Consider the following 1,153,433-nt stretch of genomic DNA (forward strand, 5'->3'; position numbering starts at 1 on the left):
TTAAGCTAATGTTGCAACTGTTTCTATAATTTAGTGGTAGCTTTGTTTGTTGTTCTTGTTAGTATTTTGGGGGGAGTGGGAGCACACCTGATGGTGTCCAGGGTCATATCTGGCTGAGAGCTAAGAGTCACTCCTTGTAGTTCTTCAGTGCCAGGCTGAACCTGGGGCTCATGTTTGCAAAGATCCAAAACTCAGATACATGTTTGTTTTTCCTATGTCTTTGATGGGGCAGGAGAGGGGAAAGTCTCATTGGTACTGTCCTCAAAAAGGAACAGGAATGACTGACTAGAAAAGAGGGACTTTACTGGGATGCGAACAAGCCAGGAGGGATGCCCCCCACCACAGGCTAGAGAACGGCTCTGACGAGAGGGCATGGGGGCATTGTTGGATGCCCTGCATAGACACTGTGATAGAACAGATCCTTGTAGCAATGTTTTAGGAAACTCATACACATTCCTGAGGGAGGATAGTGAGCATGTGCCTTTGAGAAACATACCATGAGCACACGTACAGAAAGTGGCAGAGAAGCATCATCTGGGCCATGTACATTAGAGGAAGGAAGAATGTTAGCAGCTAGAGAAACGCTTTACTGAGCAGTCTCCCCTAGACTCTCCTGTCTGGCTGGGGCTTGGTGTCCCTATCACAGAGTAAAGTTCACCAAGGTCCACCATGATCCCATCCTCATTGGAGGCAATGCAATATGACGACTGGGCAACTTTTCCCACAGAGGTACAAGTCTCAAGCTTGTTGGTTTTAGCCTTTCCGAGAGAGTGTACTTCTAAGTCTGTCTCCCCCCCCCTTTTTTTGTGGGGCAGGGAAGGAAAGGGTGAAGTAACAAAACCCTTTGATACAGAAAAGCAGGTGGGCAGTAAGATTTCTATCTCAAGCCATATTAAATGAAGAGTAAGCTTTTGTATGGGTATGTTTTAGTAGCACTGTAGCACTGTCCTCCCGTTGTTCATCGATTTGCTCGAGCAGGCACCGGTAACGTCTCCACTGTGAGACTTGTTGTTACTGTTTTTGGCATATTGAATACGCCACAGGGAGCTTGCCAGGCTCTGCCATGCGGGCAGGATACTCTTGGTAGCTTACCGGGCTCTCGGAGTGGGACAAAGGAATCAAACCCCGATCGGCTGTGTGCAAGGCAAACTGTGGCCAAAAACCAACAAAGACAAAACAAACCAAAAAAAAATGCAAAGAAAGGATGAAATCCTGTGATTTGCTGCAGCATGGGTGGAACTGGAGGGACCACAGAGGCTGAGCAAGGTAAGTCAGAGGAGATGGACAAACACCAATGATCTCACTCACCTGTGGAATAGACAGAACAAGACAAGGAAATAGACAACAGGGAACTGATAAACCCTGGGCCGTGGATTGTAAAACTGATTAACAAACATAAAGGGGGAGGAGATGAAGCTCCAACCAGAGGTGATGTAAGGTGATGTAAGGTGGAGGGTTCTAATGCTGTGGTGGGGTGCAGCCACCCGGCACATCAATGCTATCAACTTTAACATGATTGTAACCACATTATTTAAACTTTAGTTTATTGTATTTTTATAACTATTTTTTTGGTATCTGAGCCACACCCAGCAGTGATCAGCACTGACTCCTGGCTCTGCACTCAGGGATTACTGCTGGTGGGCTCTGGGGAGCAATTAAAAAAATAAATATGAAATAAGTAAACACCTGGCTGTCCCGTTATCACATGTCATATGAAAATTTCCCACAATTAATTCAATGAAGCAAAAGTTGTCCCCCTGGAAATACAAGGTCCTGCAAACCCACATTATTTCCATAAAACAGAGACAAAGAAGAAAAGACACTCAACACAGGGATTTTTTCTGTACATTAAGGATAGTTTTGGGGGTTAAGTTTTGAGACCAGAGAGATAGCACGAGGGTTCAGGCCTGACACACATGTTTTAGTAGGTGAAGAAAAGGGGCTGGAGCGATAACACATTGGGTAGGGCATTTGCCTTGCACATGGTGGACCTGGGTTCAATTCCTTAGTCCCTCTTGGAGAGCCTGGCAAGCTACCGAGAGTATCCCACCCGCACAGCAGAACCTGCATGGCGTATTCGATATGCCAAAACAGTAACATCAAGTCTCACAATGGAGACTTTACTAGTGCCTGCTCGAGCAAATCGATGAATAATGGGAGGACAGTGCCACAGTGCTACAGATGAAGAAAAGAGGCCGTCCTTTCCAGAGTGTCAGATTCATTGATTCCTGTTGTTCAGGAGGCAGCAGCGGGCAACAGATCAGTGTGGCAAGAGAAGGTAAGAAAGAGCAGGGCTGAAGAGAGAGTACAGGGATTCAGGTGCTTGCATTTGGCCAACCTCAGTTCAATCCTACACACAAGCACTCCCTAGCACAGGAGTCAAGAGTAGGCCCTGGATATTACTGGGTGTGACCCAGACAACCCAAAACCTCAAAATAGGAGGCAAGTAGGTGGGCTGGACCCAGAAAGAAGAAGCTGAAAAAGACCAGGATACAGGGGCTGGAGAAATAGTTCAAAAACACTTGCCTTGCTCTACTGACCCTGTTTCATCCCTGGCACTGCATAGTCCCTGGAGCACCACCAGGAGTAATCCTTAAGCACAAAGCCAGGAAGAGTCTCTGAGCACTTCGAAGTATGACACAACATCACTGCCTCCCAAATAACAAAGACCTCAGGGTAAGGTGCTGGAGGTTCAGAGCTGCCTCTATGGGGAGGGGAGGGTTGCTGGACAGGGAGAATAGAAGGTCCCACGGTGAATGGGGGACAGGCCATAACACAGAGGCCTCCTTCCATGGTCACTTGGTCCATTCTGGTTTTGTAACATCCTCTATCACAATCAGAAATCTGTTAAATCTCGTGTTGTTTAAAAAGTATTTTAAATTATTGAAAAAAAGCCTTCAATGAGGACCTGTGTGGGTTATTTCGCACTATTTTTATTTATTCTTCAAAGTGGAGGGGAATACAGTAAAATTCAGAGAGGAGTGTTCTATCTGAATAGCATAAGAAAAAAATGGTTTAACTTATTTAACAATATTCCTGACTATGTACACCTGTAAAATTATTTTATTTTATTTTATTTTACTACAATTTTGGGTTTTGGGGTCTCTTCTGGTGATACACAGAGCTTACTTTTGACTCTGTGCTTGGTGATCACTTCTGATGGGGCTCAGGTGAACATATGGGGTGCCAGGGATACAACCTAGGTTGGTAACATGCAACATGAATGTCCTACCTGCTGTTTTAGCTCTCCAGCCCCCCGTCTGTATAATTATTTATTTTAATGATTTCAAGAATCGAAGAGATAGTAGAGAGGTTAAGGCACTTGTCTTGCATGTATGTACAGCAGTTACAATGGCTCAATCCATCAACAGTCCCCTAAATACTCCTGGGTATGGTTGTGAGCACTGCTGAGTGTGAAACCTCTTCCTGAAAACAGTTTCAAAGGGCTTCCTAGCATTAAAAAGATTTTGAAAGTAATGGATCTGTATCCCCAAGGTGCTTACACAATGCTAAAAGTATGTTAAAACTCAGAAATGCATCAAAAGAAAAAGTGATTGTCACTGTTCTGCAATTAAAAAAAGTTAAATAAAAATACATTTTTGCTGCTCCAAGAAAAAGATATAAGCTCAGCTTCTGCATGCTCTCTCTTTCCTCTTGAGTTTAAAGGCTAAAATGACTGTTGAGAAGAGACTAGATTTACTTGGGACGTCTAGACTTGCTCTGTTTAAACATTAATGCAACCAGTTAAGCAAACTTGTTGAGTACTTGCTGTGGAATTCCCCAAAAGCCACTTCCCTTGAAAAGTGGGTGTTATTCTTTTCCCCTGAGGGTGTTCAAATAGATTTAAATCCAGAAGGTCTGTGCTCCCGTTTTTACTTGAACTCCAGTCGTCTACCTTTGTGAGGTGAGGTTAGTTTCTTTCCCTTTCTCAGGAAGGCCTCTCTGAAGAGCCCCTAGTTAAGGTCACCAGGGAGAGCGCTGTAAACCTGCCTGGGTGCAAGACATGAGTGGGAATGATTAAAACTAACAGCAGCTACCCTCGAGCCAAAGACTGGACAGCCAGGCTGAGGTGGCAACTCTGTTCCTTCCCTGGAAAGGAGAAACAGCAAAGAAGAAACTAAGCTCCCCAATCCCCCACCGTGAGTGCTGAGGTCTCAGACAGTGCTCGATTCACACACTCTGGTATCCTAAGAAGAATGGAGGAGGTGGGGGTGGGGGTGGAGAGCAAAGCTCAGGGCAACTGAGCAGCCTTGAGGAGTGGGAATGGAGGCTCTGGGAGCTGGGCTGAAGTGTGATGCAGGTCAGAGGATTGTCTGTAGAGGGCGGGGCCAACATTCTAAGGGACATGCTTTCTTTGTGAACATCTTGTCTGAGGCATAGGTAGCACGGAGGTAGCTTAAATCACTGGGGTAGCTCAGTGTAAGAATGCATGCATAAAAAAGAGTATCAGAGCACTCTTGATCCATTTCTCTTAACTCAAGTTTTGGTTTTATCTTTGGATCATCCCCAGCAGTACTTGTGGGATACTGCTGACTGTTTGGAGATTGCTTGTGGAGTGCTCTGGGAAACATGTGATGCTAAGATGCAGAAGCAGAATCTCTTGTATGCAAAGCATTACTCAGTTCATTAAGTTATTCTCCTGGCTCTCTGCAGAGACAAGATTTACAGGGAAGCATCACTACTCTTGGAGAAGACTCAGTATGGTAAAGAATGAAAATTGATGCATGGCCCCAGAGCAAAGAAGAAGAATAACTGGGCAATAAGGGAAGAGGGAGAGACCTCCCATGTCAGGGGATCCTGTGGTCCTAGGGATTGAGCCAGTGTCTACTTCATGCAAGATACGTAGCATAACACCTACACTATCTTACTGGTCCCTAGACTAAGGTTTTTTCATCTTTATGGGGCCATGGATTCCCTCTTACCTTTGTCTGGTGGAGCCTCTGGATCCCTTCATAGTACGATGCTTATAAAGTAAACAAATTACACAGGATAACAAGAGAGACCAATTATGTCAAAATCCATGAGTCTCATAGATGTTAGTTAAGAACAATTGTTCCTATGCAGCAATATGGGCCTCCTGGGGTCATGTTTTGGTGGTCTAAGAAACGCCAGGCTCCAATATTTTTTAATTAAAACATTTTTTTTGAGGCACTGTGATTCACAAAGCTATTCATGATCAAGTTTCAGATACACAGTGTCCCAACTCCAAACCCATCACCAGCGTCAATTTTCTTCCATCAGTGTCCCCAATTCTATTATTGGTGTGTTTTTTTTGTTTTGTTTTGTTTTCACGGGCTGGAGCGATAGCACAGCGGGTAGGGCGTTCACCTTACAAGCGGCCAACATGGCCGACCCGAGTTCGATTCCTCCGCCCCTCTCGGAGAGCCTGGCAAGCTACCGAGAGTATTCGATATGCCAAACACAGTAGCAACAAAGTCTCCAATGGAGACGTTACTGGGCCCGCTCGAGCAAATCGACGATCAACGGGAGGGCCTTTTACCTTTACCTTTTGTTTTCATATTTTATTGCTGTTGTTTTTGTATTTTGTTTTGTTACACACAGTAGTTTTCAGGGGGCTATTCCTGGGTCTGTGCTGAAGAATGACTCTGGCAGTCCTCAGGGGATCATATATAGTCCCGGAGTTGAAGCTGAGGTTAGTTGAATCAACCACATACAAGGCAAATATACCTCCGATACTATTGCCCTGTTCTGTTTGGTTTTAAACACTGAGCCAGTTTAACTAGGGTGGGTTTTGGATTTGACTTCTGGTCCTCTTTTTGAAGTCTCCCTGTTAAAGATCGGGGAAGGCTTTGTAAGCAAGAAAGGTGACAAACTCCTTTAATGTCGCCAGACAAGTTTGGTGACAACATCAGGACCTAATCAAGGAGAGCGTGACACAGGGTTGTTCATCCAGCGTGAGGCTGTGCTTCCTGTGTGCTCAGACTCAAGTTCATCACGAGGCCAGCCATTCTCCTTCCTTTGTGATTTTCATTTCAGCATCTTACCTTCCCACTGTGATTTCCCACTGAGATATTTAGATAGATGTTTTAAAGTTGGGCTTCGGAATTTAAGGTTTTTAATTTGTTTTCATGAGTTCTTCCTATTAACTCTTAGAAAATGGATTTTTCATCCTTATGTGGAAGAGGGAAGAGCTAGTGTCATGCTGCCAGCAAGAACTGACACTTCACAGGAAGACATCAAAGTAACAACAGCTGAACAATCCATTTCAAGAAACATTTCTTACATTATTAATTTTTCAAAAAACTGTTTACCTTATAAAAGTTTTTTTTTCAACTTTGCCTCTTCTCTTTCTCCCCGAAACTTAGAAGGAGTCTCTGGGCTTAGGAAAATCTGAAACAAACTGGCCTGAGACTTGTAGTTTGGAGGGGTGGCACCTGCCACAGGCAGAAGCTGCCCCATTGCATTACATTGACCATGGTTGGCTTTGATTGGGCCAAAGTGGAATCTCAAAATCACATTGTTTTTTGTTTTGTTTTGTTTTGGGGGCCACGTACAGTGATGCTCAGTGCTTACTCCTTGCTCTCTACTCAGTAGGCTAAGTGGACCATAGGGCCACAAGCAAGGTAAATGCCTGCCTATTGTACTACAACTCCAGCCCTTCAAAAAATGCTTTTATGTTGATAGAATCCCATGTTCCTGGTCAGACAATATCAAATAGGGGAGACTATGCAGTATAATCCTCTTTGAACTCTAGATCTCTTGGTATTCATTACCAAACTAAAAATCTCACATCCATATCTTTTTTCTGCTATTTTCTGTAATGTGGCCTATCTATGTTCTTTGTAGGTTTTTTATTTGTGGATACTCCCCGTTTTATCTCATGAATATGTATGAGTTTCCTAAAAAAATGACTAAAATATGTATGTGCTGTTGTATTGCTATCTCTCCTGGACATAGAACCAGACGCTTACTTCTCTCTCTTTACAGCCCATGCTGGTGGGCTGTATACCTTCTCAACTTCTGTTGTTTCATTGCTGAAAAAGTTTTCTGCTCTATTCAGTTGTTCCTGTGCTTCTTCTAGGATAGTAACCTGATAAATAAAATTAGGTAAGATCAGATAACTATTATTTTGTGTACTTAGACAAATAAATTAATCTCTCAACAGTCTTGGAATTTTTATATATATTTATATATATTAAATATATATTTATATTTAATATACCTACTTATCAGTGAATACTCATATTTCAGAAAGGGTACACCATCCCAAAGGCCTGCATGTATTTAATTTTTAAATTATACTTTATTTAAACACCATGGTTTACAAAGCTGTTCATGATACAGTTATAACGGGCTTTTGATGTTCCAGCATTAATCCCCTTACCTGGATGACCTTCCCTCCACCATCGTACCCATCTTCCCAACCACCCCACAAGACTGTCCCCTTAGTAGGAACATAATAATTTGTTTCATACTTATTGTTACAACCAAATGGTTAAAAGAGTTCCAGATGTACTTTAATTTTTAAATGGAGTCCATAAAGTGTAGGGGATTGTTACAGACAGGATGATCCTTGCCAGAACCCAAAGTTGGGCTCTCTAAAGAATTTGAGAGTGCATGTGTACTGACAAAGCATGAAATTTTATTGTAAAAATGGATGCTCAAAGGGCCAGCAAGATAGTACAGGGATTAAGGCACTGACAAACAACCCTGGTTCCTCTGTCTTCTGCATCATTGACGGTCTCCTGAGTAGAAATCCCTAAAAATAGAGTCAGAAAGTAGCTGCTGAGCCACTATGTGGCCCCAAAACAAATGGGGGGGAAAAAGGAAAGAAGAAAAGAATATTTGAGTGCAGAGCATCTGGGGGAAAGAGCAGCCAGGGAAGCCCAACCACAACTCTCCATGTGGCCTGTTAGCTGTTGGATTGTAAGGGGGAGTCGACCTTCTGTGTTGATTTAGGTCCCATCAGTTTGGTCTGTGCTTTTCCTGGATGCACACACATTGCTCTGAGAGGCTCCCCATATGCTGACTCTTTTTTGCCTGATTCTCTTTCAATTTCTGCTACAGTTCCTGGGGTTCTTGGCAGCAGAAGGTTCAGCGTTGGAGGTTCTAGGAATCTCACTTGAATGACTTTCAGGTCTTTCCTTAAGTGACCCTGGTGGACCATTGTTAAGACTATGGTCAGCGTGGAGATACATGTGTCTCCCCCTGTCACCTTCAGCCAAATGCTTTGTGTACCCCGGAATGTGGCTGAAATACTCACGAACTGGGCCCTACTATGCACATGGAGGCCCTGTTTCTGACTTTCCCAAATACAAAGTGGTGGTTACATGGCAAAACAGTGTATCGGTGGATCTGACTAACTTCAGGTTCTTGTGGATGGTAAGAATAGTTTGCTGACCAACAGATATCATCAGTGCTATGGCTCTTTATTTATAGAATGCATTGGTGATATCTCTGTAGACTGAGTGCTACTAATGGACTTATTGTCAGTAGCAGTAATGTGTCAGCAAAAGTTCAGTAACAACAACCTCAGTTACTGAGACAGCAATTCTTACAATCCACTGCTCTGCACAGTGACCTGAATGTATATGTATTACTGTAATCCCATATCTTAGATGCTTCTCCTATCTAAAGCATTGCACCCTATATAAACAAGGGTCTGTGATGATCAACTGGATAACATATACAAATGAGAGATCAAATGGAGTCTAGATTGTTCTGGTATTTAGTCCTTAGTTTCTCCATAACAACAGTGGTGAAAAAAGGCAGACCCCCGAACAGATGACTTTCCCTAGAGCAGAGGCTTCCCAAGTTGATCACTATGTATAGATAAGTATATTTTTTGTTACATATGCATATGGTAATATATAAACAAGGTTCCATGAAATAATATTTGTTACCACTGAAACATATCTTCTAATTTATCTTATTCATCTTTATTAATTTTTTTCAGGAGGAAAAAATTTCCATTTTCTTCCATTATCTTCCATTTTCTTCTATTATCACTGGAGTGATAGCACAGCAGGTAAGGTGTTTGCCTTGCATGCGGCTGACCCGGGTTCGATTTCTTTGTCCCTCTCAGAGAGCCTGTCAAGCTACCAAGAGTATCCCACCTGCACAGCAGAGCCTGGCAAGTTACTCGTGGCATATTTGATATACCAAACACAGTAACAAGTCTCACAATAGAGACCTTACTGGTGCCCGTTTGAGCAAATAATTCAACAATGGGAGGACAGTGCTACAGACAGTGCATTCTTATTAAATTTTAAAATGTTGGTATAAAATTGCTAAAATAACTCACAATCCACTGAATAGTTGTGATTTGTACTTTGATAAGCAAATATGATAAGTTGTCATGTGTCTTTTGCTCTAGGCACACCTCTCCATTCTCAGGTTCTCCCTGAATTTCTCCAGAGTCTATTGAGTCAAGATTTGGTTTTTCTTCATTTGGACATGTGTGAAGACTTCCTTCTTTATTTGGACATGTGGACATTATTGATAAACAAAGTAATTCACAAAGAGAAAGACTAAGATGAGTTCAGTCATTTGTGTAAGTGAAGAAACAAAGCAAGGGAATAGACAATGTCCAATGAAAACAAAATTTTAGACTCTGAATATAGAGTTAAGGTTGGGTAAGGCAAGGATAAGGGAAGGGTCCTATGAACAGTGGTGGAAGATTATTGGCACTTTGGTGGTAGGTGTGTTGTGTTAACAGCATACCCTTAAAGCATATAAACATTTACACTCTTATAAAACAATGTTACTTCAATATGTGTGTATGTGTATATATGTTATATTATATAAAAGAACCAGTAAGATACCTCAAAGGACTGGAGTTCATGCTTTGCATGTGGGAGATTTGGGTTTGATCGCTAATATTCCCTGATTCTCCAAATGCTATCACTAGTTATAATCACCCAAACCCAAATATCATACAAAGAGTAGGTTTAGAGAGTCAATATATCATAGAATTAATCACTGTCACTGTCACTGTCCTCCCACTGTTCATTGATTTGCTCGAGCGGGCCCAGTAACATCTCTATTGTGACACTTGTTACTGTGTTTGGCATATCGAATACCTCATGGGTAGCTTGCCAGGATTTGCCATGCAGGCAAGATACTCTCAGTAGCTTGCCGGGCTCTCCGAGAGGTGTGGAGGAATCGAACCTGGGTCTCCCGGGTCGGCCGCGTGCAAGGCAAATGCCCTATCCACTGTGCTGTTGCTCTAACCCATAGAATAAATTAATATATATTATATCTTTATAATATAATCCAACTCCTCTACTACATAATTTACTCTATCTTCTTTCCCAGTTTGTAAACCAAAGAAATGTTTATTTTAGAGTCAAAATGTGCCAATAAAGGTGATATAGAGAATAGGTATAGAAATAGGAAATTATGCCTGTGTTTGGGTATTTAACACTGAGCTATGTCTGTCCTGAGGGAGTAGTGTCCTGGAGGTGGGACATCTGGCTGTAGTGAGATGATAGGATAAGGAGACTCTTTAGGGCCAGAGAGATAGCACAGTGGGTAAAGCATTTGCTTTGCATACAACATATGCTTTCATTGATGCCCAGTACTGTATATGATCCCCAACCTCCCAGCACTGCCAGAGGTGAACACAGAGCTAGGAGTAAGCCCTGAATACTACTAAAATGTGCACTCCCCATCCCTTCTCCAAGAATCTCTAACTAGAGAAACTTTTTTTTTTGGTTTCTTTGGGCTACACATGGTGAACCTTAGGGGTTACTCCTGGTTCTGCACTCAGAAATTACTCCTGATGGTTCTCGGGGGACCACATGGGATGCCAGAGATCAAACTCAGGTTGACCACATGCAAGGCAAATGCCCTATCTCTGAACTTTCGCTCCAGCCCCAAACTCTTGCAGGCATCTCATGAAGAGAAAATTAGCTCTAGGATGGAGAGTGGGCCACATAACTTAGGTCTGAGGGGTCTGGGGTGCAGGGTAGCTATGGGAATGGAGTCTGCAAGGACAGGCAAGATGAAATCTTTGAAGAGCAGTGAGGCAGGGAGAAGTGTTGAGCAGAGAGAAAATTTGAGGCATTTGTAAAAGTATGTTTTTAAAAAGATGGTTGTAAAAGTATGTTAAAATTTGTTCTTTGTCATTTTAGCCACATGTGGTGGGGCTTTGGGGTCACTCTGACTCTTTGATGGTGTTCCTGGGATAGATCACATTGCTTAGGTAACCAATGCGGTGCCCAAGATGAAACCAGACCTCCTGCAATGCAAATTATGTGTTCCAGCCTTTGAGCCATCTCCCTGACCCAACTACATGAACAGAAGAGCTTATCTCTCAGATACCTCCTAAGAATTAGTTCCTGGGATCTTCACAGACATATCTTGGAAGAAATACCAACTCCCAAGATGACTCCTTTAAAAACTTCCTCCCCTTCTGAAAACTCTAAGAGAATTTTATTCTTTTATTTATTTACTATCATTGTGTGCTGGAGTGATAGCACAGCAGTAGGGCATTTGCCTTGCACACGACCAACCTGACCAACTCAGGTTCAATTCCTCCGCCCCTCTCGGAGAGCCCGGCAAACTACTGAGAGTATCTTGCCCGCACGGCAAAGCCTGGCAAACTACCCATGCCATATTCAATATGTCAAACACAGTAACAACAAGTCTCACAATGGAGGCGTTACTGGGCCCGCTCGAGCAAATCTATGAACAACAGGAAGACAGTGACAGTGACAGTGTGTTGAACTCAGGTTCTGACACATGCCTTACCACATCCCCAGCCCAAATCCCCAGGATCTTAAAGCAGTGAAAACATTTAGTAATGATTATCCAGTCACATCTGTCTCACAGATGCGACCATCTGGGGCCACTGGCCTGGCTCAGTGCACTGGGCAGTCAATACAAGAGCTTCACCTGAAGCTAATGGCTAGTGTCTTTTTTGGTTTGTTTGTTTTGCTTTTTGGGTCACATCTGGCAATCCACAGGGGCTACTCCTGGTCTGCACTCAGGAATTACCCCTGGCGGTGCTCAAGGGACCATATGGGATGCTGGGAATCGAACCCTGGTCAGCCATGAACACCCTACCAGCTGTGCTATCACTCCAGCCCCTGCAGCTGATGTCTTGCATGCTACCCTTGTGGTAACTCTGTGCCTATCTGTGAACTTGGAACAACTGAGGGTGGACAAAAGAGTGTGGGAATGACAATGAGTGTTGGGGAGGAGACTAATCTTCCTCCTACTCTTTGAGTAGACTGAAAGCTAATTAAATTACTACTGGAGAGATTAGCATGAGAAAAAACATGGGGTCCATAGAATATGAAACCACTTCTCTTTATTCTAGTAGCCTAGAAAGGAAAGCAATACACGCAGGAGGAAAAACTAAGGAAGAACTTTGCCATTTAAAGAAAAAGAATTTTGAAGGACTTTGGAGTGGAAGTGGGATTGATCTACATGCGCATTAAAAACATCTTGTAAATTCTAGCCTAAGGTGTTTTTCTTTTCTAACCTCCTAGAGACTTCCTGTTGTGGGGAAATGGATATTAGACAAAGATCTTGAATCCTCTGCCTCTCTTTTGTCCTTGTTGTTCTTATTGGTTTTTGATACGCTTTTCTTATTTTATTTTGAGTTTGGTGCTGGGGCCACAGCGGGGTTCCAACCTGTAGTACTTGGGAGGGTATGTGTGTTGGGAATTGAGCCCAGGGCGTGTAAATGCCAGGCATATGCTCTAGCCCTTTGTGCTCTTCCGGGTCTTAATTAGCAAGTTACTTAAACCATCCTGGAGCAGGCTAGCTTTGGTTACACGATAACCAGCTCCAGTGATTTGTTTTCTCATTGTCTTTTGCTGCTTCCTAGGCTGGTTGGAGAGGGTGTTCTATGCGTGGGTCACCCTTAGCAGAGGGTAGAGTCTTGTTTAGAAGGTTTCTCTGAAGGCTACAGGGTGTGTAGTTTTTATTTTTATATATTTATTTTATAATGTAGGAGCACAGCTATTTATTCAGCCATTGATTAAGATGGGTGTGTAGTTTTTAACTGGTTCTCTTTTTTCATGCCACAGTCATTGAGGTTGTTTGGCATTTTTGAAACACACATATTGGTTCCTTGCAATTTCCCCAGCTCCAGAAGCCCTCCTCCCAGCGCCTGGGGGAGACTCCATAGGGTCAAACTCATTTCATTTGTTAAGCTGCGGTCTAATTTCTTCCTTAGGCTGACTAAGAGGCAGGCATATTAGAAATTCAATGTGCACAGAAACCAAGACTGGAGCCTGTTAAAATGCAAATTGCAGCCTCTATCTCCAGACATTTCATTTCTTGGTTTCTGGGATAGGAGAGGCCAGAGACCTCCCTTTTTAAGATTTTCCTCAAGGATGATCATGATGCATGTACTCCTTTGAAAATACTTAAAAAAATATAGGACTAAATGTGCTTAGGGGCTGAGTTAAGCAAAAACATAAGCCCCCCAGAAGTTGTTTCCTCTGCTAATTAAAGTTTCAGGCCCAAAAGGTTTTCCTTGAATTAAACCACCATGGCCACTTACAATAGCCTCCTTTCTACACACTACCAGAAACATCCAGAAGCAGGGCTGAGACAAAACCAGTGAGTGACACTTTGTACAAGGGCCACAAGGTGGCAATCTTCTGCACGTATTTGAAGACTGCCAGTCATCAGGTTTACTGTAGCTTGTTTTCAGTATTAAACACATCATTAGTTTTAAAAGTGCGCATTAATTTTTAAAAGGATGCAAGGAGAAACAGTTTAGCAGGAGAGCCTTCTAATTCGCATTTTAATCAAATATTGACATGCTCTAAGATTTTCACAAGATTCCAGAAAAAAGAGAGAAATCTGTTTGAGAAAAAGACTATTCAACTTTGTAAAATTAAAAATGTCACTCAAGTAAAGCGCCATAAAAGATTCCTAAGAAGTGTGTGTCTTTTATTTTTGAGAACTGATAGATGCTTTTTTCTCCTCCCCTTTTTGTATCACACCCGGCAGTGCTCAGGGGTTACTTCTGGCTTTGCACTCAGGAATTACTCCTGGAAGTGCTAGGGGGACCATAGGGGATGCCAGGATTGAACCCAGGTATCCCACATGCAAGGCAAATGTCCTACCCGCTGTACTCTTGTTCTGGCCTCAACAGGTGCATTTTGGTCAACAAAATTATTTTTTAAGCCTCATATGATAAAGTCTCCTTTGTATTGGCCTATAGTTAGTATCAGAAAGTGAAGAAGGAAGAGGTTAAAAAAAAAGCTTCTGGGTAAGTAAAATAACCCTTGGGCAGTTCTGAATACCATACAACGGTATAACTGAGACTTGGCACAGCAGAGGCCTCTAGACCTGCTGGTGGGGCAGCACCCAGAGGAAACTTGAGACTGAGGTGCAGAGAGGAACCTTTGAGGGGTCTTTGTAGCACAACCTCAAGCCAAGCAGCGTAACCTCGGGTAGCTAGAAGATCAAGTCATTGTCAAGGTCATAGGTAAAGCCAGTGTGGTCAGTAATTGGGGTTCATGAAGAGGCTTAGGCACTGCTTCACAGGGAAAAGAACCAAAGGTAGCAAAGGTCTCAGGACAGTAGAGAGAGCAGGGATGGGCATGTGGGACACTTGGTAGACCTTTGGCCATGAGCGCTTACTTAGACTCTGGCCGGCCCTGCACACTATGGGCTTCCCTGATATCATTCATTTATTGCTTACTGTTTCAGTCTGTGGGGTTGTCAGGATCTCCTCAGAATTGACATGAGCTTGGGGAGTAGGTTCAGATTTCCTTCCTTCTCTGAACTCATGATTGCAGGGCATGCCGACATCAGGGCTGGATGCTTCCTTCTGCCTATGTGGATGTGCTGGGGGCTGAACTCACAGCCTAATACTTGTCAAGTAAACACCTTAAAACCACTGGGCCCTCTTTTATCCCTATGCCCCCGTTTTAAAAGAGCTGTTTGTTTGTTCAACATAGAAACATAGAAACAATTCAACATAGAAACAATGTGTTTAGGAGTGTCAGTAGGAGGGAAGTCCAGAGGGATGAAAATCACATTCTCATTTTTCATGGACATGGACATTACACTCATAGACTACCCTATCATTCCAGCTTCCTCTTGAAGAAACAATCAATCCTGGACACTCTTGTCCATAAAAAAGCCCAGGAACAGGTGCATAGAAAATTAGGGGGCTTTATTGGTAGGAGAATAACTTTAGTCTGGAAGCCTGTGTAACCAGAAGAGGCAATAGAGCCAACTTCAAAGAGGGGAAGTTGGAATCTGGTTTTATGTGGGATACAGTCTGTACGTATTCAGTCATTATTCAGGAAAGTTCATTCTTGTTTATGAGGGGAAGGTGGGCATGTGCAGTTAAGGAACGTACAAAAGACATATGTTATAGGCACCATAGCCACATGGCGAGGAAGAGCCATCAGGGTGTGTTTTTTAGTAGGTAATGAGAAGAAAGGTGAGGACACCCATTGCAGTCTCCAGTCACACATGGTTCTGTCCAGCCAGAGGACACAACAAAGGTGATATCATCCTGTCTTGGCCTGATTGAAGTAATAAGGTGGTTAACTTAACAAGGTGGCTTCTCCCAGAAAAGGCTAGTTATATCGTCTCCATGACTCAAACTAGTCTATTTACTTTTAATAATGGAAGGAATGTGGCTATAATAGTGCTGATATTTTCACTTTTTCTGTAAGAAGCTACTGGACCTCCACCACCACCAATGTACCCAAAGCTCCTTCACCTCCATCCTTGTGTCGTTTCTAGTCTGGTCCATGCCTCGCCCCCTTCAGCCCCAACCCCTGCTTGGTAACTCAGATTCCTTGTCAGAGTCCACGGTTTGTTTTTATTTGTGATTGTCCCTCCCCTTTCTTTTCATACCATGCCATTGAGGTCATCCACCGTTGTCCTCTCTCTGACTTATTTTGCTCAACATGATCCCACCCCAGATCTATCCAAGTTGTAGCAAAAGATAAAGTTTTCTCTTTTCTTATACCTGAATACTGTTTTATATATATATATATATGTATATATATATAAAACTTCTTTATCCATTCATCTGTGATTGGGTCTTTGGGACGTTTTTAAATGTTAAATCATTTAATATGTTAGTAGGTAACGAGAAGAAAGGTGAGGACACCCATTGCAGTCTCCAGTCATAGTACTGTCTAGCCAGAACTGGACATCTTTTTTTTTTTATCTACTTCCTTCACTTCCTTTTTTCTTCTCTTCACTTCTCTTCTCATTTACTTCTCTCTTTCTCCTTGTTTTTTGGTCACACCCAACTGAACTGAGGGATTACTCCTGGCTCAGTGCTCAGGGATCACTCCTGGTAGTACTAAGAGGATTTAACCAGGATCAGTTACTTGCAAGATAAGTGCTTACCACCATCCAATCTCTCCAGTCCATCCCAGAGAGTCCTAAGTTTTGCTGGGGAAAGGCTGGGCAAAAAGTGACAACAAGCTGCAAAGAATTTGAATTTTTGGCTCATAAAGGTAAGAGGGGTTTGCTGAAGGAGACACAGGGACCTCCAGAAAGATGGTGAAGGCCTCCTGGTGGTGGTGGGGAGGGGCTTCCTGGCTCTTACTCTCAGGACCCCTATGGTACTTCTAATCTGGAGAGGGAAGGTAAAGCATAAGAATGTTGATAGAGCCAGAGCGATCTTGCTGCTCAGACTTTGGAAAGTGTGTGTGTGTGTGTGTGTGTGTGTGTGTGTGTGTGTGTGTGTGTAGTGGGGGAAGGGGAAACGGATTCTTGAGCTGCTTCGCTTGTACTCACCACCTGGGGCCAAGGTGGAGACTGGGTGCTCATTTTCCTTCAGGCCTGTGAAGCAGAGGACACTCTGACAGGGAGTCCAGTTGCTTAGACAGAAGTGTCTCTGGACTGTCTCTCGGGATTACCTTCCCTGAGTGGTTGGGGAGATGCTGACTTGGCGGAGGACCAGGATACCTTGTTTCCATCACCTTAGCCTAACTGACAAAGAGGAGCTGGCCAATGACAGGCCTCAGGGAGATCTTAGACCTGCCAGCTGTCACGGGAATGTAGTAGTGTCTGATGTGGGGGGCAGCAGGTGGCATGAAAGGCAGGTAGTTTATTCCATGACCCGCTAAAATAAAGCCAGTATAATAGATGCGTTTTCCTTGAGGTTCAGTTTCTCGTGAGTTGCACTCATTCACTCAGCCCCAAAAAGTCGACTCAGAAGCAGAGAGGAGAAATGGAGAGGGGGGGATTGTTTGAAGGAGCACCTCTGAGCTCTTCCTTGCTTTTGCCTTGCAGGCAGATTCACATTTGCAGAGGAGGATTCCGATCGATTGCTGCAGAGATGGCTGGTGCTGAGTGATTTTCGCATGTGTGGGAGTGGTATTGCTAAGACCCAGTTCCCTTGCTTTGTATAGCAGTCAGCACTGTGCGGGCAGTCGGCCCAGCTGGAAGAAAGCAGGAAAGCTCTGTGGGGTTCACGCAGGGGTTGGCAGCCACAGGGGCCCTGGGCTCTCAGCGAGGCCCTTACCTGCCTCCACTGCATACCTCATGAGCACGCTCACTTGCACCATGGCTCACTGGAAATGAATTTTGCGTCCAACAAGACATCGTGCATGTCTGAATGGCATAGAATACTTAATGAGGACAGTCTCCTTTCAAATAGTAAGAAATACTAGACTAAATATTTAGCGTCAACTAATAATAAACTAAATGCACTGTTTTCAGATCAAAGCAGCACTTCTCAACTGACTTTCTTGTAATTAGATTTTTTTAAAAAGAGATTTAAAATGTTTCCATTAAAAGCAAATGCTCTGCTGACTAGTGGTTAAATCATGAGAATCTTAGACATTTAAACATCACTTTATATAATTAGCTACATTGCTTTAATTCTAGCCACTCTGCTTCTGAGTTCTGTCTGGCCAACATATAAATATTAATCTCACAGGAAACTTGCCAAATGACAATATGTTGAATGTCTTGGCACAGTCACAGAAATACAATACACAGTATATACCTTGCTATGTGTAGAGTGACTATACAATTCATGCCCAAACTGGGACACTATTTAATATAATAAGTGCTACTAATCATTTCTCTAGAAAATAGGTATAAACTGCTATCTTCCCACCTATAAGGCCTGAGTTTCTAATTCTTGAAGCTACTGCACAGAAAGGAGGGAGAGGTAAATATAAATATCAGTATTATTCAAGGTCTCATGATTTTTTGCAATCTTCTTCTTCTTCTTCTTCTTCTTCTTCTTCTTCTTCTTCTTCTTCTTCTTCTTCTTCTTCTTCTTCTTCTTCCTCCTCCTCCTCCTCCTCCTCCCCCTCCCCCCTTTCTCCTTTTCCTCTTCCCATTCCTTCTGGTTTTGGGATCACACCTGGCAGTGCTTAAGGCTTACTTATGGCCCTGTGCTCAGGGATCATTCCTGGAATTCTGATGGACCATATGATGTGCTGGGATTGAACTCAGGTCAGCTCCATGCTTACAAGCACCTTACCAGCTCTTCTATCTCTTTGACCTATCTTTCCTTCCTTCCTCCCTCCCTCCCTCCCTCCCTCCCTCCCTTCCTTCCTTCCTTCCTTCCTTCCTTCCTTCCTTCCTTCCTTCCTTCTTTCATTCCTTGCTCCTTTATTACTTTATTCCTTTTCTTTAAACAAAATTTTATTTAGAAAAGACATCCTAAAATGATTCAGTCTTCCAATTTTGCAGTTTTATGGCAACTATTTGGATGTAGATTAGACACATTCCTGGACTGATCATTTCCTCTGCTTTCTATACTTCTCTTCAGTTTTCTGAGGGAGCAAGATGATGTTATCCCCCAGAGTAATTCTATTCATTTTAACTATAAAAGCAAAACAAACAGCAAAAGATAGAAATAAATGGCACAGAAAATAAATCCCCTGAAGGATAACAGAAAGAAAAGAGCAGTGTGGATCATTGAGGACAAAGGGTGGACTCTAGTGACAAAAAGAAGTTCAACTTGTTTCCTCTGTTAGCTGTAGACTTTCAGTTTCACGAATTGAAGAAGGCAGTCAAAGGAGGTGAGATCACATACTGTCATACAGGTATGCAAAAGACCTTCGAGAACTAGTGAAAATAACCTGGCTTCTCAAACTCTACACCTGAGTAAGACTTATTTTCTTTGCTGTGTTGAAGGGCTTGGGAGAAAGGCAGCCTTTCTATTAAGTTGACGCTTTCCTTGGCCCTTTAAATGAACTTTGGATGCTCAAGGAGCCCAAGGGCCACGGTCAACTACAGTCAGCCATGTAGGCTGGTGATTCAGTGTGAGGGCCTGAGGGGTGCTGCTGCTGGGCTTTGAGGTGTTGGGGGTCACCGCCATAGTCCTTGAGGATTTCCAGAGCTACACCAGCAGTTCTCTGGGGGAAACTATGGGGAGTTGAGTCTCAAACTGGGGTTGGACCTCTGTGCTTTATCCATTGCCCCTGAACTTTGGAGATATTGACCACTAGCTGCAAATCTATTGATGTTTGAGGGATGCAGAGATGCAGGGGAAGCAGGGATGTGGGATTGGCCCAGCACTGAGGAGTATCATTGTGGAATCGGCTGTTTTCTCACAAGGACATGTTGTCAGCCGTAGTCAGCCTTGACATGTGTCACTATTCACTTGCTCTAGTTATCTTTTTGATTAGTAACAATCAATGGCTAATGCTTATGTGAACTTTTTTTTGTAGATTTCTATAGGCCCCATTAAGATCTTCAGAAGCCTCAGGAAATAAATTGGAGAGAATCAGGTTCTATATGTGCCACAATCTAGATGATTCTAATTCCTACTTTTTTTTTAAACAGAATCCTTTTTCTTGGTGAAATATTTGTTCTCTTTTTATTTTTATTGGAGAAGGGGCACACCCAGTGGTGCTCAGGAATTGCTCAGGGGTTACTAAGGCCACTATACTCAAAGACGACTTCTAGAGGGACCCAAGAAACCATATGGAATAGTGGGAATTGAACCCCTGTTCACTGCATGCAAGGCAAATGCCTTAACTACTGTACTATCTCTCCAGCCCCTGAAATACTGGTTTCCTTTAAAAAGCCCTTTGCAGGTCTGGGAGATAATTCATCAGGGGCATGCCTCACATATGCTCAACCTGAGTTCGATTCCTGGCACCACATGGTCCCCTGAGTATCTCTGGATGCAGCCATGGAGGTCCCAGTCCTGCTGAAGTGGCCTGGACATCCTCAGTCAGCATTGCATCCTCTGGCTCTTATGCTGATTGAATGGTCTACTTGGTTCAGATTCACTTATGGGGTCCCTGGACCTTCTGAGCACTGCGTGGGAGGTTAAAAAGCAAATAAACAAAATAAGAGAGCCTTTCCCTTTGAGATACAGCACAGGGAATAACGTGCTTGCCTTGCATGCAAGCTATTCGGATTCCATTCTTAGAAATCACATACAGTCTCCTGAACATCATTAGGAGTGTCCCCTGAATATCACTTGGTATGGCTTAATCCCTTTCCCTCTAGATAATAAAAATAAATTCCCTCTTGTTTTCAAAACAGTTCATTGGAATCCAGCTGTGATCATCATCTCAATCATCAAGCAACACCACACCCCCACCTGCCGCCCCCTGCAGCCACTACTATCTCTTCCTCTGGGATTTGTGTTCTTCACAAAGAGGGTGCAGCTGTACAGCTGAAAATTGTGTGTGGTCTGAGGCAGCCAGCCCCACTCCTGAGGGGGATCAGACACCAGTGAGCGGAGGGAGTTCCGGGTTAGGGGAACATCTAATGATACAAAATGAAAACCATACAAAGGAACTCAGGAGTAGAACTAGTTCGGAGAAGAGAATTTGAACTTAAAATACTGAACCCTCCCAGCTGCTCAGCATGCAGAACTGGACCAGCTGTGGATGATTTTGGCTTTGTTAGAAGGAAGAAGTTAATGAAATGTAGAGCCAGTTGAAATTGGAGTAGGCTGGGATAAATTGAGGATCTTATCCCCAGAAATATTTACAAAAAAGAAGGGTGAACCTCATAGAAGAATTTTCTCAAAAGACTCTGCCCAGGGTGACTTGCAAGGAAAGGTTCTGAGTTTGAACAATGACATACATGGGGCATAGTCAAGTGCTGTGCTTTAGGGTCTAAGGAGTGGTGCTTTAGTAAAAAGGTGAGCAACAGTATAAAGTGGCACAGGATAGACCAAGGAGATATTGAGGGCTTCAATGGGGAGGGAAGAAGTGGAGCGGGTAGGTATCATTGACGGGAAACTGTGGGGAGGGTATAGGAAAGACTCAGGTAAGTAATAAGTGACAGTCTAAGGATGCAATCAGTACTGCAGGGGCCTTGAGAAGCAAGCATTGTGCTAAAAGAACAGCTTCTTTTAGCTGCCCAGGGCAGTGCCTGCCCACGGCTTAGGAGCAGAGGGCTACAGATTATGGATGTCTAAATATCAGATTCTAGAAACCCTTGAATTCTGGTTGGAGAAAAGCTGCTGGTACTTGAGTTGCTATGCTGCAGTGCCTTCTCATATATGGCTCTCAGGGCTGACTTCTCTGAGTAGTGCCATCGAGAAGACAAATATTAGGGTATCACTGTCTGCACTGTCCTCCTGTTGTTCATTGATTTGCTCGAGGAGGCACCAGTAACATCTCCACTGTGAGACTTGTTGTTTCTGTTTTTGGCATATCGAATACGCCACGGGAAGCTTGCCAGGCTTTGCATTGCAGGCAGGATACTCTCGGTAGCTTGCTGGGCTCTCCGAGAAGGGTGGAGGAACGAACCCGGGCTGGCTGCGTACAAGGCAAACACCCTACCTGCTGTGCTATCGCTCCAGCCCAAATATTAGGGTAGAAAGTCAGAAATATCAGAGTGCTTTTGGACCTCTTTCATCCCTAATAGGTTTTTTCAGGGTAATGGTTCATTCCTTTTGGCATTTGCCAGTATCAACCGACCCATCTCTAGAGCCTCAAAGTCCACTGCAATTACTTCCAGAAGACCAGAGGTCATTTCCAACTGCAAGTATAGGCAACACCCAGCTATTAGAACTGGAGTTTCAGAACTCTGCCCACACAGAGGCCTGAAGCATTCTGGAGGTGGGTGGAGGTTGCAAAGGTGTATGCATATGTATGCGTGCATTTGTGTGCACGTGTGTGTGTGTGTGTGTGTGTGTGTGTGTGTGTGTATACATGCATGCACGAGGTGGGGTATAGGAGTGTTTGTTAGAGGTCGGTGGAACCTTAGAGGTAGTACTTCCTGCCTAGAATGAAGCCCGGGGTTTCTGAGTCCTCCACCCGGCCTGTTTTAGGGACACCAGTGGCAGAAGTTGCAGTGGCAGAAGTTTCTCTGCCAGAGAGGCCCCATCTGCCACCAGGCCACTCATTTTACTTACCCCTTTTCGCTTTGTTTCGCTTTGCTCTGGAGAGAGATCTGATGAGATGCAGATTGCACCCCCTAGTGGCAGAGAGGTGAGGGTCATCGTTTCAGAGAGTTTGCTTCTTTCTGCCCTTTGCCCTTAGCTGTTTCCTGAGAGCGGAAGAAGCAGGGAAAGGGAGCATCCAGTGGCCAGTCTCCTTTAGATACATTTCCTTGGGCAAGATGACAGCAACAATCAATCTTACAAAGTAAGATTATCCTACAGACAGCTGCCCCATGTGTAAGCATCTGAGCCTCTGAAAAACTTCCTTCTAAGTTTAAGTGCAACCATTAGGATAGATTCATTGGACAGGTTTCACCCTGAGGTTCTCCTTAAACATATAGTTTCTTTTTTTGTCTGATTGTTGGGCCACACCCAGCTCACCTAGCTGTGCTCAGGGCTTACTCCTGGCTCTTGCTCAGGGATCACTCCTGGTGGGGCTCTAGGGACGATATGCAATGCTGAGGATCAAACCTGGATTGGTTGCATGCAAGGCAAAGCGCCTTACCTACAGTCCTATCTCTGTGGCCCCAGCCCAATCCAGATAGTTTCAAGGCTGTAGCACCAGGACTAAGGTCTACCTGTCACGTGACCTGGTTTGATCCCTGACATCACATTTAGTTTCTTGAACATTGCCACAAACAGAGCCTGGAGTAAGCAGCAAGTGTAGCTGGGAGTGGCCCACCTCTTACCCACACCCATAATTTAATTTCAGGGGCTGTAAAGATGGCTCAATGGGCTGAGCAAGTGATTTGCATGTTGGAGACCCAAGAATCATCCTGGGCACCCTTTGCTCTGCTGGTCACCACCAGGAGTGACCGCCAAGCACAGAGCCCCTGAGCACCGCAAACTATAGTTCAAAAAAAATTACACAAAAAAGCAATTTCACCAGAATAATTCATTCCTAGTTGATAAGTGGTGTGCAAACCCTGAGAATATCACGACTTGGGGAAAGCAGCCCCAAACAACCACATGTTTGAATCAAGGAAGCAGAGAATAATGCTAAAGACCAATTTTCTTTTTCTTTCTTTCTTTCTTTCTTTCTTTCTTTCTTTCTTTCTTTCTTTCTCTCTCTTTCTTTTTTCTTTCTTTCCTTCCTTCCTCCTTCCTTCCTTCTTTGTTTCTTTCTTTTCTTTTTTCTTCCTTCTTTGTTTCTTTCTCTTTCTTTGTTTCTTCTCTCTCCTTCCTTCCTTTCTTTCTTTCCTTCTTTCTCTCTCCTCCCTTTCTTTCTATTTCTTTCTCTCTCTCCCTCCCTGTTTCTACCTTCCTCCCTTCCTTCCTTCCTTCCTTCCTCCCTTCCTTCCTTCCTTCCTTCCTTCCTTCCTTCCTTCCTTCCTTCCTCCCTTTCTCCCTCCCTCTCTCCCTCCCTCCCTCTTCTTTCTTTCTTTCTTTCTTTCTTTCTTTCTTTCTTTCTTTCTTTCTTTCTTTCCTTCTTTTTTCTCTTTCAATCCTTTTTCTTCCTTCTTTCTCTTTCTTTGTTTCTTCTCTCTCCTTCCTTTCTTTCTATTTCTTTCTCTCTCTCCCTCCCTGTTTCTCCTCCCTTCCTTCCTCCTTCCCTTCCGTCCTCCCTCCCTTCCGTCCTCCCTTCCTCCCTCCCTTCCTCCCTTTATTCCATCCTCCCTCCCTCCCTCCCTCCCTCCCTCCCTCTCTCCCTCCCTCCCTCCTTTCTTTCTTTCTTTCTTTCTTTCTTTCTTTCTTTCTTTCTTTCTCTCTCTTTCTTTCTCTCTCTCTCTTTCTCTCTCTCTCTCTCTCTCTCTCTCTCTCTCTCTCTCTCTCTCTCGTTCTCTCTTGGCCTAGATCCCAAGCCAAGACTTTAGGATCTGAACTGCCAAGGCCCAACTTTCTGTTGAGTACCCCCAGGAGGTTAAAAACAGAGGACCCCTAAGTCTGACTGTGATCCCTCATTCTTACCTCCAGCTTGACCAGCTTGACCAGCTTGACCAGCTTGACCTCCTGGCCTGCCTGCGTCAAGGCTTATCTTTGTAGTGGTAAGATTTTCTCGAGTCTCTCTCTTGGGGGGAAGGGAGAGCAGGCACAGGGTGCGGAAAGGGCTCCGTGCCTTTCTTCTAGATCCCAGCCCCACTGCTGTGCAGAGAACAAGAACTGTCCAGCAGGTGTCAGTATGGCCTCAGAGGTGCGAGGAGCCTGGCTCCACAAACAAGTGTACCAGTTGGGGGCTGGAGGAGAGGTGTGGCTGACTGCACAGTCAGGAGGTCAAGGAGGAAAGAGAAAAGTCCACTTCCTTGCACAGAAAAAATGTCCTGTGTTGCGGGTTCATAAACGGCTCTATAGATCCAGAATGGAGGAAAAAAAAAAAAGCAGCATCGTTGTCTGTTGTTCAGCCTCAGGGCCTGATGAGTTCTGGTCTGCCTTAGAGGCAGCCTGCTGAAACCAGTCCCAAGAGGCACTGTCAGCCAGCTGTTTTACACTAAGTTGACTCACTCCACTAAAAAAACAAATTAAAAATAAATAAATAAATAAGCAATTGTTCAAACCAGAAGTGCTAGAGCCACTAGCTTTCATGAAGGCCTGTTTCTGACTTGGCAACAAGATAGGGTTCTAGCCAGCAAAGTCAGAATAGAGTTCCTTATGCCACTACATCCCCTTTGCTTGATCAGAATTAATTAAAAGGTCATTCCTTTCTTTCTTCTTTTCTTCCTTCCTTCCTTCCTTCCTTCCTTCTTTCCTTCCTTCCTTTTCTTCTTTATTTTCTTTCTTTTTTCTTTCTTACTTTTCTTTCTTTTTTTTGATGAAGTGAGAAAGTTTTTCTTCTTCTTTTTCTTTTTTTTAATTTTATTGAATCACCGTGAGATAGTTATAAGTTTTCATGTTTGAGTTACAATCACAAAATGACACAATGATCAAACACCCATCCCTCCACCAGTGCACATCCCCTACCACCAATATCCCCGGTATACCCCCCCTTTCCCATCCTCCCCCTGCCTCCATGGCAGACAATATTCCCTATACTCTCCTCTACTTTTGGGCATTATGGTTTGCAATACAGACGCTGAGAGGTTATCATGTTTGGTCGTTTATCTACTTTCTGCACTCATTTCCCATCCTGAACGATTCCTCCAGCCATCATTTTTTTTAGTGATCCCTTCCCTATTTCAGCTGCCTTCTCCCCTTTGCTCATGAGGCAGGCTTCCAGCTACGGAACAATCTACCTGTCCCATGTATCTACTATCCTTAGGTGTCAGCCTCATGTCATGTTGTTTTATGCACCACAAATGAGCGCAGTCCTTCTATGTCTGTCCCTCTCTTTCTGACTCATTTCACTTAGCATGATACTCTCCATGTCTATCCATTTATAAGCATAGTTCATGACTGATGAAGTGAGAACGTTTTAATTGAACCATCTTTAAAAAGCTGTGGGGGCAGAAAAGGGGGAAGTACATGTTCGAGAGAGAAAACAGACTTCTCTAAAGTGGAAACAAGCAAGTAAAGAAACAGAGACAATCAAGCAACACATGTGTTTAGGGGAGAACACAGGCTTGAAGAGCAAGTTCAGAGGCTTTTGGGGGGTATTGGACAGCATAAAAGAAGGCATGGGCCTTACTTGGCTGTATTCAGGGCTTGTCCCTGCTTAGGGATCATTCCTTCCAGTGTTCAGGGATCATATGTGGGACCAGGGATTGAATCATGTACAAGGCAAGTGCTTCAGTGTCTGTGTTATCACTCTTGTGGGTAGGGTGCTTGCCTTGTACCCAGCAGACCTGGGTTTGACATCCTATATGGTCCCCCTTATCCCCGTCAGAGCACAGAGCCAGGAATAACTCCTGTGCATATCTGAGTGTGGTTCAAAAAATTTTTTAAAGATTAGGCATATTGATTATTATTTTATTTTTGGTCATATCTAAGGATGTTCAGGCCTTACTCCTGGCTTTGCTCAGGGATCACTGCTGGTGGTGCTCAGGAGAGAGATGCTGAGATGAAACCTGAGTCAGAGGCATACAAAGCAAACACCTTACCCACCATACTGTCTGGCCCGATATTGATTATCTTATTTCCTCTTTTCCACTGGTTGCTGCTATTGTTGCAAAATGACCAGGAGGTTGTAGACGTTTGGTTGTGGTGCTTGCACACTTGACTAAAGAGGTGCTCTAAGGAAGTCACACCCTAATTGCAGTGCTGGCACCATGTTCACTGGGGCTGGCACTCAGGGAGCTGTGCTCATGCGCACTCTGGTGGGAGTATCGGTTGGGATGTACACTCCAGGTGTAGTGCTTACACACACCTGACTGTGCATAAGGCTACATGCTTCATTGGGGCACCAGAAGTCTCAGACAGAAGACTCATCTAACTGACCTCACTTAGCACGTGAGAGATGCACAGGGATGGACCTCAGGGCTTTGTGCTTGCGATGCAGGTCCTTTTGCCACAGTGTCATCTCCTGGTGCCAAGTATATGATTTTCAAGTGGAGTACCAAAAAAGTATTGAAGCTGCACAGAGATATAATATGGGGTACCTGAACATAAAGGGACACAAGTCTGGATTTGATCTCAGATTCACAGTTGACAGTACACCAGTTTTCTTGTTCAGTTTTGCTTGTTCCAATCAGAGGAACTCCTCACCATTCCATAGACTCCAAAGGGGCTGTCAGTGGAGTAACATGCCCCACCATCATAGGGAGAGGATATTGACTTCAATTGGTTACTCTGTGTCTCCTTTAGCATCACTGTGGGCATGTTCTCTGTTTCTTACAGCTAAAATAATAAAACTGAGTCACAGACAATGATATTTGACCTGAAAAATAATATTATGTTAAAAAAATAGCATTAAATTTTTCCGGAAGAAATTGGCTGATCCAGAGAATATTTTTGTTTGTTTTGGGCCACACCCAGTGGCTTACTTCTGGGCCTGAGCACAGGGATCACTCCTGGCAGTGCTTGAAAGACCATATTTAGTGCTAGGCATCAAACCAAGGTCAGCTGCCTATAGGACAAGTACTGTAACCCCTGTATTATCTCTCCAGTTCTCCAGAGATATTTTTATTTAACAGGAGATACAGTTGTTCAAAAACATGGATGTGGTAACTAGTTCCCCTCTAATTACAACTATTATTATGGTAAGTTATCTCCTGAAAAGTTATGCCTAAAATTGATTTTCACAATGAGCACAGATGAATGAGTTCTGAGGGACAGATCTGTGTTCAGTAGCTGAGCAAGAGTTTCCAAGTACTTGGGAATGCTGCAGCTGTTTTAGCATGTGTTGCTTGGGCAGTAAGAGAAGGACTGTGAACCAAATCCCTGAAACAATCTAATTTCCCAAACACTGCAAAAGTAGAAGTGATTGTAAAAACAAAACCCTAGTGTTCCTGCTTTAGTCTGAAATATTAGCTCTATTAGCAATAGAGAAGGATGAGAAGTGCTTGCTGAGTGTCACATGTTCTGTTATTCAATTATTTATTTATTTATTTTTGAATCACTGAGAGTTACAAAGCTGATCATGGTCGGGTTTCAGTTATAGTGTTCCAACACTCATCAACACTCATAACTCCACCTACATTTCCTACCACCAGGGTCCCCCTCTTACCATTCATCAGCCTATCTCTGTGGCAGGCACTTTTCTTCTCTCTCTCTCTCTCTCTCTCTCTCTCTCTCTCTCTCATGAGTTTCCAAAAGAAAAGGCATGGGTGTGCAGGGGACTTGAGTGATCAGTGGCTGAGAGCCATTCCCCTGACCAGCCCATGGCAATTGCCCATGGCAAAAGGACCTGGGGAATGGAGAAACGGGGCCCCAGGCTGGTTGGTAGTCAGTTTATTTCTCTTTGCTCCCCAACCTAGTCCAATCTCTCCTCTTATAGCACAATCGTAGTCGTAGTTTTGGTCTAGTCCCAGTCCTCATAGTTCCATCATCCTAGTCTCCTCATAGTCCTTGGCTTTCTTATATTCCCTCTTTCCCTGTACAGCATAGTTATATAGAAATAATGAAGGGTGGGGGTACACATAGGTGGGACTGAATATTGTCATAGCAACAAACAGAGGGAAAGTCACTCCTTCAGGGGAAGTTCTAGAAGATTAACTCATCTGAGGGTTGAGTACCTCAAATTACTAGGAGATCCACTCAAGGGCTCAAGGGTGGGATTCCATCTAGGATGTATTGCTTTCTCCTTTCCTCAGCTAGTAGTTCATTTAAACAATCATAGTGAATTTACTTATAATATTTCTAGTCATTTTTTATGAACAAAGTAAGAGATATATTAAGCTTAAAGATTGGCTCTTCCTGGGGACATCTCGCTATATATCCCAAACTATAGTCCTCAGGCAGGTTAGTCTTTTCTAACCCCAGCAGGGTCCTTATCTAGTTACTTCTTTTAGAGTCATGACAGAGTTTTTTCCATGACCCTGCTCTTAACTTATTATGCTTATGGTGTTTAGCTTGTTCCCTTTCGATGCCAGGGTAGCTTACTGCTTGCCCTGGGTCCATCCAGTCTCTTCGTCAGGACCCACCTTTTGGGTGTGTTAGGAAATAAAGGCAACTGAGGCTGAAGTCAAGTAAATATAATGGATACCCAGAAGTGAATATTATTTGGAGTCAATTAACTCGCATGTTGCAAAAGCATAGCGTGAACTGTTTTCCTGTGTCTATACAAAAAGGACATTGGTAAATAAATCATTCAAATGACATAAAGGAAAGAAAAAGGAAATATAGTCTTCAGCCTGATGGAATTGGGTGTGCCTCAGGAGCACTGTTGTGGAAATAGCTCAATAAACCTAAGCTCAATAAACCTCCCTGTGGGAGGAGCGAGGACAACCCAATGTTATTCAACTGTCTCTCTCTCTCTCTCTCTCTCTCTCTCTCTCTCTCTCTCCCCCTTCCCCACTCTCTCCCTCTCCCTCTAGCCCTTTCTGTCACTGTCTCTCTCTCGTTTGGAGCATTATGGTTTGCAGTGCAAGTACGGAGAGGTTATCATGTTTGTTCCTTTGTTTTCAGCACTAAGCTCTGATCCAGAGCAATCATTTCCAACCACCTTTGTCATGGAGGTCCCTTCTATATCCCAAATGCCTTCTTCCCCAGCAGTTGAGGCCAGCTTTCAACCATGAACTAATCCTCTGGGCCCTTATTTCTATTGTCCTTGGGTATTAATCTCATATGTTATTAAATTTATATTTTGTATTTTGTAGTTTTCTTTTTAAGAGTCTAGCCTAAAATCTTTTCACTTGAAACCAAAGAAGAGGGATGGCAAGTGGCCCATTTGCTGCTGCTATTCCTTCAGTGCTCTGTCCATTGTGGTTGGCAGAGTAGCATCATATGGTCCTGTTGCATTCAGGGACAGCCTTATCATCTGGATTCAATGCAGAATTCTCTTGACATTGGCGTTCATTACCCAGCCAATAGTACTGACCCACTGGGTGCCCTGCAAAATGACAGTTCTTTTCCATACAAAATATAATCAGCATGCAAGTTTATGTGAAGAGCCTGAGCATAATTTTTTTTGCTAGCTCTTATCTGTGCATATGCTGGAGTAAGTCTTAGAGAAACGTACAACTTCAAAATCAATCAACTATAGATGGTGACACTGATGCTGTGAATATAAATGTTTATGGAAAGGCAAATGAAGATAAGACCAGTGCCTTCTAAGTACTCAACATGTCAGTTTCCTATCCCTGTGGGCAAAAGATAAATATTCATTGAATGAATCAAAGAATGGTGATCAGTTGAAAAGGGGTGCAGTCAGAATTTCACATTTCCACTTTTGCATCACACTGACAGGGCCCAGGCAGAGACAAGGAGACCCAAGGTTACCAGTACTTTAAAAAAAATGGCAAGTCTCTAACAAAATACTGGATATGTTCAATGCAAGCACTAGGCTGGGAAAGTTTCCTATCTTCAAGATCATTTATTTCTTGGAATATTCCCTCCCTCCCTGCCTCCCTCCACCCTCCTTCCCTACCCTTCCCTTCCCTTCCCTTCCCTTCCCTTCCCTTCCCTTCCCTTCCCTTCCCTTCCCTTCCCTTCCCTTCCCTTCCTTTCCCTTCCCCTCCCTTCCTTCCCCTTCCTTCCTTCCTTCCTTCCTTCCTTCCTTCCTTCCTTCCTTCCTTCCATTTTCCTTCCTACCTTCCTTCCTTATTTCCTTCCTTTCTACATTCCTTCCTTCTTTCTTTCTTTCCTCTCTCTTTCTCTCCTTGCTTTTCCTCGGTGCTGGGGATTGATCCCAGGTCAGCTGTGTGCAAAGCAAGCACCTACCCACTGTACTATCTCTCCAGCTCTCTCTGACTCTTAAAAAATTATTATTCCCTGTGCACCACCAGGAGTAACCCTGATCACCAAGCCAGGAGTAAAGAAGCCATGAGCACCTCTGGATGTGATGCAAAATCAAAAAATTATTTTTCAGTGATTCAATTCCTCCGCCCCTCTCAGAAAGCCCAGCAAGCCACTGAGAGTATCTCATCCACATGGCAAAGCCTCACAAGCTACCCATGATGTATTCGATATGCCAAACACAGTAACAAGTCTCACAATCTTATTGGGCCAGCTTGAGCAAATCAATGAACAACAGAAGGACAGTGACAGTGACAGTGACAGTGATTTTTTAGTGAACTAACAGTTGCACTGGTTTATAACAGTGTTCTTCAACTTTATCACACCTGCAGATCAGCACCTGTTCTGCATACAGGTTCATGCACCAGCACTCATTTTCTTTAAAATTAATTTTATTAAATCACCGTGAGATAGTTACAAGCTTCCATGTTTGGGTTACAATCACAAAATGATCAAACACCCATCCCTCCACCAGTGCACATCCCCCCCCCCAATATCCCTGGTGTACCCCCCTCTTTCCCACCATTCCTCTGCCTCCATGGCAGATATGATTCACCATAATCTCTCTTTACTTTTGGGCATTATGGTTTGCAATACAGACACTGATAGGTTATCATGTTTGGTCCTTTATGTGCTTTCTGCACACATCTCCCATCCAGACAGATTTCTCCAGCCATCTTTTTCTCAGTGATTTCTTCTCTATTCCATCTGCCTTCTCCCCTTTGCTTATGAGGCAGGCTTCCAGCTATGAAGCAATTTGCCCCAGCACTTATAACCAAGGCAGGAGACCAGTGGTTTTTAGTCTTTGTTCACCTGTGGACTGATACCAGTTCATGAACCGATCATTGAAATAGGGTGCTTTAGAACATAAGTTTCAGGTGTACAGCATGATGATGATTGGACATCTGTATATTTTACATTATGGTCAAAGTCTAGTTTTGAAAAGCACTAATCTAGTGGGTATGGTGCCACCAGAAGGTCGACCTGTAACTGTGGGGTCAGTGCATCAGCAGCCTGATGGTGACTTTAGACTTCCAGATACCTCAAAATTGCTGCTGTGCCTTTGGCCAGACCCCAACAAGTTGGGGCCAAGTTTACCAAGAAATTAAAGGACAAAAGTTAGGTATGTGGGAGACACACCCACAAATCACCTCCAGCTCAGCTAATCTCATTTATTGGTCTTATTTCAGTGACCCGTAAATCTCAAAAGAGATCAAAAGACACAGTTAGGGCTGGCACGAAGTAAGCAGGAATCCGTGACTGAGATCTCCAGGTCCACTTGGATTGGGACTGGGCCTCCTCCCCCTAGGTCCCCAGTTTTCCAGTAGCTTGGCAGTCACACCCACACACCCACAAACTGTGCTGCTGCCATGTAATCTCATCAATAGCCAAGATTCAGAAACTATAAACTAAAGGTCCCAAAAGAGAATGACACAGAATTTCCTGGACATTATATTCTATTCATAACAAGTAATACAAAACAAATCATCTAGCATTGCCTTTTCAGAAGTTTTGAGGGGTGGTGAGACTGGTGTTAAAATATCAAATGTAAACAAAGTAGAGAGAGAGTATGGGGGAAATTTTCTGCCACACAGGCAGGGAAAGGGTTGGAATGAGGGGGAGGGGATACTGAGGATTTTGGTGGTGGAAAATGTGCATTGGTGAAAGTATGGGTATTTGATGATTGTGTGACTGAATCTGAAACATGAAAGTTTTGTAACTGTATCTCACAGTGAATCAATAAAAAGGGAGAAAGTCATAATAAAATAATAAAATTAACATTCTGAATAAAGAACAAAGTAATGTGGAGTTCATGCCCAATTCAATAACCTTAATCAATGCCTAAATAAATGCAGTACTCCTACATTATAAAAAAAAGAAGAAAAAGCACTAATCTGTTGTCAGAATCTAAGTGTAAGATAACATTGGTTTGTCCTTTCTCCCTTGCCACAGGGAGCTTAGGTTAATCGGGTAACACCCATCACAGTACTCCTGAGACACTCTCATTCCTTTGTAAGATAAAATTGGTTTGTCCTTTCTTCCTTGTCACAGGGAGTTTAGGTTTATCAGGTCACACCCATCACAGTGCTCCTGAGACACTCCCATTTCTTTGTTTATCTGTAACCTCTTTCTTTGTGCTTTGCTTCCCTAACCTGTCAATCTCCTGTGTTCCTTAACTCCTAAGGTAAGGTCCTTCTAAGGACACTGGACTTATATTTGTATGTTAAGTATCGCTTTTTTTCTCTTATGTCCTTTTGCATACTTCAAAGCAATATCCTTTTTGTATAGACACAGGAAGACAGTTAATGCTATGCTTTTGTAACTTGGGAATTGACTCCGAATAATATTCACTCCTGGGTATCTGTTTTCTTGACTTAAGCCTCAGTTGCCCTTAATTCCTAGGACACCGAAAGCAGGTGTCTGAAGGACTGAATGGACCCAGGGCAAGCTGTGAGCTACCTTGGTATCAAAATGGACCAGGTCAAAGCTTCACAATGCTTAAATATAAGTTAAAAACATGATTCTCAAAAAATTAGAAATTGAGCTTCCATTTGACCCAGCAATACCTGTACTGGGAATACATCCTGGAGAGGCAAAAAAGTACAGTCAAAATGACATCTGCACTTCTATGTTCATTGCTGCACTATTCACAATAGCCAAAATCTGGAAAAAACCCGAGTGCCTGAGAACAGATGACTGGTTAAAGAAACTTTGGTACATCTATACAGTGGAGTACTACGCAGCTGTTAGAAAAGATGAAGTCTTGAAATTTACATATAAGTGGTACTACATGGAAAGTATGATGCTAAGCAAAATGAGTCAGAAAGAGAGGGACAGACATAGAAATATTGCATTCATCTGGGGAATATAAAGTAACAAAATGGGAGATTAACACCCAAGAATAACTGAGATAAGTACCAGGAAGTTCACTCCATGGCCTGGAGGCCAGCTGCACATGCTGGGGGAGAAGGCAGCTCAGATAGAGAAAGGAGCACCAAGTAAAGGGTGTTGTGAGGATCCTCCCAGGGTGGGAGAAGCATGCTGAAAATAGACTATAGACCGAACGTGATTGCCACTCAATGCCTCTTTTGCAAACCACAGCACCCAAAAAGAGAAAGAGAACAAAAGGAGATGCCCTGCCACAGGGGTGGGGTGGGATGGGGGTGGGGGAATGGGAGGGATGCTGGGAGCATTGGAGGTGGGGAATGAGCACTGGTGGAGGGATGAGTACTCAATCATTGTATAACTGAAATCCAAGAACAAAAATTTTTAAGTCTACAACTGTACCTCATGGGTTTCACTAATAAAAATTAAATAAATAAATAAATAAATTAAATAAAATACCACTGCCAAAAAAAAAAAAACCACTATCAAGGACTAGATTAGGACCCTGCTAGGGTTAGGAAAGACTAATCTGGCCTGAGCTCTGTAGTCTGAGATCTATAGCGAAATGCCCCCAGGAGAGTCATTCTATAAGCTTAATGTATATCTTACTGTGTCCACACAAAATGACTAATATTATGAATGTTCATATGTTTATTGTACTAAGGAAAGGAAAGACAGGAGAGACACACCCATAGATGGAATTTTTCTCTTGGGTGGGTTGTCGATTGTTCCTCGATTGTCTCGAGCAGGCACCAGTAACATCTCCTTTGTCCTAGCCCTGAGATTTTAAAAAGTGCCATATTCAAGGCTCTTTCAGGTTTAGGAGAATGAGACCCATCATTGTTATTGGTATTTGGCATATTGGGTACGCCATGGGAAGTTTGCCAGACTGCCGTGTGGGCAGGTTACATTCGGTAGCCTGCCAGGTTGTCCAAAGTAAGAATGAGATAATAAGATACTTCCGGGAGCTGGGTTTTAGAGTCTCTGGGTCTTGGCCGTTGATGGGATTATATAGGCTGGGGGCTAATTGGTGGGTGTGACCCCTGCCTACTGGAAGATGGAATATCTGGGTGGAGGATGCTCAGCCCCAATCCGAGCAGGCTTGGGGATCTCAGCCCTGGGACCCGCATGCCTTTGTTCCTCTGCTGGTACCTTTATGCGTGTGGAGAGTGGACTCAGCATGGTTGTGACTGATTCTGGAAATCTTTGACTGCCGGAGCTCTTCTCGGGGCGGGGAGGGAAACTCAACCCACCCCCCTGCAAGGGGCCCCGGCGAGGACAGCCAGGTGCAGGGGCAGGAGACTGTGTCTTGGCCAGTCCTGATGAATGAGTTTGTCCTAGAAGAAGCTTCTCCTGAGGGAAGGATTTTACCTCTGTTGATTTTATGACCACACCTAATGTGTAATCCCCAACCTCTCATACCTTGGGATATGACTAATATTATGTAAGGGTGGGCAAGGGGAGTATCAGGAGAAGGACAATGAAGTAGAACGTAGAGAGAGAATCAAGGAGAATCCAGGAGAAGTATGAAGTAGCAGTATCTAAGAGCAGGATGAAGGGAATTGGGGAAGGGGATGAGAAGAGAATGGAGACGAGAATGGAATAAACTGCAACTGACACCACCCAGCCTGGACCTCATTTCCTCCTTCATCCACCCATCGCCATTGGCCACCCCGGCATGGGGAAAGCGGCCTGAGACCACCAAACACAGGTGGTGGGAGAGAACCGGCACAGGCTTCATATTTATTTATTTATTTTATTATTATTTTTTTAATGGGCACTGGTGGAGGGATGGGTATTTGGTCATTGTATAATTGAAACCCAAGCACAAAAATTTGTAAGTCTAAAAAAAATCATTTATTTTTTGAATACACATACAAAGGCTAAATTTTTTTTGTTCATTTACTTTGTTTAATTTTCTTCCACATGGAAATCATACACTATGTGCCTTTCTCCTGTTCTCCTGACATATCATTTAGCATCATCCTCTCAACATCTTAGGTTGTCAGAAACATCTGCCTTCATCTCAACATGGTACTCACTTGGGAGTACCTCTGTCTTACAATATTAGGATAGGAGTCTACCATACTTCAGTATGATCTCCTTCAATTAATCATTATCAACAATGACCTTATTTCCAAACAAGATCCTGTTCTAATGTACCAAGCTTAGGACTTTGAATTTTCTCTTATTTTAGTGGAAGGACACGATCCAACTCATAACAAAGGATGGGGAAATATCTAGCCACATCAAATTATGAACATTGCCACAGCGTGAAAGGTAACATCTTAGATAGGTTTTATTTGTGGTGTCAGGCTTATGGGAACTTTGAAAAAATAAAACCCCAAAACACATTCAATAATGTATCTGTAATGAATAGTGTTTCTGTTCTATTATTTTCCCATATGAGTTCTGATTAGAATATCAACAATCCCTTAAAAAAATTGTAGATGTCCTACACAATGGAGTACTATGTGGCTCTTAGAAAAGATGAAGTCATGAACTTTACATACAAGTGGTACAATATGGAAAGTATCATGCTAAGCGAAATGAGTCAGAAAGAGAGGGATAGACATAGAAAGATAGCATTCATCTGGGGGATATAAAATAATAAAATATGAGATTAATACCCAAGAATAGCTGAGAGCAACACCAGGAGAATTACTCCATAACTTAGAGGCCAGCTGGGTATTCTAGGGGAAAGGACAATTCAGATAGAAAGGGGAACACCAAGTGGAGGGTGTTTGGAGGATCCTCCCAGGAGGGGAGATGCAAGTTGAAAGTAGACTGGACTGAACATGTTCGCCACTCAATGCCTCTTTGGCTGATCACAGCGCCCAGGAGGAGAGAGAGAACAGGGGGGAATGCCCTGCCACAGTGGCAGGGGGGGAGGGGGGGATGGGAGGATGGGGGGGAGGGATATTATCCTGGTGGTGGAAAACGGGCACTGGTGGAGGGATGGGTATTTGATCGTGGTATGACCGAGATCCAAGCACAAAAATTTGTAAATCTACAACTGTACCTCATGGTGTTTCACTAATAAAAAAGAAAAAATATAAAAAAAAATTGTAGATGTCAGAGACATGTCCCGAACACAAACTTTCTTATTTATTTACTTATTATTAAAATTTTATTTATATATTTAAATGTTTTTAAATTAACTTAGATACAGTTCCAAAGCTTTCGTGGTCAGGTTTCAATCATACAATGTTCCAACATCTATCCATCCACCAGTGTACATTTCCCAACACTATATCCCCCACATCCCTCTTGTTACCCCCACCGCCAGCCTGCCTCTATGGAAAGCACTTTTATTCTCTCTCCTCTCTCTCTCTCTCTCTCCCCCCCCTCTATTTTGGGGCATTATGGTTCGCAATACAAATACTGAGAGACCATATGTTTGGTCCTTTACCAACTTTCAGGAGACACAGCTCCCATCCAGAGCAATCCCTTTCAACCATCATTATCATAATGGTCCCAACTTCCCTCTTCCCCAGCCCTTGAGGCAGGCTTCCAACCATGGACTCTTCATCCTAGCCCTTGTTTCATAATACAAGCTTTCTGTCTTTTGTGCAGCCAACTCCCCCCGCCCCCCCGAGAGTATTCTACTTTTTAGATTTTTAAAAATGGCTTCAAGAGATGTGAAAATAGAAAAAAAATCTCACAGAGGTTACAGTAATATAAAGCTAATTCACTAGGAGGGTTATGTCCTTAGAATAAGTGGATACCATAATAGTCTATTTCAAAGAACTAGATCGATAACCCCATTTTGATAGTACTGATAATGAGGACAACCAAAGCAATGGTATTTTGTAGCCTACTTTTGCTAGTGTATTTGTAACTTTTCACTGTAAAGGTGCTGGAAAGATCTATTTGGCATTATGCATCCACACTAGACAGACAGCTAATATTTTTTCCAGTTCAGTTATTCATAGCTTAGCACTGCAATAGAAAGAGGTAATTTCTTTCCCTTTACTGCAGAGAAAGGAAAAAGTTTGTGCTACTCTTTGCCATTGAACTGGAACCGTCGGTGGTTAATATCCATTTGCAAAACCACATTGGAAGAGAACTTTTTTCACTGTTTTCTGACCTCCCCAAAGACATCACTGTCAAGTTTGAACATTAAAAAATCTATTGAGGCTTTCGAGAACGATGGAAAGGAAGAGTCTAGGGCTTTAAGTGCCTAGCACTTGTACCAGACTAAACTTTTTCTTTGGGAACCAACACTAGTGTGCCTAGCTTCCACTGGGCCATGAATAATTTTCTCCAGGGAGAAAATGCGTTCCTTCTTGAGATCCACAAGGTTCTACGCACTGTACAGAAGAGATTTTATCCATTTTGGCTGGTTGCACAGAAATACTTTCTGTTCCCAATTAAATCAATTATCTGAGCAATCTTCATAATTGACAGCAGAAGATTTAAGTTGTCAGGACCAGCCTTAGCAAAAATATTTGAGTGTGTGGGTTAAGCCACAGTTTCTCTGTGGTATCTGAGGCTGGACAGGGGAGGGGACTGGGTGCACAATGGGTCCCACCTTCACAGTAAGCCAGGGACTCTGATAACTGGAAGAAAGGGCTCTGCTAGACGTATGATACTAGCCAGTCATGTCACATTGAACAAGATTCTTCATCTTTGTATGACCAATCTCTTCATCTACAACATGCTTCAGTGAAACATGATAGTTGTAATTAGTACTGTTAAAGAAAATGTGGAATACCAGCTGTTTAGTAAGCATTATTTAATTTATTCCTCACATCCAACCTTGAAAAATAAGGCTCAAAATCAGGGAGATAGTACAGGGGTTAGCACTTGTCTTGCATTGGGCTCACCCCAGTTTGATCCCTGATGCTGCATGTAGTCCCCCCAACCCTGACAGGACTGATTCCTGAGTGCAGTGCCAGGAGTAAGCCCTGAGTATTGCTAGGTGTGATCCAGTCCCTCTGGCCACTCAAAAAGGAAAGAAAGAAAAAAAAATATGCAGAAAAGATTAGTAACTTGACTTAGGTCATGCAGTGAGTTAATTTTCAAAGACCAAAGACCCTTGAGTGGGTATATAAATCACCTGATAGAGCACGTGATTGGCATGTTCTATTCCTGGAACCACATTGGAGACCTCCTACACAACATCCTACCACTGCTTGTGGTACAGGACCCCTGAGCTCTGCCAGACATGGCCCTTATAAAATATCATTTAAACCCAAAGGCTCTTTTAGGATCCCTTATGAATCATAATTTTAATGACCATTGCTGAAAGTCAAATGAAGTTGTGGTCCAGTTAAGGTTTAGTTTAATTTTGACTCTTTCTGTTTAGTGTATAAGAACCAACTGCCTGGTTATCACTTTCAGTCTTTTTGGTAATGCAGGATCCAGTTTCTGCTTCAACTTTACTAATTAGTATTTGCACTTAAAGATGATTCTGATGTCTACTAGGGTTTCAGAGGCACTGACAAGAGGCTAATGGCCAAAGGCCATTCAAATTGGGACTACTGCAAGGGATTTCTGTTTTCTGTCACTTCTGGTGGGCTAAAAATGCCTCAGACTGCTGTGGTAGGAGAGGGGTGCTGTGCTTAATTCTTGGAGTCATTTCTAAGTCATTTGTTCAGGGCAAGAATCTATGGTTCATCTATCAGTTTCTTACTAATGTCACATGTTCCTCACTGACTTTCCCACTTCCATAAGGAAGTGTCCAATAGCCAAAAATACTTTTGTGAACCATGTACAGGGGGGTAGATTATTATGGATGGATTAATGTTATGCAAAGTGAAATTATTCAATGTTCATTTGCAGGGAAGAGAATTGCTATTGTCACTTTCCACTGACTTCCTTCTGTTGTTTAACAATGACTTCACACAAAAGTCTTCTATGGAAAGATAATTAGATTTCTAACTATTCAAAATTTCCTTTAACATTATAATGGTCCAAGTTATATTGTTCATATCAACTCATAAGTAGTAAAGCATTAACTTTGAAATAAGTATCTAGATTTTTGGATATACATCTAGAATCTCCAAAGCAGGAAGCTGAAGACAAGCCAGAAACAGAAATCCATAAATAAAACCAGATATAACATATGCCTTGCTGCACTGAGCTTAAATGTCCTAAGTTAGTTTAAGTTTTCACCATCAGAGTGCTATTTTTATCTAACTTAGGTAGATTTGCTCAGTGTTTAATCACCGTGGTACTGATGGCAAATAGGTCACTGAAGAAGAAGAATAGAGCCTGCAGTAGTCATGACTGAAGTGCTAATTTAACCCAATCTAAAATAAATTAAACATATACTTTAATCTAATAGTGATTATCCCTCTCTCACAATGGAGGTTGCCAGTGAAATATGCTTCCTGAATAAAGGAGGAGCCCCTTTGACATTTTTATGTAAAAGGTTGTGTGTGTGGGTGTGTGTGTAATTCAAAGAAATTTTGAGGTTTCATTTTTGTATGTAGGATACAGATTTTTATTAAAAAAATCATACCAAGCATTTGATTAAATAAGGACTTATTGGTCTATGATTTTTCTTCTCTGTTCTTTCCCATGGAAGAGAAAGAGGCCACCACCCAGTGTCTTCTTTCTGTCACCTCTAATAACAAAGACCTGAATGCATTTTTACCAAGAAAGGGACGTGTTTGTAAGACACATTTCTCTGATGAAATAGACGACTGCTTCCCTATGGGGCTCGGGGAAGTATCACCCCAGAAATTGGTGGCCTCACTAAAAATGGTAGACCTGCTGTTCCTAAGAGGCAGTTGGTAAATGTGGCTCTTGCTCATTGACTACTTTCATGTGTAATCACAGTTCATAGTTGTGACTCAGTGAATGGTTGGGAAGAGTCTAGCACAGCATGAGAAGGCCAGATACGAGTGCAAGTGATAGAGCACCTAACACTGAGGGACTCTGAGTTTGATTCTCAATGTGACAAAACCTCTGAGTACTGTCAGATGCAGTCGTAGTGGTCCCTCCATCTCCAGCATTATTGTGCCTCAGCACCACTGTGTATGTGGTTGTAACTAACCTGAAAGGGAAACGCTGAACCTTGTTGGCTACTTGTTCCTCTGACTAACTGGATAGACTTTTATGAACATGGAGTATTGACTCATTTTATTTGAACCCTCTTCCCTATTGCCATGGCAAACAAACTCTGTTGGGAAATATGAAGGAGTAAAAGCTGTCTGCATCTGTTGAATCTGAAAGTGTCTATACCTTGGTCCTATTGTGAAGTCAAATAGAAAGTGCATTGTCCCTGGGTGGCCAGTTTCCTTCTAGATGCAAATTTGTGCAGCATTCATGCCATTCTATGCCAGGGAATTCAGATCAGCCTGATAAAACAGGTTTGCCATCTGATATAGAACATGCCTATTTGCCATCATCACTCTTTTTTTAATTTTTTTTTGACTTTTTAAAAATTTGATTGAATCATCGTGAGATAGTTACAAGCTTTCATGTTTGGGTTACATCACACAATGATCAAACACCCATCCCTCCACCAGTGCACGTTCCCCACCACCAATATCCCCGGTATACCCCCCCTTTCCCACCCTCCCCCTGCCTCCCTGGCAGACATGATTCCCCATAATCTCTCTCTACTTTTGGGCATTATGGTTTGCAATACAGACACCAAGAGGCCATCATGTTTGGTCCTTTATCTACTTTCTGCACACATCTCCCATCCCGACTGATTCCTCCAGCCATCATTTTCTTAGTGATTCCTTCTCTATTCCAGTTATCATCACTCTTGAGTAACTCTCTTGAACCACTTCTTGGAGTTGTCTCCTTTCCAATAACTCAGTTGAACAAAGAGAGTTTCAGGACAATTTTCCTGAGGAAAATAAATTATGTTATTCATTGAGTTTAGCTACAATTATTAAAGGCAAAGATCTATGGGATAGATGTATTCCCTGAAAAGAGACACAATAGTTGTCAATTAAGATCACAAAAACAGATAAACGCTATTGCCTTATTTACAACAGCCTAGAGCTGAAAACAAACTAAATGCTCATGACAGATGAGTGGATAAAGGAGATATGGTATACAAACACAACAGAATACTAATGAGCTCCAAAAAGATGAAACCCTGCCATTCTAAGTTACAGAGCTGGACCTAGAGGGTACTACGTTTAATTAAATAAGTCAGAGAGGGAAAGACAAGTACTGTGTAATTTTTCTCATATGTGGAATATAGAAAAAACATAAAATTAATTAATTTTTTGAAAAAATTAAAATTTATTTTTTAAGACGTATCGGTGATTTACAAAGTTATTCATAGTTGAATTTTGTGGTTGTTGTTCTTTGACTCTTCTACTTTTGGTCTTGGTGGTTCTGTGGTTCACCACACCTCTACACTGCTGACATGCTCCAGACCCCAACCCCATGTCCCTGTTACCGCCTGTCCACCACTTCTTACCTTTTGCAGCTGCCTCCTGGGTTCTTTCCTTTGCTGTCATCAGTTCTACAGTCTAGGGACCAGGATAATCCAGGTATCCCTCCCCGCTCTTGATACCTTGTATTTCATTGTTCTACTCTATATATACCACCAGTAAGTGGTATTGATAAGATACCACCAATCATCAGGTATTTTTATTTCTTCTTCTGACTTACTTTGCTTAACATTATTTCCTCCAGTTCCATTCAAGTCACAGTGAATAACCAAAATAAACTTCAGATCAGCTAGTGTTTACCAGAGAGAAAAATGGAACAATTATAGGGTTTGTGATAGAATTGAACTTCCAGTGGCGGACTGAATGTATTATATAGCAGTGGTTTTCAGCCTCTCGTTCATACATTGGGTCAATGCACAGATATAAAGTGCTTAAAAGGCACTGTACAGGTACTGAAAGGTATCTATCTTTATCTACATTTAGCATTCAGTTCTTGTCCAGAGTGATCATTTCCAGATATTATTGTTGTCATACTTGTCCCTTTTCCATTGTAATTGCCCTCTGCACCCCCCCCCGGATCCACCCTAGCCCCCCTCCACATACACACACACTTGTGGCAAGCTTCTAACTGGACTGATCCTCCTGGACCTTTCAGTACCCATATGCAACCCATAATGCCCAAAAGGAAAGAGAGAGCGAGAGAACTAGAGTGCAAGTGAGAGAGCGAGTGAGTGAGATAGTAAGTGAGCGAGCGAGAGAACATGAGAGTGAGGAGAGAGTGAGAGAGAGAGGGCGGGGGGTGGCAGAGAAGAATAGTGCATGACATAGAGGCAGGCTGGGGGAAGAGGTAATGGGGAGGAAACTGGCGACATTGGTGGTGGGAAATGTACACTGGTTAAGGTAAGGTTATTGGAATATTGTATGACTAAAACCCAATCATGAACAACTTTGTTACTCTATCTCACAGTGATTCAGTTAAAAAAATTTTAAACAAAAACTAAAAGGCACTGTCTATACACATTTTATTATTGTTCACCTAAAATTTGTATGTTATGACCAAGTACTACTGCAATGAAAAGAAAACACATAAAAATGCATGAATTCTAAAGTCTAGCCACATCATTTGACAGCTGTGTAATATCTGGACATTCACTTAACTGTTCTGTGTCTGTTTTATCATGTGTAAAACAGTAAAATCATAGTATTTGTCTCAGAATTGTTGTAGATAAAAGTAACACATAACACTTAGGCTGGAACTCGGTAGACTGGTAAGTGCTCAAGATGTGGGCTATATCTGGTTGACAATTTTAATCCATACAGAAGTCTTATGGTATAGCAGGATGTCTTGCTCTGATAGTCAGAAGACCCAAGTTTGATATGACTAATATTAGCCAACCCGGGTTCGATTCCTCCATCCTTCTCAGAGAGAGAGCCTAGAAAGCTACTGAGAGTATCCTGCCCTCATGGCAGAGCCTGGCAAGTCCCCTGTGGCGTATTTGATGTGCCAAAACAGTAATAACAAGTCTCACAATGGAGACATTACTGGTGCCTACTCAAGCAAATTGAGGAACAATGGGAAGACAGTGCTACAGTGCACTATTAACAATCATATGGCAGTGGGTTGTCACCAAATCTCTTAGAGACATAATTTTCTTGTTTAGAATATACTGTAGTACCGTACTGTCCTCCCATTGTTCATCAATTTGCTCCAGCGGGCCCAGTAATATCTCCATCATGAGACTTGTTATTGTGTTTGGCATATTGAATATGTCACGGGGAGCTTGCCAGGCTCTGCCAAGCGGGCGAGATACTCTCGGTAGCTTGCCAGGTTCTCCGTGAGGGGCAGAGGAATCAAACTCAGATTGGCCGTGTGGGCCGCGTGCAAGGCAACCGCCCTACTTGCTGTGCTATCGCTCTAGTCCATGAAAAATCTCTAGTGAAACAAAAAAACTCACAGAACTGAGGTTATTAAAAATGGAGGAGAAGAAGAAGAGGGAAGAAATTCAAATGGATTATGATGGAAGTATATTGCACTTTGGGTGGTGAGTATATATGGTAACATATTTTGCAGAGGTGTGAAATTGTACCCCTAAAAGATATAAAAGCTTGTATACCAACACTAGTCAAATTATTTACTTATAAATAAAAAATAAAATTTTTAAACAAACTACTATTAAATTTGTGGTGCTATTAAAATTGTCCTCCTATGGTCCTGATTTTCTTATCTGTTAAATGATGCCAATAATCTAACAAATAGAATTGTTGTGAGTGTTAAATGAAATAATATACATTAAATAATAAAAAAACACAGAAAATCTTACCTATCTCTGGAAAACTGATATTAAAAAATTAACTATAAACAAACATTTCAGAATAAATGGTATCTTTAAAGTCTTGATTGAATATTATTTTATTGTCATATAAAAGGAACCAAAGTAAGTTAATCTTATATTTATCATCATCTTATAATTGTAATTTACTTGCTATAATTGAAATTATTTTGAACATTTTGGCCTAACTTGATAAAACTTTGAGATTCTCTTCACTTCCTGCTTGACTTTGCTGCCCAGTTATTGAAAGGGTCATTGTTTTCAAATATAAAAAGGACTTCACTCATTCTCCCAAGGGCCTCCTTCAATTCTCTGATATTTAAATTACTCCCTTTTGAAACTCAAATTGTGTCCTCATCCAAGTCAGATGAAAGCCTGCATTTTTTACAGGATATGTGATTTCACTTTGTGGCAAACTATTTGCATTTGATTTGCATTGTATTATTGACCACATGGGAGTGTTCAACAAAGATCCTGGTGCCTTATGTAAGGATATATGCAAGCGTAAACGGGAATATGAATTGATGGCAACTTATTATAAAAGTGGTCAGTTATTTAGTCAGTTTTTTTTATCTTAAGAATTTTTTCTTCTGTCCCTCTCAATCTTGAAATTACATAACGATGGCTAATGAGTCCTCTATTTCCATGTAGCTATATGTTTTGAGTTCCAAAATTTTGTTTTGAATTAAATTCATAAGAATCAGATAATTTTCCAAATGCCTTTGAATGTAATACACAATTGTAAGGCATTTTTTTTTGCTGTTATCATCTAAATTAAAAGAAAAATCCCTACTTAATCTCTGACTTAATCTTACTTTCATAAATCTAGTTTTCTAGGAATTACATCTTTATCGAGCACTGTACATTCATATTTCTTTGATGAGTTGGGATTGAGTGATGTTACTTCACTTTTCTCCCTGTAAGCAAAGGACCATATTTAAGAATGCTTTAATGTACAGATGTAGCTTCAACAGGTGGTGTGAACATAGATATAAGCTCCCCTCTGGAAGGGAAAGAGAGAGGGAATTCTTCTCAAACATGCCTATGTCAAAAGTGCTATTACGGTTTTTTTAAATTGATCTTTTCAACTGTTGGAGTATCAGCGCTGAGTTGTGTTAGTCAGGAGGTCTCTAGGTATGAGGCCTATCAAGAATTTTTCAAACGTGTCCAAGCCACCAAATTGAGACCCGATATTAGAGATTGTATCTGCCAGAACTAGAAAACTATAGAAACCCACTGTTGAATCATCATTGGGAAAAACCTGCTTGGCTGCTTTTGAGGTTGGTTCTGGATTTATCCCACTTGACAGTTTCTTTCTTTTCTTTTTTTTTTTTTGCTTTTTTGGGGTCACACTTGGCTATGCACAGGGATTACTCCTGGCTCTTCACTCAGGAATTACTCCTGGAGGTGCTCGGGGACCATATGGGATGCTGGGAATCAAACGGCCGCGTGCAAGGTAAATGCCCTACCCGCTGTGCTATCGCTCCAGACCCGACAGTTTTTTTCTTGACTTGGAGAAATAAACCAAATTTCATGACACCCAGAAACTGCCAGGTGAATCTTTGTTGTCACAGAGTAAGGGTTCACCTGGTGGGGGAACTTGTCTGTTAACACCTATTCCATTCCCTGCAACCACAGGAAGGCCGCCTCCATCCTCTGTGGACAAGAAGGGTGGATGATTTAAGACACAGGCTGGCTGGGGAGGAATGTTCCTTTCTTTTGCTGAGCGTGTCCTATAACCCACAACATCCCTGATGTGTCTGGAAGGGGAAGTGTCTGATGTTTGTCATTATCACAAAAGCCATCCTTCCCCCAACTTGAAACAGGCTCCACTTTTCTCTCCTGTGGGATTAGCTGTGAATACAGCTGAGATCAAAGAGGATTTCATGGTGCTTTTGTTAAATTTCCTAAACAGGCAGCTGTGGGCAGAAATTAAAACAAACATCAAACCTTTTAAGAAATCCTTAAAAGATCCTGTCATGTCCTCATTGACAGTGTTAAAGCTTGTTCTCTGAGGAATTGGAGAGACTTTAGTATTACTTTGTTCTCTTCTCCTCAAAGGGTACAGGGGGTAGAATGTGTGTGTGTGTGTGTGTGTGTGTGTGTGTGTGTGTGTGTGTGTGTGAGCGAGAGAGAGAGAGAGAGAGAGAGAGAGAGAGAGAGAGAGAGAGAGAGAGAGAGAGAGAGAGAGAGATAGGGGGTGGTTCCACTCTGAGGTTCTTTAACAAGTGACTTCTGTTAAGCCTTGTCTTTCCAGACCTGGGCCTGCAAAGCTCTCGCACAGTTTTCTCAGAGACCCAAGTTAAATATTGACAGTCTTAAAGTCTCATTTTAACCACATCTTCAGGCAGTCCTAAATGCTTGTAGCTTCATATTTAGGGGAGGAAAGAGAAATCCTCTTGGGAAAATTCCCTTTGAAGGCATAAGCTCTAATGTTTGAAATCTGTTAGCAAACCACACGTTTTGCTGCTCTCACTGGGCAGCTGGTGTCTCTCTAAATAAATCACTGGGCTGCTGAGCATTCCAAAGAGAGCTCTTTGGGGGTCCCCTTTAAACATTGTTCAAATAGCCCAGCCTCCAAGAAACTGGCCTGAGACAAGCTTCCACAGGCTACAGCCCTGATTAGAAATCCTCTGGCTGATGCTGCTGTGCCTGGGGGATGAATCTGAGAACATTCAGAGGGTACAACTTCAGCACTGCAATCAGACATAAAGTGGTGACCAGACTCCTGAGACAACAGAAGTCAAGTCTGATGGATAAACAGAGGAAGAAGTGGAGCCTCCATATCATAATGGTTATCTGGGTCTCTGTTTTCAGTAGCAGTCATCCAGGGGCTCACAAACATTCACAGGAGGAAAGGAGAGGTGAAGCTCATGGCTTCATCTGAGTCTGAGTCAGCTTCCAATATCAAGTCCATGGTGACCTATACCTGAAAAACTGTTGATTTTTAACAGGAAATACAGTCAGGGGAAGAAAAGAACATTATTCAAGGATCTGTTAGGTGCTAACTTAGAAGGACCCAGATCACAAAATCATGATCCTGCCCATCTTGATGCTTATAGTCCTGTTGGGCAGATAAGAAAAAGATAATTAAAGTTAGAAGAACTTCTGTGCCTTGTGAACAGGAAATGTAACCTGTGGAATCAAATGCCATGAATCTCACCCTCATCAGCTATAGAACTATAGGAAAACTATAAAACTTCTAGAAGGCTCCATGTTGTCCTTTTGTGCCCACCTCACTGTGTGTAATGAAGTTCAAATAATTCACCCTGTGAAGCCTTGAGTCCAAGAAAGGTGCTCAATGCACATTAGTAATTGCTATTATTCACTATTACAAAATAGCATATAATTGGGCTCTAAAGTAGCATAGTCTTCCTAGAGTAAATAATAACTCTACAAAATAGAAAATAAATAGTGAAATCATCAGTAGCAAAGGTACGACATAATTTCAGGATCTGCACATACACGCACACAAATTCTGCTTATGGACCAGTTTGAATACCAGGTTGCTTAGAGTAGAGGTACAGTGGGCATCCAGGGAACTCAGACCATTTCACAGGCGCAGAGTCAGAGTGAGGCCAACCCAATTTGGTAAGATAAAAAGTCTGGAAAAGCCGAACATGTAGGTCTCTACCAGGAGAGGATGTGGTGAGGTAGAGTTTCAGGAGAATGAGGGGAGGCTTGCAGTACAACAGGAAGTAGGGAGCCTGGAGTCTGGCTGCCCAGTAAGCTATGATCAGGGGATCTGACAACTAGAACAGAGGCAGTCTGGCAAGAGGGTATGGGACACATTTATGGAAAACAGGAAATAAAACTTGACTGCATTCAATGTACAAAGTATACATTATACAGTATAAAGCACCTAAAGGGAAAGGTTTTTCTTATTCAGATATTTTGACTTAAAGGAACAGAAATGCATTCGTGTTAACTCAAGTAATTAAAGATCTTTACACAAACAGGGGCACTCAGGAAAAAATAAAAAGATAAACCAAGAAAAGTTAATCTAAGGAAAATGGTAGCTGGAAAATCTCTAATCCAAATAATGCACATGTTTATTTTTATGGTTTTTAAAAATGTTTTTTATGTGTTTTTTATGTTTTTTTATGTTTATGTTAACCCAAGTAATGCACATGTTTCATTTTAGTGTTTTTTTTTTTAGTTTATGTTAACCCAAATAATGCACATGTTTCATTTTAGTGTCCAAACAATAACAGATGTAATTATTAAACAATGTCTGAGTCTCACTTCTTTTATGTCTGACCAACTCCTTACCCATTATACAGTTTCTTTCCACCCTCAATAGAGTAATGGGGGTTATATTTACAAAATGCTAAGTGAGTATGTTTTATTTTTCCCCTCTTAGTTCATGTCATGGTAGCTTTGTACCTCCAAATTTTTCAGCCATGAAAAATCCAATAGTCTGAGAAAATAATCTCAATGTAAACCAGTATAAGATGACAGAAAATGTTTTTTAAATCCCTTCAGAACTTCAGGAACTAATGTGTATGGAGGCAGATCATAGAATACTTGCAGGACATGGAGATGCTTCCTTCTATCTAATCTGCTAAATTCCAAGGCTTGAGCAGTCAAGTCAGAAGGATAATATAATGCAGATAAAATGATAGAAACTCTGGCCCTTTCAGCTTAGTGGACTATGAGAGAAAGGAAAAAGGAAGAAAAAGAAAAATATTTATTTTTATCTTCCTTTTATCTCTTACAACCTCAGGCCAACCTTCAAGGGCCATAAAGAGCTCTGTAAACCCCTGGGTAATATGGGATGCCTAACTGCATGAATTTTTTTCCACTCTACACCTGGGATTTTGGAATGCAATCACTTTTTATCCTGCTTTCTGCAGCACTCTGAGTCAGCTTCTTCAAAGTAAAGCTGCTCGCATCATGTGGCCAAAGAGAGAAGCCTGCTGATCTACCAGTGCTTGGGGTATGCCCTCGGTGCTCTAGTGCTCAGGACTCAACATAAAGGGAATATTGAGTGTGGGAGTTGTTTCTCAGCAGGCGTGTTCTGAGGTTGTCACAGGTGACTGAGAGTCACTAGCCTTTGGCAGCCATCAGAGAATAGTGAGGTGGCTGATGCAAGGGCTATCAAGGCAGGGTCCAAACTTCAAGAGATCACCTAACAAATCACCTGCAGCCATGAAAGTCACCGAGATAATTATGACCAGGTGTTTCAAGTGTCAGGGCAATGGAGACCAAAGATGAAGGACATTAACTGGCTTCTAGGTCTCTTCCCTGGGCAAGCTCTCAGATCACTTCGCCTCCTTGCCTCATAGACCCAGATGCTATGTTGAAATAGAGAAGGGAAAGAAATGAGATTCTAAAAAATATACGATTACTAAAAGAAATGTGACAGATATTATGTCAAGCTAAGAACAGGATTAAGAAGTGACATTTCACTTTGTTTTGTTCTTCTTACCCAATCGATGGGGCTCATTAAGGAGATTAAATAATTTATAATGAAAAAGGAACTTACACAACTTTCTCTACTTAATGGAAAATAGTCCAAATATATCTAACCCTACCACAAGAGTTTTGAGTTACTCATTCGTTTTTGTCCCTAAGCCTCACCTGTGTATGGCACATTAGAACTTCCCAATTTCCCAAACTCTCCTGAAATCACAGCTATAGTCTTGTTTCTCATTAAGTATCTTTAAAGATTTAAACTCAAAGAGTTTGCTTGGTTCAGATCTTTTTAGGATTCAGATTGTATAGATTGAAATGTGACATTTGGGTTAGAAAATAGGAGACAGAGGAACCAGAAAGACCCCACATTGCATGCAGTGCTTGCATTGCATGAGGCTGGTCGTGGCTCAATCTTCAGCACCATGTATGGTGTCTCTGAGCACTTCTAGTAGTGACCTATGAGCACAGAGCCAAGACTAATCCCCTGAGCACCACCAGGGGTCATGCTGTTAGGCATCCCATATTACCCAGAGGTTTACAGAGCTACTTATGGCCCTTGAAGGTTGGCCTGAGGCGGTTGTAAGAGATAAAAGGAAGACAAAAATAAACCAAAAACAAACAAACAAAAAAAGAAAGAAATGAAAAATAAACTAGGAAACAGCTATACATGGCTGAAGATCCAGGGATGTGTCTGAGGCAGATAACTCAATAGTCAGTTCTGTACTATTACACTTGCTTTTATAATTATGTGTGAATAATTATGACCAAAGGAGAAATGAGAAAATTAACTTGTAAAGGGGGGAAAATCGCTTCTGTCTGACACCTTCTTCCCTATGCACCTCTTCACTAAACTATATAATTGTGACTGAGTTTCTCTACTGCCTAAAATATACTTTGGAGATTCTGTGGATTTTATTCCTATGTCATATGGGGAACCACAGACCAGTTAATTCTTTTTATGTTGGATTTTGTTTATATGTTCTGGTTACTCAGATATTACAGCTAATAGAATTCCACCATTATATAAGTGGAATATAATTCTTCAAATAATTCAAATGTATTGAAACAGATAAAATGAAATGATACTCCACACTATTCTTGTTTAAAAGTTCAGTAGACAGTTCAGTGCTTTTCAGTCTCGGGATGATAATAATGAAAAGCAGTTATCATTGTTCTTCATATGTATATCTGAGCGAGTTTTTACTAATAATCTAAGTCAGCTTTTAATACTATCTCATATAACAGTTCTTTCAGTTTTCCATCTCTCTAAAAAGCAGCTTTGAGGTGGCCTGTGGTGTATTTCCTAACTGATAAACAACTTTGTCAAGATCTCCACATGTTCACACAGCAGGGGTGTTGAGGTTCATTTTAGGGGAACAAATCATATAGCCTATTCTAGGCGATCATCATTCTAGCATAACACAGAGTTGATGGGCCTCTGGGAAAGCCACATGGAAAGCTAGGTGGCAGTTGGCGTACTTATTTGTCTACAGTCAGCATAAATTTCAACCTCCCTTTGTGTAAGATCTTTTGTCAATGACATGACAAACATGCTGATATAAAAATTTTGTAGCTAACATTGGTTTTAAGTCTGATCAAGTTTCTTTTGTGAGGTTGGGGGAGGGTTGAAGACCACACCCAGCAGTGTTCACCTTACTCTCACCTCTGTGCTCGGACATCACTCCTGGTGCTGCTCAGGGGACCATATGTGGTGTGGGGATCAAATCTGGGTGGGCTTTATGCAAGGCCTTAACCTGTTTTACTATATTTCTGGTTCTGAGTATGTTTCTTTGAACTTAGGTGTAAATTTCAAAAAAGAAAAGAGGGTGCATGGGCTCATGCAGGCACGACATTTGAGTGCTCAGTGGCTGAGAGCCGCCTCCCCAGGCTGGTCCATGGTGGTGGCAAATGGACAGGTGAAGGACCAGGGGATGGGAAATAGGAACTGGGCTGAGGGCTGGTCAGTTGTCGGTTTATTTCTCTCTCCACCCCTGCATAGTCCGAACTCTTCCTTTATGGCACAGTTGTAGTCATCATTTTGGTGTAGTCCCTGTCATCACAGTTCCATCATCCTACTCTTCTCATAGGCCTCAAAGTCCTCTCCTTCATTATATCCTCTTTCTCCACTCGATGTAGTCTCATAGTCCTCTGCTTTCAGTCATTGTTGTCATCTGGTTCTTTTTCTAGTCCCAAAGTCTCCAAGGCCTCAGTTTTCCTCCTTCTCTTCAATGTGTTAAGTCAAGTAAATATGGATGCCTGGGAGTAAATGTTATTTTTGAGTCAATTAATTCCCATGTTACATAGCATAGCATCAACTGCCTTCCCGTGTCAATACAAAAAGGACATTGCTAAATAAACCATGCAAATGACATAAAGGAAAGAGAAAAGCAATCTAGAATTATTGGAATTGGGTGTGCCTGATGGAATTGGGTGTGCCTCAGTTGCACTGTTGTGGTAGTGGCTCAATAAGCCTTAAACTCCCTGTGGGAGAAGCACGGACAACACAATGTTATCCAACACTTAGGTAACATGTAGGTTTATACAAGACTAAGCTAAGAGACCAGTGGGAGTGAAAAGACACAGAAAGTTACTTTATCTTTCAGTCAGCACCACTCTTTGGTGTCATGTGTAGAAATAACATTCATTTCAATATCAACTGAATAATTGAAAATTGTCTAATGTAGAACTAAATTATCCTTTAATTTCAGGTAAGGTACAGATTATTTTCTTTATACTATTTCCTGTGATTTATTCATTAATTTATTTTAATTCAAACATTATTGAATGCACATGTACTATATGCTAGGCTTTTTGTAAATTTCTGGGAGTGGGTCCACATATTCTCAGAGAACTTTACTTCTATCTTAGCTCTGATGGTGTATTTGGGTATTTGCTTATTTTGTGGGATTTTTTTTATTTCTAAGACAGTTTGAAATATGAAGAGAGAAGAGGTATATCTGTTAAACACACACACAATATATATATACATATACATATATATATCTACATACATATGTTAAAAAATGAATAGCACTCAGTACACAACTGGGGGTCTTTGAGACTCCATTCCAGCTTACTGAGGCAGAGAAGGATTAAAGTGTGACATTGCTGGGGCTTCCCCACAGGTATGTAATCCTAACAGCATTAAATATTAGGGACAATGGCAAGAAGAACCAGAACTCTCTTCACTGATGGTGCTCTATGTGATTGGATAGAGTACTTGGACAAGAGGGACGGCTGGAGTAGGGACACTGGGAGGCAGCCCATTAGGGGAATCCCTTGGTAGAAATGAGTGTGAATATGTATCTTTGTTTTGCTACTTCTGGTTGTAATAAACTGAGAGCTCTCTATATGCCTTCCCTCTCAGTTTTCATCACAGTCACTTCTCTAAGACAAACAAGTATTTAAAGGATATTAACTTAAAGAGTTGCATTTATTTAACTACCCAACATTCCTGGATCCATGTTTAACTTGTTTTCTTTAAAAGTTAACATTTGAGTAGCTTGAAAAGAAAAAAAACAGGGGCTGGAGTGATAGTACAGTTAGGGTTTTTTTGCGATAGTACAGATAGTAGGGTTTTTTGCCTTACACGCAGCCGACCTGGGTTTGATTCCCAGCATCCCATATGGTCTCCCAAGCACCGCCAGGGGTAATTCCTGAGTGCAAAGCCAGGAGAAACCCCTCAACATCACTGGGTGTTACCCAAAAAAAGGAAAAATAAAAGGAGAAAAATCAGGAAGCCACAGAGGGATATGAGGAGTATTGGAAATAATAAACCTCCACCAAATTTCAGTCCCTGGCACCTTCTCCCAGTTTATAGAGTAGACTATTTGTTTCCTTAAATTAAACAATCTTTTAAAATGAAGTAACTGGGGCCAGAGTGATAGGACAGAGGGTAGGGTGTTTGCCTTGTACACAGCAGACCCAGGTTCGATCCCCGGCATCCTATATGGTCTCTCCAGCACTGCCAGGAGTAATTCCTGAGTGCAGAGCCAGAAGTAATCCCTGAGCATCACTGAATGTGACCCAAAAAGCAAAATAAAAGAAAAAATAAATAAATGACATGAAGTAATTAATTTCCATTATTGCATGTGTTCCAGGAGTGCTTTTCATACCTCTTCAGAAGTAGGTTATCACACTGACCCCATTGCTAAAGTGTGAGATTCTTCACAACTTAGGGCTCCGCCCATTTTTGTGCCCCTTGCTCACTGCTAGCAGCATCAGTTCTGTGTTTTCTAACACAAAGATTGATTTTAGGTTGGCCTTGTTTGTCCCTTTGCTTTGTTTCTTTACATTGTACATGATTGAGATAAACCACTATTTGTCTTTCTCTTTCTGACTTGTGTTGCTTAGCATTACACACCCCAACTATACCCATGTTGTCATAAATGACAAGATTTAATTTCTTCTTATAACAAAGTAATTGTGTTGGATATATCTATCACATCTTATTTCTCCACTCATCTACACTTGGATTGTTTCTGTATCTTGGCTGTTGTATGTAGTCAGCTGAATAAGCTCTTTAAGTGTGAGTGACTGTGTTCATGGCCAGTTCTCTCTATTCCATGGTAGACATTTTGCCAGTGTATTTAGAGTGAACCCCAATAATTTAGAACACCCTAGTGTTAATATAGACATTCCTAATACCTAATGCCTAATATATTAGTCATTCAGTATTACAAATTTAATTGTTGCCTCTTAGGACCTCATGAAATAGCATTTATTAAAGTTTCATATTCCAAAATATTCTTGACCATGGGTTGGTATATATTCTTTTCCACGTAGAAAGGCAGATAGATTAATAGTAAAGTATGAATGATAGATGTTTATTTCAAAGGCATGGTAAACTCTGGGACAGATGGAGAATAGTTTGGGGGCTTGTGTATCTGATAGAGGTACCCTCAAAACCACAGAACCCAAGGGATCAAATTTATGCTGCAATCCTTCTCTTGTCTTTTAGCTCAGTGGGTTCAGTTCCAAGTTGTTTTGAGACACAGTGCAAACTGGAAGTCATCAGATATTACTGTGTATCCTTTGCCCCATTTTCCTTTTCAAATGTCTTCAGCTGTTTGTGAGCCAGCAGTTCTTAGTAACAGAGAATGTTTTCTAGCTACTTCATTTTCTGTGGGTGGGAGAGGTGGGATATATTAGTCATTTTCTGTACTGTAAACAACAGGTGCATGGAGATCATAGACTGGGACAACAGACTGTAGTGATTAGAATTTCATACACTCTGTTGGAAGTGGGAGCACCAGGAACTTTAACCAACTGAGGCATTTGGTATCTACCATGATTTCAAAGATCTTAGTATGTAGTAGGGTAATGTTCAGCTTTTATTGGCGATTTTAACTTAAACTGAAGACTATTACTCAGGGAAAGGAGTTTGTAAATGTTTCTCATTAGTTTCTTATGGTCATAATTAGAATTCAAATACCTTTGTTCAGACCTAAATCTTGTGAATCTTCATTTTGCCCAATACCTTTGTTCAGACCTAAATCTTGTGAATCTTCATTTTGCCCAAGTCTCATTTGGCAGAGACTTGGGCAAAATGAATGCTATCCTGTGTGATAGTATTTATTTGGACAAACAAACCCTGTTGTTATGTGATATGAAAATCCCCCTTGCTCTAAGATTCCTCCTTCATGATGGCAACTTAGTTTTTATTTCTAATAGTCAATCTTCTTGATCTTCTCAATTTTTTATTCTTTAAAAAATTGTTTTCTTGTATGGAGAAGTGGAAATATTAAGGATGACAGGCAACCGTAGAGAATGGAGAATTTGATGCTTTGTAGCTGGCACCAAAATCTAGCAGAGTGTTTTGCTTAAAGAGATTCATAAGAGATAAGTTGTTTTATGGGCTGAGATTTTCTTTTTTTTTTTTTTTTTTTTTAAATTTATTTATTGAATCACTGTGGGAAAGGTTACAAAGCTTTCAGGTTTATGTCTCAGTCATGCAAATATCAAACACATTTCCCGTTACCAATACTTATTTTTTACCATGAAGAACCCCAATAAAACCCCACCCCCCACCCCTCCCCGTCCCTGTGAAGCAGATGAATTCTAGTTAACACTCTATCTGCTTTGATTAGATTCATTGTTTCAATAAAAGATTCACCACTATTATTTAGAGTTTACCCCCCCCCCCAAATCAGACATGCTGAAAAAGCATTGTGAAGTGATTTGCTTTCTACGGCTGGGTTCAAGAATTAAATGTTGGTTTTGGATTTCTGCTCTTTTACCTATTGACCCTGGAAGTATTTCTACTGAAAGTCAGATAGTTAAGAAATTGGTTTCTGTGTTCTGGAGTCGTGGCCGTGCTGGAGAGCCGCTCGCGGGGGGCAACCGGTGGCCTCGGTAGGGCGTGAAGGGCGGACCGAAACGCCCCCCTTCCCATGAGGTTTTAGTCGCCCCCACACTCCCGGCTCATACCTGCTGTTCACAAGGCTCCCATGTGGCCGCCATCTTTCTTTCCAGAGAGGAGAGGGCGAATGGGGCAACACCCTTTCCCCTCCGGCAGACTTGATGGCCTGGATCAATGCATAGTCCGTTCACTTTTCTGCTCCAAGCTGCTGGGTTCTGCATTAAGTCCTTGTGCTTCTGGGGCCGTGGCCGTGCTGGAGAGCCACTCGTGGGGGGCAACTGGTGACCTCGGTAGGGCGTGAAGGACGGACCAGAACGCCCCCCTTCCCATGAGGTTTTAGTCGCCCCCACACCCCCGGCTCATACCTGCTGTCCACAAGGCTCCCATGTGGCCGCCATCTTTCTTTCCAGAGGGAGGAGGGCGGAAGGGAGCAACACCCTTTCCCCTCTGGGCAGAAATGATTGCCTGGATTAACGCATAGTCCTTTCACTTTTCTGCTCCAAGCTGCTGGGTTCTGCATTAGGTCATTGTGCTTCTGGGGCTGTGGCCGTGCTGGAGAGCCGCTCGTGGGGGCACCTGGTGGCCTCGGTAGGGCGTGAAGGGCGGACCGAAACGCCCCCCTTCCCATGAGGTTTTAGTCGCCCCCACACTCCCGGCTCATACCTGCTGTCCACAAGGCTCCCAGGTGGCCGCCATCTTTCTTACCAGAGAGGAGAGGGCGAATGGGGCAACACCCTTTCCCCTCCGGCAGACTTGATGGCCTGGATCAATGCATAGTCCGTTCACTTTTCTGCTCCAAGCTGCTGGGTTCTGCATTAAGCCCTTGTGCTTCTGGGGCTGTGGCCGTGCTGGAGAGCCGCTCGTGGGGGGCAACTGGTGACCTCGGTAGGGCGTGAAGGACGGACCGGAATGCCCCCCTTCCCATGAGGTTTTAGTTGCCCCCACACTCCCGGCTCATACCTGCTGTCCACAAGGCTCCCAGGTGGCCGCCATCTTTCTTTCCAGAGAGGAGAGGGCGAATGGGGCAACACCCTTTCCCCTCCGGCAGACTTGATGGCCTGGATCAATGCATAGTCCGTTCACTTTTCTGCTCCAAGCTGCTGGGTTCTGCATTAAGTCCTTGTGCTTCTGGGGCCGTGGCTGTGCTGGAGAGCCGCTCGTGGGGGGCAACTGGTGACCTCGGTAGGGCGTGAAGGACGGACCAGAACGCCCCCCTTCCCATGAGGTTTTAGTCGCCCCCACACCCCCGGCTCATACCTGCTGTCCACAAGGCCCCCATGTGGCCGCCATCTTTCTTTCCAGAGGGAGGAGGGCGGAAGGGAGCAACACCCTTTCCCCTCTGGGCAGAAATGATTGCCTGGATTAACGCATAGTCCTTTCACTTTTCTGCTCCAAGCTGCTGGGTTCTGCATTAAGCCCTTGTGCTTCTGGGGCTGTGGCCGTGCTGGAGAGCCGTTCGTGGGGGGCAACTGGTGACCTCGGTAGGGCGTGAAGGACGGACCGGAACGCCCCCCTTCCCATGAGGTTTTAGTCGCCCCCACACTCCCGGCTCATACCTGCTGTCCACAAGGATCCCATGTGGCCGCCATCTTTCTTTCCAGAGAGGAGAGGGCGAATGGGGCAACACCCTTTCCCCTCCGGCAGACTTGATGGCCTGGATCAACGCATAGTCCGTTCACTTTTCTGCTCCAAGCTGCTGGGTTCTGCATTAAGCCCTTGTGCTTCTGGGGCTGTGGCCGTGCTGGAGAGCCGCTCGTGGGGGGCAACTGGTGACCTCGGTAGGGAGTGAAGGACGGACCGGAACGCCCCCCTTCCCATGAGGTTTTAGTCGCCCCCACACCCCCGGCTCATACCTGCTGTCCACAAGGCTCCCATGCGGCCGCCATCCTTCTTTCCAGAGAAGAGAGGGCGAATGGGGCAACACCCTTTCCCCTCTGGGCAGAAATGATGGTCTGGGTTAACTCATCGTCCGTTCACTTTTCCGCTCTAAGCTGCTGGTTTCTGCATTAAGTCCTTGTGTTTCTGGGGCTGTGGCCATGCTCCAAACTTAACTCTGATTTTCAGGGAGAAAGATTGGGTGGTTTACTTCTCATTGATCACTTTGTATATAGAGAGATGTCGCGCGGCCGCGTAAGCGGCCGCGCGGTTTTGAGAAAAAGTCCTCGTTCCCGCATACTCGAGCTGTGTTTGTAGAGGCTTCTGGTCACCAGGGTTCCCTCTGGGGGAGGCGGGATGCGGCGCCTACTCCATCTGGAACTTGCCGGTGCTCTCGGCTCTTTTTGGAACCTGTTTTTTCTTTTTTCTTTTCCTCCGGGATCCCGCACCCTCCATGTGTTCCTTCTCTTATTCTGAACGTTTCAAAGATGGCGCTGGGGGGCGGGCTGTGGGCGTGACTTCCGGGATCAGAGGTTACCTGGGAGGTGTAGTGCGGCAGATTTGAGAAAAAGTCCTCGTTCCCGCATACTCGAGCTGTGTTTGTAGAGGCTTCTGGTCACCAGGGTTCCCTCTGGGGGAGGCGGGATGCGGCGCCTACTCCATCTGGAACTTGCCGGTGCTCTCGGCTCTTTTTGGAACCTGTTTTTTCTTTTTTCTTTTCCTCCGGGATCCCGCACCCTCCATGTGTTCCTTCTCTTATTCTGAACGTTTCAAAGATGGCGCTGGGGGGCGGGCTGTGGGCGTGACTTCCGGGATCAGAGGTTACCTGGGAGGTGTAGTGCGGCAGATTTGAGAAAAAGTCCTCGTTCCCGCATACTCGAGCTGTGTTTGTAGAGGCTTCTGGTCACCAGGGTTCCCTCTGGGGGAGGCGGGATGCGGCGCCTACTCCATCTGGAACTTGCCGGTGCTCTCGGCTCTTTTTGGAACCTGTTTTTTCTTTTTTCTTTTCCTCCGGGATCCCGCACCCTCCATGTGTTCCTTCTCTTATTCTGAACGTTTCAAAGATGGCGCTGGGGGGCGGGCTGTGGGCGTGACTTCCGGGATCAGAGGTTACCTGGGAGGTGTAGTGCGGCAGATTTGAGAAAAAGTCCTCGTTCCCGCATACTCGAGCTGTGTTTGTAGAGGCTTCTGGTCACCAGGGTTCCCTCTGGGGGAGGCGGGATGCGGCGCCTACTCCATCTGGAACTTGCCGGTGCTCTCGGCTCTTTTTGGAACCTGTTTTTTCTTTTTTCTTTTCCTCCGGGATCCCGCACCCTCCATGTGTTCCTTCTCTTATTCTCGGGCTGAGATTTTCTGTGAATTTATTCTACTATAGAACATCTCCTGGAGATGTTATTTTCCCTATTCTGCAATTTTTAAGAAACTGCAAGAGTCATTAGCAGTTATTTGCTAAAAGCAGAGCAAAGACTAAATGAAGACTGAGAAGTAAAAAGTTTGGCTACAATTTGTTTACACAGCTTACATGACTTACTTTCTTCTTTCCCCCATTTGTTCATTTACTACTTATTCTGTTCTAATTTCCTAATAAGGTAAGAGACAAAAAAACGAATAAACTCTTGACTATAAAATTCCAGCCTTTAAGAGAATCAGAATAAGCACCTGACATTTACTAAGTGAATAGAGAGAGCAAAAATTCTATTTTTCAAGGAATTTGAAAGAAAGAACTTTTATGTGCTGCTAGCAAATGTGAATATGGAATTTTAAAGAGGATGACACCCAGAAGCAGATGATATACTAGCTGTGACCTTGTAAAAGTCATTAATATATATTAGTGTCACTTATATATTGTCCCTTTATATATATATGTATGTATATATATATGTGTATGTATGCATATATGTGGGGGCTGGAGTGATAGCACAGCGGCAGAGCGTTTGCCTTGCACGCAGCCAGCCCGGCCGAGCTGGGTTCGATTCCTCTACCCCTCTCAGAGAGCCTGGCAAGCTACCAAGAGTATTCCATATGCCAAACATAGTAACAAGAAGTCTCACAATGGAGACGTTACTGGGCCCGCTCAAGCATATTGATGAACAATGGGAGGACAGTGTTTATATATGTATGTGTGTGTATTTTTTTTTCATTTTACAGTTTGTTTAATTACAAGTTTTTGTTTATTTTTGGACCACACCTACTGCTTGGGGGGACCGTGAAATGCTGAGGGCCAAAAAGAAGTCAACCATATGCAAATAAAGAGCTTTAACCCCTGTACATTTTTCTTTTTTTAAAATTTTTATTAGTGAAACACCATGAGGTACAGTTGTAGACTTACAAATTTTTGTGCTTGGGTTTCAGTTGTACAATGATCGAATACCCATCCCTCCACCAGTGCCCATTCTCCACCACCACCAGTCCCAGTATCCCTCCCACTCCCCTTCCCCCCATCCCACCCTACCACTGTGGCAGGGCATTCCCCTCCGTTATCTCTCTCCTTTTGAGTGTTGTGGTTTGCAAAAGAGACATTGAGTGGCAATCTTGTTCTGACTATAGTCTACTCTCATCAACCCCTGTACATCTTTCAAACACTTTTTTTTTCTTATGGAATTTCCAAATTAGAGAAGGATTTTTCCTTCCCTAATTCTTCCTCATTTTTTTGGTGACAAATATAGAATTCAAGTGCCAGAAATGTGTTCTACTACTCATCTATATTCCCTCAGAATTTTATATTCTTTATGATTAAGCTTAATTGATCATTAAAAATTCCTCAGATTCTGGGAAAGGAGTAGGGTGGAACATAGGAACTAATAGTGTTATGTTTCGGACATATCGAATGGTATCTATTTTTCAAAACTTGATAATTCAAAAGGAATAACTAAAAAAAGTTAATAAGTTGTACTTGGAGACAAGACAACTTCTATGTGCTTTATCAGGCAGTACTATTTACATGCAAATTTCCACTGAATTCACAAAACTCAGAGTGCAGTACTTTCATTCCTATTTCGAGGGGTGAAATACAGGTAGGCTGAAATGTTCCACATTACCCAGTACTCTGGCACATGCATCTTCTAACAATAAATCATGAGCTACAAGATCTTCCAATGTGCTGCTACTCCACAGTACATACTTTATCTTCCAGCTACAGGGATTAATTCCAGATGGAATTAAGGTCATCTGATTTAGGAAAAAACACAAAAATGCTGTTTTTACTCTGATTTTTGTGTGCAATTTATGCATTATTTAGCTAAAATTTTAATTTACCTAGTACCCTCCCCCCTTTTCCTTTCCTTTTCCTTTTACCTTTGGTATTTTGTGTTTTTTTTATGGCAACTCTAGGTAGGGATATTATGGACACTTGAAAGAGAGGGATCTGAAGTCTTAAAACAGTCAAGTAACTGGAGTTCATTAATGAATCTGGGGCATAATTGGGAATAGCAAGACTCTTCCTAAAGAAAATAAAAGTACTTTATTTAACTTGCAATAGGAAAAAGTGTTAAACTAGAGAGAGTAAACATTGTTTAAATGGAAAGACGTATACTTTTGGTAAACATTCAATAAACCATGATGGTATTAAGGATTACAATGGTCTAGAATGAACTTCAGCTATTACCTTTATTAAGAAGTACCATTATATTCCTAATGACTAATGTCCTGAACTTCTGATACAATTATTGACTTATTGGCTGAATTAAGAACACAAACTTTTGGAGTGATATTATTTGCCTTGTATTAGCTGTCACTTTGTTGAGGTTGCTGAAATCTTTGGTTTCCAATGCCTTAATTTGTATAATACCATTTGTCTTATTCCGTTTAAGAATAATTGTGCTGGAAATCTTTAACGTTCTTCAGTTTGAAGCTGCATAAATCCAAACAAAATGTTTTGATCATTAAATGGCATTTTCTATGTGTCTCCTTGTTCAATGGCCATTTTATAAGGCTACTAGTCACAATGGAGGAGGGAACTATTCTGTTCTAAGCTTCCTTTCTAACTATATCATTCAATCATACTATTTCTAAAGTAGGTTATATTTTGAGCTGCTTGAAATTAGACTTTTGACAGGTCTTTTTATGGAGGAGACAATTCAACATTTAACATATTTCACTAATTTTTCACATATCCTTTGGCTCCTCTTGACTGTGGCAATTTCCCAGACTTTCCTTGTGTTTAATGGCCTTGATGACTTTGTGGCATATTAATCAGAAAATTTTCAGAATGACCAACTATTAAATTGATAAGAAAAGATACTACACTTGATCTTAGCCAAAAGGCTGAGGTCTGGAGCGATAGCACAGCAGTAGCGCGTTTGCCTTTCATGCAGCCAGCCCGGCTGAGCTGGGTTCGATTCCTCTGCCCCTCTCTGAGAGCCCGGAAAGTTACCGAGACTATCTCGCTCGCAAGGCCAAGCCTGGCAATCTACCCGTGATGTATTCAATATGCCAAACACAGTAACAACAAGTCTCAAAATGGAGACATTACTGGGCCCGCTTCAGCAAATCGAGGAACAACGGGAGGACAGTGACAGTGACAGTGACCCACTGTAAGATTTGTTGGGTGTTTAACTCATAATTGGACCAGGATATTAAGACCGGGAGGAAGAATACAAAAGTAAAGTGACCTTATGATCATATCAAATGTGCATGTTACCATAACTTATTATGGTTTATGTTCACTTTGGTCACCTTTTTATCATGTTTTCCTTGCATTTCATGCTTCATATTTTAAGAGAAAGTCACTGTACATAGGCTACACACAAGGAGTGGGGAGTTACACTTCTGTACCTTTAATGGAAAGTTTCTATAAGTTAATTTGAAATATATCTGTACAGTAGCACGCTCCTCCCATTGTTCATTGATTTGCTGGAGTGGGCACCAGTAATGTCTCCATTGTGAGACTTATTGTTACTGTTTTTGGCATATTGAGTATGCCATGGGGAGATTGACAGGCTCTCCCTTACAGGCAGGATACTCTCGCTATGCTCTCCAAGAGGGACAGAGGAATCAAACATGGGTCAACTGCATGCAAGGCGAATGCCCTACCCACTGTGCTATTGCAACAGGATTGTATCTGTATGAGAAATTTGTTTTTCTCCTCCTATTTAAAAATTCAACTACTTATTTGTAACATTATGGATTCACTAATACTTTCTTCTTTAGGTGATAATCTAATAGTAATACCGGAAGCTCCTGGCTCATCTTGTATACGTAGTACTACAGTCCTAGTATTAGATATTTCTCCAAGGAACTCAGGTTCCACTTATTGAAGAATAATATTAGAAGCAAAATTCCTGATTGATATACTAAAATCTGGGAATAGCAAAAGATTTTGAATAAGGAAAGTAGATTGGTAGATGAGTGGGAAGAGAGATAATTCTCCTGAGAAAGGGAAGAAGCAAATAATCCGGACTGAGCAAAGATTTTCTGGTTAAAGCTCAGAAAGGCGATGGAAGACAAAGTGTGAATAAAATAAATGCACTGTAGCACTCTCCTCCCGTTGTTCATCGATTTGTTCGAGCGGGCACCAGTAACGTCTCCATTGTGAGACTTGTTACTTTTTTTGGCACATCGAATATGCCACGGGGTGCTTGCCAGGCTTTGCCGTGAGAGCAGGATACTCTTGGAAGCTTGCTGGGCTCTCCAAGAGGGACAGAAGAATCAAACCCAGATTGGTCATGTGCAAGGCAAATGCTACCACTCCAGCCCAAAATAAATAAATAGAGGGATGTAAAGAGACTGATATAGAGAATGCAAAAATCAGGAGAGTTGCCACCCTGCTCCCCCACCAAATAACCATATTTATGAGTGACTGATTATCAGACATTGAAGATGTCATCAAGACTGGATCAAAAATCTCAATGTTTCATTCTCTGACATATCTCGCAAAATAATTCTCTTTAAAAATATTTGGGTCACACCCAACTGTGTTCAGGACTTATTCCTGGGTCTTTGCTCAGGAATCACTCTTGAAGGTACTCAGGAGACTATATGGGGTCCCAAGATCAAATGAGGGTAGTTCATATGCAAGGCAAGAACCTTACCTACTGTACTCCATTCCCCTGAGATTATTCTTATTGGAATAATTTCAGAGTCTTGTGATACCAAGAATTTCTTGAAAAAAAGTCAAGGAAATATAAAATACCTGTAGAGGATTTATGTACTTATAAACTCTGTTGCCTACCTTCAATCATTTAGTGAACTTGATCATAAGCAACCAGTTAGTACTATGTCAGTTTCAAATTGGACATTGGTGCTTATTGACATTTAAAATAAAATATTTGAATTTATGGTTAGGATGATAATCCTCATCCTTTCTCTCATCTGGATTATTGACATTTGAACTTCTTCCAAGTCTTGGACACAAAATCACAAAAAGCTCTTTGTGTCTGACTTTGGTTGTGTTGGACAAAGGGCAAAAGAAAATAAGTCTTGGTCTTGAGGCTGTATACATAGTACAGAGACTTTTATTCAAATGTTGGTTATTTACTACATATATAATTTAGGTATGGTTTTAATCTCTCTAGGATTCTAACTGGGAGTAATAAATGTACTGAATTGTATTAATTTAGTTCATGGAGGGAAAACCAGGCAAGGCACTTGTCATGTCCTTGGTAGCATGTTTGTTACACATTATCTAGATAAGGCATCCCAACCTTGTCATTTGTATCCCTCATAAGGAGAGGACACTCATTCCTCTTTCCTCCCCTCCTGCAGGAAATTAAATATTTGTCTCGCATTCTAGTTGTTCATGACTCCTAAATTTAGCCTTTTATTTATGACACACATTGTTCAAATTCTTTGATACAAGTAAAGTAAAGTAAAGTAAAGGCCCTCCCGTTGATATCGATTTGCTCGAGCGGGCCCAGTAACGTCTCCACTGGAGACTTTGTTGTTACTGTGTCTGGCATATCGAATATTCTCAGTAGCTTGCTGGGCTCTCCGAGAGGGGTGGAGGAATCGAACTCTGGTTGGCCATGTTGGCTGCATGCAAGGCAAACACCCTACCCGCTGTGCTATGGAGTTTTAAGTTATTCACCATTGATCAAAACTCCAATTTCCTGGGGCTGGAGTGATAAGTGATAGCACAGCAGGTAGGGCATTTGCCTTGCACTTGGCCGACCCAGGTTTGATTCCCAGCATCCCACATGGTCCCCTGAGCATCGCCAGGAGTAATTCTTGAGTGCAGAGCCAGGAGTAACCCCTGTGCATCGCTGGGTGTGACCCCAAAAGCAAAAAAAAAACCCTCCAATTTCCTAAAATTCTTGTCTCAGGTAGATGTTGAAAAAGCATTTTTACCTAGTTGATTAAATAAATCCATCAAAAGCATACATAACTTATATAAGGTGACACATTAATGGAGACTTATCAATACGTGAATGCATGCCAATTTTTTCAAGCACATCCCTGGCTTCTGTGTGTGTATGACAGAGAGGAGGAGGAGTTTCAGGAAGGGAGAGGGAGAAGGAGAGTGATAATTAAGTTGATGATCAAGGCATTCATCCCCTGTCTCTCCTCTGAATTGAATCTCAGAGAAGATGGGACACAATTTTTGAGAGTATTTCCTCAAAATTTCCTATTAAGAAGAACATTTGCTTGTGTTTGGCTTAACACCACAGAACAAAGTTCCATGAACTAAGCATCTTAGAATAAAGTATTTGAAGTTTTTTACTGTGAAATGAATCATGTCTCCCTGAAATTTATAAGTAGATGCCTCTCTTCACATGTGGTGGTATTTTTGATTTGTAACCTTTGGGGGATAATGAAGCTGAGACAAGGCCAAGCGATCCTTTATATCCTCATATGTAAGCAACTGTAGAAAAAGAGGAAGTACCATTCTCTTCTCACTCTTATTTGAGGACACAGCATGGAGGTGTCATATATACAACTAGACCAAGATTCCACCTGGAATTGGACTCCTAATTCAAAAGTGTGAGAAAATAATTCTGTTATTAAAGGCCACCAGGTCTATGGTCTTTTATTGTGACCCAAAAAACAATATAATTTTAGAGCTAAGGAGATACTTCAATTATCTGAGTATAAGGTGTTAAACTTGTCTGTGGAACTGGTGAAAACTTCCTAATAAAGCTAAGACTTCATTGACATGTGATCAAGTTTACTAATCTATTGTAGTGACATGCTATAATACCAAACAACATTGTTTAGATACATGCCAAAGTTCTTATATAAATTTGGAGAACCTAGGAATCATTTAACTTGTATTTCTTGTTTTTTGGGGGGAGCCACACCTGGCAGTGCTCAAGAGGTACTCCCAGCTCTGTGCTCAGGGAATGCTCCAGATGATACTAGGGTGACATTGTGGTACAAGGATTGAACTTGGATCTCCTACTTGCATAGCACATGCTTAGCCTGCTGAGTATCTACATAACCCCTTAGCTCATCTATCTATGAGCAGATGAAGTTACTGGGGACCCCAGAGTTTAAGAGATTTTTGGCAGAAGTCACATAGCAGCATCTCAGCTTTCTACCTGCAAAAGCCAATATAATCTTCACAGTGTCTCCATGCAGATAATTAGTCACAGTGAGGCCCTGGAGGACTGTAAAGATGAATTAGGTCCTATCAGAAATCTTAGAAAAGCACAAACATTTCTTTTTCAAAGCTCCTTTCTTTATATGCATGTGAGAAAATGGTGTATAGCAGTACTGACCTTCTGTTTGAAATCTAACTCTGTGGTAAGCAAAGACGTGTGGCTTACCACAACTCCACAACCAGTGCTATGGACCTATGTGTTCTCCTGGGTTCTGTCCTGCCCACTCAGTTTGGGAGCTGAAGGTGCAAGAGAGGTGGGTTGGTTAGATAACAGCATCATTGTCTCTTCTAACTAAACAGCTATTTTCAGCTCATATGTCGTTGGGTTTTCTCATTTCTTTTTTCTTTCCCCCTGATTTTTCACAACTAAAGTTGTCCTATTGATCTACGACTGGTCCATGGCTGTGTCTGCTAAGCTATACCTGGAACTGCAGTGCCATTGACTGCTCAAATCAAGTACTTAGTCCGATCTCAGGAAACTCCTAATCCCTGACTCAGAAGCTCATGTCCCTTCACTGAGCTGGTGAAACTTTTTAAAAAAAATTTAGGTATATTGCTATTTACTTGGCCATTGATTAAGTTGATTGAATTGGGCATGAACTCCACATGCCCAATTAAAAAAATTTTTTAATTGAATATCTGTGAGATAGACCATTACAAAGCTGTTCACTATTGGGTTTCAGTCATACAGTGATCCAGCACCCATTCCTCTACCAGTGTACATTTCCCACCACCAATGTCCCCTGTTTCCCTCCCACCATCCACCAACTCCCACCCCCAGTCTTCCTCTATGGAGGGTACTTTCTTTCTTGTTCTCTTTGTCTCTCTCCTTGTGTGCATTATGGTTTGCAATACAGGTGCTAAGAGGTCATGATGCTTGTTCAAAGCATTCAGATTTCCATTGGGATGGTAAGGGTGGAGTAGCTTTTTAATTAGGTGGCAGCTTTGGGGTGTGGATGTGACTGCTGAGGCTTCTGGAAGTACAGGGAGGTGTGGGAGGGTAGCCCATCTCAATCCCAAGAAAATTTAGAGATTTCAGTCACAAAACCTGCATACCAGAATCTTCAACAGATAATGTCTCGGTGAGGTCCATCCTGAGACGGTGAAGGATATGGTGTCAATTTTGGATTGTGGGAACAAGTGGCTACCAGGGGCTCTGCTTGAGCAGGCACTAGGCTGAACAGCCCTCTCTGATTTACCCTGGTCTGTTCAGCCTTATGTGGGTCCAAGATTAACTGAGGCTTTTGATCTCTTATGAGATTATTTATGGGTCTCTGAAATAAGGCCAATTAATGAACTTGTATGGCTGAGCTGAAGGTGGTTTGTGGGCATGACTCCCACATATATAACTTTTAATTTCTTGATAAACTTGGTCCCAAGTTGTTAGGGTCCGGCCAAAGGCACAGTGACAATTTGGGGATATCAGGAAGCCTGAAGTCAACATGCTCTTGCCCCACAAGTACAGGTTGACCTGTTGGTGTCACTACATCTCCTGCTGAAACTTTTGAATCCAAGGATGGGTACACTTATGTCCCTTGGGGAAAAGGTAGCACTGTAGCACTGACCTCCCATTGTTTATCGATTTGCTCGAGTGGGCCCAGTAATGTCTCCATTGTGAGACTTGTTGTTACTGTGTTTGGCATATTGAATATGTCACGGGTAGCTCTCCAGGCTTTGCTATGCGAGTGAGATACTCTCGGTAGCTTGCCGGGTTCTCCAAGAGGGGCAGAGGAATCGAACCCAGCTCGGCCAGGCTGGCCACTTGCAAGGTAAATGCCTTACTGCTGTGCTATCACTCCAGCCAGGCAAAAGATAGTTTCTATAAATAGAATTTTATTGGAACATATGATACACATTCATTATTTTTATTTATTAGTTTTCTCTTTTATTAAATGTATTAGAATCTAGGTAGTTAGAATGATACATTTATGATATCAGTATTCAAAATTACTGCATCCTGCCATCACCAAAGTGACCATACCCCATCCATCACTGTCCCTCTGTGACCTCAGGTCTGGTCTTCTTCCATACACTTTCCCTCCCCTCATTACTTGATAGTTCATTTTATATTCCAATGCCATGGGTTTGTTAGGCATTGTCAATTCTCTGGTCTCTTATTATTTTCTCTCTTACTTGTTTCACTTAATATGATACTCTTTTCCATCCTTGTTACAGCAAACTATAAGATTTCATTTTCTCTTATAGACTAATATTCATTGTGAATACAAGCCACAATTTATTTATTCATTTATTGTTGGATACTTGTATTGTTTTTATAACCCGGCTATGTGCTGAGCACTGCAATGAATATAGGTGTGTGTATACACTTTTTCAAATGAATAGCTTTGTGTTTTTTGAGTAGGTGCCAAGTAGTGAAACAGCTGGGCCATATGGAAGTTCTATTCTTACCTGTAGAGATCTCCACACTGTGTTCCTTCCACAGCCTGTATCATGAAGTATGCCCACCAACAGTGAGGGATGGCTATCTCTTTATCTATGAACAATGGTAGTTCTATGCCACAACTATATGTGTGTGTGTATATATATATATATATATATATATATATTCTTTTTTGGTCACACCTGGTGATGCACAGGGGTTATTCCTGGCTCTGCACTCAGGAGTTACTCCTGGTGGACTCAGGGAACAATATGGGATGCTGGGAATTGAACCCAGGTCGTCCGCGTGCAAGGCAAATGCCCTACGCGCTGTGCTATCTCTTGCACCCCATATATATATCACAACGATCACGACCATCCTGTTGTTTGTCGATTGCCTCGAGCAGGCCCCAGTAACGTCTCCTTCGTCCTAGCCCTGAGATTTTTTTTTTTAAAGTGCCATATTCATAGAGGGGACTTTCCTCAATATAGTTAAAGCCATCTACCACAAACCTACAGCAAACATCATCCTCAATGGGGAAAAACTGAGACCCTTCCCCCTAAGGTCAGGGACGAGACAAGGATGCCCACTCTCTCCACTACTGTTCAATATAGTACTGGAAGTACTTGCAATAGCGATTAGGCAAGAAAAAGATATTAAGGGCATCCAGATAGGGAAAGAAGAAATTAAGCTCTCACTATTCGCAGATGACATGATACTATACTTAGAGAACCCTAAAACCTCTACCAAGAAACTCCTAGAAACAATAGGCTTGTATAGTAAAGTGGCAGGCTATAAAATCAATACCCAAAAATCCATGGCATTCCTATACGCAAATAGTGAAAGAGAAGAAAGTGACATCAAGAAAACAACCCCATTCACAATTGTGCCCCAGAAAATCAAGTATCTAGGAATCAGCTTAACTAAGGAAGTAAAGGACCTGTACAAAGAAAACTACAGAACGCTACTTCAGGAAATAAAAGAGGACACGAGGAAATGGAAAAATATCCCCTGTTCATGGATGGGGAGAATCAACATCATCAAAATGGCAATATTTCCCAAAGCACTGTACAAATTCAATGCAATCCCTATAAGGATACCCATGACATTCTTCAAAGAAATGGAGCAAACACTCCTGAAATTTATTGGAACAATAAGCCCCCAAGAATAGCTAAAGCAATTCTTGGGAAAAAGAAAATGGGAGGAATCAACCTCCCTAACTTCAAACTCTACTACAAGGCAGTAATAATTAAAACAGCATGGTACTGGAACAAAAGCAGAGCTGCAGACCAATGGAACAGAGTTGAATATACGGACATTTCCTCCCAAACATATAATCATCTAATCTTTGATAAGGGGGCAAGAAAAGTGAAATGGAGCAGGGAAAGCCTCTTCAATAAATTGTGCTGGCAAAATTGGACGGAATATGCAAAAAAGTGGGCTCAGATCTCTGCCTAACACCATGCACAAAAGTAAGATCAAAATGGATTTATGACCTCAACATCAGACCAGAATCCACAATGTTTATTGAAGACAAAGTCGGCAAAACTCTCCATGATATTGAAGCTAATGGTATCTCTTCAAAGATGTCACGCCACTGGCCGAGCAAGTGAAAACAGAGATAGACAAATGGGACTATCTTAAACTAAGAAGCTTCTGCACCTCCAAAGAAACAGTGACCAAAATACAAAGACAGCCTACAGAATGGGAAAGGATATTCACCAAGTACACATCCGACAAGGGGTTGATATCAAGGATATACACGGTACTGGTTAAACTCCACAAGAAGAAATCACCCAACCCCATCAAAAAATGGAGTGAGGAAATGAACAGAAACTTTCGCAAAGAAGAAATTCGATGGCAAAAAGGCACATGAGAAAATGCTCTACATCACTAATCATCAGAGAGATGCAGATCAAAACCACAATGAGATATCATTTCACACCACAGAGACTGGCCCACATCCACAAGAACAAAAGCAACCAATGCTGGCGCGGATGTGGCGAGAAAGGGACCCTCCTTCACTGCTGGTGGGAATGCCGGCTGGTGCAACCCTTTTGGAAAACAGTATGGACGACTCTCAAAAAATTAGAATTTGATCTACCATTTGACCCAGCTATAGCACTCCTGGGAATATATCCCAGAGAGGCAAAAAGGTACAGTCGAAGTGACATCTGCAATTGTTTGTTCATTGCAGCACTCATTACAATAGCCAGAATCTGGAAAAAACCTGAATGCCCAAGAGCAGATGACTGGTTAAAGAAACTTTGGTACATTTACACAATGGAGTACTATGTAGCTGTTAGAAAAGATGAAGTTATGAAATTTACATACAAGTGGTACTACATGGAAAGTATCATGTTAAGCGAAATGAGTCAGAAAGAGCGGGATAGACACGGAAAGATTGCATTCATCTGAGGAACATAAAGCAACAAATAGGGAGACTAACACCCAGGAATGGCTGATATTCGTACCAGGAATTTTGCTCCATGAATGGAAGGCCAGCCACACGTTGTAGGTGAAAAGGAAGCTCAGATAGAGAAGAGAGCACCAAATGAAGGGTGTTGTGAGGACCCTCCCAGGGTGGGAGAAGCATGCTAAAAGTAGTCTATAGACCAAACCTGATTGCCACTCAATGCCTCTCTTGCAAAACACAGTACCCAAAAGAAGAGAGAGAGAACAAGGGGGAATACCCTGCCACAGAGGCAGGATGGGACCGGGGGGATGGGGGGTGGGGGGGGATGCTGGGACCCATGGTGATGGATGACGGGCACTGGTGGAGGGATGGGCACTTGATCATTGTATAACTGAAACCCAAGCACAAAATTTGTAAGCCTATAACTGTACCTCATGGTGTTTCACTAATAAAAAAAGAAAAAAAATAAATTAAAAAAAAAGTGCCATATTCAAGGCTCTTTCAGGATTAGGAGAATGAGACCCATCATTGTTACTGGTATTTGGCACATTGGGTACGCCATGGGAAGTTTGCCAGACTGCCGTGTGGGCAGGTTACATTCAGTAGCCTGCCAGGTTGTCCAAAGTAAGAATGATATATATATATATATATATTTTTTTTTAATTAGTGAATCACCGTGAAGTACTGTTACATACTTACAAACTTTCGTGTTTGTGTTTCAGTCATACAATGACCGGGTACCCATCCCTCCACCAGTGATCATTCTCCACCACCAATGATCCCAATATCCCTCCTACCCCACCCCACCCCATCCCCCTTCCCACCACGCCTCTGTGGCAGGGCATTCCCTTTTGTTCTCTCTCTCCTTTTAGGTGTTGTTTGCAATAGAGGTATTGAGTGGTCATCATGCTCGGTCTATAGTCGATTTTCGGAGGCTCCAACCCGAACGGGTCCTCCCAGGACCCTTTACTTGGTGTTACCTTCTCTGTCTGAGCTGCCTTCTCCCCTAGCATGTGAGGTCATCTATGCCACAGCCACAGCATTGATTAGCTATATGGAAGTATCTCTTTCACAATGTCAAAATTATTTACATTGGTAATTTTTTGTTTGTGTTTGGCCCACGCTCAGCTAAGTGCAGGGTTTACTCTTCACTCTGTGCCTAGGAATTACACCTGGCAGTGCCGGGAATCTGTCTCATCAGGGTTGCTGCATGCAAAGCTAGCACCTTATGTTGTGTACTATCTCTCTATTTCCTCAAAATATATTCTTTAGCTCTTAAAAGAAATAATTTTGCTGACATTGTTCTAGATTATTGCTGCCCAACAGAAGTTTCTGAGATGATGGAAATCTTTCATAGCTCCATTTAAAAATAAATAAGCTACAGCATTGCTCCATTTTTAAATATAGAAGCTCTATCAGATTTAATACTTAGCCACATAGAGTACTAAGCACTTTAAATGTGCCTAGCAGAGCTTAGGAAACACATTTTACATTTTTATTTAATCCTGATAAAGATTGAAATTAAAATGTAAAGCTTAAATAAAAAAGAAATTTATTATCCCAACATTCCAGATGACTCTTGACAAGACTGCTCCATTGACTTGGTTTACTGGAGGTGAGGAGCTTGACCTGCACAATTCCAAGTCTCTCTATGGACAGCCCAACCTGCAATTCATTGCTAGAAAGGACCAGATCTGATCCTTTTGTTTCTATTTTTATCTCCTTCATCCCCAAACTGACAGTTTCAAAATCATTCCTTTGAATCTGATTCAGCAGTTTTAGAGAGAATCTGTATTTTTTTCCTTTTTTTCCTCCTCTTTTTCTTTCACGCAGATGGGTAATGTGCCAAGTATATAACAAGACTTAGGAGAGGCTGCCACAGAGGCAGGGTGGGATGGGGGGGATGGAGAGTGGGAGGGATGCTGGGACCCGTGGTGGTGGAAAATGGGCACTGGTGGAGAGATGGGTGTTTGATCATTGTACAATTGAAATCCAAGCACAAAAATTTGTAAATCTACAACTGTACCTCATGGTGTTTCACTAACAAAAATTTTAAAAAAAAGAAATGTAAATGATGGAGAATGGGCACTGGTGGAGAGATGGGTACCGGATTGTTGTAGAACTGAAACCCAAGCACAAAAATTTGTAAGTCTACAACTGTACCTCATGGTGTTTCACTAATAAAAATTTTTAAAAAATGATTTATAAAAAAGAAAGGGAGGCACATGCCACACAGATGTGTAACACATAATCATTATACTTATGAACCAGAAAAGGATCAAGGATTCCTGTAATTTAATACTAATTTTTTCTGGAATAATCTACATGTTTTCGAATCTTTTTGATCAACCAGCACTTTCCTGATTGCCTGACCTAGAACCACTCACAGCAGCCTCCCATCCTCTTTTCTGATTAATTTTTCTTTATTCTTTTTTTTATTTTTGAGTTATACCCAAGGATGCTTTGGGCTTACTCCTACTCAGACATCACTCCTGGTAAAGATGGGGGACTATATGTGGTACTAAGGATTGAATAGGGTTGGTTGCATTTAAGGTAAATGCCTTTATCCTACCTCTCTCTCTCTCTCTCTCTCTCTCTCTCTCTCTCTCTCTTTCCCTCTCTCTCTCTCTCTCTTTCCTTTTTACACCAAGGCCATATTACCTCCATATTACCTCTGATGAATTCCCTAACTCCACGAAAAGGTGGATGCCTGAGTAAGAGCAGAACTTCTCAGTTTCACTGCTGTGTTCATTTTTTTTTTAAATAAATGTTATGGTCTTAGTACATAGTGTTGTGTCTGCCAAAAGGTAGGCATGTAAATATTTTTTGGAATCAACTTAAGCGTATAAATCTAATGTAATATAAAATTAATCCCCGCTAGGAGTATGTCAAGGGAAAGTAGACAAGGACACGAGAGATAAAGCCTATAGGTATTGGATATTATTTTCTGCCATTGCAGATTTTTTTCTGCCACTACCATTACAATGTTTCTGCCAAACTTTGGAAAGTAAAGTCTCTCCCAGTTGCGGGCAAAGAAGGCAAGTCTTTCAAATTTCAGGTTCTCAGTATTCCCATCCTTTGTTTGCTTGTTTGTTTTGAGGGGGCAACACCAATGATACTCCAGGGTTACTCCTGGCTCTGCACTCAGGAATTACTCCTGGCAGTTCTTGGGGCACCATATGACATGCTGTGGATTGAAAATGGGTTAATCATGTGCAAGGCAAGCATTGTTCCCATTCTGATCATAAGTACTTCAGCCTAGACTAATTTTTGAGATTTAAGAAAAAAAATTTTTGTTAAAGTACTGCGATTTACAAAGTTATTCATAGCTGAATTTTTAATTTAGGCATACAATATTGCAACACCGATCCAACCAGCAATGTCAATTCCTCCCCCCACCACCAGTGTTTCCAGGTTCCTTCCCATATTGCCAGCCCACCCCTCACCCAGCCTCCAGTCTCCAAGCACCTTTCTAAGTTTGATTGTTAAAGTTTGGGTATCTTGATTTCAGTGTTATTGACTCCTGTGACTTGGTTATTTGGCTCTATCATTTTTTTCCTTTTTTTTTTTTGCCATTTGGGTCACACCCGGCAATGCACAGGAGTTACTCCTGGCTCTGCATTCAGGAATTACTCCTGGCATTACTCGGGGGACCGTATGGGATGCTGGGAATCAAACCCGGATCAGCCGCGTGCAAGATAAATGTCCTACCCGCAGTGCTATCACTTCAGCCCCTCTATCATTTCTTACCACCACTCTGTACTTTAATCCCCTGACTAGGCCCCTGTTGCTTCTCATCGTCTCTTCTTCTGCCTAGTACTCTTTATTTCCTTCTCCTCTCTATACTCTGGGTCCAAGGTTGATCTAAGAATCCACCATTAAGAACATTGCTTTCCTTTATCCAGTCATTCTGAATTACACATACAAGTATTGTCATCCAGTGTTTATCCTTCTTCTAGCTTAATTTATTTAAAATGATGCCTTCCAGCTTCATCCATGTTGCAGCAAATTGCTGTATAGTATTGCATTGTGTATATATACAACATCTTCATGATCCACTTATCTGTGATTGGATATCTGGGATGATTCCAGGTCTTACCTGTTGTACTGAATGCTACCGTGAATAGTGGTGTGCATAGTTCTTTTGAATGTTATTTTTTTTCTATCCTGGGGATAGATATACCAAAGTAGAATTTCTGGATCATATGGGAACTCAATTCTGACTTACTGAGTGCCATCAATACTGCTTTCTTTTGGAATTGGACCAGGTAACTTTCCCACCAACAGTCGATAAGGGTTCGTTTTTCACCACATCCCCACCAACAGAGACTATTCCCAGTATTTTTGCTGGGTGCCGTTCTCACTGGTGTAAGTTGTATTTGATTGTCATCTTGACTTGGATTTCCCTAATAATTAGTGATGAATATTTTTTTCATGTGCATGTTGGTCATCCATTGGTTTTCCTCAGAGAAGTGTCTGTTAATTTCCTCTCCCCATTTTTGAATAGGGGTTTTAGATCTGTTGTTATTGCTGCTGTTTATCTTTGTGAATATTTTATAGATCCTGGATATCAAATTTTTATCTGATGTGTTGTGACTATTTTCCTTCACTCAGAATTGTTTAGTTTTAGCCTATGTTTCTTTTGCCATACAGAAACTTTCACATTTGATGTAGTCCTGTTTGTTTAGTTAGTATTCTATGGCCTTTGTCAATGGCATCATATCATTGAAGACTCCTTTGAAGGCTAGGTTTTGAAGCATTCTACCTACATTTTCCTTAATGTGCTTTATAGATTCAGGTCTGATCCCAAGGTCTTTGAGTTGACTTTTGTGTAAGGTGTGAGATATAGATCTAGTTTTAATTTCTTGCATCCATGTGGTTATCCAATTCTTCCAACACAATTTGCTGAAGAGGCTATCTTTATTCCATTTCATGCTTTCAACTCTTTGGTTAAAAATAGACAATACATATGGGGTTTCACTGTATCACTGTCATCCTGTTGTTCATCGATTGCCTTGAGCAGGCCCCAGTAACGTCTCCTTCATCCTAGCCCTGAGATTTTATTTTTTAAAATTTTTTAAGTAGGAGTGCTGCTATTTAGTCAGCCACTGATTAGCTGATTGAATTGTGCATGAACTCCACCTTACTTTTTTTTCATTTTTTATAATTTTATTTATTTAAGTAAAGGCCCTCCCGTCGATCATCGATTTGCTCGAGCGGGCCCAGTAACGTCTCCATTGGAGACTTTGTTGTTACTGTGTCTGGCATATTGAATACTCTCGGTAGCTTGCCGGGCTCTCCGAGAGGGGTGGAGGAATCGAACTCGGGTCGGATCGAACTCGGGTCGGCCATGTTGGCTGCGTGCAAGGCAAACGCCCTACTCGCTGTGCTATTTGTAAGGCTGCCCCTCTCGGAGAGCCCGGCAAGCTACCGAGAGTATTTGATATGCCAGACACAGTAACAACAAAGTCTCCAATGGAGACGTTACTGGGCCCGCTCGAGCAAATCGACGATCAACGGGAGGGCCTTTACCTTTACCTTTATTTATTTAATCACCATGAGAGCAGTTACAAAGCTTTCAGGTCTAAGTCTCGTTCACGCAATGAAACACCCATACCTTCACCAGTGCCCATTCTCCACCACCAAAAACCCCAGTATACCCCCATTCCACAACCTTCCCCTACGTGTGGGGCAGATGATTTCCACATTACTCTCTCTCAACTTTGATCACATTCAATATTTTGACACCAGACCCACCATTATTATTTGAGATTTTACCCCAGCACTCAGATCTGCTGAAAAGGCAACAGTAGACAATTTGTTTTCTATTGCTGGTTATGAATAACATATGATGTTGCGTGGGTGCAGTAGTGGCCGCGCAATTTTGAAATTTCAAAATTTTAACACTTAAATCTGGAGGGATTTCTGCCAAAACCTGCTGGGTTCCAAGATTTGCTCCTGAGTCTCTAAGATCATGGCCGTTAAGCAGCTTGATCAGGAGACAGAAAGGCCATTTGTAGGCAATGACTTGGGATCTTGTTGGGGTGGGGAGGACAGGGCCGGCTCCACCCCCATCCCATGAGGCCCAAAATGTCTCGTCACTGCGGGCCCAAACCTGACTGTCCAATGGCCTCTGGAGGATGATGGCCACCGAGTCGCAAGGGGAAAGCAGGCGGAGGGACAACACCCTTTCCCCCCTGGGGTGGCCTGGCGACAGTAATCTACTGCGTGGACCGGATGCATTTCTGCCAAAAGCCTCTGAGTTTCGAGATTTGTTTCTGAGTCTCTGGGATCATGGCCATTAAGCAGTTCAATCAGGAACCAGAGAGGCCATGCCTCCAATTACATAGCTGAGCCGGAGGTGGTTTGTGGGTGTGTTTCCCACATATTTAAGTTTTGGCTGTTTACTTTTTTGGTAAACTTTGCCCCAAGAGTTTGGGATCTGGCCAAAGTCACAGCAGCAATTTTGGGGTATCTGGAAGTCTGAAGGCACCATTAGGCTGTTGATGCACTTGCCTCACAGGTACAGATTGACCTGCTGGCGGCACCATACCCCCATCAGCCCTGAGATTTTAAAAAGTGCCATATTCAAGGCTCTTTCAGGGTCAGGAGAATGAGACCCATCATTGTTACTGGCTTTTGGCATATTGAATATACCATGGGGAGTTTGCCAGACTCTGGCATGCGGGCAGAATACTTTTGGTAGCCTGCCAGGTTCTCCAGACTAAGAACTAGATAATAAGATGTTGCGGCCATGTGCTTCCGGGAGCAGGGTTTTATAGTCTCTGGGTCTTGGCTGTTGATGGGATTACACGGCACCGGGGGCAGTTGGTGGGGGCAGTTACCCGGACCGTAGATCTCCAAGCCTGCTCAGATTGGGACTGGGGCCTCCTCCACCCAGATCCCCCCCTCATCTTCCAATATGTAGGTGTTACACCCACCAACTTCCCACGGCGCCGTGTAATCCCATCAACAGCCAAGACCCAGAAACTATAAAACCCTGCTCCCAGAAGAGAACAGCGTAGAGTCTTCTGCCTCCGCGCCTGGCTGTCCTCACCAGGGCCCACTGGAGGAGGTTGGGTTGAGTTTCCCTCCCCACCCCAAGCAGAGTCCCAGCAGCTGAAGACCTCCGGTTCTAGTCACAGCCATGCTTAAGACCACTCTCCACATATTCGGACGAGCCTCATGCACGAAGGAACCGGCAGAAGAACCCAGGTGTGCGGAACCCCGGGCGTAGATCTCCAAGCCTGCTTGAATTGGGACTGGAGCCTCCTCCAACCAGATCCCGCCCCCCCCCCCCATCTTCCAATATGTAGGCGTTACACCCACCATGGAGGTTTATCCTTGGATATTCTATTCTGACTCATTGGTCAGAGAGACTTTCTTTATTCTGGCACATGATGTTTTGATCATTATGATTTTATTGTATAAATTCAAGGACAGTAGTGAGATGCTTCCCAGTTTCTTATTTTTTAGTATGGTTTTGGCTATTAGGGTTTTTTATGATTCCATACAAAATTTGTAATGGACTATTCTAAGTTCTTGAGTAATGTTGTTTGAATCTGGATAGGGATTGCATTACATCTATATAGGAGTTTAGGTATGATGATTATTTTTATTATTCCAGGATGGAATGGTTTTTCATTGCTTAAGACATTAATTTCTTTTGAAATTTTAAGTGTTTTAAAATATTTTTCAGGGGATGGAGAGATAGCACAGCGGGTAGGACATTTGCCTTGCACATGGCTGACCTGGGTTTGATTCCCAGCATCCCATATGGTCCCCTGAGCACCGCCAGGAGTAACTCCTGAGTGCAGAGCCAGGAGTAACCCCTGTGCATCACCAGGTGTGACCCAAAAAGAAAAAAAATATTTTTCAAAAATTTAAGTATTTTGAAATTTTCATGGTCTAGGTGAGACTCTTGTTTTAACCTAAAAATTCAAGAGTTATCATTTTTAGTGAAATTATTTTTTAATAAAATAGGTAAGTTCACACAGCTGACCCAGGTTCAGTTCTCAGCACCCCAGATGGTCCCTTAAGCACCTCCCAGAATGATCCCTGAGAGCACAGCCAGGAGTTAGGCCTGATCACTGCTGTGTGTGGCCCACTCCCAAAATAAAACAAGAGAAAAAGTTTAAATTGGGGTGATTACTAACTAAAGTGTCTGAACTTAACTGAAATGTTATCTTAATTATGTTTTATCTTATCATCTTTAAGTCTCAATGAACTGAAATTAGATTTATTTCTAGGAAAATGAAAGTTTATTAGCAAATGGAATTTCTGAAGATGTATATCAAAGGAAACGATGCATTTAAAAGCATATCACAAACCATAAAGTATTCTTCATAGGAGTGACTTTGCTGTTATCAGCAGCAGCAGCCTTGAAAAAATACTTTGAAATAAGTTTCTCTCACCTTGCCAAGTGTGCAAAATTATTTAAGATTTAGAAATTTTCCAACATTTACCTTCTTAATGAAAATAGCATAGATTTTTCATTATGGTGAAGTGATAGGAATCTCTACAACCTCATCAGATGGAAAATAATGACTTTGAAAACAGGGAAAAGGTATAAAATCGGAATCGATGCAATTCTTTTTGTGGTGGTAATTATAGATTGTGAAATACTGATCTAATTTTAAGGGATTTTGAACAGGATTTTACATCCATTTATGAAGCTCTTGGGTATTGTCTTGCCACAAGGAATTACTTGAATCCACTTTTTTCAATCTTCTAGGTTTATGCAAATGAACAAAGGCTATGTAATACCAACAACCTAAATCCAGGTCAAATATTTTATACAGATAAGCATTGAAGATAATTTATCTGTGACTAAATTATCCACTTTGTATTTTGTTTGAATCTGATAGAGATGGAAATAGGGGGCAATAGTTGGAAAAATTCTATTTCATTTCTCCTGCATTTCCCTCCTTTTAAAACTCTTAATTGTAGGCACTATGATGATAGGTTTTCAAGCACAGACCCCAAGATTAGCTCCTGAGCACTACCAGGTTTGGTTACAGGAACACTAGAGGTTCTCCCCCTACAACTCTCCCACTCTAAGCACACACGCACAAAATAAAAAAATTAAAAATTAAATATATTATTATTTTAATAGGAAGTTATTAAGTATTTTGATAAACCAGATCAGGATGGCCTTTCTCTTTTTGTGGGAGAGGGTCACACCTAGATGTGTTTAGGGCCACTCCCAATGTGATGCTCAAAGTGTGAAGTGCTGGGGATTCAACCTGGGATTTCTGTATACAAAGCATGCACTCCATCGCTTTGCATCATTTCCCCAGACCTTGTTTTGTTTTTTCATACAAAGTGTATTAAAGTGTAATTAATTTAAAGTGTAATTAAACTTTATTTGGAGTGTGTATAGGACACTCCATCAGTGTTCAGAGTCTTGGGGTCTGTTCTTGGTGATACTCAGCTTGGTTGTGTGGTCTGATGGTTAAGATTCATGCCTGATAAAGCATTGCTGCTTCGGTACAGTGAAGGTGGGGCCTCACTAAGTTAACACCAGATGGTAGTTGGGGTGCAGGTACAGAACTCAGGGCCTCATGCATGCATGGCTGACTCTCAAGCCCTTTGACCCATTTCCCTGTCCTGAGATGACTTTTCTTGAAACATTCACAAATTTCCTTTCACTGTCTTATTGAGTAAAATTAATTGATTTATCATTGGCTTATCTCTACTATACTTGGGTGTTAGGCTCCTATTCTGTTACTTTATATTCCACAGATGAGTGCAATCTTTCTATATCTGTCCCTCGATAGGGAAGTTTTGAAGTGAGAACCTAAATGATCTGAGCCCCACTGCCCCCCAGATCCCTTTAATTTTCATTTCAGCAAAGTTCCTCTTTAGACAGGCTGTGCTCCCGGAAAACAGCCAGGGGTCCAAGAGATAGTACAGTGGGCAGGGTGCTTGCATGGCCTGATTTGATTTTTTTTCTTTTTGGGTCAGGCTGGAGTGATACCACAGAGGTAGGGCATTTGCGGGGCGTAGCTGGGTTCGATTCCTCCGCTGGGCTGGGCTCTCGGAGAGCCCAGCAAGCTACCGAGAGTATCTCGTCTGCATGGAAAAGCTACCCATGATGTATTCAATATGCCAAACACAGTAACAACAAGTCTCAGAATGAAGATGTTACTGGGCCTGCTCGAGCAAATTGATGAACAGTGGGAGGACAGTGCTACAGTGCGATCATTGACTAACAATACTAATAAGGTGCAACTTTACACCTCTATGTGTATAAAATACATTGCAATCGCCCCCCAAAGTTCTCTTGCTATCTCATTATCAACTCCACCCCTTCCCTCACGTGCACCTCCCCATTCCCCAGCTGGGAACAATGATCTCTTTCAGAATGCAAGAATTTTTTTTTATTACATTTTGCCAATTTGATTACTTTGGCAGTTCTAGTCTGTATGTGAATGAGACCATATGGTATTTGTCTTTCAGTTTCTGAATTACATAAATTCTTATAATCACCTCAAATTTCATCTGTGTTGTTAAAGAAGGTATAATTTTATTTTTTTTTAAAAGAACACTGGAGTAGTCCCCTATTGGAGGCATATGCTACAAATGCCTACTCAGTCATCCATCCAAGGGCACTTTTGTTGGTTCCATGTTCTGTGCTCCGGGATCACTCCTAGCAGGGCTTGGGGACCAATGTTTGGTACTAGGAATTGAACTAGCAAGACAAGTTCCCTACACTCTCTGTCTCTCAGACCCTAATTCCTACCTTTCAGGAAACTCTTTTTGATGTGCCTCTGTGCCAATTGTTTTTGCTTCTCAGTCTCGAATTTGCCCTTTTCTGCTTGCTCTGTGAAACTGGAGCTAAGACCTTTTCCTGGTCCTCTTTTGCTGCTGAGCACATGGTCATGAGGGGTTACTAGAGAGACACTGCAGGAGAGGGAGTTTTATTCTTCTCTCCACCCTCTGGTACCCTGCCCTCAGTGAGCTCTCTCAGTGGCTCCTGCACATGTGGGCAGCTTGTCACATGCACAGTTCTTCCACAGATAATAGTTTTTATAGATGCCTCCTCAGCAGTGCTCAGGAGACAGGATCACTCTCTGCAGTACCCAGCTCAGTGGTATTAGCCTGAGGCGGGGTCTTATTTGTGGTCATTGGGGGCACACCTGGTGGTCCTTGATGGGGGATAGACTCTAAGGCACTGAATAGAAACCAGGACCCCATTCAGGTCAGACATGTGCTTCACTCATTGAGCTATCTCCTACCCCTTTATTTCTCTACTTATTTTTCTAAAAGTGTAAAAATCTCTGGTTTTATTTATTCTGACACAGATTTATGATTTTTATACTGAGATAAAAATTAGAGAACCTACACATGATTTTTTTAAAAAAGGATTTTTTTTGTACAGGTACATTTTTTGCACAAGTTTAATTTAATTATAATTTATAATATATAATCCAGTATGTACAATTTTATATGTTAGTACCACATGCAATTTTAAATAATTACCTTAACAAAATAATATACTCACCACCTAACAATCACTACTCTCTCTGTCTCTCTTTCTGGTGAGAATACAATATCAACTATCTTGGCAAACTTTAATTATACAATATTGTTAACTGTAGTTATGTTATTCTCCATTTGAATTTATTCATCCTGCACACCTGAAACTTTGAACCTTGACAAGTTCCCCCAACTTCTCTCTTTCTCTATCCCTTCACAACTATCATATTACTCTACTTTTATAAGATTAATATTTGAGATTTCAGATGTAATTCAAATTTTATAGTATTTGTCTTTATGATGCTTGACTTTTTTATTTAGCATAATGTCTCCAGGCTCATCCCTTTTGTTACAAATGGCAGGAATTTTTTCTTTGTTAAGAAATGATGAATAATATTCTATTGTGTGTGCAATATTTTCTTATTCATTTGTTATGGAACATTTAGAATGCTTTCATATCTTGACTATTATAAATAATACTACAATTAAGATAGGGTATACAGGTATATTTTCTTCAAAATTCTGGTTCTGATTCTATTTACTTTGTATATATATATGTATATGTGTATATATATGTATGTTTCCAAAGAATTCAAGCACATTTGTTTATACAAGGAGTTGAAGAAAAGGTTTTTTATAATATTTTCTTCTCTACCTGCCACTGTTTCTACTTTTCAGTGATGAATGCATGTCTAGCAGACTAATACTAAGTGAATTAGAATGGGTCAGAGTCATTGAGATGGGTGAGCTACGTGTTGTTGGATTCATTGTTCCTTCACATAATCAGTATGGATAAATGAAAAGCTAACTGTTCTGAGAGAAATGTGTCATGAGAATCACTTTTCTGTCTGTCATATACTATTTGAAAAGAGACATCCAGACCACTCAGTGTAATCACCTACTGTGTTTGAAGACCGTCTGCATTGGTACAACACAGTCACATAAGTGTGTGTAGCCACAGCCCTGCATTCTCTTGGAATCTACCTTTTGTGATTTTTTGTTTGAAAAATTTGGATTCAATGAACACAGATAATTTCATATACTCCATAAATTTTTAAGGGCATTTATTAAGATAAGATAATAAATGGTGTTGTGATAATAATGGCCTATCTCTTATTATGTGCTACAAGTCAGATATTCAGTATTTTGTTCTCATTTTATCTTAGCAATACTACTATGTGGTAATTACCATTTTACAGGAAACAAAGTGAAGTTTGTAAAGATTATGAACTTGCTCAATACTTGGATCCATGTCCATCTGGCTTAAAGAGGATGGTCTTTTCAGTATACAATATTGCCTTTGTAGGTGTAATTTGTTAGTTTATCATTTTGAAATAAAACTGCATCCATATACGTGATAGAATTGTGCTTACTGCATCCTTCTGTCTCCAGAGCCCGGAGTATAGCTTTTCTCTGAGCACAATGACTTTCCATTTATTCCACAAACTGATTATACTCAAGGACAATACATCATTTGGTATATTGTTGGTCTATTTATATAAATCTTGATGCACTGCTCTCTTCAAGCTCATTAAAGTCACAGTTCTCTATCCTAGCTAAATTTACTCAAACAAAAAATTTTCCAAATCTTGCTAATTTTTTTATACTTTGAAATAGAACTGTGAAGCCTTGTCCAAAATCCTAACTTCTCCATTTTGTTCACCAGACTATGTTCTTTGTAGAATGGAAATGAAGAAGAGAATAAAATAAAGTTGAGAATTAGAAACAGGGTGGAAGAACTCACTTATCCCAACAAGGGGAGACGGTTAGATTCTGGTGAAAAGTAGGCAAGATATCCAATACTGGTGAATTATTTGAAATAAAAGCACATGTTATAGCATTCATGTGTATAATGAATAACATTATTATATTATTTTTATTATAATAATAACATTCATTATATTGTGCTGATATTCGTTTAAAGGCATTCTTATTTGGGGGAAACACCTGGCATTGCTCAGGACTTACTCCTGACTTTGCACTCAGGGATCACTCCTGGTAGGGGCTCAGAAGACTATATAGGGTCCTGGGAATAAATCTGGGTTAACTGTATGCAAGGCAAGCATATTCCCTGCTATACTATACTCTTGACCCTTAATGGTATTCTTTTTCTATTGAATGAGATTTTGTGTTTTACGGTACTATTTATAACAGTTTCTCACACACGTAATTCCAACATCACATGCATCACTTAAAAAAATTTTTTTTAAATAAAATTTTATAGTCCAGAGACTATAAAACCAAGCTCCCGGAGGAGAACAACGCAAAGTCTCCTGCCCCTGTGCTTGGCTGTCCTCACCAGGGCCCCATGAAGGAGGGCGGGATGAATTTCCCTCTCCACCCTGAGCAGAGCCCCAGCAGCTGAAAACCTCTGGGACCCAGCCACAGTCATGCTGAGACCACTCTCCACATGCTAGGATAAGCCTCACACATAAAGGAACCATCAGAGGAACCCAGGTGTGCAGGAGCCGGGGCTGAGATCTCCAAGCCTGCTCGGATCGGGACTGGGCCTCTTCCACCCAGACCCCCCATCTTCCAGTAGCTAGACAGTTACGCTCACCAACTGCTGTGTAACCCAATCAACGGCCAAGATCCAGAGACTATTAAAACCAAGCTCCTGGAAGCGCACAGCCACATTTGTGGCCGCATGACCTCTTATAGTCTACTTCTCACTCTCAGACAACCTGACAGGCTACCGAGAGTATCTTGCCTGCATATATGCCTAAGTGGGAACACCTGTAAAGGTGATTAGAGGCTGCCCCCAAAGCTTCTATCCCTCTCGGAGAGCCCAGCAAACTACCAAGAGTATCCCATTCACACAGCAGAGTCTGGCAAGCTACCTGTGGCATACTCAATATGCCAAAAACAGTAACAATGATGGTCCTCATTCTCCTGACCTTGAAAGAGCTCCAATATGCCATCGGACTACCTAGCACATGACAGAGATGAATGGAGACGTTACTGGTGCCCGCTCAAGCAAATCGATGAACAATGAACAAGCTTTCATGTTTGGGTTACAATCACACAATGATCAAACACCCATGCCTCCACCAGTGCACATTCCCCACCACCAATATCCCTGGTATACCCCCCCTCTTTCCCACCTGCCTCCATGGCAGACAATATTCCCCATACTCTCTCTCTAATATTTTCAACTTACAAGTATAATCAAGTTCTGAGTGTGGTTCTTGGAGCTGCCAATATATCCCAAATGTGATCCTGGTAGCACTACTTGTTTGAGATTCCCCAGAAACATAACAAAGTCTGGTTTCCAGAGTACCACAACCACATATGTGCAAGCACTACAGCTAACATATTTAACTACCAGTGAGTACTACAACCAAGTATGCCAGCATTTCAGTCAAGTGTGTGCCATGCATAATCAACAACAACAACAACAAGAACAACAACAACAATAATGAAAACAAGGGGATTTGGGAGATGGCTCAGTGGCTAAGCATAAGGTCATGAATCCCATCCCTAGTGTTGCCTCATATGGAGAGCACAATCCTGGCAACTGCTGCTTGTGCCTGGCAGCTCTAATGTCTGAGGTCTCTGCTACTGCAAGGGATTTCTGACTGTTGTGCAGTCAAGTATGTATGAGTTGCAGTTTCTATCCTCTTTCTTTCCAAGAATTGTTTTTTATTTTATTTTATTTAGTTTAGAGTTTTGATTTGGTTTGAGTTTGGGGAGGCCACAGCAGATGGTGCCTAGAGTTTACTACTGACATGTGCTCGGGGGTCCCTCCAGCTCAGTGCTTATGGGTTACTTTTGGCAGTGCTCGGGGAACCATGAAATGCTGGTGATTGTATGTGGGCTCCTAAATTCAATGTATTCACTCCACGCTTTGAATCATCTTCTTATCCCGATTGTGTTTCTACCACATTTGCTGAGAGAGACAAACTTAATTTGCATTTCAAGATGAGTCATCAGAAAGCTTAATCATCTTTCAGTGATACTATAGAATTTATAGTATTCTGCTTTGATGAAGGTGTTTTGGTCCAGTTTCCACCTCTTGCAACCCAAAATCATGTCTGTGCTCTGGAACACTGCCCCCTCCCCCCACAGAGCTTTAGCACGATGTTCTATTCGAAGGTTTTTTCCTCTCTGGACCAGCTGACACACTTAGTTGCTGAAATGAAGGATTAGTCCTTGCAATCAATGTCACCCTTGTTAACTTTTAAACGACTCTCTTTTGACTTACTTTAGGGTCAGTCCACTTGGTTCAGTGCACCATGTTGCTTGATAAACAAGGACAACACTTCAAACATTAGAGAGGGATCTTCAAACTAAGCCACCAAATCAGAGAAAATCCATTCCATACAAAGACCAAAACTTGTTCAGGATATAAGTTGTTCTTTCAAGTAGGGCCTGAAAGGTAGCTCAATGGGCTGAGCATATGTTTTGCATACAGGACACCTGGGTTTAATTCCCAGCACTAGATGGTCCTCTGAGAACCAGCAGGAGTGATCTTTGAGTACAGGGAAGAGTAGCCTCCAAGCACCACTGAGTGTGACCCTAAAATAAAAAAAATATTTTAAGATGGGCCAGTGATAGCAGAGTAGGTAAGGTAGTTGTCTTGCAAGTGGCCAATATGGCCGACCCGAGTTCAATTACTCCGCCCCTCTTGGAGAGCCCCGCAAGCTACTGAGAGTATCTCACCCGCATGGCAAAGCCTGGCAAGCTACCTGTGACATATTCCATATGCCAAACACAGTAACAATTGTCACAATGGAGACGTTACTGGTGCCCACTTGAGCAAATCGATGAACAACGGGAGGACAGTGACAGTGACAGTGATTTTAAGATAGAATAGCCTTAATTTTTCAGTAAGCACTGAAAATTGTCTCCTGAATATGTAAAGTAGCAAGAAATGGACATAAACAGTTTTTAAACTTCTAGTCATATTTTTCCAATATCAGCATTTTACAAATTCTGATATATAATTTGATTTGCTTTGTAAGAATGTGTCTATTTTTTATTTTCTGAAAATATTTGGTTCTTTTATCTCAATCTCATTTTAGAAAGAAAACACTGAAGAATCAACATTTATAACGGGACACAGGCATGGTACACTACATTTGGTGGGGTTAGGGGTGGGGGTTGTGGCTTGGGCCATACTTGGTGGTATTAGATATAATGAAAACAAATATTTTCATTTTGACTAGAAAATTCTCAGTGGATGGTTTATCAGTTATCTATTGCTGCAGTTATTTTGTAGGCCTGAAAAGCATGCAATAACACACAGTATTGTGTTATGATAAAAAAAACAAATAATTTATGCTAGCAACAAGGTACCATAATCTTTAGAATAAAAATTAACGTAAAGGGCCCCTGGGGGTGGTGGATAACTTTGGATTTCTCAGCAGAAACAAAAATTAAGTCACCATTCATGGAGACTGTTATAAACAAAGACAGGCATGAAGAAAAAAATATGAACCAAAAAACTCATAGATAAAGTAAGGAAGCAGTCCTTCCTTAATGAGACAAATTAGTAGATACAACAGGGATCATTGTGTCTCAAGGAATTGAGATAATTGAACAATCTGAAACATGTTATAAAATAACTATGCTTAAAATCATTAAATATACAAAGTGGGAATAGTAATACATAGGATAAGTCATATTTTTACAAGATCAACTGATTTGGAAAGGCATGCATTAGAATATCTATAAATGAAAACAAATATTTTTATTTTGATTAGAAAAATTCTCAGTGCTTGGTGTATCAGTTACCTATTGCTGCAGTTCTTTCGTAGGCCCAACAAGCATGCAATAATAAGCACAAGCATCAAGGGGCAGCTGGAGCTGGCGGGCTGGCCCTGTTGTCCTTGGCTGGTCTTGCTCTCTTATGGGTAGTCAGCTGACTGGAGGGTGATGTATGCTGACCTTATCTGGGGTAGCTGGAGTGACTAGGCTTTGTTGCAGAAGTTTCCCACCCTTCAGAAAATTTGCCTGGTCTCATTTTTATGATAAGTATAGAAGTACAAGCATGTGAAACTTGGCCCAGCATCATGCCTGCCTCATTGTCTCCATAGACATAGTGATACTGCATAGCATGAAGTCCAAGGGTAAGGCAGGTCACCCAGTTTTGGTGAGAGGGCATTGTCTAAGTATATGGAATCGGGAGAAGAAAAAATTAGAGGGTCAAAAAGATAGCCCAGTGGTAAGCACATGCCTTGCACCAATAGCTCCGCCAAAACTGCTAGGTGAGGACCCTGTTTATAAAAATAATTTTTTTGAGTGGTCAGAGAAATAATACAGAGATAAATGCTTGCTTCGCACACAGCTGTCCCTAGTTCAATTCCTAGCACTATACATGGTCCCTAAGCATCACCAGGAGTGTTTCCATCCTGCCCACAGATCTCGAACATGGTAAGCTCAGTTCTGTAGACCAGTTCTCAGGCTCTATTTCCTTTGGACATTTGTTATACTCTATGCTTCTTTCTTCCCACACGTAAGAAAGATCATCTCTTTCTGTCCCTCTTCTTCTGACTTTAAGTATTTTAATGTGCTTCAGGAAAATTACTTTGTCAATGCAAGGCAGGGTTACCTCTGAAAGAAAGAAAAGGAATTTAAAGGTCAGGAAGGTGAAGACTTTAATGCAATGTTTTTTAAAAAAAATCCCTATTAAAGGGACTAGAAAGCTAGTATAGCAGGTGATGCTGGCAGGAGTGACCCCTTAGCCTGCAGTAAGCCACAAGTAACCCCTGGGGGCTGGTCCAGTGACTCTTCCAGCCCCCCAAAATCTGTATTAAGGATGGAAAAATGTAAACAATTGTTCCATTTGTATGGGGACTTCACAGGTCTCGGTGCAGTTGCACATTTCTGTATATTTAAAATATTTGATTATCATTTAACAAGTACTAACACAGACTACTCAGATACACCACCAGCATCAGAACTAAAATTAAATTCAAAGCCATGGCAAGAAATTAGACTTACAAAGTCATGACATTCCTCAGGTAAGGCATTAACAGAAATGTGAATGTGGCTAGGACTAGGTACTCAAAATTTTTTCAATTTGTCTTTGGAAAAATTTAATGTTTAACTCAATGTACGGCACTTAGTAGTGTTAAGAGCGTCCCATAAAGCCTGCTGTTCTCTGTCATTCAGCAGAGCCCACATTAGAGTCAGTGAGCTTTGAAATTTCATGACTTTCCAGCCTAGAATTTAGCACCTCCAGGATATATTAGCATGATTTCCCCATCTGAGCTCTCTTGGACAGCAGCAGCTATAACCTTGGTTTTTTGGTTAGAGGTTAGAACGAAACTTTTTTTTAGGTTTATAGAAAACAATCCCCTCATCTATTTCACTGTGAGATTTGCCAAACTAGATCTGAGTTCTAATTGCCAACCTAATTTCTCACAGTTAATCCCCTTCCAGTTGGGGCACATTCATTGGTGCCGAAATGCAAATGTGGGCTTTAATCTTTAAGGCCTCCAGCTACAGAATGGAGAAGTCACAGACAGTCTTGAGTAGAGTGAGCAGGCTAAGAAAGGGAGCGCCTTGCTGGCATTCTTCCTAAATCACTTTTCAGGTACTGCGCAGGAGCAGAGGGAAGTTGCTACAGGCAAGGTGTTGAATTGGATTCAAAATTTTAAGTTAGGGGCCAGAGCAGTAGAACCATAGGTAGGGCATTTGCCTTGCACACAGCCAACTCAGGTTCAATCCCCATCATCCCATATGGTATATGGTTCCCTGAGCACAGCCAGAAGTGGTTTCTGAGTACAGATCCAGGAGTAACCCCTGAGTATTTCTGGTTGTGACCCAAAGAACCCCCCCCAAAAAAGTCAACATTTTAAGTTAAATCATAGGGAAACAATAATCCTGACATGGGTTAAACTATAAGAGTATTGGAAAAATATTTTAATATTTTGTTTTTTAAAAATTATTTCTGGGTGTTTTTTCTCTTTTGGTTTGTTTGTTTTAGTGATGGCATACTCAAGGCTTACTCCAGGCTCTGCACCTTGAGATCACTCCTCATGGTGGTTGGGGAAACCATATAATGGTTTGGGGATGGAACTCAGACTGGCTGGATGCCAGGCAAGCACGTTACCCCATGCACTATCTTTCCAGTTCTTGGAGGCATTTCTTACTTTTTTTAAAATTTTATTTATTTATTTAAAAAATGGAAGTCGTGTCGTCTGTACTTTCAATGCACGTACGCTAGCATCAGATGCATCCATCGAGGACCTGATGGTACAAGCGCGAATGATCAAGTATGACATCATTGGTCTGACCGAGACAAGAAGGCACGAATCTCACCACGCCGTTTTTGACACTGGAGAAGAATTGTTCCTCGGAACATGCGATAAAAGAGGTGTTGGAGGCATCGGTGTCCTCGTCAACACAAACTTGGCCAAGATCATTGATTCATTCGAATGCCTAACAACCCGAATCGGACGTTTACATTTGAATAGATGTGGCTCACTGCCTGCAGTTTCTATCTTCGTTGTCTACGCACCAACATCTCATTATGATGAAAGAGAAATCGAGAAGTTCTACATGGAGCTAGAGAAGTTCTATAAAGAAGACCACACCTTCTACAAGATCATTGTGGGTGATTTTAATGCCAAGATAGGACCGAGAAGATCAGCTGAAGAACTTCACATCGGGACCCATGGCCTAGAATGGAACGAACAGGGTGAGAGACTGTCAGAGTTCATCATGTCAACCAAGACCATTCATGGTAACTCACAGTTCCAGAAGGCAGAATCTAAACGATGGACATGGGAGTCTCCCAGTGGACGATTCCACAACGAAATAGACCACATCATATTCAATCGACGGTTTTGCCTGACTGATGTCGCTGTTGTCCCAAAATTTCGAACGGGATCGGACCACCGTCTCCTTCGTGCAAAATTCTACTTCACAGAGCGGGGAGAAAGGGCTGCAAAGTTCAAAAAGAGAACTCCCAGAATGACCACCAACTGGGAATTCTTTGGTACTATTGCGGCAACATGGGAAGATGCCATTGTTGACAACATTGATGAGGAATACGATCGACTGGTTCAGCACCTCCATGAATGTGCGAGGAACGCCAAGAGAGAGATAGCCACAAAAAGTCGCCTATCTTCGAAAACTCTTGAGCTAATTCGCCAGCGTGGTTTGGCGCATGCCTCAGGCAACCACAAGTTAACGTCCGAGCTTGCAAAGCAGTGCAGAGATGCGATCAAGGAAGACCTCAAAGAGAGAAGAGCAGAAGTACTGGTAGATGCGGCAGAAGCCAGGAAAAGTATTCGTAAGGCCCGCCTGTCCTTCGCCAACTATAAGACCAAGATGACTGCCCTCCGACGTCCTGATGGATCCATCACATCCTCCAGAATGGCAATGGAGAAGATTATCCATGACTTCTACTCAAATCTCTTCGATAGCCATGTCCACTTGCCAACATACCAAATTCCACAGGATGGGTATGTTGTTCCCAACGTTCTCCCCTCCGAAATCCGACACGCCATTTCGTCGGTAAAGAAACAAACAGCACCCGGCCCAGACAAGGTCAGACCTGAACACCTGAAGAACCTGCGGTCAGTACTCATCAATACACTGGCTCGGCTCTTCACACGCTACCTGTCTGAATGCAAGGTTCCGTCCCAATGGAAAAACAGCAGGACCGTACTACTGTTCAAGAAGGGAGACATCCATGACATTGGCAACTATCGCCCGATCTGCCTATTGTCTGTCATCTACAAGTTGTTCACTCGAGTCATCCTGAATAGGATTGGCAGAACAGTAGATGAAGGACAACCATGCGAGCAAGCAGGGTTCCGCAAAGGATTCAGCACCATCGACCATATCCACACAATAACCAAGCTCATTGAGGTTTCTCGGGAGTTCAAGATGCAGCTCTGCTTAACGTTCATTGATTTAAAAAAAGCCTTTGATTCTGTTGAGACGGAAGCGGTCATTGAAGCCCTAGCCAATCAGGGCATTCAAGCCCAATACATCAGGATCCTCCGTGAGCTCTATTGCGGATTCACTACCAGGATCTCACCATTCTACAAAGAAGTGATCGTTGATGTCAAGAGAGGGTTGCGGCAGAGTGATACCATTTCACCGAAACTCTTCAGTGCCACCCTCGAGAACATCATGCGACGACTGGAATGGGAAGGGATGGGAGTGAAGATAGATGGTCGGCAATTACACCACCTCCGCTTTGCTGATGACATTGTTTTAATAACACCAAACATCAGCCAAGCAGCACAAATGCTGGCCGACTTTGACCGTGAGTGTGGAAAGGTAGGACTACAGCTGAATCTTATGAAGACAATGTTTATGAGAAACAGCCTCGTTCCTGATGCCCCATTCACTCTCAATGGAACGACCATCTCCGAATGCAACAGCTATGTGTACCTAGGTCGAGAGGTCAACATGACAAATGACCTGGCACCCGAGCTGCGCAGGAGGAAGAGAGCGGCTTGGAACGCCTTCAAGAACGTCGAAGAAATAGCTAAGAGGACGAAGAACCTCCGGCTCTGGGCACATCTCTTTGATTCCACTGTTCTTCCTGCATTAACATATGCCTCAGAGACCTGGGCCCTACGCAAACAAGATGAGAACGCCATTCAGGTCTCCCAAAGAAGAATAGAAAGAGCTATGCTTGGAATATCACGTTTCACTCAAATGAGAGAAAGAATCCGGAGTTCTGACATCCGTCGACGATCAAGGATCAGGGACGCTGTCTCATTTGCCAAGGTGTCGAAAATCAGATGGGCTGGTCACGTAATGAGATTTAAAGACGACCGTTGGACTAGAGCTGTTACTGATTGGATTCCATGGGATGTCAAGAGACCGCGTGGCCGCCCACCTACCAGATGGTCAGACTTCTTCCTGAAGATCATGAACGATCGGTTTGAGGCCCTTCATGTTCCCGGAGCGAACAGATGCCATTGGGCTACACTAGCACGCGACAGGGACAAATGGAGACGTTACTGGCGCCCGCTCGAGCAAATCGACGACTAACGGGAAGTTAAGTGATTAAGTGATTTAAAAAATAATAACAAGCATTATTAACAACTCTAATAACAGTAGAGTTTCTTTCCCTTATGCCTAGCTGTGCTCTCCAGGGCCCCTTGGAGGGAGGATGGTTGAATTTCCCTCCTCACCCCGAGCAGAGCCCCGGCAGCTGAAGATCTTTGGAACCCAGTTACAGCCATGATAAGATCACTCTACACATGCTCGGATGAGCCTCATGCATGAGGGAACTGGCAGAGGAATCCAGGTGTGTGGGACCTGGGCTGATATTTCCAAGTCTGCTCGGATCAGGACTGGGCCTCCTCCACCCAGATCCCCCATCTTCCAGTAGCTAGACAGTTACACCCACCAACTGCCATGTAATCCCACCAATGGCCAAGATCCAGAGACTATCAAACCAAGCAGCTGAGCGACCTTTTCTTGTCTTGGAGAACCTGGCAAGCTACTGAGAGTATCCCTACCATATGGCAGAGCCTGACAAGCTACCCGTTGCATACTCGATATGCCAAAACAGTAACAATGATGGTCCTCATTCCCCTGACGCTGAAAGAGCCCCCGATATGCCATCGGGCTACACTAGCACATGACAGGGACGAATGGAGATGTTACCGGAGCCCACTCATCGATGAACAACAGAATGACAATGATACAGTGATACAGTGATTAAAAAAATTTTCTTTTATTGAATCACCGTGAGATACAGTTACAAAGCTTTCATGTTTGTGTTTCAGTCATACAATGATTGAACACCCGTCTCTCCACAGAGCACATTTTCCATCACCAATGTCCCCAGTATTACTCCCAATCCCAAACTTCCTCCTGCCTCTATGGCAGATAATTTCCCTCATACTCTCTTTCTATTTTTGAGCATTATGGTTTGCAATACAAATACTGAAAAGCTATCACGTTTGTTTTTTATCAGCACACATCTCCCATCCCAAATGAGCCCTCCAACCACTATTGACTTAGTTATCCCTTCTCTATTCCAGTTACCTCTCCCCTAGCTCATCCAATCATGAATTAATATTCCTGGCCCTTGTGTCTATTGTCTTGGTTGTCAGTCTCATATTATGTTATTTTATACTTGAAAGCATTTCTTAAAAGACAACTTGAATTTAGGCAATGAAACTATTTCTTTAATTAGAATTAGGATTAGACTTTGATTTTCATAGTAGCTTTTTTCTTCTCAGGAATCCACCTAATTCGTACCCACCATGGCTTAACTATTTGCTCTTTTCCATAGATGAGTCAAATCAGCAACCCTTGTGATTCTCAGCCTAAGGTTCTACAGAAAGGACTCTTCTATTTCAATTCTGTTTAACCTTTGAGACCCAGATGAAATTCACTTTTCTTGTTGATGCTTGAACTCTCTTAGTAGTTTTTAGGAGGGAGTTGCTTCCTACATGATGGTGGGTTCCACCTGGGCTATACCCAGGAGTGATAGGCACCCTATGCATGACGGGCATGTGCTCTTTCTCAAATGGAGGCCATTTGGGTCCTTGTGGTCCCCCAAATTATTCTAGTGGGGGGTCAGGTAAAAATCATAAATATGAGGGGCACTGCACAATACTAGAAGGGATACAAAGAAAGGAAGATATGTGAAAGGGGACCACGGTTTGAAAAAAAGAGAAACACTGCTATAACCCTTTGATCTATCTCCCCAGCCCTCTAGCTGTCTTAACTATTTGTTGGTTGGAGACCTCACCTATTGGTGCTTGTGACTACTCACTGCTTGGTCATGGGGTGGGGGTGGGAAAATCATAAAGCAAAAGGAATAGAGGAATAGTTTCTGGGATTCCTGCAGGCAAAGCACGTTCCAGTCATCTTTAAAGGACACTAATAGGGGCCAAAGAAGTATGTCAAAATACTGGAGCATGTATTCACATGTTTAACTCATGGCACTGCTTGGCCTCTTTTGCAATGCCTAATACAATCCTAAGCATTGTCGAAATGACCTAAGTGGTTCCCAGAACCACTTGACCCAACAGCATTTCAAGGTTTTCCTGAGCAAATAACTGACACACATCAAAAGGAACAAGAACAACCAGTGCTGGCATGGATGCAGGGAGAAAGGCACTCGCATTTGTTGTTGGTGGGAATGTCGGTGCTGACTGGTCTAGCCTTTTTGGAAAACAATAGGGACATTCCTCAAAAAACTAGAAATTGACCTTTCATATAGCCCAAAAATACCACTTCTGGGAATATGTCCTGGGGGTGCAAAAATATACACAACAGAAACAACATATGCATTTATATGTTTATTGCAGCACTATTCACAATGGCTAGAATCTGGAAAAAACCCGTGTGCATGAGAACAAATGACTGGTTAAAGGGACTCTGATATATTTGATGCATTCTGTTGAATACTATGCAGCTGTTAGAAAAAATTAAGTTATGAAATTCGCTTATAAATCAATGGACATAAAGAGTTTCATGCTTAATGAAATGAGTCAGAAGGAGAGGGATAGATATAGAATGACTGTACTCATGTGGGGTATATAAAATAACATAGTATGAAAACAACACCAACAGCAGTAGAAAGAAAGGTTAGGAGGATTGGTCTATGGTTGGAAGCATGTCTTAAGTGCTGGGGGATTGGACAGTTGTGATAAAGAAGGGACCACTATGTCAATGATGGTTGGAGGGATGTGTCCTGAAAGTGGATAAAGGACCAAACATGATGGCCTCTCAGTACCTGTACTGAAAACCATAATGCCCAAAAGTCGAGAGAGACTAAGGAAGAAAAGCACCTACCATGGAGGTAGAGGCACGGTGGTTTTGATGGCAGAAGAGATACTGGGGACATTGGTGGTGGAAAATGTACAATGCTTGAAGAATGGGTGTTGGAACATTGTATAACTAAAACCCGATCATGAAAGCTTTTTGACTGTGTATCTCATGGTGATTCAATAATTTTTTTTCTTTTAATGCCTATACTTAGGGAGAGGTGGGGTTGAAGGCCACACCTGAGCAATGTCAAACAAACAAATCAGGGTAAGTGCTTACTGAATTTCACTGCATAGTTATTGCAGATTTGGTACCTTTTTACTTTTCCTTCTTTCTTTTCTTTTCTTTTTATAAACAAGTTGAATATGATCAATATGTGAAGCTTTTTTAACCTGTTGCTGTTAAAAATGATATACAATAATTATGCAGAGATGGTGGTTATTTGGTGAAATAAGGTAACCATTTATGGAGTGATAATCTGATACTGTTTATGTGGAGTTTTTTGAGGGGTGGTGTGGGGGTTGGGCATGCCCTGCAGGACTCAGGGTTTACTCCTGGCTCAGCACTCAGCAATCACTTCTGTCATGGCTCATGGGACCATGTCTGGTACTCGGAATTGAATCTGGGTCAGTCGTTTATAAAGCAAGCACCCATCCTGCTGTGTACTATTTCTGGTTGCCATAAAATAAAGAATTGTTTTATTTGTTTTCTTTAGTTAGTTTTGAGTTGGGGCTACATCCAATGGTGCTCAGAGCTATCTTTTGGGTTCCTGGAGTTCCCTTTTACTTCCACAGATTGTTGTGGGAGCCAGAGAGACAGCTCAAAAGTCTGGAGTTTGTGCTTTGCCTGTGGTGATTGAGGTTTGATCCACAGTACCGAAAGGTTCCCTGAGCACTATTGGAAGTGAGACGGGAGTAGTCCCTGAGTATCACCGGGAAAGGCCTCAGAACAAACACAACAATGACTAACCCCCACTAGAAGTAGACTGTTGTGACTAAAGATGTTGCTACCAACATTCCGTGTCAAAATCCTAAGCCTCAAGATGACAGGACTAGGACGAGGGACCTTGGGAAGATCACAAGGGCAGAGCCATAGTGTCCTTGTACAGGGACTCCACGGAATGTGCTCAGCCTTTCTCTGCCATGGGCAAACAGGGAAAGGCCTGTGCTATCAGCCAAAACCAAATATGCCTGTGCTTTATCTCAGAGTTTCAAGCTTCCAGAACTGTAAAAGAGATGCTCTCTGTCTAAGCTACCAGCCTATGGTCTTTAATTATAGACCTAAGAAAGGGAAGCTAAGAAACAATTCTTTTCTAGAATCATGGAAAACTGTGAAGTCCTTCCTTTGCAATAAATGTCCATAGGATTTGAAATGTGTTATTTTATCTATTATTTTGAATCATTGGCCAAAGGTAAATCTGTTGTTATATGTGTTTTAAATATATAAATAAAATTATAGAAGGAAATCAAATTATAGAAGAAAAAGCCAAATGAGTGAAATTCTGTTATCAAGACGAATTGCTTTCCTAGAGCAAATTGCAACTTTCGAAGGTTTCTAGAGGTGGATGGAGAGACAGAAGAGTGCTTGCCTTGCACATAGCCAAACCTGGCTCGATTCCCAGTTCTGGAGGTCAGTGGATCCTGGAAACTAGGTTTTTATTTATTAGTTTTCATCTTGTCTGTAACTACTAAAACTGTACGACATATTCAAAACTGTAAGACCAATGTTTTTCCACCTTTCTATTCTCAGACCAGCATCTTTACTGTGTCCTGCAGTTGTTACCAGGGTGCTAAAGCAGTGGTTTTTGGCCTCTCTACACTGGTAGATTGGTGTTTGAAGAAATGCAAAACCTGAGTGAGACTATTCAAACCAAAGATACTCTTGGTGGGCAAATATCAAATTACCACCCTCTAGGATGGTGGAGGGCAAAGTGAGGAAAATTATTTTGCTAATAGAAAATAAGTTAATTTGCACATATGTGTGAAATGTAAAGAGACAACACCATACATCATAAAATAAATAATTTTGTGCTTTATTTATTTCCTTAAAGGGGGTGATGTTGAGGCAGTCACAGTCTCGGTATTAGACAACAAGAATGTAAGATCCAAAGACTTAATAACTTGTAGTGATTAATAAAGAGTACACTTAATACATGTATTTCAATATATCAAAAGTCACCTGTGTATCTTCTATTTATGGAGTACAGATTCATTTCATTTCATTTCATCATCCTGTTAATCGTCGATTGCCTCGAGCAGGCACCAGTAACGTCTCTTTCATCCTAGCCCTGAGATTATATTCACGGCTCTTTAGGAGAATGAGACCCATCATTGTTACTGGTATTTGGCATATTTGGTAGGCCACAGGGAGTTTGCCAGACTCTGCCCTGTGGGCAGCCTACATTCGAAAGCCTGCAAGTTTGTCCAAAGTAGGAATGAGATAATAAGATGTCATAAAGAAAAGTTCTGATAAGATGTCGCGCGGCCGCGAATGCGGCCGCGCGGTTCCGGGATCCAGATTTTATGGTCTCTGAGTCTTGGCCGCTGATGGGATTACACGGCGCCAGGGGGCCAGGTGGTGGGTGTGACCCCCGCCTACTGGAATTTGGAGGATCTGGGTGGAAGATGCTCGACTCCAATTCGAGTAGGCTTGGAGGTCTCGGCCCCAGAACCCGCGTGGCTTTGTCCCTCTGCCAGTACCTTCAGGTGTGCGGAGAGTGGTCTCAGCATGGTGGTGGCTGGTCCTGGAGGTCTCCGGCTGCCGTAGCCCTGGCCGGGGCGGGGAGGAAAGCTCAACCCGCTCCCCTCCAAGGGACTCCGGGAAGGAACACCGATGGAGTACAGATATTTTTGTAAAAAAGAGAACCAATAATTGTCTTTATTTATGTTCATATCACCAGCCCTTCCTGGTCCATAGCTTATGCTTAGTAATTATTTGTTGAATAAATAAAATGTAAACAAAACACTTAGTATCAGAATAGATAACTGTAGACATCTTAGTGGGTTTTTAAAGCTAGTACAGGGATCATGGCACTTGCCTTGCTTATGGCTGACTCTCATTTAATCCTTGCATCTGGTTCCCCAAGCACCCTCATCCCTGTGTTCTCAGACTGCACTTGCCACAAGGGAGATAGATGCCCAGGCCTTTAAAATAACATTTCTGGAAACCCAAATTCCTCATCACTTCCTGCTGCAGAGGGTCAGGAGCGCTGTATGGGGGTGGTGTGAATATGGCTCTGAGTTTACACTCATAAGACTCACAGATTCACTGTGCCAGCTGGGAAGAGACACAGACTCCATCCCAGGTACCTCCAGGACTCTTAATTTCATCTCTCCAGCACCCACCATGCAGGGGTAAAATTATCCAGAGATAAAATCATTGTGTGTGTGAGATATGTGCACGTGGACACTATGGAATGTTTTGGGTTATTCCCCAATCGTGGAATGGTTAGAGAAGATAATGCATAGATTAAAGTTGCTCTGGAATTTGGGACCCTGCCTTGCACATATTTTGGTTTGCAAAACACTAACAACTTTTCCTCATAAAGACCTGCACACAGATTTTCTAAAACGTGTTTCTTCTCTTTTTCTATTTCTATTCAGGAAACAAAACTTTCACACTATAATTGATAAAAAAATAATGCCAAGAAAAAAACTACTGTGTTTTTCAAATATCAAACATCAAATATATTTTCAAATATCAAAAGATTGAAATGTAGAAAATCTATTTTAAGACTTTGTAGAAGACACAACTTAGTAGTACAACTTCAGAGATTCTTTTTCTTGGGGTGAGGGTTTGGTTTGAGGATCATCACTGGCAGTATTGGGGAGCTACTCTAAGCTCTGTGCTTGGGGAGCTACTCTAAGCTCTGTGCTTGGGGATTCCTCATTGCAGTGCTTGAAGGATCGTGTGATGCTGGGTATCAACTGGAGTCAGCCATAGATTCTACAGGACTATTTATAGGTTCTATAGACTGTTCTGCATGTCGACTCAGTGGTGACCTCTTGTCTTAATGTCCTGGAGATTTGTGGTAGGGGACCCATGCATCTTCACTGGCATTATCTGGAAGGTTAGTGATGAAGATCATTGGATGACAGAATTTGCAGTGAAAACAGACATGTTAATTAGTCTAATAATTCACTGGAGTAATTAATTATCTAACACTTAGCTAATTAGCTAACACTTTCACCTGTCAGAGCCAGAGGTAAATGCCAGATTGTAAGTCGGTGGTCTTTCTCATTATCCCCTAAAAATAAATGAAGAGCTACAGCACGGAATGCCAAATAAATGTTGAAGGCCTCAGCAGTTGTGAGTGGACCTATTGAGTCTCAAAATTGTTCGTGATTGTTGGAGAAGAGCAGACAATGGATTACAAGGTAAGAGACTTTAGGTATTTTACTGAGACAACACACATGCACAGAAGCTTATTTGCCTAAAAATTAACATTTGCAGTTACCTGTACCAAGATCAAATTCCTTTGGGTATTTTGGGTTTCTTGTGTAAAGTTGAAATTCTATTTTCTTCCCATTCTGCAAACCTGGCTGACTGGGTTGCAGGAAACCACATGAAGTTTGTCCAGAGTGGTTAGCAGCTAGAGGAGGAGTGTATCAACCAGAGACCCAAGTTAAAACTAGGATTTCAAGCCAGAGAGATAGTACAGGGTGCTTGCTTTGCACGTGGGTGATCCTGGTTCAATCCTTGACACAGCGTGGTGTTCCCCCTTAGTACCGCCAGGGGTGATTCCAGACAGAGCCAGGAGCAGACTCTGAGCACTCCCAAGTGTGGTCCAGAAACAAAGACAAAAATGTAGGTTTTGATGTTCATAGAATCTGCACATCTTAATGAGAAATCCATACACATTTTTAAATTCAGCCCGTCCGCTGTTATTTGAACATTTATAAACATTTTAGGTTCTGATTGAAAACCATGAGACTAAAATTTTTGAAGCTCTCACCACCAGTGCATTCAATGCCATAGGAGTTGAGCTAGAAAAAGGGGCAGGATGCAATTCCTCTAGTCTTTTCTATTTCTCCTTTAAAAGTACAAGGCAAGAAACAACAGCAAAAGCAGTGAATGCGTGGATTTCTTTAAGACTCTTTTCTGGGCTGAAGCAACTTTTTTATATAGTAGGTAGGGCATTTGTCTTGCATGTGACCAGCCCTGGTTTGATCCCTGGCATACTGTATGGTCTCCTGAATCCACCAGAGGTGATCACTAAGTTCAGAGCCAGGAATAAGCCCAGAGCACCTCCAGGTGTTGCTCCTCAAAAGACTGTTTTTTGAAGCCATCAGGCTATATTTTATTGCCCTTTGCTTATTCACTGGATGTTCACAGGAAAATTTGGCTTTTAGTTACATGAAGAGGCACTGGAAAACATACCTGTTTAATTAATCAGAACTTCTGTGTGAATTTGAATGGACAAAGTTCTTATGAAGGGTTTTATGAGATCCTGATTTTGGATGTTTTCCTCATTAGTGATCATAAAAAATTAAACCAAGTCAGTGAGGGAAAGAACTAGAGTAGGGAAGTGCAATGTTTGAGATTTGAAAGTTTTCACGCATACCAGACAGTCTGAAGAATAATTTTTAGTTTGATTTGGAAGAGGTCTCCAAATCAGTGCTCAGGAGGCTTAGGGGCAGTTCTTAATGTAAGGGCCCAAGGACACAGTGCTGCTCCAGCTCAGGTCTCCAGGGTGCTGCTCATGGACCTCCAGAACTGCACTCACCCATGCCTGGGGAATCATGTGGAGCTACAATTGAACTAGGCCAGCATCATGCAAAGCAAACACTTCTACCCCTGACTGTGTCCCTGGACACTTTTTTTGGGGAGCGGGGGAAAGTAGCACACTGGCATTACTCAGTCCTTACTTCTGGCTCTACACTCAGGGATCATTCCTGGTGAAACATGGGGGAAAATGTGGTGCCAGAGATCGAAACTGTGTCAGACATGTGTAAGACATGTCTGCAGTACTGTCTCCAACCCCACCCTGGACATATATTTAAGACAACCTGTTGGAGTTTTTATGGAGATCAATAGAAACCTTTCACTCATTTTTAATTTGTTTCCAAGTAATTTAGTCTATGTGCCATGGGCAGACGTAAGGGAGATGTACTACTAGTCAACAGTTAGCAAGCTAACCAACATGGTCAAAAAACTAGGATGCCACACCTTCAGTGGGAACCTGTCTTCTTGGGGAAAATGTTACTCTGAGAGCTAGGTTGTTGTATGAAATGCCTTGTCTGGGAAGATAGTTTTTTAAATTGATGAAATAATTTAGAGTGCTAAGTGAAATGTTCTCTTAGTAACTCGTAATCCAGAAGAGAAGTAAGTTTTTATTTACTTATACCATGTTTATTGCAGTACTGACACTGACAGGATTAAAAATGTTGTTTAAAAGGGAATGCCCTGCCACAGAGGTAGGGTGGGACGGGGCAGGGGGATGGGGTGGGAGGGATATTATCCACAGGCAGGGAGAGGGCTATAAAGGGGCGCTATATTGGGGACATTGGTGGTGGAGAATGTGCACTGGTGGGGGGATGGGTGTTTGATCATTCTATGATTGAAACTCAAACATGAAAGCTTTGTAACTGTATCTCACGGGAACTAAAATAAAATAAAATGTTGTTTATTATACCTTTCATGCATACTTTATTCCCACACTACATTTGTCACCAAAGTGTCAGCTTTCCTCCAGCAATGTCTCAAGTGTGCTACGAGGTCCCCCACCCCACCCATGTAAGCTCAATGCTTTGACAAAATCTCCAGTTCTGATAATATTGGTCATCTGTTGTTCCTTTGAAAATGTAAGTTGGTGCTCATTTTTTCATACCTAGAGATGCTTAGAGTTACTCCTGGTTCTGCTCAGGGTCACACCTAGTGGTGTGTAGGGTACCATATGGAGTGCCAGAGACCGAACCTAGATAGGCCATGTGCAAGACAAGCACGCTACTCACTGTGTTATTCAAAAATATAAGTTTTAAGGCAGGTGTCTTTATAACCTAAAGCTATCTATTCTCATTAGATCTGTAGTTCTGTAATTTAATAGCAGGTGTCTTTATTTTTCTTTATTGGTATTAATTTAACAAGGATGATTCACATGTACAAAGTATGGCTCCATTTTATTTGCTGCCAACAAGTCTATGATATTTGACAGGAATATGTATGCTGGGTGAGTAAATAAATTTGTATTTGGTTTTCATTATACGAATACTTTTTGGATTTTTTAGTAAATGCTCAGCAGATAGAGTTCGACAGGTATTTAAATTTCATAAGTGAAAATGTCCCTCCTAGTGACATTTTTGACAGTCGTTGGTTCTTGGTGTAAAGCTGGGGTGGGAATTTACCCCATTCAATAAAAAACAGCAACATGACAATTATATATTGAATACAGAAAGAAAAGAAGACAAAATAAGTTGGGGGATAGAGGTAAATATTTAACCAATATGTGTGAGTGAAATATATTGAAAGCTTAGCCTGGAATCCAGCCTTTAATTCTAGGACCATGGGCTGTCTCTGAGAAATAATTAAAGGGGACTCCCAGTGCCTAAGGGAGGTTTAACTGTGTTGTAGCATATTATGAAGCGATTTTGTGTGCTTTGTGATTGACTTTACATAGAGTTCACTCTTAAAACACTGCGTATGGTATTCATCTCAGGGGTAGACATAAATCTGCTGAAGCTGTCTGCAAATTTAGCTCCAATTCTTGCCCCGGGTTCACAGAACATAATAGAACATTAATCTTCATGAGGTTTAAAGAGTTCTCCCTCTGATTTCCTGAGAGTTGTATGAAATATCTTGCTTAGGGTCTCCATCATGTCATCAGTTCAGAAAATGCACCACTTAGTCTTCACAAACAGAGGCAGCCTCCTAGTAATTTTTTCTCCCAATGAGGCCACAAAAAGAGAAAGAAAAATTATGAAAATGAAAGTCACAGTAAGATAAGACTTCTCAGCCAGCACTTATCTTTGATTACCAATGTTTAATTGTAATCATGCTGTGTCACTTGTTCTGTCTTTACTCTCAATCCCAATTTCTGCCCATTCTTTAGGATAAAGAATGTATTTTCTAAAAAGTGGCTGCAAAGGTAGTACAGAGAGTATGGTGCTTGTCTTGTATGAGGTGGACCAGGATTTGATCCCCAGTACCCCATATGATTCTCTGAGCACCCAGGAGTAGTCCCTAAGCAAAGAGCCACGAGTAAGCTCAGAGAAATGCTGGGTATGACCCAAACCATAAAAATTAATAAATTAATTAAAAAAAACCAAAAAGTTTAAGTAAACACTAACCACAAGTCCATTTAGTAAAATAGTATATATTTTAGAAAGGTTTAAGTATTCTAATGGCCAGATTTATATTAGGTTGAGTTTGGCATGTTGTCCTAAACCAACCCTGATAGAGTAATCCTTTTGAATGGTTTCCAGCTGAGCCCAAAGAAATTAAGATTTTTTTTTCGGGGGGATAGATAGATCAGGAATTAAGATGCTTGCTTTGCTTGTAGCTGATGGATCATTTGATTCCTAGAACCCCATCTAGTTCCCTGGGAAACACCAGGAGTGATTGCTGATCACAGAGCCAGGTGTATATTCTGAGCACTTTCAGGTATAGTCTAAAAACAAGCAAAGAATATTCGGAAAACATGACCCAAATGTTCTGACAAGGAAATCATTAGACATTGGTAAAGATATCAAGGAAAACCCAAGGTATACTCATAATTATAATAATATAATTAAAAAGAAAGAATAAATAAATGTTTATGTTGCATTTCTTGAAGGGGACAGGAAATGGAGTAAAGCTGTCACTGTCACTGTCCTCCCATTGTTCATCGATTTGCTCGAGCAGGCCCAGTAACGTCTCCATTGTGACAATTGTTACTGTGTTTGGCATATTGAATATATATTCATTCATATATATATATATATATATATATATATATATATGCAGGCTAGATACTCCCGGTAGCTTGCTGGGCTCTCTGAGAGGGGTGGAGGAATCAAACTTGGGTTGGCCATGTTGGCCACTTGAAAGGCAAACGCCCTACCCACTGTGCTATCGCTCCAGCCTGGAGTAGAGCACCAATTTAAAAAGCAGTAGGTTTATATCTCCTTTACAAATTGAGAATTTGTAGGATTGGGGCCTAATTAGGTAACAGTAACTTTCAAAATTATTTCAGGCAACCCTGATAAGTGGACTTTTAGAAACATTTTTGCAAATAAAAGACTCTTTTTGGTATAGTTATTCATTGATTAATTTAGGAATCCAAAGAAGAATGTCCAGTCAGTGAAAGCAATTTTGGAAGTTTGACACAAAGTGTTATGGAAGTTAGAAGAGAAAGTGCATAGCAATGTTTTTCAAACTTCAGTGTGTAAGAAAAATCACTAAATAGGGGGTTTAAATGAATATTTTGATTCTTCATTCACAGGTTGGGAATGGGACCTGTTTTGTATTTCAAATAAGCTTTCAGGCCAGGCAATTGGTTCATTGACTGCATTTTGCCTAATGAGGAATCAAGGAAATTGTCCTCTTGCCTCTCACCTAGAAGAAAGCAGGAAGCAAGAATCCTTTGAATTTGAGATTTTGAAGCTGGTTCTGAAGCAGTCAAGTAGACTGACAACATGGAGTGTTTTATTTTGAAACCAGCTATGATCCACTAACCAATCAAGAATATGTTTTAATGTCTTAAGAAAGAAATTATAGTATTTTTTTCTATTTCCTGAAGAATTCTATTCATTGAGGTAAAGACATGGAAACTAAGTGGGTGGTGGATATAGCTCAGTGATAGAGTTTGTATGAGGGAATTAAACTTTGTGTGAGTGGACAGAGGGAGAAAAAATAGCATGTGAAATGCTCTCTATATGTGTTAGCTTGAAATAGTGCTTTAGGAACACAGTGGGATGTGGAGTTTGTTCCGCTGACCAAAAAGGGAAAATTCTTGAAAAACTCACAAAGGAGGTGATATTGAATTTTACTTTGAAAAATGATTCAAAGTCAAATACATAAAAAAAGGAATGGATATTTCAGCAACCAGGCCTATATCGGGGTTTTTAACTTCGTCTGCACATGAGAGCATCCAGGAAAATGGAAAACATACTTTTAGTGTCGACATTAGTTGGAATATGCAACTAGTGTCCTTTGCAGTCCTCTCTGCAAGGATAATTTTGATGAACAATGAGGTTGAGCATAAACAGAGATAGGTAGATACACAAAACTTTTTTTATGTATTTAATTAAGACTTTAAGGTATCTGAGGAAAACAGGAGGAATTAAATCCCAGTGGTCCTGGCAAAGATGGCTTGACCCACTTTGGTGTGGTGTAGATAGTTATTATCACTCATAATGAAAGTGTTATATGGTTACTAACAAAATATACAAGGGTTAAAGATTATGTGCATTATAATGATGAGTAGATTGAATTGAGGCCTTTACTAGAGAATAGTCAGTTAGCTTGACTCCAGGTTGCATGTCTTGTACTACTTCCCCAAGAGAGAAGGAAAGGTCAGTGGACTCTTTGGCCTTGTTGTGATGGGACACTGAACTATAGCAATTGCTGCTGGGGTGGAAAGAAGTGCTGCAATCTGCAAGGGTGGAGGAGTCCACAATGGCAGTGCAACATCAGTTCCAGTGACGAACCTTTTAGAATTGTAAATTCTGATCTCACACACACAGACACGCACAGACACACAGACACACATACACACTGCTGAATCAAAGTGCACGGTATTTTCAGTGATTTTTCCCCTTTTTACATATTTAGAATACATAATTCTTCTAATCTTAAAAGAAAAAGAGAGAGAGAAGAAAAGTGCCTGCTACAGAGGCAGGCTGGGGGGTGGGGGGTGATAGAGGGAATGTGGTGCTGGGAAATGTATGCTGGTGGAGGGATGGGAGTTGGAATACTGTATGACTGAAATCCAATCACGGACAGCTTTGTAAGGTCTATCTCACAGTAATTCAATAAAAAGTAAAAAAAAAAAACTAAAAAAGGAAAGGAACATTAACAGATGAGACTTCACTCCTGAACAGCGGGATGTGACTGAACCAGTCTTAAAGCAGGAGCTCAGGAAGGATACAACTGCATTCCAAAACAGTTAAATGTGTAGTTTGAAAAAACATGATTTTCTTTGTAATTGGTGCATACACTCTGAAGCCCATTCATCTTCTTAAGCTAAGGACATGTTCTGTGAGGCTTTGTAATAAAGTAGCAAACAACCTTGCACTGCTGATTGCATAGCACAGTTGTCTACAAAACCAGACTCTGCGCTTGGGTTCTGCTCCTCTCATAGCTCATGGCCTCGTCTGGGAAAGCAGTTAGTGGAGACACCTTTGTCCAGGACAGGCCTTTCAGGACAAGAACAGGCACAGCAACAAACTCAAGATGAGGATCTTTCATTCGTTTGCTAATAATTCAGAGTAAGGCTTATCAAGGTTGAAATAATTTCTGGGGAAAGAAAGATGGCGGCCGCACGGGAGCCTTGTGGAAAGCGGGTTTGAGCCGGGCTCGGGGGAGCGGCGGGGACCTCATGGGAAGGGGGGCTTTGTGGGCCGTCCCGCACGCCCCACCGAGGTCGCCAGCTGCCCCCCACGAGCGGCTCTCCGGCACGGCCACGCCCCCGGAGGCACAAGGACTTAGCACAGAGAACCAGCCGCTTGGAGCAGAAAAGCAAATGGACTTGTGTTGATCCGCGCCACCAAGCCTGCCCGGAGGGGGAAGGGCGTTGACCGGCCCGCCCGCTCCTCTCTGGAAAGAAAGATGGCGGCCGCACGGGAGCCTTGTGGAAAGCGGGTTTGAGCCGGGCTCGGGGGAGCGGCGGGAACCTCATGGGAAGGGGGGCTTTGTGGGCCGTCCCCCACGCCCCACCGAGGTCGCCAGCTGCCCCCCACGAGCGGCTCTCCGGCACGGCCATGACTCCAGGGCACAGAAACCAATCTCTTAACTAGCTAACTTTTAATAGAAATTCTTCCAGGGTCAATAAGTAAAATAGCAGAAATTCAAAACCGCGCGGCCGCTATCGCGTCCGCACGACCTCATTTTATTCTTAAACCAAGTTGTAGAAAGCGAATCATTCCACAATGCTGTTTCAGCATGTCTGATGGGGGGGGGGGGGTGGGTCGTAAACTCTAAACAATAATTGTGCATCTTCTATCAAAATAATCTATCTAGTCAAAGTAGATAGAGTATTAACTAGAACTCATCTGCCTCACAAAGAATTGGGAGGGGTGGGAGGTGGGGGTCTATTGGGGTTCGGGGTTAAAAATGAGTATTGGTAAAGGGAAATGTGTTTGGTATCTACATGACTGAGACCTAAACCCGAAAGCTCTGTAACTTTTCCCACAGTGATTCAATAAATAAATAAATTATAAAAAAAAAAAAGAAATAATTTCTAGTAGAACTGTCATTACAGAATATTCTTCTCTTTTTTAAAAAATATATAGCAGCTTACTTATACTAATAACTACTTATTCCTTGGACTCCTTTGTCAGGGGCAAGGGTCAATTACCGAGTAAGTACCTTCCTACATATTTTCTTACCTTTGTTGTTGTATTGTAGCTGTTGTTGCATGACTCAGGTTCACACACATTCAGGTTGCAGAGTTTGCTGGGCATCTTTGTGGGGCTCACACACATATGCTTATCAGGAATCACACTTCCTGACAGTGGAGCTCATACACCATGTAATTGCAGAGCTCTCCAGGTCTTTTGCCCCTTTAGTTTCAGGGCTCACATACATCTGACGGTAGTGCTTCCAGAAGTAGCTTGTGGCACCACAGATCATAGACAGCAGAGTTATCAGGCTCAAACAGCACAGCTATCTTGATCATGCTCAAAGGCAAGAGTAGGAGCAGGGACTGAACTCAGAACCTTGCACTTTTTATGCAGCTGCTCTCAGCCTCTGAACTTTCCCTTGGGTCCCTGATCAACCCTCTTACGGAGAAAGACAATATTCATTTTGTTGCTACACAACAAAATAGGGATATTTTCAATTGCTCATACCATACAAGCTAAGCACATTCTTGTAAGTCTTGATGCTACATCACTGTAATGGCAAACTGGATTTGGGTATAATAGGTGTCTCCCGGCCTACCAGATTTTTCTCCACCAGTTGTACTTAATCTTTTTAACTTGGTGCCTAGAAGATAGTACAGGAGGTAAGGCATGTGCTTTGCAAGTGGCTGACCTAGGATTTAATCCCTGTACACTATAAAGACCATCCTCCAGCCTCACCAGCAATGATCCACAGGCAGAGTCAGAAGACCTGAGCACCATCACATGTGCGCTCCCCTGCCCCCACCAAAAGACAAAATTATACTTTTAAATTTAAAATCCTTGCTGGTATAGAACACAAGACTCTTGACCTGAGCACCTAAGAAAGCTGTTCTCAAATCCAGAGATCAAATGACAGCTCACAAATATGGTTTATCCAGTTCTACTATCACCAACCTGTGCAAGCTTGAACTGAGCTTGGGGTCACATTGGACATCCATGGCAATGTTACTTCAAGAAGCATCTCTGTATTGCCTAATCCATCATTCTTATGCATGATAAATTTTGATGCATGATCAGCTTGCTCTACTTTTTCTTGTAAATTGCACCAAAGTTAGTACCTTTAAGGTTCTTAGTTCTGGGAGGTAAAATAAAGATAGCTTGGCAAAACTGGACGGCTACATGCAAAAAAATGGGCTCAGACCTCTGCCTAACTCCAAGTACAAAAGTAAGATCTAAGTGGGTTAAAAACCTCAACATCAGACCGGAATTTATAAGGTACATTGAGGGAAAAAGTTGGGAAAACCCTCCATGACATAGAAGCTAATGGTGTCTTCAAAGATGTCACACCGCTGGCCAAGCAAGTGAAAACAGAAATAGACAAATGGGACTATCTTAAACTAAGAAGCCTCTGCACCTCCAAAGAAACAGTGACCAAAATACAAAGAGAGTCTAAAGAATGGGAAAGGATATTCGCCAAATACACATCTGATAAGGGGTTAATTTCAAGGATATACAAAGTACTGGTTCAACTCCACAAAAAGAAAACATTCAACCACATCAAAAAATGGGGAGATGAAATGAATAGAAACTTTTACAAAGAAGAAATCCGGATGGCTAAAAGGCACATGAGAAAATGCTCCACATAATTAATCATCAGGGAGATGCAGATCAAAACCACACCACAGGGACTGGCCCATGTCCACAAGAACAAAAGCAACCGGTGCTGGCGCGGATGTGGTGAGAAAGGGGCACTCCTTCACTGTTGGTGGGAATGCCGACTGGTTCAGCCCTTCTGGAAAACAGTATGGATGATTCTCAAAAACTTAGAAATTGAGCTCCCATTTGATCCAGCAATACCACTCCTGGGAATATATCCCAGAGAGGCAAAAATGTATAGTCAAAGTGACATCTGCAATTGTCTGTTTATTGCAGCACTCTTTACAATAGCCAGAATCTGGAAAAAACCTGAGTGCCCGAGAACAGATGACTGGTTAAAGAAACTTTGTTACATTTACACAATGGAGTACTATTGTAGCTGTTAGAAAAGACGAAGTCATGAAATTTACATACAAGTGGTAATACATGGGAAGTATCATGTTAAGCGAAATGAGTCAGAAAGAGCGGAATAGACACAGAAAGATTGCATTCATCTGGGGAACATAAAGTAACAAAATAGGAGACTAACACCCAAGATTGGCCGAGATTAGTACTAGGAATTTTACTCCATGGCTTGGAGGCCAACCACACATACTAGGGGAAAAGGGAGCTCAGATAAAGAAGGGAGCACCAAATAAAGGGTGTTGGGAGGATCCTCCCAGGATGGGAGAAGCATGCAGAAAGTAGACTATAAACTAAACATGATTGTCACCCACTGCCTCTTTTGCAAACCACAACACCCAAAAGGAGAGAGAGAACAAAAGGGAATGCCCTGCCCCAGAGGCAGGGTGGGATGGGGGGATGGGGGGTGGGAGGGATACTGGAATCCTTGTTGGTGGGAAATGGGCACCGGTGGAGGGATGGGTATTTGATCATTGTATAATTGAAATAAAACCCGGGGCTGAGATCTCCAAGCCTTCACGGTTTGGGACTGGACCTGTCAGTAGCTAGACAGTTACACCCTCCAACTGCCGTGTAACCCCAACAAAGGCCAGGATCCAGAGATTATGACAACAAGCTCCCGGGAGAGCACAAGGCAGAGTCTCCTACCCTGTGTCTGACTATCCTCGCCAGGGCCCAACAGCTGAAGACCTCCAGGCCCCAACCAAGGCCTTACTGGGGCCACTCTCCACACACTTGGATAAACCTCAGACATAACAGAACTGGCAGAGGAACCCAGGTGTGTGGGACCCGGGGCTGAGATCTCCAAGCCTGCACGGTTTGGGACTGGACCTGTCAGTAGCTAGACAGTTACACCCTCCAACTGCTGTGTAACCCCAACAAAGGCCAGGATCCAGAGATTATCACAACAAGCTCCCGCATTCGCGGCCGCGCGACTATTTAATTACTTTTCTCTAAATTTTCAGGGTACCTTAAATATCCTTAAATATCCAACCCGCACGGCAGAGCCTGGCAAGCTATCCGTGGTCTATGCCAAATAGACCAAATAGATATGCCAAATCCAGTAATAAATGGATCTCATTTCCCTAACCCTGAATATGCAGAGTCGAGAAGGATATGGAAGGAGAGGCTGATAAAACACCAAGGCAGACATAGGCTGCCAAAACGCAGAAAAACAAAAATGATTGTCTGTACTTTTAATGCTCGTATGCTGGCATCCGCTGCATCCATTGAAGACCTTATGGTACAAGCACGAAAGATCAAGTTCGACATCATTGGTCTGACCGAAACGAGAAGACATCAATCCCATCATGCTGTTTTCGACACTGGAGAAGAACTGTTCCTTGGAACATGTGATAAAAGAAGCGTCGGTGGTGTCGGTATCCTTGTCAACACAAACTTAGTCACGAGCATTGATTCATTTGAATGCCTAACAACCCAAATCGGACGATTACACTTGAATAAATGTGGCTCACTACCGGCAGTTTCTTTGTTGTCTATGCACCAACATCAAGTTATGGTGAAAGAGAAACTGAGAAATTCTACATGGAGCTGGAGAAATTCTATAAAGAAGATCACACCTTCTACAAGATCATTGTCGGTGATTTTAATGCCAAGATAGGACCAAGAAGATCAGTCGATGAACTCCACATCGGAACCCATGGCCTGGAATGGAACGAACAGGGTGACAGACTGTCTGAGTTCATCATGTCAACCAAAACCTTCCATGGTAACTCACAATTCCAAAAGGCTGAATCTAAACGTTGGACATGGGAGTCTCCCGATGGACGGTTCCATAATGAAATAGACCACATCATATTCAATCGGCAGTTTTGCCTAACCGATGTTGCTGTTGTCCCAAAATTCCAAACGGGATCAGACCACCGTCTTCTTCGTGCAAAATTCTACCTCACAGAACGAGGAGAAAAGAATGCAAGGTTTAAGAAGAGGACTCCCAGAACAACCACCAACTGGGAACTCTTTGGCTCTGTTGCGGCAACATGGGAAGATGCCGGCATTGACAACATTGATGAGGAATACGATCGAATGATTCAGCACCTCCATGATTGTGCAAGGAATGCCAAGAGAGAGATAACCACAAAAAACCGTCTTTCTTCGAACACTCTTGAACTTATTCACCAATGTGGCTTGGCACGTGCCTCAGGCAACCACAAGCAAACGTCCGAACTGGCAAAACAGTGCAGAGAAGCCATCAAGGATGACCTCAAAAACAGGAGAGCAGCAGTACTGGTAGATGCAGCAGAAGCTGGGAAAATATTCGTAATGCCCGCCTGTCCTTCACCAACTACAAAACCAAGATGACTGCCCTCCGACATCATGATGGATCTATCACATCTTCCAGAAGGGCAATGGAGAAGATTATTCATGACTTCTACTCAGATCTCTTTAATAGCCACATCCACTTGCCCACATACCACATACCACATGATGGATATGTCGTTCCCAATGTTCTCCCTTCTGAAATCCAACATGCCATCTCGTCTGTAAAGAAACAAAGAGCACCTGGCCCAGACAAGATCAGACCTGAACACCTGAAGAACTTACCATCAGTACTCATCAATACATTGGCTCGACTCTTCACACGCTACCTGTCTGAATGCAAGGTTCCATCCCAATGGAAAACCAGCAAGACTGTACTACTATACAAGAAAGGAGACATCCACGACATTGGCAACTATCGCCCAATCTGCCTATTGTCTGTCATCTACAAACTATTCACTCGAGTCATCCTGAATAGGATTAGCAGAACACTAGATGAAGGACAACCATGTGAACAAGCTGGATTCCGAAAAGGATTCAGTACCATCGACCATATCCACACAATAACCAAGCTCATTGAGGTATCTCAGGAGTTCAAGATGCCACTCTGTCTAACATTCATTGATTTAAAGAAGGCCTTTGATTCTGTTAAGACGGAAGCGGTCATGGAAGCCCTAGCCAATCAGGGCATACAAACTCAATACATCAGGATCCTTCGTGAGCTCTATTACGGATTCACTACCAAGATCTCACCATTCTACAAAGAAGTAATCATCCATATCAAGAGAGGGGTTCGGCAGGGTGATACCATTTCACCAAAACTCTTCAGTACCACCCTCGAGAACATCATGCGACGACTGGAATGGGAAGGAATGGGAGTGAAGATAGATGGTCGGCAACTACACCACCTCCGCTTTGCTGATGACATCGTTCTAATAACACCAAACATCAACCAAGCGGCACAAAGGTTGAACGACTTTGACCGTGAATGTGGAAAGGTCGGACTACGGCTGAATCTTACGAAGACAATGTTTATGAGAAACAACCTTGTTCCTGACGCTCCATTCGCTCTCAACCGAACCACCATCTCCGAATGCAACAGTTATATATACCTAGGTCGAGAAATCAACATGATGAATGACCTGGCACCTGAGTTGCACAGGAGGAAGAGAGCGGCTTGGAATGCCTTTAAGAGCATTGAAGAAATAACTAAAAGGACAAAGAACCTCCAGCTACGAGCACATCTCTTTGATTCCACTATTCTTCCTGCATTAACATATGCCTCAGAGACCTGGACCCTACGAAAACAGGATGAGAACACTATTCGGGTCTCTCAAAGAGGAATCGAAAGAACTATGCTTGGAACATCACGATTCACTCAAATGAGAGATAGAATCCAGAGTTCTGATCATCGTCAACACTCAAGAATCAGGGACGCTGTCTCATTTGCCAAGACATCAAAAATCAGATGGGCTGGACACGTAATGAGGTTTACAGACAACCGCTGGACTAGAGCCATTACTGATTGGATTCCATGAGACATCAAAAGATCACGTGGACGCCCACCTATAAGATGGTCAGACTTCTTCGTCAAGACCCTAAATGATCGGTTTGAGGCTCTACATGTTCCTAAAACGAACAGATACCATTGGGCTACACTAGCACGCAACTGGGATGAATGGAGACGTTACTGGCACCCGCTCGAATAAATCGATGAATAACGGGGATTAAGTGATTAAGTGATAAGTGATAATTGAAACCCAAGCACAAAAATGTGTAAGTCTGCAACTGTACCTCATGATGTCTCACTATTAAAAATTAAAAAAAATTTTAATAAAAAAACCCAAAAGCTTAAAAGTAAAAAAAAAAACAAAAAAATAAAGATAGCTAGTTATTTTATGTTCACTGTACATTCAGTGTGCCATAGATATAATCTCATTCTATAGAAGAGATGGCCCAAAGGCAATCTTACAAGGCAGTTGTTACTGTCACTGTCCATTTATATATGAGAAAACAAAGGAAAAAGACAAAATAGATTATCTGAAGTTTCTTAATATATGTGTGGTTCAAATGATAGTGAAGTTAGGAAATTTGACATCAGAAACTAGTAGTTTGTATTATATAACCTCTCATTGCCCCCCCACCCCCAAATGATCTTAAGGTTAGACACAATGACTGGAATCATTTCTTTTGTGATCTGATTCCATTATCTTGCACATATTTCTAAACATCTATAAGCCTTAGCTTCTGCACTAAAAATTGGAATTTTAATACATCATGGTTATGATGAGATTAAATAAAGTAATTTCTTTGTTACAACTTTTAGGCTCTTGTGCAATTTCCATGCTCAGGACTATGCCTGGCACAGAGTAAGTGCAAAGCAAATGTGTAGTATTATATCTCATTGCTTCCTGACAAGTCATTTAATCCTAAATAAAAACTCGGTTCAATATTTCTGCTAGCAGCAATCATGAGCACAGACATATTACTTCTCTCTAAATTCCTTTACATTTTCTTCTCTTTCCTTTTTTTGAAAAAAAAAGGTTTGTTAATGTTAAAGATCCTTACCTGTAGTATATAGATGAAGACATTTTCTATCATTTGGATTTGGTAACAAAAACACACAATTTACCAGCAATGTTTGGGGATGTAAAATAAAAATATTACTCACCTTAGGAAAAATGATTGAGTTCCTCTGCTAACGTTTCTTCTCATTTTTTCCAACTATAAACTTTATACCTTCAGCAGGAGAAATGTCAGAAGTCCTAACAGGAACTGAAAAACAGACTCATTCTTTCCAACAATTTAGAATGTGTACATCCTGAATGACCATTTCCACTACCACAAGTCATAAAAGCTCCCAAACTAAATCTAATACAAACATGATTACTTGGCAGCTCTGGTCCCTGGAGATACAGTTTTATTGACAGTACTACTAGGTGCTTAGTATTCGTTGTGATTTTAGTCACTCTTTTATATGGCCATTTAGAACGAAACCTCACTAATTTTCATTGTATTAAATCATAAAATAACAAAGCTAAGAATATTATGTATTTTTACTAAAAATAACACATAACATTTCATATTATTAATATTTGTTATTTCATAGGCAATGATTCACTCAAATGTATTTATGGAATAATGTTAGTATATTGTACTATTGCATTATTTATTTTATCTTAAAATATTTTAATTATAAAAGCACCTTCTGTTTATTACCTAAAACATACAAAAAAGGAATGCTGATTTTCAAAAACACTTACAAAAATCTACTATAATTTCTATTATTCATTTGATGTTAAAATATTTTCTTTTCTAAATGGCACTCTAATTTATGTTCTTGTGCCTAAAGATTTTTTAATACTTAATTATATTAGCTTGTGGAAATTCACAGAAATGTCCAAAGACAATGAACTTTCAAGGCATGTTGTATTCTAGAAGATCTATACCTATTTACAGGTCTACGAGTAGAGTGGTAACCAATTTTCAGCAGACTTTTCACTTCATTGCAAGTACAAGACAACAATGTTCTCACATCTACTATCTCTCTGGATCATTGTATCTCCTTAGGGAAGACTTAGCAAATATTCCTTCCTTTTATAAAACAAAAACATTCAGTTTAGAGGGCCAAGAAGATTAAAGTTACATCATGTAAGGTCAGAGCAAGGATTCTAGAACTGTGATTAAGCTTTGCCAAGTCTGATTTCCAGGGATATTGGTGGGCTCACAGCTTGTGCTGAACTTCCAGCCATAACTGAAAATAAATTGGGAAGGGTTGAAGGAAAGGGAAGAAACAAAGAAGAAAAGATGTTTCCTCCTATGGAAGGAGGAAGAAAATGAAAAGGAGAGAGTAGAGCAAGGAAAGAAGGAAGGAAGGAAGGAAGGAAGGAAGGAAGGGTCAGGAAGGGAGGGAGGGAAAGAGGGAGGGAAAGAGGGATGGATTAAGCAAACTTATTAATATTAAGCATAAAATGTATTACTCCAGCTCGTGTCTCTTCTAGAGCACAATATATGATAATATAAGTGGTTTCCTGTCATTCAAATATATCTTTTGTAAAAGCACTAGCAGGTACCTTCCAATATATTTCTAGAAGTTACAAGTAACATGGAAAATAATTATCGTCTTAGAAATTGTGTTATATGAGTTACAAAAATATTTTTTACTTCTTTTTAACATGCAAAATACATAATCTCCAGTATATCTAACTAATACAACATGACAAAGTTAGATCTTTTAAAACATATGGCATATTAGATAGTGAGTTTTTTCAGTCATTGCACAAAGTTCTTATATATTTTTTGTAATGCGTCATATTTCTTCCCAAATGCATTTCTGTCTTCTTGGAAAAAAAACAAGACAAATAAAAATTTTCAGTGGGACATAAATCACAGTAAGTGCCACTTAAGGTCAATGCTGACTGGTGGTCTTCAGTCGTCTTCAGGCATATTTTACTTCTCATTAAAACAGCCAGACTGAAAATGGTGTCTATAGGTGATATTTAGTAAGTCTGATTTAGGAATAAAGCTTCACAAATAAAAATGCCTCTGCCTATAACATATCTTCTTTATGTCTCCAGGAACATTCAGAAATTCCTGTTGATTATAGCAGAAGCTACAGTTCAAAGAAGAATTCAAACCACAAGCTATTCTAACATCTGTTTAGGTTTTATGGTCAATCTGAACTGTTATAATTCATGTTCACTGGCACAACACAATGAGGTTATTTTCAAACTACTCTATTTTATAAAAACAAAATAAAAATTATCTCCTTATACTTAGATATTGAGCAAAGTCTTAAGTTTTTGTCCCACAGAGGGGAAATTTTGTACTGATTAATTTTTAAAACTCAATCTAAACCACGATCTTATCCTTTTTGCTACTGAAACTTGATGGATAACTGCCATTGCAGTTCATGAACAATGGTAGTCCCATCAGAAAAATTCTTAAGAATGCCCAGAAAGACAGTAATGAGGGTGAAGAGAAGCAGAGATCCTGGATAAAAGGATAATTACATCTAAGACTGAGAACAAGTATGGCACTGGAATTATTACTAAATGGAAACAGAAAGCACTGTGCCGTGAGACCACCCCCATCGTCATAATAAGTCATTTGTGAGTGAAGCATATGCTCTATCTCAATCAGCTATTTCCTTTGATACTCTTTCCCCCCATCAGGGACCTTTCCCTGTCCAGATCTTCTGCCCAATGCTGCCCACACATCAGTCAGGTGTGATCAACTGCCTTTTCTTAGTGTATTGGAATCAGCTTTGTTTTTACTGAATTCTGCAATGCAGAAACAATAAGCAAGTTCTGGAATATCTCCCAGTGAGTTCAGTAGAAAAAACAGTAGACCCTACTTGCTAGTCAGATAGATAGTTTTTTTTCAACCAGTGCAAAACCAGATTTTTTTAATGAGACTTTGATGATGCATATTGTTTTATTTTTCTTATTATTTCTATTTATTTAACTTTTTTATTAGTGAATCACCGTAAGGTACAATTACAGATTTACAAAGTTCCGTGCTTGCATTTCAGTCATACAATGATTGAGTATCCATCCCTCCACCAGTTCCCATTTCCACAACTAATGGTCCCAGCATCGCTCCTACCCCCACACCCTGTCCCCCCGCCCCACCCCATCTCTGTGGCAGGGCACTGCCTTTTTCTCTTTCTCCCTTGGGGTGTTGTGGTTTGCAATAGAGGTATTAAGTGGCCATTATGTTCAGCCTATAGTCTACTTTCAGCGTGCACAGATACATGGTTTTTGACTTGGAGTAATATCCTACACTGTACATATTCAATCCCATATAATTCATTTTTGTTTTATTCTTTTGCTTGTTTTGGGGGGCCACACCAAGTTATGCCCCAGGCTTACTCTTAACTCTATGCTCAGGGATCATTCCAGATAGTTTTCAGGGGGACCAGATGGGACCAAACTTGGGTCTGTCATGTGCAAGGCAAGCAACATACCTATTATTTCTCTGCCCCCTGTAATTTTTAATAATTATCTGAAGAATAGCACAGTAGCACTGTAACACTGTCCTCCCATTGTTCAACTATTTGCTCGAGTGGGCACCAGTAACCTCTCACAACAAATCGTGAGACTTGTTGTTACTGTTTTTGGCATATCGAATATATCACCAGTAGCTTGCCAGGCTTTGCTGTGCAGGCAGAATACTCTCCGTAGCTTGCTGGGTTCTCCAAGAGGGGCGGAGGAATTGAACCTGCGTCAGCCACACGCAAGGCAAATGCCCTACCCGCTATGCTATCACTCCGGCCCATCTGAAGGATATTAGGCTTTTATTTATGTATTTATTTTTTTGGTTTTGATTTGTACCCAGCTGTAGTCTGACCAGGACTGGAGTGATAGCACAGAGGGTAGGGTGTTTGCCTTGCAAGTGGTCAACATGGCCGACCCGAGTTCAATTCCTCCACCCCTCTTGGAGAGCCCGGCAAGCTACCGAGAATATCCCGCCCCCATGGCAAAGCCTGGCAAGCTACCCATGACATATTGTATATGCCAAAACCCAGTAACAATTATCACAATGGAGACGTTACTGGGCCTGCACGAGCAAATTGATGAACAACAGGAAGACAGTGACAGTAGTCTGACCTTACTCGGCCTATACTTTAGGCATCACCCCTGGTGAGATGCTGGGGATTGAACGCAGGTAGATGTAAGGCAAGCACTTATCTGCTATACTATCTCTCCAGACCTGATATTGGGCTTTTTTTTGTATTGGAGATGATTTGAAGCCCATAGAGATAATGAATAGAACTGAGCAAGTTACTCAAAGAAGGGGAGTTAGAGACTGGTTTACTTAACTTCAAAGATCAGACTCTTCTTAATCTACATTGTTTTCTCTCTTCTCCCTCTCTCTCTTCCTCTTTCTCTTCTCTCTCTCTGGCTTTTTTTTTTGATTACACTTCACTTAGCTTAGATTTCTGAATGATTGTGGACCCTTCTGTGGGTTGTGCTTCCTCTGGACTCTGACACCTGCCATGACTCCTCCCCCTCACAGCTGACCCCTGGTTGCTGGCCACCTCCCCACTAGTTGACTCTTCATCCCTGGCTACCGGCCATTTTCATGCTCTTTTTGATAGCCACATCCTCCTGGGACTAATGGATTCCAGACAGAAGAAATCTGTCACCAGGCCATTTTATCATCATATTTTATTAAATTTGACACCCTGGACTATAATAACCATTGTAATTTCTGTAATTTCAGGAATGCTAAAAATAAATTTAAAACACAACCAAATCATTGGAACTGATAAAAATTGTTCTGGTGGAAGAAGAGGGACACTAGGTAACGTACTTAATCCCAGTGCTCATTTTATTTATCTATTTATTTCTGTATTTATTTTTTTAAATTTTAGAGCCACACTCAATGGTGTTCAGAGGCTACTCTTGGCTCTGTCCTCAGGAGTGATCTCTGACTGTGCTAGAGAGACCATATGTGTACCAGGAATTTAAACCGATGTCAGTGTAACTGTATCTCACAGTGATTCAATAAAAAATAAATTAAAAAATAAAAATAATATAAAAAGACCCAATGGCTTTATATTATTTTTATTTTTTAACTTATTTTTTATTGAATCACTGTGAGATACAGCTAGAAAGCTTTCATGATGAAGTTTCAGTCATACAATGGTCGAACGCCCATCCCTCCACCAGTGTACATTTCCCACCACCAAAGTTCCCAGTATCCCTCCCGCCACCCCCATCCCACCCCACCCCATGCCTCTATAGAGGCACTTTCTTTTTTTACTCTCTCACTTTACTTGTGAGAATTATGGTTTGCAACACAGATACTAAGATGTCATCATGTTAGGTCCTTTGTCTACTTTCAGCACACATCTCCCATCCCAAGCGATCCCTCCAACCATCACTGACTTAGTGGTCCCTTCTCTATTCCCATTGGCTTCTCCCCCAGCATAGGAGGAAGGCTTCCAACTGTGGAGAAATTCTCCTGTCACTTCTCTCTACTGTCCCTTGGGTCTTTTTAAATCACATTTTCATGGGGGATAATTGTAGGTAGGGAAGATAGGTGAGGTGGGGATAAGTAAGACATAAAAGAAGGCAAGGAAAGGGTAACTTTCACTTGATTCCAGTCTTGTGTCCTGGGCAGACAGCAGGGAAAGCAGCAATTCTCCTGTGTGTGTGCGTCTCTGAGTGTGTGTGTGTGTGTGTGTGTGTGTGTGTGTGTGTGTGTGTACAGAGATCAAGAAAGACCTTCAGGTCAAAGCAAAGCAAGCAACAACTAGAAAATACCAGCAACAGACCAGCAGGCCATAAAGAGAATTGGACATAATGCATCATGGGAAAAAAACAGCAGGAGACTAGGATGCTGGAAATACTATAATGGAGGGAGAGACAACCAGGACTTCATACACAGAACATCATAGACCTTAAATTTCCTATGTCATAGACCTAAAAGTTCCTACTTAAGTTGTAAAACAAAGGAGCTATACCAACCTAACATTTGGGGGCTATGTGCTAAATTTTCCTACTGTTTTCCTAAGCTCCATTCAGAAATACAATCTAAATTTGCTGTATCACTGACACTAAAAGATTTCTGTAGTGATAAGATTTATTCCTTAAGACCGAAGACAAAGTTTAAATCTGAAAGTTCAGTTATAAAGTCTTGACATGGATCTTTTATAACTTTAAGTTAACATAATATAATTTCAGGAAAACTTACAACTGGGGATGTGAAATCTGAAAACAACTGGTAAATGAGGATATGGAATCAAAAATCACATAGGTCTCAGAGGTCTTTTGCTTCTAATATCATTTAGATCAAATATTTTCAGTACCTATATATTTTAAGCATATCTTCTAAAAATGTCTAATAATAGGCAGTATCTAACCTAATATATGGGTTAATATTCACTGTCAAAAAATAAAATCATAAGGAAACTAACTTGAACCAAATAATATTTCTTTTACTAATAAGTGCAATATTGTCTAGTTCTTATTGTCTAGTTCTCGCTACAGAGAGTATCCTGCCCACACAGCAGAGTCTAGCAAGCTCCCTGTGGCGTATTTGATATGCCAAAACCCAGTAACAGTGATGGGTCTCATTTCCCTGACCCTGAAAGAGCCTCCAATGTGGCACTTGCTAAAATCTCAGGACTAGGACAAATGGAGATGTTGCTGGCGCCTGCTTGAGGAAATGAATAAACAATGGGATGACAGTGACAGTATAAATAAGTGCTTTAATTGCACTGTGGCACTGTCCTCCCATTGTTCATCAATTTGCTCAAGCAGGCACCAGTAATGTCTCCATTGTGAGACTTGTTATTGTTTTTGGCATATCGAATATGTCACAGGTAGCTTGCCAGTCTTTGCTCTGAGGGCAGGATACTCTTGGTAGCTGCTGGACTCTCTGAGAGAAGTTTTTTAAAAAAGATTAAAGGCCCTCCCGTTGTTCGTCGATTTGCTCGAGCGGGCCCAGTAACGTCTCCATTGGAGACTTTGTTGTTACAGTGTTTGGCATATCGAATACGTCACGGGGAGCTTGCCAGGCTCTGCCGTGTGGGCGAGATACTTTTGGTAGCTTGCCGGGCTCTCCGAGAGGGGCAGAGGAATCGAACTCGGGTCAGCCATGTTGGCTGTGTGCAAGGCAAACGCCCTACTGCTGTGCTATCGCTCCCTCTGGCACGCAGCCAACATGGCCGACCCAAGTTTGATTCCTCTGCCCCTGTCAGAGAGCCTGGCAAGCTACCGAGAGTATCTCGCCCGCACAGCAGAGCCTGGCAAGCCACCTGTGACGTATTCGATATGTCAAACACAGTAACAACAAAGTCTCCAATGAAGACGTTACTGGGCCCGCTCGAGCAAATCAACGAACAACGGGAGGGCCTTTACCTTACCTCCGAGAGGAGTGGAGGAATCAAACCTGGGTCGGCTGCATGCAAGGCAAATGCTCTACTCACTGTGCTATTGCTTGAGCCCAGTGCATTAATTAGAAATTAATTAATGTTATGTATATGGTTGATGCAAATTAGTTCATTTATGAACTTATCTTATAACATTTATTTATATATTTAAGAGCTGAAAATAAAATAAAAATGTTAGAGTTGAAAGCTGTCCCCTGGACTTTATCCCTGTTATTAAGGCAGGTCATTATTTCCTCTTATTAATAATTTGCTTACATTGGCATAAGTCCCAGCAGTTGGAAAGTATCTGCACAGTTTATGCACAAAAGTCCTGGATTACAGTGAAGTGGAGAGAATGCAGACAACCTAATACTGAGATGGAAAGACTCCATCAGTACAAAATTGGCCCCATACTCTGCAGCAATGTAAGGACTCCAGAGCAACACTCAAGCAGTGATCCCAGGTTAGAGAGGGTGGGAACTTCGGAATATGAATTATTTTCCCCTCCTGCTTTGCATTCTAACACTGTTAAATTGTGTTCAGGTGTGATGTTCATTACTGGAAAAATTTTGGAAGCTAAACAATATTCAGTCTCCCTGTAGTTTATGAGTTACCACTTAGGTGTTGTAGTAAGGGGGGGTGGAATCCTTGCAAACACACCTCTTCTCCCTCTAGTTGATGACTGATTTAGCTTCCAGACATTGTTTTTCTCATACATCTTTTATCCAGCTTCATGAATATTTAGCTTTCAATATATAAGGGCCAGTTTTCAGGGTTGCCAAAAGTAGTAGTGCCATTTAACACTCTAATAATCCCATTCGAAAGCTGCTAATTCATTTCCATGACACCTCTGTGAATTGTTCTCCTGTGTTTAGAACATTAAGAGTCCTGGATATACAGTGTCCTAAGGCAAAATGGGAAATGGGGGAAGATGACTTTTGGTTTTAAGAGACACAGGGACCATTTCTCACCGGACTCAAAATGGTATTCATTTAGGAGCATACGCATGCTTATGTGTCAGTTTGCCTTTCTAAATGTGTCTTCATAGAACCATATCTAGAACATTAGCTCTGAGAATTATCTGACCAGCACAGCTCTCGTAAGGGATACATGCAGGCATGCAAATGGATCGACAGGGAAGGAGTCCACTGCAGAGATGTGACAAGTCCAAGGAACTGAGTTTATTGGTCTCATGTACCAGAAATAGTATGAGTCAGAAATCTCCAGGATTTCTCAGAGTTGGGATAGGCTACCTTCCCCCACTTCCCAATACTCCTGGAAGCACTGGCAGTAACTCCCATATGAACCAACTCCAGAGCCACCATGTCAACTCTACTACCGGCCTTGCTCCAGAGACCCAAAAGTAAATCTTGAAAGAGTTCAAAAGCTGCAACTAATTCAGACCCCTGCATGGCTGAACAGACTGGGGTAAATTGGAGGAGGTTGTGTTGGCTGAGAGTTGGAAGTGGGGTGTTGGGAGATGGTGGGAGGGAAACAGGGGCCATTGGTGTGGGAAATGTACACTGGTGGAGGGATGGGTACTGGATCATTGTATGACTAAAACCCAATTATGAACAACTTTTTAATGATCTATCTCATGGATATTCAATTTTAAAAATTAAAAAAATGTAATGTTGAGTTCATGCCTCACTCAGCTTACTCAGTAGTTGAATAAATAGCAGTATTCCTACATTCGAAAAACAAGAAATAGTATGAGTTATTCATACATCAGTCTGTTATATCTGCAAATGGAAGGCTAGATGAATGCACCTAGAGATTGGAGATAAGGGGTTATTTACATGCCAGAGGGCAGCTAAATTGCTCTCTTCTTTGGGTCAAGAAAGTCTAAAATTTGCTGTGGACTCAAATGGAAAACTAGAAACAATTATAGAACTGGTCTACTGACAATTTTGTCCTACTGACTTTTGTTTGACTTTTAAACTATAGCTGTCTTTTTTGCATAATAAATGTTTTTGTTTGGATTTTGTTTTTGTTTTTGTAACTACCAATATCCAGTGGTGATCAGGGGACACTCTAAGCTCTCTGCTCAAAGGTTGCTCTAGGCAGTGCTCAGAGGACTATGCAATTCAGGGACTGAACCTGGGCCTCCAGTATGCAAAGTGTGTGCATCAACCCACTGAATGCTCTTCCTGATACCTGCACAGTAAAAGGATCAGGGCAATAGTAAAATTCATAAAACTATATAATCAAAAACTATGTAATTCATAAGCATTCATTAAAAAGCAGTAAAATTTCAGAGTGAGAACAGCCATAGACCTATGTTGCTTTCCTTTCAGGGAAAAAGAATATGATTCATGCCAGAGATTAGCCAATTAGAAAGTGTAGCTCGACACCTCTCTAGGCAGAGGATTTCCAATTGAAACATTAATTTGAAAATGCTTTTCCAGTAGTTGCTTGTGTGTGTATGTGTGTGTGTGTGTGTGTGTGTGTGTGTGTGTAAGAGAGCAAGCAAGAGTGGGGGAGAGAGAGAGATACAGAGACAAAGTGTTTAGCAGAAATGCACATTTATCACTTAATATAGAATATAGTGATAATGCACATTTATCATTTTATCACTATATTCTATATTAAGTGATAATCATAAACCTACTAAATAATTTAATGTAGAAGAGACAACAGATCAAAAAAAGAAACAACAGATCAAATAATAGCTTATTATCTTAATTTACAGTTGAGGAAAATGAGATTTAAAGTTTAGTCATTAGTGACAGAGCCAGTGCCAAGCCCCTGACTAAATCTTAGACATCCAAATTAATTCAGTTTTGATTCATGGCTCCAGGAGACCTAACATGCATTTTGAAGCCAGATCATGTTCAGTGAGACCCAAAATGGAGGATCCAGATGATTAAAATTTCCAGCATTCAATATTTGTGATGGTTAGCGAGAAGGAACTCAGTAAAACACCATAATTGTGGTTGCAAAGTTTTTCAAATTTGTTCATGAGAGAATTAGAGGCAGGATTTATCTAACTGCCAAGGTAGGTAGATGCTTTCTCCATATTTTGTGCCCAAGAGAATACATTGTAAAGCACCAGATATCTCTTCATGTTAGAAATAAAATAGCCACCAAACTTAGTTTCATCTATTACACATTTCAGCAGGGAGAATCTTTTTTGGAGCACTAGAACATAGTGTAACCACTAGGAGTCACTGAATTTTTAATTCTTTAAGTTTTGCTGACCCTTTCTGGGAACACTGAGGTTATCCTGTCAACCACTTAAAGCACCAAGGTTATAACTGAGATTGTTAACAACCTCACTCACAAGTTCAGCATATGCTCCAAATTGTGGACCTATCTCTATTCTCCTGTCTTTCACAGTTCATATGGAATAAGGAACAAGTCTACAAGGCCATATTAATTCTAGGGAACAGATTCACTATTTTATGTGGTATAGTGGAAATGAACTAAGACAAGGCAGCTAAGTTTTGATGTCTACAAAATAAATGCACTGTGAAGAGGTTAGTGGGGAGTTAAAGAAGGGAACTGCCCTGACCCGCCTACCCAACATGCCACCTTCCATCTTCTGTGCCTGGCAATGAGGGTTGAGCTCAGCCTCACTGGCAGGGAGATGCCATACTGACCACAGATGGACAATCCATCAGCATTCATAAAGACATCAGTTAGAGCTGACTTATGGTTTCCTCAGCTTTGCTAGTCATGATGATTATGTAAATTTATCTGAGGGCTATTGACTTGTAATGCCAGAGAAAATATGTCACATTTCTCTATTAGTTTGTGAGATGTAGAATGAATCTTGCTCTCTCTTTTTCTCTCTCTCTCCCTTAATAGCATGACATGGGCTTAAACTCCACTTCTACCCACTCTAACGTACTTCATGAACTCATCAAATTACTTCTACCATGCCTGGTGATGTGGCATTTATTATTATGGGAACTGGTGCATCTGGCGACTAGGTCAGGGAGATTAATTTTTTTTTCCATGCAACCCAAGTGTTCAGTACGGGTTAATGCCAAAATTCACCAACATTGTAGAGGTCAGAGGAAGCCCAGCTACCAGAAAAAAATAAAATTAAAAGGGTCCTGGTGAAATTGAAATATTTCCTTTAGAGCTTTTCTTCTTTTTCTACTCTTTGCACACTTGATGGGAGAGACTCCACTGTCTATTGCCCAGATGGGTGCAGTGTTAGGAGAATAGCAGAAGAATGTTTAGAAAATGTGTTGTGGAGTGAAGAGTAAGTTATGAGATTTAAATAAATTTTGAAGCTAAGGAATTCTATAGGTGACAGAAATAAATGCTTTCAAATAAAATGTGATCTCTAAGTTCATCTTACTTTATCAAAATATTTCAAAGATCCTGGGAAAATATAGCCTGTTAGCTCAGATCTATGACAGTCTCCATTTTCCTGGCCAGATCTCTTCCCCCTCAAAACACCAAAAGAGATCAGGCGAGGCTTTAGAGAAATACTTTCAGAGGTTTTTCTCCCCTCCCAAAAGGTCAGGTATTCCTCACAAAGCTTGCCAGGGATTGTTACTGTTCAATCATCAAATGTAGACACATACAAACATACAAACACATACAGAACACATATTGTAACCAGGGAAGGTTACAATATGTGTTGAAAGGTTGAAAGAATGGCAGGAGTGAATAGGAATTATAAAAAGATCTGAGATTTGGAGAGGAAAACGTTCTTAAAGGTACACATTTTGAGAATAAGAAAGGTAAGGTAAAGGTAAAGGCCCTCCCGTTGATCGTCGATTTGCTCGAGCGGGCCCAGTAACATCTCCATTGGAGACTTTGTTGTTACTGTGTCTGGCATATCGAATACTCTCGGTAGCTTGCCAGGCTCTCCGAGAGGGGCGGAGGAATCGAACTCGGGTCGGCCATGTTGGCCGCGTGTAAGGCGAACGCCCTACCCGCTGTGCTAAGGAACCTAGAAATCCTGAAATGACTAGATAAATGATTTATCTAATACCACAGAACCACAGATGAATGAGCCACACTTCACTAGAAGCAGTTATGCTCAAAAAGAGAATGTCCTTAGGATTTTCTAAGTATAGTATCATATCGTCTGCAAATAGTGATAGCTTGACTTCTTCCTTTCCTGTCTGTATACTCTTGATACCTTTATCTTGCCTAACTGCAATGGCCAGGACTTCCAGTACTATACTGAATAGTAGTGGGAAAAGTGGGCAAACTTGTCTTATCCCTGATCTTAGAGGGAAGGCTTTTAGTTTTTCCCCATTGAGAATGATTCTTGCTGTGGGCTTGTGGGCTTTGACTATATTGAGGAAAGTTCCTTCGATGCCTTCTTTGCTGAGAGTTTTCATCATAAATGGGTGCTGGATCTTGTCAAAAGCTTTCTCTGAGTCTATTGATATGATCATATGATTTTTATCTTTTCTTTTGGTGATATGATGGATTATGTTGATCGATTTCCGAATGTTAAACCATCCTCCATCCAGGGCTTCACAGATGGAATAGAGAAGACATCTGTAGATGTCTCGCCAGAAAGAAGGAGAATGTTAGCAATCAATATTAAATCAGATTTCTGTCTCACAAAAGCTTCTTCAATGTCATCCCAAATAACAAGTAGTAAGGGACAATGTGTTTGGGTATGAAATGACTAACACTGCTATTAAGGTTATTCATGCTTATTTGGCTCTGGAATATAGAATCTGACTCTGAATAGCCCATGGCCATGCAGGTTAACTGCTATGGTTGCACTTGATGCTAAGGAATGTCTGGATGGGCCAGACTCTCCTTTGTTGACCATTCAGCTTATGGTCTAGTATTGTAGCTCTTGCTTCACAGAAACATAATACATACAGCTCCTGGACAGTAACAGTATCACCAAGGAGGCCTGAAAATGGAGTTAAATTAAAAGCACTGTTCTGGTGTCAATAATTGTAATTTGATATTTTGTTCTTATTAAGAACTTCTAAGTCATTGACACAATGTTTTAGGCAGCTTTGGAGATGAAGTTGGCATAATTTATTCCATGACAATATTATCACACATTAGATGAGCAAACAAAACTTGATAAGGTTTATGACTAAATTATTATTTTAGTCATTGAGACTTTAACAAAGGTATAAATGTTTCTGGATATATAAATATTTGGCTATAACATGAAAAGTGTTTTCCTTTCATGTTTTTTCCACTGGTCATTGGCTTATGATGGAATTTGAAGTGTTTAGTTTCACTCTTCCATGTGTACACAAGACACCCAGCACCCACTTTCCAAAGATTCCTTCAATCATTCCTCATTGCCCCATCTCCTTGTATTCAGGCAAACTGTACATATTCCATCAAGGTTAAGAGAGAGTTGTTACTTGTAGGTTTATGTTCAATATTAATATTTCACATATGAGGGAAACCATCTAATAATTTTTATTCTTTCTTTTCCTCACTGATTTAACTTAGCATAATTACAACAAGTTCTACCCATTTTCTTTCCAAAAGGCATGATTTCATCTTTAAATAGAAGAGTATATTCCACTGAGTATATTTATTCATCCAGTCATCCATCAATGAACATTTAGATTGATTTCATGCCTTAACTATTGGGAGTAATGTGGCTATAAACATAGCAGTACAAATATAAATTTGAATGACTTTCTTATTATTCAGATATTTGCCTAGGAGCGTTATTGCTAGATCATAAGGAATTTTCATATTACTTAAAACATCTCTATTTTCATAGAGATTGCACTAATTTATATTCCCAGCCAACAGCATGCTAGAATTCCTTTCACTCTACAAAATAAGTTTTTGGTTTTCTTTTATAATGGAAGTAACATTACATTATGTTTCAGGTGTTCATAACTGAAAATCAATGTGTATATATTTTATTATTTACCTCTAAAAGTCCAATTCTGTCCTTCACCATACCAATATTCCTTCTTTCCCTATTCTTCTGGGAATCAATTGGTCATACAGCCCCACCTTTTTTGGTTTTGTTTCAATTAATACATTTCTTTGTCTTCTCTATATACTCCATATACAAAAGTATGTATAATTAGAAATCATTTTTGATGCACAATTTTTCAACTTTCTAATCAATCAGTTTCTAATTCTTAGGACACTGTAAATAATTCCAAGACTTATAATGTGTGATTTATAATGTATCAGACTTACTAAGTTTCTGTTATCAGAACCTACATATAAGATAAAGCTAGAGACCCAGAAATATTTTATAATTAGTCCTATGTTGATTAAAATTAGAATTTTATAAACCTAGAAAGACTTGTCTACGCTCTATGACAAGAATTGGTAAAGTTTTTCTGTTCAGGACCAGGCAGTAAACATTTTAGGTTTTGCCAGTCATATGAATTCTGATAAGACTAGACACATTCAGGTTGCCATGGCCATAGATTGTCATATGTTGCCACTTCCCACATTGTCGTTGTGATGTGGAAATAACCATAGAATGTGTATGGATGAATTAGGAAGACTATGTTCCAATAAAATTTTATTTTCAATGGCAGAGAGGCCAGTCTGGTCCAATGATTATAGTCTATAGACCTTGGCTCTATGACATCTCAGTGGAGTCATTTCACTCATTCAACAAAGTTTTGAGTAGCTATAATAGAATGTGAATATTGCTAGATCTGGGGGAAATAAACAGTGAGCAAACATTGCTCTTGTTTTTATGGACCTTATGTTTTATCAGGAAAAGAGACAAACAAATAAGCAGTTACAAAAAGTATGATAGAATGTTAGTTCAGAGAGAGTCTAGTGCATGGTTGGGAAGTCTCTGTTCCATGGGTCATATGAGCATATAAGGCCCATGAAATCATGTGGTCTAGTCTTGGTACATAACAGGAAGGACACAGGTGCTTTTTGTTGGCTTCCCACAGACTGTCTGTATTGTATGGTCCATGATAAATATACAAATGGTCTTTTATAGACAGAGTTCCCCACCTCTGGTCTAGGACATCAACAACCTATATCCAGATTCTAAATAAACAAACAAATAAATGAAAAATCAGAATCAGTCAAAAACTAGACTTTTTTTCTGGATCTGTGGTAATTTAATGTGAGCTACCTGTGTGCTTTCATTGCTTCCCCTACTCCATGGATTCAGACTTTTTGAAGGAAGTGGTTGAAAAATGAGTTGGAGTTAATCTGATAAAAGGGTGTGGTGAAAGACAGGAGAGCATTCCAAGCAGGAAGAATAATAGTTGGCAGAAAATTGTTTCTCAACTTTTGGAGACTTGAGTTCCTGAGGCAAGGGAGCCAGACTTTTTGTGAGCAAAGGAAGGTCAATGAAGAGACGTAATTTACATGTAGTCAGAGTGGGAGGAGGCACTGGATATGATAAGAGTCAGATGGAATAGGGAATAGAGATGCAAAGAAATTATAGTAATCAAGGAGTTGCACAGAAGATTAAATATCAAGTAGTCACATCACTTTATGAAAGCTACTTGCTGGCAGGCTCAGTTAGTTTATTCCTGACCTAATTTTTTCAAATTTGAGCCCAAAGGCCAGTGCTAATTTGCATGTCCAAGAGTCATGTTTGTCTTGAAATCTAAGCCACATCACATTGTAAATGAGAATTTGGAAAGACATTAAGTGTAAATGCCTGTTCTGAATGTTACTATTTAATTGCATTTGGAAGAGAAAATCATTTAAAAGATGAAAATAAGGAGAATTATTCACAACTAAAATTAATTAAAATGTTGGCAGAATAGATTGCATACTAAACATCAAAAGTAAACTCTGAATGGCATTCTTCTATAATCACTTACTTATTCCCACACGACAGGGGCTGCACTGAGGTTTGTTGTAATAACAGACACAGCTGTGGATTTCTTCTCTGAACTCTGGTTTCAATAGGTCACCTTAGACAACATCATCACATGAAGTATTGAACTTGACCAGGAACTAGCTGAGGAATTATTTTAATGCAGCAAAGAAAATCCCAACTTGGCAAGCTTCACTGGACATATAATGTGTACTTATGACTTTTGTGAAGGTGAAAAATAATTTATAAATTGTGAAAGCAATAGAAATTTGCCAGAAACTAGTTGTTATTCAAACCCACAATTCATATTAAAAACTCTACTTTAGAAAATTAATAGTTAGGGATTAAAAAGGAACTAAAGCAGTCTTTTTAACTTAGCTTTAAAAAAAGATCATAAGGACATAATAAGCAGCAGAGAAACACCCATAATGAATTTATATTGGGAATAAGTTTAATCCTCCAAGAACAAATTGAATACTCAAATGCAATTAATGTTGTTAGCAAAACCTTATCTCTGCTTATGCCTTTAATTCAAATTGCTGACTCTGGGAAAAGGGGAGTAGGCTGAGTCTATGTTTCTGCCAATTTGAAGTACGTTTGTGTACATCTCAAAAGGGAACTGATACTCAGGAAAGAGTGAGACCAGGAAATGGTTAGAAATATTTGGATAACGCATTCCAAAAGAATGAAGAAATCTCATAGTGGTTCTTTGATCTCTTGGACCTGAGTAAGGAGTCATCTAATTAAGTTTAGAGACAAACTGCAAGTAGACAAGTAACAGGTTGTGCTATAAGGGTAAAGGGGCCAAGAGAAAAATTCCTCCAGGTAGATCTTGATTCTTCTGGCATCTAACCAGGGTTGATTATTTGGAAGGAAGGCATTCTGGATGGTCTTTGTTTGTTACCATAAAGGTAAAGGTAAAGGTAAAGGCCCTCCCATTGATCGTCGATTTGCTCGAGCGGGCCCAGTAACGTCTCCACTGGAGACTTTGTTGTTACTGTGTCTGGCATATCGAATACTCTCGGTAGCTTGCCGGGGAAGCAATAAAAAACAAATCATCTAGCATTGCCTTTTCAGCAGGTTTGAGTGGTGGTGGGACTGGTGTCAAAATATCGAATGCAACCAAAGTAGAGAGAGTATGGGGGAAATTGTCTGCCACACAGGTAGGGAAGAGTTGGAACAAGGGAGTGAGGGGGGAAAATACTGGGGATTTTGGTGGTGGGAAATATGCACTGGTGAAGCAATGGGTGTTTGATGATTATACGACTGAAGCTCAAACATGAAAGCTTTGTAACTATATATCATGGTAAGTCAATAAAAAGGGGCAAAAATAATAAAATAAAATTAACATTCTGAATTAAAAAAAGTAATGTGGAGTTCATGCCCAATTCAATCAGCTTAACCAATGGCTGAATAAATAGCAGTACTCCTACATAAATAGATAATTTATATATTTTTGATAAGTTAAAAAAATAGAGGAAAGGTACAAAAAGAAAAAAAATGAGCCCTTAACCTGACTGTCAAAATAATGAATGGTGTTGGTATGCTACTGGCCCATCTGCTTCGATCCAGACCTGGGAGGGGGGATTGTGTTCACTGTACAGGTAGGATGAAGGAAGATTCACAGAATCAAGCTTTCTCCACTGCCTTCTGGGCCTGCTAGTGAATTGAAATGAAGCAACAAATGGACACTGAGAGCCACCTAGAAAGGAAAACAGAGATCACAAAAATGACAACACACAGCCTAGAAGGTGAACAGCAGGGAAGGAGGTGGACAAATCAGTCTTTGGCACCTGGGTTCACTGTGATGATGGGGCATATAAATGCTGCACCTTCACACCACTTTCCTGTTCTTCAGGTAAAAAGGCCCTCCCGTTGATCGTCGATTTGCTCGAGCGGGCCCAGTAACGTCTCCATTGGAGACTTTGTTGTTACTGTGTTTGGCATATCGAATACTCTCGGTAGCTTGCCGGGCTCTCCAGGTAGTTTAAGAAAATCTCTTTAGCTCTTTTCCATCAGTCTCTCTCTCTCTCTCTCTCTCTCTCTCTCTCTCTCTCTCTCTCTCTCTCTGTCTGGGACATTACCTTGGAACTGTAGCAACTTGAGATTTCCCTCAAAGGATAGAAGATTCAGCAGGTGTCCAGTTTATGATGCCCATCTAGTCAAGGCCACTGACACCACCCTGATGTCCAGTCAATAAATTTCTCCATCCTCCTTCAAGCCACAGTGGACAGACAGAGCACTGTACTTTTTCTAGGGAGAGACAGATTACTTGAAGAGTGCACATAAATCAGGTGTCTGGATTATTGAATGGGAGCTGCAGTGTCTTTGTGGTGTAAAGGGTGAACTGCTTATGAATGCAAGAGTCAAATTCTCTTTCATGAAATCATTTTAACTGTGTAGGAGAAGATAACGGAATCCAGCAATCAATCACTTTGGGTTGAATGATGCCTTACCATTGTTTATAATACGTATTTTCTCCTAATGTCTTATATGTAGGCAAGACATTACAGCCATTATGCAAATGAAGAAAGCCTCACAAGTTAAAAAAAATGAACTGGTCAAGGTCACCAGTTAGAGGACTTTACAAGTTCTGTTTTCCCCATCCTAGTAGAAGCTGCTATTTTCTTCTGTAATTAAATTTACCAAGACATGATGCAAATAAAAATTCCTTTAATAGTCTGTTAGAAGAGCAAAAAAATAGAGAATAGTGTGTTTTAAGATAAATTTTTATGCACTTTTATCCATCCCCATTTTTTGAAATGTGTCAAAAATGCCAAAAATTTAAATGTATAACACTTAAGTACTTTCTAATATTCATCTATTTAAATTTTTTGTGACATTTGTGCACATTCTCTAAACAAATATATACATACATATACGTATGCATACATATTGACTTTCCCCTGCTGATTTGTAAATGAACTGTAAACATTATGACACTTATTTATTTATTTATTTATTTATTTTATCATTTTTTTTATTAGTGAAACACCATGAAGTACATTTATAGACTTATAAATTTTTGTGCTTGGGTTTCAGTTATACAATGATCAAGTACCCATCCCTCCACCAGTGCCCATCCTCCCCCACCACGGGTCCTAGCATCCCTACCGCCCCCCATCCCCCCCCGTCCCACCCTGCCGCTGTGGCAGGGCATTCCCCCTTGTTCTCTCTCTCTTCTTTTGGGTACTGTGTTTTGCCAGAGAGGCATTGAGTGGCAATCATGATTGGTCTATAGACTAATTTTAGCATGTCTCTCCCACCCTGGGAGGGTCTTCACAACACCCTTTATTTGGTGCTCTCTTCTCTATCTGAGCTTCCTTCTCACCTAGCACATGTGGCTGGCCTTCAAGTCATGGAGCAAAATTCCTGGTACTAATCTGAGCCATTCCTGGGTGTTAGTCTCCCGTTTTGTTGCTTTATGTTCCCCAGATGAATGCAATCTTTCTGTGTCTATCCCGCTCTTTCTGACTCATTTCGCTTAATATGATACTTTCCATGTAGTACCACTTGTATATAAATTTCATAACTTCATCTTTTCAAACAGCTACATAGTACTCCATTGTGTAAATGTACCAAAGTTTCTTTAACCAGTCATCTGTTCTCGGGCACTCAGGTTTTTTCCAGGTTCTGGCTATTGTAAAGAGTGCTGCAATGAACAAACAATTGCAGATGTCACTTCGACTATACCTTTTTGCCTCTCTGGGATATATTCCCAGGAGTGCTATAGCTGGGTCAAATGGGAGATCAAATTCTAATTTTTTGAGAATCGTCCATACTGTTTTCCAAAAGGGGTGGACCAGCCTGCATTCCCACCAGCAGTGAAGGAGGGTCCCTTTCTCGCCACATCCACGCCAGCACCTGTTGCTTTTGTTCTTGTGGATGTGGGCCATTCTCTGTGGTGTGAAATAATATCTCATTGTTCTTTTGATATGCATCTCTCTGATGATTAGTGATGTGGAGCATTTTCTCATGTGCCTTTTTGCCATTCGAATTTCTTCTTTGAGAAAGTTTCTGTTCATTTCCTCGCCCATTTTTTGATGGGTTTGGGTGATTTCTTCTTGTGTAGTTTAACCAGTACCTTGTATATCCTTGATATCAACCCCTTGTCGGATGTGTATTTGGTGAATATCCTTTCCCATTCTGTAGGCTGTCTTTGTATTTTGGTCACTGTTTCTTTTGAGGTGCAGAAGCTTCTTAGTTTAAGATAGTCCCATTTGTCTATCTCTGTTTTCACTTGCTCGGCCAGTGGCGTGACATCTTTGAAGATACCACTAACTTCAATATCGTGGAGAGTTTTGCCAACTTTGTCTTCAATAAACATTATGAATTCCGGTCTGATGTTGAGGTCATAAATCCATTTCGATCTTACTTTTGTGCATGGCGTTAGGCAGTGATCTGAGCCCACTTTTTTGCATGTAGCCGTCCAGTTTTGCCAGCACAATTTATTAAAGAGGCTTTCCCTACTCCATTTCACTTTTCTTGCCCCCTTATCGAAGATTAGATGATTATATGTTTGGGAGGAGATGTCAGTATATTCAACTCTGTTCCATTGGTCTGCAACTCTGCCTTTGTTCCAGTACCATGCTGTTTTGATTATTACTGCTTTGTAGTAGAGCTTGAAGTTAGGTAGGTTGATTCCTCCCATTTTCTTTTTCCCCAGAATTGCTTTAGCTATTCGTGGGGGCTTATTGTTCCATATAAATTTCAGGAGTGTTTGCTCCATTTCTTTGAAGAATGTCGTGGGTATCCTTATAGGGATTGCATTGAATTTGTACAGTGCCTTGGGAAGTATTGCCATTTTGACAATGTTGATTCTCCCCATCCATGAACAGGGGATATTTTTCCATTTCCTCATGTCCTCTTTTATTTCCCGAAGTAGCATTTTGTAGTTTTCTTTGTACAGATCCTTTACTTCCTTAGTTAAGGTGATTCCTAGGTACTTGATTGTCTGGGGCACAATTGTGACTGGAATTGTTTTCTTCATGTCACTTTCTTCTCTTTCACTATTTGCATATAGGAAAGCCATGGATTTTTGGGTATTGATTTTATAGCCTGCCACTTTACTATAAAAGCCTATTGTTTCTAGGAGTTTCTTGGTAGAGGTTTTAGGGTTCTCTAAGTATAGTATCATGTCATCTGCGAATAGTGAGAGCTTAATTTCTTCTTTCCCTATCTGGATGCCCTTAATATCTTTTTCTTGCCTAATCGCTATTGCAAGTACTTCCAGTACTATATTGAACAGCAGTGGAGAGAGTGGGCATCCTTGTCTCGTCCCTGACCTTAGGGGGAAGGCTCTCAGTTTTTCCCCATTGAGGATGATGTTTGCTGTAGGTTTGTGGTAGATGACTTTAACTATATTGAGGAAAGTCCCCTCTATCCCCATTTTGGCAGGGGTTTTCATCATGAATGGGTGCTGGATCTTGTCAAATGCTTTCTCTGCATCTATTGATATGATCATATGATTTTTATCTTTTCTTTTGTTGACATGATGGATTATGTTGATTGATTTCCGAATGTTGAACCATCCTTGCATTCCTGGGATGAATCCTACTTGGTCATGATGTATGATCTTTTTGATGAGTTGTTGAATTTTATTGGCTAGTATTTTGTTGAGAATCTTCGCATCCGTGTTCATCAGGAATATCGGCCTGTAGTTTTCTTTTCTTGTGGTGTCTTTGTTTCCTTTTGGTATTAGAGAGATATGGGCTTCATAGAAACTGTTTGGGAGAGTTTCCGTTTTTTCAATTTCCTGGAAAAGCTTGAGAAGAACTGGCAATAGGTCCTTTTTAAATGTTTGGAAAAATTCACTAGTAAATCCATCTGGACCTGGGCTTTTGTTTTTGGGAAGACTTTTGATTACAGTTTCAATTTCTTTGATGTGAATAGGTCTATTCAGGTACTCTATATCTTCTTGCTTCAGCTTTGGGAGATAATAGGAATCCAGGAATTTGTCCATTTATTCTAGGTTCTCTTGTTTCGTGGCATACAGACTTTCAAAGCAGTCTCTGATGATCTCTTGAATTTCTTTAGTTTCTGTTGTGATATTCCCATTCTTATTTCTGATTCGATTTATTAAGACTCTCTCTCTCTCTGTTTCTTTGTGAGTGTTGCTAGTGGTTTATCTATCTCATTTATTTTCTCGAAGAACCAGCTCTTGGTTTTATTGATCTTTCGGATTGTTTCTTTGTTTTCCATGTCGTTGATTTCTGCTCTAAGTTTTATGATCTCTTTCCTTCTGCCTGATTTAGGCTCTTTCTGTTGATCCTTTTCTAAGGTCTTGAGCTGTGAGGTCAAGTTGTTTATGTGCATCGTTTCTACAGTCCTAAGATATGCTTGCAGAGCTATAAATTTTCCCCTTAATACAGCTTTCACTGCATCCCATAAGTTCTGGTAGTTTGATGACACTTATTTCTAGAGTAGCTTGTCATCATCTAAGAGTAAGAATATTCTAACCACATTACCAAATAGTCAAAAGCTAAAAAGAAAAGCAAAAAGAGTTTTCTATGATAACTTATCCACTCTATATTTAAATTTTCTAATTTAAAAATATTATCTTTTGGGCTGAGGAACTGGCTCAGAGGTAGAACATATATCTAACATGCACAAGATACTACCCTGGGTACAGCACAGCCCCACAATATTGCCAAGTGTTGCCCACTGGGTTGAGTATCATTGGGAGTGCCCCAAGGATCCTGAGTACTACAGGGAAGGCCTTCCTTTTCAAGTAATAAATATCCTATCTCCCCTTTTTTGAAAATTTAGGCCTGGTGATTTTAAATATTGCAAATATTAATATTTAGTAATAGTGTTGCTACACAACATCTAACCAGCTTTGAATTCGTGTCCCTTCACCGTTTCTCTAGGTCCACTCTCTCCTACCATCCCTTCATTTAGCAAATTCAGTTTTATTGGCAGACTCTCAGGATCTGTTATCACTGGCCATTTTTCATTCCCAGACTAGTTTTTTTTATACTTCAGATATGTGAGAGATCCTTTGGTATTTGTTCTACCTTTGACTCACTTTGTTCAGCCTGATAACATCTAGTACTGAGTTGCAGCGAACTTCAGGGTTTCATTTTTTTTCTTACAGCTTAGTAGTATTGCATTATATATGTATATATATGATATATATTATATATGCATATAAGTACCGCGCGCTAACCGATTGCGCTGGAGCGATAGCACAACGGTAGGGCGTTTGCCTTGCACACAGCCAACATGGCCGACCCGAGTTCGATTCCTCTGCCCCTCTCGGAGAGCCCGACAAGCTACCAAGAGTATTTCCCCCGCACAACAGAGCCTGGCAAGCTCCCCGTGACGTATTCGATATGCCAAACACAGTAACAATAAAGTCTCCAATGGAGATGTTACTGGGCCCACTCGAGCAAATCGATGATCAACGGGAGGGCCTTTATTTTTTTTACTTTATTATATATGCACATAATATATATAACATTTTTGGGTTTCTGTTTTGGGATCACAGCTGACTATGCTCGTGGCTTACTCCTGTTCTATCCTCAGAAGTCACTCCTGTCACTCTTGGCTGTGCTCAGGGTACCATACGTAATGCTGGGAATTGAACCACATCTGATCCATGAAAGTGCCTTACCTGCTGTATTATCTCTCTAGCTCACCATAATTTCTTTATTCTTTGATCTGTTCCTGAGCACTTGGGTTGCATCCAGACCTAGGCTATTTGAAATAGTGTGACAATAAACATATGGTGAGTGTTAATATTTTCTTACTTGAGATTGGTTGCCTTCTACTTTACATCCTACTCAATGTGGTTTGCTACTGCTGCTATATCAGTAGTGTAGAGTTTAAAATGTCACCACCAAGTGCTTCAGAAATTCTAAAATGTTGAATGGGGTGATACAGCTGGAGTTAAAAATTTAACTGAATGGTGAGTTGGGGGTCCAGAAGGATCTCTGCAGCTTATCGATACTTTTTGAGATTAAGTTTGAGTCTCTGAATGATGGCCAGTTAATGGGCTTATATAGCACCATAGGCAGTTTATGGACATGACTGCTAGGCTCCCAGAAGAACTGGGGAAGGGGGAGCAAACCCATCCCTGACTCCGTGCAAGCCTGAAGATTTCAGTCACAAAACATGCACACCTGAGTCTTTCAACAGATTCATTCCTGGATGAGGCATGTCCCAAAGCTGTGGAGTCCAGCCATAAGCATGGCAGAGATTGGAGTTGGAGGTTTTCAGCTGCTGGGGCTTTGTTTGGGTGGGTGGTTGGATCACCCACTCTGGGATGCCCTGGATATGAGATGCATCCTGGCTCAGGGTCTGAAAGCACCTTTGCACTTGTTGAACTCTTTCAAGATTTATTTGTGAGTTTCTTGGAAGTTCAGTTCTTAATTTTTGGAGTTATCTCCATATTTTACCCCTAGAGGCTGAACATATGGCCTTGCCACTGACAGTGAATGAAAATTCCTTTTTCAGCACATCTCTGCCAGCACTGATTATTTTCAGCCTTTTAAAAAAGAATTTTTTTTTGTTTTTTTGAGTCACACCTGGCAGTGTTGAGGGCTTACTCCTGGATTTGTGCTCAGGGATTATTCCTGGAGGCACTTAGGGAGTCATATGCAGGTCCACAGATTACAAGACAAGGACCTTAACTCTTTACTATCTTTCTGTTCTCTAGTTTCAGTCTTTTGATATATATTAATCTCACTGATGTGAAGAGATGTCTCACTGTTGTTTTTCCTGCATTTCCCTGATGTTAACTGATGAAGAGCATTTTTTTACATACTATTTAGACATCTGGTCTTCTTTGATGAAATGTCTGCTAACTTCCTTCTCAATTTTCTGGTTATTTTTTGTTGTTAAGTTGTGTGAGTGCATTATAAATGTTGAATTTTAGACCTTTAGCCCTTTGTCAGATTTGTGATCAAATATTTTTTCCCACATAGTAGGGAGTTACTTCATTTTAGTTATCATTTCTTTTGTGGTGAAGAAACATTTTACCTTGATGTAGTCCTACTTGTTTAAACAAATATTTTGTCTATGTATTCTTATATCTAGAAAAGTACCACTGCTTTTTTTTTCTCATGGCAGGGAGTTCCCTTTTGAAAAGTCAAAACTATTAACTTGTAGACAATCCCACATTTATCTGTTTCATCAGGATACTTCCTAGCTCATACACACAACCCATTTGTGAAAATGAAGTCCAATGACTTGATTAGATTTACCTAGATGGCCAGAATACCTCATAGAGTTGCAGCACATCAAGGAGATGCCATGTGAAGATACCCCATGATTAATAATATGGAGTTGTATTCACTTAGTTTAACTGATAATTGCTATCGTTCTCTGTTGTAAGGTTAAAATTTTCCCTTTGTAAGTAAAAATTAATTTTGGTAATTTCAGAAGTGATAATTTGGCTCTGTTTGAATATTCTTTAAACCCATCTACTACACAATCATTTTATGATGGGTACAAGAAGCTTTTCATATTTCATTACTCCTTCTATAATGAATAGTTAATATTTTTCTTCAAAAAGAACACTTTCCTTTCCTCCTTCAGTCGTTATTTTTTGTTTGTTTATTTTTGCAGGGGGACAGGGGCGGGGGAAATGGAATATAATGGCCATTATTACTTTGTGAATCTTGTGCAAACCAGTGCATTATAGATAATTTCTGACATTGTTTACTTTTCTTAGTCAAATTATCCCAATTTCCCAGAGAGAACTTCTAGTATACTCATTTGTAATTTCAACCCAATATTTATACATCTTGAGTTTTTTTTCTTGCTTTCAGTCACAACATGATTGTCAGGTATAGCTTGTAGTTCCTCGCCATGGGTCTACAGTCAGTTGTTTCTCCAAGAATTTCTGATTATTTGAGGTGGAAAAAGGTAATTAGGAAATAAATATGCGTATGGGATACTTTTATTTTTTTTGAGAAATTCTTCCATCCTAACCACCAGCCTTTGGCCAGCATCAGGGAAACTTATTATTTCAACTAGTTGATATAAACACTATAATTCTAATTCCGCAGTTATTATAAAGTTTTACTGATGGAAGAAAGTAAATATATTATTTTATGTAATAAAATGTACTTTAGTAAATTGGCTAAGAAAATCTATCTAAAGCACCATCTGAAATAATGTTTTTGAATGGAAAGCCTTCTGCAAATATTAACAATGATTTCCCACAAAATGTCTCTCACTTTTTTCAAGACTCATAGTTTTACTTTTCATACAGCAGTTCTCTTTTACAGAAAAAAGTTCATAAAGTGTCACTCATTTAAATGTGTTTTATATACCTCTTAGAAACATGACAAAATATTATGAAAGATAGTTTTAAAATCCTATCTTTGGTTGATACGATTTATATTAATAATTATATTCTCAAAGAAAGGACTTTCTCCTGTGCATGGGAACTGAGTTCCTAAAAGTTAGGGATAGAACTGTAGATGGCACAAACAGAATCTCTGGCTTGATTGAGTTAAGTGAAGGATTAGACAACAAAAACAGAACTAATGTGTCATAACAGTGGTATGTTAAATTCTGGCAAACTCCATAAGGAGAACTAAAAAAGGAATCAGCAATGACCGAGGTATGGAGGACACTATAATTTTTAATTTCTTGGTGAGATAAGGGTGAATAGAAAAGCTTCTGTTTGGAAAAATGTCACATGGATACCTGGGGGAAGAAATGTGGGAGATGCAAGTCTGGCTAAGACCCAGACGAGCACCCAGACTTTGGAGGAACAAGACCAGTGTGGCTGGAAAGTGAGTGGTACTAGGAGACAAGAGGATGCAGATTGTATGGCCATATGAGGATCATGGCATTTTTTAAGTGAAATGCAAACTCACTGGTGATTTGAAGAAACCAGAGATTATCTGTGTATGATAGGATCACATGGGCCTCCAAATTGGAAGGACACAGCAGGGATCAAGGATAGAGCAGCAAAGAGAACACAATAGCCTTGTGAGACAAAATAGACCAGGGTATTGCAGTGGAAGAAGTCCAAGGTAATTACATTCACCACACATTTCTGAGAGCAAATCCAGCAAGATTTGAAAGCTATTTGATATGTATTTTTGAGAGAAAGATAAGTTAATAAGGCTTCCCATGGGCCTGGAGTAAGTTTAGTGGAAAGGGTTCTTGCTTTACAGGCACCTTACATATTGGTGCTAAGTCAGGACATTAGGACAAGTCCTTGGACACTGCCCTGCAAGCAGGAAGCAGAACCCAGGCCCCACTTTCACATTAAGTGGGCAAGATAAAAAGTTGTGAGTCCGAATGATGTGGAATAGTACAGCACGCTCTCATAGGAAAGCCTGGTCATACATTATCTTGGCAGTACAAAGCAGCAATTTCCCCCTCTCTTACACATCCTTAATCTGGTTTTACCTTCGAGTATCAGTATGAGCCTTCTCTTTGTTTTTTTGTGTAAATGACCACAAGAATGTAGGGGATGTAAATCTGTAGAGTCTATGTGTCCAGTTGCATGTCCTTGTCTGATGTTTTAATCATGACAATATAGCTTTGACAACATAGCTTTGACAAGACTATGTACACCCTGATGTTCTTTTGACGAATGCTCATCCTATAACTATTTGTACTCTCTCTGGTGAGTCTTTCTCTGTGATGAAGTCATTAGGATGTAACTGATAAAAAATAGAACAAAAGGAGGCCTCTGGCAGTCACTCTTTGCCTCAAGTCTAAGCAACCCTTGGCCCTCCGTGCTCCCTACATTCTTCTCGTGTGTCTTATTTCTGCACCTCTGATATATATCACTTCATGCAACAGCCAATTTGCGTTCAATCCCTGGCACCCTATATGATCCCCAGAGCACTGCCAGGAGTGATCTCTGAGTAGTGATCCAGGAGTAAGCCCTGAACAGAACCAGGTGTGTTCTCAAAACAAAGTAAAACAAAAAAGAAAGATAAAAAGAAGTCTTCCCAGGCTTTTGACATGAACAAAGGGAAGAATAGAGATAATGCAATTGGTCGGAGCAACTTAGATGAGACTTGGAACAGGTGTAGGCTTACAAAGTAGGAGGACTCAGTAGTCTAGCATTTATAAGAGAATTTCAGACTAAAGAAGTAAAATTTATGAGCATATAGATGGTATATAAAGGCAAGCATTGGGGGGTGACAGAAGAGTAGAAGTGGGTGGGGAAAAGTCCTCAGTTCCATGTTGAGAACAAGGGAAGGTGCAGAGCAGCCAAAGTAGCTAAGTGTGTGTGTGGAGGGGGGGGAGGGACGGGAGGCAGGGGGGAGGAATAGGGTTGGGGGGTTGGGGGTGATGTGTAGTGAATTGTGCTCCTGACCTTGCATGACGATATAAATTAAACTGAAGTTCTGCTCACTTACTCTAGTTTGCTCCTCTGCATTATATTTACCACCATAGTCCATATTTCCAGTTTCTTTATATAGTAACTCATATATTTTAATATACTAAATATACTAGAAGATAATCACCATGAGAACAGGGACTGTGTGATTTTCCTATAGTTATCTATGGTTATCCCAGTTGGGCCTATCTTGAATCATACAAACCCCAGTCAACCAGCAAACACATATCCCTAGCACTTAGAAGAATGTCTGCTGTATGCAGGTTCAATAAATATTTGCTAAGTGAATGAACAAATGAACGAGTGAAAAAATGAGTCAATGCAAAGAGTTACCACTACATTATTTATCATAAAAAGTGCCTTTAACAGTCTCAAATGGTACCTTTATTTTCTATTAGTGACTTGTAATGTCTAAAGCAACATTTCTCAACTGGCAGTCATGTGACTCCATGTGGAAGAAAACAGTCAGAAAGGGATCACTGTCAGAAAAAGTTTGAGGAACAGTGGTCTAAAGGGCTTTGGGTTAAGAAACATGTTCAATTTAAGCCTCGCTTTGCACTATGGTTTATACAAATACTTCTTTTCTACTTGTAGCCCACGGATCTTTAATTATGGTAGTTTGATAAATTTATTAAAATGGTTCTATCATGCTGCCCCCCTCCCCTAAATCACTTTTACTATACTAATCTCTAATTTTGTTATCTTGGAAAAGAGCAGTGGAAATCCAATGTTTCTTTAACCACGATGAAAGATATTTGATATCCTACATCAAAAGCTAAATTTTTTGAATAACATATACTCACTCTACAGTGATGAATAAATGCATTTAGTTGTAATTTTATAATAAACATACATATGTCCCTCTTACACCAACTTCTGTTTTCATTAACGCTTTAACATTTTGATTAAAGATGATAATCCTTTTACACTGTGAGCTTTGTAATAAAATGTTGAATTTGTATCTTTTTTTTTGGTTTGGTATTTTTTTATTAGTGAAACACCATGAGGTACAGTTGTAGACCCACAAATTTTTGTGCTTGGGTTTCAGTTATACAATGATCCAGTACCCATCTTTCCACCAGTGCCCATTCTCCATCATTTACATTTTTTTTAAAAATTTTTGTTAGTGAAACACCATGAGGTACAGTTGTAGATTTAAAAATTTTTGTGCTTGGGTTATCTATTTTTATAAGATACTGCTTCCTTTTTACACATGCTTACATGGCAATATATGAAATCTAATATTTATCTAAGATTAGATTTTGCTTAAATCCTCTTCTATGCGTTTAGTTGTTTGCAACACTCTTAATAGCTTTTCTTTAGGGTAAAGGAAAAAGTCAGTATTATTTCTTTTGACAGATACTGGTAACGTTTGGGATATATTCGGTCTTAATGTTACCTTATTACAGCTCAATGAAAGAGAGTACAGTCTTGCCTTTAATTTCATTTATATATTCTTCTGCTAGTCCCAGCAATGAAGGATATTGAACTGTGAGAAACACACTGTAACCACTGATAAAGTAAAAAGATATTACAACAGAGATAATAGATTACATTCAGTCAAACTGAAAGCATTTCTTAATTCACAAATGCATAAAAATCAAGTTTTGGAAAATTATTACACAAGGTGTAAGGCAACCAATTACAGCTTTCTACGTGCTCCTCAAAGGAAAAAGAAAACTTAGCTCTGATAGTTAAATAGGTCCCCTAAGTTCTTACAGTTAATAAACTGCTGAATTGGAATTTGAACCCAATTCTGTCTGACTTGAGCCTTTTGAGCCATGGTGTCTACTGCCTCTTCCCATGTATATATGTAAGTTTCATAAACCGTTCCTGAAAACCAAAATATTTAAATGAAGATTTTTTTTTTCATTTTAAAAGGCAGCAATTTATTTGTGAAAGTAGGAAGTTTGTCATGTTACATTAGTAAGGAAACCCTTGGGTCTAAGAATATAACCCAGTCAGTTTGTGTTGGTATCAAATAAAACATTAATTCTAATTCCATAGCAGGCAAAACCATTATTTTATCAATAACAGTCAATGTGGTTAGGAAATCAGATATGAATGGGAATTAATTAATATATTAATAGATTGCTTTTATTTTTAAAATGGATTCATCTTGCCTTAATTTTTAACTTTATTATTATTATTATTATTATTTTGATTTTTGGGTCCACACCCAGTGATGCTCAGGGGTTACTCATAGTTCTTCACTCAGGATTTATTCCTGGCAGTGCTTGGGAGAACCATATGAGATTCCAGGGATTGAGCCTAGGTTGGCCTCATGCGAGGCAAATGCCCTACTAGCTATTCTATTGCACCAGTCCAACTTCTGTTTTCAATAAAGATCAGCAACCACAATTTCATTTAATTCATCTTAATTCCACTCTCCTACTTGACACCCCATGCCCTCCACTACATTACCATCACACTCATATCAGAGATCACAGAATCACAGACACAACCTTTGGTGCTCTTCTTCCAGTGACCCTGGGCGGCTCCCTTCTGGGTTCTCTCTGGTGGAGTCCCCAAAGTATAGCTCATCAGACTGCATCCTCTGCCTCCACTGGCTCATCTCTGGGTGGGGCGGGGGGGTCGAGGATCCAGCAAAAAAATGTTCCCAAGATTGTGGCACAGCCAGGCCTCTGGAGATGACAGTACAACCCTCATCCCAACAAGAGGATGGAAGGGAAAGAGCTAAGGAGAGGGACTTATGAGAGTTTACTGAGTCCAGCCTGCTTCTTTTTTAGAGAACAGAATGACCGAAGTGAAATCACAGACAGAAGCAGAAAGAAACTAGAACTGATTTCTTGACTCCCGAATCCTACTTCCTTCTTATATGATAAGGTACAGTAAAAAGTCACATAAAAGATAGTGGCAGGCCATTTGTGCTTTCCCTCTATTTAAAAATACTTCAGCAGTGGATTCATTACACCACTATAGCCCCTCAGGATATTTCAAGGTGCCATAAATGAAGAACAAATTAATGGTGATGCATGACATAAGTGTAGAAAGTCGATAGGTAGGATAGAGGGGCCATGGGAAGAAAACAAGGTTGGAAGAAGGACATGAGCAGAAACAGCTTGAGAAACTTGTTTAATAAAAGATGTATAATATCACCTATACAAGCTATGGTATATATTTAAGAGAATAGAAGGCAAGTTCATATTATCAAAGAGCCACCTGGAAGTGCAGTACAAAATAAGACAATTGGATTTAGTTCAGAGCTTCCTGGAGGCCAAATTAAAAGTGGAAACACTTTTAGTTACATAGTTTTCCACTAATAAGACATAAGGTAAATGATAATAACTGTATCCAAGTGTTAAATTTCATCCAATTGTAAACTAAGTTAAGTGGTGGACTATATTATAATGAACATAATATAAAAGATTCTTCAATAACTCTTTTATAAATGATATGCAATAATTGATATTTCATAATGTTAAATCTTGGTTTCAACTCATTTAATATTTCTTGCACATGTAAAGTACTAAGTAGGGTCCAGGCATATAAGTACTATGCATATGTACTATGACTATTTGGTTCAGGATAGAGTTTGAAATATTTAAAGCATATTTCTCAAATACTTATGCCTAAATGATGTAACTTGAAAGAGATCTTAAAATGTAGGTGCATTGCCTCTGCTTCTTCTCTACTTACCCCTACTTCTCTATGCAGAGCCAAGAAGAACATGCAATATTAACAAGCTCTGATTCTCATGCAGATGGTCAGCAGGATATATTTTCAGACCAATTTAAAAGAACAAATCACTCATATGGTCTTTATCTTTGATCAGATCCTGTAAACATACATTTCTACATTTTGTTTTCAAATAACCAGCCCACAGCCTGAGACTGATTTCTCAGGAGAGAAGGAGGAAGTGTGAAAAGGCTGGGACTGAGACTCCTATGCTTTATATACTAAGTTTTCAGAGTCTGATGGAGTTTATTTAATCAACTCAAATCCTTGGGGATTAAACTGGCCAGGGAGAGCTGGAAGAGGAATGGTCACTGGAGCCAGACTTGGAACTTCAAAGTTAATTTTTGGTGCCTTGCCATTCTCCAAGACTCAGTCCTGTTTGGGGTTTTTTTGTGGACAGGGGATTTTGTGCCCAATTCTGCTATCATTATTTACAATTCAGTCCTTTTATCTATCAACAGTCAGGGGAAGACCTTTCTGAAAATCCATTCTGAATCAGAGAAGTAGAGTTAAAGCAGGGGCTCCTGGATATTTAAGTATTAATAGTAGAGGCCCTGAGATCCCTGAAGTTATACATGACTATTTTATGTATATATGCAGGATGTATTTTGTGAAAACAAGTTCTAATTACAACTTTCATCAGATTCTTAAGGAGACCTTTAGATAGTCCCTAAGAGTTAAAGATGATTGGGGATCTGAGTCCCAGGGTTGTGCTCCCAGTACATTACAGCCTGGGTGACAGCTAAGATACCTGGTGTCCCTCCACAGGACACTCTCCACATCTAACCTGATGATTGTGGTATCAAAGCTGTCAGGTTTAATTTTGACAAATTGTTTTGGGTAATTTGTCCATTATAATTGCTCATGGTAATAGTAATTTTCGGTGACAAGATTATTATATATGCTTGCAAATGGGTTCTCCAGGGTCAAGAAAACACCACTGAGATTGTCGAAACCAGCTCCTTTCCATCTTTGGCATTACTCTTGAAGTCACCAGAAAAGACGTTTAGTAATGTCAACTCCCACTCCATGGAAAGTCCAGAGGACTGATTTCCTTTGATCCTTCTGCCAAAAGGATTAGAGAAGGACTTTTAACTTTTTCCTGCTACTGCCAGTTAATGTCAGGCTTCACAGACTCACTGCTCATTAACTTGAAAAGTTGAGCAAGTTTCTAGCACTTCCATTTTCTTGTTTACCTGTTCAGTTAAGTTGCTTTACAACTGAATGAGTTTTAAATAAATAGGGTCCTAGGTGATGAAGTATTTGATTCAGCTCAAGTTGAATATTTTCATTGATTTACACTTCACTGAACAAGAGGGTCAGCTTGACCAATAGGTCAAGGCAGGTCTGCCTAATGGTTCTCTAAGTGTCAGCGCAGGGCCAGACTGGATGGAGGAGGAGAACTCTTCTCCATACTGTAGGAAGCTGGGAATTGATTGGAGGTTTACTAGCTATATCACATGGGGTTATTTTTTGACCTTCCAAAGCCCTCATTTCATCATCTGTCAAAGTGAGATAAAAATACCTCTCTCATGGTACAGCTATGAGGATTAAATGATATCACAAATGCCCATCAAAGAGTAAGAATTAAACCAAACACAAAAGATAGCATCTATCAGAATTACAGTTTATTTCTCCTTCCCAAATACAGATCTTATAAGAAGGAGTTGGAAATAGTGGAAGGTCAAAGAAATATTACACTCATACCCAACTTTATCTCTATGTCCCCAAAGTTTTTTAATGTAGCCACATGTAATCCCATGTATACAGAAATTCTTTAAAATTGATGCAGGGGAATATGAGATTGTTATACTGCATTCAATTCAAGGTGGTTGATGCTAATTTTAATTTGAATATATATATTTCTTACAATCAAAATTTCACATGAAGCTAATGATAAAAAGCTTATGAAGGACCATATTTTTTCTTGGTGGGACTGAAGTGATATATATATACATTTTAATTTATTTATTTATTGAATCACCGTGAGAAAAGTTGCAAAACTTTCAAGTTTAAATCTCGGTCATATGATGATCGAACACCCCTCCCTTCACCAGCAATTATTTTTCACCACCAAGAACCCAATATACCCCCCTCCCACCCCTCCCAATGCCTGTGAGGCAGGTAGTTTCTACTTAACTCTCTTTCTACTTTGATTACATTCATTATTTTGACAAAGGATGCACCATTATTGTTTGGAATTTCCCCCCAACAATCAGAACTGCTGAAAAAGCGTTGTGAAGTAGTTTGTTTTCTATTGCTGGTTATGAAAACCATATGATGGATTTCTGATATTTTACTAATTAAGTCTGGAGGGATTTCTTCCAAGAGCCAGATAATTACGAGATTGGTTTCTGTGCGTTTGGTGCCATGGCCATTCTAGAGAGCCGCTTGTGGGGGGCAACTCATGGCCTCTGTCGGGGCTGAAGGACGAGCTGATTCTCTTCCCGTGAAACTGCAGTAGCCCTGTCACTGCAAGCTCATAACTGGCTTTCCAATAAGCTCTGAGGCAGCAGCCACCATGCTGCTGTGGGGAAGGCGGAAGAGACAAACGCCCTTTCCCTCCGGGGGAGGGGGGGCATGGCGCTGTAGTTTAATGCATAGTCCATTCACATTTCTGCTGCAAGCTGCTGGGCTCTGAATTAAGTCCTTGTGCCTCTGGAGCCATGGCCATGCCAGAGAGCCACTCGTGAGGGGCAACTCGTGGCATTGGTCGGGCTTGAAGGATGAGCCAGTTTCATCCCCCTTCCCATGAGGCTGCAGTTGCCCCATCACCACTGGCTAATACCTGGCTTTTTAATAAGCTCTGAGGCGGTGGCCACCATGCTGCCAGTGGGCAGGAAGTGGGGGAGGAAGCTGAAGTGATAGTAAAGCAAGCAAGGTGCTTGCCTTGCATGTGGCTGACCTGGATTCCATATCTGGTGTTCCATATGGACTTCTGAGCAACACTAGGGGTGTTTTCTGACAGCAGAAGGAACCCCTGAACATTGCTGCTGGGTGTCGCTCAAAAAACAAAAACTGAAAAATATTTTCTCTTGGTTCTTTCTCATGGAACAAACAAGATGCTGCATTACAAGAAAAAAAATTAAGAAAATGATTTTTTTCTTTCCCCTTAGTGTTCTATTGTCTTAGAATATTTTGTCACCATGTTTTAGAAAGTGACTACTATTAAATTTGTTCCTTTGTAGAGTTTCTTTTTTTTACATTAAAGCATTGTTTCAGCTTTTCATCCCTAAAGCGGAGCTGGTCTCTTCCCACCCAGGTCAGTTTACCTGCCACTTCTCAAACCCGGGACTTGGATTTCACCCTGCAAGCCCCCCAGGAGTCCTCTGGACCTTGGGAGACAAAGCAGATCTGAGCCTCTCTGCCTCTTCCTTTTCGTCCCCCAAGTGGAGCTGGTCTTCTCCCCCACCCAGTCTTTACTTCCCCCAACACACACCAGATACCTATGGGGGTGTGGCCGCTTTAGAAGCAGGCGTGGCTTCTTTATTTTTTTAAATAATTTATTTATTTATTGAATCACTGTGGGAAAAGTTACAAAGCTTTCAGGTTTAGGTCTCAGTCATGCAAATATAATTTCCCTTTACCAATACTTATTTTTTACCATGAAGAACCCCAATAAAACCCCACCTCCCACCCCTCCCAATGCCTGTGAGGCAGATGAATTCTAGTTAACACTCTATCTACTTTGACTAGATTCATTGTTTAGATAAAAGATGCACTATTATTATTTAGAGTTTACCCCCCCACCCCAAATCAGGCATGCTGAAAAAGCGTTGTAAAATGATTTGCTTTCTACAGCTGGGTTCAAGAATTAAATGTTGTCACGCAGCCACGATAGCGGCCACACGGTTTTGGATTTCTACTATTTTACTTATTAACCCTGGAAGTATTTCTACTGAAAGTCAGATAATTAAGAGATTGGTTTCTGTGCTCTGGAGTCGTGGTCATGCTGGAGAGCCACTCATGGGGGGCAACTGGTGACCTCGGTAGGGTGTGAGGAACGGGCCAGAATGCCCCCCTTCCCATGAGGTTTTAGCCACCCCCACACCCCCGGCTCATACTACTCTCCACAAGGCTCCCCTGCGGCCACCATCTTTCTTTCCAGAGGTGGGAGGGCGGAGGGGAGTCACACCCTTTCCCCTCCGGGCAGGCATGATGGCGTGGATTAACGCATAGTCTGTTCACTTTTCTGCTCCAAGCTGCTGGGTTCTGCATTAAGTCCTTGTGCTTCTGGGGCCGTGGCCATGCCGGAGAGCCGCTCATGGGGGGCAACTGGTGACCTTGGTGGGGCGTGAGGAACGGGCCAGAACGCCCTCCTTCCCATGAGATTTTAGTTGCCCCCACACCCCTGGCTCATACCTGCTCTCCACAAGGCTCCCATGCGGCCGCCATCTTTCTTTCCAGAGGTGGGCGTGGCTTCTTTATAAGTGGGCGTGGCCTAATTTTCGGCCGGCCAATGCTCATGCGGCTGCAGGTACTTTACTCATACCAAGAAATCTACTCCCTACACCTACACATCATCATGAAGAAACAACACAAATCCCCACCACAGGAAAAGGATGATGAAACGAGTCCAGAAGCCTCAGTAGATGCTATTCACCTAAGGGACCTCTCTAACAAAGAATTTAGATATGAAGTCATGAAGATGTTCAATCAACTCAATGAAACAGTCAGACAGATATCCAGTAAATTGAAAGAGGTCATGAAAGAAACAATGGATCGCACAATGGAGAAAATACAGGAAGAAATGAGAGCAGAAATTGGAAAGCTATGCACAGAAATGTCACGAATCAAAGATTGCATAGATGAAATAAAAAAACTCAGTCCGTGCCCTCAAAAATAGAATGACCACAGCTGAGGAAAGAATCAGTGAGCTGGAAGATCAGCTGCACCAAGCCAACAGGCAACAACAAACAGTGGCAAGAGACCTCAAAATAGCTCTACAGAGAATCAGAGTCCTAGGAGACGATTCCAAGAGAAACAACATTAGAATCATTGGACTACCAGAAGCTCAGGGAAACAATCCCAATGAAAAAGCCATGGTTAAACAAATCATAGCGGAAAAATTCCCAGAGCTCAACAATGCAGCCACTCAGATTCAAGGAGCCCGAAGCGTGCCAGCTAAAAGAGACCCTAACAAAAACACTCCAAGACATATCATAGTTAGAATGATTGATGCTGCCAATAGAGACACAATACTGCAAGCAGAAAGGGCAAAGAAGGAAATCATATACAAAGGAGTACTCCTTAGATTCACAGCAGATCTATCAGAGGAAACCCTCCAAGCCCGAAGGCAGTGGTGAGATATAGTGAAAAAACTCACTGAAATGAATGCTTCACCAAGAATACTCTATCCGGCTAAACTCTCACTCAAAATCGAAGGAACAGTGCACTATTTTCTAGAAAAACAACAGCTCAGGAACTTCATAGACTCAAAATCAAACGTAAAACAAGGGCTAAAGGGGCTACTATAAGACAAACCTTACAACCACAACAGACCCTTACAAAAAGATGACACAAAGCCCCATAACCATACTCTCTCTCAATGTCAACGGTCTAAATTCACCATTTAAGAGACAGAGAGTGGCAAAATTGACACAGAGACAGAACCCAACATTCTACTGCCTACATGAAACACATCTCAACAGTCAGAGCAAACACAGACTCAAAGTCAAAGGATGGAAAACAATCCTGCAAGCAAACAGCTCCTTCAAAAAAGCTGGGGTGGCCATACTAGTATCTGATAACTTTAATTTCACGTTAAAAAGATTAGAAGAGACAGTGAAGGCTATTTTCTCTTCATCAAGGGGTGCGTACAACAGAAAGAAATCACACTCTTAAATGTATATGCACACAATGAGGGAACAGCTAAATATTTAAAACAACTGCTAACATATTTTAAGGAGGACATTGCTAGCAACACAATAGTACTTGGAGACTTCGACATCACCTTATCACCTCTGGACAGATCAACAAGAACAAAACTCAGCAAAAATCATTGGCTTTGAAAGAAGAAATAGAAGAGAAAGGGCTTATAGACCTATACAGGGATTTACACCCCAAGAAGAAAGAATACACATTCTTCTCCAGTGCACACAGAACATTTTCCAAAATAGACCATGTGCTAGGACACAAAACATACCTCAACAGAATCAGGAAGATAGAAATAGTATCAACCATCTTTTCAAACCACAATGCACTGAGGATAGAAGTGAATCACACACAGACACGGAGAACCAAATCAAACACCTGGAAATTAAACAACTCAATGCTGAACAAAAAGTGGGTCAGGAAGGAAGTCAAGGAAGAAATCAAAAGATACCTGGAAACAAATGAGAATGAAGACACGAGCTACCAGAACTATGGGATGCAGCGAAAACCATATTAAGGGGAAAATTTATAGCTCTGCAAGCATATCTTAGGACTGTAGAAAGGATGCACAGAAACAACTTGACCTCACAGCTCAAGACCTTAGAAAAGGACCAACAGAAAGAGCCTAAATCTGGCAGAAGGAAAGAGATCATAAAACTTAGAGCAGAAATCAATGACATGGAAACCAAAGATACAATTCGAAACATCAGTGAAACCAAGAGCTGGTTCTTTGAGAAAATAAACAAGATAGATAAACCACTAGCAACACCCACAAAGAAATAGAGAGAGAGAAACCTAATAAACCGAATCAGAAATGAGAAGGGGGATATCACAACAGAAACCAAAGAAATACAAAAGATCATCAGAGACTACTTTGAAAGTCTGTATGCCACGAAACAAGAGAACCTAGAATAAATGGATAAATTCCTGGACTCCTATATTCTCCCAAAGCTGAATCAAGAAGACCTAGAATATCTGAATAGACCTATTTACATCAAGGAAATTGAAACTGTAATCAAAAGTCTTTCCAAAAACAAAAGCCCAGGGCGAGATGGATTCACTAGCGAATTTTTCCAAACATTTAAAGAGGACCTACTGCCAGTCCTTCTCAAGATTTTCTAGGAAATTGAAAAAACAGTTTCTATGAAGCCCATATCTAATACCAAAAGGAAACAAAGACACCACGAGAAAAGAAAACTACAGGCCGATATCTCTAATGAACACGGATGTGAAGATTCTCAAAAAATACTAGCAAATAGAATTCAACTACTCATCAAAAATATCATACACCATGACCAAGTAGGATTCATCCCAGGGATGCAAGGCTGGTTTAGCACTCGGAAATCAATCAACATAATCATCATATCAACAAAAGAAAATATAAGAATCATATGATCATATCAATAGATGCAGAGAAAGCATTTGACAATATCCAGCACCTGTTTATGATGAAAACCCTCGCCAAAATGGGGATAGAGGGGACTTTCTTCAATATAGTTAAAACCACCTACCACAAGCCTACAGCAAGCATCATCCTCAATGGGGAAAAACTGAGAGCCTTCCCTCTAAGATCAGGGACGAGACAAGAATGTCCACTCTCTCCACTGCAGTTCAATATAGTACTGGAAGTACTTGCAATAGCGAATAGACAAGAAAAAGATATTAAGGCATCCAGGTAGGAAAAGAAGAAATCAAGCTCTCACTATTAGCAGATGATATGATACTATACTTAGAGAACCCTAAAATCTCTACCAAGAAACTCCTAGAAACAATAGGCTTGTATAGTAAAGTTGCAAACTATAAAATCAATACCCAAATGTCCATGCCTTTCCTATATGCAAATAGTGAAAGAGAAGAAAGTGACATTAAGAAAACAATCCCGTTCACAATTGTGCCCAAGAAAATCAAGTACCTAGGACTCAGCTTAACTAAGGAAGTAAAAGACCTGTACAAAAAAAGCTACAAAACCCTACTTCAGGAAGTAAAAGAGGGCATGAGGAAATGGAAAAATATTTCCTGTTCATGGATCAGGAGAATTAACATTGTCAAAATGGCAATACTTCCCAAAGCACCATGCAAATTCAACATGATCCCTTTTTTTTATTATTATTAGTGAAACACCATGAGGTACAGTTGTAGATTTACAATTTTTTGTGCTTGGATTTAGATTATACAATGATCAAATACCCATCCCTCCACCAGTGCCCATTTTCCACCACCATGGATAATATCCCTCCCACCCCCATCCCTCCCATCCCACCCTGCCTCTGTGGCAGGACGATCCCTTGTGTTCTCTCTCTCCTTTTGGGTGTTGTGGTCTGCAAAAGAGGCTTTGAGTGGCAAACATGTTCAGTCCATAGTCTACTTTCGACATGCATCTTCCCTCCTGGGACTATCCTACAAACATCCTTTATTTGGTGCTCCCTTCTCTATCTGAGCTGCCCTTTCCCCTAGAATGCCTGGCTGGCCTCTAAGCTATGGAGTAATCCTCCTGGTGCTGATCTCAGCTATTCTTGGATATTAATCTCATATTTTGTTACTTTATATTCCCCAGAGCTGGAGCGATAGCACAGCGGGTAGGGCGTTCGCCTTACAAGCGGCCAACATGGCCAACCCGAGTTCGATTCCTCCGCCCCTCTCGGAGAGCCCGGCAAGCTACCGAGAGTATTCGATATGCCAAACACAGTAACAACAAAGTCTCCAATGGAGACGTTACTGGGCCCGTTCCAGCAAATCGACGATCAACGGGAGGGTCTTTACCTTTACCTTATATTCCCCAGATGAATGCAATCTTTCTATGTCTATCCCTCTCTTTCTGACTCATTCGCTTAGTATGATACTTTCCATATTGTACCACTTGTATATAAATTTCATGACTTCATCTTTTCTAACAGCTACATAGTACTCCATTGTGTAGATGTACCAAAGTTTCTTTAACCAGTCATCTGTTCTTGGGCACTCAGGTTTTTCCCAGATTCTGGCTATTGTAAAGAGTGCTGCAATGAACAAACAAGTGCAGATGTCACTTCGACTATACATTTTTGCCTCTCTGGGATATATTCCCAGGAGTGGTATTGCTGGGTCAAATGGGAGCTCAGTTTCTAATTTTTTGAGCATCATCCATGCTGTTTTCCAAAAAGGCTGAACCAGTCGACATTCCCACCAACAGTCAACACAATCCCTTTTAGGATATCCATGACATTCTTCAAAGAAATGGGGCAAACACTCCTGAAATTTATATGGGACAATAAGCCACCACGAATAACTTAAGCAATTCTTGGGAAAAAGAAAATGGGAGGAATCAACCTCCCTAACTTCAAACTCTACTACAAAGCTGTAATAATTAAAACAGCATGGTACAGGAACACAGGCAGAGCTGTAGACCAACGGAACAGTGTTGAATATACTGACATCTCCACCCAAGCATATCAAATTTTCAATAAGGGGACAAAAAAAGTGAAGTGGAGCAAGGAAAGCCTCTTTAACAAATTGTGCTGGCAAAACTGGACGGCCACATGCAAAAAAGTGGGCTCAGATCTCTGCCTAACGCCATGAACAAAAGTAAGATCAAAGTGGATTAAAGACCTCAACATCAGACCAGAATCCATAAGGTACATTGAGGAAAAACTTGGCAAAACCCCCCATGACATTAAAGCTAATGGTATCTTCAAAGATGGCACGCCGCTGACCAAGCAAGTGAAAACAGATATAGACAAATGGGACTATCTTAAACTAAGAAGCTTCTGCACCTCAAAAGAAACAGTGACCAAAATACAAAGACAGTCTACAGAATGGGAAAGGATATTCGCCAAATACACATCCACAAGGGGTTGATATCAAGGATATACAAAGTACTGGTTGAACTCCACAAGAAGAAAACATTCAACTCCATCCAAAAATGGGGCAATGAAATGAATAGAAACTTTCGCAAAGAAGAAATCCGAATGGCTAAAAGGCACATGAGAAAATGCTCCACATCATTAATCATCAGGGAGATGCAGATCAAAACCACAATGAGATATCATTTCACACCACAGAGACTGGCCCACATCCACAAGAACAAAAGCAACAGGTGCTGGCGCGGATGTGGCAAGAAAGGGACCCTCCTTCACTGCTGGTGGGAATGCGACTGGCTCAGCCTTCTTGGAAAACTGTATGGATGATTCTCAAAAAATTAGAAATTGAGCTCCCATTTGATCCAGCAATACCACTCCTGGGAATATCCCAGAGAGGCAAAAAAGTATAGTCGAAGTGACATCTGCAATTGTTTATTCATCGCAGCACTCTTTACAATAGCTAGAATCTGGAGAAAACCTGAGTGCCCGAGAATAGATGACTGGTTAAAGAAACTTTGGTACATTTACACAATGGAGTACTATGTAGCTGTTTGAAAAGATGAAGTTATGAAATTTACATACAAGTGGTACTACATGGAAAGTATCATGTTAAGCGAAATGAGTCAGAAAGAGAGGGATAGACATAGAAAGATTGCATTCATCTGGAGAACATAAAGTAACGAAATAGGAGACTAACACCCAAGAATGGCCAAGATTAGTAACAGAAATTTTACTCCATGCCTTGGAGGCCAGCTACACATGCTAGGGGAAAAGGGAGCTCAGATAGAGAAGGGAGCACCAAATAAAGGGTGTTGGGAGGATCCTTGCTGAAATGGGAGATGGGAGAAGCATGCTGAAAGTAGACTATAGACCAAACATCATTGTCACCCATTGCCTCTTTTGCAAACCACAACACCCAATAAGAGAGAGAGAACAAAAAGGAATGCCCTTCCACAGAGGCAGGGTGGGATAGGGGGGATAGGGGTTGGGAGGGATACTGGGATTCGTGGTGGTGGGAAATGGGCACTAGTGAAGGGATTGGTATTTGATCATTGTATAATTGAAACCCAAGCACAAAAATTTGTAAGTCTACATCTGTACCTCATGGGGTATCACTAATAAAAATTTTTAAAAAATAAAGTATTTTTTCACATTTTCCTGCTTGAATTTTTAATACTCACCTTTACTGGTATTTTTTGAGATCAGTATTTCATTTCTCTGTTTACTTTACTGCTGCGGTTATAATTGGCAAACACAAACATTGAACCAAGTTGTAAAATGTCACCCTTGGAATAATGACTGGCTCACCAGTTAAAACATCTTTTCAAAATGAACTAGAAATATGAAGATTCATGTGCCTTGAGTGGCAAAAGATTTTTGCTCTTATCCTGAATACAAAACATTCCAGAACTTTAGTCAATTTATGGAACGAGAGAAGGAAGGTCACTAAAAACGATTTCACTTAATTCTATTTAACTCCATTTAGATGGAGTGTTGGTAGGTTTCCACAGAACTATTGAGCTTATAAGCAGAGAGTTCAGTGGGTCTCAATTACATTATAGGGAAATAATACCCATGTTTTAGGAATGTAGAGTATTTTACCAATATTTTTGTGCAAGTTTTATAGTCCAAGTTGTAATGTTGAGATTGTATGTTATTTGCAGTATTTTCATAACATCCTCAATCATGTCTTAAATTCATTCTAGAATGAGTTTATAAAAGTTTTTGACACTTTCTTACAGTGTGCTTGAGTGGTAGAATTCATACCTATGCTCTGTGTGTGCAAGGTCTTGGATTCAATATCTTGTGATTCCCCAAATACTGTTTGATATGGGCCCCACGGCTAAAACACAAACTTTCTCTCAAAAATGCATTTATAGTAAAAGAATTTAATGCATTAAATTAATACAAATTCAATTTTTGGGAAAAAAGCCAATCTAATAATGAAAAGCTATAAAACTCCTGGATTGTGACATTTGGAATTTAATATGCAGCATTAATTAAGTTTGCATCAAAGTAGATCAGCTGCTGGTAGATACGGTTACCAATCACTGTTTTCTGGACATAGTTCAGAAATTCATGTTAGAATATTGTCAGACATTTCTAGGTGTCAGGCAGGTGACAGAGATTGATTATGCACATTCAAAATATTTATAGAGAAAGTGTAGTGTGATATAGGTCTGTAACGAAGTAGCTACTCACTGGAAAATGACCACACTTTATTTTTCCCCCTGTATGATTTCCATGGAATCACATTTACCTGTGTTATATTTGCCTGAGTTTGTGACTTTATCATAGAAAATTATATTTGCCTCTGTTTGTGATTTTATCATGGAATGCAACAAGTACAGGTCATGCATTTCTTCCCCTCACCCCCCTTTTTTTCCCTACTATGCAAGAGAAGTATTAAGGTTAAAGGTGGCTCCTCCTGGGTAGATCTCGCTATCAGATTACAGTCCTCAGGCCAGATTAGTCCTTCCCAACTCTAGCAGGGCCCTTGTCCAGTCACTTCTCTTAGGGTCACGACAGAATTAGTACACAACCATGCTCTTATAAAAGTTATTGTAAGTTTTATGGCACTTGGCCTATCCCATTTTGATGCCAGGATAGCTTGCAGCTTTTCCTGGGTCCATCCAGTCCCTTCGTTGGGACCCTGCTTTTGGGTGCCAGGAACTAAGGGAAACTGAGGCTGAAGTCAAGTGAATATGACAGATGTCCAGGAATAAATATTATTTGGAGTTAGGTATAAAAACATGGCATTAACTGTCTTCCTGTGTCCATAGAAAAAGGACACTGTTCTAAAATAAACTATGGAAAGGACATAAAGGAAAGAGAAAAGCAATATGTACTCACCCATATATTACAGTTGGGAATTGTCTGTCATGTGTAGAAAAACTGGTCATTAGGGGCACATATTGCTAGACCATAAATTGATGGAACAATATCCGAATTATTTCCTGGAGATGTGTTTGAGCAAATCCTGGACATGTTGTGTAGATGGGCGTACCATAGAAACCACTTAAGTCAGTCAAGTCTTGTTAGTTGATTCTCCAAATATTTTTCCAAACTGTTCACCAATGGAAAGCCTTCTTGGTCTTATAACCAGATCCAGATTGCCCATGACCTTCCAGAATGGTATCACACTAGAATTCATGATTTGCATAACATTTCCTGGGCTCATATACCTTCCTCAGACTATCCACCCCTCTACAAGCCATAGTTTAGATTGATTGCCCCATCCACACTGCTCCCCTCTCAGGTTCTGGTGATTGTCCCTCGCCCCCAAATCAAGGCTGGAAGTAGCTCTTCCCAGCTGCATTGTTCCTTATTGCTCCCTAATTTCTGCTCTCCTCTTTGTAAATGGTCCTTTTAGTAAGTTTTCTCAGTTCCTGGTTTAATTATGCCATCAGGTTCCTGCTGGGACCCAGTAACAGTTTTCAAAACACATCTGGGGACCCTACAACAGTTTTGAAAAACACTGACTTGAGAAACTGAAGTCATTCTATGCAGTTCTATCCATTATAATTTGTTGTTTTTCTCTTGGGCCACAACCAGTGGTGCTCAAGGCATACTCCTAGTTCTTCTCTTAGGTATCACTCCTGGAGGGTTTCACACAACTATACTTGGTACCCAAGATAGTACCTACAAGGCAAGTGCCCCTACCTGCTGTACTATCACTCAGGTCCCTCCGTTGTAATTTTTTACTGAAAAACAGAAATAATTTTAACTAACAGAACACATTTTAAAAGATAGTCCTATATAGAATAATGAATTCTTGTATAAAAATTTCTCATGGGACTTTCCAGGGCTTACAGCTTGAGAAGTTTGGTGTTTAATATGGCTAGACTTGAAAGATGGAGTAAAAGGCAGGTAAATGTCCTCTACAGCTTGACTTGAAGCTACATGTCCCATCATCCTGTCATGGCAAGAAATTGTCTGATGCATACTAAATTTCATAAAGCAACACACTTTCACTATGTGCCTCTAGATGTCTTTGCCATAAATGTATTTTTGTTTTGTTTTGGGTTCACACCCAATGGTGCTCTGCGATCATTCTTGGCAGTGTATACAAGAAAAACATTAATAGTAACTCCACTATCTCTACAGCCCTCACAAGTAGATTTTTTGAGAAATTGATCTACTGTTTCTATTCCAATATTAGAGCTAAGTAACTAATCTTTATTTGTTAGAATTTTCCTTTGTTCTTTCTAAAAAATTAATAACCTAAATAATTTTTCTTCAGCCCTAATTAACTTTAATACACACACACACAGCCAAAAAGCACATGAGAAAAAATACTCTACATCACTAATCATCAGGGAAATGCAAATCAAAAGAACAATGATATCTTCTAATACCACAGACACTGGCATATATCCAAAAGAACAAGAAAACGAGTGCTCGGGTGAATGTGGGTAGAAGATTCTCATTCATTCATTGTTGGTGGGAATGCCAACTTATCCAGCCTTTTTGGAAAACAATATAGACATTTTTCAAAAAGCTAGAAATTGTGCTCCCATTTGACTCAGCATTACCACTTCTGAGAATGTAATGTGGGGGCCCAAAAACACATAGGAGAAATGCCATCTTCACTTCTATGTTCATTGAAGCACTATTTATAACAGCCAGAATCTGGAAATAACCCATATGCATGAGAACAGACAACTGGGTAAAGAAACTATGGTACATCTACACAATGGTATACTATGCAGCTGTTAGGGAAAATGAAATCATGAAATTTGCTTATAAATGGATGGACATGAAGAGTATCATGCCGAGTAAAATGAGCCAGAAGGAGAGGGACAGATATAGAATGACTGCAATGATTTGTAGGATATAAAAAAATAGTATGAGACTAATGTCCAATGTCAGGAAAAACGGGTTGGTGAATGGTTGGAAATTATCACAAATATGTTGGGAGCAGAGGGTAGACAAGATAGAGGAGGGTCCACTATGACAACAATAGTTGGAAATGATCTCTCTCGACAGGAATTGAGAGTTGAAAGTATGTAAATAAATGTACATGATAACTTTTAAGTATCTGTATTGCAAACCAATTGGGGAGAGGGGAGGAGATAGATAGATAGATAGATAGATAGATAGATAGATATAGAGAGAGAGGCATGGGGGGACAGCAATAAGGACAATCTCACTACATCTCATGGTAGTGAGAGATGTACACCGGTGAAGGGGTGGCTGCTGGAACATATGACTAAAACCCAATCATGAACAACTTTGTAACTGTGTATATCACTGTGATTCAATTTTGAAATGAAGAGGAGGGGGAAAAAAGACGCAGATTCCAAAGTTAAAGAACAAAACTAAGCTAAACTAAGGACAAAAAGTTTAGTTATCCAATCACTTAATCACTTAATCACTTAACTTCCCGTTAGTCGTCGATTTGCTCGAGCAGGCGCCAGTAACGTCTCCATTTGTCCCTGTCGCGTGCTAGTGTAGCCCAATGGCATCTCTTCGCTCCGGGAACATGGAGGGCCTCAAACCGATCGTTCATGACCTTGACAAAGAAGTCTGACCATCTGGTAGGTGGGCGGCCACGCGGTCTCTTGACATCCCGTGGAATCCAATCAGTAACAGCTCTAGTCCAACGGTCGTCTTTAAATCTCATTACGTGACCAGCCCATCTGATTTTCGACACCTTGGCAAATGAGACAGCGTCCCTGATCCTTGATCGTCGACGGATGTCAGAACTCCGGATTCGTTCTCTCATTTGAGTGAAACGTGATATTCCAAGCATAGCTCTTTCTATTCTTCTTTGGGAGACCTGAATGGCGTTCTCATCTTGTTTGCGTAGGGCCCAGGTCCCTGAGGCATATGTTAATGCAGGAAGAACAGTGGAATCAAAGAGATGTGCCCGGAGCCGGAGGTTCTTCGTCCTCTTAGCTATTTCTTCGACGTTCTTGAAGGCGTTCCAAGCCGCTCTCTTCCTCCTGCGCAGCTCGGGTGCCAGGTCATTTGTCATGTTGACCTCTCGACCTAGGTACACATAGCTGTTGCATTCGGAGATGGTCGTTCCATTGAGAGCGAATGGGGCGTCAGGAACAAGGCTGTTTCTCATAAACATTGTCTTCGTAAGATTCAGCTGTAGTCCTACCTTTCCACACTCACGGTCAAAGTCGGCCAGCATTTGTGCCGCTTGGCTGATGTTTGGTGTTATTAAAACAATGTCATCAGCAAAGCGGAGGTGGTGTAGTTGCCGACCATCTATCTTCACTCCCATTCCTTCCCATTCCAGTCGTCGCATGATGTTCTCGAGGGTGGCACTGAAGAGTTTTGGTGAAATGGTATAACCCTGCCGCACCCCTCTCTTGACATCAACGATCACTTCTTTGTAGAATGGTGAGATCCTGGTAGTGAATCCGCAATAGAGCTCACGGAGGATCCTGATGTATTGGGCTTGAATGCCCTGATTGGCTAGGGCTTCAATGACCGCTTCCGTCTCAACAGAATCAAAGGCCTTCTTTAAATCAATGAACGTTAAGCAGAGCTGCATCTTGAACTCCCAAGAAACCTCAATGAGTTTGATTATCGTGTGGATATGGTCGATGGTGCTGAATCCTTTGCGGAACCCTGCTTGCTCACTTGGTTGTCCTTCATCTAGTGTTCTGCCAATCCTATTCAGGATGACTCGAGTGAACAACTTGTAGATGACAGACAATAGGCAGATCCGGCGATAGTTGCCAATGTCATGGATGTCTCCCTTCTTGAACAGTAGTACGGTCCTGCTGGTTTTCCATTGAGATGGAACCTTGCATTCAGACAGGTAGCGAGTGAAGAGCCGAGCCAGTGTATTGATGAGTACTGACGGCAGGTTCTTCAGGTGTTCAGGTCTGACCTTGTCTGGGCCGGGTGCTGTTTGCTTCTTTACTGACGAAATGGCGTGTCGGATTTCGGAAGGGAGAACGTTGGGAACGACATACCCATCCTGTGGAATTTGGTATGTCGGCAAGTGGACATGGCTATCGAAGAGATTTGAGTAGAAGTCATGGATAATCTTCTCCATTGCCGTTCTGGAGGATGTGATGGATCCATCAGGACGTCGGAGGGCAGTCATCTTGGTCTTATAGTTGGCGAAGGACAGGCGGGCGTTACGAATACTTTTCCCGACTTCTGCCGCATCTACCAGTACTTCTGCTCTTCTCTCTTTGAGGTCTTCCTTGATCGCATCTCTGCACTGCTTTGCAAGCTCGGACGTTAGCTTGCGGTTGCCTGAGGCATGCGTCAAACCACGCTGGCGAATTAGCTCAAGAGTTTTCAAAGATAGGCGACTTTTTGTGGCTATCTCTCTCTTGGCGTTCCTCGCACATTCATGGAGGTGCTGAACCAGTCGATCGTATTCCTCGTCAATGTTGTCAACAATGGCATCTTCCCATGTTGCCGCAATAGTACCAAAGAGTTCCCAGTTGGTGGTCGTTCTGGGAGTTCTCTTTTTGAACTTTGCAGCCCTTTCTCCCCGCTCTGTGAAGTAGAATTTTGCACGAAGGAGACAGTGGTCCGATCCCGTTCGAAATTTTGGGACAACAGCGACATCAGTCAGGCAAAACCGTCGATTGAATATGATGTGGTCTATTTCGTTGTGGAATCGTCCACCGGGAGACTCCCATGTCCATCGTTTAGATTCTGCCTTCTGGAACTGTGAGTTACCATGAATGGTCTTGGTCGACATGATGAACTCTGACAGTCTCTCACCCTGTTCGTTCCATTCTAGGCCATGGGTTCCGATGTGAAGTTCTTCAGCTGATCTTCTCGGTCCTATCTTGGCATTAAAATCACCCACAATGATCTTGTAGAAGGTGTGGTCTTCTTTATAGAATTTCTCTAGCTCCATGTAGAACTTCTCGATTTCTCTTTCATCATAATGAGATGTTGGTGCGTAGACAACGAAGATAGAAACTGCAGGCAGTGAGCCACATCTATTCAAATGTAAACGTCCGATTCGGGTTGTTAGGCATTCGAATGAATCAATGCTCTTGGCCAAATTTGTGTTGATAAGGACACCGACGCCTCCAACACCTCTTTTATCGCATGTTCCGAGGAACAATTCTTCTCCAGTGTCGAAAACGGCATGGTGAGATTCGTGTCTTCTTGTCTCGGTCAGACCAATGATGTCGTACTTGATCATTCGCGCTTGTACCATCAGGTCCTCGATGGATGCATCTGATGCTAGCGTACGTGCATTGAAAGTACAGACGATCATTTTTGTCTTCCTTCGTTGTGGCAGCCTAGGTCGGCCTTGAGATTTTGTCGGCCTCTCCTTTCTCATCCTTCTCAGTGCTGCCATGACACTACTTCCACTACCCAGCCGTCGCCACACTCCAGGACGCTTTCCGGACCCGCGCGGCAGCTCCGGCCGAGACCCACGCACAACTGAAGACCCACAGAACAAGGTAAGCGGAACTCTCTGAGACCTTGGACTCCAGGCTCGGCGGACCCAGGGACAGAGCTTCTCTGCTTGCTCCCACCACCACAGGTGACAAAGGGATTCTAATCAGGAGCCCCACCCTACCCTGCCCTGTCTGCTTCCATCAACCACCCAGGGATCGAATTGTGCACAGGAGACCCACCCTACCCAGATAAATACCCCACTGGCAGACTTCCACTCTCGACACTACTTCCACTACCCAGCCGTCGCCACACTCCAGGACGCTTTCCGGACACATCATAAGACACTAAATACCCGTCTTCTGGAATTGTCGTACCATATTTGATAGGGTTCAAATATGGTAACACCTACAAGGGTGATTAGAGGTCACCCCAAAAGCCTCTATACCTCTCGGAAAGACTGGCAAGCTACCGAGAGTATTCCGCCCGCACGGAAGAGCCTGGCAAGCTATCCGCTGTGTATTCGATATGCCAAAACCAGTAACTACAACTGGTCTCATTCACCTGACCCTGAAGGCTTCACCGACATGGCAGTTATCCAATATCTCCCAAAATGAATAACACACCATTATACTTTGCCACCTGTTTCATCATTCTCTTTTCAGTGGTTCTTCTAATTTCTTATTTGTTTTTCTATTTCCAAAGTGGCATAATTCAATCTAGAATCGATTTGACATTTTTCTAAAAGCTAGCCATAGAGACTTTCATTTGAGAATAAAAGACCAACATTTTTTCCCTTAAAACTTAAAACATGATTTAAATACTATTTTACAAGTATAGAATTGTTTTTAAAGTCATCAAGCAAACAATGTAGAAGCTGATATCATAATTTTGTACGAAGTTAGTTAAGAATTATCCTACCAGGTGGTAGTGACTAAGTATTGTAGCTATTTTCTCTTAACTTCTAACATTTCTTAGAAAATGAATAAATTTCTACTGTAAATTAATTGCTAACCTCAGGAAACACTGTGGACATATCAACACTACAGAAATTATCTGAACAATCAGATTTTGCCCCAAAACAACTAGAATAGGGGAAACATATTTTAAAATCTTCAGTTCTATTTTCATTTCCATTGCATTGTTTTTCCATCTAAGTTTAAGTTTGTTTGCATTTACATATTCTTCCAGAATTGAAACCAATAACACAAATAATGAAGTAAACAAAATTTTACCCATTTGAAATTGAGAAAATCATTACATCTGGGTAAATTATCTATGGCTCAGATTTATTTTTCGTATTTTGTGACTCTACATTTTCCTTTTTTTCCATTAGGATGCCAGAGGTCTCACATATTAGAGAACTGGTTTCATGATTGATTTCAGATGGTATTGTCAAGGACATTGTAAGGAAATAAGCAAATAATAGAACAAATATATTTCTAAAGGAATAATTATGTTAGTCACAATGCTAAATGATATGGGAGAGTAAGCTGCAGTCACTTCCTTTTATTTCTAACCTATTAAATTGGAGCTAATAAGAAAAATGTTTGAGTTACTAAGTGAGTAACTTTATTTCAAAGAATATAATCTGAGACTCAAAAATATAGGAATAGAAACGTTTTGAGGAGGTAATGAATGATCATACAGAGCTGAAAGGATTTGAAATGGTTATTTTGATAGGGGGCTATTTGATACAAGCTTCATTTATGAATCACAGTTTTTAAAGAGGCATTGGTGAGAATGTTGCCATAAAAAGGAAAATAGGATAAAAATCAAGGAAGAAAATATAGGACTTGTGACTACAATACTAGATAATCATTTTTGGCTGCATATTAAGAGGTAATTTGGAATTACTCAAAAAGTAATTGGGAGTTCTATTTTGTGGGCCCTAAAAGCACTAAGATATTGAACCTTATTTCTAGGAAAAGGAAGTGGCTAAAGGCACTGATCAGATTATATATTTCTCTCCCAACAGACTTATCAGAAGTCTGTTGGGACAAAAATAGAATAGTGAGGGTAAGACAGAGGTATATACCAGTATTAAGTGTGTGGGTGCAGATACAACTTGACGGGCAACGTTTCACAATATCTCAAGGTTGGAGTAGGAACAAAGATGGATTAAAGATAAACTGAGGGTACCCAAAACATCATTTTCTTGTTAGACTAGTCAGTTTCTAGTGAAGGTCAGTGCCTTCAGATTTTCACTTAATAAGTTAAGCAGCTTATATATTACAGAATAGAAATTCCCTTTCCATGCAAAGATGATGTGTTTCCATAGTATGTCTCTTGTTAAAATGCTAAAGAAAGTTGAAACATGTCAGAGCCAGAGACGTAGCAGTGGGAGAGAATGGCATTTAAAGGACTGATGACTGAGAGAAGTCAGTGATGAACCTGGTATCTATGCACATAAGAATACCTGAAAACTTTGTAACTAACACAAAAGAAGTTTTCCCCAAGATGACATGTATAAAATTTAATACATTAAAAAGTAAAGTCTCAATGAAATTTTGATACACACTAAATCATGGATGAATCATGAGGATATAATGCTAAATAAAATAAGTCAGTCGCCCAAGGATAAATATATGATTTTGTATGAGTTAACTATAATAGTTAAATTCATAAAGAAGGATAATAAGATAGTGTCTGGGGTGGCAGGGGGGTAGGCTGGAGAAAGAAGGGAAAATTATTGCTTAATGGACACAAGGATACAGGCTTGGGTAATGAAAAATGTCTGGAGATCGTTAGTGGGAATGTTTACATAGTTACATAGTACATTCAGTACTACTACTGAATTGAACACTCAAAAGAGGTAAAAAATACAGTGAGTATAGTTTTGCACATATTATGCATATAAGTTTATAATAAATCAGAAAAGGCTCGGTGAGAACTGTATTGTGGTTTTTATGATATTAAATTCTAATTTTAGAGGGAAAATTCACATTATAGGCTTATTAGGGTTTTTTTTCTTTTTTTTGTTCTACAGTTGGTTCTAAAGGTGCTTGGAGAGTGAAGAATCAGAAATAGAAGTTGTTTATGGTAGTGGCTACCAATAGAGTGTAGCCTAATATTTTTATAAAGAAGATGAATGAACATGTGTCCTCAACAAAGGAATAAAGTTCTTGCATCAGTCAGTTCAGGCACTCTTCCTGAAGATAGTTTGGTTCACCAAGGTTATTCTTGAAGGCATAGTCCATCAGTAAGGGATGCAGTGAGAAAATATGACTACATCAATAGCTATCAAAGAGAGTAATTAAATTTAAAATGGTCACCAGAGAGAACAATGACACTCAGGAATATTTCCATAGGATCAAAGTCTGATTTTAAAATAAAAATTTCCTACACCAACCTAATATATATTGCGACTAGTATAAATGCTTGTGTCTTAATGACAGTAGAAAACCATTAGTTAACTATTTTTTCAGGTTGCCATAGCACATGTGGGCCTCTGTCAGATCAAAATATGTTACCAGAGAAGAAAAAATCTGTATACAGTGACAGAAAAATATCAAAGTTAAAGGAATATTAGGAGATAAAGGATATTAGTAAGGAAGGAAGTCAACTGTGAGACAATGTTATGAAAAAGAATCCTAGTGGGGTTCTGCATGATGGAAAGTTAATATAACCACAAGTGCTGGAATTTGCTACAAAAGTTGCATGAAAATTTTTTGGAAGAAAATCAAAATGTAATAATATAAAAAGAGGAAAAAAATCAGAACAGTGACCTGAGCAGATACCTGACAACCTGGAGGACTAGACTTAGAGTTCATGTAAATACAAAGCCTTATTTGAATGAGATGAAGTATTGGAACTAAAAGGAAATGATATACCCACCAGCACTGGAGACCCTAGTGAATCTTATCTGTGTTTATAGGACTAGTGGGTGAAAAACAAGTATTTCTTTGAAAAAACCTAATTTTGTTTCACTTTTTTCCTTATTCTGGTTTGGAATTTAAATTTATATTACATTGCAAGATACCCTATCTCACAATGTAGCTAAAGAAGTTGGTTAAGGAAGAGAAATGGCCCCTAAACTTGTCAACTAAGCAAATTCAAACCATGAGGTGAATAGAGAAACACACCTCAGTGGCAAAGTATTCTCACAAAATAGCCAGATTTGCTGAAAATGAACTCATGAGAAAAGTCAGAATCAGTAACACTGGTTTATAACATACATATTTCAAATGTGCAACATTAGAATTTAACTTAGAATTTTATTCCCAATTTGAGTGTTATTAAGGGATAAAGAAAAAATTAAAACATTTTAAAATAAAGGTGAAAGAGGCCCCTAGACTTAGATTATTGCTGAAAGAACAGTAGATTGAAAGGGGGTTATCCTTTAGAAGAATGCTGAAGGATACAAGAAGCAATGGTGACTAAAGAAAATTGTTGCATGTAGTCTGAAAAATAATTTTGGGAGATTGAAAACCAGAACTAGATAACAAAAATAAAAAACTGAAGTATGAGCATCTGTAGGACTTGAAATGTCCTCTGTCACGGAATAGGAGAGTAGTGGCTTAGAATAACATCAGACTTTATGAAGCTACTTGAGTGTTAGGACAAATAGACTAACATCTGGCAAATTAAAATTGTTCAATTTTCCATAATTAAAGAATAAGTGATAAGAAAGACTTGATCAGTGTAATAGAAGGAATAAAGGAGAGGAATGAGAAAGATTAGAGATAAAATGGAAAGGTCCTGAAAATGTAGCTTGGTGGAATGGTATCCACTTTACAAACATGAGTTCAATCCCTAGAACTACCCCATTCTGGTGCCACAACCAAATTTTCAGCCATGGGTAAACACCACAATCAAGTGTGTTGTAACCCTTGTCATTGCAACAGCAGAAGCAACAGTAACAATAGGTAGGGAAAGAAGGGTGGGAAATAGGATGTCCAAAACATAGGATATAAGGTAACAAAAAAAAAATCTAAATAATCAGTAATCACAATAAACATCAGTTGCTTTACCAGTTGGTGTTGGAAAAGTGAAAATATCTAGCTGTATTCCACTTTTCGGAGAACTTCTGAAACATGACACAGGGCTGGAGATAGTGTAGCACTTAAGGTGCTTTCCTTAAGGAAACCTGGATAGATCCCTGACACCCTTTATAGTCAGCCCCGCCTTGAGTGATTCCTAAGTAAGTAAGCCCTGAGCACTGCTGAGTGTGACCCCAAAGCAAAAAATAAAATAAAACATCACATGGTACTGGGTGGAGCAATATCACAGCAGTAGGATGTTGGCCTTGCGTGCAGCCGACCCAATCTGGCCGGGTTCGATTCCTCCACCCCTCTTGGAGAGTCCGGCAAGCTACTGAGAGTATCTCGCTCACACGGCAGAGCCTGGCAAGCTATCCTTGATGTATTCGATATATCAAACACAGTAACAAGTGTCACAATGGAGACGTTACTGGGCCCGCTTGAGCAAATCGATGAACAACAGGAGGACAGTGCCACAGTCCCACATGGTACTAGAGAGACATTACAACAAGTAGGGCACTTACGTTGCATGCAGCATAACTGGGTTCGATCCCCTGCATCTCATATGCACCTTCAGGAGTAATTCCTGAGAGCAGAGCCAGAAATAACCCCTGAGCAATACCAAGGTTGACCTCAAGCCCCAAATTAAATGAAATTTAAAAAATTTAAAACCATGATGTAGAAAGTTGACATTAAAGTGGTAAATAGACGAAAGCATTTTGAGATTGAGATGTAGTGTATGATTTACATGTTGGAAGCTCAGGTTTGATCCCTGGCAACACGTGATTCCCCTAGCAACTAACAGAAACAACCCCTGAGCACAGAGTCATGAGTACCCCCCACACCCACACTTCCAGGTGTGGCCCCCAAACTAATATATAAATATATATGTGCATACATATATGTATATATAATTTCCAACAGAATTAAAGTTTAGATATCACATGAATCTCTCTGTTAAGCCAACAATTTGAGATATGGACAAACTGCAAAGATATTTTGATAAGTCATCAGGATATTATTATTATATTTTCAACTAAATTTTGACTTTATCTTTATTTTTCCTGGAACGATGGAGTATTTTAAAAAATTTTAATGAACTGACACGGGTTTATAAATACAAGTTTCATGTGTACACGCCTAGATTCAGTATTATTTCTCTGTGCTACACAGTGGCCCCCACCAAAAGTCTAGTTTCCATCCACCAGTGTATAACTGATCCTTTTGAATCTTGGCAATTTTTAAATGCCAAGGAATTAGGGGAAACCTATCAGAGACAGAACAAAGCAAAGCAAAAGGCCAAACCATAGACGTAGATGAACATAAACAGAGAAATGACTCCTGCTCTAAATCAGAGGTCAGCAAAATCCAGGCTGGCAGTTGAGCCTGGTCACCGCCTGTTTTTGTAAAGTTTGATTGGCATCCAGTCAGGCCCAGCATTTACTATTGACTCTGGCATCTTTAGTGCTGCAGCAGCAGAGCTGAGAAGTTGCAACAGAGATCATATGACCTGCAAAGGTGAAAATATTTACTATCTGATTTGTTGACTTTTGCTCCAGGGCAAAGGGTTACTGGGATTAATGGCTGCTGGGATGACATAGGATGAGGCATAGAAACTAAAATCCAGACCTTCAGTCAATACAGAGTGAAATAAATGAAATAAAGAAACTCTGAAATAGAACACTTGAAATCATTCTAGTCTCGATGAGAGGAAGCTTGAGTGAAGAGCTGACTCTGCAAGGGGCACAGAGGAAGATGCCTGCTGGCCTGTGCCCCTGCTTGGGATTGCCTATGCTCAAAGTGTCCTTGTGTCCCTATAAAGGCAGTTACCCTGGGCTCAGAGGTCCACTTCCACAGGCCTTTCCTCTGCACCCTCCAGCTGTGCTCTACATGAGGTATGCCTGCATTCCTCTCTGCTGTTTCTGTGCATTTTTAATTCCCTGTGGCAGACTCTTGCATGTGATACCTGAACTTCCCAGGTAACTTTTTAAAAATTTATTAGCATTATCCTTCTTCTTATAACGCTGCATATTGTGGAATAATCTGGTCCTACTTACAGTTTGCCTGCTTGCTTTCCTTTATATTCAATGCATCATATTATAGCATGCACTATATGTATCAGTATAACATATATGTATATTTCATATTACACACTCACATACACATTCCTGTTCTTTTAAAAACTAAATGCAGTGAGAACACCTTGATCCAGATAGTGTTTAAGGTATCACTGCCTCAGATAGTGATATTGAGTCCTTCATCGAATAATGTTTTATTATTTTTTAGCAGAATGATAGACACAAATTTTCTGATTCTATAATTAGACTTTTCTATGTCTGATAATGTTCCTGAGAGCTCACTATATTCTTGCTCATGTATTATTATTATTTTTTTTTTACAGATTTGGGACAATGGCTGAATCATGATAAGAGGACATGTGATTATACCTTTGATAACTTTATGCTGTGGAGAAGAGACTGCAAACTCACTGGTTCTGTTTGGTGAACTCTTGGTTTCCCAGCACTAGTGAATGGATGTCTAAAGAAGGTGCTGATTGCTACTTAGTAATGTATACTTGAGGGATACAGTGGACAAGTCAACCCCCATGGGAAAGGAGAGATATTTTCCCATTTGTCCTAGACTTTCCTGGTCAATAGCTCTTGCAAGCCTCTAAAGGAAGAAAGTAGTTTCATCCAGGCTGAAGAGACACATGATTTTTCTCCTGGCTACCACATCACAAGAGACAATGCCAGGGAGGACGATAGTTGGTGGAAATCCTGCTGTGGAAAAGATAACCTACACCCACATCCAGCATTGGTTCTTATTTCTCTGATCATAAGCCTCTTAGTCTCTAAGTCACCAATAAAGCTGAACTGCTACAGACTGACCACAGCAATTAACGTGCAAAATTAAGAAAATTCCCTGTTTTCGAGCTTTCCGCAAAATTTGGAAGAAAGAAGATCAATTGCCTAAGTTAATATGAGATGGCCAAATTAGAGCTAAAAATAATGGGACTGTATTAAAACTGTCGAAGATGATAAGTCTCAACCAGAATGCTTTGATACAATTGTGAGGTGAAGAAAGAACCTCACATGCGCCATGACAGGTTCTAGCTTGGCTGTCAGGTCTAAGTTTCTGTTTCCCCAAAGCATAGGTTTTGAGCATAGGTTTCTAGTTCCCTGAGACTGTCCTTGCCTGAAGCTGGAAATCCCCTAGAAGCCACTTACCAATCATATGGTGTGCAGGAAATCTCTGGGCCCAGGAGGAGGGCTTGACTAATCAGCTTGCAAACTTGTGACAGCTTTATTGCAATTCTTGGAAAAGCTTCAAACTGTGACCAATAATTGTGTGAACTTAACTTATGTAATCATATGTTATATAATGCTCTCTGATACTAGAATTGGGGTTGTCAAGTCTCCACTGCATTGGATGAGACTTGGACCTTAGCTCAAGCTAGAAATAAAGGTTACTTTGATTTTGCATTCTCACATGTGGAACTGGTCTCTCTGTGAATGGGAAACCCCAAACCCGAGTATAACATTTGGGGACTCCTCCTCCAGAATTTCTGCCTGCAGTTTGACCCTCTACAGGTGAGACAGGAACTGCCACTCCCAGTCAGAAGAAAACTGGCCAGAATTGCCAATCATGGAATCTGCCTGATTTGCAGACAAAGAAGATCCGCCTGATCTGCTTTTGCCCATGGAGAGGATAGGGATAGGGCCCTGAAGTTAAGATCCAAGTGAGATCTATGCAGTTGCATGGGAGGGTCACTGATCTGGGAGTGTGAGAGATGTCCCCATGCCCCCGAATGCCCTGGGAATGGTGGACACCATTCGGTGAGACTGAGTAACCAACTCAGAATTAGGGGCACAGATCTCTGAAAGGTTATTGTCGGTCGACGTGTCTTCCACGTTCCGTGCTTGTCTCTTTCTGTTTCTTGGTTGCCTGTCTTATGGTTTCCCATTTTATCATGGGTCAGTCACAAACTACCCCCTTGTCTCTCTTCGTTGATCATTTTGGGGATTTCAGAGCCAGAGGTAACAACCTGTCCCTGGAAGTAAAAAAGGGTAAACTGATAACCTTGTGCTCTGCAGAGTGACCCAGCTTTAATGTCGGATGGCTGTGGGAAGGCACCTTTGACCTTTTCACATTTAATAAGGTTAAGAATGTTGTCTCTGATCCCAGACCACAGGATCATCTGGACCATATTGGCTATATTCTTGTCTGTCAGGATCTGCTAGAGAACCCCCCTACCTGACTGAAGTTCCTTCTTGCTTCAGGAACTGCTGTGCAGGTCATATTCCCCCAAAAATCTGCAGCTAAAACTGGAAGAGCCAGAAGTCAAATTCAGCACTCCTCCAATTCTGCCCAATTCCAGTCCTCTCCCCAACATTATACATGTACAACATTATAGATCTCGATTTGGAGGATACTCTGCCACCATATGTTCCCACCCCACCTTTTGCTCCTCAAAGTTCTGCTCCTTTGCTCCTGGCTGCTGGCTCCTGAACCATCAGCTCCCCGATCAAGGGGATCCTGTGTTGGGTACTCACCAGAGGACAAATCAGCCCTCTCAAATTCCCGAAGTGGACTCCTCTACCCCCTGACATTCTGCTTGCCTTATGGGCCATGGGGCCAGTGAGGCCCAATGGGGAGCAAACCCTTCAATACTGGACCTTTTCAACAAGTGATCTGTATATTTGGAAGGTTCAGCATGCCCCTTTTTCAGAGAAACCTGTTACAAGAAGTGAAACCTGATACAAGAATATAAATTAGTCATAGGCAGAGTCAAGACTTTGGGAGAGGAATGTAGAAGCACAGAGGGCCAAGGTTCTCTCAGGCTCAAAGCAAAGAGCAGATGCCAAAGGTCTCCTTTTATTCTATTTATTATCAACTACATTTCAGTGACTTCATCACAGAGAAAGACTCACTAACAAGAGTACAGTTACAGGACAAGCATTTGTCAAAAGAACTTCAAGGTACACATTGTCCTGTCAAAGCTGTGTTGTAATGCTTAAAACTCCAGAGGAATATATGGAGCCAGAGAGACTCTACAGATCATGTGGGTCCCCCACATTCTTCTTGTCGTTTACACAAAGGCAAAAAGAAGGCTCATACTAATACTTAAAGGTCAGACCAGATTAAGGATGTGTAGGAGAGGGGGAAACTGCTGCTTTGTACTGCCAAGACAACGTATGACCAGGTGGATGTATGAGAGTATGCTGTACTTTTCCAGCTCAACTGAACACACAAGTTTCAGCTTGCTCACTTAGTTGAAAGTGGGGTCCCAGTTCTTCTTCCTGCTTGCAGGTCAGCATCCAAGGACTCATCCTTAATAATCTGGTTTAGCACCAACAAAAACCTAGGGAACTCATTGAATTATTGAAATCTGTCCTTTTTGCACATCACCCCACTTTGAAAGTCCTATCCACTGCAGAGGAGAGAGAGAATGTCCTGGCAGAAGCTAGGAAACACATTCCTGGAGACAATGGCAGACCCACTGTCAAGCGGGTCCTCATTGATGAAGGCTTTCCATTAACCCATCCTGCTTGGGACTTCAACCGTAGTGAAGGTAGGCACCATCTCCCAAGTGTACCACTAGACTCTGATAGTCTCCAAGCAGTCATGCACAAGCCGACAAGTTTGGCCAAGGTGGGTGATGTTAAGCAGGAACCCACCAAGACCCTCACTGCCTTCCTAGAAAGGATCATGGAAGATTTTAGGCAGTATGCCCCAGTGGACCCTCTAGCTGAGGAAAGCAGGGCAGTAGTTATGGCTTTTGTGAATCAGGCAGCCCCCAACATAAAGAGGAAGTTGCGGAAGGTAGAGCAAGACTTGGTGAAGGTTGCAGAAAGAGTGTACAATACCAGGGAATCCCCTAAGGAGAGTCAGGAAAGGATTAGGCAAGGGGATACCCGAGTTTTAAGTGGAGCAGAATAGGAGGAATCAGAAATAATTTGGCTAGAATTTCCTTTGCCCCAGCTAGAAAGTAAGGGGAGCACTCAGATAGGACAGCCAGGCCAAGGCAGGCAGGGACTCGTGACCAGAAGGCCTAGAGAAGGATCAGTGTATGTATTGTAAGAAAAGGGGGCACTAGACTAAGGAGTGTCCCGAGAAAAGACTACAGGATGTGTGGGCAACACTTCCACCTACCCAGGGGAGCCACTCAGGTGATAGTCACGGGGGAAGACAATAATTAGGGGGGCAGACAATAATTAGGGGGGCAGACAATAATTAGGGGGCCGTGGGACTCAGCCCCTCCCCAAGTCCTGGGGAGACTGTGGAATGGAGGGAACACATTGTACGAACATTTGGTTAGGCGGTCTGAGGCAATGAGACACGGCAATGAGACAAGGAACAAAAGAGAAATCATTTTCACTGAGGATCACAGGTCTCATTCACATCTTGTGATGAAGTGCAGGCTTCCTAACCTCCTTTTATTTGCTGTCTTATTGTAACTATGTCCAGTGAAATTCAACAGAGTGAGAAGAACCAAAACAAAGAACAGGAGGTACAGGATGAGCATGTATTCATTGTTTTGCCCAATTTATAGGCTGGAGAGATAGCACAGCGGTAAGACATTTGCCTTGCACGCAGCCAAAATGGCCGACCTGAGTTTGATTCCTCCACCCCTCTCGGAGAGCCCGGCAAGCTACCGAGAGTATCTTGCCTGCACGGCAGAGCCTGGCAAGTTCCCCGTGGCGTATTCGATATGCCAAACACAGTAACAACAAAGTCTCCAATGGAGATGTTACTGGGCCCCCGCTCAGCAAATTTATAGGCAAACAGTTATAATCTACAGGAAGGAAAATATGATCAATTACAGGAAGGAAAACATGGTCAGTTACAACTTCCAAGGAAGAAAACATGGTCAAGCTTCATAAGTCAGGACTTCCTCACACCTGTGATAAACAGGTGTGTGATGAACAGGAAAACAGATCTGTGATAAACAGGAAAGTATGTTTACATCTAAAGGTTAACTAGGTCTGAGATGTGTAAGAAGGGGAAGCTGCTTCTTTGTACTATGGGATCTTGCTGGCTGCAGAGGGTCAGTTTGTCCTTTTCCAGACCAGTCAGACTCACAAGCTTAGGCTGGCCCACTTAGTGCAAAATGGGGTTCTGGTACTGCTTCCTGCTTGCAGGTCAGAGTCCAAAGACTCACCCTCATGATCTGGTTTGGCACCAACAGGGACATCTATGAACTTTATGGTCGATACTGGTGCTCAGAACTCAGTAGTAGTTAATGAGATCACGGACTGATGTTCTCCAAAATTAGCTGGGTGCAAGGAGCAACCATGTCCAAGCCCTACCGGCAGGACCACCTGCCGCAGAGTAGATCTCAGTACTAAGTAGGTCTCTCACTCCTTCTTGGTGATCCCAGAATGCCCAGTCCCCTTTTGGGAAGGAACCTCCTGACCAAGATAGGGGCCAGAATATACTTTGAGAAAGAGGGTGTAAAAGTGACTGATGGGGAGGGGTGCCCCATACAAATTATGACCATGTCCCTGACTTATGAATACCAGCTGTATGAGACCCCTAAGGGGCCTGAAGTCTCTGAGACTATATGCCCTTGAGTTGAGGATTTCCCAGAAGCTTAGGTAGAGACAGCAGGGGCTGGCCTGACCAAGCACAGGGCCCCAATCCTGATAGAACTTAAAGCTGGGGCCCTCCCTATCCATGTCCAGCAATACCCTATGGTTGACCGGCCACTATGGGGAATCACGCTGCACAGCCAATGAATCCTGGCTGCTGAGATCCTCTGCCGCTATAAGTCCCTCTGTAATACCCCCTTGCTCCTGGTGAAGAAGCCAGGAAGGAAGGATTACCACCCTGCCCAAGGTGTATGAGAAGTAAACAGCCGGACTGTAGACATTCATCTCATGATGCTCAATCCTTATACTCTCTTAAGTTCCCTACCTCCATCCCAGCATTGGCATACAATTTTAGATCTAAAGAATGCCTTTTTCAGCTTACCACTGCCCCCCCCCCCCACCGAGAGCCGGGACAGTTTTGCTTTTGAGTGGTAAGATGAAGAGGAAGGGATCACTGGACCGATCACATGGACCCAGGTGTCACAGGACTTTTAGAACTTTCCAACCCTCTTCAATGAGGCACTTCATGAAGACTTGAGTGAGTACCTCAACCTCCACCTCAATCTAACTGTCCTTCAGTATGTGGATGACCTCTTTTGGCAGCTGCCTCTACAGAAGTCTGTCTGGATGGAACCCGTCACTTCCTTGAGACTCTGGGAAATCCGGGTTACAGGGGGAGTGCCAAGAAGGCCCGCATCTGTGAAGAGGAGATAACATACTTGAGATATAAGCTAACAGGTGGTTGCAGATGCTCACTGATGCTATGAAACAGACTGTGTTAAGGTTGCCTACTCTGCTCAGCCGGCGGGAGGTCAGAGAAATTTTAGGTTCTGTGGGGTATTATTACCTGTGAATACCTGGGTTTGCCGAAGAGGCCAAACCTCTGTACGAGGGGTGCCAAAAAGGGAGACCCTGGAAATGGACTGCTAACATGGAGGAGGCCTTTTCCAGTCTGTGTTGCACTTTGCTCCAGACCTCAGCCCTACTAAACCCTTCCAAATTTTTGTAGGTAAGAGAAAGGGTGTAGCCAACAGAGTATTAACCCAGTTCCTGGGACTGTGGAAATGGCCAGTAGCCTACCTATCAAAATACTGGAACCAGTGGCGCTAGGTAACCTCCATGCCTCTGGGTCATTGCCACCACTGCCTTGCTGGTACAAGATGCTGACAAGCTGGCTTTTGGCCAACAGCTGGCTGTTATGACACCTTGTGACATTGAAGGGGTACTGAAACAGCCACCAGGCAAATGGATGTCTAGTGCAAGACTGACCTATTACCAAGGACTCTTTCCAGATACCTCCCGTATCATGTTCCAGGAACCTTCCTCTCTAAACCTGGCTATTTTATTGCCTACTCTGGACCTGGAGGCTCCAGTGCATGACTGCAGAAATTTTAGCAGAACTAGCTACAGTGAGAAAGGATTTGAAGGACAGTTCCCTGACTAACAGCGATTTGGTATGGTTTACTGATAGAAGTAGCTTTGTCAGGAACAGGCAGTGCTATGGCAGGGCAGCTGTGATATACCAGGAAGGCACCCAGGTGTGGGTCAGTTGCCTCCCAAAAGGTACGTCAGCCCAAAGGGCAGAGTTGATAGCCCTGACCGAGACTTTGAGACAGGGAAAGGGAAGAGACTAGCTGTTTATACTGACAGGTACTATACTTTTGGAACTGTGCATATCCATGGCACCCTCTACCGTCAAATGAGCTTCATCATCACAGAAGGAAAAGATATTGAGAATAAATCAGAGATCCTGAACTTGCTGGCAGCCATTCAACTGCCTAAAGTTGTAGCTGTAGTATACACCCTTAGATACCAGGAGGGGAACACCCCAGAGGTCAATGAAAATGATGCAGCTGGTGAGGTGACCCGGGCTGCAGCTCTGGAGACCCAGCCACCAGAGAAAGAAGAGGTTGAAATTCCAAACTTAGAACTATCCCTGCCGGTTGGGCAACATCATCTCCCAACCCCCGCCAGGCCTGGGGAGACTCGCACCATCCCTAGACTACTCCTTGGAGGATACTTACTGGGCTACAGAGAAAATTTGCGCAGATGGCAGGGAGGATGTATGGTTTAGAGACCACGAAGGCCATCTGATCATACCAGAAATGCTGGGTAGACACTTCATCCCCCATCTGCACTGCTCCACCCACTTAGGTGAAAAGATAAAGCTCTCTCTACTGGAAACCACCCATCTTCGGTTTCACTTTCAGATTTCACTTTCAGCAGTGGATATCCAGGGAAGCGGTTGCTCACTGCCATACCTGCCAGGTTATGAAGCCAGGGATGGTGACAAACACCCAAACAGGTACAAGGGCATGGGGGTGGAGGCTGGGATGATCATGGGAAGTAGATTTTACAGAAGTAAAACCAGGAAAGTTATGGGCACAGATATTTGCTAGTGATGATAGATACATTCTCAGGGTGGGTAGAGGCATTTCCCGTGAAGAGAGAGACAGCCCTGACAGTGGCTAAAAAGGTGTTGGAAGTGATAGTCCCTTGCTACAAAATTCCCAAAGCAATGGGTTCTGACAACTGCCACGCCGGTAACGGCGTCGCCCACGTAGCATTCCGAAGCATGCTTCGTTCTATGCAGAAGGTTCGGGTTGACATGTATGCCATGCGTCTAAAAAAATAAAAAGGGAGGAATTGCCACGCCGGTAATGGCGTCGCCCACGTAGCAACATGCTGCAAGGGGGCTCAGGCAAGGGCCTGGGTCCCTGGGAATGGGAGGTTCGTGACCTACGGGTTTATGCCTCCGGCAGCCCCCTTTCACTGTTTTCTAGGCGCCTCTGACATGCAGTCTTCACTTGCCATTCTGTGGGAATAGGAGCCTGCTTGTTAAATATCTTGATTTAACTTTTGTCCTTGGAAAGATGCTTGCTAGTAGAGTTAATATTAGTTTTTGCAAAATTCTGATTTTTACATGCCTGCTAGTAAAGTAGAGTTAATATTAGCTCTTATAAAGTCCTGATATTTTCTTTAGCTTATGGGTAGGCGTTTTTAGGGAAATAAAAACTTAATGTCAGTAAAAGTAGACAATAAAGGAATTATAAGGAACATAATATTTCACTCACATATTTTATTGGAACAAGCGGATCTTTTGCCCTAATATTAAAACAGAACGTGTACGTGCCCCCTGTTGTCTTGGGAACATGACCCATGGTCTGATGTAATGTGTGCTTTGCCATGTTGTTTCTGTAACTGTATAAAAAGAAGAACTCTGGATGCAATAAACCGCAGCAGCACTCAACCTCTCTTGTGTTGGTGTCTGTCTGTCCAACACGCCGAATCTCCTGCTTTCCTGTGCACCTTCGCCTGGTCTCCCCTCAGCCTGGTGGTCTTCGACCGAGCAAGTCTGCGGCAGACAACGAACCATCGTTTGTCAGTCAAATTATTCAGGGTATGTCATGAGCTTTGGGGACTGATTGGAAATTCCATTGTGAATATAATTGCCAGAGATCTGGGCAAGTAGAAAGGATGAACCATACCAATAAGGAGACGTTGACTAACTTGGCAATTGAGACTGGAAGGGACTGGATAACAAGCCTTCCCTTTGCTCTGTTCTGGGCTCAAAACACCCCTTATATGCTTAACCTAACTCCTTTTGAGATTCCCCCAATGATTCTTCCCAGGCCCATGGGACCTGATCTGAGCTCCGAAGGCCCTTCACTAGGTCCATCGGGATCTGTGGCTCACCCTATGTGCTTTGTATCATGAACCAGGAAATTGGATGGAATCAGATCCCCCTGCTCATGATTTAGAGCCAGGAAACTGAATCTGGGTTAATAGACACACTAGTAAAACCTTTTAGTCCAGATGAAAGGGCCCTTATGTTGTGCTTCTTGTAACCCCCACTGCCCTTAAGGTTGAAGGAGTAGGACTGTGGATATATCACTCCCAGGTGCGTAAAGCCAGCCTGTGGGAGACCAGAGACACCCAGACTACCTGGAAGGCTGCTGCCAACCGAACAAACCCCTTGAAGCTGAAGCTGATCTGCCTTCACAGCCAGCAGAATCCCTCCATCCAGAACCTCTGTGACTACAGTAGCAACCCAGAGGCTCCTGACATCTCTGCTCCCTGTTCTGCAACTGTGCACTCACCACAATGATGAGGCTTCTTCTGATCCTGGGGACTCTCAACCTTGCTGTGTGCTTACACGATCCTAATAATCTAGTTAACTTGACTTGGCAGATTATTAATCCGGTAACCGAGGAGGTGGTGAACCAAACCTCTCACATTGCACTGAGAGGAACTTGGTGGCCCCTATTGAAATTTGACTTGTGCCGATTAGCAGCAGGAAGTTGGGACATCCCAAAATGGACTGTTAACTCACAGGGGAGGCCAGAATGTGGGGAGGGCCGAGGAGGATGTACCCTCTCTGGGCGGACTCATTTGGGCCCAGGATGTGACCACCTGATCACCAGAGCGGAATTGCTAACCACCCCTTTTTATGTTTGCCCCGGAGGAGGGAGAACACTTAACCAAGTTGCCCAATGCGGGGGGCCTGACGTGTTCTATTGCAAAGCATGGGGTTGTGAGTCCACTGGATCGATCAGTTGGAAAACCAGTGTTTCAGATTTGATTAAGGTGACCCGGTTGAGTCTGCCTCCTATCAGTAGTAGTCCCAAGTATGGAAGATGTGTCATCTTTGATTGTAACCCTGTATTGGTCAATTTCACTGAGGAAGGCCGGCAATTCAATAACTGGGAAGTTGGGCGAACCTGGGGGCTTAGGCTCTACAAGTCAGGATATGATCAAGGACTGCTATTTACTATTAGACTTAAGGTGGATTTGGCCTAAGCCCATGGCCATATAACCCAGACTACACGAAATCATTAAAGGGACAAGAGGGAAGAGAAGGAGAAAGACTTTCCCTTCAATCACTCCTCCATGAACTCCCCTTCCTGAGCATCTGGGTAGCACATATCCTTCCCCCCCAGCCCCCAACTAACAGACCTCAGTTGGAAGACCTCCTCTGGCACATACTGACAACATTCTACTCTGCCCTGAACTCAATCATCCTACTCTGCCCTGAACTGGGCTTGTTGGCTATGTTATGAGAACCAGCTGCCCTATTTTAAAGCTATAGGTCTCAATTACTCTGTAAATGTGACATGGGTACAGGCAAACTGCGGCATGTAAAATTAACTCGCAGGCAGAACCAACTCCAGTCATAACACTCCAAGAAGTCTCGGGAAGAAGAGTGTGCTTGGGAACCATCCCCGAAGCCAGAAGGTGACTATGCACTGACGAATACCAATACCCTGGAAAGTAACTCCACGGACTGAGTGATACCCTGCCCCCTCCCCAGTGTTGGCTGTTGGGCCTGCTCCAAATCTAGACTAGCTCAGTGTGTCAACCTGGAGGTATTAAGGTGAACTCAGGAATACTGCTTGCTTGTTATTCCAACATCATATATCACCCAGAGTCAGACGCATTAGATGGTTTTGATCAGAGTTGTAGGTACAAAAAGGAGGTCCAAACCGCCATTACTTGCCTCCTTGTTTGGTCTCAGAATCGCAGGTATAGGGACAGGCACAGCCTCCTTGACTACTCAAAGCAGGGGACTGGCAGGGCTGGGGACTGTCGAAGATGAGGATATAGATAGGCTGGAAAACTTTGTATCTCACCTAAAGAAATCTTTCTCTTCCTTATCTGAAGTAGTCTAGCAGAACTGCAGAAGGTTGGACTTAGTGTTCCTTCAGCAAGAAGGTCTCTGTGCAGCTATAGGCAAAGAGTGCTGTTTTTATGCTGGGGTATTTATACTGGGGTAGTGAGAGAATCCTTGGGAAAAATCAGAGAAGGCCTTGCAAAAAGGAAACGCGAACACAAGACACAAGAAGGATGGTTTGAGTCGTGGTTTAATAGCTCCCCCTGGCTAACGACCTTAATTTCAACCATGTTAGGACCTTCGCTTGTGCTATTTCTCATTCTCTTTTTCAGGCCTTGCATTTTGAAGAGGCTAGTGGCTTTCCTGAGGGACAGAATTAACACTGTGCAACTAATGGTTTTTGAGGCAGCAAAATGGAACTTGCCCAAATAGAACCTAAAACAGTAGAATGGACTGACCCTCAGCTAGAGTCTGGACATGAGGAAGATTTCTCATATGAGCTAGAGAAAAAAGTGGGAATATGAGGCAAAGAAAGAATCTCGTATGCACCATGACAGGCTCCAGCTTAATTATCAGGCCTAAGTTTGTTTCCCCAAAGCATAGGTTTCGAGCATAATTTTTTAGTTCTCTGAAACTGTGCTTGCCTGAAGCTGGAAATCCCTCTACATGCACTAACCTATCATATGATGAGCAGGATATCTCTGAGTATTGGTAGACTTGACCAATCAGCTTGAAAGCTTGTAACTGCTTCTTTGCAATTTTTTGGGAAAACTGTGAACTGTGACCAATAACTGTGCCAACTTTACTTATGTAACCATATGTTATATAATGCCCTCTAAAACTAGAGTCAAGGTCCTTGTCAAGACTCCACTGCATTGGATGAAACTTGGACCTTAGCTCAAGCTAGAAATAAATGTTCCTTTGCTTTTGCATTCTCATTTGTGGAACTGGTCGCTCTGTGAATGGGAAATCCCAAACCCGGGTATAACACAATGTGCAGATGTTTCCTGAAATATGGCTAGAGGAGAAAGAGGTGACAATACAGCATGGTGGTTATGTTAGGTTATATGTCATTTATATATGAACAGGAAATGAGACTACTTGAAACTCATTAACCAGAAAAGTATTTGGTGCATGAATAGATCTCAGGATAGATTCTGGGGATAAAATCTAAAATAGATTTTGGGGACAAAATTTTAAAATAAGACCCTCGTTGAGAATATAAATTTTAGTAATGACTTCAAGTTGGAGAAAGTTAAGATCTATTCCAGGAAAAGGGCATGGTGAAGGGTAGGTGGACTGCTAGAGAACTTTCTCACCTCTTCTTAAGTTACATCTGATGAAACATGGGATTCCATATTCAGGTGAAAACTCAAAGAGACACAACTGTGCCCCTTGTAGCTATGTCTTATTATTTTATACAAATGTCCATTATCATTCTAGATGTTCTTGACAATATGATGGACAAACTGGCAGGTTCTGAATAGTCGAGTTCAGGACTTAGAAATCAGCTGATATGGATTTAAATCTAGGTTCTTATTACTGAATAATATTAAGCTAGTTAACGTACTTTCCTATGCTTTAGTTTATCAAATTAGATAATCTATCAATAATGCATAAATTATATGGTTGAGATAGCAGATAAAATTTCATATAGGAAAAGTACCTAGCACAGTTTATGATATGTAGATTATGCTCAGTAAATACTGGGTCTTGCTATTAAAAGTGCAAAAGAAAACCACAGCGCCCAAAAGAAGAGAGAGAACAAAAGGGAATGCCCTGCCACAGAGGCAGGGTGGGATGGGGGGAATGGGGGGTGGGAGGAATACTGGGATCAGTGGTGGTGGAAAATGGGCACTGGTGGAGGGATGGGCACTAGAACATTGTATAATTGAAACCCAAGCACAAAAATTTGTAAGTCTACAACTGTACCTCATGGTGTTTCACTAATAAAAAAAAAGTGCAAAAGATTAGAACCAGCAAGCTGTATAGGTTGAGAATTTTGATTTAGATAAATTTTTCTATGTAACAAATCAACTAGTGGTAATAATGAATTACTCCTCATAATTTTATGAATTGACTGGACTCTATGGGTAGGTGTTTTTCTGGTCTTGGTCGGGGGGTGATCCTCTTACATTTTTGCAACTTTAGTCAGTTAGAGGTCTCCCTTATAGTATGTCTGGAGAACTTTCTTCTTGGGTCAGGTGATTTAATGCTTCACCATATGGCTCTCTGCGGAGTTTCGCATCCCCAAGTTCCCATGTTGCCTGTTCTCATCTAGCAACTAGTCTCTGAAAGTATAAAAGTTATCAAATCCCCTTCCTATGCTTAGGCAAAAAGCTAACACAGTATCACTTCTGCCTTATGAAGTTGTTTAAAGAACATTCAAGGATATCCAGTTTTGATGTAGGAGGCAGTAGACTTTAGAAGGTCATTGCTTCTGAAAGGCATTGTTCATTGTGGATGCTTTGGTGACAACTATCTTAGCATGTATGAAGACATGTGTGGGAGCATGAATGATGTCGAAAATTAGTTTTCCTTTAAAGTGACAAAGATCAGAGAGCATATAGAGCCCCATTTTCTTATAAGCTCATACCTGCTTTATTCTAAATAATCATGAGTCTCCCAATTTCAGCATCCTTTCTGCTTCCATTCAACTTGTTTCTTACTCTAATATTAACTTTCTGAAAGCATGTTTTTTTGGTTTTATACAGCTTTAATTATTCATGGAGATTGTATTAGAAAAGAAAGGATTAGATTGGGGAAGACAAAAGAAAAGCTAACTGATATAAATGGGTATAACTTTTTAACTTTGTCAAGCTTCAGCAGCACAAAGGAAACATGTGAATAGTGTTTTCCTTTTGTCATGGGGGAATGGACAAGGAGGGACAATAGTCAGCGAAAGATAAAAAAAAATCTGCCACATCTGAACAAAATGGCTCCCAGGGGATTTATTATTTTCCCTCCTGGAAGGGTGCCATGGTCACTTAGAAAAACCTCCTGACACCCAGTAAAGCTGCTCAACATGACCTTATAATATTGGTTTTGTTTGGTTTGGTTTGGTTCTCATCACACTTGGTTGTGCTCAAGGCTCTGTGCTTAGGGTTCACTCCTGGAGATTCTGAGGAAACCATATGGGATGCTGAGGATCAAACCCAGATTGGCTGTATTCAAGGTAAGTGGCCTACCCACTGCACTGTCACTCTAGTCCCATATTTCTGTATATGCATCATTTGCCATGAAATTTCCCTTTTATCTACACCTGGGTAGAGGACTAAGACATTTTTCTTTTCTCCAAAGGGTTCTCTGGGAGCAGCCTTGGTCATGGTCAATCATGTAAATATACTACAATGGCATCCAAATTTTATGTTTTAACTTCAGACTAATATGCCAATAACAAGTTTACTTATTATATACTCTATTATTACTCTCTCTCTATCCTTTGACACAAAGCTTCAGACCCGTGTACATTGATTTACTGCTTCCTTCATTTTCTATTTCTTTCTTATCTCTTTGCAGAGGCGGAAATAAAGAGTTGGGAAGCACTGGAGATGAAATAAGCAGTATTAAGTTCCCAAAATCTGAGAACTTTTACGTAGATCACATAAATTCTCTACAATCCCAATTTCATGGCAAAGTTCATACAGTTCACCCAACCATCCATTAATTAAATCATATGAATCAAAAAGGTTTTATTGCTTATCTTGGTAAGGGGATTGGTGAGAGGAATAGGTTGGTGTGGGGATCACTTCGACAATGTTGGAAGGAAGTGACACCCTGGTGTAGGATGTAGTACTAGAAAATTTTATGCACAAAACTCTACCATTAACAGTATGGCAAATCACACTGCCTAAAATGAAAAAAAAAAAGCTCAGAAATAAATTCTAGCTACTAATATGTGTAAAAATAGAAAATTTTTGTTAAATTATTTTTTAAGGCTTTATTGCTCTACCTTGTTCCACCTCAAACCTCTGGTGGCTGTGACTCATCACAGATGATGGTTTATGTAAGATCTGGCAATAGCACTCTAGAAGACAATGAGCTCTAAATAGTATTTATTAGAGTAAGAGTCTCCTTGCAAAACTTAACATACTTTAGAGGGTCATAAAGGCAAAAACAAAACTTCACAGGTTGCCATTCCAAAACTTCTCAATCCAAATGCACAGTGACAGTTTAATAATTTTTAAAAATACTCTTCTAGAATTCATTTGCTTTCCCCCTCACACACACAAATAGGATTATTTTGTATGTATCTCTGTGTGAATATTATATATCCCATATCTAACAGTGCTTCTTTATTCTCTTTCTATATTTGTTCACATGTCTTCCATTTTAATTGGTGGCTGCTTAATTTTTATTAAGTGCCATTTTATTATTAATAGTACCATCTTATTAATTGTCTGGAGCCAATAGTATTATTTATGATAATTAACTTGGAACATCACATATCCCTGACCCCAAATTGTATAGAACACTTCTCTAGAAGAGAATTCTTATGAAACTCATATTTTATTTGAGGGCGTCTTTGTTTTCAATTTTATTTTCTTAGAGACACAGTTGCTCTGTGTATTTCTGAAATATTTTTATTCTCCCACCTTCATCCATAACATCTAGGGTTCAACTTGTATTGAAGGCCATGAAGGCCCTCCCGTTGTTCATCGATTTGCTCGAGTGGGCCCAGTAACGTCTCCATTGGAGACTTTGTTGTTACTGTGTCTGGCATACCGAATACGTCATGGGGAGCTTGCCAGGCTCTGCCGTGCGGGCGAGATACTCTCGGTAGCTTGCCGGGTTCTCTGAGAGGGGCGGAGGAATCGAACTTGGGTCGGCCATGTTGGCTGCATGCAAGGCAAATACCCTACCGCTGTGCTATCGCTCCAGCCCTTGTATTATTTATGGATTTTTCCAAATGTTTTTCTTTAAAAATAAATATTTTTGAGGCTTTTGACACCATAGGTTCAGATGTACAGCATTTTAATTTGACTCTGTGTACATTACCAAGGTCTTGTCTCCATCCACCAAACATTTGATTTTTACTGATTTCAGTCAACCTACAACTTGTCAGTTCTCTAGATCTGAGTTTGTTTTGTCTCTTCATATTCCATTAATGAAATCATACACTTCTTATCTTTCTTAACACCTTAGTATTCACTCACATTGTCACAAAGAGGCAGGATATTTTATTGCTTTTTTTTTTTTTTTTTTTTTTTTGCTTTTTGGGTCACACCCGGCGATGCACAGGGGCCACTCCCGGCTCTGCACTCAGGAGTCACTCCTGGCAGTTCTCAGGGGACCATATGGGATGCTGGGAATCGAACTCGGGTGCAAGGCAAACGCCCCACCCACTGTGCTATCTCTCCAGCCCTGAGGCAGGATATTTTAGACATATTCATACATACCACAATGAAGGCATTACTGGGCCCGCTTGATCAAATTGATGAACAACGGGAGGACCGTGACCGTGACCGTGACCATTCTTCCATAATGGACTATTCAATTGTTTTCATATCATTTTTTTTAAATTTAATTTTTATTAGTGAAACACCACAAGGTACAGTTGTAGACTTACAAATTTTTGTGCTTGGGATTCAATTATACAATGATCAAATACCCATCCCTCCACCAGTGCCCATTTTCCACCACCACGAGTCCCAGTATCCCTCCCACCCCATATCCCCCCACCCCACCCTGCCTCTGTGTCAGGGCATTCCCTTTTGTTCTCTCTCTCCTTTTGGGTGTTGTGGTTTGCAAAAGAGTTATTGAGTGGTAATCATGTTTGAGCTATAGTCTACTTTCAGCATGCTTCTCCCATCCTGGGAGGATCCTCCAAACACCCTACAATACAATTTCAAAAACTACAACAATTCATTCAAAATGTATGATTAAATTTTAGAACATGAGGAGTTGGGTAACTATCACCAAAATTTTTATTCTTTTTATGGCTGCAAAGAATTTATGTTATGTTATAATTTCAAGAAATATTTGTTGAATTGAATTAAATGCTTTGAAGTTGGGGGCTCCAGAGGAAGCTGTTGATCCCTAAGGAGCTAGGCTCAGGTATTACCTCTGGGTTCTGTGCTCGGGACTGACCTCTAGTGGTGCTCGGGGAACACCACTATGGTGACAGAGATGAAAACAGGGTTGGACACTTGCCTTAATGCCTGTACTCTTGTACAACTCTAAAATAATACATTTTTGGACTGGGAATGAGAGTAAAAGCAAATAGTCTAGAAACAAAAATAACACCCTGAGGATTAATTTTTAAATTCTGAACTAGTTTTAAGTACTATGGCATTTTGATATAATATGGATAAAAATACATTATATTTTCTAGATCTTTCCTTTCTTGGAAGCTGTTTCATAGTCCATGCGGACATAAAATGCTGTCCGCTGTGCTGAATTTCCTTCAGCGAGCCCCCTGATAATATTTTATTTTATTTTTAATAATAATTTATAGTATTTTTATATTTTCCGCACAGCAGAGCCTGGCAAGCTACCCATGGCGTATTTGATATGCCAAAAACAGTAACAATAATGGACCTCATTCCCCTGACCCTGAAAGAGCCTCCAATACGGCAGTGTTGGGGAGGACGAGTAAGGAGAGGCTGCTAAAATCTCAGAGCTGAGACGAATGGAGACATTACTGGCACCCGCTCAAGCAAATGGATGAAATATGTGACGACAGCGATACAGTGATTTTTTATATCTTAATATTATAATATTTATATTTAAATCGAATCCGTTACGGGTAAAATAAAATAAATATTTTATTTTAGTAAGTTTTAAAATATGGCTTTGAGTAATCTTTTCAAGTTTCTTTATGTTTCAATAGTAATAGAACTTTTTTTATAATTTTTTAAATTACTCTGAAGGTGAACCTTTCAGATAGAATATTCCTAAAAAATTTTAAGAAACACAAGCAAATTATTTTTGAAAGTTTTTATAAATATTAGGAGTTTTAAGCATATGTGGTGCTAAGTAATATTGACATGTCTGAGAAAATGTGCAAAATAGAAGGAAAATAATGTGACTATTCTTTCCTCACACTTATAGTCCCATTTATAAAGTAATAAATTCTGAGAATAAGATCAGTGGCATTAAAAATGTATATTTAAATCAAACTTAAATCAGGTTAAACAGTGAAAAAAGATATGCAAATAATTCTAAGGCAGGCAAGAAGAAGCACACAAGACGTTGTTAGTTTAAAAGAATAACTAATAGGAGACTAGAAAACATCTCTAGACATTTTAAAGCTATGATTAGAATAGAAAAGATTTGATACCACCTTCCTCTCTAAGGATCAAGACTTGACTCCAAAGCAGGTCATGAAGCATGTGGCTCTCATTAGCAAAAGTCTAGTTCTTCACTGTCTCAAAGTGAAACATTCACTGTGGCTATATGCATAATGTTTAAGTTCCTGAAAACTTTCTCCTCAGTATCTCTTAGTACTCAGCAGCAACGTATTAAGTGTTTATCTTCAAATATTTCATGAGGCACACAACCATTTTCCCTGAACAAATTGTTCAGACTTCAAAAATAGTCTAATTTTCAGATCTTTTTTTCTAGGGTCTAATTTCATTTCTGGGAGTTGCCTGAAATCTTAACATGTTCATGTCTTGGGTTACTCTCATAAATTCTCTACAGGCAAACTTTCGCTTTTAAATTTTCTAATTTGGAGGATTTTTTTTTTTTTACAAAAGATTTTCTTTTCTTTTTTAACATTCAAAATGACTTTATATTTTATTTGTATGTCTTGAACTCAAGATCTAGTATAACCAAGTAGACAGTAGAGCTGTTTAAACAAAGGTAAAATAAAACTCAAGAAAATGTAGGCCTCCCAGTGACGTGACACACAGGGCCTCACGGGATGAAGGTGGAGCCGGGCTTGTCCTCCCCACCCCAACGAGACCCCAAGTCATCGCCCACGAATGGCCTCTCTGGCTCCTGATCAAGCTGCTTAACGGCCATGATCCCAGAGACTCAGAAACAAATCTCAAAACCCAGCGGCTTTTGTCAGAAATGTGTCCGGACCCCGCAGTAGGTTACTGTCACCGGGCCACCCCAGGGGGGAATGGGTGCTGTCACCCCGCCCTGCTTCCTCTTGGCAACTTGGTGGCTGTCATCCTCCAGAGGCCATTGGACAGTCAGGCTTGGGCCCGCAGTGACGAAACTTGTTGGGTCTCACGGGATGGGGGGGGAGGTGGAGCCGGGCCTGTCTTCCCCACCCCAATGAGACCCCAAGTCATCGCCCACGAATGGCCTCTTTGGCTCCTCATCAAACTGCTCAACGGCTATGATCCCAAAGACTCAGGAGCAGATCTCTAAACCCAGTGACTTTTGGCAGAAATTCCTCCAGATTTAAGTGTTAAAATTTCAGAACTTCAAAACCACATGGCCCTACTGCAGCCACACGACATCATATGTTATTCACAACCAGCAATAGAACACAAATTGTCTATTGTTGCCTTTTCAGCAGATCTGAGTGTTGGGGTAAAATATTAAATAATGGTGGGTCTGGTGTCGAAATAGTGAATGTGATCAAAGTAGAGAGAGAGTAATGTAGAAATCATCTGCCCCACAGGCAGGGGAGGGTGTGGGATGGGGGTATACTGGGATTTTTGGTGGTGGAGAATGGGCACTGGTGAAGGTACGGGTGTTTCATTGTATGACTGAGACTTAGACCCAAAAGCTTTGTAACTGCTCTCACAGTGATTCAATAAATAAAATTATAAAAAATGGAAAAAGAAAAAAAAAGTAAGGTGGAGTTCATGCACAATTCAATCAGCTAATCAGTGGCTGAATAAATAGCAGCAGTACTCCTAAAAAAAAATGTAGGCCTTAAAACATGCTTTTTAAATACACACACACACACACACACACACACACACACACACATTTAACATGAAAAATGGGTTGAACTCTTTGAGAGGAAAAACATTTATTTGGCCTTGCTGAATGCAGAGATCAGCATTCAGTGATCAAGGTGATGTTCCCTGTAAAGAAATTTAAATATTCTCTTCCTGCTTACTGAAGGAAGGGGAAATGATAACTGGGAGGAAGGGGTACCAAGGTGATGTGATTATTTACAGAACTCATGAGCTGGTTGGTATATTAGAAAACTAAAAATAAAAACAGTGTATCAGTGCATCCATAGACCAAACAACCAAGATGTCTCAAACTAGTTTAAGTAGAAAAGCATTTGTTAAAAGGAGGGTCAGGGAGTCAATGTTTTAGTTATCCAACACAATCCTCACCAGGAGATAGCTTTACTGCTCCTCTGCAGATCTCTGCAGGTTGGCACATCATTCACCTCACAGTGCTAGTTATTAAAAGTTATGTAGCTATTATCCCCTGTAGCTGTAAACTTGGTCTACCACAGTCACCAGTAAACACATTTTTGTTTTCATACAACTTTAAGTCTCAAATGAAAAAACTGATTGCCAAAGAAAATGCCAAGAGAGACTGGGAAAATTTAGCATTGACCACAAAAGTGGAGATGGATACATAAGGTGGATAATCCCCCAAAGTTAGGAAGATAGGATGAAACCAGTTCAAAGATTAATATCAAACATTTAAAAAATAAAAAACAAAAAAAAACCTTGTCCAGGCAAAGATAAGACCTGACCCTTCCCTACCCCAAGCCTAAACCTTTGTGAACTATGCCTCAGGGTACCAGTCCATGAGGGAATTTACTGTCTTTCTTGTCTTCACTGGTTTGGAACTCACTCTTCTTTAAAAACCTTGCCAGTTATCTTCCTCTATAAAACTCGCTTCTTGTGGTTGTGCAGGCTAGTATGAGGTTATGAGATCCTGACAGTTCATTACCGATAAAAACCCTTTCTCAACCCATCTCACTCTATCTTCTGTGCCTCCCGTTGCCTGAGATTCAGCTTAGTCACCTTCATAAGGGAAAAATCATGAGGGTGGACAAAGGTCCACCTCTCCTTGAGTTGGCCAGAACTTAATCTCAAAAATGACTAGCTATGGAGCATAGAACATGCAGGTTACACTGCAAATTAGGAATTTGTCTTTGTCTTTGTCTTACAATTGATGATGCAATTTCAGAAGCATAGAGGAGAAACCACTTGAGGCAGAAAGAGAACTATTTTGAAATGAAATCAAAGGAAGTTCTTGTGTTTTCACAATTGTTGACAGTTCAAATATTTTCTCTTAAACTAGTACAGGTATCTACATGTTTGTTTGGTTTAGTTTTGGAGTCACATGTAGCAGTGCTCAGGGCTTACTCCTGGCTGTGTGTTCAGGGTTCAGTCCTGGAGGTGCTCAGAGGACCATATAAGGTGCTGGGGATTAATCCCAGGTCAGCCATGTACAAGGGAAATGCCCTTACCCACTGTACTATCTCTTTGGCCTGGTATATGATTTTTAATGGAAACAAAGAAATGTTTTAATGTCTGAATATATGTTTGTATGTCTCCCTGACTTTTACTTTGCTTTAAAATTTTTTAATTTTTTTATTGAATCACCATGAATATAGTTTCATCATGAGATACAGTTACAAAGCTTTCATTATCGGGTTTCTGTCATACAATGTCCAACACCCATCCCTCACCAATGTACATTTTTCACCACCAATATTCCCCATATCCTTCCTGCCAATTTCCACTACCCCCACCTGCCCAGCCTGCCTCTATGGTAGGCACTTTTCTTCTTTAAAATATGGCCCATCCTCTCTCTTCTCTCCTCTCTCTCTCTCTTTCTCTCTCTCTCTCTTTGTGTCTCTCTGTCTCTATCTCTCTCTCTTTCTCTCTCTCTCTCTTTGTGTCTCTCTGTCTCTATCTCTCTCACTCTCTTTTTTCTCTCTCTCTTCTCTTGTGCATTATAGTTTGCAATATACATACTGAGAAGACATCATGTTTGGTCCTTTATCTCCTTTCAGCACACATCTCCCATCCAGAGTCATCCCTTCCAACCATAGTTTTCGTTATGGGTCTTTTTCTATCCCAATTGCTCTTTCCCCATAGCCTTTGAGACAGGCTTCCCACTGTGGACCAATCCACCTGGCCCCTATTTCTACTGTCCTTGGGTGTTAAATATCCCATACTATGTTTTTTTATATCCCACAAATTAATGCAGTCATTCTATGCCTGTCCTTCTCCTTCTGACTTATTTCACTCAGTATGTTACTTTCCATGTCCATCCATTTATAAGCGAATTTCATAACTTCATTTTTTCTAACAGTTGTATAGTAAACCTCCAACCCAATTAAAAAATGAGGAGAATAAATAAACAGAAACTTCCTCGAGGAAGAAATACAAACAGACAAAAGGCACAGGAAAAAATGCTCCACATTGCTAATCATCAGGGAGATGCAATCAAAACAATGAGATAACACTTTACACCACAGAGACATCAAAAAGAATACGAAAAACCAGTGTGGGCACAGATGCAGGGAGAAAGGGGCTCATATTCATTGTTGGTGGGAATGCTAACTGGTCCAGACTCTTTGGAAACAATATGGGTATTCCTCAAAAAACTAAAAATTGAGCTTCCATATTACCCAGCAATACCACTTCTGGGAATACACCCCTGGGGTGCAAAAACACATAACAGAAATGACATCTACATTTGTATGTTCATTGTAGCACTGTTCAAAATAGCCAGAATCTGGAAATAACCCATGTGCCTGAGGACAGATGACTGGTAAAGAAACTATGGTACATCTATACAATGGAATACTATACAGCTGTTAGGGGGGAAAATGAAGTCTTGCTTTGCTTTTTGATGAAAATAGTATAATAACTAACCTAAAAGCCTTATGATGTAGGATAATTTTTGTAAACAAAAACTGGTTTTAAAAATTCATGTTTTGGGGGTGCTGAAGCGATAGTACAGTGGGTAAGGCATTTGCCTTGCATGTGGCTGACCAGGGTTCAATCCCTGGCATCTCATATGGTTCCCTGAGCAACATCGGGAGTTATTCCTGAATGTAGAGCCTGGATTTATCCCTGAACATCACCGGGTGTGACCCAAAAAGCCAAAAAAAAATCCTGATTTTGTTTGAATAATAGACATCTCTATAGTCATAAAATTGGAAACAAAAGTTTTATTCTGTGTTGGCTAATCAGAACTAGCTTCTGTTATATTATTAGAGAAGTAACTGCCTTTGTATTAGAAGATTTTTTTGACTAATATGAAGACAAATTAAAGTCTCTTGTACTAATATCAATGGAATTTCCAGGTCAGGTAAACTTGCTTGAAGGGTAAAAAGATTAAACCAAATAACTGAAATATCTAGTGATAATTAGCCTCTGAGATTAATTTTTTTCAGTTTAAGTTTTAGTACTACTTAATGGGATAGTGTAAAGTAAGGATTATTTCAGGCAAGATAATAGCTTCAGATTGACTAAATTAAGACTAATCCTATTGGTGAGAATGTAAATTGGTTTAAGCTCTATAGAAAATAGCATGGATATATCAAACATATTAAAATAGACCTACCATATTATCCAGTAACAACATCTAGGTAACAATCTCGAGAATATAAAAACTTTCTTTCAAAAAAATAGATGCACATCTACATTCATTGCAGCACTATTTATTATAACCAAGATAAGGAAACAACCTATGTGCCAAACTAATAAATTGATAAAGAAAATTTGGCATATACATAAAATAGAATGCTATTCAGCATATAAAAAAATGAAATCTTGCTTTTTGCCGAAACATGGACGAAATTGGAAGAGGTCATGCTAAGTGAAATAAGTCAGAGAGAAAAAGTCAAGTAGGATGATCTCACTCTTATGTAATATATAGAGAAACAAATTTGGGGGTCATAGAAAACCAATGGAAATTTGTGAATTCAAACAGAAGAATGATTACTAGAATAGAAGTGGAGAGGAAGGATCAAATGGGGCAGCAGGTCCAGTGACAGTGGTAGGATATTGCTTGTTTGTTTTGAGGCCACTCCCAGTAGTGTTCATGACTACCCCTGTCTCTGAGCTCAAGGGTCACCCCTGGCAGGGCCTAGGGAACTCTCTGGGGTGATGGGGATTGAACACAGTATGGCCACATGCAAGAGAAGAGAGAGCCCTACCTGCTGTACTCTCTCTCCAGTCCCTAGAAGAAAGTGATTAGATGTGTGATCAGATGATGTTGGTGATTAAATGTAGTAGCAGTGTAGTGGCACACTTTGAGAGGCATGAAAATTGTAACCCTTATAACACAGTCACAAAATCAATAAAAAATATATATATATAGTTTTTAAAGGACACTCTAAAGAAATAAAAACTTGAAATGAAAACTATAGTCATCATTAAAAGCAAGACCTAAAATATAGTGTTTAAGACTTTTTTCCTTTGGGCAATTCAACAGTAAAGAAAGGTAAGTCTGAAAGATCGAATACAAGAGTGCTTCAACATTTAGAGGTAGATAGAAAATGTCAGGAGGAGACCAAAGTGTGACTTAAGAAGCAGGAAGATAAAGGAAGTCAGTATCATAGAAGCGAAAAGAAAATCATGTTCTAAATGGAGTAGTTGCCCATTGAGTTAATGTTGCCATGAAGACAAAGAGATGAAAACTGAAAGTGATCAGGTTAGCCAATATAAAATCATTTGGTGACCTTGCAAAGAACAGTGTCTGCAGAGGGTGAGTGCAAAACTAAATCGAACAGAATGACAGTCAGTGGAATGTAACAAAAGGAAACACATGAAATGTCTATGGGCAACTCTTTCAAAAAGTTTGCCTGAGAAGAGCAGCAGAGAAATAACTTAGTAGTGAGAGAAGAATTGTGGGGTTGATTTTTGAAGTGAGATTTGAAGACAAAAGCATTGACGGAGAGCTGCAAGATATAAGAGAAAGAATATAACTGAAAATGAAATTCCTCTGTTACTGAGAGAAGATGAAAACCAAAACACACAAGGAATGATTGGTGTTTGAGAATGACTTGCTCTGCTGGAGAAAACAAAGGTAAATGGAGACTTGGATTATTTTGCAGATTTGATGGAAGGCACAAAAGGGAATCCTACCAAGTGGATTACATTCCTTTCTTCAATTTGAGACCATTCAAATCTATCATCCTCAAGGAAGTGGAACTGATTCAGAATTTACCATTACCAACCAGGGGTTGAGGATAGAGGCTTCTGTTTTTTTTTTTTTAACAATAAGCATCGATAAGCACATTTTTGTTGCGATCCACTATACACAAGCAGGGATGCACAGAATATAAATCTATGGTACAGTGCTTAAAAGATTCTCGCTAAACATGTATTCTTTATGGGGGGCATATCCAGCAGTGTTGAGGGATTACTTTTGGCTCTGTCAGGGATCATTTCTAGTAGTTCTCAGGGGACCAAACATGGTGCTGGGGATCAAGCTGGGATCCACCACATGCAAAAACAAACACTTTAATTCTAGCACTATCTCTCTGGTTCCTGTAATCTTTTCTCCTTCCTCCCTCTTTCTCCTTCCCTCCCTCCCTCCCTCCCTCCCTCCCTCCCTCCCTCCCTTCCTCCTTCCCTCTCTCCTTCCCTCCCTCCCTTTCTTCCTTCCTTCTTCAGGGACAAACTAATGCAGCAAAAGCCTAAGTTAAGCAGAGCATCAAGGTGGTGCTAGGAGGTCAAGGTAACGGGAAATAAAGAAGATCCTACCAAACAATGACAAAACCTTACCCTTGGGTAATAAATGTTAATAAATAATGGGGGGATGGAATAGGGGGGATAAAAATCAAATGAGAGGTGACATAGGACAGTGGTGGAAGCTCATGGCATTTTGATGGTGGTGGGGTTCAATAACTGTACATTAGTACTATAAATTTAAACACTGTTGAAATCATATTACCTAAATTATAGTTAAGTTTTTTAAATAAATAGATCCTATTGTAAAAAAATTAGGAGCACTCTTATGCTGAGAAATTATGCTTTTAAAATTTTGCTTTTACACTGTTCTTTCTTTAATTTATTGGAAACTTGTGCATTGACATATAATAGTATCTAACCATTTGTTTATACTTTAAAAATAATTAGAAACATAAACACTATCGCGGGTAAGCAACAAAATATTTCCAATAAATTAGAAGTGCAGATTTTATCTTTTACTCTATCCTGGAGAGATAATATTTAGTGTTAACATTTTCTTATTTTCCTCTATTGTTTCACCACTTACATATCTCTAAACAATGAAGGTTAATTTAGTTTGTTTTGTACTTTATAAAAATGAAATGAGCAGAGAATGCTTCTATATCTGGCTCCTTTCTCTAAATAATATGTTTATGTTAATTTTAGATTTTCATCGTTACATGTAATTCTATATATAATAATTTTTATATATATTCTCTTATATATTTGACTTATTTTCATTCAGGAACCCCAGTCTGCCTCCTGATATACATACATACATACATACATACATACATATATATACATATTCAGGAGCCTCTCAAAGGCATGTGTCTGGAGTAGACGTACAGGATTAGTGTATGAACACGTTCTCAACTTTACCAAAGAAGGCCCAGCTTTTCCTACTTGCTTTCCCACCACCAATGCTCTCTATTATTCACTATAATTATTACTTGACATTGTTGCTCATCTGGAGGCTGTTTATTGGTATTTAATTGGAATTTCAAATTGGCATTTAGGTTTTTTAAATTTGTTATTCAAATCTGATTTCTATATTTTATTTTGTTGCATTTTTTAAAAAATGATGGTCAGATCTACAAAATTGACTTTGTTACCTACCATTTGAATGATCACATAACATTTGATAAATCATTTTACCTTAATTTGAGGATGAAGACCATTCCTGGTGATGCTTGAAAACCAATAGGGTTACACCTGGCAGTGTGTATGGGGTGGGGGAGGGGGCAGAGTGCCAAGGACTGAACTCAGGGTATTAGGACCATATGGGATGCTGAGAATCAAACTCGGGTTGACCGTGTGCAAGGCAAATGCCCTACCCACTGTGCTAATAATATGATACATGTTGAGCACAATATAAACACTGATATATGATAGGCTCGATGAATGGTAGCATTGTCCTCCCGTTGTTCTTCGATTTGCTCTAGCGGACCCAGTAACATCTCCATTGTGAGACTTGTTGTTACTGTATTTGGCATATCAACTATGTCACAGGGAGCTTGACAGGCTTTGCCCTGAGGTCGAGATACTCTTGGTAGCTTGCTGGGCTCTCCAATAGAGGCGGAGGAATCAAACCTGGGTCAGCCAGGGGGGCTGCATGCAAGGCAAATACCCTACCAAGTGCTATTGCTCCTGCTCCAATGAATGGTAACTATTATTCATACTGGAGGTGGGGCAGCAGTGTTTAGGGACCCAGAGGTATTTAACTTGACTCTATGAGCCTGATGGTTCTGTGTGTTGTCCTGTGATATAATGCTGCTCAGTGGTCTTAGGGTCACTCAGGCCAAAATGTTGGTGTTCTGGAGCACAGGCAGTGCTGAGGATAGACTCTTTGTATATGTCAGACATGCACATTAATTATTTGAGCTAACTTCCAGTGCTTTAATACTATATTTTTGTTTGTTGAGTAAGCACCAGCAGTGGTGCTCAGGGCTCAGTCCTGGTTCTGTGCTCAGAGATCACTCTGGGTGGTTCATGGGGGACCATATGTGTCCTGGGGATCTATCAAACCTAGTTGGCTATATGCAAGGCAAAATGTCTTAACCCTGTACTCTTTATACCTCTGTAGCACTGTCCTCCCATTGTTCATCAATTTGCTTGAGCAGGCCCAGTAACATTGTGAGACTTATTGTTACTGTATTTGGCATATCGGATATGTCATGGGTAGCTTGCCAGGCTTTGCTGTACCAGCGAGATACTCTCAGTAGCTTGCCGGGTTCTCTGAGAGGGGCGGAGGAATCGAACTTAGGTCAGCCGACTGGCCATGTGCAAGGCAAACACCCTATCCGCAGTGCTATCGTTCTAGTCCCCTTTAAAAATAATTTTTTACTAGAAAGAAATTAAGTTAGTCTAGATCTAGCTGATTCAGCTTGGCTGCTTCCCAAATCAGCAATTTTTTATATCCTAACCACACATAGGGCTGGAGCGATAGCACAGCAGGTAGAACACTTGCCTTGCAAGCGGCCAACCCGGGTTTGATTCCTCTCCACTTCTAGGGGAGCCCAGCAAGCTACCGAGAGTATTCCGCCCACATGGCAAAAAACCTGGCAAGCTACCCATGGTGTATTCGATATGCCAAAAACAGTAACAAGTCTCACAATGGAGATGTTATTGTTTCCTGCTCGAGCAAATCGATGAACAAGGGGAGGACAGTGCTAACAGTGCTAACCACACATATCAACTCAAAATGGTAATACTCCTTCCTGCTGTGCACCATCACCTATGTGTCTTGACTGCTGGGAAACTGTACGGTGGATAATATTCAACTGAAATTTGAATGAGATTCCCTGAGTAACAGTGTATGCAGATGTTACAAAGGACCTGAAAACTGTGTATTGAACTTGGAGAAGATGTGGTCTGACATCTTTCATGGATGATGGTCTGTGGCTTCATGTCAAGCAACTTGGGGGTCAATTAAGGAAACTAAGTGACATAGTAGTCAACATAGGCACCAAATACACAGTTGTATAAAACTCCGAGGGTGTCCAGGGAAGCCCTAGCGGCTCTCCCCCTGGCCACTTGGGTTTGGGGGGCCTCAGGCCACCCACCCAGCCAGGGCAGCCCTATTCATGGGGCAGATGGCAGAGGAAATGAGGGTTGGTTGATCAGATGCCATTTATTCCATTCTCCCCACACGCCTGCCCCAGTCTCTCTGAGCCCCCATTCTAGTCTCCCATTGCCCCACATTCCCATCTCCTCCTGTCTCTCCTGCTCATCTCTCCACGCTCCATCCCACAGGCTGGGCTCTCTCTCTCTCCACGTGCCTGCTCCTGTATTCTTCTTCTACATCCTTCTCTCTCTGTCCCCCTTGCTAGCCCCTCTGCGGTGCATCTTGCCACCTTCCTCTCTCTCTCTCTCTCTCTGTCTCTCTCTCTCATCTCTCTCCAGTTTTCTTGTCTCCCCAACTTCCCCCGCACTCTGAGCCTACACAGCACCCAATCAGGTAGCCAAATCAACATAAGAAATCCCTTCCTAACTGCCAGGCTCAAGGGCAGAAACATCACCTAAGAGTATTCCAAAGCCTTTCCTGACTGACCAAGGGCATAATACCTCCTACAGTGTTTTTTTTCCCTTTCCTCAGTCCAATAACTATCAACATCTTAATAGTAGTTTTGTATGGACACAGTAAGAGATACATTGAGGCTTGTAGAGCAGCTTTCTTGGGAACATCTTGCCACAGACTCAGACTATAGATCTCAGGCCAGATTAATCATTCCTAACCCTAGCAGGAGCATCCTCCACCCAGATCCTCCAAATTCCAGTAGGCGGGGGTCACACCCACCAACTGGCCCCCTGGCGCCGTGTAATCCCATCAGCGGCCAAGACTCAGAGACTATAAAAACCAGCTCCCGGAACCATGCGGCCGCATTTGCAGCTGTGCGACATCTTATTATGACATCTTATTATCTCATTCCTACTTTGGACAAACTGGCAGGCTACCCAATGTAGCCTGCCCTCACGGCAGAGTCTGGCAAACTCCCCGTGGCGTACCCAATATGCCAAATACCAGTAATAATGATGGATCTCATTCTCCTAAAGAGCCTTGAATATAATCTCAGGGCTAGGATGAAGGAGACGTTACTGGGGCCTGCTCGAGGCAATTGACGAATAACAGGATGATTTGTGATTTTGTGATTGTGACCCTAGCAGGGTCCGAATCTAGTTATTACTTTTTGGATCATGACAGCATTTGTCCATGACCAACCTCTTAACTTATAGTTAAGCATTAGGCACTTTAGTCAGGCCCATCTTAATGCCAGGGTAGCGCATAGCTTACCTCTTTCCCTGGTTCCATCCAGTCTCTCGTTGGGACCCTGTTTTGGGGGTGTGCTAGGGAGTAAGGGCAGCTGAGGCTTAAGTTGAGAGAACAGATGTCCAGGAGGAAAATGTCATTTAGAGTCAAATGACACCCACATTACAAAACATAGTATTTACTGTCTTCTTGTGTTCATACAAAAAGGACATTGCTCTGAATAAACTATGCCAAGGACTTAAGGAGAAAAGAAAAACAATATTTACAAGTTAACAGAGCACAAAGAAAGAAACTACAAATAAACACAGAGGAATGGGAGTACTGTGATGGGAGCAACCCAATAAACCTAAACTACCTGAGCGCTGGAGCGATAGCACAGCGGTAGGGCATTTGCCTTGCACGCAGTCAACATGGCCGACCCGAGTTCGATTCCTCCACCCCTCTCGGACAGCCAGGCAAGCTACCGAGAGTATCTCGCCCACTCAGCAGAGCCTGGCAAGCTCCCCGTGACGTATTCGATATGCCAAACACAGTAACAACAAAGTCTCCAATGGAGACGTTACTGGGCTCGCTCGAGCAAATCGATGATCAATGGGAGGGCCTTTTACTTTTACCTGAGGCTATGCAGGAAGGACAAAACAATGTTATCCTACACACAGTGAGTATTATTTTTTAAAAAATAAATCCTTCTTCTCTCCTTAATATGGAAGAGATAATGCAGAGACTAAATATGAAGTGTATTATAAAACCAAAAATTTGAACAGTCTGATTAGTCTTTTTGTACATTTTTCTAGCCACTGCATGAATCTTGCAACCTTAGAATCTGTGTGATAAGAATAGAGAAAAGAAAGAGGTTAATAAGAATGGCAACTTTCAACAATATTGTATATTCTGAATTTAGTAATAGCAAGGGGGAAGAAAAGAACCCACAAAAGCATGACTTTTATTTGAAATATTAATTTTCTATAACATTTCTAATTAATAATTTGGAAATTTCAATAGCATTTTCTTTTTAAAAATTCATTTTAATGTAGACAAAAAGTCACAAGTGTTGATACAATTCTAGAGTTGAAATTGATTAGATAACAAAGAGGAATTAGGAGGTATTGCATTGTCTAGAGACTTGAGGATCTCTGGTCTGGGCCAATGAGTTGATAAGGTTGCATATATGGGAGGTAATCATGGTTGCTGGGGCTTCAGGAAGTAATGACAGTGGGGAGGTTGTCTTCCCCAACTATAAGAAGACAACAGTGTTCTCAGCCTGGGAACCAAGGTAGCTGAAATTATTTGTAGTTTGGCATCACTGCAGAGAATTTTAGTGTAGTGGTTCCAGGGCATTGGCAGGGCAAATACTTGGTCCACCTGCCTCCCAAGGGTGCCCCAGTATCTTCAGCCATGGGAACCAGTGTTTTCATGAATTTTACCTAGTTGGCTTGCATCATTTTGGAAATTTAGTAGAGGAGGGCCCATGACTGAGTCAACATGGTGGCCCCTCAGAAATGGGTGCAGCTGCTGGGGTTTTTGAAAGCACAGCAGGGCACAGGGAAGGATTTTAAATATCATAAATTAAAATTTATTTTTCTAAAGTACATAGAAACATTTCTTTCCTAGCCAAAACAGATATTCTCATGCTTGAAACTCTATTTCTAATTTATTCTTTACAAGCTAATTTGCAAAATGAAATTGTTTGGATGATTGGTTTGCAGTAAACATGGTGTATCAAATTGGTTTCTAAATTTAGGAAAAGGTTGAGTCTCTTCTTATAGTAATCAGGAAATAATAGAAGTATTAATGATAATGAAAATTCCATAATTAAAAAGTCAAATTCTGAAATAATAAGCAGAAATTAACATTAGCAGGTACCAGCAATATAAATTATAAACCACACAACTGGTTATCTTTCTGTTCTTTTCATGAAATAACACAACCTCCAAAATATAACTTTTTAAATGTACTATATCCGTCAATTAATTTCCATAGTCTTCTTTAATTTAGTAACTTGAACATTAGACATAAGAATCAAAAATGAAGCAAAATTATTTTAATACTTGCTATGATTTCTCTAGCTGAGATTTTAAACTCATTTAGAAAGTAGTAATTGTTGTTATCTATATAGACATATTAATAAAAAAAACCTTTATTAACATATACTAGAATTTCAGAATGAGCTCTAGATTTTAAATACAGTAGATTCCATGTCCTTTCTTGGAGGTTTTTGAGGACTTATTTTTGGTAGTGTCTCTTTGGCATATGATGTTTTGTGAAGTCCAGCTTCTCTAAGTGCCAATTCAAAACGAAGTCTAGGGTCAGAAATTATCTGTAGAAATAAAATACAATTTAAATAGCAATTTACTTACCTAGATTAAATCTTATCATTTAGTTTCATTTCCCCCAAGCTGCATAATTTGTTTTTGCTGAACAGAGAATTAGATGGTAATCAATGCAGTGTGTATACAGTGACTATATGTAGGCTATTTTTATTGAAAACACTCAACACCCTAAGAGGTAGAAAATATTATATACTAGATTATACAAAATACTGATATATTAAAATGATTTAAAAGGTGGGGTGAAAGAAGCTAACTTTCAGATGAGGATTACATAATGTATACAATCATTGATTAAAATAAATTCAAGCTGCATTCAACCTTCTGCATATCTTTAAATAGACATTTTAATTTCTACATCATTTGGCAATATGCAAATTGAGATCAAACACATGGCCACTACTGGAAAAGCAAAATCAATAGAACTTTTCTTCCAAGGCCGGATTTCTATTTCAAGCAGAACTGGAAAAATGCTTCCATCAATCTAATTCTAAGTGGGAATAGACATAAGAGTGGTTCAATTTCTGGTTTTTTTCGTAGCTGATTGGACCTTATTCCTCCTTCTATGAATATTAAACGTCAACAGACCCTCTCTGCAACGATAACAAGGTGACCACATATAGATTTTAGATTATGAGGTATTATATATGAACTTGAGATCCCTGTAGAAAATAGAATATTGCAGTGGTCTTTCCTTCAAGGAAGTCTTAAACTAATAGGGATAATAAAAATGTTCACTGATAGTAGACTGTGGCAATATGTAATAGATACTTCAAGAATATAAAGACCTGGAGATCTGCCTCTTGGGGCAGAAGACACTTGGGATAACTATAAAGCCCAATTTATTCTGCTGTAAATAGCAAGGCAGAAAGAAGAAAGATCAAATAATAAAGGAGAACAAATGCAAATCAGAGGTAAAATTGGTCAACTCTGGCTCAGAGAAGTTTTGGTAGAGCATCGATTTCCATTAGGGAACACTGGAAAAGGACAATTCGAACACTGGACATGCATTTTATTTAATTTACTTTTTTTTAAAGTGATGGTTCACGTCTGGCTGTGGTCAAGGATCACTGCTGGTGGTGCTCAGGCTACCATTGCAGTGCAGTGCAGAGTATCAAACTGGGGTCAATCCACGTGCAAGCCTAAACCCCTGCTTAGGTATCTAAGCTCCAGTCCAGGATATGGATTTTAAAAGTTTGAAAGTTTGAAGGTCATGCCAAAGATTCTGGACTGCTTGCAAGTTGTATTTATTTCTGTTTTTCACATGCAATATCACTGTAACTAAATGAGAATGAAAGGTCTGATTATAAATGCAGGTCAAAAGGAAAGAGGGGGCAAAGAGAGCTACTAAATTGCCTAGACATGAAGTTATAAATGCCTATACTTATTTAGTCGCAACGATGGGATAATTGTTGGGAAGGCTGTGAAAGGAGAATCAATAGAACTCGGAAACTGATTGAAATATAGGAATGAGTGGTAATAATGCATGCATGTGAAAAATAAGATATTTGTGTCAAAAAGGGTACATAGGCCTAGGTTTTACTTCTGCATTTATTTTCAAGGATGCATACCCTATCTGTGTGCTACTGCATCCCTGAATTATTGCCAGAATTGTCCACTTCACAGCTTGTAAGGCTTATATTTGTTATTTTATATATTAATAGATATTTAGTGAATTGTAAATTTCTTTGCACCCTGATCTGCATCTCTTCAAATCTCCTGCTCAGAGGCAGCCAATCAGTTTCTTCTAAGTATCTAAGAAGGCATTTTTACACTAATATGAACAAAATTATCCTACCAAAAGTATCCTGCCCACACGGCAGAGTCTGGCAAACTTCCCGTGTCGTACTCAATATGCCAAATACCAGTAACAATGATGGGTCTCATCCTCTTAATCCTGAAAGAGCATTGAAATAGCTCTTTTAAAATCTCAGGGCTAGGAAGAAGGAAATGTTACTGGTGCCTGCTCAAGGAAATCGACGAACAACAGGATGATCCTGATCGTGATGAACAAAATTGCTCTGTTCTTCTACCTTTGTTTTTTTCTTCAGTGTTTTTACATGGTTAATGACAGTACCACTGAGTGATTATCATTTACCAAACTGACACTTTAAGAATTACATTTTATTGTATCAATTCTTATAAGGACCTTGTAAATCCCTTTAAAGATAAAGGAAACAAAATGATGTTACTAGCTTGCACAAATTTACATGGCCAGTAAACTGTGGATGTGGATTCGAATCCAAAATGTAAGCTGCTTTCAGTATTACCTGCTGCCAACCAGAGGGTCATCCTGATTTTTATTATCCCCTCTCCTCTCCACCAGAACCATCTGTGCCCTCCACATCACTTTGCCAGACACTGTCATTGTAAAAGGATCTAACTCCACCCCCACCAGTTTTTCATAAATCTGGTTATATACTTTACCGGCTTCAAAGTTCCATCTCTGCTGGTCAATGTCTTAGCAACCAAGGCCTTCTGTTCTTTGCACAGTTTGATCCTAATTCATGTATCTAATTTTAGCTTTGTCAAGTCCCTTACATGGAGACAAATCAGTAAAAGACTCTTGTAGTCAAAACTCTCCTTTGCTAGTAGAAACTCTTCTTTCAAGCTTTAGACTTCAGTTCCTTTCAAGCCCAGTAGTCCTATATTGACTTCTACAATACCCTGGCAGCTTTGTAATTAATGCTTCTCCCTGCACTTAACCCCATTCCCTACAACAAATTTTTGATGGTGGTTAGCTTATATCATTGGAAATGAAATTTTGTTCCTGCTGCCAAATCGCCTCGACTCACATATAACTGAGTTTCCTGCTTTATATTTGTTCTGACTTCCCCAGCCAGGCTCAGTCATTCACTTCCTTCTCCTTGCTGCCATAGTCCTCACAGCCAGCCCTCAAATCTTCATTGTGGAAATTATCTTACCCTAGTGGCATTAATTCTATTCACTACTTTCCCTCCAAACCAGCTTCTCACTCCTCTCCTCATATTGAGGAGCTCAATACCTTTATATAAAACAAGTCTAATAGGCTCAAGGTGTAAATCTGGCATCTCTGCACAGTGCCAGAACAGAACTGGGTTCCATAAATAGCCATCTAACTAATGTGTGAATTACTCATCTTTTTAATCCTTGGCAAAGGATGCATGACATAGTAACAGAAAAATTTATTTGTTAATAGGTGAAGCTTCATGTCTTAAAATTAAATAAGCATTTTACCTCTCTACTTGAGATTTATAAAATTAAACACTTCCTCCATTTCAGTGATACACATTTGACAGTCCTCCCTCCTAGAACCATCTATCCAAAAGATCCTTCTAAAATCCCTTGTCAGTTTAAGAACAGACTGAAATAAAGCAAGTTCCTCACAGAGACTAAATCACCCTTTAATACTTTGCACAAAAAATATTTCATCTTGTCATTAACTCTAATGCATTCCTTTCTGTTTCTATTTCTGAAAGCTGTCCTCTCCTTTATCTTTGTCAGTATCATCAGTTTTTGTTTCTAATAGGACCTGTAATGAATTTAAACATAATTTTTTAACAAAATAGAGAAACACTTAAAAATGCAATATTAACACAACATTAAAAATTATATAGGGGCAGGGGAGATGCCTCAAAGGGCTTGTGTAACTGCTTTAAATGCAGGAGGCCCTGCTGTACCCTGGCATCCAGGAGCAACTTACTGAACATCTAGAAGTGGGTTGCACCCTCTAGGGTTCCTCCTTCCAAAGTACATTTTTTAATTAGAAAAAATTTTAATGAAAATTGTATAATATGTTTTGTCCTCTATAACTATGAGAGCTGAATGGGGCTAGAGTGATAGTACAGCAGGAAGGATGCTTGCCTTGCACACCTCACACAGTCCTTTGAGTTTTGCTAGGCATGAATAGGAATAAGCCACACAGGGTGTGACTCAAAATTTAAAAGTGACAGGATCTATGTAACCATGTGCTATCATTTAAGAATAAAAATTATGCGTGGTAATGTAAATATTGAAAATAATTTATAACCCAAAACACACACTTCTGCAATTCTTCTTGTCATCATCACGGTTTTGCATCAATCATGCTAATTCCCATAATTACCTGCTGTTCATTGTATGTATTCAGTGAGAAGAGTGGCTTTTGAAGAATAAATTCTTCCTCAATTCCAATACCCATCCTCGCTTTTGATGCCATTGTATCTGACATCATTCTAATAGGATCAAATTGAGCAACAATAGCCACCTAGAAGAGAAAAAAGCATGGCTATCTGGAACAAGATAAAAGATATACTTCTGGGCTATATGATTAATATTTAATGTCCATTAAAGTTAAGAAATTTTATCAATAATAAGACTTTAGGGAAATACAGAACAATTATTAAACCGGGTTAGTTAAAGAGAGTTACAGATTAGTTAATGGTTTAAAAGCATAATAAAATGTGGGGCTGGAGTGATAGCACAGCAGGTAGGATGTTTGCCTTGCACGCGGCCAACCCGGGTTCTGTTCCCAGCATCCCATATGGTCCTCTGAGCTACCGCCAGGAGTAACTCCTGAGTGCAGAGCCAGGAGTAACCCCTGTGCATCGCCAAGTGTGACCCAAAAAGCCAAAAAAAAGGACCATAATAAAATGAAAGTGATTGAATTACAGTTATGGTTAATCTTAGATGTATTTACTTCTAGCTTCCTGAGACAAAATTAAAGAAAATATTACACAGAAAATTTGCATATACAATCACTCTCAAAGTAACCAAAGGTAAAACCAAACTAATTTTAACCACAAGAAAGCAGTCCTTGATAAAATTCTCCATGAAGCTTTCTCAAAAGTTCAATCTAATTAAACTCAATCTAGAGCATATCAGATTGTAAAGTTGTGTTGACATTTTTGGGTAAGATCAGTGACTTTCCTTCGTACAAAACAATTAGGTTTCTAGGGTTGCAAAAAACCATTGTTCTAAAAGATTCTCTTATACTGAAAAACTGCACAGTCATTTTAACCCAAATACCCTTGTCCTTTATGATAATTGAAATCATTCAAACCTGCATTCTAATGAAAAGAAGTCACTAATTTTGTAAATTATATGCACCATTAGTAACACCTGCCTGTTAATTCCTAAATCTAGGAATTAGCATTAAAAATTGCATTTTAATGCCATTAAGAAGCTAATAACATAACTAGGGGTTCAACATACTTTAATTTTATAGTTTTCTAGACAAAATGTCTTATACTACAATTCTAAACACTGATTACAGGTAATAAGCTCAGATACTTTCTCTTTTCAAAGGGTTCACAGATGTAAATAATCCTAATTGTAGGGACTGCAGTTATCACACTTTGAACAACACTGTGTTTAGAAACAACACAGTTTCTACAGAAGGCCTTTGATATAATAATCACAATTATTACCTGAACACCTGAAGAACTTACCATCAGTACTCATCAATACATTGGCTCGACTCTTCACACGCTACCTGTCTGAATGCAAGGTTCCATCCCAATGGAAAACCAGCAGGACTGTACTACTATACAAGAAAGGAGACATCCACGACATTGGCAACTATCGCCCAATCTGCCTATTGTCTGTCATCTACAAACTATTCACTCGAGTCATCCTGAATAGGATTAGCAGAACACTAGATGAAGGACAACCATGTGAACAAGCCGGATTCCGAAAAGGATTCAGCACCGTCGACCATATCCACACAATAACCAAGCTCATTGAGGTATCTCGGGAGTTCAAGATGCCGCTCTGTCTAACCTTCATTGATTTAAAGAAGGCCTTTGATTCTGTTGAGATGGAAGCGGTCATGGAAGCCCTAGCCAATCAGGGCGTACAAACTCAATACATCAGGATCCTTCGTGAGCTCTATTGCGGATTCACTACCAAGATCTCACCATTCTACAAAGAAGTAATCATCCATATCAAGAGAGGGGTTCGGCAGGGTGATACCATTTCACCAAAACTCTTCAGTGCCACCCTCGAGAACATCATGCGACGACTGGAATGGGAAAACATGGGAGTGAAGATAGATGGTCGGCAACTACACCACCTCCGCTTTGCTGATGACATCGTTCTAATAACACCAAACATCAACCAAGCGGCACAAATGCTGAACGACTTTGACCGTGAATGTGGAAAGGTCGGACTACAGCTGAATCTTACGAAGACAATGTTTATGAGAAACAGCCTTGTTCCTGACGCTCCATTCGCTCTCAACGGAACCACCATCTCCAAATGCAACAGTTATATATACCTAGGTCGAGAAATCAACATGATGAATGACCTGGCACCTGAGTTGCGCAGGAGGAAGAGAGTGGCTTGGAATGCCTTCAAGAGCATTGAAGAAATAACTAAAAGGACAAAGAACCTCCAGCTACGAGCACATCTCTTTGATTCCACCATTCTTCCTGCATTAACATATGCCTCAGAAACCTGGACCCTACGAAAACAGGATGAGAACACTATTCGGGTCTCTCAAAGAGGAATCGAAAGAACTATGCTTGGAATATCTCGATTCACTCAAATGAGAGATAGAATCCGGAGTTCTGATCTTCGTCAATGCTCAAGAATCAGGGATGCTGTCTCATTTGCCAAGACATCAAAAATCAGATGGGCTGGACACGTAATGAGGTTTACAGACAACCGCTGGACTAGAGCCATTACTGATTGGATTCCACGAGACATCAAAAGATCACGTGGACGCCCACCTATAAGATGGTCAGACTTCTTCGTCAAGACCCTAAATGATCGGTTTGAGGCTCTACATGTTCCTAAAACGAACAGATACCATTGGGCTACGCTAGCACGCAACCGGGATGAATGGAGACGTTACTGGCACCCGCTCGAATAAATCGATGAATAACGGGGATTAAGTGATTAAGTGATTAAATCAAATAATTTAAGTTTTTCGAATCTCAGATGACCAAAATTTACATTCCTTTACTTTGAATTTCTAAAATCTATTTAAGAAAAAGAAAAGGTCTAGCTGCTATATGCATTTATATTATCTCACTCAGTTATACTTCTTTGATTTGAATTCAGTCTGACAGTTCCTATGTAATGTTATGAAAGCACCTAAGCACCATATCCTCTGTTTCCTCTTCTATAAATAAAAATGTCGACATAGTAGGGATATTGTAGAGATCACTGAATCTAAAGCCTATGCATTTAGAAGAAAAAGTTGTATGTTTAGTAAATACTCTAGCACAAATACATAGTACTATAAATCTATGAAGCAGATACTATTGGTCTAAACCAATTTTTTTAGATAAAGAAGCTATGAAGTAGGAAGGCTAAGATTTAATTTTCCTCTGCTCCAAGTACCAAACTGGGTTGTATCAGGTTTGAAAAGCAGAAACCAAGTTTTTCTCCAAGATTCTATGTGGCCTCCACCAAAAAGGAATGGAAACCAGACAGTCATTTCCTATCAGCTGGGAAATGGTGCCAAGACTCTAGAGCTTCTGCGTCGAGCTAATCACTCCCAGACTAAAAACACTGAAATTTCACCAAGTGAAAATACTTGAGCACATTTCCCAATTTCTTAAATTCCTGCTCTTGCCATCTATTTTCAACTAGGCTACCCTACTTTTTACTAAGCAAAGGGAAGTTTTAGTTCTCAAAAAAAAATATTGTTTATGTGTATGTACATATGTACTAGTGTTTTTTCAAATGTGGTTTTCTACCTCCTTGTTGACTGTGGGATATTTCCAAACAGAGATTCCAAGTCCCCAAAATAATTATCTTGTTTGGGCTCCACCCGATTATTTTAGGAGAGTAAAAATTCTTTGGCAAGATGCAGAGTTTTGTTGCTGTTCAAAGGATGCTTCTTAGCTAATAAACTAGAGGTTATATTCATACATTTAATTTGGGAGGAGCCTTTTAATTTTTTCTTAAGAGCTTGACTTAATGTATTCATGACTTTTTATATTGAAAATGTATTTAATTAAAAAATTAAAGATCTGTAATTTACAAAGTTATTGACAGTTCAGTTTTAGGCAAATAATGTTCCAACGCCAAACCCACTGAAGGAGAGAGTCTTTGTAAAAGGTGCTGATAAAGTTATTAATAAAGTGGTAGTAGAAGTGGTAACATATAAGTCTGATTGTTCCCAGGAATGAAGAACCATGTTAGGACAGTTACATTTTTCATAGCAGATGTCATGAACTAAGCCCTAGTAATAATGTCATTAAGAGTACTTAGAAACATTTTAAACCACCCATGAAAATTTACAAATTAAAAGCACCTGTTTTCTTAGAGCTTCTAACCGCCTCTCTCTCTCCTCTTCTTCGTGTGCTTCTTGAAGAGCCACCTCTTTTTTCTCCATCAAACGTTTTTCCAAAAGCTCTTGTCTATATTTAACCCTTGAGAAACAATAAAAGGAAAGTTGGGAAGTCACATATAAACACAGACATGATATGAAAGGATGCCTGAGAGTAGAAGACATTCAGAGGGAACAAGACAGTCCAGTTTGGTTCTTTTTTGCTTTCTATTGATATCACATATTTAAACAATGATGCTTACATAAAATGCAGTTTACCATTTGGCTTAATACTACTAGAGAAGTTAGGTCTTGGGTATAGAAGTGTGGGGGTAAAATTCACCCTATCTCTTTTCCTCATTGAAGTCATTGTCTTAACTCTGTCAGCTGCCATCGCTGCAGTCAACGTGACCAGCAGCTATAATTTTTCTTAAGGGAATGATTTTAAAAAGTCTCCTCAGAAGACCCTGTCACATATTCTGAGATGCATTACTGATTAGGTATACATACCTGAATATAACCATTACTAAGAAATCAAACATTATATTATCCTTTTGCCAAAAATATCTTTTTGGGGTGCATGTTAAGGAACTTTAAAAAATATTCACATACTAGTTGAAAACACCAAGTTTATTGCCATTTGAAAGTATGTCAATTTCTAGACGATACAGAGGATATCCGGAGATTGAACTCTTTTTCCTTCTAGTCTATGTCTGGTTATAGGAATAAGGAAGGTCAGACATGTAGGGTTCTCTTGACTTACATCAAGGCTATTACTAATTTCTATTTCTCTTTGAATCTGTCAACCAGGGATTCATGTCACATTGATCATTAACTAATTTTTTCCTCCATCGTATATATTTGGTGTGTACTTTAAAGGTCAGGTTCCAGCAAATGTTTTCATTTTGCTTCCCAGAATGTAGTAATCTTGTAGATTTAATAATAAACTGGGGGTTTTTCCCCCTAAAAATGCACTTTGACTGTAGATGGCAGCAAAAACATGACTTTTCTATAGTGTTATTTTTTTCATATCCTTAAAACCATCAGACATTCAAACAGGGCATTATAGAATTTCTGTTATTGTCATTGGTTTTGGGGGCATATCTGAAGCCCTCAGCACTTATGTCTGGCTCTGTGCTCAGTGATCCCTCCCGACAGTGCTCAGAGGACCACCTGTAGTGCTGGAGAGTGGGCACATGCAAAGCAAGGCTTAAAACACTATCCTATCTCTCAGGTTCAAAATAGGGCACGTTTTTAATACGAGTTTTAGAATCCAAAATCCTTTGACCATCTGTTGGATTTCTTTATGGTAATAACCCTTATTATCTTCTTTTTTTTTTTTGGTAGGAGTACTGCTATTTATTCAGCCACTGATTAGCTGATTGAATTGTGCATGAACTCCACCTTACTTTTTTTTCCCATTTTTTATAATTTTATTTATTGAATCACCATGAGAGCAGCTACAAATCTTTTGGGTCAAAGTCTCAGTCATACAATTAAACACCCGTACCTTCACCAGTGCCCATTCTCCACCACCAAAAATCCCAGTATACTCCCATCCCACACCCTCCCCCTGCCTTTGAGGCAGATGATTTCCACATTACTTTCTCTCTACTTTGATCACATTCACTATTTCGACACAAGACCCACCATTATTTGAGATTTTACCCCAACACTCAGATCTGCTGAAAAGGCAACAATAGACAATTTGTGTTCTATTGCTGGTTATGAATAACATATGATGTCATTTGGCTGCAGTAGGGCCATGTGGTTTTGAAATTCTGAAATTTTAACACTTAAATCTGGAGGGATTTCTGTCAAAAGCCACTGGGTTTAGAGATCTGCTCCTGAGTCTCTGAGATCATGGCCGTTGAGCAGGTTGATGAGGTGTCAGAGAGGCTGTTCGTGGGTGATGACTTGGGGTCTCGTTGGGGTGGGGAGGACAGGCCCGGCTCCTCCCCCCCCATCCCGTGAGGCCCAACAAGTTTCATCACTGCGGGCCCAAGCCTGACTGTTCAATGGCCTCTGGAGGATGACAGCCAAGAGGGAGCAGGCGGAGGGACAGCACCCATTCCCCCCTGGAGTGGCCTGGCGACAGTAACCTACTGCGGGGTCCGGACACATTTCTGACAAAAGTCGCTGGGTTTTGAGATTTGTTTCTGAGTCTCTGGGATCAAGGCCATTGAGCAGCTTGATGAGGAGCCAGAGAGGCCATTCGTGGGTGATGACTTGGGGTCTCATTGGGGTGGGGAGGACAGGCCCGGCTCCCCCCCCCCCCCCCCCCCATCCCGTGAGGCCCAACAAGTTTCATCACTGCGGGCCCAAGCCTGACTGTTCAATGGCCTCTGGAGGATGACAGCCAAGAGGGAGCAGGCGGAGGGACAGCACCCATTCCCCCCTGGGGTGGCCCAGCGACAGTAACATACTGTGGAGTCCGGATGCATTTCTGCCAAAAGTCCCTGGGTTTTGAGATTTGTTTCTGAGTCTCTGGGATCATGGGCATTAAGCAGCTTGATCAGGAGCCAGAGAGGCCATTTGTGGGCGATGACTTGGGGTCTCGTTGGGGTGGGGAGGACAAGCCTGGCTCCACCCCCATCCTGTGAGGCCCTGTGTGTCTCGTCACTGGGGGCCCAAATGTGACTATCCAGTGGCCTCAGATGGATGGCGGCCACTGGGCTGCCAGGGGGGAACAGGCCAAGGCACGAAACCTATTCCCACTTGGGTTGGCCCAGCACCAGTAGCCTACTGCAGAGACCAGACGCATTTCTACCTAAAGCCACTGGGTTCCGAGATTCGTTTCTGAGTCTCTGGGATCATGTCCATTAAGCAGTTCAATCAGGAACCAAAGAGGCCTTGCCTCCAATTATATAGCTGAGCTGGAGGTGGTTTGTGGGTGTGTTTCCCATATACCTAACTTTTGGCCATTTACTTTCTTGGTAAACTTTGCCCCAAGTTTTTGGGGTCTGGCCAAAGGCACAGCAGCAATTTTGGGGTATCTGGAAGTCTGAAGGCGCCATGAGGCTGCTGATGCACTCGCCTCACAGGTACAGATTGACCTGCTGGCGGCACCATACCCCCCTTATTATCTTCTTTTCCAAGCTTGTCCATTGAATTAATATTCAATTGACATCAATATTATTATGATTAATTTATTTTTGTCTGTTTGGGTCATACCTGGTGATGCTCAAGGATTACTCCTGACTCTGCAATCAGGAATTATTCCTGGTGATGCTTGGGGGACCATATAGGATACTGGGGAATGAACCCAAGTCGGCTGCATGCAAGGCAAATGCCCTCCCCGCTATACTATCACTCCAACCCTAAGATTAATTTTATTTTTTACTAAATAAAAGGTATACATACCAAATATAACCAGGTATGTATTATACCTGGGGATTTGTGGGACTAGGTGACTACTGTCTTCTCTCCTCTAATAGTGCTAGATTAAAGTCTATTTGTGTCTTTTTTGGCCCCACACGCTTATTTTTAATATGCACACCTGTTCTCTCCATGTATGTGCCTTCCTTGAATCTTTTTTATCCTAATTCCAATTCATTAGGCATCAGGTCTCAGGCTAAATTCTTTTTCATATCTAAGTTTTTTTTTCAACTTCATCACCTTATTAGGTGGGGTTGGGGGTTGATGAAATTCCTTCATTAGTTTCATCTCAAAGATAAAGAAACGAAAGACAGAAGTTGATAATACTCACCTTAGCTGTTCTATCCATTAAGGGCCAGGTCTAGAGACCAAATCCAGGCAAACAGAGTCCCTGCTCACCACTTACCCTCGCATTCTCATGCAGCTAATCACTATGTTCCTCAGTTTTCCATTCCTCAGTGGCTCTGCTAATGTCCCTGTGCTACCTACTGGAGTTTTTAGGGGGAACAGAAAGACACTCCTCAGAACAAAATAAGTTATATGTGTATACCTTGACTTAAGAGACGTAGCAGGTTTACTGAGGAATTGGAGAAAGTTGGGGATGCTACTTGCCAGTTGTGGTAAGTATGATAGGCCGCAAAAAAAAAAAAGAGTGTCCTGGAAGACACAGCATCTGAGCTGCTTTTGAGGTTTAGGATCTAGAGGTGCATGGAGGCATGCTCGTTAAAGGAAGACTGGTCATCCAAGCAGAGAAAACCTAGTCAAGCCTAAGGCTTACAACTCAGAGTGAGTGACTCATTGACCTCATTGTCATCGCAATCCTGCAAGGAAGAATTCAGTGTGGTAGAAAAGAGTGAGTGAATGACCATGATGAAGAACCTCTGGGAAATCCTGGCAAGACTCATCTTTGGCAATTTGATGGCTCTCTCAGCAAGATGCGTTCCTGGGGAGGAAGGCTCTTTGAAGAATTTTATCCTGAAACTGGTATTGAAAAAGAACAGGGAGAGCAAAGGAAAGAAGAAAGCAATATATCCTTGTAGAGTACAAAACCCAGATTTAGAAGGAAAATCTAAGCTCCTCTGATGAGTTGTGGCTGGTCTCTTCATCATGTTCAACATAAGGAGTCAGTACAGTCGGGCTCGTGGATTAAAAAGGACACAAGCAGATAGCTCTCTTTTTCCTATGTCTCCACGTCATGGGAGGCTATATTTCTCTTTCTCTCCATTTTCACTTAGGCATGACACAGTCTCCCTAATGAGGTTCTACTCAATTGAAGCACTGAGTACAAGCTAAGTGAACTACTGTGAAGTTTCAATTAAAAGATACCCTGGGATTTGACAATTACCATATGCTAATTTTTTGAACCTTTGGAAAGTTTCTCTTCCTTTGGGGATATAGAGGTTGCTTTGTCTGCAACAAAGTTTTGTCTACTTTGTGGAAAAGTAATAGTTGTTTAAGTTAGAGGAGCTTGACTAGTGAGGAATAAACTGCCAATAAGCAGAGCATTTGCACCTATATGGTAAAGACTCAGGTACTTTGAGGCTCATTCACTTAATATTTATTGAGCACCCCAGCACCTGCTATGCACCAATCTCTGTGCTTGGCGTTGAAATTAAAACTTCGACAGAGGAGACGTGCATCTGTCCTCACACACCTGAATCTAATGGGGGAATAGAAAGATCTAGGTCATTTCTTTTGGAGTGTCTCAGTTTGGAATGATCAAAAGTGAATAACGAAATTGGGCAGTGACAAAAGCTGAGGATGGTGGTGGAGGCATATTGTGTGTATTTCGCAAGCATTCAGAGTTTTGATTTGGGAAATACAATAATCTGAAAATTCTTGCCTACAAAACAGAGTGTGCATTACAAGGAGGCAAGACCTGAGTTATCTAGATAACAAGGTGTTGGTTTTCCAGTCTAGAGCAGAATGAGAGGATTGAGGAAAAGGAAATACATAGAGAAGTTGTGTATTTAAATCTGTGTGGAAAACAGTATAGGAATTGATAGGTTTGTGGGAAAGTGGAAGAGATAAAGAAATTAAGGATTTTATCTTGCATATAATGAATGGAGAAGGATTTGTGTTCAAGTTGGACATAGACGTGCCTTCACAAGATCTGGACTGGAGAAACAGGTGAGTAATGAGTGATAAGGAATTGAAGCCATGAGGAAGATGGTATCAATCAGCAAGAGAATATAGAGTAAGAAGAGAAGTAAGTTTGAGGATTGATTCCCAAGGAAATAACATTTAGGAAAGGAACAGAAGAGGAAATGGGCCATGTTTTTCTTTCAGGAAATGAGAGATACTCCAAGATATAAGAAACTCAACCAAATCAAGGAGAACCAAAGTGGAGGTAAAAAACAGGACAGTGGTTATCCGTAGAAAACCTCCTGTTACTGGGACAGATCCACTCGGGGCCATGTAAGTAAAGAAAAGACACATAGAAGTGTTCCTGGAAATCTTTGCCCCATTCAGAAACAGGCAAGCTGATCTAAAAAAGACTCTCCACCCTCAACGGCAAAGCTCTATAAAGCCCCACTGAACACGGGTTACAAGTTTCTCTTTCCATTCCTTCACCAATTACTCCAAATCTTACTCCAAATCTTTTGCTTCATCACTCTTTCATACGGCTTTGATGGGATCAGGAAAGATGTGGATAGAGTAGTTCACTGTTACAATGTCAAAGGCAAAGGTAAAGGCAAAGGCAAAGGCCCTCCGGTTGTTCGTCGATTTGCTCGAGCGGGCCCAGTAATGTCTCCATTGGAGACTTTGTTGTTACTGTGTTTGGCATATCGAATACGTCCCGGGGAGCTTGCCAGGCTCTGCCGTGCAGGCGAGATACTCTCGGTAGCTTGCCGGGCTCTCCGAGAGGGGCAGAGGAATCGAACTCGGGTCGGCCATGTTGGCTGCGTGCAAGGCAAACGCCCTACCGTTGTGCTATCGCTCCAGCCCTACAATGTCAAATGCTACATAATACAATAAAATACACAATCAAAACAGGATGTCACCTGTGATTTCACCAAGAGCAATGAGGAGTGGAAGGAGGCCGAGGAATTAGAGGCTTTGAGAAGTATGGAGACTGCACTTTCAATGAGACTGATACTAATGAAGATGATAGGAATTGGGGAGCTTTGGAGGAACCCTAGAGCAGTTCTTGGTAGCATTAGTTCCAATGTGATGGTTCAGATTACTCTGATGACCTTGAACACTTGCCAAGGGGAAATTTAAAGAAACAGATGGCACACTCAATTTCTCTTTTAATAGGTGGTATGGTTAAGCTCAGACAATTCACTTTAAAACAGGAACCCCCTTGATGCCCTTTTTCTTTTCTTACTCTGCATAGAAAAACTTCTTTGCCTAAAGAGAAGCGATGCAGAAAAACTCCTGGGAGAAAGCCAAATACTCACATATTCATGGAAAAAGAAAATAGTAACACACAGTAAAGGCAATCATTTGGAAAATTTTCCACATAAATACTTTTAGCCATTTGAGGAAGCAGATTTTCTCCAAATTAAACTGGTGCTGTGAAAGTCAAAGTAAGGAAATGGCTGAACTCAATGGTCTTCAGGTTGTGCACTGAATTCCTAAACAGGAATCCCATGTTCATCTCTTAGTTGGTTTTATGCTCCCTAAAACTACAAAAGTTCAAAGTGCTGCAAGAGAGGCATTCTTGGATTTCTTTTGGGGGAGGAGAAGCATAGTTGCTTAAAAGCAACAGCTGCTGCAGAATCAGGCACAACATTAACAATAATCTGAGGAGGATTTTCTTAAGCTTTCCAAGCATGAGTACAGTTGAAGGAACAGAAAGCTTTCATGTAGAAATGGAGAATTTATGTATCATTTAGGCGACTGCTATGTATGGCTTGCCCTCTAAAATGAGTATACAAATGCAAATGGTTTGGAAATACCTTAATGATCAGTAACAGCCTCCCTTTGCACTTCAATAAAACTTCAGCAGGACTGGGTAAATATTAATTGCAAAATCTTGACCTCCCTCTAATCAGCAACTACAGGTAACTTCAAAAAAGCTACAGCAAAAGGAGGAAGAGGGACATCTGAGAAAAAATAGCTTGATAGTAGTTTGTACATCTTAAAAAAATCTTAAGTAGAATATTTTAAGAACTCTCTTAATTAAGATATACTCTATCCCTCCCCACCTCTCCCAAATGTTTGAGGGAAGTATTCTGCCCTATTAAAGACAGCTTAACTTGACTAACTTGCTGCTTAGGCTTTAGGTCATGTGACTTACACAATATTGAACAGAAATCCTTCAACAAGCTCACAATGAAAGTGCTAAAGGTAGGGGTATGTCATGAGCGGTATCATGAAGAACCAGTTTTGAAACCCCTTTTGAAGGGTCAAAGAGATAGTCCAAGAAGTAAGGCAGTTGCCTGGTTTGTGCCACTTTCCTTATAACCCTGATTTAATCCCCAGCACCGAATATGATCCCCTGAGCACCCCCAGTGGGGGCCCATCCCTACAAATACAAAAAAGAAAATTCATTTTTGGATAAACCCACTCTGACTGTTCTTCCCACTGAAAGAGAAAACTCTTTCAGGAGGGATCAAGTATCCCAGCAGAAAATAAATGTGAAGATCAATATATAGGCAGACTGGTGGCAACACCTGGCAAAAGGTGCAGGGGCAGCTTTGTGGCAAAAGCCCCTGACTTGTAAAGGTTAAGTTGCAAAGTCAATGCCCAATACCCACCCACATGGTGGGGGTGAGGGAGGGGTGAGGATTGGGAGCAGTTCTGGTTACTGTGTTTGTGCTTGGGATCCATGGTCACAACAGAGTTGTGATTGATGACCTGCAATTAAAGTATACACCTCCTAATGATGCCACAACCAAGAGGTGCAGGCACCAGCAGACAGCACCCTCTAGGGGCACCGTGGTCAAGGGTGTGAGAGCCACAACTAGGCATTTGTACTATTCCCTTCATTACTGCACTGCACTGCACTGTCCTCCCGTTGTTCATCAATTTTCTCGAGCAGGCCCAGTAACGTCTCCACCGTGAGACTTGTTATTACTGTGTTTGGCATATTGAATACGTCACAGGTAGTTTGCCAGGCTTTGCCGTGGGGGGCAAGATATTCTTGGTAGCTTGCCAGGCTCTCTGAGGGGGCAGAGGAATTGAACCCGGGTTGGCTGAGTCGGCTGCATGCAAGGCACATGCCCTACCACTGTGTTATCGCTCCAGCCCCCCTTCATTACAACAACAGCAAAATCCAAACAACAGTAAATGAAAGTGGGGTGGCTGGAAGGTGAAATGGAGAGAAGATAAATCAGCCCAGAGGAAAAGAAAAGAGCAAAATGATACCAGAAATGGAAGTCTACTCAATTGGGATTCTGACTAAGGGGATCCATAGAGACTAGTTTCTGCGAATATAAATCAAATTGCTACAAGACTGGCATCCTGGTACAGATAATCATGGGGCAAAACCAAAGAGGATTCACAGAATCTGCAGATCAGGAGATGAACCCATGCCAGCCACAGACAGAGACCATTCTTCTAGCTCAGAGTGCTGTTGGGTTCCTTTGGAAGTACAAAGACAACCCCCTACTGGAACTTTATTTTTAAAGTTAGTCAACATATAATCAGTTGAGGACCTAACTGATGTGTCAAATACTCTCCTGGATATGCAAAATAGAACAGGGGAAAAGTGGATTTAAAAAATTCCCCCTGGGGACTGGAGCAGGTAGGGTGTTTGCCTTGCACTTGGCCGACCCGGGGTTTGATTCCCAGCATCTCATATGGTCCCCCAAACTTTGCCAGGAGTAATTCCTAAGTGCAGAGCAAGGAGTCACCACTGTACATCACCGGGTGTGACCCAGAAAGGAAAAAAAATTTCCACCTCAAAAATTTGAAATAATGGCGATGGGAAGGTGTTATGGCAGTGCGATTGGTATTGAAATACTGAATGTAATCAATTAATATGAACAACCTTATGAAAATAAAATTTATTTTTTTTAAATCTCCCCTCTCAAGTCTTGCATTATTTGTGGTGTGTCACTCATAAGCATGCCCATATTAATTCTAGAAAATACATAACATTGTTCTTAGTAAGTTATTTTAGAATTTATCCCAAAGTCTTAAGTTGGAGAGCCACCTTCTTATATTCCTGTAAAGTGAAAAATATCAGTAATTATCTTTAAAATCATATACTTATATAGAATGATATAAATTTTTGCTGCCAAAATTTTACAGATGACTATAGCAGAATTTTATGGCAGGCCCAGACACTGGTAAAATCTCCCCAGTTGATTCTAAAGTACATCCTAGGCTGAAAATCAATACTCCAGGCCAAGTGGTTCTCAAACTAGACCGTGAAAGCAGATAATGCTCCATCACCACAGGTTTTTAAAGTAGGAGCAGGGAGGCAGAACCTAAAAATTTGTCTCCAGCAGGTTTCCAGGTGATGCTGAGCATAGTAACCTGGGGTCACACTTTGAGGACAACAGCACAGATGAATATTTAAATTAGAGGTATTCTACCTGATTATTGTTATCTGGGTTCAAATCAGGCAGTGCTGATTTCTGTTTGTATCTACTTAATGATAGACTGTGGGGTTGACCCAAACTAGAACTTCTGTTTTTGTGCTCCCAATATCCAGAGTGAAATCTTATAACCCCATCTCACCTACCCCCATGACTCCAACACACATGCATGATGAGTGCTCATATGACAGTGGCCCTCTGAGGCAAGTGAGACTGACAGTGTCAGTGGTGGGCAATTGCAATAATGGCTGTAACTGAACATCTTTGTTTTCCACCAATGATCAAAACATTGATGTATACTGATGATTGTTGGAAACTTCAGGATTGTTGGATGACATTTAAAGGGTCTGTTCAGTAAAATCAGAGTTGTAAGAAGTAACTTAAAAGTACTTCAGCCTTAAAAGGAGGTAGATGACTTCCTGTGGGACTAAGATCTTGCTATTCCATGGAGGTAGAAAATATTGACTGGGGATATTTTATCATCCTGTAAGCATAAATCCATAAATGAGACTGAAGTTTATTTCCTATAAGTTGTCATCATTCCCAAGCTAGATATCTGTGGTTACTTGAGTTAGAAGCCCACAGATTTTGATATCTATAAAAAGAACCCCCAAATCCACTAGGTGTTAAATATTGGGTTCAAGTTTTATTCATTAAAGCCAAGAAAGATTAATAACGCTAAGCTTAACTCTAAGATTATTAACTTCAAACACATGACAATAAATGGGGAGAAGATTATTGGAAGAATATAGCAAATATCACTATTAGTCTTTCTCCCCAAACTAGTGCAGGAAGACTGTCAAACAAACAAACACTGTCCTCCCATTGTTCATCCATTTGCTTGAGCGGGCCCAGTAATGTCTCCATCGTGAGATTTGTTGTTACTGTGTTTGGCATATGGAATACCTCACGGGTGGCTTTGCTGTGCGGGCGAGATACTCTCGATAGCTTGCTGGGCTCTCCGAGAGGGGCAAGGAATTGAACCCGGCTCTGCCGGGGCTGGCTGTGCACAAGGCAAATGCCCTGCCGCTGTGCTATCGCTCTAGCCCTTCCTGCTCTGACAGGAAGACTATGACTTATTTATATCCTCCTTCTAACCCTTTCTGATTAGCTTTCAGGAAAACTTTTACATCCTCATAGAGTATGTTATTTATTTTTTTTTCAGTAACAGCCTTTCCTAATAGTAATGTTTTGAATAAATTACATATGGTAAAATGTTTCTTTGGGGCAAAACAGCTAGCTCAAAGTACTAAAGAGAATGCTTTATGTAAGGGAGCCCTGGGATCAATGTTGAAAACTAGGATCCTTTCTCTTCAGTGTGAAGCCACAGTTTGCCTCTGAGTACCACAATGTGTGGCTTTAAAATCAAAATTAAAATAAAATAAATTAGAAGTAAATAAAATGTGACTACTGAAAATTAAAAATAATAATAACCCCTCCTCTCCTGCCATTCCCATAGACCAGAAAATCTAAACAAAGTTAGTAATAAAATATTTTCCCCACAGGAGCACACAACTCAACCTTGCTCGGTTGTATTCTTAGCTGATTCTTTCAAAGGAGCTAATTGAAACCTTACTTTCCAGGTGACAGCACACCCTTTAAAAGTGCGGGAAGAGGCTAACCTTTTGCTGGCTCCCCAGAGACAAAGCAATAAGTTTTTATTCATTAAAGCCAGGAAACTCTTTTATAATCCTAAAGTACAGACTGCAGTTGCAATATTTGAGATGATTAACTCTCAGCCTTTTTATAAGCTTAGGAATTTCTTTGAAAATAATACAATTTATATTAGAAGAACTGTATTTCTATCTCTGCTCTCTGGCACTAATTGGATCCCAGGGACAAATGCCTATTATGGTTAAGTCTAGAACTGAGTACCAGATCGTACTGTGATTGCCATCTATTGTTTCAGTATCAGCTTAGCAACATCAACCACCTTTGAATTGTCTTCTCAATTTATGTAGTTTATTCTGGCTTTTAATCAGAGAATCTCATCCCCTTCCTGTTATAAGGAGTTTATATGTAATCAGATAGGGTTAATAAAAGTACATTACAAATATGCCCACAAGCCCTCTGTGAGATAGGCTTTCAGATGATTCATTTTCATTGGGAATATATATATATATATGAATACATATATAGAGAGAGAGAGAGAGAGAAAGAGAGAGAGATACTGTAAAAGAAAAACTCTCACTTTTCAGTGAAGTCACTAAACTAGAATGATGTAACTTAGTCCGGAGATGCTGGCTGTCACCAAACTTGTGCTCCCCACCCACAGTAGATACAGGAAGTCCGTATAACTGCACGAATGAGTACAGAGTGAAAAGGAGAGGTGTGGGGAAAGAATTCGGGATCATGACAGTGCCATTTGGGTTTCCATAGCATGACTCACTCCCAGATTCCCATCCATGTGCATTAGTCCACTCCCCTTTTTTCCTAAGCCAGTATGAATTAGGTTTATTTTCAATTTTAGCCTGTGTGTGTTGGGAGCTGGAAACAGACACACGAGGACTTCATACATGTGGGGCACGTGGTCTATCACTGAAATATATGCCCACCACTAAGTTATGGTGTTTTTTTTCATTGTTTCTGAGGGTTCTTAATTCACAAGCTTATCTTCAAGGTATAAGAAGTTACTTCATTTTTAAAAACTTTTACAAGAGAGGCTGGAGAGATAGCACAGCGGGTAGGGCGTTTGCCTTGCACGCAGCTGACCCGGGTTCAATTCCCAGCATCCCATATGGTCCCCTGAGCACCACCAGGAGTAACTCCTAAGTGCAGAGCCAGGAGTAACCCCTGAGAATTGCAGGGTGTGACCCAAAAAGCAAAAAAAAAAAAATTACAAGAGAGCACACATGGGCTGTTTCCAAATGTTAATAAGTCCAGTTCTCAAGTTGTTACTGTACGATATTATATAGCACAGCAGTAGGGCGTTTGCCTTACAAGCGGTCAACATGGCCGACCCGAGTTTGATTCCTCCGCCCCTCTCGAAGAGCCCGGCAAGCTACCGAGAGTATCTCGCCAACACGGCAGAGCCTGGCAAGCTACCCGTGATGTATTGGATATGCCAAACACAGTAACAACAAGTCTCATGATGGAGACGTTACTGGGCCTGCTCGAGCAAATCGATGAACAACGGGAGGACCATGACCGTGACCACCTGACGTTAATAATATGCCACAAGAAATATATGGGGGTTTTCTCAAGAAAATTTGGGGAAAATTAAGATAAAATAAAATAAGCTTTGCAATAGAATCTCTGAATATTTCATATAATATAGAGATTTGTATTATGACTCTCTGAAAAATAGAACGCAGGAGCTTATTTCTGAAATTATTTGACAAAAAAAACTTCTCCCAATAAAACCCAATTTGGAAAATGTCACTTGCCTTTCCATGAGCAAAGAGAGATACTGAAGTTGAAAACAAACAAACAGCCAATGGACATAAGTATATATCCCCCCACTGATTTGACTTACAGCTATACAAATTCGAATAAACCATACACAATAGTTCCTAAAGACCCAATAACTAGCATAGTGCCTACAATAGAAGGAATGCCCCAGTAAATGTTAGAACAAAGGGTGAATGGATTTTATTTTTTTTGGTTTTTTTTGGATTTTTTTTTTTGTTATTTATTTATTTATTTATTTATTTATTTATTGAATCACCGTGGGAAAGGTTACAAAGTTTCAGGTTTAGGTCTCAGTCATGCAAATATCAAACACATTTCCCTTTACCAATACTTTTTTTTTACCATGAAGAACCCCAATAAAACCCCACCCCCCACCCCTCCCAGTCCCTGTGGGGCAGATGAATTCTAGTTAACACTCTATCTGCTTTGATTAGATTTATTGTTTCAATAAAAGATTCACCACTATTATTTAGAGTTTACCCCCCCCCCCCAAATCAGACATGCTGAAAAAGCATTGTGACGTGATTTGCTTTCTACAGCTGGGTTCAAGAATTAAATGTTGGTTTTGGATTTCTGCTATTTTACTTATTGACCCTGGAAGTATTTCTACTGAAAGTCAGATAGTTAAGAAATTGGTTTCTGTGCTCTGGAGTCATGGCCGTGCTGGAGAGCCGCTAGTGGGGGGCAACTGGTGGCCTCGGTAGGGCGTGAAGGGCGGACCGAAACGCCCCCCTTCCCATGAGGTTTTAGTCGCCCCCACTCCCAGGGCTCATACCTGCTGTCCACAAGGCTCCCATGCGGCCGCCATCTTTCTTTCCAGAGAGGAGAAGGCGACTGGGGCAACACCCTTTCCCCTCCGGACAGACATGATGGCCTGGATTAACGCATAGTCCTTTCACTTTTCTGCTCCAAGCTGCCGGGTTCTGCATTAAGTCCCTGTGCTTCTGGGGCTGTGGCCGTGCTGGAGAGCCGCTCGCGGGGGGCAACTGGTGACCTTGGTAGGGCGTGAAGGACGGACCGGAACGCCCCCCTTCCCATGAGGTTTTAGTCGCCCCCACACCCCCGGCTCATACCTGCTGTCCACAAGGCTCCCATGTGGCCGCCACCTTTCTTTCCAGAGGGAGGAGGGCGGAAGGGACCAACACCCTTTCCCCTCCGGGCAGACATGATGGCCTGGATTAACGCATAGTCCTTTCACTTTTCTGCTCCAAGCTGCTGGGTTCTGCATTAAGTCCTTGTGCTTCTGGGGCTGTGGCCGTGCTGGAGAGCCACTCGTAGGGGGCAACTGGTGACCTTGGTAGGGCGCGAAGGACGGACTGGAACGCCCCCCTTCCCATGAGGTTTTAGTCGCCCCCACACCCCCGGCTCATACCTGCTGTTCACAAGGCTCCCATGCGGCCGCCATCCTTCTTTCCAGAGAAGAGAGGGCGAATGGGGCAACACCCTATCCCCTCCAGCAGACTTGATGGCCTGGATTAACGCATAGTCCTTTCACTTTTCTGCTCCAAGCTGCTGGGTTCTGCATTAAGTCCTTGTGCTTCTGGGGCTGTGGCCGTGCTGGAGAGCCACTCGTGGGGGGAAACTGGTGACCTCGGTAGGGCGTGAAGGACGGACCGGAACGCCCCCCTTCCCATGAGGTTTTAGTCGCCCCTGCTCCACCGGCTCATGCCTGCTGTCCACAAGGCTCCCATGTGGCCACCATCTTTCTTTCCAGAGAGGAGAGGGCGAATGGGGCAACACCCTTTCCCCTCCAGCAGATTTGATGGCCTGGATTAACACATAGTCCGGTCACTTTTCTGCTCCAAGCTGTTGGGTTCTGCATTAAATCCTTGTGTTTCTGGGGCTGTGGCCATGCTGGAGAGCCGCTCGTGGGGGGAAACTGGTGACCTCGGTAGGGCGTGAAGGACGGACCGGAACGCCCCCCTTCCCATGAGGTTTTAGTCGCCCCCACACCCCCGGCTCATACCTGCTGTGCACAAGGCTCCCATGTGGCCACCACCTTTCTTTCCAGAGGGAGGAGGGTGGAAGGGACCAACACCCTTTCCCCTCTGGCAGACTTGATGGCCTGGGTTAACACATAGCCCATTCACTTTTCTGCTCCAAGCTGCTGGGTTCTGCATTAAGTCCTTGTGCTTCTGGGGCTGTGGCTGTGCTGGAGAGCCGCTCGTGGGGGGCACCTGGTGACCTCAATAGGGCATGAAGGATGGACCGGAACGCCCCCCTTCCCATGAGGTTTTAGTCGCCCCCACACCCCCGGCTCATACCTGCTGTCCACAAGGCTCCCATGTGGCCGCCACCTTTCTTTCCAGAGGGAGGAGGGCGGAAGGGACCAACACCCTTTCCCCTCTGGCAGACTTGATGGCCTGGGTTAACACATAGCCCGTTCACTTTTCTGCTCCAAGCTGCTGGGTTCTGCATTAAGTCCTTGTGTTTCTGGGGCTGTGGCCGTGCTCCAAGCTTAACTATGATTTTCAGAGAGAAACGTTAGGTGGTTTACTTCCCATGGATCACTTTGTACATAGAGAGATGTCGCGCGGCCGCCGCGCGGTTTTGAGGAAAAGTCCTAGTTCCCACCTACTCGAGCTGTGCTTGTAGAGGTTTCTGGTCACCGGGGTTCCATCTGGGGGAGGCGGGATGCGGTACCTACCCCATCTCGGACTTCCTGATGATCTCGGCTCTTTTTGGAAACTATTTATTTATTTATTTATTTATTTTCCTTCGGGATCTGTGGATCCCGCCCTCCATGTAGTCCTTCTCTTCAGCTGAATCGGTGAATGGATTTTAAAAGTAAGAGGAAATAATCAATTGAATTTCCTAACTTGGGTGTAAATAAAACACAACAAAAATTCTTTTAAATGTACAAACACTTCTCCTCGAAGCCTAATTAGTTCGTAGGTGTTTCTTAGCAAGGTATGTTATTATTTGAGGAATTGAGAGGGAAAGATGAGTCACTGGAGAGCAAATCAGGGGTCAGAAACCAGTACTGCTAAAAGGAAAACTTGAACGTGCTACACAGGACACAGAGGAGCCAGTTCTACAGGAGCGTTAGGCAGGCATGAAAGACATGCTGGCTTTTAGGAATTATTCATTAGGGAAGTGAACTTTAAAAAGCTACTCAGGCAGATCAGCATTTATTTTCCTAATTGCCTTCATACATTCATTCATTCAACACGTTTACATTGCATATATAAATTACATATATAAAAGTGTCACATATATAAATGTGTCACAGTCGTATTTGCAAAACATGAGAAAAGCCTAAGGCCACTAGAAGCACCAACCAAATGGAGAAACGGATGATCTACTTCTGAGTTTTTAAAATATATACAGAAGCCTACCATTTGTCATCACATGAGTTCAATAAGAAAAGACACTAGCCATTAGACACAAATTGGGTGATTTGCACTGTGACTGGACCTCACAAATGTTTTATGATACAATTCTATATCACAATAAATATGTATTACATTTTAATATCTTTGAGATGCTAAATGCTCATTTCCATTGTTTAGTTTTATATTATACAAAATGGAAAAAGTAATATAAAAGTTATACATGTTTAACATTTTTCTACTTTAGTTTGTAAGATAAACAATTTTAAAGGGAAGAAAATGACAAACATGTACTAAAAAACGAACTCACAGCCCCTTCCAACAACATGCACAAGAAAACAAATAAAAATCGATTAAAGACTTCAATATCACACCAGAATCCATATATATATTTTATTGAATCACCGAGAGATAGTGACAAGCTTTCATGTTTGGGTTACAATCACACAATGATCAAAAACTCATCCTTCCACTAGTGCACATTCCCCACCACCAATATCCCCCCTTTCCCACCCTCCCCCTGCCTCCATGGCAGACGTTATTCCACATAATCTCTCTCTACCTTTTGGGCATTATGGTTTTCAATACAGACCCTGAGAGGTTAATATGTTTGGTCCTTTATCTACTTTCTGCACACATCTCCCATCCCAACCTATTCCTCCAGCCATCAGTTTCTTAGTGATCCCTTCTCTATTCCAGCTGCCTTCTCCCCTTTGCTCATGAGGCAGGCTTCCAGCTATGGAACAATCTACCTGTCCCGTGTATCTATTATCCTTAGGTGTCAGCCTCATGTTATGTTGTTTTATACTCCACAAATGAGTTCAGTTTTTCTATGTCTGTCCCTCTCTTTCTGACTCATTTCACTTAGCATGATACTCTCCATGTCTATCCATTTATAAACAAAGTTCATGACTTCATCGCTCCTGACAGCTGCATAATATTCCATTGTGTATATGTACCAACATTTCTTTAATCAATCATCTGTTCTAGGGCACTTGGGTTGTTTCCAGATTTGGACTATTGTGAACAGTGCTGCAATGAACATAGAGGTACAGATGTCATTTCTACTGTGCTCTTTTGAATCCTCGAGATATATTCCGAGAAGTGGTATTGCGGGGTCATATGGAAGCTCAATTTCTAGTTTTTGAAGTACTGTCCATATTGTTTTCCAGAAAGGCTGGACTAGTGGGCATTCCCACCAACAACGAAAGAGTGTTCCTTTTTCCCCCACACCTAAGCCAGCACTGGTTGCTTTTATTCTTTTGAATGTGTGCCAGTCTCTGTGGTATGAGATGATATCTCATTGTTGTTTTGATTTGCATCTCCCTGTCCATAGCTTATATTGAGGAAAACATGAGTAGAAAACTTCATGACACTAAAGCTGGAGGTTTTGTCAATGATTCAATACCATTGGCAAAGCAAACCGAAGCAAAGCAACTGGGACTACATCAAACTACAAAATTTTTGCAGCACAAAGGAAACAATGACCACAATGCAAAGACACTCCACAGACTGGGAGAGAGTATTTGTCCACCACTTTTCTGAAAAGGGTTGATATCATAGATATATAATGCACTGGTGAACCTTACAAGAATAAAACAAGCAATTCCATCAAAAGATGGGGGAAAAGATGAACAGAAACTTCTTCACAGAAGACACACAGATAGCAAAAGGTATACAAAAATGTTTTATATCATTCATCATCAGGGACATAAAAATAAAACCAATGAGATATCACCTCACACCAGGGAGACTGGCATACATCATAAAGAACAAAAATAACCAGTGTTGGCAAACATACAGGAGGAAGAAAGGGTCCTCATTCACTGGTGGGAATGTCAACTGGTCAGCCTTTCTGGAAAAACAACATGGACATTCCTCAAAAAAAAAAAAACTAGGGATTGAGTTTCTATATGATGCAGCAGTTGTACTTCTTGCCATCTACTCCCAAGGGCCTCAAAACCCTGTTAGAAAAGACATCTTCACTGATGTTCATTTCAGCACTAATCACAGTAGCCAAAATTTGAAAATAACCCAAGTGCCCATGGAGAGATGACTGGATTTATATATATATATATATATATATATATATATATATATATAGTATATAAGCACAATGAAACAACTTGGCTTTAAGAAAAGATGAGGGGCCAGAGCAATAGCACAGTGGGAAAGGCAGTTGCCTTGCACATGGACTGACCCAGTTTCAATCCCTGGCACTACATAAAGTCAAGTAAGCCCCACAAGGAGTCATCCTTGAGTGAAGAGACAGGAGTAAGCACTCAGCACCACTGGGTGTAGCTCCCAATCCAATAAATAAGTAAATATAATTTAAATAATTCCCTGAGCACCACCAGGCATGATCCTTGACTGCGGAGCCAGGAGAAAGCACCGAGCCCTGCCAGGTGTGGCCTCAAAACAAAATCAAAAAGGAAAAAAAAATAAAATAAAAGATGAAATCATGAATTTGCTGCTATATGAATGAATCTAGAGAGAATAATGCTGAGTGATGTTAGTCAGGAGAGGAATAGATAGAATCATCTCTCACATAAATAGAAAGTAAAATGGAAGGGGAATAAAAAATGTCCAAAGGCAAGAGAAACTGAGAACTGGTATTCACTAGGAAATTTACCACAGGGTAGGAAGAGGGACGGTGGAGGAGTGGACACTTGGACAATGGTGGGCGGGAGGGACCCTCTGGTAAATGGATTGGTGTGGGAATGTTTTATGTATGAAACCCTCCCACGGTTCTGTATGCTCTGCTGCATAAAAATTTTTAAAAATTCATAAAATAAAATGACATACATAGATAACCAGTTTTATTTGAACTTAAAAAATTCTCTAAGAGAGCAGGAGGGAATCCTCAGTGGCTTAGAATGGCTACCTTGCAAGAGGACGATCTCATGTTCAATCCCCCATGCTCCCACAGTGTTCAGGCAGCTCTGCTGAACTTACTACATGCAATTCTCAGCCACTCTGCAACTAGGAATGTGAGAGCACAAAAGCTAAAAAATAAGGGGGGGGGGGAGGGGAGGTTGCAACTCTCATTTTTATGACAAGAACTCTAACTACAAAAGTGTACCGGTACCAAGGTCAGCAAGTATAACCCCTGGCAAGCATTTGGGTGAGTATTGTGACAATTCTTGCTAGTAACTATCAAAGAATGTGTCAGAATGCTACAATTAAAATGCAGGAACTGTAATGAACCTATGTGTAAGCACCTCCACCTGACAGGTAACCACAGCCAGGTGTGAGAGTGACCTGGGAGTATTGTAGTAATGTCTACATCAATTAAGGAAACAAAAAAAAAAAGAAATAACATTTTTAAATGACTTTAAGAAGGAATACACAATTTCTAATTTTCTAAATTTCAATCACTGTGTTCAGAATCACATCACAAATACCATTTTAAAAGCATTGCCATAGTGTGGAACCCTTAAAAGTCATGCTAATAAAATATACCATTCTATTATCAAATCAATATATTCAGTCTGGTTTTATCCCTTTTCACTTCTTATTTGATTGTTTTTCTTCTGCCCACCCCCCTTTTTCTTCTTATCTGAATCAGCCCTCACTTTGCCAAGACAGACCTTGATCATTATGCGGGGGTTGTGATCAGATAGATGCATTGGGACAGCAGAAGGAAGCACAGGCCTCAGTCACAAATAATTCAAGTGAGCAGGATTACTACAACTCGCTTTCTCTAATGCTCTTTGAAAATCCTTACATTCTTCCTTCCTGTATCTCTAAGAACTTGTGAAGACAGCAAACATCAAAGGGACCAAAGATGTTTACAGTGGTTCAGCCACCCACTGCAATGAAATAAAGCCTGATTTTCTTTCAACCCAGGAAATGATCAGCAAAGAGGCTGCATAAACAGACTCTTTAACACTGGTGGTTTAAAAGCAAACTAACAAAAAAATTAGTGTAGCGGAACAGTGATGTCCTTAAACACCTTGAGGAGTTTTGTTTTCTTTTTTAAATAAGTCTCTCTCTCATTTTTTTTAAGTCACTTTTCCTATCCCCCCCAAACATTACACATATTTTTCTTTACCAAAACTTTTCCATGAGGTATTTTAAATACACTTTCATTGAAGAAAAAAATTAAAATATTTTTATAGTTTTGGGTGTGACTTGTTGCCAGTGGCTTGGTGAAGATGGACCAAGGGAGGAAGGCATTCTCAAAGAAAACTGTTTCCACCTCTCTGCTAGATTCACCTCAGCCATAGGGAGAAATGCTCTGGGTACCAACAGGGCACTGACACTCATGTCCTGCCAACCCCATGAAGTAAGCTTCAAACTGCAACTGATTCCACTGGTTCTACATAGGCTGAAGTGAGGAATTGCTCTGTGCAGGAAAGGTAAGTCAGTCCTAACCTCAGCACAGGCATTCCAGGTCTAACGAATTCCCTCACTGTAAATAATTTAAGGAGGAGGTGAAACGGTGAAATAGTAAAGCAAGATAGTTTTTATTGAACAATACTTACTTAGATGTGAGGGGAGAAATGGCCTAAAGAAGAGATGGGCTTCTCCAGAGTGGAAAAGCAGAAGGAGCAGAAAAAAACAGAAAGATGCAAGTTCACACGCAAACACAGGCTTGAACGGGCAAGTCACCAATGGCTTTCAGGAGGAACTTACATACAATTCTCCCAAAAGTCTCTTTTTCCCTGGAATTCTCCACATACATGATTCTCCACATACATAAAAGTTAATTTGGGCATAGTCACAGGGAAAAACTTGCACTGCTGATGGTCTTCTCACAATCTCATTGCTTGCATTACTGATGCTCTTTCCATAAACTTATGATTGTTCTGAAGATTCCTCATTACTGAAAGGTCCACCTTTCTCTGGCTGGGGCTTTGAATATCAGCATCTAGGTGCTACCTCAGTTTCTCCTCGCCAAAAAGATCATAAGTTGAATGTCAAAGGGATGTGTTCTTCATGATTGGGTCACTTCAGGGATAGGCAGTCTACAGTGGACAGGGCATGTGCCTTCCACGTGGCCAACCTGGGTGCAATCCCCAGCATCTTAAATGGTCCCCTGAGCACCACCAGTAGTAATTCTTGAGTGCAGAGTCAGAGGTAATCTCTGAACATTTCTGAGTGTTGCTGCCCTTTCCCCTACCTCCTCTCCACCCCAAGTTATTATTTCACCAAAGAATATTTCCAGGGCCGCCCTACCTATCTGACTGCAGCATTTTCTTAATGCTTCAGAATTTCTTTGGCCTTTTAAATGCTTGTTTACTCTGGCCACACTTGCCCTTTGCTCCAAGTTTCAGTTCGCCTCAGTGATTGTTGCCAAGTCTCTCCTAGCAGTCTCTTCTGTTTCAGAACTTGACCTTTAAGCTTGAGCTCCAAAACCACTGTGCATTTTTCCTTTCAGAACAGACACAGATTCACCCTAAATTCCCACAAATTGCACACACAGGTTCTGCTCAAAGGAGAAGGCCCAGGCCTAGCACCAAGATTCATGAGTTTTTGTTTGTTTGCTTTTTGTTTTAAATCTTTATTGGGATTGTATTGTTTACAACACTATTAATTATTGTTTCATGCATACATCATTTCAACATGCCCACCACCAGGGTAGAAGGGATTCCCTTCCCCAAGCCCCATGGACCCTTCCCATACACTGCCCACCCTTCCATTCCAGCAAAGTTCTGTGGGCCAGCTCTCCACTTGTGTTGTCTTCTGCCATTTGTTGCTTCCTTAGTGTGAATCTTTAAATCCCACTTAAGAGAGAGATAATTCTTTATCTGTTCCTTTCATACTGACTGACGTCATTCAACTAGTTCTATCCACACAGCTGTAGATCACATGATTTTGTCCTTCCTTAGAACTCCATGGTGTTTAATACCACAACTTTTTTTTCTTAATTATTATTAGTGAAACACCATGAGGTACAGTTGTAGATCCACAAATTTTTGTGCTTGGGTCTCGACTATACAATGGTCAAACACCCATCCCTCCACCAGTGCCCATTTCCACCACCATGGGTAATATCCCTCCCACCCCCATCCCGCCCATCCCACCCTGCCTCTGTGGCAGGGCATTCCTATTTTTTCTCTCTATTCTTTTGGGTGTTGTGGTCTGCAAAAGAGGCATTGAGTGACAAACATGTTCAGTCCATAGTCTACTTTCAACATGCCTCTCCCCTCCTGGGAGGATCCTCCAAACATCCTTTATTTGGTGCTCCCTTCTCTATCTGAACTGCCCTTTCCTCTAGGATACCAGGCTGGCCTCTAAGTTATGGAGTAATCCTCCTGGTGCTGATCTCAGCTATTCTTGGGTATTAATCTCATACTTTGTTACTTTATATCCCCCAGATGAATGCAATCTTTCTATGTCTATCCCTCTCTTTCTGACTCATTTCGCTTAGCATGATACTTTCCATGTTGTACCACTTGTATGTAAATTTCATGACTTCATCTTTTCTAACAGCTACATAGTACTCCATTGTGTAGATGTACCAAAGTTTCCTAAACCAGTCATCTGTTCTTGGGCATTCAGGTTTCTTCCAGTTTCTGGCTATTGTAAAGAGTGCTGCAATGAACAAACAAGTGCAGATGTCACTTTGACTATACATTTTTAATACCACAACTTCTTGATCCAGTCATCCATAGTGGAGTATTTAGGTTGTTTCTATATTTTGACTATTGTACTAAGGGCTGCAATGAACATAGATGTGCATCTATCCTTTCAAATTAATGTTATCATGTTTGGGGATAGATACCAAAAATGTTATTGCTTCATCATATGGGAGTTTTATTCTTCTCTCTTTCTCTCTTTCTCTTTTTATTTAAAAATATCCCATATTACTTTCCATAAAGATTGGACTAAATGACATTCCCATCAACAGTGAATGAAGGTTCCTTTTCGTGGTAGACATGATTCCCCATAATCTCTTTCTACTTTTGGGCATGATGGTTTGCAATACAGACCCTGAGAGGTTATCATGTTCAGTTCTTTATCTACTTTCTGTACACATCTTCCATCCTGACCGACTCCTCCAGCCCTCTTTTTTTAGTGATCTCTTCTCTATTTCAGCTGCCTTCTCCGCTCTGGGTGAGTTTTACATCTTTGTTCATAGTTTGTAAAGATGAAAGAAATAGCATGAGAGTCTCCTAATAAAGAACTGTCACACCAACTTCACAGTAATCTAGCTCTGAAAATCAAACAGACCAAGATCTCCCATGGGTCTAATCTTTTTTTTAATATTTATTTATTTTTTAATAGTGAGGCACCATGAGGTACAGTTGTAGACTTACACATTTTTGTGCTTGGGTTTCGATTATACAATGATCAAACACCCATCCCTCCACCAGTGCGCATTTCCCACCACCACGGATCCCAGTATCCCCCTCCTCCCCCCATCCCACCCTGCCTCTGTGGCAGGGCATTTCCCTCTCTCTCCTTTTGAGTGCCATGGTCTGCAAAAGAGGCATTGAGTGGCAATCATGCTTGGTCGACAGTCTACCCTCAGCATGCTCTCCCATCGTGGGCGGATCCTCCCAACACCCTTTATTAAGTGTTCCCTTCTCTTTCTGAGCTCCCCCTTCCCCTAACATGTGTGGCTGTCCTCCGGGTCATTGAGTAAAATTCCTGGTACTAATCTCTGCCATACTTGGGTGTTAGTTTCCTATTTTGTTACTTTATGTTCCCCAGATGAATGCAATCTTTCTATGTCTATCCCTTTCTTTCTGAGTCATTTCGCTTAACATGATACTTTCCATGTAGTACCACTTGTATGTAAACTTCATGACTTCGTCTTTTCTAACAGCTACATAGTACTCCATTGTGTAAATGTGCCAGAGTTTCTTCAACCAGTCATCTGTTCTCGGGCACTCAGGTTTTTTCCAGATTCTGGCTATTGTAAAGAGTGCTGCAATAAACAGACAATTGCAGATGTTACTTCGGCTATACTTTTTTGCCTCTCTGGGATATATTCCCAGGAGTGGTATTGCTGGGTTAAATTGGAGCTCAATTTCTAGTTTTTTGAGAATCATCCATACTGTTTTTCAGAAGGGCTGAACCAGTCGGCATTCCCACCAACAGTGAAGGAGTGTCCCTTTCTCACCACATCCGCGCCAGCACCGGTTGCTTTTGTTCTTGTGGATATGGGCCAGTCTCTGTGGTGTGAGGTGATACCTCATTGTGGTTTTGATCTGCATCTCCCTGATGATTAATGATGTGGAACATTTTCTCATGTGTCTTTTAGCCATTCGGATTTCTTCTTTGTCGAAGTTTCTATTCATTTCATCTCCCCATTTTCTGATGGGGTTGAATGTTTTCTTTTTGTGGAGTTGAACCAGTATTTTGTATATCCTTAAAATTAACCCCTTATCAGATGTGTAGTTGGCGAATATCCTTTCCCATTCAGTTGACTGTCTTTGTATTTTGGTCACTGTTTCTTTTGAGGTGCAGAAGCTTCTTAGTTTAAGATAGTCCCATTTATCTATCTCTGTTTTCACTTCCTTGGCCAGCGGTGTGACATCTTTGAAGACACTATTAGCTTCTATGTCATGAAGGGTTTTGCCAACATTTTCCTCAATGTATCTTATAGATTCCGGTCTGATGTTGAGGTCTTTAATCCACTTAGATCTTACTTTTTTACATGGAGTTAGGCAGAGATCTGAGCCCATTTTTTTGCATATAGCCGTCCAGTTTTGCCAGCATAATTTGTTAAAGAGGCTTTCCCTGCTCCACTTCACTTTTCTTGCCATGGGTCTAATCTTAACCAAGTCTCAATCTCCCTCCTCCCTTAACCCCAACATAGTAAATTCACAGAAAAATCCACTTACTCTACCATACAATGACAAAAGGGAATTCATTTTGGTCCTCAAGGGTAAATTATTTACTCTAATCCAAATTGCTGGGCAATCCAATGATCTGGATAACAAAAAGATACTTTTATTTTCTTTTAAAGCTGTAAGGCGAATGTGTACATCTGCTAACATTTTAAAGACAACCAACCTGGTCAGATGTGTGAAAAGTATCTCATGTTTTCCTCTCCAAGGGAATCTAAATTTTAATCTTTAATGTCCTCTCCCAGATGTTACAGCTCTGCCAAATTTTCTGTTCTTTCTAGAGACAAGATATTTCCCTGAGGCCTCCTTGGGAATATACAACTTTTTGAGACGAAGTATTGGGTTTCTCGAATGATTGTCACATCAATAAGTCTCTCTTCACCTAGATCCTTCATTTTTAAAGTAATTTTGTGACATTAGTCAGGCTAAGCCAATATTAGTCTCTCAATTGAAGCACAAATACTTTGCTTGGATGGCTCCACTTCAATGCATTAAAAACAATCATATCCAGAACTTGGCATAAATTTGGATAGAGATTAGCTTTTCTACCAAAAATCCCAGGGATAGCACTTAGGCCACACACATATCTATTTGAGTCTGACCCAACAAAAAATCAACTGTGTTCATTACATGGGAGTCCTATGATCAGAAACCCTGACAGTTCTGATAGATCATAAAGATTATCTTGTGCCAAGAACTTCTCTTTTTATTAATTTTAAAAGGTATCAAAGATCCTTGCTCTTTTAGAAACAAAGCTTTCAAGCCCACATCTACTCAGATAACACTACTAATCCTCTCTATTTGTGGGATTTGAAAGAGCTACTAAGAGCTATACACCCACCACCTGGCCCCCTGGCGCCGTGTAATCCCATCAACGGCCAAGACTCAGAGACTATAAAATCCAGCTCCTGGAACCGTGAGGCCGCATTTGCGGCCACGCGACATCTTATCAGGACATCTTTTTATGACATCTTATTATCTCATTCCTACTTTGGACAAACTTGCAGGCTATCGAATGTAGCCTGCCCACAGGGCAGAGTCTGGCAAACTCCCAGTGGCGTACCAAATATGCCAAATACCAGTAACAATGATGGGTCTCATTCTCCTAAAGAGCCTTGAATATAATCTCAGGGTTAGGATGAAAGAGACGTTACTGGGGCCTGCTCGAGGCAATCGACGAATAACAGGATGATGAAATGAAAATGAAAAATAACTAAGAATAAAAGCACCACAATATTTTGACAAACTGCTGCATTCTCCCCTTAGATATATTTGATGTAAATTTTTTTTTTGTCTTTTGTTCTTTTAGACCACACCTGGAAATGCTCAGGAGTTACTCCTGGCTCCACTCTCATGGATCATTCCTGATGGTGCTTCGGAGATCACATGGAGTGCTGAGGATGAAACCTGGTTTGGCCACATGCAAGGCAAACACCCTACCTGTACTATCTCTCTGGCCCTGATGGAAACTTTTGGACTTTCTGTTTCCAGTAAATAAAACACCACAAATACAAGAACATTTAAGTATATAAAGACTTTTAAAGAATATCATAGATAAATATACACACATTTGGTAGACAAAAACTACTAATATTTTTAAAATTTAAATTTTAAAATTAACCATGCATGTTACCAAGAGAGTTTGCATATTAAAAATAAATTATTCAACCAACATCTGAATAGCATTACTTTCAGTATCATTTCTGAATCTATAAGTAAGGGTATAAGCAATGAATTTTTTGTTTGTTTTGGGGCCACACCCAGTAGTTCCTAGAGGTTTCTCCTGGCTCTGTGCTCAGTGATCACTCCCAGAGGACTCAAGGGACCATATGGGGTGCTGGAAATATAACTGAGGCTGGCCTTGTGCAAGGCGAACGCCCTGCCCACTGAACTATTATTCCGGCCTTTAATTTTCTTTAATTAGGATTTATATTAATTACATCTATTTCCAAATAAGATTTGAAATGAGAAGGCTTGGAAATAGCTCAAAGGGCTGGCAGTCAAGTTTTGAATGCAGGAGTCTTGGTTCAATTCTTTGTATTGCATGGTCTCCCAGCATGGTTAACCAGGAGTGACGCCTGAGCTTCAAATGAGAAGTAGTCCCTGAGCACTGTCCGTTATTCCCCCACAGTAAACTTTTGAAATTTATAATATTATAGTATAATATTAACCCCAAGATAAGACAGCAAAATTAAAAATCAGAGAAGATATAGAACCAAGTCAAAGACATAGATGTTTCTAAGCAACTGTAATAAATTGTCACAGCTGGGCCATGATCTTGCCTTTCACAGGAGTCAGCATTTGCTAATCAGGTGGAAAAGCTGAAACTCTGGGCCTGTTTAACAGTGTGTTTCAGACCTGTCTTGCCAGCAGCGCTCCTGATTAATTATATTGCTGAATTTCTCAAGAAGAGATTGGTAAGCCAACTGTGCTGGAATCTTTAATGTGCTCGCTTCTAAAATGCATATTCCTGAACTCAACCTAGGATCGTTGGTAGGATTCAGTATGAAGATTTTTTTCCCAAATACCTTCCAGGTAATATTTTCACTCTAAAATTTAGAAACCCAGCTTTACTGGGATTGGTGCCTGGTGTATAGAACACTAGAAAAACTAGCACCAAAAGGTAGAAAATTGTTCTAGTGATTGGGCTCTTGGATACTAATTTCTACACTCCCATTTCTATCCTCTCCTCATAACACTTTCAAATACCTGGTGCATAACCTACTTGATGGTTTTTACTCAGGTTTACGTATGTTTGGCCTCTTCTGAGTCTAATGCTACTCCTTTCAGCATTCCATCCCAGATGAATTCATCAACTTTGTTTTGATTCTGCTACACGTTCCCAATATTTGTATATGTGCCATCACCAGATGGTTACTCCTAAGCTCACTTTGATAACTCTATATGTGCAACAAATTTTACTTTATCTCATTATTATCAATTTACTCAGTTGCTGTTCACAGGAACAAGTGAAAACTCCCTCTCCCGACTGGCCCACATCCACAAGAACAAAAGCAACCGGTGCTGGCACGGATGTGGCGAGAAAGGGACACTCCTTCACTGTTGGTGGGAATGCTGACTGGTTCAACCCTTTTGGAAAACAGTATGGATGATTCTCAAAAAATTAGAAATTGAGCTCCCATTTAACCCAGCAATATCACTCCTGGGAATATATCCCAGAGAGGCAAAAAAGTATAGCCGAAGTGACATCTGCAATTGTCTGTTTATTGCAGCACTCTTTACAATAGCCAGAATCTGGAAAAAACCTGAGTGCCCGAGAACAGATGACTGGTTAAAGAAACTCTGGTACATTTACACAATGGAGTACTATGTAGCTGTTAGAAAAGTAGAAGTCACGAAATTTACATACAAGTGGTACTACATGGAAAGTATCATATTAAGCGAAATGACTCAGAAAGAAAGGGATAGACATAGAAAGATTGCATTCATCTGGGGAACATAAAGTAACAAAATAGGAAACTAACACCCAAGAATGGCAGAGATTAGTACCAGGAATTTTACTCAACCACACATGTTAGGGGAAGGGGGAGCTCAGAAAGAGAAGGGAACACCAAACAAAGGGTGTTGGGAGGATCCTCCCAGGATGGGAGAAGCATGCTGAAAGTAGACTATTGACCAAGCATGATTGCCACTCAATGCCTCTTTTGCAAACCACAGCACTCAAAAGGAGAGAGAGGGAAATTCCCCGCCACAGAGACAGGGTGGGATGGGGGCTGGGGGGTGGGAGGGATACTGGGATCCGTGGTGGTGGGAAATGCGCACTGGTGGAGGGATGGGTGTTTGATCATTGTATAATTGAAACCCAAGCACAAAAATGTGTAAGTCTGGATAAAAAAATAAAATAAAATGTTTTTTTAGTGGAAAAAAAAAAAAACTCCCTCTCCCAGCTTCTGGCCTATTTCTCCATCTTCCAAATGTTCAAAGTCCACAGTTCCTTTTGTTTCTCACTTTCCTTAATACCTATATTGACTCATCCTACTCTCTTCTGAGGTGCTCCCTATGGCTGACAACTTTACATGATGGCACATCCATTTTAACTTTTGTTCTAATTACTACCAAAAGTTGCTAGTTTTCCATTCATAACTGGAGAAGTATAATAATTAACATTTATTTACACATCCCCCCATGTCTTGCCCTTATTCTCTGTGAATCTTTGCCTTTTCTCTCAAAATTTAGGATAATGCTTCTTTGTGTTAAGGATAGTAAGATTAAGGTATTAAGTACTACTAAGCCAAAATATTTTATCTGGAGATGGGAGATAGTTAAAGTGGTATGTCCTGCAGGAAGAAGGCCTTGGGTTTCATCCCTAACACTGTATGGTATCTGAACAATGACAGGATGGCTCCCAGTTCTATCAGACCTAAGCACTGCACTGCTGGTCCTAGTACCAAACTTCAGGCTGCTGGGTGTAATACAGCAGGGAGTGGTCCTGGGGTTCCCAGCATCACTGGGTTTGGCCCTTGTAAAAATATTTAAACTGTTTTTGAGAATTGCTCTTTGTTCCTAGCTCAGATATTTTCTTTTTGAAACCATAATGCTTTTTGGAAACAACTTTTAAAAAAATCATGTACAGCATATCCTGAGAATTTCCTATATTAATCATCAGTGCTGGAGCTGAAGAGGTAGAACAGTGGATAGGGCACTTGCCTTGAATGCAGACAACCCGGGTTCACTCTCGAGCATCCCATATGGTCTCCTGAGTACCAAGAGTAATTCCTAAGTACAGAGCCAGGAGTAACTCCTGAGCATCGCTGGGTGTGTCCCCCAAACCAAAACAATGTTACAAGTATTAACTGTGTATTATGAGATGTAAATACTCAACATTCAGTTCTTTTAAGTCTTCTACACAACATTTCACTTTTCAGGACACCTTCCAGTCTTCTTTAAGTTGGTCATAAACACCAGAACAAGTATTAGTGGAGGCAGCAGGTCTAGAACTTCTTAGATTTGATCTAGTTCTTGGGGCTAGTTCTAGAGCTCCCATATGACCTGGCAACACCCCCCAAATCATAAAAAAACATGAATTTGAAATGACATATGCACACCTCAGTTCATTGCAGCACTTAGTACAATAATAAAGATATGAAAATAACACACTTGCCCAACAATGAATGAATGGATCAAGAAATTATGGTGTGTACATCTCAACAGAATATTATGCAGAGCTCACCACGGAAAGATCATATAATTAATGGCTACACAGATGGACCTAGAGGACATCATTCTGATGAAGTCAGAAAGAACAAACGGGATAGATCTCAATCTTTCTCATATGTGGAATTCAAATATACATGGTAAGTAACTAAGAGAGAAAAAGAAATAGCAAAAGGCAAGAGAGGTAGAGAACTGGTTCACAGAACTGAGTGTGTATGTGTGTGTGTGTGTGTGTGTGTGTGTGCGCGCGCGCGCGCGCGTGTGTGTGTGTGCGTATGTATGAGGTGTTGAAAGAGAAGAGTCTTTTGGTCCTACATTGAGGACTTTAGAAACTTTTGTGATGGATGTATGCATAAAGCCTTAATTAACAGTATTGTAAATCACAGTACTTCAATAAATAATTTTTAAAAATTTGATCCATTTCACTGGGGAGAGGGCACAGCTGAGAGGACACAGAGTCTGTCTGCAGGCCAGTCTACAGCAACCCATGTCCCTATTATCTTTTCATGGGACTTAGTCTCAGAATTTTTTTCATTTGCTGAGGTGCCTATGCAGCAATCATGTGTTGGAATTGCTTCATATCAGCTGGAGAACTAGTGAAGTTTTAGAAGCTTTGCAAACTGGATTTTAGACAAAGTCATTAATGAACAGAAAGTAAAGTAGATTATATTTTAAAACCAAAGTAACAAATTCTCAAATTCCTAATGGTTTTACTATTATCTATGCCCTTAAAATATTTGTAAGAGAAATAAGATAGTAAGCCTTGCAGCATCTTTGTGTTCAGTGACATCAAAGTAGTTTTAAATAAGCCACAATAGGAGTATTAATACTACAGAAATTAGCAAATGCTATCAATGCAGGTTTACACCAATCTTCACCTCCCAACCTTTATCAATTGTTCAATATTTAAACATACATCATTGCTTTGAATCCACTGAATATTACAATGGTCAAAATGAACAGCATAGCATAGTTCTGTGTTAAATCTCCTGACTTTATTTAAAATGTTCTTATTTCTTAACCTGCTTTCCTTTCAACATGACCCAACATCTCTTAAATCAGGACTTTTGGAAGAATAATCTGTATTAAATAATGAGCCTCAATGATGTTTGCTGAGCTGTTACCTTATTTCTTAGTCCTTCTTACTGTTATAAAAGTAAGAAATTCTTGGACATAAAACCTTTATCTAATTTTATCTGCTCAAAAACCCTACTCTTAACTACACTTTCTTCTAAGCCCTACACTTTATGTATGTTTGCATCTCTCTGTGTGGATAACTGCATATAGTTATCCACTATTCTTCTACTGGTTAACTTTAACAAGCTACAGTTGAAGCCCAGCTTACTATCTGCTAAAACACTAGGCAGGGAGATCATTAAATGTCTTAAAATCAATACTTAAATTCTTAAAAGGGAATCAGGAAGAGGTTTACAAATGTTATTAAAGGATCAGGAAATTGACTCAGGAAAATCTAAATAAGGGAAAATTCCTTACATAGTAATGATAAGGCTAATGGGAAGCTCAAAGTGACTTTGGAGAATAACTGAGAATTTTATACAGAGGAGTCATTGTTTTTTGTTTCCAAGTTAGAATAAGTCAAGGCAGATTCAATTTACAGGGCTTGATAGAAAGACCTATAGAAAAATTCAGTAAGAAAATGATCTGAAGGATTTCCCCTTCACGTTGTCTCTAATCAGTCATTTTAATCAATGAGCCCATAGAACCATAATTTGAAGTAGAGAATCTTATTACTAAAATGTCATCCCAAAATACAGTCAACAGAAGGTGGGGTGTCTAGATTTTTTCCACACCATTACATTTGAACCTTAGCTTTCCAAATATCTTCAAATAAATGCATATCATATTTACTAAGGCTCGCCTAGTAGAAGGGCATATATAATTAAGGGATAAGGATATAAATTCCTAAAGACACATAATACTGAATCAGAACAAAGAAACATGCTGTGTGACACTCCAGTTTCTATTTTGGCAGTAAGGTCCATTTTCAGGGAGGGCCTCAAATCACAACTTAGCCCACTAATTACCAGAACTATGTGTGTGCCTACACCCATTTGAACCCATTTGTTTATTAACATATGCAATCTCCCAGAGTAATTACTTCCCTGGTTTTCACTACCACTCTAATAGTGTAATTTTTATTCAAGATTCTTTTAATATCTTAGAATTAGTTAAATCCTTATGCATTTAAAATTCTTTTGGAAACAGAAAGGGTATTTACCACTAAATGTATTCATTATTTTTAAAGTGATGAATTAATTAAAGGAGACTTGACCAAATCACACATCACCAAGGCTTCCAGAAATTTTCATAACATGAACTTTTATTAACCCATTTAGTCTCTGCCCTCACCATAACTTTTCTGTAACCAACTCCAGACTTTACACTTTTCACTAAATTATTCTTCAGCTCCTTTAAAATTTCCACAGATATTTGGCAAGAAGACATTTTCCTTTGGAGCAAAATGACTCCCCTTATGCAATTAAGACTTCACGATTTACCTCATGGCCTGTGCCTAACTTGGTTGATGCTCCCCCATATTTTCTCATAATGTTTATTTGCCCTTACAAAGAATACCTGACTTTCCCATTTGACTTTCAAGTTCTTTAAAACAGGGATTTTCTCCTCTTTAACAAATGGTGCTGAAAGAGAAAGAGAACCCTAATAAACCAAATCAGAAATGAAAAGGGGGACATCACAACAGAAAGCAATGAAATTCGAAAGATCATCAGAGACTACTTTGAGAGTCTGTATGCCATGAAACAAGAGAACCTAGAAGAAATGAGTAAATTCCTGGATTCCTATAATCTCCCAAGATTGAACCAAAATTTCTTGGGATACCTGAATAGACCCATTCATATCAAGGAAATTGAAGCAGTAATCAAAAGTCTTCCCAAAACTTAAAGCCCAGGCTCAGACAGATTCAATAGTGAATTCTTCCAAACATTTAAAGAAGACCTTTTGCCAGTTCTCCTCAAGATTTTCCAGGAAATTGAAAAAACAAGAACTCTCCCAAACAGCTTCTATGAGGCACATATCTCCCTCATACCAAAAGCAAACAAAGACACCATCAACAAAGAAAACTATAGGCCAATATCCCTAATGAACACGGATGCGAAGATCCTCAACAAAATATTAGCAAATAGAATCCAACAAGTCATCAAAAAGATCACACACCACGTCCAGGTGGATTCATCCCAGGGATGCAAGGATGGTTCAACATTAAGAAATCAATCAACATAATCCATCATACCAACAAAAGTAAAGATAAAACCATATGATCATATCAATAGACTCAGAGAAAGCTTTTGACAAGATACAGCACCCGTTTATGATAACAAATGGTGCTGGAAAAACTGGACAGCTACATGCAAAAAAATAGGCTCAGACCTCTACCTAACACCATGCATAAAAGTCAGATCAAAATGGATTAAAGACCTCAACATCAGACCAGAATCCATCAGACATTGAAGACAAGGTTGGCAAAACCCTCTATGACATTGAATCTAAAGGTATCTTTAAAGGTGACACTCCATTGGCCAAGCAGTGGAAGCAGAGATTATCAAATGGGACTACCTTAAACTAAGAAGCTTTTGCACCTCAAAAGATACAGTGACCAGAATACAAAGACAGTGTACAGAATGGGAAAGAATATTCACCCAAGACCCATCTGATAAGTGGTTGATATCAAGGATTTACAAGGCACCAGTTGAACTCTACAAGAATAAAACATCCAACCCCATCAAAAAATGGGGCAATGAAATGAATAGAAACTTTCTTAAAGAGGAAATCCAAATGACCAAAACCACATGAAAAAATGCTCTTCATCACTAAGCATCAGATCAAAACAACAATGAGATGTCACACCAAAGAGACTGGCCCACATCCAAAAGAACAAAAGCAACCAGTGTTAGTGAGGATGTAGGGAGAAAGGGCCCCTCCTTCACTGCTGGTAGGAATGCTGACTGGTTCAACCCTTTTGGAAAACTGTGTGGATGCTTCTCAAAAAATTAGAAATTGAGCTCCCATTTGATCCAGCAATACCACTTCTGGGAATATATCCTGAAGATGCAAAAAAGTATAGCAGAAATGACTATACTTGTATGTTCATTGCAGCACTATTTACAATAGCCAGAATCTGAAAAAAAAAACCAAGTGCCCGAGAACAGATGACTGTTTAAAGAAACTTTGGTACATCTTCACAATGGGATACTATGCAGCTATTAGAAAGGATTAAGTCATGAAATTTGCATATAGGTGGATCAACATGGAAAGTACCATTTAAGTGAAATGAGTCAGAAAGAGAGGGACAGACATAAAAAGATTGCACTCATTGTAGGATATAAAGTAACAGAATGAAAGATTGATACCCAAGAATAGTAGAGATAAGTACCAGGAGGATTACTCCACAGCTTAGAAGCCAGCCTCCAATGCTGGGGGAAAGGCAGATCAGATAGAGAAGGGAATACCTAGTAAAAGGTGCTAGGAGGGCCTGCTCAGGATGGGAGGTGTGGACTGAAAGTAGTCTATAATGATGGCCACTTAATACCTCTATAGCAAACCACAATACCAAAAGGAAAGAGAGAAGCAAAAGGGAATGCCTTGACACAGAGGCAGAGTGGGGTGGAGGATACAGTGTAAGGGGGTAAGGTTGGTGGGATGGATGCTGGGACCATTGTGGTGGAAAATGGGCACTGATGGAGGAATGGGTACTCGGTCATTGTCTGACTGAATTGCAAGCACAAAAGTTTGTAAGTATAACTGTACCTCACAGTGATTCACCAATAAAAATTTTTTAAAAAAACTCGGACTTTTTTGGTTTTTGCTCCTCTTTGGTGATGTCAAGAGAGTAATAACTCAATAATTATTAAATTTGTACATTAAATAAGTTGATTAATTTAAAATGATTTTCACCACTTGGTGACCATACTTAATGTCCACACTATCAACTCTGGCCCTTGACAAGAAAAAAGGCCCAGACCACAGTCATTATATTCATCATTCTTCTGAATCACAGTAGGAATAATACAGTACCTCAAGTGTAAGTGATTATATTTAGATAAATGCCAGTTAGTAATTTTTCTTTCTTTTCTAGTAGCACCTGGTACTTTTTCCCAGAATGATATCTTTAGGCAGTGCTTACAGTGACCTAAAGTTCTATTTTACAGGTTGAAAATGATCATAATATAGAAACTTATCCTGTAAGAACGGCTTATAGGATGCAGTAAGCAGAAAGATAAAACTAAGTTTTAAATCTTTCTGGCTTCCTTTTGTGTGTCACTGGCAGCATAAACTTTAACCTCTTGTTAAACAGAACTGAAAAACCCACAGTAAAGAGTAAAGTTCAAAAACATTTCCTCTCCTAAGGAAGAAAAGTAGGAGAAATGGTGAGGACAGAGGTCAAACCTTGATTTTGAAACAACTTTCTCCTCATATAATTATACTTGGGTTTTTGTTTATTTGTTTTTTGTTTTAACTTTAAAGCACTGTGGTTTACAATACTGTTAATGAAAAGGTTTCACGTATATAGTGTTCCTAACACTCCACCAGTGTCCTCCCCTTAACCAACTTCCCTCTTAATTTTTCTTCTTCAAAGAAAAAAAACAAGAGTGGAAAATAGAGGTAGGGTTGATCCTTATAGTAAAGATAAGCTGAGCAATAATAGGTCTGCCTTAAAGTTTTCTATAGACTTTCCAGGGAGAACAGAAGAGTTTAGGGTTGTATAAGGAAGGAATTTTAAAAGAACTGTCTTGGATATACAAGACACTAGTAGAATTGTACAAGAGAAAAACCTCCAACCCCATCAAAAAATGGGAGAAGAAATGAACAGAAATTTTCTCAAAAAAGAAATACAAATGGCAGAAAGGCGCATGAAAAAATGCTCTACATCTCTAATCATCAGGGAGATGTAAATCAAAATAATGAGATATCATCTCATACCACAGAGACTGGCACACATCAAAAAGAACAAGAACAGAAATTCATCTGGACTCCACATTAGGTGAACAGCCCTGGGCCACCCCATGTGGGAATAAGTTTTGTGCCTTGGCCTGTTCCCCGTGGCCGCTTGGGGTCTACCATCTTCCAGAGGCCAATGAGGAGCCCGCAGTGAGGAGTTATGCAGGGCCTCATAGGATGGGGCGGAGCCGGCCCTTTCCTCCCTGCCCCTGTAAGACCCCGAGTAGCCACCCACGAACGAGCCTTCTGGCTACTCAACAAGTGGCAAAAACTATGATCCCAGGGACTCAAAAACAAATCTCACAAACCAGCAGCTTTTGGCAGAAATCCTTCAAGATTTAATTATTAAGATTTCAGAATTCCAAAATTGTGTGGCCCCTACCAAAGCTGGGCAACATTGTATACTATTCATTATCAGCAATAGAAAACAAATTGTCTAATGTTGCCTTTTGGCAGATGTGAGTATTGGGGTAAAATCCCAAATAATAATGGTGAATTTGATGTCTAAATATTGAATGTAATTGAAGTAGAGAGAGTAATGTGGAAACCATTTGCCACATAGATAAGGGAGGAGGTGGGATAGGGGTATATTGGGTTTTTTGGTGGTGGGAAATGTGCACTGGTGAAGGGACGGGTGTTTCATCATTGTATGACTGAGACTTAAACCAAAAGCTTTGTAACTGCTCTCATGGTGACTCAATAAATAAATTTATTAAAAAAAAAAAAGAACAAGAACAACCAGTGCTGGCGCGGATGTGGGGAGAAAGGGACTCTCATTGTTGGTGGGAATGCCAACTGGTCCAATCTTTATTAAAAACAATATGGGCATTCCTTCAAAAACTAGAAATTGAGCTTCCATATGACCCTGCAATACCACCCCTGGGAATATATCCCAAGGGTGCAAAAAAAAAAAAACCACAGTATAAATGACATCTGAACCTGTATGTTCATTGCAACACTGTTCACAATAGCCAGAATCTGGAAACAACCCGAGTGCCTGATAACAGACGACTGGTTAAAGAAACTTTGGTACATCTAAACAATAAAATACTATGCAGCTGTAAGAAACATGAAGTCATGAAATGTGCTTATAAATGGATGGTCATGGAGAGTATCATGCTAAGTGAAATGAGTCAGAAAGAGAGGGACAGACACAGATTTACTGCACTCACTTGTGGAATATAAAATAACATAATATGAGCCTGACACCTAACGACAGTATTCACAAGGGCCAGAAAAATTGCTCCATATTTGGATGCCTGCCTCATGAGCTGGGGGAGAAGGCAGCTGGGATAGAGAAGGGATCACTAAGTCAATAATGATTGGAGGGATCGTTAGGGATGGGCATGTTTGCTGAAAGTAGATAAAGGACCAAATGTGAGAGTGTCTCAGTATCTATATTGCAAACCACAATGCCCAAAGTAGAGACAGCGTATGGGGGAAATTGTCTGCCACAGAGACAGGGGGACAGTTGGGATGGGGGAGGGTTACTGCGGACATTGGTGGTAGAAAATGTGCACTGGTAGAGGGATGGGTGTTTGCTCATTGTATGACTGAAAATCAAATATGAAAGCTTTGTAACTGTAGCTCATGGTGATTCCAGAAAAAAAAAGAACTGTCTTGACCTATAAGACATCTAATTTGGCTTTATTGGTGTATTCTAAAATGTATGAAACTTTAAGCTTGGTGTTAGCTTCCATTAGCTTTAATAAAGAGATATATTGATATTAATTTTAAATTAGTTTTCAGCTTGTAAGTATATTAAAATTAGGCTTTCTCCTTTAACCTTCTAATGGGGAGCGTACCCAGTAGTTCTGGAGGTGGGGGGCCTGAGATAACTTCCAGACAGCTGACCTGGCTCAGATGTGTGTATTATGTGGGAACATGTGGTGACAAGGGTCAATCTTGGGATCTTGCACATGTTAGGCATATGCTCTACCACTTGAACTATCTCCCTAATGCCAAAAAATCACTTTTCTGTATGAGACCATAGGTGCTTCCAAATGACTTTTTCTGAAATAAATCAAAATTTTAATTCCACATCCTACCTTTTAAGAAAACTGCAGGTAAAAAGGAAGATCATATATATTAATAACAGTAACAATAATAATGTAGTTATCTACTTAGACTATTAATAGGAACAAATAAACTTTTTATTTCCTTTAGGAGTAAAGGAGTCAAATGATACAAATCTTCTGCTGTGGCTGATCATAATTAAAGACTCATGATTAAAGCATAGCCTTTTCTGCTCTGTCCCTCTTTTTTCACAAACTTGCTTAAGATTCTTAATGATTTTAATCAAAAGTTCAGAGGAAAATAGGATTGATTTGTCATAAGCCTTTGAAAAGCATCTCAAAAGGCTTGAGACATTATCAAACTATTCATTCTCAAAATAATCGCAAATCACTCTGATGGAAGAAAAGGATAATTGGAAGATTCCATATACTAGCATACACACAAAAAGTCATCTACAGGAGTCAGGGTGGGGAAAGAGGGTTAAGAGATATAGTGTATAAGAAAAATGGCTAGGCTATTACCTGTTATTTGTGAAACTGATCTCTACCTCACTAGTTTATTTTCGTATGAGCTGTCCCATCACCTCCTCCCCTCCCCCTACCCCAATTGACATTAACTTTGATGTTCTGGAAACAATTTTAAGAGATCGCCTTGTAGAATGCCCCTAAATTTGAGTTTGTTTTATTATTTCCTCTTGGAATCTATTCTTTTGTTTCCTCTTTCCCTTGAATTTCCTTAGTGAGTTACATGTCAAACAGCCCATATACCATCTAGTGAAATACCATGAGGTATATTTGTAGACTTACAAACTTTAGTGCTTGGGTTTCAGTTTTACAATGATTGAGTACCCATCCCTCTTCCAGTGCCCATTCTCCACTACCACTTTTTCTTGTTAGTAAATAATGCTTATCAGAACATAGCCACACTGAAAGATACACAGCAAGATAGCAACAAAGTTTCAAAGGCAACATAACAGGAGACCTGAGCCACACAACTGAGTCAGGGAGAGAGGCTTGAAAGGGAAAGGGTTTTGAACTCCTTCTGGGGTGGAAGGGTAACACTGGTGAGGGGTGTGGTGTTAGAATTGTGTGCATGATTATGCAATACTATGAAGCTGTTAGGAAAGATGAAGACATGAAATTTGCTTATAAGTGGATGGACATGGAGAGTATCATACTAAGTGAAATGAGTCAGAAAGAGAGGAGCAGACGTAGATTTACTGCACTCATTTGTGGAATATAAAATATCATCATATGAGACTAACATCCAAGGACAGTAGAGACAAGGGTCAGGAATATCATACCATGGTTGGAAGCCTGTATTATGAGGTGGGGGTGAAGGCAGCTGAGATAGAGAAAGGATCCTGTGTCAAGGATGGTTGGAGGGATTGTTTGGGATGGGAGATGTGTGCTGAAAGTAGATAAAAAAACCCAAACATGATGGCCTCTCATTATCTGTATTGCAAACCATAACGCCAATAAGTAGAGAGAGAGAGAGTAAGAGGGAAATTATCTGCCATAGAGAAAGGAGGAAGGGTGTGATGCGAGGGGCGGGGAGGAGGGATACTGGGGACATTGGTGGTGGAAAATGTGAACTGACAGATGGATTCGTGTTCGATCATTGTATGACTGAAACCCAAACATGAAAGCTTTGTAACTGTAGCTCACAGTGTTTCAATAAAAAAAAAGAATTGTGTGCATGAAAAACCATTACTCATAGCATTGTCAACCACAGAATCTTCATCATCATTATTATTTTTAAAAGAACAGACCCTTGTATATTTTCAGTCTATTTTCTGCTACAAGGGTACAGTTTTGCAATCATAACAGAGAGCATAGCTTACAAACTTTAAAGTAATTACAAGCTATCTCCTTCTAAAAGATATTTGCCAGATCCTACATTAGGAAATTGATTAGATTTAGGAAAAACATTTTTGACACAGATGATTATTTCCTGTGGCATCATTTTATAAGGCATAATATCAGGCTGTCCAACTATCACTACTGTAAAATAAGTAAACTTACTTAAGGTAGTGGTGGCCACATCTCTTCATTGCACAGATAGATTTATTTCTTCCCCCTTTTTATTTAGTAAGAAATTCAAAGTGATATTTGACTCCATGTAACTATCCAATTTCTCAAAAATCTTTCATCTAGCAGTTTTACCATCTATTGATGCTCTTTGCCTGAATTATTACATTAGATGAAAGTTGTCATTTTCTAAATCTCTCATTTCTTCAACATTTATGAATAGACACAGTAAAATAGCCTAAGTTCGCCCTATAATTTTCCTGCTCCAGATATGAAATCAGTGATTTTTTTTCAACTAGCCCTGGTTCTTTTGGGTGAAAATGATATTTAGAAATCAATAGCCAAAATGATTTAGAGACTAGACTGTATGATTTAGTACATGGAGTACATGGACCGCAGGACAAAATATTTATTATCTGGGCCCATGACCAAAAATGTTATTGACCCCAGGTCTAACAGGATGGCAGAAGGGAGAGATATTACAATTTTAAGTGGCACTAAAAATGCCCATTGCTACTCAAATGTCATTGTTTCTTTTTTATTTTTAATTTCTTTTGGTTTTGTTTTGTGCGATACCTGGCAATGCTCAGGAGTTACTCCTGGTTCCACACTGAGGAATTACTCCTGGTGGTGCTCAAGGGATCATATGAAGAAGCTGGAGATCAAACCTCTGGTCAGCCATTTACAAGGCAAATGTCCTACCCTGTTGTACTATAGCTCCTGCCCCTGATATACTAAAGGGTTTTTTTTTGGTGTGTGTGTGTGTGCGTGTAAGGGGGCACTCCTAGTGATGTTCAGAGTTAACTTCTGGCTCTGTACTCAGGAATAATTCCTGGTGGGCTTGGGGAAACATATGAGATTCTGGGGATTGAACCCAGGTGGGCCATGTGCAAGGCAAGTGCCCTATCCACTGTACTTGCCTTGACCCCTCCAGTGTCATTGTTTCTAGACCAAAAGAGTGTCCCTTTCTAGATGGATAAAAAACTGTTAAAAAAGGAAAAAAGTCCCATTGATATTTTTATTTTATAGTTAGTAACATAGTTTAAAATTTTCTTTATTAATATTGCTATCCTGTACACTGAGACTAATCCCATTACCATTGATATGTTTGCTTTATCTTTCTGCAAGTGTAAAATTTTCATGGTCATAATACCAATGTTACTATTAATAATAATCTTCTATGCTTATTATTTCTATAATAAACCACTGTACATGGCTTAGTACTCTTTCCAGTATGTTTTCCCTTAGACTATTTCAAAAGGATATAATGAGTACTCTTTTTTTTTTTTTACTTCTGTAATAGTACTTTTTTCTGAATGCTATTACATTGGGGCTAGAGAAATAATATATATATGGTAAAGTTCTTGTCTTTCCAAGGACTGATTTTCCTGGCCCGATCCCTTGACACCTGATATAACCTCTGACACTGTTAGGAGCCACTGTTTGGTGTAAAACCAGAAAAAGACGTTGAGCACCACTGGGTGTGGCCCAAAACCTGCCCCCCCAAACCCAAATAATTTCAAATCATATAAAACAACAACAAAAACAAGGAAAGTAATATATTGCATTTTAAGCAGCAGCAGTAATGCTCATCATTTTGTTATTCCACTACACCTAGTGCCAGGAAATTTTATTTGCAAAGGGCCAAAAAATAAAGATTTCAGGCCCGAGGACATACAGTCACTATTGCAACTCCTCAATCCTGCCGCTGTGACACGGAAAGTCACAGTATAATGGGTGTGTGACTGTGTTCCAACAAACACTACTTCTAGACAATACATATTTCTCAAGTTTCACAAATTCTTTACAAAATATGGGTTCCTCTTTTCTCAACAACTGAAAAAATATAAAAAGCATTCTTACTTAGAGGTGATATCAAAATATACTGTGCTGATGTGGATGCAACCAAAGAATTTCAAGTCAAGCAAAGTTAGAGGAGAAGGATAAAGCACAATTATCTCTCAAAGGTGACATATAAATAAATATAGTAAGGGAATAACAAGTGCTCAAAAAAAAATAGAACCTGAGAACTGGTCTACAGAATTGAACTTTCCAAGATGAGAGCTTAGGGGATGGGCACTGCACTGCACTTCACTGTCCCGTTGTTCATCGATTTGCTCGAGCAGGCCCAGTAATGTCTCCATTTTGAAACTTGTTGTTACTGTGTTTGGCGTATTGAAAACGTCACAGGTAGCTTGCTAGGCCTTGCCGTGTGGGCGAGATACTCTTGGTAGCTTGCGGGGCTCTCCGAGAAGGGTGGAGGAATCGAACCCGGCTTGGCCAGGCTGGCTGCGCACAAGGCAAACGCCATACTGCTATGCTAACTCTCCAGCCCTAGGGGATGGGGGGAAGGGGAAATCTGAGACCATGGTTGGGGAACACAGACATTGCGATGTTGAAATACTGTACGTTTGAAGCCCTATCACTAACAGCATTATAAATCACAAAGACTAAAATAAAAATATTTTAAAAATAGAGAACTACATAAGATTCAATCTAGACCACAAAAGGGGAAACATACAGTTGAAACCTTGTGGAAGCTGTTCCATGCAGCATTGGGCTGGAATCATTGAGCACACAGTAGGAGTCTCCTCTTGGACTTCCAAAATAAAAGTAGTTCTCTAGAAAATTTGTTCTAAGTTTCTAATTGGCGTAATTTGGAGAAGTCTGGATCTGGGTAATAATAATTAGAACTTTCATCTATCAACTCAGGAGACACTTGGAGTGGAGAGAGCTCCTTTTTACAAATGTAACCACTGCTTGGTCCTGTCTTTGTACCATGATGGCTCTGCCTTGGCAAATCAATTTCATGTTAATATTTCTGTACTATTAAATTAGTTTTCTTCAAGGCATGAACTTATCTTATTTAAATAAATGCATATTATTTAAATAATCACGATGTCACTGTATCACTATCATCTCGTTATTCGTCAGTTTACTCGAGCAGGCACCAGTAACGTCCCTTTTACTCCTAGACCTGAGATTTTAGCAGTCTCTTCTTACTCATCTTTTCCCAACGATTGGAGGCTCTTTCAGGGTCAGTGGAATGAGACCTGTTGTTGTAACTGGTTTTGGCATATCGAATTCGCCATGGGGAGCTTGCTAGGCTCTGCCCGTGTGGGTGGAATACTCCCCATTGCTTGCTGGGCTCTCTGAGAGGCATATATTTATATATTTCTCTCTATTATTTGTTGCTTACTGTCTGACCCCCAACAAATATCGTGTAGCAATTATGGAAAATGGGTAGAAAGTGTCCTATAATGTGGCCGTGTAGTCCAGAAAGAGGCCTGAAGGCAGGCGGCAATTGGGTAATGGAGGTCAGCTGCCAGGGCTGGGTCCCTTGGGGTGGGGAGAGTTCTCATCGCCCCACTCTGCGGCACCCTGAGTAAAAACAGTCTGGCACAGAATCCCCAGAAGATCTTGCAGTGGATCACTGATGGAGAGAAGAAGATTGGTAGACACAGGAAGACTGGCCATGGGTCTTTTGGAGCCAAGAAACAGCAGGTCCATGAGAGCTCCAGGCCTTTGTCCATTGAGCGTCCTGGGGTTGTGCACACCTGGGTCAGCACTCAGCTCTGGAACTCGGTCCAACCCTAACGTCTCTTCATTCAAGACCCCATGATGCCGCCCAACCCAGCCCCCAATACTCTGACCCAGCTCGAGGAGGCCCACCGATGTCTGGAGGAAGAAGAGAAGAAAGCCAGCAAACTGCCTTAAGAGCAAAGGACCAAGTCCCAGAGGAAGGTCGGTGGTAGCGGCCAGCCCTGTGACAGCATTGTCGTGGCCTACTACTTCTGCGGGGAGCCCATTCCCTATAGGACACTTGTGCGGGGCCGTGCCATCACCCTTGGCCAGTTCAAGGAGTTACTGACCAAGAAAAGCAGCTACTGATACAAATAACTTCCTAAGTTATAACTTATTTATAGTAATTTCTATTGATAATGCTTTCATAATAACCTAAATCCAGATAGTGAATCTTGATGACAATATCCTTTGGCCAATGAGAATTTTTCCCCCCTAAAACCTCCTCATGTATAAATGCAGTTTATAAGGACAGAGGCATAGTTCAATGGGTTGAGTAAATGTTCCACATGTAGGAGACCCAGGTTTTATCCCTGGTGCCTCATGATCCCCTGAGCACAGAGATGGGAGTTGTCCTCGAGCACTACTGCGTGTGGCACAAAAATCAAATAAATAAATAATATTTATAAATGATATCTGTAAATAACTTGTCATTTACAACTGATAAATATTCACTCCAAAAATATCTTATGAAATATTCAGATTTGTTCCATGTGGTATCAAGCAACATAAGGAAGATTAATGTGTGGAAGCTAATGGTATAGATCTGAGCTTAGTATAAAAAAAGCAATGAAGGAAAAAAATAACCTCTAGCTGTCTCCAAAGAAGCAAAGCACTGCCCAGATCATGATACAGCAAATTTATATACATTTATATACAATAAGATGTATATGTACTTAAGATATCTATTAGGTTAAGAGGAGTAGGAAAGTAGGAGACATTAAAACTTTAAATCCCTGAATTAGGTAACTTTTAATATTTATGATCTTTAATACTTTGGCTTGACAGTTTTGAGATAGCATTCCTTAAGAAAATAAGGTCAACATAAATAAATCAAAGAGTAAAGCAAGTTCTTACTATCTAGCTTAACCACAAGGAAGATATGTGACTTATTTGCCTGCAGCAAATTAAGACTATCAAATTAAGCCTAGTACTAGTTACTCTAATTATATTCATTCCTCTACTTAATGAATATTGATTGAGACTGAATTTCCTAAAGTGTGCCAAATATGAAGGTATGGTGGTGAAGACAAATATAGATTCCATTCTCATAGATTTTGCAATTTGTTGGAAAAGATAAAAAGTTAACAAGCAATTTATGATTTTAAAAAGTAGGTTGTTGAGATTCTGCAACTATGGGGAATTGTGACAGTCTTAAAACATGACCACTGCACTAGAAGTATCCTACAGTGGGTAAGGCATTTGTTGTGCATGCAGTCAACCTGGGTCCAATCCTAGCACAGCATATGGCATTCAAATCCTGTCAGGAGTAATCCCTGAACATAGAGCCAGGACTAAGAGTATGGGTATGGTCCAAAAGAAAAAGAAAATCACAAATTATTTGATACTTCTTCTACTGGTTAGTTTGGATCAAAATTTTCCTCATTGTCTGCTCCACTTTCTTGGGATATTCCCCACTCTGCTCAATGGTAGCTTTGGAGGTAATCAGGGACTATGCAGTGCTGGGGACTGGGATTGAACCCAAATTTTGTGCAAGCAAAGCATGAGTTTATCTCATGAACTATTGCTACAGCCCCATATTTCCTTCACTTGAATCTTAAATTTCTTGCACTTGGATGGACGTAAAGCTACTTTAGACAGTAGGTGTTAAATATAGGTAATGTTATATAATTTTCATGGCTGATTCATGAGAGCTCATTAGATTCACAGCCTTATCTGAAAAAGGACTAATTGCTGGAGATTAAAGATCCCATGTAGGAAGTTCTTTGAGTCTGCCACACTTTGAAGAAATCAAATTATGGAGAGGTAGGACTCCACTTGAGAATTCCCAATTATATCTACTTTTCTACTATAATCCTGGTTCAAAGGAATCATCAGATGATTTCAGCCCTTGGCATTTAAGTCCCTCTCAACCATTCATATCTTCCTGGAAAAGACGTCAGAGATCATACCAAGCTTTCTTTGTGCCATGTCCAAATCCCCAACCCAACAAATCCAAAAATGTGTGCATTTGGGCCACAGCTGGCAGTGTTCAGGTCCTACTCCTGGCTCTGTGCTCAGGAATCGCTCCTAGCAGTGTGGGGGACCATACGAAATGCTGGGACTCAAACCCAAGCAATACAAGTGCCCTTCTCCCTGTACTCTCACTTTGGCCCCACGTTAAAAGTGGCTGGTAAGGTAGCTATAGTTAATTGCAACAGGCACAACGAGAAACTATTTTAGGGGCCAGAGAAAATTCCTCTGAGAAAATTATATTAGAATGAACCATGAAGGAGGATGCATCAGCAGCAAGAGTGTGGCTCAATCAAAGAAAGTCTATCAAAAGGTTCGCTGGAGTTAAGAGACATCCCTAGGCCCTCCATAGCTGACCAGAGGAGGATGAAATATATAGGAGCCACCTGGGCTCAACTCAAAAGCAACATTAAAGTATTTTCACTTATCAAAGTGTGAAGAGATTCCACTGAAGAGTTTTCAACATCAGAATGATGTGACTGGACATTTTTGCATTTCAGGCAAGGTTGAAGTAGTGAGATGCAGTACCTTTAATTCGGTAAGCTGATCACGGTGACAACAAAGAGGAACAATATTTAAAAGGTAAATTAATGGGATTAAATGACCCCTTGACTATGCTAGTGGGGACTATAAGAGGAAGGAGTCAATTGGTTTTCTGCATAAGCAAGAGGCTAAGTGATGGATCATTTACTGAAAAGGAAACAGTGGAAGAAAACCATGTTGGATAGAGTAGTGAATCTTGGATATTGAGAACTGGAAATGCCAGGGAACTGTAGGATGACACTGCTTTGTCCTTTCTCCCTTTCTTCACAAGAAACTCAGGTTTATTACAGTGCTCCTGAGGAACTTCCATTCCATTGTGTTTATCTGTAAATTCTTCCCTATGCTCTCCTCCCCAACCAGTTCATTAGCTTTTCCCCTAATCAGACTCTATTAACTTGTAAGGTTAGATTCCTCAGAAATCCATGATTTTATATGTATGAGTGAAACATTGCCTTTCTCCTCTCCTTATGTCTTTTGAATAGTTTACTTTATGCGATGTCCTTTTTGTATAGATACAGAAAGACCGTTAATATTATGCTTTTGTAACTTAGGATTTAATCGGCTTTGAATATCATTCGCTCCCAGGCATCTGATTTTTTCTCGACTTAAGCCTCAGTTGCCCTTGGTTCCTAACACTCCAAAAGCAGGGTCCCGATGAGGGAGTGAATGGACCCAGGGCAAGCGGCGAGCTACCCTGGCATCAAAATGGGCCAAGCCAAAGTGCCACGATTCTTAACTATAAGTTAAGAGTTTGATTATAGACAAATTCTGTCATGATCCAAAGTAACAATGAGATGCGGACCCTGCTAGGGATAGGAAAGACTATATGGCCTGAGCACTGTAGACTAAGATCAAGATGGCCCTAGGAGGGCAATTCTGTAGTTTAAGGTATTTCTTACTGTGTCCATACAAAATGATTTTTATATTATATATGCTTATATGTTTGTTGAACAAGGAGAGGAGAAACACACCCAGGGGATTCCACTCTAGGGTGGGTCGTCCTGCTGAGAGAGTATCTCTCCTAGAAGCAGCTTTCCCCAAGGGAAAGCATTCTACCCCTATTGATTGTGACCACACCTATGTGTAATTGTTACCCCAACCCCTCATGCTTAGGGAATTAACTAGACTGTAAGAGTGGGCTGGGGGATCAGAATCGAGACTCCAGAGAAGGAGGATGAAGGGGGATCGAGAAGGAAAATGAAGTAGCCTGGGAGAGGAAGAAGCAGGAGGAGAATCAGAGGAGAATGATTATACAAGAGTTAAGATGCGTGACTTGCATGTGGCCAACCCCAGTTCAATTTCTGTCATCACATATAGTTCCCCAGAACCATATATGATCTCCTGAGTACAACCAGAAGTACCCCTAAGCACAAAATCAGGATTAAGTCCTGAGCACTTGTTGGGGTACTCTTTGGATTTCGAAGGCAACAAAAGTAGTGTTTGGAAATACCTCTTATTATTCACTTTACCTAACATGAAGGATCATGACTATCACACATGGATGCACAATTAAGTTTTTAAAAACTAAATTAATAAGTGATGTATAAAAAGTTTTAAAAACATCTAGAGCCTAAGAATTCACTAAATTACCTGTACACTGTCTTTCTAAAACAAAGGAATGTTTTGAAGGTTCAGAAACATTGTAACCTGTGAAATGATATTTTGTGAGGTTGAGTGCTATTTTACAGCAGGTGATCCTGCATTGAAGTACCGACCAATATACGGTGCTGTTTCTTAACAGAATGTACATATTGGCGAACCAACAAGTACAAGTGAGAATTGTGCTTTTCAGTATTAATTCCAAAGAATCATTTGTGAAATTATTGCCCAAAATTCTAGGCTCTGGGGATGGAGTGATAGGACATGGGTATGGCATTAGCCTTGCACGTGGCTGACCCGGATTTGATCCCCAGTATCCCATATGGTTCCCCAGTACTGCCAGGAGTGATTCCTGAGTGTAGAACCAGGAATAACGCCTGGGCATTCTGGTGTGACCCAAAAAGCAAAACAAACAAGGAAATAAACAAAAAACTCAACCCTATACTCTGATGGTTTTAATATTTAATGTTTCCACTAAGAAGATAACAAATGCTTCACTAAATTAGGAGCTAATCAAGCACTTACCTTGCATGGGGTATTAACAGGGTCTGGGGTTGGGATGGGGATATCATACCACAAAGCAAATAGGTAGAAAAGGAATTTACAGTATGGCTGAAACAATTACTACATCACAGGGAAATAGAGATGCTGTTATTTAATAAAGACAAAGAGAAGTAGGGAACCCCGGTATTGCATGTCCAGTGTAAAAGTCACTCTTTACAAGTTTGTCCAACAGAAATTTTGGTAGAAATAAATCCTCCTGAAGCCAAAATCAGTAATATTTCGAGTAAAAGATAAACACATACAAAATGTATGACAGGAAATTATAAACTAGCATTGTGACCTGGCCAAATACTGAGGGAGAGTATTTACCTTAGATCTATCTCACACACTTAGCATGTTCATGTATTTTATGTCTATTCTATTAAATGTTACATATTAACAGTATTTCTATATAACAATGTATACATATAACTGTACATATCTATATAAAGTAATTTATGAATACCTTTTGACTCTCTTTTCCTTAATATTTTACATTAATTGTATTAATTGGGTAGTAAAATTTAAAATTTAATTAGCCACAAAGCCACCAGGAAAAACAAAATCATGCAATTTGCTTATAAATGGATGGACATGGAGAGTATCATGCTGAGTGAAATGAGTCAAAAGGAGAGAGACAGACATAGAATGATTTCACTCATCTGTGGAATGTAGAAAAACATAATATGAGACTAATTTCCACAGACAGTAGAAACAAGGGCCAGGATTCTGGTCCATGAATGGAAATTTGCCACAAGGTGGGGGAGGGCAGTTAGGATAGAAGTGACCGCTACAACAGTGAGAGTTGGATATGATCACTCTGGACAAGAACTGAGTGCTAAAAGTAGGTACAGGGTTATACATGGCAACCTGTCAGTATCTCTATTGCAAATCATAATGCTCAGAAGAAAAGAAAACGGTGACGGGAGTGGTAGTGGCTGGAGGGAAACTGGGAACATTGGCACTGGGAAATCTACACTGGTAAAGGGATGGGTAGTGGTATAAAAATAAAGTAAAGTAAAGGCCCTCCCGTTGATCATCGATTTGCTCGAGCGGGCCCAGTAACGTCTCCAATGGAGACTTTGTTGTTACTGTGTCTGGCATATCGAATACGTCATGGGGAGCTTGCCAGGCTCTGCCGTGAGGGCGAGATACTCTCGGTAGCTTGCCAGGCTCTCCGAGAGGGGCGGAGGAATCGAACTTGGGTCGGCCATGTTGGCTGCGTGCAAGGCAAATGCCCTACCGCTGTGCTATCCCGTTTGCCTTGCACGCAGCCAACATGGTATAAAAATAAAAATGAATATTTTTAAAAAGGGATAACTGAAACCAAATCATGAACAATTTTGTAGCTATCTCATGGTGGTTCAATAAAAAATGAACTAATTAATTTAAAAGACCAGTAACTACTCAATCATCAAAAAATATTTAGTTAATCGGTCACAGTCCTCCCATTGTTCATCGATTTTCTCAAGCGGGCCCAGTAAGTCTCTATCATGAGACTTGTTGTTACTGTGCTTGGCATATCGAATATGTCACAGGTAGCTTGCCAGGCTCTGCCGTGCAGCCGGGCTCTCCGAGAGGGGCAGAGGAATCGAACTCGGGTTGGCCATGTTGGCCACTTGTAAGGCAAACGCCCTACCGCTGTGCTATTGCTCCAGCCCATTTAGTTAATAAGTCATAGAATATTAAGATCAGTCACAACAAGCCTAGGGGACAAGAGGGCAATAATAAGATACCTAAGATCTTTAACTTAGAACCAGATTCTGTAACAAAATGTGACTTTGCTGATGGTCTTTAGGAATTGAATGTGAGCATGCTTTGCATTGTAAAAAGTAAATTTCACAGTGTTAGGTAGGAGTTTTTTGTTGACCTCCCCCCCCCCCCCCCAGTTTAAGTAGAATCAAGGCTATACATTCATTTTTGCCAATTAATGTTGTGGATTATAGGAGATATTTTTTAAAATTTTTTTCCACCCCCCTCCACATTTTTTGTTTGGGCAACACCTGGCAGTGCTCAAGACAGAACTCAGGGGACTGTTTATGATGCCAGGCATGGAACTCAGGTAGCTGCGTGTGGCAAGCGCCTTTTCTGCTGTACTATCACTCTGACCCTTTGTCTTCCCATATTTCCCCCTCAGAATTTGAATTTGAGAATATTTCCCCCTCAATTTTGACCTATCTGATGGCTTGGTAGGAAGCCAATGATGAAAAGCAATGATGAAATGTTGTAAATGCTGTTAAGATAAGAGACAGTGGTCTGGAGTGATAGCACAGCAGGTAGGGCGTTTGCCTTGCACACGGCCAACCCGGGTTCGATTCCCAGCATCCCATATGTTCCCCTGAGCACCGCCAGGAATAATTCCTGAGTGCAGAATCAGGAGTAACCCCTGAGTATCGCCGGGTGTGACCCAAAAACACACACACACACAAAGATGAGAGACAGTGTCAGCGAGGAATATGAGTATGAGCAAAAGCAGCACAGGCAACAGCCATGCCCTAAGACCAGAAAACAGCGAAGGACGAGGTAAAAGACCTGGAACCCAACGGTTAACAATTGGACTTACTGGGACGAGTCTCAATAAGAAACTGGAATATAGTCCTGACTTATATTTCTATCTCTACTAATCCTAAACATTTTTAAATGATTTTTGCTCATCATTCTTTAGTTATTTAAATAAATATATGTACACATGCATACATAATATACTTTGCTAGGGGATGTTTGGTGATGGTGACATTTACTTCTGGCTCTCTTGGCAGCATCTGAGATGCCATGCAGTACAGGGAATCAAACCAGAGTCAGCCACATGCAAGACAAGCACCTAGTCACTTGTACTATGCTAACCCTAAAATATCTTTCAATAATATCATTTTACTGTCTAATTCAACTACAAATGATTCCAGGGCTTTTAAGCTTTAAAAAATTTTACTCCACACCTGACCGTGCTCAGGGCTTATTCCCTGGCTCTGTGCTCAGGGGTCACTCCTGGCAGTCATCATTTGTGAGAACAGGGGTTGAACTCAGGTCAACCACATGCAAGACAGAGCCTTACCTGCTATACTATCTCTCCTGTCCTAGAACTGATTTGTGTTGATTTAAACAAAAATCCTTAGTTAAATCTGGACAAGTTGCTTTCTAATATTCCTCTTAACTATTAAGCTATGACTATAAAATCCATTTGAATATATAAAGTAATATAGACTGTAAATTTACTTCATAAACAGAACAATTCTTATTTATATCATCTACTAGTTGCATATGTATTCCTGTGTATATTCATATGCACATACACACATATTTTTCATAGGAGCAGTTCCAAACAAAGAATAAATATCAAGTGCTTGGAGCTCTGTTGTATCAAGCAGAGCGTGGCATTTTATGAAAGTTAAACACATTTCCCAAAATCTATGATTTGTACTTTATTTAACCATAACAGCTATGTTTCTGTCTACCTTTATAAAATCTTTATAAAATATTACTAAAGGATATGCCTAAAAGGTCAGTAATACATTACCTGAAAGTGCTTGGTAAAAACCTAGTAAAGCTAGCTAAGGAGTTCGTGATAAAGACATCAATAATGTATACATTCATTGCCTCTGCTACACTAGCAAACGCTGTGTGTAGCATTGGGAGATAAAACATCTTTTGTAGCTGAAGAGGAATAGCATATAATTTACCCCTACATACTGGCAAAAACGTTAAATGTGAGAAAGGTAATGCGGTTTCAAAATGAATCAATGCCCAAAGAGAAACTTTCAAATATCTATTCACTAATTATTGATCGAGATAAAAGTCTGTGTTCTTGAGGGCAGAGGATAAGAGATCATTGATTTTTTTCAAACTAACATTGGTTTACAACACTGTACAGATTTCAGGTATATAGTGTCACACTGAGACAGTATAGTAATACCCCATGCCTATTACTATCGGTCTGGTTAGCATTCACCACTATTCAATCATTCCCTACTACTGATCCTTCCCACTCTCATCCCTTTTTCCCTTTAATGACCACTGTTCTGCTTGTCAAAACAAAAGGTTTGTTTGGTTTTGTTTATTCCTTTGCATTCAGCCTTTATCTTTCACGAGTCATTTTTTTCTCCAGAATTTTTTTTCAGTTAGCGTAATACCCTAAGATTCCTTCCATATTATTGCAAATGTCAAGATTTTATTCTTTTCCTTTTAAAATATAGCCAAGTAGAATTCCAGTTGGTATCTATACATCTTATTTAGTCACTCATTCCACAATGGGCAATTAGGGTTTTTCCTTACCTTGGCTACTGTGAAGAGTGCTCTGATAGATAGGATGCATGTTTTTCTAAATGAATTTGAATAAATATTTAGAGGTAAGATTCCTTGATCATATGGTGGTTTTATTTTCAGTTTGGGGGAAACTCCCATGCTGTTTGCTTTTTAACTTTTTATGAACTTTAAATATTCAGGGGCTGCAGTGGGTAAGGTGCTTGCCTTGCATGCAGACAACCCACCTTCGATCCCTGGAATCCCATATGGTCTCCTGATTACTGCCAGAATTGGTTTCTGAGTGCAGAGCCAGGAGTAACCCCTCAATATCACCGGGGTGTGAAACCCTCCCCCTGCCAACCTAAATGGTTAATTTTTTATTGTAGTTTAGGTAAAATGGTTACAATAGTCTAAGTGTTTATGTGTTTGATGCACAAAGTCGCCGCTATGCCTCATAGCCACCAAATTCCACAAGACCTTCCGCTACTATCCTTATATCACTTCTAATTCACTTCTTTCTCCCCTACTTGCTCCCACCATTGCCTGGTATTTGTAAACAAATACCAAGGATTTGTCATCATTTGATACAATTTGTTTCTCTTCTCTATATATACCACAGATGAGTCAGATCATCCAATATTTGTCCATGTTTCTCTAACTTAGCTTACTTAACATGATTTCCTCCAACTCACACTGTTTCTATAATGGCCATACCAACTTACACACACTCTCACCAATGATGTTCAAGGCTTACTTTTTTTCCCACATCCTCACCAATATTTGCTTTTAAAAATAATTTAATAATAATCATCCTATAGATATGAGCTGATTTCTTACTGTAAAATTGATAGACCTTTCCCTGATGATTAAAGAAAATCTTTTTATATGGTTGTTGGCCCTCTACATAATTTTTGGTGAGACATATATTTACTGAAATGTTTTTAATCATTGAATAATATGAGCTTTTTATATATTTTTGGATCTTAACTCCTTATCTGCTATATAATTTACAAAAATCCTCCATTTAGTAGGTTTTTATTACTACTATAGGAAGCCGAACTAGATGACATATTCACTAACAGTGAAAAACCATTTTTACCACATTCCCATTAAGCACTGGATGTTCCAGGCTTTTTTGATGTATGGTATTCTCACTGGTGTGAGATGATGTCTCATTGTTGTTTTGTTCAGCATTACGTGGATTACAGTTGCCAATGAACATTGGCCTACTGACTGAGCATATCCTCTTTAGGGAAAGTGTTCATCCTCTCTTCCCATTTTTTGACGCTGTTTAGACTTTGTTGATGATTCATTTTGTGAATGCTTTATATATCTTGCATAGTAACATCCATCTCCCACCCTTTTATTTTGGTTTTTGGACTGCACACAGCTGTGCTTAGGAGACCACATATAGTGCTGAAGATTGAACACGGATTGGTCATATGCAAGGCAAGTGTCTTAACCTCTATACTATTTCACTAGTCCCAACTCTGTTTTACTAAGATATGGTATGCAAATACTTTCTCCCATTCAGTAAAGTACCTTTAGAATTTAACCTGAGACTTTCTCTTCAAGCCTGTGTTCTTCCCTAAATACCTGCTTGTCTCTGTGACTTTTTTGCTTGTTTTCTCCATTCTGGAGAAGTCCATGTTCATCCTCTCTTTCTCCCTCCTCATATCTTTCTAAATAAGTTTTGTTCAGTCAAATCTATCAAGCTTCACAAAAGAAAGAAGGAGAGAGAGAAAAAGAAAGAAGAAAGGAAGCAAGGAAAGAGAAAGAAAAAGAACAAAAGAAAGAAAGAAAGAAAGAAAGAAAGAAAGAAAGAAAGAAAGAAAATTTAGCTGGAGTTTTTGTTGTTCTCCTTATGCTTTCCTCAATGTATGATAAGATTCTTGTTTCATCTTGAGTTTTAAACCATTTGGAACTAGCTTTTCTGTATGTTGTATGGTATGGATGCAGTTTTTTTTTTTATCTTTTTATTCATTTTCCATGTGGGTGTCCAGTTTTCCTACCACCATTCATTGAAGAGGTATTTTTTGCTTAATTTTATAGATTAACTTTATATATATGCATATTTATGTTTTATATATATATATATATATATATATATATATATATATATCACTTGCCTCTCAGCTCTATTTCAGAGTCTCCTGCCCCCGCGCCTAGCTGTCCTCACGGGGCCGCTTGGAGGGGGGAGGGTTGAGTTTCTCCCCCCCCCCCCCTAGCAGAGCCCCAGCAGCTGAGGACCTCAGGAGCCAGCCATGGCCATGCTGGGACCACTCTCCACATGTCTGGACGGGCCTCATGCATGAAAGAACTGGCAGAGGAACCCAGGCATGCGGGTCCCGGGACTGAGGTCTCCAAACCTACTCAGATTGGGACTGGGCCTCTACACCTAGACCCTCCATCTTCCAGTAGGTAGGCGTCACACCCACCAGCTGCCACCAGTGCCAGGTTGGTCCCATCAACGGCCAAGACGCAGAGACTATAAAACCCAGCTCCTGGAGGAGAACAGCACAGAGTCTCCTGCCCCCACACCTGGCTGTCCTCAGGGGGCCCCTTGGAGAGGGGAGGGTTGAGTTTCTCTCTCCCCTTCCCACCCCGAGCAGAGCCCCAGCAGCTGAGGACCTCCGGAACCAGCCACGGCCATGCTGGGACCACTCTCCACATGTCCGGACAGGCCTCATGCATGAAAGAACTGGCAGAGGAACCCAGGCATGCCGGTCCCGGGACTGAGGTTTCCAAGCCTACTCGGATTGGGACTGGGCCTCTCCACCTAGACCCCCCATTATCCAGTAGGTAGGCGTCACACCCACCAGCTGCCGCCAGTGCCAGGTTGGTCTCATCAATGGCCAAGATGCAGAGACTAAAACCCAGCTCCTGGAAGTGTGTGACCGTATTTGCGGCCGTGCGACATCTTATTATTTTTCCTTTAGAGAACCTGGCAGGCTACCAAAAGTATCCTGCCGCAAGGCAGAGTCTGGCAAACTTCCCATGTCGTATTCAGTATGCCAAATACCAGTAACAATGATGAGTCTCATTCTCCTAATCCTGAAAGAGCATTGAAATGGCTCTTTTAAAATATTAGGGCTAGGAAGAAGGAGACGTTACTGGTGCCTGCTTGAGGAAATCGACAAACAACAGGATGATCCTGATCGTGATCACTTGCCTCTCAGCTCTATGACACTGGTCTGAGAGTTTCTCTTTTACAACAATACCACACTTTAAAAAAATTTTATTGAATCACCATGAGATAATTAAAAGCTTTCATGTTTGGGTTACAATAACACAATGATCAAACACCCACCCTCCACCAGAGCACATTCCCTGGTTGTGCTCCACCACCAATATCCCTGGAATATCCCCCTTTCCCATCTTCCCCCTGCCTCCATGGCAGACATGATTCCCCATAATCTCTCTACTTTTGGGCTTTATGATTTGCAATACAGACAGCGAAAGGCCATCATGTTTGATCCTTTATCTACTTTCTACACACATCTCCCATCCCGACCAATTCCTCCAGCCATCAGTTTCTTAGTGATCCCTTCTCTATTCCAGCTGCCTTCTTCCCTTTGCCCATGAGGCAGGCTTCCAGCTATGGAGCAATCTACCTGTCCCGTGTATCTATTATCCTTAGGTGTCAGCCTCATGTTATGTTGTTTTATACTCCACAAATGAGTGCAGTCCTTCTATGTCTGTCCCTCTCTTTCTGATTCATTTCACTTAGCATGATACTCTTCATGTCTGTCTATTTATAAGCAAAGTTCATGACTTCATCACTCCTGACAGCTGCGTAGTATTCCATTGCATAGATGTACCAAAGTTTCTTTAACCAATCATCTGTTCTAGGGCACTTGGGTTGTTTCCAGATTTTGACTATTGTGAACAATGCTGCAATGAACATATAGGTACAGATGTCATTTCTACTGTGCTTTTTTGCATCCTTGGGATATATTCCTAGAAGTGGTATTGAAGGGTCATATGGAAGCTCAATTTCTAGTTATTGAAGGACTGTCCATATTGTTTTCCAGAAAGACTGGACTAGTGAGCACTCCCACCAACAGTGAAAGAGCGTCCCTTTTTCCCCACATCCACACCAGCACTGGTTGCTTTTGTTCTTTTGAATGTGTGCCAGTCTCTGAGGTGTGAGATAATATCTCATTATTATTTTGATTTGCATCTCCCTGATGGCTAGCAATGAATACCACAGTTTTGAATACTAGGATTTTTAATCAAGGAATGCACTATTTCTCATTTTATTTTTTTCTCATAATTTTTTGGATATTCACAGAGTTTTATAATTCCATACAAATTTTGGTATATTCCTTGAAGAATTCTATTGGAATTTTAATGGGGATTGTATTAGATACTTATAATACTTATAATGCTTTGGGTAGGATGGCCATTTTGAAAATACTAAATCTCCTAATATTGCATAGAATATTTTAACATTTCCTGGTGTTCTCTTTTATTTATTTCATAAGTGACAATTTTTATGAATAAATTTTTCATATCTTTTGTTAACTTTGATGTTTTAGGTACTTGATGTTTTTGTAGTATTTTAAATGGCACTATGTGCATTTTAGTTTCTTTCTAGTTCATTGTTTTCACATAGAAATCCAAATAATTTTTATGGATTTTATATTGATTTTACTAATTATTTTTGAGGGTATTTTTGTTTATTTTTAACGTATTATTATGATATTGGTAAATAGTGATATATTAACTTCATTTCCAATTTGACTGACTTTGCCTTGCCTAATTACTAAGGGAAGGATTTCCAAAAAGATATTGAATAATCATGAAGAAAGCAGATATTTCTTGTGCCTGGTCTCAGAGATAAGGCTTTCACTGTTGTTGAGTATGATGCTGGCTGTGGATTTTTTGTATATAGCCACTAATATCTTGAGGTAAGTTTCTTCTATCCCTATTTTGTTATAATTTTTTTGAAAATCATGTGTACATTGAATAATATTAAAAGTATTTTTCTGAAGACTCTGACATCATATGATCTTTATATTTTCCCTTTCTTAATATAGCACAGCAAGGGCGTTTGCCTTGCACACGGCTGACCTGACCAACCTAGGTTCAATTCTTCCACCCCTCTCAGAGAGCCTGGCAAGCTACCGAGAGTATTTTGGCCGCACGGCAAAGCCTGGCAAGCTACCTGTGACGTATTCGATGTGCCAAAAACAGTAACAAGTGTCACAATGGAGATGTTACTGGGCCCAATTGAGCAAATCCATGAACAACGGGAGGACAGTGACAGTGACAATATACGGTAATTGATTTGCATCAATTGATTTGCACATATTGAACAATTCTCAAATCCCTATAATGAATCCTTCTTGATCATAACTTATGATATATTTGATATAATGTTGAATTTGATTTGCTAAGATCTTTGCATCAGAGTTCATCAGAGATATTGGTCTATAATTTTAGTTTTTAATAATACCTCTACCCGTTTTGATATTAAGATAATATAGAAACTATTAGGAAGGGTTCTTATTTCTTTGATAATTTAGAAGAATTTGAGGAATTTAGATTCTCTCAAGGTTTGTCTCTTTGAAGGTTTGGTAGAACTCACTAGTAAATCTGTCTGGATTGGGACTTTTATCCTTGGGGAAAATTTTTAATTTTGCTACTTGTGATTGGATTATTCAGGTCTTTTACTTTCGCCCAATTCAATCTTGGAAAGTTGTATGATTCTAAACACTTTTTTAAGTTTCAGTTTGTTTTTATATAATTGCAAATATTTATATAATTGAAAATGGGACTTCTAAAATTTATTTTTCTGACTATTTGTTTGCATATAGAAATCAATGATTTTTATGTATTAATTTTTGTACCCTGCAGCTTTATTATATTCATTTATTATTTCTTATAGTTTGGGCATAGTGATAGCATAGCGGGTAGGGCATTTGCCTTGCACACGGCCAACCTGTGTTCGATTTTTTCATTCCTCTCAGAGAGCCTGGCATGCTACTGAGAGTATCCCGCCCGCACAGCAGAGCCTGGCAAGCTCCCCGTGGCATATTCGATTTGCCAAAAAACAGTAACAACAAGTCTCACAATGGAGACATTACTGGTACCCACTTGAGCAAATAGATGAACAACAGAAGGACAGTTGTAGAGTACAATGCTATAGTTTTTTGGTGGAGTCTCTAGGGAATTCTACATATGGGATGGTGTCATCTGGAAACAGTGGTAGTTTTAAACCTTAACTTACAATTTGCATACATTTAGTTATTTTTCTTATCTAATTGCTTTTGCAACGACTTCCAATATTTTGTCAATAGAAACAAGAGAAGGTATCCTTCTTTGTATTTAATCTTAACTTTTAAAAGGCCTTTAGTTTTTTCCCATTAAGTATAAGATTAATTTTAAGCTTGTGAAGTATTGAATGTTCGCTTTTTTTAGACTATTGAGTCTTAAAATGACCCACAGCACCTACTCAGTATATTGAGAATTTGAGTATCTAGGAGCTGGAGTGATAGCACAGCGGGTAGGGAATTTGCCTTGCACGTGGCTGACCCAGGTTTGATTCCCAGCATCCCATATGGTCCCCTGAGAGCCGCCAGGAGTATTTTCTGAGTTCATGAGCCAGGAGTAACTTCTGCACATTGCCAGGCATGATCCCCCCCCCCAAAAAAAAACAAAGAAAAAAGAAAAGAGAATTTGAGTATCTAAAAAAAAAAGGAGAATTTGAGTATCTATGGCTATTTAACTGACACATATATATTAAAGAAAAATGATAGGCACTAAGAGGATTAATTATTGTTCTTTTTATAAAAGAAGGATATTATAAAAGGTATATGATATTCCCTATTTTTTTTACCAAACACAAAACAGCTTATATTTTATTTCCTAAACAAGAATCTGCAACAGACAAATCAGGCTAGATAGAAATTAAGTAGCATTTTTAATAAGCAACTTTTTCAAAAATTAAGTTACAATCAATAATAAAACAGCACAAAATTAACAAACAGAAATCACTCTTGAGTTGTCTGTGGTTTAGAAATGTCCATAGATCCAAAGTTGGATTTATATTACTCAGGAGATAAAACATAATATAAGACCTCTAGAATGACCTTAAACTAAGTCATCTCTGCCCAGCTGGTTCTCCATCTGCCCACTGGCACAAGCATGCTTATTCATTTCCACATTAAAATGACTATAGATTGTTTGGTCCTTAAATTTCTTATTCTACCTCTGTCAATTATTCTTGCTCAGCTAAGTTCCTATTAAGGACCTCCAGAATTATATTTAAATAACATGTCTGTGTGTGCCATGATTTATAATATAGACACAGGCATATATACACATTCACATGAACATGTATGACACAATTATGTTACACTGATGAGCAGGTTCCAAGTATTTCTTATAAGATATTAGGACAAAATTAGCTCTGTGGGTTAATAGGCAGCATATTGTTTGTGAGAAAAGTATCTTTCAATATTTTTAATTCCAATTTATAAACATTTCTAATATTATTTAAAACTTAAAATAGTCTTGTTAAAAACTATATTTGTTTAATGTCTAATAGAGATCTTTGGTTGGCATCATTTGGCACATCAACTGAAATGAGGATTTGGTTGACAGATATTGAATGAATAAAAGCATTCCCAGTAATTTTGGGAAATCACATGCTCAGAAGCAAAGCATAATAAATTTCGCAAAGTTTCTGAAGTCACTTCCCTAGACACATTCTGAAAATCTCATAGATTGTACTGTGAACCCACATTAATCCTTAACTCGCAACACAACTTGCTGAGTTTCGCATATTGTTTAGCAAAGACATAGAAAATAGAAACATCTGCTTTTACTACTTCGAAAAAGCCGTAACTGTCAGTTTTCTGCTATTGGCAAGCACCCCAAAACACACATTAGATTAGCAAAGTAAGTTTCATATTAGGGAGGCAGCTGGGTATTGATTTTTTTTAATTTCCCTAATGGTTATGGCCATCTCTAACTTCAAATGTTTGTTGTTTGCAAATCAGAAAATCTCTCTTTAAAAGATAACTACAAACAAATTAGTGTTTGTTATTATAAAAAAATAATCTCCTGCCCCCGTGTCAGGCTGTCTTCACCAGGGCCCTTGGAGGGCGGCGGGTTGAGTCTCCCTCCCTGCCCCAAGCAGAACCCCAGCAGCTGAAAACCTCCAGAACCCAGCCACAGTCATGCTCAAGGCCTCTCTCCACACACTCAGAGGAGCCTCACCCATGAAGGAACCAGCAGAGGAACCCAGGTATGTGGGATCGTGGCTGAGAACTCCAAGTCTGCTCGAATCAGGACTGGGCCTCCTCCACTCAGATCCCCATCTTCCAGTAGCTTGGAAGTCACACCAGAGAAACTGATATCAATTAAATATGCTTTCAGCAACCTTTAAATTACCCACTAGAGTATATACTTAATTTTTGTTTGTGTGTTTGTTTGTTTTGGGGTTCACACCGTGGATGTTCAGGACTTACTCCTGGATCTGTGCTCAGGGATCACGCCTCATGGAGCATGGGAGACCATATATGGTGCCTGGATTGAACCCAAATGGGCCGTATACAAGACAAACCTGCTGTACTACAGCTCCAGCCCCCTTGAGTATATAGTTATTTTTAAAAAATTAAGATTATTACATTGGGGTCAATGGGAAAAGGAAGGATATTTAGGAAGTGACAAGAAATTACAACAAATGTGGGAACTAGAGCAGTAATACAGTGGGTGGGGTGCTTGCCTTGAGCACAGCAGAGCCAGCAGTAAGCCATGAGCAGTGCTGGCCATGGCCCCAAAACAAAAACAAAAAAAATAACCCCCCTCCCCCCCATTATGTTACAAATAGCAACAAATGTGAAAACAAAATTCAAAACTGGCAATTATATTTACCCTTGTAAAAAATTATTTGCAGTAAAGAGCAGGGGGAAAAGGGGGGGATGGAGGGAAGTATAGTTTCAGGAGAGCGGGACTTCAGAAGTTAGAGACTGAACTTTAGGCAAGTATTTACAGCCACAATGATGACGAAAATGAAATGCACTGAAGGGAGATCTGTTTGTGTACAACTTTTAATGGTAGTTGGAAGCAATGATAGCATTCAAAATTACAAAACAGAAATACAAAAACAAAAATGATATATGACTGTTCAGGCTACTGTTCCCTACTCTTTACTGTTTGGAATCTTTCACTATTCAACATTGAAATTGCTCAGGCAGGTTTTTGGAAACAGGACAAGTAAAATTACTTGGAAACAAACATTACAGAACTGCGGTAGCCTTATAGAGCTCCACACTGCAGTGACTGGGACTGTAGCATTGGCCCACACAGACCCCAATAGGAAGGAGGTACAGAACCGGTGTATTAAGATCCCTGCTGCGAGAAAAGAATGCTTTATGCAAAAGAAAGAAAAGTTTTCAGTAGTGGTGGGAAAGAAAGATTTGGGGAAAGCTATTAAGAGGTTCAAGGACAATGATGTGGGCTGTCTATAAAGAAACTGGGATGTAGAATGAGATATTACCTTGTAAGAAACAAAGAGTAGTAGATAAACGTTTTTGTTTTTGTTTTGAAGGCTGCTATTTTGAATATTTGAGAGAGTGGTCTTTTTTTTAAATAATATTGATATTTGGATCAATATACTATAGAATTCACATTCCATGCTGCCCACCAATTTGAAGTCCACAGCCAAACAACAACAAATTGGAAATAACAACAAATTGAATCTATTATGGTTTTTGTTTTTGCTACCAGAAAGATGCTCATTGTGTAAAATGTAGGAATACAAAAAAGAAAATCAAAACCATTCTTCACTACATGGAAACAGAAACTATTATCAGAATTGTGCTTCTTTCCAGCTTATTCTTTATCTATATAATATATTTATATAGATGTTACAGAAATAGTTTGAAAATATTAACTTCATCTATTTCTTATTTCCCTGGCAATCCTGTTTCCCTTTGGCCATTTTACTTGTATGGAACAAAATAGCAAATGAAGTTCTCAGATATCAGTACCATCACTTTCAACCCCTTAGTGGACCAAGGTGGAATGTTTGGTGACTTGATGAAAACAATGAAAATACAAAACACTGGGGCTATTTTCCAACTTTTAGGGTACTTTCCAGAATATGCTTTCCAGAGAAAACGTATATTTAGCATATCATCCCTTCAATCATGACATAGAAACAAAAGGTGGTATCTATTAATGCATACAAAACATGTTCTTTGTGGATTGTAATCTTATTAGGAGCACAAGTGAGGTGCATCCCGGGAAAACTGGGTCTAACAAGACTTAGAAGAGAGGATCTAATGGATATGTAGTTTTACCTTTATTAATTTTTAAAAATTTATTGTTTGGGGGTCATATCTGGTGGTTTTCAGTGCTTACTCGTAGGTCTGTGCTCAGGTATTACTTTTGGCAGGGTGCAGGGATGGTATGTGGGGATTGAATCCGGGCAAAACAGGTGTCCTATTTACTATACTATCTCTTCAGCCTCTAAGTCGTTCCTTTTATGCTATACAATGGACCATGTGAGGACCAAATTCCATTCCCAGAAAAAAAAAAGGTACTAAAGACATTCTCAAAAAGATAGTTGAAGGTCTCAAAGAAGAACAGTAAAAAAAAAAGCAGTGTGCTAAATTTCTATGAAATATTATATTAATTCTATCAGGAAGGTAGATTCTGCACCAGCTAGCCACTCAACCCTCCATTTCTAGGAGACCACCAAACTTTGTGGCGCCACAGTAGCAAATATGGTACCATTAACTGCATGTGGTTATTTCTCCATTTCTAGTGTGGCTACTTCAAATGGAGGTACAGAAAGTCCAATGATATAACAGATTTCAAAAAATTAGAAAAAATATATAAAAATATAAATATAAAATTAAGGGAAAAGCCTCAATACTTTTCATAACGATGCCATTTAGAAAGAAACTTTCCTGGCAGATGAGTTAAATGAGAGGTATTTTTTTTTCAGAGTCCATTAATTTTTTCCTATCTTTAAATTGGGCTACTAAAAAACTTAAAATTACATATGTCACCCAAATAATTCTTTTCTTTTGCCATATTTGATGGTGCTCAGGGCTTACTTTTGGCTCTGTACTTAGGGGACACTCCTGGTGGAGAATGGAAGATCATATGGCATGTCAGGAATCAAACTTGGGTCTGCTGCACACAAGGCAAATAACTTACCTGATGTACTGTCTCTTCAACCCTTACATAATCCTTATCGGAGTGCAAGTCCTAAAATATCCCCTCTGGGAGAGGTGGAAGGGTGCAGTCAAAATTGTGGGGCATAGTGAGAATACACAAGGGAGTCAGAACCTACCCTGACAGCTGGGAACAGACATCCCACCCCTCCAATTGGGGAGACTGACATCTGGTAGACAGGATTTGAATTTGACCCTTTAAAGAGACAGAGATCAGCTGAATCTGAAATGAGAGTATTCTTAAATGAGAGAGTTTGAGATTTTTTAATTGAAAATGTCTTTTTTTTTAAGTCACCCTACTGAAAGTGGACTAATAAAGAAGTTGAGATTAGTTACAATTCTTCACACATTAGGCAGTAGTGTGTGTTGAGTATTTGGCCTCAGCGCAAATCTGAATTGAATGCAGGAGTTCAATCATGCAGGAAACTCAATCACAGAGTTGCATTCCTGGTGGATGAACTCTGGAATTTTAATTTAATTGTCTGGGGGGTGGGTAGTGTATGTGTGCCAGGGATTAAATCCAGGCCCTCACACACAAGAAGCAAGTGCTCTACCATTGAACCTCATTCCTGGTCCTCTAAACCCTTATTTTAAGAAAACGTTCTGTACACATTAAAAATAATCTCTTAGCAGGGTCAAGATAGCTGAATTGAGAGGTCCTGTATTAGCAGTCTCTCATGATTGAGGCAAAGTCTACACCCATACAGGGCAGATAGCTCAATGGAAGGACCAATTTCTTTGTAAGCAAATGGTGTACATTTGTTTCATGGAGTTGTTTGGTCCCACAAGTACCACCAACACTAATTCCTAAGCAAGCACTGAGCCAGGAATGGCTCTTGAGTAATGCCAGATGTGGCCCCAAATGAAAAATATCACCCCTCCCCGGTCTATACCAAAACTTGGATTAATCACAGAATTGTGCTTGACACTCCATCAAACAAGACTCCAAGAAATTCTTAGATGAAGTGGAGATAGAGAAGCTTCCCCGTGGAGCAAACAAACTAGAATCCAGAAAGGAAGGGTGGCAGGCAGAACTCTGCGCTGGGAAATAAGCAGCAGTGAGATGATTATTTCAAAGGTACAGGACACTCACTTGGAAAACGGAGGGGTAGCCCAAACACTTACTATACCAATCCTATAATTTTATTACCTATAATAAAATTCTTACACTGGAAGGGGATGTAAAAGTCTATGAGATATTTGCAAAGATCAGAATCAGCAGCAGGCATCATCAAAGTGACCTCTCCTGACCTTGTTAAAGACAGAAATAGAAAAGTAGTCATTTGGGGCTGGGTGTCGGATCAGAAATTAATGCAAATGGAACTGAGATTTTTCAGGCTGTTCAAAATTATCTAACCCTGAACTATAGCAATTGCAAACCACATTTATATAAGTTCACTAAAAATCATTGAGTATCCATTTAAAGGAAGAAAATTTGTGATACATTATTTGTGAATAGAACAGGTTTTTTTAAAAAAATATTAAAGGTCAGTGATAATGACTTCTAAAAAACCCATACTGAATTTCTGTACATGTTTATGAAAAAAAAAACAGAAGGTGAAAAATTAGAAGAAATGGAAAACTACATTGTTTTGGCAAGAACCCCAATATCTATAAATTTATTGTTTGGCCATAAAAAATTAAATGTAAGCTCTTTAGAAATGAGATAATAAAAACATTTCAAGCCTTCAGATTGTACCCAAAATTATGCATGAAAAAAGACCTGGAACCAAATGAACCTACTAGAAAATTAAAGGAATCGAAAACAAAGCTTTTAATTTAATAGGACAGCAAAAGCTCAATCATATTTTGGGTAATCTTACTTTCTTCTTTCCAAATCTATCCTCAGGAAAATGAATCACTATATTTTTCCTAATCTATAAACTTCAAAAAAAATAAATAAAAAACAAAAAAATAAAAACTTCATAAACCTCTGTAATATTTATACCAATTTCATATTACCACAGCGACTTTCTAGTTTAGATACTGTTTCTCATTTGTCTGCTGATTAAAAGTTGCAAATTTTTAATTTTTTCGTCATCAATCTCTACTTATTGTAATTGTTTTCTAAGGAAAACAACAACAACAAAAAACAAACCAGTGAAGAAAAATAACTAAAAACCAGTTTTGTAATATGTTATTAGAGATTAAATTTGGTTTGCATATCAACTTTCCTAGTAAAATTTCTGTGCAGAAAGAGTCCATATGGATATAGAAACATAATTGGGAATGAGATATAGACATTTTTCAAACTTGTAAGAATGAATAATTGGTGCTGATAGTGATTATCAATAACAGACTTATGCCTGACCTTCAGCTTATAACATTTATGAAAATAAATTTCAGTTCTGCTTACAGAATTAAACTTTAGAAGAAATATAAATAATATACAGTATTTTTTGCTTTTTTGGGGGGTCACAGCCAGTGATGCACAGGGTCACTCCTGGCTCATGCACTCAGAAATTACTCCTGATAGTGCTTCGGGGACCATATGGGATGCTGGGAATAGAACCCGGGTCAGCCATGTGCAAGGCAAATGCCCTACCCATTGTGCTATTGTTCCAGCCCCAATATACAGTATTTTAAATAAATTAGTCAGGTCTGTTTGCAGGAATAGCATATATTATTTGAAGTTTGTGCTTTCCCAAAGTGATGACTGACCTGGATATGGAGAATGAGGTACCATTTTGTCTTTCTGTCAGGCTGTGTACCTTGGGTCAGAAATGGATTATTTCCTTTTATTATTGTTGATGTGGGTTCTATGCCCTTTACCAACAGAAAGTTGACACCAAGACTATATGCTAACAGTAACAATAAATAAGTGCTTATGTTTAATAGGTAATTGGTACACATTCCAGTGATTTTTACACAAAGTGGTTGCTCTATACTGGATTAATATAATCAAAATTAGCAGAGTGGGTCCTGACCACCAATGTGAAAGTATTTGGAGCTCAGGCACTTAGAACACCATAAGATTTTGATGAGGTCATTGGGCTATGTTCTCATGTTTAGATTCCTGCCCTTATTAAATAAGAAACCAGAAAGCTTGCCTTTAATCTCTCTACCATAATGAATCACTAAGAAGACAGCAATCTAGGAGACAGCAAGTATCCTTAACAGACACTGACCATACTCAAAGTTTACCAAGCATATTTCTGTAGTAAACAAGAACGTTATAATCTATCAACCAAATTTCATAGTGTCAGGATGGTTGTGAGGGAACATAATTTCTGGTTCTTATCAGATGCAAAATCCAGCAATATTTATAGAACAGCAAGTCCCTGAATAAGCAAATGAGGACATGCTTTTTATGTCATTATACTTTTTTTTCCACAAATCATTTATCTTATATAAACTGGCATCATAAGATTCTTTTCACTGACCCACACCCACATCACGCCCCCACCCCCAAGCATTGGCATTCAAGCCTGGATTTCACAATTAACTGAATTTGCGACATTTTATATGATTTGAATATACAGATCACAGATCCTTATGAGTTGTCCCTCACAAGTTATCTAGTCAGTTTTACAAAGGACAAAATAGGGCCTTGTAGAAACTTAATGACTTTCCCCAGGTCATGAGTCAAAGAAGAATCCAGACTAAAATCCTGGTCTCTGGGTGAGCTTTTTCCATTATGTTACAATATGCCTATTTTGTCCCTCTTATGTAATGCAGACGAATCTGGTTTTCCTTTTCTTCTTTTCAATTGGAGTTCTGAATCAGCTAATCTTGGTAATTATTGGGACAGGAAGGAAAAGATTGAAATGGCTCAGTAATGAAAGAAACTCCCTGGCTCAGAGGGGAGATTCTATTAGAAGCCTGTATCCAAGATGCTGAGACCTCACATCTGTTGTTTTCCCTCCGCCCTTTAATACCTTGCGCTCTCATTACACAACACAGTTTCAAGTTGTCCATTGAGCCTCTAGATACTCACCTTTAGACCTGCCCTTTAATATGTAGCAGTTTGTGGGTTCTTGCCTCTGATTCCTGGCATGGTCTGTCTTTTCTATCTATTTTTGTCTTCATTTCTGCCCTTTTAACTGTCTTCTTATTGGTTGTGTCACCTATTAGCACTGAGCCCCCAACTGTGCTATATTTTTGTTTTTCTTAGTAATAGGTAAAAACCCAAGCCTAACATCCTGAGATGCCAGAAAATTAATGTAAAATTCATTCCCCCAAACCATTGAAAGTTACATGGCACAGTGATTTCAATTACATAAATAAATAAATAAATAAATAAAAATTTTATGGCATCTATGTGGAACTCTAGATTTACTTTATAAGTTTACTGGCTCAAGTTTGAGATAACAGCTCACAGGTGAAAAAGGAAGTTTCCTTGAGAAATGAACTTTGTGATATAAAATGGTTATGTCCTCCAGAGTTATGTGTAAAAGGGGAAATCAATAAACTATTTTTATATCCGTTTTAGATTCACAGCAAAATTGAGTGAAAAGTACAGAGTTTCAGATAATTTTTTTACCTTGATTAATCCTAGAAGGAAACATCACAAGAGCATGAGATCTATCCTTAATGTACCTTTAGTGAAAGTTAAAAATAATGAACTACTAGCAAACCTAGATAATTTTGCCAGTTACCAATATCATGTGTCTCAGTTTCAAATCTCTCTTTCATTGTTTACTCTGTGAAAACTGAGCTAGACCTTGTAACTATTTCTCAACATTAAGCAATATCAGAAAATGGTGTTACAGATGGAGACACTGAAGAGAAAGGGGCTTCCTTTCCTGGTTCCTGTGTTTGACATTCTTTGCCCCTACCACATGCTTCTAGCATCTGGTGTGTGTGTGTGTGTGTGTGTGTGTGTGTGTGTGTGTGTGTGTGTGTGTGTTGCGGGGGACACACAGTTGAATTATAGTGGAACATTTATGGAAAATTCTCACCCATTTCAGGGGCACCCATAGTTAGATTCCCTGTGAGTCATGCAAGCAATCCCATTGTTTGAGGTCCAGCTTTCATCTCCTGCATTCAACAGGGCACTTCCTGCTTGCCTCAGCCCCACCTTCTAAAATGAGGTTGGAATCAAAAGGGGGGGTCCCTACTTTCAAATTTGTTCCCTATATTACATTTTTTCTTTTATCGCCCTAGATGTTCTTTAAATTTCTCTTTATTCTTTGATATAAATAAGATTTTCTGCTAAAATTAAAATTCGGGGGGTTGTTGAGAGAGTACATAAGGTAGGAAATTTGTCTTGTATGCACGCAGACCTACGTTCAATCAACAGCACCCCAAATGGCCCTATGGGAAATGCCAGGAGTGATCCCTAAGGGCAGAGTTAGGAGTAAGCCCTGAACACTGCTGGGTGTGGTCTCCAAATCAAAATTAAATTAAACTAAGAATTCTCTATCTTAAACTTTCTCTATTAAAATGACTTGTTTTCTGATTTCTAATTCAGATAGACAAGGAAACCCTGGGAAAATAACTGATTTCTTAGTACACTCATTCATAAGGTGAGTAGAATGGTTGATTGCAAATGTCCTTTTCAAATCTGAAATGACACAACTCTAGGAAGTCAGTGTTTTTTTTTCCACATAGGATGAACCTTAAGCATGCCATATCATGATTTCCATACAACATATTATAACTGTGTATTGTGTTCCTCAGGTTCATCCACAGTCAATGGGTCTCTCTCATTTGAGTAAAGGTTTTTCTCTTCTGCAGCAGATATTAAATTACAGCAGCAGTCAGTATCATTTCATGCACACAAATGCGCCATCAAACACTATAAAATCGTCTGTGAGAATTTGAACTGGGAGAGTTATCTAAGAGAAATAATGGAAAATTGGAGATTCGTGTGTGAATATGAGAGTTTAAAACACATTATAAAGGGGCCGGGGATGACTCTGTGATAGATCACCTGCCTTGCAGGCCTGAGATAAGCCCCAGCACTGCCCACATCCAAGTGCATTCGTGACAATACTGATACTGTCAATACGTTACAATACTGTCATGATACCTATCAGTCATGATACCTGACACCACAGGTGTTCAATCTCCAGCCCACCACATGAGGTCAATGCAAGAACCACAGTCACATTATCAAAACAGCATCAGCAGCAACACCATGAAGAGAAGGAAAATATATCATTAAGTATCCTTTTATCCATTTGTGAATATTTATATCATAAAGATCTATTGGGCATAGAAAACTACAGAAGGCTAGTCAACACCTCTATTACCCCCAAATTTAATTTTTTTCTTTTACCGTTCTCTGTCTTTTATAGACTGCTCAGCCATTAATTTCTTCAGTTCTTCCAGACGCCGAAGATCTCTCATTTCTATTTCTTGCCACTTCTGTTCTTTTTTGGCCCAGTATTTTCTTATCTATTGTAGAAATGTTACATAAAATTTATATTAACAACAGATATGGATAAAAATAAGGAGAAGAGCTATAACTGTATTATCTACAGGCTCATATAGCAATGATTGGATACAAATTGGCACTTCATCTTTTTTGTGTTGGTCTGTCCATAAGATATTGGCAACAGAAAAATAAAACACAAAAGTACACATCCCAAGAAACTGCATGGCTTAACAGTTTTTGAAGTAAAAAATGTAATTTACAATGAGATGTAAGGTTTTATTCTATGGCTAAAATAATTGACTTTCAGGGAACCACAATAAAAGCATGTTATTCTCTAAATTGCATGATCTACCTGTTACTTGAGAATATTTTTATCCTCTTAGGATAATTCAGTCTTTACAAATATAGCACTCAGCCTGTTTTTCCTTTAAAGGCATGAGTTTATTTATGCTAATGGACAGCAGCATGTTGAAAGCTTTATGCTTCTGGGGAAGTGGCAGGAGATAGGTGGGAGGAAGGAGGAAAAGAAAATAACTGGCAGAGCTGTGATATAGGGTAGTGCTGACTTATGTGGTAAAATTAAGGACAAATTTTTTAAGCTAAAAAAAGTGATAGCTTTGCTCTTACTGGGCCAATTTCACTTCCCTTCTCTAAAAATGAAGATAGATAAGAAAACTGGGAAAACACATATGCTATTTTCAGGATCTCTTATTTGATGGTAACATTTATCTCCCCAGAGGACTATTCAACCACTGTAACGTGTCATACTATTCCTGCATTGAGAAATGGATCTTGCTGGTAAAGAACAGAGTCTTAGTGGGGAACCTTCCTGAGTGCCTGTCCTCAGGGCATCTAGAAGATGCCTTACACTCAACAAGGTGCCCTCCTTTTTGGTAAGTGAATATGAAATGCTAAGTGGTTTCCTGACTTGCCCTAGAAGCATCGTCGCTGAACCTGAGATCTTAAATGTCTTGGCCATGTGTGGAACAAGATCTAGAGACGCTGTACTGACATCCTTTTCACTGCTCAGTGAATAACTGAATTAATTAACCCTACAGACAATGGAGGCCTCAAGTTAAGGAGAACAGAGATGAAGCTAGGCAGATAGCAGGACCACAGAAGGAGTGGTAAGGTGATTTAGAGTATTAGTAGAGAAATGCCAAGCCATTCAAACTTGTGTCAGATAATGTAAGTGTTAACATGATTACATTATCTCCCTCTGGAGATTTGATCTTTATTTTTATATATTTCTGTGTTACCTTATTTTTCTGGGATGGAATGATAGCACAGCGGGTATGGCATTTGCATTGCATGCCACCGATTTGTGTTCGATTCCTCTGCCTCTCTCAAAGAGCCCGGCAAGCTATCGAGAGTATCTCACCCACACGGCAAAGCCTGGCAAGCTACCTGTGATGTATTTGATATGCCAAAACAGTAACAAGTCTTGCAATTTGTTGTGAGACATTACTGGTGCCCACTGGAACAAATCGATGAACAACAGGATAGTGCTACAGTGCTACCTTATTTTTCTAATAAACATACATTTTAATGACTAGAAAAAATAAGAGCTACTTCAAAGAAATTTGAAAAACAAAAAAGATATCGTATTAAGGAACATTTTTCTCTGGTTTCCATTAGTTGAAAAATCTTTGCTGACTCTTGACATTGGCCTTGGAGAGAAGTTAGAGATCCTTCTGTATACAATTTCTTGACCAACCCTTGGCCAATCCTGAAATCAGGTCTGTGAACACTCTAGAGGTATGTTATATCCAAGAATTTCCAGCTCAGAACCATTTCTTTCCATCATTGGTCTCTACAGTGTGATGTTACTGCAGGGCAGTGTTCCCTTCTGCCTCTCTCTGTCTCTCTTTCAATATTTACTTCTTCCTTGTGCTTTCTATTGGACTCTAAAACTTTCAGTACCACCACATAGAAATACTTGTATCTTCAATCCTCAGAACACTACTTCTTTGTCTGACTGAAATTACCTACAGTGAATTTTCTGGTGCCAAACGTGCCAGGGTATGAGGGGTGGGGACTGGATAATGTTTTGCACATTTTCTTCACTGTTAGTTGCTACTTTTAGGCCATGATAATATTATTGTTTACAATACATTCTTCCTTTCTGGTCACTAGTTAACTTCCATATTTGCATCTACTTTTAAAATTGAGATTCAAAACTTTCCTTGATATCCTGCTCCTTGAAAAAGAGGTGTTCTTTCTTCCTCTGTCATAGACTTATCTTTCTCGTGAGCTTCAGATCCCATTCTACAATTCCATCTTCTTCATAGTCCTACGCCACCACCTACCCTTCCCCTCACTCTGTGTGGCCTCTTCATCTTTGCATGGAATTACATACAAATGAACAATAACAAAAAGTATCAATGGGATTCTTTATTTTATTTTATTTTAGATTTTTATTAGTGAAACACCATGAGGTACAGTTGTGGACTTACAAATTTTTGTGCTTGGGTTTCAGTTATACATTGATCAAGTACCAATCCCTCCACCAGTGCCCATTCTCTACCACCAATGATCCCAGTAGCCCTCCACCCCCTCCCACCCCCCATCCCATCCCACCTCTGTGGCAGGGCATTCCCTTTTGTTCTCTCTCTCCTTTTGGGTGCTGAGGTTTGCAAAAGAGGGTGCTGAGGTTTGCAAAAGAGGCATTGAGTGGCAATCATGTTCGGTCTATAGTCTACTTTCTGCATGTATCTCCCATCCTTGGAGGATCCTCCCAACACCCTTTACTTGGTGTTCCCTTCACTATCTGAGCTGCCTTTTCCCCTAGCATGTGCAGCTGGCCTTCAAGCCATGGAGTGAACCTCCTAGTACTTATCTAGGCTATTCTTGGATGTTAGTCTCCTATTTTGTTACATTATATTCCCCAAATGAATGCAATTTTTCTATGTCTGTCCCTCTCTTTCTGACTCATTTCACTTAGCATGATACTTTCCATGTAGTACCACTTGTATGTAAATTTCATGACTTCATCTTTTCTAACAGCTGCATAGTACTCCATTGTGTAGATGTACTAAACTTTCTTTAATCAGTCATCTGTTCTCGGGCACTCAGGTGTTTTCCCCCAGATTTTGGCTATTGTGGACAATGAAGCAATGAACATAGAAGTGCAGATGTCGTTTCGACTATACTTTTTTGCCACTCTGGGATATATTCCCAGGAGTAGTATTGCTGGGTCATTTGGGAGCTCAATTTCTAATTTTTGAGAATCATCCATACTGTTTTCCAAAAGGGTTGGACCAGTCACCATTTCTACCAGCAGTGATGGAGAGTCCATTTCTCTCCACATCCACACCAACACCTGTTGCTTTTGTACTTTTGGATGTGGGTCAGTCTCTGTGGTGTGAGATGATATCTCATTGTTGTTTGTGAGATGATATCTCATTGTTATAGACTCTCAAGTCTATAACACAACATTTTTCCTGTCCCTTTTTCAGTCAAGTATCTTAAAATGCTTTTGTCCTTGAGCTGGAGCCGTATATAGCAGGTAGTATTGGAATTCAGAAAACTTGACTTTGTCCTGCAGAGCCAGGAAGAAGCCCTGAGCACTGCTTAGTGTGGTAGTAAAACAAATACAAATAAACAAAAATAAAAGAATGCGTATGTGTTTCAACGTCCTCTTTCTTCTCTTACTACTTATCCACAACACTCCTACCTCCACCTTCCACCCCAAATTAACTACTCTCATCAATGGCTTCCAAATGCCCAAACTAAAGAATTCACAATAATTGTTTGACTAAATATCTTTGTATTTGATTCTATTAACCTCTATGTATAGTCTTAAATCATTACTATTTTTTAAAATAATTTGATTAACAGGTATTTATTAAACATATACTGTTAGCCAGGCACTATGCTGTGCATTTTAGATATGACATTTAAATAGCAATAGGGCCTCTACTTCATGGATCTCAGACTTTCTAGAAATAGAAATAGAGAACAAAGAAGAAAATAAATATAATATAATATTAAATTTAAGTTCTAAAATTATGAAATAAAGAAGTTCTACATGAAACTGGAGAAGTTCTATAAAGAAGACCACACCTTCTACAAGATCATTGTCAGTGATTTTATTTTTTTTATTATTTTTATTATTTTTTCTTTTTTTATTAGTGAAACACCATGAGGTACAGTTATAGGCTTACAAATTTTGTGCTTGGGTTTCAGTTATACAATGATCAAGTGCCCATCCCTCATAGATCCCTATGTCTGTCAAGTGCCCGTCATCCATCACCACGGGTCCCAGCATCCCTCCACACCCCCCATCCCCCCTGTACCATCCTGCCTCTGTGGCAGGGTATTCCCCCTTGTTCTCTCTCTCTTCTTTTGGGTACTGTGTTTTGCAAGAGAGGCACTGAGTGGCAATCACGTTTGGTCTATAGACTACTTTTAGCATGCTTCTCCCACCTTGAGAGGGCCCTCACAACACCCTTCATTTGGTGCTCTCTTCTCTATCTGAGCTTCCTTTTCACCTAGAACGTATGGCTGGCCTTCCATTCATGGAGCAAAATTCCTGGTACTAATCTCAGCCATTCCTGGGTGTTAGTCTCCCGTTTTGTTGCTTTATGTTCCCCAGATGAATGCAATCTTTCTGTGTCTATCCCGCTCTTTCTGACTCATTTCGCTTAACATGATACTTTCCATGTAGTACCACTTTTATGTAAATTTCATAACTTCATCTTTTCTAACAGCTACATAGTACTCCATTGTGTAAATGTACCAAAGTTTCTTTAACCAGTCATCTGCTCTTGGGCACTCAGGTATTTTCCAGATTCTGGCTATTGTAAAGAGTGCTGCAATGAGCAAACAATTGCAGATGTCACTTCGACTATACCTTTTTGCCTCTCTGGGATATATTCCCAGGAGTGCTATAGCTGGGTCAAATGGCAGATCAAATTCTAATTTTTTGAGAGTCGTCCATACTGTTTTCCAAAAGGGTTGGACCAGCCTGCATTCCCACCAGCAGTGAAGGAGGGTCCCTTTCTCGTCATGTCCGCACCAGCATTGGTTGCTTTTGTTCTTGTGGATGTGGGCCAGTCTCTGTGGTGTGAAATGATATCTCATTGTGGTTTTGATCTGCATCTCTCTGATGATTAGTGATGTAGAGCATTTTCTCATGTGCCTTTTTGCCAGTCGAATTTCTTCTTTGCGAAAGTTTCTGTTCATTTCCTCACCCCATTTTTTGATGGGGTTGGGTGATTTCTTTTTGTGGAGTTTAACCAGTACCTTGTATATCCTTGATATCAACCCCTTGTCGGATGTGTATTTGGTGAATATCCTTTCCCATTCTGTAGGCTGTCTTTGTATTTTGGTCACTGTTTCTTTTGAGGTGCAGAAGCTTCTTAGTTTAAGATAGTCCCATTTGTCTATCTCTGTTTTCACTTGCCTCGGCCAGTGGCGTGACATCTTTGAAGATACCATTAGCTTCAATATCATGGAGAGTTTTGCCGACTTTGTCTTCAATAAACATTATGGATTCTGGTCTGATGTTTATGTCATAAATCCATTTTGATCTTACTTTTGTGCATGGTGTTAGGCAGAGATCTGAGCCCACTTTTCTGCATGTAGCCATCCAATTTTGCCAGCACAGTTTATTAAAGAGGCTTTCCCTGCTCCATTTCACTTTTCTTGCTACCTTATCAAAGATTATATGATTATATGTTTGGGAGGAAATGTCAGTATATTCAACTCTGTTCCATTGGTCTGCAGCTCTGCTTTTGTTCCAGTACCATGCTGTTTTAATTATTACTGCATTGTAGTAGAGTTTGAAGTTAGGGAGGTTGATTCCTCCCATTTTCTTTTTCCCAAGAATTGATTTAGCTATTCGTGGGGGCTTATTGTTCCATATAAATTTCAGGAGTGTTTGCTCCATTTCTTTGAAGAATGTCATGGGTATCCTTATAAGGATTGCATTGAATTTGTACAGTGCTTTGGGAAGTATTGCCATTTTGATGATGTTGATTCTCCCCATCCATGAACAGGGGATATTTTTCCATTTCCTCGTGTCCTCTTTTATTTCCTGAAGTAGCGTTTTGTAGTTTTCTTTGTACAGGTCCTTTACTTCCTTAGTTAAGCTGATTCCTAGATACTTGATTTTCTGGGGCACAATTGTGAATGGGATTGTTTTCTTGATGTCACTTTCTTCTCTTTCACTATTTGCGTATAGGAATGCCATGGATTTTTGGGTATTGATTTTATAGCCTGCCACTTTACTATACAAGCCTATTGTTTCTAGGAGTTTCTTGGTTTTAGGGTTCTCTAAGTATAGCATCATGTCATCTGCGAATAGTGAGAGCTTATTTCTTCTTTCCCTATCTGGATGCCCTTAATATCTTTTTCTTGCCTAGTCACTATTGCAAGTACTTCCAGTACTATATTGAACAGTAGTGGAGAGAGTGGGCATCCTTGTCTCGTCCCTGACCTTAGGGGGAAGGCTCTCAGTTTTTCCCCATTGAGGATGATGTTTGCTGTAGGTTTGTGGTAGATGGCTTTAACTATATTGAGGAAAGTCCCCTCTATCCCCATTTTGGCAAGGGTTTTCATCATGAGTGGGTGCTGGATCTTGTCAAATGCTTTCTCTGCGTCTATTGATATGATCATATGATTTTTATCTTTCTTTTTGTTGATATGATGGATTATGTTGATTGATTTTCGAATGTTGAACCATCCTTGCATCCCTGGGATGAATCCCACTTGGTCATGATGTATGATCTTTTTGATGAGTTGTTGTATTCTATTGCCTAGTATTTTGTTGAGAATCTTCGTATCCGTGTTCATCAGGGATATTGGCCTGTAGTTTTCTTTTCTTGCGGTGTCTTTGTTTCCTTTTGGTATTAGAGAGATATGGGCTTCATAGAAGCTGTTTGGGAGAGTTTCTGTTTCTTCAATTTCCTGGAAAAGCTTGAGAAGAACTGGCAATAGGTCCTCTTTAAATGTTTGGAGAAATTCGCTAGTAAATCCGTCTGGGCCTGGGCTTTTGTTTTTGGGAAGACTTTTGATTACAGTTTCAATTTCCTTGATGTAAATAAGTCTATTCAGGTACTCTATATCTTCTTAATTCAGCTTTGGGAGATGGTAGGAATCCAGGAATTTATCCATTTCTTCCACGTTCTCGTGTTTCGTGGCATACAGACTTTCAAAGTAGTCTCTGATGATCTCTTGAATTTCTTTAGTTTCTGTTGTGATATCCCCATTCTTATTTCTGATTCGATTTATTAGGGTTCTCTCTCTCTGTTTCTTTGTGAGTGTTGCTAGTGGTTTATCTATCTTATTTATTTTCTCGAAGAACCAGCTCTTGGTTTCATTGATCTTTCGGATTGTTTCTTTGTTTTCCATGTCGTTGATTTCTGCTCTAAGTTTTATGATCTCTTTCCTTCTGCCCGATTTAGGCTCTTTCTGTTGATCCAATTTCTAAGATCTTGAGCTGTAAGGTCAAATTGTTTATGTGCATCGTTTCTATCGACTTAAGATATGCTTGCAGAGCTATAAATTTTCCCCTTAATACAGCTTTCGCTGCATCCCATAAGTTCTGGTAGTTTGTGTCTTCATTCTCATTTGTTTCCAGGTATCTTTTGATTTCATCCTTGACTTCGTTCCTGACCCACTCGTTGTTCAGCATTGAGTTGTTTAATTTCCAGGTGTTTGATTTGGTTCTCCGTGTCTTTGTGTGATTCACTTCTATCCTCAGTGCATCATGGTCTGAAAAGATGGCTGATACTATTTCTATCTTCCTGATTCTGTTGAGGTATGTTTTGTGTCCTAGCACATGGTCTATTTTGGAAAATGTTCCGTGCGCGCTGGAGAAGAATGTGTATTCTTTCTTTTTGGGGTGTAAAGCCCTGTATAAGTCCATAAGCCCTTTCTCTTCTATTACTTCTTTCAAAGTCAATAATTCCTTGCTGGGTTTTGTTCTTGATCTATCCAGAGGTGAAAAGGTGATGTTGAAGTCTCCATGTACTATTGTGTTGGTAGTGATGTCCTCCTTAAAATCTGTTAGCAGTTGTTTTAAATATTTAGCTGTTCCCTCATTAGGTGCGTATACATTTAAGAGTGTGATTTCTTCCTGTTGTACATATCCCTTGATGAAGAGAAAATAGCCTTCACTGTCCCTTCTAATCTTTTTCAAGGTGAAATTAATGTTGTCGGATACTAGTATGGCCACCCCACTTTTTTGAGGGAGTTATGTGCTTGCAGGATTGTTTTCCATCCTTTGACTTTGAGTCTGTGTTTGCTCTGGCTGTTGAGATGAGTTTCTTGTAGGCAGCAGAATGTTGGGTTCTGTCTCTGTATCCATTTTGCCACTCTGTGTCTCTTAACTGGTGAATTTAGACCATTGACATTGAGAAAGAGAATGGTTATGGGGTTTTGTGTCATCTTTCTGTGCGGGTGTGTTGTGGTTGTAGGGTTTGTCTTTTCTTATAGTAGCCCCTTTAGGCCTTGCTTTAGGTTTGGTTTTGAGTCTATGAAGTTCCTGAGCTGCTGTTTATAAAATAGTGTACTGTTCCTTCGATTTTGAGGGAGAGTTTAGCCGGATAGAGTATTCTTGGTGAAGCATTCATTTCAGTGAGTTTTTTGACTATATCTCGCCACTGCCTTCGGGCTTGTAGGGTTTCCTCTGATAGGTCTGCTGTGAATCTAAGGGATGCTCCTTTGTATGTGATTTCCTTCTTTGCTATTGCTGCTTGCAGTATTGTGTCTCTCTCGGCAGTATTGATCATTCTAACTATGATATGTCTTGGAGTGTTTTTGTTGGGGTCTCTTTTAGCTGGCACCCTTCGGGCTCCTTGAACCTGAATGGCTGCATTGTGCAGCTCTGGGAAGTTTTCAGCAATGATTTGTTTGACGGTGTTTTTTTCGTTGGGATTGTTTCCCTGAGCTTCAGGTAGTCCCATGATTCTAATATTGTTCCTCTTGGACTTGCTAGGACTCTGATTCTCTGTAGAGCCATTTTGAGGTCCCTTGCCACTGTTTGTTGTTGCGTGTTGGCTTGTTGCAGCTGATCTTCCAGCTCACTGATTCTCTCTTCAGCTGTGGTCATTCTATTTTTAAGAGAAGAAACTGAGTTTCTCATTTCATCTATGGAATCTTTTAATCGTGACATTTCTGCTCTCATTTCTTCTCGTAATTTGTCGATTTTTTTCTGTGGTGTTACTGGCTGTCTGTCTGACTGTTTCATTGAGTTGATTGAACATCTTGATGACTTCGTATCTGAATTCTATGTCAGAGAGGTCCCTTAGGTGAGCTGTATTGACGGAATGTTCTAGATTGTTTTCGTTGTTCTCCCCTTGTGTTGGGGATTTTCTTTGTTTCTTCATATTGCTGAGTAGGTTGGGGACTAGATTCCTTGTGGACTAGGTTTCTTAGTATGAGAAAACAACCTGCGGCCGCTTACGCAGAAATTAAGCCGGACATTAAGCCACGCCCACTTTGAGGCCACGCCCACTTTGAGGAGGCCACACCTCTACGGAACCCTGGGTTTGGGATGAGATGGGTGCCGCCGTCAGGAGTGAAGAGGGCAGGGCAGACGCTCAAAACTGCTTCTCTTCAGGCATCTCGGGAGACACCTGGGGTCCTGCAGGGAAAGATGGAGGTCCCAGGGTTGCAATCCGGCAGCCGAGCTGACCTGGATTTAGGATGAGATGGGCACCGTGGTCAGGAGTGAAGAGGGCAGGGCAGATGCTCAATACTGCTTCTCTTCAGGAATCTCAGGAGACACCTGGGGTCTTGCAGGGAAAGATGGAGGTCCCAGGGTCGCGAGCCGGCAGCCGAGCTGACCTGGATTTAGGATGAGATGGGCGCCGCGGTCAGGAGTGAAGAGTGTCAGTGATTTTAATATCAAATTAGGACCAAGAAGATTGGCTGAAGAACTCCACATTGGGATCCACGGCCTAGAATGGAACAAACATTGTGATCATGTCCACCAAGAACATCCATGGTAACTCACAGTTCCAGAAGGTGGAATCTAAACTTTGGCAGTGGCTAGGTAGTGGAGGTAAAGGAGGTCGGCCGAGGAGGTACCTCCACTACCCAGCCACCACCATGCTCCATGCCGCTTCCTGGACCACTGAGGCTGAGCCTCACGCATGAGTGAAGCCCCACAGATCCAGGTAAAGTGGAACTTTGTTACCTTGGACTCCAGACTCAACAGGACCCGGAAACAAAGATCCTCTGCCTGCTTCCACCAATTTCCAGTGACCCAGGGATCACACCCAGAAGATCCACCCTGCCAGAGCCAGATAAATACCTCATCAGCTGTAATGACTATTTAGAAAAATTTTGTCAGAACTTTATTAAAATGAATATTTTTAAATGGATTTAGTTACGATATATATCTGTAGGACAACAGTGAGATAGAAGACAATCACAGGAGAAAGAAGGAATGTTAGCCTGGCAAGCTACCCGTGAGACATTACTGGTGCCTGCTCGAACAAATTGATGAACAATAGGAGGGCAGTGACAGTGACAGTGACAGTATTGGTGAGGGAGGAGACCTGGCACATGTACTACATTGGAGGAAAATAAGTGTAAGTTAGCTGGTTTAAGTTAGCTGAAGGAAAGATTGGCAAGCTAGATGAGGATTAGTTCTAAAAACAAAGAGTTTAAAGAAGGACTGATTTATAATATGATAGGATATGTAGTTTTTAAAGGTAGCTCTGGTTGGTGCATAAAGAATAGATAGTGAAAAATAAGGTAAAAAACAATCACCTGGACACAGGAAATAGATTGAAGTGTTTGGATCTGAGATGTACTTCTGAGTCAGCCCAGAAAGCTCACTGAGAGAGTGGACACAAAAAGTTGAAGGAAAAAACAAACCAAAGTGATCTCAGGCTTTTGAGATAAACTAGTTGGAAGATGGTTCCAATCACTAAAATGGAAGACGGAAAGAATAAGTTTTAGAAGAGTGAGACAATATTGAACTTATTGTTGAATATACATAGTGGTTGAGATGATGGAAGGAACTCTAGATTCAAAATATGCAACTGAAGCTACAAATGGGAGATTCTAGTGAGAATTTAGGGATGGAGATCTCAGTGAAGAAATATCCACTTAAAATCAAATTTAATAAATTAGAACAGGATGATATCTCTCAGTAGGAATATAAATAGAAGACAGAAAATGGCCATGCCTTTTCATCCTTAGGCAAGTAGTTTTCTCAACTAGAACCAGTCTATTTCTCATCTACAACTATCAGTTTTACTCCACCTATGATACCAGAACAATTATCTTATCCTTAAGAAAAAGAAAGCTAGCTACTTAACTTACTAATGACCTTGGCTTGTTGGTTTATTACACACCACTCTTTACCTTGTCTTCTAGTTTTCATTTCTTGTTCATGAGGTTCTGCCTCCAGCTTGTTTCGGAACAATTCCAGCATTTGTTATGCCCTACCTTGCTGCCTGCCTCATCCCTCCCTTCAGCACTCAAATTTAACTTTGTTTTATCCAGCTCTCCCCTTCTCCAATCTCCAGACATAGCTAAATATTTATTCTAAGATACTATTTATGTTTCCTTAGCATAGCACTTTTCATATTGATCTAAATAATTCATCTTTGTATTCCCTACTACATTGTTTAGTGTCTGACAGAAAATAAAGTTTAATTGATCATTGTTAGGTGAGTGTAAGCTTCTTTTGGTCTCTGGCCCAAGAATAACAAAATTGCAGATGGGAAATAAGCCAACAGTTTTATTTGCAGACTGGTAGAGTGAACCAAGCTCTTCCCCAAGGAGACTTCCATTCATTTCTCATCAATGAGTAAGGCTAGAAGTACATATCAAAAGTTACTGGCTTCTCAAGCCTAAAAATAAAGTCCAACGGTATTTAACTAGTCCTTTGGGAAAATTGTTAATACATGGATATAGAGTTCACTAATTTTTAAATGTTTTGAGAGATCCTTGTAATATTTCAGTAACACAGGAACAAGATAGGTAGGTAGTGCAAGTGATGAGTTGAATGTAAAATTGGTCTTTAAATGCCAGATGGTTTCACTCATATGTGGTATATAAAGAAAAAAAGCAAAGAACTAAAATCAGACTTAGAGACTGACATAGCAGAACTCAGGTTCACAAAGGTTTCCAAAGGACTGGCTTAAAGAGTGGAAGGGATCCAAAGGGCTGTAATGGGGAAGTATTGGCACTGATGGTGATCAGGGTGAAATAACACACATTTTTGAGAAAATAAAATGACAATCGTAAAACATATGTAAGCTTCATAAACCAATGTTATCTTTAAATAAATGAATGAACAAGAAGGATACTTTTAAAATAAATTAAAAGTTGCCTCTTGTCTTTCAAATTATGTTTCTGTAAATATTTTTCTTATATGCCAAGGTTTTTGGGGTATCCCTCATTCTCATATCTCAGATTTTGTTGGATAGTCCTCTTTTGTCATACCACATTTTATTAATATTGGTAAAGTTAAGATGTAGCACTGCAGTACTGTCCTCCCGTTGTTCATCAATTTGCTCAAGCAGGCACCAGTAATGTCTCCATTGTGAGACTTGTTACTGTTTTTGGCACATGGAATATGCAATGGGGAGCTTGCCAGGCTCTGTAGTGTGGGCAGGATACTCTCAGTAGCTTGCTGGACTCTGAGAGGGGTGGGGTAATCAAACCCGGGTCGGCTGCATGCAAGGCAAAAGCCCTACTTTGTGCTATCAAATTAAGATAATAAAGTAAAAACTGAAGAAATAATTATCTGTCTAGATGTATAAACCTAAATAAGTGTATACTTTTATTTCTAGAAGATCCTGGTTTCGTTTTCTAATCTTCTAATTTGTTTCCTACTAAAACCTCTATTAGTTGAGTTGAACAGATTGTTCAATGGTCTGAGTGCAAGCTTGCCTGCAGGAGAGCTGGATTTCATTCTCAGCAATCTGTGTTCTCCTGAACGCTACTGCAAATGACCATGGAGAACACAAATGGAAGTAAATTCTGAACATAGTAAGTGGGGGGCCTCCCCCTCAAACACAAAAAATTAATTAATTATAGGACCAGCAAAGAGTACCAAGTTTAATTTGTATGTGCCTGACCTAGTTCACTTCTGTGCACCAAATGGTCTTCTATGCATCACTGGATGTGGCCCTGGAGGCCTGAGCACCACTGGGGTCATCTCCAGCACTACAAAAGCTGAGTAATACCATATCCATCCTTGGATTTTAACACTGACCTTCTGTCCAGGTTGGCAAGTATGACCATTAGTCACTTGATCACTTGATCACTTGACTTCCCGTTAATCGTCGATTTGCTCGAGCGGGTGCCAGTAATGTCTCCATTTGTCCCTGTCGCATGCTAGTGTAGCCCAATGGCGTCTGTTCATTCTAGGAACACGAAGAGCCTCAAACTGATCGTTCATGATCTTGATGAAGAAGTCTGACCATCTGGTAGGTGGGCGGCCACACGGTCTTTTGACATCCCGTGGAATCCAGTCGGTAACAGCTCTAGTCCAGCAGTCATCTTTAAATCTCATTACGTGACCAGCCCATCTGATTTTTGATGCCTTGGCAAACGAGACAGCATCCCTGATTCTTGATCGTCGACGGATGTCAGAACTACAGATTCTTTCTCTCATTTTAGTGAAACGTGATATTCCAAGCATAGCTCTTTCAATTCCTCTTTGGGAGACCCGAATAGCATTCTCATCCTGTTTGCGTAGGGCCCAGGTCTCTGAGGCATATGTTTAATGCAGGAAGAAAAGTGGAATCAAAGAGATGTGCCCGGAGCCGGAGGTTCGTCATCCTCTTAGCTGTTTCCTCAACGTTCTTGAAGGCGTTCCAAGCCGCTCTCTTCCTCCTGTGCAGCTCGGGTGCCAGGTCATTTGTCATGTTGACTTCTCGACCCAGGTACACATAGCTGTTGCATTCGGAGATGGTCGTTCCATTGAGAGCGAGTGGGAGGTCAGGAACGATGCTGTTTCTCATAAACATTGTCTTCATAAGATTCAGCTGTAGTCCGACCTTTCCACACTCACGGTCGAAGTCAGCCAGCATTTGTGCTGCTTGGCTGATGTTTGGTGTTATTAAAACAATGTCATCAGCAAAGCAGAGGTGGTGTAGTTGCCAACCATATGTCTTCACTCCCATTCCTTCCCATTCCAGTCATCGCATGATGTTCTCGAGGGTGGCACTGAAGAGTTTCAGTGAAATGGTATCACCATTTCACCAATGCTGAACCCCTCTCTTGACATCAATGATTACTTCTTTGTAGAATGGTGAGATCCTGGTAGTGAAACCACAATACAGCTCACGGAGGATCCTGATGTATTAAGCTTGAATGCCCTGATTGGCTAGGACTTCAATGACCACTTCTGTCTCAACAGAGTCAAAAGCCTTCTTTAAATCAATGAACGTTAGAGTGGCATCTTGAACTCCCGAGAAACTTCAATGAGTTTGGTTATCCTGTGGATATGGTCGATGGTGCTGAATCCTTTGCGGAACCCAGCTTGCTCACATGGTTGTCCTTCATCTAGTGGTCTGCCAATCCTATTTAGGATGACTCGAGTGAACAACTTGTAGATGACAGACAATAGGCAGATTAGGTGATAGTTGCCAATGTCATGGATGTCTCCCTTCTTGACCAGTAGTACGGTCTTGCTGGTTTTCCACTGGGACGGAACCTTGCATTCAGACAGGTAGCGTGTGAAGAGCCGAGCTAGCGTATTGATGAGTACTGATGGCAGGTTCTTCAGGTGTTCAGGTCTGACCTTGTCTGGGCCGGGTGCTGTTCATTTCTTTACTGACAAAATGGTGTGTCGGATTTTGGAAGGGAGAACATTGGGAACGACATACCCATCCTGTGTAATTTGGTATGTTGGCAAGTAGATATGGCTATTGAAGAGATTTGAGTAGATGTCATGGATAATCTCCATTGCCAATCTGGAGGATGTGATAGATCCTTCAGGACGTCGGAGGGCAGTCATCTTGGTCTTGTAGTTGGCGAAGGACAGGCGGGCTTTACGAATACTTTTCCCGGCTTCTGCTGCATCTACCAGCACTTCTGCTCTTCTCTCTTTGAGGTCTTCCTTGATCACATCTCTGCACTGCTTTGCGAGCTCGGACGTTCGCTTGCAGTTGCCTGAGGCATGCACCAAACCACATTGGCGAATAAGCTCAAGAGTTTTCGAAGATAGGCGTTTTTTTGTGGCTATCTCTCTCTTGGTGTTCCTCGCACATTCATGGAGGTGCTGAACCAGTCGATCGTATTCCTCGTCAATGTTGTCATCAATGGCATCTTCCCATGTTGCCGCAATAGTGCCAAAGAGCTCCCAGTTGGTGGTCGTTCTGGGAGTTCTCTTTTTAAACTTTGCAGCCCTTTCTCCCCGCTCTGTGAAGTAGAATTTTGCATGAAGGAGAAGGTGGTCCGATCCCGTTTGGAATTTTGGGACAACAGCAACATCGGTCAGGCAAAATCATCAATTGAATATGATGTGGTCTATTTTGTTGTGGAATCATCCACCGGGAGACTCCCATGTCCAACGTTTAAATTCGGCCTTCTGGAGCTGTGAGTTACCATGGATGGTCTTGGTCGACATGATGAACTCAGACAGTCTCTCACCCTGTTTGTTCCATTCTAGGCCATGGGTCCCGATGTTAAGTTCATCGGCTGATCCTGATCTTCTCGGTCCTATCTTGGCATTAAAATCACCCACAATGATCTTGTAGAAGGTGTGGTCTTCTTTATAGAACTTCTCCAGCTCCATGTAGAACTTTTCCATTTCTCCTTTATCATAATTAGATATTGGTGTGTAGACAATGAAGATAGTGAGCCACATCTATTCAAATGTAAACGTCCGATTCGGGTTGTTAGGCATTCGAATGAATCAATGCTCATGGCCAAGTTTGTGTTGACAAGGACACCGACGCCTCCGATACCTCTTTTATCACATGTTCCGAGGAACAATTCTTCTTCAATGTCGAAAACGGCATGTTGAGATTGGTGCCTTCTTGTCTCGGTCAGACTAATGATGTCGTGCTTGATCTTTCGCGCTTGTACCATCAGGTCCTCGATGGATGCATCTGATGCTAGCGTATGTGCATTGAAAGTACAGACGATCATTTTTGTCTTCCTTCGTTGTGGCAGCCTAGTTCGGCCTTGAGATTTTATCGGCCTCTCGTTTCTCATCCTTCTCAGTGCTGCCATGTTGGTGAAGCCTTCAGGGTCAGGTGAATGAGACTCATTGTAATTACTGTATCTACTCACCATTAGTGAGTGGCTCAAATTAAGTAAAAGAAAATAAAAATGAAACACTTCACACCCTCCCAGGGTGGGAGAGACATGCTAAAAGTAGTCTATAGACCAAACATGATTGCCACTCAATGCCTCTCTGGCAAAACACAGTACCCAAAAGAAGAGAGAGAGAACAAGGGGGAATGCCCTGCCACAGCGGCAGGGTGGGACGGGGGGGGGATGGGGAGTGGGAGGGATGCTAGGACCCGTGGTGGGGGAGGATGGGCACTGGTGGAGGGATGGGTACTTGATCATTGTATAACTGAAACCCAAGCACAAAAATTTATAAGTCTATAAGTGTACTTCATGGTGTTTCACTAATAAAAAAAATGATAAAAAAAAATAAATAAAATCTCAGGGCTAGGACAAAGGAGACGTTACTGGTGCCTGCTCGAGGAAATCTATGAACAACAGTATGACAGTGATACAGTGATAATAGCCAAAAAGAAATAAACTGAAGTTTTGTCTAAAAAAAAAAAATGAAACACTTCACTGGGAAATGAGATGTTTCTGATATTAAAATATATATCAAGGTTTAAATTTTTAAAAGACTTATATTAAATATTTTTCATTCCTTCAGTTTAATAATTTCTATTATAGTGGGGCTGGAGCAATAATACAATGGACAGGGTGTTTGTCTTACATGCAGCCAAATCAGGTTCAATCCCTGGACCCCATAGGGTGAGCAGAGAGCCAGGAGTAAACACTGAGTATCACTGAGTGTGTACTCTCCTAAAAAACAGAATTTCTATCATTGAATGTAAAATAATAGATTTTTGTTTAAAACAAGCGATTAGACAATCCCAGTGGAATGAGGATGCTAGAGGTGGGTGGAGGGCCCTGTTATATAACAGTGGAGAATTCTAGCACTGTGGTGGTGGGCAGAGTGTAGCAACTCTACAAGTATAAAATCATAAAGTTGGTATTATTGTAAAAACTGATTTTTAAAGAGAATTTCTTATTTACACATAGAAAAATGCATATGGTAGAAAGCAATTTGTTCCCTGATTTCAAGAAGTCTGAGTGATGGTGAATTTGAACAAATAGGTTTCTATACTTTTTCCCCAGGTCATTATTTTAAAGACTTTTGTGACTATTTTCAGGAAGAGCTTATAATTCTTAACTAAGTAAACAAAGTTTATGAAATATAATTTTAAAAGACCCAGTTCTATTTTTCATAAAGCATCAAGATAAAACAATATTTACTGCATTTGTTATTCTAACTTGGCATAGATAATTGCTTGCATTATGGAGATTTCTTTTTCACTTTTGACCTAGAATTTTCATTTCTGCAGAAAAAAAATCGATATTATTACACATAAAACAAACCACAGAACTGACAACTAGTCTTTAGCAGGAAGCTTACCACAGGGTCATATGGGGTAGGACAAGACATTAGGACAATAGCGGAGAGAAATAGATATTAGTAGAGGGTGTGGAGCTGAAATGTTTTTTTGCAGGAAATGCTATAATTAAAAATATTATAAGCCACTGGGCATAAAAATAATTTTTATGCCTTTTTTATGGAGTGCAGGGATAGGGACAATTTTGCAAGTGGTGGTCAGGTGACCCGAGGGATTCACTGGTCCCTGACTAACAGAATTGGGTGGGCAGTTAAGTGCAAAAGCCTGCTCAGCATTGGTAAACAGTGGCTCTGAGTGTATCTGACTACCAGTGTGCTGGGGACCTCCATGGCTGTACCTAGTGAGTTTGAGTGTTTAAATTAATATATCTTTTTTCAGCCTACAATTCACACTATGTATTTCAGCTACAGAATGTTTTAAACCTAACTTTTAATTTTACTTATTTATTTTGGTTCTCGTGTTCAGGGTTAACTGTTGGCAAAATTTGGGGGCTCATATGTAGTGCCATGGATTAAAATGAGTCAGCTGCTTGCAAGGCAAGTACCTTACCCACTGTACACTCTCTGGTCCCTAAACTTGACAGTTTTGTTACCAATTCCCAAACTGATCTAATAAGTACATAAAGTGTTGCTAAGTGGGTAAGTAGTCATAGTCTTTCTGAAGAATGCAATAGAAAATAACACTTTTGAGAATTAAGAAGGAAACATTAAAAGAAATTAGCATAAATATATGAAATATTTAAATAAAAGTAATTTAATACAGTTTTAAAGGATAAAATGATATATAATACCCAAAACTGAGAGATTAAATGTAATATTTTACATTATGAAACATTATGTAACCACTAAAAATGCTGTGCTGGATTACAAAATAGTATTATGTTGATAAATGGAAATAATCATGTTAAAAGTAATGATATGCTGTATGCATGATGACACTAGCCATACTAGGTCCTTAAAATCTTTTTTCTTTATATATACTTTATACACACATATTTATAAGACTATGTACATATGTTCCATATATATTTATATACAATACAATACAATTATTTGTTAATAATTTTCTTTTGTTAGTAGTTTAGGATGTGATGTAATCTTAACTATATTTTATAGCTAATTTGCAATTTTCCAAACTACAGAGGGCATAAAAGATTTCATAATTACAAAAGCATATTTTTCAGTCTGAACAAGAAAATTTAATTTTTAGAAGGAAGACATGTCTATTATTTATCTCTGTGTCTTCTTAATTCTATTCCTATATCAAATCAGGCGAGAAAAGTACTGTATATCCATGTATATAACATTTTCATTTTTATCACCTTGCAGATGGCATAACTTTCACTTCCTATACAAAAGTTTCACAGAACTGTGATTTAATTTTATGCCATAGATTATAAAGGTCATGTAAAGGTTGATGCAATATTATATGAGCATTGGTTAAAACTCTCCTGTAAAGATTCTGTTGTAAATGCTATCCACTCTGTGCTCTGTCTCTTTTCCACCAATACATACTGCCAACTGCTGATGTGCTGGAATGTTGTCTATTATTAGCTAATAAGAGCAAAATTCTTCCTTTTAACTTTAACCATGTTTAATTACAGCACCCCCTTTTCGTCAGTTTGCTGACATAACTATATTCTCATCCTCTTAATTTTTGTCTCTCATTCTCTTGCTGAGTTTCTATTTTAATTATTCTTAATAGGAAACAGATGGCATACTCAAATTGAAATAAAACTAGACGAATGTAATAAGAGGACAATTAACAAAGAAAGGTTGTAATGCACAGCAATTACAAGGGATCATGCAGTAGCTAGGAAGCTTTACCATCCATAGAGTAGTCAGAGAAGACTGTTTGGGAAGAACCACTTAACATGGTCCTTTAGCAAAGTCCATAGCTATTAAGCACAACTCTGCAGGGCATGGAGCTTGGGAAAAAATTCTCCCATCTCACCCTCATCTTGACATCTCCAGTGTTCTGCCTTGAATGAACACAACCAAAAGTCAGAGAGATGAAGAGTCATAGAGGAGAACACTCTATGCCACAGAGCAAAGTGGAATTAAATAGGGCACAAAGGAGGATACCCAACAAAATAGTAATAATGTCTTTTATTATAAATTATCTCTTTTCAGTAGTGTACACATTGGTCACTTTTAGATGATTACTTTTCTTTAATAAGCTGCCTACTTGAATTGGCAATACCTGTTTTCTACTGTGATGCAGTCCTATGTCTTTATAATATTATGAGCCTAGAAAGTGTGCTGGGACAAACACTTTAGTTATCTCTTTCTTAATTGAAATGCCTGGTGGACTAACAAATAACTGCATTTTCTTCTTTAGAAATTATTTTCAGTATAGGCATTGAAATATTATATAATGATCATATGATGAGTTGACATTGCTAAACAAATTTGCCTATAATCTTGTTTAATTTCTCTATTTTAAATATTCATTAAGAAGGGAATATGTATACTGAGGGAGTTATATTTTAAAGCCTGAAGTGTCAGGGAGAGTTAAAAGTGAAAAGTAATCAAACTGTAGACTCATTCAATCATGACTTCTTAGAGCTGAGGTGATTTTAGCAATGCTTAATCCAAAAATTTCATTTTACAATTGAGGAGGCAAAATCCCACAGAATTTATGTAACTTGCTCAAGGTCACTCGCTTTGCTAGTCTTCTCCTAGTTTGGTGTGTTTTTCTGTATACCTCAGCATCAACATACAGTTTTATGCTGTTCATTCATTAAATTAATGCATTCAGTCAACATTGGATGCTTTGTGTTAGACACTAGAGATCTATAATAAAAAAGAAAAAGGACAAATATTCCTTCTTGTTAAGGCCTGTATTCTAGAAAATGGAGAGAAGCTAGTCAATAAAAAATAGATATGGCAGGGGGTGACAAATTATAAGACAAAAATAAAGCTGTGTGAGTGGACAGAGTGACAGGAAAAAAGAATGCTATTTTAAGTTTGGCGATCAAGGGAATTCTGACAAGGTGACACATGAGTGGAGCCTGAATAAAGTTAGAGAGTGAGTATGCCAACATCTGGAAAGATATTTCAGACTAAAGGAATAGCCATGACAAAAGGCAAACCATAAATGTATGGAGGTGTTTATGGAGGAGGATATAGTTTACATGATTAGGCATGACTGAGGGAGGGGAAAAGAAGTAGAACATGAGAAACAAGAGATATTGGATATAGGGCAAGTAGTGACAGACTCTAACATGAGTTTTGGAAATATCACACTTGTCTGGGGAAAACAAATTGAAAAGGGAGATTAAAAGTGGAAAAGTTGGAGGGAAAGAAAGTATTTAGAATAATAAGTCACGGCCACGGCCCTCCCGTTGTTCATCGATTTGCTCGAGCGGGCCCAGTAACATCTCCATCGTGAGACTTGTTGTTACTGTGTTTGGCATGGTAGCTTGCCAGGCTCTGTCGTGCGTGCTAGATACTCTCGGTAGCTTGCCGGGCTCTCTGATAGGGGGGGAGGAATCGAACTCGGGTCGGCCATATTGGCTGCGTGCAAGGCAAATGCCTTACCGCTGTGCTATCGCTCAAGTTTTTATTTGAATGGAAGACCGTTTTAATCCTGATAAAAGATGACGGATTCACTGTAATTTATTGAGAAGTCAGTGGAAAATACAAAAAAAAAAAAATAAACAAAGGAAATGAATGGTTTGTTTTCATGTTTTTCCAAGGAGGAGTTAATGATTATTTCCATCTTTAAAGTTCAAGTAAGATGAAAACTGAGAGAAATGGCATAAGAAGGATAAAAATAACTTTATATGTTCAGGAAATACTACTGGCAAGGCTCAGTGGACCATATGCAGTAGAGGGGATCCAAAATGGGTTGGCTGCATGTAAGTGTATTACTTTCTGTACTAAATACTCTATCCTACAGCATAAATATTAAATTGAAATAAACATTAAAATAATAATAGTGATGTCTCATTGGCTGAAAAATATAGAAGTTCCCAATGTAAGCTCAATCCCTGATGCTATCATATATACTAAGACAACCCTGAGAGTTTCACTTTCTGACAAAGGATAAAATCATTGCATATCCTTTAATTTCATAATCATTTACTTTAGCAATGATTATAAAAGGGTATGGTCTGTGACAATAAAGAAAAAAGTTAAAAGGGAAGAGAGAATCTGTATAGGCAGATGAAGAGAAGATGACATCAACAGGAAAAAGGACTATTTTTCTGCTCTGAGACATTCTATACATATCTGATAACCACAACAAAAAATCTGAATGGAAGGTTAAGGAGCTTTCCTTAATGTGACCAACCTTTTTTTGACACCCAGTGCCACCAGGAGAGATCCCCCCTCCAAGCACAGAACCAATTACAGCCCCTGAGCACTGCTGGTTGTGGTCCAACTCCTCCACCCTCCAAAAAAATCTGAAGCAGGACAGAAAAAATAAAGAAGCAGCAGGAAAAAAATCATAGAAGTTCAACAAAACATAAGTAAATTAGGAAATAAAAAGGAAAAGGACCAATGGATTAGAAAAACCAGGAAATGAAAAGAAAATGAAGTGGTAAGTCCTCATATATAATAATAATGCTAAGTGTAGATGAGCCATGCCAGAGCAATAGTACATTTATGCACTACAATGTAAATGCCAATAGTATTACCACATTGTTACAATGACTATTTTTGTAATGTAATTTTAAATGTCTACAAAAAAAGAACAAAAATTGACATATAATGTCTGGACTTTATAGAAAATTACAAAAACAAGATGATATTAAAAAATTTTATTTTATTTTTATTTTTATTTTTAAATTAATTGAGATTCTGAGATTCACAATACTGTTAATAATGGTTTCCTGTGTACATAACTTCAATCCCACACCTGTCAAGAATGATAAAATATTTTTTTTTTTTTGCTTTTAGCGTCACACCCAGTGATGCTCAGGAGTTACTCCTGGCTCTGCACTCAGGAATAACTCCTGGTGGTGCTTGGGAGACCATAGGGGATGCTAGGGATTGAAACCAGGTCAGCAATGTGCAAGAAAAATGCTGTACCTGCAGTAGTGACTCTTCGGACCCTGGTATAAGAATTTTAAAGAGACACAGATCATGGGGTATGGGGCCGTTATCAGGTCAAGCTGTACCTGTGAGGTGAGTGCATCAGCAGCCTAATGGTGCCTTCAGACTCGTAGATACTCCAAAATTGCTGCTGTGCCTTTGGCCAGACCCCAACAACGTGGGGTCAAGTTTACCAAGAAAGTAAATGGCCAAAAGTTAGGTATGTAGGAGACACACCCACAAATAACCTCCAGCTCAGTTATATAATTGGAGGCAAGGCCTCTCTGGTTCCTGATCAAACTACTTAACGGCCATGATCCCAGGGACTCAGAAACAAATCTTGGAACCCAGCAGCTTTGGGCAGAAATGTGTCTGGTACCTGCAGTAAGTTACCTGCACTAGGCCACCCCAGGTGGGAATAAGTTTTGTGCCTTGGCCTGTTCCCCCTGGTGGATCAGTGGCCGCCATACTCCTTCAATGTCCAGAGGCCATTGGACAGTCAGCTTTCGGCCCGCAGTGACAAGACACAAGGGGCCTCATGGGATGGGGTGGAGCCAGCCCTTTCCTCCCTGCCCCAAGGAGACCCCGACTCGCCACCCACAAATGGCCTCACTGGCTCCTGATCAAGCTGATAAATGGCCATGATCCCAGAGACTCAGAAACAAATCTCGAAACCCAGTTGCTTTTGGCAGAAATGTGCTTGGTCTCTGCAATCAGTTACTGGCACTGGGCCACCTCAGGGGGAAAGGGTGCTGTCCCTCCGCCTGTTCCTCCTTGGCGGTTCGGTGGCCGCCATCCTTCAGAGGCTATTGGACAGTCAGGTTTGGGCCTGCAGTGAAGACACACACGCTGCCCATGAGCGGCCTCTCTGGCTCCTGATCAATCTTAACAGCCATGATCCCAGAGACTCAGGAACAAATTTTGGAACCCAGCAGGTTTTGGCAGAAATCCTCCAGATTTAATTGTAAAAATTTCAGAATCCAAAGTCACGCAGCCACTACTGTGGCCATGTGACATCATATGTTATTCATAATCTGCAATAGAAAACAAATTGTCTAGGGTTGCCTTTTTGGCAGATCTGAGTGTTGGGGTAAAATCCCAAATAATAATGGTGGGTTTGGTGTCGAAATATGGAATGTAATAAAAGTAGAGAGAGAGTAATGTGGAAATCATCTGCCCCACAGGGAAGGGGAGGGTGTGGGATTGGAGGTATAATGGGGTTCTTGGTGGTGGAAAATGGGCACTGGTGAAGGGACAGGTGTTTCATCATTGTATGACCGAGACTTAAACCCAAAAGCTTTGGAACTGCTCTCACAGTGATTCAATAAATAAATTTATAAAAAATAAAAAATAAATAAAAATAAAGAGACACAGATCAAACAAACACATTGTCCTCCCGCTGTTCGTCGATTTGTTTGAGCGGGCCCAGTAACGTCTCCATTTTGAGACTTCTTGTTACTGTGTTTGGCATATCGAATACATCACGGGTAGCTTGCCAGGCTTTGCCGTGCAGGCGAGATACTCTCAGTAGCTTGCCAGGCTCTCGGAGAGGGGCAGAGGAATTGAACCCAGCTCGGTTGGGTTGGCTGCACGCAGGGCAAATGTCCTACTGCTGTGCTATCGCTCCAGCCCCTAGAGACACAGATCAGTGAAACAGAATTGAGAATTTAGACGTAAGCTCACACATAATTGAGTTTGTGCGACAACTAATTTACAAAAAAGGTGCCAATAACATCAAAAAAGATGGAAAGTATCATCAAATATGATGAGAAAACTATAAAGTCACTTTAAATGAATGAAACTAAATTACTATCTTACTCAATATGTGAAGTTTATTCAAAATGTACTGATAGACCTGAACATAAGACCTCAAACCAGAAAATATATAGGAAGAAGAGAGGCAGTAACCTTGAGTTACATCTTTATCGACGTATCACCAATAGCAAGAAAAACAAAAGCAACTATCTAAGACTACATCACAAAAATACAAAAACCAAATCCATCAGTCACTGTCACTGTCCTCCCGTTGTTCATCGATTTGCTTGAGCGGGCCCAGTAATGCAGTACAAAAACTAATTTCAGTGGGGAAGGAGCAATAGCACAGCGAGTACGGTGTTTGCCTTGCATGCGGCCAACATCCTATATAGTCCCCCGAGCACTACCAGGAGTAATTCCTGAGTGAAGAGTCAGGAGTAACCCCTGTGCATCACTAGGTGTGACCCAAAAAGGTAAAAAAAAAAAGTAATCTTAGAGGTTACAAAAACATATAAACAAAGCTCTTATCTGATACGTGGTTAATATTCCAAAACGTAAGGAACACTTATAATTCAAACAGAAAACTGAGAATATGAATAGACCTTCTCAGAAGACATAAGTGATTTTGTGCATACAACATACACATGAGAGATTCATTATAATTTATAAAAACCACAATAAGATACTATCTCATAGCCTCTTAGAATATCTTTTATCAAAAAGACAAGAAGCAAATGTTGTCAGAAATACGGGAAAAAGTGACACATCTGACATAGTGGTAAAGTAAACTGGTGCAGCCACTGTAGAAAAAAGTTGGATACGACTCAAAAATATGTGTTTAAATATCATATTATTCAGAAATTATACTTCTTGGTAGTTTGCGAAAAAATTCAATGCTAATTTGAAAGGATGCGTGCAACATTATGCTCCATTGCAACACTAATCACAATAGCCAAGATACGAAAACAACCTAAGTATCTATTGACAACTGAATATTTTTAACTGGCCTATATCCACATTGTAACACAACTCAGTTTTTTAAAACATGAAATTTTACCACTAATGACAACATGGATAGACCATGAGGGTATAATAATAAGTGCAATAAGTCAGAGAAAGATGAATGCCTTATGATTTCATTCAAGGGAAAGATAAAGAAAATTAATGAACAAACCTATCAAAACAAGGAAAACTCTGTAAGAACAAAAGTACTGCCATAAGAGAAGCTGGTAGCTAAATTGAATAAAAGGGGTCCATTGATGTTAATCCTGTGCTATCTCTCTGGCCCCATCCATTTGGTTTTATAGCTCCTATCTCTGGAATACTTTATCAGATTCCCAAATAAAAAGACCAATTAAAAGAAAAACCTCCCCTTGAACTGACTGCAAGATAACATTTCTAGGAGTTAGTCAATGATGAAGACACAAAGCCATGGGTGGGAGGAGTTCAGTAGATTGGCTCTCAGTAAGATTGGAATACTTTAGCACTAGCAGCAGGTGGTTCTTATGCAAACAGGGTGTTTTCAGTGAAAGATATGAGTGAATAAATATTAGCACATAGATCAAACTGCTGTTCGCAGGGATTGAAAGTTTTCTGGGTTCAAAGAATTTATAAGAGTTCTGATACTTCATATCCTCCATCTTATAAAACTATAAAAAGTGCTGAAAGTCAATTTTAGATCATCTGAATGTCACTGCATTATGGAGCGCTGCCACACATTTTTGTTCATCTTCACAATTCAGTTGGTTCTAACTGATACAAATATATTACATAAAATGGTAATAGTGTCTTAAGTCATTAAAGATAATGTAGGTATTCATTCAGATCTCTATCACACACAAACAGACACACACACACACACACACACACACACACACACACCCTTCTTTGCTGAGCAAGAGCAAAAGGATATGAAAGAAATGGAGAACTAGGACATGACTGCCATTTCTCTTTGGTCTCTGCCTATGCTATCTCTCTATCAGGCAGTGCTCTAACTTTTCCCACTACCTAAAACTCCAATATTTCTTTCATTCTCTCTTTGCAATAGCAAAACATTCATTGCAAATGAAAGATAATCAGTCACAGGTACTTAAAGGAAAATGCTGAGGATAGTATTGTATCCTGCAGTTCCTGCAGTGCACATATGCATACAACAGCATTGAAAAGTCTAAATGAAAGACAAATAACAACAGAGAACTGGTGAACCCTATTGAAGTCAGTTAGGGAAAACAAGTCTATTCTCTAAAGCCCAAACTTTGATCACTTGTGGCAAAAACTAATTACTTTTATTAAAATAAGAGCATTCGTACTAGGCAGCAATGAGAACAGTTTTTGTCGTTGTGAGGATAAATGTCCAATGTATGTATGCTTTGATGATATCAAACCAGGAAATAAGAAAAGAGAAAGCCTCGGCATTAATGAGAGCAAAGACCATACTAATAAGCCCCCCAAACGAAGCCCTCATCAAAATCCTTTAAGAGAAGCAGTAGTTAATTGCCAAGTCACACTGCAATTATGAATAAGCATATACATACACCACATATACAGATATGTAAATGTATCTATAATTTACTATAGGTGGCCAGGATTAATTTAACTAACAGAAAATGCTATATAGTTTACTGAATTTGTATTTTTGGTTTTCCTATATTAATCATTTGTTTTACTTATTGAACTTGAAACTAAAAGAAATTCTTCTGTAGAACTTTTTCCAACTGACTGAGACTTACACATTATCTTTGTGTCCGATACAACAAACAATTTCTTTAAGAAAATACAAAAAAGATACATTTTTGCAAAAGTGAACAACTTCTTAAAACTTTATGAAGAATTGGGTTTAATAATTATCACATTAAAGGCACTTGGCACTGTCTCTGTCCTCCTGTTGTTCATCGATTTGCTCGAGCAGGCCCAGTAACGTCTCCATTGGAGATTTTGTTGTTACTGTGTTTGGCATATTGAATATGTCACGGGGAGCTTGCCAGGCTTTGCCGTGTGGCTTAGATATTCTAGTAGCTTGCCCGGCTCTCCAAGAGGGGCGGAGGAATTGAACTCGGGTCGGCCATGTTGGCCTCTTGCAAGGCAAACACCCTACCCGCTGTGCTATTGCTCCAGCCCGGCACTTGGCACATATTGAGTAAATAAATGAATTATCATCCTATTTGGACCTTTAGTGACCCTTTTAAATTTACACAAATCTTTCGCCCCCTTACACTTCAGTTTTACACTTTACTTGCATTTAAATTTTACCAGTACATTGAAATGAAATTACACACTGAAATGGCCAAGGAGTCTTGAAATGTTCTAAATTTACATGATATTTGAAATTCAGGTATTGGGCATTGTTTCTAAACTGACTTGGAAAATACCTTCATACTGTATATTAATTGAACATTTGATCCATTTAGGTGGGATGCTAAGGCTGATTGGAAGCTTGAAACAGTGGCTTGCTAGAAATGAAGTACAGCTAAAGGCTCAATCTCAGACTGTGTGATGAGGTACTGTACTCAAGCAGACACACAATCCAGTTGTCTTACTGAGAGCTGATGGCATTACTCCCTATGTAAAGGATTGACTTTGTGACAAGCTCTTCTTGAATTGGGTTTCCACCAATGTTGGACACCAAGAAAGGTTCATCTCCTTTTCATGTGTGTCTTGCTTAAAATACTCATTTTGACAATAAGGCTAAAGTCACCCTTGCCTTAAGTTCCACAGAACTCCTAGCATCACAACAAAACCTCATAAAAGCTGTGGTACAGAGCAGTTATGTGATATTTCAGGTACCCAAAGAGTCAAATTGGGTAAAAGGGTGGTGGTTGTGGTATTTCATATCTGGAGATTTAAGAGTCACCTAGAACAGCAATTCTGTCTCTTATAATAGTTCTTAGCGATCATTTTACGGAAATCATTGTCTTTGATTTTTAAAAAAAAATTGTAATTGAATCACTGTGAGATACACAGTTACAAAGTTGTTTATGATTGAGTTTCAGCCATGCAGTTTCGGACACCCATCCCTTCACTAGTGCACATTACCCACCAAGAGTGGTTTCCCTTCAGAGCTCCAGCCCAGTGACCTACTTCTATGGCAGACATTTTTCTTTTTTATCTCTTTATTTTCCTTTTAGGTACTGTTGTTTGCAATACTGGTAATAAAAGGGTGTCGTGCTCATCACTTTTCCTCCTTTCAGAATTTCATTTTTGTGCAGAGTGATCCTTTCCAACTGTCATTGTCATAGTGGTCCCTTCTCTGTCCTAACTGCACTCCCCCTCCTGCTCTGTGGCAAGCTTCCCACTGTGGACCACTCCTTCTGGACCTTGTTTCCACTGTGTTGGGGTATTGTTCACATACCATGTTTTGTTTTGTTTTTAATGCCCTGCGAATGAGTGTGGGACATAAAAAAACTGTTGGTCCTTCTCATTCTGACTGATTTCCTCAGCATAATACTCTCCATGTCCATCCACATAGAAGCAAATTTAATGACTCCACTTTTCCTAATAGCTGCGTAGTGTTCAATTGTATATATGTTCCATACCTTCTTTATCCACTTATCTGTTTTCTGGCACTTGGGTTGTTTCCAAATTTTGGCTATTGTGAATAGTGTTGCAATGAACAGAGCAGATGTTTTTTCTGCATTGTATTTTTGGGCCACTAAGGTATATTCCCAAGAAAAGTATTGCCAGGTTGTGTGGAAGCTCAATTTCAAGGATTTTTTATGTGTACCAGTCTCTGTGGTGTGAGATGATATCTCATTGTTGTTTTGATTTGCATGTCCTTGATAATTACTGATGTAAAAAATTACACTTTTTTTCATGTACCTTTTAGCCATTTGGGTTTCTTCTTGAGGGAGTTTCTATTAATCTCTTTCCCACATTTTTGATATGGCTGTATGTTATTTTCTTGTAAAATTCTTCTGGTACCTTATTTATTTAGACTTTTAAAATGTTTTTTGTGACAATTTCAGAAGAGTATTGATACTTCTGAAATACTATCGCCTAATGTAATCAATATGGTGTCAGTCAAGGAAAACAAGTCTATACTCTGAAGCCCAAACTTTGATCAATAGTTACAAAACAAATTATTTTTATTAGTATAAGAACATTCATAACTGGCAGCAATGAGAACAGTTTGGGTCAGCATGAGAACAAATGACCAACTTACGGTTTAATGATATTGGGCCAGGAAATAAGAAATGAGAATCAATATTTTGATTATTATGAATCAATACTATCATTGAGTGGCTAGAAAGATAATACTGTCATGCCAAGACAAGATCAATCAAAGCTCAGTCAGCAATTAAATTGCTCATTCATAGAAATAACAAATGTCAAACCTTTTCCTTCTTTTCTTCTCTTTGTAACAATTCCTTCTTTTTCCACATTTTCTCTTTTTCTTCTTGCTTCTCTCTTCTTCTGGTAGAAATTTCCATTTCTAGTCTTGCTACTTCTTCCTGGTGGGCTCTCCACTGGAAAACCTGAAACAAACAGAAATTCAATCTAATAACAATGCACACTTATAAAACTTCATACATCAGGAAACAAAGTTCTGTGTCAAGTTGATGTTAGAATTTTTCTAAACTCACACAAAAATTCTGTGAATTATGTGAAATATATGTTCAAGACTTATGTATATATGTTCATACTGTAGTATAGGACAGCGGTAGGGCATTTGCCTTGCACGCAGCCAACATGGCCAACCCGAGTTCGATTCCTCCGCTCCTCTCGGAGAGCCTGGCAAGCTACCGAGAGTATCTCGCCCACACGGCCTGGAAAGCTCCCCGTGACATATTTGATATGCCAAACACAGTAACAACAAAGTCTCCAATGGAGACGTTACTGGGCCCGCTCGAGCAAATCGATGATCAACGGGAGGGCCTTTACTTTACTTACTTTACTGTAGTAAATTACTTTAACATCACCTCATTTGAAGAATCTTCACTTAGATACATAGACAAATCTAAAAAGGAGTCTAAGTTGATTTCCAAGGATTCGTAAATTCTCATAAATAGCATGTAAAAATTTCTGTGTTTTATACTTGGCTTTTCTAGAAAAACTGATAGCTATTAAAAACTCTAAATTGATTCTATGATTTTAAAATGTTTAATAACCACTGATAACTTTATTTTACTGATAACCTTATAAGTGCTGGAGCGATAGCACAGCGGGTAGGGCGTTCGCCTTACAAGCGGCCAACATGGCCGACCCGAGTTCGATTCCTCCGCCCCTCTCGGAGAGCCCGGCAAGCTACCGAGAGTATTCGATATGCCAGACACAGTAACAACAAACCTTATAAGTGATGAGAATAATACTGAATAACGATGACCACAACTCAGGACACTGAAGTTTCTGAGTACTGATGCATCTTATTTTGGTATGAGGATAATCAGTACAGTTTTGCTGAAGAGAATAAGCAGTATTTATATGTATTAAAATGTAAAATATGCATAGTCTTTGGCCACAGCCCCACAGTAGGAACATTATTCAAAAGTGATTGAGCTAAACAAGCACACAAATTATAAACACAGAAATGTTTGCTGTAGCACTGCTAAAATAGAACAAAAATTGGTGAGTCCCTAAGTATTTAGGAAGAGGATATGGCTTAACTCAATGAGAGTAACTTTATCATATGACTGCACTGAAAAAAGTATGCTATATGTCTCCATTGACACTGTGACACTGACATAGAAAATATTCTATAACATATTATTAAATACAAAGTAGCAGTTGCAAAATTACATTTATAAGTATGATCTCATTAATATAAAATATCATCTATGTGTCTACACATAAAGATTTGAAAGGAAGTTTGCCAAAATACTATTGACTATCCATTAACAGCATCATGTCACCAAATTTCATTTATTTATTTATTTAGAGATTTGGGGTTCACGCCCCATGATGTTCCAGTGTACTCAGTGATGCTCCTGGTTCCACACTAAGGAATTACTTCTGGTTCTGCCATAAAATTTTAAATGTGTATTAGTTTTGCTAAGTGGCATGTTTATAATAAACATACACTATTTTGTGAGTAGGAAACCAATGAAATTGACAAAATAAAAACAAAACTTACTGGGTTAGGGATGTCTTAATGATTGAGCTCATGACTGGCATATGTGAGATCTTGGTTTTAATCACCAGAAAAATTAATCACAGCAAACAAAATAAGAAAACACACAGACTTGTTTCATTTTATGTATACATGTAACTATTTCATGTGCACATATAAGGATGCAAAGAGGAAGGAGATGGAGAAGTGCACAGAATTCACTTTAGGAAAGAAATAAAATAGTATTTCTCATACCTCATTATATAGCACTGTTCTGCTGTCATTCATCGATTTGCTCAAGTGGGTACCAGTAAGGTCTCTATTGCGAGACTTGTTGTTACCTTTTTTTGGAATATTCAATATGCCACGGGAAGCTTGCCAGGCTCTGCTGAGCGGGCGGGATACTCTCGGTAGCTTGTCAGGCTCTCGGAGAGGGAAAGAGGAATTGAACCTGGGTTGGCCGCATGTAAGGAAAATGCCCTACTCGCTGTGCTATCGCTTCAGTCCCATACCTCATAACTTACATATTTTATAAAAGGACTCGTTAATGGTAGCAAATAAAGTAAAAAGTACCTAATAAAATATCTTTCAGACACGACAAATTAAAGTGACTAAATATCCTAGTTTTTTTGGACTTTAGGGGGTGGGGGCAACACCTGGCTATGCTCAGGACTTACTCCTAGTTCTAAGCACAGGAATCGCTCCTGACAGGCTCAGGAACCATATGGAGTGCCTGGAATTGAAGTGGAGTTGGCCATGTTCAAGGCCAAGTGCTTTTCACAGTATACTATGTCTCTTGCCCTGCTTTTCACACTTTTTCCCTTTCCTTTTTGCGCCACACATGGCATTGCTCAGTAATTACTCCTGGTGGTGCACGGGGAACCAACCACATGGGGTGCCAGAGATCCAACTTGGGTGGGCTGCATGCGAGGCAAACTCTATACTATATCTCCAGCTCCTCATTTTTCATATTCATAGTTCACTTCCTAAAATACATTATTCCTTATTTGTCAAAATAACATGGACATCAGACCATTGATTTGAAACATCTTTTGGTTTCTCTGCCTGCTGCTTAATCTGATAGTTGGAGTTACCTTCTTTCAAACTAATATTTTTAGATCATCCATGTCTTCTGTGCAGACCCTCTGCTTCCAAACCAGTGCTTCCTGTGTCCTGCCTTCCATCAGAAACATGCTGTATCACAATCAATTGTCCTGTTAAATGTTGCAGTAGTTTTCCTCCTGAATGCCGAAAGGATAACATTCAATTCCTCCTTCCTTAATCTCAAGGTGGTCATCACGATCACGATCACAACCACCCTGTTGTTCGTCGATTGCCTCGAGCAGGTGCCAGTAACGTCTTCTTCGTCCTAGCCCTGAGATTTTTTTTAAAAGTGCCATATTCAAGGTTTTTTCAGGGTTAAAAGAATGAGACCCATCATTGTTACTGGTATTTGGCATATTGGGTATACCACGGGGAGTTTGCCAGACTCTGCCGTGTGGGCAGGTTACATTTGGTAGCCTGCCAGTTTGTCCAAAGTAGGAATGAGATGACAAGCTGTCGCACGGCCGCAAATGCGGCCGCGTGCTTCCAGGAGCTTAATGTGATAATCTCTGGATCCTGGCCATTGTTGGAGTTACATGGCAGTTGGTGGGTGTAACTGTCTAGTTATTGGCAGGTCCAGTCCCAAACCGTGCAGGCTTGGAGATCTCAGCCCCGGGTCCCACACACCTGGGTTCCTCTGCCAGTTCTTTAATGCATGAGGCTCATCCAAGTGTGTGGAGAGTGGTCCCAGCATGGCCTTGGCTGGGCCCCGGAGGTCTTCAGCTGTTGGGCCCTGGTGGAGACAGTCAGGCACAGGGTAGGAGACTCTGCCTTGTTCTCTCCCGGGAGCTGAGTGTGATAATCTCTGGATCCTGGCCATTGTTGGAGTTACATGGCAGTTGGTGGGTGTAACTGTCTAGTTACTGGCAGGTCCAGTCCCAAACTGTGCAGGCTTGGAGATCTCAGCACCGGGTCCCACACACCTGGGTTCCTCTGCCAGTTCTTTTATGCGTGAGGCTCATCCAAGTGTGTGGAGAGTGGTCCCAGCATGGCCTTGGCTGCGCCCCGGAGGTCTTCAGCTGTTGGGCCCTGGTGGAGGTGGTATTTAACCATATTGACTATCTTTAATTTTTTGAATTTTTTAAAAAGCTAAATCATAATATCATTCCTCCCTGTTTTACTATGAATACTATTCTCTTCTTTATTTCTGCTTTGTTGATCCAACCAACAGTTGGATCAACATCAGTGTCACCACCATCCTCTTTTTTTTTAGACCTCTCTCTTTTTGTTCACTATTTGATGAGTCTATTCACTCCCATCATTATACCTATTACTTTTCTATCTAATTCTAAAGTGTACAAATAGTATCAGGGGTCTGGTTTTCTGTCTACAAAAAAAAAATCTGCAGTGCAATCCTACCAAATCTCTAAAATCTTGGCTATTTTTTATGGGTACTCAAAATACGACATTTCCAACACTGAGTTAAGCATCTTTAACTTTGACACAGTTTGACATTTGTGCACTGGCTTATTTTGCCCCCCCCCCCCAACATCCCTCTTTATTCAGTAAAACCAAAAGAATCTCTGTAGCTTGTATTTTTTTCAAGTTCTCCCTTCAAAAAATAAAAATTGAATCACTGTGAGATACACAGATACAAATATTCATGGTAAGGTTTCAGTCATACAATTTTCCAACACCCATCCCTCAACCAGTATATATTTCTCACTACAAATTCTCTCTCTCTCTCTCTCTCTCTCTCTCTCTCTCTCTCTCTCTCGTTTTGGGCTTATAATTTGCTTGTTTTTTGCACATTATTATTATAATACCTACAAACATGACTCTTTGCATTTTTTTTTGCATTTTGGGTCACACCCAGCGATGCACAGGGGTTAATCCTGGCTCTGCACTCAGAATTACTCCTGGTGGTGCTCAGGGGACCATATGGGATGCTGGGAATCGAACCTGGGTCTGCCGCGTGCAAAGCAAAAGCCCTACCAGCTGTGCTATTGGTCCAGCCCCATGACTCTTTACACTTACAAAAGATTTGTGCGATCATAACTTACATGAGATTTTTAAAAATTCACTAGAAATAAATATCTAAACTAGTGAATTTCCTCTAGGCCATTTCACTGTAATTCTCTAATCCACACAAAATCTTTCAACCAAATGCATTTAGAAAAACAGCATATAATTCACAGGGACACTGTCAATTTTTCAGAATAGAACCTAAATTATTTTGCTTTCTTTGACTCCCATGTAATGTCCCACTTTAATCAGGCTAAATGCAGTCTTGAGGTAGATTTTTTTTAAACTCTACTTTACCTCTTATAGACCTACTTGCTCTTATCTGCATAGTCCAAACTCAAATGCCCTCAGTTTTTCCCTGTTTTATAAAATGCACAGTAGCCCAACACATGTCCTGCTACTTCTGTAAAACATTCTCTAACCTTCGCTAATCTCTTTTCTTATTTCATTTACCAGTCCATAATAACCCTTCAATTCTTTTGAGCATATTGGTTTGCTTTCTCATTTAGAGAAATATCCAAGATATGTATATACTTTTATTCCAATTTTTATCTCTTGAAAAGTGTAACATATCATAGGCAGTCAATAATTTTCTTCTATTTAATTTACCAAAGTGAGCATTTGAAAATGACACCTAACTCATGAAGAAATTACAGTATTAGGGCATACATTTTTGTAATACATAACAAAATAATGGGTCCTCTTTGATGAGTATATAGTGGCTACAAAATATTTCATGTCAATAGCTTATGGAAAACTATTCAATGAAGGAATAATGGAAAACAAGGAACAATCTTAACATTAGAAAGAAGACTTTCTCCGCGCACATGACCCAGGTAGCCTCTAGTACCCTGGGTCGCCCAGCAACACTGAGCCTCTTCCTGTTCGTCCCCAACACTGTGCTGGTCTTTTTCCCCTCCACTCCCTCAGCTTTTACCCCCCACACACATACCAGGTACCCGTGGGGACATGGTCTCTGCAGAAGTGGGCGTGACCCCGGATAAGTGGGCGTGGCCTAGTTTGGGGCAGAGGCCGCTCATGCAGCCAGAGGTAGTTTACTCATACCGAGAAATCTCGTGTAACATCTCAGTCCCCATACTTACACACCAAATGAAGAAACTACGCAAATCCCCAACACGTCGGGTGGATGATGAAGAGAGTCCAGAAGCTTCAGTAGCTGCTACTCACCTAAGGGACCTCTCTGAGAGAGAATTAAAATATGAAGTAATGAAGATGCTTAATGAACTCAATGAAACAGTAGAGACAGATATCCAGTAAAGTGAAGGAGGACATGAACGAAACAATGGATCAGACAGTCGAGAAAATCCAAGAAGAAAGGAGAGCAGAAATTGGAAAGCTACACACAGAAATGTCACAAATAAAAGATGACATAGGTGAAATAAAAAACTCAGTCTGTGCCCTCAACAGTAGAATAACACAGCTGAAGACAGAATTAGTGAGATGGAAAGATAAGCTGCGCCGAGCCAACAGGCAACAAAAAACAATGACAAGAGACCTCAAAATAGCTCCAGAGCAAATCAGAGTCCTAGGAGATGATTCCAAGAGGAGCAACATTAGAATCATTGGAGTACCAGAAGCTCAGGGAAACAATGAAAAAGCCACGGTTAAACAAATCATTGCTGAAAAATTCCCAGAGCTGGACAAGGCAACCATTCAGATTCAAGGAGCCCGAAGGGTGCCAGCTAAAAGAGACGCTAACAAAAACACCTCAAGACATATCATAGTTAGAATCATGGATGCCATGATAGAGAAACAATACTGCAAGCAGCAAGGGCAAAGAAGGAAATCCCATACAAAGGAGCACCCCTTAGATTCACAGCAGACCTATCAGAGGAAACCCTCTAAGCCTGAAGGCAATGGTGAGATAGTAAAAAAAACTCACTGAAATGAACACTTCACCAGGAAAACTCTATCCGGCTGAACTCTAACTCAAACACAAAGGAATGGTACACTAATTTGTGGATAAACAGCAGCTTAGGAACTTCATAGACTCAAAACGAAACCCAAAGAAGGGCTAAAGCGGCTGCTGTAAGACAAGACAACCCCTACAAGCACAACAGACCCTTAAGGAAAGATGACACAGAATCCAATAACAATAATCTTTATCAACGTCAACAGTCTAAAGTCACCAATTAAGAGACACAGAGTGGCAAAATGAATTCAGAGACAGAACCCAACATTCTGCTGCCCACAAAAAACTCATCTCAACAGTAAGAGCAAACACAGATTCAAAGTTAAAGGATGCAAAACAATCCTGCAAGCAAACAGCTCCCTCAAACAAGCTAGGATGGCCATACTAGTATCTGACAACATAAAATTCAGGTTGAAAAAGATTACAAGGGACAGCGAAGGCCATTTTCAATTCATCAAGGGATACATAGAACAGGAAAAAATAACATTCTTAAATGTATACACACCTAATGTGGGAACATCTAAATATTTAAAATAACTGCTAACCAATTTTCAGGAGGATATGGTTAGCAACACAACAGTAGCCAGAGACTTTAACATCACCTTATCATCTCTGGATACATCAACAAGAACAAAACTCTGCAAGGAAATATTGGCTCTGAAGGAAGAAACAGAAGAGAGAGGCTTATAGACCTTTACAGGGCTTTACACCCCCAAAAGAAAGAATACACATTCTTCTTCAGTGCACATGGAACATTTTCCAAAACAGACCATGTACTAGGACACAAAACATACCTTAATAGAATCAGGAAGATAGAAATAGTAACAACAATCTTTTCAGACCACAATGCACTGAGAATAGAAGTGAATCACACACAGACAGGGAGAACCAAATCAAACACCTGGAAATTAAACAAAATGTTGAACCACGAGTGGATGAGGAAGGAAGTCAAGGAAGTCAAAAATCAAAAGATATCTAGAAACAAATGAGAATGAAGACACGAGATACCAGAACCGATGGGATGCAGATAAAGCTGTGTTAAGAGGAAAATTTATAGCTCTGCAAGCATTTCTCAGAAAGGAAGAAAGGGCCCACATAAACAACTTGACTTCACAGCTCAAGACCTTAGAAAAGGATCAACAAAAGGAACCCAAATCAGGCAGAAGGAAAGAGATCATAAAACTTAGAGCAGAAATCAATGACATGGAAACCAAAAAATCGATCTGAAAGATCAATGAAACCAAGAGAAATTTCTTCGAGAAAATAAACAAGATAGATAAACCACTAGCACGACGCACAAAGAAAGAGAGAGAACCATAAAAAACCGAATCAGAAATGAGTCGGGGGATATCACAACAGAAACCAAAGAAATTGAAATTCAAAAGATCATTAGAGACTACTTTGAAAGTCTGTATGCCACGAAACAAGAGAAATAGATAAATTCCTAGAAGAAATAGATAAATTCCTGGATTCCTATAATCTCCCAAAATTGAATCAAGAAGATCTCGAGTACCTGAATGGACCTATTAATATCAAGAAAATTGAAACTGTAATCAAAAGTCTTCCTGAAAACAAAAGCCCAGGTCCAGATGGATTCACTAGCAAATTTTTCCAAACATGTAAAGAGGACCTACTGCCAGCTCTTCTCAGGCTTTTCCAGGAAATTGAAGAAACAGAAACTCTCCCAAACAATTGCAATGAAGCCCACATCTCTATAATACCAAAAGGAAAAAAAGACACCACAAGACACCACAAGAAAAAAAACTACAGGCCGATATCCCTGATGAACACGGATGTGAAGATTCTCAACAAAATACTAGCAAATAGAATTGAACAACTCATCAAAAAGGTCAAAAACTATGACCAAGTGGGATTCATCCCGGGGAATGCAAGAATGGTTTAACATTCGGAAATCAATAAACATAGTCCATCATATCAACAAAAGAAAAGTGAAAAACCATATGATCATATCAATAGATGCAGAGAAAGCATTTGACAAGATCCAGCACCCATTTATGATGAAAACCCTCACCAAAATGAGTATAGAGGAGACTTTCCTCAATATAGTTAAAGCTATCCACCGCAAGCCTATGGCAAGCATCATCCTCAATGGGAAAAAACTGAGAGCCTTCCCTCTAAGATCAGGGATGAGACAAGGATGCCCACTCTCTCCACTGCTGTTCAATATAGTATTGGAAGTACTTGCAATAGTGGTTAGGCAAGAAAAAGATATTAAGGGCATTCAGGTAGGAAAGGAAGAAATCAAGCACTCACTATTAGCAGATGATATGATTCTATACTTAGAGAATCCTAAAACCTCTACCAAGAAACTCCTAGAAACAATAAACTTGTGTAGCAAAGTTGCAGGCTATAAAATCAATATCAAAAAGTCCATGGCTTTTCTATACGCAAATAGTGAGAGAGAAGAAAGTGACATGAAAAAAACAATCCTGTTCACAATTTTGCCCCAAAAAATCAAGTACGTAGGTATCACCTTAACTAAGAAGTAAAGGACCTGTACAAAGAAAACTACAAAATGCTACCTCAGAAAATAAAAGAGGACACGAGTAAATGGAAAGTTGTCCCGTGCTCGTGGATCAGAATTAACATTGTCAAAATGGCAATACTTCCCAAAGCACAGTACAAATTCAATGCGATTCCTATAACGATACCCAGGACATTCTTCAAAGAAATGGAGCAAACACTCCTGAAATGCATATGGAACATTAAGCCCTCACGAATAGCTAAAGCAATTTTTGGGAAGAAGAAAATGGGAGGAATCAACCTCCCTAACTTCAAACTCTACTATAAAGCAGTACTAATTAAAACAGCATGGTACTGGAACAAAGGCAGAGCTGCAGACCGATGGAACAGGGTTGAATATACTGACATCTCCCCTCAAACATATGATGATCTAATCTTGGATAAGGGAGCAAGAAATGTGAAGTGGAGCAAGGAAAGCCTCTTTCTCTTTAACAAATTGTGCTGGCAAAACTGGACAGTTACATGTAAAATATGGGCTCAGATCTCTGCCTAACACCATGTACAAAAGTAAGATCAAAAGGAATTAAAGACCTCAACATCAGACCGGAATCCATAAGGTACATTGAAGACAAGGTTGGTAAAACCTTCCATGACATTGAAGTTAATGGTATCTTCAAAGATGTCACGACACTGGCCAAGCAAGTGAAAAGAGGTAGACAAATGGGACTATCTTAAACTAAGAAGCTTCTGCACCTCAAAAGAAACAGTGACCAAAATACAAAGACAGTCTACAAAATGAGAAAGGACAGTCGTTGAATACTCATCCGACAAGGGGTGATATCAAGGATATACAAAGTACTGGTTGAACTCCACAATAAGAAAACATCCATCCCATCAAAAAAAATGGGTCGATGAAATGAGAAGAAACTTTCTCAAAGAAGAAATCCGAATGGCTAAAAGGTACGAGAGAAAATGCTCTACATTACTAATCATCAGGAAGATGCATATCAAAACAATGAGATATCATCTCACACCACAGAGACTGGACCACATCCAAAAGGAAAAAAGCAACCAGTGTTGGAGGGGATGTTGTGAGAAAGGGACCCTCCTTCATTGCTGGTGGGGATGCCGAATGGTTCAGCTCCTTTGGAAAACAGTATGGACGATTCTCAAAAAACTAGAAATTGAGCTCCCATTTGACCCAGCAATACCACTTCTGGGAATATATCCCAGAGAGGCAAAAAAGTATAGTCGAAGTGACATCTGCAATTGTTTGTTCATTGCAGCACTGTTTACAATAGCTAGAATCTGGAGAAAACCTGAGTACCCGAGAACAGATGACTGGTTAAAGAAACTTTGGTACATCTACGCAATGAGTACTATGCAGCTGTTAGAAAAGAGGAAATCATGAAATTTACATACAAGTGGTACTACATGGAAAGTATCATGCTAAGTGAAATGAGTCAGAAGGAGAGGGACAGACATAGAAATATTGCATTAATTTGGGGAATATAATGTAACAAAATAGGAGAATAACATCCAAGAATAGCCGAGATAAGTCCCAGGAGGTTTACTCCATGGCTTGGAGGCCAGCTGCACTTGCTAGGGGAAAAGGCAGCTCAGGTAGAAAAGGGAGCACAGAATAAAGGGTGTTGGGAGGATCCTCCCTGTTGGGTGATGCATGATGAAAGTAGACTATAGACCGAACTCAATGCCTCTTTTGCAAACCTCAGCAACCAATAGGAGAGAGAGATCAAAAGGGAATGCCCTGACACAGAGGCGGGATAGGATGGAGGGAATGGGGGAGTGGGAGGGATACTGGGATCAGTGGTGGTGGAGAAAGGGCACAGGGGGAGGGATGGGTACTTGATCATTGTATAACTGAAACCCAAGCACAAAAAATTGTAAGTCTACAATTGTACCTCATGTTGTTCCACTAATAGAAATTTAAAAAATAAATAGCACTATCCTCCCATTGTTCATTGATTTGCTCGAGCTGGCCCAGTAACATTGAGACTTTTTACTGTGTTTAGCACATGAAATACATCACGGGTAGCTTGCAAGGCTTTGCAGTGCAGAAAAAATAAATAAATAATTTTTTAAAAAAAAGAAATAGTGTGAGTTTCCAATGAAGTATATTATATTTCCATGAACTATTAATACCCACCAAAAAAGGAAATACATTCAATTCTCAGAACTAGTCATTTAAGGTTCAAATTGGAAACATATTAAAGAGTTTGTGAGTATAATAAGCACAACATAAATTTGTAAAAGTTTAATACTCGAACATAAATTATAAAAAATACCCTACAAATTATGAGACTTGTGAAGCCTTTAAACCAAATTTAATATGAAGATCATGTTTGAATTATAATTTAAATGAGCTGGATGTAAAAAGAAATTATGACACAATTAGGAGATGCTATCAAGGAAATATTGCTACAGTTTTAAAGTATGATCATAGTACTATTATGCTTTCATAAGGAATCATTTCAGTTTTAGAGATATACAATGAAATACTAATGGATAAATATGTATCTGAGGATTTCCTTACTATTAGTTAATGGGCACGGGAGAACAAATAAGTGTTTAGATGAAGCAAATTGATTAATTTATTGATAACTGCTAATACTGAGTGATAATAGACTTTTTTATAAGCTTTAATTTTTCCATGCTAAAAATTTTATTGAAATCAAAGGCCAAGGATGTGTAGTACAGCATCTGCCTGGCATGTCTGATGCGCGAGTTTGATTCTGAGCACCTCCAAAAACCTCAATGAATAAACAAACAAAACAATTCTCTGTCCAAAGAGAATTATATAATAACGTACTTGTAGTCTCACGGTTCTGTAGCAATAGGGAGATTTGAGACATACTGAAATAGCAGAAAGAAAAATAGCTTGCTTTCAGCCTCTCTCAGAACTGAAACTGTTTCTATAAATTTCAATAAAACAAGCTTGGATTTTCAAGCTACTCTTATGACTGTTGGATTTACTACTATCTTAAAGGAGTTATCACTGAATGGCCTTTGAATATGTGATGCCAAAGAAGACAAAGCACAAGAAAAAAACCTGTTACTTGAGATGATTTCTCCTTCCAAAGGCAAGTCTAGAAAAAAAAATTAACTGGCCAATAGGAGTAAAGCAATTCTATTCACCTACCACTTTACCTTTCTATGTAATTTTATGTTATTTAGCACGATCAACCATATCCACATGGTAACCAAGCTCATTGAGGTTTCTCGGGAGTTCAAGATGCCACTTAGTCTAGCATTCATTGATTTAAAGAAGGCCTTTGATTCTCTTGAGAATGAAGCGGTCATCAAAGCCCTAGCCAAATAGTGCGTTCAAACTCAATACATCAGGATCCTCCATGAGCTGTATTATGGATTCACTACCAGGATCTCACCATTTTACATGGAAGTGATTGTCGACATCAAGAGAGGGGTTAGGCAGGGTGATAACATTTCACAGAAACTCTTCAGTCACCCTCAAGAACATAATGTGATGACTGGAATGGTAAGGAATGGGAGTGAAGATAGATGGCCGACAACTACACCACCTCTTCTTCGCTGATCATCGTTCTAATAACACCAAACATTAGCCAAGCGGCACAAATGCTGAACGACTTCAACCGTGAGGAAAGGTCAGACTGCAGCTGAATCTCATGAAGACAATGTTTGTGAGAAACGGACTCATTCCTGACATTCCATTCACTCTCAATGGAATGAATATCTCCAAATGCAGCAGTTATGTGTACCTAGGTCGAGAACTCAACATGATGAATGACCTGGAATCTGAGTTGCGCAGGAGGAAGAGAGCGGCTTGGAACACCTTCAAGAGCGTCAAAGAAATAGCTAAGAGGGTGAAGAAACTCCGGCTCCAGGCACATCTCTTTGACTCCACCGTTCTTCCTGCATTAACATATGCCTCAGAGACCTGGGCCCTATGAAAACAGGATGAGAACACTATTTGGGCCTCCCAAAGAGGAATCAAAACAGCTATGCTTGGAGTATCATGCTTCACTCAAGTGAGTGAAGGAATCCGTTATTCTGGCCTCCGTTGACAATCGAGAATCAGGGTCACTGTCTCATTTGCTAAGGCGTCAACAATCACATGGATTGGACACGTAATGCAATTTGTAGATGACCACTGGACTAGAGCTGTTACAGACTGGATTCCACAGATGTCAAAAGATTGCGTGGCTGCCCACCTACGAGATGGGCAGACTTCTTCATCAAGGCCCTGAATTAATGGTTTGAGACTCTTTGTGTTCCTGGAATGAGCAGACACATTGGGCTACACTAGCACACAACAGGGAGGAATGGAGACGTTACTGGCGCCTGCTTGAGCAAGTCGATGAGTAACGCGATGTCAAATGTCAAGTGATCAAGTGATGTCATTTAGAAGCCTAAATTTGTTCCGTTTTTCAGAAATGATAAAATTATTTTTTTAAAAAAATGGAGCATACATTTCATAGAATAATGAATGAATACAAACTCCAAGGGCTAAAAGTCACTGAGCATATACATATATCTACATACACATATATATGATAAAATATGAGACTTATGTAACCTTTCAAGCAAACACATTATGAGGAACATGTCTGAGTTTGTAAAAAATAAAGAATGTACTATGATCTTCGAAACAAAACTGTCAACACACTTCATAATGCTTAGCACTATATCCTGAGTACCTAAAGGGATAAGATTTTGACAACGGGAGCTGCAGTAATTTGTATTCAGGCAGCAAAGTAAAACAGGACTTTTCAGAAAACACAAAGGATATTGTGAGGAATCTCACAGGAACAGGTACCATTGAAAAATGTCTTTATCTGTAGATCCCCACAGAGGGAGACAAGGACCTTGGATGACTCCCAGGGGAAGAGACTGATACTGGTTATGGTATTTTTAAAACACCTAAGAATAAGAAAGCTGTCATATGGGTAAAGGAATCAATATTAGCACAATAGGCTACAGTACAGAAGACTTGTGGGTGAACAGTGAGCAAAAGAGAGAATAGCCCAGAAAAAAACATTTAGGGCTTTTATTTTAAATGTTTTATTAATTAAATATCTTTAAGCAAGGAATAAGAATATAATCGTGCAACAAAAATAACCAGGAGAGAACATTACACTGTAGCAGTCAGGAGCAATATAAAGGAAAGAAAAATAATTTTGATTATTTACTAAAGAATATTCTTCCAGGTTCTTAATTAAGACTTTAATATTCCTGGCAGAATACTCAATCTAACAAAATAAATGAACTTTAAAATATGCTTGCTCATTGAAAAATAAAAAAGGAAATGAAAACAATAAGTTTTATTATAGATATTACTTGTTCTTAGTATAAAATTAATATGATTCAAGTAAAATGTATAAATATATGTATTCTCATAGTGAGCAAGAAAAAAATGAAGTTTTAGAAACTTCAAAGGGAATATAGAAAATATCATAAGGTAACAATATTGCATAAAAATTGAGAGCTTTGAAAAAACTCTAAGCGGTGATGGTATAAAGGAAATGACTGTTGAACTGCTATTCATAAGACTTGTGTTTTGTTTCCTCTGTGCCACTAACCCACCACTTTGTTACTCTGAGTAAGTGGCTAACCCAATGTTCTTGAGATAGGAGGACTAGGGCAGGTGACCTCTCTCAAGGTCCTGTAAGTTTTGTCATCCTGATTCTATTTTATATTTTACTTATATAAAGAGATCACAGCATATGACATGCTTTGCAAGTTTTACAAGCAAAATGACTTGCAGTGAGGGTCATCTGCATTTTACAGCCGTTTTTTTTTTTTTTAAAGAACATTAAATGTTGTTATTTAAATCTACCAGGGGCTGGAAAGATAGTACAATGGGCATGGTATCTGACTTATTTGGAGCCAAACTGGGTTCCATCCCAGGTCCCCATCCCAGGAGTAAGCGCTGAGCAATGCTGAGTGTGGCTCCTCCCCTAACAAAAAATGAAATATCCTAGTCAGGTTTATGTATACACTGCACAATGTAGATTATTTTACGTAGAAGATCATCTGGCCTGTGCTTATAATCCATATAAAATATTGAAGACTACCACTTACATGGACTTATCTTGTGACAGGTCTAAGCTTTACAATGTCATAAACACACAGTGCAATGTAGTTCATACAAACCAGTCCATTTCACACTGCATCTCCCTAACTTGCTCCAGGAAGCCTTACCAAGTCCACCCTGCCCTGCTCAGGTGTTTTTTTTCTCTACTTCCTAGCCCTTTCCCCTTTTCTTCTATTGCAACACATCAAACCATTTGAATTTGCCTTTAAATCCCACTTTGCTACAAAGTTTTTAGGGTGCAGGAATCAAACTTGAACTTCATAACAAATACTTGTGGGATGGTTCGTGAATAAGCTCTGCGGCTATGCTTGGAAGTTCAATTGATACGTATTTTCTCTTACAAGGGAAATCACATGCCCTCCAATTTGCCCTTAGAAAGAAAGGGTCTCCTCCATCAGACATACTAACATTTTCTAATCTTTCTTTTTTTGGGGAGTGGGGAATGGGGCACACCCACCAGTGCTCAGAAGGAGTTACTCCTGGTTCTGCACTCAGGAATTACTCCTGGAGGTGCTCAGAACACCATATGGGATGCTGGGGACTGAACAAGGTCAGCTGTATGCAAGGCAAGAGCTCTACACACTGTACTATCATCAAGGCCCCGTTTCTTTTCTAATTTTGCTTTGGCCTTCAAAGCTCTGTGCTCTGTCCTAGGCATCACCTCCATTTCTCCCAAGAAGAAAATTTGTAACTTTATCAGGACTTTGAACAACCAATTCCTATTTCTTTTTTTTAATTGAATCACTGTGAAAACAGTTACAAAGCTTTCAAGTAAGTTTCAGCCATACAATGATCAAACACCCATCCCTTCGCCAGTGCACATGTTCCACCACCAAGAACCCCAGAGTAAACCCCCCATTCCACCCCCTCCCTCTGCCTGTGTGGAAGATGATTTTCACTTTACTTTCTCTTTACTTTGATTATATTCAATTTTTCGACAGAAGATCCACTATTATTAGTTGGAATTTCGCCCCCTACAATTAGATCTGCCTAAAAGGTATCATTAGATAATTTGTTTTCTATTGCTGATAATGAAGAGCATATGATGTTGTTCAGCCGCCATTGCGGCCGCATGACTTGGGATTTCTGGTATTTTAGTAATTAAGTCCACAGGGATTTCTTCCAAAAACCACTGAGTTCTGAGATTGGTTTGTGTGCCTCTGGGATCATGGCCGTTCAGGAGCAAAGGAGCTGTTCATAGGCAGCAACTCGGGGTCTTGTCTGGGCAGGGAGAAGGGCCGGTTCCACCCCCCATCCCAAGAGGCCCCACACACCCTGTCACTGCAAACTGATACCTCTCTTTCCAATGGGCTCTGAAAGATTGTGGTCACCATGCTGCCACTGAGGGGGAAAAGGCAGAGAGACAAACACCTTTACTCTCCCAGGGTGGCATGGGGCTGTACCTTAGTTCACAGTCCAGAAGCATTTCTCCCAGAAGCTGCTGGGTTCCAAGGTTGGTCTGTGTGCCTCTGGGATCATGGCCATTTAGGAGCAGAGGAGCCATTCATCCCAATTCCTATTTCTACCAATGTTAGAGGACATATGCATAGAGGAAGCAAGTAAATCCATTTCTCTATCTTCTCTCTAAATGTTCCTATGTGCTTCTAAATTCAGTGCAGCTGAGTAAATTTCAAATTTCATTTATTTAGATCTTTAACTGTCTGGTGGTTAAATTCTTTCCAAATGTCCCACTTCAATATTACTTATGTGTTCAGTTTATGTTTAAATGTTACCCGTGAAATTCAGTATCTGTGATTTTTGTCTATGTTATTAAAACTTTCTATTCTATGTTTGTCATATTTGCTTAGCAGAAAAAATTGTTTTTTTTTGTTTTTTTCCTGTCTTGGTTGTAAAATAACCTCTTAGTTTATTGGGCAACTTTTTCAGTGCAATTTTTTTGGTCATCTCCAAACAGTAACAACAAGTCTCACGATGGAGACATTACTGGTGACTGTTGGAGCAAATCAATGAACAATGGGAGGATAGTGCTACGGTGCTACAGTGCTCCCTTTCAAAACTGCTTTTGTTTCCTGTGACTTTTTGTCTTTTTCAAAAGCACAAAGATTATGCACTATTATTTTGACTGTTAAATGTACTTTGTTTTTAAATAAAGAACAATGCTTTTTAAACAAAAACATTGTGTCCTGGAGTATGTTGTCCTTAGTATAAAACAAGACCTGTAGAGAATGAAACAAACTAAATAGGCACAGAAATATCAACAGAGTCAGAGAGAAAGCTTAATGTCCAAGGATTAGTGAGTGCATGCATTGCATGCAAGAGTCCTGGATTCCATCAAAACACTACATGGTCCCCCAAGCTCTGCCAGAAACAACCCCCAAGCACAGAGCCAGGTGTAGTGCCTGAGTATTACTTTTGTGTAGCCCTAAACAAAACAAAATGAAACTGTCAACAGATATTTTTTTCTAAAATACAAAATTTACAAATCAATCAGCCAATTTTATTTATGAAGATGCCAAAAACAAATTGCATAATCAAGTCAGGGAAATAGGTAAGGAAACCATTTGTTTGCAGGCTATGATGCCTAGGAAAATTATTTTTGATTTCTTGGTCTCAAATGTTCTCTGAAAACATGATGAGAGGCTGGAATGATTATACAGTGGGTAGGGCATTTGCCTTGCACACAGCCAGCCCAGGTTCAATCCCCGGCATACCTTATGGTACCTTGAGCACTGCCATGAATAATTCCTGAGTGAAGAGCCAGAGGTAACCCCTGAGCATTGCCAAGTGTGACCCAAAAAGAAAAAAAATAGTGAAAAGAACAAGATCAGATTTTCAAACTAGGATTACAACTCATTAGTGGATCACAGAATCATTTTTGAAGAAGGGAAATACTTATGAAAGATAATAGAGCACATATCAGAATGCATTTAATGCAATTATATTATTGCTGTTTATTAAATTTTTGTTTGCATAAAGTATATGTGTACAATGTTTTTTGTTATTGTTTTCAATTTTTTGGTTTTTGGGTAGTGCTCAGGGCTAACTCCTATTCTGTGATCAGGGATCACTCTTGCTGGGGATCAGGATTAGGTAACCATATGGGGTGCATAAGATAGAATCTTTGTCAACCATGTGCAAGGCAAGCACATTACTCTCCATACTATCTCTCCAAACCCACGTACAATGCTTTGTGTGTGTGTGTGTGAGTGTGTGTGTGTGTATTTCTCACTATAGTCAAAGAAATTTGTAAAACACACCCAAAAGTTCTCTATAATCCTTTCAGTGCTAATATCATAGCTTTGTAATAAGAAAACCAAAGTTATTGTACTGTCATGATTGTCATTTCTTCTGCAAATACCCAGAAGCAGAACATAGATAAAGAAAAACCAAACCTTGAAATCACAGACCAGAACCTGAATCCTATCCCTGGGGTACACTGTTTAATTTCAGATTAATGTAAAACGGGAGAACAAAGACATAAACTTCAACGAGTTGCTGTGCAAACAGCATCTACATCCATAAGCCCGAAAATTGGGACTCATCCTGACTCTCCTTGTCCTGATGTTTCATATATAATTCATGACCAAGACCTGTTTTCTATGTTTCTGAGCATTCCTTAAATTTAAAAATATTAAACTGCATTTTAAGTTTTAATTGTCGCTTAAATTAACCATGGTGTTGATGTTTATGGTGTTACTGCATCTTAAACATCACCAAAGTTACCAAGCCCCTTTACTGCTGTCCTTGCATCATTTCTAGTCTGCCTCTTTTCCCTGCCTACTCTACTGCTTTGTAATCTGTTTTATAAACTAGGACCAAGGGTTTGGCATCATTCAACACTTTCTATTCCCTAGCATTGTTTCTGTATATATCACAAATGAGTTAAATCACACAGTATTTGTTCTCCCTCTGACTTATTTTACTTAACATCATGATGCACCCGCACTTCCATTCAAGTTGCAACAAACTTCAAGATTACTGTATCCATTTATTTGTGTTTAGACATAAGCACTATTGACTTATCCTAGCTATTATACTTAGTGTTACAATGAAGCTAGGACATATTACCTTTCTCGAATAAATGCTTTTGTGTTCTTAGGAGAAGATACCAAGAAGTGGAGCTGCTGGATCATGTGGAGGGTCTTTTCTCAGTTATTTGAGAAATCTCCATATTGTTTTCCATAAAGGATGGTCCAGGTAATATACCCTCTAATGGTTGATGAGGTATAGCCCCACCAATTTAATTTTTTCTTCAACTTTATGCCACCCATCTTAATGCAACAAGAATGCATCTTTAATTCATTGTTCTTCATTCACTGACAATATGTCCATCTTACTGCTTAATACTTTTGATGGTTTCCACTATTCTTAGGGGGTGAACTCCTTTTCTAAAAAAAATAATGTAGGAGTATTGTTAGCCATTGATTAAGGTGATTGAATTGTGCATGAATTCCACATTCAATTTTTATTTTATTGTACCACTGTGAGATAGAGTTACAAAGCTTTCATGTTTGAGATTCAGCCATACAATGACGGAACACCCATCCCTCCACCAGTGCACATTTTCCAACAATGGTGTCCCAAGTATCCCCCTCCCCTCCCCCCACACACACATCCCAGTCCTCATCCTGTCTCTATGACAATTTCCCCAATACTCTCTCTAATTTGGGGCATTATGTTTTGCTCAAATCTTCCCACCACAATTCAAGCCTAACTGCCAGGGGCAGACGCTAGATAATATATTTTCCATAGCTCATTTTGAATATCATGAAAGCTCAAGCAATTGTGGTTGTAAATGTAAATTTCTAGATTGTAAATGATTGGGTGCCAGAGACATCTCTGTATGGCACTAATCCATTTGGGGATTCAATTGGGAGTCTCTGGGCCAAAGCTGTTGGTGCACTAAGATGGCATGCGGAGGCAAATTGTGGGCATGACAGCCAGTCTTCTGGGCAGGCAGGGACTCAGGGAGGAACAGCCCAGGTCCTCTGCTGCCATGCGGCCTGGAGATTTAGTCCTGAACTCGCATACCTGGGCCTTGCTTGTGTATGTTCTTGGTCACCAGAATTCCAACTGGAGTAAGGGGAAGACTGCACCTGCTCCATCTGGGGTGCCCCAGTAATACTGGCTTGGTATGCTGCCCAGAGAGATCTCCAGTGCTGTAGTGTCTTCTGGGACTTGTTGCTCTGTCTCTGGGCCAAGTCTGTTGGTGCATCAATATCCACATCACAAAATTTTCAGCAGATCATATCTTGGTGAGGTCCATCCTGAGACGGTGGAGTCAGGCTTGGGGTATGGGGGCAATTTTGGATTGTGGAAGCAAGTGGCTGCTGAGGACTCTGCTTGGGCGGGCACAGGCCAACCCACCCCCTACAATTTACTCTAGTCTGTTCAGCCATGCATGGGTCCGAGCTTAACTGCAGTTTTGATCTCTTCTGATATTTATTTAGGGGTCTCTGAAGCAAGACCAGTAGTAGAGCTAACAGGGTGGCACTGGAGTTGGTTAGTGGGAGTGATTGCCAGTGCTTCCATGTGTATTGGGAAGTGGGAGAGGTAGCCTATCCCAACTCTGAGAAAGCCTGGAGATTTCCATCACAAAATCTGCATGCCAGAATTTTCAGCAGGTTATATCTTGGTGGAGGATGCTCGGCCCAAATCCGAGTAGGCTTGGAGATCTCAGCCCCGGAATCCGCGCGACTTTGTCCCTCTGCCAGTACCTTCATGTGTGCGGAGAGTGGTCTCAGCATGGTGGTGGCTGGTCCTGGAGGCCTTTGGCTGCCGGAGCCCTGGTCAGGGCGGGGAGGAAAGCTCAACCCGCTCCCCTCCAAGGGGCCCCGGCGGCGAGGACAGTCAGGCGCGGGGGCAGGAGACTGCACTGTTCTCTTCCGGGAGCTGGTTTTTATAGTCTCTGAGTCTTGGCCGTTGATGGGATTACACGGTGCCAGGGGGCCAGTTGGTGGGTGTAACCCTGCCTACTTTGTATTTGGAGGATCTGGGTGGAGGATGCTCTGCCCAAATCCGAGTAGGCTTGGAGATCTCCACCCAGATCCTCCAAATTCCAGTAGGCAGGGGTCACACCCACCAACTGGCCCCCTGGCACCGTGTAATCCCATCAACGGCCAAGACTCAGAGACTATAAAAACCAGCTCCCGGAAGAGAACAGTGCAGTCTCCTGCCCCCGTGCCTGGCTGTCCTCGCCACCAGGGCCCCTTGGAGGGGAGCGGGTTGAGCTTTCCTCCCCGCCCTGACCAGGGCTTCGGCAGCCAAAGACCTCCAGGACCAGCCACCACCATGCTGAGACCACTCTCCGCACACATGAAGGTACTGGCAGAGGGACAAAGTCGCGTGGGTTCCGGGGCCGAGATCTCCAAGCCTACTCGGATTTGGGCCGAGCATCCTCCACCCAGATCCTCCAAATTCCAGTAGGCAGGGGTCACCCGCCTACTGGCCCCCTGGCGCCGTGTAATCCCATCAACAGCCAAGACTCAGAGACTATAAAAACCAGCTCCCGGAACCTATTATGACATCTTATTATCCCATTCCTACTTTGGACAAACTGGCAGGCTACCGAATATAGCCTGCCCACACGGCAGAGTCTGGCAAAACTCCCCGTGACATACCCAATATGCCAAATACCAGTAACAATGATGGGTCTCATTCTTCTAAAGATCCTTGAATATAATCTCAGGGCTAGGATGAAGGAGACGTTACTGGGTCCTGCTCGAGGCAATCGACGATTAACAGGATGATTTGTGATTTTTGTGATATCTTGGTGAGGTCTCTGAAATAAGGCCAATAAATGAGCTTGTATAGCTGAGCCGGAGGTGGTTTGTGAGTGTGGCTCCCACATACCTAACTTTGGTCATTTAATGTCTTGGTAAACTTGGTCCCAAGTTGTTGGGGTCTGGCCAAAGGCACAGCAACAATTTTGGGGTATCAGGAAGCCTGAGGCACCATCAGGCTGCTGATGTACTCGCCCCACAGATATAGGTTGACCTGCTGGCGGCACCATACCCCCAGGGGGTGAACTCTTAACTCCCAACTATGTTATTCGGTTTGGCCCAGCCTATGCAGCCCTAACTCTTAATGCTGGACCAATCACAGACTCATCCTCTTGGTTCCAGGTGCAACAACCATCTTAAAGACCCTTGAACAGTCCAGGTCTGCCAGCTACATATGATTTCACAGATATTTGGAATACAACCTTGTTCAAAAGGAGGCTTCTGTCTTCTAAGGCATAGTTATATTTTTCCGCACACATATGACCTTATTTCTTAATACTCCCCATAGCAAGTAATCCAGCCCTTCCTTTTCCTCTTTACCCCCTTTGACTCCATCCTACTCCTACCCATCCATGCTGATCTCAGTCTCTGGCTTTTGCCTAGAAATCACTTGATCCTCCTATTTTGTTCTTTAAGGTCTTCCAGAGCCCGCTTTGAATGATTTCACCCAATATTTGTATCCCATGTTGAATGCGTATCCATTGATAGTGTCTGAACCAGATACTATTTATTCTTTTTTTAAGTATAAAGGCATTTTTATTATGAGTGACATAGGCAAGCTTATGTAAAGTCAATAAATGTTTAAGTAATTTCATGTTCCCCTGTACAATCATCACTTTAACCTCTCTTATTTTATATTTATTTAGCTTGCCACAATATAAAATTATATTATTAATCAATTTAATTTTTTTATTTGGCTATGTTATCACTAAGTATTAAACTCTGTAACAGTAGAAACTAGATCTCATTCATTTTTCTAGCCATTGGTCTGCTACTTCAACCAAAATAAGAAGTTCCTAAATATGCCTGGAGGATAGAGGTGGGATGAATAAGTATCTAAAACTTGGAGTAGCGATTACTTGTTTTTTAGTCTTTAAATCTTGAATCTAGATCACAACCAACTAGCATATTACTTCTGAGATTCCATAACTTTAGTAGAAAAGTTTAATTTTACCAGTTCCTTATAAAGCCTATACATCCTTCCAACAATTCCCTTGCCTGTTCTGCCACTCAGGTCTTGTATCAACAAGGTAGGCTGTGGTGATTAAGGCTTCACAGAACTGGTGGGACCTAGGCTCAGCTTTGAACTATTCATAAGAGAGAAGGAAGATTTAGGCTGTAGGGGAATAGAACAGTTAAGAATACATTAAGACTCTGCTCTAGGGCATATGGTGTATGAATGAAGGTTTGAAAAGAGTTAGGTTTATATATAGCTATCTTCTCCAGAGAACAGAGGATACTGTCTTACTTGACTTTTCTCTTTTTAAATGCTATCGGGGTCACACCTAGCAATGCTGGCAGGAAGTGTCCAAGGGGAGGCCTGGAACCATTCCCTGTTGTGCTCTGGCTATCAGTAGTTCTCACTAAATATTAGTGGGGGAGTGGAAGGTGAAGGTAAGGCATGAGATGTCAGGGTGTCACACATACAAGGCAAGATCTTTACAGCTTGACCCACATCCCTGACACTTATTCTATATTTTTATTTTCCTCAGATCTATCTCAGAGCCTATGTGCAGTAAATGCCTTTTGAGTGTGTATTAAACACACATAGGACTTTATTGTCTTAGAGAAAATTTTATTAGCTATTATGTACGCTTCCTATATTTTGAGGTCAGAGAATTGACCACGATGCAAAAGTCAGGCAAATTTCTCTTCAAAACTTGGTGTTAAAAGACATCTCTGATCTTACAAACAGTTCTCTTAGGAGAGTTAAGACAACTTTGTGTAGGACCCTAAGATTAATTTCAGTGTCAGAGATTTTCAGCGAAGTTTCCCATTCTAAGAAATGACTTTGCTTTTGATTATGCATCTCTGTGCTTTCTAACCCCCTGCTGTGGATAAAAATAAAATATAAATGAAAAAAATCTAGCACATTTGCCTAACAAAGACATTTGCCTAATTAATACAAGTGAAACATATTCCAGAGACGAAAAGGAGTTATTCAGAATCCTTTCCTGTGATTAGAGTCGTACGATGTTTTTTTTTTCCCTTTATTTTATTTTATTTTTTTAAAGTTGTAGATTTACAATTTTTTGTGCTTTGGTTTCAATTATACAATGATCAGATACCCATCCCTCCACCAGTGCCCATTTTCCACCACCATGGATAATATTCCTCCCACCCCCATCCCCCCATCCCCCCTGTCTCTGTGGCAGGGCAATCCCCTGTGTTCTCTCTCTCCTTTTGGGTGTTGTGGTCTGCAAAAGAGGCATTGAGCGGCAAACATGTTCAGTCCATAGTCTACTTTCGACATGCATCTCCCCTCCTGGGAGGATCCTCCAAACATCCTTTATTTGGTGCTCCCTTCTCTATCTGAACTGCCCTTTCCTCTAGGATACCCGGCTGGCCTCTAAGTTATGGAGTAATCCTCCTGGTGCTGATCTCAGCTATTCTTGGGTATTAATCTCATACTTTGTTACTTTATATCCCCCAGATGAATGCAATCTTTCTATGTCTATCCCTCTCTTTCTGACTCATTTCGCTTAGCATGATACTTTCCATATTGTACCACTTGTATGTAAATTTCATGACTTCATCTTTTCTAAGAGCTACATAGTACTCCATTGTGTAGATGTACCAAAGTTTCTTTAACCAGTCATCTGTTCTTGGGCATTCAGGTTTCTTCCAGTTTCTGGCTATTGTAAAGAGTGCTGCAATGAACAAACAAGTGCAGATGTCACTTTGACTATACATTTTTGCCTCTCTGGGATATATTCCCAGGAGTGGTATTGCTGGGTCAAATGGGAGCTCAATTTCTAATTTTTTGAGAATCGTCCATACTGTTTTCCAGAAGGGCTGAACCAGTGGACATTCCCACCAACAATGAAGGAGTGTCCCTTTCTCGCCACATCCACGCCAGCATCGGTTGCTTTTGTTCTTTTGAATGTGGGCCAGTCTCTGAGGTGTGAGATGGTATCTCATTGTGGTTTTGATCTGCATCTCCCTGATGATTAATGATGTAGAGCATTTTCTCATGTGCTTTTTTGCCATTCGGATTTCTTCTTTGAGAAAGTTTCTGTTCATTTCATTGCCCCATTTTTGGATGGGGTTGGATGTTTTCTTCTTGTGGAGTTTAACCAGTATTCTGTATATCCTGGATATCAACCCCTTGTCAGATGTGTATTCGGTGAATATTCTTTCCCATTCTGTAGACTGTCTTTGTATTTTGGTCACTGTTTCTTTGGAGGTGCAGAAGCTTCTTAGTTTAAGATAGTCCCATTTATCTATCTCTGTTTTCACTTGCTCAGCCAGTGGCGTGGCATCTTTGAAGATACCATTAGCTTCAATGTCATGGAGGGTTTTGCCAACTTTATCTTCAATGTACCTTATGGTTTCTGGTCTGATGTTGAGGTCTTTAATCCATTTTGATCTTACTTTTGTACATGGTGTTAGGCAGAGTTCTGAGCCTATTTTTTTGCATGTAGGTGGGGGTGGGGGAGTAGTCTCTCTGAAGACTTTCTGTTTTGGTCCCAATCCATAAGCTGCAATTACCTTTATCACACCCTAGCCTCACTTTCCATCTCACCAGCGATCTCAATTTCACAGCGCTAACATTGTCTTAATTTCCAAAAAATAGAATTAAACTGAAAACCAATCAAATATTTATTTTGAGGATCTGTTAATTAAAACAATAACTAAGATAAATAACAGCTTTACTGTATATGACAATGCTAGCACAAACCTGTGACTTAAATAATATTTTACTAGCACTTATAAGAACACATACATCTCCCACTTCCCTCTCAACATCGTACGACTTTAATAAATTGTGTTGGCATCACTAGAGTCGCAGGCCACGCCCACTTTTAGGAGGCCACGCCCCTTTCTTTGAGGCCACGCCCCTAGCCAGTCCCAGGCCACTCCCTCCCAGGATCCTGAGCTCGCTCGGCGGGCGGCGCGTGTGCGCTCAGGGGCGGGGCTCCGCTGGGCTCATCCAACCCACCTGGATTGGGGGCCGGTTGGAGCTGGTCGCGCGCTGGGGCTGGGGGCTGGGGTCCGCGCTGTCCTCCGGCCGCGGGGCTCGCTCGGCGGGCGGCGCTCAGGGGCGGGGCTCCGCTGGGCTCATCCAACCCACCTGGCTTGGGGGCCGGTCGGAGCTCGTCGCGCGCTGGGGCTGGGGGCTGGGGTCCGCGCTGTCCTCCGGCCACGGGGCTCGCTCGGCGGGCGGCGCTCAGGGGCGGGGCTCCGCTGGGCTCATCCAACCCACCTGGCTTGGGGGCCGGTCGGAGCTCGTCGCGCGCTGGGGCTGGGGGCTGGGGTCCGCGCTGTCCTCCGGCCATGGGGCTCGCTCGGCGGGCGGCCATATTTTTCTTTTTTAAAAATCTTTTTTATAGGAGAGTGTGAACACAGTCCCCCACAATACAAATTAATATTATATTATTTTTAATTCTTTGAAAAATCCCCATACTTTTTTTTTATAAAGGTTGAACCAGTTGATAGTCTCACCAGCAGTGTTATTCAGCATATTATATTGATTCTCAGCCCAGAGCATCTTTAGTGACCATATAATGGTATTAAAACTGAATAAGAGATAAATGACTTACCATTTACTCCAATTGATAACAAAGTGTTAACAATAGGACAAAATTGGGATGGAGCAATAGTACAGCAAGTAGGGCATTTTCCTTGCACACGGCTGACCTGGGTTCGATTCCCAGCATCCCATATGGTTCCCTGAGCACCACCAGGAGTGATTCCTAAGTGCAGAGAACCAGGAGTAACCCCTGTGCATCAACGGGTGTGACCCAAAAAGCAAAAAAAAAAAAATAAAGGATAAGATCAATTAGATCTTATCACTGAAAGAATTTCACTTTCTTTCAAATAAATATAAAAACTTTACTGATGGCAGGTTCTTCAGGTGTTCAGGTCTGACCTTGTCTGGGCCGGGTGCTGTTTGTTTCTTTACCGACGAAATGGCGTGTCGGATTTCGGAAGGGAGAACATTGGGAACAACATATCCATCCTGTGGAATTTGGTATGTCGGCAAGTGGACATGGCAATCGAAGAGATTTGAGTAGAAGTCATGGATAATCTTCTCCATTGCCATTCTGGAGGATGTGATGGATCCATCAGGACGTTGGAGGGCAGTCATCTTGGTCTTGTAGTTGGCGAAGGACAGGCGGGCTTTACGAATACTTTTCCCGGCTTCTGCCGCATCTACCAGTACTTCTGCTCTTCTCTCTTTGAGGTCTTCCTTGATCACATCTCTGCACTGCTTTGCGAGCTCGGATGTTAGCTTGTGGTTGCCTGAGGCATGCGCCAAACCACGCTGGCAAATTAGCTCAAGAGTTTTCGAAGACAGGCGTTTTTTTGTGGCTATCTCTCTCTTGGCGTTCCTCGCACATTCATGGAGGTGCTGAACCAGTCGATCGTATTCCTCGTCAATGTTGTCAACAGTGGCATCTTCCCATGTTGTGGGAAGTTGTGCCAATAGTGCCAAAGAGTTCCCAGTTGGTGGTCGTTCTGGGAGTTCTCTTTTTGAACTTTGCAGCCCTTTCTCCCCGCTCTGTGAAGTAGAATTTTGCACGAAGGAGACGGTGGTCCAATCCCATTCAAAATTTTGGGACAACAGCGACATCGGTCAGGCAAAACCTTCGATTGAATATGATGTGGTCTATTTCGTTGTGGAATCGTCCACCGGGAGACTCCCATGTCCAACGTTTAGAGTCTGCCTTCTGGAACTGTGAGTTACCATGGATGGTCTTGGTCGACATGATGAACTCAGACAGTCTCTCACCCTGTTCGTTCCATTCTAGGCCATGGGTTCCGATGTGAAGTTCTTCAGGTGATCTTCTCGGTCCTATCTTGGCATTAAAATCACCCACGATGATCTTGTAGAAGGTGTGGTCTTCTTTATAGAACTTCTCTAGCTCCATGTAGAACTTCTCGGTTTCTCTTTCATCATAATGAGATGTTGGTGCGTAGACAACGAAAATAGAAACTGCAGGCAGTGAGCCACATCTATTCAAATGTAAACGTCTGATTCGGGTTGTTAGGCATTCGAATGAATCAATGCTCTTGGCCAAGTTTGTGTTGACAAGGACACCGATGCCTCCGACACCTCTTTTATCGTATGTTCCGAGGAACAATTCTTCTCCAGTGTTGAAAACGGCATGGTGAGATTCGTGCCTTCTTGTCTCGGTCAGGCCAATGATGTCATACTTGATCATTCGCGCTTGTACCATCAGGTCCTCGATGGATGTATCTGATGCTAGCATACGTGCATTGAAAGTACAGATGGTCATTTTTGTCTTGCTTCATTGTGGCAGCCTAGTTCGGCCTTGAGATTTTGTCGGCCTCTCCTTTCTCATCCTTCTCAGTGCTGCCATGTTGGTGAAGCCTTCAGCGTCAGGTGAATGAGACCAGTTGTAGTTACTGGTTTTGGCATATCGAATACACAACAAATAGCTTGCCAGGCTTTTCCGTGCGGGCGGAATACTCTCGGTAGCTCGCCAGTCTTTCCGAGAGGGATAGAGGCTTTTGGGGCGACCTCTAATCACCCTTGTAAGTGTTACCATATTTGAATCCTATCAAATATGGTACGACAATTCCGGAAGATGGGTATTTAGTGTCATATGATGTGTCGCACGGCCACTTCGTGGCTGCGCGGGTCCAGAAAGCGTCCTGGAGTGTGGCAACAGCTGGGTAGTGGAGGTAGTGTGGAAGTCTGCCAGTGGGGTATTTATCTGGGTAGGGTGGGTCTTCTGTGCGCAATCCAATCCCTGGGTGGTTGATGGAAGCAGACAGGGCAGGGTAGGGTGGGGCTCCTGATTAGAATCCCTTTGTCATCTGTGGTTGGTGGGAGCAAGCAGAGAAACTCTGTCCCTGGGTCCGCTGAGCTGGAGTCCAAGGTCTCAGAGAGTTCTGCTTATCTTGTTCTGTGGGTCTTCAGTTGTGCGTGAGTCTCGGCCGGAGCTGCCACACGGGTCCGGAAAGCATCCTGGAGTGTGGCGATGGCTGGGTAGTGGAGGAAGTGCCCTGCCATCAGTACTCATCAATACACTGGCTCGGCTCTTCACTCGCTACCTGTCTGAATGCAAGGTTCCGTCCCAATGGAAAACCAGCAGGACCATACTACTGGTCAAGAAGGGAGACATCCATGACATTGGCAACTATCGCCCGATCTGCCTATTGTCTGTCATCTACAAGTTGTTCACTGGAGTCATCCTAAATAGGATTGGCAGAACACTAGATGAAGGACAACCATGTGAGCAAGCCGGGTTCCGCAAAGGATTCAGCACCATCGACCATATCCACAGGATAACCAAACTCATTGAGGTTTCTCGGGAGTTCAAGATGCCGCTCTGCTTAACGTTCATTGATTTAAAGAAGGTCTTTGATTCTGTTGAGACGGAAGCGGCCATTGAAGCCCTAGCCAATCAGGGCATTCAAGCCCAATACATCAAGATCCTCCGTCAGCTGTATTGCGGATTCACTACCAGGATCTCACCATTCTACAAAGAAGTGATCGTTGATGTCAAGAGAGGGCTTCGGCAGGGTGATACCATTTCACCGAAACTCTTCAGTGCCACCCTCGAGAACATCATGCGACGACTGGAATGGGAAGGAATGGGAGTGAAGATAGATGGTCGGCAATTACACCACCTCCGCTTTGCTGATGACATTGTTTTAATAACACTAACATCAGCCAAGTGGCACAAATGCTGGCTGACTTTGACCGTGAGTGTGGAAAGGTAGGACTACAGCTGAATCTTATGAAGACAATGTTTATGAGAAACAGCCTTGTTCCTGATGCCCCATTCGCTCTCAACGGAATGATCATCTCCGAATGCAACAGCTATGTGTACCTAGGTCGAGAAGTAAGTAAAGTAAAGTAAAGTAAAGGCCCTCCCGTTGATCGTCGATTTGCTCGAGCGGGCCCAGTAACGTCTCCATTGGAGACTTTGTTGTTACTGTGTCTGGCATATCGAAGCTCTCTGTAGCTTGCCGGGCTCTCCGAGAGGGGCGGAGGAATAGAACTCGGGTCGGCCATGTTGGCCGCTTGTAAGGCGAATGCCCTACCTGCTGTGCTGGCACCCGAGCTGCGCAGGAGGAAGAGAGCGGCTTGGAACGCCTTCAAGAACATCGAAGAAATAGCTAAGAGGACGAAGAACCTCCGGCTCCGGGCACATCTCTTTGATTCCACTGTTCTTCCTGCATTAACATATGCCTTAGAGACCTGGGCCCTACGCAAACAGGATGAGAACGCTATTCAGGTCTCCCAAATAAGAATAGAAAGAGTTATGCTTGGAATATCACGTTTCACTCAAATGAGAGAAAAAATTCGGAGTTATCCGGAGTTCCGACATCCATTGACGATCAAGAATCAGGGACGCTGTCTCATTTGCCAAGGTGTCAAAAATCAGATGGGCTGGTCACGTAATGAGATTTAAAGACAACCACTGGACTAGAGCTGTTACTGACTGGATTCCACGGGATGTCAAAAGACCGTGTGGCCGCCCACCTACCAGATGGTCAGACTTCTTCGTGAAGATCATGAATGATCGGTTTGAGGCTCTTCATGTTCCCAGAGCGAACAGATGCCATTGGGCTACACTAGCACGTGACAGGGACAAATGGAGACATTACAGGCGCCCGCTCGAGCAAATCGACGACTAACGGAAAGTTAAGTGATTAAGTGATTAAGTGAAATATAAAAACTTTACTTTAACTGAAACATGCTGGCAATCAATCCCTTCTCCCCAGCTGGCCAGTCTTGCTGTGGCTTCAATTCTGTCCTGTTTTCTGGCTCTATAGTTTTACCCTTCCCAGAGAGTTATGAAAAACAAATTAAAGCATATATAGCTTTTAGGTTTTGTTCACTTAGTTTCATGCACTCACCCATGAATCAGATGTTCTTTCAAATTAATGAGACATACTCCATTCTACAGATGCACCAGACTGTCCACCATTGCTTCCAATTTTTAGTTTCTACAATTAAGCTGCTGTAAACATTGGCTACAGCTTTATGTATAAATTCAATTTTTCATTTCACTCAAATAAATGCCAAGTAGGTTATAGAAAAAACCTGTTTAACTTTATAAGAAATAGTGAAACTCCATGGCTCCTACCACAATCTCTAGAGGAAATCAATTCACACTGAAAGGTTTGTTGCCAGCACTGATGTTCACAAAAAGAATACAATGTGGGATGGCTGCCTTCATTGTTTGTCTCTTTCAAATTTCCCTCCTTTTCTTCCTTGAGGTCATTTTCCAAAATAGCTACCTGCAAACAAGCCCTGTTAGGGATCCTCTTGAAGTGCTATGTAGTCTAAGTCACCTTTAGAAAATACTTCAACTCACAGGGGAAGCAGGAAAACAAAGCAGAACCCATGCTGATTCTCTCCATAACACATTTCACTCCTTTTTGGTGAGTACTATTTTTGAGCATGTCTTAAGCATAAACCATAAGACATTAAGTTACATGAATAAACTACTGGATGCTTAAAACTTAAATGTGCCTCTTCAATTAGAAGCTTAAGAAACTATGTTAACATAGTGTTTTAGACTAATTGAAAACAAAATATTAAATATCAACTTGATTAATATTAATATTAATATTTAAATTTTATACATTACTAATTTGTAACTTTGCATATTTTATTTACTTGCACATTTTGTGACAGAGACTTGAGTGAGTAAAATAAAACCAGCTGAGGTGATTTGCCCGTGATCTCTTATGGAAGAGGGATAATACTCTATAAAGACTCTATCAGGTCTGAAGAGAGAGGACAAGAGTGACAGTGATTCTTGTGTGATGCAATAGAAAATAGCAAAGAAAAGGATTACTTTTTTATATGACGAACAGAGATCTTGTCCCTCATCACATTGGCTACCAACACTACTATCAAGTTGTTTAGACAAAGCTATCCCTTTAAAAAGTCCGTATATAAAATAATTCATAAGTGAAATTAAAAATCAAGAACCTGGGTATAGAAAGAAACTTGCATATAGGAAAGAACCTGGTACTTTATAAAGGTTTGTACCATTATGGTCACTTTTTGACAAAAGATGTCACAATTTTCGATGACCATACAAAAGTAGCATTTGTTAGAAAGCAGAAGAAAGCTAGAATATTCAGAAGGATAAATTCTAAAGTACCTTGATGTCAATACAGATATTTTATGGTACATAATTTTTTTGCAAAAATAAATTACATTTTTTCCTGACAATATCTATGGGAATTTTGCAAGGGAAGGAGCATGCTCTTCTTTCATAGAAAACATTCCCAATCTCCACTTTATTTAAATACTGTTTTACAAAGTTGTTCATGATAATTTGTTATAGACATTCATAGTCCAACACCAAACCCACTGCCACTGTCACCTTCCCTCCACCATTGTCTCATTTTCCAAACTGCCCCTCAAGCCTGTCCCAATAGCAGGCCCACAATAATTTATTTTATATTGCTTGTTACCACTGTTTAAGAGAATGATTAAAAAATACTCTTATTGAAGAAAATTTGTGAAAGTTGTTGTAATTCAGCATAGGGGTATTAGGTCCTTATCCAAGGGCTTACTAAACTGTTGCTGCAAGTTGCTTCTGTGTTAGTTTTGTTATTCAAGATTGGTTGGCTTCTATGTTACATCACATCCAATCTGGTGTGCCATTACTGGTATGTCAGAATTGAAGAATTTGGAGACGTCATGGAGCTGCAAATGTGGCCACAGGAGGCTTAGTCCTGAGGCAGAAGAGTCCAGCTGAAGGCATAGTGGTGCCTTTGGGGTGTGCGAAAGGCTACCAGGGCTTTGGTAGGGCAAGAGCTAGCCTGCCCCCTCTCACGATTGCTACAGGAGTCTCAGTCAGGAAGGGGTGTCTGAAAAATTTTAACGGCTAGTTGATCTCTTTTGAGATTTATTTATGAGTCTCTGGAACAAGGCTGGTAGATGAGTTTGTATGATGGCAAAATGGTTCATGGGTGTGGCTGCCAGGGCTTCTGGACAGAAAGCTAATATTTTAACAAAAGATAAAATTTGACCTACTAATAGACAGAAACTACATACATGTACTTACTCAGATAAAGTTTATGAATTTTACTCAGATTTTATAGACTTTATAGATTGATTCTGCAGAGAAAATCTCCTGAGGGGGGGAATAATTAACTTGGGTTGGATGTGTTTTAGATTAAAACATATGCAAGATATCACAAAAATAATTGTTTAGTACTTATAACAATCAGGCATTGAAAACATTTAAAACTTACTGCCTTCATGAAACTTAGATATTCTCTCTTTTCAGCACAATCATCAACCCCTTTACTTTCACCAACCAACAGAATTAATGAAGCAGATTTTTAAAGTTAATGAGCTACTTTTGGTTTTTATGTGTAATTTCCTAAATGTGTCAGATAGTAACCCACTAGTATATGAGTAGATTGCTGTATATCTACTTTATCATACTGAAATCAGATGAAATGTGGATTGCTGGCTATTTTTAGGAGAATTTAAACAATTTAACTGGGGCTGGAGTGATAGCACAGTGGGTAGGGCATTTACCTTGCACATGGCTTACTCGGATTCAATTCCTGGCATCCCGTGTGGTCCTGGGAGGAGCACCAGATATAATTCCTCAATGTAGAGGCAAGAGTAAAGTAGTAAACCCTAAATATTACTCGGTGTGGCCCAAAAACAAACAAATAAACTAACAAATAGTATACCTTAAAGTCAATTTTACTGATTTTGTCATAAAAATAAATTGTTTTTCTATTCCACTAAAACCTTAAAGTTAGAAATGTTAGGCTATTGCATCTTCTGTACCTCTCTATAGTAAATTAAGTTACAGTAACACATTCTTACTTTTAGTTATTTATTCTTTCCCATTCCCTCTCACATGATGCAAAGATTGGGTTAACGTCAGTTGGTTGATCTTGGGACCTGACTATAAGTTACCTCAGAAAAGATATAAAAAGATCTGAAAATTTTAAATAAAAGCATCCCTAAAGATATTTTTTTGTTTTTTGGGTCACACCTGGCAATTCACAGGGGTTACTCCTGCCTCTGCACTCAGGATTTACTCCTGGCAGTGCTCAGGGGACCATATAGGATGCTGGGAATTGAACCCAGGTTGGCCGCGTGCAAGGCAAACGCCCTACCCGCTGTGCTATCTCTCCAGCCCCGCCTAAAGATTTTTATAAAAGACTTTAAATTGGAGTTTACAGGGGGGGATGTACAAAGAACTATAGCTTAATTTTGGGATGAAATTAAGGTCATATTTACAAATGACCTTGAAATAATTTCAGGGATGCACAGAACATATACTAGAGTTTAGAAGAAATATATGTTGGTCATAGAGATAGTACAGCAGGTAAGGCACTTGCTGTGCCCAAAGCTAATCTGAACGTGATCTCTGAGCACAGGAATAAACTCTGAGCATAGCCAGCTGTGGCCCCCAAACAAACCACAGCAAAAAGAACGTATATATGAAAATGTGAAGGCAAGCTGGTCTCCATGAAGGAGGAGAAGGTTTTGCTTTTGTAGGGGAGTGGCACAGGCATTGCTTAGGGCCTATTCATGGCTCAATGCTCAGAGGTTATTCCTGGAAGTGCTTGGGGCACATGCAGTGCTTGGAGTCAAACCCAAGTCTTCTGCATGCAAATCATGTACACCGGCATGCACTGAGTTGTCTCTCTGACCGTAGCAGAAAGTTTTAGTAACTTTTCTACACCTCTAGACTATTAAAAGTTAATATAGTTCTTAGGTTAGTGGGATCCTATGGTATGCTAGTGTGAAGATCAAGAAAAAAATAGTACAAATACTACCTATTAGTTGGCAATTCCTGCCTTTGATATGGATAAGAAAAAGAGGACACTCTAAAATTCTTTTTTATACATCAATGCATAAAACTATCCTTAGACTAAGCAAGATGATAAAGCTGCAAAAGCCTTGCTCCCAGAGAGATGAAAGCATAATACTGCACTGGAATGGATGTGTGGTACCTACAACAGAGGACAAATCGACTGAATATACATCTGAGGTGGGGAGTTTATCATCTTGGAGAGGATGCAGTCAACATTCGAGGAGAGGATTGCCTAGAATCAATCATACTAACCTCCACAGTTCTATTCATTCATTGAAAAAGAATAAAATCCATAATGTATTTCTTAAGATCTTAAAAATTTGTATTAGACCCAGCAATTCCACTTCTTGGTATATATTTCAAAGATCCCAAAACACTATTTCGAAAGGACATTTGAACTTCTCTGCTCATTACAGCACACTATTCACAACCAAGATTTGAAAACAACATTAAGTGTCCCATAACAGGTGACTGGATAAAGAAATGATAGTGTATATGCACAATGTAATACTATTCAACTATAAGAAAAAAAATGAAATTCTGCTATTTGTCACAATAAGGATGAAACTAGGAGACATCATGCTGTGTTGACAACTAATTCCAGGGTCATTCATGAGTCTTAAGAAGAGAAATAACATGGTCAGATTTTCTTTTTTCCATTTTACTATTTTGGTGATGTCTGTAAGATAAACTCATGGTAACAGGTTAGTGTTGGAAGACCCAATGTGAGTGACAAATACTGAAGTCCAAGTGAGTGTAAGAAACCATAGAATTAAAGTAAAAGTGGACAGAGAGGATTCTCAAAAGAAAGATGAGCCAGGAATTTTACTCCATGGCTTGGAGGCCAACCATACATACTAGGGGAAAAGGGAGCTCAGACAGAGAAGGGAACACCAAATAAAGGTGTTGGGAGGATCCTCCCAGGATGGGAGAAGCATGCGGAAAGTAGACTATAGACTAAATATGATTGTCACCCATTGCCTCTTTTGCAAACCACAACACCCAATAAGAGAGAGAGAACAAAAGGAAATGCCCTGCCACAGAGGCAGGGTGGGATGGGGGGGTTGGGCGGTGGGAGGGATACTGGGATCCGTGGTGGTGGGAAATGGGCACTGGTGGAGGGATGGGTATTTGATCATTGTATAATTGAAACCCAAGCACAAAAATTTGTAAGTCTGCAACTGTACCTCATGATGTTTCACTATTAAAAAATTTTTAATAAAAAATAAGTAAAATAAAATAAATTTCTTTGAAAAGGAAAAAAAGAAAGATGAGAAGATTTTAAAGGAAAAGAATAAGAAAGAATTCACCCAGAGCCAAATGGATTTATATTAATTATATGAGTTAGTATCTAGATGACCACAAAATGTTGAAACAGGTTAGGAACAAACAGAGGTTAACTTACTTTTCCTGAGTGTTTTGAGGTAAAGGGACATGGAAATAGAGAAAGAGAAAAAAAGTTTTCATGGCTTTTCTCTGAGTATTTTGCCTTTTATTCCTATGCCCCCTGCAAGTGACCCCATATTCTTTGGTATTTGGCATTGCTAAGAATCTACAAAATGAATTCTAGTCTCAAATCAAAAGGTAAATATTCTCCTGTAGCAAGTCCATTTTTCTTTGACTAAATGGCCTTACCTGTGGTATGGGAATAATAATTTTTTTCTTTCATAATATAGCTTTGATGACAGAGAAGTATATGTCAAAATATTTTGAAAAATTAAGAAAGATAACTAAACTGTGCCTGTTTAGATTTAGAAAATATTTTCCATTCACAAGTGGGAGCCATACCATCCACTTCCGGGAAGCAATTAAGCTTTCCTTTCTTAAAAATAACTTTTTATACTAACACTTTTTTTAAGTCTTCATATTTGGGATTTATATGAATAAAGGGATGAGGAGTTATGCGGCATTCTATAGGATCTGTTTTTTCTCAAATTCTTGTCAATCTAGTTTATAATCAAAGTATATTCTTTGAAAACCTTTGGTGACAGTTGGAAGTCAGAGCTGCAGTTGGTTACATTTATTCAAAGTATTTTTTAAAGATTCTTGGTGGGGATACTTTAAATTGAAAAGAATCTCTGGGGAAATTGTCATTAATTTAGGATAGTGTATGTAGTCATGGTGGCTCTGAAAAGGTATATATTAGTGAGTGCTTTCCATACCAAACAATTCAGATGAATCACCGCGGCCATCACCGCACTGGAATATCAGTACCCAATGAAGCTTATTCCTGAGCATTCATCCTCATTTTATAATCAAAGAATTACCATTAGACTTATAGAATCATGGCAAGCTTTATGATTTTCTAGAAAAGAAGGCTGAATTATCTCCCACCCCAATAAAATTGATTTGTTAAACTAAAGAATTAAAATGTAAAATCATCATAATGTAAATTATATGACTTAAAGTTTTTTTATCAGGTTAGAAAGAGGCATATAGTTTATGAGATTTGCATTTAAAACTATCTAATTATGCAGTAGGTTACTGGCGCTGGGCCACCCCAAGTGGGAATAGGTTTCATGCCTTGGCCTGTTTCCCCTGGTGACCTGCAGGTCACCATCCTCCAGAGGCCACCGGATAGTCAGGTTTGGGCCCTCGGTGGCGAGATACACGGGGCCTCACAGGATGGTGGTGGAGCCGGCCCTTTCCTCCCCATCCCAATGAGACCCTGAGTCGCTGCCCACGGCCTCTCTGGCTCCTCATCAAGTTGCTTACCGGCCGTGATCCCAGAGACTCAGAAACAAATCTTGAAACCCAGTGGCTTTTGGCAGAAATGTGTCCGGACCCTGCAGTAGGTTACTGTCACCAGGCCACCCAAAGGGGGAAAGGGTGCTGTCCCTTCGCCTGCTCCCCCTTGGCAGCTCGTCAGCCGCCATTCACCAGACGTCATTGGAAAGTCAGGTTTGGGACCGCAGTGATGAGACATGCAGGTCCTCATGGGATGGGGGTGGAGCCGGCCCTTTCCTCCCCATCCCAATGAGACCGTGAGTCACCGTCCATGAATGGCCTCTCTGGCTCCTGATCAAGCTGCTTAATGACCATGATCCCAAAGACTCAGGAACAATCTTGGAACCCAGCAGGTTTTTGCAAGAAATCCCTCCAGATTTAATTGTTGAAATTTTGGAATTTCAAAATTGTGCAGCCACTACTGCAGCCATGCAGCATCATATGTTATTCATAATCAGTAATAGAAAACAAATTGTCTACTGTTGCCTTTTAGGCAGATCTGAGTGTTGGGGTAAAATCCCAAATAATAATGGTGGGTGTGGTGTCGAAGTGTTGAGTGTAATCGAAATATTGAGAGAGTAATTTGGAAATCATCTTCCCTACAGATAGGGGGAGAGTTTGGGATGGGGGTATACTGGGGATTTTGGTGGTGGAGAATGGGCACTGGTGAAGGTAAGGGTGTTTCATTGTATGACGGAGACTTAGATCCGAAAGCTTTGTAACTGCTCTCATAGTGATTCAATAAATAAAATTATAAAAAATGGAAAAAAATGTAAGGCGGAGTTCATGCACAATTCAATCAGCCTAATCAGTGGCTGAAAAAATAGCAGTATTCCTACGTAAAAAAATAAAACTATCTAATTATATCATTGAGCCAATTCTAAGACTGGGCATGAAGTACTACATTAGATGATCTGAAATACATTCAGACACACAAAACGGCATTTCCATTATTTACTGATGAGGACTTTTAAAAAACCATTTGAAATATTGTAAACTAAGTAGGCATTCAATGTGGCCATTTATACATAGATGATCATGGCATCAGAACAATCTTTCAAAAGGTCTCTTAGGTCATACTAAGTCCCATTATTTTAAATGTCACACATTTGTTCTAGAATATGTACGCCTTGTTAATATGACAAATGGGAAAAGTATGATGTTTCATGCTAATTATCAACCTATAAATACATAGTCAATCTCATTAATAGTAGAAATTCACTCCTAGATGCATATCCACTATATAAATACTAAATTGCTTTTTCCATGTGAATCATTAAATTTTAGAGCTGAAGATATTTTGCTCAACTCTTTTGATGTGCTGAAGTTATTGAAGCCTTCACAGTTAAAAGTGAAAAATAATTCAGGAATGTATATTCAATAATTAAACCATAAGAACAAATATTACAGAAATGTGAGTATAATATTCTGATGAAAAGAATTTGGGGGTGTGAAGTGAAGCTAAAGTAAGTGACTGAGTTTTTTTTCCCTTATAGTATAGAACCTGAAGGGAAATCGTTGGCCTGGAACAGAGAGAAAGAAACTGAGAAAATAACTTGCTGGGTAATGGTATCGGGTCAAAGTTTGGGCAAGGAAGAGACAAAGAAGGATTCTATATTAGGAAGTTGACTTGGGTGAGCTTATAGGATGTATGCAACAGAAGTTGCCATGAATTAAAGAAAAGAGGAAGCTGAGACCTGGACACAGACCAAGGTGGGGCTAAGCTAGTGGCACTAAACAGGTGGGGAATTGTCCACATGGAGAGCTTTGTCAGGCAGCTCTAGTTGTCATCATATATGAACTCTCCATAATCATTAATTCTAGTCATTCTAACTGCAAAAGATTCCAAATGGGTTTTCTTTCTTTTTTCATTGTTCCTTTAGTTTATTCTCAAATTTATAATCAAAGGATCCTATTAAGGTGTTTAAATCGAATCACATACATTTCATGCTCACTCCAATAGTATATTGAATCTATCCTCACATACAGTGGGTAGAAGCTATATTCTTGCTGCTCCATTTTCCCTGAATATATTTTCCATAAAGACATCCTCTCCTTTAGATTTGTTAAAATGTCACAATTCTACTCATTGTCAACTTCACATAAGGTCTTCCATAATTTTTCTACCTAAAATTTCAATAATGCTTTCATTACTTTTGTGTATTTTTGCTTAATATTTCTCTCAGTAGTACTCTGCACTCTATGTTGTAGTAGTTTACCTGGTTTGTTACCAATCTTCCTTTAGAATGTAAGCCCTATAACGGTTGTAAGTGTGTTTATATGTATGTATGTATGTATTTATGTTTGGGCTTTTTGGGTAACACCCAGTGGTGCTCAAGAACCATATGGGATTCCTGGCTCTGCACTCAGAAATTACTCCTGGCAGTGCTGGGGAACCATATGGGATCCCAGGGATCGAACTTGGGCCGGCTCTCTGCAAGGCAAACTCCCTACCCACTGTATTATTGCTCTGGCCCTAAGGGTTGGTATTTAGTGGTCGTTTTTGTATTTGATTCATAAGTTCTCGAAAAGATACCAGCATATATTCAAACTCTTTAAATATGTGTTGAACGAGTGGGTGGAAGATAAATCAATGAATGAATAGCCAAATATATCTAGTAATGAAAATAGAAACCTGCATGTTTGGGCTTTTTATTCTCCCTCAACTAACTCACATTTAACTTTTTTTTTAACCTATCCCTCCTCCTGTTCACGCCATCTGTATTCTACCACTCTAGTTCAGACCACTGTCATCTTTCACTCAAAACATTTCCATAGATAGATAACTGGCTTCCTCCCCCTGCTCTAGTCTTCCCCATACACCCATTCTCTCCCCATATTTGGCTGATGTTAAAATGTCAGGCTTCTACTAAAACCATTTAATAGATCCTCAACCCCCATGAACACTAATATTCCAGCTCCTTGACCCTGTAATATTGAGGAAATAACAGTTGTACCTACCTTAGTCCCCTGTAATAATTCTCTGATCTATAGCTTATAAAGAAGAAATAACAAAATGCTTTTGATCTGTAGGAGGCTGCCTCATCTATTCCTATGCCTAAAATATCCTCCCACATCTCATTTTATTGAGCCAACAAATACCATCCTCTAAGATTTAGCTCAAATAGTTACTTCTCCCCTATCTTATTGCTGCGGCTCACTCCTCTAGGTTGGTACCCTTCTTTCTGAGACCATAAACTACATAAATTTCTCTCCTTTGACACTTACATACTTCATAGTAGCTATATGTTTATGTGTATGCCTTTTCTACTTGGAGCTTCTTGAGGACATCTTTTTCATATCTGTATTCCTGGTGTCTATCACAGTGTCTGACATAAGGCAGGCAGTAACATCAACATTTATTGAATGAGAAAGTGAATAAGCTATGCTATATCCTAAGAAAAATTATTTATGAATCACTATGTAAGTTAGTAATAAGCAACTTGTGTCACTTTCAAATATCCAGGCATCCAGCATATGTCTTTCACAAATTCAGTTTTTTTGTGTGAAATAAATAGGCACAGAGCCCAGAAAAATCACTTTTAACATGTCTCTTATGATACTTTCATGCCCAGAAATTTGATTCCCTTTATTAAAAATGCCTCAAGCACCAACAGATCAATTTTTTGCTCAATGTTATTCGTGTACTAGTTGCCTGTCTCATTCACAAAAAAGGAACTTTCAGCAAGCCACCTCAACCAAATATCATATTTTATAATGAGATAACACAAAATAAATTAATATACATTATTTTAAACATTTTTAAATGTGAATTTTCTTAAGTAGTCTGCAGTAACATACTCTATAGTAACTTAGTGGGTTAGAATCAGACTGACAAGGTATATCAAAAGGTCATTATATTCAAAGTACTAAATGCTCCACTAAGCAAAAATGTAGTGTAATGCCATAGATATTAAACAGAAATTTATTCTAATGACTAATAAATTTGATTTCTCTCTTATCACCCAGAGATTTCTATAAAAATACATGACACATTGAAAAGATGACCTCATCTATCTATAACTTGTCAATCCTGAACTTGAACCTTTTTCTGATAGAATATTTACTGTGCCATCTGGAGTTAAGTATGCGGAATTAAAACTAGATTCTTTTTGTCTAATTATCCTTTCACTAACTGCCTAAATTTTCCCCAGTCAAACATTGTCAAGAATAAAAGGTTCAACTACAAAAACCAGTTATATCTGCTCTCTATCTTTCTAGTTGAGAAAAGTACCTATAGAAACCAGAATGAGTAAGCCCTGGCAGTCCCACCCATAAACTACTTCCTGCACCATGTAAACTCGTTCACTAGCCATGATCCAAAGATTCATAAATAAAATCTCAAAAGATGTCAACAAGTTGTAGAGATTCTGTCAGACCCCACGCAAGAATGAGTCATCAAATGTACCCTGAGCTGGGTTCTAGTGAGCCCAGTACCTTTGCCCAAACAGAGCCTCGGTAGCCAAAAACCACCATACTCCACAATTGCACCATGCTCCCAGTCAGACTCCATTGCTTGGTATGAGTCTCATTCAGAAATTAATCTATTGAAAAACTCCAGTATGCAGACTCTGTGAGTAAAATCTCCAGTTTTTTATGGAGTCAGAAATGAAAATCTCTCCCCATCTCCCTATACTTCGGTTACCTTGGCAGTTACGCACAAGCCCCGAATCCACCATGCAGTCAAAAATGTAACTTCAGTTGTAAAACCCATTAAAACTTTTGAATTTCCTGGAGCGCCCCTGCATTCGCAGCTGCAAAATACCTCAAATTTTACAACACTGATAAACCAGGAGTATCACAGCAGATTGGATGGGATGTAATGTAGAAGGTAACCAATCTTGATTAACAAAATATCAACATAGAAGGCTTAACCTGTAACATTTTAGTAATCTCTTATACAAGGGTTTAATGGCTCCACTCTGAGATACAACAATGTTCGCTAACTTTCTTCTAAGGAAGCATGTTTTTTATCATTCTTTTAGCAACATGCACTGCACTGTAGTACTGTCCTCCTGCTGTTCATCAATTTGCTCTAGTGGGCCCAGTAATGTCTTCATTGTGAGACTTGTTGTTACTGTGTTTGGCATATCGAATACAACACAGGTATTTTGCCAGGCTTTGCTTTTAGCAACATATAACAAGGAATATGAAATAAATATATAAAACCCAGGTCCCGGAAGAGAACAGAACAGAGTCTCCTGCCCCCGTGCCTGGCTGTCCTCACCGGGGCCCCTTGGAGGGGGGCGGGTTGAGTTTCCCTCCCCGCCCTGAGCAGAGCCCCGGCAGCTGAAGACCTCCAAAACCAGCCACAACCATGCTGAGACCACTCTCCACACGCATGAAGGTACCGGCAGAGGAACAAAGGCATGCAGGTCCCCGGGCAGAGATCTCCAAGCCTGCTCGGATCAGGGCTGAGCATCCTCCACCTTCCAAGTAGGCGGGGGTCACACCCCAGCACCATGTAATCCCATCAACAGCCAAGACCCAGAGACTATAAAACCCAGCTCTCAGAAGCGTGCTGCTGCATTTGCGGCCACAACATCTTGTTAACTCATTCTTGCTTTGGACAACCTGGCAGGCTACCGAATGTAACCTGCTCACACGGCAGAGTCTGGCAAATTCCCCATGGCGTACCCAATGTGCCAAATACCAGTAACAATGATGGGTCTCATTCTCCTAACCCTGAAAGAGCCTTGAATATGGAACTTTTTAGAATCTCAGAGCTAGGATAAAGGAGACGTTACTGGTGCCTGCTCAAGGCAATCGACGAACAACAGGATGATTGATCGTGATCGTGATCATGATGACATAAATTGTTGAGGACCTGTTTTGAGGGCAGGCTTAAGGAGTTGTTGAGAAAATTGAAGATAATGGTGATAAGATTGGAGTTGGTATATTGAATGTCTGTAATGAAACATCATAAACAACTTTGTAAACCCCAGATGGTATTCTGCCCTTGAGTGGATCTCCTGCCTGCAGGAGATCTTTGTCTTACCTTAGAAAGGCTTCCCTCAGAAGGAAGGTTTTTCATATGTTAATTGTGCTACCTCACCTGGGTGTAGTTGCTTCCCCAGTGCTTGGAGAGGTTGGGGGCTAGAATAAGGTGGCAAGACCAATGTGGCAGAGAGAGACTAGCATGGGGGTCAAAAAGAGAAGAGAATGAAGGGCAATGTGAGTCTGGAATAGGGCGTTTACTGAGACTGGAACAGGCATGTGGGGAGAATGGAATAGATGGCAACTGATCACCAAACAGCCTGGTGGCCCTGTTCCCTCCTTCATGCATCTGTTGGTGGTGGCTGCAGGCTGGGGTGGGGTAAGTGGCCACCCAATGCACGTGGTGGGTGAGAGAGCCCATGCCACCGCCACTGCTCACTGCTCACTTATTCATTTTGTGAACACACAAATATATAATAAAGGGAGCCTATATTTACTATACTTATCAACATTGTAGTTTATACTATATGAAAGTGCCAGTATTTGACTAGTATTTCCCTATAAAAAAAAACCAAACACCTGACGAATTGTAACCTACTAGTTTCAAAGCAAAATCTTTTATTTGTTCCAGAAATTAGTTACCAAGTTGAAATAAAAGAGGAGGGAGAGGAAAGAAAGTAGAGGGTACTAAAAGAAACTGAGGAAAAACTAAGAGCTATAACTGTCACTTATATACGTCCTTTCTGAATAATCACCCACCCTTCCCCACCGAAAATACAATAGACTCAGTCTTCAAGGCAATTGTGCAACTCAACTCAGAAAGTGCTGCCCTTTTATTGTTACAGACAACAGGTCACAATAGAGAATATCTGTGATAGCCTGAAGCAGAGAGTAAGTCTTATGGAAGGAGGTGTCCTTAAATGCATAGTCAAATAACTTTACTAGTTTATTTATTCTTCTCTTAATCTCCAAATTTGGACTGGATACTATCCACCTGAACTATTATGCTACTCAGCTTGCAGCAAGAATGAAGTATGAATAAGGACTGATTCCTGCAAGGTTGAATGGGACCAGAGTGTACAATTACTGGAAAGTAAAGTTAAGGGTTATGGTGTGGTATTCTCCTTTCCTCTTCTTGTTGGCACAAAAAAATCCTTCCCCAGACCCTATGACACTGTCTTCACAATAAGATCATATAAATAAAATTTGTATTTTCTTTTTTCTGTCTAGCATTTTTCACTTATATAGCACCTTTGAGGTTTGTCTGTATTGTTGTATGGTGCCAATAGTTCATTACTTTTTATTACTGAGAAATGCTCATTTATGGCAGTAATGTCGGTTTATTTATCCCTCCTCAGCTGAGGACACTTGGATTTTTGGATTCCTTCCAGTGTTAGGAGTTACAAATAAAAGCTTCAATGCAAGTTCACTTAAAGGTTTTTGTGTGAACATAGGTTTTCATTTTAGATGGGTGAAGATGCAGGAATATGATTGCTGGGGCATGTGGTAAGTGCACATTCAATAATATAAAAAAACTACAAAAATTCATAATTTTGAACTCCTACAAAATGTCAAACAAAACAAACAAACACTGTCCTCCCGTTGTTCATCGATTTGCTCGAGCCCAGTAACATCTCCATTTTGAGACTTGTTACATTGTTTGGCATATTGAATATGTCATGGGTAGCTTGCCAGGCTTTGCCCTGAGGGCAGGATACTCTCAGTAGCCTTCCGGGCTCTCTGAGAGGGGTGGAGGAATCGAACCTGGCCTGGCTGGGTTGGCTGCACGTGAGGCAAATGTCCTACTGCTGTGCTATTGCTTCAGCCCCCTACAAAATGTATGGTCATAAATACATTTATAAGAAACACATGGTCATTAGAGTAGTTCCATATCATATTTTAAATTTTAGACATAATGGATAAATCACTTTGTGCTTTTCATTTACATTTCTCTCATATCTATCTAGTAATTAATGATATCAAACATCACTTCACAATTTATTTGTCTATTTTGGTAAAATAATGACAAACTTAATTTTTTTTTTTTTGCTTTTTGGGTCACACCCAGCGATGCACAGGGATTAATCCTGGCTCTGTACTCAGGAGTTACTCCTGGCAGTGCTCAGGGGACCATATGAGATGCTGGTAATCGAACCTGGGTCGGCCACATGCAAGGCAAATGCCCTACCCGCTGTGCTATCTCTCCGGCCTTAAACTTAATCTTTTTAAAAGTTGATTATTCATTAACTTGTTAATAAGTTTTGACAACTCGTTTTTTTATTTTTTACTTTATGAAGCAGTTCACAATATTTGATTACATTTAATATTCAAACACCAATCCCACCACCATTACACCTTCCCACTATCATGTTTCAGATGTTTCCATCCTGAACCCCAATCCTTTTCCCAAAGCAGAACCGAAATAATATATTTTGTATTGTTTGTTATGAAAAACCACTAAAAAATGCTACAAAAGAAATGTCCTTAGAGGAAAGAGTGTGAAGATTATTGTATCTTTCTCAGGAGTCATTAAGCCTTTCTATAAGAGATCACTAACATGTTGTTAAAGGTTGAGCTTTGTGTGTTTATATATATTAATATATAAAGATATATATAAATATATATGTAAAAAAATATTCCCTCTAAGATTGGTTGCCTATTACTTTGAACCCCATCAAATGTGGTGCAGTACTCTTGGAATTTGGATAGGTTGTTTTCTATGAAGTGTTGTGCAGCCACATTTGTGGCAGTTGCCACCACACAGTCCAGGAATCAGTTCACTCTTAAGTGAGGCTCAGTCTGAGCGTGTGGAGAGCAGCCATAAGCATGGTTTGGCTGCTGAAGCTGGGTCCCTTGGGGCGGGGAGGGCTCTCACCCGCCCTCCTCTGGGGAGCCCCTAGTAAAACAGCCTGGTGTGGAGTCCAGCAGCATAGTTGTGAGTTTTGACAACTCTTTGTAAATTTCACTACATAATTCTATGTCGGATATGTGAATTGCAACTAGTTTCCTCAAGGAGGCATTATTTTCTATTGCATTAGTGACTTATTTTGAGTATGTCATATTTTCATTTTTTTCCTTTTAGAGATAGTGGATTAGGTACTAAAAATAACAATGAAAACCCCAAGAAAATAAAGATTTTCTCTTACGTTGTCTTCCCCTGCATATTGTTATTTTTAGTTTTATACTTAGGTCAATGCCCCTCTCAGAGAGCCCGGCAAGCTACTGAGAGTATCTTGCCCACATGGCAGAGCCTGACAAGCTCCCCGTGGTGTATTCGATATGCCAAAACAGCAACAATAAGTCTCACAATGGAGATGTTACTGGTGCCTGCTCGAGCAAATCTATGAACAACAGGAGGACAGTGCTACAGTGCTACTTAGGTCAATGATCCATTTTGAGTTAATTTTTGCATAGGGTATAAGGATATGTAGCACTGTCCTCCCATTGTTCATCGATTTGCTCAAGCAGGCCCAGTAATGTCTCCATTGTGAGATTTGTTGTTACTGTGTTTGGCATATCGAATACATCATGGGTAGCTTGCCAGGCTTTGCCGTGTGGGCAAGATACTCTCGGTAGCTTACTGGGCTCTCTGAGAGGGGCGAAGGAATCGAACACGGCTTGGTCAGGCCAGCCGTGTGCAAGACAAACACCCTATATGCATCAATGTTTATTGTTGAGTCTTAATATTCAATGCTTTCCACATCGTTCGCATCTAAGACCACCCTTACCCCCACTGAATTCATTTTGCATCTCTGTTAAAAATTGTCCTAATATATATGTGTGGGCCTATTTCTGGGTTCTCAATTCTATTTCACTGGATACATTTAAAATCTCTTTTGTATTATTTTTAAGAGAAGATGTGAAAACATCAGTTTGCCAAATCCAATTAGTTGAGTCCCTCTCTTAAATTACATAGTTCTTGAGAGTATGGTTTTTGTGAAGTATTTTTGCATAATGTCACATAAAATACAAACATTTATATGTCACTCTAAGTATCATCATTTGCAAAAACATCTTGTGAAATGTTCTTATGACTTTCTACTAAAATGTAAGGCTCTCATTATGAAGAACATTAAAAAGTACAGTTTCTTTTATAAAGCTTTGTAAAGCAGATCTCAGTACAGAAAAATAAGCTTTTAAACACTAAGACATTTTGAGTAGGGCTATTTTGAATATTTTACTTGGAACTAATACATAATTTCATCAAGTCCCCACGCCTTATGAAATCGCAATTAGCTGCCTGGCAAGAGCCACAGATAGTGTAATATAGCTGTATAGAGGAAATACCACCTGCTTCTGGATCAAAAATCACTTTAATATCAATGCTTTTGGTTCTTGAGGTATTACACCCATGGTTAAATACTGAAAACTTCTCTGTGAATATTTCCAACTGCAGACGATACAGGGAAACGAGTAATGCAAGGAATCCATCGATATACTGATTGTGTTGGGGGGGCACCGATGGCACAGCTAGCCACACAAAACATTCATGAACAAGTGACTTAAATTGTTAGTAATAACTGAATCCTTGCCAGTTCCAATGCTACACTATATATCTAATATATTTCCAATTATATTGTTTTTTTCCCTTCTCTGATCAAAACAACGTATGAATTGTTGATGACCAAGAAGAAACCTGCTGTGTCTACCAAAAAGAAAAACAAAGTTAAGATGATGGTAGTAATAAAAAATAGAAATTTGGAACAATGTGAAGAATAGGCAAAAACGACCCCTGGGCAATTGAAGCTGTGTGTCTGTGTCTAGTTCCTACCTCTCCCCACATATATCGCCACCAAGCTTATGAGAAGGACCGAAGAGAGTGTTAAATGCAATAAAGCCATAGTGAAGGATCAACCACAGAAAAGATCTACAAGGTTATCTGCTAAATCTAATGCCACAATGTCAGAGGGAGCACTACAAAAATGTACCTGGAAAAGGAAAGAAAGTTTCCAAGAGTAAAAGGTGGAAGCTAATGCTAGTAAGAAGGAATAATCCTGTAGAAAAAGGAGATGCCTAAACAGACTAGGTATAGAAACCCAAAAGTGATGGAGATGCAAAGTGAAATATGTACATTTTGATAACTGTATTTCTGGTGACTATACAATTTGAAATACTATTTTTAAATTGTTTTGTTAAAATGCTGAATTATTTTTCTAAAAAAAACTATGTTGTTAGAACATAAAGCACTTGACTGTTTGGGGGCGGGGAGAAGGCATATGTCACTAATGGAATGTCTCCAAAGCTCAGTTGACTTGGTAGTGAGACACCTTTCCTTACAAGTATTTAAAAACTTCCTCTGGGTTCCTGGAAGGACTGACTAATGTTAACCCATACTAGCATCCTGATACAGATGCTAGTTGTATGGAAAAAATAAAATTCATTTTTATGTCCTGCCTCCCTCTTCACCTACACCATAGACTTGACTCCCTTAAACCTAGAGAGACCTGTGGAGCTGGGATACTAAAATAAATGTCGTACAATCTAGACTTTGCAATGTCACCACTGACAGCAGTTCCCTTTTTAGATTATGAACCTTTAGATTAGCAATTGTGCCATTTTCATTTCATGTCCTAAAAATCAGGTTTGGTTTTGTGAAAAGTGGTTAACAACATGCCAAATGTCGACTATCACTCTAAACTTTCATTATTCCAAGTATCAATTCAAGACTTGACTGGCTTTTTTAGTAGCTCTCTCTCTGAATTTGGGTGGTCCATTAAAGATGGGCTTTAAAGTTTTTAGTCCATTCAGAAAGGGCATTTACCTGCATTTACCTGATTGTCTTTCCATGCCTTGCTAAAAATACCAAAATGGATTATAAAAAGTATCTTGATGGGGGCATAGTACCGCAAACAGGTCAACCTATATCTGTGGGGTGAGTGCATCAGCAACCTGATAGTGCCATAAGGTTTCCTGACACCAAAATTGCTTCTGTGCCTTTGGCAGGACCCCAACAATTTGTGACCAACTTTACCAAAAAATTAAACAGTTAAAAGTTAGGTATGTGGGAGCAATGCCCACAAAACACCTCCAGATCAGCTATACAAGTCCATTTATTGGCCTTATTTCAGATACCCATACATAAATCTCAAAAGAGATCAAAAGCCAGTTAATCTCGGACCCGTGCATGGCTGAAAAGACTGGGGTAAATTGGAGGGGGGCAGCTTGCTTCCACAATCCAAACTCACCACCGTACCCCTGACCTGACTCCACCATCTCAGGACGAACCTCACCAAGATATAATCTGCTGAAAATTTGGGTATGCAAGTTTTGTGACTGAAATCTCCAGGCTTTAATGGAGTTGGAGTGTGCTACCTCCCCCTATCTCCCAATAAACATGGAAGCACTGGTAGTCACCCCGTGAACCAATTCCAGCACCACCCTGTAAATTCTATCACTGGCCTTGCTTCAGAGACCCATAAATAAATCTCGAAAGAGATCAAAAATCAGAAACACAGCAGCAAGTCCCGGAAAACACTATAGAGTTGGAGATCTCTCTTGGCCCCATACCAAGTCAATTTCACCAGGACACCCCAGGTGGAGCAGATGCACTCTTCCCACCTACTCCAGATGAAATCCCGGTGACCAAGAGTTCCACAAGCAAGGCCCAGGTATGTGGGTTCCGGGACTAATCACCATGCCTCATGGTGGCAGAGGTGCTGGCCTGTCCTTCCCTGGCTATTCGCCTGCTCATTGGCCTGCCTGTTATATCCACAATGCGCCTCCAGGCTCTGGGCACCATCTTAGCACACCAACAGCTCTGATCCAGAGTTGCCCATTTGAATCCCAAAATAAATTAGTGCCCTACAGAAATTCCTCTGGAACCCAACCATTTACAATCTAGGATTCCAGAAGTGCATGACCACAGCACCCATGATATTCAAAATGAGCAATGGACAATAAATGATTTAGCATCTGCTCCTGGCAGGCAGGCTTGAATGGTGGAGGGAAAATTCGAGCAAACATAATGCCCAAAAGTATTGGGGAAATTGCCTGCCATGGAGCAGGGTGAGACTGGGATACAGGTGAGATATACTGCGAACACTGTGGTGGAAAGTGTGCACTAGTGGAGGTATGGGTATTCGACCATTGTATAGCTGAATCTTGAACATGAAAGCTTTGTAACTGTATCTCATGGTGATTCAATTAAAAAAAAGTAGTGTGGAGTTCATGTCCAATTCAATCATCTTAATCAATGGTTGAATAAATAGTAGTACTCCTACATTAAAAAAATTATCTTGAATAAATCTGGATATAGTTTGACTTGGTAAAAATAGAATATTAATTTTTCAAAATCAAAGAAGTAAATGACATTAAGTCAGCACTGATAGACTGTCTCCCAGGTCATGTTCCTGATGAAAAAATAACAAGTAAAAAGTAGCCAACTCTCCCTTTTGTTTGTTTGTTTTGCATTTTTTTTTTTTGCTTTTTGGGTCACATCTGGCGATGCACAGGGGTTACTCCTGGCTCTGTACTCAGGAGTTACTCCTGGCAGTGCTCAGGGGACCATATGGGATGCTGGTAATCAAACCCGGGTCGGCCGCATGCAAGGCAAACGCCCTACCCACTGTGCTATCTCTCCAGCCCCGCGTTTTTTTTTTTAAATTTTAATGTAGGAGTATTACTATTTATTAAGCCATTAATTAGGATGATTGAATTGGGCATGAACTCCACCTTAATTTTTTTCCTTTATATAAATTTATTTATTGAATCACCATGAGAGCAGTTACAAAGCTTTTGGGTTTAAGTCTCAGTCATACAATGATGAAACACTGTCCCTTCACCAGTGCGCATTTTCCGCCACCAAAAACCCCAGGATATCCCCCATCCCACACCCTCCCCCTACCTGTGGGGCAGATGATTTCCATATTATTCTCTCTCTACTTTGATCACATTCAGTATTTCGACACCAGATCCACCATTATTATTTGAGATCCCATGCAGAGCCCAATGTGCCTATTGGACTAATTCAAGCTTGAACCAAATGAATGATGGGTAATTACTGGTTCTGATTTCTATTCATCCTCATTGGCTTAGAGTACCATAGAAGGACTCATAAATCATCTGTCAGTTATTACTTGAAAGCAATTATATTTCTTTTAATAGTGACATTTTTTTTAAAAAGTATGTCTTTTGGCTTCTTTATGAAGCTCATTACAAGCTCATATCTTTTTTTGTTATTATTTTTGGGCAACACCCAGTGATGCTCAAGGTTATTTCTAAATCTTTACTCAGAAAATACTACTGCAGTGCTCAAGAGACCGTATGGAATTCCAGGGATCAAAACCAGGTAAGTTGCATGCAAGGCAAGTGCCTTACCTGCTGTCCTATCTCTATGATTGGACTTGCCTTAGTTTAATAAGAGAAGTATTGAGTATGGGATATTAGAAAATTCACTGTCATAACAGGTTATAACACTGTCTTATAACAGGGCTGGAGCAATAGCACACTGGTTAGGGCGTTTGCCTTGCACTTGGTCAACCCGGGTTTGATTCCTTTGCCCCTCTCGGAGAGCCTGGCAAGCTACTGAGAGTATCTCACTCGCACTGCAAAGCCTGCAAGATACCCATGATGTATTTGATATGCCAAAAATAGTAACAACAAATCTCATGATGGAGACGTTACTGGTGCCCGCTTGAGCAAATCAATGAACAACAGGAGGACAGTGCTACAGTGCTACATAACAGGTTAGAGAAGCAAGCTCTGGGTGAAACTTCCAGAAATACTACTCGGAATTACAGTGGAGTTTGGTAATGTTGATACATATTCTGCCCTACTAAAGTATTATGACTATGGCCACTGTGACAGGACCCAGAACAAACTTTCCTTGCTTGTGGTCACACAACAAAGTTGACCTCTATGCCATGTGGGTCTTTTCACATAACTCCATTTCCTTTTACCTTGAATTTCATTGTTTGATTTTAATGTAACCTGCTGTCACTTTCTTTGCATTTATGCATCTTTCAGTTTGTTGAGATTTTAGAAAATACATATCTTTCTTCAAGTTTAGTAAGTTCTTATTATTTCAATATTGCTTTTATTTTATTCACTCTCTTCTCTACTGGAACTATAATTCACATTAATTATATTTAGCATATTTATATATTTTCCACATCTATCTTATGCTCTCTACTTTGTTGCACTTTTCATTGGCCTTTCTCCTCTGATTCACTTCATTTGGCATCACACCCTGTAGTTCTATTCAAGTTGTGGTGAAACACAATGTTCTGTCTTTTTTTATAGCTGCATGATATTCCATTGTGTATATTTAACATAATTTATCGATTCATCTATTGTTGGGGTATTGGGTTGCTTTTAGATTTTGGCTATTGCAACAGCACTATAGTAAACTGCTTATATTTTAACAAATTAATGATCTGTGTTCTTGGCATCAATGCGAAGTAGTGAAATTCCTGGGTTATATGTGCTATTGTTAATTTCTTCAGACGTCTCTACTATTTATTTTAGAGGGTGAAACAACCAACAGTCCCATTACAGCAAATGAGTATTCATTTATCACCACATCACTACTAACACTTCTTTACACACCAACTTTGATTTTCCCAGACTTTTTTTTTCTTAAATGGAACTTTATTATTATTATTTTTTATATTTTTATTAGGGAGACATCATGAGATACAGTTGTAGACTTACAAATTTTTGTGCTTGGGTTTCAATTATACAATGATAAAATACCCATCCCTCCACCAGTGCCCATTTCCCACCACCACAGATCCCAGTATCCCTCCCACCCCCATCCTCCCCATCCCACCCTGCCTCTGTGGCAGGGCATTCCCTTTTGTTCTCTCTCTTATTGGGTGTTGTGGTTTGCAAAAGAGGCAATTTCCCAGACTTTTTTATGTAGACCGTAATTATTGGCACAGAGAGATATATCATTGTCATTTTGATTTGTGTCTCTCTGATAATTATTATGAGCATTTTCTACTGTGCTTCTTCCTTTTTCCCTTTCCTTCGAATGCTAGGTATTAGTTATGTAATCAAAGGCCAAGGGCTTAACCTTATTCAATACTGTTTATTCCTTTGTTTTAGTTCTTTATATATCACAGATGAGTGAGGTCAGTTATTATTTTTTGTTCTTCTTACTTATTTCACTTAACAAGATTAACTGTCCATATAGTTGATGATTTATCTCTAGGTTGTAAGTTCTATTCCTTTGATCTGAGAGTCTCTTTATTCCATTATCATGTAGTTTTGTTTATATATAGCTTTATAACATAATGAAAATCAGAAAATGTCGTATATTCCATATTCTTTTTTTTCTCATAAGAGGCTTGAATATAATTTAATGATTCTGTGCAAATTTTTGTAAAACGTATTTTAAGTCCTTAAAGAATGTCACTGGTTTTTTATGGGAATTGTATTAAATATATAAAATGCTTTGGATAGGAAGGTCATTTTGACCATGTAAATTCTTCCAATCCATTAATACAAAATGGTATTCTATTTCTGGGTGTCCTCTTCTATTTCCTATAATAGTGACTCATAGTTTTTAAATGTATAAGTCTTTTGGCTTCTGTATTAAGCTCATTACAAGGTATTTGATGTTTTTAGACACTATTTAAAAAGTAATTATTTTTTCCATTTCTTTTCCAGCTTATAGTTTGCACATAGAACTGCAACAGATTTTTGTGTTTTGATTTTCTCACCTGCTTCTTTGTTATGACTTATTTTTAAAGATTTTTTTAGTGGTCTTCTTATTGCCTTCTAAGTATGTTGTCATGGAATCTGTTAATAATATGAGTTTAACTTCTTTTCTAATTTGGATATCTTTAATTTTCTTTTCTTGCCCAATTGCTGTGGTGAGAACTATAAAAGCTATATTAAATGCTAGTGGAGAAAGTAGACATCCTTGCCTTTGCTGATTGATCTCAAAGGGAATGCTTTAAATTTTATGTCACTGAATATGACATTGGCTGTAAGTTTTTAGTATAGGGCCATTACTCTCTTAGGATATATTCCATCTATCCTGATTTTGTTGAGGTGTGTTCTTTCCTAATGAATGGATTTTGAATTTTGTAAAAAGCTTTCTTTGTATCAATTGAAATGCCCATATGATTTTCTCTTTCCTTTTGTTGATATGGTATATACATTAATTGATGGCTGTATTGAACCATACTTGCATATCTGGGATGATCATTTGGAATGAATCCCACTTGACTACATCAAGTGGGATAATCTCACTTGATTATTTTGACATATTATTGGATTCAGTTCATTAAGAATTTGTTGAGAATTTTTTATGTTTATAGTTTATCATGAAAAGAGCCCTGTAGTTTTCTTTCTTAGTCAGATCTCTGCTTTTGTCATGTGTTGACTTCACACAAGGTACTGGGAGGGATGACTTTTTCTTTAATATTTTGGAAGGACTTATGGGGTATATATAGGTAGAGGTCTTCAAGGTTTTGTAGAAATAACTTGCAACTCCTTCTGGACTAGGGATTTTGTTATTAGACAGATTTTTAATTAGTGATTCAATTTCCTTGCTCATGATTGTTCTATTCAGGTTTCATACATCTTCCTGATTCTATCTGTGAAGGTTGTACAATTCTAAGAATTAATACAATTTTTTTTGGCTCTCCAGCTTAGTGACACAGAATTGTTCATACATAATAATCTCTCATATTGCTCAGTTTTCACATGTTAGTGCTCTTCCTGGATTTCATTTTATAGTTAATTTATGCCTCCATGGCATTATAGAAAAAATAATTAGTATGATTTATATTTTTGGTACTTTATTCACACTCAGATTGTAAACCAACATGTGATCTACCTTGGGTATATTTAAAGTACATGGAAAAGGTATTTATATTCAGATTTTTGGGAGGACAGGGTCCTGTACATGAACATTAATCCCAGTTCTTCTAATTCCTTGTTGAAGGCTGTTTTCTTATTGGTATTCTGTCTGGCTGATCTGTTCAGTGAAGAAAGAGGTTGTTAAGTCTCCCACTACAATTGTGTTACCATGGATGTATCTCCTCAAGCATAATTAGCAGTTGCTTTATAAAATTTTTTTGCCACTTCATTTGGTGCATAAATATTGATGAGTTAACTTCTCTTGATCTATTGATCCCTTAAGCAGTCTGTCTCTATCTCTTTTTACTTTCTTTATCTTGAATTCTATTTGGTCTGGTACTGTCACTATCTTCCCATTGTTCATAGATTTGCTCGAGGGGGCCACAGTAATGTCTCCATTGTGACAATTGTTACTGTGTTTGACATATCCAATACGTCACGGGTAGTTTGCCAGGTTTTGTCGTGAGGGTGAGATACTCTCAGTAGCTTGCCGGGCTCTCTGAGAGGGGCCGAGGAATGGAACTCGGGTTGGCCAGGTTGGCCACTTGCAAGCAAACGCCTTACCCGCTCCATCCCAGGCCTGATACTAGTACGATATATTTTTAGTCCAAAGTTAGCTTTTGTGATTGTTCTACCCATTCATTCTGTACCAATATTTACTGTGAGAACTTAAGTGTGTCCTGTAAGCAACAGAATGTTGGACTTTGTCTTGTGATCTATAAAGGGCACCTTGTTCTTTTTAAAGACAGTTAAATCTATTGACATTTGGAGAAATTATTGATGTGAAAGAATTATTTATCATTTGTGGGATTTTAGTTGCCTTTGACCTTTTAGGGTTTTGTTTCGTTTGGTTTATTTTTTTCCAAATTGTAGACCTATGTGTACTGGAGCGATAGCACAGTGGGTAGGGTGTTTGCCTTGCATGCAGCCAACCTGGGTTTGATTCCTCCATCCCTCTCGGAGAGCCAGTAAGCTACAGAGAGCATCCCACTCACACGGCAGAGCCTGGCAAGCTCTCCATGGCATATTCTATATGCCAAAAACAGTAACAACAAGTCTCGCAATGGAGACATTACTGGTGCCCACTCGAGCAAATCGATGAGCAATGAGAGGACAACAGTGCTACAGTAGACATATGATTTACATATGATATTTTTAAGGCAAAATTTCTTGTATAAAATTTTCCAGCACCACACACTCTACCAAAGTGTCTTCTTCCCTCCACCATTGTCCCAGTGTGCCACCCAGCCATTTAATTTTCTCCCCTTACCCTCTTGTGGTACACTTTCTACTGAAGAGCTTTTCTCATTTTCTCTTGCCTTTGGACATTTATTTTGGACTATGTTATTTTAAATCCTACATAACAAATCATTCTTTATCTCTTCCTCTCTTTCTGGATAACTTCACTCAGCATGATACTCTCTAGATATATTCACATACCACAAAATTAGACGACTTCATCTTTTCTTACAGCCAAGTAGTACTCCATTGTTATGTATACCAGAATTTCTTTATCCCATCATCTGTTCTTGTACACTTGGGTTGTTTACAGATGTTGGCTATTGCAAATTGGGCTGCAACAAACATAGGGGTACAAATGTCTTCTAAATAGAGCTTTTGGGCTTTTGGGGTAGATGCCAAGACGTGGAATTGCTGGGTCATGTGAAGTCTCAATTATTGGGTTTTTTTTTTTTAATTGTCCATATTGATTTCCAAAATAAGAAAAACTAGAGGTATCTTCAATAATTAAATGACATGGGCCAAGAAAATTGAAGTAAAAATAAACAGACAGTGCTATATCAAATAAAAGAGCATCTGAACCACAAAGTAAAATTGTTGGAATATTTTGGGTTAGTCTTATTCCTTCTGCAGGGAGCTTAGGTTTATAGGATTACTCCCACAACAGTGCCTCTGAGGCACACCCAATTCCATCAAGCACTAATAATCCTATACTGTTTTTCTCTTTCCTTTATGTAATTTCCATGGTTTAGCAATGTCCTTTTTGTATAAACACAGGAAAACAGTTCATGCTATGCTTTTGTACATGGGAGTTAATTGGTTCCAAATAATATTCACTTCTGGGCATCCATTATATTTACTTGACTTCAGCCTCAGTTGCCTTTATTTCTAACACTCCCAAAAGGAGGGTCCTGATGAAGAGACTGGATGGACCCAGAGCAAGCAGTAAGTTACCCTGGCATCAAAATGGAACAAGCTAAACACCATAAATATAATAAATTAAGAGCATGGTTATGGAACAAACTCTGTCATGACTCAAAAAGAAGTAACTGAATAAGGACCCTTCTCAGGGTAGGAAAGACTAACCTGGCCTGAGGACTATAGTTTGGGATATATAGTGAGATGTCCCCAGGAACAGCCAACCTTTAAGCTTAATGTATTTCTTACTGTGTTCATACAAAATGACTAGAAATATAAGAAGTAAATTTATTACGATTGTTTAAATGGATCACTAGCTGAGGAAAGGATAAAACAATATACCCTAGATGGAATCCCGTCCTTGAGTGATCTCCTGGTAATCCTCAAATGAGATTTTGTCCTTGAGTTAATCTCCTAAATCAGTGGCTTTATCTCTGTTTGTTGTTATGACAATGTTCAGCCCCACCTATATGTACCCCCACCCTTCTTGATTCCTATATATAAGTATACTGTAAGGAGAAAGAGCAGAGAGTGAGAGTAGAAACTTTGGAGACTTTGGGACTTTGAGGACAAGAATACGAGGAGAACTAGATGATGATGATGACTGAAAGTTATCGAGACAAGAAAGAAGATATAATGAAAGAGAGGACTTTGAGGCCTATGGGGAGAATAGGATGATGGAACTATGATGATTGAGACTATGACCAAAACTACGACTACAATTGTGCTGTAAGGGGAGAGATTCGACTATGCTGGGGAGGAGAGGGAAATAAAATGACTACTGACCAGTCTGGGGCCCTGTTTCTCCATTTCCCCGGTCCTTCATCCATCTGTCGCTGTGGGCCAGCCTGAGGAAGAGGCTCTCTGCCACTGAATACTCGAGTCCCTCATGCCATGCCTCTATGCATTTTTCTTTTGAAACTCATAATAAAATGATGACCAATTGAAAAGACACCCCACAAACTCTGAGAGAATATTTACCTGTCAGTCATCTGACAAAGGGTTGATATGTAAGTTATATAAAGCACTGGTAGAACTTTACGAGATAAAAACAACCAACACCGTCAAAAAAATAAACAAAGAGATGAAAAAAACTTCCTCAAGGAAGATACAAATGGCAAAATGCATCTGAAAAATTTCTGTATATCACATCAGGGAAATGAAAATCGAAACTAGAATGAGATATCATCTTACACATAAGTGAGACTGACACACCACAAACAACAAAAACAGCCAGTGCTGACATGCATGGATGTTGGGGGGAAAAGGACTCTATTTGCTTCAGGTGGGAATGTCCACTAATCTTTGCTTTTTATATGAGGCCATTCAGTAACCCTGTATAATTGGTTTAGATGTGACAAATTACTTCAGCTTTTGTTTGAGAATGTTTTTTATTGCTTCCTCACATCTTGCAGAGTACAGAATTCTTGGCTAGAAATTTGTTTCACTCAATATTTAGAATATATCATTCCATTCTCTTCTTGCTAATAAAGATTAATATGACAAATCTGTGAATCTTATGTACTTCCTCTTATATTTGAGTCCAGGCTTCTCTCTTGCCACTTTAAGAAGACTATCTCTGTCTTTGTTTCCTTCCATTTTCATTGCAGTATTTCTTGATGCTGTTCTGTTCATTTTTTTCCTCATTGTCTTTGGTTTGTGGCCAAGCATTTGGTAATTCTATCAGGGACAGAATTTGTACACTATGTACACAGTAGTCATAAGCATTATTGCTTATAAAGACACAGCTACAATTCCTGTTTCTCTGCCCTGAACCCAGGCTGGGGGTTCTCTTCTTCCTACTTATGGTGCTTGAATCTACAGCTGTCCCTCAGTCCTTCACTCTATGGGGCTTTTCTATTCTCCTGTCTGAATGCAACTTCTCCATCTTAGATAGTAATAGCTGTAGCTCAACAACTACAAACTACATGGGAAAACCAGGGGACAGGACATCTTTCTGCCCTCTAATAAGTTTGCTCTTCCTCCACAGGAGGCATTCACATACATATTTTGTAGGCTTTTTATCTGCTGTTCCTTCATCTCTAATAAATTATCTTTCACATTTCAGCTGCCTTAATTGCCCATTGTCTAACCTTTGCTTCCTTCACTTGCTCAGATGTTCATATTCTGATTGGGTTTAATTTTCCTTCACTTTATATTGAAAAATGTCCTTAGAAGAAATCCAGAGTAAATATTGGGTTTACCCTCAAATTCTTCTTATTACCAGGATTTTATTCAGAAACTGGCTGCCTAATGTCTGCAACTTAAAGTTATCTTGGGGCTGGAGCAATAGCACAGCAGGTAGAGCGTTTGCCTTGCACGCGGCCGACCTGGGTTCGATTCCCAGCATCCCATATGGTACCCTGAACACCGCCAGGAGTAATTCCTGAGTGCAGAGCCAAGAGTAACCCCTGTGCATGGCTGGGTGTGACCCAAAAAGCAAAAAAAAAAGTTATCTCATAGTGTATAATTTTTATATTTTATATATATTAAACAATGCTAGCTATTCATTATCATTGAATTCGAACCAAAAAAATCCCAACACTTTAAATTAAGATACTATTCATCTGATTTGTAAAGTTTATGTTAACTCTAATGCCCAGTGGCAAAGGAGTCTGGAATTTATTGAAAAAAAGAGATTGCAGAATTATTTGATTCTAGAAAAAATTTTCAAAAAGCGGAAAGTCTGCTCAAATATTTATTACCTTAAAAGTATTTTATACTTCACTATGTTATACAGTCAGAGATGTACAATGGATATAGAAGCAAAATTTATTGGAAAATAAAGTACCTATTATTTTTTTCTTTTTGGGGTCACACCCAGTGATTCTCAGGGGTTACTTCTGGCTTTCCATTCAGGAATTACTCCTGGCAATGCTTTGGGGACCATATAGGATGCCAGGTATTGAACCCAGGTCAGCCGTGGGCAAGACAAATGCCCTACCCAGTGTATTATCGCTCAGACCCCCAATACCTATTATTATTATTTTTTATTTATTGAATCACTGTGGGAAAAGTTACAAAGCTTTCAGGTTTAAGTCTCATTCATGCAAATATCAAACACATTTCCCTTTACCAATACTTATTTTTCACCATGAAGAACCCCAATAACCCTCCCCCAAACCCTCCCAATGCCTGTGAGGCAGATGAATTCTAGTTAACACTCTACCTACTTTGATTAGATTCACTGTTTCGACAAAAGATGCACCATTATTATTTAGAGTTTACACCCCCAAATCAGACATGCTGAAAAGGCATTGTGAAATAATTTGTTTTCTACAGTTGGCCACAGAATCAAATGATGTCACGCAGCCGTGATAGTGGCCACACGATTTTGGATTTCTGGTATTTTACTTATTAAGCCTGGAAGTATTTCTGCTGAGAGTCAGATAATTATGAGATTGGTTTCTGTGCTCTGGAGGCATGGCCGTGCCAGAGAGCAGCTCGTGGGGGGCAACTCCTGACCTTGGTAGGGCGTGAAGGACGAACTGGGAACGCCCCCCCTTCTCATAAGGTTTCAGTTGCCCCATCACGACCGGCTCATACCTGGCTTTCCACAAATCTCCGAAGTGGCTGCCATCTTTCTTTCCAGAGGGAAAAAGGCAGAAGGGACCTACACCCTTTCCCCTCTGGGCAGGCATGGTGGCGTGGATTAACGCATAGTCTATTCACTTTTCTCTTGCAAGCTGCCGGGCTCTGCATTAAGTCCTTGTGCTTCTGAAGCCATGGCTATGCTGGAGATCCGCTCGTGGGGGGCAACTCCAGACCTCGGTAGGGCGTGGAGGACGAGCCGGGAACGCCCCCCTTCCCATGAGGTTTCAGTCACCCCATCACTACTGACTCATACACCTATTATCTTTTTCAGGTCTGAAATATGCCTAAGTTTTACAAGAAGCCGGTTTTATTTTTAAACTTCATTAGATATTTCAGCATATTCTCTGTTGATAATTAGGACTTGTACTTCACTTCATTTTCTAATGATCTTACACATCCTCATACTTGTTTTAACAGCATAACACTGCCTCATTAAAAAAAAAAAGTAAAAAGAAGGCAATGAAAGAGGGAACATATAGGGGAAAAATGAACTAAGAATGAATTAAAGAAATTTCTTCCATCTTGAACCTTGAAGATGAGAAAGGTGTAATCACGCTTAGGCTGAGCCTCACCCATGAGTGAATCTGCAGAAAACCTAGGTATGCGGGACTTGTGACTGAAAACTCCAAGTTCAATGGAAGAGAGAATGGGTGACCTTCGCCCACACATTTCTGGCAACTCGGCAGTCACACCCACAGGCCACCTCTGGCCAGCACCAGATAATCCATCAATGGCCATGATCCAGACACTCATTGTCCTCTCTTAGAAGAGAGCATAAAATAGCACTGCCATAACCATGCCACTGGACACCGCACCAGGCTTTCATCCAGGACGCTCTGGAGGGGGGGGGGGGCGGATGAGGCCCCTCCCTGACCCAAGGGACCCAGCCCCGGCAGTCGAAAACCTTCAGAACTCAACCACCGCCATGCTCACTGCCACTCTCCACATGCTTGGGCCTCACCTCACCCATGAGTGAACCTATTCCTGGACTGCTTGGCTGCAACATCTCATACCTCACAACACTCATACTCCGAGAGTAGCACACCACATTTGATGGGGTTTAAAGTAGAAGACAGCCAATCTTAGAGGGAAATATATTTTCACAAACAAATTCGATATGCCAAAAACACTAACAAGAAGTATCACAATGGAGATGTTACTAGTGCCTGCTCAAGCAAATCAGTGAACAACAGGAGGACAGTGCCTACATATATATGTAAATATATATTTATAATTATATAAATGTATGCACGGGTAAAGTTATAGCACAGCAGGTAAGGCATTTGCCTTGCAAGCAGCTGACCTGGGTTCGATTCCTCCACCCCTCTTAGAAAGCCCAGCAAGCTACTGAGAGTATCTCGCCCACATGGCAAAGCCTGGCAAGCTACCCATTTGATATGCCCAAAACAGTAACAACAAGTTTCACAATTTGTTGTGAGATGTTACTGGTTCTTGATCAAGCAAATCGATGAACAATGGGAGGACAGTACTACAGTACTGCTATTTACTGTCCTCCCATTGTTCATCGATTTGCTCAAGCAGGCCCAGTAACATCTCCATTTTTGAGACTTGTTGTTACTGTGTTTGGCATATTGAATATGTCATGGATAGCTTGCCAGGATTTGCCGTGCAGGCGAGATACTCTCAGTAGCTTGCTAGGCTCTCCGAGACGGGAGGAGAAATCAAACCCAGCTCGGCCAGGCTGGCTGCGTGCAAGGCAAACACCCTACCACTGGAGTGATAGCACAGCGGGTAGGGCATTTGCCTTGCATGCTGCCAACTTGGCTGATCTGAGTTTTATTCCTCTGCCCCTCTCGAAGAGCCTGGAAAGCTACCAAGAGTATCTCACCCGCAAGGCAAAGCCTGGTAAGCTACCCGTGATGTATTTTATATGCCAAACTCAGTAACAATAAGTCTCACAATGGAGACATTACTGGGCCCGCTTGAGCAAATCGATGAACAACGGGAGGACCGTGACTGTGATATAAATATAAATATATACAAGCACACAAGGCTCAATCCTTAATAACCTATTAATAATCTCTTATAGAAGGACTTAATGGCCCCTGGGTGAAATACAACAATCTTCTCACAGTCTCCTCTAAGGAAAGTATTTTGGACCATTTTTAGTGGTTTATTCATAACAATCAATACAAAATAAATTATTTCGGTTCTGCTTTGGGGCAGGGGTTAGGGTTTGGGATGAAAACATTCAAAGTATGGTGGTGGGAAGGTGTAATGGTGGTGGGATTGGTGTTCGAATATTAAATGCAATCAAATATTGTGAACTACTTTATAAAAATAAAATAAAATTTTAAATTCTAAAAAAAAGAGAGAGAAAGTTGTAATCAAATTAAATAAAGTAAAAGAGTCATTCTACTCAAAAGGTATACCAGCAGGAGCAAAGGCAGAATCAAAATGTTGTGAAGTCAAAATGGTGGCAGAAGGAAAGGGAGTGATTATAAGGAGCTTAGTGTTTCTAAGTTATAAAGTGTGAGGTTGGCTATGTCAAGGGTTCTGGGTAAGATACGGAAGATGCAAATATTTGACTGATTTTATAATGAAGAAGAACCATGAAGAGTTGTCACCAAGGGGTATATTACCAAACTGCATTTTAGATAATTCTATCTGCAGTATAGGGGAAATATTTCAGAAAGGCAGATCTCACAATAGGCTTTAGAAGAATTGTATGGGAAGTAATTCAGAATCAATGATCAGGGCCTTTGACAAAAGGGAGCAGTATATAGCTAAGAATTTTTTTTTTAAAGCCAATGCTGGAGAGGTATTACAGGAGTAAAGGTGCTTGTTTTGCATACAATTGATCCTGTTTTGCATCACTGGCAATACTTAGGATCCCCTGAACACCAACAGAAGTGATCCCTGAGCACAGATATTGGAACAGTCATAAGAATTACTGGATGTAGCTCAGAAACCAAAAATTAATGAATAAAAGTCCCAGTATGATAAATGACATATGATAAATGAGGAAGAAGTGGGGCTGGAGTGATAGCACAGTGGGTAGGGCATTTGCCTTGCACGCGGTTGACATAGCCAAGCCGGGTTTGATTCCTCTGCCCCTCTTGAAGAGCCCGGCCATCTACCAAGAGTATCTCGCCCACACGGCAAAGACTGGCAAGCTCCCCATGACGTATTCGATATGCCAAAAACAGTAACAACAAGTCTCACAATTTGTTGTGAGACGTTACTGGTGCCTGCTCGAGCAAATTGATGAATAACGGGAGGATAGTGCTATAATGCTACAATGAGGAAGAAAAAGCTAAGGTAAATTTCAAGGGAAAAAATGCGAATTTAATACAGTGAAACAAAAATTCTGTTTCAGAGTCTGGATTTGATAGATGAGGTTTAAGGGAGATCCGTTTAGAGATGAAAAAAAAAAAAGGAATTCAAAGTAATTAGTCAAAAAAGGCAGGTAAAACAAAGGGGGAAGAGAACCAATGAAACTGAGAATAAAATGAGAAAAATATAGAGTTTTAGGGATAAGCTAACAATGAGAACTAAAGAAAGAATTATATGACAAAGTGAATAATATTTAGAAGCTTAAGAGCTGAAAAACATCAAAGAATGCATGGACAAAATGGAGAAAGTGAATCTGAGAGGTCTACTAGGAAGATAGAAGAGCACTGACAGGATTAAATAAAGAGATCACTGGTGACTTTGGGGAGAAGTGAAGACTTCAGTGCAGTGAGAGATCAGAAGTCCTGGAGAAAATGATAGACATTTTTCTTTCAAATGAGTTTAAAATGACATGGTAAATACAGGAACTTCCCAGAAGTTAAAATATAACTTGGAGTCAAAAAAGAAAGTTTTGTTACTGTGCTCATGGTGATTTAATAATAATAATAATAATAATAATGATAATAATAATAGATAAGTAAAATCTAAATCAAGAGAGTCTGAGAAAGAACCATAAGGAAAATACTCAATCAATAGAATTAAGTTTCTAGAGTGGTTACATCAGAGTTTCAAACTTTAGGGAAAAGAATTAGGTGTGAATATGTACAGGGTATCACAACCTGCATCAGAAGAGAAAGAGGAGACAGAAAGATGGGACAGGGGATGGTGGGGAGGCAAAAAGGCAGGGAGAGAGAAATTATAGAATCCATTTCACATTTCCATGACTACACTTCACTGATTTTACACAGTAGATATGTTTTCTCCTGGGAGTTGAGAGGAGAGGTTATATAGCATTCACGGAGGACTTGGAAGGGTTGGTGACACTTCAAAACAGTCCAAAGTGAATCACGGACAATATGAAAGCCTCTCTTGTAGCACCGAGAGTGCAGAAGAAGCTGACTTTTTTCTAGCTGCACATCATCACTCAACATGGATATAAAGAATATTAACTGTGAGACAGATCTGGTAGGGAGGGTCCCCAGTTGGGCTTTAGATAAACATGGGCTCTACAGAAACAAGCGCACAGCTAACAGAGTAGACTAACCGGATGCTTGGAAGGGGCTGGTGTCTGGGATCCTGGGGAGGACTGAAGAGCAGGTTTTGTAGGAGGAGAGCTTTACTTCTTGTTCTTTCCTAATTTCTCCAGTTAGAGGCTCAACTGTTCTGCTTGCTACAATACCTATTACTGAGAGAAAACCCAAATAAAACACGAGAGAGCTCATTATTTCAAAGTTCCTTTTACATATTTCTTAAGCGACATGAATCATTGAAATCATCTCCCAAAAGCCTTTTTAAATGCCATGACTGAGAAGAAAATTATGGTTAAATGTTTAATTAATGTTTATTATAGCCAGCATGTTAAGTTTTAGAAAGGTCAAATTTATGATACAATGCAATAATATTTTTCACATTCTGTGGGCCTATTTTATAGCACATTGGAGCCCACAGTATAATAAATATCCTCTATTATTTTGTAAGATTGTTATGTACAAAACTGTGTAGGGCCCAGATAATACTGAATTTCAAATCAAATGAGTTGGTGTGAACCTAAAGTAAGTCACTTCATCTTTCAGGACTTCAACTTTCAGACTCATAAAATAAAGGATAGAGATAAATCTCCATGTTTCCTTCCTGGTTAAAAAAATATCCTAAAACCAATTTAATATTTTAAATATAAAATTTATATGGTTGCAACTTTCTTTTTTATGATACATTTCTTATTCCAGCTCTAATTTATTGAGCCTTGGGTTTTTTTTTAATAAAAAAAAAACAGCCTCCAATGATCACACTATCTCTAAAGAAGTAGAATCCATTTTACCAAATTTATGTTCCAATTTTCCATTCTCTGCCCACATTTTCTCTTTCAGGGCTTCATCTTCAAAAGTTCAGAAATATGTTTGCCATCTTATAACTATGCTTCCCTGAGGAGATGCTATATTACATTGCCTCCAGAAACCATATCCCTAAGTTCTGTGGGTGGGTGCTCTGCAGAGACCCCAGCACATCATAACTTGATTTGTGAGGCAGGGTAAATCTGAAAGTGCCCACCAAGCTTTGCATTAGAATGCCTGAGGTATAGTGCATTCCACATGCATTGAACACCATGTCATGGGGGAAATAATCAGAACACAGCATTATTTTTTTCCCACCATTCAGATGTCTCTACTGTCACTAGATGAAAACTAAGCAGAACCCCGGGCTTATTCTTGGATTACAAAGGATTTCATGGTAACTTTAAGTTATTAAAAAACAAAAACTAAAAAACAAAATCCCATCTCCCACAGCCGCTGCCATGTTGACTCACCCACTGGCCCTGCTCTACCAATTCCCAACTAAATATCCCAGGAGATGCAAACCAAGCAGTTAAAGCTCTTTGAAGCACGGATGCCCACAGCTGAAAACTCCTGAGTGCTGTCAGGAGGTAGGACAGATCGAATACCCATCCAGCCAAAGCCTCTGTAGCCACACCCACAGTCCATCTCTGCAGTCATGCCACAGGCTCAACTCCACTGTTTCATGAATATTCTCTGTAGTGATGCCAAAGTGCGAATAATTTCAGGTACCTAGTGCCCAGACTGATGTTTTTTGGAGTCTGGTGGGTAACCTCTCCTGATCATGCCAACTAATGCCCAGACCATAGATCCTGAAGTCTCTGGACACCTCCTACTTCCTCAATACTGAAGTTCCAGTAGAAGCACACCAAATTATGTGTGTGCTGGAATGGGAAAGTAATATAGAAGCCAAATAAACTCAATAAACAAAAATGATAACACATATGGCTCAACTAGAAACAAACAGCTTAACAAATTCTTAGACAAGGACTTAACCCCACAATCAGATTAAAAAATTTTTTCACATAAATTGATTTTTTATATTTACTGATTTTTCACATTGGAGCTTTATTATATAACAAATTTATTTTTTGAATTTTAATTTTTTTGGCGATACCCAGGGGTTACTCCTGGCTCTGCACTCAGGAATTATTCCTGGTGGTGATCGAGGGACCATATGGGATGCTGGGGATCAAACCCTAGTTAGCCACATGCGAGGCAAGGGCCCTACCTGCTGTATTACTACTCTGGCCCACTTATTTAATAATTTTAATCCTAGAATTGTATCAAAAGTTGGGGCATTTTTCTACATTAAAAAAATCTTTGATGGGGGTCAGAGCAATAGTACAAAGGGTAGGGCACTGGCCTTGCACGTGGTCAACTCAGGTTCAATCCCCAGAATCCTATCTGGACTCTGGAGACCCACCATCAGTGATCCTTGAACAAAGACCAGGAATAAACCCTGAGCTGGAAAGCTTTGGGTGTGTTCTAAAATAATAATAAAAACCCCAAACCAAACAAAAAAATCTGGTTGATTCTAATTGAAATTGTCCACTTTCAAAAGCTTTGTCAATTCTTCTCATTCAGGAGATGGCATCTGGTTTTGTTCTCTGGAAGCTTAGACCAAGGAAGTCTGTTGATTGAGAATGGACATGGAAGACAGGAGAGGACAACAGAGTTTTCTTGATTGGTTCCTATCACTCCCATGTAAACCTTGCTGGAGTTCATGCTGGTTCCTAATTACTAACTGGACTGCTTTTGGAAATATGTGCCATAGATACAATACATGCCATATGCGTTTTCATAAGATTAGCTATGTCTTTTACTCTATTATATTCTCATTATCGTCTCACTTTTTTTGAAGGGGCAAGAAAATTCCACCTACCTCTAGTTGGAGTCCCATTAAGCAGAAAATTTTTTGAGCAAGATGCCTCTAAAAATGATTTCTAGTCAATAACTTCTTAAATGAGGCACATAGAAGTTTGATAAATACTATTTTATTAGGACCTTCAAATTTCTAGCTAACATGCAGATAGCTGGAATGAATGCTACTCCCACATGTACCACAAATTCATCAGAGATCAGAGGTCACAAGGTAATAAGATAACTTAGGACTTTGTTTGGTTTTGGTTTGGGGATCACACCCAGAAATGCTGGAGGTGCTCAGGGAACATGTATGTCCAGGATTAAACCCAGGTTTCTATAGCATATGTAGCATGCATTCCAGTCTTAGAATTGACACCCAGATCTTCTAAGCAGAGATAGCTATAAAAAAAGAGTGTGGAGAGTAGTTAAAAATTAAAATAGAAATAGAAATTCCATGTGATCTAGTTATCCCATTTATAAAAATTTAACCAAAGTATAGAAAAACACTAATTTGAGAGAGGTATACACTCCATTTTGTTGCAATAACAACCAAGAATTGGAGCAATACAGTCCAACAATAAAAGTCTGGATAAAAAAAATGTGGTATGTATATATAAATTAATACCATTAAGTTTTATTTCTTAATGTTTTGTTTTGATTTGTTTTGAGGCCATATTAGGTGATGCTCAGGGGACCATATGAGCTGTCAGGAATCCAATCTAGGTTGGCTGTTTGCAAGGCAAGTGCCTTACCCACTACATTATCTCTCTGGCTCCAAACTACTCAGTTTTAAAAGAATAGATGAACCTATCACTGGTTCATCTATTCTTTTAAAATAAAATAAAGTAAAATCATTTTTATTTTATTTTAATTTTGAACTCATTTTTAACAGCATAGATAAACCTATAGGATTTTATGCTGGTGAAATAAGTGAGACAAAGAAAGACAAAGGCCATATGATTTCACTACAGTGGTGCAAATCTCATTCATTTGTTTTCTCATTTTTAATAAAAGCAAAGTAGTAGGCAAAAATATTCAAAATAAAACAAAAGGATCAGATTATAAGCCAAATTAGTGATTACCAGAAGCATTGGGGGAACAGAAGCAGGTTAATGAGATAAAGGAATCAACTGTATAGTGAATGATAGAATCAGGCTTTTAGATGTATCTAACATGCAAATGCTAACTTATAATAATATGCACCTGAAGATAACATTGTATGGAATGATACTACAAACAAAAAATTGTTTTAAGATAGATTTAAGAGAGAAGCAATCTAAGAACTGGATGACCTAAGGTAGAGCACCTAGAGAAGACAAGATCGCCTTAGAAGTGAGTAAGGCCACAAATAAATCCTGTAATGAATTAATAACTGAATTTTATAAATTGGCTGCTATGGCACACTATGAACATGAATTGGTAGAAGCCCTACGTAAGGGAACTGACTCCCCCTCAGAGTCTTTTCTGCAAAAACCTAACAGAATTCTCCTAAGGAAGTTGGGTCAGCATATGTAAGCGAAGGAACTGCCTATGGTACTACAGACATGCAAGAAAAGATTAAATACTAAGAACCAAAACTACTGAGAATGAGGAAAGATAACAGCAATTTGCTAGAACACAAGTATAGATCCACTTCAATTAGGAAACAGAAACAAAGAACCCTTTTTCTCCTGAAGAAAGGATTGTAAGCTCCCTTCCACACCAGAACCACCCAAATCCAAAGTAAAGTCTGTGTGCCTTGGGGGCAGGAGCTTTGAGTGGGTTAAGACCCTGGGACAGCCATCTTTACAGCACACAGCCACAGAGAAGAAAGGCGGCGGGGGGGGGGGGGAGAGGGGGGCTCCACAGCTCCCGGAGAATGCACCAGGTCCCAAAGAGAGCCGAGATCACCGGGAAGTCCCAGATGGGGTAGGTGCCGCATCCTGCCTCCTCCAGATGAAACCCTGGTGACCATGAGCCTCTACAAGCATAGCTCGAGTATGCAGGAACCAGGACTTTTACTCCAAACCATCTCCCTATATGCAAGGTGATCAATGGAAAGTAAATCATCCAACGTTTTCTCCCTGAAAACCAGGCTTAACTCTTATACAGGCCACAACACCCAATGGGAGAAAGAGAACAAAAGGGAATGCCATGCCACAGAGGCAGGGTGGGATGGGGTGGAGGGTGGGAGATGGGAGGGATACTAGGATCCAAGGTGGTCGGGAACGGTCACTGGTGGAGGGATGGGTATTCAAAATAAATACATAGATAATTTTTTTTTAAAAAGCAAAAATAAATAAAAATTTTTAAAAAAAAGACCCTGGGACATAGGTCTTGCCTGAGACTGAGGTTGAACCAAAAAAGCAGAGTGTCTCTTTATCAGGTTTGCATTTGTCAAGTAAGAATCTACTGGAGGGGAAGGAACAAGAGTGGCCACTCTCTGAGGAATAGATTAACTGTGATAAATCTACATCTTAGAGTACTACCTCAGCAATAAAATAGAACAGACTCTTATGCATACAACACGTGTCCCAAATGCATTATGCTATGGAAAAACCATCAGAGTCAAATGTCATCTACATAATGTCTCGTTACATTTTTATAAGATTCTACAGTAGGCAAACCAGAGGGACAGAGATCAAGTCATTGTGACAACTAGAGTTGGATGAAGAATTGATTACAAAAGGGCATTTTAAGAGATGATAGAACAATTCTATATGTTGATTGTGGGTTGATTGCCAAAACTTGTAGAACTGAACAACAAAAAAAAAATAGTTTTTTCTATTGCAAAGACACTTAAAGATCAAATTAAAACAACACCTAATTTAAATTAGATTTTGTTTATTAAAACACAATGTTAAGAAAGTGAAAGATAAAGTACAGACAAGGTAAAACTTGAATGGAAATTCCACACACACAAAAAAGTCATAATAAACAAAAAATGTTATATCCACTCTGTTATAGTAACTTTAGGTTGACCTACAGGAAATTACTTTGGTCTTTGGCCATAACTAGCAGTGCTTGGGGCTGGAGTGAGAGCATAGCAGGTACGGCATTTGTTTTGCATGCAGCTGACCTGGGATTGATCTCCAGCATCCCACAAGTTCCCCTGAGCACCATCAGGAGTGATTACTGAGTGCTAAGCCAGGTGTAAGCCTTGAGTATTACTGGGTGTGGCCTCAAAACAAAAATTCAAAAAACCAAAACCATAACTAGCAGTGCTCATGGCTTACTCCTGAGTCTATGCTCAAGGATTACTCCTGACAGGGCTTCGGAAAATATATATGGTAGGAACAGAACCAGGGAAAGGCACGTGCAAGGTAAGCACTATGCCTACTGTGCTAAATCTCCAGCCCTCTATAGGAAATTGATGACTACCTGGACCTAAAAGAACTGTAATTTCAATTTCATTTTATTCAAGAGGTGTAAAAGTGCATGTATGCATGTGTGTGTGTATGTGTGTGTGTATGTGTTTGTGTGTGTAGCTGAACTTTTTGGTTGGGTTTGAACCAAAGGGAAATATGGGTTATTCAATGAGTACACAGCCAAATGTGCAACACTTTTTACAATCGTCTTACCTTGGCTTTCAGATCAGCACAGAGTTCCTGTTGCCTTTTTCTGTCCTTGGCTAATGTGCTCTCCATTTCATGAGTCGCACAAGCCTCTGCAAGTGTCAGCACAGCCTTCTGGACAAAGTCTCTCCTGTTCTTGTTCCAATTGAAAATCAGGATTCTTCTCTGTTCCCTTGCAAAGCGGTATCTGTCACAATGTTTCTCATGTTCAACCTGAAAAGAACATATGAACACTTAAATGGAAGTGCGACTAGAGACAGTGACATTGTGAAAAGTAAATATATGTGTTAAAACCAGTAATTTTTAAAAGTTGGAGACAAATCATTAGTATATGCAAGCCTCAGAGAGTTGAGTTTAGGCCCAGTCATTCAATATCTACTCCCATATAGGTTAGAGTCTGACAGGCAATCCTGAAGTAAGTGCCATTTCTAAAGGCAGCAATCCTATGACTAGAAAACATTACTGACCCTACATACAATTTTCAAAATACTCTCTCTTTGAATCAGATTTGGCGTTTCAATATTTACTTCAAGAACTTCAGTTAAGTATCTCCTGATAATCATTAAAAGATGTTATGGTAACCCTGAAAAGTCAGTTTGGGCCTTGGGTACTAAAACATTTAAATGTTAAAACGTCTAAACTTAGAGTGGGTATAGTAGTGGCATTTTCTTTTGTACCAACCCAAGTATCTGAGGGACATGACATTCTCATATGGGTCCCAGTGGTTCCTGTAGACAAGGAATTTCCCATAGGAAACCCCAGGATCTGGAAAGGGGCAATAGGAATTGAGAGGGCCTGGAAAATCTTTCTAGGTGATCCAAAATGCTACTTATACAAATATGTACCCTTGAAGTTTTGAGTCAATTACAATATAGTTATAGCACAGCGGTAGGGCGTTTGCCTTGCACGCAGCCAACATGGCTGACCCGAGTTCTATTCCTCCGCCCCTCTCAGAGAGCCCAGCAAGCTACCGAGAGTCTCTCGCCCGCACGGCAGAGCCTGGCAAGCTCCCCGTGACGTATTCGATATGCCAAACACAGTAACAACAAAGTCTCCAATGGAGACGTTACTGGGCCCGCTCGAGCAAATCGATGATCAATGGGAGGGCCTTTACCTTTACCGTTAAGGCCATGTCTCAGAATTTATTGATATTATTCAACCCTAAATGTTTAAGCAAATTTTTCTTTCACATGTAGAGTACTCATATAACAAAATAACAAACAACACAAAATAGGCAAAAAGATGTGTGAAAAAAATATGAGTAGAAAACTCTCATATGGAAGCATGTGAAAACTCCAGCCCAGTGCATGTGCATGTCTTGCCCTCCACTGGCCTCAGGAGCCTCATACACACTCCCAACACACGACCAAGTTCCTGTGCAGCTTTTTGTAGTTCTGGGTAGGGGTGGAGGGAATACCAGGAAGAGAATAGAGAACGGAAGTGTGTTGGAACCAAATGTTGTCCTGGAAACTCGAAAATTAACACCATGCCTCTGGCCAGACTTCATTATCTTGGGACTGAGTTCATCGAGAAAATAAACTGCCAAAAAATTTAGATATGCCTGTCTTTGTTACTGAAATCACCAGGATTATTAAAGTCTGGATGGGTTACCCTTTCCCACCTCCCTGTACAACCAGAAACACCAGCAGTAATGCCCATGAACCACCTCTGGTGCCATCATGTAAGCTCATCTACTGGCTCTGCTCCAGAGACTCATTAATAAATCTTAAAAGAGATCAACCAGTTACCGAAGTATTTGGACAACCACTTATGGCTGAGACATCCGGGGCACACCAGAGCAGTGCAGATCAGCCCAGTGCCCACCCAAACAGAACTTCAGCTGCCAATCGCTTCACACTCCAATATCACCACCAGGCCTCTGGTGGTGAACTCCATAATCTTGCGACCAAGTTCACTGAGAAATTAACCTGCCAAAAATTCAGGCTATTGTGCCAAGAAGTAAGTGAAACCCCTGGACACTGAGTGCTGAAAGTAGGTAAAGGTACAAAGATGCTAACCTTTTAGTACCTGTATTGAAAATCATAATGCACAAAAGGAAAGAGGTAAAAGGCCCTAAGGTAAAGGCCCTCCCGTTGTTCATCGATTTGCTCGAGCGGGCCCAGTAACGTCTCCATTGGAGACTTTGTTGTTACTGTGTCTGGCATATCAAATACTCTCGGTAGCTTGCCGGGCTCTCCGAGAGGGGCGGAGGAATCGAACTCGGGTCGGCCATGTTGGCTGCGTGCAAGGCAAACGCCCTACCGCTGTGCTATCGCTCCAGCTCTTTCCAAAAGGAAAGAGAAAGAAAGAGAATAAGAGAAAGAAGAAAAGTGCTGGTCATAGAGTTAAGCTGGAGGAGGGTGGGCTGGAGGGGGGTGGGGAGGGATGGAATGGAAATGAGGGACATTGGTCATTGGTGGTGGGAAATGTACACCAGTGAAGGAATGGGTATTGGAACATTGTATGACAGAAACCCAATCATGTACAACTTTGTAACTATGTATCTCAAGGTAACTCAATAAAAGAAAAAGAAAGAAGAGAAAAGAAAAAGAAAATTCAGGTACAGAGAACCAGAAATGTCTACAATCATAATACATTGCTAAGTAGCTAGGTATCTAGTAGGGCAGGCTATGCCCTGCTAAAAGAATACTTTATGTGTGCTAATTAGACACACAATCTAACAGCCAAGGCTGTGATTAAGGCAAATGTAAGCTACTAGAATATGTTTTGTAAATCTTTATCTTTTAACTGTCTTCCAAAACACACAAAAATATACTTAGAACTTGTCAAACACTAAGAAACTAAAATATGACATGAAAAAACACATACTAACTAACCCAATGTTAGAGATAAATGTAGGGGCTGGATAGACAGTAGAGGGGTAAGTTCAATCCCCAGAACAGCTTGTGCTCTTCTAAACATTTCCAGGAGTGGTATCTGAGCACAGAGAAGCAGATAAGCACTGAGCACCGTGAGGTGTAGATCAAACAATCCCCCCTACCGTAAAAAGAAGTAAATGTAAGCTTATAGTATGCAAAACCAAAAGTCTATAAGGAAAAATGATAGCTGGTCACAAAAGCAAATAGAATCAACATGTATATGCATTTGTGAGGTTCTGGATTCAATTCCCTCAACACACATACACACACACATACAGAGAGAGGGAAAGAGAGAGAGAGAGAGAGAGAGAGAGAGAGAGAGAGAGAGAGAGAGAGAGAGAGAGAGAATCATCAGGGAATAAAAGCAAAGAACTAGATAGACAGGGAAGATAGTGAGAAGGGTTGGAGCACAATGATTTACAATCAGGAACTGCTATTTGACTCCTGGCACTGCATGGTAACCTGAACACTGCCAAATATAGTCTAAAATGTAAGGGGAAAGATGTCCAATTAAAGAAATTCAGATAAAAATTAGAGGTGATTATTTTTTAAAATAATATGAACAAATCTTTTGAAAATAAAGACCAGGATGAAGACAAATAATTGTTGGTTTTGGGGAAAGAGGATAGGAGATGATGGTCAAATTAAATAGGTAACTTTTAATTCCTTCATCTTCTGAAAAAATAAAAGGATAACAGGAACACTTCTTTCAACTATTTTATTTGTGGAATTATACGTAAGGTAAGGTAAGGTAAAGGCCCTCCCGTTGATCGTCGATTTGCTCGAGCGGGCCCAGTAACGTCTCCATTGGAGACTTTGTTGTTACTGTGTCTGGCATATCGAATACTCTCGGTAGCTTGCCGGGCTCTCCGAGAGGGGCGGAGGAATCGAACTCGGGTTGGCCATGTTGGCCGCTTGTAAGGCGAACGCCCTACCCGCTGTGCTATCGCTCCGGCCAGGCGTGGTGGCGCGCGCCTGTAGTCCCAGCTACTCGGGAGGCTGAGGCACGAGGATCACTTGAGTCCAGGAGTTCTGAGCTATAGTGCGCTATGCCGATCAGGTGTCCGCACTAAGTTCGGCATCAATATGGTGACCCTCCGGGAGCGGAGGACCACCAGGTTGCCTAAGGAGGGGTGAACCGGCCCAGGTCGGAATTATACGTATGACTGGCAAATTAGATAGGTAGTCACAAAGTTGCAGCATGTCATAACATTTATACTATGACTCATTTAAAAGTTGGATTTGTTTACTTGCTATATTTTAAGGTGAAGTTTTACAAAACTTGGGGCATGGTAACTTCTCTCTTTTGTCTTAGTGATTATGTTGATTAAAGAATACAGCAATTTCCCACACCCTTGTCAAGGACATTGTAGTCATGACTCTTGAGTACTGGGTTTAGATATTTGTCCTTGAGGCCTTCCTGGGGGATTAAGTGTGGCTGTCAGAGGTTTTAGTGTGGCAGATTAAGTGTGGCAGAGGTAAGACAGTGTCAGCTTCCCTGGTATTCAAAGAGGTACATCCAAGGAGGAGTGTGGATGGAAGGGCAGGCATCCAACTCTTGGTTAAGCCTGAGAAGTGGCAGAAACTTGGCAGGTAGGCAGTGAAGGTTTAGACACCTGGGGATAAACCCAGCAGAGAGTAACAGGCAAACTCTCCGGGGTAAGGAAGCACAGGGGAGCAAATGCTGCTAAAGAGGTTTCCCATGTTACAGACTTTCCAGACTTCCAAAAGTGATAAGACATCCAACTCATAGCCTTGCCATTTTCAAGGGTACAGGAAAATTATTTTAGCAAGTCATTTAAAATGTATTTTGCTTAATGATTATTAAATAAAACATTTAATTTGTCAGTATATAAGGTCCAGCACTCACCAAATCATGCCTGGATTTGTGAGGAAAATATCTTTGCAACATGTCCAGATATAGGGTCCTCCTGCCACAGAGATCCCCAGGATATTGATTCAAAATCACCTGGAAGATCCAGTGGTCTTCTTCACTTAACTGGAAGCTTCTGAAAGCAACAAAAATGTTGAGGAAATTATGGACTTTGAAGCATCTTAAGATGTGAAAGCTACTAACAAATGATAGTAAGTATTTAAAATTAAGTTTTAAATGTACAATAGCTCAATAAAATGCCTATTACAAAAAAGTTTCTAAATTCTCTAATTGGATGTTAAACCCTTCATTTGGTATTATTCTAAGTTCCAGGCATACTCTGAAGAAGTTTGACAATAATATGTAATAGTTATAAAACATTTATTTTATAGGGTGAAGAAATAGCTTGACAGGCTGGAGCACATGTTTGGTGTGCAGGAAGCCTGGGATCAATCCCCAGAATAACATAGTCTCCAGAGCACCACCCGAAGCAACTCCCAGGCACTGGGCCAGAAGTAGCCACTGAACCTTGCTGGGTTTGGTCTTGTAAGAAACAAAAATTACTCTATCTTTACGATGCCAATAATTTAAAAAATATAGGCCAATGATTGAAATAAACAAGCATTGATAAATAAGTTGTTAGCTACACAGATTAAATAGAATTTTTTTCCACAAGTTTCCTCTGTCTTGATTGGAGGAAAATACAAATGTAAACATTAAATACATACACAAAGAAAAAACAAAACGTGGGGCTGGAGCAATAGCATAGCCGGTAGGGCACTTGCCTTGCATGCGACCAACCTGGGTTCGATCCCCGGTATACCATATGGTCCCCTGAGCACCGCAGTGGGTAATTCCTGAGCGCAGAGCCAGGAGTAACCTTTGTGCATCACCGGGTGTGACCCAAAAAGCAAAAAAAAAAAAAAAAAAAAAAAAAGCAAAAAAAAATACAAAACCTGAGGAAGGCATTTGTTTAAGAATGGACTTTAAAAGCATGTCTAAAGCTATTTTCTGCTATATACCCTTTTTATCTCTTGATTTGTGCATTAAGACTGGATATTTGGAGTGAAAAACTAGTCAGTGGCATTAAATTTTAGATTAATTTGAGATTTAAATTTTAGATTTAACTCATTTTGCTTGTTTGGAGGTTCTAGCAGGGGAGTGCAGCTACTCGTATACCCTCGACCGAAGACCGTCCGTCTCTATTCGGGGAAGGCCGTCCTCTTCGACCAAGCACGCAGCTTTGGAAGGGACGCACATGGAGCAGTGAGGGAGGAAGGGGACACCCGCCTAGCCAGCCAGATCAGCCGAATCAACCCTGGTGATCAATGGGGTGACAGATGTCGCAGCCAGATCGCCCTCACATCCGACACTATCTCCACTACCCAGCTTTCGCCACACTCCAGGATGCTTTCTGGACCACGTGGCTGCTCCACTTGAGACTCATGCACAACTGAAGCCCCACAGAACAAGATAAGCGGAACTCTGAGACCTTGGACTCCAGGCTCAACGGACTCAGGGACAGATTATAAGACATTAAATACCCATCTTCCGGAATTGCCGTACCACATTTGATAGGGTTCAAATATGGTAACACCTACAAGGGCGATTAGAGGTTGCCCCAAGAGCCTCTATTCCTCTCGGAAAGCCTGGCAAGCTACCGAGAGTATTCCGCCCGCATGGCAGAGCCTCGCAAGTTATCTGTTGTGTATTTGATATGCCAAATCCAGTAACTACAATGGGTCTCATTCCCCTGACCCTGAAGACTTCACCAATATGGCAGCATTGAGAAGGATGAGAAAGGAGAGGCCGATAAAATCTCAAGGCCGCCCCCCACGAGCGGCTCTCCAGCACAGCCACGGCCCCAGAAGCACAAGGACTTAATGCAGAACCCAGCAGCTTGGAGCAGAAAAGTGAACGGACTATGCATTGATCCAGGCCATCAAGTCTGCCGGAGGGGAAAGGGTGTTGCCCCATTCGCCCTCTCCTCTCTGGAAAGAAAGATGGCGGCCACATGGGAGCCTTGTGGACAGCAGGTATGAGCCGGGGGAGTGGGGGCGACTAAAACCTCATGGGTCGGGGGGCGTTCCGGTCCGTCCTTCACGCCCTACCGAGGTCACCAGTTGCCCCCCACGAGCGGCTCTCCAGCACGGCCATGGCCCCAGAAGCACAAGGACTTAATGCAGAACCCAGCAGCTTGGAGCAGAAAAGTGAATGGACTATGCATTGATCCAGCCCATCAAGTCTGCCGGAGGGGAAAGGGTGTTGCCCCATTCGCCCTCTCCTCTCTGGAAAGAAAGATGGCGGCCACATGGGAGCCTTGTGGACAGCAGGTATGAGCCGGGAGTGTGGGGGCGACTAAAACCTCATGGGAAGGGGGGCGTTTCGCTCCGCCCTTCACGCCCTACCGAGGCCACCAGTTGCCCCCCACGAGCGGCTCTCCAGCACGGCCACGACTCCAGAACACAGAAACCAATTTCTTAACTATCTGACTTTCAGTAGAAATACTTCCAGGGTCAATAAGTAAAATAGCAGAAATCCAAAACCAACATTTAATTCTTGAACCCAGCTGGAGAAAGCAAATCACTTCACAATGCTTTTTCAGCATGTCTGATTTGGGGGGGGGGGGGTAAACTCTAAATAATAGTGGTGAATCTTTTATTGAAACAATCTAATCAAAGCGGATAGAGTGTTAACTAGAATTCATCTGCCTCACAGGGACGGGGAGGGGTGGGGGGTGGGGTTTTATTGGGGTTCTTCATGGGAAAAAATAAGTATTGGTAAAGGGAAATGTGTTTGATATTTGCATGACTGAGACATAAACCTGAAAGCTTTGTAACCTTTCCCACAGTGATTCAATAAATAAATTAAAAAAAAAAAAAATCTCAAGGCCGAACTAGGCTGCCACAATGAAGGAATACAAAATGATCGTCTGCACTTTCAATGCATGTATGCTAGCATCAGATGCATCCATCGAGGACCTGATGGGACAAGCGCGAAAGATCAAGTATGACATCATTGGTCTGACCGAGACAAGAAGACACCAATCTCATCATGCCGTTTTCGACACTGGAGAAGAATTGTTCCTCGGAACATGCGATAAAAGAGGTGTCGGAGGCGTCCGTGTCCTTGTCAACACAAACTTGGCCATGAGCATTGATTCATCCGAATGCCTAACAACCCAAATCAGATGTTTACATTTGAATAAATGTGGCTCACTGCCTGCAGTTTCTATCTTTGTTGTTTATGCACCAACATCTAATTATGATGAAGGAGAAATTGAGAAGTTCTACATGGAGTTGGAGAAGTTCTATAAAGAAGACCACACCTTCTACAAGATCATTGTGGGTGATTTTAATGCCAAGATAGGACCGAGAAGATCAGCTAACGAACTTCACATCGGGACCCATGGCCTAGAATGGAACAAACAGGGTGAGAGACTGTCTGAGTTCATCATGTCGACCAAGACCATCCATGGTAACTGACAGTTCCAGAAGGCCGAATCTAAACGTTGGACATGGGAGTCTCCCGGTGGACAATTCAACAACAAAATAGGCCACATCATATTCAATCGACAATTTTGCCTGACCAATGTCGCTGTTGTCCCAAAATTCCAAACGGGATTGGACCACCAGCTCCTTCGTGCAAAACTCTACTTCACAGAGCGGGGAGAAAGGCTTTTTAAACTGCAAATCAGTAAATCAGTAATGGCTTTTTAAACTGCAAAGTTTAAAAAGAGAACTCCCAGAACGACCACCAACTGGGAGCTCTTTGGCTCTACTGCGGCAACATGGGAAGATGCCATTGTTGACGACATTGATGAGGAATATAATCAACTGGTTTAGCACTTCCATGATTGTGTGAGGAATGCCGAGAGATATTCACAAAAAAAACCCTATCTTCGAAAACTCTTGAGCTTATTCGCCAACGTGGTTTGGCACATGCCTCAGGCAACCGCAAGCTAACGTCCGAGCTCGCAAAGCAGTGCAGAGATGCGATCAAGGAAGACCTCAAAGAGAGGAGTAGATGTGCTGGTAGATGCGGCAGAAGCCGGGAAAAGTATTTATAACGCTCGCCTGTCCTTCGCCAACCACAAGACCAAGATGACTGCCCTCCGACGTCCTGATGGATCTATCACATCCTCCAGAATGGCAATGGAGAAAATTATCCATGACTTCTACTCAAATCTCTTTGATAGCCATGTCCACTTGCCGATATACCAAATTCCACAGGATGGATATGTCGTTCCCAATGTTCTCCCTTCCGAAATCCGACACGCCATTTCGTCAGTAAAGAAATGAACAGCACCCAGCCCAGACAAGGTCAGACCTGAACACCTGAAGAACCTGCCATCAGTACTCATCAATACGCTGGCTCAGCTCTTCACACGCTACCTGTCTGAATGCAAGGTTCCGTCCCAATGGAAAAACCAGCAGGACTGTACTACTGTTCAAGAAGGGAGACATCCATGACATTGGCAACTATCGCCGGATCTGCCTATTGTCTGTCATCTACAAGTTGTTCACTTGAGTCATCCTAAATAGGATTGGCAGAACACTAGATGAAGGACAACCATGCAAGCAAGCCGGGTTCTGCAAAGGATTCAGCACCATCGACCATATCCACACGATAACCAAGCTCATTGAGGTTTCTCGGGAGTTCAAGATGCCGCTCTGTCTAACATTCATTGATTTAAAGAAGGCCTTTGATTCTGTTGAGACGGAAGTGCCATTGAAGCCCTAGCCAATCAGGGCATTCAAGCTCAATACATCAAGAGCCTCCGTGAGCTGTATTACGGATTCACTACCAGGATCTCATCATTCTACAAAGAAGTAATCATTGATGTCAAGAGAGGGGTTCGGCAGGGTGATACCATTTCACCGAAACTCTTCAGTGCCACCCTCGAGAACATCATGCAACGACTGGAATGGGAAGAAATTGGAGTGAAGATAGATGGTCGGCAACTACACCGCCTCCGCTTTGCTGATGACATTGTTTTAATAACACCAAACATCAGCCAAGCGGCACAAATGCTGGCCAACTTCGACTGTGAGTGTGGAAAGATAGGACTACAGCTGAATCTTACGAAGACAATGTTTATGAGAAACAGCCTCGTTCCACGTTTCACTCAAAAGAGAAAAAGAATCCAGAGTTCCAACCTCTGTCGACGATTAAGAATCAGCTGTCTCATTTGCCAAAACGTCAAAAATCAGATGGGCTGGTCACGTAATGAGATTTAAAGATGACCGCTGGACTAGAGCTGTTACCGACTGGATTCCATGGGATGTCAAAAGACCGCGTGGCCGTCCACCTACCAGATGGTCAGACTTCTTCATCAAGATCATGAACGATCGGTTTGAGGCTCTTCGTATTCCTAGAGCAAACAGACACCATTGTGCTACACTAGCATGTGAGAGGGACAAATGGAGATGTTACTGGCGCCCGCTCAAGCAAATCGACGATTAACAGAAAGTCAAGTGATCAAGTGAACTCATTTTGCAAGTAGGGTCCTTGCAAGTCATCTTCCCAGTAACATGTTCACCACGCTGAACAGGCCTATCTGATTTCAGGACAGTCTAAGGTACTGGCCAGCATGTGTTCTATATGAAGTACAGGAAAGCTCTAGGAGGCAGTGAGGTAGTATAGGCACATGAGTTGCATGCAGCTGACCTTATTTTCATTTTTCAGCAACACATAGTTACCCAAGAACCTCTGGATGCAAACCTGGAGACCCCTCAAGAATCACTGAGATGATCCAACTATTTACCTGCACCAAAGAGCCAAAGCAGCACTGCATTTATAGCTTTAACACTGAAAACCCCCATCCCCACATGTTGGCCAAGAATTGCAGGAACAATCCCTAGAATATCCTGAGTACCATTTGGGATGACCAAAAAAAAAAAATAGAAAGAAAAGCTCTTTGTAGAAAGAAAATGTTGCAGTACCAGCTTAAATTCTAAACTGAATTATTGTCTTTATTATGCTGAGTTTATTTGCATATAATTATTCCTATTTAGTAAATTGGAATAATCAAATACAGATGCAATCAGAGAGAATATTATTAGCAACAAATATATCTTTGATCCAAGATGGAGACTTGCTATTGTTTATTTCTACTAGGGTCTTCTACTTAAAAGTTAATTGTGCAATTCAAAGAACTTTTCCTAATAGGTCTTCTATGCCCTTGAAAAACTTTGACAATGTAAAGAGCACAAACCACCCTTTAAACAAGCGATACTAAATAGAATTCTACTTTCCTCATACAAAGTTACCAACATTCTGTAAAGTATTTCATTATTCTGATAAGCAGCAAAAAAGAAAAAAAATCTTTTTCAAAAAAGATAATCTTTTCTAACAACTTTAGAATGGAAATAAAAGAAAATTGGTGTGTTCTACCAGGAAGAAGCATACTCCACAGTTCTTGAGTCTGACACTCAAGATAGTAAAATAATTGAAGATGAGTTCATTCATTGAACACATTTGAGTGTTTCAGTTCAATCATAAGCAGTTAGTCTGCATAGACTGTCAAAGATTTCTCTGAATAAAACAGTGCAAAAAGAAGGATTAAACCTGGGAAAGATTTGTCTGCATGTATTTACCACTTCAAACAATCTCCAATCTATAAAAGCTGACATCTCTTGTCCTTTCTTAAAGATTTCATTAAATACATTTAAATAGAGGAGCTGGTCACATAAAATCTTATTAACACATTTCAAGCAATAGAAAAGAATACACTTAAATAACATATCTTCATTAATGCATTATGGGGTCCACGCTTTGATGCTCAGAGGTTACTCCTGGTAGTGCTCAGGGGAATATATGGGATACTAGAAATCAAACCCGGGTCAGTACACAAGCCAGGGACCTATCTGCTGTACTACCTCTCTGGCACTAAATTTTGTTAATGTTTTTAAACTGTTTAATCAAAGGACATAAAAGACAGTTTTAAATGTCAACCTTAAGTTGATTGTGTGTGTGTGTCTGTGTGTGTGTCTGTATATACTAGAAAGTAATTAGAGACAGACTCTGGGTCCAAACTTTCTGTTCTTAGGGCTGAAGAGATAGTGCATAACAAAAAAATGAAAACATAAACAAAACCCCACAAATTTTCTGTTATTTTCAATTGTCACTTATGTATATAATGGATGTTGTTAGTGTTTCACTTTCAAAGCAAACTACAGCTCTTTTCGAATGAAATAAGCTCCATAGGTCTTTGCTTTCTATCCTCCTCTATCCCGCTTCCCTTAAAATCCTTCTCCTGAGTACATTACCCTACAAATCACCTGTTCTCACAATCCCTGGGTTTAAGCTTTGTTTCTACAATACCCCCTAAAATTATCTACAAGTAATGCTACCCATAATCCCCCACCACCCACCCCCATAAATAGTTTAAGTTCTTTGGTAAATGGAGAAGTACTTCTAAGCTAGTTGCTTTGATTATCTCTCATGCTAACTGGTGGTGCAAGACTGTAACTGTCTTCAAAGAAAAAGTACAAATAGCAAACATTTACAGAAATGTTTGCAAATAAAAGCACACATTAAGCAGTGCACAGTGCTATAAATAAGTATGGCAGCAGGAGAATTTATGGCACTCTGCATTTTTATACACTGCATGAATGTTTTAATTAGATGCCATTTTAGTGACATTAAACCACTTAAACATATGTAATGATAACATAACATTAAAACCAGATATTTCAGACCAAGTTTGCTTTGAACAATGTTCACATCCATTTCACCCTTGCTGGTTTTAGAGACTTTGCATTTCAATAATTTTTCCAGTTGCCACAATTACACAAATTATAAGTCATTTTTCTAGTATATATAGAGTAAAAATGAAAATTATGCTTAAAGGAAACGACATATCAACATCCATAGTATGATTATTTTTAGAACATTTATAGCAGTTGCCAAAGTTGCAAGCTTAAATCTTGAGGCAGATGTTCATATCAGCAGCACTAATGGTGCAGTCATTCATCTCCATTAGATGGCTGTTTGTGAGGGAGAAACTCCCACCACTATACATAAGTGAGCCACTGGACAGAACAAATCTAAGAGACAGATTTACACATAACAGCCTCTTCATAATAACAACGTATTCACTTTCTACTTAGTCTTCAAAATAAAATAAAAAATAATGTATCTGCATTTCTGAATTCAAATCTGAACATTTATCTTTCCTAATCACACCATCATCTTCTCATTACACAGAAAAAAATGTATATTAAATAACTGAGTCTAGGGTTAGAGCTTACCTTCTTAAGTTCTTGTTTAATTTCACTACTTTTCTGGTGATTGCTATGACAGGTTTAAGTAAATTACACAGATAATTTTTTTCATTTTATTTATTTATTTTTTATTAGTGAAATTTATTTTTTATTAGTGATTTTTTTTTTATTTATTGAATCACTGTGGGAAAGGTTACAAAGCTTTCAGGTTTATGTCTCAGTCATGTAAATATCAAACACATTTCCCTTTACCAATACTTATTTTTTACCATGAAGAACCCCAATAAAACCCCACCCCCCACCCCTCCCCGTCCCTGTGAGGCAGATGAATTCTAGTTAACACTCTATCTGCTTTGATTAGATTCATTGTTTCAATAAAAGATTCACCAATTAGTGATATTTTTTATTACACCACGAGGTACAGTTGTAGACTTACAAGTTGTTGTGCTTGGGTTTCAGTTATGCAATGATCGAGTACCCATCCCACCACCAGTGCCCATTCTACACCCCCACCAATCCCAGAGATAATTTTAAATGAGGCCACGAGTCCCCCCCCCCCCCCAAGAGCGGCTCTCCGGCATGGCCGTGGCACAAGAGGCTCACGAACCAAATCCAGAGCCAATCTCGTAATTATCCGACTCTTGGAAGAAATCCCTCCAGACTTAATTAGTAAAATACCAGAAATCCAAAATCACACAGCCGCGACATCATCTGGTTTTCTATTTTTTTTATGCTTTTTGGGTCACACCCAGCATTGCACAGGGCTTACTCCTGGCTCAAGCACTCAGGAATTACTCCTGGTGGTGCTCAGAGGACTATATGGGATGCTGAGAATCGAACTTGGGTTGGCCGCGTGCAAGGCAAACACCCTACCCATTGTGCTGTCGCTCCAGCCCCCATATGGTTTTCATAATCAGCAATAGAAAACAAATTATTTAACAATGCCTTTTCAGCAGTTCTGATTGTTGGGGGGAAATTCCAAACAATAATGGTGCATCTCGAGCGGGCCCAGTAGCATCTCCATTGGAGATTTTGTTGTTACTGTGTTTGGCATATTAGCGATAGCACAGTGGGTAGGGCGTTCGCCTTACAAACGGCCAACATGGCCGACCCGAGTTCGACTCCTCCGCCCCTCTCAGAGAGCCCGGCAAGCTACCGAGAGTATTCGATATGCCAGACACAGTAACAACAAAGTCTCCAATGGAGACGTTACTGGGCCCACTCGAGCAAATCGATGATCAACGGGAGGGCCTTTACCTTTTACCTTTAATGGTGCATCTCTTGTCAAAATAATGAATATAATCAAAGTAGAGAAAGAGTTAAGTAGACATCATCTGCCTCACAGGCATCGGGAGGGGTGGGAGGGGGGTATATTGGGGTTCTTGGTGGTGAAAAATAATTACTGGTGAAAGGATGGGTGTTTGATCATTGTATGACCAAGATTTAAACCTGAAAGCTTTGTAACTTTTCTCATGGTAATTCAATAAATAAATTTAACAAAAAAAAAGAAAGAAAGAAACTTTTGTGAGTTGTAAAAATATCTTTAGATAAAAGAAAATCTTTGGCAGTTTTCTGCAATTTTTTTTGCTTTTTCTTTTTGGGTCATCAACCCCTGGTGATGCACAGGGGTTACTCCTGGCTCTGCACTCAGGAATTACTCTTGGTGGTGCCCAGAGGACCATTTGGGATGCTGGGAATCGAACCTGGGTTGGCTGCATGCAAGGCAAACGCCCTATCCACTGTGCTATTGCTCCAGCCCCTGCAATTTATATTCTTATTGACTACCTAAAGCTTCACATTTAAAACTGCTTTGTAGGGAGCTGAAGAGATAGTACAGCGCGGAAGGCATTTGCTTGCATATACCTGACGTAGGTTCTATCCCCAGCATACCATATGGTCCCCCAGGCAACATCTGGAATAATTTCTGAGTGCGGTGCCAGGATTAACCCCTCAGAATTACTAGGTGTGACCCTCCAAAACTAATTTTTAAGTGCTTTGTAATTTTCATCTTTATTAAGCATACCAAGACTTTAGTTTACAGACTTACTGAGTATACTGAATATTAAAGAAATTTAGATCACCAAAGAACGTGACAGCTACTTTTCAATCTCAGCCTCTTGCCTCACCACCAAATATTGATGTCCATAGATGATTTTATCATGAATTCCTAGGAAGTGAGGTAAAAAACATAATTTCAAGAAGGTCCAGAATCTATGAGAATCAAACTGGACCAAAGCCAGTTCACCTTATTCCAGGATCCTAAAATGACCTGCAACCTAGCTAGTCCTTTTTTTCATAGTCACTCCTATAAGACTCTGGTTTTATGATATCAAACTACTTCAAATGGGTGGGAAGGTGGCCAGGCTATGGTGGCAGGCAAAGACACAAAATAGTAACAATTACTATAACAGCAGAAACAAGTCTATGTAACTAAAGGCTGTATGTATTAATTGTTTAAAGTTCATTTTGTATTTTCTCAAAGTAAAGGCAACTTTTCAGAAAACAAACAAAAAGATAATAAATAAGTGTCTCCTAAATATAGTGATGCAGGTATTACATAAGAGGTTGGTAAATGGTCACAATGATATTGGCCTAAAGAAAACTCCTTATCTCTTTAAACAAGTACAGGCATGCATAGTGCTCCTCTAAAAAGAAGTGGGATTGCTGTAAACCACTAGTGGATTGAGGTGGGGCAAGAAACAGAACTCAGAAGGCTGGAGTATGGTCTTCTGTCAGAATGCAATCTAACCTGCAGGAGGCAGGGTGAGAGGTTAAAGAAAGTCAGATGTCACTATGTGTATTCTTTTACCCTTGCACTTACTGTGTATTGAGATAAGAAACCACCTTATTAAAGTTACTCTGATTTGGGTTGGATATTTTTTTACAGCTAAAAATGTCCTATTTGTTAGCTAGCTTAAGGAAAGAAAATGACTTTTTAAATGCCACATCCTAATATTGCTTTGGGAAGAAAATAGTAGATATTAAAAAAAGACATGCAGACCCAATGGATCAGAGACTAGTATCTACAGAAACATCTCTCAGCTGATTAGGAACAGAATAGTATTTAATACTTAAGGCCATTTTTATTTTGATTTTTATTTTCCTTTTTTTTCTTTTTGGGTCACACCTGGTGATGCTCAGGGGTTACTCCTGGCTCTGCATTCAGGAATTACTTCTGGTGGTGCTTGGAGGACCATATGGGATGCTGGGAATAGAACTCAGGTCGGCCGTGTGCAAGGCAAACGCCCTACCCACTATGCTATTGATCCAGCCCCAAGAGCCATTTTAAAAGGAAAAAATATGTTCAAACTCCAAGATGCACCAAGGTAAGATCATCTACAAACATTATCTACTCTAATATTTTTACTGGGCTTTTCCTCTTCCCGTTTTTATTATTAATTTGATGACCAAGGACTCCACACTTGACTGTGGTATTTGATGGATACATACTTTAACTATGTCACATTCACTTGGTGAATGTGTACCTTGGCTTGTACTTTGCATTCGGGTTTGTATGAGGGGATAGAATTCACTCCCCTTTACACTCCTTCACTGTTGGTGGGAATGTCGACTGGTTCAGCCCTTCTGGAAAACAGTATGGACGATTCTCAAAAAATTAGAAATTGAGCTCCCATTTGACCCAGCAATACCACTCCTGGGAATATATCCCAGAGAGGCAAAAATGTATAGTCGAAGTGACATCTGCACTTGTTTGTTCATTGCAGCACTCTTTACAATAGCCAGAAACTGGAAGAAACCTGAATGCCCAAGAACAGATGACTGGTTAAAGAAACTTTGGTACATCTACACAATGGAGTACTATGTAGCTATTAGAAAAGATGAAGTCATGAACTTTACATACAAGTGGTACAATATGGAAAGTATCATGCTAAGCGAAATGAGTCAGAAAGAGAGGGATAGACATAGAAAGATTGCATTCATCTGGGGGATATAAAGTAACAAAATATGAGATTAATACCCAAGAATAGCTGAGATCAGCACCAGGTGGATTACTCCATAGCTTAGAGGCCAGCCGGGCATTCTAGGGGAAAGGGCGGCTCAGATAGAGAAGGGAGCACCAAATAAAGGGTGTTTGGAGGATCCTCCCAGGAAGGGAGATGCATGTCGAAAGTAGACTATGGACTGAACATGTTTGCCACTCAATGCCTCTTTTGCAGACCACAACACCCAAAAGGAGAGAGAGAACACAAGGGATTGCCCTGCCACAGAAGCAGGGGGGGATGGGGGGGGTGGGGGTGGGGGGGGATATTATCCATGGTGGTGGAAAATGGGCACTGGTGGAGGGATGGGTATCTGATCATTGTATAATCGAAACCCAAGCACAAAAAATTGTAAATCTACGACTGTACCTCATGGTGTTTCACTAATAAAAGAAAATAAATTAAAAAAACAAAAAGAATTCACTCCCCTTTGAAAGGCAGATGCTCTACCACTGAGCCACATCCCCAAGTCCCAATTTAATCTCTCTCTCTCTCTCTCTCTGGAAAAACTCTTCCATTAGATCAATATCTGTTTCCATATTACCATTTTATTCTTCAGATTGGGGATCAAGAACATTTTGAAGTACAATAAAGTTGAAGTTAATAGTGTTACTTTATATGCACATTATGGCTCAGTTCTCAAGGTTCAAAACAAGAATAATAAAACTCTACTAATTTTTAGAGTGGCATAAGAAAAAATTAATTAACCATCAGGGGGGCTTATAAAATGGTAAGTGGTAGATAAAAATACTATATAACCTCAAACCAATTACCAGTAATTGTTGAGGAATTGTGAGACTGGGTTAGAAAGTAATGGTTTCTTTGTCAGTTTGTTGTTATTTAGCCATTAACAATGTTCAACTTTATGTCCTTTTTTAGCACTGATATGGTGAATAAACATAAACCTGAGTGTGCAATGATTATGATTTCTTATATTATAGGTTCTCCATAATCTCTAATAATATGATTCCTGAAAGAATTTTATCTACCCACTGTTGGACTTTAAGGTATAAGGAGTAGGAAAACTTGTTACTGTGAGCAACTGACTTTATATATATATATATATACACATATATATACATTCATAAGGTACAATAATTTCTGTCATGTCAAAAATTGACAATTCTCTCCATAGGAATTTTGATCCTGCTTTTGCTTATATCTACACATATTTTATTTTAATAACAAATTTTGACATATTATCCAGGTTAAAAATAACATATGTCAATTGTCCTTGACACAAATCTGCCAAGCTGCAATATTTCCATTTTCTCCAATCTGATTTACTCCAGATTAATTTGATTTCACACCCAGTGACAAATAGAAACTGCCCATAAATGACTCTCACTTCTTTATCCTATAAAAGCCAGATTTTTCATTCTCCTAAAATATTAAAATGTAGCTTCATGCACCATTACACTATGTGGCTTCTAGCTTAAACAATTATATCAAAAAGGCAAGTGTGGGCTGCAGAGATATTAACAATAAAGACTGTTGAACTAGAAATTTATGGCCACAATTTTGATATATACTTTTCAAAAGCACATTTAAACCAACATAAAATACCAGTAAAATTACACACTAAATTATTAATTAAGCAAAAAACAAGAGTTAAAACAGAGATTGGGGTATCCAGCAAAAATTAGACCCAAGTTTTCCCCTTGATAAAAATCATTCCACCATAACCCAGTGAACTTAAAATATACTTCACTCACACACATGCATACAAAAATGCAAGTTGAATTATTATTAACCATGGATTTTTGTTCAAGAGTAATAAATCAATTAAGTCATTTCAATAATATACTTATCTTAAGAGAGAGATTAAAGAACAATAACAGAAAGAAACAACCCATTTTTAGATAAATAGTAAGCAAATATTCTTTCCAGTGTATGGGATGCATTTTTATTATAGTCATCATTTATTTTGCAGAAGTTTCTTAATTTGATGTATTCCCTTTGTTTCTCTTTGCTTTCATTTGGTTGACCATTGGCATAGAGTCATAGGAGATGCCTCTGGATTCAATGTCATGAATAGTTCTGCCTATATAATTTGTGGATTCAGATTTGATATCATTAAATTATTCAATAAACTTTTAGTTGACGTGTGCATGGTGTGCAATAGTGTGAGTTTGTTTGTTTTTAACCTGTGTCTGACCCATTTTCCCAGCATTTGTTGAAGAGACTTTCCTTGCTCAACTTCATACTCTTAGCTCCTTTGTCAAAGATTAGCTGTTCACAGAGAAGGGACCACCAAGTAAAGGGTGCTAGGAGGGCCCACTCGGGATGGGAAATGCGAACTTAAAGTAGACTATAGACCCAACATGATGGCCACTTAATACCTCTGTTGCAAACCACAACACCCAGAGAGAGAGAGAGAGAGAGAGAGAGAGAGAGAGAGAGAGAAAGGGAATGCCCTGCCACAGAGGTAGGGTAAGGTGGAGGGGACAGGCTGGGAGTGGTGGGAGGAATGCTGGGACCATTGGTGGTGGAAAATAGACACTGGTGGAGGGATGGGTACTCAATCATTGTATGACTGAAACACAAGCACGAAAGTTTGTAAGTCTGTAACTGTATCTCACGGTGATTCACTAATAAAAAATTTTTTAAAAAAAGATTAGCTGTTCATATAATATTCACAATAGCACAAATCTGGTAAAAACACTAATGTCCAAGAACAAATAACTAGATAAAGGCAATATTCCTACATACAGAAAGAAACACTACCCGGTCATAAGAAAAGATGAAATCATGTGATCTGGCACTATGCGGATGGAACTAGAAAGTATCATGCTGACTAAAGTCAGCTGAAGTCAAAGTCAGTTGAAGTAAGAGATAGAGACACAGAATTATCTTTTTCAAATTAAATCATGGTCTCCAACTATTTTCTCCTTGAAGAAAAAATTAACTATTAAAGATGAGTTGGACATCATAGTGAAATAGGCCAAGAGAGAATGGGAGTTGCGATGACCAGGATGTTGCCGGAGTGGATCGTGAAACAACTCTAAGTGAACACATTAATGTTCACATAACTATTTTTCTAATTTGAGTTCTTTCCTATTAACCTTATTAACCTTATTATAAAAAGTGAAATTATCGGGTCAGGAATAAAACTTTTTTTTTATTAGTGAAACACCAAGAGATACAGTGGTAGACTTACAAGTTTTTGTGCTTGGGTTTCAGTTACACAATGATCGAGTACCCATCCCACCACCAGTGCCCATTCTCCATCCCCACCAATCCCAGTATCCCTCCCACCCCCCCATCCCCCATCCCACCCTGCCTGTGTGGCAGGGAACTCCCTTTTGTTCACTCTCTCTTATTGGGTGTTGTGGTTTGCAGAAGAGCAATGGGTGGCAATCATGTTCGGTCTAGAGTCTACTTTCAGCATGCATCTCCCGTCCTGGGCGGATCTTCCCAGCACCCTTTATTTGGTGCTCCCTTCACCATCTGAGCTGCCTTTACCCCTAGAGTGTGCGGCTGGCCTCGACGTGGAGTGAACCTCCTGGTATTTATCACAGCTGTTCTTGGGTGTTAAACTCTTATTTTCTTACTTCATGTTACTTTATGTTACTTTATGTTACCCAGATGAATGCAATCTTTCTATGTCTATCCTTCTCTTTCTGGCTCATTTCGCTTAGCATGATGTTTTCCATGTAGTACCATTTGTATGTAAATTTCATGACTTCATTTCATGACATCCAAAAGAACAAAAGCAACCTGTGTTGGCGCGGATGTGGCAAGAAAGGGACCCTCCTTCACTGCAGGTGGGAATGCTGACTGGTTCAACCCTTTTGGAAAACAGTATGGACGATTCTCAAAAAATTAGAAATTTGAGCTCCCATTTGACCCAACAATACCACTCCTGGGAATATACCCCAGAGAGGCAAAAAAGTATAGTCGAAGTGACATCTGCACTTGTTTGTTCATTGCAGCACTGTTTACAATAGCTAGAATATGGAAAAAACCTGAGTGTCCGAGAACAGATGATTGGTTAAAGAAACTTTGGTACATCTACACAATGGAGTACTATGTAGCTGTTAGAAAAGATGAAGTCAGGAATAAGACATTTTAAGGCTCTCTTATACAAAAATAATTTGTTTTTAAATTATTTTATTTTATTCTTTAAAATTTTTGTTAAAGAGCCAATGATTTACAAAGTTACTAATAGTTGACTTTTAGGCATACAATAAATCAATAGCAGTTCCTCCACTAATGTGCCCAGATTCCCTCCCCATCGCAGTCCCCACTCTGCTTCTGTTTGTCAGTTTGACAGGTACATTACAAATTTCAGTGGTTGCTGCTTAGGTCTCATGTTTTCAGCTTCACTGAGTCTGTGTTTTGGATATATGGCTACCCTAAAAAGTTCTACTGTTTTTGTTGTTGTTGTTGTTGTTGTTGGGCTGGAGCGATAGCACAGCAGTAAGGCGTTTGCCTTGCATGCGACCAGCCCAGCTGACCCGTGTTCAATTCCTCCACCCCTCTCGGAGAGCCCGGCAAGCTACCAAGAATATCTTGCCCGCATGGCAAAGCCTGACAAGCTAACTGTGACGTATTCGATATGCCAAACACAATAACAAGTCTCACAATGAAGACGTTACTGGGCCTGCTCGATTAACAAGGGGAGGAAAGTGCTCCAGTGCTCCAGTGCCTTATTAACCATACCTGACACATACTAGCACAGACCAGAAATGTATAATGTGACACTGGACATTCTCAGGCATTGAGAACTTTCAAATGTTCTGAAAGAAAATCCTCAGAGAAAAGTGGCAAATAGCGCCTTCCTTTAAGGTTCCAATGTTTTATCTTGCAGCTCCATCAAATACGCAAGTGGCAGTTATCCAGTATACTCTCCTCCTTCCTGCTTTTCTATTTTGTATCCACCACACAGTGATCACATGTGTACTTTTTTAATTCAATATAAATAATTTTTAATTTTAGAACCAAAAACTAGGGGTTGTGGGGGGAGAGCAGTGTGAGCCACACCCAGTTGTGTGGGCTTATTTTTGGCTCTGAGTCTGTGCTCAGGAGACACCCTTTTGGTGTTCAGGGGACAACATGTGATTGCCAAAGCTCCAACAAAGTTCAGTTGAAAGCAGCAATTTGCAAGACAAGTGCCTTACTGCTCTATCTCTCTAGTTCCAAAACAAAATTTTTAAGTCCACTATATATAAAATCAGACTGGAGCGATAGCACAGTGGGTAGGGTTTTTGCCTTGCATGTGACCGACCCGGGTTCAATTCCCCTGTCCCTCTCAGAGAGCTCGGCAAGCTACCAAGAGTATCCTGCCTGCACGGCAGAGCCTAGCAAGCTACCACAATGTATTCAATATGCCAAAAACAGTAACAACAAGTCTCACAATGGAGACATTACTGGTGCCCGCTCGAGCAAATCAATGAACAACGGGAAGACAATGGACAGTGCTATATCTAAAATCATTCTTTCAATATCCAATCATTTTAAAAAATAGTATTATTGAGATGCCTTTACACACCTTTTACAATACTGTCTTAAATTGGTACAAAGTGCACTTAATGTTTACACCACAGCAATTTGAAACAAACACCTTTCAGTATTCCAAAAGTCAGGAGTGGACTGTGACCATATGACCATTTTTCCCTCCTTATTGTTACTAAGATCCGCTCTCTTGAAGCAGTAATTGTTGGGCCTGAAGGCTATTATTCCTAGATACTTAATATGCAAGCAAGCAACATATAAACAATGTACAAACAATAAGATAATAATCACATTATATATTGTACTTAATAAAATCTTAAAAATTAGGGGCCGGAACCAAAGTACAGCAGGTAGGGCTTTTGCCTTGCACCCAGCACACCAGAGTTCAATTCCTGGCATTGATTCCCAGCATCCCATATGTTCCGGAACCCTGAGCACTGCTAGAAGTGATCCCTGTATGCAGAACCAGGAGTAATGTCTGAGCACTGCCGGATGTGGCCCAAACACACACACATACACACATACACAAATACACACACTCAATTTTTCAAAATGTTCCACACCACTACATAGCAAGCAAACTAATTTATTTTTCTTTTTCCCTCTCTCTTCTTTTGCTGCAGCATATCCTATAACTGGGCTGGAGCGATAGCACAGCAGTAGGGCGTTTGCCTTGCACACAGCCAACATGGCCGGCCCGAGTTCGATTCCTCCGCCCCTCTCAGTGAGCTCGGCAAGCTACCGAGAGTATCTCGCCCGCACCGCAGAGCCTGGCAAGCTACCCGTGACGTATTCGATATGCCAAATACAGTAACAACAAAGTCTCCAATGGAGACGTTACTGGGCCCACTTGAGCAAATCGATGAACAACAGGAGGACAGTGACAGTGATCCTATAACCAAATTGACATTATAAATTAATTAGTATTATTGATAGGCATTTAGGGAGTTCCTGATATTTGGTGCTTATAAACAAAAAGAGTTGTTTTCTTTCAATCAAAATGTTTCGTTAGAATGTCATGATTTGCATCATCATTAATATTCATGTTCTACGTTTATAACACTGCTGCACCATACCCACCCCCAAAGTACCAATAGTCTTCAACTCCTGTCTCTTCTCACCTCTCTCGCTTCTCCCCCACGTTGGCTTCCTCCTCTCTATCATCTGTCCCTTGGACTTTACTTTCTCTAGTCATTGTTTATTTACTAGCTTTGTTTATCCTTGTTTCTTTTACCCTATTTAAACAGTTTTTTAAAAGGAAGTTGTATGAGTGCACTAACAGATTTTTGGGGGAGAGGCTGGGGGAGGGAGGGGCACAAAAGGAAGTCACTCCCAGAAGTGCTCAGAGACCATAAAATGCCAGGGGGAACCCAGGGCATCCTGCCTGCAAAATATGTGTGCCATCCTTTTGAGCTCTCTCCTTGAATTGACTCACTGCTTTTTGAAAGCTAGCTTCTGTTAACTCACTTTAATTGATTTCATCTTTTATGTCTAACAAAGTATAAATATTCTTCACTTCATAAAGACTTGGATTTATTATATTTTAAAAGGTATATATTTCTCTGTTAAGAAAACTTGCATCTAGGTATAGTTATAGTGCTGTACTATGTAGATAAATAATGAAAAACCAAAAGATAATATGAATAATATAGTAATGATATTTGCAATTTGTACAAATATCTCTATGTTACAAAAGAGTATGCTAAAGGGCTGAACCAAGTGACAGAAACTATGGTGGTGAAAGTAGAAGGCAGTATAACAATCATTAGAATTTTTCAGGCCCATTGGTTCAAAGTTATTTGTTGAAATCTACTAAAAAGTATCAAAATATAGAACACAGAATAAATGTCTTTGAAGAAGGGAATGGGCTGAGTTATGTACTAGTACCATACATTGTAATGCCACACATGTAATAATTTTTTAAAATATAGAGAGCTAGTACAGAGATTAAGTCACATGCCTTGAATTTGGCCAACCCTGGTTCAATCCTTTATACTGCATGCTTCCCCAAGCATTTCTAGGAATGATCCCCAAGGAAAGACCTTGGAGTAGCCCCTGAGCACTGTTGGGTCTGACCCACTTAACTCTCCCTAAAATTAAAAAGTAAATAGAAATTTTTATGAAATAATATTTAAAGCTAAACTAGAACACAAAAGTTAATAAAAATCTATTTTTTAAAAATGAAGGACCAGAGCAATAGTATGGCAGCAAGGCCTTTGCCTTACATGCAGCCACCCTGGGTTCAATCCTTGACAAACCGATATGGTCCTCTGAGCCCACCAGGTATGGTTCCAAAACCAAAAAAAAAAAAAATGGATCAGATGTATAAACAAAACAATGAATATATAAATACAATTTTTTGTTTTTATAAATAATATGTATGATATATATATAATATACCACCAGGAGATATATTAGAATATTAATTAAGATTGACTCTTATTATCTCTTTATTTCTCTATAAATTTTTCTAATATATTTATTTGAAAAATAATTAGTGAGAAATACATATATATGTACACACACACACACACATATATATACATATGTGTATATATATAGGATCCAAAGATAGTTCAGTGGTAGAGCACCTATATCAAAGATACGAGGCCTCGGGGCTGGAGTGATAGCACAGCAAGTAGGGCAAGTAGTGACAGCACATGGCCAACCCGAGTTTGATTCCCAGCATCCCATGTGGTCCCCTGAGCACCACCAGGAGTAATTCCTGAGTGCATGAGCCAGGAGTAACCCTTGTGCATCGACAGGTGTGACCCCAAATAAACAAACAAACAAAAAAGGCCTCAAGTTTGATCCCTGGCATCATCCTATATGACTAGTGTGAGTTTGGTAACATTGTCGCTTGAGACTCCTGGTGCAACCATAAAGTATATGCTCTCTAATGTGCTACAATCAAGTGTGCAAGCTTTACAACTAAGATTACAACCTCTGCAGGCAGATGGCATGGAAGCACCTTAATCAAGTGTGTGACCCTGTCATTTCAATAACAACAACAAAAAGAAAGGGAATTTAACATACATATATATGGATATATATGCATATATGTGTGTATGCATATACATGCACACACACAGACTGCCATACAGTTATCTTGAAAGACACTAGCAAGTGGTATAACTTGAAATAATTTAGTTGAAAGGCCAGAGTTAGCAGTACAGAGATTAAAGTACTTGCCTTGAATGTGGCCAACCTTGGTTCCATCCCTAGCACATATATGGTCCCACAGCACCTCCAGGGGTCACTCTTGAACAGAAAGTCAGTATAGCCTCTGAGTTCTGTATGGAGAGGCCTAATCTGCTGCTACACCCACCACAAATAATTAAGTTAAAAAATAATAAAGCTGTAAGCCTTGGAAATGTACATGCAGAAAAATAAAACTGCTAATATTGTGAGTTTTAACTAAAATTCAGGTTTAGATTTCATAAAACAATAATTTTGATTCAATGCTAAAATAATTTATAACATTTATTATAAATTAATTATAAGTCAATTATAGATTTTAATATACCTATCAAATAATAAAGTAGAAATTACTTGTTATCACTCTTTTGCTGTTGCCACATATTGGCTTTAGATCTGACATAACTAAATGGAGCATCAAACAATTATGTCTCATCTATATGATTAATTCATCCAAATGTTAGGAAATTAAAACCACAATTTCATCTGATTCTAAAACAAGCAATTAAGCTTGTCTTCGTGTTATTAATGAAATACAGCCCAAATAGAATCTAAACAGCTTCATAAATACACTGAATAAAGACATAGGCTCAGTTATACTCAGTTAAAAATTAAATTTTTAGGAGAAGACACCATCCTTTAAAACAGTGCTATCCAAGCTAGTAGACACTTGCTGCGGGCTATTCAGTGCTAGTTCCAGTTAAGAAACGCTAATGGGGGTATGGGACAATGGCCGCCGCTGCGTGGTGCCAGGCGCTAGAACTGTGGCAGCTCTGAACAGTGAGCTGCTGTGGTCACAACATTTCTGCATGAATGAATGTAAGTGTTCTTTAAACATTCTCTCTCAAAAAAGAGTGCTTTATAAAAACCAACCTGGAACTCACCACGGAGTGCCAGCCCCAAAGTGGGACTCACAAAGATGGTGGTGGCATGGCTGCAGGTACAGGTGGAGTGGAAAAGTGGTGGCAGCTTTCCACGCTATGGGCAGTGGACAGCAAAATTTCTGCATACATGAATAATGGTCTTCCAGCCCAACCTGGCACCACAATGAGGCACAAGTCCTGGAGTTAAGGGGGCACTCTAGGTTCCCGCTGGGAGGGGGGGCTGGCTCAGGTGGCCCTGGTGGTGGCTCACTGCCTACAGGGCATCCTTGCTGCCACTACTTCCCCGAATCAGCCCTCACCTGCAATGCCTTTCATAGCATATCTTGGAAGAAAATCTCCCTGAGCTCCAGTTGCCTGGATACTGGACCTGAGGACAGAGGCAAGGGGCCCCTAGTTAGGTTCTACAGGACAGATGGCGACAGCCTACCTAGAGCATCCAAACCACACAAGATAGCTATCCTGGCCCTGGGTCTGGTATCAGCTGTAGCCCCTACTGCCACCACCACTGGGGTCCAGAGAGCGCAGCATGACTGGCTGGTCAACCTGGATCTGTTGTGGAGAGCATCCGCAGTCTGATGGTGCTCTTGGGCTTCCTGACAACCCAGAGTCCTGCTATCCCTCCATCCAGACTCCATCAACTCAGGACCAAGTTTTCTGAGAAATTAAACTGCCAAAATTTAGGTATGCAGGAGCCATACCCACAAACCACCCCTGGCACTGCCTACAAGCTTATTTATTGACCTTGCTCCAGAGACTTATAAATAAATCTCAAAAGAGATCAAATAGTCACAGTAAATCTTTTCAAACCTGTTCATAGCTGATTCACATGGGGCACATCAGAGGGGGCAGGGTTATCCCAGTGCTCGCCCAGAGACCCTGGCAGCCACTCACTCCCACAATTCAAAATTGCCACCATCCCCCTGCCAGACTCTGTTAATCTTTGTATGGACCTCACTGACATACTAAACTGCTGAAAATTCAGGTATGCACATTTTGTGAGTGAAATCTCCAGGTTTTCTCAGTCGGGATAGGCTATCTCCCCTCACTTCTTTGAACTTTCGGAAGCCACAGCAGTCACATCCACCCCCAAAGCTGACACCCAGTTAAAAAGTCTACTCCGGCTTTACCTTCCCAATAAAAATACTGACTTCCTGCCATCTCAAATGCTACAACACGGATAAAAGAAAAAGTAGTAGTACACCAAATTGAAAAAACCAACCAACCTCGATTAACAAAGCATAAACACAGAAGGCTTAACCTATAACAAGATCATAATAATCTATCATATAAGGACCTACTGTCTTCATTATGAGATACAAGAATTTATTGGTTCACAATTGGAAACCTGCCTCAAGTACTGGGGGAGAAGGCATGGGATAGAGAAGGACAATGTCTCCACTAGGACAATGACAGTTAGAAATGATCACTGAGGATAAAATGTGTGCTGAGTAGGTAAAAGGACAAACACAATAACCTTTCAGTACCTGTTTTGCAAACCACAATGCTCAGAGAGAAAGAGAGAGAAATAGAAAGAGGAGAGAGAGAGAGAGAAAGAGAGAGAGAGAGAGAGAGAGAGAGAGAGAGAGAGAGAGAGAGAGAGAGAGAGGTGCCAGCCATGGAGGCAGAGGAAAACTGGGGACATTGTCTTGTGAAAATGTGGCAAGATTTTTTTTCCTGGCTGTGCTCAGAGGCTAGATCCTCAGGAGTAACCCTTGGCTATGCTTGGGGGACTATATGCAATGCTGGGATTAAATAGGGTTGGCCATACTGCAGTATCTCTCTGGTTCCTGTGGCACAGGTCTTTTTTTGAGGGGAAGAGGAGAATAATACCTAGCAGTGCTCAGGGATTACTGCTGACTCTGTGCTCAGGGATCATTCCTGGCGTGTCCAAGGGGACCATATGGATTACCAGGTGCAAACAAGGGCCCTAACCACTGTTACTTTCTCTCTGGCTTTCTGTGGTATGGTTTTTAATTTCAATATAACCCATTACAATGATGATAACACAGCTCATTCAAACGTCCTGTGTCACTGGATGAAGACAGGTAGAAAAGGAAGAGAGAAACATACATCCCAATCCCTCAGAGACTCTCAGGGGATCTCATGACAAAGACTCATCCTCAGCACAGCCAAAACACAGCAAACACAATGGGGAAGATATGTAGAACCCCACCAAACTTCATGAATGAAAATAATAACACAGAAGGCTCCACCAATACCCACTACTTCTGTAAACTCTCAGGGAGTACCTTTAGTGACACCATGTTGAAGATGTTTTATGAGCTCAAAGAAACAGTGACACAGGTAGTCAGCTATATGAGAGTAGAAATGAAAAAATATAATTCAGAAGTGAATTATATGAAAAATATGGTTGGAGATAAAAGTTGGGAGAGAAGGTTTGAGAATCAGAATGATGGCAGTTGAGGAAAAGATCAAGGAGCAACAAGATGAGAAGAAGGAAACCTCTAGAAAACACAGAAGGGGGAAAAGGTTTAAAAGGAAAGAAAAATCTAGCATATCAGAGAACTATGGAATAATGTCAAGAGGCACATCATTTGAGTCCCTGAAAAAAAGGAGGAAAAATTCAAAGAAGAGCCACAAGATAAAGAAATCGAACCAAAGAATATCCCAGAGTTGAGGAATGCAGATACCCAGACCCAAGAGAGAATATTAAAAGCTGTAAAATTAGAAAGAACTTACATACAAAGCCAAGCCCATAAATTCAGAGCAGAGGTATCAAATTAGACTCTATGAGCCAGAAGAGAATGGTGGGAGACAGTGAAAAAAAAAAAACCTCAATGAATGAACACTTCAACAAGAATATTATATCCCGCTGGATTATAAGTGAGATTTCAAGAAACTACACAGAGCTTCATGGACAGGTAACAGCTTAGTGAAATTACAGCCATGAAATCAGTTTTGTAGAGCTAAAGGAGCTTCTTTAAAAGACAAGATAAACTTCTCAGCACTTCTCCTTTGAGCATGACATTCATTCATGGTACTTATGGTTGCCCTCTATAGAATTAAGAAAGGTCTGTTTATTTCTATCTTGCTAAGGGATTATATACTTTTTAAATAATGCATTAATGCTTCATTTAAATTAAATGTTTCATGTCTACTTAGTGATTTCATTGTATCTATAGAGATTTTTATTACAATCTTTTGCTTATTAATGCAGATACTTAAACATTATCTATAATAAAATGTTTTCTAACATAAAGTCTATACTCTCTTCTTAGGATAAAACATACTTTAATACTTTCAGAGGCCTACTCATATTTTCTCTTAAAATTTTTTTAATTCTTCTCACTCTCACTAAATTGTTTATCTGTAGGATTTATCTATTTCTATTAATTATAAAATACAGTAGACTAGTAATAATTCACACCATTTTTTAAATTTTATATATCTACAAAAAGAGAGCTTTGGAATTTTTTTCTCAAATTATGATTTACAATCTTGTGGAATTTCAGGAGTTTATCCACTTCCACAATATTTTTTTAAAAACATATATTTCGCATATGTGAGATATAAAGAATCATAGTGAAGGAAAACAAATGGCCAAAGTCATCAGAACTGGATATTTTGTATAGACCTGAGCTTACAAAGAAGTGAGGTGGCTGGAAGGGGCCCTAGGAATACAGGTAAAGTAAAACAGGTGAGTGTGGTTTTAGAATAGGGTATGCATGAAAAGTATAAATAACAGTATTGTAAATTTCATTACTTCTATAAAAATGGTTTAAAATTTTAAAAGATGTTTTATATTCCTTGCGTGCATGAGACAGGGTCGGATCCTCAGCACCACTGTACAGCCGTGACGGGTAGGGCGTCTGCCTTGCACGCAGCCAACACGGCCGACCCAAGTTCGATTCCTCCGCCCTTCTCGGAGAGCCCGGCAAGCTATCGAGAGTATTTGATATGCCAGACATAGTAACAACAAAGTCTCCAATGGAGACATTACTGGGCCCGCTCGAGCAAATCGATGATTAATGGGAGGGCCTTTACTTTACTTTACTTTTATATTCCAAAGTGTATAGGAAAATATTCAATATTTATAAAAACACTCACAAAACTTAATCACCCAAAATCTCCTATTCATAAAAAAAAATAGAAGAGGAACTGAGCAGATACTTCTTCAGTGAAAACATAAATCAATGGCCAATAGGTATATGAAAAAGTGCTTATCATCATTTTTCATGGGAGAAATGTGAATTGAAATGACAATGCAATATCACTTCACGCTACTGATAATGGTGCATATTAAAAAGACTGAAAACAACCAGAACTGGGAGCAAGGTGATGAATAAAGAAGCCTCATCCACTATTGGTGGGAAGGACTTCTGGTTCAACCTCTAAGGTAAATGCCATAGAGACTTCTCAAAAAATTAAGAAAAGTACTTCCATAAGTCCCAGCAATTCCACTTCTTGGCATCTACCCCCAAGAGCCACAGGACATTGATTCAAAAAGATATCTGCATTCCTATGCTCCCTGATCTTAATTATCTTCTCCTATTCACTCACATTCAATATAATAAAACAGTTATTCCCACTTCTTCAATATAAATGGTCATCAATGAACTTCATCGAGCCAATAGTCAATTTTCAGACCTCATTTGTTGCATTTATCAGCATGTATTCAATGATAATGACCTCTTTGGCTCTCACTGCTGACCATCTCTCTTCATTTGTCTTCTAGGACAACACTTTTTATTTTTAAATTAAATCAGTGTACATTACCCAGGACTAATGTCCCCAGTACCTCCCCATCATCCCCTTCCGTCTCCCCCACCAGCCTCTACATCTATGTTCTCTCTCTTTATCGCTCTCTTCTTCTCTCTCGCCCCCACCCCTGTTTTAGGCATTGTGTTTTGCAGTACAGATACTGAAGTTATCAGTATCATGTATATCCCTTTACCTACTTTCAGCACTAGTTCTCAGGAAAACACTCTTTCCTGGACTGCTTCATATCTGTTTTCTCTGTTGGTTCTCCCTCTTTTGGCTATCAACACAAAGCTGACAGGCCCATGAAATCAGTCTTTGCCTTTTGATTCTTACCTGTTGTCTATCTGGTGACCACATCCAGTCATTCTGAAGACTCACATCTGTAAATCCAGCTCCCATCTTTCTTCTGAACTTCAAATCTATAGGAATGACTGCCTTCCTTCACAGCATCTCACTCAGTGTGTCCAGACCTGAACACCTATTCTTGTTCAGCCCAACCCTGTTTGACATATAGCATTCCTCTGCTCAGGTAACTCCATCCTACTATTCCTCAGTGCCAATATTCTGAGCCATTCTTTTCTTGCTCTATTTCTCACATGTGTAGTCCACATAGTTTTGTTTGCTTAGCTCAAAATATCCCATACCTTTTTCATGGAGTTTATTCCATGTCAGTAATCCAGTAGGATAATGTTTGACTTCAATAATAGTCTTTCTCATGGTACAGAATATTTTTATTTTTATTAGTGAAACACCATGAGGTACAGTTGTAGACTTACAAATTTTTGTGCTTGGGTTTCTATTATACAATGTACCCATCCCTCCAGCAGTGCCCATTTTCCGCCACCAAAGATTCCAGTATCCCTTCCACCCCTTATTCCCCCGCCCCCGTCCCACCCTGCCTCTGTGTCAGGGCATTCCCTTTTGTTCTTTCTCTCCTTTTGGGAGCTGTGGTTTGCAAAAGAGGCATTGAGTGGCAATCATGTTCGGTCTATAGTCTACTTTCAGCATGCTTCTCCCATCCTGGGAGAATCCTGTCAACACCCTTTATTTGGTGCTCCCTTCTCTACCTGAGCTGCCTTTTCCCCTAGCATGTGTAGCTGGCCTCCAAGCCATGGAGTGAACCTCTTGGTACTTATCTCGGCTATTCTTAGGTATTAATCTCATATTTTGTTTCTTTATATTCCCCGGATGAATGCAATCTTTCTATGTCTATCCCTCTCTTTCTGACTCATTTCGCTTAGCATGATACTTTCCATGTTGTACCACTTGTATGTAAATTTTATGACTTCATCTTTTCTGACAGCTACATAGTACTCCATTGTGTAGATGTACCAAAGTTTCTTTAACCAATCATCTGTTCTTGGGCATTCAGGTTTCTTCGTTTCTGGCTATTGTAAAGAGTGCTGCAATGAACAAACAAGTGCACATGTCACTTCGACTATACATTTTTGCCTCTCTGGGATATATTCCCAGGAGTGGTATTGCTGGGTCAAATGGGAGCTCAATTTCTAATTTTTGGAGAATTGTCCATACTGTTTTTCAAAAGGGCTAAACCAGTTGACATTCCCACCAGCAGTGAAGGAGGGTCCCTTTCTTGCCACATCCGCACCAGCACTGGTTGCTTTTGTTCTGGATGTGGGCCAGTCTCTGTGGTGTGAGATGATATCTCATTGTGGTTTTGATCTGCATCTCCCTGATGATTAATGATGTAGAGCATTTTCTCAGGTACAGAATATTTTTAGTCAGATAAAGTATAAGTAGCTTATTTTTGCTTTTGTTTCTCTTATTCTTTGCGTCAAGTCCCTAAAGATATCACTGAAGCCAATATCACAGACTCTAATGTGTTTGTTTCCTTCTATATGCCTTAGGCTTTCAGGTCTTAAGATCTATACTGTAATAATCTTTAATATACTGTAAGATAATTTTTGTGCATGATGTGAGACAGCGATCTGGTTTCATTCTTTTGCACAAGGCTAACCAGATTTCCCAGCACCATTTGTTGAAGAGGTGTTCCTTCTTTTATTTTATCCCCTTTGTCCTTTCTGTCATATATTAACTGGTTGTGTATGTAAGGATTTGTTTATGGGTTCTCAATTCTCTTTCATTGATAAATGTATCTATTTTTATTCTAATATAATAATAATTTGATTACTGTAATATGGTTTGAATTAGAAGTTTATCATGCATCAATTCTATTTCTTAGAGTTGCTTTAACTATTTGAATAAATTGTTACATTTTTTATTTCCTCTTCATTCAGTCTTGGAAAGTTGCATGACTTCTAAAAATGTTGTCTCCTTTTCAAAAATTTGGAATGAAGATAATCATAGTAGTCTCTTATGATTTTTCATATTTTATGATATGTTGTAAATTTTCCCTTTTATTTCTGATTTTCTTACTAGAGTTTGTTCTCTCATTCTTTATAAGTCTAGTTAATAAAAATAAATTTTGTTATTTTGGATAATAATTTTGGATTTCACTTATCTTTTGTATCATATTTTAAATTTCTCTTACTTGGCGTTTATCCTACAATTTATCATTTCCTTCTTTTTTATTGACTTTTGTTTCAGTTATTCTTCTATTATACTTCCTGTAAGTTTATTAATTTGAGGTTTTTATTTCATGGTACAGAGGACTATAAACTTGCTATAAATTTTCCTCTTAGTATTGCTTTTGTTGCACAGCGGTAAGACGGTTTGCCTTGCATGCAGCCAGCCCAGCCAAGCTGGGTTCGATTCCTCCTCCCCTATCGGAGAGCCCGGCAAGCTACCGAGAGTATCGCGCACGATCGGCAAAGCCTGGCAAGCTACCCGTGATGTATTCGATATGCCAAACACAGAAACAACAAGTCTCACAATGGAGATGTTACTGGGCCCACTTGAGCAAATCGATGAACAACAGAGGACAGTGACCTGTTACGTCTAGAGCTGGAGCGGTACCACAGCAGTAGGGAGTTTGCCTTGCGTGCAGCCAGCCCGGCCGAGCCAGCTCCCTCTCAGAGAGCCTGGCAAGCTACGGAGAGTATCTCGCCCACACGGCAAAGCCTGGCAAGCTACCCATGACATATTCAATATGCCAAACACAGTAACAAGAAGTCTGAAAATGGAGATGTTACTGGACCCACTCAAGCAAAAAATTGATGAACAACGGGAGGACAGTGTTTGTTTGATTGCTTTTGCTGCACCCCATAGGTCCACTATGATTTATAAAGTTATTGAGGCACCATCATTTATATTTTTTCATAACTGAGTTTCAGGCGTACAGTGCTTCAATACCAATTCCTTTGCCAATTTCCACAAATTCTGATATATCTTTAATTCTTTCCAGGTATTTTTATATTTTTTAAAAACAAATTTATTTTAGCTACCATGATATGCAATTTTTCAATTCTTTAATACAGAGCTTCAGAGTATACAACATTCCAACACCACACCCCCAGCTACAGTGTCCCTCTCCCTCCACTATTGTCTCAGAGCCAGGCATTCCTCTCATATCTCCTTTGAGTTCCTTTTAGATCCAATAGTTATTCAATTGCATGTTTTACCATCACTGTATACTTGGAGATTTTTTCCAGCTTTATTTATAGTTATTTTCTAGTATTACATTATTATGTTAAAATACACTTCAGAGAATTTTAATATTTATTAATTTATTGACACAGACACGAGAAGAATATGTGCTCAACTTTTTGATACTGGAATGATCTCTAAATATCTAGTAAGCCCATATGTCAAATACTTACAGAAGGTTGTTGTCTTATTGTATATTTTCTGTCTGGTTGTTTAGCACATTGCTAAGAAGGGTACTGAAGTTCCTTACTGTTGTCAATATCATTCTGTAGGCACACTTCTTTTTATGTCTTATGCTCTGATGCACTTTTGTTTGGTGCATAGATATTTAATGAGTGATGATCTTCTGGATGGATTGATTATCTTAGTTTGTTTCATTTTTATTTTTTGCATTTTTTAGTCACACCTAGCAATGCTCAGGGATTTCTCCAGGATCTCTGCTCAGGGATAATTTCTGGTACTGCTTGGGCGACCATACAAGGTGCCAGGGATGAAACCAGGTTAGCCATAAGCAAGGCAAATTCCCTATTTGATGTACTATCATTGCAGTCCCTCGATGGATTATTTCAAATCTATTTTTAAGTGAATTTGACTAGAAAAGTAAAAGAGTTCCCAAATAGTCTGTCCCTACACTATTTCCATATCTACTCTATCCCATACCTTCTCCCATCAACATTTCCCTCCAGAAAAATGTATTTGCTAAAATAAGTCTAAAATAATACATCTAGCACAGCGGGTAGGGCATTTGCCTTGCACGCAGCCAACATGGCCGACCCGAGTTCGATTCCTCCGCCCCTCTCGGAGAGCCCGGCAAGCTACCGAGAGTATTCGATATGCCAGACACAGTAACAACAAAGTCTCCAATGGAGACATTACTGGGCCCGCTCGAGCAAATCGACGATCAACGGGAGGGCCTTTACCTTTACCTTTATATCCTAACCCCAGTATTTGAAAATAGGGTCTTTACAGATGTAATCAAGCTGAGGTTAACAGAGTGGACCCTAGTTCAATATAACGGTGCTCTTATAAAATGGGAGAATCTGGGCTGGAGCGATAGTACAGCGGGTAGGGCATCTGCCTTGCACGCAGCCAACATGGCCGACCCGAGTTCGATTCCTCCGCCCCTCTCGGAGAGCCCCGCAAGCTACCGAGAGTATCTCGCCCACACAGCAGAGCCTGGCAAGCTCCCCGTGACATATTCGATATGCCAAACACAGTAACAACAAAGTCTCCAATGGAGACGTTACTGGGCCCGCTCGAGCAAATCGATGATCAACGGGAGGGCCTTTACCATTATAATTCAAATGAAATTTTGCATTACTATTCAGTTTTGGTACTATGTATGTCGTGAGACTTGATAAAGTATGATATGTTATACTATCATAACACTATAGCCTAACAGCCCTAAAAATCTTTGTATTCTGCCAATTTATACCTCACTATACCCAAATCCATACTGTTTCCAAAGTTTTATCATTTCCGGAATATTGTAGAGTTGGAATCATACAACATAAAACCATTTTGGATTAGCTTCATTTACAGGGATGGAGAGATAATACAGTTCGGTATGGCACTAAATTTTCTTGCATGCAGATGACAGGGTTCAATTCCCACATCCCAATGGGTCTCCCTAACCCTATCAGGAGTGAATCCGGAATATAGAGCCAAGAGTAAGCCTTGAGAAAGCTAGGTGTGTCACCAAAAGAAAACAAAATAAAGATAATGTATGCAATTCTTTCCATTTCTTTTTCTTTTTTTGGGGGGGGGGTGCTTTTCGGATCACACCTGGCAATGCTCAGGGGTTACTCCTGACTTTGCACTCAGGAATCACTCTTGGCAGTGCTCAGGGAACCATATGGGATGCTAGGAATCAAACCCGGGTTAGCCACGTGCATGGCAAACACCCTACTGGTTGTGCTGTCGCTCCAGCCCACATCATTTCTTTTCTTAGCTTGATAGCACGTTTTTTTAACGTTGAATAAAATTCCTATGTCCATACATACACATACACACACACACACACACATACACACACACACACATACACACGTTTTGGTTTTTGACCCCACTTAACAGACCTTTGGGCTTACTCCTGGCTCTGCACTCAGGGATCACTCCTGCCAATGCTCAGGAGACTATCTAAGGTGATAGGAATGGACAAACAATAGAAGAACAGAATGCTTTAGAATGTTTCAGAATAATTCTTTATCTCCCCCTACAAGTGGTACATGGGGATTTTTCTTAGCCACTGTAACTGGCAGACTGCAAAGAAAATTTTCAAAGAGCATAGACTATTACTAAGTCCATCTAGAATTTCTAATAATTAAAATTGTCTATAATTAGCTACTAGTAATTCATCAATTGCAATTCAGGTTTGCTTACAGTGACAGTGGTTACCTTGAGGTTTCTATTCTTGTGCTTTTTTTCTCAAGATATGACTCTTTGTATTCCTGTCTTTCTATTTCAGGGACAGTCTTTGCCCTTGATCTTACTTCATTGATGGAGCTAAGAAGATGGAACTGATGCTCTTTTAGTTTGTTCAGCTTTTTGCTTGTAAAATGGAGTGGCAAATCATAAGCTCCTGACATGCTTTGCTGGGAAGCAGAAATCCTTATTACTTTATAAAAGATTTCAACTTTCTTGCTAGGTTTTTTTTTGGGGGGGGGGTTTCATTTTTTAAAAGTGTTTATGTTATTGTGTTTATTTAAAGATTTTCTCTATGACTTTCACTGCAGGTAATATGTTTTAAATAACGAATATTTACTTTTTCTTTTATGATTCTGTTTTCTTTTAGAGGTATTTTAATGCACCTGGGATTTTTTTAAAATTTTTATTAAGTGAGACACCATGAGGTACAGTTGTAGACTTACAAATTTTTGTGCTTGGGTTTCAATGATACAATGATCAAATACCCATCCCTCCACCTGTGCCCATTTCCCACCACCACGAATCCCAGTATCCCTCCCACCCCCCATTCCCCCCATCGCACCCTGCCTCTGTGGCAGGGGATTCCCTTTTGTTCTCTCTCTCTCCCTTTGGGTCCTGTGGTTTGCAAGAGAGGCATTGAGTGGCAATCATGTTTGGTCTATAGTCTACTTTCAGCATGCTTCTCCCATCCTGGGAGGATCCTCCCAACACCCTTTATTTGGTGCTCCCTTCTCTATCTGAGCTCCCCTTTCCTCTAGCATGTGTAGCTGGCCTCCAAGCGATGAAGCAAAATTCGTGGTACTAATCGCTGCCATTCTTAGGTGTTAGTCTCCTATTTTGTTACTTTATGCTCCCCAGATGAATGCAATCTTTCTATGTCTATCCCTTTCTTTCTGAGTCATTTCGCTTAACATGATACTTTCCATGTAGTGCCATTTGTATGTAAATTTCATGACTTTGTCTTTTCTAAAAGCTACATAGTACTCCATTGTGTAAATGTACCAAAGTTTCTTTAACCAGTCATCTGTTCTCAGGCACTCAGGTTTTTTCCAGATTCTGGCTATTGTAAAGAGTGCTGCAATGAACAAACAAGAATGCACCTGGGATTTTGGAGTCATATAGAACAAGGAAGAGATTTAGACCCATTTTCCATTCATCTCTACTATTATTTTAGAATAATCCTATTTCCCCTCACAGGCTTATAATTTTCCTTTCATAATAAATATTTATTTTATGCTACCTTTAATTTTGTTATTTTGTATCTTTCATCAATGCTCAAGAATCAGGGATGCTGTCTCACTTGCCAAGGCATCAAAAATCAGATGGGTTGGACACGTAATGAGGTTTACAGACAACCGCTGGACTAGAGACATTACTGATTGGATTCCACGGAACATCAAAAGATCACGTGGACGCCCACCTACAAGATGGTCAGACTTCTTTGTCAAGACCCTGAATGATCGGTTTGAGGCTCTGCATGTTCCTAGAACAAACAGATGCCATTGGGCTACACTAGCACACAACTGGGACGAATGGAGACGTTACTGGCACCCGCTCAAGTAAATTGATGAATAACGGGGATTAAGTGATTAAGTATCTTTCTATTTTTTTCACTGTCTGCTTATATTCCACAGACATGTAAATCTTACTCATTTATTTTGATAATAAGAAACATATTTATACTCAATGTTTCACCAGTCCTAGTTATTCATTTTGAGATTTTGGTTGATTTTTTACTTCTTTCAACAAGCTTAATCTTCCTTAAAATTATATTAATTTGAATTAATTTAAAAGGCCCTCCCGTTGATCGTTGATTTGCTCGAGCGATAGCACAGCGGGTAGGGCGTTCGCCTTACAAGCGGCCAACATGGCCGACCGAGTTCGATTCCTCCGCCCCTCCGCCCCTCTCGGAGAGCCTGGCAAGCTACCGAGAGTATTCGATATGCCAGACACAGTAACAACAAAGTCTCCAATGGAGACATTACTGGGCCCACTCGAGCAAATCGACGATCAACGGGAGGGCCTTTACCTTTACCTTTACCTGAATTAATTTGTTGATTAATTATATTGACAGTTTAGCTATGATCCATAGATATTTTGAAATGAAATAAACTTTTGTATAAAATTTGGAAAATCAAAGAAAAAACTGACTTGTACTGACTTCTAAAACATTAATGTGGTCTAATTACCTTTGAAAACTCAGGAGTGGAATGGACTTCTTATGCAGATCACACCAAAGACGAGTTCATTGGACTCTTATTTCCTATGGCAAATTTTGATTCATTTACAATAAGTAATAACAACCTCAGCTGCATGTTTCCTTGATACATTCACAGAGGAGAAAAGGTATTACTGTTCACAAGTATCTCACAAAAGCTTCCCCCTAATTTATTCTACTCTGATCAAGTCAGTTTGACATCGGGAAATGAGATTACACTGACTGGTACACATTCCCAAGTAGGGCCTCCTTTTGGTACTGGATGCCTCATTACAACCCCACGAGGGATCTAAGGAAGACACTACAAACTAGGGAGAATTAAAATAAGTGCTGAAATTAACTGTGGTGTCCACCATCTTTAGCCTAATGAAAATATCTTATAATTTTAAAATCACTTCCCAGATAATTCAACTTTATGTCAAAAAAGTGTGAATCTGTAAAATATACAGAGAGTCACTTGTGTGGGTATGTACAAACATGTATACATTTGTTATATTCTACATGGCTTAATAACTAGAACCAACAGGGGAAACAGCTGTAAAAATAAAGATAGATTATGTCAAACTGGAAGTCTAGTCAGTATCACAATTGAACAAATTATTCATGGTCCTAGTTAGAAAAGTACATTCAGATGCCTTACTGCCTACTAGTCACAGATGGCTGATACCTATCACCAAATCTGTATTTATTAAAAATAGCCCCCTTTACTACATTTAATCTTTCTCCTCTATGAAACTACTCCTAAAACTCATCCAGTTTTATCAATGCTTCACCCCATTCATTGCCAACATATTTATAAATGGCTCTTTAATTGATGTTTGTAGGTATTAGCACTAAAGCCAGAAATGTATCTTCATTTCCAGCACTTCTCTGAACTTTACAGTGGCCCATAAGGAATACTGCAACTAAATGAATTTTTACTGTGACTTTCAGTAAACACATATACAAGTACTACAACCAAGCATGCATGACCCCTGGTCATTGCAATAACAGCAACAATGGAAGGGTAAAAAAGGTAAGGAGCATGACAGAAAAATCACCTGTGAATGGCCTTAGTGGAAGACATCACAAGTTTATGGGGGCAAGCTCCTCTTGTTTAAAAACTGATCTCAGAAACTACAATCTCAGATAACATTCTTAGGGGAACAAGAAGTCATCTGGGAGACAAGATCATGGAGAAGAAAACTTGCTTTAAAATGGGAGCCAGATTCATTTTCTTCATAACCGCAATTAGTCTATTTACAATTATACACACACAAAAGAAAATAAAAGAAAAACCCACCAATCACTAACAACTATAAAACCCCACCTTTCCTGTCTTCTTGATGAGGTTTAAAATCTCTTTACCAACTTTATCTCTACTACAAACATTGTCATAAAAACTGCCTGGCAAGAACATAGACAGACCCTCAAATCCACAGATAGAGAGTCCAGAGATAAAGCCTCAGGTATATGGGCAATTAATTTACAACAGGGGCCTAGGTATATAAAGTGGAGTAAGCAGAGATTTTCTAACAAATGGGTGCTGGGAAAACTGGATAGCTAGTTACAGAATGATACAGAGAAGATTATCAAGGCCCCTGCACAAGAATGACACACAAATTCGTGAAGTGTTCCATATTTTTGAAAAAGTGCTCCACATTGCTAGTCATCAGGGAGATGCAAATCAAAAAAACAATGAGATATCATCTCCCCCCCCCCAAAAAAAAAGAAGAAGAAGAAAAAGAAATTAATCCTCTATCTCACACTATCTGAAAAAAGTTTAATTCAAAATAAATTAAAGCCTTGATAGCAAACCTGTTTCTATCAAATACATTGAGGAAAACACAGGCAGGATGCGCCAAGATCCTCAGAAGAGTCTTTAATGATAGGATCTTACTGGCCAAAAACAAACAAACAAAAAGTAGAGATATACAAATGGGACTACATCAAACAAACAAACAAACAAAAGCCTGGGTACTGTGAAGGAAATGAAGCCTAAAATAATAAGACATCCTACTGACTGAGAGAAAATATTCACATATCATACATCATAGAAAGGGCTACTGTCCAAGATACATAAAGTACTCTCAAAGCTCAATGAAACCACCCAAAACAAAACAAAAAAAAATACAGGTAAAGATAAATAATACTTCCTTAAATTAGACAACATAAAGATGACCAAAAGGAATATGAAAAAATGTTCTTCATAGATTATTGGAGAAATGGAAGTCAAAGACATGAAACAATGGGTGCTTGTGGCAAAAAGGAATTCTCATTCACTGTTGGTGGGAATATTACTTAATTCAACTCTTTGGAAAACAGTTTGGAATGTATCAAAAAGTTAAGACTATAACTTCCTTAGAACTCTTGATTCTGTGCTCACTTTGGCAGCATATATACTAAAATTGGAATGATACAGAGAAGATTATCATGGCTCCTGCGCAAGGATGACACACAAATTCGTGAAGTGTTCCATATTTTTGAAAAAATGTTCCACATCGCTAGTCATCAGGGAGATGCAATAAAAAAAACAATGAGATGTCATCTCGCACCATTGAGACTAGCACACATTCAAAAGAATAAAAGCAACAAGTGCTGGCGTGGATCTGGGGGAAAAGGTATACTCTTTCATTGTTGTGGGAATACCAACTGCTCCAGCCTTTCTGGAAAACAATATGGACAGTCCTTCAAACACTAGAAATTGAGCTTCCATATGGCCCTGCAGTATCACTTCTGGGAATATATCCCGAGGATACAAAAGAGCACAGTAGAAATGACATCTGTACCTATATGTTCATTGCAGCATGGTTCACAATAGCCAAAATCTGTGAACAACCCAAGCGCCCTAGAACAAATGACTGGTTAAAAAAACTTTGGTACATCTACACAATGGAATACTATGCAGCTGTTAGGAGAGATGAAGTCATGAACTTTGCTTATAAAAGGATAGACATGGAGAGTATCATGCTAAGTGAAATGAGTCAGAAAGAGAGGGATGGACATAGAAGGACTGCAACTCATTTGTGGAGTATAAAACAACATAACATGAGACTAACACCTAAGGATAGTAGATACACAGGGCAGGAAGATTGCTTCATAGCTGGAAGCCTACCTCATAGGAAAAGGGGAGAAGGCAGCTGGAATAGAGAAGGGATCACTAAAAAAATGATGGCTGAGAAGCCGGCTGGTTTGGGAGATGTGTGCTGAAAGTAGATAATGGACCAAACATGATAACCTCTCAGTATCTGCATTACAAACCATAATGCCCAAAAGTAGAGAGAGAATGTGGGAAATATTGTTTGCCATGGAGGCAGGGGGAAGGTGGGAAAGGGGCGTATACCGGGGATATTGGTGGTGGGGAATGTGCACTGGTGGAGGGATGGTGTTTGATCACCGTGTGATTGTAACCCAATCATGAAAACTTGTAACTATCTCAAAGGTGATTCAATAAAATTTAAAAAAATAAAAACCTTGATTCTGCTCCTGACATCTACCCTAAGAATACAAAACCATTAGTCTAAAAATACATATGCACATCTATATTTATCACAGCATTCTTTACAATAAACAAGATCTGTCAACAACCCCAATAGCAAATGAGTAGGGAGAGATATTGTGGTATAAAAACAATGGAATACTACACAGGCTTGATGAAGATGAAATTTTGCACTATGGGGCAACTTGAAACAAAGCTAAGTGAAGTGAGTCAGAAAGAAAAAAGTAAAGTACCAGGTCATCTCAATTATATGTGGGGTATAAAGAAACAAAGCAAAGGTTTAGACAGTCCTCAATAAAAACAAAACCAGAACTATGGCCAATAGAATTGTGATCTGAGGATTTCAAGGTAGGAGAGAGGAAGGGGGCAGGAACTTTGGGATAATTAATGGTGAAATGCTCTTAGTGCAGATGTAGGACATGATGCAAGTATTAAATAACAACATAGATTCTGTGGTAAAGATACCAATTAATAGCATTGTAGTATTGTCCTCCCATTGTTCATTGAGTTGCTCAAGCGGGCACCAGTAATGTCTCCATTGTGAGACTTGTTGTTACTGTTTTTGGCATATTGAATTCATAGGTAGCTTGCCAGGATCTGCCGTGTGGGTGGGATACTCTCGGTAGCTTGAAGGGCTCTCCGAGAGGGACAGAGGAATTGAACCCAGGTCGGCCACATGCAAGGCAAATGCCCTACCTGCTGTGCTATCACTCCAAATAAGGTTTTTAATTAAATAAAGTATCTTTAACAAAGTCTGAGATGGAGAGATAAAAAGTAGGTTTATTTTACAACTAGATTCTTAAATGAAGTGCATGGTTGAGCTAACATTCTACTGTGACACAGCTTCAATTAAAGTATAATCAATCAACTCATGTAAATGATATATTATTAACTTTTATTTTTAGCTTTATTGCAAGGTGGGAGAAAAAGAGGGAGGCAGAAAATCAGAGAGGAAAGAAACTCTTAAGAGGCCAAAAGGTACTTATATTTACGAAACTTCTGACCCTTCCCATGGAGATGGAGCAAAGCAGTAAATGCTAGAGAGAGTCAGAGGTGATCTAGGATTAGAAGTGAGAGCAACAGGAACTGTATCTCAAGAGTTTTGGTCAAGCAGAAGCAAAAACAAAGAATTCCATGTGGCAGAATTTTAGGTTTTGTTGTTTTTCACTTCTTAACAGTAATGATTTTCACGTAGAATTTCATCCACAGTCAATTCATCAAGAAATGCAAGAAATACAAATATTTGTCATATTTATTTTCTTCCTTTCCAAAGGAAGAACATTTTACTTTTAAAACACTCTAAATATCTTTTCAATCGTTTTCATTCCTTTTAATGTATGTATTCTTTAAAGAGAATTTTAAAGTAATATAGCATAAAAATCATGTTTTCTGACAAAATGTTCCCCAGAAACTTCATGTAGCGAACACTGTGGAAGGTAGACTATTGATCTGATCCATGGTGATGTCTATGGTTTGTTTATTAAGTGAATTTTAATATGAAATTTACAGTAAAGAAGATGAACCTGTCAAAACTGAGTTTTAAATCACACTATATTCCTTTTTCAGTAGAGGATTGTTATTCTCAGTATGTACATTAAAAAGTATATTTTCTTTGAAAATGACATATTTGTAAAAATTTACAGTACATACTTTTCTGTTCCCCATAGGACAAAATCACAGCAGATTACAGGTGACATAATTTCATAAATATATTTTCTACTGTAATCAGAAAATCCAAATTTTAAAACCATGTCTTGTTTGTGCAGTAAAGACCTCATTATGTTTCAGTCTCATGAAAGTCTTTAAAATAATTATTTTAAAGACGTATTATGGAGCAGGGGAAACCTTCTCCATTCAACAATCAAACTAAACATTTATTAACTAAGTATATTCTAATTGCTTGGTAATTTTAAGAACAGTTAAGTCATAAGTTAGTAACCTCCTACAGAAACAAAAGTGGAAGGAATTGACATAAAGAGCTTGTGGCTGGATGTGTAACTCATACACATACAGTGAGGTAAATTATATGCCTTTCATGGGTTCAAAACCTAGCAATACACACAAACACACACACACACACTTTATATTTTTACTTTTTTTACCTGCATATGTCTTCTAACTGCAGATCAAAATCTTGAAGTCTTTTTTGATATTTCTCTGTAAAGTTACAGAACTCATTAAGGATTGAAGATTTTAGATCAGGGTATGGGCATTCCAAACTTTCTAATTCGAGGGGCAGTTCGCTGAGCAGATTACTTCTTTCTTCTGAAGACTGATCCAATATCTGGAAAAAAAAATCTATGGCTGTTTATTCACACAAGTGACATACTGATAAGCAAGTTACTATCTGCATCACATCACACTTACTTTCATACTCCAGTCAGAAAGATCACTCTCTATTTTCTGTTGTTTTAGGCTAAGTTTTTCAAAAACAGCTCGCAATTGCTCCTTCACAGAGTCAACCTACAAAATGTTTCAAATAAATAGTATGTAAATTATTGTGTTTATTGATATGTAAAGGCATAGAATTATATCTAAAATCCAGTAAGCAAAAATCAGGTAAGAGCAAATTCTTTGACATAGGTGGAGAGTCTGGAACACACTGTTGTTGGTGACTAAGGGAGGTAAAGTATGACCCAAAACCATAACTGTCATTCAATACATAATGTGGGTGGTGGATGTGGAGAAAAGAGGTTAGACCTGGTGACAGATAGGGAAGAAGGATCATAGGTACTTCAGTGGCAGGGATATGCAGCAATTTTGTAGATCCATATACTTAAACACTGTTATAAATCTGCTACTAAACTATAACAAAAGTAAAGTAAAAGTAAAGGCCCTCCCGTTGTTCATCAATTTGCTCGAGCGGGCCCAGTAACGTCTCCATTGGAGATTTTGTTGTTACTGTGTTTGGCATATCGAATACATCACGGGTGGCTTGCCAGGCCCTGCTGTGCGGGCGAGATACTCTTGGTAGCTTGCCGGGCTCTCCGAGAGGGGCGGAGGAATCGAACTCGGGTCAGCCATGTTGGCTGCGTGCAAGGCAAGCGCCCTACTGCTGTGCTATCGCTCCAGCTATCGCTCCAACTATAACAAAGGTAAAGGTAAAGGTAAAGGCCCTCCCGTTGATCGTCGATTTGCTCGAGCGGGCCCAGTAACGTCTCCATTGGAGACTTGGTTGTTACTGTGTCTGGTATATCGAATACTCTCGGTAGCTTGCCGGGCTCTCCGAGAGGGGCGGAGGAATCGAACTCGGGTCGGCCATGTTGGCCGCTTGTAAGGCGAACGCCCTACCCGCTGTGCTATCGCTCCAGCCCTATATAACTATATAACTATATAACTATAACAAAAATGAATTTAAAAAAATAAAAAATTCATCAACCTCAATTCATATTTGTCATAAATATTATTAAGATTTTTTTTTTTAAAAAGAACAAGTCCTTTGGAGGGATTCTAGAAGAGATTTTGAGAGATACCACAGTCCACAAGGATTATCAGAAAAGAATCCCAAGGTGTTTTTGAGTGAGGAAGTGGGGTTATAGGCACTTTGGACCAACACTTGAATTTTTTTTTTAGCAAGACAGAGTTTAGGGGATTGTCTCTGCTCCAATCCCCCTTCCTTCCTTTGTATCCTTATCTCTAACCCCCAGCATGACATGCATTTTAACACAACATTTTGTTTTTGTTTTAGACAATGTCCCTCCCCAGCCCCTTTCTTTATTGTTGTTGTTCTTGTTATTGCATCAATCAAGGGTCACACACACACACAAACACACACACACACTCTCTCTCTCTCTCTCTCTCTCTCTCTCTCTCTCTCTCTCTCTCACACACACACACACACACACACACCTGGCTATGGTGCTTGCACATTTATTGGTTGTGTTGATAAGAGGTCACATTCCTTTAATTGTGGTGTTCATGTATATGCCTCCCAAGGGATCACATATGTGTAGTTGCAGTGCTGATAGGGGTTGTACCTTTAGCTGCAGTGTTCACCTGAACCTGACTGCAGTGAAGCCATAAATCATGTGTGGCACCAGACATCATGAATAGCAGAATTATCTGGATTATTCTTAGCTGATACAGCTTCCCAAGAAATTAAACTCATGGCTTAAGCATGCAAAGCAGGCTCCCTAAAACAATGAGCTGTCGCTGGACCCTTAATTGCTTTTAAATAATTATTATTTATGAAATGATAAGACTAAGGAATATCTGGAAATTCAAATGAGAAATATCATCTAAAACATTATTTCTCATGCAATTATTGTGGTATTTGTCTGGTACTAATAATAAAAATAGATATCAGGAGGAGGTAAGTCAAGCAAAAATAGGAAGTAGATCATCAACAGTATGACAAAGTCTAAGAAGAAAGGGGAAGAATCAGGTAGAGATGAGGCAGAAGAAGAGAAGGGGGTCCTTCTACATGCATATAGGAGGAAGGCTGGGGATTATGAGTCAGCAAGAGCCCTAATATGGTTCACAAGGGGATAACTCTATCTCCCTGTGTTGGAAACAGGATCCCAGCATGCACCAGGAGGAAGGATCAGAATAAAAATAAGGAAATCAGCATGAAAGTACTGCAATCTTCTATGACAGAAATGAGTGTATTTAGACAGATAGAGGGATATTAGTAAGATATTTAGTAGAGGGGTTGGACAGGTAGTTCAACAGCTGAGTATATGGTTTCTGTGTGGAAAGCTCAGGCTACATCCCCTGGCACCTTATGATTCAACGACTGCCACTAGGAACATCATCCAAGCACAGAGCTAGGAGTAACCCCCAGCATGGCCAGGTGGGGTGCAAGAGCCAAATAGAAAGCAAGAAAATATTAAGTGGCATAATTTGCTGTACCTTCTGTTTTAATACACAAGACATATGGAGGGGGGGGAGAAAAACACATGCGTTCTTTATATAACACTATTCCATTGGTACCAAAATTAAATATTCCTTATGCAAAACAAAAATTATATTAAATAAGACTGACCTCTTTCAGTATTGCCACTGAGTTAAACTCACTGTGTGCGTGTGAATCCTCTACAGTGTGATGCTGTCTATATTTTAGGTCTTCTCTCAATTGCTCAATAGGATTTATCACATTTTCAAGATAGATGTGCCATTGTTCTGATAACTCTTGTTCTTTGGCAAAAAAAAAAACAAGGCAATACATTATTTTTTTGTTTTTTCAATAACAGGTGAGTAGACTACAGATTACTTTTTAAATTTCTTTAGAAAGACAAACAACAGTTAATATTAAATGAACAAAAACCCACTTTCTTTAAAAAGTTTTTTAAATTATTTTTTAAATTATTTTTGAGTAGCTCACTTTCATCTTAAAAACATAACTCCACTTTTAATCTACTTAAAAATCTTACCAAACTCACCAAAACTCAGTGATTGATGCAATAGTACATTGAGTACTTGCCTTGCACGCTCTTGGTTTTGATCCCCAGCACCCCACAAAATCCTCAGAACCCACCAAGAGTGATCCCTGAGGGGCCAGAACAATAGTACACTGAGTATGACATTTACCTTGCACACACTGAACTTGGGTTTAGTCCCTGGCTTTCCATGTGGTCCCCCACACACCACCAGGACAAATTCTTGAGTGCAAAGTCAAGGTAACCCCTAAGCATTGCCAGCTGTAGCCCTAAACCCCATCAAAAAAAATTTTTTTAAACCTCACCAAAGTTCAGAAGATCAGAAAGACATTCATTTCCAATATTCTCTTCATTGAGAAAGGATTTGATTTCAAGTTCCAGTTTACACCTGAAATAGACATTGATGACGTCAATAAATTCTTTTAGAAACATGCTTTTAAAAATGACTATTGTCAAAATAATCAACCTGCTGTGGTTCCATGTACCTGTTCACTTATTCAGGAGTGAATACACTAAACTTCCAAGATGAACAAACCCTTGGCACACCTTGGCACTGTTTCACATGGAGGCAGTTTAGAGCAATGTGGTTAAAGGTAATTTAAAACAATTACCCTTAACTGCTCAAAAGATCTATGTTTCAGAAATATTCCGGAGGTAGCAAGATAGAGAATGGGCTAGGAGAAGGGGTGAGTAAAGAAAATGCAAGATGAAGAGGAGAAGTTTAACAAGGAATATATTTTAAAATATAAGGGATGACAAGTTCCTGTGGCATTAGAAAAATGGACAGACATACTAAAGAAACATGACCCCTGGCTCAGACCAAACCATAGTGAATGAATTAAAACCTGAAGCCTTAGGCTACAAAATCAACACCCAAAAGTCCATGGCTTTCCAATATACAAATAAAGAAACAGAAGGAGGTATTTTTAAAAAAATACCACTCACAATAGTGCCTCAGAAAATCAAGTACCTCAGAATCAGATTAACTAAAGAGATGAAAGACCTATACAAAGATTACAAAACACTACTTCAGGAAATAAAAGAGGACACTAGGAAATGGAGACACATCCCCTGCTCATGGATGGGGAGAATTAATATTATAAAAATGGCAACACTCCCCCAAAACACTATACAGATTTAATGTGGTCTCTAAAATGATACCCATGACATTTTTCAAAGAAATAGACAAAACACTCCTGAAGTTCATATGTAACAATAAACCCCCATGAATAGCTAAAGCAATCCTTGGGGGGGAAAAGATGGGTGGTATCACTTTCTCCCAGCTTCAAACTCTACTACAAAGCAGTAGTAATTAAAATGGCAAGGTATTGGACTAGAAAAGAACGGCAGGCCAACGGAATAGAGTCGAATATACTGTCACAGACTCTCAAATATATGATCACTTAATCTTTGATAAAGGAGCAAGAAATGTGAAGTGGAACAAGGAAAGCCTCTTCAACAAGTGGTGCTGGGGAAACTAGACAACTACCTGCAATAAAATGAACTCTGACCTCTGTTTAATGCCAGGCACAAAATTCAGATCAAAGTGGATTAAAGACCTCAATATCAGACCTGAATCCATAAGGTACATGGAGGAAAATGTAAGCAGAACCCTTGATGATATTGAAGCTAAAAGCATCTTTAAGGATGAAACACCACTGACCAAGCAAGTGGAAACAAACATAAACAAATGGCACTATATTAAACTAAGAAGCTTCTGCATCTCAAAAGAAACAGTGACCAAAATACAGAGAGAGCCCATAGAATGGGAAAGAATATTTACCCAATACCCATCTGATAAGTGGTTAATATCCAGGATATACAAGACACTAGTAGAATTATACAAGGAAAAAACCTCCAACCCTAACAAAAAATGTGGAGAAGAAATGTACAGAAGCTTCCTCAAAAAATAAATACAAATGGCCAAAAGGCATATGAAAAAATGCTCTACATCACTAATCATCAGGAGATGCAAATCAAAACAACAATGAAATATCATCTCACACCACAGAGATTGGCACACATCAAAAAGCACAAGAACAAGCAGTGCTGGTGTGCATGTGGGGGAAAAGGGACTCTCGTTGTTGGTGGAAATGCCGACTGGTGCAGTCTTTTAGGGAAACGATATGAGAATTCCTTAAAAAAAAAAACTAGAAATTGAGCTTCCATATGATCCCACAAAACCACTTCTGGGAATATATCCCGAGGGTGCAAAAGAACACAGTAGAAATGACATCAGCACCTGTATATTCATTGCAGCACAGTTCACAATAGTCAGAATCTGGAAACAACACGACTGCCTGAGAACAGATGACTGGTTAAAGAAACTTTAGTACATCTACACAATTGACTACTAATGCAGCTGTTAGGAAAGATGAAGCTATGAAATTTGCTTATAAGTTGATGGTCATGGTGAGTATCATGCCAAGGGAAATGAGTCAGAAAGAGAGTGACATAGAATGACTACCCTCATTTGTGGAATAAAAGATAACATAATGTGAGACAGACACCCATGGACAGTAAATACAAGGGCCAGGAATATTGCCCATGGTTGGAAGCCTATGACATGAGCTGAGGGAAAAGGCAGCTGGAATAGAAAAGGTATCACTAGTCAATTATGGTTAGGGTGATCGTTCGGGATAGAAGATGTATGCTGAAAGTAGATAAAAGACCAAACATGTCTTCTTAGCCCCCAGGTAGTTTATCTGTCAGTACACAAACCCGGTAATTGGCTTTCTCCACACATGCGCCCCAGGCATCCTCTAGGACCCTGGATGCCCAGCATCCCCGAGACACTTTCTGTTTGTCCCTAACGCTGCACTGGTCTTCTTCCCACCTAGGTCAGTTTATCTGTCAGTATTCAAACCCAGGACTTGGCTTTCTCCGCATACTCACCCCAGGACACCAAGCATCCCTGAGTCTCTTACTTTTTATTACCAGCGCTGCTGCTGGTTCTTCCCTCCCAGGTTGTACCCCCCCCCCACAACCAAGTACCTAAGGGGGTGTGGCCTCCGCAGAAGTGGGCATAGCTTCTGTAGAGGAGGGCCTGGCCTAATTTGGGCCACAGGTACTTTACTCAGACCCAGAAATCTCGTGCAACATCTCAGTCCCTGTACCTACACACCAAATGAAGAAACTACGCAAATCCCCACCATGAGAGGCAGATGATGAAGAGAGTCCAGAAGCCTCAGTAGATGCTACTCATCTAAGGGACCTCCCTGAGAAAGAATTCAGATATGAAGTAATGAAGATGTTCAATGAACTTAATGAAATAGTGACACAGAAATTCAGTAAATTAAAGGACATGAGAGAAACAATCGAGAAATTATAGGAAGAAATGAGAGCAGAAATTGGAAAGCTACGCACAGAAATGTCACTAATAAAAGATTCCGCAGATGAAATAAAAAATTCAGTCTGTGCCCTCAACAGTAGAATGACAACAGCTGTAGACAGAATCAGTGAGCTGGAAGATCAGCTGCACCAAGCCAATAGACAACAACAAAAAATGACAAGAGACCTCAAAATAGCTCTAGAGCGAATCAGAGTCCTAGGAGATGATTCCAAGAGGAACAACATTAGAATCATTGGAGTACCAGAAGCTCAGGGAAACAATGAAAAAGCCACGGTTAAACAAATCATTGCTGAAGAATTCCCAGAGCTAGACAATGCAGCCATACAGATTCAAGGAGGCTGAAGGGTGCCAGCTAAAATAGACCCTAACAAAAACACTCCAAGAAATATCATAGTTAGAATCATGGATACCACAGTAGAGAAACAATACTGCAAGACACAAGGGCAAAGAAGGAAATCACATACAAAGGAGCACCCCTTAGATTCACAGCAGACCTAACAGAGGAAACCCTCCAAGCCAGAAGGCAATGGATATAGTGAAAAAACTCACTGAAATGAACACTTCACCAATACTCTATCCGGCTAAACTCTCACTCAAACTCAAGAGAAAGGTACACTATTTTCTAGATAAACAGCAGCTCAGGAACTTCATAGACTCAAAACCAAACCTAAAACAAGGGCTAAAGGGGCTACTATAAGATTAGACAAGCCCTACAAGCACAACAGATCCTTACAGAAAGATGACACAAAACCACATAACAATAATCTCTCTTAATGTCAACAGTCTAAATTCACCAATTAAGAGACACAGGGTGGCAAAATGAATTCAGAGACAGAACCCAACATTCTGCTGCCTACAAGAAACCCATCTCAACAGCCAGAGCAAACACAGACTCAAAGATAAAGAAGGGAAAACAATCCTGCAAGCAAACAGCACCCTCAAAATAGCTGGGGTGGCCATACTAGTATCCGCCAACATAAATTTCAGGTTGAAAAAGATTGGAAGGAACAGCGAAGGCTATTTGCTATTCAACAAAGGATATGTATAACAGGTAGAAATAACACTCTTAAATGTATATGCACCTAATGAGAAAACAGCTAAAAATCTGAAACAACTTCTAACAGATTTTCAAGAAGACATTGCTAGCAACACAATAGTAGCCGGAGACTTCAACATCGCCTTATCACTTCTGGATAGATCAACAAGAACAAAACTCAGCAAGAAAACATTGTCTCTGAAGGAAGAAATAGAAGAGAGAGGGCTTATAGACCTATAGAGGGCTTTACACCCCAAAAATAAAGAATACAAATTCTTCTCCGGTGCACACGGAATATTTTCCAAAATAGACCATATGCTAGGACACTAAATTTACCTCAATAGAATCAGGAAGATAGAAATAGTATCAACAATCTTTTCAGACCACGATGCACTGAGAATAGAAGTGAATCGCACACAGACATGGAGAACCAAATCAAACACCTGGAAATTAAACAATTCAATGTTAAACAACGAGTGGGTTACAAAGGAAGTCAGGGATGAAGTCAAAAGATATCTGGAAGCAAATGAGAATGAATATACGAGCTACCAGAACCTATGGGATGCACCTAAAGCCCTATTAAGGGGAAAATTTATAGCTCTGCAAGCATTTCTCAGGAAGGAAGAAAGGGCCCACATAAACAACTTGTCTTCATGGCTCAAGATCTTAGAAAAGGATCAACAAAAGGAACCCAAATCAGGCAGAAGAAAAGAGATCATAAAACTTAGAGCAGAAATCAACGACAAGGAAAGCCTCCTCCCAAAAAAAAAAAAATTCGAAAGATCAATGAAACCAAGAGCTGGTTCTTCGAGAAAATAAATAAGATAGATAAACCACTAGCAAGACTCACAAAGAAAGAGAGAGAGAGAACCCTAATTAACCAAATCAGAAATGAGAAGGGGAATATAACAACAGAAACCAAAGAAATTCAAAAGATCATCAGAGACTACTTTGAAAGTCTGTATGCCACAACACAAGAGAACCTAGAAGAAATGGATAAATTCCTGGATTCCTATAACCTCCCAAGGCCGAATCAAGAAGATCTAGAGTACTTGGATAGACCTATTAACATCAAGGAAATTGAAACTGTAATCAAAACTCTTCCCAAAAACAAAAGCCCAGTTCTAAATGGATTCAATAATAAATTTTTCAAACATTTAAAGAAGACATATTGCCAGTTCTTCTCAAACTTTTCCAGGAAATTGAAGAAACAGAAACTCTCCCAAACAGTTTCTATGAAGCCAATATCTCTCTTATACCAAAAGGAAACAAAGACACCACAAGAAAAGAAAACTTCAGGCCGATATCCCAGATGAACACATATGTGAAGATTCTCAAGAAAATACTAGCAAATAGAATTTAACAACTCATGCAAAAGATCATACACCATGACCAAGAGGGATTCGTTCCAGGGATGCAAGGATGATTTAACATTCAGAAATCAATCAACATAATCCATCATATCAATAAAAGAAAAGATAAAATCCATATGATTATATCAATAGATGCAGAGAAAGCATTTGACAAGATTCAGCACCCGTTTATGATGAAAACACTCGCCAAAATGTGTACAGAGGATACTTTCTTCAATATAGTTAAAGTCATCTATCACAACCCTACAGCAAGCATCATACTCAATGCGGGGAAATGAGAGTCTTCCTTCTAAGATAAGGGACGAGACAAGATGCCCACTCTCTCCACTGCTGTTCAATATCGTACTGGAAGTACTTGCAATAGCAGTTAGGCAAGAAAAAGATATTAAGGGCATTAAGGTAGGAAAGGAAGAAATCAAGCTCTCACTATTTGCAGATGACGTGATACTATATTTAGAGAACCCTAAAACACCAAGAAGCTCCTAGATACAACAGACTTGTATAATAAAGTTGCAGGCTATAAAATCAATACCCAAAAGTCCATGACTTTCCTATACACAAATAGTGAGAGAGAAGAAAAAGACATGAAAAAAAATCCTGTTCACAATTTTGCCCCAGAAAATCAAGTACCTAGGAATCATCTAAACTAAGGAAGTAAAGGACTTGTACAAAGAAAACTACAAAATGCTACTTCAGGAAATAAAAGAGGACACGAGGAAATGGAAAAATATCTCCTGTTCATGGATCGGGAGAATTAACATTGTCAAAATGGCAATACTTCCTCAAGCACTGTACAAATTCAATGTGATCCTTTTAAGGATACCCATGACATTCTTCAAAGAAATGGAGCAAACACTCCTGAAATTTATATGGAACAATAAGCCCCCATGAATAGCTAAAGCAATTTTTCGGAACAAAAAAATGGGAGGAATCAACCTCCCTAACTTCAAATTCTACTACAAAGCAGTAATAATTAAAACAGCATAGGACTGGAACAAAGGCAGAGCTGCAGACCAATGGAACAGCATTGAACATACTGACATCTCCCCCCAAGCATATGATCATCTAATCTTTGATAAGGAAGCAAGAAATGTGAAGTGGAACAAGGAAAGCCTCTTTAATAAATTGTGCTGGCAAATCTGGACAGCTACATGCAAAAAATACGTGCTCAGATCTCTGCCTAACACCATGTACAAAAGAAAGATCAAAATGGATTAAAGACCTCAACATCAGACTGGAATCCATAAGGTAAAATTGAAGACAAATTTGGCAAAACCCTCCATGACACTGAAGCTAATGGTATCTTCAAAAATGTCATGACACTTGCCAAGCAAGTGAAAACAGAGATAGACAAATGTGACTATCTTAAATTAAGAAGCTTCTGCACCTCAAAAGAAACAGTGACCAAAATACAAAGACAGTCTACAGAATGGGAAAAGATATTCACTGATTACCCATCCGACAAAGGGCTGATATCAAGGATATACAAAGTACTGGTTGAACTCCAACCCCATCAAAAAAATGGGGCAACAAAATGAACAGAAACTTTCTCAAAGAAGAAATCCAAATTGCAAAAAGGCACATCAGGGGCTGGAGCTATAGCACAGTGAGTAGGGAGTTTGCCTTGCACGCGGCCAAACCGGGTTCGGTTCTCAGCATCCCATATGATCCCCCGAGCACAGCTAGGGGCAATTCCTGGGTGCAGAGCCAGGAGTAACCCTTGAGCATCGCTGGGTGTGACTCCACCCCCCAAAAAGGCAAAAAATGCACATGACAAAATGCTCTACATAATTAATCATCAGGGAGATGCAGATCAAAACCACAATGAGATATCATCTCACACCACAGAGACTGGCTCACATCCAAAAGAACCGGTGCTGGCGTGGATGTAGCGAGAAAGGATCCCTCCTTCATTGCTGGTGGGAATGCCAACTGGTTCAGCCCTTTTGGAAAACAGTATGGACAATTCTCAAAAAGTTAGAAATTGAGTTCCCTTTAGACCCAGCAATACCACTCCTAGGAATATATCCTAGAGAGGCAAAAATGTATAGTCGAAGTGACATTTGCACTTATTTATTCATTGCAGCACTCTTTACAATAGCCAGAAACTGGAAGAAACCTGAATGCCAAAGAGCAGATGACTGGTTAAAGAAACTTTGGTGCATCTACACAATGGAGTCCTATGTAGCTGTTAGAAAAGATGAAGTCATGAAATTTATATACAAGTGGTACAACATGGAAAGTATCATGCCAAGCAAAATGAGTCAGAAGATAGGGACAGCCATAGAAAGATTGCATTCATCTGGGGAACATAAAGTAACAAAAAAGGAGACTAACACCCAAGAATAACCGAGATAAGTACCATGGAGTCATGGATTGGAGGCCAGACACGCTTGCTAGGGGGAAAGGCAGCTCAGGTAGAGAAGGGAGCACCAAAATAAAGGGTGTTGGGAGGATCCTACCAGGATAGGAGATACATGATGAAAGTGAACTATAAATCAAACATGATTTCCACTCAATGCCTCTTTTGCAAACCACGGCACTCAAAAGGAGAGAGAGAACAAAAGGGAATGCCCTGCCACATAGGAAGGTTTTACTGCAGTAATTTTACAATAATTAAAGAGAGGGAAAGGACCTAAGTATCTATCAATAAATGAATGGATAAAATATACATGGTAAGTCTAGGAGAACATGCTACTATGTTCCAACCCAGGTTCAAGCCACAGATCCTTAGCACTGTATACTCTCTCAAACATTGTACAATGTGGGGCTGGAGATCTACAAGCTCTGCTTGCATGGCCCCAGTAGTCTCTAGCACTGCAGGGCCCAAGTAATATTCATCCTCAGACCCTAACCTTGAACCACTGTCCAGCTGTGATTGAGTCTGGCCTTGGGGTACTGAGCATAATTTTGGAGAACCTCCTTAAAAACTAAGAATACGTAGCATGGGTAGATAGTTAGATGACTATTCCAATATCAAAAATATTGAAATCTTGCCATTTGCACAAAAATAGATGGAACTTAAGGATATCACGTGAGTGAAAATTAAAGACAAAAGCAATGTATGATTTAATTTAGAACTGGAAGATAAAGAAACAAAGTAATCACACAATTATCACAAACTCTTACATTAACTGAACCAATTGATGGTAAGCCAAGAGAAAACAAATTGTGATGTGAAATGGGTGAAGATTGTCAATTGTACAATGTGAGAATCCTAATGAAATAAGTATGATATTGAAGTACAATGTTGTATACATGAAGTTAATATAATATAATATAATGTATATAAGAATATAATATAAGTGGCATTTCAATAATATTTTTTCTCAAAGAGATGATACAGTTAAATAGGGAAATAGATCGAAAGTATATTTTTATAAAACTATAAAAGGAAAAATCTAATGAATTTTTTAGTTATTTAAATATAAATCTCTTTTTTTGTTTGTTTTTGGGCCAACTCCAGTGAAATCAGGGCTTACTCCTGGCTCTTTGTCACTAAGGGATGTGGTGCTGGGGAATGGGACTCATATGCAAGGTGAGTGCCTTCACCTCTCTACTCCCTCTGGCCCCTAAGTATAGTAATTTCTAGAGTAAAATCAAAATCAGTTATAAATGGGCACACAGAAATATCAAAGTCTATCCTTGATCATGTCATTAAGTTAAATTATTTTTTAAAAATTTAATTTAAAGGCCCTCCCGTTGATCGTCGATTTGCTCGAGCGGGCCCAGTAACGTCTCCATTGGAGACTTTGTTGTTACTATGTCTGGCATATAGAATACTCTCGGTAGCTTGCCGGGCTCTCCGAGAGGGGCGGAGGAATCGAACTCGGGTCGGCCATGTTGGCCGCGTGTAAGGCGAACGCCCTACCCGCTGTGCTATCGCTCCAGCTATTTTTTTTAAATTGCGATTACCAAGAATTGCATTTTTTTAAAAAAATGAAAAACAGCAACAACTTATCTTAATGTAATGATTACTTTTATCTTTCTGTGTAAATTTCTAGACCTTGTCTATATTCAGGTACATTTTAAATAGTTATAATGATGACACATTTAACATTTCTATTAGAGTTAATATTTTAAGATACATATGAACAGTTTTCATAGAACTACTTTAATGACTAACTTACTATTTGATGAAAATGGCATTATCTTCTTAAACAATTCACTTATCTGGATATGTTTATAAAGAGGCATGCCATTGTACATGACACTTTACACCTATTTTTTTCAATATGTAATTTTCAGCAGAATGTTTTCAAGATTATATTTTTGACTATTATACTAAAATAGGTGCTTATTAGTAGTGTTAAACTAAGAATTTTTTAATAATGTATTTGTTTAAAAATGTAACACTTTAAAACTATCTAGCTCAGCTCTCTGATATTTTCAGCACTCAGGAAGCAACATAGAAACATAGAACTCACTAGGAGAAGTAGCTTTGTTCTTATAGAAGACTAACCTGTTACTTTGAATGCAATCATTCTAAATCAGCACTATGCTGGCATCCTATATTAATCTTCACTCAGTAAAGAATCAGGTCACATCCCGTAATGCACAGGGGTTACTCCTGGCTCGTGCACTCAGGAATTACTCCTGGCAGTGCTCAGGGGACCATGTGGGATGCTGGGAATCAAATGTGGGTCGGCTGTGTGCAAGGCAAACTCCCTACCCGCTGTACTATCACACTATCTTCTAATGGTTCTGATAGTACAACAAAATTCAGCAACATTTTTTTTCTTTTTTTTTTTTTATTAGTGAAACACCATGAGGTACAGTTGTAGATTTACAATTTTTTGTGCTTGGGTTTGATTATACAATGATCAGATACCCATCCCTCCACCAGTGCCCATTTTCCACCACCATGGATAATATCCTCCCCACCCCCATCCCCCCATCCCCCCCTGCCTCTGTGGCAGGGCAATCCCCTGTGTTCTCTCTCTCCTTTTGGGTGTTGTGGTCTGCAAAAGAGGCATTGAGTGGCAAACATGTTCAGTCCATAGTCCACTTTCGACATGCATCTCCCCTCCTGGGAGGATCCTCCAAACACCCTTTATTTGGTGTTCCCTTCTCTATCTGAGCTGCCCTTTCCTCTAGAATGCCCAACTGGCCACTAAGCTATGGAGTAATCCTCCTGGTGCTGATCTCAGCTATTCTTGGGTATTAATCTCATATTTTGTTACTTTATATCCCCCAGATGAATGCAATCTTTCTATGTCTATCCCTCTCTTTCTGACTCATTTCGCTTAGCATGATACTTTCCATGTTGTACCACTTGTATGTAAATTTCATGACTTCATCTTTTCTAAGAGCTACATAGTACTCCATTGTGTAGATGTACCAAAGTTTCTTTAACCAGTCATCTGTTCGTGGGCATTCAGGTTTCTTCCAGTTTCTGGCTATTGTAAAGAGTGCTGCAATGAACAAACAAGTGCAGATGCCACTTCGACTATACATTTTTGCCTCTCTGGGATATATTCCCAGGAGTGGTATTGCTGGGTCAAATGGGAGCTCAATTTCTAATTTTTGGAGAATCGTCCATACTGTTTTCCAGAAGGGCTGAACCAGTCGACATTCCCACCAACAGTGAAGGAGTGTCTCTTTCTCGCCACATCCGCGCCAGCATCGGTTGCTTTTGTTCTTTTGAATGTGGGCCAGTCTCTGAGGTGTGAGATGGTATCTCATTGTGGTTTTGATCTGCATCTCCCTGATGATTAATGATGTAGAGCATTTTCTCATGTGCTTTTTTGCCATTCAGATTTCTTCTTTGAGAAAGTTTCTGTTCATTTCATTGCCCCATTTTTGGATGGGGTTGGATGTTTTCTTCTTGTGGAGTTTAACCAGTATTTTGTATATCCTGGATATCAACCCCTTGTCAGATGTGTATTTGGCGAATATCCTTTCCCATTCTGTAGACTGTCTTTGTATTTTGGTCACTGTTTCTTTGGAGGTGCAGAAGCTTCTTAGTTTAAGATAGTCCCATTTATCTATCTCTGTTTTCACTTGCTCGGCCAGTGGCGTGGCATCTTTGAAGATACCATTAGCTTCAATGTCATGGAGGGTTTTGCCAACTTTGTCTTCAATGTACCTTATGGTTTCTGGTCTGATGTTGAGGTCTTTAATCCATTTTGATCTTACTTTTGTACATGGTGTTAGGCAGAGTTCAAAACGCTACTTCAGGAAATAAAAGAGGACATGAGGAAATGGAAAGATATCCCCTGCTCATGGGTCGGGAGACTTAACATTGTCAAAATGGCAATACTACCGAAAGCATTGTATAAATTCAATGCAATCCCTATAAGGATACCCACGACATTCTTCAAAGAAATGGAGCAAACACTCCTGAAATTTATATGGAACAATAAGCCCCCACGAATAGCTAAAGCAATTCTTGGGAAAAAGAAAATGGGAGGAATCAACCTCCCGAACTTCAAACTGTACTACAAAGCAGTAATAATTAAAACAGCCTGGTACTGGAACAAAGGCAGAACTGCAGACCAATGGAACAGGGTTGAATACACTGACATCTCCCCTCAACCATATGATCATCTAATCTTTGATAAAGGTGCAAGTAATGTGAAGTGGAGTAAGGAAAGCCTCTTTAACAAATTGTGCTGGCATCATGCAGCAACATTTTTTTTTGGTGGGAGGAGAGCATACTCATTTGTGCTTAGGGTGCTCAAGGGACCATTTCAAGTGTTGGATTCAAACCACTGTTGTGGCCACAGCCTCCTGCAAGACAACTGCTTTAAGAAAAAAAATGAAAAGAAAAAATAGACAAGTGCCTTAATCTCTATGTTACTCTCTGACTAAAAAGGCTTCAAGAACAAAAAGAACACACCAGTTTGTGAATAAAGGCCAGAAATTTCCACACCATGACCTATAAAACAGTATAATCAACGAGACTGAGAGAAAATATGGTGAACTAAATAAAATCAAATTGGTAAGTACATGATTTCTCAGAGACATTATTAAGCTGAAGTACAATGACATTCCCCAGTCAGGGAATGAAATATATTTCCTAATTTAGAGAAACCATAACATTCATTACTTTCCCTAGAGTTTCTTGGAAAATATTTCTGTTTGTAGAATGTATTATATAAGGATAAAGGTTATAATGGCCTCTATAGCATTAAGCATGGTAACTCTGGGGAAGAAAATCCTGTCCTGCTCATCAGGGACATACTAAAGGTGGTATTCGGTGTTCAGCAATATCCAATTCAGCAGCATGTATCATCTACTTCACATCTGAAGAGTAGACAAAATGCAAGGCAATTTTCTATATTCAGCTTTCCCCATTGAAGAACCTCCTACTGTTATTTGACTTTCTTCCAGATCATGGAGCAATATAGTACTACAAAATCTCCTGGATTTTAATGTGGTCATTTGTCTAGCTGATATATCCATTCTGCTTCCTGGATATATTCAATTGTCACTGTCATTGTCACTGTCCTCCCGTTATTCATCGATTTGCTTGAGTGGGCCCAGTAACGTCTCCATTGGAGACTTTGTTGTTACTGTGTTTGGCATATCGAATACATCACAGGTAGCTTGCCATGCTCTGCCGTGCAGGCGAGATACTCTCGGTAGCTTGCCGGGCTCTCTGAGAGGGGCGGAAGAATTGAACTCGGGTCGGCCATGTTGGCTGCATGCAAGGCAAACGCCCTACCGCTGTGCTATCACTTCAGCCCATATTCAATTGATAGCCAACAATCCACAGATACTTAAGTCTGGTTAAAGATCTGTTGAGCCTTCCTAAGTCTACTTTCAGTATAGGTCCTATACTCATTCTGCCAACATTCAAGGTTTTGAACACTGACCACAAAAAATTATCCAGATTTTACAGCCTCCTAGGGAAATTAATTTCAGCAGAACAAGTAAAACAAGGTTTCAGGAGGGTTGTGAAGTCAGAAGTCATTTAAACAAACACTAAGCAAGGGGCATCGATCAAGAAAGGCGAAGCAATGTGTTTAAATTCATTAAATGAAACCAGGAGACAGGAGTTTCACAGAAAATGAAGGGTAGAAATAACTGATGGCAAAAGTTCTCTGCTCTCAACTGGGAAAGGACCCAGATGTTCAGAAAGCATAATATCTTGTATTCAGCCATTTGACCCACTTCTCACATTAGAATGAGTCTGCTCCAAGTGAATAACAGAGGCTTGAGAAAGAAACCTCAGAACTCTTGGATAAGAAATGAATGACTGTAGGAGCTGAACTCAGAATTCTCTGAGTTACACAGTATGAAGAGTACTTTCAATTCCACCTTAAAAGTGGCAATTCCTGTATACTGGTGAATAGACAGGTTGGAACAATATATGATTAAAACCCAATTGTGAACAATGTTATATCTGCGTATCTTATTGTGATTTAATTACAAAATATTTTTTAAAATTTTTTAAAAGAGACAGTTCCAAACAACACCTACTTGTTAAAATCCCAAGATAACTTCCTGAATATAGGCAATATTTTCAGAACAATGCATTTAAACAGCAAGAGTCAATATATGTTTCTAACACAGATTTGCTTATAAGAACAATACGCCTTGTGAAAATGATAGCAAAAAAGTAAGATATATGAGTAAACCCTCCAGCAGAGATAACATAAAGAACAAAGCATTAACTTTATATGCAGAAGGCTAAGGTTCAATTCCCAGCACTGCATGGTCCCCCAAGCACTGTATGTGTCCAAAAACAAATGAACAAATAAATAATAAACCTAACAAACTATCTTACCCAAGAATTCTGGGAATAAAAATTGAAATATTTTCCAGTTCACTTACATAAAGTTGACTGGCATTAACTTCCTCCTTAACTCCATGCCAGTGATTTTGAAACAAGAAAGCAACAATTTTGAAATAAGAAAAGTAATGAAGGTTTTTACAGACCATGATTTTAGGGGGTGAAGAGATAGTAAAGCAGTTAGAACACTTGCTTTGCATAAGGCCATCCTGAGTTCATGCCCTAGCATCACATTATGGTCCCTTGAGCATGAACAGAAAAAATTCCTGATTGAAGAGCCAAGGAGTAACCCCTAAGCAACCCAGGATGTTATCTCAACACCAAAATAAATAAAGACTATCGTTTAAAAAGGCATGTTAAAAATTAAAAAGGCATGTTAAAAAGGCTGGAGCGATAGCACAGCGGTAGGGCGTTCACCCTACAAGCAGCCAACATGGCCGACCAGAGTTCGATTCCTCTGCCCCTCTCGGAGAGCCTGGCAAGCTACCCGTGACGTACTCGATATGCCAAACACAGTAACAATAAGTCTCATGATGGAGACGTTACTGGGCCCGCTCGAGCAAATCAATGAACAACAGGAGGACCGTGACCATGACTGTTAAAAATTAAACATAGTTTTATAAATTTACATTAAATTATTAAATTTTGTAAGTTTGAATTTAAATTATAACTATATTCTGATGGGGCTGGAGCGATAGCACAGTGGTAGGGCATTCGCCTTACAAGCGGCCAACATGGCCCACCCGAGTTCGATTCCTCTGCCCCTCTCTGAGAGCCCGGCAAGCTACCGAGAGTATCTCGCCTGCACGGCAGGGCCTGGCAAGCTCCCCGTGACGTATTCGATATGCCAAACACAGTAACAACAAAGTCTCCAATGGAGACGTTACTGGGCCCGCTCGAGCAAATTGACGATCAACGGGAGGGCCTTTACCTTTACCTTTATTCTGATATTTTGAGTCTAATTTTCTTAGTAAGATTTCAAAGAATTAATGTCTGAAAAATATTTTTTGCCAGTAAGTCTACATCAATTAGACCTCAGTTGATGTAAGTGGAGATTAAAAAAACAAATCGTGGGCCAGAGACAAGTACAGTGGAGAGGGCTCTTGCCTTGCATGAGGCTGATCTGGGTTCAATCCCCAGCTGTTCAGATGGTTCCCCAAGCCCACAGGAGTGATTTCTGAAAGAAGAGTTAGGATTAAGCCCTGAGCACTGCCAAAAACCAAAAGGAAAAATCCAAGGTCGTGGAGCACAGGCATTGCTGAAATCAAGTGATTCATCATCACCCTCACATAAACTAGCTAATTTATCATCTACAAACCAGCTGATTTATGATCTGCAAATAACTTTAATTTTCTGAACTTCACAATTTTCATTTGTAAAATGAGGAGAGCAAAGATATATACTCTGTAGTGTAGTTACAAGGATTACATTAATAAAGTATACAAAGTACATAACAAATTTTCTGGCATATACTAAGTTATCCAATGAAAATAGGATCATCACCATAATAGGACCTTTCTTCTGTGCACCTGAGATTCTCGATTGAATCTTTTATGGTAATACATAAGAATATCATACTTTTAACCATTTATTAAAAGGGAATGCCAATTTTTAAAGCTCATAAAGACTAATAGAATTTAAGCTTTGAGTTTCTGGTGGCCCTTAATTCTTCACAATCTGTGACTTCACTAAAATTTATTTTATAACTATCACTGGGTGAAAAGGGACCTGAGGAAAATGATAAAGAAATATTGACACTCTTGTGGTAGCTAATGTGGGTGTGATGTAGCAATACTGTATGCCTAAAACACTCATTAACAGTATTATTAATTCGCACCTAAAATTAAAATTTTTAATGAAAAATTGGGCTGGAGCGATAGCACAGCGGTAGGGTGTTTGCCTTGCACGCAGCCAACATGGCTGTCCCGAGTTTGATTCCTCTGCCCCTCTCGGAGAGCCCGGCAAGCCACCGAGAGTATTTCGCCCGCACAGCAAAACCTGGCAAGCTACCCGTGATGTATTTGATATGCCAAACACAGTAACAGCAAGTCTCACGATGGAGACGTTACTGGGCCCGCTCGAGCAAACTGATGAATAATGGGAGGACCGTGACCCTGAATGAAAAATTAAGATAAAGGTATTTCCAATTTGACTTAGAATAAGACCATGAAAACTGTTTTGGTATAAAATATATTTTAAAAGGTATGTTTAATAATGCCACCATAATTAAGATAAGTACATATGTCTCTTGTGAGCTGCTCATAAGTACATATGAGTGCTGCAGCACGGGCAGCACCCCTGGCTCCCTCCCCCTGCCCAGAGCAGCACCCCCAGCCCCAGCCCCAGCCCCCCAATCCCTGCCCAGTGCTTCATTTCCGGGAGTCGGCCCTATCCATTGTACTTTGATCCTCTGTTACCAGAAATAGGTTTTATTCTGTGTTGGGGGCAGTAGGAGGCAGGTGGGGGGGGGGGGTGGTCCTTGAGGACCATATGAAAGATTTGCTGGCAGGATCCAGGACCTCAGGAAGCTATAATTTATTGTACAATTTCACCAGTTCTAGGTCCCTCCCTAGCATTCAGCTCTCTTTCTCTCTCTCTCTCTCTCTCTCTCTCTGTCTCTCTCTCTATCTTTTCCCTCCCTTCCTCGCTCTCTTTCCTTCTCTCCCTCCCTTCCTCCCTTTTTTCTCTCCCTCACGTCTTCTCTCTCTCTTCTCTCTCTGTGTCTGTCTCTCTGTCTCTCCCTTCCTCCCTCCCTCTCTCTCTCTGTGTATGTGTGTGTCTGTTTCTCTCCGTGTCTCTGTCTTTCTGTCTCTATTTCTGTCTCTCTTTGTCTCTGCCTCTCTGTGTGTTTGTCTTTCTGTCTCTGTCTCTGTCTCTCTGCCTCTCTGCATGACTACCTGGTCCTGTCCCTTCAGTGTCCTTGCTCTAATGTATGACTTCTGGCTAGAGTTCCTTGGCTGCAGCCCCGTCTCCTGTGTCGCAGCCCTGAGCCTCTCATGGGCCTTAGCCCAAAGGTTCCGTATGCTCCCGGTTTCTCTTGTTCTCCAGCCTTGGGGTTTGGGTGAGAACTATTGCCTTCCTGCCGTGTGCCTGGGCGGTTAGGGTCAGAGAGGAAGGGGCCTGGTGGGAACCCCTGGTCTCTGATACTCTTTCCCGCCCCCGGCCTTCCTGCAATCTAATTTTCCCAGCTACCTTCAGGCAGGTGAGGCCTACCTAGGGCACCTGCTAAGTGAACTCGATTCCTGGCGACCCCGAAACTCTGCTCCCACTGGAACCAAGTGGTCATGGGTGGTGGGGGGTGCAGGAACATTCATTCTTTTTTTAGTATGGGGGTGCTGGAGCGATAGTACAGCAGGTAGGGCACTTGCCCTGCACACAGCCGACCAGGGTTTGATTCCCAGCACCCCATACGGTTCCCTGAGCACTGCCAGGAGTGAGTCCTTGTGCAATGCCAGGAATAACCCCTGAGTACCACCGGGTGTGGCCTCAAAACCAAAAAACACTCTCTCAGTATGAGGGGAACCAGCACTGGGCAGGAGTAAGAAGGGCAGGCTCAAGGAGCAACCACCTCTGCCCACACCGGGATGTGGCTGCACTGTCTGTGCCAGGACCCCGGGCATAGGTGCAGCAGAATGGGGACCCCCCACACAGCAGGGGGCCCAGAGTTTCCCTTAACCAGGCAAGCTTTATGGCTGAGTCTGCAATGTGAAACCTGAGTATTCACAGGACTAATAAGGAGGATGGGGGTCCCAAAAGTCCTGTTGGTGGCAGCTGAGAAGGGCAGAGATTTGAGAACTTATTTAATTTTCTAAAAAAATCACTATTATTTCAGGCTGGAGCAATAGCACAGCGGGTAGGGCATTTGCTGGCATGCGGCCAACATGGCCAACCTGAGTTTGATTCCTCTGCCCCTCTTGGAGATTCCGGCAAGCTACCAAGAGCATCTCGCTCGCACGGCAAAGCCTGGCAAGCTACCCATCTTGTATTCGATATGCCAAACACAGTAACAGAAGTCTCACAATGGAGACGTTACTAGGCCCACTCGAGCAAATGGATAAACAGCGGGAGGACAGTGACAGTGACATTTGTCTCAAATTGAAAGAAAACACATAATTTCTCTTTGCTTGAACTTGGCGAAGAAATTGATTTTACAAGTATTACACTCAAGGTCTATTTATTTATTTTGATGGGAGAATGTGTATCCAGTCCTTCACTACCACAAATTATATGGTTGAGTTTTCCACATTTGGGGAAATCACAGAGATCCGCAGCACATAGAGAATACAATCAATAAGCCTAACCCTGGAAAAACCAGCTGCATGACCAGGATATTTCCCTTGCTGGATAAGTATAAGATCCACTTTAGGACCAGTTGTTCGACTTTAGTTCAACTTGAAGTGATTTCTGGAATTAATAAGAAAAAGCAGAACTTCAAGTAGGGTAAGTTAGTGATGATTCAGCTATAGAAATCACTGAACATTGATACTTTAATCTATTTGTTCATTTATATACTTCTTTTTCATTTTTGGGGGATCCTCCCCAATTTTAGGGTTATATCAATATGATTATACCAAATGAGGCTTTGAAGGTCATGTGATGCCAGAGATGGAACCTTTGGATCTGTGCATCTGGGCATGTGCTCAATCCCTTTGAGCTATCTCCCTGGCTATACATTCACTTATTTATTTTCCTTGTTTTAGGGACACACCTGGCAGTGCTCAAAGCTTACTCCTGACTGTACTCAGGGATTACTCCTGAGAATCTTGGGGAATAGTTTGGGGTGCTGGGGATTGTAAACTGGTCAGCCACATACAAGGCAAGCACCTTAATCAATCCTGGTATTCATTTATTAAAGTATTAATATATCTCATTCCTGCTATCCTATAATATAATTGTGAATATCATAGAACATTTGTCCCAAGAAGTTTATTGCTTCATATAGGAAGCATATATGTAAACAAAATATTGTGTTTCAATAGCACTATCCTCTTGTTGTTCATCGATTTGCTCCAGTGGTCACCGGTAACGTCTCCATTGTGATACTTGTTTTACTGTTTTTGGCATATTGAATATGTCACGAGTAGCTTACTAGGCTTTGTCATGCGGGTGGGATACTCTCTGTAGCTTCCAGGCTCTCTGAGAGGGGTGGAGGAATCGAACTCAGGTCGGCCACGTACAAGGCAAACGCCCTACCTACTGTGCTATCACTCCAGTCTATGTTTCAATGTGCTAAATTTAATATAACTTAATCCAAGCATAGGTAGGAATATAGAAGAGTAAATGATTCAGCTATAGATGATCTATTATTTTTATTATAAGGAAAGCAAAAGTGGTATTAACCTATTTTTATATCTAAACTTAAATTTGTTGAAGGATTTTAATTTTACTTACATTCAAACTTTAAGTTTAAATTTTGATTGAATGGTTTTATTAAGATGGAAAGTTATAAAATATCTAACTAGATAAAGGTCACTCATATTCTATTAAAATTTTTGTCAGTTCTTACCTGATTGCCTTTAATCTTTGGTATTCCTGCCACCATACTTGTTTGTGTTGTTTTATTAGCATTTGTTCCTTGGATATTTTTGATGTCTGCACTGTTTTTCTGATCTAGAATTAGATAAAAAAGAAATATTTCAATGTTTTTTCAAACACATTCTCCAACAGAAAGACTAGTCTATATTTTCTAAGTTAATGCCTTTTTTCCCAATCCTATCAGTGTATCAACCAACATAAAAGTCAGTTTAAAATCAGAACTATGCCACAATACAAGGAGGGGCCAGGTAGGAACTGTTTGAAATTCTGACCATTTAAGACTGCTTCTTATGTATGTTTAAGACAAACTGAAATATGAAGCAATTCTATTTCCATACATATAATACATAATACCTTAATTCCTATAAACCTAGATAAAAATTTATGGGGTCATTTTGGGGGGCACACCCAGCTGTGCTTATAGATCATCCCTGGAGGGGCTCAGGGGATATATGGTTTTGGTGATCAAACCTAGGTCTGGTGGATGCAAGACAAGAGCCTTACCCACTGTATTATCTTTCTGGTCGAACCGGAGAATTTTAAGACACACACACACACACACACACACACACACACACACACACCCCTTTCCTACCATGTATCAGGGATATCATTACTACTATTCTAAAAATGAGAACACTGGGGCTGGAGTAATAGCACAGCGGGTAGGGTGTTTGCCTTGCACGTGGCCAACCCAGGTTCGATTCCCAGCATCCTATATGGTCCCCTGAGCACCACCACGAGTAATTCCTGAGTGCAGAACCAGGAGTAACCCCTGAGCATCACCAGGTGTGACCCAAAAAGCAAAAAAAAAAAAAAAGAGAACACTTAAATTGAGAGAGATTAGAGACTTGGTCAATATCATAAAAGTATCACATAAACCTTTAGTGTTCACAAAGGTTTTCTATATGATCTCTTAGCATTCTTAGCATAAAGTAAAAAGCCATTGGCTAAGAGGTCAGAAACCTAGAAATAGGACCTTGCGGTTAAAAAATTTAATCTTTAAACTCTATGACATTGTGAAAGTTATTTGGGACAAGTATTTCTTTTACTTAATTCATTTTTAGAAATTATGTAGTAGAGGGGTCAGAGAGGTAGTACAGCAGGTAGGTGCTTGCCTTTCATGTGCCCCACCTGGGTTCAATCCCCAGCATCCCATATGATTACTTGAGCACTAACAGGAGTGATCCCTGAATACAAAGCCAGGAGTGAGAGTAAGCTGGGGGTGCCCTCCCAAAAAAAGGAAGGAAGAAAGAAAGAAAGAAAGAGAAAGAGAAATTATGTAATAGGTAAGAAAGATAGCTCAATGCAGAAGGTCAGGATTCAATTTCCAACACCACATGATCACTCTGTTATCACAGAGAGATAACAGAGTGAGTGGGATGCTTGCCTTACTGATACAGGTTCTATCCCTGGGACCCCATATGGTCTGTCCTCCGAGTCCCCCTTCAGGAGTCCTCCTGAGTGCAGTACTGAGCACTGCTGGTGTGACTCCAATATAAAAAAAATTATGTAGTACTGAAAACCAGAGTTTTAAGTAATAAATTTCCCCAAAGTAAAAAATAAAAATCAGAGACCATAATCTGGAAAAATCCTGAGTGCCTGAGAACAGATGACTGGTTAAAGAAAGTTTGGTACATCTACACAATGGAGTACTATGTAGCAGTTAGAAAAGATGAAGTCATGAAATTTACATACAAGTGGTACTACATGGAAAGTATCAAGTTGAGTGAAATGAGTCAGAAAGAGAGGGCTAGACAAAGAAAGATTGCATTCATCTGGGGAACATAAAGTAACAAAATAGGAGACTAACACCCAAGAATGGCCAAGATTAAGTAATTTTGCTCCATAGCTTGGAGGCCAGTCACACATGCTAGGGGAAAAGCTCAGATAGAGAAGGGAGCACCAAATAAAGGGTGTTGACAGGATCCTCCCAGGATGGGAGAAGCATGCTGAAAGTAGACTATAGACCAAACATGATTGCCACTCAATGCCTCTTTTGCAAACCACAATACCCAAAAGGAGAGAGAGAACAAAAGGGAATGCCCTGACACAGAGGTATGGTGGGATGTGGGGTTGGGGGCTGGGAGAGATACTGAGATCCATGGTGGTGAGAAATGGGCACTGGTGGAGGGATGGGCATTTGATCATTGTATAATTGAAACCCAAGCACAAAATTTGTAAATCTACAACTGTACCTCATGGTGTCTCATTAATACAAATTTTAAATAAATAAATAAATAAATTTTGAGTTTTAATGGGAAAAAAAAGAAAATCAGAGACCATGTACTGTCCTATAGTCCAGTTGTTGTTAATTCTAGCATCGTTTCACAGTCTCTGGCTCCTCAATTCCATCATCTGTCTTTTCATTTTCTGCATTAAAGGCCCTTTATTTTATTTTTAATTAATTAATTGAATCACTGTGAGATAGACCCTTACAAAGCTGTTCATGATTAGGTTTCAGTCAGTTTCCAGCCCCCATCCTTCCACCAGTGTACACTTCCCAACACCAGTACCAGTGTCCCCAGTTTCCTTCCCATCACCCCCAACCCCACCCTAGCCTGCATCATGGAATGCATTTCTTTCTTTCCTCTCTCCTCTCTCTCCTCTCCCCTCTTCCTTCTCTCTCTTTCTCTCTCTCTCTCATCCCCCCTTCCTTCCTTCTCCCACCCCTTCCCTTTTGGGCACTGTGGTTTTGCAATACACATACTGAAAGGCTGTCATGTACATCCCTTTACCTACTTTTAACACTCAGTTCTTGTCCAGCATGATCATTTCCAACTGTTATTGTCATACTAAGACCCCTCTATTTTACCCTCTACTTTAAATTCCCAGGAGATAACCCTTTCTTGGTTAGTCTCTGACTAACATTCATGTATACTCTAAATCATGTATTTATTTCATAACTGTGTCAATACTTGTAAGCATCTACATAGCTATTTGTTAATCAGATACTTCATTTATGAAATTATGCATATTTAAATTTTTTCTGTTTCTAAAATGCTTCATACCCTGAACGTTTTAACAGATTTATATGAGGATATAGAATCTTCAGGAGACATGTTCTGAAAATATTCTTTATAATGCATGCTATTTCGAGTTGTCATTCTCTGATTACTTTAACCTTGAGTTTATCTTTTTGCTATTCTGGTTTTACTGATTCAAAATTTGTTATATATAAAAATTATATTACTCAAAGACTACTTTAAAAATATGAACTCAAAGTCAAATCTTTTCCTCAGGCAGTCTAAAGTGTGCAACAATGATGAAATTGGGGGAAAAGGCACATTTAAACATGAACAGGATACTGGAGGAAAATACACAGTAATACCTATCTCATCTGCTGAAAAAATCAAAAGCAGAAAGTGTTTCTAAAATTTGACACTCTAGTGTTTGTTTTATAGTGTTTGTTTCCACTTTAAATTCATTCCAGCTATTTGTAATCCATAGTTTCTAAAGTTTGTTGCAGCAGACACAACTTTTTAAATTAGATTTTCTGACACATTTGCTCCATGTTATACAAAAAATTTACAACACTTTGGTGAAAGATGTAGACACATTTTTATAGCTTAAAGAAAATCAATGCTTCTGCCTTTGGGCCCAGGGAAATACCAATTAAGTAGCCAATAAACATCAAAATCATACTATTATTTTCACAAGACACTTTCAAAATTTTGCAGAACATTCTGATATTTTTTAATTCACTCATTCACTTCAGTTCTATCCTCAGGCTAAAAGTGAAGAAAAGGTCTTGAAAAAAAATTTTTATTATATCTGGACCAGAGCAATGATATAGTACAGCCAGTAGGGCATTTGACTTGCACTTGGGTCACCTGGGTTGCATTCCCAGTACCTTACGTATGGTCCCCAGGGTAGCTCGGAGTAGTCTCTGAGCCCAGAGCCAGGAGTAAGCCCTTAACACTGCTGTGCATGGCCCCCAAATAAACAAAAACCAAAAAAAAAAATTCTATCTTTAACAATAAAAAGTTTCCTAATATTCAACTCGGTTAGTTGGGCAATGAGTCATATAAAATTAGTATTAAAAATAAAAGATGATCTATGTGGGATAGTAATGAATTCCAACAGCAAAAATAAGTGTCTAAACAAGAATTATAGGCCATAATTTTCCTATGAAATTTACCATTAAGGTCTACGATACTTAAGCCCTAACTAACCTGAAATGCCATTAACACCCTTTCAACCAGATGATCCATTGCTAGATGAAAATAACACCCTGAATTGCCAAATCTGGTCTGATCTCATAAAATAACAAGTGAATAATTTAAATGTTTAATACATGTGTGTATGTATTTGGGAAAATTCATTGAAATGTACACTTAGAATTGTGTGAAAATTAACAAAAAAGAAAAATTCAATTTTACTAAATGAAATTTCTTATCTATAAATTTGTCAAAACTCAATGTTTAACAAAACCCTCTGGGAGCTATGGAGAAATTTATTCCCATCAACATTCCAGTGGTGATGCAAAATAATACACACATATATCCCTAAAATGGGGAATTAGGAGAGATGACATCATTCCTTTTGAATTTACTCTTTGACCTAGCAACCTTACGTATAGAAATCCACCTGAAAACAACACTGACAAAAATATGAAAAGAAATAAACAGAGCTATTCATTGCAGAACTATTTGCATTTAAAAAATGAGCATAACAATTCTATTAGTAAGTGCTCTTGCCTAAATATATCTAAACCAAAGTCTGATAAAATCTATAGCTATAACTACCAATGTATTAGAAATACATGAGACAAAAAAAAACCATGTCAAATGATACTACCAGGCTGAAAATCAATAAAATCCAGACCGCACAAAACTATAAAAGATAAACAATAAACTTTCTTCAAAAAGTTGTCAGGATATAAGACAATGGAGACATCTTTGAAAAATCTAGTGACAAAGTATGGGACATATTGGAGTTTTTAAATAAACTTTAGAAAAAAAAATTAGAAGATGGTTATGGAATTTTAACACTGAAGGGCTATTTGAAATTACTAAGAATTTAAGATTTTAATGGCAATGGAATTACAGGATTTGGAGGTTCTGAACTATAATCATTTAGACATGCATGCTGAAATATGTGTGTTTGCTTCAAAATTGTTTTGTACTGTGGGAAGTTGTGGGTGGGAGTATAAAGGAAACAATGTCCAAGAGTTGGTCACTGAAGCCACATAATGTTCTTTGGAGGTTAATGGCACCATCATACAAATTAGTATATAATTACAATTTCCTTTAACACTTAAAAAAAGATTTAGTAAATGAAAATTTGACTGTACAAAAAGAAACATTTTATTCTTGGCAGAAAAAATATTCAAATAAAAATATTTACAGGGCCAGAATATATTTACATAATATTATAAATTATATTTAAATAAATAATATAAAATATATTATATATAATAAGATATATTATAAAATAATATACTAATATTAAAATTTTCAAATAAAAATATTGACAGGGGTGGCGCACATGCTTTACATACACAACACCCCAAGTTAGATTTCCAGCTCTGCCTAGTACTCTGGGCAAGATTGTGCATAACCCTGCCTCCATGCATGGCTGGGGAAATCCAAAAATAATTTTTAATGTATCTTTTACACTTAAGTCAGAATTGAATATTTAATATATAATGTAGACAAAAATTGTCCTGTTTTCAACTGAAATCTATGTTTAACATCAAGTTACCCTCTCTGAAAACGAACCCTAAATGTCCTCTTTGTTTCTTATCTCAAAATTTGGGCATGGTCAATGATATACTAATTATATTGGTGAAATAATATCTAATCAATATGATACCAGTAATGTAAGCTAAGCACATCTTCTGGTTTTGTTGTTCTTGGGTTTGAGCAGGGAGAGGTATCCACACATGGCAGTACTCAAGGGATGCCATATGCAATGCCAGCTTAATCACTGTATTATCTCTCCCTACTCTTACGTGGCTGGAGCGATAGCACAGCGGTAGGGCGTTCGCCTTACAAGTGGCCAACATGGCCGACCTGAGTTCGATTCCTCCACCCCTCTCGGAGAGCCCGGCAAGCTACCGAGAGTATTCGATATACCAAACACAGTAACAACAAAGTCTCCAATGGAGACGTTACTGGGCCCGCTCGAGCAAATCGACGATCAACGGGAGGTCCTTTACCTTTTTCCTTTACTCTGACTTTATTGTTATAATTGCTTTTAGCCTTTTTTCAAATATTGTATTTTAGTTCAATGGTATTAAAGCTTGTATTCTAGCTTTAAACTCAAAGCAAAGTTCACATTCTATTATTTGGTTTAAGCATGTTTATATTTACAGTGCCAAAATACATAATAATTAACAATGATTATTAAATCTATTAATCTAAATACAAATACTGAGCACATTTAATTTGTAAAATAAGTAGAGGGTTGGACTGAGGATATAATTTTTTTTCCTTTTTGGGTCACACCCAGCAATGCTCAGGGGTTACTCCTGGCTTTGCACTCAGGAATTACTCCTGGTAGTGCTCAGGGTACCATATGGGATGCCGGGAATTGAACCCGGGTCGGCTGCGTGCAAGGCAAATGCCCTACCCGCTGTGCTGTCGCTCCAGCCCCTTATGATATAAATATTAAAAGGGAATTGCTCATTATGTAATATTAAGAAGAATAAAATATTAAGTCCAACACATTTTATTAAAATATGAATACAATGAATTATAATAGACTATAACACCATCATACCTCTGATTGATATAGATTAGTATATTAACATTCATTACACTAAATAACATAAACTTTGAGATTTGTATTTCATTTCTAAGTATCTAATTCTCTTTAATCCATACTCTTTCATTTGGGAATTGTGCATATCTTACAAAGAAAAAATTAAAAGCAAAATGTCAATTTGCCATCTCTAAATTAAATAAGCTTTAATCTCATTTTAAATAATGTACAAAACTATTCATCTTCAATACATATTCCTATTCCAGATATAATAAAAATTAAAACTCTGTCTCCACATATAATCCTCCAAGCTAGTCAGGAGTGAACCCTTAGTGAAAAGACAGGAGTAATCCTTTAACACCATTGATTGTGGGACAAAAACTGAAAGAAACACAAAAAAAGGCTCATTGAATAATATTTTCTGTTCATGATCCATGTTCAATAGTTGAAAACATTTTTTAATGTTCCAAGGAGTGAATTATAGACACATTATTTCTAAAAATTATGTAACTAAAAAGTGTCTCCCTGAAATATATTGTTATGAACAACAAAAGATTAGTGCTGTTATTTAAAATGCCAGTTAAACTAGTGATCATCTATATAATCCATGAGTATTCTTAGCGATTAGAGAAGAAATCGAGCAACTGACAGTGATAAAAATTATTATCCCTGCATTTAATGTCAAACTTTAAACTACAATTAAAACTTTAAATATGCTTACTTTTATAGTGATTTCATCATCAAAGATATCAACCAAATGTTGATTTTTAAAGCTCAATCATTCCAAAACCAGCCAAATGTCTTTCTAGAAGGTTGAATAGATGCATGGATGGATGTAGAGACAGAGAGAAAGAAAGAGAGAGATGGGGAAAAGAGAGAAAGGGAGAAAGAACATAATAATGGAAAATACATGGCTATCTACATACACATTCCCATGGTGAAAAGGGTACAGCAAAAATTTTTGTTATATTATCTTTATTGGAATAATATCTCGGGAAAAACTATTAATATATGTTAAAATACACAATTTACTTTTTTGGCCTAGAGATTCTAATCATGGAGTGGAGAGCTCTAAAGCAGAAAAAGTGTCTGTGCATACGACCATTTTTACATCACAAAATAGGACAAATATAAAAAAATCAGTAAATACAGCAGGGTAGGTGCTTGCCTTGCATGCAGTCAACTTAGGTTTGATCCTTAGCATTTCATATGTTCCCCTGAGCACCACTGGGATTTATTCCTGAATATAAGAGCACTGAGCACTGCCGATGTGGCCTCCAAACAAATCAAGATATTGACAATAAAAATTAAGAAATGAGATTTAACAGAACAGTGTTACCTATAATGAAGACTATCACTTGCACTGGAGGGAAACATACTGAGTGATATAAAATCCTAAAATACTGTGTGAATCATTTATATATCCCTTTTATCTCTAGTCCAGGTTCACCTTTTCATGCTATGGGTACACAGCTGAACAACAACAACAAAATTCTAGATATGAGAGGCACATAGAGCATATGTGAATGGTATTACAGAAGGAACTTATAATCAGATGAGATGAGAGTCTACTCCTGGTACTAGAATTTTTTATTTTTCAGGTTTATTTAGAAACTGTTGGAAGACAATGAAATAGCTCTTTCTTAAAGCAAATTGATTTAGACCATTAGAGTTTTTGAAAATTAAATAAGTAGAGAACAAACTATATAGTATAGTGTTTAAATTATTATTAATACTTGGAGGATTTAGAAAACTATGTTATTTTCACATATGTCACTGTCCTCCCATTGTTCATTGATTTGCTCGAGCGGGCCCAGTAACATCTCCATTGTGAGACTTGTTGTTACTGTGTTTTGGCATATTGAATATGTCACGGGGAGCTTGCCAGGCTTTGCCATGCGGGTGAGATACTCTCAGGAGCTTGCCGGGCTCTCCGAGAGGGGCGGAGGAATCGAACTTGGGTCGGCCATGTAGGTCATATGCAAGGCAAACGCCCTACCCGCTGTGCTATCACTCCAGCCCTATTTTCACATGAACATTGTAAATATTTAAAAAATAGTGAAACAATTAGAATCCCTTAGAAAACCTAAATAACAGACTACATGTGCAACAACAAAAACATTGTAAAATATCATTATTCTTCCTAGCCATTTAATTTTTCGAAACTAGAGCACACATACACAATCTCTAACCTTTAGTTCTGTGGAGAGAGAAGATAATTTTGCTTCTTTTAATGCAAGTAATTGTTGATAGTCTACTGGTTTATGTTTGGTGCTTCTGATTCCATATTTTGTATGAAAAAGCTGATTATCTGTTTTTTATCAAGAATTAAAAAATGACAAAATTAGTTAAGTCAGCAAGTCAAAACTTCAAGTGTTATTTTTAAAGACAAATAAGATATTACAACATTCATAATGTATTTAAACTTATCTATAGAAAAAATAAAAATATTAAACTATCATCCATATATGTAAAATTATTTCTAAAGGGGTACAATAGGAGTATTTCCAAATAAGTTTGTACACTGAGAGCTTTCGAAAATATATCAATATAAAATATTACCATTTTCAAGTCACTATTTATTTGAATGTGTAAGAAATCAACTTTGAACACTTTATTATGATATTGTTATAAAGAAAAATTGATTTTTAAAAACCATAGTTGAATTTCTAACTTAGAAAACTGAAATAATTTAAATTACATTTGAAAAAAGATAGAAATAAAAAATGCATGTGGGACAAATAAGATTAAAATTATATAAAATGCTTGGACACTCTCCATCCAAACAAATGCCCTTGTTGAGCATGACTTCAATTATTTTGAAAAGGTAAAACATAGAGGGTATTCTAAGTAATAGCATAAAATATAATGACCTGAGTAGTTCTAGTGAACGAACATACTTTGGGGAGCCACAGAGATAGTACTAGGGTTAAGGTATTTGACTCGAATGAAACTAATCCCAGTTCAATCCCTGGAAACTGCATGGGCTCACAGCACAGACAAGAGCAACTCCTGAACACAGTTAGAAATAAGGTGTAGCCCAAATATTGTCCCCCCTCCAATAACTATATATATATATTTATACACTTTTGCCTTGATTATATAATTAAGAGTAATTAGTCTGTTACATAGAGTAATTGAGCATTTATGGATCACACTAATGTAAGAAAACTTCAAAAGATTTAAGGGTAAATTTAGGAAAGCATAGTGTTTCTAACTATTGTTGAAATATACCAAAACACATTGTAAGGGAACTGGGGAATCTTCAATGTGACCACTGTAAAAAAAAAAAAATGAGCTTACCTTTACTAAAAGTCTGAAAATAAACATTCTAACTTGTCCTGCTTCCCTTCCCTTTTGTTGCTATCATTGTTGCACTGAACCAGCGAGGTTGCCCATGGTTGGCTGTGAGGCTCACCCTCTTAAGTGTGGTGCTCACTAAGGGCTGGATAACTGTTGTATTGTGGACAAATCACAGTCTAGCGCTCCCCACAATTGCTTTTCCACTTTTTTAAATCTACTTTGAAAGCACAAGCTTCCAAGGAGAATGGAAAATTTAAATGCTCCTATGGAGAGGGTCATATGATAAACTAAATGAGAGAAATGACAAAGTACAATAGCATAGAGAGTGGTAGAAAACACTCAAAATGGGACATCCATGTCTAAAGATAATCAAATACATTTTTTAAAAACTTAGATGCAAAACAACTAAAACAGGTTTCCAAGTTCATGTATTCTTGTTCACAGTATCTAGTCTCTAGTTTTCATTTCATTCTCCTACCTATAATTGAAATATCCAAGATGGCAATCCCCACCCAGGGGACAGCTTCCAGACCTGTGATTGAAAATCTGAGGCTCTGACGCAAAATAGTTTCCACAGATTCCCTTTTGGTTACCTTAGTCCAACCCTGATTAATTCCTTTTTTTCCTGATTAATTTCTTAAAGAAAAGTCAGCCTCCAATGCTTTCACACGTTTATATAGTTCTAATTTGAATTCTGACCATACAGGAAATATGTTCCAAGACATTCTACAGAAATCAAAGTTGCAAACAGAAGCAACTCTATCATAATGAAACCTAGTTTATTTCCAACTGTATAGAGGACCAAGTGGAAACACATCTTGATCTACCTACTTTATTATTTACAAAACATCATAAACAACTGTTATTCTTTAGTGGGAGAGTGCATGTCTTGCACATATGAAGCCCTGGGTTCAATTCTTAGGACCAAATAATAACAATGATCTCATCATCATTTGAAGAAGGTGTAACACCTCTGATTATCATATGATTAAACATAGATTATCATAAAGTTTACTTGTGATATGTTATTAATCATATCATATGATTAACATAGATTATCAAAAAGTTTACTTTTGCTATTTTTTATTATCATTATCATTACTGGGTTTTTGGATCACACCTGATAACACTCAGGGCTTAACCCTGGCCCTGTATCAGGATCCCTCCTGATAGCTATAAGGGAGACATAGATGGTTTCAGGAATCAAACCAGATTCCACTGCATGCAAGGCAAGAGCTTTAACCTCTGTACTCTCTCTAGCCTCAATTGTGTTATTTCTTATACAAAAAAGTTAGATAGTAAGATAATAGTCTACTAAGAAAATTACTTACCCTTATTTCTCAGGTTTACAATTCAGATGATTGAGGTCCTTAAAAAAATAACCAAGATCAGGGGGCTGAAACAATAGTGCAGTGGGCACGGAGCCAACCCGGGTTTGATTCCCAGCATCCCATTTGGTCCCCTGAGCATGGCCAGTAGTAATTCCTGAGTGCATGAGCCAGGAGTAACCCCTTTGCATTGCCGGGTATGACACCCCTCCCCCAAAACTAAATAACCAAGATTATGGAGAAATTTGGACCAAAATCTCATATTCATAACAAAATTCTCTGAAAAAATGAAGGTTATGTTTCATAATGAATATGGAAGCCAAATCTAGTTTGAGTAGATATCATCTGGCAACAAGCTTGAACCAAACTGAAGTTTATCCTATTTAACATGAACATTCATTTAATTTGTTCAAAAGCATTAATGCGTTTATATATAAGTACTCTAAACATCACCCATTTTAAGTAACAGAGAGAACACATCTAAAATTTTAAAAACATTTTAAAACATTTAAAAACAATTTCACAAAGACTTCCAAAGAGAATTCTGTAACTGTATTAAAACAAACATTTCCTTATTTCCAAACAAGTATATATTATCTGGGCTACTTCAATGTTCAAATTTCTAAAGAGAAATTCAGAACGCTACTTCAGACTATAATCTAAATGCTTTTGGCTGAGTAGCAGCTATTTGAACAAAATTTTTCATATTACATCATTTAAGAATACTTAGTTTTAGAAATTATGCTATGTTCACATTATGTGACAATTTAAAAACTGCTTATGAGTATAATCAAAATACTAAGTCTTTTTGATCTACTTAATTACTAAAAATATATTAAAATAATATTTTATGATAATTTTCTAAGAGCACAGAAGAAATTCTGACATAAAAATAATAGATGTGCAATATGTAGAGGATTAAGAAAAAAATTATATGAAGTTAATGTTTATAGACTTTACATAGAATATCTAAACTTATAAAAATACAAGATCTTAAGTATCTATAGAGTAGAAGAGCAATCAGAACTTATCTAGCAATGAGAAAGAAGAGCAGAAAATTTATTTCCATAACAAGGAAATCAATTTACAGTGTCAAAGTTTGTATTCTCTTTCCAAAGGAAATTTCTTTTAATACACGAGGGTTAAAATGCCAATTGTATTTAGGCTTGATTTTGTACAACATATGGGAAATTAGTTAACTCTGAACTGCTTAACCATCTTGTTATGTAAATGAGAGAATCATTTCAAGAGTCAGTTTTCTAAGATGACAGGGATTCTCCCAGGTCAAATAAGTGAAAACTATTCTTATCTGAGGAAATATCTTCAATAAAGCTTTTAAATATGAAATATCTCTAATGACATGAAGCATCAGTTCAAGGAATAAGGCCAAATTCTTCAAGCAGAATTTTCGAATATCCAGAATTCTTTTATTCTTTTCTGGTTTTGGGGCCACACCTGTGTGGCTGGGGGATCAAGCAGTGCCAGGGATCGAATTCTGGACCCTCTCATGCAACGCCTGTACTCCAATCCTTTCAGCCATCTCCCTGCATCTTTTAAATTCTAAGCAGGATGATTCATATTACTTCTATTATGAAATATGCATTGTGATTAGCATAAGCTAATGGAGCCAAAGATAAACTTCACTTACTTAACTTCCCGTTAGTCGTCGATTTGCTCAAGCGGGCGCCAGTAACGTCTCCATTTGTCCCTGTCGCGTGCTAGTGTAGCCCAATGGCATCTCTTCGCTCCGGGAACATGGAGGGCCTCAAACCGATCGTTCATGATCTTGACAAAGAAGTCTGACCATCTGGTAGGTGGGCGGCCACGCGGTCTCTTGACATCCCGTGGAATCCAATCAGTAACAGCTCTAGTCCAACGGTCGTCTTTAAATCTCATTACGTGACCAGCCCATCTGATTTTCGACACCTTGGCAAATGAGACAGCGTCCCTGATCCTTGATCGTCGACGGATGTCAGAACTCCGGATTCGTTCTCTCATTTGAGTGAAACGTGATATTCCAAGCATAGCTCTTTCTATTCTTCTTTGGGAGACCTGAATGGCGTTCTCATCTTGTTTGCGTAGGGCCCAGGTCTCTGAGGCATATGTTAATGCAGGAAGAACAGTGGAATCAAAGAGATGTGCCCGGAGCCGGAGGTTCTTCGTCCTCTTAGCTATTTCTTCGACGTTCTTGAAGGCGTTCCAAGCCGCTCTCTTCCTCCTGCGCAGCTCGGGTGCCAGGTCATTTGTCATGTTGACCTCTCGACCTAGGTACACATAGCTGTTGCATTCGGAGATGGTCGTTCCATTGAGAGCGAATGGGGCGTCAGGAACAAGGCTGTTTCTCATAAACATTGTCTTCGTAAGATTCAGCTGTAGTCCTACCTTTCCACACTCACGGTTAAAGTCGGCCAGCATTTGTGCCGCTTGGCTGATGTTTGGTGTTATTAAAACAATGTCATCAGCAAAGCGGAGGTGGTGTAGTTGCCGACCATCTATCTTCACTCCCATTCCTTCCCATTCCAGTCGTCGCATGATGTTCTCGAGGGTGGCACTGAAGAGTTTTGGTGAAATGGTATCACCCTGCCGCACCCCTCTCTTGACATCAACGATCACTTCTTTGTAGAATGGTGAGATCCTGGTAGTGAATCCGCAATACAGCTCACGGAGGATCCTGATGTATTGGGCTTGAATGCCCTGATTGGCTAGGGCTTCAATGACCGCTTCCGTCTCAACAGAATCAAAGGCCTTCTTTAAATCAATGAACGTTAAGCAGAGCGGCATCTTGAACTCCCGAGAAACCTCAATGAGTTTGGTTATCGTGTGGATATGGTCGATGGTGCTGAATCCTTTGCGGAACCCTGCTTGCTCACATGGTTGTCCTTCATCTAGTGTTCTGCCAATCCTATTCAGGATGACTCGAGTGAACAACTTGTAGATGACAGACAATAGGCAGATCGGGCGATAGTTGCCAATGTCATGGATGTCTCCCTATCTTTCTATCTTTCTATCTTTCTACTGTTCAAGAAAGATAAACTATTAGAACTAATAAAAACGGTTAAATGAAATGCTCAGTTGCATAATAAACATCTCAGAATAAGTTCAACCAAAATTAATTCAATAAAAAAAGTAACCAAAAGAACAAAACCAAAAGAATTAGATTACCCTAAGACTAAGAGTGCCTAAAAAGTTTGTAGAACTCATACTTAAAAAAATACACAAAAGCTTCTTAAGAGAAATAAAACTTGAAATGAGAGAAACAATTCTATTTCTGTGCACCAAATATTCAAGAACAGTTGCAGTTTCTAGATAGTAAGAATACAGTTCATTTTGATTTCTTTTTACTTCAGCAAAATGTCTCTTTATTTTATGGTGGGATAAAAAGCACTTTTAAAACTCTAGGCAAAAAGAAAAAAATCTAGGCAGGACAGTATTTATTCCACTAGCTATTGGAGGAAATGCTACGCTGGAATCCATATTCTTGATGAAACAAATGGCTTAGATAATGCAAAAAATCCTTGTAGATGCTAGCTTATATATAAAATATATAAGTTTACATATGAGAATAATTTTATACATTAATACTGACTTGATTTATTTCTAAATTGTCTTTTTCTACTAAAAAGAGAGAATCTCTTAAATGCATTGATAAATCTTCATAGATTTTCACATAAGTTTAAAAAGCTAACATATATCAATAAGATCATTTTTAATATTATATGGGAAGTAAATAGATAAATTTTTCATTATTAAAGAATTTATTAAAGGAATTGCTGAAAAATTAAAACGAATAAGATAAAAGCACAGCGGTAGGGCGTTCGCCTTACAAGTGCCCAACATGGCCAACCCGAGTTCGATTCCTCCACCCCTCTCGGAGAGCCCGGCAAGCTACCGAGAGTATTCGATATGCCAAACACAGTAACAACAAAGTCTCCAATGGAGACGTTACTGGGCCCGCTCGAGCAAATCGATGATCAACGGGAGGGCCTTTACCTTTACCTTAATATGGTAAAAATTAAAATTTCCATTCTTAGTTCTCATTAGTTTTCATTCTAATGCCTCACTTAAGTTGTATTTATTTCTGGTAGTCCTTTTCTATGTTTTACTTTATGTGTTTTCAAAGATTATCTATGCATAGATAAATTGTATAATATATTATTTATAGTATATAGTGTATTATACTAATTATACTAATATATTCATGGTGGGCCTACAGTTCTATAAATTGCTTTTCATTTAAGAACATAATAATTAACTTTCCATATTGCTCTACTTGTGTGTCTAAGTATGTATATACACAACCTTAATGACTAAGTGGTTAGTTTATACATGTCATCACTTAGTCAGCACAAACATCCTAAGATTTAGGAAGGTAAATCAAAGTGCTGTAGAACATCCCTGACATGCATGAAGCCTCTTATTCAATCGCCAGCCTTACATGTTCCCCTGAGTACTAATAGAGAGGAGAAAAAAAAAACTCTAAAGAGAAAATGTTTATTAGGGCGGGAGTGATAGTACAGTGGGTAGGCATTTGCCTTGCATTGGCAAACTGGGATTCAATCCCTGGCACCCCAGATGGTCCCCTGAGCACCGCCAGGAGTAATTCCTGAGTGCAGAGCCAGGAGTAACTCCTGAGCATTGCTGTGTGACCCAAAGAGCCTATTGGGGTCTTATATAGAGAGAATAAATAAACAAACTAAAAATAAATAAATAAATAAATAAATAAATGAAAAAGAAAAAAATCCAAAAGTCCTCGTCTCTTTTGCAAAAGAAAACCTATTACCAGATAAAGAAAATCCATAAAATGACAATACTTTTCATAACTCATACACGTTTTCTAATGAAGGTAACATTTAGGTTTTCCCCTCTTTATCTAAAGATAGAGAAATTCTAAGAACTTTTTCATCAATCAAAATGGTATAAGGTGGGACAAAGACAGTAGCTCAATGGGCTGGAGCATGTGCCTAGCATGTACACGGCCTAGGGCTCAATCTTGGTGTTGCATAATCTACCTAACACCACCTTATATAGCCCAAGTGGCCCCAATGTCAATTTGGAGGCCTCAGTCCATGAATAAACGCACTTTAGCACTGTCCTCCCATTGTTCATCGATTTGCTCGAGTGGGCACCAGTAACATCTCCATTGTGAGACTTCTTGTTACTTTTTCTGGCATATTGAATACACCACGGGGACCTTGTCAGGCTCTGCCGTGTGCACCATGAATAAATAAATAAGTAAATAAATGAATAAACAAAAATGGTCTACGGTAAAGAAGCAATTATTAAACTGCATGAAAGAAAAAACTTTCAGCATTTCCATACCACAAAATAGTAACCAATCATAACATATCAAATGACAACAAAATCTAAAAGAACACTGCTGATAAAAGCAGGAACAATAGGACACGATCATAGCTTGTATAAAGGGATCCAGGAAGGTACTTGGTAACGCAATTCTTGTTACTAAAGATATACACACTCTATAACGTGGCGCTGTAGCACTGTCCTCCCATTGTTCATCGATTTGCTCGAGAGGGAGCAGTAACGTCTCACAACAAATTGTGAGACTTGTTCTTACTGTTTTTGGCATATTGAACACATCACGGGGAGCTTGCCAGGCTTTGCCGTGTGGGCAAGATACTCTCAGTAGCTTGCCAGGATCTCGGAGCGGGGTAGAGGAATCAAACCAGGGTTGGCCATGTCAGATGCATTCAAGGCAAATGATACCCACTGTGCTATAGCTCCAGCCCACTCTATAGCATAACTGGCTCAAAACAAACCTTGATCCCATTATTGCTTTTTGAGTTTTGTCATAAAAGCAAAATATTCTCTTCATACTTCTTTCTAATATAAACAGTACCAATAGAGGGATTTTATAAAAAAGCAAAGAGGCATAATATGAACCTCCAGCAAGAAGGGAGCTCCATAAAATCAACATTAATTTTTCTTTTTATATTTATAATAGCTCAAAGAGAAGAATATGAATCAACCTTGTCAATAAATAATTCAAATTTTAAAAGTATTTATTTCTTATACATTTTCCTTCTTAATAGGAATGAATAAACTAACCAAGGGAGCTATAGTAATTAAAACTGTGTAGCAGTGGCATAAAAGCAGATTCTAAGATCAATGGAATAGAATTGAGAGCCCAGCAACAGACCCTCAAGTATACAGATAACTTATCTTTGATTAAAGGTCAAGGGGTGTGACGTGAGGGGTGGGGGCAAAAAAGTCTTCAACAGTGTTGGGAAAACTGGTTATTCACACGCAAAAAAAAAATTATTCAAATCCCTATCTCACACAAATCACAAAAGTTAAATCAAAATAGATTAAAGACATTATATTTGAATCCATGAATTAAATTAAGACATAGGCAGAATTCATGATACTGAATCTTAAGTCATCTTCTTTGACATAATATCCTTAGAAAGCAAACAGAAACAAAAATAAACAACTGAGATGCATCAAATTTAATAAGCTTTTGTACTATGAAAGTAACTATGAAAAAAGAAAAAATATATCTTAACTTCATTTCTGGGGCAACCTGGAGCAGATGGTGGTTGAGCCCAGAACCAACTTCAGCAGAACCTGGGCAGCCAGAACCAAACTCCAGAACCCAACTGCAGCCATGCTCACTGCCTATCTCCACAGGCTTGGGATAAGCCTCTTCCATGAGAACAAGTCTGCTGAAAAACTCAGATATGCAGCTTTTGTGAGCAAAATCCAGGCTCTCAAGGAGTTGGGAATGGGCAACCCCCCAACATTTCCCTGTCTTACCCAGAATCTGGCAGCCACACCCATAAACTGCCTCTGGCGCCATATAAACTACTAACGGCCATGATCTAGATACCACAGATAAATCTCAGAAGAGAGCAACAATTTGCAGATGCCTCTAGACCCCAAAGTCATCTCCAGTTGTATCACCCTATTTACAATTTTAGAATTCCTGGAGCATGCAGCTGCGATCATACTCTACTCCACTGATGTACCAAGAGTACTATACCACATTTGATGTGATGCAAGGTAGAAGGCAACCAACTCGATCAAAAAATAAATAAATAAATATTAGTACACAAGGCTTAACATGTAACATGTTAGTAATCTCTTATATAAGGGCTTAATGGCTCCAGGGTGAGCTACAACAATCTTCACACATTTTCCTCTAAAGAAACTTTTTTAGAACACTTTTAATGAATTATTCATAACAAGTAATGTAAAATAAATTATTTAGGGCGTGCTTTGGGGAGGGCTTGAGTGGTGGTAGGAAAATTTGAAATAATGGTGGTAGGAATGTGTAATGGTTGTGGGATTGGTGTTGGAATATTGAATGCAATAAATTATTGTGAACAACTATAAAACTAAAATAAAATTGGGGGAAAAACATTTATCTTATAGGCTATATCTTACCCTACAATCTATCCTATGAGAAAAAATATATGCTCATTGCACATCTGTCAAAGGATTGATATCCAAGATATATATATAAAGCACTAGAAAAAGTTAACAACAACAACAACAATACCCCCAATAAATGGTAGAAAATCTGAGCAGATTTTTTTTCAAAGAAGATATACAGATGGCCATTAGGTCTGAAAAAATAGGCTTTTCATCACCTATCATCAGGCAAACATAAATGAAAACATCAATGAGGGAACCAAACAGAGTACAGAGGGTAAGGCCAATCTGAGTTTGATGTCTGGCACCACATACAGTCCCATTTAGCACCACGAGGAGTGATTCCTGATTACAGAGCCAGAATTAAGTCCTGAGCACCTCTAGGTCTGGGACAAAGACCAAAAAAGAAAATCAATGAAATATCACCTCACATTAATGAGATTAGTATATATCAAAAACAGTAAAACGAATCAATGCTGGCAGGGATGCAGTGAAAAAAGAAGCCTTGATCCACTGTTGGTGAAAATGTCATCTGGTCCAGCCTCTATGAAAAACACTATGAAGACTGCAAAAATTAAGAATTGTTCTTTCTTATGACCCAGAAATTCCACTTTTTTGCATTTACCCGAAGAGCCAAAAAAGGGACATTTTTTGTCAAGATATTTGCACTTCTGTTTCATTGCAGCACTATTCATAATAGCCATAATATGAAAATACAAAGGCCCAACAATAGGCAAGTGGACCAAAAAAACAGTGTATACACATGCAGTGAAATACTACTTGCAATGAAATATTATTTTTCTCTTGAAAAGATGAAATCATTCAACTTGCTACTATGGGAATGGAACTGGAGGGTATTATGCTGATTATGCTGAGTTTAGGGAGGACAAATAAACACTTCTATCTCTCTCACATATGTAGAATACAAGGTAATATAGTAAAGGAATAATAAATTCCCAAAGGTAACAAACCTTGAGAGTTGGCCTACAAAATTGAGTTTATCAAGAGGGTCAGGTGGGGGTTGGGTGGGAGGGGACCCAGCGGTGGAGGGATGCTGACACCCTGATGGTGGATGTGGGGTTGGAACGTTGTATGCCTGAAACCTTAGCACTGTAAATCATGGTGCCTAAATAAAAACTTTAAGGGAAAAAGAGGTTTACAAAAAAGGTTTACAAAACCTAACCAGATAAGAAATCTTGAAGTTTCTGAGGGACCTGAGAGCTCTGGTTGAGAGTGAAGGTAACTGCACTGTAGTCTCTCGTGCCTTTTCTCCCCCGAGGTTGACAATGCCATTTTAATTGCTTCAAACACCCAGGAGAAAATACACCTGTATCTAGTTTAAAACAGTGTAACATAAATGAAATGGGAAATTCCCAGATATTTCTAGGATGGAGGGAACAGGAGGTTATATGATAGAATGGGTGTATTGGCATAGCTCCCATCAATAGTCTCAGACATTCGGATCAGAAGCCATGAATGACATTTTTGAGCTCTGGCAAAACAATTTGGGACAATTAAAATAATTTGGTAAAATTAAGCAATTACTTATGGATAATTACTGTATCATTCCCTAGTTTTCCCACTAAACGTAAGATCCATAAAAGTAAGTGACCTTCTAATGTTGAAAAGATTTACCACTTATTCTAACTTGACCATTTGGACACGCTTAACCTGAACATTTGTCAATCTTCTGGCACTACTTAGGAACCAATTTTTATTATCCTGTATGACCATACTTGAAATATGACGATTGTTTGCTTCCTCCTGGTCATGTTTGCTTTCTAACCTTTCTGCTAATCAGTAGTGGAATAATCTTATAATTCACCCTAATTCTTTTGTGTATACTTTTGTGATATTCCTTTAACTGTTCTAGTCCCAGCTACCATCACACAACTGCTTAAATGAGTGATTCTCAAAACTTGAAATACTTCTGCATTACCAAAGTTGTTTCCATTGACTTCCGCAATAAGTTTCAAACTCTGCTCACTAGAGCCCTTTAATTCTATTATTTGTGTAGACCCTTTCCTTAGTCATCACCCTCCACACACAGACTACAACCAGCATTCCTATAGTCAATGTTTGTGGGGGACAGTCATTTTTCAAAGATATTCGAATACTCAGATTCTATGAATCTGTAAAGTGACATGAAAAAGAATAAGGATGAGGCTAATAAACTGACCTTTTCTATGGAAATTAGTTGGGCTTGCACAGGTGGGCCCAAAGAAATCACAAGGGTCTCTGTAAGAGTTTCAAACACAAGATGGTCAGTTACAAAAGATGTGTGATGATAGAAGCAGAGGTCAGAAAGATTTGAAGATGGTTCTCTGCTTGCCATGACGATTAAGGAATGGGGGCTAACAAAAGCAGACAATTTCTAGAAGTCAAAAAAGGGTAGGAAATTAATGCACTCATAGATTTTCTAAAAGATGTACCACTTACCAACATCTTCATTTTAACCTAGTGGTTTATTTCAGGCCTATTTCTGACCTACAGAATAAGAAAATAAATGCAACTATCTTTGTTTGTGATTATTTGTTATTAGCAGTGAGATACTAAAAATGCTCCTTCATATCTCCCTGTCTTTGCACATGCAAAGACATCCTTTGCACCAAGGATTTGAATGCCTTTCCCTACCACCTCTTCTCTAATCAATGTTACCTAATTACTCTCCAGTCTCCAGTTGTGCCTAAGTCTCTCTAGCCAACAGAAAGATGACCTTTCTCTCTTGGGCCACAGTTCTACTTTGTGAATACTGATATTTATGTACTTATTAATTAATTCCTATACATATTGAACATATCCATAAGACTAAGGAATATATCATGTTTTGCAGAGAAACTTGCTCTGGTCATCTAATTTGAAAAGGCCTCCACAAACTTCAATACTTTTCATCGCTTGATCTAATTATTCCTTCTTTTCTGAGGGGAGGGTGCTCCTAAACAGTATTCAGGAGGTAATACTTGACTAGCCTGACTGGTGGTTTAGTGCTAGACACCAAGGATGTGGTGCTATTAAGACCCTGCCAACTAGAGACCACTAGGGCAACCCCCGTGGTATTCAGGGGATTCCTAAGCTCTACATGGCTGTACTTGGGACCCACTGTGATGCCAGTCATTGAGCCAGGGTCCTAATTGGTCCTATCCACTGGTCCCTAAATAATTATTTTTAATAACATTTCTCATTGTGTGAAGATAGACTAACTTAATAACTTTATTAAGTTCTTTAAAATATATGCTCCATAAAAGGAAGGCATTGCTTTTTGGTTTTGGGGTATTTTTGTCTGGGGCCACACGAGGTAATGCTCAGAGGTTAACTCCTGGCAGTGCTCCAAAGAAAATATGGGATTCTGGGGATTGAACCTGGGTCAGTCATGTGCAAAGCAAGTGCCTTACACTCTGTACTATTTCTCCAGTTGCTGAAAGTAAGACTGTTGGGTGGTGGGGTAAAGGGGAAAAAAAGAAGAAAAAGAAAGTAAGACTGTTAGTTAAGCATCTCTATTTCTCCAAAGTCTCTGTCATACATTAGTCATTCAATGTATGCTTGCTGAAAAAGCACTCTCGATCATGGCTCTGTTCCCTAAAGTATAAAAATGCTAGAGACAGATGACATGTTTCACCCCTTTTCTCCAATATTTAAAACTCTAGATCACCTGTATGAGATGATAATTATTATAAGAACAAACTCCAAACCAAAACAGATAGTGGATTGTGATGTATTGTCAAGAAGTGAGATAAAAGATGGGAGGTTGCAGAGAGTTAGTACAGAGATAGGGCACACGCCTTGCATGCACCTGACACAGATTCAATCCCTGGCACTGCGTATGTTCCCATAAGCACCTCCAGGAGTGATTTCTGAATACAAGAAAGGAAAGAAGGGAGAAAGAGAGAAGGAAGGAAGGAAGGAAGGAAGGAAGGAAGGAAGGAAGGAAGGAAGGATAGAAGAGGGAGTGAGAGAGAAGGAGGAGAAGGAAGGAGGAGAAGGAAGGAGAAAGAAAGCAAGAAAGAAAGAGAAGAAAGAAGGAAAGAAAGAAAGAAAGAAAGAAAGAAAGAAAGAAAGAAAGAAAGAAAGAAAGAAAGAAGAAAAGAAAGAAAGGAAAAAAGAAAGAAAGGTGGGCAATCTGAAAGTCTCAATATCACCTTACTTTTCTAAGAACTTGAGAGTAAGAACATTCTTTGTGTAGTAGGCACAAATAATCTGGTCTTATCACCAAGAAAATAGAGTGGGAAAAAGCAAGTATATAAGGTATATAAAGTATAAAGATGATCTTTATATACTACATTACTTGTTGTAGTATTAATGCAGTTACACTGGAGTTTATAGGTGATTGTCCATTGAGTTCTGCTCTTGAGCCCATGTGATCACCCAGTCACATCAATTATTGAACCAGTCAAGCTAACTCTATTACCCTGCAAAGTTAGTGTGAAAAACCCAGTTAATGGGCTGGAGCGATAGCACAGCGGGTACAGGTATGGCGTTTGCCTTGCATGAGCCCAACCCAGATTCGATTTCTCCACCCGTCTTGTAGAGCCTAGAAAGCTACTCAGAATATCTCGCCCCCCACTCCTACGGCAAAGCCTGGCAAGCTACCGGTGACATATTTGACATGCCAAAAACAGTAACGACAAGTTGCACAATTTTTTGTAAGATGTTACTTGTGCCCGCTCGAGCAAATCGATGAACAATGGGAGGACAGTGCTACAGTGCTACCCAGTTAACATACCTTTATTTTTACAAATTTTTAGATAAATTTTCTATGCCTTTTATGAAACTTCTTAACAGTTAAAGACATAGTACATTTTCTTTTGATTAACTGTCACAAATGCACTGCTCTTTCTCTTGATTACAAGTTGATTCGCTAAAACAAAATGATTAACATTAAGGCCACAAGCAAGGAGATTTCAACAATTAAATGGAATTTTGATGTGCTTTTTACTATTTTGCTGTAGAAATTATGCGTCAGAAGTTTGAAGCTGTGATAGACACAGCTAAGTGCTAATAGCCATAGCCATTCTTTACCCTCCTAACAGAACCCAATTTTGCCAGGGTTAAAACTTTGACCTTCCTTGATATCCATGAGGCTCCAAGTGACTGCATGACACTCTTCGGACCAATAAAAGATACCCACAGGTCTACTGGCAAGATTGGCTTTTCCATGAGGAACTGCCACTGCCTCTGTCTTGCTGGCTGGAATGGGGATGTAAAACATGATATAGGAAGTCAGTATGTCTAAGAAGTAGGCATTAGAATAAAAGGTAGTAATTATTGCAGAAGAAAAAGTCAAGAGAACCTGGGATAATGCCACATCAGCAGTGGGCCCTGATTCTCTCTGGAATTCTTGTTATGAGAAAAATAAATCACCAACTTTCTACAGTCAGGTTCTGTAACTTTTAGCCAGACAAATTTCCTAAATGATATAGTCTGATATAATATAAAGGCCCAGGAGGTCTTGATGCCTCTTCATACAAAATTCTTCTAGAAAATTACTCATCAATATAGGTACAGGATAAAAATACTAGAAAATATTATTGTCATTGCTCTTCAGTAGTAGCATGAGAAAATGACACCTGGAAAAATTTTCTATTTTAAATCTCCAAGTTTCAGCTGCAGTTTTCAAGAGAACTAAAACAGAATTGCTAAAATGATGTGTAGGTGGTTCTGGAAGGGGAAAGAAAATTCACAGAAACTTATTTCTACTATCAAAAACTTACACAGAAGAATGGAAATGTGGGCTTTTAGTACTCTAGAATAAAACAGTTTTCCCATAAAAGATCAATTATGCAAGAAAGAATTTTATTTTAAAATGCCACACTAAGTTCTTCAAATTAAAAGTAGCAATCTACCACTCTTTAACAACAAAGACTAAAATTCTGTTAAATGACACAGCCTGGAACACAGTAGCACTAATACATTTTTGAATGAATGAAAAATTATCATAGGCAATAGTAATTCATTTTTGTGTCATTTCTAACTAAGAAAAAGGCCTCTGAGCTAGGATGTGAAAAAAAAAAGGGAACAATTAAAGGAGTTAAGATAAAGTTGAGAGAGGTGGGAGATCCTACTTCCTCTTTCTACTCCCCTCAGGTTTAGATGTAAAAGGGAAAAAAGGTATCAACCTTCCCTCTAAAGCAAACATAAAGATCATTTCCATTGTGTTGGGGAACAGTTTTCCCCCCAAGGTGCCTATACACACTGCACACCGGGCGGGGCAGACAAGGGGTGAAGGATGATGGGTACATGGAGAAACACCCTCTGGGAGCAACCAATGGCTGTTCACTTTATTGCCAAATACATATTTTATAGAGGATCTCGGCTTTACAATCACATAAAGTTCACCATTATTGGCCTATCACCTTTCCTACTCTGCTTTGCCTGGTTCAATCCCAATCAAAGCTAGATGCTGCAGTTTAGATGACTTACTAAGCATACATGAGAATTTCTGTACCCTGGGCCCGTGTGACTAGGAGGTTGTATGAGGCTCAAGGCCAAATACCTGGAACTGGCTGACACCCTGTTCTTGTCAACTTTGCCCAGGTACTACTCCCTCTTGTGATGCTTTGCTTCTGGGCCGCTTTGCAAGGTCAGGTCTTACCTGCTCCGGTGCCCATCACGATGCTCCACACCACTGAAATAGGTGAAAGTTTTACCACAAAGATAGTGCAAATAATTTTGAAGCACCAGCAGTGAGCCTTGATGCATGTTGGGTGAGATTTCCAGTTGTATGTGGCAACTGCCTAAATCAAGCAGGAATTTCTGATGAAGAGGGATTATGTGGGGTGAGGAGAGTGATGGGAGGGAATGGAGATATGTCAGTCCTTTCTGTTTCGATATTTGTTCCAGGGGGTGGAGTGGGTAGGGTATTTGTCTTGCACTCACAATCCATATGGTTCCCTGAGCTCACCAGAATTATTCCTGAGCACAAAGCCATAAGTAATACCTAAGCATCAACAAAAAATTAACAACAACAACAAAAAAACCCAATATCTGTTACATGAAAAAAGAAAGTGACATTTTCCACTATCTCATATTGCATGGTTTTCTTCCTCAGGGATCCATATTTTTGAAACAATAATTTGAAAGTCTTTATATGGAAAATCTTAATAATCCCGTATGAAAGCAGGGGAGGTTGAAGAAAAATAGGTTTTTCTCCCTTAAGGAAAGAGAGATGGAAGAGTCTCATTTCTACTTTGGGTTGGGAGACAAGGGTGCAGATGGGGTGAAGGGGGATTATCATATAATACAATAAAGATATATGATAAAAATTTGACAACATAAGATTTTCTACTTGAATTAAAAATTTTATTGAAATACTTTGGATCAAAATGTAATGTTCAATAATTTATGAAAGTCACCAATATATGGCCACTTCGTTGAAGTTGTTCAAAGACATGAGACATAAGATATCCATATAATTGGTGCTTTAAAAAAAATATGGGGGAGTCCCACCCATACCCCCCTGTCTCCAGTGACCCAACAGTCATGCCCATAACGCACCTCTGGCTGGTGCCAAATAATCATGTCACCAGCCGCTGTCCAGATGGCACAACCTCTCCTGGAAGGGAGCAACATGAAGCTTGCCATAACCACACCGCCAGGCCCCACACCAGGCTGTTTCACTCGGGGTGCCCCGGAGGAAGGGGGGGCAGGTGAGACCCCTCCCCGCCCCAAGGGATCCAGCCCTGGCAGCCGAAAACTTCCATAACTCAGCCACCGCCACACTCAAAGCCACTCTCCACACACTCTGGCCCAGCCTCACCCACAAGTACATCTATTCCTGGACCACGCAGCCTCATTTGTGGCTGCGGGATACTTCAAACCACATACTCTATCCATACTCCAGGATTACTGCACCACATTTGACAGGGTTCAAAGTAAGAGGCAACCAATCTTAGAGGGAAATATACATTTTTTACAGATATATATATATAACATATATATATATATACACACACAACACTCAACCTTTAATAACATGCTAGTGATCTCATATAGAAGGGTTTAATGGCCCCTGGGTGAAATACAACAATCCTTACACTCTTTCCTCTAAGGATACTTTTTTCTAGCATTCTCGGCAGATTTTCGTAACAATACAAAATATATTGTCTCGGTTCTGCTTTGGAGTAGGAACTGGGGTTCGGAATGGAAACATCTGAAATATGGTGGTGGAAAGGTGTAATGGTGGTGGGATTGCTGTTTGAATATCAAATGTAATCAAATATTGTGAACTACTTTATAAAATTTTTTTAAAAATTTAAAAATATGGAGGAGCTGGTCTGGGGACACATTGTCAGTGCAAAGGGATATTCCTGGTTCTGTATTCAGGAGTGACCACTGACAGTGCCAGAGGGGCCCTATGCAGGATCAGGGATTAACCTGAGGTCAGCCACATGCAAAACAAGCAATTTACCTCCTGTGTTCTCTCTTAGCCTGTTCTCTCTTAGCCTGATATTGGCTTATTTTTTGGTCAGTATGCTTGGTGGCAGTGTTACACCCAGCAATGCTCAGAAATTATTCCTGGCTCTGAGCTCAGGGGTCATTCCAGCGCAGTGTTTAGGAGACCATAGTGATGCTGGGAGTTGAATTAGAGTTGTCCACATACAAGACATACAGTGGCTTTTTAAAAATATAGTCCCACAGAAAACAACAAATTTGACCAACAAATAGATTTGTTCAAAATATAACAAAAGAAAAGAGCATACCTCAAAACTAAAATACACCTTAATCTACTGTTGGTGTTTGGAATTCAAAGCCCAATAGAGTATTTTATTTTATTTTTAGGTTTTGGGGTCACACCCAGTGATGCTAAGGGATTACTCCTGGCTCTATACTCAGAAATTACTCCTGGTGTTGCTCAGGGGACCATATGGAGTGCCAGGGACAGAAACGAGGTTGGCTGTGTGCAAGGCAAATGTCCTTCCCACTGTACTATCGCTCCAGTTCTGAGTATTTGATTTTAACTTCACTGCTTATGACCTGTTGAACTTTGTCAATGACCAAAATTAATAATTTTTAAAAGTTTCAATATCATAATGATGCCAATGCTTCACAATTGATTTGTACATTATTATTTAAAATCCCAGAACACTGTTTGCGTGTGTGAAAATTAGCAAGCTGATTTTAAAATATGTATATAAATACAAAAGACAACAGGAATGCTGTAATAAACAAAACTGGAGAATTTCCAGTACATTTATTAAGTTCCACTATGAAACTGCAGTAAATAAAAAAATGAATTATTGGTGCAAGGATGAGTGAATAGGCAGTAAACAATAGAGAATTCAAAACAGATCCAATATACCTGATTTGTGATAATGGTGAGTCACACTGTAGCAAAGTGTGCAACAAAAGTCTTCAATAAATGGTTCTACCTAGGTCAGCTGGCTACTCATATGGAAAAAGTGAATCTTGACCTCCTAACATCCAAAAAATCAATTCCAGATGTATTGAAAATCTCTGTGTGAAAGTTTTTAAAATGAATTTTTGGAAGAATACATAGAACATATTTGTGACTTTGGAGTGAAAAAGATTTTTTAAAAAAGTTTACCACAAAAAGAATGCTAATCACAAATGGAAAATGCAGTCAGTTGGGAAATATTAAACTTAAAAACTTTTATTCAATTGAAGATATAAAAGCAGTTAAAAGACAGCCCAAAAAGTGAGAATATATTTAGATTACTTACATTCAACAAGACTTGTATCTAGAATATGTAAATGATACTTTAAATATATGCAATACTGGTATCTTAAATACCTGTAAATTATTAAGTAAAATTCATACAAAAATTCAAAATTTGACTGATGACAAAAATATGTACTCAAATGGGCTCAACTTACTTTTTTTTTAGGGCTCAACTAATTTGAACTAGGAAATCTGAATTAGAAAAATTCAACTTCAGCGGGTAGGTCATTTGCCTTGCACGTGGTCAACCCGGGTTCGATTTCTCCATCCCTCTCGGAAAGCCTGGCAAGCTACCAAGAGTATCCCATCCACATGGCAGATCCTGGCAAGCTCCCCATGGCATATTTGATGTGCCAAAAACAGTAACAATAAGTCTCACAATGGAGACGTCACAGTGCCCGCTCGAGCAAATCGATGAACAACAGGATAGTGCTACTTCTATAAACACATGAGTGCGACTAAAATGAGAAATACAGGAAATATCAAGAAAGTAAATCAACCAGAGCATAAAAATACCACTGATGGGAGTAAAATTGGTACAACTTGAGAACTCCTTGGCAGATCAGTTTCTATGACTCAGCCATTCTACTTCTATATTCATCTATTGAAATATGTATATATATATATATATATATATATCAGAAGTTATGTACAAGAATGTTGATTCATAGCAGTCCTGTTCCTGGTAATACCAAATGAGTAACTACCCAAATGCCCAAAATAACAGAATAAATTGTTGGCATACTGACAAACCCACTCTAACTATTGCTATTCAAAGGAAAGTATTAAATATGTAGAGTGTGCCTATTATCAGGCATCATTGTTATTGGGAGATGTATAGTTCTTGACGAATTTGTTCCTTTCTTTCTTCCTTCCTTCCTGCCTGCCTTCCTTCATGCCTTCCTTCCTTCCTTCTGCTGTTCTATCACTCAAGCCCATGATTCCTTCTTAATTGCTTGTTGAAAATAATATGACAAGGCAACAGAGTTAAGAAACTGATAAATACATATACACATAAATGCATATATATCAAATAAATATAAATCTGTACACCACAGGGCAATCATGATATAGTGAGTGTCATGATTTTTACTTTCTCTACTCTTTCAGTAAACTTTTTAATTTTCTACTTTGTTTCAAGAGAAAACATGGATTTGGGGAGTTTTGTTTGGTTAGTTAGTTGATTTGGGGCCCACATGTGGAGAAACTTATGGGTTACTCTGGCTCTGCACTCAGGGATCATTCCTGTTAGTACTCAGGAGACCATATGAGATGCTGAGGAGTGAACAGGGAAGCTGTGCACAAAGCTAGTGCCCTATCTGATGTACTATAGCTCTGGCACCAAGAGAAAAATGTTTTTTAATACATTTTTAATTTGAAATTATCACAAAGTCACAGATAAGTTGCAAGTAGCACTGTAGCACTGTAGAACTGTCCTCCCGTTGTTCATCGATATGCTCAAGCAGGCACCAGTAATGTCTTCATTAAGAGTCTTGTTGTTACTGTTTTGGGGCATATCAAATACATCATGGGGAGCTTGCCAGGCTCTGCTGAGCAAGCAGGATACTCTTAGTAGCTTGCCAGGCTTTCCGAGAGGGACAGAGGAATCGAACCCAGGTCAGCTGCGTGCAAGGCAAACACCCTACCCGCTGTGCTGTTTAAGTACAGGGGCTAGAGCAATACCTCAGCAGGTAGGGAGTATACCTTGCACGTGGCCGACCCGAATTCAATTCCCAGCATTCCATATGGTCCCCCTGAGCACCGCCAGGAGTAATTCCTGAGTGCAGAGCCAGGAGTAACCCCTGTGCATTGCCGGGTGTGACCCAAAAAGTCAAATAAATAAATAAATAAATAAATAAAGTTGCAAGTACAGGATAAAAAATTTTTTTCTGAAGAATTTTGGCAGAAGTTATTGCCCTGATTATCATACATAAATCCTTGAGGGGTCTTTCCTTCAAATAATAAAGTCACTTACATAAAAACAAACCAACTATTAACAATAAGAAATTAATACTGACAAATTATTATCACTAGTAACAAATTCCCAGATCCCTTCAAATTTTGCCAACTGTTTCAGCAGTGTTTTTAGCAAAAAGCTGTTAATCAGAATTTGGCATTATTATAATAAAGTTGTCATATTTCTTTAGTCTTCTCCTGTTCTGAAATGCCATTAACTTCTCTTTGGGTTTTTCTAGTATTTTTTCATGATTAAACTTAAGTGATGCATCTTCAGCAGAAATATCACCGAAATTATTTGCATCCATCTCACTGCATCCTATCACCTGACTTACCTCTTATGTATTGCTAGTAGCATTCACTTTAAACACTTTATTAAGGTAGTATCTACTAGATTTCTTTACTATAGTTCTATTCTTCATTCCCCCAACATATGATTAATAAGTATTTTGTGGAAAGTGACTTTGGAACACTATAAATACCTCATTCTATTAAAATTTGAGTGCATATATTTATTAATGTTTGAATGTTGTTTTTATTCAATATTATAATCTGTTACTATAATTATTTTGATGTTCAAATTATTGAAAGTTTGGCAAATTGAAATATCTTCAAGCTGAATTCTGGGTTGATATTTTGAGATAATACCATTTATTTGTTTGTAGTAGTTTATAGGCAGATCTGGAATAGCATGGCTAAATCCTTTGATCAGGCCACAATAAGCTGAAATCAGTCTGATATTAACTGATAATTTTTATAGTTGGCTGAATTCAGTTACAATGTATAGGACTGGGGTCCTCTTCTTGTGTGTTGTCATTGAGGGGCCTTAGTGAGTAAGTGGGGTTTACCAGCATGCCTTGCCATGTGGTCCCTTTCATCATCAGGAGCATGAGGAATAATCATCTCATTGTAAGCCCTTGCCATCACTTTTACTCCCTAGTGCTCTAACCTCTAAGCTCAGATTTAGAGCTTAATCCTGCACTAATATCAGGCTATAACCTCCCCATTTTAAGGCAAACTGATATGCAACTGTAATTAAAAGTCCACTTTGTGATATAAAATACAATAATAATCATCACATCCATGCCCTTGACGATTACAGTGTACAAGATATATACAAGATATATACAAGATATGTACAAGATTATATTGTACAAGATATGTACAATAGGGAAAAAGGTATCTTAGGGTCACCTTAGAAATTCCGCCTATTACCTATTTAAAGTGCTAGCACAAAAGAATTTTGAACTGGGGTGCCCTATTAGGATCTATTAAGAGGTTAATTCTTTTTGTCCTAGTCTTCCGCCTCCAAGCCTCTAGACTTATCCCAGAAGCCAACATTTAAAGTATGCTGCTTTACACAATGGAGTACTATGTAGCTGTTAGAAAAGACGAAGTCATGAAATTTACATACAAGTGGTACTACATGGAAAGTATCATGTTAAGCGAAATGACTCAGGAAGAGAGGGATAGACATCATCTGGGGAAGATAAAGTAACAAAATAGGAGACTAACACCCAAGAATGGCCGAGATTAGTACCAGGAATTTTGCTCCATGGCCAGCCACACATGCTAGGGAAAAAGGGAGCTCAGATAGAAAAGGGAGCACCAAATAAAGGGTGTTGGGAGGATCCTCCCAGGATGGGAAGCATGCTGAAAGTAGACTATAGACCAAACATGATTGCCACTCAATACCTCTTTTGCAGACCACAACACCCAAAAGGAGAGAGAGAACAAAAGGGAATGCCCTGCCACAGAGGCAGGGTGGGGTGGGGCGGATGGGGAGTGGGAGGGATACTGGGATCCGTGGTGGTGGGAAATGGGTACTGGTGGAGGGATGGGTACTTGATCATTGTATAATTGAAACCCAAGCACAAAAATTTGTAAGTCTACAACTGTACCTCATGGTGTCTCACTAATAAAAAAAATAACAAAATTTAAAAAATAAATAAATAAAAATTTTTAAAAAATTTTTTTAAAAAGTGCTAACACAGTGCTTGGCACCTTATGAGCATGAGGAATGCATAAACTATAATATGACAAATTCACAGAAATTTAAAAAGTAGCAGTAACATAATAATGACAATGATACAGTGAAATTATGTCAATGTATCATAAAAAATTGCTCAAAGTCTCTGTTGATTAATTTGGTAATGTGTACTGTAAGGCTAGCATTTCTCTTTCTTAAAAATTCATTCCAAGGACATAATCAGAGTTATATACACATGTGTGAAAGAAGATATCAATTATTGTATAGTTATAATAAGTACTTCACCTAAAAGTGATGAAAATTACAGGTTATGAAATGATATGTGTGTCTTTCCCAATTTTAATACAAACGCCAAAGGGATTCCAGCTTTTATTTAACTCTCTTGCACTATGTCATAGTGAAGGCATCACAAGATAGGTTGGTTGTTACTTCACATTACTGAAAGTCAATCAAACTTTTAACAACTTCTTAGGGAAGCTTTCCTCCATCCTGTAGTACGAGGTAGTCTTTCTGTCAAGATGGTTGCTTGAAAGTGAAGACTAATAGGAGAGATGAAGAGAAAATACAGGGATTAAGGCACAGGCCTTGCAAACTATTGACCCCATTTTATTTTTTTTATTTTTATTTTTTTTTTTATTTTATTTTTATTTTTTTTTTTTTTAGGTATTCACTGACTTTTTTTTTTCTTTTTTAAATTTTTTTTTCCCCTTTATTTTATTTTATTTTTTTTAAAGTTGTAGATTTACAATTTTTTGTGCTTTGGTTTCAATTATACAATGATCAGATACCCATCCCTCCACCAGTGCCCATTTTCCACCACCATGGATAATATCCCTCCCACCCCCATCCCCCCATCCCCCCGTCTCTGTGGCAGGGCAATCCCCTGTGTTCTCTCTCTCCTTTTGGGTGTTTTGTTGACCCCATTTTAATCCCTAGAACAGACCTTGCAAACTACTAACCTTGTTCTAATCCCTAGAACACATGGTTCTCCAAACACTGCTGGGTATGATCCTGGAGGCCCCGACTGTCCCAAGTAACCCCCAGGACTGCAAGAATGAGTAACACTGCATCCTCGGGCTGGAACACCGAATCAAAGGCCTGGTTGTCTGAGGAAGGGGCCCCATATCTCCTGAACAAAGCCTGGGAGTGTGTCTCCCTACCCACCAAAAAATGAAAAGGGAGAGAACATTCCCTGATCTCATCAATCTGATAATACCGATTTGCTATAACAATAAGAGCACCCTGAAAATGAAGACTCTGCTTTCTTCTCCCTGGTTTCTGTGTCTAGCGCTCCCCACAATTGCTTTTCCACTTTTTTAAATCTACTTTGAAAGCACAAGCTTCCAAGGAGAATGGAAAATTTAAATGCTCCTATGGAGAGGGTCATATGATAAACTAAATGAGAGAAATGACAAAGTACAATAGCATAGAGAGTGGTAGAAAACACTCAAAATGCTCATCACGGCCATTCCTCTCACTCTGAAACAGGCAGTTTCTCTCACACTAAACTGGTTAGATTACACTCCTAGTTTAGGCTGTAGAGAATGACTTCTGTTTGATTTTAGTTATGATATAAGCCAATATAGAGTATAAAATATGTATAAATGTGGCCACAGGCATAACAGAAGTGAACAATGAAAAGAACACCCATCTTTGTCCATTATAACCCTGCAAAACAGCTATTGTTAGTTCCAACTTACAAGCAAGGAAGAACAATGTATAACTGTAGCTCAGAGAATTTTAGTAAATTGTCCAAGGACACATATTTAAGAAATAGTAAAAGAAAAAGAAAATGAGAGAAAAGCAAATGGCTTAATACCTTTCCACCATATGAATTATATCTGATAATATATCTATATACAGTCGAATGGTTTTAGAGCAAATTAAGAAGCTTCTGCAATACAGGAGAAACAATGACCACAATAAAAAGACTGCCTACAGACTGGAGAAAATATATTCTCACCACTCATGGGACAAATTGTTAATATACAAGGTACATAAAGGACTTGTAAAACTTAACGAGAAAAAAAATCAACCCCATTGAAAAGTGGGGAGAATAGATGAACAGAAACTTCCAAACAAAGACCTACAGATGGCTAATAAGTTTATGAAAAAAATGTTCTGCATCACTTATCACAGAAATGCAAATCAAAACAAAATGAGATATCAGCTACACCACTGATACTGGCATACATCACAAAGAATAAAAACAACCAGGGTTTGAGTAGATGTGGGGTAAAAGGAATACTTATACACTGCTGGGAGAATTGTCCACAGATTTAGTCTTTTTTGGAAAATAATATGGATATTCCTCAAAACACTAAGAACTGAGCTTCCATATGACCTCACAAGCCCACTACTGTACATCTATTCAGAGCCCAAAAATTCTATTCAGAAAAGACATTTTCATTCAAATGTTCATTGCAGTGCTATTCACAGCAACCAAAATCTGGAAACAACCAAGTGCCCAAGCCCTGGTGACTGGATATAGAAAATATGGTATATTTACACAGTAAAGTACTACTCAACTATAAAAAAAACACAAAACCATGCAATTTGCTGATACATACATGGATGGATTTGGAGGCAATCATTCTGAGTGAACTCAGAGAAGATAGGACAGATACAGAATGATCTTTCTTTTACGTAGAATACAAAGAAGCACAGTAAGGGAATAACAAAGGGCCAAGGGTAAGAGCACCTGAGAACTGGTTTACAGAACTGAATTTACCAAGACAGGGAAACTGGAAAGGATAGGGGAGGAGAGGAATGGTGAGGTTTGCAAGGGCTACCCTGAGATGATAGTGGAGGAAAGCAGACACTCTGCTAGAGTATGTGGGTTTGAAAAAAAAATCCTATAATTAATAGCAATATAAATTGCAGTATTAACCCAAAAAAGTTTTTTTAAGGCAACCCATGGAGAAAAATACATTTTTGTGTATTGCTTTACAGTAGCATAGAATGTTAAAAGCACAGTGTCACACCTCTGTATGTGAATAATATCATACCTACCCCTATCTACCACCAAGTTCTACTGTGATCTCAATATCATAAAGCTCTTTAAAAGGGGCAAATTGAGAGTATAAGCAGGTAGATTGCCTTGCAAGTGGGTTGACCATAGGGTCCCCCAGTCCTGCCAGGAGTGATTCCTAAGCACAGAGTCACAATTAAGCTCTGAGCATTGCAGGGTGTGCTCCCCCCCCAAATCCCCCAAATAGCTCCTTAAGAAATGTTAATAAGGGGGACAAGAACACATATAACTTTGTTGGGAAGAGGCCACTCCCATTCCAGTTGAGGTTCTGGTATTGGAATATTGGATGCATAAAACTTTACCAGTAACAGTATTAGAAATCACAGTGCCTCAAATTAAAAAAAATTAAATTAATGTTAATCATTAATGTTAATGATTAAATTAACTTTAGAATTTCTGTATTACCATTTTCCTCTACATGACGGCAGATCTGCAAGGTGTAAAAGAGCAAATTACTTCCCACAACCTCCACCTCTAGCCTCTTAAGACAGCAATTTAGATAGTCAGGTTAACAGATAGATACACTTTTAACTGGGAAATCCATATATCACAAGTTCGACTTCAAAGAATTTTTCCTATTGTTCTCTTAGCCGAAGAACAGATGAGTCAAACTCCACAATTTTTGGAACTAAGATCTTTTCAAAAATCTTACCCAGGACAAAATTTCTTTTACCTGTTGAAAATTGTTGGCATGATTCTTGACAAAAGGCAAAGCTCTGGCCTCTGAACTGTTCGATCTTCAGCCCCCTTCCATTCTAGATTCCTCCCCAACTATTTTACTTTGCCTTGCATTGACAGGATTACCCATTTATATTCACTTTACTTCACCTTTATTTTGCAACCATTTCTAGATCTAAAAATCTACTACTCCACTGCTGTTCTACTTCCTACAAATCTCTGCTAATCGATCAACTCACTGCAACGTTTTGGGTTATATGTCCTTGTAAAAGATAAGGTGGAGAATGTATGTGTTTGAGGAGAGTTAAAAGAATTTTTTTATTTTGAAAGAGACATATCATTCTTTGAGACACTTTTTTATCAATTGATTACTTGACATCTATCCATTTGCTTGAGTGGGCACCAGTGATGTCTCTATTCATCCCTGTTGTGTGCTAGTGTAGCCCAATGGAGTCTTCTTGTTCTAGGAACATGAAGAGCCTCAAACCGATCGTTCAGGGTCTTGATTAAGAAGTTGACCATCTCGTAGGTGGGCAGCCACGTGATCTTTTGACATCCCATGGAATCCAGTCGGTAATGGCTCTAGTCCAGTGTTCACCTCCAAATCTCATTACATATCCAGCCCATCTGATTTTCAATGCCTTGGCAAACGAGACAGCATCCCTGATTCTAGATCTTTGACAGAGGTCGGAACTCCGAATTCTTTCTCTCACTTGAGTGAAGCATGATACTCCAAGCATAGCTCTTTCAATTCCTCCTTGGGAGACCAAAATAGCATTCTCATCCTATTTTCGCAGGGCCCAGGTCTCTGAGGCATATATTAATGCAGGAAGAACAGTGGAATTGAAGAGATATGCCTGGAGCCAGAGGTTCTTTGTCCTCTCAGCTATTTCTTTGATGTTGTTAAAGGCATTCCAAGCTGCTCTCTTCTTCCTGTGCAACACAGGTGCCAGGTCATTCGTCATGTTGACTTCTCAACCTAGGTACACATAACTGTTGCACTCAGAGATGTTCGTTCTATTGAGAGCAAATGGAACATCAGGAATGAGTCCATTTCTCATGAACATTGTCTTCGTGAGATTCAGCTGCAGTTCGACCTTTCCACATGGACCATCAAAGTCAGCCAGCATTTGTGCTGCTTGGCTAAAGTTTGTTGCTATTAGAATGATGTCATCGGCAAAGCAGAGGTGGTGTAGTTGCCAACTGTATCTTCACTCCCATTCCTTTCCATTCCTGTTCTTGAGGGTGGCACTAAAGAGTTTCGGGAAATGGTATCACCCTGCCGAACCCTTCTCTTGATATGGATGATCACTTCCTTGTAGAATGATGAGATCCTGGTAGTGAATCTGTAATACAGCTCACGGAGAATCCTGACTATTGAGTTTAAATGCCCTGTTTGACTAGGGCTTCGATGACCGTTTCAGTTTCAACAGAATCAAAGGCCTTCTTTAAATCAATGAACATTAGACAGAGTGGCATCTTGAACTCCTGAGAAATCTCAATGAGCTTGCTTACTGTGTGGATATATATATGGTCAACAGTGCTGAATCCTTTTCGGAACCTGGCTTGCTCGCATGGTTGTCCTTCACCTAGTGTTCTACCAATACTATTCAGGATGACTCAATTGAACAGCTTGTAGACGACACAGCAGGTAGATCAGGCAATAGTAGCCAATGCTGTGGATGTCTCTCTTTTGTACAGTAGTGCAGTCCTGCTGGTTTTTCCATTGGGATGGAACCTTGCATTCAGACAGGTAGTGTGTGAAGAGCCAGGCCAATGTATTGATGAGTACTGATGCTAGGTTCTTCAGGTGTTCAGGTCTGACCTTGTCTGGGCCCGGTGCTATTCGTTTCTTTACAAATGAAACAGCATGTCGGATTTTGGAGGGGAGAACGTTGGGAACAACATATCCATCCTTAGGAATTTGGTATGTGGGCACGTGGATGTGGCTATCGAAGAGATCCGAGTAGAAGTCATGGATGATCTTCTCCATTGCCCTTCAGGAAGATGTGATAGATCCATCAGGACGTCAGAGGGCAGTCATCTCGGTCTTGTAGTTGGCGAAGGACAGGCGGGCATTTGGAATGCTTTTCCCAGCTTCTGCCGCATCTGCCAAGCACTGCTGCTCTTCTCTCTTTGAGGTCTTCCATTATTATAGAAACTTTATTATAGAACCCCTTTTTATAGAACAATATATTTTCTAGACTTATCTTGTGCATTGTGCATTACTTGTCATAGTCCTGAAACCAATTATTTTTCTAAGGAACTTTGGTTCCTTGGAAGATAGAATTAGAAGTCACTGCATGTGATTATCATTAATGAGGATATCCCTACTCCTTAGACATTTCTACTAGCAAAGTTAGCATGTATAGGCATAAAACATCTATATTTAGATATCAATTTCTATAAAAATAGGTGATAGCACATCAGCAAGACAAGGAGGAAGGTTGTTACAGTCAAAGAAAGTACCATTAATACATGATTTTATTTCCAACTATATTATAGTATAAAGTTTATCCTAGTTTTATCCTTCTTTGTATCTTTAGCTCCTAATTCCAACAGTGAGAACCCCTTCTTCTATCATATCTTGCATCTGACCAACTCCCCAAACACAGACAATCTCTAATTTTTGAATTTTTTTCCTTTACACAAAAGCCAACTTCTCCCCACTTGGGTTTCAACAGCCATAGTCAGTGCCCCTCACAACTTCATAGATGCCCCAAGCAATCTACACTCTTTCAAGTACAATACCTCCATTGCAGACTTTCTATGATGCTTCCATTTTACTGCATGAACATGTCTCTCACTCACTGTTTCAAAGCCTCTTGTCAGGATATCACTACAGTTTGGTTCTAGAGTGCCCACCCACAAGCAAGAGGCTGGCAAAAGTGTGAGGCCACATTTTTGATTCCTAATACTATACCACATGCCTGACTGATATTCCAGCAGCTTTGCTATTTGGAATTCCCATAACACGAGGCATGCAAACTTGTGAACAGTACAACACAATTGAGTGTGTGTTAGCACTCCAACTACAGTTTTCAAGCACTACCACTAAAGGCATGGTGAGTGCTGCAACTAACTACATGTGCAAGCACAACAATCAAGTGTGTGACCCTTGTCAACACTGCATCCAAGAGGTTTGCAAGCACTGGTGAGCACCACAACTGATAAGTGTGAGCCTTCAACCAAATGTGTTTAGATCTCTGTCACTGCAAAAAACAACATAAAAAGAGAAGAAAGTTTCTTCTTTAAAGATTGTGTTTGACATAATCCATCATATCAACAAAAGAAAAGATAAAAATCATATGATCATATCAATAGATGCAGAGAAAGCATTTGACAAGATCCAGCACCCCTTTATGATGAAAACCCTAGCCAAAATGGGTATAGAGGGGACTTTCCTCAACATAGTTAAAGCCATCTACCACAAGCCTATGGTAAGCATCATCCTCAATGGGGAAAAACTGAGAGCCTTCCCCCTAAGATCAGTGATGAGACAAGGATGCCCACTGTCTCCACTACTATTCAAAATAGTACTGGAAATGCTAGCAATAGCGATTAGGCAAGAAAAAGAGATAAAGGGCATCCAAGTAGGAAAGGAAGAAATCAAGCTCTCACTATTTGCAGATGAAATGATACTATACTTAGAGAACCCTAAAACCTCTACCAAGAAACTCCTAGAAACGATAGACTTGTATAGAAAAGTTGCAGGCTATAAAATCAATACCCAAAAGTCCATGGCTTTCCTATACGCAAATAGTGAGAGAGAAGAAAATGACATGAAGAAAACAATCCCGTTCACAATTGTACACCAGAAAATCAACTACCTAGGAATCAGTTTAACTAAGGAAGTAAAGGACCTGTACAAAGAAAACTACAAAACGCTGCTTCTTGAAATAAAAGAGGACGCGAGGAAATGGAAAAATAACTCCTGTTCATGGATTGGGAGAATTAATATTGTCAAAATGGCAATACATCCGAAAGCACTGTACAAATTCAATGCGATCCCTATTAGGATAATCATGACATTCTTCAAAGAAATGGAGCAAACACTCCTGAAATTTATATGGAACAATAAGCCCCCAGGAAGAGCTAAAGCAATTCTCGGGAAAAAGAAAATGGAAGGAATTAACCTCCCGAACCTCAAACTCTACTACAAAGCAGTAATAATTAAAACAGCATGGTACTGGAACAAAGGCAGAGCTGCAGACCTATGGAACAGGGTTGAATATACTGACATCTCCCCTCAAACATATGATCATCTAATCTTTGATAAAGGGGCAAGAAATTTGAAGTGGAGTAAGGAAAGCCTTTTTAACAAATGGTGCTAGCAAAACTGGACGACTACATGCAAAAAACTCGGCTTACATCTCTGCCTAACACCATGTACAAAAGTAAGATCAAAATGGATCAAAGACCTCAACATCAGACCAGAAACCATAAGGTACCTTGAAGACAAAGTTGGCAAAACCCTCCATGACATTGAAGCTAATGGTATCTTGAAAGATGTCACAACACTGGCCAAGCAAGTAAAAACAGAGATAGACAAATGGGACTATCTTAAACTAAGAAGCTTCTGCACCTCCAAAGAAACAGTGACCAAAATACAAAGACAGTCTACAGAATGGGAAAGGATATTCTCCAAATACACATCTGACAAGGGGTTGATTTCAAGGATATACAAAGTACTGGTTGAGCTCCACAAGAAGAAAGCATCCAACCCCATCAAAAAATGGGGCGATGAAATGAACAAAAACTTTCTCAAAGAAGAAACACGAATGGCTAAAAGGAACATGAGAAAATGCTCTACATCATTAATCACCAGGGAGATGCAGATCAAAACAACAATGAGATATCATTTCCCACCACAGAGACTGGCACCTATTCAAAAGAACAAAAGCAACCAGTGCTGGCGCAGAAGTAGCGAGAAAGGGACCCTCCTTCACTGCTGGTGGGAATGCCAACTGGTTCAGCCTTTTTGGAAAACAGTATGGACGATTCTCAAAAAACTAGAAATTGAGCTCCTATTTGTCCCAGCAATGCCATTCCTTGGAATATACCCCGGAGAGGCAAAAAAATATAGTCGAAGTGACATCTGCACTTGTTTGTTCATTGCAGCACTGTTTACAATAGCTAGATTATGGATGACCGGTTAAAGAAACTTTGGTACATCTACACAATGAAGTACTATGTAGCAGTTAGAAAAAAATGAAGTCATGAAATTGACATACAAGTGGTACTACATGGAAAATATCATGCTAAGCAAAATGAGTCAGAAAGAGAGGGACAGACATAGAAAGATTGCATTCATCTAGGTAACATAAAGTAACAAAATAAAAGACTAACACCCAAGAACAGCTGTGATAAATCCCAGGTTGTTCACTTCATGGCTTAGAGGCCAGCTGCACACTTTAGGGGTAAAGGCAGCTCAGATAGAGAAGGGAGCACCAAATAAAGGGTGCCGGGAAGATCCGCCCAGGATTGGAGATGCATGCTGAAAGTAATCTATAGACCGAACATGATTGCCACCTAATGTCTCTTCTGCAGACCACAGCACCGAAAAGGAGAGACAGAACAAAAGGGAGTGCCCTGCTCACTAGAGGCAGGGTGGGATGGGGGATGGGGGGTGGGAGGGATACTGGGATTGGTGGGGGTGGAGAATGGGCACTGGTGGTGGGATGGGTACTCGATCATTGTATAACTGAAACCCAAGCACAACAACTTGTAAGTCTACAACTGTACTTGATGGTGTTTCACTAATAAAACAAAAAAATAAAAAATAAAAAAAAGATTGTGTTTGAAATAACTATACATATAGTTATTTTATATATAAAGGTAAAGGTAAAGGCCCTCCCGTTGATCATCGATTTGCTCAAGCAGGCCCAGTAACGTCTCCATTGGAGACTTTGTTGTTACTGTGTTTGGCATATCAAATACATCAGGGGGAGCTTGCCAGGCTCTGCCGTGCGGGCGAGATACTCTCGGTAGCTTGCCGGGCTCTCCGAGAGGGGCGGAGGAATCGAACTTGGGTTAGCCATGTTGGCTGCGTGCAAGGCAAACGCCGTACCGCTGTGCTATTGCTCCAGCCTATTTTTACTATTAAGTTAAAAGTGATAATATACACATTAATGAAAAACATTTATGAAAAATAACTAAAATTTTATACAATATTATATAATATATATAAAATAACTATATTTTTATTTTGATATATACATTTATATGTATGTATGTATGTATATATATATATATATATAAGTCTCCTGATCAGCCACCCTGCAGAACTCACGTTTGCTTCTCCCAGAAGTGAGCGTAAAATGAGGCTCCCATAACCATGCCACCAGACTGTGCCAGGCTGTTTTCCCTCAGGGCGCCCCTGGGGGGGGGGGGGGTGAGAGCCCTCCCCACCCTCAGGGACCAAGCCCTGGCAGCCGACTTCCACTACCCAACCACCCCCATGCTCCAGGCTGCTTTCCGGACCGTACGGCTGCAAAGCAGCCGTGTGACACATCATAAGACACTTCCTACCCATTCATAATTACCACACCATGTTTGATGGGGTTCAGACAGTAGGCAACAAATCATAGAGCGAAATCCATGTTTGATGGGGTTTAGACAGTACACAACAAATCATAGAGAGAAATATATATATATATATATGTATATATGTATATCTTAGAGAGCCTGGAAAAGCTACCAAGAGTATCTTGCCCACATGCGCAGGGCCTGGCAAGCTCCCCGTGGCATATTCAATATACCAAAAAAGAGTAGCCATAACAGGTCTCATTCTCTGACCCTGAAAGAGACTCCAATCATTGGGAAAGATGAGTAAGGAGTGGCTGCTAAAATCTCAGGGCTGGGACTAAGGGTACCCAATTGAGTAAATCGACAAACAACGGGATGACAGTGATATAGTGATACATACATATATATAGCTTCTCACAGAACTTATAATATAAATTATATTATATATAAATTCTCACAGAACTTATAAAGGTTAAAATATGTTAGCAATTTACAGCATAAGAAATACTTTTTTTAAAAAACAAATCTTTCTCTATGCAACTTGAGTTAGTATAAAACAAAGATTAAACAGTATTAAAATGAGCTTGATTTAAGTTCAAAGAGCCAGGTCTTCTTTTAATTATTCTAAGTAAAAAGAACTAAAACAACAAAAGGGATAAAAGAAAGCTTATATATATGATAAATTCATGCTAATCAACAGTAGTACATGAATAGAGTATGATAAAATTAATTGAGCTGATCCTAGATCAGCTTCAATTTTAGCCCACATTCTCTTAAGGGCATCATTATTCTTTCAAAAGCACTTATCCATATCTTCATAAACTAATTACAGTGAAAATTCATTTTTCTTCATTTTAAACTAATTCACTGTAGAGCTAAGTGAAGAATATTCCTTACCTATTTGGATTCATCCAAATCTCTGACTTAATTTCTACCAGATATCACTCACTTTCTGAAAGTTAAATGAGCTACTTGACTTTAATGAAAGACTTCCATGAATACATATTTTTGATAACCAAAAGTATTCATAGTGTGTGTTGTAAAAAAATATATAGAAGAGTGTATATTCTGGAGCAACAAGAATAACATCATTAAGCTTCTTTCCACAGACTATTTTTTCTTTATAGAGACTGTATATTTATCATAATATTTATACTTTTACTACAAGTCAGTGTCATAATGGACTGTGTGTTATCTGATATGATTGGTATCTTAGAACACTCAAAATTCTTCACTTATGGTCAGGAGATGGTACAGGGTAAGGTGCTTATCTTGAACATGACTAATCATGATTTGGATCCCAGACAACACAAATTCTCGGTCATCTGAGCACCCCTAAGAGTGATTCCTAAGCACAGAGCCAAGAATAAGTCTTGAAAACATACAGAAGCTAAAGCCCTGAGTGGCCCAGAAGCTAAAATCAAAAATAATTCCAATTAATTCATTGCAATTATGAAAAAGGGAAAAAGTGGTGATTTCATAGGTCAGCACCATTTTTATTTATTTATTATTTATTTTTTTTTTATTAGTGAGACATCATGAGGTACAGTTGCAGACTTACAAATTTTGGGTTGGGTTTAAAATATGTTAGCAATTATACAATGATCAAATATGTTTAAAATCAAATAGGTTTAAAATATGTTAGCAATTATACAATGATCAAATACCCATCCCTACACCAGTGCCCATTTCCCACCACCACGGATCCCAGTATCCCTCCCATCCCCCATCCCCCCATCCCACCCTCCCTCTGTGGCAGGGCATTCCCTTTTGTTCTCTCTCTCTTATTGGGTGTTGTGGTTCAGCACCATTTTTTGTGGTTGTTTGTTTATGGGCAACACTCAGTGATCTTCGGTTCTGCACTCAGGAATTTCTCCTGGCAGTGCGTGAAGGACCATATGTGATGCCAGGGATCAAACACTGGTCAGCTGCATACAAGATAAGTGTCCTACCTGCAAAACTATCTCTCTAGCTCGAAGTCAACACCATTTTAGTATATGACAGATTTTCAAGCAATACCCTACTTTCAGGTGCTGGGGGAAACCTATTATTTTTATTTTGTTAGATTCAAATTGTATTTCCAAGACAAGTTCCTTATGTTTTTCAAAATGGACATGGAATCATGAAGATAAAATGTCCTGCTCAAAAAAAATAGCTGATACCTCATTTGGTCAAAGTGAAAGAAACAGTATCATTATTAAAGAAACTCAGGCTTGGGGCTGTGATGGCCAACAAATAAGGTGACTTAATTGCTGACAAAGATAAAGAAAAGATTGCATTGATCACTCTGATTTGCTCAATACACATGTAAAATTATTAATTACTACTAAACATCATTTCTTAGCTAATATCAGACAAATTTTTGCTTCTTGTCTCATTTTACAAAATAATTTAATTTAAGAATGTTTGCCACAGGAACTGGGCTAGAGCAATAGCACAGCGGGTAGGGCGTTTGCCTTGCATGCAGCCAACCCAGGTTCGATTCCTCTGTCCCTCTCAGAGAGCCTGGCAAGCTACTGAGAGTATCCTGCCCACATGGCAGAGCCTGGCAAGCTCCCCGTGGCATATTTGATATGCCAAAAACAGTAACAACAAGTCTCACAATGGAGATATTACTGTTGCTCACTAGAGCAAATTGATGAACAATGGGAGAACAGTGCTACAGTGCTACAGTGCCACAGGGAGCAAAGTGATAGCACACTGTGTGGGGTGCTTGCCTAGCACATGGTGGACCCAGGTTTGATCCTTGGCATCTCATATGGTCCCTTCAAGCCTTCTAGGAGTGATCCCTGAGTGCAGACAGGACTGAGGACAGCAGGATGTAGGCCAAAAGCAGAAATAAAACAAAACAAAAAGAATGAATGCATTTACATTCTGCCTGAGACTACAATAGGTATAAGCTAATTGCCTTTTGACCTAAGTGAAAACCTTTTCAAAGCAGCAGAAAGATGTAATAATTTTATGGCTTACCTAACCTTGGAATTTGCACATCATATGGCTCATTTGCTACCAGAATAAAGCTGGAAGAGGTTGGCTGGGCAGGGAGCCTTCGCTCCAGACCAGAGAAAAGGGGACTAAAAGGTATAATAAACAAAAGAAAGAGCAAAACTGTTGTCCAAATATGGCAAGAGGTGAGGTAAAAGGGAAAAAGATAGGACTGGGAGATCCAAGTTCTGAATGCTGGGAAAGAAAGATGACCATAAAACTAATAGGATAAGAAAAGGTGGGGGGTGAGAAAACATTGCAGCACGCTAGAGTATATGTGCTGCATGAAGGAACCTCGGGTTCATCCCCTGAAAACCTCCCCCAGGGATCCCATTAGCTCAAGTTGCCCCTGAACAACTGGAATTGTTCAGGTGAAGTGGCCCAAAAGTGGCCCAAATACATATTTACAAAAGGTAAAAAAAAAAAATCAAACACCAGCCTGGACCCCTAAATAGTTAAAATTTTGGAGAGAAACTTTCTCCCCAAAATTTTAAACCTGTGCTCAAAAAAATCTTGAAGATATTATTTATCCAGTGACTGAGGTCTTAAGATATAAAACTTAATAGTTATCATTAGCCATATTTCCCAGTAAAAGAAACTGATTTGGATGCTTAAGCTTAAACTGCTGTGAGATGGAGATAGTGATTTTCCTGAGTCTTGGGCTCAATCCTGGCCTTTCCCTAGCTTTATTAATTTATTTTACTTTTGCTGGTATTTTTAAGCCAATACATTTATCTTTTTGCTTAAGTCAGATTTTCCTGTAACGAAATTCTGACAGATATAATCAGACAATGTAAAGATTTGGTAGAAATTAATTCATTTACTGCTTTCAGAATCTCCTATTACTACTGGAGATTCATCAGAGTTCCCCAGATCAAAAATCGAATAATATTGTCATTAGTAATAGCTATCTATTATTTGAAACTTAAATTTGTGGCCAAATAGAAAAACAATTGTATGGGTAGTATCAAGGATAAACTTATGTTTCATTCATTGATTTGACATTATTTATTGGATTAGTATGATGTGTCAACAAAAGACACATAATACTAGACAAAAGAGACATATTCCTTGCCCTTGTGGAACATGTTGCCCAGTGGCCTGGCGTACTTTTAGGCAGAGAATTATAGAAAGGCAAGTTACCCTTGTTATATACTCTTGTTATACTAATGGTTACTATTTTCTCCAATAAATCAATGAAAATTCTTACTGCTCAAAAGAAGTATTGTATATTTATCATATAGAATTCAAAGATCAGTATAATTTGTGAAGCTCTGTATTAATGGTGCTAAGACATACGAGGTCAGCTTATAACTGTCATGAAATCTTAATGAACTTTCAAACAGGATGACAGATGAATTTAACAAGTCCTACTAATGTAATGAGATTTTATTTTGTACTGCTAGTTACTGAAATCATTTGTACTACTAGTTACTATTGTTCCTTTAAAAATATTGGGTAAATTCTATCTTTTCTTTACATCAGAAAATATAATAATAATAATAAAAGAAAAGATAAATTGTTAGCCAACATTACTTTCCTTAACACTCAACATTTATTTATAACTATCAATGATTAAAGAACCCTTCTATTAGGAACCCAGAATTTCCAAGAAATTAATCCTATAAGAATAAAATAATTTTAAGACAACTTTTAACTTAGCATTAAATTGAAAACATGTTGCCACTATAATGAAGGACCAGGCCTGGGTCTACAGAATTATGTAAGAAAAGTTACAAGCATTTGTCTGTAATGTTGACTATACCATTGATAAATGAAATCAGCCATGAGTTTTGGTGAGTGTTCCACTGACTAAGTTTCCATGGTAACAGAGAAGACAAGTTCTGGATGAGGATATGAGCAATGGGGATGAAATCAAAAGGAGAGATATCCTAGATTTTCCACCACAGGCAGTCTCTCACCACATGAGACCACAGTGATGATCTCATCACACACATTAATTTTAACAGGATCAAAATTTTACCACTTGTACTTATACATAAACCCACTTTCTGCATCTGAGTCATCGAATTCTTTTCTCTTGATTCCTCACTTTTAGTTCAAGGTTGTGGCTAGACCAACTAAAAATCTAAAATAAATGACTTGGTTTCTACTCAAAGCATTTATCTTTTGGATGTACTGATTTATCCACTGATCTAGTCACTCACTCACAATTTACTAAGCATATACTATGTTCCAATTTCTGTACCAGAGCTACAAAGTTGACAGTTGTCTTTCCCCTACAATTCTTGTTGTCTCTAAATTTATAATAGTAGTCTCTGTCACTGTCACTGTCTCTGTCATCCCATTGTTCATCGATTTGCTCAAGTGGGCCCAGTAACGTCTCCATTGGAGACTTTGTTGTTACTGTGTTTGGCATATCGAATACATCACGGGTAGCTTGCCAGGCTCTGCCGTAAACTTTTTTTAGTTTCAACGTTCTAATAAAATTTATGGTATGTGAAGAAAGGCAGCAATAGTAAATACATATATACTACCGGTAAATTTTTATAATAATTATATATGATTATTATTATATTACTGTCACTTATATCTCAGGGCAAAATGAACTCTTAAGATGATATTCCCAGCTGGCAACTGTTTATGTAAATCTATATTTTAAATATCATAATATTTGAAATATTTTACAAGATACAATCAGATTGCTATTGCAACTTTAACTGTAGTGAATCATATTACCATACACATCAGCCATGCTGCTAAGGTGGCAGTCCACACAGAGAGATAGAGAAAATTTTTGTTTTTTTTCCTTGTCAGTTTTTATGCCTATGTTACAAGTATTTTCTATACTCTAGGGATCTTGTAGGAATATATTTAAAGTGCATGTCCATTAGATGAAAGACAATCATGACTTAACAAAAAATTCAACACTGTTAGTAAAACCTCTTAAAACTGGGTAAAAGCAATCATCATTGTAACATCTCACATTATGTTGAATGCAAACAAATGAGAGGATATTGGGTTAAAGTACTAAGATGGATCCATGCATTAAAGATTATAAAAGTTTACACTCAATGGCAAGAGCATCACTCTTGATCACTTGACATCCCGTTACTCATTAATTTGCTTGAGCGGGCACCAGTAAAGTCTCCATTCATCCCTGTTGAGTGTAGCTCATGGCGTCTGCTTGCTCCAGTAACACAAAGAGCCTCAAACTGTTCGTTTAGGGTCTTGATGAAGAAGTCTGACCATCTCGTAGGTGGGCAGCCATGTGATCTCTTGAGTCCCGTGTAATCCAGTTGGTAACAACACTAGTCCAGTGGTCGTCTCCAAATCGCATTACGTGTCCAGCCCATCTGATTTCCAATGCCTTGGCAAATGAGACAGCACCCCTGATTCTCAATTGTCAATGGAGGATTCTTTCTCTAACTTGAGTGAAGCATGATATTCCAAGCATAGCTCTTTCAATTCCTCTTTGGGAGACCCAAATAATGTTCTCATCCTGTTTTCATAGGGCCCAGGTCTCTGAGGCGTATGTTAATGCAGGAAGAATAGTGGAGTTGAAGAGATGTTCCCGGAGCCGGAGGTTCTTCATCCTCTTAGCTATCTTTGATGCTCTTGAAAGCATTCCATGCCACTCCCTTCTTCCTGTGCAACTCAGGTGCCATGTCGTTCGTCATATTGACTTCTCAACTTAGGTATACGTAATGTTGCATTCGGAGATGTTCGTTCTGTTGAGAGCAAATGGAACGTCAGGAATGAGTCCATTTCTCATGAACATTGTCTTCGTGAGATTCAGCTGCAGTCTGACCTTTCCACACTGACCATCAAAGTAGGCCAGCATTTGTGCTGCTTGGTTAAAGTTTGGTGTTATTAGAACAATGTCATCAGCAAACCAGAGGTGGTGTAGCTGCAAACTGTCTATCTTCGCTCCCATTCCTTCCCATTCCAGTTGTCACATGACGTTCTCAAGGGTGGCACTGAAGAGTTTTGGTGAAATGGTATCACCCTGCCGAATCCCTCTCTTGACATGGATGATCACCTCCTTGTATAATGATGAGATCCTGGTAGTGAATCTGTAATACAGCTCACAGAGGATCCTGATTTAGTGAGTTTGAATGCCCTGTTTGGCTAGGGCTTCGATGACAGCTTCAGTTTCAACAGAATCAAAGGCCTTCTTTAAATCATGAACGTTTGACAGAGTGGCATCTTGAACTCCCGAGAAACCTCAATGAGCTTGCTTACCATGAGGATATGGTTGACTGTGCTGAATCCTTTGTGGAACCCAACTTGCTCATGGGACATGGTTGTCCTTCATCTAGTGTTCTGCCAATCCTATTCAGGATGACTCTAGTGAACAGCTTGTAGACGATAAGCATAGGCAGATCGGGCAATAGTTGCCAATGTTGTGGATGTCTCCCTTCTTGTACAGTAGTACTGTCCTGCTGGTCTTCTATTGGGATGGAACCTTGCATTCAGACAGGTAGTGTGTGAAGAGCCTAGTCACACATGAGTACTGATGAGCATTGATGAATACTGATGGCAGGTTCTTCAGTGTTCGGGTCTGACCTTGTTCTCTTCTTTACCGATGAAATGGCATGTTGGATTTTGGAAGGGACAACATTGGGAACGACATATTCATTCTGCGGAATTTTGTATGTGGGCAGGTGGATGTGGCTATTGAAGAGATCCGAGTAGAAGTCATGGATGATCTTCTCTATTGCCTTTCTGGAAGACGTGATAGATCAGGACATCGAAGGACAGTCATCTTGGTAGTAGTTGGCGAAGGACAGGTGGACATTTGGAATACTTTTCCCATCTTCCGCCGTATCGGCCAGCACTGCTGCTCTTCTCTCTTTGTGGTCTTCCTTTATTGCTTCTCTGCACTGTTTTGCAAGGTTGGACATTAGCTTTTGGGTGCCTGAGGCTCACACCAAGCCATGTTGGCAAATGAACTCGAGAGTTTTTGAAGATAGGCATCTTTTTGCGGCTTTCTCTTCCTCAGTGTTCCTCGCACAATCATGGAGGTGCTGAACCAGTCCATCGTATACCTCATCAATGTCGTCGATGACAGCATCATCCCATGTTGCCTCAGTAGTGCCAAAGAGCTTCTAGTTGGTGGTCGTTCTGGGAGTTTTCTTCTGAAACTTTACAGCCCTTTCTCCCCACTCCGGGCTGGAGCGATAGCACAGCGGGTAGGGCGTTCGCCTTACAAGTGGCCAACATGGCCGACCTGAGTTCGATTCCTCCGCCCCTCTCGGAGAGCCCGGCAAGCTACCGAGAGTATTCGATATGCCAAACACAGTAACAACAAAGTCTCCAATGGAGACGTTACTGGGCCCGCTCGAGCAAATCGACGATCAACGGGAGGGCCTTTACCTTTACCTGTACCTCCCCACTCCATGAAGTAGAACTTTGCACTAAGACGACGGTGGTTCAATCCCGTTTGGAATTTTGGGACAACAGCGACATTGGTCAGGTAAAACCATCGATTGAGTATGATGAGGTCAATCTCATTGTGGAACTCCCGAGAGTTCCAGGAGACTCCCATGTCCAACATTCTTTCCTTAGATTTGAAATTAGTATAATAGAAGATTGATTTTTTTTAAACAGAAAGAATCATAATCTTATGCCGAAGCTATATACAGTGTTTTATAGGAGCACAAAAGACAAACAGCTTCATTTTGAAGCTTGAGGGAGAAGGCTAAGGGAAAAAGGCAGAACAGGTGATGTATAAGTAAGTCTTACAGAAGTTGGCTTCACAGTAGAGAGGGAGAGAAGCCTTAGAAGAAACAGCTTGTAAAGTCAGGGGCACATGAGCAGAGCAAGTTTGAAGGAGTACAAGCAACTAATTTTCCGTGGCAATAGGTTAGAAGCCAAAGTAGGCAGCCTTAGATATAGATAGAGAAATAATGGATGAAAAGAGGGTTGACATAAATCTGTCAGTGCCAAGAACACTGATGGCTTCCATTTAGGAAAGGGCAACCAAAATTAAATAGATGAGCTGAAGAGACAGCAGATCACAGAGGTGCATAGATTTTTAAAGACAAATCATTGAAGAATATGTCATATTAAAAGACATGGCCGTATAGCAACTTTTCTTGCAAACTAAATAAAAGGTGCTTCTCTTTAAGAATCTCATAAAGAAAGCCACTCTCCCATAATGCCTTTCCCAGTTCCAGATAATTGTCGGTTGGATTAATGTAACAATTACACTACAAACTATATTTAAAGATTTAATGATTATTTTGCCTTTAATGTCCACAGAACTTTCTGAATCCCTTGTGCCTGACAGTTTACTGAGATCCTCATTCTCTTCAGATGGGAGAGATAGCTTAATGAGTTGGAGTACATGCACTGCATGGAGGAGGCCTGGGTTTGTCCCCACTACTGCAGAGCTCACTGATAACTCACCAGGAGCAGATTCATGCAAAGAACTGGGTGTAGCACCAGAGCACAACTGGTTGTGTTCCCAAAACAAACAAAACAAAACAAAACAAAAAACAAAAGATACTCTCTTTCCCTTCAAAACCTTTAGGGGGCTCAGGAGAAGAATCATATGAGAGGTGTGTACATTTCAATAGCTGAGCCCATGTCATTGATGAACCTTTCCCTGTTACAATCACTTTCCGCCAAATTTGTGCTTACCTAAAAAGAAAAAGAAAAATTGATGGTCTCCTGAGCACCACATGGACTAAGCTCCACTGAGCCCAAAGTAACCCTAGAACAGCATACTGAGTGTGATCCCCTCCCCCCCCCCCCCCAAATAAAGACAGGGCTGGAGAGATAGCACAGCGGGTAAGGGCATTTGCCTTGCATGCAGCCGACCCGGGTTCGACTCCCAGCATCCCATATGATCCCCTGAGCATCGCCAGGAGTAACTCCTGAGTGCAGAGCCAGGAGTAACCCCTGTGCATCACCAGATGTGACCCAAAAAGCAACAAAACAAAACAAAACAAAACAACAACAACAACAAAAACAAAGACAAAAAGCAAAGCTTGATTACTCTTGTTAATATACATATGCACACACATATGTTCAAATATGTCTTACATCAAATCATCATGTTGCACACTTTGAAGATAGTACAATCTCATCTGTCAAGTATATCTTCATGCAGCTAAAAAAAAACTACTACTTTTCTATTACTGGAAGATTCAAATTTTGCATAAAGGCAATGTACTATAGTTAAGACAAAGCAACACTTACTTAATCAAAAGCTAGGGAGTAAAGGAAAAAACTAGAAATTGAGAATCTCAAGTCATATCTTATATCACAGTAAAAAAAAACTAAGATTTTTTTCATAGGTGGTTTCCAAATTGAAAGAAAAGGGTAGGACAGTGCAACTAGCCTAAGATTGCCAAAAGGTAGGGAGAAAGGAGATTCATGCTTCTGGAAGGAGGAGTAAATCCCACGAGAGCTGTCACACTGAACATCATGAGGTTTTGGGCAAAGCTGTCTAATAAATAACAGTCAGTACTAAGGATGAACAGATGTCCAGGAATTGTTAGCACTGAATCATCCTGAATTATTTCAACTCTTCTCATTCCTGCTTGTAGAAAGAAAAGAAAATGTAGGGAAGCCCCACTTAAGGTTCTGGACCTATGAAGTTCAAAACCAATGAACTCGGCTATCTGGCTCCAGTCCCTCCTTTGCTGCCTCTCCAGACCTTGACCAACTGCCAGCATGCCCATTCTCTGAGAGGTGATTCCTGTTTTCACCCTATAAGCAGTAAAACTTGCCTACCCTGTTCATATCATATCCTCACAACTAAGAATTTTGTTATTTGCTCAGCTCCAATAACAAGATGCTGTTGTTAACTCTCCTTCTAAAATGAGTTATCTTATTATAAAAAATTCAAATAATACATAAAAAGTCCATCATAATCCAATCCCTCAGAGACAGCCATTTTGTGATTATTTCTTCGGCTGTTTTCTCTTTCATTATTCATTTAGTCTATTTCTTAAACTGAACAAAAAGATCATTAATATTTTAAAGATTATATTTTTATTTTGGAAGGATAAAGGATGTTCAAAATCTATTCAACATAAAAATGCTTCGTTCCGTGTAGTATAAATATCCTAGAATAAAAAAGCACCCAGCAATAATATGGCCTCAACTCTTTTTTTTATATAATTTTTATATATTTCTAGCAAAATATATAGTAGGTAACAAATATGTATGTCCACTCTAAATTGCTGGAGGCCCTGGGGACCTGGCCTAAGTAACATAACCCAGGTACAATCACTCCCCAGCAACAGCCACCCATACTTCAGGAAGTCTCCTTCTTTACCCCTGCAGTTCTATGAAAAATCCCATGACCTCAGCTAGTTGTGGGAAGCATGAAATCTGATTAACTTCATATTAACATGTGAATGAAGACAGGTTGCTTAATCAGGATATTCCCAGGAGTCTGCTTCTTCCTGTCAAAGAGTCTCTAAAGGCTAGAATTTCAGACTGTGTGATAAGGTGAAGTGGAAGAATTCCTGCTACTGTGTAAATCATGAGATTAAAGTAGTATTACCCCTTCTGAAACTGAAAATCCCAACCACACGGGAAGTCTTTTCTCATGTATTTGAGCTCCTGCATAATGGTAATCTGGCTAAATTATTACACAATAAAGGGAGTTCTGGGCAGAGATGAAGGGTTTTGGAATCATGCACATCAGAGTTCAACCACATTTCCCCTTAGTAGAAAAATGTTGTTGGGAGGTTGTTAGTGCTCTTTTACCTCACCTTTCAGACCTCATTCCTGGCCTTTTAAAGATGGTTGCTATGGGGATTAAAATGAATAAAATAGGACATATAAAGTGCTTGGCTCACACTAAGACTCAAGTAGAATCATTGTTATGTGTTTAAATGTTTGAGATTTTCAAAATCTTATTTTACTTGGAAAGGGGCACATACCTACCTATCTTGTCAGTGCTCAGGGAATCATACTGATCCAGGAACTGAACTCAGGACTTCACAAGCAAGGCAAGTACTCCATCACTGATCCTCTCCCCCAGACCTCTCCTGTTCTTCTCATTAGAATGGTGACCCATGGGAAACTACAGATCTCTAATTACACTATCATTGCTCACCGGAATGGTCAGAATGCAATGACTGTTTCCCCTGTGACAGGTTACAAACCAGCATTAATTTGGTCTCTACTTGCAGTCATTTGCTAGCATTTAATAATAAGTAAATATGGTTTAAAAAACCCATTGTTACAACATCTTTTTTGTTTATTTGAGGGCCATATCTGGTGGTGCTCTTGGGTAATTCCCATCTTGTTGCACAGTGGTCACTCATGGAGGTGTTCAGGGAAAATGTGGCAGGGATGGAACCCGGGTCTCCAGCATGCACTCTATCCCCTTATCTCTTTTTAGTATGGAGGAGACAAAATCGGTCCATACTCAGTGGTGTTCAGGGCTACCCCAGGCTCTGTTCTAAGCAGCCATCTATAGTGCTGGGGTTTTAACTAAGGTCAGCTACATGCTTACCCCCTGTATGTCTCCAGCCCCTTATTTCCTTATTTATTTATTTTAGAAAATCCTTTCTAAAAATAAAATGTTTTAAAATTGTATTCCTTGTAAAAATATCTACTGGAGAAAGTAGAAACATTTCTTAAGGAGAAAACCTATTCTCCAGAAATCCAGTTTCCCTCATACCTCATGGCTTCCAACATTTAAGAAGAATGTGAGTTGCTATTTATCATTTAGCTTGTCCTCCTATCTTGCTAACTTTAGACTCTCTCCACTAATTTTCATTTATGTCCTATAAGCATTTGAGTCAGTTATCTCTAACACAGAAGCTAATTAGTATATTGCATAGGACAAAGCAATATATTTAGGTTCTGAAATCAGATAACCTGGGTATGAATAATGATTCTCCAGATTACAAGTTTTATGACCTCAAGAAAAGTTACTTTTTTCAGAAGCTGTTTATTCACCTCTATAAAAAATATCAATTAACTTCATTTTCATCATTATTGGAAATATTAATTATAATAATGACAGTGATGATGGTGTGATGGTGATGACAATGACTACTGCTCATATTGCTATAATTATACTAGCAATGCTATCATTGCTGCTAATAACTCAATTATTTGATGCTAATACTACTATCACAAGAACTAATGTCATCAGCACCACTACAATTATACTATTATTAGTTGAGAAAGGTGAAAAATCTTAACGGGTTTCCTTCATTTTTGTTGCTACTTTCTCAGGTTGATAATCGAAATTCAGTTGGAAAGCCCTCAGGGGCATGAAGCCTTTCAAAAACGGGAAAGAGCAGTTGCCATCTGCCGCCTAGCAGAAGTACAATGAGATGGGTTAGAAAATGAAGTGAGAGAGCCTCCAGTCTCAATGGCAGCATGATGTCTGGCAAGACAGGCCAGGAGGAGAAGGCTAGAATCTGTTGCAACAGTAGGACAAACGCTTTCAGATAAACTAGCCCATCGGACTAAACCAGGGTGGGGAGATTAAACCTCTTGAAGCTAGAAAACTTCAGAGGACCCAGGGAGAGAGATACATAACAGTACTGATGGTAAGGGGAGGAAGGAGGTGGAAATAAGTCTTTCTGTAAATGAGATATTGGGGCTTAAGGAAAGTAGAAAGGAAGAAGATGCCCACAGAACTGCTGCCAAATGGAAAGGGAGTACCAACTGTGGCCAAGAAAACAAGTCCTGAGCAGACAAGTCCAAGCTCAGGACTTGGCTAGAGAACAAGGTCAAGATAGAAGAGAAGGGAGACCATAAAAATAGTGAGACTTCTGTCATGTGTGAGGGCACAAAATCTGAAATCACCGCTCTAAGGGCTTCCTCAAAAGGAAGGAAAGAGGTGCGTGCTGAAATTTTTCTGACCACCTAAAGGTGGGTATTTCATCATCCACACAATCAGCATTCACCTTTCACAACTACTTCCATGTTTAGCACTGAATCCCACACTAGCTGCATGAAGTGGTATCCTCCTCTCTTCCTGGTGAAGCACTTGTGGAGTTCAATGGCTTAAAGGCACAAAATCAGACTTTTGGAGTTTCGTTCTCCTGGAACCAAATAATCTGTAGTGCTCACTACACTCACTTGAGGAACTGCATTTTGCTCACTAGCTGATTTCCAGGTTTGCATTTTTCTTTATACTTTGCCTGATTGGTTTAAAGGTGTTGTTTCTGGGGGTTTTTTTAGATGCAGATATCTTTGGTTAAGCACTGGAAAAAGTGTTAAGGAAAAGTTATGTCAAAACCTAGATCAGCACAGTAAAATAAATGCATTTTGTAAGCATCGCTAAGAGAATCAAAAGGACTGACTCAATTTCCCCACCTGCTCTCCAACTTCCAAATCACTAGGGGAAAGAGGGGACTGTAATGTACCATTTCCAAAAAGAAATTGTCACTTATAGTCATTTCATCCTAATATCCTCATCATCTCTCTTTAATAATTAATTATATATTATTCAAATTGGGCTGGAGCAATAGCACAGTGGGTAGTGCATTTGCCTTGCACATGGCCAACTCAGATTTGATTCCTCCGTCTTTCTCAGAAAGCCCGGCAAGCTACCGAGAGTATCCCACCTGCACAGCAGAGCCTGGCAGGCACACCATGGTGTATTCTATATGCCAAAAACAGTAACAACAAATCTCACAATGGAGACGTTACTAGTGCCCACTGGAGCAAACTGATGAACAAAGGGAGGACAGTGCTCCAGTGCATTATTCAAGTAGGGATGGAGGAGTAAAGTCAAGAAGAGACTTTTAGACATTGTATATAAAATGTAATTCAAATATCTACTGCCAAGATTTGGAACTAGTCTGTTGACTTAGAACAATATTGCCAATTACTTTTTGGTAAATGCTGTACTTTAACTCTGATTAGAAAGAGAAGTCTAGAGTAAGATCTTTCTTGTTGTAGGTCATGTAGTTTTGCTTTAAGAGATTTTTTTTTCAGAGCTGAGAATAGAACATGTCTCTAAGGTTCCCAGTCCAGTGAACTAAACAATGTGCCTTCTTCATTTTTTAAATGGTCTGTTTTGAAATGAACAGATCTTAACACTTCATCAAGCTAAGAAAAGATACAAAAGGAAAGAATGGTCTTTTAGGCTAGAAGAAAGCTGAGCTAGGTTTGAAGATGCAGAAGTAACGGAGCCTGTGTAAGTTTGCCAACCTAAACTGAATCAACTGATTTCTTTTTTAATCAAGAGAAATAATATTTTTGTGTTTTTTTTATTCTGACACAGGGTCTAAAATTTGAAGCTGTCTAGATGAAAGGTATCTCAAAGTTAGTGATATATAATAGATTCACAAGAGATGTTAAAATTTCATAAAACAGAGATCTAAGTATCCAGTGTAAACATTTTTTATGACTATGTTTTTAAGAGTTTAAAAGACGTTGGGGCTAAAAACATAGTACTAGGGTTAAGGTGCTTGCCTTGTTTGGAGCTTACAATCCTAGGAACTGCGAATAGTTCCCCAGGCACTGCCAGAAATAAGCCTCTGAGCACTGACTGCTGAGGGTAGCTCAGAACCCTTACCCCCAGTACAAACAAACAAGCAAAAGATGTGACTGCACACACTGGGGAGTACATTCACAAGCCACACTTACACACCTCCTAGAAGGTACACTGTTACTCATTTTGACAATCAGAGAAGGTCCCTACAACACATACAAAATATCTATCACATCATCTATGAAAGCATGTATTTTTAGAGCTACTGACCTTTGTGTGAGGTAAACAATAAAGCAGTTCACACGCCTGGCAAGGAGCCGCTTCCCTAAAGAGAACCAGTAAACCGCTGCCTCTAATCCACCAACCAAACAAAACAATTAAAATGACATCAACAGCAAAAATTTGAAAGCCACTGGAACATAACATAGCCAAGATTATTGGTCCTGCCTCTCCATCCCCCACAAAATATCGCTGTTTTACCTTCATATTTATCTTAAAAATAAAAAAGAACTAATTCATTTGTTTAGCAGATAAATTAACTGAATATATTTAAGATAGTCAAAAAAGAGTCAGTAGTCCCTAGCTCCTCAAGCTGCTGCCAAATTTACTTGGGCATCCAAAGTCACAGACTGTTGCTAATAATACAGCCAAATGATAAATATTTATTATGTGGCTCCTGAATTCAAGTTCAAGCTTTTCGTTTCCTGGTTGAATAACCTTAGATAAATTACCTAATCTCTTAGCCTCCATTGTTCTTTTGTTTGGTTGCTGGTTTTTTGGGTTTTTTTTTTCTTGTTTGTCTAGTTTGTTTGCTTGCTCGATGTTTTTTCTAATTTTTTTTTTTTTAGGATTAATTTGGTCTTGTTCCAGAAACTGAACCCAGGCTGCATACATGCAAAGGATACACTCTACCACTGCTTCATACCTGGCCTTACTTTGCAATATAAATAATATAAATAATATATAACAAGTATATATTATTGCATATGTTTATATGCAATATAAATCACTTGATCACTTGAGATACTGTTACTCATCGATTTGCTCGAGTGGGCACATCAGTCAGTAATAGATCCGTCGTCCCTGTCACGTGCTAGCATAGCCCAATGCTGTCCGCTTGTTCTAGGAACATGAAGAGCCTCAGAACAATTTTTCAGGGTCTTGATGATTCAGAAGTCTGACCATCTCGTAGGTGGGCGGCCACGTGATCTTTTGACGTCCTGGTGGAATCCAGTCGGTAATGGCTCTAGTCCAGCGGTCATCTCCAAATCTCATTGCGTGTCCAGTCCATCTGATTTTTGATACCTTGGAAAACTAGAATGCGTCCCTGATTCTTGACTGTCAACAGAGGTTGGAACTCCGGATTCTTTCTTTCATTTGAGTGAAGGATGATACTCCAAGCATAGCTCTTTCGATTCCTCTTTGGGAGACCTGAATAGCATTCTCATCATGTTTTCATAGGGTCCAGGTCTCTGAGGAGTATGTTAATGCAGGAAGAATAGTGGAACCGAAGAGAAGTGCCAGTAGCCAGAGTACTTCATCTTCTTAGCTATTTCTTTGACACTCTTGAAGGCATTCCAAGCCATTCTCTTCCTCCTGCACAACTCAGGTGCCAGGTCATTTGTCATGTTGACTTCTCGACCTAGGTACACATAACTGTTGCATTCGGAGATGGTCATTCCGTTGAGAGCAAATGGAACATCAGGAATGAGACTGTTGTCATGACAATAAACATTGTCTTTGTGAGATTCGGTTGTAGTCTGACCTTTCCACACTCACGGTCGAAGTCGGCCAGCATTTGTACCGCTTGGCTAATGTTTGGTGTTATTAGAATGATAACATCAGCAAAGCGGAGGTGGTGTAGTTGCCAACTGTCTATCTTCACTTCCATTCCTTCCCATTCCAGTAGTCGCATGACATTTTCGAGGGTGGCACTGAAGAGTTTCGGTGAAATGGTATCACCCTGCCAAACCCCTCTCTTGACATGGATGATCACTTCTTTGTAGAATGATGAGATCTTGGTAGTTAATCTGTAATACAGCTCACGGAGGATCCTGATGTATTGAGTTTGAATGCCCTGATTGGCTAGGGCTTCGATGATCGCTTCTGTCTCAACAGAATCAAAGGCCTTCTTTTTTTTTTTTTTTTGGTGAAACACCATGAGGTACAGTTATAGACTTACAAATTTTTGTGCGTGGGTTTCAGTTATACAATGATCAAGTACCATCCCTCCACCAGTGCCCATATTCTACCACCATGGATCCCAGTATCCCTCCTCATCCCACTTTGCCTCTGTGGCAGGACATTCCCTTTTGTTCTCTCTCTCTCCTTTTGGGTGTTGTGGTTTGCAAGAGAGGCATTGAGTGGCAATCATGTTTGGTCTATAGTCTACTTTCAGCATGCTTCACCCATCCTGGGAGAATCCTCACAACACCCTTTATTTAGTGCTCCATTCTCTATTTGAGCTCCCTTTTCCCCTAGAGTGTGTGGCTGGACTCTAAGACATGGAGCAAAATTCCTTGTACTAATCTCGGTCACTCTTGGGTATTAGTCTCCAATTTTATTACTTCATGTTCCCCAGATGAATGCAGTCTTTCTGTGTCTATCCTGCTCTTTCTGACTCATTTTGCTTAACATGATACTTTCCATGTAGTACCACTTGTATGTAAATGTCACAACTCCATCTTTACTAACAGCTACATAGTACTCCATTGTGTAAATGTAGCAAAGTTTCTTTAACCAGTCATCTTTTCTTGGGCACTCAGGTTTTTTCCAGATTCTGGCTATTGTAAAGAGTGCTGCAATGAACAAACAAGTGCAGATGTCACTTCGACTATACTGTTTTGCCTCTCTGGGATATATTCCCAGGAGTGGTATTAGGCCTTCTTTAAATCAATGAATGTTAGACAAAGTGGCATCTTGAACTCCAGAGAAACCTCAATGAGCTTCGTTATCGTGTGGATATGGTCAATCATGCTGAATCTTTTGTGGAATCTGGCTTTCTCACAAGGTTGTCCTTCATCTAGTGTTCTGCCAATCCTATTCAGGATGACTCAAGTGAACAGTTTGTAGATGACAGACAATAGGCAGATTGACCAATAGTCGCCAAAGTCGTGGATGTCTCCCTTCTTGTACAGTAGTACAGTTCTGCTTGTTTTTCATTGGGATGGAACCTTGCATTCAGACAGGTAGTGTGTGAAGAGCTGAGCCAGTGTATTGATGAGTACCGAAGGCAGGTTCTTCATGTGTTTGGGTCTGACCTTGTCTGGGCCGGGTGCTGTTCGCTTCTTTACAGATGAAACAGCATGTCGAATTTTGAAAGGGAGAATTTGGAAACGACATATCCATCCTTCAGAATTTGGTATGTGGGCAAGTTGACGTGGCTATCGAAGAGATCTGAGTAGAAGTCATGGCTGATCTCCTCCATTGCCCTTCTGAAAGATGTGATAGATTCATCAGGATGTCGGAGGGCAGTCATCTTGGTCTTGTAGTTGGCGAAGGACAGGCAGGTGTTGTGAATGCTTTTCCCAGCTTTTGCTGCATCTACCAGTACTGCTGCTCTTCTCTCTTTGAGGTCTTCCTTTATGGCTTCTCTGCACTGCCGTTCGCTTGTGGTTGCCTGAGGCATGCGCCAAGCCTTGTTGGCAAATAAGCTCAAGAGTTTTCGAAGACAGGTATTTTTTTGTGGCTATCTTTCTCTTGGCGTTCCTCTCACAATCATGGAGGTGCTGAACCAGTTGATCGTGCTGAACCAGCCTCATCAATGTTGTCAACGATGGCATCTTCCCATATTGCCACAATAATGCCAAAGAGCTCCAAGTTGGTGGTTGTTCTGGAAGTTCTCTTTTTAAACCTTGCAGCCCTTTTCCCCTGCTCTGTGAAGTAGAATTTTGCACAAAGGAGACGGTTATCCAATTCCATTTGGAATTTTGGGACAACAGCAACATCACTCAGGCAAGACTGTAAATTGAATATGATGTGGTCAATTTCATTGTGGAACTATCCACCGGGAGACTCCCATGTCCAACGTTTAGATTCGGCCTTCTGGAACTGTGAGTTACGGTGGATGGTCTTGGTCAACATTATGAACTGAGACAGTCTCTCACCCTGTTTGTTCCATTCTAGGCCATGGGTCCCAATGTGGAGTTCTTTTGGCTGATCTTCTTGGTCCTATCTTGGCATTAAAATCACCGACAATGATCTTGTAAAAGGTGTGGACTTCTTTATAGAACTTCTCCAGCTCCATGTAGAACTTCTCAATCTCTCCTTCATCATAATTGGATGTTGGTGCATAGACAATGACTGCTGGCAGTGAGCCACATCTATTCAAGTGTAGTCATCCAATTCAGGTTGTTAGGCATTTGAATGAATCAATGCTCATGGCCAAGTTTGTGTTGACAAGGACACCATCACCTCTGATGCCTCTTTTGTCGCATGTTCTGAGGAACAGTTCTTCTCCAGTATCGAAAACAGCATGATGTGATTGATGCCTTCTTGTCTCTGTCAGACCAATGATGTCGTACTTTATCTTTCACGCTTATACCATCAGGTCCTCAATGGATGCATCTGATGCCAGCATATGTGCACTGAAAGTACAGACAGTCATTTTTGTCTTTCTTCATTGTGGCAGCCTAGTTCAGCCTTGAGATTTTATCAGCCTCTCCTTCCTCATCCTTCTTAATGATGCCGTATTGGTGGCTCTTTCAGGGTCGGGGAATAAGACCCATTGTATTTACTGGTTTTGGCATATGCCAGGCTCTGCCGTGTGGGCAGGATACTCTTGGTAGCTTGCCAGGCTCTCTGAGAGTGATAGAGTCTTTTGGGGCAGCCTCTGATTGCCCTTGTAGGTGTTTCCATGGTTCAAACCATATTTGAACCCTATCAAATATGGTGCGGCAATCCTGGAAGATGTGTATTAAGTGTCTTACAATGTGTCTGGAAAGCATCCTGGAGCACGGCAGCGGCTGGGTAGTGGAAGTAGTGTTATATAATATATATAATATATAACAAGTATATATAAAGAATATATAATATATAACAAGTATATATAAAATTGTTTCCTAAAGACAGTTATGCTATTTGCAGTTATAAAATATATTAGATACATATGATTATATTTAAATAATATATATTATACAAATTCATAAATAAATGCTTACACTTTAGCATACTTCATAGTATAATGCTTAGACTTTAGCATACTTCATAGTATAATGAAGGTTAGATTTTTGTCATATCTTTATGAAATTTAGCATAAATGTCAAAAAAAGATTAGCAATCATTGACGTTTTATAGTTAGAGTGATGACAAAATTTCTCAACCAATCCAAGACACTTTGAGGTTGGCAGGGATTTCCTTTACCAACCTCATGGTATGGATGGATGTCACCTTAATCATTGTATAAGCAGTTGTTCAGAGCCATGAAATAGTGGCAACTAGGCACAGAGTTTAGTGGCACACAAACTGAGATGTGAAATAGTATTCATAAGAGGATTCCTAGTCACCTATGCATGGGAATGCAAAGAAGAGAAGGTCTCAAGTGAATAAAAACATACAGTTTGGTGATCTGTAGATAATATATGTCAGATATATATATGATATATATATGAGAGATAACTGCTAGTATTAAAACTTTTTCAGCAGAGCCTAGAGACAGTACAGTTAGTAGGGAGCTTGCCTTGCATGTGGCCAACCTGGGTTCGATACCTGGTATCACATTTGGTCCCCTGAACACTGCCACAAGTAATTCCTGAGTGCAGAGGCAAAAGTAACCTCTGACCATTAGCAGCTGTGGCCCCACAAAACAAAACAAAACACCTTTGTCAGTAACAAAATGTAAATAGATTTAAATGTTCTGCAACATCACTCTCTATGACTTTGAAATTAAGAGTTGATTTTTTTAAAAAGTACCTCCAAATATCCATAACTACTTTTTAGTTCTATATATACTTTCCAGCGTAATATCTTTTTTTTCCAGTGTAATATCTTTAGCACAGATTTATGCCCAAAATTAAATTTAGCATTCATCTAAATCATTATAACAGGAAGACAGTAAACTAGACAGTATATCAGAAAATTCCAGTCCCCAAAGAGAAGTAGGCTTCCTCTCTGATATCTTTAACTCCAGCAATGTGTTTCCCACAAACTAAATAATCTATGCTGAGACCTTAAGCATGCAATCAATATTTATTTTAAATCATCTAATTAAGTTTGATACTGGTATGGAGACCTTGTGTATGTATAAAAACTCCATTAATCCTCTTTGCAAAGAAAAGATGAGTTATCTACTAAGCAATAAATAAAATTTTAAAATAATTTTATTCATTGCTCAGCAGATAATATGAAAATTTCAAAAGGTATATGGAAATTTTTATTTCATTTTATTTATTTTGGATCCACACCTAAAAGTGTTCTGGAGTTTCTGCCAGCTTGGCGGCAGGGCTAACTCCTGGAAATGCTCAGGAGACTGTATGGTTCTGGGGATTGAACTAGGCCTCCCACATGCAAAACATGTACTAAATCTTCTGAGCTTTCTCTCTGGTCCCTAGGATAACATTTTTAAATGTTGCCTGTTTTTGAAAGAAGAAATAAAAAAAGAATGCATATATTTGTCTTCTTGTATTTCCATTAAGAAACATTGCAAACTAATAATAAAATATAAAGCTGATTACTACCAGATCAGTAGGAATGAGTACAGGGAAAGAGTAGGTTTAAGATCTCTTCTATATATTCTGACATAATTATAAATTTTAAACCATATCCTGTATTGATATTCTAGCTTTAAAAATAACTTAAGCAGTACCCATTTTTAAGTCACATGAAAGATGAAATAATGTACATGAATGAACATGTAAAACATACGGAATATATATGTATGTAGATTGCATATGTGAGTACATGTGAATATGATGACATTTAAAAATACTTATGGTTGTATATAAAAATACAGGAAGTATGACCTCTTCATAGATGTGAGCACAATCTGATTGAAACATCTGCCTCTTCATTGATTCAAAGGATGGTTTTGTGTGGCATCATAACTCATTGGATAAGCACCTCCTCCTTCTGCTCTGTGATTGCTATCCAGGCTGACATTACTAGGATCACTTGAATCCTACAAATTTATCATACTATTGTATAAACTCTGTCTTATAAAGAGGCCTGAAATGTGCACAGACCCAAAGGTTCTCCTTATTCTACCCTACTGCCTGCAGCCACAGCCCAAATTCAATTCTTAGCATTGCTGACAGATAAGGTTAGGCAGGTAGTCACTGTGTAAGGGGATCTAGCAATGGAGAGAAACGGGGGCTGAAATCTTAATAGTATTCTGTTTGCTAAGTCATATGCCTTAGTAAAGGATTACATTTGCCTGTTTTTCTATTACACTAAAGTGTCTTGTGGGCTGGTGTAAGGACTGAGACATAATTTGAGGATAAATGTGCCAGTAAGGCTCTTTCATTTTCTGTGATACTCGTCCCCACATGTGTGACATCAAACACCATAAAATACACTACCAGGCAGTCATTTTAAAGCACAAACTTATGATCAGAGCCAGGTATGTAGATAGATTACATTTCAAATATAATAAATAAACCGAGATTTCTCTAGATCAATACAGATATGACTTATTTCAAAACTTCTATCCATTTTTTTCTCACCTCTCTTTCTTCTACTTCCCACTCTTTTCCCACTCACCATCTCCATTCCCAATGTTATCCCAAGGACCTTGAAGAAAACAAGACTGCTTCTGCCTACACTTTTAATACAATGCTCAAATCTGGGGTTGAAATGATTCTCTTTGAAGCCATCTGCCACCCAAGCTGTTTGCATCCCTCACTAAATTCCTATTTCTAAAACTAGGGAGGAATCAAGGCCCTCTGCTGCCAGCTTCTTCTGATTCTCCCCTTTGACTTGACTCTCCCCAAAGTTTTCCATTTTTGGCTCCTGGCCTCTGCTTCTTCTTCTCCTGACATCACTCATTTTCTCTCCCACTTTCATCAGCAGTTCCCCATTCTTAGTGGATCTGTCCCTCTATTATTTCACCAACATGCTGCCAACTTTTTGTACTTTTCCATAAATAGAATCCCTCAAATCCACATTTGTATAAAACACATAAAATTTTTAAAAAGCTATATTAAGTAAAATAATATACAATGTCATGTACAATAATAATGTATGTCCTATTTAACGAGAAAGTCATCAAATTAATCAGGACTCTGACATAGTTATTTTTATTTTTTTTTTGCTCTACTTATAGAAAAAATATTTAATAAAAGTAAAAACACCTAGATAGATAAAAAAAATTTAAAATAAACTGAGTCACAATTGAAGAATATAACCTAAACTGGACCATGATTAAAGTTCATTATTGTATGTCAGAGCTAGTAGAAACCTTGTAATTAGATGCAAATTTTTTTTGTGTTAATTTTCCTGGGGAGAGATTTCATCAACTTCTCAGGGGAAGTCTATGACCCAAATAAGCTTAAAATATTGAAGGCAAAAAAAATAACTGAAATGCTGAAAGAATCTCCCTCTAAGTAATTGATAATAATATTTAATATTTAGCCTCTTTTAAGTATAAATATTAAATTCTATCTGTAAATATTAAAATGGTCTCATCAGTGGTAGTAATGTTATGGTTTCAACTAACTATTCAAGTCTGCTCAAATTACTTCATATATAATCAAGAAAATGTGAAAATATCCTTTAAAGCATATTTTCCTAAAGTTCTCTGAAGATGTGAATCACTTGTTTGGGAAGGGTGGTGGTTATATATTTTTAAAAAAGACTCTTGACCTCAGGGGCTGGAGTGATAGCACAGCGGGTAGGGCGTTTGCCTTGCATGCTGCCAACCCAGGTTCGATTCCCAGCATCCCATATGGTTCCCTGAGCACCGCCAGGAGTAATTCCTGAGTGCAGAGCTCATAGTAACCCCTGTGCATCGGCGAGTGTGACCCAAAAAGCTAAAAAAAAAAAAAAAGACCCTTGACCTCACCTGACAAATGCTTCTGGATCAAAAGAGTCAGATACTGGGAAAAATATTTATTCCTTTTAAAAATACTTAATTTATATATATATCTTTAAAATCATTTTTAGGTTCATGAAAAAATAGACAGACTAAAAAGAGATCTCTTATATATCCATAGACCCTAAACATGCCAAGAAAAAACAAACAAGACACCCAATTTTCATTAACATCCCGTATGAGAGTGTGTACAACTGATGGTCCTAAACCAATATAGCAACAATATCATCCAAAATTTATTATTTTAAAAGGAAAGCAAAATAATCCTATAGGGTTACTCTAAAGGTAAAGGTAAAGGCCCTCCCGTTGATCGTCGATTTGCTCGAGCAGGCCCAGTAACGTCTCCATTGGAGACTTTGTTGTTACTGTGTCTGGCATATCCAATACTCTCGGTAGCTTGCCGGGCTCTCCAAGAGGGGCGGAAGAATTGAACTCGGGTTGGCCATGTTGGCCGCTTGTAAGGCGAACGCCCTATCTGCTGTGCTATCGCTCCAGCACTCTAAACTACAAAAATCTTTTGCAATGTGAAAGAAACTATCGCTAAAATAACAATAACATCCTACTGAATGGTAGTAAATATTTGTTTACCATACAACTGGCAAAGGGTGAATAGCTAAGATGCACAAAGAACTTACAAACTCAGTAACAAAATAAAACAACCCACTTAAAAGATGGGGAGAAGAACTGAACAGTTAAGCAAAACAACATACAAAAAGCCAACAGACACATAAAAAACTGTGCATCATCACTGATTATTAGGGAAATGCAAATTAAAAAAACAATGAGATTATCCCTTCACACCAGTTAAGAGTGATCTGTATCAACAAGCAAAAAACAAGTGCTGGTGGAGAAAAAGGAACATTCCGTCACTGTTGGTGGCAATGTAAATTGGTTCAGTTGCTATGGAAAACAATATGAATATTTCTCAAAAAAATTTTTTTAAATGTAACTATTATAAGGATCAGAGCTCTAGGTATCAGGCCCAAGGAACATTAAAAACACTAATTTGAAAAGTTATGTGCATACCAACATTTATTGAAACATTGCTTATAATAGACTAGATCTGGAAATAATCTAGTGCCTAATGATAGATAGAAAACAAAGAAGCTACAATATATGTACAAACAATGGAGCACTACTCAGTCACAAGAAAAGATGAAAGCTTGCCTTTTGCTACAACATGAATTTAATTGTAGGGTATCATGCAGAGCAAGAAAAGGGAGAGGAAAAAGACAAATATGAAATGATCTCACTCATACTGGCATATAGTGACACAAAGCAAAGAGACAATATATAATACAACAATTCTCAAACCCATAATATACCTGAAGTAACTAAGTATAGGAAGTGGATTCTGGTCCAAGGAAATTTATAGTTTAGCAGGAGGTTAGTATAGTAACATTGTATCCATAAAATATATAACATTGGCATAGTACCAGTGTATCCATAAAATATAACATTTCTACTCTTTTAGGGTTTTAGGTAAGTGGGCCAAACCAGTAAGTGTTGAGGGGCTTCCCTTGGCTCTATGCTCAAACATCACTCCTGTTGGTGCTTCAGGGACCATGTGTTACATGGGATTAGTCAACATAAAAGCAAATGCCTTAACCCCTGTCCTATCTCTTGGTCCCCAAACATCTATACCCTTATAAATCTTTGGTACCTCAGAGCCAGAGTGATAGGACAGCTGTTACGATGTTTGCCTTGTAATGCAGCTTATCTGGCACCCCATATGGCCCCAGAATCCGGGTGGGAGTGATCTCTGATACTGGTGTGATGGGGTTGAGATCTGAGCTTGGGAAAACTGTATACATGGAATTTGATCATGGCTGAGTGAAAACAGCCTGGAGCGGAGTCCGGTGACAAGGTTATGGGGGCCTCATTTACTTTGTACATTAGTAAAAGAATGTTTTAGAAGAGAGAAAAAAAAGTCTATATTTTATGTTGTATTATCTGCTGATACTGCATGTTTCATGAATTTTGAGTCATGACAGTTATCAACCATTACACAGCAGATATTTCATTACTCTCCCATCAAAATTTTCTGCTTTGATTATTCATTCTTCCTTCCTGAAATTTCCCTGTTTATCACACTAAAAAGGATAATAAAAACACTATTCCCTAATTTTTTTAAACTGACACCTATTTATGATTAGATTCATGAGTCAGGGAGATAGTCCAACGGGCTAGATTACATGTTTTATATGATATGGTTCCAGGCTCAAATCCCAAGGTTTAATCCCTGGCACCATATGTTACCCTGAAAACCATTAGGAGTTTTGGTTATTTCATTCCCACAATTATATTCCTGTATTTGTGAAATTTTTAATAAATGACTAATTATATCTATAATAGCAATGTGACAAGTATCAAAGTTTATTTAATAATTAACTAACCAGACATAAAGGCTTTTGTACCCAAATGATTTTTTCAAATCAGGTATACACTTACTGAAAATATTTGAAGGTTACATATTTGAATCTAGAAGTTTAAAAATTATCATGCCTGAAGTACAAAGAAATTATTAAAAGATTCAACATACAAAAAGCAAAATGTTAAAAAAAGCTGCAGGAGGTCAAGTATTCTCTCTGAAACATATTATTCCATTAAACTAATAGCTTTTGCACAAAAGGAACATTTTGTTAATGCATCAGAAATCTCCCCAGGGAGATTATTTATACTGGTCACTTCAGTACTAGTTTACTCTAGAGTGCCAATTTTAATAAAAACATATTGGGAGGAAAATTCATTTTTAATTTTAAGCATTTAATTTTTAAAATTAATGTTATCAATTCAATCCCACAAATACCTATTTAGTAACTACTACAAATCTATCTCCAGGGTAAGTCTGTCTCTAGCTACAAAGAATTAAGTGATCCCCCCCCCCCAAAAAAAAACCATAATTCCTACACTCAAGGGGCTGTTTAATTTTTTCTTTCTTTCCCCCTTTGGAGGAAATTAAACGAGTGATCAGCAAACTTTTCTTCAAAAGGCCAAAGAGAAAATATTTTCTGCATTGAGGGTCATATAATCTCAGTTGGAACTTCTTGATTCTGTTGTATAACTTGAAAGCAGTTGTAGATAATAAGTAATCTAAAAGGCATAGTTCCAATAAAACATTATTTACACAAACAGACTGCTGGGCAGATTTAGCCCTTGGGCTATGGTTTGCCAACTACTGGAAATTGTGAATGCTTATTTAACCTTCTCAATGCTTATTTAACCTTTTATTATAGCTGCCTTACTAAAAAGGTTTGTGCCAGGAATAGTGAAAAGCAGATATACCAATGAGCTAGGGAATTAAAGAAAAATTCAGTGAGAGAGTGGGGGAAGGCACACACCTGGTTGTGCTCAGAGTTCACTCCTGGCTCTGTGCTACAAATCACTCCTGGCAATGCTGAGGGACAATATGTGGTGCCAGGGAGAGAACTGGGTCGGCCACAAACAAGGCAGTGAATTACCCCCTGTACTATATCTCTGGTCCCTAAAGAATAATTTTTTTTAGTCGGCAAATCCCTCCATGACATTGAAGCTAATGGTGTCTTAAAAGATGTCACGCCACTGGCTAAGCAAGTGAAAACAGAGATAGACAAATGGGACTATCTTAAACTAAGAAGCTCTGTACCTCAAAAGAAACAGTGACTAAAATACAAAGACAGTCCACAGAATGGGAAAGGATATTCGCCAAATACCCAAATACACATCCGACAAGGGGTTGATATCAAGGATATACAAAGTACTGGTTGAATTCCACAAGAAGAAAACATCCAACCCTATCAGAAAATGGGGCGACAAAATGAACAGAAACTTCCTCAAAGATGAAATCCAAACGGCGAAAAGACACATGAGAAAGTGCTCTACATCATTAATCATCAGGGAGATGCAGATCAAAACAACAATGAGATATCATTTCACACCACAGAGACTGGCACACATTCAAAAGAACAAAAACAACCAGTGCTGGCGCAGATGTGGCAATAAAGGGACCCTCCTTCACTGCTGGTGGGAATGCTGACTGGTTCAGCCCTTCTGGAAAACAGTATGGACGATTCTCAAAAAACTAGAAATTGAGCTCCCATTTGACCCAGCAATTCCACTCCTGGGAATATACCCCAGAGAGGCAAAAAAAGTATAGTCGAAGCAACATCTGCAGTTGTTTGTTCATTGCAGCACTGTTTACAATAGCTAGAATCTGGAAAAAACCTGAGTGCCCGAGAACAGATGACTGGTTAAAGAAGCTTTGGTACATCTACACAATGGAATACTATGTAGCTGTCAGAAAGAATGAAGTCATGAAATTTACATACAAGTGGTACTACATGGAAAGTATCATGCTAAGCGAAATGAGTCAGAAAGAGAGGGACAGACATAGAAAGATTGCATTCATCTGGGGAACATAAAGTAACAAAATAGGAGATTAACACCCAAGAATAGCGGATATCAGTACCAGGAGGATTACTCCAGGGCTTTGAGGACAGCCGCACATGCTAGAGGAAAAGGCAGGTCAGAGAGAGAAGGGAGCACCAAAGAAAGGGTGTTGGGAGGTTCCTCTCAGGATGAGAAATGCGTGATGAGAGTAGACTATAGTCGAACAAGATTGCCACTCAATGTCTCATTTGCAAACCACAGTACTCAAAAGGAGAGAGATAACAAAAGGGAATGCCCTGCCACAGAGATAGGGTGGGATGGGGGGAAGGGGGGTGGGAGGGATACTGGGACTGGTGGTGGTGGAGAATGGGCACTGGTGGAGGGATGGGTATTCAATCATTGTATAACTAAAACCCAAGCACAAAAATTTGTAAGTCTACAACTGTACCTCATGGTGTTTCACTAATAAAAATTTAAGGAAAAAAAAGAATGACTTTTTTAATAGACTGGGAGAATTAAAGTAAATTTAAAATTTTTTATTGTTGTTTTGCCAGCGACTGAACTCAGGTCTCATGCATATAAGCGTGCACTTTACATCAAGTCATATCCCCGACTTGAATATAGTTTTCCAAGAGGCAGAACATGTCTGAAATCATTACAAAAATATAAATGAGTTGAATGGAATCCATGATTTCCCAGACTTTCAGCCTGGAGATATTTGCTGGACCATGAGACAAGGAGAGATTTTTCTCAAGAATCAGTGTGCATTAAGAGTCAGAGACCAGCAGACAAGGAAATTAAGGTTGGCGTAAGTTATGAGAGTGCCCCGCCTTGAAAAAGTGAACTCTGTAAATATCAGCTCCATATATCTTCATATTGTTCTTCTTTGCATCAAACCAAGATGTGTGTGAACTGAGGAAATCAGTCCAAACCTAAGCAAGCATTGAACGGAAGACAAGATGTGTTGTTACTAGAATTCAAATAGAGATGGGAGATTTTTAACTTCTCATTTGTTGGAGTTGAAAGTCCTTGCTAATACCCAGAATTTAGTAGAGACCCCAGAATGTTATACCTCACTAGCACAGCTAAAATTGTGTTTTGAATAAAACTACTCAGCACCCAGGATACCAAAATTTATGTCAAGCCACAAGCTGATCCACCAATCATTTTTTTGGAAGGATGGATAATTTGGACCACACTTTATTCTGTGTTCAGGGGTAGCCTCTGGCAGTACTCAGGTAATCATATTTAGTGGCAGAGATCATCTCAACCAGGCTGAGATGTTTGCAAAGCAAATATCTTAACAACATGCTATATCTCTAGACTGATGCACAAGTCTTAATTGTTTGCCAAACAAAACCAAACAATGATTAAAAGGAAAACAGCAAAATCGAGACACTGAACAGTATGAAAATAGTAATGTACAGTAGATAATCACAAGGCACTAGAGCGTTAGGGGAATAGCCCAGAGGAATGGAATGCATTCTTTGCAAACTAGAGCCCTAAATCCCTAGCACAACATGGTTCCCTGAGTGCAATAGGAAGTAGCCCTAGAGAACCAACGGGTGTGACCCAGAAATCAAAACTAAAAGCACCTCCCCAAAAAACAATTATAAATATCAAGAAACAGAAAATAATTATCAACACGAAAATATCAATAACTACAAACATGTAAAAATGAGTGATATAATTGGATTGTTATTGGAGGTTTAAAAAAGTTATAACAAATGCTATAAATATGACCAATAACTTAAAAGAACATATGAACACAAGAAAGATTAAAACTCTAATGGAATTTCAAAATATTTAAATATATATGTAAACTAAATAGAACCAATAGAAAATTAAATAAAATACAGTAAAAGAGAAGGAGGAAACCAATGAGTTTGAAGATATAATAATAGAAATGATCCAAAATGAAGGACAGTTTTTTTTCATAACCCAAAGTAACCTTTTTCATAACCTCGGTGACTTATGGGTTTCAAAGAAAACTAGTAAGCAGTATCCTAGAAAAAAAATGAACAAAAAATATTTTAAGAAATAAAACTCACAATATTTTTAATTGTGAAGAAAATTTACAAAACCACAGATCCAATCATTCTAACAAATCTTAAGCCAAACATGATGAACTTTAACAAAATTACACAAATAATAATCAAATTGGTGACAAATTGATTATAAGAAAATCTTAAAATCAACTGGAGTCTGGGCTAAGTAACACATGACTTTCAGAGCAGCACAGGTAAGAATAATCACAGACTTCTTGTAAGAAACTACAAAACTAGAAGAAAATGATATATTTTTTTCAAGTGGTAAAACAAATCATAACAAAAATCTTGAATTCTACTTATTCAGTAGAAGTAATTTTCCAAGATGAAGACAAGATCTAGGAATGTCTCTTATTAGAAGAGTATTTGCCTTACATGTGTGATATCCTGCATTCAATCCCTCACTTAAAAGAAAAAAAAGGATGAAGACAAAGAAAATTTTTTCAAACAAACAAAAGCTAATATTTGCTTTGCAGGAGATCTGTACAATAAGAAATGTCACATTAACTGGAGAGTTAATCTAAATGGTACAGCACTTGCCTTGCATGCAGCAAATCATTGTTAAATCTTTGGCCCTTCCAGGAATCAATCCTGAGCACAGTGCTAGGAATAGCTCCTGGCTATTGAGCACTAGTGGATGTGGGCCCAAATACCCTCCCCAAATATTTATTACATTTAAATTAATTTTGTTAATTCTTAAAAAATGTTAAATACATTTTCCAGGAATAACAAAAAATTAATTTACAATATATAGTAACATATATTGCACGGTTTGGGACTGGACCTGCCAGTAGCTAGACAGTTACACCCACCAACTGCCGTGTAACCCCAACAATGGTCAGGATCCAGAGATTATCACACTCAGCTCCCGGAAGCGCGCGGCCCCATTCACGGCCGCACGACATCTTATCATCTCATTCCTACTTTGGACAAACTGGCAGGCTACCGAATGTAACCTGCCCACATGGCAGAGTCTGGCAAACTCCCCGTGGCGTACCCAATATTCCAAATACCAATAACAATGAAGGGTCTCATTCTCCTAACTCTGAAAGAGCCTTGAATATGGCACTTTTTAAAAAAATCTCAGGGCTAGGATGAAGGAGACGTTACTGGGGCCTGCTCGAGGCAATCGACGAATAACAGGATGGTTGTGATTGTGATATAGTAATATATTCTATATATTGTAGTAATATACTATACATAGTAATATATTTATATTTAATATTCACATCATATGTGGATGGAAAAGAAATTATTATAATGCAAATGAGGGTCAGGAAATGAAAATATTGTATGGTAAGAGTCGTATGAATAAAGTAATAAAATATTACTAAGACTATATTATAAAAAGCTAAAACTTGGGGCTGGAGTGATAGCACAGTGGGTAGGGCGTTTGCCTTGCACGCGGCTGACCAAGGTTCGATTCCCAGCATCCCATATGGTCCCCCAAGCACGGCCAGGAGTAATTTCTGAGTGCATGAACCAGAAGTAACCCCTGTGCATCGCTGAGTGTGACCCAAAAAAGAAAAAAAAAAGCTAAAACTCTAAGTCCTAGAGGAACTACTAAAAATTTTAACTAATAATCTCATAGTAGAAATAAAACACCTATTTGTATTTGATAAATCTAAAAGAGCAGAAAAGGGCAAAGAAAATAAAGAAAAGATAATAGAGTTAAAAAATAAAATGATGAGCTTAAATCCACATAATATTAATAAATAGATAGATTTTTTCAATGGATTCAATAGTTTCAATGCTCCCTAATGTCAGGAATACAATTTCACACTTTGATAAGCATGCACACACCTCCCTCACCATCAGAGATTCTTTGGAGGGCACCAACAGATTGAACTCTCCACTATTCATCCACCCTCTGACTCCTTGCCCATTGGTGATCACCATATATTTTTTTAGAGCAAGACATTTTTGTCATGTTTTTCTATTTTACTTATTTGCTTTGCTTATTCATATCCCAAATAAAGGGGAACAACCGGTAATTGTCTTTTACTTTGTTATGCTTCACTTATCATAATCACCAGGTTTTTTATCTTTTTTACAGAACTGAAGAGTACTCATTTTCTCTCCTTTTTTCCTTTTAGTTTTTGGGCCATACCTGCAGGTGCTTAGGACTTCCTCCTGATTTACACTCATGAATCATCCTGGTGGGCCTGGTGATCAAACTTGGGTTGGTCGGGTGCAAGACAAGCACTCTATCTTCTGCACTATCTTTTCAGCCCCTTGTTGAGTAGTATTCCATTGGGTATATATACCACACCTTCTTTATCCAGTCATCAAACAATGAATTTTCAGGTTGATTCCATGCGTTAGCTATTGTATGAACTTCTGTTCATTTGCAAAAAAAAATTTTTTAATTGAATAACCATGAGACACACAGTTAAAAAGTTGTTCAAGATCGAGTTTAATTCCAAAACCTAGCCCTTCACCATTTCCCACCATCAATGTCCCCAGCTTCCCTCATGCCCCACTTATCATTTTTATTCCTAAAAGAAATACTCAGAATTGTTCTTGCTAAATCATATGATATTTTTATTTTAGTCAAACTGGGATTTTTTTAATCCTTTAATATTTTACTAATTTATTTATATATTGATGTCCCAAGTGGTACTCAGAGGGCCCAGAGAATACTCTGTAGTTGGTCAACCAGGCTAATACCTACGGCCTCAAGCTAGGGGCTGAGAATGAGGTACTGCTACAGTCCTGCAGAGCTATGGCCACCAGGGCCACCTAGGCGCTGCTCTGGGGACACTGAGGCAACACCTGGTCTAGTGGGTAAAGTGCTTGGCTTGCATGCAGCTGCCCCAGGTTTAAACTCTTGCACCACATATGGTTCCCTGAGCACCACCATGTGTGATTTATAAGCACAGAGCTAAAAGTAAACCCTTAGCATAGTTGGGCCTCATCCTACTCTCCACTGCCCAAAATATAAGAATGGCAAAAGATATAACAGGTAAAACTACATACAAGAAATTTGGAGTAGCAGATATAAATCAATAATAAAGACGTTAGAAAAAGCTATATTAACAGGAAATAATGGCATTTTCATATTGATAAAGAGGTTGATTCATCATAAAAGATATTCACTTAATTTTGTATCAGTTTCAAAGTAATTGATTGTAATACTGTGTGTGCAACAAAATGAGAAAAATAAATACAAATTATAACTAGTGAGTTCAAAACTTCTTTCCAAATAATTGATAGAAAGAAAATAGAAAGTCAGTGGAAATATATATCACGGCCACGGTCCTCCCGTTGTTCATCGAATGGACCCAGTAACATCTCCATCATGAGACTTGTTACTGTGTTTGGCATATTGAATACATCACAGGGAGCTTGCCAGGCTCTGCCGTGTGGGCAAGATACTCTCGGTAGCTTGCCGGACTCTCTGAGAGGGGCAGAGGAATCGAACTCGAGTCGGCCATGTTGGCTGCGTGCAAGGCAAACGCCCTACCACTGTGCTATCACTCTAGCCCCGGATATATATAAAATGTGTATAATGCATAATACATGTATGTATAACTAACTTGACTTATTTGACATTCTTAGATTACTCCAGGAGTAGCCTGATATATATTTTTTTTGTCAGTTTAAACAGAGTATTACCAAGGTAGATTATACTCTGAATCATAAAAGTTTTCAGGGTTTTACAGAATATAGAATATGTTCTCTGAACAGAATCAAATACTAACCAGAATTAAATTAGAAATCAGTAAGTAGTAACTGGAAAATCCACATTCTTTGAAAATTAAAATATATTTTAAAACCTTGTTAAGATACAGTTGATATGCAATAGATTCCACATGTTTAAAATGATCATTTATTAGTTTTAACATATGTAAATATTCATGAAGCCACTTTAAACACAATCACGATACTGAACATATCCATAATCTCCAAAGCTTCCTTCTTGCCCTGGTATCCCTTCTAACTCCCTGGTACTCCTTCTTCTCTGCACTTCCATTTCCAAGAAATCACTAATCTGTTTTTGTCAATATATATTAGTTTCCATTTTTCTAGAAACTTATATAAATGTAATAAAACTGTATACACTTTGTAAGTAACTATTTAATACAAGATAATTACATTAATTTTATCTAGATGTGTGTATAAATAATTCCTTTATTATTTTAGTAATTACTATTTCACTGCATGTATATGCCACAAATATTCACCAGTTGATGAATTTGGGTTGTTCACATTAGCAACACACTTAAAATAATCCATGGGACAAAACAGAAATCACAAGGGAAATAAGAAAATATCTTGAACTGTATCTAAATGAAAACATAACGTAATAGAGCAAAACATAACATAAATAGCAAAATTTGAGGAATATTGTTAAAATAGTGCTCAGAGAAAAGTGACATCTTGAACTTCTCAGATTGGGGGGAAGATATGGCCAAATTTATTACAAAAACGTCTACACCAGAAAAGCAACTTAATCCCAAAATCAATAGAGGGAGGAAAAGAAATAAGTAAGAAAAGAATCCAATGAAATTGCAACCCTTAAAATCCTTTGCCAAAAGGTCCAAAGAGATAGTACAGTGATAATCTGTAAAGTGCTTGCCCTCTGTGTAGCTGACTATAGTTCCATCCCTGGCAAGAGTGGCCCCGGAATGCAGGGCAAGGAGCAGTTCCTGAACACTGAAGGGTGAGGCCCAATACTCCCTAGCACAAAAAAAAAAAAAGAAAAGAAGAAAATAAAAAAATAAGTAACACTGAATCTTAGAGAGGGTCAATAAAACTTAAAACTTTTAGATGAACTGTTAAATAAAATAGGAAGAATCAAATGACCTATATCAAGAATGAATGAACTATCATCATAGACCATATATTCATGAAAGAACATATAAATTGTTATGCCAAGAAATTCAACAACACAGATTGCGCAAATTTCTAATAAAAAAATTAACAAAATCTACAAAATCTACTGGTTTTATATGCATTAAATTATTTATTTAAAAATAAAAACACATCTCAAAGACAAAATCCTAGACTCAGAATCTTATTATGATAAATTATATCATTCTTTTAAAGCAGGGTTAGGGAACTGCAGGGGCCATTTGGATTCTTAGCATTATTGTGGACTGTGTCATACTGACATAGAGTCCAGGACCATCAATAAGGTCCTATATTCCTGTCCTGTGCTGTACCTGGGCCAGACACCATGATTTTGCGTATCACATGTTTGCTACTCTTGTTCCAAGGAATAAATAATGTCAACTTTAAAAAGCTTCCATCAGACTCTAAAGGAAAACAAAATAAGTATCCCCCACCACCACCACACACACTCCTTTTCCCTTGAACTGTCTGATAGATCCCAGTGTCTCATACCTGCAAAGCAGGAGCTCTACTACTGAGCTGCTACAAGCACAACTTTCATATATTTTTATAAGGATGCATTGTGCTCATACTAGGACACCAATAAAGTTACATAAAAAGAAAACTAAACACCAACATCCCTTGGAAACAAAACAATAAACTGATTAATAACAATAAACTCTTTGTAAGTATAGACTTACAAGGTTACAGACTCAGTGTAGTACTTCATGGTCCCCCAAGCACCGCCAGGCTGGCTGACCCTCAAGCACCACCAGACTCACCCTCAAGCAATGAGCCAGGGTGTAGCCCATGAGCACCACTGTGTCTGGCCCCAAACAAAGACAAAACAAAAGAATATTAACAGAATAAAGCAGAAAACCATTTGATCTTTATGGATGCAGAAGCATCAATTGACTAAATTTAACATCAATTCATGGTTAAAACTTTTCTTAACTGAAGTAATGTTTTCATGATTGAAACTTTCAACAAACTTTTATAAAAAGGAAGTTCTTTAACTTGATAAAAGACATTTGTAAGACATTTAAAATTAAGGTTATGCTGAAGAATATATGATAGAGTGCTTATAATCAGAAGTAAGGCAATGATGTCTGTTTTTATAATTTGTAATTAAAATTCTTCTGGAATATCAGCATGTACAAGTAAGGAGGGAAAGAGAAAGAAAAGAGGAAGAAAGAGAGGGAGGGAGAAAAAAGGGAGAAAGGGTGGAAGGGAGGGAAGGAAGAAGGGAGGGAGAGAGGGGGAAGGATTGAGAGAGGGGGAAGGATGGAGGGAGGGGATTGGGGAGGGGAGAGAGGGAGAGGAGGGAGGGAGAGGTGAGGGGGAAGAGGGAGGAGAGGTGGAGGGGAGGGAGGGGTTGGGGCAATGGGAGGGGAAGGAGGAAGGGGAAGGCAGGCACACAGGCAGGCAGACAGGGCAGCCAGTCTGGGAAAGAGAAATGAAGCGTCTTTATTCAAAGACAGCGTATTATGCCCATAGAGAATACTAAGAATTGGGCCAGAGAGATGGTTCAGAGGTAGTTCAAGTAGGGAACTTGCTCTACTCCCTGGCACTGCAAATGTCTAAGCACTGCCAAGAGAGATCCCAGAGCAAGTGCCAGGAGTAAGTCCTGAACACCTTAGGGTGGGACCCCCAAATTAAAACACAGAATCAGTGCTGGGCTGGTGCTTTGAGTCAGCACACAACACAAGCTATCGGTGAATAATGTCTTGTTTTTGGTCCCTGGCACTAGTGCTACCATCTCAATTCAATTTCCCAGTTGGCTTTCTTTAGCAGAAATTAAGCTGATTTAAACTTTTATCCAGGGACTGGAGAGAGAGACTTGTGGGGTAAGTCACTTGCCTTGTTTGCAACCCGTCTGTGTTTGATCACCAGCACCTGCAAATAGTTTCCAGCGCACTGCCAGGAGTGATTCCTGAGCATAGAGCCAAGAGTAAACCATGAATACAGCTGGGTGTGGCCCCCAAACAAAGTAAACAAAAATGTTATCAAGAAAAACAAAGGACTCAGGGTAGACAAAATAATTTTAAGAGGGAAAAACAAAGTTAGAGAATTTATACTATCTTACCTCAAGAATTACTATAGGGGCTGGAGCGATAGCACAGTGGGTAAGGCATTTGCCTTGCACGCAGCCAACCCGGGTTCGATTCCCAGCATCCCATATGGTCTCCTGAGCACCGCCAGGAGTAATTCCTGAGTGCAGAGCCAGGAGTAACCCCTGAGCATCGCCGGGTGTGACCCAAAAAGAAAAAACAATAATAAAAAAAAGAATTACTATAAAAGGTACAATTATCAATACTTTGTGGAATTGATGTAAAGATAGACATACAGATCAATGAAACAGCAAAGACAGTAAGTAGGACCCACAAATGCAGTTGGTTTACATCTTAACCTGTGATAAAATAAACCTAAAATTTATCAATTTTACCACCTTAACAATTTTAAAGTATGTAGTTTGGTGACATTAATTATATTTACAACCTAGAAACCAGATCCAGATCCCGGACGAGAACAGTGCAGTCTTCTGCCCCCGTGCCTGGGTGTCCCTCGCCAGGACCCCTTGGAGGGGAGCGGATTGAGCTTTCCTCCCCGCCCCGACCGGGGCTCCGGCAGCCGAAGACCTCCAGGACCAGCCACCACCATGCTGAGACCACTCTCCGCACACATGAAGGTACTGGCAGAGGGACAAAGCCACGCGGGTTCCGGGGCCGAGATCTCCAAGCCTACTCGGATTGGAGTTGAGCATCTTCCATCCAGATCCTCCAAATTCCAGTAGGCGGGGGTCACACCCACCACCTGGCCCCCTGGCGCCGTGTAATCCCATCAGCGGCCAAGACTCAGAGACTATAAAATTCAGATCCCAGAACCGCGCGGCCGCAGGACATCCTACTTTGGACAAACTTGCAGGCTATCGAATGTAGCCTGCCCACAGGGCAGAGTCTGGCAAACTCCCCGTGGCGTACCAAATATGCCAAATACCAGTAACAATGATGGGTCTCATTCTCCTAAAGAGCCTTGAATATAATCTCAGGGCTAGGATGAAAGAGACGTTACTGGGGCCTGCTTGAGGCAATCGACGAATAACAGGATGATGAAATGAAAAAATGAAAACCTAGAAACCATCATCCTAGTTTCTGTCTCCATAAATTTAACTACTCTTGTTACCTTATATGTTATCTCCAAAAGAGAGAAAGAGAGAGAGAGAGAGAGAGAGAGAGAGAGAGAGAGACAGACAGACAGACAGACAGAGATATACCACATCCTCTTTATAAATCATCCATCAGTTGACAGTTGGGTTACTCCTACCCTTGGCTAATATAAATGATGCTGCTAAGAACACATATGGACAAATATCTGTCTTCAGTCCCTGCATTTAATTCTTTTGGATTAAAAGCTGAAGTAGAAATTTCTGGATCATATGGAAATTTAAAAATTTTTTTAGAAACTTACTCGGTACTTTTTATTTTGCCCATACTTGTTATTGACTGGTTTGTTTATTCTAGGGGTTTTTAAATTTTATAGTCACTTTCAACATTCTGAAGCTTTATCTCACTGTTCTTTTATATTATGTTTTAGAGGTACAATGTTATTATAACACAATCACAGCTAAAGCACCAATATGTCCCCACCACAGTCTATATGGAACACTTTTTTTTTTCACTTTTTAAAGTTGACTGAAGTTCTATGATTTCAGAATACTGTTAATGATGGATTCCCATGCATGTAATTCCAACACCAGTGTACCCACCTCCCTTGTCTGGTAACCCCAATACTCCTCCTTTTCAAATCCCTACCCCAATTAAGTTGCACATATCAGTTCTCCTGTTTTGCTGTCATTGGCTCTTTTTGCTACCTAGCTATTTGCAGAGCTCTACAGTTTCATACAAATTTTAATAGTGTTTCAAGTCATTGATAAACATCTTCGATTGAATCTGTAGAGTACTTAGAAATTATTGGTTGTTGTTTGGGGGCTAGAGCGATAGCACAGCGGTAGGGCCTTTGCCTTGCTCGCAGCCAACATGGCTGATCCGAGTTCGATTCCTCCGCCCCCTCGGAGAGCCCGGCAAGCTACCGAGAATATCTTGCCTGCAGGGCAGAGCCTGGAAAACCACTCGTGATGTATTCGATATGTCAAACACAGTAACAACAAAGTTTCTAATGGAGATGTTACTGGGCCCGCTCGAGCAAATCGATGAACAACGGGAGGACAGTGACAGTGACAGTTGTTTTGTAGTAACACTCAGCAGTGCTTATGGCTACTCCTAATCAGAGCTTCAGAGTTACGCTTGGGATGCCCTGGGCACACCTGGGCTGCATTTATGCAGAACACGTGCTCCAGGTCATTGAGCTATCACTCTGGGTCCATCACTTGACATTTTAAGTCTTAACTTCAGTTGATCATTTTTTTAAGCTTTAAATGTAATACTTATTATTTGAAACAGTAAGCGACTTTTGTCAATATTGTATACTATAGCTTTCTTTCCATCTGAAAACGGCAAGAGAAAAAGTGAAATACTCAATAACTTATCCAGATTAAATTTTGTCCATGTTCATTATAAATGTGTATTATAATTTCCTGAATACTACAGGACGTTTTTTTTTCGGGCGCAAGGGGTGGGGGGACGAAGGGGAACAGTTAGCAGGGCTCAGGGTATACTCCTGACTCTGCATGCAGGGATCATTCTTGGTGAGTTCAGGAGACCATATGGGGTACTGGGGATCAAATCCAGGGCAGCTGCATGCAAGGCAAATGACTTACCCACTATTGCTCTGGCCCCTATAGAACTTTAGAACTATAGAACTTTATATTCTTTTTTTTTTTTAATTAGGGAAACACCATGAGGTACAGTTATAGACTTACAAATTTTTGTGCTTGGGTTTCAGTTATACAATGATAAGATACCCATCCTCTACCACCACAGGTCCCAGCATCCCTCACACCCCTCATCCCCCCCATCCCACCCTGCCTCTGTGGCAGGGTATTCCCTTTTGTTCTCTCTCTCCTTTTGGGTGTGTGGTTTGCAAAAGAAGCATTGAGTGGCAATCATGTCTGGTCTATAGTCTACTTTCAGCATGCTTCTCCCATCCTGGGCGGATCCTCACAACACCCTTTAGTTGGTGCTCCCTTCTCTATCTGAGCTGCCTTTTCTCCTAGCACGTGTGGCTGGCCTCCAAGTCATGGAGCAAAATTCCTTATATTCTTAACATTAAAACTTTCCCATATGCTTTTATTTAGTATGTTTATTGACATACTTATTATGCTCACTCTATTGACCATTAAGTGAGCTTAATTTAAATAAACAAGCACTGCTTAAATAAATAGATAAGCACCCTTTCTTTAAAAAAAAGTACACATATGTACATTATACCAAATATAAATCATTTAAAACTATGAGCATTTAATATTGAGGTTAAAAAAATACTTTGCATCAAAATTGGAATCTTACAGTTAGATTAAGCTACTCTTTCCTTATTACAAGAGCTGCTATATTTTAAAAACAGGTTTCAATAAAGAATCAAGTGCCATTATCGAAAACAATGACTTGTTAAAGGTAGCCCTGAAAAATAAATAATTTGCTTTTGCTCATGAATGGTTCAACTATTTTGTGGTTTGAAAGCACTAAGAATAGATTTATTCCCTTAGATTGTTAGCAAAGAAATGTTTTTATCAATTAGCATTCTGTGCTAGGAACACTTTTTAACAGTGCTATTTCCCAAATGGAGAAATGTAAAAAAAGACCCACCTAAAGCACAATTCCTGATTCTTTTCTTTAATGTCATAGAGTACACTAATTATGGCATGCCAGTTCAGAATTATGGCAGAAAAAAATCACATTTCAAACAGCAAATTTACGTAGAAGAAAAAAAGTTGTCATGGATAGGCATTCTTACAAATTAAATGGAAGGTACGTCACTCACCAGTCATTCCAACTTCATTTTCATCATGATTTTGTCCAACATTTATGTCCCAATAAAATGGAAGGAAAAGGGCAAGGGATAGGGAATTAAAATATTTTTTTACAAGTTTTCAAACTGTAAGAGCAAACCATTCCAGTTAGATAAAGCTGTTGCCTGGCTATGCTTAAATGGTTATTGTTTTATGATAATGTAAATAAAGGGGTGGAAAAATCACCAATATTTACTGAACAATTACTATTTAGCCAGGAATTTCACTAAGGTCATTATATATATGTACATATATGTAATATATACATTATATATAGAATTTATATATAGTATATATTATATATAGAATTTATATATATTTTATATGTGACATATATTTTATATTATATCTAGAATTTATATATATTATATATACATGTGTATATATGTATATATACATACATACACATATACATATGCATATATATGCATGTGTATGTATATCACATGCATATATATGCACATATAAAAATTCTCTATATATGTATATAAAACACAGGTGGCTGAATCACACCTGGTGTGTTCAGGGGCTTTTTTTGACTGCTCAGGAATGACCCCTGGCTTTGCTCAGTACTGAGATAATTAGATAAAACTAAGGATCAGTAGCCCAAAAGTCAAGTGCTTTACTCCCTATACTGTCTCTTCAGCTTGAGCATTACATATTTTGAGTCAATAAATTCTTATAACATTTGGGTAATACTACTGTGTTTCTGTTATAAAGTCTAGGATACTGAGATCCAAGAGCATACAGATGTTGAGTGTTGAGAACATGTGTGGACACTTGCTGTCTGTTTTCTTAACCTAGGACCCTAACTTTGATTCTACTACATCTCAGCAAAAGGAAATGAGGCAGAAGATGCTACTCAAAATAAACAAATATAGATCCATCTTGGATTTTTGTTGTTGCTGTTCCTGTTTAGTAAATAGCTGCTCCCTCATTAAGATAAGGATAAAATCTGAGAACAAAAAGGAAGGTGCGATATAAGTGAGAATCAAGGCTCAAACAAATGTCCTAAAGAACTACAATGTATATTTTGCATACAGAAGCCCCTGGTTTATTCCTAGCAATGCATAGTACCCACCTGGTACTTTTGGGATTGGCTCCCAAACAACCAAATATAAAAATAAATAAAGAATAGTTACCAAAATAAATAAAGAATAGGGCTGGAGAGATAGTACATCAGATAGGTTTCTTTCCTTGCATGAAGCCCACTTGGGTTGACCTTCAGCACTCTATACGGTCCCCTGGAACCCCACCAAGAGTGATCACTCAGCCCTACTGGATGTGCTTCCCCTCCTTTCAAAATAATAATTAATGGAAGGTGTGTGTGTATGCATGCATGTCGGGCTTTACTCAGAGGTGCTCAGGGATTACGTTCAGCACAGTATTGGGGATCACTTGGGCTTCCAGCATACAAACATGTTCCAGTTCTTAAAGCTATTTGAAGCAAACTTTGAGAAAGGAAAACATGGAGGTAAGAAAGAAGTCTACTTAAGAGTGTTAATGGAAAAATAAAAACAGTGGTAGAAATAAACATAAGGTCTATGGCAGAGAGATAATGGATAGTTAGAATGAGATCATGCAGTGTGGACAAGATACTCTCGGTAGCTTGCTGGGCTCTCCAAGAGGGGCGGAAGAATCGAACCTGGCTCGGCTAGGCTGGCTGCATGCAAGGCAAATGCCCTACCACTGTGCTTTCGCTCCATTTATATATAAATTAATCTAAACACAAAAAAGATTTAGTGTAAGTGATATATTTTATAGATCAGCAACACAGATTAAACACTGTATCCAAGATCTGAGAAAGCAGGTAGCACCAAGGCTAAATACAACCAGAGCCCCTCACCTGAAGCTACCAAATAAATTAAAAGCAATTTAACGGCATTTAAAATACAGAAATAAATAAATAAATAAATAAATACAGAAAGATTGAGAGATTGTACAGTGAGTAAGTTGCTTACCAAGCAAGCAGTCAACCCCAGTTCAATTCCCATTACAACATAGAGTCCCCTGACTAACACTAGAAGTGATTCCTAAGCATAGAACAAGGAACAGACCCTGAACAGTAGCAGGTGTGGCCCTGAATCTAAAAAGTAAAATAATTTAAAAATAGATTTAAGTATATTTGGGCAGGGAGTGGGCTACACTCAGCAGTACTCAGTGACTATTACTGGCTCTACACTTAGGGTTACTCCTTGCAGGGTTTAGGGAACTATAAACAATGCCAATAATTAAACCAGTGTGTGATGCCTGTGAGGTAAGTGCCTTCACCCTTACTCTCTCTCTCTCTCTCTCTCTCTCTTTCTCTCTCTCTCTCTCTGATTCCAATCTAAGTGTATTTGACTAATGAGATTATGATACAACAACTACCATAAACCCATGAGAAAACTTTCTAGTGGCATCAGTAAGCTTATAAAATAGTAATGATTGCACAATATATGATATTTTGTATTATGTTAGTTCAAGTTAATAAACACATTGTTTTACAACATCCTAACAAGTAGAAGGAAGCAAAAAAAAAACACACAGTGGAAGTAAATCAGAACTGAGTTGATATTTTCTGTAATAAACTTGAATAAAAAAGACTCCTGGATTTGTAACAAATATAGGTGCGGTTGCATATCCATAATAAAAGCTAAAATGTTTCCATATTTAAATATTTTTCAGTTTAAAAGTTGAAAATTAACATTTGTGAGAATGCAGAAGTATATTAAACATTATTTTCATAGATGTGGGTTAGACATAATGGAGGGAAAAAAATCTCTTCTCCAAGACAAAAGAGTCAATTATTGAAGGCTTGAGATTTCGAAATCAGATTTTCTATTGACCATAAAATTACATTACTTCTCTTGGTAGAATTTTTTTCCTTCAAATACCCTATTGCAATTTCTCTGCCTGCTTTCTTTTTGCTTGTAATTTTGTTATTTTGGTTTTATGTTCATAGTATTTGGATGTGTCTAAAGAAAAACAATCTCCTCAATACCACACAACTTCACTGATGTCTCTCAGGTTACAGGATATGATAATAATCAATATCCCTGGTGATGTCAGAGATTTAAAATGTGATTTCTTGGAGTTAAATGATCTAAGTGATCTTCAAGACAATGGAACAGCAAAATAACTGCATTAGAATGCAGTCTTTCAAGAGACATGTCTACCACCTGAGACAGTAGAAGAGAAAGAATTAAAAAAAAACGAAACAAGAGGGAGATCATACATATTCCAAAAATAATTTACTAAACTGAATTTTCCAAATAGTCTCAGTAATACACTTTATTTCTGTACATTTTTTGAGCACATGCTTCTAAAATTACTTTTTTATTCACAGGAGTTGTTCCCAGTGATATTGGGTTCAGGAATGCTGAAGGGATCAGTACTAGGGGCTACCCAGACTACCCTGGAGGTCTTAAGGCTTACCAGGGTCAAACCTGGAAGTTATGTGGGACCAGGATAGAATTCATTATCTCATACATGCCAGGGACAGGTTCTCTACATTTAAGTCATAGCCCCGGCATCTAAAATTACTAATCTTTTCAGTTGAAAAAATTAAACTGGGGCTAGATTAATAGTGCAGGAGGAAAGGTGCTTGCCTTGCATCCCTCCAACACAGGAACTACATATAATTCCTTCAAGCACAGCCATGGGTCACTACTGAGCATAGAGCCTAGAGTGGCCTATAAGCACTGTTGAATGTGACCCCCAATTCCCCATCACCACCAAAATAAAATTTAATTTTCTTTCCTGAGAATCCTTCCATTTATTGTCTGTGCCTCCTTTCTCTTCTTATTTTGGTATCACACTGATTTGTGGGAACACCACTGGCAGTGCTCAAGGTTTATTCATGGCTCTTTGTTTGGGGGTTAGACGTGCTCAGGGAACTATTGCAGTGTCAGAGATGAAACCCAGGTCCGCTCATGCCACCCAAGTGCCTAAACCCCTGTACACACACACTCTCTCTCTCTCTCTCTCTCTCTCTCTCTCTCTCTCTCTCTGGCCTCACAATTTTTATAAAACGCTCTTAGTTTCTTGTGGTCTTACTAAATTTTTTATTTCTAAGAATTATTAAGGTAAGGTCATTTCTTTGCCCCTTTTTCCTCCTTTTGTTCCTATTGTTGTGATGACTGAGGTTCTCAAGCTCTGTTAAAATGTTTTGCCCAGTAAGCCATTCTGTTTGCCAGGGGTTGTATTTATTTAGGAGGTGGTTGCAATGCTAACCAGGGGGCACTGTGGTGCTCTAACAGGAGTTTGCTGGAGGTCGCACTCCTGACCACAGTGTTTGCATACCTTGAGCTGTAATGCTCACAGATAACTGGCAGTGGTGGGCCAGAGATTGCACACAATGTCCTGGTACTGGAGTTCCCAGACAGCAGAGCTGACTGTCACATGGAGCACTGGGAACTGAACTCATTATCTCACACCTGCAAAGTCAGCATTTTCAGTCCTTAACCTGCCCCCCATTTTCCTTTTATGAATGTTCAACACAATTTTCTTATGCATAAAATCATGTCATCTTGCATAATGACAGCCTTAATTTTTTACTTTATATTATGGCTTTATCTTCCTTATTACAATGGCTAAAACAGCCACTTGATAAAAGAGATGAGTCAACATTATTGTATTCTAAAGGCTAGGGGAAAAGTATTTGATCTTTTATTATAAACAGGTACACTTTATTACATTAAGAAAGTTCCTTTTATCATGAGATTATAGAAAATTTTTTTGTGCTGAATGGGTATTGACTTTTCCCCCTTTCCTTTGTTGTTGTGTGGTGATAACTGATCAAGGTTCTCTTGCTCACACACACTTAGTTACAGTGCTCGCTGGCGGTCATACACTTGGTAGCCATGCTCCCACTCTTGGTTGTGATGCTGACCAGAGAGATAACATACTGTTATTGGTCACGATCACGATCACCACTAACCTGTTGTTCGTCGATTGCCTCGAGCAGGCCCCAGTAATGTCTCCTTCGTCCTAGCCTCGAGATTTTTTAAAAAAGTGCCATATTAAAGGCTCCTCCAGGGTTGGAAGATTGAGACCCATCATTGTTACTGATATTTGGCATATTGGGTATACCACGGGGAGTTTGCCAGACAAACATTCGGTTACATTTGGAAGCCTGCCATTTTGTCCAAAGTAAGAATGAGATAATAAGATGTTCTGCGGCTGCGAATGCGAATGTGGCGGCGCGCTTCCAGGAGCTGGGTTATATAGTTTCTGGGTCTTGGCCGCTGATGAGATTATACGGCGCCAGGGGGCCAGTTGGTGGGCGTGACCTGTTATTAGTTATTACTGTTATTAGTATCAGGAATTATTATAAAATAATTATTTATTATAAATCCAAATAACAGTGGTACTGAGATCATACTCAGTAATACAGGGCCATGTTGCAATAAATCTCGTGGTCTCATACACGCAAGTCAAATGTTTTGTCACTGAGCCACAATCCTGAGAACCAAATATTTTACTCCATTATTCAGTGGGTGATACTGGGCCTCACCTGACTGTGTTCATAGCTTATCCTGGCTTTGTACTCAGAGATAAAACCTTGTGGTGCTTGGGGGAACAAATGCAATGCCAGGGACTCAAGTGCCTTACTTCTTACACTACCATTCCAGCCTTGAGTCCTGAATATTTTAAATTTCTTCTCCTGCAACTATTTTAGTGTTTCTTGTTCTAGAAATCTATTAACTGTAGCAGCTTTCACAACCTGGTTTCTGAAAAGACTATTATTTAGCAGGACTGTTAGCAGGTTGGAGCGATAGCACAGGGGGTAGGGCATTTGCCTTGCATGTGGCTGCCGGGGGTGGGGGGGTTGGGGGGAGAGGGTTCAATTCCTCCGCCCCTCTCGGAGAGCCCCACCAGCTGCCAAGAGTATCCGCCCACAGGGCAGAGCCTGGCAAGCTCCCCGTGGTGTATTCGATATGCCAAAAACAGTAACAAGTCTCACAATGGAGACATTACTGGTCCCCATTTGAGTGAATCGACGAACAATGGGAGAACAGTGCTACAGTGCTACAGTTAGCAGGACTCTTCCAGTTGAACTCCGACATATACAGAAGCAGGAACAGTCTGAGTGGAAGCCTTGTGATGAGTTAGCTGATCTGACTATAGTGAACGGGGGCCCAGGTATGAAATGGACTGCAGTATGAAATTGAGCTCTTCTGTATGTGTTTCTATTGTGTTATTAAGCTATGGCCATCACTGTGAAAGCTGACTCTGAAGAAAAATCATGAGGTTGTATTTTCCAAGATTTTAATTTAGAGCTTCAAATCTTGTATTTTAAACAGCAATTTAATGTGGTCATTTGTTATCCCATGGTTGCTTTTGAGTCAAGGACTGCTTTTTAAATGGAGAGTGCTGACTTGTCGGGTGCCTTGATCTGACAGCCATCTTTTAATAAGGTGTTCACGCTTAGCTGGCAGCTGAAGGGCTTTCTGTCAGCACACTTTCAACATGGAGTCATATATGAGAATTTTCTTCATCTTTGTGTGTGTGTGTGTGTGTGTGTGTGTGTGTGTGTATGGGAGGGGACTGTTCTCCTTTCTCACTAGTATTTTCTATTCTCACTGGTATGAAGTGATATCTCATTGTCACCTTAACTTGGTCTTCCCTGACAGTAAGTGATGATGAACACTTTTTCATGTGTCTACTAGTCCTCAGTAGGTCTTTAGAGATGTGTTTATTTCCAAATCGTTTTTAAAGTGATTATTTTATTTACTGCTGTGTATGTGAGTGCTTTGTATATTTTGGGTAGTAAGCATTTATCTGACACAATGTGTGCAAATACTCTTTCTCAATGAGTAGGTAAAGGTAAAAGGTAAAGGCCCTCCCGTTGTTCATCGATTTGCTCGAGTGGGCTCAGTAACGTCTCCATTGGAGACTTTGTTGTTACTGTGTCTGGCATATCGAATACGTCACGGGGAGCTTGCCAGGCTCTGCTGTGCGGGCGAGATACTCTCGGTAGCTTGCTGGGCTCTCCGAGAGGGGCGGAGGAATCGAACTTGGGTCGGCCATGTTGGCCGCTTGTAAGGCGAGCGCCCTACCTGTGGGTAGGGCATTTCCCTTGCACGCAGCCAACATGGCCGACCCAAGTTTGATTCCTCTGCCCCTCTCAGAGAGCCCAGCAAGCTACCGAGAGTATTTGATATGCCAGACACAGTAACAACAAAGTCTCAATGAGTAGAGTATCTTTTAATTTTAGCCTGTGTTTCTTTTGACATGTAGAAACTTTCTAATTCGATGCAGTCCAATTTGTTATTTTTGTTTCTGTTGCCTTTGCCAATGGAATAATAACAATGAAAACACTTTTGAGATCCAAATCCCGAGGCCAGAATGTTTTTAATTAGATGTAGCCCCATATATTTATTTTTGCTTTTGTTTTATTCACCAATGGAGATGAATCCCTAAAGATATAGTAGTATCAATAAAATGATGCATTTTGTTCATGTTTTCTTCTATGTATTTTATGGTTTGATGTTTATCATCCAAGTCTTTACTCACTTTGAGTTAACTGTGGTGTATAAAATTTATGCAAAAAATGTGAGATCCATTTTTATTCTTTGGCCCATAACTGTCCAGCTTTTTCAACACCATTAGATGAACAGATTTTTCTTTCTCTACTGTATAATCCTGAGTTCTTTGTCATAAATTTACTGTTCATGAATGTGAGGTTTCAACTTTAGGCATTGATTCTAATTTGTTAATCTCTATCAATTTTTTTATTACGTTAGCTTGGTAGGATAGTTTTAAGTCATGAAGTGAAGATAAACCAATTCTTTTTTTCTCAGACTGTTTTGGCTATTTGAATATTTTGAGCTGTGTTTTAAAAAAAATTTTTTTGAGACCACACATACTCAGGGCATATTCTTGGCTCTGAACTCATGGATCACTCCTGGAGGGACTTGGAGACCATATTGGGTTTCGAGGATCAAAGCTGCTATTCCATCTCCTTGGCCCCTATTTAAAATTTTGAAATGTTTATTTTCTTGCAATATACTCTTAGAATTTTGAAAGTGATTGCATTGACTCTATATAATAGTAGGTCATTTTAGCAATGTGAAGCCTTCTGGTTGAGATAAGGTTGCATAAGGCAGTTTGATTCCTGGCACTGCAATGGTACCTTGACTATGTCCAGGGGATTGATTGCTCCTGAGCACAGAACCAGGAATAGCTCCTAATCACCACCATCAAAACAAACAAAAACATTAATCCTTCTCATTCTTTCTTCTTTTTTTCTTTTTGGGTCACACCCAGCAATGCACAGGGGTCACTCCTGGTTCTGCTCTCAGGAATTACCCCTGGCGGTTCTCAGGGGACCATATGGGATGCTGGGAATCGAACCCCGGTCGGCTGCGTGCAAGGCAAACACCGTACCCGCTGTGCTATCGCTCCAGCGCCAATCCTTCCAATTCTTGAGTATGAAGTATCTTTCCAGTTCTTTGTGTCTTATTCCTTTTAATAGTGACATTTTTGGTGCACAAGTCTCTTCCATTATTTTTGATTCCTAGGTTCTTGGTTCCTTTTTATTCCATTGGAATATGAGCTTTCGATTTTTTCCCCCACATTTTTCCCGCTGCCTTCTGGTTTCCTTTGTATCTAATGAAAAATCAGCTGTTTATTTTATTGTAATTCACTTGTGTATGATGAGTTATTCTTTTGCTGCTCGAGGATCTTCTCAGAAGTATGATATATCTGGTGTGGTTCTTTTTGTTTTTATGCTCTGGATTTACTAAGTTTCTTGGATCTATAGTTGTTGGGGTTTTTTTGGTCATTTTTTTTTTTAATTTGAGATGTTTGGAACTGGAAAAATTATAGATAAGATGCTTACTTTATACCTCCAGCCCTAGTTCAATCTCTGACACTTCATCCTTGCTTGAGCAGAAGCAGTGGCGCAGCATAGAGCTGAATGGAAGTAGTCTCTACGCATCACTGGATATGACCCCAGCCTCCCACACTCTCAAGTAAGAAGTTTTGGACTACTGCTTCTTTAAGTTCTTCCTATTCCACCCTTCCTTCTGGTACTTCCAGCTGCCTGATATCGAGACTATTCATTTTTTGTTCTTGGTTATACCTGGTGGTACTTAAGAGGGGGCTGGCATGCTTCCTGTCAAAGGTGTTGCCTAGGAAGACAGTACAAAGCCAGGGATTATTTCCCCTTGGAAAGCGCGTGCTCCAGTTCTTTGAGCCATACCACTGACGATATTCAATTTTTTTTCCTACCATTTATTTCTTTCTCCTCTTCACATTAGTTTTTTTCTGTTAATCTAAAATTTCTGATTCTTTTTATAGATTACATTTCTCTAGCAACAGTTGAGTCTTTTTTCTTTAAGTGTTTAACATTTATGTAACTATTTCATATGTTGTCTACTAAATGAAACAAGTGGGTCCATTCAAATGTATATTGACTTTTTCCCCCCTCCTGTTTGGGTCTCATTTTTCCACCATGTTTCTGTTTTTTTGACATGGCTCATACATTTTTATTAAAACTGTACTTTATATTTTATATGTAACATTTTAGCAATTTTGGATAAAGTCTGGTTTTCTTCCTGAAGGGTTTCCTAAATTACTGCAAAGTAAACTTCAGAATCTGTTTCACCTGTGTTGTGAGGTCACTGACACTCCTGATGAACGTTTTCTATTCATGCTTTTATTTTAGACTGTTTTGTACAAAATTAGTACAAATGTAAAAAAGTACATCTAAATTTTGATTATTTTCTTTTGAAATAAAAGTCACAGCAAAATGATTCTTCCCTGGAAAAGCAATCATATTGCTCATCTTCTCAAAGTTCTTCCTTTGCACTCAACTGAGCTGAAGAATAGAGAAGGCTTTGAGGTTGGGAAGTTGGGTGGAAAAGACATGACAATCAATGAAACTCTTTTATGCTGCTTAGGCTGGCAATATTTAGAACTACACTGATCACTTTCTATTCTTTGCTTGTTAGAAATTTTTAGATAATTGTTTTCCATTGTCCAGTAGTAGATGATCTGTTTTTGCTGTAAAATTTTAGTTTTAAAAAAACAGCTTTGCATACTATTTTTTCTGTTGATGATGCTATGCCCAGGGTCTTTGATGGTGCTCACCGAGTTTCCACTACTTTAGTTGTGATTTGCAGACAAGTGAAAGAGGGGCTGCATATCATGTCCTTGATGATTTGTTTCTGTTTGTTTCTTTTGAGGTGTCAGGAATAGGCAGCGTTTGTACTGCTTCTTTTTTTTCCCCCGGAAGTTGGGGTGGGCACCCAGAGTGATCAGAGCTTACTCCTGATTCTGGGACACTGGGGATTTGAACTCATGACCATAGGCTTGCAAAGCAGACACTCTAAGCCAGAGTGCTACTCTCCTGAATTCTGCACATTATTTTAGTGATTTTGATTGTAAGGAAGGGGGTTTTGCTAAAGACAAATGAGGAGAATAATGGGTTTCAGGTGAGTAGATGAACCATAATGATGGAACATAAAAAACAAAACATTTTCTTGCTTCATGGAGAGAAAGAATCCAGAAAACTATTATATCAGGTAAGATGTTCTTTCCAGCTCACTAGTTCACTCAGTTCCACATTGCAGCATGACTGCAGGCTATGGATCAATGTGTTGCAGGCAGAGAGATGATAGGTGGGCTTAGGGAGGGGCTGATAATGTGTACACACCTCTCTCCAGTCTGGAGAAGTCCATGTTCTCTCTTGAGCTCGAAACTTTCCCTTATTTTCCAAATAAACTTACCTTACTCCACTATTTATTTCTTGAAATTCTTTTCTGTAAGGGATGCCAATAGACTCAGAAAACTTGGGTAGTATTTAGACTAACTTTCCTGCAAAGAATAATTGCTCACTCCAGTCTGAGTCCATTGCTTCAGGAGAATTTGAGTGGCATGTATCTCCCTAACCGAGCAGACCATGTGGAATTCAGGTTGGTTTGATGACTGCCATGTGGGGCAGGCAGGATGCTAGAAGACGGTGCTCAGAGCTGAGTCTCATCAGTCCTAAACTTTCCCAGAACACTTATGGGTGGCTAAGGTATGAACAGAAATGTGACGAACCAGGTTACTTTGAATCTCAGCAATGGAACAGATAGCCAATCAGAATAGATAATGGGATGGCTGGAAGTGGGACCTGCAGCAAATAAAAGGAAGTCCCCAGTCCTGTTTCAGACTCTCTCCCTCTCTGAGCATGCACTCCCTGGACTCTAGTCTCCTCTCTTCCCAGACCACTTAGAAGTATGCACTTGGAAACATAGCTCAGTATAGTGAGGCAATATATACCCAGTCAGGGGTAGAATACAGGCAGGGCTCAGATAACCCAGGAAAGCTCATGTTCAGGTAGGGCTCAGATCCCCAGTAGAGACTGTGATAAAGTTGAGCACAGGAGTCTCACCCACATCCATGTGGCCATGGCTAGAGACTGAGGAAAGCATACATAGGATAGAGAGAATAGCACAGAGACAAGACCTGGCCATTGTTAATGGGAAATGAGTAGAATGTGAAGGACCAGACGGCGAAGTTGTTTATGGGATGGGCAGCATCAGGACAGGACCACTGAAATGTTCATGGGTAAAGGGCTTCTGGGGAGAGACCCAGAATCATCTTTTTTTTTCTGTACAATAAATTCTAATCTCTAATCTACCAAGTTTTATTTGCAAATCTTTCATACAATTCTCAAGAAACCAAAGATTTTATTTGCAAATCTTTCATACAATTTTCAAGAAACCACCTGGAAAATCTGCTTTCATGCTAAATAGAGGGAAACAGTAGTTTCTTTTCTTTCGCTTCCACTTGACATAAGTTACCCACAAGAAATGGATTGATTACCTTTGAATCTGTTTTTTACAGGGGGTGAAATTGTGGCTCGATGCAAGGTCCTGAGGCTTGTAAATGTACAGGTCACAGGTCACGGTCCTCCCGTTGTTCATCGATTTGCTCAAGCGGGCGCAGTAACGTCTCCATTGGAGACTTTGTTGTTACTGTGTTTGGCATATCGAATACATCACAGGTAGCTTGCCAGGATCTGCCATGCGGGCAAGATACTCTCGGTAGCTTGCCGGGCTCTCCAAGAGGGGCGGAGGAATCGAACTCGGGTCGGCCATGTTGGCTGCGTGCAAGGCAAACGCCCTACCACTGTGCTATCGCTCCAGCCCGTAATGCTTAGAATTATTTTTACTCTCTTTACTACATATCTGAAGAATCTCATGATTCTACCATGTTCTAAAAGAAAGAACAATCTGGATGCTTCAGGTGGGGAAGTGGGAGCAGGGTGGGATGGTGTTAGTAACCTTTACTTATTTCACCTTCTGAACAAAACCAGATTTCATCAGCTACTCCTCCCATCCCCATTCCCCCCATATGAACTGTTTATAGTCTTAATCCAGTATATACTGATCTGGGGATCTGAGGCTATTCTCTCTTAAGAGTCCAAAGGCAAAAACCTCTAGTCCACTCAGCCAAAGGTCACCTCACTTTTCTATATTAAACTCATATTTTCATTTTTTTGCTAATCAATCACACACATTACTGATTCCAGTTACACACAGGTGGAAGTTAAATACTACAAGAACTCAGCAACAACAAAACAGAAAGAACATTTTCTTTTATTACATGGGGAGGCACTTCAGGAGTCTAAGGCAATATGAAGAACACATGAGCTGGGGAGACATTGCAGCAGGTAAAGTGCCTGCCTTACTCAATTTATTTCATCCATTGTTCTTTTTTCCTCCTTTGTGATGTGTCTTTTTTTTTTTAACATTCCTTAAAAATACACAGAAACACTCCTACCTACCCAAGCCCAAACAGTGTGCTTTTGGGCATTCTTAGATTAACTGAGACCATCATATCCAGTAATATTCAACAATGAGGAAAAACACATTGTTCTCAGTCCTTTCATTTCCTTGTCACTACTATTTTTCTGTATTTGCTAGTAAATATTATGACTGAATATGAAATTGAAAAACCCAGAACATTACAAGGTTTACATAGATAATGGAATGATGTGTTTTATCTTTTTACTCAGGCAGTAACTGGAAACTTCTTCTGGGTTTCTTCTATTTATTATTATTATTATTATTGCTTTTTGGGTTATACTCAGTGATGCTCAAAGGTTACTACTCCTGGCTCTGCACTCAGGAATTAGTCCTGGCGGTGCCTGGGGAACCATATGGGATGCTGGGGACTGAACCCGGATAGGCTGTGTGTAAGGCAAATGCCCTACCCACTCTGGTCACTCTGCTGTCTATTTTTATTATCTAATTCAGATTAGAACTCAGCAAACTTCAATCTTTGAAACCTTGCCTTGAGCCCCTCTTCCAACTCACAATTCCCCTCTATGAGAACCACCAAGGTATGGCTCTAGGGTTTCAAAGAATTCTCAAGTACATGGTTTGCATTTCTATGGACTCTCAGCATGGGAAAAAGTGGTTTGAACCTTTCCCAGGAAATCTGAATTGAGACAATTTGCCAACAAAGGCCACTTTCATAGGAGAGAATATATAGGCAGAAAAAGGATTTTAAGATCAAAACACAATATTATCACTTCAGTTGTATACAAGAGCCAGTACATAGGGGGTAAGAAACAGAAAACTCAAGATATTATCTTCAGATTGCTTCTGTGTGAGAAAAATAAAAAAGGTCAGATAGAGATGGAGGCAATATAGAGAGAGGGAAAAGTGGTTTTATAATAGGTGAGGTTGTTTGTAAAGGATGGGGGAATGTAGAGGAAAGGGTGCAACATATAATCTAAGAGAAAAGTTATGAACAATGGAGTAAGTCCTTGAGGAGAAAAAGACCCATGTTTAGAAGCAAGCAGAGTATGGAATATGAGTTTTGATGAGAAGGGTGGACATCCCCCATCCAGGACTAAAGGAAGAGATAAAGTATAAGTTTAGGTAAGAGTGAAGTTTAGGAAAGTTGAGCGACCTCATGGTAGATTCCTCAAGCAAGTATGTGATGAGAGCATTTACAAAGCTGGAAGACAACCAGGTTTGAGGAGAACAGAAATAAGACAGATTTAGGGGAAGTGCCCTAAGTGTTATTCCTGGATAATTGTCCTAGATAACTACTTTCCTGATGAGAATCTTGAGAATCAGTAAAGATTCAGTCAACTCTAGATGCAAAGTTTTTTAATGGAACAAGGTGATTTTTCTTTCTTTTGTGGGAGTTTGGAAGTCCGGGGAAAGGCTGCTGAGGTCACAACCAGCAGTGCTCAGGACTCAGGGGTCTGTTCTCAGGGGTTACTCCTGGTGGGTCATATGTGGTGCAGGGAATATAACCCAGGTGGGCTGCATGGAAGGCAAGTGCCCAACTCACTGTTACTATCTTCTTAACCTTATCCAGCAAGGGTTGGTAGTGAGGAGCAAATTCAAAAAAATCCTTTTAACCAAGTATCAGAATGAAAGGGGGTCATTATTTACATGCATTTATGATAATACTTTAATCATTGCAAACATAAAATACACAATATTAAAATAATCATCAAATGTAATTTGACGAAAATGCAAAATGATTATCATGATAAAATCAACTAGTTTTCTTTTCTGCTAGCCTAAGAAAAAAAGGAAATAACACTTTTCCCCCTTTCAGACTCATCATCAGTTCATTTAGAATCATTAAAATTTTAAACTCAAATGATTGGTATCTTGTTAACATAAAACTGTGTCTTGTTGTTCTGTTTTTTTGTTATTCAGTGTGAGGATGGGAGGGTTTAGGCACACCTGGTATTGCCTGAGCGCTACTCTTGGTTCTATGCTCAGGAGACTGCTGCTAACTGGTGCAGGGAACAAACCTGGACTTTCATCCTTTGCATAAATAGCCCATTGAGCTATTCATTAGGCCTAAATATGTCTTATTTATAATTTGCATTTTACTTTTCTTTTTTTTTAAATTTTATTTATTTTTTATTGAATCACCATGAGATACAGTTACAAAGCTTTCATGTTTGAGTTTCAGTCATACAATGATCAAACACTCTCCCTCCACCTGTGTATAGCTCCCACCACCAATGTCCCCAGTATTTCCTCCCCATCCCATCCCTCCCCTTGCCTTCATGGCAGATAAGCATTTTACTTTTGTTACCCCTTCTAGAAACAAAAAGAAGTTTGAAAACATGATCACCTTTCATGAGACAGAACTCCATGATCCCGATTTATACCCTCTGAATTCTGGAATTATTTAGGGGAACACACACATGTTCAGCTGTTTTGTTCCAGACAAGCCCTGCAGAGAACTGTAAACTAAGTTCAAGTTTCACTACAAATAATGAGATGTTTATTATTTTTTCCTTATTCAGGATATCACATAACAATTCTAATCCATCTCTGCAATTTTTATTACAGAAAGATTAAAAACTCCTAGCAAAGAATATTATTCAAGTTAAAATTCGGGGCAATAGTTAGACATATGTAGCTTGCACACACATTAATCTGTTTGTCTCAACAAAGTATTTCTAATTTCCAAAATCCTATCATCTTTTTCACACAATATGGTCCCTTCAACTTGAGGGGCAGTAATATAAATAGTCTTCTTGCTAAGAAAAATTTAGTATAAAAATGACAAAATCACAGAAAGAACCTGTGAATATCAGTGGTTATGAGATAGCAATATAATGCTTATTGATATAAGCATTGATATTATATTGATAGCAATATAATATAAAAGCCTATATATTCATGAAATCTCATTTGACTTGCTAGTATCTAAATATGAAAGTTATTCCCTAAACCCATTTGGGCTTTACAAAAGCAGAGAATTAAAGAGTTTTGTGTGTACTGATTTCATTTCTCAGTAAATTTATGTCTTTAGAGAAAAATTTGGAATTGTCTAAAAACCAAAATCCAATGTGTTTCCTTCATTCTCTTGTGAAATCATCAGAAAGCATGAAGGACTGACACTGTCACCTGTTTTTCCCCTGCCCTTTAACCTGTCAAGCTCATAGTGCCAAGTGCAAACACAGATGGGTGTTTAATAAATTTTCTTCAACGAAGAGATTAAATGTTTGCCTTGGGAACACATTATCAGAGGTACTGATCTGATGACATCAATCATATAATGCATTAGTCTGCTTCCCTATCGAGCTTGCACACAAAGGCAAACCTTGGGAAATTCCTTAGTTAGGCCTCTATGTTGGAAGAACCACATTTGACACAAGATCCGTTCCAGGGGAGAAGGAATGGTTGAGATGAGCAAGTGCATTTGCACTGTTCAACAGATTGTCAAAAGGACTCGGTGATGTAAAGGATGGGATGCAAACTCACCTGGAGAAGCTGAAGCTGCACACATGTCAAAGGTCAAAGGGCCTCAAGGTCTCCCAGAGGCAGGATAAAAATGAAACGCCTACTCCTAAGGTCTCACCATGAAGAATTCGAAGGAAATGCTGTTCCTTGAGCCAGGGGCCAGCCCTAAACCCTACAGCTAGGGTTGACAGGAAAGCAAAAGAAAAGTTGCCTCAAATTTCACAGCCAGCGTCCGGGAATCCCCGAGTACTTCATTCTCTCACCCCCTTCCTGGGCCCAAAGCCAGGGACACCTTCATCTTCACTCTCCACCTAGTCCCAGCCCTCTCACTCTTAACAGCATCGGTCTCTATGGCGACCTGAAACCGCAGTTCCCATTGGTCCGTTCAATATGAGGGCCGGGCCAATGGGGAGGGCCACACTGCTGCTCCCGGCCAATGGCGTGGGCCAGGAGCAGGTCCGGAGACGGCGGCGTGCTGACGTTCCCGGGAGCCCGGGTCTGGCTGGGCAGGCGGGCTCGGCGGCTGGGCGGGCGGCGGCGGCGGCCTCTGGGCAGTAGAGGGGGCTCCGGGGCTGAGTCTATCGTCGCTGGCCGCGGGAGCGGCACCATGGGCACTGGGTAGAGGCGCAAGTGGACCACCGCCGCCGCCGGGGGTGGTGGGAGAGCCTCTTCGGGGGAGGGGGCGGGTGGGGGAGGGAGGGGCGGGCAGCCTCTTAGCCGCGGCACTTTTTTTTTTAAATTTTTTTTTGGGGGGTGCCGCAGCGGCGACCCCTCGGCGCCGATGTCCCTGATTCCTGGAGCTACGACAGCTGCTGCCTAACCTGGAAAGTAAGTGGTTGGGTTGGCGGGAGGGCGCGAGGTTCCCGCTCTCGAGACCCCCGGCCCTCGCCTGGACCTGCCTTGGCGGGGGGCACCAAGGGGGTGGGGGTGCGGGCGCCTCCCTCCCGTTACTCAGTCCCCTCCGCCTCGCGGCCGCCTCGGCTTTCCTGCCCCGCCTCGTGTTCCTGCCCGCACTCGTCTGCCTGCTCCCCTCCCCCCGGCAGGCGCACAACTTTCACCCTCCATTTGCTTTTCCTGGCGATTTTCCTCTCGGGTCTCCCCAGCACGCCGCACGCGACCCTTCCCCACGACGGTCCTTTCGGACCTAGAGCCCCCTTGCCCCCCTTTAACTCTCGCCACCCTCCCTCCCCCAAGTACCCAACTTGAACTCCACGCCGAGCCTGCCTGGCTCTCAGCTCCGAGGTCGCCCCACTCCTGCCCGCCTGGCACACCGCCCCGCGCCCCCCGTAGCCTGGGGCACCCGCCTTGCTCGGCGCCCGGCGCTTGCAGCCGCAGGCGAGTCCCCCTCCGGGCTCCCACGCCCCTGCAGCCCGCAGGGTCTCGCGTGGGGCGCCCCGAGTCCCGCGCTCCTGCCCAGCCCTCCTCCCTCTCGGTCCAGTGCGCCCCTCGCTCCTCGCCCCGGAGCCTCACGCTCCACCCCTCTCGCACTTCGCAACCTCGCGCTTCCCTGGAGCTCGTCGTCCTGCGCCGCCGCTTCCTTCTCTCCTCGCCCGGAGTTGGAAGCGGAGCTGCGACACCCCCTGGGCGGATCCGGTGTCCCTGCCTGCCGCTGGAGCTGCCCGGCTCTAGTCTCCTTTTTTTTTTAACCCCCCCCCCCGCCCCCGAAAGCTTGGGGGCGCGCGGCGGGGCTGGCGTTGGCTGAGTGCGACAAACAAGCGAGCACGGGCAGCGGTGGCGCCGAGGCCGCCGTGGCCACTCGAGGCGCAGCAGTAGGCAGGTGTGTGTCCTGGCGGGGGGTCGCGCTCCGCGGGCTCCTCCGCTGGCAAGCGATTGTGCAGGAATGCGAGGAATGCACCAGGGGCAAAGTCCACTCGGCCCGCCGCGGCAGTGCTAGAGCCGTGCTGGCCCAGGTCTCAGCACCCAGCCAGAGGTCACCGGAGCATCTTCGGAGCTGGTGAGCCTTTGCTCCACTCCTCTCCTCCCCTAGCCTCTCTCTCCATGCGGCAGAGAGGGCGGTCGCGGGGTAGCGCAGCAGTTAGCCTCTGGTTTGGGTTTTTGCTGCATTGGTCTTCAGAACTGTGAATTGAGGACCGCTGGCGGTGTAGCCAAGGTTATTGATCATTGCACAAGGTTCTTGGCAAGTTTGGTTTGCAGGATTTGAGTAGTGCTGGGATTTTTAGGAGGGTTTTCCTTTAGGAGAGGGTACCGAAGGTACTTGAGCTTGCATGGTCGTGAGCTTGCATCCGACGTTTTTATTTTATTTATTTTTTTAGCTTTATCACACAACACAAAACATGTCTGTCAGTGCTCATAAATGAGGATGTTCTGCAAGAGATCTTGAATGCAACACTTTGCTGTCATAAGACTTGTAATTTTTCTTGTCATGCTGAGCTGTGTTTAGATCTCTTATAATACATAATGAATAGAAACAGAGAAGCAGTGTTTGGTCAGCGATGGGACAGATAGAACTGTCTGGTACAGTTAAATTCGGGGCGTGTCAGTTACCATTGGAAGTAATTCGGGGACAACACAATCGTGTATATTTCAAGATGTAATTTATTAGTTTAGGTAGAAGCTCCTTGTTCTCTTACTCAGTTTGAAAAAAATTGCAGCTCTGCAACTTTTAAAGAAGGATAATTATTTATGTATAACATCAGTAATGATTACTGTTCATTTGGGTCATATTTTATCTTCCTTAGTGAAGGAAAGGAAAATTGTTATAGAGGTGGGTCTCTAGAATTGAGCCTAGATGCCTGTATTTTAAGAGGAAATGTGAAAGAGTTCTTATCTTTTTATGCTGTGTATTGCTATGAAGTATTACATTTTTGATTCCTGTGAACCTAATGGAAAATGGCAACATAAAAATGGAAACATTTGATGTCAGAAATAAGTGTTTCTGGATGTTGAAAACACCGGCTTTTATTTGACACAGTTTGTTTTGGAGGTTGCAGTTTATTATAAGCCTCTCCACATTTGATTACTTTGTATCCAGATTCAGGAAAATAATAAGCTGACTGTACTGCCTTCTTCAAACATCTACTTTTATGATTAAAGGTGTTGAAAAGTAGAAGATGAACACCTTTTAGTTAAGAACCTAATCAAAGAAAAATAAAAATTTAAAAACCCTTGTTTTATTGGGGAAGGTCATATCTGTGACTGAAACATTGTTTTTTCAGGTATGTGTTATCAATAACGGAACCTTCTAATTCAAAATTTAACTCTAAATTAGAGTAACACAGTAGGATATTGGGAAGTATTTGTGGATGCCAACAGGAAACTTATGTAACAATATCACATTACAATATAGTTTAACATGTGCTTGTTTGATTTTATGTGAAGATTAGAAAGTAAAAGCACATTTAAGGTCTCACATTAGAAATTAAAATGTGTCCAAGTATGTAAATGTTATATGATTGACTATGCATATACTTTCATTTGCAGCAAATAAAGGTAGACTTTCAGTTAGAAATATACTCTGTTGTAGATATTTGAAGAGATAATGTTTTAAAACTGGTGGTTATTTACAATAGAAAATAACAGTTTTCACTAAAGTACATTAGCTCCCAACCCCCACTATTATGTAAGGAGAAGGTGCTGCATTTTATATCTTATATGTTAAACTGAATATACTACATTGGAGTAGTACATATCCAGTTACCTTAATTCATGCCTATACTGTTCTTTTTGGGAGGTAGGGAAACAGCATAGTGAAGCATAACAGAAGGTAAGCAGAATTAGGAGCAGTCTGTATTCACCCAGGGGGAAAAACATTTATGTTATGTATTACATGTATGTTACACACATTATAGCAGTTACATTTAGATAAGAAAAATGGAATTTTCTGAATAATAAGATATAATTTGAATTTAATGCAATTACTACCAAATTCAGTTTAATAAAAATCTTAACAATTATATGACCTTGAGTATTTGAATTAACCCTATATTAACTCAAACTGCAATATATTTTCTGAGATATACAAATCAGGAAAGTAAACCTAATAAAAAAGTTTCACATTTTCTTAATAAAAACATTTCTTCTCAATATTTAATGGAATGATTTCTGTCTTGTTGACCAGAGCTCAACTTAATTGTAGAGTTTTCAGTTCCTAGATAATGACAATTATTTGACACAACTATTCTCTCACCTTTAAAAATGTTAAGTTGTTTTTAGAAAGCTGTACAATCAGTCTTCTTTTATCCTATTTCAACAAAGAGTAAACCCCTAATTTACTTAATTCTAAAAGTGGATATTTTACCTTTAGTCTTAATTGGAAGTTGAAGTAGAGGTTATTCTAGAGGTATTCAAGGCATAAGCATCAGTTGAATTGTATGTTACTTTGGAAAGTTGCCTTCACACCTTCAGTGTACTGGGAGATAATTACTTATTTAATGTGTTAAGTGGTTTTTAGTGCCTTTTTTGCACTGATAGGGAAGAATCTGAAATACTAGACAAGTGGTCTATATATTTATAAAAATTTGTACCAAAAGAGTAATCTCAAGTAGCTGTATAAAGAGAAGAATAGTAAAACTGTTATCATATGTGAAGGTAGAGTTTCATGTACTGCTTGAAAGTGATGATTGTAGCCCGCAGATTAGTCTGAGGTTCAGCAAAAGAAATGGCAGGATATAGGGATGGGTTGTATGTCATAAAGAGTTTATGTCCTTGCTGCTGGCTTCAGTTGAAAAACATTCGGATGTTTGTCATGTCACTTTTATAGTTAAGTGGAATTATTTTATGCTTTGGGGAACATGACTTAATTTACCCTAACTGAATTTGGGGATATTGTATGATGGTGCTTATCAATTAAACTTAGAAATGTTGCAGGCATTCCATTTGTCATTAGTCTTAACTTATTTTTTTCTTTTTTATTATTTGGATGAACTTGATACACCAGTATGTTAGCTACATTGTTGATCATTTTCATAGCCATAATACTAGCTTATTATGACTTATGTATAATAATTAATCAAAGATAGTGAAATGTCAGTTTAGACTATTAAATTTTCTTTTTTTTTTTTTGCTTTTTGGGTCACACCTTGCAGTGTACAGGGGTTACTCCTGGTTCATGCACTCAGGAATTACTCCTGGCGGTGCTCAAGGGACCATATGGGATTTTGGGAATAGAACCCGGGCCAGCCGCATGCAAGACAAACTCCCTTCTCCGTGCTATCACTCCAGCCCCTGGACTATTAAAATTTTAATAATATAAGATACACAAATTAAAATATGGAAGTATCTGATTGTTTTAAAGTATGCCATTGGAAGTATTTTTGTTGAACCAAGTAAATGGTTCAACTTGGGTAAATGGCCAGTCCCTATAGACAGATAATGAATAGCCCCCTCAAACTCCAGAAGGTCAAAAGGGAAGGGAAATCTGTAGCCCTTTCTATTCAGTAGTAGATACGTATTTGATTTCTATAGCTAACTGAATTTAGTAAATTGTAAATGTGCAAAAGTGTTTATCCTATTCATCCCTAACCTGATTATATTCTCCTGTAGCCACGACTGTCACTACCACTAGAATCATTGCTGTCATCACAGATGCATGGTGTCTGGTGAGGCAGAAAGAAGCCAGCCCTGATGGGAAAGTAGCTCAGTGGCAAAGTGCATATTTCACATATATGAGGCCCTGGCACTACTCCTTAGAAAAAGAATGAAGCCCTCTCAGAAAAGATCTTTTTCTGACACTCAGTTGGAATATAGAAGTTTTATATTCACTTATCTTCATTAATATTTTAGGTTTAATTTGGAATTGATATTAGCATGGAAGTTAGGTAAAATGTTGGTTTGGTTGACAGTAGAGAGTTTATTGTACATGCTCTGAATGTATCCTACACTAGTTCGGTGTCTGCCAACACGTGCACCCCAACCCACCTCCTTGCAGCCCCTATCATCACTGGGTAAAAGCCCTGGAGGGCCCCTACCACTGCAGGACCTGGCTTGGATGCTTCCCAACACTGAAGGGCTCTTTGCATCTGAGGGCCCTGGGAATCAACCTTCCAGACAGGTTGGCTGAAAAGAGGGAGTGGCTCAGGGCCTTCTAGGAGCTGCTTAGGAGCCCCCAATTAGATAATTAATTAAATGTGTGGTTGAATTAGAATCTCGGATTACTTAGACACATTATGAGATCCTACCCTAGAATTTGTAGAATATGTTTTGGTAGATATTCTCAGAACATTTACTGATAGATTTTTATACAGAGGTGTGTAAAAATGCTCTGGCCCACTGTAAATTCTCTCTTAAGCTGCAAATATTAGATAGGGATAGAATGCACCAAAGTCTAGAAATTAGGACATTGTCCTAAGCCATATGACCTCAGCAAACTATTGAACATTGAGATTATAGCTTCAACCTTTAAAACAAAATGCAGGGCTAGGGGGCTGCAGAGATAGCACAGTGGGAAGTGCTTACCTTACACACTGCTATTCCAGATTTGATTCTCAGGGGGCAGCTGGTCCTCTGAGCCCCACCAGGTGTGGGCCTGAAACCAAACAAACAAAAAATTTTTTGCAGTTTTGGGATTGTCTGAAATAGTCTACTTTTAGCTCAAGTTTCCCAAAGTCCTATGTGTATTTTTTTTAGGGGGAAATAAGTTTTCCTAAGCATTCATGTATGTAGTTCTAATATCCTCCAAGGAAGATGGGGCTCTCTTATGATACTTGAGGCTTTTCTTCAGGGTCACTTACTTTTTAAAAATATGAGTTGGGGGACTCAGAGAAATAGTACAAAGCTTAAATTGTTTGCCTATCATTTGATTGTGGCCATAACTTTGGTTCAAATTCCCATAACACCTGGTCCCCTGAGCCCTGCTGGTTGTTGCCCCCAGACAAAAAATAATTTGGGGTAGAAATGGAAAAGAAATCAAGTCATAAGTTTTTCCATGTCTTGCCTCACTATAGCCCAAGATTAACCATAGTTTTGGCCTGGGGGCACTTTTTGGATTTCATCTTCTCACTGAATATAAGTTCTTGAGAAGTGTTTCTTTTTTTCTTTTTGGGTCACACCTGGCGATGCTCATGGATTACTCCTGGCTTTGCACTCAGGAATCATTCCTGGCAGTGCTCAGTGGACCATATGGGATGCTGGGAATCGAACCTGGGTCAGCCGCATGTGAGGCAAATGCCCTACCCGCCGTCTATCATTCCAGCCCCAGGAGGTGTTTCTTAATGCAGTGAGGTGGTGTGGTTAACAACTAGCCTATCAAAATTAGAATCTTACCTTTCGTGTAGGTATTTTTGGTAAATTACATAATCATTCTGGATTTTAATTTCCACATCTGTGTGGAATATATATGGGCTGGAGCCATAGCACAGCTGGTAGGGCGTTTGCCTTGCATGCATCTGACACGGAGGGCCGACCTGAGTTTGATTCCTCAGCCCCTCTTGGAGAGCCCAGCAAGCTCCCTAGAATATCACGCTCACACGGCAAAGCCTGGCAAGCTACCCATGACGTATTCAATATGCCAAACACAGTAACAAGTCTCACAATGTTACTAAGCCCATTCGAGCAAATCGATGAACAATGGAAGGACAGTGACAATGTGTATATATGTATATAAAATATATATCATGATTATTGTGAGGTTTAAATGAATTGATACAAGCAGACAATAGAACCTTGTATAGGTTAGCCCTTAGTGTATTTAAGTCACTATTTTTAGTCTTCCATTGTGGTCCTTTATGATGCTTTGTGTGTAGCATGTATATAAGGCAGGCAGGGTTTTTTGTTTGCTAGACTTTTTTTGGGTGGGGGACAATCATTTGGCTGTGCTCTGGGCCTACTCCTTGTTCTGTACTCTGAGATCACTCCGGAGCCAGGGAAATTATTGTCTTACTTTTTGCGACCTTTATGATCATGAGGTTCAGCAGGATATTTCAGGGAGGAAATAAATCACTCCAAAATGATTGTAAACTTGATAGTTTGTAAAAGATTGGCAGTTGGATTGGAATATAGTAAAATATATAAAAGTTTTTAAAATGGGAAGCTATAGCTTCTTTACGCAACCAATACTTAGAGACATAACAATATTTACATTATTGTTACCCAGTAAATGTGGGAGGTTTGGTTAAATATAGTTTGATAAATTGTTATATTTAAAAAATAAGACAGGACTGGAAAGATAGTGCAGGGGGTAAGTTGCTTGCCTTACATGCAGCTGACCTGGGTTCGATTCCTAGAATTCCATATGGTACCCCGAGCACTGCCAGGAGTGATTCCTGAGTGCAGAGCCAGGAGTAAGCCCTGCGCATTTGCCAGGTGTGGTTCCCAAAACCCCCTAAAACAAAAGGTCAAGATTGACAATTTTATATTTGGGGGCTAGAAGTCGTAACACATGGAAAATATAAAGCACACCATTAATATATATATATATGCACTTATTGCATTTGTAATTTGAAGTAGTAGTAATTTTATATATTGACTTTGATAGTCAATACGTGAAGAAAGTGTTAGTGTCAAGGAAGTCTATAAACTGCTTTTTCTGTCCAAAATTAATCACACTTGAAATTGGCAGGAAACTGCCAAAGCAAGAAATACTAGAAGAGAAATTTGAGAAATGTTTTATGTTAACCATCAGATTGTGGTTTAACATGTTGATGCTGGCACTGTAAATTGTGTTAATTAATTCACATCCACGTTTGAGCCACTGGTGTATGCACCGGCGTCAGTGTGTTAATGGATATCAAAAGGTTCTTCATCTAGTTCTGGCTGTGCTACTAAGCAGGTGTGTGTCCCAGGAGCCAGTCATTTAACTCCTTTGGGCTCTAGTTTTTCATCTGTTAAATGAGAGTGTTGGAATAGATGCTCTAGTACTAGTATTTCATGACTCTTAGAATATCAAGCATTCTCATTCTGTTACATTTCTTTCCTCACCAAGAATGTACTGTTTTCTCCTCAAGGATTTATTACAACTTACTCTCTGGGATAAGAGGAGAAAATTGAAGTCACATACCTGAAATGCTCAGCTACTGAAAATAAAAGTGTTGCAGCCAGTCAGGCAACCCCATGCTAACTGTGTCAGTCAGTGGCTTTCCTCTTGGACTCGTTCGCTAATATCCAGGCTGATGTGCACGTTTGAGGCTTCAGTCCTGGATGAAATTATATTTTCTATGTGGGATGGCAACGGAAGGAAATTTAAGCAATGGTTAAAGTCTTGTTACAATGAGAAAGACCTGTCCCAGAGAGATAGTGTAGTGGTAAGGCACTGGTCTTACTGGATGTGGCTTGAAAACCAAACTGGAGGAAGACCTACTTACCATTTATTTTAATTTGATTAGTCCTCAAGAAAGTTTAGCAGTCTATACCATTGTGCCTCTGAAAACATATTACTTTTTCACACGCACTTCTATGTTCATAGGAACTCACTGATCAAAAAATAAGTGATTTTCATTGAAAGCTAATTTTTTCACCTCCCAGTGTCAGGAAATTGTGGTAGATTTCAACAAGATGATTCCTATTTCAATTTGTGTTTTTAAAATTCCTTTTTTGTTGTTAAGCAATTACAGATTCAGTGAAAAAAAATTTCTCCTGGGCTGGAGCAATAGTACAGCAGGTAAAGTGTTTGCCTTGCATGTGGCTGACCCGGGTTCAATCCCCAGCATCCCGTATGGTCCCCTGAGCACTGGCAGGAGTAATTCCTGAGTGTAGAGCCAGAAGTACCCCTGAGCATTGATGGGTATGACCCAAAAAGCCCCCCCAAAAAAAGTTTCTCCTGGATCTTCCTAGATCTAAAGAGGGAAAACTCCATGTACAACTTATATACATATGTAATAGCTCATATGCATACATTTATATATGTACATACATAACCAATAAGTTGGAGTGATTTTTACTTTACTTTTTTTTTTTTAGCTATACCCAGTAGTTATCTGGATCACTTCCTGCTCAGTGCTTAGGAGTTGCTCCTGGCTGTGCTTGTGGGGGTGGGGGAGGTGGATTGGGGAACCATGTGGCACTGGGAATTGAATCCAGGCCTCTTGCAAGCTAAGCATACACTCCAGCCCAGTGATGTCTCCCTCATTGATCATTTAGAAGTATTTAGATTAATCATTTTCCTATTGTTAATGCAATAAATACATTCTATTCAGAGAGGAGGATCAATTATACTCTAATGTATGTGATATTAAATTTTCACCATCATAATAAAAGTGATCACTTCAATTCCCATACCTTTACAAGAATTGTAAACACTCCTGAAATGGAAACCAGTTGTCACTCTTCAGTGAAGTACATTCTGTTTCATACACTGGATTGCTTGAGTGGGCCCAGTAACGTCTCCATTGGAGACTTTGTTGTTACTGTGTCTGGCATATCGAATACTCTCGGTAGCTTGCCGGGCTCTGCCGTGCGGGCGAGATACTCTCGGTAGCTTGCCGGGCTCTCCGAGAGGGGCGGAGGAATCGAACTCCGGTTGGCCATGTTGGCTGAGTGCAAGGCAAATGCCCTACCGCTGTGCTATCGCTACACTGGATTGAATGTGGGGTGGAAGGTAGAGAAACATCTAAGTAGTAGTAATTTTTTTTCCCATTTTTGGGTCAGAGCCGTCAATACTCAGGGGTTACTCCTGGCTTTACACTCAGGAATTACTCCTGGTGGTGCTCAGGGGACCGTATGGGATGCCGGGAATCGAACCCGGGTCAGCTGCATGCAAGGCAAACGCCCTACCTGCTGTGCTATGGTTCCAGCCCCTAGAAATAATTTATTTATAATTTCTTACTGTTCAAACAAGAAGACTGAAAAAAATTTTGTTTGAAAAAATTTCAGACATTTGCTAGAGCCCTACTGTGTGTGAAATATTAGTTTTGTTTGGGTACCTCTTATTAAAAGAGATAAGATTTGAGCAATCATTGTTCATTATTCCCTTCCACTGTATCAGGCTTGGTGCTAGATGTCATGACTGAAATGATGATTTCCTCCAGGCAGTTTTATTTATTTTTTGTGTTGGATTCAGTACAACAGTCTACATCTTTGAGGATATGTGATTAATTTTATAATAACTTGGGAAAGATAAGACACATTAACCGGTAAAATAATGTCCTTGAAAATAGTATATAAATAAACATGCAGAATTGTTCCAAAAGTGTTTGGGGTGCACTGTAAAATGTCTTTTATTTTAACTATATTTTAGCTAAGTCTACTTTTCAGTTGTTTGCCACTTGATACATTGCCAGAATATAGAGCGACAGGTCCATTAACCACTGTCAGTGGCTTTCTTTGGATAAAAAGTCTGCATCTAAAAAGTTCCTTCCTATTGATTATAAAGTAGTAATTTCAGAAAAGGTTTTAACCATGAACTTGATTATTTTGGTTATCATTCTTGACTCACTTTACCACATTGCCTATGTAAAAGAATTCATTACAAAGAAATGCATCACTTACAAAGAACCGTAATTTATGGTTAAGACTTGCCACTTTAAGTTTTTATTTTCTTATAGAAATACTTTGGTTTATGTATTGGGTACTTTCTTTTTTTCCTTATACTATTTGTGTGGCTTTATAATTCTAATTTATAACCTATTATTGAATATATTTTTCCATTGTTATGAATGAATAGAAGAATATTTTGAAAATCACTTGTGACATATTCTAGAATAAATGGCCTTTTAATCATATCTTGAATCTCAATCTGATGCATTGATGGGAATTTCCATTTATTGTCAGTTTTTCAACAGCTGAATAAGCAGCAAATTTGGTTTTAAAAAAAAATCACTGAAAAAGGAATCTGGAAACTCAACTGGACTTTCAGAAGAACTGTTATCATTTAGAGACCTGTAATAAACAACTCAGCTTTTAAATGTCTGATACTGTCAACAGACAAAAACAGTATGTCAGTCTGAAGTCTTTGGATAGTATATTGTCTGTTGTCAGTTTTTCAGAATGCTCTTTGCCAATCACTTGTTCGAACTGATTACAGTTTTTCATCGAAGCAACATCAATCTGCCATCCTAAGATGTGAGAGGGGTTTCTCAGTTTCACGATCCCATGGTCCTCCTCCTCTTGAGTTTTTGGCAAGCAGACTTCTCGCATCATTTCATCTTGACTAATCTTCTGACATACCTTGAATGAATGAGTTTGAATTCCAGTCTTGTGATTCCTTCACTGCATATTCTTAGGTAATCTCTCTGCCTAAGTCTAGCACTCTCTCTTCTTCTGTAAACTGTTTATTTTATTTAGACCTTCAGAATATTTCATCGTGTGTGCTTTTCAGTGGAAAAAAAGCCCCTGTATTCTGACTTATTAAAAAATTACCTTTTTCATATAACTTGCTAGCTGAATAATCATTACAGGGGCAAGAGTGATTACAGTGAGTAGGGTACTTGCCTTGCATGTGGCACACTGGGGTTCAATTCCCAGTGACTCATATAGTCCCCCAAGCCTGCCAGACTGATCCTTGATCTCAGAGCCAGGAGTAATCCCTGAGTGTCACTGGGTGTGACTCAAAAACCAAAACCATAAATAATCATTGCATTAAATTCCTTACTACAAATACTAATTAAGAGATGTGAAACACAGATTCATGTTTATTTTGACCTTAATTGCCTGGATTATAACTATGGTGAGGTGAGTTCACATAGTGCTCTTTTATTTTATTTTATTTTGCTTTTTGGGTCACACCCCCCCCCCAGGTGGTGCTCAGGGAACCATATGGGATGTTGGGAATCGAACCAGGGTTGGCTGCGTGCAAACGTCCTACCTGCTGCTGTTGCTCCAGCCCCACATGGTGCTTTTTAAATTATTTATCTGCAGCCTTCTATCACCTGAACCAGCTGTTTTAGGCTTTGGTTATATGAGATGCTGGTTATTTAATTGGTAAATAATGACAACTCATTTTAAAGTTACGAGTTTACCTTTTTTTTAAAAAAAAACTGAACATTTTCCAAATACCACTGTTACTACAATTTTTTTAAAAAAATTTTTTTAAACGAAACCCCATCATTGTCCCATCTCCAGTACTCCCTCCTTTTGCTTCTTTTTGTTCTGATTATTGTGGTGACTGGTGATTGCACACTTAAACTGGATTGGGACTCATATTTGCTTGTCCTGGTGTATGCACACTTGGCCATAACACTTGCCAAGAGTCACACTTGTTGATTGGCCTTCAACTCACATGAGATTGGGGGGCTTCACTCTTCACTCAGCACTGCTTAAGCACATTCTGTCACGCTGCTGGTGTGTGTGTGGGCGGGGGGGAGGGACAAGTGGGCAGCTGTGGTACCCATATGGGTGCTCACTGTGGCACACTTCCTGCTCTGGGTGCTCTCAAATCTTTCAGTTGTGGCATCCACTCGCTCCTGGCTTTTGTGCAGCCAGAAACTCTTTGTGAAATCAAGTAGCACAAGACAGCACAAGCTGCCAGAAATTGCTTACACACAGAATGCAAATGCTCTTAAGGCCTAGTTTTTAAACTGTGGGTCTTAGCTATGTAACATAGGGGTCATATCAGACTCAGGAAATTTTGGTCTGGCACCGGTGTGGGATGGAACAGAAACTGCTGCTCACAGGACGTCCTTGCTTGTCTGCCTGTATTGTATGGCCTGAGAATGGTGTTATGAATGTCAGATGGTCTCTGCAAAAGAAAGGTTCCCCACTGCTTTTGTAACTGAATGTGGCAGTCAATTAAAATTTGTTTTAAATTAAATTTCTAACATATTAGTGTTTCTTTACATGTTTTATATAGCTGGGGTCATATGATACTTTCTCCTGTAAAAGTGGTCACAAGTGGATCAAGTTTAAGGAGTTTTGCTGTAAGCCATGAAATTCTCCTTTGGTGGGCCCCACCCACACCCCCAGTCATTGTTTTTAAGTGGAACTGATGAGCTACCTTTGTTTTTCCTTCATAGTTTGTTTCAGTGATAGTTTGTTTTTGATAGCCGGTATATTTAATTTCCAAAAACAGTACTACAGTTCAAAGTGTGATGGTTAATGATGATTCTTTCAGAATTTCACCTAGAGGTGTTGTAATCATTTATAGGAAACATCCATGTAAAAGAAAATGTGTTCATGCTGGGAAGCATAGCTGCATGTATGATGATGACCATTATCTTCATATGATTGGCCTCCCTGCCCTAGCTTGAAGCCAATAAGTATGACTTTACTTTAAAAGTCAAGGATCTATTCCAAAATATAATGCTGTCATTTCTCTCCCTTCCCTTCCCTTCCCTTCCCTTCCCTTCCCTTCCCTTCCCTTCCCTTCCCTTCCCTTCCCTTCCCTTCCCTTCCCTTCCCTTCCCTTCCCTTCCCTTCCCTTCCCTTCCCTTCCCTTCCCTTCCCTTCCCTTCCCTTCCCTTCTCCTTCCCTTCTCCTTCCCTTCTCCTTCCCTTCTCCTTCCCTTCTCCTTCCCTTCTCCTTCCTTCCTTCCTTCCTTCCTTCCTTCCTTCCTTCCTTCCTTCCTTCCTTCCTTCCTTCCTTCCTTCCTTCTTTCTTTTTGCATGTTTATTGCATGGCTTCTGCCAGAGAATACTTTGGAGATTGTCTGGCTTAAATAAAGTCTTGATTGATAACTTGGTTAGTTTTTATTAATGTCTTTCTACCTTAAATGTCAGACGTGTTTTTTTTTTTCACGGTGTAAAAGTTCTACTAGATTATTAGTTACATGTTTTGTTCTGCATTGTTCATGCTTATTCTCACATTTTATTATCAGTGCTTTTTATACTCAGTCTTCTGAAATAATAGCTGAGAAATCAGTTTTTTACTCTATAATCAGTTGTAAAAATAAGGCTCCGTGGGCTTTAATTTTTGGGTCCTGCTCTGCTCTGCTCAAGGTTTACTCATGTCTCTGCTCAGGGATCACTCCTGGAGAGGTTCAGGGGATTCGATGAAGTGGATCAAACCCAAGCCAGCTGTGTGCAATTCAAGCACGGCTTTCTGACTCCAGGAGGAGTATTTTTCAAACACTGCTTTTAAAGATTTTATCCTTTTCTCTATTTGATATAATTTCAGCCTCATTTTATCTCACAGAAATATGAACTTCCGACAAGTTATATTTCTCCTGAATTCTTGTCTGCAGGTAGCTAGTATTTCTTTCTGCTTGGTAAGCAAGTGGTTTTCTAAAAGCTCTAACTCCAGTGTGAACCCTTCTTAGTGAGTCCTTCGTCCTTTCTCTCCAGAGTTCCACCTTCCCACATGTGCTTCATACGAGCTTCACTGTAAATAGGTCTGCTCTGAGCATGTGTCATGTTGTGTTCAAGTTGTTTCAATCTGTTTTTCTGTCTATTCCGTGTACCTTGCACAGGTTAGAATAGTGTCATAGTCATTTTGATATACCTAGCAGTGTGCCTGACACATATTAAGCACCCCGCACCTGCTTTGAGTGGATGAATGATCAAATACTTTGTTATAATCTTGCTGGTTCTCTCAGTTCAAGACACTCTCTATTGTTTACCCTGCAGGTGTCCTACAAACCTTTTGGCCTACCAATCTTTTAAGGCTTTTATAAGACCCTAATTACTCTTCCTGAATCTTCCATATCAGCAAACTGGTCTCCACTCACAATATCCTGCCTCCCACAGTATTTAAGACTTCACCATTCTCCTAAGACCTCATTTAGGTCCTTCATGGTGTGATTAACCCTCTCACGCTACTGTGACTGATGATTTCTTTCCTTCTCCAGATGTCTTTTTATATCTTCTCTGCCATCTAATGATTAAAAGAAAGCCTATGTATTGCTCATTTTTCTTTTTTCTCTTTCCTCTTAGTGGATTATAGTTTTCTGATGGGACCCTGGACTTACATATTTCCTATCCCAAGGGACTCTTTTAAGCAGAGGGCAGTTAGGAAGAAAGAGATTATGTTCGTTGGTAATGTTGGAAGGCAAGGCCAACTGCTAATTCAAGCATTCTGTGTTGTTCATGAAAGTGCAGTCTCATACATGTCCCCTTAATAGTTATTTGCTAAGCAATTAGGGTGTACCAGTCCTTGGCATGTTTTGTTTAGATTTTTGGGAGCCCTCATCTGCCACATAAAGTCATGAAGTGGGATTAGTTTAGCTTCTCTAAGTTTTTTTTTCTCCCATAATCTGTCCTACATGAAAAAGAAAATGAAAATGGGTGTTGGGAAAACAAATTTTACCCCTGAAGCTTTTGTTTTAAAAGTGAAAAGATTGTCTTTTTCTTAAGCTATAGCTAGCGGTGTGATTTCTAACATTGTAGCCACTGACTCCTACATGGGCTATTAAATTTATCAGATATTTATCCTCCTTAGTCATTTTAAGTGTCAAGTCAACATACAAGTTCTATAGCAATAGGCAAATACAAAATATTTCTGTCATAGTAGACTATTCTGCTTAAATTTATAGAATGTAGATGAGGTGGTAAAATCATAGATGCTCTTAGAGATACAAAACAGATACAAAATAGCTCTGTAAAGTTTTCGGTGCATTTATATTAATGTTCATTTAATCCTTCTAATGACTGTAAAAAGATGGTGTACTCCCTTCATATATATCTTCAGAATTAAGGAACTTAAAATTTAGGACTGGAGCGATAGCAAAAGTGGTAGGGCATTTGCCTTACGCACAGCCAGCCCGGCCGAGCCGGATTCGATTCCTCCGCCCCTCTCGGAGAGCCCGGCAAGCTACCGAGAGTATCTCGCCCGCAAGGCAAAGCCTGGCAAGCTACCCGTGACGTATTCAATATGCCAAACACAGTAACAACAAGTCTCAAAATGGAGACGTTACTGGGCCTGCTAGAGCAAAATCGATGATTTAACGGGAGGGCAGTGACAGTGACAGTGAAAATTTAGGGTCATAATGAGAGATAAAAAACTGGAACAAAATTACTAAAGGGGGCTGGAGCAATAGTACAGCAGGTAGGGCATTTGCCGTGCATGCAGCCGACCCGGGTTCCATTCCCAGCATCCCATATGGTCCCCCGCGAACCGCCAGGAATATTTCCTGAGTGTCTCTGGGTGTGGCCCAAGAAGCAAAAAAAAAAAAAAAAAAAAAAAAGAATCCCTTTACTCCTGGCAGTGTTTGGGGGACCATATGGGATGCTGGGAATTGAACCTGGGTTGACCACATGCGAAGCAAGCGCCCTACCTGTTGTGCTATTGCTCCAGCCCATCACTAAGTCTTTAAGAGCTTCAAAATATACTCTAAGTTCATTTTGTGGTTTAGTTCTTCATACTGGAACAAAATCATTGTAATGAATAAATATTTCATGTGGAAATCATTTGATATAAAAGATTGTGATTTTTTAATTACCTCATTTAAAATTTCATTAAGTTTAAAAATTGTATTGGTCTTCTGAAGTTTTCAATGAGATTCAGTGAATTCTAATCAGTTAGTGTTTCTGAGGCCTAGTGCGAGCTGGGAAGGATTATGGAAATGAATATCACTATGCCCCTTTTTTATCCTGTACTAAGGACATTGTTTCTTAGACATTGTAGGAAGTAAGCCTCAGAGACCCCAGGACTGTCTTTGCTGCTTAATAAAGGGCATGGTTGTCTTCATCTGCATATCATGTTCAAGTCAGCTGGAGCCAGGGTGTGTGCGGAGACTACTGAAGAGGCAGCAGATGTCTCAAAGGCAAGAGTGCCTGTCTTCAAGTGGCTTCAATGAAAACTTCCTGTACTTCTGAAAATAAAGAAGGAAAGGAATTGTACTGAGTTTCATTGCATTTTAACTTTGGAAATTAAAATGAAACACTTTCGGGTCAGAAAGATCACTAGTGGGCTACAGTGTGTACTTTGCATTGACTGTTATACTCTACCCAGGGATGTCTGCGATTCCCAGAACCTCGCGGTCACCCAAGCCCTCCAGTTGGGCCAAATATGGCCCAAAAGCTAAAATAAAAATAAAATGGCATACTCTTTAAGTACGGATATGGTCTTACTGAGAATATCGATTTGCATGAGGAATGGAATTCATTTAGTGGATAGGTCATCACCTTACTTGAGAATTGTGGGGAAAACAGCATTCTCCCCATTTACTATTTTTAAAGCTGACCAAAAATATATTTAATTTCACTTGATTTAAGCGTTTCTGTGAAGAGTTAAAGCAGAAAAATACATATGCTGAGGAACAATTTGAGTTACTTTGGCTATATATTTCATGCTTGTTTTGTTTGGGGGCCAAACCCTACTGTGCTCGTGCTGTTCTCTGCAGTGCTTGTGGGGTGATACATTACGATGGGTTAGACTTGTGCCTCCTGCGTGCAAATCATGTGTTCCAGCCCTCTGAGCTATTTACTTAACCCTCACACTTTACTTTTTAATATTTACTTGCTATTCACTGCTTTTAAGATATTTGGAGATTAGCCCTCCTTATTAAAACATAAGTTGTGACCATGCACTCCTTTTCTGCTGGGCTCCTTTTGTAAGAATATTGGTACTGGGAGAGTCAATGTGAAGGTAGTTTTTCATTTAACTTTTAAACTGCATTTTAATTTTTAGTTTTGTACTGAGTCTTAAAAGCTTTGCAGAAGGGGGATAGCAATAACAGAGCATTTAGGACTCTTGCCTTACAGGCCACCAGCTTGAATTTCATTCCTTGTTCCTTCCCTGAGGCAGTCAGAAATGATTTGAGTTCAGAACCCTGAGTAAGCCCTGAGCACTGCTGGGTGTGGTCCCTAACAAACTAAAAGCTGAAGCTTTTTCTAAGATTGAGAAGAACTGAAGAAGAGTAAAGTTCCATTTTATATAATTTAGAAGGCATTTGATAAGGTCTTTTAAGGTTTGAATATATGGAGAATAAAGTTAAGCATGCTTGAATGTTTAATAATCAGAAGTGTTAAGTGCTTTTGTGAAGTGTAGTGTATCTAAAATTGGGCTTGCTTTTCAATGGCTAGTACTTCTTGAGATAGTATTCAGTAACTAGAAACTCATAAATGATAGTTAATAGAAGAAATAACTTCTGATTTTGTAATAGTGATTATGAATAAAAAACTACTAAAGCAGTCTTTTTTTGGTAAGGTGCTGCTGCGGTGTATGCCCAATCCAGTAGAAGAGAACAATTTTACATGTAGTATGTCCTTCTCACATGTGTGAGGAGTCTGTTACCTCTGTTACTGAAGTGATATGCATGATTTGAAATAAAACACAGTTCTTTGTGTCAGCATTTACAGGCTTTTCTTGATGATGAGCAAATTGTTAGCGCTTTTGGAATAAATTACTCTGATGATCCAGAAAATAGGAGCAGATATTTAATTTTTCTTGACTGTAAAAATTAAATCTAATCCTAAATTTAATTGAGGAACCTATTCATGTAGGGTTCCCTCTTATTTTAAACAAGAATTTCACTTGTATGCCTCAGCAATTGCATTGGCATAACATTCAAAAGAAACTTAAAATTAAGTGACATATAACCAATTGTATTTACCTCCCAAGTTATCACTTTTTCCTTTTTTTAAAAGAAATTTCCTCATTCCATCCATGACCATGCTTAGTTTATATCCTATAGAATTTCTTCTCCAAGAATGACTCCTTGTATTTCCAAGGCCTTGACAGAGACTTCTAGCAGGGTGACTGGTTCATGTTTGTTGAGAAGAAACAGGTGTCCTGGTTGAAGAGTGGGACTGGGGTCTTGTTGCTATCTTTGTGGCAATCATGCTATTTTTATTTTAAATTTTTATTAATTTTTTTTTTTTTTTGGTCTTTGGGCCAAGCCTATCTGTGCTCAGGTCAACTTCTGACTGTGTGTTCAAAGGATCATTCCTGGCAGGGCTCAGGCGACTATATGTGGTGCTAGTGCTCAAACCCCGGTCAGCTGTGTTAAAAAAAGCAAGTGCCTGCCTTGTTCCCTTTTCTTTGGCTCCAATAATGCTTTTTAAGTCTTCTATTCTCTAGTGGAGACCAGAGAAGAATCTAGGTGGGACTTCATGCCCATCCTGGAGAGGCTGCTGTTTGCTGAGCCTGCACAGGGGAGGAAGTGGTAGGAGATTCATTTAGAAGAACCTAAGCAAAGGTCCTGAGTGGGCAGGGTGCTTGCCTTGCATGCAATTGGCCCCAGTTTGATCCTCTGAACCATGGAAGGAGTGATCATTGAATGCCGAGCCAGAAGTAGGTCTTGAGCACTGCTGTGTGTGCCCCCACACCAACAATAGAACCCCTGCCCCCACTATAAAATCATCTTATTAGAGCTTCTTTATTTCTTGAGAACTTGTCTAATATGCTCTTTCCCCATGTGAACAAAAATGCATATGGACTTTATTCTTCTTGGCCGGGGTGTGTCACAGCTGGCTTTCCCCAGGGAACCATGTGGTGCCAGGGCCCAACCCTTTTAGTCTCCTCTCTGACCCCTGTTCCTTTTGTATGATTTTTTTTAATGTTTGCCATCTGAGTACTTGGCACAGTTTGGATTGTTTACTATTGGTTAACATAACAGTTTTTGCCCTAATTTATGCAAGGGTATTTTTTCTGTCTTTCAGGGTAGAAACATATTCTGTCTTTGCCCACATCCCATGATGCCTACAGGTTCAGTGTCTGCTCACTTAAGTAGCCTCTTTCTCTGACCCCTTTCTTCTCAACTTTGGAACTTTAACCTGAAACCTGTCTCTGGCTTCTGAATGTTCTCTCTGCTGGCAGTGTTGGGTCAAGCCAGCATTGCTTAGTGGCTGTTGCCATTAAGGGCAGTCTCAGCTATGAGTGAACTCTCAGGAGCTCATCTTCATCTGTTAGTTGAGGCTCTGGAGACCACTACTCTCTACAGAAAGCCGGAAGTCTCCAGCAGGCATTGTCCAGCTTGCTCATAGCGATAAACCTACTCTTTCATATGCCCTTCCGTCTCTGTCCTCATTTGCTTATCACACAGGTAAATTACTTGCACCCACAGCCTTGTCTTGGGGACTAATTTTGGGAAATTCTAGTTCAGCTAAAATTCACTGAAGTCCAGACAAGTATAATTAACATAGATTTTATATATTTGAAATATGTCTATAGTAGGAAGTTTACAAGATCAAATATATTCTCCCTTTGCCCACATTCCATACTTTTGGGTCCAAAGTCTTCTGACTTAGCCTCTCAGTGCCTGTTCTAGACATTTAGCCTGAAATCAAGCAGACATGACCAGGTGCAATCTTTCCTGGTGCTGGACAGTAGACCCAGGACCTTTTATCTGTGAGTCACGTGCTCTACTACTGAGCCACAACCTTGTTCTTGAAATTTGAATGGGAAAGTTTAGTACTATTCTTGGATTAGAGCAGGACTTCTAAGAGTTTACTCTAGTGACCCCTTTGCACTCACAAAATAGCCCTGGTATATAAAACAGGTATTTAAAAAAACACTTACAGGTAATATATTGTAAATATATTTTAAAAGAAAAATTTTATATCTCACATAAATAGGGTCATGACCCACAGTTTAAGAAGTTAGGTGTGAGAGAACTGCTATTTCAGTATAGTTAAGTTCATTTAAAGGGGTTTTTGTAAAAAAGTAAATAAAGTTATTTTAAAATGCATTTTTAAAAAGGCAATAAAGTGGATGAAAAGTAGAGATGTTATACATGTGCTCCATATTTTTGTAGATAAATCTTTAAATTCAGAAAAGTACAAAAAAAAGTCAAATCTGCATCTATTTACCTGCATTCAGGGTGACTACTATTGTTATCACGTTGTAAATAATCAATTACCTTTTAAATTTGTGATGACTTATGGTCAAACCACCATCATAATCATTTGAGGATATTTTTGCCAGTGATAAAAATGCACATAGAATCAAGGGATATTGTATTTTATACCAAGGAAGAATGTTGGAAATCACCAAAGATGGTTTATTTTCTTCTCAGGTCAAAAATCTGAGATCCAGGTGACCACTGAGGCTTTTATGAATGCCAGACTCAGAGGCCCCTCCTCATTGCTCGCTGCTTTTGCCTGAGTTGTGCCTGAATCTGCAGCCAGGTCATCCTTTGAAGGAACAATCTTTACAGGCTGGGTCTCCCTGGCCTCTATTCTATGAAGTCCTTCCCTTTTGATAGGTGTCACAAAGTTCTCTGAAAACTACTTTTACTTTTTGTCTTAGGACAATCATTTTGCTGTTCCTGATAGTCACTTCACATTATAGTTTGTGGGAGATGACTTCAAGTTAAAAGGCAGGGAACAGTGCTTTATTTGCCATCCAGTCACCAAGTCTTAGCTCTCTTCATAAAATCAATTAATCGTTAGCAATAGAACCAATATTAATGTCGTATGTATATGTAGTGCAGCTATGCCTAGTGCAGCTATACCTATAATACAGCTATACGCTTGTATTAGAGTTGAAAAATGGTTGGACCCATGTGTTGCCTTGAAGTCTAATCTTGATGTCATTGTTAATTCTAGAATTATTAGCTAGGTTTTTTTTTTTTTTTTTTTTTTTTTTTTGCTTTTTGAGTCACACCCGGCGATGCACAGGGGTCATTCCTGGTTCTGCACTCAGGAATTACTCCTGGCGATGCTCAGGGGATCTTATGGGATGCTGGGAATCGAACCTGGGTCGGCCGGGTGGAAGGCAAACACCCTACCCGCTGTGCTGTCATTCCAGCCCCTATTAGCTAGGTTTTAAATGATACATTGATTTATTGAAAGTCAACATGAGTCATTTTGTGTATTAAATTGCTTTTTGGTTTTAAGTTATATGAATTCTCTCTCAATTTGGTAAAGTTATGCTACTTTATATTTTAAAATTTTAGAAGGTACTAAGAAAATCAAACACTTAACTGTTAAGGAATCCAGATGTAGCCCAGATTTGACATTCAAATATCTTCTTTTAAAAATCAAATCAAACTGTTTGCATATTCAAATTGTGCCTTTTTCTAAAAGCTAAACACCAGATAGAGTTTTCCTGAATGACTCAAATGTTCAGTGTAAGATGAATCAAGGAGTTGATCCTTAAATCATTCTCTATGTATCACCAAAACAGTAGAGTGTTCTATTTATTCTTGAATTTATTATCTTTGTGAAATAGCCTAACCCAGGAAAATCTTTCTGTTTTCAATAGCTGGCCTTAATACTTGAAGATTTTGACTTGTGCTCTATTTTGATGTTGACAAAAATGAGAGGCTAAAGTAAAAACAGTAAACAAAATAAGAGGTTTTAGTTGTTGCACTGAAGAAATTGTAAAGATGACAGTGTGTGAAGTGCTAAAGAAATTTGCATGAGGACTTGTCTTTTATTAATATAATGCTGGGAGTTTGTTTTCTTCATGTAACAAGTATTTTGATTGTTTTTATTTAAATTCAAAATTAATTAGTAAGGGGTAGAGTGGAAGATTGGACTCTGCTACCTAGTTAACAATCTGAAAATAATGCCTTAATTGACATAGTCAGACACTACCATAATTATGTTAGTAGGGTAAAAAAAAAAATCAGTCTTGTGAAATGCAGACTTGGATCTTTGCAAAATTTAGGAAGTCACCTATGTAAGTCTGCCTACAGAGCCAGCCAACCACTAATTTTAGAAACTTGGGTGCCAAATCTATAAAAAATTTTCACATAAATTCACATTACCAAAATTTGTAGTTGTTGGGTATTTTTTCTCAAGATTTTTCTATAATTTTCACATTACGCATTGTCTTTCATAGGTAATAAACTTTTTGCCCTGTTCTGAATTGGCTGCTGTCTTGGAATACATTCAGGATTCAAACCATCTTGTATTCATTAGCATTTTGTATCCAATCATTTTGTATCCATTTTATATCTATCCATCTATCCATTCAAGGTAAAATGGTAATTACATGAATTTTACTGATTAGTTATCTTTAACTTTGTAATGCTTGGCAATAGCCGGATCTTTTTTTGGGGCGGGGGGGAATAGCCAGATCTTTAGGACTAGAGTCAGTCTGACTTTTTGGTGATTTGGCCAGAACCTATTCAAAATCTTTAGGTCTATACCTGTGGATTACAGTGCCTGAAGGAAAAGAGATGAATATATTCCAGGAGCTTTTAATCTGCAAATTGCTTCCTTTCTGTATACCAAGAAAACAAAGAAAACTTGTTGGACCCAGCTGTTTCAAGGCCATAGTCAATATTGTTTTTCTTTTGTTTTGTCTTAGGACCACATCCAGCTGTCTTCAGGGCTTCTGTGACTTTGCACTCTGGGATTGCTCTTGGTGGTGCTCAGGCTACTATATGGTTTGCTGGGGTCAGCCTCATGCAAGGCAAGTGCCTTCTTAGTTGACTTTCTTAAAACTACAGGCCTAATATGATTGCATAGTAGCATCCTGGCCAAGTTATGCTTCTCATTAAGTGATTTATTTGTTCAATTGAGACAGCATGGTTACAGCAGTGTTAATGTTTATGCTTTTGATCTGTAGTTACAGCACCACCAAAGTGCCACCGTCATTTTGTCATTTCTTTTTTTTTTTTTTTTATTTATTGAATCACTGTGGGAAAGGTTACAAAGCTTTCAGGTTTATGTCTCAGTCATGCAAATATCAAACACATTTCCCTTTACCAATACTTATTTTTTACCATGAAGAACCCCAATAAAACCCCACCCCCCACCCCTCCCCGTCCCTGTGAGGCTGATGAATTCTAGTTAACACTCTATCTGCTTTGATTAGATTCATTGTTTCAATAAAAGATTCACCACTATTATTTAGAGTTTACTACCCCCCCCCAAATCAGACATGCTGAAAAAGCATTGTGAAGTGATTTGCTTTCTACAGCTGGGTTCAAGAATTAAATGTTGGTTTTGGATTTCTGCTATTTTACCTATTGACCCTGGAAGTATTTCTACTGAAAGTCAGATAGTTAAGAAATTGGTTTCTGTGTTCTGGAGTCGTGGCCGTGCTGGAGAGCCACTCGCGGGGGGCAACTGGGGGCCTCGGTAGGGCGTGAAGGGCGGAGTGAAACGCCCCCCCCTTCCCATGAGGTTTTAGTCGCCCCCACACTCCCGGCTCATACCTGCTGTCCACAAGGCTCCCATGTGGCCGCCATCTTTCTTTCCAGAGAGGAGAGGGCGAATGGGGCAACACCCTTTCCCCTCCGGCAGACTTGATGGGCTGGATCAACGCATAGTCCTTTCACTTTTCTGCTCCAAGCTGCTGGGTTCTGCATTAAGTCCTTGTGCTTCTGGGGCCATGGCCGTGCTGGATAGCCGCTCGCGGGGGGCGACTGGTGACCTCGGTAGGGCGTGAAGGACGGACCTGAACGCCCCCCGACCCATGAGGTTTTAGTCGCCCCCACTCCCCCGGCTCATACCTGCTGTCCACAAGGCTCCCATGTGGCCACCATCTTTCTTTCCAGAGGGAGGAGGGCGGAAGGGAGCAACACCCTTTCCCCTCTGGGCAGAAATGATTGCCTGGATTAACGCATAGTCCTTTCACTTTTCTGCTCCAAGCTGCTGGGTTCTGCATTAAGCCCTTGTGCTTCTGGGGCTGTGGCCATGCTGGAGAGCCGCTCGTGGGGGGCAACTGGTGACCTCGGTAGGGTGTGAAGGACGGACTGGAACGCCCCCCTTCCCATGAGGTTTTAGTCGCCCCCACATCCCCGGCTCATACCTGCTGTCCACAAGGCTCCCATGTGGCCGCCATCCTTCTTTCCAGAGAAGAGAGGGCGAATGGGGCAACACCCTTTCCCCTCCGGGCAGACATGATGGCCTGGATTAACGCATAGTCCTTTCACTTTTCTGTTCCAAGCTGCTGGTTTCTGCATTAAGTCCTTGTGCTTCTGGGGCCGTGGCTGTGCTGGAGAGCCGCTCGTGGGGGGTGACTGGTGACCTTGGTAGGGCGTGAAGGACGGACTGGAACGCCCCCCTTCCCATGAGGTTTTAGTCGCCCCCACTCCCCCGGCTCATACCTGCTGTCCACAAGGCTCCCATGTGGCCACCATCTTTCTTTCCAGAGCGAGGAGGGCGGAAGGGAGCAACACCCTTTCCCCTCTGGGCAGAAATGATTGCCTGGATTAACGCATAGTCCTTTCACTTTTCTGCTCCAAGCTGCTGGGTTCTGCATTAAGCCCTTGTGCTTCTGGGGCTGTGGCCGTGCTGGAGAGCCGCTCGTGGGGGGCAACTGGTGACCTCGGTAGGGCGTGAAGGACGGACCAGAACGCCCCCCTTCCCATGAGGTTTTAGTCGCCCCCACACCCCCGGCTCATACCTGCTGTCCACAAGGCTCCCATGCGGCCGCCATCCTTCTTTCCAGAGAAGAGAGGGCGAATGGGGCAACACCCTTTCCCCTCCGGCAGACTTGATGACCTGGATTAACGCATAGTCCTTTCACTTTTCTGCTCCAAGCTGCCGGGTTCTGCATTAAGTCCTTGTGCTTCTGGGACTGTGGCCGTGCAGGGGAGCCGCTCGTGGGGGGGCAACTGTTGACCTCGGTAGGGCGTGAAGGACGGACCGGAACGCCCCCCTTCTCGTGAGGTTTTAGTCGCCCCCCACACCCCCGGCTCATACCTGCTGTCCACAAGGCTCCCATGTGGCCGCCATCCTTCTTTCCAGAGAAGAGAGGGCGAATGGGGCAACACCCTTTCCCCTCTGGGCAGAAATGATGGCCTGGGTTAAGTCATCGTCCGTTCACTTTTCTGCTCTAAGCTGCTGGGTTCTGCATTAAGTCCTTGTGTTTCTGGGGCTGTGGCCGTGCTCCAAACTTAACTCTGATTTTCAGGGAGAAAGATTGGGTCGTTTACTTCTCATTGATCACTTTGTATATAGAGAGATGTCGCGCGGTCGCGTAAGCGGCCGTGAGGTTTTGAGAAAAAGTCCTCGTTCCCGCATACTCGAGCTGTATTTGTAGAGGCTTCTGGTCACCGGGGTTCCATCTGGGGGAGGCGGGATGCGGCACCTACTCCATCTGGAACTTGCCGGTGCTCTCGGCTCTTTTTGGAACCTGTTTTTTCTTTTTTTTTTTCCTCGGGGATCCCGCACCCTCCATGTGTTCCTTCTCTTATGCTGAACGCTTCAAAGATCCATTTTGTCATTTCTAATCTACCCCATCTCTCCTCATCCCCACCTTCCATTAAGGAACTTAGAGGAGAATTGCGACTTTTAATTCTACCATCAATATAATTTTTTGTATTGTGTATGTTTGGGTGGGTGGATGGCATAAGCTTTGAGGGTGTTAGGGATCAAACCCTCACCCTTGCATGTGCAAAGCAGGTACTGTGTTAGTTACTAAGCCACTTCACTGCCCAATAATTTTTTTTTAAAAAAAAACAGGAAATGATGTAGGCCAGCCCAGCTGGGTGTTGTAACAAATAAGGAATAGGAAGAAAACCCTGCCAAATGAATGATGCAGCAGAAGTACCAGCTCTTGTACATTGAAATATTAACTATGACTTATTTTTTCCCCTGTAAGTTAGAACAGTAATAGACATACCACCAAAAGTGAAAAGCCTTCAGGACTGGTTCCCCAAAATTCTGCTGTCATATTTATTAACTCAGATTGGTGGTTCAGTTTCCTGATTTGAAAAAAAAAAAGGCTAAAGCCCAATGCAAGGTAGGCTGTAGAGCCCAGATTCTGGATTCTGCAAATATAATTATTGTATTGCTTCATGTCTATCCAGGAAGCTAGGGGGAAAAGTTTATTGTCACCCACCTCTTGTGCATCAAGGGAAAGTTCTGTTTCAGACTAAAACCATTGCCAGTATTCTAAAATAAACCAGCACGGGTTAGAGATCTTAAATTTGCAGTTTTGGTTTTGAAAGGGTGTGGTTTGAATCTTAACCTCTTTTTAGCTACAAGGTTGTTGAATGGGGGAGAAAGGAATTTTGACTTTATCCCAGATTAAAATCATACAATAATGGCTTGGATTATTTATTTTTAAAGAACATTTTTATTTATTTATTTATTTTTTCTTTTTGGGTCACACCCGGCGATGCTCAGGGGTTACTCCTGGCTCATGCACTCAGGAATTACTCCTGGCGGTGCTCAGGGGACCATATGGGGTGCTGGGAATCGAACCTGTGTCGGTCATGTTTGCTGCGTGCAAGGCAAACACCCTACCCGCTGTGCTATCGCTCCAGCCCCTAAAGAGCATTTTAAAAATTCATACATTGAAAGCAATTGCTTGATGCTTTCTTTTTTTTCTTAGGATATTCTAAGATGAGATGACTTGCTATAGTACAGGTGAATTGAACTTTACACAGTAAGTGATATGGACTTTGCTCACCATGTGTGGTCTTTTAAGTTCCTTATGCAAAAAGATATTTGCACTTTTGAGTAATGTACTGCCTGCTATACTAACCAAGGTACTGGCACCATCAGCGAGCATGTGTCATCTGTCTATTGTCCACTCTTCTATCTTGAGAGTATCCCATCTTTTTCTGTTAAGTGGATTTGTAAATATTTTGAATGAATCATCCAGGTTATTGGTAACTTGGCTTAAGAGTTAGCATAGTCAGGCACTAACAAAATATGAATTATTTACAGAACATTTTGGTAGTTGCTCAAAAGCATAATTTGAACTTTCAGAGCAAATAAAACTGGTGGTTACAGATGATAGTGAGATTTTCTGTTTAAGGTTTTTACAGATTATTTTAAATACAGAAAACTACAGAGAACAACATAGTGACTGTCCAGGTAACCAGCATTCAAATTTACGAGATCTTGTTTTGCCAAATTTACTAAAACATTATGAACTTGGTATTTATTTTTTTCATTTTGTTTTCAATTCTGCTATATATATATTTTAAAACATGGGTCTTTAGATGTCAAAAATTATTGTTATGGTTGAATTCCTGTCACTTTACCCCTCCTGCTATAGTTGCAAAGTATTCTCACTAAGTCTGTGATGAAAGATACTTGTTTCCATTCCTTTTCTAGGCTGGGCTGCCAAGCCAGCATTAGCTAGAAGGTTTCTATTATGCTTGTTTTTCCAATAGTAGGAGCTATTTAAACAGCTTTATTTTCTTTTCAACTGTTTTAGCTCAAATTATATCTTGAGTATTAGATAACTTTATTTATTTTTGGTTTGGGGGTCACACCCAGCTGTGCTCAGGGCTTTTTCCTGGCGCTGCATTCAGGAATTACTCCTGGTGGTGCTGGAGGTGGGGGGGGGGGGGAGGAATGAGGGACGGGGGCCAGACGGGATTACCAGAACCCAGGTTGGGCTCGAGAGAGGCAAGTGTCTACCTGCATGTCTGCCTGCTTCAGTCTCAAGTATTAGGTAACTTTTAAAGCAACAATGTTTAAATTGTGTTTTCCTGGAATATTCCTTTTAAAACTTGATTTTAAAATAAGAGTCTGCAAAAAACTAGAAATTGAGCTCCCATTTGACCCAGCAATACCACTCCTGGGAATATATCCCAGAGAGGCAAAAAAGTATAGCCGAAGTGACATCTGCAATTGTCTGTTTATTGCAGCACTCTTTACAATAGCCAGAATCTGGAAAAAACCTGAGTGCCCGAGAACAGATGACTGGTTGAAGAAACTCTGGCACATTTACACAATGGAGTACTATGTAGCTATTAGAAAAGACGAAGTCATGAAGTTTACATACAAGTGGTACTACATGGAAAGTATCATGTTAAGCGAAATGACTCAGAAAGAAAGGGATAGACATAGAAAGATTGCATTCATCTGGGGAACATAAAGTAACAAAATAGGAAACTAACACCCAAGTATGCCAGAGATTAGTACCAGGAATTTTATTCAATGACCCGGAGGACAACCACACATGTTAGGGGAAGGCGGGGATCAGAAAGAGAAGGGAACACCAAATAAAGGGTGTTGGGAGGATCCGCCCATGATGGGAGAGCATGCTGAGGGTAGACTGTCGACCAAGCATGATTGCCACTCAATGCCTCTTTTGCAGACCATGGCACTCAAAAGGAGAGAGAGGGAAATGCCCTGCCACAGAGGCAGGGTGGGATAAGGGCTGGGGGGGGAGGGGATGCTGGGATCCCTGGTGGTGGGAAATGCGCACTGGTGGAGGGATGGGTGTTTGATCATTGTATAATCGAAACCCAAGCACAAAAATGTGTAAGTCTACAACTGTACCTCATGGTGCCTCACTATTAAAAAATAAATAAATATAAAAAAAATAAATAAATAAAATAAGAGTCTGATACATTTATCAATTTGGGAAATAATTGAATAGCAATCATATTAAGAAATAAAGCTTTGTTAATGTGGTCTTTTTTTGTTAGTTACTTTATTTTTGTTATTTTCTGAGTATCAGAGTGTATGGGTATTTACTTTTTGTATTACTTATCCTCTTACTCACTATTTGACCCAGACAAGTGATGAAAGTGTATTTTTTTAAAAAATTTTTAATTTATTTATTTATTGAATCACTGTGGGAAAGGTTACAAAGCTTTCAGGTTTAGGTCTCAGTCGTGCAAATATCAAACACATTTCCCTTTACCAATACTTATTTTTTACCATGAAGAACCCCAATAAAACCCCACCCCCCACCCCTCCCAGTCCCTGTGAGGCAGATGAATTCTAGTTAACACTCTATCTGCTTTGATTAGATTCATTGTTTCAATAAAAGATTCACCACTATTATTTAGAGTTTACTACCCCCCCCCCAAATCAGACATGCTGCAAAAGCATTGTGAAGTGATTTGCTTTCTACAGCTGGGTTCAAGAATTAAATGTTGGTTTTGGATTTCTGCTATTTTACTTATTGACCCTGGAAGTATTTCTACTGAAAGTTAGATAGTTAAGAAATTGGTTTCTGTGCTCTGGAGTCGTGGCCGTGCTGGAGAGCCGCTCGTGGGGGGCAGCTGGTGGCCTCGGTAGGGCGTGAAGGGCGGACCGGAACGACCCCCTTCCCATGAGGTTTTAGTCGCCCCCACACCCCCGGCTCATACCTGCTGTCCACGAGGCTCCCATGCAGCTGCCATCTTTATTTCCAGAGAGGAGAGGGCGATTGGGGCAACACCCTTTCCCCTCCGGACAGACATGATGGCCTGGATTAACGCATAGTCCATTCACTTTTCTGCTCCAAGCTGCCAGGTTCTGCATTAAGTCCTTGTGCTTCTGGGGCCGTGGCTGTGCTGGAGAGCTGCTCGTGGGGGGCAACTGGTGACCTCGGTAGGGCGTGAAGGACGGACCGGAACACCCCGCTTTCCATGAGGTTTTAGTTGCCCCCACACCCCCAGCTCATGCCTGCTGTCCACAAGGCTCCCATGCGGCCGCCATCTTTCTTTCCAGAGAAGAGAGGGCGAATGGGGCAATACCCTTTCCCCTCTGGGCAGACATGATGGCCTGGATTAACGCATAGTTCATTCACTTTTCTGCTCCAAGCTGCTGGGTTCTGCATTAAGTCCTTGTGCTTCTGGGGCTGTGGCCGTGCTGGAGAGCCGCTCGTGGGGGGCAACTGGTGACCTCGGTAGGGCGTGAAGGATGGACTGGGACGCCCCCCTTCCCTTGAGATTTTAGTTGCCCCCACGCCCCCGGCTCATACCTGCTGTCCACAAGGCTCCTTTGCCACCGCCATCCTTCTTTTCAGAGAAGAGAGGGCGAATGGGGCAGCACCCTTTCCCCTCCGGGCAGACATGATGGCCTGGATTAACGCATAGTCCATTCACTTTTCTGCTCCAAGCTGCTGGGTTCTGCATTAAGTCCTTGTGCTTCTGGGGCTGTGGCCGTGCTGGAGAGCCGCTCGTGGGGGGCAACTGGTGACCTCGGTAGGGCGTGAAGGATGGACCGGGACGCCCCCCTTCCCTTGAGGTTTTAGTTGCCCCCACGCCCCCGGCTCATACCTGCTGTCCACAAGGCTCCCATGCGGCCGCCATCCTTCTTTCCAGAGAAGAGAGGGTGAATGGGGCAGCACCCTTTCCCCTCCGGGCAGACATGATGACCTGGATTAACGCATAGTCCGTTCACTTTTCTGCTCCAAGCTGCTGGGTTCTGCATTAAGTCCTTGTGCTTCTGGGGCTGTGGCCGTGCTGGAGAGCCACTCGTGGGGGGCAACTGGTGACCTCGGTAGGGCGTGAAGGATGGACCCGGACGCCCCCCTTCCCTTGAGGTTTTAGTTGCCCCCACGCCCCCGGCTCATACCTGCTGTCCACAAGGCTCCCATGCGTCCGCCATCCTTCTTTCCAGAGAAGAGAGGGCGAATGGGGCAGCACCCTTTCCCCTCCGGGCAGACATGATGGCCTGGATTAACGCATAGTCCGTTCACTTTTCTGCTCCAAGCTGCTGGGTTCTGCATTAAGTCCTTGTGTTTCTGGGGCTGTGGCCGTGCTCCAAACTTAATTCTGATTTTCAGGGAGAAACGTTGGGTGGTTTACTTCCCATGGATCACTTTGTATATAGAGAGATGTCGCGCGTTCGCGTAAGCGGCCGTGAGGTTTTGAGGAAAAGTCCTAGTTCCCGCATACTCGAGCTGTGCTTGTAGAGGCTTCTGGTCACCGGGGTTCCATCTGGGGGAGGCGGGATGCGGTACCTACCCCATCTGGGACTTCCCAATGATCTCGGCTCTTTTTGAATCCTGTTTTTTTTTTTTCTTTGGGACCTGTGGATCCCCGCCCTCCATGTGGCCCTTCTCTTTGGCTGTATGCTGTAAAGATGGCGCTGGGGGGCGGGCTGTGGGCATGACTTCCGGAATCAGAGGTTACCTGGGAGTTGTAGTTCCGGCAGATTTGAGGAAAAGTCCTAGTTCCTGCATATTCGAGCTGTGCTTGTAGAGGCTTCTGGTCACCGGGCTTCCATCTGGGGGAGGTGGGATGCGGTACCTACCCCATCTGGGACTTCCCGATGATCTCGGCTCTTTTTGGAACCTTCGGGAGCTGTGGATCCCCGCCCTCCATGTGGCCCTTCTCTTTGGCTGTATGCTGTAAAGATCTGAAAGTGTATTTTTAAGAAAATTATGATTTCAGGATTTTTCTGGTTTTGTATTTTGCACTGGGGCCACACGCAGTGGTGTTCGGGGTCATTTTCTGTTCTCAGAATTACCCCTGGCAGTGCCCAGGGAATTTTATGTAGTGCCAGGGCCTTAAACTAAGATCAGTAGGATGCAGGAAAGTGCCTTAATCCCTTGGACTGTGTCTCTGGCCCCTCTTCAGGATTATTTTGTGTTTCTCATACACACACACATACACACATATAAACATACATACACTATATATATATATATATATATATATATATATATACGCACACACATATACACACAGTATGTTGAAAAAGGGAAAAATTTCATTCATATCTTTTGTTTACCTGGCCTGAGTTGAAATTCATGGCTTTCTAATAATATAGCAGTACAGTTTGGGTTTCTATTTTGTTTCTTATTCCTCTTTTTGTTAGCTGAAGGGGATCTCAGAAAAAAGGAGTTCATTTTCAATTTGTTTATTTGTTTTATTTATTTATTTATTTATTTATTGTGCTACACCCAGTGGTACTCAGGGCTTACTGCTGACTCTACACTCAGTAATCATTTCTCGCAATCTTGGGACCATATGGGATGCCTGGGATAAAACCGTGGTCCACTGCATCCACGGTACTCTACCCTGCTGTACTATCTTTTCAAGTTGCATACCTATTTCCTGCCTCTGGTCAGGGAAGTATAACTGCCAATTAAGAGGTTTTTTTTTAAATTTCTATTGAATTTCCATCTGAATTTTAAGAAACTAGCAACCTTTACAATTTTATGTCCTACATAAAATTCTTCACAAATTTCACCTTTTACAAAAAAACACCTGTTCAACTGCCATTTAAGAATTAAAAAGAAAAAATTTGTGGCCACACCCGGCAAGTGCTCAAAAGTTACTCCTGCCTCTGCACTCAGAAATTAATTGTTGGCAGTGCTCAGGGGACCATGTGGTACTCTTGGGATTGAATCTGTATTGATTGTGTGCAAGACAAGTGCCGTATCTGCTGTCCTATTACGCTGGCCCCCAAATAGCATTCATTTTTTTTTTTAATGGCATTCATTTCTTTAGAAAGAAAAGATACCTCTATGATAGTTTTTAAAAAGTGACACAGAGAAATTAAGATTATACTATTAACTGTCATAATTTTTGTATTATTAACATTTTGATAAGTCGAAATTGATATGTAACTTATATACCATAAACTTCACCCTTCAAAAATATACACTTAGTTTTAGCACATGCACAAAGTTAGGCAGTCATCACTCTAATTCTAGGACCCTTTCCTAATTCCTTAAGTGAATTGTGTCTCGGTTAGCAGTCACTGATTCCTTTTCCTCTCAGGCTCTAGGAACACTAATTTTCTTTCATTATGGAATTGTCTCACGGACATTTCACAAAAAGTCATATATTGTGAATGTTTATGTCAGGCATGAATCAGTACAATCATGTTTCACTTAGTGGCAGCTGAATACTCTGCAATATGTCTAATTAGGCCATTTCATCATTGTGTGGTGTCAATATAATTTCACAACCGGGAAGCTATACCTACTTCACACTTAGGCTACATAGTACTTCTTAAGGCAGGACTGTCTTAATCTGCAGCCCATTTTTGGACAAAAGTGATGAAGGACTGAATTCTTTTTAGGATGAGTATAATCCACTCTATCTTACTTCTCTGTTTATCTGCTGATGGACATTTATTTGTGTTATTTTTGCTTTCTTGGCTATTAAAAATGCTACTGTGGACAGCTATCTTTTGTGAAGAATGGCCTTAGTTCTTTTGGCTATATATCCAAGTATGAAATTGCTAGGTCATAAATAGTGTTGAGCTTTGTTTTTAAAACTTTTTTTTTAAATCACTGTGAGATAGACCCTTACAAAGCTGTTCATGATTAGATTTCACTCATACAGTATTCCAGCACCTACCCTTCTACCAGTATACATTTCCTAGCATCAGTGTCTGCTGGTTTCCTCCCATCACCCCCCCCCCATCCCCTTCCTGCCTCTATGACAGGTGCTTTTCCTCTCTCTCTCTCTCTCTCTCTCTCTCTCTCTCTCTCTCTCTCTCTCTCTCTCTCTCTCTCCACCCCCCCCCCCACACACACTTCCTCTCTCTCTCCCCCCTCCCTCCCTTCCTCCCCTTTGGGGCATTGTGGTTTGCAATATTGATACTGAAATGTTATCAAGTATATCCCTTTACCTACTTTTATAGGACTGGAGCGATAGCACAGCGGGTAGGGCATTTGCCTTGCAAGCTTGGCCGAGCCAGGTTCAATTCCTCTGCCCCTCTCAGAGAGCCCGGCAAGCTACCAAGAGTATCTCGCCTGCACGGCAAAGCCTGGCAAGCTACCCATGATGTATTCGATATGCCAAACACAGTAATAACAAGTCTCACAATGGAGACATTACTGGACCCGCTCAAGCAAATTGATGAACAACGGGAGGACAGTGTCAGTGACTACTTTTAGAGTTTTCAGCTTTTGTAGAAACTGTCAAATTGTTTCCAGAGCAGCTGTCCTGTGTCAGCTTCCTACCAGCTATAAAGTAGCATTTTCAGTTTTCCTAAATTCTTACTGATGGGATTATTTATGTTACTTGTAGCTGCCTCACTGCCTGTAAAAGTGATGCTTTGTAAAGTTGATTTATATTTCTCTGATAACCAAAAGGCATTGAGCATATTTTAATGTGTTTGTTGGCATTTTCTGTGTCTTTAGAGAAATGTCAATTCACATCTTTTGCCCATTCTTTTAATTGACTTGTTTCAAGTGCTTTTTTTTTTTTTTTAATTTTTGGGTCACACCTGGTGATGCACAGGCATTACTCCTGGCTCTGCACTCAGGAGTTACTCCTGGTGGTGATCAGGGGACCATATGGGATGCTGGGAATCGAACCTGGGTCGGCCGTGTGCAAGGGAAACACCTTACCCGCTGTGCTATCTCTCCAGCCCTCAAGTGCTTTTTAAAAAGTGTTATGATTACTTTGTGGGGGAGAGAAAACATTGTGGGAATAAAAGATGTTGGAGTAGTAAAATAAATGTGGAGAGTTGTCTACCGTATAACACAAAAACATAGTGAAACTGATAATACAAATGAACCTTAACTCCCCATATGGATTATTGAAATAGCGCCAAATTAGTTTATAGCTAAAGCCTTAAAGGGCCAGATTTTAAATTGTTGTTAATGTTAACAATATTTTACTATGATCTCGTTTGAATAATAATAGGAAAATTTGTAATTGTGGTCTGTTATGCCTTAATTACTTGTGCTGTCTGATGCATACCCATATTTGAGTCTCCAGTTTTTAAATTTAACTTAAGTACAAATTCCTCTGTCACCGTAGCCACATGACTTGTGCCTTACATATATGATAGTACAAACATGCATTTCCTTCACCACAGAATTATTTAACAGTGCTCATCTAGATTTATATTATTCTGAAAGATCTTACTTGAATGAAACTACCTGGACTTTTCATTTAATTTTCAATAAAAAAACTGAGTTAGTTTAGAACTTTATAATTTGAAATAGAAACTTCAGAGCTCAACTTTGCATACTGTGAGCTTCAACCTTTATGGGATCATTTAACTGTATGGGTTGTGGAAAATTTGGCAATATTAAAAAGTTTCTGAATGCTTTACCAGAAATTAAGTTAAAACTGACTATGTCAACAATGGGAGGTGTTTCTGGCAGTGCTTGCCTGTGTTGTTTTTCTTGGGTGAAAAGCAGTCATGAGTGGAAGAAGTTTAAGAAGCCCTGCTTTAGAGAAATGAGATGCATGTCACTGCTGGATGGCAAGGAGTTCTCTTTGTATCATACCTATTATTTTTACATTTTATTCTTGTGCACTGCACATATCTTCCATAGTTGTAGCAATACTCTTCACTCATTCACTTGCAACATAAAGTTTCTATTCCCCCTACAGTTTCGTCATTCTTTAAGTTTTATTCTGTGCTTTAGCTGTGCTAGATTAAGGTTCTCATCAAGGAGTGATGACGCCTTTTCAGATAAACAGTATTGACAGTTCTGGCCCCAGAACACACACACACACACACACACACACACACACACACACACACACGTATGTATATAGCAAAGGTGTTTCTCTCTGAATTTTTATAACAAAAATTTCTTTCTGAATTCTTTTAAAAAATTATTTTCGGCCCTGTAGTTTGCAGATAGAAGGGTTTCATCTGACCTGTTCCAGCACCACATCCTTCACTCAGATGTCTGCTTCCCTCCACCTTTGTCTCAGTATCCCTCACACCAGCCTCAACCACCTCCTTTCTGCAAGCTTCCAACTGAAGACAGGCTTCCAGTTTCTGTTGACTTTGGACGTTTGCTATTCCGCTGTTCTGTTTCTTAGTATCCTGCGCATTAGCCGGTTGTTCCGTCTTTCCCTCTCCTGACTTCACTTAGCATGATACTCCTTAGCTCTATCCATGTGGCAGCAAATTTCATGATTTCATATTTTCTTAAAATTCCATTCTGTACATGTACAACAGTTTATCCAGTCATCTGATCTTGGATACTGGGGTTCTTTCCAAATTTTGTTCTTGTGACTAGGGCTGCACTGAACACAGGTTGCAGATGTCTTTTCTGAATTAAATTTTTGTGTCCTTGGGTTGTTTCGTTTTGTCATTTTTTTCTATCATTCTGTTCATAGATTGTTTCGTTCCAACACCTGTCTTTTCACCAGTGTACATTTGTACATGTCGCACCGCCAGTGTCCCCAGTCTCTCTCCCAACCGCCACCCCACTTGCCTCTATGGCCAACATTTCCCCCCTCTCTCTTTCTCTCTCTCTCTCTCTCTCTCTCTCTCTCTCCTTTATCCAAAGTATTTTATTTTTTGTTGAACCACCATGAGATATAGTTGCAAAGCTTTCATGATTGAGTTTCAGTCATACAATGATCAAACATCTATCCCTCCACCAGTGTACATTTTCATCACCAATGTCCCCAGTATCCCTCCTGCCACCCCCACCCCACCCCACCCATCCCCTGCCTCTGTGGCAGACAATTTCCTTCTTGGTCTCTCTCTACTTTATTATGGTTTGCAATACAGATGCTGAGAGTTCATCATCTTTGCTGATTTCAGCACTCATCTCCCATCCTGAGCAATCCCTCCAACCATCATAGACTTACTGATCCCTTCTCTGCCTTCTTCCTCAGCTTATAAGGCAGGCTTCCAACCATGGAGCAGTCTTGCTGTCCCTTATGTCTACTGTCCTTGGGTAATAGTCTCATTTTATATACCACAGATAAGAGCAGTCATTCTATGTCTGTCTCTCTCTTTCTGACTCATTTCGTTTAGCATGATATTCTCCATGTCCATCCACTTCTAAGCAAATTTCATGACTTCATCTTCCCTAACAAATGCATAGTACTCTATTGTGTAGATGTACTCAAACTTCTTTCTTCCTTCCTTCCTTCCTTCCTTCCTTCCTTCCTTCCTTCCTTCCTTCCTTTTTTTTTTTTTTTTGCTTTTTTTGGGTCATGCTCAGCAATGTTCAGGGGTTGCTCCTGGCTCTGCACTCAGGAATCACTCCTGGCGGTGCTCGGGGGACCCTATACGATGCTAGGGATCGAACCCAGGTCAACCACATGCAAGGCAAATGCCCTACCTGCTGCCCTATTGCTCCGCCCAAAGTTTCTTTAACTAGTTGTCTGTTCTTGGGCACTCGGGTTGTTCCAGATTCTGGCTATTGTGAACAGTACTGCATTGAACATTCAGGTGAAGATGTCATTTCTGGAGTGCTTTCTTGCACTCCTAGAATATGTTCCTAGAAGTGGTATTGCTGGGTCATATTTCTGTTTTTTTTTTTTTTGAGGAATACTCATATTGTTTTCTAGAAAGTCTGGACTAGTTGCCATTCCCACTGTCTAAAATATGTTAAAAACTACCAGTTAAAATCTATTGGCTACTGATTTGAAATTTTTCTAATGTTTCCACCCTGACTGATGAATATGTTTAATATGTGAATATTTAAAATAAATGCTGGTGTTTGAAGTGTTGCTATTCTAATTTGGTAGTTAAATCAGAAATGTTTGTGGTTCCCGATTAACATTTCTGCACATTATGTGTACTGTAGCCTGTTCTTTTGAAGACTTTTTTCTTCATTTGTACATTTTAAACTTTGAATGACTAAATTGTCTGACCCATGTTTGATAAAGAGAACATTCCCTAATTTTCTAATAAAGTCTCTGGTATATTTCTTATAACATTGATATTTGAAATATATATGTATATATATATATATACACAAAATGGTATTTTAGAAAGTATAAATAAGTGGACTTTTTTTTAATGTGGGTTGTTATCTATAAACCTATTCTTTTGTTAAATTGAATCACCATGAATTACAAAGTTTCAAAGATAACTATGATTAAGTTTCAGGCATACGCTGTTCCAACACCAGTTCCTTCACCAGTGTCTACTATCCTCCACCAATGTCTCCTGTTTCCCTCTTGCCCCCCAGGAAGGAAACTTTTTACCTCCCTCATTATCCTAATGTTCCCTTTTTTAACTTAGCTCCTGTATATACAGAGACTAGTGTTCTAGCCCCAGAACACTAGAGTCATTAAATTATATAAACTATTGGTCCTTTTAGAAGGACGTGTTTATAGTAGGAGGAGATAATGAAACATACTAGAATACTATTCCTATAGGAAATAGTCTAACATACTTGTGCTTCATTTCATTGTACCTCACTTATTTGTCCCCAAGTGGTGGCGGGTCTTTAATATGAGTAAAAAGAGTTCACCTTAACTAAGTCACTTGCAAACTTTACTGTTTGTGATGTCTGAGAAACTGACCATTAACCAACTCTGTAAGCAGAAATTCAAAGCTGCCAAACTTACCTGTATTGTTTATAAATAAATGACCATTATTTATATTTATATGATGGAAAGTGTTTTATATGTGCATATATATGTATATATATAAATATATACATATGTGTGTGTATATATATATATACATATATATATATAAAATTTGGGCCATTCAAGGAATTCTTGAATGGTACGTAGGTGACCACACTGGACGAAAGGCAGTGCTCTACCCATTATACTACCTTTCCAGTCCCACAATTTATTCTTAACAGTTCTTTGAGCCAGGAATTCTTAGCTCTGTTTCACAAAAGAGAATATAGAAACATGTCATTTGTAAATACACAACTTGGAAGTGACTACACTGAAGTTTTATCTAGGACATTTAATCCTAGACTCCTTATTCTTAAACATTCTCTTTACTCAGTGTAATATATATGTAGCTATTTATAATTTCACATTTATTTAAAGCCAGATTATTTAATTGGAGTCTCTCCCCACCTCCCCGCACCATGCTCTAAACTTCCAGAAGGACAAACTATGTCTTTTGCTCCTTTACCATGTATTTTCAGAGCTCATTATTAGCATCTGACATGTACTTTTAGGTGGGGTGTTGGTCAAAAAAATAAATGCGATTTAGATAATGTGACTCATCTTTGAGCTTGAACAGGAGACTAGACCCGTTAAGTTTTAAGTTTATTCTGAAATTTTGTTTTGTTTTTTGGGGGTCTCCTCCCAATGGATCTCAAGGTTTATTCTTTATTTATTTATTTATTTATTATTCCTTTTTTAAATTTATTTATTTATTGAATCACTTAGGGAAAAGTTACAAAGCTTTCAAGTTTAAGTCTTGGTCATGCAAATATCAAACACATTTCCCTTTACCAATACTTATTTTTCACCACGAAGAATCCCAATAACCCCCCCTCCCTAACCCTCCCAATGCATGTGAGGTAGATGAATTCTAGTTAACACTCTATCTACTTTGACCAGATTCATTGTTTCGCCAAAGGTGCATCAAGGTTTATTCTTGACTCTGTTTGGGAGATCACTTTTGGTACTACCCTATGTAGTGCTGAGGATGAACTGGTGTCAGCTGCATGCATGTAAGGCAAGCAGCTTGCTTCCTGTACTGTCTCTCTGGCCCCTGGACCTTTTCATAAGCAAAGGCATTTAATCCTTTAATTATTTTTAGAATGAGAGGATCTATTAAAATTTCTATAGAATGTATTGGATTCTACCCCTTTTTGTTTGTTTTGAGACCACATCCAGTGATGCTCAGGGCTTACTCCTAGCTTTATGCCCAGGGGTCACTCTTAGCACTGCCAGTGATTGGGGGACAATATGAGGTGTTGGAGATTGAACCCGGCTTGTCTGTGTGAAGGCAAGCACTGTGCATGCTGTACTATCGCTCTGGCCCTAGAACATGTTGGATTGTAATATAAAAAAAAAAGTAACTAAAAATGGTTAAGATTTTTTTTTAATTTTGTTTTGATCAGGAGATGGAAATTGGCTCTTAATTAGCTTATGTGCACACCTACTCAGAATGTCTATAATTAACATGGTCTACATCAGCATATATAATGTAAATTTTAGAATAAATTGTGAAGGAAGTGGACAATTGTATAGAAAGTAGCTTATCTGCTTTGTGGACCTCCAGCACCTCTGGATGTGTGGTCCTGGAGACTCCTTAGCACTGCCAGGGTGGCCCAGCAAACCCTGGCACCATGACATCCAGGTTACACCACATCCTTGGACCCTTAAGTTGAGCCATCAACCTAGTTGACAGAGAATCACTGGGCAGCTTCTTTCTACCCTAGCTCCAGATTGCTATTTTAGCTTCAAAAACAAACAATAAAAAATATTTTGGGCCCAAGAGATAACTCAGTGGGTTTGAGCACATGGTTTGAAAATAGGAGAGTGGAGTTCTGTTCCCTTCACTGTGAAGTCCACCATGCATTGTTGGGGTGATCCATGAAAACCAGGCCAGGTTTCTGAGCAATAATAAAATACTCTTAAAACAGCACTGTAGCACTGTAGCACTGTCTTCCTGTTGTTCATCAATTTACCCGAGCGGGCACCAGTAACATCTCCATTGTGAGACTTGTTGTTGCTGTGTTTGGCATATCAAATATGCCACGGGGAGCTTGCCAGGCTCTGCTGTGCCAGTGAGATACTCTTCGTAGCTTAAAACAGCATTTGTATTATATTATAAAATGAGTATGTGCATTCTGATTTTGGTCACCTTGGTTTTAAATTTTCAAATAAAGCTGTGTGATCATTGATGGTGCTAGTCAAGCTAAAAGAATGATAAAAATGAAATTGATAAGGAGAATTGGATTTTTAAACATTTAATTTTTAATTTTAGTAAGATTATTATGTAGATAACTTGGCAGCTCAAATTTTAAATTCTTCTGTGACGGGCTATCATTAAACTGGTTGTTCTTATTTGAATATTTGTAGATATGATATAAAAATGTTATTAAGTTGTATGAAGGAGACAATATTGTGTCATTAAAAAATAGGATTTTTTTTCCCTTTTAGCCTATTATTAAAGTAATAAATCACAGCGCACTCATGAAATTTAAACAGAATATGATGGAACATTTTCCACTGTATCAAATATGATGTACTTTTTTAGAAGAAGCTAATAATTCAGTGACTGCATAGGATGAGTTTTTATGTGACAAGGAAGACAACAAATTTTTGAATTATTATGAAATCTACAAAACCTGTAGACCTCTTCAAACTCAGAACAGCATTTTAGTTTACAGAGAGTCATGGAGAGTCAAATCAAGTTGGGGAACATATAAAAATCTGTCTTGCTTGAAATTATTCCTCTTAAGCATGAATAGCTCAAGGCTGGCTCATAGACAGTAAAACAAGTGAGTCCATTGGTGGTCTTTGTAGGTTGAATAAGTCTTTGGACACTGATTATTTTAATCATAGATGTGAATGCAAAGAAAGAGTTATGGTGAGAATTGTGGTAGCTCTTTAAACAAAGAAATCTTTCATATACTTAACTTTATGGACATGTACCTATTTTTAACCTGTGATATTTTCTTTGTGAAATATTACCTCCCTAGTCTTATGTTTGGTATTACTGCAAACAGTAGCAGCAGAATAATTATAAAACTTAGGCATTTATGTTGATTCAACTTACAGTGGTGATTCCAATACTAGCCTGTCAGCATTGTGTGTTTGTTTAAGTGACATAGTGGAACCTTAAGACTAGAAAGATTTTAATTGTCCAGAGCCTTTTAAAATGTGTATTTATAGAAACCATACTATAGTTCATATATTTTCTTAGTTACCAGTTTTTCTCACCATAATCTTTGGGAATACATAAAATAATTATGTAAGTTTTCCATACTGAAAAAGTCTCAGTGAAATCTGTGAATTACGTAGTGAATAATAGAATCAGAATCCAAAATATAATTTTCTGATACAAAAAGGGGTGTCGTATTTTTTTGACAAGCTGTTGCTCTGGGCTAATGTGGGAAATATCAGATATAGAATTTACCCATGAGTAGAGTTTTGCTTGATTATACACTTGAACCATAGAATGTTAGAATTGTTTCTGTAAATACTACTCCACATTTTACCCCCTCAGTTTGATTCCTGAATATGGACACTGTTCTATACCAGTGCCAGGCATATTCCTGGCACTTAAGGACTACTCGATTGTTAGATGAATAAATGAAAAACAGATTTGGCAGGTGTTTTTATCTCATAAGAATTTCTTTATGGAGTGGGTATGGGGTGAAATACAATGTGTAAAATTACATAGAAAGCTCATGAGATGTATATGAATCATAAATGAAAGTTAATGTATTTCTCTGAATATATTCACTTTGAATTCATTATATAGGATTATACTACCATTACTACAATTTATGTAGATACTCTTTTTTTTTTAATTCCTCTCTGTACCTAGGGAGCGATAGCGCAGTGGGTAGGGCATTTGCCTTGTATGCGGCTGACCTGGGTTCAATTCCTTGAGCACTCTCGGAGCGCCCAGTAAGCTACCCAGAGTATCCTACCTACACAGCAGAGTCTGGCAAGCTCCCTGTGACATATTCGATATGCCAAAAACAGCAACGAGAAGTCTCACAGTGAAGACGTTATTGGTGCCTGCTCGAGCAAATCGATGAACAATGGGAGGACGGTGCTACAGTGCTACCTAGAAATATGGCACCACTTCTTCAATTGCACCATTGGAATTTTTGCAACATTCCTTGTGCGATCCTGTAGTGAATTTCTTTATATCCATGGATCACATTTTACATTCTCACGAAACTAAGTTATTAAAATATTTTGGTGGGAGTGGAATAAGATACAGGTAGCACATAAACTTTTAAAATGTGTGAAAGCTTAATTTAACAGATATTTGTTGAATGTGGGGGCTTTCTTTACTACTCATTAATACACTTTATCCCTACTCCTTTTCTTCCACCTTTTCCTCTCCAGCACATGTTTGTTCATTCATATCCTTCCCAGGTGATTCTCCATTTGGTCTTACTCTTGACTACTGAAACTTTTTTCAGAGATAATGCCTTGGTGACTGCATATATACTTGTGCTTTTGCTTTTGCTCTGTTTTTCTTCATATTTCTATTTCTAAATAATATGGAGCAGCATTCACAGTGAGTAAGGGATATTCTGTATTCCTGACTGATTTGTTTTTTGGTCTTACTGGTGATATCCAAGTATCTAGTATATTGTAGTATGTGTATGCCATACAACTGTTAAAACTCCCTTCAATGTGCCCCACCTTCTGGAATTCATTTATTTTGTAATGCTTCTCCTTGAGCATAATGTGAATTTAGTATTCACTGATTTTTTTTTCATTCATCATTCATCATCCTGTTAATCGTCGATTGCCTCGAGCAGGCCCCAGTAACGTCTCTTTCATCCTAGCCCTGAGATTATATTCAAGGCTTTTTAGGAGAATGAGACCCATCATTGTTACTGGTATTTGGCATATTTGGTGCGCCACGGGGAGTTTGCCAGACTCTGCCCTGTGGGCAGGCTATATTCGATAGCCTGCAAGTTTGTCCAGATGTTCTGATAAGATGTCAGAGAGCTGCATTTTGTAGTCTCTGAGTCTTGGCCGCTGATGGGATTACACCCACCACCTGGCCCCCTGGCGCCGTGTAATCCCATCAGTGTATTCACTGATAGTGACTAGAATTTTCTTTTTAATTTTTTGAAATTGTTGGATTATACCCGGTATGCTTAGGAATCATTCCTGGGACCATATGTGGTGCTCGGCACCAAACTCAGGTTGACCATGTGCAAAGCTCTTCCCATTGTACTATTGCTCTGGCCCCATGACTAAAACATCTTTTGGATGATGACAGTGGTGTTAATAGTACTCTGATACCCTTTTGCTGGAAGAATTAGTATTCGTTACAGTAACATTCTGCTGAAAGAAATTAATATCTGCAGGGGCAGAGAGATGACACACCATGCTGGAGCTGATGCTTTGCATGCAGAAGGCCAGCATTTTGATGCCTGGCATGGTTTCTTGAACATAGCATGGAGTGACTCCTGAGTTAGGGGTAGAGCAACCAGTTAATGAGACACTGGTCCTCTATTTTCCTTTTTGTAGGGAAGGGTGCAAACCTGGTACACTCAGGTCTTTCTTTTGTCTCTGCACTCAGAGATCACTTCTGGCAGGGCTCAGGGCACCATGTGGGATACCAGTTTGAATCAGCCCACTGTACTCTTGTTTTGGTCCAGTTCTGTGCCTTCCAGTGATAGTTTTTGTTTGTTTCTGGTGACTGCCTCCCCGATCAGGAAGAAGGCATTACATTTCTCCAAGTCTGATTTTTTTCTCTCTGGAGTGGGGGTTGAACTTGAGGGTTTTGACAAATAAACATCAATTCTCAATGTCTAACGGCAGAAATCTCAGTTTGTTTTGGATAAACAATTTTTATTTAAAACAAAAATCCCTTTCAAGTTATGAGATTCTTCAGAAAGTTTATGTTGTAGGTATAAAGTTGATGTACTATCTTGAATCTTCTATTTATTTTACTGACTGGGATTATCATATTAAGTGGCTATTATCACCTCTTAGAGTTATTCCTTTTTTTTTTTCCCCTTTATTTTATTTTATTTTATTTTATTTTTTTTAAAGTTGTAGATTTACAATTTTTTGTGCTTTGGTTTCAATTATACAATGATCAGATACCCATCCCTCCACCAGTGCCCATTTTCCACCACCATGGATAATATCCCTCCCACCCCCATCCCCCCATCCCCCCTGTCTCTGTGGCAGGGCAATCCCCTGTGTTCTCTCTCTCCTTTTGGGTGTTGTGGTCTGCAAAAGAGGCATTGAGTGGCAAACATGTTCAGTCCATAGTCTACTTTCTACATGCATCTCCCCTCCTGGGAGGATCCTCCAAACATCCTTTATTTGGTGCTCCCTTCTCTATCTGAACAGCCCTTTCCTCTAGGATACCCGGCTGGCCTCTAAGTTATGGAGTAATCCTCCTGGTGCTGATCTCAGCTATTCTTGGGTATTAATCTCATACTTTGTTACTTTATATCCCCCAGATGAATGCAATCTTTCTATGTCTATCCCTCTCTTTCTGACTCATTTCGCTTAGCATGATACTTTCCATATTGTACCACTTGTATGTAAAGTTCATGACTTCATCTTTTCTAAGAGCTACATAGTACTCCATTGTGTAGATGTACCAAAGTTTCTTTAACCAGTCATCTGTTCTTGGGCATTCAGGTTTCTTCCAGTTTCTGGCTATTGTAAAGAGTGCTGCAATGAACAAACAAGTGCAGATGTCACTTCGACTATACATTTTTGCCTCTCTGGGATATATTCCCAGGAGTGTAGAGTTATTCCTTTTATAATGAACTCAGTGTTAATATGGTCACTATCTTAATCTTTTTGAGTTCGTGTCTCTAGTAAAACAAAAAAGTTTCTGGAACTAAAAACATCCTCACTACAGGAAAATGGTATGTGTGTCTTTTTCTATGCTGCATGTATGTTTATCCTCCTCTGCGTAGGTGGAGCCCACCTGAAACCATCTTCAACAGTTCTAAAACATTTCTGGAATCCAATTTTGGCGTTCAAAATACTGATAAGGGATTTATCTAGCCCTTGCCAGGTGCCTTCGATAGATACAGGCTGTTGGAGTTTTTGCCTATAACTCTTTTCAGGGATTCTCCTTACACTCAGGTTTTTAAATACAGGCCTTAACAGCTATAAAATTTCCATCTGAAAAATAAAATGGTTGATGCTTTCTTCTTTACTGTCAGTATCTGAAGCTAAATTCTATTTAAGCTCTTGGTTACACCTATTTTTATTTTTATTCTTAATATTTTAATCAGTGGAAATATTTTTTTTAAAAAATTTTATTAGTGAAACACCATGAGGTACAGTTATAGACCTACAAATTTTTGTGCTTGGGTTACAGTTATACAGTGTTTGAACACCCATCCCTCCGCCGGTGCCCATTCCCTACCTCCAATGCTCCCAGCATCCCTCCCACCCCCCCCCCCACCTTCCCCATCCCACCCCACCCCTGTGGCAAGGCATTCCCTTTTGTTCTCTCTCTCCTTTTGGGTGCTGTGGTTTGCAAAAGAGGCATTGAGTGGCTATCATGTTCTGTCTATAGTCTATTTTCAGCATGCATCTCTCATCCTGGGAGGGTCCTCCCAAAACCCTTTACTTGGTGCTCCCCTCTCTATCTGAGCTGCCTTCTCAGCATGTGCGGCTGGCTTCTAAGCCATGGAATGAACCTCCTTGTACTTATCTTGGCTATTCTTGGATGTTAGTCTCCTAATTTGTTACTTTATATTCCCCAGATGAATGCAATCTTTCTATGTCTGTCCCTCTCTTTCTGACTCATTTTGCTTAGCATAACACTTTCCATGTAGTACCACTTGTATGTAAATTTTATGATTTCATCTTTTCTAACAGCTGTATAGTACTCCATTGTGTAGATGTACCAAAGTTTCTTTGACCAGTCATCTGTTCTCGGGCCCTCGGGTTTTTTCCCGATTTTGGCTATTGTGAATAGTGCAGCAATGAACATAGAAGTGCAGATGTCATTTCGACTGTACTTTTTTGCCTTGCTGGGATATATTCCTAGTAGTGGTATTGCTGGGTCAAATGGGAGCTCAATTTCTAATTTTTTGAGAATTGTCCACACTGTTGGAAATAATTTTTGAGAATTGTCCATGCTGTTGGAAACAATTTTTAAAGCTCTGTCAAGTAAGACAAAAGTTTGTGTTTGTGTTTTTAATTCTTATTGATTGATTTTGGCTTGGGCCCACATCTAGCAGTACTGAGGGGAGAATCCTGGTGTGGTGAACTGGTGGGGCTAGTGGGAAGCCTCCCTCCTGGTGATACTCAGAGGAGTTGCGGTGCTGGGGAGCAAATCCAGGCTTTCTGCATGATCAACTCTGCTCTAGTCCTTTGAACTGTTTCCCTTGCTCCCAAATGTGTAATTTGGGGGGGGGGATGTTTGGGGGCAATCTGTATGGTGCTTGGGAGACTATTTACGGTTTGTGCGGGGTGGCTCCCAGTGGTGCTTGGGGACCCTGTGGTGCCAGGGATTGAACCAGGGTAGATCTCACACAAGGCAAACACCATAACTTTTTAACTCTCTATAGCCACCAAAATATAATATTATTTTAATTAATTTATTTTTGCTTTTGGGTCACACCGAGCGATGCACAGAGGTTACTCCTGGCTCATGCACTCAGGAATTACTCTTGGCGATGCTCAGAGGACCATATGAGATACTGGGAATCGAAACCGGGTTGGCTGCGTGCAAGGAAAATGCCCTACCCGCTGTGCTATCACTCCAGCCCCCAGAATATAATTTTAGAGACAACTATATCCAGGAAATTTTAATAAAATACAGAGGTATAGTGGGAGGGCATTATGCTGTGGTGTATAAAAGCCCTGGCCACATAGTCCTCCCATAGCATTTCTCTTTTGAGAAAACCACTAACATGAAAATTACTTTTTTTTTTTCCTGCTGGTGGTGTATGTGTGGGGGGTGGGGCGGGGGCTCCTAAGCAGGGACTCCTAAGGGTGTCCCAGGAGCCCCCACCAGGTGATTCTCAGCCAGGTAGGCCAGAAATTCACCTAAAGGTCTGAGGAGGTGGTGTTCTTCATGCCCTACAGTGTGGGATTTACCTGGTGCTGTGCTTGAAGCTTCCAAGGACTGCTGGGTGAATTTATGCAGTACTGGAATAAAGCTGGGGGATCAGCCTCAATACAATATACGTGCCTTAATTACTGTACTACTGTCTGGCGCCACAAATAATTTTTTCTTAAGCTGTTGGTTATTTTAAGGAAAGGGGTGGGAGGGGGGACTATTTTCCAGACATTGTAGAGATTCTGGATTAAAGACCTGGATTTACATGCACTGTATAGCACTGTCATTGATTTGCTCGAGGGGGCCCAGTAATGTCTCCATCGTGAGACTTGTTGTTACTGTGTTTGTCATATTGATTACACCACGGGTAGCTTGCAAAACTTTGCCCTGCGGGCACGATACGTAGCTTGCCGGGCTCTCTGAGAGGGGTGGAGGAATTGAACCAGGCTCGGCTGGGCTGGCTGCGTGCAAGGCAAACGCCCTACCACTGTGCTATGGCTCCAGCTCAGATTTAAATGAGGCATTTTTAATTATTACAAGGTTGTGCAAATCATTGACAGATGGTGTCCAGCGGGAGTATGTGCAGGGTGAAATTGTGGTACTTAGAGCCAACTTGTGTAAATTTAGTTTATGGCACTACTGTTTCAGCAGATTGATCGATGGGTGCTGCTGTGAACGCGAGTGTCCACCTTTCTTCATACTTGACTCCTGGTACCTTTGTGATAAGAAACATGGTTACCACATCATACTTTAAACAGTTCTTTAGAGGGAAAGTAGGTGTGGTATGTAAAAGGAAAAGCATTGGTTTCATACACTTTTTGAGAGTTCAAATACATATAAATGAACAAAATGGTTCCATTAGTCTTTGCATTTAAATGATTGTTAGAATTTGCTGTTAGACCTTGAGTGATGAGAAGAACTTATTTGTCATAAATGGTTGATATTTAGAAATAATAAATAGCAGTTTGGGTTAAGCAGGCATTCTTCTGAGGGAAGAAATACAAATAGCAATGTTCTTTAAAAACTGAAGCAGAGAATGGTTTTAAACATATGTCTAAAAATCTTTCGTGAGAACACTATGAATCCTTGTTTTTTACAGTGTATACTCTGAAGTCAATGAAACTATCTTCTATTTGATTACACTACTTTGCTTACACTGGTGATCTTTAGTTTTAGGATTTAAAAAAATTTTTTTTAGTTGCCTTAAGAATTGTTGAGAGTTCATACATCTTGGTTGGAGACCATTTGTCATTGTTGATATGTGACATGCCAATATGTAATTTATGAATTCTTGGTTATTACCATGTACTTTATTTGACCGCCAATCTCGTTACACAATACTAATTTTTTTTTTTTTTTTGCTTTTTGGGTCACACCCGGCGATGCTCAGGGGTTACTCCTGGCTCTGCACTCAGGAGTTACTCCTGGCAATGCTCAGGGGACCATATGGGATGCTGGGAATCAAACCCGGGTCGGCCGCGTGCAAGGCAAACGCCCTACCCACTGTGCTATCTCTCCAGCCCCAATACTAATGTTTTTAGTGTGATTCTTTTTGTTTTTTAAGTAGATGTGGTATGTAAAATGTAACATTTTTTATGTTATCTCTCTTATATAATGCATACTGACTGCTTTAAAAAGTGGAAGGGAGAGGAAGAAGAGACAAATGAGCAGTAATGGGGACCAGGGCAGGGTAGTTGGGTACAAAGGTAGTATTAAGGAATGATAGAGCCAAATATTCAAATTAGAGTCAAAGTCAACAACATTGAAATCAAAAGACCCAAACTTTAACAACTGAACTTAGAAAGGTGCCTGTCATTATTTCACTGTGCCTTTTCAGCAGTTCTGATTGTTGGGTGGAAACTCTAAAAAATAATGGCGTATCTTTTGTCGAAGTGATGAATGTCATCAAAGTAGATAGAGAGTTAAGTAGAAATCATCTACCTCACAGGCATTGGGAGGGGTGGGAGGGAGGTATATTGGGGTTCTTGGTGGTGAAAAATAAGTACTGGTGAAGGGAAAGGTGTTTGATCATTGTATGACCAAGACTTAAACCTGAAAGCTTTGTAACTCTTCTCACAGTGATTCAATAAATAAATATAAAAAAAATCACTATCACTATCACCCCGTTGTTATTTAATTCATTGGAGTTGGCCCAGTAACATCTCCATTCATTCCTGTCATGTGCAAGTGTAGCCCGATGACATACTGGGGGCTCCTTCAGGATCAGAGGAATGAGGACCATTCATTGTTACTGTTTTTGACATATCAAGTACGCCACGGTTAGCTTGTCAGGCTCTGCCATGTGGGCAGGATACTATCGGTAGCTTGCCGGGTTCTCCGAGATGGATGGTGGCTTTTGGGGCAGCGTCTAATCACCTTTACAGGTGTTCTAGTCAGGCATATAGGCGGGTATGATACTCTTAGTAGCCTGCCGGGTTCTCTGAGAGTGAGAACTAGAGAATAAGAGGTCGTGCAGCCACAAATGCAGCCGTGCGCTTCCACAAGTTTGTTTTTATAGTCTCTGGATGGCCATTGATGGCGTTACATGGCAGTTGGTGGGTGTAACTGTCTAGCTACTGGAAGGTGGGGGAGCTGGGTGGAGGAGTCCTGGTCCCTAACTGAGCATGCTTGGAGATCTCAGCCCCGGGTCCCGCACACTTGGATTCCTCTGCCAGTTCCTCATCCAAGCATGTGGAGAGTGGTCTCAGCATGACTTTGACTGGGTCCCGGAGGTCTTCAGCTGTCAGGGTTCTGCTCGGGATGGAGAGGGAACCTCAACTCAAAAAACTCAATAAATAAATAAATAAATAAATAAAAAGAAAGGCGCCTCTCAAGAAGGCAGGATGGAGGGTATTGGCTGTGGGTGGGGGCACATATGGGAGGAAATCTGGGAACATTGGTGGAGGGAAGTTTTCCCTGGTGGTGGGATTGATGTTGTGGTATTGTAGGTCTCAATAACTTTGTAAATCATACTGTTGTAATAAAAGAATTTCAGAAAATTGTATACAAATGGTATTGTTCTTGTTCAGTTAAAATTTTCATGCAACCATTGATTTTAAAGATCTTCAGAATCTTTTAGTAGATCCTCTCATAATCTGGGAGCGTGCCTGCCTTTCTTTCTTTTTCATTAAATAAAGTTTTTCATTAATATGTAAATAAAAATCTGTTCCAGGTCTGGATGAACATTAGCTTGTTGACTCTGGCTATATTTTAGTGTTTCAGGGTAGATGTTCTTGTAGTTTTACTCCTCTAGTAAAATTAGATTACTTCCAGCTCCCCATTGTCAGAAAGAGACTTCATGTTTTTGAGGAAGAACCATAAGACAGTTTTGAGAAAATATTATTAGGACTAGAATCACTGGGTAATAGATTATAAGTAACCCCCTTTCTCTTAAAAAAACAATAAGCCATGCCTCATAGTTTGTAGGATAGCTCTGTCCAGTGGATGTATTGCTGTACTCCGCTAACATATGGCCTCCTCTAGATTTGTAATTTGAAACAGTGTATCAGGTTTAAAAATCTCTTAAGTCATATTTCTTTGCATACTGGTATAATCATCATCTCTTCATTTTTTATTTTAGCTCATCAATTTTGGATACCTAACTCTGTAAATCTTTTTACTTTTTTTTTTTTTTTTTTTGCTTTTTGGGTCACACCTGGAGATGCACAGGGGTTACTCCTGGCTCTACACTCAGGAGTCACTCCTTGGCGGTGCTCAGGGGACCATATGGGATGCTGGGAATTGAACCCGGGTAGGCCGCGTGCAAGGCAAACGCCCTACCCGCTGTGCTATCTCTCTAGCCCAACTTTTAATTTTTTTTTTATGATATCCTTTTTTTACTTTTCACAAATTGGTAGATTTCAATTTATCAAAACAAAATTTTGCCTTTCCTTTGTTACTGTTGTATCCATGAGGATTAGGTTTGCATTAACTTTGTTGTAGTTCTGGTTGTGGTGTTTGCCTAGGGCCTCACCCTTCAGTTGTCCTGTTCAAGCACCCATTGGTTGCAGTGCTCACCAGGGGTTGCACAATGCAGCCCTGCTGGCTTGCTTCTCTTTCATACTGGCTTGCTGGAGGACACACCCTCTGGCTTCAGGGATCCCAATGACTGGTGTCAGAATTGTATCTAGAATGTGGAGTGGTGCTGGGTATCTAAATGATTGACTTAGATACTTTGCCTGCATGGCAAATGTTCTACTGCTGAGCTATTCCTGGGCTCTTATTTATTCTCTATTTAAGAATTGTCATTCTCACAGGTCGGAAGGTGACAGATTTCATTGCGGTTTTCATTGGCATTTCCTTAGTAACAAAGTGATGATGAACATCTTTTAATGTACCTGTTGGCCAGCTGCGTGTGGTTTATGGAGAAGCATCTATTCATATCCCTTGCCCAATTCCTTTTTTTTAAAATCAGGTTATTTCTGGGTTGAGTTTTTATGAGTTCTTCATGCAGTTTATATGTTAACCCTTTGTCAGATGCATGATTTGTATCTTCTCTGATTCTTTCATTTTGATGGCTCTTTCCCTGTGTAGATCTTTTTTATTTTAATGTAATTCCATTTGTTTGCTTTCTTTTTCTTTGTTCTAGCAGATGAGTCCACCAAATTGACTAAGGTAAATGTTGAGCATACTGCCTGCTTTCTTTTATGTAATTTATGGCTATAGGTTTTAAACTCAAGTCTCTTAATTCCTAATTTATTTCTTTTTGTATAGTATTTAGCTTTTTCTTTTTTTTTGAGGTGACTGTCCAGTTTTCCCAGCACTACTTATTAAGGAGATTTCCTCTTTTTGTATTGTGTGTTTTGGGCTCTTTTGTTGTAAATTAGTTGTTTATATATGTTTGAATTTATTTCTAAATTCTTATGTTCTATTGATCTACTGGCTCTTACTTTATTGCTATGTATTTTTGGTTATTACTGCATTGTAGTATAGTTTGAAATTGGGAAGCATGAGCTCTCCATTTTTGCTTTTTATCTTGCATTAGCATTCACAATCCAGTGTCGTTTTTGGTTCCATATAAATTTTAGGGTGTTTTGTTCCATTTCTCTGAAGAATGTTAATGGATTTTGATAAGAATGGTAAAGGTAAAGGTAAAGGCCCTCCCGTTGATCTTCGATTTGCTCGAGCGGGCCCAGTAACGTCTCCATTGGAGACTTTGTTGTTACTGTGTCTGGCATATCGAATACTCTCGGTAGCTTGCCGGGCTCTCCGAGAGGGGCGGAGGAATCGAACTCGGGTCGGCCATGTTGGCCGCTTGTAAGGCGAACGCCCTACCCGCTGTGCTATCGCTCCAGCCCTATAAGAATGGTATTGAATCTTTATATTTGCACAATGTTTTAATCCAGATATTTAAGCAGTGTTTTGGAGTTTTTTTTTTTTTTTATTTTCATCATTGTTGTTTTTGCTTTTTGGGTCACACCTGGCGATGCTCAGGGGTTATTCCTGGTTCTGCACTCAGGAAATAACTTCTGGCAGTGCTTGGGGGAACATATGGTATGCCAGGATACCGGGGATTGAACCCTGGTCTGCTGAATACAAGGCAAATGTTCTCCCTTCTGTACTATTCCTCCATCCCCAGTGTTGTTTCTTGAGCTCAGAATATGTCTTATTGTTTTAAAGATGGTTAGATTTATTTCTATAATTTTATTTCTGATATAGTTGTAAATGAGTTGTCCTGATATAGTTGTAAATGAGTTATTTTCTTAATTTTTATTTGTTTCTGTATATAAACAAAATGAATTTTTGTTACTGATTTTGTTATGTGTCAATTTAATGTTTTAATTATTTCTACAACTTTTATAGTGGAGTTTTTATGATTTCATATTGTCTTCCTCCTACCTTCCTTCCTTCCTGTACTACTCTCCACTCTTCTTTCCTTTCTCCTTCTAATCCTGGTCTTTTCTCTACAGTTTCTTTATCCGATACTTCTGATACAATGTTGATTAATGGTGGTGGTTGTAGCATCCTGGTCTTATTCCTGATATTAGAGGGAAAACTTGTTTTGCACCATTCTGTATGATACTACCTATGGGCTTATTATATGTTGACTTTATTACACCGAGGCATGTCCCTTCTATACTGATTTTATTTTATTTTTGTTTTTGTTTACACTGAGTTCTCAATGCCTTCTTTTAGCTATATGCTTGGGTGGTCATTCCTGGCAGCACTTGAGGAAAAATAAGGTGTTAGGGAGCGAACTTGGACCTCCCATATTTATTAAACATTCACTGAATCAGTTGCTTGATTCTTTGTTCTGTACTGAATTTATTGAGATTTTTGTCAAAATGGTATTGAATTTTGACAGTTGTTTTTTGTGGTTAGTCTTTATTTGATTTTTATTCCTTTGTTGATGTAGCACTTTATGGTTTATGCATGTTGTCAAACCATTCTGTTGAGACTTTAAGTATTTGTACGTTAAAAATTTGGTAAAATCCACGAGTGGTGAAGCCTGGCCTTAGACTTGTTTTTTTTTTTTTTGAAGTTCTTGATTATTTGTAGTTTCCTACCTTATGATCTTTTTCAATTTTTTATTTTGTCTTATTTCAGTTTTATAAGTTTTTCTGATTGTAAGAATTTACCCATTAGACTGTTCAGTTTGAAAATATAAGTGTTTGTAGCGATTCTTTTTCGATCCTTTGTATTTTTAAAAATAATTTTAGGTACCATGGTTTACAAACCTGTTAATAATTCGGGGTTTCATGCATAAAACATTTTATCACCACATCATCCACCAGAGTGTTATTTTCCTTCCACCATTGTACAAGTGTCTCTCCCTCCGTCCACCCTCCCCCACCTTCCCACAATAAGTTGTAGTGGTTGCAGATTTTCCTGTTTATTTGATTTATTTGGAACTTTTTTTTTTCTTTATCACTTTGTGATAAAGCGATAAAGTGATGGAGCGATAGCACAGCGGGTAGGGCGTTCGCCTTACAAGCGGCCAACATGGCCGACCTGAGTTCGATTCCTCCGCCCCTCTCGGAGAGCCCGGCAAGCTACCGAGAGTATTCGATATGCCAGACACAGTAACAACAAAGTCTCCAATGGAGACGTTACTGGACCCGCTCGAGCAAATCGACGATCAACGGGAGGGCCTTTACCTTTTACCTTTATCACTTTGTGAGTCTAGCTAAAGATTTGATTCATTTAGCTTTAGGACTGACTCCTAATTGTATTGTCTTTAAATTCTTTCATTTATTTCTGTTCGATATGCCAGACACAGTAACAACCAAGTCTCCAATGGAGACGTTACTGGGCCCGCTCGAGCAAATCGACGATCAACGGGAGGGCCTTTACCTTACCTTTACCTGATTTGGTTATTTCTATCCTTCTATGAACTGACTTCCTTGTTTCTCTTTTTTTTGTATAGTCAGGGCGGGGTGCTTGGGTTTCTGCCACACCTGGCAGTGCTAGAAGCTACTGGGTGACCACTTCTGCCTGTGCTCAATTGGGTACACAGCATGCATGAAGATGCACTCCAGCTTATTGAGCTATTGCCACTCCTCCCTTGATTGTTTTAGTTTCTTAGGAGTATTCTGGCTGGTGATTTTTCTTTTTCTCAGGTGGGGCTCTTGCAATAAATTTTCCTCATAGTGCTGTGTTTGCTGCATCTCCTAGATCCTACTAGCAGGCTTAAGTTTTCACTTTAACTTGTCTCTGGGTATTTAAAAAAAAATTCTTCTCTGATTTTCTCAGTGACCCAGGATTTGTTCTGTTACATATTATTTAGCTTCCTGATATTTGTGATTCCCCTTCCTCATTTTGTTTCTTCTTCTGATTGATTTTTAAGTTTCATACCATTGTCAGAAAAATGACAATAATTTTAGTTTTCAGAAATACAGTGAATGTTGTTTTTTGTACTGACATATGGTCTGCCTTTGAGATTGTTCCATGTGCACTTGGGAAAAATATCTATCTGCTGTTTTGGATGAAAATTTAATTTTACATAATATATAACTATTATGTCCTTGTGGCCTAATGTGTCATTTAAGGCCATTGTTTCCTTGTTGATTTTCTGTCTGAATGATCTATCCTTCAATGTAAATGAGGTATTAAATTCTCCCACTATTACTGTGTTAAGTCTGTTTATGATTCCCTTTAGGTTTGTTAATATTTGCTCGATAAATTTTGGTGTTCCTATTTTGAATACATATATTTGAAGAATTAAACTGTATGATTATATAATATCCATCTTCATTTCTGTTTTCTTTGAGGGTGGGGTGGGGTCTAGAAAACTTCCACCTATTTTTTTTTTATGTTCCTATTCACATGAAGAATCATTTCATTTTATACCTGTTTGCCCTCAGAGCTGTGATAGTTTTATTCGTTTTAACCATTCAGCTACTTGGTGCCTTTTGATTGGTGTGCTCAGTCCATTTACATTTAGAGTGCTTATTGATAGATGACTTGCTAACTGCCATTTTCTCTTGTTTTCTGGTTTTTTTTTTTCCTTTTCACCATTGCTTTTTTTCTCTTGTGTCTCCTATTTTATTTAGGAAGATTTCTATGGTGTTTTCCTTAGTTTTCTCTCTGTTTTTGGATTTATGATCATTCTAGCTTTTGGGGTTTCTACCTCATGTTGATTTTAGGAATGTTCTCAATTTGCATGTGAGTCCCTTATTTCTGCATTGCAGAAACCTTCTGATCTTTTAATCTGGCTGTAAACTATCCACTAAACAGAAGTTCCAAGATCAAAATCTTTTTTTTCTTTTTTTTTTATGGCTTGTGTGTTTAAAAATCATTCCTTACCCTTGGGCTTCAGGGACCTTTTTATATTTTCTGATTTTACTTCATAGTCTCCTCTTTCATACTCCAGCTGTCCTCTTTCTGTAGCCTACATTGGGTCATTGCTCTTATTCAAAGTAGACTTTTGCCTGTAGAGTGAAGCCAGCACAGTAACAGGTAGGCCAAGCTCCTCTAGATCTGTCTCTTGTTTCTTCCCCTATGTTATCACTCTTAGCTCTCTAGTTCATGGAATTTGATGTTTTGTAAAAACATTCTCTAACAGTAAAGTTAGCGCATGGCATGATTTAGTAGGTATTTTCCCCTTGAATTTAAAACAGAAAAAATTTAATTGAGCCTCTGTGATTTACAAAATTGCTCATAATGTGCAATCTAAACCCGAATCTAGTGTTCCAACACCAGTCCTCTCTGGTATTGCCTTCCCACTACCAATGTCCTCAGGCTCTTGAATTAATTTAAAGATTAAAAAGAGGTGTTGCAACTTGTTTTTCTTTTTTCATTTTTCCCTTTTTTTTCTTTTTGGTGAGGGAAGGTGCACATCTGCCTGTGCTCAGGAATTACTTCTGATTCTGTACTCAGCAGTCACTCCTAGTGGTGCTCAGGCGAACATATACGGTGCTAGAAGTTGAACCTAGGTTGGGTGCATGCAAGGCAAATCCCTTATACTGTCTCCAGCCATGCTTTTTATTTATTTTTTTGGTTAACCTTTAATAAAAATATTCCTATTTAAATTATTAAGGTAGTTCTCCCATTTTTTTATGCGATAAGGTATTTCTAAAATTCACGATGAAATACTAAAAAGTACACATAGTGAGGGGGATAAAATTTCAGAAAGCTATAATAATATTTGCCAAGCATATGAAGGAGACAGTGACTTAACACATGTAATAGTTTCTCATTGTTTTAGAAGTCAAATTATGCAAAGTTGGAAGGAAAAACAACCATTCTACATTTTTCTGTACGTAAAATCACCTGGGTAGGGGTACAGAGCGGGATGACAAAAATACCAAAACCCAGGCCCATTCCAAAAAAAGGAACACATGGATGAGACCCAGGCATTGATATTTTTAATAGTTCCCTAGGTAATTCTAAGATACAGCCAGTGTTGGAAATTCTAGTGTTGGAAGTGGTACAGCACGTAAAAAGCACTTAAAAATGGGCTATACCAAATACATTTATAGTCTTAGTATTACTTAAAGTACTTAAAGTAAATTTTAAATCCTACTTTTGGTTGAAAAAACAAGTTTTTGGAGTGAAAAATTCGATGAAAGTATGAAAGTATGGCACCTTTGTTAGTCACTTAGCTTATTAGCAATGTGAGAATTATTTTGAAATAAATATTCTTGTGAATAATTGTAACATCTTTATTTGTCTGGTAGCAGTAGTATAAAATCCTTTCTTTTTATATAGGATTCACTGTTTGCTCAAAATCCATATTGTGGTTACTTTGTTTTCATTGCGCCAAATGAGAGGATATAGTTAAGTACTCAGTAGTAAGTAACATTTGCAATAAATTAGAAACCCAAACAATCAATTTACTGAAAGTTAAATTGTCTTTTATTTTCTTTTAAGGAGGTAGGACACTTCTTATCTTTTCCGTTTTTGAAGCTTTTAAAATTTCATTATAATTTAATAACATGTTACAAAATTGTTAATGTTTATGGTTTTGATATACATACCTAGTTCCTGTTCCTCACTGCCACCAGAGTGCCAGAGGACCTCCCTCCCAATCCTTTGCTTCTAGTTCATTTGTTCATTCCACTTGTCCCTCCACTTTCCACTGTTCTATAATCTCAGTTTTGTAGTCCAAGGCTAGGATTTTGTGATTTTTATTTATTTATTTATTTTTTGCTTTTTGGGTCACACCCGGCGATGCTCAGGGGTTACTCCTGGCTCATGCACTAAGGAATTGCTCCTGGCGGTGCTCAGGGGACCATATGGGGTGCTGGGAATCGAACCTGTGTCGGCCATGTTGGCTGCATGCAAGGCAAACGCCCTACTTGCTGTGCTATCGCTCCAGCCCCAGTGATTTTTTTTTAACGTAGTAGTATTGCTATTTATTCAGCCATTGATTAGGCTGATTGAATTTGTCATGAACTCCACCTTACTTTTTTTTTTCTTTTTCATAATTTTATGTATTGAATCACTGTGAGAGCAGTTACAAAGCTTTTGGGTTTAAGTCTCGGTCATACAATGAAACACCTGTCCCTTCACCAGTGCCCATTTTCCACCACCAAAAACCCCACTATACCCCCCATCCTACCCCCTCCCCCTGCCTTTGGGGCAGATGATTTCCACATTACTCTCTCTCTACTTTGATTACATTCAATATTTTGACACCAGAACCACCATTATTATTTGGGATTGTACCCCAACACACAGGTCTGCCGAAAAGGCAACCATAGACAATTTGTTTTCTCTTGTTGGTTATGAATAACATATGATGTTGCGCGGCTGCAGTAATGGCTGTGCAATTTTGGAGTTCTTAAATTTTAACAATTAAATCTGGAGAGATTTTTGCCAAAACCTGCTGGTCTCTGAGATTTGTTCCTGAGTCTCTTGAATCATGGCCGTTATGCAGCTTGATCAGCAGCCAGAGAGGCTGCTTGTGGGCGGCAACTCGGGGTCTCATTGGGGTGGAGAGGAAAGGGCTGGCTCCACCCCCATCCTGTGAGACCCCATGGATCTCGTCACTGTGGGCCCAAACCTGATTGTCCAAAGGCCACTAGAGGATGGAGGCTACCAAGCCGCCAGGGAGAACAGGACAAGTCACGAAACCTATTCCTACCTGGTGTGGTCCGGCACCGGTAACCTACTGCAGGGACCAGACACATTTCTGCCAAAAGCTGCTGGGTTCCGAGATTTGTTTCTGAATCTCTGGGATCATGGCCATTAAGCAGCTTGATCAGGAGCCAGATAGGCCGTTCATAGGCGGGGAGGAAAGAACCGGCTCCAGCCCATCCCATGAGGTCCCGTGTGTCTTGTCACTGCAGGCCCAAACCGAACTGTTCAGTGGAAGATGGCAGTCACTAAGCCGCCAAGAGTGAGCAGGCGGAGAGACAAGAACCTTTCCCCCCTGGGGTGATCCGGCACTGGTAACCCATTGTAGGGATTGGAAGCATCTCTGCCAAAAGCCACTGGGTTCCAAGATTTGTTTCTGAGTCTGTGGGATCATGGCTGTTAAGCAGTTTGATCAGGAACCAGAGAGGTCTTGCCTCCAATTATATAGCAGAGCCGGAGGTGGTTTGTGGGTGTGTCTCCCACATACCTAACTTTTGGCCGTTTACTTTCTTGGTAAATTTGGTCCCAAGTTGTTGGGGTCTGGCCAAAGGCACAGCAGCGATTTTGGGGTATCTGGAAGTCTGAAGGTGCCATCAGGCTGCTGATGCACTCTCTTCACAGGTACAGATTGACCTGCTGGTAGCACCATACCCCCGATGTCATTGTTTGATGAGTAATTCATCTGCTGCTTTTTTTCTCCTTCTGACTTATTTTGCTTAACTTAATATCTTGGAGTAACATCTAAGTTGAAGCAAACTGCTCTATATAAAATAGTGCAGTTGAACTATGCAGCTATAAGAAAACAAAGTTTTCATATAGCTGCATAGTATTCCATTGCATAATAAATACAACCATATGCATTGTTGAGAATGAACTGGGGTTTGCTGTAGGTAAAGGCAAGCACCTTTATCTCTGGAATATTTTTCTGGCCCTGTTTCCATACCCTGCCTGTTGTACTGCAGTGAGCATAAGTGTACATTTATCTTTTTAAAAAAAGTTTCAGTCCCCACAAATTACAAAGCGATTGTGTTTCAGGCATACAGTGTTCCAACAGTGGTTGCTTCACCAGCGTTCACTTCCTTCTTCCAGTGCCCCCAGTTTCCCTTCCATTCACCAGACAGCTTCTAATGGGCACTTTTAAAAATAAATTTTAGATACTGTGGTTACAGTACCATTGCTGATAAGATTTTATGAGTAAAGCACTTTTCAGCATCCATTCCTCCTCTCGAGTGACCACTTTTTTCCTCCATTGTCTTGTCTTCCCTTCCCTTTCCTATCTCCGACTCTCACACCAGTGACAAGCTTCCTCCTGAAGGCTAATTTTCATATTCTTCAATTCTGTTGCCTTTGGACATTTATTATTCCTTTATTATATATTGCTTTAAGGGATGGAGTGATAGCACAGGGGTAGGGCATTTGGCTTGCACGTGACCGAGTCAGCCCACCAAGGTTCAATTCCTCCACCCCTCAGAGCCCAGCAAGCTACTTAGAGTATCTCGCCTGCATAGCAAAGCCTGGCAAGCTTCCCATGACATATTTGATATGCCAAACACAGTAACAAGTGTCACAATGGAGACATTACTGGGTCCGCTTGAGCAAATGGATGAACAACGGGAGGACAGTGACAGTGATATATTGCTTTACATCCCATGCATGCAAGAGATTAGTTTTGATGTTCTCTTTCCCTCTAGCATCACTCAGAGTTATACTTACAGATCCATCCACGTAACTGTGAATTGCATGATTTCATCTTTTTCTGTGGCCTAGTATTTCACTGTTTATGTGTTCCATGACTTCTTGATCAAATCAGTTGTTCTTGGATAGTTGAGTTATTTCCAGATTTGGGCTACTGTGAATATTGCTATTGTGAATATTGGGGTACAGATGTCTTTTCTCTGTTGTGTTTTAATGTATCCCTGGGGTATATTACAAGAAGTGTAACTAACTGATGAATCATATGAAAGTTTGATTCCTAGTTTTATGAGGTGTCCATATTGTTTTCCAGAAAAGGCTGTGCCAGTCAACATTGTAATCAGCAATAAACCAACGTACCTTTCCCCCTTCTGAATCTGTGCTAACACTGGTTGTTTGTTTTTTATTTTGTTTTCAATGTTCCAGTCTCTCTGTGTGAGATGATATCTCTTTGTTTTGATTTGCATTTCCCTAGGATTGCTTTGACTGTTTGGGGTGTGGTTTGGGGTGGGATTATTATTTTATATGAATTTCATGGGTAGTTGATCTATTTCTTTGAAAAAATGCCATGGGTATTCTTAGAGGGTCTGCATTAAATGTGTATAATACTTTGAAAAGTATTTCCGTTTTGACAGTTTTTTTCTCCAGGCCCATGAGCAGGGGATGAATGTATTTCCATTTCCTCCTGTCTCATTTCTTTTAGTAGTGTTTTGTAATTTCCTTTGTGTAGTTCTCCTTTGTTAGGCCAATTCCTAGCTACTTGACTTTTAGAGACACAATTCTGTCTGAATGGTCTTTATAAGAAATGTCTCTTCTATTTTATTATTTTCATATTTAAAAAGCCATAATTTTTTGCATGTTAATTTTGTAACCTTCTACTTTACAAGTCTATTATTTCTAGGAACCTTTTTGTAGAGTTTTTGGGCTTTTTTAAGTATAGTATCATGTGATTTCCTATTCAGTAGATTATGTTTTTGATTTGCCTATGTGTGCTCATTTGTTTGCTACCTTTTCTTCATCTTCTGGCTATTTCAGGAATGATAGTCTAGATCTAACCATTGATTCTCTTCTCTCCTCCCTCATCCCTCCCTCCCCCATTCCTTCTCTCAGTCTTCCATTCTCCAGTGTGATCATGAATTGCATTGCTGACATCTTATGCGGAAAAAGGGATTGGAATCCAGGGGTGCAAAATCCATTTAAAATGAGACTGACATTTTCAGTCTTCAGGAACTAGACATTTTCAATCTCTTGCCATTACAAAAATGGCATCATTTTCATTTTAAAATTTAGGAACTTTAAATGATTCACTGATGAAGAGGGCAAAGCTTTTTGCACTTAGCATATTTCTCATTATACTGATTCAACTCAAGATATGCATCTATTATTCTACTTTAAGCATTTTGCTCTGTTTTCAGCACTCAAGAATAAGAAGTTATATATTTTTATTTCGTGTGTTCTGAAGATCATTTTGTCACAGCAGTATAGTTTGTATGGGTGTGCGTGCACGCGCACGCTTGTGTATGTGTGTGCGTGTGTGTAGGGAGAAATTAGTTCTGCTTAACTCTCTCCCTCCAAAAAACAACAACAAAATATTTCTTAGTTGTTGCTAACTGTACCTTTTTAGTTTTGCCTTAATTGTACAAAAGCATACTGTGAACTTGAATTTTCCTTGGAATAAGTCATTAGAAATATTTCAGATCATTTCAAAACTAAGTGAGCATATTATAAATCTGCTATGTTGATTTGATACTAATGCTATTAAAAATTATTTGGTTTTGAATAGTACATTTGAACTAGGCAGTGACAAGTAGTAAGAACACTTTTGGACTCAAGATAGTAGAGGTTAAAGTGCTTATCTTGCATGTGGCCAACCCTGGTTTGTTCCCAGATGAGGCATATAGGCTCTAAGCACTGCTAGGAGTGATTCCTGAGCATCACTGAGTGTAGCCACAAACCAACCTTAACAAAACAAGACACTTGATAATCCTGAGCATCACTGAGTGAAGCCACAACCTTAACAAAACTAGACACTTTATAATAAGTAGATTACAATTTTTTTCTCTTTTTTTAAATTTTATTTGAATCACCGTGAGATGGCTACAAACTTTCATGTTTGGGTTACAATCACACAGTGATCAAACACCCATCCCTCTACCAGTGTACATTCCCCATCACCAATATCCCCGGTATACCTCCCCTTTCCCACCCTCTCCTTGCCTCCATGGCAGACAATATTCCCCATGCTCTCTCTCTACGTTGGGGCATTACAGTTTGCAATACAGATACTGAGAGGTTATCATGTTTGGTCCTTTATCTACTTTCAGCACACATCTCCCATCCCAACCAGTTCCTCAAGCCATCATTTTCTTAGCGACCCCTTCTTTATTTCAGCTGCCTTCTCCCCTTTTCCTATGAGGCAGGCTTCCAGCTATGGAGCTATCTTCCTGCCCTGTGTATCTACTATCCTTAGGTGTTAGTTTTATGTTATGTTGTTTTATACTCCACAAATGAGTGCAGTCCTTCTCTGTCTGTCCCTATCTTTATGACTCATTTAACTTAGCATAATACTCTCCATGTCTATGCATTTATAAGCAAAGTTCCTGACTTCATCTCTCCTTTGCTCATGAGGCAGGCTTCCAGCTATGGAGCATTCTTCCTGTCTCGTGTGTCAGCCTCATGTTATGTTGTTTTATACTCCACAAATGAGTGCAGTCCTTCTATGTCTGCCCCTCTCTTTCTGACTCATTTCACTTACCATGATACTCTCCATGTCTATGCATTTATAACAAAGTTCCTGCCTGCAGCTCTCCTAACAGCTGCATAATGTTCCATTGTGTATATGTACCAAAGTTTTTTTTTAACCAATCATCTGTTCTAGGGCACTTGGATTGTTTCCAGATTTTGGCTATTGTGAACAGTGCTGCAATGAACATATAGGTACAGATGTCATTTCTACTGTGCTTTTTTGCAGCCTCGTGATAATATTCCTAGAAGTGGTGCTGCGGGGTCATATAGAAGCTTAATTTCTACTTTTTGAAGGATTGTTCATATTGTTTTCCAGAAAGGCTGGACTAGTGGACATTGCCACCAACAGTGAAAGAGTGTCCCTTTTCTCCCACATCCACGCCAGCACTGATTGCTTTTGTTCTTTTGAATGTGTGCCAGTCTCTGTGGTGTGAAATGATATCTCACTATTGTTTTGATTTGCATCTCCCTGATGGCTAGTGATGTGTCGTACTGTTTCATATGCCTTTTGGCCATTTGTATTTCTTTTTTTAGGAAATTTCTATTCATTTCTTCTCATTTTTTGATGGGGTTGAAAGTTTTTTTCTTGTACAATTCTACTAGTGTCTTCTATATCCTGGATATTAACTCCTTATCAGATGGGTATTGGGTAAATATTTTTTCCCATTCTGTGGACTCTTTCTGCATTTTGGTCACTGTTTCTTTTGAGGTACAGAAGCTTCTTAGTTTGATGTAGTCTCATTAGTTTATGTTTGCTTCCACTTGCCTGGTCAGTGCTCTTTTATCGTTAAAGATGCTTTTAGCTTCTTTAATCCACTTTGATCTGACTTTTGTGCCTGGCATTAGACAGAGGTTAGAGTTCATTTTTTTGCAGGTTGCTATCCAGTTTTTCCAGCATCACTTGTTGCAGAGACTTTCCTTGTTCCACTTCACATTTCTTGCTCCTTTGTCAAAGATTAGGTGGTCATATATTTGGGGGTCTGTGACAGAATATTCAGCTCTGTTCCATTGGCCTGCAGGTCTGCTGCAAAGAATCTTTCAAGCCACTAAATAGTTTCATTATAGATAAAATACATTTGCTTTGCTTTGTCTTGGCTTATAAGGAAAGATTTATGACTTAAAGGTCAAATAGAAACTTTTAAACATTTGGGCTCATATTTTTAGCTCCTTTGAACCTGGCTCCTCATCAATAAAGTTGGGATAATTCCGACCTCTAGGGCATACATCAGTGTGATGGAATAAGTAGCCATCCTATTTTTTTCTTTTTGGCTCACACTCGGCATTGCTCAGGAGTTACTCCTGGCTTTGCACTCAGTAATTACTCCTGGTGGTACTGGGGAACCATATGGAATGCCAGGGATTGACTCAGGTCAGCCACATGCAAGGCAAACAACCTACCTAATGTACTATTGCTCCGACCCTATCCTATTTTCTTGTGGTCTGCCTTTTTAGTATTGAAAGAAAACTATTAATATGCTACCTTTTTTTCAAATTGTTGAAATTCAATTAAATGATAGTTTATCATAGAGGAGAGTTAGAGATGAACTCATGTTGTCACTGTTCTTCTGCAGAGGAAGTTGGCACAAGTTACCAACAACTTTAAAGAATCCGTAAAGCACATTTGGGCCACAATTCTTAATGTATCATCACCCCAGTAGACAAGGAATACTTTCTGTTATGTCATTTAAAGTATTTAGACCTGTTAATCTAAATGTTGTTAATACATCATGCAGTAGTAGTAAAGCACTTACCTTGCTTGTGTGAAGCCCCGGATTTGCTCAGAGGCCCCACCAAAGAAAAAGAAAAGTTGTTTAAAAAAACTCACTGTTTCTCGTTCTCCTTGAAAACCATTCTTGTGACCAAGCAGTCAAAGAGGTTGCTCTGAGGAAATGAGTTCATCATCTTCCAGCCTCCAGACTTGGTGCCAGAAAGCTTTCTCTGGCTTTTAAAAAACTCAAAAGTTAAATGTATATGTATGTTTAGCCTTTCCTTCTGCAAATCAGTCAGTGGTATGGGGCTTGTTTATGGTTTTCTGTCTGTTTTAGGAATAGAGGTTCACACCCCTTCTAGTGCATATGCTATACCATACTACCATTAAAGTACCAGTATCCTGCTACCAATGTTAACCATGTGATTTTTAAATGACTACCATGACACAGTAACTTTTGCTTCTGTTTTGGGCTGTATTGCTTTTTCATGTTTTTAAAGTGACCTTTCTTTCTGCCCTGGTTTTTGCCTAGTTCATAGATCCCTCTTGTCTGTTTTTCCTCTTCTTTTGCTCCTTTGATTTTGCTTGCCTCTTGGTGTTAGGTACAAATCACATGAAGAAAATACTGACTGGGAAGAATTGATCTTCTCTTAAAGATCTTCCACTTTAGAAAATAGCCTTAGAAAATGGTCTCAGTGTCTTCGGAACTTCCTAAGAGCTGTGACTAAGAGTTTAGGGATTAGATGTTTGGGACCCTGAATCTAGGATCTTATAGCAGTTGTTAAATTTGGTTTCTATCTTGTGGACAGTAAAACAGATAATATGTAACTCAGTTTTGCTTTGAAGACTAAATGATACAGTATTTGTCTAATGTGTAGCACTGATGTACAGGAAGTATGCAATTGCTGGTTGTTGATGCTGTCTCTTTTTTTTTCTGTTTTGTTTTTAGACCACACCCAGCTGTGCTCAGGGCTTACTCCTGGCTCTCTGCTCAGCGATCACTCCTAGTGGACTTGGAGGACCATAAGGAATGCCAGGAATTAAACCTGGGTTGGCAATATGCAAGTCAGGCGCCAGACCCTCTGCACTATCTTTCAGGCTCTAGATTTCCTTTTTAAAGATGAGCTGGAGACCCAGGCATTGCACTTCACATACTGTTTCAACTTTGATTTTTATTGTTGTTGCTGCTATGAACCATACTGGCAATGCTTAGGGTTTATTCCTGCCTCTGCATTTAAGGATCATTCCTGGCAGGCTCAGAACCATATGGGTTGCCAAGGACCGAAACTGGTTTGGCCACATGCAAGGCAAGCACTTTACACATTGTACTATCTCTCTGTTTCAGCTTTTAAAACCTTAGTAAATATGGCCTTTTAAATGTATATATGCTATTAAAAAAAAGTTGACAAAAGAGTGAGCTGGAACTCAAAGATTTATATGGTTTCATAGCACTGCCCTTCCTTTGTTCATCGATTTGCTCGAGTGGGCACCAGTAATGTTTCACAACAAATTGTGAGATTTGTTCTTACTGTTTTTGACATGTTGAATAGGTCACGGGGAGCTTGCCAGGCTTTGCCATGCAGGCAAGGTACTCTCTGTAGCTTGCTGGGCTCTCCGAGAGGGGCAGAGGAATCCAACCCGGGTCGTGCAAGGCAAGCACCTTTTGTAAGAATTATAAACTTAGATATGGAGTATAGCATAAAAAGAATGAAAAGGGACCAGAGTGATACCACAGTGGGCAGGGCGTTTGCCTTGTATTCTTGGACCCGGGTTTGATCCTCGGCAGCACATATGTTCCACCCGTGCACTGCCAGTAATTCCTTGAAAGCAGAACCAGGAGTAACCCCTGAGCATTGCCAGGTGTGACCCAAAAAGTAATAAAAAAATAAATGCAGAAAAAAATGCAGAAAAGTTGCTGGCTAAGGAGGTGAAAATCAACTCTGTTCCCACTAAATAAAAATAATGTAGCAATGAATGAATGGCTTCCTCAGGCCATCTGAGGATGAACAAAGGAAAAAGTGAGTGTCTCTGGTGCAGCTTTTCACACAATTTTAAATAATGTGAAATGCAATAGTTCATCTTAATGTTAATAGCTAGTGATAGAATTTGAATAGAAATTATAAAATTAAAATTAACAAATTAAAAAAGTTCTAAGATTATTTGAAATGGACAAAAGTCCTATTTTCAGCAAAAGCAGATATTAGAAGTATTTTTTATAGTTTTTACTTCTTCCTCAAGATGGGCCCTGTATTTTGGTACTTTGTTCCAGAATTTTTGTTACTGAATACTTTAAAAGTGGTAATATTTTTTCCTGTTATTAGTTTTATAAAGCATTTCAAAATTCTAACGGTGAAAAATGATTTTGTTTCTTGGCCTTTTTTTTCTTTTATCTTTTTTTTTATCATTTTTTTTCTTTTATCATTTTTTTTTTCTTTTATCATTTTTTTAGTGGTAAAAGTCCCTGGAAATATACTTCACTTGGTTGAGCAAATAGCCATTTTCCTCAGGATTTTTGTTTTGTTTTGTTTTTTTATAATGTCTATGGGTCCTACAATGTACGAAATATGTTGGTAGCACAGAACATCTTAGGTTGTTCTAGAACTCATTCCACTCTTGTGCTCTTTTATACAGTCTTCTTCCTTTTGTTCAGGTAATGATGTAGTGAGAGGGGTCTGAGTGCTTTGCCCTCTGAAGATGGAAGGTTTGGGGGAGAAAGAGCAGATTGTTCTTCCTCTCCTACCCAGGCTTGGCGTTCTGCAACCCACCAGGTGATGGTGGTTTCATAGCCTGTTGCCAGGGAAAGGTGGAGCTGGTGCACAAATTCAGTCCTCCTGGGTCCAAAATAAGCGTGGATACATGAACAGTAAGAATTGTAAAAAATCCTGTATGAAAGAGGTTTTTACAGGGGCACCTTCGGGGCTGCAGGAACAATTATTTTAGAACCCCTATATGTTTGAACTATTTATTATGGTGGAAAAGGATGTGAAGCTTAAGTTCATGTACATGTAAAGAAATGCCTATTGGAATTTTTAGAGAATAATTATAAAATGGCTCCTTTTCATATTAGTACTGTAGATGTGTACAGAAGTCAACCCAAGTGGGCGTATTCCAGTGATGCCCATACTCTGAGCACACAGCAGTTGGATAGCTTTCTGTTAAGCAACCAGTTCCACCCCCATATTCTCTCCCTCAGGAGGCCTATATCTCTGCACCTTGCTCCATTTCCTGATTTATCCTTAGGGAAAGTTTGTTTCTTGTGACCCACTTAAGTCTCTGGGCTCTAGAGAAACTGGACCACTGCTGAGTTTTGGCCAGCTTGTATTTTAACATGTGTATGGATTTAAGCTAGAGTTGCAGAGGTCACTGTTGTGGTAATTAGAAGGAATAATTTGCCATGTGTCTACTTGACCTAGAAGAAAGCTTGCATTTATGTGGGTGGCCGAGCCAAGTACCATTGACCCCATTGTCTTTGGCAAGCTCAAGATCTGGCTTTTGGATACTGTGCTCTAGGTTATGCCCATATCCTAGTACTTTGTTCACTAGGTTAAATAAATAATGAGGGCATATTCTTGTTTGTATGATTTTTTTATTTGTTTGTTGGGGGGGAGGGAGGAATTGTGGACCTCCCCCCCCCCCTTTTTTGGTCATACCTTGCAATGCTCAGGGGTTACTCTGGCTTTGCACTCAGGAATCACTCCTGGTGGTGCTCAGGGGACCATATGGGATGCTGGGAATCGAACCCGGGTCAGCTGCATTCAAGGCAAACGCCCTACCCGCTGTGCTATTGCTCCAGACCCTGATTGGTTTTGTTTTCTTAAATGCCTGTTCCTATCGATTTTTCTCAGACCTTTCTTTTTTTTTTTTTTTTTTTTTTTTAGCCACAGTTTGGTTACTCAAGACTCAAGCTCAGGGGTTTACTCCTGGTAGTATTTGGAGGTCTATATGGGATACCAGGGATTGAACTTTTTGGTCAGCTGCATTCAAGGCAGGCACCCTACCAGCTATAGTATCTCTCCAGCCCCTCTCTATGACTCTTTGAAAAGGACAAAGGCTACTGGAGCATGAAGAATATAGAAATTTGTTGGTTAGAAAGTTAGGCTTCAGGAACTGATCAAAGTTTCACCTTTCTAGACTGGAATTTGTGATTAATGATTTATTTATTGCACACATAACACATTTCAGAAAGGGAGATGATAGTGTCCCAGAAATGTTGTAAAGTTCTTGTACTTAGACCCAAGAGAGTAGCGGTGAAAGTCACCTCTGTAGTAGTTGGGTTGGTGCCTTCATGGACAGTATGTAAGGTAATTTAGCATACTGTACACTCATGAAAAATCAGGTCAGACTCATTTGTAGGTTTCTGAATTGCTTTATTTTTAGCATTCCTATCATTTCTCTTTCTGCAGCAAAAAGCTGAAATGTCCTAATGGCAGTACAGGGCATACAGACATATCATAGTGGCAAATGTCAAGGCCCCAGTCATCTCACTTCCTTTGCCAAGGAAAGCCATCATCCTGCTAAATGCCAATGATGACAACCTTTTGATTATACCAGTTAAGGTCTATTATTAAACATGCAGAAATTTTCATTTTTCCCGTAGAAATATGTTTTCTTTTTTGATGAACATGCATAATAGCAAAATTAATGATAATCCATCCAGCAAAATTAATGATAACCTATCCTCTTTAAAATCTGATTTACATCTGAAAAACAACCAAAGTTTCCTGGTTGATAGATCATCTTGTTTCTGCCATCACAGAAAATGCAACTCTTATTTAACTAAGCACCACTGCCTTAGAAAAGCATTACTTTATAGTTTAGGCCTGTAAGCCTAAAATGAGATGATAATGACCTTTTTATATTTTTTATGTAGTTTTCTACTTAGGAGCCCCAGATTAAGACTTTCTTCCACCCTGGAGTACAGGACATCAGGAAGGAATCTGAGGTGGTTTTCTTCTATTGTTAGCCCTGGGTCCTGGCCAGCTGGTGGAGTTACTTATATAGAGTTGGCTGTTTGGTGTGTCAGCCTAGGTGAATTGAAAGCAGTAGATGAAGTTAGAGATGCAGATGAGTTGCTTTCCCGTTGACTTTCATGATCCATATGAACTGCCAGGTCTACAGTGGTTTTTATTTTTTGTTTTTTTTTCTAAACGTGTTTTTGAATTGAACTCCCATCGTTTGGTGTTTCTTTCGTTTCCTTTAGTTTTGAATCACATAGACCACAGCTCATCATTGATTCATCTTCTTCCCTTGGCCTCATGTCTAGTAAATCAGTTATCAAATATTAGTGGCTTTTTATCTAATTTATCTGATTGACTTATTTGTTTTATGTTTCTCAAACCTGGGCTGCAGTTAACTCAGTCAGCTGGAGTGCATGCTTTAGGAGACCCAGTTTCAGACCACAGCAGTGTATGTTAACTCCATATCACCTGATGGGACCCCCCAAGTGTCCTGCTGTGGATATCTCCGCATATCATCCATGCATATGTTTTGTCTCTAAACCCAGAATATATTTTTCTCAAATCTATAGCATCTGCTTACTCCTCTTTATACTGTTAACATGAGCTACCAGCAAGGCCTGCTGTTACCTCTTTTTCTAAGTCACTGCAAAATGGTAGCTCAAGGGATGCTCCTGAAACATGATGGTGATTATGTCACTCTCTCTCCTGATGTCCATCATGAATGGGTGACACTTCTTGGTTTCATCTGTGAGATTGGCCAGCCTTACGTTTCCCAGGATTTTCTGCTGCATCCCCCAAATCCTACAGTGCATTGCCCCTATTTTTGTATGGTATATTCGATTCCTCCACCCCTCTCGGAGAGCCTGGCAAGCTACCAAGAGTAATCGACATGCCAGACACAGTAACAAAAAAGTCTCCAATGGAGACGTTACTGGGCCCGCTCGAGCAAATCGACGATCAACGGGAGGGCCTTTACCTTTACCTTTACCTTATTCTTTACTGTGCCTTGAAACTTTTTCCCAGTTTTTACTTATTGTCCAATATTTCATCCGCAAAGACTTACCTGAGCTCCACATCCCCTTTCCTCAGACATCTTTTAACCATACTTCATACACACGTATCTTATGTTTTACTTTTGAACTTAATTTAAGTTCAGACTTCTTTTAAGTTCAGAATTTCAGAATTTAGGTCAGTACTAGTTTCTGATTCATTATTACTTTTTTTTTTTTCATAACCCTGGGCAGAGTGTCCCACATTGAAATCAATGAATAGAACCAAAAATCTTGATTTTTTTTTTTTAAAATTCCTGTATTTTTCTCATCATAAAAATCCTTGGATTTATCCATACTGGAGAATCCCTTGTTCTCTCTTAAATATGTATCACTTTCTTTCTTCTTACATTGTTCTAAGTGAATTTCTTTGAAAAAATGACTAATTGAACCTTGATCAGTTTTAATAAGATTTAGCGTTCCTTTTTCCTATTTTTTAACCAATCTAATGAGAACTTTGTGTTAATATTTATTATGTTCTATTTATAAGGGGGAAAAGAAAGATTTTCTATAAATCAATCTGATAAAAATATTGAATATATTTTTAACACTCTTTACAGTCTGTGAGAATGTGTATTGTGAAGAAGTCATAAGGGCACCTTGCCATGAGAAGTAAATTTATTCCTCTGTGATTAGAAAAGGTTTCTTATGAAGATAAACCATCTTTTGACATTCTTTTTTTAGTATTTAGTGAGGTAGATTGTCATGCCTTTAAGAACAATCTTGTCATTCTGAACCCTGATCTATGCATTATGGATACTAGGGGGTTTTAATAGACCCCAAATTCTGGGTTTTGTTGTTGTTGATGATTTTTTGTGTGTGTGTGTATGTTGATGGGGTGTTTTTTGTTTTGGGGTCATACCCAGCTGTGCTCAGCGACCACTCTCTTTCTATGCTCAGGGGACTGTGTGGTGCTAGGGGATTGAATCTGGATTTCCCACAGGCAAAGCTAGCACTCCAGCCTTTTTAGCAGTTTCCCTGTCTCTGGATGTCAAATCCTATTACCCAGGTTTTTTGCTATTTGAGACTGCTTCAAACCCAGGACTGTTTTACAGAGTTATATCTTTGTTTGAAACCTTCGGTATCTAGGAAAATTTAGCATCATTGCTAGACCTGGGCCCAGATGGCTCTCCATTGAACTTGGCAGAGACAAGACTCTTGGAAACTCCCTAAGGAAGAATCCTCGCTGAGCCAAGCTCTACAAACACTGTGCTTCCTTTGAGCAAGATCTCCTCTCCTTCACCAGACCTGCCTGCTTTCTGGGGTAGGCCTTGGGTGGGTTATTTGAACCCCATGTTGTTATTGAAAATGCTTTTGGCTTTTATCATAGATAACTAATGAAACAAAACAACGGCCGAAAACCCAGTGTTCATTGTTGCCTTGTAACTCTGCCTTTTTGGCTTTTTGAGGGAGTTACTGGCTGATGTTCCTTAAAATGAACCATTTTACTTTTAATTGCTACATGCCAGGATGGTTTATGTACTTCTGTTTCTCAGCATTCCACAGATGCCACTTTACTCAATGCTGTGCTTTAGTGCATCTTCACAGATTTCTCCTTCTCTGCCCTGCACATCCTCACTGCTTGAGGTTCTCATGTAGCAGCTGTTTGCATACCCTGTTGACATCCATCCACGGCACATGTCCAGCCAACTGAGCTAAATTGGAGCAAGCAAGCGTGGCTTTAATGCTGGTGAACTGGCTTTGTTCCAGGACTTTACCACTCCTGTCTTGCCATCTGATGTTTTGTCAAAGAGTCAGATTTAAACACTTCCCTGAGAGCAGAACCACATTTTGTATCTCTATGAAAGTGCATAATTATTATTTCAGCTCTCTAAAACATGTTGATTTAGTATATCCACAGTGTTGTCATGCAGATGTTTGATGAGCTAGGGGTTGCTTGTCTAAAACAGGTTGTGGTCTTGATCTTTGCACTTAACTTTTCAGTCCTTGTTATCTTTAAGATAACAGGATCATTTATAACATTCCGGGGCTTTCCCAAAGATGTTCTTTAGAAGTGTGTTTGTCAGTGTTGGGCAGATTTTAAAAAGTATTTGTAAAGCATGTTTGATCATGCTTACAACAATCCTGAGGTTTTTCAAAGGCCAAAACACTTAGAGTGAAATGGAAGCAATTTATTAGGTTTGCTTTACTACATTCATGATGAAGAGTTGCCTGTCCATGGACTTAAGGAAGATGATCATGAAACCTCAGGGTCTTAATAAGTACATTCAAGCAATTATATTTTAGAACCTGAGATAACCAATGTGATGGTGTAAACTAAGAAAATACCTTGCTTCTGATTCCTGGAAATGAGGTCTTGACATACTAGTAATCTGCAGGTCCATTAGAACCCAGATTCTGCAATTAAGAAATCTCTTCTATAATTATCTTCCTATTCCCTGTGGGTTGGGGAGGGGGTGGTTTCCTCAACAGCTTTCAAAGAAAGGAACTCGAAACATTGGTTTGGATACTTTAATTGCCTCTTAAAATCCTCTGAGCTTTAAAGTTACTTGAAGGACTTCCGCCCTAAATTTCCTACCAATGTTCCTTCTCTGAGATTGCTCTTTTGTTCCAGTCTCCCTTGGTGTATAATTGAAGTATCTTCTGAGCACCCCTCATCATGGGCCCGCTGCTTTTCCCCCAGTCACCTTCCACATGAAACACTGCAGAAAGTTCTAGCTGAAATCCCCAGGTTTCTTTCTCATTCTTCAGCCCAGGTGTTCATCTATGAAACAGAAACTACTTTCATAATTCCCTTATCCTTTAGAGAAATATTCATATGTGCTTAGTGGTCTTGAAGATTAAAGGTGATTCATGTATTTGTGTTAACTCATATGCTTTTAGATGCTATGAGGAATGAAAATGCAGAATATTTATTTGCATGTGGCAAGACCTCTCTATCGTTTGTAAGAATAAAGTACATGCATAAAAGCAAAGACTAGTACTCTCTTTTCTAAAATAAACTTTGGCACAAATCCTTGAGACTTTCTGCTCCATGGCCTTCTATTTATATATTTTTAAATGCTGTGAGAATTCCTGGTAAGAAGTGTTAAGGACTCAAGGCCTATCTTATGCCGCACTTAGCATTGCTGTTCACATCTGTTTTGCATAAAGCCAGTTAGAACCTCCCCTCATAGGAATTCTTCAGCCTAATTAAAACTTTGAATCATAACACATGTGAAGGAATTGGAAAAACTCCTGCAAGCAACATTTGTCAGAGGATAGAAGCTCTATTCAAGTTGTTAACTGTACTTGCCTCTGATATTTCATAGGTGCATGTCAGGTCACGAAGAAGATATGTTGAAAGAAATTATGATGATACTTAGTCACTGTTTCGTATATATTTAGTTGATAACACTAGTGACAGCCTCACAAGTCACCTTTTACCTCGAATTTCCTCCTTCTAGTATTCAAAATATCATGGTGACTTATGAATAAATATTTTAGTAACCGCCAAAATAATCTTTGTATTAAAAACATAGCGTGAGTAATTTTATAAAATCTCTTGTAAAATCTTGTAAAATGAAATTGTATTATAAATTCTCAAATATTTCAAATCATGTGTTCTTTTTGTTTTTGTTGTTTTTGGTTTTTGGGCCACACACAGCATAGTCAGGGGTTACTCCTGAGTCTGCACTCAGAAATTACTCCTGGCGATGCTTGGGGGACCATATGGGATGCCAGGGATTGGACCAGGATTGGCAGTGTGCAGGCCAATGCCCCATCCACTGTACTATCTCTCTGGCCCCCAAAATCATGTTCTTTTTTTTGTTTTGTTTTTTGGCTTTTGGGGCAATGCACAGGGATTATACCTGGCTTTGTACTGAGGAATTAATTCTGGGGGTGCTCAGGGGACCATATGGGATGCTGGGAATTGAACCCAGGTCAGCAACGTGCAAGACAAATTCCCTACCCGCTGTACTATAGCTCCATCCCCCAAAATTACGTTCTTAATGGGAATCCAATGGTTATTTTTATATTGTGCTTTTAAAATTATGATCTAGGTCAGTGCAAGAGCTCATTCCTTTAAGGTGAAGACCTGTTTAAATTTTATGTTTAAATTTTGCATATTCCACATAAACTATTTTTGATGGATAGTTTAGTGACTGGATAAAATTGCTGCAGGTCAGTTGCTTGGACCTTTTGTTTCCTTTACCACTGGGGGCTAATTTTCAGCCCTTAGTGTGTATCAGAATCACCGGGATGCAGTCTAAAATCAAATTGCGGGTGCCAGTGATCCCTAGTTTGATTCCTGGCACTTCATACTTAATTCTTTCCTCATTTCTCCACCCTCCACCTCAGCCAGTGCTTCCAGGTGTTGCTCAATCCTTTCCATTCCCCCCTCCCCTCCCCCCCAAAAATAAATGAACTCAGTTTTATATCACTAGAAACATATGACCCAGTACCTAGTATGTAGTGGATACTCTGTAAGTGTTGGAATGAGCAAATGAGGAGAAATGAGCATTTCCCCTTAATGTAATGGAATTACTAAAATAGTTGATTTGGTTGTGAAAGTAATCTGGCGTGTTATCTTTGTCATTTCTTAGCTTCTCATATTAGTGTTACTGAAGAATGTTTATCTCTCTGATAATTTAGCAAAGGGCGGGTGACAGGTTTAATATAACATTAAGCCTTCACTTTTCACTTATTTGTTAGTAAATAAAGGGATAGAGCAGTACTAACTTAAAAAGGATTGTTTTGGAGATGATGGCAGTTTATTTATTCATGCTTGCCATATGCTTCTAAAGAACTTTTAAAACAAGTTTTATTAACTAATCTGGAATATATTTCATAAATTAGACAATTGTTTGTACACAACTTGCAAATCACAGCAACTCCCAGTTCTGTATTGATTTCTAAGTTTATGTAGTTTCCCCAGTTATTGAATACAGTGTTAAAATCTTTCAGTTTTCATAATTTTATTGTAATAATATCTGTAATGCTGACTGGTTAAAGACACTTTGGTACATCTACATAATGGAGTACTATGTAGCTGTTAGAAAAGATGAAGTCATGAAATTTACATACAAGTGGTACTACATGGAAAGTATCATGCTGAGTGAAATGAGTCAGAAAGAGAGGGATAGACATAGAAAGATTGCATTCATCTGGGGAACATAAAGTAACAAAATAGGAGACTAACACCCAAGAATAGCCGAGATAAGTACTAGGAGGTTTACTCTATGGTTTGGAGGCCAGCCACACATGCTAGGGGAAAAGGCAGCTCAGATAGAGAAGGGAGCACCATATAGAGGGTGTTGGGATGATCCTCCCAGGATGGGAGATGCATGCTGAAAGTAGACTATAGACTGAACATGATTTCCTCTCAGTGCCTCTTTTGCAAACCACAGCACCCAAAAGGAGAGAACAAAGGGAATGCCCTGCCACAGAGGCAGGGTGGGATGGGAGGGGGGGAGGTTGTTGGGGGGTGGGAGGGATACTAGGATCAGTGATAGTGGAGAATGGGCACTGGTGGAGGGATGGGTATTCGATCATTGTGTAACTGAAACCCAAGCTCAAAAGTTTGTAAGTCTACAACAGTACCTCGTGTTTCACTAATAAAAATTAAAAAAAATATATCTGTAATACTTTAGCTTTGTTTTTGATGACACTTTGTTGATTTTCACACTTAATAATTACTGTAACCCAGAGAGGTAATATAGGAGGTAAGTTGCTTGCTTTCTATGCAGCTTTCTTAGTTTGAATTTCCAGGACCACTTATGACCCTGGAGCACTGCCAGAGTGATCCCCAAGAAGGGAACCAGAAGTTATCCCTGAGCATCACCTCCCGCACTCAAACTAAAGGGGGGAATTAGTTTGTAGTTTGCCAAGCTACCTGTTCTTTGCAGTCTTCATGAAGGTGTTCTTTCCACACAAGCAGATAGACAAAGCTTATTCCTAATTTTTCACCTAACATATAGGTGAAAATTACAAGAAAGTAAAAGGCTTTTGAAAAACTGAAGTCAGATGTGAGCATGCTGAGTATGAGTGGAATGGCACTGCCTAGGAAGCAAGAAATTTGATACTGAGCCCAGGGAAAGAACATCAGACAGTCAGTCTAGAAGTGATGCTAAAGGCTTTTAGATTTTATCCACCGCAGCAGAAATAGATTTACCAGGAAAAACAAAGACAAGCCTTTAGACCTCCTAGAATTTAGAAGGAATCCGGAATTGAGAAATTGAGCTGCTGTACGCAGGCATCTCTGAGACCTCAGTTCTTATTGTGCTATGCTGCTGTCCACAACAGGTTTTTTCAACCAACCAGTGTCCAGAGCCTCTGCTTCCCCAGTGTGGCTTATAGTTGAGTAAGAGGGCAGAAGAAAATGTGAGCGTTAAGGGAGAGAAAAAAGCTGTGTGGTAAGGCTGAAAGAAGTGAAAGCCAAGGGATAATTGGAAGGTTGGGATCAGGATCAAGGTCAAAGACCTCTGAGACTGGTGACTCAGCAGAATGACATGAGTTGACAAAGAGCTAGAAAGAGAGCATGTAGAGTCGGAATGCAAAAGCAAAGCTGGTTCAAATTGGCGTGGGGAGTGCTCTTTTCTCTGGGATGTATGTTCTGGGCAGTGGGGTGTAGTATGAGTCGGTGGCCTACTTCTCTGCCTTCCTAAACTCCTATGAAGGAAGACCTGGCTATACCTCCTGTAAGTGCATGTTTGAGCACGACTCATTCAGAAAATTTGAACTGAAGGAACTGGAAAACATAGAGTTTTCTCCTCAGTGCTATACTATAAAATTTGAGTTTTGCATAGGTGGTATAGCATGAACAATGTCCTTTATAATTAGATGGGAACTGATGTACATTTTTTTTTCGAGTTGCCTAGCTATAGTTTTACACTACAATGGAAAGAACCCTGCCTTGAGAACCACTGTACTCACTGGCAAGCCTGAACAAGTTGGGTGCAGACTCTGAGTTGGCTTTGAGCCACCAGGCGTCTTTTATGGAGTCCTTGATGTTCAGTGATTCTTTTCAGGGAGCCTGGGACTGTTGTGGTTGAGGAGGTAACACAGTGCATACTCCTGCTCTCATTTATTTAAGATATTGGCCTTTATTTAAAATAATGGTATTTCTCTAGAATTTATTTAGAGAGAAGGGTTTTAGGAGGTGAGATATGGCAAAAACTACTTAACACAGATCTTCAAAGTCAAAGGCCATCCTATGTCTAAATTTATGTGAAGCTGTTGTTTTTATTAGTTCTCGAGTATATGCTGGTATCTCACAATTTTGCTTCAAAAATGTTCATATATGTTGGTCACTCCAGGTGTTTCTGACAGAAATGGTTCTTGACTAATATATTGGTACAAAGAACTTCTTTGTGATTGAGTTTATATTATGATTAATGCTGTTTGTTGTATGGTTATATTTGAAACTTGATCAAGAATTGGGATTATCGTCCCTTAAACATTTATATTTCTTTCATTTTCGTTTGTTTTGGGGTGACTCCCACTAATGCTCAAGGCTTTCTTCTGACTACACTCAAGGATCACTTTTCACTGGGCTTGGGGAATCATAGAGTGCTGAGGATTGAATTGGGTTGACTGCATGGAAGACAAATGTCATAACAGCTGTGCTATCTTTCCAGCATCACTTTATATTTATTAGTTGTTAAAGCTTTATGAATTGGAATATCCTAAAACTCTGAAGAGAACTTTATAATGGAAATTTTCTTTGTCCCTTCTGATTGAAATGCTTGTGTGAAATGTTTCCAGAACCTTTATTTAGAAAAGACTTTCCATTGTATACTTTTAGGATGAATGAACCAGTCAGCTCTTGGTTTTAATATCTAACTTAATTTAATTTGTTTGTTTGTAGGGTCCTATCCAGTGTTGCTCAGGGCTTACTCCTGGCTCTTTACTCAGGAATCGCTCCTGGTGATGCTTGGGGAACCATCTGGGATTCTGAGGATTGAGCTTGACTTGGTACATGCAAGGCAAACACCCCATACACTACTATCACTTTGGCCCCAAAGATTTTTGACTATGGGAAAAAAATAAAAATGATTTAATAAACAAAATGTTTTAGGAAAGTACTACCACTTCTTGACTGTGGTTGTTTTTTTATGTTCACATGCATTAGAATACAATTTCTTGTGAAGTTGCTACCATCGCTTTGCCTGTCATGAATAACAGGGAAGGGAAATAGTCCAGTGATTTCCCCTGGTCAACAATAACAGCAACAACAGCAAATATTGGTTTCATCAAGTCATAGCCTATTTTGTTCTTTTTGCTTTGAAATTTGAGATAGCATGTCTGTCAGTGGATAATATCACATTCTGTACATTTATAATGATCTATGTATTTTTGGCAGCTATTTTGATCCATGATTGATGAGTATCACACTGAAACAGAATACATGAATTTCAGTCTAGAGGAAAACCTGTGTGTTGCTGTTTTCTTTCTGTGTGACTGACCACTGTGAAGGTATGAAGATGCGTATACACTGTTAATGAAGTGGCTTTGTTGTGATGTAATTTCAGTAGCTTCTCATAGCAGCTGTTTGTTGAGAGTAAGTTGAAAGCCAACTGGTTTGGGTATCACAGTGGTTATGAGCCACAGAGTACTGTGAAACTGGGTCTCGGTTATGGGAACCTGAGACTATCCCAGTTAACTCTCTCAGATGTGTTTCATTTGACACTTTTCTAGCTCCATACTTTATTTTGTTTTTAGTTTTGTTTGGGGGTCACACTGGCAATGCTCAGGAGTTACTTCTGGCTCTACTTTTAGAAGTCACGCCTGGCAGTACTTGGTGGATCATATGGGATAACAGGGATTGAACCCAGTTGGCTTTGTTCAAGGCAAATGCCCTACTTGCTGTACTATTGCTCCAGTGTCACCTCCCCTTTTCCCTCACACCCCGTTTCAAACTGTTTCATTTGAAAAAATTCCTTTAAAGTCCAGAAAGATGGTACAGTGGTATGGATTTGCCTTGCATATGGCTCACTTGGGTTTGATCCCCAGGACTCCTTATGGACCCCTGATTCCACAGGAGTGATCTCTGAACACAGCAAGGAATATGCCCTGAACACCACTGGGTATGCCACCCTACCAAAAAAAGTAAATTGAAGAAACCAAAACCTTCCTTGGTGTGTGGAAACGCAGATATTGACAGAAGAGAAAACTCTTAATTTTGTATTTTTCATGTATTCTATAGCCATCTGTTTACTGAAGTTAAATTTGATATCTAGCTCAAACTTATTTTACCTCAGTGATGGCAAAAGATCAAAGAAATAACATTGCATCAAGCAATGGAAAATTGATGTTTCATGCCTGAATTCCCATAGAACATATTCAGTATGAATTATTATTAGAAAAACCCTAAATATTGGTTGCCCATTAAATAAAAGGCACTCTTTACATGGTGAACTTTTGTCCAATATTTAAAAAAAAATCCTGGGTCATTCTTAGTAGTTCTTTTTCCACCTGTTTCAAATAGCTCTATCACTATCTGTTACTATCTGTTCTGTTACCTTTCACTTTTAATGGGACATCCAATTTTTCACTATCCAAATAGCATTTTATGCCTGAGGCATTCCATATAAGGCCCTGAAATACAATTTCAGTGAGGGAAAGTTGGTATCTACTTCCTCTCTTAGGCAGTTCCTAGTTCCAGATGAGAATTCGTGCAAGTGTTAGAGAATAATTCATAAGTGATTTATAGGGGTGAAAGTGGATAGTGAGAGATCTGGCTGCTCTCAGGATAAGAGTAGAGGTGCGGTAGAGATCTGGGAGATAGCAGAAGGGTTGGATCTCTCAACTGATGCTGGAGTTGAATCCCTGCACCCCAGAATATCCCATTTGGCTGCTGTCTTAGAATAAAAAAACAGCAAAAGAAATGGAAAGATAAGAATAAAATGAGAGAATGAGAATATATCACTGTTCTCCCGTTGTTCATCGATTTGCTCGAGCGGGCCCAGTTACGTCTCCATTGGAGACTTTGTTACTGTGTCTGGCATATCGAATACATCATGGGTAGTTTGCCAGGCTCTGCCCTGCAGGCGAGATACTCGGTAGCTTGCCGGACTCTCCGAGAGGGGCGGAGGAATCGAACTCGGGTCGGCCATGTTTGTTGCGTGCAAGGCAAACGCCCTACCGCTGTGCTGTCTCTCCAGCCCATGAAAGAATTGTATTGTAAATTGAGCAGTTTGACTTTTCCTTGTTTTCCCACCCCACCAAAATGCCAGCATCTTTAGTTTTATAAAATATTAAATATTTTGTTAATCATAGTTTTTTTGTGGACTGGAGCGGTAGCACAGTGGCTAGGGCATTTGCCTTGCACGCAGTCAACATGGCCGACCTGAGTTCGATTCCTCTGCCCCTCTCGGAGAGCCCGGCAAGCTGCCGAGATTGTCTTGCCTGCGGGGCAAAGCCTGGCAAGCTACCCCTGATGTATTCGATATGCCAAAAACAGTAAGAAGTCTCACAATTTGTTGTGAGATGTTACTGGTGCCCACTCCAGCAAATCGATGAACAACAGGAGGACAGTGCTACAGTATTTTGTGGGAGGGGAGCTCTTTGGGCCATAGTTGATAATGTTCAGGTGTGTCTCTCTCAGAGGTGCTCAGGAAACCATTAGGTGCCAGGAATCAAACCTTGGCCACTGCGTAACATATACCCCAGAACACTTAGCCATCTCTCTGTCCCAGTTGTGTTTTTCTGACGTTCATAATGATACAGGTTTCTGTAATTCATATAAATGAATCTTGGGGTATGTACTTCAGTGTAGACAGATGATAATCTTAATAGCTTTTTTTCAATCCTAGATGATTAAGCATCAACATTTTATACCCACATCATTACCTTAATTGTAGAGAGATTCTGGCATGGCTGTGGAATTTTGTCTGACATGTGTTCTCTTTCTTTGTACTGCCCAGGTCCTAAATATTTATTAATCATTAATTATTTATATTCTGTAATCCCATACTTTATTAGCAAATGTTCCACCTTTAGAGACTACTAGTTAGGCTCACTGCAGTATCTAAGAACATCATTGTATTATCCATCTATAAGTGAAACTTTGGATATTTTATTTTATTACTCTGATTCCAAGTCATGGCTTGTGGTCTTTCTATTAATGATAAAGGCAAATAGTTTCCCCTTTCAAACTAAAACAACACTAAAATACATGTAAGGCACAATGAATTTGTAGTCATTTTGACAGACTCATTGTATCCTTGAACTGTGAATAAATGAAATACTGAGCAAAAGCAGGTCATATAATTAAGAAAACTTAGAAACCTAGTTTATTGTTGGCTTAGTTGCAACTTGGCTTTAGAGTTGCCAAAGTGTTGCTTTAGAGCTATTCTTTAAATTAGGGTACAGAAAGCAGCACCAGCAATTCATATCTTTAAAATGTAAAATGATCCATACCTTTTATTTCTTCCCATTGAATCTAAACAAGTGTTGTTTCATTACATTGAGATATTAAACACTTTAATAATTATTTTCTAGATTTTTGCAGGAATCATAGTTCTGATTTATAGGCTCACATTAAAAGTACACTTTAATTATACACTTTAATTATATCTTTCAGCTACAGATCTGTAGTTCAAAATTTAGAAATACCAGTCTGACCACATTGTAACATTCACTGTTAGATCCTATTATTGGAATGTCACTTCCTTGATTTGTGGTTATGTGCTAAGTTCTTCCTTTAAGACAGTCAAAGACCTTACCTAAAAAATAAACTACTTACCTAATTAGAAAGGTTGAAAATGAAATTTGATTCTCATATTTTTTGTGCCAACTACTGAACAAAAGACTTCTTTTAGGGAAGTAAGTTAGTTGTTCAGTAATTCTTCATCTTTAAGTATGAGCTATGTAATATAGACATTTTTCAGTGAGCTTAGCAGCAATGTATGCCTGTTTCTGGTTTTATCTCTTCACACAGTAAAACCACCTCTTTCAGAAGGCATTGTAATAAGTGCCCTAGCATGTGTGTTACACATCAAGGAATAAACATAAAAGACGGGCCTATTCTCAATAAACTTAAATCTGAATCAATAAGGAAACACTTTTAAGCAACAGATATAAGTGGATGAAACTGAATGTGTGTGTGTGTGTATGTGTGTGTGTGTGTGTGTGTTAAGACCTTAAATAGATTTCTTGGACCTTCAAAAGAATGGGCATTTCCAGAGCCTATTGAGGAATGCCTTTGTAAGAATGAGGCATTTGAAAAGTATGTGTGTACAAAGAAGAGAAGGCTTTAGTGAAGCCAGAGGCAGTCAGCTTGGTTTTATACTTGCTTGTGAAGTTGAAATAATGATAAGGGGTGGAGTGACTGCTCAGGAAGTGTTAGGTTGTAGGTCTGGGACAGGACTGTGGGGCCACAGCTGACTAAAGGCAGGAAAATGATGCCAGGCAGAGGGGCTATGTTGAGAAGTACCAACTGTTAGCAAAGATACCCAAAGTCTGGGCATGAGCAGACAAGAGGGCCTTTCAGATTTCCACTGAAGTTTATGCTGTATGTCATGTCTGTCGTGGTTTATGCTAATTGTCTGCCCCCAATGGTCTACCGTTTTTAATTCATCAGAGTTCCAGTTTTGCTCCTCTTTTTCCAGAATATTGCTGCTGAGTGATCAGGCAAGGCCCCTGGAGGTGGGTGCGTTGAAGGGCGGAGCCCACGAGAGTTGGGGAGGAGACAGGTGGACGACCTGTGTTCGAACCCTCTTGTGTTGCAGTAGCTTCAGCTTTCCCTCAGAGCCTTTAAATTAATAATCATCACTTTCCTTGGAGATGTTCATTAAAGGTGTGTTTTGATTAATTTGAGACACAAAATCTTATTTAAGCATTATAATTCATTAATACTTTTTTTTAAAAAAAGTTGTATCCTTTTGATTAAATGCAAAAATTGAATTTGTTTTAATTTTAGATTTTTAATCAATTATTTTTCTGATGAATAACATTTGCTCAGTTAACGGAATCACTTAACTAAATTTCCTGTGGAAAGCAGTGTCTAATTGTGTATATAAGGGGTATAAGAAGGTAAGATAAAGCGAAGAGGGATTTAAATAGAAACGTTTCTATTTTATAGTTTCACTTTTGTTGGAATTTTCGTACAGAAAAATTGGACATTTTCACTTTGACTTGTTATTTACATGTTACCTGTGAAATTGGAGTACATGTAAACATAAGCTAGTTGTAATAGATACCCACTCCGAATCAGTCCTATAGAACGTGTTAAAAAATTTCAAGTAAAGGGGATTGCATAGCTCACCCTTGGCCCCAGATTTCAGGGAGAAAAAAAGAACAGGAAGGGAAGAAATTGAGAGTGGAAGAAGAGACAGAAAAAAATGAGAAACGGAACAAGGGGTTCAAAATCAGTGATGTAAAGGAATGGTATAGCTAAATATCCAAATCACAGAGTTAGCAACACTGAAAACAAGGGTTCCAACCTACAATAACAAAACTTAAAGATGTGTCTGTCAATGTGGCAGGTAGGGGGTGGGGGTGGGAGTGAGAGAGAATCTGGGAACCATGGTGAAGGGAAGTTAACACTAGTGGTGGGCATGTTGCTGGGACATAGTATGTCTAAAACTTATGAGGACGAAGTGGTAGTACAGTGGGTAGAGGGTGCCTGCCTTCCTCGTGGCCAACTGGCATTCAAACCCCAGTATGCACCATATAAATATGAGCACCAGGAATAATTTCTGAGTGCATAGCCAAGAGGAACTCCTGAGTGTTACCAAGTGTGGCCCCAAACCAAGACTCAACAAAACCCCCTCATCTATGAATAGCTTTGTAAATCATGTGCTTTAATTTTTTTAAATTTAAAATAAAGCATACTTGATCCTAAAAAATAGTATAATAGTAAAAATAATAGAATTATATGGTATTAATTACATTTTAAGTTTCATTTTTAAATATCATGGTAATACCTTATCTGGAGAAATTTTCTGGTTCTTTTTCAAATTTGGAGACAAATCTATCCCACCCTGTATTATTGTATATTTATTGGTAAGCAGCTGTAATCTAGATACTAGAGAACCAGAATCACACTAAGCTCTGTGGATATCAATGAGGACAGGTCTAGTTTTAAAATGTGCAAAGTGGGTAATTGGTGAAATGATTTCAGATGTCATATGTGGAATATTGACTTAAGTTATCTTGGTTTTTGGTTTTGAAAGTATTTGCATTTCAGATTACTTAATGCTTCATTATTTTAAAACCAAAATTTTAAAATTGATCAAACAAAATGACAGGATTTGGGCACAATTTTAGAAGTTTATTTAAGCCAGCCTATATTGACAGAGTTGAGTTTAAGCAGCAAGCATATGGAGGTGGCCCCAAGCAGAGCGGTGGTAGAGATTTGTGGACTGGATGGAATGCAAAATATTCACGAATACCTTTTTGCGTTTTGCAATTCTAAACACTGTAGCACTGTAGCACTGTCCTCTTGTTGTTCATCGATTTGCTCCAGCGGGCACCAGTAACAACTCACAACAAATTGTGAGACTTGTTGTTACTGTTTTTGGCATATTGAATATATCACCGGTAGCTTGCCAGGCTTTGCCATGTGGGCAGGATACTCTCGGTAGCTTGCGGGGCTCTCTGAGAGGGGTGGAAAAATCGAACCCCGGTTGGCTGCGAGCAAGGCAAACGCCCTACCCGCTGTGCTATTGCTCCAGCCCAGTTCTAAACACTAGGACTAATAAGTCCAAGCTTTCATTTCTTAATTACCAAAATGTCCATGGTTACCAGACTTCTGTCTGGTCCAGGATCAGTAACATGAATCTGGAATGCTGTCAAAGGCAAAGAGAAAATACAGTGGGTCAGGCACTTGCCTTGCATGCACCTGACTGGGTTTGATCTCCTGCATCACATGTGGTCCTGCCAACCCTGCCAGGAGTGATCCCTGAGCCCTAAGCACTGCTGCAAGTGGCTTCACCCCCCCCCACCCTCAAGAAAAGATAGCTTCAAGAGGGATTTCAGGACTGTCTTTTGTTCCTTAGAGTGAAAGATATTTCAATGATATTTTAAAATCTCACTTTTTCACTTTCCTAGACAAAAATCAGAATTGAGTTTTTGTTTTACCCTCTTTTCTGTACATTATACTAAGAGTTGTCCCCTTGTCCAATTCACAGAGAAGAGTAATTTCACATGATGCGATTTCATTTTGACTCTGCTCTGGATTACAGTCTTTTGACAGGGTAGGGTTGTGTATGTGCCAGGGTTTGAGCCCAAGGCCTCACACCTTTGTAGCATGCAATGTGCAACTGAGATACATACTTGGACATTGAAGTCTTCCTTAATTGTAATTTTTACAAAGTACTTTAATACATTCACTGATTCTTGATTTGCACCTGTGTCTGTCCAATTTTCATCTGTGTTCTTAGTTTGTTGCTTTTTCTGAAAGCAACAAATTTCTCCTGTTTTCTTTCTTCCTGTTGCTGGTGGAGACTCCCTGCTGTGTCACTTAAGTGAGGGAGGGGAATGGAGTGCTGCTGTGTTGTCTCCTTCCACAGATACCTGATGATTACTTGCGAGTCAGGGCTGTCTCTCCAGGGTCCTGCGCATGAAGAACAGAAGAGTGTGTCCTCCCAGAGCTTAGTATAGTCTCTTCTTTCCCTGAAGTCTTTAGTGAAATTTTCCCAGCTGATTCTTATTCCTTTATAAGCAGTGTATTTTTTTTAATCTCCATGGTTAGCATTTGTAATCCTTTCTTTATTCATGGATCTAGAACTTTTATTTGATTTTTGTCCAAATATAATTTATCTGTTTCACTCATAGTATTTTCTCATTTGAAAAGTTCAGCTTTGAGAATTTCCTTTAGTATTTTTCCTGTTTTTTCCTTCTTATTAAGTGTAAACCAGGGTTCTAATCTTTTATATTCTCTCTCTATATATCCCTCTCTCATCACTAAGAGAATGCTTTTCAAGAAAAAATATTATTTATTTCATCTATTAAAAATTTTATTTACTTGGTATCAGAACCCTTATCTATTGTGGGTAGTAGCAAGAGTTTCCAAGAACTGATCAAAAACTATTGTTCAAATATGAAGGGAAAATAAAGACTTTTTTGGACATAACAGGACTTAAGATCAGCTTCAACAATCTTTGAAAAGAAATTTTGATACTGGGGCTGGAGAAAACAGAATAGGGGTTAGGTGCTTGCCCTGCACCTAAGAGTGCCTAGGAAAGAGATCAGGTCAGCCACATGCAAGGTTCAAGCACATTACCTGATATCTCTCCAGAACCTAAAATCAGCATTAATAAAAGTGACAGTACATATCAAAACCACAGATTTGGATTGAATTTAATTGAAAATTATCTGCTTTCCTTTTTCACTTGTTCTTTTACAAAGACACCTTGTAGCTTAACATCTATCATAAAATGGAAGTGTTTTAGGTAGATTTTATTTATCCCAGATGAGTTGATATGTTCTACCAAAGCACTAATGTGTACCATATAGTATCTTACCTGTGAATTACTTGAATGTTCGTAGGAAAAAATAAAAAATGTGAATGTTTGGCACATGATCTTAAGGATGTTTACTAATTCCAGCTCATCATTCATTTCATGTAGAAGCCAAGTTTTCCAAGATAATGGCACTGAACTTCAACTTAATAGCCTAAATAGAATTTTAATGCTTAATTTTGTTGGCAAGAATCTTTACTGAAAAGAACTTAATTTTTATGTACCTTTTTCTTTAAAGTGTTTAATTAATGTTTTTCTTCTTAATAGACTAATTTCATTGAAAAGCTAATGAGAACCAATTTTAATTGTGAAAGATGGAACAATAACCTCTTTCTAGGTAGCTGAGTTCATTTATTAAAGATAATGGTTATTCTATTGCTGCAGTTGTTCTTCAGAGTATTTGTAAAAGGGTCTCAAAGAGATTGGAGGCCAAGTAGTATGATAAACTGAATTAGATGAGATAACTAGATTCATTTATTGTAAGATTTTTCTCAAGGTCTTTAAACTGCCCCACACTACTGCTGCTTAAACTTGGAGATGTACACAAAACCTTGGGATCTAATTCTTAGAGATCCTGATTCACTAGTCTGGGCTGGGCCTGAAAGCTTGCATTTCTTCTTCATCTTTTTTTTGTTTTGTTTTGTTTTTATTTTTTTAAAAATTATGTCTTTTATTTTTATTAATTTTTTTTTGTATTAGTGACTCACTGTGAGATACAGTTACAGGCTTACAAACTTTCGTGCTTGCATTTCAGTCATACAGTGACCGAGTACCTATCTCTCCACCAGTGCCCATTTTCCACCACCAATGGTCCCAGCATTCCTCCCACCACCCCCACCCATCCCCTCCACCCTACCGTGCTTCTGTGGCAGGGCATTCCCTTTTGCTCTCTCTCTCTCTCTCTTTTGGGGTATTGTGGTTTGCAATAGTGGTATTAAGTGGCCATCATATTTGGTCTATAGTCTACTTTCAGCCCGCATCTCCCATCTGAGTGGGTCCTCCTATCACCCTTTACTTGTCGTCCCTTCTCTATTTGAGCTGCCTTTTCCCTCAGCATGTGAGACCGGCTTCTAAGCTGTGGAGTGATCCATCTGGTACTTATCTCTACTGTTCTTGTGTGTTAGTTTCCCATTCTGTTACTTTGTATTCTACAAACAAGTGCAATCTTTCTATGTCTGTCCCTCTCTTTCTGACTCATTTCGCTTAACATGATACTCTCCATGTTGATCCACCTATATGAAAATTTCATAACTTCATCTTTTCTAACAGCAAGCTTGCATTTCTTACAAGTCCAAAGTGCTGCCATTGTATATATTCCACAAATAACACTGTCAATGATACTTTTCTTAGGAATCACCAAATTAAAGGAAGTGTAAGTGTAGCTTGTTAACCACTGGATCTTGTTTTTTGACATAATGGCACTACTTGAAGTCCATAGAGCATGCTTGAGGCTCTTGTATTTTAACTGAAATCTTTCAGATTGCAAATGAATTAATTTACAATTTAAATTGAAGTTTGATATAGGACTTCTAAGAGGTATAGTGCAGAACTTCTAGATTATTATCTGCCAAGCAACTGAGTAAATCCCAGCCCTGAAAAATCATTCAGGCAGTTCACGTAAAAAGAAAAAATCAATGCCATGAACTAAAGAGACAACCTCTGTATAAGGTACAGCATCATTACTCGAGAGTGAATCATTACTAAATTGTATACATTTTATTGTAATAGACATCGTGAATATTATTAAATGACCAAGTTCTTAAACAATTCTACTTTATTTATATTGCCTCTAGTAATTCCCTTATAAATTGCTATATTTCTCAATCTCCAATGTGCTGTGCTAGTGATTTTATTAGTCTGTCTTTGTTAATTCTTGCATTTGAAATGAAAAACTAATGACAAAAATAAATTTTTTATTTAAACAGCTTGAGATTTGATATGGCTTATTGTCCCCTTAATTACAGATGATAGAAAACAATAGTCTAGGGAGGTTTTTAAGATACCTATCACAGTTTTTTAATATAAAAACTTAATATAATTAATTTGCGTGATTTAGGTGAGCTTTTCCCCCACGTGGGTCCATCTGCACCTGGAATACTGTCCCCATTCAACATGCCTTTTGCAGCCTTTTTTTAAAGAGCACCTGGTTTTAATGCCTCATTTATCTCAAAGTGCATCATACACTATAGTTGTTTATTTGTCTTGTCTTCCCTTTTTGACTGTATGGAGGTCAGGGTCTTACTCATTTTCATATTTTCTGTGGCAGTATGTAATCAGGTTAGTGAAACTTTAAATTCAACATAAAAGTTTCATTTTTAGTCACAAATACTTTGAGTAATGTAAGTTAATTCCTTCCTCATCTTTGGTCTTGATAATTATATCGTTCGTTACTCATTGAGTCCCAAGTCATCCTGAACCTCAATTGCTCAAACAATGATTTTTTAAAAGATTGTTCATTGAAAGTTTATAATACAGAACATACTATGCAAGCAATAAAAGATATCTGTAGGGTGATCATTTATTTTGATTCACTGTTGTTTCTTTGTGTATTTTGCCTTTGCTGATTATTAACTAAATGATTAAAAAATCTTAGGATAGTATATGAAAGAGCTAGTAACGGATTGGAATCAACTAAGAAGAAAGCATTACTGATAATGTAAGCAATGAAAAAAACTAATGTAAGCAATAAAATGAGATGTTATTCTTAAAAGTTGATTTATGCATCATCTCAGAGCTCTTTTTTAACAACAGTGATTTAATCTCTCACATTTCTAGATCTGAAGAGATTTTCTGTGGATGTTGTCTTGGTGCTCTCATATGAGGGCAGTCAGCTGCTGACTTGGCCAGGACAAGGCTTTCTAAGGTGGCCCGTTTATTATATTCTGAGCTCTTGAAATTAATGACTGGATTTCTGGGCTGATGTTGATTCTACACAACATAATGATCTCAGTGTTCCAAATGGAAAAACTGAAGGCTTCTTAAGATATAGTTTCTAAAACCTTTCATTATGAACACTCTTTACTGTTATAGGATTGTTGTGATTCTTTATATTCAGAGAAGTCTACAGGAAAATAAAAGATGTAAAACAAATACCGCAGAGTACAAATTTGTTATGGTAAATAAAACAATTTCAGGAAATGGAGATTTGAAACATTGACCAAGATAAACTTAAATAAATACAATTTTAAAAAGATAAAATTTTTCCAACCATTGACTAGTCCTCCTAACTCCTGTTCTCCCTGGCCGTGGATATTAGTCTTCTACTCTCTGCTTATTTTTATATACCACAAATTAATGCAGTCATTCTGTATCTGTTCCTCTCCTCTTACTCATTACTCAGTATGATGTATTCCATGTCCATCCATTTATAGGCAAATTTCATGACTTAATTTTTCCTAGAGAGAGGGAGGGAAACAAAGAGGGTGGGTAGGGCAGGGGAGGGCAGCAGAGGAGAGGGGAGGGGAGGGGAGGAGAAGAAAAGCTCCTGCCATAGAGGTAGGTAGGGGTGATGGGAAGGAACCTGGTAACAATGGTGCTAGGGAACGTACACTGGTGGAGGAATGGGTATTGGAATACTGAGTGCATAACTGAAATCCCGTCATGAACAGCTTTGTAAGGATCTATCACAGTGAGTTAATGAAAAGTTTTTAGAAGAAGATAAAGATTTTTCCTTCAAAATTGCACAAGATCTCAGTTGCTACTTGTGGTCCTGTGGTAAAGGATCAGGCTCTGCCTCACTGCTCTGAAATTATTAGGAAGGGCACAAATCTTCTTAAATTTATTCTGGAAATGTTTTTTTCTGCTAAATTAAGTACAAACATTAGGGCAATTTTACTTTCTTGAGTTCTTCAAATCTCTCATGTTGATAACCTGTGTTATATATTTAGATTTAATTTTCAAGTTTTTTCATTTGCCCTAACCTATCCTTCTGTTTCTTACTTGGTTGTAGGACTTCCTTTAAGGATTGTTGAGGGGCCAAAGAGATAGTACAGTAGATAAGTAGGGCACTTACCTAGAATTCAGCTGACCCAAATACAATACTTGGCACTATATATGGTCCAAGAGCACCCTGCGGTGTGGCCTAAGTGCATAAGCAAAATAAAATTGTGGAATTCAGCCTTAAATTCTGCTATGTACTAAAAGCACTTATTTTGCCTTTACTTTTAAAAATTTATGCATATATGTCAGTACTTGTAAACTATTGCCTCATCTATTACAGTTAAAGAGAGTTCTGCTATAAGACTCATTCATATATCTTTGAAAGTAATTCCTCTGCTTACATTGATGGTCTTTATTCTTGGAATCTTGAATTTTCAGTTGATTGTGTGTAGATGTGTTTTATCTACCTCAATGATTTTGTTCATTTTCTCAGTTAAAATGTTAGGCTCTTAATTTTAGTATTTTAAAATCTTTATAGTATATATTTTTTGAGCCAAAATTCACTTTTTTTTTTTGCCACACCTAAAGTGGCTGAGGGCTTACTCCTACCTCTGTGCTCAGGGATTACTCTTAGAAAGGCTCAGGGGATCATATGTGGTGCCTGGGACTGAACCTGGGTAGGCTGCATACTAGTGTTATCCTCTTTACTATCTTCCTAGCATTTTTTATAGTGTTCTTCATAAATATAAATCTTGCTTATAGTCTTTCTCCCCCCCGCCCCCCACCAAACCTCTCTCTTTGTGGGATAGGTCTGGAACAGTGGTGCCAGTTATTTGGAACACTTTTTTGAAATAGTCTTTGACAAAATTACTTCTGATAATTGAGAGTTTTATTTTTAATTCTACTTTTTAAACTCAAAGACTCATTATTTATCTTGTTTATGTCTACAGTTTTCAATATGAAGAATGTTCCTTCTCCCACTTTCACTTAACTTTTTCTGTTGAAGGGACCCAGTCTCCTTAGCAGTATAGCACTGTAGCACTGTCCTCCCGTTGTTTATCAGTTTGCTTGAGCGGGCACCAATAACGTCTTCATTGTGAGACTTGTTGTTACTGTTTTTGGCATATCAAATACGCCATGGGGAGCTTGCCAGGCTCTGCCATGTGGGTGGGATACTCTCCGTAGCTTGCTGGGCTCTCCAGGGTCTCCGAGAAGGATGGAGAAATCTAATCTGGGTCGATTGTGTGCAAGGCAAATGCCCTACCCGCTGTGCTATCACTCCACCCCCATAGCAGTATAGCAAGAGAAATTTTGCTGTCTGCATGGCACCTTAATATCTCTCAGGCCTCTAAATATCCAATTTCTTAAAGAAAAGGGGAAAAATATTTTCATAAAGTATTAGAGATTCACTTTGATGTGTGTGATTCTTTGTAGCAATTTTCTACACCTTTCTAGCAATTCTCTTCCTCTTTGTAAAATATCTTTCTCTGATTATTTTACCACAGATCTGTAGCCATTAGTTTTCCTCATTTTTGGCACACTGATGGCCTTAACAAAAATTTCTAGACTAGGTAGTTTTTTTTTCTTGAAAAATCCAAATGCTTTATTACTTCATGGCATTGTGTGTTGGAAATTAGTGAAATGTGTACTCATTTTGCTTCTTTATCTAGTTGTCTCCCCCTTGGAGTTTTATTTCCATTCTCACCCACTTGAATATCCCTAGTCCATTATTTTTAGACCGTTGAATATTAAATACATTAAAAAAAACTTGTGCCTTATTATTGCATCTATGCTACAAATAATCACCCACATCAAAGTGAATCTCTAGTACTTTACGAAAATATTTCTTCCCTTTTCTTTAAGAAATGGGATATTTAGAGGCCTGAGAGATATTAAGTGGGTAGGGTGCTTGCGTTGCATGCTGCCGACCTGAGTTCAATCCCCATATTCCTGTACTGTCCCCTGATCCCTGCAAGAGTAATCCCTAGTGCAGAGTCAGGAGAGAATCTCTGTGACCTTCAAACATAACAACAATAATAATTTTTAAATTATTGAAGACCAAAGTACAATATATTTATCCAACATAGATTGCTTTTCAGTTTTTATTGACAGTGTTACAAGCTGTACTTCTTGTTATAGGAACCATGTAAATGATCCATATTACTAGAAAACACCATTAATTTAGAGTCATAGGGGAATGTTGCCTCCAGGCACAAGCTGTATTGACTCTGTATTAACCCTTTATTTCATTTTCAAAAATTATTGGTAACATATATAGTGTTAAGGGCAGCTCATCTTATAATGTAAGCCCCTTTAATTGAAATGAATTTCTTTAAATTCATTTCTTAGTCAAAATTATAATTCCTGGCTTATCAAACACAAATAGTTGACAAAGTGATCTTCAGTATTTAAGGTATTAAAACACTGTTCTTTAAGATTCTAAATTATTATATAACTCTCAATCACATAGTTAGATATCTCATGTTATTACACTATTAGCACTTTTCTTTCCTGTAAAAGTAGCCATAGAAGAGTGTATACAAGGTATATCAAAGTTATAAACACTGAAAAACAAATATTTTCATCAGCTGTCATCCTTGCCCTGACAGCATCTCAAAAGTTTTTCATGTACCCTTCTGAGATCACACCCCAGTTCACTCTGGCAGGAGTGACTACTACTCTGGCTATTGTGACGTGGTACTTAGGTATTCTTTCCTAAATATCAGTTTTAATTTTGTCTACTTTCAAGTTTTCCTAAGTGAAATTCTATTATATTCTTTGATGACTTGTTCCTTTTATTTAATATTATGTTTATTATGAGCCATTCTTATATAAGAACATTCGTTTGTGTTGTTACAAATTATGGTGTTGTTTCATAGGATAACATATTCTATTGCTTGAATATAACAAGATGTCTTATCCGTTCCACTAATTTTCATTTAGGTTGTTTTCTAGTTATAGCTTTCACCAAAAAATGCTGCTACGGTTGTACTTACAGTCCATAGTCTAGATGTTTGTTGCTGCATAATCAGAAAAAGAGCCACTGGGGTATAAGATATATGTATCAGCATTTCAGTGAGATTAAAAAAATACAATCTGGAATGCTGGTTCCTATGTATGCATAACCAACTTAGGATATTTATCACTGTTCTGTATTCCTGCCAAAATTTGATATTGGTCACTCTCTGACAATTGTGTATTGATATTTCATTGTAGTATCAATTTGAATTTTTCTAATTACCAAGGACATTGAACACTTCATTATGTGCCATTTGTATGAATTTTGAACATTATATTCACATTATGGTTATTTTTATTTTAGATTATCTTGTATTGATCTTTTGAATGTGAAAACAATTGCATAAGTCAAAACATTTTATTGCTATACATAGTCTGTTCTCTAGAATTGCTGTTCTTTCTGCTTGGCATGTAGCTCCCTTTTCAGAAAAATCTAGCCAGTAAATTTAGAATTTTTGTATGAACTGCCCGATTAGTATGTAACTAGGATATTTTAAAACCACAACTATGTAAAGTTTATTTGGTACTCTTTTTAAAATTCTATAATGTATTTCAATAGATACTGAAGGTATTTCACTTTTGAGACATGTTTCTGTTTTCCAAGTTATTAATTTATTTCTCTTGTACTATTAGCTCTAGCTTCATTATAAACAAACCAAGAGCCTTGCCAACACAGAATATTTAGTATTTTGTCTTTACTGTTAGAAAGTTTGTTCATAGAGTGCCTATATGTATATAGTCTTAAAGAACACAATAATAAATGATGACCATAAAACTTTATCATCCTGTATTTGTACTTGCAGGTTGGAGCGATAGCAGAGCGGTAGGGCGTTTGTCTTGCGTTTGCCTTGCCTTGCATGCGGCCTACCCTGGTTTGATTCCTCTGCCCCTCTTGGAGATCCCAGCAAGCTACCAAGAGTATCGTGCCTGCACGGCAAAGCCTGGCAAGCTTCCCATGATGTATTCAATATGCCAAAAACAGTAACAACCAAGTCTCATAATAGAGACATTACTGGTGCCCACTCGAGCAAATCCATGAACAATGGGAGGACAGTGACAGTGATTTTTACTTGAAATTTTACTTTTACACTGTTACTTTTTACTTTTACTTTACTTATTATTTTACTTTTTTCTTTTTCCTTTTTCGGTCACACCCAGCGATGCACGGGGTTTACTCCTGGCTCTGCACTCAGGAATTACTCCCAGCGGTGCTTGGGGGCTGTGTGGGATGCGGGGAATCGAACTCGGATCAGCCGCATGCAAGGCAAATGCCCTACCCGCTGTGCTATTACTCATCGATGAACAGCGGGAGGACATGATAGTGCTATAGTGCTACTATTTTACCTTATATCATTTAAATATCTGTGAATTTTCCTGTCTTTTTTCTTTTTCTTAATTTCTTATAGACTTAATCAGCCTTAAAATATTCTAATCAGTTATAAGATTTTTGAGTTTTCAAAAAATATGCTATGTGTTGTACTTCAGATTATAATGTAAAAACTACATAGAGGCAAGCTTATTTCACTTGCTAGCATGAAACAAAGGATACTCACTAAGGGAGAAGAAATGAGTAGTTAGTAGCTAGAGCAAATTACAGTATCTTTTGATCTTTTATTTCAGAGAGATTTATCACAGAGATGATTTTTGTGGATTAGTATGATCTGTGTTAAAAGGGATTAGAGATAATGTCACAGTTTGTGCCCTCCTATTACACCATCACCTGCAGAGAATCTTAGTAATCATACCAGAGTATGTGTAGCCTAGAGCCTTCCTTGAGTACAAAAATTTCTGTGACCTTCACTATATAAGTGAGATACACAGAGTTATGCTAACAGTTTCACACTCAAAAAACACTTCTCTTAGATTTATAGCAAAAAGAGAAAATTGTTTGTAGTCTTCCCTGAAGAGTTTTATATGGCTTGTGAGAATACAATTCAAGAGAATGATAAAAAAACAGGGACCTGAACAAAAGAGGTCTTGGAAGAAATGACCATGATAAATTGAGAAGGCATTAATGGACAGTGCCTAGATTTCCAGTATTCCCCATTCCCTTAGGAATAGCATAGATTTTTGACCCTCAGGTGAAGCCTCTTTTATACAGAGACATAATATAGTAGATAACATTCTGGAAAATCCTAGAATGTAAACGTTTGCTAAATTTGGTGTTAAGATTCAGAGCCCCCTACCTCCCATACCCCACTCCCCCCATTTACACCACACACCCAGTGTGGGGTCTCTTCGTTGACATTTCTGCTGCTTGAGTGTCTGAACTGTAATAGGAGACCTGTGTATCACCATTGGAGCAAACAGTTCTTAGCTCCAAAAAAGTACTTCCTATACTTCTCTTGTTTGTGGCTCAAATCTTTAATTTTCATTAAAGCTAATGGAGCAGGCTGCCAAACTTTATTCAAATTGTAAAGATAGTAATAATATAAGATAATACAATTTGTTACAAAGCTTATTTTATTTTTTAACAAGTAATGTAACAAGTCTAGTAATGGAGTCTAGAAATTGTGGCATATAAATTCTAATCCTGGTTTGTTCATGGATGCCCTTTAGAGATTCACAGGCTCTGTTTGCCTGCATAGTCCTTCACATCGAACTTTCTCTTCCTGTTCAAAAAACTCTTCTTCTATCACCACTAAGCTTTGAGCTCATTAGAACTAAGTTGTCAATGATTACATCTCTGTTCTGTGCTTAAGTATACACGAATTTCTGCATGTGTACACCCATACACACATCACTCATGCTTTCTTGAATGAATACACATTTTTATCCTTTATTGTTAGTGCACCACCCATTACTGGAAGTAGTTATCTCCAAAGGAACTTAAAAGGCACTAACTGGTCACTCACTTTCTATTACTTTATCACAAATCACAATCACAAATCATCCTGTTATTCGTCGATTGCCTCGAGCAGGCCCCAGTAATGTCTCCTTTGTCCTAGCCCTGAGATTATATTCAGGGCTCTTTAGGAGAATGAGACCCATCATTGTTACTGGTATTTGGCATATTGGGTACGCCATGGGGAGTTTGCCAGACTATGCCGTGTTGGCAGGCTACATTCGGTAGCCTGCCAGTTTGTCCAAAGTAGGAATGAGATAATAAGATGTCATAATAAGATGTAGCGTGGCCGCGAATGTGGCTGCGCGGTTCCAGGAGCTGGTTTTTATAGTCTCTGAGTCTTGGCCGCTGATGGGATTACACGGCGCCAGGGGGCCAGTTGGTGGGTGTGACCCCCGCCTACTGGAATTTGGAGGATCTGGGTGGAGGATGCTCAGCCCCAATCCAAGTAGGCTTGGAGATCTCGGCCCCGGAATCTGCGTGGCTTTGTCCCTCCAGTACCTTCATGTGTGCGGAGAGTGGTCTCAGCATGGTGGTGGCTGGTCCTGGAGGTCTTCGGCTGCCGTAGCCCTGGTCGGGGCGGGGAGGAAAGCTCAACCCGCTCCCCTCCAAGGGGCTCCGGGAAGGAACACCCAGGCGCGGGGGCAGAGACTGCACTGCTCTCGTCCGGGATCTGGATTTTATAGTCTCTGAGTCTTGGCCGCTGATGGGATTACACGGCGCCAGGGGGCCAGGTGGTGGGTGTGACCCCCGCCTACTGGAATTTGGAGGATCTGGGTGGAAGATGCTCGACTCCAATTCGAGTAGGCTTGGAGGTCTCGGCCCCGGAACCCGCGTGGCTTTGTCCCTCTGCCAGTACCTTCATGTGTGCGGAGAGTGGTCTCAGCATGGTGGTGGCTGGTCCTGGAGGTCTTCGGCTGCCGTAGCCCTGGTCGGGGCGGGGAGGAAAGCTCAACCCGCTCCCCTCCAAGGGGCCTCGGCAAGGACAGCCAGGTGCGGGGACAGGAGACTGCACTGTTCTCTTCCGGGAGCTGGTTTTTATAGTCTCTGAGTCTTGGCTGTTGGTGGTGTGACCCCCGCCTACTGGAATTTGGAGGATCTGGGTGGAGGATGCTCTACTTTATAGATAATTGAGTTCATTGTGATTTTTTTAGTAACCTGTCTCATTAATGTTATACCCATTTTAGTAGCACTGTAGCACTGTCTTCCCGTTGTTCATCGATTTGCTCGACCGCGCACCAGTGACGTCTCACAACAAATTGTGAGACTCGTTACTGTTTTTGGCATATCGAATACGTCACAGGTAGCTTGCCAGGCTTTGCCGTGCAGGCTAGATACTCTTGGTAACTTGCCGGGCTCTTCGAGGGGACAGAGGAATCGAACTCGGATGGGCCACATGCAAGGCAAATGCCCTACCCGCTGTGCTATTGCTCCAGCCCACCCATTTTTAGTATCCAACCTAAAAGTGACTAAATCATTCCCCCTGAGCTAACCTAAGTTAAAGACCATACACTTTCACCATTTGTTTTTCAGCTAACTATAGGCAGGTAGTTGCTTCAGTGTAAGTAGCGTTTTTAATTCTTTAATTATTTCATCTGGTAAATTTCCTGTTTTTAATCATTGAAGAACTTGAGTCTGCTGATTTGCATAACAATACAAAAATTTGGTTAGAATTTTGTCTAGATCAGAGATCTTTGACTTTATACTGGAAAGTTCTGTATATCCTAGCTATTGCATATTGTATCAGCAATTGCCCTTGTGCTATTCTCATTACTGAGCTGATTATCATCTGGGACTTTTGGCATCATACATGCTTCATTGGATTCTACACACACTGCAGTTCCATGGTTATGCTGCCAAAGGCCAAGATTAGATCAGTTTGACATGTCTTTGGTGTTTCCATTTTTGTTGCTCACAGATCATATCTTGGATGAAATCCTTAGAAGAATCTCACCTAAGATCTCTGTCTAGCTCTCTAGATTGTGACATGAACAGAATATACTTTCTCTCCAAAAACAGAAGTGGCATTTCTTGCTTCCAGTTTCTGCTGTGGTTCTCTGGAGAGCCCTCAAAATGGTTCAGGAACCTATTTGAAAGCTTTCTAGGTCCCATTGAGTGATTGCCTAAATCAGTTAAGGTCATTGAGGGAAACATAACACGAGGCCTAATTTCTCACAGCCTCTACTCTAAAATTGCTTGTTGCTTTGTTCCGTGTTGAAGGGGAGAAATAGCATTCTGTGACTCTAGTGTCCTAGTTAGCTTAGTTTCTTCCACCTCCTTCAATTGGTATAAGAATTACAGGAAAGTGGGCAGAGAAGAGTTTATCACTTGACAGTCTTGTGACATTTCTCCTCTACCCCATGTTGACTGCAGTGTTTGGGGAGTGTTAGAGAGAGGAGTGAGGAGTATCTTTCCCTCAGTTTTCTCTGGTTACCTTGGGTGACATTCTTTATCCCACAAGTGGAAAACATCGATTGCCTGCTATATGTCTTTGAGGAATCAGAATTAATGAAATTAATGGAAAGCATATTTCATTTCCTGCTAAGTAGTTTCTCTTACTAAAATACAAGCTCATCACAACTTCTTCATATCTTTTGTATTGTTATTCTATTACATACATCTTGCTATCCCAGGATGTGCTTTGCGACCTCATCAGGATAATGAGCCATTCATGGACAGTAACCATGCCTTATGCATGTGTTCTCTTACCATCCCACTCAGCATATAATAAGAGTAATGCTCAGAAAAGGCTCCCCTACTGCATGCATTACAGGAGAGCCAGTCATCAGAATAAATAGCAAATTTACATCATATACTCTTAATGTGATGTAATTTACCAACAATAATAACATTTCATATTATTTCCTTAAACAGTAGGACTTCCCATATTTATGGTAAGGAATTAATCATTTCTTCCCTGGTGACTTTACTAGTTCATTTTTTGCATTCACTAATATTTTTGCTTCTCTTTTTCTTTAATATTAATTATCTCATGATATTATACTCCTGACATTTGAATTTTCTTTGATTCTTGGCATTATTTGTTAACACTGTTGCATAGTAACATTTTTGTTCTTTGCCACCATCTGCTTATTTTAAGGTAAGTTTTTCAGTGGTTTAGAGTACTTAGCCTTAATTGCTAATCTAGGATCTTTCTGTGGCAGTTCTTTCTTCATAGAACTCATGTCTTGTCTATAATGAGTGGTTGGTAAATACGGAAATGGCTTGGTTGCTTTATCCATTTGATGATATTTTAAGTTTATTTTCCATCTCAGTTAAATACACCACACATGCTAAAAAAATAAGTTTGCCATAAAATCTTTTCATTGTGCTATATAAAGAATTAGCAAGCTCATTCTTAACAAGTTGAAAAAGTAGAACTCAATGAATTTGTTTCTTATTCAAAGGCACTTAGATTTTGATGCTAGACTTCCTCTGAGGTTTGAAACTTTTCCTCTTCACGCCTGAGGATACGTATACCTGAAGCTTTGGGCACCATGGAAAGAAAAGATTTACATGATCCTGTAGACATGAGGAATCCTATGAAACTAATTTGGGGATTGAAGAAAATGCAGAAACTCATCAGAGTCATTTTCTATTTCTGCCTGTTAATGTAGCTGGAATATCGCAACCACTGGAGATATCCTAGGAACCAGACCCATCTCCACTAATGTGGAAATCAGGAGAGTATGGAGTGAAAAGGAGGCCCAGGTTATTTGCAGATGTATCCCTACATGTCTTACAGATTTTGGATTTGGGGACTAAGTAGCATGGTGATTTTAAATTTTGAGGGAATTATGGGGAAAAAAAATCCTCAGAACATGAACATTGTGAAAGTTGACAAAAAGTGAAAACACAGTATTTTTAATTTATTTTGTATTGAGGTAGCATTGGCTTACAAGAGTATAAATGTTATGATATTACATGTTATATCCCAAGACAGTGCCTGAACTATAGTCATAGTCCCCTGAACTCTTTCACCCACTCGTCTTGCAAAACAGTAGAGGGATTTTTTTTTTCTTTTTGGGTCTCACCCGGTGATGCTCAGGGGTTGGTTACTCCTGGCTCTGCACTCAGGAAGTACTCCTGGTGCTGCTCAGGGGACCATATGGGATACTGGGATTCGAACCCGGTTTTGCCGCGTGCAAGGCAAACGCCCTGCCCACTGTGCTATCGCTTCAGCCCCAACAGTAGAGTGATTTTTAAAAAGAACGCTGTGATGACTTATAAGAGCATAATTTAAGTTGGTGAGAGTTGCCATACTGGAATGAGCCATGGGCCAAAATACCAGGTGAACACATTAATATGTGGAGTATAAAGTAGAACAGCAAGAGATCAAATATTCCCCAATGGAAACATCCCTGGCATATGGTCAGTAATAGATCTATGATCTGAGGGTGCTGGTATGGGGGTAGAGTTGGGTAGATCTTGGGATAATGGAGAGCATGGGGTAGCAAACAGCACTGCATGTATAAAACAATACTATTAATAATATTGCGAAGACAAATAACAAGAAAAATATGTTCCCTTTTTACTCATTTACTCAGTAAATATTAATTGTGAACCTGATATGTACATATATATATATTTATATACTAATCATTAGACTAGTGCTACGAAAGAATGTGTTCAAGGAGACAGTGATGTAAAACAAGTTATTAAAATGGAAAATGAAAATTTGATGTGGGCATCCTTTTCTTTCTTTTATTTTTTTTTACTTTTCTTTTTTTAAATTTGTAATTCGTCCATACTAGATGAGTAAGACTGGTGTCAAATGCACACTCTCTCAGTATGTGATGTCTAAGGAAAGACACTTTTTCTTCTGCAAAGAATCCAGTCTTCCCAGTGACCTATGGATCTGAAATATAGATTCTGTTATCATCTGCGTATCTCCTACCTATTGTCATCCTTGGATATTCAGATTCTTTAAAGAAAAATCTTTTCAGCACAGTAAAAATAAGTGTTGCTAGTTATTATTAGCTCTGTTCAGGTACAGCAGAATTTTATTTTGAATCCTTTTAGTTTTAAACTCTGCTTTTTTATCACATAATCCTCTTTTGTAATTGGTTAAAGCATTGGTACTTTTGTCAATGTCTTCTTGTGTGTATAATTCTTTGAAAATAGACCCTTAAAGCAGGCTTTAGAGTTTAATATTGTTTCATATGATAATCATACTTATTGATTACCTGTTTAGAAAATATTAGTTTCAATGAGTGTCTAATTTTACTCCCTTTAGTATATTTTTAAATAAATGCCCTCCTTCCCAACTTTTTTTTAAAAAATGCAAATTTTACTCTTGATTTTCTTGAAATACTTTTCAGTATTATCAATAGCCCTCTACTACATGTTAGTATTTGCTGCTGCTAGCCATACTTTTGGCCCTAGATTCTGAAAGCCAGCAAATATCTCTAAGGGGTTGTGAGCGTCATGTTGTAAAAGACCGTAGTAGAGCCTATCAACCGTTTGCAAAACCTTAGTACCTGGCTGTTCCTGCGCAGGGGCCCTTGAGATAATATGAACTGTTTGCCTGCTTGATTGCAGGAGGAATGCCAGCCCCTGAGCAGGCTGCATTGGTGGAGGAGGGGCAACCACAGACCCGCCAGGACGCTGCCTCCATTGGCCCAGGCATGGAACCCGAGACCACAGCCACCACTATTCTAGCTTCTGTCAAGGAGCAGGTACATCCTTTTACTGAAATTTATAATTAATTATTTCTTTGGATGCCTTTTAAATTTGTCTAACGTCCTTGACGCCTTCACGTTTTCTAATTATAAGGTGTTTACATCCCTGAGTACATTGGGATGACTGGCATGTAGAGCCGCGCCAGGTGCCAGTCAGAATCGGAACATGCAGGATACTTGTGCGTCTGCAAGTAAGGACAAAATCGATGGTGTCTGTGTCTCCTCCACATTGCAGAGTGTGTGCATGCACGCAAAGCTTTGTGAAGCACATTTCCCACAAGCAGGTCGCTGGCAGCTTGAGGCCTGTATTATCTGTAATATCTGTAGCCGTGTTGAACATTTTAACACAGGGATTTTTATAGGGTTGCCTGTGGATTTGGGGTAAAGACTATATTTGTTGTGTTTGTCTGATTCAAAGTATATTCATTCTGTGAGCTGATGTTCTAAAACTCGTGAAACCATGCCAGTTTGCTTCAGTGTCATGTTTATGTTGATTTTTTTAAAAAGGTACTTAATACTGCTTATTCACCAAACCCAAGTAACTTTTAAAATTGTTTCTTATCTGTTGTGCTTGAAGAAATTTGAATCGTTGAATTTGTTTTCTTGAGTTTTAAAAGCTTAATGTAGTGGTTATAAATACAAAACTTAAGGTATAATTTTCTTCTCTGTTCCTTCCCCCTATTCCCTGCCTCCCCTCCCTCCCCCAATAAAACCAAGTGAGCTTTCCCTGAAGGTTATTCTGGTGGAGGTAATCTCATACTAATTTTTTTAATCTGATGCTTGAACTGCTATATTTCTTCCTTAGGAGATGAAGTTATCTGGCATATTTTTGTTGAGATATTCTTTTAGAAATCAATATCAACATTTCAAATGACAAGTGTTGATAAAATTTTAAAGGAATATTTAATAGCTTGTTATTTAGTTTACTGAAACTTAAGCTAAGTATATGAATTAAAGATTGCTCCAAAACTATGACATATGTCTGACATTAGAGTTGTGTTTTCAGTGATTTCACAACTTATTGAAGTGGCAAAATATCAAAATATTTTCCTTTCCTCTGAAATTTAGTTCCAAAACATTCCAAGAATTAAGAATTTGAGAGGAAACAAGTATATTGTCTATTTTTATCTAAAATATGGATTACATCAGTTTCTATCATATTTAGAGATGAAAATCCTTTTTCTTATAAGTCGTCGATGTTGTCAAGTTTTGCCTTAAAAAACTGGGGATGTACCTCAGTGTAAAGAATTTCCCTTGAATGTGTGAAATCTGGTTTTAATTTCTTAGAGGACATGCATGCATATTTGTGTGTGTGCGTATATGTGGGCATGCAGTTTGCCCTGGGGAACTGTAAAATAAGAAAACTCTGATTTATTTGAGGCTTCACTGCTTTTTGGTGAAATATGGTAAATTTATTTAAGTGCTCAGAATTATCTTAATCATGCATAGTAAATACAGAAATTTTAGCATTTCATTTGGACTCTGAGACCAGATAACTCTGCCCTCGGAAGAAATTTAGAAATCCATCATGATTATCATGTTTGAATTCATTGATATAACTTCAGGATTTTATCTTTTGGCAATTGTATTCTTTCTAAGTGGATATTCATGGGGATGGCAAGAAGGGTTCTAGTTTCTAAGGTAGCTGGAAATGAAGCAGACTTATCTATCTGAAGATTCATTATATACCTCCTGATTTTTATTGATAGAATATACACTTTGCTCTAATTCTTGTTATAAGAATCCGAATCAATTAATAGACATTGCAGTTTTCATCCAAATTTCTCTTAAAATTGTTTGTCAGTGTAATAGTAGACAGTACACAAAAAAAGCACTTGCCTTTTATGCCACCAGCCCCAGTTTGAGGCCCATCACCATGTATGATCTCCTGCCAGGAATGGTCCCTGAGCAAAAAGCCAGGAGTAACCACTGAGTACCCATTGAGTACCATCTTTTGTAACTCAGACCCATCTCCCCCCAAAAAATTTGTTTACCACTATTCTGTACTCACATTTTATTTATTCCAAGATATCATATATCCTTGTTCCAAGATATTCTCCCTGATTTAAATAGTAAATTCTAGCTCCCTTAGGATGTTAGTTTGTGGTACCAGGCAGAATGCTCTAATTTTCCATAGTTGGAATAAAAAATTTTCAGAACTTTCCTGAAATTAATCATTTTCTATCATCTGCCTGATCCTAAGTATGGAACAGTTAGGTAATAGTTGGAAAACTAATTTCTCTTCAGCTTATATATATTTTTTACTTTCAAATACTTGTCAAAATGTGACATTCTTTGTTGTTAGGTGCTTTTTAAATTATTTATTGGGTCATGCTTTGTACCAAAGGTTAGTGTTCTTTGAAATGTAGCTATTTTTTTTTAAAAAAACATACCCTTCATTCCCTATAGTGTCCATAGCTAAGAGAGGATAGCATCAGCTCTGCAGATATCAAACTACAGATTATAGCAGTGTCTGTGTTCCAGGAAGCATTTTTCATCATGTGGGTACAGCGATCAGAGGTCCCGCTTTCCCATTATAGTTTTTATCTCTTTATGACTCTAAGTTTCCTCTATAAAATGGGTATATTTATTGGTAAATTAAATTAACCCATGTAAAATGCATACAAAAATAACTGACATTTAATAAGTGCTTATAGTTAATGCAAATAGTACTATTATTATTTATACAGATGAAGAAAAGCTGTTAGGCAGTGTTGGTCACCTTTAGTTATCTATAAGAATTTAGTAGATCTTCTTTTGGACACTGATTTGTAGACAAATCTTCCTAAATATTTAATATCTTTATGCTGAGAAAGTGTACTGCCAAATGTAATGTCAAGAACTTGGCTAAAGAATTGAGCAGTAACATATCCTTTAGGACACACATGAATTTAGAGAATAAATATCTGGTTTCTGCTTGAGTAAGCAAGTCCTAATTTCTAAACAGCCTATACATAGTCACTTGGCTCAATCATCATAAATAGTAGAAAAGTAAAGACAAGCAACCAGTAACAGCTTGTTGATAAATATTCAATATGCTAATATCAGATACTGGACACATGGTGTCAGAAAAACTGTTACTGGGACTATAGTGATATAGTACAGCTTGTAAAGCACTTGATTTGCCTTGATGGGACCATCCCAGGTGTGATCCCCAGCATCACATAAGGTCCTTCAAGCTTTTCCAGGAGTGATCCCTGAGTACAGAGCCAGGAGGAAGCCCAGAGTAGAGAATTGAGTATAGTCTCCCTCCTACTCCCCCACCACACAAACATTTCTCAGCCAGGATTCAGACTTGGGTGATCTATTGGACCCGCAGGTGAAAATCACGTAAGTGAGGGGACAACAGACAAGAATAGGGGTATTGGTTTATTATCTGCTTTGAGGGTCAGAGGAAGGAAACAAGGACAGAAGAGGGCCACATTTGGAAAACTTTTGAGAACCACTGTATTAGACTTCTACACTAAGATCTTCTAGTACCAGCAGGGCTTCCTCTCCCTCAGCAAATACTGAGATTTACATTCTTCCTTTCATAAAGTGATAAATTTCCACATTGTCATTATTGACTTCCACCATGTTGTCAATCAGGTAGATGTGTATCCACACCATTAGAGAAAAAGTTTTCTCTGTCTCAGAAAGAAAAAAAAGCTACTTTCTAAGTACAACTATTTTTCTGAAACTGTATTCAGTAGACTCAAATCAAAGCTTTCACAAGCTTTCTTAGCACTGTATGGCTGTTTTAACTCTCTCGTGAGTTCCTTTGGATTCCATAATCACCTGTTTAAGGATAAAATCATATTTTATATATTATTTCACACACATGGCATATGGCTCTTCCCAGAAACTTAAATATACTTAATATACTTAAATATACTTGCAACAAATGTTTGGAAGGAACAGGTTGATTAATACTATCAGATTACTTTTCAACAACTGGGTCCTTTACTAAGCAATAGAATCTTGGATAATCTCTAATAAATGATCTGCCCACATTTACATTCTTGACCCAAAAATAATTTGAATTATACTTTATCGTTTTGCTAGAGAAATAAAATATCCTCTGCATGGAGCAAATGAAATTTATTTTTATGTTGCTGGTGAAATAATGACATGGATATTACTGAATTTAATCTCTTGGTTGAAAATTAAAATGTAGGGGAAAAAGAGGATATGGTTATCTCAGTGATATTCACCAGTTTTATGTGAACCTATGAACCTGGCAAACACTAGAGGAGTACTTTTAAGTTAAGTATATATTGTTTTAAGAGAAATTAAAGATTGACCCTTAGGAATAATGAAGTAATGTGATCTTTAGATTCATCTGAAATGACAGAAAGTGCCAATTAGAATTTAAGCCATCGTAGGCTCTGATCAGGATCATTATTTGCAGGTTTTACTAGTCAATTCAACTTTTAATGCTATTCTAGGAGTTTAAGATGAATATAGATGCTAAAAATGAAGAAGTTTTTTTTTAAATTTGAAAATCTTGACGGTCATCTATGCCTGTTTAAAATAATGCACAGTATTCAAACGAGGTCCTGTCTCCTCTTGGGAAATTGATTCAGTATTTTATCCTTGAAGTAGACCTTTGGATGTTGAGGAATTAAAATTTGATAGAAATTGGCTGTTTATCTCAAATTTGCTGCCATCCTGTTGGACATTAGATGTGTGTAATGTTAATTTCATAGAAACTGTGAGATGTTTATACCATTATTACCAGTTTGAAGCATTGTCTTAGTTGTATCATTTAAAGAATGTGATCTTGTACAGAAACTAGAAAACTATATGGTCAATCATATATACAGTTATATATCTATCTTTATAACTATATATCCTTATATCTAAACTCCTTCATCTTCTAGCTTAAAGTTGCTTGAATAATTGAGATATATTTAAACTTGACCATACTCCTTAGGCACTCTAACTTCCATTTGTTATTCTTCCATTTGTTATTCTTCAACAAACCTCCCATGCTCCTATTTTTGGTTTATGATTTATGAAGTTGGAAATCCAGCTTTAAAGTTGAGCCAACTCAGATAACATGAAATCATAAGAATAAATTTGGTAAAACATGTTAATCTTTTGTATATTCCTCTTAACTCTAGGGAAACTGCCTTTCCTTTTTTAAAAGTCTTTGGTGAGTGAAAATTACATTGTTCTTCACTAGGGAGGCATTGAAAGAGAACACCACCTTTCAAATTGTATTTTCTGACTTTTCTGAAAACTATAATTCTACCCTTGTGTGTTCAGATTAACTTAAGTGATATTTAAATATCAAGGAGTTAAATGAGAGTCATTAGATAGCCCTCATTTTTAGAAATGAAATAAGGAAATTTGGAGCCCAACTGTGATATATTGATATTACTTCATTTTTTCATGGACATGTTAGCTTCAGTAATTACACACCCTTCCTGTATGGCAGAATGCCCAGAACTGAAAAAATTCCAGTACAATTATTTACTTTATTCCTCTGAAACTGAAACAACTCAACAGTTATGCACCTGCCTTTTCAACTTTCTTCTATTTGGCCCTTAAGTTTATTTACAATAAAATACTTCTTCCAGACACACCTCAGTCACATACAGAAGACAAGTTTTATTTTAGCTATAAACAAGCATTAGTTTGAATCATTCATGATAGATCATATAGCTTAGCTAAAAGCATAGTAATGGAAGTATAGTCCCTAAAACTTTACAGGTTTCTTATTGGCAACTTAATGCTTTTCGTTTTGGTAATTGGATTGTTCTCATGATTATTGTGTAATGTATAGAGAAGTCTTCTGTGCCTGAACTGTATCATCAAATACAAGGTAAGATTCTTTTCCTAGTAATTTCTGTGGAATAATCATATTTTTAGCTTTAGCACACTTTGATATTATGGGGAATGAGATTGAAATTGAAGTTGAGTAGCAAAGGTCTTGTCAGGTTATTTGGTCTCTGTTCCAGAATTCTGAATCCTGATTCTTGGTGTTCAAGAGCTAATCGCCCTGCCAAGTCTCAAGTAGAACCATCAAATTGTAGCTTTTCTCTTGCATGTGTTAGTGTGTAGGGTATTTTCTGTGGTTAAAAAAATTCAGTAAGGCCAATAGATTTGTTCAGTATTTGACTATAAATCCTTCCTCTTAAAAGTTGTTCACAGTAGCCTAAAATTTAGAGTATCGAAGATCATATACATGGCACAAAGGGCTGAGCACATATTTTGAATTTTGAAAGCCCTTGTCCAATTGCCTACATGTATGGTTCCCAGAGCACAGCCAGGAGAAACTAGAGAGCCCAGAGAAGGGAGTAGCCTTAGTATTCATTGCCAGAAGTGGTCCTAAAACAAGCAAACACAGAAATAAAAATAGGTTATCTAGTTAGGTAACAATAACAGGCAAGTACATTTTTGCTTATGTCTACATTTTTCTGATAACCCGATAGAAGTATTATAGCAATGTTTCCTAATCTTACATGTCCTTAGAAGACCTTCTGAATAACTGAGTGCTTTTCTCTTTGATTCATTTGCAAACATCTATTTGGGTGTAGAGGCACTAGGGGTTTTTTCTTCTTTTTTTTTTTTTACAGCACTTTGGAATTTTAGGAATTTGATTATGATTGTTAATACTGAGTTGTATCATATATGTAGATATGAAATACATAGTAAATATCCTGAATTGCTCAGTTGACAATCCAAGAATATTTTTTAAAAAATCACTGTCCCTCTGCATGAGCTTATGAATATTTTAACTGAATAAAAAATGGTGCCAGCGGCCCAGACTGATAGTGTCTTGGACTGATCACATGCGTTGCCTGTAGGATGCACAGGTTTTATCCCAGGCACCACATGGTCCCCTGACATCTGCCAGGAGTACCCCTGAGCATCACACTGTTTATCATGCTCCAAAACCCAGAAAAAAAATGAGATAGTTAAATTGATGGTAACAAGGGCATTGTTAAACTTTATTTTTTTAACTTTTCAGTACCAATAAACCTTTTGCTTACATTAGAAGTAATAGCATTTTCCCCGTTATTAGCACTCTAAAGCCAACTCTTTCTTTGCATGTTTAAAATTTCAATTTCCTTTTCATTTGATAACTTATTCACAATTCCTGTTCAGAGTTAAAGTATGACATTTTGAATAATTTTCCCTGTATGTGTACTTGATGTTATTAAATTTGAAGTGAGTGACTGCTGAGTTGGTGAGATTAAATGGATGACAATCATTCAGCATTGAATTCTCTGCACTGCACTGCCCTCTTTTCTTTTTAGACCACTTCTCAAGCAAAAAGCATTGAGAAACATAAGTTTCCCCTCAGCTGTAATCCTAAAAGTTACTCCATAGCTATACCAAAACAGTCTGTCTTCATGCTTAAGTGTTCTCAGTCTCTAAATTGTTTTTGTTACTTTTGCAGAAATGTGCCCAGATGGTCTTACTGCATAAGTTTATAGTTTATGAATGTATTGTTTCCAAAGTGATCGGATCTGCTTATACCTCCACAAAGTAATTTAGCTTATGATTATTTTGTGTTAGTATTCTTAGGAAAGTCATTTAAAATGTAAAGTACTTTTCAAGTAGTTTAAAGATAAATCTTAATCTAAGACTATAGAATCTTAAAAGTTTTTATGTGCTAAAACTTTAATAACATGGTTGTGCACAACAAAGTTTGTAGGATAGCAGAAAAAAACACATTGAAATTTTATTAAAGACAAATGTTAGTTACAATGCTAGTTACAATACTTTATATTGAAGATTATATAAATGGCCATCATAAATTGGAGGTTAGTTTTCTTTGAGTTGAAGTCCCTTGGCTCTTTTAAGAAAATTTAATTTTTTTTTAAAGTTTGAATTCAGGCATTTTAATTACACACTAATTTGTATTTGAATTTGTAGACTTTTATATACTGAAAGACCTATAAAGTGGCAAGACATCAGAAAAGTATCATGTAGTATCATCCGCAAAATATGTGTAATTTACAAGTTTTCCTGATGTCATTCCTAAAGCCTAAATAATGGTCAAGATCCTTAGCCACTTTATATAGCCCTCACATAACTTGGGGGGGGGGGGCACTTCTTACTGTTTTCTCCATATCTAGCATTTTTTCATTCTCATATTGTTTTAGAATATTTTTTATCATAAAGTTGATATAACCAGTTCTTCTTTTTGTACGTTTATTTAAAAAAGGAGTGAGCCCAGAGTCATGATGGGCTTCCCTACCCTCCTTGCCCATTCCTTCCCCCCCCTCCACCACCACCCTGACACACAAACACACCCTCCCATTTCCCTGTGCTTCTGGAAGCCCTGGGAGACATGTACATTACGCCAAAGCTGCCACCCAGTTGAAAATGTAACTCCCGCCATATCAACCCATTAAGAATTCCAGACTTCTTGGAGCAACATCTCAAACTCAGCAACACTGATAATCTAGTAGTGGTACACTAGATTGAATAGGGCAACCAATCTCAATTAACAAAATGTAAACAAGGAAGGCTTGACCTTTAACATCTTAGCAATCTCTTATATAAGGACTCAGTGACTTGTAGGTGAGATACGACAATTTTTGATCATTCTGTTAGTAAATTATTGATAATAAGCAATATAAAATAAATTATTGGAGGCCTGTTGTGGGGCAGACTTTAGGGTGGTTGGGAAAAGTGGAGAAAGTGGTGGAGGGAAGGTATAATGGTGAAATTGGTGTTGGAATAGTGAATGCCTGTAACAAATCATCATGAACAACTTTGTAATCCTCAGTGTTTATATAAAGTGTAAGAAAGTATAAGGGGGAAATTGGAAAATATAAATAAATAAATTAAATGGCAAAAATAAAAGCCTGCGTAGTTCAAGTGTGGAACAAATTTCTATCTCCTTTTTCATAACTACATCATTATAAATCTTGCTTCATTGTAGCAGTTGGAAATGGGTAAGAATACTGGGGTTTTTCCATTGTACTATTTTTTTTCATTTGTTTCATGACTACTGTAAATGTTTTTTTTTTATTACTCAAGCTGTTAACATGAAGGTCTTGGTTTTTTAAATTTTATTTTAGTTAGCAAAGTATAGGAAAAATTAATTCCTGTTAAGTTATTATGTTAAAAGTAAGAAATTACTGATGTTGGCATCATTTAAAGATGATTGATTAGATTTGAAGGTTTGTAAAAATATAAGACATAACTTGTATATACACTCAGTACTGAACAGAATGTTGTTATACTTATTTGATCTGTACAATAGAATAGGAAGTATTTTTTTGCTGTAAAACCATTTATCTTGTTATATTTTTAAGTTTGTCATTCCTTGATAGTGTTTTTGCTTTTCTTTTTAACTATGAAGGCAATCACTACTTTTATCAGTTGGACAAGAGATTTCATATATATAGGGAGTAGAACAGAATTGAGAAGAATGGCCTGTGGATCATTTATGCTAATTCTCTCATCATGTGGACGAAGACCTTAATAGCTTTACTGGGCCATCTGCCTTTCAACACAGCCCTATTGCTCTCTCTCCTTATTGGTGCTACCACTATCACCATCACTACTACTGCCAACTAATCCCAGCATCCCAACACCACAGCCCACCACTGCAACTTGAAACAAATAAAAAATATAGAACAGATTTCATCATTGTCAGTAGATGTTAGAACCAAGTATCTCTATGTGGTATTAGTCCATTATAAGATCAATAGCTTACATTTATTATTACCATGTGCTAGACATTGTGCTAAGTACTTTATGTGGAAGATAATTAGTTTATTAAAATGTGGAGGATTACTGAAGGGCTTTATAATTTATGTTAATAATTTATGAGTTGATGTGAAAATCTGTCAACTTCATGGATCACTAATTATCTGATTCCAATTTCTTTTGTTCCATGTATTTTTTTCAACATAAGACACTTGGTTTGAAAGTCACACTAAACAAGTCAGTTGTTTCAGTAAATTGTCTCTAATCCTTAAATTAGCTGGAGTGTTTTCTGTTACCTGTAACTTAAAACACTGGATTATGCAAATAGTTATTATTATAATCTCTTTACATATGCAGAAACTAGTTCAGGAAAATTGAGGGATATGCCCAAACATAGAGAGTTCATAACTTGACATCTAGCATTTTTATACAGGCAGCTATATTCCAGAGATATTTACTAAACCATTTCTGAAGTAGAGTTGGTAATTCTTAGAGAATTCAAGTGAAGAAATTTGAATTATTTGTGGTAGCAGGTATATTTGGGAAGTTGAAAGAGTATGAAGGAATATAGCATAAGAGATGTAGACTAATTGTTCCTAGACATGAAAGACAAGAAAAATTTAGCCTAAACATTGTATTGTGCTTAAGGATGAATTATTTAAGGTGAGTAGAACAGAAGCAACACACACACACACATATATATGCATTATATATATATATGTATGTGTATAGATAGATAGATAGATAGATAGATAGATAGATAGATAGATAGATAGATATTGCTTTTTGGGTTACTCCTGGCGTTGCTCGAAGAACCATATGGGATGCTGGGAATTGAACCCGGGTCTGCTGCGTGCAAGGCAAACACCCTACCTGATATACTATAGCTCTAGTCCTGACATACATATAATTTTAAGGGGTTTTCTAACAAAATAAACCCCTAAGCACACAGCTTTTAAACATTCCAGATATCTTGTATAGATAAGAGACATATTTAAGAATTACATTATAAAATTGTGTATTTACTAAATTAAAGGGGACAATTTTTTACAGGATTCCAGATGAAGTGATTTGTGTATGGATCCAGGAGATAGTAGTGATTTGGGCACATGGTAGGCGCAGGTTCAGTTCCTGGCACCACTTTGCCCCCTGGTGCAGACCTGAATCCCCCTTTCCTGTCCCACTCCAGGACCACAAGAATGGCCTGGATATCCCCAGCACTAAAGGGTCAAGGGAACGTCATACTTCTGGGCCTTTGCACAGAATCAGCAGTCTAATAATGTCAGTGGGGCCACTAGACCTTCTGAGTACTATTTGGTTTCCCCCATTCCTTTTGCAGTATATCTGCAAAGTGCAAAATCAGCTGGCATCTAGCTTCATTGAAACACTACTATAAATATCATAAGGTAGTGCAACTAGTTTTTAAGAAGAAATGCTCATAATCTGAGAATTACTATGTTCTTAAACAAATTATTTTCAGTGTTTGAAGAATTTTAAGGTAATCTCAAACATTGAAAGGACTCATAAAATGTATCCATTGTTTTTTTTGGGGGGGTGCTTAGGAAGGGGCCACACCCAGCTGTGCTAAGTGCTTGCTTCTGGCTTAGGGGTCCATTTTGGTGCTGGGAATCGAACCCAGGTTGGCTGCCTGTAAGGACAGCACCCTAGCAGCTGTGCTCTTGCTCCAGCCCTGAAATGCGTTCACTCTTATATCTTGGTACCCTTTTGATAACTGATGATACATTCCCTTAAAGGGTAATCAAATTTAAGACTCAAGATTGAGATATTCATAGAAAAAATAAGTAAGGGATCTTGTCTTTCTTACCTGACTAATATTCCAAACCAGGTGTCAAGGGATAATATATTACCATATTTTTATAGTTTTTCTCCTGTCAGTCCATGCTTTAAAGCCCATAAGTTACATACTCTTTCAAATAGAATAGATGGATATGTTGTTGTTCTGTTTGATCACCGTCACTGTTGGCCATTAGACTGCTGATTTTTATTTGTTTTGTAGGACATACCAGATATTGCTTGGGGGTTACTTCTTACTCAGGAATTGCTTTCTGTGTTTTTCAGGGTTACCAGGACTAGAACCTCTTCATTACTGCTTGCAAAGCATGTGCCAGCCCTTTGGGCAATCTCCCTGTCCCATTCTGATTCATTCTTGATTAGAGTTTATAAGCTACTTACTTATGTTTATGTTTTAGATACTCCAGAGTTAGAATGCCCAGTGAGTACAGAATTTCAGTTAAGAATTTGATGTCACTTTTCACTGTTTTTACACTTAGCACTTTTTTGTAATCTTCAGGTTTAATTTGAATGGCCCAAGTTTGTTGGATTATTAAATTTGGATGAATTTGAATAAAGAAAGTAAATTTTCAATTTGATCTGGAAACATTTTTATACATCTTATCATTGTTCTCTAACCTCTTAACATTCTTTTAATTGTGCTACAAATATCAGTTTTGGCTATATGATCTTAGTTGTGGTTAATATTGGAAATAATTCTTCTGAACAAAGTGTTGTAAAAAAATTGTTTTGGTTAGTGACAGATAGTAATTGTGTTCATAGTCCATGATAAAATAAGCCATAGTTTAGTCAGTACTTATTAAACAATTAAAATAATTCTAACCTGTGTATCAGAATTAAAAATAAGACAGTGTAAAAGGGGCATGTTTCTATAGTAACTGTTGATGAAAAGGAGAAATGTAAGTGTAAACAATTTTTGTACCTCACAGAGATATAAATTAAAAGGAATGTATTTGCTTATCATAAAGCAACAGTTAAATGTACGACAATGTGAGTGTAGCAGTGTTGGTAATTTCATGCACTATTGGTGAGAGAAAATTGGCACAGCCATTTTGGAAAGTACTTTAATGATCTGTAGTGGAAGCCTTAAAAATGCTCTTATCCTTGGAACAGTAATTCCAGTTCTTCAGTAAAGTCTAAGGAAATATATATTAGCACAATAGTATTAAATGATAGTGGTGCTTCTAATGACTAAAAATTGACAACAGTATGGTTTTCCTATGCAAATCTGTACAAACAGTGTGATTACACAATAGTGCATGTATTTGATGGAACTTAAAACAGTCATTAAAAAACATTTTAAAAGCATTTTTCCTGATTTTGAACTGTGGGAGAAATAAAACCCTCAATAAAAATAGAACATTACCGTATACTAGAACATTAAATGTAAATGAACATTAATTTATTATTAAAAAAGTATAAAATCCCTTCCTTAGCAAGGTAGTAATATACAGATCTTTCTTAATCTAGTAGAGGGCAACCATAAACACCATGAGTGAGTGAGTACCATGTACACTGGCAAAGTGCTGAGAAATTTGTCTTTTGGGTTTTTTTTTTTAATTACAGTACCATTTACAAAGTTATTCATCGTTGAGTTTTGGACATACTATGGTCTAGCACCAGTCCTACCACTAGTGCCTTCATTCTTACACCAGGGTTTCACCGCAGGTTCATTTCCACCCACCCTTCTTTGTCTGGGTTGTTTTTTTCTTTCTTGAGGGAGTGGGGACGAGGTTATCTAGAGAGATGAGAGATAGAGAAAGGGAGGGTGGAGGGAGAGAGAGAGACAGAGATAGAGACAGAGAGAATATCTCTGCCTTAGAGACAGGCTTGGGACAGGGTGGTGGGAGGGAAACTGGGGACAGTGCTGGTGGAGAAATGGGTGTTGAAACATTGTACAGTGAAACCATGTTCAGCTTTGTAACTCTGTCTCATGGTATTTCAATTAAAATTTTTTTAAAGGATTTTTTTTTTAAGAGAGATCTCTTTTATAAATGATATAAAGAAACAGAGTAAGGCAACAGCAAACGACTAGTTACTGGAACTGGAGTTTTTGTCCATTGAACAGAGCATACATGGCTGGGGCTGGTGGCTTGGTTGGTGCTCGAGACACTGGTGGAGGGAAGTGGGCATTCAGGTGATAGTTATGGTGCAGTAATGTAATGATATATATATATGTAATGGACAGAATAATAAACAGCATTGTAAATCTTAGTACCTCAATGAAACTGCCTTTAAAAATTTTATCATAGACTAAAATTGACAAAATATTTAAGTTGCAAGAAGTGGAAGGTTTGTAAATGAACCAAATCATAGTTGAAGTAGAAAATTCAACCTAACTGATTGTATGGCACCCAGAAAAATACCATGGCAAGTACTGAAGGACCAAAACTTTCATCCCCTTCTTGATTGTGACTTGTGACCCTTATTTGGTTATCACTGGTGGACCTTTCTGTGTTCTTACCTGTAAAATGAGGATGATAGTTCCGATCATTATAAATGTAAGAAGTACCCATTTACCATGTAGTGTATTCACTACACTTGTTTTTGAGATGATCTGGTACTTGTTGTGGAAACAGCATGTCATTATACATGGCCTTGTAGGGGTAACTAGATAGTGACAGAAACACAGAGTTGGCCCATGCAGGGGCTCCATGCAGAGGTCCTTAAGGCATTGTGTTGGTCAAGGTAGTCTGTCTTGATTGGGTTTTGTGACATCATCAAGTTATTTTCTAAATCTAATCATTTAGATATCTTTGCAAAGTATGTTCCTATATCATTTTTTAAATTATTTTCATAAAGTTTTTCAAACTAATGGATTACATTCAATATTTTGACACCAGTCCCATCACTATTACATCTTCCCACCACCATTATTTTGAATTTTTCCAGTACCACTGAAATCTGCTGAAAAGGCAGATGCTAGATAATTTATTTTGTATTGCTTGTTATGAATAGATGTCACATGTCCACTCTTGGAATTCTAAAATTTTAGACAGAGTCTGGAGAAATCTCTGCAGCAAGCTGCTCAGTTTCGAGATTCTTTTTTTTTTTTTGAGATAAACAATATTTTATTCATCAATGATATCAAATAAATGATATTTTATTGTAATCTGTTTACTATGAATTAGAAATTGAGTCCTAATGAAATACATGTTCCAAATTCAGTTACTTGCTAATAGCTATGGTAAATTTCGAGATTCTTTGTGTGTCTCTGGATCATGGCTGTTAATGAGCTTCAATAGCAGCAGAAGGCAGTTTATGGGTGTGACCTCCAGGGTTCCATAGGGACTGGGAGATGGGAAGGACTGGCCCATTCCCTTTCCCTTGAGACCCGGAGTTTGCTGTCACTGATCCCACCTACTTGGGCTTCTTTCTCATCGGTTTCTGGAAGTTAGTAGCTACAGGAATTCCTAGGGGGCAGGTAGAGGGTTGACACCTGCTCCTGTCTGAGACATCCCAGTGAAATCAGCCTGGTGCAAAATCTGGTGGCATGTCTGCAACGAGGTTCTGAGATTCTTCTGTGTGTCTCTAGATCATGACCATTAGGGAGCCTGAATAGCATCCGGAGGCAATTCGTGTGTCTCCTGTATCTCATATAGAAGTTCCTCAGATAAATCTTTACTAATTGTCTTAGAGAGAATTCTTGAAGTGTCATTACATAAGAAAAGGGATATGGAGAAAAGTATATAAAACACTTTGGGCCTGGAACAAAAACCACCCGTATAGCTGGTAAGGTGTTTCCCTTGCACGTGACCAACCAGGGTTCAATCCCTGGTACTCCGTGTGGTTTCCTGAACCTGCCACAAGTAATCCCTGAGTACAGAGACAGGAGTAAGCCCTGAGCACTGCCTGGTGTGCTCTCACCCCCGCTGAAAAAATACCCTTTGGGGGGATTACTTTCTTTCAGATTAGAAACTCCAAGATACTTTCCACTGTATTCTAGAGTTTAAGGGTAGTATTTGGTACTAATCAATCTTTGGTAGTTGCTGAAAATACTTTGTATTCAAAACTGAGAGTTTCTTTTTTAATCGGATGTTTCTTTCTACAACTCATGATGGGTTTTGTCTTAACCAGGTCCACAGCACACTATCTCTTCTGCTAAAGGAGACATTAGCCCATATGACCCAATAGGCTAGTGACATCTTACAATAATGTTGCATTCTCTTTTTTTCTTCTTTTTGCAAAGGATAGAGTGGTATCTGTACAGATATGATTATATTTCATCACTTTTAAATGCTTCCAGCAATATTTCATTGAAAACATAGTCATAGTGAGTAAGTCATGTATAAACCTGAAGAAGTCAAGAGTTGTCACTACTATGATGGTGCAGACAGACCCCTAATCTGCTTTTGCCTCCCATAATCTGGTAGCAATCCAGAGCAATTACTCTGATTTATTTAAAGTGGCAGCTCTGACATCAGTATGTGCTAACTCTTCCCTTATGATATATTATTACAGAGAAGAGTATAAATATGGTCATCAGCGCTGTCCTTTTTTATGATCAGAAAACTATATAGATCCACTTTCAATACAGTTCTTGTTTCAGAAAAAGCATGTCTCAGCTTTAAATTCTTTATTCCAGGCTGACATGAAATGTACAATAAAATGGAATAGGTTGACCACAAAATGCGGCAAAGCATAAGATCTCATTTGTTCTGTGGCAGGTTTGGCTAACTTTTTAAATTTTTTTTTAAATTGAATCACAGTTAGATACAGTTATAACGTTGTTCATGTTTGAGTTTTAGTCATATATTGTTCCAACACCTGCTTTACCAGTGTACATTTCCCACCACCAATAACCCCTATTGACTGAAGTTCTTAAACTTCTTCAGCAAACTAAAAACAAGGTTTGAATCACATAGTAAATTAGCTTTGGTAACTTGGAAGGCAAGCACCTGGATAGCTCAGATTGTCACAAGATGCCCTGAGGGGTACAGGAAGTATGCCTGCAAGAATAGAGCTGAAAAGGCACTGCTCTCTGGAGTTCCTTAAGCTGATTGCTCTGGCGGATGTGGTGGGATTGACAGTAGACTGATGGTGATCAGCCAGTCAAAAGCATGCTCACAGCTGCCTGGTCCTACTAGACCCTTCTCAAAGAGCCAGACAGACCTCTCCTGGCCTCCTAGTGTCCTGAGAACACCACTGTACATGAGCTAGTTTCATTTTAATTTTATTTATTTTTGTTTGGGGGCCATATCCAGCTGTGTTTAGGGGTTACTCTTGGCTCCGCACTCAGGAATTACTCCTGGTAGTACTTGGGGGACCATATAGGATGCTGGGGATCAAACTCAGGTCATCCAGGTGCAACGCAAACACCTTCCCCACCATAGAATTTTTCTGGCCTCAACTAGTTTTATTTTAATGAAATAAAATAATTAAAGAAGTTTAGTTAGAAAAAATGTGATGGGGGAGAGGGAGACAGACAGACAGACCGGCATGTGTTCAAGAGAGAAAACAGGCTTCTACTGATGGGAGGAATCTTCTCAGGTTGAAATGTAGGCCAAGACTAGATTGGAGAATGAGCCCATGACTAGTATTTTTTAAATGCTACCCTCATTTTTATTTATAGTAGCATTCTGATAATTCTGACTCACCATTTAAATACTTAGAGAGTTTTTCTGCAACTGTTTCAAATAATTCATTGTTAAATTCCATTATTCTGCGAATAATGCAGCTGTTGATATCAAGTTGACCTGGGTTCAAATCCAGACTCCTACAAATAACCAGAACACCGGACAAAGCTCTTAACATCTCATAACCAGTAATTTGCAAAGTAAAATTTCAACAGTAATGCCCAGTTTGTGGGTAGTAAGCTTAAAGTGCTAATAAAGTGCTTGGTGTTTAGGTTGTGGTTAGTCTCGTTTTAGAAGCTGAGCTTTCTCAGGTGCTCCATGAATATTAAGGTTTTTCTCTTTCTTTGGGGTTTTCAGTAATACAGCTGGCATTCAAATCTAATCACCCCTGAAATTGCTATTGCAAAATGAAGCCACCCACCCAGTGTGGAATATTGTTTACTCCGCTGCTCTTTATTTCCTGCAGAGCATTGCATTTATTTTTCATCTTCATTTACTAGAAGTATTTAATTCCCAACTTTCCAACTTCATTCAGCAAGTTGAGAAAATGCCTCCCCCGCCCCCCATTTTTCCTGTTAGAACCTGCCTGAGGACTCTTCCTTATCGAAAATGCATTTAAACATTCTACAACCTAAAAGGAAAGTAAGATGATTATTCTGTAAGAGCTCTCTGTTGGATTAGAGTAGCCATTTGTTGTTTTGAGAATATGAGCCATGGCTGGGTAATCCAGGTTCTGATTCATGGTGCTGGGAGATATGCTCAAGCAGTCTGCCATGCGCCAGGTACTAAAACCATCAGACAGAGTAAGGTAATTTTCTGTTTTGAAATTCTTTAAGATTTCCAAAGCATGACATTGAGTTGAACCCTTGCATTTACTTAAGCAAGTTTATAGAAAGGGAATATTTTTAAGAGTTTTAACTTTTTTTAGTTAGCACAGCAGGTAGGGCGTTTGTCTTGCACGCAGCCAACATGGCCGACCCGAGTTCGATTCTTCCGCCCCTCTCGGAGAGCCCGGCAAGCTACCGAGAGCATCTCGCCCGCACGGCAGAGCCTGGCAAGCTCCCCATGACGTATTCGGTATGCCAAACACAGTAACAACAAAGTCTCCAATGGAGACGTTACTGGGCCTGCTCGAGCAAATCGATGATCAACAGGAGGGCCTTTACTTTACTTTACTTTACTTAATACTAGGCCCCAAGTATGTCATTAAATATTATATTTTTATTTATAGTAGTAATGTGGTAATTCTCGGTCATTGAACACTTCCTTCCCTGTAAGATATGAGTAGAATTTCTATCAAACTGAAGACTAACAAAAATATCTATTACAAATAAAATGAAAACCAAACTCTAACACAAGCCATACTATAGTTTTTTTGTTGGGTATTATGGAATAGAGACCTGATCAGGTGGCCTTTAGTAAGTGTCTGCACAGCAGTCATAAATTATTGACGGTTTGTCATTGTCGCCAATATTTATTCAGTGCCATCATTCCTGACACTAAGCCCTTAGTACGTTTCAGTCATGTTACCCTCACTATAGTCATATAAATCTGTGCACACTATCCCAGTTTTACAAATGAGCGAGCTGAGATTTAGAGATTATAACACTTATTCTGCCAGAATGTCATTATCCATACCAAAAACCCTGTATTTCTTGAATAAGGCCAGCCCCTGATACATAATTTACTCAGTTTTGCTTGTTGTATGGTTAAATTTGCTCACGTTCACATGTCTCATTATAGTCAGAGGACTGTCTGGCCTTAATACCTGCAACTCAGTATATTTATGGTCCCACTCTTTGCTCAGTCAACCCTGTATTAGAGACTTTCAGATCCCAGCTTTCCAAGGTGACTAACCCACAAAGATGCTTTCAATCCAGGAGAGACGTTAAGAATACACTTGCAAAGCTTCAAAACAGAAGTTGAAGAATCTGGGCAATGGAACAGTTAGCTCTGTCTAATTATTATGTTAACTGGGCTTCGGGTCTAATTACTGCAACATGGAGATATCAAAATGTTCAAATGGATTAAACAAAATGCAAACAATCCAGAGAGTTCCCTCAGGCAGCTTTGCATGTAGTTGCCTTCTCTAGATGTGAGGCAATACCCAGTTCTCATTAATCCAGGCCCTTCTTTGGGTTAAAGAACTCTGGGCATGCACATTGTTTATGCAAGGCATGGCCTTGGCTTGTTTGTCATAGGGATAATCTAGGTTCTGAGACCACAGCAAGCAACTCCAGAACCTAGGCCTACAGACTCCTGCTGAGCATTCACAAGTTCTGGTTTTTTAGGGGAGAGTGTGGGTACTCACACATCTTCCTTACCGCACCTGCCTTGAATTAGTACTTGGCTGAACTAAGCTTTAGTTAGTAGTCGCAGAAGTACCAGAATCAGTGCCATTGCATTGAGTTTTACATTTCTTGGAAGATGCTTTTTTCCTTCGTTTAATATTTATAATAAGAGTGATATGAAAAATATACTAAAATCTGATTTGGTTGTGTTTACCACAAGTATTTATATGAAAATATTTCTTTTCCTTTATTCTTAATATGCCAATTTTTGAAATTTTGTAAATAGTGCTTGGACTTGTAAATTTTTTAATTGAACTTTAATCTTATTACTGTCTTATTAAGTAATCCTGGAATTTTTTTCTCCATTTAAGTCTTGATGCTAAAGTTAGCCTTGATGTACAGTGGGGAGGGTGCTTGCCTTGCATGTGGCCAACCAGAATTTGATCCACAGCATCCCATAAGCTCCCCCAAGCCCCACCAGGAGGAATTCCTGAGTGCAGCAGGAGTAAACCCTGATTACCATCATGTGTGGCCATAAATCCAATAATAATAATAATAATAATTTAAACCTTGATTTAATTTTTCTGTTGCATCTCAAAAAAAATACTAATGGAAATTGTTATATATAGCTAGTTTGAGAATTGTTATTAACACCACTGAAATGCTTGACCATAACTACAAATCTGAAAAATATACTAAGTAAAAGAAGTCAGATAAAGGAATATAGACTGCATTATTTAAAATAATAAAGCTGATAAAGTTCACCCCTTTTGAGCTGTATGACTCTCAACCAGCTACCTAGTGTTTCCAAACAGCCTCTCTGTTGTTTGATGGAGCGGTTATTAGGACCCACTTAGCCAGAGAACTGCCATGAGAGGCTCTGAGTAACTTAGGCCTCTTCCAGGAACAAGAAAAGCAGAAAAACCAGATGCTTTTGTCAAAGATTACATCTCCGGAATAAGATCTCCGGAATGTAACTGTCAGGGAGTTGGACTGGATGTTGTAGGCCAAAACAACAACAAAATAGTTGTGTACTCTATAGATAATAGAAGTTTGCTGAGTAATGCTTACTTGCCAAAATGAAAGTAAGAATTTGCTGTACCTAGTCCTCGGGGTCCTTGTTGAAGCCCACTGCATCGGGCAGATACTTGAACCCCAGCTAGCTGGAACAATAAACCTCACTATGTGATTTGTATTATTGGCTCTGTTCTCTGTCCTTGAGAGGTGGTTGACTTTGCATTTTAACAGTGTGAAGAGTTATTTGTTGAGTGGCTATTATTTAATAAGCTTGTGATTCAAGAGAATAAAAGTTCCTAGAAATTCTCTAAGTTGTAAAAATTATTATTAACCGTTGTTGTAATATTACTATGTTTGGCGAAATATTCTACATTACTTGTTTCCTTTTACAGAGTATTATACAGCTTTGTGTCCTAAAAACATAAGTATTAGTCATTTTCAAATATTTTCAGGCTGAAAGCCTAAGTTTGCTTTTTTCTGCCATAAGTACTGCTTTATTATATTACTTCTCTATAGAGCTACCCGATCAACAGACAAAGTCCTGGTCATTCACATATAGGCCACATAAAAGATAATAAAGGTAACGAAGAAATCGGTGGTTTCTTTTACACTGTTCTGTGAATGAAGTCCCACTTGAACATGTTTTCAGAAGTTAGAAGATCCTGCATTTTTCTCCAGTCATTTTTCCAGCCTGGCATATGTACAGCTATTGTTTATATGTTATTCAGTGTTGAACAAATTCACAGTCACCTGCTATCAGGGCAGCATATCAGAGAGAGAGAGCCCTTTGTATCTGTAGGTGGAATCAGGGCATGATATCAAGTGACACCTTATTTAAGAAGCCGGAATTTAATGATTGAAACTCTGCTGTCATTCCGTGTCTTCTCTTCCTCAAAGCCTCTTATTCCAAAGACCAGGTTCTGCCCTTTGTAGAATGCTCATTGCGGTTGGGCACCAAGAGATCCCATACTTTTAACCTTCAGTCCAAAGCATAAACTAGAGCATGCCTTGCATCTACATTTATTTGGGAGCCACTGAGAGGAGAAACTTTTGAATTTCTTATGTCTTAATGAGAAGTATTTCTCATAATCATTTTTATGAGTTTTGTTTCCTCTGCAAGATGCTTTTAGTTAGTTTCCCTTTGGGTCTGTGGCTTCCTCCCTGGGAAAGCTCAGACCCTCCCAGCAGTTCCCACCTTTTTTTGTTTTCTCCCTCCACTTCTACAGCTGGCTTCCTTTTTTCTCATTCTTCAACTTTGTCGCTTTAATTCTTTAGTGCACAAAACTACTAGCAGCATTGTTTGTCCAAAGAGGGAGGTGGACAAGACTTTCAAAGTTCTAAAATATAGGAAAGATTTTTTTTTAATGTTATGAACTACTGGAGGGTAAATGCTCTTGAATATTACAGATTATTAGTCTCCTAAGTCTAATGCTTTTTGGCATTACAACACAGTAGATGTGGGTTGTAATTATGAATTTCCTAATAAAATCTTCAGTCAGTTAATAGTCTTATTTAAACTTTCTTCTAACAGTTTTTCATCATGTCCACAATGGCAGCAATTCCTTAATATATATCTGCAAATTTATCATTTAAGGTTATGCTTGGTTGAAATACAGTGTCATAATTTTTTTATTTATAACAGTTCAAACTGTTGATGAACTTTATAAGTACATCACATGGTTTCATTAGTTTAATGTTTCTAAAAATATTTTGAAGGTAAATTTCTACAAAAATGCCAAGAATCATAGTTGTTTTCTTCATGCAGTTTCTTAATTTCTCTGCATGTAGTTTCTCTCATCAATCTAGAAAGTTTTTCTAAAAACTGACAGTGTTTCAAAATTTTAAAAATATTTTTTTGAGATAGTTACAGATGCTGCCTATAATCTTGAAGAAAAAAACTAAATTCAGGTTAAATTGTTAACTGCATAGTCATTTATACTTAGAACTCCTTTTGACATTAGGATGCTATTCATCAAACTTTATATTCTACTATCAGATTCCTTTTTAAATGTATATTGAATTTGTCACTTTTATGAGATTTATTTGAACTGAGTTTTAAGTACAGAATTATCTGTAATGTATTCTAAATGGTATAAAGCAAAGAAATAAGGAAAAATATTTCAAATATAAATCTTTTTGGATTCCTTTGCCATAAATCCTTTCTTTGATTTATTTTTATACAATTTATTTTATTTTGTTTGAACACCACTGTCCTTCAGATTTTTGTTTCACTCTCTGAAATATTAAAATTGCCTCTTATAACTGCTGTCAGAAAACTACAAATAAGAAATGACTAGGTAAAGATAGTTACGTGGCAAAATAGACACCGCATATTTCCAATGTGATGCTTCTACAGTCTTCCTTTTCAAGCAGTCCCATCTAATTGGGAATTTTGTAGACCTCATACACAGCAAAGAAAAGTGAAAAAAAAATTTATTGTGAAAAATAAAGCAGGAGCCAAAAGTGTGTAGTAGGTCACCCAAGTGAGATTCAGTTTAATTTCATTTTTTTGACAAAAAATTTCCTTCTCAGGCACTTCAGATCCATGAATAGAGGATAAGCGTTGAGAAACATAAGCATAGGGAGCAGTGAATAGTGATGAGAACTAGTAAGCAGTGGAGTATGATTTACAGGTCGACAATATAAAATTAGACTTGGGAACATATGAATAATTGACTGAAACATCAAGGTTCATTAACTTAAAAAGTAAGAGATCAGTTGGAAGGACAAAGCACATAACTGAAGTAAGGCAAAGATTTTTATTATTTATTTATTTATTTTCTTATTGGGTCACACCTGGCAATGCACAGGGGTTATACTCCTGGCTTTGCACTCAGGAATTACTCCTGGCAGTGCTCAGGGGATCATATGGGATGCAGGGAATTGAACCCGGGTTGGCTGCATGCAAGGCAAATGGCCTACCCGCCATAGGCCCCCCATTTTTTTTAAATGATGTGTTTACTACATTTCTTTCCCCCTTTTTTCCTCTCTCTCTCTTCCTTCTCTCTCCTTCCTTCCTTCCTTCCTTCCTTCCTTCCTTCCTCCCTCCCTCCCTCCCTCCCTCCTTCCCTCTCTCCCTCCCTCCCTCCCTCCCTCCCTCCCTCCCTCCTTTCCTTGTTTAATTTTGTTTGGGGCCCATACCTGGCAGTGCTCAGTGTTGCCTCTGGCAGGGCTCAGGAATGACAAGATCGATCCTGGGGTGCCCACCTGAATGCAAGTGCCCTAACCACAGTATTATCACTCCATCACTCCAGTCCCAGCCTTCTCCACCCCTGCTCCCCTCCCCAACTATCCATTCTCTCACTGGACACTGGGAAAAATCTTGCACATTTCTGATAGTCATTCACTTAGCTTATTACCCAACAACTTTACTGAGTACTAATCAGGAATAAATGAAATAAAGATAAGTATCTCCACAGAGAAAATTGAAATAAATATTTATACCGCCTACATATCACTTTATAACTATATCACTGTCATCCCGTTGTTCTTGTTCATCAATTTACTTGAGTGGGCACCAGTAACGTCTCTCTTCCTCCAAGCCCTGAGATTTTAGCAGTCTCTTCTTACTCGTCTTTTCCCAATGATTGGAGGCTCTTTCAGGGTCAAGGGAATGAGACCTGTTGTCATTACTGTTTTTGGCATATTGAATACACCATGGGTAACTTGCCAGCTCTGCCCGTGCGGGTAGGATACTCTCAGTAGCTTGCCAGGCTCTCCAAAAGGATCCCCTTACACGTAACATTCTTATTTCTGATACTTCCAAATTACAAACAATGAGTGTCTATTATAGGTGAGTCTTCAGCTCAACAGTAAATAAAACACACCACTGAAATACTTAGCAACACCTGCAGATCTTAAAGGGTTAAAGAGATCAGACAAAGGAACACTTACTGCATTATATACTGTTAGAAATCTGTTGATATACACTTTCCATGTGAGTAAACATATTTCATGATTTCCAATGAGTGGGGGAGCATGAGTACTATCAATGGTTTGAGACAGTTTTGGTGGTGGAGGGGGGTGGGCAGATTACAGATATATGAGGACTGGAGATACCATACAGCAGGTAAATACTTGTCTTGCATGTGGCCAACCCAGGTTTGATCCCCAGCATTCCATATGGCTCCCACATCAGGAATGATTCCTGAGTGCAAAGCCAGGAGAAACCCCTGAGCACCTCTGGGTGTGGCTCCCAAACAAAAAAAAAATTAAGATTCTAAGTATTCGAGTTGTGGTATATTGTTATACATGTTGACTGAAAGTCATCAAACTCAACACCAATAAAATGGGTGTATTTCATTGCATATCAGCAGAGATCAATTTTTTTTATAATTCCAGTATCCTGGCTTACAGTCGTGTAAATATTATTTCATGCTTGCCATGCTGCTGCTTCATGCCCTCCACTACTATCCCAAAGCCCTTCTTCTCTCCCCACCCTCCATCTTTAGCCACTTATACTACTAGTTCTGTGACAGTATCACAGCTAGCAAGTATGTTTCATATCTAGCAAGTTGGTCGGGCCTGGGAGCTCAATAAATCATGATCAGGATCACGATCATCCTGTTGTTCGTCGATTACTTCGAGCAGGCACCAGTAACGTGTCCTTCGCCCTAGCCCTGAGATTTTAAAAAGGTGCCATATTCAAAGCTCTTTCAGGGTTAGGAGAATGACATCCATCATTGTTACTGGCATTTGGCATGTTGAGTATATATACCACGGGGAGTTTGCCAGACCCTGCCGTGTGGGCAGGTTACATTTGATAGCCTGTCAGGTTGTCCGAAGTAAGAATGAGATAATGAGATGTCGCACGGGGCGGTGATGGAGGGGGGGGCAATTGGTTGGTGTGACCCCTGCCTACTGGAAGATGAAGGATCTGGGTGGAGGATGCTCAGCCCCCATCTGAGCAGGCTTGGAGATCTCAGCCCCAAGACCCGCATGCCTTTGTTCCTCTGCCGGTACCTTCATACGTGTGGAGAGTGGTCTCAGCATGTTTGTGGCTGGTTCTAGAGATCTTTGGCTGCCGGGGCTCTGCTTGGGGCAGGGAGGGAAACTCAATCCTCCCCGCTCCAAGGGGCCCTGGCAAGGACAGCCAGGTGCCGGGGCAGGAGATTCTGCTGATTCTGCTCAAGCTGAGCGTAAGCTCAATAAATACTCTTGAGTAAATGACTTGAGTGCTGCTCAATAATACTTATTAGTCTTGGAATAGAACAAAGCTCCTTGGAGTTTGTTCATCAAGTCTGAAGGGTAAGAGTTAGTCTGTGTTGCGACTGGGTGTTGAATGTAAAAAAAAAGTTTTAGATTTGTTTACTCTAGTATTTATTTTTTCTTATTTGAGGAGAATGTATGCACTGTCATCCTTTGGAATTACAGATAGGCTTTTGGCTGGCAGACAAGGATTGACAACTTACCTGTTTCCAAAGTTTTTTATTTGGGAAGTGGTTTTAGTAAAATAATGTAAGGAACCTGTTAATAGTTTTAATCTAATCAAGCCAAACTCATCTTTTATGCATTAAGAGTATTTTCAGATTCAAAGTTTTCAATGTTACAGGGGAGTACCTTGTCTTATTTCATATATCATAATTTGAAGTCCTGTATATTCTTATTCTTTAAATATTCTTTCCTAATTTTTTGACAGTTTTGGACAAATTTCCAATAGTCCGGCACCTACATCCTTGTAAGGGCTGAGTGCTTTAGTGTAATATGCTCCTCTCACCTCAGGAATCAGTCTTCTCCAATCATTTGTTATTTATCACTGTTGGTCTGCACATATTCAGGTGCAGTAGCTCCTTGCAAATCGTTTATACTCCCCCCCCCCCCCCCGTGTATATTTTTGTTGTTGAGAAAGTAGAACAGCTTTATGCTATTATTTAAATTACATGTGTGCATCATTAAGTCATTTTTCACCCAAAAGACTTAGGGGCTCATCTTTGGCTTATTATGAACAACTTACAAATTGGCTTTTGTGGACTTGTTTTAATCAGTGGACTGGTTATTCCAGAGGTGGCATCCCTGTATTGTTAATAAAACTTCTCTTATAATATATTTGTGTCTTTGAAGGAAACAGAATTAATCTCCACCCCATCTGTTTATCTGCTTTTTTTCATATGCATAGCTCATTATTAATAATCAGTGCTTAAGCAAAATGATCAGATCAAGAGTGGTATTTGGCAGATACTACAGGTTCCTTCTGGTGGTGGATCCATATGGAGTTGGTCCAGCTATCATTTGGCTGCATTATAGATAATAAGAACTAGTTCAGGTTTTCTTGGGGTGTGGTTGATAAATATCCTTACTCAGGATCATTCAGTGTATCTACTTGAGAAGAAGGTATCCTAAACTAATTGAAATGGGTTATGGGTGAACACACAATGTTTAGCTGTCACAATAATCATATTTGCAAGCAAGAATCACTAATGGATCCTAAAAATAGAAGGTAAACAAATAAGAAATAGAATATTTGCACACTTTTTTACATAGTCTCTGAGTGTGGTCTTTATAATTATTAGTTACAAAGTAGGGGGTAAGTCATTTTAGAGTGGAAAAACCTGGCATAATCTAGGTCTTATTAACAGTGACTTGAACTATTATATTAACAGTAGTAATGGATGAATATATGTCAAGGACTTCTACTTTCTCTCCTTGCTCATTTGAACTAAAATGACTGAATTTTTGTTTAAGTTAAATTTAAGTATGATTTTCAAACTAGTGTCTGAATCATGATTTCCAAGACAGCAAAAACTTGGGTTGCTTTTCAGAAAATGGGCATATTTTAACAAGTTTTTAACTGGTGTATTTCTGTACCTTTCCAACATATCTTTGATGATATCTAGCTAGACCATTTGCCTAAATATTTCCCACTCTATAGAAATAACTGCTGTTGAAGTTTTGAACAGTATATTTTCTATTCCCATGGGTAATTCTATGTCCTGCCAGGCAATTTCTAGAAGGATTGTTTATGACTACTATTCCTTACAACAGTATGCAATGTGTAGACACCTACAGTATCTGAGAATTCAGCCTAACACTGATTACCAAGAGAACACCAGACTCCACAAATGAACAGTCTTCCAAGAACACCCTCCACTTCAGACACTTTTCACTTCAGAAACCAGCTGTGTGTGCATAGCAATCTTGTGTTTCTGACTAACAGACATAAAGGAGTGGTTCCCAGGCACCCTTCTCAGGTTTCATTCCTTTGAACAAAGAATTCAGGAAACCAGTTACTCACTAGGTCACTGATTTATCACAAAAGATACTAATGAATGTGAATCAACATCCAGATGGAAGAAAGGAATGAATAGGGAGAAGTATGAAGGGCCAGAGCTTTCATACTCTAGCCAGGTCTACCAGTGTCCCCAAATATCCATGTGTTTGCCACCTCAGAAGCTTCCCAGAAGTCACTTGTGGGATGACTTCTTTCCATAGGTAAAGATGACCAAGTCATTGTCTTTTGGTGAGTAGCTCCACCTTGAGGCTCTCTTCCCTTAGGAATTTATGGAGTTGAAGTCTTGCCTTCTATTCACATTGTCTCTCTGGAAATTTGTCCTTGTTCTCAGGTACTTTCTGAAAATTAACTTTATAAATATAGTAAAAGATACAATAAATATAATAAAAGATACACTATTACAACACTTGTAAAATGAATGACATTCAAATGAATAAATTTCAAAAAAATTAAAATATTGCTTCCCAGATCGGGCTCATGGAAGACACATAGACACAAACATACAAATGTATAAAGAATTTGTTAGGATCATACTGTGACTGCCCATGTATCACTCTAAGACTTCTGTGTTTCTTGGGATATATGGTTTTCAGGAATAAAGTACTGTATGTGTAATTCCACAGTCAGTTTCGTAGCTCCCTTTTTTCTAGAAGAATGAGCACCATTCGTCCTCTGCACACAATGGGTGGCCCTGCAAATATAGTGACAAAATCAACAAAGCCATGGTCAAACAGTTTTTAGGGGTTTTTGTGGGTAAGTAACATGTTTTAATCTTCTTTAAAGTTCATTTCAAATAGACAAACTTGAAATTGAAAATACACAACTTTTCCTCATGTTTATTGTGCTAATAAGCAGAGAAAAAGTTTTTGATTTAGCCACCTAGTCAAATATTTTTATATCTCGTGTTGACCAGTTTGGAAATGGTCATTAAGACTCCAGTGCCCACATTTTTGAGTTCATTAACCAAGATTTAAACAATAGTTTTATTGACTTAATGACAAGACTTAGTAGCTTCCTTTGATAAAAATACTTCATTTTTCTTTTAAAAATAATATGAATTTGGGGCTGAGGCAATAGTACAGCAGTTAGGGCATTTATTTACCTTGTACACATCCCACCTGGTTTTGGTCCTTGGCACCTGAAGTGGTCCGCTGAGCCACCCCCCGGAGTGATCCCTGAGCTCAGAACCAGGAATAAACCCTGAACACAGCTGGGCATGCCCCTCCAATATATATGGATTTATTTTTTTAAAGAATCTAAACTGTGTTATTTATGATACTATGTGGTTGTGGCTTTCAAATGTGAAATGATTCAACCTAAAATAGTATTTTCTTGGCTGCTTAGAAGAAAAGAAGTGTCAGGTACACATGGAGAATCAATCCCTTTCCCTGTTGAGGTTCCCACTGTGTTTCAAACAAAATGTACTTGTATACAATTTGTGGGTGGTGGTGATTTAGTCTGCTGGTGAGGAGTAGTTAAGTCAGTCTATTAATGTGGAGATGGGGAGCTGGAGTTATAGTACAGTGGATCCGGTGTTTGCCTTGCACGGCTGACTCAGGTTTGATTCTCAGCATCCCAAATGGTCCCCTGAGCAACTCAGGAGTAATCCCTAAGTGCAGAGCCAGAAGTAACCCCTGTGTATTGCCGGGTATGACCCAAAAAGCAAAAAATTAAATGAAATAAATTAAAAAATAATAATGTGGAGAAGGGCCGCCTGCAAATCGAAGTCTGTTTGTGGACTGCTGAGTCAATCGGCATTGGCAGTGAAACTGCTAGACTTAAAAGAAGGGTACCTGTAATTTATATTAATGATTTGATAACAAAAATATGAAGTTTAAACATTTTAAAGCAAGCTTATTGAGGTATTGTTTACATACCTCTTAGTATATAGTTCTATGTTCCCACAAAGGAGTAAGGCCATTTAGCCACAATCAAGATAGAGAACATAACCTGTTGTCTGAGTGGATATATACACTCCAAAAATTCTTCTGTAGAGAATTTTTCAATTTCCACTTTTGACAAGTATAATGTGGCTCCCTGATGGGGTAGGGCGATCATGTCTAATCCACATCAGCATGTATACGGGTGGGTGGGGCAGCTTCAGATTTCTTCTACACAAGACCTTTCTCATTTGATAGGCTCTTGGAGTCTGACTGCTTCTTAGGCCCAATGGAGAATTCCGGGCACTCTGTTCTGGTGAGAAACACTGTTCATACTGCTCATCATTAACGTGATGGATGTCTAAGTTTATGCAGGAACAGGCATTCATCTCTTAAAGTATTCAACATTTATCGTTCTTACGTTCAGTTAGGTTTACAAAATGAGTACTTTAAGGAAAAGCTTATAAACTTGTAGAAAAGTAATGGTGGTACCCTACAGGGAAACTCATGGCCAGGCAACCTGGCCTTTTAAGGATATGAATAACAAAGAAAGCAGGTTACAGTGCATATTATATATTCATATAGATAGACTTGCACTAATCATTGAACTGTTTTAGAATAAATTTTTACAAATACACTTTCCTAGTTGTCATTATTTATTCTTTTTTCTATTAAGTATTAATGACCAATCTCTAATGTAACTGGATTCGCCAGCTAGGCTTACGTAGAAAGGAATAGTGTTCTTTCGTTGTGTTAAAATTCCCATCAGGCTTGTGGTCTTTGGGTCAGCTTTAACAAGGCAATTAAAGCTTTTAACAGGGGCAGAAATTTTATTTTGCCATTCAGCCAAATAAACTATTTGCTCCCAAAGTATTTGCTTCTAGACTATTAGTGGAAAGGAATTCATTCATTTATTTAGTACTGCCAAGCTTCTCTAAATCATCCCTTCTTTGCTGTAGCAGCAGATGTAAATGGAGGAGTTTCTTAGCCTTGAAACACTACCAGGATAATTGATTGGCAGGGAAGGATTGACATACCCTTGGCACTACCCACTCAAACCACCTCAGCTAGTTGTTCTCCTATCTGGTATTTAATCGTTCCTGACCTTCTTTATCCCAAAGACTAAAGGTGTATACTGAACATCACCAAGTTTTAAGAGAAATATGTTAGCCCTTTGTCTATCCTAACTCCTATGAGTGAAAAGGACTTTCCAATAAGAACTTTCCCATGAGCGACCGAAGTGATAGGACAATTTGTAGGGTGTTTGCCTTACACTCGGCAGCAGATTCAGGTTCCATCCCCAGTATCCCATATGATGCCCTGAGCACCGTCTATAGTGATTTCTGAGTGAGAGAGGAGTAATCCCTGAGTTCTGCTGGGTATGGCCAAAAAACTAAAAAACAAGGAAAAAAATCAAAGAGTATTTCCTGTGCTGGATCTATAATACAAAGGCCGAAAGCTAACTCCAGCTTGACCCCTGTCACTGATATGGTCACCTAGTAGAGCTAAGTATTATTAGGTATAACCCAAATATGCCCCTTCCCCTCCAAAAAAGAGTAGTGCCCTAAAATAAAGCACAAATATTATTACGTGTTTCTGTAAATAAATGTATCAGAATAAATATTTCTCATTAGCATAATCACTGTCACTGTCATCCCATTTCATCAATTTGCTCAAGTGGGTACCAGTAACATCTCCATTCATCCCTGTCATGTGCTAGTGTAGCCCGCTGGTTTACTGGGGGCTCTTTCAGGGTCAGGGGAATGAGAACCATCATTGTTACAGTTTTTGGCATATCGAGTACGCCATGGGTAGCTTGCCAGGCTCTCCCGTGCGGGTGAGATACTCTCAGTAGCTTGCCAGTCTCTCCGAGAGGGATGGAGGCTTTGGGGGCAGTCTCTAATCACCTTTACAGGTGTTCCCAGTCAGGCCTATCTGTGGGCAGGATACTTTCGGTAGCCTGCTGGATTCTCTGAGAGCGAAAACTAGACAAAAAGAGGTCACGCATTAGCATAATACATTTTTTTCTTTTTGGGTCACACCTGGCGATGCTCAGGGGTCACTCCTTGGCTCTGCACTCAGGAATCACTCCTGGCAGTGCTCAAGGGACCATAAGGGATGCTGGGAATTGAACCCGGGTCGGCCGCGTGCAAGGCAAATGCTCCACCCGCTGTGCTATCACTCCAGCCCCCAGCATAATACTTTTAGAAAAATAATTTCTCAGTTTTGTATTGCAATATTAATGACTAGTGGTCACTTTGAAAGAGTCAAATTTAGTTTTTAGCAATTTTTTTTAGTCATGATAGACTTACATTAAAATAATATGCTGTGCCTCTACACTCGATTGTGGGCACAATAAAAGTTGCCTTTCCCAAAGGTGTAAAGTGTAAATACCTGGTACCTGTAAATGTTAGTTATTTTTTGCTAATAGATCTTTATGACTATGACTAAATTTAGTGCCATAATGGGGGTGATTAACCTGTGTTACTGACACAAATTCTAAATACCCACCTAAAGGTGCATCAGAAGAAGGGGTGCCTTGAAAATTATATAGAGGGCAAGTTATGGTCGGGATAAAATGTGACAAAATGCAGTAGTGTGACTACAGGCCAAGGTTTGTCAGCAACCTTTTAAAAAAAAATTCCTCCCTTTTCCTCTGTCAATGAGTATTTACCAGCTTATAGCCAAACTTACCCAAGTGAAACTAATTTCAAATTTCTGGCCTCTGAAACTGAGGTAATACATTTCTGTTGTTCAAACACACAAGGTATTTTGTGATTTGTTACAGCAATCATAGGACAAACAGTGCAAGTTTTATACTCAGAAGCTGGGGACTGCTGTAACAAGTATGTAAAACTGTGAGAATAACTTTCAAATTGAATAATAGGTAGAAGCTACAAGAACTTTGTGGTATAAAGCATCAGTTGTCTTGAATATAATAGACTGTGCTTCTGGACTTAGAAGGGTATGAGTAACATTTCTTTGGAAACCAGAGAGAAAAGTAATTCTTGTCATTTACTGAGGGAATTGCTTCCAACCATTGATTGGAAAGTGTATAAGCAGTAATTTGTGTAAAGACTAAAGAGATTTCCTTGACATAGCATTCAAGGTACTACCTCGCTATTATTTTCTTGTTGATTATAATAAAATTAAAGATGAAAGACATAAATTGAAAGAATTCTCAAGAAAATGAATCAGAGCCTTATAACCTGGAAAATGCTCAGCCTATACAGATTGCAGAAAGCATGAGAATTAAAATACCCATGGTTCAAAAAGTGCTCTAGAGAGAAGCCTATCGATATAATGAGACAGACTTAGGGCCAAAAGGTTTGGGTATGTAACTTCTGGATGTCCCATGGCAGAAAACAAAAATGGAGATGAGATGATCCGATCCAGAAAAGACTTGTGGAAGACCCTCTGGCTTAATGGTTTGGTACACAGGAGACCCACAAGGTTTTGAATATTTTATCAATAGAAACAATGTCAACATGAATTGAAAGGGACAGACACAGAAAGAATGCAAGTAGACTATTGGGCTTGTGAAATAGAAAATTTCTAACTGGAAAGGTAAAAATCAAGACTTCTAATGCCATTCAGGTACAATTGTAGGTTATCTTTCAGAAAAGAGAAAGTGACTCCATGTGTATAGCCTCATGCTACAGAGCATTATTTCCAAGCTTTGAAACCTTGCCCCTACTGGGTTTTGAAGTACAGATTAACAAGTACAGAAGCATTTTGTTCGTGGATCTGTCATACCCAAAATTTCATTCTTATTTCCAGTATTTAGATGATGAAATTTGGGGCTTTGAGCTGATGAGGCTTACATGATCTAGTTGATGTTATAATAATCAATATTGGGGGATGTTGTGTATGTATTTTTCATGTGGGATACTCAAGTATCTAGAAGCCAAAGAATGAACTAAGTTGTAGGCATAATTATACTGTGCTGCCTTTCCTCACTCTACCTAGCCTGCCCCAAATGTCAGATCTTTTTTGCAAGAACACAAATAAATAAATATATATATATATATATGCGCCATATGTGTGTGTATTTGTGTGTGTGTGTGTATAATTGCTTTGATTCAAAGGGTCTTTAAACATACAATTAAAGTTCCTTAGATAAGAGATTTTCTTGGGTTATCTTTGTGATCCTTAAATATCATCATAGTTATCCTTGCAAGTGAGAGACAGAGGGCTAGAGAAATAGTGCATACTTTGCATGCAACCAATCCTAGTGTGATCTCCAGCACCACATGATCATGCATCTGTGGGTACAACCCTAGTGTCCACTCCCAGCACCACCAGATTATGAGACCCACACACACACACACACAAAGGCGGAGGGAAATTTGACATCTACAAAAGAAGGTAACATGAAGGTGGTGGCAGAGATTGTTATGAAGCTAAGAATGCTGGCATTAACTAGAATCTGTAAGAGGCAATTTGAATGCAGAACTCTGGACACCTTGGTTTTCGCTCTGTGAAATTGATTTTGAAAAGTCTAGCCATCAGAACTGGGATAGATTGAGTTTTTCTTGTAGAACTTTGAATTTTTCTTGTCAAACTTTGTTTTAATGAGTCAGAAATCTTTGGCAGATTATTTTGCTCAAGTTGTTTCCATTAAGAAGTGCTGATTTGGGGACTGGAGAGATAGTACAGTGGATAGGGCATTTGCCTTGCACATGGCCACCTACACATCATATGGTCCCCCAACCACTGCTAGGAGTAGTTCCCAAGTGCAGAGCCAGGGGTAACCCCTGAACATTGCTGGGTGTGGTCCATAAAGCAAAAAGAAAGAAAGGAAGGAAGGGAGGGAGGGAGGGAGGGAGGGAGGGAGGGAGGGAGGGAGGGAGGGAGGGAGGGAGAGAGAAAGAAAGAGAGAGAAAGAATGAGAGAGAGAGAAAGAAAGGAAGTACTGATTTAGAGGGAAGGGCAAATAGGTGTAGGATTGGTGTTGGAATGTTGTATACCTAAAACAACTCTATTTTGAACATCTTTGTTAATTAAGGGCTGGAGCAATAGCACAGCGGGTAGGGCGTTTGCCTTGCACGCGGCCAACATGGGCGACCCGAGTTCGATTCCTCCGCCCCTCTCGGAGAGCCCGGCAAGCTACCGAGAGTATTCGATATGCCAGACACAGTAACAACAAAGTCTCCAATGGAGACGTTACTGGGCCCGCTCGAGCAAATCGATGATCAACGGGAGGGCCTTTACCTTTACCTTTGCCTTGTTAATTAAATTGTCTCAATACACATTACTGAACAAAGTTCTGATTTTAAGAAATAATAAAACAATACTACCCTCCACTCTTGCCCCTTGAAAAATGGTCCACAACATATATTCCTTTCCTGAAATTTCTAAAGCTTACTGCTATCATTGTTGACTTTTTCTGTTAAACTTAATTACCACTGAAAAGAAATTCTCGGACGATCTTTACTTCCAGTGACCAAGGCAGAGGTGGACTGTTTTAAGTGATAATATTTATCCCTCTGAGATTTTTGCTCAGACCTGGTGGCTTTGCCAGCTCCAGCTTCTTTCTTGTCCGCAGTTTTGATAACACCCACAGCAACCATCTATCTCATGTCATGAATGGCAAAGTGGCTCAGAAGAAGATAGAGAAGCTCTCAACATGGGCTTGCCAGGAGCCACATCAATGACAGCAAAAGCAGCATATTGTAAGAATTTGGGGCAATATTCTACCTTTTCCCCAGAACAGTAATCAATCTTCAGCTCCTCAACTTGCAAACAATATGGGTTTGTGTGACATATCAGCACAAGTACATAACCTGTGCTCATTTGGCCTGCATGCTTCAGAATAATACCTGAACCTTGAAGCCAGTGGTCTCCTTTGGAGGGTCATTTTCATTGTCACCAGCCACATTGCCATAATGAACATCTCTTAACAAGTACCATCTTCACATTGAAATCTGCATTGTCCCAGGAAGCGCTTCACTCAAAGCTTAGGGAATAAAAGGGAATGCCCTGCCACAGTGGCAGGGGGGAATGGGGGATGGGAGGGATACTGGGATCAGTGGTGGTATATGAGAGCCCAAGTCTCAGTTGCCCAGTTGTCTAACAGTTCCAAGGACAGGTGCTTAATATTTTTCACGGGCATCAATTGTTGATCACTGTTCATCATCCTCTTAGTATGGAAATGGAACAAGTGGTCATTAAGAGGTTTGTTTACACATATATCCAGTAACTGAAAGATAGAATGACTACTGTTAGTCTTATATTCATGGGAACGTTCCTACTCTTCATGTCAGCTTCACCTGCCTGCTGCTCATCTTGCAGCTATAGATCTTTACCAAGTTGAATGACAGTATTATTCTTGCAGCACTCAAACTACACAAGTCCACCTTTGAAAATATAGTGACAGTGCACATGTGCCAAGAATTCTAGGCTTATGGCTCACCGTGCACAAGAAGATACATATCCAAATACCATCCAAGTGCATTGCTGCTCTGTTTACCTTTTAAGTAGTATGGAGAACAGAATTATACCACTCAGTGATTGCCCACAGAAAAGCTATAATCCCAATGCTGGGCAGAAAAAAACAGGGTGCAGTGATTCAGTGGTAGCATTGATTGTGCAGTGAAATATACTATTTAAGAACCAAGCAAACATGCCAGGAGGCTTTTTCCAGTTCTGAAGTTTCCTTAGTTTTTCTAGTGATTCTCTTGTCAGTCTTAAAGACTTTCATAGATGAAAATACATTCCCAGTGACAACAATGTTCATCTGAGTCATTTCTTTCCTTTTTTTGGCTTAGGTTTAGTTGTAAATTTCATTATACGTGTGTTCTGATGGCAAATCTGTTACTACAAAGTGTAAATAAAGTACTATTGTTTAAGGGCAGAGAGAAATAGGGTTTAGGCAGTTGCACTGAGTGTAGGTAACCTAGGTTTGATTCCCAGTCACCATTTAAACCCCAATCATAGGCAAATAACAAAAATTTTGTTGTTTTAAATTACTATAACAAATAAAACTATTTGAACAATAAATGATTAACAATTAAGTTATTAAAATAATAAAGTTATAGCTTATGGTTATTGTAGACAAAGTAATATAATAATCTTTTACATTTAGAAGTTATTAAGTATTTGCTTTTTTTTCCATTTCAGTTTGACTTATCCCATGTTATTCATTAGAATCATAAAACTTTTTTGCTTGTCTTTGCTTTTTAAGCCATTCCTGACAATGTCCAGGGATCAATCTTTGTGGTGTTTACCATGTATGATGGTGGCTGTCAAACCTGGGTCAGCAGAACAACATGTAAGACCTTCATCCCTGTACTAGTTCTCTGACCCAAAAATTAGCAAACATTTTGAGAAAATTGGATTCTATATGTTGATACTTTTCTCCCCTGTGAAAAAAGAATTAACTAATTTCACTGTTTATTGATTTAATATATTGTGATGCCTAGTTTTAACTATTTCCTTATGTAATCATCATTTTTCACTTCTTTCAGAATTCCCTGTCAAATTTTCTTCTGTATCACTGTAATCTTGTTGTTCCTCGATTTACTCAAGCGGGCACCAGTAATGTCTCTGTTCGTCCCAGCCCTGATACTCTACCAACCTCTCCTAACTCATCTTTCCCAACGATTGGAGGTTCTTTCAGGGTCAGGGGAATGAGACCTGTTATAGTTACTGTTTTTGACACATTGAACACGCCACTGGGAGCTTGCCAGGCTCTATCTGTCTGGGCGGGAAACTCTCGATAGCCTGCCGGGCTCTCTGAGAGGCATATGTATATATTTCTTTCTAAAATTGTTTACTGCTGTCTGAACCCCACCAAACATGGTGTGGTAATTAAGGAAAATGGGTATAAGACACTTTCTACCCATTTTCCATAAATTTTCCTTTATCAGGAAATTATTTTTATTAACATTACCTTGATTTGTATTTACCCTGTGAGGACTTCAGATTAAGAGTGTTTTAGAATCATTGAAATTCTCTTGGCTGCCTTAATCAGACATGGACTCCAAGTGAGACTCAAAATGAATGTATTTTGCTGGCCATCTTTAAGATTTCACATTTTAAAACATAATAACTGGCAGTTGTAGTTATTCTTCATTGTATGCTTAAAAGAATCTGAAAAGAGTACAGCAATAAAGAAATAATTAAAATTTCATGGTCCCTGTACCAGTGTACCTTACAAGTGGTCACAGCTCACATTTGGCAATTCTTACCATTAGAACCTGGTTTGCTCTCGTTTATTCTATTCCTACCCTTCTTTTCCTAAATTTTTAAAAATCACATTGAACTTATACTCTGCGGGAAAGCAGACATTAAACAAAAATGTAAAGACAAATATAAACTGATTATTATCTTTTTTTTTTAGTTTTGAGAGTCGCCCTAGTAGTGCTCAGAGGTCATCCTGTGGTGGTGGGGGATCCTTTGGAAGCAGGCCCTGAACTTGGGCGGCCACATGCAAGGCTTGTGCTCCACCACAGCTTTTTGAACTACCTCTCTGGCCCCATGAGAAGTGTTATTTTAATTGTTATTCAGATAAGGCCTTTTCAAGAGGTGATACTGAAATTGTAGTAGGAAAATAAAATTTTCTTATGAATTATTTGCATTTGCTTTTCATTTTTTTTTGTAAATTTATCCCCCTCATCTTCATTCCCTTTTTGCTTTCTGTTGTTTCCATGATGACCAGGAGTCACACACATTTAGTTATGGTATTTGCCGAGGTACACACCCTTTATTAGTGTTACTTGCATTCACTTTAGTTCAGTTTTCTCCAAGGAATGCAGATTAGATTGCAGTATTTGCACACTTTGGTGAGATATGTCAGAGTTCACATATTGGGTTGTGACACAATTGAGCATATGATAGGGTGCCATTGATTGAATTCATCACCTCATTGACTTCATGTTTAAGTAGAACTACCACTGAGCTATCTCTGGGTTCCCCAAGAATAAATGATGTTTTCCTACTGTTGCTTCTATGCTGAATTAGGAGAGTTCCTTTAACTAAAAGAGGACCCATGTTTTGTTTGTTTTTTAAATCACAAGTATGTCCAGAATCTGATTGCTTTCTATCACCCTCCTTGTTCCATATTACCATAGACTTGAAACTTCTAAATATTCTCTCTTCTTCTAGCTTCCTCTATAATCTGTTTTCAACAGAAAGGTACTGTTAAAAGGGAAACCAAATTTCAGTAGTCTTCTGTCCAATATTCTAGTAATTTCCCATTCTTGGTACTAAAGCTAGTCTCTACTAGCTTCAGAACCACTAACTTGGTTTTGAAGGTAGTGCTCTTTGAAGATCACTCCGATCAGACCCCTGGTTTCTCTCTAACTTTGCCCTCTCTCATCCTCATTCATTGCTTCAGCCACACACACATTGAACTTAAAACAGTTACACTTAATAGCCTTTGTACTTGCTCTTCTTTCTGCCTAGGATGTTCTTCCAATTCTGCTTTGAGTTCTTATGTTTCTGATGTACTTGATGATCTCTACAAGATATTATTTGAGTAAGATGAGTAAAAATTGGAGTCATAAAGTAATTGTTTTCTGGGGCACCTTGAAGATTATTAAGATTATGAATTTCCTTTGCTTTCAAAATCCAGTAATATATAGACATTACTTCATCACCATGTAGAACAGCCCTTCTGAGTATGATTGAACTCAATCCACAAGTGCTAATAAACTATGATGGGAAACATTTATTATACATACACCTTAAACTCAGCAGGACAACTATAGTCACTGAAGTTTCTGCCATTATTCTAGAAACTTGGGAGAACCTTAAGCCTCACATTTCACTAATTATTTTATCACTGGAAGTCCATGACTGTTTTGTCTAAGTAGTTGCCAATCTCTCATCCCTAGCCTTCTGTTTGTATATTTATCTAATCCAAATCCTTTCCTTTCTAAATGCTTTTTATGATATCTGGAGCTACTACTGTATGGCCAATCATTAACACCACAACCTCCTCTTTTTACTCTTTATTCCTCTTCCTTAATAACATTACAGTTGTTGTCTGCTAGGATCTCCATATCTCCAAAACAGTATGGGTATCTGTTTATTCTTTAGTCACTGGGTTTCTTCATAGAGTTCAGAAATAGGTTCACTCTTTATGACTTCCATATATTTACATATGTCTTCCTTATTCAAGTGTCTGCACATTTGAGACTTTTGTTCCTGATTGTACGACTTCCTCTTTCTCATTATTACTGTCATGTAACCTTCGATTAATTGGCCTTGTTTGTTGAAGATTTGGTTCTCTGTTAATGATCAATTTTCTCTACCCATCTTTTTCTACGAATTTGTAGGTCAGTTGGTATTCACATGAACTGCCCTTTTAGTTGGTTCTTCCAGTTACTTGGCACACTTAACACAAATTTCATTTTCCTTTAAACATTGTCTTCTTAGACCAAAATTTCTTATGCTTTATCTTACTTTCTTAGTAAGAACAAGACATAATTTATTCATTTTCATTTTCTTATCTCTTGGCCTTGTCATATTCTCTATAATTTGTCAAACCCTAATCTTAATATACCAAACACACAGGGCCAAGAATAGGAAACACAGGTCTCTCAGAGAAGAATCAAAGAATCATTTTTAAAAGAAAGAAGAAAATATCTTAGGTGACAGATGCATAGGTGCCAATAGCTGAATAGATTACTTAGAAAAATTATTCCCCCCAGGGGGAAAAATTTCCTTATTTCTTAAAAAAAAAAAAGCAAACTGTTTAATCAAATATAAGTACCTTTATTTAGTGATAATGATTATTTGGTTGTGCTTTATGAGCTTTTTCATCTTTTTAGATGGTCAAATTTAACAGGAACACAGTAGAAGAAAGGAAAAAAGCAACCACATAATGTTATGTAAAATGAAAGTACTTATAAAGTAATTAGGATTCGAGATGCTTGTCTTGGCTCCTGTCTTGAGTCTGGGAGGTTGCTGTCTTCCTTCCTAGTAGGCTTCTGGGGCACTACCTATCCCATCGGCAGGTGTATATTATACACTTGAAAACTGATTTTAATAATAAAGCAAAATATAATTAGAAAAAGAAATTGTATCATTGAAACATGATGCGTTGTGAAACCAAATGTAAATAATTGGATTATATCCACACCATTGAGTATCTCTAAGTTGTGTAAGCAAGAATATTAGTTATATTTTCTAAAAAAATTACTCATAAACATCCCTACTATTGCACTTGGGCTATACTCTCTGGTGCTCAGGGCTTATTTCTGACTTTATACTCATAGGTTGTGCATGAGGGATCATATGCACTGCCATGGATTAAAACTGGGGTGACTCTCCAGGCTCTTGTTTATCATTGATTTACATATTAATGAAGTATTTTATATTTCCAACACAATTCATATACAAATACAGGAAAACTTTGTTAAAAGCAGTATATTTGAACATGGAGATGAATGATTCACAGTCACCTAGAGTTGCTTTAAGTTAATTCTGACGACAGACATTAACCATGCAATCTGTTGCCTCACTGGTCTCAGTTTTTGTTATGGCAATTTGCAGAGTGGTGATAATTCAAAGACTATTATTTTTCCTTGTGACCTATGCTTTTTTTTTTGTTTTCAATTTACTATGCCAACTGAGCAAAAAAGGCCATGTCCAAGTATAATCTTCTGAGACTGACATTTTTTATATAGTTACTTATCAACTGTTTATCACATTCGGAGCACTTCAATATCCTGATCAAATTCTAAGGCGAGTTCATTTATATTCTGTCATAATCACAATAGAGGATTAAACAAATATTTATAAACCAGAACAGGGATTTGATATTTAGCAGTGATAAAGGGTAATGTCTTACTTATTGCTTTGCTACACTGTGGCATTGCCAAGTTAAAATAGTTTAAAGATGTTTCTCTTGTTTTCTAAAGAGGAATGGACTGCATACAATTAAAAACATCTCACTGTGAATGTATGTGTGAAAAATATCTTCACACAAGAGCATTTAGTTTTTAAAGTTCCTTCAATACACTAATGGCATACAATTTAGTTTAACAGCTTTGTGTGTTGTAATCAAGAGTGTGAATAGGCAATCAAATACTTCTGTGAAATTCTGCTCCCCAAAGAATTCATGGCAAGCCTGTTGCTATGGTGCAGTCTCACCTGGGACTTGTTTAGCTTTTTTCTCAATCAGATACATTGACAATAATGAGCTTAAAAACAGATCCTCATAGGAAGTTCAGAATTGAGAAATCAGATTGTTAGATGAAGCAGCGTGACTCTTCTTTATTTCAACTTGCACTTAGAAGTTCTTATTTGTAATCCCATGAACCTTAAGATTCACTGAAGGCATCACTGCCTCACCTAACCGAGTAAGGTGTCATAGAAGGCACTGCTTATTAGATGGGAAGTCTCAGAAAATATCTCTACAGAACTGCACTCTAGATGCTCTCATCCACGGATGTTTCTCTGAAATTTTAGTAACTGTTAGTTGTTTGAAACCATCAGGGTTCTATTTAGTGGTTCCATTTTATTTAGATAATGCCAGAGATAGCTTCTCAGTCAGTTATTAAATTGAAGGATCTCATCACATCAGTGTAAAATAATAAGCCAGGCAGTGAGACCTTTTGATGGATTACTTAGGTATGTGTTGTTTTTAAGAGATTATCATCCTCTCTTCACCTCAAAATCAATTTTATTGCCAAATGCTATATGTCATGGTGAGAAGCATTGATAAAAAGCACCAAGTCTGGACTCTGCCTGTGACTGCCATTTTCTTCTGCCCCCTACTGGGTTTGTGACCTTAGACATTTAGTTTTTATAGCTCAGAATTGAAAATCAGGGAGCCTGAGTAATAACACAGCATGTTGGGCACTTGCCTCATATGGAGCCTACCGAGGTTCAATCCCCAGTATCTCCTGAGCCCACCAGGAGTAAAGTAAAACCTGAGTGCAGAGCCAGGATGTGGAATTGACACATCCTGACACTATGGTTTGTCTCTCTCTCTCTCTCTCTCTCTCTCTCTCTCTCTCTCTCACACACACACACACACACACACACACACACACACACACACATACTGTAGCACTGTCCTCCTGTTGTTCATCGATTTGCTCAAGCAGGAACCAGTAACATCTCCATTGTGAGACTTGTTACTGTGTTTGGCACATCAAATACGTCACGGGTAGCTTTCCAGGCTTTGCTGTGTGGGCGAGATACTCTTGGTAGCTTGCCGGACTCTCTGAGAGGGGTGGAGGAATTGAACCCGGGTCAACAGGGTTGGCCTTATGCAAGGCAAATGCCTTACCTGCTGTGCTATCACTCCAAGAAATGAAAATTATGGTATAGTGCATTCTGTCAGTGGGGACGATTAGAAATGAAGAAGTTCTTAGCGCACAGAAATCATTACTGGGGAATTCTACCATTTATGATAGTCTTAGAAAGCAGTATTCTGTTTCATATCTACTACCTAATAAGCAATAGTTAAAAATACTAGTGTGATTATCCTGTATGTAAATTTGTACCTGGTGTGGTAGAAGAGTCCAGGAATAGCACAAAGGTAGAGGACCTGACTTGCAGAGGGTAAAGCTGGTAAGAAACAAGTGCAATCTATGACATTGCAACAAAATTTCGACAACTTAGTCCTGAAACCAAATATGGAATTACTGCAACTAAAGTATCATCTTGGGGAGTTCTGCCATTGAAGTGAATGAAAACTGCAAGCAACACACTCAGTGTGGGCGAAGTGCAACCCAGTATGCGTAGCACCAAGTCTGCCACCTCCACTCCACCCATCATCACAGATACAGCAACAGCACAGCAAAGGAAGGACCAAAAATGCTTACATGCGAGGAAATAGAAAGAACAGTTAACATTTTATGTGCTCCATCATAAAAAAAGTTTTTAGTGGTTTGAGTGAGCTAGACCAGTGAGCCAGAAAACATCCAAGTCATTTCATATATTATCCTAGATGTTAAGACTGTTGGAAGTAGACTCATCACTTTTTCAGTGAGAATATTGTTCTTAAATCCAACTAAGTAGATATCATTCTAAAACACTTATTCAGTATAATTTAAGAGTGTACTAAGGTTTGTCTAAGCATGTGTTTTTTTTTTTTTTAGGTAGATAGATTTTTATTTCTTTTTTTTTTTCCCCTTTATTTTATTTTATTTTTTTTAAAGTTGTAGATTTACAATTTTTTGTGCTTTGGTTTCAATTATACAATGATCAGATACCCATCCCTCCACCAGTGCCCATTTTCCACCACCATGGATAATATCCCTCCCACCCCCATCCCCCCATCCCCCCGTCTCTGTGGCAGGGCAATCCCCTGTGTTCTCTCTCTCCTTTTGGGTGTTGTGGTCTGCAAAAGAGGCATTGAGTGGCAAACATGTTCAGTCCATAGTCTACTTTCGACATGCATCTCCCCTCCTGGGAGGATCCTCCAAACATCCTTTATTTGGTGCTCCCTTCTCTATCTGAATAGCCCTTTCCTCTAGGATACCCGGCTGGCCTCTAAGTTATGGAGTAATCCTCCTGGTGCTGATCTCAGCTATTCTTGGGTATTAATCTCATACTTTGTTACTTTATATCCCCCAGATGAATGCAATCTTTCTATGTCTATCCCTCTCTTTCTGACTCATTTCGCTTAGCATGATACTTTCCATATTGTACCACTTGTATGTAAATTTCATGACTTCATCTTTTCTAAGAGCTACATAGTACTCCATTGTGTAGATGTACCAAAGTTTCTTTAACCAGTCATCTGTTCTTGGGCATTCAGGTTTCTTCCAGTTTCTGGCTATTGTAAAGAGGGCTGCAATGAACAAACAAGTGCAGATGTCACTTCAACTATACATTTTTGCCTCTCTGGGATATATTCCCAGGAGTGGTATTGCTGGGTCAAATGGGAGCTCAATTTCTAATTTTTTGAGAATCGTCCATACTGTTTTCCAGAAGGGCTGAACCAGTGGACATTCCCACCAACAGTGAAGGAGTGTCCCTTTCTCGCCACATCCACGCCAGCATCGGTTGCTTTTGTTCTTTTGAATTTGGGCCAGTCTCTGAGGTGTGAGATGGTATCTCATTGTGGTTTTGATCTGCATCTTCCTGATGATTAATGATGTAGAGCATTTTCTCATGTGCTTTTTTGCCATTCGGATTTCTTCTTTGAGAAAGTTTCTGTTCATTTCATTGCCCCATTTTTGGATGGGGTTGGATGTTTTCTTCTTGTGGAGTTTAACCAGTATTTTGTACATCCTGGATATCAACCCCTTGTCAGATGTGTATTCGGTGAATATCCTTTCCCATTCTGTAGACTGTCTTTGTATTTTGGTCACTGTTTCTTTGGAGGTGCAGAAGCTTCTTAGTTTAAGATAGTCCCATTTATCTATCTCTGTTTTCACTTGCTCGGCCAGTGGCGTGGCATCTTTGAAGATACCATTAGCTTCAATGTCATGGAGGGTTTTGCCAACTTTGTCTTCAATGTACCTTATGGTTTCTGGTCTGATGTTGAGGTCTTTAATCCATTTTGATCTTACTTTTGTACATGGTGTTAGGCAGAGTTCTGAGCCTATTTTTTTGCATGTAGCCGTCCAGTGATGCCAACACAATTTATTAAAGAGGCTTTCCTTACTCCACTTCACATTACTTGCACCTTTATCAAAGATTAGATGAGCATATGATTGAGGAGAAATGTCAGTGTATTCAACCCTGTTCCATTGGTCTGCAGTTCTGCCTTTGTTCCAGTACCATGCTGTTTTAATTATTACTGCTTTGTAGTACAGTTTGAAGTTCGGGAGGTTGATTCCTCCCATTTTCTTTTTCCCAAGAATTGCTTTAGCTATTCGTGGGGGCTTATTGTTCCATATAAATTTCAAGAGTGTTTGCTCCATTTCTTTGAAGAATGTCATGGGTATCCTTATAGGGATTGCATTGAATTTATACAATGCTTTCGGTAGTATTGCCATTTTGACAATGTTAAGTCTCCCGACCCATGAGCAGGGGATATCTTTCCATTTCCTCATGTCCTCTTTTATTTCCTGAAGTAGCGTTTTGTAGTTTTCTTTGTACAGGTCCTTTACTTCCTTAGTTAAGCTGATTCCTAGGTACTTGATTTTCTGGGGCACAATTGTGAATGGGATTGTTTTTTTCATGTTGCTTTCTTCTCTCTCACTGTTTGCGTATAGGAAAGCCATGGACTTTTGGGTATTGATTTTATAACCTGCAACTTTACTATACGAGTCTATTGTTTCTAAGAGTTTTTTGGTGGAAGTTATTGGGTTCTCTAAGTAGAGTATCATATCATCTGCGAATAGTGAGAGCTTGATTTCTTCCTTTCCTACCTGAATGCCCTTAATATCTTTTTCCTGCCTAATCGCTATTGCAAGTACTTCCAGTACTATATTGAACAGCAGTGGAGAGAGTGGGCATCCCTGTCTCGTCCCTGATCTTAGAGGGAAGGCTCTCAGTTTTTCCCCATTGAGGATGATGCTTGCTGTAGGCTTGTGGTAGATGGCTTTAATTATGTTGAGGAAGGTCCCCTCTATACCCATTTTGGCTAGGGTTTTCATCATAAAGGGGTGCTGGATCTTATCAAATGCTTTCTCTGCATCTATTGATATGATCATATGCTTTTTATCTTTTCTTCTGTTGGTATGGTGGATTATGTTGATTGATTTCCGAATGTTGAACCATCCTTGCATCCCTGGGATGAATCCTACTTGGTCATGGTGTATGATCTTTTTGATGAGTAGTTGGATTCTATTTGCTAGTAGTTTGTTGAGGATCTTTGCATCTGTGTTCATCAGGGATATCGGCCTGTAATTCTCTTTCTTTGTGGTATCTCTGTCTGCTTTTGGTATCAGTGTGATATTTGCTTCGTAGAAACTGTTTGGAAGTGTTTTTGATATTTCAATTTCGTGGAAAAGCTTAAAGAGTATTGGGAGTAAGTCCTCTTTAAAGATTTGGAAGAATTCACTAGTGAATCCATCCGGGCCAGGACTTTTGTGCTTGGGGAGACTTTTTATTACCATTTCAATTTCCTTGATGGTGATAGGTCTGTTCAGGTATTCCAGGTCTTCTTGGTTCAGCCTTGGGAGTCTGTAGGAGTCTAGGAATTTATCCATTTCCTCGAGGTTTTGATGTTCCGTGGCATAAAGCTTCTCAAAGTACTCCCTGAGGATCCTCTGAATTTCTGTGGTTTCTGTTGTAATGACCCCCTTTTCATTTCTGATTCGGTTTATTAGGGTTTTCTCTCTCCCTTTCTTTGTGAGTTTTGCTAGAGGCTTATCGATCTTGTTAATTTTCTCAAAGAACCAGCTCTTGGTTTCATTGATCTTTCGGATTGTTTTTTGGGTTTCCATCTCATTAATCTCTGCTCTGAGTTTTATTATTTCCTTTCTCCTGTTCGGGTTGTGCTCCTTTTTTTGGTCCTTCTCCAAGCTCTTAAGCTGTGAGGTTAGGTTACTTATGTGTGCTCGCTCCTCCTTCCTGAGGAATGCTTGTAGAGCTATAAACTTTCCTCTTAACACAGCCTTTGCTGTGTCCCATAAATTTTGGTAACTCGTGTTCTCATTTTCATTCGTTTCTAGGAATCTTTTGATTTCCTCTTTGATTTCCTGTCTAATCCACTCGTTGTTCAATAGTGCACTGTTTAATTTCCAGGTGTTTGATTTAGTTTTCTGTTTTTGTGTGTGATTTACTTCTAATTTCAGCGCATTATGGTCTGAGAAGATTGTTGATACAATCTCTACCTTCTTAATTTTATGGAGGCATGTTTTGTGGCTCAGCATGTGGTCTATCTTGGAGAATGTTCCATGTACGCTTGAGAAGAATGTGTATTCAGCTTTTTGTGGATGAAGTGTCCTGTATATATCTACTAAGTCCCTTTCTTCCATTGTTTCCCTCAAATGAAGTATGTCCTTGCTAAGCTTGAGTCTGGTTGATCTATCAAGAGGTGACAAAGCAGTGTTGAAGTCTCCCACTAGTATTGTGTTGCTATTGATGTCTTTTTCCAAATCTATGAGTAGTTGTTTTAAGTACTTTGCTGGTCTCTCATTAGGTGCATATACATTTATTATTGTAAGTTCTTCCTGTTGTACAGATCCTCTGATCAATATGTAATGGCCTTCACTGTCTCTTATGACCTTCCTCGCATGTGTTTTTTTTTAATGTGAGCATTTTTTTTTATTAGTGAAACACCATGAGGTACAGTTGTAGATTTACAATTTTTTGTGCTTGGGTTTCGATTATACAATGATCAGATACCCATCCCTCCACCAGTGCCCATTTTCCACCACCATGGATAATATCCCCCCCCACCCCCATCCCCCCATCTCCCCCTTCCTCTGTGGCAGGGCAAATCCCTTGTGTTCTCTCTCTCCTTTTGGGTGTTGTGGTCTGCAAAAGAGGCATTGAGTGGCAAACATGTTCAGTCCATAGTCTACTTTCGACATGCATCTCCCCTCCTGGGAGAATCCTCCAAACACCCTTTATTTGGTGCTCCCTTCTCTATCTGAACTGCCCTTTCCTCTAGAATGCCCGGCTGGCCACTAAGCTATGGCGTAATCCTCCTGGTGCTGATCTCAGCTATTCTTGGGTATTAATCTCATATTTTGTTACTTTATGTCCCCCAGATGAATGCAATCTTTCTATGTCTATCCCTCTCTTTCTGACTCATTTCGCTTAGCATGATACTTTCCATGTTGTACCACTTGTATGTAAATTTCATGACTTCATCTTTTCTAACAGCTACATAGTACTCCATTGTGTAGATGTACCAAAGTTTCTTTAACCAGTCATCTGTTCTTGGGCATTCAGGTTTCTTCCAGTTTCTGGCTATTGTAAAGAGTGCTGCAATGAACAAACAAGTGCAGATGTCACTTCGACTATACATTTTTGCCTCTCTGGGATATATTCCCAGGAGTGGTATTGCTGGGTCAAATGGGAGCTCAATTTCTAATTTTTTGAGAATCGTCCATACTGTTTTCCAGAAGGGCTGAACCAGTGGACATTCCCACCAACAGTGAAGGAGTGTCCCTTTCTCGCCACATCCGCACCAGCATCAGTTGCTTTTGTTCTTTTGAATGTGGGCCAGTCTCTGAGGTGTGAGATGGTATCTCATTGTGGTTTTGATCTGCATCTCCCTGATGATTAATGATGTAGAGCATTTTCTCATGTGCTTTTTTGCCATTCGGATTTCTTCTTTGAGAAAGTTTCTGTTCATTTTATTGCCCCATTTTTGGATGGGGTTGGATGTTTTCTTCTTGTGGACTTTAACCAGTATTTTGTATATCTTGGATATCAACTCCTTGTCAGATGTGTATTCGGCGAATATCCTTTCCCATTCTGTAGACTGTCTTTGTATTTTGGTCACTGTTTCTTTGGAGGTGCAGAAGCTTCTTAGTTTAAGATAGTCCCATTTATCTATCTCTGTTTTCACTTGCTCGGCCAGTGGCGTGGCATCTTTGAAGATACCATCAGCTAAGCATGTGTTTTTACCAATTTGATTTTCTTAACATTTTGCCAAATCATTAAAAATACCTGATTTAATCTAAGTACATTAGTATTTTAAAAGATAAAATGATAAATGTCAGAGATACATTTAAAGTCATTATTTAGGTTTAGGTTCAGGGAGTCCGAGGGATAGTCATGACCTGCCTTGAGATCATCCTTTTTCTCTTCCCTTTTCTTCACTCTACTGAGAGGTTCAGATAGGTCTCTCTTCACAAATGGTCCTGGTCTTCTCAGGGTTGCCATGCATGTGGACATACAAGCAGACATGGTTCTGGAACTGCGGCTCGTTAAAGACACCTCCAAGTCAGGTGCAGGCCAAGAGCACTGTCTGCTTACCGGGGTATAGCGCCCAGCCAGAAGCACTGACTGAATCTTATATTCTGCTAAACATTTGCAAAGACTTTCATCACACTCACCACACCAGTTTCTGCTTTTAGAAGGAAAAGAATGAGCTAGAAAATTCAGCTTCATCTTTTTGTGTCTATTAACTGGGAGTGTGAATTTTTAATATGCAAATTATTTACCAGATTATCTCAAAAAAAGAATAAAATGGTCTCTTTCCAGTGTTTTTTTTATATCTTAATAGACTAAGATGACAGAAAAATAGTTGAATAAAGACCTTAAATTGTTTTAAATAGGTATCTCAGTCTTAAAGCACATTTAATTACCTAGACTTTTGAGTGGTATTTTGACATTCTTGAAGTTGTCTGTATGAAAAATAGGTGCGGGGTTTGGGGTGGATCAGGTGTTTCACTTATGTCATGGGAAGGTCATGAGAGCCTTTAGTTTGTTGAGAGTATTTGTTTTGAAATTTGATAAATAGAAAAATGGAGTATAAAATAGGAGCAGAAGCCATTGCTTTTTTCTTATCATTTGTCCGAATGGCAAAGTTAGGTTACCACCAAAAAGCTCGGCTACTGCTGCTGCATTCTTCACAGTGTTAAGATACTACATTTTTACTGTAGTGCTCATATCTTGTTATGCTAACTAACCTATGAGGTGGGTGTGATCATTTTGTAGAATTATTCAACTGGAATTTATGGAAGTCAGAGTGCCGTGTCCAGTATCATATATATAGCTAGTGACAGAGCCTAGATTCAGACCCAGGTTAGAGCCATATATTCTGTAACTTTTTCAACTTTGCTCTGATATGCCTTAAATCACATAGTGTTTTAAACTTTCCAGTCTGAGTGACCAAACAACCCGAATCTGCTCTTTTTCTTGTTCTGTATTTTTTAAATTTTTGTTATTGCTGTTGAGAGTCTATGGTTTACAGTCCTGTTCATAACAGTTTCTCATGCACGTAATTCCAACACCAGACCCGTCATCTGTGTACCCACATCCTCCGCCAAGGATCTCAGTGATTCATGCGAGGGGAAAAGGGAGCTCAGATAGAGAAGGGAGCACCAAATAAAGGGTGTTGGGAGGATCCTCCCAGGATGGAAGAAGCATGCTGAAAGTCGGCTATAGACCAAACATGATTGCCACTCAGTGCCTCTTTTGCAAACTACAACACCCAAAAGGAGAGAGAGAACAAAAGGGAATGCCCTGCCTCAGAGGCAGGGTGGGGTCGGAGGATGGGGGGTAGGAGGGATACTGGGACCCGTGGTGGTGGAAAATGGGTACTGGTGAAGGGATGGGTACTTGATCATTGTATAATTGAAACCCAAGCACAAAAATTTGTAAGTGTACAACTGTACCTCATGGTGTTTCACTAATAAAAATTTTAAAAAAAAAAAGGATCTCAGTGATTCTCTCTCTCCCCCCTCCCGTACCCCAACTCAGTTGTGTGGATCAGAAGTGTTGAAGACAATCATAAATCAACATCCATTGTAAATATAAGCTCCCAGATAGTAACACATTAATATTTTTAGTTTACTGTAATGAAGAATTTAGAATTCATTTTTCAGCTCTTATTAATTATGTGGCCTTCAGCAATTTTGCAATTATTTTGCAATTGCTTAACTCAGTACCAGCTTGTACTTTTGTAAAGATTAGGGAAAATACTTAAGAAAGGTATTTGATACCAAGTTATTCTTATTACAAATAAAATTAGCATATTTCCTTATGACTATATCGTAAGGTAAAGGCCCTCCCGTTGATCGTCGATTTGCTCGAGCGGGCCCAGTAACGTCTCCATTGGAGACTTTGTTGTTACTGTGTCTGGCATATCGAATACTCGGTAGCTTGCCGGGCTCTCCGAGAGGGGCGGAGGAATCGAACTCGGGTCGGCCATGTTGGCCGCTTGTAAGGCAAACGCCCTACCTGCTGTGCTATCGCATCAGCCCTATCGTAAGGTAAGGTAAAGGTAAAGGCCCTCCCGTTGATCGTTGATTTGCTCGAGCGGGCCCAGTAACGTCTCTATTGGAGACTTTGTTGTTACTGTGTTTGGCATATCGAATACGTCACAGGGAGCTTGCCAGGCTCTGCCATGCAGGCAAGATGCTCTCGGTAGCTTGCCGGGCTCTCCGAGAGGGGCGGAGGAATCGAACTTGGGTCGGCCATGTTGGCTGCGTGCAAGGCAAACACCCTACCGATGTGCTATCGCTCCAGCCCCGATAGCACAGTGGTAGGGCATTCGCCTTACAAGTGGCCAACATGGCCGACCTGAGTTCGATTCCTCCACCCCTCTCGGAGAGCCCGGCAAGCTACCGAGAGTATTCGATATGCCAAACACAGTAACAACAAAGTCTCCAGTGGAGACGTTACTGGGCCTGCTTGAGCAAATCGACTATATCGTAATTGAAAAAAATAATTTGAGATTTGTCAAACATAAAGTTTGTTTCAGATAGATTAGTCTAAACAATAAAATTAGCATTACTGGACCAAAGAGTTAAGTGGGAGGACAATTGACTTGCATGTGACTGACCCAGTTGGGCCCCTAAGCCTTTTAGGAGTGATCTCTGAGACCAGAGACAGGAGTAAGCCCTGAGCACCATCAGGTGTGACCCAGTAAACAAATAACATTATCAAATGTTAGATGCACTATACATTTTCATTTTTCAATATATGCAAATATCAAATCATTATGTTGGGGCTGAAAAGATAGTACAGGGGTTAAGGTGTTGACCTTGCATCCGATTTACCTTGACTCAATTCCTGACACCATGTATGCTCCCCCAGCTGCCGCCAGGACTGACTCCTGACCACAAAGTCAGGAGTAACCAGGAGCAGTGTTCAGTGGAACCCAAATCAAAGAATAGGAATGTTTATGAGTGATTTGTCTCAGGGTTGTACCTGGCATTTATTTAATGCTCCTACTAAGTAGATATGGCCAATAATTACCAATTTTACTGCTCCTGCTTTACCGTATTTCTTCTTTATATTTAGTTTCTAGCGCAGCATCATAGTTTGCAGTCATGCCAGTGTTGTTTTCTGCTGCCCTGCACCAGGCTCGCCTCCAGAGTGCTGACCCTCTCCACTGAGTTCCTTCCCTCTGCTGCTGCTGACAAGCCTCAGTTCTTGATTCTTTTTTAGCCTTAATTCTAAAGAAGCTGAGGGAAATTTCTGGTGCTTCAGAGAGGAACAGTTTTCGTGAATAGAAAAAATTTTAATTTTACATTTTGTCTTTAAGAAACCTTTTATTTAAAAAATATATAATATTTGCCTTTTAAGCCAGGTACAAGCCTTTACCATTAAAGAGAACATTTCAGTGGAAAGGGCGCATGTTCATTCTTAATCCTAGTAAATTAAATCCTGCCACTGCCTATCTAGTCACAAATTTATCTGCAAAGCAGAAAGGGTGGTGGAAGTAAACTTGAAAATTTAAATAAGCATAGGAAAAGACTACCTGCAGTAGATATTTGTTGTCTTTCACTGTTCATTAAGTTACTAACAAAACCTTAAATTAATCATGAAAATAATTAACCTCTTATTCCCTGGTGTTATTTGTTATATCAACTGAAGAAAGGAAGATTAAATTTAGTTTCGCTTTTTGGTATCCTTAACATTATTATTTTATTTGCTCCATATGCAGTAACTTCTCCTTATCAAGAGATTGGTTATTTTTCACATTTTTTAAATTTCAGCAAATAATGATTTATATGCATTATAATTATCTACTGTTCAGTCAATTAATTCTCAAATAGGCATATAACGTTAGGTTTGATGCATCATTGGTCCTGCTAATTTTGAAATATTTATGTGCTGGAAAATCAAATAAATTGTTATTGTTAGGTTTTATTTTTTATAATTTTATAATGAATTCTGAAGTACTAGCTAATGTAATTTTCAATACATTAACATTTAAAGAAAATCTTGTGATTTTTGACATTACTTATACCAAAAAACTGTATTCTTGGAAACTGATAGTAATAGTTATCGTAGATAGGTATAACTAATATTGTTTCTGAGGATCCATTCCTATATTTTATCTCTTTTAATATTTACTTGACTAGTAGGATTTTTTTCTCTATAAATAAACATAAATATGAATTGATAAGAACTCAACTAAAGAAAATTTGTTAGAATTGTATTTATACATATGCACTTGTATGTATGCAAACATTCTACTTTTTAGAAGGACTGCTAAATAAATGTCATTGTACATGTGGCAATTTGAAATTAGCATACAAAAGCTACAGAACTATTTTTGGTTTGGGCTAGAGCAATAACACAGTGGGTAGGGCGTTTGCCTTGCATGTAGCTGACCCAGTTTTTATTCCCAGCATCCCATATGGTCCCCTGAGCACCACCAGGGGTAATTCCTGAATGCAGAGCCAGGAGTATATTTAAATAGTAAATATTTTGTCTCATTGGTTTCCTCTCCCATTTTCCTTACCTCGAATTTACATTTATTATTTTATTACACTTAAAATCTTAAGCACCTCAAAGATGCTTACATAGACTAAATATATAATAACTATTGACTGAGTAGATAATAATTGACATTAAATTTCTCAGGAATGTGCAAATTGATAGGTTGTAGCCAGTTATCCTATACTAAATAAAATGAACTGTATAATAATCACCCTGAATGATTTAGCAAGGAAAATGGGAGGATGCTAAGAGGAATGAAATTATGTTCCACTCTATAAACTTTCAAGGCAAGTGATATTACAGGTAAATGAAACAACATAAGCAAAAATTTTTGAGTGATATGTGTGTAGGGAACCATAAACAGTTCAGTATGTGGAAGGTTCATTCCCTTTCAGAGTCCAGAACTTAGTGTTTGTTGCAGAGAGAGGAGGGCAAAATATTGTGTGGGTCATAAAATAAAACTGATTGACTTTTTGATTTGGGTTGGAGTGAAGCGAATTTGAGTAGAAACATTTTTGTGCACAGTGGTAAACTCCATGGGATTAGGAATGTTGTGATTTTGAATCTTGTTTTTTAATGATATTAGGTAAATTTCCCCAGTCTGAAATGGGGTAACCCTGACAATCCTCCAGGCCAACTAGATAGTTAGGAATTAGTATCTGGGAGAAATATGAAAACTAGTGAAAAACCCTAACCATCACAGTGGGCAGAAGACTTAGTGCTGACTTATCATAATAGTGTAAATATGCACATGAACTAGGATATGAGTGATAGGAATGGAGAATAGACTCAATGTAAGAAGAGTAGACTTAACGGATTTGGGAAACTATTTCATGCGTGAGGAATAGGATGGAAGAGACAGAAAATGATGAGAAGATCAAATCACTTGCAGTTTGATCCTGAAAAAGGAATACGGGTTCTATTAGGGCAGTGGTTCTTGAACTTTTGCCAACAGGAGAATCTCCTTGAAGGATTTGTTTATTAAGCATGGGTATCTGGACCCCACGCCTTCTGATTTAACAGCAGCCCATGCCAGTGAATTATGACTGAGTAGATAATTTCTTTTTATCATGAGAAATGATTTTATATCTGTTTTTCTTGATGTTCTTATCCACACCGGGCTCTAGGCTTTTCTTATGTGTTTAAATATAATCCTCCCTTTCTTTAGTTTGGTTTCTTAATAATAGTGCTTTGGTGACAGTTGCAAATATATAAGTTGCAACTTCACAATATGAATTTAGAGCATCCGTTAGGCTTTGCTATTTTCTTTTGCTAAAATTGATGAATAGATATCAAAAATTAGAACTTGGTATCATATTTTGTGCTTAAGTAGGATAAGGTATTGGAGAACGTAATGTAATTCATCTCCCATTAGAACATTAGCTGGGCTAACAAATAATAATACCAGTAGCTCTGTCTTGTATTTTTCTTTCATTTTAGAGGAGATCTCAATGTAAGAAGCAGTATGCAGACAGGGCAGTTAATCCAGTGAAGAATCCTAATAGACACTTTATTCTGATGATGTGAGATTAGCAGTTTCCAATTGTAGGTTATCTCTTTGTGGTGCCCTGCCCTTTGAGAATGCTTTCTTTCATCAAAAGTGATTCAAATTTTGGTTTTCAATGTATTAAAAATACTTTTAATTTAGTTTACAGGATAGCTACCCCTTAGTAATTCCATAAATGCATTACGACTTTTATTTTTTTCTTTTGTTGTGTTGTACAGCTAGACAGTATTCCCTCTTGAAATGTTAATAGTTTTACTTGAAAAAGAAAAGATCTGCAAAGAGGCAAAGTTGTATGCATAATACCCAATCAGTAACTGTATGGTAAACTACAGTGCCTAAAAGGACAGACAGTAAGGGGAAAAATGAAGAGTAGTGCCAGCTATAGAAGCAGTCCAGGAGGCATAAGGGAAAATGGGGAAATTGGTGAAGGAATTGATGTTGGAACATTGTGCACCTGATATTCAATTATGAATAACTTTGGAATTCTGTTATTTATGGTGATTCAATTTAAAAAAATATGGTTTTTTAAGTTTGCTAGGTTGGACAGAGGTAAAGTGATGTTCTCCTGGTAGACTTTTCAGAAGTATTAATATGTTGGCATCACTGTGGATCTCAGTGATTGGGAGTCTTACAGACAGCATTTCCCGAAGTGTTGGGTCTGAAGTCCCTTCTTTTAAAGATATTCCTGTATGACTTGCAACAATAGTGTTCTCAAAGCACAGTTCGGGACAAGGTAATTTTAGTTATTCAAGTCATTTCTATTTTGGATTTCTTTTAACAAAGGATTTAGAAGTGTTTCACATTTCTATAATTATAGGCTCTACCTAATTAGACCTAAGTAGACCTGATAATTGTCCATTATTAAATAAACAGAAAGTTAGGGCATTTGATTACCTCTACTTTGCTAGTAGGTTTTCTTGAGGCCGAGAAGTTCAAGGTCACATTGAAAATATAAGGCTGCTTTGCTTTATTAACAGTCTAGATTAGGAGCTCTTGAGGATTCCTTATTAAATTTTAAATATGCTTTTAAAAATAGTTCACTAGACTTGGCTCAAGAACCTCATGACCATCGTTTATTCATCTTTTAAATATGGGAAAAGGAAAGGCAGGGAGAGTCTGTGTCCTGAGATCAGGTCATATCTTCTTAATCTGCTATACTTAATAACAAGCATGTTGGGGCGGGGGGGGGGGGGGCAATTGAGACAGTACAGTGCTACTGCCCGTGCCCTGCATTCAGTATACCCTGATTCAATTCTGAACACCGCCAGTGATCACTCCAGAATTGATAATAATGCAAATAATACAGCAGGTATGACCCTTGCCTTGCATGCAGCCAATCTGAGTTCAATCTCCAGCAATCTTGTTGTTCCCCAGTACTATAGGAGTAGTTCCTGAGTGCAGAGCTAGGGGTAAGCCCCAAGCACTGCTGGATGTGCCCCCTTATCCTCCCACAGCCATAAACCACCCTGAGTGTGTCTGCCAAAACAAAAGAAAAAGAAAGTTTAGTGTTGCCTCTCAGTGATAATTGATCTATTAATATAAAAGTTTTTAAAATTGTTAATAAATTGTTTTTATCATTAAATTTGACACTGTGTTTTTATGTGCATCATTAAAAGTCAGAATATTCATATCCTACATTAATTTTGCCTCTGTAAATCAAACTTGTGAACCAGGGAGGTAGTACAGTAGACAGGGCATTTCCTTTGCACATTATATACCCAGTTCTATCCCCAGCATCCCTATATTGTCTCAGAAGGAGTAATCCCAGAGCACAGGAAAGGTTAACTACAGAGTACCAACCAGGTGTGGCCCCCTCCAATTTTTTTAATAAAATTAAAAACTAAATTGTGTACATAGTATGGCAAAAAAGGGGAGATTTTAATGAGAAAGTGAGATATTAAATTATGGTGATTGAAATTAAAATGCTTTTTATAAGCCATTGATTATACGATATAATAATCCATATTCATTTTCTTTCAATATATCCAGTGCTCAATACTTTCTCTTAGACTTACAAAGATGGAAAGGTATATTGATTCCTTGTACATTTACTGCTGATGTAATGGTTTTTAATACATGGGTGAACATTTTAAAATGTTCTTATATATTTTAATTTTTGTTAGAAAAATTACAAAAGCATTAGAAGCCAGAAATTGAATAATTTTAATGCCTGATATGGTACTATGCCCTAAACAGTAGTCAATTTAAATAAAATATTAGTAATGCATTAGTATAAGTCAAAGGGTAAAGAAACAGATTCCAAAATCTAAAACATAATGTTTTCTGATGAGAAAGATTTTCACATTAAAAGATTGAGGGGCAGTCACTGGGGTGTGGTTCAGTGGGAGAGCTCAGGATTCATATGTATGAGGTCATGGGTTTGATACCTGTTACCACAAAAAGGAAAAAACTGAAGAAACATTGAAGATTCAAGGAAGAAAGCTAAGATTTTTGATGTAAGAAGGCATGGAAGACCCAATATTAGAAAAAAAGGGTGCACTCCTTCACTAAGCCTGAAAGAGAACTGAACTGAGGGTTCAGCTGACTGTAGGGAAACAAGTTGAAGGGGTCACAACTAATGGTGCTAAATACCACCTACTCTTTCTTAATTGCCATCATAGTGGTAGTAATGACTACTGGCCATTTCAGAGTTTGTGAAGTGCTTAGAATCACTTGAAGTAAATAGGTGTAGGAAAGGCCAGGAGATATCTCAATGAGTTAGTACAGGTGCTTCTGGGATGGCCGTTTTTGATACCCTGTACCAGATGTGGTCCATCTTTCCCCCCACCCAAACACTATAGGAAGTAACCCCTGACCCCATATAAAGTGAGGAGCTATTCTTTATTACCACTCACTGTCACCACAGTAGATGATAGGGAAGAAAGCAGGAAACTGCAGTGCCATTGGGTGGCAGGAGTCTCAAAAACACAACAAACTTTCATATGTGTTTGGAAGAATTGTAGTCTTTACCAGTTAAGCAAGAAAGGAAGAAAGGTGTTGAGGAGTCAGGAAAATGCCTGCTCCTTTCTTTTGAATATCTCGGGTACAGGGAATGAAGAATGGTCACCATAGAGTAGTTGCTAAAATTTACAGGAAATAACTACATTTCAATTCAAACACCAATGGGACCAGAGAGTACATGGGTTAAGGCAAGTGGTCTTGCTTGTGGATGACCCCTGATACAATCCTGAGTACTACATAGTTTCCCAAGCACAGCCAGGGCTGGCCAGGAGTGGCCCAAACCCCACAAATAAAAATTCTACAGATGGAGTGTACTACTCGGGAGAATATCCTAGATGGTATCTACAGAGAATTTGCAGTGTAGAATGAGGATACAGTTGGAAAGCTACCACTTTAGCCATCAATGACAATTATCTTATGGTGACACGGACCAGAGTGATAGTACAGTGGATAGGGCACTTGCTTTGCATGTCGCCAACCCTAACACCACATATGAAACCTGAGCACAGATCCAAGAGTAAGTGCTGAGAACAGCCAGGTGTGGTCCAAACTGCCTCCCACTCCCCCCTCCCCCCAAAAGAAAAAATTAGGGTGAGAGAAATTGGGAGGTTACAAGAGGTAAAGTATGTGCTATTTTCTGTTCTGACAACAGACTCCTTGAACTAAGGGCTGGGGAGCTTTCTTGCTTATCAAAAGAGAATGAGAGTGGAAATACCTAATGTTGAGAGTCTCATTAGACTTAGAAACCAGAGGAGATAATAAACACTTGACTGACTATGTGCAGCATTAGTAGCGTTTCTATTCAGAAGAGTACAAAATTGTCAACTAAAGTCTCATCTGAAAGTGAAGTAAGGTAAACCTAAAAAAGGAAGGGAAAAATGCCTCTTCCCAAATGAGTATGCAGGAACAGGTGGATATGATAAAGACCCAACGAGAAATCTCAAAAATGAAAGATACTGTCACTGGAAAGGGTTAAGATTTTTTTTTTCCAGGGCACATGTAGAAATGTACATTCAAAGAAGTATTGACAAATTCCCCTTGGATACAGCTCATACAAAGAGAAAAGTAGCAGGGACTTCCACTTCCACAGATTTAACACCCTAACAAGTCTTTCACCTAAATGGAGTCAAACAGATGTAAATTTCATTTCATTTAAATTTTTATTTTATTTTAATTAAATTTTTTAAATACAAAGCTAATCTGGAAAGAAAGTTTAGTGATTTATGGAAACTGAAACTAACATTGGGGCCGGAGCAATAATACAGCAGATAGTGATTGCCCTGTACATAATCAACTTGGATTCAATCCTGGGCACCCCATATGGTCCCTTGAGTCTTCCCATGAGTGATTCCTGAAAACAGTGCCAGGAATAAGCCCTGAACACCAGTGTGTGTTGCCTCCCTCCCTCCCCCGCTGAGAGAGAGAGAGAGAGAGAGAGAAAGAGAGGAGAGAGAGAACAGAGATAACAGAGATAACAGAGTTTTTAGCTAAGTAAATTAAATAAATTAATTGACCTTCACCTTTAAGGTGTCTGCCCATTCTAGATTACCATCACCCTGAGCATGCTAGTTCATCCTTACAGTCTGTTTAATGTACCCAAACTTATGATCTAATGGAAGATATTTCACCATAGGTAAAATGTTACAAGCTACAATATTAGTGTAAGGGAGAGGAGAAACCTATCTCAGCTCTGTAGAAATGGGGTACATGTGTACAAGATGGATTTAACAAAGCAGCCATAATTGCAGAAAATTGATATCGAACCAAGTTTTTGTCATGTTGGAAAGATATGACTATATTGTGGTGGTAACAGAGAGTACTACTGAGCAGTGAAATAAATGAACTAGGTCTACATGCTAAATGTATTGATATATCTCATTTAACTCAGCGATCTATAGAAGATTGCATACCATCGGCATACATTGTGTGACTTTGTAGAGCAATACAGTATATTCTCTTATCTGTAGATATGAAGTACTAATACTATCTAATATTCCTGTGGATATTGTGCAGCAAACTCTGGAAATTGGTCTTTTCTGGAAGGAGCGAGGAAACAAGGAATTTCATTCTATTTGTAATTTATTTATGTGTTTTATTAATTTATTTTTGCTTTTTGGGTCACACCCGGCAGTGCACAGGGGTTACTTCTGACTCTTCACTCAGGAATTACTCCTGGTGGTGCTCAGGGGACCATACTGGGAATCGAACCCGGGTCAGCTGCATGCAAGGCAAACGCCCTACCCGCTGTGCTATCACTCCAGCCCTTTGTAATTTTTTTCAATAAACCAAACATACCAGAATATTACGATGTACCATAACTGGTTCTTATAGTGTTCTCTTAAGCTCATTGTATTATTGTGTATACTTTTTCTATACATTTGAAGGATCTCACAGTATTTAAATTTTTTAAGTTAGATAGTTTTTATTATACAAAAGGAAGCCCAGAATCCAGTCTCTCTCATATTATATTCTCATTAAGATGGAGTTTTGCGTTCAGATTATTTAATTCAAGCTAACTCTTAATGTGGGAGAAGAAAAGGCAGAATCAAGGAAGGGAGACCTCAGCCCGGTCTACAGGGAACTCTAGTGCCATTCTGACCCGAGTTTTCCCACTTTAGCCAGTGGCTGATGACAGTCTGTGCCACGGGCAAGCCCTGGTGCTCAGGGTCTCTGTGAATTGGTGCACCTGATGCAGGCAGCCTGGCACTAAGCTCTTCCTGTCACTTTCGTGGACAGTGCAGCACTGTCTACCATACAAGTTTTCATAGCATCATAAGATAAAGCTGTTTTTTTTTTCTCTTCTCTTAGCTCATAGATTATGCTTTTCAACATTTTTCCTGAGAGAAATGAGCTAAACATAAATGCATGTGAAATGACTCCATTTTTGTAGCCTAGCAATAAACCTTGACTTTCTCAGAGGAAATCATCATATGACAAACTTGATAAATACTTTTTTTTAACATTTTTCTTGCCCTTCTCAAAGGAAAACAAAAGATCCCTCCATAATTTAGATTCACAATTTTAGATATAAATTTAAGAATCAGCCAGGACACTCTTTTTTTAAGGAAAAAATTTAAAATTTTCAAATTTTTAGATTATATCTCTCCATAATCTTCTTTGGGAATGGGGTAGACGACACCCAGTGGAGCTTTGGACTGATCCCTAGCTCTGTGCTCAGGAATCACCTCCAATAGGCTCAGAGGACCATTTGGGGTTCTGGGGACTGTACCTGGATTTGCTGCATACAAGGCAAGGGTACTACCTGCTGTATGGTTGCTCTGACCCCTATAATTATCCTAATGAGGGTTACTTTGGAAATCATAGCATGTGTTTTTATATGATTGTACAATATTGCTTTCCTTATCAGTCAAAGCAATTTGTGGAGAGAATTCTCCAGTCTTTGTATCCTACTTATCCATCGTGGTGCCAGTCACATGTGGGTGTTTAATTTATATTCTGTTGGTATAATACTGATAATTTTATAGCAAAGCATACATATAATTTGCTTGTAAATATTGACAGATATTCAGTAACCTTTGCAGATTTTATGTTTTATAGCTTCCTGGTATTCTGCTTTGGGGACTTGAATATCCTGCTTGTAAGTAGTGTAGGCAAATAGAGTGTAGACTATTTTGATAAAGGCAGTTCATGCTGATCAATAATATAATCTCCACTACCAGCAGGGATAGGAGATGGACTTTACTCAGTCCATATGCGTGCTAAAGGAACTGGCCAACTTTTCATTTTTAAATTTTTTAATTTAAATTTCAAATTTTAATTTTATTTTTTTAATTTTAATTTTTAATTTAATTTTTTAATTTTAATTTTAAAATGGAGTAATAGCTGGCTACATAGATCCTCCTAACATTTTGACAATTGCAAATTGTTTCTGTAGGTGTATCAGTCAAGGTGTCTTTCTTGTAAGGAACAAACTGGCATGGCTAAATATATAGAAAAGGTACTTTTATTAAGTGAGGATGAGTGGACAAGACTTGAGACTGATCTTCCAGGAACAGTGTCCAATTAAATTATATAAGTGATCCAAAGAAAGAGAGAGAGAGAGAGAGAGAGAGAGAGAGAGAGAGAGAGAGAGAAATCACTGACACTAACACCAAGTATAAAGATAGCAGCTCTTGTAATCATGTATGTACCAATAGCTTTGGCTTTGGAAATGCAGCAAGTAGATGGAAGAAAGAGAAAATTAGCTTTGTGCTTTCTGGTCTCAGCACCTGAGTCTCAGCCTGGTATTGTGGCCAAGCCAAAGTCACTGTTTCTGTTTCTGGGGGAAGGAGATACAGAAGAGTGTTTTCCAGTTTCTTCATTCAGTTAGGAAATTTCCCACCTTTTTTTTTTTTCTAAAGAAAGTTGAAACAGACTGCACAAACATGAGAAAAATTCACTGAGATGAATTTTTTCTATGATTTGTTTGTTTTTCTAATTTGAACCATACCTTAATCATATCCTAGTAATGTTTGGTCATCCCTCTAATGAATAAAGCACCCCAGCCCTCAGTCCCTAGTAGTCACTGAACCCAAAACACAATGGTACCGTGATGGCTCAGGCAATAGGTTTTTGCATGGATAGATATACCTTTCCTGGCCCAACTTGAGCTGTCCATCCTTTCTTCTAGATGTATAATGAACAATTAAGGGAAGTAATCGAAAGAAAGTGGGGAGTCACAAAAAAAAATATGATGCTGTTTAAGAACAAAGAAAGACTGTGTCCTTTTAATAAATTATTATTCTGACAAAGTATGGCATTTTGTTGCTATATATTTATTTAGAACCACTGGATTAGGAGTGATTAAGTAGAAGCAATCATACCTCTTATAATTATGTTTTACAGTATTTTGAGCCAACTATTATTCATCCACTCCCTGTCTGGTAATATGCCCAAAACAATTGGGCTCATTAGTAAAGAATTTTCAATATCAAAAAGTTGTAAGTAGTTCGGGGACTGGTTCTTAAGAGTTATTCTAAGATTAGTGTTTTGAATTTGAAAATCTAATGCTATCAGTTAATTGTATATTTCACAGGGAATTAATATACCTTTCAGCTAAGTTCTATTTTAGTTTTTCCATGGCAAACAAATACTTTTATTGTAAATTATATTTTAGGTAATTTTTTCATCTTATTATTTCTAGGTATAGATATTACAAATCTGGTATTTTGAACTCATAGTCTTTGTCTAATTAAACTATTTACAGATCACCATTAGCTTTTGGTAAACTTGAAAGGAGATAATATGGCACAGGGGAGCTTGAGGTGTTATTAGAGGCATTGAATTAATCCTTGGGAGTGTACTTGAGTTGATCTGTAGGTGTTTTATAACAAGGCATACTTTCTATTTATTAAACTCCTGTCAAGTTAAAACAAGATAAGTACAAATGAAGTTAAAACAACTCCTGTAGTAGAATTTTTGTATCTCATAGATACAGCCTATATTGTAGCATGAAAGAACTTTAGATAATCTGTCCAGTGCTTACTACAGTTTTTAACTCTGTATTATTCCTCAGTAGCATTTTTTTTCTTTATTTCACATAATGATACATGGATTTATTTGTGACAGTAGTAAGATATTGTTGTCTATATTGTAGGTAAAGGTGAAAGACGTTCTTTGCTATTTGAATTATTTTTTCTTTAGCAAATTAAAGCTCTATTATATCAAGTATGGTCAAGTGATTTTTGTCATGGGAAGATACATATTTTAATAACTGGGTTGGTCCACAGTTCAAGAGATATAAATTTGGCCATTGAGGATAGATTGGTTAATATAACTGTGATGTAGACAACATCAAGTAAAAATTTCTACAGACCTTTAATACGGTATTATCATAGAAGTGCAGTTTGAAGGTCTCAGTTAGAAATAAAAATTAAAAAGCAAGTACTTACTGATTTCCTATTCCAAAACAAAGGCTATATTCTGATGCCTTTAAGTTTGAAATGTAGACCAATAATTCCAGTCAAAACTTGAATGTCACAAAGCCATGGTGTTCTGTGATAAGGTATGTTTCTGTTTCCTGTGGCACACATTCATCCATTCATCTGCCTGAGCAGCAAGCCTTGTCACCTTATATGCCTTTTATTTTTTTTGAATCACAGGAGCTTCAGTTTCAGCGACTCACCAGAGAACTGGAAGTGGAAAGGCAGATTGTTGCCAGTCAGCTAGAAAGATGTAGGCTTGGAGCAGAATCACCAAGCATCGCCAGCACCAGGTACAGGGCCGGTGGCTCTTTTTATACACCTTTGAGTTACATGCCTTTTTAAGTTGTTCTGGACACAGAAAATGATTCTATTAGCATTGTCACTGTTAACTTGCCTTTCTAAATTTGACATCAAAATGTCAATTTATTCTAATTTCAAGATGCTTCTTACAATATTGATTATCTTTCAGTCCTGTGTTTTATATGGTTTAGGTAAGCTTCTGAAGCAAAAAAATCCTCTACAATTAGAAGTTTAATTTTTTATATATGTAGACAACAAGAAAATATATTTTTTCATAATTATTTAGTAAAACTAATTGATTTTTTAAGTTTCATTTTTAGTAAAAATATTTCTAAACATTTATTAGCATTTTAAAATGTTTTCAATTTATCTTGAATTTTTTAATGTTTTTAAGCTACTATACAAAATAATTGCTACAAGAAATAATTCAGTGTAGTCAAATACAGTAAATATAAACCCAGGATATTACTAGAAATTTGTTTAAGAAATTAATACGCCTTTAACTTATTAGATATACATATAGGCATATTTTATATTTCAGTCTCTAATGTACACTTCAAATTAATCTAAATTTTATTACCATTGGTTCCAAATACTAAAATTACTACTTCTCCTCTTTGTGGATTTCTTTCCTAGTAAATAAAGATTCTAATCAAGTCTCCCATAAAATACTTCCTTTGCTTATATTTTTGCAGTTTGCTTATTCCAAAGTAGCTGTTTGCATATTGTGATTTTATTAAAGCATAAACTATACTAATGAGGCCAGTAAAACTTGATTAAAATGCACCTTTATGTGATAGTTTTTCAATATTAGGCAGTGTTTTTTTGTGTTTTTTTTTGTGTTTGGAGGGCCTTGAGGTTACCTCCACTAATACTCTACTCTCCAGGTCATGATCCAGTGCTGGCACCCAAGGATGTGTTGCCGCTCTGGCCTGGGGTTGCTGGGGACTCGAGGGCTAATTCTAGTGGTGTTTGGAGGACCATGTTGTTCTAAGAGTTGAACTTAGGTTCTGTGCATAAAAAGTATGTGCTCTCTACCTATTCCTCAGTCTCTCCAGGCTGTGTTTTATAAAAAATAATAAGCAAAGCAAATAAAAAATTACTGACTCTGACTTGATACTGCTATTCAATGAAATAATTGACTAAGGAAGTTAAATTATCACAAATAAACTTTAAAGTCACTCATTTTTTTAAAAATGTAAGCACCATGGTTTGTAATAACATTAAAATTACTGTAGGAGAGTATAAGCAGAGTATAATGTTGTTGGACCACACCAGCTTTTATCTGACCAGGTATTCAATGTATTTAAATAAAGCCATCTTTTAAACCAAAAAGAGTAATTCCCAAACTCAGTTGTGTGATAGTGTACATTCAAAATAATTTGAATCAGCAGATTTTTAAATTACGTAATTTTACATTAATAGAAAAAAATAATATTTATATGGGATGGGAGCTGGAACTCAAACTAGGACTTAAACGTAAAGGCCTGTACTCTTCCCCCTGAGCTACATTTCCACTCCAAACTGAGAATTTGAAGAATTTGTTTAGGACTTCCATTCTCACAGTTTAAACTAGCATAGGATTCCTCTTGATAAAATAGAAATGCTTCATATATCAGTAATTCCAGTCAGCACTTAAAGGAAATGGCAAAACAAAATGCATTGACTCCAGTTACTGGAGATAGAAAGGAAATAAATGCCAGAATCAGAAGAATTTGAACTGACTTTACAAGAGTCCCATGGAACAATTGCCAAGCCCTTCCCAATGCACCAGAGTTTGGGTTTCATTCTCTGTCCAAAGAATGTGTGCCCTGGGTGGTATGTTTGAACTTACATTGTTGCTTTAAACCATGACAACCTTCAAAAAGCTACACACTTAGTACACTTGCCAGACTTGCAACACCTGAGACTTTGGTCCCATAATTAACTCTCCACATTATTCAGGACAAGGACTCTCCAGCTAAGAAAACAGTGTCACTGAAAATGAGCTCACAATTAGAAATTATAAAATTCAAGTTTAAATAAAAATAATGAGGCTGGAGAAGTGCATAGTGGGTAAGGCCTTGTACACTCCCAACTCTGGTTCAATCCCTGCCACCACCTATAGTCCCTTGAGCCCCACCCTTAGCTCAGAGCCAGAAGTAAGCCCAGGACACATCAGGGGTATTTCAAAAACAAACCAACAAAACTAAAAGCTAAAAAAATAATTATAAGTGAAAAATAAGCAGGCAGAAAATTAGGATTTAAATTTTCAAGAACTTGACATCATTGGATTAAGTCTGACAGGCACAGGATGCTCATTGTAACATTGCTTAGAAAAGTAATTACAAAGATTAGTAATCCTTCCGGATGAAATAAGAATGAATATGGATAAAGATACTCAAGAACAATTAAAATGAAATAACTAGATCTACATGTATAGATGGGCTGGAGCAATAGCACAACGGGTGGGATATTTCCCTTGCATGCAGCCGACTCAGGTTCGATTCCTCCATCCCTCTCAAGAGCCTGGCAAGCTACCGAGAGTATCCCGCCCACACGGCAGAGCCTGGCAAGCTCCCTGTGGCATATTCAGTATGCCAAAAACAGTAATAGCAAGTCTCACAATGGAGACGTTACTGGTGCTCGACGTTACTTTGCTCGATTTGCTTGAGCAAATCAATGAACAATGGGAGGACAGTGCTACAGTGCTACATGTATGGACATATTTACCAAAAGGGCTTTTGTGTGAAATCCACAAACTGCAAAATAATAAAGGAGATTGTCATTATGAACACTCTAAATATATATAAAATACTGTATAATGTTTAATAACATTTGATATTGCTTATGAATGTTCTATTTATATGATAAAAATTCCAGTAGTTTGGAATCGTTCCAATTTAAGATTGGATCTACTGAGGGTATATCGAGAGAATAGGAAGTGATCAGGATTTAATTAAACCTCTAACATTCTTTTTAAGAGAAAATTTTGCACTGGTTCCACATGGTGGTAGAATTTGTGGGGCTCCTAGAGCTCGAGAGTTTTTTGTTGTTCTCCTCCTCAACGTTGACTTGACAGCACAGACATCTATTATGGAATCTAAGGTTTTCACTAAGGTGGATTTCTTTTTTCAGTAAGGTGGAACTCTGTTTGGAATGATTATATATTCTTGTTGCCCTTCTTCTATTTTTGTTTGATGCCTCTGTGTTACTGATGCCCCAAATTGAACACTAAGCTTCCCAGAGAAGCCTTTTCCAGGTTTCTCTGGGAAAGGCTTGTCCCTTCATCCAAACTTTTATAATTGTACACCTATGCCTGTAGTTATCCCATGGGAGGGTAGTGCCTGCTCACTCCCACCATGCCCAGCAGGCCAACACCTGCCCTAAAGTTTCATTGACTGAATAACGAACCTTAATGAAGCCCAACATGTTTTGAGCTCATTGTGTAAGGATGCTTTACTATTAGGCCATGTTCTTGTACTCTCTGAATTTTTGTCTCCTTTTCTCTCTGCTCAGTGTGCTATTTAAGCAACCTTATGAAAACTGTTGAAACAGTTACTCTGTTCTGTCACCAGGCTTATCTGTGGGCTGAGAGCCTTTTAGGAACAGACTTAGCAAAGGGAGCATTTTTTGTTTTTTTTTTTTTCAATGGTGTCAGTTGAGAGATCTCCTATCTCCTATTCTCTATATCAAATGTCAGTCCTGGTGCCAGAATGTCAAAATACTAAGACACAGCAATTTGCTATCAGACCCATGTCTTCTTTCCTATCAGCAATTTCTGAATTCTTTGAAGGAAATTAAAAGTGGATTACTGCTTCCACCATGTAACTGTTTTTGAATTCATTATATTCTTATGTGAAGCGAATTTAGTTAATAAAATGGCACTAGCTTTCTTTCATATTGTTTGACTTAGATTTTTAAATCCGAGCTGATAACATGATCTGTAAAGTTTTCTTTTCCTAGTTTGATAAAGGAAGAGGAAGTGCACTTTTAGTTTACCTTTTTAGCGTGGAAAAGTTTTGCCATCTTGACCTCTCCTGGTGAATAATGAGGTTAGTGGGATGAAATCCTCCATAATACCTAAGTGCTACTGCATGCTAAATAATATACAGTGGAGCCCTCCCCAAATAAGTAGCTCTAAAATGAAGCAGTGTGGTTTCCTCAAGTTTGTAGTACCAAAAATGAATAGATTTGGTTTGGTTTAGTTTAGGCTTGGACCACTCTGGACATTTATCAGGCCTTACTCCTGACTCTGAGCCAGGGACCATTCATTCCAGTGCTCTGGGAACCATATGGGGATAAGGACCTAAGTCAGCCACATTTAAGTGCCTTTGCCACTCTACTCTGTCTGTTGCCAAATAGCAATTTTTAACCCATGGTATTCTCTTTCCATTGGAGGAGAAAATAAGCCGATGCATATAATTATGTAGAAGTATTCTTAAAACTGAAATGCTCAGTGACCACTGACATTTGATGTGCCGTATGCCTTCTTGAGAACTTTAAAATCTTATGATTAAAACTGCATAATTTCTATTATTCATTCTCAAATGTATGAGTTTTCTATAAATCTCCATTTCTGTTATTTTTCCCATTTAATTTACTGCCAAATAAGCAATTATTATTATCAAAATAAAGCACTGGATCATGAGCCACATCCCCAGGCCCTGCCACCAACTGCGTTAACGTATAATGATCCTTAATCTGTGGGTGAAAGCTCCTGTATCCGAAGATTATATATCAGACCTGATAAGATTGCTGTAGTGTTGAAAAGGTCTGAAAGTGAGCTATGGGATTACTTAGTAGACAGGTTACAACTTTGCTATATCTGTGCCAAGTACAATAGAGTTAACGTGTTATTAATATTTATCTGTGTATTTAATAGTACTCCTTTTTTAAGGCAGAATATAAAAATAGTTACTAGTGGCATTATAGTCTTTCTACATTTGTGCAGTATAGTTATTTGTATATTTAATGTTCACCTCAGTTAAATTGAGCAATAGGATAAGTTAATAAAATTCTCTTTTAGACTGTAGACTCTCTGGCACTACAAATAAAAAAGAAAATAAATTCTGCTTTTCTGCTTTTGGTGTGTGCTAGTAAACTACAGTTTCCTGAGTATTTAATATTCCATCTTATAGAAGTTAGTCTGTGCAATATATACACTAATAAGTCTTTATATATCTGTACACTTATACTGAATACCCCATAGTGGTACCTTAATGTCTTTCCTCGTTTTCCAAGTATTTCAAGCACCTTTACAATATTTAAAAGCCAAAAATAGCTAAGGAAATTAAGACTAAATGAAGATTTAGTATAGAAAAACAAGATGGAGCCAAGGTTAGAATCATATACAAAATATATTTATTAACATTTTATTTTCAAAAAGTTTTGAGCCACTTTGATTCTGATTGTGTTCTAGTAGACATGCTAAAGAGAAGAAACACTAATAAATTAACAGATTCAATGTATCTCTGTAATTTAAAAAAAAAATAGTTTCACAGGAGAACCAAGTACCATGCCTGGGGCTGAGTCTGTATTCTTCACTTGTAAGTCACCAGTGTTGGGGAAAAATAAAAAACACTGGATGATGAGGCACACAGCATCCTCAACAGTCTCTCTCTGAATTACAAAATCAGACTCAGAGGGCTCTTTCTTCCTTTGCAGAATGGAATCTAAATGGAGGGAATATCACTTTAGCTAGCAGTAATTCTCCAGGAGGCCAATTCTGATGCTCCGGTTTGGCTCTAGGATGATATTTAGCACACATAGATGGATGGATCCATTTCAGGCCTCTGAGTGTGCAGCCTGCTCGTGTGACTGTTTCTGTCTATAGAGGCTTGGAAAGCATGGGGTGATGATGAGTGCCCAGAACTGAGCTATCCTGTGCTGCTGGTGTCGGTGTAGGTGTGCAGAGCGTGTGCCTTAGCAACAGACCTGACTCTTGGGATGCAGGCCTGTAACACACATCTCAGGAGAGTCTCGAGTCCAACGCTTCAGACAAAAACATGCAGAATTATAGAACTCTTGCCTCTCAGGAATTAAACAGCCCCCTTCAGATCCAAATTTTGATGAACATGGGATTTTTTTCTTGTTTCCTTGCAGAGAACATCATTTTGGTTTTGGTCTATTTTAGATCTCATGGGATGGATTGACAGTAAAAAGTACCCAGACATAGAAAGATTGCATTCATCTGGGGAACATAAAGTAACAAAATAGGAGACTAACACCCAAGAATAGCAGAGTACCAGGTTTTAAGCACCAGGAGGTTTACTCCATGGCTTGGAGGCCAGCCACACACTCTGGGGGAAGAGGCAGCTCAGATAGAGAAGGGAGGACCAAATTAAGGGATCCTCCCAGGATGGGAGATGCATGCTGAGAGTAGACTCTAGACTGAACATGATTGCCACTCAATGCCTCTTTTGCAAACCATAGCACCCAAAAGGAGAGAGAGAACAAGGGGGAATGCCCTGCCACAGAAGCAGGGTGGGATGGGGGAAACGGGGGGTGGGTGGGATACTGGGATCAGTGGTGGTGGAGAATGGGCACTGGTGGAGGGATGGGTGTTCGATCATTGTATAACTAAAACCCAAGCACAAAAATTTGTAAATCTACAACTGTACCTCATGGTGTTTCACTAATAAAAATCTAAATTAAAAAAAAAATTGTACATGTAACAGAAATGACAACAAGCTATTCATCAGTGAGGTTCAATTTGAAAATCTAATAAAAACCTAAATATGGAAAAAAAAATTTTTAAAGTGCCCAGTAGTCCAAAATTTGGGGCTCACCTTCTCTTCTTTAAAGGCATAAAGGTGGGGAGGAATAGTTAAAGATGTGGTTCTTCTCTCTTGTCTTTTTGGTAGATGGGAGTTTTAAACCTGGCAATCTGGGGCTTGTTTGGCTCTGTGCTCGAAACTTACTCCTGGCAGTTCTTGGGCACAATTCGCTGTTCTAGGAATCAAATTGGAGTGGGCTACATGCAAGGTAAATGCCTTAACCCCTGTACTACCTTCAATTTATTTCATCTTTTACATAAAAATTAACCCTTTCCAAACTTTCGTACATTTTAATTCTTGTTAAAAAATATATTTGGGGGAACTAGAGAAATGGTATAGCAGGTAAGGCATTTGCCTTGCACGTGACTGACATGAGTTCGATTCCCAGTAGCCCCAGATGTCCCCATAGGTTGCAGGAATGATTGATTCCTGAATTCAGAGCCCGGAGTAATACCTGAGCAGCACCTCTGTGACCCAAAACCAAACAAAAAATGTTTTAAACTTAAGTTTGAGGTAATTTCTTCCACATAACTTTTTTTGCCTTATTCCCAAAGCCCCACTAGTCCTAGGTGTTTCACTTATCTGAGGAATTCTTAGAGCGACAAGTTGTTTGGGACTGGAACTTGAAGATGCTGAATGAATAAAGGTTAGAGTTCACTACCATTTTCCAATGGCTGCGTCATTCTGGGAGGAAGTCATGACCAAGGGAATTGGTCTGAGGCAAATTCACCCTTGCGTCAACGGTTTGAACTGGTGCTGCTGCATATTTAATGCTAGTAGAAAAATTTCCCTTATCCTTTAGCATGGTGGGTGACAAAATGCAGTGAGAGAAGACAAATTATAATTGGAGAAAGACTAAATATAAATAAGACTATCTTTAAATTCAAAACATTCTCTTTGAAATATAATCACATAGAATTTCAAAACTGTAACTGACTTGGAGTCTTACATTGTCCAGAAACTGACTTTCCTTCCCAGGAACTGATAGGTAAATTGTAGATGGTGAAAGAGAAAGTTTATCTCTTTGAAGCACATAATTTCTCTATGTATTTTATCTTATCCTCTAATTAAGATGGAACACTCGACTTAATTTTTTTTTTGTTTGGAGTAAAAAAGAGGTCATTTCAAATATTTCAAAGGATAGATCTTTTCAGGGCCAGAGTGGTAGTACTGCTGATAGGGCACTTGCATTGCACATGGCTAACCCAGGTTCAATCCCCAGCATCCCATATAGTCCCCTGAGCTCCTCCAGGAGTAATACCTGAGTCCAGAGCCAGAAGTAACCCCTGAGTACATCCCAGTGTGACCCAAAACTGGGATGTGGAGTGGGGAAGGTGGACCTTTAAGTATAGAAAGATTGAAAGCAACTTTGGGAACTAAAACACAGTTTTAAGGTTTGTTTTTTTTGTGCGTGTATTGTTTCCATTTCTGATACTCCATTTGGAAGCATTTTACCCCTTCTCATTGCCCAACCTTTACTGAAAGCTGCTGGTATTAGGAATGTACTTTAGACCTTGAAAAAACTCTTGTCCATATCAACTTGAATGAGAGGGAAAGTAAGAGGTAGTATTGAAATTAAATAACCTTACACTTTTCTAAGATTTTCTGTTTTCAGTTAATTTAAAGCTCTGCTAAAATAGAATTCTTTAGGCTCCCAAGAAGGTCACACAATCTTGACAAATAGTCTTATCACCACTTATGAGAAGAACAGTGTTATTTTTAATGAAAAGATTTGATAGCACTCTGCTATTTTGATTTTTTTTAACACTTTAGAGGGTCATCTCTGGGTGCCCATCAAGAGTTCTATTGATACTATTAAAAATTCTAAAAATGTTTTAGGGCTGACTTTAGCAGAAAAGACTTTTTCATGGTTCAGATATTTTCTTCAGTGAATACTTTTAAGTCATTGTGAAGTAAACCTCTTCAGATAATATTCTTTAAAAATGAAGAGTCTTTGAAAAGATTGAATGTTTGTGCCTTGACAGTTTATTACTTACTTAATGCACCAATTCAGGAATATGCTTGATGAAGTTCTGTCCCTTTAACCTTCATTTCTGTCTCTAGCCCAAGCCCTAGTTTTCTAATAATTTTATTGAAATATTTTTCAGGTGCCACAAACTTCCTATTTTTATGTTACGTGATTTAAAGCTTTCCTAGTATATTCACAGAGTTGTACAATAATGACATTTTCATCACCCTAAAAACTATTGCTCTTTCTCACTTTTTGTACCATCCAGGCCCTGAGAAAAACCTCTCCTTCTCCTCATTTGTTCTGCCTGCATATGACATACATATGTAACCCATCATGACTGACTTCTTTAATTTGCATGATGTTGTCAAGATTCAGCTATGTAGTAGAATGTGTCAGCACTTCTTTTTTATTACTAAATACTATTCCATTATAGGAATATACCCCTGGGTTAATCCATTCATCATTCGCTAATGGACTATTTCGGGCTCTTTTATGTTCTGGACTACAGCAAATCATGTGTCTTGAATGTTAAAGAGAAGGAAAATGAAAATTCACCAAGCATTTCCTACAGGTGTTCTTATATGGGGTGAGAAGCCTTGGGAACACGTGAAAGTTCCCTTAGCCACTCAGCTCCCTCCTACACCTTTGCAACTTCTGACAGCAGCTTCTTGTATGCTGCTGAGCTAGTTTTCTTAAGTACATTGAAGAGCTATTTGAGAGTTGTCTGGTGTTCATCAGAACATTGTCGGCTGATTTCCTTAGCCAACTAGTGATTCTTTCTGAATGGTCAAACAAGTGATAGCTCTTGACTCCGTTTTTAATTTTGACTAAAGGTAAAAGGTAAAGGCCCTCCCGTTGATCGTCGATCTGCTCGAGCGGGCCCAGTAACGTCTCCATTGGAGACTTTGTTGTTACTGTGTCTGGCATATCGAATACTCTCGGTAGCTTGCCGGGCTCTCCGAGAGGGACGGAGGAATCGAACTCGGGTCGGCCATGTTGGCCGCTTGTAAGGCGAACACCCTACCTGCTGTGCTATCGCTCCAGCTGACTAAACAAAGAATAAACTATTTTGTATTTTATACAATTATGAGAACCCCTTTTTGGCTTTGCTGCAGTGAATATTTATTAAATGGGTGCTCTTCTGACAAAATTTAGTAACACTTAATTTTTCTGGTACACAGAAAAATTTTCTGTTAGGAACACAGTAAAGAGTTCTACACCTGAAACATACAAATGAGTTTCAGGGCTGACCTGCAGCTCCACATAGTCATTTATCTAGAGCAGTGTGTTCAGGCACTGTCCTTCGAGGGGCATTTTAATTACCATCTCTCATTGCCATTCCAGTCGGAAGTCAGTTTCATCTGTGACATACAAATTCAAGTGGCAACTCTCTCTACCTATTTGAATTAAACTTGAACAAACAAAGTTTTTTTATATAGGGCATGTAGATTTGTTCAATATTTGATGTTGCAAACCTAATTTGACCCTAAAAAGCCCAGTGGTTTTCATAATAATTGATTCTTTTCAGGACTTGAAACGTTTTTAGCCTAACATGATTGGAAAAGTAAGTACAAACTGACATTTCTCAAGGAAAAGTCTGGTTTCTTTGACTATGCACTTTTTAGTTTCTTAAATCATGCCTTTTCTATACAACAGGAGATTTTATTTTGGAGTTGCTATTATCTGGGCTCATTCTTAGAGATCTTAAAAAATACAGTAAGAGCAGTTTGTTTCCTTGGCAAACTCAAAAAAATAAAAATTAACCATAGTGAATAAACAGCCCAAGATGACTGATCTGTTTCTTAGACTAAGTATTCGAAAATGTTAAGTGGATCATAGGGTAGGAGGACCCACATAAAGGGATCCAGTTTATAGTTAGCATCAATGTTTGGGGGTAGAAGAGGTTTACACTATTTTGATACAGTTGGCTTAATATGTAGCAGTCAGCCCAGCTGTATTTTCCTAATTAATGATGAGGAAAATATTTTTTAAAATTCAGAGGCCCATGCATCTAAAATATATGTACCATATCATTATTTAATTATCTTTTAAAGAGCCAGTTAATTAAAATAACATTATTTCATTTTCTGTCATTTTTCATAGCTCATATTGTAATTACTACTCTTAAAATATGTAACAATAATGAATTATTGAATCAATACAAAAATTATGTTGTTTTGTCCCCATAATTTGTCATTTTGTTAACCTTGGGCATATATTGTAGATTATAGTTTAAGTAGACCAAATGTTTTATCTTTGTCTTTACCACCTTATACAATTTATTATTTACTTTACTAACATTCTATATTTCTTTTTTTGTCATTTTTGACTGTATAAATTTTTATCTTCATCATGAAAGTTGTTAAAAATGCCATAAACCAGGCTGGATAGATCCCTGAGGAGTGAGTGGCCCTTGAATACTACCAGGTGTGATCCCAATCCAAGACAGTAACAACTACAGAGAAATAATATTTAAGAGTTAAGAACTCACATCGAAGAATTGAAAGTTGTATTTCATCATTGGTCTCTTTTCAAAACAAAAAACAAAAGATGTAAAACTCAAGTCTCTTTTGCCCCATTCTTCCTACTCAGTGTCTTACAATATTCTTTTTGTATGTTTTCCTCATATAAATGCATTAGAGACTTATTGACCAACATTTTATATTTAATATATGAAGATGCACACACACTTTGATTTTCTACTTAGTAAAAAAAATAATTTTTTATATCTGTCCATATTGATATATTTAAATCTAGTTTACATATTCATTGCTATTATATATTTCTATCATTAGACTGTTATTTCATTTTTGTATAATACTAAAGTAACATTTCTTAAACGTTCTTGACCTGTACTGCGTCACATGTATAAAATTCTCAATTATTCTTTGAAGGAGCAGTCATTGCACTCTTAGCACTGCATGTAAAAGCTTCAGGTTTTCTTTTCGTTTTTATATTTTATTTATTTGTTTTTTGGAATATAGGCACCAGTACTCAGAACTTACTCCTGCATATATGTTCGGGGACCATATGTGATACCACTGAGGAACATGGGTCAGCCATTTTCAAGGCAAAATCCTTACTCCCTGTACTATCTCTCTGGCCCCTTTGTTTTTAATGGCAGCATTTAATATAGCATCATAAGGTTAGCTTTTTGAGTGTTGCTACTCTAATGTTATCTAATTTTACTGTTCATTTTTTGTTTAATAATGATAGTTTTTCATATCTTTATGATTTATTAAATTTTCTCCTTTCGTATTCTACATCTAATTTTCCAAAGAACAAATTTGTTTATACTATTAGTGGTTTGGTTTGGGTTTTTCTTCTTTAATAATCCTGGAATATGTACTATAAAATAGTATGCATCTTAGTACAGCACCACATAAATACACCATGTTAGCTTATTTTTAGAATATAAATCTTTTTTCGCAGGTATATGGAAGAAGCAGATTTTTTATATATAACATATAATCCACTTAAGTTGTACAAATCTACATTTTAGAATATTGGCGAAAGCATAAAGAGGTGATGTTACTAAAAGCTCTACTTTTTAGTTGCAAAGTTTCTTTAGTTATTCTGCATTATTTTTTTGAAAAAGTTTATGATGTCTTCTAAATTCATTCAATAAGTACTTATGCCTTTGCTTTATTCTTGAGATATAAAGGTATAAAACCCTAGAAATTTACATTCTGTTAGCAGAAACCATTTATGTTGTTAGTCACAGATAAAGTACTTTAATAGTACTTTGTAACATAAAGTGCATTGTGTACATTTTATTATTTTTTAAAATTTTGAAATTTAATGTTGATTAAATTCTGTTGCCTATTCTGTTTCTTGCCCCCATGATCTTATCTTTATATATTTGATTTTCATATTATTAAGTAAATTTTTTTCATTATAACTATAAATTTTTCATTTTAGAATAGATAATAATAGACCTTGAACATAACATACATACCTTGCATATAGCATACTATCTTGGGTTGTTTGTGCATTTTTAATTGCTTTTCAATTGGGTTTCTTTACTGAGACTGCTTTTTGTCTTAGTTTTGAATTGGAATTTGATTCCTCCGCCCCTCTCGGAGAGCCCGGCAAGCTACCGAGAGTATCTCGCCTGCATGGCAAAGCCTGGCAAGCCACCCGTGATGTATTCGATATGCCAAACACAGTAACAACAAAATCTCCAATGGAGACGTTACTGGGCCCGCTCGAGCAAATCGATGAACAACGGGAGGGCCTTTATTATTATACTCCTGAGGTTAGCATTAGGATAGTATTTTTCTCTTAAAATAGTGTTAATTCTAATGTTTTTTGTTTTTGTTTTTCTTTGTTGTTGTTTTTTGCTTTTGTTTGGTGTCCACACCCTGTATGCTCAGGGTTGCTCCAAAGTTAGTCCCAGGGTTGGTCTCAGAAGTTTGTTGGAAGAACATGCGGTACCTGGGATCAAACCTGGGGCTCCTTCTGCATAAAAAGTGCACACACTCTAGCCCACCTTAAAGAGTCTTCTCCCTGGTCCACCTATTATTTGTTCGTGGCAGTTATCAAGAAGTATTTCAGGAAGATAATGACTCCTGGCTTAACTCCATATCTTCACCCCAAATATGCATAATCTATATATAAGCCACAATTGAGTGAAACTTCTCAGCCTCCACCCTGCTGTCACATTCCATCTCTGCTTGAGCTATTTTGTCTCATCTTCATGAAAACTCTGCAGCCACTGCCATTTTATGGTTGGTCATAACATAAGACATCACATAGGCATTATATCAAAGATTCTATGAAACAAGCTTGAAATATACATATATATATTATACATATATATATATATTCTGCCACTGAAGAACTTTCTATGGTTAATAATTTTAACAGAACATACTTACCATTCCTTTACTCTCATGATGAAGTAAAGGAAGGCTAGTTTAACTGCACCGTTTGTACACCATTTGGCAGGTTAAAGACATGGAACAGAAACTGTGTGGTGGAGGTGTTTTCTTAACCCTTTGGTTAACTGCTGCAGCTTGAGTCCAATGATGTATGAAAAAGAAAATTGAAAATGTGATTAGCTTCCTAAAACTGAGAGCTGTCCATTGGTGCATTTTCAGCATTTAATCAGCTTGCTGCAAAAATGAACACGGCATGTCTGCCAAGGGGGGAAAATCTGACAAGTTTGCCAGACTTTGTAGTGTCTGAATTGTTATAATAGCTATCCTCCCTGAGGCTTCACAATCTATTTAATAACAAATCAATCTAATCTGTTTTTCGCCAGATTTGTCTACTTCGCTGTTGTGATACTCCATAATTATATGGGGATGAGTAGGGGGGAGGGAGCGGGAGGGCTGGGGATGCCACACTTCTCCCGCAGAAGAAAAATGCCCATAGGCTAGATTTTTCACAGCTAAGAAAAATTCTCTGTTAACCAATTGTATATTTTACTACTCTCACGTAGTTTTGATACAACATTTGTTTTGCATTAATGACCTGCTTTTAATATAAGGAGGAATGTCTTCAGGGTATACATATTTATTAACTTTTTCCTTCTTTTATCAGAAAAAAATAGCCACTTATTGTAGAAACCTGGGGTATATAGTCTATGTTTTCAAGTCAATTAAAAATCGACCTACCTATTCACAGATCTAGTTACATTGTCAATGATGGAGCTGTTCAAGCCTTAGAAAATCAACTAAAATTAGCAAGCATGATACCAGAACTGGTACTGAAAAAGTACAAATTTACAAATCTATGTTATTTTCTGAACATCACTAGAAATAACTTTTCTGTGAAGATTCACTCATCAAGAGGAAGTGAATTTGTATCTTATTCTCTGTGAACATATATACAAAGGTAGAAATTATATTGTTGAGTAGAATAGTATGCTAAGAGTCAGTGTACAGGCCAAGAGATAGAGTGGTTATGGTGCATGACTGGCATGCCCTCAAACTGGATTCAATTCCTGGTATCATATGGTCCCCTGAGCACTACCAAGTTAGGCCTTAGCAATGGCTAAGTAATGGCTGCGTGAACCAGGTATTCCGGACACCTGCAGGGCACAGCACCTAGTGCAGCATCCCTGGGTAATGGCCTGGTTGGCTGAGAAGGGGGCCAGGGAAAGGCATGGCCTCTTGAACATTACTTGGGAGGAGGCCTTCAACCTCCAGAAAAAAAGAGAGTAAGTTTAGAAACTATAATTGTGGTTGAATTTTATAAGCACTATTGAAATAACATATCTAGATTAATGATCATCATTGACTAACAACATCATTCCTTAAAAGATGGTAGAAATTTTACAGGTAATAGCCAGGTTTATAGTACCTCAACCAACTAATGTACTTTACATTAATATCACAAAATGGGAGACAGTGGAATTTGTGTCCTCCTGTTGCAATATAGTAGATAACATCATGTATTCTCTTGTCTTCCCAAAAGTTGCTCAACCTTCCAGATATCAATACCAATTCTTAGGAAATATGGAGAAAGTGGTCAAGTTGCATGATACCGTGCTGATATGTAAGGAATTCTGTAAGATAACAGAAATAATTTTAAACAGAAAAAAAAAGCAAATATCACTAAAGGATATTTTTAGTCTTCAAATCTTGATTGGGCTTAATTCAAACAAAACTTTTTAAAAAGAAACAGTTGGAGTGATAGTACAGCGGGTAGGGTGCTTGCCTCAAACACAGCTTCCCTGGGCTCGATCATCAGTACCCCATATTGGCCCCTAGCCCCACCAGTAGTGATCCCTGAGAGCAGAGCCAGGACTAAGCTCTTAGCACTGCCAGGTGTCAAGTGTGACCCCCCCCTCCAAAAAAAAGAAACAAACAAAAAAAATACCTTAAAAAAACAATTGGAATAATAACTAGATAATGTTATTGACTCTTTTCTATTAGGCAGATATATAGTGCAAGGATTAAGGCATATATCAAATAAGGTTTGATCCCACCACAGATGCACCCTTCAGTATTGCCAATTGTGACCTGACCCTAAAAGAAAAGAATTTTCTATAAATATTTTAGTTGCATAGTATTTTTGTGGTTTTTAATAAAAAAGTATATTCAGAGATACATGTTAAGTATTTTGTATGAAAGTGTTTGATATGGAAGTGATGGTTTGAACTATGCTTCAACATGCAGGTGGAGGTATAAATTATGTGATCCCAAAGACCAATCATATTTAATTGATTATGAGTCTTTGTACTGTGTTCTATAATTGTCCTTTTTATCAATGATGTTAGCTTATTGTGGTAATGAATGGGCGAGGGAATAAAAGGGAAAAAGTAAAAGCAGGTAATCAACTTCTGTCATGTTGCAAACTATTGTTCCTCTTTATTAAAGTTTCCCAAATGACAAATGCTGGGCAACAAAATGAGGAATTTAGAGAGTTTTATGCAACTCCTGCCTTGTCTGCTTGCCATAGAAAGTGCCGCAAAATTGTGATGTTAGTGAAACTTCTATTTTATATCTAGAGTGACTTTACCTTGATCCTCCCTTATTATTATCATCATATCTCATCATTTCTTCTAATAGACTTTCTCTCTCTCTCTTTTTTTCTTTTTTGGGTCACAACCGGCAATGCACAAATGCACAGGGGTAACTCCTGGCTCATGCACTGAGGAATTACTACTGGCGGTGCCTATTATCAATTAGATTCCCTCTCGCTCCAGCCCCGTCTTTTTCTCTTTAATACCTTTATTCATTATTTTGAAAGCTCAGCCTGTACCCTCTTTTAATTTAATTTTAATTATTATTATAATTCTTTAATTTTGGGTCAAAAATTTTTTAATTTTAGGTGTTTAGAGTGTACTTGTAGATCTGAGCTAAGGGGTCACTCCTCGCAGGGCTTGAGAGACAGTATGCAGTGCCACAGATCAACCGAGGTCAACTGCCTGTAAGGTATATACTTTACCTGCTATTCTGTCACCCCAGGCTCTCATTTTATTTTTATTCTTTTTGTGCCATATTATTTTGTTTTACTTTTTTTGTGAGGGGGTGGGGAGTTTCTCAAGCCATACCCAAAGTACTCAGGGGCTAAGTGTGTTCTTGGTCCTTTCTAGTGGTGTTTAGGAGACCATATGTGGGGCTGGAGATCAAACAATGTTTGTCCTCCAGTCTGTTGAGCTATCCTTCTAACCTCTGACTCATCTTGGTAATAACTAGATTATGTTCTCTCGTCTTCTACCTCACCTTTGATACTTTTATAGTTGTTTCTCTTTGTGTTTCTCTATAGTTTTTTTTATTCTGTATTACTATTTATTACCATATTTAAGGTTTTGTGTTCTTTTATTTTTTATTTTCATCTAAAAGAAATCCTTTTTAATATTTCTTGTAGGGTAAGATTGCTGATAGTAAACTCCATTTGCTGTTGTTAATCATGGAAAATCTATTTCCCATTATATTGTAATGACTATTCTGTAGTGTAGAATGTTCTTGTATAGAATTTTTTTTTAATTTAAGAATTGCAAATATATTGTGTTATTTTATCATACTGCTTAGAGATTCTGCAGAGAAATATAATTGTATCCTGAGGAGAAGTCGGGAGAGGGGGAGACAGATTTTTTTTCTCTAGCAGTCTTAACTTTCCTTCATTATTGACTTAATGATTTAACCATGTTATGTCTTGATGCATGCCATTTCACATTTAAAAGGTTAGATATTCTATAGTAAGATCTTAGGTTTGGGAAGTTCTCGATTATTATAATTTCTGTGAAGAAGTTCCCTGTGACCTTTTCTCTCTCCTGATCTTCTAGTGTATTCTTTATCCTGTTTCTTCTTATGAGGTGTTGATATATCTAAAAGGGTATCTGGACTTTTCTTATCATAGTTCTCTCATCTCTTCCAGTTCAGCTACTTTAGTTCATCATTAAGATTTTATCTCAGTTTCTTTTTTTTATTTCCTCTGCAATATTGGACCTGTTTGATTTAGTTTTCCATATAAGGTTTTTGGTTTTTGTTTGTTTGGGAGCCATACCCAAGGGTGCTCAAGGGCCAATCCTGGCAGTGCCTGAGGGATCATGGTGTTGAAATGATTCAAACCATTGTTACAACCTCAATCACATGCAAAACATGGCCTCCATACTTTCCAATTTGCCATGGAAGATTGTATTTCATTCATTCTGTAGTTCACCTGGGTTTCATAGAGTCAATTACTATGACAAAGAACTTCTATGCCTTTATTTTGTTCCTTTATTTCATTGATTGGCTCCCGGAAGAGAACAAGGCAGAGTCTCCTGCCCCCGTGCCTGGCTGTCCTCACCGGGGTCCCTTGGAGGAGGGCGGATTGATTCCTCTCCACCCTGAGCAGAGCCTCGACAGCTGAAGACCTCCGGGACCCAGCCAAAGCCATGCTGAGACCACTCTCCACACACTTGGATGAGGAACCCAGGGGGACTCAGGGCTGAGATCTCCAAGCCTGCTCAGTTTGGGACTGGGCCTCCTCCACCCAGCTCCTCCACCTTCTAGTAGCTAGACAGTTACACCCACCAACTGCTGTGTAACCCCATCAATGGCCAGGATCCAGAGACTCTAAAACCAAGATCCCGGAAGTACACAGCTGCATTTGCGACTGCGCAACCTCTTATTCTCTAGTTCTCACTCTCAGAGAACCCGGCAGGCTACTGAGAGTATCATACCCACCTATATGCCTGACTAGGAACACCTATAAAGGTGATTAGAGACTGCCTCAAAAGCTTCCATCCCTTTCAGAGAGCCCAGCAAGCTACTGAGAGTATCCTGCCCACACGGCAGAGCCTGACAATCTAACCGTGGCGTACTTGATATGTCAAAAAACAGTAACAATGAATGGTCCTCATTCCCCTGACCCTGAAGGAGCCCCCAATATGTCATCGATCTACACTAGCACGTGACAGGGACAAATGGAGACGTTACTGGGCCCGCTTGAGTGAATCGATGAACAACGGGGTGAAAGTGATATTTCATTGATGTTTCATTTTGTGCTAATGTATTTTTTAATACTTAATTTATATTTATTATTTTGTTTGAAGATTAATTTATGAGGAATTTTTTTGTACTCAGTCACAGAATTTTGCCTCTTTTGACATTCATTTTTCCAATAGGAGAAGATAAAAATCTCATTTTGGAGCTCTGTTTTGTTTATTTAAGGACCTCTCTTCCCCCAACTTCCCCTACACACACACACACACATACACATACACACACACACACAAATGTATTGGGGGAAAGGGGGAATAGATAAGTCTGGGAATTCTTACATTCACAGCTCTTAGTGGCGAGGACCTGTCTTGTATAAACTGGTATAAAGCTACCTGTTGTCCACTTTTCTCTTGACAGATCCTTTCTTTTTTTGAATTCAGTATCCATGGGCCCAGATCCCTCTTCTAATACGTATTATCTGCCTTGTTATCTGCTGCCTTTAGTAACTTCCTATAGAGACAGTCTTTCTTGTATTTCCAAAGGGGTGGGGAGCCATTGCCTTCCACACTGTGCCTCTATTATCTCACTAGGGTTCAGTGTCTAATTGCAGCACCCAGCCCTAGACAGCCACATGAATCTGCCTTTCCTCTGCGGAGTTCCCTTCAGACATGAAGGCTAGTGTGTCTACAAATTCTCAGGGCAGTGGTTTTGTTCTGATGCTTTGGTGAAAGCGGTGCTGATATTTGCTAAACCTGTGAGTTTATGTCTAGTCATAGGACTCAGATGTAAACAGCTGCATAGATCCTTATGTCATATTTGAAGAAACATACTGGAGCCGTAGAGACCTGTATTTACCCAAAGTCCTCATTCTTTCCTTGTGTGGAATGCAGTCTGCACATTTATGGGGCTATTACTGCTGGAGCATAGCTGGGGGACAGGTTTTGTATTCTGAGGATATTGTGGCTTTATTGCTGAAGGAGACCTATACTGGCTAGGAAATTGGGGAGGGGATTCAGACACCTCCACTGGGACACTGGGTTTGCATTTTATACTACCTTGATTTTCTGTTTTTCTGAAATGGTGGCTGGAGCTATGACCTTTCCCCCTTTTCTTTCAGCACTAAGGGGTTTTGGTCACTCAAAAGTTCAGGTAATTGAATTGACCATATGTCCACTGGTGATGAGCTCACACAAGGTCTGCTAGATATATAGGTGTTTTGTATTGTCACAAGAGAGTCTTTCCCTGACTCAGTCAATACTAACAAGATTATTTTAGCTGTGTTATCTCTTACTAAAGATTTCTCCAACTTAGTCTCAGCTTAGAAAGTTGGAACCCAGTGGCATAAAAAACAAGTAGAAAGGCAGGACCCTTCCTCGAACTGCTTCTTACAAGTACGAGCTTAATCTACAAGTGAAAGACTTAAATTTCTTGATGTGTTTCTAAAGGAAGAAGGTATATTTTATGTGCTTTAGTTTTTTAAAATTTTAATTCCTTTCTGTGTTTTCAACATTCTGGTGTTTAGAAGGATAAAAATGACAAGTTTTGTTGCCCTGGACACAAATAATTTATAGTAATCTGTCTATTCCAAAATGTACCCTTTGCTTTTATAGCATCCTACATGATGGCAGAATCCTTAGAAAAACTAGTCTGGTGTTTTGTTTAGCCATTTTACTATTTTGATCTCAGTTGCTTTCACTCTTTTAAATGTCAGCTAAAATGTTAGAAAACCTTCTATTCTGTTTTCTACTTTTTCTTTTACAACACCTGTTGTGGGATGGGCTCAAACAGAAGCCATGCTTCCTGTATAATTTATGGGGATGGGAACTGTTTGTCTCATTTTTGTCTAGTACTACATCCTTTTTGATCTTCCCCTTCCCATATGGTCTTCTGGATCTTTTATTCATAAACTCAAAGGACTAACACAGAATGTTTTTGTCAAAGAATATTTAACATCTTCTAAAATGTGTTCACCTCTAGTCCCTATAGAAGTTATTTGAATTGTTAAATGGGCTATTCTAGTATTCCCTGCCTTTAATGATTTGCTTTGTATCCAATATGTAATTCCTTTCTTGAGGTAATTAGTAGTGATATAGCTTATTTATATCTTATTCTTGCTCATTTGGAAAGTTGTTATAAGGGGCCCCAAAATATGGGGAAGTCAAATGAAGAATTGAGGTAAATAACAGTATATCCATTTATATATAATATATACATACATATGTATGTCTTTGTGTATATACATGTATATATATTTAGATTATATGTGTGTGTATATATATGTATGTATATAGCCATTAGTGAGACTAAAACAGTATACTATAGTGACTACCTTGTTCTAAATAATTTCTCTTTTCCTAATGGTTAGGATTTGGGGACTAGCCCTTGAAAGAAATAGAAAGAATGGCTGTCCAGACAAAATAAAGAAGTTTTAATTAAGTGGTTCTTTATCTGGGAAAGGAAAATTAGTTTACATCTGATAGAAAATTGTTCAGAGTCTGATACTGTAGTAGAAAGGACACAAAAAAGTATACTTTAGTATGTGAAAAACCATAAATCTAAGAAAAGAGGTTTAAGTTTTTTTGAGATTATAAATTGACAGTAAATTAATTTGGAAGAGGCTCTCAACAATGCTATTAAATGCTCTGAAGTACTGCTTGTAAGAAATTCTATTGTCTCTGAGTTAGTGATTTTTTTTTCAAAATTTGGGTCCTCAGAGCACCTTTGGGATGATAATATAGTCAGTTGCAATAGCTATTTGCTTTCCAACTTCTTAGTCTGCCTTTGCTAGGCAAAGCAGTTCACCTTCATTATCTGTTGTACAGATTGGCCCTCCTATCTTTGACTTAAGCGAAATAGCCTGTCTTGGGAAGAGTAATTGTAATATATTGTGTAATTTTGTCCAGCTGTTCTAGTTGTTTGGGCAGTCAGACCGTCTCCATTTAATATAAAAGATGTGGTTTGTAGTTAATCCTTAATAAAAGTGAAAGATAAAGTTCCTGTTTCCCAAACATAGGAAAAATAAGACCAGATATTAGTAGGCAATATGCTTTCTTAGGATGTCAGAACTCCGGATTCGTTCTCTCATTTGAGTGAAACGTGATATTCCAAGCATCCGTCGACGATCAAGAATCAGGGATGCTGTCTCATTTGCCAAGGTGTCGAAAATCAGATGGGCTGGTCACGTAATGAGATTTAAAGACGACCGTTGGACTAGAGCTGTTACTGATTGGATTCCACGGGATGTCAAGAGACCACGTGGCTGCCCACCTACCAGATGGTCAGACTTCTTCGTCAAGATCATGAACGATCGGTTTGAGGCCCTTCATGTTCCCGGAACGAACAGATGCCATTGGGCTACACTAGCACAAGACAGGGACAAATGGAGACGTTACTGGCGCCTGCTCGAGCAAATCGATGACTAACGGGAAGTTAAGTGATTAAGTGATGCTTTCTTAGAATGTCAGATGACAGTCAGTAAGATTAGAGAATCCTCTCAGAACCCACTTTTTTTTTTCCGCTTTTTGGGTCACACCCATCAATGCACAGGGGCTACTCCTGGCTCTGCATGCAGGACTTACTCCTGGTGTTGCTCGATGGACCATATTGGATACTGGAAATTGAATCTGGATCAGCCACTTGTAAGGCAAACGCCCTACCTGCTATGCTATCGCTCCAGCCTTAAAACCCACTTTTTACCATGCTAATTATAGACATAAAATGTTTTCATATAAAGCTATAAAACTTGTTATAAAGCTCATGGGAGGAGAAATGTGACTTTCATTCACATTTTACATTCACATGTTGCATTCACCAAATGTAACTGGTAAATGCTTTTAAGATCTGGATCATCTACATGCATGATATTCAGCAAATGCCCTTCTCAAGCATAAATGCAAGAGTGCTCAAGAAAGTGAAAGCCCAAATGGAGTTTTATCTAACTAACATACCACAAGAAACTAATGGAATATCTTACAAATACATCAAATGACACTGAGAAGAGTTTTTGATATACTAATTAAAAAGAAAGACAAAGCAGTAGTAGAATAAAAGACTTAAAGTAGTTATTGCCATATAATTGAAGGTTAATTTGGGTGTTACAGGTAAGTGAAAATATAGAAATTTGGTGTTCAGGGCCAGAGAGATAGTACAAAGGTTAAGGTGCTTGGCTAGCTTGCAGCTGTATCCACAGCCTTGTTGAATCCTGGCATTGCATGTGGTCCTCTGAACAACTGCCAGGTGAGCTTCTGGGTACTGCTGAGTATGCCACCCACCCACATTCACCCCCTGAAAAAATGCAGTTAGAATGTCATACTTCATTAAAGAAAATTGTATGAGGTTTATCGTGTAATACTCCAAAAATAGACTACAAGTTAAGAATTGTTAGCAGTTATTTTGCCATATTGCTGCGGTGGTATTGGGGATGGTGAGATGGGGGAGGGGAGTCTAGATCTATAACAGGAAGTCTGAAATGACTGGGAACTCTGGAGCACAGTTTCCATATTGAAGAAGATTCAAAGCACTGTGTTATAAAAATAATCAGTAGAGTTAGAAAAATAGTACAGCAGGTAAGGCACCAACCTTGCATGCACCCAACTCAGGTTCAATCCCCAATACCACATATGGTTCCCTGAGCAGTGCCTCGTGTGGGCCCAAAGCCAACAACAACAAAAATCTTTAACACTTATGGGATATAAAGTGTTAAGTAGTTACAATATAAATTCAAAGACAAAAACTAAAAACTTTTCTTTGTCTTATTTAACTGAGAAATCTACCTTGGAAATCAGTAGAGTAGTAAAGGTCTGTAATAACTAACAAGTTAAAAGATAATTTTTCAATTAACAAACCAAATTTAAAATGAGACAGTAGTGGATTGGTAGAGAAAGAGAAAAATGCACTTTGGAACTAATTCAAATACTGAGTTTTATATGTAAAGACAAGCTGGCAATGCTCAAAAAAGGGCTCAAGAACGAGCCTTTATAAAATTTATGTTAACATTAATAAACACAGTCAGTTGGTGTGTTCATCCATTACCTCTTTCAGTAAAGAAAAAACACCTAAAAATCATTTTTAAATATTTTAAAATATCTGTTAATTAATAGTGAATAAGTAAATCATGCAAAATTCAGATAATTTAAATAATCACTTAAGGAGATTGTATTAATTCATAGGGAATAGCTGTCAGATTTATTTACACGTGTAGAAAACTCATATTTTATGACTAATTTTTACCCCTTTGCCATCTGTTTAAAGCCAGTTGGATTGGAAAGAATCAGGACACAATCTTTGCTCTCACAACACCATAGTCTATCTGGAAACAAAGAGGCAAACTGAAAATACCACGATTACAATGCTAGAAGTTACTGAAAGAAAATGGAATGATTTATTGGACATTTCTTGGCATAAAGGAGGATGTTGTAAAAAGACTTTGTGTTTTTTCTTGTGTAATTGGTTACCAAGGAGAACATTCTAGAAGGAGAACATTCTAGAGAGTGTTATCTAGGCAGTGGGCTATACCATGCTCTATTCATAAATAAAATCATTTCTGAAATAAGTATTCCCAGTGATTGCTTTTATTCTACTAAGTGAAATTATGTTTCTTATTGATTCTGCTTACTTTTTTTTATTTTAATGTAGGAGTATTGCTATTTGTTCAGGCATTGATTAGGCTGATTGATTGGGCATGAATTCCACAGATTCTGCTCACTTCTTTTTAGCTACTAACGAGGGTTTTTAAATACTCATGGATGTCTATAAAATTTATTAATTGAGAACTGGAGAGATAGTACAGGGTCATGACTACCATGTGTTCTATCCTATCACCAGAACACTTTCTGGTGTGACTCATGAAATTAAAAATGTTCTTCATAGAAGTTCTTTTCAAATAAAGCAGCAAATGTAGCATATTGATCATGTTCCAGTCTCATACTGAGTTCTCTTTTCAAGAGCAGAATAACTCTTGGAATCTGTCCTAATTCATTCTATATTCTAGGAGATAGGAGACAGTAACAATTACCACTGATGGAAAGAGCTTCATCTAAACTGGGAAGAAGCTGCGGGAAATAGCTTGGGAAAGTTACCATTTGGCCTCATCTAGTTTTTCACTTCCTCTCCTGCTGTTTCTGTACCTGTTTGTGTCCACAAGCAGTCTGGCTCACATTAGACATGTTCAAAACCAGAGGAGAGAGGGTAAAAAACTTGATTAAATAAACCATTTTTCAAATTATACATATATATTTCTGGGGTCCAAAGAGATAATACTGGCAGGTGGCAGGTAAGGTACTTGCCTTGCATGTGCCTAACCAGGTTGGATATCTAGCACTCCATCCCAGCAATGATCCCTGAGCATGCAGCCACAAGTTAGCCCTGAGCATAGTCAGGTGTGATCTAAAACCTCGAATATGCAAATAAATATTTCTGATGCAAGTAAATATTTCTGATACAAAGTGACACAAGTTTAGTCTGTGACACTAAACTTCATTAGTGCTCAGTGTCACAGATATTTAGCATGTATTATCTCAGAGTTCCTATATATGTGTTCTGAAATTTGTATACTTCTGGAAGAGTTCTCATACTATGTAATTACACATTCTATCCCTCCAAAGATTTCTGGAACCATGAAGTGGTGTGGTATGCTTAGAATGTGGGTTTGTGTGGGAGTTTGACCTATCCAGTAGGAGGGATGGATTAAAAAGGTAAATGAGTATGTGACTGCCATATGCAGATGGCATGAAGTTCTAAAGGGAGAGTAAGTGAAAACGGCAGATTTGGCTGCTATAATTGAGCTTACAAACTAGTGGGAAGAAAAAAATAATAAAATGACTACATGTTCTTCCATTTGACTTCCAGTGATTAAACAGAAAATTCTGTCACTGTCACTCCCGTTGTTCATTGATTTGCTCGAGCGGGCCCAGTAACGTCTCCATTGTGACACTTGTTACTGTGTTTGGCATATTGATAAGTCATGGGTAGCTTGCCAGACTTTGCCGTGCGGGCAAGATACTCTTGGTAGCTTGCCCGGCTCTCCGAGAGGGGCGAAGAAATCAAACACGGGTCGGCCAAGTTGTGCAAGGCAAACGCCCTACTGCTGTACTATCACGCCAGCCCAACAGGAAATTAGTTCAGGGAAATATTTTGTTCTTATTCATCATATGGAAAAAGTTATTTGTACCTCTATTTAGATCTGTGAATGAAAATAATTTTAATTTCATATGTTGGATTTTTTTTATTATTATTTATTTTGGAGTGATACCTGGCTGTGCTCAGGACCGACTTCTGACTCTGGGCACAGGGATAAAAACCTAGGTCATCCATCGTCAAGGCAAGTGCCTTACCAGCTGTACTAGTGGTACTACTATCACATTATTGGGAGCTTGCACTTAGGGACCATGTAGAGCTAGTGATCAGGTCTCCCACACATGTCAAAACCTGAGTGTGAGCCCATTGCACTATCTCCCTGGCCACCTGATTTCAATTGATGTCCCCACTGCCTGACCAAACAGTTCCAAGTTTATGAATGGTTTCCATCCTAAAAAATTGTTGGTAATTAACTTATTAGAATTGTGCATGTGTTTTCCCACCAAAACAGCTTTAGAGGATTTAGTTATTGTATTTTAAAGTGTGTTTCACATTCCAGGGGAAGCTCCTGGAACACAAGCTGCCTGAGATCTTAAAAGTGAAAGGGAATGGGGAGGGATCTTTGGCATCATTACTGTAGTAGACACATTGTAAACATTCAGTAAAAATTGAGAAACTGTTTCTAGGAACAGATGAAGGTGGAAGAAGAAGGTGAAGGAGGTAATAAGTGGAGTTGTGTCTAACTTTTCTCATAAAAGTGTGTTATGCTGGGAACTACTGAATTTCCCTATACAATTCTCAGCAGCCACAAGTATGGTGACTAGAGTCAGAGTCACTAAATGAATGGATAACATTGCAAAATTGTATGTATTTACTGTCTAGTCCTTTAACCCCAGGATAGTGAATAATTTGGGGATAATTTAAAGTGAGTATTGCCAAAGGAAACAGACTGGCTTGAATAACATAATGACCAGCTGTTACATAAGATTGTATGGAAATTTAGTATGAAGATTGTTGGACTGAATACTCTTTGAAATATACTGTGCAGCAGTTAGTGAGCATGCCATGAGTTCTGTCCTGGCACCACATGGTCCCTCCAGCTCTACTGGAGTAGACTTGGGTTCTCTGACACCTCAGGGCCCAAGCAGCATCATATCCAAAGGCCATGGCCTCGGCCCACCTGTCTGGTTGACGTAGAATTGAAGCGGAGCCCCCAGGCTTATTGAGCATTGCTTGGGAGGCAATGTATATATAAAACCATTTATAGATCATACATATGTGTGTGTATATATATACACACACACATAATACACACATTCACACACACACACACACACACACATAGCAGCTGGAGCAGTAGCATGGCGGTAGGGTATTTGCCTTGAACGGGACCAGCCCGGCCGACCTGGGTTCGATTCTTCAGCCTTCTTAGAGAGCCCAGCAAGCTATGCACATACAGATACACACACACACACACCATGGACCTTTATATCATCTTGTTTTCCTAATAGTTTTTATTACCTGAAATTGATAAAAACACATTATGTCTAAGACTCTCAGTGCTTTCACTTAGGAATGCGTTATATTTCAATGACCAAAAATTCTCTTTGCCTGCATGAGTCTACTGAAATTTGTTACCTAAAGTGAGGGAGAATAGGTTAACTAGATTGAAGGGCCAGGGCTCAAAGGTCTTAAGTTCATTAATGTTGTGCATGCAGGAACCCCATATTCTATCCTTAGCACCACATGATCCCCAGAGCTCTGCAGAGTGTGACCTCCAAATAGCTTCTCTGCCCCCAAATTGACTCATTTGTACAAAGTAATAAATGTGTGTTTATATTTACCCAGGCCTGATTTTCAGAACAGTGAAAAACTGAGTATTCTCACAGTTTTTACATATCAAGCATGTCTGTGCTGGGCAGTATACTAAGAACTTGACCTAAAGAGATGATTGTAATGACCAGCCTTGCTCAGTTTAAGCAATTAGTATGAAGTGCATTTCATAATTTTCAGGATAGAAAAATTTGTAAAGCATCTTTGAGTTTCAAACTCAGAAGATAAGAAAGTTCATGTTAATCCCAGACTAGTGTATTTACTAAACATTTCTGGGTAGCAGTTTGATTTACCAAGTATTTTCATGTTGAAATTAAATACTATGAACATTTTGATAAGAACACAGTTGGGTAATCACGGGGCTTAAAAAGTTAATTTAGATAATGGGATTGAATAACAAAAAACAGACTCAAGAGAAATTGAGATTCAGTATAGGGAACCACTCTGACACCCCAAGAATGTGATAATCTAACACTCCAGAGAAAGAAAAATGTGTCCTTACTGATATTTGACCAAATTTTCATCTTTTTTCTGTCCATCAATCCTTTTTGAATCAGTTCGAATTGCATCTGATAAATAAATTTTCTGGAGTGCTAGAGATTAGCATTCACTGATTGACTCTATTCATTGCAAGCTCCCCCCTGCTTGCATCTAAGGCATGGTCCTGAAATGGGAGCTGTTCTGCCTGATGGGGGGGGGGGGGCAAATCACACATAAAAATGAAGCTCAGGAAGTTCTTAGGGATTCTCACAAGAGTTTTATTAATGCCTGAAAAACTTGGGAAGACTGTCAGGAATTGCCAAGCAGCAGAATCTTAGGACAAAAAAGATTTCTTCCTTCTTAAACTGTTAAGTCTGGTTTCCTTAAGCCAGAAGTCACATACTATCTCCTTAAATTTGTACATAAATATGCCATAGAACTTCACTATGTGGATTTTTTTTCTGATTACAAAAATAATACAAATGCTTGAGATAAAATACTTCAGTGGTATCTCAGAAAAATAACTACTAACACTTCTATTTTTAAAATTTTTTCTGAATATATGCATGTGCCTGCATCTGAAGCAGATGTGAATTGTTTGATCTCAACTGACTTCCTGTGTAGCACATCATTACAAACCCTAACTTTGGCGTGAGACTATCATGAGTGTGAATTCGACCTCTCCCAGTTGCTAGCTCAAGTCTCTCCTTCTGTTTCCTCTGTTCTCCTACCTCTCTAAATCTCCCTCTTTTTTCATTTGTTGGGGGTTGACAAAGTCTTGTTGCAGGGGATTGAAGGAATCCTAGGCACATTTTTTGGCCACTTACTTTATAAAAGTAAGGAAAATAGTGTACCTATAATCTTTAGGTATATTTATGTACAACATTATAAAAGTTTGTTGTGACTAGTATAAGAGAGATAATGTATGTGAAGTAATTAAACAAGCATTTAGTTATGGCCCATGTTAATCTATAGTCTGTTGTTCTTATGTTCTATCACTCTCCCCTTGGTATCTTGTATTCATTGAGAAGTAGGAAGGTGTTGATGGACATGATTTTCTGTGCAAATTTCTGAAATTGCCACTCACTAAGACAAAATATTTTTCCGACTTGTAAAACCGTATTTTATTTTTGCAGAGATGCATAAGATTTAAGTTGTATTTGCTTACATCCAGTTCAAATTGACAGCATTTACTTTTACATCTATTACAGTACTTAAAACTTCTTTTAAAAAGTAAAGTGAATAAATATTTTATTTCCTTTAATGTATAGATACTACACTTGATCTTAGCCAAAAGCGATAGTGCAATGGTAGGGCATTTTTCTTGGATGTGGCCGTGTCGGCCGACCACAGTTCGATTCCTACTCCCCTCTCGGAGAGCCTGGCAAGCTACCCGTGACGTATTCGATATGCCGAACACAGTAACAAGTCTCACAATGGAGACGTTACTGGTGCCTGCTCTAGGAACTCGATGAACAACAGGAGGACAGTGCAGACAGTACAGTAGAGTGTATAGATGGCTGGTGTGCTTTTAGAATTATCATCATTAGCCATGTCAGATAAGTGCCATGAGTGTTATTCATAGTTTTGCTATTTGGGCTTATAGGAGGATTTGCTTAATTTCCATCTAGAAATACTTTTTGTCCCAGATTGATGTAAAAGATTAAATATTGCTAAAAGTTGATTGTGTTAAGAATAATTTTAAAGTTTATTTGAAGTTTTTATATTTTCATATAATTAAGTGTGAAAATTAAATGTGTGTATATAAGACAGGTCCATGGTTAAATTCTGTGTACAAAGGAAGTAAATTTTTTTTTCTTTCCCTCTTTCTCTAGCTCAACTGAGAAGTCATTTCCCTGGAGATCAACAGGTATGAGATTTTATAGTTTAAAAATATTTCTTACTTTCTCCCACAACAAAAAGCAGGTTTTCTTTTTTACCATACTCTCATAATTTATGTTTAGTGAAATCAGCTAGTCTTTTACATGGTAACAATAATGAGCTTGTTGCTTTAAAGTATTTATAATTTTCTGATTTTTATCACCATTTAGTAGATTTGAAAATATTAACTCTTCAAGATAGTAAACCACTGGACCACTGGGCACCATTTCTCAAATCTGAATTCTTTCATTTCCCTTAATAGAATACCCTTAGGGTCCATCCACATTTTCAGAAATAATAAGATTTTTTAAAATTTTTGACTAGTATTTCATTATACCTGTATTTTTTTTTGGTCCATTCACATTTCCAATCTTGGCTACTAAAAATTGTGCTATGATGAATATAGGGATATAGATATTTTTTCAAATTGATATTTTAATATTCTTCTGATAAATATCCCAAAGTAGAAACACTGGATTATATGGTAGTTGTAATTTAACTCTTTGAGGAGCCTTACTGTTTTCTGTAACTGAACCAATTTACATTCTCACCAGTAGTAACAAAGAAGTTCCCTCTTCTCTGACATAAGCCTTTGTTACAGTAGCAATTCTGTCAGATCTGGGGTAACAAATATCTCATTGTGATTTTGATTTACATTTTCTTGGTAATTAATAGCATGGTGCAACTTGGACTTGTTAGTCACCTATACAAATGATTAACAAGTAAGAGAAAAGTCAGATTTTCTTCCCACTTAAAACATCTAATTATCTTTTGTTTAGAGTTGTACGGATTTTGCTTGAGTTTTGTGTTGTAGCTTGAGATATTAATAACTCGGATGTATGGTTTGCATTATTTCTTCAGTGTTACCTGTGTTAGATTTGAGATATCTAGCAGATAGCAAATAGAAACCTTCCTTAAATATGTACAGTGTGATTACTCTGTGAAGTTGGGTTTGATTCCCAGCACCACATGATCCCACAAACCACCAGATGGGGCCCCAACGTGTGTGTGTGTGTGTGTGTGTGTGTGTGTGTGTGTGTGTGTGTGTGAGACAGAGAGAGAGAGAGAGAGAGAGGAGAGGGGGTGAGGGAATAAGGGGAGGGAGGGAGAGAGAGTGAAATACTAGAATCTATTATGTAATAGAGTGGAGGGATGCATCATTTGGAGCTGATGTATATCTGTATATAGAGATATAGATCTATATCTCGATGCTCTATTATATGGCTCAAGCAGATGACTCTGAGTGCTGTAGGTAAGCAACAAACAAGTCAGTGAGGAAGAGTAAAAGGAAAGAAAGTAGCTGTTCCTTGGAGAAAGTCCTAGCTTTTGATTCTTGAGAGTCAATGAGAGAATGATCTATATTGTGTCCAAAACAGTTGTACCATTTTGCATTTCTTGCAGCACATAAAATTCCCCTCCTTTTCTGAATCCTCTCCACTTGTTACTGTGATTCTGTGACCTCCTTCCTAGTGTGTATTAAGTAATATCTCACTGAAAAAAAGGGGTTTGATTTATAAAGCAAACAAAAATTGTTTTGATTTGCAATTTCCTGGTTTTTAGTTTGTCAAACTGTAATGAAAAACATAGAACTTGTTATAATTGAAACCCAAGCACAAAAATTTGTAAGTCTGCAACCGTACCTCATGGTGTTTCACTAATAAAATCTTTAAAAAATATATAGAACTTGTATTTTAATCCCTCCGGTTGCTCTTATACCAGCTCTTTAGCATCTTAAACAGTTTTCTAGCATAGTTGTTAATGTTTAAAATAAATATCCCTGCCTTCTTAAGTGCTTCAGGTTTAATGGAGATATCTAACTATATCCATTTAAAACTTCGAATGGGGATATGCTGTAGAGGAAAATTAAAATATATAGCATATCTGTCCACACCTTTATTAGATATTTGGGTGGTTTCTGCTTTTTTGGTATTATAAATAACAATATATTGATCATACATAAAGGTATTAGCTGGGTTTTTTTTTAATTTGTCTAGAGCTAGATTTTTAAAGTATATAAACTTTTGTTAGGTTCTTGATTTGTATAACCAAGTAATCAAATTGCTGCACTGAAAAATGTTGTCTTCTTTCTCTTAAGATGTGTCATATCAGTTTATTCTGTTCATTTTCCTTCATTGGGTTTCTGAGATACTATCTTTAAACAACATCCACCTCCAGAGACTGCATGACAGCTTCAGGAATCTTTCCAGAGGGCCTGATGTTTGCTCTTCACTCTCCATCCATGGCTGGACCTGGTTTAATATTAAACATACAGTTCATGAGAACATCCCTTTGGATCAGTAGATAGGGCAAAGGCCAACAAGAGTAAGAGCTTCTAAGAAGTACATCTGTGGAAAACCAGATGGGGTCTCTAATTTCTAAGTATTAAAACAATGCATAGACTTCCCTGATTCTTTTGGAGGATTAGTGGTTGGTAAGGGAGGGTTCTTTGTTGTCCATGAGTAATACTGCATCAGTCATGGTCTTCTAGTCAGAAAAATTAAGCTCAAGCTAGAAAGCTGAGTATGAGGGATTTAGTAAAGGGAGCTAGAGCAGCAAGTGCAGGTTTTAAGGTTTGAAGAACTAACAATATGGATGAACCACCCAAGAGCTTAGTGATAGTCAGTAGCTGCCACCCTTTTTAAGACTGCAGAAGCAAAGGGACAGGTGGGTTGGGTTGTTGTTTTCCAGCAATTCTAGAACAACTGTGGGCCATTGAAGGGGTGTAGGGAGTAAAGGGACAGGCAGTCAGGTTCTAGCTTTAGGTGGAAGAGAGTCTGCCAGAAAGAAATGTAGAAATATCCTGGATTCTCTACAAAATTCTCCAACTCAAACCAGGCTGCCCTGGCTAAACTGAGCAAGAGTGTGTTATTGGATTTTTTGCTATGAAAAGCCAGGCAGGGACTTTGCATAGTTGTGTAAAGATTTACATATAACAAATGTAGATTATGAAGCTTAGGTTATGGCTAGAATACAAAGTTTGCTCTATGAACACACATGGTAAGGCATTATCCTGGCATCCTTTCTAATCTCCCCTCGACATCCATATGTTGAGTCAGCTGCCATCTTTGTGATTTCTGCTATAGCCATGTAACCAATGCATTACTTCCTATTTACTACCTAGTGCTTTCCTTTAAATTTGTTTCAAATCACTTTTTTAAAATGCTTTTTATCAGTCTAATTAGTAAGCTGCAGTTAGCTTTTTAATGTTATGTGTAGAGGTAAGACAATTTATCTTAAGTAAATATTAAATATGTTTTAAACTAAATATTTAACTATTGCATATTGTTTAGATAGCTCTCCAGATACTTTGGTGTTAGGAAAGTGCCACTTCAGTAGTTCTATCCCATCCCCTCCCCAACTGTGTTCATAATTCACACTTTACCACTAAGCCTTTTTCCTTATTTTGTCAGAGCATAATCCTCCCCAAACTCATACTCACACTCATACTCAGAGGTATTACATTTATTTTTATTTTCCTTTTGGAGAGCAGGAGGGAAACATATGATCCAGCCATGCATAAAACCTGTAAGTTTTAACCATTACTGTAGCCATAATGATAAGGGTAGAAAAGTAAAGCTTGATTGTATAAATAAAAGTAAAGAACTTGATTTTTTTTTTTTTTTAGTTAGCCTGGAGTGATAGCACAGTGGGTAGGGCATTTTCCTTGCATGCGGTTGACCCGGGTTTGATTCCTCCGGCCCTCTCTGAGAGCCTGGCAAGCTACCAAGAGTATCCCGCCCTTACGGCAGAGCCTGGCAAACTCCCCATGACGTATTCGATATGCCAAAAACAGTAAGTCTCACAATGGAGACATTGCTGGTGCCTGCTCGAGCAAATTGTTGAACAATGGGAGGACAGAGCTACAGTGTGAAGTTACAGAGTTATTCATGATAAGATTTCAGGCATACAGTTTTATAATACTGATCCTTTCACTAGTGTCCACTTCCCTCCACCAGTCTGTTTCTACTAAAGGTTCTTTATAATATATATTTATTATATAAATTTATATAATTTATTATATAGAATATAAATTTATATAAATTATAAAATATGTGAGATATATTTTATATATTATATAAATATAAAAGCATGTTTTATAGATATATAAAATATATAGATATAAAAATATACAACTATAAACATATAAAAGCATACATGTGTATGATTTTGCACTGTGTCCTCCAGCACTGTTCCTGATAGGGTTTCCTGCATAACACTTTGCCACCTTTTAGTGCCTCCCTCTTTTCCCAGTTAAATGCTTCCCTTCACCATACCCAGTTACCTACCCAAGCCCCCTCACGTGGCATGTTTTCTACTTAATGCTAGAGTTCATGAAGAACCCGAAATATGTGTTATCTTCTACCATGTTGCACATAGATATTAAAGGTAGCATAAAAATAACCAACCTCATTTTTTAAAAGTAGGCAGATCTACTCAGAAGGAAGCAAGGGGTAGTTTAAATGTGTAAAGAATTTTTAAGGTCTTAAATCTTCTTTGGCTAGATATAAACAAAAGAAACATCTTTGTTAAATTTTTTTGGTTTCCTAAGTAAGAAAAGATAGTATGATTGACAGTCTTTGTCACTGTCACTGTCCTCCTGTTGTTCATCGATTTGCTCGAGCGGGCCCAGTAACTTCTCCATTGGAGACTTTGTTGTTACTGTGTTTGGCATATCGAATACATCACGGGTAACTTTCCAGGCTCTGCCATGCAGGTGAGATACTCTCAGTAGCTTGACAGGCTCTCCGAGAGGGGCGGAGGAATTGAACTCGGGTCGGCCATGTTGGCTGCGTGCAAGGCAAACGCCCTACTGCTGTGCTATTGCTCCAGCCCGACAGTCTTTGTCATTTTTCATTAATGTTTTGAATATTTATTTTCAGACAATTCTAGGGTTTTTTTAAAATAAATGTTACAAATTTGACTTGTAACAGCATTTTAAAAGTTTCAGCAATAAAAATTGTCAACAGGTCATTTGATCTCTGTCTGGGAGAGATCCCTTCTTCACAAGTATTTTCCTGATACTCCATACAGTTGTAAAGCTAGAACGAGACCTGCTGAAATTGCAGGGTGGATTGGGGAGTTACTATTTGGTGTTTGTGGTGTTATCATAGGCCAGTGCTAAACTCTACTAGGTGTAGTGGGTGGTGAAAAGAAAAAACCTAAAGCATTTTAAAGTTTTGCTGCTTCGAGATCCTTGTCAAAGCATGATAAAGACTATCTGATCTACAAAGCATTTTTGCTTTCCCAGGCTGGTTGGGAAGGAGTCTTAAGGGGAAGCTTCCCTAAAAATAATAAAAGATGTTTTGAAACATTTATGCTGGATTGCATTATCTTGACTTTCTGTTGCTCTTCATTCTGTATTTTCTAGCTTACCAGCATAGTAAGTTTCAACTTTGTTTCAACTTTGTCTTCTTTTTACCATTGTGTTTCCTAGAAACTTGCATCTTTGTGTATTTTTAATGCATATGCTGATAAAAAGAAGTTTTTATTTACATGTCATTTTTTAATCCACATCATCTTCATAGCTTTTCGCAATTATTTTACAATCTAATGTTTCATCAACCCTTAAGGTACATTTAATAACATATAATAAAAAATAAACACAAGTCACAAAATACATATTAGAATAAATAGGTCAAGTCCTAAGGAATGGGAATGCATACACACACACACACACACACACACACACACATACACATGGAGCTATGCTTATTCATACTAGAAAGCACTGTGCAAAATATATTCTAAAAGAGAAGAAAAGACTTTAAATTAACCTCTCTTTTAAGAAAAAGCATGCCACACTGGTGGTGAAGTTACTGCCCTTGGTTAGTACTCTAAGTCAACATATCATCTACATACTTTAAGGGTATTTGCAGACTTTGGGATACTAGACTGACTTGTAGTTTAAGTCATGTTTGGATAGGAATTTCCACAAGAATACATTAATGTCCATAGTAAACCAAAGCATTTCAATACCAAATATAAGCCATGTAAGGGTTTGACAATTTCAGATGATTCTACATCTTTTTCATTGTTCTATATTGAATATTCCATTATTGTAGCTATCAACTCATTTTTGTTTCAAAAAAAAAGAAAAAGCATGCCAAATTACTTATAAAAATAGTCATACACAGCATATGCCAGCACACCAGAGACAAGCTATGTGTTGAAGCCATAAATTGAGTCCTTTTGTCAAAGTGATCTTTGGTTGTTACTTAAATCTTCCAGCTACATCCTGTAAAGTGAATTTTACAGTCAGTCAAAATTTCACAGTTCTTTTGTTTCAGGATTGCTAGTCTAGGCGGTTGCCTGTTTCCATACTTGTAAATTGAGGGGCAAGGGAGCAGCTGCCTGAGTATACCCCCCCCTTCCTCTTGGACTTCTCTATGGGGAAAGAATACAAGACTCAAGAGTGCCCAGGTCTGATCCCACTGCCCCAGAGAGTCTCTCATTCTCACCCATAGTTTCCCAGAGTTCAAGAAACAGATGCAAGAGCAGATATTAATGTATGTTAAACAAATGATTGGGAATTACCACTCATTTAGTAAAGTTGAAGATGACAGAGATCAAAGTTTGTGTGAAGCACATTGTAGAAAACACTAGAACATAAAATTGCAGAAATCTGTGGTTGAGACAGGCACTGTGGAGTAAATAGACTTGGTGAACCTTATATAATTGGTGAATAAGATGAGAGAATTCTAATTTAATTAAATAACCAACATTTTAAATTATTAATGCTCCCGTGCTGTTAAGAACCTTTGTGTTTGTTTGACAATGAATGTAAATGGGAAGAGAAAAGATTGAAGTTTAAGAGAATTTTTTAAAATGAAAATAGTTTGAGAGAGAGAGAGAGAGAGAGAGAGAGAGAGAGAGAGAACATGCAAGAAAGAACATAGTGTTCACCAGCATGGTAAAAGCAGAGGAGAGAAAGAGAGACATGGAAGAAAAAAAAACCCTGAAATGGCTTTCAGGGGAGGTTAGATACAATTCCTCCAAATTGTCTTGGCCTGGAGTTAGCAGGGTACATAAAAATTAATCAGGGCTTTGTCACAGGAAAGGTCTTGCCCTGTTGGTGGTCCTTTCATATTCTCATCAAGTACTCTGGATTCTCCTATAGCTTCTCCTTTCCTGAGGGGTCTACCTTTTCTGGTTGATGCTGCAGCTTCTCCATTTGCTTTTTCAGAGGGATGTGTTCTTCATGCCTTTGGGTTACTTAAACCAGGACAATTTCTTCTTTTATTTTATTTCCCAAAAACTCATTACCAGTGTCCCATATCTATCTGCCGTCAACATTCCTCACTAGAGATTTCGCCCTCTTAAATCTTTTAGGGGTACATGAGCGAAAGTCCATCTTCGATAACTTCATGCTAACAAGAGAACAAGGACCCTGCATGTGTAAGGGAGTGAACTCACATGCTAATTGAATCTTAAGGGGGCCCAGGCAATGGTTTATTGAGTTTCAGAGTTGCCGGTCTATTTGCTGGGTATGAAGCCAAGAATTGTTCACAGCCTGCACCACATATCTTCACAGGGTTGCCTCCCTGTTCTTGTAGATTTTCCTGAAGTTTCTTCATTTTTCCTCTTGGATGGCTCATCAGTTACAGTACAGGTCTTTTGGTAAGATTGTGGGAAGGGGTGGGGGTAGGGTGTTTGAGGGAGGGAAACTTGAAATAAGAGCACTTCCAGCTCTCTGCTCTACCAGCCTTGGCCACCCGGGGACAGCCTAGTATGGAACTACCTAAGTCTAATCCAAACACCAAAATGGCACAGATGTCCACATCCCACCAGCCCATGACGCAGCTTTCAAGCTACACCTGAAGCCCACTTGTTCTGCACAGTCCAGTTTGGGGAACTGTGAACTTGGGCTGGCAGAAGTTACCATTCTTTGCAGAAGGAAAGTCAGTTCTTACCTCAACACAGCCATTCCAGGTTTGGTGCCTTCCCCTGCAGAAAAGAATTTCAGGAGGAGGTAAAATAGAGAGGTGAAATAGTTTCATTGAAAGAAATTTAGAATGTGAGGGGAAAAAAGAAAGATACACGTTCAGGAGAAAACATAAGCATGAAGGGAAAAAACTGAAACGGAATTTTTTTTTTATTAGTGAAACACCATGAGGTACAGTTATAAACTTATAAAATTTTGTGCTTGGGTTTCAGTTATACAATGATCAAGTACCCAGACCTCCACCAGTGCCCATTTCCCACCACCACGGATCCCAGTATCCCTCCCAACCCCATCCCCTCCCTCCTACCCTGCCTCTGTGGCAGGGCATTCCCCCTTGTTCTCTCTCTTCTTTTGGGTACTGTGTTTTGCAAGAGAGGCATTGAGTGGCAATCATGTTTGGTCTATAGACTACTTTAAGCATGCTTCTCCCACCCTGGGAGGATCCTCTCAACACCCTTTATTTGGTGCTCTCTTCTCTATCTGAGCTTCCTTTTACCCTAGCACGTGTGGCTGGCCTCCAAGTCATGGAGCAACATTCTTGGTACTAATCTCAGTCATTCCTGGGTGTTAGTCTCCCATTTTGTTGCTTTATGTTCCCCAGATGAATGCAATCTTTCTGGGTCTATCCTGCTCTTTCTGACTCATTTCGCTTAACATGATACTTTCCATGTAGTACCACTTGTATGTAAATTTTATGACTTCCTCTTTTCTAACAGCTACATAGTACTCCATTGTGTAAATGTACCAAAGTTTCTTTAAACAGTCATCTGTTCTTGGGCACTCAGGTTTTTTCCAGATTCTGGCTATTATAAAGAGTGCTGCAATGAATAAACAATTGCAGATGTCACTTTGACTATACCTTTTTGCCTCTCTGGGATATATTCTCAGGAGTGCTATTGCTGGGTCAAATGGGAGATCAAATTCTAATTTTTTGAGAATTGTCCATACTGTTTTCCAAAAGGGTTGGACCAGCCAACATTCCCACCAGCAGTGAAGGAGGGTCCCTTTCTCGCCACATCAGCGCCAGCATCGGTTGTTTTTGTTCTTGTAGATGTGGGCCAGTCTCTGTGGTGTGAAATAATATCTCATTGTTCTTTTGATATGCATCTCTCTGATGATTAGTGATGTGGAGCATCTTCTCATGTGCCTTTTTTTTTTATTAGTGAAACACCATGAGGTACAGTTGTAGATTTACAATTTTTTGTGCTCGGGTTTCAATTATACAATGACCAAATACCCATCCCTCCACAAGTGCCCATTTTTCACCACCATGGATAATATCCCCCCACTCCCATCCCTCCCCATCCCACCCTGCCTCTGTGGCAGGGCAATCCCTTGTATTCTCTCTCTTCTTTTGGGTGTTGTGGTCTGCAAAAGAGGCATTGAGTGGCAAACATGTTCAGTCTATAGTCTACTTTCGACATGCATCTCCCCTCCTGGGAGGATCCTCCAAACACCCTTTATTTGGTGCTCCCTTCTTTATCTGAGCTGCCCTTTCACCTAGAATGTCCGGCTGGCCTCTAAGCTATGGAGTAATCCTCCTGGTGCTGATCTCAGCTATTCTTGGGTATTAATCTCATATTTTGTTACTTTATATCCCCCAGATGAATGCAATCTTTCTATGTCTGTCCCTCTCTTTCTGACTCATTTCGCTTAGCATGATAATTTCCATGTAGTACCACTTGTATGTAAATTTCATGACTTCATCTTTTCTAAGAGCTACATAGTACTCCATTGTGTAGATGTACCAAAGTTTCTTTAACCAGTCATCTGTTCTTGGGCATTCAGGTTTCTTCCAGTTTCTAGCTATTGTAAAGAGTGCTGCAGTGAACAAACAAGTGCAGATGTCACTTCGACTATACTTTTTTGCCTCTCTGGGATATATCCCCAGGAGTGGTATTGCTGGGTCAAATGGGAGCTCAATTTCTAATTTTTTGAGAATCGTCCATACTGTTTTCCAGAAGGGCTGAACCAGTCGACATTCCCACCAACAGTGAAGGAGTGTCCCTTTCTCGCCACATCCACGCCAGCATCGGTTGCTTTTGTTCTTTTGAATGTGGGCCAGTCTCTGAGGTGTGAGATGGTATCTCATTGTGGTTTTGATCTGCATCTCCCTGATGATTAATGATGTAGAGCATTTTCTCATGTGCTTTTTTGCCATTTGGATTTCTTCTTTGAGAAAGTTTCTGTTCATTTCCTTGCCCCATTTTTTGATGGGGTTGGGTGATTTCTTCTTTTGGAGTTCAACCAGTACCTTGTATATCCTTGATATCAACCTGAAAGGGAAATTTTTAACTTCCTAGAGCGACATTCATTTATTGTATTATATATAATAATGGTCATGATTTTAACATTTAACATGTTCATTTAATTATGTGGGATATACTGGCAGTATTAAGATATACTATTAAATTTAACACATACAACTAAGTATAAGACTTCATAGGAGTTTGGTTTTGCATTTTGTTAATTCTGGTATAAAACATGGAACACAGGAGATAGTGTAGGGGTCAGAGCACGTGCCTTGCTTGCTCCTGAATTAGGTTCGATTCCTGGTATCATGTGCCTGCCCAGCATAAGGAATTAGCACTGATGGTCCATCCTTGACTCCTCCCATTGGACTGCTCTCTAGTTGACTGAGAACCACTGGAAGTGGCCTGTCGACCCTAAGCTCAGCCTGGAAAGCGCACACACATGTACCTGATTCCCCCTACAAAAGGGAGGGAAAAAAGAAAATAAAAGCATATGTTCACAAGTTTCTTCCACTGGGATAGTTAAATGGAGAAATAAAACAAATACTGAAGATAAATAAGAGAATAGCCCTAAGTCAATTTTTCTTTTATACTCCATCTGGAGGAAGTAATTTACAGCATTGAAAAACATCAGCACATCAGGAGATGAGATGGGAACTTAAATGGGAACACTTTCTGCTTCACTAGAAATGTTCAGAATTTACGAAGGAGATCTAGCAGAAAGTGGTATTATACATGTTCATAAATGGGATATTAGGTTAGCAGCCATGGAGAAAGGACTGTTTTATTGAAGGTTTGGAATGTTATTATTTATTATAGCTATGAGTTGTACAAATGACAACATTTTAGTATACAGTCTTTGTGTTTTTTGGATACCAGTAGCACTCTCCTCCATTTTTCATCGATTTGTTCAAGCGGGCACCAGTAACCTTTCCATTGTGAGACTTGTTACTGTTTTTGGCATATCGAATACACCACTGGGAGCTTGCCAGGCTCTGCTGTGTGGGCAAGTTACTCTCGATAGCTTGCTGGGCTCTCCAAGAGGGACGAAGGAATCGAACCAAAGCCCTCCACGTGCAAGGCAAATGCCCTACCCGCTATGCTATTGCTCCAGCCCTTGGATACCAGTAGTAATCAGAATTTAGGGTCCAGCTTCTTCCTTCCTTTTTTTTTTTTTAGGACTTTTTTTTTTTTTTGCCACTGGGTCACAGCAAATTCATTCCCACCATCATAAAGCTGTAGCTTCCTATAGACTCCTAAAAGTCTTCACTTGACTAGTGGCTTACTCAAAGTAAGATATGCTTCTTTGAGAAAGAGCCTCGGAATATCTGGAATAAAGGCAAAATGTTTCTTATTTCCCACTCACCCATGTTTACAACACACTCCAACATGCCTTTTTTGTTTGTTGTTTATCACACAATGCAATAGACTTTTTATTTTCTATTTAAGTTCTTTTTCTTGACAGTATACTTAAGCTGTACATATGTTTATATACCAGCATAAAAGACCCGCCTTGGGACAGAAGAGAGAGTACAGCAGATAGGGTGTTTACCTTGCATGTGCCAAACCCAGGTTCAATCCCCAGTACCATGTGTGACCTCCTAAGCTTCACCAGGAGTGCTCCCTGCATACAGAGCCAGGAGTAAGCCAGGTGTGGCTCCAAAGTAAGTAAATATATAGAGACATCCCTCATTATTGATGCCTTTCTATTATTTAGAAGATACAGTAATCATGGACATTTTCTTGTGTTACCTTTTTTTTGCTTTGACAAATAATAGCAAAAATGTTTTCAGCACATCTGTTTGAGTAACTGCCCAATATATTTTTTAAGATTAACTATCTGGGTGTGATGTACACATTTTTACTTGGGTAAATAATGTCAATTTCCCCAGCAGAATTGCTTGCCAATATGTAGTGGGGGTGGGCAGACATTTTAGGCAACCCTCTTAGGTTTGTTTTTGCTTTTGGGGGGTTGGGGGAAATGCAATGGGAACAGTGAATTTTACTGCCAGTACACAGAGGGAGAAAAATCCAAGTATTCATATGTATATGAACTCACAAAAGAAGTAGCTCTCCAAATTACTTGAGTACTTTTGAGGTTATCTGGGGTTTACATAAGTGTAGGTAAAGGAAATAGACAGCGAAGATATGTATGAAGAGAACAAATGAGATTCTAGAAGCACAGAAAGTTTGTGACAGTGTTTATGTGGCCGCAAATAGCCTTTGCTTGGTTGGAGATCCCCCCATCGCCTTATGATTAAAAACTCCACCAGAGCAGGCTTGCTCCAAAAGTTTTCCTTTTCTTTTGCTTTCTTCTTTTGTTTTGGTTTTGTTTTAGTTTTGGGTTCACACCAGTCAGGAGTTAGGGGCTACTCCTGATTTGGGTACTGCCAGGGGGGATATTCACCCCTGGTGATGCTCAGGCTTTGAACCTGGGAACCCTAACTCAAAGCATAAATCACAGCTCTGGACTATCTCCCCATCCCTTCAAGGTGTGTTCTGCATTCTTTAAAACAAAAACATCTTTAGTTTAAAATAATCTTTATGCCACTTCTCAGGGACTAAGTATGTCCCCACAAACATACTCTTTCCTGTACCAGTTTATAATTAATTCATGCCAGAGGATAGCAGGTGTAAATCTTAGATATTTAAATAGTAAGTTATTTGACTTTATTAAAGACAATCTTGTTTCAAGTTTCCCTGCATTGCAAGGTTTACGGATAGATTGGGCTGGAGCCATAATACAGCAAGTAGAGCGTTTGCCTTGCACGCGGCCAACCCTGGCGACCCGGGTTCAATTTCTCCGCCCCTCTTGGAGAGCCCGGCAAGCTACCAAGAGTATCTCGCCCACACGTTAAAAGCCTGGCAAGCTACCCATGACGTATTCGATATGCCAAACACAGTAACAAGTCTCACAATGGAGACATTATTGGGCCTGCTTGAGCAATGGGAGGACAGTGACAGTGATGGGTAGATTAAATAGTAAAATCATTGAAGATGTACTTACCAAATGAAATCAGACCATTGCCTGCAGACCATCATAACACTACCCATTCTATTGATTCATTCTTTATGGAAACTGGAGATCAACCTAACTTGGAATCTAAAAAAATTATCATCCTTCCCAGTTTTGCTTTCTTCTGATCTATATCTGGTTTTAAATGATCACGAATGGTTTTTTTCTGTCAAAAAATCAATAATACCTACTAAAGCAAGCAAAATAACATTAATATTAATAATAGTAATAATCTGGAATCAAAGCAATAGCACAGTAGTTAAGACATTAGCCTTGCATGCAGCTGACCTGAATTAGATCCCTGGCAACACGTAGTCCTCTGAGCAACACCAGGAATGATCTCTGAGCACTATCTGGTGTAGGTCAAAATCAAACCACCCACTTCCCTTTAAAAAAAAATCACATTACCTAAGGAACTGTTACAAAGTTGTTGCTCAATAGGCCTCCACTAAATTAAATTGGCTTTAGAGTAACAATTTAATTCTGAGTACAGCAGTTGTTCTTAAACTTTGGAGTGGAATCACCTGTTGTAACTGGTCATTGAATGGAATAAAAATTTGATCCTGCCTTGCCTTAGACAGAATGTGTTTCAGGAATGCCTCAGACATACAGAACTCCAAAGCAGTCCTGACTGCATATTAGAATCATGTGGAGAGTTTAAATGTCTTGATAATTTTACTGATACAATCACATTTTTTGGACCTGGGGTTCTGGCAGCAGTAGTTTCTAAAATCTACCTGCTCCCAGTCCAAGATGACTGCAACGTGGAACCAAAGTTAAGAACCATTTGTTAGGAGAAAGGTGGGTGGGAAAGTTAAAAATAGAAGACTCAGGCTAGCACCTCTCAAATTGGCTGATCTTAACAATTCTTCAAGTTGTGATGTGATACAATGCCAAGCACACAGCACCACTATCCAGAAAGATACAAACCAGAAGAGTCTGGCCTCAGAACTTTCAGCTCTAATTTTCTGCTTACAGGAAATAACAAGGTTAGTTGATTGGTTAGTGATGACAGGAGAAATCCATCAGATGGTGCTTTCAGAATGTTGAGCATCCCACAGGTTTATTGCTACCTTCCCCCAAATGGTTCAAAAACATGAAAATAAGGGGATGAGAGCCCTCTTCTAGATTTAAAGGCCCTGATAATCACTGTCAGTGTCATCAGTTCACCTTATTTCTGCCTACTTCAAGAAAATTGAAGAAAGACATTTTTGAGACATCAGAAAATTTCAAATAGAAACACATTACTTGGCATACTGGGATAACTGGGATTTTTGTGAAACCCTTTTTTTTTTATAGAGATACATACAGAAGTGTTTAGGTTTAAATCATGTGATGCGATCTATTTTAAAATTGTTACAAAGAAGAAAGGAAAAAGATAATAGGAGCATAAAATGCGTGGCATAATGTTGTAATTATTAAATTTAGCAGGTAGTTAATTCTTTTCTTTCTAGTTTCATGTGTTTGTAATTTTTTATTTTAAAATATTTAAATACAAATTATTTCAACAAAGGATTCCAAATATTGGGGTTAAAATAGTATGTCAGGGTGATGATGTCTTAAAGCCAACCAACAGTACTCTGAAGCTTCGACCTACTGTAAATAAAATCAGTTATACTATGGATAACATATGTCCCAGTGGCAGGTGATATTTAGTTGATTTCCATGCAGTTGTAATTTTGTTCAGTGAACCCTTACTGAGGAAATTATCTGTAAGTTGGTGGGCCTCACCTTTCTGCTAGTTTAGACCTTTACCGTTGTCAAAATGTGTATGTATGTATGTGTGGCAGCCACCATATAAGAATATTAGCATTTCGCTTTAGCAAATATGTATCTGAATATGTGCAGACCCATTTATGCACAATATATGAGCACATCCTCCAAAATCTTAAATTTTGTGAATTACTACTTGGTATGAAAATCACATACAAAGTTTTAGTCTTTAACATTTTATGTTTAATATAAACATGTCAAGTATTTAAACTTTTTATATGCTTTTAGTGATAAGTGAAGAAATATTCTATTAAATATCTAAAATAAACTAGAAATTATCAAGCCTGAAAGCACCTTTTATTTCAGTTGTCCCCCTCTTAACACACAGGGCCACATTTCCTCAGGTTATGGTTATGACTTTGGGAAATATCAGAAAAGCCACTCGAGAAGTCAAATTGCATTCTTAGGGAAAATTAATCTGCATTTTACTTTATTCCAATAATTTTTACCAAAAAAGACTAGCCAATACTGGAGGGGTCGGGGGGAAGGAGACGTAGAAAAGCTGTTTTAGAGGATCTGGCTGGTTTATTATTTCTTTTGGTGTTAGCTTTCAGGTTTGTTAAGATTTTCAAAGGGTTTTATTTGTTTAAAGGAGAAGAATCTTTCACTATCGAACATTCCATGCCTATTCTTAGTAGCATTCTTTTCCAGGAGAGGCTTGGGACCATTTTTTTGAAATTGTAGAGTAATGAGTGATTTTGTGAACACCTCTTTCCTCTCCGTGACTGCCATTTTACTCCCCAGCAGATCCCTCTACTCTTTCATCTTCCTCCATAGGAAGCAAAAGCTCTGTGGCCTCATGTGAACGTACACCTGTTGAACTCAACTGGAAGACAGCACTCCCTATGTGACCCATTTCTGTTTCTCTAAATGCTTTAACCAGTTTCACTTCTACAACTATAAAGCTACACCCACTATTTTTTTTTTCTGGGCCACAATCAGCATTGCTTGGAGACTATTCCAGGTTCTATGCTTAGGAGCCGCTTCCTGGGTGTTCAGGGGACTGTATGTAGTTCTGGGATCTAACCCAGGGCCTCACACATGCAAGGCAAGTGCTAGACTACTGAACCGTTCCATTTCCAGCTTTTAAAACTTTTTTTCCAAACCATGGGTCAAAATATTGTACTCCAGTTAAAAATAATAAATACCCATTTAATGGGCTGGAGCAGTAGCACAGTGGGTAGGGCATTTGCCTTGCACGAGGCTGACCCAGGTTCAATTCCTCCGCTCCTCGTGGAGAGCTCAGCAAGCTACCAAGAGTATATCATATGCAAGGCAAAGCCTGGCCATCTCCCCGTGATGTAATCGATATGCCAAAAACAGTAACAACACATATCGCAATTTGTTGTGAGACATTACTGGTGCCCGCTCGAGCAAATAGATGAACAATGGGAGGACAGTGCTACAGATTGTGCTACCATTTAATACGATTATTTATGGAAATTCTTGTTGTTGAAATTCCTGATTATGGAAATTACATGAACAAAATTTAGGAAGTTTTTAGAATTTTTATGCACAGGTCTGTCTAGTGACGTACAAAACTAAAATACTTTCCAGATTTATCATTGTAGAAAGTAATTAAATTACTTTGAACCATTTTATACAAATATGCTGTTTGCTTACTCTATAAATGCAAACCAGATTGCTGAACTTTTACCATGGATTTCAAGACTTGCTAGCTGATGTTTAGAGCATAGTTAATCATGAACTAGCAGATAATTCATTAATGATTTTTTTCCATTTCCAAGACTTTTCACAGAACACTTTTAAATAAGTAAAATTTTAGGGCCATTGTTTTATTTATCTCTTTTGTTTGTTTTTGAGCCACATCTGGCAGTGCTCAGGGTTACTCCTGACTCTGCACTCAGGAATTACTCCTGGTCGTGTGCAGGGGACCATGTGCACTGCCAGGATCAAATCTGGATCAGAGGCCTGCAAGGAAAATGGCCAACCTGTTGTACTCTCTTAAAAATAATACACATACGTATCCAGGAACCTACTCAATTCAAGAGAAGTAGATTAGAATAGCTTCATGATCTTGACCTTCTGCCCATTTCTATTTCTATTTTCTTCCATTAAAAGTAAATTTTTAGTGGGGCTGAAGCAATAGCCCAGCAGTAGGGCGTTTGCCTGGCACGTGGCCGGCCCGGCCGACTCTGGTTCGATTCCTCCACCCCTCTCGAGAGCCCAGCAAGATACCGAGAGTATCTCGCCCACACAGCAAAGCCTGACAGGCTCCCTGTGACGTATTGAATGTGCCAAACACAGTAACAAGAAGTCTCACAATGGAGATGTTACTGGGCCCACTTGAGCAAATTGATGAACAACTGGAGGACAGTGCTACAGTGCTACCATGTATATAGTAGTTTATATTTAAGTCAGTAAACTCTGTGTTCTAATAATCTTTTGTTTTGTCAGTGCACACTCAGCAGTGCCCAAGAGCTACCCCTTGTTCAGTGCTCAAGGACCTATGTAGTGTCAGGTTCTAACCCAGGCCTTCCCACATGCAAATCACATGCTATAATTTGTTGATCAATGTCTGCAGCCCTGTCTGTAATATTCTTAATATATTAGTAGTATTCTACTGAATGCATATTTTTATCATCCTGTTTATATTTTCACCCTGAAACAGTTTCCAACTGATCTCAGCTTTTGCTGCAAAAAAGAGACCTGCTATAAAAATAGTATAAGATAACAGAGAAATTACTGAGGAGATTCCAGGATCTTCCTCCAGGTCTGCTCTCATCATTTGGTCAACAGCTTTATTATTAGCCAAGGCACCAGATTATTTCTGCTCATCAGTGGAAAATAGACTCCTTTATTAACCCGTAGGCCAAGAGGAAATTCCAGAGACAAACAAGAAATTAAGTTCCCGCAAAACAAATTTTCACTGTTCTTCTGATCATGATGAACTAACCAAATGCACAGAGGGCATTTATCTTAGCATTGTGTTGGCACCCCCCACGATTACTGCCAAAACTCACGAGACTCTTATATTTAGACAAATCCAAAACATCATAGCAACTCAGAACAGGAAAGTATAAGGAGAATTAGCATTTTTTAAAATTAACTGCCCTTTTTGTAACATTTGGGGCATTAAGATGAAATGTAACAGGTAAGAAAGACTGCTTCCAGTGATCTCCCAGTCCTTAACAAAGATGGAGATTATTTCATTCTACCCGGACACTTATTTAAATGTTTCATTTTTAGACAGGCGATGGGGGAGGAGGGGAACCATGCCACTTTGGTATTTGAAAATGCCCCCTGATGTCTCAAGAAACAAGTTTGTGATTTCATTGTTTGGCAGCCATATCCAGGGATGCCAAGGGGTTACTTTCAGTTCAGAGTTCCAGGTTTAGTGTGGAGGACCATGAGGTGCCAAGGATGGAGTGCAGGTCAGGCTTCCACTCCCTGTCTTGAACTCTCTCCAGTCAACATATTTGTGATTTTTCAAAAGTAGCGCATGTTCTCCTGTACATAGAAATATTTACATTGGGTTTGCCATCTCCACTCATAAACGAATTTATTGATTTCATGTTCTAATAGTGCTAGCTCACAGCAAGCCAACTCTATAGTTTATAGCCATGATCATGAAATAAGGGCCACTCTAGTGTTGCTCCGGGGCCATCAGACCATACCTAAGAGGTGCTGGGGGACAGAACCCAGGACTATACCCACTGGTTCTAGTGGGGGGCATATAGTTTTGAGTATCGAACTGGGGTCCCGTGTATGCTTTGCTATATTCTTGACCCTAAAACAATGTTTTACATAGCTTCTTTTAAAAAGTGTTTAAGCAGTGGTCTGAGGATAAATAAGGCCCTGCATATTCAGTCTCTGGCACCACAGCCCTCCACACACCATGCTGGAAGTGACTTTGTGGTTCCCAGAGCACCAAATGTACTGGGTGTGCCTCCTCCCACAACTATAGCCAAAACTAACAAAAAGAAAGAATTTAAATAAGCACTTATTGTTTGACACATTTTGTGAAGTACAGATTTGCAGGGTTCCTCTTTTTCTTTTCCTGATTAAATAATATCTAATAATTTCTTAGTTGGCTTTACTTTCTCTCTCTCTCTCTTTCTCTCTCTCTCTTAAGAAAAAGATGAAAGCATACCCAGAACTTTAATGGGTTTTAGTTTCCATGGTGATTTTTTTTTTCCAGATTCTGACACCGTGCCTCCTAGTATTTCCAAGCCAAATGTTTCAATACGTTGGTCCCAGATTTTTGTTGTGTACTAATGTTGAAGCTAAACACCCTCTAAACATCTTTTACATTTAAAAAGAAAAAGTGGAGCTGGAGTGATAGTACAGTGGGTAGGGCATTTGCCTTGCACGCGGCTAACCCGGGTTTGATTCCCAGCATCCCATATGGTCCCTTGAGCACCACCAGGAGTAATTTCTGAGTGCAGGAGCCAGGAGTACCCCCTGTGCAATGCCGGGTGTGACCCAAAAAGCAAAAAAAAAGAAAAGTTCACTTTTCCATTTATGAAGATATTTGAAGATTCTACAGTTGTTCTTTCATATCTACTGTGTTTTCATTCATATTTGATTTCCTTTTATCCTTAGATTAACAGAAGTAGCTGGTCTGATAACAGACCATCTTGAATAGCTATCCCCAGGCATTCAGATTTCCTGTAAAATTCTTCTCGCCTAACATACCCTATATTTTACTTAATCCTCAATGAAACTCCTCCAGGAATTACTATATGCGAGTGTTTAGAATTCTGGATACTATTAATAGAAATCCACAAAAGAAGCAGATCATTCTCATGTTATCAGCCTAACGTGAATATGTGTTAGGGAAATTGTGTACAATCTGTAATCTTCGATAAACTTCCAAACTTAATAATTCAGAATTTACACATCTAGGAGTCAGGTCATTAGAAACTTTATTAAACTGTATTAAGAATACCAGTACATTTTTCCGGAAGGTTGAAAACAAGATCAGGATTTAATGCAACATCAAGTTAAAAGTTTAGGATGCGGTGGGATTTCCCAGTTCTCTCATAAATCATACATTTTTCCAAAGTATTTTGGTCAACAATGCCTAAAAGTTCGAGCTCTTGGATAAACTTTACTGAACACAATAAAATAGAGGCTCAGCCCAATGCAAGGCTTGAGTTAGCAGTTAGTAAAGAGAAACTGCCATCCTAACTAGGAATTTATTTTGTTTAAAAAATATTAAGTGATTAAGTTAAGTGAATTGAATAGACACTTTCTCAGAGAAGAAATTCGAATGGCCAAAAGGCACATGAAAAAAAAATGCTCTTCATCATGATCTAATCATCAAGGAGATGCAGATCAAAACAACAACCAGACATCTTCTCACACAACAGAGACTGGCACACATTCAAAAGAACAAGAGCAGCTAGTGTTGGAATGGATGTGGGGAGAAAGTGACTCTCATTCAATTGTTTATGGAAATGCCAACTGGTCCAGCCTTTTTTGAAAACAATATGAACATTCCTCAAAATACTAGAAATTGAGCTCCATTTGACCCAGCAATACAACTCCAACCTGAGTGTCTAAGAACAGACAAATGGATAAAGAAACTATGGCACATCTACACAATGGAATACTACACAACTGTTAGGAAAAAAATGAAATTTGCTTATAAATGGATGGACATGGAGAGTATCTTGATGAGTGATATGAGTCAGAAGGAGAGGGACAGATACAGAAGACTGCATTCATTTGTGGCATATAAAATAATATATACTAAAAGACTAAGATCCACGGCCAGGGAATACAGGGGCTAGAAAATCTGATTAGTGATTGAAATCAACCACAAGTATGTGTGCAGAGGGAAGGTAAGATAGAGAAGGAAGCAATATGACAGTAATAGCTGGAAATGGTCATGTTGGACAAGAAGTTAAAAGTAGGTAAAGGGATATTCCTGATAATTTTTCATTACCTGTATTAGAAATCACAGTGCTTAAAGTGGGCAATGGGGGCAGGCAGGAGAGGGAAGAGAGGCTACGTGCCATCTAGGTAGACTGGTGGATGGGAGGTTGAGGGAGTGTAACTGGGGACACTAGTGCTGGGCAATGCACACAGTCTTGGAGGATACAAGTAAGTACAATTAAATACGAGTTATACAAATTATACAACTAAAATTAGACAAGGGTCCCTGCCCTCAGGGATCATATTCTAAAAGATAGAGGTGGTAAGAGTGATACTGAAAGTGAAAGATTTGCTATGATGTGGACAGGGTTAGAGGAGGTTATGTTAAGCAAAATTAGAGGGAGATGGACAAATACTAGGTGGTTTCCTCCCTTTGTGGTTTATAAAGAAATAAAGCAAGGAAATGTTCAGTATCCCATGTTTGAGTGGTCTTTGCCACTTTGGTTCCATTGTGATACATTAATACACCACAAACTAATACTGCTGTAACCATCTCACCAATATGGTAAGAAAGAAAGGAAATAAAAGGGAGGAAGGGGAGGAGGACATTCTACTTTGAAATCACTTTCATTCTCTTGTAACCTTAAATTACACAATTTGGGATTATGTAATTCCTTTCTCCCTTCTCCTAATACTTCCTAAATTAACTTTTTTATTTCACTAAAACTAAAATAAAAAGTAAAGTAGCAAGTGATTTTTATACAACATAAACTGCCACAGAAAGCTAGCCCTCTCTTGAGAAAATATATCACCAAACTAAAAAATTGAACATCTAAGTTTTGATATTACTATTATTTATACATGAATAATGTTTTATGAAATATTGATCATCATTTCTACTAAGTCTACTTATCTTTCTGGACAAAGTTGCCTGCAAAGATTCTCAGGGGAGTTAGGACAATTTTCAGATTTGAAATTACTATAGAGTGTAAGTCCACTTGAATCTGGGAATCAGGATGAGCAACAATTATAAAATTTTGGCAAAACATAATAACAAATTGAGTGCTTGGAACACTTTCAAAATACAAAGAGCCAGAATGATTAAGATTAAAAGTCTTATATTAGTATGTAGGTTAAAAGATGTTACTGGAAAATATCTGGGAAAAAAATTTGGCAGGAGTTTCTGTAACACTTATTTAGCTAATTAACCCTGTGCTTACAGATGTGCCAAACACTGGTGTAAACAAGCCTAGAGTTTCTGAAACTGTCCATCCCAACAACTATATCAGCAGGACAGAGCCAGAACAAGGGAACCTCTATTCACCAGAACAGACATCGCTCCATGAAAGTGAGGGTCTGTTGTGTTATCTTTTAAGTATTGGATTTGTTTTTAATATTTCCTTTTTGAAAAACGAGTATCCAACATATAAAGTAAAACAATTTTTCTGCTGATTCCATCCTGTAGGATCACTGGGTAACTCAAGAAGTTCAACACAAATGAATTCTTACTCTGACAGTGGATACCAGGAAGCAGGAAGTTTTCACAACAGCCAGAACTTGAGTAAAGCAGATAATAGACTGCAGCATTCATTCATAGGATCAACAAATAACCATTTGGTGAGGAATTCGAGAGCAGAAGGACAAACTCTGGTTCAGGTAAGTCAAATGCACCAAGATCCTTATGGAAAAATGCTCTCCTAATTTTGTATCTCTTTTGGGTATTCCTTACTAAAAGTGAAAGTTCAAAATGTACAGTTTTAAATTTGTAGACTGAAGTAATGAAATCCTTTTATACTATTTGTCTATGATACTAAGACAAAACCTTAAAACTCCATTAGTTTCTATAAACTAGAGTTTATGAATGAATTGAGATAAAACCCAAATACAAAGAAATAATTCTTCTAAAAGAATCAAGTTTGGTATGGGGAAGTTGAGCAGAAGTATATGAGAACTGGGTTTAATGATACATCCTGGTGATTCGTTACAATTCTAGAGGTTGATGATGTGTCTCGAAGGTAAAGATCTTTCTTGTCTTGCATGCTTGAGACCTGAGTTTGATTTTTTTAGCTCTACCACCAGAAAAACACAACTTCATCTGAGGTTCAGAGAAAGAAACAAAACAAGGAAATATTTTTGAACCCTTGTTCTGGATTTATACAACTAAGATTACAAACTCTGTGTGTGTGTGGCCTGGGGGCAGGTGGAGGGGGGTTGGGGGGAGTTATACTTGGCGTGGGGAAGGAGAATTATACTTGTTTCCTTTTTTAGAATATAAATATTCTACTAAATTAGAAGTTTCTAATAAGAGTAAAAAATTATAACAATTTATTAAATTATAAAAATTATTATAAAATTATAGCATATGTATCTAACAAGTCCTTAGGTTCTTATTAATTGCCATTTTGTCTATCAGCCCCCATAATATACTAGAATTATAACAGTGGTAGGAGTTCTATTAGTAGGAGCCAGTGAACATAACTGTCAGGTGCCCTTATGCATTCTTTGAAGCTGAAAAATAGCAAACTGGTCAAAGAAGTTAGGTAAATATCATGCTTCTTACAGTGCAACACCAGGAAACCTGAAGACACAGCAGTGGTTCAGCATCTCTAGTATCAAAGGAGAAATATAATATGACTTTGCATTTGTGTTCAATAATTTATAGGGAATTTTTAAGTAGTGGGAAGCAGTCCTATAGTAAAACAATAGCACAGAGCTAAAATAGGAAGTCTGGCCTGTGGTGAGCTGCTTCAGGCTATGTCCAGTCATCGCCTTAGACATCTACTTCTGTGCTGCTAGGGTTGCTTTGGAGGAAATGTTTGAGAAGCTTCAAACCGAATGCTTAGGGGAGTCCATCTGCCTAGCTAAATGAATTTCAGTGCCTGTAGACTTGAAGGCAGTCACACTTTGGAATGGTAATTATCTTAACTACAAAAAAAATTGTCCTTTTTCTTCTATTCCTAAAAGCAGTTGTTCCACCTGCTATTTCTGTTCTTTAAATTGTGGTAAGTTGAATTTGTTCCTAGATTTGAAGAATTAAGTTGCATGGGGATCTCCAAAAATTGGTTGGCTTTAGCCCGGACAACACATTGCCTAGCTATCTGGGTCAAATCTTGTCCCATTTTTCTGGGATTGTCTTTCCTTGTTTTAAGAGCTATTAGTAAATCTTAAGCACAGGTTTTCATTTCCCAACTGCTTACTAAGTTTTAACCCCCTTTCTTGCCTTCTTACTTACCACTGACCACCTCCTTCCCTTCCCAGACCTCTTCTCTTCCATGTCTGTTACCTTTCCAGAATTGTTAGCCATAAACACATAGCTGTGAGGTTCAGTCCAATTGCTTATGACAACTGGATACAAACCACACATCCTTTCATGACTTCTAAGAGTGTGCAAGATTCTTACATCTTACTATTTCTTCCTCTATTGCCATAAAAGGGGATTGTTAGTAGCTCAGCAAGCAATAACTAAGGAAATACAGAGCCACTTGGTCCTGGAATTATAAATCTAGTATTTGTCACTGGCACAGGACAGTTCCCCAGTCCAGCTAACTTATTTCTTCATTGTCCTTTTGCATCAGAAAAGGGATCAGAGACAGGATGGTCTTAGTTTACAGACTTCCAACTATACTGCATAGAGCAGCTAACTCAATCTTGAGTAAATTCACAGAGGAGAGAGCATTTGCCCCAGGCCCTAGCTAAATGCCTTTTTCCACATTCAAAGAACCTGCTGCCTTACTTAATCAGACCCACTCCTAATAAAAAGTAAACATTTATAACTAGCTACTTCGAGACTGCTATATTTCAAAAGATGTTGTTTATTTAATTGTGTTGCCTTAACCAAACTTGAAGTTACAGTGAATGAAATGAATGCCCTGCTCCAGTGACCCTTCATACTCGGAAAACACTCAGAATTTCATGTGTTATTTAAAAGTTTTTAAAAGGCCAGAGGGTAAACAATGTAAAAACCAAAAACAGGCTATTAAATCTGTTCAAATCATTTTCTTCGGGTTGATTTTAGTATAGTCTCCAATGGAGACGTTACTGGGCCCGCCCGAGCAAATCGACGATCAACGGGAGGGCCTTTACCTTACCTTACCTTTAGTATTCTGAAGGGGGCAAAGGAGAGTAAACCATCCCCCAAGAAAAACGCGGTATAGAAAAATTTATCTGCAACTCAAAAGCCTTTAACAGATTTTTCTAAATAGGCACCAAAAATTAATAGTGGATTCACATTCTGTGTTGAGCTGTGTGCTTATTTTGTTGTGATGACAATGGATAAACCCATTCTCTTTTTTCCCCTCCTTTCATCAGCCATCAGTAGCCAATCGGGCGATGAGAAGAGTTAGTTCAGTTCCATCTAGAGCACAGTCTCCTTCTTATGTTATCAGCACAGGCGTGTCTCCTTCAAGGGGGTCACTGAGAACTTCTCTGGGTAGTGGATTTGGCTCTCCATCTGTGACCGACTCCCGACCACTAAACCCCAGTGCGTACTCCTCCACCACGTTACCTGCCCCGCGGGCTGCCTCTCCGTACTCTGCACAGAGACCCGCCTCTCCAAGCGCTGTTCGTCGGATTGGGTCACTCACCTCCCGGCAGGCCTCCAACCCCAACGGACCGACCCCTCAGTACACAACCACCGCCAGAGTAGGTTCCCCACTGACCTTGACGGATACACAGACTCGAGTAGCTTCTCCATCCCAAGGCCAGGTGGGGTCCTCCTCCCCCAAACGTTCAGGGATGACCGCCGTACCGCAGCATCTGGGACCTTCACTGCAAAGGACTGTTCACGACGTGGAGCCATTCGGACAGCAGCAGTACGACATTTATGAGAGGATGGTTCCGCCTCGGCCAGACAGCCTGACGGGTGAGTCCAGGGAAACAGCTCTGCTTCCAGGCCCAGGGGTGGTCCCAGGTGTCGCAGCCACAGAAAAGGAACAAGATCGTGTAAGGAAAGCTCGTGTCTTCTGCAAGAATTTACACTTCAGACATGTGACTATCTTCTTTTGGGGGCTCTCTAATTCTTTCCCTTTTTCCCCTTGTTATTTTTGGGGGACACTGCAGTATTCTGTACTTGGGGTTCATTTCTGGCCATGTTCAGGACCATGTTGTGCAGAGATGGAACCCCAGCCTCTTGCATGTTTTGTATGTGCTCAGCCCATTATTATTAGTTTTATAAAATTGTTCATGACTTATTATATTCAATATTCCAACACCAATCCCACCGCCATTGCACCTTCCCACCACATTATTCCCAATTTTCCCCAACCACCCCTCAAGCCTGTGCCTATAGCAGACCCTGAATAGTTTATTTAATATTGCTTGTTATGCTTCGCTAAAAATGTTCAAAAATATTTCCTTAGAAGAAAGTGTGTGAATATTGTTGCATCTCACCCTTGCAGAAGAGATTACTTCCAGGTTGTTAGAGATTAAGCCTTGTGTGTTTAACTTCCTTAATCAAGATTAGTTGCCTTCTGCTTTACATCCCATAAAAAGTGGTGTGATACTCCTGGTTTATCAGTGGTGTAGAGTTTGAGATGTTGTGCAGCCTTGAATGCAGCCAGGTGCTTCAGGAATTCAGAAAATTTGAATGGGGTGATACAGCTGGAGTTGAATTGGATGGTGACTTTGGGTGCCCTGACAACAGAGCCTGGCACAGGGTCGGAAGCATCTCTGTTACTTGTTGATCTCTTTCGAGATTTGTTTATGAGTCTCTGGATCATGGCCAGTTAATGAGCTTATTCTGCAAGGGAGGAGGTTTTTTGGTGCCAGAGGCTGTTCTCTCACCCCGTTATTGAGCCTTCTCTCTAGCCCCTCAGCTCTGTATTCTTCTTTTCATTTGTTTCTGTGTTTTTGGTTTTGTTTGTTTTGGGGCCACACTTGGTAGTGCCCAGGGTTTACTCTTGTTTCTGTATTCAGGGATCATTCCTGGCGGGCTAAGGAACAATGTGTGGTGCCAGGGAGTCAAACCTGGGGCGGCAAAGCAAGAGCCCTTCCTGCTGAACTATCACTCTGCCCCCACTTCCCCCAGCTCTGTATTCTTAGTGCTTGATATTCTAATACAGTCCTCTCTATTAAACTTGTTTTCCCATGTGATTTGTCTCTTTGTTTTTGGCATTTCTTATTTAGAGAGTTTTTTAATATTTTTATGCAATAAGTTGAATTCTCTTTAAGAAGATAATAGCTCCCGTGAAAGGTAAAGGGTTTTTTCTATTTCTAATTGAATAATTTTGCATGAAGAATCATCATCAAACTTGATTTCTTTCTCAAAAGATATTCCTCGTGGAAAACTCACCTCTTTCTCATTCAGCCATTGGAGAAATGCACTCTGGCTTAGATATTTTCTGGCATGCCTCTGAAAAGTATGCAGCAAGCAATAGGAGGTTGGGAATCATTTATGAAATCTTGCCTCCAAAGGAAATCATAAAAGATAAGTAGCTCTGAGGATTTCTGTATTCCCCCACTGTGTGTGCATTGAACCGCTATACAGAAATCTCTGTTACAGAGTGAGTAGAAGCTCGGGGTAGGTGTTGAGCACATAAATTGCTGTCATTTTGTTTAACTTTGAGCAAGGCTGATCTCCCTTGGTTTAAAAAGCCCGCTTTTCTAACAATAAGGTGAAAATAGATTTTATAAGTTTCAGAAAAATAATTATACCTGTTGTTACAGAATTTTTCCCCTTAGAATACAAGTCTTCAAAAAAAAAAAAAGCACAGGGTTTCCTTTGAAATATTCTACAAAAGCTTTGTTTCTACCATCTACCTGCCCATTAAATTTGAATGTGGATCGTAATTTTTTGATTCCTTTTATTTGTCAGAAAATGATGATGCACTTGTCATTATATTCATGATAGTTCACGATTTTTAAAGGATCAACAAACTGCTGATTAATAAACCTGAGCAATATTTTGTAATGGATTCACTCAGATTTGGAGATCATAGTTTAAAAGATGATATAATAGGTATTATTTCCTACTAGAGAAAAAAGTCTATCCTCAACTAAAGCTTTCAGTATAGTCATTGCATGTTGAAAAGGGTCTTAGAGTTAAAAGAATGTTGGAAGAAAAACTAATGCTTGTTTCTAATGTCTTAAATATGAAATGTTTAAAAGTAGTATATTAATAGTATATGTTGGTGCATTACAAATATAAGGTACATATTGGGTAGATAATATTGTGTAAAGGTATTTTCCATTTTGTGGAGAGGAAGATAGAGTTATTAAAAGTTACTCTGAATATACTTCTAGAACTATTCTAAAAATAATTATAGAACATAATAAATTCTCATTGTAAAAGACATTTCAATGTAGTGGGCTTTTCTCACATACTCATTTAGTCTGTAAAGGCTATGTAAGTTTTTTAAAATTTTGAATGTTTGTCTAAAGACTGTTTTGTTTCACCCATCAACAGTAAACAGAAAATTGTAATAGCATTGTTATTTTATTCACAAATATGTCTAGTACCAAGAAAGGGCTACAGAAGTCTTTTATTTCCCATATATGTCACAATAAGTTAAGCTTACTAACAGTCCTATACAAATGCATATTTACTTGATGTTTTTCGTAGTTCTGAGTGGCAAAAAGCTCATGAGTTACCTTCCCCATTAGATCTTAGTAAATGTTTATGAAATTGTTCATATTACATAAATCCCAGTGGAGAATCCACCCAGATCAAGAACAGTAAAAATACAACATTCTGCTGATGTGGTATAGAATGCTTTTTTCAAGAGTAGAGGCTACTCCTGACTCAATACTGAGAGGGTTGCTGGGACACCTTGCAGTGTTAGGGATCAAAATTGGCACTTTTGCTTTGAGACATACACTACATCTCTGTGCTATCTCAGCTCTCCTGAAGGCTTGCTTTTATTTCACATTATCATGGGGTGGGGTGGCAGGTCGAAGGGCCTTATGAGAGTATTCAGTAGTCTGCCTGTCCCCAAGTGTCAGTGATACTTGGAATGTCACAGTGAATAAAGGCTGTGATTTGGGGGGTGTTAAAAAAGCACCTATTATTGATAAGATTATCAGAAACTTATAATTTGAGTTTGAGGCATCTCAAATCATGTGTCTCACAGAGCTGGTTACCAGTGATAGGTTTGAAGTGACAGAGCCCTGGTGACCTGGGCTGTCTTCTCAGGAAGGAACTCTGATAGGGATGGGTCACTTTTCCATTTGTAGTTTTGAAATGAGAAGGTTTGGCTAGATATTTTCTCAATTAGAATATTGGTTCACGACAAAGCCTGGCAAGCTACCCGTGATGTATTCGATATGCCAAACACAGTAACAACAAGTCTCACAATGGAGATATTACTGGGCCCGCTCGAGCAAATCGATGAACAATGGGAGGACAGTGCTACAGTGCTAAAGTGCAGAATATTGGTGAAACCTCTTCATTGTAGCAAGCTGGACACCAGAATCTCAAACTTCCTTTGTTTAATTTAGTTTCTTTCCATATCACATTGCTGTGCAGGGTAGTAATCATTCATTTTAGAAGCAGTATATGTTGACTTTCTTGCCACTCCTTACTCAACAACATAAAATTGTCACTGACACTCATGACCATGTGCTTGTAGTTATGATTTGATCAATTGAACTAACTGAATGTAAACAGTTCTATTATTTGCAATTAATCATTGTGTTAGTTGCTTGCAGTATTTTAATGTTTTTATTTTTTCTTTGTTTTGGGCCAGCATCTAGCAGTGCCCAGGGCTCTGGGCCCTGTGCTTAGGGATCACTACTGGTTCGCTTGGGGGACAAATATAGGATGCTGGGAATCAAACCCAGATCAGCTGTGTACAAGGCAAATGCCCTACTTATTCATGGATTGCCCTAATATTGTTTCTGTTTTCTTTTCTATTTAGAATGCAACCTCTGCTTTATATTAACAAGTGAAAATTTTACTCAACAATTTTGTTGAATCAAAAATTTCTGGGCATCATAATATGGAATGTTCTTTAAAACAGTAAAATGTTGGATTCTGAAATTTACTATGTGAAATCATGAGTCTATGTGTAAGCATTAGTTATAGCGGTTTTTCATATCACTGTCACTGTCCTCCCGTTATTCATCAATTTGCTCGAGTTGCCCCAGTAACGTCTCCATTGTGACAATTGTTACTGTGTTTGGCATATCGAATACGTCACAATAAGCCTGGTAGCTTGCCGGGCTCTCCAAGAGGGGCGGAGGAATCGAACTCAGGTTGGCCATGTTGGCTGCTTGCAAGGCAAACGCCCTACCCACTGTGTTATCGCTCCAGCCCTTTTCATATCAGTGTACAAAATTATTTTGCAATAGAAAGACGGAGAATAAGAATCTGTGTGTAGGTTCCTATGAAAACAATGGTCTATGTTTTAAAAGACTCAAAAAGGAAAAATACAGTGAGAAAAGATACATAATAGATGGCAAATGTTATGTTTAATAATATTCCAAGTAACAAGATTTATTCATGATTTCCTATAAAAGAGATGAATTGATTTAGAGGCGTATTTCAAATTAGGTCTTGAATATTAGCCTTTAGAGGCTTTATTTTGTAGTTGCTGTACTCTGTTAAGACTTAACATGTTTATATTGTTAGCTTGTTAGCACATGCCACTGGTAACTCACACCTGAATGTGGTTTAATTTACATGGATTGTGATTGCCTGTGTTAATATGTTAAAGAGAAGTATGATGTGGTGGGCCCTACCCACATGTGGCCTACCCACAAACCTGCCTGATAAAAAAGCAGTCCTACAGTCAGCCAAAAAGAACTGCATGAGCCAAAGAGAACTGCATGAACCCTGACATGTATCATTTTTTTAGCCATCCTCATTTTGGTCATCATTAAATAGCTTACATTTGGGGAATGTTGTTCAGAATATCAAGCCATACTGTAATGTTTTTGTTTTATTTTCTTTTCCTTAGACAATATTCTTTCATCTTATTGCCAAAGAAAGGTGTTTTGCTTTTTTTTTTTTAATGTACCTGCTATCCTTTACCTCTGACATCCCTTTTTTATAAAATTCACTTGATTTGGTGTTTAGACTTGGTCTCACTGGCTTGAAGTTTAGTTCAGATATGTTTTTAATCTCATACTGTTTTCATAATTTCTTAGTAAGACAATTTTTCTGCCTGTAGGCTTAAGGAGTTCCTATGCTAGTCAGCACAGCCAGCTGGGGCAAGACCTGCGTTCAGCTGTGTCTCCTGACTTGCACATCACTCCAATCTACGAGGGGAGGACCTACTACAGCCCAGTGTACCGCAGCCCAAACCATGGTGCCGTGGAGCTCCAGGGATCGCAGACAGCGTTGTACCGCACAGGCTCAGGTGAGCCTCAGCTCTGTTCAGCTCCCAGGTTCACAGATCCAAGATTCAAGAATTTTACTGAGATACGGTTTCCTGTTACAATAGAATCCTGTTGAAAATTTGGTTGTCAGATAAGCAGTTGTGACAGCAGATCAATGAAGAGTAAAACAAGTTCATTTAGTACCTATTTATAGGTGATGTATTTTTTAACTTAGTTCAATGTAATCAATGAACATAATGATTGTATGTTAATTCACAGATAAATTTGTGAGGCTATAAATCTGACTCTTTGGGTTAGAAGACTAATATATTAGAAGGAAAGCCTTTTGGTTTTGGGGTGGGGAGTGAGATTGTTTTCTTGTCGTTGTTAGAGGTGGTGGTGTTGGGTTTTTGCTTTGGAGCAATACCTGGCAAGTTTCGGGGGCTACTCCTGACTCTGCTTGGGGGTCATGTCTGGTGGTATTCAGGAGAGCATGTAGTGCTGTGACTCTACCATAAAAGATAACTGCCTTAGCCTGTCTTCTATTTCTAGCCCCTAAAGAGAAAGCCTTTGTTTAGTATATTTCTTTGTACTCTTTGTTGCATGTTGTAAATGGAACCTATATTTAGAGAAAAATCCATACATGGATTACTCGATACTCAACTGGCTTTGATTTAGCATATCTGTAGCCCAAGTATATTTGGTATTGCTCTCTTCTATATATTAGATTTTCCCTGAATACTGCGTGTCAAATGTGTAATGAATATTCTTTATGATGAACTCAATCTGGGACAAAATACAAAAGGCATTAATAAGAATAGGGAGCTAGTGCCCCACAGGAGTGCAGCCCAGCCTCACATAAATACTTCACTATAGAGGCCAGTAGAACTGAAGGTGGAGGCCATGGCTGTGTGAGCTGCCAGGCTGTGCTTGTGGGGTTCACCCACGGACACTCAGGCACTGCCTTCAAAATGGCAAAATGCAGGGGATGGGGAGGTAAAGACAGTACAGGGGTTGAAGGTGCACACACCCTGCTTGTGTGCCCATCTTGGAACCTCATGAACCCCTGAGTATTGTCAACCCAGCTGACCAGTAATCACTGGAAGAGGTCACTGAACTTTCTGAGCACTGCTTGGGAAACAACCCCTCCCCACAAAAATGTTTTAATTAAAAATGCTTTTAAATTTAAAAAATGAAAAAGAAGGAGTTAGTACAGATTTATTACTGGACTTACTAATGCTTACTAATGAATCCTTGCTAATGAATCCCAGGTAGCAATGGTATTAAGAAAAGGAATAGTATTAGAGAAAAGGCATAACTCTAAAAAATATACCTTCAGAATACCAAATATATTTCTCCTTGAAAATGTCTTTTTTTTTTTTTTTTTTTTACTTTTTGGGTCACACTGGTGATGCACAGGGATTACTCCTGGCTCATGCACTCAGGAATTACTCCTGGTGGTGTTCGGGTGACCATATGGGATGCTGGAAATCGAACCCGGGTTGGCTGCGTGCAAGGCAAATGCCCTACCTGCTGTACTATTGCTCCAGCCCTGAAAATGTCTATTTTTAATCCACACTAGTAAAAGAAAAAAATCCCACTTGTTTTTTGTATTGTGTAAATTGAGAAATTCCTTTTATAGGATTAAGAACTAAATAAAATCTTTATAGAAAAATATGTATACAGTCACTTGTGAAATACTACATTAATTGGGGAAAGTATTAAATACTTCAGACAGTAACTTTATATATACAGTATTATGTAGTGATTTGATTCGCTGTAACAGGATTGAATAAACAGTCTTCCCTCTTGTGAAGTAGATTTTCTGATGTCAGAATCAACAAATCTATATATAAGCACTCACTTACACTAAGTGTTCAGAGTTTGGTTTCAAATCTCAAATTTGTATAATGTCATTTGCTTTTTTATTGCTAAAATGAAATTTTCTAATTCTGTATTTTCTTTCTAACATTAAATTTATTTTCCTGTGTTTCATTTGCAGTTTGGTTACATATTAAGATCTATTTTGTAAACATATTTATAGTTCTGTTTGTTCTCTTTCCTGTTAATAAAATTGACAGAAATATTTCTTGCATGTTTTAAAAACCTACATGTCTTATTTAAGCAGAGATGAACTAGATAAGTAGACTCTAAAAGTAATCATTTTATATCATTGCCAAAAAACCAATACTGCTGTCCTGCTGGCCTTCTTCAATTTAAAAATATTTTGGTTTTAAAAGTTGTTAAAGTGGCTCTCTCCCTTCTAGAGAAGCACATTATTCTCTCTCTCTCTCTCTCTCTCCCTCTCTCTCTCTCTCTCTCTCTTTCTCTCGTATGATCAGTAGTTCAACAGGATGGGCACATGCTTTGCATGTGGGAGACCCAGATTCAATTTCGAGCATCACATGGTCCCCCAAGCACTGTACCACAGGAAGTAGCTCTTAATGCCACTGCTGTGGCTCGGAAACAAACCAATGAAAGTGTAGCCCTGTGAAGAATTTAGTAATTTTATTATTGTTGGCTTTCTAGTAGGTGTTGGAAATTTGCAAAGGACATCCAGCCAACGAAGTACCCTTACATACCAAAGAAATAATTATGCTCTGAACACAACAGCTACCTACGCAGAGCCCTACAGGCCAATACAGTACCGAGTGCAAGAGTGCAATTATAACAGACTCCAGCATGCGACACCAGCTGATGATGGCACTACAAGATCTCCGTCAATAGACAGCATTCAAAAAGACCCCAGGCAAGTATACTAGATTTGAGTCTTCCACAAGGAGTTAACTAGTTCCTTCGGTTTGACTTTCTTTAAAATGTTGCCAAATCTATTAAATTATCAATAATACCGTATGTCTGTTACTTGCAATTGTGTTCCAGCAGTTTAGGTCATTGAAGTTAATTTCATTTTAAAGACAGATTGCTTCTTCAGTTCTCTAATAGTAAGTTATAGGATGCTTGGGAATGTGTGAATATCTGCAGCATTCATCATTGAAATGCTTCTTAATTTGAATTACACAAAATATCTTATAGGATTACTTTACCCCTTTTCCTTTCTCTTGACTGTATTCTTAGGTGAGAACTTAAAGGAGAAAATATACATGATTGTTCTAAACTAGAGAAGACTGGTATTGTGTACATCTTGAATGATGTTTACTATTGTTATGCAGTATTTTTATGAACTAAGATCTTTGAAAAGGTCTCTGAGGAAATAACTTTCAAGAAGTTCTCATCATATGCAAGCAAAAAAATTGGGAAACAAGTATTGTTTCCTCTTTTTTATTCTATTTGTCCATGTAGGAAGCATTTTTTATTAAGATAAGTATGAGTCAACTTGGTACTTGGTTAAAACTGTCCTCATCTTTAGCAAAAGCTGTTTAAAATAGTTAGGATATAAGGCGATAGCACAGCGGTAGGGCGTTCGCCTTACGAGCGGCCAACATGGCCGACCCGAGTTCGATTCCTCCGCCCCTCTCGGAGAGCCCGGCAAGCTACCGAGAGTATTCGATATGCCAGACACAGTAACAACAAAGTCTCCAATGGAGACGTTACTGGGCCCGCTCGAGCAAATCTTTATAATTCAAAAGAAAATTGAAAATTAAAAAAATGAAATTGTTACTAAATTTTAAGCAGCTTCAGTGTTATTTTAAAGTGTCTTAGCAAAATTTCATTCACTCTTTGCTCACAAATGGTTGTTGCACTAGAAAATTTTTATAATCAAATTATTTTTAGCAACATAGTGAATATAAATTAAAAGTGTGAGATTTGAGTTATTAAAGCAAAATTAGTAAAAGTTGTAGAGTTGAGTGGGAAGCCCACTGCATCACTAAAACCATTTCACCAGGTTATATTTTTGCCTAGCTTTTTTAGGGTTTATATTTGCTTTTAGTTCTGTTGTTTCTTGTTTGGCACTATTTTGTCATTTTAAGGATATTTTTAAAATATAATAGCGCCTTCAATATGACTAAGTGAGAAAAATTTTTACATCATTTCTCTCTTTTTTTAATACTCAAAATGACAAAGGGCTCGGGCACCTAATAGATGTAGAAATTCCCACTAGGGCTTTAAATTGCAGGTAATTTAGACCATAGCTTGGCTGAACCTGCAGAAAAAAAGAATAGCTACCCAGAAAAGCAGTGAAGTATGATTAGAGTTCTGGGTTTAATATGTGTCCCTGAAGACTTTAGTTTTGACCTCTGGTATGAGTTGATTCACTATAAACAAGGATTTCATGTATGATAATATACTTCATCTATTCATAGTATGATAATTTCATAGTCTAATGCATAAAACTGTTATGGCTAGCTTTGATTATGTAAAACTTTAATGATAAAGCATTTTATAAGATGAATAAATGACTATCTTATATAGGCACATTTATTCTAGTTGAAACAAGAATAATAGAAATAAAGAAAACTAGAATAATAGATTCTAGGTGAATTTAAAGTTTGAATATTTAAATGAAAATATAAGGCTTATGACAAATTATTTTATATGAGAAATATTTCTACTTTTGCAAGTAGCACCTTTACTGTATTTCTCACTTTTAAATTTACTTGATCATTGATGTTTTATTATAGTTTGCCTAAAAGTTTTTTGTAATTCTTACAATGTTATTGATGTTTTCTATATAAGAATATGTAGAATTTTTCTAAAGAATTATCTAATTTTGAAGCAATATTCACTAGTACAACAAAGGATACATCAAAAGGACTTATAGAGGGATGATATTTTTGTTTTTTCTCCTTTCATTTTTTTAAACTTTTTTATTGAATCAGTATGAGATAGACCCTTACAAAGCTGTTCATTATTGGATTTTAGTCACACAGTATAATATTCATGATGTTCCTCTTTTTGTTTGTATTTGTTTTGTGGCCACACCCAGCAGGACTCAGGGTTTACTCCTTGCTCTTCACTCAGGGGTCACACCTCAGGAAACCATAGTGGTGCCAGGGATTGAACCTGAATCAGCTGTTTGCGAGGCAAATGTCCTACCCACTGTACTGTAGCTCTAGCTCCACAATATTACCTTTTTTTTTAAATGTTAATGCTTTATATATTTTTTCTATTTTTCTTTTTGGGTCACACATGGCATTGCACAGGGGTTACTCCTGACTCTGCACTCAGGAATTATCCCTGGCGGTGCTCGGGGACCATATGGGATGCTGGAAATCGTACCTGGGTTGGCAGCATGCAAGGCAAATGCCCTACCCACTTTGCTATCACTCCAGCTCCAACACAGCGTTACTTTTTAACAGCGAATCTGTGATACTCCAGAGAATAGTTCAGTTTATTGTCATCTTAACTTTCATGTTATGTCATTTTTTTTCTCCTCTAAATGCATCACTCACTGTCACAGTCACTGTCCTCCCATTGTTCATTGATTTGCTCGAGCGGGCCCAGTAACATTGTGAGACTTGTTACTGTGTTCCGCACGTCAAATACTTCATGGGGAGCTTGCCAGGCTTTGCTGTGCGGGCGAGATACTCTCGGTAGCTTGCCGGGCTCTCCGAGAGGGGCGAAGGACTAAATGCATCATAAAGCCCATATTATTATGTTACTTTTAGTAAATTGTGGCTTTATCAGTTTTTTATTGCTGTGATTTACAAAGTCGCTCTTTAAATAGAGTTTCAAGGATACAGGTTTCCAACACCAATCCCACCACCAGTGTCAACTTCCCTCCACCAATGTCTCCTTCACAGGCACATTTTAAATTTAGCTGTTGCAGTTTGGGGCTCATGCTTACAGTATTGTCGGCTCTGTTTTGGATCTATACATATACCGTACCACCTATGTTTCAGAGGACCCTGATTCTTTCCTTCCATCCTCTGCTTCTTAACATTCTCCCTCAATTTTTTTCCTTCTGTCCTGTTTCATTTCTGTACTTTAGTAACAGGGTTAATCTAGCTATTTCACTTTGATACCTGCATTTCTTCCCATGTCTTGTTATTCTACGTACCGAAGATGAGTGAGATCATCTGGTATTTATGCTTCTTCTGACATACTTCATTTACCATGATTGTCTTTTTGTTTTGTTTTGTTTTGTTTTATTTTGGGGACCACACCTGTTAGTGCTCAGGGCTTACTTCTTGGCTCTGTGCTCAGAACTTCTTCTGGCAGTGCTTGGTCCATTTGACGTGCCAGGGAACAAACCCAGGTCCATCACATGCAAGGCAAAAACCCTATCTGTTGTACTACCTCTCCACCCCCATTAACATAATTGTCTCTTAAGGGATAAAGTAAAATTCACTCATATAATCATTTTTTAAATTATCATCTTCCTCTCTTCCGATAAATTCAGATTACCTTCTTGACTCATTTACCTTAAGTCCCCAAAGAACTTCCTTCAGCTTCTTGTGTATGTTGCATGTCTGCGAACAATTCTTTCCAGCTTCAGTTTATCTGAAAACGTATTCTCTTGTTTTTAAAAGATATATGTAAAAGTCAGGATTGACAGGTACGAGTTTTCTTTTTTCTTTTAGTACTTTAAAAGATGTCATTCATTGTCTTCAGAACTTGATTATTTCTGATGAGTAATCAGACATCATTTAAATCATTCTTATTATGTAACCTCCCTTCTGTCTTGGCTGCCTTTCAGAGTTTTCTCTTTATCTTTGACCTTTAACAGTTTTTTTTTTGTCCCAGAGTATCTCTGTTCTCCTGACATCGGGCATTACCTTATAGATGACTAAAGTTCTATTCTTTTTTTTTAAAAAAAAAAAATACTTTTTTTGTTCTTAAGATTGGACCAATTTTATATGTCTGTTTTTAAAATATTCTCAAGTCTGCTACTAAGCCTGTCCAGAGAATACAGAGATAGAACAGCAGGTTGGGTGCTTGCCTCACTGACCTGGGTTCCCTGTGTTCAATTCCCAGCATCCCATATGGTTCCCCAGACATCACCGGGGTGATTCCTGAGTGCAGAGCCACAAGTCAGCCCTAAGCATTGCTAGGTATGGCCCAAAAACCTGGAGGTTGGGAAAGCGCACCTAGTCCATTTTATTTCAGAAAACTGATTTTGGTTCTATTTTAAGACCCTGGGTGCATTTATAAAAAGCATTTTATAGTACCCTTCTGATGGTTCCAAATCTGGTTTTTCCCTTGTTCATTTGCTGTTGTTTGCTTTTTTTTTTTTTTTACAGTTGTAGATTTACAATTTTTTGTGCTTGGGTTTCAATTATACAATGATCAGATACCCATCCCTCCACCAGTGCCCGTTTTTCACCACCATGGATAATATCCCTCCCACCCCCATCCCCCCATCCCCCCCTGCCTCTGTGGCAGGGCAATCCCCTGTGTTCTCTCTCTCCTTTTGGGTGTTGTGGTCTGCAAAAGAGGCATTGAGTGGCAAACATGTTCAGTCCATAGTCTACTTTCGACATGCATCTCCCCTCCTGGGAGGATCCTCCAAACATCCTTTATTTGGTGCTCCCTTCTCTATCTGAACTGCCCTTTCCTCTAGGATACCCGGCTAGCCTCTAAGTTATGGAGTAATCCTCCTGGTGCTGATCTCAGCTATTCTTGGGTATTAATCTCATACTTTGTTACTTTATATCCCCCAGATGAATGCAATCTTTCTATGTCTATCCCTCTCTTTCTGACTCATTTGACTTAGCATGATACTTTCCATATTGTACCACTTGTATGTAAATTTCATGACTTCATCTTTTCTAAGAGCTACATAGTACTCCATTGTGTAGATGTACCAAAGTTTCTTTAACCAGTCATCTGTTCTTGGGCATTCAGGTTTCTTCCAGTTTCTGGCTATTGTAAAGAGTGCTGCAATGAACAAACAAGTGCAGATGTCACTTCGACTATACATTTTTGCCTCTCTGGGATATATTCCCAGGAGTGGTATTGCTGGGTCAAATGGGAGCTCAATTTCTAATTTTTTGAGAATCGTCCATACTGTTGTCCAGAAGGGCTGAACCAGTCGACATTCCCACCAACAGTGAAGGAGTGTCCCTTTCTCGCCACATCCACGCCAGCATTGGTTGCTTTTGTTCTTTTGAATGTGGGCCAGTCTCTGAGGTGTGAGATGGTATCTCATTGTGGTTTTGATCTGCATCTCTCTGATGATTAATGATGTAGAGCATTTTCTCATGTGCTTTTTTGCCATTCGGATTTCTTCTTTGAGAAAGTTTCTGTTCATTTCATTGCCCCATTTTTGGATGGGGTTGGATGTTTTCTTCTTGTGGAGTTTAACCAGTATTTTGTATATCCTGGATATCAACCCCTTGTCAGATGTGTATTCGGCGAATATCCTTTCCCATTCTGTAGACTGTCTTTGTATTTTGGTCACTGTTTCTTTGGAGGTGCAGAAGCTTCTTAGTTTAAGATAGTCCCATTTATCTATCTCTGTTTTCACTTGCTCGGCCAGTGGCGTGGCATCTTTGAAGATACCATTAGCTTCAATATCATGGAGGGTTTTGCCAACTTTATCTTCAATGTACCTTATGGTTTCTGGTCTGATGTTGAGGTCTTTAATCCATTTTGATCTTACTTTTGTACATGGTGTTAGGCAGAGTTCTGAGCCTATTTTTTTGCATGTAGCCGTCCAATGATGCCAACACAATTTATTAAAGAGGCTTTCCTTACTCCACTTCACATTACTTGCACCTTTATCAAAGATTAGATGATCATATGATTGAGGGGAGATGTCAGTGTATTCAACCCTGTTCCATTGGTCTGCAGTTCTGCCTTTGTTCCAGTACCATGCTGTTTTAATTATTACTGCTTTGTAGTACAGTTTGAAGTTAGGGAGGTTGATTCCTCCCATTTTCTTTTTCCCAAGAATTGCTTTAGCTATTCGTGGGGGCTTATTGTTCCATATAAATTTCAGGAGTGTTTGCACCATTTCTTTGAAGAATGTCATGGGTATCCTTATAGGGATTGCATTGAATTTATACAATGCTTTCGGTAGTATTGCCATTTTGACAATGTTAAGTCTCCCGACCCATGAGCAGGTGATACCTTTCCATTTCCTCATGTCCTCTTTTATTTCCTGAAGTAGCGTTTTGTAGTTTTCTTTGTACAGGTCCTTTACTTCCTTAGTTAAGCTGATTCCTAGGTTGATTTTCTGAGGCACAATTGTGAACGGGATTTTTTTTTATGTTGCTTTCTTCTCTCTCACTGTTTGCGTATAGGAAAGCCATGGACTTTTGGGTATTGATTTTATAACCTGCAACTTTACTATATGAGTCTATTGTTTCTAGGAGTTTTTTGGTGGAGGTTATTGGGTTCTCTAAGTAGAGTATCATATCGTCTGCGAATAGTGAGAGCTTGATTTCTTCCTTTCCTACCTGAATGCCCTTAATATCTTTTTCTTGCCTAATCGCTATTGCAAGTACTTCCAGTACTATATTGAACAGCAGTGGAGAGAGTGGGCATCCCTGTCTCGTCCCTGATCTTAGAGGGAAGGCTCTCAGTTTTTCCTCATTGAGGATGATGCTTGCTGTAGGCTTGTGCTAGATGGCTTTAATTATGTTGAGGAAGGTCCCCTCTATACCCATTTTGGCTAGGGTTTTCATCATAAAGGGGTGCTGGATCTTGTCAAATGCTTTCTCTGCATCTATTGATATAATCATATGCTTTTTATCTTTTCTTTTGTTGATATGATGGATTATGTTGATTGATTTCCGAATGTTAAACCATCCTTGCATCCCTGGGATGAATCCTACTTGGTCATGGTGTATGAACTTTTTGATGAGTAGTTGGATTCTATTTGCTAGTAGTTTGTTGAGGATCTTTGCATCTGTGTTCATCAGGGATATCAGCCTGTAATTCTCTTTCTTTGTGGTATCTCTGTCTGCTTTTGGTATCAGTGTGATATTTGCTTCGTAGAAACTGTTCGGAAGTGTTTTTGATATTTCAATTTCATGGAAAAGCTTAAAGAGCATTGGGAGTAAGTCCTCTTTAAAGATTTGGAAGAATTCACTAGTGAATCCATCCGGGCCAGGACTTTTGTGCTTGGGGAGACTTTTTATTACCATTTCAATTTCCTTGATGGTGATAGGTCTGTTCAGGTATTCCAGGTCTTCTTGGTTCAGCCTTGGGAGTCTGTAGGAGTCTAGGAATTTATCCATTTCCTCGAGGTTTTGATGTTCCATGGCATAAAGCTTCTCAAAGTACTCCCTGAGGATCCTCTTGATTTCTGTAGTTTTTTTACTATGTCCCACCACTGTTTTCGGGCCATGAGGGTTTCATCAGAAAAATCAGCTGTGAATTTTAAGGATGCTCCTTTGTAAGAGATTTCTTTCTTCGATCTTGCTGCTTTCAGAATTTTGTCTCTGTCTAAGGTTTTGGTCATTTTGATCAGAATGTGTCTTGGGGTATTTTTATTCGGATTTCTTCTAGCAGGTACCCTTCGGGCCTCCTGAATGTGGTCACAAGTTTTCTTCAGCTCTGGAAACGTTGTAGCAATGATGTTTTTGACAGTTTCTTCTTCATCAAGGTTTTCTTCCTGTACCTCTGGGACTCCAATAATTCTTATGTTACCCCTCTTGGCTTCATCACGATCTTCTCTTGCCATCTGTTCCCGAATTGTGAGTCTCTTTTCCATTTTCTGCTCTTTTCTGGAGAGTCTCTGAACTTCATCTTCAAGCTCACTGATTCTGTTTTCAGCAGCTTTTACTCTGCTGCTGAGGCCTTCCACTGAGCTTTTCAATTCGCCTACGAGATTTTTCAGGTCTGACATTTCTGATTACATTTTCCTCATTTCTGCCTTCAGATCCTCTTGTCTTCTATTGGCATTGCTTTCCATTGATTCTTTTAATTCCCTAAGCATCCTAAGTAGCTCCCTTCTGAATTCCTTGTCAGAGAGGTTGTCTAACACTACAGTACTGTTGTTGTCATCTGGGCTAGACTCTTCAGTATGAAAGTTTGGTGGGCTTTTGCGTTGCTTTACCATTGTGAGAGGTGTGGTTTAGTCCTTCACGTTCACTGTTACTATTCTGCTTGATATGCAGTGTGAGTTAAGATAGGCTTATGAGTTATTGGCTACTGTGTTTCTAGTGGCTGAGCTAAACTAGAGAAGTTTCCATCTAAGAAGGTAGCTTATGGTTCCTATGGCATATGTAGTGGGTAAATATTTCGTGGCCGCGTTAGCGGCCGCAGCTCCGGAAAGAGTCCCTGGCACTGGGCGAGGAGTTGGGAACGTCTCCAGTTTGGAATTGGAGCCGTTCAGCTTTGTTGCCCAGAGCTGGGCCTCCGTGCCCGTCCCGCGCAGCTCAGGCGTTGAAAACCGGCTTTCTAGGGGCTGGATCTAGGTGCGCATGCCCAGAAAGGGTCCCAGGCCCTTGGAGGCGGGCTGTACCTGTTTGGAATTGGAGCCGTTCAGCTTTGTTGCCCAGAGCTGGGCCTCCGTGCCCGTCCCGCGCAGCTCAGGGGTTGAAAACCGGCTTTCAAGGCTGTTTGCTTTTTTTTTAATGTAGGAGTACTGCTATTATTCTGTTATTTGCTTTTTCTGAATCTTTGTAAATCACTTTTTAAAATTTCATATATTTTACAGTTTGAAATCATATAATTGTGACTCTGTATTATATTTTCTCCCCTTAAAGTTCTATATTTACTGTGGTAAATTACTAAATTACACAGACATGTTTTTATCTTGTGGTGTTTGATTTCATTTCATTAAGATGGTTCCTTTTAGACTTGTACAATTCACACATAACCTTACTCTGTAGTACGGCCTCTACTTCGAAATGTGACTTCTCTGGAGTGTGAATGCTGAGGTGCTCAGCAAGCTCTCTGCTCTGGCTAGACTTAAAGTCCAAGGACCCCTGTCTGTTCTGTGCAGCCATTATTAACCAGACCTATAGATATGCCTGTACGTGCAAAGTCCAGTGCTCAACCAAGATTTACTGAGTACTCCTCAAATATTCTTAAAATTGTTCCTTTACCTGTGTCTTCTCCAGGCCCCTGCTCCAACAAATTCTAATCACTCTGATATTCCTAAGTTCCAGTCTCTTTCCCTCCGCTTTCTAAATCCAGTACACTCATTCTCTATGCCATAATCCACAAATTACCCTCAAACAGAAAGTCAACTAAATCTGGACCTTGGAGCTCCAGAGATAATAACTTCTTTTTTTTAATTTCATTTTTATAAAGTTGTTCATAGTAATTGATTACATTCAATATTCCAACACCCCACAATTGATTATACAGCAATTCCTGCAGCCCCACCACCATTACGCCTTCCCACCACCATGTTTCAAATTATTCCACCCCAATACCCCAACCCTGCCTCAAAGCAGAATATAATAGTTTATTTCATATTGCTTGCTATGAATAATCCATTAAAGATGATCCAAAAAATTTTCTTAGAGGAAAGTGGGTGAAGATTGTTGTATAACCTGGAGCTGTTAGGCCCTTGTATGGAGTATAAGATACTGCTCCAGGAATTTTAAGATGTTAAATAGGGCGATAAAGCTAGAATTAAATGTTTAACTGGATGGTGACTTTGGGGTCTGAAGGCAACTCTGCAGCATGTTGCTCTCTTCTTCTTGTGAGATTTATTTATGAGTCTCTGGATTATGTCTGTTAATGAGCTTATATGATGCCAATTTGTGGCCTTGACGGCCAGCTACTGGAAGCCCAGGGAGATGAGGGGAGGTTACCCATTCCTGACTCCAACCAAGCAAGCCTGGAGATTTCCGTCACAAGTCCCGTATACCTGGATTTTTCAGCAGACTCTCTCATGGATATCCGAGCCTGTGGAGATTGGCTGTGAGCATGGTGACAATTGACTTCTGGAGGTTTTTGGCTACCAGGGCTCTTTTGGGGCAGGTCGTGGGGCTCACAGCCTCCACCCCCCAGCACACCCCCCCACACACACACACAGGATATCCCAGATGAGACAGCCTGGCACGGGTATGTGGCATCTCTGCAGCATGTTGCTGTCTTCCTTTTCCAAGGTTTATTTGTGAGTCTCTGTTAACCTCTTCTTTAAAATGATGTTCTTACCTAACCAGCTGTCCAAGGCCTGAATACACTTTTCTTGTACCCTTAGTCCCATTTTGTAGAAGTTTATGGTAGTAGGACAAAATCTAGTACCATACTGAAAACAGAAGTCTGGACTTAGATTTGATAAAGGGAATCCTGGTGAGCCTTAAGGCTTCAAACCTCTAAATTGATAGTCTTTCTTGGGTACATTTCTGACCTCAGTCAAATTGACATTGCCAGTCACAGCTGTCTGTCCACCTCTATTCAAAATCCACCTCTTTGTGTTGTGTGTATTATGAGACTGCCACGGTTCCCAGGTAGGCTAGGAGATCTTGACCATCCCTCTTTCATTTAAAGAGGATGAAACTGTGCTTTTAATAATGATTGAATCATCAAAGTGGCTTAAATCACACTCTTGCATTCTGTTAATTACAGCATAGATTTAAATAAGAAGCTTTGAACAGTTTTTTTTTTAATCAGAAACAGTTAACAGTCTCAGCACATCAAAGGAAATCTATTTATTATAAAGAGTGCCCTTCTTGGAATAGTTCATTTTTTCAGAAATGAATATTTGTGAAATATTTTCATAATTGAAAGCATATAAAATATCTGATATATCAATCACATTAAGGCATCAGAGTCAACCCAAGAAGGCAGAAATAATAGCTGTAGTCTTCCTATTTTACAGAAGGGTATCCAAATAATTAAGTGGTATTCAAAATCACATAGTAATTGAACCACCTGAGACCTGAACATAAAGCAGCCTACTTCCAAAATATGTGTTTTTTTATGATGTGTCTTACTGCCTCTCTTGGTACTTGTGGGATTATATATATATATATGTTGATAATGACATTCTCCACCTATCTCCCTAGCTAGAAATCTCTGCCTCATCTTTGACTTCGCTTTCAGAGAATCATCTGATTAGAGTAGTAAGACTAAATGAGAAGGGAAATAAAAGATATGTAGGAAACTATCAGAATGGTCCAGGTAAGATAAAGGGAATGAGTGGATTTGTTTCATATTAAATGTTTTAAGGACAGTACAGCTTATTGAGGATTAGATGAGGATAGGGAAAGATCATTCTCACCTGTCTTCTTGGTTTCTTATGTGTGAGACAAGATATAAACTATCAGAGTTTCATTTTACTCTACCACTTAATTAATAATCGAGGTTTCTTACCTACATTTAATGTTATAATGAAGTAACAGAAAAAGTAAATGAAACAATACATATAAAGTTCTTCATACAGTGTACAGATAAAGTCAATAATAGCTCCTATTTTTAGGTTTTAGATTAGAATTGGCATACAAGATCGTAAATATAAAATCATGTCTTATTCAAATATATGTGTTTCTAGCTCCTGCTTTGGCACCTTAACATAGTAAGGAATTACTAATTAGCTTGAATGCATGATATATTGATCAAGGGGGAATTAACTACCCCTTTAGATGAGCCAGTTAGTATATGAAAACTTAGAGATAATGAGACTTTTTTTCTTGAGATGAGAACTTTTATGAACTCTTTTAGAAACTTTAAAGTACACATGGTAGTATTGTTAACAGGAGTCACCAGGGTTTCATTAAATAATTTTCTAAAACGTTTATTCTGTATTCATTTTTTTTAATAATAGTTCACTTCATCCTGTAGTCAGAGACATCAGATTTATAACTTTGCATTCCATTTGTAAGAAAGCAAATTCGGAGCCGGAGCTTAGCACAGGAGGTAGGGCATTTGCCTTGCATGAAGCCGACCTGGGTTCAATCCCTGGCATCCCATATGGTCCCCCATGCACCACCAGGAGTAATTCCTGAGTGCAGAGCCAGGAGTAACCCGAGCATTGCTATTGTGACAGAAGGGGGGTGGGGGGAGAGAGAGAAGAAAGAAAATTACTATATAACTAAGATTCCCAAACAGTGGGTCAGTCAAATGACACCAGAATATTCTGCTATAGTGTTACTACCAGAAATAAAGTATAAAAGTATGTGTACTTAGTATAATTATTCAGGCATTATACAAGAAATTATGCAAGAAATGGCACAGGGTTTGAAAGCATAGACTGTCAAGGCAGAGGAATTCCATTAAACGTTACTCTGTATTTAACTAGTTGGTTGACTTGAAGTAAATTGCTTTCTGCCTTAACCTCTAGTCTGTAAGAAAAAATGAGCAAATGTACTTTTTCAAAAATAAATATAAAAAAATGGGGCTGGAGCAGTAGCATAGCGGGTAGGGCCTTTGCCTTGCACATAGCCGACCCGGGTTCACTTCCCAGCATCCCATATTGTCCCATATGGTCCCCCAAGCACCGCTAGGAGTAATTCCTGAGTGCAGAGCCAGGAGTAACCCCTGTGCATTGCCGGGTGTGACCCAAAAAGCAAAAAAAAAGTTATATGTACATATATATATATATATATATGGAAACAGAGAGAGAGAGAGAGGAGAAAGTGTTAATAGTGAGTTTATTCTGATTAAAAATATTTTTCATAACTTTCTAGCGGTAGGGCATTCGCCTTACAAGCGGCCAACATGGCCGACCCGAGTTCGATTCCTCCACCCCTCTTGGAGAGCCCGGCAAGCTACCGAGAGTATTCGATATGCCAGACACAGTAACAACAAAAGTCTCCAATGGAGATGTTACTGGGCCCGCTCGAGCAAATCGACGATCAACGGGAGGGCCTTTACCTTACCTTTACCTTTTCTATATTTCTATCTTATAATCAGAGACAACCGCAAATAAAACCATCCATCTAGCAGCCAAAGAACAGTACAAAGGTTGAAGCACTGTCTTGTCTACAGCCAAGCCTGGTTTGACCCCCAGCACTGCTTGGTCCCGAAAGCACCACCAGGAGTAAGCTCTGAGCAGCTCTGGGTGTGGCCCACACACCATTCCAAATTAAAAATTGTAAATAAATATAAAGTATTCTTATGGTTGACAATATTAATCATTTCTAGAATGAGACCAGCTTCATCTCCTCACCAGCTCTTCTTCCTCTCCTCTCTCCTTGGGCCTTACATCACACCTAGCTAAAGTGCATTGTTTACCTGAGCCTCACAACTACTCTGTATCTTAACACAAAATAGAAAGGCATAAAATTAGACTCAGGAGGAGGAAAACAGGAATGACAAAATTAATCACATTAAAAGCTTTCTTTGTTCCCCTGAAACTCTTTTTGGTGCATCAGTGCGTCATGATTTTTTAAGATCATAAGCATCTGGACCACTGGGTATTTTCATCATGAGAGCAAAAAATTATTTACCTACATATATTTCAGGATTTGGGTAACTTCCCATTTCAGTCTCAGCTGTGCCTTTCTTAATAATAAATGTTTCCTTTAGTGTATTGCTAAGACCCAGGCCTTCTTTCCTGAATCTCTTTTCTCATGTAGAGAATTTGCCTGGCGTGATCCTGAGTTGCCGGAAGTCATCCACATGCTACAGCATCAGTTTCCATCTGTTCAGGCAAATGCAGCGGCTTACCTACAACATCTATGCTTTGGGGACAACAAAGTGAAGATGGAGGTAGGACCCAGTACCTGTGTTATCCACAAGCAGGCACACCCATTTCATCGGGCATTCACACATGTGCATGCTTAAGAAATTATCAGATGTCATTCAGAGGCTACTCTTTGAATACTGGGTCCTCTGGGGTTGATTCTGGGGTGCTGGGTTGAGGGTGGTTTTAATGGTGCCAGGGATCAAGCCCAGAGCTCCAGCCTGTAAATTATGCACTGCAATCCATTTAGCTCTCTCTCTCTCTGGCCCTAAAAAGATCATTTATAACTTTCGACTTCTTCTTAAATAAGCATTTTTGTATTTTTCTGGAAAAACTAAGACGAATATATCTCTTTAGAGTTATTTTAGAATTTACCGATCATTTATCTGAATATTTCAGGCATTTAATACACAGAACAGCATACCAGTTGCAGAGCAAAGTGTATTTGATTGAGCCCAGAATTATTCAGGTAGTATGTTAATGAGTTAACAAATGAAGGGAAATTGTCAAGAATAGACTAGAGAAACAAATCTAGAAACCAAGTGGTTCAGTCGTAATCTATTCTTGTATTTCCTCCAATCATGACATTGTATATTTCCATATTTGTTCAGGCTATTTAGGAGATAAAATTCAATGCCTGCAGTGTTCAGAGGGTTGGAATAAGTCTCTGATTCCAGTGTGGGAACTTTAATACATCAAGTTCTCCCTTCCCTTTTTAAAAAGACATAAACAGAAAGAGATCTTCATATGAGAATATTCTTAAGATGTTTTAAAGATGTGTTGTTCGAATAAGACTAATCTTTTGAAATAGTGCTCTCCATTTCCCACGATCTTTCCATTACAGGCTTTTTCTTGATTACTGATGAAGCACATGTCACTCAGGCCTGGTGCCTACTATTTTTCATTCTAGGTATGTAGGTTAGGGGGAATCAAGCACCTGGTCGACCTTTTGGACCATAGAGTTTTGGAAGTTCAGAAGAATGCTTGTGGTGCTCTCCGAAATCTTGTTTTTGGCAAGTCTACTGATGAAAATAAAATAGCGATGAAGAATGTTGGTGGCATACCTGCCTTGTTGCGACTCTTAAGAAAATCTATTGACGCAGAAGTAAGGGAACTTGTTACAGGTGAGTAAGCAATATGCTTTTGTCCTGCCAGAAATGCTGTAAACCACCTAGATTGTGCTCATGCATGATAGCATTGGGAAGGAGTTGGGGGATCTAGGTGGAATATAATAATCTGGTGCTCACCTGGACAAAGGCTATAAGTAATCTACAGATTCAGAAGGCCATCTCTTGTTGGTATCAATATTTTATGTATTTGTGTATAAATATTAGCTAATATTGATGTCTGGTTTATAAAAGACTTCAGTTGTCCTTTTAAATTATGTATCCCACAGTAAATCTACTTATTTTAAATAGACTGGATATTCTTTATTTTAAAAATAAAACATACTTAATGGATTGGCTCCCATCCATTGCATTCAGTGTCTGAAAGCCTTTCAGTGTCTCAGATGCTGTCCTAGGTACTGGGGTCAAAAAGATGAATAGACCTCAGTCCCTGCCCTCAAATAGCACTTCAAAGGAGCAGTTCTGCTGGTCTTGTGACTGTCAGGGAAAATATCCACTGCCCAGACTCAGTGGATATTACATTGGAAGCACAGAGGAGAGGGGCAGGTAGGCTCACTGGTTCATGTGAATCCAAAGTTGTCCTAAAGACAACCGAGAAAGGCAGAGGCTGAGTAAATAGGGACAGAATTTCCTCTTAGAGCAGAAGCTCATAGCCAGCATGTGATAAGGGATCAATCAATACTTCCAGCCAGAAGAGAATTTTAAAGACTAGTAAGACCAGAAAGAAGTGTAGTTTGGTTTGGGGGCGAGGGGGGGGCGGGTTAAGAGGAATTTGTGTTTCCTCTCTCAATGAGAGTGATTATAGCGCATGTCCTAGCCAGTTGGAGACTCTTAAATGTTTTCTTTCAGCGAGCAGCAAATTGATTTTAAGTTAGATATGCCTGGCATCTGAGAGGTATGAGTAGGTCAGTAACAGCCTGAACTATATTTTCGGTAGAAAAAATAGGAAGGCAGTGAAGAAAAGGAAACAGAAATACTTCATAGTAAAGGGCATAATAGTCTAATGTGAGAGGTTGAAAGTCCAAGAGAGTTGAATAATAACTTGTCTTGAGTTACTAGATTCCATGGAGCCATGGGCTAAGTTCAAGGATGATTAATGAATGCTTGAAATTGGGATGAAAGAATGATTGTGGACCAGGGATGTAGCTAAGTAGTGGAGCACATACCTTGCATGTATAAGGTCCCACCCAAGTTTTTTCCATGTCCACTTTGCCCACAAAGGAGGCAAATTAATGGCATAATGTGAAACAGGACATAATACTGAGCACTGATTAAGAAGGAAAAGAGTTTATGGTCAATCAGTGAACCACTTGTAACTACTAAAATAAGAGCTGTGTTCCATTCCACAGCATCCCCTCTCACCCCCCTAATTATTAACACATTAGATCTATCCATAGCAGCATAGATAATTTTTAAAAAATAAAATTACAGAATGATAATCCACAAAAAATACTTTTTATAGACTATTTCAAAGTATACAAGTTGGGCCTTTAAGTTAAATTTTTATATGTGCATATGTTAAGGAATTAAATTTATTTAAAATAATTTAGGATGGATTGATAAGTGGCCTATGGGGGGTTTGCGGTGAATGGAAAAAACAAGATTGAAAAGTAAAATTCAGCTGTTTTTTAAAAAGAAATAGAAATTTGAAACAAGACAAATACTTTTTTTAAATTACATAGTAGATTTCTGGTTGTTTTATATCTATGTACTATATTTTCATGCTTCACATGTTTTTATATATAAAATTATATGTTATAATATATACTTAAAAGTTTTTAACAGTATTTTTTCCATATTGATCCTATTCCCACTGACTTCCACTGTGAAATCAGAAGCAAAGGATTTAAATATATATTAGTAAGACTTGGGAATACAGCAGACCATAGTGAAACTAATACTTAATGGCATCGACTTTTCCATGAGATATTAGTGTTAAAAATAAGTACTCTGTTCTCCAAATAAAGTGTGACACTTACATCCTAAACTCAGAATATACTTTATGTATAATCTTAAAATCTGAATGGACTATCTGCCTTAATGTAGTTTAAATGTTAATGCTTTGACACATCTGAATAACACTTTGATTTATTTGTCTATGTTCCCTCTTCTACATGCTTAAGAGCCCTCATATCCTCTCACACAAAAAAATAATTTCCACATACAAACAGAAGTATGTGTATGTATGAGTATAAAATGTAAATTAGTAGAGTTGAAGAGAACTAAGTAAAAGAGCACTGACATCTCTCTCCTGGGGGTCAGAGCAATCACTGTGGTGTCCCCAAATTTATCCTGAGTTTTTTGTTGTGGAGGCACACAGAGACCATGGTATTTGCAGTACTTGAATGCTCTTTTTTGTTTCTAATGCTGCTTTCCCAGAAATCTGTTTCATAATGCACAGGTAGCCTCTGCCATTAACATACCTGACAATCAGCCCTGAAAGGTAGTACAGCAGATCAGGCACTTGTCTTGCGTGCAGCTGAGCCGAATTCAATCTCCAGCACCACATATGATTCCTCAAACCGCCCCAGGACTAATCTATGAACAGAGCCAGGAGTAAGCACTGAATACCACCAGGTGTGGTCCCCAAACCAACACACACACACACACACACACACACGCCCGCACACACGCCCGCGTGTGAACTCCCCCCCAAAAAACTGCTACAGGATGATGTATATGTGCTCCCAAGAAGTCAGTGAAGAACCAGGAATCACCTGGTTTAGAAGCCCAGGTTCTCAGCTTTAGTTCTTTTCTGATTAACCATGCCAATTTATCGTGACTTGCTCCTTCCATCTGTAATGGGTAGTGCTTTACTCTTCTGTCATGATTCCTCAGCAAAGGAACTAGTCTTTGCTAGATTTTTGTTCCGACCTTTTATTTTTCCCCTTGAGAGAAACTGTTACAGTATTTTTTATGAGCAAGGGTTTTTATGAGCAAGGGTCAAGGGTTTTGTAAGATTTAGTAGTAAACAGAAAGAAAAGTCAATAGATGTATGGTAGTTTCTTTTCCATTTGAGAACAAATGAAATCTTCTTTAAGTATAACTAGACTTCACTACAGAAGGTATTCAGTACTAATTGTTCTGGTCCAGACCCCAGAAGGGCTAGTTTAATGCTTTCCTACCATTGTTCTTTATTTCAGTATGGCACATTACATGATGGTAAGAACATGTTTTAGCATATAGACCTTGGCTTTGAAAAGAGGATATGAGTGTTTCCTAATTCAAAAATGAGCTGTCTCCTGCCTCTCTCCTCCAAAATTATATTACTTCCTATATAAAACTAGCAGCAACATCTGAATTTCCTTTCTGTGGAAAGCTGCTAATAGCTTTGATGATAGGGGTGTTAGGGGACTTGGCCATTTCTTTTTTAAGGTAGGGAAAATTAAGAATTGGTTAATAACTATCAGAAGTAGTCTGTTTTTCAAAGAGAGTTATCACACAGTTCACTCAGTTGACTCAAATAAACAAGCTGAACTAAAGGAGTTCAAAAATGAGTTTCTGATTCTAAAAGGCTAAATGTCAACCCAAGTTAGGTTTGTATACAAACATTATCCGGCTCATATGGATAGTTAACAAATATGATATGGATCTAGCATAGTGGCATACACATGTATTTGTAAGATTTATAGAGACAAGATTTTTCCCACCCTGTGGATAAAACAAAAGGCCTTATACTTCAGATATATATGAAGTATATTTATGACTTCATTTTTCCTGGTGACTGTGTAGTATTCCATTCCGTAGATGTACCATAGTTTTTCCAGTCATCTTTTCTCAGGCACTCGGGTTGTTTCCAGATTCTGGCTATTGTAAATTGTGTTGCAATGAACAAAGAAGTGTAGATGGTGTTTCTGCTGTGTGTTCTTGGGCCCTCAGGGTTTATTTCCAGAAGTGGTATTTCTGGGTCGTACAGGAGTTCAATGTTCAGTAATGTTTTAAGAATGACTGAATGCTTTACAGAGTGACCACATCAAGAGACCCTTGAGCTTGTGCTTTAAGTTTCCTCAAATCAGATGCTCATAAGTTGTTTCTATGTTGTAGGCTCATGGAATTGGAGAAAATGAATCTCAGAATTCATTTTTCCCAGTCTGCCATCTGATACATAAATCCCTACATGGCTTTTGCACACAAATAACTGACCATCATGTGCTTGAACCCACATGAATTTACATTTCATTGGTTTAGTCTGAGCAGCAAATTTATCGGGAAAGCAATAGACAGTTTAACTTGAGAAAGTAAGGAAAATACGCCCTCAGGAATGTGGTTTACCTGGGCATGGCCCAATGAGAAATGCCAGTTAGGACCCATTCCAAGTCCTCCTAACCAGTAGGCGTGTTCCCATTCTGGGCTACTTTCATTAACATATGTCTGCTCTGAACTGATAGTAGGGATGTGTTCCATAGCTCAGAATCCCTATCAGCTGCTCATCTCCCAGAAAATCCCCTTTGAAAGCAGTTCTTTATGTTTGCAGATTTTCTGGTTCTGTCAGTATCATCCATAAATTGCTATGACCCTAACCAGACCACACATTGGAAATTCTGTCAGCCTTAAGATAATGAACTGCCAAAGCCTAGTCACCTGCTATGTTTAAGTACTGTATTATTTGAAGCAGTTACTCTGACCTTATGTGTGTGTGTATATATATATTATATACATATATACATATATTCTTTTTTTCTTTACTCCTTTTTTTATATATAGGGACCACACTTGGCAGTGCTTAGGAGTCGTGTATTGCCACAGATCAGAGCTCAGATATGTGCTCTCCTACTTGATTTAGTTCCCCAGCCCTCTGCTATTCTTTTTGTTTTGTTTGGGGGAGGCGCATTCAGCAGTGCTCAGAGGAAAATAAATCAGGTTTGCATCTAGCCTTGTGCTCAGCATATTTAGTGCTGAAGATCAAACCTGGGTTGACTGCATGCAAGGCAAGTGCTTTTCCCACTCTCTCTCTGGTCCCTCTCTGTTATTCTAAATATTAAGTAATTCAACCTAGTCATTAACTTGAGGTCTCTTTTCCCCCTAACTCCTAAGTTTGGCATTCTTATTGTACATTTTTAAAATGATGCCTCACCTTTGCTCTAAATGTAATAACTGCCCAGGGCCTGCATTTTTGGACCCATCTTTTATTTGCCGGAGGAAAAAGAAAAAATATTTTTTGCCAAGTGTATTTTCCCCTAGCAGCATGGTTGTCACTGTTAATTAAAATAGTTCTTTCGTATGTAACTTGATTCCTGTGCTTTCTTCATTGTGTTGAAAATTTTCTAGGTTGAAACCTAATGAGCTTTTCTTTTAGTGATTGTTGATATATTCGAGTACTTGGAGCAAATGGGGTTTTTTTATTATGTTATTTTTGCCTTTATCATGCTTAAATTTGAGAGTTGGATAAAGTATGCTTATTCTCTAGTTAGGTTATAAAATAAATTTTTGCTAGGTCACAAGCTATGGATTGAAAGCAGGAACATCTTGTCATTAGAAAAGATAATGTTGAACTCATTTGCTCAAGATAATTTAATAAGTGTTTCTTAGCTAGGAAATATGGGTTTCAAGTTACTGATTATTCTGAAAACACCATTTTCTTAAATCATAGAAACTGAAGGTAATACAAAATTAATCAAAAGACCTACCCTCAGATGTGCCAGCCATGCCCAAACTATCATACTTATCACTCCCATTAACACTGGTGTTAAATACCTTTGTTCTCAATTAATAGATTTAGTTTAAATGACTGATATTCACAGTCCTCCAATTTAACAAGTAATTATTCATCCATATGGCTATGTAAAATATTTCCACCCTGTTTATTTTAAAATTTTGGAATGGCAGCTTTGGGTTCTAGAGACTCTGTGCAGAGCTTGAAATTAGAAATATTCCCTTCCTGATTGTTAGCACCATATTTCTAATCAGACAACAAATTAATAATAAAATGATAATCGTGCAGCACAAAACAGTAGATAAGTCACACTAAAGTGCAGCAGTCAGCAGAAAGTCTTATAGAGAACAGAAATTAATGGCCATCATTCAGCCTTTGGACTGTTAATATATTTTAGGATGAAATAACTTACTAACATACCCCCTTGGTCTAATTAATTTGTCTTAAAAGTAATCATTTACTCTCTGGTCCAGAATAAGTTGGTCTATTACTTTCTGTCCTACTTTTTGTGGGCCACCAGAGTAGTCAGAAACTGCACGGGTAGTTTTCTGAAATCATGGAACACTCTTTCCCAGTTCCTCAAGCACTTCAGTGGGATCCTTGTCTCTTGGCTAACTCTGTACACCAACAGAAACAAACACACAAACTTGTTTACTGAACATTTGAAATCATTCACAATGAGAAATACAAAGACAAGCCAAAGAATAAAAAAAAAGCTTCATCGCTAATAGCAAAACATTCTATTGTAAGTGGAATGACTTCATTTAGAATCAACAGAACTTTGAACTGGAAAAGGTTTCTAAAGATCTCTTCTTCGAGCCTCTGTACTACAGTTGAGAAACTCAGGTTCAAAGAAATTGAATTCTCAAAGTTTAGGATTTCCTTCTTTGCCCCTGCCTCTTCCCTCATCCATTTCCTGACTACCAACAGGTGCTGAGTAGCCAACAAGATCTGGGGTGTTTATCTTTGTCCTTTCAGATTACTAACTAAAAGGGAAGAGGGAAAAAGAAAGAAAACTCCATAATATTTCTTTTACTCTCCAAACTTTACCTTGAAATAGAAAATTTTTTTAACAGAACCACTAGTGGGATCACATCAAGCTAAGTGATCATGTGTAATCAAAAGAGCTTAGAAGCACGTTAAATATGATTTTCTCTTTGAAACATTTTCAGTTTTATAGTCTGAGTGTGAAAAGATCCAGCCTTATAAGTAGAATGTGACCTTCTACTTTGAGTACCAGCTTCTAAATGTCGAGTGAAATGAGGAAGTTAAGTGGGGAGACTCAGGGGCCACTGGAGAAGTCAGGTGCTTAGTCATGGGTCAGGATAGAATTTCCTGGCAAATGGAGGCACTCCCCTGGTAAGTAGACATCCAGGAAAGTCATAAAAGAGGAGGGTGCAAATGAAAAAGAAGCTGCCTGTGAGACCCCCAGCCCAGGTACCTTGCTTACTTGGCAGTATCTGAGCCTGAATGATTTCCCATGACTTAGTAGGCATTTCTGTCCTAAGCTTCAGCTAATACCAAACTACCGGATTGAAGATTAGTGTAGTTACAATGAAAAAGCACATTCCTGGTACCTGTTAAGTCAACCATGAATCACTTAATGTCAGTGATGTTTTCTCAGGTAAATGTGCTTTTTTGGTTGGGGGAATTGGGCACATCCAGCAGTGATCAAGGATAATCCCAGTTTGGTGTCCAGAGACCCCCATGGTGCTATCAGGATGGAGTGGTCCAGAACTCCAAGAAGGGTCTGCCACATGAAAGACAAATGTCTTAACCCTTGAGTATCTAATACAGCCGCAAAATTTTTCTGAAAGCACTCATGACTTCCTCCTATCAGAAGCTGAAGTAACCTGAGAACATGGGGCTAAAGACTTTCCTGCCCTCGGTGCCCTTGCTGTCAGGCTGGACCCTGAGAATTCCCTTCCTATGATCTGTTCACTGTCACATGCCCCCTCATGGAAGGAACTGCCATTTGGGTCTCTCACAGACAATTCTCAATCAGCATTTCTAAACTGTTAGCCGATTTATTTTTCTGTGGAAATGCTTTTCCAGGACACATCAGACTCCATAGCCATGAGATGTCATTAATCCTCTTATTCTAGGCCTGAGGTTGGAAATTACCTAGAATAAAGAATATGTTGAAATGCAAATGTGAATCTGTAAATGGATGTCTTGGAACAGATAGATCTTTTCAAAGATACTGTGGTCCACCTTTGTACCTGGAAAAAAATCAAAGACAAGGGCTAACCTTTAGGTTTTTTTAAAGATATGTAAGATCTATCACTCGTGTCCTTCAACTTCTGTTAAAAACTTTAAACAGCAGGTCTAACCCTCTTCAAATTGAATATGTGGAGGCAGGAACCCCACCAAGCACCATCTCTGTGGCTAGCCCAGCTCTCTAGTTCCTCACAGCCTCTTTCTGGGAGGCTTCGTCCCTGAGATCACCTCAGCACTCTCTGTTGTTGCTGTTGAAACCCCATACAGTGACATTCAGACCACTGCTGGGCTGAGTAAGCCTTCCCATGGAGTCTGTGTTAGCTGTATGGAGGAGACAGATGCAAGCAACAAGGTGACTAAGACCAGATCATTGTCTGGCTGAACCAAGCTTCCCAGCAAGGACTTCAGGCACGTATCCCTCCTACCACTCCCCCCAAGAGAGGGAATGCCAGCAGGAGCAGAGCCCAGGTCAGGAAGAAGAAAGCCACAGGCTATGCCTATAAGCAAGAGAGTCAACTTTCAAGTCTCAAAATCCTCGGCTCAGATGGTAGCATCTAAAGACTATGGGCTGGAGCAATAGTACAGTGGGTAAGGCATTTGCCTTGCACATGGGTTCGATCCCCGGCAACCCATATGGTCTCCTGAGCACCACCAGGAATAATTCTTGAGTGCAGAGCCAAGAGTAATTCCTGGAACATTGCTGGGTGTGACCCAAAAAGCAAAAAGTTGGGGAGGGAAGGGGGAGAAGAACTAGAGACTATTCCCTGTCAGGGCTTGTTTGCCTGAGAGTTGATGTAGAGAAAGGCATTTTTCTCATCAAAGACAGTACTTTAATCCTCCTCTTGTCACAATTGCTCTCCTATTACTTTTATACCATTTTAATTTCATAGTCTGCTCACATTATTCCAGTGCTGCTGGATAAGGTGAATTGCCTAAAGACCCAAATGGCAGGTTCTGTTCGTGGCGCTGCTCTCTTCCCACTGTCCCCTCGATTTCCTCATTTCTATCAGCAGCTCCACGTTCTCGGGCATACAGTGCTCTGCCACCTCAGCTCGGACACCACCCTCAGTTTTTAAGTGCTTGTCACAAACACTCCCTTTCTTTCCACCCCAGCTCTACCAGAATTTCCCACTCATGCCTGCTGGGTATTTTTTGTGAGGGTGGATGTTGAGTGTCTAGCACATATGCCACGCCAGCTGTGCTTATTACTCTTGCCACTCCACGGGCACTGTGCAGCTGCCTTGCAGTGACTTGCTGTCCCTCCCAAGAGCAGAGGACTCACTCTCAGACACTTCTCCCTTGGCGTCTCGCCTGCAGTGAGTAAGTGTCTTATCAGCTCTTCCCAGAAGACGTTGGACTCTTCACACATCTCCTTCTGAACTTCCTGGGAGTGACATTAAAGAGAAACAGGTGTTATTTATTTTAATATTGTGCCTCATTTAACTCACTAGTTCTAAAAAAAACCCACTTCATCTTAGAGCATATCAAAATCAATGACTTTCTTTCTTACCAGATCTTCATTATGTAGTATAACATTTATACCTGTAGTACTTCACATTGGGGACTGGCAATAGCTCAGGAGGACATTAACCACATTTGGCCTTTCCATGGACAGTGCTTGGGTGTATGTGGTGTGTCAAAAAGACATTAGCTGAAAAACTTTAATGCTAGCAGAAATGCAGGTGGCCATATTGTGACAGCCAGGGCATCTCCACATTTCCCCTTCCCAAGAAAGTGTCAAGAAATATTTGTAAAATCCAAACGAGCTCAAGAGCCCTACTGGGGCCTTCAGATGGGGCTTGGTGGTAGAGTGTGTGTCTCTTGCATGAGAGTGGCTGGACTTGAACACCAGCACCCTACATCCACCTATACACACAAATACACACCCACACACACACACACACACACACACACACACACGTTCCACAAAGTGCCCTTCTGAGGCTGGAGAACTCTAGGGGCTGCCATGGAGAGAAGACAGTGGCAGTTCTTACCAGATCCTGAGGGTGCCAGTGACACTGTCTCAGGAGAGTGCAAGCCAGTGTTGGGAGCATGCCAGGCCCCAGTTTCAGGAGTCAAGAGTTTGCAACCTTGCTGTGTTTTGTCACTGTAGCATTTCTACTCCCATCACCAGGATTGCTGGCAGCAGATAGTCCACCTAATGCATGCCTGCTCCCGGGAGCACCTTGGTGCAAGACTGCCTGACGAGAGAGGGCAGGCAACACATGTGCCAGGCCATGTTCTTCATCCCAGACACTACAACGCATCCCTACAGTGACTCTTCATCGCACCTGCAGCCGTGGGACCATGGCTTTATTCCCTTCTTTGGTTTTATATTCTCCATCCCCAGACACTTAGGTTGCTATAACTGCCTTGTTCACATCTTGTGAAAGAAATTGATGAAACAAGAACATCTAAACCACATTCAGAATGAGGCTAACTGGTAAAGAATATGCAAAACCATATCCAGTGGGGATGTTTGAACTACTCTAGTTTCTGTTTTATGGTTTCTCTCTCTCTCTCTCTCTCTTTTTTTGGTGTTGGGGTTGGTAGCTATTTTATTTTTTACAGTGTCCACAAATTCTTGAATGTCGCTTGTTTGGGTTTTGGTTTTTACTTTTAAGAACTATATTGAAATGTTAATAGATATATCTGAGCATTACCAGGCATAGTCCTGATGGCCCCCAGCTCCAACCACTGGTCCAACACTGAGTACTCCAAGCCCTACTGCTAGTATGAGAATAAATACCCTGAGTGGACCAATGGGTCCCTAAGCATTGCTTGGGAGGCCCCTCAAAAATTTTGGTGTTTTAGATTTCTCTGTAGCAGAAAGGAAAACAATTGTGTAGACTCTGGAGTAGATGTGCTACTAGAAAAATATTGTTTTCCTAATATTGTTTGGTTGTCTTATTAATATGCTAAAAAATACTTGTTGGGGGGAGCATACCCAGCACTGCTCAGGGGTTGCCCCTGGCTCTGCACCCAGGAGTCACTCCTGTTGGTGCTCTTATAGGTTGCAGGAGATCAAATCCCAATCAGTCCCTTGTAAGATATGAGCCCTACTCACTGTGAGATCTCACCAGCCCTCAGAATTTCTTGAGGTTGGAGAAATGGTATGTGTAGTGAACTTACCTGGAGCACGGCCAACTCAAGTTCAATTGGCCCCCCAAGTTACAGCAAGAGTGATTTCCCGAGTGCAGAGCCACCATAAGCCCTGAGTACCACTTGGGTGTGCAAGAAAAAAAATTTTTTTCTCAAATAGTGTGATCATTTTAATTGATCAGTAAAATCAGTTTCTAATTAGGAGATTATCATTTGGCTATTAGAATTACTTTAAAACTGATATTATACATGATCTTTCAATTTTTTGCATCACAGAGATAGTCATGTATTTCCCTACTCTTTTCCCAGCTAATTTGTCTATATATATTCTTGGTCCTCACAACAAACGGCTAATTCTTTTAAATTAAATAAAAACTTCGAGTTTCCTCAATGAAATGATCGGGTTTCTTCTTTAACTTTCTCTTAGTGCACCAGGATATATTAGAGTATGTCACTAAAAATTCTTGAAGTAAATTTTGCATTAGGATTTCAGAACTGGAGGTTTATCATGTTGATGGTGAATACTAATCCTGCTGCTCTTTCATCCTCATCAGTCTTGCTCCATTTGGGAGTTGGCGTATTTTCTATTCATTTCTTATGGCTCTAACACAGTTCTTCCCAACCCATTAAATGAAGCTGGGGATAGACTAAAGAGGGAACATTGTTTCATTATGGCTTCAGTGAAGTGAATGCACACAGGTATTATTAGACAGTCTTAAGGATGATGCATTTTACTTTGAGTAGAAAAGCTAAAGTAATCATTTCATAGCTAAGGCTTTTAAGTTTAATTGAACCTATTGCACCCAGTTTTGGTTGATCAGAACTGGGTTTTGACTTTCCATAATCTCCGTTTTGGAAGAGAACATGGTGAAGAGAAATCAGTGCTTGGGACTTGCTTTGATGTTTGAAAAGCCTAGTTAAATTCACACCAAATGCTGTGGCTCTTTGTGTTTCTCCGGAAAGCACGGGATTAGAGAGATAATATAATTCAGAATGTAGGATGATAAAACTGCCTTTGTGGAAGTCCCCAGTTGCTACTTCAGACTTGCCAAAATTAGTATCTTTTTGGGGGGGGGGGGTAAAGAATAATTTTGAACATTTTTCAAGTTGCATAAATGAAAGCCTAAATGGCTATAGAGACAAGTTTCGGGATTAATCCTTTATCTCACATAACCAAAAGGATAGCATAGTAGTTTGTGTACTGAAAGGTTTCATATTTTTAAGCACTTTGGCATTTCATGCTTGAATAACACTTGGGACTAATTTTTGTTTTCTGTTTAAGGGGTAGAGATTCTGCCCCATTACTATAAATCTTGATTTGTAGTTTCTGGCAATGAAGCAATAGATTCTTCGATTCCTCCGCCCCCCTCAGAGAGCCCAGCAAGCTACCAAGAGTATCTCGCCCGCAGAGCAAAGCCTGGCAAGCTACCCATGACGTATTCGATATGCCAAACACAGTAACAAGTGTCACAGTGGAGACGTTACTGGGCCCGCTCTAGCAAAATCGATGAACAACAGGAGTGACAGTGATCCCCATACCTAGGATGATTGTTTGTTACCCTGTAGTTTGGTTTTTGGGTGAAAGGCAGGCTGGCAAATTCTCTTAAACATACATTGATCGCATTGTTCTGAGCCTCTCCTTTTTACCCCATCCTTTGCAAAGAATGGAAGTGGGAACAGAGTTTCCGTGAAGTCATGGCCTCCACAAGGCCCCAGAGTTGAGAAATAATGATACTTCTGAATAGACAGTGTTAAGAAATGCCATGAAGAGAAAATGATGCTTATGAACTAAGTTGATCTCCTAAAAGAACATTAGGTGATATATCAAGACTTAAATGGGAGACAATTTTGTATAGCTTGACTCTTTAAGTATAAAGATAAAGCCACAATGCTTGGCACAGGGCAGTACCCAGTTCAAGATCTTAGAACCTAAGTGGAAAATTAGGGAAATATGAAAATCTGTGAAACAAGTTTTTTGTCAGCATCAGTCTTAGAAGTAGCCAGGAGTGGAAGCAGGAACCACGAAAAAACAAGTTTTTCTGCCAAAAATCAAAGATCTTCTAGGCATCTACTCCAAGAACCAACATGCTAAAGAACTGCCCTCCTCTTAGTCATGTCTTCACCTGAAGTTTGTGACTCAGGCTGCTTACATCTAAGAAGAGACATTATCTAATTTTAAACTTAAAGCCTATAATACGATAGGTCTTACTTTCCAAAAAGGTTTTACTTGCCTTACAGTTAGCACAACGAGAGTGCAAATATTCTGTGAAGGAGAACCTGGCTTTATTAGAAAATGCAGCTTTCCCACATGGTGAATTTTGTGGCATGAAAAATATGAAAGACTTTGGCAGAAAGAATTCACACTGCTGGCATTAGGAATCATGAGTTTTAACCTCATCAGCATGTGGAGGTTAGGAATGATCCTTCCCTGCCAAGTTTCTGCTTGCTACCTCTTAGCTAACTTATAGCCAAAGACCCTCACTAGTGCTCTGAGCTAGGTAAGGTTGGCTGGAAAAGCTGCATTCTTAGCAGCCTCAGTGAGCCCACCCTTCTCTGCCCCCACCTGCCCAGAAGGCAGAATCTTCTCACACTCATATCTGGGTGCGACTGATCATCAGAGACTTTTCTTGTTTTTCATCTTTATCTCCCAGGTCCTTTACAAGGTCATTAGTCCCCTAAAACTTTACCCTAAGGTATCTCTTCAGATGTCAGTCAGACATAGGAACCCTCTTTTTTCTCTCAAATAGAAGCACAATGAAGCCCAGTATCAAAAACAGGTCAGTTTGGCCACTTGGGGAGAATAAAGGTGGAGACTTGGGATCCTGCAACCAGTCTGCCCCCCCTCTTCACATAACAGCTTCTGGATCCAGTGAGCTCAGTTTAAACCCATTGAGCAGGGCCAGGGGACACATGCCTTGCCTGGGCGAGGCCCTGGGTTCAATCCACAGTACCACATGATCCTCTAAGCACTGCAGTGTGTAGACCCAGTAAAGCCTGAGCACCTGAGAAGTGCCCTTCTCTTCCTCCAATATAATACTATTGATGCAAAGAAAAAGAAATTTTCCAAGGAAACATATCACCAGTCTTTGTAAGACTCCCTTAGGGAAGTTGGAGTTTGTTTCATAAGCATTGGTATGTATGCTGTCCTCTTGCTAGGGGCCCTATCTGTTGCGATCTCCAAGATCGTGATATAAGAAATAATCTGTTGTGGTTGACAACTAAGCTTTCTAAGACAAAGGTATTTACTAAGTTTTCCAGTGCCAGGTACCCCTCTAGTTTTGGCCTAGATGGGTGGGCCAGTGGCGAGTGGAACTTCTAGAAGACTGATTGGGCCAGGCTGTTCCTTTATAAGGTGCGAGCAGGGAAATGGAAAGGTTCTTGAGGAACAATAGAAGCAACCCTGTCGGTAAGGTGTAACATCAATGCCAAGGGGGAGATGAGAGCACAGTGTGAACAGAACCCAGGATCCAGAACTTTGTCCTGGGACCATCTTCAAGCCTTTGCCATCATTATCAGCCATTCCCTTTGCAGAGTGTAAACACTTTTTAGATGGATATGCCAGGGTCATCATGGTTTTGCTGTCTTCAGATCTAGCATGTGCTTGTATCTCTTCTCCAGAAAGATAAAACACTATATGTGATCTCTTATCCCCCACTGCATCCCCTTTATAAAAGACCCTGCAGTTTTGTGACCTGAGTGCTGGTGACTGACAACTTGGTCACTGCACGCTGGAACCATAGCCCTAAGTCTCATCTCTGGATCAGCACTGTCAGTCTTTTTTACAAGCCTGACATGCTCCCATAAACATGGTAGACTTTACCAACATCTTCCCTTCTCAAGGTCACAGGCATTGTGTTTGTTGATAGCTCTAAGAGCACTATGCAAACTTCTGAGCAGCTTCCAAGGATACTTCAGGAAAGTGGGGCTGAGAAGACCTCAATGCTGAGAAAATCCGCTGCACCAACTTTCCCCTACTCATCACTCTTCCTTAGGAAAATGCATGAATAGGAAAATGGTATCTGAGGAGGTAGAATCTTGAGTTCGCTCATACAGTTGTTACAAAAATGTAGGCCCTTGTTTGCACTTTAATAGGCTACATTTAAGATTTGAGGCTCTAATGCTCTTGGTAGGAATTACAATGGTGACTTAGTTTGTTAGTCTTGCCTGTACCATAAGAGGAATAGCAGCAACTTGCACCTCTAAAAACATGCAAGTGTAAATGCTTAAACCTTGTCTGTATAAGGAGGATGAAGCAAATGCAGTCTTATCTTTATCTTTGAGTTTGAGCTTACCAGTAGCAGAAGACAAAAAAAAAAAAAGATAGTAGAAGACAAAAAAGAAACATGATCCATTGAATTGTGTCAATTTTTCAGGAAAGGGATGTTTTCCCCCAAGTAGTGAACCAAAGTTGAAAACAATCACCAATGCCTTATGTTCATGACCCTTGATTGGATTGAGGGCTTGCCCGCACAGAATAACTCTAATTTGCTTTGTGAAAGCCATGGGTTTCCTTGCCTTATAGATGCACAGACTCTGGAAATTAACAGAAGGAGCACTTGACTCTGTAATGTACTGCCAGAAGCTCACATATGTTCACTCAACATTTATTAGGGCTTCCTCCCCAGCTTGATTGCAAATTGAGGCCATAGATTAGGTTCGGAACAGACTTAGTTCACATCAATTAGGGCTGATATGTTTATTTCATTCCTGAAAACTGCAGGATCTCTAATTAATGATTTGATTTTTTTAATCTAAATTTTTAGGAGTTCTTTGGAATTTATCCTCATGTGATGCTGTAAAGATGACAATCATCCGAGATGCTCTCTCAACCCTAACAAACACTGTGATTGTTCCACATTCTGGCTGGAATAACTCTTCTTTTGATGATGATCATAAAATGAAGTTTCAGACTTCATTAGTTCTGCGGAATACAACGGGTTGCCTACGGTAAGTTCTTTATTTATTCTTTCCAGTGAATTCTGTGATTGAATCATGTATGCCACAGGTGAGTTGATTTTAAGAGAATGTACTTCATTTTATTAACATCTGCCAAAGTTTCCAGTGTTCTTTTGAAGTTCAGGCCTAACAGACTTTGCTTTCCTGGGAGGAACATATTAGGAGCTCAGATCTATGGCCTAAAAGATGTTACCATATGAATGATTCTTCTGTTACTAATCAAAGCCTCGCTTAGTTGTGAAATCACCACCAAAATTCCAGGGTTTTTCATTTGAATAGCATTTTCTAGTTATCACATCCTGATTGTTAATGTTGCTTGCAGCCTGATGTTTGTTTAAAACCAAAATGTGATAGTTAAAGCCCTTTTGCTTTTAAGGGTATTTGCTTAAATAGCTACTGGGTTTGAATTTTATAAATTAATGAAAATGAGCCCCAATATTATTTTAGTCATTATCTTTAGCATTTAAAATTCATCAAGCTGCCTTTCAGTGTTTACAGTATTTAGTTCATTATGTACCATTAGTACTCGCTTGGATTCTACCCAGTTTTCCAAGTGTACAATATTCCAGGGAATTTGAAACAAGATGCGGGGTGACAAGATGACAGTGAGAAATAACTTACCTGAGGCAACCTGGCTTCCCATTCCACTCTGAGCCTCAGTTTCCCTGTCTTAGAATAGGTATCATACTACCCAGAGGTGAAGTCTGCTTTTATTGCAGGTCTTCTTAAACATTATCCACTCACAGTTCCCTTTCAGCTGAAGATAATGTTTGTGTAATCCCAGATACATAGATGATTAAGATAGGTCTACAAACCAAATATTTACTTATAGTAAATAATAAACTTCCTATAAGATATGTTTCTGAAAAGACACCTGACAACCCCACAGTTTTAAGATACTAGGGTATAAAGTGCTCAGGATAGTTTCTGATACTTCCTTTCTGCTCTCTGATGTTTAAACCAAGGTGGCTGAGCTTCTCTATAATAGCGAGCTTGAGAAGAAATAGAAGGGCCCTAGGCTACTGCTGTGGAGCCTGTCACCTTTGTGTCAGGTCACTGTCAACACTCATCTGGAGGAGTTAAGGTTAGGGCAACAGGAGCCAAAATCCTGGACCCAGGCCATCTACTTAACTCAGATGCCTGCCTCAAGCGATAGCACAGTGGGTAGGGCGTTTGCCTTGCACACAGCCAACATGGCCAACCTGAGTTCGATTCCTCTGCCCCTCTCGGAGAGCCCAGAAAGCTACTAAGAGTATCTCGCCCACACGGTAAAGCCTGGCAAGCTACCTGTGTCATATTCGATATGTCAAACACAGTAACAACAAGTCTCACAATGGAGATGTTACTGGGCCCGCTCAAGCAAATCGATGAACAACGGGAGGACAGTGACAGTGACAGTGATACCTGCCTCAAGGCAGTCTTATGGCCTAGGAATGGTTCATGAAAGTAGCCACTCGCCCCTTCCCGGTACCCCGGAGGGGTTAGCTGGGGTCAGGAGCTATAATCCCTCTTTAGGCTCTCTGCAAGACTTCCTGCGAAACCCAGAGACAGGACCCACACTAAGATGCGTGTGTATGATGCCTTTTGCTTGGCAGGCTTTATTCTAACAGTTCAGGTGAAGCATCTCAGCTCTGTTCCTCTTACAAAACCACTCAAGGAGGTAGTTACTATTAGTTTTCCTCCTCTACATATGAAAAATAATGAGGTTAACCACCAGGACTGTTGGAGTGAAAAATGTCATTAGAAATACAAGTTCCAGTGTCCCCATCCCTTCTCTGGGAACTGGCTATGCCCAAGCTCTTGCATCATTGAAATGCAACCTCCAAAATGCCTTCGCAGACCAGATCTTTGTAAGGCATTCTGTTGCTCGTTGTCTCAGATCATGGAAATAAGGCTCTGTGAGTAGTGAGAAAGTTGTTCATCTTAGCAGCTCCCACATGTTTCTGCCCTTTCAGGAATCTCAGCTCTGCAGGGGAGGAAGCTCGGAAGCAAATGCGGTCCTGTGAGGGTCTGGTGGACTCGCTGCTGTATGTGATCCACACATGTGTGAACACCTCTGATTATGACAGCAAGGTTAGTACCTGCCCAGCCCCACGAGGGGTACCCTGGCAGAAAAGCTGCCTGATGCCACCATTTCTAGTGATTGCTTGTGGGATTCTTTAGTCTATTCTCATCAGACTGTGCTCAAGATTGAAGGAAAAGTCTCTGCATATTTACAAGTTAACAAAGACACTACATCTTAAGAAAAGAGCCCCAGAAACTTGGGTGACGACATGTGATTAAAAACCTGGAGTGAAGCTTTGGGACCCGGCTTTTTATGTGGTAGTGTCAGAGTGATTGTCCCTGCTTCTGATCTCTCTGGTTCTGTATCAGCTTCTCCCAGAAACAGATCATTTGTGTGTCTGTGCAATAAAGATTGCAATAAGGCTCTATTGTCCCCCACCTCTGCTCTCCTTACCCAGGTGCTATTTCTGGCTCTCAGTTCAGCACCAACTCTCATACCCTGTCCAGCTTCCTGGGCTTGGTTGTCCTCTCTTAGGCTCCCCTCCCATTTTCTCCATTCCTGCCCTAGCATAGGGCATTCTGCTCATCGTTTCTCAGCTCAGACTACCATCCAGGATTGGTGGAGCACCATCCTCTGGAGCAGGGATTGAGGAAGGTGGGAAGAAACCACGAGGGAGACAGCAAGGGTTGGGAGACCCCAGGCAGATTGCATACTTGGGATTCAGGACAGGCGGACTATGGCAAGGTCACGAGGAGAAATCCTAAGTAAGCCTGGGTCCTCTTCATTGAGGCTGGATTTGGTTTTAAAAAAAAAAAAAAGAATGATGAATGATAGGCTCGAGGGCAAAGGTGTGGAAGTTCAAGGTGACAGCCGTGCTTTATGTGAACCTCATTGAGCCAAAAGATCTAAGGTAAAGTTGAGAGGCATGGACAAATTGAAGAGCAAATACTGAGTCTGCTTCAGACATTGAATTGAAGTGATAGTTGTCTCCCAGTCATTGGTGGGACTTAGACTTTAAGACCATTATAGAGGGAAGAATGTCTTTCAGAGAAGTGATCATCGCAAGGTTAAGGGAGAAATATGGGGAGACAGAAGGTGACAACAGAAAACATGGAAGAGAGACTATGCCCTCAGAAGGCTATCTGTGCCTCTTGTCATGGTGAGGATTTCTAAAACGAACAGTGAGGTTATTGCATCTTGTTGGTGTTCCTGCCCTTAAGCAGAAAACTGGTCATTTTTCTCTTCCAGAGCCTCACACATTTTATCCAGCCTTGAAATCACACCCTCAGGTTTTATACCCTGTCATTTGGTATCCCACCAAAATTTTAGAATCATAATTCTCTCTTAAGATTACTTCAGAATTGTGGCAAGAGAGATCTAGTTCAGCAAGTGAGGCACTTGCCTTGCATCCTCAGGAGTAATTCCTGAGTACAGAGGCAGGAGTAAGCCCTGAACATGGTAGGATTGTGGCCCATAAACAAACCACCGGGGTGGGGGAAGGAGGAAGAAAGATTGTTTCAGGATTGGAGAGATAGTACAATGGGTAAGGTGCCTGCCTTGCACATGGCCGACCCAGATTCGGTCCTCAGCACCCCAAATGGTCCTCCAAGCCCCATCAGGGGTGATCCTTGTGCGAAGAGCCAGAGGTGAGCCCTGACCCCCCCCCCAAAGGGTATAGCCCAGGGAGAGAGAGATGGTTTCAGGTTCTGCTAAGAAGCAGTAGTTTGTTTGCACTCTTTTTATTCACCATCCTTGACATTTAGCACAGCAGCACTTGCGCTGACAAGTGGGATGGTTTTAATTCTCTGCCATGTTGGGTTTCAGACAGTGGAGAACTGTGTGTGCACCCTGAGGAACCTGTCCTATCGGCTGGAACTAGAGGTCCCGCAGGCCCGACTGCTGGGGCTGAATGAATTGGATGACTTGCTCGGAAAAGAATCTCCTAGCAAAGACTCAGAGCCAAGCTGCTGGGGAAAGAAGAAGAAAAAGAAAAAGAGGACACCACAGGAGGATCAAGTGAGCATTGGAGTTTGGTGTGGGGTTGGGTGGGGTGGGATGGAGTGGATTTTTAATTATTACTATTTTTACGTATTTTTAATTATTATTATTTTTACGCATAATTCAAATTTCATTTTTCGGGGAGTAAAAATTACTTGGCAGAACAGAGGCAGGGCAAGGAGTGTGATGGTGGGGATACTGGGGGCATTTGTGGTAGAAAATATACACTGGTGGAGGGATGGGTGTTCGATCATTGCATGACTGAAACTCAGATATGAAAGCTTTGTAACTATAACTCATGGCAATTCAATTAAAAAATTTTAATTGAAAATTTATTTGGCAGAAATTAATTGGGAAAAGGAGGAACAAAACTTTTTTCTCGGGATAGATTTTCTACTCAACCCTCAGTCTAGCAGTGTTCCTGAGTGTTAGGGATTGTGTTCATGTTGCCTCCATTTACCATATGATCTTTGTCTTTTAGTGGGATGGAGTTGGTCCTATCCCAGGCCTATCAAAGTCCCCCAAAGGAGTTGAGATGTTGTGGCACCCGTCAGTGGTAAAACCGTATCTGACTCTTCTAGCAGAAAGTTCCAACCCGGCCACTTTGGAAGGTTCTGCGGGATCTCTCCAGAACCTCTCTGCGGGCAACTGGAAGGTAGGATGTCTTCCCCTTATCCTTCCTTTGTTTTTGCAGTCATATCTACAGCAATAAAGAAAGAGATACAGATGTTTCAAGTTTGGGAAAGGGTAGGAGGGAGATAAAAATGCAGAGACAGTGGTGGACTTGAAGAATCCATAGATAATTAAGCCCTAGCCCTTTCCCATTTTTCATTTTTCATTTCATCATCCTGTTATTCGTCGATTGCCTCGAGCAGGCCCCAGTAACGTCTCTTTCATCCTAGCCCTGAGATTATATTCAAGGCTCTTTAGGAGAATGAGACCCATCATTGTTACTGGTATTTGGCATTTCCCAGTCGAAGCTAAAGGCTGGTGAGAACAGACAGGCTGTCATGATAGTGCTGACCCCACAGGCTGTGTGCTTCAGAGAATACATTAGTTGCAACCTGGCAGTGGAAGGCAAGGCAAGGGAAGTAGGGAGATTCCCTAGGCTGCAGGAAAGGGGTCCGGAAGGGGTGGTACTATTCAAACAGAATTGCTTGGGTGGTTATGGTTGAACTAGCAGAGGTTGAGTTGGGGATCTGGAGAGGGAGCAGCCCACATATGAGGAGGGAAGGAAAAGGTCAGTGAGGTATGGACAGGATTGTAAAGATGGCAGGCTGGTTGCTGGGTGAGGCATCAAGGGCACTGCTTGTAGTGGCCCTGATTGGAACTGGACATTTACAGATGAGCCTGAGAGCCCAGCCTCAGAAGCTGGAAACTGATGTACTGACCAGATATGCCCCCACCTAGCAGCTCAGGCCAGTGGCACAGACACAGTTGCCTGTCTCCGACAGCTGGGGTTCTACTGGGGAGTCCCAGAGAAGATACCAGTGGACCCGAGTTTGAACTGAGACTGGGCAGTTCTGCAGGAAAGGAGAGACCCCTGTTTGTCCCTGAGTCACAGAGCGCCCATAGGTTGGCCATTGCTGGTGCCCCTTTACAGGTGTGTCTTCTTTGTGAAATGGAAGGTGGTTTTCAACGGTTACCTCTGCAGACATTTTGCAACCTCTCAGTAATCCTGGCCTGGAATAGCTACCTCTGGAAATTTCCCAACAAGCATATTTTAGTAGAACTGTTACAAGGCTGTTGGCGCTCCTTCCTCCATCATCACCCAGATGGAATGAGAATTTTTGGGCCACTGTAATAGCCTTCAAAGTGGACATCAGGGGTGGTTCTGCCTGGCTATGTCTTGTTTGATACAGCCAAGCTCCTCTTGAGAATATATTCAGACATTTGTGGTCTCTACAGAGATAAGCCATTGTGGTTGTTGTTGTTGTACTTAAATAAAATGCTGATAATTCAGCATTTGAAGTACTGGCTCTGAGCCAAGCCACTTAACTACAAATTCCTGGCCGCTCCACTTACTAGGTGAAGACCTCAAATCTCTCTTCCCTCAGTTTCATCATCTGTGAAGTGGAAGTAATATCAACTCCACGAAGTATTTATGAGGATTAAATTACAGCATAAATATGAGCAACTGGAATAGTACCTGGCCTAGAAGTAGTCACCAATACTTATTATTTTGCAGACCCATTGTTCACCTTCAGTTTCCTGAAACCTTAGGATCTTTTGGTGATAATTTGAAAAAGCCATATTTGAAATTGATCTGAGATATTATTTGAGTTACAAAGAATTTCTTTTTCGGTGTCACTGAGTGAATGAAAGGTGACAAGTTCACGCAAAATATAAGTGTTACATTTAATTGATTTCGAAAGTATCCATAATAGCAAATCAAAATATTGGATCCTCAATAGGAAAACAGTATAATTGTACGTACAGATGTTGTTTAGCCGAAAGCTCTTTGGGAAACTGGTGACTAGTGCCTGGGCTGACTGAGCCTGTTAGTGAGTCTGTCCACCGACAGACCTTGGGGCTGCAGTTGCAGATATGAGAGAAGCTGAAGCACCTGGATGATTTCCCCTTCATGCATTCCATTTCCCCCTGAAGATTTCACTCGATCTGGGAAATAGAAGCTGTCCTTTCCTATGAACATTGTTAATGAGATCTTCAAAATGCTGCTTCCCCTCTTACTTGCTTTCTTAAAATGACCTATTCTGTTGGTATTCCAGAAGCAAAGCAGTCAGTCACACATTTTAAAGTTCAAAATATTCCAAAGGGCTGACAGATCTTGGCCCACACATCTTGACCACAGCAGGAAAGTATTAGATCTCTTATGAGAAATGTTTTTCAATTATGCTCAACTTTAAAAGACAGTTTGCATTAGTAAAATGTCATCTGAAAACTCAAGGCAGGATTAGAGCCGCAGTTTCAAATGGATAGACATATGATCATGTTGCTTTTTGTTGTTATTTCCTGATGGCTTAGCATTCATTTCTAATTCATATGATGCGTGAAGTGACTCACTCTACAGACTTGCCTCATAATCACAAAGGAGTTTCTTGAATGTGGGTTTAACATAAGGAGGAAGCTGACTAATCTTGAATAAGAAAGGATTTTGCACACTAGTCTACTTAGCTTTTCACAAGCGTGTATGAACTGTGGTACTTGGTGTTTCTGCAGAACTCCTCTTTTCTGAAGCAGGGTTTTTTTTTTTTTTAAACAGTCTTTTTGATGGGTTACTGAACAAGACAAAAATGCCTAAATGGAGACAGGTTTTTCTATAATGTGTGCTGATCACTTATGGTCTCTGCCATCCCATTTATAGCCTCTAGACTTGGCCTGGGGCCCATGCTGAGAAAGCATACGACCCTCTTTAATCAGGTTTACGTGTTGAGGCAGGAAGCAATCATGGCCTTTTTCTCTCCTGACAAAAATATCTAGCAGATGATATTTTGTGATTTTTTTTCCTCAGGCTTTGCAGTTGCTTGTTTAATCAGTCTTCCTAACCTGTCATCCTCCCAAGCCATGATTTTCCCTTTATTGGCACCCCAGATCTAACCCCCATGAAAGAAAACTCCATCTATTAGTTCATCTTTTGGAAATGTCTTCTTTAGGCAGCAGTAATCTCTGAGAGCTGGTTCTGTTTGGTGCCACTCATTGCCTGGTCTTCCTCACTAGTTTGCAGCATACATCCGGGCAGCCGTCCGCAAAGAAAAAGGGCTCCCTATCCTCGTGGAACTACTAAGAATGGACAATGATAGAGTCGTTTCTTCTGTGGCGACTGCCTTGAGGAATATGGCTCTGGATGTTCGAAACAAGGAGCTCATAGGTACGTTCTGATGTCAGGTGAGCTGCATTTGAAGGTGAACAATTGCCATTTGATGGGAGCAGTCGCCCCCTGAGGCCATTTCCTCAGCATATTTGGTCCCCCTTTTTGTCTCTTTTGTGACCATTCCTTTTCCTGGAGAGGCAGACTCAGTCACTGCACATTGACAGGGAATGTACATTTTCTGGAAAGCTAGAAACGTTAGCTATATATTGCACCACTACGTGACAGACTTGATATCTCTGCTTGGCAGTAAAGGTTTACTTTCATGAACAACACAAAACTATTTTTTTTGATTCTCCCTTTCTGGTTTCCAGTACTGGTACCCACGGGTACCTACTAATTCACCAGCATTCCCATGTTCTACACAAGGAAGAAATCACATGGATGGTCTGCAGCCTTTTCCTTTAGTTCTGTGTACTTACCCACCCAAAGGTAGGACTACGAAACCGAGGCCAGTGTCACCCCAGGATATGATCAGGAGTTTGAGTGACATAAGTGAGGTACCTGGGGTGCCAAATTGTAGGAGACATTTGTCCTCGGTCTGAGCAGGTAAAGGATTGGTACTTGCTTGAACCTGAGAATGAGTGTCCCTTCAAGTGTCCTTTAGTTGTCTCCTGGGTAGGGTCGAGGGCAAAGGACAGCCTTCTGCAGGTCACTGTGCATATATATATTAGATTCATTTTAAAATATCATGTCAGGAGAAGGAAAGAAGGGGGGGCACGCAGGGAAGGGAGAGAGAGAAGGAAGGCTTGGCAGAGATGCTATTTTGAAGTATTGCCTAGATTAACCTGCTCTTCACACACGATTTCTCTGAGCCAGAGAGAAGGTGTTTTTTCCACAGCCCGTGCATAATCCACCTCGTGCCTTATTCTGGGAGGTCTGTCAGAACAGCCGATTTCTTCACTTTCTTGAGAGAAACCCTTTAGTTCCCAAAAGAGATTTTTTTAAAGTTAATTCTCTTACATCTGCAATGTGTGGATGCTTCCAGGCAGCAAACAGAGTTTGGGAGTGCTGATGCCGTCAGGGGTGTGGGCAAAGGCCAGCACTTCTGGTTGTCCGCGCCTTTGGGAGTTATGCCGTATTTGTTTAAGCTGAGTAGAATGACCCCCTTTTTCAATTTCGCCAGCCTTTTGTCTCTTCATGAAGGAAAAAATTCTGAAGTTTTGGTGCCCAGCTGGGACATTCTTGTAGTATCACGTACATTACTCTTTCTTATTTTTTCCCCCATAAAGAGCAGGAAGGTCTGAGCCCTTCCCAGATTCAGTATTCGACCCAGCTCTTCTGTGCCTAAGTACCATCCCCTGCTCTTACCATTTCCCCTGTCCTCCATTACTGGCACTGGCTTACACACACACACACACACACACACACACACACACACACACACACACACACACAATATCTATCCATCCCCAAGGGTCACTGCATACTCACCTGTTCAGACAACCAAGCCAACTGTCAACACTGCAGGTTCTGAGGGAACCACTAGGTTCACATACAGAGAGAGCTAAGATTTCCCTGAGCCTCGACAGTGCAGTCTAAAGTTTGCCTCGGCAAAATGACAAATTACATAGCAAAGGCCTTTTAGCCTTTTGTGAGTATTCAGAAACAACAGTGCTATCATATCATCTGTTCACAGAAGCCACATTTATATTGCCTCTCTGGGTCCTCACTGTTTTTCTAGTCTTCCCTGTGTGAACCTGAGTCCTTGAGTGTGGTTTGGGGGTTGCTCCCCTCTGCTGCCCCTCCCCACTGCATATAAAAGGTCTTTATCTACTCAGTTAATTCGCTGAGGGCAAAAAATTAACTCAGAAAATATTTACTTGAGCGTTGGTTTAATTTCTTTTGTTTGTGGTGCAATTATTGAAGTTTGTCACTTGATAATTAAAATTGAAAAGGCAAAAGATAATCTCTTTGGAGAGGAGCAAGGAAAATCAAGTACCTCTAAAGAAAAGCTTCAGTAGCTAGGAACTCCTAGCCCTTTCCCAGAAAGAACTTGATCACCATTGTGTTATGTCTGGTCACATGATTATAGGAAAAATTGATCTGTTTTGTTTTTTCTAAAGAGACTAATATGCTATCTCATATCAGGCCAACTGATAGACTCTTTCAACTTGATAAGACATGGTAACTATAGCCAGTTGGCAGAAAAATGGAATGGAAGGTGTTGCTTGGCAACTTATGTGATCCAGGCTTTAAAATTCATTCAAAGCCAAATTTTTAAAAAGCTTTAAGAAGAAATTGAGGTATTTTTGAGGCAATGGAAGGAATTCAATAGAGAATAAAATTAACTATCGTCATTCTTTGTGATTTTTCATTATTGGAGTTTAGGTGACACATCTGCAATCAGTTTTACGTTTATGATCTTGATTACAGTCATTGCACCTTTACCCCCACCCCAAAGTGCTTGAGACCTTCCCCTACTGTCCAGGTGTCAGTTAGTCCACTCTTACTCCCCACAACCCTCCCCCTGCTCAGGAATCTGCTTTATCATACTCCTTTATTTTTCTTTTGTGCTTTTTCTCTGGGGTGGTAGTGAAAATCACAAGCAGTACTGAGTAGGGGTGGTGGTAGTAGCAGTACTCAGAGAACTAGGCCAGGTGGTTTTGTGCAAGGACCAGGCCACATGATGCTTCTCATACCCTCAGTGCTGGGGACCACCATGGCCACCTCAGAAAGGTTCTGGGTAATTTCTCAATGTTTCCAAAGTTACTCAAATGAAAATGACTTGATTGACACAGTCAAGTTTGTACAGTGGCATTTCAGCAATATACAGTAATGTCTGATAAGTCAGTCATCCCTTCAAGTGACATCGTAGTGAACGTCAAAACTTACATTTAGACTCTTTGTCATGTTCTTCTTGCCCTGGGTTTTGATTTTCCATCCTCAGATATTCTCCCTTGTGAGGCTTTCTTTTCAAAAGGTCAGACATTGTCACCACCTTTCAATAATACTGTAAGTGTGATACCCTTCTCCATGTAGACTGTTCTCTCCTGCGTTTGGCAGGGAAATATGCCATGCGAGACCTGGTCAACCGACTTCCGGGCGGCACAAGCCCCAGCGTGCTGTCCGACGAGACGGTGGCAGCCATCTGCTGCGCGCTACACGAGGTCACCAGCAAGAACATGGAAAACGCCAAAGCCCTGGCCGACTCAGGTGGGATAGAGAAGCTGGTGAACATAACCAAGGGCCGAGGAGACAGGCAAGTCTGCTGCAGGGAGCCACAAGCTTAAGACCCTTGTTTCCTGGGTGTTCTGTAATGAGGAGTCTTGGGAGGGAGTTTCCTCTTGGAAGGTTTTGCTTCTATACTTGTGACACACCAATAAGCTAAGCAGTCTCCAGGAGTTCAAACTGGTTTGCTAGGGAGGGCACTAGTCACAAAGCACTCTACCACCACCCCCCTTTTATTTTTCATTTTACTTTATTGCACTCAACCCGACATATGTTCATTTCATTTCTTCCTCCAGAACCACACTTGGTGTTGCCAGGCTCTAGCAGAGTTCAGGAATGCCATGGGAAGAAGACCTGAGAATAGCATTCTCTGGTGCCTCTGACTCTGCTTCAGGCTCGGGGCCAGGTTCTGCAGGAATTTTCTTGCAGTCTCAGTTCTGGGATTGATCCCTGTGCCCCGCACCCAGGAAAACTCTAGATTTGCCTCTCTGTAGTGGAGCCTGCTGTATGGCCTCGGGGTGTGCTGTGGGCTCAGATCATACATTCCGCTTTGCTCCGGGGTGACACCTAATGGATGAAGCAGCAGAATTAGGGATTAGAGATTCTGTGGCAAAAATAGAAGGCTTTTTGTCATGGAGCTCTAGCAGGGGCTATAAATGTGCCTTAGCATCAGCTCAGAAGATCCCTCAAGGAGGTGGGAAGTAGGGCTTCTTGGTACTTTCTCAGCCCAGCAAGACTGTAGCCTACCGATGGGGAGTAAAGTGGTACCTCACCTCTCTCTCCACCTCGTTCCCTTCTAGCTTCTCTTTCATTGCACTGGTTTCCCCAGATGTGTTATTTATGGCTTTTTCTGGCATCTGACTCCCCCAGGAGCAAGAATTATGTCTTTTTGTTCACTGTTGTCTCTGCATAAAGAACAAAGCCTTGCCCACAACTGGTGCTCAGACAGTACTCATTAAATGACTGAGTGACGGCGCATGAACTCTCATTATGTCATGTCGAGTGTTTTAATTCATACTCTTGAAGGAATTTCTAAAATAGAAGAACGTAGCAGAGGCCAGGAGAAAGCTTTCTTTGCCTGTGGGAGGTCCGGATTTGATCCCAGGCATTATATGTTCCCTGAGCACTGCAAAATGTAGCCCACAAATCAAAAATAATAATGATGGCGATAAAGATAATACAATAAATCAACCAATATAACCCTATTGCCCTCAGCCCTTGTTTTCCGTTGTTGGCCTACACCAAGTGTTGCTCAAGGCTTATTCCTGGTGAGACTCAGGGACCATATGCGATTCCAAGGACTGAACCAAGGTGTGACTCGCAAGGCAAGAAAGGCAAGGCAAGCACCCTACTTGCTGTGCTATCACTCTGCTCCCAGTGCACTTCTATTTTAAAGGACATGAAATGTTAGACAATACTGGTCACTTTTCACTAACTCCTCATCCCAGTAAACTCACTCCCCACTGGAGTACCACTTATCACTTACCACGTGTGCTCTTAAAATTTTGTTAACTTTCATTTTCTTTTGCGGATGGGGAATTGGGAGTCAGAATTATTTGGGCTACACCTACTCAGGAATCATTCTTGGCAGTGCTCAGGGGACCACATGTGAAGTCAGGATTGAACCGTGGTCAGCACTGTGCAGGAGAAACGCCTTAACTTCTGCACATCTCTCCAGCCCCGTGTAACTTTTATTTTCATGTATAAGAAGGTTCTAGAGGGGCTGGAGCAATAGTACAGCGGGTAGGGTGTTTGCCTTGCATGCGACCGACCTGGGTTCGATTCCCAGCATCCCATATGGTCCCCCGAGCACCACTAGGAGTAATTCCTGAGTGCATGAGCCAGGAGTAACCCCTGTGCATTGCCAGGTATGACCCAAAACAAGCAAAAAAAAGAAGGTTCTAGAGAAATGCTGAACCAGGGTGCGCGCATGCGCGCGCACGCGCGCACACACACACACACACACACACACACATACACACACTGCCCAGGCAATTTTTTTTTTCAAAATAAGAGATTCAGGGCATCTGAATCAAAGCCACTTGTCTTTCATTGTATTTATGGTATTTATTGTATTTGTTGTATTTATTGCCACTCACTGTGTGCTGGTGCAGTGAGCAGATCTCATGACCCCTGCCTCAGAACCTTGGTTTCCCAGGGCAGGTGATAAGGTCTTGGTTGAGTGGGAAACAGAGTACGCAGATGGGATAAGTTCCCGGCAAATAAGATCAGGCAGGCCAATGACGTGTGTCAGGAAGAAATGAGATGGCCAGGGAAGACTGCATGGTAGAGAGTGTGGAGAATTTGGAGAGTGGAGGAGCACAAGCCAGAGGAGGGGAGGGAGAGGCAGGAAGGACCTCTGAGGAAAGCACAGAGTGACAAGTGGAGAGGCCCAGAGATGGATGCACTTCTCTAGTATTTGAGGAATGTGGGCAAGCCAAGAGGCCCAGAAAAGAGCAAGTGTACACATACCAGAAGTATGAGACCCTGACTCATCAGTCTTTCACTCATCTGTTAAGGCTGCAGGAAGCCACTAAATTGTATTCAGCCAAGAAAGAATATAATCTAGCTTTCCTCGGAGGGATGGGAGTGACTTGCCAATTCACAGCCCACCTTTTCCACCTCCTCCAAGTAGAGACCAGGGTGGGCAGAGGAGATCGTAAAGAAGTGGCCTGTCCCAGCATGACTGGAAGTAAGAGACAATGAAATTTGCTCCTGGGCTGCTTAAGTGGCACAGCAAAGTAGGTCAATGGCAAGATGACTCCATGATCACTCACAAAAGAAACCAGGAAATGGAGTTATTACCACCTTGCTGGTCTGGGGAAGCCACATTAGAAGTAAGTTTTTAGGAGGCCTGGGAGTTTGTTGAGGACATATTCTCTTTCGGGTGTCTAGTAGATCACCGCATAGAGCAGCTAAGTCAGTAGTGTAATAGACTTGCATTCAGACTAGGGTTCAGGCTGGAGATAGAAATCTAGGGTCATCAGTGTAGAAACAGAATATTTAAAGAAGTGAGATGAGATCAAAAAGGAAAATAAATGTAGATGGAGAAGTAAAGAGACTTGTGAGGGCTGGTGTCTCTGGGAGTGAGAGGTCAAGAAAATGAACCCAGCAGCCAGCAGCACATTCAGAAGGAAACCAGGACCCTGTGGGGCTTGGGAAGTCAGGTAAAGGAAATGTTGCCGAGGTGAGAAACGTGTCAAACCCTCCTGCTCGTTCAGGTGGGATGAGGATTGAGACTTGTCTAATGGAACAATATCAAGGTCAGAGGTGTGAGAGAAGACAGAGTGAGGGAAATTAGAGAAGGGAATATCTCACTCTGAAGAGGAGTCGCGCTGCCAAGGGAAGTGAGGAACCTGCCTTGCTTTCCTCAGTCAGGTTTCTGCTTATAGAATCCCTCTCTAAATAAAGACCCAGCCGCACTGTTTGGATCCGGCTCTGCACCTCGCACACTGCTGCTTTGCAAGTGTTGATGAGCCGGCCTCTGCCTCCAGGCCTCTCCTCTCTGCGGCCTAGCACCTGGAGACGGCGGGGAAGCAGGGCATCAGCTGCAAATAGGATGAGTGTGAAGTGTACCGATTCCATGAGGCCACTTTTGTGTGTCTGAAATGTCGTCTCTGGTCATTTCTTTGACTCCTCTTTACTCTGTCCATTTTTGAAAAACAGGAAATTTAGAAAAGCTTTGAGTTGGTTTTTTGGTTGGCTGGAACCTTATTCAACCAATTTGACTGGTCAGGGTCACCAAGAAGAATGAGTCTTCAGTGGGAATTGGGTAAAGGTAGATCACCTCTTCTTTACGAGGTACAAAAATGGTGAAGCCCTTGAATTGTCTCCCCTGGGTGTAGCCCTTGCAATCATTGGCAACCCACTCATTTGATAGGGGATAAAGGACATGCTTACTTTTGCTCTTTTTCCCTCCCATTATGTGGGTTTAATTGGGAATATTGGTGGTAGATAAGGTCATCAAATTTTGGAGCCATGGCAGATATTTGCAGTCAAATTTTCGGTGTCAAAATGAATTCTGAAGAGAAAGGTCCTCTGTTATCCCAAAAAAGTTGATCATCAGTAATGGGGCAAAGACGCAATACACTTCTTTCCGTACTGTGAGGCCACAACAGAGAAGCAGATTGTGGTCAGCAGTGCTTAAACAGCTCCAGGTGGTCAGCTCAGTGTCTTCAGAGAGCAGGAATAAAAACTAACCATGCTTTCCAAATCAAATTCCAGATTACATGCGTGCATCTGTAACACAGAGGTGTAAAAGACAAGAATGCAGTCATGTGTAGATATGAAAATCAACTAATGAGGGCAGTTAGGCTAACTTGGGAAGGCCTCTGGACTCAGGCTGTGTGTTCCTGGTCACATTAATCCCAGTGATGTCAGCGCCTTGGGGACATGAGAGGCAGGAGGCTGACACTGAAAAGCCTCCAAGTCAAGGACTGGGGCTCATCCTTGCCGTAGTTTCTCACTGCAGGGCTGCGAGCCTGAGGCCATTTTGTCCCTGGCTACCTCCAGCCAGTGCCCATTTCTCCTGATTTCTTGCTGCATTTTCTCACAGCAGCTTCTGCTCCCTGTACTCCTGGGAGAGATGCTCTTGGCCTCCAGTCTGCAGGCTGAGTCACCCCCCAAGTGGAGCCGAAGGCTGTGCCGCCCACATTCATTAACAGCCTCCCTCTCTCCCTAGATCATCTCTGAAAGTGGTGAAGGCAGCAGCCCAGGTCTTGAATACATTATGGCAATATCGGGACCTCCGGAGCATTTATAAAAAGGTAACTAACAAGAATAGTGCGGGCCTAATTAGCATTCGTCAGAGCACACATTTATAATCATTTATTGTAATGAAATGTCATTATTCATTTTGAGCAGTTTCTTTTTCTCTATTAACGCCACAGGATGGGTGGAATCAGAACCATTTTATTACACCTGTGTCGACGTTGGAGCGAGACCGATTCAAGTCACATCCTTCCTTGTCTACCACCAACCAACAGATGTCACCCATCATTCAGTCAGGTCAGTGGGTAAACGCCACTCCTTGTCGAAAGCGGCTGTGTGACAGACATTGTTTCTCAGCCAGAGAAGATGGAGCAGACATGATTAAGCCTGTCACCTCCAAACACTGAGGAGGAGAATTTGCCTTTTGAGCCGAGAGCCTTCTGTGGGAAGTATGTGCTGCCGTAAATAACAAACCCACGTTTCTCCTTCCGTTTTGAAAGTTTACTCAAGTTTATTTACATCTACTGCAGTACATAAAGGCGCCTCAGTGTCCCTTTTCTCCCTGCCTCCCCTCAACTTTCTGCCCTGGGATCTGCATGCAGGCTGGATGAGGTGACACAGGGGGCATGGAAGGGCACTTCTTGGAGAGCTGCTCGGTCACGCCATAAAATAGCTCTCCAGCTTGCCTGCCTGCCGTGAGTTTAAAATCTTCCCAAGTGATTTGTTTGTTCATTTTTGTTTGAGGGCCACACCTTGTTTTCCTCAGGGGCAAGTCTCAGCTTGAATTTCACCTGGGGGGTCATGAGGTACCAGGCATCACACCTGGGTCTTCTGCATGCACTCAGCCCATTAAATTATCAGTCTACCGTCCCATCTCCCAAGTGATTTTTGAGTTTTTTCAGCAATAAACGTTAGAAGCAAGACCTATGTTATGCAAACCTTAGACCCACAGATCATAGCCAGAAGAGCTGTGATCTCTCTTTATCATGGAAACCTCCATTCCCAGCCACCTGTGACCATAGCTGATGGAAACAGGCACACAGATGGATATACAGGGATTCTCTTTACTTTGTGAGTTGAGCATCTTGGTCGAAGGGAGGCTTTGTGACTGAGGCCATTATTGGTCGGGGCAGCAGCAGGGGTGGTACCCTCTGGCTCACATATTCAGCTGCAGTGCTCACACAAACCTCGAAGTGTACTGGAGATGGTGTGTGTTTTTTGAAGCCACAGGAAGCCCAACAGCAGAGCCACAGGGACCACACTTCGACCTGTGGGACAGTGCCCAGGATTGAAATCACAACTCCCTGGCCCCAGACTGCATTATTTCTCACATGTAAAGATAGACTGTTCCTACCAAGCCAAGTTGGGCCTGTAAATGTAATTCTTAACTAAATGAAAGGAAAAAACTAATAAGTACCGTCTTTACTCTGACTTTAATCCTCCCGTTCTGACATATAAATATTATCTGTTGTGTTCAACTGTGCTACTGCCGGCATGCTCATTTCTCATGGCGACAAATGTGGCCAAGGAAGACTAATATATATGAATGGTGGTTCTTGCCACATAATTGAATGTCTCCACTCGTACTCGGAATGGTAAAAAATTATCTATGCCTGCTGAAACTGGGATATATTTATATCTTAGTTTTAAAAGTATCAGTTGTTTTCTTCAAAGGGACCTGTGCATGTATTTTGGCATCCTTGCTGAGTTCCCAGGTGCAGCCCGAAGCTATCTTCTTTTATGAAAATGCTCAGATCCCTTTAGGGATTCAAGAATAGAAGTGCCAGGTAGCAAGAGATACAGCTGCTTGGCAAAAGGTATTTGTACAGGTGAAAAACAGTTCCAGACAGACTAGACCAGTTACCGAGCAATGTGCTTGTTTAGAGGCCAGGGGGCCAAGGAGGTTGCTTAAGTGGTGGAGCACATGCCTAGCATATTCAAGGCCCTGAGTTTAGTTCCTGATACCTGCATGCCTGCTCCCAGCATGATGGGGTGGGCTGTGACCTCTGTAGGTAGCATGCACAGGGCCTTGCAGACAAGTCCACCCAAGTTCCTAGGTACATTTGTGGGTTTTATTTGGAGGAGGATGCATTTCACACGTTTCTCCTGTCATTCTGAGGATTAATCATCCACCCCTCCACTCGCTCAAGTTCCTAGGTACTAGCATGGACTGCGCTTATAGACACTAAACCTTGACAGTTGTGGGAAGCATGCGGTGTGTTTTCTGTCTTTCCGCCTTCTAGACTGGAAGAAGCTGCCCTGTGTCAGTGAAGTGACTTTAGGGTAAATAGTTCAATGTCAGTCTTCCTCTGAAAGCATCTTTGGATGGAAAACAGTTGTGACATATCTAGGGATCACTGCTTTGAAGAAAATCAAGTGAGGGACCAGAGAGATAGGATAGTGGATAGGCCTCTTGCCTTGTATGCTGCTGACCCAGATTCTGTCCATGTTACCACCTATGGTTCCCTGAGCAACCCAGGAGTACCACCAGTCCCCTGAGCACTACCGGACATGGCCCAAAATCAAAAAAAAAAAAAAAAATCCAATTATTTAGGTATTAGTGATCACCTCTGTTTAAAATTAACTCTGGGGTTAGGGAAAGTATGATGACTTTTTTAAATGAAAAAACAAAGACTGAGGTGTGTTATTTTCCTTTTGTATTCATGGGTATTCATAGGTATTCATGGGTGGTGTGCTCATATTAAATGTTTGTTTCAGCTGAGAATAAAACTCCCCTGGTCCTTTGTGAGACGAGCTTCTCAGCACACGAGCTCCTTAATGAGCTGGGCTTCCTGGGTTTAAATCGTTTTCCTGACAGCCAATCGCCATAAAAAGAATTATAAATTTTATGGGCTGGATGCTCTTAATCAAACACATTGAGAGATGTAGATATTTTTGAAACAATTAGAAATCAAAACATGCCATAAAATATCAATTGCTGAAGAGCAATACATAGAAGATAATAGATGGGTGTTTTACAAGCAACTGGACTGAGCTCATCGAGGAGCAAATGGAACTCTTGAAGGGCTAATAAGCTGTGGCCACTCAGCCGGAAAGACTGATCAAGACACGATTGGGCCATGGCCAGGGACGCTCTCCTGGTGCCCACACTGCAGCCCTCTAGCCGGGCAGCCTACTCCGTGGGCAGTTCGCCTGTGTGGCCGGGTGTGAGCAGAACTGACCAGCATGGTGCAGGCCTACAGGCCAATCCCCTGGCATGGGGAACCTGGCTGCCCTTTGCCTCTCAGCGCCTCCAAGAGCTGATGTTTAGCCCTGGCTTCATGGCACTCTAATTACTGACCTTTGCTTTTCCAGAGACACTGACGATCTGCTTTCTCCTCTCTCTCGCCCTTCTCCCTCTGTTCCTCCCTTCAGTCGGCAGCACCTCTTCCTCACCAGCACTGTTAGGCATCAGAGACCCTCGCTCCGAATACGATAGGACCCAGCCACCTATGCAGTATTACAATAGCCAAGGGGACACCACACACAAAGGCCTGTACCCTGGTAAGAAGCCAGCAGGGTGTGTGATGCTGGGCGTAAGAAAGCCCGGTTTGCCAGCCTGTGGCTCAGGAAGGACTTGGATCTGTAGCCAGCTGGTTTTGTATTCTCTCCTTCCCTGTTTCAGGGGCTGCTGCCTTTCCCACTTAAGTAAAGCTCACTAAATAAAGAGACAGAGTGACTGTAAATGAAATTTTTAAAAGAGTGCAGTGTCTGATGGGAAATGACCCACAGTCACACCACTGTGCCATCTCTGTGCCAAGCTCAATTCTGACCCCAACCATCTCCCCTTCTGCGTGCTGTGATTCTGCTATCTGAGCTCTGTGGTTCTGTAGGGCTATGTACCTCTTGTAGGTACAGACGGGGAATGTCACTTACAGTCTCATGGGGAAAAAAGTTTGAATGGCAAAATGAATACTGTGCTTCTTCTCCTCAGAGCAGTTGTGAAGAATACCAGAATTAAATAGCATTAATATTTTTGTCCTTGTCAGAAAGCTACAACAACTCTTTTCATGCCAAAGGGTCACCACAATTTCATATTGTCCCCATTCTCAGTTATCTTGCAAATTCCACTCCAGAGATTTCAAATAAAGCAATGTGAGCTACGCCCCAAAAGGAGCACTTTATCCCCCCCCCCCCCACTTCAAAAACCTGTTTATTAAAAGGAAATAAAAGCTGGTGGCAACTTAACTGCTGGGGGAGCAGTCTCAGTTGTGCTGTTGTCTTTGAAACTGTGATTTCATAGGACTGTTTACTAATGGACTATTGTTACTATGGCAATTAATAGCTCAGAACATCGCAGATGCTCCATTTCTGACACCGAGCAAGCTCTGTGCAAAGGAAAAGCACACACATAAACCAGCGCGCACCATTGCTTCTGCTGTGCAGCCGCCTGCTTTATTTTCAAGATCGCTTCCTTAGAGTGCATGCCCTTCCCTATCGGCTCTGCTTGCTGCTTGCTTTACTCAATTAATTTGCCTTGAGTATGTTTCCTTTTCCTCATTGGAAAAAAAAAATTTTTTTTTTGTTGCCAGCATTAACAATAATACTAGGACAACTAATTACATCATCAAGAATCTATCATGGACTCTAATGACCAGTCCCTTTCTGTTCTGAAAATGTATTTGTCAGGCCAACCAGGCTGGGCCTTGCTGTAGCCCCCCGTTCAGAACACACTAGTGCCTGCTCTTTCCCAGCTCCGAGGCTGGAACTCCATGCCATTCTGGAAGAGTGGGGGGCTTCCTGTTTTCTTTCCCTGTCTCTTCCAGCTTGGCTCCAAGCCCTGGGTGACGTCACATTCCTTAGCTCAAGGAGAAACACTACTGCTCAGAGCCAGTAAGGAAGGCCCCACAGGTTTACAGAGCTCCCCAAAATGACCAGGGAATATGGAATATTTTGCTGTATGCATGAGTCCCTCACAGCACTGAGGGCAGTAGCAGCAACTAGGTTAGTTCTGGGGCACCTACCAGGCAGACCACCATGGTCTGTGCTGATACCAGGTAGGACTGGGACAACCCCACTCAGCTGCAGGCAATACTGATTTTCATATTTTCATATCAAAGGCAATACATTGGTTTTCATATTCCAAAAAATTTTTTTCTTGCAGGCTCCAGCAAACCATCACCAATCTACATCAGTTCCTATTCCTCACCAGCAAGAGAACAAAACAGACGGCTCCAGGTGAATTTACAATATCGTTCTTACAGAAGGTTGATTAGTAGGGATCTGCACAGCAAGGAGTTTGCACCACCACCCCACCCTACCCCCACTCCTCACAGAGCTTGGCCCACACAACGGGGTGCCCCAAGGAGTCTGCCCTGGTAGTCTTTGCTCCTCAGAATCTTGTGGTGGAGGGGGCTGGTTAAGCAAATCTTTTCCACTCTAGTTTTTGAATATTCAAAATAAGGCAGCTGTGAGCCCTTGATGGGCTCCAGCTAAGACATCTTTCACTCATATTCTTTGCCCAGCGATTTCCTTTTCCCACTTTCTCTTTGTTGATCCTTCCAGCCACTTCCCTTCCCTCCTTGGGTGGCTGAGGGCAAAAGGAAAGCACACTTCTTCCTTTTCAGTCTGACACTGCCCTGGGTTTGCTTGCTTGCTTCTGCCTCCCTGACTTGCTGCCCCTCCAGGCTTAACAGTTTGAAGGCATGGAGCAGTGGGAGGACTTTGTTGGTCTTAGAGGTTGGGGAGAACTCCACACAACAGCAGAGTAGAACTAGTCATGGTGACAGTTGCTTTCCTAGGGGTGTGGAGAGGGGGTTTAGATCAGTTTCACATACTTCATGATTCCAAGTATACCTGGACCATCTAAGCTTGCCTTCCAGTCACAGATAAGCAAATTATAAACTTGATGCATCCCATCCTTCAGATTAAGAGCGCCGTGAAATCTCTATCTTCATCATCTCTTCTCTGTGGAGGAAGAACTCCTCAAGTTACTCATGATCTGTTCAACAGGTTTTTAACTCAGGATAGATAGTCTTAGATTCCTGTCCCTCACTTCATTTCAAAATTGACAAAAAAGACTCAATTCAAAAGGCCTGTTTCTGTCAATTCATTATAATGTTCAGACACATTTCATATTCCAAAAGTTGAGGGTGTTGCCTCTCTGGTAAATGTGTCACATCTTGTTAAGCAGGAGGATGGGAACATGATCAAAAAGACAGACTGACATGAGAATGTTGTTATTTTTATAGTTGAAGAAAGTAATAAAGTCAGGAGTTTAGGCAACAAAGAAGAAAACAGGCAGGTGCTCTATGCAGATTCCTATGGGCAGTTCTCCTTGCTTCCTTCCACATGGGTTTATCAGCCCTGGCAAGACTTTTCCCTCAGTCTTTACTCATGGGCCTCTTCTGATTTTACTGCATTCCTTCCTTGAGATTGCTTATTCCTCTAATAATACAACTGGGATTCCTAAGTTTGTTTTTCAGCAAACTACTCATCTTTTTTTTTTAACAGTATACCTAGTCTTTATTGTTTTTTGTTTTTTTATATAGGAGTACTGCTATTTATTCAGCCATTGATCAAGCTGATGGAAGTGGACATGAACTCCACATTACTTTTTTTTTAATTGAATATCCATGAGATAGACCATTACACGTACATCCTTCCATTAGTGTACATTTCCTACCACCAATCTCCCCTGTTTCCCTACCACCATCCCCCAACACTCCACCCTACCCCCAGCCTCCCCTTGTGGGAGGCACTTCTTTCGTAAGGAATACATTCAGTCCATTTGAGGGGAACCATTTTTCTGCAGTTATACAACTAGTTTAAGGGTCAAAAATCTAACCTCTCACTTAGTTCATGATGTGGTAGTAATTTCATATATCAGATTAAAAATCCTTAATTTCAAGGGTGCCTGGTAGCTGACCCCTCCACAATAGAGCAGAGTAGATGCTCTCCACAACATACGAACTTGAGCAAGTTCAATTAGCCCACCCATGAATGCAGTTTAAAAGCCTCCCAGTCCTGAGTGAGCCTTGAGTCACCTCCAGAAACAAACTTTGAGCTATAACTCACAAATACTGAATATGACTCTAAAATATGAAGAGGGAGGCCCACATGAATTTTCCTTAAACCTGTATTTCCCAGGTGTACTTTGGTTTACTTGCCTTTTCATTTTGTTTGCAGCATCAGCAGCTTTATTACAGTCAAGATGACTCCAACAGAAAGAATTTTGATGCCTACAGACTGTATTTGCAGTCTCCGCATAGCTATGAAGATCCTTATTTTGATGACCGAGTTCACTTTCCAGCTTCTACTGATTATTCAACACAGTATGGACTGAAATCGACCACAAATTATGTCGACTTTTATTCCACTAAACGACCTTCTTATAGAGCTGAACAGTACCCCGGGTCTCCAGACTCATGGGTGTAGCATCCAGATGCTCAGTAGAGGAACTCTTTCTTTCTAATCTTGTTTGGATTGAGATGAAAAGTCTGTCTTGCTGATTTGATGATGAAATGTGAAAGTGAAATGAAAGGAGTGAGTGAGAGCTTTTTTTTGTTTGTTTTAATTTTTTATTTTTTGAGAAATTATCAGGGAAGTGAGGAAACTTTTGGGAAAGAGGACTTTCTAAGCTCTTATTTAGGTGTTAGGTCTAATTACTTGTAGACTGTATAGTTGGGTGAAGGTGTGGGAGATGTGATGAGAGGTTTGCGAAGTGGGTGAAATGAGATGGGGATATGTAGGTCAAATCAAAGATGATTTTTTTAATGTGAATAAAGTTATGTTCTGATAGTTTGTACAGAAAAAATTAAAATGGATGCCCTTCATGTTTTATTGCTATTACTAAATGTCAAGATTGTATGCTATTATGTCTTGTAAATTTCTCTTGTTGGTGTAAATATGGAAATGCCACATTGGTTAAGTGCCATCATTTGTAATGCAGTGTGTCATTTGAAAAGAGATTTGAAGAAAATGACAGCTTAAAAAAGCAAGTGGGAAACCCAAGAAATTGTTAGCAATTAAAAACAAACTATAACATCCTTTGTTTTCAAAATGAGTAGTGTACCTTTGAAGCACAAAGTCTGATCTGGTCTAGCAGCACCATGCTCATTCCCTGCCTCTTTCATAAGACACTTCACTGCCATTTTCTATGCACATGAAAGGAAAATAAATGTGGAAATTTCATCCTTGGAAATTTGCTCCCTGTGCTTTTATTTACCAGGTATTACTCTAATTGGGGGTTGGAAATAGTTTAAACATGTCCAACCCTTTTTCTACAGTTTATGTCCTTTGTGAGATGAAGCATACCAAAGAATAGAACTAAAAGTCCTCCCTTTTATCTAAGTTAGTCTTTCTATTTCTTTTTTTGTGTTTTGTTTTGTTTTGCTTTTTAAGTAATACCCAGTGATGCACAGGGGTTAATCCTGGCTCTGCACTCAGGAATTACTCCTGGCGGTGCTTGGGGGACCATGTGGGATGCTGGGAATCAAATCCGGGTCATCTCCATGCAAGGCAAATGCCCTACCCGCTGTGCTGTATCGCCAGCCCCAGTATTTCTATTTCTTGATAGATATCTTGACTCTAATGCACATTGCAGTTGTGTCATGCTTTTCAGGTTGCTGGTCCTGTACCTAAGAAAATGACGTCCTGTGGTTTTGACCCTCATTAAAATAACAAAAAGCCCTTTGAGCATCTTTTCTAAGAGCTCAGCTCTCTTTGAGCAGTTGGACACTTTTTGGCATCTATGAAGTAAACCACAACAAATTCTAAATAAGTATTTTGCTATGTAATTCTACAAAACAGTAATTCCTGGATTAGAGACAAGGAAGACATAAAATCTACATAAGACTAGAGACGTTGCTTATAAAATTTTGTCCAACTGTGGAGAAGGGACTCAAGTGCCAGGAGGCCTAGTGTCTCAGATCTCCACACTATATTGTGTTTTCTGTTATTATGCCCCAGTTCACTATGTGCGAAAAGAGAAACAACCTATGAACTAGTCAAACCCCAGCAATGATAATTTTGTGTATCCTACAAATGTGATAGGATTCATAGGTGAAAATACATGTGCTGAGGCCAAGGAAATAGCTTACAGGGCTGATGTGCATGCTTTGCATGCGGGAGGCCTGGGTACCATTCCCTTCACCACATGGTCCCCTGAGGACCATGGGCTGTGACTTTGGAGCACTGAGTCAGGAGTAGCACCTGAACACCACCTGGCATGACCCAAAACTAAGAAAATGTATGCTAGTATTTATGAATATATAAAGTGCTTTTCCTTGCGCAAAATTAAGACTCAAAGTGAAATGGAAATGGTAGAATAAGAAAAAGATCTCTGAAGTCCTCCAATGGGGAGTCTTTTTGAGGTCAAACTTTCTGTTCAGTTTTTAGGCCACACCCAGCAGAGCTCAGAGCTTACTCTTGACTCTACTCAGGACTCACTCTTGGCACTCTTGGTCTTGAGGACCATCTGTGGTCCCAGGGATAAAATTCAGGTCAGCCACATGCAAGGCAGCTACCTTACTCCTGTACTTTGTCCAACAGGCTTTCTGAAATGACACCTGAGCCAGATCATCCAGCTGTCCCGGCCTCTTAGGCCTGTCAAAGTCCAGAAAACAGTTTTCTTCAGATGCCAGAGATTGTCCAGTTTCCCTAAAACTAACACTAGTATTCTTGAGATTTCTGATATCTTGTTTGGGCTTTGACTCACTGACTTCCTAAAGCTGGTATTTGTGTGTGTGTGTGTGTGTCGGGGGGCGGGGGGGTAGAGACCCTTATGTGAAATAGGAATGTGCAAATGTCCTCAGCTGTATGATAATAGCCAACTATCACTTTCACACTGTCACTGTCACTGTCCTCCTGTTGTTCATCGATTTGCTCTAGCGGGCTCAGTAACATCTCCATTGGAGACTTTGTTGTTACTGTGTTTGGCATATCGAATACATCACGGATAGCTTGCCAGGCTCTCCAAGAGGGGCGGAGGAATCAAACTTGGGTTGGCCATGTTGGCTGCGTGCAAGGCAAATGCCCTGCCGCTGTGCTATCGCTCCAGCCCATCACTTTCAATCACTTCATTTATCTTTGGGGTGGCTTGGTGGACCCAGGTCCTCAGTTTTGAAGGAGGATTTCAGACCCCTGTTTAAATTTTAATTGAAAACTCACATGAGCCCTCAGCAAGCCCTCAGTGGGACCAGAAAGAGGCCTGTGAGGACTGGGCAGAAGATCAGCTTCTCGGTGAGACTTCAAGCAGCTAACAGCCTAAAAAAGGTAAAAATCGACCTCACTGATCCAAAAGTGAGCCCACACTCCAATGTGTAAGCATACATACGTAGCTCAACTGAAACTGTTGGCTTTTTGTTGCTGCTCTAATGTCACCACTGGCCTGCTGGATTCAACCCTCGGTAAGAGGCCTGTGTTCCTGCTTCTCCTGGGGCCAGCACAGTTCTTTCTAGTAGAGGGTAAGAACTAAACTCAGCAGCTTCAGAGCAGCCAGAAGGCATTCTTCACCTCTGTGCCTTGAAGTCACTGGTAGTACAAAGCATGGAAGACCCCAGCTCAAACAAGCAAAGCACAGGAGAAAGAGGTGCAGGCAACAGTATTCAGAAAAAGTTCTCTGGGTGACTACAGTATATGTCTAGGTAAGAATCATTTAGCCTCCAGTCTGTAACCCTCATTACTTCCTTCCCTTTGACTTGAAAACAGACCTGGCAACAACAATGAATAAATCTGGGGTGAGTGATAAGATTTGAAGACAAAGGGGGAAAAAATAAGAAAGGAAAATGGAGTTTGGGAAGGTGAGTTTGAAGAGAGTAAGGAAGGTTTGGAGTGTTATAATTGAGATCTTAAACCGGGAATGTTAGAGATGACATTTTTCTTTTCATCAGAATGGTTTGTCCCTGTGCATACTTGCTGAAGGTTTGTGCTTTGAAGTCCCTGATGTCTTAGGAGTGCCAGAAAGGGTAACCTCAGAGACCCATAACTCCTCCAGTCAGTTCTTGGCTGGTGTCAGTTATCACATGGTCACTGAGTGTTGCAGTGAAATGACAGTCATTCACTTTATCAAGTACTCACCTTGTGCTATGATTCTCTTGTTTAATTCCACAGCAAATGAATGAAATCTATACTAATAGCCCATTTGATAAATGCTGAAGCAAACTTGTAGAATAGCTTTGCTGAAAATGACACAGCCAGTTAGACTTACACTCTTAACTGTGTTGCCAATATTGTTAAATTTGGTAATTTAAGTTCCAACTGAACTGTTTACTTAATTTTTTGTCATTGTCCTCTGTGTTAAAGGAAACAAAGTCACTCTAAAAAAAAAAACTATCATGGCTTTTTCCACTCCAGAGAAGTCCATGTTCTCTCCTGAGCACACATTACTCTTTCTTTCTCCCCTGCCACATGTTTCTAAAATTCTCTCAATAAAAAACTATTTTGCATCACTAAAAAAAAATTTTAAATAGAAAAGCCATCATCTCCCATAAGTAAAAGGTAATGATAACAATGAACATTTAGCATGCTGCCTCTTGGTGTTCTGTGAAACTGATTTTTGAAAGCATGGATTCTGATCATTCTGATGTGTATGATTATTTAAATTGAGCTGAAAACTCACTGAAATGAAATTTAATGTCATCTATGATTTTGGTTTTAGTTTTAGGGCCACATACAATAATGGTGAATATATTTCTCTGGTCAAGCCCGGTTGAGTAGTCACTTACCTAGCATGCAGCTTCAGTAAACAATGCATATGGCCCACTGAGCACTACCAGTCATGGCCCCAGAATAAAATTTCTATATAACCATCAAAGTATGTCCATAAAGAAAATCATTTGGCCATTGAAGTTCATATATTAGATCTTTTCATCATTTATGTCAGCATTATTTATAATTGCCCCAAACTGGAAATAATCCAAATCTCCAACGGGCGAATGGGTAAATACATGCTGTTATTTTGTGGTGGAATAGTAGTTAGCAGTGAAAAGGAATGAACCACATTAAATCAAAAATGTGTTGTTTGGAGGCTGGAGAAAATACAGCAGATAAGGCACTTGCTTTGCAGAGAAATGACCTCTGTGTGTGTGTGTGTGTGTGTGTGTGTGTGTGTGTGTGTGTGTGTGTGTGTACCACTGTTACCCTAGGGATAGGAAGAGACTAAGAACTTTTGGAAATTAAGATATTTCTATAGTGATTAGGGTGGTGCTTAAACAAGCTATGCACATATGTTAAGAATCATCAAAATGTACATAGAAGGGACTAGAGCGATAGTACAGCAGTTAGGGCATTTGCCTTGCATGTGGCCAACCCAGGTTCGATTGCCAGCATCCCATATAGTCCCCTGAGCACCACCAGTAATTCCTGAGTGCATGAGCCAGAAGTAACCCCTGTACAACTCCAGGTATGACCCAAAAAGCAACATAAAATGTATTTTACCATGTTAAAGTAATAATACTGTAGCACTGTACTCCTGTTGTTCATTGATTTGCTCAAGCGGGCACCAGTAATGTCTAACAACAAATTGTGAGACTTGTTATTACTGTTTTGGGCATATTGAATACATCACGGGTAGCTTGCCGGGCTTTGCCGTGCAGGATACTCTAGGTAGCTTGCCGGGCTCTCTGAAAGTAATAATATTAACCATCAAAATTCACTAAAAGTGATAACATTGTCCAAGATTCATTTGATGACCCAGGAGTAGAGATATGATTATTAGTCTCCCAAGCTGAGAAAAATGTATTTTATGTATTTCAAACCTTTCAAACCTTCCACTAAATTTATGGTTTCTCTCACAAGAGTTTAACACAGAACTCTTAGTAGTTATATATATGAGCCTATTTTGAAGCTGATAGTTATATATTTGAAAAGCACTATGTGGGAATTTCCTTTTGAATGAGTTATAATTATTACAGCTTTGTATGCATGTTGACAAGAAAGTTAGTTGAGAAGTAAAACTTGAGCTCATGTTTAAATAGGTTGCTGAGAGACAAGGTGTCGCCCCTTTTACTGAGAGATCCAAGGAGATGAGTAAATAAACATTTCACCTACCTGGTACTCCCCAAGCAGAGAGGCAAGGAAGAAGTGTAGTTGAGTCCTTTCAGCAACGAACTAGAAAGGTGTGAGACGAAAAACAAACAAGTCAGTGAAGTCAGAAGCACAGCCACTAATGGTATTTGTAACTCTTGAAACTCATGGACGGACCCTGAATTTTAAAAGGTTCTTCGCAATAAGTCGGAGAACCTGACTGGAGAGGAAGTGAACAGTTAAGGTTTAGTGTGTGGTGGGGAGGGGGTGGAGGTGAGCAGAGGGCACAAACCGCATTTGAAACTGTGTCAGGCGGTTTCTTTTCCTAATTAGACAGCTGCCCTTTTCTGGCCAGTGTCAAGGGCTGGACTGGCCTTGGAGACCATGTGCCAATATATGTCCATTCTGCCTCACCTTGAATCTTGAATAGTGTCTGCAGCCTTAGGAGGGCAGTTGGTGATGGGTTAGTTTCCATGTGATGGCATGGCTTGACTCACTGTCTTTTATGATTCCTTCTAGGTTACGGACACAGAAAGGAAATTTATTAGCAAGCAAAGTTCGACTTGAATTATATCTCCTTTAGTGTTTTCTCCTGTTTTTGTGTCAGCAACTTCACTAGAAGCAGCTGGAATGTCCCTGAGTGGCTGTTTGTGCCTATGGCTTGTACCTAATTCTAACTTGAAATCACTAAAAAGCATTTTGTGTTGTCATAATCATTTGCCTGAGCCATAACTAGCTCTTTCATTATTAAAGCCTCATCCAATGGTTGAAGGAGCTTTGATAAAGACTTAAAACGATGTACTAGTTCATCCTCTACTCACATTCCAATAATCCCAGAGTCAATCAAAACATTATACTGGAAAATAAAATCAAACATAATCGTGACCCATCAGGTATCCTGAGATTAATGAAAAAATATCCAGTTCTTTTGAAAGTCCCTTCTGTTGGTTTCCTTCCTAAAAGGAAACACCCCTGAAATTTGCCGGTATTTAGTAGAAATGAAATGCAATGTGTTTGGCTCCAGTGCTCTACTGAGCTGCCATCCCCTGAATCTTCCTAATGCAGTGATTCAAGGAGAATGATGCCTAGATAGGGTCTCTCTTCTAGGGTCTTCAGAGTCTGTAGCCATCCCAGGGCAATCATAGAGGTCTCACTCTCCTTTCCAGAAGTGAGAGTGAGGTGTGCTCAGTTTCCTGGGATTGGAAAAAAGGATTCAATCCAGATGGGCTGCAGGTTGGAAAGTATTATCATAGGAGGGAATCTGGTCATTATAGAAATGATTGTGCTGCAAGGAATTCATTTTAAGCCTTCACAGGAGAATATTCTATAAAGAAGAAAACAGCACATTCTATAGCTGAATTACTTAAATATTTACACATTTACCAAGACTTCTACAATGATGACTGCCCTTGAGTGACCAGAAATATCATTGCCACTGAACTGTCTCTAAGAAGATAAGGGTATGTTTATTCAATTTGCATATAATTGAATGCCTCTCTTATTTTTTCACATTTTACATGTGCATTCTCTTTTTAAATTACTTCTTTGATGATTAACACTAATTGGGAAAAAGTTATTAGAGAAAATTGAATGTTGAAACTCATCAACTCTATCACTACAAAGAACATATTAATTGGAGAAAAACTGGTCCAGCACCACTTAAAGCTACTAATATTATCCCCACAGGTTATGTCACTGATGTGTCATAGTAATGTATCATCAGTAAGGAATTGTGTTCAGCTGATAATAACAAAGTCCCCCCACCCCCAAAAGTTGTGACTTATACAAGGCAATTTACAGAGGATTTCAGAGTTTTACCTTCCTTCAGATATTGATGTGATTGATGAAAGACCAGGGTATTTTTTTATTTCTTTTTTCTTTTACTTTATTTAAACACCATAGTTTACAAAGTTGCTCATAATACAGTTGCTATGGGCATTCAATATTCCAACACCAATTCCACCACCAAAGTGACCCTCCCTCCACCATTGTCCCCATTTTCCAAACCACTCCCCAAGTCTGCCCTCTTAGCAGGCACAAAATTATTTTATATTGCTTGTTAGAACTAAATGACTCATGGAATGTTTTTTAATTATTCAGAAAAAAAATTGTGAAAATTGAGAAAATTTATGAAAATTGGTATCTCATACTATGGGGTCATTAATTCCTTGTCTGAGAGTTTACTAAGCTGCCGTTGGCAGTTGAGCCGTTTGTATTACTTTGTGTTTGTTAATTGAGCTTACTTGGCTTCTGTTGCTTTTCCATCAAATTTGGTGTGCTCCAACTAAGATGTCAGTATTGTGGAATTTGCGGTGTGGTGTGGCCACACATCCCAAAAAGTCCAGGATCTGAGGAACTGGGCCACTGGATAAGTTTTCATGGATGAGTTTTCATGGAGGCAGATATGGGATGTGGATGTGGTTACTGGGGCTTCTGGAAGTACAGGGACAGCAGCTTGCCCTCACTCCAAGAAGACCCCAGATTTCTCAACCTGAAAATGGTTGTCCCTGCAATGCTCGTCATTTTGGCATCTGCAGAAATTAGTTGTGAAACAGTGGAGTTGGACTATTAGTATAGTAGCAATGGTGAGGGGTGTGGGTTTGTGGGGTGAAGGGATAGCTACTGGGCTTTGGCAGGAAGGGACTGAGTTCAGTCCCCTCCTAAGGGTGCCCCATCATTGAAAGGGCAATTTTTTAATTTTTTTAAATTTTATAAGGTAGTTCACAATATTTGATTACATTTAACATTCAAACACTAATCCCACCACTCTTACACCTTCCCACCACCATTTTTGGGATGTTTCTATCCCAAACCCCAAGGCCCTGTCCCAAAACACTGTCCTCCCATTGTTCATCCATTCGCTTGAGCGGGCACCAGTAACAACTCCATTGTGAGAATTCTTGTTACTGTTTTTGACATATGAATACATCACAGGGAGCTTGCCAGGCTTTGCCGTGCAGGTGAGATACTCTCGGTAGCTTTCCAGACTCTCTGAGAGGGGTGGAGGAATCAATCCCAGGTTGGCCGCATGCAAGGCAAATGCCTTACCTGCTGTGCTATCGTTCTGACCCGTCTCAAAACACAACCAAAATAATATATTTTGTATTGTCTCATGAAAAATCACTGTAAATGTTACAAAAAAGTATCCATAAAGGAAACCGTGTGAAGATTGTTCTATTTTGGCAGAGGAAATTATAATATATTGTCTCATGAAAAATCACTGTAAATGTTACAAAAAAGTATCCATAAAGGAAACCATGTGAAGATTGTTCTATTTTGGCAGAGGCAATTAAGACATTCTTTAGGATATCACTAACATGTCGTTAACAGTTTAGTGATGTGAGCTTTCATATATATACCTGAAAATATGTATATATGCACATATATATTTCCCTCTAGGGCTGGAGCGATAGCACAGCAGTAGGGCATTTGCCTTGCGTGCAGCCAACCCGGCCAAGCCGGGTTTGATTCCTCCACCCCTCTCCGAGAGCCTGGCAAGCTACTGAGAGTATCTCACCCGCACGGCAAAGCCTGGCAAGCTACTCATGATGTATTCAATATGCCAAACACAATAACAACAAGTCTCAAAATGGAGACATTACTGGGCCCGCTTGAGCAAATCAATGAAGAATGGGAGGACAGTGTTTGTTTTTGTTTTGTTTTGATTGGTTGCCAACTATTTGAACCCCACCAAATGTGGTGTGGTATTCTTGAATAATGGGTAGTGAGTGTCTTATGGTATGTTGTGCGGCCGCAAATGGAGTCATGCAGTCCAGGAATACATTCATTCATGCGTGTGGAAGCGGCCTTTAGCATGGTGGTGGTTGTGTTGTGGGGGTTTTCAGCTGCTGGGGCTGGGTACCTTGGGGCAGGGAGGGCTCTCACCTCACCCGCCCCCCTCTGGGGCACCCCGAGTGAAAAAGCCTGGGGATAGTCTCACAATGCCCTCATAGACCCAGGCTCCTCCAACTCTCATGGCCTTCCTCCTTGTTGCTTCTCAGCTAACTGCTGGAGTGCTATCATAGTATCTTTCCTCAATAGGGAAAAGGAAGTTGGGACTGCCAGCTAAGTCATTTAAAAGAGCTTTCCTAAAATTCATACCAGTACATTTCAGTGTCCACCTTATCTATAAGGGAAACTAGGAAAAGTAGTTTCTAACTAGCTCAGTGTCAATTCTAATCATGTAGGGGTTTTGCTAGTGTGAAAAATGAGGGGAGCATCAGGGGAAGACCCTGCTGCTCTCCACCTAGGATACAGAAAAATGCTATCAAGTGATCCCCACGCTTTCTTATTTCGGTTCCTATGAATGAGGACTCCAGGCCATATTCCTGTTATATTAATTTCATGCTTGGGCAGAAGCCATAGTACCCATCACTCCTTCGACTTGAACATTAACCAAAACTGGATGAAATTTCTCGTGTTTAGTTTGTCTGCGGGCAAGAATCTAAGCAGGTCAATTTCATTTTATAGCTTCACCTCATAGCTCACTAGTTAACTGGTCAGCAAGTCAGAAAGAACTCTGTCCTCAGAAACTATATTCTGGAGCTTTCCCATCTCTGAAGGGTAGAGCCCTGGTCCACTCCAGAAGTCTACAAGGTGATTTGGGCTCAAAAGGAGGAACCCTGGAGCTGGAATGATAATACATCTTATAGAGGGTTTGCCTTGCATGTTGCAGACTAAAGCTCAATCCCCAGTACCCTCTAGAGGTCTTCCAGGAGTGATCCCTGAGTCCAGGGCCGGGAGTCAGTCCTGAGCACCACCTTGTGTGACCCAGAAACAAACTAAAGGAGGGACCCTGCCCCTCTCACCCTAAGGAGAACCACAAACCACTTTCAATAACACAAATCTATGAAGGACTTCTTGGGAGTGGGGGAAGGACCACACCAGGCAATGATCAAGGATCACTCTAGGGAGACTCAAGGGACCATGTGGGATGATGGCAATCAACCCAGGTGAGCTGTGTGCAAGGCAAACACCTTACCAGCTATATTATCACTCCAGCTCCAGTGGAAGGTTTTTACCAAAGTTTGTATGGGTAGCAACAAAGAGAAGCAATGACAGCATTGATAGATAGCCAGTGAGTAAACTTGTGTGCAACTCTCTAAAGCTGCTTATTCTGGGTGCTGCTGGTGGGCAAGCTTGGTGGGGAGGAGCCTGGCAACTGACCTCAGTCACCCAAGAGCTGCCTCTCTTTACCTGTGGACTGTCCCAGGCCATGTATTTTTTTTTTTAGAATTTTATTAGTGAAACACCATGAGGTACAGTTGTAGATTTACAAATTTTTGTGCTTGGGTTTCAGTTATATGACGATCCAGTACCCATCCCTCCACCAGTGCCCATTCACCACCACCACTGATCCCAGTATTCCCCCCACCCCCAACCCCCGTCCCACCCTGCCTCTGTGGCAGGGCATTCCCCTTTGTTCTCTCTCTCCTTTTGGGTGCTGTGGTTTGCAAAAGAGGCATTGAGTGGCAATCATGTTCGACCGAACATGGCCATGTTTGAAACCCAGGAGCAGAATGGGTTTTGTCACCCCAGGAACTTGCCGTTCTCCTGAGCCAATCAGAGCAGAGAGGGAGCAACAAGTCTGGCTGAGGTGTCAAGGGTGCCTCCTAGAGCAAGAGGTACTCGGCTCAATTTCAGTTGATTTTAAGCAAAGGTGCCAGGAAATAAAGCAGAGTGGCAGAAGATAAGGAGAAAACGAGCACACACCAAGCTTAGGAAGGTCCACTGGGAAAGACAGAGGCAGCACCAGCAAATCTCCCCCACTGGTGTTGAGTGAAGACAAACCTCATAATTACCATTTGCTTAATGTTTACTAGAATATCAGATGTCAAAGATCATGCTGAGAGCTTTGCACATGTGATTCTATCTAGGCTTTACCAATGCCAAAACTGTGTCCAAGAGAGAGAAAACTGTCCCAAGAAATGGAGTTCAAAGCCACGTCTATTGGAGATCATAACCTGCATTTTCTGGATTCCAGAATCTCTGCAATGTCTTCATTGCATTCATACTTTATGCAAAAGTAGCCTGTGGCACCTCCTGTCTCCCAGCCCAATCTCCTGACCCAGCTTCCCCAGCCAAATCAGGCTCACTAAAGGCAAACTATTTTCACCTTTACGATGTTAACAAGGAAATAAATATCTTAATGGCTCAAATCAAAGTCAGTGTTTTGTTTTGTTTTTGTTTTTGTTTTCTTTTTGGGTCACACCCAGCGATGCACAGGGATTACTGTGGTAATTATTACAGTAATTACTGTGGTCATACCTGGCTCATGCACTCAGGAATTACTCCTGGCAGTGCTCAGGGGACCATATGGGATGCTGGGAATCGAACCTATATCTGCCATTTGCAAGGCAAATGCCCTACCTGCTGTACTATCGCTCCAGCCCGTTTTTTTTTTTTTAAAAAGCAGAAGAAAATCTGTTCACCAATTATGTAAAACAGCAAAGGCCTCATAACCTGTCACTGTCACTGTCCTCCCGTTGTTCATGATTTTGCTCGAGCAGGCCCAGTAACGTCGCCATTTTGAGACTTGTTACTGTGTTTGGCATATTGAATACCTCACGGGTAGCTTGCCAGGCTTTGCCCTGCGGGAGAGATACTCTCGTTAGCTTGCCAGGCTCTCCGAGAGGGGGTGGAGGAATCGAAACGGGCTCGGTCGGGCTGGCTGCGCACAAGGCAAATGCCCTACCGCTGTGCTATCGCTCCAGCCCCTGTTTGTTTGTTTTAAAAAAAGCAGAAGAAAACCTGTTCACCAATTATGCAAAACAGCAAAGGCCTCATATAACCTAAGGAGTCTTTTCTGTTCCTGCCAACCACTGCTGCACGCTCAGTGAGGAGAGGCCTGAAGACCCAAAGCCCAGCAGCCTCTAAGTTAGAAAGAGACAGTCCTTCACCACCACCCCCATCTTTTGTGGAGAATGCTACTCCCCAATTCACTCAGTCCTATAAAAGGAGAACTGTGGAAGATGCTGAAATGCCTTGTTGATTTTTTTTTTTAATCTCATCATTCCTTGTAAGCAGAGGAGGGCTTATTTGAGGAGACTGGGGCAGGAGGGAAGGAGAGAGGTAAGAGCTAGGAGCTTAACTTCCCAGGAAAGGAGCAGAGGGAGCAGGGTGGGGGTAAGGTCAGGTTGGAGTCAGCCTACAAACTATGGGTTCCCCACGACCAAAAGCTCCCCATGTTGGTCTCCCAGCAGGGAGTCCCACCCCAACTTCCCCAACCAAATCAGGCTCTGGGAGTCCTAGAGTTCCTATTTACCAGGGAAATATCTCTAGGGCTGCTTTGGGCTTTGATTCAAAATGCAGGTCCCAACCACAATTCCCTGTGAGCACAGGGATCCCTACGGCCCTAAGTGGCTTCTCCTAGCACTCTGACTCAGAGAGAACGGGACTTCTCGGACACTCCAAGACCCAAAAAGACCCAAAAGCCAGCCTACAGATGGTAACTTCCTGGGACTTGGCTAACAGAAACAGTGTCCATAACCCCACAAAGCTACTGAAAACTTCAGAGAACTGCATTGAATCTCAGGTTGAGCTTGGATTTCCCTTCTCTGCCCTCCTGTGCCCACAGGGAATTGCAGAGCCAGGCTGGTAATGCAGGTCTGAGCCACTGAGACTGGAGGGAAGACAGACTGTTGCAGGTGGCCACAGAGCCATAATATTGCCATAATTACACAGTGAGCAATGCCCTTCTTAAGGATTGTTCCACTTTGTTGTTGGAGTTTCTTTGGAGGGGGAGGGGAGAAGGTTGGGCTGCACCACACCAACTGTGCCTATAGATCACTCAGGCTCAGAAGACAGGCACAGTGCCAAGGACCAAACCAGTATTGGTTCCATATAAGGCAAGGCCTTAACTCCTCTGGCCCCAGAAGGCTTCACCTGTGAGCAAAGTGCACTGTACAGTCCCTTTAACAGAAGGAGGCTATAGAGGGAGAGAAAGAACTTCAGGCTTCCAGACAGCAGCTGCATCTGCCTCTAGAGCCTTAAACTCTCCCCTACCAGCACAGTAGCATCCCTCTGCTGGGGAGAGGAGCCAGGGGCCACTCAGTAGCTTCATCCCTCTGGGGATGAGCATGGAGGCCTCATCCAAAGGCAGAAGTTCAGGTCCAGGCCAGTAAGGATGGTCACATGTGCTCAAGGTGCTGTGTCTTACCTCCCCTCTGGGTGGCGCTACTCTCTCCCTCCCTCCTGACACCTCATTCACTGCAGGTGCCCAGCCCATACCCACACCTCTTGAGGGCAGCAGGCAGACAGTGGAAATTTCTTTACAGGACAAATGGTGGAGTGTTGGGTAACATTGCTTTGTCCTTCAAGAAGCTTAGGTTTTATCTGGTTACACCCACCACAGTGCTCCAGAGGCACTTCCACTTCCATTGTGTTTACATGTAAACATGTAAACAGTCTTTCCTATGCTCTCCTCCTCATCCAGTTAATCAGCTTTCCCCTTAATCAGACTTTGTTAATTTGTAAGATCAGTTTCCCAGAAATCTATGATTTTATATATGAGTGAAATATTGCCTTTTTCCTCTCCTTATGCCTTATGAATAGTTTACCTTAAAGTAATATCCTTTTTGTATAGATACAGGAAGACCGTTAACATTATGCTTTGTAATTTAGGATTTGATTGGCCTTGAATATTATTCACTCCCGGGCATCTTTCTCGACTTAAGCCTCAGTTGCCCATAGTTCCTAACACCCCAAAAGCAGGGTCCCGACGAGGGACTGAATGGACCCAGGGCAAGCAGTGAGCTACCCTGGCAGCGAAATGGGCCAGGCCAAAGTGCCACGATTCTTAACTATAAGTTAAGAGTTTGATCATAGACAAATGCTGTCATGATCCAAAGGTAACGACAAGACTAGGATCCTGCTAGGGGTGGGAAAGACTATCTGGCCTGAGCACCGTAGTCTGAGATCGAGATGGCCCTAGGAGAGCAATTCTATAAGTTTAAGATATTTCTTACTGTATCCATACAAAATGATTTATATTATATTCTTGTACGCTTGTCAGTCAAGGAGAGGAGAGGCACGCCCATGGAATTCTGCTCTAGGGTGGGTCCTCCTGCTAAGGAAGGATCTGTCCTAGGAGCGGTCTTCCCTGAGGCTAAGATCTCCACCCCTATTGATTGTGACCGCACCTATGTAATTGTTTTTCCCCAATTCCTCAGGAGAGAGGATTTAACTGTACTGTAGGAGCGGGCAGGGGGGAAGGAGGAAGAGAGTTCAGAGAGGCAGAAGGAAGAAGAGAGTTCAGAGAGGATCAGAACCCAGACTCCAGAGAAGGAGGATGAAGGGGAATGGAGAAGGAGAATGAAGTAGCTGGGGGAGGAAGATTGGGGGGAGAGATAGAGAGACAAGGGGAGAAGAAGAAAGAATCAGAATAAACTATGACTAATACCAACCAGCCTGGCCCTCGTTCCTTCCCCCGCCTGACCATCACCATCGACCTCTCCGGGGTGGTAGAAGGGTGAGACTACCGAACGCGGGTGGCGGGAGAGATAGAGCCGCCGCCGTGTGGGTGCCGAGCCCCCAAGTTGTGTGAGTTTACACAGTGGAGTTTGAGTAACTCTCAACACTCAGGAGAGCCTGAATCCCTTTTGCTGAATGAAGTTGTTTCTCGCGTTCTTTCAAGAACTCATACTACACATTGCTTCTAAGAAGAGTTTTGTTATCAGCTAGATCTGGAAGTGAGGGCTAGGAACAGCATTATTCAACCATGGACCAGTGCTGGACTACAGGTGAAGGAAGTTTGAAAACTGCTACCAGGGCTGGAGCAATAGCACAGTGGGTAGGGCTTGCATGTGGCCAACCTGGATTCTATTCCCAGCATCCCATATGGTCCCCCGAGCACCATCAGGAGTAATTCTTCAGTGCAGAGCCAGGAGTAACCCCTGTGCGTCACCATGTGTGACACAAAAAGCAAAAAACAAAAACAAAACAAATAAAAACTGCTACTAGTGAACAGCTGAGGACAGGTGCTGGTCTGCAGGTGTGAGAAGGTTGAAAGACACTGGGCTGGTGTATCTCCAGGATTCATAATTCATAATATCACTAGTGTTCATAATGAACCTGTTCCTATGGACGGCATGAGAAGACCTGCAGTAGGTACTGTGCCAGGAAATCCACAATTTCCCATTGATCTGACTCAAGTCTCCCTTGGGTGGGCATGCACGCTAGAAACTGTTCTGTGGGACTCCTTTGTGCAGTCTGACAGCAGATCTGTAATTCTTCCACATTCATTGGCAAATCTTTTTTCCCTTCATAGGCTATCTTTCTTAATTTAGTTTTAAATCAGAGTATCTTTCTTCAAGCATAAGGTGACCCGAGATTTAAGATCACCTCATTAAAATCTGGATACATGCACACGTATGTATTTCAGAGCAGGGGCACCCACGTAATGGTACAGAAGCTCAGGTGCTGGGGAGTCTGTGCCCCTGTGACTCAGTAATTCTCAACAAGTTTGATACATGGACACCCAACTTTGTGATTGTGAAAAACATGGAGAACTTCAGTGAACTTTGACCTATGTGGGTTGTAGCTGGTGATTTTTCCCACCCACCCGGCAAAGCCTGCAAGTTCCCCGTGGTGTATTCGATATGCCAAAAACAGTAACCAAGTCTCACAGTGGAGACATTACTGGTGCCTGCTCTAGCAAATCAATGAACAATGGGAGGACAGTGCTACAGTGCTAATAATAGAAATTCGAACTCAGAAATTAAAGAAATATTCTTTAAAGAGTAACTTAATTACCTGGGAGCATAAAGTATATTTTATGAAAAATATTTCTCAAAATCAAAGGAATTTTTTTTGGTTTGTTTAACAAATCTCTCTAATGTCTGGTTTAATAGAGGTCAGTTGAATTCCCATCATGGCTCCTGCATGAAGTTGTTTGGGACATCACACAGCCCATGACCTATCCACAGAAGAGAGAGGGTATGTGAGTGAGAAGTGTTAGATAGGTAATCCTCTTGCTCGTCATACATTTGAGCTTCTCAGAAGAGTAGGTTGCTTCTCAATTTTCTGTTTTGTTTTGTTGGGTTTTTTCTTTGTTTTTTGGCCCACAACGAGCAGTGCTCAGGGCTTACGCCCGTATTGCTCAGGGGACCATATGGAGGGTCAGGAATTGAACCTGGGTCAGCCACATGCAAGGCAAACACTCGACCTCCTGTATAATCACTCCATACCCATCTCAATTCCTAAGATGATTTCCACCTGGGGATCCACAGCTCAGGGATCTTGAAATCACCCCAACTGTCAACAGAGGTAGCCCAGCCTGATGTTCTTTCCTCCCACCTCTTCCTTTTCTTTCCCACTTCTTATCATGGTTACTGGGGCCCAGCACAGTATGGGTCAGTTTGCATGTTCTTCACTGAGAGGTTTCTAAATAGCTTTGATGCATAGAATTTCATTAGAGTCCTCAGAGCCCTCAAGGTAGCCATTGTCCAGAGATATTGCCTTCATTTATAAACTGCCTCATTCCTGGAGGAAAAAAAGAGGATTTAAGCTCTATCTATAATCCATGCGCTGTTCTCCTGCAGGGTTTGAGTGGGTCCATGATATAAAAGAGCCAAGAAGAGCTGTTCTTTATTCTTCTTTACACGTGGAAGGATGAAATGGTGTTTCATCTTGGCCCCAGGGAAGTTTGAAGCCCAGACACAAAGGGAACAGAGGAGAGACAGGCAACACCTCTCGAGGCTCCGAGCAGCAAGGCCATGTTCTGGCTGTGTGCAGGGTCCTCCCTCTTGCCACCCTCATAAAATGAAGCAGGAGATGGCTGAGGGGATTAGGGACTTGTTCTCTAAAGCCCTCAGATGAATAGACAGTTAATAAATTTTCTCTCTTGGGCCAAAAAGGAAAGGAACGGAAAGCCTGGTCTCTCTCTCTCTCTCTCTCTCTCTCTCTCTCTCTCTCTCTCTCTCTCTCTCTCTCTCTCTCTCTCTCTCTCTCTCTCTCTCCCTCTCTCCCTCCCTCCCTCCCTCCCTCCCTCCCTCCCTCCCTCCCTTTCCCTCTCTCTCTGCTCCCTCTGCGAGAACCTTTGCTTATGTGACCAGGATGCGGTCTGATTTGGGCTTGGGGAGAGAAAATGTAGATATTGCCTCACCCACTCAACAGCAGGGGCACACCCTGGGCAAAGCATACGGTCCCTCTGAATCTTCATTTTATTCTCTGTGAAATAGATTACTGTAGTAATTGATGAGAATATGCCTGTAAGCACAATGCTTGACCTATAACAAGTGCTTGATAAAGACTTTGCACTCTAATTCACTTGGTGGAGTTTGGAAGGGGGATGGAGGGCTCCCAAGAGGTGCTCAGGGAGCACAGGGGCCACTCTCAGCAATTCTCGGCCAACTAGGCAGGAAGTTCAGTGATAGGGCCCAAGGATGCAGAACTGCATGGGCTCTGTGGTTGCCAGGGACCACCAGGGCCACATCCACTGATGCTTGGGCTCTACCTGGTGAGGCTCAAGGATAGACCCAGGGTCTGGCACAGTCTTGCTTGTGCCATAGCCCCTCCTTTACTATTTCCTAGCCCCTCTAGTTTATTTACTTTTCAGCGTAAAGACACCAATATGCAGACCTACCTTTAATGCTCACAAAGCACAGAGAAAGGGTGTGAATCTGCTAATAGGCTGTGAAATATGAAATGTTTCAGTTATTTTGACAAGTATTTCTTCATGATGGAAGCATTCTTTTCAACACATTTCCCCTGTTCCTTTCCTTATGTCGAGACTGTTTTGATGACCATAGCTCCCACACTCTTGGCTATGGTGCCCACCCTCAGTACTCAGAGGTGGGGGGCCACAGGAGGCTCATTGAGGCCATGGTATTCCCATTCTTTCAGCTGTGGTGCTCCCCAGGGGTTCTGGGCTCCCAGCTAGCTTTCATGTGAGCAGAAATGGCAGGTGTCATGGGAGATCCCAGATTGATTACAGAGCTACTAGGCACAAAGTACAGAGCTACCAGGGTTATGCCCAGCTTGTAGGGACATCAAATTATTGATCCTCTGCTTGCAAGGCAGGTGCTCTAAAACACTGAGGTATCCACTGGGAAAGTGACAAATGTCATCTATTTATTTAGAGATATCATTTCAGTGCTGGGGATGGAATCCTGGGCTTCAAGGTGTGCAACACAAGAGCTTAGGCTCCTAAACTACATGCCCAGCAACTCATGACAAAACTGTAAGGCATATATCCCCAGGGGGATTATGAAACTCAGGGATTATGCCTAGCTCTGCATTGAGGAAACACACCTGGCAGTACTCAGGGGATTGTACGGGATGATGGGGATCAAACCCAGGTTGGCTACAGGTGCAAGGCAAATACTTTATCTGCTGTACTATGCTCTGGCCCCCCCAAGCATATCTTTTTTATCTGGGGAAACTTCCCAGAAGCACTTAGTGACCTGAGAACCACTCCCAGCAATACTTGGTCAACAATGAACAGGCCAGACAGTTCAGTCCTGAGACCCAAGAATCTGGTGTTGCCCGTGGTGCAGCGTCAGAATAACCAGCACCACACCCATTAGTGCCCAGGGAGCCTTGAGTGCCAGGAACTGAACTGAAGTCCCACACATGCAAAGCATGCAGGCCCTCCCCTCTTATCCCCACCCACTGACACACACCTGTGCTAGCTCCCCAGCCCTTAAAGCATATCTTAAGCCATGGTTTTTTATATGACTAAGTTTAAAAATTATTCAGTGTGACTGAATTTATTATTATCTCACATATCTGGGGGCTAGTAATAAATATCAACATAACTCATTCCTATAAATACTTCTTTCACAAAATACTTCATTTGGCAGAAACCATTAATGAAGTAGATTTTTACATAATTGTACTCTATTCATATTAAACTTTTTAATTAGACTGAATTTTATTTAAAGAGTAGAGTGTTCAGAGAGTAGAAAACCATTTGTACACAACAATAAATCTTGACAATCCTTATACTCTCCATAAGAATTAACTCCAAATGGATTGTAGAACCATATATTAAATTAAAAACCATTGAAATCCCAGGAAATTACATTGGGAAAAATTTATATAATGCTGGAATTTAAATAAAATTTAGATGACCCTAAAATTCAAAGTATAACACTGACTTTTAACAGGCAAGTTTCATTTTAAAAATAAACAAATTGTGATTTATTTAAAAATAACTTGTCACTAAAATTAAGAACTTCTAAGCAAAAAAAAAATCTCAGTGAGAAGAAAAGCCACAGTCTGGGGCAATAACATTTTTGAAAAACATGTGGAGAGCTGAAGAGATAGTACAGTAGATAAGGCACTTGCCTTGCATGCGGCCAGGTTTGATCCCCAGCCATTTGACCTCATATGGTCCCATGAGTACTTCCAGGAGTGTTTTCTGAGTGCAGAGCCAGTGGTAAAGCCTGAGCATCACTGAGTTTGTGCCTCCACACCAAAAACTGAAAACACATGTGATTAAAATTTCAAACCTAAAATATACAAAAGAACACTTACAGCTCAATAAAAACACCAATTTTAAAATGGGGAAAATATCTGAACTTCAGTAAAGAAGATATGCAAATAGGAAGTGTGTGAAAATACATTCAGCATCGTACAGTGTTGGAGAATTATATACTCAAACAGTGAGACACAGCCCAAAACTGATTAGAACACTACAAATTCAAAATAGCAACAGCAGTAGAAGCCAACAATGATGTGGAGAAATAGGTGTTGTCATTTCTTGCTGAAGGGAATGTGCAGTCATTTTGGAAAATAGTTTGGAGGTTTTGTATTAAGACTGAATGTGCTCTTGCCATATGACTTTGTAATCAGATCCTTGGTATGACTGAATTTAAAACATGTCCTCACAAGAACTTGCACCCAGATGTCCATAGCAGCTTTGCTCATAATTACCAATATTTGAAAGCAACCAAGATTTCTTTCTGTACATGAATGGATAAATAACTGGTGGTACATCTAGAAAATGGAATATTACTCAGTGCTAAAATGATAGCTATTCTTCAGTGCTTTCAGGACATGAAAAGACTTCAAAAAAGTCTTAAGTGAGAGATACTAAGTCAAAGGAAACAATGTGGAAAGGCTTATAATGTAAAATTCCAACAAAAAGATGTTTCAGGAAAAGCAATGCTATGGATAGAGTAGAAAGTTGAGCACTTTCCGGAGGCTGCAGAAAGAACATAGTTCCTTAGGCACCATCTGTGCTAGTTTCTCACAGCTGCAGAACAAAGACCCCCCACATTGGTGGCTTAAAACTACAGAACTCGTTTCTTTCCCCTTTCTAGAAGATAGAAGTCACAACCAAGGTGGTAGCTGGGCCATGCTCCCTCCAAAGGAAGGTAGAAGGATCCTTCCTTATCTTAACAGTTTCTTGTGTCCTTGAGTTCCTTGACTTGTGGCAACATAACACAAACTCCACCACCATCTTCATATGGCCTTTCCCCTGGGTCTATGACCTCTCCTTTTTGATTAGGACCCCAGCCTCTGGACTTTGAGTGGCCATACATAAGAGGTGATTGTTAAGGATCCTCTTCAGATCCTTAACTGATCACATCTACAGACTCCTTGTTGACAAAACAAAAACAAAAAAATACACACATGCTGAAGTTCTGTGTAGAAAGTGAATCTGGAGAGCAGGATACTATTTAACACAACATAATCTAGAAAGGAGAGGGATTTCAGCTAGGAGTAGAGAAATATATATATATATATACATATATATTAAATATATATATAGATATATATTTAAAACCCATAAATCCTGACCTCAGAAAGCAGAAAAGTGAAAATTAAAATAGGCACATCTGGACCTGGAATGTGTGTGATACAGCGGTAGAATACTTGCCTTGCCTGTATGAGGGTGTGAGTTCGATTTCTGGTACCACAACAAACAATAGTGAAAAATAACACAAACCAATCTGGCAATAGCCAGCCCTCTGCTACAAGTTTTATACATCAAAAAGATAGGCATGTTTCCTTTTATGTGTTCCTCCTTTTCTAGAGAACTCTTCTAGAATGGCATAGAGTGGTGATCTCCTAGGAGGAATCCATGGCTGGCATGGTGATTGTAAACTATGGCTACAAATTCTTTGGAACTCCTTTGATCTTTATCAAAGCTTATGTCTCTCTCTTAGTACACCTGGGCTGCTGGCATAATAAAATATACTGTAAATAACAGACATTTTTTTCTCCCTATCTGGAGACTGAGAAGCTGAGAAGTAAGACCTTGGCAGCCAGTTTTCTTTTTAGGGCCAAGAAGGTGACCCAAAAAGGCTGGAGTGCATGTTTGTATGTAGGAGCCCCTGATGCCACCACCAAGCCCCTGGCATCACCCCTATCAGTCCCCACAGTACCAGTAGACTGAACCCAGAGCCAGGTGAGGCACAGACCCCAAGCACCACTGAGTGTAACAAAAAAAACAAAACAAAACAAAACAAAAAACAGAGAATAAAGAGAAGCCATCAGCAGATTCAGTGTCCTGTGAGGATGCCCTTCCTACTCTGTGGATGGGTATCAATCACTGCTGGCATGGTAGATGGCAGAGGAAGATCTCTGCAGGGCCCTAGTCTGCCCTCAGACACTCTCAAAGGCCCCAGCTCCAATCTCGTCACAGTGGGGGCAGGTTTTATATATGAATTTGGGAGAACTCAGCATTCAGCCTACAGTAGTCCCCTTCCTTTGGATCTGGGTGGGCCTGTGTCTTCTTTGAGCTATGAGTTTTCTGCTCTAATAAACAGGGTAGCGTTCTCAAACTGAGCATTACTGCCTCCTACCCCCTGATGAGGGAGTGGGGCATCTATGGAACAACCCAGTGGGGAGTAATGACCTCAGGTGCAATTGGTGAAGTGGGATGGGGGACTTGTGTTTGTTCCCTGAAAGAAGGTGGATTTCCTGCAGGGCACTGTGTAATTTTTTTCTTCTGAAAAGGGCGTGTAGAACACATACATTTGCGACTCTCTGGACTGGAGTATTATGAAAACTTAGCAGGAGGAGTAAAGCTGTGTTTGGCAGTCAGTTCTGTGTGAAGCCACAGTCCTTGTTTCTAACCTTTGTTCTTGCCTTGGGCATTGCATCATTGGAGTGGTCAGTGGCATACTCTTCAGGCAAATTAAATTATCTGGAAGTATGTGTCCCCAAGAAAACTAAATTAGGGCATTGTTGAAAGGGGCACAGCTTCCCAGGAAGATTAATCAAATAGAAGCATCCCTGGACATGATTTGTTCCCAAATGGCAAGATAATGTTCATTTGATCTCTCTGTGTGGGTGTTCACTGCGAAGCCACAGTAAAGAGTCTTTTTTGCAAAGGGAAGGGTCCGATTTTCAAGTCCTGGCCCTAAGATTTTCTTCTCATATTCCCTGATATCGGTGGTTGAAAAAAACGTAATTTGTTGTTGTTGTTGCAGCTGCTGTGGTTTGTTTGGGGGCCACACCTGGCAGGCTGAGAGTTTACTCCTGGTTCCGTGCTTAGGGATCACTCCTGGTGGGGCTCTGGAGACTGTATGTGGTGCCAGGACTCAAACTGGAGGCAGGCAAGTGCATTAATCCCTGTATTATCTCTTCAGTCCTGAGAAAAACTTGTTTATCACATACTGTACAAAATAGAAGTCAAAGAAACTATATTATATTCATTTAATTTAGATTACCTTTTAGCCTCTCAATTACCAGCCCAATTTCGAAGTCCTTGCTCTAGGATCTCAAGGAATATTGAGTGGCTTAGAGTACCTGTCTTGTAAATTTTGATCATGAGTTCAAATCCCTGCTTTCTCGCATGCACAGTATGAGTTCTGTCTGATGCCCAAAACTGCAAGTGATTTCCAGGCACAGTTGGGTATGTGAGCAGCAAAACTAAAAAAAAAAAGAAAAGAAAAAAGTACAAGTGTCAAAGCCAGGAGGTGTGTTACCCTGGTGTTAGCATTGCCGTAAGCCCAGCAAGCACCACAACCATCCCTCATAGGCCTCAGGTAATAGTGCAAGCCCTGGCGATCATGTGTGCAAGCCTGCAGCTAGAGAAGCACACCCCTCAGTGAGCACCATGGTCCCCTATGCAAGCACCACAGAAAAACTGTGCAAGCACCACTGTCAGAGAGGGGAGCAGTCTCTAAGCATCATCACAACAAATGTCAACAACAACAGCTAAGGGAAATGGGTAATGGTGGTGGTGACAGACAATTAAAAAGTAAGTTAGTAGTCTTAAGACAAGTGAAAATTCAACCAAGTGAAAACCAATGGGAAAACTCTATGTACATTCTCCAGAGACAGATCACAGGGCAAAGAAACAGACAAGCATAAGCAGAGAATCTCAGCCCATCCAGAGCAGAGATTTCTGTGAACCAATATCTACAGGGGCAGGATAACCTAAACTGCAATCAGTGAGTTGCTTATTGGAGCGTTCTATCTCTCTGCCCCTGTCTCCACCAGTCTCCACTCTAAGTAGTGATAGCTTCAGTGGGGAGGGATTTTATCTTGAATGGAGATGATGCCTGGACTCCCCAAAGGGTTTGTATGAACACTGAGGGTTGGGAGTGGGGAGTGAAACGTTGACTCCCTATATGGTCTTTTTGATACCACATTGTTGTGTTGGGGTCTTCACATGCAGACCCATGAGGATGCAAGGCTGAGGTTCCCATGTGTAGTAGATACAGGTCAAGCCAAGGACATTTTTGTAGTGTCTGGCTAGAGCAGAGGTGTCATTGTCTCATGTTTTCTCTTGTGGGAGGGCCCCTTTCATTTGTCAGAAATGGTCTTTGAGGAGCTTTTCTGGTCTGTGCTTGTTGCTATTCTCAGCTTCTTCAGTGACAAATCTTGGACCATATGAGACCTAAGAAAAGCCAAAGAGCTCATAACTGTCAGGCACTGGCTCTCAAGCCCCCTAGCCGTTCTGCTTCTTTCCCTCACCTTTTAAAGTTCCTTTGTATTTGGTTCTTGGTTTGTTTTTGCTTTCTGTTTTAGGGCCACACCTAGTGGTGCTCAGGAGTCACTTGTGGTGGTGTCAGAGATCAAATGTGGTACCAGGGACTGAACAGAGATTGGCTGCGTGCAAGGTTAGAGCCTTATCCCCGTTCTATCTCTCTGCCCCAGTTATTTTTTACTTCCTGATTTTTCTTTCTAAAAATTAATTGATCCCCTTTCCTTTGCTTTATTGCTTTGCTTTATTACTGTTGCGATTGTGGTGACCAGGGGACGCACACACTGGCTTGTAGTGCCCACGTTCTTGTGGTGTTCGTCAGTGGTTGCACTTTTGCTTGTGGTGCCTGCTGGGGATTGTACACTTGTGTTGCAGTTCCTACATCCTGGCTACCAGGGGTAATATTCCTTTGGTTGAGGTGCCCGTTCACACGTGCTCTTTGAGACTTGCTGTGGTGTTCACACACATGCTGGCTGGGAGCACCAGCCGTAACGTTCATACTTCTTTTAGTTGAGAAGTCACCAACAGTCTCACATACACACTTCAGTTACATTGCTGGCTGTCACCTGGCTGCGTTCCAGAGATGGTGCCCTCGTGTTGCAACACGAAAAGGGACAGCCATGCCATCATGCCACACTTGAAAAACGTAAAACATATGAGCAGCACAGCGAATCAAATTAACGGACTCAGGCTCTCAAAACAGGTGGTTTTATTTGATAAACCAGCCCTGTTCTTATCCTCATTTAATACAGAAAAACATTGTTTTCTTTTGTAGTTAGAGGAATAGGGGAATGGATATCTGTTCTATCTTCTCAGAAGTGTAAGTCTGAGAGAATGTAATTAACAGTAGATTCTTTTCCCTTTCTGTTTTCAGGCCATACCTGGGACTGCTCATAGACTATTCCCAGTGTAGTATTTAAGAGACCATGCATGGAGTGATGGGGGTTTAACTGAGACCTCCTGCATGCAAAGCATGTACTCCTGCCCTTTGGTTCATCTCCCCGACTAGACAATGGATTTTTTTTTCTTTTTGGGTCACATCCAGCGATACACATGGGTAACTTCTGATTCTTCACTCAGGAATTACTCCTGGCAGTGCTCAGGGGACAATATGGGATGCTGGGAATCGAACCCGTGTCAGCCATGTGCAAGGCAAATGCCCTAACCGCTGTGCTATCACTCCTGTGCCCTGACAGTGGAATTTTTTTTAAATGAAGCTGATGTCAAGAATAGCATAGTTTGTGTAGTCAAACTACATAAAGGCTATGGATATTTTGTATAGCCAAAAGCATAAGACAAATAACCGTATTTGCCACCTTACTAATAGTTGTGTTATGAGAAAAACACCAACTAGAAAGGGAGGCATTTTTTTTCTCCTCTCCTTATGAACTCTCAATGCAGTTCACATAGTTCACATAGAAAAGTCTCTGAGAATATCTACAATAAAAATTGTGCTTATTTAACCTGAATTTTCCAAGTTAATTGGGGCATGAAACATGTTTTTTCAGAATACATAATAATATCCTGCAATAGCATCCTCTTTGGAAGCTATTGAGCTACATACAATTCAGAGAGTTGGCTTAGGACCTAGTGTCAACAAGAAAGGGGGCCAGAGGTCTCACTATGTGAGCTGTCCTCATGGATCTTTTCATTTTAATTAATTAATTTTATTTTTTGGAGCCACAGTCCAAGGTGCACAGTGCTTATCCCCAGTTCTGTGTTCAGAGATCATTCCTGGAGATGTTCAGGGAACTATGTGTCAGAGACTGAACTGGGGCCAGACATTTGAAAAGCAAGTGCCTTAACCTCCTGTTCTATCCCAGTCCTCCAAGATCTTTGCAAGGTGAATACTGTGTGTGATGGAACATGTCCTTTATGGAAGGAAACACGGCATGCCTTTTTCTTTGCTTTTTTTTTTTTCAGAGTTTGTAACCTCTGCACTTTTGCTTTCTTTTATTTACTTTTTTTTGCTATACATTCCCTCTACAAGGTAATGAAAGTGTTTATAACCCATTTTGCAAATAGGAAACAGAACCCTCCCCTCACCCCAAAAAAAGACAAATAAAAGCAAGTTCCTGGACCTTAGTCTTTGACTCTAGAGGCCCTTATAATTTCCCCGCAAGGCCTACCTAGACCCTTGTCCAGCAAACACAGGGAGGTCTACGTTTCACCTGCCTTCCACCACCCTATGCCCTGAGACTAGCTAGGTCCCACCCAGCAGGAGCACCACACAGGACTTCTAGAATGCTGCCCCCTTGCTCATTTCCCCAAAAGGGGCCAGGAGGGCCTTCCTGCTTTCCAGAAATCTTTGTTCCGTGGCAAACAAGCGCTATTTTCCAGAACAAAAACCTCTGGGGAGGTGAGGGGAAGCATGAGTCCTAAATACAAGATAAGGATCAGAATTGCTCCCTGACCCACTCTTCCTCTTCAGCCACCACAGCCCACTGTCCTAGTCAGGAGAGGAAGTGACTGGAACTTCAGAAGGCTCTTATTGCTCTCACTGAGGAATGTTTCCTCACATCCAAGCGCCATGCCCTTTGCTCCCAGAGCAACACAATAGGAACTTGTCGGCTACATTGTCTTCGGGGAATCAGAGGAGGAAATGACCCCTCTCTTATTCTGCAGAAGGTTCAACATAAGGACAAAATCACCAAATAAAGTGAGACCCCCCTCTAAATGGTTGTCCTGGAAAACAGCATCTGTCTGAAGGCCTTGATAATTATCTTTGTGGCGGTATCATAACACCCTTTTTGTCTGCAAATGATTAAAGAAGAAAGTGTCCTGTGGAGATGGAAAAGACAGAGGGATTTTTATGGTGGACACCGAATGTTCAGCTGGCCTTGCTGTGAAACAGATATTACTGTTGCCTACAATTCACAACTGCTGAACATTTCTTATTACTAAGGACTTTGAGGCATTACGTGCCATTTTCAAACAAGTATTTCTAGTAAATTAAGCTTTTTATTTTACTACTATGTTATCTTTTTTGCTTTTTGGGTCACACCCAGCGATGCACAGGGGTTACTCCTGGTTCATGCACTAAGGAATTACTCCTGGCGGTGCTCGAGGAACCATATGGAATGTTGGGAATCGAACCCGAGTCGGGCCACATGCAAGGCAACACCCTACCCACTGTGCTATCACTCCAGTCCCTACTATGTTATCTTTTTAGGTGATTTATCATTGTTTACCAGCATTGTGGAAGTTAGCTTCACAATGAGCTTCATTTCTATATGGACTTTAGCTTTATATCTTTATATGAATGTAAATATCTATCACCAAAAATATATATTGCCACCAAAAGACCCCTACTCATTCCTCCCAACCTCTCTACCCTTTTCCTCTATAACAGAGCTTTTGCCAAGTATAAAGCCAATTTTGTTCATTTTTGCAAGTTAATTATCTTTCACTTTTTGTGATTTATTTCACTTAGGTTTTCACCTTAAGGTCCATTTATTTTTTGTGGAACTGAAGGGCCTCATGTTAAGTGAAACAAGTCAGAAGAGAAGGACAAGTAATGGATGAGCTTGTTCATCTATATATATATACATATATATCATAGATGTTATATATATATATGTGTATATATATATATATATAACAACCACGGAGATAGTACATGAGTTAAGCTACTTGCCTTGAGAACAGTCAATCTCAGTTCAATCCCAGGCCCCCAAACACCACCAGAAATGATCTCTGAACATAGAACCAGGAGTATGCCCTGAGCACTGCCAGTATGACCCACAAATAACAACAACAAATCACGAAACAGAACAAATGAAGCAAACAGAACAATATATTGTTTTGAACAATGACCAATCCATGGTCTTGAATTGCAGAACAGGCTACCAAGCAGTGACCAGTGTGGGGAGCAGGCAGTGGGTTAGGGTGGGAAAAGTAATGTGATAGACTAGACATGGTATAGCAATAGTGGTAGAGGATTTGGGGCACTTTTGTGATGGTGGAATACAGTATCTTTGTATGTCAATCATAAATTATAACATTATTGAACTGTGCTGCATTAAGCCAAAACCATTATAATTTTTTTTCTAATCAATGGGACTGAAGCGATAGGACAGCCACTAGGGCACTTGCTCTGCATGAGGTCAGCCTGGGTTCAATCCCCAGCATCCCGTATGGTCCCCCAAGCCTATTAGGAGAGATCCCTAAGCACAGAGCCAGGAGTAACCAAGAGCACTGCAGGGTGTGGTCCCCCAAAAGATATTTAAAACCAGATAAAATAGCCAGCTATTTGGTCCTCAATAGCACAATTTCATCATTTTTTTAAATGGCAGAGTAGTAACCCACTGTGTACATATTTCACAGCTTCTTTATCCACTAACTAGTGGACATCTAGATTGATTCCATTGTTTGGTACTTGTGAATAATGCTTCTATGATCATAGGGGTGCTAATACTTTTCCATATAATTCTTTTCACATCCACTGAATAAATGCCTTAGGAGTCATAATATAGGATAATATAATATTAGTATCCTAAGAATGTCCATTTTAATTTTATTACTAAATATTCATTTTCTATGAAAGTTGAATCAATTAACATTTTCACCAATGGCATATCAAAATTCCTTTTTCTTTTTTAAAAAAATGTATTATAGTTAAGGTAATGTGTTTACAAAAGTGTTGACATTTATGGTCTGCGTTAACAGAGTTCTTTTTTCTCAACAGCTGAGGCAGTAAATTCTTACATTGTTCCTCTACAGATCAGCCCTTAGCTTTAAGTCACTGATAGCTGCTGTTAAATCGCAACTATCAACTATCAGGGCAAATTACTCTCAGTCATTTCTTTAGATTGACTCTCAGTTTTCCAATTTGACTTAGAAAGGCTCAAGAAATCAGATATGAACATAAGCAGATTTAGAAAAGAGGGAAATCAGAAAAGCATGGAGCATTTCGTAGGCCCTAGCAGGGCCCAGAAAAAGTCTCTCTGGTCATTGTGGGGCTGGTGAGCTAGCACCACCTCCTACAGCAGGACCTGAGTGGAGAGACATTCAAAGTGGCAATGTCAACCCCCAGGCCATGCTGGAATAATGCACAAGGTGGTGCAGCCTCGGGTACGACTGGAGGTTGTTTTTGTTTGTTCCCTTAAAGCTAGATTTCCTGGGTATTGCTCTTTTTTTTTCCTTCTCTTTTCGAGAAAGGGGCAATAGGCAAAGAAGTTTGGGAACCCCTGAATTATCTCCACAGTCTCTTTCAGCTCTAACAAACTACAATTTAAAAAAAAATGAGGAGTTAACTTCACATTTTATTTTCTCCTGGTTTCCCATCTTCATTCCATATTCATTTCGTGTAAATGAGGTGTAGGGAGTATGGAAGACCTACATCAGCCTCCCCAGACACATTTCTCCTAGGCCATTGCCCCTGAAATTTCCTTTCTAGGGAATTGGAGGCAAGACTGTATGCCCTGAGCTCCAGAGTTGGACAGCCTGGTTCCAATCCACATTCTACCCCTTTCAGTCCTGGGGCCTTGAACACAGACTCTCTCTTGCTATATTCTTTTTCTCATCAGAGACTAGGACAATAAGACCTAAGAGTTGGATTGACACATATAAACACAGTAGTGTCTGGCATGTAGTGTTCATGCAAGCTAACTACTTTTACTGCAGCACATGTTCATTAGAATCAGGAAACAATAATATAGAGGGCCTGCTTGCTCCTGGCCAGAACCTAATCATCTAAAGCCAGCCAAGCAAATTCTGTATTCTTGTTCCATGGCTTTCTGTGTGGACATTTGCAGAGGGAAGGAAGTGTGAATAGATGAGGCGATGCTTAAGACAGATACAGATATCCCAGGACATCACAGAAAGCAGTTCCTGCAGCCCCCAGTGGCTGGCAAAAGGAAGCTTGAGGATCTGTTGTAAAAGAGGCATCTGAAAATGGCACTGCAGAGAAAGCAGCAAAGGACAAGAACTGAATAATGTTTTTAAAATCCTTCCCGTGCAGAAATTCTCATTTAGGCATTGTCTGGTGTTACACACTCTGCAGCAGAGAAATTTAGAAATGCTTTGTGATGCAGAGAGCAAACAAAATCTATACTGTTCCCTGGTGTTCCTACCTCCCTTTTGGTCATATCCTGCCTTATGCAGCTTCTACTCAAAAATGAGCTGCAGACATTTTCAGACTCCCAGCAGGTCTGAGTCTCCATGCGTGTTCTCTGGTTTCTCCAGTTCATTATCACAACACAGTCCTGGACTGAAGTGGGGGCCTGACCTCAGGATCTCAGTCTCCTCATCTAACGGGCCCCAGGGTGGTCTATTTCTGATATCTGCATGCCAGCTGCTCCATTTTCCTCTGATTATTTAAGGTTTATAGCTGATGTTTATAAGGTTGTCAAGGAGAATCAAGAGCTTGCAGGAAAATCAAGGATTTTAGCACCAGAGACAGAGAAAACAGAGGGATTATGGTGCTTGCCCTGCATCCCACTAACCCTGGCTCAAATTCCTCACACAAATGGTTCCATGAGCAGTCAGGGGCAATGCCTGAGCACACCTCCAGAACTAGTCCCTGAGCATCACCAGGTGAGGCCCTAAAACAAAAATAAAAACAAAAAAATAAGAGTTTTAGAGTCAGGATCTGACTTAATGACCATAGGTGTCAGTATCATCTTTTAAATGGGCTGATGATAGTGTCACCCTCATAGGCTTTATAACAAAGATGAGCCATGATAATGCAGATAATGTATTGTCCTGGGCATATCAATGATGCTCAATTAAAATGAGTTACCTGAAGGAGGGCGGTACCGGCTCATCCTTCACGTCCTACCGAGGTCACAAGTTGTCCCCCACAAGTGACTCTCTGGCATGGCCATGGCTCCAGAGGCAAAAGGACTTAAACCAGAACCTGGCAGCTTGCAGCAGAAAAGTGAATGGACCATGCATTAAACTACGGCGCCATGCCGCCCCAGGAGGAAAAGGGTGTTGCTCCCTGTTGCTCCCTGGCGCCCTTTTCCCCCTTGGCAGCAAGGTGGCTGCCGCCTCAGAGCTTATAGGAAAGTCAGGTATGAGCCAGTGGTGACGGGGAAACTGCAGTCTCATAGGAAGAGGGACGGTACCGGCTCATCCTTCACGCCCTACCGAGGTCATGAGTTGCCCCCTACAAGCGGCTCTCTGGCAAGGCCATGGCTCCAGAGGCAAAAGGACTTAGTCCAGAGCCCAGCAGCTTGCAGAAGAAAAGTGAATAGACCATGCATTAAACTACGGCGCCATGCCTCCCCAGGAGGGAAAGGGTGTTGCACCCTTCCACCATTCCCCCCCGCCCCAGCATCAAGGTGGCCACCGTCTCAGAGCCTATAGGAAAGCCGGGTACAAGCCGGCGCTGACAGGGCAACTGCAGCCTCATGGGAAGGGGGCGGTACTGGCACGTCCTTCACGCCCTACCGAGGTCATGAGTTACCCCCCATGAGCAGCTCTCCGGCACGGCCATAACACCAGACACACAGAAACCAATCTCGTAATTATCTGGCTCTTTGCAGAAATCCAAAATCGTGGCTGCGTGACATTATATGATTCTCATAACCAGCTATAGAAAACAAAATATTTCACAATGCCTTTTCAGCAATTCTGATTGTTTGGGGGGAAATTCTAAACAATAATGGTGCATCTTTTGTCGAAATAATGAATGTAATCAATGTAGAGAAGAGAAATCATCTGCCTCACAGGCATTTGGAGGAGGGGGTGGGGGACGGTATACTGGGGTTCTTGGTGGTGAAAAATGAGTACTGGTGAAGGGTAAGGTGTTTGTATCATTGTATGACAGAGACTTAAACCTGAAAGCTTAGTAACTTTTCCCACAGTGATTCAATAAATAAATATAAAAAGAAAAAAATTTAAAAAAATTAAGGTGGAGTTCATGCGCAATTCAATCAGCTAATCAGTGGCTGAATAAACAGCAGTACTCCTACAAAAAAAATGAGTTTCCTGTCAGCTACAATTGCAATTTACAGCTAACACTTGAACATGGGTTTTGGCCTTTCAAATCTACATATAAATAGATTTTTTTCTCTTCACTTGTTCCACATTCCTGGATTGAACCAACCTTAGATGTCAGTGGGTTGAATCCCCAAATGTGGAAGCTACTTACAAGAAAGTCCTGCTGAAAGGTATGAGTAGATTGTGAGTAAGGGTAGAGGAAAGGTAAGCACCCATAAGCCCAGAGTTGTCAATAGATCAACAATATGCATATGTCTTTCTCTTCCCCTCTTTAGAGGTCAGAACAATATCTCACCTGTCTCTGTGACTAATGCATTATCTTCAACCTTCAAATAGCAGTAGTGTGGTACAGGAGCGGGATATGGTATGGGTATAGTCTCCTGCCCCTGCACCTGGCTGTCCTCGCTAGGGCCCCTTGGAGGGGAGCGGGTTGAGTTTCCCTCCCTGCCCCAACCAAGGCTCTGGCAGCCAAAGACATCCAGAACCAGCCACCACCATGCTGAGACCACTCTCCACATGCATGAAAGTACGAGCAGAGGAACAAAGGCATGCGGATTCTGGGGCTGAGATCTCCATGCCTGCTCGGATCGGGGCTGAGCATCCTCCACCCAGATCCTCCATATTCCAGTAGGCAGGGGTCACACCCACCAACTGGCCCCCTGGCGCCGTGTAATCCCATCAACGGCCAAGACCCAGAGACTATAAAATCCAGCTCCCGGAAGCACGACATTTTATTATCTAATTCTTACTTTGGACAAACTGGCAGGCTACCGAATGTAACCTGCTTACACGGCAGAGTCTGGCAAACTCCCCGTGGCGTACCCAATATGCCAAATACCAGTAACAATGATGGGTCTCATTCTTCTAACCCTAAAAGAGCCTTGAATATGGCACTTTTTAAAAAATCTCAGGGCTAGGATGAAGGAGACATTACTGGGGCCTGCTCGAGGCAATCAATGAACAACAGGATGGTCGTGATTGTGACTGTGATAGTGCTGATTGCCATAAGAATGTGCCGTACTGAACCAGTGAACATTATTAAGTTCATAATTCTGCAAATATCCTATTGACTATAGACTTAGCTATGTGGTTCTCCTGGAATGGGCTGGGCTCAGCTGAAGTGTCCATTATGTTGTACCTGAGGATGGGGAGAGGGCAGGTGATTGTCATCCTGTAGCAACTGAGCCCAGGCCTGTTCACATGGCAGCTGGCAGGATGCTCAGAGTGAAAGAACCTCTGAAGGACAAGACTTGAAACTGGCCTATTGTCTCTTCTGTCACATTCTGTCAGCCAAAGCAAGTCAGAAGGCCAGTTCAAATTCAAAGGACAGAAGAGTAGATCTAAGCACTTGGTTTTCAATGGGTGGTATTGAAAAATTAGGTTTTTAAGGACAGGAGAGTAGGACAGTATTGCCATTTTTGCAATGTGCCACACCCAGGTTTTTTTTTTTGCTTCTTTGTTATGAATGGTGCTCATTGTGGGGGGGGGTGTCGGTTGAAGGATGAGCTGGAAGGTCAATAATAGAAAAGAATGTATGTATACACACATGTATACATACATGCATACACACATGTATTCATGTAGTTAATATATATATATACTTAAATTCTAGGTTGCTCAATACAAGTGAGATGAAAATTGACCTCTCAAACCATTATGTAGTTGAGCATTCTCCAAGGTACAGTAAAGAGAATATGTGCCAATTGAGGGATAAATCAAGACACTCCTCTGCCGGTGTCTTGGGAAGGCAGATGGGGTTGAATTTATCGAGGACACTCAGCCTCCTGACAGCAGTATAATTACAGACTCCAGCGTCATTAATCAGAAATCGCTGACGACTGAGGGAGTCTATAAACTTCTAACTCTCCCCGTTCCAAAATTGATTTGACTTAAAAACAATTATTTAAATTCCACGTACTTGAGCATTTGGCTTAGAAAAAGAAGAATTGTCACTAAAAAAAGTTTGTGGGTTTTTTAATCTCCACCTCCAGAACATCTTTAATTAGCCTTTCAGTAGTTTCATGACATGACTCTTCCATTACACACACACACACACACACACACACACACACACACACACACACACCTGGTGGTGCGCACACCCTTCTACCAGAGAGACTCTCACCAAGACCAAATAAAATGATTTAGGAAAGTCTTGCTCTCCATCTGTGACTTGAAGTCTGGCAACCCTGCTCACCCCACCCCCAGTAGATTGTGACTACCTGCAGGAAAGGGCATATACTCTTCTGGCCAGCCCATCCTGTCAGCTACTTCCTCCGTGTCACCCCAATTCCAGCAGTGGTCACCTCTCTCTTAAGATATCCAAACCCTTTTCTTTCCCTACAAATTTCTTTGAACATAATCCCATGCAACATATTTTCCTGAAGGGTTTGTGGACAAAGCAGATCACTAGAGCAGAAAATGGAAAGTAATGAGTCAGCCAGGCAGCGCCCTTGCTCATTTGGCTGCCTCTGCTTAGAAGCCAGCATTTCTCTCTGGATCTGGCTTTCTAGACTTCAGCGTTGGGCCCAGCCTTAGACACCAGCTTCACCACCGGGCTCCAGCTCTTGCTAATCTGGCTTCCTTATACCTCATCTGCGCCCCCTCCTGGAAGCCAGTAAAAAAAAAAGCAACTTTTTTCTTTCTTTTTTTCTTTTTGGGTCTTACCTGGCAATGCCCCTCTCGGAGAGCCCGGCAAGCTACCGAGAGTATTCGATATGCCAGACACAGTAACAACAAAGTCTCCAATGGAGACGTTACTGGGCCCGCTCGAGCAAATCGACGATCAACGGGAGGGCCTTTACCTTTACCTTTTACCTGGCAATGCACAGGGATTCCTCCTGGCTCTGCACTCAGGAATTACTCCTGGAGGTGTTCAGGGGACCATAAGGGATGCTGGGAATCAAACCTGGGTCAGCCGCGTGCAAGGCAAATGCCCTACCCGCTGTGCTATCTTTCCAGCCCCCAAAGCAACTTTTCTGGATTTCTGAGAGCTGTTGAGTTTCCTTTTGTTTCTTCCTTACCCAACCAGCTCAGGCAGGCCCAGGGTCCTCATCTTCCAGCACTAGGGAGTCTCTGATAGCTGTTTTCCACTAGAAACAAATATGTCTTCCAGGAAAATTCTTCTTCCTCCTAGACTGACTTTGTTCATCTTTGCCAAAAGGGAAAGATGAACCATACCCTTCCCCAGCCTTGCCCTGGAATCATAGGGTGAGGAAGGGGGTTGCCGTTATCAGCTGTGGGTACAATTAGGAGGTAACTTATTTATATTGTGAAAGTCACTGTGAAATTACAAAGTTATTCATGATTGGGTTTCAGGCAGACTACGTTTCAGCATCGATCCATTCATCATTATTCACTGCTTTCCATCAGTGCCCCCCGTCCCAACCCCCCACTCCCACCCACCACTCTGCTTCTAGAAGAGGTGCTATATACATAACACATAAATGTATATATACACACATATATGTATACACACATATATGACATATATATGTGTATATGGGCTGGAGCAATAGCACAGCGGCAGGGCATTTGCCTTGCATGCAGCCAACATGGCCGACCCGAGTTCGATTCCTCCGCCCCTCTCGGAGAGCCCGGCAAGCTACTGAGAGTATCTCGCCCGCACGGCAGAGCCTGGCAAGCTACCCGTGATGTATTCGATATGCCAAACACAGTAGCAACAAAGTCTCCAATGGAGATGTTACTGGGCCTGTTTGAGCAAATCGATGAACAACGGGAGGACAGTGGCAGTGATATGTGTATATATGTATATGTAGTTTGCAGTACTGTTGCTGATAGGATTTTATCCGTAACCTTTTACCACCTTTTGGAACCATGCCTTTCTCACAGTTGAATGCTCCACTAATGTTGCCACCTCCCTGGTCTATCCCTCAGCCTCCTCAAGTGGCATGTTCCCTACTGAACACAAGTTCTCATGTTCTATGTTTCCACTGTCTTTGGGTATTCGTTATTCCACCAACATGTTTCTTTATATCTTACAGGTGCAAGAGATGATTCTGCATGAGTCTCTCTCCCTCTCACTTACTTCACTCAGCATAATACTCTCCAGATCCCTCCACGTAGCAGCAAATTTCATGGCTTTATCTTTTGTTGGGGCTGGAGAGATAGCACAGTGGGTAGGGCATTTGCCTTGTATGTGGCCAAGCCAAGTTCGATTCCTCTGTCTCTCTCAGAGAGCTACTGAGAGTATCCCACCCGCACGGCAGAGCCTGGCAAGCTCCCTGTGACATATTCGATATGCCAAAAACAGTAACAACAAGCCTCACAATGGAGGAGTTACTGGTTCTCACTCAAGCAAATTGATGAACAACGGGAGGACAGTGCTACAGTGCTATCTTTTGTTATGGATGAGTAATATTTCATTGTGTATTTGTACCACAAGTCTCACGATGGAGACGTTACTGGGCCCACTTGAGCAAATCGATGAACAATAGGAGGACCGTGACCATATTTGTACCACAGTTTCTTTTTTCCAGTCATTTAATCTTGGACACTTGGGTTGTTTCTAGATTGTTCCTATTTTGGATAGTGTTGCAAGGTACATAGGAGTGCAGATGTCTTTTCTCCATTTTGTTTTTGGCCCTTGGGGTATATTCCAAGAAGTGGAATTGCTGGTCCAATTGAATTGCTGGGCACAATTCCCAGATATTTTTAGGAATGTCCATATTGTTGGTTTTTTTCCTAACTGCATCAACCATGAGATACACAGTTACAAATTTGTTCAAGATTGGGTTTGAGTCATGCATTGTTCCAACACCCAACCATCACAGGGATGGTAGGAGAGAAAAATGTCCATATTATTTTCCAGGAAGGCTGGACCAGTCGACAATCCTACCAGCAGTGAATGAGAGTCTCTGCTCCTTTTTCTCCTGCATCCGTGCAAAATTGAATCACAGTGAGATACAGTTACAAGGTTGTTCATCATTGAGTTTCAGTTATATAACGTTCTAACATGCAAGCGGCACTGTTCTTTCTTGATCTTTTTGATGTGTGCCAGTTTCTGCAGAGTGAGACGGTATCTCATTGGTGTTTTGATTTGCATTTCTCTGATGATTTGTGATAAAAAGCATTTTTTCACATGTCTCTGACCATCTGTATTTCTTCTTTGAGGAAGTTTCTGTTCATCTTTTCTCCCCATTTTTTGATGGGGTTAGATTATTTTCTTATAAAGTTCTACCAGTGCCTTTTATATCTTAGATATTAACCCCTTATCAGATGTGTTGGGAAAATAATTTCTCCTATTTCATAGGCTGTCTTTGTATCCTGGTCATCATTTCCCTTGAGGTACAGAAGATTCATAATTTAATGAAGTCCCATTTGTTTATCTTTTCTTTTATATGCTTGGTAAGTGGTATTTCATCCCTGAAGATGCCTTTAGCTTCAATGTCATGGAAAGTTCTGCCTACAGGGAGGGAGAAGTTTTCTGAAGGTAGATTTCCGGGGTGGGTGGGTGCTATGTGATGTTTTCTCTAGCAAGAAGGTGGTAGTCCAAAAATGTCTGAGAACGTCTGTCTCAGCTAAGCAGATCAATTGTGTCTGACTTCTCCAGGTGTGTCCTATCCTCTGTCACTGCCTGCAATTTCACAGCGCAGACAGATGTGTCCCACCTTTCTGTCTGACACCCCCACCTGAAAGGCCATTTCTTCAGGGTAAGAGATTGTATTCAGAAAACACATAATTAAATGTTTTGTATGGAAGAAGTAATTCATTAAGTTAGAAGTTCTTGAACTTTAATATATATGAAAATGTTCTGGTGTACATGTTAAGACTAAGTGCCCTTCTGAATCTGAAAAATCTGAGGTGCAATGTAAGATCCTGCATTTTAATTAAAGGTGTCCCAGTGCCACTGCTCCCTGGATGATTCCAAAACAAGGAATCAGCTGCCCACACCTCGAGCAACTGTTTTGTCTCTCTGACAGGTGCTAGCATCCAATTAACGTCCATCTTAGCTTCTAACAACCGTAACCAGTTACTGCAAACTTGTTGGCTTTTAACAATAGAAACTCGTGGTTCTTCACAATTGTGAAAAGGTGAAAAGGACCCATGGCTATCAATGGATGATGCTTCAACAAAATGTGGCACAGACATACAATGGAAGAGATTTAGATTTTTTTGAAAAAGCATTTTCTGATACATGTTATGACAGGCATGAAATGTGAAGACCTGCTATGTAAGATCAAAGAATAGATACTGGATAATTCATTGTCTGAGAGGTGCCTAGAGTACTCAGATTCCTGGAGACAAAAATTACCAGGGGCTTTGCGAAGTGAGGAGGCCATTCTTTAGTGGGCATGGGATTTCAGTTTGATGAAAAGGTCTAAGATGAAGAGAGGTGATGACTTTAAACACAATATTTTGAATGTACTTAAAATCACAGAAATGAGGGGCTGGGGCCATCGTACAGAAGCTAGGCTGCTTTCCTTGCATGTGGCTGACTTGGATTTCATCCCTGGCACCATATATGATCCCTGAAGCCCACCAAGAGTGACCCCTGAATGGATAACCAGAAGTGATCCTTGAACACCAAAGGGTATGGCCTTATCCCCGAAAGTCACAGAAATGTCCACAGACTGATTTAAAAGAAGAAATGTGGGAGGTCTCTGCAGTGGCACACGGGATCAGCAAAGCACAGAGGAACACCTGGAAGTGTTCAGAAGATCATATAGCGCTAAGATTGAACCTCGTAGGGTCTGTACATGACAGGTATGCACTCCGCCGCTTGACCTAACTCTGGCCCTACATAATACATTTTACGCTATGCATATATTAACAGGCTTTTAAGAAGCTAAAAAGGTTAAATACAGATATTTATAATCTTACAAACGGGAAAGTCAGACATTAAAGATGAGTATCACTGGGCCGCACCCAAGTTGTTGGCAAGCCCAATTTCTTTTCACAGACTCTGTGGCTGGGATCTATTCTTTGATTCTTCTAGTGCCTAGAGAAGAAAGTCATTCTTGGCACATAGCTGTATCCCATCCACCTCTCCCTTCTGCCTCTGTGTGTGTGAAATCTCCCCCTGCTTCTCTTCGAGGGTCTCTGGTCCCTGACTGAGAGCAGCCCAGGTGCGAAGCAGGACAGATGGGTGACTATCCATCTCCAGCTCCTTGCTTGAAAAGAAGTATCTTTTCTTCCATGCCAGGGCCCATTCAGAGGCTCTAAAGATCAGTGTGCAGGAGCATTTGGGATGGAGGCATTGTTCAGCCTCTCAGGGTTCTGGGAAACAAGGGCATGTAGAAGAGGGGGAAGAGTCAGATCTTGGCCACGGAGAGAGTAATCCCGGGGGAGGGCAAGTGTCTGGGGCAGACATGGCGGCATTCCCGCTTTCCTGGGTCAGGGCTGACTTTCACAGGGTGACAGCTGACACAGGGGCGAGGGGGAGTCAGTGTCAGGAAAGGGTGGTCCAGATGCAGCCAGGTAACAGCCACACCCCCAGACTAGCTCCTCCTTGATCTTCCTGGGTGACTTGGTAGTACTGGCACTCCTAGTACCACAAGCTCTCGGTGGAAAGCAGAAAGTGGCAGAGTGCCGTGATGTCACCTGGAACCCCAAAGAGAGAGCCCCAGGTGTGAAGCAGGACTGAGGTAAGTTTCACCCTTTCTATGTGCCAAAAAAGAGGTTTGCCCTGTCCCTGCTTGGGCTCCTCGAATGCCTGTCTCGGCTGCAGAGGTGGTTCTGCGAGCTCCCTTTAGAGAGGGGGTCATACAGTTATGCCAGGGCTGGCAGGGACTGCTTAGTCTGTGGCTACAAGGTGACAGGTTCAGCTTCCAATGAAATGGATTCCCATCCCCATCCTGACCCTCCCTTTATTGGTCCTATGACACATCCCATTTATCAGCTGCCCTGGCATTCCATCTGGTGCAGGGTGCTGGGACAGGTGAGCGGGCCCAGCTCCAGAAGCATCTGACTCATAGGTGCCATTGTCATGAAGATTAACATAGTTCCAAGCATCATGTTCGACAGCAAAAGGCTCAGACTACCAGTACTATTGTTCATAGTGATCCCTGATCCAGAGAACTGGACGTGCCCCTGCCCAGTTTCCTCCCTGCTCTGTCCAGCAGGAAGGTCCTGGCCACGGCTTTCCCTTGGCCTGCTGATGGTACACGCATGTGTCTGCCATGGAGGACCTAGGTCTGCAGCAATGGTCTCCGCAGGCTCTGTCCTTCTGTTTTCTCAGTAAGTCCATCACTCACCCTAAGCAAAGCTGCGGCCAGGAAAGCCTCAGAGAATTCTGTTGTTCTTCCTCCCACTGAGCCTCAGGGACTGTGTTGTTCAGAGCCCCTCAGCACACCCAGCCTCACTCCGCTCCCCCCAGTGCCAGCTGCAGGGCTGGCAGCCAGACTGGAAAAAGCTAGAGGTGACCCTGTCCCCAGACCCAGACCTTCTAGGAGCAAGGACACAAGAAATCCTTTCAGAGTCAGTTGCAGGCTTGCTAAGGCCATTGGCCATTAACAAGAGCTTCAGCAAACACAACAATCCCAACAAAAGCCAAACTAACAGTGAGTCTAGGGGCTCCAAGCCCAAGATTCCTGAAGGAAATGTTATGTCCCTGCCTGGGTGGCTGGCCCCAAGCATCCAGGGCTGTGGGTACTGATGGAGCAGTGTTGGCTCCCATCTCCACATCTCACACCCACTCAGAAAGAGGAAGCTTCCCTTTATTGAAGGGGGTGCACACCCAATGGTGTTCAGGAACTAGTCCTGATGGTGTTCAGAGGACCATATGGGATGCAGGGATTGAACCCAGTTGGCCTCATGAAAGACAAACATTTTATCCACAGTACTACATTTTCGCTCCTGCAAGGTGTCCTTTTAGGAACACCACTATAAGCTCCCCTGACTTCTCCATCATGTAGGGGCTGGCACTCTAGAAAAATCTCCTGGAACATCAGAGAGATGGTACAAGAGATATGACACTAGTTTGCATATGGCTACAGCTGCTGAGACTCTGGATGGAATTCTTGGCATCACATATGGTCCCCTGAGCACATGGGTTACTACTGAGCACAGAGTCAGTTACTGCCCCTGAGAACTGCCTAGTGCTGTATCCCAAGACTTTCCCCCCCCAAAAAAAAATCATGCTTAGAAAGTAAAATAAAATATACCCTGGGAACAGGGAGTGCAGGGAAGTAATTCATCGTTTAGGGGTGCATGTGTGTACTAGGACAGAATCAAATCCAGGCACTACAGGGATTCCCGAGTCCTCCCAACCCCAGGACCACAAAGCCCAAGAAGTTCCTCGGTCTTTGCCCTTGGGTCCAAGCATTGAACCACTTAGACTGAGTGGCCAATGAACTGAGAGTGGCCCCCAGAGAACTGTTCAAGTGGCTGTCAAACAAATCACACACAAGCACAAACACACACACACACACACACACACACACACACATACACACAAACACACACAGCTTATAGGGGCCCAAGAAATAGCATATGTCTATGCATAAGGTCTTACATTCCATCCCGAACACCACATGTCCCCTGCCCCAGCACTGTGGGGTGGGTGTTGTCTCCATGTCTCTGACCACCACCAGCTTTAGCATCCAGGAAAGAAGGATATATGGGCACTGCCAGTGTGGCACCTATTTAAAAAATCCATCTGGGTTAACAGGGATGTAGTTCAAGTGGTGGCACTTATATGCTGCACAGTGAAGTCCTGGGTTTGATGATCAGAGCAGTGTGTTCCCTTAGCCATGCCAGGTGAGGTCCTGTCTCCTTCCCTCACCCCACCATCACCACCCAAGCCCCAGTGGCTATACTCCAGGGCTTTAGTGAGTTCCTCAAATGAACCCCAACGCCAGTCCCAAACCTCCCTGATCAGACCTGATATCTGTAGTTCCCGCCCTGAATTCCCTTGACTGACTTTCTCTTCTGCCCCTCTGAGAGGGTCCTGTGACAAATTGGCTCCCTGTGGAGCCCACTTAGTGCCTTATTGGTTCACTGCCAAACACATTTCCATTTGTCCTGGGCCTTTTCCAAATGTAAACAATTACTATTGGCTCCAGGGCTCCAGCTTGCCCACACAGTCAAGACCTCTCTCTTTTCATCTAAATGGAGCCAGTCTTGGAACCTGTCCCTTAAAACAGAGAGTGCAGGGGTAGGGAGAGAGCTTGCAGGGCTAGAGTGCATTCCTGGCATGCACAGTGTCCAGGTTCTGTACCCAACACCCCATGACTCCAGAGTCAGTACTAGTAAGTAGTACTGGTGTAGTACTGGTAGTTTCCTGTACCACTGGGGAGGCCTCCCCACAATAAAATAGAAAGTGCTGCAGGCATAGCCGTCTGAGCCACTTAGGCTGGTATGCTTCCCTATGACATCAGTCACCAAAAATGCATGAGCAAATTTCCTTCATTTCTATTAAAACTTTATTTCCCATCTGCAGATCTCGTTGGGCTCAAGAAGGCCCTTCTGTTCACTCAGAGATGCGGTGATCAGATGGGTCAGTGGTACAAAGGTTCTCATTCCCCTTTCTTATATACCAGATGGGCAACCAAATGGCTCAGTTCCACCAAGTTCAGAATCAGCTTTTTCTCCTTTTAATGTGCAGTGGGAGCTTGTTACCTGCCTCAAGATTGATCTGTTTCAACATAAGCACCAGACGTGGGTCAATTTTTGGAGGTTAAACAGTCTGAGCAACAATGGCCTCTTGTACCAGCCCGTTGGGGATCTTCTCACCAGAACAAGAAGTTTATTGCTCATACAGAGGCTGGATTCATTGAAAAACATCTTGTTTTCTCTTCGTTTTTACCCTTCTCGCTTGGTCTCTAAGGATAACATAGGGGATTAAATTTAGACTTAACTAACTTTCTGTTGCACTGGAGGTGAGGTCTGGAACCAGAGCTTTACTAAGTAATGCTTGGGGAGGCAACATGGTACAAGAGATCAAACCCAGGACCTCACACCTCCAGTCATAATTTGACTGTTTTGAAGTCCACCTAGCTCCATAATGATGTAAAGGGACAGTCACTTATCAGCCCTGAACCCAGTAGGGCATAGTGAGCCTATTCCTGTGGGCCTGGTCCTCCAAAATTAAAACTTAACACAGAAGAAGGAAAACAGATATACCTAATGATGGCTGATTCTTTAGGAGCCCTAACCCATAGAACGACTTTTCAAGACTTAGAAGTAGCGTATTTAAAATGTTTTGTTCATTTTTCTTTAAAAAGGCCCCAAATTACATGCACCTAAGATCTATAAAATCTCATCCATCATCAGGTGGTGTCATCCAGCTAATCCAGAGAAACTAAAGGTTCAGAAGATTCTTTGAAAAATGAAAATAAAAATCTTTGCTTAAAAGATAGGAAACCATACAAAGTTAGATCCACTTTTTTTCAGTTCCTTTTCCACCAACACTAAAGTGTACTGAGGATATTGGAATCAACAGCAGGCCAACATCAGATAACCATCAACATGATTCCACTTGAAAAGCTATAGAGGTTTAGGTTATGATGGTTTTTGTTGTTGTTGTTTGCTTATTAATGATTATTATTATTAAACTTATTAATGAGAAGATGAGGGGTTCCACTGGGGAGGGGGCCTGGGAAAGGGAGGTGAAATTAAACTATTTTGAGTTGAAGGTTGCAAAGGAGAGGGAAACCAGAAGGAGAAAAACATGTCAAAGTCTATGGAGCAGAAAAAAATTGGGAAACTGCTTAATGCGGGAGAGGGGAAGCAATCCCTTAGCATTCAAACCCATTCACACCGTGGAGACCCTGCCCCAGCTGATGAAAGAGAAGCTTTGTTTACTTCTTGTTTCAAATAACAAATGAAGTCACAGCTAGAAAAGACCTTTTTGTGTGCTGAATGATTGATTACAAGATGTGGCAGGAAGGGATTCAATCATTTTCATTCCACAAATGTTTAAGTGTTTGTCACTCAGATACCAGGATGTTATGTAATGATGAGCAAAACAGACATAGTCATGCACACTAGTGAAGGGGGAACACACAGTCCCCACATTTTGTGACTCTACATTAGACTGCTTCCCTTTTACAAAGATTCAATACTAAAGACATATTTGTGGCCAGCTAGAGCTCAGCAGAAGAGCCCTTGCCTCGCTTGGGTGAGATCCTGAGTTTGCTCTCCTGCACCTCAAATGACCTAAGAGACACTATACCTAACTTTCCTTTTTTTTTAAAGAAAAAAGGGGGGGGGGTGAAAAGCAAAAATAGTGTCAGTGTTTGTTGGGCAGCACCTAAAATGGAAGCCATGAGCCCCACGGATGCAAAGCCAACTCACACAATGCAGAGAAGAGGACAGGGAAGACACTCTGAAATAGCCAACAAGACCAGCGTATTTCACCTTGAAAGCAATAACAATAAAATGGCCTGGATGGTATGGAAAGTAGACGGGAGGGAAGCAAGTATAAGGAGTCAAGTTGGGAGGTGATAGCAAGGATGATAGTGGCCTGCTGGAAGGAATTGACAACTGTGGGATGGAAAGATATATACAGATTTCATAGCACTGTGGCAAAGTCCTCCTGTTGTTCATCGATTTGCTCAAGTGGGCGCCAGTAATGTCTCCATTGTAAGACTTCTTGTTACTGTTTTTGGCATATTGAATACGCCACAGGGAGCTTGTCAGGCTCTGCCATACGGGCTGGACACTCTCGGTAGCTTGCCGGGCTCTCCAAAAGGGCCGAAGGAATCGAACCCGGGTCAGCCGTGTGCAAGGCAAACACCCTACCCACTGTGCTATCGCTCCAGCCCAGATTTCCTATATATATAATATATATATACCTCTATGTGAATATACATATATATACACACACACATACACAGTGGGTATGCTTTGGTAATTGGATAGAAATGAAGTATGAGGTGTTAGAGGAATTAAGATGACTTCAGGTACAACTGACTTGAGCAGTTGGGTAGCCAGATGGTAGTCATTTCCAGAGACGGTGAGTCCAACAGAAAAATGTGTGGTGCTTTGAACTGAACCGCCTGCTAGAATTAGAGGCTGCTTCGGAATTCACAGCAGAAGGTTAGGTTGAAAGGCCCAAGAAAGATTTGCTTAAGTTATGAGTCAGGACAGAGAAGGAAACAGCAAAAGGTTAAGAAGTTAAAGGAGGAAATGTTTAGATTAGAAAAGCAGGCTGTAAAACCATACATACAATAAGTTACACGTGTGCATAGACAAGGAGAGGGGGGGAAAAAACGCTGGCAGCATCTCTTAAGAACCTGTTAGCAGAGGCTGTTGCTTTGTGTCTAGATCACTGGTTTGTGTTTCCTTCTCCCTGCTTCACTGTTTGCAAAACTAAAGATCAAGCACTGAGCATCTGTTCTCGTAAGGAAAACAAAAGGAACTTTGAAAGGTGGGCCTGTTGGGGAAGGAAGATTGTTAAAGGGCTTTTAACTAAAAGGGAAGAATTAAATCAGAAACTAGTAACTGGGCTAGTTTACGGAAGTTAAGTAGATGACATGCCTCCCAAGCTTACTTGCCTGTTGGGGTTACCTGAAAGACTGAAAAAAATACTGATCCCAGCTTCCCGCCCCCACTGCCTGACTTCATAGGTAGGAAGTGTGACATGAGTGAGTTCTTATAGGTCTGCAGGTGTACCTAATGTTAGCAAAGAGAACCACTAATGTGAAGGAAGAGGAATACTGTTTGGCCGGAGAAGGAGCACACAATTGGTACTTGGGAGACCTGGGCACCACTTCTGAGGACACCAGGCCAACTGGGTGAGCAGCTCAAATAGAGGGTCCTGCAATCCCAGGGATTACCTGGACCACCGCTAAAGAGCTGGGGACCCCTAAATGTCGCATCTGGAGGTGCTCAACTGCATGCTAGGAGGTGAGCCCAGGTCAGGCACCTAACTTCTATTGGATCTCCCAGCCCTCAACCGGAAGAGGAAAATTTGCTGGAAAGGGGCCAGAGTGGATCTCAGCTGTGAAGAAGGGTTTTGTGAGGAGTTCACGAGGTCAAAGGTTAGTGCTGAGACCTAAGACCCTGGACCAGGCCCCGCATGACCAGGACATGCTCTTAAACAGCTGTGGATGGAGTCAGCCTTCTGAAAGTCCTGTAAGAAATGGGGATGTTTTAGAGGGGGAAAAAATCTGGAGTCCTGGAGACATTGTTATTGTAAAGCTCAGCGGGCACCTGATGATCTTCAGAGGCCAGACAGCGAAGGGCAGGGCAGCAGAGCCTGACTGGGTTTAGGCTCTGGCCCACTCTGGAGTGTTTCCTCACTCCAAGGTCCAGGGAGGCCTGGCTGGGGTCAAGGATGCTGAGAGGCATCCTGTGAATGAGCAACGCACCACAGCCCACCCTGGTTTCTGACTGAGTCCGTTTCTCTGGCCTTACTCTTTCATGCATGTGCAAAGATGTCAGAAATAACCCCCCTCTGGGGGCTAATTTAGCAGTGATGTGAAAGGGGTGCTGGGGGATTTGCTTTAGTTTTTCAGGGGTTTTTTGAAGGTCTTTGTTTGAATTAGGAAGAGAGGACTTAAATTGTCTGCAATATGCACCAGTGTCTTCTTTCTGCCTCATTTCCAACTCCTGATGTTTTCACCATTCTTAGACAACATTTTAAATTCTAAAGTTTGGTGGCTAGAGCAGAAGAAACTTGTTCTTTAGTGAGACAAATGGCATAGAGTTGGTAAACATGAAATATGTAAAATTTTTTTTTTTTTTGCTTTAAAACCACTCTTTAATCAATAAACCAAAACCTAAGTGTTAAGAGTTCATGCCCTTTATTAACCCATACAGGTAAATTATTTGTCTTCTGGTTTGTTGAAACAGTATGTCAGACAACATTTGCCACAATAATGTCTGTCAAAGTGGCTGGCCATAAAAAGTCCAGCACCACATTCTTCTGAAGGGCATTACCGGCGAAGGTGGCTGATTTTGCCATTCTCATCCACCTTATAGTATTTCAGGACAGCCAGTTTAACCTTCTTTCTCTTATGCTTATTCTTCTTGGGAGTGGTGTAAGACTTCTTCCTTTTCTTTGCACCACCCCGAAGTCTCAAAACAAGGTGAAAAGTGGACTCCTTTTGGATGTTGTAGTCAGACAAAGTATGTCCATCTTCAAGTTGTTTACCAGCAAAGATCAATCTTCGTTGATCGGGAGGAATTCCTTCCTTATCCTGGATCTTGGCTTTGACATTTTCTATCGTATCCGAGGGTTCGACCTTGAGAGTGATAGTCTTCCCCGTAAGGGTTTTCACAAAAATCTGCATTGTGGTGGTGGGCCTACCATGGACGGCCGATCGGAAAGTGAAATATGTAAAATCTTAAAATCAGCATCAATGAACTCCAAACTTTTTAAAAAATTATTTTTTTTTATTTAAAAAATTTAATTTTTTTCATGGACCATAATTCTACCACCACACGCATCATCAGAAGGAAAGGGACCGATAATGACCTCTCTCCCATGTGCAACTTCAGGATCCAATTTTATTTTTTGAATTTTTTTCCCATGTAATTTACAGTGATGGTAGAAATATCAGAGTGATTGTTGACACTAAGAATACAATTCTGTGATGTGGCAGCTCCAATCCAGAGTCTCATCCACACAAGACCACTCTCTACCACTTGGCTACATCACTGGCCCGTTTATAGAAATTTAAACCCTGAGAGAAAAAAAAACAGCTGTGGTGAAGTGTGTGGACTTCTTCTAGCTGTATCTTGTTAAGTCTGAGATGCCTCTGATCGTAACATACACCATAATTTTATGGAAGAAAAAGAATGTTTCTAATTAAACTATGACAGTGCTTTCTTTATGTAATTTTTTTCTTATTGAAAGAGAAATTTTAGATTATTTTAAACATCTATTGTTACCATGTAGAACTCTTAAACATTTCTAAAAGAAGAAAACAGTTAAAATAGGTAAGGAATTTGCAGAATTTCACATGCAGTCTAACGCCTCTGAATCACTTTCCAGCCCTCGTGCCCAAGTCATTCAGCACAGTAATGTCCTTGGGGTTTTCAGCTGAATTGGTGATACACTCTCTCATTATCTCCCTTATTTTTTGTCTAAGCCACTGATGTCTCTTTTTGCCAGCCTTTTTGGGCCTACTGTGATAGGGCACTTCTTTTGTGCATATCAAGGTAACAAAACATATCTTTATCTGCTTGTGGAATTCTCTCCTTGAGCCCTATAAAACTACGCTCTCAAACTTTTCATATTCACACAAATCACCTGGGGATCTTGTTAAACAGCTATGAAATAGGCCTGGCTGGAACCTGCGAGTCTACAGGTGCTCCCAGAGGCTGATGCAGCTGGTCCCAGTGCCAGAATTTTCACTGTAAAGCCGGTGGTTCAAGGCATTGTTTCATTTCCTCCAGAAATGCTTATTTTGCTAAATTTGCTAATATAAAATTTAGGCCCTGCTGCTCATTTTCATTGCCCTTCTTTGTCTATAATAGTTTTTCATTTCAATACCAAAGTATAGTGTGATCCTTTTGGAATTTAAACAGCAGTGAAATTCTGCCTGCAGAGCAGCAGCAATGAAGGATGTTAGTCAGCTTTGTGGTGGTGGCTTGAAGCTCCAGGACCTCCTCAGGCCCTGGGTAGCTAGTGGTGCCCTTGGATGGCAAAGATGCCTTTGTCAAGAAAACATGAAGAATCTGTTCTATCTCTGAACTGGAGAATTTGAGTCTCTGGTCTACATTTTTTTTTGTCTTGAGAATACATAAAAATCTACTACACTTGGAAGTGTCAGAACGTGTGGTAATGACACAGTGTGTGTCTTCGTATCTGTCCTTACATCTCTTGAGCCCAAATATAAGGTATACCCCGGATGTGTGGGTGTATTTACTACTAACTTCTCAGTAGTCACAATAACTAACCCTTAGTAACAAATGCTTAACTCTGGACCAGACTGCCAACTTGACACAGCATCTGTGGGCACTGATCCTGGTTGATAACTTTCTCCCCATGTTTCTCAGGAGAGCAGAATGTCATGGAACTTTGAGATCTACGAGCTTAGTGTTGTGATATCTTGCTGTGGTATTTAGCCTGGGAGCCTATAGGTTGGAACTGGGGGTGAACACCTACCACATACACAGGTTAAAGAGTACATGACACATTCTGACAGGTCTCTCTCTCTCTCTCTCTCTCTCTCTCTCTCTCTCTCTCCCCTCCCCCCCCCCCCCCCCCCGTCTTCAAGAAAATAGCATGCTCTGGGCACTCTGTAGGGGTCAAGAAGAGAGGAAAAAGAAAGCTTCCAATAGATGGGAAAAATCTTTTTGGAATGCTGGGCAATGTGCCAAGTCTAACTGTGGAGGAATGTTCAGAGTTGTGACGCAGTTGGAGAGGGCATACCTTGCATGTGCGAGCCCTGGGTTTGAATCCAACACCACAAAATAAATAAAGGAAGTGATACCACAGCAAGTAGAGCATTTGCCTTGCACGTGGCCGACATGGGTTCGATTCCTCCATCCCTCTCGGAGAGCCCGGCAAGCTACTGAGGGTGTCCTGTCCACATAGCAGAGCCTGGCAAGCTCCCTATGGTGTATTCAATATGCCAAAAACAGTAACAACAAGTCTCACAATGGAGCCATTACTGGTGCCTGCTCCAGCAAATCGATGAACAATGTTGCTACAGTGCAGCAGATGAAATTTAAAGAGGAGAGATTGAGGGAACCAAAAGGCAAGTGGTACAGCACAAGCAACAGCTGGAGGGGAAGACCACTAATCAGATTCCAGGGCTTTAAGGAAATGGGTCTAGGGGCATGTCACAGGATCCTAAGAAATGTGCTTGGAAAGTTGGCAGGAGTAAGGTGATTCCCCAAGCATTTGCTGTATTGTATTTGGTTTCTGCAATTAGAATTTAGGTTTAAAAAAATTTTTTTTTCTTTCAAGATAAGTGGAAGAGGCTCAGGAACACCCGGCCACCACCACCCCATCAGTATCTCAATCCCTTCTCATTCCTTATTCTCTCTCCTGACTGGTTTCCCCTGCCACTCATGTGCTTCTCCATAGAATCCTTGGTGTTACTCCACCCTGCTGTCAGCTGCTGTATGAGAAGTGCAAGCTCATTGCATTATTAATCTGAGAAAAACACAAGAGGAGAAATTTTGCTGCTCTGATGCAAATAGCATATGGTGCCTCCCAAAAGCCAAAAGAAATGATTTTTTAATCATCTGCTGTTCAGGATTATCTATGCTCCCTTTCCTCTGCATGGATAATTGAGGGTTAGCTGTATTTGGATTTCAAAGCAGTTTGGACTTTATTGAAATCCAAGACTCCCAGTTCACACCCCACCCCTAATGGGCATCCGGGTCTGTAATTAAATTGATCTGCAAGGGGAGGGCTGCAGAGGGGCCTCTGGTGTGAGTGGTTTCCCAAGAAAGACAATGGATGTTCTGAGGTTGCTATGGATGGCATACAGGAGATTAAAATCACAGTGATTGCTTTCTGCCAGGAGAGATGCCTAAGTGAGTTCTGGGTCTAGGGTGTTGCCACCTCAAAAATTCCAGCTTTGCCCTGGACAAGCAAAATTTCGAGTGAACTTAGCACCTTTTGGAGGTGAGATGTCTCTGTAGTGCATGTTGGGTTTTACAAATCAGGCACCAAGTAGAGATTGGAAACCCTTGGTGTGTATGCTGCTACAGGTCCACATGTTCTGGGAGCTGGAATTTTGAGTGGAGGTAAACAGGGAAGACAGCATGGCTAGAACCCATGAAGGGTTCTAACTCCCTGAAGGTTCGAGGAAAGAGAGCAGCCTCTTTGGAACATATGGGGCTTGGCTTGTGGGTGGTAGGTTCCTTCAGATGGCATTTTCCCTAGATACTGGGGGCAGCCCGCACGGCATAGCCTGGCAAGCTACCCGTGCCATATTCTATATGCCAAAAACAGTAACAACAAGTCTCACAATAGAGACATTACTGGTGCCCGGTTGAGCAAATCAATGAACAACGGGATGGCAGTGCTACAGCGCTACTGGGAGCAGATTGAACTATTGGGGAGAAGGCATGCAACCTTGCCTTCACCTGGACATGCTGGCCACCTAGAGAAGAAAGGAAAGCCGTTAAATTCAAAACATAGGAACGGGGCTCAGAGAGATAGTACAGAGAGATACTAGATCGTTGGCATGTACACACCTGACCCCTGTAATATCACCAGCACCATATATGGTCTCCTTGAACACTGAGCCAGGAGTAAGCCCGGAATACCACTGGGTGTAGCCCCAAAGAAAGAATTACCTAAATGAAAATGCAGGAACTCACCCAAAAGTAGTCCTGGAGTGTAACTCTCCAGGCACCAGAGTAATGGCTGGGATGTGTGAAGAGGAGGCAGATGCTTGGTATTGCAGGCGGGGCAGGGGATTGGGTGAGGTGGATGCTGAGAAGTGGGGGCAAAAAGTCAGGTCAGCCTGCCCACCTCTACTCTCCAGCCAAGGCATGAGACTAAGCCCCACGGACACCCTCACCGATGGGCCCACACTGTCCCTCCTCCTTGACAAGGGCACCATTGTCAGATGCCACAGCCTGAACCTGAGCCCTGCGGCCTTCTGTGAAGGCTGGAAACAGAACCTGGGTATTGTGATGCATCAGTTCCTTGCAAAAATCAGGACCCCCGGCACCCTCACTCAAGGACTCCCCAAATCAAGCTTCTGCCGTTCCTCCCTCCTCCCCCGAGCATTCGTGCTCTGGTGCATCCTGGTCCTGCAGCCCTCCCTGTCTCCCTCCCTTCTCCCTGTCTCCAGGCCTGGCAGAGCTGTGGCTCTTCCTTCCCAGTCCCCTCAGAGGAGCTTCTGCACTCTCTTGGAGCTCCTAGCCAAATACCAACGCCACCCTGACTGTCCCCACTGGGGGCCACTGAGCGCAGACACAAGGACAGCTGCACTGCCCAGAAGGGTGGGCCTGGAAGGGACAGCTGGCTGTGATGTCTCCCAGCCACTGTGGGTACTGAGTAAAGAGAAGCAGGGAGAGTTTCCTTCAATTAAAGCCACACACACAGCAGGGACGCTCCAGTGCACACTTGTAGCAGGCCCCATCGCCCACTCAATCCACTCCCTTCTGGAGACGTGGGGTTTTCCCCCACTGGCCAGACACAGCCGAGGTGTTTGTGTGTGTGTGTGTGTGTGTGTGTGTGTGTGTGTGTGTGTGTGTGTGTCTGGGTCTGGGGGTGCCACCTCTCTGACCTTGTTCTCACCAGGCGAGCATGTAAGGTTTCCTCCTGAGCTTTGGGCACTGTGCTAGCCCCAAATCAGTTGTCTCCAGCATCCCTTCCTGCACACGCTCTCGGTCTGGGGGAGAGTTTCCAGCTGCTCCCTCCTGCAGGCTGACCATGCACCCTGCTTTATAGCTTGCGGAGCCCCAGCTCAGCCTCAGAGGCTAACGTGTCCTGGCTCAGGACCCATAAACTGTCCTCTGGCAGCGCTCCCAGCAGGAATAGAAAGCCTGCACTTCAAATAAAGTTTCCAGTAAAACAGAATAATAATCATAAAAAGGGCTGTGCCCTGGTGTTTCCCATCTGCGCCTTCCACAGCCTGGACTCTCTCATTCAAGGTTCTGACAAAAAAAAAAAAAAACCAACCCTGCAGAGTGTAGCGAGGGGTGGCACTGTGGTGTGGGGGGCTCAGGGTTACTGTTTATTGAACACATTGGTACTTGGGGGACTGCTGGTGGAAACTGCAAGAGGGTTAAACCCTTTCTCATTGTTCCCACCCATTCTTGGCAGCACCCCAATTTGAGCGTTTTTTCCATAAACGAAGCCAAGGCTGGGAATCAGGAGAGCTGTGGCCCTTTTCCAACTCAAACTGGGGGCTTGGTGTCATCCTGGAATTTTTAGAAGTATTGAGATTCTCATCTGTAAAGAAGTTGTTGTGGCTGCACCCCTATCTTCTCTGAAGTCTCCTGAAGTGATATGGGTCCTAGGGGAAAAGGCAACACGAAGGAGATGCAGTAACTACCTCCAGAGAAAGCTTCCAAGAGTGACAAGCTAGCTTCCAAGTGAAGGGATTGCATGAAACTACATGGTGAAGGTGAAAGTTCTGCATTTTTGTTTTTACTATTATTACTACCAGCTACCCTGGCAACAAACCCTCATTTCCAGTTGGGAAAATGATGAGGTTCTGCTTCCAGGGATGGAACCTGTAACTTAAGTCACATCCGGAGTCTAGCTTCCACTTCGCAGTGTTTCCTCCTCCACCTTGTCCCACCCACAGTGTGTCCTTCCTCCCCTGCCCTCCTCTGGACCAGAGTACAGTGATTGGTAGCTCTCATCTGTTTCACACATGTGTGCTTCTTTTTGAGGCTATAATCGACACAGCACCGTGTAAGGTGTACTGCGTGTTTGGTACCTTTATATACTGAAATATGATTACTAGCTAGCACAAGTCGTGCCTTTATCATGTCACAATTATCTTTTGTGTGTGCGTATGTGGAGAGCAGTTGTCTTTGAACAACTTTGAAGCTGATCATGCAGTATTGTTGGTTGTCCTCACTGGATGCTCCGGAGTGTAGGGAATGCTTGTAGATTTGTTTTCTGAAATATTTGGTCCAATTCTTCCACCACCTCCCCTTGACCTTCAGTAACCTTGATTCCATTCTCTGGTTTTACAAGTTCAGTTCTTGTTTAGATCCCACATGAAAGTGAAATCACGCAGTGCCATCTGATCTGTCTCACTTAGCATGGTACCTTCCAGTCTGTATTGCTGCAAATGGCAGGAGTTCCTTCTTTATTGAGCTTAAATAACATTCTTGTGTGCATAAACATATGTGGCCAGCCATAGGTATAGTACACCACATCAGCCTTCATAGCATTTCCATATATACAAAATATGCACTATAGATTACATGTATATTCCATATAGATATGTTTGCATACATGCTATTTGCTTTATTCCTACATTAGTGGACACTTGTTTTTATACCTTGGCTGACATGAATATGGAGGGCAGCTATCCTTTGAAGATAGTGATTTTAGTTCTTCCCGAAATAAACCTAGGTGGGGTCAGTGAGATAGTACAGTGGGTAGGGCATTTGCCTTACTCTCAGCTGACCCAGCTTCCTTTCTTGGCACCCCCAAATGGTCCCCTGAGGCCCATCAGTAGTGATCCCTGAGCACAAAGCCAGGAGTAAGCCCTGAGCACCACTGTGTGTGACCCAACCCCTTCCCCTCCCACACCAGAAAAATTATACCCAGGAGTGGAAGGTCTGGACCATATATAATATCATTTTTTGATTTTTTTGAGGAATTGTTATACTGCTTTCCACAGTATTCAGACATTTTACATTCCCACCAACAGTGCACGAGAGTTCCCTTTTCTCCTCATCCTCACCAAAATTTATCTCCTGTCTTTCATTTCTTTTTTTTTTTTTGGTCTACATCCAGCAGCATATAGACCAAGTGGGACTTTGGGACCATATGTGGTGCCAGAGATCACCCAAGTCAGACAGGTACAAGGCAAGTGCCTCACCCACCATATTATCTCCCCAACCCACCTCTTATGTTTTAATAATAAAAGCTGTCTTAACAGCTGTGAGGTGGTAGGTCGTTGAGGTTTTTATCTGCATTTTCCTGATAGTGATGATGATCACCTCTGCCTGTACCTATTGGTCATATATGTGGTGATTTTTCCCAAGTACAACTCATCTCTTACTTTTGAAATGCTTCCAGAATCTTGATGGTATGAACAGAGGCTTCACACTTGCTCCCTGTCCCCAGACTATTCTGTTCCCAGACCTTCACCTAACTTATATTCACAGTTCAGATTTCTACTAAAATGTCCCCTCTGAAGAAAGGCCTTCCCTGACCATCTTATCTGGAATAGTACTCACCTCCAGCCAAATAGCCCTCTACCTTCACATTCTCTCTCTCTCTCTCTCTCTCTCTCTATATATATATATATATATTTATATATGTATATGCAGAATATATATAGAATATAGCAATATATATATATTGCTTTTTGGGTCACACCCAGCAATGCACAGGGGTTACTCCTGGCTTTACACTCAGAAATTACTCCTGGCAGTACTCGGGGGACCATATGGGATGCTTGGAATTGAACCCACATCGGCCGTGTGCAAGGCAAATGCCCTATCCACTGTACTATTGCTCCAGCCCCACAATCTATATTTTTAATGGCTTTCACTATTTCCTAATATTGTATTCTGTTTTTGTATGTTTTCTGTCTGTCATACTAGTGAGGGTTCAGTCTCCTTTGTCCTTCTATGTATAAAAAATACACAATAGTTCCTGGTACTTATTAGATGGACAATAAACTCTTCGTAAATGAGTGATGTCCATCCGTGCCATGGGCCACACTGGTTTCAGATAGGGTAGATGATTTTACATAGTCTAGGCAGAGAAATTTTGTCAGAACTTTGCCAGTTCTGAGTCACAAGGCCCTGCTTCCCTCTGTTGCTGTAAGTGTTATAATGGTCTTAGGTTACTGCCACGGGAAGGATCTGGGACCAGGGCCAACCCAGGGAAGAGAGACCAAAGAAGCAAAGCCTGGTAGTGTCGTGAGTGCCCTGCATGAAGTCATGTCTAAAGCTGGAGCTTTCTGTGGACTTTCCAACCAACATGAGCCAATACGTTTTCCAGGAACATCTCGTTAATTCTCCCAGGAACCAAAGTAGCTCTTTCCCATGCTTCCCAAGTGAGGAGAGTACAAGTTCAGTGTCTTTTCTTTCTTTGTTTTTGTTTTAGAGCCATACCCAATGCTTCTCAGGGCTTATTCCTGGATCTGTGCTCAGGGATCACTACTAGAGGTGCCAGGGACCAAACCTGGGTCTGCCATATGCAATGTGAGCACTTTAGATGCTGTACTCTCTCTCCAGCTCCAAAATTTAGTGTCTTACTCAAGATCACCTAGATTAAATCTCAACTTCAGGTCTTCTGGAATGGGAACGAGTACAGCAATTAGGGAACATGAGTAGCTTGTGCCTGACTGGGGTTCAATCACTGGAACGGCATTGTAGGCTGCAGCCCTGAAGAGCTCTGAGCACCGCTAAGTGTGGCACCGGTTATCCCTGAATCTGCAGGGCCTAGTGGTACCATATCCTAGGGCCCTTACATTTCAGTTGGCTGAAAATTGCAGAAAGGCCCCTTAGGTCTCCTGAGCACTGCTTTAGGATGACAAGAATAAATTAAATTTAATCAACTTCAGGTTTTCTCACCACCCCAAAGCCATATTGGCCATTCTCCTCCCCCAGCTTCAAAGGGCCTTTATCCAGGGAAGGACAGAGCCTGGGACAGGTGAGACTGGGACAGCCACCAGCAGGGTGGCCTGGTCTTGATTTCTGATTATGCAGGAAGTGTCTTTAATGCAGCTTTCTTGCTCTGCTTGCTACTGAGCCCTTTAGTTAGCTTTTGTTTGGGGGCCAGACCTAGCAGTGTTCAGGGATCACTCCTGGTAGGAATCAGGGTACCTTATGTGGTACCAGGGCTGAAACCCTGAGATCTGCTGACTCAAGGCAAGTTCCCACCCACTGTAATCTCCCAGTCTGTGTGTTTGTCTGGTATACCTATGGAAGGGTTTCACTGGGCAATTCTTACCCAGGCAGGTACTCAAGGCATCCTGCTTTACAGATAACCGAGTCCCTGAGAAGATGAGTAAGGTTGTCCGAGACCATTGGCCCGTGTACACGGGTGCAGGAACAAAATTGCAGGTGTCCCGCCCTAGAGTGCTTTGTGCTTGGCTGTAAGTCACTGGACACAAGGCAAGTCTGAGCTGTGCACACTGGGATAGGTGAGAGTCCAAGCAAGTACCGAAGCAGTGCAGCATTCAGGGTGGGTATAGACGTGGGTACTCAGAGACACAGTCTCTGGACTAGTAGCTACATGACTGGGGGGCATCAGGGCATGGTCAGTGCCCCAACAAAAGAGCAGAGGGAGAGTGGTGGAGCTGAAAATGCTGAGGAGAGGGACAGAGCTGCATGAAAGTCAGGTGAGGGGTCACAGCTGCTCCCTCTGTGGCTGCAGGTGGTTGGTAAAGCAGCCTGGGCAGAGTGAAAGGAGGACCATTGGAATTTCCCGGAAACTAGGGAAAAGGAGGGCTTGAGAAGATGAAAAAATAGATTTGACCAATCGAGCAAGAAATCCAATCCTCAGGGAAAGAAAGCAAGAATGGGCTGTGTCCAGTGTGGGAAAAGCTATAGACCAAGTCATTGTGGATCATCATCTAGACAGCATCTTCCTGATCTTCTATGTTGGACAGTCCCCAAAGCACTCATCTGAGTTAGTACTGGTTGGGAAGAAGAGTGAGGAAAGAAGGCAGACTCTCTGGTGGAGTGTGGGGTTGGAACGTGGTATTCATGAAACCCTATAATGAATAGTATTGTAAATCATGGTGCCTCAAAGGAAATAAAAATTTAATAAATAAAATTTTAAACCAAAAGAGGCAATATTTCTGAGGCCGTGTCTCCAATGGAGGCACACAGGAGAAATTTCTGGTCTTAATACAACATATACACTGAGCATCTGCCCCCACCCCCCGCCTCCCACCTGCTGCCTCACTGCCACACACACACACACACACACACACACACACACTGTCCCTGTCTAGGATTCTATTCCTGGAGTCCCATGTGTGGGGCTGTTTGGAACTGTGCCACAGACTTAGCATACCAAACTTTACAGCTGCTGTGGCTTCATCTCTGGGGATAAAGCCCGGCGGGGCCTTCTTGTCCCAACTTCTGTTCTCCAGTGATTGCTGCTTGCTATGAGCTGATAGGCAGAACCACAAAACGAGACAAAAATCTCAAATGATCGTTCAGTGCGAGGGAGACTGGGTGGGATCCCATCCAAATCTCCCACAGTAATCACAGTTGCCTCCTAGTAATTCTAATAAGGAGACATGGCCCAGTAGTCTCTTGTAGGAGAGTTAAAAGTCTTCAAAGGCAGAAATTATGGATAATGATTGTGATTTAGAGCCACACTCCTTATCTTTGCCTCATCGTTTATGATGACCAGTAGCACCTCTGTTTATTACCATCTCTTTTTAAAAAATTTATTTTATTATTATTTTTTAATCATCATGAGATACAGTTACAAAGCTTTCCTGTTTGAGTTTCAGTCAAATGATCAATCACCCAACCCTCCACCAGTGCACATCTTCCACCACCAAAGTCCCCAGAATCCACCCCCCATCCCACCCCTCCCCCTACCACTATGGTAGACAATCTCCCCCATACTCTCTTTTGTATTGCTTGTTGTGAATACCATAAGATGTTGTGCAGCTGCAAGAGTGGCTACATGCTCTTGGAATTCTAAAATTTTAGATAATTAGGGCCTGGAGAAATGTCTGCCGAGAGCTGCTTGGTTCGAAGATTCTTTTGGGTGTCACTGGATCAAGGTCGTTAAGGAGCTTAAGTAGCAGCCAGAAGCAGTTTGTGGGCATGACTTCCAGAGTCCCATGGGGACAAGGGGATGAGAAGGATCGGCCTATCCCCTATCCCTTGAGGCTTGAATCTGTATACCAGCACTTCTCATTGGGTTCTGGAAGTTGACGACCGCTGGGTTTTTAGGGGGCAGGTAGAAAGACGATGCCTGGCCCTGTCTAGAATCTCTTTGTTTTAGACCCAGTACAGGAGCAATAGCACAGCGGTAGGGCATTTGCCTTGTGCATAGCCCGCCTGGCCGAGCTGGGTTCGATTCCTCCACCCCTCTCTGAGAGCCCGGCAAGCTACAGAGAGTATCTCTCCTGCACGGCAAAGCCTGGCAAGCTACCTGTGACGTATTCGATATGCCAAACATAGTAACAAGAAGTCTCAAAATGGAGACGTTACTGGGCCCGCTCGAGCAAAATCGATGAACAATGGGAGGACAGTATGACAGTGTGACAGTTCCTCTTTCTGATCCCCCCTGCTAACCATCACAGTTTTGTTCTAGTGGGTGATGGTTAGGCTGCTGGTGATATATTGGCGTAGTGGAATTGCCTCTCCTTGTGTCTGGGTGGGGTCCAGTAAGTGCTTAGGGTGTTGATGAGGATAAATGAAGATACCCTAATCCCAGAGTGTGGGCCCAGTACTATAGGAAGTCATGCCTGCCCTGGGGCAGAGGGGAGGGTATCTCTCTGGTTGACAGGACTTATGGGGTACCCTGTTTCTTTCCATGCAGTAGCTCAGGGTGGGGGAACCCAGAGCTCAGGGTGGACCTTATTCTGATCAGTTAACTTCTGATGCTCTAAGTTGATCCCTTCAATACTGGGATGTCTTTGGGTTTGTTGCTTCCTTCACAAGTCCTCTGTGTTCAGACTGTGAAGGTCTTAGGATGCAACACAGGTTCATATTCACCTCAGAAGACAGCACCAGGGGCTGGAGCGATAACACAGCGAGTAGGGCGTTTTCCTTGCACGTGGCCAACCCAGGTTCAATTCCCAGCATTCTATATGGTTCCTTGAGCACCACCAGGAGTAAATCCTAAATGCAAAGCCAGGAGTAACCTTTGTGTATTGCCAAGTGTGACCCCAAAAGAGCGAAAAAAGAAGAAGATAGCATCATAGTTTTAGACAAGCACCACTGTAGAACATAGTCTGGGGAGGCTCTGCCGAGGCTCTGAGGGAGGGCCAGGTTTGCCAAAAGCCTCGGAATCCCAGCAGTCAGTGTAGACAACCTGAGTGTCTGGGCTCTGCAAGCCCATCCACAATTGTTCCAAGAAGTAGCTCTTATGGCAGACAAGTGTAAACATGCACCTCAAAATCATTCTCAAGCTTGGGAGTATTCAAAACCTTCCTGCTTCTAGCAATTTTTTCATTCCACATATTTGCATACAAATATATAAATATTTTAATTACAAGTTAAATTATAACTTCTCCCCGTAGGTCTTCAAATCAAATGGACTTGCTAGGATAATGCCTGCTCTTTATTCAAACTTCCTATTATAATGGGACACTTAATTACTTAAGAGTCGGTCTGTTCTATCAGTTATAATCTTAATTGGAATAATATTTTAACTACTGCTGATTGCACAATTTTGAACTGGATGCTGGCATTTTACTTATATTCTTCCATTTAAAAAAACACATATATGTAATCCACATTCCCATAAAATCCACCCTTTGGGAACTGGAGCAATAGTACAGCGGATAGGGCATTTGTCTTGCACGCAGCCAACCCAGGTTCAATCCCAGCATCTCATATGGTCCCCTGAGCACCACCAGGAGTAATTCCTGAGTGCAAAGCCAGGAGGTAACCCCTGTGCATTGCTGGATATGATCCAAAAAGGAAAAAAAAAGTCCACTCTTTTAAAGTACATGATTCATGGAGACAGGGATGCAGCAAAGCTGCTGAGCACCTGTTTCGTGGGCGTGAGGGCCTACGTAGGCTCCTTGGCCCTGAAAACAAAACCTAGCTTAGGGTCTACAAGGAAAGGGCCCTAGGGACAGTGGAGGATGGATACCAGCACTTCAGTTGCTGAGTGTGGCTTGGGAGCATTTTAGACTAAAACATAAAATCACTTTCACTCTTATAAACTACTGTCACCTCTATAGACTAAAAAAGGCCCTCCCGTTGATCATCGATTTGCTCGAGCGGGCCCAGTAACGTCTCCATTGGAGACTTTGTTGTTACTGTGTCTGGCATATCGAATACTCTCGGTAGCTTGCCGGACTCTCCGAGAGGGGCGGAGCAATCGAACTCAGGTCGGCCATGTTGGCCGCTTGTAAGGCGAACGCCCTACCCGCTGTGCTATCGCTCCAGCCCATAGACTAAAACTTTTTAAAATATAGAGTGCAGTGTTTTTAGTGTATTCAAAAGTTTGTGCAACCATCCTCACAATACAAGCATATTTTTATTAACATCTACAAAGCCCCAGGCCCATTTAAATTACACCTCGTTCCCAACATCCCACACCAGCCCTCAGCAACCTCGAGTTGACTTCCTAACCTCTAATCTGTGGAGACCTTTATACTTTCAGATCATCCTAAACAACTTTGTGAAGGATGAAATAACCAAGACTCTGGTGAGTTCTGTAACAACCAGCACCTTGTAGGTTTCAAGCCCTGATCTGCCTTGTGAGCAGATAGCCCCCCTTTCCCTTCTCGTGCCCCCTCTTCCACACCCACCCTGCATCTGTACACAGGCTCCAGTTTACCTTCAACAGAGCCAGAGCCCAGCATCTCCCTTGTGCTCAGTTTCTACAGAGCCAGGTATTTTTCTGCCAAATAGCAAAACTCTCTACTATCTGAAAACCATTTTCTCTGACATAATTCTGAGTTAATAATTGTGGGCTGGGGAAATAGCTCAAGTAACAAAGAACGTACCTACTACGTGTGGGACCCAGAATTTAATTTCCAATGTTGTGTGGTGGTCTCTAATACTGTATTTATCAGGCCTTCATGGATATCACCGTGAAGTGTGATGTCACTGAAAGGGGGACTGGAGCTATAGTACAGTGGGGAGGGCTTTTACCTTGCATACAGTTGACCCCCCAGGTTCGATCCCCAGCATCCCATATGGTCCCCCGAGCACCACCAGAGTGCAGAGGCAGGAGTATCCCCTGAGTATCGCCAGGTGTGACCCAAAATAACAATACTACTACTACTACTACTACTAAGCCTGGAAAGACAGAACAGGGGTAAAGTGCTTGCATTGCACACAGTCAAGCAAGCTTCAATCCCTGGCTCCATAGCTTGTTCCCTGAGCACAGAGCAAAAGTAATCTCTGAGCACCACTAATTGTGACTCCCAAACCAATAAAAATACAGCAAAAAAGCCAACCAATAATAATAGAGACTTTGACCCAGCTGGCCAGGCTCTGGGTTCTACCTGCAGGGCAAGGCTTGTGCATGAAGCAGAGTTCTCCAGCTGAGAATCAGGGCTAGGTCTCATGTACAGAGCTGAGGACACGGAGAATGTGTCTCGGGTCTTTAGGAGCATCTCACCCTATTCAGAACCATCCTAGAGTCCTGGCAGACTCAGGACATGGCTGGTATCTGCTGGTCTTTTCTAAGGAGAAACCCCTGCCCTGTCATGCTTTGATAATTAGTAATGAAGAATCAGTTTCTAGGTGCAAACACAGGAGGGGTGGTGAGTAAGGATTGCTGCTTGTAGCTTTAGGGATCTCACAATTCCACTATTAGACTTCATCAATAACAGAAGCAATTTTTTCAGGCTTTGGGCCCCGGGCAGGAAATGCCCCTTGTAGGTGAGTATCAAGAATGGAGATAAAGGTCCTTGGTGGTAGCATTATAAGGGTTCCTGTTCATTGTACCCCCGGGCATGTGCCGATTGCTAATCCCATATCTCAAACCACCTTTACAGCTGCACACTTTCTCCCTCTCCTGGGTCCACCTCCAGCACTGCTACTGAGAGGAGCAGAGGAAAATAATGCTTCTCAGAGCTGACCTTTCTGCACGGAAATCTCTGTTGATCAGTTCCCCATATATTTAATGTGGTATTTGTCAGGAGGACGACCTTCATTAAATGGTAAGGTCAAGTGTGCCACTGGGGGAGGGAGCCACGAGATACTGCAGGAGTGACAAAGAGTCTGTGAAGAAGGAAGTGATCATGTCCTTCCCCAAACCCTGAGGTGTTGAATCAATCTGGAGAGACTGAGGTCTCTCGGGCTAGGACCATAGCTTCCCCATCTTGACCCGAGAAAGTCATTGCAGGCTCCCGAACCAGCTCCCCAAAGACTTCATACAAAAACTCAAGGGTCAAGTGTGGCCCAGCTGCCTTGCCAAACCCTTGGGAGAAGCAGGGGTGCAGATACAGCTGGTAAAAGGCATGGGTTTTAGCAGTTCTGTCCAGAACATTCCTAGCCATTCTTTTAAAATGCCAAGCTCCCAAGAGAATTTCCTAAGGGTGTTAGGAAAGCAATCAGTGGAAAGGAACATTCAGCATAGCTGCCAGTGAGTTTTTAAAGCCTGCATATACCGACAGAACCCAGGCAATCTCAGCATGCTCAAGTAATATCCAGGGGGAGTTTAAAAAAATTTTTTTTTCTTTTTTTGGCTACACACTCAGGGCTTACTCCTCGCTCTGCGCTCAGAAATCACTCCTGTATGCAGTGCTAGGGATTTAACCTGGATTGGCCACATACAAAACAAGAGCCCTAACTACTGTACTGTCTCTCTGGCCCTTTGGGTGAAATATTCTTATTTTTTTTACAGATACCCTTCTTGTTCTTGGTCACTTTCATGCCAACATTTTTTTTCAAGGGGTTGGGATAGATGGGGGTGGAGCAAACATTGGGATATCCTTGGTGGTGTACAGGGCTTACTCCTAACTCAGCTCAGGGGTCGCTCCTGATGGTGTTATGAAACCCTGTGTTTTTTGCTAAGGATTGAAACGGAGTCTACTTCATGGAAGGAAAAAAGTTTTATGTCCTCTACTATCTTTTTAACTCCAGGCCTGCATCTCTTTTGAACTAAAGAGTTCATGTCTAAAAGAAACACAATTGTGAAAACATAATAACATGGTCAAGGTGTTTGTGTGACCAAGGACATCTGTATTTGCATCCATGCCTTTCACTATCTAGGTATCTCTAGGCAAGGTATAAAGCTTTCACAGCCAGAGTGTTATTGGCAGAATGGGATCACCAACCATGGTGAGTGGACTGCAAGTCACACAAAGTCTGCTTCTAAATGCTCTAACAATCCAGGGGACAAATGGCAAACATCATTGAGCCCAGAGGACCAGCGGTGGCTTGGATCAGTTCTGCTCCCTTGTTGATTTTCTCAGCTAGTTCCTCCTCAAGGTTTTGGTAGATAAGTAGCTCTAATAGTTTCAAATCTTATAGCATTACAAGGAGGGGAATGACTCTCCTCCATTAACAAAAAGCGAAGGGGGACTAGGGAAGTAGGAGCAGAGGCAGAGAAAATGTGAATGGGGGGTGGTGATGCTGTTTACATAGAGATAGGTGGTGAGATTCATTGAGACACGTGAAAATTCTTAATCTAGAACATAGTACATTTGAGAGTTTATTCAGTGGGAGACTGGGGAAGAATCCCATAGACAATGAAACTGGAAATGTGTTTCCTGTCTGAAGCTAATGGTTAGCAAGCATACCTCTAAATCACTTAAAATTCTGTTCCAGTAACAAAACCACCACCCTCCAAACCCTAGCATTAAGTGCTTTGGATGCCTTTAAAAGCTAAGATGCCTTTTAGGGATGCCCCTAAACTTCAAAGTGGAAATTAGAACATCATTTCCAGGCTGAAGATTCAAGGTGGCTGAGCTTTCATACCCTCCCATCCATGTTATCTTAGGTAATTGCCCCACTTTTAAAAAGTGGACTTAACTCATCCTCTGGGTGCCACCAACAGGCATCATATTCTGTGACAGGGGGACTACTTTCCCACTATCTGCTACAGTCAACACAAGCCCCTATTATGTGTTTGAAATGTGGACGGGCCAACTAAGGAGTTCAACATTAAATTTTGGTCTTTCCAGGAGGCTTACTCCATGTCTTGGAAGCCGGCTAGGGGGAAAGGCAGCTCAGATACAGAAGGGAACACCAAGTAAAGGGTGTTTGGAGGACCCGCTCAGGTTGGGAGTTGCATGCTGAATATAGACTATAGATCGAACACAATGGCCACTCAATTCCTCTATTGCAAACTACAACACCTGAAATGAAAGAGAGAACAAGCCGAAATGCCCTGCCACAGAGGCAGGGTGGGAAGGGGGGGGGATAAGGTGGGGTGGTGGGAGGGATACTGGGATCATTGGTGGTGGAGAGTGGGCACTGGTGGAGGGATAGGTGCTCGATCATTGTGTGACTGAGATGCAAGTATGAAACTTTGTAAGTATGGAACTGTACCTCATGGTGATTCACTCATAGCACTGTAGCACTGTCCCCCCATTGTTCATCGATTTGCTCGAGTGGGCACCAGTAACGTCTCACAACAAATTGTGAGATTTGTTACTGTTTTTGACATATCGAATACACCATGGGGAGCTTGCCAGACTTTGCCATATGGGCAAGATATTCTTGGTAGCTTGCCGGTCTCTCTGAGAGGGACAGAGGAATCAAACTCGGGTAGGCCTCGTGCAAGGCAAACACCCTACCTGCTGTGCTATCGCTCCATGTTGGTCTTCATTTTAACTACCCCAAGGGTGGCTAGTGACCACCATAGTGGGTATAGTGACCACCATAATTGCTTTCTGAAGGCTCAGATGAAATTTTTAGCCACCTCCATGGTTTGCCTTGGCCGCATGTCAAGAGTGGTGATGCCCTTGGCAGGCCCTCTGGGAAAGCAGCTGACCCACAAAGGCATCCTAGTCTCAGCTCCCAGTGGCTGGTGGACACACCTGTTCAGCCAGCAGCACTGACCCCTGACAGCAAGATAGCCTAGGAGGGGGAAACGGAATTAACCTGGGTGCCCAGGGTGAAAATGCTGCCCGCTCCATTTTCTGCAGCAAAGGAGTGCTTCATTATCCAGGTCAGCTGCGAGTCTGTCTCTGCCCGGTGTGCATGCTAATTGAGTGTGTAAATAAGAAAGGCCTGGAAGGGGACGAGGACCAGCCCGCCCCCTCCTTTCCTGGCTGCTGGCCCTGCCTGCCTTCCAAGGGGCTCCTGGCTCCGTCTTGGTCTTCTGCTCACTTGGGCATTCTCTGCCTTGGCACTTACAGGCTTTACGGGGTGGAGGTGGGATGCAGGAGAGCACTTACTCCACCCAGGAGCTGAGCGGACTGTCTGCCTTGACAGCAGAAAGAAGCACCCCTCTGCCATTGTGCCCACACATTCTGGGGAATAACAATAGCCGGGAGAAGGAGGACCTTTCTTCTCGGAGATGAACTGTTTCCATGGGCGCGCGTAGCCCCGCTGCTGCAAGCAAAGGCCACGGCTGACAGTCCCGCGGGCCGGCCCCTGTTGTCACCAAGATGATCAGAGCGCTGCTGTCTTCAGTTTGGGGGTGAGAGGCTTTGGACTCGGGGGTCGTCTTGCAGCTGAGGTGGAAATAGCTTGTGCTTAGAAGCCCTCCTGCTTCTGAGCCAGGGCCGGGAGCTGAGTGCGCCTCTCGGGGCGTTTATCACGGTGTGCGCGCCACCTAGAGGCCACCAGCTGAAGTCCACGGCCACGTCCCACCGCAACCTGTTGCTTCTTTCCGCATTTTCCAACCCCCACCTTAAACAAAAGACCGGGGAGAGGGGAAAGAAAAAAAAAAAAACCCTTGTCTTGGCTGAGTAGATTCCATCTTTCCTCTCCTTGCAGTCGAAAGATTATTAGGACAGAGGAGATGAGATTTCTGCTTATGCCCTCAGTCCTGCATGCAAGGCAAAGGCCCTACCCGCTGTGCCAACCTGAGTTCGATTCCTCCGCCCCTCTCGGAGAGCCCGGCAAGCTACCGAGAGTATCTCGCCCGCACGGCAGAGCCTGGCAAGCTCCCCGTGGCATATTGGATATGCCAAACACAATAACAAGTCTCACAGTGTTACTGGGCCTGCTCAAGCAAATCAATGAACAATAGGAGGACAGTGACAGTGAGAGCCCTCCATCCTGCACTTGGCTCTGTGAAGCCTGCGGCTGTCTGAGCTGTTTCCAGGCCAGGTCCTACTTCCTGGGCCTCAGCTGAGCTGCAGAGAAGACCCGTGCAGGGCACCTTTCCCCCGGACACCCTCTCACTCCACAGGAGCAAGAGCACCCAGGGATGGGCGCCAGGCGTTGCTACCTAATGGGTTTTGGTGTGATTGGTGTTTGTTACGGTAAAACATACATGGAGATGAATCATTTTAACCTTTCCTTCACGATTTCCCCCCTGCCCTTCCCGTTGTTGCCACTGTTCTCGGTGTTAGCGTTGGAACCACTGGTGCCCACTGGTTAGTTATAGTGCTGACAGGGGTCACCAAGCTGCACACACAGGGGGTGCAGCCCTGGCCACAATGTTCCCACACCTTTTCCTACTTGCAGTACCCACTGGGGTCACACTTTTAAGTTGGGCACTCATGTACACCTGCTTCTGAGCCAGACCGCCCACACTGTTGCAATGCCATACAGCAGAAATATGTGGACCGTGTTCCACTGGCAGTGGTACTGGGGACTCAGGGCTTTTCAGGAAGCACTTTAAGCCAGAGTTGTTCATGGGGCTCCCATTTTTTTTTTTGCAGGGGTCTCCCAACTGTGCTCAGAGCAATACCCAGTGATACGCGGTAATAGCATGATACTGTGAAAGTGACCAAACTTGAGTCCTTATGGATGCAAAGCATGTACTCCACCCCTTTGAGCTGTCTGTCCTGTGCCTGGTGCCCCTGTTATTATCCATCTTTAGATGAACAGTTCAGTGGCATCAAGAATGCATAAGGTGTTTTACCACCTCCGTTTCCTTTTCAGTATTTCCAGCAACACCCCCTCCCAGTTCCTGATCTAATGCCCCAATTCCTCCTTCCCCAGCTCCTTCTTAGCCCCTGCCCAGCTTCAGCCCGCTTCAGCCTCTGCGCCTGGGTGGCAGAATCATCCAGATTTTGTCCCTTTGTGTCTGGATAAGCCGAGTATTTCTAGTCCTGGCTAATCTCCTTGGGCTGCAGAGACCTGACATTCTGTTCTGGTTTGTTTTCTCTGGAGTAGGGGTAGGAGGAAGTCAGCTGAATGGACTCCAACCTTGCTCTTGAGCCTCCGCCAAGCCTGGCTGTGCTCTCTGGCCGGGTGTGCCGCTGACAGGGGCCGTTGTATGGGGAGAGGAAGAGCCACGCTCCGACCTCTCCAAACAAACAAGGAAGGGAAGGGCCTATTGTGCAGGCCTCTGCTGATGTTTCCTGGCCCAGTGTTAAAGGGCTGCACTGTGGAATGTGAGCCGCGGGGCTCCGCCTGCTGTGTGTGCAGAGAGGCTCTGCCCCCTGGGCGGGCATGCAGGCAAGAGGGAGCGTGGAGTGCCCGGATCTGTTGGGGTGTGTGTGTGGGTGATTCCTGGGATGTATGGAGATGAGCAGAGTTTTTTTGCGGGGGGGGGGGGGGCTGCATGCTCTTCTTCCTTCTATGGAAAGGGAATATTGTGTCCTTGACACTCATCTTACTGTCTGTACTCTTGTAGAAAGTAGCTGGAACTCTACGTGTGGGTTTTGGTTATTTTTGTTTTATGAAACCGTAATTCTGAAAATGCCACTTCCCGTGGAGAAGGGGATTGGAGCACTGGAGTGAGTCATCGTAATAGTAACAACTAACATTTATATAGCATTTAATGGTTTGTAAAACACTTTTCAGACATGATCTCATTTCTCATCCCCGAGAACATACGGAGGTAGAGAGAGTTTCTAAGTGGCGCCAAGAAGGGATGCATCATTTACTGGTTTCATCTCAGATCTGCACATGCTCTTCAAACTCAAGAGAACTCCTGGGCTGAAAAGGATTCAACAGGGAGGTCCCCCCAGGGACAGACTGAGTCGGGGTAGCTGGGAGAGCATGGCTGACTGGCAACTGTGGCAAACTGAAGATGTGGCCAACTCAGACTCCTAATGCTCTTCCCTAGGCCAAGGTTTCTTTTTCTTTGGGGGGAGGGGTTCTCTCAAGCAGTGCTCCTGGCCCACCAGGCTGGTGGTCATTGCTCAGGCCTGGGATGTTTTGAAGTTCCCAGCAGTGCTCAGGGTCCTCCAGATGTGCAAGGCCTCCACAGGTGCAAGGCTTGTGCCCTAAACTACAACTCTGTCTCCTCAGCCCCAGGGCAAGGCCTCAGTCCATAGATGGGGAAAGCTTGGGTTAAAGAACATTAAATTATTTTCTCTGAGAACTTCTCTAAGTTTTAAATGTGTTTGTATACAGAGTTGATATACTCTCAACCAAAGCAGGTTTCTCATGTGTGCGACCATGACACACAGTTCTGTTTCTTAGGACACCCTTTGGGAAGTGCAGAGCAGAAAGCATGGTGCTCGGGCGAGGGAAAGCCAGAAAAGTGAGGGCAGTTCTAGGCAGAGTGACGTGAAGTGCAGGAAGTTCTATGGCACAGGAAGACCCTTCCTGAGCAAGTGTGGAAGCAGGAGGTCCCACTGAAGAACAAGTCACGAGGGGCCCGAGTTGTATACGGTACTGCAGGGATGACATTTACCTTGCATGCAGTCAACCCGGGTTCAGTTCCTGACATCCCAGATGGTGCCCTGAGCCCATCAAGTGTGTCCCTGAGCACAGAGCCAGGAGTAAACCCTGAGTAGCACTGAGTGTGCTCCCCAAACAAAAAAAAAAAACAAAACAAAAAAAGAGTATGTCACCGGAGATGGAGAAGTGAGTGTGAGTGGCCACATCTGCCCTGCCTACTCCACCAGGTGGGCAGCAGTGGACTCAGGAAATCTGTCTCCTTTCCAGTTCATGGGAGTCCTTTAAGATGGGCAACCAGATGGATATCCAAGAAAATGATCTCACCCATGCTGCGCAGCCCACTTTAAAGGAGCCACAGCACAGGTTTGGAACCTTGTGATGCAGCTTTGTGGATACAAGTTTGTGTGAACAATGTTCCCATTTTATCACGTGCACTCTTGCCCATGTTGAACCTTGAATAGGAGTGTAGTAATAGCTGCCAATTGAGTGCTTTCTCCTAACATTATCCTGTAGCCCCTGCACTTATTTATCTGGTGCCCAAGGCAGGTCTTCAGGAGATATTTCAGGATTTTTCTCATTTTTACAGATGAGCAAACCATGTCTTGAAAATGTCGGGTGTCTTGTTAACTATGTAATTGAGTACTTGATAGAGCCCAGATGTTAACCCACAAAATCTTAGCGCTCCATGCTTGGCCGTGAGATTTTTCTTAAATGTAGAAAAGATGGTTGGTTTCCATTTATTCCAATTCCAGAAAAGCTGTTTTGATTTTTTCCCCCAAGAAGTCAAAACACACCTCTTGCAGCCTGATGTTCTGTGATTTATAAGCAAACGTGGGCCTGTGCTATTTCCAGGAAGGCTCCTGAAAAGGCCACGCTCCTGCAGATCTCACCTACTGACCTTTGTCTGCTTTCTTCTACCTCAAACTGGTCATGGCAGGCTTCTTGTCCTTGAAGGGGTGCATCCACCTGCTCATGATGATAAAGCAGGGGCAAGGAGACCCAACCAGGCCTGGAATCAGTACAATCACTATGACCTGCTGCCACCAGAAATACATGAGCCCTTATTGTAGGAAAGCCACTGTAGATAGGCTTTCCGATGATGAAGGATGAGACCATCTTAACAGACCCCCCAAGCTACATTACCCAGGGTGCTTCCTGCTCTTAATTTCTTAGGTTTGGGTCCAGCAACCAATGATGTCCTCTGTCTCCCGGTTTCCCTCCCACACTCAACCCCCAGGGTAGCAAATTCCTGAGTCCATACCCACCCGGCATCTGTCTTTATAGAGCAGCTAACTTTGCGGCCATGCAGCTGGGCCCTGTTTTTTTCTCAGCCCCAAATGCTGGAAGAATGTTTTTTGCAAGGAGCAACCTAGTTTCATGTAAAAACACTGACCTGGGAATGGAATGAGGGGTGACTGTGCCCTTTGTGGTATTGTAAGGGGAGAATCAGTAGGTGAACTCTATTTTTTTTCTTGTTTAAAAATATTTTTTTATTGAATCACCATGAGATACCCAGTTATAAAGTTGTTTATGGTTGTGTTTTAGTCATACAAGGTTCCAACACTCATCCCTTCTTCATCAGTGTATGTTTCCCATCATCAATGTCTTCAGTTTCCCTTCTGCCACCACCACCCCAGTCTGCCACTATGGCAGATACCTCTCTCTGTCTTTCTCTGTGTCTCTCTGTCTCTCTCTCTCCTACCCTCTTTCTGTCTCTCCCTTTCCCCCTTTTAGGCACAGTGGTTTGCAATACTGTTAGTGAAATGTTATCGTGCATAGCACTTTACCTCCTTTCAGCACTCAGTTTCTGTCCAGAGTGATCATTTCCAAATATCATTGGGTGAACTCTTTCTTGGCATCAACCTGAGACCCCCTGACTTGACTAATAATGACTTTGCCATTTTGTTCAAAGCAGATGGAATTTTAATGAACTGTGACTATTATCTATTTTCCTTAAGCAATATCCACTGAGACTTCTTGTGCCCTCTTCCAGCCGAGAGGATACTGGGTCTCAGAGAGGAAGGTAGCACTGTCCTCGCATTGTTCACCGATTTGCTCGAGCGGGCACCAGTAACATCACCATTGTGAGACTTGTTGTTACTGTTTTTGGCATCTCGAATGTGCCATGGGGAGCTTGCCAGTCTCTGCCGTGGGGGTGGGATACCCTTGGTAGCTTGCCTAGCTTTTCAAGAGGGATGGAGGAATCAAACCCAGGTCGGCTGCATGCAAGGAAAACACCCCATCCACTGTGCTATCGCTCCAGCCCAGAGAGGAAGGTACATTTGCAAATTCCCACTTAAACCCTTGCCTTCAGAAACCATGCTGCTTTGCTTTCTTATTCCTCCCCCCAAAAGTAGAAACACTGAACTTCGATTTTCCCAAAAGTAAGGGAGGTATGATGGGCTTTCTCTACCACAACAATTTTGATTTTTTGACCTGAAGGAAACAGACACCCCCCCCCCCCACCAAATGAATCATTTTCATTTTTTAGAAAGGTTAACTCTTTTTATTTGTTTTGCTTTTGGAGCCTCACCTGGCCATACTCAGGGCTTACCCTGTGTTTAGGTGTGAGCTCACTCTGGTGGTGCTCAGGGAGCTACATGCAGTAAGGGGGACGGAACCAGAATCTGCCATATCAAGGCAGGCACCATATCCACTGGACTATCTCTCAAGTCTCAAAATGGATATTTTCTTGATACAGTAAATATTTGAGGCACTAAGATTAATTGGATTGTAAAGTCAAAACAGAACACACTCCTTGGGTGACTGGCAATAATTCTTTCTTCCAGTGAAGGTAGTCATTCTAACTTTTTACCATGTAGTAAACTACTCATGCATTTATTTTTTATTTTTCCTCTGTATTTGTGCTGCATTTAATAAAAGAGACTAAAATAGGGACTGTCTCCTGTCCATGTTCATCTGCAAGGAGCTACAGGATTCTTTGCTAAAATCAGAGTTGGGGAAGGGACGTAGCCAGTGTGGTGCTCGGGTCCCCAGCAGTGCTGGCAGGTGAAGCCTGGACCCCACATGCCTCAGGCTCATCCTCAACCACATGAGCTGCATCTGCAGTCCTGGTCAAGGATTCTTTCCTCCCATCACTAAGAAAACCTGGCTGATCCAGAGAACAGAGGATTCCATTTCCACAGAAGACATGACAGTAACAATTATCCACCTTTTCTGAAGATCTACTATAGTTAGTTTCAAAGGACCATTACATGTAGATCCTTTTCTAATCCTTCAGCACACCGGAGGACCCAGGTTTGAATTATCTACCTTTTTGCTTTGTTTTGTTTTATTGTTTATTTTTATTATTTTTTAATTTTTTAATTTTTATTAGTGAGACACCATGAGGTACAGTTGTAGACTTACCAATTTTTGTGCTTGGGTTTCAATTATACAATAATCAAATACTCATCCCTCCACCGGTGCCCATTTCCCACCACCATGGATCCCAGTATCCCTCCCACCCCCCCATCCCCCCATCCCACCTTGCCTCTGTGGCAGGGCATTCCCTTTTGTTCTCTCTCTCCTTTTGGGTGAAGGAGAAAACTGAAGCATAGAGAACTTGGGTAGCTTGTAGTGCTAAAGCCTGGGTAGACCCAAGCAAACTGGGAGAGGTGAGCGGGAGAGTGTAAGACTGTCCCTCCATCTGAGGGAAACAAGAAGGGTTTCTTGGAACAAAGCTCAGGTGACAGCTGGGTTATTGCCATGCCTGGGTGATAACAAGGCATGTTAGGGAAGGAGAAGAGGTTTGTCTGCCAGCGCCCAATGAGGCAGGATTGCTAAGGATTGATCGAACTTCCTAAGGCAGGAAGTGGAATTCATCCTCACCTCTCAAGCGGAGGGGGAAAAATCCATGGCAGCCTCAGAATGCTTTGAAGGAAAATAAAATTTCCATTTCTTAATATTGGACCACAAATCTCCTGGTACTTTTCATCCCTCCTGACCATGTTTAATTCCATCAGTCACCCGGAGACAGTGCTGTGGTCTGATCAGGAAAGGATTTGTGTGCGCTGCTGTAATCCCCTGCAAGTGTCCCCTGTGCTTCTGCAGCTGTCTGAGAGTTGTCCCTTGGGCTCAGGAGGGATGTGCATTGGCAGAGGCCACACTGCTCACCAGGGGAGTCTTTGTCCTTCATTTGTAGGATGAAAAGGAGATATGTGCATGGATTTACAGTCTAGGAAGTGGAAGGGAGATAGGACAAGATGGGGACAGAGGAGAGAGAGGCTGTGCTATAGCCGGTAGTGGGGTCCAGGACTTTAAAAATGACCACCATGTATCTGACTTTCACTCACATGCCTGGTTCACTCAAGAAATATTCATTAAGCACTGGATGAGAGCATTTGTTTTTGGCATTAGGGATCGACAGTTGTTGGAGTTCCTGCTGACAAAGCTCTGAAACCAACTGGACTGGCTGAACTGCGAGAATGCTCCCAGGAACCCAGAGAGGGGGTAGCAGAGTAACACCAGGGGGTCTGACAATTCATGGAGATTAGTATAGATTCATGATTAGCAATTACCAGTGGCTGGGTTGAAATGTGGGACATGGACACATATGGAATCTAGACAAATAACTGATTGACAATAGTGGAACATGGAATGCTGACACCTATGGAATCTAGACAAATCACGTTGCTTCTGCTTATGCCAACCTTCCCCAATGTAACCAGTAACTTTACCTTTCACTTTCCACTCACCACCTACCCTCGTCCCAAATGTGTTGCATTTTATTTGCCCCTATCTAATCACTGTTCATCCCGAATAAAATTGTCTACAGTTCCATCAACCTGCAGTACACGTCTATCAACCAAGTCATAAATTGAATCAGATTCGACTCCATGTACCTAGGTCACTGGATACTGCCGGACAGTATCAGGCAGTGAGTGTATTGTGGAATGTGAGTCCTCATGGGTTTATATTTGGGAGAGGCAGGAACTTACTCTCTATTGTCTGCATCTCACAGTCTTGCTGCCTTCCATGGCTATATTGATTTTTTTTTTATTTATTTATTGAATCACTGTGGGAAAGGTTACAAAGCTTTCAGGTTTATGTCTCAGTCATGCAAATATCAAACACATTTCCCTTTACCAATACTTATTTTTTCCCATGAAGAACCCCAATAAAACCCCACCCCCCACCCCTCCCCGTCCCTGTGAGGCAGATGAATTCTAGTTAACACTCTATCCGCTTTGATTAGATTGTTTCAATAAAAGATTCACCACTATTATTTAGAGTTTACCCCCCCCCCCCAAATCAGACATGCTGAAAAAGCATTGTGAAGTGATTTGCTTTCTACAGCTGGGTTCAAGAATTAAATGTTGGTTTTGGATTTCTGCTATTTTACCTATTGACCCTGGAAGTATTTCTACTGAAAGTCAGATAGTTAAGAAATTGGTTTCTGTGTTCTGGAGTCGTGGCCGTGCTGGAGAGCCGCTCGTGGGGGGCAACTGGTGGCCTCAGTAGGGCGTGAAGGGCGGAGCGAAACGCCCCCCTTCCCATGAGGTTTTAGTCGCCCCCACACTCCCGGCTCATACCTGCTGTTCACAAGGCTCCCATGTGGCCGCCATCTTTCTTTCCAGAGAGGAGAGGGCGAATGGGGCAACACCCTTTCCCCTCCGGCAGACTTGATGGGCTGGATCAACGCATAGTCCGTTCACTTTTCTGCTCCAAGCTGCTGGGTTCTGCATTAAGTCCTTGTGCTTCTGGGGCCATGGCCGTGCTGGAGAGCCGCTCGTGGGGGGCAACTGGTGACCTCGGTAGGGCTGAAGGGCGGAGCGAAACGCCCCCCTTCCCATGAGGTTTTAGTCGCCCCCACACTCCCGGCTCATACCTGCTGTCCACAAGGCTCCCATGTGGCCGCCATCTTTCTTTCCAGAGGGAGGAGGGCGGAAGGGAGCAACACCCTTTCCCCTCTGGGCAGAAATGATTGCCTGGATTAACGCATAGTCCTTTCACTTTTCTGCTCCAAGCTGCTGGGTTCTGCATTAAGCCCTTGTGCTTCTGGGGCTGTGGCCGTGCTGGAGAGCCGCTCGTGGGAGGCAACTGGTGACCTCGGTAGGGCGTGAAGGACGGACCGGAACGCCCCCCTTCCCATGAGGTTTTAGTCGCCCCCACACCCCCGGCTCATACCTGCTGTCCACAAGGCTCCCATGCGGCCGCCATCCTTCTTTCCAGAGAAGAGAGGGCGAATGGGGCAACACCCTTTCCCCTCCGGCAGACTTGATGGCCTGGATTAACGCATAGTCCTTTCACTTTTCTGCTCTAAGCTGCTGGGTTCTGCATTAAGTCCTTGTGTTTCTGGGGCTGTGGCCGTGCTCCAAACTTAACTCTGACTTTCAGGGAGAAAGATTGGGTGGTTTACTTCTCATTGATCACTTTGTATATAGAGAGATGTCGCGCGGCCGCTTACGCGGCCGCGCGGTTTTGAGAAAAAGTCCTCGTTCCCGCATACTCGAGCTGTGTTTGTAGAGGCTTCTGGTCACCGGGGTTCCATCTGGGGGAGGCGGGATGCGGCACCTACTCCATCTGGAACTTGCGGGTGAACTCGGCTCTTTTTGGAACCTGTTTTTTCTTTTTTTTTTTTCCTCCGGGATCCCGCACCCTCCATGTGTTCTTTCTCTTATCGCTATATTGATTTTATGTCCACATTTTCTGTCACCACACCAGAGGATTAGGGATGACTCCTTGCTCAGTGCATACTCCTCAGGATCAAACCCAGGACACAAAGCATGCAAAGCGTGTTCCCAGCCCATTGAATTCTCTCTCTAGGCCCTACATCCATATGTTAGATCCATGTTGTGGCTCTACATGTGCTCCACTGCTGTAGAATAGTACTTTCACTCCCCCTCGTGTATACTAAGGTCTTCCTAATCCACTCAGCCCCCTCTCTCCCTTTACACAGTGACCTTCCCTCTGATATCCACATCATCACCTTCTTGACCCCTGGGCTTCAAGTATGTCCCCCTTCCACTCTTGCCAGATTTGCTTGGAAAATTCCTGTCTGATGCCCCAGATCTCAAAGAGCATCTCTTCTAGGAAGTCCTTCCTGACCACTGATTGTGGGTTACTTCTCATAATCAGTTCCTCTCTGTTCAGCAGTTTTATACACTTGATTGTTAATGCCTGTTTGCTGATCCATAATCTCTCCTCCGAGAGCCCCAGGAACAGCATCTTAGTATGTAACTCTTATATGCTCAACACCAATCAGAATTTGCTCTTGGTTGCCAATCTTTTGCTATTTGTTCTCCTTTTTTGTGCTAGCTAATTGAGTCTTGTTTTGGTACAAGAACTCCAAAAGACTAGACTCCAGGCAAATTATGATTGGTCTGTCCTAATCATGGAAACCGAACCATATTGCCCAAAACTAACTCAGGGTCAGGCATGATGAAAGTTTAGGGTTGGAAATTGGGAGGACTTCTAGGAAACCAACCCAGAAAGATTCTAAAAAGTTGTGTCCAAGACAAGGAATTGACTGATTCTAGGTGAGTGAAGTACAGGCATTCCTGCAGCAAAAGAGAGATGTGGGGATAGATGTCACCTTGTAGAGGACAGCAGAGCTGAAGTACAGAAGTCAGATCTGAGTTTGTAATAACTTAGATTATCACAAATAAGTGAGTTTGCTAACACTATGCACTGCCAGAGCCCTAGAACTGCCAAAGAAGCTTTTTTTGGGGGGCGGGGTCACCCCCAACAATGCACAGGGGTTACTCCTGGCTTTGCTTTGTACTCAGGAATTATTCCTGGCAGTACTTGGGGGACCATATGGGACCATATGGTATGCTGGGAATAGAACCCAGGTTGGCTGCATGCAAGGCAAGCTCCCTACCTGCTATACTATCACTCCAGCTCCCCCCTTTCACTTCTTGTAATGAAGAAGTCATTATTGTTTACTGCCATGTAGGCGTGGTTTTCTGTCATTTGCAACTGGATTATACAGGTACACAGCAAATATCTCAGAATGAACAGTGGTGCCCCTTAATTAAACTTCCTAAAGAAAAAAAAAAGAACTAGGAAGTTGTCTCCCCAAATCCAGATAGGCTTGTAAGCAAAATTTTGCCCCCACGAGAGATGAGAACCAAGAAGCTCAGAAGTTTACATGTCTCCACTCTGGGTCACAATTAGGAAATGTTGAGGTAGAGAGATGAGATTATTGCTTTACAAAGACTCAGTTCAACATCTTAGTTCAGACCTTTCCTTCAGACTCAGAAAGATAGTACAGGGCTCAAGGTACATGCCTTGCATACAGCTGACCCCAGAACCCCAAATGCTCCCTACAGCACTGGCAAGACTGGCCCCTGAGTGCAGGGCCAAAGTAATCTCTGAACACCACCAGGTCCACTTCCCTCTGGGGGGAAAAAAACACCAACAGGCTTTTCAGTTACAAGATTTCCTTATAGTACAAAATTGTATGCTTTTCCCAAGCCCCCACCATTTCTACTTTCCATTTAAAGTTTTGCTTGCTAATTTAGAAGTGAAACATTATAATTTGGATCTTCTTCTGGTCACTCCTACCCTTTTTGTTTGTTTTGAGCCACACTTGTCCAGTGCTTAGGGCTTAATCCTGGCTCTGTGCTCAGAGATCAGTTCTGAGGGGGCTCAGGGGCCCATCTAGGGTGCTGTGGATGGAATCCGAGTTAGCTGTATGCCAGGCAAGCGTCTTCCCTGCTGTACTCTCTCTCCGGCCTGACTTCTTCCGCTTGACCCATACTTGTGTGTATTTACCCTGTGACCTTCTTTCTCCATCTCATCACTGATTCTGTTTCCTTGTGGAACCACTGCGGTCAGTCACGCTTCTGGGAGCTGGACCCAAGGAGCTTCCAAAAAAGTCTGTGTCCTAGAGCCATCCCCGTGTTCCTTGGTGCCCGGAAGCCCTCCGCTGCCTCCCACCAAGTTACCACTGGAGCTCTGCCAGGCAGGCACCAAGGGAGGGTAGCCCAGCAGTTCACACTAGTACCATACTGGCAGGAGGCCGGGGTGTGGGGAATGAGTCCCAGATACTCTGACTCCAGGAGGCATTATTTTCACGCTGCCGTGACGCCTGCACAGACACATGTAGCCTGTCAATATATCCTCGCAGTAATCTGAGAAACAGCCAGCCTTCTCCGAGCTGCTTTCTGAAGATCTTTCCCCCTTTCCTTGGTGGGAGCAAGCGACAGGAACAAAGAAGGCAGTCTTTCTCCCCTCGCCAGAATATCCGCTTCTCGCAGCCAGCATTTCACAGATGAATGCTGGAGAAAATGCCTTCTTTGCATCCCGGGGATTACAAGTTCTTGCCTCCTGTTTCTGTGAGAAAACAAACAAACAAACAAAAACTGTCCTTTCTGCAGCACTGCCTCGGGAATTGGCCGTGGGCTGGAAATCCCCTGCCCTCTAGTGGCCATGTGCAGGAAGTGCTAGGCAGATGGCTACTTCACAGAAAACCCGAGGCAGACAGCGTGGGAGACAGACAGAATGCCTCCGAATGTTCAAATAATTAACTTTATGGTGGAGGACCACTTGTTTTAGAATTTTATGAAGAATGTAAAATATAGGGCCAGATAGGTATCCCAGCAGGTTGAGCTCGTGCCATAATTCCCCCAGCCCTGCATAAAGGGAACACTTGAGCACAGAGCCAGGAGTAGCCCTCCCAGAATTCCTCCTGGAGTGGGAGTGGGGAAGACTGTTTTTATTTCTTTATTTCTTTTTAAATTTGGTTTTGTTTTGTTTGAGGACCACACCTGGCAACGCTCAGGGCTTACTCCTGGCTCTGCATTCAGAAATCACTCCTGGAGGGCTGTGGAACCATATGGGATGCTGGGGATTGAACTTGGGTTGCCAGCATGCGAACACACTACCCCCTGTACTATTGCTCCTGCCCCTGACAGCTGTTTCTTTCTTTTTCTTTTTTTTTTATTTTACTGTTGAAAATTTTAATTTAATTTTATTAATTAGTGAAACACCATCAGGTACAGTTGTAGACTTATAAACTTTCATGCTTGGGTTTCAGTTATGCAATGATCAAGTACCCATCCCTCCACCAGTGCCCTTTCTCTACCACCAATGATCTCAGTAGTCCTCCTACCCCCCCCCCACCCCACGCCCCTCACCCCACCCTGCCTCTGTGTCAGGGCATTCCCTTTTGCTCTCTTTCATTTAGGGTGTTGTAGTTTGCAATAGAGGTATTGAATAGCACTCATGTTCGGTAGTCTACTTTCAGCATGCATCTCGCATCCCGAGCGAGTCCTCCAAACATCCTTTACTTGTTTTTCCCTTCTCTATCTGAGCTGCCTTTTCTCCCAGCCTGTGCTGCCGGCTTCCAAGCCATGGAGCACACCTCCTGGTACTTATCTCAACTATTCTTGAGTGTTCAACTCCCATTCTGTTACTTTATGTTCCCCAGATGAGTGCAATCTTTCTATGTCTGTCCTTCTCTTTCTGGCTCATTTCACTTAGCATGATACTTTCCATGTAGAACCACTTGTATATAAATTTCATGACTTCATCTTTTCTAACAGCTACATAGTATTTCATTGTGTAGATGTACCAAAGTTTCTTTAATCAGTCATCTGTTCTCGGCACTTGGGTTCCCCCCCCCCCAAATTTTGGCTATTGTGAACAGTGCAGCAATAAACATAGAAGTGTAAATGTCATTTCGACTATACTTTTTTGCCTCTCCGGGATATATTCCCTGGAGTGGTATATTGCTGGGTCAAATGGGAGCTCAATTTCTAATTTTTTTGAGAATCGTTCATACTGTTTTCCAAAAGGGCTGAATCAATGACAGCTGTTTCTTATTGGGGAATAGTTAGCATGAGCAGTCCTGAGGAAGGGGAGATGAAGTGGTTAGATGAGAAGGTTGGAAACCCAGATGAGACAAGGCTGCCCACCCCTCAGTATATGAGCTCCCCCAGTGCCACACTAACTCTCCCCCACCAAGCCTTTGGCTGAATCTACGCTGACCCCTGGTTGTGAGGGGACCCCACAGAGGCATCACCAAAGGGAGCTGTGCTCTGCTTTTCAGCTGGTGCAGAAGTTAAAAGAGGAACTGGAGACAGGAGGTATGTGGGGAAAAATGTTCACTGGTTATCAGGGAAATGCAAATCTAATCAGCAATGAGATACCCTCTTATGCCTGTGAGAATTGCATAAATCAAAAGACCAGAAATAATCAGTGAGGGTGGGGATATGGTGAAAAGGGAACACTTTGTTACTGTGGGTGGGAATGTTGTCTGGTTCAACCTCTGTGGAAAACACTATGATGATTTCTCATAAAAGTTAGAGTAAAGGGGCTGGAGCAATAGCACAGTGGGTAGGGCGTTTGCCTTGCACACGGCCGACCTGGGTTCCATTCCCAGCATCCCATATGGTTCACTGAGCACTGCCAGGAGTAATTCCTGAGAACATGAGCCAGGAGTAACCCCTGTGCAATGCCGGGTGTGACCCAAAAAGGAAAAAATGTAAGAGTAGAACTTCCATATAATCCCATGATTCATGTAATAACCCCCCCCCAACACAAAAACGTTAATTCAAATACACACACACATACACACACACACCCCTATGTTAATTGCAGTACTTAGTGTAACAGCCAGGATATGAAAACAACCAATAGATGAATGGTTTAAGAGGTTGTATAAATGTACAGTGGAATACTATGCAGCCCTAAGAAAAGATACTGTGAAAATTGCTGGGACTGGAGGTGAAACTGGAGGTTTTTATGCTGAGTGAAAAAAGTCAGAGGCAGGACAAGTACCAGGTGATCTCACTCAAATATAGTGAGACAAAACAAGGGAAAGATAGTATCAAACAATGACAAAACTTTGACCTAGGATTACTATGCTGATTTCCAGTCTCTGGAATGGAGGTGAGAGAGTGAATAATGGTAACTAGGGGTAACATCAGGACAAACCCAATAGTTTTGGGCACTTTGGTGGCGGGGGGCGCAGTAACTTTGTGCATCATAATATACGCTTTGGCCCTAATGTAACCCTCTAACCCAAACAACTATACAATTAAACAAAGTTAAAATTTGATAGGGGCCAGAGAGATAGTACAAGTATTGAGGCATTTGCTTGGAATCCCACCGACTCCAGGTCAAATCCCTAGCACCACTTATGGTTCTGGGGCACAGAACCAGAACTAGCTCCCAAGCACTGCTGAATGTGGTCCAAGTCTCTCAAACAATGTTTAAAAGGCAGGTGAGCAAAGGAGTGGGGGAGACTAAGGAAGCCCAGGAACTTGTGATAACATGGGAAAAGATTAGACCATTAATTATTTGAGTTTAAGTGGATCTCTTTGGGGAAAGGGACTCCTAGCTGAGAAGTGCAATGGAGCAAGGACTTAACATCCCCCAACTTTTATTGGGTGTTGTCCACAAAGACCAGGACATTGGCTTTTGTTTGTTCATTTGGGCACCACAGCCAGTGGTGCTCAGGGCTTTCTCCCAGCTCTAGCATTTAGAGATCATGCTCTGCAGAACAAAGTCTCCAATGGAGACGTTACTGGGCCCGCTCGAGCAAATCGACGATCAACGGGAGGGCTCTGCAGAACATGAAGGACCATATGAGGTTTGGGGGATAGAACATGTAAGCAAACAACCTACCTGCTGTATTATCACTCCAGCCCAGCACTGGTTTTTGATAAAGAGAAAACTATAATATTACCTGGGTACAGGAAATGAAACTCAAATATGTCTCCCAATTTGGACATCAGGGATTTTTCATCAAAATATTAAGGGGCAATACAAATAGGGGAAAGGGATTATTTGGACAAAGTTCATTGGTGAATTTTCTAGCAGATAAGGAAAAAGTATGGATAAATATGGGGAAAGAATGATTTGGAGAATCTGGTGGGCTTTGAACCATTCCACACAAAGTAAATTCATCAGATCCATATTGGAATAGGCTAGGATGATGAGATTTCCAGCTTCTGGGTTCTTGCTTTAAGACCAGGTTTAAGACGACTTTAAAACCAGGTTCCAGGAGTACAGATGCTCGGGACAAAGCACTTTTATCGCAGGCACTCTCACTCTGAAGAGAAGCTTATGGGAAAAAATCAGTGAGGAAAAATGTCTAAGTTTAAACCAGTATTTGGAAATGGTATATGCCTAAAACTCAACTTTTAAGACTTTGTAAATCACAGTTTGTTAATAAAAAATGAATAAGGAAAAAAAGTATTTGGGAGTTCTGATTTGTACCTTCAACTGCAAACTGGATTAAAATTGATTAAAATAGATGTCTGGATTTGGGGTCTCATAGACACTAACCAAACTTCACCACAGCACCAACCTGTTACCAAAACTCACACCCACATAATAAGAGGAAGAAGATACCTTCATAGGCTCTGTGTCAACTCAGATGTGAAAGTGACTTTTTTGTTCAAAGCAGAACCCATGATCTTAAAAAAATGTTCAGTAAGCTATTGAAATTCCTGAAGGTTTAGTTATTTAAATTTCCCAAGGGGCAGAGGGAGGTGACAGAGAAGACAGACCCAGATGAACACGCTGAATCCCCAAACCCTCCTTGATGGAACTTAACATAGAAGGAGCAGATCTAGGTTTCAAGCCCAGACTTGCAGTGCCAACCCCACTTTCTCTCATATCTGACATTGCCTCTCCCCTGCAGAAAGCCCTGTTTGTTTCTCGTGAAATAACTCCAATTGAAAACGCTTAGAGACAAATTCCTCTCTCTAATCTCCTCTGCTGGTTTTTTGCTTGTACTAGAAGGGGGAAAATCAGTGTTGTAACAGCCCTAAAACTGCCAGCACATCTGAAAAATGTTTAGCTCTTCATCTGAGGATGGGCCCCAACTGACCAAATGAAACCAAAATAAAGCTCCTTTACCTGTTCTTGTCCACATCTTTCATGTGTGCCTGGAAGCAAATTCTTATATTTCTTTCCTGTAAAAATAACCCATGAGTGTAACTCCTGTCTGTGCATCATCTTACACGCAGACACTTTGAGAGCAGCAGAGCTTGCTTATCTTTGTCTTCCTGCGACCCACACCTTTTGGACACCTTTTTAAAAATGGAAAGTGGACAAATGTTTTGTCCGTGGCAGCAGCAGAAGGAATTCATACACTCCTTCAATTGTATGCGAGACAACAAACGAAAGGAAAGAACTAAGCTATGTCAAGACCCACATTTAGCTCAGAAAATACTTTAGTACTTCAGCGTATCTAAAGTACTGCCAGCCTGGGTTCATTTCCCCAGAAGTCTTAACATTTATTGCATGGTGCCTGCAAGTGTCCTTTCCATCTTCCGGACTGACTTGTGAAGGCAAGATAAAGGGAGAACAGTTTGGAGTCATTTGCTGTGTTTCTGCAATAAAAGAAAGACTTGGATTTACACAGCCTCTCCTCTCCAAAGAGCTCAGCGTGCTTGCCCATCTGGTGTCTCATTTGTCTTCCAATAATCCCTGTTAGGCAGTTCCCAAAGGTTGTGATTCAGGTGCCAGGATCAGGAAAGGTACAGGATGCACACCTGTTTCTGTTCACCACAAGGGGGAGTGCATGAGCCCACTCCTCCACGTTTGTCTAACAAACATTGCTGGGTTAAATGGTCAGTAGTGTCATGCAAGCACCAAATGACCTCACCTCACAAGCAGTCCCAAGGTGCCAAGTCTAACAATGCAGAGAGACAAGTGCAGAAGTAGCGCCACCAGAGCAATGCAGCATGTGAGTAGATAATTCTGGCTATGTCCATACGATAAAATGTGAGCCAGAACTGAGAAGATACACAGCACCTGATTATCTTGTAAAGGGCCCCAGACTTGATCCCTAGCACTACATGATGTCCAAAACATGGCTCTGTATTTTTCCAGGGGGATTCCTGCACCACTGAGAGGACCCCCTCCCCGAAAAGAATTATTATTTATATAAAGGACTGAAATACAATTTAGATGAAACTGAAAAACACGCGGCAAAGTGAAAGAAAGTAGATTAAAAAGTCATGCATTGTGTGATTTTGTTTATATACTGAATTCAGGATATGAAGTTTTATAGAGACAGAATTCAAATTGGTGGTGCCAGGAGATTGGGGGAGTGTAGAGTGGAGGAGTGTTCAGTGAGGATGAAGTTCTTACATTTGGGTTTTTGAGCCACACCTGGTGGTACTCAGGGCTTACTCCTGGCTTTGCACTCAGGGTTCACTCCTGTCAGGCTTGCAAAAACATATATGGTCCTGGGAATTGAATTTGGGTCAGCCACATACAATGTAAGTTCCCTACCTGTTGTCAATGAGTATGAAGTTATATTTTGAAATCATGGAAATGATTCGGGATGAGAGAGAAAGAATGAGAGGTGTTATATAACACTATTAATTGTCTAAATGTAATTAAAATATTTACTTTATAATGATTAAATTTATGCCATGTGAACTTCACCTCAATTTAAAAAAAGTTTTTAAGTGGGCTGGAGCAATAGCACAGTGGGTAGGGTGTTTGCCTTGCATGCGGCCAACATGGCCAACCTGAGTTCAATTCCTCCACCCCTCTCAGAGAGCACAGCAGGCTATCAAGAGTATCTTGCCTGCATGGCAAAGCCTGACAATCTACCTGTAACATATTTGATATGTCAAACACAGTAACAAGTCTCACAGTGTTACTGGGCCCGCTCAAGCAAATCGATGAACAATGAGAGGACAGTGACAATGACAGTTTTTAAGTAAAGTTTAAACCAAGGTGACTCGGCAAATGTCCAACAGGTGACTGGATAAAGTCATGGTATATATACTCAGTAGAACAATTGTCATTGTCATTGTCCTCCCATTGTTCATCGATTTGCTCGAGCGGCCCCAGTAATGTCTTCATCATGAGACTTGTTGTTACTGTGTTTGGCATATCGAATACGTCATGGGTAGCTTGCCAGGCTTTGCCATGTAGGCTAGATACTGCCAGGCTGTCCGAGAGGAGTGGAGGAATCGAACTCGGGTTGGCCATGTTGGCCGCTTGCAAGGCATATGCCCTACCCGCTGTGCTATCGCTCCAGCCCATTTTATTTCATGAAGCAGTGTTTTATAATTTTCTTTGTACAGGTCCTTTACCTCCCAAGTTAAATTTGATTCCGAGGCACTTGACTTTCTGGGGCATGATTGTGAATGGGTTTGCTTTTTTCATGTCATTTTCCTCTGTCTCATTATTTGCATATAGGAAAGCCATGGATTTTGGGGTACTGGTTTTATAAGCTGCGACTTTATTGGACAAGTCTGTTGTCTCTAGGAGTTTCTTGGCGGAGGCTTTGGGGATCTCTTAATATAGTATCAAATCATCTGTGAAAGCTTGATTTCTTCCTTTCCTATATCACTTAGTCATTTAATCACTTAACTTCCCGTTAATCGTCGATTTGCTCGAGCGGGCACCAGTAACGTCTCCATTTGTCCCTGTTGCGTGCTAGTGTAGCCCAATGGCGTCTGTTCGCTCTAGGAACATGAAGAGCCTCAAACCTATCATTCATGATCTTGATGAAGAAGTCTGACCATCTATCTGGTAGGTGGGCGGCCACACGGTCTTTTGACATCCCGTGGAATCCAGTCGATAACAGCTCTAGTCCAGCGGTCATCTTTAAATCTCATTACGTGACCAGCCCATCTGATTTTTGACACCTTGGCAAAGGAGACAGCGTCCCTGATTCTTGATCGTCGACGGATGTCGGGACTCCGGATTCTTTCTCTCATTTGAGTGAAACGTGATATTCCAGCATAGCTCTTTCAATTCATCCTTTCCTATATGGATGCCTTAATATCTTTTTCTTGCCTAACCACGATTGCAAATACTTCCAGCACTATATTGAACAGGAGTAGTGAGAGTGGTTGTCCTTGTCTTGTCCCTGATCTTAGAGGAAAGGCTCTTAGTTTTCCCCATTGAGGATTATGCTTGCCATAGGTTTGTGGTAGATGGTTTTGACTATATTGAGGAAAGTTCCTTCAAAACCCATTTTGGTGAGAGTTTTCATCATTAATGGGGGTTAGATCTTGCCAAATGCTTTCTCCACATCTACTGATATGACCATATGGTTTTTATGTTTTCTTTTGTTGACATGATGGATTCTGTCGATTGATTTTCGAATATTAAACTATTCTTGCATCCCCGGAATAAATCCCACTTGGTCGTGGTGTATAATCTTATTGATGAGATGTTGGATTCTATTGCTAATATTTTGTTGAGGATCTTCACCTCCGTGTTCATCAGGGGAAAAAAAGATGGAATATTGTCCTTTTTTTTTTATCTTTGGCCTTTTGGTGATGCTCAGGTGTTACTCCTGGCTCTGCACTCAGGAATCACTCCTGGCAGTGCTCAGGGGATTCTAAGGGATACTGGGGATCAAACGCAGGTCAGTTATATGCAAAATAAATGCCCTACCTGCTATACTATCATTCCAGTTCAATCTTGTCATTTTCTGCAACTTGGATGGAACTGAAGAGCATTATGTTAGGTGAAGTAAGTAGAAGGGAGGAGGACAAATACAGGATGAACTCACTCATCTGTGGCATATCAAGAAAATAAAAGAATAGATGATAATAATGGATGTCAGACCCTTGGCTTTTGAGCACAAAACTGAAAGTACTAAGTAGTTAGGTCAAAATGTAGGGGAAGAGATGGGCTCTAAGTGACATAGAGCTGAGGGTTTGAGTCCTTTGGTGAAGGTGTAGTAATCTTACACAGAAAACCATGAAAGCTATCACTACTGTAGGAACATGGGTTACCTAAATTGAAATTTTTTTTAAAGAGAGGTAACTTGTATCAGAAATTGATGTGATCTTGACAGATGGCCTGAAAGAGGGCATTTGAGTCTCACTGAGCATAGCTCTGTGTAAGAACACAAGAAAATTTGAATCAGAGAGGAGTCTACTAAGCATTAAAGAATCATGAAACAAAAGGTTCATGGACATGTTTTTACTGTCCTGCTTCTATTACAATTCCATATGCTTGGACAACTGATCAAATGAGATAGGAGCTGGACAAGTCAGCACTACACAGAGAAGACCAGGCCTCATTGTACCAAGATTTTCTCAGGCCTTGGTGGCTGAGAGTGATTCTTGTATATGTGTTGGGCTGTAAGTTTAGTCTTCGGAGCTGCCACATGGCAAGAGAGATGGTGGAAGGGAGAAGTATGTGAGCCAGTGTTAAAGGGCGCAGTTAGCAGGAGACATCTCAGTGACATTTAGTTTTCTTCCTGTTCCGATGCCTGGGAATGTGGTGCTTTCAGTTTAATATCTGCAAAACTGGTCCAGCAGGTTCTGTTCCATTAGGTTTGTACATTACCAACTGAGCAGGATTTGGGTGATGACATCATTGCTCAAGTAACTTTCTTTTTTTTCCCTTTTCTTTTTGGGAATGGGGACATATGTGGCTGTGTTTAGAGCCTATTTCTCACTCTGTACCCAAGGATCACTCCTGTTAGGCTTAGGGGATCAGAAGGGGTACCAGAGATCAAACCCAGGTCAGCCATATATAAGGCAAACATCTTACCTACTGTACTATCTCTCCAGCTTAGTACCTATTTGTTGATCAATTTAATCACCAAGTACAATGAAAAATCTAAACATTGAGGTCCTATGTTAGTTTGCTCAGGCTACTGTAATAAAATGTTATCCACTCACTATTTTCCACAAAGTAAAGTTGATTCTCTCATGGTCCTGAAGAACAGAAGTCCAACATCAGGGTGGCAGCAAATTTGATTTCTCCTATGACCTCTCCTTGACTGGTAGGTGTCCTTGAATTTTCCTGACATGGCATCTTTGCATGTACCTGTCTGCCTCATGGTTTTAGGAATCAGCATTTAAAGGATGGGGACATAATTCAAGTCTCTAAGGCTGAAACATTTTACCGAGCAGGGTAGGAGTTGCCTTTCAGAAGTGTAATGTCTGCAGCTATTTTCTGCCCTTATTTTCTGTGTGGGCTGAAGTGATATCACAGCGGGTAGGGGGTTTGTCTTGTCTTGCAAACAGCCGACTGGGGTTCGATTCCTCTGTCCCTCTTAGAGAGTCCGGCAAGCTACTGAGAGTATCCCACCTGCACAGCAGAGTCTGGAAGGCTCCTAGTGGTGTATTCGATATGCCAAAAACAATAACAACAAGTCCCACAATGGAGACATTACTGGTGCCCACTCGAGCAAATTGATGAACAATGGGAGGCCAGTGCTACAGTGCTACTTTCTGTGCTACCACTTGAATATCATAATACAAAGCCCAGCAAATTAAGATGGAAAATATTTGGGTATCTACCCTTGGTTCTCAGTCAGGGCTTCAGATACAGGCTACTCCTTGCAGGGCTAGAACTCAGTGGGTTCAGAGAGAATGTTCCTTAACCATCTGAAGAAAGTGCCTCATAAAAATAAAACAATCATAACTCCCATCTCCTTGTCACTCTATAGTCCACAGATGAATGAGAGCATCCTATATTTGTCTTTCTCCTTCTGACTGCACCTAACATGACACCCTCCAGTTCTATCCAGGTTGTGGTGACCTGTGTGATTTCATCTTTCTTTTGAGGATGAAAGGAATTGAAAAGAGGAATTGAACCTGGGTCAACTATGTGCAAGGCAAGCGCCTACCTAGTATACCATCTCCCCAGCCCCCTAGTTTTAACTTTTTATTTTTTCAGAAAGCTTTGTACTGTTTTCCATGTTGGATGCACCAATTTACATTCCCACTAACACAAGAATTCTTTTCTATCCTTGAAAACTTATAATGTTTCACCATTCTTAGCAAATTAATAAAGAATATCTTTCCGTGTGTCTGTTGGTGTATGGTAGGTATTCTTGGGTAAAATGCTTATTTTAATTCTTTATCCAGCTTTCAAATTGGGTTATATATGTTTTATTATGTAATATGAGTTGTTTATTTATTTTAAATATTAACCCATTGTTTAATGTACCATTTAGTAGCCTGCCATTTTATTGGAGGAGGGGGATGGGCTTCCTCTTGGTCTGTTCAGGCTCCTTGCAGTGTTTGTGGGAACCATATTGGTGCCAAGGATTGAATAAGGGTCAGCACACTTTAGAGCACGTCCTGTCTCTCTCATCCCTGAAATTTCATCTTAATGATTATTTCTTTTCCTCTAAGAAGCTTTTTAGTTTCTGTAAAAGTCAACACCAAGTCTGATACTGAAGAGTTTATTACCTGGGTTTTCTTCTATTTATTTTTATTGTTCAAGGTCTTTGGGGGAATGTTTATTTTTATTTTTTAATTTTAATAAAGCACCATATTTACAAAGCTACTTGTAAATTACTTGTGGGTTTTAGACATACAAAGTTCCAACACCAATTCCACCACCAGCGTCTTCTTCCCTCCCACCCACCTCCCCTATCCACTGCCTGCCACCTTGATGGTACATTTCCCACTTTGGTTGCTGAAGTTTGTATTTCTTGTTTTCAGTGTTGTTGACTCTGTAGTCTGGATATTTAGCTATACACTCTTCCACAATGACAGTGCACTCAGATCCCTTTAACCAATGCTTCCTGTTGCCTCCCACCTCTCTCTTCTTACCCCCTTGATTTGTTTCCTTTTTTGCTCTTGTCTTCCCTAAACTCTGAGTCCAGGGATCATCTAGGCATCCCCCCTTTCAAACATTGCATTCTCTTATCCAGTTATTCTATCTACCTCATATAAGTGAGATCATCCTGCATTTGTCCTCCTTCTGGCTTACTTCATTTAATATAACTAGCTTACTTCCAGTTCCACCCATATTGCAGTAAATTACCTGATTTTATAACTCCTTACAGCTGTGTACAAATACCACATTTTCATAATCACTTATCTAGATTGATATCTAGGTTGATTCCATATCTTAACTATAGTGTTAAGTTCTACAATGAGTAATGATGTGTATATGTCCATTTGAATGAATGTTTTGTGTCCTAGGAGTTGATAGGGCATGCTCATGCTCAGGGATTACTCCTGATTCTGCCCTTAGGGATCACTCCTGGCAAACTTAGGGGATCAAATAGGGTTCTGGGGATAAAACCCTGGTTAGCCATGTGCAAGGTAAGAGCTCTAGCTGCTGTGTCTTTGCCCTAGCCCTTTAATAGTATCATGTGCCAGACATTAAAATGAGGGCAGGAATACTAGTGTGAAGGAGGCACAGTCTATGCTCTCAAGTTGTTGAGTCTGGGAGCTGAGACTAATAGAGTGGCAAAGATGAAAGCAAAGCATGCCATAAAGATGTCATAGCAATGGAGCTGACAGGGTGCAGGAGAAATCTTCCCATACTCCTCTGGGTTCTTCTAGGCTGATTAATAATCAAATATAAAAAATTAAATAGAACTAATAGAACTTCTATATGATTTTGTGATTCCATTCCCAGAAATCTTCCCGCAGAACATTAATTTGAATATATAAATGTACGCTATTGCTCCGAAAGCACAGCAGGTAGGGCGTTTGCCTTGCACGCAGCCAACATGGCCGACCCAAGTTCGATTCCTCCGCCCCTCTCGGAGAGCCCGGCAAGCTACCGAGAGTATCTTGCCCACACCTTCGATATGATATACCAAACACAGTAACAACAAAGTCTCACGATGAAAACGTTACTGGGCCCGCTCGAGAAAATTGATGAACAATGGGAGGACAGTGACAGTGACAGTCATATAAATGTACACTTATTTTTGTTGCAGCACTATTTATTACAGCCAAAGTCTGGAAACAGGCCAGTTGCCCGACAACAGATGAGCAAATAAAGAAATTGTGGCATACACATATATATGTGTATATATATATGTATATATATAAACTATGTACACACACACACATATATACACACACAAACACAATGGATTACTATTCAGCTATGAGAAAAGATGCAGTTTTGCAGTATGCTGTCACTTGGATGGAACTGGAGGGTGCCAACCTACTGAAGTGAATCATAAAGTGAAAGTTAAATACCTGATGATCTCATTCATACAGAAATGAATTGGACGATCCTCAATGAAAACAAACCCTGAGGCATGATCAATTGAACCTGGAAATGAAGGGGTGGAGTGGAAGAGGGGAGGGGCCATGGATAATGGTGGAGGGATTGATGCTCTGCTCTGTGACTGTCAAATAGCTTTAATATGATTGTAAACTATGACACCTCCAATAAAAACAGAGTAATAAGAGAAAAAAGTTGAAGCTATAACTCCTATGCACACAAGAACGACCCAGCAAGACAAAGTTGGTCTCCCATGGGGTTTTACTCAGCATCATAAATAACATCCACTAAAGGCAAGTCAAGGGAGATGAGGGAAGAAAAGTCAGTTTTGGAAATTCAGCAGGGAAGGTGCAATAAGTTGCAATAAGTTCAGGGCTTGCTCTTGTGCAGATTTAGTTCGACTTTCCACATTAATGTGAGTTAAGGAGATTAGGGCCTCCTATATAGTGATGAATGTGCCCTTCAGAGGGTTTTCTTTTCCACATGTATTTCACAATAGACATTCTGTACCCAGTTTTCAGAGTTTCTCCAGTGAAATATGCCTGTTTGCCAAAGACATATTTTGGGGTGGCAGATTTTTGTATCCCTGTAGAGCTCTGAGAAAAGTCTCAGAAGAAGACGGAGAAAAGAGGCAGAAACCCTGTAAGGAGCAGAGAACAAGCAGAGTCTTGACAATAGAATTAGCCTGTGAATAGAATCTTTGAAATTGGGGATTTCTCAGTAGTCTGACATGGAGAGTGATGCTCCAGATTGAGGAATTAGCATTAGCACCAATGAAGGTCTGTGAAACACACGGGTTGAAGCCAGATGGCGATGCTGAGACAACCACAGGAGGACGACCTGGAGTAAGGGTGCGGGAGATTTCAAGGTGGGGATCAGTGATTTTTCAGCCAAGGAGCCAGAATTAATCCTTAGGTAACAACCTGCTAATGTGAGGTTTTGATCAGAGAAAAGCTACAAGCAAGTCAGAAAGATCCCTCTAGAGGTTTTATGGAAACATTAAATGTGTTGTTCTGGATGGCAGTACAAGATAGTATTTAATAAATATTTATTGAGTTGGAAAACAGAACAGTCTCCATGGGAAAGGTAACATTGGGGCTAAACAAATAAACAATGAAAAGAGTAACAACGAGACTAAAAATATAAACAACTTTGAGAGATTTTTTTTTTGAGATGGAATCAATACAAAGGAAATAAAATTGAGAGTGACTTAGCAATTTTTTCTCTTGGGTGGCCAGGTGAAAGAGATGAGAACTAGGACCAGGTTTTCAGGTCATTGGTCAAAATCCATGGGAACAGCTGAATAGAAAAGAAGGGTTTTATTGGCAAGAAGACAACTTATAAACTGGGTAGCAAGTCTGGACAGCACCGAAAGGTAGCTTGAGAAAGGGGAGAAGACCTGGCTTTGTGTGCAGAAGAGTTTGGGTGCCGTAACAGTTTGTACATAATTAGGCATTTTCTGGGGAAAAGCATGCATTTTTCTGAGGAGGTATGGTGAACATGTGTAGTTGAAAATATACTGTGAGCATAACTTTGTTCCACACATATAGAAAATTCGGGTAAAGTATCATCAAGGTGTGGATTTTTAGTGTTATTGAGGAAACATACCAAAAGAACTCTGTTGTGATAATTCCACTGTCCAGCCTGGAATCTGGAGTCCTCAACAGTACAGAAGTGCTTGCATGGTGCTGTCTTGGTTAGTAACAGCCAAAAGAACATAACTGTGCAGTTGTTCGTAGGAGCTGACATATCGCTTAAACTCTAAGACTCAGATGAGTCTCTGTTTTCCTTTCTGCACCCTAGAGTCCTTGGGTTTTTAAAAAGTTTTTTTTTGCACTCTTGGGGATCAAACTCAGGGCCTAACATATCCCAACCACTAAGCCACATTCCTGGTCCTCCTTTTCAGGATTTTGTTTGTATGGGGGAGGGAGGGAGGGCCACACCTGGTAGTGCTCCTGGTTTATTCCTAGCTCTGTACTCAGGGTTTACTCCTGATGATACTCCAGGTACCATCTGGATTGCCAGGGATCAAACCTAGGTTGGCTGCATGCAAAATAAGCACCCTACCTGCTGTACTATCCCAATAGCCCCCCTTTTCAGTTTTGAAGAGAAGAAAAACAGAATTTTAGATAATTGATTTCAATGTAAAAATATTATGGTCTCACTTTGTGAAATAGCTCATAGCTTACATAGGAACACATAAAGGCCCTGGAATCCCGGGTAAACTGTCTGGTAGAGAATCTGACCAGGCAGGAATTTGACAAAGATCTGAACAGAAGCAGGTGGGACTGGAATCCTTATCACAGAGATGAAATTCAGAAGAAAGGGTGCCAGTCAAGAGAATTTACCTCTGAAATGCAGAGGTCAGCCTATTAGTGACTCTCCAAAGGCATGTGTCATACTTAAATCCCTTTATAGTTCTTACACATCACAACAAAGATCGCCCACATCCCAGTCACCCTCACACCTGAAATATAGTAATGGCAAAATGCCTCCATACAACAGGTGGGGATAAAATGGTCCAGGATGCTGAATTCAGTTCCCATGGTTTGTCTCAGCCACAAACAATAAGCTTCTGGAGATTCTGGCGGGCAGCTGAAAAGAGACCATTCAGAAAGAGAAACATAAGTTTGTGCCAAGCTCAGATCAGCCATGGAGCCAGGAGGCCTTCCGGTCTTCTCAGCTTTTGCCAAACTGGCCACATGCTTCTTTTCCCTGGCCAGGCAGCTCTGACTGTATGTCTGTAGGCACATGCTTAGATACCACCATCGTCGTGGGAGGCACACGCATGAGCAGAAGTGGTTGGGGGCCCAACAACCCAGGGCTGGCTGTGGCTGTTTTTCAACTAAACACCGAGTCCACTTCAAAAATTGTAAATGACAGAATCTCGATCAATACACATTTTTAAAATATGATCAGATAGGAACCTATCACAAAGATGATCTGATTGTTTTTCAAGTTCTCCATTTTCTTTCTCTTGTTTTGATGCCAGGGATTGAATCCAGGTTCTTCTACATGTGAAACATGTGTTTCGCAACTGAGCTACATTGAGTCTGTGTCCACCCTTCTCTTTAGAAAGAAAAGAGGGCTCGAGCTAGTACAACAGGGAAGGCACTTGTCTTGCATGCAGATGTCCTGAGTTAAATCCCCATCACCACAGGTAATCCCCTGAATATTGTTAGGAGTGACCCCTGATTGTAGAGCAAGGAGGAAGCCCTGACCACAGATATAATCGCAAACCCCAAACAATTAAGAAAAGAAAAGCCTAACGTCATGTGGAAATATGTTTCAATAAGCATATAATACTTACATAATACATTGCTGTATTATAGTATGTGCCCTATTTAAGTGGTTGTTTTTTAAATTGTGAGTGTGGAAATACTTGAAAAATATACACCCAATATTGGAATGCTAGGTAGGCAAGAGAGAATAGGGAATAGGCTACTTCGAGGTTTTACTTTGCTTTGCTTTGCTTTTTGTTGTTACGCTCTGATGCTCAGAGGTTACTCCTGGCTCTGCCCTCAGGAATTACTTCTGATGGTTCTTGGGGGAACATATGGGATGCCAGGGATTGAACTCCGGTCGACTACGTGCAAGGCAAACACCCTACCCACTCTACTGTTGCCCCCCAAAAACCTTATTTTTAAGCATAATCTTTCCATAAGTTAACAAAAGCAATCAGAATGTTAATTCCCACTTCATTACTGCTATGGAGATGACTGGGGTTCACATCCACACCCCACAACCCACACCTGGCTGTGGCTAAGGTCACACCCTAGTGTGAGGGCTTGCACTCCTTTAGTTCTGGTTGTAATGCAGCATTAAGTGCTGAAATCAATCAGAGAAGACAGCCCAGCATTAACAGATTTCCAAAGCCTGTGTACATCACTGAACATCATGATTAAAATTGGTGCTCAAAGCAGGTCAGAGCACGTTTCCAAAGACTGACTGAAGGAGAAGGTGGCCTCTTGTCTTGGAGGCCCTCCCTGGCAGAGAGGCCTCTCCCTCTCTCCTTGAACCCCTCCCTGGTCAAGTGAGAACCTGTCTGGAGGCTGTGTGTAGGAGAAGAGAGTTAACATGCTGAAAGTAGGAAGCTGCAAAAACACTTGTGAAACAAGACCACATGCTGGCTTACTAGCCCAGGGAGCGTTAGACTAACCCAAGTTTATTTGACCCCCCTCAAGATGAACATGAATGCATAAAGCAGGGTCAAGTGTAAAGCTGTTGTGGATTTCAGGCAGGTTGAGGCTTGTTTGCCCATTGGCTTCTTTCCCCATGTGAGAGCTCTGAACCCAACTGGGTGAGGAACCTGATAGCAGGGGCATCAATTAAGAGAGACCACTCAGGGGAAAAAAAAAAGAAAAAGAAGAAGAAAGAAAACGACACCATGATGACTTGGACTAACTGACCCTGAAAACACTTCATCAAGTCAGGAATTCCCATTTGGAGAATGCACTCAAGAAATTCAGTACAATGAAAGAAAGATTAAGAAATATATTTGGAATATTGTATTTTCCAATGTATATTTGGGAAATGTACCCTCTCTTAAACTTTTGGTGCCTTCTGATGATCATGAAATGAAAAATGAGACATCTTGGACTAGCTTAAGCAAGAAAAATTTGTGGATGGTTCCTTAACATTCTGTGACCTTGCCAACATCTCTGCTGCCACAACTTTGCCTGCTCAGGCAGGGAGACAAGTAGAAAGGAAGCCTAGGAAATGTTCCCACTGCCTGTGCCTCTCCCCAAACCCCAGCAAGAGGAAAATCCTCCCACAGCTGCCACTCCTCAGCCTTTTCATCCCTTGCTTTTGGGGTTCTGTGTTATCTTTGTGTGACATTTGCACAGGTCAACACATTTCTAGACCAGGTTCAGGTAGCCTGAGGACTTTATGAGTTTATGTTGTCCACCCCCCACTCCAGATGTGCTGTACACACAATCCAGAATGAGGCAGATCTTCCTGCCTCTGGTTAGAAAGTCTAGCTGAGAAGTTGAGATGTTCCTTTCTCAGGAAACAGACCTGTGATATATTGACCGTGAGGCGACATTCACAGGTGTTTTTTCAAGATAACAAAGTGCAAAAGATCAAAAATTAGAGCAACTGGATCAGAGTAAGAGTGCAGCAGGTAGGGCCTTATATGTGGTTGACCTGGATTCGAGCACTGGCACCAAAGTAATCCTCTGAGGGCAGTACTAGGAGTAAGCCCCCGAGCACTACTAGCTATGATCCAAAACCCCAAGTAATAATAAAACATTAATCATATTACACAGGTTACTCATCTTAAAGTATAGATATCATAATTCAAAAAAGTTTCACTCAGAAGCAAGTGCAAAAATATCAATATAATATAATGTCAAAAATTATATTGTTAAACTGGTGGCCAGTCTAGCCCATGACATGGTTAAGATGCATCCGAAAAGACTTACTGAGGATGTAGAAAAATTGGAACACTTATGAATTGCTGATGGGAATGTAAAATGATATATCCAGTGTTGAAAACAGTAGGTGATTTCCTTCAAAATTTAAATATAGACATACCATATGGTCTAGCAATTCCACTTCTTGGTATATGTCCAAAAGGATTTAAAATAGCAAGTTACACAGATATTTGTACACCCAGGTACATAGCAGAGTTCTTTTCAAAATGGATAGTATTTAGCCTTGAAAGGGACAGATTTCTAGGCACTTGTTGCAACTTGTATGAAACTTAAAGGTAGATGCTGATTGAAATAAGCCAATTATGGAAGATGTATAGTGGGATTCTACTTCTACAAGGACAAAATCATAGAAACAGAAACAGGCTGCTTTACCTAGCATGAGAAAAAAGGAAAAATGGGGAATCTGTGTCTAATAGGTAGGATTTTAGTCTGGGAAGGTGAAAATATTCAGAAACTGGATGGTGATGACAGTTGCACAACAATGCAACTTAGAATGGCCATTAAAATGGTTCCCCCCCCCCCCCATTTTTTGGTATGTTTCACTATAGTAATAGGTAAGAGACCTATTTTGGCCTCAGAAAATAGCATGAAGTCTAATATATGTTATCTACGTTCAATTAGACTCTTTCCTCCTTCCGGAAGTTGCTCCTTTTTATGTTAAGTTTGCCCTAATAGTATTATGTGTTTTTTGATTTTCCATCTCAGTGGTAGAGCACTTACCTTGTATGTTGGAAGCCCTGACTTTCATCCCCAGCTCTGTTTAAAATAAAGTGTAATTGATTTTTCATCTTGAACCTTACGGGCCCATTCTCTCAGTAGCTGGCACCTATCCTGGTCATAGCGAGCATCCATGGCTCCCTCTGCTTCTTGGATTCAGGTACAGCTGTCTTTGCATCCCATTGTCCCTCCAGTATTGTGACCCACACATCCATTCTTCCTGTACCAACACGAACCATTAAAACTCCTTCAGCATCCCAGCATATTCTGAACAGAATAAATGAAAGTCCAATTTCCTTTGCCCAGGCAGGTAGTATTTTAAGGATGACAATGAGCTTAAGAAGCCAAGATTCATTCCCCAAGTTGTATTTTAAAAAATTCTTAATGGACAGATCTGGTTCATATGAATTTAGAAATATAGGCAGAGACGATCATTTCTTTCTTCCTCTCTCCATTTAAAAAAATATTTTTATTGGAGGACTGGGATTCACAGTACTGTAAATGACACTTTTCATGCCTACATTTCATTTCAACACTGCATCCCCAACCAGAGAGCCACTTTCCTCCCCCCAGAGTCCTAGAAACCCCTTTCAACCACCTCTATCCCCATGTAAGCTCAGTTTGATAGACAAAATCTTCATTTACAATGGCTTTGACAACTTGTTGTTCTCTTACTCTTTTTATTTGCTACACATGACTCTTTTTTCCCCCAAAAAACTATATTTAGAGGTATATAAGTTTCAAAGAATTATATATTTCTTGTGTGTCTGTATTATCCAGAAAGTGGCCTGGAGTATGGTGATGGGTGGGTAGTGGAGGTCAGCTGGTGGGCTGGGTCCCTTGGGGCAGGAAGGGGCTCTCACCCACCCCCCTGTGGGGTGCCCCAAGTGAAAACAGCCTGGCACAGAGTCCAGTGGCATGGTTATGGGAGCCCCATTTTGTGCTCCCTTTTGAGAGAAGCAGCTGTGAGTTCTGGAGTGAATCTAAAGTTATATAAGTTTCAAAGAATTATATATTTCTTGTGTGTCTGTATTATCTTTCTCTTCTTCACTTTACTCTTCCCTTTCTGTGCAAAAAAAAACCCCAATCAAATAAAGATAATAAAACTAGAACACAGTTTGGGTGAGGAGATAGTATAGTGTGTAGGGCATACACTTAGCATTCATCTGACTTGTGTTTGATTCCCAACAGCACACAGTTCTCTGAGCATAGCCAAATACAGACCTGGAGGGCCTCAGCACCACTGGGGTATCCCAGGTCTCCCTGATGCCACAGGGCCAGAGCAGCATCATATCCTTGGGCCTCTGCATTAAGCTGATGAACTTGTTGGCCAAGAATTGCTTGTGGAACCTCTGGGCTTCCTGAGCAGCATTTGTGAGCCTCTTCCCAATACAAAATTTAAAAAGAGATTACATTCAATTCAACTTCTCTCAATTTTGGGGGGGTCTGTCATCATTTATTTGCCTTCTTATAAAAGTTACACATCTGAAATATCTGCAGAGGTGCTCCTAGCCAGGTTAGTGGAATATCTTACAATAGGACACAAGGCAGGCAGGCAGGCAGGCAGGGAACCTGCTCAGAACCATTCACCTGCTTCTGGGCGCTCTGAAGGGGCCACCCCGCCTGGCGTGCTGCCCCTGACCTCTCCCTGCAGGCCCAATACAGATGCGCGTTGGCACCTAGGATGCCAGGAGGTGTCTGGAGGAGATGGGTTGGGGGGCACAGAAGGATGGACATGGTCAGCAATAAGTTAAAAGATGTGCTGTCCATAATGTCTTCACTCAGGGATGCCCGATCATGGGGTACAGGAAAAGCACCACCCAATGGGGCAGAGACTACGTGTTTCTGGGCATCAGACCCCCAGAGCAACACTCAACACAGTTGGGCTTGGTGGAGCCTGGATGGGGAGGAGGAAGAAGCTTGAAATGGAAGGACTTCCAGAAACAGATCCAACTAAACTTACACGCGACACTGCCAACACCCCAGATGCTACACACGCTCATTAAATAATAAAGTAACGTGCCAGACCTCTCAAACAGAGTATTTTCACTACCTTCTCTGCAGCTGGAATCTTTGGAATTGTAAGTTCTTGCCCTAGCAGGCTTGCCAAAAAGGATTTCTTTGAGCAATTACAATAATAAAGCATATTAATATAAGTATGTGTTATAGTCTAGATTGGCCAGAATGATAGCACAGCGGGTAAGGTGTTTGCCTTGCATATGACCGACCTGGGTTTGATTCCTCTGCCCCACTCAGAGAGCCCGGCAAGCTACCGAGAATATACCCCCCTCCTGGCAAAGCTTGGCAAGCTCCCCGTGGCATATTCGATATGCCAAAAACAGTAACAACAAGTCTCACAACGGAGACGTTACTGGTGCCCATTCAAGCAACAGGAGGACAGTGCTACAGTGCTACATAGTCTAGATATTACTTAGTATATATATATATATATATATATATATATATATATATATACTATTCAGTGTTTTGGTCATTAAAAAAGTCAGTCTACAAATAAATCTGCACATACTGTCTTACATTTGTCCTATGTTTTATGGTTGGTCACGCATTTATAAGCGTGATCTCATTTGATCTTGCCAAGAAACCTGCGAGGTAGACAGGATCATCAAGCCTTCACAATGTAAATAAAGGAATTGAGGCCCTGAGAGGTTGTATGTCACCTAAAGTTGAAGGTGACCGATTAAGAGAACTAACTCATTAATATCCTCACTCCATGTCTACTAATTCCAGTATACTGGTCAAGGCAATCAGCCAAACTCCATCAAGAACCATCAATCAAAGGATGGATAGTTCAGTGGGAAGCGGAAGGTACCAATAAGATGTGGTTTATCCCATCATTCCATACATGCTCCAGGCAATAGTGCTGGAGGCAAAGTGTGTGGGCATGTGAGCATGTGAGCGGGCAGGACCTGTGTGGTACAGGTCTGGCACTCTGAGAGGAGTCTGAGGGTATTCTAGAAAAGGATGCTCCTCAGAATGGTCTGAACCCCTTTCTGTGCAGCTCAGTTGTTTTGCTTGGTCTGGCTGCCCTTGGACCTTCCTCACCCTTTTGTGCAATAAACCCCCCAATTTGACTCACTTTTCCAAATCTTGACTCAAGCTTAGGCAATATTCCACTTTTTTTTAAATATTGGCACCCTGCCTGTCACTGTAATTTGGGAGGAAAATCCTGGGACAAAGGCTCCAAAGACTGCCTCAACTAACAGGCATTAATTTAGCACCTAATTGATGCAAAAACAGTTTATGACCTTGGGTTTGAGCAATCAGTAACTATCAGTCACATTATTAATAGCCAAATAGAAGTTTATATCTATTATTTACCGCCTAAGTAGATGGGTTAATGGCCATTGGAAACTGCCAGAGCTTACCCAAGCTTTCTCTAGACTGCCCAATTGGGAACTTGAAACCTGGGAAGGTAAACACACTCAAATGCTACCACTGAAGGAACTCTAGTTTATTGAGTATTGTATTCTTCTGCTCTGAAGAAAGTTCTCAAAGGTACACTGGAATGGCCAAAATAATTTTTATGGGGGCAGAGAAAATAAAACATATAAAGCATGAAATTTGGCCTAAAGAGCAACTGCAATTTTAATGAATCTACCTATATGGGAAGAAGAGAACTTGAAAAGTTAAAGTGTTGTAATGAGATTCACTTAATCAACCATACCGAAAACACTCTTTGGCAAGAAAGTAAGGAGATTTAATTATTTAATGTCAAGACATACCGCAGCTACATCACCTAGGCAATCACCTGAAATTGTGGTCCCAAGTAGGGGTACAGAGAACTTTGTATAGAAGTTTTTCTGGCAACATTACAAATTGTGAGACAAAAGAGAAGAGCAAATGAGTGTAGTTTTTTAATTGGTTGCAGAGTGACAGTACACTGAGACACGGAGGCAGAAGGGGCATGCTCAGTACTTAGGGGGAGCCCTTGTTGCTTGAATCTTTGTGCTAAATACGTTCTGTTTTAGGCCTTGTAGAGACATCTGTTCTTTTACTTATTGTTTTTGTGACCCCACTTTCATTCCTGCCAGAGTAACAGGTATATGTGGGTTCATCTGTTCTGAATCATAATTTACAATTTATGACCTATCCAATCTATACCTGGATCCCAGAATGGGCTGCTCAGAAATTCAGCTTCTGGCTGCCTCCCTGGAAACTTAGGCTTACTTACCTGCTCATCTTTCCCATCACTCTAACAATACTTCAAGATAAAGATTTCCTAAGTCTAATAGTACAGAGATAGCAGAGCAAAAACTGCAATTAAAGCTTACATATCAGAAAAGGAGAGGAAGGAGAGACTGGTGAGGAAACAATCATTCCCATGGTTTGTCCCTAGGACCAGCCCTGAGCATGGCTAATGGAAGCCAGGAACTTTCCTCTCAGAGTTTTCACTTAGGAGAGAAGAGTGAGAAGTAGAGGCTGAAATGCTTCAGGACCTTGTCCTCTATTATGTGAGTTCCCAGAGTTCCTCTTCAGGGCTGGAGTGATAGTTTAGCAGGAAGGATCCTTACCTCGCACACAGTCTACCCAGGCAAAATCCTCAGCACTCCACGAGGTCCCCTGAGCCCTTCAGGAATGATACTAGGTTGCAGAGCCAAGAATAAGCCCTGAGCACTGCCAGGTGTGGCCCCCTTTCCCCCCCCAAAGAAGAAACCTTTTCAATGATGGCATCTCCAAGATCTCTACTTAGTATGGAGCACCAGGAAGTCACACTTGAGATGTTTCAGTCCATTGGAAATTCTGAGAACAGGAGCCTGCTCTGGTTTTCTGGTCTGTCCAATTCACTGTCCAAATTATTCACTGTCCAAATTACTTTGTGCAGAACAGTAAGTCTGTGGCCAGTCTGCCTTTGGTGGTCTGCCATGTTTTAATGGAACCACAAACAGCTGAGATTAAAGCTTAATGGAGCTAAGGGAAATGATATATAATGAGTATTAATAGGCACCAAGTGCAAAGCTCTATGTGGGATTGTTACTGGGATAAATCGCCTTTTAAAATGGTGTGGGATTCTTTGTGGCTCACACAGGACAGCCTTCCATTCTCAAAACTCAATCTAACCCAGGAAAGCAGTCAGTGTGCCCGGCAGTTCTCCTGGGCACTTTCCCCTAGAGCTACAGTAAACCAGAATCACAGTTATTATGGAAATTTTAAGGGAAAACTTTAATAACTCTTGCACACTTACAAAATGTAAATATTATTTGAAACTTGTAAGTTTTCTATAACTTTGCCCATTGTACTTGTAAGGATATGAGCCAAGTGGGCTGAGGAGTCATTAATATTGGAATTGGGGAGAGGATTGGGCCACAACCAGAGGTGCTCAGGGTTTACTCCTGGCTTTGAGCTCAGGAGTCACTCTTGGCAGTGCTCAGGGGACTAGATGTAATGCTGGAGAGAGACCTGAAGTCAGCCACATGCAAGGCAAGCACCTTAATTCCTATACTATCTCTCTTATCCAATATGAGAAAATTTTTTGAAATGTACAATGATTTGGAGGCTATTGATCTTTGGGCTTTTTTCTAATGATATTTGGGCTATTTTACCATGGGAATCCGTACCATGTCAACTTGGTTTACATAGAACTATGTTTTCCAGATTCTCCATATGGTTTGCAGAAAGACCTGGCCAAAGAGAAATTTGTGCAAAATTTCTAAAGGTTTGGAAGACAAGAGGAAAGCAAGAGCCATTATTCTCCCCAGGTGCAGACAAGTTCCAGCTTATTTTCCTTTGTCCTGTGTGCATCCAGTTCTTCCCAACAGCCAACACTACTGAATAATAGCCAGCACAGAAACCTGGCTGCAGCTTTTCAGAAATAACCAGGATACAGAGCTTCTAAGGCTCTCCCGCATGGTCAACTCTGGCAATTGTGTACATTTGTTTTCCAGACAGAATCCCCTACACATTCCAAATTGCCTAACATGCCAGCTCTTTAGAGCAGCTGATTAGCGCCTCGCACCTTTTTCTCTAATCTTCCAACTTGTCCCTTCAGGCCATTACTTCCCAATTTCTCCCACAATTGTGTAATCCCTACCTCCTTGATACTTCTAATAGACCCACTTTGCCGATTAAAACTTGAATGAATCCCTGATGCACCATGTTTGGAAACTCAACCAGTCAAAGGGATTTCACCCAAGAATAAAGAGTTCACCTCACTCTTCTGTTCTTGAAGACAGGTGTACATAATTCAACTCAGTCTTGCTGATTCTTATGTGAAATAAAAATGAGCCACATTAGTCAATATCCCCTGTAGATCCTTGTTGCAGTAACTTCAATTGAAAAATAGGTCTTCCAAAAGGCATAAGAAATTAATTTTAGGGACATGGGAGCTAGCTCAAAAGGCTGGAGGACATATACATCACGTGCAAGGCCCTGGGCTCATCACTGGCAGTGCAGAACCTCCCATCCCTGAGAAGATCCCCCTCCCCAAAAGAAAAAAATTAAAGTATCCTGTATGAATTTCAAAGGTAGTGTTAGGAAGTACTGTGAAGTCAGTAAAGCACATACTTGCATATGTGAGGTAAGAGGTTCCATTTCAGCTTCAAAAGAGAAAGCTTTAAGTGAGTATCAGTCTTCTGAAGGTTTTGATGCCGCTTTGCCTGCTAGTTCACAATAGTACACAAAGGAGAAAGCAATTGGAAACCTTGTTATTATGCACTGTTGAAAAGGTAGGGCTCCCATAATTTCTAGTCTCCAGCAACATAGTAATCAAAATACTTTTCCTACTGAAAGTATCAGACAAGAGATCACCCAGGAACTCAGACTTTATTATTCACATATTTCACCCTCTACATACCCCCAGGGTCTCATACAGTCCAGCCAAGGCAGCCTCTTCCTATTAGCTCATGAATTTCTCCTTGAGCTGCAAACAATTCTAGTTGCCTGCTTGCCTCCTTGCTCTCTGTACGGCTCACATTTCCCCAGAGACCACTGTAGGTCCCAAATCCCTCATCTGTTGTGATCTGGGACTATTCTGTCATGTGGTATTATGTGCAGAAAGAGAACTCACACAGAACCCCACACATTAACAGAATGTCACACATACCAAGGAAGATGGCAATTTCAGGAAACGTAGTAAGACACCAGAGAGGTATCTATCCTCTATATAGAGATAGACATGCTGTTCCATGGACAAGGTAATGAGCTAGAGTTAAAATAATGCAGCAAATAACAGGAAACCTGTGAGAAATCAGAAAATCTGAAATGACACTAACTATACGCAAGTTAGTGCGTATTTGTAGGGGCAGAAAGTACTAGTCACCCAATTTCCCCTAAATATCTGTCTGTACACATGACAACCAGAAATAAAGACTGCATTTCCCAGACTTCTTTGTACTTCTTTTTAACCAAGTTCTGGCCTCTCGGATGTAAGAGGAATGATTGCATTGAAGTTTCCAGAAATGTTATTAAAAGCAGCTGGATTTTGCTTTTAAAAGCTCAGTGGTTTGATACCTGACACCAAGGGGATGGGGGGAGGAGGAGCAAAAGGAGACAACTTGTATACTTTTCCTGATTTCTCTCCTTCCTCCTCCTACCTCACTTCTTTTTTCTTTTTAATATCAACTTGCTATTTATTGAATCGGGTGGTGTTTAGGTAACCCAGACCAAGGGTTAACACACGTGATCACAAATTCAGTTCGATGGATTGAATTTTTAGCTAATTAAATAGTTACACTCAATATAAAGATGAATTAATTTTTTTTAATGAATCACCATGCGGTACAGTTACAGACTTACAAACTTTCGTGCTTATGTTTAAGTCATACAATGATCGAGCACCCATCCCTACACCAGTGCCCATTCTCCACCTTCCCCATTTTTAAGAATGTAGTAAAGTTGTAAAGTTCTCTTGGACTATACTGCCAGGAACCAGACCCTAGTTTGGGTGAAATCAGAAGCAGGAAGTAACCTGGGTTGCCAGGATTGAGGAGTCCCACTCAGATTTTCATGTGATAGAAAAAAAAATGGCTTCTGTATTGTTCAAGCTATGGTTTTATATTGTTGTGGTTAAATCAAGTCCTAACAAATATATGTTACTATTTTCATTGTAAGTGGATGCTTTTTAAAAGATTTTTATTAGTGAGACACCATGAGGTACAGTTGTAGACTTACAAATTTCGTGCTTGGGTTTCAATTATACAATGATCAAATACCCATCCCTCCACCAGTGCCCATTTCCCACCACCACGGATGCCAGTATCCCTCCCACCCCCCATTCCCCCCCCATTCCACCCAGCCTCTGTGGCAGGGCATTCCCCTCTGTTCTCTCTCTCTCCTTTTGGGTGTTGTGGTTTGCAAAAGAGGCATTGAGTGGCAATCATGTTTGATCTATAGTCTACTTTCTGGATGCTTTTAAGATAAAAAGTAATCCAATTAAAATGTCTTTGTATTAATGATATATTAATGATATGCACTTGTTATGATATGCAGTTGTTTCAGTAGAAACAACTGCTTATGCAGTTTTTCTGGAGACTGATAATGTCTTTATTCTTAAAATTATGGGAACACTTTGTTCTAGAGTGGGGCAGAATTTGGAAGTATATAAGGGATAAATGTAAGAGGTAAGGACAATCTCATCTACCTGGTTAATCTTTTTTGTTATAATTAAACAAAAGAAAATAAAAGCTAATTGGGCAGGGCAGGAGGGGAATAGCCCGTGACTCCACCAAAGCTCAGTGGTGTGTGATCTTCAATAAGACCACAGAGATTTGTCCCCAATTTTCCAAAGTCATTTGCTTAGTCGCAACCAGGTTTCTCTGGGACTAGGATGTGAGTGAGTCAAATCTTCAGGAAAGCAGGGCAGTCTCTTTCATATGTATGTGACTCACCACCCTTGCTCATGTCATGTCTGTACTTGAGTGTTAATCTTGACAGAGCTTCCTGCTCAGATTTTTTGTAGAATTCTAACCCTTTTGATCTTCATTTCTGCCCCCAACCCCATAACCAATTATACCTCATTTTATTCATTTCAGTTCTTCCGGAGTTCGTCTTGTCCCCTAGCATCTGTTGGTTCACTGCTAAGATGCAAATAAGCCTGTACATATCAGAGAGAAAGTAAAAACATCCGCATGGACCAGAGAGACAGTACAGCAGATGAGGCAACTGTCCTGCACACGAGGGTTTAATCCTTCACAACACATAGGTCTTTCAAGCCCCACCAGGTGTGATCCTTGAATACTGCTGAGTGTGACCCCAAAACATCAGCCACAAAAAGCCCTACAGTCAACCATCCCTTCTATTATATGAATTATATCTTGATCCCTGTCAAGTTGGAGAAAGAATACAAACCTTTCATTGATTTTCACAAGAATCTTGTTACTTCAAGCATTTTAAATTTCTTTCTTTCTTGTATTCACTTTGAAGATTTTTGACATTTTGTAGATCACAGGGAGAGGCCAGATCTAGCAGTGTACTAGACATTTGTCTTCTCTTTGACCTTGTCCCCAGTAGCATGTTTATTGAGGCAGTTTATAGTTTGGTGCCTAGTATTCTGACAGGCCCTCAGGAGATGGCATATAAAGGGTTTATGAATATGGCCATCATGCTTGTCTTCCATACCAGAATGCCCAAGGCAATTAGGGCTTTTTGTGACACTTGATGGAAACTCATGCCAGCTTGGAATTCAGGATCTCCATCTCCCCATCCTCCCCTCCACCCTAAGGTCAGGATTATCTTTGCCTACAAAGTGGAAAGGGAAGGCAAAGGCACTAGCCGCCCTGCTTGACCCTGTCCAGCTCTGGTCCTGGACAGTGAGGCGAACCTGGCAGAGGTAGCTGGTGTGGGGAGTGCTGGCTTGGTACTCAGACTCACCATCTTGCCCCCCCCCCACCACCACCTGGGCTGTGAATTTCTTCACCTATCCATAACTCACCATGAGCATACGCATACAAAGCCATCAGTGGAAACTCACTCTGGATGATCTAAGCACAGAGGAATTCATTAAAACTCTTGGGATTGGCACATTCTGTGTTTCCAGGAAAAGTAGAGAACCATACTGAGAGTCTAGGCATCTGGGACCAGATCCAAAATCAAGCATGGAAGTGGATTGGTGATAAAAATCACTGCTATGGCCCTGGACTTTGTGGCATCTCTTCAGACCTGGCTATTTTGTGCCTTGGCACCTGACCCCACCTACCCATCCACAACCGGCACTGCCCAGGAGGGCTCACCAGGCTCTGGCTTCTCTGTTGCAGGACACACACAAAGTAGAGTCCTGCATTACCACTTCCCAAGATCATTTTTCAAATCTCCTGTATATTCATTTTCACTTGTCATCTGTGGTGCCTCATCTGTATCTGATACCTGCATCACTATTCTTGCCATCTGAAAATATCTTATTCCAATGTTCTTTGTAGGAACATAAAAGTTAATGATATAAAGCAAGTAAAGATTCTGTACATAGAAAGATTGCATTCATCTGGGGGATATAAAGTAACAAAGTATGAGATTAATACCCAAGAATAGCTGAGATCAGCACCAGGAGGATTGCTCCATAACTTAGAGGCCAGCCGGGTATCCTAGAGGAGGGGGCGGTTCAGATGGAGAGGGGAGCACCAAATAAAGGATGTTTGGAGGATCCTCCCAGGAGGGGAGATGCGTGTCGGGGGTGGACTGTGGACTGAACATGTTTGCCGCTCAATGCCTCTTTTGCGGACCACAACACCCAAAAGGAGAGAGAGAACACAGGGGATTGCCCTGCCACAGAGACAGGGGGGATGGGGGGATGGGGGTGGGAGGGATATTATCCATGGTGGTGGAAAATGGGCACTGGTGGAGGGATGGGTATCCGATCATTGTATAATTGAAACCAAAGCACAAAAAATTGTAAATCTACAACTGTAAAAAAAAATAAAATAAAATAAAGGGGGAAAAAAAAGAAATGAAGAATCTCAGATACTACCTGTACTTATTGAATCAGAAGCTGCAGTTTTAGTAAGATTTCAAATTGTATATACTCAAACACAAAACTTAAAAAATTATGATCAAGGATGAAAATTCAAGAAATTAGTGTTTGATCTCTCTTTCCTTTTGGGTGTTGTGTTTTGCAGGGGAGGCACTGAGTGGCAATCATGTTTGGTCTATGGTCTACTTTCGGCATGCTTCTCCCATCCTGGGAGGATCCTCCCAAAACCCTTTATTTGGTGCTCCCTTCTCTGTCTGAGTTGCCTTTTTCCCCTAGCATGTGTGTCTGGCCTCCAAGCCATGGAGCAAAATTCCTGGTAATAATCTTGGCCCTGCCACAGGGGCAGGGTAGGATGGGGGGCAAGGGGGGCTGGGAGGGATACTGGAATCTGTGGTGGTGGGAAATGGGCACTGGTGGAGGTATGGGTATTTGATCATTGTATAATTGAAACCCAAGCACAAAATTTCTAAGTCTACAACTGTACTTCATGGTGTCTCACTAATAAAAATTTAAAAAAGGAAAAAAAAGAAATTAGTGTTTTAATAAATTAAATAAATACAGTAAAAAAAATAAAGCAAGTAAAGATTCTGTAAAGCTATAAACCATCAACATAAGAAAAAAAGCGGGGAGGGGGAACTGGGAGATTGGAGCTCATATTCGGCATGCTCCTGACCTGGCTCAGTCCCTGACACCACATGGTCTGACAGTAGGAGACCCCAGCTACTGCAGACCAGCCCTTGTGGTTCCATGCTCAGATCCTCGCATTTAACAGAATGTCCCATTTAGCCAAGAATTGCTGGGATTGGTCACGGGCTCCCTGAGTACATGCCTTGGAAGCCCTTCCCCCCCAACCAAAGAGAAAAAGAGAGTGTAAAAATCCTGTTTAATCTAAAAATATCAGAGGCGGTATGTCCAGACCTCAGTTACAAAAGTTGCATACATCTGAAAAGTCATTCATCTACCTCTAATTAAATCTATTTCCATGTTAGACTTTGCTATACCTTCCCCCCATCTCCAGTGATTTGTGGTCTTGTTGACACATGTGGTGCTCACATGTTCAGCCATGGTGTTGCCAAGGTTGTCACCATCAGGCTGTGGTACTCACACTAAGCCAAGGGCTTCCTTCACTCGTCCCATACTCCCTTGCCACAAGGTAGTTACAGTGCCCCTGCACATTCTGTAGCATCTCAGGAGTTGCTGTCGACTGCAACAGTGTGAGGATATTGTGCCCTAAAACATAAACATGTATACTCTTGTAAAACATTGACTTAGTAACTGAAAGGAAAAGCATAGTTAGTCAAGATACTTGAGCCATTCAGCCAGAAAGGGAGTTCCTGAAGCTCAAAGCAATTGTTTTGGAAGAAGCAATTGTTCAGGAATTAAAAATGGTGTGATCTGTCATTTTTCCTCCATAAAAACAAGATTTTGAAAATGGAAATATTTAACAGTGATTGTTAGACAGGCCTAGTTTGCTTATGATGTACGAAAGTCAACATTGTAGACTGATGGATGAGTTTCAATAGTGGCCAGAAAGGAATCCCCTATGTCTACACAACTACATCACAGTGAGCACTTGGCTGGCTCCTTTAGGCAGCATTTTTGAATGCTCTCTCTTTCATTCAGATAAACATCAAGCCATATATTGCATGTTTGATCCAAGGGAAATAACCAAGCAGTTACCAGTTCAGTAAAGATAAAGTCTGGTGGTCTAGGAGCAAATTTACTGAGTCTCCTGTTACATTTGTAAAACAACCAGAACTGAACTCTGCCTGCAAGTGAAATGGAAATCAGTGTTTCAGAACAAAAACAGAATAATGCATGAACTCTGCCCACTCTTGATCACATCTAAGTAGAGATAGAGGCTCTGGGTTTTCGTTTTTGTTTGTCGTTCTTGTCTTACATATAAATGAACTTGCTAACTGAGGTGTAATCACAGTGACCCAAATGAAACCATTTTCCTAAACAGTTTCAAATCATCTCATAACCACACTCAGTTTAAATTTGCTTTCCTTGAAACCCATAAAAAGGAATTGTACATTTTCCTCCCACACAAAATGTGATCATTATCCATGTCTTCATATGAATAGAAGACTGCCCAGATATTTGTTTTTCCAAATCTTCCAAATTGAAGAACCCCAGGAATATTTTTTAAAACAAAACAAATGCTTGTCTTCAAATTTTGTAAGAAAGAACTGCAAAATTAGCACATATTCACAACCAAAAATATCTACAAAGTATTTGGGAATACAAGATATCTACAAATATTTGGGCGTGCTATATCTCAGCTTTGTTTTCCAAAGCAGCTGTGATTAACAGGTGCACATGTGGCATTTGCCTTATATTGTATGATAACAGTGAAAATCTTTTGTGTGATGCCAAACAAATCAGCTCTAAAGATTATTAGCTAGGACTTAATTTTGTTATCTCCTGGAGCGCTTTAAGGAAAGAGGTCAAAGATCATTTGTTAAACATCATTAGTCGTTGTTTCTACCAGATTGAAAAAGAGCTTTACAAAAGGAGCAACAACTATATAAAGCATCTGAATCACCCCACTGGGGACATTTTAATCAGTAACAAGACTCAACCATGAGTCAACCTGATCTTGGTAATAAAAATATAGGAATAATTAAGCATTTTTAAATATACTGTGTTCTAATGTGAAGATAATGAAAGGATTTGCATGTACAACACAACCAACAAAATGCCTGTCTTAGAATAGATCTATTCTAATAAAACAGTAACTATCAATAGCTGATGACAATGTGTTATATCCTGATCAGGCAGTAAGACGTTACATGTACCATGTCCTTAAACTCACAACTCTGTGACCCACATGTTGTTATCTGCATTGTTGCTGTGGTTGCTTCCGTGCTTGGGAGCCAGGACTAGGATTCTGCAACCCTTGGGGGCCATTATTGTTGGGGAGCCAGTCCAGGGGTCTCAAACATGAAAGTCATCTTCTGTATAACTTGCACTGTATTCCTAACTCCAATACTTCCATGTTGCTTTGGAAAAAGTGAGGCTTTGAAAAGAGTTTGCCAAGTACATTACTCTCAAGAACTGTGTAAAGACTAAGGTTTTACCCTATTTGCAGACTGTTTAGTTAGTCTTCTGTCATTTCACGTATGCCAACAGAAAGCATGATATTTCTAGTTCAAAGACAAAAAGACTTTGTTTCCCTGGCATAGCAGACGACAGCCTGAGCTTCTGTGTACCATAGTTTCCTAGGTGGAGTGACCAATAATCCCAGTTTGCCCAGACGTTTTGATTTATCATTGAAAGTCCCAGGCAAACCAGGAAGTTGGCCAGTCTGATTCCCTGGCCTTTCAAGTCCTGCCAAGTCCACAGAAAGTGACAGGCATATAGTGGGCCCTGCTCACAGCCCATAAAACCCATCCCCACCTTACATTGGGGCTGTTAATAAATCTGCCCAATTATTTTAAAGCCCGAAAAAGACTTTTTTTTAAAAAATTATGGTGGATAAGAAGAAAACACCCAACCCCATCAAAAAATGGGGCGATGAAATGAACAGAAATTTTCTCAAAGAAGAAATTCGAATGGCTAAAAGGCACATGAGAAAATGGTCTACATCATTAATCATCAAGGAGATGCAGATCAAAACCACAATGAGATATCATTTCACACCACAGAGACTGGCCCACATCCACAAGAACAAAAGCAACTAGTGCTGGCGCAGATGTGGCGAAAAAGGGAGCCTCCTTCACTGCTGGTGGGAATGCCGACTGGTTCAGCCCTTTTGGAAAACAGTATGGACGATTCTCAAAAAATTAGAAATTGAGCTCCCATTTGATCCAGCAATACCACTCCTGGGAATATATCCCAGAGAGGCAAAAAAAGTATAGTTGAAGTAACATGTGCACTTGTTTGTTCATTGCAGCACTCTTTACAATAGCCAGAATCTGGAAAAAACCATAGTGCCAAGAACAGATGACTGGTTAAAGAAACTTTGGTACATTTACACAATGGAGTACTATGTGCTGTTAGAAAAGATGAAGTCATGAAATTTACATACAAGTGGTACTACATGGAAAGTATCATGTTAAGCGAAATGAGTCAGAAAGAGAGGGATAGACATAGAAAATTGCATTCATCTGGGGAACATAAAGTAACAAAATAGAAGACTAACACCCAAGAATGGCCAAGATTAGTACCAGGAATTTTGCTCCATTGCTTGGAGGCCAGCTACACATGCTAGGGGAAAAGGGAGCTCAGATAGAGAAGGGAGCACCAAATAAAAGGTGTTGGAGGATCCTCCCAGGATGGGAGAAGCATGCTGAAAGTAGACTATAGACCAAACATTATTTCCACTCAATGCCTCTTTTGCAAACCACAACACCCAAAAGAAGAGAGAGAACAAAAGGGTATGCCCTGCCACAGAGACAGGGTGGGATGGGGGGAGATGGGGAGATACTGGGATCCGTGGTAATGGGAAATGGGCACTGGTGGAGGGATGGGTATTTGATCATTGTATAATTGAAACCCAAGCACAAAAATTTGTAAATATATAACTGTATCTCATGGTGTCTCACTAATAAAAATAAAGAAAAAAAGTATGGTGGATATCACACAAATTCTCGTTAGGTGGAGGAGTTAGTTACTGTTTCTTCTTCTTCTTTTTTTTTTTTTTGCTTTTAGGGTCACACCCGATGATACACAGGATTTACTCCTGGCTCTGCATTCAAGAATTACTCCTGGAAGTGCTCAGGGGACCATATGGGATGCTGGGAATCAAACCCAGGTTGGCTGCATGCAAGACAAATACCCTACGCACTGTACTATTGCTCCAGCCCCACTGTACCTTCTTTTTAGATTTTTATTTGATAATGTGGCTTTTAATTGTTTACCTGTGTTATTTTATCCTTGCAATGCTACTTCACTACTCCACTGCCAGAGTGTCAGTCACTTACCACAACTGTCCCTAGATCTCCTCTGCCTTTCACTTTCTTATCACAAATTATTCTTTTTGGTACTGTTTCAGAACTTGTTTACATTGGGACTCTTATACCTTGCTTTTTTTTATACTCTACATAATGATCAAGATCATCCAGTGATTGTCTTTTTCCCTTCAGACTCACTTCATATAGCATGATACTCTCCAATTCCATTCAGGTTGCAGAAAACTGCATGATTTCATCTTTTCTCATAGCTAAGTAAGGTTCCATTGTGTATCTTTACCACAATTTCATTATCCACTCAACTGTTGTTGGGCAATTGGGTAGTTTTCAGATAGACACCATGTCTTCCAAGACTGTTCTTCATGCTAACATCCTTGGAAAGATTATGTATTCAGATAACAAAAAATCTGGGTCAAGTGGCACAGAGATTTGAAAGGCAGAGAATAATCTCTTAGCTCCTGCAGCCTGGAAATAAGGAAGATGATGTTTAAATCCAGATCTTCAGATGTCAAACCCATGTGCATCCTGCCTCCAAGTTATTAGGCTCAGATTTGTAGAGTTAAGATCAAAGGAAGATATGCTTTTCTTTAAGTTGAATCTTTGAACACTCATTCATACTTTTTTTTTTCCCTCCCGTTGATCATCGATTTGCTCGAGCGGGCCCAGTAACGTCTCCATTGGAGACTTTGTTGTTACTGTGTCTGGCATATCGAATACTCTCGGTAGCTTGCCGGGCTCTCCGAGAGGGGCGGAGGAATCGAACTCGGGTCGACCATGTTGGCCGCTTGTAAGGCGAACGCCCTACCCGCTGTGCTATCGCTCCAGCCCATTCATACTTTTAAAAGTTTCAAAGTTGTTTTTTTTTATCTTCAGTGAACATATGGAATAGAAATGTTGAGGTTGGACATAATTATTCTATAATCCAAAATAGTTAAATGAGTCCACTGGTGAAGCTAATTGACTTCTATGATCTCTTCCGTCCTGGAAAGCCTATGATTCTCCTTCCACATCACTACTATTTACTATTTTTTCTCGTTGTGATGAATTTACACAAAATTATATTCGTCTGCCTGATTTTGAATCTACATAGAATTTCCACCACAAAGCTAGAGTGTATATTTTGATACCAGAGTAATTAAACATAAAAGGCCCTTTTATGAAAAGAAATGCAACTAAGATTGTAGTGTAGGAATTAACTTTCCTTTGGATATTCATTATTTTGTACAGTGGTAACCACAGCCACAAATAGATATGATTTTTTTAGGACAACAGATTTTATAGTATATATTTTTCTCTAATATTCAGATCAAATTTCCTTTTCCTTTTCTTTAACACAAGGCTCAAGCAAGGGAGGATATTACTGCTTGTTTTTAAAAGTTATTTTGATTTCCTTTCTGGGTAGAGCTAATTCTTCTTTGTACTGCTTTCTGAGGATCAAAGGAAGATAAAAAGAAGAAACAAGTAAGGAAGCAGAGAACAAAAGACCCATGATAAGAAGGTTTCTGTGTAGTCTGAGTGACAGTTTGCCATAAGGATGTTATGGGCAAATAGGTGTACAGAAGTTAAGTATGAAAAAATCAGTAGAAAAGTCCGTATGTTGAGGAAGATGCTGGTGATCCAGATACCCTCTTTTTTAAAATAATTTTATTAGTGAGTGGGCACAAGTAACGTCTCACAAGAAATTGTGAGACTTGTTGTTACTGCTTTTGGTATATCAAATACATCACATGTAGCTACCAGGCTCTGCCATACAGTCAAGATACTCTCGGCAGCTTGCCCGGCTCTCTGAGAGGGGCAGAGGGATTGAACCCAGGTTGCTCGAGCAAATCGATGAACAACAGGAGGACAGTGCTACAGTGCTTTATTAGCGAATCACCAGATGCCCTCTTTATCACACCACAGAAACCACAGCTTGGCCTTGTAGGAACAGCAAGGATGCCCATTCTCAGATCTCCAGGCTGTTCAGAAAGGGCAAAGATTTAGCACTCAGTATTCAAAACTATTTTAAAATAAGTAAAATTCTATACACTGCTGGAAGAGACATCCAGTCAAGCATATGAAGCAGACAGAGTAACACTATACAGAATAATAATGCCTTTGGTAGTTTGGGGAGCCTTTGTGCCACCTGAACATTGCATATTCCATATTTAACCAAACCGTCCAAACAGACTCAGAGCTTCCCAGGGAAACTTAAGGACTAAAAAGTAAGTCCACTTTCCAGGCTGTCTTAGATGCAGAGACTTTTGGCATCAGAATAAAAAAAAGCCCATCCTCAGCTTTGATTCTATACTCATGAGGAAGAAAAAGTAGGAATAGGACTTATTGAATGTACTCCAGCTCACAAAATCTTTCAGTATGTGGAGTCCATGATATAGGAAACAGTGAAAGAGGTACAGATGTTTTTCCCTCCCAAATGAATCATGGTCCACCATGCCCAGTAAAGAGTGGAACACATTTAGATTGTCTAGTGAAGTTATTAAAAGTTAATTTTTAGTGGGTTTATTTTTAGAAGTTATATTCACCAACATGAAGCATGGTGATGTTCTTGGCTTGGAAAGCACAGGACATGTGCCTGATTGACATTTCCACTCCTAGTCATATGGGTTCTAGCAAAAGATGCTACTTTTCTGAAGCTTCTCCTAATCGCTTGAAAACACAAGAGACTGACATTTAAGTAGGGCTCAATTATCTATTTAACTTTACTCTTGAAATCAGTTCCCCATATCCCCTTTCCTGATTCTGAGACTCTACCACCCAAATTCCAGTTCAGACAAATTAGTCTTTGCATTTTTCCCCTTTATTGTACATTAAAAAAAAAAACCTCCATTCTCTCATCTTTTGACAGCTACTATAGCTATTTTTTTTTTTTGCTTTTTGGGGTCATACCCTGCGATGCACAGGGTTTGCTCCTGGCTATGCACTCAGGAATTACCCCTGGCAGTGCTACGGGGATCATATGGGATGCTGGGAATTGAACCCGGGTTGGCCGCGTGCAAGGCAAATGCCCTACCCACTGTGCCACCACTCCAGCCCCTACTATAGCTATTTTCAGACCTTTACTGGAGTTAAGAAGATTAAGCTTCTTTCCTCTTCTTTTATCTATTTTGGTTTCTATTCTCATAAAATACACACTACTGCAGAAGAGAATCCTTAAAATAACCATTTATCACAACTTCTTGTCGTTTTTGTCTTCCAAGTATGTACTAATCTTACATCATAAGGTTATTGGTGACTTGCATAGGTAACACCCCCCTTCCCAAACCTTTGTGCAATAGATTTCTGGTGTCAGAGCCACCAGGTTTCCTGCTTGATGTTGTACAGCCCAAGATCAAAACCCTTCTCACCACTGTCTTTCCTAACATTCTCAGTATCAATAACATGCATTTATTTTGTGCCAGCCACAAGCCATGTGACCTGAATAACAAGTTTCCACTCCCCTAAGCCCCACCCTGCCAAGTGCATGCAGAGAAAAAGAATGCCTCTGTAACAAGTTAGCCTGTTAACATGGATCCAGAACTGAAGAAACTACGAATTCACTCAGGGTTTTATCCTGTCTATCCTGTATCTCAAAATCCATGACTTTCTATTTCCCGTACTGATATATGCATACGTGGTATTTCAAAGACCATATAACTCCACATTTCAAAGTGAATAAAGTAAGAGACTGCTTTTTTAAATTAAAACCTCCTCTTAGGAGGGCTCATATTTATAGGAAAGAACTCAGTTTTATCATTATCTATCTTGAAAAGGTTTCTTCCTTAGAAATTAGATTCAGCAACAGTTGAAATCCAATTCAATAAGGCCTGTCAGTGTCTTCAGACTTTCATTAATTTTTCCATTTCTAAAGCACATCCATCACCACATCCACCCACAGCGTACTGCCTAAGAGAACAGGGCATGTGCTGCTTTCCACACCAGCCTGCTCCCAGCCCACACATGCCCACCCAACACACACACACACACACACACACACACACACACACACACACACACACACATCTTTCACTCAAAGACAAATTATTGCCATTTCTTTCACACCCACAGGAAAGTGAAGACCCAAACTAGGAGCCTGTGTGGAAAATTTTCAAAGAAAATATTTTGCTTGTAACTTTGTGTTTATTATTTCCATATTTCACAATAGGATTATAGTAAATTCTGTTTTAGAGAGTTATTTAGGGGATTAAAATAGAGTTGAATGTTAAAACCATTCATAAAATAATGGCTATTGGTTGTGTTTCTGTTTCTCTATGTGAATTGTGGAGAACTATCTCTAACCCGAGATGACTACAGAGTTGATTTTCACTCTACCCAGTGTGTGAGCATGGAAACACCAAGGCCATGTAGGGCGGCTTTGAGTTGGCATTCAAGTTCTATCATGGAACCACTGGGATACATTTCTATCATCTTTTGAGATAGTCTTCGAAGAAATGAAGTTTTGGTGAGGTTTGTTTTGGTTTGGTTATAGGGTCACGGCTGGGTCTATTCCTTAGGGGTGGCTTCTGATGCTGCTTAGGGATAATATAGGTTGCTGCGGATCTAACCCAGGTGTTGGCCACCTGCAATGCAAGTGCTATACCTGCTGTACTATCTCTCCAGCCCCTGTGAAATAACAATTTTTTTTAAAAAAATGTTTATTAGTGAGACATCATGAGGTACAGTTGTAGACTTACAAATTTTTGTGCTTGGGTTTTAGTATCACAAATCAAAGATTCTTGATTCCCTTTAAATAAGTACCCCTTTCCCATCTAAGCAGAGCCCCTGACAGCCACTTGCTCCCACAATCCAAAATTGTCACCATGCCCCTGGCCAGATGCCATCATCTCAGGATGGACCTCACCGAGATATTAACTTGTTGAAAATTCAATTATGTTGTTTTTGTGACTGAAATCTTCAGACTTTCTCGGATTTGGGATGGGTTATCTCCCTCTCTGCACTTGCCAATACTCTTGGAAGCACCTGCAATCACCCTTATGAACCAACTCCAGTGCCACCATGTAAACTCTACTACAGGCCTTGCTTCAGAGACCCATAAATAAATCTTGAAAGTGATCAAAAGCTGCAGTTAATCTCAGACCCGTGCAAAGCTGAACAGACCAGGGTAAATCAAAGGAGGGCAGGTTATTCTGTGCCCTCCCAAGCAGAGTCCTCCCTCCCCCCCATATAGGCATTTGCTTTGAGGATGCAAAGTCACCACAATGCTACCACCCAGACTTCACCATCTCAGGACAGACTTCACTGAGACATAATCTGCTGAAAATTCAGGTATGCGGGTTTTGTGACTGAAATCTCCAGACTTTCTTGTGATTGGGATGGGTTACCTCCTCCACCACCCTGTACTTCCAGAAGCCTCAGTAGTCACATCCATACCCCAAAGCTGCCACCCAGTTAAAAGGCTACTGCAACCTTACCTTCCTGATAAAAATACTGAACACTCTGAACAAACATGATGACCACTTAGTACCTGTATTGCAAAATGCACAAAATGACGAGGAGAGAGAAAGAAGAAAAGTGCCTGCTATAGAGGCAGTCTTGGGGTGGGAGGGAGGCTAGGGGGATGGTGGGAGAGAAAAGGGGTAAATTGGTAGTGGGAAATGTACACTGGTGGAGGGATGGGTGTTGGATCATTGTATGACTGAGGCCCAATAATGAACAGGTTTGTAATGGTCTGTCTCATTAATATTCATAAAATTAAAAAAGAAAAGCAATGTGGAGTTTATGCGCACTTAGCTTAATCAGTGGCTAAATAAATAGCAATACTCCTAGATAAAAATAATTAATTAAACAAGTATCCCTTGGAGAGGGAAGATTAGTTCAAATCTCGGAGACTAGGAAGCATCGTTTATGAATCCTACAAAATGTAATGAGTGGTGGGGGTTGATTATAGAAGGTCTCATAGGGTGATGAGGTTGTAGCAGTTTGGAGGGTTGAACAGAGGGAAAGAGAAGAAGCGGGTGAAAGCACTGAGGCAGGGAATACAGAGTGTATAACAGTCACTTAGAAACTGACAGTCAGTGTGATCCCAGAGGACACCTCAGCCACTGAGGCCTCCCAGAAAGGCATTGTGCAGGTTCCCTTATCTCCACTCACAGGCAGCTGGCAGAAGCATCTTAAAAGATGAACCATCAGGGGCTGGAGAGATAGTACAGTGGATAAGGTGCTTTCAGAATGCTGACCCAGGTTTAGACCTAGCACTGAGTATGGTCCCCAGAGAGGCTCCATAACTAAGCCCCAGGCACTGTTAGGTGTGGCCGAAAAAGAAAATAGAAAACTTATTATAATAATTAATCAAAGCGATGAGACATAATTATCACAACAAGAGGTCCTTCTTTCAAACCAAGGGTAAAAGCAAGGTGGTAGAAAGATAAAACGTGTACACAGTCTACCAACAGATAGGGCGGAGGCGAACGTGAGTTTGAAACAGAAGAGCACGGTTTTGTCTGGGCCTTTCAATGTGTTACACATGAAAGTTTCCCACATCAAGTATTTCTTCCTCTCAAAGTGAAATCGTGGGCTTCTCATTTGGCAGTTCATATTCCATAAAGTCAAGTTTTGTTTTCTATCTAAACAGTATTCTTTAAAGACGGAATGTCCGCTAAACTGACAGATGAACCTCAACATAACACAGGAAGCCAGACACTAGGAAAGTGCTGCCTCTTGACATAATTCAACAGGAAGTACATAATAACACCCTGAAATACACTTGCAAAAAAAAAATCAAAGATGAATAAAATCAAGTCTTTAGATCTAAACAACAGTTTTAAAAAAATACAAAGTACAGAAAAACATGTTAAACAGCAATCTGACAAATCCAACAAAATCCAGGATGTGGTAAGAGCTACAGAAAGGCAGATCAAGCTTCTTCAACAAGATATTATGAGAAAGAAAACATAAAAATAAGTGAGAAGAGCCGATAGGTTTAAAACTGATTTGGCAGACATCCTCAACTAAATGCAGTGTTTACATGGGTTTGGATTCTGGTATGGACAAACCATCTGAATCAAACATTTCTAAGACTATTCATAAAAATTGAATATTGACTAAATTTGTTAGCATTAATATTAATCAGTGATTTAATGTGCTCATGAGATATTAATAGTAAAATTTTTAAGAGAAAGTAATGATGAATTTCAATTAGATGAGAGATTTTATATCCAAATAGGCCAAGGGAAAAGGGAAATTTCTATGTAGGCTGAGTGGGGGTAGTAAATGAAAAAACACTCACCATGTGTTAACAATTATAAATTATCAAGTTGCACAGATAATGATGTATAAAGAGCTTCTGAAAAATGGCCAATATAGCAACAAACTAATAGAAAAATCAACATAATTTAAGAACAAGTAATTAAACATGAAAAGATTTCTAACCTCATGGGTCCAGAGTAATAGAAGCGAGTAGGATGCTTGCTCTGCATGGAGTCAATCTGTGTTTGATCTCTGGCATCCCTTGTGGTTTCCTGAGCCCGCTCGGAGCAATCCCTGAGTCCAAAGCCCGTTGTAATCCCTGATCACTGCTAGGTGTGGCCCCAAAACCAATAGCAACAGAAAAGATTTTCAACCTAATTCATACAAAGAGAAATACAGATTTATATAAATATTATTTGCATCTGTCATCTTTTATTTTCCTCCTAAAACCTCCTGCCTTCCCTGCATCATTGATGATGATGATGATGATGATGATGATGATGATGATGATGTCGCTGCAGTGACTGAAGATAGCACATGTGCCTGTGCTCTCATTTTTTTATCGGTGATATTTACTAGGGCTCACACATTAGACTGTGGTGCTCACACACAGAACTTTTAGTGCCTGCTGAGCCTTGCATCCCTTTAGTTGTGGCGCTTGCACACATGCCCACCTGGGCTCACACTTCCTACTCGTAGTGCTGGCGTATCTTTTTAGTCATTGTACTTGCCAAGGGTCACACCCCTTTCTGTGGTGCTAACACACAACTGGCTATGATATAGCTAAAAAAATGCTTGCTGTGTCAGGGGCTACGGACAGCAGAGCTACCAGACTCATGCTTAGTGCATATGGGACACTGGGAATTTGAACTCAAGTCTATATATTTATAAGGCAGTCACTGTAAGCCCCTGCAACCTTGACAAAGACCAAGAATTGGTGTATTGGCAAGGTTTTTGAGGGGAAAGTACATATTTTTAGTACAATGTAAATACGTACAAAAGTACAGATTCCTGATGTGATTTCACTTTCAGTTGCTCTTCAACTTTTAGGTAAATTTAGTGATATTAGTATTACAAATCCACTTTTGAGATAGCAATATACATTAAGAAATTTAACAGATAAACTAGCATGCATGCTCAGTTGTATTGTATAAGACCGACTGCGGTATTATGGAAATGATAAACAGTTAGAAAGAAGTTTAAATCTTCCTCAGAAAGTTACTGGTAAAATAAATTTTGAACCATTCATAATATGGAAAGCTAGATAGAGCCAGGGAGATGGCTCAAAAGGCTGAAGTGTATGCTGTGCATGCTGGATCCCTGAGTTCCATCCCTGGCACTGAGCACTGAGCCAGGAGCAGCCCCTGAGCAGCACCAGGTGTAACTCTAAAACAAATACAATTACTAAATAATTGTAGGGCATTTGTGTGTAATTATAAAACTATGTTCAGGATATAGTAGCTGTAAAAATGTTATGTATGCATTAATGATGTTTCAGTTAGCATATGCTCTATCAAGAGAAAGAAAGCATCAGTATACATTTATTCTTCCAATGCATAGAACATTTGAGCAAATAGATCACTTTGGCTGCCCAAGAGGAGGACAGGAAGAGCAATTTAGCAGTCCTGGAAAGAAGCCCATAGAAATTTATATAAGCCTTTTCATAGGTTTTGAGCTTTGAATTAATAAATGTATTTTCTGTTCTATAAGTTTAAATATAAAACCTTTGAGACTTTAACATGAGACAAATTAGATGACTGATTTTTAGGGAATTTAAGACAAGACTCTGCCAAGATGAGCACACTGTAGGTGTGCTGACAGCCTGGTTCTCCCAGCAGTAGGCGGGGTACAGAAGGAAGGGGTGTCACACTTGACTTAGGCACTCAGGATTCACACGGCATCTTCTCCAGACTCAGAAATCCAGCCCTACAGGCAAATTATCTGAAGGCCCTCACAAACAAATTTGCCTTTTCACCAAGGCCAAGTGAGTATTTTCTTTCTAAAGTCACCCCCCTATCAAGCCCCACAGTCCATACAGATCTCAGAGCAACCACAGGGAAAATACTAAATGCAATCACAAGTGAGAACAAAGTCCTCAAAGAAACTGGTACAGACTCAAGAGAAAGAAAGGATGGAGCAGAGTGAAGCATTTCCAGCTCTTTGTTTTCCTCTGCCAGGACAAGCAGTAAACAAGGCCAGGGGCAGAGCAGAGACTATCAAACAGGCCTCCCAAAAATGCCTGCAGACTTTTCCGGCCATCCTGGACCACTAAGGCTGACCAGCCATGCAGAGCATCTTCCAGAATCTGTGCTCCTAGAAACACTCTGATTTCTTTCTACTGACACAGAGCTGTAGTTCGTATACCCTCAGAGAGTGTAGCATATTCTTTCTCAGACTGTTAACCCAGATGCTAGAATGATGTCTCAGATCCCAAGGTACAGGTCAGTCCCCCAGACAGTGGTCAGGATGGGGCCAGCAGTAGAGCAATAGCAACTTCCTGTCATATTTCTCTACTGTTTGAAAATGTTTCCCAACTAATTCTCCTCTCTTTATCCCCTTTTATGGCTTTTTCCCACCTGTAATGGGATAAATAAATTCTTGCTTTATAGGAGGCAGGGAAGAAGACAGGAACTTCTGAAATTAGTGCTTTCACTAATCCTCATGAGTGCACTTCTATAAACAGTGACTATTATTATCTTCTGATGAAGACCTTTGCCTCTTAAACACCACTCAGACTCCAAGGCCCAAGGCAAAAGAAAGTGTGCTCTTCACTTTTACCTCAAAGACGGCTAACTTCAAAACTCTGTGTGCCAACTTGCCAACCCAGAATCCAGGGCTGTTTAGTTTTAGTCCCTCTGTCTATGGAAGTATCGGGTGATGTATCAGAGGCAAGAGCCCCATGTGCACCTGTGGAGGGCTTGTGAACCCATCTTCTAGGGCTAGAAGATGGAGAGAAGCTGCAGTGAGAATACTGCAGAATGGGCAGTCCACTGGGAACTGCCTGCACCCCAAATTGGGTTGTTGGGGCTCCCTCTTCTCACTTTGCTCTCTCTTTGCTCATACTTTTTTGTATTTGGGTCACTCCCAGAGATGCTCAGGGCTAACTTCTGGCAGTGCTTGGGGTACCACATGGAGTGCTGGGGATCAAAACAAGCTCAGCTGTGTGCAAGGCAAGTGTCTTACCTGCTTATCTCTCTGGCCTCTTCTCTCATCCTTCTTAAATAAAACTATTTTACTCTTAAAAAATATGATTCTAACAGTAAAAATATGCTTCTAGAGGTAAGAAAAACATTGGCATCAAGGGGTTTTAGAAAAAGAGAAGAGGGCTCACTATAGCTTAGAAACAGAGCAGGTGACTGGTGAACAGTCGGGCATTTGTCGAAACTGGAGCTTCCTTCCAGCCTTGAACCATTGGAGTCTCTTTCCCTTCCTGCTCAACTCTCTGGCCCATCATTTATTTCCTGGACCTTCCAAGCAATATCCAGGAGACCCAGGAGACATTCTCGGTGATACTCAGCCGACTGGACTGGATGGTTCCATAGTTAGGACCTGCAGTGATGGAAGTTGAAGAAAGGGGCATGCAGACCTGGGGATCAAACTTGCATCTCTGCACATACAAGGTCTGTGCGCCTGACCTTGAGTTATCTCCAGTGGGCTGTCTTCCCAAACCCTTGTCTATGATTTTGTGACATAAGTTTTTCATACTTTCAGAAGTGGACACTAACTGCAGTGGACATTAACTGCAGTAAATAACATTAAGAAAATAAAAGTAATATATTTTTTTAAATGAGGAACAGTGATGCGTTGCTTTAGGAGTATGTGAAGACAGCAATATTTGCTCCACACACAAATTAAAAGAAGAAAGCACTTTGATGAAAGTGTTGTATAATTTTGAAGTATTATGACTGTCTTTAATGTTACATTGTCCTTTCATTTTAAAGACAAAATGCTCGCTGGTAACCTCAATGTCGTGAGAAGCCCTTTTACTAGGTTTTTAGCGTTACTCAGCACAATTGCAAATACTTTGGTCGTAGGCTGAACTACTCTCCCACTGCAGTTAACGAGACGAATGCCTCTCTTAAAATGAGGTTTATAAGCCCATTTAAAGGGTAATAACATGTTGCCTTCCTTAGATGAGACTTTCACCCTGAAGGAGGTTCTAACCAAATTAATCCCCAAAGTAAATTAATCCAATAAATAACCTGCTCCCTCACAGCATGCAAAACAGGATTGGGCTTTTAATAGCGAAGGTAAGACAGGTCAAGAGAAGACTTGTCATCATGAGTGGAGCTGGCTTGGTGGCACATGTGCACTGAGCGAGTCAGATTGGGGACTGTGAGTCTCGTTTATGGAGACAGTGATGAGGCTAAGCAGGGAGAGATCAGAGAGCTAGTACAGCAGGGAGGGCACTTGCCTTCAAGCGGCCATCTGGGTATCCTGGTACCCCAGTTATAATTGCACACCAGGAGTGATTCCTGAGCGTCACTGGGTGTGGTCTCAAAACATTTTTTTTGAAACTGAGCAAACACAGGAACAAACATTCTTGGAAGAAGCCACCACCCCCACCACCACCAACCACAAGGAAAGGTGCTTTGCTCTTCTTTTATGTTTTCTCCCTCTTCTATTACTCATGTTTCTGAAGCATCTCTTTGTAATTTATGCCACACTTCTCTGTATCTTCCTCTGGGGTTCTGGTATGGGCTGGAGCGATAGCACAGCGGGTAGGGCGTTCGCCTTACACGCGGCCAACATGGCTGACCCGAGTTCGATTCCTCCGCCCCTCTCGGAGAGCCCCGCAAGCTACCGAGAGTATCTCGCCCACTCAGCAGAGCCTGGGAAGCTCCCCGTGATGTATTCGATATGCCAGACACAGTAACAACAAAGTCTCCAATGGAGACGTTACTGGGCCCGCTCGAGCAAATCGACGATCAACGGGAGGGCCTTACCATATATATATATATATATATATATATATATATATATATATATATATTCCATTATGACTGAAAGGAAAAGTCAAAGATTTCAGTCACTCCTTCCTTAACATTGTTTGAGAGGGCCGGAGAGAAGATAATAAGTAAGGCGCTTTCTTGCATGTGCCCAGCATCACAGATGGTCCCCCCAGAGTCCCTTTAGAAGAGAAACCTGAGCACAGAGCCAGAAGTAACGCTGAGGGCTACACTTGTGGCCTCAAAAATCAAAACAAACAAAACATTATGCATGAGTTCTTGGAAATCATGACATTACACAAAATAATTTTAATTAAACCAATTTTCCCGTAGACTAATTGATATCAAGAAATGTTACATTCCTATGGAGAATTTTTAATTACAGTACCACCAAACTTCCAAGACCAAGACACTTCAATATTAAAAAATAATTTGCATTTGCTCATTCATTTTCTCATCTCTTTGTTCCAGTTCTGAGTCTCAGGTGGCCCAAGCCTTTCCAAGTAGCTCTGACACAACCCTGGACAGGGTACCCTGCCATCCAGGTCCTCCCCCCAACACACACAAACACTTCTCCTGCCACCACAGGTCTTCCCCCAATCTTCTCTCCCTCTCCCTATCTCTCTCCTTCTCCTTTCTCTCTCCCTGCCTCTTTCTCCTCTCTCTTTCTCTCTCTCCTTTCTCATCTCCATTTTCTTCTCTCTCTCTCTCTCTCTCTCTCTCTCTCTCTCTCTCTCTCTCTCTCTCTCTCTTTCACCTCTCTCTCACTCGACCAACCATCACAGGGCATACCACACACATGCATGCACACCAACTGTGACAATTTAAACATAGCAATGAACCTCATATGTATCTCTTTGAAAACTTTAATACAGCAAGAAAGTCCATTCATATATGGGTGGTACAGGGAGATGCTGCGCAGACTGTGGCTCAAGACAGGAATCAACTATTTTTCCTTACCTCTGTATTTTTCAAAATGATATTGAACTAAACATTATTTAGGGAACCTATAGCACTACCCATTAATCTGTGGGACTCATGCTAACATGTTTAGGGTTGGAAACAGTAGACTAAGGAGAGGATGCCCCGTGGATTTCAATTCTTTGTATTTTCTTTGCTGTATCTTTTCCACTATCGCCTGCTGAATAGCATTTCTCCCATTACCTCTGATCAGAGTTTTCATAGCTGGACTTCATGAATACAGATTCTAACCATTTTCATTCAGGGTTATTCAGGTTTCATTCAGAACAACTGTTTTCATGATGAAAACAGCTCTAGAAATTCTGTTTGCTCTGAAAATGTTCCCCTCTGGAGGGTCACAACATACATCCAACAAAGTTGAAGGTTTCGCATATGAATAAGGCGGAAAGGAAAACTATTGAATACCTTCATGATTAAACAAAGCAAACATTTGCTTATAACAAGCCTCCTTGCACTATATTCCAGTCCAATCCATTGGGCTGGTCTCACAGCCAACTTATCCTAGGAATCCTGGCCTTTGGTGCTCTGCTGTTTCAGCTCACAGAAAGGGGTTAGACAGCGGGTTCCAAGCAGCAACCACATGCCTAGATTTTAGGCTCTGTGTGTCCAAGACAGTCACCACAAATCACATGTCACTATTTATATTAAAATTCAGTTCTTCAATCATACCAGCCATAAGTCAAATCACATGTGGATTGTCCCTGCCATATTGATTAGACCATATAAGAGCATCTCCATCATCACAGAATTTTCAGCTGAACAGCATTGCTACAAATCTTGTCTACTAAAGAAAAATTATTTTAGCCTTCATCTCATCTATGTCTACCACGAGACAGATTTTTCTGAAAGTAGGGATGGTGTTTTGTCACTTCTGGGTTCCTGCAGAGAAGGCCACTGAAAATTATAGAGGAGATAATGAAAATGAGCTCTCCTGCTTGTTCCCAGGGCAAATACCAACCCGGATCACATCACTCAAACACGATTCACCTCTCAAAATTTGCAGTTTTTACTTGGTTTCAAAAGGAATATCAAAGACAGAAATTGAAGTCAGTGGATATTCCACCCACTGTAGACAAGCACTCTGAAGGTTTTAGAGTATTTTTTTTTACTTAACAAATAGAAATATTGTTGTCAACTGAGGTATAACTTGCATGTCATTTTTATATGATGTACACTAAATATAATTGTCACTATAAGCAATATGTAGAACATTTCAACCAAGTTCCAATGTCCCTTCCTCTTCTCTGTGGCCAGACCTCTCCCATCTTCTTCCATCCTCTCTGGAGATCACTGTTCTGCATTCCATTCCTGCAGTTTTTATTTCTCAAGAATATTATAAAATGGGATTTATGATAGGTGGCTTTTCTGGTCTCTTATTTGGCACACAAATTTTTAGATTCATCCTTTTTCAAAAAAAAATTGGGGGACAACACAGTGTATTACCCCTAGCTCTCCTGGCTACTCCTGCTCTTTGCTCAGGAGAGAACCCTGGAAGTGCTGAGTAAATTTATGCAGTGCCCAGTATTGAAATGGGGTCAGCTACGTGCAAGATGAGATTATCTGTGTTATACATGTCGGTTCCATTTTGTGGCTGAGTAGTGTTCTGATCTGGGGGGGGGGTTCGCTTTTTTGGGTCACACCCAGCAATGCTCTAGGATTACTCCTAGCTCTGCACTCAGGAATTACTCCTGGTGGTGATTGGGGGACCATATGGAATGCTGGGTATTGAACCCAGTTGGCTGCATGCAAGACAAATGCCCTATCAGCTGTACTATCATTCTGGCCCCATAGTATTCTGTTTATGGATATATACACACTGCATTTATCCATTCTAGAGTTGATGGACTTTTTTGTGTTGTTCCTAACTGTTGGAGCTTAGAATAGAGCTGATAGAAAATTAATACATAGGTTTTTGTACATGAATATGTTTTCATTTATCTTGGGGAAATTCCTGGAAACTGTATTGTTAATCCTCTCAGAGAGCCCAGCAAGCCTGGTAAGATCACGTGACATATTCAATATGCCAAAAACAGTAACAACAAGTCTCACAGCTTGTTGTGAGATGTTACTGGTGCCCGCTCTAGAAAATCGATGAACAATGGGAGGACCGTGCTACAGTACTACAGTGTTGTTAATCATATAGTAAGTTTGTGTTTAATTTTGTGAGAAACTACCAAACTGACTTCCAAAGAGATCTTACTACTTTATATAAGTACTCCAGTCTCTACCAACACAGTGTATTTTCCCTTTAAAAAAATATTTTTAAATGGGTGGCACAGGTAGGGCACTTGCCTTGCACATGGCAAACCAGGGGTCAATCCCCGGCATCCCCTATGGTCCCCTGTGCACCAACAAGAGTAATTCCTGAGTGTAGATCCAGATGTAACCCCTAAGTACTGCCGAGTGTTCCCCACCCACAATTCCCCACCCTCCGCCAAAAGAAAAGGAAAAAATGTAATTGTGGGGACCAGAGCAATAATATAGTTGTTAGTGTGTGTGCCTTGCACAGAGCTGACCCAGGTTCTATCCCTGGCACCTCACTGCTAGGAGATATCCTTGAGTGCAGATCCAGGAGTAAACCCAAAGCACCGCTGGATGCTTCCCAGAACAACCCACCCCCTGTATTTTTAAGTTGAGCTACCCTACTAATATAGTATGTTTCATTTTCACTTCTTTGTAGTTTTCATAGTTATTTGATATCAGTATCTCTGTTGAGACTTTTTATTTAAATCTTTTTGCTGAAAATTTTTTTCATTTCCAAATTATCTTCTTTGTTTTACTTCTATTGGGTTGTAAGAATTCTTTTAATACTCTAAATACAAGTACTTACCAGAAAAAAAATGTTCTACAAATATTTCTTCCCACTTTTTACCAATCTAATTTTTTCACTCGTCTTAATTTTTGGTAACTTTTTTTGAAGAGCCAAAGATTTTTTTCATTATATTGAAAATCAAAGAGATAGTTCTAAGTACCTGCCAAATGCTAACCTTTGATCAACTCTGGAGCTACAATATTATCTAAGGACGGGAATGTAGCTAAGTGGCCAAGCACTTGTCTTTCAAATATCATGCCTTAGGTTCAATTCCCCACACTGTGAGAAGAAAAAAAGAGAAGAATGAGAAAGAAAAGAATATATAATTGCCTTCTTCATGCAAGAGTGTCTGTGCATACTCCCCATTTTCCTGTAATAAGTGCTTACAATTGAAGACAGGGGTGCAGGCATAGCCTTTTTTTAAAAATAAAGCTCTCTTCAGAAAGACTACAGCTTTCTTTACACAAAGATCTTGCCTTGTCCTTTTTGTTATGTCAATATATGAAAAAGAGCCTATCACCCTGTGGGCATAATGTATAAACACAGGGATCCAGAGTGGTGTAGTGGTAAGACACTCGCCTTGCACACAACTGACCTATTCAATCCCCAACATCATATGTGTTCCCCCAAGCCACACTAGGAGCAATCTCTGAGCACAGAGCCAGAAATAAGCCCTGAGGCACTCTGAAGTGTGCACCCCCCCCAAAAAAAGCAAACAAATATATGAGTTCATATTCACTTAATGGGTAAATAGAGTGAAAAGTAATTCCAGTAAGCTTCATTCTCTTCCCTTCCTCCTTGCCTTCACACATGAAGGAATACACTTTCTTTTTCATGCCTTCTTTTAAAAAAATTTATTTTTAAAAAATTAAGTGTTTTTCAAATCACTGTGAGATAGACCATCACACAGCTATTAGTGATTGGGTTTCAGTCATACAGTGTTCCAATACCCACCTTTCCACCATTGTACTTTTCCCAATGTCCCCAGTTACACAGAAAGCTTGTTGGGGACCCAGATTTCCAGACAGGGAGGTGACAAGCCCTGCTGCTGCTCAGTAATGCCCTGAAGGGGCCCCACCCCCAGCCTGTATAAAGCAGGTGGGTGCGGTGGGGCAGCCACAGCTGACACTGGCACAGAGCACTGAGCACCGGCACTGACGCACGTACGCTATGGCAAAGGAAGTGCAAGCTCCGCTCTCCCCACTAAAGGGGGGCCATCCTCCTGCAGGTAGGCTGCCCACCCACCTTCTGTCCTGCAGATCGAGGCCTCCCTCAGCTGCTGCTGTGCCCCTCTTTCCACCTGTGGGAGGCCCCTGTCCCCCCACCGGAACACAGGTTCTTGCCCACCAATGATTCCTTTCATTTCATGCCACTCGATTTCTTCCCAGGGCATTTATCCTTCTGGGCTTGTTTGTGTGCAAACCACCTGGGGGTTGTTGAGGCCCCAGTCAACTGACAGTCTAATTATATCTGCAAGTACAGATATGCAGGGCTGGTAGAAAGAGATCAGCAGGGAAGTAGGGCTTTTCCTCCAGGGCTCTAGGTGAACAGCAGCACATCCACACCTGGAAGGAATTTACTGTCATGGAAATGTTCCTTTTTGGAGATTCCAGCTCTCAGACTCAGTTGTATCCCGGATGCCTGTCTATCATCTGACTGTCCTGCAGCAACCTGGCTTCTACAAGTGGTTGCAGCCCCATTTTTTCCGCTCTCCCAAGGCTTTAGGCTTGAGCAGTGTAATTATCAGGAATGCTGTGACCATGACAGCAGAAACCCTTTTTTATAAGAAGGGCCATGCCCCAGGGTCACCCCTTTCAGTGCTGGCGTGAGGGCAGGCAGTGATGGGTGAGGGCAGGCAGTGCTGGGAATCAACTCAAGTAGATTGAACAAGCCAGGCCTGGGCTGTACTAGAGCTGTGGGAAGTACTTTGGATTAGAAGCCAAATACTGCAAGGTACTGACTGGAGAAGGAGCTTCCAAGGTGTTTTGTAAAACATACACAGTTCTCTACCTTTTTTTGACATAGGCTATTTATATTAACTCTCTGGGATATGGAAATTAATTTTATCATACTTAACCATATGTTCCTATGGATTGGCTAAGGTGTGTGGTGTTTATAGCCAGTGTTATGTTTTATGAATTGCTTGCCTTCTTTTTCCCTGCTCAGTGGAAGAGCACCTGCCTTGCACATTTGAGGTCCTGGGCTTCATCTCATACAACACACACACACACACACACACACACACACACACACACATCTCAAAGCTTAACTGTCTTATGCTTGTTTCTTTGTGTGTTTGGGGACTAAACCTGGTGATACTCAGGGGCTACTTTCAGCATCGTGCTCAGGGGACCATGCAGTCCTGGAAATCAAAGCTGGGGTTCCAGCATGCAAAGCATGTGTTCTAGACCTTTGAGATATCTTCCTGGCCTTGTTATGTTTTTAATGTACAAAACTTTTTTATTGATCTAATTCCTTGGCACATTTGAGACAAGATTGTTTCAACCATCTAAGTAGTGAAAGAACATAGCAACAATAACCTTTGCAAAGCACCAAAAACAGGTCCATAGTATTCCCTGACTTTCTGGTGAGATGAGCATCAGAATGTTCGCAAGTTTTTCTGTTTGCATTTCTAGGTACCAGGCCCTGGTCTCCTATGATAGATGCTAGCCATTTTATATTTGTGAGTGTACTGAGTAATATTTAACATCATTTATACTTAAAGTTAATGATGCTTTAGAATGGTCAGGAACCTAATATGCAAATTGTTGGAAGAGAAAATGATTACACAGACAAAGAAAAAGAAATGCCATTCTCTTCTTATCACATCTACCTTAGTTCTTCATAAAACATCAAGCTAGATATAGCTTTCTAAAACCAGATTTGGTCTGCTAAATTGCACTGATGCACAAAGAACACAGAGAGAAACTTAACCAAACGAAAGTTTGAATGAAACCAGGAACTTTCTGTCCCCACCACTAATGATTGCTAATTACTCTGTGTACATTGCACACCATGACTCCATCAAGCATGTCAAGATGCCTCTGGCATGACAATTAATTATTATGAACTGTGACACTACAGATAAGAGGTTTGGGATAATTAGGATGGAGATGAAGGCAGACTTTTGCCTCCCCACTGAGAGCCAAGGAACAAAGAAGCCTCATTTTTCAGCTTGTCTACATATTTTAAGTCAGAACTAGTTTACAAGGGGGCAACATTTTATTTATGGAACAAAACTAATTTGTTGCCAGAATTCCATTCTGTGCTTGCCTGCATTTTATGAGCAGCATGGAGACCCCTGAAGGTAGGAAGCAGACATGTTATGGTAGAAAGGGTCTGAAGAGGCCTTTGGACTATGCCAAATCTGGATTTAAACACTGTCTTCATTTCATGTCTCCAAGTCTCTGTTTTCTTACAATGAACATAGGGGTTAAAAATAACAAGCATCTTACAATGTTACTGAGACGACTGCAGGAGATTACCTATGTAAAGAACTGCCTATATGAATCTGAAAATGTAGAACGATTAAAACATGCAGCTTTCAGTTGCAGTGAAATCTTCCTCTCTTTTTGCAAGGCATCATGATGTTTGGGCATCACTGCTTGAGGCCTCATTGTAGCGTCAGAACAGGGGAAAACTGCAGTGAAGAGACTCCTGCCTCCCACTGCAGTTAAAAATGAAACCACTCAGAAGAAGGCAGCCAGCTGTGACTTGCCCACCCACGTGAAGAGTGCTTAGCGGGTTTTCTTTTATGTGTATTAATATAATAAATTGCACCGCGGTTAGCCCTGGTTATAAATCTTTGCTGTGCAATGAAACTCCATTAGACATGTGGCATGGTTAAGCTTAGCTTTGGATTTTCTGCCTTTTTTTTCATTGGCTTCACTCTCAGTTTTAAAAGCACCCCCTTTCCATGAGCAGCCAAAAATAAATGTGTTTATAGAAGGTGACCTGAGGAAGGCTAGTACCTAAATGAAACCAGGCTCTGTATTTTGTCCTTTTCTTTGTACTCTGTCGTGTGGTTGGAGTCAAATGAATCACAGTTATCAGAGAGGTCAGTACTGAATCCTTCAGTGAGCATCAGTTTTTCTATTCACTAAGGAAAAGAGAAAAATAAGGGGTGTGTGTGTGTGTAGTGTGTGTGTGTGTTTGGGGGGGCAAGGTGTACCCCCAAGTGAAATTAAAGCAGAAAATAGAAAATCATAGTTGCATAAGAACTGAAATCATTTATTAAATAAACAGACAAAACCCCAAAGAATTTATTCTGAACTCCAGTCACCCCAGTTAGCATGTGGAGGTGGGAGAGGAATAAATGTATAAGAAAGGTTTCAAGATCCCACCCCCACCCCAGTACACACATACATGGCAGGGGCCAAAATTTGAGGGGAGAAGAGCCAACACAGCTTCTAGACTTCCAGCCCTGCAGACTGCTAGTGGCCACTCATGCAGTTTCAGAGGAGCGAGCCAAAGTCAGCAAGGGTGAGGGACTTTCCCAAAGCCATACCACCAATGGCTGGCATGCAGAGATTTGAATAGAAAACAGGCCCGTGCCAAATCAGTCTCACTCTAAAGCCCTCTGCCCTTGCTCTACAACCTTTTCCTCACAAGGGTCCTAAGGTGTCCTGACTGGCAGGTGAAAAATAGCAGAAGAATTAAATATAGATGCAAAGTAAGCATGTTTGCAAACATTCATGCTTCTAATGAGAAAGTTCAAATGAACCTCTAAGATACAAGGCAAAGTTCATATAAATCTTTATGTTGATCAGCTTTTTCACATACATTCTTGGCTGATTAATGAAGGAAACATACCTATTTTTTTACACACATAACTTTTTTAAGAATTATTATTAAAAATCTTTATCTTTACTATTTTACTTTATATCTATAAAACAATTATTATACTGATTTATAGGTAATTATTTTATTCTCCCTGTGACAAAATATGTGTTCATTGTCTTAGTAAGTACACATTTTTAAAAATTTTATTTTATTATTTGTGAGTTTTTGTGGGGGACGGCACACCACACATTCCTGGTTTACTCCCAGCATGGTACTTGTGGGACCATGTGGTGCCAGAAATCAAACCCAAAGTTTTATATTTGGAAGACATGTGAGCTACCACTGAGTCGCATCAACTGCCCTGTTTGGGTTTGTTTTAATTAAAATTGAGGTAATGTGTTTGTAATAGTGTTAATGTCTGTGGTTTTAGTGAACAAAGCTACTGCACCTTAATCATGACTAGCATGGCCAAGGCCCTCCACCAGTGTCTTGTGTCACCTCTAGTCTACCTTGTCCCCAAACCCATCCTCCCACCATTTGGTAACCTCAGTTTTATGGTCAAAGCCCATGGGTTTTCACCTTTAAATATTATCTATTCTTTGATTTCATTTCTTTATGTAGGACATACAAGTGTAATCTTAGATATTTGTTCTTCTCCAGTTCACATATTTCACGTAACATCACACCCTCTAGCTCTATCCATGTAGAAGGAAAAAAGCAAGATTTCCTCTTTTTTTGAGTGTCAAGTAATGAAGTCTTACTTCATTGTGTATATATACCCGAATTTCTATAACCGCTCACCAATCATTTGACATTGACTTATTTGTTGACTATGTTAATAGTAATAAATATTGACTGTGTGAATAACGAGATCATTAACAAAGATATGTGTTTTTTGAAGTTAATTGTTTTGTATTCTTGGGATAGATGCCAAAGAATAGAATCAATGTGTCATATATGTTAGTTTTATTTTCAGTTTTTTTGTGAGATCTCAGTATTGTTTTTCCATCAGTCTACTTTCTCACCAACAGTGAACGAGGCTCCCTATTTCACTCTGCCCCATTGACATGTTCTTTTTAGTTTTTTTGGCATGTAACATTTTCACTGGTGTGAGATGATATCTCATTGTTGTTTTGATTTGTGTTTCCCCACTAATAAGTGATGATGAACTCTTTTTTCATATGCTGGTTGACCATCTATATAGCTTTTTCAAGTTAGTATCTGTTAATTTCCTCTCCACATTTTTAATGGGATTTTGGCTGAACTTTGTGAGTGCTTCACTTGTCTTGGAAATCAGCCTTTTGTTAGATGTGTGATATGCAAATATTTTTTCCCGCCCCATACATGTCTTTGTATTTTATCCTGAGGGGGTTTTTTTTGTATTTTTTCTTTTTAATTTTTTATTTTCTTTTTTTAATGTAGGAGTATTGCTATTTATTCAGCCACTGATTAGGCTGATTGAATTTTGCATGAACTCCACCTTACTTTTTTCCCCATTTTTTATAATTTTATTTATTGAATCACCATGAGAGCAGTTATAAAGCTTTCGGGTCCAAGTTTCGGTCATACAATGAAACACCGATACCTTCACCAGTGCCCATTCTCCACCACCAAAAACCTCAGTATACCCCCATCCCACACCCTCCCCCTACCTGTGGGGCAGATGATTTCCAAATCACTCTCTCTATACTTTGATCACATTCAACATTTTGACACCACACCCACCATTATTATTTGGGATTTTACCCCAACATTTAGATCTGCCGAAAAGGCAACAGTAGACAATTTGTTTTCTATTGCTGGTCATGAATAATATATGATGCTGCATGGTTGCATTATTGGCTGTGCTGTTTTGAAATTCCAAAATTTTAACAATTAATTCTGGAGAGATTTCCTGCCAAAACTTGCTAGGTTCCGAGATCTGTTTCTGAGATCTGGGATCATGGCCATTAAGCACCTTTATCAGGAGCCAGAGAGGCCATTCGTGGGTGGTGACTCCTGGTCTCGTTGGGGTGGGGAGGAAAGGGCCGGCTCCACCCCCATCCCATGAGGCCCTGTGTGTCTCATCACTGCAGGCCCAAACCTGACTGTCCAATGGTCTCTGGCAGATGGCAGCCACTGAGCCGCCAAGGGGGAGCAGGCCAATGCACAAAACCTATTCCCACCTGGGGTGGCCCAGAGCCGGTAACCTACTGCGTGGCCCACACGCATTTCTGCCAAAAGCCGTTGGGTTTCGAGATTTGTTTCTGAGACTCTGGGATCATGGCCGTTAAGCGGTTCAATCAGGAACCAGAGAAGCCATGCCTCCAATTATATAGCTGAACCCGAGGTGGTTTGTGGGTGTGTCTTCCACATACCTAACTTTTGGCTATTTACTTTCTTGATAAACTTTGCCCGCCCCAAGGTTTTGGGGTCTGGTCAAAGGAACAGCAGCAATTTGGGGGAATATAGAAGTCTGAAGGCACCATGAGGCTGCTGATGCACTCGCCTCACAAGTACAGATTGACCTGCTGGAGGCACCGTACCCCCAATCCTGAGTTTCTTTTACTGTAAAAAAAACTTTTCAGTTTGATGTAGTCCCATTTCAGGCTTGTCTTTCTTGGCTAATTTCTACCCCAGACTGTTAATAATGTCTGGAAAATCTGAACCTGAATATTTGCAGATAACATTTTAAACTCAAGGGGCTACATTAAAACTTTTTTAAAGTATAGAAGTGACCATAAAAATATAACTATAACTCATTGATTGGAATACAAAATTTCACCACATAAATTTGAATTTTCTAATGAAACTAACCAAAAGAGTATTTATTTCTATTTCTTTTTTATTTTGCTCATGGAAAGGAACCACACTCCTACCATTTGTATTTCTACTGAAAGACCACTAAAGTGTTAAGTGTTAAGTCAATTCATACTTCATTTTATTGCCCAATTCCAATTGGCCCTTCTACAAAGTTTCAAAAGGCAATATATTGACAAACACAGAATTACGCCAGGATTGTTAATTTAATGAACTAATTTAGATACAGTGAAACATTGAAGTCAGATGTATCTGGGACGATCCAAATGGGTCAAAAGCCCATGCACTGACTTCTGTAAATGCTCATTTACAGAGTTTTGTCTAGGGCTGGAGCCATAGCACAGCGGGTAGGGCATTTGCCTTGCACGTGGCCAACCCGGTCATCCCAGATTCAATTCCGCCCCTCTCAGAGAGCCCGGCAAGCTACCGGGAGAGGATCTCGCCTGCACGGCAAAGCCTGGCATGCTTCCCGTGACATATTTGGTATGCCAAACACAGTAACAACAAGTCTCACAATGGAGATGTTACTGCGCCCGCTAGAGCAAATCGATGAAAAACGGGAGGATAGTGCCACAGTGCTACGGTGTCTATATCTAGGGAGAGCTGTGTGACCAGAGTTGCCTACAGAAAATTGAAAGTGATCCTCCTGAAAACTAATTTCATTTAGTTCGGTCACTCAGACTGGTGAGAATCTTAATCTATATCCCAGTGTGTGCATCTACAGTAGATGATATTATGTTCTGCTTCTGTACCACAACAAATGTGGAGTAAGAACTGTGTTCTGAAAATACTAGGTGTAGTTTAGATCTGGATCCTAAGTTTCAGAGTCCACAGTTCTGAAACAAAGAGAAATCACAGGTTCCTGGATGGAAGTAGGAATTTTCTCAGATTTTTCTTTCTTCCTTTTTTTTAAAAAAAGGAAGTTTTTTCTTGTTTTATGGAAATATTTTAACTTCCCTCTAATATCTCTGTTTTTTTGAATAATAAAGAACTGCCATGCTTGCATTCTTTTAAATTTTCCTTGTACACTTATATCTTGACTACCCTGAATTCTTCTATTTTTATTGCTGATATTACACTGTTGGGAGTCAAAATTGTCACAGTGTCAGGGGTCACACTTTGGCCCCAAGAATTGCACTTGGCAGTATGTGACAGTGCTAGGAATCAAACTCCTTGTCTCATGCCTGCGAGGTAAGTGTTCTACCACTGAGCCCTGTCCCAAGTGCTGTGTATTCTTTCTTTACTTGGGACACCTAAGAGAATCAACAACCATTACAGACAAAAGCATATTCACCAACCTGTTAGGCTTTTTTGTTTTAGGGTCATACCTAGTGATGCACAAGAGTGATTCCTGGCTTACACCTGGCAGTGCTCAGGGGACCAGATGGGGATGTTGAGTATTGAACAGGGAAGCACCTTGCCACACTGTACTATCTCTCCAGGCCCATAATATGTTAGAATTACAAGGGAAAATTAGACTCTGCTGATAATAATAACATACTCAATAAAAATAAAATGCTTAGGGAGTAATTCTAAGAATATATGTGTAAGATAATATATGACCGAATTACTGAGGAGCCCAAAAGAAAATGTAAATATCATAAATAATTTTCCCCTTTGAAAATATCCATACTTTTAAAGGGACAGTATGAAAATTTTAAAAAACACTAACAAATATATAGAAAAAAACAGGGGATTAGACAATATCAAATATTGACAAATCCTTGGACTTTGACTACAAAACTGGGTTACCAAGCAGTGGAAGAGGCAGTTTTAATAAAGGAAAAGGTGGACTGGAAGTGATGTCAGAACAATGTGGAGGGTCTGGGGCACTTTGTTAGTGATGAAAGTACAATAAATTTTTATATAAACATTAACTTTATTATAAGTCAGGGCCACAGCTGTAGACTCAGCTGCAAAGTACATATAAGGAGACTGGATTTGATTCCCAGCACCACAAAATAATCCACAAAATCTCACTATGTAACCATATTACCTAAACTATAACTTTAAAACATACCAACAGCATTTTTTGTAGGGGATTGACATGTTGAATCTAATGTTCACATGAGAACTTAAATAAAATAGCTAGTAAAAATCTAAAAAAAAAATTATGACAGTGATTATATCAGCAACACATATACAAAAATTGGAAAGATACAGAGAAGATTAGTGTGACCCCTGCACAAGGTTGACATGTAAATTTGTGGTTTTTTGTATTTTTAAAAATAAAAGAACTGTAACAAAGGAGAATTAATTCTGTCAGATATTGAAGATAATTCTATAATAATTAGAGCTGTAGTGACTTATTAGTAGGCAGTAACTAATGGTATTGAAGTCTAAAGTAGCCATCTGTATATGAAAGCATTGAATACAATGAAAACGGTGTTTAAAATTAATAGAGAAGATGGATTTCTAATATTATCAAGATCATCTCAAAGTATATACATGGTTCCACAAGACTTAACACAAAATGAATGTAAATGGAATCATGAACTTAAATAAATAAATGATTACTGTATCACTGTCATCCTGCTGTTCATCAATTGCCTCAAGCAGGCCCCAGTAACGTCTCCTTCGTCCTAGCCCTGAGATTTTAAAAATGCCACATTTGAGGGTCTTTCAGGATCAGGAGAATGAGACCCACACCTGGTTTCCTCGGCCGGTTCCTTCATGTGTGAGGCTCTTCCGAACTTGGAGAGTGGTCTTAAGCATGACTGTGTCTGGAACCGGAGGTCTTCAGCTGCAGGGACTCTGTTGGGGGTGGGAAGGGAAACTCAACACACCCTCCTCCAAGAGGCCCCGGTGAGGACAGCCAGGTGTGGAGGCAGGAGACTCTGCATTGTTCTCTTCCGGGAGCAGGGTTTTATAGTCTCTGGGTCTTGGTTGTTGATGGTATTACACAGCGCTGGGGGCAGTTTGTGGGTGTAATGCCTACATACTGGAAGATGGGGGATCATAAATGATCAATGACTGACTATAAACGGCGAGACCATTAAAGTTCTGCAATAGAAAAACAATGGAATAATGTTTATAAAACGTCATTGTGAGGATACAAATGCCATGTAGATTGACAAATAGCAGCAAATATTTGCCAAACAAAAACACCAACAACTAGGCAGTATCTGGTAAAATATCTTACACTCACAACGCATTTCAAGAGTGCCTGTACATGAATACGGAAAAGAAAGGACAAAGAAAGCAACCCAGTAGAAAAAAATGAACAACTTGGTAAGACTGTGCAAAGAAAACCTGTAAAGTGTCTTCTGAAACACTGAAATAAAAATCTTTATATAAAGTACTATACTGTAGCACTGTCCTCCTGTTGTTCATCTATTTGTGAGTGGGCACCAGTAACGTCTCCATTGTGAGACTTGTTACTGTTTTTGGCATATTGAATATGCCACGGGGAGCTTGCCAGGCTCTGCAGTGCAGGCAGGATACTCTCAGTAGTTTGCCGGGATCTCCAAGAGGGATGGAGGAATTGAACCCGGGTTGGCCGCATGCAAGGCAAATGCCCTACCTCCTGTGCTATCGGTCCAGCCCATATAAAGTACAAGCAACATAAATGACAACAATAGCATGCCTTTTTCCTCCCACTCTGTTCAGTTTTAAAACTTCAAAAAAATTAAGTTCTCCAACATTCCTTACTTCAGGACCAGGGGCAATAAGGAATCGTCATTTCTGGTGAGATCATACATTGGTACAATCTTTGTCAAGGGCACTGTGATGGCATCTAATAAAATTTTAACTGTGCATAGTCTTAAAAACTAACAAGATCACTTTTAGGAATTTACACTACAGGTATACAGGCACTTGTGCAAAATTATTAATATAAATTATATTTATTGCTGTCTTGTTTATGAAGCAATAGATAGATTAGAAATGTCAGAAAAGGTCAACATTTGGGGACTGGAGTAATAGTACAGTGGGTAGGGTGCTTGCCTTGCATGTGGCTGACTGGAGTTCAATGCCTAGCACCCCATATGGTCCCCTTAGCCCATCAGGAGTGATTCCTAAATGCAGAGTCCTAGACAAGTTCTGAATGCTGCCAAGTATGGTCCCAAAACAAAACAAAAAACAGAAAAGAAATGGCTAAGACTTTGGAGTTGGTTCAGTAACACAGAATGTCTCTATAATACATTTTTTAAAAGCGCTGTTAAAAACACTTTTTTTTTTAGCTTTTTAGGTCATACCCAGTGATGCTCAGGGATTAGTCTTGGCTTTGCACTCGGGAATCACTCACGGCAGTGCTCAGGGGACCATAGGATATGCTGGGAATCAAACCCAGGTCAGCCACGTGCAAGGCAAATGCCCTACCTGCTGTGCTATCGCTCTAGCCCATGTTAAAAACACTTTTAAATAGACATGGAACTTAATCCAAAATATATGACTAAGTAAAAAATATAAAGTAATGAGATGCAGAACAGTGCACATCTTAGCTGCCATTAAAGTGACGTGTGTGTATTTATAGAATAGTTACAAACTACACATAAAAATCTTGTAACTATAGAAATTAGCATATCTATAGAAATACACCAACAGTATCTATGGTAAACAATGTTTGAGATTGCAGACTTTTCTATGCTTCTGGAATTATATGATTCATACATGCATTACATCAGCATTCTTCAACTACCGGTCCATGGACTGGTGCAGGTCTGCAGGTTTAGAAAGGTAAAGAGACGCTCATTTCTGCCTGGATCTAACTGTTGGTCTGTTAACTTTCATACAGTATGAAAAGTGCTGCTCTGCAGGTATGAAAAGATTGAAGCGGGGCTGGAGTGATAGCACAGTGGGTAGGGCGTTTGCTTTGCACGCGGCCGACCCAGGTTCTATTCCCAGCATCCCATATGGTCCCTTGAGCACCTCCAGGGGTAATTCCTGAGTGCATAAACCAGGAGTAATCCTGTGCATCGCTGGGTGTGACCCAACTGGGATCCATGGTGGTGGGAAATGGGCACTGGTGGAGGGACGGGTATTTGATCATTGTATAATTGAAACCCAAGCACAAAATTTGTAAGTCTACAACTGTACCTCATGGTGTCTCACTAATAAAAATTTTAAAAAAAGAAAGAAAAGAAAAAAAAAAGAAAAGATTGAAGAATGCTGCATTACATAATCAAAACAAAATTTAAAAAATAATGATGAAGTCATTTACAAGGACTTTGAGAACTAGATTTCCCTTATTTTTCACTTTATTGCTAGCTTTAGAAAATTGCAAATTTGACATTTCCATTTAAAATATTAAACAGTTCACACAAATCAATGTCCATTTAGTTCTTTTTTATTTTATTTTTTCAGATTTTAGTGTGTAGATTTCCTAGGAACAGGGGAAAAATGGTATTTTCTTTGACTTACAGTTTGAAATGGGTTGTTCCTTTTCAAAAGTTGATTTCATCTGACATTGTTAAACACTTGAAATGCTGGTAGGTCATCTGTACCCTAATTAATACTAATTGATCTCTTGAATGACAAGATTATTAATTAGTTTAATTACTCATCAAAAAATCAGAACATTGGAGGTTTGGGGTCTGGGCTAGAGGGTGGGTATTGAGTGGAACAGAAGCTCCTCTTGAATTCAGTGTCTTTTATCTCTGTATGTTCTGATACTGGGTTCATAACTCTGAATCTGGTTTTAGGAATCTTTAGTTGAAAAAAATGCATGCTTGCACAAATTTAATCTGTGTGAAAATAGGAGGGTCACACTGTAACTGCTGGATGCTATCATGAAGAATGTAATTGTTTTGATAACAAGAAAAAAATGGCTTTTAGTGAACCGCCTGAGGAAATATGTTTGTGTTCTCTGCAAGTGGAAGATGTAACCTTCTACTCTTTGTTAAGCCTCATTTACCCCTCTCAAAAACAATAAGCAGCCCTCGGCCTTTTTTTTTCTTTTGCACCTGACTCACCCACCACATACAATCTTTCCCCCACCCCAAACAATTTTTTTCTTCTATTTTATTTTATGGTAACTTCTTTCAATTTGGTGTTAAGGGAAAACTCCTCACTTGGTGCTCAGGGGTAACTCCAGAGCTTCACAGAGGCAATGTGTTACTGGGCATCAATCAAATCAGAACTGCTTGTGTGCAATGCATGCACTTGACCTGTTGATCTATCTATTCACTCGAGTGATTTTTGTAGTGTCGTTTTAGATAAAAACTCGGGTTTTTGACAGATTCAAATTTTAGCAAATTCTTGGCTCTGGATTACATGACTGAGATGACCAAGTGAGGATGTGTTTGGTGGTGGGCAGGAGGAAATGAAGAGATCAACTGGAAGTGACATAAAGACATTGGTAGAAGGTCTTGGCTTCTCTGTGGAAGGGAGTGGGGTGACACATGAAGCCGTAAGTAATTTTAATGTTATTGTAACTATATTACCTAAATTATAATCATTAATACTTTTTAATTTTAAAAACAAAGTTCAAATGTTTCTTTGAAATCAAAATTTTTGCTTTGGGCAGGCTGGGAGAGAGTGATGGAAGGGAAACTGGGGACACTGTGCTGGGAAATGTATCCTGGTGGAGGGATGGATGTTGGAACACTGTATGACTAAAAGCTAATCATGAACAGTATTGTAAGGGTCTCACAGTGATTCAAAAAAAAAAAGAAAAAATTATGTTTTGAATAGCAAGTTTTCTCTAAAGTGCCTTATCAATAATGCTTATGCTGATGCTTATTTGTTTATAGTAAAAGCTGGAGGAATGAGAATTTCCAAAAAACAAGAAATTGGCATCTTGGAGAAACAAAGCAAAAAGCCTGGCTTAGAGAAAACGAGGTAGGTACTGCTTCCTTTCTTCTCTTTTAGTACCTTAAGTTCATAGTGACTCTACTTCCAGAAGTCCAAAGCATCTCTGTGTTTTAGGACAAATCAAGGCTCCCTATACATCTGTTCAGATTACTTTTTAAACTTTCTTCCCAGTTTCTGAAGAGGATTTTTTAAAAAATTTTTATTAGTGAAACACCATGAGGTACAGTTGTAGACTTACAAATTTTTGTGCTTGGGTTTCAGTTATATAATGATCGAGGATATTTTTTGAAGATACTTTCTCCATTTAAAATACTCAGGGCTGGAGCAATAGCACAATGGATAGGGCATTTGCCTTGCACACGACCGACCCGGGTTCAATTCCCAGCATCCCATACGGTCCTCCGAGCACTTTCAGGAGTAATTCCTGAGTGCATGATCCAGGAATAACCCCTGTGCATCGCCTGGTGTGATTCAAAAAGGAAAAAAACTGTACTTAGTTCAGGGAGATGGCTCAAAGGACTGTAGCATACATGCTTTATGTGTGGAAGCCCCAGGTTCCGTTTCTCATATCATTTGATATCTTGGAAGGGGGAGGGGAAATGGAGAGGGAGAGAAATGAACAAACCTATTTTTCTCTGTAGTTGTTCTTACTGGAAAATAATAATCACATAATGAACTCAAAGACCTAAAAAAGTCCCTGAGGGGTGTGTTTGCCGGGGGTGGGGATTGTCTATTTGCCTTTTGATATTGCATCAAAGACAGAGCAGAAACTCAGTGTATATGAACTTTTTTTTTTAATGCAAGCTGGTCCATTTTGCGAGCATGAAGCCTGTTCTCTTACTAGAAACTGACAGAGGGATCCACCCTTTCTGTTCTGGTGCTGGTTCCCAGGCCTGCACCAAAATCACCTGGAAGTTACTTCTGATTGACAACAGCCAGAGGGCAAGTCACTCATTTCTCTCCCAAGATGAGACCATACTGTTCAATCTAATATGAATGAAACAGCACAGGAGTCACCTCCTGACTAAGAATGCAGTGCAGTTGGAGACCCTGGCACTGAAGCTTCATTAGCTTTGCCACAAACTCACCCTACGCTGTTCTCAGCTGTTGTACAAGTGAGTACACCTGGGATAGGAGTTCCCAGTTTTCATGGACAAATATCTCTGCTTGTGTGTTCTTGGAGAATAGCTTTTAAAAATATATCATAGAAAATAAATTTCTAAACACATCAACATGTCCATTTCTTAATGACTTCCACTCAACAACATAAAGTACCCAGAAAAAATGAATACAATATGCAGAATACAGAATCTCCTTTAAGAAATTGCACTGCAGGCTCAGCTCTGATGGAGATCTCATTTTGTGTACATCTGGCTGCTTCTTCTCAGGCCTACAAAACAGGTAAGCCTGTGAAGAAGTAGCCAGATGTACACAAAAAGTACAAGATGAGGAGTGGGGGCATGATTAAAAAGTGGAAAGTATGTACTGTGTGACTCATTTTATAATTTACAAGAGCAACCCAAGCTGAGCTATGGGGTTGTAAATCAAGTTAGTGGTTGTCCTTAAGAAACCAGTGGTTTTCACATGCTAGGGGAAAAGGGAGCTCAGATAGAGAAGGGAACACCAAATAAAGGTGTTGGGAAGATCCTCCCAGGATGGGAGAAGCATGCTGAAAGTAGACTATAGATCAAACATGATTGTCACCTATTGCCTCTTTTGCAAACCACAACACCCAATAAGAGGGAGAGAACAAAAGGGAATGCCCTGCCACAGAGGCAGGGTGGGATGGGGGAAATGGGGGATGGGAGGGATACTGGGATCCGTGGTGGTGGGAAATGGGCACTGGTGGAGGGATGGGTATAATTGAAACCCAAGCACAAAAATTTGTAAGTCTGCAACTGTACTTCATGATGTCTCACTAATAAAAATTTTTTAAAAATTAATAAATAAAATGTTTTCTTTTAACCTCAAAAAAATAAATAAAACTTTAACTGCAAAAAAAAGAAAGAAACAGGTGGTTTGACTAGTATTTGAAGTTGGTCACTATTCATTGACTGTGTGCACTTTGCCATATGAATAGTATGATTGAATGAAATATAGTGGAGCGATAGCACAGCGGTAGGGTGTTTGCCTTGCACGCAGCCAACATGGCCAACCCGAGTTCGATTCCTCCGCCCCTCTTGGAGAGCCCGGCAAGCTACCGAGAGTATCTCGCCTGCACGGCAGAGCCTAGCAAGCTACCCATGACGTATTCGATATGCCAAACACAGTAACAACAAAGTCTCCAATGGAGACGTTACTGGGCCCGCTCGAGCAAATCGACGAACAACGGGAGGACCTTTACTTTTACTTTACTTTACCAATAATTTGGTCTACAAAGCATGGGCACAGAGGCAGGATTTCTCCTTCTAGATGTCACCATAGTGACAGCTTAAATGCCAAGTAGTTGGTCCACCGTATGAATCCTTGGGCCAATGTAGTGGGAAAATTTTCATATCCTACACGTTTGTGTTTTCACAGTGCTATTGCAAATGTTGCCAAAATACAGTCAATGGATGCCTTCAGTGACACCCTGGAGAAGGTGAGTCATGAATAGGACCCATCATGTGATGCTCTATGGTGGTGGTTTCCCAATAGGTCTGAGAGTGCATATGCATGTGTTTGCACTCAAGCAAGCTCTCACTCTAAGGAACAGAAAGGCAATGTTGGTGAAAAAAGCTGTTGTTTTTCTATTTTATAAATCATTTTAGAAAACAAGAGAGAAAATGAAACAAGAACCATGAACTCCATATTGGCAAACTTTGTCATCTCAAATACTCCTCAGAAGCATTGGTGTGTTTTTATTAAAAAGGCAGTCTGTCTATTGGGCACTCTGCAGTCTTTGAACTTCTTCCTACCACTGCATTCCCATAAGGAAATATTTGATTTGAGGTGAGATGGCATGGTGAAGTGTTATATAGTTTGCAGCTTGAGGAAGCCTGGACACTGACCGCATTTTTCCAATAAAGTCTGTGCACAAAGGTCATTGACCATTGCTATTTTTATTTCTTTATCTTGAATTTCTATTGAGTAGCTCAAGAGACTGAGAATATTCTTGTCAAATAGACAGTAATTTGATGTTGGATTCAGTAGTGTTTTTCAGTTATGTATGTGATCTGAGTAGTAGTCTTTATTCTATCCTAGAGGGCAGAAATAATTGCATTCAAGAAATAAAGAGCTACTTTTTTTTCTGCTCTTATGTTGATTGAAAGGATAGGACTTGGCATTCCTTTGTAAAAGAAAAAGTTGCTGTTAATACCTAGACTGGGAGTCTAAAAATATTAGAGCAGCAAGTAAGAAGGTAAACCTCAGGGTCTTCCATTTAGTGCTGATTCTCCTACACACTTTGTATGACCTTGAGCAAATTACTTTTGTTGTGTCCCTGATTCATCCTTTACAAAATGGAGATAAGGAAAAGTATGTACTTCAGATGGTTGTTATATGAAGTAAATGACTTCACACACTTGAAGCGCTTGGAACAGTGCCTGGCACAAAGTAACCCATTTGTTCTCTCTATTCAGGTTAAGAGCTTTGATTTTATGGCAGTGAAATGAGAAGTTATGTCTGAAGTCCACCGTGTGTTACAAGGCAGATAGTACTGGGCCAACATTTTCACTGCTGCTCTAGCTACAGAGATGATCTACTGTGGGAGGTTGTAGGGGGGTGGTTCAGCAGGGCACTTGGTGAGATATAAAGTGACTCTACCTTCTTAGCTTTAGAAGAAGAACAAAAATGTCTGATGTCCAATAGGGTACAACCATGTGCCACCTGCATGTCACATTCTCTCACTCCTGCTCATTCACTAAAAGTCTCTTCCTGAAGGACAAGAAAATGCCCACAGTAACAAATAGAAGTGAATGAAACAGGTACAAATCCTAAAATATATGATAACCCACAATAATACACTAATTTTTCCTTTTCAACTTTTATTTAGGCATTGTATTTACAATACTGTTAACAATAAAGTTTCGGGTAGACAATATTCCAACTTCAAACCTACCATCCGGGGCTGGAGAGATAGTACAGTGTGTATCACATTTGCCTTGCAATCAGCTGACCCGGGTTTGATTCCCAGCATCCCGTATGGTTCCCCAAGCACCACCAGGAGTAATTCCTGAGTGCATGAGCTAGGAATAACCCCTGGCATCACCGTGTGTGACCCAAAACAAACGAACAAAAACACCTACCATCCATGTTAGCATCTCTTCACCAATATCTCCATGGCCTTTCCTACCATTCCCACTGACTTGGAAAGCATGTTTTAAAATTACTATAGCTTGGATCACATGTTTACAATAATGTTCATGTTTATAGTTTTGGTATACTCATTTACCTCACCATGACTGAAGTGCCCGATACACTTGACTATTGTTTTTATGTCACATTCAGTCCATCTCATCACTCCCCCCCAACACACACACAAACTTAAATGACTGTCTCAGACTATAATTAAGGCCAGAGGATTGTCAGCATTTGATACCTTCCATTTCCTTGTCTTGTTATTCTATTCCATAGCTGAGTAAGACCATCCAGTATTTGTCTTTCTTTTGGAATGATTTTGCTTACCATGATACCTTCCTTTTCAATCTAAATTATGGCAGACTGCATGATTTTATTTTTTCTTATGGTTTCCTAGTATTCCATTGTGTATATATAACACAACTTTTTTTCCCTCATCTTTATTGAGGTTCTGTGATTTACAATACTGTTAGAATAATTTCATACATGCATCGTTCTAACTCCATACCCACCTGGGTTCCAGTTTCCCTCCACCAATATCCCAATACCCCTCCAATCCATATACCACCCCTTCTCTGACAGATAAAGTCAACTCAGTAGACAAACTCTTCAGTTTTCATGTCTTTGGCCATTTATTGTTCCCTTACTGTGTTTCTTTATATCCCATATATGAGACAGATCTTTTTTTGTGAAGGTCGTGACAATTATATGAGATACTTATAGTATTTCACATAAATATATGAATAAAGCTTTGCTCCTAAAGCTTCACAAAGTTATAAATCAATAGTAAGCTGACATTTTTTTCAAAAAAAGTATATATTTTTACAGATACACAAATTAACAGATAAATAATTCTGTAATAATAGCACAGCAGTAGGGCATTTGCCTTGAACGCAACTGGCCCAGCCGAGCTGGGTTTGATTCCTCCACCCCTCTCGGAGAGCCCAGAAAGCTACTGAGACTATTTCGCCTTCACAGCAAAGCCTGGCAAGCTACCCGTGACATATTCAATATGCCAAACATAGTAACAACAAGTCACACGATGGAGACGTTACTGGGCCCGCTCAAGCAAATCGATGAACAACGGGAGGACAGTGCTACTGTGCAATACATTTTTAATATATTATCATAAAATAGATAAATATATCTATCACATAAAATAGATAAATCCTACAAATAAAAAATTTAGGAAAAATAAGAGGAGAATATTATTTTTGCTTATTTTTTATTGAGCCACAGTGAGATATGCACTTGCAAATATTTTTATGATTGGGTTTCAGTCATCTAATGCTCCAACGCCTGTCCCTTCATCAGTGTACATTTCCCACCACCAGTAAGTCCCCTCCCCCACCTGCCATATGTGCCACTGTGGCACTTCTCTGTCTCTCTGTCTCTCTGTCTCTCTGTCTCTGTCTCTCTGTCTCTGTCTCTCTGTCTTCTCCCCCCCCACTCCCTCTTTCCTTTTTGACATTATGTTTTACAGTACAGACACCAAAAGGTTATCATGTATATGCATTTACCTACTTTCAACACTCAGTTTTTGTCCAGAGTGACCATTTCTAACTCTTATTGTCATACTGATCCCTTCTGTATTCTAAATGCCCTTTTCCCCACACACATTTGTGTGTGACCATTGACCAGTCCTCCTGGCCTCGATTCTTCCTGGTCAAAAGGAGGATTTTTAAGAGGAAAATCTGAACAGGCCTATAAAAGCATAAAAGTGTATTTTCTCCTAAAAAGGTAATGTCGATTTTGTTAGAAAAGATTTTATATTAGAAAATATTATAAATAATGTTTAAGCATCTGTACTAATAAACCAAAGAAAAATATTGATGTAAAAATAAAACAACTGAATAAACATAAAAAAACATTCAAAATAAAACATCACTTCCTTATTTTAAAAGTATAAGTCCCTTAGCAAGCTAGAAATAAACAGATTTTTCTTAATCTAGTAGAGGGTAACCAAAAGTGCCATGAGTAAATGCCATACTCAGTGGTGAAGTGTTGAGCAGTTTGTTTTCTCTTTAATAAGATAAAAATAATGTCCTTTAATGTGTCTTGCAAAACTGGTTTCAAGGCTATGTCCTTCCTGAATTGTTGCTTGTCCATGTAGCTCTGCATAGTTCTTTCAAACCTGAATAGAGCTACTCTGGCTAAATAGAGTAGTGGTGAGTTGTTCATTTCATTGGGTTTTTTTTGGGGGGGTGTTTTTTTGTTTTGTTTTGCTTTGTTTTTCAAAACTATAGCCACAATTCTCTTCTGACCTGTGGAGTTGGGTGGATTTGCCATTATTCTTTTCTTTTCTTTTTTTTTTTTTTTTTGCTTTTTGGGTCACACCCAGCGATGCTCGGAGGTTATTCCTGGGTCTGCACTCAGGAATTACTCCTGGCGGCGCTTGGGGGGACCATATGGGATGCTGGGGATCAAACGCAGGTCTACCGCGTGCAAGGCAAAAGCCCTACCCGCTGTGCTATCACTCTGGCCCCATCTGCCATTATTCTTATGGGAGTTTCTTTGTATGTAAGTTTCTTCTTTGACCTTGCTGCTTTCAAAAATATTTTTGTCTTTTGCTGTTCTGATTATAATGTATCTTGGATTATTTATATTTGTATTTTTTTTTCTGGGACTCTTCTGGCCTTTTGGATCTAGGTGTATGCTGTTAGTTCTGGGAAATTCTTATCCATGGTTTCTTTACTAGTAGTTCTTTGTCAAATTTGCCTTCCTATTCCTTAAGATGAATAACTCTTATAGTGTTCCTCTTGATTTCATCCCTCATTCTCTGTTGTGCTGTTTATTTCCTTCCAAACTTCTTTCCTTCCTCTGTTGTTTTCTAGAGGTCTCCTACATCTCATCTTAGAGCTGGTAGATTTTTTTTCCCCCTCAGCTGCTGTTACTTTGTTGCTGAGATCATTTTATATTTTTTTTATTTCACTCTTCAGTTTTCCACTCTTCAGTTCTGTCACATGATTGCAGTTTTCTCATTTCCACTCTAATACATTATTGTGCTTTACTGACAACCTGCACCATTGTTTATTTGAGCTTATCAACATCCTCAGCATGGTGTCTCTGTACTCAGTTTTTGGACTGATAATGATAGAGTCTCCTGTGTTATCATCTTCACTTATTGAGCTTGGTGGGCCTCTATATATTCCCATGGTAGCTGCTTTGCTCTGAGGATGTATCTTTGTAGTTAACCCCGTGGGAGTTTTATATGGAATTAGGCTGAGTGTTCCTCTTCTCCTTCCCTACTGGTTTTCTCCCAGTCACATGAGGTATAAATATTTGCACTATAAAATGTGATAAAATATCATGCAGCTGCTTATATGACTGCATGGTTCAGGGTAGAATTAGCAGGAACCAAATTATGGGTGCAGGGTGATTATGTACACCTGTCAAATGAATGAGTAAGCAGAGGGTTTGAGGTCTGAATGTGGACCTACAGAGACAGAAGAGGTCAGGCATATACCACAAGTTATTTTTGTAACTTCTGACTCTATGCTCAGGGCACAGTCCTGGTGGGGCTTAGAGAACCATACACGGTCAGCCACATGCAAGGCAAGTGACCTATCCACTGTACTATCCCTCCAGTCCTGATACCACAGCTTCTTTATCCAGGCATCTGTCACTGGATATTTGGGTTCTTTCAATACCCTGGCTATCATGAACATAGGTATACATATATCCTTTCCAATTAATGTTGTTGTGCCAACAGAACATATTTAAAGAGAGTGACTAATTAAGATTATTTGTGCTCTAAATTTGGTATGATGCCAACTCTATATTTCTTTTTCTAGATAAATGTGCATATGAGTGTTCTTTTTGTTTCCCATTGGAAAAATTACTCGCTTATTTCAAAGATAATAATAAGTTAAATTTGGAAACCATAAAACAACAGTGATATGGTATGCTGTCACAAATAGTTTTAACAACTATAATTTAATAATTTTGCTCTTGGCTCATTATTTACCTAATTGAAACAGAAGCTTAATCAGCTAATTCAGACTCTGGCACTTGATATCAAATGTCTAGGTCCTATGCACTCTATCATTTACTGGGCATTTTTTACTTGTCTCTGGTTTTTCATATGTATGTGGGAATATGTTTCATATTCCCTTCTTGGGGAATATTGCAAGAATGAAATGAAATATGTAATAGATGCAAAGTATTTAGCAAAGGGCCCTGAAAATGGATCATTGTCTTACAGAACTAGTCCATGAGTTCAAATCCCAGTGCTTCCCACATACACTGAAGTAATTCTGACAGCCAGGCTGTTGCTATTATGGATCCCTAACAGAAAGGTCTGGATGATGGCCCAATGGTCTTGGAAGCTTTATCAAGGGTGCCACACAGGTGCTAAAGCAATCATGATTGCCCTAAGGGAAAATACAAACAAAAAGCAAATGAAAAGCAAAGTGGTGGAATCAGATAAAATTAACCTTAAGCAGGAGCTGGAGCAATAGCACAGCAGGTAGGGCGTTTGCCTTGCACACGGCCGACCTGAGTTCGATTCCCACGTGGTCCTCTGAGCACCGCCAGGAGTAATTCCTGAGTGCAGAGCCAGGAATAACCCCTGTGCATTGCCGAGTGTGACCCAACAATAGCAAAAAAAAAAAAAAAAAATTAACCTTAAGCAAGTAATAGCCTCTATTCCCGGCAACTATTCCACATGACATGGCTTGGAATCCAAGTCAAAGAATAAAACAGACCAGCAGCACAATGAAGTTCACAAATTAAGGAAGTGGCTACCTATTTTCTTTTTTTATTTTATTTTATTGAATCACTGTGAGATAGTTATGTGGCTACCTATTTTCTTGTAATCTGTTAAGCATGCAGTAGCATTATGTTAAAATAAAACTGCAGGTTTATTCTTCAAGCCCAGGTTTTCCCTTAAACATGTATCTTGCTTGTCTGTGTCTGTCTCTGTCTCTTTGCTTGTTTCTTTCCACTCTGGAGAAGTCACTGTCTTGAATATACACTTTTCCCTCTCTCTACCCTCATTTCTTTTTTTCTTTTTTTTTTTTAATTTTATTGAATCACCGTGAGATAGTTACAAGCTTTCATGTTTGGGTTACAATCACACAATGATCAAACACCCATCCCTCCACCAGTGCACATTTCCCACCACCAATAACCCCGATATACCCCCCTTTTCTCACCCTCCCCCTGCCTCCATGGCAGACATGATTCCTCATAATCTCTCTCTACTTTTGGGCATTTATGGTTTGCAATACAGACACTGAGAGGTTATCATGTTTGGTCCTTTATCCACTTTCTGCACATATCTTCAATCCCAACTGATTCCTCCAGCCATCTTTTTCTTAGTGATCCCTTCTCTATCCCCAGATGCCTTCTCCCCTTTGCTCATGAGGCAGGTTTCCAGCTATGGAGCAATCTATCTGTCCTGTGTATCTACTATCCTTATGCATTCACATCTTTTAAAATATGTTTCCATGAAAACATCTTGCTTTACAAACAAATAAATGAAAGTGCATATCATATCTTGATTTAAAAATGAATTTATTGTCAACCACCCTCTGAGCATTCATGAAGTCACCATCTTTATGCTAGTGGAGGAACCAGCACAAAGACCAACCTCGGCTAGATAGTACAGAAGATAGAGTGCTTATACTGCATGCAGCTGACCCAGGTTTTATCCCCAGCACCACATATGGTCATCTGATCCCTGCCAGGAGCAATCCCTGAGTGCAGAGCCAGGAATAAGCCCTGAGCACCAATGGGTGTGGCTCAAAAATAAAAACAAGGAAAGGATAACCTGTGGCAGAAAGACCTACCATGCTTCTTAAAAATAGATCTGTTGAGATGAGTGATTGTCAAAGGTCAGGGTCCAGAGAAAAATTTGACCCTAAAGTGACAGAAGAAATTTGAGGAGAAAATGGAAGGATTCATATCAAAATCTTGATTATGATAGTGGTCACAAACTGGATATATTGAGAGGACATGAAATCCATTTTTTTTAATAAAAGGGTATATTTTGGCTTGGGGAATAGCTAGAGCCCATGCTTCCCATGCACATGGTCTCCCAAACACCACCCATCTGTTGCCTCCAAAACAAGGGCAATAATATTCTAGTGTAGATATATCTATCATACATTAATTTTAAAAGTAAAAATATATAAAATAATTTGAAGAATGTAACAAAATAACTATACATATTTTCTGATAAATTTTCAACTACATTACAATGATTCCCTTACAATCTGTCTTGTCATGTCATGAAGACCTAAAAATTATATAATTTTTCTGGGGGAGTGGGGTCATACCTGATATTACTTAGGACTATTTCTGACTCTATACTCAGGGCTCACATCTGGAGGGCTCAGGGAACCATGTAGGAAACCGGGGAACAAATTCAGGATGGCTATGTATAAGCCAAGTGCCTTATTCCACAAATTCTGTCACTGTCCTATCACTGTCACTGTCCTCCCGTTGTTCATCAATTTGCTCAAGCGGGCCCAGTAACGTCTCCATTGGAGACTTTGTTGTTACTGTGTTTGGCATATCGAATACATCACGGGTAGCTTACCAGGACAGAATTGAGTGTCAAATCATTTGCATTTATTAGCTTTCATTTATCCCCTCTGCAAGAGTTATGTATAGTTCCAGGAAACTAGGTTAATTCTCTTACCAGTGGAAGAGTTTATAGAGTCTAAGGCAGAGAGGATACAGCTGTGCACAAAGGATCTCATGAGCCATTCAGTCTTGACAGGAAATTGCTGTTCATATGCTATACACCTCTAGGTACGCTACTTTAAAGCCAACCTATGGTTTAAGATTTGGGAGAATATAAAATGGTCCCAAATAGGTCAGAATTATATAGTGGGAAATAACTTAAAATTTTCCCTTCTCACTGTTGTCCTCCTGCTGCAGAGACCTTTATTTACCTCTCCAGCTAGCCCTCTACCTCTTCCAGGCCTTACTAAGTAAAAAATTCTATTTCCTAATGACAGATACATTATAATACTATTTCTGCAGAAAATGAGTTATATAACCCTAGAAAGTTCTCTAATTAAAAATCCGGGAGACCTCATCTGGAAACAAGTCCTCTCCCTACTATTTAGAGATTGTATGATGCTTCTTCAAGTCATGTACCTCCTCCGAGATTTAGGAGTTGCTTGTTTATTTATTTTTCAAGGCAGCTGAGTGAGAGAGTGATACTGCCAGCCATATTAATTCTCTGAACAGTTAAGTTGGCAATCATTATGAAACTTCTCAAAACATTGAAGTATCCAGTTAAAACATTAGTAACAGGGTTAGGTTATGGTGTGTGTGTGTTTGTGTGTGTGTGTGTGTGTGTGTGTGCGCGTGTGTGTGTGTGCAGGAAGAGGGGAAATGAAGGTGGAGGGGTAGCTTATGGGACCCTTGTTAAAGCTGGGGCCACACTTTAAGTTGCCAGATGTGTCACCACTGCCAAATTTAGTGAGATGTTTGTGAAACAGGATCTTGAGGGAGAGGAAAAGATCAAAAGCATCTGCAGATCTAAAAAGGGTTCTCTGGTTCTGCAGATTAGCATCACTGTAGGAGTATCCTTGAATTTCATTGACTCCAGCTGAATGTTTGTTTTAAGCACTTTGCTTAAGGGGGTGTGGAAATCTGAAAGCCAACATTGGAGTTGGAAGTTAACACCCTTGAAAGATGAATGGAAGGGCTGTCAGTCTGCTAATACTCTCCCACTTTAGGCTCTAAAACAAACATGCAGCTGATTTTCTTGCATCTAGAATTTCTTTCTGAGCTTCAATCATGAAGACTTTTATCCTATGTTCTTTGCCTTTTTTCCCCCTGAAACTAAAGATACAGCTTCTGAGGTCCCCCAAGATGAAAGTAAATTCACAGTGGAGTTCCTATTGATCTGTTTTTCACGTTCAGAGTGTTAGCCCTTCTGTGATAAGGCAGAATCCTCATATATATATATATATATATATATGTGTGTGTGTGTGTGTGTGTGTGTGTGTGTGTGTGTGTAGTGTATGTATTGGCCCTGAATTCTTTCTATTGTGGGGGTAGCCTAGGTTATCTTGAATTAATGAATAAACAAGAAACAGTCTTATTTTACAAACACAGTCATTTTACAGACTATTGGTGAAAAATCCAAAGCTTCTTCCACAGTGACCAGACTGTAAAGCCCAGCTAGTTGTAGTTTGTGCTCTGAAAGCTACTTTCACTTCTGACTCAGACTTAAAAATCAAACCTTTCTATCACCCTAGATAGAGACTCTTCATGAAGAATCAGAGTATTTTCGGGCTCCCTATTTTATTTACAGCTTTATCAATACTAATGGAAACCTATACATACTCTACCCACAAATCTTAAACCCTTTCATGTTAGGCTGTTTTCTTGTTGTTGTTGTTGTTGTTGTTGTTGTTGTTGTTGTTGTTTTTGGAGGAAGTGGGCATGTAAGAAAGAAAAACTGACTCTACTGTTTTCAAGAGTTCCTTTAAAACATTCCTTTGAGCACCACCACGTGAGCACTGCACCTCAGGTATCTCTGCACTGCAAGGCCCAAGCAACATGCTGTCCTCAGGCCCTTGCATTAAACCACTAGTTCATTAGCCGATAGTTGGCTGGTGGAGCCCAGGAGACAGCTCAAAAGGCTAGAGTGCGTGCTTTGCATGTGGAAACCCCAGATTCAGTCCCTCTAACACGATGGGAAGGAACCATTATCCTTGTGCCTCTGAACACTGCCAGGTATAGCACAAAAATGAAAACAGTGATCTGCTACTGCCCACCCCTACAACTATAAGTATGTAGTTTACTAATCTAGGGCACTTTCTCCAATGCCATTGTTTTTGTTAGAATTTTCCACTTCTCAATTCTATTAATTTCCTTTTTTTCTCCCCTAAACTTTTCTAGACTAGGTTAGAATGGTAAGATAGCCCAGGCACCAACTTATTTTTCTATTCATTTTAACCTGTGCTTGTCTCTTGAGATGCAATTGAGAAGCGGTTTTAGGACATGAGTTAAATGCCTTTATTAAAATAATTCAGAGTTTTATACAGAGAGATAGCATAGGAATTAAGGTATTTTCCTTGTACATGGCTCATACAATCCCTGGCACACCATATGATCCCCTGAGCACCACAGGATTGATCCTAGGAGTAAGCCCTAAATAAATAATAATCCCCAGGCCAGAGAAATAATATAAGAATTAAGGTGTTTGCCTTGTGTGGGCTGACTAGGGTTCAATCATTGCACCAGATATGGTCCCCCAAGCACTCCCAGAGGGTAATACCTGAGCACAGAGCTGGAGTAGCCCCTGAGCATTGCCAGGTGTATTCTTCCAAAGAAATGTAACCCTCCACCCTTTTGTATTATTGGGGAGAGTGCTCTTACAAACAATATGACAAGTCTTCAAAATAAACATCGAACTACTATATGATCCTATATTTCTGCTTCTGTGCATCTACACGAGAGAATGAAAAACAGGGACTCAAACAGTTATTTGTACACCAGCGTCCATCTGTATTCATAGAGCTGTTCTCACATCAAATGGAAGGAATCCAGATTGTCCATCAGCCTATGGGCGAATAAAACAAATGTAGTATATGCACATTCCATCAAATATAATCCAGCCTTGTAACAGTAGAAACTGATACACACTACTTGTACTTGAACATTAGCAACATTAGGCTAATTAAATGAAGAAAAGACTAAAGAACATACATTGCCTGAGTCCACTTATTTTAGCTATTTGGAGTAGTCAGAACCAAAACACCAACACCAGAGGTAGAATACTCATTGTGAGATGCTAGAAGAAAGGTAGAATGAAGAGTTAGTATTTAATGTGTAAAGATTTTCATTTTGAGATGATTAAAAAGTTCTGGAGACCAGATGGTAAAGGTCATTGAACAGCAATATGAATTTGCTCAGTGCCACAAAACAACTCTCAAAATGGTGAAAATAATAAATTTTGTGTTTGTAGCTTTACCACCATTTGTTTCATGCCCAGAAAAGGAGCTCCCTAAATTGTAAAGCTAATATTGGCAATGATCAAATAATGAGTTTATGGCAAATTAAGCAATCAGCATTTTCTAGCACAGTTTTCCTTTTCTCTTCCTTCTCCCACCTCCACCCATCACTTCTCTCACACCTGAACAACAATCTATATAGTGACTTTCTCTCTCCAGTCCTCAATTTGCCATCTTGCCCTATCTCCCCTTGGCTAATTGCCCGGATATCTGTTGTATCACAGTTACTTCTTCATTTCCTTTCTCATGCCCCTTTACCTTATATTTGACTTTAATTAACTTGTGAAATTGTACTTCCCACTTGAACTCTCTTGAGCATGACTCAGAGCTAGCCTGAAATAATCCATCTGTTTCAGTTGACACTAAAGACACTCAGTCTGGAAGTAAACTACAGAAATTAGTAGCTGCTTAAATTTCCTACTGGTTCCAATTTTAAAAGAAAAAGAAAGAAAGAAAGAAAGAAAGAAAGAAAGAAAGAAAGAAAGAGAAAAAACTCTCTGCCTTTATCATACTATAAAATCCATGCCATGTAGCCAATGACAATTGACTTAACAACAACAAAAGTCCCAGTTTCTTTTTATAGATTCTAAAGCAATGTTTCTGAATAATAGCTCAATTGGTCTTCTTCATTCTGCTAGAATGACAGCAGAAACCACTCTGTGTTTAATTATTATATAATTTGTACCTACCCATTGTAAAAGAAAAATATTAGAAAATACTGATAAGCAAAGTAAAGAAAAAGAATAGCAATTGTCCATAATCCTGTCACTAAGAGATAACCAGTATTAACATTTTAGTAGATATTCTTCCAGTGTGTTTAATTTCTTAAAACCAGAAAGAAAGTGTTTCTGAAATCAGGTTTCACATGAAAGGGAATACTGTGTGCTTCAAGCTCAGGGATATTTGAGAAGAGATACAGGGCACATATGTTTTCCTGGCTTAGAAGCACCCAAACAAACTATAAATAATGTGATGTTTGGGGTCAAGAACAGCTTATCCCCTCTTTTATTTTATTTCCGTGTCAAAACAAGGGCACCTAAGTTCAGTAGTGAGAAGCTAAGTTCCTAATGACCTAAGTTATCCTTTTCTTCATGACTATGAAGGTGTCCTTCAGTGTTTTTGATCTTACTTATAATATTGGAAACTAAGAGGGAGAAAGAAAAAAAGAAAAAAGAAAGAAAGAAAGAGAGCGAGAGAAAGAAAGAAAGAAAGAAAGAAAGAAAGAAAGAAAGAAAGAAAGAAAGAAAGTTCCTGCAATTGAGACAGGCTGGCAGGGGGCGAGGGTTGGAGGGAGGAAGTTGGCTGTTGGAAAACTGGGGACATTAGTGGAGAATGTACACTGGTGGAAGGATAGGTGTTGTAACACTGTATGACTGAAAACAGACCATGTACAGTTTAGTAGCTTTGTATCTCAGGGCGATTTAACTAAAAAAAAAAAAAAAAAAAACTAGAACAGACTTTCAAGCTCACTGGGTCCAAATTTTCTTACTAGGAAGACTACATATGAAGTGTTTGAAGTGTTGGCTGTCCTTTCATTTTAAGCTGTCCTTAATGTAAACTCCATATAGTCCACTGGGTCCTATGAAAATCCCCTTAGTGTCAGAAAGTCGTAGTATGTGTTGTTAACTTCCATCTACCTGAGTCTGTTTCCTCATTGATGTCTCCTGTGGAGGTGGCTAATGAGAACTTTCATTACCTGAAATAGTGAGTCATTCCCAGACTCTCTTCACCTGACTATTTAGATTAAACCACATAAAATGGCCAATAGTAGGCAATTTTTAACTTACACACAGCAGTTTTATGCTTCAGTCTAATAAATAACCCCATCTTGCCCTAATTTCTTTCAGAGGCTCTTTATTTCTCACCTTTAGACAACTGATTCTTCCTGCCTCAGGACTTCGCCAAGCCTTCTTATAATATAGTGACTCATATATGCATATGAATGTGAAAATATTGGCTAAAACTAGAAAACTAATACAGTATAAGTCACCATTCCTACCTTCAAAAGCCTTTCTTCAAAATATATAAATATAGCCGTATAATTGTAATGAATATAATATATTCTATACTTAAAAAAATGTTAAGAGCCAAATTAATGGGGGAATTACACAGGTCAATATACACACCCATGGGTCTAGAGCTGCAAGCATTGTGAGAAAAAGAGATTATGAAAGAAGAAAATGAAACTGTGAAATTACTGATATTGTTTTCTATGCTTCTAATACTTTATGACACCTCAAATCCAGTGTGCTTATTTTTTTTCTTTTCTTCTCACCTTTAGCTCAGTCATAAATTTCCAGCAATGGTGCACATGGCACATCAAAAACCCAGACCTGCTCTGGAGAAGGTCATTCCACTGAAAAGAATCTACATTATTCAGCAGCCTCGAAAATGTTAAGCCGGGATGTAAAACACAGCCGTCTGGCCAACTGCCTCTAACATCTGACAGATTAACAGAAAAGTACCAAAACTTTCCATAGGCTGAGTGCCTTTACTTGATAAATAAAGCAGCCTTTGTAACTTCTCTTTTCATTTTAGATAATAAAAGCATCCAAAATTGTAAATCCAATATGTTCTCGGACCTCACTTTTGTCTAGGTCAGGATACCATTGATATTAGCAATGCAATTCTTTTGACATAATTGAAGAATCCAGAATGTTTGACTCTGTCCTGCATCCCAGAAAGCTCTCTTCTTGATATCAACTCTGTGTGGTTCCACTTGCATTGCATTCTTTTTGAGGACAAAAATTAGTCAAAAGTATTCTAAGATTTACAGATGTACAAGTGCCAACATTCTATACAAACATGAGGAGTTATTCTTCCTTGTGTGTTTGTCTTAAGATAGTCAAGTTTCACTTAGGTAAAATGTCCTTTCCAGTTTTCCATGTAAACACAGTTTGTTCTGAAGATTTGATGGGTTTTGGAAAAACAAAACAAAAATTAGATTCATCACATTCTCTTCAGGAAAGCAACCAAATATGTATGCTTTGGTGCCACCATGAATCAAAAAGACAGTTCTTATCACCCCCCTTTTGACTCATTCAAAGTTCACAGGTGGACAATTCTTCCCCAAGAGACAGTAACAAATGTTGGTGGAAGTCCTGCTCAGGGTTTCCCAGAGTATATTCTAGAATTGAGAGGGTGATGGTGCTAGAGACCATTGTCACTGGGGTATGGATGTTTTTAGTGGGATGTAGAAAATAAAGGGTAAGCTTTGGCATAGCTAAATCTCTAGTTTTCCTGCCAACCCCCTCCTACTCACATGCCCCATGCATGCGCACACTTTATATATTCACGTGGTAGTAGCCAAGGGCACCTTTACGATGGGGAGTGGCCAATATTTCTTTTTTCCCCAGCATTTTCTTTTTACTGAGAGGCTAGCTCTTGTAGTTTTCCCACTCTGAGATTAATAGTGCTGTCCAACTATCAGAACTACCCCTCACCAAGAAAGGGCCCAGCATGCTATAGTTTTACAAGTGGAAAACATAACCTGGTAGCTCTGAACTCTTGAAAACCTAAAGATACCTAATTGAGATCCAGTGGGTACAATGCATTCCACCTCTCCCTTACATTTTTGACTCTTTAGGGAGTAAGAATATTGTTAAAGATAACCCTGAGCCTTCAGTCAGTGCCACCGTGAAACAGTAAGACAGTTCTTATCACCCCCTTTTGACTTATTCAAAGTTTGTATTTGGACAATTCTTTCCCAAGAGACAGTAACAAGTATAAACCAGATGGTATGTGCTAACTGGAACAATAAACTAAATGAGGAGATTGGAGGTTCTTGCTAGTTTTTGTTTGCAGTGCTAGGGATCAAACCCAGGGCCTCAAGCATGCAAAGTAAGTATTCTACCTTTGAGATATCCCAAGCCCATTCACTAGACCAATTAAACCATATTAAAAATTTTTAACTTTCCTGATCTTTGTTAGATGGGTACTGTAACACGTGATACTCACCCATCTCAGCAGCCTGCTGGAAAGAGGTGAAATGAACTCTGAGATTCAGGGTCATTTAAAGAGTCATGAGGTTTGGAGGCGAACCACACATACTAGGGGAAAAGGGAGCTCAGATAAAGAGGGGAACACCAAATAAAGGTGTTGGGAGAATTCTCCCAGGATGGGAGAAGCATGCTGAAAATAGACTATAGACCAAACATGATTGCCACTCAATGTTTCTTTTGCAAACCACAACACCCAAAAGGAGAGAGAGAACAGAGGGGAATGCCCTGCCACAGAGACAGGGTGGGTTGGGGGGCATGGGAGTGGGAGGGATACTGGGATCTGTGGTGGTGGGAAATGGGCACTGGTGGAGGGATGGGTATTTGATCATTGTATAATTGAAACCCAAGCACAAAAATGTGTAAGTCTGCAACTGTACCTCATGATGTCTCACTATTAAAAAAATTTTAAAAAATAAGAAAGTGATGAAGAAAAATAATGAAGAGTCATGAGGGTCTAGAGTGATAAGACAGTGGGTAGGCTGTTTGCCTTGCATGTTGCCAACCCCTCCAATCCCTGGCACCCCATATGGTTTCTCCAAGTGTCACTAGGAGTAATCCCTGAGTGCAGAACCAGGAGTAAACCCTGAGGACCTCTGGGCATGGCCCCAAAACAATAACAATAAACATTTAAAGAGTAATGAAAATGACTGAATGACTGTTGTAGAATATGCCAGAACTATAGCAGGAGAAAAGAAAAGTCTCAAAAAATGTTATTGATGAGGCCTAGGATAGGAAATTCAGGGGGTAACTGAGGATTGAGTACCAGCAGGGAGGAAATGGGAAAATGATGTGGAAATGGGAGCTGAAACGGAAGTCTGGCTAGATTTACCTTTCCAGGGAGAGAGGAAGGCCAGCCACCTCTCATTATTTCTGTCTAGAGAAGAAAGGTACATTATATAGGAAAGCTCCTCAGAGGAAGGAATGGGCAGGAAGGACCCTGACGTTAATTTAGTTCTATAATTTAGTTCTATAATTGTAGTCATGTCAACCAGTGTTATTCAACCTCTTTCTGACCATGACCCACTTCCCACCTTGTTTTCTTCCTGTGGACGCCCTGCCCTACTATATGGCTCCAGTCTTATTTCTTGCCCCCCTCACTGGTATGACTTTTACTTATGACACCCTTGGAATACCGTGGGGGCCCAAAAGTTGTGGGTCATCTGCCTCCAAACCACTACCTACTCCGGTTGAGGAAACAATAACTTTAATCACCTAATGACAGAAAAAAGTTTGATGTGAACTTCATATTTGAACGAACCTGGAGTTATATTGAGAACCTATCAGAGGAGACAGGGATAGTCCACTAAGAGAACTTTGTGGTGTTTGAATCATCCTTCGAGTCAAAGGGGCTATTTCCTCTTGTTCTGAGGAGTAAGCCCTGCATGCCTGTGTGTGGCTCCCTCAGGTAGGTGCACATCATGAAATGCTCACGGGCCAAGTAAAACCATGACACTGAAAGAGGAGTGTTTCATGTTAGTATATAGGATTTGTTTCAAAATAATACAGGAAGGAGGAAAGGGTTAAAGAATCTTAGGAGAAACAAGATTGATCCTGAAAAAGAAGCAGAAGGTAAAGCTCCATATTGCTGTCATGACTCCTTTTACATATGTCTTGAAATTTTTCATGGTTTAAAACAATCTGAAAGTCAAGGTTCTGATCACTCACTGCGCCTTGATATTAGGTAACATTTGTCTTTCCAGAAATGTATGCTCACATGTGCAACATTAAAGTGTATAAAAATATAATAAGAAATAAAATACAAAAATGTGAAAAAAGAAAAGAAAGAGGAGTGTTTATAGGTACATGGCAGGAAACTGGAAAAGAGTTTTCCTTTGCTCAGTTCAGTTCATTCAACTCTACATGGGACCCCAGAGCATGAAGTTGAGGAAGATACTGTCCCTGCCTACCAGGACCTCTTATGTAAAGGGGGAACCAGCCTGCAGACAAATCAGTATCAGGAGGAAGTTTAGAAATCCCTTTCTGCAATGAAGGGCATGCTGAAATGAGGTTATGTCTACCCCCAAAAGAATGTGTTGGTGGTGGAGATAAGTTAAGCTTTTTTCTTATATTTTCAAATATACATGATAGTTGAGTCTCATGAGGAATTCCTACCTCCCCAGCACAGAGTTTCAGCACTGTGAAATAGTTGGTTTCATATACAGCAGCCAGTCCCCCACTTCCTGTCTTTCTTCCAATTTTTTCTTTATTATCTTAGCACAAATAGCCAATATTGTATCATATGATTTCACCTAAAAATACTTCAGACAAGTATGCCCTTGTGTTTTCACTCCTTCTCTCTCTCACCCTCTCTGTGTGTAAATATAATGGAGCAAAAGGGAATATTTATGTAAACCATCCAAGAATCCTTAACCATAAAAGGGAGAACCAGGATTGCTAGGCTAGCCACAGAGCCAGAAATACAAAAACACTCTAAGAGAGAGAGAGAAATAGTAGTACCCATAGAAATCACTGCTGTGGAATTCAAGGGTGCAGCAAGAGAGGACTCTGGAGAAGAGAAGAAAATAAAGATGACTTTTAAGTTGGCCAAAATAAAAAGAAAACATAAAGAACTGGAGATAAACAAGAGGCACCCCAAAAACACATTAGAGAAAAATAAGTTCTTGCTGAGAAAATGATTTAAAAATTTGTCTGGGGCTGGAGAGATTGCTCAATGAAAATAGATTTATTCAACAAATAATTATCAGACTCTTATAGTGCAGTAGTTCTTTTTTTTTTTTAGCTGAAAACCAGGTCAACAGAGGATATGATTTGCCTTTGACTCACATTTTAAAAAGAGTGTTTTGATGTCATCTGTATGTTACTATCCCCTTTATATACATCAGGAGCTCAAACTCTCATCCTAGCCCTTCCAAGGGTGTCTGTGCATCGTCAAGGTGGTCACATTGTCACATTGATCTTCGATCTCTAACATCTTTGTCCACAACTTAGTGTGTCTGAACTTGTGACTCAACCCTTTTCTGATTTCTTCATTCCAGGACAGGAGAGATGACCCAAAAGAATTGAGTGCAACATTATTTGCATACAAGAAGTCCAGATTTGACACCTGGGCAACTCATGGTCCCCTCAGCACTACTAAGGCTTATCCCCCAGAAAAATCTATTCTACAGGATGATGAACTTTACCAAACAGTAACCAGACAACTTTCAGTTGAACATTAGATCCCCTGGTTTGGTGCTATATCATCCTCCTACCATTTCCCCTTCCTGACCAAGGCTTTCTCTTGCTGTTCTTATACACCCTGATCCATGCATCATCCTGCTGGATGTTTCCCCCTTCCCACTCCCACTACCATTCTTTTCCTTCTGTAATCTAATTTACTTTCAGTACCAAGACAGCAGTTAGCATTTCTCTTTTCTTGAATCAAAAAAAACCATATCCTTTTTTTAAAAACAGTTACTGAATCACTGTGAGATAGTTACAAGCTTTTATGTTTGGGTTACAATCACACAATGATCAAACACCCAACCCTCCACCAGTGCACATTCCCCACCACCAATATCCCCAGTATACTCCCCTTTCCCACCCTCCCCCTAGCTCCATGGCAGACATGATTCCCCATAATCTCTACTTTGGGGCATTATGGTTTGCAACACAGGTTATCATGTTTGTTCCCTTATCTATTTTCTGCACACATCTCCCATCCTGACTCATTCCTCTAGCCATATTTTTCTTAGTGATCCCTTCTCTATTCCAACTGCCTTCTCCCCTTTGCTCATGAGGCAGGCTTCCAGCTGTGTAACAATCTATCTGTCCCATGTATCTACTATCCTTAGGTGTCAGCCTCATGTTATGTAGTTTTGGGAAAACCATATTCTTGGAGGTGACCTAATCCAAAGTAATCTCACTTCTTCCAAAGGAAGTCTGACATCTACTTTCAGGATAACATCCTTCTCGTTTAGTAGGAGGAACGGATATATGTTTGCCTAATTAGTTAGACTGACAGAGGATCTAAGCCATGAAAAGCAAAACACCAAAGAAAAAGAAGAAAACTTCCCAAAGGACTGTTGAAGCGCAGGAGAAATAGTACAGTGGGCAAGGTGTTTTCATTGCATGGGGCTGAGCTGGGTTTGCTCTCCAGCACCACATATGGTCAAAGTAGAGCCAGAAATAAACCCTGAGCACCATTAGGTGTTCCCCCACGCCTCCCCCCCCCCAAAAAAAATAGAAAAAAATAAATTCTCAAAGACTGAAAAAATTAGGGCAAGCAGAGCTCCATATGAAAATATATAATACAGATAGAATTTTAAACCTGATTTTTGCAAACAACAGTTTATGAAATGACAAGAATATGAGAGATGATAACTATTATTATCCCACTTTATGAGAAAAATAAGCCTGAGAGAAGTTGAGATTCCCCATGGTTTTACATCTTGTTAAGTGGAGTAACTTTTCTGGGGATCTCTTAATCTCAAATCAAGAGCTTCTTTGTAATCCCCAAAGAAATAGAGGCTGAAGCTAACCTCAAAGTCATGGTCACAGTCCTCCCGTTGTTCATCGATTTGCTCGAGTGGGCCCAGTAATGTCTCTATCGTGAGACTTGTTGTTACTGTGTTTGGCTTATTGAATACATCACGGGCAGCTCGCCAGGCTCTGCCGTACGGGCTAGATACTCTCGGTAGCTTGCCGGGCTCTCCAAGAGGGGCGGAGAAATTGAACTTGGGTTGGCCATGTTGGCTGCTTGTAAGGCAAATGCCCTACCGCTGTGCTATCGCTGGCTAATCTCAAAAATCTCCCAAAAAGGGAGATACGGAGATAATTTTCGCCCAAGGAATTGAGCCAAATTGGAAGAGAAAATTCATAGAGAAACTAATCAGACTCTTTGCCATAGAAGAACCATTAGAGTTTTTATTTGTCAATGTTTGTTCAAAAGACACAATGTGGAAGTTTGAAAAATGATGGAAATAAACACAGTTAAAAGGGAGTAGAATTTATAGATATGAAACCTGAAAGAAAAATGAAAGCTGCAAAAGGAAAATGTGTCCAGATGCCTCTCCTGTGCACAAGCAGTGGTCATGCATGAAGTTGCCAGATATGCCAAGAGCATGAGAAAATGCAATAGATAAACATTGGTGATCTCTGCAGTGCTGAGCTCATTAACATCCAATATGAGTTTGTAACAAAGATGTTAATGCTCATTTTGCAAGGGCTTTCCAAATCAATCATTCATTTATCTTCAACATTCAAGCCTCAAACCAGTGTCAATCTGCAGGTGTAAGAAAGGCTAAGACACTGGTTTCCTGCCTTGGTTATAACTGCCAATCTCTGTACCCACATGCAGACAGGTGTAGGTGCATAGGTGTGGGAAGATTAAGGATGCTGTATTAAATAGTGGCCACACTCATTTTGCACGCACTCTCTGCTTATGAGCAGACATCTCACAGGTTCTCGGGCCCAAGGTAACTTGGGTGTTTTCATCCCCAATTCAGGTTGATTGTACTACTATACTATCTTTTTTTATTTTAAAATATTTTATTGACAAACACTGTATTGTAACATTACATAAGTTTCATATATTCACCATTATAAATCAAGATCCAAGTATGCCGAGAAAAAAAAAAAGCACTGTAGCACTGTCCTCCCATTGTTCATCGATTAACTCGAGCAGGCACCAGTAATGTCTCACAAAAAAAGGTTGAGTACTATTTTTTATTTTAGAATTTCTATTAGTAAAAATTTTTCTCACTATTTGTATTTAAATAATGTGGCTTATAGTGATTACCATATTACTGTTTTATGCTTTGCAATACTACTTTACTGCCCCACTATCACAAAGTCTGTAACCATTCACTACTGTTTCATTGTCCCATCTTCTCCATATGAGTTTTCATTAAGATCAGAAACATTTAAGGCTGGAGAGATAGTACAGTGGGTAAGGCACTTGTCTTGCTTGTGACCACCTGGGTTCAATCCCTAGCACCCCATGTGGTCCCCTGAGTATCACCAAGGAGGACTTCTAATTATAGAGCTAAGTAATCCCTGAGCACCTCAAACAAAGTTCAGGAAGAATTGAATCTTTTAAACTCAAGGTGAAAGGGAAAATTATATAATAAGATGGAGGGCTCAATTGGTAATTTAGCATCCGGGGGAATTAAGGGAAGAATGAAATAACTTAACATTAGCTTTAGCTTTCCCAAAATGGTATTCTTAGTAAAAACCTGGAAGTGACTCCTAACTACAAAGAGACATAAGACACACTGCAAATTAGAAACAGGTCACGGTCACTGTTTTTCCTGCATCTTTTTGTTTCTTTGTTTGTTTGTTTTAGGGTCATACCTAGCACTGGTCAGGAATTACTCCTGGCTCTGTGTTCAGGGATCACTTCTGGGGATATTTGGGGGACCATATGCAATACCAAAGATCAAACCTGGGTTGGCTGTATGCAAAGCAAGTGCCTTAGCCCCTGTACTATACCTTGGCCTTTTTTGCTTCATCCTTGCTCAAGCTCTCACTTACTTTCCACTTACTATTATTATCAGAGATCTCTGACAGCAGAAAAAAAGGAAGACTAATCACATAAATGTTCCTTGGAACAGAAGTCTCAGGATAGTTTGAAAAGATAAAGATGCGAGAGAATTGGGTCATCATAGACTTGCTAAAGTCAAAAAACTGCCCATAGAGCCAGAGCCATATCTGATTTAATCTAGATTTAATCTAGATAAAAACTAAAATAGTTTAAGATATTGAAGATCTAGAATATTTTTCCTTTTTCAAAAGGGACACCAGGGGCTGAAGTGATAGCACAGCGGGTAGGGCATTTGCCTTGCACACAGTTGATCCAGGTTTGATTCCCAGCATCCCATATGGTCCCCCGAGCACTGCCAAGAATAATTCCTGAGTGCATGAGCTAGGAGTAACCCCTCTGCATTGCCAGTTGTGATCCAAAAAGAAAAAAAAAATCAAAAGGCACACCAGTTGTTTGAACTAAAGATTATTAAATTGTAGAGAGGAATATTTATTTAGTTGCCATGTTGGTCATTTGGATATTAGAGACACAAGAAGGTCACAAGCAAAAATTAAAGAAATAATAACGTATAAAGGGAATAATTTTATAATTTATATTCAGATAATTTTGGTGGTTAAAATTAATTTTTAAAACACAAGCAACTTGGGACAGAGCAATAGTACAGTGAATAGGGCACTTGCCTGGCTTGCAGCCAACAAGAGTTCAATCCACAGAACCCCATATAGTCTCCTAAGCCCTCCAGGAGTGATCCCTGATACAGAACTAGAAGTAAGCCCTGAACACAACTGGGTGTGGCCCAAAAGCCAAAACAATCAGGCCAACTGGGTAAAAAAAAATTTAATCCTACTCCTCCATGAAAAATTCAGAACAATAAAACATTTTTCAAAGTGACATAAAAGAGGTTTTCAGAAGAATAGACTTTCAAGAATAAAATTAGTATTGCAGTATTAGGATTTAAGACAGATTCCCAAAGTCATTTGGCCTACTACCTGAAGTTCAAAAAAAAAATCGCTCAGCATTGCTCACACTGGGAAATACTGGTTTAAAGAAAAGCACAGATAAAACCAAGGTGAAGTCACAGGGATGAAAAATCAAAGCAGAGATGAAACAGAATGGAGGTCACAAGAGCAAAGGTCACACAAGAATAAAAACACACTCACAGGAATCTGTGGTCCATGAGAAAGGAAAGGGTTGTTGCAAGATTAAAATAGGCAGAAAAAGGCACCAGAAGTGAGTCTAAAGATAATGGAAAACTTTAACCAAACATTTCAAGTGCGAGGAAAGACTGAGTGATGATGAGCTTGGCTGTTGGCTGATGAGGAGCTGACCTCTCCGGTCAAGTGATTCTGACAGAGCCAGAATCAGAAACAAAAACACACTCGTGGGTCTGGCAACCACAGGGCTTCCTTAGACTAGGCTTTTAATAGCAGCAAACCACTGTGTTCAAGGGCAGACTCTTGAGAAGCTGAAATGACCTGGACTGTGAAACAGGACTTCATGAGGACATTTCTAAAGGAAATTGGGTAGAGGTAAGCATTGGACACCGTTATCTTTAAATATAAAGAGCAGAGAATCTGAGAAGGAAACTTGCCATAACATCACAGAGTGTTCAGCAAAGTGAAAATGGTGTGAAAGCACAAACATGACAGAGGCTTAGCAAGGATAAATGACGGTGAGTCAAAGGGGAAAGCAGAGGGACTTGGACACACAGGAATTGTAAGAGAATTTTCTCTACTGAACCTCTATCCACCAGCCACTTTATCTCCTTTTGTGGGAACCCTGAGATACACCAAAGGAAGGACCAGGGGTGGAAAAAAAACTATTTGTTTACAATTGATCAGGGTCTACAGTGTCAGATAAGTTCAGGGATTTAACTTCACATCTCTGTCATGTGCATAATATAATACCCTCTGCCAAAATCACCCTTCTAAATCATTTTCCCTCCTTCAGCTCCCCTTTCTCTCTGCTAATCACCATAGTAATAGTGAGTTCTTGATTTTTCAGCCAATTTGATTTGCTTTAGTTATTTATATAAATTAATATATTTTTATCATATAAGAATGAAGGCCAAATATGAATATACCTGCTCTTTTCAGAAACAAAATAAAATACCCTGATTTTTCTACATTGGTTGAATTCCATGTGTGTATGTATGTGTGTGTGTGCATGTGTGTGCACGCACATAGACATACTGTGTTCAATTCCAATCTGCTGGTTGGATGGGGCCTACAGCATCATTCTATGCAGCCTGGTATTTTCCTCTGCACCTAATCCCAAAATCCTTTTGGCTTGAGAGTACAGAGAAGTAGGACTTCCCTCTCACCGGTGCAGTGGGGTAACAGGGAAAGAAGTTAATGGTGATCATGATCACGATCACGATCATCCTGTTGTTCGTCAATTGCCTCAAGCAGGCGCCAGTAACATCTCCTTCTTCCTAGTCCTGAGATTTTAAAAGAGCCATGTTCAATGCTCTTTCAGGGCTAGGAGAATGAGACCTATCTTTGTTACTGGTATTCGGCATATTGAGTATGACACGGGAAGTTTGCCAGACTCTGCTGTGTGGGCAGGACACTTTCAGTAGCCTGCTGGGCTTTCCAAAGTAAAAACGAGATAATAAGATGTTCGGGAGCTGGGTTTTATAGTCTCTGAGTCTTGGCCATTGATGGGACCACCTGGCGCTGGCGGCAGCTGGTGGGTGTAACTCCTACCTACTTGAAGATGGGGGATCTGTGTGGAGAAGGCCCAGTCCCGATCCGAGAAGGCCTGTAGATCTCAGCCCCAGGACCCACATACCTGGGTTCCTCTGCCTGTTCCTTCATGCATGAGGCTTGTTCGGATGTGTGGAGAGCAGTCTTCAGCATTGCTGTGGCTGGTTCTGGAGGTCTTCAGCTGCTGGGGCTCTGCTCAGGGCAGAGAGGGAAACTCAACCCGCCCCCCTCCAAGGGGCCCTGGTGAAGACAGCCAGGCACGGGGGCAGGAGACTCTGCGCTATTCTCTTCCGGGAGCTGGGTTTTATAGTCTCTGGGTCTTGGCCATTGATGGGACCACCTGGTGCCGGCAGCAGCTGGTGATTGTAATGCCTACCTACTGGAAGATGGGGGATCTGGGTGGAGAAGGCCCAGTCCTGATTCGAGCAGGCTTGGAGATCTCAGCCCCGGGACCCACATGCCTGGGTTCCTCTGCCGGTTCCTTCATGCTTGTCCAGACATGTGGAGAGTGGTTAATGGCAAGGAGAATTAATAGAAAATTAGATACAAAAATGCAAAGCATTGCCTTGTTTTAGTTTTCACAAGTGGTATTATCCGGCATTCTCTCCTGGAAGGAAAGACAAAATAAATCACAAGGTTATGGACATGAAATTTTTAAAAATAATGGTGTTATTGATGATACAGGTGAATGAAAAAGCCCATCATATACTGATTTTTGCAACAAGGGTTGGAGGATAGAATGGAAGCAAATATTTTTAGGAATTTTATTTGTATGTTAAAGAGATACTACAGTGGCTACTACACTTACTTGCCTTGCAATGCTACAAATCTGAATTAGATTCCAGGCATTCCATATGGTCCCCCAAGACTGTCAGAAGAGCCTAAGTGCAGAGCCAAGAGTAAACCCTGAGCACTGCTGGGTGTGTCCCCCCCAAACAAAAATAATTTTCTTTGTGTCAGATACTTCCATTATGTATAATTGATATTATTTACCACATTCTATTTTACAGATGCTGAATGGATTGTTCCGAGGGGTTAAGACTCCAAACACATATGTCCCTGGACCTTAATTTTTGCTAGTTCACAGAATTTTTTCCTTAATTTTTTTCTCCAAGATATTTCTTTTATTTTATTCTTTATTTATTTGTTTGATGTTTTGCAGTCACTGTTCTCATCCGGGATCTGGAGAACAGTGCAGTCTTCTGCCCCTGCGCCTGGGTGTTCCTTCCCGGAGCCCCTTGGAGGGGAGCGGGTTGAGCTTTCCTCCCCGCCCCGACCAGGGCTCCGGCAGCCAAAGACCTCCAGGACCAGCCACCACCATGCTGAGACCACTCTCCGCACACATGAAGGTACTGGCAGAGGGACAAAGCCACGCAGGTTCCGGGGCCGAGACCTCCAAGCCTACTCGAATTGGAGTCGAGCATCTTCCATCCAGATCCTCCAAATTCCAGCAGGCGGGGGTCACACCCACCACCTGGCCCCCTGGCGCCGTGTAATCCCATCAGCGGCCAAGACTCAGAGACTATAAAATCCGGATTCTGGAACCGCGCGGCCGCAAATGCGGCCGCGCGACATCTTATCAGAACTTTTTTTATGACATCTTATTGTCTCATTCCTACTTTGGACAAACTTGCAGGCTATTGAATGTAGCCTGCCCACAGGGCAGAGTCTGGCAAACTCCCCGTGGCGTACCAAATATGCCAAATACCAGTAACAATGATGGGTCTCATTCTCCTAAATAGCCTTGAATATAATCTCAGGGCTAGGATGAAAGAGACGTTACTGGGGCCTGCTCGAGGCAATCGACGAATTTTGCAGCCACACTTGGCCATGCTCAGAAACTATTTCTGACTTTTCCCTCAGGGGTCACTATGGGTGAACTCAGGGGACCATATGAAATTCCAGGTATAGAACTCTGGTCAGGGTTCCAATAGTCAGTAAGCACCTTACATGCTATACTTTTTCTCTGGCCCCTCTGCCAGGATATTTGTTATACTATAACATCAGTTTTAAAATGACCAAATTAGGGCCAGAAAAGACAGTTAAAGGTTAGTGCATTTGTTTTGCATATGGAAGGCCCAGGTTTGATTTCTGATCATTCATGTTTCCCTGAGCACCACCAGCAGTGATCTTGGTATAGCTTATGCAGTGATCTAGAAGTAGCCCCCAAACACTACCAGGTGTGCTCACCTCCCAAAAATTTGATGACAGAGTAATTCTACTTCTAAATATCACTTGATCACTTGACTTCCCATTAATCGTCGATTTGCTCGAGCGGGTGCCAGTAACATCTCCATTTGTCCCTGTCGCATGCTAGTGTAGCCCAATGGCGTCTGTTCATTCTAGGAACACGAAGAACCTCAAACCGATCGTTCACGATCTTGATGAAGAAGTCTGACCATCTGGTAGGTGGGCGGCCACGCGGTCTTTTGACATCCCGTGGACTCCAGTCCGTAATGGCTCTAGTCCAGCGGTCGTCTCTAAATCTCATTACGTGACCAGCCCATCTGATTTTTGATGCCTTGGCAAACGAGACAGCATCCCTGATTCTTGATCGTCGACGGAGGTCGGAACTCCGGATTCTTTCTCTCATTTGAGTGAAACGTGATATTCCAAGCATAGCTCTTTCTATTCTTCTTTGGGAGACCTGAATAGCGTTCTCATCCTGTTTGCGTAGGGCCTAGGTCTCTGAGGCGTATGTTAATGCAGGAAGAACAGTGGAATCAAAGAGATGTGCCCGGAGCCAGAGTTCTTCGTCCTCTTAGCCATTTCTTCCACGCTCTTGAAGGCGTTTCAAGCCGCTCTTTTCCTCCTGCGCAGCTCGGGTGTCAGGTCGTTTGTCATGTTGACTTCTAGACCTAGGTACACATAACTGCTTCATTTGGAGATGGTCGTTCCATTGAGAGCGAATGGAGCGTCAGGAACGAGGCTGTTTCTCATAAACATTGTCTTCGTAAGATTCAGCTGTAGTCCGGCCTTTCCACACTCACGGTCAAAGTTGGCCAGCATTTGTGCCGCTTGGCTAATGTTTGATGTTATTAAAACAACGTCATCAGCAAAGCGGAGGTGTGTAGTTGCCAACCATCTATCTTCACTCCCATTCCTTCCCATTCCAGTCATCGCATGAGGTTCTCGAGGGTGGCACTGAAGAGTTTCGGTGAAATGGTTTCTCCCTGCCAAACACCTCTCTTCACATGGATGATTACTTCTTTGTAGAATGGTGAGATCCTGGTAGTGAATCCGCAATACAGCTCACGGAGGATCTTGATGTATTGGGCTTGAATGCCCTGCTTGGCTAGGGCTTCAATGACCGCTTCCGTCTCAACAGAATCAAAGGCCTTCTTTAAATCAATGAGCATTAGACAGAGCGGCGTCTTGAACTCTCGAGAAACCTCAATGAGCTTGGTTATCGTGTGGATATGGTCGATGGTACTGAAACCTTTGCGGAACCCGACTTGCTCGCATGGTTGTCCTTCATCTAGTGTTCTGCCAATCCTATTCAGGATGACTCGAGTGAACTTCTAAGTATGTATCCATGAAATAAAATCATATATTCATGCAAACTTAAATATAGATGTTCATAGCATTCATAGCTGCATTGTTCATCATTGTCCTGTCACTGTCCTCCCGTTGTTCATCGATTTTCTTGAGCGGGCCCAGTAACATCTCCATCGTGAGACTTTGTTGTTACTGTGTTTGGCATATCGAATACATCACGGGGAGCTTGCCAGGCTCTGCCCTGCGGGCGATATACTCTCAGTAGCTTGCTGGGCTCTCCAAGAGGGGCGGAGGAATCGAACTCGGGTCGGCCATGTTGACTCTGTGCAAGGCAAACGCCCTACCCGCTGTGCTATCGCTCCAGCCTGCATTGTTCATAGAGGATAAAAAATTGAAGACAATCCAAGTGACCATGAATTGACAAATGGGAACATAAGATATCCATACACTGAAATATGATGGCAAATGAAGTACTGCTACAGGTTAATCCACGGATGAAACTTGAAAGTATTTTGTTAGGTGAAAAAAGTGTCCATCACAAAAGACCACAGCTTCTATACTTTCTTCTGTCTGAGATGTCCAGGGTCAACAAATCTATGGAGATAAAGTAGAGTAGGAGCTGCATGCAGGTGGAGAAGTGGAAAGGAAGGAGGGTGATAAATAAAGGAAATGGGGCTTGTGGGGGTAGAAATGAAGACTGAACTTTTATCTTTTACAGCTCTGGAAATATAAAAAATTATTTACATATAGAAAAGATTGTATGATATCTAAATTATCTTTAAAAAGTCATTACCAGTTGCTGGAACCATAGTAAAGTGCATTTGCCTTGCATGTGAATGACCAAGGTTCAATCTCCAGCATCCCATATAGTCCCTCGAGCACCACCAGGATTAATTCCAGAGCATAGAGCCATAAGTAACCCCTAAGCATAACCGGGTATCACCCCAAAACTGAAAAACAAAAAGGTCTTACCAGAACTGGGGAATAGCTCAAGGACTGAACTATACATGCTTTGCATGTAGAAGCTGGTTTGATCCCTGGAAGTCCATGATGTCTGGATCCCTAGAACTTCACCATCAGGATTGATCTCAAACACCAAGCCCTGAGCACTGTTGGATGTGGCCCCAAAACCAAAAGAAAAAAATTTCTATTTCCATCTGTAGCACACTCTTCTACTGTATTTGCTGAGTCAAGAAAGACATGTTCTATTGATATTGACTGGGAGAATGGGGATGTTAAGAAGAATTTGGGGGTGTTTGGAGCGATAGTACAGCTGGGAGGGCATTCACCTTGCACGCGGCCAACCCAGTTTCCATCACCAGCATTCCATATGGTCCCTCAAGCACCTCCAGGAGTAATTTCTGAGTGCAGAGCCAGGAGTAACCCCTGAGCATCACTGGGTGTGACACAAAAAGAAAAAAGAAAGAAGAATGTTGGGTGCAGGAAGATCATACCTACAACCAGCAAGATTGCAAATTCCAGCCTAGGTGACATGTGTCATACTTGGGAATGTCATCTCCTTACTTTCATCCAAGGCCTCAGAAGGACTATACCAATAAAGCCATTTTTCAATATTATTTTATCAAAACATGATGCTTGACATTGACATGTTTGTGAAATGCTTTAAAGTTGGAACATTTATGTAAGACTCTAGGTATTTGATAGAGCCACAACACAGAGGGATAGTGAGGGCAGGAAATAAGGTCCTTCTCTTTTCCTGACTTACTGAACCTCCCTTCAAACACACCAACACATTTGTATTTCTCTTCTTTCTCCAACAGGAACAGGTTCAGCAGAAATAAGAAACAAAGAAGATAGGGGTAGAAGCTGACCACATAGCAATGCCCAAGATTGAAGCCAGAAAAGAGATTCAAAACAAGGTACTATTACTACTCCTTTTCATTAGCTCGGGTCTGGAATGTAACTCCACAGTGAAGTTCATGCTTTTTATGCATAAGACACACAGCAGCAAAAAAAGAGAGGAAAAGATTACTTTAAAACAATGCACAATTGAGAAACCTTCTTTTAATCCCATTATTGGACAATAATGGGAGCATATATAATTTGTTTAAAATTTACCACTTTGGGGAAAGTGTAGGGGTTTTTTTGTTTTTGTTTTTTTGTCTTTTGGGGGGCAGGGTTGGGAGGGGACCACACTCAGTGATACTCAGGAATTACTCCTGATTCATGACCTTGGAAATTATTCCTGGCAATGCTCGGGGAACCATATGGATGCTCCAGATCAAATCCAGGTCAGCCATATTCAAGACAAACACCTTACTTGCTATACAGTCTCTCTGGTCCCAAAACTGCAGCTTTTAGAAATGAAAAATGTACAAAGGGGAAGAAGAGTAACAAGGATCTTCTGAAACTGACTAGCAGATGCTAATCGGAGTATTCTATGAACTCCACTACGACTCCATTGTCTTCCTCAGCTCTAACAATAGATTTTCTTCCTAATGACCATGTTGTACAAATGAAAGTTAAAATGGGTTTTGGTGTTTTGAGGGCGAGGTTTTTGGGCCACATCCAGCTGTGCTTAGTGATCCTGCAATCAAGGATCACCCATGGTCGTTCTTAGCTGACTAATGGAAATCAAATCTGGGTAGACAGCATGGAAGACAAAAGCACTACGCGCTCTACTATCTCTTGGCTCCCCCAAATGGACTTTAACACCACCAGGTGTAGTTCCAGTAGCCCCTAGCACTGATGGGGATTCCCCAGCAAAAAGAGGATTTTGTGCTTAGGAAATATTTGTTTTTACAAGAAAAGATTTCAAATTGTTATTCATGAGACAACTTTACTGTGGCTGTATTCTCAGGAAAGGAACCTATTTACCTAAATATTTATAAGTAGAGGATAGTTGTGGCAAAATTAGTTGGAGGTGAATGGAAAATATATATATATGAGGGACAGATCTATAAGACAGACAGAGAGATGCTTGATAGTCATGATTGGGTACAGGGGTATAGATATAGAGACTGATAAATGATAAAATTCATGTGAGATCAAATATCAACAATAGGTTAACCCAGTAAAATCTCACAGGTCTTCTTTATGCTATTTTTGTTTTTGTAACTTTTTAAAATGTGGTATTATTTCTAAGTCATGTTAGAACAAAAATGTTGTCTCTCTAGGTCAGATATTAAGGATACACTGTTACTTCTAAAACAGTAATGTATCCCATATTGAATATTAATGTCCTATCTTTAATTTTAAATGGTAATTTAAATTCTTTAATAGTTCTCTAACCGTACTTTAATTTTAAGGATTAAAATTACAGATTGTATACGTCTATAATTCAAAAATCTAAACATTTTGAAAAGCTAGATATTAGGAACTGTCATTCCCTGACCACCCTCATCCATGCCATAATCTATCATAGTCTGATTTGGAAGTTTCTGGTTCCTCTTTACAATAGTTATTTATGCCAATAAATATAAATGCAGTAATTTATAAGTACACATCCATATGTATTATCCCCTTTCCTTGCACAAAGGTGGTGTGTGTCATTCTGTGCTTGACTTTGGCTGCTGGGGGCGGGGGTGTAGCCTTTGTACTCTTCATTGTGATATCCCTTTAGGAGATCATCCCTGGTTGGGAAGAGATGGATAGAATAGTTGTTTCCCTTATTTGTTTACTTCCCTACTCAGATACTTGGCTGTGGATTAAATTACTTGTGCTGCTTTGCATTTACATTTCACAGCTGACTAGAAAATTCAACTTCTAGAGTTGCCAAAGGTCAATCTTCAAAATGTTCTGCCATTTTCTCAAATATTCTAGTGAGTTTTGAACATCAAAGGACAATAAAGCTTCAAATATTTTTCTTGAAAAAACCTTGTGAAGATGAGCTGACCTTAAGTATACTTACATTTTCACTCTTCCTTATTTAAATGCCTCACTGTGGGAATTTTCAGACATTTGCTTTTGTGTCTCTGTTCTTTGCTACACACGGCTGCTGCCCAGAACTATTGAAGGACATTATGTTTGTTAAAAGAAAACTTACTAAAGTTTAAAAATATTATGCCAAATGAAATAATTTTCTCACTCTTGCAATGCAAGACATTTTGGTTTAATAGACACTCAAAAGGCTACTGATGTTTTTAAAAGTGCATGAGCTGGGGCTTGTGGATGGCTTATTAACAGAACACCTGTCTTGTAAGCATGAGGCCACAAGTTGGATCTTGAGCACTGCCCCACATCATCAAGTAAGCATTGCCATTTTTGATGCTGGCACTACAACAAAGTATGCAATCTCTGATGTGCTTAGGCAAGTGATGCATGAAAGCACCACAATTAAAGTGTAAAATGCCCAGTATTATAACAACAATAAGGACAGAGAAGAGAAAGAAAGAAGGGAAGGAAGGAGAGAGGGAGAGGTTGTATCATTGGTCTGGATCTCAGGAATGCTTATAAATAATGTATCTTTCATGTGGAAACATCTGTATTGTACAATCACAAAAAACCACAGAAGCACAGTGGGCAGGGAGAATATTTATATATTCCTGCTTCATTAGGGAAAATGAGCCAAGCCACAAAGATGAGTAAAATTTGACCAGAAAATGGATGAGGCAGCAGAGGGAAAGATCATGCTTTGTGCAGACCTGAGAGATTACCTTGTAGAGGTGGAAAAAATAGCAACAGTTGGTGTCATTAGAGCTCAAAGAAAGAGAACGGCAGGTATAACTGGAAAGGAGAGAATTTGACTCTAAACAATTCTTGAGAAAAAAGCTTGGACACATTTCCCTCTAAGAAGGCACATCTTTGCTTTGATGTAGAGGAAGGATATGAGGAAAAGACATATTCTTAGACAGCCATTGGTAAGAAGGGGAGAAGGAGGGAAGAAGGCCTATTTTAAAAGTGTTTAGGCAACAAATTTCAGGCTTGTGGTGGGCAATCAGGAAGACCCCTGGTTTCTGACTGTATGGCTCACAGAATGATGATTCTATTAAAGAAAACAGGAGACATACTAGGAGGAGGGAGGAGATGAGGAGTTTTATCTGAGTCTTGTGGTATTTGAGAAGTACAGATGTAGTTGTGCCTAAAGCTCAAGAACCATGGTATTAGAGGAGAGATTTGTCCACTGTGTAAGATTCTTGTATCTGCTGTAACAAATTAGCCATGATCTCGTGACTTCACAGAAACCATATGGTTGTAGAGTTCAGTGAGCCAGACATCTACACTAAGACTCACTGAGCTCAGGATGTCAGTAAGGCTGGTTCCTTCGTGAAACTTGTGAGGAATCCATTTCTTATTTTCTCTTGCTTTTAGAGGCCACCCCCAATTCCTTGGCTCATAGCCCTTTCTCCATCTTCAAAGCAGTCACGGAGGCTTCTTGCTTCTGTCATCAATTTCTTCTAGTCTCCTTCTGCTTCCCTTTATTTGGATACTTGTCATTTCATGGGGTACTGGGATGTTTCAAAATAAGCTCCCTTTCTCAGGATCTCAACTTAATCATACCTGAAAATTCACTTTTTCCATATAAGTAATAGTCATGGTTTCCAGAGATTAGATCTGGACCAGGATGTATTCAGGAGCTTTTATTCAACCTGTTACCTGTGTTGCTGGAATAACTCTCATTGAGTACATACAGTCAATGTGGAAAGAGTGTGCATGTGTGGAAAGAAGAGCATTAAATCAAAAATAAAGCACTGGGAATAACAAAGGCAAGAGATCGAACACTGAAAGCAGCAACTCAAAGGAGATGGATAGGACACCTGAGCAGGCAGCGGAGACCCAGGAAAAAGCTGGTGTCCTGGAGTCAGAGCAGATTCCTAGGGAAGAAATGAACATGGCAGAGGAAGCTGGGTAAAATCCGTGAGGTCCCTAGGCATTTTTTCCATGCAGCATCAGTAAGTGAGTGGAATAGAAAGCACAGTCTGTAGATAACAGTAATGGACGGTGGACTACCCTTTCAGTGGATTAGTTAAGAAGAGAGCAGAAATTTGAGGGAAATTAGAAAGGAATTCAGGGACTGGAGCAATAGCACAGTGGGTAGGGTGTTTGCCTTGCATGTGACCAATCCGGGTTCGATTCCCAACATCCCATATGGTCCCCCGAGCACTGCTAGGAGTAATTCCTGAGTGCAGAGCCAGAAACAACCCCTGTGCATTGCTGGGTGTGACCCAAAAAAGAAAAAAAAAGAAAAAAAGTAATGCCGATCCTAGGGAAGTTATTTTGTTTTATTTTCATTTGATTTGTTTGTTTTTTTTGTGGGTCAAACCTAGTGATGACCTGACTCTACTCCCAGGAATCATTCCTGACAGTCCTTGGGGGACCATATAGAATGCCAGGATCTTACCTGGGTCAGCTGCATGCAGGGCAAGCACTCTACCTGTCTTACTATCACTCCAATCCTAATAATTCTCATTTGTTTCTGAGATCTGAATAGTGCTTACTAGCTAGAAAGAAAGATCCCTGAAAAAGTAGAGGCAATAGCCTTGAGCAGGAGAGGGAAGACATGATAGTACAATGTCTCTAACTAGGCAGAGGGAATCCAAGAGCACAGAAAATCAAACTTGAAATAGACTTACCCTCTGATCCAGCTTATAGGCATTTATATTACAAATATATCTAATAAAAATGATCACATAGGAGGAAGAATAGAATAGAATATTCCTCAAAGGCAAAAAGATTTGTACAAGAGTGTTGAAAGTTGTAGTGCTTGTAATGGAGAAAATTTGAAACAATTTATGTTTATCAACAAAAGATTAGTTAAGCTCTGGAGTTGAAAACAGCTTTATAATCTTGATGAGAAGTGTTTTTCTATTTTTGATATGATTTCTAGATGTCATAAAGGAAGTTGCTATAAAATTGACTATAAAACATATAGTGACTGCAGTCTCTGTAAACAGTAAAGGTAAAGGTAAAGGTAAAGGTAAAGGCCCTCCCGTTGATCGTCGATTTGCTCAAGCGGGCCCAGTAACGTCTCCATTGGAGACTTTGTTGTTACTGTGTTTGGCATATCGAATACTCTCAGTAGCTTGCCAGGCTGGAGTGATAGCACAGCGGTAGGGCGTTTGCCTTGCAAGCAGCCAACATGGCCCACCTGAGTTCGATTCCTCCGCCCCTCTTGGAGAGCCCAGCAAGCTACTGAGAGTATCTCGCCCGCATGGCAGAACCTATAAACAGTAAGATCTGAAAAAAAAAATTCTGTTTCCCTGATATTTAAAAATTCCTCCAGGTCATCTTTTTTTATTTGTTTGGTTCTATTTTGGTAATGAATGTTTATGAGAAACAGCCTTGTTCCTGACGCTCCATTCGCTCTCAATGGAATGACCATCTCCGAATGCAACAGCTATGTGTACCTAGGTCAAGAGGTCAACATGACAAATGACCTGGCACCCGAGCTGCGCAGGAGGAAGAGAACGGCTTGGAACGCCTTCAAGAACGTCGAAGAAATAGCTAAGAGGATGAAGAACCTCCAGCTCCGGGCACATCTCCTTGATTCCACTGTTCTTCCTGCATTAACATATGCCTCAGAGACCTGGGCCCTACGCAAACAAGATGAGAACGCTATTCAGGTCTCCCAAAGAAGAAAAGAAAGAGCTATGCTTGGAATATCACGTTCACTCAAATGAGAGAAAGAATCCAGAGTTCCGACCTCCGTCGACGATCAAGAATCAGGGATGCTGTCTCGTTTGCCAAGGCATCAAAAATCAGATGGGCTGGTCACGTAATGAGATTTAGAGACGACCGCTGGACTAGAGCCGTTACGGACTGGAGTCCACGGGATGTCAAAAGACCGCGAGGCCGCCCACCTTCCAGATGGTCAGACTTCTTCATCAAGATCATGAACGATCGGTTTGAGGCCCTTCATGTTCCCGGAGCGAACAGATGCCATTGGGCTACACTAGTACGCGACAGGGACAAATGGAGACGTTACTGGCGCCCGCTCGAGCAAATCGAAGACTAACGGGAAGTTAAGTGATTAAGTGAAGTGATTTTGGTAATGACACTTGGGAATGCCTGGGGGCTACCAGGAATAAGCCCTGAGCATCACTGGGGTGCTCAGGGGATATGGCAAATAACATGCAAGTCATACTTAAAAGCAAAAATTGAAGGGATAGAGCAAAAGCACAGTAGGCAGGGCATTTACCTTGTACTCAGCCAACTCAGATTTGATCCCAACATACTATATGGTTCCCAAGTCCACACAGAGTGATCTGTGAAAGAGCCAAGAGTAATCTCTATCAGGTATGACAAAAAAAAAATAAAAGCAAAAAACCTCCAGGTTTTGTGTGAGCCTATTTTGGAACAAAAAACTATTTCTAGTTCTGGTGAAATAGCTTTAGTACCCAGCTGGTGCAGGGACCTGAGTCCACATGGCCACCTGATCACTTCCAGCATCTCTGGCTCTTGTGGCACTCCATCAGATAGCATAAGAGTTAGTACAAGAGTTAAGGCACTTTCTTACACATGGCTGATGCTGGTTTGATCCTTGGCATGACATATGACTACCATAGTAGTACTATCATCAGTGATCCCTGAGCACAGAGCCAGGAGTAAACCTTGAGTACTGCTAGATATGGTTTTCTCTCTCCTCACTACCCCTCTTCCCCCCACACACAATTAAAATAAAGAACAAGAAGAAGAAGAGGTCAAAGGAGTGGATATGACAGCTCCATGGTAAATAGTCTGATTTTCAAGCTTGAGGGTACATGTTCAGCTCCTGGCACTGTCTCACATACCTGAGATCCCAATAATACAACAAAGTGTATAATCTTTGGTGCATATATTCAAGTAGATGCAAGTATCACAGCTAAAGTGTGAGGTCCCTCACAGGCACAATTCAACATGTGCAAGATAGAGTTTCTGCCTTGCATGTTTGAGGCCCAGGGTTTGATATTCAGAACCACCACTAGAAGAAAAGTGTGCAAGGACCATAACCAAATGTGCATGAACCCTAGTCATAGCAAATATGAAAAGGAAGGAAGGAAAATAGATAGTGAAAAAAGGTAAAGGTGACCCAAGCTGCCAGGAAGCCTGTTCTCTGGGTTTTTTTTTCTTTTTTGAAGAAGTAAATGTACTTTTATTCATATATGCCTTGATATTGTATATAAAAACTCCCACATAATCTGTTTTTCTAAAAATAACACCATGAATTAAGTTCGCTTAGCAATGATCAGTACTCAAAAATAAAATCAACTACATTTTGTGACTTAGCAACTAACATGCAGAAGTTTAAAAAAACAAAACAGTGTTACCAAGCATTACGAATAAGGTATAACCAAGGACAGTAGAAATGAAAGCCAGGAGGACTAACCCATGGTTGGAAGTTTGCCACAAGTGTTGCTGAGAGGACAGTTAAGACAGAGAAGGGACCAGTATGACACTGTAGTAGGAAATGATCACTCTGGACAAGAACTGAATGCTGAAAGTAGGCAAAGGCACAAACATGATAACCTTTCAGTACCTGTACTATAGTGCCCCAAAGGAAAGGACAGAGAGAGACAAAGAGACAGAGAGAGACAAAGAGAGAGAGACAGAGAGAGACAGAGAGAGAGAGAAAGAAAGAAAAGTGCCTGTCATAGAGGCAGGCCTATGGGGTGAAAGGAAACTGGGAACATTGGTGGTGGGAAATGTACACTGGTGAAGGGACCAGTGTTGGAACATTGTATGACTGAAAACCAATCATGATCAACTTTGTGACTGTGTATCCCGTGGTAATTTAATTTAAAAAATAAATAAATAAGTTATAAATTTTAAAGCAGCTAAGTACAAAAGCATGCTAAAACAAATTAAAAATTTAAATAAAAAGATAAAACAGACTCCTGAATCTATGCTTAAGTATTCAGTACAGGTTCAATCAATATCACTACTTTCCACCTTAAATTGACACCCCATCCTAGCCCCTTGCCGCCTATTTCTCAGATCACCCCCGCCACCCCGCCAGAACCTCACTGCCCCAAATCACACCAGTTCTTCACAGTCCTACCCCCTCTTCCCTAGGTGCAGAGAACGTTTTAGTTAAACAAAAGATTCTCTTTAATTTTAAAAAAGTGTCTTGAGAAAGTGACTACCCAGGAATGTTGGTTTTTGTCTTTCTTCTTTTTTTTTTCTGAACTCGTTTTCATTTTCTCTGGGCCAGACTAGGTCTTCCTGAGAGAAAACAGACCCTCTCAAGAAATCCAGAATCTGTACCATTTTATCCAAATCGAAGTGATTTCATTTTTCTTACAGCAATGAATAGAAAACAAGCTAGCTGGCTGAGAATCTGTGTTGACTCCTAGTTTATCTTCAGATTTGCAGCACATTATGCTGTCTTTTCTCCTTAATGAGTTAAGCAACTAACTCTTGATACTAAGTTTTCTTGTCAAATAAACAAATAAACAAAAAAATCTGACTTTATTCTATCTTGAAGCTTAAAGAGAATAATTTTTCTCTGGTCTGAGAAAAATGAAAAAGATGATTGAAGAAGAATGTGATTTTTCTCACTTATTATCAGAAACTGTTGAAAATAGGGATATAATTACTTCCATTTTAAACTCGCATCTGTCAAGTACAGAATTCTTTTCATTTTCTCAGTAACATCCACTTCCTTTTCTATACTTTTTATTTTACCATGGTAATAAAGATCTGAAACTGCATTGAATCTAGACTAGGAATTTGTAGGGTGGGGTGCTGTAATGTAAGTGCTTGATTATCCACGGGGAGGAGGGAAAGCCATAGATAATGCAGAAACCCTATTATTTACCTCATGCTCTTACCCTCATTCACAGCCCCTGAGGTCACTTTGCAGTGTGCTGCGACTGCAAATGATGGCAGAGATCCTGCTTTCCTATCTTCTTCAAAGTCTCTTAAACTGGTGGGGGTTGGGGCTCCATGTGTCAGTGTTGTGGCACAGAGACTTCTCAGAGAAAATCTGGGTGCAATGAGGCTCTCCTGAGCAAGAGATTCTATCACACTTTAAACGAGGAGCATTCTTCTTTTGCTGCTACAACACACAACCATAATCTGAGGGGTCTCAGAAACAAATAGATTATTTTACTTGGTAGTGCAGGAGGTTGGATGTCCAGATGAGTTTTGGTCAAAGGGATAGCACAGGGGTTATAGCACTTGCCTTATGCATGATAGACTGACATTATGGTTCAATGCCCTATACCACTTACTGTCCTCCAAGCACTGCCAGGAGTGACCCTTGGGCACAGAGCTAGGAGTAAACCCTATGCAGGGCCAGATGTGTCCAGAAAACAAAACCAAAATGGGTTTCATGAATCAAAGTCAAGGTGTTGATGAGGACTGTGTTCCTTTTTGGAGACTCTAAAGGAGAATCCATTTTCTTGCCTCTTCTAGCTTCTTTCTAGGTATCACCTTCAAAACCCACCCTTCCAAATCTGCTTCCCTATCCTTATTATGCCTTCTTTTTTTCCACCTAACTTTATTTGAGCTGCTGTGATTTACATTACTATTAATGATAGGGTTTCCTGCATACAGTTCCAGCACCACACGCTCCACTAGAGTCTGCTCCCCTCCACCATAGTCTCAAAGTGCCCTCCCCCAAGAGCTCCCCACAGTACTGTCGGCCAGATCTTAGAGCTCATTTCCTTTAGGTACTTGTTTCCTCTTTTTATTTCTTTCTATCCCACATATGAGAGGGCTCAATCTGAGTCTGTCTCTCTCCTGACTTATATCACCATCTTAATTCTCTCCATATCCAGCCACATAGTGACCAATTTCACAATTTCAACATTTTCTATAGCTGAATAGTGTTCAATTGTGTGTGTGCGTGTGTGTGTGTGTGTATGTATAACAGTGTCTTCGTCTATTGGTGCTGGGAAATGTACAGTGGTGGAGGGATTGATACTGGATCATTGTATGACTGAAAGTCAATCATGAACAGTTTTTTGATGATTTATCTCATGGATGTTCAATAAAAAGTTTTAAAAACAGATTCAGTTCTATTTTCCACTGATTCTAAAGCTTTGAACCCAGTCCCTTCAAAATAGAGACTTAGGGATCCACAAAGAACTTCTCTTCCACATATTCTTTTACTTTAAAGAGTATCTGGAACACAGAGGATGACTGGCTCCAATGTGATGAAAATATAATGACCCAATTCACAATAGCAATGACCGCAGGTAGCACTTCACAGCACACAACATGCCTGCGCATGATTTTCTCCTTTCATCCTCTGACACATCATGAGGCAAGTACAACTTGACAGATGGAATGAGAGAAGCCTAAGTGGAAAAGAAAAGGGAACTAACATTTAGTGAGTGCTATTATGCTTTCTATATACTTATTATCTCATTTAATGTTTATTGTAAAAGGGGGGAATTATGCTCACTCCCAGAAAAACCGAGGCTTGGTAAGGTTAAGTAAGTTAAACAGCCAGTAAGCGACACCATTTTGTTTTCTCATACACTTGTTCTTCTCTCTTGAACTAAAATTTGATCAGTTAACCCCAAAATGCTTTGAGGGCCATAGAAAGTTAGAAGAGTCATTTTTGTTTGTTTTGTTGGATTTTGATGTCAGAGAAAAGCAAGAGAACCAAACGAGAGTGGACTTCCATGGTTTTGTTATTTAAGAATGAATGAAAGGAGCTTGGATTTGAGGAAATGAGGGTGCAAGGTATCATGCATATTTGTAAATTGATTACTTTGGGACCAATTAAGCCAAAATAAACACTGAATTATTTCAAGTGAGAGACCCACACTCCCAAGTCAACACTGCTCATTAGGAGCCTATCGCAGAGCTCAAGAGACTGAGGGTGGCGTGTTCACCTCCGAAGCTCTCCTGTAAACACGCCAGGATCTCCTTTGCCCTTCGTTAACTGCACTGTACCCTCAGTGTATTGTAAAGCGTTTTTTATTTGTCGGGCAGAGTCTCCTACCCCCAATTTCCCTCCTTACCTGTCATTTTAGAAAAGCCTCACTCAGCCCCTTTTTTTGCAGAGCTCTGTTGGCCCTGAGTTTGCAGGCCTCGTCCCTGCAGTATTTAGCCTCGCTTCTACCCAACGTGGCTTTTCCCAGTGTCTGATATTCTTGGTTGCCCTGATGCGATACAAAGCATTACTACCATCAGGGCTTTATCAATCTTTGAGTGCTGGCAGTGAGCTGTGTGTTCACTGTTTTACTGGACATGGGAAAAATCCTCAGAGAACAAAAAAGCAGCAAGGTTTAGCAGTGTTGATGGACCTATGTATCTAGCAGCACCCAACAAGGGAGAAACTAATGTCATTCAGACGATCCTATTTAGGAGAATGAGGTGATCACTCTATGTGGAGAATGGGGGATAGTTAAGAAAAGGGCAGGACACAGCTCAAGGCGGAATGGCTTTTCAGAAGGAAATCTCTCTCTCTCTCTCTCTCTCTCTAATCTATAACCTTACTTTCAATTAATTTTATGGTTCTGATAATTCTGTAGCTGGTCAGTATGAGCATAGTATGTTTCTGGCTTCTCAGAGCAATCAATGATAGAGCAAACCTCCTTGGGGATCATGGTAAGAACTCATCCCCCAGGGGCTGTTTGAAGCACAGACTATGGGTTTACGGAAGCAGGTCTGCACTGGATAAAGTAATTTCAGGGTTGTCATGAAAATGGCTCAGATCTACAGCCTTCAGAGTTGGAGAGAAGTCTCAGAGTCTGAGTACAGACTTTGTACACAGGTTCATTCCAGGCTCCTTATGGTCTCTTGGGCGCCTCCAGGTGCAAGGCCTGAGCACTCTGGGGTGTGATTCAAAAACAAAACAAAAGATATTTTGCCTTTTTTTCCCCCTAATTTTACTTTAAAAATATTTTGAATCTATGTGAGATAAAAAGTTACAAAATTGATCAGGATTGAGTTTCAGTCATACAATGTTTCAACATCCATTTCTTCACCACTGTAAATTTCTTGCCACAAATGTGCTCAGTTTCCCTTCCATCCTCCCACCTCCTAACTCCCCACACACACACCATCCTATCTCTATGTTAGACACTTTTCTTCTCTCTCTCTCTCTCTCCCCCTCCCTTTTTTTAGGCAACATGTTTTGTAATACTGTTGCTGAAGGGTTATCATATATATCATTTTGCCTCCTTTAAGTACCCAGTTCTTGTCCAGAATGATAATTTCCAGTTATCATAGTGGTCCTTTGTCTATCCTAACTATTCTATCCCTACCCCTTGTGGCAGGCTGGAGTGACCGCACAGGGGTAGGGTGTTTGCTTTGCGCACAGCTGGCAAAGCTGAGCCAGGTTCGACTCCTCTGCCCCTCTCAGAGAGCCCAGCAAGCTACCAAGAGTATCTCCCCCACACGGCAAAGTCTGGCAAGCTACCTGTGACATATTCAATATGCCAAACACAGTAACAACAAGCCTCACGATGGAGACATTACTGAGCCCACTCGAGCAAATCAAGGGAGGACAGTGCTACAGTGCTGCCCTTTGTGGCAAGCTTGCTACCATGGACCAGCCCCTCTGGCCCCCCATGTCTTACCTTCAATGATGAGTTTGTGATTGGCACAGAAGAATGAAACTGTAAGAATAATATGTAGCTTAAAACCTCAGGCTCTAAAATCTACCTGATTCAAAGGGAGAGAAAGAAAGAAGAAAAGTGCTTGCTGCTTGCCATAGAGACAGGCTGGTGTGGGGGACTTGGGGTGGGGGTTGTGGGAGGGAAACTGGGGACATTGGTGGTTTGCAATAGTTTTTTATGTATTTGATTTGCTTGAGCGGGCCCAGTAAAGTCTCCATTGGAGACTTTGTTGTTACTGTGTTTGGCATATCGAATACGTCATGGGTAGCTTGCTAGGCTCTGCCGTGCGGGCGAGATACTCTCGAGTGCTTGCCGGGCTCTCCGAGAGGGGCGGAGGAATCGAACTCGGGTTGGCCACGTTGGCTGCATGCAAGGCAAATGCCCTACCGCTGTGCTCTTTTTGTAATTTAGATATGGATAGCTATGGATATGGATATGGATAGATATAGATAAATATGGATAGTTCTTCAGATAAATACTTTACATCATTTTTTCCAGTATATATGTTTTCTTCACAATCATTTAGGTTGGTTTTTTTGTTTTTGTTTAGTTTTTGAGGCTACATCTGGTGGTACTTGGGTGAAGGAATTAGAACATTGTATGACTGAAACCCAATCGTGAACAAGTTTGTAATTGTGTCTCTCATGGAGATTTAGTTTTAAAAAAACAAACCACTAACTCCATTCCTGAGATGTCTATAAATTGTTTAATCTCTCTCAGCCTTCATTTAATCTTCTATAAAATGAGATTAGTATCTAACTTTGACATTTGTATAGATTAAATGGAATAATGTTGACACAGATAGCTAAAGGCTTGTACTCAAAACAGTGGTGGGTCTTTCATTTAGAAAACACCATGAGGAGAGCTGCAGCCATAGCTAACATGCAAACCCCTGTTTGATTTCTGATCCTAGATCCCCAACACCCTTGAGTGTGGCCTCTGAACACTGTCAGCCCACGTATGGAATCCTCAGGCTCCTACATGTGGGCTCCCAAGCACCACTTGGAGTAACCTCCCAAGACCATGCCAGCAGTAGTACCCAAGAACAACCAGATGTAGCCTCAAAACCTAAACAAAAACAAAAAACTTAAAACACTAAGAAGAAAATATACAGACTGGAAAAAATTATGTAAAACATATTTATCTAAAGAATTATCTGTATCCAATCTACATAAAGAACTACTGCAAATCAGCAGAATATATGGGCCACTCTTATTTATGAATTTCTTTGTCTATGGTTTGGGGGTCATACCCAGCAGTGCTCTTGGGTAATTCCCAGCTCATTGCTCGGGGCCAGTCCTGATGGTGCTTAGAGGACCTTGAGGTGCTGGGGATTGAACCTAGGTCTGCTGCATATAAAGCATGTGCTCAAGTCCTTGTCTACCTCTCTGACCCAAGCTGCTCATTAATTTAATGGACAAAAAAATTTGAAGGCTACTTCACAAAAGACACACAAGTGATAATATCACATGAAAATATGCTTAACTTCAGTGATCCCTAGATAAATTCATATGAAAACTATAAATTTATATGAAAGTTATAAATCACAGCCATTAAAATAACTCAATTTTTTTAAAAGATGGTGCTAAATGTTGACAATGATGCAAAATAACTAGAAACCTTGTTTACAGAAGGTAGGATTGTAAAATGGGACAATCGCTTGGTCAAACATCCCAGAAATTTCTCATAAGTTCAAATATACAGTTATTCTATGACCTAAAGTTACATTCCTTGGCATTTATTTAAGAAAGTTAAAATATGTACCCCTAAACTATTTTACATGAATGTATATAGCAGCCTTATTCTTTTTGGGGGGAGAGGTGGTTATTGGATAATGGTTTGGAACATACCTAGCAGTGCTAAGTTCTTACTACTGACTGACTCTTTGCTTAGGGATCACTCATGGCAGTACTCAGAAGACCATATGGGGTGCTGGGGATCAAAACTGGGTTGGCCACATGCAAGGCAAGTACCTGCTGTACTTCACTCTGGCCCCTATCAGACTTATTCTTTAACAGCCTTAAATTAAACATAATCCAAATGTTCCACAGAAGAAAGTATGAATTATAGCACATCTGAATAATAAAATGTCCTTGAGTCATGGACAAAAACCTACTATTGTTAGATACGACAACATGGCTGACTCTCCCAACTGTTACAAAAAACCAAGAAACTAGAACAGCTTCTGGAGCTGGGATGCAACTCTGTGGTAGAGCACATGCCTTGCTATGTGAGAGCCCTGGTTCAATGCTGAGCATAAGAAAAAAAGAAAAGAAAAGAAAAGAAAAGTTCAGGAACATTAATAAGTCATACTTATGACAAAAGGACTTATTGGAAAAAAGCATAGGAAAGCTTCCTGGGACATGAAAATATCATGTCAAATTTTGAATGGTGAATCAAATTCACATGGGTTAATGCAGTTCTCATAATTTAGAAAACTCGTCGAGATTGTGAATATGATTGTGCTAAGTTGTACCATTACTTTGTAATATAAATGTTCTCGTCCTACACACTGTGAGTCTTCCAGAGAACTGGAGCATTCTTTGAGTCTGTTAAGGGTGTAAGAAGCTCTGTGACTTCAGCATTTTGTTGAATTGAGAGCCAAGCATCTGGTCTACCCTAATTAATGGTTCTTCATTCTCATGATGCAGCTTTTCTTTCTGATCTCCAATCATTTCCACTGCAACATCCATCTATATATCTTGTGGATCTTATTGTCATTTTTCCTATTTCCCATTCTTATTTTCAGAGTTAAAAAATGAATTTGTATCCTATTTGTGTGACCTAGTGGTCTGACTTCTGTTGCCAGTCCACTTTAAAAGTCTCTGTTCTTCATAGGACAGAGTCATCTTTGCCAGAGCCTGTATCTGGTCCAGTCCTGCATAGCCAATTTGGCAGAAATTCCTGATACATATCATGGTCACTTAAGTGAAAGGCAGAACTCTGGGCGTGGTGCAGCGGACAAAGTTCCCTAGCCAATCACCTTTGGTGACCATGTTCTACCACAGAGAAGCAGTGCCAATGACCTCAGTTTATAAATTTCCCAGTTTGTAAGTTTCCAAGACTGTTTTTGAAGCACCTATTATTTCAGCAGGCTGATCCAAGTACATGTGCTTTACAACAGTAATTCTGCTCTAGGACTTGGTTGTCTGGCTTAAAGATCACAATGTTACCAGAACTACACATAGTTAAGAGTATGCTCAATGTCAACTGTTAACTGCAGGAACACCACTGAAAATCTGTTTGTGCCACTTTGTAAAACAGAATGGTTTAAATGTTCAATATCTGGGCTAAATGATTTTTGCATGCACATCTTTCAAGATGAATTTTTTTTTTTGGAATATTGCAGCTTCTAACACAATAGCCTTGCATTTCAGGACACAGTGAGACAAGGGTCTGGAACAGCATCTAGTTGGGCAAATTGTTGATTTTGATTGCAAAGCTGTTCGGCTGGTTCATACTCTTATCTTCCAGGAATTGGGATTTCCTGGAACAGGCAACTAACGGGTTTGCATGACCCCAGCATTCTTTCTCACAGACAGAGAGAACTCTGTTAAGCTTTCATTGATTCCCTTGTAAAAATTATAAGCAGTTCCTCATGTATTCCAAATTAATTTCTTGTTTTCAAAGCCCCAGTCATAAAATAAAGTTGCAGCTGTTGAAGACCTTGGATGATGAGAGCAGGTTGTGGCAGACTGGCTAGTGTTTCTAAAATTCTTTTCTGACAGTCTGATACTTTTCTATATTGTATCTGTTGTTTTCATTGTATTAAGGTAATGACCCCTTGAAGTACCCAATTTCCTCATTTGTGAATAGAGATGACAAATATATCAACCTCATGGAACTGTTGTGGGAAGTATAGTTACATGGTGTAAAGAGCTTGAAAGCTACAACAACAACAACAACAACAACTACTACTACTACTACTACTACTACTACTACGACTACTACTACTACTATTGCTATCATTTCTAGTTCCTATTTACTCAAGTCTGGCCTCCACAGCCATCTGTTATGAGCATCTCTTCCCAAGTCCTTCAGTGGCCTCTGCCCAAGGTCTTTTCCTGCCTTCATCTCTCACTCAAGAACTAGGTGCACCAGTAGGGCCAGAGTGTGCATTTGAAATACGGAGAAACTTCTGTCCAGGTGTACAAATGTCTGCACCAAAACCAGCTGTTATTTCTTCCTCAGGATACTCATCTTTTTCTTCCAGTCAGCCAAAGCCTGCATGAAAGAAATCCCTCCTTTACTGGGCTTACAGAATGGCATGGCACTCTCCGCTTGCCACCTCTGCTCTTGATTCCAGCCCCAAACACTGCTGGCTTCTCCTTCTTCTACTATTAGCCTGTTAAGGTTAATTGTGTGAGGCTTTGTTTGGTTTTGTTTTTAGTATATATTGACTATTAGTTTACAATGCTAAAGAAGTTCCCATGGTCAGGTCAAACTTTGATAAATATATCCACTACATCATATCCACCAGCAAAGTTCTAGATCCTTCACCACTACCCAGCTGACCCCTTTGCTGTCCCCTTCAGTGCTCCTTTACCTTTTTATCTGATAATCACCATTTTGTTCTTAGAGTTTAAGAGTCATTTTTGTTGTAGTCTGTTATTTTATTTTCTTTGATTATATTCCACGTGAGTGAGATCATCCAGCATTTGTCTTTTCTTTTCCAACTTTTTTTTTGCTTATTATAATCATTTCAAGTTCCATCTATGGTATAGCAAAAGGGAAGAGTTCAACTTTTTTCTCAGTCAAGTACTATTCCATAGAGAATCTATGCTGCCTCTTCTATATCTAGTCATCTACCAATGGGTATTTAAGTTGTTTCCATGTGGGTGTATGTGTCTTTTCAAATTAAGGTTGTGTTTTCCTGAGAAAAATACTTAGAAGTGGAATTACTAGATCATATGGTAACTCTGATTTTAAATTTTCAAGGAATCATCACACAGTATTTCATTCTTTGTTTTTGTTTTCTTTGAGGAAAGGTCCTCTCATGCAGTACTCAAGGGAACTAGGTACCACTTCAATGACACTCAACCCATCAGACCAGACAATTAAATACAGGGACCCAAAGATATGGTGCTCTTCTGTCCCTGCAGTGCCAGAGGCAACCTAAGGCACTCCAGTGGTGCACAGAAGGCTCTCCAGGGGCACACCTGCTAATGCTGGAGCTGGGGGCCACGTGGTATGGGATCAAACTGGGTTTGGGAATATGCAAAGTTTTGAATGCACCCCTAACCCTGGTTTTATCTCTCCAGCCTTTAGATTTTTTTTTTAGTGTAAGCTGCTGGTTTATACTCAAATATATGCGTGTGTAAGTAAGGAATATTAGTAAGGGAGGCTAGAGAGATAGTACAAAGGTTAACAAGCTTGCTTTGCATGTTTCTGATCTTCAATTTGGTCTCCAGCACCAGATTTGGTCCCCTGAGCATTACTAGGGCTTTTTCCTGAGCAAGGAGTCAGGAATAGCCACCTGATCATGGCCAGGTGTGCTCATTCCTCCCCAAACCCCACCCTACAAAATATAGGGATATTGGTAAGGAAGTCATTTGACTTTAATTCCATGTAGGAATTCTTTATCTTCCTCATATTTACACTGAGCTGGACCTACCAAACAAGAATTCTACTCAACTAGAAAGTGTCTTTAGATTGTCAGACTGAAGTTATATGTACTTAAAAGCCCAGAGGCCCATGGGACATCTCAGCTGCTCAGGCTCAGCCAACTCAAAATGCTCAGGACTCCCTCCCTGTTCTGGCAAAAGTTGGCAACAACTTTCAGGCTCACGTGGGCCTCCCTTTGTTTAGCTCCTACCAAATTAAAGCCTTTCCTTTTGCTGGCACTCTTCTCTGCCTTGCAACCAGATGCCTGGTTTTTCCTGCTTTTCCTGAGATTAGAAGCACTTTGTTCCCCCAAAATGGATAAAGACACATTCCTTGTGTACTGTTGATCTACTAGCTGGTGGATTTGCGCACGGCAGTAAGATGCCACATCAAACTTTCAGACTCCATCCCAAGGTGGGAACTGGGGCAGGGCAAGTGTTCATCACAGACCCCTTTTCGGAGCCTTCCTCACTGTTTCAAATGTCAGCAGCAGAAGTTCTGTTGGCTCAGGAGTGGGAGGAAGCAGAGCCTGTGTGTGAAGTAACAGATGGTTGGGGGAGCGGGTGACTGAGGTCTCCACAGCCCTGCCTGGCTTGTCCTGGCAGGTTTCCGGACATGGCACAGTGCGCTCGGGTGTGGAAACAGCCTCTTCCTTGTCCTCCCAGCCTCCTCTCTCTCACTGCTATGCCTCCTGCCTTGAAGCTGGTCTTCCCTTCCAAGAGGATTCCTGTCACACTCTGTGTTTGTGAACTTTGTAGTCAGCAGAATAAAATGTCAACTCTGGGTCTCAAATACCACCAATCACAAGTATTCCCATCACTTGACCCCATCTCCCCTAAAGTACTTACACCTTTAATGAGTCTCTAGACTCTAGAACACACTTTCTTCCACCCAGAATTCCTAAACCTTTCCTTATACTCTGCCCACCTGCCGCACTCCTACTTGTACTTCAAAGCCCTCTCTGATATTCCTCCCTCTGCGGAGTTTTCCCAGAGGCCTTGTGGAGAGAGAGAGTCATCCTCTCTTCAAGGTTCCCTCGGCATAGGAGTCTCATAGCTCACATCATACATTTCAGGATTTATTGTAATTTAATCTACTTATATTGTCTTCTCTCTATAGGCCATTATGTTACCAAGTGCATAACCCTTCATATATGGTGATGGTTGAGCCCATGAGATAATACCATAGGCACTTTCCTTAAAATGTTGCTAACCCCAGTTCAAATCCATCAAGAATCACTCCTGAGCACAGAACAAGGAATAGCCCCTGGGCATCACAAAGTGTGGTTCTGAAACAAACAAAAAAAGATGAGAGCTAATCTATGTAGTGAATAAATTAATAAATTAATATATAGTAATTATAGTTTCTTTCTAAGTTTAAGGTGCACCTCCCGTAGTTCCTTCCATTCTCCTGTCCTGGAACTTAGGTGTCAGAGGAAGGGCACCTTATAATGACTATGAGGAGGGACACCCTGTCTCTGGAATCTTCTCTCTGCTTCTCTCTGGTGCCCTTTTTGCTCTTGTGGAACCCTCCTCCTTGCGATGCCAGATGGAGAACAAAGCGAAATGCCAAGTGTTAGTGTGGACCCTGTGTGAATCATCCAACACTCTCGTTGCAGTTTTTCATCTGAGAAATGAGACATCAGGGTGATATCTACAGTTCTGTATCAAATTCAAGAATTTTAAAGTTGTGAAGAAAGTCACTGGACTCTAAGCCGTTTCCAAATCGTAGGAAACTGATTTTAGTGTCAAGGGCCTGTTCAGTATTCCATAAAATATCAGTTTATCGGTGAATGAGGCCAACTCTGGGGCTCCTTCCTTCCCTGGCACCTCACATCCAGAAATTTCTGACTCACAGTCACCCCCTGAGCTGCCAGCTGGACACTTCGGGAATCTTTGCTCTTGGCATATTTGCTTTGATGCAACAGCATTTTCTACTGCTGGTCTCTGCAGTCCAAACTCTCCAAAGCAGAATTTTGGATGTTTTTCTTTCTCTCCTGTAGTTTTTTTTCAGAAAGCCAAACAAAATGCCTCAGTTTTACCCTGGATCCTCTGCAGAGCCTTTTGGAGGTGGGAGGGGCGCAGGCCCTGGTGTTTTGTGATGCTTCCTATCAGTGTCTTTTGGAAGACTGTGCAGGCTGCATATTGCACAACTCTAAGAGTGCAGCCTTCACCCCAACTGCACTACAGAACAACTTCTGGCAGATGGCAGCAAGTGCCTGAAGACATGGCAGTTTTCTCCCCTGCATAAAGGTGTGCTGATGGTTTAGTGCAACATTTAGTATTGCTTTTCCTTTCTTAAATGAATCTAGACCAAACCTGTGCAGATTGTAGTGCATCATCAATATATATGTGTAACAAATCAGGATTTTTAATTGTGGTGAAGAATACCTGACCTAAATTCTTTCCATGTTAACCCTTTGTAAGCGAATGGCTCAGCAATGTCAAACATTGCGGCTGATTTCTAGAACCCTTTTCATCTTGCAAGACTGGAAGTCCATCCACATTAAACATCAACACCCCCCAGGCCCCTCCCCTTACCTCTAGCAACCGTTCCTCTTCTTTCTCTCTGTATGAATGTAACTGTTCCAGGTACCTCATAGTAGGGGCACCATGCCGTATTTGTCTTTTTATGACTGACAGGTTGATCCTTAAACCAGACCCCCAAAGCATCAGAAATATCCATTTCTGCTTTCCCTTTAGAGTGGCAACTAAGACTTCCTCATAGCTGTGACTTCCACAGGGCATCAGCTATCAAATATGCTCATCAGTTAAAAATTCACACACACAAAACATGAAACTCGGAAGATAGCTTAAGAGGTAGAGCACATGCCTACTAAGTGCAAGGTCCTGAGTTTGACCCTGGCACTACCTGTTCCCCAAGCACATTGAGGATAGCCCTGGTGACCACTAGGCCCAGGCACTGAACTATCAGGGGACCCAGCACCCCCAGGATGAACATCTGACCAGGAGTACTCCCCAAGATTCCCAAGCACCACTGGAGATGGCCTCCATAAAAATATATATGGGGTCAGAGTGGTTCAGCAGGTAAGATGCTTGCTTTGCACATGATCAACCTAGGTTCAAACCCTCACACCCCATATGATTCCCTGAGCCCCACCAGGAGTGACAAGACACAAGAGGAAACATATAATGATTAAAGCTTAAAGTACATTAAGTGCTTTTGTTTTATTTGTGGTCACACGGCTGTGCTCAGGGTTTATTCCTGTCTCTGAACTTAGAAATTTTTCTTGATCATGCTCAGGGGACCAGGGATCGAACCCGGGTCAGCCGCGTGCAAGACAAGGACCCTGTATGCTATATTATTTCTCTAGCCCCCACTAGGTACTCTTTTTTCTTTTTGGCTTTTTGGGTCACACCCAGAGACGCTCAGGGTTACTCCAGCTCAGCACTCAGGAATAACTCCTGGTGGTGCTCGGGGGCCATATGGAATGCTGGGGATCGAACCCAAGTGAGCCATGTGCAAGGCAAATGACCTACCCACTGTACTATCGTTCTAGCCACTGTTAAGTACTTTTGAAAAGGAAAAAGCCTAATCTGATATTTGTGTGTTACAATAACAAATTGCGTTTCAATGCCTGAGCATTCAGTTATTCAAATTTCAGTGAACATTAGATGAACTTTCTCAACTTACTGGATAGACAAGACAGCTGTCCCCAATCATATTAAACAAAGAACACTTCTATTTTAATTTTTTTAATATTTCAAAAGTAATGAACATGTAGAGAATGAAAATAGATGATATTGGCAAGAATGTAATAATAACCTGGGGCCAGAGACATAGTACGGCAGGTAGGGCACTTGTCTTGCACACAGCTTGGGTTCAATACCCAGCACCCTAAAGAGTCCTTCATACCCCAGGAGCACAGCACCAGGAGCAACCTGTGAGCATAACTGGTGTGTCCCAGAAACAAAAAACAAAATAAAAAAAGATTACAATAATAGCACAGCGGGTAGGGCGTCTGCCTTGCACGCAGCCAACATGGCCGACCCGAGTTCGATTCCTCCGCCCCTCTCGGAGAGCCCGGCAAGCTACCGAGAGTATTCGATATGCCAAACACAGTAACAACAAAGTCTCCAATGGAGACGTTACTGGGCCCGCTCGAGCAAATCGATGATCAACGGGAGGGCCTTTACTTTACTTTATAGAAAATCCCAGATTTTAATATTAACCAAGTTTTTGCTTCAGAATTTGTTGCACAAAATTTCAAGTATCCCTCCAGTCCAAAAATAATTTTCATAAAATAGCTCTATCCACAATTCATCACAAATTTTTACAGCATTTGGTAAAAAAAAAAAAAGATTAAAATGCCCAAATTACCTTCAGCCAAAGAGAAGGTACAGGGATAAGGAACTTGCCTTTCATCATGCTGACCCTGGTTCAATACCTGCACCACTGCAGGGTCATTCTTCAGTACAAAGCCAGGAATAGTCCCTGAATAACACCAGGTGTGGCCCCAAAATAAAAACAACAAACAATTTTTCCTTCTGCAGAAACCAGTCAAGGTGGTGAAATGATGATAAACATTGATGGCATTTGATCTGCACTTTGGAATAAGGGTTCAGCTTTAGGTGTAAATGATTAAAGTGTTCGACATTGTCCTTCTGGTTTTTTCAGACATTCTGAGAGCAGCATCTTTTGTTGTTTCTTCTGACGTTCTTCTTCAACTAGCTATTTCTTATACTTTGTTTTGTCAAAACTTATGTTGTCCTCATCTTTAATGAACTGGTAAAGCTTAGTATTTTGCTGTATATCAGGCAGGGCTTATTTGTAGGTCACTTAGAATGACAGAACTGGGGCTGGAGCAATAGCACAGAAGGTAGGGCATTTGCCTTGCATGCAGCCGACCCAGGTTCGATTACCAGCATCCCATATGGTCCCCTGAGCACCGCCAGGAGTAATTCCTGAGTGCAGAGCCAGGAGCAACCCCCTGTGCATCTCCAGTTGTGACCCAAAAAGCAAAATAAATAAATAAATAAATAAGACAGAACTAAAATTATTCTATTTGTTTTTACTTTCATTGATTGCTTTAAACCGACAGTTTAGTCCAATCTTTTTGTCCCATTCCAACCTTGCTTCCTTCCTGTGGACCCCGAGTCCTACTGATTGGCCTCCTAGTCTCATGCCTTTCCCCTTCCCCCATTTATGCTGTTTTAACCTGTAGCCCCCTTGGAATATGCTAGAAGCACAAAGGGGAGCCATATGTTCGCCAATTTAGAAACACTTATTTAGGCTCAGAAATGTATGGTTCAAATGTACCCAAATTGGGGTTTAATGATTCCAATTTATCATGAAATTACTCGTGAAACAAATGCTTGTAGCTGAGTCTGCACGTGTGGTAAGTCAGTTGTATAACTGGAAGTCTTCCAAATTTATTTCTATGATGTAGAAGGCAAAGTTTATGAAAGGATAAGTAATAAAATTCATTAATTGGAAACATATGGATATATATGCACACATATACATATGCATACATATATGTGTATTTGTGTACTCAAAACTAAATTCAAATAGAAGTATTTCCTTAGAATTTGGGGGCAGAAATTTTTTCGGTAGAAATTATTTTATCACCATCATTGCTTAGAATTGCAAGTTAATGGTGATAATAAAAGACTAAAACACTAGTAATTTTTTTCTTCAGTTTTTGGAGTTTTTGTTTGTTTGGGGACCACACCCAGCACTGCTCAAGGCCTACTCCTGGTTCTGCATTCAGGGATCAGTCCTGGTGGTGCTCAGGGGACCGCGTGAGATGCCAGGAACCGAACAGGTCAGATCTAGTTTTTTTAATGCTATTTGTAAATTCCCTTTGGAAGATGCAGCCTATAGTGTTTGTACAAAGCAACTGTTACCCCTGCCTCTAAAAGTCACCTTCTCCTCATATCAACCAGAGAAGAGGTTAGGGGAAGAGAAACTCAGCAGGGAAGTGAGGGAGTGGGTAGACTCTGACTTACTTCAGTAGCAGAATATGTTCCTTGTAAACAAGATCAGCTTCTGCCTCCAAGGGAGGAGTCTTCTATTCAAAATATAGTGATTAAGATAAATATAATTTAATTCAATTCTCCTTGCCTGTTATTGAGCAAGACATGGGTATAGCCCAAAGTCTTTGAAAGGCAGACTATTGTAGAGATCTTCAAATCCATCAGTCTACCCCAAGGGTTGTCTACAGTTAAGGTTTGTCAATAAATCACAGACACACACACACTCACACACACACACACACGCATGCACACACACGCATGCGCACACATGTTCAAATGTATATGTATTTATATGCATCAGAATCAATGTAATATATATAAACGTGTCAATATTTATCAAATACAATTACACAGTTTCATTTCCAGTATATATGCATACTCCTGTATGCATACTCCTGTAATAAAAACACATTCACAGAAAGGAGGTAGTAAATTCATAGTTGTTTTTTGTTTATATGGATTTTTCTCAGTTAAAAGATACCGAGTATAAATACTATTAGCATTGGTCTATAACTTACCTTTGTTTTTAGAAGCAATCTTTTTCAATGACAACATGCTGTTTCTTTGTCATCAAATAACTGTATCATCAGAATTTTCTACCAACCACTTGAGGGCAGTAGGAACCAGCAAAAAGCCCAACCATCCAAGCAGCTACATCCCTTCCGAAAGCACCTAACTATTGATAAACAGCCACTTCCTCGGAATGGCTGCTTTAGGCAGAACAATTCCATTCCCTTTGTTATTGCTGTTAACTCAGAATGAGAATAACTTTACCAATACAGTGAAGAATATGAATACGCTACCTCTTAGGCTGCCTTAGCCTTTAAATGCTTTCAGGTCAGAATGACAGGCTTTAAATATTGGTTCCACTTATGGGCTAGTTTTTCTACATCCTTTTTTTTTTCTGCCGTAAAGGAAAGTTTACACTATTCTAAAGCTTTGTATCTACCAGAAATAAAAATAGAAAGTTATAGAATGAACCTGAGACTTTTGTTGCAGAATTGGGGTGTGGTGGGGTGGGGGACGAGAGGCTGCAAAGTATATTTGGAAAAACACTTTCTAGTATCTAAATCAGCCCAAAGGCATGAGGGCTTTGAAACACAAAACCGATCCAAAGATACCCAGAACACCACTGAGATATAGAATTTCAGGCCCAAAATATTACTAGACGCCCCTGGGAGAAGTCTGACCTCTGGGACAAAGGTCATGCTTAGGATATCAAAATAGAGCATGCACAGCTCCAAACTCTTCCCTTTGACAACCACCTTAGCAACAGACTTTGGGGAGCAGTTTGGGAAAACTGTATATGATCTAATTTGGCAAAGGGAAAAGGGCACAATTACCTGCATCCCTGCCTGTTATGTGTACTTGGGACTTGTACAAGTCCATTTTAGAACTTCACTGCAGAGCTCTGTGGGATGTGTACTTGACCTTTCCAATCTGGAGAAGCCCATGCTCCCTTGAGGAACCCTCACTCACCCTCTACATCTCATCATGCATTTCCCTAATTTATTTCCTCCTGAATTCTTTTTTTCTGTATCTAAATTCTTTATGACTGTATCACTGTCATCCCGTTGTTCGTCGATTTACTCGAACAGGTGCCAGTAATGTCTCTATCTGTCCCAGCCCTGAGATTTTATTTTATTTATTTTTTTGTGTGGTGGGCTGAGAAGGGCCAATTTATTTTATTTTATTTTAATTTTTATTAGTGAAACACCATGAGGTACAGTTGTAGACTTACAAATTTTTGTGCTTGGGTTTCAGTTATACAATGATCAAGTACCACCAGTGCCCATTCTCCACCACCAATGATCCCAGTATTCCTCCCACTCCCCCATTCCCCCCATCCTACCCCACCTCTGTGGCAGGGCATACCCTTTTGTTCTCTCTCTCTCTCTCTCTCTCTCTCTCTCTCTCTCTCTCTCTCTCTCTCTCTCTCTCGGGTGCTGTGCTGTGGTTTACAAAAGAGGAATTGAGTGGCAATCATGTTTGGCCTATATTCTACTTTCAGCATGCATCTCCCATTCTGGGAGGTTCCTCCCAACACCTTTACTTGGTGCTCCCTTCTCTATCTGAGCTGCCTTTTCCCCTAGCATATGCGGCTGGCCTTCAAGTCATGGAGTGAACCTCGTGGTACTTATCTTGACTATACTTAGTTGTTAGTCTCCTATTTTGTTACTTTATGTTCCACAGATAAATGTATTCTTTCTGTGTCTGTCCATCTCTTTCTGACTCCTTTCACTTAGCATGATACTTTCTTTGTAGTATCACTTGTATGTAAATTTCATGACTTCATCTTTTCTAACAGCTGCATAGTACTCCATTGTGTAGATGTACCAAAGTTTCTTTGACCAGTCATCTGCTCTCAGGCACTCGGGTTTTTTCCAGATTTTGACTATTGTGAACAGTGCAACAATGAACATACAAGTGCAGATGTTATTTCGACTATGCTTTTTTGCCTCTCTGGGATATATTCCCAGGAGTAGTATTACTGGGTCAAATGGAAGCTCAGTTTCTAATTTTTTGAGAATCGTCCATACTGTTTTCCAAGAGGGCTGAATCAGTCGGCATTCCCAACAGCAGTGAAGAAGAGTCCCTTTCTCGCCACATCTGTGCCAACACTGGTTGCTTTTGTTCTTTTGGATGTGGGCCAGTCTCTGTGGTGTGAGATGATATCTCATTGTTGTTTTGATCTGCATCTCCCTGATGATTAGTGATGGAAAGCATTTTCTCATGTGCCTTTTAGCCATTCGGATTTCTTCTTTGAGACAATTTCTGTTCATTTCATCACCCCATGTTTTGACAGGGTTGGATGTTTTCTTCTTGTGGAGTTCAACCAGTACTTTGTATATCCTTGATATCAACCCTTTATCAGATGGGTATTGAGTGAATATTCTCTCCCATTCTGTAGATTCTCTTTGTATTCTGGTTATTGTAGCTTTTGAGTTGCAGAATCTTCTTAATTTAAGATAGTCCCATTTGTTTATCTCTGTTTCCACTTGGTTGGTCAGTGGAGTGTCGTCTTTGAAGATACCATTAGCCTCAATATCGTGGAGGGTTTTGCCGACTTTGTCTTCAATGTATCTTATGGATTTTGGCCTGATGTTGACATCTTTCACCCATTTTTGTGTATGGTATTAGGTCGAGGTCTAAGCCCATTTTTTTCCCAAGTGGTTATCCAGTTATGCCAGCACCATTTGTTGAAGAGGCTTTCCTTGCTCCACTTCACATTTCTTGCTCCCTTATCAAAGATTAGATGTTCATATATTTGGGGTTGTGTGTACGAATATTCCACCCTGTTCCATTGGTCTGTGGACCTGCCTTTGTTCCAGTACCCTGCCGTTTTAATTATTACCGCTTTGTAGTAGAGTTTGAGGTTTGTAGTAGAGTTTGAGGCCTCCCCACGTCTTTTTCCCAAGAATTGCTTTAGCTATTTGTGGGCATTTGTTGTTCCATATGAATTTCAGGAGTGCTTAATCTATTTCTTTGAAGAATTTCATGGGTATTCTTATAGGCATCACATTGAATCTGTATAATGCTTTGGGGAGTATTGCCATTTTGACAATGTTAATTCTTCCTATCCATGATCAGGGGATATGTTTCCATTTCCTTGTGTCCTCTTTTATTTCGTGGAGTTGCGTTTTGTAGTTTTCATTATAGAGGTCCTTTACCTCTTTAATTAGGCTGATTCCTAGGTATTTGATTTTCTGGGACACGATTGTGAATGGGATTGGGTTTTTTTTTTCATGTCCCTTTCCTCTGTCTCATTATTTGTGTATAGGAAGGCCATGGATTTTGGGGCAGCCCTGAGATTTTAGCAGCCCCTCCTTACTCGTCTTTCCCAACAATTGGAGGAAAGGACCTAGAAAACCTGGGTAAGATTTAAGACTGAATTTCCCTTTCCTACAAATAACAATTTCTCACTCCAGCCTGGATTCCATGACTACTTGAGAAATTGGCCAGCAGGGATCATCTCCCAAGCAGGGAAATACAAGTGGGACTCGAGTGTAATTGAGACCCTTCTTCTGGGGCTGCTGAGACATCAGGTCTGTACAGCACATGTGCTCAGAGCAGACTCTCATCAGTTCTGAATTTCCAAGGCACTTCCCCAGCTGACAAAGCTGGGTAGAGAGGGGCAGGATAGATTCCCTTTGCCAGGCTGCTGCCTTTTTCTCCTCTTCACTTCATATAAGCCTCTTTCCCATTGAGTGAGACTCATACACCTCACCTGCAACACTTGAATCTCTGTCAAGAATGTGTGCCCCTCTAACGTGCATTTTATTGAGATTACTCCCAAACTTCTCATTTTTGCTTTGTGTGCTGGGTGCTATCCCTTATTTATTTCTGGGTAGACTTTTATAGATCAAAGTAAACATCTGCTTTCTCCCTAAGCCGGTGTCTACTCCATTCTTACTTGTCCTTGGACAAGGATGACACTTAAGTGCTTAAGCCCCGGTCTTTATAGAGAAACTTGTTCTTTAAGAAAAAAGAAAGAAAGAAAAGTCAGGGGCTGGAACCATAATACAGTGGTAAGGCACTTGCCTTGCTCACAACCAACCAGGTTTGATCCCCATCACCCTATGTTGTGGTCCAAAACAAACAAATCATGCTTTTAAATGGTATGAACACATCACAAAATCACATTTTAAGTGATTTTTTTTAATCTTACAGGAGAGTTTGATGATGTTGGATTATTGCTTAGTATGTAATCTCAGCCATCAAAAATGTCCATTCACATCTAAATTTGATTTGCCAATAGCATGAGGCAGAGACCTTAAAATTTTCCAGAATGAGGGGCTGGAGAGATAGCACAGAGGGTAGGGCATTTGCTTTGCACGCGCCCGACGCGGATTCGATTCCCAGCATCTCATATGGTCCCTTGAGCACTGCCAGGACTAACTCCTGAGTGCAGAGCCAGGAGTAACCCCTGTGTATCGCCAGGTGTGACCCAAAAAAAAAAAAAATTCCAGAATAAACCAATAGGTCTAAATTGTTTTCACCTATAAAATCTTCAGTTGCCAATCCACTGGACCAGCTCTTGGAGAGAATTGACCTCCCCATCAGTTTTGCTGGGTTCCACCACTGACCTTCCAGTGGCCACCATCACTGCCCAAATAAACCGTATAATGACCAGAGCTCTGGGAATTCTACATCAGGGGAAAAAAAACAGAAAAAATGACTGACCAGGGCTTCTTCGAACCCTGGATCACTTCCAGAAGACAACTTCTCCATGTGACCCAATGAATAAATCTTGTTTTTGCCAAGTTAAGAGTTCAAAAGGCTTGTCCAAAAAGACAGAATGTCTGTATCTGGATGACTGGTGTTCCAGTGTGATCATGCCTGCCCTTTCTATGTAAAAACTAAAGCACTTTGTAAAACCTGAAAACAGTTTAAGACATCAAAAAGATGACCCCCCCCCACTTAAAAAAAGGGAATTTTCATGCACTGTGGAAACCATTCAGAGGGAAATCATCACATCCTAGTGAACATAATAGGGTCTTGCATCCCCCTCTTATTGGAACACAACTCTCATTGACTTAAAAGTGACATTTCCAAACTGGCTGCAAGAATGATTTGTCCTGCAGACAAAGCAGGCTGCCTTTGTTCTGGTAGAATGGCTTCTCTTCTTTGTCTTCAGATAATTTGATACAGCATTCATTCATTCTACTGTGACTCTCACTTGAGAAACTTCTCAATGAGACCATTTAAAAAAATACATTTTATTCTGGAGCTTTCATGACTCATTCTTGGACTTCCTTTAGCTCAGCCTTGTCCCTGCTAGCTTCGTGGAGTTAGCAAAACTTGTGGTTTTTGAAATGAAATTTTTTTCACAGCAAATTTTATCCTCAAAGCCATGACATGCCTTAAAAACTTGGAGATAGCTCTGTGCAGTTTGTGTTTACAATTTTAAGACTAGGGATATTCAATTGTTTCAAGATTTTTTTTCTAGATAAGATGACAGGCTATCAGCATTAAGGCTTGGCAGTGAAGGGACTTGTAGCTTCAGGGGAGTCTAGAATCTTCCCCAGATGTGAGGCAACTTCAAGGGAAGTGACAAATCTCTGACAGTTGAACAACGGTGCTGTGGAAACCTGAGTGGCAGGTAATATTATTTTTTTTCTCCTGGGAAATGATCCCGGTTAGGGGCCAGTTTCCTTGCTTCCAACCCTCTCCAGTCTCCTGCACTTCCTGGCCCCTTAGGTCAGGAATCCCGTAAATCTTAGAATCTGCCATTTCCTCAGGGCAGAGGTGAGACTAGGGACCAAAGCCTCCAGGTCACATCTTCATTAACTCAGGCACAGCAGATGGGCAGGGTTTACATTGGAAGCCTATGAATCTTCCTCAAGATGGTTCCCATGTCTCTTGAAATAAACAACGTGTAAAGAAAAAAAATATTCCTGTCTTATTGGTAGCATTCTGTTCTGAAACTAAATTGCACAAGATGCGTGAACTCGGGGGCATTGTCTTGAGCCAAGCTCTCTGACTTCACTTTCTCCATGTCTTTTCCTAAAACAGAGCTCACCTAACTTACGACTCTAGGATTAACCAGAAGGCAATCTGATCAGTGGCTGTGTTTTTTCTTCAGATTTTGCTTCTAGCTTAATGAATAGGGATTAAGAGGGGAATCTATATTTCAAGTCTACACACTGCTTTAAAACATACAAGTGGTACTACATGGAAAGTATCATGTTAAGCGAAATGAGTCAGAAAGAGAGGGCTAGACATAGAAAGATTGCATTCATCTGGGGAACATAAAGTAACAAAATAGGAGACTAACACCCAAGAATGGCCAAGATTAGTACCATGAATTTTGCTCCATGACTTGGAGGCCAGCCACACATGCTATGGGAAAAGGCAGCTCAGATAGAGAAGGGAGCACCAAACAAAGGGTGTTGGGAGGATCCTCCCAGGATGGGAGAAGCATGCTGAAGTAGTCTATAGACCAAACATGATTGCAGCTCAATGCCTCTTTTGCAAACCACAACACCCAAAAGGAGAGAGAGAACAAAGGGGAATGCCCTGCCAAGAGGCAGGGTGGGATGGGGGGATGGGGGATGGGAGGGATACTGGGATCCATGGTGGTGGGAAATGGGCAGTGGTGGAGGGATGGGTGTTTGGTCATTGTATAATTGAAACCCAAGCACAAAATTTGTAAGTCTACAACTGTACCTCATGGTGTCTCACTAATAAAAATTTAAAAAAATAATAAAAAACAAACAAAAACATAAATAATTGAGCTACCCAATGAAATCTTTAGAAGTCTATTTTTATATACTTTAATAGTTGTTTATTTTTATAGAGAACTTCTGTGGTACTCAGGGTTACTGGGCTACATCCAGAGGTGCTCAGGGGGCCATGTGGTGTCAGCGATCAAACTTGAACATGCTAGGCTTGTGCACTTGTTACTAGACCTATCTTCCCAGTCTTTGGTGAGATTTTTAAATATCAAAGAGGTTACCACAACATCCTAAGTTTTCCCTTGAGTGAGAAGTGAACGATCAAATTCAGCAACACTTCATTTGATAAAGTTAAATGCTATTCTTCTTGCTAATCTCCTCTGGAGATTTTACTCTTCACTTGAGCAAATTAACTGAAGGCAAGCAATGATCAAAAGAAAAACTTATAAAGAGCAAATTCCATAAATTTCTTGTGAGACTGAAACACAGATCAGAAAAAGAAAAAAGATCTTTTTCTTTTTTTCAGTCCGATAGAGATCAGAAGCAAAAGGCTCTCATCTAAGTGTGGGCAATCCACCATAAAATAAATAGAAAACAGAAATAGGGAGGTTTGGAGAGTAGTTAGGAATGTCACAAGCACAAGAAACTGTGGTATTTGCCAGTCTTTACAACCCTTTTCTATACCTTTTCCAGCAGGCAGAGCCTGAATTGTGGGGAGTTCCTTTGAAAGTCCACCTAAACCCTCCCAGACACACAACGTAAGCACATGCATACCACACCAATTTTCTTTTCATAAATATGGTTTGCTGGAGCTCCTTGAGCTAAGCTGAAATAAGGGACAGAGTTAAGGAAGCCTATAATCTAAGAAATAGTGATCTGACCTAGAGATGTGGGTCAGTGGGATGGCCTATGCCCTCCCTGCATCCGTGAGGCCTGGGTTCAATCCCAGTCACCACAAAACAGAACAAAGCACAGTAATTCCCCATGCTGCCCACCCTCTCACCCCCAAACCCTACTAGTAATCAGAAGACAAAGTCAGTTCAGAGTGATAGCGTGGGAGTAGCCCTCAGCAAGCATTGCCAGTCTGAGTATTGAACAGTTCAACCTGCACAGCTGGGTAGATTATTGTCAGGAAAATCCCCCTGAGCCCTCCATAGGAATTAAGTGGAAACAACATAAAGGTCTTCCATTAGAAGATGAGTTAAGTCTCATCCTCAGAATAAAATCATATGAATCTATACAGTAAGAGTCAAGATATGTGACACTCAAGATACTTTTGATTTCCAATCATATGAATGTCTTATCTATCCGTAATTTTTATTTGACTAATAATAATGCAACTTTATAATAAGAACAATGCATTTCTTCAAATAGGGAATAAATCTGGACACTTCTCAAAGAAATCTAAACAGCAACTAAGCACATGAAAATATATTCAACGCCATTATTCAGTAGAGAAAGGCAAATGGAAGCTAAAAAGGCTCAAATAAAGAACCTGGTAATTCCAAGTGCTGAGGAGTCGGTGAAGCAGCTGTGATCGCTGCATTGCTGATGGGAATGCAAAATGGTTCAGCCACTTTGGAAAAAAGAGCCTCGCTTGTTTTATTAGCTTTTAGCATGAATTTGCTACATTAATCAGCAACCTTACTCCCATAGATTAAACTAGATAAATAGATACTTGTGCCCTGACCCCCCAAAATCCAAAACCTGTGCAAAATGTTCATCATGGCTTTCATTTTAATCACCAGAATATCTCCCAAAATTGAGAACAATTCAAATGTCTACCAACCAGTGGGAAGATAAAACTATGTTTTTAGGATACCACTTAGGAATCAAAAGGAAATAACTACTAGGACATGCAACAACATGAATACATGTCCAGTGCATTGTGCTAAGTGCAAGAAGCCAGATTCAAAGGCAGCATGGAGGTGACTGTGTAGGAACAAAAGGCACATCTGTGGCCATGAGCTAACAGTCAGGTTTCCTATAAAGGGGAATGAGTTAACTTTCACAGCTAATGGAGTTGTTCTTTATCTCGATTATAGTGGGAGATAACAAAATGGTGCATTTATTAAAATTCATCGAATTGTGTGCCTTCAGGGAATAGATTTCTCTGTGTATGTTATTCCTCAATAAACTAGGCTTTAAAAATTATAATAATTTAAATGTTAAAATAATTAGGGGCTGGGAAATAGTACATAAGTTAAGGCACATGCCTAAGTGTAAGTCTGACCTGGGTTCGATTCCCAGCACCACATGGTGCTCAGCATCGCTAGGTGTGACCTAGAGGCCCCCAGTCCTGCTAAGGTGACCCAGGTTGCCCCAAGCACTACAGAACCTGGAAGAATCATGGCCCCTTACATTCAAGCACCGAGAATCACTGAGTAAGTCAAGAATCACTGATGTCCCTGAACTTCCTGAGCATTGCTTAGGGGGTGTCCTTCAAAAATATATAAATCGAAAGGAAGTAGGGTCAAATAGAAATTAGAATTCCAAGGAAGGAGAAGTGAGGCACGGGGTGAGAAGATAGATTGGCAATAATGTAGGGGGCTAATGACATTTTGGTGGTGTAAAGGGAAGTAGCTATGCACATCAAAAGCATAACAGTAAAGACTACTCATTATGTGACCCAAACTTTAATAGGTAGGTTGTTTGTTTGTTTGTTTGTTTGTTTTTTAATGAGTTTGTAAGGAGGAAGTGTGGGGAGAAGGATGAAACCTTGGGACATTGGTGGAGGGATGCTACACTGGTGGTGGGTTTGGAGAGGGGGCGTTAAATATACAAAACTACATCATTAAAAGTTTTGTTAATCACATTGTCTAAATGCATACATATACATAAATAGCATGAAAGTACAGCAACTTTTTATTTTAAAATTAAAAAAATAATTAAAGGAAGAAATGGAGGAAAGAGGGAGGAGGAGGAAGAAAGAGAATAAAAGACAGACTTAAATTTTGGAAGGTAAATGCTGGTTGCTACCTGGGTAAAGGACTTGAATAAAAAACAGTTTGATGCTGTGGTGGCAGTTCCCATTAGACTTTGAAGACTTGCTCCTGGCCTGGATATGGGTCAAAAGAAACTCCAGAGAGAATGTTTTTAAGTGTCCTCAGTATCTTTGTCTACTTTTGTCTACTGTAACAAAAATACCATTAACTGACTGTACTAAACAATAGATATTTATTTGCCCTAGTACTGAATGATGATGTATTTAGATCAAAGACTTGGTGTCTGAACAGGACCCCTCCTGGTTTATAGATGGTCATCTGGTAATATTCTTGCCATGTCCTCACCTGGCAGAGGGGCTCTGGAATCGCTAACTCAAATAATGAGGGCCCACTCTCATGACTTAATGATTTTCCATTTCCAAACATCATCGTATTGCATGTTAGGTATCATCAAATGAATGGGTGTGGGAGGACAGTGTTCATCTACAGCACTGTACCATTTGAGGCAGGTCTTAAACAGTTCTATGCCCAATTCCATCATAAACTCTTGCAGAACTTAAAGCAGGGTCACTAAATATATACCAAAAACAATATAAAAACTGAGGAACATAAGGATAAGAATCATTTTGTTGTTTCTCCTAAGAATTAAATAACAAAGAAGTAACCAGTCAAGGTCTTCTAAGGTAAAAAGAACTTTCCTCGAAGAAAATACATCCGTTCTGGATCAATAGCAAAAAAAGATGAAGTCCAGTTCCTTATACTCTTTGGCTAACCTAATATGACCTACCAAAGAAACTAGACAAGGCCAGAGCAATAGTACAGTGGATAGGGCTCTTACTTTTTATATGACTGACCCAGGTTCAATCCCCAGCATCCCATGAGGTCCCTCAAGCCTGCTAGGAATGATTCCTGAGCACAGAGCCAGGAGTAACCCCTGAGCACCACTAGGTGTGGTCCCCAAAACAAAGAAACCTGATAAAGAGTATACATTCAAAATGTATTGTTTGTATGATTGCCACTCAATGCCTCTTTTGCAGACCACAACACCCAAAAGGAGAGAGAGAACAAAGGGGAATGCCCTGCTACAGAGGCAGGATGGGAGGTGGGGTGGGGGGAAATGGCCACTGGTGGAGGGATGGGTATTTGATCGTTGTATGACCGAAACTCAGGCACAGAGATTTGTGGATCTACAACTGTACCTCATGGTGCTTCACTAATAAAAAAAAAATGTATTGTTTGCTTATTAATAGCAAACCATTGCACAGGCTTTGCGTTATTTTTGTATCTGTAGAGTATATGTCCTATTTTTGCCTGTGTATAGACCTTTATACCTGATTATAGACAGACAAGTGACAGCCCATTACTTCCTTAAACAATCATGGACAAAATGTTCCCACATTGGCCCCAACTTGGATTCAGCACTCTAGAGCAGGCCTGTTGCCTTTCATCACCTCAATTCAAGATCGTCTGGTCAAAGTAGTCAAACCAGATCTCTTCATGCCATATAAAGTTCAATAGGAAATTATTCCAGGTCTGTGCTAGTAAAACGCTTGGTGATGAAGGTGAAGACTACAAAGAACTCTCCAAAGCTATCTTGTGCCAACCCACAATTTTAATTATATATATATATATGTATACACATATAGTTAGATATATTTTGGCTATCACTTGATCACTTGATCACGTGACATCCTGTTACTCATTGATTGCTCGAGCAGGCGCCAGCAACGTCTCCACTCGTCCCTGTCATGTGCTAGTGTAGTCCAAGGGTGTCTGCTCATTCTAGGAGCACGAAGAGCCTCAAACCAATCGTTCAGGGTCTTCACGAAGAAGTCTGACCACCTCATAGGTGGGTGGTCACGTGATCTTTTGACTTCCCGGGGAATCCAGTCGGTAATGGCATCCAGCAGTCATCTCCAAATCTCATTATGTGTTCAGCCCATCTGATTTTCGACGCCTTAGCAAACAAGACAGCGTCCCTGATTCTCAATCATTGACGGAGGTCGGAACTCCAATTTCTTTCTCTCATTTGAGTGAAGCATGATACTCCAAGCATAGCTCTTTCAATTCCTCTTTGGGAGACCCGAATAGCGTTCTCATTCTGTTTTCATAGGGCCCAGGTCTCTGAGGCATATGTTAATGCAGGAAAAACAGTGGAATCAAAGATATGTGCCCGGAGTCGGAGGTTCTTTGTCCTCTTATCTATTTCTTGGACGCTCTTGAAAGCGTTCCAAGCCACTCTCTTCCTCTTGCGCAACTCAGGTGCCAGGTCATTCATCATGTTGACTTCTTGATCTAGGTACACATAACTGGTGCATTCAGAGATGTTCGTCCCGATGAGAGAGAATGGAACATCAGGAACGAGACCATTTCTCATAAACATTGTCTTTGTGAGATTTTGGCTATAAAAATAACAATGTCTAAACCATTTTAGAGACAGTCTAAATTCCACTTTCATATACCCACTGTTATCTTTTTGTTATATACTCCTATAGATTGTCTTCTATAGCACTACAGGTTTATTTTTAAATTATTGTTTAGGCAAAGGTAATTTTTAAGAATTCAAGTCAAGATATAGGCACTGGAGTTCGCACTTATACTCTGATTAGGAGGAAATTATTTGAGAGGATACATCTAAATATCTCTAAAGGATATTCTGAATAATTCATTAACTTTTAAAGTATAAATCTTGAGTTGTTTCCTTGATGTTACTAGGAGAATGTAATAAAAAAAATTCATATGAAAATGTAAAATAAAACTACAAGATTGGGCTGGGGAGATATCTCAAAGAACAGGAGCACATGCTTTGCATGTTGGAGCCTGGGTTCAATCCCTGCAGTGCCATGTCTCCTGAACATCACCAGGAGCCAACCCCAAGCTCTGCAGAGGGAGTAGCCCCTGAGCACCACTGGGGATGGTCCAAAAGCAAATGAAAAGTTGAGTATTATGCATTTCTATATATAAATGCTTAGTAACACCATTTCAAACAGAGTTAATACATTTAGATTATTAAGGTGATCACTGTATCACTGTCATCCCGTTGTTCATCTTTTTACTCAAGAGGGTGCCAGTAACATCTCCGTTTGTCCCAGTCCTGAGATTTTAGCAGCATCTCCTTATTCGTCTTTCCCAATGATTGGATGCGTTTTCAGGGTCAGGGGAATGAGACCTGTTATTGTTACTGTTTTTGGCATATCAAATATACCACAGGGAGTTTGCCAGGCTCTGCCCGTGCAGGCAGGATACACTTGGTAGCTTGCCATGCATTCCAAAAGGACGTCCTACCCGCTGTGCTATCGGAGCAATAGTATATATATATATATATATATATATATATATATATATTTCTCACTATGATTTATTGCTTACTGTTTGAACTCCAACAAATATGGTGTGCTAATTATGAAAATGGGTAGGAAGTGTCTTATGATGTGTGGCCACGTGGTCCAGAAAGCAGCCTGGAGCATGGTGGTGGTTGGGAAGTGGAGGTCAGCTGCTGGGGCTAGGTCCCTTGAGGCGGGGAGGGCTCTCACCCACCCCACTCTGGGGACCCCTGAGGGAAAACAACCTGGTATCAAGGTGATAAAATCCCGAATTATTATCCCAAAATATGACACCTTAGAATATTGAATAAATTGGACTGTCAGTTTATCCCATCTCTCCTAAAGCAGGTCATAAAACACCCATGAAACAAGCCTTCTTATATTCAAGAACAAGGGAGCATCTTGATCTACAGAGACAGAGGGAAGCCAAGAGGATTCCAAGCAAACAGCCTGGCTGTTTCCTGGTTTGATGCTCTTAGCAGGTCCCAGAGCACCACCAACAGGAGTGATTCCTGAGTACAGAGCCAGGAATAAGGATGCCCTAAGCACTGTTGATGTGACCCAATTACTATACCCCCCCACACACCCAGATCCCTTAACATAAATGTGTTTTATGTCACTTTATAAACAATGTACAATTCCTTTTTTAAAAAATTTTTATTAGTGAAACACCATGAGGTACAGTTGTAGACTTACAAATTTTTGTGCTTGGGTTTCAGTTATACAATGATCCAGTAACCATCCCTCCACAAGTGCCCATTCTCCATCATTTACATTTTTTAAAAAATTTTTGTTAGTGAAACACCATGAGGTACAGTTGTAGGTTTACAAGTTTTTGTGCTTGGGTTTCAATTGTACAATGATCAAACATCCATCCCTCCACCAGTGCCCATTTTCCACCACCACGGATCCCAGTATCCCTCCCACCCCCCATACCACCATCCCAACCTGCCTCTGTGGCAGGGCATTCCCTTTTGTTCTCTCTCTCCTTTTGGGTCCTGTGGTTTGCAAAAGAGGCATTGAGTGGAAATCATGTTCGGTCTATAGTCTACTTTCAGCATGCATTCCCCATCCTGGGAGGGTCCTCCCAACACCCTTTACTTGGTGCTCCTTTCTCTCTCTGAGCTCCCTTTTCTCCTAGAATGTGTGGCTGGCCTCCAAGCCATGGAGCAAAACTCCTGGTACTAATCTCAGCCACTCTTGGGTGTTAGTCACCTATTTTGTTACTTTATGTTCCCCAGATGAATGCAGTCTTTCTATGTCTATCCCTCTCTGACTCATTTCGCTTAACATGATACTTTCCATGTAGTACCACTTGTATGATCTTTTCTAACAGCTGCATAGTACTCCATTGTGTAGATGTCCCAAAGTTTCTTTAACCAGTCATCTGTTCTTGGGCACTCAGGTTTTTTTCAGATTCTGGTTATTGTAAAGAGTGCTGCAATGAACAAACAAGTGCAGATGTCACTTCGACTATACATTTTTGCCTCTCTGGGATATATTCCCAGGAGTGGTATTGCTGGGTCAAATGGGAGCTCAATTTCTAATTTTCTGAGAATCGTCGATACTGTTTTCCAGAAGGGCTGAACCAGTCGGCATTCCCACCAGCAGTGAAGGAGGGTCCCTTTCTCACCACATCTGCGCCAGCACGGATTGCTTTTGTTCTTTTGGATGGGGGCCAGTCTCTGTGGTGTGAAATGATATCTCATTGTTGTTTTGATCTGCGTGACAATATACAATTTCTTTTGGTCATAGAAATATTTGAAGCAATAAAAAACACCTGGACATATTTCAAAGTAAAACATTCAATAGAAGGATTAAAAATATCCTTTCTGGAATATATAGAGTGCTATGCAACATATATAACTAACACCAACTTCACCATCATAAGGCACAGTACTTGGGCCCAGCGGTGGGCTCCTCAGAGGCAGAGACAACTTCTGAGCAGGCTCTTCTTACTCTCCAACTCTCAGGTATTCTAGGAGAGATGGGGGTGTAACTCAGTGGTCAAGAACAGCTTTGTATGAGTGACTCCCTGGATTTGATCCCAACCGGAGTAGTGAGATGGGGGTATATGGCCGGGGAGTGGTGAGGGGGACTGGGAACAGAGGTAGGAATGTGGAAATGTGTTCTAAGAGTCTTTTTTCCCCTTTAAATTAATTGTTTCATTGCTGGATTTTTCCCTCCTTTTGTTTATCTCTCTGGGGTGATTGATCTCTAATACTCCTTCATTTTGGTCAAGCTACTAATCATCATCTCTCAGGAATTCAACTTGCCTCCCTCTTGGAGACATTGTTTCCGTACTTGGATGTTTCTCCTCTTGTTTTATGTCTTTCTTTTGGTGGTACACATGCTCTAGAGGTTTTTTTTTTTTGAGGGGGGTGGGGAGTGTGAGGTACATAGTGAAGAAAGAACTGTTGTTGCTATTATCATCATGGTTGTTTCAGGTGCCAGAGATCAAAACCAGGACGTCAAGCATGTGATACATGCATCTCCACTGCTGAATCAAAGTTTGAGATTTTACCTTTTGGGGTACAAAAGAAGCTGTCTTATATTCCTCTGAATTATTGGACAAATAAACAAGTGTCAAACAAATTGATCTAAGAACAGTAGGGGAAAATATATCCATAATATGTATACTTCCTGTTGAACATGTGAGAACACCGCCCCCCCCCCCCACACACACACCAAAAAAAAAAAAAAAAGGAGAAAGTCAGCGTGGTCTTGGGCAGTATTTTCCCCCTTCCTTTCACTTTTATTATTTCTATGGGCGGAGGTGGGGGGAACTCAAGGGGAAATCACAGACATGTGAGTTTTCAGTGGTCCCACATTTGCTTGTAGTATTCCCTAGGGATCACCCACTCGTCAGTGCTTACAAAAGTTGTGTTGAATGACACTTAGCTGTGACACTAGTGGTTCAAACAGTAGTGCTGCATCTCATATGGTACCCCAAACACTACCAGGAGTGATTCCTGAGTGCAGAACTAGGAGAACCCCCTGAACATAGCTGGGTATGACCCGAAAACAAAAACAAAATTTCTCTGGGATGTGTTCCTACAGTGTACTCTGCTATAATTTCAACCAAATGATATATTTGGTTAAACATTATTGAATGTGTCCATTAAGTGTTTCTGGATGAGGCTGGCATTTGAATCAGTAGTGATCTCATTCGATCTATAGAAACCTTGGAAAAGATCAAAAAGAGTAAGAGAGAACTTACTTTTTCTGCCTCTCTTCTGTCTGGAGCTTTGGCCTCTTGCCTTTGCACTTAGATTTGGACGAGAATTATACCACTTATTCTCCTGGGTCTCAAGCCGGTCTTGGTCCCTTCTTCCTCCTTTCTTCCTTCTTCTTTCCATCCTTCCTTTCTTCTCTTTTCTTCTCTTCTTTCTTTCTTTCTTTCTTTCTTTTTATTTATTTTTTTTGGAAGCATCAAGGAACAAATGCAGGGCATCATATGTGTGAACTCTACCACCAAGTCATATACTCAGGTACAGTTTTCTGAATTTTTATTCTGCTTTTCAAGGTGTTTTTTTAAAATTTTTTCTCTTTTATTAAAAAAATCCCCTTCTCTTTTCTTTTCCTTCATTGATATGGTTGTGATGACCAGGAAGGGCCTGGGGGAGGCACATACATCTGGTTGTGGAGCTTTCGTGTTTAGTTGTGGTGCTTGAAGTTTCTCCTTCCTTTATCCTGGGTTCTCCCCCTGCACATCCTAATGAAGTGCTGGCTGGGTTTCTGCAAGATTCACACACATGCTCATCAGGGCTTGTGCTTCCTGGCTGAGGTGCTGATCACACATCTTTAAGTTATGCTTGCCAAGAGCCACACCTCTTTGTTGTGGTGCTTAACCACATCTGTCTGCAGTGTAGTCAGGGTCTATGGTGGTGCTGAGGCTCTGAGACAGCAGAGCTGCCAGGATTCCATTCTATGTGCATGACAGCACTGGGAAGTGAACTTTTGCCCTTCCACTCCAGCAGGCATTCCAAGACCCTGAGCTATTCCTCCAGACCATAGACTTTCCTTTTCAACCCTTCCATTGAATGCTTTACTTCAATCTACATATTTTTAATGTCTAAAGCTCTTTCTTGTTCTTTGGTTATCCCATTGTTGTGACATTCTGTTTTTTTATATCATGGATTCAGTTTCCACTAATATTTCAAAAGCTATTAGTAGTCATTTTAACATTTTCTCCTACTCCTCACCCTCTCTTTTTTTTTTTTTTTTTTTTTTATATATATTTTTTTTTTATTAGTGAAAAACCATGAGGTACAGTTATAGGCTTACAAATTTTGTGCTTGGGTTTCAGTTATACAATGATCAAGTCCCCATACCTCCACCAGTGCCCGTCATCCATCCCCATGGGTCCCAGCATCCCCCCCCCATCCCCCCCCCCCCCCCGTCCCATCCTGCCTCTGTGGCAGGGTATTCCCCCTTGTTCTCTCTCTCTTCTTTTGGGTACTGTGTTTTGCAAGAGAGGCTTTGAGTGGCAATCATGTTTGGTCTATCGACTACTTTTAGCATGCTTCTCCCACCCTGGGAGGGCCCTCACAACACCCTTCATTTGGTAATCTCTTCTCTATCTGAGCTTCCTTTTCACCTAGAGCCTGTGGCTGGCCTTCCATTCATGGGGCAAAATTCCTGGTACTAATCTCAGCCATTCCTGTGTGTCACTCTCACTTTTTGTTGCTTTATGTTCCCCAGATGAATGCAATCTTTCTGTGTCTATCCCGCTCTTTCTGACTCATTTCGCTTAACATGATACTTTCCATGTAGTACCACTTGTATGTAAATTTCATAACTTCATCTTTTCTAACAGCTACATAGTACTCCATTGTGTAAATGTACCAAAGTTTCTTTAACCAGTCATCTGTTCTTGGGCACTCAGGTTTTTTCCAGATTCTGGCTATTTGATCTGCCATTTGACCCAGCTATAGCACTCCTGGGAATATATCCCAGAGAGGCAAAAAGGTATAGTCAAAGTGACATCTCACCCTCTCTTTGATTCTATTCAGTTTCTTTTTCTTTTTTCCTGAGGACATAGATGTGGCTCAAAGAATTGGAGTGCATTCTTTGCATGCAGGAGTCCTGAGTTCAATCCCAGGCATTACATGGGACCCAAGTATTACTTGGGAGTGATCCCTTAGCACTGAGTTGTGTAGTGTACTCTAAGCCCCAGCACCACTGGGTATGGCACGCGTATACACACACACACACACACACACACACACACACACACACACACATGCGCGCACGTGCGCAAAGGTGTTTTATCTCTTACTTTGTTCCTGTTTTTTTGTTTTTTTATCTCAGATGCTTTCCTCAAAAGTTTGCCATTTCAGATTAAAATGAAGTGCTCAAGGCTCACTGGAAATTCTGAGTAAGAGATTAAGACTTGTTAAATTTTACTACTATTCTCAAGTAGGAAGAAATATTTTATTTAGCAACCCAAAAGTCTTTATTCAGTCTGCTGATTGAGAGATAGAAGCTTTGCTGCAGTCATGCCCAGGGCATTTACCCTGGTGAGGTAGGTCCACCCAGTCTCATTGTTTTCTGTATAATGCCTCATTCACCTCATTCACCTTCAGTGTGCCTGTCCTCATTCTTGGGCCCAGTCTTTTGACTTAATATCCTCGTGGATCAAATCCCTGTTTCCTGATTTTGGGGTGTGTATGTAATCACTATATTCCAGAGTGTGGGGTAGAACTTCGAGGAGTTTGATTGTTACTTATTAAAAATTGTTAACTGTTGGGGCCTCTTCCACCCAGATCCCCCATCTTCCAGTAGCTAGGCAGTTACACCCACCAACTGCCTCCAGCACTGTAATCCCATCAACGGCCAAGATCCAGAGACTATAAAACCAAGCTCCAGGTTTTTTAGATCTTTTATTGTCTAGTTCTCACTCTTGGAGAACCCAGCAGGCTACCAAGAGTATCCTGCCCTCAAGACAGAGCCTGGCAAGTTCCCTGAGGCATATTTGATATGCCAAAACCCAGTAACAATGATGGGTCTTATTCTCCTGACCCTGAAAGAGCCTCCAATGTGGCACCATTGGGAAGGACGAGTAAAGAGAGGCTGCTAAAATTTAGGGGCTAGAATGAATGGAGACTTTACTGGTGCCTGCTTGAGCAAATCAATGAACAACGGGATGACAGTGATGCAAAGATACAGTGAACTGTTGGGGCCAGAGCAAAATAGTACATCATATAGGGCATTTCCCTTGCACATGACAAACCTGGGTTTGATCCCCAGCACACCATATAGTTCCCTGAGCTTGTCAGGAGTGATCCCTGAGCATAGAGCCAGGAATAAGCCCTGTGCACTGCCAGGAGTGGCCCAACAACAAAAACCCTCTCAACTGTTTATTTCACACCTGTCCCTCCTTTGACGTGTCTCTTTCATCCATGAGTGTCTCAGTTTCAGAGTCTAAGAGTCTAGGCCATAAATCTGTTTTCTTCTCTTTCATAGCTACCTCTGCAGAAACATAAGATTCCATTTTCACTATTGTAACAGTTGCCAGGCTTTTCTTATATTTAACCTTCTAAAAGTGTGTTGATGTCTCTAATCTGCTTTATTGTAGCCCCTGTGTTCTATTTGCCCTTGATTGTCTCTTGATCTTTACTATCATTTCAGTGAGGTTTTAGGAAGAAGCATACACGGCACAAAACAAATTGCATGGTAAAACAAACAAACAAACAAACACAGAAGAATCCTGCACAGTGCATAAGTATAGAGTGCAAAAGGCCAGAGTCCTATTCTCCAGGTAGTCACTCTCTAGGGGAAGGTAGCTCAACCTCCACAGGCTACTCCAGGATTGCACATAGGTAAATCACTTGATTCTGTTTTGTTGTTGCTGTTCTGGTCTTGATACTGTCACTTACAATCTCTTGGAAGGGTTTTTTGTTGATTGGTTGGTTTGGTTTTGAACTTTCCTGCCTCTGCATTCAGGAATTGCTCCTGGCAGTGCTCAGGTACCATATGGGATGCTAGGGATTATGTGCAAGGCAAATGCCCACCTGCTGTCCTATCTCACTGGTGCTATTTGAGGTATTCCTACACTGATACAAGTCTATGTCATTCTTGTTAATGGTTCCATACTATTCAATGAGATAGCACAGTGGAAAGGGCCTTTGCCTTGCATGCGGCCGACCCCGCCAACCCGGGTTCGATTCCTCTGCCCCTCTCGGAGAGCCCGGCCAGCTACCGAGAGTTTCTTGCCCGCACGGCAGAGCCTGGCAAGCTCCTCATGATGTATTCAATATGCCAAACACAGTAACAAGTCTCACAGTGGAGACGTTACTGGTGCCTGCACAAGCAAATCGATGAACAATGGGAGGACAGTGCTACAGTGCTACTATTCAATGTCATGGATGTATCATAATATACTTAACCATTTAACTATACCTTTTAAATATTTTATAGGGACATATGTATATCTTCTTGAAATATCAATAAATTGAATTACTAGAATTTCATAAATGTCAAATGACCATCTATGTGTAAAAAAAGAGATCAATAAGAGAGCAATATTTTATATACAGATACTCTTGGTAGCTTGCTGGGCTCTCCGAGAGGGGCAGAGGAATCGAACCCAGGTTGGCGGGGTTGGCCACATGCAAGGCAAACACCCTTTCCACTGTGCTAAAATATTTTCTTTGCTGTTCTGAAAAGAGGCATCCTTGATACTTGAAACCGGTGATGTTAAGATTCACTTGCTGAAACAGCAATGAGATATCATCTCACACCACAGAGACTGGCCCACATCCAAAAGAACTAAAGCAACCAGTGCTGGTGTGGATTGGGGGAAAAGGGTTGCTCTTTCACTGTTGGTGGAAATGCCACTGGCCCAGCCTTTTCGGAAAACAATATGGACATTCCTTCAAAAACTAGAAATTGAGCTTCCTTATGACCCCACAATACCACACTGGGAATATATTCCAAGGGTGCAAAAAAACATAGTAGAAATGCCATCTGCAGCTATATGTTCATTGCAGCACTGTTCACAATAACCAGAATCTGGAAACAACCCGAGTGCCCAAGAACAGATAACTGGTTAAAGAAACTTTGGTACATCTACACAATGGAATGCTATGCAGCTGTTAGGAGAGATGAAGTCATGAGATTTGCTTATAAGTGAACAGACATGCAGAGTACCATGCTAAGTGAAATGAGTCAGAAAGAGAGGGACAGACATAAAAGGACTGAACTAATTTGTGGTATATAAAATAATATAATATGAAATGGACCCAAGGTCAGTAGACACAAGGGCCAGGAATATTGCCCCAAATTTGGAAGCTTGTCTCATGGGCTGGGGGAGAAGGCAGCTGGAATAAAGTAGGGATCACTAAGTAAATGATGGTTGGAGGAATAATTCGGGATAGGAGATGTGTGCTTAAGTAGATAAAGGACCAAACTTGAAACCTCTCGGTGTCTGTATTGCAGACCATAATGACCAAAAGTGGAGAGAGAGTATGGGGAAACAGTCTGCCATGGAGGCAGGGGGAGTGTTGGAAAGAGAGGGGTAAACTGGGGACAGGACACGGTGGTGGAGAATGTGCACCATGGTGGTGGAGGGACGGGTGTTTGATCATTGTATGATTGAAACTCAAACATAAAAGTTTGTAACTGTATCGCATGGTGATTCAATTAAAAAAATTCACTTGATGTTGATATTTCACTATAAATTAAGCTAAAGCATCTTGAAGTTATGAAGTCTTCACTGATACAGCTATATAAGTCCTCTTACAATTTATATTTGTGCAAAAACCGTAATGAATCCTTCACTAGTCAGAATTTTGTGTCAGAATCCTGACAGGAAACAGAACATTCAAATGGGAAATTGAGAATTGGGGTAAGGGGATTTAGTATACCCAGTAGTGCTTTGGGGCTATACCCAAGATTCCCTCATACAAAGCATGTGTTCTAGCCCTTTCAGCCATCTCCTGCCTGAAAATTGTGGAATTTGATGAAGGAAACATTTTTGGTAGTGGAGGCAGAATTGAGGGAAATAGGGATGAGATGGTGAGATGCCCTGGGGCTGGTGACTGAGAACCTTTGCCACTCCCAAGTTCAGGCATCAAAAGTCAAGGGAAGTTAGGGGCAGGGGAGTGCCTTGAGCTTTCAGTAAGGCCACCTGCAGGTGGGTAGGGACAAGCCAATTTTCAGCAATCCGAAAAAAGGAAAGGAGCTAGGGAAAACCCCTTCACCTCACACTTCATCTAGTATGTGTATTTACTAAATATGAGAGCTCTATATGGGAGAAGAGTGTCTACCAAGAGGGACAAATGGAAACAATTCCTGGAAAATATTATTTCTGCATAAAGGAGCAACAGTAAGTCACTCAGCATCATCAATAAGTTTTTAAAAATAGCAATTTTCCATTAATCAATTTCTGAGATAACTAATTTTACCATAGGCTCATTCTTTTCACAATACTTAGTTCCAAAAATTTATTTGTGGTCACAAAAATAATCAAACTTCTAAATATAGACAGTCTCCTTCTAATATTAAATAATTCAATATTATTTTACTAATACCATATTGATAAAATATTACTAAGCATTATTTTATTAATTAAATATAACTAATTAATATGATGTTTAATTTTGAATAGTCATTTAGAGCCAGAGAGCTAGTGCAATGGGCAGAGCACATGCTCTGCATGCAAAAGGTCTGGGTTCAATCCCTGGTACCACATGGTCCCCTGAGCACTACCAGTAGCAAGCCCTGTGCATCACAGTCCCTAAACCATAAATAAATAAGTTATATTCATTGATTCCTTTTCTAGACCTTTGACTCCAGTTTCGGGTCTCAGCAGACAGAAACCTCTACTGGTAGCTGGGGCACAAGATGAAACCAGACACTCTTCCTAGCAGGGTGCCCTCCCAAACACCCTTGCTCAGCCTGAGATCATTGAGATGCACCAATAAACCTAATGTGCACATCTTGAAATGTGGAAAGAAAATGAGTATCTGGAGAAAGTCCACATAGACATGGGGAGAGAGTGCAAACTATGCAAACAGTGACCCTCATGAAGACTGACCTTTTTCTCATCAAATTTATAATGAAATGACGTTGAACTCACAACGTTATGGGAGGACCTGCTGTACCTTCTAGTGTCCTACTTTCTTCAATAATTGCCATGGCTATGAACCTCAGGGCAAACCCTCTCGCCAAGCACCACAGACAATGCATTTATTCAATCATGTAATGAACTCATTAAGTCAGCTGTGAAAATTGTCCAGATCTTGGTTTATATTCAAGTTAGATAGGGAGAAAAAAAGATTACATATATAAAAAGAGTCAACAAAATTAAAAAGTGAACTTTGGAGAGAAACATTTTCCCTACTTTCTTTCTATTGGTAGTTTCTCTATTATTCTAACGATGGACCCTCAAATAAGATATGCCTTCAGAAACAGAGTGAAATTTTTCTGTCCAGACTCTAAAAGAAAAATTCCATCATGGTTGTTCTTCTGTTTTATGTCTTGTCAACAAAGACTAGCCAGAGAGAATGCAAGTGGAATAGCCTCAGCAAGGGATTGGGACCCTTCTCACAAATAAATAATATTTATTTACAATAATTGTTAATCCAAGACAGAACCAGCATACAAAGAAAAATATGAGTGGGGTCAATGGAAAATAGAGTTTCCCAACATATGGATATGGCTGAATAGTTGCCTGGTTCTTACTCCTGCACCTCCAAAGTGCTCTTTCTGTAGGGGAAAAAAAAAGGAATGAGTGCACAAAAGAAAAAACGGAGGTTTATATCACAATGGAATGCCACTCTGCAATAATGAAATATTACAGTTTGCTACAACTTCAATGAAATGGGAGGGCAACATACAGAGGGAAGTAAGTGAGAAGGAAAAAAACAAATACTGAATGGTCTCACTCATACATGGAATATAAGGAAATTGCTTGGAAATCAACAATGGGCAATGATAACAGACCCTGAGAGTCTGTCTCTACAAGTAAGGGGGTGGGGTGGTGAGAGGGAACTTAGAGATAGTGAGGAAAGGGTACTAGCACTATTGTGGTAGATGTGGTATAGAAACATTGCATTCCCAAAGCATTAACATTATAAATCACAGTGCTCAGACACAAAATATTAAAGAAAGCAAGAGTCAAACAGGTAAGGCATTTGCTGGGGATCAAATCTGGATTCAATCCCTAGTATCCCATATGGTCTCCCTGGCCCTGCCATGAGTGATCCCTGAGCATACAGCCAGTAATAAGCCCTGAGCACCACCCGGTATCACCCTTCTAAGAAAAATTTTAAAGAATAAAAATTTAAATATTTTATTCTAGTGTACAAACAAATTAATCAATGGAGATGGATTATCAACAACTATTCTAACCTTAATAAATAAACTTGATTGGTTGGTGGGGGAAAGAACCCAGAGAAATCACTAAAATTTTGTGGGTTTAGAAATCACTTTTTCCTTAATAAAGTTTTTTTTAACTTTAAAAGTTTGACTTACTCAATTTCATAGTTCATAATATCCAAATATGACATTTTTAGAGAACTAGCATGTCCTAATTTTTATTAAAATTTGATTTTTGAAAATTATTAACAAGGAAAATTTTGTAAAGTTCTGCCATTTGGCTCAAGAATAGTAATAGTTTGGAATTTTCAATGATGGCCATAGTTCATGCTTGGCCTTAGGGAGCGCCAAGATCCCAGCCCACCTGATCTCTGGAATGGATCATTCAAAGTATACCCTTCTCTATATTATTATCAAAGTTACTTTCAGGAACAGTGATAAAAAGAATAATGGGGGGGGATGAAAAAAATGTATTGAACTTTTCACAAATAATCTGTAAAAAATAAATATATTTTTTAAATGAAGGAAAGGGTAAATTGTGTTTAATTATATGTAATTATATGTTTAATTATATGTAAGTTCATTTTTATAGTTATGGCCAGTTCTGTGTCTTAATTGTACTGGTAGTTATATGAATCTACACATGTGATTAAAGATATACAACTATACACACACCCACAAATGAGTATATGTAAAACTGGTGAACTTTGAATGAAAGTTATAAATCATGCCAATGTCCATTTCCTGTTTGTGGTTTTTATTTGTTTGTTTTACAGCCACACTGGGTGGTGCTCAGAGTTTACTCCTGGCTCTGGGTTCAGGGATCACGCCTGGTCATACTGGGGGTCAAACCCAGGTCAGCCATGGGCAAGACAAGCTCCCTACCCACTGTACTAGCTTCAGCCTATTTCTTGTTTTTGATATTGTACTCTAGCTTCAAGGACTGGAGTGATAGCACAGCGGGTAGGGCTTTTGCCTTGCACGCAGCTTACCCCAGTTTGATTCCTCCACCCCTCTTGGACAGTCTGGCAAGCTACCAAGAGTATTCCGCCCGCACCGCAAAGCCTGGAAAGCTACCTGTGACGTATTCGATATGCCAAAAACAGTACCAACTAGTCTCACAATGGAGACGTTACTGATGCCCACTCGAACAAATCAATGGACGGGGGCGGGGGAGGGGGAGAGCGGAGCACTGCTACAACGCTACTCTAGTTTTATAAGAGCCTAGCATAAGAGTAGTTTTGTGGAAGCTACTGGACCTTTCCCATACAACATTTGCAATTTTTATCAATCTATAATTATTTAAAAATTTAACTTATTTACGGCCAAGGAAGTAGCTCGATCGTAGAGCACATGCCTCACATGTATAGGGCCCTGGGTTCAATCCCTAGGACCATAAAAACACTTAAGCAATTTCTATTAAAGATTATAAAGGATAGATCTCCCAAATATGTTCATAATGTTCATATTAAGTTCTCCAAAATGTCCAGATCAAGTCTTTTCAAGACATATCACTTTGGAATGTGGATTATTTCGTGCTGTTGTCAATCGAGGCCCTTGCATGTTCAACAGAAATCTTATACAACTCCCTTAACTAACTAAAAAAATGAGCAGTGGAGACAGCCAGAGATTTAGAGTTATTTCCAGAAATAATCTTTCTACTGGAGAGACCTTCCCACAAGGTAGGACAAAGTTAATTACTATTTCTTTTTTTTCATTTGACTCCCATTCCTTTCTCCTTTATGCTCCAGGTCTCTATCGCATTCCTTAGCTCAAGATAAGAATTTATGCTTTGGGCTCACTTCCTTTAAAATTTGCATTCATGTAGATTATCCATATGCCTGTAATTAAATTTCTTTTCTCCTAGTAATGTCTTATGTGATTGTTCTACCAGCTTGTTCTTACCAACAAAGTGTGTGGGTATGGGTGGAGGATGGTGGGGGAGAAGAGATATCCTTTCTTTCCTTTTCTTTTCTTTTCTTTTCTTTTCTTTTCTCTTCTTTTCTCTTCTTTTTATTTCTTTCCTTTTCTGTTTATGTTTTGGGGCCATACTCAGAGATGCTCAGGGCTTATTCCTGGTTCTACACTCAGGAGGTGTCACTCTTGTCAGGGCTCAAGGTACCATATGGGATGCTAGGAATCAAACGTGAGTCAGCCATGTGCAAAGCAAATGTTCTACCCATTACACTTTTGCTCTGGCCCCAAAAATATTCTTTCTGTATGTACAATTATATCTGTGTGGTTACATCTATTTGATATGCTTAAAAAAGACAAAAGTATAGCAGGTCAATAAATGACAGGAGGGGGAGAAAGTTATGACTAAATAACCGTAGCTTATGGGGACTGGGAGATAACTCAGTAAACTGGATGCAGGAAGCCTAGATTCATTCCTTGTGAATCTGTGATGGTCCTGTGAGCACCTATGGAAATGATCCTCCCAGTAACAAGCCAGGAACACTACCTTTGCACTTCTAGGAATAGGACGCTATTCCACAAAAAGGTGGTAGCCTAAAAGAATTTTTTAAGTTTTGGAACAGTCCTGTAACCTGACTGGAGTTGTAGTTAGATTAATCTATACTGTATCACTGTATCACTGTCATCCTGTTGTTCATTGATTTACTCGAGTAGGGGCCAGTAATGTCTCTATTCATCCCAGCCCTGAGATTTTAGCAGCCTCTCCTTACTCGTTTTTCACAATGCCATATTGGAGGCTTTTTCAGAGTCAGGTGAATGAGACCTATTATTGTTACTGTTTTTGGCATATCGAATATGTCACGGGTAGCTTGCCAGGCTCTGCCATGCAGGCGGGATACTCTTGGTAGCTTGCTGCGCTCTCCAAGATATATATATATATATATATATATATATATATATATATTTCCCATTTTCCATAATTACCACACCATATTTTATGGGGTTCAGACAGTAGGCAACAAATAATAGAGGGAAATCATCATAGATTAATCTATACACACATTAAAATTCATCAAATTGTATATATCAGCAAAATAGCAATATTGCTAGATGTTAGATGACGTATTCGATGTGCCAAACACAATAAGAACAAGTTTCACAAAGTATGAGATTAATACCCAAGAATAGCTGAGATCAGCACCAGGAGGATTATTCCATAACTTAGAGGCCAGCCGGGTATCCTAGAGGAAAGGGCAGTTCAGATAGAGAAGGGAGCACCAAATAAAGGGTGTTTGGAGGATCCTCCCAGGAGGGGAGATGCATGTCGAAAGTAGACTATGGACTGAACATGTTTGCCACTCAATGCCTCTTTTGCAGACCACAACACCCAAAAGGAGAGAGAGAACACAGGGGATTGTCCTGCCACAGAGGCAGGGCGGGATGGGGGGATGGGGGTGGGGGGATATTATCCATGGTGGTGGAAAATGGGCACTGGTGGAGGGATGGGTATCTGATCATTGTATAATCGAAACCCAAGCACAAAAAATTGTAAATCTACAACTGTAAAAACAAAAAAAAGAAACAAACAAACAAACAAAAAAGAAATGATCACACACACAAAAAAAAAAAAGAACAAGTTTCACAATGGAGACATTACTGGGCCCACTCGAACAAATCGATGAACAATGGGAGGACAGTGCTACAGTTAGATTATTTTAAAAAATATGTCTAATGTTTCAAAAAGTTTTTTAAAAACTTGAAAGCTTTGAACTTAGACTGTTGAAGCATAGGAATATAGCATACATGAGTGTTAGGCCCTGGGTTCATCCCCAGGAAGCAAATAGTGGAATGTTGGGCAAGTTAGTCTCTATTTTCTTAAATAGTAACAAGTAAATATAGTAAAAATAAAACAGTAAAAAGGAATAAGTAATTACCTTAGTGTTTTCTCAGTGCTAGGCAATGTACCAGACCTTTGCAAACATTATCATCAGATGGATATGATCATTGCTATTTTATGGTCTGGCATATACTCATTTTCTATCTGAGGAGAGTCAAAATTTTACCTTCTTTGGAAATCTATCCTGTAACAACTTTATAATCTCTGGAAAATATTTAAAGACCATGTAAAATTGTAATAGAAGAAATCTGAGTAGTATCTTAGGCATTTTGACTATTTTGAATTATCTGGAACTTTATAATGTCATCTGAAAAAACAAATATTTTGTTGCCCTAATTAATACTGCCTTGAATATAGTAGCTCTTTCAAACAACTACTAAGCAATTATATTCCACTGATATTTCATCTGAGATTGCTTGATCAGATGTAAAGACTTTTGTACTGTACTGATAAGTCATAGATCCATAACGCTCTTCCACATTTGCTTATGGTTCTTCTACATTTTATCTGTCAGGAGGTGCTGGATAGTCACAAACATTTTCCAAACTCAGGCACTTAACACAACAAAAGCTTGTTTTCCTCCGATCCTTACTGGCTGGAAGGGAGTGCTTTTAATCACTGTCACACTTGGAACTGACTCTGGAGACTTCGTGCCAGCATTTATTCTTGTGTCTGCTGTAGCCATGGGAAGGGGACCTTCGGAGTCAAACTCTGGTTCTCAGGGTCTCTGAGAAATGATACACATCACCTATCACATTCCAGCCACTAAAGCGAATCTCATGGTCTCACTTCTAAAGGGGCAGAGAAGTACAGCCCCACCATATGCTTGGAGGGAAGAAAGACTAAAAGAACATTAATGTCTTCCACATCATTATCCTCAGAGATAAAATAAACAGAGGGGGGAGAGGTGCCTAGCAACAGACTTCTGATAGTATTGTTGATATAAACTGTAGAGATGTTAGAAATTCACTTTCCGTTTGCTTCCCTTAAGAAAGAAAGAAAGAAAGAAAGAAAGAAAGAAAGAAAGAAAGAAAGAAAGAAAGAAAGAAAGACAGCAGGCATGAGCCGGGGATGTGGGGGCAACTGAAACCTCATGGGAAGGGGGGCTTTCCGGTCCGTCCTTTACGCCCTACCAAGGTCACCAGTTGCCCCCCACGAGCGGCTCTCCAGCACGGCCACAGCCCCAGAAGCTCAAGGACTTAATGCAGAACCCAGAAGCTTGGAGCAGAAAAGTGAACAGACTATGCGTTAATCCAGGCCATCAAGTCTGCCAGAGGGGAAAGGGTGTTGCCCCATTCGCCCTCTCTTCTCTGGAAAGAAGGATGGCGGCCACATGGGAGCTTTGTGGATAGCAGGTATGAGCCGGGGGACTGGAGGCGACTAAAACCTCATGGGAAGGGGGGCGTTTCGGTCCACCCTTCACGCCCTACCGAGGCCACCAGTTGCCCCCCACTAGCAGCTCTCCAGCACGGCCACGTCTCCAGAGCACAGAAACCAATTTCTTAGCTGACTTTCAGTAGAAATACTTCCAGGGTCAATAAGTAAAATAGCAGAAATCCAAAACCAACATATAATTCTTGAACCCAGCTGTAGAAAGCAAATCACTTCACAATGCTTTTTCAGCATGTCTGATTTGGGGGGGGGTGGTAAACTCTAAATAATAGTGGTGAATCTTTTATTGAAACAATGAATCTAATCAAAGCAGATAGAGTGTTAACTAGAATTCATCTGCCCCACAGGGACTGGGAGGGGTGGGGGTGGGGTTTTATTGGGGTTCTTCATGGTAAAAAATAAGTTTTGGTAAAGGGAAATGTGTTTGATATTTGCATGACTGAGACCTAAACCTGAAAGCTTTGTAACCTTTCCCACGGTGATTCACTAAATAAATAAATAAATAAATAAATAAATAAAAAAGAAAGAAAGAAAGAAAACTTATCCTCGCCATTGCCCTCCAAAAAGAAATCATTCTTGGCATTTTTTTTCAGATTTAGAATTTATAGAAAAAGAAGAAAATAAAAATTACGACCTCCAGAAACCCTCTTAGGCTTCCTGGTAAAGGTAAGGAGAAACTGTGAGCACTAATTGGAAAAATGAATAGGGTCCAGGGTTTGGCTTGGTGGCAACAATAGAGTGCGAGATTGATATCTAGTGCCAGCCATAATCACCAAGCTGCAGTCCTGCTGGCAGTGCAGTCTGGAATCCCTGGCACAACAAAGTGTGGAACCCAAGCATGTACCACAAAACTAGAAGACCTCGTGAGCACCAATCCTGCAGTGTGACCTCTGAGAGCATGTGTGAACACCGGTGACTGATTGAAAACTAAAATGAAATACATAATCACCACCTTCAAAGGCACATGTGCATGTGTGTCCCATGACAAAAGGAGTTTGATGCTCAGAGAACACCAGGACCAAGTATGTGAAGTACTGTGACTAGGTATGACCAGATGTGCTGTCCCTGATGAGGACCATCTCTGCCACCCCTGGGTCATCACGACAGTGAAGAGAAGGGGAAGAGAGAGAATCTGCGTGTCTAAGTGCAAACAGTGTTTTGGAAGAATTAAAAGAAAATGTCACCTGAGAAGACCAAGAGAAATGGTCCTTATTAGAGAAAGGTAAGAGGTTTTTTTTAAAAAACAAAAAACCAAAAAAACAAAAAAAAACTTTTTAATTGAATCACTGTGAGATAGACCTTTACAAAGCTGTTCATGATTGGATTTCATTCATACAGTATTCCAACACCCTTCCCTCCACCAGTGTACATTTCCCAGCACCAGTGTCCCTAGGTTCCCTCCCATCACCTCCCAACCCCCACCCACCCCCTGCCTCTATGGCAGGCACTTTCTCTCTCTCTCTCTCTGTCTCTCTCTCTCTCTCGCTCTCGCTCTCGCTCTCTCTCTCTCTTCCCCCCACCTCTCTTCTCTCTTCTTTTGGGCACTGTAGTTTGCAATATTGTTACTGAAAGGTTATCAATAATATCCCTTACCTACTTTTATCCCTCAGTTCTTGTCCAGCGTGATCATTGCCAGCTATTATTGTTGTAGCAGTCTAAGGTAAGAGACTTTTTAAAAGGAGGTGGGCAGTTCTAAATCTTAACCTGAAGGTAAGTAGCCAACAGAGGCCCAGGGAATTTTCTGTGAACTCTTTGGTGCAGACAAAGTGATTATGCCCTAGCACAATTTTCAAACAGGAAGAATGAAAGTTTTAAACGGTGGTTTTATTGAGGAAAAGCATATACTGGATCAGAGGACTCAGGAAACCCAGGAAGTGAAGTGTAGCCAACTGTTGCCCCAAGCACTGGCTGAGAGGCCTGTAGCTGGATCTAGACCAAGTCTGCTTCCAATTTATTTGATTGAGGATTTCACTTTGAAAAGAGTGCTTCACGGACCTTCGGGGGCTGTCACGCTCTGGCCCCCGAGCAGAAGATTAACGGCTCTGTGGACCAGCAGGGAGACAACTGCGAGATTAGAAGGCCCTTGTTTATGAGTCCGCGGGCTTGCAGGTGGCTGTGTAACAGGCTGGGCCACTCCTGGGGCACCTCCTGATGTTACCAGCCATGGAACTAACCCTGTGGGGAATGAGCAGCGGATTCCATTCTCCAAAGTGCTCATGGGAAACAGTGGGTTTGAATGAACCTGAAAGAAAAGGTTTCCCTGAATCATCCATCTTCTGGAAGGGTCCCCAGGCATCCAGAGCAGTCGTGACTTTGGGAGAGGGAGACATCCCTTTTGTATCACCTGCAGAGGCCAGTGGCATGTGGCAGTTCAGAACCTGACCTTGGAAGCACTGATGTGTCCTTTAGTGCCTAAATGGGGTTTTAACCTTAAGGATTTTGATTGTAAAATGGAGGTTGAGTTACTTAATTATCTGGAAACAGAATAATAAACATAGAAAGCACTTTACAACTACTGGATTTTGTTATTACATGTATGTTTATAATATCTATGGAAAAAATTAATGATGGAAGACAAACAATTATATCTCTGTTTTCTGGAGTTTCATTTTACTTTTGGTTTTTGTGCTACACCCAGCAGCGCTCGGGGCTTACTCCTGCCTCTGTTTTCTGGGATCACTCCTGGCAGTGCTCAGTGTTCCATGTGGTCTTAGGGATCAAACTGCGATTGACTACATAAAAGTAAGTGCCTTAACCCTGTACTATCTTTTGGGTACCTGGGATTTTATATTTATAAAGTTCCTTCAGACACTATAATACCCATTACTCCTTTCATATCCCTTCTGTGCATTCATTTTTTAATTTTACTTTTTGATTCCCCAGTTCTCCCTGCCCCAACACTTTTGCTTCAAGGTGATGATAACCAGAAGTTGCAGACTCTTGGCTATAGTGCTCTCATCCTTGATTGTGGTGCTCATCAGGGTTTTGCTCTACAGTTGATGTGCTTACTCATATTTTGGTTGCAGTGCTCACCAAGGGTTGCATACTTTGTTGTGTTGCTCATGCATTTTAGTTGTGGTACTCATGCACACTTAGTTGCCATGTTCCAGAGATGCCACATTTGGCTGGTGGCACCAGAGTTTCCAAAATACGCAGCTATAGGAATTGAACTAAAGGCATGTGAGGTGGTGTGGGATCAAATTCTCAACTTCATCAGTCTCACACTTTTACCTCTGAATTATCCCTGGATAGTTCGCATTTTTTCCCATGATTCTGATCTGCCCAGTACAGAGCTCCCATCACTTATGTGGTAACCTTGAAAGGTGAGAGGGTATTTTCTTCAGATCCCAATTCTCCAGTCTTTTTTTTTTTTTTTTGCCTTTTGGGTCACACCCGGCAATGCACAGGGGTTACTCCTGGCTCTGCACTCAGGAATTACTCCTGGCGGTGCTCAGGGAACCATATGGGATGCTGGGAATTAAAGCCAGGTTGGCCGCGTGCAAGGCAAACGCCCTAACCGCTGTGTTATCACTCCAGTTCCCCCACCCCCATTCTCCAATCTTTGCCTGACTACTCTTCAGAAAATTTATAAACAGCAGAGAAAATAAAATATATCCGCTACCCTTCAGGGTTGATTGCATTGGAGGGACCCCAAAAGGCAAGTAGGACTCTCTTCCCCTTTTTTCATTTTGCTATTAATAGACACAAGAGAATACCTTCTCAAACTTATGCTTCAGGGTGTGGGTATTAAATTTGAAACTCCATTCTATTTAAAAAATTTTTTTTTATTGAATCATCATGAGATACAGTTACGAAGCTTTTATGATTGAGTTTTAGTCGTACAATGATCGAACACCCATCCCTTCTCTAGTGCACATTTTCCACCACCAATGTCCCCATTACCCCTCCCACCACTCCTACTGTACCCCACCCCCTGCCTTCATGGCTGGCACATTCTTTCTTACTCTCTCTCTACTTTGGGGCATCATAGTTTGCATGATACTGAGAAGCCATCATGTTTGGACCTTTGCCTACTATCAGCACACATCTCTCATCCCCAGGGATCCCTCCAACCATCACTAACTTCATCGTCCCTTTTCTACCCTAACTGCCTTCTTTGTCAGCACATGAGGCAGACTTCCACCCCAAATACTCCTGGCCCTTGTCTCTACGGTCTTTGGGTGTTAGTCTGACATTATGTTGTTTTATATTCCACAAATGAGTATAGTCCTTGTATGCCTGTCCCTCACTATCTGATTCATTTCACTTAGCATGATACTCTCCATTCCATCTACTTATAAGCAAATTTCAATACTTCATCTTTTCTAATAGTTGCATAGTATTCCATTGTGTAGATGTACCATAGTTTCTTTAACCAGTAAACATAAGGAATGCTTCACAAATTTGCATGTCATCCTTGCACAGGGCCATGCTAATCTCTGTATCATTCCAATTTTAGTATATGTGCTGCCAAAGCAAGCACTCCACTCTATTTTTATGTATAATGTTTACCCAGTAAACAAAAATTAAAATGATATGTATAACAAACCCCTAAATGTCTTGCATAAATTCAACAGTGTTACCTTTTCCGTGGGTACTGCCTTTGTAAAAAACTTTTAAGACAAAATAACAGAGCATGGCCCCCTTTCTAAAAAAAGATCATACAGTTCTCCCATTTTAAGTATATAATTAAATGATTTTCATATATGAAAGAATACAAACAACCATCACCCATCACCACAATTTTAAAATGTTTTCATCACCCCGAAAAGTAATCTTGAGGGGCTGGAGCGATAGCACAGCGGGTAGAGCGTTTGCCTTGCATGTGGCCAACCTGGGTTCAATTCCAAGCATCCCATATGGTCCCCCAAGCAACACCAGGAATTATTTCTGAGTTCAGAACCAGGAGTAACCCCTGTGCATCACTTAGTGTGAGCTAAAAAGAAAAAAAAAGTAATCTTGAATTCTCTATTTCTTAACCCTGTTCCTTCACACTCCCAGTCCTAGAAAACCAGTAATCTAGTTTCTTTTTTTATACATGTGTTTATTCTAAATATTTTAAGTGAAATAATCTAGTATGTGACTTTGTTGACTGGATTATTTCATGTAGCTCATTGTTTTAATGATTAATCTATGTTTATTCAGTACTTCAATAATATTTTATTGATTAGATATGCTGTACTTTATTGATTTGTTAATTACTAAAACAGGTTATTTCCACTTTTTGGAGACAACTTTTGACTACTATCAGTAATACTACTATGAACTCTGTTCTTTAAGTATCATGTCATTTTACCCCTAATTTTTTAATATGCTCATCACTGCCACTGCCACTGCCACTGTCTTCTCGTTGTTCATCGATTTGCTCGAGCGGGCCCAGTAACGTCTCCATTGGAGACTTTGTTGTTACTGTACTGGAGTGATAGCACAGCGGTAGGGTGTTTGCCTTGCACGCAGCCAACTTGGCTGACCCAAGTTCGATTCCTCCGCCCCTCTTGGAGAGCCCAGCAAGCTACCAAGAGTATCTCGCCCTCATGGCAGAGCCTGGCAAGCTACCTGTGATGTATTCAATATGCCAAACACAGTAACAACAAAGGCTCATCAGTAAGACATAAAAATATTTCCAACATAGCCACAATATTATACAAATTAGCTGTCACCTAATAACTCAATCAGATAAAAATGTCTTCAGTTTCCTGACTCAATTGTTCATATATGGATTCAATTAATGCAACACTTTGACATGTTACATTTGATTGTTATGTGTGTTAGGTATGTTTATGTAGGTGCGAATCTCCCACCTTCTAATACTGACTTGTCGAAAAGGCACCATCTTCTTACAAAACAGAAGAAACATCTTCTGTTTCTTGATCAGGATGCCTATCAAGAAATAGAATATGGAGCTAGTGATAGCCTCATTTTCAGTTCTGTTCATTATTTCAAACTGTAGTGAATTTTAATCTCAGTCCACAAAGTATAACTTACTTTATTCAGAACTCTTTTGAGCCCTTGTCCTGATGGATACTTTATTATGCTCAGGTTGTGTTTTCAATTTCACCATTTCCCCATATGATATCCAAATTATCTGGGGCTCAGAGTATGGAATTGTGTAGAGACCTGGACTGGGGTCCTTGAATTAACGTTTCTCCATGGTGTTTCTGAGACAACCCTGATGCTTCCTGTTAACTTATGCGATACAAGTCAATGTCCTCTTTCCCTGAGAACCAGAGCTCCTCAGCTCCCCTGGATCCTAAGGCTACCATATTCTTGCATGAGACAAGAGACAATCTCCGGTTCCAGATCTCAGATAGGCTGAGAAGATACCTGTGGCTGTGTTATGTCTGATTGTCTAGAATTGTCAAGTATGGCCTCTGGTCATGGGTGACAGCTGACTCCTTCACTGAAACATGACTAATGCAAATGGAAATGTGCTGTGGATGTAAAATATGCAATAGTCTCATAGATACACAACAAAGAGTGAAAATCTGAAGTGATATTTATATATGTTAAAATACTACATTAAAAGGAGTTTTGCCTGTTTCTTTTTGTCTTCTTTCCCTTTGTCTCTTTCTCTCTTCATTTTGGGTTTTTGGGTGCTTCCTAGTGGTGCTCAGGGGTTACTCTGGCTCTGCATTCAGGGATCACTCCTGCTGATGCTTGGGAAAACACATGGCATGCCAGGGATAAAACCCAGGTAATCCATGTACAAGCAAATGCTCTACCTACTGTACTATCTTTCTGGTCCCCCTTTTGTATTCTTTAATAAAGCTACAGTCTTTGTCAGCTTGTAATGGGATTCACTTGATCACTTGACATCCCATTACTCATTGATTTGCTTGATCGGGTGCCAGTAACATCTCCATTCATCCCTGTCGTGTACTAGCGTAGCCCAATGGTATCTGCTCGCTCCAGGAACACGAAGAGCCTCAAACCGTTCCTTCAGGGTCTTGACGAAGAAGACCCACCATCTCGTAGGTGGGTGGCCACGTGATCTTTTGACATCCTGTGATAATGGCTCTAGTCCAGCGATCGTCTCCAAATCGTATTATGTGTCCATCCCATCTGATTTTTGACTCTTTGGCAAATGAGACAGCATCCCTGATTCTCGATCGTCATTAGAGGTCGGAACTTCAGACTCTTTCTCTCACTTGAGTGAAGCGTAATACTCCAAGCAAAACTCTTTCGATTCCTCTTTGGGAGACCCAAGTAGTGTTCTCATTCTGTTATCCTAGGGCCCAGGTCCCTGAGGCTTATGTTAATGCAGGAAGAACAGTGGATTCAAAGAGATGTGCCCAGAGCCGGGGGTTCTTCATCCTCTTAGCTATTTCTTTGATGCTCTTGAAGGCATTCCAAGCTGCTCTCTTCCTCTTGTGCAACTCAGGTGCCAGGTCATTCATCATGTTGAGTTCTCGATCTAGGTACATATAACTGCTGCATTTGGAGATGTTCATTCCATTGAGAGCAAATGGAACATCAGGAATGAATCTGTTTCTCATAAACATTGTCTTTGTGAGATTCAGCTGCAGTCCGACCTTTCCATACTCACGGTCAAAGTCGGACAACATTTGTGCTGCTTGACTAATGTTTGGTGTTATTGGAACGATGTCATCAGCGAAGCAGAGGTGGTGTAGTTTCCAACCATCTATCTTTACTCCATTCCTTCCCATTTCAGTTATCATATGACGTTCTCAAAGGTAGCACTGAAGAGTTTCAGTGAAATGGTATCACCCTGCCGAACCCCTCTCTTGACATCAATGATACTTCCTTGTAGAATGGTGAGATCCTAGTAGTGAATCCATAATACAGCTCACAAAGGATCCTGATGTATTGAGTTTGAACTCCCTGTTTGGCAAGGACTTTGATGACTGCTTCAGTCTCAACAGAATCAAAGGCCTTTTTTAAAACAATGAACATTAGACAGAGTGGCATCAAGAACTCCTGAGAAAGCTCAATGAGCTTGGTTACCATGTGGATATGGTCGATCATGCTGAATCAAAAAAAACGACGCCTGTCTTCGAAAACTCTCAAGCTCATTCACCAGCGTGGCTTGGTGAGAGCCTCAGGCAACCTCAAGCAAACGTCTGAACTCGTAAAGCAGTACATAGAAGCGATAAAGGAAGACCTCAAAGAGAGAAGAGCAGCAGTACTGGCTGATGTGGCAGAAGCTCGGAAAAGCATTCGCAATGCCTGCCTGTCCTTCGCCAACTACAAGACCAAAAGCTTGGTTACCATGTGGATATGGTCATCCTGATGGATATATAACATCTTACAGAAGGGCAATGGAGAAGATTATCCATGACTTCTACTCAGATCTCTTCAATAGCCACGTCTACCTGCTCACATACTAAATTCCACAGAATGGATATGTCATTCCCAACGTTCTCCCTTCCAAAATCCGACACGCCATTTCATAGGTAAAGAAGCAAACAGCACCCAGCCCAGACAAGGTCAGACCCAAACACTTGAAGAATCTGCTGTCAGTACTCATCAATACACTGGCTCAGCTCTTCACACGCTATCTGTCTGAATGCAAGGTTTCGTCCCAGTGGAAAACCAGCAGGACTGTTCTATTGTACTAGAAGGGAGACATCCACGACATTGGCAACTATAGCCCAATCGGCCTGTTGTCCATCGTCTACAAGTTGTTCACTCGAGTCATCCTGAATAGGATTGGCAGAACACTAGATAAAGGACAACCATGTGAGCAAGCCAGTTTCCGAAAAGGATTCAGCACGATCGACCATATCCACAGGGTAACCAAGCTCATTGCAATGAGATTATGTCGCATAAATGATTGAAAGTATCCTAAGTAAAGATGCATAGAATGCACTTAACCTACCTATCACCATAGCTTACCTCAGTCTACTTTAAAAGACTTATTTAAGTTTATATATGGGCAAACTCATCTAACACGAAGTCTACTCTACATTAAGTCTTGAATATCTCATGTAATTTATTGGTAGCTACATTGGGCCATTCTGGAAAACAGAATGATTGTATGGGCTCTCACCATTAACTTTCACAGCTGGCAGCAATGGGCCTGGAAAACATTTAAAGCTTTGAACAAAATTTACTACTAGATCATGGGCTACAACAGAGACAGTTGCACCCACTTCTCTCTCTATTCTGAAGAGGCCAGAGAATAACTTGTAGAAGGTTCTTTTCTCTCATAGTCAAGAGTCTGGCTGGCCACTGCAGCTCACTGCCCAACATCATTAAAAAAGTATTGGGCCACATACTGCTAGCAGGAGAAAATGTCTAAATTCAAAATTTGAAGTAAGGTTCCTACTGAGGGCATTTCACCTAATCAGCAAATTTTAAGTTGAACCATCTTTCAAAAAAATTTTTTTTATTGAATCACTGTGAAATAGTTACAAAGGTTTCATGATTGACTTTCAGGCACACAATGATTGAACACCCATCCCTCCACCAGTGTGCATTTTCCACTACTAATATTCCCAGGATCCCTCCCACCACCCCCACCCCATCCCACCTTCTGCCTCTGTGTCAGGCACCTTCCTTCTCTCTCTCTCTCTCTCTCTCTCTCTCTCTCTCTCTCTCTCTCTCTCTCTCTCTCTCTCTCTTTCTCCTTTGGGGCATTATGTAAGCTGAACCAACTTAAGTTAAGTACTATCTATAGTTACCAAACTTGAGAAAAATATACAAATGGCTTTAATGATACATGGTTGGTGTGGTGCTTTCTGCACATTTCATATAATCATTTCTTCCCTACTCTTTTCTGCCACTCTCAGACAGGGAGAATTATCAACCCCACAGTCTCCAGTCTGGAATGAGGTTCAGCAAGGAAAGAGGTAGGCTCTAGATCCCTTTTGAAAATCACCCAACAATCTCACTTGTTTCTGTTCCTCAGATTTTTCACCTTCTCCCAATGAGACCATATCTAATTAGGGGTGGCTAATGCAGTTTTTCAGCCAGTCTTGTAAATCAGTTGTGCATATCCCTCCTGTGTTTTTGAAAGTCAAATGCCAAGAATTTTATTCTGGTTCTGCAGCTTTCCTCTTATCCTGGGGCAGTCTCTGCATCCTTGCTGCTGCTGGAGAAGCACAAAGTACTAAGAATGATAACCACACCAATGGCTATACTAAAGCATTGTTCATTTTTTTCTGAAATGTGTAATATGTGATGATTCTATATCAAATGCAGTCCTAGGAGCTGGGAAGACCACAGTGAATGAGAACCAAGTCTTTCTATCAAAGAGTGCATGTCTAGGTGAGTGAAACATGGGAATCCACCGTGCATGGAATCATAGCTGCTGGAATCTGTTCAGAATAGATTTGGCACAATAAAAGAAAAGAATGGGGCTAGATTGAAACTTTTGCTGTGGGATGGAACCAGAGCTACAGGTCACAGTGCTGGGAAGACACTAAGCCCTGTTGGAGATCAACATTTTCCTGTGGACTTGTTTTAGTGCTGCAGAAAAGTTACTTTCTGAGAGTTTGCTTTGTTTCTGGGAAAGTAGATTTATTTCTAAGTGGGTTCCTGAGTAGTTTGTGAAAGATTTGCAGGCAAAATTCTAGCTCTTTATGAAATTATAGTTATTTAACAGTTCCAAGAGTGTAGCTTTGGATCCCCTAATAATCCGTGTCCCAGGCTCACACTGGTTCTAGGCTGATTCTTGTAAGCATTGTCTCTTGAAACTCACGTTGGTCTCTCACTGGTCTGTCTTGATTCGCTGTAGTCTGTTGCTGGTGGTCTGTAGTCAGTCATGGTGGCTGTACACCTATCTCTCAATTCCCAAGGCCCAGTGACTTGGCTACCATTAGCTTCCAATGTCATGGAGAGTTTTTCCAACTTTGTCTTCAGTGTACCTTATGGATTCTGGTCTGATATTGAGGTCTTTAATCCATTTTGATCTTCCTTTTGTACATGGTGTTAGGCATGTAGCCCTTTTTTGCATGTAGCCCTCCAGTTTCCAACATCATTTGTTGAAGAGGCTTTCCTTGCTCCACTTCAAATTTCTTGCTCCCTTATCAAAGATCAGATGATCATATGTTTGGGGGGAGATTTCAGCATATTCAACCCTGTTCCATTGGTCTGCAGCTCTGTCTTTTTTCCAGTACCATGCTGTTTAATTATTACTGCTTTGTAGTAGAGTTTGAAGTTAGGGAGGTTGATTCCTCCCATTTTCTTTTTCTCAAGAATTGTTTTAGCTATTCGTGGGGGCTTATTGTTCCATATGAATTTCAGGAGTGTTTGCTCCATTTCTTTGAAAAATGTCATGGGTATCATTATAGGGATCGCATTGTATTTGTACAGTGCTTTGGGAAGTATTGCCATTTTGATAATGTTAATTCTCCTGATCCATGAGCAGGGGATATCTTTCGATTTTCTCGAAGTAGCGTTTATTTTTTATTTCCTGAAGTAGCGTTTTGTAGTTTTCTTTGTACAAGTCCTTTACCTACTTAGTTAAACTGATTCCTAGGTACTTGATTTTCTGGGGCACAATTGTGAATGGGATTTTTTTTTTCATGTCACTTTCCTCTCTCTCACTGTTTGTGTATAGGAAAGCCATGGATTTTTGGGTATTGATTTTATAGCCTGCAACTTTACTATACAAGTCTATTGTTTCTAGGAGTTTCTTGGTAGAGGTTTTAGGGTTCTCTAAGTATAGTATCATATAATCTGAGAATAGTGAGAGCTTGATTTCTTCCTTTCCTCCCTGAATACCCTTAATATCTTTTTCTTGCCTAACAGCTATTGCAAGTACTTCCAGTACTATATTGAACAGCAGTGGAGAGAGGGATATCGGGCATCCTTGTCTCGTCCCTGATCTTAGAGGGAAGGCTCTCAGTTTTTCCCCATTGAGGATGATGTTTGCTGTAGGCTTGTGGTAGATGGCTTTAACTATATTGAGGAAAGTACCCTCTATACCCATTTTGGCAAGGGTTTTCATCATAAGCAGGTACTGAATCTTGTCAAATGCTTTCTCTACATCTATTGATATGATCATGTACTTTTTATCTTTTCTTTTGTTGTTATGATGGATTATGTTGATTGATTTCTGAATGTTAAACCATCCTTGCATCCTTAGGATGAATCCCACTTGGTCATGGTGTATGATCTTTTTGATGAGTTGTTGGATTTTATTTACTAATAGTTTGTTGAGGATCTTTGCGTTTGTGTTCATCAGGAATATCAGCCTGTAATTCTCTTTCTTTGTGGTATCTCTGCCTGCTTTTGGTATCAGGGGTCATATTTGCTTCATAGAAATTGTTCGAAAGTTGTTTTTGTTATTTCAATTTCGTGGAAAAGCTTAAGGAGGATTGGGAGTAAGTCCTCTTTAAAGATTTGGAAGAATTCACTAGTGAATCCATCTGTGCCAGGACTTTTGTGCTTGGGGAGACTTTTTATTACCGTTTCAATTTCCTTGATGGTGATAGGTCTGTTCAGGTATTCCAGGTCGTCTTGGTTCAGCCTTGTGAGGCTATAAGAATCTAGGAATTTATTCATTTCCTCGAGGTTTTCGTGTTCTATGGCATAAAGCTTCTCAAAGTACTCCCTGAGGGTCCTTTGAATTTCTGTACTTTCTGTTGTAGTGACCCCCTTTTCATTCCTGATTCGGTTTATTAGGGTTTTCTTTCTCCCTTTCTTTGTGAGTTTTGCTAGAGGCTTATCGATCTTGTTTATTTTCTCCAAGAACCAGCTCTTGGTTTCATTGATCTTTCGGATTGTTTTTTGGTTTTCCATCTCGTTAATCTCTGCTCTGAGTTTTATTATTTTCTTCCTCCTGTTTGGGTTGGGCTACTGTTGTTGGTCCTTCTCCAAGCTCTTAAGCTGTGAGGTTAGGTTATTTATGTGGGCTTGCTCCTCCTTTCTGAGCAATGCTTGTAGAGCTATAAACTTTCCTCTTAACACAGCTTTTGCTGTGTCCCATAAGTTTTGGTAACTCGTGTCCTCATTTTTGTTCATTTCCAGGAATCTTTTGATTTCCTTTCTAAGCCACTCGTTGTCCAAAAGTGAACTGTTTAATTTCCAGGTGTTTGATTTAGTTTTCTGTTTGTGTGTGTGATTTACTTCTAATTTCAGCGCATTATGGTCTGAGAAGATTGTTGATACAATCTCTATCCTATTAATTTTATGGAGGTATGTTTTGTGGCTCAGCATGTGGTCTAACTTGGAGAATGTTCCATGCACACTTGAGAACAATGTGTATTCCGCTTTTTGAGAATGAAGTGTCCTGTATATATCTACTAAGTCCCTTACTTCCATTGTTTCCCTCAGAGAAAGTATGTCCTTGCTAAGCTTGAGTCTGGTTGATCTATCAAGAGGTGATAAAGCTGTATTGAAGTCTCCAACTAGTATTGTGTCACTATCAATGTCTTTCTCCAAGTTGAAGAGTAGTTGTTTTAAGTACTTCACTGGTCCCTCATTAGGTGCATATATATTTAGTATTGTAAGTTCTTCCTGTTTTACAGATCCTTTGATCAATAAGAAATGGCCTTTACTGTCTCTTGTGACCTTCTTCAGTCTGAAATCAATGTGGTCATATACTAGGATGGCTACCCCAGCTTTTTTATGGGAGTTGTTTGCCTTTAGGATTGTTTTTTCAGCCTTTGATTCTGAACCTGTGTTTGCTTTGACTATTGAGGTGTGTTTCTTGGAGGTAGCAGAATGTTGAGTTCAATTTTCTAATCCATCCTGCCACTCTGTGTCTTTTAATTGGTGTGTTTAGCTCATTGACTTTGAGAGAGATTATTGTTATGGTGTTTTGTCCCATTTTTCTGTTGAAATTTGGTGTATTTGAGGGGCCTGTCTTGTCTTAAAGTAGCCTATTTAGTTGCTCTTGTAACCATGGTTTTGAGTCTATAAAGTTCCTGAGCTGTTGTTTGTCTGTGAAACTGTGTGTTGTTCCTTCTGTTATGAATGAGAGTCTTTCTGGGTAATGTAATTTTGGTGAGGCATTTATTTCATTGAGTTTTTTCACTATATCCCACTACTGTTTTTGGGCCATGAGGGTTTCATCAGACAAATCAGCTGTGAATCTTAAAGATGCTCCTTTATAGGAAATTTCTTTCTTTGATCTTGCCGCTTTCAGAATTTTGTCTTATCTAAGGTTTTGGTCATTTTGATCAGTATGTGTCTTGGGGTATTTTTATTCGGATTTCTTCTAGCTGATATCCTTTGGACCTCCTGAATGTGGTCGCATGTTTTCTTCAGCTCTGAGAACGTTGTATCAATGATGTCTTTGACGGTTTCTTCTTCATCAGGGTTTTTAACTTGGTACATTATTTTCACATTGCTATGACATGAATGTTCATCCAATTTTGATTTTACCACCTCCTTCTTAAAACTCTTCTTATTCTTTTTGTTTTGTTTTATTTTTGAAACACACCCTGTTGTGTTTAGGGCTTACTCCTGACTCTTTGTTTAGGAATCACTTCTGATGGGCTCAGAGAACCATTTAGGGTGCCTGGGTTTCAACCCAGTTTGTCCATATGCAAGGCAAGCACCTTACCTGCTGCACTATCTCCATGGCCCCTATTTTTTCCTTTTCTTGTTTATTTATTTATTAGTTTCGGGGTCAAACCTGGCAGCGCTAAAGGAACTTATCCCATATATGGACTCAAGAATCACTCTAGTGGTGTTTAGGGTCACTCCTGGTGGAGATTGGTAGACCATGTAAAGCCAGGGAATAATCTGTCATTTCCTGCATGCAAAGCATGTTCTCAGTCCTTTGACCAATTTCAAGTCCCCATAGAATAATTTTCCACCATTCATCCATCTCCCAAACTTGCATAATCATGTAAAAAAAATATATATATATATAAATTTTCTCAAGGGCTTCTTGGAAAGCAGACTTCCCTGGATCCATTTTACCTCCTCATAAACATTGTCTTTCATGAGGATTGGTTTGTGTTCATTGACCTACTACTCCTGTTTGTGCCACTGACACCCAACTGAGGGGCACTGTTCCAAGGCACCCTCAAAGCAACCAGCTCAGCCACCCAAACAGACCTGGAAACCCAAACCAGAGTTTCCAAATCACCAAATTTTTTGGGTCTCAAGTATGTACATCTTTGTTTTTGAACCCCTCCCAGAGATACTGAAGAACATAAGGACAGAGGCTGGAGAAATAGTACAACAGGTAGGGTGCTTGCCTTGCACACAGCCAACCTGGGTTCAATTGCCAGCACTACATAAGAAGTGGAGTGAAGCACAAATCCCGCCAGTAGTGATCCTTGAGCTCAGAGCTAGAATTAAGTCCTGAGCATAACCCTGTGGTGGCTGCTCTGCCACCCTTCCCAAATGAAAAGAACACAAGGACAATCGCACTATCTTGCTTGCATTTCTATTGCTCGCATTCAAGTCTGATGACCTGATTGTACACTTTCTTTGATCCAAATGTCTAGTCTTCCTCAAGTTTATCTTCGACACTCCATTTTGGCCTCTTAAATTTTACAGTGGCTTTTCTTCTATCTGATATGTTTTCCTTTTCTGTTCAAAAATTAGAGCTGCTCGTGTCTTTGAGCTGTGTCATTAAGTACCTTTGTTAATGAGCTACTTGCAAGCAAATATAGTAGATTTATTAGTTATATATTCCTCTAAAAAATCATCCCCAAACCAATTGGCTTAAAAATGGTAAACATCTCACAGATGTCATAGTATCTGTGGTTCAGGAAACCAGAAGCTGCTTAGGGAGCACAGAATAAAGTATCTCATTGGGAAAAGTACTTGCCTTGCATACTTGAGATCTAGGTTCAATCCATGGTGCTGCCACAAACAAACAAACAAACAAACTATTCAGAGGCAGCTTAGTGGGGCCTTTCAGGTTTGAACCTCTCAATGAAGTTGCAGTCAAGGCTAGGGTTGTAGGCATCTGGCGGCTAAAAGTAACCTGGGACTGGAAAATCTGCTCAAGTGCCTGGCAACTTGGGAGCAGCTATTGGCAGGTCTTTTGTCCCCCTCCATGGACTACTTGAGAATTGTCACAATATGGCAGCATATTGTGCTGTCAGAGCAAGAAAGTGCAAGATAAAGACTTCAATTCACGACTTAGCCTTTTTGATGTTGTTATTGTTGTTGGCTATGGGCCACACCAGCAGTGCTCAGGAGTCACTCCTGGCAGTACTCAAGGGATGATATAGGGTTTTGGGGATCAAACTCGGGTTGGTGCATATAGGGCAAGTACATTAACCCCTGTATGAGTTCTCCAGTCTCCATTAACTAGCCTTGAAGGACACATATCACTTCTTCAGTGTCCTCTTACAAGCCAGTCACAAGAAAGTGTAGCTGAAAACTGGATAAAGAAGCAATTACCAGGAATGGAGGAACATTCGGGGCCCACTTTAAGGCTGGTCACCACAGTGAATGTACTTTCTTCTTTATGTGTACATTACTGTTTTCTCTGTGTGAAGTGTGCATTTTGTGTTGTACAATGACTGTCAAACTTCCTCATCTGAGGGAGGAGCAAGTAACCTAAGTGTAATCACTCACAGTTCTCCATTCCACTGGCACAGAAGTCAGTTCAATGGACACATAAGGGTCAGCAGACTCCTCTTGGATTTGTGGGTAGATGTCCCTCCCAAGCTGTGTTCTGGTGTTCTAGGGGCTGTTCCCAGGAAGACTCAGCTGGACTGTGCAAGCTGGATGATTTAATGCTCAGCAAAGCTAAGCAGTGTTGGGGACAGAGGGACACCCCAGTGGTGCTCAGCGGACCAGACAGTGCCAGGTATCAAAGTTGGTGCTTCCTGCATAGTTGATTTTCTCTCCAGTCCTTTAAGCTATCTCTGTCCTCTTCTCTGATTTTTGACACATAGATTCTAAGTAAAAGAGGGTCTCTATTCCTAAGCTATTTTAAACTCTAAGAATGATTGAAGCCAGAACCATTTGTTCAGGTGATATTGGAAGGAGCTATCTTTAGTAAGAGAAAAACGAGGCCAGCACACAGAGAGGTAGAGATGAGCAGAGATGAAAATAGAAAGGGGAGTCTCAACAAAATCATTTGTACCCCCTGGATCCATCCATGCCTGAAACTTCCACTCAGATTTTTAAGTTACATCAGTCAATAAATTTCATTTTTTGCTTAACCTAGTTTAACTTGTATTTCTGCCACTGCAACCAAAACAGTTTGGACAAATAGGGATGAATCGTATCTTTTCTCCTTGAATTTCCAGCAATAGATTTAGTTCCTAGTATTCAACTTAATTGTTCTATTTTTATGTAAAAGCAATTTCATAGATGCAAATATTAGGGATTTTCTGATTATTTTTAGGGCAGTACACTGAGCAATTACACCAACTCTGTGCTCAGTGGGTGATTCCTAGCAGTGCTCAGAGGACCATATGATGCTAATGGTCTAACCTGGGCCTCCAAGATGCAAAATATGTGCTCCTTCCATTGATTCCCTTCTCCCAACCCCAGTCTGCATTGTTGGGTTTTTGTGGTGGTTTCTTTTTTCTCTTTCTTTTTGAAAATTGGCAACTTGTCAAATAAGTAACAGTTACAAATGCCCTAAAAATCCTCAAGCCTTGAAAAGTTTGGGGATCTGCCAGCCCCAGTTATTATATTAGTCTGCTTTCCTGCATATCTGTGTGATGTGGCTGAGTGAGTAGAATACCAGGTCCTGAGTTTAAACAGAGTTAGTCTGAGAAAGGCGAATGCTGGAGCGACATATCATGTTGCTTTGGTGACAGGGAAATGGAAAACGATCCTTTTTTGGTTTGGTGGTCCTTCAAACCCTTCCTTACACAGAATGAGAGTGAAATTGTGTTTCAGATATTAATATGAGAAAGTGATAAAGAACATCCATAGGATGCTAGCTGTGGGCTGGCAGTGTGGGTCCCCTCTAAGAACTATGTAGAGGAAAGACGTTGCAAAAGCAAGACTTTATAGATCAGATTTATAGCTGCAGGTAAAAAGTTCATGAAATAACTGTACTAGTCATCAGTGAATCCTAACTCTTGCCTCAGCTGAGGGACTGAAAGGAACACTGGAAAATAAGGCTTCATGAAAGAATGTTTTGCTGCGGTTTAGATCAACCCGCTCATATGTCTGTACTGTTGTTCAAGTTAAGGATGATACAAGACGATATAAAAGGAATGAAGCCAAAGGTGGAGGAGAGAGGCAGCTCGTTTGCTGCCTGCCATTCTCTTCAAAGTCTTCTAATATTTGCCAGCATTGCTGTGTCTAGGATAACTGTTATACACATCATCAACCAAGTGACAGGTCTTTATTTCTAAGTCATCACAGAAATACTGCTGTCCAAATGATACTAGACAGAAAAATCTTTTGTTGGTAAGGCCCTTTTCTCAAACCAAGAGAAACTAGACTGTTCTTTGCCCTTATTCCCCATGGACTCCTCCAGCAAGTTCACTTTTCTTTAAACTCCATAAGTTCCTGTGTCTCCTGGTCACAAACTGACCACTATTTTTTAGAAATTTTTAGAAACCCAGTATCTACAGCAGTAGAAATTGAAGCCACATGCTGCCTGGATTTAAATCACTGCTTCCTTGTTTACTTGATCTCTGTGATCTAAAACAAGTTTCATTTTGTGTCTCAGTTTCTTTGGCAGGGAAGTAGGAATTGTTACATGATAGTGGACTGAAGAAAATAGCTAAAGGACTGAGGTACATTATTTGCATGCAGGAGCCCTTCGTTTGATTTCCCAACCACATGGTCCTCTGACATCCCCAGGAATAATCCCTGGGTACCTAATTTTGAGTATCACTAGACATGGTCCAAATAATAAAAGTGAAAAAATATGATAGCATGTTTTCAAAGAGTTGTGGCAAACATAAATAAATATTTATATGCATTATATGATTACACATACATGTATGTTTATAGTATCTGTGTATCTATACATGTATACAAAGTTTATACTTAGAGCAAATATGACAAAATATTTTTGTTTAAAAATATGAAATAGACACACTAGTTTAATTTTTAAATAGCCATCATAAAGGCAAACTGTATTTTTTGCAAGCTAAAAAATAAAATTAGCTACTTAATTTTTTAAAATTTATTTTTATTTTTAATTTTCCTTTTTTAAAATTTTTATTAGTGAAACACCATGAGGTACAGTTGTAGACTTACAAATTTTTGTACTTGAGTTTCAGTTGTACAATGATCAAACACCCATTCCTCCACCGGTGCCCATTCTCCACCACCACTGATCCCAGTATCCCTCCCACCCCCCAACCCCCGATCCCATCCTGCCTCTGTGGCAGGGCATTTCCTTTTGTTCTCTCCTTTTGGGTGCTGTGGTTTGAAAAAGAGACATTGAGTGGCAATCATGTTCGGTCTATAGTTTACTTTCAGCATGCATCTGCCATCCTGGGAGGATCCTCCCAACACCCTTTATTTGGTGCTCCCTTCTCTATCTGAGCTGCCTTTTCCCCTAATGTGTGCGGCTAGCCTCCAGGCCATGGAGTAAACCTCCTGGTGCTTATCTCAGCTATTCTTTGGTGTTAGTCTCCTATTTTGTTACTTTATGTTCTCCAGATGAATGCAGTCTTTCTATGTCTGTCCCTCTCTTTCTGACTCATTTCGCTTAGAATGATACTTTCCACGTGTGCCACTTGTATATAAATTTCATGACTTCATCTTTTCTAACAGCTACATAGTACTCCATTGTGTAATTTCCAGGTGTTTGACTTGGTTCTCCGTGTCTGTGTGTGATTCACCTCTATTCTCAGTGCATTGTGGTCTGAAAAGATTGTTGATACTATTTCTATCTTCCTGATTCTACTGAGGTACGTTTTGTGTATTAGCACATAGTCTATTTTGGAAAATGTTTCGTGTGCACTGGAGAAGAATGTGTACTCTTTCTTTTTGGGGTGTAAATCCCTGTATAGGTCTATAAGCCCTCTCTCTCTTCTATTTCTTCTTTCAAAGCCAATGTTTCCTTGTTGAGTTTTGTTCTTGTTGCTCTATCCAGAGGTAATAAGGTGATGTTGAAGTCTCCAGCTACTATTGTGTTGCTAGCAATGTCCTCCTTAAAATCCGTTAGAAGTTGTTTTAAATATTTAGCTGTTCCCTCATTAGGTGCATATACATTTAAGAGTGTGATTTCTTCCTGTTGTACACATCCTTTGATGAATAAAAAATAGCCTTCACTGTCCCTCCTAATCTTTTTCAACTTGAAATTGATGTTGTCGGATACTAGTAAGCTACCCCAGCTTTTTTGAGGGAGCTGTTTGCTTGCAGAATTGTTTTCCACCCTTTAACTTTGAGTCTGTGTTTGCTCTGACTGTTGAGATGAGTTTCTTGTAGGCAGCAGAATATTGGGTTCTGTCTCTAAATCCATTTTGCCACTCTGTGTCTCTTAATTGGTGAATTTAGACCGTTGACATTAAGAAAGATTATTGTTATGGGGTTTTGTGTCATCTTTCTGTAAGGGTCTGTTGTGCTTGTAGGGTTTGTCTTATCTTATAGTAGCCCCTTTAGCACCTTGTTTTAGGTTTGGTTTTGAGTCTATGAAGTTCCTGAGCTGCTGTTTATCTAGAAAATAGTGTACCATTCCTTTGAGTTTGAGCAAGAGTTTAGCCGGATAGAGTATTCTTGGTGAAGCATTCATTTCCGTGAGTTTTTTCACTACATCCCGCCATTGTGGGCTTGGAGGGTTTCCTCTGATAGGTCTGCTGTGAATCTAAGAGGTGCTCCTTTGTATGTGATTTCCTTCTTTGCCCTTGCTGCTTGCAGTATTGTGTCTCTATCAGCGGCATTGATCATTCTAACTATATATGTCTTGGAGTGTTTTTGTTAGGGTCTCTTTTAGCTGGCACCCTTCGGGCTCCTTGAATCTGAATGGCTGCATTGTCGAGCTCTGGGAATTTTTCAGCAATGATTTGTTTAACCATGGTTTTTTCATTGGGATTGTTTCCCTGAACTTCTGGCACTCCTATGATTCTAATGTTGTTCCTCTTGGAATCATCTCCTAGGTCTCTGATTCGCTCTCGAGCTATTTTGAGGTATCTTGCCATTGTTTGTTGTTGCCTGTTGGCTTGGTGCAGCTGATCTTCCAGCTCACTAATTCTGTCTTCAGCTGTGGTCATTCTACTGTTGATGGCACAGACTGAGTTTTTTATTTCATCTACAGAATCTTTCATTCGTGACATTTCTGTGCGTAGTTTTCCAATTTCTGCTCTCATTTCTTCCTGTATTTTCTCGATTGTGTGATCCATTATTCCTTTCATGTCCTCTTTCAATTTACTGGATATCTGCCTGACTGTTTCATTGAGTTCATTGAACATCTTCATGACTTCATATCTGAATTCTTTCTCAGAGAGGTCCCTTAGGTGAGTAGCACCTACTGAGCCTTCTGACTCTTTTCATTGTCTTCCCCTCGTGGTGGGGATTTGCGTTGTTTCTTCATGTTGGTGTGTAGGTATGGGAACTATGATGTTACACTAGGTTTCTTGGTACACTAAACTACCTGCGGTCGCGTGAGTGTTGGCCCACATAAAATTAGGCAAACACCTCAGAGCTTATTGGAAAGCCAGGTATGAGCCGGCGTTGACGGGGCAACTGCAGTCTCATGGGAAGGGGGACGGTACTGGTTCATCCTTCATGCCCTACCAAGGTCACTAGTTTCCCCCCAGGATTGGCTCTCCGGCACAGCCATGGCTCTAGAGGCAAAAGGACCTAATCCAGAGTCTGGCAGCTTGCGGCAGAAAAGTGAATGGACCATGCATTAAACTACGGCGCCATGCCTCCCCAGGAGGGAAAGGGTGTTGCTCTCTTCTGCCTTTTTCCCCGCTGGTAGCAAGGTGGGCGCTGCCTCAGAGCTTATTGGAAGGCCAGGTATGAGCCAGTGGTGACGGGCCAACTGCAGTCTGATGGGAAGGGGAGCGGTATCAGCTCGTCCTTCACACCCTACAGAGGTCATGAGTTTTCCCCCATGGGTGACTCTCCAGCATGGCCATAACACCAGACGCACAGAAACCAATTTCGTAATTATCTGGCTCTTTGCAGAAATCCAAAGTCGCAAGGCCACTATTGCAGCCACGCAAGATTATATGATTCTCATAACCAGCTATAGAAAGCAAAGTATTTCATAATGCCTTTTCAGCAATTCTGATTTTTGGGGGGAAATTCTAAACAATAATGGTGCATCTTTTGTTGAAATAATGAATGTAATCAATGTAGAGAAGAGTTAAGTGGAAATCATCTGCCTCACAGGCATTGGGAGGGGTGGGAAGGGGGTATATTGGGGTTCTTGGTGGTGAAAAATGAGTACTGGTGAAGGGAGAGGTGTTTGATCATTGTATGACCGAGACTTAAAACTGAAAGCTTAGTAACTTTTCCCACAGTGATTCAATAAATAAATATAAGAAGAAAAATAAATAAATAAAATTATGAAAAAAAAGTAAGGTGGAGTTCATGCCCAATTCAATCAGCTAATCAGTGGCTGAATAAATAGCAGTACTCCTACATAAACAATAAATAAATAAATAAACAAATTTAGGGAAATCCCACTTCTAAGGAAGCCACGCCCACTTCAGAAGAGGCCACGCCACCACAGGAATCTGGTGGGGGGTGGGGGGGCTGATAAAGGCTCAGTGGACACCGGAGCAGCATTGGGGGTGAAGAGGAAGAGCCAGACAAACTGTATTTGTCTATGAGTTTTTTCTTAAACCTTAGTTATCGGACACTACTCCCACTACCCAGCTGTCGCCACACTCCAGGATGCTTTCCGGACCCGCGCGGCCGCAAAGCGGCCGTGCGACACATCATAAGACATTAAATACCCATCTTCCGGAATTGTCGTACCATATTTGATAGGGTTCAAATATGGTAACACCTACAAGGGTGATTAGAGGTCGCCCCAAAAGCCTCTATCCCTCTCGGAAAGACTGGCAAGCTACCGAGAGTATTCCACCCGCATGGAAGAGCCTGGCAAGCTATCCGTTGTGTATTCGATATGCCAAAACCAGTAACTACAACTGGTCTCATTCACCTGACCCTGAAGGCTTCACCGACATGGCAGCACTGAGAAGGATGAGAAAGGAGAGGCCGACAAAATCTCAAGGCCGACCTAGGCTGCCACAACGAAGGAAGACAAAAATGATCGTCTGTACTTTCAATGCACATACGCTAGCATCAGATGCATCCATCGAGGACCTGATGGTACAAGCGCGAATGATCAAGTACGACATCATTGGTCTGACCGAGACAAGAAGGCACGAATCTCACCATGCCGTTTTCGACACTGGAGAAGAATTGTTCCTCGGAACATGCGATAAAAGAGGTGTTGGAGGCGTCAGTGTCCTTGTCAACACAAACTTGGCCAAGAGCATTGATTCATTCGAATGCCTAACAACCCGAATCGGACGTTTACATTTGAATAGATGTGGCTCACTGCCTGCAGTTTCTATCTTCGTTGTCTACACACCAACATCTCATTATGATGAAAGAGAAATCGAGAAGTTCTACATGGAGCTAGAGAAGTTCTATAAAGAAGACCACACCTTCTACAAGATCATTGTGGGTGATTTTAATGCCAAGATAGGACCAAGAAGATCAGCTGAAGAACTTCACATCGGGACCCATGGCCTAGAATGGAATGAACAGGGTGAGAGACTGTCTGAGTTCAACATGTCGACCAAGACCATTCATGGTAACTCACAGTTCCAGAAGGCAGAATCTAAACGATGGACATGGGAGTCTCCCAGTGGACGATTCCACAATGAAATAGACCACATCATATTCAATTGACGGTTTTGCCTGACTGATGTCGCTGTTGTCCCAAAATTTCGAACGGGATCGGACCACCATCTCCTTCGTGCAAAATTCTACTTCACAGAGCAGGGAGAAAGGGCTGCAAAGTTCAAAAAGAGAACTCCCAGAATGACCACCAACTGGGAACTCTTTGGTACTATTGCGGCAACATGGGAAGATGCCATTTTTGACAACATTGACAAGGAATACGATCGACTGGTTCAGCACCTCCATGAATGTGCAAGGAACGCCAAGAGAGAGACAGCCACAAAAAATCGCCTATCTTCGAAAACTCTTGAGCTACTTGGCCAGCGTGGTTTGGTGCATGCCTCAGGCAACCGCAAGCTAACGTCCGACCTCGCAAAGCAGTGCAGAGATGCGATCAAGGAAGACCTCAAAGAGACGAGTAGATGTGCTGGTAGATGCGGCAGAAGCCGGGAAAAGTATTCATAACGCTCGCCTGTCCTTCGCCAACTACAAGACCAAGATGACTGCCCTCCGACGTCCTGATGGATCCATCACATCCTCCAGAACGGCAATGGAGACGATTATCCATGACTTCTAGTCAAATCTCTTCGATAGCCATGTCCACTTGCCCACTTGCCGACATACCAAATTCCACAGGATGGATGTCGTTCCCAACATTCTCCCTTCCGAAATCCGACACGCCATTTCGTCGGTAAAGAAACAAACAGCACCTGGCCCAGACAAGGTCAGACCTGAACACCTGAAGAACCTGCCGTCAGTACTCATCAATACACTGGCTCGGCTCTTCACTTGCTACCTGTCTGAATGCAAGGTTCCGTCCCAATGGAAAACCAGCAGGACCGTACTACTGTTCAAGAAGGGAGACATCCATGACATTGGCAACTATTGCCCGATCTGCCTATTGTCTGTCATCTACAAGTTGTTCACTCGAGTCATCCTAAATAGGATTGGCAGAACACTAGATGAAGGACAACCATGCGAGCAAGCTGGCTTCCGCAAAGGATTCAGCACCATCGACCATATCCACACGATAACCAAGCTCATTGAGGTTTCTCGGGAGTTTAAGATGCCGCTCTGTTTAACGTTCATTGATTTAAAGAAGGCCTTTGATTCTGTTGAGACGGAAGCGGTCATTGAAGCCCTAGCCAATCAGGGCATTCAAACCCAATACGTCAGGATCCTCCGTGAGCTGTATTGCGGATTCACTACCAGGATCTCACCATTCTACAAAGAAGTGATCGTTGATGTCAAGAGAGGGGTGTGGCAGGGTGATACCATTTCACTGAAACTCTTCAGTGCCACCCTCGAGAACATCATGCAACGACTGGAATGGGAAGGAATGGTTGTGAAGATAGATGGTCGGCAACTACACCACCTCCGCTTTGCTGATGACATTGTTTTAAAAACACCAAACATCAGCCAAGCGGCACAAATGCTGGCCAACTTTGACCGTGAGTGTGGAAAGGTAGGACTACAGCTGAATCTTATGAAGACAATGTTCATGAGAAACAGCCTCGTTCCTGATGCCCCATTTGCTCTGAACGGAACGACCATCTCCGAATGCAACAGCTATGTGTACCTAGGTTGAGAAGTCAACATGACAAATGACTTGGCACCCGAGCTGCGCAGGAGGAAAAGAGCGGCTTGGAACGCCTTCAAAAACGCCGAAGAAATAGCTAAGAGGACGAAGAACCTCCAGCTCCGGGCACATCTCTTTGATTCCACTGTTCTTCCTGCATTAACGTATGCCTCAGAGACCTGGGCCCTACGCAAACAGGATGAGAACGCTATTCAGGTCTCCCAAAGAAGAATAGAAAGAGCTATGCTTGGAATACCACGTTTCACTCAAATGAGAGAAAGAATCCGGAGTTCTGACATCCGTCGACGATCAAGAATCAGGGACGCTGTCTCATTTGCCAAGGTGTCGAAAATCAGATGGGCTGGTCACGTAATGATATTTAAAAACAACCGCTGGACTAGAGCTGTTACCGACTGGATTCCACGGGATGTCAAAAGACCGCGTGGCCGCCCACCTACCAGATGGTCAGACTTCTTCGTCAAGATCATGAACGATCGGTTTGAGGCCCTTCATGTTCCCGGAGTGAACAGATGCCATTGGGCTACACTAGCACGTGACAGGGACAAATGGAGACATTACTGGCGCCCGCTCGAGCAAATCGACGACTAACAGGAAGTTAAGTGTTAAGTGTTAGTTATCGTATGTAGGTTTATTTTTCCATCCACCCTTTAAAAAAATAATAAAAAACATAGAGTGATAACCATTTGGAGACTAAAACATTGTTATGGTCTCAAGCCAGTTGGTGGTAGTAGATGATTCTTGAAATCTTGGTGGTGCCTCTGCCAGTTCATGTCTTTCCAGCCTGGAACTCTCACCATCCTCATTGTCCATAGGTGATGATGTCCAGGAAAGTCTGTACTACTCCATTTGAATTCCACTTGTGAGCACTGATTATCAAATAGGCACAAGAGTCAAGCAAATGGTCCTCATAAACTCCAGCAGCTCAAAGCTCCCAAGCAAATGTTTTCTGCTGTTGTTTTTGCATGCTGGGGATTGGCCCTGGTCTCCACATGAAGAACACACATTCTCCCACTGAGTCACAACAACTAGAACTGTGTCTGAAATGTTGTCCTGAACCATGTGCCACAAAGTGCTAGAGCAGGCTTCAGCCACATTTCTCCTTGACTCACGTGACAGAATGCTGCACAGGACCCAAACACCCAGGCCTGGAACTCCCCTGGAGGCTCACTCAAAACTTAGACCCCAGTTGTCTAAGTAAACAAGGCGCCTCTGCAGTACACACACCTCAAAAATCATACATTTCACCAATGCAAAGTGATTTCTAATATCTATTATGCTGAAAAATAAATCCTTTAGTGTAGATGCAGAAACAAAGAGATGAAGGAGCTGAAGAAGTAATAGATTTTATCAAGTCTGGGATTCTGATTAGGACTCTTCAGTACTAACAGAGCAGCCCTGGAGGGTATGTTCAGGGCATGTTCCCCGTTATAATACTTCCAAGTGCTAATTACCAACTCCTAGCATGAATAGGAAGACAAACTTGCAAGGCACACACGTGTATTTTGCTGTCTGAGGCAAAGAATTTAAATTATGACAGTAATCGTCTAATGTCATTGAAGTCCTCAGACTGTACCTTGATTTTTTTCAGTGACAGCCTACCTATCAACTGTGATTTTTGAAGGCATTCATAGATCCCTCATTAAAAATGAATAATTATACTAGCATCAGCTGATAAAATGCTCCTTTTACAAGGAAACTTCACAGCTTCTGATTTTCTAAGAGCTGAAAAGCTTGTTTTCAGACTCGTGGGTGGGTTAGAAGTGATTCTACATGTGACTCAGGCACATCAAAGGTGGTGTTCCCAGCGTGTCTTCAGTGCCAAAAATTATCAGTGGTTCTCAAAGAGAGTGATTTTTGACAAAGCAAGTGGAATATTATCATTTAAATAGCAATATATTGACAGGGAGCATCTTAATTGTTATTGCTTATAGAAAAACAGTTTTGGTTTATGGTGAAAAGCTCTATGGCCAAAAGTATATGGCTGAATTCATTGATGTATATAGGACATACCTCATGCCCTTGCTTTTGAAAAGGAAGGAAAAGTAGGTCGCAGTTGGCAAAATAATAAAAGAAAATATAGATATTTATTTTTAGTGTCCTTGATGGTACACAAGTTTTCCTCAGTTAATTACACAGAGGGCAGGAGGAGGGCAGCAATTTTCTGCAAGATCAGGAAGAGAAAGCAGAAGAGAGGAAAAATTAAAAAGAAATTGTTGAAAACAGACTTTACCTAGTTCAAAGTGAATTGTATATCATTGAAAATACAATTATTTTTCAGGTTCTTTTATTCTTTTATTGCTGGTGATCAAATACAGGCTTCAGGCATACAAGATGTACATTTTATCACTGAGTCACATTCCCAGCCTGTTTCATTTTTTGACATCTTTGTTAATCTTACTCTTTCTGGGGAGATGGAGGGGGCACATGTGGTAGAGCTTTGTGGTTACCCCCAGCTCAATGCTCAAGGAGTACTCAGGGAACTGTGCGGTGCTCTGAATCAAACACAAGTCTCATGCATGTAGTACACGTGCTTCAGTCATTTCAGCTATCTCCTTGACCCCTTAATCTTATCATTTAAAATATATACATTCTTGACCAGGGACATAGCACAGAGGGCCGGAGCACACTTGAGTGCAGAAGACCTGGGTTAAATTGAGTGCAGAAGACCTGGGTTAAATCTCTGGTACCACTATGAGCATGTAGCTTCAGTAATATCCCCTAGGCACTGCTGAGTGTGTCTCCCGAATAAAAAATGTATATGTCTATATATATTATATATATGTGTGTGTGTATTTTTAATTGGGGTGCAGTTGATATGTACTATTGTATTTGTTTAGATATACAACACAAAATTCCCTATTTGTATCCAGTAAACTAATCATCACAATCAGTTAATATTTGTTCCAATGCATTACTACAAATGTTTTTTTCTTGTGATGAGCACTTAATATTTTCTGTCTAGTAAGTTTCAACTACCTGGTATAGTAATATTAACTATAGTTGCCCATGTTGTACATCACAAGCGCCATGTTAAACCAGTTTTTTGTTTTCTATTTTAAGGGTCTACCCCCTGCAGAACTAGAGTGTTAGTGGTGGGGTGCAGGCCCCATGACTTTGTTCTTAGGGTAGGTAATGCAGTTCTGCTCCTTCTAGAGGTGCTTCAGGGCTGCCAGCACCACATCCAGCAATGCTGGGAACTGCACTCAGGGTACCTTATGCTAGGCATGTGCTCTCTCATCAGAGCCACCCACTGGGGCCATAACAGATTCCTGAAGCAAGTATTTTGTTCTGTTTTGCTTTTAGTTGTGAGGTGAAGGGAAATTAAAGAACCCTGTGAGTTTCAAAGTGTAGCAGTTCATTGGGGTGTCAGTATGAGACTGACTGCATCCAGCACCCACTGACTGACTCCTGCTTATTCTGGACAATTGCTCCCTTCCTATCATAATGAATCTCCATCTAATTCTGTAACTTTCCAGTACCCTTTCTAGTGCTCATGACTATTCATTTGTACAACTTCAAAAACAGAGGGACACGCAATCTTGATGTCGACCCCATGGGAGTTGAAGTAGATACTTTAGGCTCTCATGTGCTCATCATCTCCCTCTTTTCCAGCAAGAATTACTTTCTCTGGAGAATGGACTGAGCTAGGCAGGATCTCTATTTGAAACTGGACAGGGGTACATGGTACTACCACGAAGGTTTCAGCTGCCTCTCTATCACCAATAACTCTTCTAACCTTTTTTTAACTTAAAATTTTTTTTAAGTTTTTAATTTTTCATAAAGTTGTTCACAGTAATTGTTCACATTCAATATTTCAACAGCAATCCTACCACCATTGTGCCTTCCCAGTACCATTACTTTGAATCTTCCCACCACCACCCCAGCCTACCCCGTAGGCAGATGCTAAATAATTTATTTTGTATTGCTTGCCATGAATAGTATGAGGTGTCACATGGCTGTAAAAGTGGCTGCATGCTCCTGGAATTCTAAAATTTTTAAATAGTTGGGGTCGGGAGATATATCTGTGGCATACTGCTCTCTTCTGAGATTCATTTCAATGGGACACCTTGGAAGGGGACAGGTGTGTCCCTCCACCTGCCCCAAATGAGCCCTGGCAGCTGCAAACCCCCAGAACCCAATCGCTACCATGCTTATGGTGATCTTCACAGGCTCATCCTAAGCCCCTCATGCATGAGAATGAATCAACTCTTCTAACCTTCTACCTGCCATCTCTGGGGCACTCTCTGAGGCAGAAGAAGTCCTACAAGACCGTGGGAGTCTGGTTTTGGCTTAGTCTCTCCTATTTTTCTTCAGCCCCAGACTCCCCTATTCAAGCGGTCCTCTTAGCCAATATTATTTTGGTTGTGGTGCTCAAGCTCAGCTAATTTGTTTATTTCACTTACTAGAAACTCTATCCTTGTCATGCAAATGGTGGAAATGCAGTCTGGAGCCTCATTAGGAGTGAATTAGAACACTCTGAATGAGACATGAAGAACAACAGAAAACAATCTATCATTAATTTTAAAAGGCAGGCACCATTCCTGGAAGTAATAAGATTCCAGGCAGAATATGGGCCTAGATCCATTGCCTCATTCTAATCATTAATTTAATGTCTAATACACAGATAGCATATCAGATAATTTAATTGTTGAAAACAGATATTACATTTGACTTGAGTCAATAAGCGGAAAAAACAATCTTAAAATCTACTTAAGCCACATCCCTTCCTTTCAACACTTGGGATATAGGCTGATCTCTGCAGAGTTCGCCTAGACCTCTAGTGTTCTTACTCTTTCTCTGGTGTGTATTGCTCCGGCTTTACGGAATGCTTCTGAGGAAACATCTTTCTCACTAACAATGATTGCTTTTAATGTTATTTTCATGAGGCCTGATGCAAACACCTCTCAGTACATACACTTCAGTGATCCTCCAAGACCTTATTTACTCTTCCTGTCTGGAAGTCAGGGACAACACAGAATACAAATGAATAGTCCATGACTTTAATTTTTTACTGTGAAACTTTCCAAACACAGACAAAATTAGAAAGAATGGCATGATAAACTGCATGTATTCTACCCACCATCCCAGATTAACAATTCTCATAACCAACCTCTTTTTCCATCTACTTTCCCTTCCCTAGGGACCATGTACCAAAATAAAAAACTATTTTTTTATTATTTTAAACATAACTGCAACCATAAACACACCTGAAAAATAAATGACAGATCAAGGGGGATAGTACAGAGATTAGGGTCTTTACCCTCCACACAGCTGACTCTTGTTCAATCCCTGGCACTACATAAGAGACCCCAAGCATAGCCAGGTGTGATTCTTTAGTGCAGAGCCAGGAGTTTGAAGATAGGTATGGCCCTAATACTATAAAGATAGGTATGGCCCTAATACTAATAAATATAAAACTAAATAGCAAGTCTTAATTATCATTAAATGCACAATCCATATTAAATTTTTACAGTGTTTTCTTACAATGGGATTCTAACAAGGTTTATCTTATTTGATGAAGCATTTCTCATATGAATTACATGACACTAGGTTATGCTATAGTATATGTCATATACTATATATGTCATATATGTATATATGTCATATCCTAAATCACAATGGCTTACAACTTGGATATTTTCCTGCTCATGTTCATTTTCAGTGTGAATTAGCGCCACCTTTTCTTCACTTCTGGATATGTACTGAAGAAATAGCCCCTGTGTAAGAAACACAAGCTTTTTGACAGATGAAATAACTTTTGTTTTTGTGTTTTGTGTTTTGTGCTTGGGGGCCATGCTTAACTGTGCAAAGAGGCTACCAGGGACTATTCCCTGGGTGCTCCAGGACCATTCAGTACTGGAAATCAAATTCCAGCCTACTTCATGAAAATATTGCACACTAGACCTGTGAATTATTATTGCAATACATACAACGTCATTTAAAACTTTTATTCAGAAATAGCAACATTCACATAGACTTACATTTCATTGGCCAAGGCAAATCACATAGCCAAAGCTTATCTTAATAGGGGAAACGGCAATGCTTATTCTCCCTCAAAAGAAGACAGGAAATATTGGGAAATAATAAAACTTATTATACCGTGTTCATCCCATTTTTATTAACAGGTCCCTTCCCAATTATAACCAGCCAAAAAAGTTGGGTCATTTATAGTATCCTGTCCTGTCCTCCCGTTGTTCATCGATTTGCTCGAGTAGGCCCAGTAACTTTTCCATTGGAGACTTTGTTGTCACTGTGTTTGGCATGTTGAATACATTACGGGTAGCTTGCCAGGCTCTGCCGTGCGGTGCGGGCGAGATACTCTCGGTAGCTTGCCGGACTCTCCGAGAGGGGCGGAGAAATTGAACTCAGGTTGGCCCTGTTAGCTGCGTGCAAGGCAAATGCCCTACCCACTGTGCTATCGCACCAGCCCATTTATAATATAAAAATTTCTATATTCTGTATTTTGCTAAGTGCATCACTGTGGTATATTTGTTTAATGTTTCTCTGGCACCTGTACATTTTTATTTTGTTTTATATTGTTTCCTTGTTTAGGGACCACATAGGCAGTGTTCAGGGCTTCTGGTTCTTTGCTCAGGAATCACAGCTGATGGTGCTCAGAAGACCACCTGAGGCTTCTCTGAATCAAACTGAGGGCTAGCCACATGCAAAGAAAGTCTCTTACCTGCTGTACTATCTCTTTAGTCCCAACTCCACACCTTTTTGTTGTAGTTTTTTGGGAGCCACAAGTGGCAATGCTCAGGGCTTACTCTGTGCTCAGAGATCACTCCTGGCAGTGCTCGGGAAATCATATGTGGCACCAGGATCAAACCCAGGTTGGTTGTGTGCAAAGCAAGCACCTACCTGCTCTCCTGTATTTCTGGTCTTTCAACCTCCACATCTTTTAACCTACCAATAAAATATAAATTCCGGTTTAAATTTCTTGCCAGGGTGCTTCCTAGGTAGTCACATGTATTGCATTAATTGTCTGCTGTATAACAAACTCATGTCTTTATACAACCTAGGCATGTGCCCGACCAAAATGTATATTATTTTAAATCAATAAGTTTTAGTGGACAATTTGTTATGTAGTGATAAATAACTAAAATGAATGATAAGAAGACAGAAGGGAACTTTTTATTTTAAAAATTCTTTTATGGATGGGGATGCAGCCCAATGATAGAGCACTGGCCTTGCGTGTATTGCCTTGCATACCCTAGCACAAAAAAATAAAAGTACATATATATTTAATTGTTTACAATTTTAATTAACATTAAGACAAAAAAAGGGAAAAACTCTAAAGAAAAGTATTATCTCATCGTTTGCTGAACCTAGAAAGAATAATGCATTTTAAAAAATTGAATCACTGTGAGATACACAGTTACAAAGTTGTTCAGTGATTGGATTTCAGTCATACAATGTTCCAATGCCATCCTTTCACCAGTGTACATTTTCTAACCACCAGTGTCCCCAGTTTCCCTTCTGCCAACCCCCAACCCCACCGGGCTTCTGTCTCTGTCTCTGTCTCTCTCTGTCTCTGTCTCTCTCTGTCTCTGTCTCTCTCTGTCTCTGTCTCTCTCTGTCTCTGTCTCTCTCTGTCTCTGTTTCTCTCTCTCTCTCTCTCTCTCTCTTTCTCTCTGTCTCTCTCTCCTTTAGAATTATGGTTAGCAATACAGGTACTTAAAGGTCATCATATATATCCCTTTACTTACTATTAGCACGTAGTTTTTATCCAGAGTGATTATTTCAAACTATTAGAATAATGCATTAAAAAAAATGCAAGCAGGCCAGAGAGAGTACAAGGATTAAGGCGCGTGCCTTATATATAGCTGACCTTGGTTCAATTTCCAGTACCACATATGGTCCCTGAAGCTTAACCAAGAGTGTTCCTTGAGCACATAATCAGGAATAAGCCCTGAGCACTGCTGAGTATGATCCAAAAGCAAAACAAAACAGATGTAAGAAACTCTGAATAACTACCGTGGTGACTGCATATATAAAAATGCGAAGCATAGGTATCTGCAACCAGTGATATAAAACATACAATATTTTTCCATTACCGTTCATTATTAAGTTTTTCTGGAAGAATATTACTCCATCCTCCCTCACTCAAAGGAAAAAGCCGAAAAGGGCTTATCTCTCTGTTGTACAAATGTTTATGTTAACAAAGAACAAAGAGAAAGAATCCTTTCTGACATTTTTCCTTAGAAAACTAGTACTTAAACTTGAAGTTTTGATTAACTATGATGTTATTAGTCAAGGTATCAGTTATACAAACTAAGTACTTCACATCTGATCTTTTCTCAACATCTCCATAACCTTTCTCTGCTTTGTGTCCATTCGAAATTCAGAGTTTAGCTTTGGCTCACATTTCTTTTCTTATTCCAACTTAATTTTTTTCTCTGTACTCCTTGAGCAAACCCAGCAAATCAGTTTAAGCAGTTTGCAGAGTAAGGACTTCTGGGGGGAAAATATCATTGACTTAATGATTTCCCCTGTTCATAGTTACATTTAATTTTTGTTGAGCTAATGGCACTAGGGGCTGATGTCTGCATTCTGTAGCAAATATTACCACCATTTCTTCCTCTTCACTTGAAAACATTCTTTAGCTCTTACTAAAGCTAGGGACCCCAGAGTTTATTGTGTGAGCATTGTATGTGCTGTTATATGGATTTTATTCATGTACCAGATTTTTTAAAGTATATATAAACCTTGCCCATTATATAAACCAAACATCTGCAATTCTGCAATATTCCATATGTAATGATACCATCAAAGGAGGAAGGACTGTAAGAAAATAAGGGAGGGGGAAGCTATTAAAAAGAGAACATTAGGTTAAGACAAAGGAATCTAGACCTACAGTGTTGTAAAAGTTAATTGTTCAACTTGAATTACATTATCAACCCAGGTTGGGGTGAAGAGGACCATTTCAGTCATGACCATTTAAACCAACCACCCAAGAAAAGAAGAAACCGATTCTTCCTACCTGTTTTTCTCATTCTTAACATCCAGGCTTAATTAGTATTCAGACAGGAACTGAAACCTATTCTATTCACTTGAAACACTTTAGTAAAACAATTGCCCCAACTTCCTCCTTCAGGCCTTTGCTAACCGAGTCAAAGCTTCCACTGTAACATCCCCCAGAGAGTCAAGACCTAATATTATTTTGACTATGGAAAGCAGGTCTTTGGGGGCACTGAAGGTTTTATGTTCTCATTTGGATTGTGGTGTACAAATTGGAGCAAAGTAAAGTCTAAATAAACTGACTCTGAAATTCCCATGCTTGTATGAATTTATTTGATCCTTTGATGTCTTTTTTGTTTCTCCGTTGGAATGTCTCAAACATGCACTTAAGTCATCCATAGAAAAGGCTATAATGTAAATGGACATGTGTTTAGAAGGAGCTGTCATCTTAACCTTCCCAGAGATGCAAAACCTATAAAACACGAAGGGTCAATTGGAATTAACTCTTCTGTTTCTTCTTTCAAATAATGGAGGTTAGAGTTCAGACTGCCCTTTCTTTCTCGTCCTTCTATTTGCTCAGGTGACTTAAATTTTAGCTGTTATAAGGAGGGGTTGACCCACATCTCTAGGACATTTCTCTTAAAACTGAGTTTTGACCTCCATTCCTTTCTAATTATTTTAAGGATGTTATTTGTGTCTTTGATACTCCCTCTGCATAGAAATTTCCATCTTTTAAAGGTCTATGGGAATACGAATGTGTAATCTCAAGTATGTTTGATGCTTATTGTAAGTGCTCTTTTTAAAGTGCAAAACATCTTTTTAATTATAAGAAGCGTGGTGAAAGTAATACTAAAGAAAATAATAAGCCTTCTGTAACCAAGAACTCAAGTGCAGGTACTGCTAAAAAAGACCTATTTGAAGCAAGGTGGGGCACTGACCCTACCACAAATAATTCAGGTTGGAACTGGTGCACACTAACTGCCTCACAGCTCTAGAATCAACTGTGCTATAAAAGTGAAAGTGTCCAGATTACTGTTTACACACGAAAGTGTATCCTAAGCATCTTTAGGCACAATCTCCTTGAAAGAAAAAATAGATTCTTTAGGTTTATAATGGGCTGGAGTGATAGCACAGCGGGTAGGACGTTTGCCTTACAAATGGCCAATATGGCCGACCCGAGTTTGATTCCTCCTCCCCTCTCGGAGAGACCGGCAAGCTACTGAGAGTATCTCGCCCACACAGCAAAGCCTAGAAAGCTACCCATGAGGTATTCGATATGCCAAGCACAGTAACAATTGTCACAATGGAGACGTTACTGGACCCTCTCAAGCAAATTGATGACAATGGGAGGACAGTGACAGTGACAGTGACAGGTTTATAATATTTTATAGTGTACTTAGAAAATCAAAATTTTTGCTAGACTAAGCCAGAGCAATAGTAGAATGGTTAAGGCATTTGCCTTGCATGCACACTGCTGACCCAGGTTATTTCCTAGTTCCATATATGAACCCCCAAGCACCACCAGGAGTGACCCCTGAGCCCAGACACAGGAATAAGCCCTGAATATCATTGACTGTGGCACCAAAACAAACAAAAAGCCTTATCTAATATTGCAACATCTACAACTTTGAATATTTAACATCTCACTGTTAGTATGCTGCTTAAATGAGACATGGCATAAAAACCATTTTTAAAACTTAAAGAATCATCTTTTCCTTACTGAAAATTCTTCAAAGAAGCAAATCAATGGCATATAATTATGCCCTGCCAGGGATTTATTTCCAGGTAGAATCAGCCTCTCCTGTGTTCTTGAGGGCATACTTCACTTTAAAAATGTGAATCTGTCAGAATTACTATAGTAAGAGCAATAATAAAAGGTATATACATAATGCTTTTTAATAAACTTCTCAAAATTGCAAACAATATTTAGGGACTAATGGTGAGAATAATATAATAGTGAAGAGAGCTCTTTAAAGCAAATGGGCATCCCTCTGAGCAATGGAAGACATTTTTGAAGTGACCACTTGAACGTTTTTGAGGAACAGAAATAGAATAATAATGCTGCCCCTCAATTTTATGGCATTATCTGTCTGATCCTCTGGATAGCCCTAGAATATCCTTCTTCACAAACTTATTTAGTCATTTTTATTTCTGGTCTTATGGGTTCCCTTCCAGAGCCACAACTAGTTCAGCTGGTCACCTCATTAAACTAATGAGACCAACGAAGTGTGAGCCTTATTGCCTTGTGGAGAGCAGTGTTTTTTAAAAAATAAGTCCTTTTCCCCGATCTCTAGTTCACTAATACCCCAGGGTTGTAAGGTTGTGAACTGGTTATACAAGAAGACATGCCTGAATAAAGGGAGAAGCACAGACTTGGGAATCAGATGAATCAGTCCCACATAGTACATGGGAATCTCTGACATATGACTTTACCTGTTCAAGCCTTAATTTTTAAAAAATTTTTATTAGTGAAACACCATGAGGTACAGTTGTAGATTTACAAATTTTTGTGCTTGGGTTTCAATTATACAATGATCAAATACCCATCCCTCCACCAGTGCCCATTTTCCACCACCATGCATCCCAGTATCCCTCCCACACCCATCCCCCCATCCCACCCTGCCTCTGCGGCAGGGCATTCCCTTTTGTTCTCTCTCTCCTTTTGGGTGTTGTGGTCTGCAAAAGAGGCATTGAGTGGCAATCGTGTTCAGTCCATAGTCTACTTTCAACATGCATCTCCCCTCCTGGGAGGATTCTCCAAATACCTCTATCTAAGCTGCCCTTTCCCCTAGAATGCCCGGCTGGCCTCTAAGCTATGGAGTAATCCTCCTGGTACTGATCTCGGCTATTCTTGGGTATTAATCTCCTATTTTGTTACTTTATATCCCCCAGATGAATGCAATCTTTCTATGTCAAGCCTTAAATTTTTTACCTGAAAATTAAACAATATAAGAATGTATTGTGACAATTATGCAGCATAGAGTGATAATACAGTTGCATTTAATAAGCTATCAGTAATAAGATTTTTCTAATGTCATTAGTATGGCTTGCCAAGTCTTTCTGGTGCTTCTCCTTCCAGCACCTAGTAGGATTACACTTTATAGCCTTCTTTTGGTTGTGTTACTTTGGGAGTGAGCAAGTCTAACTAGTGACTTGTGAACCAAGGTGACATATTTGAAACTAGTGTAAAAAAAACCCTTCCTTTTGATAAGATAATTGGCAGCATTCGAGATGGCGGTTGCCTCCCAATCTTGCTCTTTCAGTTTGGGATTAATGGTTATAAGGTGAAGGGTGTCCCTCCTGACCAATGGTGATCGAGTAGAATAAATAAACAAATTTTCTTTAACTAATAAAATGTCAGCCAGTGAAATTTTAGTACTGTTACTACTGCAACATAACTCAAGCTTTCTTCTACTTGAACAACTAGGTGACCTAAACCCCCCACCCCCCCTCCAAATGAAGAGGAATGTAATTTGATGAATGCATTGAGAAAACATTTGATAGATTTTTGCGATTTCATCTTAGTCATATAGTAAAGTTATATTTCTAGACTGGAGCTATAATAACTTTTCTGGTGGTAGGGAATAATCCATGTTTAAGTCCAAGTAAAGGAGCTTGGGGAAGCAGAGATACAAATGCCAGCTATTTATGTTGTTATACACTAAACCTTGGGAAAGTCTTGAGCTGTTTCCCGAGGCTTTATGCACTTCAGATTTCCTCTTGGATAAATCGGCAACACTCTAGTATCCCTACCCACATCATCAGTCTTACTTAGAAAGCATCAAACTGTTCTTGAGTTCCAAAGAAACAAACCTATTGTACTTAGAACAATGTTTTTTAAAAAATCCTTTAGAAATGAACATGGCTTTCCATCAAATAAAATTAAATTTTTGAAATAAAAAATGTTGTCAAAACATATAATGTTCTAGTCCTTTCTCCCCTCATAAATGTATTCAATTTATCAATAAAATTGTCTCCTTAGCTAGTTTTAAATAACCTAGAAAGAATATTGAGAAGGGGGGTTCTGAGCCATGCACAGCAGCGTTCAGGGTCTATTTTGGCTCTGTGCTTAGGTGTGACTTTTGGCAGTACTTGCAGGACTGACTGGATGTAGTGCCAGGGATTTAAATTTGGGTTGGCCACATGCAAGGCAAGAACCTTACCTCCTGTACTATCACTACAGTCCAACAGTATATTTTTAAAAGTTAAAAAGTGAAGCTCTTTCTGTAACAATTATTGTTACAGCCAGTGCCTCTTAATAATGAGAATGTTTATTACCCTAATTGATGTTCATATAATTGATAGATGACCTTATGCATTATTATAGAAAATTCCAGAACAGTGATTGTGAATCTTTTTTAGTTGTGCTATACAGGAACAGGTAACCCATGATCATGACATTTTATAGAAAAATAAAAGGTAACTTTATTATAACAGTTTTATATCCTCCCATTTTTATTGAGGAAACTGTGATTTATAATACTATTAATTAATGTTAGTTTCATTAATAGTATTATAAATCACCCTCACCCCATACACAGGTAAGCTCAGTTCTCTTGCCTTTGCCCATTTATTGCTTCTTTACTATGTTTCTTCATATCCTACATATGAGGGAGATTTTGTGTCCCTCCTGGCTTACTCCCACTTAGCATAACTCTAGTGCCATCCATGATGTGGAAAATGGCATGATTTAGTCATCTTTTCTGAGTAGTATACCATTGTGAAAATATATATATTTATATGTGTGTGTGTGCATATATAATAGAACACACACATATATTGCATGTACAGTGTAAAGTAAAAAGTAAAGTAAAGGCCCTCTCATTGATCATCAATTTGCTCGAGCAGGCCCAGTAACGTCTCCATTGGAGACTTTGTTGTTACTGTGTCTGGCATATCGAATACATCACAGGGAGCTTGCCAGGCTCTGCCGTGCGGGCGAGATACTCTCAGTAGCTTTCTGGGCTCTCCGAGAGGGGCGGAGGAATCGAACTCGGGTCGGCCATGTTGGCTGCGTCAAGGCAAACGCCCTACCGCTGTGCTGTGTAATACACACATATTGGATATGTATGCATGCATGTATATGTATATATATACATATATATACACATAATATCACAGTTTCTTTATCCAGTCAGAAACTGTGATAAAGAATATGTTCTTGAATCTGTTCTTGAACATTGGATTGTTTATAGATCTTGACTATTGTGAATAATGCTGCAGTGAACATCACTGAATAACTGTCATCTTGTTGGTGATCGATTGCCTCGAGCAGGCCCCAGTAACGTCTCCTTCATCCTTCCCCTGAGATTTTAAAAAGTGCCACATTGGAGGCTCGTTCAGCGTTTGGAGAATGAGATCCATCATTGTTACTGTTTTTTGGCATATTGAATACACCACAAGGAGTTTGCCAGACTCTGCCATGTGGGCAGGATACTTCTGGGCAGGTAGCCTGCCAGGTTCTCCAGAGTAAGACCTAGAAACTGAGAGCAGGGTCTTATAGTGTCTGGGTCTTGGCCGTTGATGGGATTACACGGCACGAGGGTGGGGGGGAGGCAGTTGGTGCTTGTAACACCTGGAAGATAGGGGATCTGGGTGGAGGGGGCCCCAGTCCCAATCCGAGTAGGCTTGGCGATCTATGCCTCGGGTCCCGCACACCTGGGTTCCTCTGCCGGCTCCTTCATGCGTGAGGCTCATCCAAATGTGTGGAGAGTGGTCTTAAGCAAGGCTGTTGCTGGAACTAGTGAACACAGGGGCCACAAATGTAATTTTGAACTGATTTTTTGGTATCTTTAGCGTGGATGCTGAAAAGTTGAATCGCTATTATTTTGGAAGCAATTGTTAGACTCTTTTAGAAGTGTCGATTTTTTTTCAAAGAAGTTGAACCACTTGACATTCCCACCAGCAGTGGATGAGTTTTCTCTTTTTCCTACACCCACAGGTAGTAAGTAGTAAGATGAATTTTTAGTTCTGAATTATATCCAATGGCTTATAACAGCAACTGGGCTTCGGTGGCTTCTTAACCAAATGAAGTTCATTGTTCTTAGATACAGAAAGCATAGAAGTAGGAAGTCCACTCCTGATACTGTGGCTTAGAATGGCATCAGGGGACCCAGGCTGCTCCCCAGATGCCTGATAAGGCCTTTGTTTTTTAGTTGCATGATGGCTGATGTTATTTTAGGTGTCCCCATTTATACAGAATAAAAAAGGAGGCCCAAGAGCAAGTCATGCTTGCTGGCTGGCTCTGTCCTCCCCATCACCCTGACCAAAAAAAAAAAAAAAAATCAGAAACCATCTCTTTCCTGGAAGCCCTTCTCCATGGAAGAAATCATATGGTCACAATGGTTGTAAAAGAGTCTGTGGAGGAAACATTTCAGCTGGGCACTTTGCCACCCTAAACAAAATCATATTTCTATTAATAAAAAAGAAAGGTGGATTGAACCTTGGGTAAATAAGTAGCGGTGGCCACTATTCAGCCTTAAGGGCATGATCCCAGAGCTTGGCAGCAAAACTATAAAATAGCCCTGCTATTTTATAAATAAAAATAAAGGAAGTGTGTCATAAATAATTTTTATGACATTCGGAGGCACAGAGAGCAGGAATAATTTACCTGGTGCTACAGGAAGGGTAGGAGGCAATATAGGAGCGTGAAGTTAGGTAGCCATTGCAAGATGATTCTCCAATCATCACAAAAGGCAAAAATGGAAAACTGACCCAGTTTGGACCCTGGATCACCTTGAAGTTCCTCGAATTGCTCAATCAATCACACAGAGAACTAGCCTAGAACAGGTCTAAGGTCTCTTGGGCTATCGGCCAATCCGTCCCTATGGGAGATTGTGACGCTGTCATACTTGCCCTGGGGTCACCACATATTCTCAGGCTCCAAACAGTCTCGAGGAAGCTGTGACAAATGTCTGTGGAGCCTGTTCATGAGTCTCAAAGAGTTGGCACCTCCTGGTTCTGAGAAGCAGCACAGGTTGGGGGGAGCAGTGTGCAGGGTGGATCAAAGATACGGTCTTCCTGCCCTCTGGGTTCAGGAGTGTTATTTCAGGCAGGCTATAAGCCACTTCTGGCTCCAGGAGAGAACAAATGATTTTGAAGCCATAACTACCTAAAAAACAAAGTCAAATAGCCATTAAAATACTGGGGTTTTGTTGCCCCCTTTCCCCCCCCCCCACCTACCCACCCTGTTATCTTTATTCATTGCTTTAGTTAATTTTAACAGCTCCAGCCTGCAGTAAAGTACACTAGGTAGAGCAACAAGAAGAAAGGCTCAGCTCCAGGCAGGAGAGCAGAGGCACTGGGAGGCAGCCAGTGTTCTTAGGTTGTAAAATAAAATCTCTAGACCAATCGGACACTGGCCTCAGGCCATAGCAATGATTAATGCCAGAGTTGTAAAAAGTGCTATGGTGGGAATGGTTAGCCAGGTTGTAGTGTGTGTGTGTGTGTGTGTGTGTGTGTGTGTGTGTGTTCTTCAAAGAAACTTCACATGAAACACAAAATTTTTATTTGGTATTTTGAGTATAGAAGTACAATTAAAGATTCATTTACTTTTCTCTTTTAAGTAAAAATGAAAACAACTTTATGAAACTCCACTCCAAGAATCCCTGATATTTGTTAATATACAATTTTCACATATTTTGGATGTAATTGTGGGCTCTACTTTTTTTTGTTTGTATTTAAACTTACTTAATGTGAACATTTTAATACTTACTTGAAATACATGTTTGTTTGCTTTTTTTTTGCAGTGTAGAGGACTGAACCCAGGGCCTTACATAGAGAACCATCTATGTTTTCTACCAATGAGCCACATCCTGGCCTTACATGTTTGGTTTATGTGTTTGGATTTCTTTTTTTAGCAAGAGGTATTGTTGGGTAGCCTGGGTTTGGGTCATACCTGGCGATACTTGCTCTGTGCTTGGAACCATGTGGAACCTTGGCCTCCCATGTGCAATACTTTCACCAGGGTCCCTTGAGCTTTCTCTCAGGACCACATGTTGGTCTGCTTTTTGATTTGGAGCTGCTCCCAACCCTGTGCTTGGGAGTCAGTCCCAGCAGTGCTTGGAGCACCATGTGGTGCCAGGATCAATCTAGGATCTGGAATGAGCAAGGCAAGAGCCTTAACCCATGCACTATCTCTCTGGGTGGCTGTTTATTTATTTATTTATTTATTTATTTTTATTTATTTATTTGCTTTTTGGGTCACACCCGGCTATGCACAGGGTTTACTTTTGGCTCATGCACTCGGGAATTACTTCTGGCAGTGCTCAGGGGACCATATGGGATGCTGGGAATTGAACCTGGGTCGGCCACGTGCAAGGCCAATGCCTTACCCACTGTGCTATCACTCCAGCTCTGGTGGCTGTTTCTTAAAGCTTACCATGCTTTCTTACATTTATTCTCCATGATTTGCATCATCAACCTTGCATTATTGAGCATATAGACTGTTTTTATAGTTTGCTTTCGCAAACTATGCCACTTTCAGTGCTGTAGGAATTCTTTCATTTCTTGTCTTTAAGTTCTTTCTTTCTATTACATTTCCCATTGTCTAGTCAATGCACATGAAGAGTTACTATTGTTGTGCTCCTACTTACAGTGCTCCACAATGTAGGAATGTAGATACCTACCTTCTGCTTTCTTTTCTTTCTTTTATTTTTCTTATGGTAATTGAGGATGCCTACAACACAGTTTTAGGGTCACTTTAAGTCAATGTTTATCCAGTATAGACCTTCCTAAGAGGAATTTGATGCCAGTTGTGAAAAAACAGTTTGGCCTTGAGTTGCAAAGGGAATTGAGCTCAATCATGGTGGCAGGGGTTCACAGCTAAGGAGGGAAGAACACGTCTGTGAATACAGATCTGCCTGTCCATTGAGGCTTTTTATTACACTCTGGCAATTTCCACAAAGAACATGAAAGAAAGCTGTGTCGTTTCTTAGTCTAGGTTAGAGAAGGTCACACAGTATGTGCTGCTTCTCTTGGGAATTTGCTCTGGATAGCTTCAGTGGCTGGGTCAGAGGTGTGGTTATACTGGGGCCACAAGGTGGAGAAACCCATAAAGACACAGAGGTAGAAGCAGGGGGGCGTAACTCAAAGGGATGGGGTGCATTCCTGTTCAGGCTCTAGCCTCAGCACTTCATGTCTCCTCCTAATAACTCTTGCCTTCCCCCTTCTGCGTGCCTACTCTTTATGCCCAAACACCATATCCCCAATGATCCCAAAGGACCACCCTGCTGAGCATGAGCTGTCAGGCTCAGCTATTACTCTGAACCTGAGTACCACTGAGAACGCTTTTATTCAAACAAAGGTGAGATGGGGCAGAGATGGGGGGTGCTAGAGACATAATATAGGAACAAGATGCATGCCCTGAACACAGTCTACCCTCGTTCCATCCCCAGTCCTCTGAGACACCACTGGAGTGATCCCTGAGCACAGACAAAAGAGTAAGGCCTGAACACTGCCCAAACAGAAACAAAATAAAAAAGAAAAAAGATAGATGCCCTGGGAACCCCTGCGTTTCTAGAAGATGGTTTTTAGAGTCTGCTCAGTCCAGGAGCCTGACTCCAGTAAGCCACATTCTGGGCTGCAAGTGCTGAGGGTCACTAGTGAGAACCACATGGTTGAGCACATTCAAGTCCCAGGTGGTTCTTGTATAAGTTTGGCATCATTATGCAACACTGGGGGCAGGGAGAATTGCCCAGTTCTTTTAGGTTTATCTTGCAACTGGTTTCTTGACTTTGGGAGTACACTTTCTAGTGGAAAAAGCTGTCAAACTATGAGCAACTTTTAAGCCACTGCCATTTGGTGGTCAGTGTTATTTATTGTCTAGCTCTTCTTAAGGCTCCTGGATAATATGCTTGGGATAATATGTCTTATTATCCAAACATATGATAATGTATTTGATAATACAATAATATGCTTGATACATGCTGATAATATGCTTATGGATAAACATGTGGAGAGAGACTGCACATTGGATGTTTTTGTCATTCTCAGTTATGGTACACTGGAACTTTTTTAATGACAATTTTTTTTGGGGGGTGGGATTATAGACCATACCTGGCAGTATTCAGGAGCTGTTCCTGACACTGTGCTCAGGGATCACTCCTGCAAGTGCTCAGCCATTGTTTGTGGTTTCAGGATTTGAACCAGGTTGACAGCAGACAAGCAAGTGCCTTACCCCCTATGCTACCTCTCTAGTTCCTGGGAATTTTTTCTCTCATTATTTTGATTTTTAGCTTCCCGAGAAACTTTTACTAAGTTTTTAAAATGAAACCTTTTATTTTGAGTTTATTGTTACGAGCACTGAGATTGTAAGAAATAATATTGATCAAGTCTGGTTATGTAAGTCAGTGGTAGAATACTTACTTTGAATGTGAAAGGCCCTGGTTCCATGCCTTGCATGAGAAAAGGAAGGAAAGAAGGAAGAAAGTAGGAGGAAGGGAGGAAGGGAGGAAGAAAGGGAGGGAGGAAGGAAGGAAGGAGGGAAGGAGGGAGGGAGGGAGGGAGGGAGGAAGGGAGGAAGGAAAGAAGGAAGGAAGGAAGGAAGGAAGGAAGGAAGGAAGGAAGGAAGGAAGGAAATTTTCTTTTGCCTATATCTATCTTACAAAATATATTTTATTTTATAGTATCGTATTATGAGGCTTTTTTTTTTGCTTTTTGGGTGACACCTAGCGATGCACAGGGGTTACTCCTGACTCTGCACTCAGGAGTTACTCCTGGTGGTGCTCAGGGAACCATATGGGATGCTGGGAATCAAACCCGGTGGGCCACGTGCAAGGCAAAGGCCCTACCTGCTGTGCTATCTCTCCAGCCCCCATTATGAGGCAATTAATGGTAGAAAAAGTCAAACATAATTTTTTATCACTGCAAGGATCTCTTTTCTTGTACTTTCATAGTCACATTCCCTTCTCTTTCCCTACACCATTTCTGACTTCTGGTACCCAGTAATCTCTCCTCAATTTTGTCATTTTTTTGAATGTTCTGTAAATGGATAGTACAAAATTGTACACTACATAGCCTTTCAGAATTGATCTTTTTCATTCAGCAAAATTCCCTAAAGATCAGTTCATAGTGTGTTGTCTATATTTACATGGTTATTTTATTGCCAAATAGAAAGCATCACATGATGTGGATATACCATGATTGACTATTTATCTGTAAAAGGACATCTGTGTTGTTTCTACTTGGCTATTACAAGAAAAAAAATTTTTTTATAAGTGTTTTTTAAAGTTTTGTTTAGGACTGGGGATACAGCACAACAATAGAGCAGTTAGTTGATTTCCGTGTGTGAGTGCTAGTTCTTGTTTCCACCACCACCCCCACAAAAAAAATTAAGGAAAGAAAGTAATATAATTTAGGAAATAGGAAAAAATTAGAGAGATCCCTATAAAGAAACAACACAGCCCAAGACAGAATATGGGTGATTCCAAGGTGAGGGCCTTATGTATATATTTTTGTGTGGAAATGAGTCTTCAATTCTCTGGGACAAATGTGCAGTAGAATAATTGCTGGCTTACATAGCTGTTGCACGTTTAGTTATTCTAAAAAACTGCCTAATAGTTTTCCAGAGTGACTTTCTTTTTTTCAGAAAGGTTGAGGGTTTTCATTGTTGTTGTTGTTGTCGTCGTTGTTGGAAGTGTGTGTGTATGTGTGTGTGTGTGTGTGTGTGTGTGTGTGTGATGTGGGAGAGGCATTTTAGCACTAAGCTACAGTCCCAGTACCTTGACTTTATCACTTTATATTTATACCCACAACATATGAATGATTCAGTTCCTCCCCATACCGATTTTGAATCATTTAAACATATGGCTTCCCAGATAATTATTAGGACACATTTAGGTCTTTATTACTATTGTTATTTATTGCTGGTACTAGTATTTTGTCATTAAGATTTAGGCCTCTAATATTCTGGTAGGCTCCTGCGGGTAGAGTGCAGGCATGGAGAATTCAAAAATAAAGAAAGCCTAAGAGGACACTACCGCATTTCAACCTCAAGTGCTGAGCCTTATTTGGGGGTGTTGATGTCTTGTTTTGACTTTGTTTATATCAGTATAATCTCTTGCTCCTCAGGGGGTCTAAATTTTTAAAGCCCTGAAAAATCTTGAAAGAGGAAAAGGCACTAGCTTAGTTGTGGGAAAAAAAAGGTGGTGTCTTAAAAGCTTAGAATACACCATCAGGTAACAGGACTCTAGCCTAGCCTTCAGAAAGTGTTCAAATCAGTCTTTATGGAATGGTGATTTTTAGAGTAAATGCTTTAGGTAAGGGGTATCTTCTCTACTGAAACTCCACAATTTCATTTCTCCCGATGATTCCATTCTCCTCTGCATACATGATGCCCACTAAAGCTATTGAAACATTTCCATGACACACATGAAAAACACCAAGAGTATAAGTTTCAATGTTTCTGTCCCAAATCTGAAACTCTCAGATCTTTAAGAGATGGTTTTATATAGAATTTCTAATTATTGTATGAAAATCCCAACTGGTTTAAAAAATAATTTCTAAATACAGGAATTCTCTTCAGGCACCTTTTGGTCTGGAAGTTGTTTCTGTCTATTCTGTATCACAGATAGTCAAACTGACTCTTATCATCAATTATATCAGTAGTCTTCCTTCATTGCTGGATCATCAATAGGAAAACAGGAAACTAATTTTTATTTTATTTATTTATTGTTAGAGCTGACGCGATAGCACAGCGGGTAGGGCATTTGTCTTGCACGTGGCTGGGTCGGGTGACCCGAGTTCAATTCCTCCACCTTCGATTTCTTCGCCCCTCTTGGAGAGCCCAGCAAGCTACCGAAAGTATCGCCTGGCAAGCTACCCCTGACATATTCTATATGCCAAACACAGTAACAAGTCTCACAATGTTACTGGGTCTGATTTAGCAAATTGATGAACAACTGGGAGGACAGTGACAGCATTGTGAGATACACAGTTACAATGTTACTCATGATGGGGTTTCATTCATACTATGTTTCAACATCCATCCCACTGATGGTTCAGTGCTTGCTTGTGAAATGTAATGCTGCTTGGTCTGGCAATGCAGGAAGCCAAGCGCAAGGGAAAGAATTGAGGGCTGTGTACACTCAGCCTCTTCAAGCTATCTTGCTTGCCCAATTGTAATTTTACTCTTATCTTTTCTCCGCTGATCTTGTGTTGCAATGACCACAGATTACATACAGGGTTTTGGTTGTGCTGTGTAAATATTTAGTTGTAGTTTTTGCTGGGGTATACACTCTTTTAAAAAATATTTTTTGGTGGTGGTGGGGGCATACCTGGCTACTACTACTGTGAATTACTCCCTGGGAACTACTCAGGGACTACTCCTGGTTTTGGTGTTTGGGGGAGCATATAGTATCAGGAATTGAACCCACGGTATCACAACTGCAAGTCAAGAAAGTGCTCTATCCCTGAATGCTTTTCCAGCCCTCGCATACTTTTAGTTGCAGTATTTACACATGTGTTCATCAGGGGGTACTGCAATGCTCAAACATGTGCTTGTCTTAGACTCATTCCTAGCCGAAGTACTCACACATTTTTTTAGATGAGATGTTTACTTGAGGCCTTATTCATTATTTGAGATGTTCACATATACCCAATTTCAGTAATGCCCCAAATTACAATGAATTTTTGGCAAAAACTTTAAGGAAAAACTTCCTTTAAATTCATATATTGTATAATTAAGAATTTCCATAAATTGGTTTGCATAAATTGTAAACACACTACATTTTCCCCTTTCTTATACTAATACAAGAGAAAAATAGAACTTGTAAATTACTCCTATAAAAATATAAGTAAATGGCTTCTGACTGTTGCTATTTGAGACAAAAATCTTCCAATTTACCCCCAGATGAGTCTCTGAGAGTTTGATTGGAGTTATTATCTCCTAATAAATCATCTTTAAGGCACTCTTCTTTTCTTATTTGGCAAATGTGGGCATTCTGGCCTGTTTTGATGAAGCTTTTATGTTATTACAATTGAGTGGCCCCAGGTAATGCAAAAGGAAAAGCATGGTTTATTATCTATTAAATAAAAGTTAACTTTTGTAGAGAATTCTAGTGCCCTTTATCTTATTTTCCTCAGTATTCCCAACACACCTGCAAAGTAGTGGTTCTATATTATCCTCCTCACTTTATAGATGAGGGAATTGAGGGTCAAAAAAATAGAATGCATTTTCAACCATCAGAATTAACCATCAAATCCAGAACAGGAGTCTAGCTATTATGACTCCAACGTCAGTACTTTATAAAATGCAATTTGCTCACAAGAAAGCACTACTCTTAAGGTGGGGAACATGAAAATGCATTTGTTATACTCAAAGTAAACTGCACATTTTTTTTTTTGGTAAATCACCTTAAATAGACTAACCAGTATCTATGAAGAGATTACAGCCTGATTGTATTACACCACCCTTCCTGAATATAGGAAGTTTTTATTTCCCCCTATAGGCCATTTCACCATCAGAAGATTGGACTAAACCTATATTTAGTCAGATGGCAACGCATCTTAAACCAGATTCTCCCAGGATTTTAGTTATTCCCATAGTCTCCAAAGGAAATGTGAACCTCTAAATCTATCTCCCTCCTTACTTTCCTCAGTAGATTACTTATGGGTTTAAATAATTCACTGTCTAGCACATTTGAATGCGTTTTTATAATATTGGCAGGCCATGTGTTAGATCTGTAGAAGAGTTTATATGTCCCATTAGATGACTCTTTGAATTTTACTGCCTGGCTAACAAAACACAATAGCTTTCAATATCCCTAGGCGAAAATGTCTGCCCTGAGCTCAAATCTAACCATGGGGTTGGTAAAAGCCAGTAACCATGGGTTGTTACACATGCAGGCATTGAGCATATTTAATCTCATTTCTTTCCCTAAATGACTGCTTACTTTAGCTAACTTATTTTATTATTCCTCATGTCATTAAATATTATTTTCCCCCAAACCTAAAAGGGAAAACACTCCAAACTAAGTAGGCAAAAAATGTTTCCTGAGTTATTTTGAGTCTGCATTTCCTTCCTAGCTTGACTCAATTTCTTTTTAAGTCTTGTCTGCACTTAATTTCGACAATGTTTTAACATTTTACTTCTCATTATGTATTTTATTACTAGCATCCCTTAATAAACACAGGCTATAATCCTAACCTAGGTTTGATTGAAAAGTCTTAAGAGTCTGAGCAAGGAGAAGGCACATTCTTTTCTCACGCCTTCATCAGTCTATTGCCCTGGGCAGGAAATTGTATGCTAAAACAGTCAGTTTATTATTTGCTATTTTCTTTTGCTCTGGGAGAAGAGATATATTGCTGGCAAACTGACAGAAAATTAAAAAATGGAATCCATTATGTTGTATGTATATTAAGGGAGTATGCTAAATGCATAGTATTCATGCCATTTATATTTGTCTTCTAAATTTTTCTCCATTTAGAATCAACAAAATGTCATGAACAAGCTCTTGAAATTGGATGAGATAAGCAGAACATAACTCAAGAGGTCATTCTTCCTCTCTCCTCTCTAAAACTACGATTACCTAACAATTAACAAATACCATCCTTCATTTTTAAAGGGAAAGTATATATATATATTTTAAGCCATTTTCATTGATATACCAGAATTTACAATACCGTTGGGCTGGAGCGATAGCACAGCGGGTAGGGCATTCGCCTTACAAGCGGCCAACATGGCCAACCCGAGTTCGATTCCTCCGCCCCTCTCGGAGAGCCCGGCAAGCTACCGAGAGTATTCGATATGCCAAACACAGTAACAACAAAGTCTCCAATGGAGACGTTACTGGGCCCGCTCGAGCAAATCGACGATCAACGGGAGGGCCTTTACCTTTACCTTTACCTTACAATACCGTTAACCACGTTTTCATGCCTACATCATTTCAACACCAGACTCATCACCAGAGAGCCTCCCAGGGACTCCACCAAACCTGCACCCCCATCACGCAAGTTCAATTTGATAGGTAAACTTTTCAGTTCTGATGACTTTGACCATTTTTTGTTCTCTTACTATATTTTCCCCCTGCTCCCCACATCTAGGAGAGATCTCTTCCCCCCCCCCAACCCCACCCTGTGGAGGTCGCGACATCTATGCACTATTGATAGAATTCATCTCCTGAAATTCTTCAAAATCGTGAATTAAAAAAAGGGTTTTTTTTTTCCCAAAAAATCAAATCTTTTTTTTCCCAGAGGTATAAAACGTAAAGAATATCATGGATAATTTTGTAATTCTGTGCTAGTACATTTTAGAGTTTACGTGAAATCGGTAAATCAACAAATGTAAAATTTAATGAGTGAAGAGAATTTGAGAAATTAAAGGGAAATCTAAACAGGTCTAAAAAGTGTTAAGTGTGTTCTACCCTAAGAAAGGGAATATTGGATTTATATTAGAAAATATTAAATGATACTGCTTAAGCGACTGTATTTATAAGTAAAATATTATAATAAAATATCTATAATGGTAAAAAAAACCCTAATCAGACATAAAACATTCAGTATAAATGAGATGTTAATTCATTATTTAGAATGTATTAAATCCCTTAGCAAGCTAGGAATAAATATGCCTTTCTTAATCTTGTAGAGGGCAACCATAAATACCATGAGTGAGTGGCAGACTTAGTGCCATGAGCTGGGAAGTTTGTCCCATCCTTTAAAGAAAGTTTTTTAATGCTTCTTGCAAAACTGGTTTCAAGGCTATGAAGTCCTAAGCTATTGCTGTCCATGAGGCTCTATGTATTACCTTCAAATCTGAATAATAACCTAGTTGGATAGAGTATTCTTTGAAATTTTTATTTTTTCAATTATTTATTTTTTATTTAAGGGCTGTAATTCACAGTTATTGATAGATGAGTCATACACATAAAATATTTCATCACCAATCTCTCCACCAGTGATCCCGTGCTCCCTCCCTCTACACACCACTCCAGCATCCTCCCTGCCTCCCAGTCCCCACACCTGCATCCAAAATGTCATAGCAGTAGTTTAGATCTCATGTTTTCAGTATTGTTGAGTCTGTGCTTTTTGTTTTGTTTTGTTTTTGTTTTGACTATACCTGGCTGTGCTCAGGGCTTACTCCTGGATCTGTGTTCAGGGATTACTCCTGGTGGGGCTCAGGTGCCCATTTATGGCACTGGGGGGTTGCAGCATGTAAGGCTAGCACCCTACCCACTGTACTATTGATCCATAGATATTTTTGGTGAGATATCCAGTTCATTGAGTTTAGTATGTCCCTCCATTTTCTTCTGGCTCTAGAGTCTCATTTGATAGACCTACTATGAATCTTATGGACTGGAGCGATAGCACAGCGGGTAGGGTGTTTGCCTTGCATGCGGCCAACACTGCCTACCTGAGTTTGATTCCTTTGCCCCTCTCGGAGAGCCCAGCAAGCAACCGAGAGTATGTCGCACTCACTGCAAAGCCTGGCAACCCCTGATGTATTCGATATGCCAAACACAGTAACAAGTCTCACAATGTAACTGGGCCCGCTTGAGCAAATCGATGAACAATGGGAGGACAGTGACAGTGACAGTGACTATGAATCTCATGGGTTGGAGTGATAGCACAGCAGATAGGGCATTTGCCTTGCACGTGGTTGACCTGGGTTCGATTCCTCCATCCCTCACAGAGAGACCAGCAAGCTACCAAGAGTAGCCCGCCCCCACAGCAAAGCCTTGCAAGCTACCCATGGCATATTCGATATGCCAAAAAACAGTAACAACAAGTCTCACAATGGAGACGTTACTGGTGCTTGCTTGAGCAAATTGATGAACAATGAAATGATAGTGCTACAGTGCTGCTGTAAATCTTAGTGGGATACTGGGATTCGTGGTGGTGGGAAATGGGCACTGGTGGAGAGAGGGGTATTTGATCATTGTATAATCAAAACCCAAGCACGAAAATTTGTAAGTCTGCAACTGTACCTCATGATGTCTCACTAATAAAAATTAAAAAAAAATATTTTCAAAAATAAATAAATAAATCTTACTGGCTTTCTTTTATATGTGAGTTCACTTTTTGATTTTGCTACTTTCCATATTCAATCTCTGATTTTCATCATTCTGAGCACATAGACTCTTTGAGTTTTTTGTTGTTGTTCTTGTTGGGTCTTTTTTCACTGGGACTTTTTGGGTCTCTTATATTTGGTTGTCTATATTTGCCAACTCTGTGAAGTTCTTAACTATGATTTTTTTAGTTCTTAATTTTTCATCAAATTTGCCTTTCTGGTCTTCAGATATTTTGATGGTTCTTACATTGTTCTTGAGCTCATCCACAGTTTTCTGTTGTGCCATTCAATTCTCTTTGGATTATTTTCCATCATCTGTCCTTTTCTAGAAGTTTCCTCCACCTCGTCTTGGAATTTCTTTTGTTTTTTTCCATCTTGGAATTTCTTGATCTTCTTTTCAGTTGTAGTTATTCTGCTGTTCAGAGGCTGAGGCTTAATGAGGTTTAATGACTTCAAAGTAACACAGGTAGTCATCAAAGCACAAAGAAAACATAAGAGCTAAAATGAGAAAACTACAAGTAGAAATGACAGAAATGAAGAATATGGTTGGTAATATAAAAAACTCTGAGCAGCAGAATAACTGTATGAGTGGCATGAGTAAATTAAAGTTTTATCCTCATATTTGTGGCAGGATTTAAACAAAATTTTTTTAATTAAAAACACCATGATTTACAAAGTTGTTCATTATATATTTGATTCAAGCATTTAGTGTTTTAATACCGCCAATCTGACCCACTCTCTACTAATATCCCCAGTTTCCCTCCCAGTGCCAACTTGCCCCCTTTGACACATAACAAATTTACTTTATATTGATTATTCCAACAAAACTTTAAGAACTGGCAAATAGAATGATCAGAAAATTAATCAGTAAGAGCCAACTACTGATTACTATAAGATTTTGACCTTTGCAAATTAGAAAATTAAAACCATTTAATACAATATAATAAAAATGCCTATTCTCATTTACATATGCACATTTTCAACTCTGGAATCTAAACTATCTCACAGTAAATTTTATTTTGTATTTGGATACTGTTATGGTACAAATCATATCTCACCTGTTATTAATAACACTTTTTTTTTTTTGCTTTTTGGGTCACACCCGGTGATGCACAGGGGTTACTTGTGGCTCTGAATTCAGGAATTATTCCTGGCAGTGCTCTGGGAACCATATGGGATGCTGGGAATTGAACCCCAGGTCGGCTGCATGCAAGGCAAATGCCCTACCTGCTGTGCTATCGCTCCAGCCCCTATTAACACTTTTAAAGCAATTTTGTGTTAATATATTTTGGAGTTTACATGGAATAGGTAAGGCCTACATATGTAAATCTTCCCCTTAGACTTTACACACACACTGAGGTTTACAAAGTTGTTCATGATTTGTTACAAGCATTCAATATTCCAATGCCAATCTCATCACCATTACACCTTCCCTCCACCATTGTCTACAATTTTTCACAATCATCCCTTAAGCCTGCCCCCATCGTAGGCCCTCAAAAATTTATTTTACACTGATTGTTATAAATAACTTGCTAACACAGTGATTGAAAATGTTTCCTTAGAAGAAAGTGAAAATTTTTGTATCTCACCATGAAGCCATTAAGTTCTTATATAAGAGATTCCTAAGATGTTACAGGTTAAGTTTTCTTTTTGTTTCTTTTTTCTTTTTTCTATTGGATCATCCATCCCCTGGTTCTGGAAAAAATTCACTTTTTTCCTTACAGATTTGATCTTTGTGGAAACACCTCCCACCCCTACAACCATGAAGTTTTTTTACTCTATTTTTTTTTTTTGGACTTCTGTACAATGTAATATTTTCACTCACAGTTCAAGATATCTTTAAGGCTCTTAGTAAGACTGTATGTAATGTTAGCTCCTTAAAGCTGTAGGTCAGATTGTGCATAATAAAATATATACTTTGGATTATATAAACACTCCAGGAAGATGGGGAGACAGAGCCCTTCTGTGTACACATTTCAGACTTCGAGGGAGATGCCTGTTTAGAATTCTAAACACTCCTAACTAGGCAGTGATGAAGTTACTTCTTCAGTGATTGTGATTCTGAAACAACAAAGACAAGAATTTTTCATCCCATAAAATAATTTAAAGACGATGACAGTAATTAACATATTTACTTTATGTGATGTTCTATTTGCTACTCAAGTAGATTTGAGGGTAGAGGGGAAAAGATGAGTATCATTGTCTTCAAAGCCCGATTTAAGTAAGCAATTACATCAAGAACTTAGAGGATATAGTTTAGAAGAGGCAAAGACAGAAGCCCAGGATAAAATTGTAAATTTCACCCAGTACACATTTTACTCATTATAGAGGGAACTATGCCAATCTATTTCCTTAGAATTGTTTCTTTTATATGTTAATACATCAGATTAGACTACCTCAGAGTTGTTTGCTTTTAGTTTGTGTCAATCTTTTTGCTATTAAGGTTGCTATCTGGCTTTTAAGAAATCTGTTGCTAGATTGGTAACTTATCCATTGAAAGGGAAAATAAATAAAACATATTACCATATTTCTCAACAATGAAACATTTCAGAGTGAAGAAATGTCAATGACTTTTCTGCTTTAATTAAATTGTATTTTAAATATTCATATCTGTATTAATTTCAGGAATACTTCAAGGCTGCTGATATTTGAATATTAAATAGCACAGAAATAATCAGACCTCTGAATTTATGGAGAAAAAATTCAAAACAGCTTTCATTGTTTTTTATTTTGGTAAGAGAGTGTAAGGTATTTTGTTTCCTGTCCCTTTTCATAGAAAGTTTAAAATATGGTCACTCTTCGCCCAGGGTATCTTTATATTGGGAAGCTCTGCGTGAGGTTGAAGTTTTTATGGGGGAACTTGTTTAAAACACAGTTGTCTTTAAAGGCTGGTTTGCCACAGAAAGGTTAGAGGTTGCCAGTAAATTCCTTTATAGCAACTTCTGTATTCCCTGCTCCAGAGACGCCGTTGGGGAGACCCACGCACAATTTCCGCAGCCACACAGGACAGCAGCAGCGCTAATTGATCCTTCTGTGACCACAGCTGGTTTACAAGGCTTCTGGCGGAGAATTCCCCAGGGCGGGGGTCGGGGTGGTGAGTTGGCAAACCCAGGACCCCAGAAGTAGGCCCCTACTCAGGTTTTCATTTGGTTGGTGAGTAACAAAACATTTCCAACTCCGGGATCTAATTCACAGCCACCCATGGAAACAACAGTATCGTCTCGTTATTTCTCCTCTCTCCATTTCTCCCTCTCCCGAATGATAGACACAAGACGGTAGTCCCTGGTGGGTATGACACTGACTAATAGGGCCAGCCGGAGGGCTCAGAGGAAGCGGTAGACTTGGGGGTCCCAGGCACACTTGGGCGGTCTCCGGTTCCCAAGAAAGTCCTTAATTCGCTGCGGAGAAAGAAAAAGGCACAGCAGGAGGCAAGATGCGATGCCCTTTACACCTTTTATCACCTTTAGCTCATTCTTGTCCCAGAAGTCTGGGAGGAGGATGGGGGAGGAGGGGTGGGGGGGGGGGAGAGAGAGAGAGAGAGAGAGAGAGAGAGAGAGAGAGAGAGAGAGAGAGAGAGAGAGAGAAGGAAAGGAGGGAAGGAGGGAGAGAGAGGTAGGTTAGTGAGGCAGAGAAAATTCAGGAACGCCACACCAGCCACCCTAAGGCTTCCATGAAAAGTTCAGGCTTCAGCTGGGTTAATTGCTCCCATATGTCCTCCAAGGCGGCTTTTAAAAATCAGCAAGGAGGGGAGCCGGGGTCACTTCACTTGATCTCAAAGACTTTCGGAAAGAAAGAAAGGGTCTCACTCTGGACCCAGTCCTAGAGGGGACCCAGAGAATCTGGGGTCCCGTCCTCTCTCGGGGGGGAGGGGGGAACCTGGGCACCGTGCGGGAGGAGGACCGCGCGCGGCGCCCCGGCGAGGACAGGAGCCGCTGCAGCCCGGGCCGGGGCGGGGCGCGGCGCGGCGCGGCGCGGAGGCGCGGCCGGGCGGGCTGGCGGGCGGGCTGGCGGGCGGGCGCGCGAGAGGAAGGGTTCGCCTTCGGGAACACGCGCGGGGGCGGGGACTCGCGCTGCCAATGAGGCCCCGGGGTGGGCCGAGCGGGGCGGGGGCACCGGCCCGAGCGCAGCCCTCACTGTGGCAGCTGCGGGAGCTGCGGCCGTCTCGGGAGCCGGAGGACTAGGCAGCCGCGGAGCGCCGCGCTGGCCGCGCCCCGAAGCCCGGCCCTGGGGGTGGGGATCCGCGCGGCGGAGCTGGAAACTTTCCCGGCAGGTAACTCCGCTCGCCCGGGCGCCGCTGCCGCCGCCGCTTGTCCTTTGGGTCCCGGGCAGGACCGGCTGCCTCGGCGCGGACCGGGAGGAGAGGGTCCCGGGGAGGACGAGAGCGTGATGGGGACGAGTAGAAAGGTCTATGGGAAAGTTTCGAGACCCCCTCTCCCTCCTTCTCGGGGCACACCCGGGAGCTTTCCGGGGATAGGCACGGACATGTCGGGCGCCCCGGGCCTTGGTCTGGGCGCCTCTGGGGGAGTCGGCGTCTCCCCCTCTTCGTCCCCTCCGCCCCGGACCGAGCCGGCTCCCCGCGGAGCTAGGGAGTCCGGGGCACGGGGACGCGCTGCGGGGCGCTGGAAATTTCGGACCACCACCCTCTTCCCTCGCCCGTGGCGCTCTTCTTGGCCCCCTTTCCCGCCTCCTCTGTATCCCTGGGGCTTGGCGAGGGCCCCTGGCTGCGCCTGGTACTTGTCGCGGAGGAGCGGAGCGCCTGGCACCGCGGGATCCCGGACGCCCTCCAAAGTGTTAAGGGTGCGCGGGGTCGCGAAGTTACCTGGTGAATATAAGCCGGTGGGGGGAGGGGGCGGAGGAGGTCGTGCTGCCCCAGCCTGGGCTAAAGGTCTTCTGACTTGGCTTCCTAGAACACTGCGGTTAGTAGGTACACTTTTTTTTTTTAATTTGGGGGTATAGTGGGGGGATGGGATTACACATTGAGAGGCAGCTGAGAAAGAGGAGAATGGTATCAGGACTGTGCCCTCCCATGTTCCCGGTAGGTGGACCGGAGTCACTTTGGGGGGACGACGTCTTGTAGGTGATCATACGCTCTTCTTGGAGGATTTGGGGGTGCGGGCGCTCAGTGCTGGGGATGCGAGGGGCTCCCCGCTTTGGCGTGGCAGCTTTCCGGAACGGCTGGCCAGGAAGGAAGTCCTAGGCATTGTGTGGCTCCTTTTGCAGACAGAAGCGTCCCTGGACTGATGTTTCCCAAACTTACTTGACTTACTGCAGCGCGCTCAGTAGGAAATGCGGCGCAGGCCAGGTAGAAGTGCGGCACCGTGGCCAGGAGACCGGAGGACGCCGGGCATGGCGAGCGCCTTCCGCTCCCAGCCCCCTGCAGCCGACTCTCCAGATTCTTGGGTGGTGGGACTCTAACTCGAAAAAGTTGTTTCCTGCTGGTGCCCATTTGGGCACCTTCATCTTGAACTTGACCTCAGGAGCATCGCAGTCTGAGGGGGTGGGGTTAACAAGGTAAAGGAAAGGTGAATCTTGCGTGGGATGGGGGCCTCAGACTCTGGGGCGGACAGGAAATGCCTGGTTGAGAATCGAGGAAAGGGTTTAGGATTTTGCAGGACGCCAGCTGGCAATGCCAGACCTCCGGACGGCAGAAGTTATTAAGTGGGGCTGAGGATGGGAGAGGGAAAATCAGGTTCATTGGTAGAGAGGGTGGTATTTCCCTGGAATGAAAATGAAGGAAGTCTATGCAACACCTCCCCCCCTCCCCCCCCCCCCCCCCCCCCCGCCTTCCTGGGTCATCTTTATTCCTGCCAAGTTGGCACTCCAAGGGTGGGGGAGGGAAAGTAGAAGCCAGGGAAAGCTTCTCTAGTCATTTTGGAGTATTTTGTAGCTAGCAAGGTTTCTGATTTTAAACAGCTGCTTCTTGATTGCTTGTGGATGAAAGAGTTTATGAGTGATGGAGATGTTGGGTATAGTTGTAGCTCGAATAAATAGTTTGTTCATCTAAGTTGCCTCAAGATCTCCACAAGAGACCTTCTCTGGAATATGCCAGTTCTTCAGTTTGTGGCAGCCAGAATGTTTGGTGGGTGTCAGTCAGAAATGCAGCGTAAATATATCCTGGCGGTATTAAGATGAGAAGTTTGCCAGAGTAAAGGAAATATGGTATCTGACATCCTTCAGGACTTCCTCCTGGGTTGCTCCTGTTACCTGCCAAGTGAACCCGGTCCAGGCTTCCGGACTGTTGTGATTTTACAATAAAGGATGGGAAATACTGTCATCGATTTTGGTGGAGGCAGGAAAGTCCAGAAATAAATGTAAGATTTCTTTTCACGACCCTCTCTTACAGCTGGGATGCCACAAACTGAACTTTGCTGAGATTTGGAAGCTGTGTTTTTTCTGCTTTTTGGGTTTAACCACCATAATGTCCAAATTAGCACTATTTATGCCCATCGTGGAACTAATTCATAGTCAGCTCTTTTTATGCATCTTATAACAGTCTGTGAAAAAAGAACATGTTGTCTCTTTAAACACACTAGTTATTTGGTGCCATTGTGGGTTTTTTATGGTTGTTTTCGGGTACCATTTGAAGGACAATGGAAACATCTTGATTAAAATATCCATTTTTAGGTAATAACTCTCCAGCTCGTGGTTATTTCTTTATCTCCCAGGGAGCATTAAAATTCATGTACCTGGGCTGGTAGAAGTGTATGTATTGTAATGATACTTTCATCATAGCTGGAAGTTAATGTTATGTTGATGTTTTCATTATAGACATGTCTAACTCAGTTGTAAACGGTTTGTCTGGATTGGGTTGGAAATAGTGTTTGAGCCTCATACCCAGATAAATGGTTTGTTTAATTTTTTCTGATGAAAAGTTTAGCTTAACTTGAGAGTTACAGGAGTAAAGTTTATAAAAGCATAATATAGCAGAGTGTGTTTGTGTGTATATATATATAAAACATATATGTCTTGTATGTATGTGAGAAAGAATGCTTTTTTACTTTTTAGATATGTTTAGAATAGTCTTTTTAATACTTATTTCAGTGGTGGTGGCAAAATTATAATCTCCAGGATACCCTCACCAATTCATAAAAATGTTTGGCACCTAAATATTTCTGGGACTTGGTTTTCTTATGGTTATCATTCTTAAAATGTGATTATCTTTCAGTCCTAAAGTTTTGACTCAGACTAGAAGTGTTGGCATTCTGGAGTTAGTACTGTAATATTTGAACAGTGCTGTAGGGTTTATAAAAATATTACTTACATAGTTTAATCCCTGAACCCTAACTTAAGTAGATTGAGATTCAGTCAAATTAGATTTAGGCAAATTAGATCAGTTTACTCAATATCATATATAAATAGTAGAGATGAGCTTGAACCTAGGTCTTCTAAATATCCCTCTTCCCTTCTCCATATTGCTCTTCATTTGTGAATTCATTAAAACCTGACAAAAGGTCTAACTTTAATATGTAACAATTTCTCACAGTATTGGTTATTCTGGTTTCAGAACCCCAGGGTTAACATGTCTGCTTTGATGTCAAAGATTAAAAACACTAGTAATGGTAATAAAAATTTCTTCCCCAAGAGAGTTTCAGGAATCCACATATCTCAAATAAATCATTTGCGTATTTTCAACTTCTTTCTTTCTTTCTTTTTTTTTTTCAGTTAGGCTTCAGGGTCTTGTGTGATTTATAATCCAAACTAGTAACCCAGAGGAACATATTTAAGGAAATCATTTCTTAAACCTATATGTCTTTTTAAAAGAGAAATGTATATATTATTTGCCTTTCATCTTGGTATTTACAAAGCCTAGATAAATATCCCCCCTTTTAGTTTGTTACAGTACTTCTGTACAAAATTAATTCTTCCCTTATGTTATTGGTTTAACAGTAAAGAAGTAGAAGATTGTAGGTTACCCATTTTTACTATGATTCCAAATGTTTATACTGTGTCCTGCTTGCATTTAGGAGCATCAAATGCAGTTTGGTGCTGTTCTTGAAACTGGTATGGATTTATTTTCATTAAAAGCGTCTAAAATAACATTATGTGCTAAGCTGTGGTCTCTTTTATCTCTGAGAAACTTGCCCGTCTTCAGCTTATTTATTTTTTGTCTTTGAGCCACTCCCATTAGTGCTCAGGACTTACTCCTGGCTCTGTGCTCAGGGACCACTACTGCCAGGGCCCAGGGGAGTCAGATGAGGTGCCAGGAATTGAACTTGGGTAGGCTGCATGCAAGGTAAGTTGTGCTATCACTCCAGCCTCCGTCTTCAGCTTTTAAGACTTAACTTTCAGAAGAATGTCTTTTCAAAATATAAAGAGGATGTATCACAGACCCTCCTCAGTGAGGATAGTCTAATATTCCCCTGTGTGAAAGGAGAGAGATTTATTTATTTAGTTTTATTTTAATAAATCATCATGAGATACAGTTATAGACTTACAAATTTTCATGATTACATTTCAATCAAACAATGTTTGAGTAGGGTACTAATCCTTCCACAAGTGCCCGTTCTCTACCACCAATGTTCCCAGTGTTCCTCCTGCCATCCCCACCCCTTCCTACGCCCTGCCTCTGTGGCAGACACACTCTTACTCTCGCTCTCCTTTTGGGTGTTATGGTTTGCAACATAGGCACTAAGCAGCCATCATGTTTGGTCTATAGCCTACTTTCAGCACGTATCTACTATCTTCAGTGATCCCTCCAATCATCATTTGCTTAGTGGTCTCTTCTCAATCCCACCTGCCTTTTCCCCCAGCATATGAGATTGGCTTCCAAGCCATGGGGTCACCCTCCTGGCCTTTATCTCTTCTATCCTTAGGTGTTACTCTCCTGTTATGTTACTTTATATTCCACAAATGGGTGCAGTCATTCTGTGTCTGTCCCGGAATAACAGAGCAAAGAATGTCTTCTGGTATTTTTATTATCACAGTAATGTATTTTGGATGCTAGAGGAAGAGTTTCGACAAAGAAGGCTAATAGGAAACCTTATGTTTTGGAGTGTGAACAGGGCTTTTTTGTTTTGGCTGTGTTACTGATGAGGTTTGCTCTTCTAGGGTTGCTGTTGGCCAAATGGATATTTCAGGTATATGTGATCAAGGACAAGATTCTGAAAAGGAGAATCCATAGGGGAGAAGGTTAAGAACAATAAAGTGTTACAGAGAGTGGTAAAGTGTTTCAACTTTAGCAAATTTGCCACTACTATGAGACAAAAATTAGTAAAATATATATATGTGTGTGTTTTGATATTTGAAATCTTTTTAACAGTTGCTTATGTAGTTAGGAACCCAGGATATTCTGCCACAGCTCTAGGCCAAAGTGACTCATCATCTTTCCTGTCACAGTACACCTCCTGTTACTTGCTTATCAGGAACATTACCTGTAAGTTGGGTGGAGTTGGGCACTCTCTAAGAAACACTTGGCTGTGATCTCTTCGTGTGTGTGTGTGTGTGTGTGTGTGTGTGTGTGTGTGTGTGATATAGGAATATAGGAATCCCATATTTGGATGATTTTGAAGGAATATGAAAAAGATGCAAGGGTACATGTATCATGCATTTGAGCATTTAAGTATATGCCTTGGTTATGTCCATCTTTTTTTGTCATTGGTACTTTCTTCTTTGGCACTGCTTCCTTGGCCCGTTAGCAAATCCATTATGTACTTCACTAATTTATTTAACCAGTTCATTGTGACATTTATGTGTGTTGGGGGAAATCTTCTCTCAGGCTATCAGGACCCTTTGGCTCAGATGGAGTTTACTCTTCCTTAAATCACAAGGCCCAGTAAAGTCCCTGGCACATGGTTAAGCCTGGATGCTGGTAGCTTTACAGTCTCTTACCATCAAGAAATGGACTCTTTGCTCCTGTTCCAATTTGGAAAAGCCCTGTTGAGAACCTGAATTGTCAGTTCTCAGCAGGAATGCTAATGCCCGCCAAAAGAGACTTAGTACCCATTGACCTAAGAGGTAGATCTGTGGGGAGACAAAGTATCAGAGAAAGAAGGGAGTTATTCTATCTCTGTCTCTCTTTATCTCTCCTTTTGGACATTGTTTTTTACAATATTGATACTGAAAAGTTATCAAGAATATCCCTTTACCTACTTTTAACATTCAGAATAGCCCCTGCCATAGAGGCAGGCTGGGGAATGAGCTGAGGGTGAGGGAGGGAGGATTGGGTAGGATGGAGGTGATAGAAAGGAACTTAGGGACATTGGTGCAGAGAAATGTACACTGATAGAGAGATGAGTATTGGAATACTGTATGACTGAAATCCAATCAAGAATAGCTTTGTAAGGGTCTATCTCGTAGTGATTTAATAAAAAACCATTAAAAAAAAGTGCCTGCCATAGAGGGAACAGGGGTGGGGTGGGGGTGGAGTGGGTGGAGGGAGATGTGGGTTGGAGTGAGGAAAACTGCGACCACTGGTTGTGGGAAATGTACACTGGTGATGGGATGGCTGTTGGAACATTGTATGACTTAAACCCAATCATGAACAACTTTGTAACTGTGTCCATCACTGTGATTCAATTTAAAAAAAAAGAAAAAAGAAGGGAGTCATTTAAGGATGAAGGAAAGGGCTTGGTAAAGAAAAAGCTTGTTTTATATAGGATGTTTCCAAAGGTGGTATTGCTGTAGAGAAATAGCACACCAGTATGACATAAGTTGTGAACATTTTTTGTTTGTTTGTTTTGGGTACACCCCGGCAATATTCAGAGCTTACTCCTGGCTCTGTGCTCAGGGATTACTTCTGACTGAGTTTGGGGGACTATATGGGGTTCTAGGGATAGAACTCTGGTCGACTGTGTGCATGGCAAGCACCCTACCAGCTGTACTATCACTCTGGCTTGGTGTGAACATTTTTAATGTTCTAATGATGAAAACCTCATAGTCTTGAGATGATTCCCTTTATTATGAATTTGTATTGATGCATATATAGATGCTTGTATAACAAGATATTGAGCTACTGCTGAAAAATCAGTTATTGGTCATTATTCCCATGTAATACTTTACTCTTCCATGCTTTAGTCTAAATTGCTTGTGTTAATAACATCAATTATAGTTTATTGCTTGCTGATTCTGAACTAATCAGATGTTTGGATTAAAAAATAAAAATCTGTGGGAAGGAAACAGTACAGCTCATTCTTTCCCTGTTGTTCTATATACTCAAATGCTGTGGCAGTGTTTGTTGTCCATACAACTACATTTCCCATCCCAGTCTCTTTTCCTCCCGTTTCTTCCACCAACAGCCCTTTATTGGCTTAGGATTCAGAAGTGGAGCTGGGATCAGCTAGGCAGCCGCCTCTCTCAGTGTAGGCTCTGCATGCTCTATGGTCACCTGATCTATATGTGGCGTGGACTGAGAGAGTGGGCATTACTGTAATAGCGTATCACATTACCTGATAACATAATCCTGCTTTTAGTTAGTTTTCCCTTGGTTCTCTGTACTTCAGGGCAGTGCTTCTGAACCTTTTTCTGATCATGGCCCTACCAAATCTTGTTTCCTCTCCATTTGCTCCCCTTGCCCTCTCCTGCTGGGTGATTGGTTCCCTTGTCTCATGCCATTTATGCAGTTTTCATCTGTAGCCCCCTTGGAAGGTCCTGTGGTTGAGAAACTGCTTTAGGGTGTGCTGAGATGCTGAGTTGTGTGTGCCCCTGTCTCATGGAGTGAATCTTGATGTAGACAAGTCAATATTTTATATGATAACCAGATGTCATGTTGTCAGTGATTGGCTACTGAGTAGGTGCATGACACCTATCAGGTCCTGCCACTTTGGGAACTTAAGGTTGTCAGTAAAATGAAATCAGTTGACTCTGAGGATTTAGACTATAAAGATAGAAGCATAAGACCACAATGACTTTTTTTTAGCTGCTGTATTAAGCAACTCCCAAACCACTGTGACTCAGAACTTCTTATATGAGAAAATAATTTTTGTTATTGTTTTTGAGTCAGTCATCCATAGTGGAGTGTACTAGATCATCCAGTATGGTTAGAATAAAATACATGGTATGGTTAGAATAAAAATACAAAACTATTTGGGAATAAAAGATAAGCCTTATTCATATATAATAGATGTGTTGGCATATCCAAAAGATCTCCTATGTGAAGGTTATGTGAAGCTGCCTGAGAAAACATTCGTACAGTCTTCTACTATCTAGCAAGATACTCGGTTACCCTCCTTCCTCTTGCATACTTGCCTTTGGTAAGCTCTGTTAATGAACATGGATTATGAATACATTATACTTTTGTTCTTGGGTAATGTCAGAAGTTAGAGCCAGGACCTCAGACATATAGGTGAGTGCTCTCTACTACTGGGCTGAATCCCTGGCCCTCTTGTTTTTGTGCCTCGGAGGCAGCATGGTCAAGAAAGTTTTGAGACCCTGATTGAAGACACTGATAGTATTGGATGTTACTTGCAGCTGAAGGTACTTTAGCTGGTGTGAAGGACAGTTAAGAATGCTGGCTAGCTCTCTTTGTTTCATTCATAGATTATAAGATTCTCCATTACCTGGATTTTAACTCTCTTTTCCAGACTCAATTGTCATCACCATGTCTCTGAGCTCCTGCCCATTTTTTTTTAATTTTTCCATAGAATTTTTTATTTTTATTATTAGTGAGACATGAGGTACAGTTGTAGACTTACAAATTTTTGTGCTTGGGTTTCAATTATACAATGATCAAATAACCATTCCTCCACCAGTACCCATTTCCCACCACCACGGGTCCCAGTATCCCTCCCACCCCCCATCCCCCCCCATCCCACCCTGCCTCTGTGGCAGGGTATTCCCTTTTGTTCTCTCTCTCTTTTTGGGTGTTGTGGTTTGCAAAAGACCCTGCCCATTTCTTAACACTTACATATTCTGTTCACTTTTGGGACTGTTTTTTTCCCTCTACCACTGAGAATTTCATTGTCCTTTAAAAGCCAGTTCAAATAAATAATGCTTCTCATGAACTTTTTTTAAACCCGGACTTTCCCCTTCCATATTTAAATGGTTCCTTCTATTTAATAACTCAGTATATTGCTTGTGCATTCATTATGTTTTTCTCATTTTGTCTTACATTATTAAGTCCATCTGCTTGTTTTGCCATATGATGCTGACTTCTTGATGGTTGACTTTGTTTTGCCATTGTTTTATTTAATTTTTTTTTTAATCTCTGAGACAAAGGGCAGCAGAAAGCCCATAGCTGTTAAAACATGGTCAGTGCCAGGTTCTGTTGTCTCTAGCCCTCAGCAACCTTAGGAAGCTAGAGAATGCCACCAACATGTAGGGGATCTGAGAACACAAAGCACATATAACGGAGACAAGAGGATCCAGGGCCAAACCAGTGTCATCTTTATCCTGAGACTGCTGTTTGCCAGCACATGTGTTACCTGCTGTACATGTTACCCTTTCTTGTGCAAATACTGACATGGGTAAATATGGAAAGCTACGGAGAAAAACAGAACTGGACAATTCTAGGCATTTTTGTGGTGAGTTCAAAGGAGTTTTTTTTTTTTCTTTTTCCGCTTTGTATAGTAACAGAAAAAGCCAGGAGGATGAAGTATAGGAAGATTTAAATACCCATGGTCAGTTAGCTGTCTGCAGGTATTACGAAGCACAGTCACAGGAGATATTCCCAGGGTAGGGTCTGGCCTGAGAGTGCTTCTGATGGGAGAAGGCAATGGATTCCATAAGCCAAGGCAGAATAAAATTATTTAATACAAGTATTCTCTCCAAGGTAAGGATAATTGAGGGTTGACAAGTTGTCTGCTTTTAAGTTGAATCATGTTAGATATATGCTACTATGATAGAAAACAGACGTTTCTCCAGAGTTTTGAGGGTCAGATGAGAGAATGTATATGAAAGGGCTTTGAACACTATAAATTGCCTTCCAGCTGCAAAGGAGACATCACATTTGATTGTTTCCTTCTAGCAGTGACTTTTAGCTCAGATTTCTTTGTTAGCAATTTTTCTTTTAAATGTATTTCAGGGTTTTCGTAGTGAACCTCTTAATGGAATAGGATGTAGGTTTTCTCAAATGAATTACAACTATTAGTTGGAAGCTTCGGTAAAAACTTTAGCTACTTAAAAGTAGAATTTGTGATGACTGTTTTAGGATATAATTGTTTGGGTACTCAAAGAATCATTTTCTAAGAATGGGGACTACTTTTTGACCATAAAAGTGAAGATCTGAGGAATTTGAAATAAATTAATGAAACTCTTAAGTGCTTTTGGAACACCTTCATAATTTTTTAATTTATTTTGTGGTTATCTCTCTGAAGCCAAAAATTTAGTTTGAGGAATCATTGGAGTGGATTGTGGAAGATTTAAGATATCAAAAAAAAAAAAAGAAAAAGAAAATTTAAGATATCCCAAGACAGTTTTGAAAGTCAAAACCAGTTATGTTTGACACACATATATTTGAAGTCTGTCCCATTGTAAATATTCAAGGCAATGGATTTTAATAAATAAAATTTAACAGCCAAGAGAAATTTTACAATGGAAGTTTCATATTATTGAAAGAGTCCAAATTATAGATGAAAACATGATAAAGAGGAAACATGATTGTTTATATATGTGAAAGACACAAAGTTGGTGCTCCAAAATTGCAAGCAGATTAAATTGTAAATTTTAATTTAGAGGTCTTAAAGTAATTTTGTGGTTTAAAGAGAGCCTTACTTCAGTGATCTCTTTAGACAAAGCAACAGTTCTCAAAGTGGCTTCCATAGAAACTGATTTCTAAGAGATTTCTAGGGGTTAGATAAGAAACAAAGATTCTTTATGCAAGTAATTGGAAAAATCTGAATTGACCAAAATAAGGCTAGTATTTTTAAGTATTTTTTTTTAACGGCAGGACTTCTGAATACCACTAGTTCTGATATCCATTCTGAATCTCCTGAATCTCCTTTGAAGAGTGTTTTTTTTCTAAATACCCTAAACTGTAGAATTTTTGTGCAAAGCATATATTGGGTAGGAAAACATTTTAATAAAATGAGCAGTGACTTATTTGATTTTTTAAAAAAATTAAAGTACGTGGTTACAGAGTTATTCATAGTTGAGTTTTAGACATATAGCAACACTGATCCAACCACTCGTGTCAACTTCCCTCCCCCATCCAATCCCCCATAATCCTCCCCCACCAACACACACTATTTTTTAAAACTGTCACTGTCACTGTCCTCTCGTTGTTCATCGATTTGCTCGAGCGGGCCCAGTAACGTCTCCATTGGAGGCTTTGTTCTTACTGTGTCTGGCATATCGAATACGTCACGGGGAGCTTGCCAGGCTCTGCCGTGCGGGCGAGATACTCTCGGTAGCTTGCCGGGCTCTCCGAGAGGGGCGGAGGAATCGAACTCCGGTCGGCCATGTTGGCTGCGTGCAAGGCAAATGCCCTACTGCTGTGCTATGATTCAATAAAGGTTCATATATGGCCATGTGGGTTGCTATTGGCTTTGTCTTTAAATTTTTTTTTTTTTAACTGTAGAAAAGTGCTGTCTCCTTCCCCTCCTGATTTTTAGAGGAGAGCTTTTAGTTAGTTCTGGATTCTGAATTTGTTTCCTGTGGTGGTGGTTACTTTGCCTTTTTTTTCCCTCACTTTTCCTGTACATTAGAGGTCAGATATCAAAGCTTGTTAAATTTAGGTTAAATATATCTGGGAGCGATAGCACAGCGGTAGGGCGTTCGCCTTACAAGCGGCCAACATGGCCGACCCGAGTTCGATTCCTCCGCCCCTCTCGGAGAGCCCGGCAAGCTACCGAGAGTATTCGATATGCCAGACACAGTAACAACAAGATCTCCAATGGAGACGTTACGGGGCCCGCTGGAGCAAATTGATGATCAACAGGAGGGCCTTTACTTTACTTACTTACTATAAGATTTGGGATCATGCAGCTTAGTTCAGCAGTTCATTAAGTAGCCTTTAAAAAAAAAAATAAGGAAGTAATGACTTGGAATTTGAAAACTGATTTTGTTAGTTGAAAATTATGGGTGTATGAAGGGGATGCAAGTTTAACTTATTCTGGTGAAACCAACTGGTATTCTGAGTAATTGACCTATTTAAATGGATATTTCTTGTTTAAACGAGAATTTTAACCAGTTTAAACTCTATTTCAAGAGTTTAAACCATGTGCAACCATGTACTTTTTGAGACAGTTAGTTTTGTGGTTAAACTTGTGTGGTGGTTGAATTTTTTGGGTGATGGGGACTGTGGGTCATACCTGGCAATCTTGAAGGACAATGTAGTACCAGGAATCATGGGCTTCCTCATGTGTAGCCAGCCTTTTATGCCATCTCCTTGGCCCAGTGCTTGAGTTTTTTTGTAGAGTGACAAAGTATATGAATTGTAATGATCAAACACTATATTATGAAAACCTATTTTCAAGTACTTAAATTTAGTAATATGCATTCTACCTCTATTAGATTCATTTTAGCAATATTTTTCTGATAAATGATTATGCTAATTTAAGGTACAGCCATAAATCTAAGTACAGGCTTAGGGAGATAACTTTTATATTAGTACATTGTTTTGGAAATGCAGACATGTAAATTAAAGTTTTTATCATAGCTGACTGTGCAAAATTAATTTGCTATCAAGTATTATCCTTGATATCTTTCCAATTCCATGTTACATGTTGGGAAAAATTAAACTTAAAGGAATTTATTATGACTTAATAAAGAATAGCTTAGTATATAGAAGGTTTTCTGTGATGAATGGTAGCTATCACAGGCAGTTCCCAGCATATTTTTATATTTAATATCTTAATGGAAAGGAATACTGTTATATACATTAAAATTTGCCTGCTGTGAAAAGGTGCCTTGGACAGAGTAGATCCTTTAACCACACTAGCACACTAGAAATATACACAAAGTCATTTTTTTCTCTTTTGTAAGGTAAAGGTAAAGGCCCTCCCGTTGATCATCGATTTGCTCGAGCGGGCCCAGTAACGTCTCCATTGGAGACTTTGTTGTTACTGTGTCTGGCATATCGAATACTCTCGGTAGCTTGCCGGGCTCTCCGAGAGGGGTGGAGGAATCGAACTTGGGTCGGCCATGTTGGCCGCTTGTAAGGCGAATGCCCTACCGCTGTGCTATCGCTCCAGCCCAAGAATACAAATATAGGGTAAATTGTGGCAGCGGGGATGCATGATCTTTGAAACCAAATGAAATGTGGTTTTGTGTGTTGCTCAGAGCAGTTGACTTGACTTCAGTTTCTTAGCAGAATGGGGTAATAAATCTTATTTTACAGAGTTTGTGCCAAGACTAAGACAAACCTATGTAAAATTGTTCAACCCTGTTCTTGACATCTAAGTACCCAAATCTAGTTTTCTCTTTTTTTCCTCTCTTAATTGTTTTAAAAATGTTTTTCATCTCTTTGGATCTGTAGTAGAATGGAATTTTTTGGTTTTGAGTGTTTTTTGAATTGCTAATTTTAAGGTACTTGTTAGACAAGCCCAGGCAAGTGCTGAGTTTCAAGATAATATACGTAGTTAATTGCTTAGTCAATAAAACAAATGTTAAATGAAGTGCTTTGATCAAATGAACAATTTGGGAAGAAAATTAATACAGGAAAAGGAACTAGAGGAAAATATGTATTTTATTATTAGCATGAGGATGTTTTTAACAAACTGGTTTTAATGATAATTGGTATTTTATTTTATTTTTTCCCTACTTTATTTTAACAGCGTGGTTTACAAAGTTGTTCATGATGATTTGTTACAGGCATTCAGTAATCAAACACCGATTCCACCACCACTGTAACCTTCCCTCCACCGTTGTCTCTATTTTCCCAGCCACCCATCAAGCCTGCCCCTATAGCAGGCCCATAATACTTAATTACATATTGTTTGTTACCACTAAATGACTAACAGAATGATCAAAACATATTTCCGTAGAAGAAAATTTGTGAAATTTGTATCTCAACACAGGAACATTGAGTCTTTGTTTGAGGGTTTACTAAGCTGTTGTTGGAACTTAAGCAAGCCTTTTGTGTTAATGCTTTTGAGATTGGTTGGATTCTGTGTTACATTCCCATCCAACCTGGTTTGCTCCTATTTGGATGCCAGCATTGTAGAGTTTGCAGATGTTGCGTGGCTGCATTTGTGGCCACACACTCCAAAAAGTTCAGAATATGTAACTGGATAGTTTGTTCAGGGGCGTAATGACAGTTGACTGGCCTGCCCCACTCCCGAGATTGCCCCGGAGGTCTCAGTCAGGATCAGGTAGCTGAGAAGTTTTTGCCACTAGTTGATTTCTTTCGAGGTTTTTTTTTTTTGAGTCTCTTGAATAAGCGTGGTAGATGAGCTTATGTGGTGGCAGCAGTGGGTTGTGGGGGTGGCTGCCTGGGCTTTGGGAAGTATAGGGAGGTGGGTCACCTATCCCACCTCTGAGAAGGCCAGAGAAAATGAGTATTTTAAAAAACTTCATTTATTTTTGCTAATACTGTGAGAATTGAGACAGTCCCACAGACTTCAGTAGAGCTCTGCTTCAGAATAATAAACTTTATTTAAATGGACTATGTTTATAGCATCAGATTCAGATCTTATGTGTGCATTTATTTATGCATCTGGGCTGTTGCCAACCAGGAGAGCAGGCTTTGCTATAGTGGACTGGGGCAGTGATTCCCTCAAGGGTTCACATCCTGACATTGGGGTAGAAAGAGGAAATTCTTAACTGCTTTGTGTCCTGTTAATGAACATAAAGTGAGAATTAATATGTCCTAAGACAAATTTTGTTCATCTAAGTTACCTAAATTTCCCACATACCTTTCTACTTCTGCTTAGAAGAAGCAAAGAAACTTTTAGATATTTGAGTAGACATGGATGTACTACCAAAAAGTCTTCATCAGTTGTCTCAAAGCTTTGGTGCACTTGGATTGGGTTAGTGACATGCAAAATGGTTTCTTTAAGGCAAGGGCACACACTGCGCCCTACCCGCTTGACATCTAATTCTTTGAGAATAAACTCAGTTCCCTAAGAACACTGTAATCCATCTGTGTTTTTACACTTCCTCCCTACTCTTCAGTAGCAGTTTTGTTTATCTTTCCTGAAATATTTTGTTTAGCAAGAGGAAACTCTTAAGCTATGCAATTTCATATACACCAAATGCAAGTTAAGAGGAATTAAAGAGTATGGTTTCTCTCTTTAATCTTGTACCGAGTAAAGAGAATTCTCTCTAGCGGGGTATTGACTGAGTTTTAAGGAGACAAAATTTAGGAAGACATTTTATTTTCATGGGACATTTTCTCTTCCTTTATTAAGAACAGACTTAACTAGGCCATTTCCCTTGCATGTGGCTATCCCAGGCTTGATTCTTGGCTTTCCATATGGTCTCCCAAGTACCTCCAGGAGTGATTTCTGAGCACAGATCCAGGGGTATTTCCTGAGCATTGCTGGATATGTCCTCCTATCCCCCAAAAGAAGTCTTAACTAGATCAGTGAATGGAATATAAATATCCACTTTTGAAATACAAAGTTTTTGAAATAAAAAGTCACCATAAAGGTTTTAACTGTTTGACAGATTAGAAACTATTCTCATTTGTCATAGGGTGGTGGAAAGGAAGTCTTGTATTAATTTTTCCAACAGTTATTTCTGGAGGTCTGTCACTGGGCCCTTGCACCAAGCTCTGTGTCTGTTCCTAAGGAGGCAAGCAAGTGCATTCATAGTGCAAATGTTAGGGATACACATGTGCAGTAAGTGCGTAGGAAGAGGAGGAGAGGAAGGAGGAAGAAGGGGAAAAGAGAAGAGGTGGAGGAGAGTTGTTGGCCAGGGAAGGCTTCATGGAGGAGGTGAAGCAGGGTAGAGTTTTCCAGGTGGGGAAGAGGGTAAGGGAACTCTCTGTGAAGGGAGCATGATGAGCAGAGGCTGGGAGGCATGAAAATACAAGTCATGTTTGGGGTGTTGTTACTAGAGCAGATGGTGCTGGCATTTGGGTACAGTGGCAGGGAGGAGAAAGCCAGATTGCAAAAGGCCTTGTATGCCAGGCTAAGAAGTATGGTTTGATCCTGTAAGGCAAGTGATAGCTGTCAAAGGTTTTAAAGCAGAGATGATGTAATCAGCTGTGATGGAGAAAAGCTTTGGCAGTAGTGGCGTGGAGGAGAGACTGGTGTGGGGACAGATGGGTAGCCAGGAGTTCTATTAGGAGGCTTTTGAAGTAGGTCAGGTGAGAGATGATGTTTGAGGACTGAGTAGGAGGAAGGGAATTAATGTCAATTGAATGCTTTTTATTGTGCATTTAAGGTGCATTAGCTCATGAACCCCCCACCCCTCTCTTCTCTCTCTCTCTCTCTCTCTCTCTCTCTCTCTCTCTCTCTCATACACACACACACACCCACACACACATTTTCCATATAGTGCTATTGTTATTGTCATCAATCCTTATTTTCCAGGTTATTTATTATGAATAACCTGGACCAGCCAGTTCTGAACACAGGACTGATAGTCCTGTGCCACCAAGCTTTTAGCACAAAGGGAATGAGAACACAAGGGTGTGTGTGTGTGTGTGTGTGTGTGTGTGTGTGTGTGTGTGTATACACACAGATATATATATAAAGGTAAAGGTAAAGGTAAAGGTAAAGGCCCTCCCGTTGATCGTCGATTTGCTCGAGCAGGCCCAGTAACGTCTGCAAGGACGCCTTTCTGATCTGGAAAAAGCTTGTATTCCAGAGAAGTCCTTGCAGGTAACTAGGGGATAGAGAATAAGGCTGTTTCTAGGCTGGTGGCTGGTGTGGAGTATGACAGATACAAGTAACTCAGAATTCCCTCAAGGGGAACTACTAGGTTTGGGGTTTTTATGGGATATCCTGTTTGAAATACCCAGAGGGGCAGCTGAAAGTCAAATTCTTAGATACACAGCCCAGCCTTCCTGCAGGAACTACTGGAAGACTAGGGTACTGGGATTGGAGTAGGAGCAGTGGGGGAGGGGAGATTGTAGTCTTTAGTCCCACTCTTGATATTACAAGATTGAATCACCATGGGTGTTTATTTTGCATTCCCCCACCCCCTTATCTCCAGGTGGTATTTCAATAGGTCTGGGGTGGGGTGTGGCAGTCTGCATTTATTTCAAGCTTCTGGGTGAGGCATGTTGTAACAGGATCATACTTTTGAGAATGTTTGACTGAGTGACCTCTGTTGCCTTTTAATTTGGTGTCTTACAGAGAACTGTGAGTTGCACCTTAGACCAGTGCTTTTCAGTAGCCTGTGAGAACACTGGCCACATGCAAGACAAGTGCCTTAACCGCTGTACTATCTCTTGTAAAGGGGATGAAGATGTAATCTGCCTTTATGGTGTAACTGTTTTGGAAATCTTTTTCTTTGTGGGGAGGGAGGAACTACACCTGGTGGTGCTCTTAGGGCTTACTTGGAGCCTGTGCTCAGGGGATCACTCCTGTGGTGCCTGGGTCCAAACCTGAGTCAGCTGTGCATGACAAAAGCTGAAATTTCAGTTTTTTGCAAACTCAAGTATTAAATCAACAAGTTTTACACCTTAAACTGAAACATGTTGTATATCAGTGATATCTCAATAAATTTGGGAAAGAAGTTTGGTGATGTAGCTCAGCTGTAAAACACTTGCCTTGGGTGTGTGAATCACTGGGTTTAGCTCCCCAAACCCTGGCTTCCACACAGCACAAAATGACCAAAACTGTTAAAATAATTTCTAACTCCAGAAAAACGATATGAAAAGTACTCTACTCTTGAAATACGTGCTATTTGTTTTGGTTTGTTGTTTTTAACCACACCCGGCTGCTCTCAGGGCTCCTTCCTTGGAGGACTGGGGACCATATGTGGTGCCAGGGATCAAACACACACCAGTTGCATACATGGCAGGAGCGGTACCCCCTGTACTATCTCTCTGGCCCAGAAATATGGATAGTGAAACTAAACAACTGGTTGTTGGGCTCTTTGCTTATGGTTAGACTTGATCCAGCCTAGCCCCCTCTCCTCTTCCTCCTTAGTTGTGCTTTAGGTGAGTGCATATTTGAAGCTGGACTGGGTTCAGATCCCAGATTAGCCATTTCTTCTCCCTATAAGGCTGGGTTGGTTACCAGCCTCCCCCAGCTTGCTTTCTGTGAATTTGCAATGCAAGTATTTTTTAAAGGTTGTTTGGAGTGACTTAAGATCAAAACACATAAGGCCAAACCCGGCCTTATCTTAGGAGGGAGGGTTTGGCCTGGAAATGTGCCTCCTTCAGTATACATTCAGGGCTACCTTATCTGACCAGACAGTGTAGTATGGTTCCAGTGACTGCATAGCTCATTTCTTTACAACTGTTACCTGCCTCATTTTACCTCTCCTTCAGAGTCTGGAGGCATTCTTACTTGGTTTTGACTGATCAGGGGACAGAAAGGTTTTTGGTTTGTTTAGTTTTGATCCTAGGTGTCTTTTTGTTGGTGTCTAGTTACTCAGGGTCTAATTTTTGCTGCCTTGTCTCTCCTAGTGAACAGGTTTGGGTTCATTAACTGCTTGCTGCTGATCCGCTCATTTTTCTCATATGTGGGAGTTAGGGAGGGAGGAGAGGCTTCCTCTGTTTTCCTACCTTTGCTAAATGCCATCTGTACTTCCTGTGTCCATACAGGTTTTCACAGATCCCTGTTGGAAATCACTGTCCTAGTGGATGGGGGTGGGGGCCGATTGCTTGGTTTTTGGTAGATTCATTTAGTCTCTGACAAGAAATCAAGTGAGCTATTACTCTGTTCTGTGCTCTGTACTATGGGTTCATCCTAAATTATCTAGTTACATCTCTTCAGGGCCTTACTAGGGAGCAACAGGCATTCTGACTAGTTCTAGTTTGAAGAAGAGGGCTTTTATCTCATGTCGTATATCAACTCCCTGGTACCTGACCCTGGAATGCTGTCCTCTGTTCTCTCACCCACTAAGAGAGGTCTTCTTGTAGAGTTTTTGGGATGTCTGCATTTGTACAGAATTATTCAGTATTTAAATCCTATACAGGTATTGATCCAAAGATCAGTTTTAGAGATGGACCTGGAGACTATAGAATTGGGGGAGAGGGCCTGGGGAGAGAAAACTAGGGACATAATTGATGGTGTTCACAGGGAGAGCAAGCTGTTAGGATTAAGCAGGGACAGTGTGCAGTTGCTTAAGACTACTTGTTTTTATCATGCATGGCTCCTGGAAGAGTCTGCCTGGGGATGCTAAGTACATATTTGTGGGTGCCTTAGTCAATATTTGCTTGTTCAGAACATTCATTTTGTTTTCTGCCATTTTAGTTTTATATTCCAGATTGCTTTTGATCGTTAGTGGTTGTGCACAGTGATTGGAAAGATGTCTCCAGGACTTCTTATTTGATGGATCCCCCTCAAGTGTTCAGCATCAAAGCATGCATGCATACAGCTTAGTGGAAAGATCATTGATTCTAAAGTAGAATTTATTTCAAATTTCAACCCTCCCCTAATGCCTCTGGACTAATTTTTTAATGTAAAGGCCTCCTTTTTTTCATCTGTAAATTGGGGATCTTTGGGTGGGAGAGATAGATAGCAGTGCATGGGCAAGGTGCTTGTCTTGCATGTGGTCTGACCTCAGTTCGATCCCTGACATTGCACACTGTCCTTTGAGCACTGCCAGGAGCTACAGAGCCAGGAACAATGCCTGAGCAAAGCCGGGTGTGCTTCCCCCCATCCAACCCTCAATATTCCATGAGAACATTTAAAAAAGTCTTTTTGGAATTGGGTGTGGTACATAATAAACGTTAAGAATGTTTTCTTTATTTCAGCTTGAATCAAAAGGTATTAAATGCCTTAGTGTGCCAGACTTGCACTAACCCCTGTCATATATGAACGTTAGTAAGACAAAGCATTGGTCCTGAAGAGACTTTAAATTTAGCGTTTAGGGCTCACCCGTGCTTGTTCATCCTGAGGTTAAGTGCCAGGGCCTGTGCCGTGGCAGGACCCTAAAGGGTTAGAGATCTTTCTGTCCAGGAGGAGGTTATACCTCAGTCCTCTTTGAGGGACTAAGAATGAACTGATCAGGGCTGTAGAGTTGACTCAAAGGACTGGAACACAGGCTTTGCATGCGGGCAACCCTGGTGAAGCTGTGGTGCTGCACAGCACAGCCCTCCAATGCTGCCAGTCCCCTGACAGTTGCCTGAAGTAACTTGGAGCACCCCAGGCATGGTCCCAAAACAAAAGCAAAGAAAAAGTTATCAAGCGAAGAGAGATGGGTCTCAGCCGCAGCAGCAGCTTGAGCAGTGGCTGAAGCAGGGAGAATGCTGTGCAGCCCGCTATGTCTGGAAGCAGGGAGTCTGGGGAATGAGGTCAGAGCACCTGGTGACTGTGGAGGACTGGTGGGGGCACTGGAGAACTCAGAAGCTGTAAAATTTGCAAGGACAAAAAGGAAAACTATAAGGAGAAACAGTTATATAATGGAGCTTAGTAAATTGCCAGGCATTTTTGTAGTATAGAATGATTAAAGAAATGGTGTTGCAACTATATAATAGTGATCTACAGATAAAGAATAAGGTGATTTGTATGCATTATTAAGAAAAAATTTGAAGACTGTCCTTAAGTAAAAATTATCTAGGCATAAAGTATTTCTGAAAGTTCATATCAGAAATCACTGCCTTTTTGGAAGATGTAGGAGTCTGGGATAGGCGAGGTCTCCTGTTTTGCGCACACCCTTTTGTACTGTTTGGCTCTTTTTTCCATATTTATCCATTTCTTTTAAAAAATACAGTAAAGAAATGACTAATGTTGTACATTATCAGGTGTGCCGGAAACCAAGCAGCAGAATATAAAAATAACTTGTGCTACTGCACTGTAATGCTATTAATTCAGAAGTGCTCGATTATTTCATGCTCTGACAATAATACCATTCATGGGTGGGGGGTTAAGAGTTTCCCATTTTCACATACATTATTTCAGTCAGAATTAATCATTCTTCCATCTGTGCTCCCATAGCAATTATAATATTTTAAGAATTATAAATGTTAAATGATGCTTAGTAAATGTTGGAAAAGGAGAGTAGCACTGTAGCACTGTCCTCCTGTTGTTCATCAGTTTGCTCAAGCGGGCACCAGTAACGTTTCCATTGTGGGACTTGTTGTTACAGTGTTTGGCATATCGAATACGTCACAGGGAGCTTGCCAGGCTCAGCCGTGTGGGTGGAATACTCTTGGTAGCTTGCCGGGCTCTCTGAAAGGGACAGAGTAACCTGGGTTGACTGCGCAAGGCAAATGCCCTACCCACTGTGCTATTGCTCCAGCCAAAAAAAGAGTAACGAATATTACTTGTTTAATATTTTCCTTTTGCATCCTTTGTATATGAAAAAAAATTTAGACAGGCATTATGGGCTGGGAAGATGGCTTAAAGGGCTGACGTGCATGGTTTGAGGGTTTTAGCCCTGCCTCCCATTGATTCTTGAGCACTATGCCTGGAACACCCTAAAGAACCCCTGGATTTGACTTCTACTTTCCAAAAGAGGTAACTGAAATAAATATTAATTTTATAAACATTAATATTTCACATACCAATACGTTTTTCTCAGTTATCGCATAGTTGTTCTCTGAATCTTTTTTAGGTCACTATTCTTTCTTGGGGTGTGGTATGCCAGGGTGGGGGGAGTAGGAGATGGGGGTGGGGAGTCTCCCAAGTGATGCTCAGGAGGCTGAATGTTAGGTCAGAGGTTGAATGTTAGGACCTGAGGATGCAGTGTGGGGGGTTACCTGGACCTCCCTGGTAGTGCTTGGGGACTCCAGGGCTGCACCTGCTGATTCATGGTGGACCAAAGGCAAGGTTTGTACTTTAATCCCTATGAGGTCACTCCAGTCCCTCCCTTGAATCACTATTCAGTGAATACCATAATTCATTTTCCTGTGCTCTGGTCATGTACAGTTACGTTCTCACATGTCTGTGTTGGTTTTCTGGTTCACTGTTAATCCCTTCCAAGATCCCTGGGCCTAGAATGGCCTCTTCATCACCCGAGAGTAGAACATAGAGAAGAGCTCCACAAATACTTCTGAAGAGTATTCTATTTGTACTTTCTAACATTTAAGGTAGAGATGGTAGACATGGTCACTTTCAGTGGAGGAAAGAGATGTGGATTAAGTGGTCTTCTGTGTTCAAGTCAGACAGCAGCTTCCTGTAAGTGCTGGAGCTTGCTCTTGAGTCCAGTTCTAACACCAGTCTAGCAGTCTTCTCACTGTTCTTGAAATCAGAACTTTCAGTAGATTTTTGCCCCAGAAAAAAAGATAGTTTGGTTCTGTTTAGAGACAGGGAGTAGGATTTTGATTTTTAAAATAATTGTTCTAGTGCACGTACTGGTGATGGGTGAATTGGGTTCAAACATAGCAACATCTATGGCAAGTTGTACCATCATGGTAAAGTGAGTTAATGTCTCTGCATGTTAAAACAGAACTGTTGTGTTTAGGGGCACCTGTTTGCACAGGACCATTAGAATACACTTAGAGCATTCAAGATGAACCCTTTGGGACAGGGCTGTAACTCTAAGCGGGAAGGAGAGTGGAATGAGAAGAAAAGCCATATAGAGAGGAAGAGGGGCAGTACATTTAGAATATAGATCAATTCTCATTGAAATGGAGAAGAATTTAGATGTTTTTATATTTCAGTTTCTCTTCATAAGAGTGGCATATTTAATATTTTAGATTTTCTTATTTTTTCATATAAAAGTTGTATTCATATTGATATTTTGGTGGAGTTTATACTATTTTGCTAAGTTATAAAGTTAATTTTTCCACACCTGGTGGTGCTCAGGGGCTGCTCCTGGCTCTGTGCTCAAGAGTGGCCCCTGGTGGTACTGAGGGGATCAAATGCTGTGCTGGGGATTCAGTCAGGGTTGGCAGAAGCACCTGTGTTCAAGGCAGGTGTCATCTCTTATACTGTCTCTTGGGTGTGAGAATATAACTTTAAAAATAGAATTCTTGACATCTTAGATACAAAGAATTGCTGCTTTGGGCCAGAGTGATAGTACAGTGAGTAGGGCATTTGCCTTGCAAGTGGCTGACTCATGTTCTATCCCTAGCACCTTATATGTCCCCCACGCCCTCTAGGAGTGATCCCTGAGTTCAGAGCCAGAGGATGCCCTGATCACCTCCAGGTCAGGCCCCTAAACAAACAAATACAGCCCCTGACAATACAAAACAAAAAAAGAACTGCTTTTTTGACAAAAAAACTGGTATGAGTTCTTTTTTTTGGGGGGGGGGGCATACCCGACTATGCCTAGGATTTCCTCCTGGCTCTGTGTTCAGGGATCACTCTTTTTTAAAAATTATTATTGTTATTTTTTAATTGAGGACTGGAACGATAGCACAGCAGTAGGGTGTTTGCCTTGCATGTAGCCAACATGGCCGACCCGAGTTCGATTCCTCCACCCCTCTCGGAGAGCCCGACAAGCTACTGAGAGTATCTCGCCTGCATGGCAGAGCCTGGCAAGCTCTCCGTGATGTATTTGATATGCCAAACACAGTAACAAGAAGTCTCACGATGGAGACGTTACTGGGCCCGCTTGAGCAAATGGATGAACAATGGGAGGACAGTGACAGTGACAGTGATTTTTTTATTGAATCACCATGAGATGCAGTTACAAGCTTTAGTGTTTGAGTTTCAGTCATACATTGATCAAACACCCATCCCTCTACCAGTGCACATTCTGTACCACCAATGTTCCCGGTATACCCCACTTTTCCAACCCTCCCTGAGCCTCCATGGCAGACAGTTTCACAGGGATCACTCTTTATGTCTTAATGGTCCCAGGGGACCATGTGTGGTGTCTGGGATGGAACCAAGTCAGCCAGGTGTAAGGCAAGCCCCTCACCGCTCCACCCTGTACTATCTCTCTGCCCGCTCCCCTGAGGTGATAATAAAGGTATGTATAAGTCTGCTTTTGAGTTTGAAATATATGGTACCTCTCTAAATGGAAAGATCAGAGACTTGGAGCTAGACAGAGCTGAGTAAACTTGCTTTTCCAAACCATGGCTACTTGTCTGGCTGTGAAGACTAGGAGTTAATGTGTTTAAAACACCTGTTGGCCTTGTCAAGTCAAATCTTCAAAGGATACTGAAAACCTTTTCCCCTCCCCTACCTGAACCTGCAGGTGACTGGTGAGTACAGTGTTGTACATAGAAAGTTCTGATAAATGAGAGTTGGTCTTATTTTGTTAGTCTTTAAAAAACACTTTTAGGGATGGGAGGAAGTTCCAGTGTGAAGATGTGAGTCTTTGAAAGCCCTAGCCAGGCTCCTGCTCTCAGGTGCTGGGTGTCAGCAAGCCTGCTGGCTCTCGGCTAACTCGATCTACTTGGCAGTCCTTCCACCCCACCAGCTCCTGTGCTGTGCTTTGGACTTGAAACTGGGGCTTCTGCTTCATCCTAGAGCAGGCATTGCTTAAGAGCTTTCCTTGGGTTTTATAGAAAGGGATAATGAGAAGACTTCTGGATTTATGAAACCTGGTCTCTCTCCATGTTGCTTCCCTCCTTCCTCCCCCTTCCTCATTTACATCTTCCTGTCTTTTAAAGCTGAGCCCAGGCCCCGTAGTTCTCAGGATGCTTCCCCACACAGCTCTCCAGTTCACATTCGTACTTCAGACAGCCTTTTACTTGTCAGGAGTCTGGGTTTGTAGCTGACCCACGGGCATCAACCAGCCTGACCGGCCCTTTTCTTTACCTCCCTTATCCGAGGTGAAGTGGAACTCCAACACAGCTGTTGATTTTATTCCTTACTTTTTATTTGGTCTAACAGTTTCTGTCTCAGAAGACTCCTCTGTAAAGTTTTCCAACCAGTAAACAGAAGCAGTTTTCCTCTTCTTCAATTTTAATTGAAAAAAGACGGCCCAAGGCCATACTTTGCTTGTGTGTGTGTGTGGGGGGGGGGGGGGTGGAGTCTATCCTGCATGGTCCCCAGAGCACTGCTGCGAGCAACCCCTGAGTAATGCACTCTAAGTAGAAGAAAGAAAGAGAAAAAGAAGAGGGGTCAGAGGTGGGAGGGGGAAGAGGAGGAGGGGAGAGAAAAGGGGAGGAAGAGAGAGGGAGAGAGAGGGGTAGAGAGAGCAAGAGAGCCAGAGAGTGAGAGACACTGAAAGACACTGACTCTCTTGTTATCTTGTTTACCTGGATGATAAGTCCTGTTGCATTGGATCTAAGTTAGCGACCTTAGTATTGTTGGTTTTTCTGTTGAGTCTACACACCACAGTGCACAGGTGCCTCTCCTAGTATGTACTGACTCCCTGGCCCATCCCAGCAGTGCAAGGTATCAAACATAGGGTCTTTCCTGAACAAAACAAAATTCTACCAGTGAGTACATCTCCACCCCACTGGATTACTCCCAGTTGGTAATAGACCTGACTGAGTTAGCCTGACAGCTTAGTTCTCTGTCTGGTGGTGTGGGGGTTGCCCAGGCTCTACCCAGTGGTGCTGGATTGGTGGGGGGGTGGGTTTGTGTGTGGGGGGGGGGGCGGGGGGGAGAATGTAATGTCTGGGCTGGACCTCAGGGTCTTGTACATGCTAGGTATGTGCTTTACCATTTGTTCTATCTCCTTGGCCCAAATCTTCTAAAAGCTTAATTTAGATTCAGAAATACTTGTTGCTGTGAATGCATATGTGATTATGATACACATACATTTTCTAGATCTGTCCACTGAGGACTTGGAAACACTGACACCCAGTAACAATAGTACATCCAGATCTTGGTTTCTAAATATCTTTGTCCAATAAAAATAACCCGGACCCCTGGAAGAATTGGATAATTACAGGTCAAGACCAGCTTGTATTGCCAGAAAATAAGGAAGTTCTCATAAAAACAAAGGATGTGGGCTTGGTACAAGGACATAGGAGCCAACCTCAAAGAGCTTCTAATAGCCATAGCTGGAGTAATTTGAGTAACAGATAGTGTGAGCTATATTGTTACCCCAAGTAGAAAATAAACACACATAAGTTTAAACTGAGAGAAACGATGATTTTCTTATAGAAGTATTTAAAATAGTCTATGTAGGTGGTCACTACTTCAGAAACTGGGACATAATGCCTCCCACCCCTCCTTTGACTGTAGGCTGAATCACACTCTTTCCAAGGAAAAAGAGAATGGAATGTGAGAAAAGGTGAATTTATACTACAGTGACCAAATATTCAAGGTTATTATCAGT

General features: G+C 40.4%; 5 protein-coding genes, 4 non-coding genes and 3 pseudogenes across 17 annotated transcripts in view; 7 read left to right on the forward strand and 5 right to left on the reverse strand.

Moving 5' to 3' along the window:
- Positions 1-61,954: 61,954 nt before the first annotated feature.
- On the reverse strand, positions 61,955-62,055 carry LOC130019851 (uncharacterized; annotated as a pseudogene).
- Positions 62,056-102,204: 40,149 nt separating this feature from the next.
- Positions 102,205-131,970, forward strand: UPP2 (uridine phosphorylase 2). Its single transcript, XM_056110440.1, is given in 4 exon segments — positions 102,205-102,266; positions 115,661-115,766; positions 118,292-118,343; positions 131,750-131,970. Coding segments are annotated over 4 exon segments (441 nt in total).
- A 72,496-nt stretch (positions 131,971-204,466) lies between these two features.
- On the reverse strand, positions 204,467-554,974 carry CCDC148 (coiled-coil domain containing 148). The gene is made up of 14 exons (XM_056110371.1): positions 554,682-554,974; positions 463,142-463,260; positions 454,213-454,316; positions 434,511-434,593; positions 433,812-433,963; positions 431,195-431,290; positions 430,930-431,111; positions 390,645-390,783; positions 385,902-386,108; positions 313,956-314,096; positions 284,127-284,245; positions 213,376-213,493; positions 209,236-209,376; positions 204,467-205,141 (listed from the first exon to the last, which is right to left on the reverse strand). Exons 1-14 carry the CDS (start codon positions 554,704-554,706, stop codon positions 204,995-204,997), a joined length of 1,773 nt encoding a protein of 590 aa, XP_055966346.1. The 5' UTR covers positions 554,707-554,974; the 3' UTR covers positions 204,467-204,994.
- Positions 426,882-426,974, forward strand: LOC130019894 (uncharacterized; annotated as a pseudogene).
- LOC130019876 (U6 spliceosomal RNA) lies at positions 427,707-427,813 on the forward strand. Its single transcript, XR_008791930.1, has one exon. It is a non-coding gene; the product is annotated as a U6 spliceosomal RNA (small nuclear RNA).
- Positions 452,894-453,058, reverse strand: LOC130019849 (U1 spliceosomal RNA). Its single transcript, XR_008791915.1, has one exon. It is a non-coding gene; the product is annotated as a U1 spliceosomal RNA (small nuclear RNA).
- A 387-nt stretch (positions 554,975-555,361) lies between the features above and the next one.
- PKP4 (plakophilin 4) lies at positions 555,362-841,090 on the forward strand. Of its 7 annotated transcripts, none has more exons than XM_056110157.1 (22): positions 555,362-555,488; positions 658,660-658,796; positions 723,043-723,155; positions 753,002-753,036; positions 775,097-775,228; positions 775,340-775,530; positions 778,183-778,735; positions 783,981-784,169; positions 786,658-786,877; positions 800,457-800,589; positions 801,474-801,687; positions 817,429-817,612; positions 819,577-819,694; positions 821,451-821,642; positions 822,106-822,279; positions 825,303-825,453; positions 828,460-828,655; positions 833,306-833,390; positions 833,514-833,631; positions 836,710-836,838; positions 838,439-838,512; positions 840,463-841,090. In XM_056110157.1, exons 2-22 carry the CDS (start codon positions 658,665-658,667, stop codon positions 840,709-840,711), a joined length of 3,582 nt encoding a protein of 1,193 aa, XP_055966132.1. In that variant the 5' UTR covers positions 555,362-555,488; positions 658,660-658,664; the 3' UTR covers positions 840,712-841,090. The 7 variants fall into 7 exon arrangements, with proteins under 7 accessions (XP_055966132.1, XP_055966133.1, XP_055966135.1 ...); XM_056110158.1 differs by having other exon boundaries at positions 786,661-786,877; XM_056110160.1 differs by having other exon boundaries at positions 775,097-775,222.
- Positions 841,091-887,839: 46,749 nt separating this feature from the next.
- On the reverse strand, positions 887,840-888,342 carry LOC130019747 (ubiquitin-40S ribosomal protein S27a-like; annotated as a pseudogene).
- Positions 888,343-970,935: 82,593 nt separating this feature from the next.
- DAPL1 (death associated protein like 1) lies at positions 970,936-1,000,977 on the forward strand. The gene is made up of 4 exons (XM_056110416.1): positions 970,936-971,041; positions 984,087-984,174; positions 986,668-986,728; positions 1,000,690-1,000,977. Exons 1-4 carry the CDS (start codon positions 970,984-970,986, stop codon positions 1,000,804-1,000,806), a joined length of 324 nt encoding a protein of 107 aa, XP_055966391.1. The 5' UTR covers positions 970,936-970,983; the 3' UTR covers positions 1,000,807-1,000,977.
- On the forward strand, positions 979,514-979,618 carry LOC130019892 (U6 spliceosomal RNA). Its single transcript, XR_008791943.1, has one exon. It is a non-coding gene; the product is annotated as a U6 spliceosomal RNA (small nuclear RNA).
- Positions 1,000,978-1,075,512: 74,535 nt separating the features above from the next.
- LOC130019891 (U6 spliceosomal RNA) lies at positions 1,075,513-1,075,615 on the reverse strand. Its single transcript, XR_008791942.1, has one exon. It is a non-coding gene; the product is annotated as a U6 spliceosomal RNA (small nuclear RNA).
- A 51,842-nt stretch (positions 1,075,616-1,127,457) lies between these two features.
- The window catches only part of TANC1 (tetratricopeptide repeat, ankyrin repeat and coiled-coil containing 1), a 262,094-nt gene continuing 236,118 nt past the window's right edge, over positions 1,127,458-1,153,433 (forward strand). For 2 of the 3 annotated variants that reach the window (XM_056110165.1, XM_056110166.1), the window contains exon 1: positions 1,127,458-1,127,637. The gene's annotated coding sequence lies outside the window, so the exon portion shown is untranslated. The remainder of the gene's footprint in view (positions 1,127,638-1,153,433) is intronic. The other variant, XM_056110167.1, reaches the window with a different exon arrangement.

This window comes from Sorex fumeus, unplaced genomic scaffold (assembly GCF_029834395.1).
Source record: "Sorex fumeus unplaced genomic scaffold, SorFum_2.1 ptg000009l, whole genome shotgun sequence".
In the NCBI taxonomy this organism is placed as follows: Eukaryota; Metazoa; Chordata; class Mammalia; order Eulipotyphla; family Soricidae; genus Sorex; species Sorex fumeus.

Excerpts from the sequence above, each read along its gene's own strand:
- CCDC148 (XM_056110371.1), bottom strand. The coding sequence starts at position 554,706 with ATGTGTGCAGCTTCAGCTTCTCCAG. Across the intron at positions 431,291-433,811 it reads CAGTGGCAATACTGAAAGAG|GTTGACTCTGTGAAGGAGCA; the intron begins GTCAGTCTTATT and ends AACATTTTGTAG. Across the intron at positions 431,112-431,194 it reads TTTCTGACTGGAGTATGAAA|ATATTGGATCAGTCTTCAGA; the intron begins GTAAGTGTGATG and ends TTTTTTTTCCAG.
- PKP4 (XM_056110157.1), top strand. The coding sequence starts at position 658,665 with ATGCCAGCCCCTGAGCAGGCTGCATTGGTGGAGGAGGGGCAACCACAG. Across the intron at positions 784,170-786,657 it reads GTTGTACCGCACAGGCTCAG|TAGGTGTTGGAAATTTGCAA; the intron begins GTGAGCCTCAGC and ends TTGGCTTTCTAG. Across the intron at positions 800,590-801,473 it reads ACAACAAAGTGAAGATGGAG|GTATGTAGGTTAGGGGGAAT; the intron begins GTAGGACCCAGT and ends TTTTCATTCTAG.
- DAPL1 (XM_056110416.1), top strand. The coding sequence starts at position 970,984 with ATGGCAAAGGAAGTGCAAGCTCCGCTCTCCCCACTAAAGGGGGGCCAT. Across the intron at positions 971,042-984,086 it reads GGGGGGCCATCCTCCTGCAG|TAAAAGCTGGAGGAATGAGA; the intron begins GTAGGCTGCCCA and ends ATTTGTTTATAG. Across the intron at positions 984,175-986,667 it reads CCTGGCTTAGAGAAAACGAG|TGCTATTGCAAATGTTGCCA; the intron begins GTAGGTACTGCT and ends GTGTTTTCACAG.